The sequence below is a fragment of the Sarcophilus harrisii genome, chromosome 2, assembly GCF_902635505.1.
Source record: "Sarcophilus harrisii chromosome 2, mSarHar1.11, whole genome shotgun sequence".
Classification (NCBI taxonomy): domain Eukaryota; kingdom Metazoa; phylum Chordata; class Mammalia; order Dasyuromorphia; family Dasyuridae; genus Sarcophilus; species Sarcophilus harrisii.
The window spans coordinates 342,714,863-343,673,096 of NC_045427.1; the positions used below are offsets into that span (position 1 = coordinate 342,714,863).

A 958,234-nucleotide genomic window follows, 5' to 3' on the forward strand; every position below is an offset into this window, starting at 1 on the left:
TATAATTCTTAGGGTCATCAAAAATTCAATTATGGTTTCTCACTATTTTTGCTACGGCAAGACAGTAAATTCAAACATTTTAGGAAGAATTTTTAATGAGAAGAGTTGGGACCAAGAGGACATTCTAATTAACATTTAATCATCAGAAAATTCAGCTAGCCTGAACACTAATCCCTATGCCTTCTGATTAATTAGGGTTTTTACTATTTTTGTTTTAATAGCTATCTAAACCAAACTTAAACTGTGGGTTGCAACCCCATATGTGAGAGTCACAAAAAATTGGACAACAATAAAGTAAATATTCCACCAAGATTTAATTCTTTATGTAAAAACAAACAAGTATATCCATCTCATTAGTATGCAGATTTGTTTTTTTAAAAAATAAATGGTAAAATTCCATGAATACCAAAAATTGTTTTAAAATAAATTTCTTTATGTTTAAAAAAAAAAGAATTTAGATGCTACACTACTTGGTGCATACATGTTTAATATTGATATTGCTTCATTATCTATGCTACCTGTTAGCAAGGTATAGTGCCCTTCCTCATCTCTTTTAATTAGATCAATTTTTGCTTTTGCTTGATCTGAGATCAGGATGGCTACCCTTGCTTTTTTGACTTCCTCTGAAGCATAGTAGATTCTGCTCCAACCTTTTACCTTTATCTGTATGTATCTCCCTGCTTCAGGTGTGTTTCCTGTAAACAACATATTATAGGATTCTGGCTTTTCATCCATTCTGCTAACCGCTTCCTCTTTATGGGGGAGTTTACCTCAATTCACATTTATGGTTAAAATTACCAATTCTGTATTACTTGCCATCTTGTTAACCCCTTCTTATGTTTTTCTCTTTTCCTTCCCCCTTATCCCCCTCCCCAGTATTAAACTTATGAGCACCACTTGCTTCTCACATCCCTCCCTTTTTAATATCCCTCCCCTTAGAGTTCCTCCCCCTATCTTACCCCTTTTCCTCACAATTTCTGTATTCCCTTCCATTTAGCTTATCTTTCCCTTTTCACTTTTCCCCTCCCACTTCTCAATGAGATGGGAGAAGTTTCACCATAAATCTAATATGTCTAAAATTTGTCTCTTTACGCCAATTCTGATGGCAGTAAGATACACACTATCTTCGTCCCCTTCCGTTCTTTCTCTCAGATATGATAGGTTTCCTTTGCCTCTTTGTGAGATGTAGTACTCCCACTTTACCCTTTCCCAGGTACAATTTCCTTTCCACTTCTAGTTTCTAGAACAAGGTATACATGTATTCTTTATACATCTTTATAGCAGAAATATAGTTCCCAAGATTTCTTTTTATCTTTTTAGGTTTCTCTTGAGTTCTATATTTGTAGATCAAATTTTTGGTTTAGTTCCATTTTTTTTCATCAAAAATAGATGAAATTCATTTATTTCCTTGAATGTTCATCTTCTTCCCTGGAAAAAGATGCTCATTTTGGCTGGATAGGTTATTTTTGGCTGAATACCAAGTTCCTTAGCTTTTCAGAATATCATATTCCTGGCCCTTTGATCCTTTAATGTGGACGATGCTAGATCTTGGGTCATCCTTATTGTGGCTCCTTTATATTTGAATTGATTTTTTTCTAGAAGCTTGAAGTACTTTTTCCTTCGTCTGATAGTTCTGGAATTTGGCCACTATATTTCTTGGTGTTTTGACTTTAGGATCCCTTTCAGTAGGTGATCAATTAATTCTTTCAATTTCTATTTTACCCTCTGTTTCTATGACTTCTGGGCAGTTCTCTTTGATAATTTCCTGGAAAATAGTGTCCAGGCTCTTTTTTTCATCATAGTTTTCAGGGAGTTCAATAATTCTCAGATTGTCCTAGATCTATTTTCCAGGTCTGTTATTTTCCCAAGACGGTATTTGATGTTTTTTTTTCCATTGTTTCATTTTTTTATTTTGCTTGACTGATTCTTGGTGTCTCCTCAAGTCATTCAATTCCATTTGTTCCATTCTGATTTTCAATAAAGTATTTTATTCATTCACTTTTTTATATCTTTTTCTAATTGTCCAATTGCATTTTTAAGTGAATTGTTTTGTTCTATGGAATTTTTTTTTCCATTTTGCCAATTTTATTTTTTAGAGAACTATTCTTTTTTCAATTCACTAATTCTGTTTTTCAAGGATTTGATTTCTTTATCTTTAAATGAGCGAGATGACTTATACAGACTCTCTTGCCAAGCTTTCCTTTCCTTTTCCCATTTTTCTTCTAGCTCTCTTGTGAGAGCCTTTTTAATTTCTTCTATGAGAGTCTTGTGCATTGAGGACCAAATGATAGCCCCCTTTGGGCACTCATATGGAGACATTCTGTTTTTAGTCTCCTCAGGGTTTAAAGTCTGCTCTCTATCCATCTAGAAGCTATCATTAGTTACAGTGAGCTTTAATTTTTTGCTTATTTTGTTAAAGAACAGTCAAAGAAAACAAACTAGCAAGCAAAACAAATAGTCTGCTTTTTTTTTTTTTTGGAGGGGGGGTACTGGATGGTATTACTGAGCTTCCTCTACAGACTGCAGGGGCAGCAGTGAGGCATTAGTAGGACAGCAATGGCTGCCCTGGGTCTGTGTTCTAAGATTCTGAGAGCATGCTGAGACACTGTATGGCCAGTCCTGAGAGACCCTAGCTTTTCTGGGTAATAATCTTCACCCCCTGTGTTTTTAGCTTCTCTGCTGGCAAAGTAGCCAACACTGTGTTAAAGCTCTCTCCACAGAAATGGCTGAGATCACACCCCACCCTCCTCTGGTCTGTTTATCTGTGAGCTGCCTGCCTTACTCTGTCTGCTGTTCTGCTGCTGCCTGCCTTCAGTTTGTGCCCAATCTATCCATCCCCATCCATGAGCAAAAACAAACCTTTCTGGCAAATTTTGAGGATATCTTCTCTTGGTAATTATTTGTTCTAATTCCGAGCACTAAGTACTAAGCACTAATTCCGAAGCTTGTCATGAAATAGATTATTCTGAGAGAAAAACTCGGAGCTTAAGTAGATGTGTGTGTCCTCTCCACCATCCTGGCTGGAAGTCCCATGCATATATCTTATAAATTAAAAGCTATATAATAATAGAAAAAAGAAAATTAATGAATTGGATGAATGATCTTAAGATATAAGTTTAAATCCTGCCTTTGACAATTTATATAAATCTTTCCCAAGTCACTTTACCTCTCTCAAACTTGAAATAAGATAGTTGGACTAGAATATGTTCTCTGAATTCTCTTCTGTCCTCTGAACTGTGATACTATGGACAGTGGAAGTTGAAAAAATTACTTTGAAAGACATGAATCTGCTCCATTGGAGAGCAGTGAAACGACATGGACAGGACTTTGTTAGGGAACAGGGCTTGTTGGACTCTCAGTAAGTCTGGAAAATGGTGATAACTGGAAGAAATTGCCAGAACTTAAAAGGTTTGCTAGGATAATGGTTTATTTATTCTCATTTGCTCTATAGCAGCAAAATGCAGGACTAGCAATAACATTTTTCTTTTAGTCACCACACCTAGCCACCTGCTTCAGACACATGATCCTGTAGTATGAAACCTTATACTTCCCATTTCTCTGTTTTCTCTTCTCTAAAAATGAGTTAATTGAGCAGTAAGGGACCTGAGCCAGCCTAGCCTGCTGCTCCAACTCAATTAGTCCTGATAAGGAGCATAAAGTTAGTGAACTCAATGGTTCAGCCATTAGGCCTGTCAAGGATAGCAGGCCAGGCTCTGTATCAGTTCTTGGGATGAATCAATCCTTGCAATGGAACTGCATTTATCACCACAGTTTTGGGAATTCAGGTTCTAATAACTACTATTTGAAGGAGTCAGGTTTTTTTTTAATCAGAGAGAGACTTGGGGGGAAGCTAAAATTTCCTTGGAAAAGAGGTAGAATGTGTATGTGCACCAGAGATAACACGTCCCTCTAGGGAATAAGCAGAGGCTGAAGATGGAGATTGAATATGTGTCCCTCTGCTGTAGCTCTGAAAAAGCAATTGAAATTTCAATTGGTTTCAGGTATTTCAAAACTCCATTTTGATCATTGTTTGCGGTCAGATAACAGGGGGATTTTTCAATTTGGGCCTGGTATTTTTTTCTTTTTTATTTTCCAAGCAGGAAAATGGAGCTGGGACCCTAGGAAACCATTCCAAGGATTAAGAAAAAAACCTGAAGTCACCTTTCAAAAGGTATTCAGGCCTGGTGTTCTTAATTCCAGTGGGCATCAGACTTTTATGGATTCTCTATTTCTTAGCAGATCTTAAAAGTTCTAGGGTTGCATTAAACCAGGGTTTTTAATTTTTTTTAACAGGCACATTGGTAATTTAATGAAGTTGATGGACTCCTCAGAATAAAATGTATTTTTCTAAAGTCAATTTTAGTAAGGAGTTAGTGAAAAATAAGGAAGTACTTTTTCCCCCTTGGATATGAGTTCAGGATGCCCCTGAAGTCTATCCAGAGATAGACCTAGTCTGCAAATACCACTTAAAGATCTTCTGGACTAAAGTCTTCCCCTGTTCATTCTACATTCTTTTATGCTAAAATCCTGGTTAGTCCTAATATCTATTCCTAAGATTTCTCTTCCTTCCTTCCTTTGAGGATTCAGGGAGGAGGTAAGAACTACTGGTTCCTGAACTTTCTTCCCTTCTTGGGACTTTACCGACTATGAGGGAAGGGAGAATTTGAAAAGGCTTCTTACTTTTGGAAATCAGACCACTTAGAATTGGTGTGAATGAGCTCATGGTGAAAAGATAAGGCTCTGTCACTGAAGCACCAGCCCAAGGAATTGTGATTTGGCCATACTTTGAAAGACTGAGGTCTCTGCCTCTCTTTCATAGGATTACAGATTTGGAGTATGAAGAAACTTTAGAAGCTACCTAGTTTAGTTCCGGCCAAGATGGTGGAGAGGAGGCACATATCTACGTAAGCTCCGCATTTTCTCTCAGAATACATTTCATGACAAGCCTCTGAATTAATGCTTGACTGAAAAAAAACCCACAAATAATTACCAAGAGAAGACATCCTTGAAATTCGCCAGGAAAGGTCTGTTTTTGCTCGAGGGCAGGGACAGTTTTAGATCTGGGGCAGGCTGAGAGCAGGGAGCAGCAGCAAGAACTCAGCAGGCAGCTCACAATGAGCAGACTGAAGGGGAGTGGGATGTGATCTCAGCTGTCTCTGTGGGGAGAGCTTTACTACACTATTGGATACTTTGTTCTGGCAACAAGCCAGTAGACAAGCAGAGAAGCTAAAAACACAGGGGGTGAAGAATACAACCCTGAACAGCTAGGTAGGGTCTCTCAGGACCTGGCTACCCCCCACAGTGTCTCAGCACGCTGTCAGAGTCTCAGAGAAATAATTGATAGCTTTAGCAAAGTTGCAGGATACAAAATAAATCCACATAAATCCTCAGCATCTTTATACATCACCAACAAAATTCAACAACAAGAGATACAAAGAGAAATTCCATTCAAAATAACTGTCGATAGCATAAAATATTTGGTAATCTATCTACCAAAAGAAGTCAGGAATTATATGAGCAAAATTACAAAACCTTTCCACACAAATAAAGTCAGATTTAAATAACTGGAAAAATATGAAGTGCTCTTGGATAGGTCGAGCAAATATAATATAGATGACAATATTCCCTAACCTAATCTATTTATTTTGTGCTATACCAATCAGACTCCCAAGAAAATATTTCAATGATCTAGAAAAAATAACAACAAAATTCATATGGAACAACAAAAATTTGAGAATCTCAGGGGAATTAATGAAAAAAAAAATCAAATGAAGATGGTCTAGCTGTACCTGATCTAAAACTATATTATAAAGCAGCAGTCACCAAAACCATTTGATATTGGCTAAGAAATTGATTAGTTGATCAGTGGAACAGGTTAGGTTCACAAGATAAAAATAGTCAACTATAGCAATCTAGTGTTCGAAAAACCCAAAGAGCCTAACTTTTGGGATCAGAATTCATTATTTGACAAAAACTGCTGGAAAAACTGGAAATTAGTAAGACAAAAATTAGGCATGGACCCACACTTAACACCATATACCAAGATAAGATCAAAATGGGTCCATGATTTAAGCATAAATAATGAGATTATAAATAAATTAGAGGAACATAGCATAGTTTACCTCTCAGACTTGTGGAGGAGGAAAAAATTTGTGACCAAAGAAGAACTAGAGATCATTATTGATCACAAAAGAGAACATTTTGATTATATCAAATTAAAAAGCTTTATACAAACAAAACTAATGCAAACAAGATTAGAAGGAAGCAACAAACTGAAAAAATATTTTCACAGTTAAAGGTTCTGATAAAGGCCTCATTTCCAAAATACATAGAAAATTGCTCTAATTTATAAGTAAACCTTTCTCAATTGATAAATTAAAGGGATATGAACAGACAATTTTCAGATGAGATGAAACTATTTCTACTCACATGAAAAATTTCCAAAATCACTATTGATCAGAGAAATCAAATTAAGACAACTCAGATAACTAAACCTTAATAATGACAGGAAAAATAATGATGAATGTTGGAGGGACATGGGAAAACTGGGACATTGATGCATTGTTGGTGGGTTGTAATGAATCAACCATTCTGGGAACAATCTGGAATTAAGCCCCAAAAGTTATCAAACTTGCATACCCTTTGATCCAGATTGCTACTATGGCTTATACCCCAAAGAGATACTAAAGGGAAAGGGTTGTATGTACCAAAATATTTGTGGTAGCCCCTGTTTATAATTAAAACTGGAAAAAGAATGGATCCCATCAATTGGAGAATGGTTGGGTAAATTGTGGCATATGAATGTTATGGAATATTATTGTTCTATAAGAAATGACCAGCAGGATGAATATAGATAGGCTGGGAGAGACTTACATGAACTGATGCTAAGTGAAATGAGCAGAACCAGGAGATCATCATATCAACAACGATACTGTATGAGGATATATTCTGATGGAAGTGAATTTCTTTGATAAAGTGAAGATCTAACTCAGTTTCAATTGATCAGTGATGACAGAAGCAGCTACACCCAAAGAAAGAACACTGGGAAATGAATGTAAACTGTTTGCATTTTTGTTTTTCTTCCAGGGTTATTTTTATCTTCTGAATCCAATTCTTCCTGTTCAACAAGAGAAATGTTCGGTTCTGCACACATATATTGTATCTAAGATATACTGTGACATATTTAACATATATAGGACTGCTTGCCATCTGGGGGAGGGCATGGAGGGAGGGAGGGGAAAAGTCGGAACAGAAGTGAGTGCAAGGATAATGTTGTAAAAATTTACCCAGGCATGGGTTCTGTCAATAAAAAGTTATAATTACAAAAAACAAAAAACAGAAAAAAGAAGCTACCTAGTTTAATCCTTGTGATAAATCACAGCAAATCAGGAAACTGAGCCTGAAAATTTGAAGTGACTTGAACCAGTGTTGTGACTGATTATACCTACCCTTGACTTTCTAAATTTGAGAGGAGGTAATAAAAGGAGAAGTGGACATGATGGTGAAAGAAGACAGGTCCTAGAAGAGCAGCTCCATTGTGATACGAGTGTTGTGGCTTGGGGCTAGGTGGAGGAAGCTAATATATGGCATGAACCTGATAGAAAAGGCTTCCTTCAAAAGTCTCATATCATTCTGAACTTTAACCTTTCTGACTGAAACTATTCTATTGAGCATTAACAGTGATCTCTTAATTGCCAAATCCTGTGATTCTCAATCCTCATTCTATTTTTCTTTGTGGCCCTTGACATTGTTGATCTCTTTCTTGATACTTTTTTCTCTCTATTTTTTTTAGGATTCTACTCTCTCCTGATTCTCTTCTACCCTATTTCACTTCTCTTTCTCTCTTTTGTATAACCTCCTTCAGATTCTGCTCTCTAACCACAAGTACCCCTCAGAGTTCTATCCTGGACTCTCTTCTCTTCTCCCTCTGCCCTACTTCACTTGGTCAACACATGGATTTCATTACTAATGGTGATGTGTTCCCAAATCTCCCTATCCTGCCACAATCTTTCTGCCGACCTCCAATTACAAATCTCCAGCTGCCTTTCAGTCAACTCAAAATGGATGTCCAGGAGACATCTTAAATTCAACATGTTCAAAATGAAACTCATCCTCTTCCCCACCCTCCATCCCCCTTTCCCCTACCTACTTTATTATTGTTGGGAGCAAATATCTTCCTTCTCTAGTTATTTTGCAATCCTCACTATCTCTCACTCCTTTATATTCAAGCTGTTGCCAAAAGCTATTGATTTCACCATTGCAACATCTCTCCAAAATCCCCTCTTCAATGGAGACATTGCTGCTACTTCAGTGCAGGCCATCATCCCCTCATCTATAGATTATTGTAATACCCTACTGTTGAGTCTATAATAACTGCTTCAAATTTCTTCTCATTCCAGTTACTCCTTTATTCAGCTATTGTGATTATCCTAATAAGAACATCTGATCATAATCATTCTGCAACTAATAAACTGAAATGAGTTCCTTTTGCTTCTAGGACCTAATATAAAATATTCTGTTAGTAAATCAAAGCCCTTTATGATGTAGCCTCCTCCAACTTCCCCAATCTTCTTTCACATTATTCCCTGATGTATATTTTTTGATCCAATAACAGTGACTTTCTAATTGTTCTACAAACAAAGACACTTCAACTATTGTATGTGGACATTCTCTCTGGCTGTCCTCCATGCCTGGAATGCTCTCCACTTTGTTTCTCTCCTTGATCTATTTTCCAGGTCCGTTGTTTTTTCAAGTAAATATTTGACATTTTTTTCCAATCTTTCATTTTTTTGGTTTTGCTTGACTGATTCTTCCTATCTCAATGAGTCAGTCATTTCTATTTGTTCTGTTCTGATTTTCAGCGTGTTATTTTCTTCATTAGCTTTTTTTACTTCTTTTTGTATATGTCCGATTGAGTTTTTAAATGAGTCATTTTGCTCTATGGAATTTTTTTCCATTTCACTAATTTTTTTTTAGTGAGTTATTTTCTTTCTCCAATTCACAAATTCTGTTTCCCTGCACTTCTTGGGAGTTTTTTACCTTTTCCAGTTCACATTTCAGGGAGTTGTTTTCTTTTTCCACTTTGTCAAATTTTTCTTTTAGTGAGTTATATGTCTTTTCTGTACTCTCTTGCATAGCTTCTCTTTCCTTTCCCCATTTTTCTTCTAGTTCTCTTTTAAGGTTTTTAATAGTCTCTTCTAGGAGAGCCTTTTGTATTGGGGACCAACAATTGTCTGGAGACTGTCTGCTATTAGTCTCTTCAGGGTTGAAAAGCTGTTCTCTTTCTGAGTAGAAACTATCAATTGTCCTTTTGATTTTCTTACTCATTTTGTTAAAGCCTGTAGGATCTGCCTTCAGGGCCAGGAGGTTACCAGCTTCCTCTGCAGAGCAGTGAGAGGTGTATGGATGGGTAGCTGTCCTGCTAGCCGGCTGCAAAAAGCAGCGAGGTACTGGAGTGCTCTGGGAAAGAGTTCCCCACCTGGAAGTAACTCAGGCCTGCAGGGCAGAGCTGGGAAAGTGCCCTGCAAAGAACCCCTGCTGTGTGAGATAATGACTGCCCTGGGGCTAGATGCTGAGCAGTGAGAGTTTCACTATCCCAAGCCAAATCCCGCCCTGGGGCTGTGGGTTTTAGCAGTTGAGCAGTGAATGGATTTTCAGGGACCAGGAAGTGTCTCTGCTCAGGGAAGCACAGTCCTGTTGGGGAAGTTCTATTGCCCCAGGCCGAGCCCCCCACTGTGCTGATTAGAGGCTGCCCAGGCTGTGCCCCCCTGCCGTGTGGGTTTGTAACTGCCCCTGCAAAAGCCCCAAACTGCAGGATGTAGCTGCAGGGCTGTGTTTCAGTCTCCTGAGTCACTTCCGGGTTTGAGTAGCTACAGCCAGTGTTAGGTTCTGGCGTTTTTTAGAGTACCCTCTGTTCCAGGCTTTAATTTCTCTGCCAGTTTACTGCTTTGTAATCAAGGCAGAGCAGTTAGCCTATAGCAGAGTCGTTTCTGAAACTTCTCTAGCCACAGAGATCACCCCCGCCCCTGGTCTGCTCAGGACACTAGCCTCTCCCTGCCTGTGCTGGTCTGTTTCTGGCCCCTCAGGACAAACCTTTCCTGGCAATCTTCCAGATTGACTTCAGCAGGGAAGTTGTATGCTTCTGATCTTCATGAATTTAAGCAGTGAAGAGCTATTTCTGAGGCTGGATAAAATAGTTGGTTATGAGGGGAATGAGAGGAGCTTAGAAAGTCGTGTGTGCCTTCTCCGCCATCTTGGCTCCCTGTAGACTATTTTGATGTGAAAATTAAAATCTATCTAGAGGACAGAAGAGTTTATGTTTCCTAGAAATTTAGACTCATTTTTTATTTTATCTACTTCTTTCCTTTTTCTTTTTTCTTTTTTTTTTTATTTAATAGCCTTTTATTTACAGGATATATACATGGGTAACTTTACAGCATTAACAATTGCCAAACCTCTTGTTCCAATTTTTCACCTCTTACCCCCCACCTCCCTAGATGGCAGGATGACCAGTAGATGTAAATATATTAAAATATAACTAGATACACAATAAGTATACATGACCAAAACATTATTTTGCTGTACAAAAAGAATCAGGCTCTGAATTATTGTACAATTAGCTTGTGAAGGAAATCAAAAATGCAGGTGTGCATAAATATAGGGATTGGGAATTTAATGTAATGGTTTTTAGTCATCTCTCAGAGTTCTTTTTCTGGGCATAGCTAGTTTAGTTCATTACTGCTCCATTAGAAATGATTTGGTTGATCTCGTTGCTGAGGATGGCCTGATCCATCAGAACTGGTCATCATCTAGTATTGTTGTTGAAGTATATAATGATCTCCTGGTCCTGCTCATTTCACTCAGCATCAGTTCGTGTAAGTCTCTCCAGGCCTTTCTGAAATCATCCTGTTGGTCATTTCTTACAGAACAGTAATATTCCATAATTTTCATATACCACAATTTATTCAGCCATTCTCCAACTGATGGACATCCATTCAGTTTCCAGTTTCTAGCCACTACAAAAAGGGCCGCCACAAACATTCGTGCACATACAGGTTCCTTTCCCTTCTTTATAATCTCTTTGGGATATAATCCCAGTAGTAACACTGCTGGATCAAAGGGTATGCACAGTTTGATAACTTTTGAGCATAGTTCCAAACTACTCTCAGAATGGTTGGATTCGTTCAAACTCCACCAACAATGCATCAATGTCCCAGTTTTCCCGCATCCTCAACAATCATCATTATTTTTCCTGTCATCTTAGCCAATCTGACAGGTGTGTAGTGTATCTTAGAGTTGTCTTAATTTGCATTTCTCTGATTAATAATGACTTGGAGCATCTTTTCATATGACTAGAAATAGTTTCAATTTCTTCATCTGAGAATTGTCTGTTCATATCCTTTGACCATTTTCAATTGGAGAATGGCTTGATTTTTATAAATTAGAGTTAATTCTCTATATATTTTGGAAATGAGGCCTTTATCAGAACCTTTGACTGTAAAATATTTTCCAGTTTATTGCTTCCTTCTAATCTTGTCTGCATTAGTTTTGTTTGTACAAAAACTTTTCAGTTTGGTATAATCGAAATTTTCTATTTTGTGATCAGTAATGATCTCTAGTTCTGCTTTGGTCATAAAGACCTTCCCCTTCCACAGGTCTGAGAGGTAAACTATCCTATGTTCCTCTAATTTATTAATAATTTCATGCTTTATGCCTAGGTCATGAACCCATTTTGACCTTATCTTGGTGTACGGCGTTAAGTATGGATCAATGCCTAGTTTCTGCCATATTAGTTTCCAATTTTCCCAGCAATTTTTATCAAACAGTAAGTTCTTATCCCAAAAGCTGGGAACTTTGGGTTTGTCAAAGACTAGGTTGCAATATTTGTTGACTGTTTTATCCCTTGAACCTAATCTATTCCACTGATCAACTAATCTATTCCTTAGCCAATACCAAATAGTTTTGGTAACTGCTGCTCTATAATATAATTTTAGATCTGGTACAGCTACTTTCCTTTTTCTTTGTCCTGATGGGATAGAATTCAAGAATGACTTTTGCACTGTGGAAGAAACAGTTAATATCCAGTGTAATTGGACAGTGTAATAATGTATACCTCAATTATGTGTTGTCTCTTATATCCTTACATTATAAGGCTAATGAGAGCAGGGATTTTAAACTTTGTCTTCTCCAGAAGTAGAAATAAGAATTTCACAAAGTTGGTACTTAATAAACATTTGTTATTGATATTCAAGTACTAGCAGGTAATGTGAAAACCAAACTGACAGTCACATAAGACATGACATGACATGACAGTAAGAATGTTTGACGAATTATAATACTGCTATGATTGCAACAAAAATGGAAGCATTGCAAAGAACACTGGACTTGTAACCAGAATACCTAGGTTTAAGCGCTAGTTCCTTGGACCAAAAGGTCACTTCAGTCTCATGGGTTTCAATTTCCTCATTCATAAAATGGGTACTTTTATTTCATGTCTTTAACGGCTGTTATGAGGATCAGTGAGATAATGTATGTAGAGTGCTATATTTATAAGGTCAATCCTAATAATTAATGACTTTTATTAGCATCCCATTCAGATAAAGCTTTTAGACCCAACACATTCCAGTGAAGATAAGGTCTTTAAATTCTAGAATCAGAGTTAGTTAAGTTGACCCAGAATCCAAAGCCAGGCCAGAGCTGAGTGGAGAATCTGGCTGCTTTGGAAGTTGAAGACAGAGCCCATACTAGATAGAGATGTTTCCTGAGAAATGGAATTAAGCCTAATAATTTTCAATGGAAGGTACTGCTAAATGGGGAGGCAATTTTACATAATTGGAACACTTGCAGGTAATTATAGTTTCTGTGTGGCTGGCCTTCCCAGCACATACAATTCTAGGAAGAAAAGACATGTTTGTAATATTAGGGTCTTGGGTCCCCATAGTGGGAGGAGTCTGACTGGGCAGGTCTCTTTCCTGACCCTATTGGAATGCCTTCTTCTATTCTGTCCAATGATACTGACACTAAAATCTCCACTTAAATTCATTGGCGATCCATGAGGATGGAGATTTTCTACCATTAGTGCTATGCTAAAATACTGGGGGGGGGGGGGGGGAGATGGTGAGACAGAGAATAAACAGTCCTCCAGTACAATGCTGCATTCAGTTCAAAGTATTTGAACAAGAGACAGCAAATCATCATCGACATATGGATCATTGGGATCCAGCTGAATAAAAATGTAGGAATCAAGAGAAATAATTTTCAGAAATTTGGAATGAGACATATACAGACCCAGCAAAAAACCCCAAAGAGTTTGGAAGGGAAGTAAAGTGGATTACAATTTTAACAGATTCACTAAAGTAGATTTGAGTGGGTAATCTAGTCTCTCTAGGTCTGTTTTTCTTTAATTAAAATGGATATCAGTGGAACATATTCAAAGAGATTTGAGTGGAAATCCCTTATTTTCAGACTGACTGTATCTGAAATGTGTTAAGGCATATATATCATTTGAGGCTTCCTATGCTGTCAAGTGATCTAATATGGAGGGGCCAGATTTAGCGGTGTGAACCAAGGAGAAGTGAGTTTAGAAGACTTGGGCTCAAGTCTTGGTTAGGCTACTTAGTAGCATTGATCAGTTTACCTCTCCGTTTCCTTATTGGTCAAATGATATCCATTACAGAACTTAATTTCTGTGAGTCTGGGTTCTAATATGTGGTGTTCTCTTCTTTTATATAATATAATGGTTCTCTCTGTGAGCAGGTTTCTTGGGGAGGTTTTCTGGAGGCGGCCTTAGTTTCGTTTCAGAGTCATAATCACTCCAAATATAGCTAGATGATAAAATCCAAACGTTTATTTCTCCAAGAGCTCTTGCAGTTTTGTCCTTTGCTTCTGCCTCTGCTTTCTTCAGCCTCCAGCCAGCACAAAGGTGGAAGATGGAATGAATCTGACTCTGTCTGCCTCTGAGAGTGGGCTTGTGGGCTTCCTCCCAGAATGCTCTTTGGCCCTAAGAGCTTCTTGCTTATATGAGCATTCTAAAGGTGTGAACACAAGCATTGTTTCTATCAATTCCACTTGGTACCTTGTTTCAAGTTCTGGCCCATAACATCTCCTTATAAGATCAGATCAATCATACTGAACCATGCTAAATTAGATAATTATTGTCTCTATCAATTCTAATGACTTAACAGCTTGTAAGGATTCTAATACTAATGTTAGTTCTGTCCTTTACTAGCTATGGAACTTTACCTTTTTGAACTCTAGTTTTCCCATCTCTTAAATGGGAATAATAATACTTTATGTACCTCACAGGAATTGTTATGAGAATCAAATCATATGATATATGTAAAGTATAATGTAAACCTAATAGTTTTATGAGACTACACACACACACACACACACACGCAGAATTGTGTTCATATCTTTTATTGACCACTTGCCCTGATTATAGAAATTTGCCATAAGACAAAAAAGCAGGGATGTGAAGACCGTGTATTTTTAAAATCAGCAGGAGTCTGGAGTTCAGGTTAGGGGAAAATCGTCAGTCTTTATTCTCAGTGAAGAAGGATTGGAGGTGGAAGAGAATCGGCGATAGCAATGTGTGCAGCTGAGTCAAGAAGCTAGCTAGACCCGCAGCCACACGATCAGCAGCCAGGAGAATGGAACCCAGGCCCAATCTCTCCCAGCTTCTCTTCCTGTTCCTCTCTCTGCCTCCACCCACCAAAATCGTCATTTCCTGTACAACACATCAGGACTTGCACAGAGAGTGGGCAGGGACCATTCTTTATCCAATCATGTATATTAATAGAGTATAGTCCAATTACTATTTAGCCTCATGTACTTGGGACCTCAGTGCATCAACTCAAACCTCAGCCCATTACATCTCCCGCTTTCTTTTATTTTAGAACACAGGTGGTCATGACTCCTCAGGGAGGTCAGAGCCCCCAAGGGGAGGTGATCACAGCCTCCCTAACTTCTCAGGGAAGGAGGTGAAGGCCTGATCACAGCCTCCCTGACTTCTCAGGAAGGGAGATGAAAAGCACCAAAGGGAAGTGGGGGTTGCTAGCGGGTTTCTGAACTGAAGGGTCTTATTATGCACAAACCCATCAGCATGGGAGGTATTACACAAGCACATAGCAATAACGCATAGGCTATTAGGGATGACTCTCCCCACAGTCAGTGCAGGCTCGATGTGGTGTAACAAACATGAATTGTACACGCAAGTAGCAGAATAGCACACAATATAAATCAACATGGTGTTGGAAAAGATTACCAGAAGTCCTAGAAGGAGGGTATGTAAACAACAGTCACACATACACCTTCTTCAGCAGCCAAGAGACAGTCCAAAACCAATCTATTGTCCATTGTTTCACATGTCAGGGAATCCAATGATCCCCCTGAGTTTTTGAAGTCCTGCAAAAGTCTTTTTATCTGTTAGAGAATCCAATGATTCCAGCAGATTTTGAAGTCCTGTAACAGTCTTATCATTTCTCAGAGAATCCAATGATTCCTGAGAGTTTTCAAGTCGTATGTCTCAGAGAATCCAATGATTACTGAGAATTTTCAAGTCCTATGTCTCAGAGAATCCAATGATTCCTGAGGATTTAAGTCCTATGTCTCAAAGAATCCAATGATTCCTGAGGGTTTTCAAGTCCTATGTCTCAGAGAATCCAACGATTCCTGAGAGTTTGAGTCCTATGTCTCAGAGAATCCAATGATTCCTGAGGGTTTTCAAGTCCGACAATCTTTGATGTCCATGAGTCAAACGCCATAACTGCCACGCTCTTTCAATGGTGAGCACAATCAGCAACAGAACCACCCGATATTTTTTGGGTCTTCTCCTTTGTTTCAAGGGTCTGCTCCGTCTCTCTGTGATGGACAAGGCGAATATAGCTCGTTGGCACCCATCTGATTCCTTCTCCTCCTGTAGAGATACAAGCAAATACTCTTCCCCAAGCAGTTAACCTATCTGGTCCTTTCCATTCACCACTTTCTGGATCTCTCCACATCACCTGGCGATTATCTAAAGATAGTGGAGCTGCTCGCACTGGACATTGACCTTCCGGTGGGTTATAAAACCTGTCTGCTGGAGCCAGTGCATCTTTGTCAAAAATCAAGAAGTTAATAGTATAAAGAGCTAGATTTACTAATGCAGACAAGATTAGAAGGGAAGCAATAAACTGGGAAAATATTTTTACAGTCAAAGGTTCTGATAAAGGCCTCATTTCCAAAATATATAGAGAATTAACTCTAATTTATAAAAAATCAAGCCATTCTCCAATTGAAAATGGTCAAAGGATATGAACAGACAATTTTCAGATGAAGAAATTGAAACAATTTCTAGTCATATGAAAAGATGCTCCAAGTCATTATTAATCAGAGAAATGGAAATTAAGACAACTCTAAGATCACTACCACACCTGTCAGATTGGTTAAGATGACAGGAAAAATAATGATGATTGTTGGAGGGGATGTGGGAAAACTGGGACATTGATGCATTGTTGGTGGAGTTGTGAACGAATCCAACCATTTTGGAGTAGTTTGGAACTATGCTCAAAAGTTATCAAACTGTGCATACCCTTTGATCCAGCAGTGTTACTACTGGGATTATATCCCAAAGAGATTATAAAGAAGGGAAAGGGACCTGTATGTGCACGAATGTTTGTGGCAGCCTTTTGTAGTGGCTAAAACTGAAACTGAGTGGATGTCCATCAGTTGGAGAATGGCTGAATAAATTGTGGTATATGAAATTATGGAATATTACTGTTCTGTAAGAAATGACCAACAGGATGATTTCAGAAAGGCCTGGAGAGACTTACAGAACTGATGCTGAGTGAAATGAGCAGGACCAGGAGATCATTATATACTTCAACAACAATACTATATGATGACCAGTTCTGATGGACCAGGCCATCCTCAGCAACGAGATCAACCAAATCATTTCTAATGGACAGTAATGAACTGAACCAGCTATGCCCAGAAAAAGAACCTGAGAGATGACTAAAAACCATTACATTGAATTCAATCCCTATATTTATGCACACCTGCATTTTGATTTCCTTCACAAGCTTAATTGTACAATATTTCAGAATCTGATTCTTTTGTACAGCAAAATAACTTTTGGTCATGTATACTTATTGTGTATCTAATTTATATTTTAATATATTTAACATCTACTGGTCATCCTGCCATCTAGGGGAGGGGGTGGGGGGGGTAAGAGGTGAAAAATTGGAACAAGAGGTTTGGCAATTGTTAATGCTGTAAAGTTACCCATGCATATATCCTGTAAATAAAAGGCTATTAAATTTAAAAAAAAAAAAAAAAAAAAAAAAAAAAGAGCTAGATTTAGAAGTTCTCTAGGGTTACCTGTGGCTCCCCCTTTCTTTTGTTTTTAGAGGAGCGTCTTAATATCTCTGTTTCTCCTCTCCACTATTGCCTGTCGCCATTTGCCTCGTCCCGCAAGGCAGAGTGTGTGGACCCTGGAAGAAAAGAGATAAGGGCAAGAGAGAGGGGACATGCAAAATGGAGACAAGAGAAATCCATCTGATCAAGCCTCATTTTAATGGGTGCAATAGTACAGATATATATAACAGTAGAAAAGAAGGCAGGGTTGTTCAAACACAGTACAGGGTGGGGGTCCTAGACAAAGGGTTGGTATCCCGCCCAAGGATGAGCTGCTCAGATGTTTCTGGTGGCAGGAAGCTCTATGATGTGATTAGGGGATGCCTAGATATCTGCCTATTCAAAGTTAGGATGTGATTAGGAGATTCCTATTCAGGAAGTCTTTGGTATGATGTGATTAGGAGATTCAACCTATTCAAGGTTGGCCTTATGTGGCTGTAGATTAGTGCTGGCTCCCCACAGGTCCCCCTTTTTTCATTTATATTAAAAGAATCAAAATGTAGAATTTTTCATTTCTCAACCTGTGCCTGGCTTAGGTTGTTCCTATGGGGAAAAGCCTTACCCGTCATAGGAAGGATGTACAGAAATATCTCTTCCTGGCTTAGGTCGGCTAGTCCTTGAGGAATCTTACCTGTCATTGGCTAACCAGGTCTCGATGTTTGTCAAAAATTTCTATTGCTCATATGAGCATCAAGGGGGTCATCACCAGTCTCAAGGCAGTGATAGTGTACATGAATGGGTTTGGCCAGCGCACTATCTACTTGGGATTTTACAAAGGAAGTGATTTTCCGGAAGGCCCAGGGTACAAAAGACAAAAGTAAAAGAAGGCCAATTAAAGACCGAATATAAGGGAGAATCCCATGTAGCCCACTCCAAAGAGAGTTATCCAACAGTTCTTTGTGCCACTTAATCAAATCATCCTGGAGTCTCCTAATGTTGTCCCCAACAATACCGATTTGTTTACATAGAAGCAACAGCATTCTTGGAGGGCTAAACCTCCTTGTTCTGCAGTGAGAAGATCCAAACCACAACTATTTTATAATACTATTTCTGCCAGGGCAATTTTAACAAAATAAGGGATTTTAAAGCTAAAGCATCCAAATTGAATCTGAACTAGTGAGACAGGGGGTGGGGCAGAAGTGCCTAAGGCAAAGTGAATAGGGGTTCCCATTATTTCAGGTATTTTGAAAAAGTCTACCAGTTTTCCAAATATTCTATCCCTTCCTCCCTTTTTTTTTTTTTTCCTCACGGAAAGGAATTATCAAATGACTATTCCCCATATAAATCCCAAGAGTGAATTAAAATCCCTATACATAACAGACTAGTACAGTGGCATTTCTTAAAATCCCTCAAACATAACAGCAATAATTACACAGTTTTAACAAATCCCATCCCAAATCTTAAACACAGAGTGATAGATGATCCAGGCAAGGTTCAATAGTCAGTCATCAAACATTCCCAAAGTCCCTCATATCAGTCCAAAGTACAGTAGATGCAGGGTCCAGTCCATGGTCTCATTTTAAAAACTACTGCTTCAGGCTGTGAAGTGATAGGAGGCTCTCATTCCATGCAGACTGGGTGTGCCATGCTGACTATCAAAGCTGATCAAGATTCCAAAAGCAAGCCAATATCTGTAATTTGATCAGTCTCAGATAGAAAGACTCAGTTCACAAGACTGCTGCAAAATATGAGGAGGCCAAAATAAATCGTTTCCTATGTGAAGACGTGAGTTTGCTTTACAGGCCAGGCAAACGGCTGCTGTCTTATAGACCCCTGTTAATTGTCCTCTCATTATGTAGAAACCTTAAAGAAATAAAACACAAATATCCAGTAACAGAGAGATGACCAGGCTAAATACTTAGTTGCCCAAGCGTTTAGGATACAATGATTACATATAACCAGACTGAAAATAGCAAGGTATGACATAATGGAATTATATTAACAATTCTATTGATCATTGCTCTGATCATAGAGATCAGTTACAGGAGGAAAAAGTATAACATAACATAAGCAGTTAAAACTCAACCTTTAGCACATACAGGATAAAATAGTCTTAACCCAGTTTTATTCCAATCAATTGTCCCAGTAACTGTCAGAGGGTGGAGCTTTAAAACTCCCAAATACCATTAATTAATTATAAGTCCGAGAAATTTTACTTCCAATAACAAATTTCATTAATCAAATTTCTGATAAATCTTAAAAGACTTATCATAACCTTATAGTAATAACAGGAAGAAATTTTGTCTAAGTTCACAACTTAAAACAATTATCATATCTAGGTAGATGTTACATAAGTGAACGTTATACATACAAGTTATTTTGCTTTTCAAATGCCCAATACATAGAATATCCCAAATTGCCTATTGTCCATAACAGAAACATTTTCAGAGGCCCTGTAAATAACCTCAGGATGACCCAATACATTCAATTTAAACTTATACAGAATACCCAATTCCATTATAAGAATTCAAGAAGTTTCTTAAAAATAGTAATTAACTTTCAGAAATATTCTTACCAAAGAATGGATCACATTTATGACCATATTCCTCAACCAAGAAAACTTATGTATCAAGAAACAAATATTCAATCAAGTAACCTAAAAGTAAGCATGTTCCTTTAAATCACAGTTTGCTGCACTGTGGGGAGAAAGGAGAGGAGGACTCCCTTCCCCCATTCCTGTCCCCTAGGAAAAAACTTCTCAGGTTCTCCGCTCAGTGTCCTACATAGGGATCCTTTTCAAGATTTAGCCCATCAGTTTTATTTACTTTCTTCCCAAATCTACCCATTTCCAGTTTTCTCTTTCTCCCTAGCTATATACCTGAACACTCAGATGCTCCTTTGGCCCGGGCTCTGTTTCAAAGGGAAAAAAACTTTCCTGTCTTTTTAAAATATCTAAATTCCATTTACTTACAAAATTAGTACATTAGGTTGAAAGTTTTAAAATCACAAGCAGATTTTCAAATAACCAATTCCCAAATTCCTTAATCATTGTTCTTAAAAACTTAAAGCTTTTACATCAGCAAACAGACTAGGGGCTGTTTCCAAGACCTCCACCCTGGGGGAGAAGTTTGTTTCACCTTGAATTCCCTTTTTCCTTTCCAGATTCCAAAGAGTCTTCTATGAACTTCCAAGCCCATTTTGTGCTTTTCTCTGCCTTCAGAGAAGGCCTAGATATTCCATTTAAACTTCTTTTCTTTAAATGTTAGCACACTGCTCTTCTAGATTTTTTTTTAACTTTCCAAACTTTCAAATCCCCCTTTTTTAAATTTTTTTTTTTTTTTTTAAATTTCTTCCCTTCTCTCCCTTTTTCTCACAGGCTGCTGCTGAGAGAGAGAGAGAGAGAGAGAGAGAGAGAGAGAGAGATTTTTCAAACTTCTTGATATTTTCTAAGCCTCCAACACAGAGGCTGAATTCTTATCTTTTACAAACTTGCTAACTTTTGACACAGACACACATGGAGCTCCATTTTACTAAGCACAGTTGCAACGGTGTACTTAAAAATTTTTCAACCAACAAAACAGACAGACAAATCACAAAGAACATAGAACACACAGTTACAACATTAAACATATAACACATACCCAAAGGACATTTTCCAGCGTCCCAGAAAATAACCGTTTCAGAACTTTACCCAGAACAGAACCAGAATAACCAGAACCAGAACCAGATGGGTACGCCAAAAGGCACTCAGACAGACTTACTTCAAGTCAGCGGAGCTAAAGGCTTTCACTTGGGGAAGCTGAAGAAAAGCCATTGAAGCTTTGGGAGGAGGGTCATACAGAATCCTTTTCATTGTTTTGGGAGCCTAATTTGAGCCTAGAATTGGTGTGCTTAAGGGCACCTTTTAAGAAAGAGGCATTGTCCTGAATTACTTTGTTAACATAAAAATCATTAAAGCAATCTCCAACTCTCACCTTTTCTCAATGATTCCTTCCTGCGGGAACCATGGGCAGATGTCTTCTAAAAAGTTAAAATTCATTTTTTCTTAACCTTTACTCTACGCGTCCTTAATACATCTTTGAAATCCTCAATAAATCTATCATATACACTAATTTCTTCTCTCTCTTGATATCAAAACCTCTTACCACACCCTGGTCTCTGTTCCTTGGGGCAGGTGGACCCGTGGCGACCTTATTCTCTAAATTCTCCAAATTCTCCGGGACTGCGCAATCTTCTTGTTGAGAGGTTCAATCTAGCAATGGCTACTCCTTTCTCCAAAATCTTCCGGGCCCCACCTATGGGCGCCAAATGTGAAGACCGTGTATTTTTAAAATCAGCAGGAGTCCGGAGTTCAGGTTAGGGGAAAATCGTCAGTCTTTATTCTCAGTGAAGAAGGATCGGAGGTAGAAGAGAATCGGCGATAGCAATGTGTGCAGCTGAGTCAAGAAGCTAGCTAGACCCGCAGCCACACGACCAGCAGCCAGGAGAATGGAACCCAGGCCCAATCTTTCCCAGCTTCTCTTCCTGTTCCTCTCTCTGCCTCCACCCACCAAAATCGTCATTTTCTGTACAACACATCAGGACTTGCACAGAGAGTGGGCAGGGACCATTCTTTATCCAATCATGTATATTAATAGAGTATAGTCCAATTATTATTTAGCCTCATGTACTTGGGACCTCAGTGCATCAACTCAAACCTCAGCCCATTACACAGGGCTGATTATATTTTGATTATAATCAAAAGCTGGTACTTCGAGACTCAACCTGAGAGCACATACATGACAGGATAAAACATCCTTAACTCAGTTTGTCTTTAGGTAATTGTATACAATAAAAATTCCACTTTATAGCCAGGCTCATCAGATAGGTTCTTATTCAAAAGAACACCAGACTCAGAAAACTGAATCTGAAAGATCCACCTTAAGCAGAGGTCAAGATTGTCCTCCCAACTCTTGTCCAGATACTAACCTCCATCTGTAACAATTCAGGATAACATTCCTCTGAGTAGCTTGTGGCATATTCTTTTCAGATAGTGGATTATTGACTTGATGATTCATCAAACAACCATACCCGAATTCAAAACTCCAAATAATACAATAAGCTATAGTCCCAAGATATTGTATCTTAAATAGCTCAAAGCTTCAAGTGAATTTAGCTCTCAATGATCACATAGCCTAAATAAGTATTGACTATAACTTTACATGGATAACAGTAAGATTCATTCTAGAAAGTTCACAGCTTATCTTCATATCTAAGTAGATGGGTTTTTAAATCAACATTATTCAAATAATTTTCCTTTAAGATGCTCAATAACCAATTTATATCAAAACATATTCAGGTTCAAAGGGACAAAGACATAAACCACTGTTCTCAGAATCTCTCTAAATAGTGGGAAAACTTTTTCCCACTTTAAAACAACTCAATATAACCAATTAAAACTCACATAGAATATGATGTCCTAATTTCACATTAAAGAACCCTATCAAAATTAACATTAATAATTTCTTCATCCTGAAAAATGTTAATTTAACTTTGTTCAATCAAGGAGTCATAAACTTTTTGGGAAATATAAATAACAGGCATAACACCAATATTATTAAAATTCTTCTAAGCACAGTTAATCTCTTCTTCCACCAAAACATTCCTAATTTTCCCAGTGAAAGTCAAATTTAGAGTTTGTAAATTATCCTTAAGAGTCCATTCTTGAGTTTCCTCCTTTAACTGTGGTGTTCTCAGCCTCCATATTGCAGTCTCAGTCATCTGTAATGTCTGGTAAGGTCCTTCCCATTCTGCTTCTTCCAGGATATAGTAAGCACCCAATTTCCACCAAGGAGGACCAACTCAGGTCCTCCTGACTTCAGGGTTGGTGGTCTATCTGCTTACCACCTAGCTGCCCCAAATTAGACCTATTTAAAAAATACAATAGACTAATTCAAGTTAGCTGATAAAGCAACAGGACAAACTGCAAACTCCAAATGTGTTGTCTGGGCCAGCAATCCTTGCATCCTAAAGACTAAAAGGGATGAGGACATTGCCAGTATATAATTCCTTAAAAACTTATCTTTTGTTTCACAAGATGATCTTTGGTTTCTTTTATTTGGGATCAGAAAAAGAATCTCATATAGGAAAAGTCTCAGATCACTTTTGGGGACAGTTCTAATTCATTAACAAAGCAATATACAAACATTTGGTCAAAGGCAATTTGGTCTGTAACATCAATTTAATAATGTTTTTTAAGAATATGATTCTTTCTTTCCACTTTCCCTGATGAGAACGGATGACCAGGTGTATGGAATTGCCACTCAATTTTCAATCTTTTATAAAGCTGCTAGTACAGGGGTCCTCAAACTACGGCCTGCAGGCCAGATGCGGCAGCTGAGGACAATTATCCCCCTCACCCAGGGTTATGAAGTTTCTTTATTTAAAGGCCCACAAAACAAAGTTTTTATTTTTTACTATAGTCCAGCCCTCCAACAGTCTGAGGGACAGTGAACTGGTCCCCTATTTAAAAAGTCTGAGGACCCCTGCTTAGAAGTAAAGTATGTTCCATGAGCAGAATCATTGGTTTCTACCCATACATATAGGTACAATTTGCTCCAATGTTATTGCACTAACCCATTTTAAGGCAACTTAAAGAGCTCAGGAGAAAGCTTCCACCCATTCTATGAAATGGTCCACTATAATTAGTAAATACCTTAGTTTTCCCACTGGTGTCATTTCTAACATGAATTTTAGCCAGGCTCCCTCCCTCTGGAGGGACGCTTTCTCAATAGCTTCTTATTTATCTTTAGACATATTACACCCCTTTCAGATGCAATGTTTTGTAATTACATATATACCTACATACCAAATTTTCTTGTTTTTTTTTCTTTGTTAATGGAAGAAAGCAAGACAAATCTTAAGATTCAGAATATAGGTAACAGCTAATTAACTTTGGGCCACATTTCACAAAATTTATACCACATATCCAGCAGGGCTAACAAAATGTTAAAGCAAAGTCATATAAATTTTTTTTTTAACTTAAAATCAAATCAAATACAGATTTAAACTTCTAGTAGCAATACTTCAATATTAATGCACATATTTCTAAAATCTTATACCATAATAAGCAAGTTCACAATTTTAGCACACATTAGTTAATAGTAATTATCTTATACAATTTCAGAATCAGAATTCCAATTTAAACATAAACAGCCCCAAAATTAAGATGTAAGGAAAGAAATTTTATTCTTCATCTACAGTGGAGAGGAACATGGAAGAAGGGCTTTAAGAAACTGTTAGACTTTTAGGGGAAGAGGGTTGGAGAAATTTGGACCCCTTTGTCTGGCTGCAGGTCTGTGGCTCAGTGACTAGCTCACCTTCCATGCCAAAAATGTCAAGGGGGCTATGTTGAAGATGTTGGGGCACCAGTGCAAACCCCAGAAAAATCCAGGTTAGCATAGAATACCAGCCTAGCCAGGACAAATTCCACAAGCCTCTCCAAGGGAAAGATGCTTCAAAAATCCCAAAGAGGGCTTTCCCCCCCTTTAATCATGAGGCAATTGGGGTTAAGTGCCTTGCCCAGGGCCATACAACTACAAAGTGTCAAGTTTCAAAGGTCAAATTTGAACTCAGGTCCTCCTGACTTCAGGGTTGGTGCTCTATCTGCCTACCACCTAGCTGCCCCAAATTAGACCTATTTAAAAAATACAATAGACTAATAAAAGTTAGCTGATAGAGCAACAGGACAATTTAATGATTAGTCTCAAAAATCCCAGAATCTGCTAAAATGTTTTAGTAGTTCTATAGTATTAACTATTTCTGGCTATGGATGGAGCCAAGATGGAGGAGAGTACTACATTCTATGACCTTCTCTGATGTTCTCTCAAATCAACAGCAGATCAAGCCTCTAAACTGGTTTTGGAATCAAAGAACCCACCAATATTTGAAGTATAATGCATTTTCAGAAGAAAATACCTTAAAAGAACTTCAGAACAGGTCTGTTGCAAATGGGCAAGAGGTCAGTCTGCTGAGCCCAGACCATATCACAGAGAAACCCGGACAAGGAGCTTGGGTGGGGGTGGGGGGGGGTCACAGCATTTGTAGCTTCCACACATCTGGGAATCTTCTGTGAGCCTCTTAAACTACTCTGTCCTGGTTGCAAGTAGGTGATTTGGCAGATTTGCTACAAAAGACAAATTGTAAACCCCTGAGCCCAGGAAGAATGCTGGACCTAGCCCATTACCCAGCATAGAACTCAATCAGCAGAACTGCCCCAGGGCAAATTAAAACAGCTACCACTCCTTTGCATTGAGCAGATCTCAAGCCTTAAAAATTGATTAAAAACAAAAACAAAAATCTCTCACCATAGACAGCTTTTTGGAGAGAGAGAAGAACAGAGCTCTAATCCTGAGGTTCCTAAAGGCAAAGCAACTCCAAATGGGAAGCCACAAAGGGAGAAATGAGCTGGTTCCCATTTCACAAGGCTTTCTTGAAAGATTTCATAAAGGATCTTAAAAGAGTAATTCTCTTTTAGAGAATTACTAGAATTAAAGAAAAGAAAAATGGGGAAAGGAAATGAGATTGTTGCAAGAAGGAATAGAAAAAGCATATCTTCAAAATAGATATGAAAAAGATACTAATTCGCTGAAAAACAAAATTAGTGAAATGAAAAAAAATGCAGTAAACAAAACCATTTCTGCAGACCTAAATTGGCCAGTTCTAGGTCCACAAAAATATGTCAAAGTTTTTTTGGGGGGGTTGGGATGGGGTAGGTATGACAGTTAAAAACTTTCTCTATCTCAGAACTAGTCCTTCCTTATGAACAAAACAAGACTTAAATCCCAAGTCATCAGGTCTTTTCCTTTGTAATCTGCCTGAATGAAATACAGAAGACAAAACAGGCTCCCACATACATACATACTGCTTTTCTAAATCAATCAAGCTGCCATTCTCAGCTCCTCCTTGAAGTACAGGTGAGGAGGGAAGTCCTGAGGTCGAAGCCTTAGAAGCTTGCCAGCGGGGTATAGAAGGCTCCTTTGAATTTACACCAAGCCCTCAGGGTATCAACAATTCCTCCAAGCCTAAATTTCTCCTGCTAAACAAAACAACAGTATTTAATCCCTACAAATTTTAGCACTTCATCCCAATTTTTCCTAAAGCCATATCTTCCTAAAACACTAAATAGGTTTTTAGAGCCAGCTACCTTTCCCCAATGTTCCTAGTTAGTATATTATTCTTTTTGATGGAGGACTCACTCCATTTCACCAAAGGAAAATGAGAGAACCCTTATGAACTCTGTTTAGAGTTTCCCAATACCAAAGGGAAATGGGAGCCCAGAAACAAAGAATGTCAGTCAATAACACATTCTTTGCTGTATTTGGTACTTAAATGCTAATAAAAAAAAAAAAGGTGGTGATGGTGGGAAACAGGAGGGAAATGTATGTTTATCTAAGACAATGGAACACTTGCAGCTTTTAGTTAGAACTCAACTTGCTATTGCAAAGTGTCAAGTAACAATTAGAGTATAGGTCGAGGCTACATTCATCTTATTATTCTTCAAGTTCAATTCATTCAAAATCAAACTCTAAAGTTATTCACTCATGGTTCCTGACATATATAAAACCTTTGAGGGTTGCAAAGCAAATTGATGTCACTTAATTTTCACAGGCACAGAGAAGAAAACAGATTTCCTCTGGTTACACAGTTTATAAGAGTTGGAGATCTCTTCTGATGTCAAGTTCATTGATCTTACCCCATTGTTTCAGGATTAGTAAATAAATACCAGGCTAAAACTCAGAACTTCTGATATAAAAAGAAGGTTCTTTCCATATACAGATATTTTTACAATGTAGGGCCACACAGTGAATCTAGTAGCACCTCTATCAGAATCCATGTCTTTAGATTTAAAGCTCAGGATTGCTCTTTCAGACATTCTTTTGACCTCATCCACCTCTTTGTTTCTTCCTTCCATCTTCAACCCTACTTTTTAGGTGGTTATGAAAGGAGGCAGTCTGGGGAAAGAATTCACTTGTCTAGATTAGTCAGCAATTTGGGTGTAGTTCTATGAAGCAGTTCTCTTAGATGGGGAGCATTTGATGAAATACCTAGAGTTAAGTGTAGAGGGCTATTAATCTCAATTATACCTGATTACAAAGCGATTGCTTCTGGTTTCTAGTTTGTCTATTAAAACATAGCCTATTCCTCAGACAGACTTAGTGGCAGGTCTATACACTGGCTTGATGATATGATTCTGATGATATGATTTTCTTTGTGAAACTAGGAGCTTTTCCAATATAACAAAGAGAGAAGGGGGCAGTCAGATTCACAAGATTGGAAACTCTACTAGTATAGTAGTAAACTTGAGGGCAGAGGACCTTGACTCTTCAGATGTAGGAGTTGAATAAATGTTTGGTGAATTGAAGATAACAGGAATCTAAAGAGGCTGGTGTCTCAGGAAAACCAGGCACTAAGTGGGGAGGACAGGGAGGGAAAACAGAAAATACTAATTACTCCAAATGTCTGATTTGCCAACCACTAAAAAATAACAGTAAATCACATAGCATCCCTTTTGTTACTTGCAAATGAGAACATGCTAGGAGGGAATTTGGTGCTGAGTTTTGCCGTCAGGTCCCAAACTATAGCCAACAGAAATAGCAACATTTGGATCTCTGCCAGAGGGTCCTCGCAGGATTCCAAGACAATGAGGGACTTTAACAGAACTGCATGTAGTAGCTCTAAAATGTGTTTTGTGGGCCTTACAGATCTTAGTTAAACAGAGACCCCTAGGATTCCTATTTTTTATGAAAATCACTTCTAAGTCTTCCCTGTATTGAATGGAACAACTTAATTATCTTATGGCTATAGCTTATACAGGGCCAGTAATTTAAAAAAAATAATAGCAGTTCACATTTTTACTATGCTTTGAGGCTTACAAAGAGTATTCCTCATAATGGTCTGAGTTCTGAGTTTTAGCCTGGTATTTATTTACTAATCCTGAAACAATGGGGTAAGATCAATGAACTTGACATCAGAAGAGATCTCCAACTCTTATAAACTGTGTAACCAGAGGAAATCTGTTTTCTTCCCTGTGCCTGTGAAAATTAAATGACATCAATTTGCTTTGCAACCCTCAAAGGTTTTATATATGTCAGGAACCATGAGTGAATAACTTTAGAGTTTGATTTTGAATATAAAGCAAACTTTATATTAATTTAACGGAAGAAGAAACTAAAGCTCTGAGAAGTGACATTGTTGAGGTGTAGATCAAATGTCTAGATTTGGGGTACCTAAATGAAATTAGGGTTTAGTTAAGGTCTAGTGGAAGGTTTGGGGTACAGAGAGTCAAACAGAGTTCCCCTGCAACCCCCTTGGATTCGGCGCAAGGATACGGTGGTATATGACGTCTAGTAGCGGTGCAGAATTCCCAGTAAAAGCATTTATTGGCCCGGAGAGCTAGATTGATAAAAGAGGTTTATTACTGAGTTTAGAAGTAGGAGATAGGTGAAGGTAGAGATAAGGAGGGCACTGGACAGAGGGTCCAGTGGACAGAGGGTCCTCACATGGCTGCCATGTTTGGAATCTCTGCAAAGAGGGGTTCCCAGTGTGGCCCTTTTAAGTTGGAGACTTAGCTCGAGGGGCTTTGGGGTGTAGCCCCAAAGTTGGCTCAGATCCAGGTGGGGCTGGGACAGGTCTTCTATTGGAATTCAAAGGGACCAGGATTTGTGAGTCAAAGGGTAATTTACATTAACTAGGGAGGTTGGGAATCAAAGATTGGAATCTTTCCCACATCAACATGACTGGCTTCAAATCACAAAGTTTATTAAGTATCATAGCTGTAGTGTTACTACTGGGCTTATATCCCACAAAGATCTTAAAGAAGGGAAAGGGATCCATATGTGCAAAAATAATTGTGGCAGCCCTTTTTATAATGGCTAGAAACTGGAAATTGAATGGATGTCCATCAATTGGAGAATGGCTGAATAAATTGTGGTATATGAATGTTATGGAATATTATTGTTCTGTAAGAAATGACCAGCAAGATGATTTCAGAAAAGCCTGGAGAGACTTACATGAACTGATGCTAAGTGAAATGAGCAGAACCAGATCATTATACACTTCACAAACAATACTATATGATATCAGTTCTGATGGATGTGGCTCTCTTCAAAAATGAGATGAACCAAATCAATTCCAATTGTTCAGTAATAAAGAGAATCGGCTACACCCAGCGAAAGAACTATGGGAAATGAGTGTGGAACACAACATAGCATTTCCACTCCTATTATTGTCCACTTGCATTTTTGTTTTCCTTCTCAAGTTATTTTTACCTTACTTCTAAATCTGATTTTTCTTGTGCAGCAAGATAACTGTATAAATATGTATACATATATTGTATTTAAAATATACTTTAACATATTTATCATATATTGGTCTACCTGCCATTTAGGGGAGAGGGTGGGGGAAAGGAGGGGAAAGGTTGGAACAAAAGGTTTTACAAGGGTCAATGCTGAAAAATTACCCATGTGTATGTCTTGTAAATAAAAAGCTAAAATAATTTTTAAAAAGTAAAATGGCTGTAATTCAAAATCAGTTTTTAAACCCTATTTTGTCTCTAAAAGAAGTGTATGCATATTATTGTGGAGGAAATAATTACTGCATTCTGCATTTTAGACACAAGTTTGGCAGAAACAATTTTATTTAATTTAACTTTAATCTAATATTCATGAATTCTAGCTTGGAGAAAGATATATCCAAATTGGCACACTATCCATTCCCCCAGGAAGGTTTTAGGTAACATTTATAAGACTTGTGAACAAGGAAAAGATGTGTTGAGACACAGTTTGAGGTTAACATTACAAAATAATTGATTAATAATCCCATTCCCTCCTATACAATTCTCCTCATTCTTAAAGTAAATGAAGGGATGTCACTTTAATCAATAGTAATATCTTTTCTCCATGGAGAAAAAAATCAGTCATGGCACCAATTACTCTGATATAAACAAGGAAATGGTCATTTTTTTGTTTAAAATTTTAAAAATTGGTTACAACACTTAATCCATTTCCCTAAGGAAAGGTTTTGATAGGGTTCTTGGTCCTTGATATCTGATCCTTTGTCCTTGGTAGATCATAAGAAGAGGCATTAACAAGAGAGGGCCTGAAATATGAAAACCCAAGCTACTCCTTAAGGCGAGCAAGGAGGAGCATTGACTGGATTATCTCATCTTTAAGTGGGCCTTTTTTGCAGTAGCTCTTGTTAAATTCCTTGCATGCGTTGCTTTGATAAAAATTACCAGGACCCCACAGTTATTGTATTTAATCAGAAGGCCAAGTTATGATATTAACCCCTGAGGTTATTTCTTCCTATAAAAAAATCTTTGCTTCTCTGCTAACTCCTTTTTTGGTTAGCCTGCTTACAATGTTGTCACAATGAGGCTAACTTCTTTTGGGACAACTTGGCCCACCATGACTGACACAACCTCTCCCACCCCCAACTCCTTTTAGGAACTAGCCCACTTATTGTCACAATAGTTAGTCCATTAGGAATTTAGCCTGCCTTAATCATACTTTCCCTCTTCTTATTGCATCTTTCTCCTTGTTAATGTCTAGTTTCTCTAGGCAACTTAGCCCAAGTCTTTCCCTTGTTAATCACTAAACTCTCTTTTGGAACTTAGCCCTTTTTGCCTCTCAATTTGGAGAAGGTCTAAGTCAATAAATTCCTTTGAGATACTTTGTGATGCCAGTCTGAAATCCCAACATACCCATACTCTGCAACATTTGGTAGTCTATACAGGGAGAGTCCTGAAAATCTAATATATTTTGGGACCTCAACACTTCTGTACTCTCTCATTTCAATATTTTTTATGTCCTCTACATATTAATTCACTCTGTCACTTTTCCCTTGAATTTGGAAAAGACTTTACAGGAAAATAAATATGCTTTCTTGTCACACTACATAAGTTTAGGGTGAAAGTGGAGGTGAGTTTAGTGACCAAAAAGCAATGAATTTAGCATCAAAAGTCCTTGGTCCAGCCTTGTTTCTATCACTTCTAGTTGTGTAAACCTAACGAAAACATTTGAAGTCTCTGAAATTCAGTTTCTTTATAAATAGAGACAATAACATGGGAACCATGTTTAGGAAGAGGAGGCTCCCTAATTCCAGGCCCACAACATCTGCAACCAGAGCCTGATGAAGCTGGTCACTCCTGAGGACAATGAGCTGGTTGAGCCAAGGCTTTGAGCCTTGGCCTTCCAAGAGAGCCATCCAGAGACCAACTCAAACTCGCTGCTCAAGTAGGAGGTAATAGTAGTAGTAGTAGGTCCTCTCCAGGATCTGAGCAGGGAGGGGTACTGATGGTACATATGCTGTCCTCTACTCTAGCTAGGCATGCCCTCTAGTCAAATAGGAAATCTATTCAAGGACAGAGAAAGTATCACTTGCCCCTCCTGCCCACCTCTCCATCCCATATGCAGGAGGGGCCAGTCCTGGGTGCTACTTTTTGGTCCTTCCCCCCTAGACTACAGCAGAGCAACAGTAGGCTTGACCCTTTCACATTCCCTATGGAGCAACCCTGAAAGTTGCCTTGAGATGTGCTTCTTTGCCTTAGAAGTAACTCCCCACCTATAATCAGCATTTTTTAAAACAAGTTAAGCCCCTTTCATTTGAATTGACAGCAGAACTTAATTGTTCTCTCCCCTAGCCCAGATCTCTTGACATGTAGATATCTATACACATATGTGTGTGTGTGTATGCTTAATCTTAATTATAACATATTCTTAATTATAATAATATATTATCTTATATTTTATCTTAATCTAGTCTTCACTTAGCCACCTAGCTACCCAGCCACCCCACCCTGTAATTACTGAGTATTTTGTATATATTTACATATATACATGTCATTTTCCTGATATAATGTAAGTCATTTGAAGAACAGAAACTATAGTGGTGTCTTGGTAATCATTATTAATTAGTTCCAGAAGGTGTGATGAGTGCCAAAAATGAGTACTGAACAAATTTTTCCGACAAGAGTATATATCTCCAATCTCAGCCTAACCATCCCTCCTCACCCAATGTGCCCCAAAAGAACAAACAGGCTTCTAACTGTGGAGAAACAAGCCAGTCCAACCCAGTCCAGCTGGATTCCTCCCTTCTTGACCCAATTCATTTTCTGAGAGGAACCATGACTTTTATACTATCCCCTCATCATATGCTGTCCAAGCTTCCTGGAGGAGGGGGTGGAACTAGATGTAGAAGTGAGGGTCCTGTGCCCTTGACTGCTCAGGGCAATCACCAAGGCTAACACCAAGGCTCAGGGCTATCAGGAGGCTTTGGTTCTCAGCCACTGCTGCCTCTTATGCTGTTCCTGCTTCTGCTGCTACTCCTGCTGAGCACACTAGCTCTGTGCCCCTACCATTATTACTGTTTTGGGAGCCGGGTGCTGCAGCCTTGTTTTCTTTTAAGAAGTGCTCCAGACCTGCCTGCCAACTTGCACGATCTCAGCATCGTGAACGCCAGTCTGATAGTTCTGTGCTGAATCTGTTACCTTCATTGCAAAGGAGCTGCCCAAGTCTGAGGGCAATAGCACCAGTGTTGATGAGGGTCAGTAGACATGAAGAGATTTCAACTCTTCTATGTCTTCCCAATTCTGTTTGATCTTTATCTATAATCCTTCTAGAAAACTGCATCATTACTTGGATTATTTCAACTGTTGGAACAATAATCACAAGCTAATTTTTATACAGTACTATCTTTGAACAACCATGTGAGGTAGAAAAATAATTCCTATACATGTACAAATGCTTGTCAGTTACTGGCAAAGTAGTGTTCTTATTTCAGGTTCTGTGCTTTTTTTGTCTTCGTTACATGGTTTCTCCAAAATCCAAACCAAAAATCATTGTTTTTGGATATCATATCATATAATAATAAACATAATAAACCCTTATCTTATCTTTGTAATCCAATGTCAGGGTTCCTTATCCAGCATGATACAACTAACTTTGTCAATTAACATAGTGGGGAATATAAAAAAATATTCTGGTAAATGCACTTACTAATAAATATGATAAACAGAAGCAATTTTGTAAGCAGTATGCTACAAGAATGTAAACAAGAAATAATGTAAATTATTTTGGATTCAGAAGGGATTTAAGGTACTTTTGGTATGCCAGGGCCCTCCAGATTACTATTAATTTTCAGTGTGCTGAGAAGCAGGAAAAGGAAGCTTTTCTTATAGAAGGCCAGACAAATCAACATTTAAGATAATTATTTTCAATTATATAACATTTCACCAGAAAGGCAGACATCTTAATTACGAATACTCCATTTTAAGCAAACTCATTTTGTGAAATAATCTTCTCTTGATAATGATCATCTGCATGATTGATAAGAATTCATCATATCTAGGCTGACTCAGACCCATCATGGTGTTTTCCAGTCATCCTCCTGGCCCATTGGTGAGGGTTTTCTGTCATTTCCTTTTCTACTTCTAGCTCTAGGAACACTAGTCAAATTAATACTACCATTCCCAAAAAGGAAACTTTAGTCAATTGCCCTCTGACTCAACTTACCTTTTGATTGGGGGATGTCCTGTAACTTCTCCAGTCAAATGCCTTTCTCTGATTATTACTTCCTGAGATTTGTTGCTATTACCTATTATAATATATTTTTCTTCAAATGTAATAAACATTTTGCTCTTTATATTTCTGTCTCCAGAACTTATCAAACTCCCTGGACATAGAAAGGGTTCATTCATTCACTCAATCACTAATTTACAATAGTAGCAATTTATAGCTGTTTTAGGATTTTCAACAGCAATTGGAAAATACCTCCCACATTGAGCACTTCAAGTTTTTTACAAGATTAATTCCTTCCAAGAATTCTATGAACTAGGCCATTAAAATATTATTGTTCCCATTTTATAGAAGAAAAACTTAGACTTGGAAAGGAAAAGTGACTTCTAAATCAATTCAACAAACATTCATTAAGTATCTTCTGTGTATGTGCAAAGGACTGGGGATGTAAGAACAAAAAAAAATTCTATATATTAAACAGTGTTCTATTGGGGGGTAGGGTAGAGAAATAGAATATCTCAATATATAAGCTCTAACAACTGAGAAATCTTGAAACTTATTCATGACTGTACAACAGATATTTATTAATCACCTATTGTGTGCAGAATGTTGTATTGAAGGAAGGTAAATGCGTTTCTAGTTGAATAGGGGGATGAAATATAAATTTATAGATATTTGTAATAGGCAATATTACATACACTAAGTATTAGAAAGTTGCAAAACAAGATACTAGATGAAATCTAGGGAAGGAGTCATTATCAGGAAAAGCAATTAGGGAGAGAAGGTTTCTTCGAATAAATGGCATTTGAGTTGGATTTATAAAGTCAAGAAAGAACTCAAAACAGGAAGGAAAGGAAAGGTCATTCTAGCCATAGTGAACAATGTGAGTAAATGCATAGAGGTGGAAGAGTATAGAGTGTGGTTTGGAGGCTATACTAATATAACTGAAAAGTAAGATTGGAACCACATTGTGAGGGGTCAAGCATAATAGTCTGAATTTTTCTCATCAGACCAATGTGGTGATTTCTGAGCATAAGAGCAATATGCCCATTTCAAGGAAAGAAACAATACCTTGATCATATGAAATATACTCAGAGTAGATGAAATGTAATTGCAGCTGGAAGGCACCAGATGTTGGGGTAACTACATAAAGACTCTCAAGGATAATATTACAATAACTAATATAAGGCATTGGGTGACTATTGGTATCATAGAAAGAATTTTTACTGTTCAGTCATTCAATTGTATCCAGCTCTTCTGTCCTCTACTATCTCTAAAAGTCTGTTCAAGTTCATCTTTGTTTCCATAGCATTATATTCATCTTATCCTTTGCTGTACACTTTTTCTTTTGTTGTCAGTCTTTTCCAGTGAGTCTTATCTTTTTATTATGTAGTATTTAGGTTTCAGCTTTAATATTTGACCTTCCACTGAAGAGCTTTAAATAATTTCTTTAATTTGACTTTACCTCCTTACTGTCCAAGTGTCTAAGTGACTCTCAAAAGTCTTTTCCAACTTAACAATTTAAAAGCATTAATTTTGAGGTGTTCAGCTTTCCTTATAGTCCAGCTCTCAAAGCCATGCTTTTCTACTGGAAAAAACACAGCTTTGACTCTATAGTCCCTTGTCAGCAAGGTGATATTTCTGCTTGTTAGTATGCTGTCCAGATTTGCCATAACTTTCCTTCCAAGGAGCAAATGTCTTTTAATTTCATGGATACACTGCCTGCAGTGACCTTTAAGACAAAGAATATGAAATCTGACTCTGCTTCCATTTCTTTTCCTTCATTTGCCAGGAAGTAATGGGAACAGTTGGCAAGATCTTAGATTTTTTGATGTTAAGCTTTGTAATTCTTCTTTTTCTGACATCAGAGTGGTATCATATCCTTATGTGAGATTGTTGATATTTCTCCTGACAACCTTAATTGAAGATTTTGATCTATCTAGCCTAGCACTTCACATGATATACTCAGCATATAAGTTAAATTAATAAGGTAACAATATACAGTTTGTCATATTCCCTTCTGAATAAGAAATGCCTTCTTATTAGTAAGTTCATTTCAAATCATATCAAGAAGGTGACTCTCCATGAGAACTTAGCTTTTCCTTAACCCTATGAGACCTGGAATATGCCACATATGTTTAGCTTCACCTCTTTGTCTTCCTTAGGGAAGATTTGGGCTCAGAACTCAGGAGTGTGTGAGAACTGAATAAACTGCAAGCCAAAACACTTAGTTGAATGCTTAACTAACATTTCAATAGAGAAAAGGAAGGAAATGAATGGTAGAGAGGCTGGGCTTTGTTAACTGCGCATAGGAAGGTGTGTCTGCAGTTAAATAATAAAGAGAAGGCAATAATCAACCAAGAGTTACTGAGAGTACTGAGGATTTTTCACAGAGGGAAGTTACTGATTTACTTAGCAGGTTTTCTCAGAGAAGAGGGGAACCAGCTATCTCATGGCTAGTTAGATTAAGCGATAGAGGAGCTGGTGGAGTCTGGCTAGATCCTGAGGATTGTTTAAAATTCATCAATTTAACTTCAAACCCTTTTTGTACAACAAGCCATTAGAGATCATAGTCAAATTAGGCTTAATTAGAATTGAAGTAATACCAATCTTTTAGAACTAGTTGCTCTGGGTTTGAGAAATCAGTATCCCGACTCCTCCATGTGGCCTAATAGTTCTCATCCAGTAATAGCCTTACATAGAGCTCCTATGGTAAAATCAGCTCCTCCTGCCTACAAACAGTTAATCTTAACTCTCCTAGTGGTAAGCTGCAGGAGAATCTCTGGGACAAGTGATAGATAAGTTATCTCAAATGGGAGATCTGGGAGAATTTAAAGATGTAGGTGAATATGCTCCCAGAGAATGGAATAAACTAAAGACTGGGTTTAATCCTAATGATAGAATGTCTAGAAAGGAAATGTTTTCTGCTCTTTTAAAGGCGGGGGTAAAAAGGGAAGAGATAGATGGGATTACTACCTCTGATATGTATCTGTTACATAAAAAGAAGGTGGAGAATAAAGGACAAATATCTGCTTTGAATATAACTCCCACTGCACCACCCACCTCCCTTTATCCTTCTCTAGATCATCTAAAAGGGGAATAGGATAAAGGTCAAGCCTTATGTGTCCATGCCTTACATACTGATCATAGACCCCATGTGCCTTTAGTAATATTTTGGAAAAATGGATCTACTACTAAAACCCATGCTTTGGTGGACATGGGGGCGGAGGCCACATTGATTTATGGGAATCCTACTAAATTTAGAAATGGAATTCCAATAACTATTTTGGGGCTGAGTGGACATGAAGTTAGGACTAGACAAGTGTCTTTGAATATGAAGATAGGAACATTTCCTAAAAAGGAGTACAAGGTAGTAATTGTACCCATTCCTGAGTATATAATAGGAATTGATATATTAAAAGGGATGACCTTACATTTACCTGATGGACAATATCAGTTTGCTATAAGGACTTTGCAAATAGCTGTAGTGGTTGGAAAATTATTAATGCCTCCACTCTCTGTTCCTGTTCCCTCAAGAATTTTTAGTCAAAAGCAATATAGGATACCAGGAGGGACAGAAGAAATTACTCAAACTATAAAAGAATATGTGCAGGCTGGAGTGGTAATTCATTCCTACAAGTACTGCCTGGAATAATCCAGTTTGGCCTGTAAGAAAGTCTGATGGATCCTGGAGGATGACAGTAGATTATAGACAATTAAATAAAGTCACCCCTCCCTTATATGCAGCTGTCCCAGATACGATTACTCTAATAGAAGCCCTGCAGTCATATCCTGGTTCTTGGTATGCAGTAATAGACTTAGCTAATGCATTTTTTACTATTCCTATAGAACCTAAGCAGTGGGACCAATTTGCATTTACCTGGCAGGGCAGGCAATATACCTTTACTAGACTTCCCCAAGGTTATTTACATAGTCCCACTATTTGTCATCGGATAGTGGCTGAACACTTAGATGAACTTAACTGGTCTGATGTGAAATTAACCCATTATATTGATGATATTATGATACAAGCCACTACTGCTCAGAGTGCTGAACAATGACTGGCACAGCTTATAGAACATATGAAAGGGAAAGGATGGGAAATTAATCCTGATAAAATACAAGGACCTGCCCAGAGTGTAAAGTTTTTAGGGATAATTTGGAATAAAGGCCACAGGGAAATATTACCAAAGGCCAGGCAGAAAATATTGGACTTTTCTCCTCCTCGGGATAAGAAAGAAGCACAAAAATTTATAGGCTTATTTGGATTTTGGAGGAATCATATTCCCCATTTAGGCCAGGTCTTGCAACCTTTGTATAAGGTTACCAGAAAGAAATACGAATTTGAGTGGGGAGATAAGGAGATACAAGCCTTTGAGGAAGCTAAAGCTGCTATCCAGACTGCCTTAGATTTATGGCCTGTAAAGGAGGGGCCTGTAGAATTACAAGTATCTGTTTTAAATGGATATGCAGACTGGAGTTTGTGGCAAAAGCAGCAGGGGAAGAGTGTTCCCCTAGGGTTTTGGTCCCGAAAATTGCCCCCTGCAGGACAAAATTATACTCCTTTTGAACAACAATTATTAGCAGCATATTGGGCATTGGTGGAAACTGAGCACTTAACTTTAAATCATGAAGTAATTTTAAGGCCAGCTATACCCATAATGAGCTGGATTTTGGGGACACCTGCTTCCCACAAAATTGGACATGCTCAAGAATCTTCTATAATTAAATGGAAGTGGTATTTACAAAATAGAGTAAAAACTGGGAGGCAGGGAGTGTCTGCTCTGCATGAGAAGATTGTAGAACTTCCAAACCAGCAGGAATGTGTGGAAACACCCAGAATATATGAGCAGTCCCCAGTGTCTTGGAATCAAGGTTATGATTCCCTAACCAGAGAGCAAAAAGACCATGCCTGGTTTACTGACGGTTCAGCCAAGTACATAGGCTCCAAAAGATATTGGAAAGCAATAGCATATAATCTAGTAAAAAAATACTGTTCTGGAGGCTACAGGAGAAGGCCAAAGCAGCCAGTGGGCTGAACTAATGGCTGCTTATCAAGCAATACAGACTGAAAAAGGAAATCAGTGTCATTTGTTTACTGACTCATGGGCAGTGGCCAACAGACTAGTGGTCTGGATGCCTATGTGGAGGGATCATGACTGGAAGATAAGAGATAAGGAGGTCTGGGGCAGGAAATTGTGGTTACAAATATGGGATTGGTGTCAGAATACTAATGTGTCTGTGTTTCATGTAGATGCTCATGTAAAGACGGATTCCGTGGAACGTGAGTATAACGCACGAGCAGATGAACTATCCAAAATACAAGGAAAGGCACTGCAAGTGATTCCTACTAAGGATGATGACCTAATGTTAGGAAAATGGATCCACACTGCTGCAGGACATCTTGGTGCACTTGCTTCTTACAGGTGGGCATTAGATAGGGGAATCAATATTCCTCTTGACTTATTTAAACAAATATCTCAAGAGTGTTCCCAGTGTCAGCTCTTTAGTCGGCGCCCTTTACCCAGGAGGGTGACTGGGGAACTGGCTCGGGGTACACTACCTGCTCAAATCTGACAAATTGATTATATAGGCCCATTGCCCATGAATCAAGGGTGCCAATATGCCTGTACTTGTGTGGATACCTACTCTGGGATACTTATTGCTTGTCCATATAAGAAAGCTACACAAAAGAAAACTTGTAAAACTTTAGACATTGTTTCATTATATTATGGCACCCCCATGCAAATCCAGAGTGATAATGGCACTCATTTTAAAGGAAAAGAAATTGAACTATATTGTAATTATAATAATATTGAATGGATTTATCATATTCCTTATTATCCTCAAGCAGCAGGACTTATAGAAAGAATGAATGGATTATTGAAGGAAAAATTAAAGAAATTAAGTGATAATAATGATTTGAGAAAATGGAAAGAAAATTTATTTGAAGCTCTAAAACAACTGAATAATAGACCTCTAGCTGATGGAGAAGGTACTCCTCTCTCAAGGATGATGACTCCTAATTTACAAATAAGAAAGGTATCATCTCTTCCCACTATTCAATGGTGGACTCTAAATAAGAATGCTAGGCAACCTTGGCGAGCTTCATTAGGATCAGCAGGATATGATTTATATGTAATTCATGATGTGAATATTTCTCCTCAAGGCCAACAATTATGTCATACTGGTATTGGTATTAAATTACCCCCTGGATATTATGGACAATTATTTTCTAGATCTAGCCTAGCTTTAAAGCATCAAGTTCATGTTTTAGGTGGTGTTATTGATAATGATTACAGGGGAGAAATTAAAGTATGTTTACATAATTTGCATATCAGTGAAACTTACTCTTGTAAGGCAGGAGAAAGAATATGTCAATTAGTAATATTGCCTTATTTGAAAGGTCAATGGACTCAAATAAATCAATCCCCTGATGTTACAGACAGAGGAGAGCAAGGATTTGGCAGTTCCAATGACATTTATTGGATCCCTGAAAAAATAATACCAGGAACTAAAGTATGGGTGAAAAAATACCCAACTGATAAACCTAGACAAGCTGCTATTGTTGTTTATCCAGGAGATGACAAATGGTATCATGTTCCATTAACCCAGATGTTCCTTCAAAATTAAGTGTTTCTTAGTGATATCCTGTTGTTACTCCGTGGGACGAACCTGGACTTCAGGATCCTCCATTCATGAAGTGTTATCCACGGATGGCGCAGCCTATGGGGAACTCACCATTTGGTTAACCAATGCCACCACGCCAAGAGAACAGAAAACTTCTCAAGGATTGTACTACTGTCCCGCTAACCAGCGTTGTCCTTATATGACCTGGAACTATAGCAGTGATATGTCTGTATGGACTGCACCTGTGCCTGTTCTTCGTGTATTGAAGTTGAAAGACTCTTACACTAATATAACCGTGATCCCATACATTAATGTTACTCTAAAGTGTGGGATAAAGCCCATTAATTACTCTACTCCTTCTACCTATAGAGAAGCTCAAGATTCTGTATTAGAAAGTAATAATTGGACTGAAGTCATTACACTATAATGTTACTTTTCCTCCCTTGTCCTTATGTAACCGAAGGAAAAGAGCTTGGTATGATACCTTACTTGGTGGGGCAGGAACTGGTTTGGGTATAGTTAATTCCATAGATCTTGAGACCCTGACTAGCAGACTGCGCAGTGCTGGACAGGATGTATCTCAAGCCTTAACTGTTAATGCACAATGGCTACCCACAACGATCCTACCACACCAAAATACTTTAAATTAACCAAGGCCAATTTCTACATGTATTCGATGATAGTACTATAGCCCATTTACACTTTGATAACAATGTTACTAAATTATTCAGGTGGACTAAATGTTGTCTCCAAAATATGTATACCTTGATCCAAAAGGAGAATGCTCAACGTCTCCTACAAGAAGGAGACACACATATATGGGATCGAATATTCCCTCAACATGCTGACATGTGGAGAAAGGCTAAACTTGAAAATGCACAGTACACCCCTCATTGGTGCACGGGAACCATTGTATATTACCAAGTATATGTTTGGACTGTTATGTGTCAGTTTCATGTTATTCCTTTTGTACTACACGGATATTTTGTACTGCCTCACATACAAAGTAATTATATAGATCATAACAATGTAACTCACACCTTAGCTGACTGTGTACTAACTTATAAGGGTAGAATATGTGGGATGATGACCCGGCAGATGGAGCCCTGCCTTCTGCCACATTCTTCTAATCTTTGCGATCTAACTCTATATCCTTTAAATAACTTTTCTATGCTATATGAAGTTTCTGCCCAACACCTATGTGTTGTGTCTAATAATGATGCTGATCTAGCCTCTATTTCTCAGATTCCTCCCTATTTTGGCTGTTTAACTAATGTTTCCTTCTTACACTGGCAGGGTGATGGTTTCTATTTTTCCCCTGACATTGATGTGACACTGGCAGCGTGATGATTTCTATTTTTCCCCTGACATTGATGTAACAGAGAATTTGAATTGGGTACCCAAATTGTTGCCTGTTCCCCATACCTCTTTGTCTTTACAACCTTTAATTAATATTTTGAATCAATCTCATGTCCTGAAAAAACTACTACAGTCTAATCAGCGTGCCTTGAATGAACATCGAATTCAGACTCATATAGTGGCAGGACAGTTACTTGAGGCCTCACATTTAGTTACTTCTGATACTAATCATCATTGGTATGATTTTTTATTTAAATCTAAAAGTGCTACCTCATATTTTAATAGTTTAGCTATTCCAATATTGTTATTATTTATATTTCTATTATTGTTATGCTTATGTAACTGTTATATATATTCTAAAATGAAAAGTATCTATTCTAATTTCACCCCCTTAGTCACGTCCTCTTATGCTTCTCATGAACTTAAGTTCATTAGTAAGTTCATTTCAAATCATTTCAAGAACGTGACTCTCCATGAGAACTTAGCCTTTCCTTAACCCTATGAGACCGGGAATATGCCACATGTGTTTAGCTTCACCTCTACAATCCCAGGAACTAGCCACTCTTGGGACACAATAGGTGTCTGGGAGGGTTGGCCCCCTCCTTGACATCTACATTTATCAAGTCATATCTTGGAAGCCCATCTGGCATTTCCCTCTCCTATACTTGCATTTCAATAGATAAGCGGGTTAGCCCTTTTTCCTATATAATCAGTCTGTGTTTATTCCTCATTTGGGCTTCACCCACGGGGAGACATCCGCATGGGACTAACACTTTTCCTGACTGAGCTGCAACGGGGCCCCCAGCTGTGCTCCAAGATAGGTGATGTATACTATCTCTCTCTCTCTCCTATCTTAGTCATAGTTTTCCTTATTCTTTGTCTTTTATGTATTATTTGCTGTATTGGTTGTTATTGTAGGCAATCTATTCTGTGTATTATGTAATTAAACTTTATGTCCATTTTAATTGAGTTATAATTTTATTTTCATTTTAATTGAGGTAAAAAAGGTTATTCAAAGGAGCGTTCTGAACCGATTCTTAAATTGACAGAACACCTTCAAATAGTAAACCATTCAATAGTTCCATGTTTAGTTCTAACTGTTGCTTCTTAGCCCTCTTACAGGTTCCTTGGGAGATAAGTAAAATGATATGATATTCCTATTTCTTTGAGGACTCACTACATTTTGTTGTGATCTACACAAAGGCTTTAGGATAGGCAATGAAGCAGAAGTAGATGTTTTTCTGAAACTCTCTTGCTTTTTCCATAATCTAGTGAATGTTAGCAATTTGGCCTCTACTTCCTCTGCCTTTTCAAAAACCAGCTTACTGTTCTGGTATCCTTGGTTCACATATTATTGAAGTCTAGCTTATAAAATCTTAAGCATAACCTTGTGGTTGTGTGACATGAATACAACTGTTTAGCAATTTAAACTTTCCTTGATGTTGTCATTCTTTAGGATTGGAATGTAAACTGATCTTTTCCAATCTAGTGATTGCTGTTGTGTTTTCAAAATTAACTGACATATCAAGTGCAGCACTTTAAAAGCACCATCTTTCAGAGATTTAAATAGCTTAGCTAAATTTCTATTTTCTCCATTAGCCATATTGTTATCAATGATTCCTAAGGACTACTTTATTCTCCAGGATTCTAGTGTGAATTCATCAAGAATTCATCATTTTAATGTCTTCTGCTTCTGTTAAATTCCTGCTATTTTTGTCTTTTATCATATCCATTTCAATATAAAATGTTCCCTTGATAGCTCTAATTTTATTGGCAAGATCATGTCTTTCCCATTCTATTGTTTTCTCCTATTTCTTTGCATTGCTCATTTAAGGAAAGATTTTTATCTTTCCTTGCTATTTTCTGGAAAACTACAGGTATTTGGATAATTCTTTACCTTTTCTTCTTTACTCAGTTATTTGTAAAGCCTCATCTAATAGCCATTTTGCTTTCTTGCTCTTCTTTTTCTTTGGAAGATTTTTTATTGCTGCCTCCTGTGCAATCCTGAAAATTCCTGTCCATAGTTCTTCAGGCACTCTACCAGATTGAATCCCTTAAATTTATTTATCATCTTCACTTCACATTTTTAAGGGATGTTATTTAGGTCATACCTAAATGATTTGATAGTTTTTCCTACTTTATTCAATTTAAGTCTGAAGTTTTCGATAAGAAGTTCATTATCTCACCCACAATCAGCTCCGGATTTTGTTTTAACTGATTCTGGGGAGCTTTCTCTACCTTTGGGAGCAAAATATATAATCAATCTATTTCTGTCTTTACCACCTGGTAATGTCCATGTGTAGAGTCACTTTTTGGGTTGTTGAGAAAGAGTGTTTATTATGACTCGGGAGCTATTTTGCAAAACTCTATTTTTCCTTGCCCTGCTTCAGTTCATACTTCAAGGTCAAATTTGTCCGTTATTCCCATTATTTTTTGATTTCCTACTTTAGCATTCCAATTCCTTCTGATAAATGTGATATTTGTGTGTGTGTGTGTGTGTGTGTGTGTGTGTGTGTGTTTGTTTGCATGTGTTACTTTTAAAAGATGCTAAAAGATCTTAATAGAACTGATCAACTTTGGTGTCTTTGGCAACAGAGGTTGGAGCAGAAATGACTATGATGTTGAATGGTTTGCTTTGGATTTGAACAGTTGGGTCATTTTTTGGGATTATACCTCAATACTTTTCTTACCTTTTTATTGACTATGAAGGTTACTCTATTTTTTCTAAAAATTCTCACAAACAGTAGCATATGTAGCTATCATCTGAATTAAATTCACTTATGACCATCCATTTAAGTTCACTGACACCCAAGATGTTGATTTTTAATCTTTCCATCTACTGGAAAAAAAAAACATCCAGTTCACATTGATTCACAAATCTTATATTCCAGGTTCCTATGAAATCTTTAGAGCAACACATTTTCCTCTTACCACTGGAACTCATTCACTGCTGAGTTTTTTTGGAGCCCAGTTTTTATTTTTATTTTTTGGGGCACTGTAGCCCAGCCATTTAATTAATGACAATTAATACTGAATTACTTGAGTGAGATATCTGTTTGTGATATCTTGTTGAAAGTTGAATATTCTATCAAGAGCTCAGAAAGATAGGGCTGAGATTATGAATGTAGCAATAAGAAAGGGTGTAGTGAACTACAGTGAGCAAAAGAGAAAACTTATGGAGAAAAAAAAGGAGAATGTTAAATATTAGTTGGAACTGGAATCCAGGACTTCTGATTTCAAGCCCAGTGCTATATAGTAGAATTGTCATTTTACTTGAAATTAGGAGACATTGATTCCAGTCCTGGATTGGGTAAATCTCAGATGATTATAAATTACAGATTATAAGAGTCTAAGCTAAATTTGTATTTCTTCTGGCAAAGGAAAAAAAGACTGTGGATTCTCCACCCATAAAATGAGGCATATGGTGACTATGATCCCTTTTAACTCTGTCTTTCTTAGATTTTATTATTCTATCTGCTTCTGTCACACTCTTTTATGGCAGATGCTCAGTAAATACCAGCTGATTCAATGATTGGTTGACCTGTTTTCTCTGGCTCCTGGTATCATGTTCAATATCAGTTTTTCTGACCAACTTCCCAAGGTTTTGCCTCTCAAGAAATTTAAATTCTTCAAGAAACATACTGCAACTTTTGTACATCACAAGACCCTCCTCACATGAAGGTCTAGTATAACAAGAAAGGCCGGGACAAATGCTGGGATCATATGCTAATCACTGATGTATTCTATAGAACAACATTAGTTTCAAAAGGAATTGGAACATGGGGCTATGATATTTAAGTGATTTTTGCTTGGTCATTCCTTTCTAGTAGGATATAAGCCCCTTGAGGGCAGGGACCTTTGGCTTTTATTTGGCTTTCATCTCTACATTCCCAACACCCATGATTGTATACTAAATTTGGTAGGCCTTAACATGATTTTTAATTAGAATTGGGAACCAGGGGCTATGGGTTATAGCCCCAGAATCATATGCTATTAGAGCTAAAGGGATCCTAGAAGTCATCTAATCCAACTTTATAGATGAGGAAATAATTTCTTGCTCTCTGTTAACAAAAGGAAAAGTCTAGATATGAAAATTATATGTGATTTTATTTTACTAAATGGGGTTGAAAATGAAGTAATAAATATGAGGATTGTATTTTAAACAAATGGTATGGTGGAAAATGGATCCGGGTCCAAGAAAGAAGATTAGGGGTCAATTGCCTGATCTGCCCCTTATTTCCTGTGGGACTGTAAGCAAATCACTTTTTGGGCCTTAGTTTTCTCCACTGTAAGATGAGCGAAGTAGATCATGTGAATTCCAAGTCCTCTCCCAGTTCTCAATGAAAGACACTGTAAAATGAGGGCCTAAAGAGAGAAAATGACTAGGTTAAGGTCATACAGCTAGAGCAGATACTTGTAAGTAAAGAGCTAGTAAATAGCAAAACTCAGATGGGAATTCAGGTGTGTCTGATTCCAAATCTAGTGTTCTTTGCCTTACATTACACTTCCAACTTGAGATTCAACAACAATTTTGGAATATAGATACTATAATTATCCCCATTTTACAGTTGAAATAAACCAAGGCATGTAGAAGTTTAATGACTTTTCTAATAAGTGTCTGATGGTGTTTTTGAACTCAAATCTTCTTGACTCAAAGCCCAGGACTCTGTAGATTACATTACTAGGTGTGACCTTAAGTCCATGCTTAGAAAGGACTCTTATAGTCACATTAATGCTGATGCTCCTTCACCTGACTTCATTTGGTTGGCTTGTTACATTGGTAATCTAAATAAGTGGGGATAATTGTGACTCTTAATTATCATGAGATCATTACATACCCAACAACTGCAGCTGGCTTAAGCTGTATTTTTCATTAAAGCAAAGCTTTTTAAGAGCTTGTTAAAAAAAAAAAAAAAAACCTACAAATAATCACTTAATTAGAAAGCAAATAAGAGCAAATTATGATCATGTTTGCAGAAACATGATGCTTGCTTGGATTTAGTGCATTATTAACTTAAAAGTCAAAACATCTCAGGATTGAAAATATCTCAAAGATCACCTAGTCCAAAGCATGCCCAGAGCTAAAACTAGATCTTTGTCACCCAGAGTAAAAACAGTCAAGTAGTGATGGGCATGGCAGGAGTCAGTATGGCCTTCAACTCAACATGTCTTAGGAAAAGAATTCCACAGTATTGGGATCTTTGGGCTGGTGCTTACACTATATTGTGATGCAGAACCATGAAAAAGGCAGTTGTCTTGGGGATACCAGTGTCTTAGTACAAAGCTAAGGTGATATGTTAATTACTACATTTCCACTCTTGATTGATAAGAGATCCCCTCTTATAGCATCTCTGATGAATGATCATTTTGCCTTCTACTTGATGTGGAAAACGTTTTTTCCTTATATTATGCCATGTTTGCCTCTTTTGCTCCCTGCTACCAATTCTGCCCTCTGGTACAGAGGATGGCAGAACAAAATTTAGTCCCTGTTTTGTGTGACAATCCTCCAAATACTTGAATACAAGCTACCTCCTCAATTTCCATGGCCCTGATTGGCACCAGTTAATGGAGGACAACTAGCCTTAACCTCTTCCTTTGTGGGTCAAGAGAATATTCTCTTTCAAGCTTCCAGGAGCCCTGAGGCTGGAATTGTGAGAACCAGAGTAGCAGATGCTTTCTCTTTTTTCTCCCACCTCACCTGAATCCTGGAGGAAGAATAACTGACACCTGAGGGCCTTTGAAAATAAGTTTAAGAAGGGGTTGGTACTAAAAGCAAAACCATAGAGAAATGCATGCAAGATTCCCCATTATGCTTCAGAAGATGCTTTTGATCAATTTGAGTGTGAGTGGGAAACATATAGTGGAAAGAACACTGGACTAGATGTTCCAGTTTTGAACTCAAATCTTCTTGACTCAAATCAATGCTTTATTGCTGTTTTGGTCATCAATTAGCTGTGTGATGTGAACTAAGGTATGCCAATTTTCTGGACTTCATTTCTCTTTTCTATAAAATGAAGGGGTTGGACTATAGATGGCCTCTGAATTTCCTTTAAGCTCTCAATCTAAATTCCTATAACTCTACAATTAAATAATATTTCAGGTTTATTATGGTCCTTGGTTTGTAAGTCCTAAATCTCAGTTGAATAATAAACTTCTTTTTCATTAAAAAGACATACTATTGATTTTTTTCACTTTACCACAGTTTTTATTTTTCCATTAATAATTATTCTTCATAATTCTTCATGTCCCCTTCCACAAAGTTTTGAGGTCTAGAGGACTAATTTGGTCTATTTCCTTGAGCTTATGCAACTTGGATATAGGAGGCTTTGAGACTCTCAGACAATTCTTCCAATATATTGCTTCCTCTGTTATTCCCAAGCTATCACTATTTCAACTTCTCCCAAATATGCCTGTGTCTCACCCATCTTGAAAAAACCTTCATTTGATCCTGCCATACCTCTTAACTACCATTCTACATTTTTTCTGCTCTAGCTTCAGATCATTCATATTCTTTCCATAATCACCACAGATTCTTGAAACTTTGCTCCTTTACCCATCTTTTGATGTTTTTTTTATTAACTTTTTTTTTTTTTTTTTTTTTTTTTACGAATTTAAGAAGCAAAACCAAGAATATTCAAAGTATTTGTTAAGTTTTGGAATAGGATTCTGTGCTATCCTAAATGTATAAGGAGCAGAAAAGGTATAGTTAAAAACTGAAGAAAAAAAATCCCCTTCATCCTTAAAGAGAATATTAAATATTCAAGAATGTCCTAGGGATGTAAATACAAACATAAAACAGTCCTTGTCCTTGATGAACTCAGATGGGAATTCAGGTCTGTCTGATTCCAAATCTAGTATTCTTTGCCTTACTCCACTAGAATACATCTTCACAGGTAAGTCAATGTGAATAAACATGTTTATATATAAGAAATCTATGGTGATGAGAGGTAGATCAAACTTCCCCCATTGGTTGTCCCTGCTCTTAATTTATCAGCTGAGAATCTTGCCTCATATATTGTAGAAAAAATGGAGGCAATTCTTTATGAGATTATTCTTCTGTCCTCTTTTCCATTTCTTAGCACTTGGATCTTCGGCCTCCAGTTTTTCCCTCACTTCTGTCTCATATGATGAAATAGCCTTATTTCTTATCAAGACTAACCCTTGTACTGTTTAAATATTCTTGTTACATCCTCTCTCCTCCAATATGTTGCTCCCTTTGTTATTCCCATGCTGTCACTTCTGCAATCAATCTAAAACATGCCTCTCATCCGTCTTGGAGGAAAAAAAAAAACTTTCATTTGATCCTTCCATGCCTGTTTACCTTCCTACATCTCTTTTGCCCTTTGTAGCTAAACAAAGACCATTGAAAAGACCATTTATTTTCTCCTCTCTTGCTTTAAATTTTTTTTTATATTTTCTATTTTCTATCATCTTTTCATGTAGGAATATAAACAATTAAATCTTATGTTTTCTCCCGCATGATCTCTTAAATCCCTTATAATTTCTCTTTCCTTTTTATTTTTGCATGCTTCTTTTGAGTTTTGTATTTGAAAGCCAAGTTTTCTATTCTATGCTTAACTTTCCTCTATTTCATTGAATTTCTATTTTCCCTTCTGATAGATTATACTCAGTTTTTCTTGGTAGGTCATTCTTGGTTTTGTCCTTTATCCTTGGAATATTCTAAGCCCTCTGATCTTTTAATAGAGAAGCTGATAAATTTTGTGTTATCTTGACTGTGATTCCAAAACTGAATTCAGTTTTTCTCTATTCTCATTCTTTTTGATCTTTCTATAGTCTTTGACACTTTTAACCATTCTCTTATCTTTTCTGTAGATTTTTGGGAAATCAGTCTTTCCTAGTTTTCTTCCTACCCATCTGACCCCTCTTTCTTTGTCTCCTTTGTTGAACTGTCTTATAGATTCCGTACTCTAACTATAGATGTCCCTTATATTCTTTATTGGCCCTCTTTCCTCTCTATACTACCCCATTAGGTGATCTCATCAGCTTTAATGGATTTAATTAATATATCTAACTAGCTAATAATAATTAACATCTCATTCTCAAATCTTCCTATCCTGTCTGAAACTCTCTGCTGATCACTGATCTCAAATCTCCAACTACTTTTAAGAAATCAAACTGGATGTCCATTAGACATTTTAAACTCATGTCCAAAACAGATGTCCTTATTTTTTCTCTCCCTGTCTTCTTTATTCCTGTAGATTAGCAAGACCATCTTTCCAGTCCCTCAGATTTGCAACCTAGAAGTCATCCTGGACTTTTTCACTCTCTTTCAGTCCTTCATATTTAAATTGTTGCCAATTATTGGCAAACTATTAATTTCATCTCTGCAACATTTCTTGAATGTTCCCACTTCTCTCTTCTGCTACTGCCACTAAAATACTAAGAAGGGAGTTCACAAAGAATAATTAGAAGTTATGCATTTGTGGGGTGTGGTGGTGTTAATCATGGAAAACATCCTAGAAGAAGTCAGGATAATTGAAATTCACACAGAGTTCATAAAACTAGTGTTTGTCAACAGTTTCTATCCTTGTAGAACTCTTGGACACTTGCTTCAATTACCCATTTGACTCTTTCTTCTGATACCAAGTAAATCTAGAGGAAAGTAAACTAAAAAATAAGTATAAAACAAATATTTGTTAAATAATTGTCACATGTAGGGTTTCTATACCATATGTAGTTTATTTAGAAGTTTCTTGCTTTCAAGGAACTTGTAATTCACTAGGGAAATGAGGCATGGTTGCAAATAACAATGCTAAGCAGAATGCAGTGTGACATGTGGGAAGGCCTTTGTAGTGGGAGATTCTTTTTTAATTGGGAGCTTGGTCTTCATGGTCTCTAAAAAATACTTGTAGCTCTAAGATTGTCTTAAGTGACAAATAAGAGGTTCAAAGTACCATGAATGTTTAGAAGGATCACAGATCACTTCTGGTTGATTAGATCAAGAAAAAGGTTTCCTGGAGGAGACATTTGAGCTATCTCTGAAGGGAAGAAATTAACAAAGTCCTAGGTTGGAAAGCTTAGAAGGTTGTTTGGAGGAACAGTGAATAGTTTAACCTAGCTGAAGTGTAGTGTTCATGTACAATATCAAAGGAAAGTCAGGCTGTAGATATAGACTGAGGTCACATTTTGGAGGGTCTTGAATTCTATACTAAAACTTTTGAATTTTTCTAAAGCTCAAAATGGGGGCAATTGAGGATTTTGATCAAACCTATGCCTTAAAAATTACTTTGACCATGGTATATAAGATGAATTAAAGAAGAATGCTTAGGATGCTATTTTAAGTCCCTAGTACAGTTTTCACATATATTAAGTAATTGCTGTCTATTTGTTGAATTGAATAATATAGGTCATAATAATAATAATTTATATTATGCCTTAAAATTTGTAAGTTACAAATATAGCAAATGGAAGTTCTGAATTATATCTGATGGCTCTGGGAAATGGAAAGGTAGATCAGATGGGAGAAAAATTGTGGATTCCAATTGATTATATGTTGGAAGAAGAATGATTTTGAGTCAAAGATGACTCAATATTTTATATCTGAATACCTGAAAGGATGTTGGTATGATCAACAGAATTTAGAAGGCAGGAAGATGTCCACTGAAAGGAAATGTTGGCATTCTGTATGTCATATTCTCTATAAGGGTAACTGATATTCAGAAGACTTGAGTTTGAATACCACTTATGCTACTTACTACCTGTATAAACTTGAGAAAGTAATTTAACTTCTTTTCCCCTCAACTTTATCATCTGTAAGTTTAGATGCTTGGACCAGATGACCTCTGAGGTCATTTCCATATTAGGTCAATCCGTGGGCCAAAGCAAAAAAACCCTTCCTTAGGAAAAACAGTAATGTACCAAAAAATGAATGTAAGTCAGAGACCAGACTATCACAAATTAGAATTTCTACAGAATGTCCAGCAGGAAGCTGAGAGCCAGAGTTCAGATTCTAAGTTTAAAAAAAAGATCTTGCTAAAGATTAGGAGACATGCTACCAGACACATCCCTAAAAAACTATTGGCTAATGAGGTCTGTTCTCTAAATCTTTACTTCTTTATGCCTGAGAACTAAATACTTGCCCAATTCCTGAAGACGTGGCAACATTGTTGTTATTTGTCCTTAATTCTTGAAGAAGACCATGACATCAGGGAAGTGATGCCATGACATGCAAGTAAATTGCATTTAAGTGATGGAAGGCTGTGCAAGGAAACTGCTTCACTTTCCCTTTCAAAGCCATCTGGGTCCAGTAGCTCAGGACAACTGCAAATGGTCTTGGAGCAATGGGAGACCTAGGTTTCAATCAAACTGAGGCGGCACCCATTCAGGAATGAAGGCTAGGTAGCAAATAAGTGAAAAAAAATCTTCTCTTTTATCTAGTCCAAAAATTCTAAATAATTATGACTCAGTGGATAAGCAGTGGGCCTTGGGTCATGAAAACCTGATTTCAAATCCAACTTCAGCCATTTATTAGGTGTATGACCCTGAACAAGTATGTCAGCATAGCCACTGGTTAGCATAGTGTGATACCATTTACCTTCCATCATTCATTCATTTATTCATTGATTGAACAAGTTTTTATTAAGTGTAAGAAAGATCTGGGTTCAAGTCTTTGTGCCTTATTGGTTGTGTGTACTTGACCAGGCCACTAAAATTCTCTATTCTTTGCGTTGTCTCTCTAACACTATAAATTTCAGGGCAGGTTCTGATTTGCATTTGTTGAATAAGTCTTTTCACGGGGAATTCTCTGCATCGGTGAAACAGATCTGATCTAAAAATCAATATGCAAGGAACAGCGATTGTGGTAGACTTTGGGGCTACTGAGACAGACAAAATAAAACAACCCCCGCATTTAAGGAGTTTACATTCATCTTCATCCCCAAGCAGATGTTCTTTATAATTAGAAAATAGCTTGCTAGGTTTATAAATCCATGTCAGCCCTGGTGAGTGAAACCTGGAACATTTAATTCTGTTCTATAAAGTTAAGTATCAGTAAATAACAATGTCTGGTACAGTTTTTTAATTTTCTAACAATCCATGTCAGAAGTGCCTTTAATGAGCACCTTTAGTCTAGGTAATAAATGTCAGTCCTAGTCTGCTAGCCATGGATGAACGTAATTATTGTGAGTAATGCAGGAAAGCCAACATTTCTGCAGAAGATATGAAATCATGTGAAAAGAAAAGTGGGAAGCTAAGAGATCTCCAGAAGAGTGCCAATTCTGACTCAATCACAAATCCTTAATCCAGAAACAGGAGTCTGATCAAATTATGAAACACTCCTTGAGTCAGACTATTTCTTTCCATTTTTTTTTTCTTGAGACAATAGGGTTAAGTGACTTGCCCAGGGTCACATAGCCAGGAAGTGTTAAGTATCTGAGGTCAGATTTGAACTCAGGTTCTCCTGACTTCAGGACTGATGCTCCTAGCTGCTCCTCCCTTCCATTTTCTTGTATGGCATTGGCAGGCCTAGCCTGGTCCTAGCTATGCTCAAAATGACCCCACCCACTGCAATAATTTTTGGGTCTTCTAGGGACTTGACCGAAGTAAGGTTTGGCTGTTGCTTCTGCTCTGTTGATAACTCTTTGCATAGATCTGTATCCAGTTAGTTCTGTCCCTTGCTGTGAACCTAAGGCTCCAAACAGATGTTAATCAGGCTGGTAAGTAGGTCTTCCTTTTTGTTTTCTAGATGCTGCTCTATTTTTTTTTTCCTTGTTGTGGCTCAAGAGTGAGTTTCCTGGTCTTTGGTACTTTGAGGCCTACTGTTGGCCAGGCCCTGAAGTGCTCTGAGTGAGGCTGCCTAGGAGTTGTTCTGGCCTGTCTCTGCTGTAACTTGAAGAGAGCTGCTTGAACATTGCCTGGATCCTGAAGAAATTCTTTCTCTTTGTATTAGCTACTGATTTGACCTTGACTTCTTTTCTGGGTTATGTGAAACTTTTGAAATTTGTCTGACTCAGACATCCTGCAGGATTCAGGCAGTCTTTTTGTGTAGTTTTGGACAGGATGGGGAAACTTGTAGCTGTTTTTCATTATTATTATTCCTTCTGATATATTTTTGAGTTTTATTGGGGTTTTTATGGGAGATCTAGAAATCTCTAGATTCTAGCTTATTATTATCTTTACAAAATTTCCTTACTCACTTCTTATCCCTTTGAGTATCTGGTTTCTTACCTCATCATTCAACAGAAATGTCTCCCTCCAAAGTTACTAATGAGCTCTCAGTTGTAGTATCTTATAGCCTTTATCAGTCTTTATTCTTCTCAGTCTATTATATATGCCACAGCTGACAAGCTTCTCCTCTTGGGTACCTGTAGAGGGCTGAAACTATGCACTGAGGTTGGAACTGCCTAGCACTTGAGGCTAACTTCTGATTGGACAATACTCTATGCTTGGAAAATGGTCCTTTCCACTGTCTATACTGGCTCAATGATTGGTGTATAGAGGATTGTAGGAGGAACTAGGCGGTGGAGTAAAGCTAGCCAGAGACACACTCTTGGTGGTAGACTAGGAGAAAGTGATTGTGGAGATTCTGCTTCCATCCTGTTCTATCCTGAGTCTAAGACTAAGAATAAACACGGACTTTTGCTTATCCTGACTCCAGCTGATTCTGGGGTGTCCTGGGTGCTAGTGTGATCGTTACAGGTACCCTTTCCAGAGTTTTTATAAGCCTGCTTTGTTGTGTTTCCCTTTCTATCTAACTGATCACTTCCTCTCAGTCTCCTTAGATATTTATCCCTATGGTATAGGTATACCACAAATTTCTGTCCTAGTCTTTTCATTTTTTGTCTTGGTTACCTCATGTTTTTATTGCTTTAATCATTATCTTTATACACATGACTATATATCATACAGATCTATATATCCACTTTTCTAAGAGTTTGTGCTGCATCATGAGTTAGTTGTTTACTGAATATTTCAAATGGATATCCTGAGAATATCTTAAATACTATATGTATAATATGGGACTCATTTTCTTCTTCTTATCCAAAACCTATCCCTCCACCAAAGTTCCCTCTTTGTCTTGAAGGCAACACCATTATTCCAGTCTCCCAAATTTGTAACCTCAATATTATCCTTCATACCCATTCGACTTTACCCTAAATAGCCAGTCCATGGCCAATTTTTCTGTTTCTGCATCTAAAAGTATCTCTTGCATCCAACATCCAACTCAGTTGCATCCAACTCAGTTTCTCTACTCCCTGCTACCACCTTATTCAGGGATTCATTACTCTTTCCTAGCTCTATTCTATTAAATTGGCATTCTAATTGATCTTCCTGCCTCAAAATTCTACCCATTTCAGTCTATTCTTCACACAACTGCTAAAATAATTTGTCTTCAGCAGAAATCTGACTATATTCAAAAACCTAAAATGCTTCCTTGCTGATTGTAGGATAAATGCCTTTGTTTGCATTTAAACCTCATCCCAACTGTCTCTTAAGCTCTCTCCAACTTTGCCTTACTTTGCCCTCCTTGTATGCTCCGAAAAATTAGATTTTTATTTACTTTTCATATAAAAATATCTCTTTCTCCATGTCTTTGAAATGGCTATCTTACATACTGGGAATTTGCTCCCTTTTTACCTAGAGGAAAATCACAGAATCTTATAGTTCTTTAAAGACAAAGCTTAAGCATCACATCTACATAATGGTAGCTTGCTAGATTTCATGAATTGTTAATTGTTCTCAATACCTGAGAACTTTGCATTTTTTAATAAAAAATATTCTTGGAGATACTATATGTATAAGATATATATAACATATAAGATATATATAACATATAACTATGTTCTCTTATGCAATAGACTATAAACTCCTCAAGAGTAGGGACTCTCTATTTTTGTCTTTCTTTTTAATTTTGAAAGCTTTTTATTTTCAAAATATGTACATGGATAATTTTCCAACATTGACCCTTGCATAGTATTGTGTTTCAGATTTTACCCTCCTTTCCCCCTCCCTCTCTCATAGATGGCAAGCAATTCAATATATGTTATATACATGTTAAGGTATATGTTAATTCCAATATGTTTGAACATATTTATACAATTTTCTTGCTGCACAAGAAAAATCAGACCAAAAAAGAAAGAAAATGAGTAAGAAAACAAAGTGCAAGTGAATAACAACAAAAAGAGTGAAAATGTTATGTTGTGATCCACATTAAGTTCCCATAGTCCTTTCTCTGGGTGTAGATGTCTCTTCATCATGAGATCATTGGAACTGGCATCAATCATCTCATTGTTGGAAAGAGTCATTCATCAGAATTGACCATCTTATAATATTGATGTTGCCAAGTACAATGATCTCCTGGTTCTGCTCATTTCATTTAGCATCAGTTGATGTAAGTCTCTCCAGGCCTCTCTAAAATTGTCTTCCTGATCATTTCTTATAGAACCATAATATTCCATAACATTCATACACCATAATTTATACAGCCATTCTCCAAGTGATGGACATCCACTCAGTTTTCAGTTTCTTGCCACTACAAAAAGGGCTGCCACAAGCATTTATTTATTATTGCCTCCAACATTTGTCATTATCTTTTCCTGTCAATTTGCCCAATCTGAAAGGTGTGTAGTGGTATCTCAGAGTTGTTTTAATTTGTATTTTTCTGATCAATAGTGATTTAGAGCACCTTTTCATATGAAAAGAAATGGTTTTAATTTATTCATCTGAAAGTTGTCTGTTCATCTCCTTTAGCCATTTATCAATTGGAGAATGACTTGAATTCTTATAAATTTGGGTCAATTCTCCATATATTTTAGAAATGAGGCATTTATCAGAACCCTGAAATGTAAAAATGTTTTCCCAGTTTATTGCTTCCCTTTTTATCTTGTCTGCATTAATTTTGTTTGTACAAATTTTTTTTTAACTTAATATAATCAAAATTATCTGTTTGGTGTTCAATTATGAGTTCTAGTTCTTCTTTGGACACAAATTCCTTCCTTTTCCACAGATCTATCTCTCGCTCTCTTTTTGAATAATAACTTTTCATTTTCAAACTATATGCAAAGATAGTCTTCAACATCTATCCTTGTAAAACCGTATGTCCCAAATTTTTCTCCTTTCCTTCTTCCCACTCCCTCCCCTAGACAGCAAGTAATTCAATATATGTTAAACATGTGCAATTCTTCTACACATATTTCCACAATTATCCTGCACAAGAAAATTCAGATTAAAAAAGGAAAAAAAAAAGAGAAAGAAAACAAAATTCAAGCAAACAACAATAAAGAAGGTGAAAATACTATATTATGATCTATACTCAGTCCCCACAGTCCTCTCTCTGAGTGCAAATGGCTCTTTCTAACACAAGACCATTGGAATTGGCCTGAATCACCTTGCTGTTGAACAGAGTCATGTTTATCAGAATTGACCATCATCTTCTTGTTGCTGTGTACAATGTTCTCCTGGTTCTTCTCACATCACTAACCATCAGTTCATGTAAGTCTCTCCAGGCCTCTCTGAAATCATCCTGTTGATTGTTTCTTATAGAATAAAGTTAACATTTAGAATTCAATATTGAATAGTAATGTTGATAGTGGACAACCTTGTTTCACCTCCTATTTTATTGGGAATGCTTCTAGTTTATTTCCATTACTTATGATGTTTGTTGATGATTTTAGATAGATGCTACTGATCATTTTAGGAAAAACTCCATTTATTCCCTAATATTTTTAATTCAAATTTTGTCAAATGCTTTTTCTGCTTCTATTGAGATAATCATATGATTTCTGTAACTTTGTGTCATAAAAATTTGGTAGAGCTCCTTTTTTTTCCCCCAAATAGTTTGAGAATTAATTATTGTTTAAATGTTTGGTTGAATTCACTTGTAAATCCATCGGGCCCTGGAAAATTTTCCTTAGAGAGTTGATTAATAGCTTGTTTAATTAATTAAATTTAAATTAAATTAAATTAATTAAATCTATATTTTTAAAAGTATTCATCTATTTCACTTAGATTATCAGATTTATTGACATATAGTTAAATGAAATAGCCCCTAATTATTGCTGTATTATTGCTATAATTATCTCTTCATTGGTGGACATTTCATCCTTTTCATTTTTGATACTACCAATTTGATTTTCTTCTTTCCTTTTTCTAATCAAATTAATTAAAGATTTATCTATTTTGTTTTTTTTTTCATGAAACGAATTCTTAGTTTTGTTCATTTGTTCAATAGTTTTATTACTTTCAGTGTTATTGATCTCACCTTTTATTTTCAGAATTTCAAATTTGGTATTTAATTGGGGGTTTTAACTTGTTCTTTTTCTATTTTTTTCAGTTGCATTGCCAATTCATTGATCTTGTCTTTCTCTATTTTATTGAAGTAAGCATCTAGAAATATAAAATTTCCCTCAAGCATTGCTTTGGCTGCATCCCATAAATTTTGGTATGTTTTCTTATTATTGTCATTCTCTTGGATAAAATTATCGATTGTTTCTATGACCTGTTGGTTCACCCATTTATTCTTTATGATTAGATTATTTAGTTTCCAATTGATTTTGATCTATTTTTCCTTGGTCCTTTATTACATGTATTTTTTTTATTGTATTATGATCTGAAAAGATGCCTTTATTATTTCTGCTTTTCTGCATTTGATTTTGAAAATTTTAATACCCTAATTTTTGTTCCATGTATTGCCTGATGAACAGGGAGGCCTCTCCACCCTGAGCTTCCCTGCACTATGCCTGCATTGGCTTATATTCCTCCCTGATGGACTGAGAACAAAAAGATCTGTCTATTCTCCACCGTCTTGGCTCTGGTTCCCTCTCTCTCTCTCTCTCCATGTGTCTCTCTCTCTCTCTCTTTTTTTTTTTTGTGTTTTCATCTCCAGTGCCTATCACAATGCCTAGTTTTTAATGCATGCTTGTTGATTGATACTTAAGTTTCACAGTTTAGAACTATAAAGGATTCCGAAGTCCTTTTCCCTAACTGAGACTTAAAGAGGTTAACTAGTGTGTACAATGTCACAAAAATCATTAGTAATGGAGCTGGGATTTGAACACTTTGAGGGACCTGTCTTCTGGCCTATATGTGGGTTGGGGAGAGTAAATATAGAATCTCACTTGCATTTTGCTTTGTGCATCTGTTCTAGAGCATAGATAAGAGAGATAGTGACTTGCCTAAGCTCAGATATGCAGAAGTAAGGTGAGAATATTGTTCTTCTCATTTGAATACAGCACTTCTAAATGTACCACATAGCCTCTTCAATCAAGTTTTTTTTTTTTTTTTTTTTTTTTTTAACTTAGCCTCTGTTTCTGGAGCAAATTAACTTTTTAAAATTCTAAGCAATTTTTAAAATATGTTGATTATTTCTTCATACATTTTCTCCTTCCCCTCTCCCAACTGTCCTAATAAAAGGAGATTCTAGATGTTATGGTCTCTGTATTGGATAGCATTTCTTAAGAGTTTCCCAACTCAGTTCTTGACTTTGAAATTACACTTGCTTGCAATGCTTGTTGTCTTTCTGGTTACTGTGTCCTAATGCTATCCTTTGCCATGAATGTTTATTTTTGTGGCTTTCTTTCCCAAGGTCAATTGACACCTCAAATTAGGGCCAATGCTTTCTTTTAGACAAATCAAAATTTGTGATACTAAGGCCAACTGATTTCAGTACCACTTGATGAATTTGTCTTTTTTGTAAAAGCTTTTAATTCTCCCCAAACCTGGAACATCCTGTGATAATTACATTCATTTCTTTGTACATCTGTCAACATAGGTTCCTTAGCCTTACCCAATTTGAATCGTGTTGAGGGCAGGGGAAGAGTAGAAAGTAGATACCTGAGCTCAAGGCTAGAAAGTTAGAGAAGGTCCCTTGGAAGATATAAAGGAGTATCACTTCATATATTGTTTTATATTCTTAAAAACCTGGGTGTATGCCAAATTTTTATAAATTAGTTTTATTTTGAGGACTTTGCAATATATGTGTTTGGAAAGAAAAGAATCCTTTTGAAAAAAACGATTCCAAGACAACTTTTTACCTTTCTCCATTCTGATGAAAGTGCCCAGTTCTCCAGTGATTAGTCCCATGCATCTTTTTAGTTTTTGATCAGAGCAGCTTTTGTGCAGATCTTAGTGCAAGTTTGGATTACAGGGAACTTCTAGTATAGAGCACAATGCAACAGTTGTGGCTATGTCCATGGGTTCAGAGCCAATCAATTTTCCATCTTTGCTCCTCAGAAGTCCTGCTGTTTTCTCTGTAGGTCTCTTGGCCTTCCCCTTGCTGAATGACTGTTTCTGGACTAGATGCTTTGCCATTAAGCAATACCCAGAGTTTGTTCTTGTAACAAAGCAAGCTAAATTTTTTGTCTCTGACATCTATTTTCTTGCTCTGCCCTACTCTTTTCCCTTTCATTTTCCCTTTCCCCCATGCTATTGAGATTATTAGACTCCATTTAGTGCTTATTAGCATAGAACCAATGTTATAATTAAGAGGTAGGAAGCAAAGAAAGAAAAACATAAAAGAGGAGGTGGTGCTACTGAATTAACTTTTTACAGGCTCTAGAGAATATAATTTAGGGGAATTTTCTTACTATTGTCAAGGGCAATACACTTCTCCAAGTCATTCAACCTTATAATCACGGTTTATTCACATTTTCATTCAGGCCTTATACCTAATCCATTGATAAATCTTGTGATTTCTTCCTTCACAAAATTTCTCTTGTACATCTCCTTCTTACTTACACAGCTGCCACTCTTGAGGCAAAGCCTCAGATCTTTGTATTAATCTTCTACTTGGTTGGTCTTATTGCCTCAAGTCTCCTCCTACTCTAATTCACCCACTCTGCTGCCAAAGGGGATTGCTCCTGCTTCCCTCCAGGATTACAAATAAGGCCCTCTGACATTTAAAGCAAATTTAACAAATTGTTTATACTTATACTTTCCAAGTCTTCTCACATTTTACTTCACTCCATGTATTCTACAGTCCCGTTACGGTGCTCTGCTTGTTCAAATCTCATAATGGAAAGAACACCATATTTGGATGCCAAACACCAAGGCTCAAATTGTGTCTCTGTCACTTACAAATTGAACAACTTTGAGCAGCTTACTTATATTCTGTGAATCTTTTTCTTTGTATGTAAAAGCTAGCTATACTTGTTGATCTAAATAATGATTTCCAGTGATGTGTAGCTTGGATGTCACATTTTGAGACTTTCTTTAATCTGATATTTTTTCATAGGTAACAACACAGTATGATAGAAACCCAAGACTTGGATACTATCTAGGTATGTTACCTTTGTTAAGTATTTTTACCACAGTAAGCCTCAGTTTCCTCATCTGTAAAATAAATATAACATTTCTACTACCTAGAGAATTATTCTTTTTACTACTACTATAAAATTTCAATAGCAGGCTTTCAGAGATTCTTTTCTTTTGCTTAAAACTGCTGTCTTTTATTGCTTGAAAGGAGTCAAGAAAGCTCAACATGGTACAAATGAATCTTGATAAAAGAAATTAGTTTTCACATTTAAGCAACAAACATTTATTAGTCACCTAATATGTGCCAGGCACCATGCTAAATTCTGAGAGTACAAGTGTTTGTGAGATGGGTTGAAACTCTGGAGATGTTTAGCTTGAATAAAAGAAACCTGAATGGGGGTAGGAGAAATAATTACTTTCTTTAAATATATGAAGGGCTGTCATATAGAAGAATTATTAGACATATTTTGTCTGGTGCTAGAGGGAAGAATGAGAATCAATGATCAGAAGTTAAAGAGAGGCAAACTTCCTAAAAATTAAAAGCTAAAAAATTAAAACTACTCCAATGAATAATTTTTGATGATGTGGAAGAGTATTGTGGTAAATTAATATAGATAACTACTAATATATCTTTTTAGTTCTTAGATTCTATGATTTTGTGTTCCAGGGAGGTCCATGAAAATCGCAAAAAAAAAATCAAGGAATCAAGCTCTATTACACACAGATTGGAGGTCTTTGGATAAGATGTGTTTTGTGGTGGTGGTGGTGGTGTATAATTCTGGCTTCTAAGAGAGTATGGCCTAAGGTGAGAGGATTGTCTCCATTGTCACTGGCTTCATCAGTGTCTATAGATTAAATGATAAATGTCAAGTTGTAGGATGTAGCTTGCCCTAGTCAGCTTTTACATTCCATCCTAAAAATCTTCTTATCATTTATCTTGCCACCATACATGTCTTTCCCATTCTAGTTGTGGAACCCTTATTAAATAAATTCTGTCATTTTTTTTCTATGGGAAAGGGCATGTCAGTCAATTCCTTGTTGGGAAAACCAAATAATTGCCATTCTTATAACTTTTTATATCAAAATACCTCTTCAGGGTCACCACTCTCCACCATATATGTGTGTATGTATATAGACACAGACACACTTTTATATGTGTATAGTATATGTGTATATATACATACATGCATGTATAAGTGTGTATGTATATATGTGGGTATATGGTGTATATATATACATATAACTATGGATATATATGGTTATACATATAAATACGGGTATACATATATGTATGCACACACATATATTGTCTTCCATTATTAGAATGTAAGATCCTTGAGGACAGGCATTATCTCTTTTGCATTCTTACCTTCAAGATTTAGCCTCAGGTCTTGGTGCATAGTATACATTTAATGATGTTATTCATTCATTCACTCATTCATTTTATTTACTAATCTTTAAATGTTATACAAGAAAAATTACCCAAGTTCCAGAGAAATATAAGTTTTCCTTTGTCAGTTGTTAAAATGACTTGATTTTTTTTTTTTCCTGAACAAAGCCTCATCCATAGCAACCCAAACAAGGTGATGATTCTTAGTTACTGTGGTAATGAAAGGGCCAGTGTCTTGCTATGTGAGAAACTGCAGAGAATGATTATTGAAAATTCAGAGAGCGTGTCTTGCTCAGGAGGCCATCTGGGAGTTCTGGGAGCCCGATGTTGATGATCTGATATAGCCAAGATAATGACAAGGAGAAGTTTTTTATTTACTATGTAGGGGAAACAAAAAGCAGAGGCACTACAGAGCAAGTGACCTTTTGCAGTAAGCAGAGAAGTGCCAATATTGAAACACAATTATCTCAAGTGCCCATGGGTACTAGCTTCCTGTTGATAACATGTGGTGCTAATTACTTGGAAAAATTCAGGGCAGATGTTTCTGACTGGAATTAATTTGTATGCAGAAGAGATGAATCTAGCCTCAGGAACCAAGTGAAAAGGAATAGAATCAAGGAAGATAACCCAAAAAAAGACACATCACTTAAATAGGGAAATGTTGGGTATTTTCTTTTCTTTTTCTGTATTGTTCCCATGAAGATTATAGAACAGTTTCCATGCCTCATTTGTTCATGAGTCACAAATCCACAAATCCCTCCCCCCCCCCATAACCTTTTCAGTGAAATGGGATTTTGATTGGCTCACCAGTACACTTTGCTTTCTGTTTATAACTTCCTGTTACTGCAGGGAAGAAGTAGGGATGCTGGTTAATCAAAATCCTCTGCACTCCAAAGGTCTGAGTGCTATTGCCTATTCAATGCATTTTCTCAGAATGAATGTCATTAACATTGTATATCTCTAACATTTCTTACTGTAACAACAAAATTAGCAACAATCAGACAGAAAATAACATTGATGCAATAGATCCTCAATTGTAATTATTTTAATTCAAACCAGTAATGGCATCAGGTTCGACAGCCATTATGTTCTCCTTCTTTCTTCTTTGGGATCAATTTAATTTGAGAGATGTGCCTGTGTGGGAGGTGGCTCTTAATTAGAAATTCTCCTTTAGTCTGTATAACCTGACCAATATTGGCATTCGTTATGAGCCAACAGGAAATGATGGGGCATGCAGATTCAGAGGGGCTAGGCTGTGTGGAGGGGTTGGCAAATCAGTTTTCTGCCTGGAAGTTGCTGAATGGATTCAGGGTACAATCCCAGATAACGATTCCTTGCAGTCCCTATAGGAACAATCTTTACTTCAGGTACCACGGCCTGTTTAAATGAACCTTCTTATGTCATTTTCAGATTTACCTGAGGTCTTAAGTTTTGAAAAATCTAGCCAATGGGTCTCTTTTTTCAGGTGTTGGCTTTGTCTTTATACTCACAACTTCCTAGTATAGTCCTTTATATCAGCAGTTGTTTAATAAACATTTGTTGAATGAAGGAATGAATGGATACTCCCAAAACTTTCTCTGTGTGTATGTATGTCTAAAAGGGTTTTTCCCCCTTTCTTGCTAAACCTGTCTTAATAGCAGTTCCTGAGATAGTGATGATATTTTTTTCTTGGCTATTTAGATGAATAAGTGGTTTTATCCACATGGCTCCTCCCTCCAAAGGTACAAATAACTCATTTAGGATGATTTTGTCCATGTGTTTCAACAATCCTTCTTACAAGATCTTTGGTTTCCCATTACCTAGTACAATGCCTGGTAATACATAACTTCTTCCATGGAGGTTTTACTCTAGTTATTTGAGTATATTTAAGGACTCTGTACAATTCTTGTATATTGGTTATTTCACTCTTACAACATCTCTTCCTTTCCTAGTTAGTCCTGCCCTTAATGAAAGCCATATGTACAAGTATACTTGTACTTCCACTAGACCAGTGGTTCTCAAACTTTTGTTTTCAGTATCTTTATCCTATTAAAAATTATTGAGGATCTCTCCAAAGCATTTTTGTTTATCTGGGTTATATTTATAGACATTTACCACATTGGAAATAAAAACTATTTTTGAATTTGTAGACCCTTCTAAAAGGGTTTCAGAGATTCCCAGGATTCTATAGACCATACTTTAAGAACCACTGCACTAGACCAAGATTCCTCCATTCAGCTTAACTACATTTTTCCTGATCACATAGATTTTTCGACTTTGTGCCTTCTCAAGCCTTAACTTTCTCATACCCTATTATTTGAAATAGGTCTTGAATGGAATTTAGAAATATATTCCTCTCACTACAGAGATAGAAATTGAGGCCCAAAGTAGACATGTGAAATCATTTGCTTCAGGTCACTAACCTGGTAGAACTGGGGATCCAATCCATGATTTCTGACTTCAAATCCAGGTTTTTATTCCTTGCTGTTTCTATAGAAGTGATCTCTTGAAGGGACTCTAAAAGGGATATCACAGAAGGATTAGACCAGATAGACTGCTGAAAACAATAGACCTCTTTATTTGTTGTGCTGTGGGAAAACTATGGGGAGACACCCAAGTTTGGGAGAACACAGGAAAGACAAAAAAGTGGAAGCTCAAATATCTTAAAACAGGGTAACAGCACGAATCTCTATCACACACACAACTAAGGAGGCAATGGGTACCTGCAAAATAAAGAGAAGTACTCAACCCTTAACCTGGGTAGCAGTTGGCACCTTGCTGCATAATATGCAACAAGAAGTTTTGGTTTGATGGAAGAACAAATATTTGACTTTTGGCAAATTCTTTCCCCTCCCTGTGCCTTAGTGTCCTTATTTATAAAATGAGGGGGTGGATTAGATGACCCCTTAGATCTTTTCTGGCTCTAGATCCATGATTATATTGCACAAGCTTTTTTTTCGCACCAACTTCTCTCTTACCACTCTTAGAATTGTTCTTTTAAGGTAAAATGGTTTTCTCGTAGGTCTTTTCTCACTCAACATGTTAAAGAAATTCAAAGAATTGGTCTTTTATAGAGAATGTGTATGATTTCCCCACCTCACTCCTTACACTCTTAGGAACTCATGATTGCTTTCCTACTTCTAAAACACAAAGAGATGATAGCCAGCATGGTTCAGTGGCACATGGGAGTTTCTAGTGTGGAAGATTCCAGAGAAGGGAGGAAGTACCAGGCAAGAAAAGAGAGCTTAGTTCAAAGAGAGCCTGTCAGTAACACATCAGGCTCCTTATGGTTTTTCTCCATTATAACAAATATAATTTCTAATGTGACTTCATGTAGTTGCCTCTATACTGTTTGGCTATTTTTGAATTAGAAAGCAGTTTTTTCTCGCCTGTTTGATAGCAATTCCCAATCTCACTTTCAAATGCAACATTGATCCCACAGCAAATATCTGTGACTCAGCAATGGGTTGCTCAAGAAGAAAAAAAAAAAGAATTACTTAAAATTTTTGGAACTCCTTAATCCATAAGCTCATATAAATATTGTTTTGGACTGAGAATTTTCTGTACTTTGGCTTCATTTCTCCCTCTGATTGGTAGTTAATCCCTTTTGATGTTAGGTACTGTAACTCTAAAAAAATTCAGCCTTTTGAAATTCTTTTTTTGGGTGTTAAACTAGCTAGGAAGGATTGGCTTCCTTGGTACATTAAAAAAAAACCCTTTATGTTAAGCCTGGTTAATTTGCATAAAGTATTTCCTTCACAACATATTCTCTATTACTTTTGAAACACAAATTATCTTTGCTACCATACTGAGATTTGAATTGGCACACAGGCTATTAGGGTCTTTGATTCCAGAGATGAACAAGTCTCAAGTTAAAGCTCACAGAAATAAATTGGAATCTTACCTTGAGAAGGCCCCTCTGGTGATTTGAGCTAATCTGGAGCAAAGAAAAAAAGTAAAAATATGGGATTTGGAAGCTGAGAGTGCCGAGAGGAATTAGGAGCCTGAATAGAGAAACAAAGATGACAGAAAACTGTGTTTAGCCCTTAGAATCTAGATTGTGGCATTGTACTTGGGAGAAGGAGGGAAAGAAGAGAGCAGAAAAAAGTTTGAGGTAAAATCTATCCTATACATTCTCATCAAATCAGGCTTTCAAAATCATAGTTTTCATTCTGTCATGTAGAAGGCTGGAACTCTGGAGAAGTATACTTGAAGCAAAGACACAGCAGGGTGTTAACTCAGTATATTTGATTAGATGATGGTTTTCTAGTTCACATATACTTAGCACTTAGTATGGTGGTGTAATGGTTCTCTAGTTCACACATACCATGCTGTAATGATGTAATCATACTGAGGCATTTAAGGGCTGAGAAGACTGGAAATGAGACATTCCATCTCTGACCATCCTCCTGGTGGCTCTCCTGCCTACTTTACTTCTCTACTAAGACCAAGACTGGTCCCGAGATCCTCCAGAGGGCTAGCCTGGACATTACACCATCAGAAATATTCTATGAATTTTTCACTATCCTGGGATCAAGTCCAAGCTTTTTAGCTCTTGGAAAATAATGGTGAAGCCCTTAAAGCCAGGCTATAATTTGGAAATCATCCTGTAGCTCATAGGAGTCATTGAAAATTTTTGAGCAAGGGGCAAAGGAAATACATGATTACTGTTTTGACTTTAGCTCCAAAGATGACTCTTCTATCCTCAGAGTTTATGGAATCACAGAATTTCAGTCAGAAAATGCCTTAGATAGAGGACTCTCTCTAGTCCAATCTGACTTGAACTTGGACAAGAATTCTCTATAATATTCCTGATGCACAATAAGACAAACTGCTTGAAGCTCTCCAATGAGAGCAAATTTACCACCTCTTGAGGTTGACTAGTCTACTTTTGGATAACCCTAATCATTATGAACCTATTCCTCATATTAAATCTAAACTTCTATCTTCTTACCCTATAGGGTCAAATAGAATCATAGCTGCCATTTAAGATAGTGTTTTATACTGGCTCAATACTGAAACAGTATCTTCATTTTTGTCTCATATAAACACTGTGTGGTAGATTTTTGGTGTTTTTGCTGAATCTGTGAGTTCAGGTGGGGAGCTCCTAGTGAGGAAACTCCCTGCAACCATGCAGATTGTAAACTTCACTGTAACCTAGAGTCAGAATTCCACATGGTACTGTGAGGTTAAGTGATCTATCTATCGATCTATCTATAGACAAACACATATATGTATGTACATATATGTACACATGTGTATACATGTCTATATATACACATATATATGTTCTACACAGCCATATCTACTCACATACTTATTCACATATAACCACACATATATTATTATTATTATTTCTCCATTATATAAAGAAACTTAGGCCCAGAAAGATAGAATTGTCACATAACTCATAAGGACAAGATTTGAACTTAAATTATCTAGTACTCAACACTATATTACACTCCTTTTCTGGGATGATATTTATACAATATACTTCCTCTTGCTCATGACAACCTTCACATACTTGAAGGTAGAGATCATGTCTCTATTAGATAAATATCCTTAGTTTCTTTCACCAAAATTTATATATAATTGTCTTCAACTCCTCACTATCCTGTCTTCTGGATATTCTTCAATTTATCAATGTCTTTTTGTAATGGTAGTACTGAAAACTGAACATAAGAGACCAGTGGCAGTATTGGGATCTAGAGTACAATAGGATTATCTCATGCTCTGGACAGTATGTCTCTTTTAGGTAGTTTAACACTAATTTAGCTATTTTTACTTAGATTGTGCAATGGGCTTTGGATAGAACAACAGCACAGGAAATTTTTTTTACATTTATTTATATCCTTATTCGTGGAGAAACTTCCTATACTAAAAGATAACCCAGAGAAGGACAGATGATTGCATTGTATCATATTTATTCACATTATTTATTCCCATTCACATATTCACATATTGTGTCTCTACTTTCCATTTTCCTTAGGAATCTGATTAAATATAACCCCAGCACCTCTCTGTAGTTTTCCCCCTGTGACTGCCTTCTTGAGACAGTTCTCACATAATTTTAATGGCCACCCAGCCAGGATTAGTTTTTTAGGTGGAGAATGGAAGAAGTGAGGAAAAGCAGTAAGAGATATTGAAAAGATTAAGTTGAAGAGCTCTGGAGAAGGAAAGAGAAAAGTAAAAGTTTTGATCATATGGTGTTATCATACTCCATCAGGGAATTCCTTTTCCTGATTTGATTTGTGAATATTTAGGTTTTCTCTTTTCTTTCCATTATGATATTGCTATTGAATTTTGCCTTCCCCCTTCCAGAAAGACTTGAGCTGATGGTATAACACAATTTCTGAGACTGTAAGTGATTAAGCTATTTTCTTATATATTAATCATTCATCCAGCATTTATTAAGCACTAAATGTCAGTCACTGTTCAAGATATTAGAGATACAAAGTTAAAAATAAACAAACAATGATTCTTCTCCAGGAGTGTACAAGTTAAGAGGGTGAGACAATAGACATCAATAAACTCTGTGTTGCAATCACATCAACCTCATTTTATTTTATTATTATTATTTTTTTTTATGGACAGAATCCATGCCTGGGTATTTTTTTTTTTTTTAAACTTATCCCTTCACTCCCTTTCTGATTTTCCCTCCACCCTCCCCTCTCCCTAGATGGCAACATCCTATATATGTTAAAATTGTCCTAGTATATCCTAGATACAATGTATGTGGCAGATCCAAACAGTTTTCTTTTGCACAGGGGGTTGGATTCAGAAGGTAAAGTAAAGGAAGAAAAACAAAATGCAAACGTTTACATTCATTTCCCAGTGTTTTTTTCCTTTAGGTATACTGCTTCTGTCCATCATTGATCAATTGAAACTGAATTAGGTCTCTTTTCAAGAAATCCCTTTCTAAATTACATCTTCATGTATCTTGTTGAAATATATAATGATTCTTAGTTCTCTCATTTCACTTAGCATCAGTTCATGTAATTTTCTCAAGGTTCTCTGTATTCATCTTGCTGGTCATTTCTTACAGAACAAAATATTCCACAACATTCATATACCACAATTTCCCAACCATTCTCAATTGATGGGCATCCACTCAGTTTCACTTCTAGCCACTACAAATGGGCCCACAAATATTTTGGCACATACAGGTCCCTTTCCCTTCTTTAGTATCTCCTTGGGGTATAAGCCCAGTAGAAACATTCGGGTCAAAAGGGTATGCCGTTTGATAACTTTTTGGGCATAATTCCAGATTGCTCTACCAGAATGGTTGGATTTTCACAGCTCCACCAACAAATATCAGTGTGTTTTCCCACATCCCTCAACACTCATCATTATTTTTTCCTGTCATCTTACCAATCAACGGTGTGTATATCTAGAGTTGTCTTAATTTGCATTTCTCTGAATAATAATGATTTGGCCTCTTTCATATGGTGGTAATGATTTTAATTTCATCATCTGAAAATTGTCTTTCAATCCTTTGACCATTTATCAATTGGAGAATGGCTTGGTTTCTTATAGAGTCAGCTCTCTAATTATTTTGGAAATAAATTTATCAGAACCTTTAACTGTGAAGATGTTTTTCCCAGTTTGTTGCTTCCTTCTAATCTTGTTTACATTAGTTTTGTTTTGCGAAACTTTTTTAATTTGATGTAATCAAAATTTTCTCTTTTTGATGAATAATGGTCTCTAGTTCATCTTTGTCCAAAATTTCTTCCTCTTCCACAAGTCTGAGAAAAACTATCCTATTTCCTCAATTTTTTATAATTCGTTCTTTACGTCTAAATCTGGACCCATTTGATCTTATCTTGGATCGTTGTTAAATTGGGTCCATGCCAAATTTTCTATCCTTCCAGTTATCCCGAGTTTTGTCAAATAATGAATTCTTATCCCAAATGGGGATCTTTGGGTTTGTCAAAACTAAATTGCTATGTTATTTCTGTCTTGAACCTCCTGTTCCACTGATCAACTAATCTATTTCTTAGATACCAAATGGTTTTGGTGACTGCTGCTTTATAATATGTTTTAGGTGGTACATAGGCCACCTTCATTTGATTTTTTTCATTAATTCTTTGAGATTCTTGACCTTTTATTATTCCATATGAATTTTTTTTTATTTTTCTAGATCTTAAAATTTTTTCTTGGAATCTGATTGGTATGCACTAAATAAATAGATTATTTAGGAGTATTTCATCTTTATTATATTCGCTCGACCTCTCCAGGAGCACTTGATATTTTCAATTGTTTAAGTCGCTTTATTTGTGTGGAAAGTTTTTTGTAATTTAGCTCATATAATTCCTACTTTCCTTTGGTAATGTTAAATATTTTATTGTTACGTTATTCTAATGGAATTTCTCTTTGTATCTCTTGCTGTTGGTTTTGTTGGTGATGTATAAAAATGCTGAGGATTTTGGGGTTTTTTTAACCTGCAACTTTGCAAAAGTTATGGTTATTTCTAATAATTTTGTAGAATCTCTAGGGTTCTCTAAGTATACCATCCTATCATCTGCAAGGGGTGATGTTTGGTTTCCTCACTGCCTATTCTGATTCCTTTAATCTCTTTCTCGACTCTTATTGCCGAGGCTAGTTTTCTGATACAATATTGAATGTAATGGTGACGTGGGATTTTCCTCCAGATCTTACTGGAAAGATTCCAGTTTTCCCATTGCATTGATGTTACTGATGGTTTTTAAATTATCTCACTTTTTTAGAAAAGTCCATTTTATTCCTATCTCTCAAGTGTTTTTTAGGAATGGATGTTGGATTTTATCAAATGCTTTTCTGCATCTATTGAGATGATCATATGGTTTTGTTGTTTGCTTATTGATTAGTCAATTTGCTAATCTTTCCTAATATTAACCAGCCCTGCATTCCTGGTTAAATCCTACTTGATCATATGATTATCCTGTGGATGATTTTCTGTAATCTTTTTGCTAATATTTTATTTAAGATTTTAGCATCGATGTTCATTAGAGGATTGGTCTATAATTTTCTTTTTTGTTTTCAGCCTACCTGGTTTAGGTGTCAATTAATTCTGTGTCTAAAAGGGTTTGGTGGACTCCCGTCTATTTTTCAAATAATTTATATAGCATTGGGTTAATTGTTCTTTTGTTTGGTAGAATTCACATGAAAATCCCAAATTAGTTTGTAGGGGTTTTTCTTGGGGATTGTTAATAAACATTCTATTTCTTTTCTAAGCTGGGACTTTTGGATTTTACTTCTTCCCTCTGCTAATCTGGGCAGGCTATATTTTTTGAAGTATTCTTATTTCATTTAAGTTGTCAATTTTTGCCATAAAGTTGGGAAAAAGTAATTCCCTAATTATTCTCTACTTTCCTCTTCATTAGTGGCGAGGTCTCCTTTTCATTTTAAGATAAAATTTGATTTTCCTCTTTCCTTTTTTAAATCAGTTTACTAAGGGTTTTCTATTTTGTTGGTTTTCTGAACCAACTCTTGTTTATTAATTAATTCAATAGTTTTTTTTACTTTCAATTTTTTGATCTCCCTTTTATTTTTAGAATTTCAAGTTAGTGTTTGACTGGGGTTTTTAATTTGTTCCTTTTCTAGCATTTTTGTTTAAGCCCAATTCGTTGACCTTCTCTTTCTCTGCTTTATGCAAGTAAGCCTCTAGATATTAAATTTCCCCTTATTACCCCTTTGGCTGCATCCACACATTTGATATGATGTCTCATTTTGTCATTTTCTTGGGTGAAGTTATTAATTATTTTTTGTTTCTTTTCCCCAAATCATTCTTTGTATGGATTATTTAGTTTCAATTATTTTTGGTCTACTTTCCCTGGCTTTTTGTTTTAATTTTTATTGCATCGTGGTCTGAAAAGAATGCATTCACTATTTCTTTACTGCATTTAGTTTGAGGGTTTTATGTTCTAATTATGGTCTGTTTTGTATAGGTTCCATGAACTGCTGAAAAAAGTGTACTCCTTTCTGTCTCCATTTCGTTTTCTCCAGGGGTCTATCATATCTAACTTTTCTAGTATTCTATTTACCTCTTTGACTTCTTTTTATTTTTTTGTGATTTGATTTATCTAATTCAGGGTTCAAAATTGGTCTCCCTTATAGATTTGCTATCTTTTCTTTTACTCTTTTTCTCTTTAAAATTTAGATGCTACACCATTGGTCCATATTTTTAATATTGATATTCTTCATTATTTATGCCCCGAAGATATGTGCCCTTCCTTATCTCTTTTAATTAGATCAATTTTTGTTTTTTGTATCTGAAATCAAGATGGCTACCCTGCTTTTTGACTTTCCTGAAGCATGTAGATTTTTGCTCCATCCTTTTACCTTTATTCTGTGTATCTCCCTGCTTCAGGTGTGTTTTCCTTAAGCAACTATTGTAGGATTCTGGCTTTTAATCCATTCTCTAACCTTCCTCTTTGGAGGGGTTTCCCTTCACATTTATGGTTAAAATCCAATTCTTATTACTTGCCATCTTGTTCCCCTATTTTGCTTTTCCCCTTCTTTCCCCCTTCCCCCCTTTATAAAACTTGGGCATCCTTGCTTCTCCGCCCTCCTTTTATATTCCTCCCACCTTAGGTTCCTCCCCCTATCTTACTCCTTTCCCTCTCAGTTTCTGTATTCCCTTCTGTTGCTTATTCCTTCCCTTTTCCTTTTCCTTCTCCTTTTCAATGAGATGGAGGATTTCACCATATATTGAATATTTAACATTTTTCTCTTAAAGTCAATTCTTTGGCGTAAAATCCCTATATTCATCCCCTCCATTCTTTCTCACAGATTAATGGTTCCTTTCCTCTTTGTGAGATATAGTACCCCACTTTACCCTTTTTCTGATGCAATGTCCTTTCCCCTCTGATTTCTAGAACAAGGTATACATGTATTTTTTTATACATTTTACGCATAAATAATTTCCCAAGATTTCTTTTTACCTTTTTAGGTTTTTCTTGGTTCTATATTTGCAGATCAAACTTCTTTTAAGTTCTGGTTTTCACCATAAATAGGTGAAATTCACTTATTTCATTGAATAAATCCTTCCCTGGAAAAGATGCTCCTTCTGGCTGGTAAGTTATTTTGGTTTGCATACCAGGTTCCTTAGCCTTTGAATATCATATTCAGGCCCTTCGTCTTTTAATTGGATGCTGCTAGATTTTGGGTGATCCTTTTGGCTCCTCTATTTTGAATTGGGGGCTTTCTAGCCCTTGGGTATTTTCCTTTGTTTGGGATTCTGGCATTTGGCCACTATATTTCTTGGTGTTTGATTTTGGATCCCTTTCATGGGTGATCGGTGATCCTTTCAATTCTATTTTGCCCTCTTTTCTATGACCGGGCAGTTCTCTTTGATAATTTCCTGGAGGATGATTTCAGAAAGGCCTGGAGGACTTACAAACTGATGCTGGTGAAATGGCAGGACCAGGAGATCTTTATACTTCAACAACAATACTATTGATGACTAGTTCTGATGGACCAGGCCATCCCTCGGGCAAGGATCAACCAAATCATTTCTAATGGGATAATGAATGAACCAGCTATCCCAGAAAAGAACTCTGGAAGATGACTAAAACCATTACATTAATTCCCAATCCCTATTTTATACACCTTATTTTGATTTCTTACAAACTAATTATACAATATTTCAGAGTCTGATTCTTTTTGTACAGCAAAATAATGGTTTGTCATTATACTTATTTTATCTAATTTCTATTTTAAATATTTAACATCTACTGGTCACCTGCCATCTAGGGGAGGGGGGGGGGGGTAAGAAGGTAAAATTGGAACAAGAGGTTTGAATTTTAATGCTGTAAAGTTACCCATCATATATCCTGTAAATAAAAAGGCTATTGAATTAAAAAAAGAAAAAAAAAAGATAATTTCCTGGAAAAATGTCCAGGCTTTTTCATCATATTTTCTGGGAGTCAATGATTCTCCAATTGTCTCCTAGACCTGTTTTCCAGGTCTTTTTTTTCCCAGAATATTTCCATTTTCCCCATTTTTTGGTTTTTTTGGTCTTTTGACTGTTCTTCTTGTCTCCTCAGTCATTCAATTCCATTTGTTCTTTTTATTTTCATGATGTTTTCTTCCCCTTTTTATATCTTTTTCTAATTGTACAATTTGTTCTATGGAATGTTTTCCATTTTGCCCATTTTATTCTTTAGTAGGCTATTTTTGTTTCCCGTTCACTAATCCTATTTTCAAAGGTTTTATTTCTTTATCCATTTTGTCTTTAAGTGGTGGGATGCTTTTCAGACTCTCTTCCAACCTCCCCTCTCCTTTTCCCATTTTCTTGTAGCTCTCTTGTGGAGCCTTTTTAATTTCTTCTATGGATTCATCTGTTGAGGAACAGATGATCTCCTTGGGGATTCACCTGAAGATAATCTGTTTTAGTCTCCTCAGGGTTTAAGTCTTTCTCTGTCTGTATAAAAGCTGTCAATCAAAGTCCTTTTTTAACTTTTGCTCATTTTGTCAGAGAAAAGATTAGGGACCAAAACAAAGGAAAAAAAAAAAAAAACCACAAATGGAATCTGCTTTTTTGGGGGAGGGGCTGGGTGGTGTTACCGAGCTTCCTCTACGGACTTCGGGGGCAGCAGCGAGGCACTAGCAGGACTGTGCTGGCCTGCGCTCTGAGACTCTGAGAGCATGCTGAGACGCTGTGGGGGAGGGGTGGCCGGTCTCAAGGAACTCCAGCTGTTTGGGGTTGTATTCTTCACCCCCAGTGTTTTTAGCTTCTCTGCTGGGCTACTGACTTGCTGCCAGAGCAAAGTATCCAATCCTGCAGTGAAGCTCTCCCAGCAGAGACGGCTGAGATCACACCCCAACCCCCTCTGGTCTGCCTGGCTGTGAGCTGCCTGCCGAACTCCTGCTGCGGCTGCCCTCAGCCTGTGCCCAATCTAAAACCGTCCCGCCCTCGAGCAAAAACAGACCTTTGCTGGCGAATATCAAGGATGTCTTCTCTTGGTAACTGTTTGTGGGTTTTTTTTCAGTCAGGCATTAATTCAGAGGCTTGTAATGAGATGGATTCTGAGAGAAAATGCGGAGCTTACACAGCTGTGTGCCTCCTCGCCGCCATCTTGGCCGGAAGTCCACAACAACCTCATTTTAAACTAAAATCTTAACTAGGTGAGAATTTGTCTTAATTAATCAACCAAAAAACCCCTTACATTAGGTTTAAAAATCTTTGATAAAGTGATTGAGTAAAATAAGAGATCTGTTCTAACTGCTTGCAATTTCTTATGTCCTTGGAATCCTGAAATGGGAAATTTTTCCAGAAGTTGGATCATGTACTTTTCCAGCATGCCACTGGGGAAAAATCACCTGGGAGTGGTGGTATGTAGAAGAAGAAACTACCCAACTTTCAGAGGAGGACCTTCCAGCTTCACAATATCTGAAGGATGTTGTACTTCCTATCTCATTGGTGATCTAAATGACTTCCCTAGAATTAACAAGTAGTACTGATAGTCAGAAACTATGGCTCTACAAAAAGTCCAGCAAAAACATTATATCATGCTTATAGGAAACTTCTTGAGTATATTGCAGAGGAGAGAAAAGAACTTCCAACAATCAGGAGCTGTGAAGGAACCCTTTAACACATTTTTTGCTTACTGAACCCCTTACTCATCTTTGTGAAACCCATTTCCCCTGGATTCTGTATGTACTTTTGTGTCACCTTTGGAAGGCTGTTTGTTTTTGGGAAAGATGTTTTATGTACAACTTCAGGAAATACTCCTTTCTAAGAACTTTTTAAATGATTCTCACCTAATAATAATGAGTGAAAGCCTAGCAGCAAGGGATTAAGTCAACTACATTAGGGAATCATTTTTGATCCTTTAGGAGTACCCTTAGAATTCTGAAAGGCAAATGTGGTCTAATTCTGAGGATCTGCCTCACAATAAATGGGAATTAGGATAAGGATCCTCAAGGATTTATGTAGGGCTCTGTATATAAAATAGATACAGATTAGTTATGAAATAGACACCAGCAGGGGCAAGAATTGATTAAGAGAGATTTCATGCTGAACTTGTATTGAGCTTTGTAGGAAATAAGGGATTCTAAGATGTAGAAGTAAGTGAGGATATTCTAGGCATATGAGAATGGAGAAGGGTGTATGCTCATTACACACTGTGCCCATTACTGCCTTACGTTATCATAATTTTCCTAATTAAATTGTTCCATTGTACTAACACATTTCTTATGTCTAGATTTGAAAGCAAAAAAAAAAAATAGCAGATGGAGGCTGAGTCAAAAGTTAACTGGAAGTTGGGATAGAAGGAAGGCAGAACTTTAAAAACTATAGTTTTTTTATTATTATAGGTTTTTATTGACAAACCATATGCATGGGTAATTTTTCAACATTGACCCTTGCAAAAACTTCTGTTCCAACTTTTCCCCTTCTTCCTCCCACCCCCTCCCCTAGGTGGCAGACAGTCCTATATATGTTAAAGATGATAAAATATATAAAAACTATAGTTTTTTTAAGATGCTATCATATAACTGAACCAGCTATGCCCAGAGAAAGAACTCTGGGAGATGACTAAAAACCATTACATTGAATTCCCATTCCCTATATTTATGCCCACCTGCATTTTTTATTTCCTTCACAAGCTAATTGTACAATATTTCAGAGTCTGATTCTTTTTGTACAGCAAAATAACGTTTTGGTCATGTATACTTATTGTGTATCTAAGTTATATTTTAATGTACTTTACATCTACTGGTCATCCTGCCATCTGGGGGAGGGGGTGGGGGATAAGAGGTGAAAAATTGGAACAAGAGGTTTGGCAATTGTTAATGCTGTAAAGTTACCCATGCATATATCCTGTAAATAAAAGGCTATTAAATAAAAAAAAAAAGATGCTATCATATAGCCATTCTGTCTTTTCTCCCTTTCTTCTCTTCCCTCCCTCCCTCCATCTTTCATTCGTTCCTTCCTTCCCTCCCTCTGTTCTTCCTTTCTTCCCTCTTTCCTTCCTTTATTCCTTTGTTCCTTCCTTCTTCTCTTTCCTTCTCTCCTTCAGTTCTCCCTCCCTTCCCCATTTACTCAGTATCTATTGTAGGGAAAAATCTGTGCCCAGTGCCTTGGTAATTATGAATAAGGTCAATAAATAAGAGGGAGAAAGATTATCGGTTGTCTCTGGGTCTATTTTCTTCATCTGTAAAATGAAGGTATTAAATTATCTTCAGATGGCTTTCTAGCTCATATGATCAAATGGTCCCTGTCCTCAAGGAGCTTAACAGTTTCTTAGATGAACAAGACAAAGACATATATGACTTTAATAAAGCTAGAATATAATATAAGCCATGAAAATACAAATCAAATGTTATGACAATAGAGGAGAGGGAGAGATTCTATATTTTGTGATTTCTTTATTTCAGAGAGATTTAAACCTTGGACTAAGGTTTAAAAAATTACTGGTAAATTGCAAGGACAGCAATAAGGGGCAGATAGTGTTTAGAGTGAGATAGGATGGGAGGAGATGTCTTAAGGAAAGTTATGGAGGGACAGAAATCAAAAAAAGAGAAAGAGATAATTTACTCAATACCATCCCAATTGAAATCTTAGTAAGTTAGAAAAATAATGGCAAAGTTCATTTGGAAGAACAAATGGTGAGGAACTTCAAAGAAACCAAATGGGAAAAGATACAAAGGAAATAGATTCAGCAGTATCAGATCTTAAAGTATATTATAAGGTGAGAGCATGTTGAAATATAAAATGATCATTTTGATTATTTTTAACCAAAATTCTCTTGCAAAAATAAAATCTATGTAGCCAAGAATTAAAGGAATGCAGAAAATTGGGAAAATATTTCTATTGACAATCTCTTAGATAGGATGTAATTGGGTTGTAATAGTTCTGTGATGTAGGAAAAGCTGGTTGATTTAGAAAAACATGCAAAGACTTGGACTTATGAAGGAAGATGTCATCCACCTTCAGAGAAATTGATGACAAATGAAAATAAGCATAGTGCAGTCTTAAACACACACATACACACATTATAGATATCTATCTATATCTATTTATGTATATATATATATATATGTGTATATATTTCTGCATTTAATTGTAACCTTCTTTAGGGTTAGAGGAGAGGGGAAGGGGAAAAAAGTGAACAGTGCACAGCAGAGAACAAAAGAAAACCTACAAGGAAGCAAAAAATAAATAAATTGGGCACCTTTGAAAATATTACATAGTATTTATTATATGTTTCCTTGAAATGGAAATTTATTGTTTTATATCAAATCATTTCTTATGTTCTGCTTTGTACATGGCAATGTTTTTCTTTCCTTATTTTATATATGTTTAAAATACATTTTCAAAATTACAAAAAGGGAATTTTTATTAGGTTGGAATATGACTGACCATAGGAAGTTCCATATAGACACTGTTTATTTTATTACTTTAAGTCCTGGAAATTAATATTAGATGGAATGTATGGTTATGCTGAAGTAAAAGGTATGATATGCATATGTGAATGCGGGTATATTTAAAGCTGGGCAAGTTGAAATCTGTGCATCCTAAAACAGACAAACATGAAACTCATGAATACTAAATTCTCTTTGGTTATCTGGCAGAAAACAGACATCCATACTCTCTGGAAAGAAATAAAAGTCACCATCTTTATCTATTCTATAACAAGTTATTTAGCATTATTACAAGAACAAAAATATTTTTGGCTCTTTCTTTTCTCTATGATGTTTGAAGCCAGATTCCTTGTAGTAATGTGATACCAAAAATAATCCAAGTTTCACACTGAGAAAATAAAAACTGAAATTCCTTGGGTTCTGTGTTTCTCATGGAACCTGAAATTGATTTTATGCTGAATGCTGAAAGTTAAAAGAAGGGAATTATGTGTACTCCATTCATTCAACAGCACTTATTATGTTTGCACTATGTGCAAGGTTGGTCCTTGTTGGTCCAACAAAAATTGAAACAAAATGGTATCTACCCTCACAGAGTTTGCATTTTTTTAAGGCAAATTTTGTTTTTGAGAACAGAGTGTGATGCCATGGAAAGAGTGCTGAACTGGGAGTTCATTTAAAACCCCTTCATTCAATGGAAGGTGCCCAGGCCAACTGTGTCTTATTCCTCTCTAAATTGAACTTAGGACTCCTTCTATTTAGTCCTGGGCCCAATTACCTCTCTTTCTTTCACTGTTTTGTTCCCCATTCCTTTGAAAAGTTTCCCTGTTTTTATTATTTCCCTCTTAGAGAAAATAAGTTCCTTGAGGATAGAGATTACTTTTCTTTCTTTCTGTATTTGTAGTACCAGTTAGTGCATGCATAGTAAGCACTTAATAGATGCTTGTTGACTGAGTCCCAAGAACTAGATTCAAATCCTGATTCTTTTATTTACAATCTGTGTCACTTAATTACTCTGGTCCCCAATTTGCCTATCTATATAACAAAAGCTTTAAACTAGATGACGTATAAGGTCCTTTTTATAAGGATATTGTTGATCTTCTGACTCCTCAGTCCTAAGGAGGCTTGGCTGTCAGATCAAGTTGGGGACAATGAAAAGAATTCTTATTGTGAGGTCAGAGACCCTGGGTTGAGATCCCAGTTCTGAAGATTATTACCTCTGTGACCTTGGACAGCTCACTTAATTTATCTATTTCTTCATCTGTAAAAAGAGAGAATTGGACTAGATGTCTTCTGAATCCTCTCTAGTTGAGATTTGTGATCCTGCAATATGTGATGCCTTAGTGGCAGGGAGAAAGAAATAGAACCACTGATCTAAAGCGTTCATACTGCATTTAATATCAGGAATATTAATTTTCAGGTTTTCATGTAAATGCAATGATTGTCTTGTTCTTGGAAGAATTGAATAGGGGCAGACAAATCTTTAGAGCCTCAATACAATGGAATTTCATTCATTGGAGATTTTTAGGTTGAGGAAGAAATTTCTCCCTCTTCAGAATTGGTGCAAGATTCTCTCTCTCTCTCTCTTTCTCTCTCTCTCTCTCTCTCTCTCTCTCTCTCTCTATATATATATATATATATATATATATATATTTATATATTCTTTTCCATATAATCACAACTTGCCTTGGGTTAGTAACTCTTCTTCCTCCTGTTATTTCATGTGCACATATTGTTTATCCATCTAAATTATTTCCATTTTTGATTAATTTTTATTATTGTAATATACTGTTTCAATAATTAGCTCATTGTAGCATAGATGCAATAAAATAAACCTTAAGGTATATATATATATATATATATATATATATATATATATATAGAGAGAGAGAGAGAGAGAGAGAGAGAATATCGTGCACCAATTCTGAAGAGGGAGAAATTTCTTCTTCAACCTAAAAATCTCCAATGAATGAAATTCCATTGTATTGAGGCTCTAAAGATTTGTCTGCCCATATTCAATTCTTCCAAGAACAAGACAATCATTGCATTTACATGAAAACCTGAAAATTAACTTCTCTGATTACCAGCTCACATTTATATCAACTTTTTCAGACGTAGAGGGCAATTTACTCATAGCACTCCTGGTATTATCTGCTTTTTATGGGAGAGGAAAATGAGATATTAAATAATTTGACCATTGTCTTTTGTCTATCTGAACCTAAGTGTTTGATCCAAAATCCTGTATATATATTTTTTTAATAGCCTTTTATTTACAGGATATATACATGGGTAACTTTACAGCATTAACAATTGCCAAACCTCTTGTTCCAATTTTTCACCTCTTACCCCCCCCCCACCCCCTCCCCTAAATGGCAGGATGACCAGTAGATGTTAAATATATTAAAATATAACTTAGATATACAATAAGTATACATGACCAAAACATTATTTTGCTGTACAAAAAGAATCAGACTCTGAATTATTGTACAATTAGCTTGTGAAGGAAATCAAAAATGCAGGTGTGCATAAATATAGGGATTGGGAATTCAATGTAATGGTTTTTAGTCATCTCCCAGAGTTCTTTTTCTGGGTATAGCTAGTTCAGTTCATTACTGCTCCATTAGAAATGATTTGGTTGATCTCGTTGCTGAGGATGGCCTGATCCATCAGAACTGGTCATCATCTAGTATTGTTGTTGAAGTATATAATGATCTCCTGGTCCTGCTCATTTCACTCAGCATCAGTTCGTGTAAGTCTCTCCAGGCCTTTCTGAAATCATCCTGTTGGTCATTTCTTACAGAACAGTAATATTCCATAATTTTCATATACCACAATTTATTCAGCCATTCTCCAACTGATGGACATCCATTCAGTTTCCAGTTTCTAGCCACTACAAAAAGGGCTGCCACAAACATTCGTGCACATACAGGTCCCTTTCCCTTCTTTATAATCTCTTTGGGATATAATCCCAGTAGTAACACTGCTGGATCAAAGGGTATGCACAGTTTGATAACTTTTTGAGCATAGTTCCAAACTACTCTCCAAAATGGTTGGATTCGTTCACAACTCCACCAACAATGCATCAATGTCCCAGTTTTCCCACATCCCCTCCAACAATCATCATTATTTTTCCTGTCATCTTAGCCAATCTGACAGGTGTGTAGTGGTATCTTAGAGTTGTCTTAATTTGCATTTCTCTGATTAATAATGACTTGGAGCATCTTTTCATATGACTAGAAATAGTTTCAATTTCTTCATCTGAGAATTGTCTGTTCATATCCTTTGACCATTTTCAATTGGAGAATGGCTTGATTTTTATAAAATTAGAGTTAATTCTCTATATATTTTGGAAATGAGGCCTTTATCAGAACCTTTGACTGTAAAAATATTTTCCCAGTTTATTGCTTCCCTTCTAATCTTGTCTGCATTAGTTTTGTTTGTACAAAACTTTTCAGTTTGGTATAATCGAAATTTTCTATTTTGTGATCAGTAATGATCTCTAGTTCTGCTTTGGTCATAAAGACCTTCCCTTCCACAGGTCTGAGAGGTAAACTATCCTATGTTCCTCTAATTTATTAATAATTTCATTCTTTATGCCTAGGTCATGAACCCATTTTGACCTTATCTTGGTGTACGCGTTAAGTATGGATCAATGCCTAGTTTCTGCCATATTAGTTTCCAATTTTCCCAGCAATTTTTATCAAACAGTAAGTTCTTATCCCAAAAGCTGGGATCTATGGGTTTGTCAAAGACTAGGTTGCTATATTTGTTGACTGTTTTATCCCTTGAACCCAATCTATTCCACTGATCAACTAATCTATTCCTTAGCCAATACCAAATAGTTTTGGTAACTGTTGCTCTATAATATAATTTTAGATCTGGTACAGCTAAGCCACCATCATTTGTTTTTTTTCATTAATTCCTTGAAATTCTTGACCTTTTGTTTTCCATATGAACTTTGTTGTTATTTTTTCTAGGTCATTAAAATAGTTTTCTGGGAGTCTGATTGGTATAGCGCTAAATAAATAGATTAGTTTAGGTAATATTGTCATCTTTATTATATTTGCTCGCCCTATCCAAGAGCATTTAATATTTTTCCAATTGGTTAGATCAGACTTAATTTGTGTGAAAAGTGGTCTGTAATTTTGCTCATAAAGTTTCTGATTTTCCTTTGGCAGATAGATTCCTAAATATTTTATATTATCAGTAGTTACTTTAAATGGAATTTCTCTTTGTAACTCTGACTGTTGGATTTTGTTAGTGATATATAAGAATGCTGATGACTTATGTGGGTTTATTTTATAACCAGAACTTTGCTAAAGTTGTGGATTATTTCTAATAACTTTTAGCAGAATCTCTGGGATTCTCTAAGTATACCATCATGTCATCGGCAAAGAGTGATAATTTGGCTTCCTCATTGCCTATTCTTATTCCTTTAATCTCTTTCTCAGCTCTTATTGCTATAGCTAGCGTTTCTAATACAATATTAAATAGTAACGGTGATAGTGGGCAACCTTGTTTCACTCCAGATCTTATTGGGAATGGTTGCAGTTTGTCTCCATTACATATGATGCTTACTGATGGTTTTAAATAGATGCTGCTGATTATTTTAAGGAAAAGTCCATTTATTCCTATACTCTCAAGTGTTTTTAATAGGAATGGATGTTGGATTTTATCAAATGCTTTTTCCGCATCTATTGAGATGATCATATGGTTTTTGTTAATTTGGTTATTAACATGGCCAATTATATTGATAGTTTTCCTAATATTGAACCAGCCCTGCATTCCTGGTATAAATCCTACTTGATCATAGTGTATTATCTTGGAGATGATTTTCTGTAGTCTTTTGCTAATATCTTATTTAAGATTTTAGCATCAATATTCATTAGGGAGATTGGTCTATAATTTTCTTTCTCTGTTTTCAGCCTACCTGGTTTAGGTATCAGTACCATGTCTGTGTCATAGAAGGAATTTGGTAGGACTCCTTCATTCCCTATTTTATCAAATAATTTATATAGCATTGGGGCCAATTGTTCTTTAAATGTTTGGTAAAATTCACATTAAATCCATCTGGTCCTGGGGATTTTTCTTAGGGAGTTGTTTAATTGCCTGTTCTATTTCTTTTTCTGAAATGGGACTATTCAAACAATTTACTTCTTCCTCTATTAGTCTGGGGAAGTCTGTATTTTTGAAGTAGTCATCCATTTCACTTAGGTTATCAAATTTATTGGCATAAAGTTGAGCAAAATAACTCCTTATTATTTCTCTAATTTCCTCTTCATTGGTGGAAAGTTCTCCCTTTTCATTTTTAAGACTACTAATTTCATTTTCCTCCTCCTTTTTCTAATCAGATTTACCAAAGGCTTATCTATTTTATTGGCTTTTTCATAGAACCAACTCTTAGTTTTATTAATTAGTTCAATAGTTTTTTTACTTTCAATATTTTTAATTTCTCCTTTTAATTTTAGAATTTCCAATTTAGTATTTGATTGGGGTTTTAATTTGGTCTTTTTAGTTTTTTAGTTGCAAGCCCAATTCATTAATCTTTTCTTTCTCTGTTTTATTCAAGTAAGCCTCTAAGGATATAAAATTCCCTCTTATTACCCTTTGGCTGCATCCCACAAATTTTGGTATGATGTCTCATCATTGTCATTATCTTGAGTGAAATTATTAATTGTATCTATAATTTGCTGCTTCACCCAATCATTTTTAAGATGAGATTGTTTAGTTTCAAATTACTTTTTGGTCTATTTCCCCTAACTTTTTGTTGAATGTAGTTTTTATTGCATCATGATCTGAAAAGAAAGCATTTACTATTTCTGCTTTCTTGCATTTAATTTGAGCTCTTTATGTCCTAATATATGGTCAATTTTTGAATAGGTTCCATGAACTGCTGAGAAGAAAGTATATTCCTTCTATCTCCATTCAATTTTCTCCAAAGATCCAACATACCTAATTTTTCTAATATTCTATTTACTTCTTTAATTTCTTTCTTATTTGTTTTGTGGTTTGATTTGTCTAATTCTGAGAGTGCAAGGTTGAGATCTCCTACTATTACAGTTTTGTTGTCTATTTCTTCTTGCAACTCTCTTAACTTCTCCTTTAGGAAGTTGAGTGCCATACCACTTGGTGCATATATGTTTAATATTGATATTGCTTCGTTGTTTATGCTACCCTTTAGCAGGATGTAGTTACCTTCCTTATCTCTTTTAATTAGATCAATTTTACTTTTGCTTGATCTGAGATAGGATGGCTACCCTCTTTTGACTTCACCTGAAGCATAATAGATTTTGCTCCAGCCTTTTACTTTTACTCTATATGTATCCCCTGCTTTAAATGTGTTTCTTGTAAACAACATATTGTAGGGTTCTGACTTTGATCCAGTCTGCTATCTGCCTCCTCTTTATGGGGAGTTCATCCCATTTACATTTACGTTAGAATTACTAAATCTGTATTTCCTGCCATCCTAATAACCCCAGATTGTGCTTTACTTATTTTTGCCTCCCCAACCCTCTTTCCCCTTTTAAACTTATGTACCCCTCTTGTATCACGATACTTATCCTCTTTATAATCCCTCCCCCCCCTTTGAGTCTTTCCCCTTCCTTCCCTTATTGCTCTTTTCTTTTCCCTTTTCCTCTCCCCCGTTTTTAATGAGGCGAGAGAGAATTTTCTCTAAAACAAATGTCAATTATTTTTCTTTGAGCCAACTCTGATGAGAGTAAGATTCACACAATGTTCCTCCCCCTCTCTAAATTCCCTCAGATATGATAAGTTTCCTTAGCCTCTTTGTGGGATGTGGTTTCCCTCTTTTTATCCCTCCTTCCCACCTTGTTCTGCCATCATCCCTTTTCCATATCTACTTCCCTTTTTTATGTTATATCAGTACAATCAAATTATACATGTATTCTTTTTGTATATCCACAACAGAAATACAATTCTCAAGAGTTATTTTACCTTTTCTGCATCTCTTGAGTTCTATTCTTGGAGATCAAATTTTTTGTTTAGTTCTGGTTTTTTCTTCAGAAACAAATGGAATTCATTTGTTTCATTAAATGTCCATCTTCTTCCCTGGAAGAAAATGCTCAGCTTAGCTGGGTAGTTTATTCTTGGCTGCATCTCAAGTTCTTGTGCCTTTCGGAATATCATATTCCAGGCCCTTCTTTCCTTTAATGTAGAGGCAGCCAGATCTTGGAGTGATCCTTATTGTGGCACCTCGTATTTAAATGGTTTTGGCTGCTTGTAAAATTTTTTCCTTAATCTTATAGTTCTGAAATTTTGCCACAATATTCCTGGGGGTTTTATTTTAGGGTTTCTTTCAGAAGGTGTTCGATGAATTCTTTCAATGCCTATTTTACCTTCTGATTCTATTACATCTGGGCAGTTCTCTTTGATGATTTCTTGTAAAATAGTATCTAGGCTCTTTTTTCTTCATTAGTTTTCAGAAAGTCCAATAATCCTCAGATTATCTCTCCTAGATCTATTTTCCAAGTCTGTCGTTTTGCAAGTAGAAAATTCGTGGTTTTTCAGTTTGTCATTTTTGTTTTGCTTGACTGATTCTTGCTGTCTCAATGAATCATTAGTTTCAATTTGTTCAGTTCTAATTTTTAAAGAATTATTTTCTTCAATAGCTTTTTACTTCTTTCTGTATATGTCAATTGAGTTTTTGAATGTATTATTTTGGTCTGTGGAATGTTTTTCCATTTCACTAATTTTTTTTTAGTGAATTATTTTCTTTTTCCAATTCACAGATCCTACTTTCTTGCGTGTTCTTTGTCTTTTCCCATTCACGGATCCTACTTTCTTGCGAGTTCTTTGTCTTTTCAATTCCACAAATCCTACTTTCTAGTGAATTCTTTATTTTTCAATTCACAATTCTTACTTTCCTGAGATTTTTTATTTTTCCAATTCACCAATTTTGTTTCCTGCACTTCCTGGGAATTTTTAACTTTTCAATTCGTATTTCAGGAAGTTGTTGCTCTCTTGTAAGGCTTCTCTTTCCTTTCCCCATTTATCTTCTAACTCTCTTTTGAGACTTTTAATGGTCTCTTCTATGAGAGCATTATGTAAAGGAGGACAGTCTGATGCATTTTTGCTGTTTGAGGTCTCTTCAGGTTTGCTGACCTGCTCTTTTTCTGCATAGAAGCTGTCGATTGTTCTTTTCATCTTTTTATTCATGTTTTAAAGCCTTTAGGGTAGGTCTCCTAGGCAAGGGGGTTACCAGCTTCCTCTGCAGAGCAGGGAAAGATGTAAACCGATTTCCGGCTCAGAGGTATGGGAGTGCTCTGGGTGAGAGTTTTCCCTTCCCCCAACAGGAAGTGGATTCAGCACTGGCCGAGCTATCAAACTGCTTAGTAGGGCTGAGTGGATTATCGATTGCCCTTGGCTAGAGACTAAGTGGTGAAAGTGTCACCGCCCCAGGCCGGAGCCTCTTGTGGGACTGTGAGTATTAGCAGCTGACCGCAGAATGCAGACAGCCACAAACTCTGCCCAGCGTCTCTGCCTGATGCAAATCGGCCCTGCAAAAGCTCTATGGCCCCAAGCCGAGCTCCCCACTGCGCAGATTGGAGGCTAACCCGGGCTGCGTCCTCCTGCTGTGCAGGATCACAACTGCCCCAAGGAAAAGCCCATACTGCGGGTTGGGGCTGGGCGCTTGTGCTGAGATCTGTGCCTTCACCCTCGGTTTGAGACTCTCCTCGGAACCTAATTTCTCTCCCAGTCTGCGCCGATCTCCACCCTGGTCCCGGAACCAACCTTTTTTGGCGAGACTGCAGATTTTCTTCGGCCGGTGAGTTGTTCTACTTCTTATCTTTACGAATTGTAGCAGTCAAGACTATTTTTGAGGCTCGATATAATATTGATAAAGAGGGTAAGAGAAGAGCTTAGAAAGTCGCGTGTGTCTTCTCCGCCATCTTGGCTCCGCCCCCCCAAAATCCTGTATATTTTAAGATAATTTAATAAATATTTATATTTAAAATTTTCTTTTTAATTTATGGACTAAAACAATTATTTTTATAATATAGTATATGAAAGATAATTGCAAATGAAGTTGCATATCTTTTATGAACAATTTCTCTTAAATATGTAATAAAATATCATGTAAATTTTTTCTATTTTTTCTTTCCTCTTTGCCTCTCTGTTCTACACACATACACACACACACACACACACGTAAAATTATTCTATACACACTTCTATTTGTCAGTTCTTTTTCTAGATGCAGATAGCATCTTTCTTCATAAGCCCTTTATAGTTAATTTGGGTATTTATAAAAGTCAAAATGTCTTATTCATGCAGTATCATTCTTAAAATAATATTGTTGTTGCTGTATACATTGTACTTTGATTCTCAAGTATTTACTATATGAGAAACACTGTTATGGATTCTAGGGCCACAAAAATGACAAAAAACCCCAGAGAATTTAAAATCTTATAATATACAACACCATCTATACTCCAATATTTCAGGACTGTAGTAGTACAGAACCATCTTAGATGAATCTGAGCCTCACCATAATTATATAAATTAAAACTAAACTGTTTGCTAGAGGGAGTTAGGTTAGCTGAGAGATTACATAGTGCTATGGGTGTTACCACTCTAAGAATGGAAAGAAAAGGCAATGAATTTGGTCTAGGAAACTCAGGTGGATGAACCTCCAAAGTAATGTTCTGAAAAGAATTTAACAGTCTCATCAGGGACCATCCCCAATTCATGGGTAATCTGACTACTAAGCCAAATTTGGCTTCAGAGGAGTTTAGGTAAGTAAGTAGGTAGGTAAGTGGGACTGAGTTGGTTTCTTTTATATCCATACTTAGCTACCTTGCCAGCATGGATTACTTCTGAATTTTGCATCTTTTCTTCATTTAAGATTGACATAAGCAAAAAACAAACAAACATTTATCACTGCTGAGTACTAGATGTTGTGCTAAGCACAATACACATACTAAAAAGAAAAAGTTTGTTCTAGTTCTCAGAGTTCACAGTTTATTAAGAAGACAATAAGCAAATACACATACATACATACAAACAAGTTATAGACAGGATAAATAGGAAAAAATTAGAAGAGAGAAGTATAATGTGTGAGCTAGCTCCCTGGAGGTCCTCAGGATCAATCAGAGTCAGGATAAATCAAAGTTCTTGGTCTTTAGGGGGAGAAGTAAAGGAGGCAGGCAAGGTGCCACGCATCTTGCCAAAGATGTATCCTGGATTCTGGAGTCTGGAATCTCCAGCCTCTCTCCTCCTCATTCTGCTGCCAAGTGACCCTGCTATTTCTCCCTCACCCCTCCACCCTGCCCTCCAATCTTTGCTTGCAATTATCTCTCTACCAAACATTCAGCAAGCACCAATGGTGAGGAGAGCCATCACATCACCATCTAATCTGAACATATGTATTGATATATGTTCAGATATACCTCACATTGAATAGGTAATTAGACTTAAGTGTTCTGCTGTCTGATTCAAGCATACCTTTTCGGAGTTTCAGCCCTCTGCAGAGAAGATACTACAATTAAGAAGGGTTGGGAAAGGCTTCCTTTAAAAGATGGGATATTAGTTGGAATTTGAAGGAAGTCAAGGAAATAGATATGGAGAGGAAGATCATTTTAGGAATGGGGAGTAGCCAGAGAAAATGTCAGGAGTCAAGAGATGGAATATCTTTTTTTATAAAATAGTCAAGAGAACAGTGTCAGGGGAGTATATGACAAGGAGTAAAGTGTAAGAAGACGATAAAGATAGAGCAAGGGTCTAGTAATTTAGGACTTTGAATGCCAGAGATTTTGTATTTGATTCTGGAGGCAAAAGGGAGCCACTGGCATTTGTTAAGTATTTGTGTGGTGTAGGGAGGACAGGCAGTTGAATGATACGATCATACCTTCCCTTTAGGAAAATCACTTTGGTGAATGAATGAAGAATGGATTGGAGTGAGGAGAAATGAGGCAGACAAACCCATCAGTAGGCTATAATAGTGATCCAGGTGTGTGGTGATAAGGGTCTGCACTAGGTGATGACAGCATCAGAAGAGAGAAGGAAAAACTTTTAAACTATGTCTAATCAAAGGTAGAATACATTTCTTATTTTTTTTTTAGACAGGAAAATAATTTTATTTTATTTTATTTTTTTATTATAGCTTTTTATTTACAAATATATGAATAGCTAATTTTTCAGCATTGACAATTGCAAATCCTTTTATTCCAACTTTTTCCCTTCTTCCCCCCACCCCTTCCCCCAGATGGCAGATTGACCAATACATGTTAAGCATGTTAAAGTATAAGTTAAATAAAATATATGTATACATGTTCAAACAGTTATTTTGCTGTACAAAAGAATTGGACTTTGAAATAGTGTCCGATTAGCCTGTGAAGGAAATCAAAAGAGCAGGCAGACAAAAATAGAGGGAATTCTATGTAGTGGTTCATAGTCATCTCCCAGAGTTCTTTTGCTGGGTGTAGCTGGTTCAGTTCATTACTGCTCTTTTGGAACTGATTTGGTTCATCTCATTATTGAAGAGGGCCATGTCCATCAGAATTGAGCATCATATAGTATTGTTGTTGAAGTATATAATGATCTCCTTGTCCTGCTCATTTCACTCAGCATCAGTTCATGTAAGTCTCTCTAGGCCTTTCTGAAATCATCCTGCTGGTCATTTCTTACAGAACAATAATATTCCATAATATTTATATACCACAATTTATTCAGCCATTCTCCAGTTGATGGGCATCCACTCAGTTTCCAGTTTCTGGACATGCCATGAACGAGGTATGCCACGAACATTCTTGCTTGTACAGGTCCCTTTCCCTTTTTTAATATCTCTTTGTAAGCCCAATAGTAACACTGCTGGGTCAAAGAGTATGTGCAGTTTGATAGCTTTTTGAGCATAATTCCAAATTGCTCTCCAGAATGGCTGGATGTATAGAATGCACTTCTTTATAAAGTTCCCCTAGTAGTAAAGTTCCCCTCACTAAAGGTCTCCAAATAAAGGGTGGATGGCTACTTGTGGAGAAAGTTGTAGAGGAGATTGTTGGACAGGTTCAGATTGAACTAAACAGTTTTTGAAATACATTTCACCTCTTATAACCAATGATTCAAGAAATTTACTACTAAAATAAATGAGAAGTAGCCTGCAGGAAAGCTATGTGTTCTGGGCTGAGACTCAGGAGGCCTAGATTCTAGAGTGCACTCTATGATGTCCTGATTGTGGGCCTTTAAATTGGGCCTCAATGTTCCCATCTATAAAATGAGAGGGTTTTACTAAATAATCTCCAGGACTCCTTGAAACTGTGACAATTTTATTGTATATAATAGAAAACTTGCAGCATATGACTTCAAGAAATGATGATTTTCCTCTAAAATAATTGATTTTTAAATTCAGATGTTCACATGTTGTATTTTTTGAAGTGAAATATATGTCTAATAGTTGTTTTCTTAACTAATAATTCTTTTTTAAATTTAATATTATTTCCCCCAATTACATGTAAAGACAATTGCCAATATTACTTTCTGAAAGATTATGAGTTCCAAATTTTTCTTCCTCTCCTTTCCCCAAGACTGCATGCAATCTGATATAGGTGTAGCCATGCCAAAAATATTTCTACATTAGTTATGTTGAAAAAGAAGAAACAGAAAAAAAAACATGGAAGACACAGAAAAAATGAAAATATTCTGCATGCAGACTTCATCTTTCTTTCTATGGATGTGGATAGCATTTTCCATCTTGACTCTTTTATTTTCTTTTGGATCATCATATTGCTAAAAAGAGTTGTCAATATTAGTTGATCATCATCCCAGCATACAATGATCTCCCAGTTCTTTTCACTTCACTTTCCATTAATTTGTGTAAGTATTTCCAGGTATTTCTGAAATCAGCCACTCATCATTTCTTGTAGCATTGTAATATTCCATCACAATCATATACTACATCAATTCAGGGATGGGCACCTAAACAATTTCCAGTTCTTTGCCATCACAAAAAGAGATGCTATAAATATTTTTGTACATGTAGATCCTTTTTCCTTTTATATGATTTCTTTGTGATACAGATCTTGTAGTGGTATTACTGCATCAAAAGGTATGTATAGTTTGGTTGTCCTTTGGGTATAGTTTCAAATTATTCTCCAGAATGGTTGGATTAGTTGACAAATCTACTAATAATGCATATGTTTTCTTTCCATGTCTTCTTCAACATTTATAATTTTACTTTTCTCTCATATTAGCCAATCTGATATAAATTAAGAATAGTCAGGGTACTGCAGTATCATGCAAAAGAGTTTTGAAAAAAAAACTCAACTCAAAAAGAATTTGGAATCTAAGTTCTGACACCAGCTGTGCTATTCACTACTTATATGACCTTAGAAAAATTACTTAGCTTCTCTGGATCTCAGTTTCCCCATTTACAAAATAAGGTGTTATATTACTTTTGTTCATTTATCATTTTTGAAGAAGCCCAAAGACTTCACAGAGTTATGTCTTGATTTATGCATGAATTGAATTTAAGTAAGACAAAGTTGTACAAAGTTGTCAGTCTTACTCTTTCAGAGCCATGGAAGTCCAGTGACAAGGCAAAAATCAGAATAACTAAGTGATGGCCTGAAATGCAGTGGATGACCTTGGTGTCTTTTATGTCTGACCAAACTATAAGTGCTCTATAGGACTTGCCTCATCTATTTCATGCCAGTTAAAACAAATTGTTCTCGTCCATCAATTCTTAGGAGAAGTCTTCATATTCTTGGAGTAGACATCCTCCTAACACTAACATTAATCTTGTGTATGTGAACACTGCTTACCTTACTTTTAGGTATATTACATTAATGAGGCAGGATAAAATCTCCTCTTTTATTTATATTTTCTTAGAGTAATACTCAGGTATTGAGTATTAAATCTTGTGTACTTTCTATTTTAAAGGGCAGTGTTCTCCTGAACCAGAGTAATCTTGATTTTCAATGTAAGTTTGCCATAAAGAAGATCCCTTACTAATTTAATCCAGTATAATATTGCTCAGCTCACTACTTCCATGTTAGAGATTTTTTATTTCTTTGTCCAATGTGGTTGAAGATCTTTTTATAATGCTGACTCACTCATGAAGTGGGCAACTTGAATAGACAGGGAGACTCCAAAGCAAAGAATCATTGCATAACATTCTGGCAGTAACTTGTTCGTAGGCTGGCAGTATGATGTTTGACTAAGAACTAAAAGCTCCTTCAGAGGACATTTACTCTAATTGGCTTATTTTATAGATTTTTAAAAAACAGAGAAATCAAATGGCTTGTCCATGTTCATTCAGAAATAAAATTTGTTCTTTGTTCCCTGAATGCAGCACCAATGTTTTTTCTTACTATTCCACACAGGAGGAATTACTGGCTCCAGTGTGTAAGCCCTTCACTAAAGTTCTTAGCATTTTTGTGCTTTTTTCATTACCTGTCTAGTCTCAGTTTATAAAATGGAAATGATGTTTTCACTTCTAACCTTACCAGACAATTGTGATGATCAGATGAGTTAATGTATGTAAAATACTTTCAAACCACAATGCACTATCTAAATTATTACTATTGTTGTTGTTATTATTATTATTATTATTATTATTACTGTTTCCAGAGGAAACTCAGTGAAAAATGTCTGATGAGAGATGAGATGTCTCAGATGAGAGAACACTCTGTGGTAGATTCCTCCAGAGATTGTTTTCCATCACAGCTTTCCCATTATCCTGTTGGTCCTGGCTTTACAGTGCCATCTAATGAGAAGCATCAAGCCTGTCATTATCTTCCAAAGCCCACAAAAGAGAAAATGTAAAGACCATGTTTATGAAATTGTAATGCAGTAGCTTGAACACTAACCTGAGTTTCCTGAGATCTGGCTCTGATTTCTGAATTGTCTGTATCATTTCAAAATTGAATCCTGCTGTCTGAGGAACTGCCAATATTTACCAAACTTTGGTGTTTTTCTTTACATAATTCAGTTTAGGCTTCCTCCTCTGTTCTCCTTCTAAGAGTTGGGGGTGACTAGATTACACAATGCTTACTGAAGTTCCAGGCTTTTGAGAGAAATAGGGGTACTTAATCTTTTTCTTCTTTTTGGCAGAAAGGTTGATTTAAAAATTACCAGTAGCAAATGGAGATGATAACTCCTAATGATTTTAAAAACAGAATCCTCAGGATGCATATAATTTGTGTATAGGCAGTTGTCTCCCCCATTGTATTGTGAGTTACTTCAGAGCAGGGAATGTTCTTCACCTTTCTTTGTGTATCTAGTGGTTAGCACAGTGCTTGGTACATAGTAAATGCTTAATAAATGCTAATTGACTTGTATAATTCAATCAAATGGTCTCAAACTCAAATTGTGTTTATATCTATACATTAGTTAATGAATATATTTACATTTTCTATTAACAAGCATTTATTTTTACTTCTATTAAAACTATAAGAATAAGACTTCTTAGAAATATGTAAGTCAATCAAAACAATTTTCCAGTTGGCTTCATCTGAGATTGGAAAATGTAGGTCTTTTTCTACATCTTGAGTCCATCTCCTCTCATTTTAGATCTCTAATCTGTCAAATCTTTGGCCTCTTTCTCTCTTAATTTTTCTTCACCATTAAAAACACCTTATTAAATAGGACTGGAACAAACACTGGGTTTGATGTGGTTGAGGTCACTGAATGATGTGGTTTGTAGGTTTAGGCACCAAATGATTTGATTTAGAAGAACACCAAATGTTAGAGTTTAGTCATGTGAAGAATTCATAATGGTCATTCTCTTTTGGAAAAGAGGTAACAAACAAAATAAAGAGATACAATAAACACCAAGAGTGGTGAAATAGAGTTGGGAAAGCACATAACAAGGAAATAATTAATAATAATTAATGATGGAATGATGGAAAAGAAAAAGAAAAAGTCCAGTGGCAAGGCAAAAATCAGAATAACTAAGTGATGGCCTGAAATGCAGTGGATGACCTTGGTGTCTTTTATGTCTGACCAAACTATAAGTGCTCTATAGGACTTGCCTCATCTATTTCATGCCAGTTAGAACAAATTGTTCTCGTCCATCAATTCTTGGGAGAAGTCTTCACATTCTTGGAGTAGACATCCTCCTAAAACTAACATTAATCTTGTGTATGTGAACACTGCTTACCTTATTTTTAGGTATATTACATTAATGAGGCAGGATAAAATCTCCTCTTTTATTTATATTTTCTTAGAATAATACCCAGGGTTTCCTTTAACTAAAATCTTGTGTACTTTCTATTTTAAAGGGCAGTGTTCTCCTGAAGTGGGAATTAGCCAGGAAAAAGGAGACACCCCATGAGTTTGGGCATACTATTAGCTGGCAGGCTAAATCCTAAAAGGGATTTAATACCCTAAAAAGAGTTAGTTACAAAGAGGAGAAAGACACTACAATGTGTGGTGGGGTGAGAGGAGAGACGCATGAAGCATGGTGGGGGGATGTGAAGAGAGACACCATCTGGCATGGTAGAGAGGTGAGAGAAAAGACACCATGAGGCAGGGTGTCATGGTGGACTAACCCAAAGGGGTTCAGCAAAGATGGCATGGGCCATAAGCAGATTTATAGGGTAATATAACCTCAGGGACATAACTGGGATTTAAGACAGGACATAGTAAAGTGGGGTCACCAATGAAGGTGGAGGAGGGGAGGAAATCCTATAGAGGGTGGGATTTCCAGGCTAAATCAATTCCTGTCAGTGCCCTGCCTCAGGGAGAAATTCCATCAATATTTCATTCTTTCTCCCTTAATTACACCCAGGATCTCATCAGGCTCAGAGTCAAAAGCCTGGAGTGTGATCACCAAGTCTCACACTTATTATTTGTGTTAAGAACAGATTTTTTAAAAAATATTTTATGGTCACAAGATTAGAAGGGAAGCAATAAACTGGGAAAACATTTTTACAGTCAAAGGTTCTTATAAAGGCCTCATTTCCAAAATATATAGAGAATTGACTCTAATTTATAAGAAATCAAGCCATTCTCCAATTGATAAATGGTCAAAGGATATGAACAGACAATTCTCAGACAAAGAAATTGAAACTATTTCTAGCCATATGAAAAGATGCTCCAAGTCATTATTAATCAGAGAAATGCAAATTAAGACAACTCTGAGATACCACTACATATCTGTCAGATTGGCTAGAATGACAGGGAAACATAATGCAGAATGTTGGAGGGATGTGGGAAAACTGGGACACTGATACATTGTTGGTGGAATTGTGAATGCATCCAACCATTTTGGAGAACAATTTGGAACTATGCTCAAAAAGTTATCAAACTGTGCATACCTTTTGATCCAGCAGTGTTACTAGTGGGCTTATATCCCAAAGAGATCTTAAAGAAGGGAAATATGCAAAAATGTTTTTGGCAGCCCTTTTTGTAGTGGCTAGAAACTGGAAATTGAATGGATGCTCATCAATTGGAAAATGGCTGAATAAGTTGTGATATATGAATGTTATGGAATATTATTGTTCTGTAAGAAATGACCAGCAAGATGATTTCAGAAAGGCCTGAAGAGACTTATATGAATTAATGCTGAGTGAAATGAGCAGAACCAGGAGATCATTATACACATCAACAACAACACTATATGATGATCAATTCTGATGGATGTGACTCTCTTCAACAATGAGATGAACCATTTGTTCAATAATGAAGAGAACCAGCTACACGCAGTGAAAGAACTATGGGAAATGAGTGTGAACCACAACATAGCATTTCCATTCCTTCTGTTTTTGTCCACTTGCATTTTTGATTTCCTTCTAAGATTATTTTTACCTTATTTCTAAGTCCGATTTTTCTTGTGCAGCAAAATAACTGTATGGATGGATGTATATACATATATAGTGTTTAACATATACTTTAACATATTTAACATGTATTATTCTACCTGCCATATAGAGGAGAGGGTGGGGGGCAAAGAGGAGAAAAGTTGGAACAGAAGGTTTTGCAAGAATCAATGCTGAAAATTACCCATGTATATATCTTGTACATAAAAAGCTATAATAAAAAATAAAAAAAAATATTTTATGGTCACTTTAATGTTTTTAAAATTCAAGATTGTATTTTTCAATACCTATTGCATATTTATTACAGGTGGATTATCCTTATCATGTTTTAGTTTTGACATAAGCACTCTCTTTTTAAAATTTTTATTTTATTTCATTAAAGTTTTTTATTTACAAAAACATATGCATGGGTAATTTTTCAACATTGACCCTTATAAAGCCTTCTGTTCCAAATTATCTCCTCCTCCTCCCCACCCCCTTCAGATGGCAGGCAGTCCAACACATGTTAAATACCTTACATTTTATGTTAAATATAATATATGTATACATATTTATACATTTATCTTGCTGCACAAGAAAAATCTGATCAAGAAGGAAAAAAAAAACTGAGAAAGAAAACAAAATGCAAGCAAACAACCACAGAAAGAGTGATAATGCTATGTTGTGGTTCACACAGTTCTCACAGCTCTCTGTAGTAGTGTAGATTGTTGACTGTAAGGTGTAGATGGCTCTCTTCATCAATGAACAATTGAAACTGCTTTGAAGCATCTCATTGTTGAAGAGAGCCACGTCCATCAGAATTGATCATCATATAGTCTTGTTGTTGCCATGTATAATGATCTCCTGATTCTGCTCACTAAGTTTATGTAAGTCTCTCCAGGCCTCTCTGAAATCATCCTGCTGTCATTTCTTACAGAATAGTAATATTCCATAACATTTATATACCATAATTTATTCAGCCATTCTCCAACTGATGGCGTTTGGATGGAAACTCCATTCAGTTTCCAGTTTCTAGTCACTACAAAAAAGGCTACCACAAACCTTTTTGCATATATGGACCCCTTTCCCTCCTTTAAGATATCTTTGGGATATAATCCCAGTGGAAACACTGTTGGATCAAAGGATATGCGTAGTTTGATAACTTTTTGAGCATAGAGGAACAGATCTTTATATTTGTAATGAAAATGATCTGTAAAATATAAATTGCCAGATAAATATGAGCCATCATAATACGGGGGCAGCTAGATGGGAGCACCAGCTTAGAGTCAGAAAGACTCATATTTATAAATTCAAATCTGGTCTCAGACACTTAATACTTGTGAGAGCCTTGGCAAGTCCCTTAGCTCTGTTTACCTTAGTTTCCTGATCTACAAAATGAGCTAGAGCACAGGACAAAATGGGCAATGACTATAGTAATCTAGTGTTTGACAAACCCAAAGATCCCAGCTTTTGAGATGATAAGAACTCACTATTTGACAAAAACTCCTGAGAAAATCTGAAATTAGTATGGCAGAAACTAGGCACTGACCCATATCTAACACCTTATATCAAGATAAGGTCAAAATGGGTTCATGATTTAAACATAAAAGAGTGATACTATAAGCAAATTAGAACAAGGCATAATTTACCTCTCAGATTTGTGAAAAAGGAAGAAATTTGTGGCCAAAGAAGAAAAAAAAGTACATTATTGAATGCAAAATGGATAATTTTGATTATATTAAGTTAAAATATTTTTGTATAAACAAAACTAATTCAGACAAGATTAGAAGGGAAGCAATTACACTGGGAAAATTTTTACATCTAAGAGTTCTGATAAAGGCCTCATTTCTAAAATATAGAGGTAATTGCCTCAAATTTATGAGAATTCAAGCCATTCTCCAATTGATAAATGGTCAAAGGATATGAATAGACAATTTTCAGTTGAAGAAATTAAAACTATTTCTAGTCATAAGAAAAGATACTCTAAATCACTACTAATCAGAGAAATGTAAATAAAGACAACTCTAAGGTACACCTCTCAGATTGGCTGAGATGACAGGGAGAGGTAATGATGAATGTTGGAGGGGATGTGGAAAAACTGGGATACTAATACATTGCTGGTGAAGTTGAGAACTACCATTCTGAAGAGCAACTTGGAGCTATACCCAAAGGGTATACAAACTGTGCATATTCTTTGGTCCAGCAATGTTTCTACTAGGGGCTTGTATCTTAAAGAGATCATAAAGGAAGGAAAAGGATCCCATGTGCAAAAATGTGGCAGCCATTTTGTAGTGGCAAGAAACTGGAAAATGAGTGGATGCCCATCAATTGGAGAATGACTGAATAAATTATGCTATATGAATTGTAATGTTCTTCTCTAAAATATATTGTTCTCTGGGAGCAGGTTTCTTGAGGGGGCTTCTGGGAGCAGCCTTTGTTTCAGGTCAGTGTAATCACCCTGAATGCAGCCAGGAGTTAAAGTCCAAATCCTTTATTGTCTCTTTCCAAGTCTTGTTTCCTTTCCTGTGGCCCTGTTAGCTTTCTGGAGACCTATCTCTCTCCTTGGTTCTGAGAGGCCTGCCTTTTCTGGCTTCTGAATCTCCTCGACTGAATCCTGGCTGAGGTACCAAGAGCTTTTAGTGGGCTTCTGTGTCTGGCCCTGAGAGTTTCTTGCTTATATGCTGTACACTGAGTACACACCAATCATTATATCACTAGGAAGCCATTATTTGTTGTAAGGATCAAATCAATACTAAATTAGATTTAACCATTGTCTCCTCAATTCCACTTAGTATCTTGTTTCAAGTTCTGGCCCATAACATCTCCTTGTAGGATCAGATCAATCATACTGAACCATGCTAAATTAAATAACTATAGTCTCTATCAATTCCACTGACTTAGTGCTTTGTAAGCATCCTAACAATGAATGTTATAGAATATTATAGTTCCATAAGAAATGATTAGGAGGATGATTTCAGAGAGGCCTGGTGATCATTATATACAGCAACAGAAAATTATATGATGATCAATTCTGATAGACATAGCATTCGTCAACACTGAGATGAGTCACACCCGTTCCAATGATCTTGTGATGAAGAAAGCCATCTGCCTACAGAGAAGGGGCAATGGGAACTGAATATGGACCACAACATAGCATTTTCACTCTTTTTGTTGTTTGATTGTGTTTTGTTTTCTTTCTCAATTTTTCTTGTTTGATATGATTTTTCTTATGCAGCATGATATTTGTGGATGTATGTATATAAGAATTGTACATATACTGGATCACTTGCCATCTAAGAGATGGGATGAAGGAGAAGGGAGGGGAAAATTAGAACACAAGGTTTTGTAAGGGTGAATGTTGAAAATTATCCATATATGTATTTTGAAAAATAAAATAAGGAAAAAAATATAAAATGAGCTAGAGAAGGAAATGCCAAACTGTTCCAGTTATTGAAAATAAAATCCCAAATAGGTCCCAACTCAAATGATCAGGCAATCAACAATATCAATCTGAACAGAGTCAGGGGCTCGATAGTATAACATAAAGAGCATTGAACTTATAATCAGAAGTCTTGGCTTCAAATCCAGATTGCCATTTACTACTTGTATAGTTGGACAAATCATTTGATCTCTTTCTGCCATATTTCTCTTATATGTAGCAATGAGGAGCTGGACTGATTTATTTCTAAGGTCCCTTCATGTTGAAAACCCTAGGATTCTATGCATTTCTCTGATCAGTAGTGATGTAGAGTATCTTTTCCTATGACTAGAAATGGTTTTAATTTCTTCAACTGAAAATTGTCTATTCATATCCTTTGACTATTTATCAAATGGAGAATGGCTTTGAATTCTTATAAATTTGAGTCAATTACCTCCATATTTTAGAAATGAGGCCTTTATCAGAACTCTTAGATGTAAAAATTTTTCCTGTTTATTGCTTCCCTTCTAATCTTGTCTTAATTAGTTTTGTTTATACAAAAACATTTTAACAATATAGTCAAAATTATCCATTTTGCATTATTATGTACTCTGTTTCTTCTTTGGCCACAAAAGACTTTGAAATCCTTACCCTGGTTCATCCAGATTTTATGGTTGTATTCAGCCCTTTTCATATAGAAGGAGAGGGGCTCTATTAAAGACCAATTTTTTTTTGCCATAAAGTCCTTTTTTTCATGTCACCCAAGTCTGTGTAGCTGCTGCTAAAGCTGTTGCCAGGGCACTCTAATTCTACTCTGTGAAGTATTGTGCCTCTCAGAGGAGACCCAAAAGAGATACAGACACTGAGTGTGTGAGGTCATTCCCTAATGCTATGTCAGCCTATTACACATTGTCTTCCTCCCTGTATAACCTGTGCATGTGAATCCTAGTACTCTTATCGGGATAATCATCTCAGTGGCCTTCATATAGGATGTTGAACCTATTTTGTTTTGTTTTTGAGCAATATTGGAGTACAAGATTTATATTCATATACCAAACAAAGATTAAACACATTGAAATCTTCATTTGTGTTATTTAATCTTGGGATATTAACTTCCATCTATGATGTGTCGTCCCCCCTGAGAAAAGAGAGATAGAAGGAAATGTTTTACAGCATAAAATTTGTGTTTGATCATCCATGCTTCATTAAATTGCAACAGAACCCATCATTTATTCTTCTAATGGGGACTTCAACCTCAAACTCAGAATGATACTATTCTTTCTTCCAGCTCTCTACTGAGAAATTCAAACCTTATGGGAGATGGGCCAAGTTGCTGGCCCTTATTTACCGACCTCAGCATCCAAAGACAGCGGATTTCCTGGTGCGTAGCTTATTTCCAGCATCAGAAGCAGCACATTCTTCCTTGGAAACTGTTGTCTAGAATGATATATATCTATACGTTTGTGACTGCCAAGTTCCTTTAGGTCATTCCTTTAGGGATTTTGGATCTTTTGGGAGAACCAAATTGTTTTTTGTTGGAAGTTTCTAAAATAACTGATAGAATGTAGGTTCTTTGAGGGTATGGACTATTTTGTTTTTGTCTTTGTATTTCCCCAGTGCCTTGCACATAGTGGGGGATTAGTATCTGTTTGCTGAATGAATGAATAAATAAATGAATAAGTTCCTGAAAGACAGGAATAATTAAATTTTTTCCATCCCCAAAGACTAGCATAATACTGAATGATAGCTACTTTCCTTTTAAATTTCTTTTTTAATTTTTCTACTATTTCTCATGAATGCTAGTAAGCCTAGTTTAGCAGACAGAGCATATTCAGAGGACCTATTCTCTTGGGTCCTCTTTTGTACAACAAGAGGGTTGGACTACATGATCTCAGAAATCCCTGCTAGTTCTGGTTCTATGATTTTACAACTTGGCATATGGCTAGTTATTCTGCATAAAGTGTTTTATGTATGGCATATAATTTGGTTCTCACAATTGTGTGAGGTAGGGAAAACAACTAATTATATCTATTTTATCAGTGGTGAAACTGAGGCTTAGAGAGAGTAAAAGTGATTGGATTAAGGTCATGCAACCATGACAGAGTCAAGACTTAAACTCCAAATTCCATTGCTCCTTTTACTTACCATACCCTCTTGGAAGGAACCCTAGAGACCATCTAGTTAAGCTGTTTTTAGCCTGAAGTCCACTGACCTTGGTCTATGGAAATATTATAGGAAGTCTCTGATTTAGTTTGTTAAAATATATATTTTGACAACTATTTCAATGTAATTGGCTACCTTTGTAATCCTAGGTATTTAAAAATATGCATAAAATTTTCTTTGCATTTATTTTATGCATTCTAAAAGAAGGCTTCACCTGATTGCCTAAGTGGTCCATGACACAAAAAAAGATGAAAAATGTATAGTTTAAGTGGATGGAAGGAAACAAGGCTAAGGTAGGGAAATGCTCAGGGTCCCATAGCAAGTTATGGCACTAACAAAACCACAATCTTATTTTTCTGGCTTCCACTGTGGGACTTTTTCTACTAATCCCTCATCTTAAATTTTTTCTCCTCCCTACTTTTGGTGGGAACAGCCCAAATCAAGTACTTCTATCATTTCTCATGATAGATAATTAATAGGGAATAATAGGGAACAGAGAAGCAGAGACCAGGAAATACTTTTGCATACTGAAGTTTTTTTTTGTGTGTGTGTGCCTGTGTGTGTGAGTGTGTGTGTGTGTGTGAGTGTGTTTTGATAGTGTTCACTATAAGGAGATGATGTTACAATATCTAAAAGCAAGAGTACCTAATAAGATCCTCTTTGCTCATTAAGACCCCTCAACCAGCCTAGGACTGTCCCCAAAGGAGATATGTATGTCCCTTGGTTGGCATTTGGATTTAGAATTCTCCTCACTCCCCTCTCCTTCCCTCTTCCCTTCCCCCCCCCCGACCTCCCCCCCCCCCCCCCCCCCCCCCCCCCCCCCCCCCGCCCCGTTAGTGCTTGGAGATTGCATGAGGAAATTTGTATGCTGTTCTTCTACCAGTGAATTTATAGTTGTTCTTACTGCCCTTTCCCCCTCTTGGTAACTCTCTGCCTGGTTCAGAAGGACATATTTTTCTTTTAATGTAGCTGTGGTCTATTGCTTTTCCCTGAAGAATTGCTAGATGAGGCACTGTTTAATCTCAGGGAGTCTCTGTCACTTTCTGTCTTTTCCCATCATCTCCTCTCCTTTCTCTCTCTGTCTCTCTCTCTGTCTCTCTCTCTTTCTTTCTCTCTGTCTCTCTCTCTGTCTCTCCCTCTCTCTCTCTCTGTCTCTCCCTCTCTCTCTCTCTCTCTCTCTCTCTCTTCCAATCTCCACAAACTCTGCCCTTTTCAGACAGTGTCTTGACAGGAGCTACTGTGTCTATGTAGAATTATAAATATCCATCTGTTTTCTTTCTCATTTATATACAAATATTAAAGGGCATTTAAGATGCCTAATGATAAAAAGAAGAGAATACAGTAAGGGAATTTCCTTCATTATTCTCTTTATTGTGTGTGTGTGTGTGTGTGATCCATTAACACAATGAAATTATGGGAAGGAAAAAAATAACCTGGAGCTAATAGACTTGCAGTCTCTTTATAATTGCCTTAACTAGACTTTCTCCAAATTACATAGGCAAACTGTGCCCCAAACAGTATTGTAAAGGAGAGAACATTATATAGAAAGTAATGGAACTTAAACATATTTCAGTAGTCCTGCAACCTCAGGGAAGAAATTCACTCCATTAGGGCAGATGTCTTTACATCCTGGGAGACTCTTGAATACAATTTTTTCATGCATTTTCCACAAAGTATCTCTCTATCTATCTGGAGATCTTTCTTTTATTTTTAACATTAGGTTAGCACTTGAATTTTAATTTCTTTCTTTCTTTTGCTGGTGATGAGATTCAATTCCCCTTGATTCCCGGGTAGGGAACCAAAAATGATGAGGTTTGGCACAGGGCAGAGAACTGTGGGAACCCCTGGTCAGCACAGGTCCTTTATTAATGAATTTATAAACCTGAAAAGTTAGACTGGCAAAAGAAGTTTATTGGCACTAGGAAGTCAGCTTTTGCAGGCTGACTTCCTTAGTGGGAAGGTCTCAACAGAGAAATAAAGGTCTAATACAGAAATCCTAACAGAGAGGCAAAGAGGGGTATAGTCCAGTTAGGGAAATGTGTGAGAGAGGCAAAGAGAGGTTAACACTGAAAAGAGAATGTCTTTTTTAGTGGGCAGAAAGTCCCTCCCAGGCAGCTATGCCGAGAAAGATCCCTTGGCCTGGCATGGTTCCTGCTTTGGCCTCTCTGCAAGGAATTGAGCCCAGTTGCCTCTTTTTAATAATTGAAAGTTTGTATCCAACAGTCAGAGTTACAAAGAGAAATTCCATTTAAAGTAACTACTGATAATATAAAATATTTAGGAATCTATCTGCCAAGGGAAATTCAGAAACTTTATGAGCAAAATTACAGACCACTTTTCACACAAATTAAGTCTGATCTAACCAATTGGAAAAATATTAAATGCTCTTGGATAGGGCGAGCAAATATAATAAAGATGACAATATTACCTAAACTAATCTATTTATTTAGCGCTATACCAATCAGACTCCCAAAAACTATTTTAATGACCTAGAAAAATAACAACAAAGTTCATATGGAAAAACAAAAGGTCAAGAATTTCAAGGAATTAATGAAAAAAATCAAATGATGGTGGCTTAGCTGTACCAGATCTAAAATTATATTATAGAGCAGCAGTTACCAAAACTATTTGGTATTGGCTAAGGAATAGATTAGTTGATCAGTGGAATAGATTAGGTTCAAGGGATAAAACAGTCAACAAATATAGCAACCTAGTCTTTGACAAACCCAAAGATCCCAAGCTTTTGGGATAAGAACTTACTGTCTGATAAAAATTGCTGGAAAATTGGAAACTAATATGGCAGAAACTAGGCATTGATCCATACTTAACGCCGTACACCAAGATATAAGGTCAAAATGGGTTCATGACCTAGGCATAAAGAATGAAATTATTAATAAATTAGAGGAACATAGGATAGTTTACCTCTCAGACCTGTGGAAGGAAGGTCTTTATGACCAAAAGCAGAACTAGAGATCATTACTGATCACAAAATAGAAAATTTCGATTATACCAAACTGAAAAGTTTTTGTACAAACAAAACTAAGGCAGACAAGATTAGAAGGGAAGCAATAAACTGGGAAAATATTTTTACAGTCAAAGGTTCTGATAAAGGCCTCATTTCCAAAATATATAGAGAATTAACTCTAATTTATAAAAATCAAGCCATTCTCCAATTGAAAAATGGTCAAAGGATATGAACAGACAATTCTCAGATGAAGAAATTGAAACTATTTCTAGTCATATGAAAAAGATGCTCCAAGTCATTATTAATCAGAGAAATGCAAATTAAGACAACTCTAAGATACCACTACACACCTGTCAGATTGGCTAAGATGACAGGAAAAATAATGATGATTGTTGGAGGGGATGTGGGAAAACTGGGACATTGATTCATTGTTGGTGGAGTTGTGAACGAATCCAACCATTTTGGAGAGTAGTTTGGATCTATGCTCAAAAAGTTATCAAACTGTGCATACCCTTTGATCCAGCAGTGTTACTACTGGGATTATATCCCAAAGAGATTATAAAGAAGGAAAGGGACCTGTATGTGCACGAATGTTTGTGGCAGCCCTTTTGTAGTGGCTAGAAACTGGAAACTGAATGGATGTCCATCAGTTGGAGAATGGCTGAATAAATTGTGGTTTATGAAAATTATGGAATATTACTGTTCTGTAAGAAATGACCAACAGGATGATTTCAGAAAGGCCTGGAGAGACTTACACGAACTGATGCTGAGTGAAATGAGCAGGACCAGGAGATCATTATATACTTCAACAACAATACTAGATGATGACCAGTTCTGATGGATCAGGCCATCCTCAGCAACGAGATCAACCAAATCATTTCTAATGGAGCAGTAATGAACTGAACTAGCTATACCCAGAAAAAGAACTCTGGGAGATGACTAAAAACCATTACATTGAATTCCCAATCCCTATAGTTATGCACACCTGCATTTTTGATTCCTTCACCAACTAAATTGTACAATAATTCAGAGTCTGATTCTTTTTGTACAGCAAAATAATGTTTTGGTCATGTATACCTATTGTGTATCTAAGTTATATTTTAATATATTTTAACATCTACTGGTCATCCTGACATTTAGGGGAGGGGGGGGGTAAGAGGTGAAAAATTGGAACAAGAGGTTTGGCAATTGTTAATGCTGTAAAGTTACCTATGTATATATCCTGTAAATAAAAGGCTATTAAATAAAAAAAAAAAATAATTGAAAGTTTGTTTAGAGGCTGGGGAGCAGTTTGAATTGAAATCAGACAGAGATCTTTGCTAATTGAATGAGTAGGCCTAGACTAATCTTCAACTCAATCGAGGGCATAATCAGTAGCAAGTGTTATCAATGGGGGTGTGTTGGTCTAACAGAATCAAAGTACTTATCTTGATTCTGGCAGATCTTTTGCAAAGAGAAGGGTTCAAGGAAAGTCTTATGGAGTTTCTACCTCATGCCCTGCCCTGCCAAGATTCAGAGAGAGAAAGAGAGAGAGAGAGAGAGAGAGAGAGAGAGAGAGAGAGAGAGAGAGAGAGTGAGTGTGAGTATATGTGTTTTGGGGCTCCTTTCATCACTGGGACCAGCCCAAATGTTTGATTCTCTTTTAAAAACCATTTACGTCATTTTCCAAAGATTCTCCCAACTTCATCTCTAAAAAGAACACTACTATGTAACAAAAAGAATATAGTTAAGCAAATAAGCTCAAATGCATGACTTTGATTACCTCATTCTATACTTAGAATTTCCCACCTCTCTGGCAGAAAGCAGGAGGTATACTTCCATTAATTCTCTGAAATCATGATTAGTCATTGCATTGATCAGACTCCCTAAAGTCTTTCAGGGTTGTTTTTCTTTACATTATTCCTGTCTTCTTACTGTTTGACAAAAATTGCTGGGAAACTTAGAAACTAATATGGCAGAAACTAGGCATTGATCCATACTTAACACCATACACTAAGATTCCGTACACCAAGATAAGGTCAAAATGGGTTCATGACCTAGGCATAAAGAATGAAATTATTAATAAATTAGAGGAACACAGAATAGTTTACCTCTCAGACCTGTGGAAGGGGAAGGAATTTATGACCAAAGCAGAACTAGAAATCATAACTGATCACAAAATAGAAAATTTCGACTATACCAAACTGAAAAGTTTTTGTACAAATAAAACTAATGCAGACAAGATTAGAAGGGAAGCAATAAACTGGGAAAATATTTTTACAGTCAAAGGTTCTGATAAAGGCCTCATTTCCAAAATATATAGAGAATTAACTCTAATTTATAAAAAATCAAGCCCATTCTCCAATTGAAAAATGGTCAAAGGATATGAACAGACAATTCTCAGATGAAGAAATTGAAACTATTTCTAGTCATATGAAAAGATGCTCCAAGTCATTATTAAAAAGAGAAATGCAAATTAAGACAACTCTAAAATACCACTTACACACCTGTCAGATTGGCTAAGATGACAGGAAAAAATAATGATGATTGTTGGAGAGGATGTGGGAAAACTGGGACATTGATGCATTGTTGGTGGAGTTGTGAACGAATCCAACCATTCTGGAGAGTAGTTTGGAAACTATGCTCAAAAAGTTATCAAACTGTGCATACCCTTTGATCCAGCAGTGTTACTACTGGGCTTATATCCCAAAGAGATACTAAAGAAGGGAAAGGGACCTGTATGTGTATGAATGTTTGTGGCAGCCCTCTTTGTAGTGGCTAGAAACTGGAAATTGAGTGGATGCCCATCAGTTGGAGAATGGCTGAATAAATTGTGGTATATGAATATTATGGAATATTATTGTTCTGTAAGAAATGACCAACAGGATGATTTCAGAAAGGCCTGGAGAGACTTACAAGAACTGATGCTGAATGAAATGAGCAGGATCAGGAGATCATTATATACTTCAACAACAATACTATATGACGACCAGTTCTGATGGACCTGGCCATCCTCAGCAATGAGATCAACCAAATCATTTCCAATGGAGCAGTAATGAACTGAACCAGCTACACCCAGAGAAAGAACTCTGGGTGATGACTAAAAACCATTACATTGAATTCCCAATTCCTATATTTATGCCCACCTGCATTTTTTATTTCCTTCACAAGCTAATTGTATAATATTTCAGAATCTGATTCTTTTTGTACAGCAAAATAACAGTTTGGTCATGTATACTTATTGTGTATCTAATTTATATTTTAATACATTTAACATCTACTGGTCATCCTGCCATCTGGGGGAGGGGGTAGGGGGGTAAGAGGTGAAAAATTGGAACAAGAGGTTTGGCAATTGTTAATGCTGTAAAGTTACCCATACATATAACCTGTAAATAAAAGGCTATTAAATAAAAAAAACAAAACACATTATTCCTCTTTTCCTTCTCATACTTTGTGATTTCTTTCACTTAGGCCATCCTAACATGCTGTAGCCTACTTGTACCCACCATGAAACACATACACATACACACACACACACACACACACACATATATATAGATAGATATAGATATAGATATATTTCTACACAATTAAAGAGGTCCTCAAATTGTTTAAATAGGGGGCCAGTTCACTGTCCCTCAGACTGTTGGAGTGCCAGACTATAGTAGAAACAAAAACTTTGTTTTATGGGCCTTTAAATAAAGAAACTTCATAGCCCTGGGTGAGGGGGATAATTGTCCTCAGCTGCCGCATCTGGCCCACAGTCGTAGTTTGAGGACCCCTGAACAGATAGCAACATAAGTGATGTATGAATTGTATTTTTCTTCCCCAGACCTTGCATCAAATCATCAAATCTTTTCAGGATTCTTTGATTTTCAGATTGGCTCTAGGTGTTATCTTTCTTTCTCATTGGGATCATGGCCAGTTTTCAAATTAAAGATATTTCTCTTGCTGATCCAGGGCACCAAATTCTAGAAACTTCTAAGGCTTGCATTCTCAATTATTCTCCCTAACCTAGAGTTCTCTATACACTGGCTGAAAATAAGTTCAAGATTCATGAAAAATGGGTCAGGTCAGTGGTACCTATACTTCTGAGGCATAAATTTTACCAGTTTTCACCATGTCTTTCTTTTTAAATCTGTTCTTCCATATCCCCTCCAACATTCCGCATTATCTTTCCCTGTCATTCTAGCCAATCTGACAGGTGTGTAGTGGTATCTCAGAGTTGTCTTAATTTGCATTTCTCTGATTAATAATGACTTGGAGCATCTTTTCATATGGCTAGAAACAGTTTTCAATTTCTTCATCTGAGAATTGTCTGTTCATAACCTTTGACCATTTATCGATTGGAGAATGGCTTGATTTCTTATACAGTTAATTCTCTATATATTTTGGAAAGGATGCCTTTATCAGACCTGTGACTGTAAAAATGTTTTCCCAGTTTATTGCTTTCCTTCTAATCTTATCTGCATTAGTTTTGTTAGTACAAAACCTTTTCAAATTGGTATAATCAAAATTTTCTATTTTGTGATCAATAATGACATCTTCTTTGGTAATAAATTTATTCCTCTTCCACAGGTCTGAGAGGTAAACTATCCTATATTTCTCTAATTTGTTTATAATCTCATTCTTTATGCCTCAGTCATGAACCCATTTTGACTTTATCTTGGTATACCGTGTTGAGTGTGGGTCAATGCCTAGTTTCTGCCATACTAATTTCCAATTTTCCCAGCAATTTTTGTCACACAGTGAGTTTTTATCCCAAAAGCTGGAGTATTTGGGTTTGTCAAACACTAGATTATTAAAGTTATTGACTGTTTTGTCCTTTGAACCTAACCTATTCCACTGATCAACTAGTTTATTTCTTAGCCAAAACCAAATGTCTTTGATAACTGCTGCTCTATAATATAATTTTAGATCTAGTACAGCTAGGCCACCTTCATTTGATTTTTTTCCCCATTAATTCCCTTGAAATTCTTCACCTTTTGTTTTTCCATATGAACTTTGTTATTTTTTCTAGGTCATTAGAATAGTTTTTTGGGAGTCTGATTAGTATAGCATTAAATAAATAGATAAGTTTAGGTAGTATTGTCATCTTTATTATATTTGCTCGCCCTATTCAAAAGCATTTAATATTTTTCCAATTGGTTAGATCCCACTTAATTTGTGTGTTTTGTAGTTTTGCTCATATAGTTTCTGATTTTCCCTTGGCAGATAGATTCCTAAATATTTTATGCCATCAGTAGTTACTTAAATGGAATTTCTCTTAATAACTCTGACTGTTGGATTTTGTTAGTGATATATAAGAATGCTGATACCTATATGGATTTATTTTGTATCTGCAACTTTGCTAAAGGTGTGGATTATTTCTAATAGCTTTTTAATAGAATCTCTGGGGTTCTCTAAGTATATCATCATATGATCAGCAAAGAATGATAATTTAGTTTCCTCATTACCTACTCTAATTCTTTTAATCTCTTTCTCAACTCTTATTGCCAAAGCTAGCATTTCTAATACAATATTGAATAGTAATGGTGATAGTGGGCAACTTTGTTCCACTGCTGATCTTACTGGGAATAGTTGCAGTTTATCCCCATTACATATGATGCTTACTGATGGTTTAAATAGATGCTACTGATTATTTTAAGAAAAAGTCCATTTTTCCTATCTTCAAGTGTTTTTAATAGGAATGGATGTTGGATTTTATCAAATGCTTTTTCATCTTTGAGATGATCATATGGTTTTTTAATTTGGTTAATATGGTCAATTATATGTTTTTCTAATTAACCAGCCCCTGCATTCCTGGTATAAATACTATTTGATCATGGTGTATTATCCTGGGGATGATTTTCTGAGTCTTTGTGCATATCTTATTTGATTTTAGCATCAATATTCATTAGGGAGATTGGTCTATAATTTTCTTTCTCTGTTTTCAACCTACCTGGTGTAGGTATCCTACCATTCTGTGTCATAAAAGTTTGGTAGGACTCCTTCATTCCCTATTTTTTTTCAAATGTTTATATAGTTGGGGTAATTTTCTTTAAATGTTTGGTAGGAATTCCCATATAAATTCATCCTCGTCCTGGGGGTTTTTCTTGGGGTTGATTAAATTGCCTTTTTCTTTTTTTCTGAAATGGGATATTTAACAATTTTTCTTCATCCTCTGTTAATCTGGGCAGCCTATATTTTTGGAGGTAGGCATCCATTTCACTTAGGTTATCAAATTTATTGGCATAAAGTTGGGCAAAGTAACTCCTTATTATTGCTCTAATTCCTGTTCATTGGTGGAAAATTTTCCCTTTTCATTTTTAAGACTTAACAATTTGATTTTCCTCTTTCCTTTTTCTAATCAGATTTACCAAAGGTTTATCTATTTTATTGATGTTTTATAAAACCAACTCTTAGTTTTTTACTAATTCAATAGTTTTTTTTTACTTTCAATATTATTAATTTCTTCTTTTAATTTTAGAATTTCAAATTAGTATTTGTTGGGGTTTTAATTTGGTCTTTTCTAGCTTTTTAAAGTTAAGCTCAATTCACTATCTTCTCTTTCTTATTTTATTCAATAAGCCTCTAAAGATATAAAATTTCCTTTTTAACTTTGGTTTGCATCCCAAAATTTTTTAGATTCTCATTTTGTCATTTTCTTCAGTGAAATTTTTGTCTATAATTTGCTATTTCACCCAATCATTCTTTAAGATGAGATTATTTAGTTTCCAATTACTTTTTGGTCTATTTACCCCTACCTTTTTGTTGAATGTTATTTTTATTGCATCATGATCAAGAAAGCATTTACTATTTCTGCCTTCTTACATTTAATTTTGAGGTCTTTATGTCCTAATACATGGTCAATTTTTGTATGGGTTCCATGAACTGCTGAGAAGAAAGTATACTCCTTTCTGTCACCATTCAGTTTTCTCCAAAGATCTATAATATCTAATTTTTCTAATATTCTATTTACCTCTAATTTCTTTCTTTTTTGTTTTGTGATTTGATTTATCTAATTCTGAGAGTGCAAGGTTGAGATCTCCCACTATTATAGTTTTGCTGTCTATTTCTTCTTGCAACTCTCTTAACTTCTCCTTTAGGAAGTTTGATGGCATACGACTTAGTGCATATATGTTTAGTATTGATATTGCTTCATTGTGTATGCTACTCTTTAGCAAGCCATAGTTTCCTTCCTTATCTCTTTTAATTAGATCAATTTTTGCTTTTGTTTGATCTGAGACAAGGATGGCTGCCCCTGCATTTTTGACTTCACCTGAAGCAAAACAGATTCTGCTTCAGCCTTTTACCTTTACTCTGTATGTATCTCCCTGCTTTAAATGTGTTTCCTGTAAACAACATATTATAGGGTTCTGACTTTTGATCCAGTCTGGTATCTGCCTCTGCTTTATGGGAGAGTTCATCCCATTCACATTTATGGTTAAAATTACTAATTCTGTATTTCCTGCCATCATATTATTCCCAGATGATGCTTTTCTTTTTCTTGTCCTCCCCTTACCCCTTTTCCTAGTATTAACTTATGGGCCACACCACATCACACAGCTCTCCCTCTTTAGGATCTCTCCCCCTCCCTTTGAATCTCTTCCCTTTTCTTGTACCCTTTCCTTATTACTCTTTTCCTTTTCCCTTTTCCTCTCTCCCTTTTTAATGAGGTTAGAGAAGATTCTCTGTAAAACAAATATGTCAATTATTTTCTCTTTGAGCTAACTATGATGAGAGTAAGATTCATACAATATTCCACCCCCTGTCTAAGTTCCCACAGATATGATAGGCTTCCTTTGCCTCTTTGTGGCATATAGTTTCCCTCTTTTTGTCTCCCCCTTTCCCTTTTTCTGACACTATCCACTTTCCATTTCTACTTCCCCCTTTTTTAATGTTTTATCAGTAAAATCAGATTATACATGTGGTCTTTATGTATATCCACAACAGAAATACAGTTCTCAAGAGTACCTTTTATCTTTTTCTGCTTTTCTTGAGTCCTATGGTTGGATATCAATTTTTTTTTTTTTTAGATTTGTTTTTTTTTTTCCTTAGAAACAAATGGAATTCATCTGTTTCCTTGAATGTCCATCTACTTCCATGGAAGAAAATGCTCAGCTTAGCTGGGTAGTTTATTCTTGGCTGCATTCCAAATTCTTTTGCCTTTCGGAATATCAGATTCCAGGCCCTTCGATCCTTTAATGTCAAGGCAGCCAGATCTTGAGTAATCCTTATAGTGGCACCTTGGTATTTGAATTGTTTTTTCCTGGCTACTTCTAATATTTTTTCCTTAGTCTGATAGTTCTGAAATTTGGCTACAATATTCCTTGGAGTTTTTCTTTTAGGATCTTTTTCAGCAGATGTTCAATGAATTCTTTGAATGTCTATTTTACCTTCTGATTCTATTACATATGGGAAGTTCTCTTTGATGATTTCCTGTAAAATAGTACCTAGGCTCTTTTTTTTCATCATAATTTTCGGGAAGTCTAATAATCCTCAAATTATCTCTCCTAGATCTATTTTCCAGGTCTGTTGTTTTTCCAAGTAGATATTTAACATTTTTCCTATTTTTTTTTTTTAGTTTTGCTTGACTGATTCTTGATGTCTCAATGAATCATTCATTTCTATTTGTTCAGTTCTGATTTTTAATGAGTTATTTTCTTTATTAGCTTTTGTTACTTCTTTTTGTCTATATCCAATTGAGTTTTTAAATGAGTTGTTTTGCTCTATGGAATTTTTTTTCCATTTCACTAATTTTTTTTAGTGAGTTATTTTCTTTTTCCACTTCACAAATCCTACTTTCCTGGAATTTCTTCACTTTTTCCAATTCACAAATTCTGTTTCCCTCCACTTCCTGGGAAATCTTTATCTTTTCCAATTCACATTTCAGGAAGTTGTTACTCTCTTGCATAGCTTCTCTTTCTTTTCACCATTTTTCTTCTAGCTCTCTCTCTCTCTCTCTTTTAAATAATTATAACTTTTTATTGGCAGAACCCATGCCTGCTAATTTTTTACAACATTATCCCTTGCACTTACTTCTGTTCCAACTTTTCCCCTCCCTTCCTCCACCTCCTCCCCCAGATGGCAAGCAGTCCTATACATGTTAAATATGTCACAGTATATCCTAGATGCAATATATGTGGGCAGAACCAAACAGTTCTCTTGTTGCACAGGAAGAATTGGATTCAGAAGGTAAAAATAACCTGGGAAGAAAAACAAAAATGCAGACAGTTTACACTCATTTCCCAGTGTTTTTTCTTTGGGAGTAGCTACTTCTGTCCATCACTGATCAATTGAAACTGAGTTACATCTTCTCTTTGCTGAAGAAATCCACTTCCATCAGAATATATCCTCATACAGTATTGTTGTTAAAATTTATATTGATTTCCTGGTTTTGCTCATTTCACTTAGCATCACTCTATGTAAGTCTCTCCAAGCCTCTCTGTATTCATCCTCTACTTCTCTTTTAAGATTGTTAATATACTCTTTTAGGAGAGCGTTATGTGAATGGGGCTATGTAACATTCCCCTTTGAGGTATTGTCTGGACACTGTTTGCTATTAGTCTCCTCAGGATTGAAAACCTACTCTCTTTCTGTATAGAAGCTATCGATTGCCCTTTTTATATTTTTACTCATTTTTAAAGCCTGTAGAGTCTGCCTTCAGGGAAAGGAGGTTAGCAGCTTCTTCTGCAAAACAGGGATAAGTGTATGTACAGTAGCTGTCCTACAAACAGGCGGCAAAGAGCAGCAAGGTACGGGAGTGCTCTGGAAAAAAGTTCCCCCTCCAAAGTGATTCAGAGCTGGTTAGCACGGGCTGAACTGTGGAAGTGCCTAATGAAGAACCCCGCTGTGGGGATTAGCAACTGCCCTGGGGCTAGAGATGAGCAGAGAAAGTGTCACTATCCCAAGCCAAAGCCCACCCTGGGGGCTGTGGATATTAGCAGCTGACTAGCAAATAGTCCCACATAGAATGGAAGTGTCTCTGCCCAGGGAAGCACTGTCATGCTGTGGAAGTTCTATTGCCCTAGGCTGAGCCCCCCACTGTGCAGATTAGAGGCTGCCCCAGCCTGTGCTGCAGAATGCAGCTGCACAGCTGTGCTGTGGTCTGTGCTGAGTCACTCCTGGTTTTGGGTGGGTATAGTCAGATCTTGTTAGATTCTGGAGTTTTTTAGAGTACCTTATACCTTTGGCTTTAATTTCTCTCCTGATCTGCTGTTTTGCAAGCAGAGCAGAGCAATCAACCTATAGCAGAGTTGTCCCTGTAGATTTTCTAACCACAGAGGCCACTCCTACTGGGTCTGCTTAATATGCTAGCCTCTAGATCTATCCTTGCCTTGGCTGATCTTTTCCCGCCCCTCAGGACAAACCTTTTCTGACAAACTTCCAGATTATCTTCGGCTGGTGAGTTGTTGTCCTTCTAATCTTGGTGAATTTTACCAGTCAAGTACTATTTTTGATGTTGAATTTAATCATTGGTCGTGAGGGTATGAGAGGAGCTTAGAAAGTCATGTAGGCTTTCTCTGCCATCTTGGCTCCACCTCCCTTGAGACCAGATTTAATGGAGATTTACCAGTTCTGTAAAGTTGTCTTAATAAAATGGAGAGGCTTCAAGAATGAGCTCATCAGCCCAGTCAAGTGCAGACAGACTCACCCCTCCTAGGGTTGATCCATTAGTAATGAAAAATTTTTGGCCTTGGGAAATCATGAAGTTCATTTCCTAAATTGACAAAACTCTACAACCAGAAATTAGAATTTTACTTCAAGAATCATAGATGGGTAAAACCATTATTTTGGTTTCTCTGGTGGAATTGTTGGTTTTGGCATGGCAGGGGCAGGAAGTATTTATTAGCTTTTTCTTAATGGTGGGCAATTACTTCTCATTGTTATTGGAGATTTCCTCTTCTGTCTATTTCAGATCTCTCCCCTGTCCAACACTCTCACTGGTAGTTGTTCCACCATTGTTTCCTGGTGAAGTTCAAACAGGACTTGGATCACATGATGAATCTGATTTGAGGGAAATTTTACTTTTCTTTGTCTCCTGGCATTCTAATTAGGAAGCCAGCATGCAGCCAAGAATATATGTTTTTAGCTGAATCTCTGTTGGTTTACTAATGTTCAATTTTGCCAAGAATACAGTTCTAATGTATTTTGTTTAATATATTTAAATCCAAATTGCTTTCCCTGTTCTCTACCTTAAGTTCATGTAATGTAAAAATATGAAAAAAAAAAAAAAGATTGTGGGAAATGTATAAATTAGCATAGACTTTCTTGTGAGGGGAGGGGAAAATATTTTTTGACACATATAACACACATATACTTTTAGAAGATGTGTGGGTGTGTATGATTCACTATTTTAAACAAAAATACTATCTAGAAAAGAATTGTGGAATTCCCTGCCTGTGGAAACAAAGTTAATCCTATAGTTTTAGGAGTACAAAGACAGAGGATTAATGCTATAATATTGAAAATTGATCATAAATTGAGAACTAGAAAGTATCTTAGAGTCCATTTAGTTCAAATGCTTCACTTCAGAATTTAAAAAAAATACTTCACTTTTTTAAGTGACTGGCATATAGGTTACACAGTAAGTGGTAGAATCAGTAGTAAAACCTAGGTTCTCTGCCATTAAAAACATTGCTCATATCAACACATCATGATGTTCCTCATGACAGTAACAAAATTAGAATCATTAAACACCAGAGCCTAACCTGGAAGGAATCTTATCATCCACTTGCTTAACCCCTTTCCTTTAAATTTAAGAAAACAAATTCCAGAAAAAATGACTTGTCCAATGTCATACAGGTCACATGTACTACCACTTATGATGCAGATCTGAATCTAGGTTCTTAGTGCCCTTTTGACTCACTGTACCATGCTGCTCCTACCAACACCTTAGTTAGGTGATTAATCTAGGCATGGAGGTGATGGTTTTTGAGACTGACTTTAATGGAGATTTACCAATCCTGCAAAATTATCTTAACAAAATGGAGAGGATTCAAGAATGAGCTCATCAGCCCAGTCAAGTGTAGACATACTCACCCCTCCTAGAGTTGATCCATTAGTGATGAAAAATTTTTAGCCTTGGGAAATCATGAAGTTCATTTCCTAAAATGTGAAAGAGAACTCACACTGATGAAATCCCAGATCTTTAGATGTGTTAATATGTCATGACAGCAACAACAAAACATAATACTTTACAAACATTTTCCTTGTGATGACTTGGAAAGGGATTATTCCTAATTTACGGATAAAGCAATTGTGATTCAGAAGAGCTAAATGATTTTCCTAAAGTTGGTCTGGACCTGGAACCCAGATCCTCTGATTCCAGGATTAGGAAAAATTTTATTCCATCATATTCTTAGAGACTAAGAATTTCAGAGGAAACTTCTCTGAAGGGAGAGAGCAAAGGTCTGAATTCAAATCTGAGGACAGAGGGCTTTACTCTATAGGAGGAAAAAGGGAAAAGGGAAGCACTTTTCATGGGTTTCTAGTACCCCAGAAGAGCTCTTGTGTTTGGAGTTTCTCTTCATTCTTTTGTCCAACCCTAAATGTAAAGGGCTGAAACTATGAAAAGGTGCACTTGAATCAGAGAACCAAGCACTTAAGGCTAATTTCCTATTTGATATAAGACAATGACTCTATTAACATATGCTTGGAAAAATGGCTCTTCTCACTCTTTGCTACTGGCTCAATGTTTGGGGTTAAGATAATTGTAGACAAGGATAAGAGGGTGGGGGGATAAGAGGGGACACAGGCCAGAGATTCACTTGGGATCAGGACAAGGAGGAGAAAGGTGGAGATTCTAGACTCTAGAATCCAGAAGAGATCTTTGGCAAAATTCCTAGAAGTCTGCCTGCTTCTCCCCCTAAAGACCAAGGACTTTTACTTATCCTGACTCTGGTTGATCCTGCGGCTTCCAGGGAGCTATCCTGGACTTACATTTGGCATCCAATGTGGACTAAGGACCCTAATTTCACTGAAGAAGTCCTAGGGACCAGAAAATAGGGTGAGTATTTTAATAGACAAACAGGAAACTTACTTTGTTAAGAGCTAAACTAGTAACTCTCATTTTCTAACTGAAATGGAGCAGATATTAGGAAAAGATTCTCCTGCATCCCCAACCCCACCCAGAGGGAGATCTACAGGAAGCATACTTAGACTAATTAAGAGGCAAGGTTTGATTGATTGTTTGATTGCAGATTGATGGACTCATGGATAGATTAGAATGCACATCCTGGTGGTTCTTCAAGGAAGAAGAAATAGAGGCAGATAATTGGAAACTAGTAGGAGATCAACTATGTGACTATTCCAATGATAAAGGTTCTGATTTAATTTCTAAGGAAATATTCTATATGTACAACATAATACAATTGGCCTTAAAGAATCCTGCAACTTCTAGAAAAAAAGAAAAGTTTTAAGAACAGCCAGATGAGGAAGTGGGAGGAGAAAGAGGAAGAGAAAGGAGATATTAATGGAAATATTGCCAGAGGGCATGAGGACTTAAATGAACTTGAAGGGCATGGTGATTCTCACTCTCACTGCCCAGCTTCAACTCTGCCTTCACCCCAGCAGGCTGTTGATCCTTCCCCATAAACTCCACCTTCCTGGGTGGAGGGAGAGTGGGAAGGGCAGTGATATTACCAGCAATTCCCCCGCCCCCAAAAAATTACCCTCTTCCATGACCCTGTTACAAAAGGCACTACTTAAAGCCAAAGAACAAAGGCAGAATACAGCTGATATCCTGTGACTGAACATTTGAATCTTCAGGTCAAAAAAATAGAAGATACACTCCTTTTGATATAGAAATCATCAAACACCTGAAAAAGGCTTGCATTCTTTATGGGGTGACATCATCTTATGTTAAGATGTTATTACAGAATTTGGATTATGAAATTTTAACCCCTAGTGACTGCAAATCTATAGTAAGGACATGCTTAGAACCTGGACAAATCTTGTTGTGGCTCTCTGAATATAGTGAACACTGTAGGACACAAGCCCAACGAAATAGGCAAACTGGCATTAATACTCCAATCACCTTATGCAGACACTTCAGCACAGATTAATTACCTCATAGCAGCATGTGAACAAATTGCTGCTGCTGCTATCAAAGCATGGGGTTTTATCCCAGGTAAACAGGACAAAGTAGAGGCCTTCACGAAAATAGCACAAGGGTCAAATGAATCCTTTGCTGATTTTGTGGGATGTCTGCAGACAGCTGTCATATGAACTACAGAAATTATGCAACAGAAATTATAATAAGACAACTTGCTAAAGAAAATTCTAATGAGGTTTGTAGAAGAATTATACTAGGACTACACAAGGATGTTCCTTTAGAGGAGATCATAAGACGTTGTGCCACAATGGGCACAAATATCTTTTATACCAAGGCTATGATGCAAACTTCCCAAGACTTCCCAAGATCTGAACATGGGAAGACAGGGTCCTTTTTGGTAAGGGACTTCCAGAGAGATTCATCAGTGCTTTCAATGTGGTAAAATAGGGCATTTGAAAGGTCGATGTTGGCATAGAGACAGACTGAGAAAACAGGGTGGGAGAACAAGACCCAAAACCCCATGTCCGAAATGCAACAAAGGCTTTGAGGGGCCCAGCCTTAGGTCCCAAAACAAAAAATACTTGGAGCAGCCAATGCTACACTCAGAGAGCATTTAAAAGTTCAGTACTCAGACATTACCAGTTAGCCAAGGAGCAATCTGATGGGAGAAAGCAAATACACAATCAATCAGCCAGGAAGCAACTTGATGTGAGAAAGGGATTACAATTACTGAGATACCCCCTGGAGAGGTGAAATCTGTTCCTCTCCAGCCTATGGATCCCTTGCCTCCAGGCACATTAGGCTTGACCATTTCACCTCCTGAGAGAAGTTAAACAAAACATTGTTCATCCATACACTGATGTGGGAAACTGGGGAATGTGTAGATAATAATAACTAACACAGGTAAACAATGTGTGACTTATCAACCAGGAGAAGTAGTAGCATCAGGTTTACTGATACAAAATTCAAGGACATGCTCCTTTTAAATATTTAGGATGTGAAGTATACCCTAAGGTGCTTACAGTACAAAAACTTTTCTTAAGAACAGAGAAGCTAAATACCTTTAATGACTTTCAGAAGTTGATAGGAGATATCCAATGGATGTATCCCATGTTAGGCTTGACTACCTATCAATTGCAACCATTATACGACATTTTAAGGGGAGACAGTGCTTTAAACTCACCATGCCAGCTTACAAAAGAAGCTCAAGAGGCTTTGAGAGAAGTTGAACTGGCTTTACTCAATGTGGTTGAAAGAGTCACTCAAAAATCCTTGCAAATATAAGTTTTTGCTGCAAAAAAGAGGCACTCACAGGAGTTCTTCATCAAGGAGACAGTGTGATAGAGTGGGTGAACCTCCCAGAAGAACCAGACCTTATTCCTTACCCAGTGCTTGTGGCTGAATTTTATTAAAGGCCATTAAGTGAGCAGTACAATTATCTGGAATAAGACCTGACGAAATATACAACTTTTATACTAGTACACAAATTAATGTATTCTGTGAAACCATCCCAGAGTGGCAAATTTTGTTGGCCACTGCCCAAATAAAATTTGTAGCTTCCAATATATCTCAGCTCTTTAAGGAACTTCAAGAGCAAGTGAGAAAGCATCCAGGTAAGATTTATATCTTGCATGTCCACTCTCATAGTAGATATCCATGTCCAATTTTTGATGGTAATTCAAAGGCAGATAGCCGTCTAACCATGTTGGCCAATACTTTTTTATTTCAAGAAGCCCAAGAATCTCATTCTAAATATCATCAGACTGCTCCAGCTTTACATTTACAATTTGGGATAACAAAATAGGAAGCTAGGAGCATAGTAAAAGCCTATACATCTTGCCTTCCTTTTCACACTCTTACACTCTCTCGAAGGAAGAACCCTCATGGTTTGAGATTCAATGAAATTTGGCAAATGGATATGACCTATTATAAATGTTTTGATCATCTGTCTTTTATCCATGTTGTAGTAGACATCTTTTCAGGATTCACTTTTGCTGCTGGTATTGCAAAAGTGAAAGGGTCACTGAATTCCTTATACAAGCATTTGCAATTATGGGTGTGCCACAAGCAATAAAAACAGATAATGAACCTGCATATACTTCTAAACATTTTACACACTTTTGTGCACAGTATTTTACACACCACTGGCATACCCTTTAATCCTAAAGGATAGGCAGTAGTAGAGAGGAGAAACAAAGACATCAAGACACTCCTTCAAAAACAAAAGAAAGGGGGAGCCACAGGTAACTCTGGAGAACTTCTAAGTTTAGCTCTTTATACAATTAATTTCTTGATTTTTGATAAAGATGCAACTGCTTCTAGCAGACAGGCTTTATAACCCACTGGAAGGGCAGTGTCCAGTACAAGCAGCTCTACTATGTTTAGATAATTGCCAGGTGATGTGGAGAGATCCAGAACGTGGTCAATGGAAAGCACCAGATAGTTTAATTGCTTAGTGGAGAGGGTTTGCTTGTATCTTTACAGGTGGAAAAGGAATCAGATGGGTGCCAACGTACAGTATTTGTCTTGTACATCAGAGAGAGACAAAGCAAACCCCTTGAAATGAAGGAGAAGACCCAAGAAACATTGTGTGGTTCCATCGCTGACTGTGCCCACCACTGAAAGAGCGTGGCAGTTATGGCAACTGACTCATGGACATCAAAAATTGCAGGCCTTGAAAATCCTCAGGAATCATTGGAATCCCTGAGATATGATAAGATTGTTGTAGGATTTGAGAACCTTCAGGAATCATTGGATTCTCTGAGACATGATAAGACTGTTGCAAGACTTCAAAATCTGCAGGAATCATTGGATTCCCTAACACACAAAAAGACTCTTGAAAGACTTCAAAAACTTGCAGGGATCATTGGATTTCCTGACACATGAAGTAATGGACAATAGATTGGTTTTGGACTATCTCTTGGTTGTTGAAGGAGGCAACTGTGTGATTGTTACTTACATACCTTCCTTCTAGGACTTGTGAAAATCTTTTACAACACCATGTTGATTCATATTGTTTGTTATACCACTACTTGCATGTACAATTCATGTTTGTTACACCACATTGAGCCTGCACCGGCTGTGGGGAGAGTACACATATCTCTGGCTTGACTCCCCACATCCCTTTGGTGTTTTTCATCTCTCTTCCTGAGATGTCAGGGAGGAGTGTGATCACCTCCTTTTTGGTATTTTAACCTCCTTTCCTAAGAAGTCAGGGAGGGCATGATCACCTTTGTGGGGTTTTCACCTCCCTGAGAAGTCAGGGATGGCGTGACCACCGTGTGTTCTAAAACAAAAGAAAGCAGGAGATGTAAAGAGCTGAAATTATGAAAAGGTGCGCTGGAATCAGATAACCAAGCACTTAAGGCTAATTACCTATTCTACAATGACTTTATTAGCATATGTTTGGGAAAATGGCCCTTCTCACTGTTTGGTGTTGGTTCAATGTTTGGGATTAAGATAATGGTAGGCAAGGATTAGAGGGTGGGGTGACAGAGGCCAGAGACTCGATGGTGAGGAAGAGAAGGTGGAGATTCTGGACTCCAGAATTGAGAAGAGATCTTTGGCAAAACTCTTGGCAGTTTGCCTGCTTCTTTAAGTTCTCCCCCTAAAGACCAATGACTTTTATTTATCCTGACTGCCTGATCCTGGACATTACAACTAAACTCACAGGTTCTTGTCTCAACATTTCAAGGATTTATATAATTATGCTTCCCATCCTCTTTCTCCTCATATTATTATGTAGCCAAGACAATGAAAGTAAATTTTCCAGGTTTTATTTTCTCCTGATAAATATCAGCATAAGTAATATATATGCATAATCTTTCTCTTCTCTCTTTCTTTGTCTGTCTCTCTGTCTCTTTCTCTCTATTTTCCTCTCTCTCTCTCTCTCTCTCTCACACACACACACACACATTAAAAAGGTCTTAGAAGTCATAGAATCCAACCCTTCATTTTACAGAAGGGGAAATTGAGACCCAGAGAAGAGAAATATTGGACTCAAGATCATACAACTAGTACGTGGAAGACCTGTGACTGTATCCAAGTATTCCATAAGTCCAAAGCCAGTGATTTTTCTAGAGCATTGATTAGTGACACTAGTTTACCCTAAACTACGCCATCCGTAAACCCATGGCCATGCAATTTTTCTCAGGCCTACACAGTCTGAACATTTTGCAGTGGACCTTGACAGAAAGGCAGTTTCGTCATACCACAGGTTAATTTGATTCAGTTCAATTCAACAGGCATTTATGAAGCACTTCCTGTGCACCAGGCACAGTCTTGGGTGTCAGACAGACACAATGACAAAAACTGCCTTAAAAGAGTTGATGTTTTGGCAGGGAACTAGACCATATATGGGCATGTAAGTGATTTCAGATGTGTGAGACAATAGCTATTAGATGAAATAAGTTGGTCTTCTTATAGGTGGTGGCATTTGAAATGAGCCTGTTGAAAACCATGAGTAACATGCATATATCTGTAATGTTCTCTCTAAAATATAATGTTCCTGTTGAAGTTTTCTTGGAGTGTCTGGGAGCAGCCTTCGTTTCTGTTCAGTAATCACCAACCAAGTAGCCCAGAGATTAAAGTCCAAATCCTTTTTAGTCTCCTTCAAAGTCTTGTCTCCTTCACTTGGGGTTTTGCTAGTTTTTCTGGAGGCCTTCTGGATCTTGGTTTCAGTGGAGAAACGAAGGAGGAGAGCCTGCCACCACTTCTCTGTCTTCTCTAGTTCTGATTCTGGCTGAGTTTGTGCAAGCTTATATGCTCTCTTTTCATAGGTGTGAATCTTATGGAACTATATTAACTACTAAGTACATGTACTGAATTAGAAGTGTTAAGCACCATGCTAAATAACCATTGTCTCTATCAATTCCACTGACTTAGCACCTTGTAAGAATCCTTGTTTCAAATTCAGACTTCTAGCCTGTAACACATATCTGCTAAAGTTTGTTTATGTGTGAAAAACACATTCACCACCACTCCAACTAACTATTCTAATTTGCCCATTACCTAGTCTTTTTGATAAATTTATAATACATAAACTTGGAGGTAGAGCAGGGAAAAATTGATTTGGATTTAAATACTTTAACTAAAGGTAATGAGAAGGGAAAGCATTCCAAACGTGGGGAACAGGTTGCGCCAAAATGCCATTTTGGGAGATGGCCTGCCATAGTACTTGGAGTTAGAAAGACCTTAGAAAAGCTTTTAGCACAGCCTTCTCATTGTACATGTGAGAAAAGAGCTCCAAAGCTGTTTGCTATCCCCACCCTCAACCTCCACACTCTGAATGAATGTTTTTTTGTCCACATCATCCTGCTCATATGTTCCAGTTAATTCACAATTAATTTTGGGAGAACTCTATCACATATGTGAAACTAAGACGAAGTACAGTCATATATTCTTGGTTTAGACAGGATTTTAAGTTATGTTAACCTTTTTTAGCTGCTACTTCAAGAATAACACAATTTACTGCATCATTTCTAAGCATGAAATAAAAACATCTATATGCAAATTTTAAAAACAAGGTTATACAATGTAGTCCTGGTATAGACACCTGCCCTTCAGCACCTTAGCCTCTTTGAATGTCTTGTCCAGAGAGCAGAAAGAAAGGACTATGCTAAACAGAGAAAACATGTATTTCAATTAAATTTTTAATGACAATTGCATACATTTAAAATTGTTGTTGGCTTTACATATAATAATAATTAGCTATGTACAGTGAAAGGTTTAGACTAAGTGAAAGATTAAATTAATGTTAGTGTATTTCTGGTGAACAAACTTGTAATTTAGAATGAACAAATGGAGATTTAACTACCATTTGGGTGTATAAGGATAAAGTCAGAAGAGTCAGAAGTATAAACCAGGAGGGAAATAAATGATGGTTAGCTTAGAAGGTAGAGAGATGATCTAGGAAGAAAAGGACCCAGGATTTAAGGGAAATTCCAAGGTAAAAAGGCAGCTGAGTTATAGTACCAAAGTTCACAGATTCAGAAGCAGAATCAGAAGGGAAATGAAGCATGGTTATCCTGGATCTGTCCCTAAAATGTAAGCCCTGCAAGGATATAACCAATGGGAAAAAGGAACCAATGGAGGGATATTTGAGGGTGATAAAGCCCTAAACTCTGAGTCATGGAATAAGTCTCTGAAAAATTAAGATTATGAGTCACCAAAAGGTCAATGAAAATATATACATGTTGGGTACATATGGACTATAATGCTTTACTAGCAAGAAATGCACAAGAGAAGTAGCAAAAAGACAATTCATTAGAGAAATGTACTACCAGAAAGAGAGTAGGTTGGTCATAAAGTCAGACAGAAGGTGAACCAATGACTAGCTCCTGTGCTTTTTTGGTGTCCCTAAAATTTCATAGAATAGGCTAGGGAAATTAAGTTACTTACGGCACAGTTCAAAACTTTTGTTTAAAGAGGGAGTGGGGGGGGCGGAGCCAAGATGGCGGAGAAGACACACGCTACTTTCTAAGCTCTTCTCTTACCCTCTTTATCAATATTATATCGAGCCCTCAAAATAGTCTTGATGCCAATTGTAAAGATAAGAAGTAGAACAACCAATGCTGAAGAAAAATCTGCAGTCCTCGCCAAAAAGGTTGGTTCCTGGGGGGAGATCGGCACAGACTGGGAGAGAAATTAGGTTCCAAGGAGAGTCTCAAACCGAGGGTGAAGGCACAGATCTCAGCACAAGCGCCCAGCCCCAACCCGCAGTACGGGCTTTTCCTTGGGGCACAGCAGGAGGACGAGCCGGGTTAGCCTCCAATCCGCGCAGGGAGTCGGCTTAGCCAAGAGCTTTTGGGCAGGGCCGATTTGCATCAGGCAGAGATGCTGGGCAGAGTTTGTGGCGGTCTTCATTCCGCGGTCAGCCGCTAATACTCACAGTCCCACAAGAGGCCCGCCTGGGCGGTGACACTTTCACCACTTAGTCTCTAGCAAGGGCAATCGATAATCCACTCAGCCCTACTAAGCAGTTTGATAGCTCTGCCAGTGCTGAATCCACTCCTGGTTGGGAAGGAAAATCCCTCACCCAGAGCACCCATACCTCGGAGTCGGAAATCGGTTTACATCTTTCCCTGCTCCGAGAGGAAGCTGGTAACCCCTTGCCTAGAGACCCACCCTAAAGGCTTTAAAACATGAATAAAAAGATGAAAAGAAAATCGACAGCTTTGCAGAAAAGAGCAGGTCAGCAAACCTGAAGAGACCCTCAAACAGCAAAATGCATCAGACTGTCCTCCTTACATAATGCTTCTAAGAAGAGACCATTAAAAGTCCCAAAAGAGAGTTAGAAGACAAATGGGGAAAAGGAAAAGAGAAGCCTTACAAGAGAGCAACAACTTCCTGAAATACAATTGAAAAATAAAGAATTCACTACAAAGTAGGATTTGTGAATTGGAAAAGACAAAGAACTCGCAAGAAAGTAGGATCCGTGAATTGGAAAAGACAAAAAACACGCAAGAAAGTAAGATCTGTGAATTGGAAAAGACAAAGAACACGCAAGAAAGTAGGATCCGTGAATTGGAAAAGACAAAGAACACGCAAGAAAGTAGGATCTGTGAATTGGAAAAAGAAAATAATTCCCTAAAAAAAATTAGTGAAATGGAAAAATTCCACAGACCAAAACAATAATCTAAAAACTCAATTGGACATATACAGAAAGAAGTAAAAAAAGCCATTGAAGAAAATAATCTTTAAAATTAGAACTGAACAAATTGAAACTAATGATTCATTGAGACAGCAAGAATCAGTCAAGCAAAAAGAAAAAAATGACAAACTGGAAAACCAGAATTATCTACTTGCAAAACGACAGACTTGGAAAATAGATCTAGGAGAGATAATCTGAGGATTATTGGACCTTGAAAACTATGATGAAAAAAGAGCCTAGATACTATTTTACAAGAAATCATCAAAGAGAACTCCCAGATGTAATAGAATAGAAGGTAAAATAGGTATTGAAAGAATTCATCGAACACCTTCTGAAAGAAACCCAAAATAAAACCCAAGGAAATTGTGGCAAAATTTCAGAACTATAAGATTAAGGAAAAATTTTACAAGCAGCCAAAAAAACATTTAAATACCTGAGGTGCCAAATAAGGATCACCCAAGATCTGGCTTGCCCCTACATTAAAGGAAAGAACCTGGAATTGATATTCCGAAAGGCACAAGAACTTTGAGATGCAGCCAAGAATAAACTACCCAGCTAAGTTGGAGCATTTTCTTCCAGGGAAGAAGATAAATTTAATGAAACAAATGAATTCCATTTGTTTCGAAGAAAACCAGAACTAAGCAAAAAATTTGATCTCCAAGAATAGAACTCAAGAGATGCAGAAAAGGTAAAATAACTCTTGAGAATTGTATTTTGTTGTGGATATACAAAAGAATACATGATAATTTGATTGTACTGATATAACATAAAAAGGAAGTAGATATGGAAAAGGGATGATGGCAGAATAAGGTGAAGGAGGGATAAAAAGAGGGAAACCACATCCCACAAAGAGGGCTAAGGAAACTTATCTATCTGAGGGAATTTAGAGAGGGAGGAACATTGTAACTTACTCATCAGAGTTGGCTCAAAGAAAAATAATTGACATTTTTTTTAGAGAAAATTTCTCCTCGCCTCATTAAAAACAGGGAGAGGAAAAGGAAAAGAAAAAATAATAAGGGAAGGAAGGGGAAAGACCAAAGGGGAGGAGGGAGGGATTAAAAGAGGATAAGATCGTGACAAGAGGGGTAGATAAGTTAAAAGGGGGAAAGAGGGTTGGGGGAGGAAAGAATAAGTAAAGCACAATCTGGGGTTATTAGGATGGCAGGAAATACAGAATTAGTAATTCTAACCGTAAATGTAAATGGGATGAACTCCCCCCATAAAGAGGAGGCAGATAGCAGACTGGATCAAAAGTCAGAACCCTACAATATGTTGTTTACAAGAAACACATTTAAAGCAGGGGGATACATATAGAGTAAAGGTAAAAGGCTGGAGCAAAATCTATTATGCTTCAGGTGAAGCCAAGGAAGTAGCATCCTTATTCCAGATCAAGCAAAAGTAAAAATTGATCTAATTAAAAGAGATAAGGAAGGAAACATCCTGCCAAAGGAGCATAAACAACGAAGCAATATCAATATTAAACATATATGCACCAAGTGGTATGGCACTCAACTTCCTAAAGGAAAGTAAGAGAGTGCAAGAAGAAATAGACAACAAAACTGTAATAGTAGGAGATCCTCAACCTTGCACCTCAGAATTAGACAAACCAAACCACAAAACAAATAAGAAAGAAATTAAAGAAGTAAATAGAATATTAGAAAATTAGGTATGTTGGATCTTGGAGAAAATTGAATGGAGATAGAAAGGAATATACTTTCTTCTAGCAGTTCATGGAACCTATTCAAAATTGACCTATATTAGGACATAAAGACCTCAAATTAAATGCAAGAAAGCAGAAATAGTAAATGCTTTCTTTCAGATCATGATGCAATAAAAACTATATTCAACAAAAAGTTAGGGGAAATAGACCAAAAAGTAATTGAAACTAAAAATCCATCTTAAAATGATTGGGTGAAGTAGCAAATTATAGATAAATTATAATTTCACTCAAGATAATGAAATGATGAGACATCATACCAAAATTTGTGGGATGCAGCCAAAGGGTAATAAGAGGGAATTTTATATCCTTAGAGGCTTTGAATAAAACAGAGAAAGAAAAGATTAATGAATTTTATAACAAAAAAAACTAAAAAGACCAAATTAAAACCCCAATCAAATACTAAATTGAAATTTAAAATTAAAAGGAGAAATTAAAAATATTGAAAGTAAAAAACTATTGAACTAATTAATAAACTAAGAGTTGGTTCTATGAAAAGCCAATAAAATAGATAAGCCTTTGGTAAATCTGATTAGAAAAGGAGGGAGGAAATGAAATTAGTAGTCTTAAAATGAAAAGGGAGAACTTTCCACCAATGAAGAGGAAATTAGAAAATAATAAGGAGTTATTTTCCAACTTTATGCCAATAAATTTGATAACCTAATGAAATGGATGATACCTCCAATAATATAGACTTCCAGACTAAAGAGGAGGAAGTAAATTTTTGAATAGTCCCATTTCAGAAAAAGAAATAGAACAGCAATTAAACAACCCCTAAGAAAAATCCCAGGACCAGATGGATTTACATGTGAATTTTACCAAACATTTAAAGAACAATTGGACCCAATGCTATATAAATTATTTGATAAAATAGGGAATGAAGGAGTCCTACCAAATTCCTTCTATGACACAGACATGGTACTGATACCTAAACCAGGTAGGCTGGAAAACAGAGAAAGAAAATTAAGACCAATCTCCCTAATGAATTATTGATCAAAAATCTTAAATAAGATATTAGCAAAAAGACTACAGAAAATCATCTCCAAGATAATAACATGATCACAGGATTTATACCAGGAATGCAGGGTGTCTAATATTAGGAAAACTATCAATATAATTGGCCAGTAATTAACCAAATTAACAAAAACCATATGATCATCTCAATAGATGCAGAAAAGCATTTGATAAAATCCAACATCCATTCCTATTAAAAACACTTGAGAGTATAGGAATAAATGGACTTTTTTCCTTAAAATAATCAGCAGCATCTATTTAAACCAGCAGTAAGCATCATATGTAATGGAGACAAACTGCAAACCATTCCTAATAAGATCTGAGGAAAAAGGTTGCCACTATCACCTTATATTTAATATTGATTAGAAATGCTAGCTATAGCAAAAAGAGCTGAGAAAGAGATTAAAGGAATAAGAATAGGCAATGAGGAAGCCAAATTATCACCTTTGCCGATGACATGATGGTATACTTAGAGAACCCCAGAGATTTGTAAAAAGTTATTAGAAATAATCCACAACTTTAGCAAAGTTTGGTTATAAAATAAACCTATAAGTCATCAGCATTCTTTAATATCACTAACAAAATCCAACAGTCAAGTTACAAAGAGAAATTCATTTAAAGTAACTACTGATAATATAAAATATTTAGGAATCCATCTGCCAAGGGAAAATCAGAAACTTGATGAGACAATTACAGACCACTTTTCACACAAATTAAGTCTGATCTAACCAATTGAAAAATATTAAATGCTCTTGGATAGGAAAAATAATAAAGATGACAATATTACCTAAACTAATCTATTTATTTAGCGCTATACCAATTTGGACTTAAAAACTATTTTAATGACCTAGAAAAATAACAACAAAGTTCATATGGAAAAACAAAAAGGTCAAGAATTTCAAGGGAATTAATGAAAAATCAAAATGATGGTGGCTTAGCTGTTCCAGATCTAAAATTATATTATAGAGCAGCAGTTACCAAAACTATTTGGTATTGGCTAAGGAATAGATTAGTTGATCAGTGGAATAGATTGGGTCTGGGATAAAATAGTCAACAAATATAGCAATCTAGTCTTTGAAAACCCAAAGATCCCAGCTTTTGGAATAAGAACTTACTGTTTGATAAAATTGCTGGGAAAATTGAAACTAATATGGCAGAAACTAGGTATTGATCCATACTTAACGCCAGACACCAAGATAAAGGTCAAAATGGGTTCATGACCAGGCATAAAGAATGAAATTATTAATAAATTAGAGGAACAAGGATAGTTTACCCTCTCAGACCTGTGGAAGGGGAAGGTCTTTATGACTAAAGCAGAACTAGAGATCATTACTGATCACAAAATAGAAAAATTTTGATTATACCAAACTGAATAGTTTTTGTACAAAACAAAACTAATGCAGACAAGATTAGAAGGAAGAAAAACTGGGAAAATATTTTACAGTCAAAGGTTCTGATAAAGGCCTATTTCCAAAATATATAGAGAATTAACTCTAATTTATAAAAATCAAGCCATTCTCCAATTGAAAATGGTCAAAGGATATGAACAGACAATTCTGGGATGAAGAAATTGAAACTATTTCTAGTCATGAAAAGATGCTCCAAGTCATTATTAATCAGAGAAAATGCAAATTAAGACAACTCTAAGATACCACTACACACCCTGTCAGATTGGCTAAGACAAGGAAAAAATAATGATGATTGTTGAGGGGATGTGGGAAAACTGGGACATTGATTCATTGTTGGTGGAGTTGTGAACAATCCAACCATTTTGGAGAGAGTTTGAACTATGCTCAAAAAGTTATCAAACTGTGATACCCTTTGATCCAGAGTGTTACTACTGGGATTATATCCCAAAGAGATTATAAAGAAGGGAAAGGGACCTGTATGTGCAATAAGTTGTGGCAGCCCTTTTGTAGTGGTTAGAAACTGAAACTGAATGGATGTCCATAGTTGGAGAATGGCTGAATAAATTGTGGTATATGAAAATTATGGAATATTCCTGTTCTGTAAGAAATGACCAACAGGATGATTTTAGAAAGGCCTGGAGAGACTTACAGAACTGATGCTGAGGAAATGAGCAGGACCAGGAGATCATTATATACTTCAACAAAATACTAGATGATGACCAGTTCTGATGGATCAGACATCCTCAGCAATGAGATCAACCAAATCATTTCTAATGGAGCGGTAATGAACTGAACTAGCTATACCCAGAAAAAAGAACCTGGGAGATGACTAAAACCATTACATTGAATTCTAATCCCTATATTTATGCACACCTGATTTTTGATTTCTTCCAAGCTTAATTGTACAATAATTCAGAGTCTGATTCTTTTGTACAGCAAAATAATGTTTTGTCATGTATACTTATTGTGTATCTAAGTTATATTTTAATATATTTAACATCTACTGGTCATCCTGCCATTTAGGGAGGTGGAGGGGTAAGAGGTGAAAAAATTGAACAAGAGGTTTGGCAATTGTTAATGCTGTAAAGTTACCCATGTATATATCCTGTAAATAAAAGGCTATTAAATAAAAAAAATAAAAAAAAAATGAAGAGGGAGTCAATAATTTAATCCAAGTCTGCCTTCTTTTGTACTTCATTGGACTTCATTAAACTCCTGCAGTAGATACTGTTCCTTCTTCCTGCCCCAATCCTTTGTCTCTGACTTTTCTGTTTCATTTTATAGGTAGTCTTTCTCTATTAGATAGTAAGCTTCTTTTCTTAAAATTTAATTTTTATTTATTAATATTTTCCCCCAGTTAGATTTAAAGCATTTTTAAAAATTTGCTTTTGAGATTTTTGACTTCTAGGTTCTCTCTTTTATTCCCACCCACAATTAAAAAATGACATGTGAAGTTAAAAATACAAATCTTCCACCCTAAAGAAAATAAAAATTCTCAAGGAAAATTAAGTTAAAAATAAAGAGAGGGATAGAGAGAAAAATAGAGAATGCTTTGATCTGTATTCAGGACATTAAACTTCTTGAGGACAGGACCCCTGAATTTTATTTCTACCTCTAGTGCTTAGTCTGACACATAGCAGGCACTAAATAAATGTTTATTGACTGATGATTACACATAAAAATAATGGTCTCAGATTCAAACCAGAGATCTCTAACTTTAAATAGTGTCCTTTCTATTGTTTATTCTACTGAACTGTCTCTCAGAACTAAAGAAAGAGATTACAGACACCAGATGGAGCATTTATGGGAAAATACGAACAAGTGTCACTCAAATGAGAGGCCATGAATAAATGGGATTTTATGTCATTTGAGGGAGTATTTATACTCCTCTCATAATTTCTATTTTAAGGAAAGAGTCCAGGCCAACCATGTGTTCATTACTCTAAGGACTCTACTCCTGATTATCTAAATAATCTCTATCATTCCCCTGAATGGGCACTCTGTACACTTCCCTCCCTTTTCTTTTGACTCACTTTTATTCCATTTCCCCTCTTTAGAATGTAAGGTTCTTGAGATCAGAGATATTAAAAGATGTCTATCATATTAAAAATCATAATTTATACTAATATTTTTGAAACCATTATTTACTAGCATTATTTTAGGAAATTCTTAAAGTTCTAAGGCTTCAGGTTACTAAGCAAAATGACTGGACTATGCAAATCATGAAGGCTGTTCAGAAAAGGTGATATTGTCATTTTCACAAAAGTAATCCAAGTAAATAACTTGGTGGTATTTGAACTAGTTTGGGTACAGTCTTCCATGTTTCTGCCCTTCCCACTCAACATGGTAACCACGGAGGGAATGTTACACATCTCACTCCAAGGAATACTACCAAACCAGTGATGCATTATATGCTAGCATTTAACTGACTGACAGCCTCCGTTCCTAAAATTAATTCCCTCTCCTCTGGAGTTAAGCTTGCTAATGAGGCCTCTCACAAAAAAAATGAGGTCTTTACATAGAGAATGGTCTAATTAAATAAGAATAAAGGCATAAAATTTCTAGGATTAAATGAGATACATTTATTCCAAGCATGAGGTTGAATCTTTAATAATTTGAAATATAACAGTTTTTTTTCCTCCTAGGATAAAGAGAATATATTGCTCTTTCCTGTATTTTCATCCCATTTCCCTCCTTATCTTTATTTATGATGGTGAAAGAGAAGACAAATGTTTTTTTAGTTCTGTTTTCTTCTCTGAAACCTGGTCCAGGGGACTGAGAGGTTTATGCCACCCAGGGAATGAAGAGAGAATAAACTTCCCTTTTACCTCACTCCATAAGCATTATCCTATTCAAATTAATACTCTATCTGGATGGAGGCCAACTTGTTTTGCCTTCACTTTACCTTGGGGTCTACAGGGCAAGAGTTTGTGACCATTTATGAACAGTCAGAGACTCCTTGGGCTATATAGCTGATTGTCCAAGATGATGGCTAATATATCTTTCAAAAGTCTGTTCACCTCACTTTTTTGCCTGAATTAAATTGAATGTGCCAAGAGAAGATGGTGTAATAATAGATAGCTTTATTGCATTGATTCCATGAGAAACGAGCCCTTTTGAGAAACTGTAACATGCAAGTTACCCCAAATTTTGAAGACATGATATTTTAAAAGTTAAAAAAGGTTTACCATCACATATGGGGACAAATATATTATCTCTAAAGATTTATTTTTCTCTTGGAGCGGAGCCAAGATGGCGGAGAAGGCACACACGACTTTCTAAGCTCCTCTCATTCCCCTCATAACCAACTATTATCCAGCTTCAGAAATAGCTCTTCACTGCTTAAATTCATGAAGATCAGAAGCATACAACTTACCTGCTGAAGTCAATCTGGAAGATCGCCAGGAAAGGTTTGTCCTGAGGGGTCAGAAACAGACCAGCACAGGCAGGGAGAGGCTAGCGTCCTGAGCAGACCAGGGGCGGGGGTGATCTCTGTGGCTAGAGAAGTTATAGAGACCACTCTGCTATAGGCTAACTGCTCTGCCTTGATTACAAAGCAGTAAAGTGGCAGAGAAATTAAAGCCTGGAACAGAGGGTACTCTAAAAAAACACCAGAACCTAACACTGGCTGTAACTACTCAAACCCGGAAGTGACTCAGGAGACTGAAACACAGCCCTGCAGCCACATCCTGCAGTTGGGCTTTTGCGGGGCAGTTACAAACCTACACAGCAGGGAGGCTCAGCCTGGGCAGCCTCTAATCAGCACAGTGGGGGGCTCGGCCTGGGGCAATAGAACTTCCCCAACAGGACTGTGCTTCCCTGAGCAGAGACACTTCCTGGTCCCTGAAAATCCATTCACTGCTCAACTGCTAAGACCCACAGCCCCAGGGCGGGTTTTGGCTTGGGCTAGTGAAACTCTCACTGCTCAGCGTCTAGCCCCAGAGCAGTCATTATCTCACACAGTAGGGGTTCTTTGCAGGGCACTTTCCCAGCTCTGCCCTGCAGGCCTGAGTTACTTCCAGGAGGGGAACTCTTTCCCAGAGCACTCCAGTACCTCACTGCTTTTTGCAGCGGGCTAGCAGGACAGCTACCCATCCATACACCTTTCACTGCTCTACAGAGGAAGTTGGAATTCCCTGAAGGGATTACAGGTTTTAACCAAAATGAGAAAAATCAAAAGGACAAATTGATAGTTTTACCAGAAAGAGAAAAAGCCAAACCCCAAGAGACAATAAGAAGTCTCCAACAATTGTTTCCCCAATACAAAAGGCCTCTCCAGAAGAGACTATTAAAAACCTTAAAAGAGAAACTAGAAGAAAATGGGAAAGGAAAGAAAGCTATGCAAGAGAGTACAGAAAAGAATAGAACTAATAAAAGAAAAATTTGGACAAAGTGGAAAAGAAAACAACTCCTGAAAGAACTGAAAAGGTAAAACTCCAAGAAGTGAGGGAAACAGAATTTGTGAATTGGAAAGAAAAATTACTAAAAAAAATTGTAAATGGAAAAAATTCCATAGAGCAAAATGACGACTTAAAAAAAAACTAATATATATACAAAAAGAAGTAAAAAGCTAATGAAGAAAAATAAAACGTTAAAAATCAGAACAGAACAAATAGAAATGACTGACCTTAAACAGGAAGAATAACAATCAAAACCCAAAAATGAAAGATTGGAAAAAATGTCAAATATTTATTTGAAAAACAACGGACCTGGAAAATAGACAAGGAGAAAAACCTAAGGATAATGGATACCTAAAAAATATGATGAAAAAAGAGGGCCTAGGATACTTTTTACAGGAAATTATTAAAGAGAACTGCCCAGAAGTAATAGAACCGGAAGGTAAAAAGGACGTGGAAAGAATCCAAACTTAACACCTTCTGAAAAGACCCTAAAATAAAGACTTGAGGAATATTTGGCCAAATTCAGAATTTTAGATTAAAGAAAAAATTTCCCATCCAAAAAAACAGTTCAAATACCAAGGTGCCACAATAAGGGTCACAAAGATCTGGCTGGCCAATTATTAAAGGATCGGGGCCTGGAATTTGATATTCTAAAAAAGAACCTTGAATGAATAAGAATTCCACCAGCTAAGCTGGAGCATTTTTTTCCATGGAAGAAGATGGAACCTTAATGAAAGGAGCAATTCCATCTGTTTTTAAAGAAAAACCAGACTTAAAAAAAATTTGGATTCCAAATAACAGGACTCAAGACAAGAAAAACTAAAAAGGAACTCTTTGAGAACTGTATTTCTGTTGTGGATATATAAAAATCAAATGTATAATTTGGATTTTACTGATATAGCAAAAAGGGAAGTGAAATGGGGGATAGTGTCAGAAAAGGGAAAGGGGAGATAAAAAGGGAAACCTTAAAGGCCAATAAAAGGCAAAGGAAACCACCATATCTGAGGGAACTTAGAGAGGGGAGGAACATTGTGCGAATCTTATCCATCAGAGTTGGTCAAAAAGGAAATTAATTGAACATTTGGTTTGAAAGAACTTTCTCTCACCCAATTAAAAGGGGGAGAGGAAAAGTGAAAAGGAAAAGGAGTAATAAGGGAAGGGTACAAGAAAGGGGAAGGGATTCAAAGGGAAGAGGGAGGGATACTAAAGAGGGACAACTAGGTGACACAAGTGGGACCAATAAGTTTAATACTAAGGAAGTGGGGAAGGAGGGCAAGAAAAAGAAAAGCATATTCTGGGGATATTAGGATGGCAGGAAATACAGAATTAGTAATCTTAACCGTAAATGTGAATAGGATGAACCCCCCATAAAGAGGGAAGATAGCAGACTGGATCAAAAGTCGGAACCCCAACAATTGTTGTTTAAAGAAAACATTTAAAACAGGGAATCTACAGAGTAAAGGTAAAAAGGCAGAGAATCCATTATTCTTTAGGGTGAAGCCAAAAAAGGGGTAGCTTATCCTTATCTCAGATCAATAAAAGCTAAACTTGATCTAATTAAAAGAGATAAGGAAGGAAACTATATCTTGGGTTAAAAGGAATTAGGACAATGAAGCAATATCAGTATTAAAACATATATGCACCAATGATATAAGCATCTTTACTTCCTAAAGGAGAAGTTAAGAGAGTTATGAGAAGAAATAGACAAAGAAAACTATAATAAAGGGAGACCTCAATCTTGCACCCCGATTTAGATAAACCAAATCACAAAACAAAAAGAAAAAGAAATTAAAGATAAATAGAATATTAGAAAGACTAGGTATGATAGACCCTGGAGAAAACTGAATGGTGATAGAAAGGAGTATACTTTTCTTCTCAGCAGCTCATAGAACCTACACAAAATTGACTTATATATTAGGGACATAAAGATTTAAAATTAATGGGAAGGCAGAAATTAGTAAATGCTTTTTTCAGATCACAATGCAATAAAAACTACATTCAACAAAAAGTTAGGTGTAAAAAATCCAAAAATTAATTGGAAAAAATAACTTATCTTAAAGAATGATTTGGGGAAACAGCAAATTATAGACACAATTAATTAACCACTCAAGATAATGACAAACGGTGAGACATCATACCAAAATTTGGGATGCAGCCAAAGGGTAATAAGGGGAAACTTTATTCCTTAGAGGCTTACTTGAAAAAAATAGAGAAAGAGAAGGTCAATGAATTGGGCTTGCAACTTGCCAAAAAAGACCAAATTAAAAATCCCCAATCAATTACTAAACTTGAAATTTAAAATTAAAAGGAGAAATTAATTAATATTGAAACTAAAAAAACTATTGCTAATAAATAACTAAGAGTTTTTTATGAAACCAATAAAATTGATAAACCTTGATAAATCTGATTAGAAAAAGGAGGAGGAAAATGAAATTAGAAGTCTTAAAAAAAAAGGGAGAACTTTCCACCAATGAAGAGGAAATTAGAGAAATAATAAGGAGTTATTTTCCTAACCTTATGCCAATAAATTTGATAACCTAATGAAATGGATGACTACCCAAAAATACAGATTCCCAGACCAAAGAGGAGGAACCAAATTGTTTGAATAGTCCCATTTCAGAAAAAATAGAAACAGGCAATTAAAACAACTCCCTAAGAAAAAACCCCAGGACCAGATGGATTTCCATGTGAATTTCACCAAACATTTAAAAAAAATTATCCCCAATGCTATATAAAGTTATTTGATAAAATAGGGAATGAAGGAGTCCTACCAAATTCCTTTCATGACACAAATGGTAATTGATACCTAAACTAGAATAGGGTTGAAAACAGAGAAAGAAAACTATAGACCAATCTCCCTAATGAATATTGATTAAAATCTTAAATAAAATTAGCAAAAAGATTAAGAAAAATTATGCCCAGTATAATTCACCATGATCAATAGGATTTATACCAGGAATGGGTATTGGTTCAATATTAGGAAAACTATCAGCATAATTGGACCATATTAATAACCAAACCAAAAACCATTGATCATCCTGATGCAGAAAGCAATTTGATGAAAAGCTTTCCATTAAAAACACTTGAGGTATAGGAATAAATGGACTTTTCCCAAAATAATCAGTAGCATCTATTTAAACCAAGTAAGATCATTGTAATGGGACAAACCCACCATTCCCAATAAAAGGTGAAACAAGGTCCTACCACATTTAAGGTTACTATTTAATATTGAAATTAGAAATGCTAACCATGGCAAAAGAGTTGAGAAAGATATTAAAGGAATAAGAAATAGGCAAATGAAGAAAACCAAATTATTTTTTTGGTTGGATGATATGATGGTATATTTAAAGAGGTTTTCAAAAGTTATTAGAAATAATCCAAATTTTAGAAAGTTGGGTTATTAAAATTAAACCCACATAAATCAAAGTATTCTTTATATACCTAACAAAACCAACAGTCAGAGTTACAAAGAGAAATCCCATTTAAAGTCACTAATTGATAGTATAAAATATTTGAATCTGTCTAAGGGAAAATCAGAAACTATAAGAAAAACTACAAAACAAACAAATTAAGGGATCTAACCTTGAAAAAATATTAAATGCTTTTTGAATAGGGGATAAAATAAAGATGATAATATTACCTAAACTAATCTTATTTATTTAGCCCATACCAATCAGACTTCCCAAAAACTATTTTGATGACCTAGAAAAAAAATAAAAAGTTATATGGAAAACAAAAGACAAGAATTACAAGGGAATTAATGAAAAAAAAAAAAATCAAAGGAAGTTGGCCTAGCTGTACCAGATCTAAAAATTATATTATAAGGGAGCACTTAAAATATCTGGATTGGCTAAGAAATAACCAGTTGATCAATGGAATAGGTTAAGTTAAAATGACAAAATAGCCAAAATTTCATTATCTAGGTTTGACAAACCCAAAGACCCTGTTTTTGGGATAAGAATGCCTTTATTTGACAAAATTGCTAAAAATTGGAAATTATTATGGGGAAATGGAAATTGACCCACACTTAATACCGCAACCTGGGTTCATGGATCTAGGCATAAAGAATGAGATCAAATAAAATGGAAGAGCATAAGATAGTTTACCTTCAGACCTTGGAAGAGGGAAGGAATTTAAGACCAAAGAAGAATTAAGATCACATTGATTACAAAATTTAAAAATTTTGATTATATCAAATTGAAAAGTTTTTGTACAAACAAACTAAAGGAGGCAAGATTAAAGGGAAAAATAAAAAGGAAAATATTTAAACAAAGGTTCTTGATAAAGGACTCATTTCCAAAATATAGAGAATTGACTTAATTTATAAGAAATCAAGCCGTTTCCTCCAATTGATAAAAGGTCGGGATAAGGAAAAGACAATTTTCAGATGATGAAATTAAAACTATTACTACCTATAAGGAAAGAGGTTCCAAATCAATTGATCAGAAAAAAATTAAGAAACTTAGATACCACTTACACCTGTAAGATTGGCCAGAATGACAGGGAAAGATATGCAGAATTTTGAGGGGATGGGAAAAAGGGACACTGATACATTGTTGGTGGAATTTGGAGCAATTTAACTATGCCCAAAAGTTATCAAACTGTTCATACCCTTTATCCCAGTCTTCAATGGGTTTACCCAAAAGAGATACTAAAAAGGGAAAGGGAACCTGTATGTGCCAAAAGTTTGTAGCAGCCCTGTTTGTAGTGGCCAAATTGAAAATGAATGGATCCCCATCCATTGAGAAGGGTTGAGTAAATTTGGTAATCAAAGGAATATTATTGTTTGGTAAGAAATGACCAGAGGAATAAAAGAGGATTGGGAGACCTAATGAACTGATGCTGGCGAATGAGAGAACAAGGATACCTTAAAACCCAACAACAACAAGAGGAAGGATTCTGATGGAAGTGGATTTCTTCAACAAAGACAAGATCTAACTTAGTTTCAATTGATCAAGGATGGACAGAAGCAGCTACACCCAAAGAAAGAACACTAGGAAATGAATGTAAACTGTTTGCATTTTTGTTCTTCTTCCCAGGTTATTTATACCTTCTAAATCCAATTCTCCCTGAGCAACAAGAAAACTGTTCGGTTCTACACACATATATTGTATCCAAGATCTACTGTAATCTATGTTAAATCTATCTGTAATCTAAATCTGTAATCTATGTTAAATATAACATGTATAGGACTGCTTGCCATTTTGGGGAGAGGGTGGAGGGAGGGAGGGGAAAAATTGGAACAGAAGTGAGTGCAAGGGATAATGTTGTAAAAAATTACCCTGGCATGGGTTCTGTCAATAAAAAGTTATTTAAACAAAAAGAAGTATTACATCTTACATTATAGGTGAAAGGAATAACAACTCTTAATGGAAATGGGCATATTATTAAAAATTTATTTAAGATAACATATTGGAAGAAAAATAAAATGTTTATTAAATACTGCTATGTGCCAGGCATTGTGATAAATTCTGAGGATATAAATATAAACAATCAAGGATCTTATATTCTAATTGAGATATAGAACAAATAAAGGGTAACTAGAAAGTGTAGAGATGGCACAAGAGTGGCACAGAGACCTGGTTCCTTTGAAGTTGATGTAGGGTCACCTATTAAAGCCTAGCATCTAAGGAAGTGAAATTCAAGATTCTAGTGCATAGTGAATGGGGATGATGCATAGTTTTGCTTTATTGTATCTTGATTTCTCATGAAGTCATTAACTTCCATTTGGTTAATTCTATTTTTTAAGGAATTATTTTTCTCAGTGAACTTTTGTACTTTCTTTTCCAATTGGACAGTTTGGCTTTTTAAGGCATTTCTCTCATTAGTCTTTTATATTTCTTTTTGCATCACGCTCACTTTTTTCCTAATTTTTCCTCCATATCTCTAACTTGATTTTCAAAAAAAATTTGAAGCTCTTCCATGGTCTAAGCCCAATTCTTATTGTTCTTGGAGGTTTTAGATGTAGGATCTTGGACTTTGTTATCATCTTCTGAATGTGTGTTTTGATCTGCCTTGTCAGCATAATAACTTTTAATGACTAGAAACTTTTTACTGTTTTCTGCTCATTTTCCTAGTCTATTACTCAGTTTTTAACTCTTTGTTAAAGTAGGACTCTGTTTTCAAGGTGGAGGATGTACTATCTTCAAGGGTTTTGTACAACTATTTTCATAGATCCTTCTAGGAATCTGACCTCAAACCCCCTTTTCTGTCCTAGAGCTGTTCCCAGCCCTACTGTTGCTGTAAGAGCTAGTGTGCTAAAGTAATAGAATTCTGCTTTTCTGATGACAGGCCGTTGGATTTGGGGCCGGAGCTGCATTGGCATAGCCTGTGCTGAGACTGCATCTCAGACTTCTACCATGTTGCCACAGACCCTTTCAGCTGACATTTTGAGTCCCCCCTGGTGTCCTTAGGCTGAGAGGTCCAAAAGCCTCCAACAATCCTGCTGATTTAGAGGTGTTACCTCTCTTACATTGAAGGTCAGGCCAGGGCTGGGGCTATGTTGTCACAGCCTGCACTGGGATTACATACTAGACTTTTCTGCTGACTTTCCAAGTGTTCTTTGGTGTCTCTGGACTAAGAGGTCTAGAAGCCACCAGGGCAGATTCAGAGGTCTGAACTGGGTCTAGTCAGAGTTTGGATCTGGTGCTGGGGCTGAGGCTGTGATGGTGTAGCCTGCACAAGGACTGCATGCTGGACACAGACCTTTTCTGCTGAGCTTCTATGTTTCCTTTGGCTGGAAAAATGTTCTACAGCCTTTTTTGGGTGTTCTGATGCTCTAAAATTTGTTTAGAGCCATCATTTAAAGGAATTTGGAGCAGTTTGGGGGAGAGGTTGGGAGAGTTCCTGTCTTTACTCTGCTGTGGTTGACTCCACCCTGGGAATGTTGCATAGTTAATTGATAAAGAAAACATATCCAGGCTACATAAATGTTTTTCCAGTGTTAAATAATAGAATAAGTAACTGGAGGCAGCTTCATGTATTGAAAAGAGTCCTGAACTTAGACTCATAGATCATCATTTTATAGGGCCCAGAGAAGTTATACAATTAGTGACTGAGGTAGCATTTGAAATTAGGTCTTCCTGAATTGAGGTTCAGAGCTTATGTACAACATCAGTGGTATATAACTAAAATAGAAATGAATCCCTGCAGCCTCACAGTGACTTAGAAAACAACAAACTAACATTGTCTATGTTGTATTATATTTTTATTCTGTTAAATATTTCCTCATTACATTTCAATCAGTTTCAGACTGAACTTGGGAATTTTGAATGCCTGTATTTGTAGTCTGTGGACCTTTAATTTGACTGTCTTTAGTATGCCATGTTGCTGCTTATCACTTAGCATGAAGAAGACCTAGCTCTGGGCAAGTACTTTCTTCTGATATAATATTAGGAATTTGACCAGATTCCCAGGTCCTTTCTAGCTATGGATTTTCTGTTTTAGATGTCCTAGAAAATGCTTCATTGATACCCCAGAAAACATTTACATATTATCTCAGCAACCTATTGATTAGTATGAACTAGAAACTGAGATTTTAAATTCTGGTCCTGGCTTGTTACTAAGAGGTGTAATCAATCATGAGGTGAGTCTTTTCTAAGACTCAGTTTCTTTATCTATAAAAAGAGTTTAGATGGTGATTTCTCAAGATCTTTCTTGTTCTATGATTTTGGAGAGCTTAAGATTAGGCACCAAGAAGCTCAGGTTCTTGTTCTGGTTGTGCTAGTCCTTATTCTACTATGGTGGGCAATTCACTTTATTTCTATGAGTCTGACTCACTTCCTTGTTCTGTAAAATGATGGTATTCACTCATTAATTGGATCAGGGACATTTGAGTTAAAAGGGCACTAAAGACGTTGCCATCCAACCTTCTAGGGCCATAGATGAAAAGGGACAGTCTTAAAAAGTAAGAGACAAATGTTCAAGGGCATAGAGAAATCAATTGTTACGATGGAGATTTGAACCATGTTCTAAGTTCTAGTTCTAAGGCTTGTACTCTTGCAAAAATGTGTTTTGTGATAGTGTGTGTGTGTGTGTGTGTGTGTGTGTGTGTGTTTAAATGACTGAACATCACGAAAAGGCAGGAAGGTAGTACTGTATTCCCTAGACAGTGGACCAAACACATTGCTTTAATTTGCTAAACAATGCTATAAAGGGTCACAGCACACTGTGGGGAGGTCAAATTTTGTAATTAAGGATATGTAGATTTGACAACTTTTAGCAATACCAAGAAGTGGCTAGTCTCACATATGTAAACAGATTTAATCTTGTCCTATCTTAGAAAAAGGTAACGCTGTGTGGAACAGAGATACATTTGCTACAATTAGCAGTCTGAAAGTTTGAAGAAATCATGAAGGAGGTATGGTGTAGTGGAAAGAGCACTAAGTTCAAGAGAACTATTCCACATTTGACTTTTGGGCTTTAGTTCTAATAATTCCATATAGATTGATAAAAGGAAGCCTATTGCAGCTGTCTTTTAAGAGTTCATAACATATTAGCTCTTTGATCTCAGAAGCTAGATGATTGAGGCAGGAGACTCAAGAATGTGAAAAGAGCTCCAGTTTATTATGCCATACAGCCTTGTTGATACACATTTTTATAAGTGTGATCAGCATATGAACCTAGGCAATCCCCAATCACTATTGTGGGCTTTGCATATGCATGGTATCTGCCAATGGGAAGAGAGCCGATTCAGCAATTTAGCAACTTACTCAAAAACAAGAGGCCCTGTCAAGGCATCCTTGCTTATGAGCAACTAGTTGTGACCCTCATTCACCCATTCCCATGATCACAAATCATTGCTTCTTGCTCAACCAGAGCGTTTTTGCAACATGGCAGAAAAGTTGAAGTGGCCTCATTACTTCCTCTTAGCAGAGTGCCACAACTCAGCAATTCCCCCTTTTATCTTTTAGATAAAAAATCCTTTCTTGAGCTTAAAGGATGGTGGAGTAAGATCTATAAAAGCATCTTAATTTTACAGGGCAACAACAAAGCAATAACAACATAACACACAGGGCAATTCATGATTCTAATTTTAACCACCATGAAAGAGGTATTATCAAACCAATGTTTAATTTTTTTCAGAAGTTTTATCTGTCACATTGTAATTGAGCCTGGAATTTCAATAACTCTACTTCTCCCATAACCTTTTTTAAATTTTTTTATTATAGCTTTTTATTTACAAGATATATGCATGGGGAATTTTCAGCATTGACAATTGAAAAACATTTTGTTCCAACTTTTCCCCTCCTTCCCCCTACCCTTTCCTCCCAACTCTTCCCCCTGATGGCAGGTTGACCAATACATGTTAAATATATTAAAGTATAAGTTAAATGCAATATATGTATACATGTCCATACAGTTATTTTGCTGTACAAAAAGAATTGGACTTTGAAATATTGTACAATTAGCCTGTGAAGGAAATCAAAAATGCAGGTGGACAAAAATAGAGGGATTGGGAATTCTATATAGTAGTTCATAGTCATCTTCCAGAGTTCTTTCACTGGGTATAGCTAGTTCAATTCATTACTGCTCTATTGGAGCTGACTTGGTTCATTTCATTGTTGAAGAGAACCACGTCCATCAGAATTGATCATCATATAGTATTGTTGTTGAAGTATATAATGATCTTCTGGTCCTGCTCATTTCACTCAGCATCAGTTCATGTAAGTCTCTCCAGGCCTTTCTGAAATCATCCTGTTGGTCATTTCTTACAGAACAATAGTATTCCAAAATATTCATATAGCACAATTTATTCAGCCATTCCCCAACTGATGGGAATCCACTCAGTTTCCAGTTTCTGGCCACTACAAAGAGGCTGCCACAAACATTCTTACACTTACAGGTCCTTTTCCCTTCTTTAAAATAATTTTTGGGATATAAGCCCAGTAGTAACACTGCTGGATCAAAGGGTATGCACAGTTTGATAACTTTTTGAGCATAGTTCCAAATCATTCTCCAGAATGGCTGGATATATTCACAGTTCCACCAACAATGTATCAGTGACCACATTCCCCTCCAACATTCCACATAATCTGATAGATGTGTAGTGGTATCTCAGACTTGTCTTAATCTGCTCCTATTTTCAATGATACTTATCTTTTTTCTAATGGGATTAAGGTCTGTTTCTCACTTTTGCCAAAAAACATTGATACATGAGCTCTACACAAATACAATCTGATTTTCAATTTCAATATACAATTCCAACAAGTAACATTGTAAAAATCTAATGTTTCTTTGATAACAGTTACAGTCTCCCCACATAAATGCATATTTCCCTCCCAGACAGGCTTTAGTATAAAACTGGTATCCAATTCTTGCGGTATTTTCCAAAAAACCAGGGTCCAAGATATTTTTCCGTGTGCCAAACTTCCGGCCCAATTCTTGAGTGACAAAAAATATATCCATGGAGGTTTATACCTCCATGTGTTGCTATGACAGGGTGTCCCCTGCATGCCTAGCATGTGTCATATGATACCCTACCCATCATGAGACAATCCTAGGCCATGCTAGGTCCAGCCACCTTTTGGCCTCTGTTGCCAGTCCTAATTGTTGTGTAACACAAATCCATAGCATCTTGCTAGTGATCTTGGGGGCATGTCTTCTCCTTCTGTTGGACTGTCAGGTTCTTCACCTGCTGGCAACTGGGTCTTACCTTTAACAGTCTTCAGTGTACATCTTGACATGCTAGTGTGTTCAACAAAGGGAGTTACAAGCCAGGAGAGATGAGATTTGTAGGTGCTTTATTAATATGTGTTCAAGTAAGAGATCACATCTTTCCTCCTCTTCCTCTCTGTCTGTTCCCCTCCTTTTATCCCACATCCACCAAGATGTTGCAAAAGCTTGCGCCAACAATCTGAGGTAAGCAAGATGAAACTTGCATAGCCTACAGAGGAAATTCCGGGGCTCTTGCCTGGGAAGAGAGCTGCTTATTGAAACAACTGACACATGGAATACAAGAAACCTTATCCCTGAGGCCATGTCAGCAGTCTCATAGTATTTGTTCCTTGTGACCCTCAGTTTGCTCCAAGTCTCATATCCTTCTAGGGGAACTGCACAATCAGCCCCTAACAGAACAGTCAAATCTTCTTCCTTCCTTTCCTTTTCTGCTCTGTGGACAACTTTGAGATGTCTGGTGGGAATGCACTGCTGAAGGTTTTCTCTTGTGGAGATATAAACATATCCTGGCCCCCACATTAGAACCCTATAGGGTCCCTCCCATTCTTGAGAACCCTTTTACATTACCATGATCTCATTCTTTGGGGACTTCTTAATGAAGATGGAATATTATTTTTGAGTTATTCACTGTCGGTTGTTCACCAGAGAGTATTTCATAGCTGGACTTAAATCATTTGAATCAAATTTTAAATAATTTATTGTGTATACTGCTTTATCTATTCTGAAGGTTTTCTGGAGGCAGCCTTAGTTTCAGTTACAATCAATAATTACTCCAAAATACAGCCAGCTGGTAAAAATGCAAACATTTATTTCTCCTTCCAAAATAGCCCGGTTAGTTGAGGCCTAACTCTCTGCTTGGTTCCAAGAGGCCTTGCAGCTTTGTCCTTGGTTTCTGCCTCCAGCCAGAACCAAGTTGGAAGATGCAATGAATCTCTTGCATTGAAGATAGGGCTTGTGGGTTCCAAGAGCTCTCTCCGACTCCAAGTAAAACTCTCTCGAGCTCCCAAGAAAAACTCTTTTAAGTAACTCCTCAAGTAACTAACCCAAGTAACTAAATCCAAGCTCCAAGAGCTTCCTGTTATATATGATCTCCCAAAGGTTAACTCCGCCTTCTGGAGAGAGAGGGATTTTGGGTTATCTCCCAGAGTTCTCTCTGGCCCTAAGGGAGGTGTGAATTCGGTTATCTCATTCTAAACCCTGAATTCTCCCAAACCTGTGAACTCCATTGAGTACTTAGATACTTATGAGCTCTCTAAAGGTGTGAACACAAGCATTGTTTCTATCAGTTCCACTTAGTACCATGTTTCAAGTTCTGGCCCAAAACATCTCTTTCTAAGATCAAATCAACTCCAATGGCTTAACAGTTTGTAAAGATTCCAACATCTCCTCTTTTCTTTTGAATTAGAACATAGGCGATCATAACCTCCTTGCCTTCTTAAGGAGGTGAGAACTCCAAAAAGGTGACCTGACATCTCAGAAAGGGAGATGAAAATACCAAAGGAAATAAAAAATCAAATCAGATTAGGGAGTTTCTAAAGGGGCTCACTTGAAACAAGGTGTACATAAATCCATCAATATGGGAGGCATTACACATAGTTATTTAAGCACATAGCAAGATAACGCAGGCTAGTAGTAATTGTAACAAACCACATGAATTAACATGAGAATTTACACATTTACACATTGTCCATTAGTTCATGTGCCAGGAATCCAATGATTCCTGTAAGCTTTGAGGTAAACAATTTTTCATAACATGAATCAACATACAACATTATACATGTCCATAAGTTCTAAAAATAGTCCCAAAGAAATCCATTGTTCAATGATTCATGAAGATTTTAAAGTTCTTTTAACAATGTCATTGTCCGCCATGATCTTAAATCTTCTCCTTTGTTTAGAGGTTTTTCTCTTTTTCTGTTTGTCTCTGATGGACAAGGCAAATACGGCTCGTTGGCATCCATCTGATTCCTTCTCCTCCTGTAGCAAACCCTTTTCCCCAAGCAGTTAACCTATCTGGTCCCTTCCATTCACCACTTTCTGGATCTCTCCACATCACTTGGAGATTATCTAGAGATAGAGCTGCTCGCACTGGACACTGCTCTTCTGGTGGGTTATAAAATCTGTCTGCTGGAGCCAGTGCATCTTTATTAAAAATTAAAAAATTAATGGTATAGAGAACTAAATTTTTTAGTTCTCTAGGGTTACCCGTGGCTCCCCCTTTCTTTTGTTTTTGGAGGAGTGTCTTAATGTCTCTGTTTCTTCTTTCCACAATTGCTTGACCTTGAGGATTGAAGGGTATGCCCGTGGTGTGTAAAATCTTATACTGTGCACAAAAGTGTTCAAAATGTTTGGAGGTATATGAGGGTCCATTATCTGTTTTTATTTCTTGTGGCACATCCATAATTGCGAATGCTTGTATGAGGAATTCAGTGACCCCTCGGGCAGTCTCTTTTGCTGCTGGTATTCCATAAGTGAATCCTGAAAAGGTGTCTACCACAATGTGGATAAAAGACAGACGACCAAAAGATTTATAATGGGTCACATCCATTTGCCAGATTTCAATGGGTCTCAAACCACGATGATTCTTCCCTGGAGGGAGCATAGGAGGGTGGAAAGGAAGGCAAGCTGTACAGCTTTTTACTATGCTCCTAGCTTCCTCTTTTGTTATCCCAAATTGTAAACATAAAGCTCAAGCAGCCTGATGGTATTTAGAATGGGATTCCTGGGCCTCCTGAAACAAAGGAGTACTAGCTAACATAGTTAAAAGGCTATCTGTCTTTGTATATCCATAGAAAATAGGACCTGGAAGTCCACTATGTGAGTGAACATGCAAGATATAAATCTTGCTTGGATGCTTTCTCACTTGCTCTTGAAGTTCCTTGAAGAGCTGATATATATTAAAAGCTGCAAATTTTATTTGAGCTGTGGCAATTCTTTGTACCACACCTACTGAATAGGCTGAATCAGATATTATATTTATATCACCTGGGTAATAAGTGAGAGCTAACATGATTGCATATAATTCGTTCTGCTGGGTGGACTGAAAAGGAGTTCTGACTACTCTTTTTATTGTTAAATCATAAGAGTATACAGCACAAATATTTTGTTTAGATGCGTCTGTAAAGATGGTGGGTCCTTTAAGAGGAACCTTAGAAACCTTCTCCTCAAAAATCCATTGCCAATTATGTAATAGTCTGGTCATCTTTAATGGAGACCCATGTGCAAAATTTGGAGCTGTGGCCAATAAAATTTGCCACTCTGGGATGGTCTCGCAGCATACATTAATTTGTGTGTTAGTAGAAAAGGTATATATCCTATCAGGTCTTGTCCCAGATAATTGTATTGCTCTCTTAATGGCCTTTAATAAAATTCTAGCCACAAGCACTGGGTAAGGAGTAAGGCTTTGTTCTGCTTGTGCCGGGATCAACAGCACTCTATCACACTGTCTCCTTGATGAAGGACTCTGTGGGTGCCTCTTTCATAGCAAAAACTTATATTTCCAAGGGTTTTTGAGTGACTCCTTCAACCACATTGGATAAAGCCAGTTCAACTTCTCTCAAAGCCTCTCGAGCTTCTTTTGTAAGCTGGCGTGGTGAATTTAAAGCAGTGTCTCCCCTTAAAATGTCATATAGGGGTTGCAATTGATTGGTAGCTAAGCCTAGCACTGGATGCATCCATTGGATATCTCCTATTAATTTTTGGAAATCATTCAAAGTATTTAACTTCTCTGTTCTTAATGACAGTTTTTGTACTGTAAGTGCCTTAGGATATATTTCATATTCTAAATATTGAAAAGGGTATGCCTTTGAATTTTTTCCATACCAGTATGAAGTTTGTCGTTTCTTAGAGTTTCTATGGTCTTTTGTAGACATGCTTCTAACATTTGTTCTTCAGGTGCACACCCCAAAATATCATCCATATAATGCAACAATATTACCTTTGGAAATGCTTTTCTCACTGGAGTAAGAGCAGCAGCAACATACATTTGGCTCAAAGTAGGGCTATTTTTTATTCCCTGTGGCAAAACTGTCCATTCATATCTTTTATAAGGCTCAGCTAAATTAATACTGGGCACTGAAAAGGCAAATCTTTTCATATCCTCCTTATCTAGAGGGATAGAATAGAAACAATCCTTGATGTCTATAACCCAAAGAGGCCATTCTCTAGGCAACTGAGTAGGAGATGGAAGTCCAGGCTGAAAAGTTCCCATAGTTTCCATCTGTTCATTTACCTTTCTTAAATCCATTAACATCCTCCATTTTCCAGATTTCTTTTTTATAATAAATACTGGAGAATTCCAAGGACTTAGAGAAGGCTGTAGATGTTCTTGGTCAAGTTGCTCTTGCACTCTATCTACTAAGGCCTGAATTTTATCTCTTGTTAAGGGTCTACCCACACTGGTCTATCAGTTTTCCACTGAATAGGAACAGGTGAGAGTGTTGGCAGGCCTTCAGAAAGCAGCCCTGCCTAAAAAGCCGCAGTACTTAATTGCAATCCTATCTGCTGTAAAATGTCTCTTCTCCACAGATTGATGGGAATTTTTTCAACCACAAAAGGAGTAAAAACTCCTGTTTCATTTTAAAATGTCCATCTCATAGGGGCAGCACTAACTTCTGCTGCTGTTGATCCTCCTATACCAGACATGTAGGTGTCTGCCTTAATCTTTGGCCAGTGACTGGTCCAGCTGGCACCTCTAATGACAGTATGATCTGCACCCGTGTCTACCAATCCTTTTAATGATATTCCATTCACATAAATAGTGAGCATAGGTCGGTCATCTGTCACAGCTGCAGTCCAAAATATTCCTGGACTCTGCTGCTTGAAGTCAGAATCTGGGCAACTATCATCAGATTGTCTATTAGGGGTATGTAGTAGTAAGCCTGATGCTACTACTTCCCCTGATTGATAAATCACAGGTTGTCTACCTGTGTTAGTGACTGGAATATTAGCTATAGATTCCCCAGTCTCCCGCATCAATGTCTGGATGGCCACTGTTTTGTAAGCACTCTCTGGAGGTGAAATGGTCAAGCCTATTGTGCCTGGAGGCAAGGGATCCATAGGCTGGACAGGAGCAGATTTCACTTCTCCAGGGGATATCTCAGTAGTCTCTACTGCATACAACTCTGTTTTTCCTAATTGCAATCCCCTTTTCCTCTCCGATTGCCCTTTGGCTGATTGGTTGTGTAATCTCCTTCTTCTATCCCATTGCCTTTTAGCTAATTGATCATATCTTACTATTGAATTTCTAAAGACTTTCTGGGTGTAACCTCCACTGCCATCTTGCCCCACCTGGGGCCCTAATTGATACTTAGGAGCTGGGCCTTGACTTTCACTTCTCTGAGTCAATTTACATTCAGAGGCCCAGTGAAAGCCTTGATTGCATTTTGGACATGGAGTTTTGGGTTTTCTCTCACCCTGTCTTCTCATTCTATCTCCATATCTACAATGAGCTCTCAAATGTCCAACTTTTCCACACTGAAAACATTGATGAATTTCTATAGAAGTCCCTTGCCAAGAGAGACCCTGTCTTTCCATGTTCATCATAGTTTGGGTAAAATAAGCATTTGTGCCCACTGTGGCACAGTGTCTTATAATCTCCTTTAAAGGAGCATCTTTGTCTAGTCTCCATATAATTCTTTTGCAAATCTCATTGGCATTTTCCTTAGCCAGATGTCTCGTCATTATTTCTGTAGCAGCATTATCTCCAATGGTTCTGATTACAGCTGTTTGCAAACGACCCACAAAATCTGCAAAAGGTTCATTGGGACCTTGCTCTATTTTTGTGAAAGCTTCCCCTCGATTTTTTTTACAGCCTTAGAAATTTGCTCATACACTGTTATGGGATAATAAATCTGTTCTGAATTCTCTGCATTCTTACCTTCACCAGCTAGTTAGTCAAAAGTGATTTGTCCAATAGTTCCTGTTTGCCTATTGCGTTGGGCTTGAATCCTACATAATTCATGAAACTTCGAAAGCCACAACAAATTTTGTCCCGGTTCTAAGCATGTTCTCGCTGCGAATTTCCAATCAATCGGGGTTAAGATTTCATAAGACAAATTATCTAGCAACATCTTCATATAAGATGATGTAGCCCCATAAAGAGTGCAACCCTTTTTCAAATCTTTAATTTTTTCCAAATTAAAAGGAGTGTATCGTCTCTCTTTTTTACCTGAAGGGTCAAGCTTTTCAATCACAGGATATGCATGTATAAAATCAAATATATCTTCTCCTTTATTTTTTGCTTTAATTAATGCTTCTTCTAATCTTGTCATATTCTGCTTCACAGGAGAAACTGATTGTGTTTCTGCCTCTCTCTCTTCTTCCTGAGATGAGGAATGATCTAATTTATCCTGCTGTGAAGTATCACACTCAGAATTGTACTTAACTCCATTCTTATCTGAATTTTCCTGCTTATCACCTAGTTTAGTTGGCACTTTCTTCTTTTTCATTTTAACACTTAAATAACTTCTTATAGCCAGTTGTATTATATTATATGTATCAAATATGTTTTAAGAAATTGAGTTAGGGCCATTTTTATTACAGAATTGACAAAGATCCTCTCCTACTAAGTTCCATTCATCCAGATCCAATTCTTTCTCCAGAGAGAAACAAGGATATATGTTCTTAACAGTTTGTAAAAGTTCAGTGATCTGTTCTATAATTATAATCAAACCTTTGCTTTCCATAACTTTAACAATCCTCTCTAAACATTTTCCTTGTACAGAAACAGAAGGCTGTTTTCTAAACATCTGTCCCATCTTAGCTGAAATTCTACTTTAAATCTTTTAATAAAATTTCTTTGTTATACTCACTCTAATTTCTGGGTTGAGGAGACTTTTCCACTCGATCAGGGTCACAGGCTTTTCCACTTAAATCAGAATCAGAGGCTTTTCTACTGAAATCAGGATCGGAGCTTTCCCACTGAAATCACTAAAGGGCCTGTCAGCCCCACATTCAGGGCGCCAAAATGTGAAGGTTTTCTGTAGGCAGCCTTAGTTTCAGTTGCAATCAATAATTACTCCAAAATTCAGCCAGCTGGTAAAAATGCAAACGTTTATTTCTCCTTCCAAAATACCTGGTTAGTGGAGGCCTAACTCTCTGCTTGGTCCAAGAGGTCTTGCAGCTTTGTCCTTGGCTTCTGCCTCTGCTTTCTTCAACCTCCAGTCAGCACCAAGTTGGAAGATCCAATGAATCTCTTGCATTGAAGATAGGGCTTGTGGGTTCCAAGAGCTCTCTCTGACTCCAAGTAAAACTCTCTCGAGCTCCCAAGAAAAACTCTTTTAAGTAACTCCTCAAGTAACTAAATCCAAGCTCTAAGAGCTTCCTGTTATATATGATCTCCCAAGGGTTAACTCTGCCTTCTGAAGAGAGAGGGATTCTGGGTTATCTCCCAGAGTGCTCTCTGGCCCTAAGGGAGGTGTGAATTCGGTTATTTCATTCTAAACCCTGAATTTTCCCAAACCTGTGAACTCCATTGAGTACTTAGATACTTTTGAGCTCTCTAAAGGTGTGAACACAAGCATTGTTTCTATCAGTTCCACTTAATACCTTGTTGCAAGTTCTGGCCCAAAATATCTCTTTCTAAGATCAAATCAACTCCAATGACTTAAGAGTTTGTAAATATTCCAACAATCTATATCTTTCTGAGTGGCTCTACCTCCATCTCCCTGTTTTTGTTTTTTGATAAATCTCTTGAGGGTCTGGTTAGTCCTTTCTATAGTGGTCTGTCCTGTAGGGTTGTAAGGAATCCCCAAAATATGATGCATAGAGAATTCCTGTAAGAACAGTTTTAATATTTTTGAGGTATATTTAATAGTTTTTATCAGTTTTAATGGTGTATGGGATACCCATAGAGGCAAAACAATGAAATAGGTGATTTATTCCATGTGAAGCAGCTTCCCCTCTTTGAGAGGATGCAGATACAAAGCCTGAATAAGTTTCATCTGTAACATGAATGCATGTTTTTCTCCATATGTGTAACATCTATTTGCCATATATCATTTGGCTTATCACCTCTGGGGTTAGTCCACAGCCCTATATATTTTTGAGAATATGATACACAAGTTACACTTTTTTTTATTATGCCTGCTGCTTCATGCCAGGTCACCCCCATAAATCTCAGAAGAGATCTTGCAGACAGATGCAAATGTTCATGAGTTTTAATTGCTTGTTCTAGAGGGCAGAGAAGAATACATTGTATAAGCAGCCCATCCACTATTTTATTCTCTTCAAATCTATGTCCTAGCCCATCCTTTGGAGAATGGATGTGCATTATATAAAAAGGGTGGAGTCTCATTAAAATCACTTCTTATACCTCCTGAAACAATGAGAAGATAGGTCCTGTTTGAGCCTTTATATGTGCTGACTCTATTCTTTGGATCACTCCAACTGCATATTGACTATCTGAAATATTGTTGGATTGGTCTATTTTCAATGCTTGTATTATGGCATACAACTTATTTTGCTGTGTTGAGGTGTAAGGTGTAGTAAATACATTAGAGATGCCCAATTTTGGGGTATATGGATGCTTTATTTTGCTTGGTGGCATCAGTGAGCACATTAGGGCGTTTAAGTGGATGTATTTTTGTTTTTATGGGAAATATCCATTGCCACTGTTCATTGGATGGCAACTGGGTCAGGATTTTTCCTGCTCTTACTTCTCCTAATCCTAACAAAATGGTCCAGATTTCCTGAGTAGCTATTAAACAATATAACCTATCCCTGTCTATGTTAATCCATTTCTTTTTCTCCTGTTAATTTAATAATTCTGTGCAATGCTTTCCTTCCTATTTCAGCTGTCATGTCTAAGTATGGTTCTAGTGACATTTTTGTCTTTGAGATATATAACCATTCATAAATGTCATTATTTTGGTGAATAACTCCTATGGGTTGTATAGGAGCTAAAATAAAAGAGCCATGTAACCTTTTTTGTGGAAGTACTCTCTGAGTGCTTGCTTTTGCTGTTATTTGTATTATCTGCTTTATGCTGTGAAGGGCTTCAGAACTCCATATCCTGTTAGAATCTAACCAAAGATTGCCTTCTAGCATTTCATACAAAGGAAACATCAGAGCATTGGGTATACAAGCTTAGAGCCTAAGCCACTGAATGTCCCCAATCAATTTTTGGACCTGATTGGACCCAATCAATGATTGGACCTGTGTGTACCTGATCAGTTCAGAATTCAGGTGGTTTTTGATATATACCCTCAGGCTGAACAGTGAAACCCAAATAACTAAAAGGGGGTGTCTTTGAATTTTTTCTGATAATATTATCAAACCTAAGTGTTTTAATTCTCTATCATTTGTAACATTTTCTCCAAATTCTCAGGCTGTAAATGACCAGCCAAAATATCATCCATGTAATGGAGGATAACTGCATCAGAGTAATATTTCCTTATCTTGCTCGTTGCTTTATTAACATACCATTAGCATTTCAGGGGCCACTGCCCCACCCATACTGGTGTGTTGATAGTCCAAGTCATTTTTGGAGCAGTGGAAGCTGCAGCAGCAATGACCCCTCCTAAAAATCTGTGGTGATTTTCATCCCCAATTGATATAATATATCCCTATCCCATAAGTTAATATGTAAGCCATTTATTATTAAAGAAAAAATGGGTCAAGATGGCGGAGAGGAGGCACACAGCTGTGTAAGCTCCACATTCTTTCTCAGAATTCATTTTATGACAAGCCTCTGAATTAATGCTTGACTGAAAAAACCCCCACAAATAATTACCAAGAGAAGACATTCTTGAAATTTGCCAGGAAAGGTCTGTTTTTGCTTGAGGGCGGGGACGGTTTTAGATTGGGCACAGGCTGAGAGCAGGCAGCGGCAGCAAGAGCACAGGAGGCAGCTCACAGCCAAGCAGACCGGAGAGGGGTGGGATGTGATCTCAGCTATCTCTGTGAGGTAAGCTTTGCTACAGGATTGGATACTTTGTCTGGGGAACTAATCAGTAGCCCAGCAGAGAAGCTAAAAACACTGGGGTTAAAGAATACAACCCTAAGCAGCTGGAATCTTTTGGGACCTGGCCACCCTTCCCCCACAGTGTCTCAGCACCCTCTCAGAGTCTCAGAGTGCAGGTGCAGCACAGCCATTGCTGTCCGGCTAGTGCCTCGCTGCTGCCGCCCACAGTCTGTAGAGGAAGCTCGGTAACACCATCCAGCCCCTTCCCCCCAAAAAGCAGATTCCATTTGTTTTTGTTTTTTTCTTTTTTTCTTTGCTAGTTTGTCTCTGATTTTCCTCTGACAAAATGAGGAAAAAATTGAAAAGGTCTTTAACCATTGACAGTTTCTATATGGATAGAGAGTAGACTATAAACCCTGAGGAGACTAAAAACACACTGTCTCCAGCTGAATCCCCAAAGGAGGAGATCATCTGTTCCTCAGCACAGATGACTCTCATAGAAGAAATTAAAAAGGCTCTCACAAGAGAGCTAGAAGAAAAATGGGAAAAGAGAGGGAAGTTTGGCAAGAGAGACTGGAGAAGTCATCCCACTCATTTAAAGATAGAGTGGATAAAGAAATCAAATCATTGAAAAATAGAATTAGTGAACTGGAAACAGAAAACAGCTCTCTCTAAAAAATAAAATTGGCGAAATGGAAAAAAATTCCATAGAACAAAACAACTCAATTGGACAATTAGAAAAAGACATTTAAAAAGTGAGTGAAGAAAATACTTCATTGAAAATGAGAATCGAACAAATGGAATTGAATGACTTGAGGAGATAACAAGAATCAGTCAAGCAAAACCAAAAAAAATCAAACAATGGAAAAATGTGAAATACCTTCTTGGGAAAACAACAGACCTGGAAAATAGATCTAGGAGAGACAATCTGAGAATTATTGGACTCCCAGAAAAATGTGATGAAAAAAGGGCCTATTTTCCAGGAAATTATCAAAGAGAACTGCCCAGAAGTCATAGAAACAGAGGGTAAAATAGACATTGAAAGAATTCATTGATCACCTACTGAAAGGGATCCTAACATCAAAACACCAAGAAATATAGTGGCCAAATGCCAGAACCCTCAGACAAAGGAAAAAAATACTGCAAGCAGGTAGAAACCAAATTCAAATGTAGAGGAGCCACAATAAGGGTTACCCAGGATCTAGCAGCATCCACATTAAAATATCGAAGGCCCTGGAATATGATATTCTGAAAAGCTAAGGAACTCAGTATGCAAACAAAAATAACTTACCCAGCCAGAATGAGCATCTTTTTCCAGGGAAGAAGATGGTAATTCAATGAAATAAGCGAATTTCACCTGTTTTTCATGAAAAAACCAGAACTTAACAAAACGTTTGATCTACAAATATAGAACTCAAAAGAAACATAAAAAGGTAAAAAGAAATCTTGGGAACTATATTTCTGCTATAAAAATGTATAAAGAATACATGTATACCTTGTTCTAGAAACTAGAGGTGGAAAGGGCATTGTACCAGAAAAAGGGTAAAGTGGGGAGTACTACATCTCACAAAGAGGCAAAGGAAACCTATTATATCTGAAAGAAAGAATGGAGGGGGATGAGGATAGTTGGTATCTTACTGCCATCAGAATCGGCTTTAAGAGAAAAATTTTAGACATTCAATTTATGGTGAAACTTCTCCCACCTCATTGAAAAGTGAGAAGGGAAAAGTGAAAAAGGAAGAAATAAACTAAGTGAAAGGGAATATGGAAACTGTGAGGGAAAGGAGTAAGATAGGAGGAGGAACTCTAAGGTGGGGAGGAAGGATACTAAAAAGGGAGGGCTGTGAGAGGAAAGTGGTGCTCACAAGTTTAATACTGGGAAGGGGGGGGAAGGGGGAAAGAAGGGAGAAAAGTATAAACAGGGGTTAACAAGTTGGCAAGTAATACAGAATTGGTAATTTTAACCATAAATGTGAACGGGGTAAACTCCCCCATAAAGAGGAAGCGGTTAGCAGAATGGATTAAAAGCCAGAATCCTAAAATATGTTGTTTACAGGAAACACACCTGAAACAGGGAGATACATGCAGAGTAAAAGTAAAAGGTTGGAGCAGAATCTACTATGCTTCAGGTGTAGTCAAAAAAGTAGGGGTAGCCATTCTGATCTCAGATCAAGCAAAAGCAAAAATTGCTCTAATTTCAAGAGATAAGGAGGGTAGCATAGATAATGAAGCAATATCAATATTAAACATATATGCACCAAGTGGTGTAGCATCTAAATTCTTAAAAGAGAAATTAAGAGAGCTGCAAGAAGAAATAGACAGCAAAACTACAATAGTGGGAGATCTCAACCTTGAACTCTCAGAATTAGATAAATCAAATCACAAAATAAATAAGAAAGAAGTCGAAGAGTAGAATACTAGAAAAGTTAGCTATGGAGACAGAAAGAAGTACACTTTCAGTTCATGGAACCTATACAAAAATTCACCATATATTAGGACAAAAAACTTCAAACTCAAATGCAGTAAGACAGAAATAGTAAATGCATCCTTTTCAGACCACGATGCAATGAAAATTACATTCAACAAAACGCCAGGGGAAAGTAGACCAAAAAATATACTAAGAATGATTGGGTGAAACAGCAAATAATAGACATAATTAATAACCTCACCCAAGAAAAGACAATAATGAGACATTATACCAAAATGTGTGGGATGCAGCCCAAGAGGTAATAAGGGGAAATTTTATATCTATAGAGGCCTACTTGCATAAAATAGAGAAAGAGAAGGTCAATGGATTGGGCTTGCAACTAAAAGTGCTAGAAAAGGAACAAATTAAAACCCCCCAGTCAAACACTAAACTTGAAATTCTAAAAATAAAAGGAGAGATCAATAAAATTGAAAGTAAAAAAACTATTGAATTAATTAATAAAATTAAGAGTTGGTTTTATGAAAAAACCAACAAAATAGACAGAACCTTAGTAAATCTGATTAAAAAAAGGAAAGAGGAAAATCAAATTGTTAGTCTTAAAAATGAAAAGGGAGAAGAGGAAATTAGAGCAATAATTAGGAATTACTTTGCCCCACTTTATGGCAATAAATTCGACAACTTAAATAAAATTGAAGAATACCTTCAAAAATATAGCTTGCCCAGATTAACAGAGGAAGAAGTAAATATCCTAAATAGTCCCATCTTAGAAAAAGAAATAGAACAAGCTATTAACCAAATCCCTTAGAAAAAATCCCCAGGACCAGATGGATTTACATGTCAATTATTTTTTTTTTGTCTTTTATTTTATTTTTTTAAAATTTATTTATTTTTATTTAATAGTCTTTTATTTACAGGTTATATGCATGGATAACTTTACAGCGTTAACAATTGCCAAACCTCGTGTTCCAATTTTTCACCTCTTACCCCCCACCCCCTCCCCTAGATGGCAGGATGACCAGTAGATTACATGTCAATTCTACGAAACATTCAAAGAACAATTAAGTCTAATGCTATATAAACTATTTGAAAAAATAAGGATTGAAGGAGTCCTACCAAACTCCTTTTATGACACAGACATGGTACTGATACCTAAACCAGGTAGGCTGAAAACAGAGAAAGAAAATTATAGACCAATCTCCCTAATGAATATTGATGCTAAAATCTTAAATATAAAATATTAGCACAAAGACTACAGAAAATCATCCAAGGATAATACACTATGACCAAGTAGGATTTATACCAGTAAAGCAGGGCTGGTTCAATATTAGGAAAACTATTAGCATAATCGACGATATCAACAACCAAACTAACAAAAACTATATGATCATCTCAATAGATGCAGAAAAAGCATTTGATAATATCCAACAACCATTTCTAATAAAAACACCTGAGAGTATAGGAATAAAGGGACTTTTCCTTAAAATAATCAGCGGCATCTATTTAAAACCATCAATAAGCATCATATGTAATGGGGATAAAATGCAACCATTCCCAATAAGATCAGGAGTGAAACAAGGTTGCCCACTATCACCGTTACTATTTAATATTGTATTAGAAATGCTAGCTTTGGCAATAAGAGCTGAGAAAGAGATTAAAGGAAAAAGAATAGGCAATGAGGAAACCAAATTGTCACTCTTGCTAATGATATGATGGTATACTTAGAGAACCCCAGAGATTCTACTAAAAAGCTATTAGAAATAATTCATAACTTTAGCAAAGTTGCAGGATACAAAATAAATCCCCATAAATCCTCAGCTTTTTTATACATCACCAACAAAATCCAACAGCAAGAGATACAAAGAGAAATTCCATTCAAAATAATTGTCAACAGAATAAAATTTTTGGGAATCTATCTACCAAAGGAAAGTCAGGAACTATATGAGCAAAATTACAAAAATAACAAAAATCAGACTTAAATAATAGGAAAAATATTAAGGATATTGGATAGGCCGAGCGAATATAATAAAGATGACAATACTCCCTAAACTAATCTATTTATTTAGTGCTATACCAATCAGACTTCCAAGAAAATATTTTAATGATCTAGAAAAAATAACAACAAAAATCATATGGAATAATAAAAGGTTGAGAATCTCAAGGAAATTAATGAAAAAAAAATTAAATGAAGGTGGCCTAGCTGTACCTGATCTAAAACTATATTATAAAGCAGCAGTCACCAAAACCATTTGGTATTGGCTAAGAAATAGATTAGTTGATCAATGGAATAGGTTAGGTTCACAAGACGGAATAGTCAACTATAGCAATCTAATGTTTGACAAACCCAAAGATCCTAACTTTTGGGATAAGAATTCATTATTTGACAAAAACTGCTGGGATAACTGGAAATTCATATGGCAGAAATTAGGCATGTACCCCACTTAACACCATATACCAAGATAAGATCAAAATGGGTCCATGATTTAGGCATAAAGAATGAGATTATAAATAAATTAGAGGAACATAGGCTAGTTTATCTCTGAGACTTGTGGAGGAGGAAGACATTTGTGACCAAAGATGAACTAGAGACCATTATTGATCACAAAATAGAAAATTTTGATTACATCAAAGTAAAAAGCCTTTGTACAAACAAAACTAATGCAAACAAGATTAGAAGGGAAGTAACAAAATGTGAAAACATCTTCACAAATAAAGGCCTCATTTCCAAAATATATAGAGAATTGACTCTAATTTATAAGAAATCAAGCCATTCTTCAATTGACAAATGGTCAAAGGATATGAACAGACAATTTTCAGATGATGAAATAAAAACTATTTCCACTCATTTGAAAGAATGTTCCAAATCACTATTGATCAGAGAAATGCAAATCAAGACAACTCTGAGATACCACTACACACTTGTCAGATTGGCTAAGATGACAGGAAAAAAATGATGAATGTTGGAGGGGATGCAGGAAAACTGGGACACTGATGCATTGTTGGTGGAGTTGTGAAGGAATCCAACCATTCTGGAGAGCAATCTGGAATTATGCCCCCAAAGTTATCAAACTGTGCATACCCTTTTATCCAGCAGTGCTACTACTGGGCTTATACCTCGAAGAGATACTAAAGAACAGAAAGGACCTGTATGTGCCAAAATGCTTGTGGCAGCCCTGTTTGTAGTGGCCAGAAACTGGAAAATGAATGGATGCCCATCAATTGGAGAATGGTTGGGTAAACTGTGGTATATGAATGCCATGGAATATTATTGTTCTGTAAGAAATGAACAACAGGATGAATACAGAGAGGCTTGGAGAGACTTACATGAACTGATGCTAAGTGAAATGAGCAGAACCAGGAGATCATTATATACTTCAACAACAATTCTGTATGAAGTTGTATTCTGATGGAAGTGGATTTCTTTGACAAAGAGACCTAACTCAGTTTCAATTGATCAATGATGGACAGAAGCAGCTACACTCAAAGAAACAACACTGGGAAATGAATGTAAACTGTTTGCATTTTTGTTTTTCTTCCTGTGTTATTTCTACCTTCTGAATCCAATTCTCCCTGTGTAATAAGAAAACTGTTCGGTTCTGCACACATATATTGTATCTAGGATATACTGCGACATATTTAACATATATAAAACTGCTTGCCATCTAGGGGAGGGGGTCGAGGGAGAGAGGGGAAAAATCAGAATAGAAGTGAGTGTAAGGGATAATGATTTAAAAAATTACCCTGACATGGGTTCTATCAATAAAAATTTATTATAATTAAAAAAATAAGAATAGAAAAAAATGGTTCCTCTCTTTCTATCTTTTGCCAGTTTAATGGTTCATCAGACATTAAAGCCTCCTTACTGCCCCTACCCCTGCCACTCTATTATTAGCTGAAGTCATAGGCCACCAAATGGCCCACTGTAATATTCTCTGGTCGGTTTTCTGGTGATCTTTGGGAGTCTTGGGAGCAACCTTTGTTTCAGTTCAGTAATCACCACGATTTCAGTCAGGTGTTTAAGTCTAAATCCTTTATTATCTCTTTGCCTGGGGCTGGGCATCTTTCTTCGAGGCCTTCCGGAGTCTTGGTTTCAGTGGAGAAAATGCAGGAGGCACAGGCCAGCCATGGTGCTGATGATGATGGAATGGATCGCTCTGCCTCTTGTCCTCTGTCTTTTTTGGCCTCTCCACCTGGCTGAGTTTTTCCAAGCTTATATGCTCTCTTATCATATTTGTGAATCTTGTAGAACTATATTAATTACTAAGTACATGTACTGAACTACTATTAAGCACCATGCTAAACAACCCTTGTCTTTATCAATTCCACTGAATTAGCACCCTGTAAGAATCCTTATTTCAAGTTCAGAGTTCTGACCCATAACAGACCCCTGAGAAGCAACAACCACATTCCTGTCAGCTCCATGTGTATTAATCCTTCAAACTGTTGTTTATTCAAAGTAAGGGTCAGTATTGGCAGAGTGAGTGTTATAGCCTTTGTAAAATATGTTTGTATAACATATTATTTTTATAACAGCCACTGAATTTAGATCCATCTGTAGGACTAATTCACAATTATTATCTTCTGTTTTAACTGTAAGTTGAGATATGTTTCAATATTGTCAGTGTTGATCATAGTTATAGACATAGGCACTTCCTCATATATGACTGGGATAGCTAATGAATACCAGGATAGTATAGGATTTATAACAAGGATTTTTAATTGTTTTCCTCTTTGATGCTGTTAAATGCTTCACAAACAACATGAGGGGGTAGGTGGTAATAATCATTGCTCCTGAGTTTTATTACTGTGAATGTCCTTTGGCATCTAAAGCTGCAAACTTGTTCCTCTATTCCTGATTTATATCGGTCCTTACTTGAGCCTATTATTCCCCAGGTTAATTTTGGGGCCCCCTGGAAGCCTCTGATCGCATTTCCCTGATTCTTGCATTTTGAAGCCCAATGTCCCATTGTTTTGCATTTTGGGCATGGTGTATTAGGTTGACCCCCATTACCTTCTTTCTTTCTTTTGGGAATGACAGTCTTTCTTAAAGTGTACTGGTTTACCACAAGTATAACAATTCCCTTTTGACCCTTTCTTAGTAGCAATCACATATTCTGACATCAAGTCAACTTGATGTACTTGTGAACCTACCTGTCATACCTCTGAATCATTTCTTCTATGGTACAATCTATTCTCAGTCCAATCATTGCTCTGCAACAGTCTGCATTACAATTCTTCCAGAAAAAAGCCTTTAAGATCCTATCTACACAGTCTACATTTCCCATGGCCTTAGCTATAGCATCCTGTAATCGAGCAACAAAATCAGTAAAGGGCTCCCGAATTTTTTGTCTTATTTGGGTAAAGTTTTCCTTTTCACCCTTTTCTACAGGAATCCTACTCCATTCTGTTCTGGCACATTGGGATATTTGCAGATATGTCTCTTCAGTAAAATGAATTTGATCTCCCGTGTCTGCATGAGCCTGAGTGCTGCTAAGTTGTTCAAAATATAACTTCATACTTGCTTCTGCAGAAACCTGAGTGGCAGTCAACTGAGTCTGTTCTAAAAATTCTTTCATTCAGAACACTGCCTGGTCTGGAGTCAACACTGTCCCTGTGAGTACTTTCCAATCATTGGGACACAAAATTGCCTGTGACATTATTTCAAGTTGTAACATAACAAAAGATGCTATGAGCCCATATTTATGAACTGAGTCCGTGATCTGGGGTAGAACTTTAAAGGGAAGTGGTTCATGTCTGTGTCTTCTCTGTTCTGGGTTAAAAGGGTCATCCTCCTGTATAACAAGATACAATTCTTCCCACCCCTCCATGTCTTTTCCTTGATCTCTAGCCAGCTGCTAAACTTTTTGAAGTGAAGATAAAGAATATAACTGATTACATTTGCTTTTTGTCCACTAAATGTCATTGTAGTCTTTGTTTTACATTTCTGATCCTGCTTTTCTTCAGTTCTTATTTTTTACATTAGGAGAACCTTTGAAAGGCTGTAGGTCTGGATACACACAAAAATAAGGCGGGACTGAAGGTGCAGGTAGTGGGGAGGTCATTCAAAATCATCTTTCTCAGGGTCAGGAGAGGGACATCTACTGCTAAGAGATGGGCCTCTCTGTGCTCTAATTGTAAATTCCTGACCTTCTTTTCTGGTTCTGATTTCAGACTTTGCTTAATGATTTATATTGTAAAATGTCTTTTTTTGTATTTCTCCTGAGCATTGCTTATCATAAGTGGTGACTTATGATAAACAATCCATCTATCACAATTATAACAGCCTTCCTTAGGTAACCATGGAGAAACTTTGTAAGCATTGTCCAGGAATTTCCTAATGTCTCCTAATTGAACTGTGCATTCCTGCTCTTTTATACATTTATATATAGTCCTGACATGTACTTCCCTGGCTGAAGGGAGTAGGGTGCCTATTTTTTGTCCCATTAGATTACTTAACTATCTCCACCACACTCTGCCTGGTCCGGAAATGGCGGGTTCTCCCTCTAGAGTCCCTGTAAAGATTGTCTTGACTACATAACAGTGCTTCCAGGTTCCTGTCCCTGTTCCCCAGTGCCAGTCATTGTAGCCTAAGAGCTCATAGCATAAAGCCCTTTGATCTCAGAGGCAAGATGAATGAGGTGGTAGACTCACAGAGTCTGAAAAGAGCTCCAGCTTATTATGCCATATAGCTTTGTTGATACAAATTTTTGCAAGTGTGATCAGTGCATGAACAGTAGGAATCCCCAATCACCATTCAGAGAAGCAGCTAGTGGGCTTTGCATATGCATGGTATCTGCCAATGGGAGGAGAGTCAATCCAGCAATTTAGCAACTCACTCACAGGCAAGAGGCCTTGTCAAGGAATCCCTGCTCATGAGCACTAGCTGTGACCCTTGGAAACCTGTTCCCATGATCACAAATCATTGCTCCTTGCTCAATAAGGGCCTTTTTGCAACGTGGAAGAAAACTTACTGTGCATCAAAGGTCAAGGTGGCCTCGGTACTCCCTCTCAGCAGGGTCCCATAACTCAGCAGAAGCCAACTCATGATTGGATTATTGTCATAAGCTTTACTGAAGAATACACAGAGATAGAAAGAATTTAGCAACTATAGATGGGACAGCTAGATATCTTAGTGGATAGAATACTGGATCTGGAGTCAGGAAGACTTGAGTTCAAAGACCTGAGGTCACACTAGTTGTGTAACCCTAGGCAAGTCACTTAATCACTGTTTGTCTTAATCTACTGGAAAAGAAAATGGCAACCCACTCCAATATAAAATTGGAATAAGAAAATCCCATGGACAGTATGGTTCATGAAGTAATAAAAAATTGGACATGATTGAACAGCAAAAATGAGATGGCTTTAATTGGTTATAATTGTTTTGAATGATCTCTGTGCACTTAGTTTCAAATCATTGGAATGTGATGTATGGCTCTGAAATTTTCTTCCTATGAATTAGAATTTCTATTAGAATCAAGGTATCTGCTTCCTTGTGAGGTTTATGATTTATAAGGAGGATGGGTGGAAGCAACTTCAGTTTTGCTTAGTCCAGGTGGTATTCAAAAGTCATTCTTCATTACAAGGTCATGGGTATATTTCATCAATGGTAGGGTGATGTGTAGGATGAGAGAAGCTATGTATCTTCCAGCTTGGATATGCTTCCAAAACACTCTGCTATATGGCTTTTAACAAATTAATTTATTTTAGTTTATCCATCTGTATAAAGAGAAGATTGGATTAAATGATCTCTTAGGATCTTCCAGATCTGACAGTCTGTGTTTTATTAAAAATAAAGTTACAGATAAATTGAATATTTGCAAGATATTATACATAGTTCTTTGGTGATAAATTAGAGACATGGTTAAATGAATAGATATTAAAAGTAAAATTACAAAAATGGTTACAATAAGGAATAGATCAGTTTCAAAAGCAGAAATAAAGCAAGTCATTAATTAATAGTCCCTCCCATAAACCATTTAAGTTAAATGAGTTAATGGATAATATTTTTTTCAGTTTACAACACATTATTATACAGATTATTTCTAAATATGGAAGTAGATAACATGATATCCAATTTGTTTTATCAAACAAATAGTCTGGATTTTAAAATCAATCTCAGTAATTAATATAGATGTAAAAAATTTAGTAAAATATTAGCCAAGAGGAAAGAGGAATATACCAAATAAATTTTACTTATCAGAACCAAGTAGAATTTAATTCCAAGATTCAATGATGATTCAATTTCACTTTCCCCTTACTCATTTCCCTTATGAAAAGATGCATAAATCACTCTGCTCATACAACTTCTATGTCTGTTTATTATATAATTGGTGCAAAATTCATACTATGCATGAGTGTTAAGACCCTCCACAACTTACTCTACCTTGCTTTTCCAGACTACTTCAGCCATGAACTCTATGTGCCCCAAATCTCTTTAACACTATTTATTTGCCTGTTGAATTCCTACCCATCTCTTACCAAGCACTACAATTGTCTCTATATCTCTGAGATCATTTCTAACTTTTCAAAGATTAATGATATTTTCCCCTGAGACTCACATTGCACTTTTGCCTGAAAAATTTTTGTGTGACCTGAGGTATATAGACATATAAAATAAGTATGTAAATCAAACATTTACAGATAGTAAATCATAAAAAAATTTATTTCAAAATAATTATTTAGCATACATATGATTTTACCACTTATTAAAAATGAAAGCAAATTTGAATTCTAATGGGATGGATGTGCTTATTTATTTTTACATAAAGAATTAAGATCTTGGAAGAATAGTTATACCTTTTACTGTTGCCAAGTTTTTCATGACATTCAGTTATATAACACTATATGGGATCATGACCTACAGTTTAAGCAGTTTTGCTTTAAAGAAAAGCTATACTACTACCTTGGAGTGTCATATACTAACACTCCTAGATTTCACTAAAACAATCTAGAGAAGTTTAGAAGTCTACAAAATGTAGATGGGCCCTTTAAATTAAGAGGAAATGTTTGATACAAGGGTTATCATATGATCTTAGAGCTCAAATGAACTATAGAAAATTTCCAGTCTAACTTTTTTTTTTCATAAATGAGGAATTCAATGTCCAGAAAAGGGAAGGAATTTGTTTAAGGTTATAAAGAACAAGAATAAAAATCTCCTTTTGTTTAGTCCAGCATTCTTTCCATTGCTCCATGTAGTTTAAGAAAGGACAAATGAACATAGGATTTGGACCTGGAAGGGACTTCAAAGATCATAAAATGCAATTTTCTAATTTTTCAGAAGAGGAAACTGAAAATCAAATAAGTGAACTTCACTTGGTCAAAGTCATACTGGTAGCAAGTAGCAGAGGCAAGATTTGAATCCATGCACTCTAAAGCCTACTCCCAGTTTGTGCCACTTGCCAAGTCTCTGATCTAGACTAGGAACTACAAGTCTTATGTTCTTTCTGACTCTTTATTGTTCTGGAGGATCTTAGTGAGGAAATACTTTTACTTTGGCAGACTAAAGTTTGTAGATTACTTCTCTCTCTCTCTCTCTCTCTCTCTCTCTCTCTCTCTCTCTCTCTCTTTCTCTCTCTCTCTCTCCCTCCCTCCCTCCCTTCATACACACACACACATACACATATAACACATAATATCAAGGGGATAGGGTGGTATAAATATTAAGTTCTCTCTTTGTTAGATACTAAAATTGAGACTCAGAATGGGTTAAATTGACTTGTTCATTAGAACAAAGTAAATGAGTAACAAGTCTCTTGACTCTAGGTCCAGGTACTCTTTTTACATTTATATGTATTCTCTTTCTTTATAGGCATAAAACACAATTGAAGCATAAACTTAAATTTGGTTTAGTTCAGCAGGGTCAAAGTTTTTTCTTCTTTTAAAAGAAAACGTTTGCATTTCTCTCAGTTTCTTTTCTCCCCTCCTGTTATCCTTCCCTGCCATCCTTCTTTTTCCTTCACTCCCCCTCTTCCTCCTCTTTCCCTTCCCCTCCTCCCCTTTTCTTTCCCTCCCTCTTTTCCTACCTCCCCCTTCCCTTCCTCTCCCCCTGCACTTTCTCTTTCTCCACCACCTTCTCCTCCTCCTTCTTGTTGTTGTTCCATGGGGGATGGTTAAAGACACCTTCACACAGGGACTTAAAATCAACACCAGATAAGACAAAGGCTCCTCTTTCCTCCAAGAACACTGGTAATCAAAATTATATGAAAAAAAATTAATCTTTTCCTATACTTTAACCATTAAAAAGTAAAGTCCCCTCTAAATAATTCCATTTCTCACTTAACCAAACTCTTTCTGAGAAGGAGCTATCCAAACAATCCTGGAAAACAAAGTTATCAAAGGCTATAAGGCTATATAGACTGGTGAGAAATACAGAGCTTTCCCCCTTCTCTTTTGTGCACTGGTTCCTGCTGTCATCACAGAGGCAAGCATATCCAGAGGATTTTTGCCAAGCTTTGCTTGACTATATAGTTTCAGGGGAGTGAAGAGTAGAAAGCAACTCATAGTGGGATAAAGCTTTCATCCTCTGTCTTCTAGTGTGGCCATTTTTTTTTACTTCTGGGATAATCAGGTAGGTAAATGGTCCTGGGATTGGAGAGAATCCCCATTCTATTTGCAGTTTTTCAAGGACAAACCACATGCTGTCTCCTGGTTTTCTTGTTTGCTTCCAACATCTGTACTATCTCCTGCATCTCAGGTCTCTCTCTCTCAAAGCAGTGTGTCTTTTATATATGACCCAGCCTCAGACAATAGAATGACCTAAAGCAACTATGTTTAGATCTAATACCCAGAGGCTATGTCAAACCTGCAGTCCTTTTTTTGTTTCTATTACTTAAGACAACCTTGAATTTGAAAGGGGAAAAACTAAAGTTGCTTCTGCTAAAGGTCATATGAATATTGTGACATAATAGTTATCCTTATTCTTTTCATTTCTCTGAGTGCAACCACAAAAGTGTCCTTTTTGAAAATTAATATCACCCCAATCAATACCCCACAAAGGCCTCTGGTCTTTGTGAATCTGGGAGAAGGAGAGGGACAAGTCTAGTCTTTTGAATAGCCACAGGAAATGCAGGGTGATGAAGTAAACCTAGCTATTTTATACATACATACATACATATGGGTGTATATTTATAAGGAATATATAAATATATATGTAATACATATACATATATAGTAATCAACATTTTTATATTTTACCATTTGCCTTCTCTTCTCTGGGGTTGGTATTTAGATTTGTTCAAATAATAGCTTGCTGATGTGGGTACTTCCTTCAGTGATGTATATTGCAACCTATTCACAATTTTTGCCAATGTGTGACTTTTGTCCATATTCTCCTATAGATTTGCTACAAGGGACTCATTCAATAGTTCTTTTGGAGGGCTTTATGCTTTCTTTTGACATCAAAAGGATATCAGTGAAGCACATTCATCAATTTATTTATTCACCTTCCAATAATTTCTTTCTCTCATATCATAACTATTCTGTTTTTGTTTATATGTCTTTGGTGACATGCTTGATTCCAACTTCCTCATAATTTGTTATTTGTATGACTTTGTGGTCCTCAAATCCATCATATGCTTTTCATTGTTTTGAAGGGAGACTAATTTCAGTATTGGTGGTTAGAGAACTGGCCTTCTAGTCAGTGAAGATCTGAGTTCAGATCTGGCTTCTGATATATACCTTGTCACCTTGGGTAAATTATTTTACCTCTCAACTAGCTATGAATATGAGTTATGGAGAAGACAAAGTTCTGAATTGATAGAGGAAGTTCCTCACCAAGGGCTCCTTTTACCAATGGAACCAAAAGTCTAGTTCCCTAAATTTTATATGTGTGTATGCATGTATATATATATATACACATATGTATATATATATACATATGTGTATATATATGACTCTTAGTGATTGAAGAATGTCTACTCTTCAAACTATATAATATGTAGTTAAAGAGACTATATATACATATGTGTGTATATATATATATATATATATACATATACATATATATATGTATGAATGAGTCAGAAACTCAGTAAATTGCCTATCCAACTGCATATCATAATTTGAATGATGAATATTTTTCATCCACTTAGTTTTTACTTATTAGTTACCTCAAACTATTTTGAGTGACTGTAGATCTCACCCAGAAGGCTGTGCTCTATTTTAGGTTCAAAGCAAGTAGGATGATATTCTCAAAAAGAATTAATTTGCTAAAATAACTGTATGGATATGTATACATATATTGTATTTAACATATTTTAATATATTTAACATGTATTGGCCTACCTGCTATCTGGGGGAAGGGGTGGGGGGAAGAAGGGGAAAAGTTGGAACAGAAGGTTTTGCAAGGTCAATGGTGAAAAATTACCCATGCATATATCTTGTAAATAAAAAGCTATAATAAAAAAAATAAAAGAAAAAAGAATTCATTTGCTAGTATGAACCATTTTTGTCCTAATTTTTCCTCTATTTCTATTTCTATCAGCAAACCAGACTCACCATATAAAAATATTCTCATATAAAAAAATTCATGCTGCTTTGAAAGAGAGGTAGCAGAGATACAGGAAATAGTGGAGATGTTGGAAATCTAGCCACTTGATTTCAAGGAAGACTATAAAAAAGTACTAGTTTATTTTTTTCCAGGACCACTCAATTGAGAGCTAAATACTAGGTTTCCTTCTCATCTCTGCCTTTCTTGTTGCATGACCTCCAGAAAATAACTGAATTTCTCTGTGTTTTCTCTCAAACTAAAATGGAGATCATAATAACTACTGAGGGATCATGTTTATAGGGATTCATTAAATTGGAAAATAAAATACATAGGGCTTTTTGAAAATAGGAACTATGTTGAAATAAGGAATTATTTGAGTTTTGTAGTGACCAAAAAAATTCAGAAATACATCCTTAAGGCACACTAATGATTTTAGCTCATATGTGTTTCATATAAGCTTATAAACCTGGCATCATCCTTTCTCTTCCTCCTTTCTTTCTCTTCATCTGACCCCAGCTAACGACTGGTTTGATGACATGTATGGCTTAATGACATCTACCTTCCTATCTCCTTATCCTGAGAGGCAGGGTCTGGAGAAGGACAGAAACAGAGTTGGGGGCTAGGGAGAGAGGAGGAGAGCACAGTAGCTTGGGTCTGATCCTTGGACAATTGCAGCAAGAGATACCCATCTTATTTCAGAAACTCCAGAATCCACCTTCTACAGTAAAATTTGTAGAAAGAAATATCCTGTTTTTTAGGTTGTAACCTAGTCTATAAAGGGGAACTTGGAAAAAGGGTAAGTGGACTGCCACTGAAACTGGGGATAAACATTAGCCACCCAAGGAATACAATGATAAGAAGGAATTAGCTAAGAGAGGTTAGACAGTAAAACAAGTAAGGCTGTCAGCATTCAATATGCAAATGTATGAGATATAACCTATATAGGATAAATCAGTCTATATAATATCACCTATATAGGATAACTATAACCTATTATTTCCTGTCCATTTTGTGCAATTCTTGTCTATGCTGCTTCGTAAATTCACTAGTGAGACTCCACTGTGCTGGAGACCTTTCTTCCTTTCTCTGGCTATCGGGAGTATACCAGAAGGTGAATGAAGAGCTATATAATATTTTTTTCTTTATTCCTCTGCATCATTGTTTGGGTATGAGCTTATTTAATAAAACAGGGGCTAGGAATAGATGATCAAATAGGATAAATGTTTCACAAAGCATAAAATATGATTTAAATGGTAGTGGTTGTGCTACTGCTGCTGGTAGTGGGTCTTAAGATTGGGTTGAAGTCTCACATTTGACACACATTGGCAGTGAGAGCTAGAATAATTCATTTACTCTTTAGTGTTCTAGGTGACTCTCTAAGGCTGTAAATTACAGAGAAGATACAGGTGCAGTCCCTAGCCTTATTATTCCTTCAATTTTTCTTCTTGTTTTTAAATTCTTACATAGGTTGGGAGTCACTGTTATTCCTAAAAAAGAAAAATAAGTAGAGGATTAGATTCTCTTCCTAATTCTAAGCTTCTTCTATCTTTTCTTCCTGTCCACTTTCCCTGTCCCTTATCCCAAATTCCATTTCATGTTCCTAGAAAATCATGGTCCCTAGGCTTGAGAACAGAAATCTCACAGACTTCTCATTTGCCACAAGAAAACCTCAGAGTATGATTTTGGCTCAACTTGGCAGATAAAGAACCCCTAGCCAGGCCATTAATTTGATATGTGAACCTGAGTAAACAATCTTCCACATTGTCTCCACCATTAGAATGTGAGATTCTTGAAGGCAGAGATTGTTTTTGCCTTTCTCTAACCCTGTTCTTACTTCAGTGACTGGAAAATACTTAATAAATACTTATTGATTCATTGTAACATGATAGGGTTTGGGCTTGTCAGTCTCTAAGAATTTTTTAGGCTCTGATATTTAGGATTCTGTGATGAACTCCTACAGAATTATACCTAAAGGTATGAATCTTCCCCCTGACCCACATGTGCATTTGTGCACATTTCATTTGTACAGAATATGAGCAAAGCTCATGGGAACAATTAAAATATATATATATATATATATATATATATATATATATATATATATATATTCAAGGGACGTGGTATCCTGATGTAGGGCTTGGTATTATGAGCAGGTTCCAACAGCTGGGTATAAGCTCAACTCCAGAATGGAACTGCAGAAATTCCTTTTATAGGAAAATATAGCCAACTCTAAAAATTTCCTTTGGGTATTATGCAAAGCCATCATTTCATTTTTGCCTGGCATTATATGAGCTCTATGGTGCTCTTCTCCCAGATTCTGCTCAAGGAAAGTAGTCCATTTTATCTAAGAAAAACATAATTAGGAAGGAGAATTTACCCCCCCTCTCATCAACATTTGCCACTCCATTTATACATACATATCCATATATTTGCATATATATGTAGATATATGATGTGTATGTGCATGTGTTAATGGTAAGGATATATCAGCTATGTATATGTATTATTATGAAATTATATCAGATGTAAAATATATAACATATATGTAATGAAATTATAGCTAGATATTTACATACATACAAATATATGCACATATGTGTGCATACATACATATACACACCTATACATTCATATGTGTGTATATGCATGTGCATTTTGAATAATCCTTTCAATTGACCCCACATGAGAAGATGCTTCACTTACTCTAGATAGGTATACCATAAGCACAGCTTTACCAAAAGAGTACTTAGTCTCTAGTTTCCAACACAGGAACATCAAGTCTTAAATCATTGAACCAGTCATTTCCCAAGTCTCAATATTCTTCTTTAAAAATGAAGAGTTAGTATAGGAATATATAGACTTTTCCTTAAAATAGTCAGTAGCATCTATTTAAAACCATCAGCAAGCATCATATATAATGGGAATAAATTAGAACCATTCCCAAAAAGATCAGGGGTGAAACAAGCTTGCCTACTATCACCACTGCTATTCAATATTGTATTAGAAATGCTACCCTTAGCAATAAGAGACGAAAAAGAGATTAAAGTAATTAGAGTAGGTAATGAGGAAACCAAATTATCATTCTTCAATACTTCCTAAATTAATCTATTTATTTAGTGCTATACCAATAAAACTCTCAAGAAACTATTTTACTGACCTAGAAAAAATAACAACAAAGTCCATTTGGAAGAACAAAAGAATTAATGAAGAGAAAAGCAAATAAAAGTGGCCTAGCTGTGCCAGATCTAAAACTGTATTAGAAAGCCCTGGTCATCAAAACTATTTGGTATTGGCTAAGAAATAGAGAAGTTGATAAGTGGAATAGGTTAGGTTCACAGAACAAAATAGCTAATGACTATAACAATCTAGTATTCAAGAAACCCAAAGACCCCACCTTTTGGGATAAGAATTCACTATTTGACAAAAACTGCTGGGAAAATTGGAAACTAGCATAACAGAAAGTAGGCATAGACCCAGACCTAATATCATAATACTAAGATAACATCAAAATGGGTTCATGATCTAGATATAAAGAATGATACTATAAATAAATTAGAAGAACATAGGATAGTTTACCTCTCAGACCTGCGGAGGAGGAAGGCATTTGTGACCAAAGAAGAACTAGATATCATTATTGATCATAAAATAGATAATTTTGACTATATTAAGTTAAAAGGTTTTTGTACAAACAAAACTAATGCAGACAAGATTAGCAGGGAAGCAAGAAACTGGAAAAACATTTTTTACATCCAAAGGATCTGATAAAGGCCTTGTTTCTAAAATATATAGAAAATTGACTCAAATTTATAATAGCTCAAGCCATTCTCCAATTGATATATGCCTTGACATCTGGTTTACTATATAAAGGAAGAGGACTCACACTCCCTGAAGAACCAACAGCAGTCTTCTGATGTTATAACCCATGTAATAGGCATTATATATCACTCTCAATGAATGAAACCTTCTTTTTTCTATTGCTTTCCAAAATGATCCATCAATGTCAGAAGACTGAGCTTGTTACAGACTCATACTAGGAAGCTGAGCTGCTCTTCAATTTTTGTTGTTATTATTTCAAGGCATCCTCCCCCATCATTCCAATATCCCTTTGCTACCCCAATAAAGGTCTGGACAACTGATATCTAGAGGAATATCAACCTAACAAAGTTCTTTCCAAAGTTACCCTCCACCAAAAATGTAGTCACTTTATGTCTCCTGGCCCACTACTGCCACCAGCACCAAGGGCCCTGGGTGTGAGACAATTGTATCTGTGCAGAATAATCCACAACAAACCCACAATTCTGCACAATACCCCAACCACGCTATCCCCAATAAACACACCTCTTCAGATCAATTTATTCATCTTATCCTATATCTCTCTATTCTCCCCGTCCCACCCAAAAGGAGACATCCTTTCATTCCCCAGTATCCCTGGCTAGAGTATGACACTCACATCGTGGAATTTGTTCCAATACTTGTCCCTGTCGTACTGGGAGACAGTGCTCAGCCATTTGTCACTGTCCAAGAAATTGCCATTGTTGTGGCCGGTGAGCACCTCCGCGTGCTGGCTGTCCACTTGTAGGAAACACCAAGCGAGGATCACCGTGATGCCAGACCTTTTCAAATGGGGGATACAGCTAGTAGGGCCTCTAACCAATGGCAGTAAAGAAAAAAAGAGCCCACCAAACCTTTCAGGGTAATCTGAAGCCCTAAAGAGAGGTGTTACCTGTATAATCCTGGAGAAAAGAGCCGAAGACTACACATTTCTATGTAAATGTGACTTTTGCAAATGGCCAGTACAAAATCTAACCCAACCCCTCTTTTATATTTCTACACTAAAAGGTTATATTTGCAAATAAATAGCACTTTTATTTCTGAGAGATCCTTTCTCAGACAAGTAAATTGGATTCATTTTCTACAGTTTCTCCCTCACCATCCATGGAGGTCATATGGAGGCAACTAGAAACAAACTCACACTAGAAAGTGTGAATGCCCTCTGGTCCTAGATCTTCATTTTCTTTTCTTTTCTTTTTTAATTAAAGCTTTTATTAATAAAGAATATGCATGGGTAATCTTTCCAACATTGACCCTTGCATAACCTTTTGTTGAAAATTTTCTCCTCCTTACCCTATCTTCTCCCCTAGCTGGCAGGTAATACAATACATGTTAAATATGTTTAAATATATGTTAGATCCAATATATGCATATATATGTATATATATTTATACAGTTATCTTGTTGCACAAAAAAAAAATTAGATCAAGAAGGAAACAAACAGACAATTTTCAGATGAAGAAATTGAAACTATTTGTAGCCACATGAAAAGGTGCTCCAAATCACTATTTATCAGAAAAGTGAAAACTAGAAACTGAGTGGATGGCCATCAATTGGAGAATGGCTGAATAAATTATGGTATATGAATGCTGTGGATTACTAATGTTCTGTAAGAAACGACCAGCAGGATGATTTCAGAGAAGCTTAGAGAAACTTACATGAAGTGATGCAAAGTGAAATGAGCAGAACCAGGAGATCATGATACATGGCAATAAGAAGACTATATGACGATTAGTTCTGATGGATATGGCTCTCTTCAACAATGAGATGATTCAAACCAGTTCCACTCATGCAGTGATGAAGGGAGCCAACTACACCCAGAGAGAGAACCATAGGAACAGAGTGTAGGACACAATTTGACACTGATTAGCTTTTACACAGGGATATTTTCTTCAAAGATTTAGGAAGAGCAAATGTACAAGCATTTATTCTGACATCTTGGGGCATAATCTCTCCTTTTCTATTTAGATCTGAAAGCTGGAAGATTAGACTCATAATTTAGCTCAGATCCTACATAGCAATAAGTCCACCAAGTTCATAACCAAAATCAAAATCATTGCTGGATAAACATCCAGCTATTGCTAGGGTGATGTTCTGAAGGTCATTTTGAAATATGACTTTATTTCTTGGAGCCTATGGTTGCAACACTAGATTTGGAGTCTACCTTCTAGATTTTTAAGGCTTGTTCTCTTGTGGTTGAAGTGTTTTGTGATCCCAAGGCCAAAAAATGAAAAAAAAAAAAAAGCCAGGAATAGTCCATTTTTAGGGAGCTATACAAGAATTTTAAGAGTTTTCCCCTTATAACAGTTTCTTACAGGATACCACGAACTTTCCAAAATGGCAATATATGAGAGACTGTGGAAAATGACCCAGGTCTTTATGAAGATACCTATAATTCTGTGTACACAGCCAATGGAAGGAAAAGCTCTTCACAACCATGTGCTTAGATTATTGATAAAATATCCACACATGCTCCACAGCCTTTTCAAAGTATGTCCCTTAGTTATTATCACCATTCTCCCAGAAACAACTACAGAAACAGCTTCCTAGTGTCCTCTAAATCAGATACTCTAAGTTTATTAATACAATAATAGCTCACTTATATACTGTTTTATTTTACACCCATCATCTCAATCCCTTGGGAAAGCAAATATAAGGTAGGTGGTATAAATTTTCTTACTCTCATTTTCCAGGTCAAGCATCTGAAACATTGAAATGTAGACAGGTCAAATGTCCCTTGATTAAGAAATACAATTCAGTCTGGAACACAGATTTTCTACTCACAGATCAAGTGATAAAATTCCGGTTACCTAGTACAAGCATCTGCAGAACAAGACCGATTAGAATGTCTTGGCGGTGAGAAATCCATTTTTCCTGGCCCTAAAGACATTACCTAGTCAGGTAGAAGTGTGTGTCAATGGACAATGTGTGTGAATATATGGGTCACTACGTTATTGTGATCATTTGAGTGAGTGTACCGTACCTCTACCCTATTTTTCTTGTGTGTTTTCCTCTCCTCTCCTTCCTACCTTCCAACAACACTCGTTTTTCCTCTTAACACTGTTTGTCTCTTGAGCCCCCCAGATCTAAGCGGCCCATCTGAGCATGTGCAGGGCCACTTCTCCATTCCCTTTGCAGGCTGGGAGACTTCAGGAGACTGTAGTCGTTGTGGCGCTGAAGGCGCTGAATCTGAGCCCTTGAGCTGGAGAGAGGAGTTAGGGGGAACCGGGAGCAGGGAGCCAGGACCAAAAGGATTGTTCGGAAGCGCGTCCACCAGGGGGCATTAGAAGTCGCTTCTAGTTCCTGCAATCCTAAGGAGACTGATACTAGACCCTGGCTGGCCTCACAAAGCAGAGGGAGGGAGTGCAGTGAACAGGCGCGGAAGGAAAGAGCGGGGGAACCAGCTACAGAACGAGATCGCAAACACAAGCGCCAGAGCCAGAACCGGACCTGGGACTGGAACCGTAGCTGCTGAAGCCATAATCTTTGGAGCAGTTGCAGCCAAGAAGCAGGGAGTCCAGCCCCACTACGGACTGGCCCCCAAGGTATGTGCCCTTAGTTCTTGCACCTTAGCTTCGCTCCCTGGAGAGACCAGATAACTCAATTTGGCTTACCTGGTTTCTTTCTGAGCCCCTCAGTTTCCTCCTGGCCGAGGATAGGTAAGGTGGAGGGGAGCTTTCTGGGAAAGAGGCAGGTTGTAATACTAGGCAAACATCACCTGGGGCGGATGGAGAAAGCTGCTGTAAGGAGGCTCTACCTTTCTAGCCGCGCTTCAGCTGCTAAGTATAGGAGCATCTAGAAGCGCAGCGGCTGTGACAGGCACCCCCCTCCAACCCCCAGCTAAACTCCAGTATACTCTGCAGTCCAGTCTGACTGCTACCTTACGGTAGACTGTTTCCCCAATCTGCACTTCTACATAACCTCTCTTCCAATACAGAAGCCTAGGTCGTCTGTGATGGGACATCCCCAAACAGGCAAACAGGCAGATTACTGAAAACAAGGTCTGTATCCGTTGATAAAGCACTTGCCCCCTCCCCCACACTTCACATTTGATAAATTGTCAGGCATGCGGATCTTGTTCCCCATCTCACCCCAAGGCACCCTGATCTGTCCTGCAACCCCCTTTGCTCTGCAGATGTCTGGCATCACGGTGATCCTCGCTTGGTGTTTCCTACAAGTGGACAGCCAGCACGCGGAGGTGCTCACCGGCCACAACAATGGCAATTTCTTGGACAGTGACAAATGGCTGAGCACTGTCTCCCAGTACGACAGGGACAAGTATTGGAACAAATTCCACGATGTGAGTGTCATACTCTAGCCAGGGATACTGGGGAATGAAAGGATGTCTCCTTTTGGGTGGGACGGGGAGAATAGAGAGATATAGGATAAGATGAATAAATTGATCTGAAGAGGTGTGTTTATTGGGGATAGCGTGGTTGGGGTATTGTGCAGAATTGTGGGTTTGTTGTGGATTATTCTGCACAGATACAATTGTCTCACACCCAGGGCCCTTGGTGCTGGTGGCAGTAGTGGGCCAGGAGACATAAAGTGACTACATTTTTGGTGGAGGGTAACTTTGGAAAGAACTTTGTTAGGTTGATATTCCTCTAGATATCAGTTGTCCAGACCTTTATTGGGGTAGCAAAGGGATATTGGAATGATGGGGGAGGATGCCTTGAAATAATAACAACAAAAATTGAAGAGCAGCTCAGCTTCCTAGTATGAGTCTGTAACAAGCTCAGTCTTCTGACATTGATGGATCATTTTGGAAAGCAATAGAAAAAAGAAGGTTTCATTCATTGAGAGTGATATATAATGCCTATTACATGGGTTATAACATCAGAAGACTGCTGTTGGTTCTTCAGGGAGTGTGAGTCCTCTTCCTTTATATAGTAAACCAGATGTCAAGGCATATTCAGGGGAGACCCATTCCCATGGAGACTGGAAACAGAATCTGTCACTAGGATGTCAAGAGCTTCCATGCTCCTATAGCAAGAACTGCAGCAGTTCATATGAAGCAGCAGTTCATAGCTTTGATTTTACTGAAAAAGGCCAAAAGAGAGGGTGACAGGGTCACCTCAAAGTCAGGACCCCATTATTCTCATGCATGAAAAAGTACTTGGGTAGGATGACTTGTAATTAAAACAAAGGAGGATACATTAAGTTGGTGATCCCTATGATATGAAAAGAAATGAACAAAGATAATATTTGCATATTGGGATGTAAGAAATTTACTTAGTCTTCCGTGAGAAGGACAGATTGTTAGAACTGTGATGACTGCTCACCCATCAATCTGTCTTAAGAATGTGGAAAGAACTCTGTCCAACCAGCTTCTCATTGATTCTGAGATCTTTATGCAATTTATTCTTTTTGGTGATTGTCTTTTTGGTTAGGTTGTAATTACCGAATCCTTCCTAAGTGGGAAGAACATATTCCTGATATTGTTAACATTATGTTGTGGAATGGGTAGGTGATAGTGGGGAATATTTTATTGCTTAATATTAGGGCCTGACAAACTTAAGAGACATTGAATTGACTTCGTAATTCAAGTTATTGGGAATTCTTAAAAAGGTTCCCTTGCCTTAGTAATATCAGACTTCTCTCTGTATGAGACATATAGAGATACACATATCTCACATCTTCCACATGACCAGATTTTGGGGAGACAGAGAAGGGGAAGGAGAGGGAGAGAAAGAGGGGAAGAGAAAGAGAGTGAGAGAGAAAGAGAGAGAGACAGAGAGACAGAGACAGAGACAGAGAGTGGGGAAGGAGGAAAGGAGGGGAATGGGGGAAGGAAGAGGGAGAGAGAAGGGAATAAAGGAGAGTGGGAGAGAAGAAAGAAAGAAGTGTTTTTAACTCAATTGTCACCTTCAAACCAAAGGGCATCCCTCATGGCATCCTAAAGCCAGTTTAATACCCTAAGTTTTCCAAATTCCTTTTTCCATTTTTTGGCTTGAGTATTTGGTACCAGTCAGACCCAATTCAAATCTTATTCTTCAATGTCTTTTTTCAGAGGATCTTTGGCTAAAACTATTCAATGTGTTTAGTGATCATAAACTGCCACATTTTAATGAGGAACTTTCATCTGTTTCAACATAGATGAGATTTTCATGGAATAAAATTTCTCAAGAGGAATGATAGACCCAATTATGTGTGAGTTGCACTTCAAGTGTTAATCCTAGTGGGTCATTCCTTTTTCTGTCGCAGAAAATATAAAATCATAGCTCACAAAACTGTAAAAGAACTTAGAAGTCATATAGTACAGGCACTCATTTTTAAAGAGAACACTAAGGGACAGAAAAGGTAAATGATTTTTCCAAGGTCAAGTAAAGTAGCACAGTTGGGATTCAAAATCAGGTTGGCCTTTGGATTAGTAGTTTGGGTGAGCATCCTAAATCTGCCTTTGAGTGGGTAGACATTTCATTAAGATCTAAATTGCTCATTTTGTATTTATTTACTGAAATGAAGTTAAGGGGGAACTTATAAAAGACGGTTGGTTTATTGAAGATCAAAAAAAAGGAAGGAAGGATAAATAGCCAAAGGTTTAGGGAAATTTTTAAAAAAGAAAACCTTTTCAAAACATTCTTAATTGCAGGTTGGTATAGCAGAAAAAGGACTGAGTTTCAAACCAGAAAACGTAGGCCTGATTTCTAGTTCTTTGATTTTCTAGTTGTGAAACCTTGGATACTTAACTTTATCTTGTTAAACTTCAGTTTCCGTATCTGTCAGAAGAGGATAATATTTTTTTCATTACCTACCTCACAGAGTGTCAATTTTTGAGTGCCATCTCAATATAAACTACCATGAGTACATAGTAAATAGATAACTGTGATCTTGTAAGAGTCTTCAGTTCTTCTAATATGTGAGTTCTGGACTTTGGGGTTGTTTAACCATCCCTGTAATTTGGTCTTGGTAAAAATGTTCCTAGTGCCAAATTTGGCCTGAAAAACTTCTTTATTTTGTGTTTAGCTTTGCTGATTTAACTTTGTTTTCTCCTAATCCCCAGATCATTTCTTAGGAATGAAGACAGTGGATTTTTGTGTTATTTTCAGATTTCCATCCTTAAATAGTCAAGAAATTTAAAGTTGAGGCATACTATGTTCTAGTATTCTTTTTTTTTTTTTAAAGAATAGTTCCTTCCCCAGGAAGGAACTTTGAGAATTAAGGTGATTTCTGAAAGTACTGAAATTGAGAGCCATATACTAGGCTAAATACAAGGCCTGCTGTAGTCCAAGGAATTTAGATTGAAATATAAATGGGAAATATGCAGCAAAATAAATAAAAATACAATAAAACATAGGCAAAATTGCACTTTAAAACTGTCAATATGCTGCCTTTAGGGACCTGTATGTGCCTGCTTTTATTTAAGTTTGACATCACTAGTCTATTTTTTTTTAATTAAAGAGCAGTGCTTCATAAATGCTTTGAATAGATTTTTTTTCAAAACAGGAATAAAACCCAAGCCTTTAAACTATTCTAAAGTTTTTTTAAAGTCTGAACTCCAAGAAAAATGTTTAGGAATAATAAAAATAATGATGATGATAGCTAACACTTATATAGGGTCTAAAGTTAGGTGGAAGAGTGGATAGAGTGCTGAGCCTGGGGTTAGGAAGATACCTCTTCTTAAGTTCAAATATGAACTTAAAGACTAGCCATGTGACCCTGGGCAAATCATTTAACCTTGTTTGCCTCAATTTCCTCATCTATAAATTGAGCTTAAGAAGGAAAAGTCAAGCCATTTCAGTATCTTTGCCAAGAAAACTCCAAATGGGGTTATGGAAAATTAGACCCAAGTGAAAAAATAGCTGACCATTGAAAACACTTACATAGCCCATATTATGTGTTAGGCACAGTGCTAAAGATGCTTTACAATTATTATCTCCTTTGATCCTTCTAACAAGCATGGGAGGGAGGTGCTATTATTATCCGCATTTTACAATTGAGGAAAGTGAGGTAAATTAAGATGAAGTAACTTGCCTAAATTCACATAGCTAGTCAGGGTCTGAGGCCCAATTGAACTCTGGATTTCTTGATTCCAGACTAAACTCTCTATATACTGTGAGATTATAATATAATTATAATATAATACAATAATAATAATCATGCTTTGCATTTTTGCATTTGAAGGCTACTACTAACTTTCTTAGCCATTTTTTTTGTTTTGTCATATTGATTGTTAAGCATCTATAAGAAGAATAGTGAGTAGAGACATAGAAGGATTGTAGGTTATAAATTTATGAATTATAAATCAGATCTGGGTCTGAGTACTAATTCTACCACTTTCTAGCTAATCATTTGTGGACAATTCACTTAGTATTTCTGAATCTTAGTGTCCTTATCTCTAAAATGGGGTTAGTCCTTCTTAGAGTACTTTCCTTACAGTATTGAATCAAAGAAAGTGCTTTATAAACCTTTAAGTTACTGGTCCTTACAGCCCAGGTATCTTCTAATCTTATAAAAGTTGTATAAATTAGTGGACTTTCCCCCCATTCAGGTATACTAGACATGGTGCAATGTACATGGGTATATTATGAATATGTGTAACATGGAACTTGTGATTTTTCTAAATAAGGCAAAAATAGTGGCTACTATAAAATTCTATATAAGTCAATTGAATCAAAATTTATTAAATACCTTCTACGTAGTGGTTATATGATAGAAACACAAAGAAAAAATTGAAAACAGTCTTGTCTTCGTGGAGATGATGGTCCGTGTAACATTTATATAAATATGAACCATTATATGTGAGGACTATGTAGGATACAGAAAGTCTAAGACATGTCCCCTAGTCTTTATATTTTATAGTCTAGTTGACAGATATATGAAATAGATGTAACTGCTACCAAGCATGATTAATCATATCAGACGTTTGGAACAGACAATTAATGTAACAGAAATAACTAGAGCTAATCTTTTTGGCTTCACAAAAAAACTGAAATAATATGATTGACATTAAGTCTACATTGGAGATAGATCCAGAGCTTCATACTAGATACCAATACACATAAGCATTATTTGTTTGGTTAAAGGAAATCTGGTTCTTACAACTCACATGTCATCTAATCAAGCAAGAATTGTGTAAATCAGTGGGCTTTTTTCCTACTCAGGAAATTGCCAGATAGGGTGCAAGAGTATAATATAAATATGTGTAACATGGTATTTTTGTCTTCTACAGAGAAAGCAAAAGGAGTTGCTACTAAATGTTAGATGACCTCCTTTGATGGAACTTTTTGTCTTAGGATGAACTCTCATTGTAATATTTACTTCATTCTGAGTGGCCTTAGAATTGTGGGATGAAGAAAGTAGGATATCTTGAGTTGGGAATGACTTGTCCAACACCAGGATATATCATAAGTAGGACAGACAGAATTTGAATACAGATTATGTAAATCCAAATCCAGAAATCTTTCCACTATATCTCAAAGAAGGGCATTTAGAGAGGCCAAAAGAATTCCTTTGCCATCAGTCTAAACAAAACCTAAGGAAAGAAGGGACAGCTATGTGGCATAGTAAACAGAGTTCCAGGACTGAGACTAGAAAGACTCATCTTCTTGGGTTCAACTCTGGCCTCAGATACTTACTATCCTGGGTAAGTCACTTAATCCTGTTTGTCTCAGTTTCCTCACCTGTAAAATGAGATCAAGAAAAAATGGCAAGCTAATTTAGTATCTTTTCCCACAAGGATAGAGTCATAAAGTGTCAGACACCACTTAAAACAACCAAAAAATAATAATGAAGGCAACATGTGAGAGGAAAAATGACCTATTTCGTTTTGAATTATCCATACTCTTGCTTCTGTCCAGATAATCAAAAGTTGTCTGATTGCTAAATTAATCCTTTATTTATTTATTTATTTATTGTGAAACTGGAAATCTTTTCACAGGTTCCTCTGGGCTTCAGCTTCGATTTGAATCTGGAAGCAGCTTTTTGGAATTCTTGCTGTGGGAGTGATAGATCAAGGTTCATCTTCCCTCCATTATAAACTGGTTTTATGAAAATCTTCCTTTTGATTAGACCAGATATGAATGGCATGTTCCTTCTTTTGCATACATTCAAAAGGCCTGACATTTCACTCCACATAATTACCTTTAAAGGCTCAAAGTTAGAAGCATGGGATTTGCTTATGAGTGATCTACATTTGTAATTTTAATGAGACCATTATGAAGTGGCTGGGATTCATTTCTCATCCCACAGGTTGTGCAGGATTTGTCCATCTCAGCAATAGTCAATCTGGAGATGCTGCGAGGAGTCTAAATTTCTCATTTGATCTCAGTATCTCAGCTGTAATGTGTTTCAAGGACAAATGTGGCTTATTGATAAAAAAGAGGTTCCACTGAGGCAGTGACAAGGGACTTGGTAGAATTTAGCAGATCAATCATTAATCTGTAACTGCTTAAATTTAGCTTGTAATCTAGAGTAGCAGAAAATCATTTTGAATAAACAGGTGTAAGGCAACTTAAATGAATTTTGTGATCTTAACTCTCCTTAATGAACCCCCTATCTTCAATCCTCTTCACTAGATGGCCATTGATAGAAACAATTATTTCAACAAAACTGTTATTTAAGCTCATAGAGGTGACATGTCCTAAAGCTATTCTTATATTAAATATGCTCTTATCCTTTTTAGCTTATCCTTGAAAGAATAAAACTATGTTTCTGCAGAGAAGGTATGTTGGTGGTGCTCAGCTCTCAAATTTGTAGCCAAATCATATACTGAAGGAATTCTAGAGCAGTAAAATCCTTTAAGGGGACAATGTATTGCTGTGGAAAGAGTGCTGGATTGGAAGTCAGAAAACCTGAGTTCAAATCCTACCTCTGTGTAGCTTTGGGCAAAATGCTTAAATTTCTGGCTCTCCTCTTGTAAAATGAGGAGACTGGGCTAGATAACTTATAAGGTCTTTCCTAGTTGTGAATCCTGCAATTCTGTGAAAGACATGGTTCTCTGTGAGCTCATTTCTATCTTAGAGGTTTGGGCTAGAGAAATACATTGAGAAATCTTGTAATTCTTTTGAAAAGGACTTAGTTAATAATAGTAATAATGAGTGGCCATCTCTATAATGCTTTATCATTTACAAGGCTCTTTCTGGCCTCAGATCTAATAAGACCTGTGGAAACATATGCCCAAAATACTATCAAACTGTGCATGCCCTTTGATCCAGTAGTATTACTACTGAGTTTATATCCTAAAGAGATAATAAAAGAGGAAAAAGCACCCATATGTGCAAAAATGTTTTAACAGCTCTTTTTGTAGTGGCAAGGAACTGGAAATTGAGTGGATGCCCAAGAGTTGGGGAATGGCTGAATAAGTTATAGTATGTGAATGTAATGAAATATTGTTATTCTATAAGAAATGATGAACAGGCTGATTTCAGAAAAGGCCTTATGTGAACTGATGTTCAGTGAAATTAACAGAACCAAGAGAATATATAATTGTATATAATAACAATAAGATTATGTGATGATCAACAGAAGAACTGGGCTCTTCTCTACATATGGTGATTCAATGCAATATTAATAGACTTAGGATAGAAAATGCCATCTGCATTTAAAGAAAGAACTATGGAGACTGAATATGGATGAGAACATTAGTATTTTCACCTTTTTTGTTTGTTTTTTCTTTCTCATAGTTTTTGTTTCCCTTTTGCTCTGATTTTTCTTGCACAACATGATAAATATGAAAATGTGTTTCAAAGATTGCACATATTTAACATACATCAGATTGCTTGCTTTCTTGGAGATGTGAGAGGTAAGGGAGAAAAAGAGAAAAATTTGGAATGCAAAGCTTTATAAAAACAAATGTTGAAAACTAAAATAAAAGAAGAACAAGAACTAGAAAAATCTCCCAGATCATTTCATTTTACAGTAGAGGAAACTGAGGCATAGGGGGATTTAAGTGACTTGCCCAAAGTTGCACAAAAAATATGTTTTCAGAGGTGGTCTTTAAGTCAGGATCCTCTGCTAAAAAGGTTCCCTTCCATAATGTGATGAGGACAGGCTATTTCTGTTGTCAGAACAAATTCCTAAGATCATGGATTTAGATCTTTAAGGGATCTCAGAGTCTGTTGAATCCCCTCATTTTATAGATGAGGAAACTGAGGCACAGGACAGTTAAGCACACACACACACACACACACACACACACACACACACTTGCAGCCAGTATTAGAAGTTGAATTTGAATCTACATCTTTCTGATTCTAGTGGCCTATACACTAGACCAATGGAATTAAGCTTAAATAAAAATAATAATACATATATAAGAATCCCTGTGGGGTACATTTATGGATTAAATTTTAAAATATATATTACCTATGTTTTGTTATATTTTAATTTATTTTGTTAAATATTTCCCAAATTACAATTTAACATGGTTCAGGTCACACTGGGGAGTTTTGTGGACTACATATGGCTCATGAGCTATGTCTGACACCTGTATGCTGGACCACAATGCCTCTTAAAATTCTTTTGACTTTTGTCAAGGGTCATGAGGTAGTTAGAAGGCTGAAGTAATAATATGGGCAAAAATTGATCTATGTTTGGTATGCATTTGACAAATATTTTCTCTGTATTGAGCAGAGAAACTTCATAGTCTCTCTCTCTTTTATTTTAGCTTTATATTTACAAGTTATACACGTGGGTAATTTTACAGCATTGACAATTGCCAAACCTTTTGTTCCAATTTTTCCCCTCCTTCCTCCACCCCCTCCCCCAGATGGCAGGTTGACCAATACATGTTAAATATGTTAAAGTATAAATTAAATACAAAATACAAAAGTATACATGTACAAACAGTTATTTTGCTGTACAAAAAGAATCAGACTCTGAAATAGTGTAAAATTAGCCTGTGAAGGAAATAGAAAATGCAGGCAGACAAAATTATAGGGATTGGGAATTCTATGTAATGTTTCTTAGTCATTTTCCAGAGTACTTTCACTGGGTGTAGCTGGCTCAATTCATTGCTGCTCCATTGGAACTGATTTAGTTAATTTCGTTTCTGAAGATGGCCAGGTCCATCAGAATTGATCATCATAAAGTATTGTTGTTGAAGTATATAATCATAGCCTAGTCCTGCTCATTTCACTCAGCATCAGTTTACATAAGTCTCCCCAGGACTTTCTGAAATCATCCTGCTGGCCATTTCTTACAGAACAATAATATTCCAAAATATTCATATAGCACAATTTATTCAGCCATTCTCCAATTGATGAGCGTCCACTCAGTTTCCAGTTTCTGGCCACTACAAAGAGGGCTGCCACAAACATTCTTGCACATACAGGAACCTTTACCTTCTTTGAAATCTCTTTGGGATATAAGCCCAGTAGTAACACTGCTGGATCAAAGGTTTGCACAGTTTGATAACTTTTTGAGCATAGTTCCAAATTGCTCTCCAGAATGGCTGGATGTATTCACAATTCCACCAATAATGTATCAGTGTCCCTGTTTTCTTACATCCCCTCCAACATTCCACATTATCTTTCCCTATCATTCTAGCCAATCTGACAGATGTGTAGTGGTATCTCAGAGTTGTCTTAATTTGCATTTCTCTGAATAATAATGACTTGGAGCATCTTTTCATATGGCTAGAAATAGTTTCAATTTCTTCATCTGAGAATTGTCTGTTCATATCCTTTGACCATTTATCAATTGGAGAATGGCTTGATTTCTTATAAATTAGAGTCAATTCTCTATATATTTTGGAAATGAGGCCTTTATCAGAAGCCTTGACTGTAAAAATGTTTTCCCAATTTATTGCTTCCCTTCTAATCTTGTCTGCATTAGTTTTGTTTGTACAAAAACTTTTCAATTTGATATATCAAAATTTTCTATTTTGTGATCAGTAATGATCTCTAGTTCTTTGGTCATAAATTCCTTCCCTTTTCACAGGTCTGAGAGATAAGGTATCCTGTGTTTCTCTAATTTATTTATAATCTCATTCTTTATGTTTAGGTCATGAACCCATTTTGACCTTATCTTGGTGTATGGTGTTAAGTGTGGATCAATGCCTAGTTTCTGCCATAATAGTTTCCAATTTTCCCAGCAATTTTTGTCAAACAGTAAGTTCTTATCCCAAAAGCTGGGGTCTCTGGATTTGTCAAACACTAGATTGCTATAGTTATTGGTTGTTTTGTCCTTTGAACCTAATCTGATCAACTAATCTATTCCTTAGCCAATACCAAATGGTTTTGGTGACTGCTGCTCTAAAATATAATTTTAGATCTGGTACAGCTAAGCCACCTTAATTTGATTTTTTTTTCATTAATTCCCTTGAAATTTCTTGACCTTTTGTTTTTCCACATGAACTTTGTTGTTATTTTTTCTAAGTCATTAAAATGGTTTTTTGGGAGTCTGATTGGTATCGCGCTAAACAAATAGATTAGTTTACTTAGTATTGTCATCTTTATTATATTTTCTCACTCTATCCAAGAGCATTTAATATTCTTCCAATTGGTTAGATAAGACTTAATTTGTGTGAAAAGTGTTTTGTAGTTTTGCTGATAAAGTTTCTGATTTTCCCTTGGCAGATAGATTCCTAATTATTTTATACTATCAGTAGTTACTTTAAATAGAATTTCTCTTTGTAACTATGACAGTTGGATTTTGTTAGTGATATATAAGAATGCTGATGATTTATGTAGGTTCATTTTGTATCCTGCAATTTTGCTATAGGTGTGGATTATTTCTAATAATTTTTTTTAGTAGAATCTCTGGGGTTCTCTAAGTATACGATCATATCATCAGCAAAGAGTGATAATTTGGTTTTGGCATTGCCTACTCTAATTCTTTTAATCTCTTTCTCAACTCTTATTGCCAAAGCTAGCATTTCCAATACAATATTGAATAGTAATGGTGATAGTGGGCAACCTTGTTTCACTCCTGATCTTATTGAGAATGGTTGCAGTTTTTCCCCATTACATATGATGCTTACTGATGATGCTGATAGATGCTGCTGATTATTTTATGGAAAAGTCCATTTATTCCTATATTCTCAAGTGTTTTTAATAGGAATGGATATAGGATTTTATCAAATGCTTTTTTCTGCATCTATTGAGAAGATGATATAGTTTTTGTTAATTTGGTTTTTGATATGGTTGATTATGCTAATAGTTTTCCTAATATTGAATCAGCCCTGCATTCCTGGTATAAATCCTACTTGATCATGGTATATTATCCTGGGGATGATTCTCTGTAGTCTTTTTGCTAATATCTTATTTAAGATTTTAGCATCAGTATTCATTACGGCGATGGGTGTATAATTTTCTTTCTCTGTTTTCAACCTACCTGGTTTAGGTATCAGTACCATGACTGTGTCATAAAAGGAATTTGGTGGGACTCCTTCATTCCCTATTTTATCAAATAATTTATATAGCATTGGGTCCAATTGTTCTTTAAATGTTTGGTAGAATTCACATGTAAATCCATCTGGTCCTGGGGATTTTTTCTTAGGAAGTTGATTAATAGCTTGTTCTATTTCTTTTTTCTGAAATGGGTCTATTAAAGCAATTTACTTCCTCCTCTGTTAATCTGGGAAGCCATATTTTTGGAAGTAGTCATCCATTTCACTTAGGTTATCAAATTTATTGGCATAAAGTTGGACAAAGTAACTCATTATTTCTCTAATTTCCTCTTCATTGGCATAAAGTTCTCCCTTTTCATTTTTAAGACTACTAATTTGATTTTCTTCCCTCGTTTTTCCAATCAGATTTACCAAAGGCTTATCTATTTTATTGATTTTTTCATAGAACCAACTATTAGTTTTATTTATTAGTTCAATATTTTTTTACTTTCAATATTATTAATTTTCCCTTTTAATTTTAGTATTTGATTGGGGGTTTTTAATTTGGTCTTTTTTCTACCTTTTTTTAGTTGCAAGCCCAATTCATTGATCTTCTCTTTCTCTATTTTATTCAAGGAAGCCTCTAAGGATATAAAATCTCCTCTTAGTACCACTTTGGCTGCATCCTACAAATTTTGGTATAATGTCTCATCGTTGTCATTATCTTGAGTGAAATTATTAATTGTATTTATAATTTGCTGTTTCACCCAATCATTCTTTAAGATGAGATTGTTTAGTTTCCAATTACTTTTTGGTCTATTAACCCCTAACTTTTTGTTGAATTATTGCATCGTAGTCTGAAAAGAAAGCATTTACTATTTCTGCCTTCTTGCATTTAATTTTGAGGTCTTTATGTCCTAATATATGGTCAGTTTTTGAATAGGTTCCATGAACTGCTGAGAAGAAAGTATATTCCTTTCTGTCTCCAATCAGTTTTCTTCAAAGATCTATCATACCTAATTTTTCTAATATTATATTTACATCTTTAATTTCTTTCTTATTTGTTTTGTGTTTTGATTTGTCTAATTCTGAGAGTGCAAGGTTGAGATCTGTCAGTATTACTGTTTTGCTGTCTATTTTTTCTTGCAACTCTCTTAACTTTTCCTTTAGGAAGTTAGATGCTATACAACTTGGTGCATATATGTTTAATATTGCTATTGCTTCATTGTCTGTCCTACTCTTTAGCAAGATGTAGATGTAGTTTCCTTCCTTATCTCTTTTAGCTAGATCAATTTTTGCTCTTGCTTGATCTGAGATTAGGATGTCTACCCTTGCTTTTTAGACTTCACCTGAAGCATAATAGATTCTACTCCAGCCTTTTACCTTTTCTGCATATGTATCTCTCTGATTTAAATGTGTTTCCTGTAAACAACATATTGTAGGGTTCTGACTTTTGATCCAGTCTGCTATCCACCTCTGCTTAATGGGAGAGTCCATTCCATTCATGTTTATGGTTAAAATTACCAATTCTGTATTTCCTGCCATTTTATCATCCCCAGATTATGCTTTTCTTTTTCTTGCCCCCTCCCCCCAACCCTCTTTCCCAATTTTAAACTTATGTGCCCTACTTGTATCACACCGCTCACCCTTTTTAGGATCCCTCCCTCCCCCCTTTGAATCTCTTTCCCTTTCTTGTACCCTTTCCTTATTACTCTTTTCCTTTTCTCTTTTCCTCTTCCTGTTTTTAATGAGTGAGAGAAGATTTTTTGTAAAACAAGTATGTCAGTTATTTTCTCCTTGAGCCAACTGTGATGAGAGTAAGATTTACACAATGTTCCTCCCCCTCTCTAAATTCCCTCAGATATGATAGGTTTCCTTTGCTTTTTTGTGGGATGTAGTTTCCCTCTTTTTATCCCCCTTTGCCCTTTTTCTGACACTATTCCCTTTCCATTTCTACTTCCCTTTTTATGTTATATCAGTAAAATCAAATTATACATGTAATCTTTTTTATATCCACAACAGAAATACAGTTCTCAAGAGTTCCTTTTGCCTTTTTTCTGCTTCTCTTGAGTCCTATGGTTAGTCATCAAATTTTTTGTTTAGTTCTGGTTTTTTCCTTAGAAACAAGTGGAATTTATCTGTTTCTTTAAATGTCCATCTTGTTCCCTGGAAGAAAATGCTCAACTTGGCTGGGTAGTTTATTCTTGGCTACATTCCAAGTTCTTTTGCCTTTCAGAATATCAGATTCCAGGTCCTTCGATATTTTAATGTGGTGGCAACCAGAGCTCGGGTGATCCTTATTGTGGCACCTTGGTATTTGAATTGTTTTTTCTGTCTGCTTGTAATATTTTTTCGTTAATCTGGTAGTTCTGAAATTTGGCCACAATATTCCTTGGAGTTTTTATTTTAGGGTCTTTTTCAGAAGGTATTTGATGAATTCTTTCAATGACTATTTTACCTTCTGATTCTGTTACATCTGGACAGTTTCCTATAAAATAAAAAGTACCTAGGCTCTCTTGTTCATCACAATTTTCAGAAAGTCTAATAATCCTCAGATTATCTCTCTTAGATCTATTTTCCAGATCTATTGTTTTTCCAAGTAGGTATTTGATACTTTTCTCTCAATTTTTCACCTTTTTGGTCTTGCTTGACTGATTCTTGATGTCTCAATGAATCATTCATTTCTATTTGTTCACTTCTGATTTTTAATGTGCTATTTTCTTCATTAGCTTTTTCTTACTTCTTTTTGTATATAGCCAATTGAGTTTTTAAATGAGTTGTTTTGCTTTATGGAATTCTTTCCATTTCACTAATTTTTTTAGTGAATTATTTTCTTTTTCCAATTCAAATCCTACTTTCTTGCGAATTCTTTATCTTTTCCAATTCACAAATCCTACTTTCCTGGGATTTTTTTTTACCTTTTCCAATTCCCAAATTCTGTTTCCCTGCACTTCCTGGGAATTTTTTACCTTTTCCAATTCATATTTCAGGAAGTTGTTACTTTCTTGCCTAGCTTCTCTTTCCTTTCCCCATTTTCCTTCTATCTCTCTTTTGAGACTTTTAATGGTCTCTTCTAGGAGAGTGTTATGTGAAGGGGGCCAAGTAACATTTCCCCTTTGGGGTATTGTCTGGAGACTGTTTGCTATTAGTCTCCTCAGGGTTGCAAACTTGCTCTTTTTCTGTATAGAAACTATTGATTGTCCTTTTGGTTTTTCAACTCATTTTTTAAAGCCTTTAGGTTCTGCTTTCAGGGCAAGGAGTTTACCAGCTTCCTCTGCAAAGCAGGGAAATGTATAAACAGGCTACAAAGAGCAGAGAGATATGGGAGAGCTCTGGGAAAAAGTTTCCTCCCCCCACCCGGAAGTGATTCAGCATCGGCTGAGCTATGGAAGTGCCCAGTGGAGAACCCTGCTGTGTGCCTTAGCGACTGCCCTAAGGCTAGAGACTAAGCAGTGAAAGTGTCACAACCCCAGGCCAAAGCCCACCATGGGGCTGTAGATATTAGCAGTTGACCAGCAAATAGCACTGCACACACTGCAACTGTCTCTGCCCTGGAAGCAAGTTGTGCTGGGGAAGTTCTATTGCCCAAGGCCAAGCCCCCACTGTACAAATTAGAGGCTGCCCTGGGCTGTGCCCTCCTGCCGTGCAGGGTTGTAATTGCCCCACAGAAAAGCCCTATAGTGCAAGTTGGGGCTGCACAGTAGTGCTGTGATCTGTGCTGAGTCACTTCCGGTTTTGGATGGGTATAGCCATATCCTGTAAGGTTATGGTTTTTTAGAGTGACTTTGATTTCTCTGCTGATCTACTGTTTTGCAAGCAGGGTAGAGCAATCAGTCTATGCCAATATCATCTCTGTAATTTTTCTAACCACAGAGATTTACTCCCACCCAGTCTGCACAGTATGCTAGCCTCTAATTCTCTATCCCTGCCTGCACTGGTCTGTTCCCACCCCTCAGGACAAACCTTTTCTGATGAAATTCCAGATTATCTTCGACTGATAAGTTGTTGTACTTCTAATCTTTGTGGGTTTTACCACTTAAGCGCTATTTTTGAAGCTGAAGTTAATAATTGGTCGTGAGGCTATGAGAGCTTAGAAAGTTGTGTGTGCCTTCTCCACCATCTTGGCCCCACCCCAGGAAAAATGTTTTTAAAAATTTTTAGTGCATCATTTTGCTTCTGTAGTTTACAAAGTACCAATTAGAACTTCAGACTTAATTAAATCATAATATTATTTCCTGCTCTAAAAGTTGCATAAGGTCATAGCATAGGTAAAAGTGATTGGAGCTTATCAAATGAAAAAAAAAGAAAACACCTTCACTATTTTGAGTTTGGTTATTATATCTTCACTGGCCCTTAAACTGAAGATACAATACTATTATTCTAGTGCTGTTGTCCATTATTGAAAGTTGTTTTTATCAACATTATCTCTAAAATTTAGGCCTCCAGATCCCTTAGCTGAAATGATTGTCTAAGATAAAAATGAAATTTTTTGGCTTTATTTATCTGAACAGGCTCCCTTATATAGACCTAGCCAAATTCATATAGGGCTGAAATGTTTAAATTATGATATGGAGAGCAGTTGTTAGATAAATTAACTCAGAGATTAGAGGTAGTTATAAACATCTCTGTACAGTGTTGCTTTACCCTAGGAGATTTGTCTTTGAGGCTCTTGTCCTCATTAAAATATTGAATGCCAACGGATGATAGAGACAGTGGGCTGATTTTAAGCTCGGTCCAGGGCAGTCACATAGGTTCATATAATTTCAGAGTGGAAAGGGTCCTTAGAGATCATTTAGTTCCATTTCCTCATCTTGCAACTGACAATACTAAAGAAAAGGAAGTTGACTTGTTTAGCGTCTCACAAGTAGTGTATAGCAATACTGGAAATTGATTTAGAGCTACAAGAGATCATTCAACCCCCTCATTTTACAGAGGAGGAAATTGGAGCCTGAAGGTATGTGACTTGTCCACACTAGTTGGAGAGAGAGAATTTAACACTGTCTCATAATCCCAAATCCTAATGCTTTGCCACTATAATGTACTACTTCTTTTAGAGAGCACTATGGAGCCTTTAGGACTGAGTAGGAGAGGTTATATAGTCCATGATTGTAGGGCAACAGTTCATTTTGGACACTGAATTTTTATAGATACTGAAATGGGCACATGAGACATGACTCTTTTAGGTGATTTACTATATACCTTTTAATGTCCCACTTTTTCATGTGGCTAATGTGGAAATAGAAGAGGAAAATATAGAGCTCTGCTACTCTCACTGTATTCAAGAATAAAATCCAATCAGAATTATAAAGGATAGCATGAAGGGACTAAACTGGCTTTGCTATTTATCATATTAGAAACCATGGTGGGTTTGGGAATAAAGATAGGTGCATAAACCATGATTATGGTTTGTTTTTCAACTCCTGCAAAATAAAATTAAACTGAGTAATTGTTTGCATATTAAACCACATGACTCGGGTCTATCGTTGCACTGTGAATATTTAAACCAATAATAAAGCCTTTTAAGCCCATGTTCCATTCAGTCTCATTTTATGTCTAAATATGAGACAGAACAGAATGTAAAGTTTACTTGGAAAAGAGTATCTTTCTGAAAGATTATTATGGATTTGGATTGTCCTGTGTTTTGGGATCACATTTCTTGGCCAGGCTGGTTACTGAGAGAAAGTGAAATCTTCAGGCCAGAGCCAATGAAATGTAGGAGTGGACAAGGAAAATATCAGGGTTTTCAGCATCTCAGCAGAATTTTTTTCTGATTTGATATGTTTGCTTTAAAACATTGTGCTTTAACAATTAAGCTGTTGGATACATTGTAATTGACCTCTGGTTAACCTATTGAGTCATTGCCTACTTAAGTGAACTATCTCCAGGGGATGGACAAATAGTCAGCATATATAGGGATACAAAAACCAAATGAAATGGTTCCAACTCTGAAGGATTTGTAAGATCTATTCCAGTTCTAAGGCCATGAATCTATGAATAACATTTATATTTTATTTTATTTTATTTTTTATTTAATAGCCTTTTATTTACAGGTTATATGTATGGGTAATTTTACAGCATTAACAATTGCCAAACTTCTTGTTCCAATTTTTCACCTCTTACCCCCCACCCCCTCCCCCAGATGGCAGGATGACCAGTAGATGTTAAATATATTAAAATATAAATTAGATACACAATAAGTATATGTGACCAAACTGTTATTTTGCTGTACAAAAAGAATCAGACTCTGAAATATTGTACAATTAGCTTGTGAAGGAAATCAAAAATGCAGGTGGGCAAAAATATAGGGATTGGGAATTCAATGTAATGGTTTTTAGTCATCTTCCAGAGTTCTTTCTCTGGGCGTAGCTGGTTCAGTTCATTACTGCTCCATTGGAAATGATTTGGTTCTTCTCATTGCTGAGGATGGCCAGGGCCATCAGAACTGGTCATCATATAGTATTGTTGTTGAAGTATATAATGATCTCCTGGTCCTGCTCGTTTCACTCAGCATCAGAATAACATTTATATTTTGAGCAACACTTTGAAAATGTTGATTTAAAAAAAAAGCCCTGGCAAATGTATTTAGGTTAGCTAGAAAGCTTTCAGCCCTTGAACAAATCATCTTCAATGTAACAAAAAGTCTGCAGAAAGCCAAGAATCAGTTTATGCCCATAAGAAATGATCAATATAGAATTCAATCTAGATAAAAGGTTGTGCATTGTTACTAATGTCAGCCCAAGAAATGAATTTGGGGAGGATGAATTTTATATTAAAAGTCTTTGCTTTGCTTACGATGTTTGGCAGTCTTGATAATGGCAGCTTCTCAGTATAGAAAAGGTTTTCTACCCTCAGTGTAATTATAGGAGAATGAAATAACAGTATACTTAGCATGCTGTTGGGTTTTTTTCCTTGTTGTTAATTTAATGTTTGTGAAATGCATGCATGGAATTTATATTAGTGACTCTGATTTCTCCTTACAAAAATGCTTATGTAAATACATTACAAAATAAAAGTTGAACTGTTTATTATTGGGCCCATCTGCATATTTTCTCATATTATAAGTTAAATTTTGACCACACCTGCAAAGTCAACAAAATGCAAATATTACCTTTTCCTAATGTAACATTCAGGGGTGTTATGCTCAAACACTTGTCTTTTTTTTCCTTCTCCATTGAAGTCTTTTGCTGGCAATACTTCTCTTCCAGTTGATGCTTATGAACAAGTTTTTTGGTTTTTTTTAATGATGACTTTCTCCATTGAGAAATTGTTTTATTCAGCTGAAGACAATAGGTAATCACAGTATACAAGCATATGTATTTTGCTGTGCTCATCAATTAAGTAATTGACACAGCACTTGGAGGGAGAGTGTCAAAGCCAGGATCTAGAAAGAATTCAATAGGCCAAAATGATAAGCCACATTTTAAGAATAAACTTTGTTGAGGAAATCTAAAATTCTTTAATTGGATTAAAAAATAACTTTACAACTACACAATAGGGGAGTTGGTGCTAAATGTTTTGACTTCGGAAAATATCTTGGTATTTTAGTGAATTGAAAACTCAATTTGTTTCAACAGTGGCACATGGCAATCAAAGTAGCAAATGCTATCCTATTCTGTATTAAGACAAGCATCATATCCAGCATGAGAGAGGGCCTCTGGAATTCTACCTTAGTCAAATCACATTTGGAGTTCACTATATTTGGGAAAAGAAATATAGTTTGATTTCAGAAGAGGACAATGAAGGTGGTGAAAGAACTGAAGACTGTCATACGAAGATGAATGGAGGGAATTGGGGATGTATATCCTGGAGGAGAGAAAACTAAGATGGGTACATGACAGCTATTTTCAAGTGTCTGGAGATCTGTTGTTTGGAAGAGGCATTAGATTTGTTTTGCTTGGTCCAAAGTGGTAGAACTTGCAACAATGAATGGAAGTTAATGATTGGCAGATTTGGTTTTACTTTAGGGAACCACTTGCAAAGTCTTGTTGATTCTACTTCCCCAATAATTCTTGTATCTATGCCCTTGTTGCCATGCACATGGCCTCCCAATCAGGCCTTCATCATCTTTTATCTAGGGTACTGCAGTAACTTTCTTATTGGTTCCCCTTCATCTCTTTCTTCTCTAAGTCATCTTCCATGCAATTGCTGAATTGTTATTCCTGAAGCACAGATCTGTATTTGGCTCATAAATATATTCATCTTCTCATAGACAGCAGATGGATTCAAGGAGAATGAGACAGACATTTTTGGACATGGACAATATGGGATTTGATTTGCTTGACCATATACATTTGTTAAGAGAATTTTTATTTTTCTCTGTTTCTTTTAAATTGGGAATGGGTAGGGAGGAAGGAAAATGCTTGTTAATCAAAACACAAAAGTTAAATAAAAAAGCATCCATTGGCTTTCTATTGCTTCTTGAATACAAGCTTTTCTGTTTGATGTTGGAAGTGCCTCATTTTCTGGTTTTTATTTACCATCCTGGACTTAGTACTAATTATTCGCTTTCACATACTTTTAAATGGCAGCCAAATTAACCTCCCTACTATTCTTCATACATGCCACTCCATCTATGCCTCTGTTTCTGCAGACCTGTAATCTATTCCTCTAATCCTTCTTCATCTCTTCTTATAGTTTCTGTCATTTTACAAAGTTAAATTTAACTGCATTCCCCTATATTATGCCTTCCTGGTATCTTCTCCTGGTATTCTCCATTCTCCAATTTCTTTTGTTTACATTTGTGCACACAGTGCATGTGTTCTTTTCTTCAGCAAACTGGCAGATCCTTCAGGGCAGGGATTATTTTATTTTTCTCTTTGTATCCTGAGACCACTGCAAAATGCCTAAAATTAGTTAGTGTTTAGTCAGCTCTTATTGATTAAAGAAAAAATTCATGAAAGTTAGAGCCTTCCAAAAAGCAGTACACTGTTCTACTTTAGCAATCTTCCAAGAGAGCTTGGATAACCACTTGTAAACAATATTGTAAAGAAGGTTATGGATCAGATATAGGTTGTATAAAATGGCCTCTAAGGTCCCTTCCAGCTTTTACATTCTGATTTGAGTTGACAATAGCATGGGCAAGAACAACAGATCCTTAGTCTTGGAATCAGATAATTTGGGTTCAAATGTAGACATTTTCACTTACTATGTGATTTTGGACTAATAATTTAAACTTCAGGAGCCTTAGTTTATTTATCTGTAAAACAGATAATAATACATGCAATGGATCATGAGGATTGCATGCTCTGAAACTGAAAGTATTACACAACTATAAACTGTTACTGTTGTTAGAATTCACTAAAAGTTTACTTGGGGAAGACAAACTTTGGAATAAAGGCTAGGTATACAGGACTTAAACCCAGAAGAAACTTAGAGGTCATCTAATCCAAGCTTATCATTTTATAAATGAGGAAAGTAAGACTCAGAGAAACTAAGTGACTTCAGTTCATTTCAGTTGAATTTAGCAAGGATTTGTTTTTTCTTCTTTCATTTTTTCAATCACATGTACATTTTTTTAAACATTCATTTTAAAAACTTTAAATTCAAAATATTCATCCTCTCTTCTTTCACTTGTGAAAACAAGCTTTTTATAAAAATTATATTTGTACAGTCATATAAAACATATTTTCATATTAATCATATTGTAAAAGAAAACAAAGATATAAAAACCAAGAAAAATAAAGAAAATAAAAAATATATACTCTGATCTACATTCAGATATCAATAGTTCTTTCATTGGAGATGGATGCCATTTTTTTTCATTGTAAGTCTTTCAGAATTGACTATATCACAAAAAAATGCACAAAAAATACTTATAATACCTCTTTTTGAGGTGGAAAAGTTGAAAAATTGAGGAAATGTTCATCAATTAGAGAATGGCTACACAATGCAATTGTATTGCTGAATTAAAGAATTTGCATGGTTTTATGGTCCTGTGGGCTTAGTTTTAGACGGCTTTCTATTAGATCATTTCATAATTCCAACAACAGATTTTGTGTCCAAATTTTTCCATAACCAATATTTGTCATTTCCTTTTCTATTATGTTATTCTATTTTGATAGGTAAGAGGTGGCACATTCACAAACATTTATTAAGTGATTATATATACCATTAGGTGCTGAGGATATAGATGAAACAGTACAGTCTCTGCTTTCAAAGAATTCAAGTTCATTAGTTTCTTGCTCAGAAATATACAAATTGTTCTGGGCTTATCCATTGATTCAGACTTGAGATTAGAATGAAATGAAACACTCATAGGTTTCATCATATTTAATGAAAAGAGGCCAGTAAATAATTATACATTCAGTATATATACTAAATGTATGTATATATACAATATATATGTATAATTCAGTATGAATTATATATTCATACATGAAGTAAATAATTATACAGAAAGTATAGTATATAAAGATTCAATATTATCTGAGATAGAGAAAGAGCTTTTTGCCCCATATTTGCCAAAATTGGAGCACTTACTTGATTTGCATGTCATCAGGGAATGTGTCAAGCATGAACATTCCCAACTATTTCTTTATTTAACTTTTATTCCTTAGGTGACTGGGACACTATAACAAGAACTCAAGACAATTATCTGAACCAAATAAATGTTGAGCATATTTTCAATGCTTTTTAGAAAAAATCTAAAGCAAAATAACCTAGTAGGTGTGCTACAGAGTTTCTACTTTTATTTCTATAGAGTCCAATCATATAGTAGTATATATTTGCTTTTACTGAATAGGTTAAATAACAGAGCTGTGATTTGACAGAGGTCTTCTGACTTCAAATCCTATCTTTCAATGACAATTTCTATCCTTCTCCCTTTTCTCCTAATCTCAACATTTGAATCTCCTGTTGGAGAAACTATAGGATGAATCCTTGGTTAGGAATAAATTTGAATAGGAAAGGGAAAAGGATGGAAGGAAAATGAATTTGTTAAATGCTTAATATGCACCAAATACTATGTTGAGTATTGTGGATACAAACACAAAATCAAAACTAGTGCCTGCCCTTAAGATTCTTACTCTGAAAAGGGAGGAAACAACACATAGTGGAGTGGTGGCCAGGGAGGATCACTTTATTTAAGGCCATAGTGGAATAGAATAGTATAAGCCATTCAGGAGCAATGGTAGAGTTGATTTAATCATAGTTAAAGCACTAGAGGGTATTCTTACCTTTTTTATTATTGGTGATGGTGGGTTTTTTTTTCTTTCTCTTGTTTGTCTTTTTTTTTTGCCTTGTGACCCGATTTTTCCTGTGCAGCATGACAAATAGGAACATATATTTAGAAGAATTGCATGAATTTAACCTATATCATATTGCTTGCTCTCTAGGGGAGGGGATAAGGGGAGGACAAAGAGAAAAATTTGGAAAACAAGATTTTGTTTGTAAAAGCAAATGCTGAAAACTATCTTTCATGCTCTCTTCCCCTTCCACTTTTTTTGACTTTTCCCCAACCTCTCCTAAATTTGGATTCTCCATTGAAAAGGAACAAAAGAGCCAACTAAATAGGAAATGTTAGCATATTCCTTTTTCTCTTTTAAAAATTCAGTTTTAAAAATATTATCCATTGTTTCTACTCCTTTTCCTCCATTAAAAAGAAACAAAATTTTAAACAAATTTTTGAATTGCCCACTTTCCCAAAATGCGTATCTTATCCTGTATCCTGAGATCAATTGCCTCTTGGTCAGGCATCATTAAAGCCATCTTTTGTCCTCTGGAATCTTGGCCTTCCTCCACTTTTTTTTTTGATGCCCAAGATCCTAATTTCCAGGTTATAGTGATCTTTCCTACCTCAGTTACCTTAGGGCTTTCTCTGGACCTCTCATTTTCATGAGTCTTACTCCACATTGTGCTATAGTTATTCATCCCTGTGCCTTCTCCATCATTAGAAGAAGCACATTAGGGGAAATATCTGCTTCCCCTAAATTTCACAGGCTTTCATATTGTAAACAGCTTACTAAATATCTTTCAAATGGAAGAATGTAGAAATGATCTAGTCTGTAGAATATGGACTAGCTCCCTGGAGGGCCTCAGGGTCAGCCAGAGTCAGGATAAATTAAAGTCCTTGGTCTTTAGGGGGAGAAGTGAAGAAGGCATGCAAATTGCCATGAGGCTTGCAAAAGATATACCCTGGATTCTGGAGTGTAGAGTCACCAACCTTTCTCCTCCTCTTTTCCTGCCCAGAAGTGACTCTAGCCTTTCCCCCTCCACCCTCTAATCCTTGCCTATGATTATCTTAACACCAAACTTTTAGCAAGCACCAACAGTGAAAAGAGCCATTTATCCAAATATATGCTAATAGAGTTACTATCTCACATTGAATAGTTAATTAGCCTTATGTACTTGGTTGTCTGATTCAAGCATACCTTTTTGGAGTTTTAGCCCTCTACAGTAGTCTAATTCCCCTCTTAAATTGTTCAAGAAACTGAGGCACAGGGAGATAAGGGGACTTTTTACAGTCCATAGCTACTGCATGGCTGAGCTAGGATCTAAACCTGAAATCTCTTACTTCTAATCTAGTGTTCTTTTTCACTATACTATTCTATACTATACTTATCATTTGTTATTAGATCTCAGGAGGTTATAATGGAAGAGACCAAAATAAGGTTTTTGATTTATTGGTAGATTTCATTTATTGTTTCTTTTTACCTCATTAGCACTGGTAAGTGATAGTTGGCTGCATTTTGTCATTTCTAAGTTATGCTGAAACTGTCTTAAATATAGCTTTGCCTGTTATAAAATCTTATTAAAGCTCAGAGACAGTGGAAGAACAAAGAGGCAGACCCACAAACAAACATGTGACTTATGATATAAGCTTTCTGGATGAATCCATTATTTCTAATGCTTTAGAATGTTGCTTATTCTCTTTCCCACCCCACCTCCTTGTCTTTATCTCTATTGTTATGGAAGTTATATTACCAACAATGACAATATATCAAGAAGATGTTCTCTGGGGGGAAAAAACCCTGCTTCATTAATGAAGACATTTTTGCAATTTTTCCTTTAAAATGCACATTAAACACACTTCCCATTGATTTTTCTCTTTGGTGTAAACATTGAAGTGCTGTTGATTATATTTCTTGCCTTTTGAAAGGAAATTCCTGCTCCAGGAGCACTTCCCTTTAGAATTTGAATGTTTGTAACAACCTCCTACTCAGCCTTTCTTACTCTAAGTCTTTGTAACTTTGTTGTGTGCTTTCTAGAGTCCTCAGATTGGGGTACCAAAATATACTATGCTTTCTAGAGCCTCTGTGCTGAGGTGCCAAAATATATCATCCAGCCTAGCTCTCTGGAGGATCTCGGGACCAGCCTGAGTCCTTGGGCTTGTGGAGGAGTGATGAAGCAGGAGACCTATAAGGATAGTCAAAGATGAGGTCCATTTATTTCAAGTCCTCTCAGTCCCTAAATACCTTAGTATGATTACATCACTACAGCACACTGAGCATGTGCCAATTATAGAGCCATTGCATCACCACATCACCACAGCACACTGCATAAGTGTTAACTATAAGCATCCTGCTATTGGTATGTAAATGTATCTTCACAGTAAGTATCCCTTGCTTCAAGTAGAGCACAGGTGGTTGTGTCCTTCTTGGCTTCTCAGGAAGGATGAAATGCACCAAAGGGAGAAGGGGAGCCAAACCAGACATTATCAGCAGGTTCCCTCTGGGCTGAAGAGTCTTATATCTTACCCAGAGTTCCCCTACTTTCTGCGGTCCTCTACATCAATCTATCCTCTTTTATTTCCAATTAATTATTCTAAGTTCGGATCATGTTACTTCCCTTCTCTAAAATCTTTAGTGGTTCCTCATTGACTATATGGGAGAATAAAAAAATTCTTAGTCTATTCTGTCCCCCAAACTTTAATTCTGTTTCTGTGCTTTTTCTTTTCTTTCCTGAAAATAGCTTCTCAATTGTTTTTTTTTTTTTTTTTTATTTAATAGCCTTTTATTTACAGGATTTATACATGGGTAACTTTACAGCATTAACAATTGCCAAACCTCTTGTTCCAATTTTTCACCTCTTAACCCCCCCCACCCCCTCCCCTAGATGGCAGGATGACCAGTAGATGTTAAATATATTAAAATATAAATTAGATACACAATAAGTATACATGACCAAAACGTTATTTTGCTGTACAAAAAGAATCAGACTCTGAAATATTGTACAATTAGCTTGTGAAGGAAATCAAAAATGCAGGTGTGCATAAATATAGGGATTGGGAATTCAATGTAATGGTTTTTAGTCATCTCCCAGAGTTCTTTTTCTGGGCATAGCTAGTTCAGTTCATTACTGCTCCATTAGAAATGATTTGGTTGATCTCGTTGCTGAGGATGGCCTGATCCATCAGAACTGGTCATCATCTAGTATTGTTGTTGAAGTATATAATGATCTCCTGGTCCTGCTCATTTCACTCAGCATCAGTTCGTGTAAGTCTCTCCAGGCCTTTCTGAAATCATCCTGTTGGTCATTTCTTACAGAACAGTAATATTCCATAATTTTCATATACCACAATTTATTCAGCCATTCTCCAACTGATGGACATCCATTCAGTTTCCAGTTTCTAGCCACTACAAAAAGGGCTGCCACAAACATTCGTGCACATACAGGTCCCTTTCCCTTCTTTATAATCTCTTTGGGATATAATCCCAGTAGTAACACTGCTGGATCAAAGGGTATGCACAGTTTGATAACTTTTTGAGCATAGTTCCAAACTACTCTCCAAAATGGTTGGATTCGTTCACAACTCCACCAACAATGCATCAATGTCCCAGTTTTCCCGCATCCCCTCCAACAATCATCATTATTTTTTCCTGTCATCTTAGCCAATCTGACAGGTGTGTAGTGGTATCTTAGAGTTGTCTTAATTTGCATTTCTCTGATTAATAATGACTTGGAGCATCTTTTCATATGACTAGAAATAGTTTCAATTTCTTCATCTGAGAATTGTCTGTTCATATCCTTTGACCATTTTTCAATTGGAGAATGGCTTGATTTTTTATAAATTAGAGTTAATTCTCTATATATTTTGGAAATGAGGCCTTTATCAGAACCTTTGACTGTAAAAATATTTTCCCAGTTTATTGCTTCCCTTCTAATCTTGTCTGCATTAGTTTTGTTTGTACAAAAACTTTTCAGTTTGGTATAATCGAAATTTTCTATTTTGTGATCAGTAATGATCTCTAGTTCTGCTTTGGTCATAAAGACCTTCCCCTTCCACAGGTCTGAGAGGTAAACTATCCTATGTTCCTCTAATTTATTAATAATTTCATTCTTTATGCCTAGGTCATGAACCCATTTTGACCTTATCTTGGTGTACGGCGTTAAGTATGGATCAATGCCTAGTTTCTGCCATATTAGTTTCCAATTTTCCCAGCAATTTTTATCAAACAGTAAGTTCTTATCCCAAAAGCTGGGATCTTTGGGTTTGTCAAAGACTAGGTTGCTATATTTGTTGACTGTTTTATCCCTTGAACCTAATCTATTCCACTGATCAACTAATCTATTCCTTAGCCAATACCAAATAGTTTTGGTAACTGCTGCTCTATAATATAATTTTAGATCTGGTACAGCTAAGCCACCATCATTTGATTTTTTTTTCATTAATTCCCTTGAAATTCTTGACCTTTTGTTTTTCCATATGAACTTTGTTGTTATTTTTTCTAGGTCATTAAAATAGTTTTTTGGGAGTCTGATTGGTATAGCGCTAAATAAATAGATTAGTTTAGGTAATATTGTCATCTTTATTATATTTGCTCGCCCTATCCAAGAGCATTTAATATTTTTCCAATTGGTTAGATCAGACTTAATTTGTGTGAAAAGTGGTCTGTAATTTTGCTCATAAAGTTTCTGATTTTCCCTTGGCAGATAGATTCCTAAATATTTTATATTATCAGTAGTTACTTTAAATGGAATTTCTCTTTGTAACTCTGACTGTTGGATTTTGTTAGTGATATATAAGAATGCTGATGACTTATGTGGGTTTATTTTATAACCAGCAACTTTGCTAAAGTTGTGGATTATTTCTAATAACTTTTTAGCAGAATCTCTGGGGTTCTCTAAGTATACCATCATGTCATCGGCAAAGAGTGATAATTTGGCTTCCTCATTGCCTATTCTTATTCCTTTAATCTCTTTCTCAGCTCTTATTGCTATAGCTAGTGTTTCTAATACAATATTAAATAGTAGCGGTGATAGTGGGCAACCTTGTTTCACTCCAGATCTTATTGGGAATGGTTGCAGTTTGTCTCCAGAGCAGGGAAAGATTTAAACCGATTTCCGGCTCCGAGGTATGGGGGAGCTCTGAGTGAGAGTTTTCCCTTCCCCCAACAGGAAGTGGATTCAGCACTGGCCGAGCTATCAAACGGCTTAGTAGAGCTGAGTGGGTTAGCGATTGCCCTCAGCTAGAGACTAAGGGGTGAAAGTGTCACTGCCCCAGGCCGGAGCCTCTTGTGGGACTGTGAGTATTAGCAGCTGACTGCAGACCGCAGACCGCCCCCAACTCTGCCTCAGTGTCTCTGCCCAATGCAAATCGGCCCTGGAAAAGCTCTATGGCCCCAAGCCCAGCTCCCCACTGCGCAGATTGGAGGCTAACCCGGGCTGGGTCCTCCTGCTGTGCAGGATCACAACTGCCCCAAGGAGAAGCCCTGTACTGCGGGTTGGGGCTGCGCGCTTGTGCTGAGATCTGTGCCTTCACCCTCGGTTTGAGACTCTCCTCGGAACCTAATTTCTCTCCCAGTCTGCGCCGATCTCCCCCCTGGCCCCGGAACCAACCTTTTTTGCGAGACTGCAGATTTTCTTAGGCTGGTGAGTTGTTCTACTTCTTATCTTTACGAATTGTAGCAGTCAAGACTATTTTTGAGGCTGGATATAATATTGATAAAGAGGGTAAGAGAAGAGCTTAGAAAGTCGCGTGTGTCTTCTCCACCATCTTGGTTCCGCCCCCCCTTCTCAATTGTTTGTTTTGAGTTCTTTTCATTCTCCAAGTTGCAGATTCTACCCTATATTCTGTGTGAAAATGTTTCCCTCAAAGATCCTCTAATTTCTTGTTTTACTTGATATCTTGTACCACTCATTCAATTCAATTCAATTCAGAAGTCAAAAAACATATATGTCACTATGCCAGAATTCTGGGAGATTCCGAGACAAAAACAACATCTAACCTAGGTCTCAAGATTGGAATCTGTTGATATATCATATCATATATCATATGCCTATGTCATAGGCACAGATAAGCAGATACATGATGATTTGAAGAGAAAAAGAGAGGGGAAATCAAGGAAGACTTTGTGTAGGAAGTGGATGGAGTTTGAGTTGAGAACTAAAGGAAAGTAAAGGATAAAAGATAAGGTTTAGATTTGTGATTTCATTACTATAAGGAAATCCTGGATGAAGAATCTCCCTCTCTACTAAGCATAGCACCTTCTCTTCAATTAAAGTGTTTTTTAGAGCTCTGAAAAGTTAAGCAGATTGTGGTAGAAATTGAATCCAGGTTTTCCTAGTATTGAAACTGGTTCTCTATTATGCCATGTTATAAAGGTGAATACTTAAAATAGGGGTAGATAATATCCATGATCTGTATTAGCTCTAGACACTATGAGTTTATGAATATAATTCGATAACACTACAACTTCTTCAGCTTTTGCATTTCTGTTCTCTCACTGACTCTATATTCCAAGGTGACTTGCTCTACTAAGAGTTCTCTAACTCTACCATTTTCTACTTGGAGTACTGGGAAATAAAATGGCTAAGCTCTAGTCAAGTTGTGGAGAAACTTTACTTGTTCCTTTCCACCCACTGTCTTATATTTCAATTACTTCTTCATCTTCATATTTAACTATAACCTCCTGAGGAAAGAGCAGTGACTTGTAGAAAGCAGGAGGCTTTTCAGTTCTGATAGTGTTCAAATAAAAATGATGATTGCTAGAAAAGAGAACTTATTCAGATGGTAGGCTCATTGAAAGAATGTAGAATGCACCAATGATTTTTATCAATCTGGTTAAAATAGTCATTATATATAGTTAAAGAGGTAAAGGAAAAAAGAGATAATTCCATATAAGAATGATCATCCTTTCTCTTTTTCACCTTCCATTTTGAATTAATTTTTATCCTTTTGTACTGAATTAAGGGGATTTTTGTAAAGAAATTATACTCATTGAAGAGAGTGAGACAGAAAAAAAGTGCTCCTGAGAATCACATCCTTTTCATGATTGAAAAGGGAATTGGATACTATCAGTTAGTCAATTCATGAAAAACTAGAATCATAGAATATTAGATCTGAAAAGGACATTAGAGACAATTAGAGATAATGTTTTCCTTTAACAGACACATTGAGAAATTGAGATTCAGAGAGGAATATGTTCCATATTGAGTCAACACAGGATCAGAACCAGAATTTAAAACTGACTTCTTGTCTAGTGCTCCTGTTATTGCAGGACTGTGATGACCACGTATTTTAAAATCAGCTGGAGTCAGGAATTCAGGTTAAGGGAAAATCTTCAATCTTTATTCTCAGTAGACGTGAAGGGGGATCAGAGGTGAAGGGGGGTTCACGATTGCAATGTGTGCAGCTGAGTCAAGAAGCCAGCCAGAACAGAAGCCAGCCAGACCAGAAGCCAGCCAGACTTCTCTCCCTGCCTCTCTTCCTGCCCCTCTGCCTCCACCCACCAAAATCGTCATTTCCTATACAACACAGCAGGACTTGCATAAAGAGTGGGCAGGGGCCATTCTTTCTCCAAGCATATATATTAATAGAGTATGGTCTAGTATTTAGCCTCACGTGCTTGGGACCTCAGTGCATCAACTCGAGCTTCAGCCCATTACGCAGGACAATGACAATCAGAAGAAGCAAGTGATAAGTGGAATACTGATTGCTTGAATAAGTTATCCCAGGATCCAGTGGTGGTAATTTTTGCTGTTCAGTCATTTCAGTTGAGTTTGGCTCTTTGTGATCCTATTTGGCATTTTCCCGGCAAAGATAATGGAGTAATTTGCCCTTCTCAAAGTTATTTTACAGAAGAGGAACTGAGGCAAACAGAGTTAAGTGACTTGCCCAGGTTCACACATATAGTTAGTGTCTGAGGCCACATTTGAACTCAAGAAGATGGGTGGTGGTAGTAATGGTGGTAAAAAGCACCAAAATTCTCAGAAAACCAGTCAGCTGATTGAGTTTTCATTCATGGTTGCAAAGAATCAGAGGCACCAAAGTCAGGTTCTCTTGGCTACCTAGGAATAGGTTTGTAGAATGCTTAGTCCCTACTCTGGGCAGCAATCTCTTGACCTCTGTCTATTTAGTTGTATTAAGGGTGTCTTACTACTTTTTACAAATCTATATCTGGATACCACTTCCAGCCAAGAGGTGAGGAGGCACACAGCTGTGTAAGTTCCGCATTTTCTCTAAGAATCCATCTCATTACAAGCCTCTGAATTAATGCCTCACTGAAAAAAAAACCCACAAATAGTTACCAAGAGAAGACATCCGTGAGATTCGCCAGGAAAGGTCTGTTTTTGCTCAAGGGCGGGGACAGTTTTAGATTGGGCACAGGCTGAGGGCAGGCAGCAGCAGCAAGAGCTCGGCAGGCAGCTCACAGCCGAGCAGACCAGAGGGGGTTGGGGTGTGATCTCAGCCATCTCTGTGGGGAGAGCTTTGCTACAGGATTGGATACTTTGCCCTGGCAGCAAGTCAATAGCCCAGAAGAGAAGCTAAAAACACCAGGGGTGAAGAATTCAACCCCAAACAGCTTTGGGATCTGGCCACCCCTCCCCCACAGTGACTCAGCACACTCTCAGAGTCTCGGAGCGCAGGCACAGCACAGTCCTGCTAGTGCCTCGCTGCTGCCCCTGCAGTCTGTAGAGGAAGCTCGGTAACACCACCCAGCCCCTCCTCCCCAAAAAAGCAGATTCCATTTGGGGTTTTTTCCTTTTTTTTTTTCTTTGCTAGTTTGTCTCTGATTCTTCTCTGACAAAATGAGCAAAAAATTGGAAAGGACCTTAACCACTGACAGTTTCTATATGGATAGAGAGCAGACTCTAAACCCTGAGGAGACTAAAAATAGATTATCTCCAGGTGAATCCCCACAGGAGGAGATCATCTGTTCCTCAGCACAGATGAATCTCATAGAAGAAATTAAAAAGGCTCTCACAAGAGAGCTAGAAGAAAAATGGGAAAAGGAGAGGGAGGCTTGGCAAGAGAGTCTGGAGAAGTCATTCCACTCATTTAGACAGAGTGGATAAAGAAATCAAATCCTTGAAAAATAGGATTAGTGAACTGGAAACAGAAAATAGTTCTCTAAATAATAAAATTGGCGAAATGGAAAAACATTCTATAGAACAAATTGGACAATTAGAAAAAGATATAAAAAAGTGAGTGAAGAAAACACTTCATTGAAAATCAGAATAGAACAAATGGAATTGAATGACTTGAGGAGACAATAAGAATCAGTCAAGCAAAACCAAAAAAATCAAACAATGGAAAAAAATGTGAAATACCTTCTTGGGAAAACAACAGACCTGGAAGATAGGTCTAGGAGAGACAATCTGAGAATTATTGGACTCCCAGAAAAATGTGATGAAAAAAGAGCTGGACACTATTTTCCGGAAATTATCAAAGAGAACTGCCTAGAAGTCATAGAAACAAAGGGTAAAACAGACATTGAAAGAATTCATTGATCACCCACTGAAAGGGATCCTAAAATCAAAACACCAAGAAATATAGTGGCCAAATGCCAGAACCCTCAGACGAAGGAAAAAATACTGCAAGCAGGTAGAAAACCCAATTTAAATGTAGAGGAGCCACAATAAGGATTACCCAATATCTAGCAGTATCCACATTAAAAGATCAAAGGCCCTGGAATATGATATTCTTAAAGGCTAAGGAACTTGGTATGCAACCAAAAATAACTTACCCAGCCAGAATGAGCATCTTTTTCCAGGGAAGAAGATGGTCATTCAATGAAATAAGCGAATTTCACCTATTTTTGATGAAAAAACCAGAACTTAACAGAACGTTTGATCTACAAATAGAGAACTCAAGAAAAACCTAAAAATGTAAAAAGAAATCTTGGGAACTCTATTTCTGCTATAAAGATGTATAAAAAATACACATATACATTGTTCTAGAAATTAGAGATGGAAAGGACATTGTATCAGAGAAAGGATAAAGTGGGGGTACTATATCTCACAAAGAGGCAAAGGAAGCCTATTATATCTGAGAGAAAGAATGAAGGAGGATGAATATAGTGGGTATTTTACTGCCATAAGAATTGACTTTAAGAGAAAAAAATTTATTTTATTTTATTTTTTTTAATTTAATAGCCTTTTACTTACAGGATATATGCATGGGTAACTTTACAGCATTAACAATTGCCAAACCTCTTGTTCCAATTTTTCACCTCTTACCCCCCCACTCCCTCCCCTACATGGCAGGATGACCAGTAGATGTTAAATATATTAAAATATAAATTAGATACACAATAAGTATACATGACCAAAACGTTATTTTGCTGTACAAAAAGAATCAGACTCTGAAATATTGTACAATTAGCTTGTGAAGGAAATAAAAAATGCAGGTGTGCATAAATATAGGGATTGCGAATTCAATGTAATGGTTTTTAGTCATCTCCCAGAGTTCTGTTTCTGGGCATAGCTGGTTCAGTTCATTACTGCTCCATTGGAAATGATTTAGTTGATCTCGTTGCTGAGGATGGCCTGGTCAATCAGAACTGGTCATCATATATTATTGTTGTTGAAGTATATATAATGATCTCCTGGTCCTGCTCATTTCACTCAGCATCAGTTCGTGTAAGTCTCTCCAGGCCTTTCTGAAATTATCCTGTTGGTCATTTCTTACAGAACAGTAATATTCCATAATCTTCATATACCATGACATCCATTCAGTTTCCAGTTTTTAGCCACTACAAAAAGGGCTGCCACAAACATTGGTGCACATGCAGGTCCCTTTCCCTTCTTTATAATCTCTTTGGGATATAATCCCAGTAGTAACACTGCTGGATCAAAGGGTATGCACAGTTTGATAACTTTTTGAGCATAGTTCCAAACTACTCTCCAAAATGGTTGGATTCGTTCACAACTCCACCAACAATGCATCAATGTCCCAGTTTTCCCGCATCCCCTCCAACAATCATCATTATTTTTTCCTGTCATCTTAGCCAATCTGACAGGTGTGTAGTGGTATCTTAGAGTTGTTTTAATTTGCATTTCTCTGATTAATAATGACTAGGAGCATCTTTTCATATGACTAGAAATAGTTTCAATTTCTTCATCTGAGAATTGTCTGTTCATATCCTTTGACCATTTTTCAATTGGAGAATGGCTTGATTTTTTATAAATTAGAGTTAATTCTCTATATATTTTGGAAATGAGGCCTTTATCAGAACCTTTGACTGTAAAAATATTTTCCCAGTTTATTGCTTCCCTTCTAATCTTGTCTGCATTAGTTTTGTTTGTACAAAAACTTTTCAGTTTGGTATAATCGAAATTTTCTATTTTGTGATCAGTAATGATCTCTAGTTCTGCTTTGGTCATAAAGACCTTCCCCTTCCACAGGTCTGAGAGGTAAACTATCCTATGTTCCTCTAATTTATTAATAATTTCATTCTTTATGCCTAGGTCATGAACCCATTTTGACCTTATCTTGGTGTACGGCGTTAAGTATGGATCAATGCCTAGTTTCTGCCATATTAGTTTCCAATTTTCCCAGCAATTTTTATCAAACAGTAAGTTCTTATCCCAAAAGCTGGGATCTTTGGGTTTGTCAAAGACTAGGTTGCTATATTTGTTGACTGTTTTATCCCTTGAACCTAATCTATTCCACTGATCAACTAATCTATTCCTTAGCCAATACCAAATAGTTTTGGTAACTGCTGCTCTATAATATAATTTTAGATCTGGTACAGCTAAGCCACCATCATTTGATTTTTTTTTCATTAATTCCCTTGAAATTCTTGACCTTTTGTTTTTCCATATGAACTTTGTTGTTATTTTTTCTAGGTCATTAAAATAGTTTTTTGGGAGTCTGATTGGTATAGCGCTAAATAAATAGATTAGTTTAGGTAATATTGTCATCTTTATTATATTTGCTCGCCCTATCCAAGAGCATTTAATATTTTTCCAATTGGTTAGATCAGACTTAATTTGTGTGAAAAGTGGTCTGTAATTTTGCTCATAAAGTTTCTGATTTTCCCTTGGCAGATAGATTCCTAAATATTTTATATTATCAGTAGTTACTTTAAATGGAATTTCTCTTTGTAACTCTGACTGTTGGATTTTGTTAGTGATATATAAGAATGCTGATGACTTATGTGGGTTTATTTTATAACCAGCAACTTTGCTAAAGTTGTGGATTATTTCTAATAACTTTTTAGCAGAATCTCTGGGGTTCTCTAAGTATACCATCATGTCATCGGCAAAGAGTGATAATTTTGTTTCCTCATTGCCTATTCTTATTCCTTTAATCTCTTTCTCAGCTCTTATTGCTAAAGCTAGCGTTTCTAATATAATATTAAATAGTACCGATGATAGTGGGCAACCTTGTTTCACTCCAGATCTTATTGGGAGTGGTGCAGTTTGTCTCCATTACATATGATGCTTACTGATGGTTTCAAATAGATGCTGCTGATTATTTTAAGGAAAAGTCTATTTATTCCTATACTCTCAAGTGTTTTTAATAGGAATGGATGTTGGATTTTATCAAATGCTTTTTCTGCATCTATTGAGATGATCATATGGTTTTTGTTAATTTGGTTATTAACATGGCCAATTATATTGATAGTTTTCCTAATATTGAACCAGCCCTGCATTCCTGGTATAAATCCTACTTGATCATAGTGTATTATCTTGGAGATGATTTTCTGTAGTCTTTTTGCTAATATCTTATTTAAGATTTTAGCATCAATATTCATTAGGGAGATTGGTCTATAATTTTCTTTCTCTGTTTTCAGCCTACCTGGTTTAGGTATCAGTACCATGTCTGTGTCATAGAAGGAATTTGGTAGGACTCCTTCATTCCCTATTTTATCAAATAATTTATATAGCATTGGGGCCAATTGTTCTTTAAATGTTTGGTAAAATTCACATGTAAATCCATCTGGTCCTGGGGATTTTTTCTTAGGGAGTTGTTTAATTGCCTGTTCTATTTCTTTTTCTGAAATGGGACTATTCAAGCAATTTACTTCCTCCTCTGTTAGTCTGGGAAGTCTATATTTTTGGAGGTAGTCATCCATTTCACTTAGGTTATCAAATTTATTGGCATAAAGTTGAGCAAAATAACTCCTTATTATTTCTCTAATTTCCTCTTCATTGGTGGAAAGTTCTCCCTTTTCATTTTTAAGACTACTAATTTCATTTTCCTCTCTCCTTTTTCTAATCAGATTTACCAAAGGTTTATCTATTTTATTGGCTTTTTCGTAGAACCAACTCTTGGTTTTATTAATTAGTTCAATAGTTTTTTTACTTTCAATATTTTTAATTTCTCCTTTAAGAGAAAAAATTTTAGATATATTCAATGTATGGTGAGACTTCTCTCATGTCATTGAAAAGTGAGAAGGGAAAAGTGAAAAGTGAAGGAATAAGCTAAGTAGAAGGGAATACGGAAACTGTGAGGGAAAGGAGCAAGATAGGGGGAGGAACTCTAAGGTGGGGAGAAGGGGTAAAAAGGGAGGGCTGTGAGAAGCAAGTGGTGCTCACAAGTTTAATACTGGGAAGGGGGGTAAGGGGGAAAGAAGGGAGAAAAGCATAAATAGGGGTTAACAAGATGGCAAGTAATACAGAATTGTTAATTTTAACCATAAATGTGAACGGGGTAAACTCCCCCATAAAGAGGAAGCGGTTAGCAGAATGGATTAAAAGCCAGAATCCTACAATATGTTGTTTACAGGAAACACACCTGAAGCAGGGAGATGCATGCATAATAAAAGTAAAAGGATGGAGCAAAATCTACTATGCTTCAGGTGAAGTCAAAAAAGCAGGGGTAGCCTTCCTGATCTCAGATCAAGCAAAAACAAGAATTGATCTAATTAAAAGAGATAAGGAAGGGCACTATATCTTGCTAAAGGGTAGCATAGATAATGAAGCAATATCAATATTAAACATATATGCACCAAGTGGTGTAGCATCTAAATTAATAAAAGAGAAATTAAGAGAGCTGCAAGAAGATATAGATAGCAAAACGATAATAGTGGGAGATCTCAACCATGCACTCTTAAAATTAGATAAATCAAAGTATAAAATAAATAAGAAAGAAGTCAAAGTGGTAAATAGAATACTAGAAAAGTTAGATATGATAGACATCTGGAGAAAACAAAATGGAGACAGAAAGGAGTACACTTTCTTTACAGCAGTTAATGGAACCTATACAAAAATAGACCATATATTAGGACATGAAAACCTCAAACTCAAATGCAGTAAGGCAGAAATAGTAAATGCATCCTTTTCAGACCACGATGCAATAAAAATTACACTCAACAAAAAGCCATGGGAAAGTAGACCAAAAAATAATTGGAAACTAAATAATCTCATACTAAAGAATGATTGGGTGAAACAGCAAATCATAGACATAATTAATAACTTCACCCAAGAAAATGACAATAATGACACATCATACCAAAATGTGTGGGATGCAGCCAAATCAGTAATAAGGGGAAATTTCATATCTCTAGAGGCCTACTTGCATAAAATAAAGAAAGAGAAGGTCAACGAATTGGGCTTGCAACTAAAAATGCTAGAAAAGGAACAAATTATAAAACCCCCAGTCAAACACTAAACTTGAAATTCTAAAAATAAAAGGAGAGATGAATAAAATTGAAAGTAAAAAAATTATTGTATTAATTAATAAAACTAAGAGTTGGTTATATGAAAAAAACAATAAAATAGACAAACCCTTAGTAAATCTGATTAAAAAAAGGAATGAGGAAAATCAAATGGGTAGTCTTAAAAATGAAAAGGGAGAACTCACCACTAATGAAGAGGAAATTAGAGTAATAATTAGGAATTCTTTTGCCCAACTTTATGGCAATAAATTCGACAACTTAAATGAAATGGAAAATACCTTCAAAAATATAGCTTGCCCAGTTTAACAGAGGAAGAAGTAAATATCCTAAACAGTCCCATTTTAGAAAAAGAAATAGAACAAGCTATTAACCAACTCCCTAAGAAAAAATCCCCACGACCAGATGGATTTACATGTGAATTCTACCAAACATTTAAAGAACAATTAACTCCAATGCTATATAAACTATTTGGAAAAATAGGGATTGAAGGAGTCCTACCAAACTCCTTTTACGACACAGACATGGTACTGGTACCTAAACCAGGTAAGCTGAAAACAGAGAAAGAAAATTATAGAGCAATCTCTCTAATGAATGTCGATGATCAAATCTAAAATAAAATATTAGCAAAAAGAGTACAGAAAATCATTCCCAGGATAATACACTATGTCCAAGTAGGATTTATACCAGGAATGCAGGGCTGGTTCAATATTAGGAAAACTATTGCATAATTGACTATATCAATAACCAAACTAACAAAAACCATATGATCATCTCAATAGATGCAGAAAAAGCATTTGATAAAATCCAACATCCATTCCTAATAAAAACACTTGAGAGTATAGGAATAAATGGACTTTTTCTTAAAATAGTCAGGAGCATATATTTAAAACCATCAGTAAGCATCATATGCAATGGGGAAAAACTGGAACCTTTCCTAGTAAGATCTGGAGTGAAGCAAGGTTGCCCACTGTCACCATTATGATTCAGTATTGTATTAGACACACTAGCCTCGGCATAAGAGTCGAGAAGAAGATTAAAGGAATCAGAATAGGCAGTGAGGAAAGAAAACTATCACTCTTTGCAGATGATATGATGGTATACTTAGAGAACCCCAGAGATTCTACTAAAAAGCTATTAGAAATAATCCATAACTTTAGCAAAGTTGCAGGTTATAAAATAAATACCCATAAATCCTCAGCATTTTTATATATCACCAACAAAATCCAACAGCAAGAGATACAAAGAGAAATTCCATTCAGAATAACTGTCGACAGCATAAAATATTTGGGAATCTATCTACCAAAGGAAAGTCAGCAATTATATGAACAAAATTACAAAAGAACTTTACACACAAATAAAGTCAGACTTCAGGAATTGAAAAAATATTAAGTGCTCCTGGATAGGTCGAGCGAATATAATAAAGATGACAATACTCCCTAAACTAATCTATTTATTTAGTGCTATACCAATCAGACTTCCAAGAAACTATTTTATTGATCTAGAAAAAATAACAACAAAATTCATATGGAATAATAAATGGTCAAGAATCTCAAAAAATTAATGAAAAAAAAATCAAATGAAGGTGGCCTAGCTGTACCTGATCTAACACTATATTATAAAGTAGCAGTCACCAAAACCATTTGGTATTGGCTAAGAAATAGATTAGTTGATCAGTGGAACAGGTTAGGTTCACAAGACAGAATAGTCAATTAAAGCAATCTAGTGTTTGACAAACCCAAAGATCCTACCTTTTGGGATAAGAATTCATTATTTGACAAAAACTGGTGGGATAACTGGAAATTAGTATGGCAGAAATTAGACATGGACCCACACTTAACACGGTATACCAAGATAAGATCAAAATGGGTCCATGATTTAGACATAAAGAACGAGATTATAAACAAATTGGAGGAACATAGGAACCATTATTTATCACAAAATAGAAAATTTTGATTACATCAAATTAAAAAGCTTCTGTACAAACAAAACGAATGTAAACAAGATTAGAAGGGAAGCAACAAACTGGGAAAACATCTTCACAGTTAAAGGTTCTGATAAAGGCCTCATTTCCAAAATATATAGAGAATTAACTCTAATTTATAAGAAACCAAGCCATTCTCCAATTGATAAATGGTCAAAGGACATGAACAGACAATTTTCAGATGATGAAATTGAAATTATTACCACTCATATGAGTGTTCCAAATCATTATTAATCAGAGAAATGCAAATTAAAACAACTCTGAGATACCACTACACACCTGTCAGATTGGATAAGATGATAGGAAAAAATAAGGATGATATTTGGAGTGGATGCGGGAAAACAGGGACATTGTTGGTGCAATTGTGAATGAATCCAACCTTTCTGGAGAGCAATCTGGAATTATGCCCCCAAAGTTATCAAACTGTGCATACCCTTTGATCCAGCAGTGTTTTTACTGGGCTTATACCCCAAGGAGATACTAAAGAAGGGAAAGGGAGCAGTATGTGCCAAAATGTTTGTGGCAGCCCTGTTTGTAGTGGCTAGAAGCTGGAAACTGAGTGGATGCCCATCAATTGGAGAATGGTTGGGTAAATTGTGGTATATGAATGTTATGGAATATTATTGTTCTGTAAGAAACGACCAGCAGGATGAATACAGAGAGACTTGGAGAGACTTACATGAACTGATGCTAAGTGAAATGAATAGAACCAAGAGATCATTATATACGTCAACAACGATACTGTATGAAGATGTAATCTGATGGAAGTGGATTTCTTTGACAAAGAAACCTAATTCAGTTTCAATTGATCAATGATGGACAGAAGCAGCTACACCCAAAGAAAAAACACTGGGAAATGAATGTAAACTGTTTGCATTTTTGTTTTTCTTCCCGGGTTATTTCTACCTTCTGAATCCAATTCTCCCTGTGCAACAAGAAAACTGTTTGGATCTACACACATACATTGTTTCTAGGATATACTAGGACATATTCAACATATATAGGACTGTTTGCCATCTAGGGGAGGGGGTGAAGGGTGGGAGGGAAAAATCGGAACAGAAGTGAGTGCAAGGGATAATGTAAAAAAAACTACCCTGGCATAGATTCTGTCATTAAAAAGTTACTATAATAAAAAAAAATCTATATCTGCATATCCAAATTTATTTAAAGGATAAACTTAAAGCTTCTATTGATTTACAAAGGTATGGATCAAAGAATCAAAATTCAATGCATTAAAAAAATCTTATTGATATCTTTTGCTTTCATATCTTAATCATTTCTAGATATATGTCTTGCCTCACTTCATCATGGGATCCTCCACTTTATCATATAAAAACAAATGAAATAAAACAACACCATGTATTTAATGTATGTTTCATGGTCTATGACCTGGGATCAAGACTAATCATTATAGTTGTTCAGACTTTATCTTCATTTTATTGTTCTTATCATTATTGCCTACATTGTATATATATACATTTTCTTCTGGTCCTGTTTATCGCATACCACATATATCTATATAAATCATCCCATGATTCTTTGAATTTTTCATATTTTCATATATGAAGTATATAGAAGTATATTTCATATACTTCATGTTGCTTTGGAAAACAATTGATTTACTTGCCAAGTTTTCTATAATAGATTTCCATCATATATATTTTAAGACTGTACTTGGATTTAAGGAAGTGGGTAAACTTGATAATTTGCTACATTCAGTTTTCGTGGGAACCCTGATCACCTTGAACTCTCATATTACAGCAAATAACTGGTGTGCAGAAAAATATAAATTAAGACATTTCCTGAATGTAAAATATTAGGAATCCTTATGGTGTGACAAGTGTTGCTGTCTGTGCTCAATATTTTTCCATCCTTTTGTCATTAGACTCATAAACCATTTTCTAATTGTTTCTAATGGTGTCCTCTAGCAGAATGCTGTTGGTAATAGTTTTCTTTGTGTAAATTAATTATTGAAGGAATCAATTCTTTTATGTTTTTTTTTTAATTGTATTATTGTTGCTCTAGCCCAACCTCCAAGTTCTATTTCTACTCTGTTTGTGTTCAGTAATTGTGAACCACAAGCCAGATTTATTGTGTCTCAGGAGTAATTTCCTTTCTCAGTTTCAACCTCTTGTTGAATGTGGAAATTTATTTCTGCAGACAGTAGCAGGCTAGGGCCCAGGGCAAGTAGTTTTTTGGTTATGGTCTAGATTTCATGTCCATTTGATTTCTTTGTAGTCTCAACTTTGAAAGTACAGCCAATATTGCTTCCTACACCTATTTCCACCTTGGCATTTCTAAGAAAATCTGTCCAAGCCAAGCAGTGTGGTGTTCTTCTCATGTTCAAGTCCTTCTAGAACAGACTTTATCTGTATTCATCTCCTAGATGTCAATGCATTCAGCCCTCATTTTCTCATTGTTCAGAACCATTCATGTCTGTTTTCACTTTGATCTTTCTCTACAAAATTCATAAGGTCCTCTGCAGGTAGCTGCTTATGCACAGGCTTCTACCCAGAACTAGCAGCATGTAACTCCATCAGTACCAGAGGGAAGCTCTGTTTTACTCAGTCTTTTTCTCATCAGAAAAGTCACTCACAAATTTTGCTTACCTTTGCCTTGATTGGAAAGGTAAGCTGGGAGGAGACTAGTTAGCCATTGGCAGGAAATTAACTTGTCCTATACAATAAAATTATATTATCTATTGGAAACAAAGGTCAAAGTGTCTGCTTCTGAGTAGGCTAAAGTTGATGATGTAGATTAGGAATAAATTTAATCTGAAAAGGCCAATTTATCTTTCAGAAAAATGGTGGGTTTTATATCATCACCATGGAAAATATCTAGAACATAAATGAGAAGACTTTTAAAGTTTTACAATTAGTGTAAGGAAGAATAAATTGAATTTCCAGGTTCAATCTCAGTTGAATATTCATATTCATTTCATTCATTTAGCATTCATTTAGAATTCATAGTGATTTTACATATATTTATTTATTAAGCATCTTCTCAGACCCATAGCATACATAGTGAATAGAATGCTGGACTTTCTTCAGGAAGATCTGCATTTAAATTTCACTTCAGCATTTACCAGCTATAAGATCAAGTACAAAACTCTTAACCTCTGAGCTTCTGGCAGTTTGGTAATTCTAGGTCTGTATTGGTGAAGAAAGTTCATACAGAAAGCATAGATTCTTGGAGAATTGACCTATTAGCAAGATTGTATGGAGTGTTAGGGTTTTGAAGATTAAAAATAACATGGTTTCTTCCCTCAAGAAACCTATACTCTACACACGTGTATACATTATACAACAGATGAGTGTGATATAAGCTATCATTAAGAAAGGGCCAAAAAAGTGGGCCAAAATGCACAAGAAATTTGAGAAGAGATTTGTCCATTTTAGCTAGAGGATTAGGCCAGGCATTTTTGAAGAGGGATACCTAGATTGGTCCTCAAAGAAAAAGAATCTCAGTGTGTGGAGATGAGTAGGAGTGCATAGTTATGGGAAAGATTTCAGTGAAGAAATGAAAAAGGGTAGCATAAGATTAAGAAAAAACTAATATTCAGCCTTAGGGTGAAGCAATACTTTATTGTAGGCTTTGGAGGCTTGTTATGAAACTTTCATCAGAGATTCATCACAAGACCACTGGATTTCTTTGTCTTTTTCTTGATGTTAACTAAATTTGGCTTGGAAAGCCAAGACAGAATACCCTGAGTCTAGCGGCTTACTTAAACCATTGAAAGGGTGGTGAGAATGTCATCTTCCCTTTGGAAAAAAGCCATTTTATATTCCTGGTTATAGACTCATTAGAGAGATAATTGGAGGTGGGTTGAAGGAACTATTTCCAGTAGAAATTTGGCATAAAAGGCATGAATTAAACCCACATATTTATTAAGCAACTGCCACATGCCAGGTAAATAGCTAGGCACTGGGGTTACAAATACAAAAAGATACTGTCAAGATACCTGCATTTACTCGGACATAAATATATAATGAAATAAGTAAATAAAGGATAATTAGAGGAGGGAGAGAATACTAACAACCAGGAGGAAGAGAAGAGTTCAAATATGAAGTAGCAACAGAACTGAACTTTTAAGGAAATAAAGAATTCTAAGAGTAAAAACAAGAATGATATGCATCCCAGACATGAGGGTACCTCATGCAAAAGCACAGAAGTGAAAAATGAAGCATGAAATGTAAGGAAAAGCAAGTTGCCAGTTTGGCCAAAATGTTAATGAGAAATGTCTAAGAAAGAAGACTGGTGGCATATTATAAAGGGCTTTAAATGACAGATTGATTCTTTTGCAATATCAAGTACAGGAAGTGAGAGCCTTTTGTCAAAGGTCATTGCCTGTTCTTGCTTAGAAAATATTTCCCTTATATTCCTTCTCTGTAGAAATCACACATCTTGTATACTCTTTTATATTTGAATAGGAACTTTGCTCTTCAGAAATTCAGTCTATGTTTGGAAAGGTTTTTTGTGTTTGAATTAGGTAGCATGGCCTTTGGTATGCACTGTCTTATGAAAGCATGTACATTTTAGTTACAGTTTAGTTGTAGTCCCTTATTCCCTAATAGAGTTTCTGTGTGACCTTGGCAGTCACTTCATCTCTGTTGGCCTCAGTTTCCTATATGTCACCTCTGAAGAATGATCTCTTTCTTTGCCATTTAAATGTGAGAGTATTCATAAAAGATTTCTGAACTCTTTGAAAGAAAGATGCTTTCTATAACCAAAGCTACAGCAAAATCATCATCAAAGACGTGCAAGGTACATTATCTCTGTTTTAAATTAAGTCTTCAAAAAGGTGTTAAACTTATATAAGCATTGTTATATCTATGGTCTTTAGCACAATTAATACAGATTTGAACAATAGGAGGGCTCATCTGAAAAAAAATGCAATCTTTGAAATGACAGAGAACCAATTTATTTGCTAAATTAAATTTGGAAAAGAGACGTTCATTCCTACATCCTCTTTTCCCTGGAAAGAATAAAATCCCTTAAGAATTCACTATTTGACAAAAGCTTCAGGGAAAATTGGAAACTAGTATGGCAAAAATTAGGCATTGACCCACACTTAACACTGTACACCAAGACAAGGTCAAAATGGGTTCATAATCTAGACATAAAGAATGAGATTTTAAATAAATTAGAAGAACATAGGATACTTTGCCTCTTAGACCTGTGGAGAAGGAAGGAATTTATGACCAAAGAAGAACTAGAGATCATTACTGATCACAAAATAGAAAATTTTGATTATATCAAGTTAAAAAGTTTTTGTACAAACAAAATTATTGCAGACAAGATTAGAAGGGAAGCAATAAACTGAGAAAACATTTTTACAGTCAAAGGTTCTGATAAAGGCCTCATTTTCAAAATATATAGAGAATTGACTCAAATTTATAAAACATCAACCATTCTCCAATTGATAAATGGTCAAAGGATATGAACAGACAATTTTTGAATTGAACAAATCGAAATTATTTCTAGTCCTATGAAAATAAGACTCCAAATCATTACTGGTCAGAAAAATGAAAATTAAGACAACTCTGAGATACCACACTACACACTCTTCAGATAGGCTAAGATTGACAGGAAAAGATAATGATGATTGTTGGAGGGGATGTGGGAAAACTGGGACATTGATTCATTGTTGGTGGAGTTGTGAGAGTTGTGACCAGATCCAACTATTCTGGAAAGCAATTTGGAACTACTCTCAAAAAGTTATCAAACAGTACATATCCTTTGACTCAGCAATGTTGCTACTGGGCTTATATCCCAAAGGGATCTCAAAGAAAGGAAAGGGCAAAAATTTTGCACATGTTCAAAAATGTTTGTAGCAACTCTTTTTGTAGTGGCTAGAAACTGGAAACTGATTAGATGCCCATCAATTGGAGAATGGCTGAACAAATTATGATACATGAATGTTATGAAATATTATTGTTCTGTAAGAAATGACCAGCAGAATGATTTCAGAGAGGCCTGGAGAGATCTACATGAACTGATGTTAAATGACATGAGCAGAACCAGGAAATCATTATACACTTCAACAACAACAATATATGCTGATCAATTCTGATGGATGTGGCTCTCTTCAACAATGAGATAATTCAAACCAATTCCAACTGTTCAGTAATGAAGAGAATAAGCTATATCCAGAGAGAGAACTATGGTAAATGAGTGTGGCCCATAACATAGCATTTCCACTTTTTCTGTTGTAGTTTGCTTCATTTTTGTTTTCCCTCTCAGGGTGTTTTTTTTTTTTTTTTAACTTTCTAGATCCGATTTTTCTTGTGCAGCAAGATAACTGTATAAATATGTGGTATTTAACATATACTTTAGTATAATTAACATGTATTGTTAATAAACAATATAAATATTAATAAACGTAATAAATAGCATAAATAACACGGACAATCTATCATCTAGGGCAAGGGGTGGGAGGAAAGAGGGGAAAAGTTGGAACAGAAGGTTTTGCAAGAGTCAGTGTTGAAAAATTACCCATGCATATGTTTTATAAATAAAGAGCTATAAAAAAATAAAATTTCTTAGGAAGATGAACGATAAGCTTATATATCCTAGTGTATATATTTAGCAAGATTCATGTATCTACATGAGGATTTTTCAAAAACCAAAACAGAAAAAAGGGAAAGATATGCTTTGGCAATATTCCTAGCCTGGTATTATATATAGAGTGTAAAACTTGACTCTAACATAATGATGTCATTTTGGTGCTCTTAAAAGACAGTACTCAACCAATCAACTAATTAATTGATGTAATTTTATTTGTGAATAATTGCTAAAGCAATTCCCTTGTTTTTTGCCAAAAGCAAAATTTGAATAGGATATAAACAAACAACAAACATATTTTTAATTGTGTAAACCTTTTAAAAAATTTTAAATGTCATTTAGAAAGGAAATTATGATTCTGGCAAATTTCTAACATTGTTATCGTTGTTGTTATGTACTGCTCAATAGAAATGATCTTGAAAGTGTTTATTGTGGTGTCAATTCTCCTACATCTTCATTCCTTTCAGAAGTCTAATATTTATGTATATATGTATGGTATGTATTAAGTATGGCAAGTATTAAGTATTTTCCTATTTTTATAGTCTTGGACAAGTCACTTACCTATATTCTTGGTCTCAGTGTCTTTATTTGTAAAATGAAGAAGTTAAACTAAATGATCTGTATAAGGTTATTTTCAGCTTTAGATTCTATGAGATTTGCATTATAAGGTTGGTGGAAATTTATGAACATAGGCTGTTTTGCTCCTGTGGTCTAGTAGTGGCAAAAATCACCACATTAAATCATTTCCAATGCGATTTTTATAAAAAAAAATCTAAACAGCCTCTCCTACCCCTAGAGTCCTCCAGGGAACTCTCCTATTGTCTGCTAGTGGTAAAGAATGAAATTGAAATTGATTTTCTTGGAATCAAACTGGATATTTATCAGAATTTATAATGTTACAGCTGACCCTTTCCTTTCTTTTTTAAAACTTTTTTTATTATAATAACTTTATTGACAGGACCCATACCAGGGTAATTTTTTACAACATTATCCATTGCACTCACTTCTGTTCTGATTTTTCCCCTCTCTCCCTCCACCCCATCCCCTAGATGGCAAGCAGTCCTATATATGTTAAATATGTCGCAGTATATCCTAGATACAATATATGTGTGCAGAACTGAACAGTTCTCTTGTTACACAGGGAGAATTGGATTCAGAAGGTAGAAATAACCCAAGAAGAAAAACAAAAATGCAAACAATTTACATTCATTTCGAAGTGTTCTTACTTTGGGTGTAGCTGCTTCTGTCCATCATTGATCAACTGAAACTGAATTAGGTCTCTTTGTCAAAGAAATCCACTTCCATCAGAATACATCTTCTTACAGTATGGTTGTTGAAGTATATAATGATCTCCTGGTTCTGCTCATTTCACTTAGAATCAGTTCATGTAAGTCTCTCCAAGTCTCTCTGTATTCATCCTGCTGGTCATTTCTTAGAGAAAAATAACATTTCATAACATTCATATACCACAATTTACCCAACCATTCTCCAATTGATGGGCATCCATACATTTTCCAGTTTCTAGCCACTACAAACAGGGCTACCACAAACATTTTGGCACATACTGGTCCCTTTCCCTTCTTTAGTATGTCTTTGGGGTATAAGCCTAGTAGTAGCATTGCTGGATCAAAGGGTATGCACAGTTTGATAACTTTTTGGGCATAATTCCAGATTGCTCTCCAGAATGGCTGGATTAGTTCACCAACAATGCATCAGTGTCCCAGTTTTCCCACATTCCCTCCAACATTCGTCATTATTTTTTTCTGTCATTTTAGCCAATCTGACAGGTGTGTAGTGGTATCTCAGAGTTGTCTTAATTTGCATTTCTCTGATCAATAGTGATTTGGAACACTCTTTCATATGCGTGATAATAGTTTCAATTTCTTCACCTGAAAAGTGTCTGTTCATATCCTTTGACCATTTATCAATTGGAGAATGGCTTGATTTCTTATAAATTAGAGTCAATTCTCTATATATTTTGGAAATGAGGCCTTTATCAGAACCTTTAACTGTGAAGAAGTTTGTTGCTTCCCTTTTAATCTTGTTTGCATTAGTTTTGTTTGTACAAAGGCTTTTTAATATGATGTAATCAAAATTTTTCTATTTTGTGATCAATAATGGTCTCTAATCCATCTTTGGTCATAAATTTCTTCCTCCTCCACAAGTCTGAGAGATAAGCTATCCTATGCTCCTCTAATTTATTTATAATCTCGTTCTTTATGCTTAAATCATGGACCCATTTTGATCTTAACTTGGTATACTGTGTTAAGTGTGGGTCCATGCCTAATTTCTGCCATGCTAATTTCCAGTTATCCCAGCAGTTTTTGTCAAATAATGAATTCTTATCCCAAAAGTTAGGATTTTGGGGTTTGTCAAATACTACATTGCTATAGTTGACTATTCTGTCTTGTGAACCTAACCTATTCCAGTGATCAACTAATCAATTTCTTAGCCAATACCAAATGGTTTTGGTGACTGTTGCTTTATAATATAGTTTTAGATCAGGTATAGCTAGGCCACCTTCATTTGATTTTTTTTTCATTAATTCCCTTGATATTCTCGACCTTTTATTATTCCATATTAACTTTGTTGTTATTTTTTCTAGATCATTAAAATATTTTCTTGGAAGTCTGATTGGTATTAGCACTATATAAATAGATTACTTTAGGGAGTATTGTCATCTTTATTATATTCGCTTGGCCTATCCAAGAGCACTTCATATTTTTCCAGTTATTTAAGTCTGACTTTATTTATGTGGAAAGTGTTTTGTAATTTTGCTCATATAATTTCTGACTTTCCTTTGGCAGATAGATTCCCAAATATTTTATGCTGTTGACGGTTATTTTGAATGGAATTTCTCCTTGTATCTCTTGCTGTTGGATTTTATTGCTGATGCATAAAAAAGCTGAGGATTTATGGGGATTTATTTTGTATCCTGCAACTTTGCTAAAGTTATGAATTATTTCTAATAGCTATTTAATAGAATCTCTGGGGTTCTCTAAGTATACCATCATATCATCTGCAAAGAGTGATAGTTTGGTTTCCTCATTGCCTACTCTAATTCCTTTAATCTCTTTCTCTACTCTTATTACTGAGGCTATTGTTTGTAATACAATATTGAATAATAATGGTGATAATGGGCAACCTTGCTTCACTCCAGATTTTACTGGGAAAGGTTGCAGTTTTTCCCCATTGCATATGATGCTTATTGACTGTTTTAAATATGTGCTCCTGACTATTTTAAGGAAAAGTCCATTTATTCCTATACTCTCAGGTGTTTTTATTAGAAATGGTTGTTGGATTTTATCAAATGCTTTTTCTTCATCTATTGAGATGATCATATGGTTTTTGATAGTTCAGTTATTGATATAGTCGAATATGCTAATAGTTTTCCTAATATTGAACCAGCCCTGCATTCCTGGTATAAATCCTACTTGGTCACAGTGTATTATCCTGGGGATGATTTTCTGCAATCTTTTTGCTAATATTTTATTTTAGATTTTAGCATCAATATTCATTAGGGAGATTGGTCTATAATTTTCTTTCTCTGTTTTCAGCCTACCTGTTTAGGTATCAGTACCATGTCTGTGTCCTAAAAGGAGTTTGGTAGGACTCCTTCAATCCTTATTTTTTCACATAGTTTATATAACATTGGACTTAATTGTTCTTTAAATGTTTGATAGAATTGACATGTAAATCCATCTGGTCCTGGGGATTTTTTCTTAGGGAGTTGATTAATAGCTTGTTCTATTTCTTTTTCTAAGATGGGACTGTTTAGGATATTTACTTCTTCCTCTGTTAATCTGGGCATGCTATATTTTTGAAGGTATTCTTCCATTTCATTTAAGTTGTCAAATTTATTGGGATAAAGTTGGGCAAAGTAACTCCTAATTATTGCTCTAATTTTCTCTTCATTAGTGGCGAGTTCTCCCTTTTCATTTTTAAGACTAACAATTTGATTTTCCTCTTTCCTTTTTAAATCAGATTTACTAAGGCTTTGTCTATTTTGTTGGTTTTTTCATAGAACCAACTCTTAGTTTTATTAATTAATTCAATAGTTTTTTTTTACTTTCCATTTTATTGATCTCTCCTTTTATTTTTAGAATTTCAAGCTTAGTGTTTGACTGGGGGTTTTTAATTTGTTCCTTTTCTAGCATTTTTAGTTGTAAGCCCAATTTGTTGACCTTCTCTTTCTCTGCTTTATGCAAGTAAGCCTCTAGAGATATTAAATTTCCCCTTATTACCACTTTGGCTGCATCCCACACATTTTGATATGATGTCTCATTGTCGTTTCCTTGAGTGAAGTTATTAATTATGTGTATGATTTGCTGTTTCACCCAATCATTCTTTAGTATGAGATAATTTAGTTTCTGATTATTGTTTGGTCTGCTTTCCCCTGCCTTTTTGTTGAATATAATTTTCATTGCATCGTGGTCTGAAAAGGATGCATTTACTATTTCTACCTTACTGCATTTGAGTTTGAGGTTTTTATGTCCTAATATTTGGTCAATTTTTGAATAGGTTGCATGAACTGCTGAGAAGAAAAGTGTACTCCTTTCTGTCTCCATTTTGTTTTCTCCAGAGGTCTATCATATCTAACTTTTCTAGCATTTTATTTACCTCTTTGGCTTCTTTCTTATTTATTTTGTGGTTTGATTTATCTAATTCTGAATGTACAAGGTTGAGATCTCCCACTATTATAGTTTTGCTGTCTATTTCTTCTTGCAGCTCTCTTAATTTCTCTTTTAAGAATTTCGATGCTACACCACTTGGTGCATATATGTTTAATATTGATATTGCTTCATTATCTATGCTACACTTTAGCAAGATATAGTGCCCTTCCTTATCTCTTTTAATTAGATCAATTTTTACTTTTGCTTGCTCTGAGATCGGGATTCACCTGAAGCATAGTAGATTCTGCTCCAACCTTTTTTTTTTACCTTTACTCTGCATGTATCTCCCTACTTCAGGTGTGTTTCCTGTAAACAACATATTGTAAGATTCTGGCTTTTCATCCATTCTGCTAACTGCTTCCTCTTTATGAGGGAGTTTACTCCATTCACATTTATGGTTAACATTGCCATCTTGCTAACCCCTATTTATGCTTTTCTCCCTTTTTTCCCCTTAACCCCCCTCCGCAGTATTAAACTTGTGGGCACCACTTGCTTCTCACAGCCCTCCCTTTTTAGTATCCCCCCTCCTGCCTTAGAGTTCCTCCCCCTATCTTACTCCTTTCCATCACAGTTTCCATATTCCCTTCTGCTTAGCTTATTCCTTCCCTTTTCACTTTTCCCTTCTCACTTTTCAATGAGGTAGGAGAAGTTTCACCATACATTGAATATGTCTAAAATTTTTCCCTTAAAGCCAATTCTGATGGCAGTAAGATACCCACTATATTCATTCCCCTACATTCTTTCTCTTAGATATAATAGGTTTCCTTTGCCTCTTGGTGAAATGTAGTACCCCCACTTTACCTTTTTTCTGGTACAATGTCCTTTCCACCTCTAGTTTATAGATCAAGGTGTACATCTATTCTTTATACATCTTTATAGCAGAAATATAGTTCCCAAGATTTCTTTTTACCTTTTCAGGTTTCTATTGAGTTCTATATTCAGGTTCTATTGAGTTCTATGTTCAAAAAGTTTGAGATCAAACTTTTTGTTAAGTTGTTTTTTTCATCCAAAAGAGGTGAATTTTGCTTATTTCATTGAATGTCCATCTTCTTCCCTGCAAAAAGATGCTCATTCTGGCTGGGTAAGATATTTTTGGTTGCATACTGAGTTCCTTAGCCTTTTGGAATATCATATTCCAGGCTCTTTGATCTTTTAATATGGTTGCTGCTAGATCCTGGGTAACCCTTATTGTGGCTCCTCTATATTTGAATTGGGTTTTTCTAACCACTTGCAGTATTTTTTCCTTTGTCTGAAGGTTCTGGCATTTGGCCACTATATTTCTTGGTGTTTTGATTTTAGGATCCCTTTCAGTTAGTGATCGATGATTCTTTCAATGTCTATTTTACCCTCTGTTTCTATGACTTCTGGGCAGTTCTCTTTTATAATTTCCTGGAAAATAGTTTACAAGCCCTTTTTTCATCACATTTTTCTGGGAGTCCAATAATTCTCAGATTGTCTCTCCTATATCTATTTTCCAGGTCTATTGTTTTCCCAAGAAGGTATTGCAGATTTCTTTCCATTGTTTGATTTTTTTGGGTTTTGCTTGACTGATTCTTGTTGTCTCCTCAAGTCATTCAATTCCATTTGTTCAATTCTGATTTTCAATGAAGTATTTTCTCCACTCACTTTTTAAATATCTTTTTCTAATTGTCCAATTGAGTTGTTTTGTTTTTTGGAATTTTTTTCCATTTTGCCAATTTTATTTTTTAGAGAGCTATTTTTGTTTCCAGTTCACTAATCCTATTTTTCAAGGATTTGATTTCTTTATCCACTCTGTCTTTAAATGAGTGGGATGACTTCTTCAGACTCTCTTGCCAAGCCTCCCTCTCCTTTTCCCATTTTTCTTCTAGCTCTCTTGTGAGAGCCTTTTAAAATTTCTTCTATGAGATTCATCTTGCTGAGGAACAGATGATCTCCTCCTTTGGGGATTCACCTGGAGACAGTCTGTTTTTAGTCTCCTCAGGGTTTAGAGTCTACTCTCTATCCATATAGAAACTGTCAGTGGTTAAGGTCCTTTTCAATTTTTTGCTCATTTTGTCAGAGAAGAATCAAAGACAAAGTAGCAAAGAAAAAAAAAACCCAAATGGAATCTCCTTTTTTGAGGAAAGGGGCTGGGTGGTGTTACTGAGCTTTCTCTACTGACTGCGGGGGTAGCAGCGAGGCATTAGTAGGACAGCGATGGCTGTGCTGCGCCTGAGCTCTGAGACTCTGAGAGTGTGCTGAGACACCATGAGGGAGGGGTGGCCAGGTCCCGAGAGACTCCAGCTGTTTGGAGTTTTATTTTTCTCACCTGGTGTTTTTAGCTTCTCTGTTGGGCTATGGACTTGCTGCCAGTCCTGTAGCAAAGCTCTCCTTGCAGAGACAGCTGAGATCACCCCCCACCCCCCTCAGGTCTGTTTGTCTGTAAGCTGCCTGCTGGGCTCTCACTGTCACTGCCTACCCTTAGCCTGTGCCCGATCTAAAACTGTCCCCATCCTTGAGCAAAAACAGACCTTTCCTGAAGAATTTCAAGGGTATCTTCTCTTGGTAACTATTTGTGTGGTTTTTTTTTTTCAGTCAAGCATTAATTCAGAGGCTTGTCATGAAATGAATTCTGAGAGAAAATTCAGAGCTTACACAGCTGTCTGCCTCCTCTCCGCCATCTTGGCCGGAAGTCCCGACCCTTTTCTTTCTTTCAACAGATTAGTAATCTTTCTGTTGTACTTTGTATTTATATATACTTTAGCTGTATGCTATGGCCTTACCCAAAAGACTAACTTTATACTGAAAATTCAGATTGTATTGTGAATAAAATTCTAGATTTGAAATTAGGACAAGCTAGGATTAAATCCCTCCTCAGTGCTCTGTGACTATAGGTAATCTTTAAGTTCTCTGAACCTTCATTTTCTCATTTGAAAAATAGGGATATTATTTCTCATGTTGTGAGGCTCAAATGAAAAAAGTATTTACATACACATACACATATACATGTTATTTTGAATGTTTAAATCTCTGTATGAATATCAGTTAATATTAATTTCTAATTTAATTTTCAATATTCACTTTTATAATATTTTAATAATTTGTATTTTTGAGAAGAACCAAGTCCATACAAGTTTACATTCCACAAAATTGTTGTTACTGCATACAATGTTCTCCTGGTTCTGCTTGCATCACTTAGCATCATTTCATGTAAATCTTTCCATGAAGTTTTTTCAGGGTTTTCTTTTTTGAAATTCACCTGCACATCATTTCTTATACAACTATAGTATTTCATTTTATTCATATACCACATTTTCCCTAGTCATTTCCAATTGATGGACATCCCCTCATTTTCTAGTTCTTTGTCATGAAAAAAAGAGCTGCTCTAAACATTTTTGTACATGTGGGTCCTTTCCTCTTTTTATTATCTCTTTGGGATATAGACCTAGGAATAGTATTTTTGGATCAAAGTGTCTGCATAGTTTTGTAACCCTGTGGGTATAGTTCCAAATTGCCTTTCAGAATGGTTGGATGAGTTCACAACTCCACCAACAATGCATTGGTGTTTCAATTTTCTCACGTCATCTCCAACATTTATTATTTTCCTTTTCTGTTATATTAGCTAATATGACAGATGTGAGGTGGCATCTCAGAGTTGTAGTTCTCTAATCAATAATGATTTAGATAACTTTTTCACATGACTATAGATAACTTTAATTTCTTCATCTAAAAACTGTCTATTTATATCTTTTGGCCATTTATCAGTTGGGAAAGTTCCAGACCAGAAAGTAAATTTGCACTAGAACATCTATCAGCAATTGAAATCGAATAAGTACCAATCCAATGTGAGTTTATCTTTGCTGCCTTTTCAGGTTCTTGTCTTGGCTTCTAGTAGACTCTCTTGACTTTTGTTTTCCTTGTCTTCCTGCTGCCCCACCAACCAGTCTTGAAAAATATCCTTCAGTTTTTGCTCTTGTTGAATTCTCATACTATAGTATGAGTGTTTGTTGTTTATGACATTTATTATAAAACTTTTGAAGGCAGATTAGGGAGGCGTGACAGCTACATTATCTTCTGGTACTCAGAGTAGGACCAAAGTACCAGAGATGAAGGTACTTTGTTCAGTCTCCATTAATATCCAGGTTTGATGTTCTTGACCATATTACCAGCACAAATTGAACATACTGGTTTATGCTTTTGTTCTATATGTTTCTAATTATTAGTCCTTTTTGGATGACCCCTCCATGTACATCCTCATCTGATATTTGAATCATTGTAAAAAATGGAGCTTTGACTTTCCCCTCTCTAGACTCCCTTCTACCTCTAAATTTTGTAAGAAATAGCAGTGATAAAAGCTGTTTTAGTTTTAACATCTCAGGGATGGCTGGTCTGAACTGTTCACTGTACTGATTCAGTTGAAAAGGAATTGAGTAATTCTGTACTCTACAATAAATAGAGTCCCTACTAAAGAATGAATTGAAACTTTTTGCCCTGTAAAGTTAGGCACATGGATTCCCTTTGCTGGTCAAAAATATTGACTTCAGAGTTAGGGATATTGTGCAATTCATTTAAGAATCTACAAATAAAAATAGATAGTAATGTAGGAAGTAGTACATCATTAAAATGGCAGTGTTTAGTCTGGTGAATGAAGTGGAAGCAACAATCGTGTGATACAGACGATAGTTGAGGTTTGGTTGTAGATGCTGAACTAAGATAAGAGAAAATCCTTTCTGAGGTACTCTGGAAAAGAAGCATCAGCTGCAATCAGCAATTGTATTGTTTTCTGATATTAAACAATATCTCTTTATCTCCTTGCAATAGGTTTTCTTTGTGTTTTGTATCATAGCCAAGGAATCATTTGTTGTAGTAAGTTTATCATCCTATAAACGTATTGAATCCAGTGTATTGCTTAGTCCTTGAAGCATTGTCATTTTGGAGGGTGGGTAAGCTTAAAGCAGTGTCTCTCAAGCTAGTACACTAATGGTCACAGTTCTCTATTGTGACATTAAAAATGTACAGGTGTATAACACTATTCACATTTATTTTAAGTTTTTTTTCCTTTTCTTTTAAGTCATTTTTCTTTGGTTTCTTTGGCTAGAAATTGTTAAGTATCTGAGGCTGGATTTGCACTTGGGTCCTATTTATTTCAGGACCAATGCTCTATCCTCTGTGTCACCTGACTGTCCCACAGTATTCACATTTGAACATTCTTTAATGGCAATATATTTTATACAGTTTATCAACAAATAGAATTAAATTGTTTATCTTTTTATTACAGAAGTAAGTCACTTTAAGAAAGAAGCATATTTAAGAATAGATATTACATGGCATATAGGTAACATGAAATATATTAATGAAAATAATGAGAATGATTGAAATTTTCTCAATCATGTGGAGCTAAAACCTTATTTTCCATACCTATGTGGAGTATAGCCAGAACCAATTCATTTCTTTGCTTTGCTTTTACTATTGTCAACTAATGAACAAACTCGTCATTGTTCATTAAAGTCTATAGTAGAAAAAGGCAACTAACATTTTCTTTTTTTTTTTCATTGGAGAGCGAGGTAATATATCTTTTCCATTTATTTCAGAGTCTTTGTCATATTCATCTGATGAAGTATTGCTAGTAATCCTAAATCTGAAGGTAATTCTATAATTTTTTCTTCTTCAACTATGTATGAGGTGCTACTCCAAATTATTCATAATTAAATTAATAATCCACAGCTTTCCTGAATACAAGTCTTTCATAGTTGCCATCAAAGATTTAAGAAATGCTTCTTGGTATTCATGACTAATGCTTGTGATGCCTCACATAAAAATGAAAATTTGAGAATATGGAACATGAAAATAATATTTTCTCATCATTCTTTTTTCTGCCCTCCACTATACTTTGACTTTTTTTCTTTTTTTTTTTTTTTATTTAATAGCCTTTTATTTACAGGATATATACATGGGTAACTTTACAGCATTAACAACTGCCAAACCTCTTGTTCCAATTTTTCACCTCTTACCCCCCCCACCCCCTCCCCTAAATGGCAGGATGACCAGTAGATGTTAAATATATTAAAATATAACTTAGATACACAATAAGTATACATGACCAAAACATTATTTTGCTGTACAAAAAGAATCAGACTCTGAATTATTGTACAATTAGCTTGTGAAGGAAATCAAAGATGAAGGTGTGCATAAATATGGGAGTTAGATTCAATGTAATGGTTTTAGTCATCTCCCAGAGTTCTTTTTCTGGGTATAGCTAGTTCAGTTCATTACTGCTCCATTAGAAATGATTTGGTTGATCTCGTTGCTGAGGATGGCCTGATCCATCAGAACTAGGTCATCATCTAGTATTATTGTTGAAGTATATATTCCTGGTCCTGCTCATTTCACTCAGATCAGTTCCTATAAGTCTCTAGGCCTTTCAAATCATCCTGTTGGTCATTTCTTACAGAACAGTAATATTCCATAATTTTCATATACACAATTTATTCAGCCATTCTCAACTGATGGACATCCATTCAGTTTCAGTTTCTAGCCACTACAAAAGGGCACTACAAACATTCGTGCACATACAGGTCCCTTTCCTTCTTTATAATCTCTTGGGATATAATCCAGTAGTTACACTGCTGGATCAAAGGTATGCACAGTTTGATAACTTTTGAGCATAGTTCAGCTACTCTCAGATGATTGGATTCGTTCACAACTCCAAACAATGAATCAATGTCCCAGTTTTCCCCATCCCCTCAACAATCAGTCATTTATTTTTTCCTGTCATCTTAGCCAATCTGACGGTGTGTAAGTCAGTATCTGGTTGTCTTAATTTGCATTTCTCTGATTAATAATGACTTGGAGCATCTTTTCATATGACTAGAAATAGTTTCAATTTCTTCATCTGAGATTGTCTGTTCATATCCTGACCATTTTCAATTAGAGAATGGCTTGATTTTTTATAAATTAGGTTAATTCTCTATATTTTGAAATGAGGCCTTTATCAGACCTTTGACTGTGAAAATATTTTCCCAGTTTATTTGCTTCCTTCTATCTTGTCTGCATTAGTTTTGTTTGTACAAAACTTTTCAGTTTAGTATAATCAGGAATTTTCTATTTTGTGATCAGTAATGATCTCTAGTTCTCTTTGATTAAAACCTTCCCTTCACAGGTCTGAGGAGGTAAACTATCTATGTTCTGTAATTTATTAATAATTTCATTCTTTATACCTAGTTCATGAACCCATTTTGACCTTATCTTGGTGTACAGCGTTAGTATGGATCAATGCCTAGTTTCTCCATATTGTTTCCAATTTTCCAGCAATTTTATCAAACAGTAAGTTGTTATCCAAAAGCTGGGATCTTTGGGTTTCAATAGACTAAGGTTGCTATATTTGTTGACTGTTTTATCCTGAACCTAATCTATTCCACTGATCAACTAATCTATTCCTTATAATACTAAATAGTTTTGGTAACTGCTGCTCTATAATATAGTTTTAGATCTGGTACAGCTAAGCCACCATCATTTGATTTTTTATTAGATTCCTTGGAATTCTTGACCTTTTGTTTTCCATATGAACTTTGATTTGTTATTTTTTCTAGGTCATTAAAATAGTTTTTGGAGTCTGATTGGTATAGCGCTAAATAAATAGATTAGTTTAGGTAATATTGTCATCTTTATTATATTTGCTCGCCCTATCCAAAGAGCATTTAATATTTTCAATTGGTTAGATCAGACTTAATTTGTGTGAAAAGTGGTCTGTAATTGTGCTCATAAAGTTTCTGATTTCCCTTAGCAGATAGATTCCTAAATATTTTATATTATCGTAGTTACTTTAAATGGAATTTCTCTTTTGTAACTCTGACTGTTGGATTTTATTGGATATATAAGAATGCTGATGACTTATGTGGGTTTATTTTATAACCACAACTTTGCTAAAGTTGTGGATTATTTCTAATAACTTTTGTTAGCAATCTCTGGGGTTCTCTAAGTATACCATCATGTCATCGGCAAGAGTGATAATTAGTTCCTCATTGCCTATTCTTATTCCTTTAATCTCTCAGCTCTTATTGGTATAGCTAGCGTTTCTAATTAAATATTAAATAGTAACGGTGATGATGGCAGCCTTGTTTCACTCAGATCTTATTAGGAATGTTGGTTTGTCTCATTACATATGATGCTTACTGATGGTTTTAAATAGATGCTGTATTTTAAGGAAAGTCCATTTTTCTATACTCTCAAGTGTTTTTAATAGGAATGGATGTTGGATTTTATCAAATGCTTTTCTGCATCTATTGAGATGATCATATGGTTTGTTAATTTGCATAACATGGCCATTATTGATAGTTTTCTAATATTGAAGCAGCCCTGCATTCTGGTATAATCCTACTTGATCATGGTGCATTATCTTGGGATGATTTTCTGTAGTCTTTTGCTAATATCTTATTTAAGTTTTAGCATCAATATTCATAGGGAGATTGGTCTATAGTTTTCTTTCTCTGTTTTCAGCCTACCTGGTTTAGGTATCAGTACCATGTCTGCATGTCATAGAAGGAATTTGGTGGACTCCTTCATTCCCTATTTTATCAAATAATTTATATAGCATTAGGGCCAATTGTTCTTTAAATGTTTGGTAAAATTCACATGTAAATCCATCTGGTCCTGGGATTTTTTCTTAGGGAGTTGTTTAATTGCCTGTTCTATTTCTTTTCTGAAATGGGACTATTCAAACAATTACTTCTTCCTCAGTTAGTCTGGGAAGTCTGTATTTTTGGGTAGTCATCCATTTCACTTAGGTTATCAATTTATTGGCATAAATTTGGCAAAATAATATTATTTCTCTAATTTCCTATTCATTGGTGGAAAGTTCTCCTTTTCATTTTTTAAGACTACTAATTTGCATTTTTCCTCCCTCCTTTTTCTAATCAGGATTTCCCAAAAGCATCTATTTTATTGGCTTTTCCATAGACCAACTCTTAGTTTTATTAATTAGTTCAATAGTTTTTTACTTTCAATATTTTAATTTCTCCTTTTAATTTAGATTTCCAATTTAGTGTTTGATTGGGGTTTTTAATTTGGTCTTTTTAGTTTTTTAGTTAATTCATTAATCTTTTCTTTCTCTGTTTTATTTAAGTAAGCCTCTAATGATATAAAATTCCCTCTTATTACCGCTTTGGCTGCATCCACAAATTTTGGTATAATGTCTCATCATTGTCATTATCTTGGTGAAATTATTAATTGTATCTATAATTGCTGCTTCTACCCTAATCATTCTTTAAGATGAGATTGTTTAGTTTCAATTACTTTTGGTCTATTTCCCCTAACTTTTTGTTGAATGTAGTTTTATTGCATCATGATCTGAAAAGAAAGCATTTACTATTTCGCTTTCTTGCATTTAATTTTGAGGTCTTTATGTCCTAGTATATGTCAATTTTGAATAGGTTCCATGAACTGCTGAGAAGAAAGTATATTCCCTTCTATCTCCATTCAATTTTCTCCAAGATCCAACATACCTAATTTTCTTATATTCTATTTACTTCTTTAATTTCTTTCTTATTTGTTTGTGGTTTGATTTGTCTAATTCTGAGAGTGCAAGGTTGAGATCTCCTACTATTACAGTTTTGTTGTCTATTTCTTCTTGCAACTCTTACTCTCCTTTGGAAGTTGGAGTGCCATACCACTTGGTGCATATATGTTTAATATTGATATTGCTTCGTTGTTTATAGCTACCCTTTAGCAGGATGTATTACCTTCTATCTCTTTTAATTAGATCAATTTTACTTTAAGCTTGATCTGAGATAAGGATGCTACCCTGCTTTTGCTCACCTGAGCATAATAGATTTGCTCCAGCCTTTTCTTTACTGTAAATGCATCCCCTGCTTTAAATGTGTTTCTTGTAAACAACATATTGTAGGGTTCTGACTTTTGATCAGTCTGCTATCTGCCTCCTCTTTGTAGGAGTTCATCCATTACATTTACGGTTAGAATTACTAAATCATATTTCCTGCCATCCTAATAACCCCAGATTGTGCTTTACTTATTCTTGCCTCCCCAACCCTCTTTCCCCTTTTAAACTTATGTACCCCTCTTGTATCACGATGCTTATCCTCTTTATAATCCTCCCCTCCACTCCCCTTGAGTCTTCCCCTTCCTTCCCTTATTACTCTTTTCTTTCCCTTTTCCTCTCCCCGTTTTAATGAGGCGAGGAGAATTTTCTCTAAAACAAATGTCAATTATTTTTCTTTGAGCCACTCTGATGAGAGTAAGATTCACAATGTTCCTCCCCTCTCTAAATTCCCTCAGATATGATAAGTTTCCTTAGCCTCTTTGTGGGATGTGGTTTCCCTCTTTTATCCCTCCTTCCCACCTTATTCTGCCATCATCCCTTTTCCATATCCTACTTCCTTTTTATGTATATCAGTACAATCAAATTATGCATGTATTCTTTTTGTATATACACAGCGAAATACAATTCTCAAGAGTTATTTTTACCTTTTCTGCATCTCTTGAGTTCTATTCTTGGAATCAAATTTTTGTTTAGTTCTGGTTTTTCTTCAGAAACAAATGGAATTCATTTGTTTCATTAAATATCATCTTCTTCCTGGAAGAAAATGCTCCAGCTTAGCTGGGTAGTTTATTCTTGGCTGCATCTCAAGTTCTTGTGCCTTTCAGATATCATATTCAGGCCCTTCTTTCCTTTAATGTAGAGGCAGCCAGATCTTGGGTGATCTTATTGTGGCACCTCGGTATTTAAATGGTTTTTGGCTGCTTGTAAATTTTTCCTTAATCTGATAGTTCTGAAATTTTGCCACAATATTCCTTGGGGTTTTATTTTAGGGTTTCTTTCAGAAGGTGTTCGATAGATTCTTTCAATGCCTATTTTACCTTCTATTCTATTACATCTGGGCAGTTCTCTTTGATGATTTCTTGTAAAGATAGTATCTAGGCTCTTTTTCATCTTAATTTTGGAAAGTCAATAATCCTCAGATTATCTCTCCTAGATCTATTTTCCAAGTCTTCATTTGCAAGTAGATAATTCGTGTTTTTCAGTTTGTCATTTTTTGTTTTGCTGACTGATTCTTGCTGTCTCAATGAATCATTAGTTTCAATTTGTTCAGTTCTAATTTTTAAAATTATTTTCTTCAATAGCTTTTTTACTTCTTTCTGTATATGTCCAATTGAGTTTTGATGTATTGTTTTTGGTCTGTAGATTTTTTCCATTTCACTAATTTTTTAGTGAATTATTTTCTTTCAATTCACAGATCCTACTTTCTTGCGAGTTCTTTATTTTTCCAATTCACAATTTTGTTTCCTGCACTTCCTGAGGAATTTTTAACTTTTTCAATTCGTATTTCAGGAAGTTGTTGTTCTTGTAAAGGCTTCTCTTTCCTTTCCCCATTTATCTTCTAACTCTCTTTTGGACTTTTAATGGTCTCTTCTATGAGCATTATGTAAGGAGGACAGTCTGATGCATTTTGCTGTTTGATGTCTCTTCAGGTTTGCTGACCTGCTGTTTTTCTGCATAGAAGCTGTAGATTGTTCTTTTCATCTTTTTATTCATGTTTTAAAGCCTTTAGGGTAGGTCTCCTAGGCAAGGGGTGGTTACCAGCTTCCTCTGCAGAATAGGGAGAGATGTAAACAGATTTCCGCCTCCGAGGTATGGGAGTGCTCTGTGTGAGGAGTTTCCCTTCCCCAACAGGAGGTGGATTCAGCACTAGCAAGCTATCAAACTGCTTAGTAGGGCTGAGTGGATTATCGTTGCCCTTGGCTGAGACTAAGTGGTGAAAGTGTCGCCCTTGGCCAGGAGCCTCTTGAGGACTGTGAGTGTTAGCAGCTGACTGAGACGCCTACAAACTCTGCCCAGTGTCTCTGCCTGATGCAAATCGTCCCTGGAAAAGCTCTATGGCCCCAAGCCGAGCTCCCCACTGTGCAGATTGGAGGCTAACCCGGGCTGGGTCCTCCTGCTGTGCAGGATCACAACTGCCCCAGGGAAAAGCCCTGTACTGCGGGTTGGGGCTGTGCGCTTGTGCTGAGATCTGTGCCTTCACCCTCGGTTTGAGACTCTCCTCAGAACCTAATTTCTCTCCCTGTCTGCCGATTCCCCCTTTGGAACCAACCTTTTTTGGCGAGACTGAAGATTTTCTTCGGCTGGTGAGTTGTTCTACTTCTTATCTTTACGAATTGTAGCAGTCAAGACTATTTTTGAGGCTCAATATAATATTGATAAAGAGGGTAAGAGAAGAGCTTAGAAAGTCGCGTGTGTCTTCTCCGCCATCTTGGCTCCGCCTCCGGCTTTTTTTCTTAAGAACATCAATTTTGGTTCACAAACTACAGGCAGTTATAATATTTTAGAGATTTTAATAGGGTCTGAAACTGTGGGAAACTATCAATCTGGCTCTAACTCCAATTTTATAGATGAAGATCCTGAGACCTAGAAGAGGAAATACCTTACCCAAAGATGTAAATATTTCATAGCAAAGACTAACTACAAATCCAGGTGATTGGTTTCTAAATTTGATGCTTTTTAAAATTCTACCATGATGGACTTTAAAATAATCTCAATAAATAATTGAACTAAGAAACATTATTTTGCTATAAAATATTTACCCAAAATTGATATTAAATTTAAAATATTTTATTTTTATGTTGAAATACTTTTTCAATTAATTTTGAAAACTTTTTACTTTCCAATGAATGAATTAATAAATGTTCATGCCTGCATTTCTTCACTTAGAATAGTAAGCATTTAAGAATTCAGGCTTAATAAGATGCATAAATTCTAATGATTGCTTAAGAAAATAATTTAAGTGCAAAGACTTTTTTGCCACTCATATTCTCTGGACAAGTAAAAGCGTGTAAATGTCATTAAATCTGTGGTACCTCTTTAATTTTTCTCATAAATCAGAGTATTGTTTTGTGAACAAACAGGATAAATGACACCCTGGGATTTGTGTGGATGCTGTGATCTCTCCTAGGAATTGAGGGGATGGGGGAAGCATAACTATTCAGACTGTTACCTTGTTTATCAAATTTGCAGATTTAAGAAGTAAAATTGTTTAATAATAAAGATTATAGAAACTGTATTACAAAGTAATCATCAAAACAATTTGAACTAGCTATGAAATAGAGTGGTAGATGTGTGGAAATGATTATGTATATAACACACAATACTAAATGACCATAGTAATCTAGTAATTAATAAACCCCCAAATCCAAGCTTTGGAGGCAAGAATTCACTAATTAACAAATACTATTGGGAAAATTGGAAAGCAGTTTGGAAAAAGCTAGGTATAGACTAATATTTCATACCATATACCATAATAAGGTCAAAATGAGTGAGTATATGATATAAAGGGTGACATAAGCAAATTAGGGCAATATGAAATATTTTGCTTGTCAGATCTACAGATAAAGGAAAAATATGGCAAAAGAAAATGTAGAGCATTATAGGAAATAAAATGAATACTTTTGATTTTATTAAGTTAAAAAGCATTTGCACAAACCAAAACAATAAAGCTAAAATTAGAAGGAAAGCAGAAAGTTGGGGAAAAGTTTTTCAAAGTAAGTTTCTCTGATCAAAGCCTTATTTCTCAAATATATAAAGAACTGAGTCAATATATAAGACTATGATTCACCTTCAATTGAGAGGTCAATTGATATGAACAGGAAGTTGTCAGAAGATGAAATAAAAGCTATCTAAAATCATAAAATTATTAATTTATTAAAGCTTTTTACTTACAAACCATATGCATGGATAATTTTTCATCACTGACCTTTCAAAGCCTTCTGTTCCAAATTATTCCCTTCTTCCCCCCCCACATGGCAGTTAGTCCAATACATGTTATATATGTTGAAATACATGTTAAATCCAATATATGTCTACATATTATACAGTTATCTTGCTGCACAAGAAAAATCAGATCAAGAAGGAAGAAAAAGAAAAACTGAGAAAGAAAACAAAATGCAAGTAAATAACAACAGAGAGAGTGAGAATGATATGTTGTGTTCCATACTCAGCTCCCATGGTCCTCTCTCTGGGTGTAGATGGCTCTCTTCATCACTGAACAAGTGGAACTGCTTTGAATCATCTCATTGTTGAAGAGAGCCATGTTCATCAGAATTGATCATCATATAGTCTTGTTGTTGCCGTGTATAATGATCTCCTGGTTCTCTTCATTTCACTTAGCATTACTTCATGTAGGCCTCTCCAAACCTCTCTGAAATTGTCCTGCTGGTCATTTTTTTTCTTTCTTTTTTTATTGAAGCTTTTTTTTTTTTACAAAGCATATGCATGGGATTTTTCTAACACTGACCTATGCATAACCTTTTGTTGCAAATTTTCCCTTCCTTCCCTCTCCCTGTCCCCTAGCTGGCAAGTAGTCCAATACATGTTAAATATATTGAAATACATGTTAGCTCCAATATATGTATACATAGTTATACAATTATCTTGTTGTGCAAGAAAAATCAGATCAAGAAGAAAGAAAAAGAAAAACAAAAAGGAAACACAATGCAAGCAAATAACAACAGAGAGTGAGAATGCTATATTGTGTTCCACACTCTGTTCCCACAGTTCTCTCTCTGGGTGTAGATGGCTCTCTTTGTCACTACATAAGTGGAACTGGTCTGAATCATCTTAATATTGAAGAGAGCTACTTCCATCAGAATTTATCATTATATAGTCTTGTTGTTGCCATGTATAATGATCTCCTGGTTCTGCTCATTTCACTTATCATCAGTTCATGTAGGTCTCTCAAGCCTCTCTAAAATCATCCTGCTGGTCATTTTTTGCAGAACAATAATATTCCATAACATTCATATACCACAATTTACCCAACCATTCTCCAATTGATGGGCATCCACTCAGTTTCCAGTTTCTTGCCACTGCAAAAAGGGCGGCCACAAACATTTTTGCACACATGGGTGCCTTGCCTTCCTTTAAGACCTCTTTGGGATATAATCCCAGTAGAAATACTGCTGGATTAAAGGCTATGCACAGTTTGATAACTTTTTGATCATAGTTCTAAATTGTTACCCAGAATGGTTGGATCTGTTCACAGTTCCACCAACAATGTTCAGGGTCTCAATTTTCCCACATCCCCTTCAAAGTTCATTATTGTCTATTTCTGTCATCTCAGCCAATCTGAGAGCTGTAAATCACTCTTGCTTGTGATTTATGATTATGTTTATGAAGCATTTTTCCTTTCTTTGACCCTACACTGCTTTTGATAGGAATTCGGAAAAAAAATTTATCTATATAGGTGAGTGTGTATACACACTTTATATAATATTCTACATAGTATAATGTGACATGATATAATATATATATAATAGTGGCTGAATTCCATAATTATTCTCTAGCTAGACAAAAATTAACACTAATTTCTAATGGGATAAAGACACAAATTTCTTTTTGGTTATCATGTTAAAGAGAAACTAATTGTTACATATAAGGAATATGTAATTAAAATTATTTTAATTTTATATTAAGATAGAAATATAAGTTGGGAAGGGAAATCTTAGTAATCAGTTGTGCCACCTGTGACTCAAAAGTTGCACTGATTGTTAGGCAGTCATGTACTTTAGGATTTTCATAGGAAATAAATACCCCCATCTTGATTACCATAGAAGTAAGTCTTCCAATGAGTTTTTACAATTAGCAGTAGTCATCTAATTAAAAATCATTAGTTTTGCAATAATTATCTTATCATATTTTTCTTAAGCTAAGATTAAAATCAGTCTTTATTATTTACAAAAACTAAATCAGGAGCTGTGAAATGAAAATTTATGCAAAGCAAATGGACAATCCATATGGGTGATGCATTGAACTGGTGACTTTGGACCAAATCCAAACTCACCATTTGAGCAGTCACTCCTTTTTTTCCCCTGAATCTCACTTTCTTTATCTGTAAACAGAGAGGATTAGACTATAGATCCCTTTGTAGTTCTTTTATATTTAAAAGAATCTACCATCAAGGTTTGTTGCCTGTAGATAAACAAAACATGGGATTGGTAGTCCTAGGTTTAAAGCTAGAGGACTTGGTTTTTAATATGCCACCTATCTGACCTGGAGCAAATCATTTTACCTCTTGAAATTTCAGTTTAGGATTTAGAATATTTCTTGGAGGGTCATCCAATTCATCTTCCTTTTTTTTTTAACCTTCTCCTTTACCTTAGATACTTCCCCCTCACCATTTGCCTTTTACAGTTTTCTGATGTAATTATCATTATTTGTATTCTAGATTTAAGTGTCAGTTATTGATATATCTGTGTATAAGAGAACAAATGTGGTACTATAGCACTCCCAACAGCTAGCATGGTGTTCCATACACAGTAGATGCTTAATAAATAATTAGTAGGAAAAATGAGAATAAAAGAGAATAAAAAGGATGAATAATTTTTATCACATAAACATTCTCATTAAAGAGTATCTGGCCATGTGATAGTACCAAGTATGTGATTCTAAAGTTGTAGACTAGGATCATAGGGTCCTAAAATTAGAAGAAATTTTCAGAGATCACCTAGTCCAGTCCTTTCTTTTTTCGATGAAGAAACTGAGGCTAAAGAAGTTAATTAAGATTAGAGTCAAGATTCAAACTCAGATCCTCCCCTTTAGAACTCTTTGATGCATAAGGAACCTAGTTGGGATAAGATCCTGTGGATCTAAAAAATCCCTCCAACCACAATAATGAAAAATACTACCCCAGACCAAACCATCTGTTTGCTCCCTTTCCCTCAGCCTTTGTGTGTGTGTGTGTGTGTGTGTGTGTGTGTGTGTGTGTGTGTCCTGCCTTGGAATGTAGGTTCTGGGTGGGAAATGATGTGTAGGTGGGTAAAGTTGCAAAGAGAAACAAAGAAGTAATGACATCTTTCCTGCTGTACACTTTCAGTTGCTGACTCAGTAAAAGTTAGAACCCAAGTAAAGTTACTTTAGGCAATTATACAGGTGTCCTGAAGAGAGGCAAGATTGTTTTTTTTTTCCCCTAAAAGAGAAGAGATTGACATTGTACTGCCAAGGGCACATCAGATGAGAATGATCACAACATTTATAAGGTTGATGAAATGCAGCTTGTTTATGCAAATTATCTGTTAAAGTGGTTGATCAACAAAATGAAATGATTTGTAGTAGAGAAAATTGAACACTGAAATCTGAAATGCAATATAGAATTAATTCTAAGTTAATGATTCAGATATTTTAAAAAATGTCTTTAAAATGTAAGAGTTTAAATTTGTTTTAAAAAGGAATTCAAGAGAGACTATTATTAGAGAGATGATAAAATATTTTTGCTTAATTTCACCATATTTATCTATAGATGTGTATTTTAAGTCCAAACAACAAAGGGATCTAGTAGCATTAGCCTCTGTCCAAAGTGTTTGTTGTATGTTTTATTTAGTCTTGTTTCAGATATGTTCTTGTCCTGAAACAAGAGGATGAACTGAAGGAATGTTGCCACAATTCTTTAAATTGAAAGCCAGGATAATTTAATAGAACTGGCTATCTAACAGTCACTCTGAAAACTGTGAGCACAGAATCACTGAAGCTTAGAATTAGAAAGGACATCTAAACCAATTCTATATATGAACAGAAATCATCTTAATAAATTGCAATATAACTTGTTCAGTCTTTGCTAGTAGACTATTAGTGAGACAGAGTTCACTATATATCCTCCAATGCAATCTGATCCATTTTTGGACATTCCTTTGTGTTAGGTAACAAAACAAAACAAAACTTAACTGAAATATGCTTATTTCAACTTCTACTATTCTTCCTATTTGGCTCTTTGGGACCAAGCAAAACAAGTATAGACCTTCATCCATCTGACAGTCCTTTAATAAATGAAAACAATAGGCTCTTGTTAGACCTGCAATTCCTTCAAGTGATACTTATCTGATGTGATATTTAGTCCTCACACCATCATTTTCCTATTTCCTGTGGATACCCTTCCATTTATCTCTATGCTTTTCCTAATAGTGATGCTCAGAGTTGAGCAGATTTCTCTAGATTCATTCTGACCATGGCAGAGTACAACAGGAATACTCCTTCCATTTTTTGAGGGTTCCATATCTTCCTTGTAGACCCCAAGATCACAGTAATTAAATGACTTAGTGATAGTTATAGGGTAGTTGTAAAGCTGCAGTTAGGATTCTGCTATCTAAGTCAAGTATTCTCTTTATAATGTCATGCTGCCACAAAAAGGACTTGACTGGTGGGCACATCAAGCCATCTATATTGTCTTTGGATATGAAAGGCAGATAGGTAGTGTGGTGGAGAGAATGATGGACCTGAAGACAGGAAGATCTGCCTTGAAATTTGACCTCAGACACCTAAGAGCTGTGGGATCATTGAATCTTTTGCTACAGTTTTCTCATCTGTAAAATGAAGATAGTAATAGGAATTATTTCCTAGAATTGTGAAGCTAAAAGCAGACAATATCTGTAAAGTTCTTTGCAAACCTATGAATGCTAACATTATTACTACTATTAGTAGTAATAGTATTTTCTTTTGCTACTCTCTGATCACTTTGTAATTGATAAAATATCCAGGTTACTGGATATATTTGGATAAAGAAAAAAAATTACTAATAGGCATCAGGAGAAAAATTTGAGATCTATTTTTAGAATCTTTTTTTGAAATTAGTTCTTGAATGGGTAACTGTATCTAGTGGGATGAGCTTGAGTCTTTTGCTTATAGAACTCATAATCCTCCTTGACTTTTCTCTTCTTTGTCACAATTTAGTTCTATTTTCTCCTTCTGTCTCTCCTAGTTTCATAATCCTGGCTTATTTCTTAATGTATCAACTCCTTGCTCTCTGATGCTAAACCTGCAGAAATCTCTCTTGGTTCTGAACTAGCTTCTTTTATCAGGGTGTCCTTTATGTAGTGAATCATGGAGGAATCAAAGAGAGAACATTCTTCCAAGCTTGAAAGAAGGTTCCATGGAATATTCCTGCAGCTGGTCCATGAGATTTTGCAGTTTCTGTATTTTTCCAATCCAGCTATTATTCACAGAGATAAATGAGATATTATTCTGAGATTGTAGAGATCAGCTGTATCATGGGATCAGGTTTAATTGCAAGAAGGATGCTGTTAACAAATGAATACAAGAAACATCCAAAAAACCCCAGAATCTTGAGCAACTGGAGAGATGAAACAGCAATTTCTTGAATTACGTGAGCATCTATTTCTAATAAGTGCCCAAATTATTTTTTCATGCTATATTAAAATCCAAAAGAATTCTGGGGATAAAGATGTGTTTGCATAGCTTTGATTTAGCATCAGACATAGGATGACTGGAAGAGACTATCATGTCATCTAGTTGAAGATTCTCATTTTCCAGAGGAAGAAACTAAAATTCAGAGGGATTAACTGACTTCATCAAATTTGTAGTGAGATAGTGAACAACATAGAGTAGTAGGACTAGCATTGTAGATTGAGCCAGGAGATAGATCTGGGGTTGAATCTTGCATCTGACACTTCCCCTTATGAATTGGATGATGTTAATGAAACATTTTTCACATAAACCTGGGACTTATTCTCACACAAATACCAATAGTGTCTGTGGAAAATGTGGGCACACACATAGAAGATAGGAAACTTATGAAATCTTTAAATTTTTTTCAATAGCATTTTATTCTCCAAATATATGTAAAGGTAGTTTTCAAGATTCATTTTTGCAAAACTTTGTGTTCCAAATTTTCGTCTTTTCACCTTACTTCCTTCTTCCCCCTCAGCAAGTAATCTGATATAGGTTAAATATGTGCAATTCTAACTTATGAAGTCTTGACAATATACACACTTCTTAAGGCAGAACCCCAATTTTTTCTCTCTTCTTAAGTATCCTTATGCTGCTACTCTTACTGTGGGCTTCCTACACTATTATGCCTCTCTGCAACTAAACTTATGTTTGTAGGTAGACTCAAGCTCTTCTTTCTAATGGGTTCAGAATTTCCTACTTGGCAAATTATTGTGCTATTATCTCTTGATTTTTAATAATAGCTTTTTATTATTCCAAATACATGCAAAACTTTTACTTTTGCAAAAACTTATGTCCCAATTTTTCTCCTTTCCTTTTCCTCTTTTCTAGACAGCAAGCAATCCAATATAGGTTAAATATATGCAATTCTTCTAAATATATTTCCATATTTGTCATGCTTCACTAAAAAAAAATCAGCTCAAAAAAGAAAAAAATACAAATAAGAATAAAAAACAAGCAAACAAACAAACAACAACAACAAAGATGAAAATATTATGCTTTGATGCACTCCATAGGTCTCTCTCTGGATGTGAATGACTTTCTATCATAAGTCTATTTTAATTGCTTTGAATCAACTCATTATTGAAAAGAGTCAAAGCCATCACAGTTGATCATCACATAATCTTGTTGCTATGTACATTGTTGTCTTGGTTCTACTTCATTTAATATTAGTTTTTTAGGCTTTTCTGAAATCAGTTTGATCATTTTTTCTTACAGAAAAATAATATTCCATTATATTCATGTAACATAAGTCATTCAGCCATTTCCAGCTAATGGGTATCCATTCAATTTCTAGTTCCTTGCCACTACAAAAGGACTTGTATTACATCACTGTTGATGGGGTGAAGGAGGGGGAGAAGAGACCTCCTCCCATCTTATCTTGGAAGACACAAAAGGGGAAGAGTGATTCTTTTCAAGAGCTCTTCTTTATAACTTACTTTTTTCTCAACTTCCAGTTATGAAAGATTCTTCAGAATATTCTCTTGTTTTTGAAAGTCAACAGGAGCATGGCTAATCTAGAGCCCAAAGCCTCCATTAAGCAGATTAAGAAATTTCTTGCTTCCTAAAGAAGTAAAGAAAATTTTAAAAAAAAGTTTGTTTTCCACTTTCTTTGTGCTAACAATGTCTGAAAATGGCATACTATCATGTGATGGAAATGGTTCACTTCAAAATCTTAAAGGAACAAAGACCATATATGTTATTGTCTATGTCATCTTCATCATATACCCTGTAATTTCATCAAGGAGGTTAAAGAGACTCAACTGATCAAAGGTCCCCTGATCAAACTACACTTCCTATACTTGCTGTAGGTTTTCAAGAGAAAAGTATTTCATAAATTTTAAAATGCCTCAAACTTATGAGCTAATATTCTTTTGTTTGTAAGTTTTTAAAAAATATTTTAAACTTAAGTGTAAAACAAGTAAAGAAACAAAAAGCATTGCCATGTACATTAGCAAAACACGAGAGAATTTAATATAAAACAATACTTTTCTATTTCAAGAAAAACCTATATAATAAAAGTGTCATATAGCATTTTCAAAGCTGCCCAGCTTTCCTTTTAGGTTTTCTTTTGTTCTCTGTTGAACACTTTTTACTTTATTTTTTCCCCTTCCTTTTCCCCTCCCCCCAAAAAGAAAGCTAAAATTGTCTGTCTATCTGTCCATCCATCTATCTCTATGTACATATATACACATACACATAAATATTTATAAATATACACATCTACACTTATACACATATATCTGAGTTTACTGTGCTTATTTCCACTTATATGCTTTTCTGAAGGTAGATAGAATCTTCCTTTATAAGTCTAAATCTTTTATAATTCTAAGTTTTTATAAGTCAATCAGTTCAATCATTCCCTACACCATAGCAATATTTCCACCCAATCACATTTTCTGTATTCCTTCTATTTTTGGTTACATAAGTTTTATTTACATAAAAAATTTTAATTTAACTAATTGAAATTATTCATTTTACACTTCAACAAAATTCTCATCCTATAATAGGTCTTAAAGTCTTATAATAAGTCTTATTTTAGAATAAAATCCAATAATGCCAAAATCTACTTCCTTTATATCTTTTTTCTTCTGGTTTCTTTGAAGTTCTTGACCTTTTGTTCTTCCAATGAACTTTTAATTTTTTTAATTCAGTGAGTTAATTTTTCAGTAATTTGCATATTATCATGTTATATATCATATAAAGAGATTGGTTAGATAAATTATCATTTTTTAAATTATATTGGTTTTACCTACCCATAAACAATAAATGTTACTTCAGTTCTTTAGATCTGCTGTTATTTGCATATTAAAAGTGTTTTTTGATTATCTTCATATAATTCCTGTGTCTGTTTTGGCATGTATATGCTCAGGTATTTTATTCTATATAGTAATTTTAAATGATATTAAATAATATTGAATGATGTTGGCACATAGTTTCCCTATTTTTCTCTTTTGATTAAATCTATTTTAGCTTTACTTTTGAGATTGTGATTACTAAACTGATTTTTACATAATAAATTCTACTCCTGCCCTTTATTTTATCTTTGTGTGTATTTCTCATTTTTATAATATTTCCTCATAATTGAATTGAATTGAATAATAATTCAATATATTGTTGAATTAAAAATTTTAATCTACACAAATTTTCATTTTATGAGTAGATTCATCCCTTTTACATTTGAAGCTATAATTATTTATTGTATATTTTTCTTCTTCCTATTATATTCTTCATTATCCTGCTTATTATTTATTCTATCCCTTCTCATAACTCTGTTTATCTTCTACCCATTATCTTGCTCTTCTATTCTTTAACCTACTCACCCCTCCAGGAGTCTTTCCCTTATCCTCTCCTTTTCATTATCTCTTTGTTATCTTATTTTTTTTTTCTGAATTTAGAAGACTTTTATCCCCTTCTTTGTATATATCTTGTTCCTCTTTAACCCATTCCTTATAAGAGTAAGGTACACATTTTCTCTCCTTTAACTTCTTCTGTATCAATTTTTCTTTATATTCCTTATTTGAATGAGATAATTGTTCCTTTTTATTTCTTCCTACAGTTTCATTTTTGGGGACCACTCCATCATACTCAGTTTTCTTTCTTTCAAACTATTAAAAAATGATGACAGTCATAAAAATATTGACAAATTTTCACATATAAAAAGTTAAAAATTTGATCTTATTGAATTTCTTATTATTGGCCTTTAATGTTTACCTCATATTTCTTCTGGATGTAATATGTTGAATTTTCCTTTAAGTTCTGCTGTTTTTATCACAAAAAAGCTGAAAGTTTTTCAGTTTGTTAAATGCTCATTATTTTCCATTCAGGATTATACTTAACTTTGCTGGATAAATTATTATTGGTTGTCTTTTTTTAACTTTATGGAATATAATATTCCAAGACCTGTGAATCTTTAATGTAGTAGTTGCTAGATTTTGTGCAATCCTTATTTAAATTTTTTTCCCTTAGTGCTCTCAGTATTTTTTTCCTTAATCTGGGAGCTTTGAAACTTGGGTATGATATTCTAATGTTTTCCTCCTAGAATCTAGGAAAAACTATTTGTAAGAATCACAGTATCTTACAATATTACTTTGATGAATGAATACAGAAAATGAAAATTCTTCTGCAAGATGAAGAATTCATTCCTAAATTGGCAACTGTTGGCAAAATCAGATTTGCTTAAAGTGGAGCAAAATTTGTGGTGGAATATTTCCAGATATAAAGAAGGATCCAAGGAAGGAGAAATGAGTGTAACATGCTGGGAAGGACAGCAATGAAAATTAGAAAGGGTAATAGAGTTGGGACCATAGGATCCAAGTTTTGTACTCATTTTCCACAATGCCTGTGTGATTGTGGCCAAGTCTTTTAATATCCCTAGATCTCAATTGCCTTATTTGTAAAATGAGAAGATGGCTATAAACGACCTCGGAGATCCTTTTTATTTCTTGATAGATGAGAACCCATGACTATTATCTAAGGCTATTTCCACCAGTGTTAAGAACAGTGATGGACAACTGACAAAAGTGTTGTATTATATATCTTTGCAAAAAATAAAAGAACAATGCTACTGAAGGCATGTAAAGATAAGCACTTATTTCTGAGAATCAAGAGAATTTAATACTTTCATTCAATATTTACTTAATTTACTCTCATTATATTAAGAACCCATCATCTAACACAGTGCCTGGAACATAAAAGGTGCTTGATAAGTGTTTATTGATGGGGCACCTAAGTGGGGTAAGGAGGACCTGAGTTCAATTTCAATTTTGAGACATTTTATTAGCTGTGTGACCCTGGGCAAGTCACATAACACTACCTCAAAAAAGTGCTTATTGTTTGGCCTAAATAAGCCTATTTCCTGGTATGAATTGGGCCATTCAGGGTTCTCAGGGTTCCTCTCTCAGGAGGGCTTCATGAAGAACTTAGAGTCCTAACACATTTCCAAATTGTCCAGTCTTAATGCAGCCTTCTCAACGATGTTGATAATACTGTTGGATCATTCAATAGACACCCTTAATCTTTTTTTTTCTTATCCCTATTTTATATGTTAGCATGGGAAGTGTTGGCAATGGAGTCAAGAAGACATGAGTTCAAATCCTGCTTCTGATCTTCATAGTTATAGGACCATGGACTTAACTTTAACTATTTAACTTCCTTAACCAATTTGAGCATTGTAAAATGGGGATAATGATACCTTATGCACCTAATTCAGAGCTGTGGCTATTGTAGTTATTATTATTTATTTATTAGTATAATTTATTCATTATCAATCAATTAAGAATTGATCAATTAGTAATTATTTAATTGAACTTTGTATTGAAGGCAGCACTTTGCTAATCTTGAAATACTATAGAAATGAAAGGCATAACCATTCTTGTTACTTCCTCCTATAACCTTGATAAATGCTCTTTTACTTATTCTTGAAGAGTTTTGGGCCAGATTGATGAGTCAGTCATTAGAGGACTCATTGTCTGATTGGGGAAGATCCTTTATTCCTAGTTTCTAGTGAATTCTGAGGGCATTTTCACAATCTAGTCAATGCTGCTCAGAGAGCTGGGATGACAGGACAAGTGCGTCATTTAAAGTCAGAAGGAAATACACTCTCTATTAGGGTTTGTCTCTATAAGCATTATTTTAAATGAAGCATATTTCTCTTCCTGTGTATAGTAAATTCCATCAGGAAATTTTTTTTGTTAAAAGTCTCTTAAGAGAAAGAAAGATATAACAATAGAATAAGCCATTGTGATCCCAGTCTTCTTTACCTTCTACATGTATAGGTATTCTTACTCTATAGTGAGAATTTAGGTATAAAATGACTACTCAAGTCCTTCAGGAAGATCCCAGTATAGTATCATAGATTGTGAAAACTGAAAGGGACTTAGAGGGCCTTTAGTTCAAGCAAATTGAGCCTCTAATTAGTGGGATTGCTCAAGATTATACAATCTAAAAGTAAGGTAGTCAGGATTTGAGCTCAGGCCTCCTGACTTCCAATTCAGAATGCTTTCTGCTAGGTTATCTTAGACTAATGTCAAGATAAGTTTGTGAAAAACAAGAATTGAAACAAAAAATCTTTTTCTATTATGTGAGCAAGGATTAAACTTTTAAACATAAGCTCCCTTCTTCATTTGTGTGATATCAACTTCTTTGTCTCAGCCTCCCAGTTTTCTTAAACATGGCAGACTTGAGAGGCATTGCAGTAAAATAGGAAACATGCTGATCTTGGAGCTGGAAAACTTGACTTTTCCTTCTGTCTCTGTTCCTTTCTCTCTGAGATGCAGGGAAAATCACTTCATCCCTCTGAGTCTCAGTTTGATAATCTGTAAAATAAGGAAATTGAATAAATAAATAATAATAATTTTAATAGCCACAGCTGTGAATTAGGTGCAAAAGGTATCATTATCCCCATTTTACAATGCTCAAATAGGTTAAGGATGGTCTTGAGGATATTTCCAGGTCCCAAATATGTGCTCCAGTGATGGTTATATAAACATATGACCCAAAAGAAGTAATTATTCCATCATCCCAAAGGAGCTAGAACTTCTCTTCCCTAGAGTCTCTGAGACCAAGATTATACAACAATTTCTCCAGTAGTGAAGACTGAACTTCCTTAATTCCTTCAATTCCTTTCTGCATCAAAGGGAATCATTTAGTCATTATCTATGGCTTTTAAAAATGTTTGTTCACCAAAAGGTCAAGAATTTCAAGGGAATTAATGAAAAAAAAGAAAATAAAGGTGGCCTTGCTGTATCAGACCTAAAACTATATTATAAAGCAGCTGTCATCAAAACAAACTGGTATTGACTAAAAAATAGTAAGTCAGTAGAATAGGTTAGATTCACAACAGTCAATGACTATGGAAATTTAGTGTTGACTAAACCCAAAGACCCCAGTTTTGAGATAAGAACTCATTATTTGACAAAAATTGCTGGAATATTGGAAATTAGTATGGCAGAAACTACACATTGACCAATACCTAATATCCTATACCAAAATAAGGTCAAAATGGGTTCATGGTTTAGACATAAAGAATTATATAATAATCAAATTAGGACAAAGGATAGTCTATCTCTCAAATCTGTGGAGAAGAAAGGAATTTGTGGCCAAAGAAGAACTAGAATACATTATGGAATGCAAAATTGATTTTGATTATATTAAATTAAAAAAAGTTTTTGTACAAACAAAACCAATGCAGATAAGATTAAAAGGGAGGTAGTAAACTGGGAAAAAAATTATATCTAAGGATTCTGATAAAGGCCTCATTTTTAAAATATGTAGAGAATTGACTTAAGTTTATAAGAATACTGTAGTGCTCTTTTCTAAAATATAATCATTCTCTAGGAGCAAGTTTCTTGGGGAGGTTCTGTAGGCAGCCTTAGTTTCAGTTCAAATCAATAATCACCTCAAATGCAGCCAGCTGTTAAAAGTTCAAATCCTTTATTGTATCTTCCAAAACAGCCTGGTTAGCTTTCTTAGAGGCCTCTCTGCTTGGTTCCAAGAGCTCTTGCAGCTTGTCCTTTGCCTCTGCCAGATTCAGCCTCCAGCTCTCTCTGAATCTTGGTTCTACCTGACTGCAGTCTCTAGCTTCTCAATCTCCTCAACTGACTCCTTCACTGACTCCTTGCTGAGAGTCCAAGAGCTTCTTTATATATGATCTCTTAAAGGTGTGAACCCAAAAGTTGATTCCTCCTCTGAGAATGGGATTGTGGGAGGTGTAACTTGTGAATCTCCTGGACTTGTGAACTCTAATGTGTGAGCTAATTTGTCAATTCTCAAAGGTGTAAACTCCAAAGGTGTGAACCAATTACATAAGCATTGTTTCTATCAATTCTAGTGAGTTAACACTTTGTAAGGATTCTAACAGAATACAAACCATTTTCCAATTGATAAATGGTCAAAGGATATGAATAAATAATTATTCAGTATTATAATGATATATATAATATAATCATCATAAATAAATAATTAGAGGAAGGAATTAAAACCATTTCCAGACATATGAAAAAATTCTCTAAATCACTATTGATCAGAGAAATGCAATTTAAGACAACTCTTAGGTACCACTACACACCTTTCAGATTGGTTGAGATGACAGGAAAAGAAAAGAATGTTGGAGGGGATGTGGGAAAACTGGGACACTAATATATTGTTGGTGGAGTTGTAAACTGATTCAACTATTCTGGGAACAATATAGAATTATGCATGTCCTTTGATTTAGCAATATCTTCATTGAGCCTTTATTCCAAAGAGATCATAAAAAAGGAAAAGGATCCACATGAGCAAAAATACTTTTAGCAGGCCTTTTTGTAGTGGCAAGGATTTGGAAACTGAATGGATGCCCCTTAGTTGGAAAATGGCTTGAATAAGTTGTGGTATATGAATATTATGAAATATTATTGTTCTATAAGAAATAATCAGCAGGATGATTTCAGAGAGGTCTGGAGAGACTTACATGAACTTATGCTAAATAAAGTGAGTAGAACCAGGAGAACATCGTACATAACAAGAAGAGTATGTGATGATTAATTCTTCTGGATGTGGCTCTTTTCAACAATGAGGTGATTCAAGCCAGTTCCAATGGTCTTGTGATAGAGAGAGCCATCTGCACTCAGAGAGAAGACTGTGGGGACTGAGGATCACAACATAATATTTTCACTCTTTTTTTGGTGTTTGCTTGAGTTTTGTTTTCTTTCTCATTTTTTTTCATTTTTGATTTGATTTTTCATGTATAGCATGATAATTGTGAAAATATGTATAGAAAAATTGCACATGTTTAACAGATATTGGATTACTTGCTCTCTAGGGGAGGGCATGGGAGTAAAGGAGGGAGAAAAAAATTTGAACACAAGGGATTCACAAGGGTGAATGTTAAAAACTATGCATATATTTTGAAAATAAAAAGCTTCAAGGAAAAGGGGAATATAAATGTTTGGTAGATATTTTCTAATAAAATAAAATGTTTGTTCATGTGTTGAATAGATATAAGATGAACTTTTAAAAATACATGAGAAGCAAAGCCCTTTTATGAAACCAATATGAGTAGGTGAATCAACTCATCTAAGTGTTAGTACTTTGGAGAATTGTGTTTTCATTTGTGACTTTCACAGAATTTCTGTGATTTTTTCCTGATACTTCCTTTCAGTGTGCAGCTCCTCCACAACTTACTGACAACTGACATCTTGTCGTTGCAATGTCATTGCTGAAAAATTCTTTAAGTGGACAAATCAATGAAGAAACGTTACTTAGTTAGGTGGGGCTTACTGTTAGCACTTATGTTGAGCTGGTATAGTCTTCAAGGACTTCACTCAACTATAAGACATCATTAGAGAAGAGTTCACAAATGTTGAGAGGAAAAAATAGCTGTCCCATAAATAATACATTTAACATTCAGATATGATGCACTTAATTTTCTTTTGTGGATAGCCCAGGCAAATATTGATTTCTTTGTGTTGAGATAAACTGAAAATTGCTCTCTGTCAAGACAAGTTCTTACAAAGTTGAATAACAATGGAGGGAACTGATGCTTAAAGGAAGAGTGGCAACAATCTATACATTCTCTGCAAGGATTGTTGCTGCTTTTATTGGCTTTTGTAAGGGAGAATCTGACTTAAAGAGGAAGGTAAAGATCTGACAAATAGCCAGCCTTTCAGGGGTGTGTCAAAAAACGGCAACTGGTGAGTCTGAAATCATAGCATCAGACTCTTAGAGTTGGAAATGACCTCAGGGGCAATCTGATCCTTAACATACTTGTACAAAAGATCTCCAGTATAATATATTGTTGATAATTGATTGTTTAGCTTCTGCTTAAAGACTCTCAATGAAGAGATGAATGCCACATTGTATACAGATCAGGTTTAATTGAAAGGTAAGAGGTAGGGACTGAATATTAAAGAGAGTCTATAGAAGGTACCATAAAATTAGCAGCTGTATCTACTCTAGAATTATGATGGTATGGTATATTGAACAGTATTTGAAGTGATATTTATGGCAATAACTTGCTGTTCCCTATTCTTTTCTCCCTTGTTGGCTCTTCCTCCCCTTTTATTGTCCTATCCTATCACTGCCTTTATTTTTCCTCTTCTCTCCTAAGGGTCTGCCACTGGTATCATACCCATTCCTGTGAGAAGAGATTTTTGAGATGTATACAATTGACACCCAGTAATTCCATCCAGTAATTCTAGTCATCTTTAAGCAATGAATGATAAGATGTCTGACAGATTGAACCTGCTGAAGAAAGATAGAATTTTGCTAAGGAAAAAGATTTAATACATATTTGGGGGGAACTTTCTAGCACAGAACAAATATGCTCATACATCAAAAGTTATATGAATTAAGTACAATTTTAAAACATGATCCAAAAGATCAAAGATTTCTAAGCATTCCTACAAATTGGATAGAATTAGATTATCTCTCTGATCCCAATTGATTTTACTTTTAACATGAAACCATATCTTCTAAGACTAAACCAAACAAAGAAAAAAATAAGAAAAGTATGCTGCTGCTTGTTCTTCCACCCACCAGGAACCCTGTTCAAATAGAAATATGTTTCCTTAATACAGTCATGACTGTTGTTGACCCTTTTTTCTCAGAACTATTGTACCTTCAAGACCTGAACTGGGGAGTGTTGTGGCATGTCACCCTTCAAAAAGAAAAGAGTATCATAATTATTAGCTGACACAGATAGTTGCATAAAATAAGCAGGCTTGGAATTGCACCCAGTGGGACTAAAGAAGTAACTGATTTCCAACCTAGATTTTTCATATGCCACCATTATTAGGTAGGTACTTCTATAACTAGAAAAATTTAATTTATAATTCCTTAGCCTCAAGAATTGCTATTAAAAACTTATTAGTTACCTGCAAATTTTTATTTTATGCAAATAAGCAATGTAAATTATCAGTGAAAGGTAGGAAGCAGATGAAGGGGGTGAGACAGAGATGGGATAAATTAATAAAATGTGAAAAGAAGGTATAAAATAGGATTGGGAAGTAAAGAAAAATCAGGAAAAAATTGAGAGGAGGGTTTATCTATGGTACAATTTAAAATTATTGTGTTTGGCATCAAGAAGATCTGAGTTCAAATCCTGGCTTTGCTACTTATTACTGATCTTTAAACAAATATATATATATCCTCTGGGAATTCAGATTCTTTACCTGTAAAAAGGAGTTGAATTAGTTGATATTCTCTAATCTATGACCTGTTAATTGGGAGAGAAAGACATTTTCTCTCCTGAATCAGGTAGAGTGTTTATAGTCTGTTAGTAGAGCAGGTAGGTGGCACAGTGGATGGAGTATCACTCCTGAAGTCAGGAGAATCTGAGTTTAAATGCAGTCTCAGACACTTAACATTTCCCAGTTGTGTGCCTCTGGGCAAGTCACTTAACCCCAATTGCCTCAGCCCCAATAATAATAATAATAATTGTAATATTCTTCTCTAAAATATAATATTCTGTGGGAGCAGGTTCCTTGGGGGGCTTCTGGGAGCAGCCTTCATTTCAGAGTCAGTAATCTGAATGCAGCCAGGAGTTAAAAATCCAAATCCTTTATTGTCTCCTTCAAAGCCTTATCTCCTTCACTTGGGACTGGACTAGTTTTTCTTAGAGGCCTTCTGTAGTCTTGTTCTGAGAGCTTAAGCTGCCTCTTCTAGCTTGTGAATCTCCCAGACTGAATCTTGGCTGAGGCTCTGAGAGCTTCTAGTGAGCTTGTCCTTTCTGGCCCTGGCAGCAAATCCTCATATGTTCCACACTGAGTATACACCAATCATTATATTACTAGGAAACCATTGTTTATTGTAGGATTAAGTCAATGCTAAACTAGATTTAACCACTGTCTCCTCAATTCCACTTACTTAGCGTCTTGTAAGAATCCTAACATCTCCCACTTTCTTTTGTTTTTAGATCATAGGTGGTCTTGACTTCCCTGACTTCTCAAGGAGGTGAGAGCCCCCAAAAAGAAGGTGATCACGCCTTCCGTGACTGCTCAAAAAAAATGTGAAAACAACATAAAAAGGAGGTGATCACACCCTCCCTGACATCTCAGGAAGGGAGATGAAAACAGCAAAGGAAATGGGAAATCAAGTCAGATTAATAGGTTTCTGAAGGGGCTCACTCTTTTTTTTTTATTTAATAGCCTTTTATTTACAGGTTATACGCATGGGTAACTTTACAGCATTAACGATTGCCAAACCTCTTGTTCCAATTTTTCACCTCTTACCCCCCCCACCTCCCCCAGATGGCAGGATGACCAATAGATGTTAAATATATTAAAATATAAATTAGATACACAATAAGTATACATGACAAAACTGTTATTTTTCTGTACAAAAAGAATCAGACTCTGAAATATTGTACAATTAGCTTGTGAAGGAAATCAAAAATGTAGGTGGGCATAAATATAGGGATTGGGAATTCAAGTCATCACCCAGAGTTCTTTCTCTGGGCATAGCTGGTTCAGTTCATTACTGCTCCATTGGAAATTGTTTAGTTGATCTCGTTGCTGATGATGGCCAGGTTCATCAGAACTGGTCATCATATAGTATTGTTGTTGAAGTATATAATGATCTCCTGGTCCTGCTCATTTCACTCAGCATCAGTTTATTTTAGTCTCTCCAGGCCTTTCTGAAATTGTCCTGTTGGTCATTTCTTATAGAACAATAATATTCCATAATATTCATATGCCACAATTTATTCAGCCATTCTCCAACTGATGGGCATCCATTCAGTTTCCAATTTCTAGCCACTACAAAAAGGGCTGCCACAAACATTCGTGCACATACAGGTCCCTTTCCCTTCTTTATAATCTCTTTGGGATATAAGCCCAGTAGTAACACTGCTGGATCAAAGGGTATGCACAGTTTGATAACTTTTTGAGCATAGTTCCAAACTACTCTCCAGAATGGTTGGATTCGTTCACAACTCCACCAACAATGCATCAATGTCCCAGTTTTCCCGCATCCTCCAACAATCATCATTATTTTTTCCTGTCATCTTAGCCAATCTGACAGGTGTGTAGTAGTATCTTAGAGTTGTCTTAATTTGCATTTCTCTGATTAATAATGACTTGGAATTTCATATGACTAGAAATAGTTTCAATTTCTTCATCTGAGAATTGTCTTGTTCATATCCTTTGACCATTTTTCAATTGGAGAATGGCTTGATTTTTTATAAATTAGAGTTAATTCTCTATATATTTTGGAAATGAGGCCTTTATCAGAACCTTTGACTGTAAAAATATTTTCCCAGTTTATTGCTTCTCTTCTAATCTTGTCTGCATTAGTTTTGTTTGTACAAAAACTTTTCAGTTTGGTATAATCGAAATTTTCTATTTTGTGATCAGTAATGATCTATAGTTCTTCTTTGGTCATAAAGTCTGAAGGGGCTCACTCTTAAAACAGATACACATAAATCCATCAATATGGGAGATATTAAACATAATTACATAAATTACATAAGCACATAGTAATATAGCACAAGTTACTAGTGATGTAACAAATAACTTGATCAAAATGAAGATTTTTACATGTCCTTAAGTCCTAGAAATAGTCCAAAAGGAATCTATTGTCCATTAGTTCATGTGCCAGTAATCCAATAATTTCTGCAAGTTTTGAAGTCCTACAATAGTCTCATCAACAATTTTTCATCTCAAGAAATCCAATGATTCCTGCTGGTGTTCAAGTCCTGCAACAGTCTCATCTAGTGTTGGGGAATCCAATGATTCCTGCAGATTTTGTTCTTAGGTCTCCTCCTTTGTTTCCAGATTTTTCTCTTTTTCTGTCTGTCTGTGATGGACAAGGCGAATATGGCTCGTTGGCAACCATCTGATTCCTTCTCCATCTGTAGAAATACAAGCAATCCCTCTTCCCCAAGCAGTTAACCTATCTGGTCCCTTCCATTCACCACTTTCTGGATCTCTCCACATCACCTGGAGATTATCTAAAGGTAGTGGAGCTGCTCACACTGGATACTGCCCTTCTGGTGGGTTATAAAACCTGTCTGCTGGAGCCAGTGCATCTTTACCAAAAACTAAAAAATTAATGGTATAGAGACTAAATTTAGAAGTTCTCTAAGGTTACCCATGGCTTCCCTTTTCTTTTGTTCTTGGAGAAGTGTCTTAATTTCTCTGTTTCTTCTCTCTACTATTATCTGACCTTGAAGATTAAAAGGTATGCCAGTGGTGTGTAGAATCTTATACTGTGCACAAAAGTGTGCAAAATGTTTAGAAGTATATGCAGGTCCATTATCTGATTTTATTGCTTGTGGCACACCCATAATTGCAAAAGCTGATATAAATAATTCAGTGACCACTCGGGCTGTCTCTTTTACTACTGGCATTGTAAAAGTGAATCCTGAAAAGGTATCTACCACAACATGGATAAAAGACAGACGACCAAAAAATTTATAATGGGTCACACATCCATTTGGCAGGTTTCATTGGGTCTCAAATCACAAGGGTTCTTCCCTGGAGGCAGTGTAGGAGCATAGGAAGGAAGGCAAACTGTACAGCTTTTTAATATACTCCTAGCTTCCTCTTTTGTTATCCCAATTTGTAAACGTAAAGCTTGAGCAACTTGATGATATTTAGAATGAGATTCTTGGGCTTCCTGAAATAAAGGAGTACTGGCTAACATAGTTAAAAGGTTTTCTGCCTTTGAATTTCCATCAAAAATAGGACCTGGAAGTCCACTATGTGAGTGGACATGCAAGATATAAATCTTACTGGATGCTTTCTCACTTGTTCTTGAAGTTCCTTAAAGAGCTGATATATATTAGAAGCTACAAATTTTATTTGGGCTTGGCAATTCTTTGTACCATGCCTACTGAATAGTTGAGTGCCAAAATGTAATATTCTTCTCTAAAATGTCATATTCTCTGGGAACAGGTTTCTTGGAGTTTTTTAGAAACAGCCTTAGTTTCAGTTCAGTAATCACAAATGCAGCCAGGGATTAAAGTCCAAATCCTTTATTGTCTCCTTCAAAGTCTTATCTCCTTTACTTGGGGCTAGGCTAGTTTTCTGGAGGCCTTCCGGATCTTGGTTTCAGTGTTCTCCACAGGACAGCCTGCCACCACTTCTCTGTCTTCCTTAGTTCTGCCTGACTGCCTTTTCTGGCTTCTGAATCTCCTCAACTGAATCCTGGCTTCTGAATCTCCCCAAATGCCTTCTCTGGCTTCTGAATCTCCTGAACTGAATCTTGATTTCTGAATCTCCCAGACTTCCAAAGGTTTGTGTTTGAGCCTCCAGCCACAACAAAGGTGGAAGATGGAATAAATTTGTCTCAGCCTCTGAGAGCTTCTAGTGTGCTTGTGTGTCTGGCCCTGAGAGGTTCTTGCTTATATGCTGTACACTGAGTACACACCAATCATTATATCACTAGGAAACCATTATTTGTTGTAGGAATAAATCAATGCTAAACTAGAGTTAACCACTGTCTCCTCAATTCCACTTAGTACCTTGTTTCAAGTTCTGGCCCATAACATCATCCTACATGAATGAAACTTCATGGATTAGATGTGTATCTTAGAGGTTCTTTTAATTGTTATCACCATGGATTTATTCTGTGTTCTAGTCTGGAGCCTATTAATATATTTGTCCAGTATATCCTCTGGGAAAGAGATTAAAAAGTCCCCTCTTATTCATGAAAGGATTTGTATATGAACATTTTGATATACAATATGGTTTAAAGGGGGTAGTGACAATGGTGACTCTGAGTAACTCAATATGATTGCTATTTTATCTAGTTCCTTTGCTCTACTATGGCCTATAATCCTTTAGCTACAGGATGATCCTCTGTTGTTGTTGTTCCTTTTCTGAAAGGATTTTTGCTAAGCATCAGGAAATATATTTTTGCTTAGCAACAGGAAATGTTTTGTTGAAGAACCTGAGGAATCTAGTGTATGAATGTTCAAACTCCCTATAGGTTATCCTCGAGGCAACCCCAAAGCCTGTATTGCTCAGGAAATTGCTCTTCTGTCTAAAAGACTAGATTTTGGGATTATATGGGTTTTTTTGTTGTTTTTCAGTTCTTTCAGCCATGTAACCATATTTAGAATTTTCTTGGCAAAAGTATTAGTCTGCCATTTCCTCTTCCAGATGAATAGCTGAGATCAACAGGATTAAGTGACTTGCCTAGGACAACCCAGCTAGCAAGTGTCTGAAGTCAGCTTTGAACTCAGGAAGATGAGTCTTCTTAATTTCAGGCCTGGTACTCTATTCATTGTGCTCCTTATGTGGCTTAGGCAATTCAAAATATCTCCATTTCCATCAACGAATTTGAAGGTCATAAGCATTCCTAGTGAACATTCATTTTTTGAGGTTGAACAGACACACACACACACACACACACATCAGTTTTTGCCATTTGCTTCTGCTGCATATTGCCATTGGCTGCTCTTGATGAGAGAGAAAGGGAGATATACTTCCCCTCCTCAATGCATATTGAAAAAAGCAAAGAAGAATATCTGAGGATCAAGAGAATCTCCAAGTTAGTCTCATAGTTAACTTTATGATCATGAAGGGAGAGGTAGGTATTGTGAAAAGCTTTTATTCTTCCCAATTTTCAGTTGTCAGACAGGTTGGAAGCAGGTCCAATTACTGAGAACCAATCTGAAGAATTTTCTGTATCTTTGCAACAAGGGGCCAGAGCAAATGTCCATCTCCATTGGAAATGCCCTTTGGTTCATTATTTATAATGCCATCAAGTTGACTGGGGGAAATCATCAAATTAATCAGTGACCTCTCTGATTAAGTCACTTTAAAATAGTTTGGCTTTTAAGGCTCTGGCAGCAGAACATTATGTAGCAGGTTTTATGAAGTTGGAGAGGCTTTAAGTGCATTTGCAATAATATAATGTGTATTTCAAATAATAATATATTGTGTATATTGCCTAGTTAAATATGAAAAAATGTGCCACAAGAGAATTGGATACCAGGGAATTATTATTTTTTGGATGCAGTAATTCATGGAACTATTTATTATGGTAAGAGGAGAAGGTTCAATCTTTATGATAGAGAATATATTCATATCATTGAAGTCTCAGGTTCTTTGAGGCATTGAAAGAGAGAAAGAGTCTCAAATTTAACTTGCAGAAAGCCTCTTATGTAATTTAGAGAAATTTGTAATTTTATTGATAGAATCTGGGCATGATATAGGAATAAAAGTAATTTTTACTATGAAAGACAAAAGCTCAATTTCTAAAATTCTCAGTTCCTGCTCACTCCAACCCCAATCACATTTGAGGGAAAATGTTAATTATTTCTTCCCTATTTGGAGGTCATCAAGATATGCTTTTTTTATGAATATAGTATTTTATTTAAGAAAATAAACTTTGCATTTTTGCATTGTAAAGTGTCTTTGATTCTGATTACTTTTGTCTCCCAAACTGAAATTGTTGTTGTTGTTGTTGTTTTTTTTATAGTAACTTTTTATTGACAGAATCCATGCCTGGGTAATTTGTTTTTTACAACATTATCCCTTGCACTCACTTCTGTTCCGATTTTTCCCCCACCCTCCACCCTCCCTAGATGGCAAGCATCCCTATATATATTGAATATGTCCTAGTATATCCTAGATACAATGTATGTGCAGATCCAAACAGTTTTCTTGTTGCACAGGAGAATTGGATTCAGAAGATAGAAAGTAACCGGGAAGAAAAACAAAATGCAAACAGTTTACATTCATTTCCCAGTGTTTTTTCCTTTAGGTGTAGCTTCTTCGTCACATCACTGATCAATTGAAACTGAATTAGGTCTCTTTGTCAAAGAAATCCGCTTCCATCAAATTACATCTTCATACAGTATCGTTGTTGACGTATATAATGATCTCTTGGTTCTGCTCATTTCACTTAGCATCAGTTCATGTAATTCTCTCCAAGATTCTCTGTATTCATCTTTTTATTTATTTATTTATTTTTATTTAATAGCCTTTTATTTACAGGATATATACATGGGTAACTTTACAGCATTAACAACTGCCAAACCTCTTGTTCCAATTTTTCAACTCTTATCCCCCCCCACCCCCTCCCCTAGATGGCAGGATGACCAGTAGATGTTAAATATATTAAAATATAAATTAGATACACAATAAATATACCTGACCAAAACGTTATTTTGCTGTACAAAAAGAATCAGACTCTGAAAATATTGTACAATTAGCTTGTGAAGGAAATCAAAAATGCAGGTGTGCATAAATATAGGGACTGGAATTCAATGTAATGGTTTTAGTCATCTCCCAGAGTTCTTTTTCTGGCATAGCTAGTTCAGTTCATTACTGCTCCATTAGAAATGATTTGGTTGATCTCGTTGCTGAGGATGGCCTGATCCATCAGAACTGGTCATCATATAGTATTGTTGTTGAAGTATATAATGATCTCCTGGTCCTGCTCATTTCACTCAGCATCAGTTCATGTAAGTTCTCAGGCCTTTCTGAAATTATCCTGTTGGTCATTTCTTACAGAACAGTAATATTCCATAATTTTCATATACCAATTTATTCAACCATTCTCCAACTGAGTGGACATCCATTCAGTTTCAGGTTTACCACTACAAAGGGCTGCCACAAACATTCGTGCACATACAGGTCCCTTTCCCTTCTTTATAATCTCTTTGGGATATAATCCCAGTAGTAACACTGCTAGATCAAAGGGTATGCACAGCTTGATAACTTTTGAGCATAGTTCAAACTACTCTCAAAATGGTTGAATTCGTTCACAACTCCACCAACAATGCATCAATGTCCCAGTTTTCCGCATCCCCTCAACAATCATCATTATTTTTTCCTGTCATCTTAGCCAATCTGACAGGTGTGTAGTGGTATCTTAGAGTTGTCTTATTTGCATTTCTCTAATTAATAATGACTTGGAGCATCTTTTCATATGACTAGAAATAGTTTCAATTTCTTCATCTGAGAATTTCTATTCATATCTTTTGACCATTTTCAATTGGAGAATGGCTTGATTTTTATAAATTAGAGTTAATTCTCTATATATTTTGGAAATGAGGCCTTTATAAGAACCTTTGACTGTAAAATATTTTCCCAGTTTATTACTTCCCTTCTAATCTTGTCTGCATTAGTTTTGTTTGTACAAAAACTTTTCAGTTTGGTATAATCGAAATTTTCTATTTTGTGATCAGTAATGATCTCTAGTTCTGCTTTGGTCATAAAGACCTTCCCCTTCCACAGGTCTGAGAGGTAAACTATCCTATGTTCCTGTAATTTATTAATAATTTCATTCTTTATGCCTAGGTCATGAACCCATTTTGACCTTATCTTGGTATCGCGTTAAGTATGGATCAATGCCTAGTTTCTGCCATATTAGTTTCCAATTTTCCCAGCAATTTTTATCAAACAGTAAGTTGTTATCCAAAAAGCTGGGATCTTTGGGTTTGTCAAAGACTAGGTTGCTATATTTGTTGACTGTTTTATCCCTTGAACCTAATCTATTCCACTGATCAACTAATCTATTCCTTAGCCAATACCAAATAGTTTTGGTAACTGATGCTCTATAATATAATTTTAGATCTGGTACAGCTAAGCCACCATCATTTGATTTTTTTTTCATTAATTCCCTTGAAATTCTTGACCTTTTATTTTTCCATATGAACTTTGTTTTTATTTTTCTAGGTCATTAAAATAGTTTTTAGAGTCTGATTGGTATAGCGCTAAATAAACAGATTAGTTTAGGTAATATTGTCATCTTTATTATATTTGCTCGCCCTATCCAAGAGCATTTAATATTTTTCCAATTGGTTAGATCAGACTTAATTTGTCTCTGTATTCATCTTGATGGTCATTTCTTTTTTTTTTTTTAATTTAATAGCCTTTTATTTACAGGATATATACATGGGTAACTTTACAGCATTAACAATTGCCAAACCTCTTGTTCCAATTTTTCACCTCTTACCTCCCCCCACCCCCTCCCCTAGATGGCAGGATGACCTTGATGGTCATTTCTTACAGAACAAAAATATTCCATAACATTCATATACCATAATTTACCCAACCATTCTCCAATTGATGGGCAGCCACTCAGTTTCCAGCTTCTAGCCACTACAAACAGGGCTGCCACAAACATTTAACTTTATACAGGTCCCTTTCCTTCTTTAGTATCTCCTTGGGGTATAAGCCCAGTAGAAACACTTAGGTCAAAGGGTATACACCGTTTGATAACTTTTTAGGCATAATTCCATATTGCTCTCCAGAATGGTTGGATTCGTTCACAGCTCCACCAACAATGTATCAGTGTCCCAGTTTTTCCATCCCCTCCAACACTCATCATTATTTTTACTGTCATCTTAGCCAATCTGACAGGTGTGTAGTGTATCTCAAGGTTGTCTTAATTTGCATTTCTCTGATTAATAATGATTTGGAACACTTTCATAATGGTAATGATTTTAATTTCATCATCTGAATATTGTCTGTTCATATCCTTTGACCATTTATCAATTGGAGAATGGCTTGGTTTCTTATAAATTAGAGTCAGCTCTCTATATATTTTGGAAATGAGGCCTTTATCAGAACCTTTAACTGTGAAGATGTTTTCCCAGTTTGTTGTTTCCCTTCTAATCTTGTTTACAATAGTTTTGATTGTACAGAAGCTTTTTAATTTGATGTAATCAAAATTTTCTATTTGTGATCAATAATGGTCTCTAGTTCGTCTTTAGTCACAAATTTCTTCCTCTTCCACAAGTCTGAGAGATAAACTATCCTATGTTCCTCCAATTTCTTTATAATCTCGTTCTTTATGTCTAAATCACGGACCCATTTTGATCTTATCTTGGTATACCGTGTTAAGTGTGGGTCCATGCCTAATTTCTGCCATACTAATTTCCAATTATCCCAGCAGTTTTTGTCAAATAATGAATTCTTATCCCAAAAGTAAGGATCTTTGGGTTTGTCAAACACTAAATTGCTATAGTTGGCTATTCTGTCTTGTGAACCTAACCTGTTCCACTGATCAACTAATGTATTTCTTAGCCAATACCAAATGGTTTTGGTGACTGCTGCTTTATAATATAGTTTTAGGTCAGGTACATCTAAGCCACCTTCATTTGATTTTTTTTTCATTAATTCTTTTGAGATTCTTGACCTTTTATTATTCCATATGAATTTTGTTGTTATTTTTTCTAGATCGTTAAATTATTTTCTTGGAAGTCTGATTGGTATAGCACTAAATAAATAGGTTAGTTTAGAGAGTATTGTCATCTTTATTATATTTGCTCGACCTATTCAGGAGCACTTGATATTTTTCCAATTGTTTAAGTCTGACTTTATTTGTGTGGAGAGATTTTTGTAATTTAGCTCATATAATTCCTGACTTGCCTTTGGTAGATAGATTCCCAAATATTTTATGTTGTCGACAGTTATTCTGAATGGAATTTCTCTTTGTATCTCTTGCTGTTGGATTTTGTTGGTGATGTATAAAATGTTGAGGATTTATAGGGATTTATTTTATAACCTGCAACTTTGCTAAAGTTATGGATTATTTCTAATAGCTTTTTTGTAGAATCTCTGGGGTTCTCTAAGTATACCATCATATCATCTGCAAAGAGTGATAGTTTTCTTTCCTCACTGCCTATTCTGATTCCTTTAATCTTCTTCTCGACTCTTATGCCGAGGCTAGTGTTTCTAATACAATATTGAATAGTAATGGTGACAGTGGGCAACCTTGCTTCCTCAGTTTTACTGGGAAAGGTTCAGTTTTCCCCATTGCATATGATGCTTACTGATGGTTTTAAATATATGCTCCTGACTATTTTAAGAAAAAGTCCATTTATTCCTATACTCTCAAGTGTTTTATTAGGAATGGATGTTGGATTTTATCAAATACTTTTCTGCATCTATTGTGATGATCATATGGTTTTGTTAGTTTGGTTATTGTATAGTCAATTATGCTAATAGTTTTCTAATATTGAACCAACTGCATTCCTGGTATAAATCCTACTTGATCATAGTGTATTATCCTGTGGATGATTTTCTGTAATCTTTTTGCTAATATTTTATTTAAGATTTTAGCATCGATGTTCATTAGAGATTGGTCTATAATTTTCTTTCACTGTTTTCAGCCTACCTGGTTTAGGTATCAGTTACCATGTCTGTGTTGTAAAAGGGTTTGATAGGACTCCTTCAGTCCCTATTTTTCAAATAGTTTATATAGCATTAGGGTTAATTGTTCTTTAAATATTTAGTGAATTCACAATGAAATCCATCTGGTCTAGGGATTTTTCTTAGGAGTTGGTTAATAAGCTTGTTCTATTTCTTTTCTATGATGGGACTATTTTAGGATATTACTTCTTCCTCTGTTAATCTGGGCAAAGGTATATTTTTGAGGTATTCTTCCATTTTCATTTAAGTTATCAAATTTATTGCCATAAAGTTGACAAAGTAATTCTAATTATTGCTCTAATTTCCTCTTCATTAGTGGCGAGTTCTCCTTTTCATTTTAAGACTAACAATTTGATTTTCCTCTTTCCTTTTTAAATCAGATTTACCAAGGCTTTGTCTATTTTGTTGGTTTTCATAGAACCAACTCTTAGTTTATTAATTAATTCAATAGTTTTTACTTTCAATTTTATTGATCTCTCCTTTATTTTAAATTTCAAGTTTAGTGTTTGACTGGGGTTTTAATTTGTTCCTTTTCTAGCATTTTAGTTGTAAGCCCAATTCATTGACCTTCTCTTTCTCTGCTTTATGCAAGTAAGCATCTAGAATATGAAATTTCCCCTTATTACCCTTTGGCTGCATCCACACATTTTGATATGATGTCTCATTATTGTCATTTTCTTAGGTGAGTTATTAATTATATCTATGATTTGCTGTTTCACCCAATCATTCTTTAGTATAGATTATATAGTTTCAATTATTTTTTGGTCTACTTTCCCTGGCTTTTTGTTGAGTGTAATTTTTATTGCATCGTGGTCTGAAAAGGATGCATTCACTATTTCTGCATTACGCATTTGAGTTTAGGGTTTTATGTCTAATATATGGTCTATTTTTGTATAGGTTCCATGAACTGCTGAAAAGAAAGTGTACTCCTTTCTGTCTCCATTTTGTTTTCTCCAGAGGTCTATCATAAATAACTTTTCTAGTATTCTATTTACCTCTTTGACTTCTTTCTTATTTATTTTGTGATTTGATTTATCTAATTCTGAGACTGCAAGGTTGAGATCTCCAACTATTATAGTTTTGCTATCTATTTCTTCTTGCAGCTCTCTTAATTTCTCTTTTAAGAATTTAGATGATGACCTAGAAAAAATAACAACAAAGTTCATATGGAAAAACAAAAGGTCAAGAATTTCAAGGGAATTAATGAAAAAAAATCAAATGATGGTGGCTTAGCTGTACCAGATCTAAAATTATATTATAGAGCAGCAGTTACCAAAACTATTTGGTATTGGCTAAGGAATAGATTAGTTGATCAGTGGAATAGATTAAGTTCAAGGGATAAAACAGTCAACAAATATAGCACCTAGTCTTTGACAAACCCAAAGATCAGCTTTTGGATAACAACTTACTGTTTGATAAAATTGCTGGAAAATTGAAACTAATATGGCAGAAACTAGGCATTGATCCATATAACGCCGTACACAAGATAAGGTCAAAATGGGTTCATGACCTAGGCATAAAGATGAATTATTAATAAATTACAGGAACATAGGATGGTTTACCTCTCAGACCTGTGGAAGGGAAGGTCTTTATGATAAAAGCAGAACTAGAGATCATTACTGATCACAAAATGAAAATTTCGATTATACAAACTGAAAGTTTTTGTACAAATAAAACTAATGCAGACAAGATTAGAAGGGAAACAATAAACTGGGAAAATATTTTTACAGTCAAAGGTTCTGATAAAGGCCTCATTTCCAAAATATATAGAGAATTAACTTTAATTTATAAAAAATCAAGCCATTCTCCAATTGAAAAATGGTCAAAAGATATGAACAGACAATTCTCAGATGAAGAAATTGAAACTATTTCTAGTCATATGAAAAGATGCTCCAAGTCATTATTAATCAGAGAAATGCAAATTAAGACAACTCTAAGATACCACTACACACCTGTCAGATTGGCTAAGATGACAGGAAAAAATAATGATGATTGTTGGAGGGGATGCGGGAAAACTGGGACAATAATGCATTGTTGCTGGAGTTGTGAACGAATCCAACCATTTTGGAGAGTAGTTTGGAACTATGCTCAAAAAGTTATCAAACTGTGCATACCCTTTGATCCAGCAGTGTTACTACTGGGATTATATCCCAAAGAGATTATAAAGAAGGGAAAGGGACCTGTATGTGCACGAATGTTTGTGGCAGCCCTTTTTGTAGTGGCTAAAACCTGGAAACTGAATGGATGTCCATCAGTTGGAGAATGGTTGAATAAATTGTGGTATATAAAAATTATGGAATATTACTGTTTTGTAAGAAATGACCAACAGGATAATTTCAGAAGGCCTGGAGAGACTTACATGAACTGATGCTGAGTGAAATGAGCAGGACCAGGAGATCATTATATACTTCAACAACAATACTAGATGATGACCAGTTCTGATGGATCAGGCCATCCTCAGCAACGAGATCAACCAAATCATTTCTAATGGAGCAGTAATGAACTGAAATAGCTTTGCCCAGAAAAAGAACTCTGAGATGACTAAAACCATTACATTGAATTCCCAATCCCTATATTTATTCACACCTGCATTTTGATTTCCTTCACAAGCTAATTGTACAATATTTCAGAGTCTGATTCTTTTTCTACAGCAAAATAACGTTTTGGTCAGGTATACTTATTGTGTATCTAATTTATATTTTAATATATTTAACATTTACTGGTCATCCTGCCATCTAGGGGAGGGGGTGGGGGGATAAGAGGTGAAAAATTGGAACAAGAGGTTTGGCAGTTGTTAATGCTGTAAAGTTACCCATGTATATATCCTGTAAATAAAAGGCTATTAAATAAAAAAAAAAAAGAATTTAGATGCTACACCACTTGGTGCATATATGTTTAATATTGATATTGCTTCATTATTTATGCTACCCTTTAGCAAGATATAGTGCCCTTCCTTATCTCTTTTAATTAGATCAATTTTTGTTTTTGCGTTATCTGAGATCAGGAAGGCTACCCCTGCTTTTTTGACTTCACCTGAAGCATAGTAGATTTTGCTCCATCCTTTTACCTTTATTCTGCATGTATCTCCCTGCTTCGGTGTGTTTCCTGTAAGCAACATATTGTAGGATTCTGGCTTTTAATCCATTCTGCTAATTGCTTCCTCTTTATGGGGGAGTTTACCCCGTTCATATTTATGGTTAAAATTACCAATCCTGTATTACTTGCCATCTTGTTAACCCCTATTTATGCTTTTCTCCCTTCTTTCCCCCTTACCCTCCTTCCCAGTATTAAACTTGTGAGCACCATGTGCTTCTCACAGCCCTCCCTTTTTGGTATCCCTCCTCCCCACCTTAGAGTTCCTCCCCCTATTTTCCCTCTCAGTTTCTGTATTCCCTTCTGCTTAGCTTATTCCTTCCCTTTTCACTTTTCCCCTCTCACTTTTCAATGAGATGGGAGAAGTTTCATCATATATTGAATATGTCTAACATTTTTTCTCTTAAAGTCAATTGTTATGGCAGTAAAATACCCACTATATTCATCCCCCTCCATTCTTTCTCACAGATATAATAGGTTTCCTTTGCCTCTTTGTGAGATATAGTACCCCCACTTTACCTTTTTTCTGATACAATGTCCTTTCCACCTCTGATTTCTAGAACAAGGTATACATGTATTTTTTATACATCTTTACAGGATACATATAGTTCCCAAGATTTCTTTTTACCTTTTTAGGTTTTTCTTGAGTTCTATATTTTCAGATCAAACTTCTTGTTAAGTTCTGTTTTTTTCACCAAAAATAGGTGAAATTCACTTATTTCGTTGAATGACCATCTTCTTCCCTGGAAAAAGATGCTCATTCTGGCTGGGTAAGTTATTTTTGGTTGCATACCGAGTTCCTTACCCTTTCGGAATATCATATTCCAGGCCCTTTGATCTTTTAATATGGATGCTGCTAGATCTTGGGTGATCCTTATTGTGGCTCCTCTATATTTGAATTGGGTTTTTCTAGCGGCTTGGAGTATTTTTTCCTTTGTTTGAGGGTTCTGGCATTTGGCCACTATATTTCTTGGTGCTTTGATTTTAGGATCCCTTTCAGTGGGTGATCGGTGAATCCTTTCAATGTCTATTTTACCCTCTGTTTCTATGACTTCTGGGTAGTTCTCTTTGATAATTTCCTGGAAAATAGTATCCAGGCTCTTTTTTTCATTGTATTTTTCTGGGAGTCCAATGATTCTCAGATTGTCCCTCCTAGACCTGATTTCCAGGTCTGTTGTTTTCCCCAGAAGGTATTTCACATTTTCTCCATTGTTTGGTTTTTTTGGTCTTGCTTGACTGATTCTTCTTGTCTCCTTGAGTCATTCAATTCCATTTGTTCTATTCTTATTTTCAGTGAAGTGTTTTCTTCACTCACTTTTTTATATCTTTTTCTAATTGTCCAATTTGTTCTATGGAATGTTTTTCCATTTCGCCCATTTTATTCTTTAGTGAGCTATTTTCTGTTTCCAGTTCACTAATCCTATTTTTCAAGGATTTTATTTCTTTATCCATTCTGTCTTTAAGTGAGTGGGATGACTTCTCCAGACTCTCTTGCCAAGCCTCCCTCTCCTTTTCCCAATTTTCTTGTAGCTCTCTTGTGAGAGCCTTTTTATTTTCTTCTATGAGATTCATCTGTGCTGAGTAACAGATGATTTCCTCCTGTGGGGATTCACCTGAAGATAATCTGTTTTTAGTCTCCTCAGGGTTTAGAGTCTGTTCTCTGTCTATATAAAAGCTGTCAATCGTTAAAGTCCTTTTTAACTTTTTGCTCATTTTGTCAGAGAAAAATCAGAGACAAACTAGCAAAGAAAAAAAAGGAAAAAAAAACCACAAATGGAATCTACTTTTTTGGGGGGGAGGGCCTGGGTGGCGTTACCGAGCTTCCTCTACAGACTGCAGGGGCAGCAGCGAGGCACTAGCAGGACTGTGCTGCGCCTGTGCTCTGAGACTCTGAGAGCCTGCTGAGACGCTGTGGGGGAGGGGTGGCTGGTCTCAAGGAACTCCAGCTGTTTGGGGTTGTATTCTTCATCCCCGGTGTTTTTAGCTTCTCTGCTGGGCTACTGACTTGCTGCCAGGGCAAAGTTTCCAATCCTGTAGTGAAGCTCTCCCAGCAGAGACGGCTGAGATCTCACCCCAACCCCCTCTGGTCTGCTCGGCTGTGAGCTGCCTGCCAAGCTCCTGCTGCTGCTGCCCTCAGCCTGTGCCTGATCTAAAACCGTCCCCCCCTCGAGCAAAAACAGACCTTTGCTGGCGAATCTCAAGGATGTCTTCTCTTGGTAACTGGGTTTTTTTCAGTCAGGCATTAATTCAGAGGCTTGTAATGAGATGGATTCTGAGAGAAAACGCAGAGCTTACACAGCTGTGTGCCTCCTTGCCGCCATCTTGGCCGGAAGTCTCAAGATATGCTTTTAAAAACCATGTAGGGAGCAGTAGATTTGTTCTTACAGTCATCCAGTTGTGGTGGATCTATTTAATTAGATTGCAGGATAGCATCTGTAGCCCCAGTAAATGTAATAATAAAGCTTCATGATTTCTTGTGTGTTATAAATGTCACTAAAGTCTGTGACAGATCATTTCTTTGATAATTGGAATTTCTATCAATTGTTTCTTCACTTATAGCCATTAGAACTTTCAAATAATTTCCTATAATTGGACTCAATTGAATTATGTGTTTCTGTGTGTGATAGTCTCCTTGTTATTATACTTCTTTATTTTGCATTTTTTTATTTGCTTTCATTATGTTTCCTATGAATGGAACTCCAGAATTACAAGGGAAGCGGAGAAAAGAAGAAATAGATATTGCATCTTCTTGAAAAGAGGGGGAATATATCATAAACTTTAATTATGATACTGTTGTTGTGGATCATGGTTTCCATCCATGTTATATTAACTGGATTTTAACAGTGAAAGATGATGTTTCCCTCACTGTATTTATTACATACAGAACTTGCCTGCAGAATAACTGAACCTGTGAAAGAAGATTGCTTTATTCACTTTAATAAACATTTTGAGCACTTACTTTAGGCAGAACCCTAGATGCTGAGAAAGATGATAAAATAAATGAAAAAAAATAAGGAGATAAATAAGACATGATTTTTGCTCTCACTAGTCTTCACTTCTGGTAGGAGAGTATATCACATATGCAGATAATTATAATATAAAAATCAAATATGCTAAGAACTTAGTGTTATGGGAGGTTCAAAGAAGGTTTATTTCTTTTGGGGCAGATTTGGGAAAGCTTTAAGGAGGAAGTATCATGATCTGAGTTTTGAAGAATAGGTAGGAATCCAAGCAGGAGAAGAAAAGGTTCTCTAAAGTTCACAGGTAAATTCCTTGGGGACTCAGTATCACATATCTGTTTCTAGGCCTTAGAATCCTCTGTTTCCTCTGTCCTTCCGTTTTTCCACACCTCTTTATCTCAATGACTTTCCCTTTAATTTTCACATATTTTACAATGATGGGGATGAAAATTTTATGTTCATTACGATATTGTTGTTTTGTTTTGTTCATTATCTCATATTACCACCTTCTTGGAGACTCCAAAGTCAATACCTCAAAGTGCAAACAGTAAAACAGGCCCATGGAAAAATTCCAAAGGTAGGTGGAGCCTTAACAGAGGCATGAATCAGTGAAAGGTTTTCTAAATTTTTTTACATTTCAATCCAAATAATCTTTTTGGAAGTGAACAGGGTAAAGGCAATGGAAGGATGGAATCTTGGCACTGTAGCTGATCTGACCTGATGCAATGCATTCCTTTTGTTTTTAAAAAGGATAAATTCTGCTGATATGTTTTGTTTCTATGCCACCTGAATTTCTCAACTTGGTCCTTAAATCCTCAAAAAATTATCAAAAAAAATCTGCTCAGCAATTAATTAATGCATCAATTACATCTAATAGTATATGTAATTAACCTGAAGTCTTCAGATAGCCTGACAGATTTGGAGTCAGAAAGAGCTGAGTTCAAACATTGCATTTAATACTTACTGGTCATTTGATCTTAGGCACATCACTTGTTTACTGAGCTTTGATTTTCTTATTCAAAGATCAGGGCTAGCATTAGGTGTTGGCTAATCATGGACAAGTTGGTCTGCTAACTTTTTTATATGACCCCATATTTTTACATTTTTAAACCATTCTTAACTTTCTAGCTATGTAAAGGCAGAGGAAGTGACACAACCAAATCAACAAAGGTAGTAAATGGCAACGTTTGAACCCAGATGTAGAATCACTTAGAAACACTTTTCTTTGCCATCTCATTTGCTATCCTTTGCTGTAGGAAGATATTCCCAATATTGTATTGGAGAAAGGAACCTGCTTATGGTTCTGGGCCTGACCTCAATGAACCTTATCAGAGTAGCAAGAGAGATTGTTCAGGTTGCACCTGAGCATCGTGTTGCTGTTCCTGATAGAGTATCTGCTCCCAAGTATACTGGTTTCTGGTGCCTTCAGTATGTGCACAATGAATTTAGATTAAGATTTAATTCCCAAGAAATAAAACTCTGGTAGAAATCAATTAAGTAGTGCTGTCATTTTCTCTGGGTTGTTCATCTGCAGCTCTGATGTATTTGGCAGAATAGTGGATGTGTCTCAATGTTATAATACCCTCAGTAGTTACTATTTACCATCTAAACCTATCTATTGAGCTCTATGCATGAATAATAAATACAATGGAAAGTACAGTGTACAGTGACTTAGAAACACAGTTTCTGGTCCCTTTGAACTGTCTAGGTGTGCATCCTAAACATTTATATGTCCTGAGATGAATTTAAGAAAGAAAAGAAACCGTGGAAAGAATCTGACAAGATGACATTGTGTATGGACAAAGAGCCCCACTTCTCTTCATATGATTTAATTCAGCAGTCATTTACGGAGTATTCACCACATGTTGAACTTTATGGTGTGATAAGTGTTAGAATCTAAAGAAGAGACAGATGTGTGGTAGGAAGAATCTTATTTTCTGTCATAGGACAGATCCTCAAAATCCTTGCTATGCCCCTTGTTATTTGTGTGACCTTAGTCAAGTCACTCTTTCTATAGTTCAGCTTTTTGTCTATAAAATGAAGAAAGTGCAATAGATGAATTTTAAGGTTCCTTTCAGATCAAGCCTATGATACTATTATATTGCTAGGATTTGCTAGCTTACTACTTATGTCTATTAATTCAGAACAAGTCAATCAAATTTTATGAGCCTCATTTTTCATATTTGCAAAATGGGATAATAGCTATATATTGTTATTAATAGCATTATTATTCAAATGATAATATATGTAAAACACTTTGCAAACTTAAATAACTGTGTAAATGATAATAATTATCATTATCATTGTTACATATATTTTGAAAAAGTCAATTAACCTTTTGTGCTTCATTTTCTTCATCTGGAAATGTAGAGATTTAATGAGATGTGTAAAGAACTTTTCAATCCTTTAAGTTATTTATTTCCTCTCTTGGTGGTAGTGGTAGTGGTGTTGGGCTAGGGCCTTTGAAGGGGAGGAAGAATAAACTTTCATATTCATATAGTAGTATAGAAAACTCTGGTAAAGCATATTCTTCTACCAATACAACTTAAAGAGATTTTCCTGGATACCAAGAAGGTAATTGACTAGTCCTGGGTCACAAAGATAGTATATGTTTGAGGCAGGATTTGGATATGTTTTCATAACTTTAAGACTATTTCATAGGATTAGAGGAGGGATGCTCTGTAGTCTAGCATAGAAGATAATAATCCTAACAAAAGGAAAAAAACGTTAATTGCATAATATTGCATGAGATTGGATCTGGAGTATAGAACAATCTAGAGAAAGCCAGAGATATCTTGGAAATATACCTGGTGGCTTTTTTCACTTGTTCTCTCCCCATTTTGGGGGACTTATGTTCATAAGTATTTGAGATGCTCTTCTGGGAACTTCAAGCTTTCCCTGGAGGTGCATCCTCAGAGCTACACAGAATGCTCCTGGTTGGGTTGTGGTGTGGTTATATACCATAATAATACTAGTTATTTAGATTTCCTTGTACACAAAGGGAAGGCATGGTTTCTAATACATTTCCTAAGGTTCCTAGCATTTATTGGTATTGTGTCCAGTGCTTTCAAGAACCCTTCTACAATGATTCTTAGATTTCTTTCTTAGATTATGATTGAAGATTCAGAACCTGTTGTTTACTCATAGATGCAGCTGTAGTATAGTGGAAAGGACATTGGATTCAAAATAGAAGACCTGGATTCAAATCCCAGTTCTCCATTTTACTATATGTATAGCCTTAGGCAAATTTCTTTAATCTCTCTTTTCCTGAGCATTAATGGGCCTAATAACATATTGTGTGAAGAAAAGTTGTTGTGATCCCAAGCATAAAGCCCTCTGAACATGTGCATTTTTATGACTTCATTCATTCACTCAACATTTATTAAGCATCTACTAAATGCTCAGCACATTAAGACAGATTCTAGTTCTGGGGTAGAGGAAAAGGCATGTACCCATGTAAATGTGAAACAAAAAAGGGTGAGTAGTGCAAAAGAGAGGTACAGGTGAAGTATATGAAAAATATGAGGAGAGACAAATTACTTTTATTTGTAAGTATAGGTGGTATGGGAAAGGCTTCATTCATTCATTCAGTCATTTAATAAGCCAATAAGTCACTAAAACAATCTATTATTTAGTATGTGCCTGTCACTATGCTAGGCAATAGGGATACAAAGTTGTATAAGTTGTATTTGCCTCAGTCTCTTTAACTGTAAAGTGGAGCATACCAACAGCACCTACCACAAAGAGTTGTGAGGATCAAATGAGATAACCTTTGTAAAACACTTAGTAAGCTTCCTGGCACATAATACTACAGTACTATAGAAATGGTTATTTTACCTGTCTACTTTATTTAGAAAATAAATACAAAATAATTTTTATGGGGTAAATTCTAGCACCTGGGAAGAATCAGGAAAGGCTTGGCATTCAAAGTGAGCTTGGATAAATAAGGGATTCTAAGAATCAAAAATGAGGAAGAAATGCATCCTTGGTCTGTGGATAGTCAGCAAACAGGAATAGGAAAGGAGATTGATTAGTATCAGGAACTAGTGAAAAAGTCATTATGATTGGACTTGTTAGAATTTACAAAAGGTGAAGAATAAATAACAAGGTTGGGAAGATATGTTTGTGTAATATTCTCTCTAAAATGTAATGTTCTCTGTTGAGGTTTTCTTGGGGTCTCTGGGAGCAGCCTTTGGTTCAGTTCAGTAATCCCCACATGTGCAGCCAGGGGTTATAGTCCAAATCCTTTATTATCTCCTTCAAAGTTTTGTCTCTTTCACTTGGGGCTCAGCTAGTTTTTCTGGAGGCCTATCACTCTCCTTGGTTCTGAGAGCTTGAGTTCCCATCTGCCTTCTCTGGCTTCTGAATCTGTCTGACTCCAAAAATTTGTACTTCAGCCTACAGCCATCACAAAGGTGGACAATGGAATGAATCTATCTCAGCCTCCGAGATGTTCTAGTGTGCTTGTCTTTTTTTGGCCTTGAGAGCTTCTCCCTTATATGCTCCACACTGAGTATACACCAATCATTATATCACTAGGAAGCCATTATTTGTTGTAGAATTAAATCAATGCTAAACTCGATTTAACCATTGTCTCCTCAATTCCACTTTGTACCTTGTTTCAAGTTCTGGCCCATAACATCTCCTTGTAGGATTAAATCAATCATACTGAACCATGCTAAATTAGATAACTATTGTCTCTATCAATTCCACTGACTTAGTACCTTGTAAGAATCTTTTGTTTCAAGTTCAAAGTTCTGGCCCATAACATCTCCCACTTTCTTTTGTTTTTAAAACATAGATGATCATGAACTCCTTGATTTCTCAAGGAGGTGAGAACCCCCCAAAAGGAGATGGTCCTGCCTTCCTTGATTGCTCAAAAAAGGGGTGAAAACAACATAAAAGGAGGTGATCACGCCCTCCCTGAATCTCAGGAAGGGAGATGAAAACACCAAAGGAAATGAGAAATTGAATTAGATTAGTGGGTTTCTGAAGTGTCTCATTCTTAAAACAGGTATACAGAAATCCATCAATACGGGAAGTATTACACATAATTATATAAATTACATAAGCACATAATAGCACAGGCTAGTAGTGATGTAACAAATAACATGAATCAATATGTCCATAAATCCTAGAAGTTTGAATCAAGTTATAAAGAATTTTAAATGTTCAACTGAAAAGTTTATTGTTGATCCTAGAGGCAATAGAGAAATAGTGTAGTTTTAATGTCTAGTACAATGATAATGATCAGTTTTAGCAAAATCATTTGGGCAATGTGTAGAGATATGATTAGAAAGGAGATAAATTTGATCTTTTGTATTTTATCACCAAGATACATTTTCACTGAGTAAACCCAATTTTAAAGACTTTGCTTTTGTTATAACTGTTTTCAAGTGTAATTATATAAAACAATAAATTGGATAATTGACTTAAAAAAAGAAATGATCTAGAAGACAGGTTTGAGGCACTGAGACCAACTAGGATATTAGATGATAAAGATTTAAACCTTTCTGATGGCTGCATGAGGAAAGTCTTGAAGAATGTAGTGAAGGTAGAAATGATAAGATTTGGTAATGAATTAGACTCATGAGGGAAGGGGAATGGAAGAGTTGTGATTTTTTGGATAGGCAGCAATATGAGAATGGAACCCTGAGGAGAGGTCTGGCCTCCAGTTATAGTTTTTGGAGTCATCTGCATCTTGATTCTTCCCCACTTACTAGTATCTACCCCACAAATTTTTTTTGTATTTATTTTGTAATAAAGTAGAATCTGATACAGGAGCACCCTACTATCAAGGTCTGGACTGAGACAACTTGAATTCCAAACCTGATTCTGCCAATATCTGTATAACTTTGGCTCAATTATTCAACATCTCAATCTTTTCACTTGTGAAATGAGGGGATTAAACTAGATAGTCTCTCCTGACTCCTGACTCAAATATTTTATTTGAAATCTCTGCTTCTGGGAATGAGCTCATCCAGAAGTGACAGAGCAGAGATAAACAATACAATACAGACCTGTGAGTTAATTCCATAGTATGAGCCATTTTTATCTCAGAATAAGCAAAAGCAAAAATTGATCTAATTAAAAGAGATAAGGAAGGAAGCTATGTCTTGCTAAAGGGTAGCATACACAATGAAGCAATATCAATACTAAACATGCATGCACCAAGTTGTATAGCATCTAACTTCCTAAAGGAGAAGTTAAGAGAGTTGCAAGAAGAAATAGACAGCAAAACTATAATAGTGGGAGATCTCAACCTTGCACTCTCAGAATTAGATAAATCAGACCAAAAAATAAATAAGAAAGAAGTTAAAGAGGTAAATAGAATATTAGAAAAGTTAGATATGATAGATCTTTGGAGAAAACTGAATGGAGACAGAAAGAAGTACACTTTCTTCTCAGCAGTTCAAGGAACCTATACAAAAATTGACCATATATTAGGATGTAAAGACCTCAAAATTAAATGCTGAAAGGCAGAAATAGTAAATGCATTCTTTTCAGATCATGATGCAATAAAAACTACATTCAACAAAAAGCTGGTAGTAAATAGACCAAAAAGAAATTGGAAACTAAATAACCTCCTCCTAAAGAATGAATGGGTGAAACAGTAAATCATAGACATAATTAATAATTTCACCCAAGAGAATGACAACAATGAGACAACATACCAAAATTTGTGGAATATAGCCAAAGTGGTACTAAGGGGAAATTTTATATTTCTAGAGGCTTACTTGAATAAAATAGAGAAAGAGAAGATCAATGAATTGGGCTTGCAACTTAAAAAGCTAAAAAAAAAAGAGCAAATTAAAACTGCCCAATAAAATACTAAACTTGAAATTCTGAAATTAAAAGGAGAAATTGATAAGATTGAAAGTAAAAAGAATTATTGAATTAATAAATAAAGCTAATATGGAATATTATTGTTCTGTAAGAAATGACCAACAGAAAGAATACAGAGAGGCTTGGAGAGAGAGATATATCCCAAATATATATTTATATCCCAAAGAGATCTTAAAGAAGGGAAAAGGACCTGTATTTGCAAAAATATTTGTGGCAGCCCTTTTTTTAGTGGCCAGAAAGTGGAAATTGAATGGATGCCCATCTATTGGAGAATGGCTGAATAAATTCTGGTATATGAATGGTATGAAATATTATTGTTCTGTAAGAAATGACCAGCAGGAGGTTTTCAGAAAGGCCTAGAGAGACTTACATAAACTGATGCTGAGTGAAATGAGCAGGACCAGGAGATCATTATATATTTCAACAACAATATTATATGATGATCAACTCTGATAGACGTGGCTGTCTTCAACAATGAGATGAACCAAGTCAGTTCCATTTGTTCAATAATGAATAGAATCAGCTGCACCCAGCAAAAGAACTCTGGGAAATGAGTGTGAATCGCTACATAACATTTCCAATCCCTCTATTTTTGTCTGCCTGCATTTTTATTTCCTTCAGAGGTTAAGTGTACATTATTTGAAATAATTTTCAAAGTCCAATTCTTCTTGTGCAGCAAAATAACCATATGGATATGTGTACATAAATTGTATTTAACATATACTTTAACATGTATTGGTCTACCTGGTATCTGGGGCAGGAAGTGGGGGGAAGGAGGGGAAAAACTGGAACAATAGGTATTGAATTGTCAATGCTGAAAAATTACCCATGCATATATCCTGTAAATTAAAAGCTATAATTATTAAGAAAAAAATAGGGAATGAAGGACTCCTATCAAATTCCTTTTATGACACAGACATGGTACTGATACCTAAACCAAGTAGGATGAAAACAGAGAAAGAAAATTATAGATCAATCTCCCTAATGAACATTGATGTAAAAATCTTAAGTAAAATATTAACAAAAAAATTACAGAAAATCATCCCAGGAAAATACATCATGACCAAGTAGGATTTATACCAGGAATGCAGGGCTGGTTCAACATTAGGAAAATTGTTAGCATAATTGACTATATCAATAACCAAATTAACAAAAATCATATGATCATCTTAATAAATGCAGAAAAAGCATTTGATAAAATCCAACATTCATTCCTATTAAAAACACTTGAGAGTGTAGGAATAAATGGATTTTTCCTTAAAATAATCAGTAGCATTTATTTAATATAATTAGCATCATGTGTAATGGGGATAAATTGGAACCATTCCCAATAAGATCAGAAGTGAAACAAGGTTGCCCACTATCACCCTTACTATTCAATATTGTATTAGAAATGCTAGTTTCAGCAATAAGATTTCAGAAAGAGATTAAAGGAATTAGTGTAGGTAATGAGGAAACCAAATTATCACTCTTTATAGATGATATGATGATATACTTAGAGAATTCCAAAGATTCTACTAAAAAGCTATTAGATATAATCCACACTTTTAGTAAAGTTGCAGGATACAAAATAAACCCACATAAATCATCAGCATTCTTATATATCACTAACAAAATGTAACAGAGTTACAAAGAGAAATTCCATTTAAAGTAATTGTCAATACATATATAATATTTGGGAATCTATCTGCCAAGGGAAAGTCAGGAACTATATGAGCAAAACTACAAAACACTTCCCAAATAAATAAAGTCAGATCTAACTAATTGGAAAAATATTAAGTGCTCTTGGATAGGTCAAGCAAATATAATGAAGATGACAACGCTCCCTAAACTAATCTATTTATTTAGTGCTCTACCAATCAGACTCCCGAAAACTATTTTAATGACCTAGAAAAAATAACAATTCATCTGGAAGAACAAAAGGTAAAGATTTTCAAGGGAACTAATGAAAAAGAAAATCAAAGAAGGTGGCCTAGCTGTAGCAGATCAAAAAGTATACTATAAAGCAGCCCTTACCAATACCATTTGATATTGGCTAAGAAATAGACTAGTTGATCAGTGGAATAGGTTACGTTCAAATAGTCAATAACTTTAATAATCAAATGTTTGTAAAACCCAAAGATCCCAGCTTTTGAGATAAGAATTGGAAATTAGTATGGCAGAAACTAGACACTGACCCACACTTAACACCGTATATCAAGATAAAGTCAAAATAGGTTTGTGATCTAGGTATAAAGAATGAGATTGTACATAAATTAGAAGAACATAGGATAGTTTACCTCTCAGACCTGTGGAAGAGTAAGTAATTTGTCACCAAAGAAGAACTAGAGATCATTATTGATCACAAAATAGAAAATTTTGATATATCAAATTGAAAAGCTTTTGTACAAACAAAACTAATGCAGACAAGATTAGAAGGGAAACAATAAACTGGGAAAATATTTTTTGCAGTCAAAGGTTCTGATAAAGGCCTCATTTCCAAAATATACAAAGAACTGATTCTAATTTATAAGAAATCATGCCATCCTCTAATTGATAAACGGTCAAAGGATATGAACAGACAATTTTCAGATGAAGAAATTGAAACTGTTTCTAGCCATATGAAAAGATGCTTCAAGTCATTATTAATCAGAGAAATGTAAATTAAGACAACTTTGAGATACCATTACACACCTGTCAGATTGGCTAGGATGACAGAAAAAGATAATGCGGAATGTTGGAGGGAATGTGGGAAAACTGGGACCCTGATACATTGTTGTTGAAATTATAAATACATCCAGCCATTTTGGAGAGCAATTTGGAACTATGTTCAAAAAGTTATCAAACTGTGCATACCCTTTGATCCAGCAGTGTTACTACTGGGCTTATATCCCAAAGAGATTTTAAAGAGAAAGAGACCTATATGTGCAAGAATGTTTGTGGCAGTCCTTTTTGTAGTGGCCAGAAACTAGAAACTAAGTGGATGCTTATCAATTGGAAGGTGGCTGAATAAATTGTGGCATATGAATGTTATGGAATATTATTGTTCTCTAAGAAATGACCAGCTGAATGATTTCAGAAAGGCCTAGAGAGACTTACATGAACTGATGCTGAATGAAATGAGCAAGACCAGGAAATCATTATATACTTCAACAACAATACAATATGATGATCAATTCTGATGGACGTGGCTCTCCTCAACAGTGAGATGAATCAATTCAGTTCCATTTGTTCAATAATGAATAGAAGTGGTTATGCAAAGTGAAAGAACTCTGGAAAATGAGTGTAAACCACTACATAGCATTTCTAATCCCTCTGGTTTTGTCCACTTGTATTTTTTATTTCCTTCAGAGGTTAAGTACACATTATTTCAAAGTTCAATTCTTTTTGTGCAGCAAAATAACTATGTATATGTGTATGTAAATATATATAGCATTTAACATATCTTTTAATATATTTAACATTTAATTGTCTACCTGCCATTTGAGGAAGGGGGTGAGGGGAAGGAGGGGAAAAGTTGGAACAGAAAGTTTTGCAAAGGACAATGCTGAAAAATTACCCATCCATATATCTTTTAAACAAAAAGCTATAATAAAAACAACAAAAATAAAAACAGAATCATTGTTACTCAATCCACAGAAATAGAAAGGAAACCAACATTTTAAAATAAAAACTAAAAATAATATTGCAAAAAAAAATAGTACCACATATCTAACATGTGAACATGTGAAACATAACTTTCATTCTTAAAAAATCTACAAAGTAAAAAAACAAGAGTATAAAGCACAACCATGCCAAGGTTCTTCTGGAAGGATTAAAGAAAGTGTGAGGGAGAGTGAAGCAAGGTAGAGGTAGAGTGTGGTAGAATAGAAAGAGCAGTGGTTTTTAGAGCTGGGAGGACTGGATTAAAATCCTATCCTTGAAAATTCTGCTTGTAAGATTTGTAACTCAGTTTCTCTAAGGTCTCTTTTTTTTCTCAAGTGAGAGGGGTGGATTAGATGTCTTTTGAGGTTCCTTCTAATTCTAGATAACTAATCTTTTTGTTAGAGGGTTCCCCATTATCCATGATGACCCTAGCAGAGAAACTACCTATTGATTAGGGTTTTTAATCTGGGATGCTGGCATGCTGGGGGTGAGGTGGTGAATGGCCCTATATTAGTGGCTTCCATGCCCTAGATCTTCTCTTGGGGCACTCTTTTCTTCACAATCCCAATGGAGTCATGGGTTGGACTCAGGAGAATATTAGGACTCCTATTAGAACTCAATCTATGCCTAATGCGACACTGCAGTCCATTCTATTATCTTCTCCTTTTCATTAAGTTTAGCCCAAGTACAAAAAATTCCTAGTTATGATAGTCCTTAGCTTTATTCATTATGTGTAACTAGTTTTTTTTTTTGGTTATTGAATGAAAAACTCTTTCTTCTTGGGCTCTAGATACCTCCCTGTTGGGTCTTCATCCCAAAATTTCCACAACAATGTGGCACTAGATTATTATTTTTTTTAGAATAAATCAGAAGAATATTTATTTTAAAACATTGCTTTGATATACATATAATTTTACCATTTATTGAAGATGAAAGCACAAATTTACCATTTATTGAAGATTAAAGAAGATGAAACTAATGAGATCTATGTACTTGTTTAGTTTTACATAAAGAATTAAATCTTAGTGGAATATGTGATACCTTTTTCTGTTACCAACTTTTTCTCAACATCCACATAGTGTCCTGACCCACAGTTTAAGGAGCTTTGACCTAGAGGGGGTGATAAACTGTTGCTCTGTAGCTTCACTCAGATCCTTTGTGTTTATTCCTTAGGCAAAAACTTCTTTGCTTGGTCACTCCTCTCCATTCCTTTAGATGCCTTGCTCTCACCCATTTCATATGTTCTTCTCATTCTACCATTACTTTCTTTGTTCCCTGAAAACTGGTTCTGTTGTAAATAAGTTATACTTCATAGACCTATGCTCTTTCCCTGAAAAAATTTATATATTTTATGTTTGTCTATGTATAAATTATTTACCTCCAGTAGAATGTTAACAAACTACTTGAGTAAAGAAGCAACTTCATTTTTGTCAGTATCCCCAGGGCCTAGCACCTAATAGTCACTTAATAAAATGTTAATTGAATTGAATAAAATTTTTCACATCAACACATATAAAACATTTAAAATTGTTGTGGCACTAGATTATGGAAAAAGCCCTGGTAGATCTGGATTCTCATTGTGACATCTTGATTCATCGTTTTTGTGTGACTTTGACAAGTCACCTTACTTCTCTTGACCTTATTCTCCCCATCTACTTAGTGAGGTATTATGCTGGATAGTGTCTAGAGCCTATGTTGAGATCCTGTGGTTAAGTCTAAATAGCATGTCTAAGGCTGCTCCTTCCATTCTTTTACATGTTGTGACAAATGAACAGTCTTCTGGGTTTGCTTTCACTAATTCGCTTGAATAAACCATACAATTTGTGTTCAGAGTGGGAAAGAACATAAAAATCTAGTCTCCTCCCCTGCTTGGGTAGTGTTTATAATTTTTTACAGCTGTCAAGTAAATATGGACCACTCAACCCTGAACTCAGGGGTTGTCTTAACACTTATTTCTGGATAGTCTTGGATTGTCCATTATAATTAAAAAATTATTCAGCAGGTGAAGTGAAATTTGTTTACAATAATAGAAAGAATGAGAGAAATTTTTTTTCAGGAAGCTTTGAAGAAAATATCACAAAACAAGCCCTTTCTCTGCTTCTACTCAGCTCAAAAACAAGGCTGCATGTAATATATAGAATGGCATCTACTGCCAAGATAACTTACCTTGTTATCCATTTCAAACAACTGGTTCTCCAAACACTTGATAAGTTCTTAAAATTAATAATTACCAGGAAATGAGTCCAGTGATGCTTTTAAAAATGCTTTGAAATGTTAGCCTAAACAGTGGTGGTATTTGGCAATAAGGGGGAATAGATCAATTGGAAGATGTATGATAATAAAACCTGAGTGCACCTTGATTAGGTGCCTATGAAAACACAACATCAGGAGCATGGTAATGAAGCAATAAAACATGGGGATGTTTGGGAAGGTAATAAGGGTGGTGGTGAGATGAAGCTAAATCTCTGGAATGAGAGTGAACAATAGATGCCTGTGCCTATCAATGGGTAGATTGGGGATGACATAAAGGGGACATAAAACTGTTTGGAGAAGCTTTTAAGGACATGCACCACAGCTGAGGGGAAATATTCCATATTAAGCCATCCCTGTATTCAGTCATATTAAGTGGGAGTGTATCCTATATGGGAGGCAACCTTCTACAGTGAAAAGAGCATTGTCTTAGGAGGCTCGAGTTAAAAACCTGTCTTTTATACTTATCTCTGTGACTTTGAGCTAGACATGTCTCTCTGACTCTACCATTTTTCAGTTGATAAATGGTCAAAGGATATGGACAATTTTCAGATGAAGAAATTAAAACCATTTTTAGTCATATGAAAAATGCTCCAAATCACTATTGATCAAAAGAAATATAAATTAAGACAACTCTGAAGTACCATTGCATACCTCTCAGATTGGCTAAGATGACAGGAATGATAATGATGGATGTTGGAGGGGATGTAGGAAAACTGGGACACTAATACATTGTTGGTAAAGTAGTGAACTGATCCAACCATCTAAAGAACAATTTGGAACTATGCCCAAAGGACTATCAAACTGTACATACCCTTTGATCTAGCAGTTTCTCTACTGGGCCTGTATCCCAAAGAGATCATAAAAAGGGAAAAAGACTAGATGTGCAAAAATATTTGTAGCAGCCATCTTTGTAGTGGCAAAGAATTGTAAACTGAATGGATATCCATCAGTTGAAGAATGATTGAATAAGTTATGGTCTATGAAAATTATTGTTCTAGAAGAAATGATCAGCAGGATGATTTCAGACAGGTCTGGAGAGACTTACACGAACTGATGCCAAGTAAAATGAGCAGAAGCAGGAGAAGATTGTACACAGTAACAGCAAGATTATACAATGACCGGGGGGCGGAGCCAAGATGGCAGAGAAGGCACACGCGACTTTCTAAGCTCTTTTCTTACCCTCTTTATCAATATTATATCGAGCCTCAAAAATAGTCTTGACTGCTACAATTCGTAAAGATAAGAAGTATAACAACTCATCAGGCGAATAAAATCTTCAGTCTCACCAAAAAAGGTTGGTTCCGGGGCTAGGGGGGAGATCAGCCTAGACTGGGAGAGAAATTAGGTTCCAAGGAGAGCCTCAAACCAAAAGTGAAAGCACAGATCTAACAAACTCACAGCCCCAAACCCGCAAAGGGCTTTTCCTTGGGCAGTTGGGGAACCTGCAAGGCAGGGAGGCCCAGTTAACCTCTAATCTGCGCAGGGGGGCTTGGGGCCATTTCACAGGGCCGATTTACAATTGGGCAGAGACATTGGAGCAGAGACTGCCGGGAAACGAGAATTTGGGTTTACATCAGGGTTGCCACCCACAGCCCCAAAGAGGCCGGCGGGAGTGATACTTTCACCCCAGTCTCTAGCCTAGGGAAATCGCAACCCCACAGCCCAACTGGGCACTTCCCATATCGGATGCTGAACCACCACGTTGGGGAAGGGAAAACTCTCACCAGAGCACTCCCTACCTCGGAGCCAAAAATTGGTTTGCATCTCTCCTGTTCTGAGAGGGAAGCGGTAACCCCTTCCTAGGGAGGCAACCCCTAAACTTTAAACATGAATAAAAAAGAGAAAAAGAACGATCACACTTCTAAAGGGAAAAAAACAGGTCACAAACCTGAAGACACAAAAACAGGAAACATTAGAGACTGTCCCTTTTGTCCCATAGAAAAACCATTAAAAGTCTAAAAAGAAGTTAGAAGATAAATGGGGAAAGGAAAGAGAAGCTCAAAGAAGCGACAACTTCCAAATAAGAATTGGAAAATAAAAAATCTCAGGAAAGTAAGAATTTGAATTGGAAAAAAAAAATTATAGAAAAAGTTTGTGGTTGGAAAACAAAGAACTCACAAGAAAGTAATTTGGGAATTGGAAAAGACAGAGAACTCCCAAGAAAGTAGAATCGGAATTGAAAAGAAAATAATTCATAAAAAAATTAGTGAAATGGAAAAATTCCACAGACCAAAAACAATACATTTAAAACTTTGGACATAACAGAAAGAAGTAAAAAGCTAATGAAGAAAATAATTTTTAAAAATTATAACTGAACAAATAGAAAACTAGTGATTCATTGAGACAAAGAATCAGTCAAGCAAAACAAAAATGACAAATAACAAAACCATGAATTATCTATTTGCAAAATGAAGACTTAGAAATACATCTAGGAGAGATAATCTAGGATTATTGGACTTTCCGAAAACTATGATGAAAAAAAAGCCTGATAATTTTTTACAAGAAATACAAAGAGAACTGCCCAGATTTAAAAGAATCAGAAGGTAAAATAGGCATTGAAAGAATTCATCGAACACCTTTGAAAGAAACCCTAAAATAAAAAACCCCGGAACAGGGGCCAAATTTCAGAACATCAGATTAAGGGAAAAAATTTTACAAGCAGCCAAAAAAAAAAAAAATTTAAATACGAGGTCCCAAAAGGATCCCCAAGATCTAGCTCCTCCAATTAAAGGAAAGGCCTGGAAGCTATATCAAAGGCAAAAGAACTTGGGAAACCAAGAATAAACTACCCAGCTTTTACATTTTCCCAGGAAGAAGATGGATATTTAATGAAAAAATGAATTCCATTTGTTTCTAAGGAAAAAACCAAACTAAACAAAAATTTGATCTCCAAACAAGAACCCAAGAGATAGAAAAGGTAAAAAGAACCTTGAGATTTTTTTTGGGGATATAAAAAAGAATAACATGAAATTTGATTTTACTGATATAACATAAAAAAGGGAAGTAGATAGGAAAAGGGAGATGGCAGAATAAGGGGGAAGGGGGATAAAAGAGGGAAACCACATCCCACGAAGAGACAAAGGAAATTTATCATATCTGAGGGAATTTAGAGGGGGAGGAACATTGTGTGAACTTACCATCAGAGTTTCCAAAGAAAAATAATTGACATTTGTTTTAGAGAAAATTTCTCTTCCCCCATTAAAAAGGGGGAGGAAAAGGGAAAAAGAAAAGATAATAGGGAAGGAAAGGGAAAAAGATTAAAGGGGGGAGGAGGATTCAAAGAGGGTGACGGGATACAAGGGGGTACATAAGTTCAAAAGGGGAAAAAGATTGGGGGAGGAAGAAAAGAAAGCATAATTTTATTAGGATGGCAGGAAAAAGATTTAGTAATTTAACCAAATGGAATGGATGAACTCCCCATAAAGAGGGGAGGCAGATAAGACTGATAAAGTCAGAACCCTACAATATGTTGTTTAAAGAAAACATTTAAAGCAGGGAGATACATATAGAGTAAAGGTGGTGGAGCAAAATCTATTATGCTTCAGGTGATGTCAAAATAGGTAATCCTTATCTCAGATCAAAAGCAAAATTGATCTAATTAAAAGAGATAGAAGGAAACTACATCCTGCAAAGGGTAATAAAAGCGGCAATATCAATATTTAATATGCACCGGGTATGGATCCAACTTCCAAAGGAGAAGTTAAGAGAGTTGAAGAAAAATGACAAAAAAATTGGGGATTCAACCTTGCATTGATTTAGACAAACAAACCACAAAACAAATAAGAAAGAAATTAAAGAAGAAATAGAATATTAGAAAAATTAGGTATGTTAGATCTTTTGGAGAAAATTAGGAGATAGAAAAAGGAAATACATTCTTTCCCAGCATTTTGGAACCTATCTAATTTACCAATATTAGGACATAAAGACCTCAAAATTAAATGCAAGAAAGCAGAAATAGTAAATGCCTTCTTTTCAGATCATGATGCAATAAAAACTACATCCCTAATGAATATTGATGCTAAAATCTTAAATAAGATATTAGTAAAAAGACTACAGAAAATCATCTCCAGGATAATACACTATGATCAAGTAGGATTTATACCAGGAATGCAGGGCTGGTTTAGTATTAGGAAAGCTATCAATATAATTGGCCATGTTAATAGCCAAATTAGCAAAAACCATATGGTCATCTCAATAGATGCAGAAAATTTGAAAAACCAACATCCATTCCCTATTAAAAAACACTTGAGAGATGGAATAAATGGATTTTTCCTTAAAATAATCAGCAGCATCTATTTAAAACCAGCAGTAAGCATCATATGTAATGGAGACAAACTGCAACCATTCCCAATAAGATCTGGAGTGAAACAAGGTTGCCCACTATCACCATAGTGATAAAGTCGAGAATCTCAAGGGAATTAATGGAAAAAAAGTCAAATGAATTGCCTAGCTGTACCTGATCTAAAACTACATTATAAAGCAGCAGTCATCAAAACTATTTGGTATTGGCTAGATTAGTTGATTAGTGGAATAGGTCAAGTTCATAAGACAAAATAGTCAACTATAGCAATATAGTGTTTGAGAAACCCAAAGATCCTAACTTTTGGAATAGGAATTCATTATTTAAGGAACTGTGGAAAATGAAATTAGTATGGCAGAAATTAGGAGGACCCACACTTAAACCAAATACTAAGATAAGATCAAAATTTCCTATTTGGATAAAAAATGGATTATAAATAAATTAGAAAGTATGTTTTTCTTTCAGCCCTGTGGATAAGGGAAAAGGGACCAAAGATGAACTAGAGACCATTATTGATCAAAAATAGAAAATTTTGATTATATCAAATTAAAAAGCCTTTTATACAAACAAAACTAAGCAAACAAGATTAGAAGGAAGCAAAAAACGGAAAAATATTTTCGTTAAAGGTTCTAAAAAGGCCTCATTTCAAAAATAATAGAGAATTGACTTAATGTATAAGAAATCGTCCTTTCCAATTGATAAATGGTCAAAGGATATGAACAGACAATTTTCAGATGATGAAATTGAAACTATTTCCACTCATATGAAAGTGTTTCAAATCACTGTATATCAGAGAAATGCAAAGTAAGACAACTCTGAGGTACACACACCTGTAAGATTGGCTAAGATGACAGGAAAAAATAATGAATTTTGGAGGGGATGCGGGAAAACTGGGACATTGATGCATTGTTGGTGGAGTTGTCAACAAATCCAACCATTCTGGAGCGCAATCTGGAATTATTCCCAAAAAGTTATCACACTGTGCATACCCTTTGATCCAGCAGTGCTATTACTGGGCTTATACTCCACAGAAATACTAAAGAAGGGAAAGGGACTTGTATGTGCCAAAATGTTTGTGGCAGCCCTGTTTGTAGTGGCTAGAAAGTGGAAACTGAATGGATGCCCATCAATTGCAGAATGGTTGGGTAAATTATGGTATATGAATGTTATGGAATATTATTGTTCTGTAAGAAATGACCAGGAGGATGAATATAGAGAGGCTTGGAGAGACTTACATGAACTGACACTAAGTGAACTAGGAGATCATTATATACTTCAACAATGATAATGTATGAGAATGTATTCTGATGGAAGTGGAATTCTTTGACAAAGAGAAGATCTAAATCAGTTTCAAGTGATGAATGATGGACAGAAGCACCTACACCCAAAGAAAGAATTCTGGAAATGAATGTAAACTGTTTGCATTTTTGTTTTTCTTCCCGGGTTATTTATACCTTCTAAGTTGAATTCTCCCTGAGCAACAAGAGAACTGTTCAGTTCTGCATACATATGTTGTGTCTAGGATATTACTGCGACATATTTAACATGTGCAGCACTGCTTGTGATCTGGGGGAGGGGGTAGAGGGAGGGAGGGGAAAAGTTGGAACAGAAGTTCTTATCCCAACAGTTAGGATCTTTGGGTTTATCAAACACTATATTGCTGTAGTTGACTGTTCTGTCTTATGAACCTAACCTGTTCCACTGATCAGCTAGTCTATTTCGTAGCCAACACCAAATGGTTTTGGTGACTGCTGCTTTATAATATAGTTTTAGATCAGGTACAGCTAGATCACCTTCTTTTGATTTTTTTTTTCATTAATTCCCTTGAGATTCTCGACCTTTTATTATTCCATATGAATTTTGTTGTTATTTTTTCTAGATCATTAAAATATTTTCTTGGAAGTCTGATTGGTATAGCACTAAATAAATAGATTACTTTAGGGAGTATTGTCATCTTTATTATATTCGCTCGGCCTATCCAAGAGCACTTCATATTTTTCCAATTATTCAAGTCTGACTTTATTTGTGTGGAAAGTTTTTTGTAATTTTGCTCATATAATTCCTAACTTTCCTTTGGTAGATAGATTCCCAAATATTTTATGCTGTCAACAGTTATTTTGAATGGAATTTCTCTTTGTATCTCTTGCTGTTGGATTTTGTTGGTGATGTATAAAAATGCTGAGCATTTATGGGAATTTATTTTATACCCTGCAACTTTGCTAAAGTTTAAAATTATTTCTCATAGCTTTTTAGTAGAATCTCTGGGATTATCTAAGTATACCATCATATCTTCTGCAAAGAGTGATAGTTTGATTTTCTCATTGCCTACTTTAATTCCTTCAATCTCTTTCTCCACTCTTATCGCTGAGGCTAGTGTTTCTAATACAATATTGAATAATAATGGTGACAGTGGGCAACCTTGCTTCACTCCAGATCTTACTGGGAAAGATTCCAGTATTTCCCCATTGCATATGATGCTTACTGACGGTTTTAAATATATGCTCCTGACTATTTTAAGAAAAAGTCCATTTATTCCTATACTCTCAAGTGTTTTTATTAGGAATGGATGTTGGATTTTATCAAATGCTTTTTCTGCATCTATTGAGATGATCATATGGTTTTTATTAGTGTGGTTATTGATATAGTCAATTATGCTAATAGTTTTCCTAATATTGAACCAGCCCTGCATTCCTGGTATAAATCCTACTTGGTCATAGTATATTATCCTGGGGATGATTTTCTGTAATCTTTTTGATAATATTTTATTTAAGATTTTAGCATCAATATTCATTAGGGAGATTGGTCTATAATTTTCTTTCTCTGTTTTCAACCTACCTGGTTTAGGTATCAGTACCATGTCTGGGTCGTAAAAGGAGTTTGGTAGGACTCCTTCAATCCCTATTTTTTCAAATAGTTTATATAGCATTGGACTTAATTGTTCTTTAAATGTTTGGTAGAATTCACATGTAAATCCATCTGGTCGTGGGGAGTTTTTCTTAGGGAGTTGGTTAATAACTTGTTCTATTTCTTTTTCTAAGATGGGGCTATTTAGGATATTTACTTCTTCCTCTGTTAATCTGGGCTATATTTTTAAAGGTATTCTTCATTTCATTTGTTGTTGAATTTATTGCCATAAATTAAAGTAATTCCCTAATAATTGCTCTAATTTCCTCTTATTAGTGGCGATTCTCCTTTTTCATTTTTGACTAACCATTTGATTTTTCCTCTTTTCCTTTTTTTAAACGATTTGTCTATTTTTGGTTTTTTCATAGAACCAACTCTTAGTTTTATTAATTAATTTTAAAGTTTTTTATTTCAGTTTTATTGATCTCTCCTTTTATTTTTAAATTTCAAGTTTTGTTTTACTGGGGTTTTTAAGTTCCTTTTCTAAATTTTTTAGTTGCAAGCCTAATTTGTTGACCTTTCTTTCTTATTTTATGCAAAGGCCTCAGAAATATGAAATTTTCCCCATTCTGCTTTGGCTGCATCCCACATTTTCGTATGGATGTCCTTATTGTTGCTTTGGGTGAAGTTATTAATTATTTATGATTTGCTTTTTCACCCAATTTTTTTTATAGAGATAAATAGCCAATTATTTTTTGTTCTACTTTCACCTGGCTTTTTGTTGAATGTATTTTTTATTGCTTTGTGGTCTGAAAAGGATGCATTTACTATTTCTGTCTTACCTCATTTGAGTTTGAGGCTTTTATTTCCTAATATATTGTGTATTTTTAATAGGTTCCATGAACTGCTGAAAAGAAAGTGTACTCCTTTTCTTATCCATTTTTCTGAGATTATCATATCAACTTTTCTGTATTTATTTATCTCTTTGACTTCTTTCCTATTTATTTTGTGGTTTGATTTATCTAATTTGAAGTGGTTGAGATCTCCCACATTATAGTTTTCTGTCTATTTCTTCTTGCAGTTTCTTTAATTTTTTAAATTTAGATGTCCCACTTGGTGTATATATTTAATATTGATAATGCTTCATTATCTATGCTACCCTTTAGCAAGATATAGTGTCCTTCCTTATCTCTTTTAATTAGATCAATTTTTGTTTTTGCTTGATCTGAGATCAGGATGGCTACCCCTGCTTTTTTGACTTCACCTAAAGTATAGTAGATTCTGCTCCAACCTTTTACTTTTACTCTGCATGTATCTTCAGGTGTGTTTCCTGTAAACAACATATTGTAGGATTCTGGCTTTTAATCCATTCTGCTAACTGCTTCCTCTTTATGGGGGAGTTTACCCCGTTCACATTTATGGTTAAAATACCAACTGTATTATTTTGCGTCTTGTTAACCCCTGTTTATGCTTTTCTCCCTTTCCCCTTCCCCTTCCGTATTAAACTTATGAGACCACTTGCTTCTCACAGCCCTCCTTTTTGTATCCTTCCCCACCGGAGCTCCCTCCCCTAACACTCCCTTTCCCTCACAGTTTCTTATTCTTCTGCTTAGCTTTTCCTTCCTTTCCCTTTTTCCTTTCACTTTCAATGAGGTGGGGGAAGTTTCCCCTAAATTGAATATGTCTAATATTTTTTAAACCAATTTGATGGCAGAAGATCCCCTATATTCTCCCCCATTCTTTCTCTCAGATATAATAGGTTTCTTTTGCCTCTTTGTGAGATGTAGTACCCCCACTTTACCCTTTTTCTGGTACAATGGCCTTTCCACCTCTAGTTTCTAGAACAAGATATACATGTATTCTTTATACATCTTTACAGCTGAAATATAGTTCCCAAGATTCCTTTTTATCTTTTTAGGTTTCTCTTGAGTTCTATATTTGTAGATCGAACTTTTTGTTAAGTTCTGTTTTTTTCATCAAAAATAGGTGAAATTTGCTTATTTCGTTGAATGACTATCTTCTTCCCTGGAAAAAGATGCTCATTCTGGCTGGGTAAGTTATTTTTGATTGCATACTGAGTTCCTTAGCCTTCTGGAATAACATATTCCAAGCTCTTTGATCTTTTAATGTGGATGCTGCAAGATCCTGGTTGATCCTTATTGTGGCTCCTCTATATTTGAACTGGGTTTTTCTAGCCACTTAGAGTATTTTTTCTTTCGTTTGAGGGTTCTGGCATTTGGCCAGTATATTTCTTGGCATTTTGATTTTAGGATCCCTTTCAGTAGGTGATTGATGAATTCTTTCAATGTCTATTTTACCCTCTGTTTCTATGACTTCTGGGCCATTCTCTTTGATAATTTCCTGGAAAATAATGTCCAGGCTCTTTTTTTCATCATATTTTTCTGGGATTCCAATAAGTCTCAGATTGTCTCTCCTAGACCTATTTTCCAGGTCTGATGTTTTCCCAAGAAGGTATTTCATATTTTTCTCTATTATTTGATTTTTTTTTGGTTTTGCTTGACTGATTCTTGTTGTCTCCTTGAGTCATTCAATTCCATTTGTTCTATTCTGATTTTCAATGAAGTGTTTTCTTCACTTACTTTTTTTATATATTTTTGTAATTGTCCAATTTTGTTGTTTTGTTTTATGGAATTTTTTTCCATTTCACCAATTTTATTTTTTAGAGAGCTATTTTCTGTTTCCAGTTCACTAATCCTATTTTTCAAGGATTTGATTTTTTATCCATTCTGTCTTTAAGTGAGTGGGATAACTTCTCCAGACTCTCTTGCCAAGCCTCCCTCTCCTTTTCCCATTTTCCTTGTAGCTCTCCTGTGAGAGCCTTTTTAATTTCTTCTATGAAATTCATCTGTGCTGAAGAACGGATGATCTCCTCCTGTGTGGATTCATCTGGAGACAGTCTGTTTTTAGTCTCCTCAGGGTGTAGAGTCTGCTCTCTGTCCATATAAAAGTTGTCAGTCATTAAGGTCCTTTTCAATTTTTTTACTTATTTTGTCAGAGAAGAATCAGAGACAAACTAGCAAAGAAAAAGAGAAAAAAAAAACAAAACAAATGGAATCTGCTTTTTGGGGGGGAGGGGCTGGGTGGTGTTACCGAGCTTCCTCTACAGACTGGGGGGGCAGCAGTGAGGCACTAGCAGGACTGTGCTGTGCCTGTGCTCTGAGACTCTGAGAGTGTGCTGAGATGCTGTGGGGAAGTAGTGGCCAGGTCCCGAGAAACTCCAGCTGTTTGGGGTTGTATTCTTCAACCCCGGTGTTTTTAGCTTCTCTGCTGGGCTATGGACTTGCTGCCAGGGCAAAGTAACCAATCCTATAGCAAAGCTCCCCCCACAGAGATGGCTGAAATAACACCCCACCACCCTCTGGTCTGCTCAGTTGTGAGCTGCCTGCCGAGTTCCCCCTGATGCTGCCTGCCCTCAGCCTGTGCCCGATCTAAAACCGTCCCCGCCCTCGAGCCAAAATAGACCTTTCCTGTCGAATCTCAAGGATGCGTTCTCTTGGTAACTATTTGTGGGTTTTTTTTTTTTTAGTCAAGTATTAATTCAGAGGCTTGTAATGAGATGGTTTCTGAGAGAAAAAGCAGAGATTACACAGCTGTGTGCCTCCTCACTGACATCTTGTCGTAAGTCACATAACCTTTGATTTAACAGTATTACTACTGGGCTTATAAAGAGATCTTAAATAAGGCAAAGGGACTTGTATGTGCAAAATTGTTTGTGGCAGCCCTTTTTGTAGTGGCTAGCACCTGTTAATTGAATGGATGCCCATCAGCTGGAGAATAGCTGAATAAGTTGTGATATATGGACATTGTGGCATATTATTGTTTTGGAACAAATCACCAACAGGATTATTTCAGAAAGGCCTGGAGACACTTACATGAACTGATACTTACATGAGCTGAGGGAAATGAGCAGAACCAGGTCATCATTATATCCTTCAACAACAATACTATATGATGATCACTTATGATAGATATGGCCCTCTTCAACAATGAGATGAACCAAATCAGTTCCATTTGTTCAATAATGAATAGAGCCAGGTATACCCAGCGAAAGAACTCTGGGAAATGAGTGTGAACCACTACATAGCATTTGCAATTCCTCAGTTTTTGTCAGCTTGCATTTTTGTTTTACTTCTCAGGTTAATTTTACATTATTTCAAAGTCTGATTCTTGTTGTGCTGCAAAATAACTGTATAGATATGTATACATATATTGTATTTAACATAGACTTTAATATATTTTACATGTATTGGTCTACCTGCCATTTGGGGGGTGAGGGAAGGAGGGAAAAATTAGAACAGAAGATTTTGCAAGGGTCAATGCTGAAAAATTACCCATGAATATATCTTGTAAATAAAAAGCTATAATAAAAAAGGACAATCAGAGCAAAAAAGAAAAAATAAACATAAGAAAGAAAAAAAAATAAACAAGAACATAGTGAAAATAGTGTGTTTCAATCTGCATTCAGACTCCATATTCTCTGGATGTGAGGAGCATTTTCCCAAAGAAGTTTTCAAATTGTCTTGGATCATTGTATTGCTGAGAAGAACTTATCGTTGTACAATTTGCTGTTAATGTGCAAAGTGTTACTGGTTCTGCTCACTTCATGACAATATTGTTTTTAGAAGCATATAGTTAAACTAGTTTCTTACTCTTGCTCAAGGACTGTTTATCAGCTTGTGGATTAGTTGGACCTTTACTTTTGGGAAAGGCAGCATAATATTCTTGGTTTCCAATCCTACTTTGCATTTCATTTAAGATCAAAAGGTCATAGTTTCCCCTTCTGTAAAATGTGGACGTTGGATTTGAACACCTTTAAAGTCCATTGTAGCTAGAGATCTATAATGACATGATTTTGCAACTGCTATTGCAGTCAAAAGAAGTTACAAATTGTAGAGAATATTTAAATAGAGCCTTCCAATCGTAATTAGGAATTTATTAGGAAGGAATTGGACAGAGAAATTAATGTCCCTGTATTAGGAATGAATCACTCAGGTAACAAGATACTGATTGCAAAATGAAGCCTTGGCAAAAGGGCAACCTACAGAAATTTCCAGTTTTATTTGGGAGAGTTTAAAGCATTGATAAAAAAGCTAATTAAAGTCTAAGCTATCACTACATATTTAGTGTTTATTCATTTATCACATTTATCAAGTACTTGTTGTATGCAAGGATTCAGGTAAGTAAAAAGAGAAATAAGATGAAAGAATACCATAACCATTTTAAAGCATGTGCTATATGCCAAAAAGTAACCTGGTACAGTGCATAGTGGTGCTAGGTGGCACAGTGGCTAGAGTGATGGGCTTGAAATTAGAAAGACTCCTGAGTTCAAATTCAGCTTTAGACACTAACTAGCACTGTGACCCTGGGCAAGTCACTCTCTACTTCAGTTTCCTTTCCTGTAAAATGAATTAGAAGAGAAAATGACAAACCATACGAGTATCTTTTCCAAGAAAGACCTAAATGGGATCACAGAATCAGACACAATTGACTCAAAAAATTAAGAAGACCCAAGTCTAAGTTTTATGACTGACAAATATTGATCATGTGATCATGGGTATTTAAATTTCTCATTGTCCCCAAACAGCTGAAATAATTAATTACAGATCTGTATCGGTAGATTAAGTCCATCATTTAGGAATAAATTAAATAATTGAGCCAGGGGAAAAAAAAGAATAAAAAAAGATTGTAGGAATACAAAGTGATAATTAAAAGAGTTCCTGTCCTCAAGGAGTTTACATTCCATTAGGGAGAATGAACATTTACATAAAAAATATAGTAAAGTTAACATCTACTTGGAGAATAGTTTGAAAGTATCAAATGGCAATTTGGGAGGTGGCTCTTAAATAGAACTTTGATGGAAACTTAGGATTCTGTAACACAGAAGGTGAAGTAGAGTTAAGAAATCTCTTTATGAAAAGGAGATAAAGGAAAACATAAAAGTTGGCTCGAAGCTTAACATAAGATCATGACAATTGGTCTCTTTAGTTCCTGGCAAATAAGAGTATTCGATTTTATAAGCATTGCCTCAAAAATCACTGTTGGGTATGACTATAGCCATCAGATTAAAACACACTTGCTCTTTGGAAGGAAAGCTATAGCAAATCTGGATGGCATTTTAAAAAGCAGAGACATCACCTTGCCAATAAAGGTCTATATAGTCTAAGGTGTTGTTTTTCCAGCAGTAATATATAGCTGTGAAATTTGGACCGTAAGGAAACTTTGGCACCAAAGAATGGATAATTTAGAATTGTGGTACTAGAGAAGACTTGTTGAACAGCAATGAGATCAAATCAGGCAATACTTAAATTAGTTCAGACTACTCATTGGATAGACAAATACTGAAGCTGAATCTGATTGGGCCACATAATGAGAAGACAGGCCTCATTGCAAAAAATTCCTGATATTGAGAAAGATTGAAGGCAGAAGGGAAAGTGAATGGGAGAGGATGATATGGGTAATATCATGGGTAATATCATGAAAGCAATTAACATGAACTTGGACATATCAGGAGATTGATGTAAATTGTCTCCCCTTTAATCTTTGGGGGGCCCCTGATGCAAACTGTGTCCCCTTTGGGGGGGGAAGGATGCTCCTGACTGTCAAACACTCCTGGCCTCTAGGAGGGCCATACCTTTCCCAGACAACTTCCAAGGTAAGTAATCTCATTCATTTTGAATTGAATTGAATTGAATTGAATTGAATTGAATTGAAAATCAGTCTCTCAGATTCATCCAGAGATTGGCACCTATCTCAGGCCAAAGATCAAAGAAGCCTAGACCTCAGAAGGCCACATAAAAGACTACTATGAACTCTGAAGCTTTGCTTAATGCCCTTCTGGACTTAGTCCAATGATGAAGATATTTTTTTTCTCAGTGTAAAACCAAATTTGCTAAATTCCTAATCAGGAGTTTGCCCACTAAGTAGGCTGTCTTCTCAGCATACTGTTTTCTTAGCATAAATAAACCCATTCATTGCCACAAACCTTGTACCTTTATTTATTGGGGTTTGTGAATTCTTTTGCAAAACCTACCACTGACCAAAGGGGATCCCATTGCCTTTGGGGGATCTCTTACACTCAATTCTCGCACCTCAACGAGATCATGAAGATTTAGACATTGCTGAATGAACGAATAACAGGGATTCTATGAACTGGATGTAAAGAATTCTAAACCTAGGGCATAACTTGTGTGCAAATTCACTAAAATGCTATGTCATGCAGAAAGAACATCAAGCATGCTAGTTTGTCTGGAATATAAAGGACTTAAACAAGATGCTTTACCTCCTGACTAAGGGCATTTTCACTAGCTGTCAGGGATTCTCTGAATTCTTATCTCCATCTTCTGCTCTTCCTATGGATTTTCAAATCCCAGCCAAAATTTTATCTTCTACATGAGTTTTCCCAATCCTCCTTTAATATATACATATATATATTTAGACATAAATATATCTATATGTATTTGATTATGAGTATATAAATACATAATATAAAAATGTAATATAAGTATATGTATATACACATACATGTAATATACATTACATATATGTAAACATATGTAATATAACACACATATATACATTAAATATATATATATCTTGTTGTACATAGTTCTTTGCATACTCTTTTCCCCATTAAACTTTGAACTCCTTTAGAAAAAAAACATTTTTTGCTTTTTGCTTAGCACATAATAGGTGCTTAATAAATGCTTGTTAACTGACTGAATGACAAATAAATTTATTATAATTGGAGGCAGAGTAGAAGAATTGATCATAACTCCAAAGTTTTGTATTAGGGTAACTAGAAACATGGGTATGACTTTGATAGAAATAGAGAAGTTAGGAAGAAATTGATAACAGTCATACATCTATTATGCATGGCAGCGTATGTTTACTACTATGTACTAAATTTGAAATCAGGATACCTGGAAGTAAACCTATGCTTTGAGTCCCAACTGACTACCCTTGTCACATAGAGGCAGGCACTGTGATTACAGTTATAAGGTCACTAGAGTAAATTAATAGCCTCTATCTCTACATCTGGAAAGTCCATTCTGTTTCAGTTATAACAAATAGTACAGGGTCATTCAAAACTCATGTAAATCCAATATGAAAAAAGAGTATTAATAATGCAAATGTAAAATTATCTCTACTCTTCATAATCAATATATATATATATATGTATATGTATATATATATATATATATATATATATATTAAAATGACAGAATTGGACTACATGATTTTGAAGGAATCTTCTTCAATTCAACATATTTAAATACATATTATGGACAAGGTATTGAATTGGACAATGGGAATAAAATTCATAAATTTAGAGCTAAAAAAGAACACTAGTATTTAGATTAGTCATAAATAACCCCATAAGGGGTTAGTCCATCCCTTTCATTTTGTTCATGAGAATCTAAGGGCAAAAGAGGTGAAGATTCTTGCCCAAGGCCACACCAGTGGTGAAATGAAGATTCAAATCCTATTTCTTCAACTCAGATCCACTCCTTTTCCTTCCTCAAATTATCTTACAGTTTACTATATATATATATATATATATATGTATATATATACATATATATGTATATATATACATATATATATATATATATATATAGTAAACTGTAAGATAATTTGAGGAAGGAAAAGGAGTGGATCTGAGTTGAAGAAATAGGATTTGAATCTTCATTTCACCACTGGTGTGGCCTTGGGCAAGAATCTTCACCTCTTTTGCCCTTAGATTCTCATGAACAAAATGAAAGGGATGGACTAACCCCTTATGGGGTTATTTATGACTAATCTAAATACTAGTGTTCTTTTTTAGCTCTAAATTTATGAGCCTAAAAATCTATGAATTGTTGTTGTTTGCCCTTTGTTGTCAAAGACTATCATGACATCAGAGAAGTGATGTCATGACATGCAAGTGAAGTAAATTTGAATGAGGGAGGACTATACAAGGCCAACTGCCTCACTTTCCCCCAATTGTGGGGAAATATTGGAGAAGCTTTAATGAAGATGGTACTGAGCTAAATCTTGGAAAAAGATGAATGGCATTGGGGAGGGAGACACAGCTATTGGTGAGCTTGACCAGAACATGAGTGCTGAAAATGGAGTGATATAAGGAATAAGGTTGACAAGATAGCTTGGAGCCAGATTGCAGAAATCATGACTTCAGGAATTTACATTTTATCCTAAGTGCAAAAAAGAGACAATAGAGATTTTCTAGTAAGAGAGTACTATGGTTAGACATGTGCGTTTTAAAGATTATTTTGGCAACTGTAGAAGGGAAAGATTAGAAGATAAGTAACAAATTAAAAGACTATATATATATATATATATATTCCAGGTAAGGGATGATAACTAGTGTGTTGGCCATTTTTCTGACCTGGAGATAAGGAACTGGGTGCTAGAGATTTGGAAGTGGAATAGTTAGGACTTGACAGGGAGGGATGTGGGAAAGGGAAGAGTAAAGGAATATGATGAATAAGATTATGAAATCTTGGTAACTGGGGAACTGACAGTTTTAGAGAGAAAAAGGATGAGTTCTGTTATGAATTTGTTGAGTTTGAGGCACTGTTAGGATGTCCAGTTAGAGCTATCTAATAGGCAGTTGGAGATTAAGGAGGGGAAGCTTTTAAAATTTTTTAGGGGAGAGGTGGATTGAGAGAGGATCAACCTTATGACTTTGTTGATATAGAGAATTATTTGAGAAAAGTTCTATTTACAAAAAGTTCCATTCCACAGGTTTGCAGTTGAAAGGAAGTGACTTACCTAAAATCACAATGTGAGACAGGATTTGCACTCCGGTCTTATCCATTCCAAGGCAGGAAGCAAAAGTAGTGATTTGGAAGCATTTACATTTATTTTTTCTTTGTATCTATAGAGCTAGCTGCTACCTGCATTTATATTCCTGAGCAGAGATTCTAAATAGAAAGCAAAATGGATGAGAGTGCTCTGACTGGCAGTATTGATTGTAGCCTGTTTTAATCAATGTAACTGAGCCTGCTGGGCAGGGTGGCCCAGACTTGTCCCTTCACTGACAAGTTGTCACTATAGGAGGCATACACAAGTCCTTAGCAGCAACACTGAAAGATAGCATTAGAGAGGGAACCTCAGGGTTTCCTTCAGAATTGTAATTCTGAGGTGTCTGGCTTCTTGATAACAACATAAAGCCAGATTCCAGGGCTTTTGTGCCAAACAGCATCCAACCCTATGGAAGCTCTGACTATGGTTGTCCAAAAGGGCAGATGATTCAGAGAGGCCCCAGAGGGTTAGCTATAAGTAAGAGGAAGATTGATGTTTATGGTGATACAAGAAACACAAACATTTCTGTGTAATTTCCTCCATGTCTGTGTGCTTGGGAGTTAATTTTGGAATAGGATGAGATTTTTGGTGGGACTAGTTTGGATGGCCCTGGGAATCGTTGTATCTGAGGAAAGGTTAAATGATTTTCTTATGTTCACCTAAGTTGTATGTGACAGGGAAAATATAATATGGTTGTCTCTGGCCCAGCTCTCCCAGGTCTGGGCCTCTTGCATTCCCAATGTCCCTCTGCACTTTTATACATCTTGAGGAAATTAGAGAATCTTTTTTTTTTTATTTGCCATGGGTTTGAGCCCCTACTTGCTGTGCTTCCTATTTTTAAGAGGGACTAGCATCCTAGCTCCATTTAACCACATAACACTGTATAACTTTTTTTTAAATGTAGGAATATTTACTTCAAAGATATACTCTGAACAAAAATACAGACATTTTCCTCAACACCCTAGGGGCATAATTATTCCTATACCAATTCTGTCTCTGACAGGAAGGAAAATTAGGCTCATAGCTTAGCTCTGTTCCCACATAGTTCCTATCCAAATTCCTGCCAAGTTCCTATGTACAGCCAGCCATACTACAGCCATAACTTTTATTAGGCTAGAGTTCTGGCGCTTGGTTCCCCAGGCATTGCTGTGCGCTGGCTATAATGCCATTGAACTTTTGTATTTTTGTATTTGTATTTGTATTCCCGGCTATAAAAAAGGGCAAATGAAGATACCAAAGACCTAGGCCTGTTTCTCAGGGTAACAGGGCCTCAGAGGGGAAAGAAAAAAACATTCTAAAGTCTTTAAGGTTATCACTGTGGGTGAAGGAGTCACCTCTGCTCTCAAATGAAATATAGAAAACCCTGGTTGGTGTTGGCTTAGCCCCTTTCCAAGACTTATGACACTTGCAGGGCTTGGCTAATTGGAAAAAGCTCCCTCCATGCAACAAAGGTCAATGAAGACTGTCCATGAATATTCCTTTTCTCCATTCTCCTGGAAACAGTTTTCTGGAGTCTTTCCTTTCACATGGATGGTGTCATTGAGGAGTTTGGGCATGTGCTAGACCCTCATTATATAGAGGTTCAAGTTAAGGTCATAAGGCTCCAAAGGTAGTGTTCTTCCAACTGTGTTGTACTGTTTTTCAAGAATTCTGGATTATAACATGTGCAAACATGTATACATCAGCCCTTTTTGTAGTGATAAAGAACTAGAAATTGAGTGGATGCCCATCAGTGAGGGAATGCCTGAGTAAGTTATAGTATATGAATGTTATGGAATATTATTGTTCTGTAAGAAATAATCATGAGGATTTCATAGAGGCCTGGAGAGATTTACATCAATTGATACTAAGTGAATGAGCAGAACCAGGAGATACACGGCAACAACAAGACTATATGATGATCAATTCTGATGGATGTGACTCTCTTCAACAATGAAATGATTTAAACCAATTCCAATCAGAGAGCCACAAAGAGAAGGCCATAGGAGCTAAGTGTGGATCACAATATAGCATTCTTACTCTTTCTGTTGTTGTTTGATTGCATTTTGTTTTCTTTCCCATTTTTTTTCTTCTTGATCTGATTTTTCTTGTGCAGCAAGATAACTATACAAATATGTATATATTGGATTTAACATATATTTTAACATATTTAACATGTATTGGACTACCTGCCATCTAGGGAAGGAGGTGGGGAGAAGGAAGGGATAATCTTGAACAGAAGGCTTTGCAAGGGTCATTGTTGAAAAATTATCCACACATATATTTTGTAAATAAAAGCTTTAATTAAAAAAAGAATTTTAGGTCATCACATGTACAAGCATGTATGCACCAGCCCTTTTTGTAGTGATAAAGATAAAATGATAAAAAGTGAGAAGATATCCATCAATGGGGGAATTCCTGAATAAGTTATGGTACATGAATGTTATGGAATATCACCAGGATGATTTCAGAGAGGCCTGGAGAGACTTATATGAACTGAACCAAGAGAACATTTTACATAGTGGTAACAAGATTATCTGATCATCAGTTCTGATGGACTTGGCTCTTTTCAACAATGAGGTGATTCAGGCTCAAATAGACTGTGATACAGAGAACCATCTGCATCCAGAGAGAGGGCTATGGGAAATGAATGTGGATCACAACATAGTATTTTCATTATATCCAAAGCATAAGCATCTAATACATTAAGAGGAAGAACAATAGACATTCTAGTTCATCTGTTGCAGTTCCTCTTACCTTCTGTAAAATGATAGACTATATGATCTCCGAGATTTCACCTTGCCTTAACATTCTATATTTATATGATTTTGTATGCTCCTTACCTCCTCCCTTGATAGACACTTGAATTTCAGATTTTGTGGAATATCCTGTGCTCGATATTTCTTTTCCTTTGGATATCTTGGTGTTTTGTGAAGCTGACTGCTGTGTTTCCTCATAAACATTTAAAGGCCAGGGATATGACATTTTATTCCTTCTGTACAATTCTTTGGCAAGAGAGTTGGGGTATCTGGGCTGTCTGCCAATAGCTCCACTTTCTACTGATGGTGTTCCTGTAGAGTTAGGGAACAGCACCCCATCCTATTTAGCTACTAACAGTAAGATTAATTTTTACAAAAGAATATTTACTTCAAAAGATAGGCTAACAAATATACAAACATTTCACAATATATGAGTTGTATCATTTCCTTTTTTCCATCTCCCAATATCAGTTTATTCTTTGGTAGGGGAAAGGGATTGAGTTCTTAGTGTAGCTTCTTTCCTGTAGAGCACAGTCCCTGTTGAAAATACAAAACCCATCTTGGGCTGGAGTCCCAGCTACTCTGGCTTCTAGATTGGACTAATAATGATGATTCTCATAATGATAACATAAAAGACCATTTTTTATTTCTATTACTAATCAATGGGAAAATTTCCTCTCCTCTGTAGTGATTAAAAATTTATAATCATTTAATTTCATGGCATCAACTTTTGAAAAAATTAAATTTTTATTGATGCTTTTTATATTACAATCACTTCAAGATGTGCTCTACTTGTACATATACATATCTATTCAGTAAGATTTTTCTTGTACAGAGGAAAACATTTAAGCAAACAACAAAGACACATATAGTAACATTGATAACCTTGTCTATTCATTGTCTTCCACTAAGGAATGATCAGATGTACATTTCCTCATTTCTTTTTTCAAGCTCAGATTGATCCCTTTACTTAAATATTATTCAACTTTATTTCAGAGTTCTTTTCATTTACATTACTGTAGTCTTTGTGTATATTGTTCTCCTGGTTCTGCCTATTTTATTTTCTATAATTTCATTTCAGTTCATTTAAGTCTTCCAACATTTCTCTAAATTTCTTATTTCTGACAAAATCAGCCTATCAGTATAGGCAATGAATGCAATCATTCATATGCAACAGTTTGTTCAACCATTTCCTGATGGGCACATACTTTTCTTAGCTGTGTTATAACACCAACTTTTTGAAAGAGTTACTTATGAAACCTAACATGAATAAATTCAACTTATTTGAAAGTTTGTCCCAGTGGTTATACAGAAAGTAATACAAATTCTCATCAATGTGTTTTTCTTTATGAAGAAGAGACATGACAGATATTGGATGTTTTCTGTTATTCATAGTGAATGATTTTGTGAAGTTGTATTAAAAGAGATATCAAAGAATGAATCATTTTAAAAATTACATATGAAAGGAAACACTTTCATCAAACTCTTCAGCTGCCCAGTCAGTCAATCCATTTAAGGACAAACTATGTTGAGCTTTGTGCAAAACATAGTGGGAATACAAAGAAAGTGAAAACAATTCTTGTGTATAAGAAATTTTCATTCTGATTAGACATCTCAGTAACTGAATATATATAAGATCTATGCAGAGTAGATAAAAGATCATCTCAAAAGGGAAAAGTAGCATCTTAGGGAAAGGCCTTTTTATAGAAGGTGGGCTTTGAGCTAAATCTTGTGGAATCCAGAGAAATTAAGAGGCAGAGGTAATTAAGAAGCATATTCTAATCATAATGGAAAGCTAGTTCAAATGCCTGGAGCTAGATTTGGGAAGGACTAGTGAGGTAAATATACTGTTACTATACTGGTATATAAAGATATTCTTATAGATGCAATTTTTCTTTAAATTTCACCAAAGATTTTGACAAAGTTCCCATGCAATTGTCACGGACGAGACATAAAGAAATATGTTAAATGACAACAATGTTATATAGGTTCAAAATTGGTTTTAGTGACTGGATTAAAAAAATATAATTTTTGGTGGTTTGATATCAACTTGGGAGGAAATCTCTAATCCCCAGGGGTTTTTGTTGTTTAATAGTTGATGACTATAAATAAAGACAAAAATATGTGTTTTAAATGTGTTGATGACAGGAAACTGAAAAGGGATAGTAAACACATTAGATGACAAATTCAGACCCTAAAATATTTTGATAGACTAGAGCATTGGACAAAAGATTTTGGGACTTTAATGGATGAAAAGGGCCATAAATCAATAATATGATATGGCAAAAAGATAAAGAAATTCTTCTGTAATCTTAAAGTACACCAAGAGAGGCATGGTATCCAGGTGATAATGTTGCTGTATTCTCTCCTGGTCAGATCACATCTAGAGTATAGAGCTCAACTCTAGAAATGACATTTTACTTTGAAAAGCTGCAGAATGTCCAGAGCAAAATAATAAGAATGGTGAAGATTGTATGGATTTATTGAAGGAACAAGGGACTTAGAAAGAAAATAAGAATTGTTCTGAGTACCGAAACTCTGTCATGTTGAAGAGAGATTTGACTTCTCTGTCTGGTTCCTCAGGGCTGAAATAAGAGCAGTCCCCATCTGGAATGGAAAGAGAAGTTCTGAGATTGCCTCCTAGTTCTGTCATTTCCTACTTTGAGCAAGTCATATAATCTTGTAGACAAACTAAGATTTTCTTTGAAAAAAAAAACATCCTAATAATTAAACCTTTTCAAAAATGAAATGGGAGAATGGAAAAATGCACCACTGGAAGGCACTGAGCAAAAGCTAAATGGCTACTTAATGGATTCATTATGGAGGGGATTGTAGGTGGCCCCTAAGTTCTCTTTCAGCTCTTTGATTCAGTGAATAGGAAGAGCCATATGTGAAATAAGCAGAGCATTGATGATTTGTGTACTTATGACAGACTTGAAGATACAGAGAAATTTAGAAATGGGAGGGACTAGTGAGACCATTTAGTCATTTTTACAGAGGTGATACATGCCTTGGAATAAATGATAATTCCAATCCTGCAATATATTTAATGTATCCTTGACCAAATATTCTTTCTTTCCTTGGGAGATTATTGCCGTCTAGTTCAAAAAGTCACTGAATTCCTACTTTGTGTAGGGGCTGAATTTTAGGGACTAGGTATACAGAGAGATATAACCTTATGAAATTTATATTTTAGTGAACAACAATATAAGGCAAAATGTTCTAAGTGACAAATGAATGTTAGAAGATGTTTCCCACTCCTATTTTGCTTCCAGAATGTATCTATTCTTGATCCACTCTATTATATAATTATTTAGTTAAAAGCGGCAACATGCTTCTCCTAATGTACTTTAAAATATTAGAAGCATTTTCTTTCTTTTTTGTGGAATTTTCCACTAAAATGCCCAAATCTTTTTTTCTTCCACATATGCTATCTAACTATGCCTTGTAATTATTATTTATTTAAAGTTATTCTTATTAGATTTACTGTATCCAAAGCCTGGTGCTAAGAGAAAGAAAGTTTAGATAAAATATGAGGTCTACCTTCATGGAGTTTATAATAAGTATAAATATATGGTCATGCATAGATAATATTGCACACAATAGCTCATGATAAAGGAATCAATGAGATTCAAAACAAATTCCATTTGAGGGTAAAATATGTAATTCTTAGAAGGATCAGGAATGGTTTCTGGTGGAGGTGACATTTGAGGTAGGTTTTTAAACAGTAGATAGAAATTCAGTAAGTGTAGGGAGTAGTGTCAACAAAGGCACAGAAGTTGAAAAGAGCAGGGAGTATTAGGCAAAAAGAAAAGCATCTTCTTATTGCATATTTGGAGATCCATGTAGTTTGGCTTTGACAAATGGCTAAACAGAAGAGATTGGCTTCGAAAGGAAGTGTGGAATATAGACTGTTGAAATTGATTTCTACTGAAGCCAAGTTGTTGCCAATTTTTGCTTTCTTTCAGGGAGCAATCAGTCTATCAGTGAAAGACTTCATTTTGTTGAAACTGAGTCAGGGGACATTGAATGAAACCCATGGAAACTTCTGTGAGAGCTATCTGTATTTCTGTAAGGACAAACTAGACTATGTGGTTAAGGTGACTAGTTTGTACTGGATCTTATGTAGAGCAGACAATTGGTGAATATTTGTAGTTTCTATAGGACCATTGGTATGTAATATGATTTAGTGGGTGTTAGAGACTCAAAAAATATATATGTATGTAATTTTTGTCTTTTGTCAATGGATTTTTTCATGTATACAGACTATCTCAATTCCTAATGCTAAAATTGTTCCACAAAATCTCAGAATTTTGTAGCTAGAAAGGATCTTGGAGTTCCTTTTACCTTATTATATTTTAAAATATATTTATATTTTATAACATATAATATTATATAGTATAATATAGTATATTATAACTATTATATATTTATATTTATATTTTATGTATGCTATATTTTATATAGCATGAGACAGGCTCAGAGAGTTTGAGACAAGATTTTTGCTTCTCTTCAAAAATGTATACCAAATATATGACATGTACATCTATAATAAGTCATATTAATATAGTCCATCAAGGTTGACAACTACTTTGACTTAATTACCTTGACTTAACTATCCTGCAAAATAGATCTGTTGTTGTTCAGTCACTTTTTCAGTTACGTCTGGCTCTTTGTGACCCAATTGGGGTCTTATTAGCAAATATGCTGGAATGGTTTTGTCATTTTCTTCTCCAGCTTATTTTACAGATGAGGAAATTAAGGCAAGCAGGTTTAAGCAACTTTCCCAGGGTCACATAGCAAGTGTATGAGGCCAGATTTGAATTCGGGAAGATGAGTTTTCCTGACTTTGCTGCTCCATCTAGCTGACTGTAGATGTGCATTTTCTTCATTTTCTCGCTGAAGAAATAGATTCAAGACAAGCCTAGTCATTTCCTCAAAGATATACATAGATACACACACATATGTATGTATATATATATATTTTTTTTTCCTCCAAGATAAAGGCTAGGGATCAAATGCTCCTTCACTTGTTTCCTTTTCCCTGGAGTCTCACTGTATCATTTTTAAAAACAAATAAGCAACATAGCAAGCAAAGTAGAATTTATGGGCTGTCTACACACAGTGTACTTTGAAGAGCATGATTCTTGTAAATGTCACAATATGATTCCTGAGTCATCCTCAGGAAGGATGAAACAAATAAGAAACAAACAAACAAACAAAGACATTACATTCCAAAGCATGTATTGGATGATAACAGATAGATAAAGAAGGTCAGACCTCAGCTTTTCCAATTCAGATAACATCATAGTCAAGTTGTAACACATAAGTTGCTAATAAGTGACTGATCACAGGAAGAAAACAGGAAAGCATTTGCTAATTTGGTGTCCCTCATACTTGAATTTAATTTCAATTTAATTCAATTTAGCAATAGTGTATTTTAGCATAATGTATATGCATACATTATGTGCCAGATATTGTACTATGCTCTGGATATAAGACAAAAATGAAATATCTCACAATCTAAAGGCATATAGATCATTCAAAGCATGTATACAATTCAAATTAAATTTACAAAAGATGTTCTTATGAAGCCCTTGTACAGTAATGTATAACTTTAATTATCAATTCCTATCCTTCATCTCTGCTCTGGGTCTTCTTGATACTAAATATATTGTAGGAATAGACATTATGGTCTGGGCATTGCAAAGTGTCAGTGTCTCCATAACTGCTTCTCTGACTCAACTCATAAAAAGTTTTGGAGGAGATACAGAGTTTAGACAAAACATGGATTTTCCTCCAGGGGAACTGCCCATCTAGTAGTAATGAAACACACTAGGATATGTGAGAAGAATATTAGATCTGGACTTAGAGAAACTAAGTTTGAATCTCAACTCTTGTTTTTTATTCCCAGAATGTTATAGCTTCTTTGAGTTTCAGTTTCCTTATCTATCAAGTGAATAGGTTGGGTCAGCTCTAATATTCAGAAAATATTTTTTAAGTTCCATTTTATGCAGAAAATTGTGCTAGATACCAAGAGATACAATTGAAAAAAGCCATCTTGCCTTTATGAAACTAGCAGTCTAGTAGGGTAGATCACATGTAAACAGACACTCATAATCTATAATACAATACGGTAAACACAATAGAGAGGCTCAATTGAGGTGCTTTGTGAAGTCTGGAGTATGTAAGGTCATTCATTACCTATGTGGAAGGTGGGGGAAGACTGACTAGGTGATGATTGAGGCACCTCATCTTTAAGGTCAGGAAGACCAGCAAGGTAAGGAAGAATGAAGACATATCACTTATAAAGAACAATATGAATTAGGGCATCAAGAAGGCCTTTATTCTGGGGACGTAATTGAGGGGGGGAGCATTAAGTGCATGACAGAGGGTAATATTAAATAAGAGGAGAAAGTTAAAATAGTAGAGGGCCTTGGATATCCAGAAGGAGAGTTTTAATCTGATTTTGTGATCAATACTGTGATTCTGAATGGTTGCTTAAGTTACTTTTGATTCTCCAGTTCTGAAATTAGATGTTTCTCTTTTGACTAATCACACTCATTAAAAACAACATATAGATCAAATTCAATTACAATCAGCAACAAGAAATCTATCTTATCTTCTTTTTAAACAAAGATTTGGTATAGGTTAAAATCTGAGAAAAAGTTCAAAAAACAGTTGGATAAGTAAGTGAAGGATGAATGTTATAGCTAATTTAATGAATATTGGAGATACAGGTATATGAATATTCTGGAACTTGAGATCTTCTAATTAAAATGGCAGCTTGAAAAGTCACACAGGAACCCAACTCTCCCACTTCTTTCTCATAAATAACATAGAAAGAACAAATTCAGCAATGACCAAGAAATCCAGAGAGAAACATAAGAAAGTTCTTTCATCCAGCATATGTCTCCACAAAAACATAGGCAGAAGATGAGAATATTATAAAAGGATCCCACTAAAAAGAGACTGCTTTGATATAGTATGCAGAAAGGAAATACTATAAAAGGGTCCCACTAAACATAAACTGCTTTAATGGGAGATGCAGAAATGAAAGACTGTGATGACAGGGGCGGTACACATGTCAAACCATAATAACGTAGGTGTCCTAAGGTGAGCTCAGGGAGGACAGAAACCTCCCGTGGAGCAGAAGGGCAAAAGCTCGCTTGATCTTGATTTTCAGTATGAATACAGACCGTGAAAGCGGGGCCTCACGATCCTTCTGACCTTTGGGGTTTTAAGCAGGAGATGTCAGAAAAGTTACCCCAGGGATAATGGCTTGTGGCAGCCAAGTGTTCATAGCGACGTCGCTTTTTGATCCTTCGATGTCGGCTCTTCCTATCATTGTGAAGCAGAATTCACCAAGCGTTGGATTGTTCACCCACTAATAGGGAACGTGAGCTGGGTTTAGACCGTCGTGAGACAGGTTAGTTTTACCCTACTGATGATGGGTTGTCGCCATAGTAATCCTGCTCAGTACGAGAGGAACCGCAGGTTCAGACATTTGGTGTATGTGCTTGGCTGAGGAGCCAATGGGGCGAAGCTACCATCTGTGGGATTATGACTGAACGCCTCTAAGTCAGAGGCCACCATGATGCTGGTCAACTCTTCTCTGTGGCTGAGTTTGTCTCCATTTTATATACTCTATTACAAATAAGTCAATTCATCATACTGATTATAAGCCAATCATTACATCACTAGGGAACTGTTATTTGTTGTAGGATTAAATCAATCATACTGAACTAGAGAATCACCATGTTAAGCTAGCTAACCCTTGTCTTATCAATTCCACTGAGTTAACACCTTGTTGTAAGAATCCTTGACTCAAGTATATTTCTCCAGAGTTCTGGCCCATTACAAAATACAAAAGATCATATGAACAACTTCAGGGAGAACAAAAACTACCTTTATTAAAAAAGTTTTAAGATAGAGAGTTTGACAATATCTCTGGGAGAGTTGTACTTGACATTTCTCTTTAAGGAAGTTCAATGAATTATATTAATCTGTTCATCTTAACTTTTGTAGCACCATCTTGAATATAGTCATTAGACTCTTTCTTTGCATTTTTCAGATCATTTGTTGAGTCTCCTATCAAACTTTTGAGCCCTCTCTTCTTGTTCTTTCATCTTTGCTTGAAAAGTTTTCAAGGGTGTAACTCTGGCTTAATTTATGGCAATGGCCATACCAGTTTTATAACATTATTGTCTATTGATTCCATTCTTCTAGTCAGTTTTTTTTCATCATCTTGTCCATGTGACATTTCCTATCAATTTGTCTTTTTTCCATTTTTACAGATAATGGATTTTTTCAAGATGTCACAAAATCTATTGTAGATGAAGAACCTAAAAATCAGATAGATTGATCTCTTGGTCACATGATCTATATCACATGACCACATGGTCCACAATTGGTGCAGGCAAGATTTGAACTAGACTTCTGACTTAATGGAAAAGACAACTCCTACCTAAATAAATTCTATTTTATTTGATCAGGAATGGGACAGTGAAGATTTTTGGCACAGTTATTAATCAAAGCTGGTATTAGGAAGATTACTTTATCAGGAGAGTAGAATTTGAAGGCTGGATCAGAAAAGGGAAAAGTCAGAGGAAGATGGACCTACTGTGAAGCTATTACACCAGTCCCAGGAATTAATTCAACACAATTATACCTTTATTCTAATTATCTATTTCACAATAAAAAGTGTTACTTGCTAGAGTGATTCTGGATGATAGTTTGAATGTCTTTAGACAAACTTGTTTTCTTATTCCTGTAAATGCTTTCAGATCTTCACTCTGCTGAGAGTTGAGCTGAAGTACTTGAGTTTATTTGTCCATCATTGACAGTTGGTCAGCATTTGATAGTGGTAGGAGAGATGACAAGTCCCTTTTCCACAATGGTGGAATAATGTCATATATAAAAGAGAATAAAGAAAGAAAATCAAGGGCCTAAATAGATTACTAACCCCAGGTCCCATAGATAATAGAAAAATTAGGACACAAACTTAGTGTACTTGGCATTGAATTTTCCCTCACTTTACTGTGCTGTTCCTGCAGAATATGTTACTAATTTCTTGGTTTCTGTTCTTATGAAATATCACATTTATTATATAAAAGTCCATTTGGAGTTAACAGTTATAAAGGAGTAAGCCATCTGCATAGAGAGGAGGGAAAGTGAAAGAAGAAAAAGGAAAGGAAGGAAAAAAATTATATAGTGTACCAGGCACTTTGCTAAGCACTTTTACAAATATTATCTTATTTGTTCCTCACAATAACTCTGGGAGATAGGTGCTATTATTATACCCATTTTATAGTTGAGGAAACTGAGGCAAACATAGATTACATCTGTAATCACCAGATCAGTGTGAAAATGGGCTTTGGTATAAGTAGGACATCAATTTATAGCTGGAATTTTAGATTTGGCTGGCCTCATAGGTGAGCTCTGAAACAAAGCCCCTGATAGAATGTAGGGAGGGAGATAAGGAATAAAGATGGGAAGGGAGGCACAGTTATCATTAAAATGAGTTTTCTTTGGAGATTTCAACTCTGTATGACCTTTCTGATTTAATATTAGCCATGGCATGAGAAGCTGCAGAAGAGCAATACCAGTTAGTATTATGGATTTACTTGTGAAATATGATATAGGAGATTTGGCTTTAAATTTAAGCATTCATATTGATAGATTATATGTTTTATCAATAATCTCTGCTTAGAGCCATCATAAAATTTTAGTTCTTGAAATAGTCAGCATATCCAGTAGAATTATCTATCTTCTGCCTTTTTATTTATTTATTTTTAATAATTATAACTTTTTATTGGTAGAACCCATGCGTGGGTAATTTTTTTACAACATTATCCCTTGCACTCAATTCTGTTCCGATTTTTCCCCTCCCTCCCTCCAACCCCTCCCCCAAATGGCAAGCAATTCTATACATGTTAAATATGTCACAGTATATCCTAGATACAATATATGTGTGTAGAACCGAACAATTCTCTTGTTGCACAGGAAGAATTGGATTCAGAAGGTAAAAATAACCCGGGAAGAAAAACAAAAATGCAAACAGTTTACATTCATTTCCCAGTGTTCTTTCTTTGGGTCTAGCTGTTTCTGTCCATCATTGATTAATTGAAACTGAGTTAGATCTTCTCTTTGTTAAAGATATCCATTTCCATCAGAATATATCCTCATACAGAATCATTGTTGAAGTATACAATGATCTCCTGGTTCTGCTCATTTTACTTAGCATCAGTTCATTTAAGTCTCTCCAAGCCTCTCTGTATTCATCCTGCTGGTCATTTCTTACAGAACAATAATATTCCATAACATTCATATGCCACAATTTACCCAGCCATTCTCCAATTGATGGGCATCCATTCATTTTCCAATTTCTAGCCACTACATACAGGGCTGCCACAAACATTTTGGCACATATACGTCCCTTTCTCTTCTTTAGTATCTCTTTGGGGTATAAGCCCAGTAGTAACACTGTTGGATCAAAGGGTATGCACAGTTTGATAACTTTTTGCTGCCTTTCTTTTTTATTTACTAAGTCAAATGCAAAAATCAGGTTATCCTTTTTAGTTCAGGTAAGAGACATGGCTAGATAGCATATACCTGTGGTAAATAGATGCTAAATAAATTAATGTTGAAGGCAAAACATACTGCCAACCTGAGGAACACTGCCTTTTTTACATCCAGACACTGTATTGGAGTAATGAAGAACTGAGTTCAAATCTTTAGACACTTGCAAGTCACTTCATCTCCCAAAGCATCTCAATTTCTTCATTTATAAAATCCTTCCAAGATTTCTCTCTCTCTCTTTATCTCTCTCTGTCTCTGTCTCTCCCTGTCTGTCTCTTTCTGTGTCTCTCTCTGTCTTGCTGTATATGTGTATATATATATATATATATACACATACATATTTTCTATATACATGCATATGTATATGTGCATGGCATGTAAACATATACAACATCTATCTATGTGTATACATACACCTACATGTATATGTATATATGTTGTATTATGTAGCCGATTATAGATGGGATCATATATATTTGTCTATATATATGATTCTGTGAAGTGATGTTTTATTTAAAATGCTTTGTATACCTTTAAGGACCATATGAACATCAGCTTCCACCATCATCATTATTCAGATAGCTCTGTACTAACTTTTTTAAAAATAGCCATTACATAAGATCTTTACTTCACTTCTGACTATATATTGTATAAACCAGAATGCGTTTTCAAAGGACTAAGGAAAGCATAGAAAGGATCCCATGTCCCAAGGAACTTGGTCCAAAAGGTATTTCTCTCTTAAGTGAAATTATAAATATGCAAAAAAGAAACAATACCAATGAGGAAAAAAGAGGGAGAGTCTTATCTAAAGGGATTGATGTGTATTACAGGGAATTCATTTTAAGAAATGTCCAAGAAGTAGAAGCAAAGCCGAGCAATAAAGACATACTACAAAAGAGTAACACAGATATAAGAATATTGCCGACCACACTAAAAGTCAGAGTAAATTGAGGCTGAAGATGAACACAAAAGACAAAAAAAAGAAGTCATTTTTGTTTTTGGCTATTTGGGAGAGAAAAGGAGGACCAAAGAAATACTGGGACTGTTGGTAGATATGATTATAATATTGTTTGAGAGAGAAAAAGCAAAACAGCTTAATTCTGATTTTACTTGTTTTCTCTGACAAAGAGAATGTTTTTGAGTGGATGCAAAAGATGGAGCAAAAATGGCTAAAAGGTAATGGAAACCCAAGATAAGTAAGGATATAGGGGCAGCTAGGTGGTACAATGGATAGATCACTGGCCCTGGAGTCAGAAGGATAGGAATTCAAATATGACCTCAGATACTTATCAGCTATGTGATCCTGACCACTTAACTCTGATAGCCTCTTTCTTCTTTCACTAACCTCCCCATGAAAGAAAAAAGATAAGGATATAATAGAGCATCTAGTTTTCCTCCATGAGTACAGTCCCTTGAACTGATGCCAATTTGTTGGAAATACTCTACTGGATATCAGAAAAATGTCTGTTTTAGCTTGTGTTGACATTTTTAAATTACTTGGATGAAGGAATGAATTGTATGCTCATTAAATTATAAGATAACATGGAGCTAGAGGGAATACTTAACATATAGAATGACAAGATTAGGGACCACAAAATTTTTTATATTCTGGAATAATTGATTGAATTAATACATTAGAGTATAAGCTCTTTGAAGACAGTGATTTTTCTCTTTTTTTTTCTTAAGCAAAAGTTAGCACAATTCTTTATATATAGTGATTATTAAATACATGTTTATTGATTGATTTATCTAATGGAACAACAAGATAAATATAAAAGTGTTTTCCTAAGAATAAAAAACTTTACTTATACAAGATGAGTAAGGCTTAACTAGATAACACTTCATGCCAAAAATTTGAGATTTTGGTGGATTTCAGACTTAAGATGAAGTGTTATACTGCACTTCCCAAAATGCAAATAGTATTCTGGACTGCATTGAGACAAGCCCAATGTCCACAGCAGTCACAGCATGCACACATGCATCTGGAATTCAGTATTCCTCATTTTAGGAAGGGCATTGACAAAACAGTATTCCTATGAGAGGGCAACTAGGAGGGTTAAGAGGCTGGAGCTGAAACAAATGAGTATGATTTAAAGGAATCTGGAATGATCATCCTGGTACAGAGAAGATTTAGGAGGGTGATATTGTAACTGTGTCTAAAATTTTAAAGGGCTGTAATTTAGAAGAGAGATTAATTTTGTTCTGTTTGGCTTTACAGGCAGAATGGGGACTAATACGTAGGTGAAAGTGTTAGGGAGGTAGTTTACAACTTTATGTAAGGAAAGAGTACTTGACAATAAGAGCTGTCCAAAAATGAAGTAGGTTTCCTTAGAAAGTAGTGAACTCTTCCCAGCAGAGACTGAATGGATGAACATTAGTTGAGTAGATTACACTGCAAAAAAATGTCCTTGCTCAAGCTATCATATCACTAAATATGACTTCTAAGGCTCCTCTCTACTATGTGAAAACTACAGGAATTTGAGAGCAAGTGCCTTTTCATACATGAAAAATTTAACCTGACATTTCTCTGCTCATGTGATATGCTATCAGATGATTTCAAATATGGCTTATTGAAGTTATACTAAATAAGTATTGGAGGATTTGTGTTTACTAGCTCATTCTCAGAATTGTATAGATAGTCTCATTAAAAGTGAACCTCAACAATAAATTTTTAATTAAAAATTATTGGGGTGCTTGAAAGTTCTTCAGGGTACTGTAAATTGTTCTTTGGAATATTTTGGGAAATCTAGTTTTGAGTCTGTGAGGCAGCTCTTCAAAGAGAAAAGTGGAATAATTTAAATCCCTGTGAGCTGGAAGGTCAGCTAGAGCAATCCCCTCCATTTTATAAACAAGGTGCTATTTCTTATATAACTCTTTTCTTGATCTTCTCAGTTGTTAGTTTTCTTCCAAAATCATTTTGTATAGCTTTTTTATTTACTTTTCTAGTCTACCAGACGTCAGTTCTTTCATAAAATTCCTTTATATATTCTTCTCCATATACATGTTACATATTTCTCCCTCTGTTCTTCCCACCTCGTAGAATGCAAGTTCCTTGGGGCTAAGTATTTTTTATTTTGGGGGTTTTGTAGTCCCTCCATTTGCCTTGTATGCAAGGTTGCATATATTTGTTGAATTGAGTTGGAGAAAATGATGCCTAAAATGATTTGTTCAAGGTCATTTGATAGTAAATGGCAAAGCTGGAGCTAAAATGCAATTCCTCAGTCTCTTTACAGGGTCTCTGTCCACTGCACCACATTGCTTCAGAGTAGAAAGTTTTTCTTTTTAAAGCCAACATTGCTGGTAAGAGAGTGGTTAAAACCTGTTAACATTAATGACAGGGAAATAATGAGGTATCTTTGTCAGCATTCCATTGAATTTGTTTAAAAGACCTCATCTTAAGGTCAGAGCTATTGCTCCAGTCTGTCTTCAACTGTTGATTTTCATTATGAAGGTTATCTTTCAAATCATAAGAGCTCGACTTGTATTGTCCATTTTTGAAAGAAAGCTCTGAGGTAAAGCAAAAGGTAGAGAAAATAAGAGCCATTAAGATAACTTCACACATGAATGGGATTCAAAATTATCTTTCTTTCTTTGCACTAGTATAAATACAGAAAATAAAAGAAACTGATTTTTCCTAACCAGTTTCTGTCTTGTAGTGAGTTAATATAAGTCTTATAAACTCTCAGTTTGATGTTTACAACTGCTTTGCCTCTAAATAACTCAAAAATGATGCAGTTTCTTTTTGGCAACATGGCTAGGGGAATCCTGTTCATATGCTAGAAAAGTGAAAGCTTTAAAAAAATCTCTTACTCTATTGATCTCTGCAGAAAAGAGAATTCCTATTTTCACATGGTTTATCATTGTTGGACATCTATATTGTTTTAAGGCAAGTGTACCTTACAAGATTCATGTCCTCTCGTGAAGCTCTGGATTCTCATATAATTCATGGCAGGCAACAAAGCACATGCAACTGAAGTGGGTGGGAGGAAGAATACATCACTGGTGATAAAATAAAGCTTCTCTCAGTCTCTGATTCTACTAGCTTTAGAAGTGATGTTTATATACCTATCCATTTTTCCTCTCATTGTTTGGTGGAAAATTCATATATAAAAAATAATAATAGTAACAAATAACTGATGATGTAATAAATAATGATGCCATTAGGTTTTCAATGTACCTAACAAACATTATTTCACTTGAACCTCATAAGACATCTATGAAGTTAGTGAGTGCTATTATTATACCCATTTTTCAGAGGAGGAAAATGATTGTGAAAGAGATTAAGCCAATTAATACAAATACTAATTTTCTGAGAAAGGATTCGAAATTAGTTACTCATATTTGTTCAGCATTTTGTCCATTGCATCCTCACAAAAAATGCAATTCTCTGAATGAGTTAATGTTTTTATTTCAGTCTTTAATTGCATTTTAATAGGTTTTTTTAAAAAAAATAATAGAAACAGTATAAGTTTGTCCTTCAATTACAGATCTAAACAAAACTGCCTTGTGGCCAGATTAGTTACTATTTTCTTTCAGGACACTGGCCTCACAAATTTTAGGGGGCCATTTTTTTCCACCAAATGCAGTTGTTTGAGATACTTCACTATGGAAATACCTCTTGTTCCAGGTTGACCAATTGAGATTTTATTTTTGGCTGGCCAAATAAGGTTTTCTCAGGCTTGTCTAGAAATAATCATGTGCTTTTCTTTCTGTTCTTTCTGAATCCTGGATTTATCAGACAAACCAGATTGACCTTTAAAGAATCAATATGCCAGATTTGAGACTTAGGCACTAAACAAGATTGGAATCCAAAGACCTAGTTGTGGCCTCAATAAGGATGAGTGGATGTGCTGGCCTTATGCTGCTGAATGAGCCAGGTAGATATGACTTCTGACCTTTCGTTGTTTTATAGCTTATAATGGTTAATACTGTGACTGTAGCACCGCCAAGGCTCTCTGTACATTCTCTCAACCTGTCTTCTCCAGTCCTGTTGGAGTAATGAAACATACTTTGATCCTCCATTTTTCCCTTTCAAAGGGCTTTGGTGGTTTCCTTTTATCTATAAGATAAAATCCAAAATCTTTGAAGATCCTCTACATTCTGACCTTAACTTTTCACATGATATCTCTCTGTAGATGCTGTTTTTTCCTAATAAAAAATAAACTCCTTTATGTTAGGTATTTTTTCTTTGTATTCTCAGTATCTAATATGATACTAACTTGATACATGATAGGTGTTTAATAAATATTTGTTCAATTCAATTGATAATAACTGAATTGAATGACCTGAATTTGAATCCAGACTTTTTTCTTATTCTCACACATCATATTTGATCTCCAGGAAAAACTGTTGTATTGGCTCTCATTCATGATTAAAATGCATTCAGTCCTCATCTTTACCTTACAAAATCCCTCCAAGGTGAAGCCCAAGCACTACCTTCTACAGAAAATCTTTCCTATTTCCCTGAACTAGTAATGCTGTTCCCCTCAAACTACTTTGTTATTCTATTCATATTTAATATTTTTATCCTTATATATGTTCTTAATGTCCCTTACTAGAATACAAGGTCTTTGCATGTAAAGATTGCTTCATTTATTGAATTTGTTTCCCTACAATCTAGCACAGTGCCTGCCACACTGTGGTAAATAGTACTTGATAAACATTTGGTAAGTTGGAAAATGTGCCAGTTTCATGATGAAGGATGAAGTATTCAATATGACTGGCTTTTGACCCAATCTATCTGAGTATAAGCCTCCAGCAATTCCTTGACCTTCAAATCTACTTGTCTATAATGTAAATGTTTCATTTTTGTTTCTCTATGTATTACCTCAGTATTTATTATTAACCAGCTGACTATCCATATTCTAATGTTTGCAAAAATTGTAACTGCAAGCTTTATGCCTGGGACAAACTTCCCAAAATTTACTCCAGGAAATCAGCACAAAAATGTCCTCAAATAAACTCTAAGATAAATTCAGTCAAGGGGAATGGATTTAGAGATTCTAGAGTATCATGTATGGATAAGGATATCAGGAAACAGCAAGACCATACCTTTGGGAGAAGAGAGAATATCAAAGAACAGCTTACCTGAAGTATAATGTACATGCCAATTTAGGAGTTTTAACTAATTCTTTTTTAAAAATGGTATTTATTTATTTATTATAGCTTTTTAATTACAAGATATATGTATGCATAGGTAATTTTTCACCATTGACAGTTGCAAATCCTTTTGTTCCAACTTTTTCCCTCCTTCCCCCCACCCCTTCCCCAGATGGCAGGTTGACCAATACATGTAAAATATGTTAAAGTATAAGTTAAATACAGTATATGTATACATGTCCAAACAGTTATTTTGCTGTATAAAAAGAGTCGGACTTTGAAATAGTGTATAATTAGCCTGTGAAGGAAATCAAAAATGCAGGCGGATAAAAATAGAGGGCTCATACTCATCTCCCAGAGTTCTTTCCCTGGGTGTAGCTGGTTCAGTTCATTATTGCTCTATTGGAACTGATTTGGTTCATCTCATTGTTGAAGAGGGCCACATCCATCGGATTTGATCATCATTTAGTATTGTTGTTGCTGTGTATAATGATCTTCTGGTCCTGCTCATTTCACTCAGCATCAGTTTGTGTAAGTCTCTCCAGGCCTTTCTGAAATCATCCTGCTAGTCATTTCTTACAGAACAATAGTATTCCATAATATTCATATACCACAATTTATTCAGTCACTCTCCAATTGATGGGCATCCACTCAGTTTCTTTCTTACAGAACAATAATATTCCATAACATTCATATACCACAATTTATTCAGTCACTCTCCAATTGATGGGCATCCACTCAGTTTCCAGTTTCTGGCCACTACAAAGAGGGCTGCCACAAACATTCGTGCACATACAGGTCTCTTTCCCTTCTTTATGATGTCTTTGGGATATAAGCCCAGTAGTAACACTGCTGGATCAAAGAGTACGCACAGTTTGATAACTTTTTCAGCATATTAACTAATTCTTAATAAATAAATCCTAGATTCATTTTTTTTCATACTAACGGAGGACATTAAAGTCTTATCAGTGCCCTATAAATTTTAATATCCTGGAATAATCACTGATCATTATAACCTGCTTTCCCTGACTACAGTTGCTATAAATCATTATGGATTCTCAAAGAGTGGTCCAAATGTTATAGTGGTGTAGACAACAGGTTTGGAAGAAATGATTTTTGGTTGACATAGTAAAGATAGCATGAAATTATTGACATGTAAGGTCCTCACAACTCTGTGTCTATAATTCTATTGTTCAGAATAATCATTAGACTTTGAAGGATGGGTATGATTTTAATGGAAAAAGAGGAACTTGGAGACTCTATGTATAGGAAACAGTACGAGCAAAGAAAAAAAAAGACTGAAATGCAATGGAATGAAAGGCAAGTATTTCGTGTTTTGGAACAATGAACATGGTATTTTTTTTTAAAGAACAGTGAATTCCCATAGAAAAGTAGACAAAAGTAAAACTTAGAATTAGAACAGACTTTATGGATGATATATTTTAGTTTTATCATTTTGAGGTTGAAAAAAGTTGAAATACTTTCTAGTGAAATGAGAATGGACATAATTAATTAACATGGCAAAGTAGTAATGGAGACCTTGCCACACTCTTACGCAATAAACTTCAATAGCTTGCTATTGCCCCAAGAATCAAATATAAGCTTTTGTTTAGTATTTTGAAAACTTGTTCCAACCTGTTTTCCTAGGTTCATTGCACATTATTCCTTCTTTTCTTCTGTTTTATTCTCACACATCATATTTGGTCTCACACAACTTTATAAAAAATATATTTTATAAATAACTTTATAAAAAATCAAGCCATTCTCCAATTGATAAATGGTCAAAGGATATGAACAGACAATTCTCAGATGAAGAAATTGAAACTATTTCTAGCCATATGAAAAGATGCTCCAAATCATTATTAATCAGGAAATCCAAATTAAGACAACTCTGAGATACCACTACACACCTGTCAGACTGGCTAGAATGACAGGGGAAAATAATGTGGAATGTTGGAGGGGATGTGGGAGAACAGGGACACTGATACATTGTTGGTGGAATTGTGAATACATCCAGCCATTCTGGAGAACAATTTGGAACTATGCTCAAACTGTGCATACCCTTTGATCCAGCAGTGTTACTACTGGGCTTATATCCCAAAGACATCATAAAGAAGGGAAAGAGACCTGTATGTGCACGAATGTTTGTGGCAGCCCTCTTTGTAGTGGCCAGAAACTAGAAACTGAGTGGATGCCCATCAATTGGAGAGTGACTGAATAAATTGTGGTATATGAATATTATGGAATACTATTGTTCTGTAAGAAATGACTAGCAGGATGATTTCAGAAAGGCCTGGAGAGACTTACACAAACTGATGCTGAGTGAAATGAGCAGGACCAGAAGATCATTATACACAGCAACAACAATACTAAATGATGATCAAATCCGATGGATGTGGCCCTCTTCAACAATGAGATGAACCAAATCAGTTCCAATAGAGCAATAATGAACTGAACCAGCTACACCCAGGGAAAGAACTCTGGGAGATGAGTATGAGCCCTCTATTTTTATCCGCCTGCATTTTTGATTTCCTTCACAGGCTAATTATACACTATTTCAAAGTCCGACTCTTTTTATACAACAAAATAACTGTTTGGACATGTATACATATACTGTATTTAACTTATACTTTAACATATTTTACATGTATTGGTCAACCTGCCATCTGGGGAAGGGGTGGGGGGAAGGAGGGAAAAAGTTGGAACAAAAGGATTTGCAACTGTCAATGGTGAAAAATTACCTATGCATACATATATCTTGTAATTAAAAAGCTATAATAAATAAATAAATACCATTTTTAAAAAAGAATTAGTTAAAACTCCTAAATTGGCATGTACATTATACTTCAGGTAAGCTGTTCTTTGATATTCTCTCTTCTCCCAAAGGTATGGTCTTGCTGTTTCCTGATATCCTTATCCATAAATGATACTCTAGAATCTCTAAATCCATTCCCCTTGACTGAATTTATCTTAGAGTTTATTTGAGGACATTTTTGTGCTGATTTCCTGGAGTAAATTTTGGGAAGTTTGTCCCAGGCATAAAGCTTGCAGTTACAATTTTTGCAAACATTAGAATATGGATAGTCAGCTGGTTAATAATAAATACTGAGGTAATACATAGAGAAACAAAAATGAAACATTTACATTATAGACAAGTAGATTTGAAGGTCAGGGAATTGCTGGAGGCTTATACTCAGATAGATTGGGTCAAAAGCCAGTCATATTGAATACTTCATCCTTCATCATGAAACTGGCACATTTTCCAACTTAACAAATATTTATCAAGTACTATTTACCACAGTGTGGCAGGCACTGTGCTAGATTGTAGGGAAACAAATTCAATAAATGAAGCAATCTTTACATGCAAAGACCTTGTATTCTAGTAAGGGACATTAAGAACATATATAAGGATAAAAATATTAAATATGAATAGAATAACAAAGTAGTTTGAGGGGAACAGCATTACTAGTTCAGGGAAACAGGAAAGATTTTCTGTAGAAGGTAGTGCTTGGGCTTCACCTTGGAGGGATTTTGTAAGGTAAAGATGAGGGCTGAATGCACTTTAATCATGAATGAGAGCCAATACAACAGTTTTTCCTGGAGATCAAATATGATGTGTGAGAATAAGAAAAAAGAAGAGTGATGGATCAAAGTACATGAAAGAAGAAATAACATGCAATGAGCCTGGAAAAACAGGTTGGAGCAAGTTTCCAAATACTAAACTGAAGTTTAGATTTGATTTTTAAGGCAATAGCAAGCTATTGAAGTTTATTACATAAGAGTATGACTAAGTCTCCATTACTACTTTGTTATGTTAATTAATTAGTTAGGTTCATTCTCATTTGACCAGGGAGAATGACAAGACCTAGAAAGGGGAAGAAGTACTCCTATATCCTAAGGAGACAATACTGTAGTTTTAGTTCATAACTAATGTTTTCCAACCTTTTAAAGTGACACAGCCTGTCTAGCTGTGCTCCTTTACATACTTGACAATCCATCCAAATTAAGGTTTCAAATGTTGCTCTGTGGTCAGCCATCTCCAAGCTTGCAATAGACTTTCCTTACCTATCATCCCTTGTTGTTTCTGTTGTTCATCTTCCATTTTCAAAGATGACCAATAACATCACGAGGGTGATTTCTTGACTTGCAAGTAAATTGGATTTAAGTGAGACAGAGATGCACAAAGTCATCAGTCTCATTCTTTCCTCCTGAGTCATCTTGAATCCAATGCCAAGATCTAGGCCAGGTTGGCTAAAGATGGCCCCAGATACAGTGGGAGACCTTGATATTTTTAAAGTAAGATCTTTCCCAGATCTGTTTCTTTAAGGCAATACCCATTCAATAATCAAAGGATAGATAAGAACTAAGGCAAAAGATAATTTAGTGTACCATCACAAAAGAATCAGTCCAGTAGGGGAAGACCCTTGGAGTTTTTTTTTTTTTTTTTACCAGAACAGAAGTGATTGCTATTTACATTAACTCTGAGCCACCAAAACCCAAACACTGAGCAAGGTAGGCTTGGACTGGACCTATTATTGACCAATCAATAAGAGCAAGAGTGATTTGAATTTAAAGGCATAGTCAAATAGTTTCATTTGAATCCCAAGAAGCCTTAAAAAAGCCTGTTTTTTAAAGAGATATATTACATTCTTATAAATTTGATACGGTTCTTAATATATTTTAGAAATGAGATCTTTATCAGAAATACTAGCTGTAAAAATTTGTCCCCAGCTCTTTTTTTTTTTTTAAAGAAGCATCCTTTCTAATTTTGATTGTGTTGGTTTTCTTTGTGCAAAAACTTTTTAATTTAACGCAATCACAATTGTCCATTATGCATTTCATAATGTTCTCTTGTTCTTCTTTGGCCATGAATTCCTTCTTTCTTTAAAGATCTAATAGATAAACTATCCCTTGTTTTCTTAATTTGCTTATAATTCCATATCTTACATCTAAATCATATACCCATTTTGACCTTATTTGGTATGGAGTGTGAGATTTAAATTTCTGATGTATTACTTTTCACTTTTTCCAGAAATTTTTGTAGAATAGTAAGTTTTTATACCAGAAGCTAGATGGATTATTGGCATTTATCAAATACCAAAATACTATAGACATTAATTATTGTGTCATGTGTATTTAACCCATTCTACTGATCCACTTACTTTATTTCTTAGCCAGTATCATATGTTTTGATGAATTCTGTTTTATAGTAGAGTTTTAGGTCTGATACTGCTAGGCTATCATCCTTTGTAATTTTTTTTTCATGAATTCCTTCGATGTTTTTGCCTTCTTGTTCTTCCAGATAAATTTTGTTATTTATATCGTTGGTATAGCATTGAACAAGCAGACCAACTAATGTAGAATTGTCATTTTTTATTATATTAGTTTGGCCTACTTAATATTTGACACTTAATAGTCTTCCAATTGTTTAGATATAACTTTATTTGCGTGAACAGTGTATTGTAATTGGCTTTGTCTTGATAGGTAGACTTCCAATTATTTTATGTTACCTACAGTTATTTTAAATGGAATTTTTCTTTCTATCTCTTTCTGCTGGACTTTGTCAATATTATATAGAAATGATGATGATTTGTGTGGGTTTATTTTATGGGCTGCAACTTTGCTAAAGCTATTAATTGTTTCTAGGTTTTTGGATGATTCTTTAGGATTCTCTAAGTAGCATTTGCAAAGAGTGATAATTTTGTTTCCTCATTAGCTATTCTAATTCTTTTAATCTCTTTTCCTAATTCTATTCTAATTCTTTTAATTTATTTTTCTTTTCTTATTGCTAAAGCCAACTAGTAAAATATTGAAAAAATAGTGGTGATAATAGGCATCCTTGTTTTACCCCTAATCTTGTTGGGAATGCTTATAACTTCTCCTCATTACAAATAATGCTTGCTGATGGTTTTAGACAGATGCTGCTTATCATTTTAAGAAAAACTCCATTTATTTACATGCCCTCTTGTGTTTTTAATAGGTAGGAGTGCTGTATTTTCTCAAAAGCTTTTTCTGTATCCATCGACATTATTATTTGGTTTATATTAATTTTGTTATTGATATGGTCAATTATGTCAATAGCTTCCATTATATTGAACTATTCCTGCATTCCTGATATAAATCACACTTGGTCACAGTATATTATCCTGCTGGTAAGTTGTACTCTCTTCACTAATATTTTATTTAATTTTTTGCATCAATGTTTATTAGGGAGATTGGTATATAATTTTCTTTCTCTGTTTTGGCTCTTCCTGATGCAGATATCAGTACTATATTTGTGTGAAATAGAAGGAATTTTTCAGAACCCCTTCTGTAAGTATTTTTCTAAAGAGTTTGCATGGTATTGGAATTAACTTTTCTTTAAATGTTTCATAGAATTAACCTGTAAATCCATCTGCCTTAGAGATTTTTTCCCAAGAAAGTTTATTCATTGTTCAACTCTTTTTCTAAAATGGAACTATTTAAATAATTTGTTTCCTCTTCCGTCAATCTAGGAATTTTTTATTTTTGTAAATATCCAAACATTGCACTTAAATTATCAGATTTGTTGGCATATAGTTGGGCATAATAGCTCCTAAGTAATGCTTTAACTTCTTCATTGGTAGGAAGTTTATACTTTTAAATTTTGATACTGGAAATTTGTTTTTTTCTTTCCTTCTTCTAATCAAATTAACTAAAGGTTTAAATTTTTTTTTTCATAAAAACAACTCTTAGTTTTGTTGATTGGTTCAATAGTTTTAATTTTATTAACTGTCCTTTGATTTTCAGAATTTCTAATTTGGTATTTAATTGAGGATTTTTAATTTAGTCTTTTTCTAGCTTTTTGTATGCCCAATTCATTGAACTTTCCTTTCTCTATTATATTCATTTAACTATTTAGAGATATGAAATTTCCCCTGACAACTGGTTTACCTGCATCCTATGGGCTTTGGTATGTTGTCTCATTATTGCTATTCCCTTTGATAAAATTTTTGATTCTATGATTTGTTGTTTGATCCATTCATTCTTTATAGTTAGACTATTTAATTTCCAATAGGTCTTTAGTCTATCTTTCCCTGGCCCTTTATTGAATGTAATTTTTACTGCATCATGATTTGAGAAGGAAACATTAATTATTTCCAACTTTCTGCATTTGATTGTGAGGTTTTTATGCCCTAATATATGGACACTTTTTGTGTGGCTTCCATGTACTGCTGAGAAAAAAATATATATTTCTTTCTATCCAAATTCAATTTTCTCCAGAGGCCTATTATATCTAAGTTTTTCTAAAATCCTATTAAACTCCCTAGGTTCTTATTTTGTGGTTAGATTTATCTAATTCTGAGAAGGGTAAAAGTCCTCTACTAGTGTAGTTTTAATGTCTATTTCTTCCTGTAACTAGTTTAACTTCTCTAAGAATGTGAATGCATATATGTTTAGTACTGATACAACTTCATTGTCTATGGTTCCCTTTAATAGGATAGTTTCCTTCCTTATCTTTTTAAATTAGATCTATTTTTACTTTTGCTTTATCTGACATTAGAATTTCTACCCCTTCAGCTGAAAGATAATAAATTCTGCTCCAGCCTTTTAGATTATTTTGTATGTATCTCTCTATTCCAAATGAGTTTCTTATAAACAACATATTGTAGGAGTCTGGTTTTTAATGCTTCTGTTTTGTGGGAGAGTTCATTCCATTCACATCTACAGTAATGATTACCAGCTGTGTATTTCTTTACATCCTATTTTCTTTTTTTTTGCATCCCATTTTCTTCCCTATATGTACTTTTGCTCTCCCTTCCTTAGTTCCTAAAGGTTTAAATTTTTTTTCATAAAAACAACTCTTAGTTTTGTTGATTGGTTCAATAGTTTTAATTTTATTAACTGTCCTTTGATTTTCAGAATTTCTAATTTGGTATTTAATTGAGGATTTTTAATTTAGTCTTTTTCTAGCTTTTTGTATGCCCAATTCATTGAACTTTCCTTTCTCTATTATATTCATTTAACTATTTAGAGATATGAAATTTCCCCTGACAACTGGTTTAGCTGCATCCGGCTTTGGTATGTTGTCTCATTATTGCTATTCCCTTTGATAAAATTTTTGATTTTATGATTTGTTGTTCCTTCTATTAGTTTTTTTCTGTTCCTTCCTTAGTTTTTTTCCCCACCCCACCCTCAACCTCCCCTCTCTCTATTACCCCCTTCTCTATTCCTAGTGTTTCCATTCTCTTTCTAACCAGCCCCGCCCTTTTTTTCTCTTTCTCCTTCTTATAGGATAAGATAAATTTCTATATTAAAGTGTATGAATATGCTGTTCCCTCTTTAAGACAAAACTGATGAGATAAAGCTTTAGAAAATGTTCATCCCCCCTCCCTTCTTTCCCTTTATTGAAGTAGGTCATATGTGCCTCTTCATGTGATTTTTTAAAATCCCCCCTTTCCTCTTCTACTAGTACAAATTGTTTTCCACCCCTTAATGTCTTTTCCTTTGATATCATAACATCAGAGTCAATTCATACCCACACTCTCCATTCATGTATATTCCCTCCAACTGTCCTTATAACATACAGTTCTCAAGAATCTATGGATGTATCATTTCCCCAGCTAGGGAGATAAACAATTTAACTTTAAATAATGCTATTTTCCCCCATTTATCTTCCATTGCTTCTCTTGAGTTTGAAGACCAAGTTTTCTGTTTAGTTCTGGTTTTTTTTTTTTTCAACCATATCTGACTTTTGATGATCCCAATTGGAATTTACTTGGCAAAGATCGTAGAGTGCTTTACCATTTTCTTCTCCAGCTCATTTTACAGATGAGGAAATTAAAGCAAAAAGGATTATTTAAATTGCCTAGGATCACATAATTAGAAGGTGTCTAAAGCCACACTTGAACTCAGGAAGATGAGTTTTCCTATCTCCAGACCTAGAACTCTTATCCATTGCACCATTTAACTGCCTCATGCCTTGAGACCAGATGACAAAAATTACTATACTTTCGTCTGAGTTTATTTTGGAGTCTAAATGCAATAGAATGATAAAAACTGCCAGTCACAGTCTTTGGAATCCATTTTCTTTTTCAACTTCTATTAACTGGTATAGACAGAAGCAATTTACAAGGAGTATGAAGGTCCCAAATAAAGGAGTTGGACTGAATAATTTGAAAAGTTCTGTTCTAACTCCATCATTCAATCATATTATAAGTTCCAACTTTAAAAGCTCCTGTTTTCATTCTTCTTTTACTCATCCTGAGCGATACATTTTTTTTTTCCATTTGAGAAGCAACTACTTATAGAAAAGCATAGAGAACCATTACTTGTATAACAATTCCATTAATTCAGTCTTTCAAGAGGCCATTTGGTGTATATTAGTCAGACCTGGCCCTTCAGAGCTGTCAGTCCCTTACTTTTAATGAGCAATAAAAGTGTTTGAAAAATGTTTTAATGAGAGGAAAAGGATAATAAAACAAATGGTTTTTAAAAAATACATCTTTTATCTCCAAAATGTGAAATAGTGCCTTTCAAATTGCAAAGCATCTATGTGGTAAGATATAATAATCTGAGTGTGCTATATACAAAGCCAGAAAAACTGAATTTAAATCCTAATTCTGCCATTTAGTACCTGTGTTACATTAGAGAAGTCACCTAATCTCTCTAGAACTCCATGTCTTTACTACAAAATGAAGAAATGATACTAAATCACTTTGAAGGTCTTTTCCATCTTTACATTTTTAAGACGATGTTTCAGATTTTCTCCCAAGTGTGCTTTCTTTCAATTAAAGATGAAATGGGTTTTTGTGGGCCATGCCAATACTTTTTTAAAAAAAATTATTATAGCTTTTTATTTACAAAACATATGCATGAGTAATCTTTCAATGGTGAAATTGAATGTTGAAATTCAACAAATTTCAAATTGCAAAACCTTCTGTTCCACATTTTCCCCTTCACACCCTCCCCTAGCTGGCAGGTAGTTTAATATACTTCTGGGTCAAAGCATATCAATAATTTGATAACATTTTGAGCATAATTCCAAATTGCTCTCCAAAATGTTTGGATCCATTCATGTTCCCCCAACAATGTATCAGTGTCCCAATTTTGCCACATCCCCTCCAACATTAGTTATCTTTTCCTGTCATCTTAGCCAATCGGAGAGGTGTGTAGTGGTATCTTAGAGTTGTTTTAATTTGCATTTCTCTGATCAATAGTCATTTGGAGCACTTTTTCATATGACTAGAAATAGTTCCAATTTCGTCATCTGACAATTGTCAGACCATTTATCAAATGGAGAATGGCTTGATTTCTTATAAATGTGAATCAATTCTCTATATATTTTAGAAATGAGGCCTTAATCAGAACCTTTGACTGTAAAAATATTTTTGCAGTTTATTGCTTCCCTTCTAATCTTGTCTGCATTAGTTTTGTTTGTACAAAAACTTTTTAGCTTCATATAATCAAAATTGCCTATTTTGTAATCAATAATGATCTTTAGTTGTTATTTGGTCACAAATTCCTTCCTCCTCCACAGGTCTGAGAGGTAAGCTATCCTATGTTCTTCTAATTTATTTATAATCTCATTCTTTTTTTATTTTTGCATATTTTAACAATAACCATTTATTAATTTAGGACAAATAGATATTGATTCTAGGAAAAATGTTGTGTAGCACTCAGGGTTCCCTGGGCATATTTTATTTTGTACCCAGCTCTTGTCTAGGTGTCTTCAGTTCCTTTGCCAGCATCAAACTAAGAAGCCATGGCATATAGAACAAGTTTGTCACATTCACAGAATCCAAAGTAAATGTATACCAAAATTCATAGTCAAGAAAACTTTTTCTTCCAAGTCCTACATTCCTCGAGCATCTAATGTCATGAACTTGGCCTTAGCACTACTTTGGGTTTGAAGTTTCTTTTTTAAAATTATTATTATATAGCTTTTAATTTACAAGATTTACATGGGTAATTTTTCAGCATTGATAGTTGCAAAACCTTTTGTCCCAACTTTCTCCCTCCTTCCCCCCACCCCCTCCCTCAGATGGCAAGTTGACCAATACATGTTAAATGTGTTAAAATATAAGTCAAATACAATATATGTAAAGATGTCCATACAATTATTTTGCTGTACAAAAAGAATTGGATTTTGAAATAGTGTAGTATCACTGTTTTTAATGTGTTTCTTGTAAACAACATATTGTAGGATTTTGGCTTTCTAAACTTATTTGCTATATACTTCCACTTTATGGGAGAGTTCACCCAATTCACATTTATGGTGAGAACTACTAATTCTGTATTTCCTGCCATTTTATTATCCCCAGATTATACTTTTCTCTTTCCTTTTCCCCTTTCCCTCCTCCCCAGTATTAACTTATGAACACACTTGCCTCAAGCAGTGCTCCCCCTTTAGAGTCCCTCCCTTTTCCTTATGCATTTCCCTTCTTATTTCTGTTTTCCCTTCTATTTGGCCTACCCTTTTTCTTTTTCCCTTTCTTCTCCCACTTTTTAATGAGGTGAGAGAAGTTTCTCTGTAAACCATATATGTCTAATATTTTCTTTTTGAGCCAAATCTGACAAAAGTATGATTCATACAATGTTCATTCCCCTGCCTTCTTTCCCTCAAATATTCAAAACCTCAAAACCTGTTGGTTTCCTTTGCCTCTTCATGAGATGCAATTTTTCTCATTTTACCTCCATTTCCCCCCTTTTCTGGTACAAGTACCTTTCTACCTCTAATTCCCTTTTTATATTACAATAGTCAAATCAAATTATACATGAACTCTTTATGTATGTCCATAACAGAAATACAGTTCTCAAGGGTTCTTTTTGCTTTTTTCTGCTTTTCTTGAATCCTGTAGTTGGAGGTCAAATTTTTTGTTTAGCTCTGGTTTTTTTCATTAGAAACAAATGGAATTCACCTGTTTCATTGAATGCCCATCTTCTTCCCTAGAAGAAAATGCTCAGTTTAGAGTCATAGTGTATTCTAAGCTGCACTCCAAGTTCCTTTGCCTTTTGGAATATCAGATTCCAGGCCCTTCAGTGCTTTAAAGTGGAAGCTGCTCGATCCTGAATGATTCTAATTGTGGTTCCTCGGTGTTTGAATTATTTTCTTGCTTCTTGTAATGTTTTTCCTTGGTCTGATAGTTCTGAAATTTAGCCATGATATGGAGTTTTAATTTTGGGGTCTCTTTCAGTAAGTGTTTGGTGAATTATTTCAATGGCTATTTTACCTTCTGATTCTATGATATCAGGACAGTTCTCTTTGATGATTTCCTGAAAAATAGTGTCTAAGCTCTTTTTTCATCATGGTATTCAGGGAGTTCAATAATCCTTAGATTATTGAATCTAATCTCTTGGATCTATTTTCCAGGTCAGTTGTTTTCCCAAGTAGGTATTTTATATTTTCTTCTGTTTTTTCATTCTTCTTTTTTGGTTTTGCTTGACTGATTCTTGATGTCTCATTGAGTTATTCATTTCAGTTTGTTCAGTTATGATTTTTAGTGAATTATTTTCTTCATTTACTTTTTTAACTTCTTTTTGTACTTGTCCAATTGAGTTTTTAAATGAGTTGTTTTGTTCTATGGAACTTTTTTTTCCATTTCACAAATTCTGTTTTTCAATGAGTTGTTTTCTTTTTCCCTTTTGCAAAATCTATCTTTTAATGAATTATATACATTTTCCAAACACTCTTGGAAAGTTTTCTTTTTTCCGCATTTTTCTTCTAGCTTTCTTTTAAGATCCTTTTTAATTTCTTCTAGGAGAGTCTTGTGTGGGACCCAATTTATATCAGCTTTGCGGCTTCATCTGTAGACAATCTGCTTTTAGTCTCAGGGTTTGAAATCTGTTCTCCCCTTTCACTATAAAAACTATCTATGGTCAGAGTTCTCTGCCTTTTCACTCATTTAAAAAAAGTTGGGATCTACTTTTAGGGTAAGGGAAGTTTTCCAAGCTTCCTCTACATGTGTCAGCAGCTGTGCTGAGTTTGTGCTCAATCATCCCCAGTAATTGGTGGGCATGTCCAGGTCCTGTGAGATTCTTGTGATTTGGGGTTAACTATTTTACCTTTTGTGTTTGTGTTGCATATTTTATGTTTTCTGCTGATCTACTGGCTTGCAACAGGGCAGAGTAACCAACATTGTTGTAGAATCCTTCCCCTATATTCCATGCTACGTGGAGTCTGCACTGCCTTGTGGAGTTTGAACCCGGATTCTGTGCTGTCTGTGCCAGTGTCTGTACTCAGCCTGTTTGTGCCTGGCCACCTCCCTCTGTGCCCAAACAAAACAGACCATTTCTGACAGTCTTCAAAATTATCTTCTAGTGGTAATTTGTTGCACTCCCAATATTCATGGATTCTACCAGTCCAAAACTAATTCAGAGCCTGAATTTGGTAATTAGTTGAGGGTTATGGAAAAAGATCAGAAAGAAGCATGTGTCCTCTTTGCCATCTTGACTCTGCCCCAGCCCATGCCAGTAGACTGCAAACCCAGTTATGTCTTATCAAGCTAAAAAGGGACTGAATGGAGTCTTATTGATATTAGCAAATGTGGAGAGAATGCTGGCTTTGGAATTAAGAAGACTTGAGTTGTATGACCCTAGATAAACATTACCTTCACTCTGCTTCATCTACAAAATTAGGGGGTAGAATTTGATGGTCTCTGAATGAATTCCTTTCACCTTTTAAGCTATGAACATTTGACTATACATATTGTTTAATGACCAATCTAAATTTAGAGAAGTTTAGCACTATTGCATCTATAGCATAATGAAATGTTGGACCACAGCAATCAAAGAACATTTAGAGTTATAGAGGATCTGATTTCTTAATCAATAGAGGTCCTTGAAGCATTGTATTATGGTTTTACCATGAGTCAATAAAACTTCAATTCTCTGCATAAATTACAATTTTGCAGAAGTCACCCTATCTAATTACTTATCAAATAGTATAATAACTTTATCATTTATGCCTTGAAAGTTTGCCTAAGTGCACCAAAAGGTGCACTTTTAAAAGGCACTTGTGCTGGCTATCTGCTAAACTTGAGATACAGGGATGGAAAAGTTAATGTTGTTGGTAACTTACTTCTGTTCTTTGCTTATGGATTTCTACCCCATATGGCTTGTCCTGATGAGCTGCTTTTAATGTTAGATTGGGTTTTGAGGATATTCAGGGGGATGTTCATCTACAGCTCAGCAACTTTATTAATGAATAAAGTTTAAATTACTACAGTTGGCCAACTAATCAGTCCACATTACTTGAGCACCAATTGTGTAAAAATCTGGTACAGGCTGCTGCAGGGGATGTATAAAAAATATGAGGCAGCCTCCCAGTGAGTTTTCCGCCTAGATACTGCAAGACAAGCTGTTGATTGTTAAAAATTGTAGCATTGTCAGATATGATGCCTTTACTTTCCCCAGATAATTTACTTATAAGGGGAAATAAAAAGAAATTGTAGCAAGTGTTCATCTTATCTTTGGTTGGAGATTGTATTACTTTGCCCCTTAGTTTGATAGTAGAGGTGATTTTTTTTTTTTGCATTCCTGCAATTCTTTTCCATTTCAGACCCATTTGGTTCCAAAACACTAACTCCTTTATTTTTCCTCTGAAATTCAGTTGAATGAAAAACCTGAGTTCTCTTGACTCTTTTCAATATGCAAGCAGTATCAATGCCCCAGGGGGCCATTTCCAAGGGAAGGCAAAGCAGAGAGACCTTAATGTTAATCATAGGGTGGCCTTGTCCCTGTGTTAGACTAGAGGAATTAAATTTATCATTCTAGAGAATAGAAGCACTCTTTAATACTTATATATTATTTAAATATGCCTTTTTCCCCTTCTTCTCAGGCTGTAGCCAGTGAACAATTCAAATAAGATGGGTTTATGGATGACTACAGAAGCTATCTTTATTCGCACCCAGTATACATCCATCAGCCTCTCTCTGTGTAGTTGCAGTAGGGAAGAGCTAATCAGAATCACCCCAGTGGAATGTTGTGATAGGAAAAGGGAGGGATAGATTACATATTTATGTAGTCTTTGAAAATGCAGTGGGACAGGGAGCTTGCTTGTAACTGATGCAGTTACATTAAATGACTATTAACTGTTTCTATGTGTGAATGCTATGAGTGTATATGTAATTGTATGTGTAAAGAGGGGAGGAATAGCTGGAAAAATGAATGAGGCTCTTCAATAAATTAAATGTATTACCCTCCTTCCTCCTCCTCTTCCCATGTCCTTGTTTGATAGTAAAAAAAAGTCAAGCAAATTCTGCATAATTTGCAGAAATAAAATGTTTGCCAAGAGCAGAGTAATTAAATTGCCTAGGGGGAAATGGAGGTTGTGCAGAATCTTGGAGCCAAGTTTTCCACTTGAGTAAAATGATGGAAATTGTGTCCGTTGTAATTTTGTTTCATTTGTAAATTATAGTTGGTAAATTAATTTTTGTTATTTTCCTTTCCCCCTACTCACCGTTTTGGACATCATAAATACATCATTCTTTAAAATGGTGAAGTGACCTATGTTGTGATACTGATTCTGTGAGCTCTGAAAGAAGAGACAAGGCTCTTCAGGGCTGCCATATTTCTGAGTCCACTCAAAATTTTCTTGAACTTGCTATCTTTCTAGTGAACATTTCTTAGACTTTTTGAAAAGAATCCTTTCTGTTGGTGTTCTTTTTCCAAAACACAGCCAGGTGATAAAAGAGTTCAGATCTTTTATTGTGTCCTTCAAGATAGCCTGGTTAGCCCAGAGGCTTATCTCTCTGCTTGGTTCTAAGAACTCCGCCCAAATGTCTCCAAATCCAAAGGTTTGTCCTTCCGACTCCAGTCAGCACCAAGGTAGAAAATACAATGAATCTCTCTTGCCTCAAAGATAGGGCTTGTAGGCTTTCTTGCAGAGTGCTCCTTTCCAAATCCTGGGAATGTTACCAAGTAACTCTTTCGAGTGCTGAATACAAATAGCTTTATAAATGAAGAGAAAAATACTACAGTAGAGTTGAGTTTAAAACAAAATGGTTAAACTTCTAAAGAAAGGCAGAAGGCCTTGGCCATCAAGGAAGGTCAGACCAAGAAGGTAAACAAGATTAAAGGTCAATTAATTCTTATTTCAAATCAGGGTTTTCCAATTCACTGGAAACAATGAGGTTAGTAAAGTGGTAAAGCCTGTGAACTGCTTACTGTCATGTTGGCAGCAGTGTGTTTGTCCACTGATAAATCAGGGGATTTATGGATTTAATTTTCTGTTATTGTTTGCTCTCTCCTTGTTAAGGGAAAGATCAATTCTCTGAAAGCCTCCACAGCTGTGAATCATCACATCTGGAGGAGTTGCAAGGCAACCTTTGCTGACACAAGTGTTGTGGTCTGGGAATGAGATAAATTGGAGGCAGAGGGAACAGGAGAGGAGTCAGATAATGCAACCACCTCTCAGTGGGGAGATCAGAGAACAGCAACTGTCTCTCAGTCTCCTTGTATCATCCTCTCACACAAGGAGATCCATTCTGCAGGTCTGGGTTGGATCTTCAGCAACCGCTGTCAGGTAGTTCCTATATGCCAACACCTCCTGATCAGTGGGTATGAATTTAAAGTTAGAAGGCAGATCAACAAGTAGTAAAACAGTCATTTTATTCTCTACCATTGACTAAGTACTATATGAAATTAGAAAATTTAGAAAAATCTCATTAAAATGACCAAATTCATTTTATTGTTGAGATTTGTTTGTAACTAAAGATGAACCAAGCAAGTATTTTCTGCTGGCTTTGAAAAGGAAGACTCTGAATCTGGCCTTTGTTTGCTTTGGAAGATCATGTATGATTTACCAGCTTAGAACCATTGCTTTTCCACAGCTGGGGGATGCCCCAGTAGTAGCAGAGTACTCTGAGAAGGAAGAGTTACCGACCTCAAGATGCTGAAAATGACAAAACAATACTAGTATAGTGTTGATAATAATTGGGTAGATAGATTAAGCCAGGACGTCAGTCACTGAGACACAGGTTCAAAGTAGAGGACTGACATCATGATGCAATGAAAACTACATTCAACATAAAGTTAGGGGGAAATAGACCAAAAAGTAATTGGAAACTAAACAATCTCATCTTAAAGAATGATTGGGGAAGAAAATTATAGATACAATTAATAATTTATAAGATAATGACAATGATGAGACATCATACCAAAATTTGTGGGATGCAGCTAAAGGGTAATAAGAGGGAATTTTATATCCTTAGAGGCTTACTTGAATAAAACAGAGAAAGAAAAAGATTAATGAATTGGGTTGCAAACTAAAAAAACTAAAAAGACCAAATTAAAACCCCTAATCAAATACTAAATTGAAATTTAAAATTAAAAGGAGAAATTAAAATATTGAAAGTAAAAAACTATTGAACTAATTAATAAAACTAAGAGGGTTTTCATGAAAAGCCAATAAAATAGATGTTTGGTAAATCTGATTAGAAAAGGAGAGAGGAAATAAATTATAGTCTTAAAAATGAAAAGGGAGAACTTTCCACCAATGAAGAGGAAATTAGAGAAATAATAAGATATTTGCTCAACTTTATGCCAATAAATTTGATAACCAAGGAAATGGATGACTACCCCAAAAATATAGACTTCAGATAAAGAGGAGGAAAAATTTTGAATAGTCCCATTTCAAAAAGAAATAGAACAGGCAATTAAACCCCTGAAAAAACCCAGGACCAGATGGATTTAAGGAATTTTACCAAACATTTAAAGAACAATTGGCCCAATGTATATAAATTATTTGATAAAAATAGGGAAATAAAGTCCTACCAAATTCCCTTCTATGACAAATGGATTGATACCAAACCAGGGCTGAAAAAGAAAAAAAATTTAACCAATCTCCCAGAATATTATGCCAAAATTTCAATGAGATATTAAAAAAAGACCAAGAAAATCATCTCCAACATAATAATATGATCAAGTAGGATTTATACCAGGAATGCATGGTTAATATTAGGAAAAACTACAATATAATTCCATGTTAATAACAAATTAAAAAAACCATATGATCATCTCAATAAGAAAAAGAATTTGATAAAATCCAAATCCATTCCTATTAAAAAAACACTTGAGAGTATAGGAAAAATGGACCTTCCCAAAAAATCAAGCATCTATTTAAAAACCATCAGGCACATATGTAATAAAAACTGAACCATTCCCAAAAATCTGAGGAAAAAGGTGCCCATATCACCGTTATATTTAATTTTGTATTAGAAAGAAGCTATAGAATAAGAGGAGAAAGAATTAAAGGAATAAGAATAGGAATGAGGAAACCAAATTATCACTCTTTGCCGATGACATGATGGTAACTTAGAGAACCCGGGAGATTCTGCCAAAAATTAGAAATAATCCACAACTTTAGCAAAGTTGTGGTTATAAAAAACCCACATAAGTCATCAGCATTCTTATATATCACTAAAAAAAAATCCAACAGTCAGAGTTCAAAGAGAAATTCCATTTAAAGTAATATGATAATATAAAATATTTAGAATCATCTGCGGAAAAATAGAAACTTTAGAGCAAAATTACAGACCACTTTTCACACAAATTAAGTCGATCTAACAATTAAAATATTAAATGCCTTGGATAGGGCGAGAAAATAAAAAGATGACAATATTACCTAAACTAATCTATTTATTTAAAGGGCTATACCAATCAGACTCCCAAAACTATTTTAATGACCAGAAAAAAAAAAAAGTTTATATGGAAAACAAAATCAAGAATTTCAAGGAAAATGAAAAAAAAATCAAATGATGGTGGCTTGCTGTACCAGATCTAAAATTATATTATAGGAAAGGAAAGAAAACATTTTGGTATCGGCAAGGAAAGATTAGTTGATCAGTGGAAAGATTAGGGTTCAAGGGAAAAACATCAAAAATATAAACCTATCTTTGACAAAACCCAAAGAACCCAGCTTTTGGGATAAGAACTTACTGTTTGATAAAAATTTGGGGAAAATTGGAAACTAAATAAGAAACTAGGCATTGATCCATACAACGCTGTACAAAGATAAGGTCAAAATGGGTTCATGAGCTGGCATAAAGAATGAAAATTAATAAAAATTAGAGGAACACAGGATAGTTTATTCAGACCTGTGGAAGGGGGGGCCCTAAATATTTATAAAAATAGAAAATTTGATTACAAATAAAATTTTTTAAAACAAAAATAGAAAGATAAAGGGCAATAAATTAAAAATTTTAAGCAAAGGTTCTGATAAAGGCCTCATTTCCAAAATATATAGAAATTAACTCTAATTTATAAAAATCGCCATTCTAATTGAAAATGGTCAAAGGATATGAACAGACAATTTCAGATGAAGAAATTGAAACTATTTCAGTCATAGAAAGATGCTCCAAGTCATTATTAATCAAGAAATGCAAATTAAGACAACTCTAAGATACCACACACACCTGTCAGATTTTAAGATGAAGGAAAAATAATGAGATTGTTGGAGGGGATGGAAAACTGGGACATTGATGCATTGTTGGTGGAGTTGTGAACGAATCCAACCATTTTGGAGAGTAGTTTGGAACTATTCTCAAAAAGTTATCAAACTCTGCATACCCTTTGATCCAGTAGTGTTACTACTGGGATTATATCCCAAAGAGATTATAAAGAAGGGAAAGGGATCTGTATGTGCACGAATGTTTGTGGCAGCCCTCTTGTAGTGCTAAAAACTGAAACTGAATGGATGTCCATCAGTTGGAGAATGGCTGAATAAATTGTGGTATATGAATATTATGGAATATTACTGTTCTGTAAGAAATGACCAACAGGATGATTTCAGAAAGGCCTGAGAGACTTACAGAACTGATGCTGAGGAAATGAGCAGGACCAGGAGATCATTATATACTTCAACAACAATACTATATGATGACCAGTTCTGATGGACCAGGCCATCCTCAGCAACGAGATCAACCAAATCATTTCCAATGGAGCAGTGATGAACTGAACTAGCTATGCCCAGAAAAAGAACTCTGGGAGATGACTAAAAACCATTACATTGAATTCCCAATCCCTATATTTATGCACACCTGCATTTTTGATTTCCTTCACAAGCTAATTGTACAATATTTCAGAGTCTGATTCTTTTTGTACAGCAAAATAACGTTTTGGTCATGTATACTTATTGTGTATCTAAGTTATATTTTAATATATTTAACATATACTGGTCAAAATAAAAAACAAAGTAGAGGACTGGGTCTCATTAGTCATGGAAAGATCTAGAATAAGATTGAGGCAGATTTGTTGAGCATTCTAAGAAGTTGGAGCTTAAAGAATGTGGAACATTAAGTTAAGGTGATCATGATACCTTCTTTAAGAGATTCAGGAGAAGATTAGGGGATCTCCCACTTAAATATGACATTATGGACCTAGTTTCCCTGACACCTTAGATAATGACATGCGGTTTACTTCTCTCTTGGGCCATTTACTTGAGTCTTTGCTTTTTTTCTCCCATCTGTAAATTGAGTAGAGTAAGGTGAGGATGGAAGGGTATTAGATGAGATGTTCTTTAAGGTCCATTTTACTTCTAAATCATATGATTCCCCCCATCTTGGCCCTTGTTAATGGCTTCTAAAATGAATTGTTTTACTTCCAGGAATAACAAGTCACATTTATATAATTGTTTTAAAGTTAGTAGAAGTATGGTTACCTTGACATATCTTTGTTTTTCAAAGTAGAACACAGGTCCACTTCTTTTAGATTAAATGACTCTCACCTTCTGTTATGGGCCAGAACTCTGAACTTGAAACAAAGGATTCGTACAAGGTAGTAAGTCAGTGGAATTGATAAGAGATAATAGTTATCTAATTTAGCATGGTTCAGTATGATTGATTTAATCCTACAAGGAGATATTATGGGCCAGAACTTGGAACAAAGTACTAAATGGAATTGAAGAGACAATGGTTAAATCTAGTTTAGCATTGATTTAATCCCACAACAAATGATGGTTTCCTAATGATACAATATTTGGTGTATACTCAATGTGGAGCATATAAGCTAGACGCCTCAGCCAGAGAAATTGAGACAAGCAGACAGAAGGCTGGAGCACAAGCCCTTGGACTCAGACTAATTCATTCCATCTCACACCACTTTGGTAGCAGGCTTTCCTTCTTCACTTCCCCACTGAAACCAAGACTCAGAAAGGCCACCAGAAAACTAGCTGAGCCCCAAGTGAAGGAGCTAGGACTTTGAAAGAGATAATAAAAGATTTGGACTTCAACACCTGCTGCTCTTGTGGTGATTACTGAACTGAAATGAAGGCTGTTCCCAGAGACCCTGAGAAAACCTCAACAGAGAACATTACATTTTAGAGACAACATTATATTCTTCCTTTCCCCCAGAATTTTCTATAAGTACATTCTAGTAACCGATATACCTTGCCACTTTGGAGAGAGTTCCTCTTTCAAAACAGGTGAATTTTGAGATGGATATATCTTTCTTTTTATTTATTTATTTATTTTTAATAGCTTTTTATTTACAAGTTATATGCATGGGTAATTTTACAGCATTGACAATTGCCAAACCTTTTGTTCCAATTTTTCCCCTCCTTCCCCCCTAGATGGCAGGATGACCAATACATGTTAAATATGTTAAAGTATAAATTAAATACAAAATAAGTATAAATGTCCAAACCATTATTTTGCTGTACAAAAAGAATTGGACTCGGAAATAGTGTACAATTAGCCTGTGAAGGAAATCAAAAATGCAGGAGGGCAAAAATATAGGGATTGGGAATTCTATGTAATGGTTCTTAGTCATCTCCAGAGTTCTTTCACTGGGTGTAGCTGGTTCATCTCATTACTGCTCCATTGGAACTGATTTGGTTCATCTCATTGACGAAGATGGGTAGTATTGTTGTTGGTCCTGCTCATTTCACTCAGCATTAGTTCATGTAAGTCTGTCCAGTCCTGTCTGAAATCATCCTGTTGGTCATTTCTTATTGAACAATAATATTCCATAATATTCATATACCACAATTTATTCAACCATTCTCCAATTGATGGGCATCTACTCCGTTTCCAATTTCTGGCCACTACAAAGAGGGCTTGCACATACAGGTCCCTTTTCCTTGTTTAAGATCTCTTTGGGATATAAGCCCAGTAGTAACACTGCTGGGTCAAAGGGTATGCACAGTTTGATAACTTTTTGAGCATAGTTACAAATGGCTCTCCAGAATGGATGTATTCACAATCCTACCAACAATGTATTAGTGTCCCTGTTTTCCCACATCCCTTCCAACATTCCACATTATCTTTCCCTGTCATTCTAGCCAGTCTGACATGTATGTAGTGGTATCTCAGAGCTGTCTTAATTTGCATTTCTCTGATTAATAATGACTTGGAGCATCTTTTCATATGGCTAGAAATAATTTCAATTTCTTCGTCTGAGACTTGTCAGTTCATAGATGGATATACATTTCAGGACAGAAGTTACATGGTGTCACACATCCAGAGTGGATGTGGGTTTTTGGATTTCAAGACCAAGATTATCTATATCTTACCACACAAAAGAGATCCTGATATATAATAATAGTGTTTTAAAATTTGTAAAGTTATATATATATGTGTGTATATATATTTATGCATATATATAAATGTACACACATATTTACACCTATGTATATGAATACATATATAAAATGACATATGTATGTATATATGTTCATATAACATACATATGTATATGTATACAATACACAGATTTGATTCTCGCAAAACCCCACAAGATAGGTATTTTTATTATTCCCAATGTATGTATAATAAAAACTGAGGTATAGAGAAGTTGTCAATTTGACAGGCATATTTTAAGTGACTACAACATGTCAGACACTCTGCCAAGAAGTATACAAAAGAAGAGGAACAAAAAAAACTAGTCCCTACTCTTAAGGAATTTATATTCTAATAAATGAGACATGTTAACAACTATATACAAAAAGATATGTAAAGGATAATTGGATGTAATCTTAAAGAGAAAGTGGCAAAGCATTAAGGAGTACTGAGAAAAGTTTCCTTTAGAAAGTACGATTTTAGCTGACACTTAAAGTAAGCAAAAGAAGCCAAGAGGAAAGGATGTGGAAAGGTGAAAATGCCAGTGCTGTTGGATGGTAGAGTATGGCATAAGAAGATTGAAAGAGCAGGAAAGGAATAGAGACTTTGGGGGGAGGGGGTGTCATTGCCAGACCTGTACTTTTAGAAAGACCATTTTTTTTAGCTGAATGATGGATCGACTGGGATAGGGAGAAACGTGAGGCAGGAAAGTCAACCAGTGGGTCATTGTAATAATTAAAATATAAAATTATGAGTATCTGTACTAAATGAGATCAAATGAGATACTATTTATGAGTGTTTATTACAATATAGCACATAGTGCTATTTAAATGTTCCTTCCCCACTCTTCTTTCCTTTCCTTATACCAATGTGGAGAGAGTGACAGAAGTGAGAAAAGTTATATAATAAAGATATAATAAAGGTAGAAACAACATGGGTGACTCATTGGATATGTAATGTGAAATAGTGAAATATTGAGGATGACACCTAGATTGTGAAACGGCATGACTAAGAGTATGGTGATGTTCCTGATAGTAATATAGAAGTTCAGAAGGGAGAGTTTGAGGAAAGGAGGAAGATAATGAATTCAGTTTTGAACATGTTAAATTTAAGATATCTACAAGAGATCCTCAATTAATCACTCAATAAACATTTATTAAATACCTTCTAGGCATTTTGCTAATTTCTGTGGATTCAAAAAGAGACAAAAGATAGTTCCTGCCCTCAAGGAGCTTACAGTCTAATCAGGGAGGCACCATGCAAACGTGTGTGTGTGTGTGTGTGTGTGTGTGTAGCAACCTATATAAGGGATAAATAGTAGATAATTAATAGAAGGGAGGCCCTAATTGTCCAATAGGCAATTGAAGATGTGAAACTGAAGGCATAAGAGAGTTTAGGTAAATAGATCTGAGATTCATCTGCAATAAAAATAATGATTGAATCTCATGAGAGTTGAAAAAAAGTGGAATTGTATAGAAGAAGAAGAAATCTGGGCTTTTAAAGACACCCATAGTTATTTATCATAACCTGGACGAGTAGGAGGAGAACCAGGAAAGAGCCATGTCACCAAAAACTTTGAGAGAGTATCGAAGAGAAGGAGGTAATTGCTATGACTAAAAGCTATAGGGGTCAAGAAGAATGAGGAGTGAAAAAAGATCATTACATTTAGCAATTAAGGAATCTGTGCTAACTTTGGATAGAGATCAGAAGCCAGTTAGCAGAGAATAAAACAGAAAAGAGAAGAAAGAAAGTTGAGACATCAATTGTAGATGGTCTTCTCAAAGAGTTTAGTCATGAAAGGAAGAAGCTCTGATATTCGTGATTCCAAATTTATTCTATGCTATCCTATATTACATTGCCTCTCTGCTTCCAAATAATTATCTAGTCAACTAACTCCAAATAAAAAGAAAAGAATATTTCCCTGCATCAGTTTTCTGCTTTTAATTCTCATCAGTTGCTTCCCTTTCCCTAAGGATATAATTAGTGAAGTTCAGCAAAAAATGTAAGGTCTCACTTGGGATTAGATGTGCAGAGAATGTTAAATTCATGTAGAGATCTTTCCTACATTTCAAAGAGATCCTTTCTCAGGAACCAAATATCTTGAAGTTGGGTATCTTTTGTTCTACTTTAAACTGCATTATGTCAGTCAGGCAAGTGGGCATGTCAACTTCTATTTTTTTTTTTTTTTTTTTTTTTTTGCTGAGGCAATTGGGGTTAAATGACTTGTTGCATAGCTAGGGGTCACAAAGCTAGAAAGTGTTAAGTGCTTGAAGTCAGATTTGAACTCAGGTTTTAGTAACTTAAAAGCTGTTTCTCAGAATTTATTTTTTTCTTTAGACAGGTACATGTGGGTTCAGGCTAACATTTTAGCCTTAATTTTCAAATTAAGACTCAGAGGCCAAGGGGTTTACTTAAAAAAACTACAACCAAAATGAATTGTATTTTAAAGAAATAATCAGGAATCAAATGAAACTAGTTGAAAAAGAGGATGAGGAATATAGAGTTTAAAAAAATGAATGCTGATTTCTATTTGACATTAAACTCAGAATTTCTCCAGAAAGATCACTCTTTACACCTCTAGACTTGATTTATCTAGAAGGTAGCATTGTTAATTTTTAATTGTTAATTAATAATGACAATTGTTAGTGAATATTTGTTGTATTAGCTATTGTGCATGCTTCCCCATTCTAATGCATTGGGGATGGTATGATGGCAATTCAATTGTTTCATATTTTTTATGATTGCCTGTAGAATTGCATAGAAATATATAGCTTGTCAAGACTGAGCCTTGAGTTTAAAGGATTCATTTGTGTGGTGGAGTTGCCTTTTGGAGAACCAATTGTACTCAGGCTGAATAGTGAGTGGGTCATTCTCCCTCTTGCTCTCAATTTTTATAGAAATTGGTTCTGTTTGGATTATAATGGCCATGACATTTGAATCCTTAATAGAACTGTCAATATTAGTCATCTATGAATCTCAAACTCCTAATTACTAAAATAGAGATACTGATATTTGTGTCAACTTTCATAGACTTGTTTAAGGATAGTCCATTAGACTGTGAGTAACTTGAGGACAGGAACCATGAAGTTTTGTTGTATGTACTTTTGTATGTATTTAACAAATGCCTCAGAGATAGTGAGGGCTTAATTACTGATGAACTGCATTTTAAATATTTATAGCAGTATAGAAATGTTAACCTGCATTATCATCTTTTTTTGGTGCAGGATAGTATCTTCTTGTACTCACCCTTATCTTTAGTCAGAGGACCACTCTATAGATATGTCATAATGAATCAAGAGCTTGAAGGACCTCAGAGGCTCTCTAGATTTAGCAGTTAGCAGATGAGGGAACTGAAATCTAAGGAGGTTAAGATATTTATCTAAGGTTGTAGGTAATAAATGTAAGAAAATAAATGAAGAGAATTTAAACTTAAATCCCTGCACCTCAGAGACAATGTTCCTATCATTTAAATTTGAAAAATTTTTTACAATTTAGGGATTTGTTATTTGCCTTCTGATTATTTTCTTGCTGCACCCACCTTAAGCATTAACAACTTTTGACCTGGTTATTTTCCACAGCACCTTTTGAATGCTCAGCTGTGTCTAAGGCCTCTGGGAATGGATTATCTATTGGATTAAGCCAACAGTCTAGAGATGTGACTGCAATGGTAGAATAAAAATGGGCTATTGGGAGAGTTTAAAGAACAGTAGTTGCAGAGAGTATTTTGCAGCTGCTTCTTGTCAGTGTCTTTCTAGGGAAGTAATAGAAACTTTTAGGGTTATTTGAGGGAAAACGTCCCAGGGTCTGAGATGAGATGACCAATTTGCTGTAGCTTTCACTTGCCAGGGAATTCCTAACAACTCACTTCTTCTTTGATCCATGGAGATTGTAGTGGATTTATATCTTCATTTCCCCCCAGACAAGTAGGATGTTAGGGTATTGGAAGTCTCTTTGTCTTCATTTTTTTTAACAAAGAAGTTTTTACTATTCACATATTTCCCAACAAAACCCTCAAATACCATTCCTCCCCGTAACAGTTTTAGAAACTTGTTCTTTGGTAAACTTTTCAGAATAGACAATTGAGGCCATTTGAACATGAATGTCTCTCAATTTCTGTTCAGCACCCTCAGAACATCCAAGGAAATCTTGAATATACTTCAGGAAGACTAACCTCAGGCTTAAAATCTTTGTGACATTTGGTTGTTTTCCCTTTTTTTCTTTTTCATTATGAATTTCTGGAAAGAAGACAGCATTAGGGGATTTAAGCATTATTGGAAATGAATTATGTTGGAGAGGATGTATGGAGAGTTAGGCAGGAGAATTGAATGCTAGTCTTGCCTTTCGTCTCAAACAGTTATGTGACTTTGGGCAATCCAACAATTATATAACTACTGTGTGTGAATGACACTATATTGATTGCTAGGAATGTATAAAAGAGAATAAGATAATGTCCCTACTCTTAGTGTGTCCTTTTCCTTTTTGGGCCTTACTTCCTCCATTTATAAAAGAGTAAATGATCTCTAAAGTTCCTTTAACTCTAATATTCCAGGATTTCAAAATTGGGGGGTAGGGGAGTTGTCCTTGAGACAATCTCCTAATAAACAAGATCCATAGCATTGAACACTGCATTGAATACTTGCAAGTCTAGTAAAGGGACTGAAGCTGGACAAGAGGGAATGGAGAAAGCATCTAGATTAAATGAATTTTAGGTTAAATTAAAGTGTATTCATACCTTCAAGAATATCTTATTCAAAGAACTGACACCCTTGAATATTTGTCTTCAATATTGTCAGTCATAAGGTGAGGGACATATTCTTGAGAATCCTAGTTTCATTTTATTCTTAAGGGATTGATGATAATTTGTTTCTAGAGGCATGAAGATGGTTGAAACAGGCATTAGCAAGTGCTTATAGCTTGGTCAAACATAGAAGAAACCAATGTCTTGGGCCTTGCAATGTCCTGGCCAGTCATCTTGATTTTTTTCTTGCCATTGGACTTCAATGACTTAGGAAGAAAAAGTGAGGTTGAAAATTTTTATGCATTATGCCTAACTTAAATCCAAGTCATTTGATGTCATTGATCCTCTTAGAAAATAAAGAATAAACAACAACTGTCATCTAGGGATTTCCTTCTATTAATTTCAGTACTTGCTTCCTGGTTCCTCAGCCTCCTCAAATCTCTTGTGTTCAGTATACCTTTGGGACATTGGATAATTACTGTAAACCTCTCTGTTGATTTTGCCTTAGAAATTTTCTTAGATTTCTAAATCTCTGTTTAGTTCTTATTTCCTCTCTCTCTTTTCTCTTCATATCTTGAAAAGTTATCAGCTTCTTATTTTCTCCTCTTGCTCTTCTCCTCTTTTCAAATCCTGAATATTTCTCCGAAGCTTACTTTTTGTGGTGAGGCCTGATGAGATAGGCTGGACAATTTTATAAGATCCTAAATTGAGAGCCAGAAGTGATTTTAAATAATCTAGATCAATGAAATCTTTTTATAGAGGGAAAAAACTTAGACCCAGTCATGGGAAGCAAGTGGGCCAGAGTCACATGACTATTGAGGGGCAGATGCAGGGTTCAAATATAGGTCTATGCATTACAAATTTACACATGGGAGGAAAATCCTTCCAAAATAGCACAAAATGAAAACTTTATTCTTCTCTGGCTGGAAGTATATTATCCTTTGTCACTATTTCTATTATAGCTTTACTATATTCTATTTATACTATATTTATCTGCGTATATCATAATTACTGAAATTCTTAGTTGTATTTATACATTTATTAAGCATGCATTTAATACTATGCCTATTATGTACCAGGCACTATCAGATGATGTGGTTCAATCTGAGCCACTCTAATTATATTCTCAATGTATATTAATCTGTCATTAGCTGGTAATCTGTCCTAGTAAGAGCAAGTGCCACATCTGTATTCATCCATTCTTCTATTCATTTGTCATGACTAAAAAAGGACTTTGACCTTTTATAAGTATATATAAGACAGCTTATATACTTTGGGGGGGGGCTGGGAAACACAATGAACATAGATAAGTACGTAATATATAGTTAATATTTGAATGAATGAAAATCTAGATGATGCTCTCTTGTATTTATGTCTTATATACCCATTTGAAACTGAGAGTGTCCATGGAAGCACAAAAAACATTGTTAGAGCTCACTATGCTATTATAATAATAAGTAATCATTTTTAATGTCCAAGAATAAAAAAAAAACATTTTCCCCTTACTCATCATTCTTAAAAAGGATATTTATTTTCTGAGAAAAAATATATCCCCAAATGGCTCTATAAGGAATTGCAACTATTATTATGGTTTTTCTTTCTTCTATTACAGTGAAGAAGATTTATGTTATTAGGTACATTTAGCTAAAAAAGATTTAAGAACAATTTTCTCTGGTGAAGAAAAGAGACAGTATTGTTAATAAATAGGAGAGGACTGTATTACTTTAGTTGGTTGGTATTCATAATCGGTTTACATTTTTCCAGGTTCCATCATTCAGAAATAATTGTTACATCGAAGAGAAATGAAGGGACCAGAAGGAGGAAACATAATGACCAAAATCAAATTTGCATTTAATTTTAGTTAAATTGGGCTCGTTTATGTATGTCTACATTTAAGAGCTTCACATGAGCATTTAAGAACTTCACAATAATTACCCCCCTCACCACCAACCTTTCCCCCCTCATACAATTATGCTGGATTTGTGTTGGAATCTTTACAAAGTGTTAAGTCATTAGAGTTGATAGAGACAATAATAATCTAATTTAGCATGGTTCAATATGATTTATTTGATCTTAGAAGGAGATATTTTGGGCCAGAACTTGAAACAAACTTGAAACAGGTGGGCCAGTACTTAGTACAACTGATGGAAACAATGCTTGTGTGAACACAAGGTGTGAACACCTTTAGAGAGCTCATAAGTATCTAAGTACTCAATGGAGTTCACATGTTTGGGAGATTTCAGGGCTTAGTATGGCTTATTATGAGATATCCAAATTCACACCTCCCTTAGGGCCAGAGAGCACTCTGGGACATAACCCAGAATCCTTCTCTCTCCAGAAGGAGGAATTAACCTTTGGGAGATCATATATATATACAGGAAGCTCTTAGAGCTTGAGAGAGAGTTTTCTTGGGAACATTGACTGGAGTCAAAAGGACAAACCTTTGGATTTGGAGACATTCAGAGGGAGCTCTTGGAACCAAGCAGTGAGATAGGCCTCTGAGCTAACTGGACTATATTGAAGGACACAATAAAAGATCTGAATTCTTTTATCACCTGGCTGTGTTTTGGAAAAAGAACACCACATTTTGGCGCCCAAGGAGGGACTGACAAGCCCTTCAGTGGATTTCAGTGGAAAAGCTCCGATCCTGATTTCGGTGGAAAAGCCTCTGATCCTGATTTAAATGGAAAAGCCTGTGACCCTGATCGAGTGGAAAAGTCTCCTCAACCCAGAAATTAGAGTGAGTACAACAAAGAAATTTTGTTAAAAGAGTTAAAGTAGAATTTCAGCTAAGATGGGACAGATGTTTAGAAAACAGCCTTCTGTTTCTGTACAAGGAAAATGTTTAGAGAGCATTGTCCAAGTTATGGAAAGCCAAGGTTTGATTATAATTATGGAGCAGATCACTGAACTTTTACAAACTGTGAAGAACATATGTCCTTGTTTCTCTCTGGAGAAAGAATTGGATCTAGATGAATAGAACTTAGTAGGAGAGGATCTTTGTCAATTCTGTAATAAAAATGGCCCTAACTCAATTTCCAAAGACATATTTAATACATATAATTTAATACAACTGGCTATGAGAAGTTATTTAAGTGTTAAAATGAAAAAGAAGAAAGTGCCAACTAAACTAGGTGATAAGCAGGAAAATTCAGATAAGAATGGAGTTAAATACAATTCTGAGTGTGATACTTCACAGCGGGAGGAACTAGATCATTCCTCATCTCATGACCCTCCCCTCTCATGGGTGGAGGAAGAAGAGGAAGAGAGAGAGGCAGAAACACAGTCAGCTTCTCCTGTGAAGCAGAATATGACAAGATTAGAAGAAGCATTAATTAAAGCAAAAAATAAAGGAGAAGATATATCTGATTTTATATATGCATATCCTGTGACTGAAAAGCTTGACCCTTCAGGTCAAAAAGAGAGACAATACACTCCTTTTAATTTGGAAAAAATTAAAGATTTGAAAAAAGGTTGCACTCTTTATGGGGCTACATCATCTTATGTGAAGATGTTGCTAGATAATTTGTCTTATGAAATCTTAACCCAGAATGATTGGAAATCCATAGCGAAAGCATGCTTAGAACTGGGACAAAATTTGTTGTGGCTTTCGGAGTTTCATGAATTATGTAGGACTCAAGCCCAATGAAATAGGCAAACAGGAGCTATTGGGCAAATCACTTTTGACCAATTAGCTGGTGAAGGTCAGGATGCAGAGAATTCAGACCAGATTTTTTATCCCATAACAGTATATGAGCAAATTTCTAAGGCTGCAATAAAAGCTTGGAATTCTCTCCCTGGCAAAAAGATGGAAGTAAAGTTTACACAAAAATAGAGAAAGGTCCTAATGAACCTTTTGCAGATTTTGTGGGACTTTTACAAACAGCTGTGATCAGAACCATTGGAGATAATGCTGCTACAGAAATAATGAGGAGACATCTGGCTAAGGAAAATGCCAATGAGATTTGCAAAAGAATTATATGGGGACTAGACAAAGATGATCCTTTAGAGGAGATCATAAGACGCTGTGCCACAGTGGGCACAAATGCTTATTATACCCAAACTATGATGAACATGGAAAGACAGGGTCCCTCTTGGCAAGGGACTTCTAGAGAAATTCGTCGATGTTTTCAGTGTGGAAAAGTTGGACATTTGAGAGCTCATTGTAGATATGGAGAAAGAATGAGAAGACAGGGTGAGAGAAAACCCAAAACTCCATGTCCAAAATGCAATCAAGGTTTTCACTGGGCCTCTGAATGTAGATTGACCCAGAGAAGTGAAAGGCAAGGCCTAGCTCCTAAGTATCAATCAAAGGACAGGTGGGGCATGATAGCAGCTGAGGTTACACCCAGAGAGTCTTTAGAAATTCAGGACTCTGATGTCATCAACCAACAGAAAAGCAATCAGGATTACAGTTGGGGAGAATATAGATTTTTCAACCCAACAGGGCAGAGTCCATCAGAAAGAAACAGAAAAAGAGAAAAACCTCTAAACAAAAGAGAAGATTTAAGAAACATTTGACACTGAAGGAGCATGACTGACAATGAGACTGTTAAAATAACTTTAAAATCTTCAGGAATCATTGGATTTCTAACACAAGAAGAGATTGTTTCAAGTTCTTCAAAACAAAGGAGAAGATTCAAGAAACATCTGATACTGAAAGAGCATGGCTGATAATGAGACTGTTAAAATAACTTTAAAATCCTCATGAATCATTGGGCAATGGGTTCCTTTTGAACTATTTCTAGGACTTATGGACATGTGTAAATTCTTCATGTTGATTCATGTTATTTGTTAATTAATACTAGCCTGTGTTATATTGCTATGTGCGTATGTAATTATGTGTAATGCCTCCGATATTGATGGATTTATGTACACCTTGTTTCATACTTGTTTCAAGTGAGCCCCTTGAGAAACCCGCTAATGTGATTTGATATTCTATTTCCTTTGGTATTTTTATCTCCCTTCCTGAGATGTCAGGAAAGGCGTGATCACCTTTTTGGAGTTCTCACCTCCTTAAGAAGTCAAGGAGGTTATGATCACCTATGTTCTAAATCAAAAGAAAAGGGGAGGTGTTGGAATCTTTACAAAGTGTTAAGCCATTAGAGTTGATAGAGACAATAATAATCTAATTTAGCATGGTTCAATATGATTGATTTGATCTTAGAAGGAGATATTTTGGGCCAGAACTTGAAACAAACTTGAAACAGGTGGGCCAGTACTTAGTACAACTGATGGAAACAATGCTTGTGTTCACACCTTTTAGAGGGCTCATATGTATCTAAGTACTCAATGGAGTTCACACTTTTGGGAGATTTCAGGGCTTAGTATGGCTTAGTATGAGATATCCGAATTCACACCTCCCTTAGGGCCAGAGAGCACTCTGGGAGATAATCCAGAATCCCTCTCTCTTCAGAAGGAGGAGTTAACCTTTTGGGGATCATATATATACAGGAAGCTCTTAGAGCTTGAGAGAGTTTTCTTGGGAACATTGACTGGAGTCAGAAGGACAAACCTTTAGATTTGGAGACATTCAGAGGGAGCTCTTGGAACCAAGGGGAGAGATAGGCCTCTGAGCTAACCGGGCTATATTGAAGGACACAATAAAAGATCTGAACTCTTTTATCACCTGGCTGTGTTTTGGAAAAAGAACACCACAGATTTGTGCTTTTGCATCTCAGGAAAAAGCCGTTGAGACTTTGATTTAAAGATACAAAAATTGCAAATTGGCAACTTGGTGTTTGTGTAAAATGTAATTTGGCACGTCTTCAAATTGAACCCACTCTACTCATCTTCTTAACATACATTAATCAGAATAGTAAAATATCTTATCTTTCAAGCCTTCAAGATGTCTTTTAAAAGGAAGTACCCCTCCTACATTCTTCTCTTCCTTCTCTCCTTCCTTCCTTCCTTCCTTCCTTCCTTCCTTCCTTCCTTCCTTCCTTTCTATTGTGTGTGGATCATTTAGGACTGAAGAGGGAAAATGATGGACTTCATAGTTGTGACAGTGATGTTGAAATAAGAATAGAAGTTTTCCATTGCTTTCAGTATTCTAGTTAAACCTCATAATCAGGGTTTCTATATAATCATCTCTCTTCTTTTGTCCTTATCTTTAAGTCTGAGTGCCCCCTCCAACTTGTCAGGTTCTTCACCTGCTGGCAACTGGGTCTTACCTCTAATGGTCTTCAGTGCTCATCTTGACATGCTAGCGTGTTCAACAAAGGGAGTCACAAGCCAGGAGAGATGAGATTTGTAGGTGCTTTATTAATGCATGTTCAAGTAAGAGATTACAATTTTTCTCCTCTTCTTCTCTGTCTGTCCCCTTCTCCTTCCTTTTATCCCACATCAATCAAGAAGTTGCAAAAGCCTATGCCAACAATCTGAGGTAAGCAAGATGAAACTTGTGTAGCCCACAGAGGAAGTTCCAGAGTTCTTGCCTGGGAACAGAGCCACTTATCAGAATAACTGAAGCATGGGACACGAGGAACCCTATCTCTGAGACCAGTTCAGTCTTGTAGTGTTTGTTCCTTGTAACCCTCAGTTTGCTCCGGATCTCATGTCCTTCCAGGGGAACTGCACAATCAGCCCCTAAACACCGCTGAAGTGGAGTGTCTGGTTATATTAATACTTGCCATTGGTCTTTCCTAAAACCTGAAGTATGTTTAGGAGAAGGTTCAAGTAATAGGAGATGGTTGAATGTAAGTAGCCTCTGTAGGAAGCATATATATATATATATATATATATATATATATTTGCATTTTTGCCACCTTCAATGAGCTATGAAGCTACTCTGTGTTAGCTACCTATTTCTACGAATGAGAGTAGTTGTGTAGATTTAGATAGGAGATTTCTGAAACAGATATGGAGTATAGTTATAGGCTGTAAATTTTTTTTTCTTTTTTTTAATATAACTTTTTATTGACAGAATCCATGCCTGGGTAATTTTTCACAATATTATCCCTTGCACTCACTTCTGTTCTGATTTTTCCCCTCCCTCCCTCTATCCCCTCCCCCAGATGGCAAGCAGTCCTATACATGTTAAATATGTCACAGCATATCCTAGATACAATATATGTGTGCAGAACTGAACAGTTCTCTTGTTGCACTGGAAGAATTGGATTCAGGAGGTAAAAATAACCCAGGAAGAAAAACAAAAATGCAAACAGTTTACATTCATTTCCCAGTATTCTTTTGTTGGATGTAGCTGCTTTTGTACATTATTGATCAATTGAAACTGAATTAGGTCTCTTTGTCAAAGAAATCACTTCCATCAGAATACATCCTCATACAGTATCGTTGTTGAAGTATATAATGATCTGGTTCTGCTCATTTCACTTAGCATCAGTTCATGTAAGTCTCTCCAAGCCTCTCTGTATTCATCCTGCTGGTCATTTTTTATAGAACAATAATATTCCAAAACATTCATATGTTGGTGTTTTTCCTGGTTCCAAGAGATCTTGTAGTTTTGTCCTTGGCTCTGCCTCTGCTTTCTTCAGTCTCCAGTCAGCTCCGACTCGTGGCTTCTCAATCTCCAGTCTGTGCTTATCACCTAGTTTAGTTAGCACTTTCTTCTTTTTCATTTTAACACTTAAAAAGCTTCTTATAGCCAGTTGTATTAAATTATATGTATTAAATATGTCTTTAGAAATTGAGTTAGGGCCATTTTTATTACAGAATTGACAAAGATCCTCTCCTACTAAGTTCCATTCATCCAGATCCAAATCTTTCTCCAGAGAGAAACAAGGACATATGTTCTTAACAGTTTGTAAAAGTTCAGTGATCTGCTCCATATTTATAATCCAACCTTGGCTTTCCATAACTTTAACAATGCTCTCTAAACATTTTCCTTGAACAGAAACAGAAGGCTGTTTTCTAAAGATCTGTCCCATCTTAGCTGAAATTCTACTTTAATTCTTTTAACAAAATTTCTTTGTTGTACTCACTCTAATTTCTGGCTTGAAGAGGCTTTTCCACTTGATCAGGATCACAGGCTTTTCCATTTAAATCAGGATCAGAGGCTTTTCTACTGAAATCAGGATCAGAGGCTTTTCTACTGAAATCAGGATCGGAGCTTTTCCACTAAAATCAGCTGAGGGTCCTGTCTGCCCCACGTTGGGTGCCAAAATGTTGGTGTTTTTCCTGGTAACTCTATTCTCAAACTTTCAATGGGTAAGAAGCCCGGCTAGCTGAGTCGGTAGAGCATGAGACTCTTAATCTCAGGTTCGTGGGTTTGAGCCCCACGTTGGGCGCCAAAATGTTGAGGTTTTCTTGGGGGCCAGCCTTAGTCTTAGTTGAAATAAATAATTACTTCGAAATCGCAGCCATCTGGTAAAAATTGCAAACGTTTATTTCTCCTTACAATCCCGGTTAGTTGATGCCCATCTCACTGCCTGGCTCCAAGAGATCTTGTAGCTTTGTCCTTGGCCTCTGCCTCTGCTTTCTTCAGCCTCCAGCTCAACTTCAACTCGTGGCTTCTCAATCTCCAGTCTGTGGCGAGTAGTCTTTTCTTCCAGAGTGTTCTTTCTCAGAGCCCTGTTGATGTTCCAGAGAAATTCTTCCTAGCTCCAAGAGCTTCCTTCATTTCTGTGATCTCCCAAAGGTTAACTCCGCCTTCTGGAGGGAGAGGGATTCTGGGTGCTCTCTGATCCTAAGGAAGGTGTGAATTCAGCTCTCATACTAGTCCTGAACTCTTGTGTGAACTCCATTGAGTACTTAGATACTTGAGCTCTCTAAAGGTGTGAACACAAGCGTTGTTCAATCAGTTCCACCTAATACCTTGTTTCAAGTTCTGGCCCAAAATCAGATCAAATCAACTCTAATGTCTTCACATTTTGTAAAGAAATGTCTTAACACTTTGTAAAAGATTCCAACATTCATATACCACAATTTACCCAGCCATTCTCCAATTGATGGGCATCCATTCATTTTCCAGTTTCTAGCCACTACAAACAGGGCTGCCACAAACATTTTGGCAACTCATTGCTAAAAAGAGCCAAATCCATCACAGGTGTTCATCACATAATCTTGTTGTTGGTCTCTACAATGTTCTCTTGGTTCTACTACCTTTTGCTTAGCATCAATTCATGTAACTCTTTCCTTGTTTTTTCTGAAATCGGCCTTTTTATCATTAGAAGTTACATTTTAGAGAGAAAACTCAGTTCTCAGCAAAGCATATGAAAACAAATTGTGAACTGGAGGAGGAAGCAAGTAGTTTAATGGCACTTTTGAAATGGGAAGATGATATCAAGAGGATAAAGGACTTGGCTTCTTAATATAGAGTAGATCAAGCTTTTTCTACTTTTCCTGAACAATTATGTTTAGAAAACTTGTCTCTACAAGTTTATTATTATTACAGGCATTCAAGCTTGGGATATTGGTACCAGTTCTATATGGAAAGGGTAATAAGATTTGCTTATTACCTGGACATCTAGCCAGTTGCTGAATATGCTTTTCTATGAACACCATACTTAGCTAAGCTGTTGGATTTTATAAACCCAAAATTCAGCCATTCACTTTTTTACCAGTTGGTTATTGCAGGCTTAATCAAATGGAAAACCCTGAGCCTCAGGGGCTACCTCAAAAAAAGACACTTTGTATTAAATCTCTCTGTGTGTCTCTCTGTCTTTGTCTTTCTGTTTCTCTGTCTCTGTGTGTCTCTGTATCTCTCTTTCTCTCTCCCTCTCTCTGCTATATGACAGCATAATTGATTAGGGGAGGCACTGGAGATAACAAAAATCTTGTCAGAATAGATCTATCTATTAATACATAGTAGGAACTTTTCAGAAACTTTCAAATTTTTCAGAAGAGTATGATAGAAAAAGATATACTTTTGGGTACATAATAGTACATAATATAGGACTTCAGTTTTTACACTCCTAATTGTAAGGATTATCTTGATATACATCTCAATAAAGCTTTTTGTAAAATTCTGACATGGGAAATCAACTAGAAAATGTTTTAGGTTAACTTTGAGTTAACGTATGAGACAAATGTTATAATTACCCATGTAATTCTGCTCCTCATGTGGTTAGTATATCTCAAGGGTAAATTAAATGGGGGAACATTGTTGCAGATGCCTTGTTAAATGGAGCTCCCGTCACCACCTACTTGGTAAATGCACGATTGATGTTTTGAGTTTTGAACATGATTGCTGCAAAAGCTTTTGTTTGTTTCTAGCCAAGACTAGTGCCTGGTTGATAGCAGCTTCCTTCTTCTTTCCAAGGTTTCATCCTTTATTTAGATAGTTTATGCCAAAAACAATTAAACAAGTGATCATATCTACTGACATGGAAACTGGGTAATTACAAGGACTCATCAGTGTTTTTATTCTATACAAACATTTCTAGTCATACCTCTGTTTCTCAGAATACTAGAATCTCTTGGTCAGCCGAGACTTTGGTGCCCATTTAGGTCAACCCATATTTGAACAATAATTCCTTCTACAACTTAATTTAACAAGTGGTATTATAGTCTTTCCTAGAAAACCTTCAGAAAGGAGGAAAATAGTACCTCCCAAAACAGGTCACTCTATTTTTAAACATCTTTAATTGTTTATTTGATTTATATTATATATATGTGCTTATATATGTATATATACATATATATTTATGAACATTTGATTTACATAATATTGATTGGTATTGGGCTTAGGATGCTAGGAAGACACCTTTCAACAAAACTAGCTTAGGGTTCATTCATAAGCAGGATTCACTAACAGGACTGAAGGGAGAGAGGGAATAAGGTTCTTTTCTTTTTTTTTTAAAGCTTTTTATTTTCAAAACATATACATGGATTATTTTTCAACGCTGACCCCTGCAAAACCTTGTGTTCCAAATTTTCCTCTCCTTCCCCTCACCCCTTCCCCTAGTTGGCAAGTAATCCAATATACATAAAATGTGTTAAAATATATGTTAAATCCAATATATGTATACATATTTATACAATTATCTTAATTCACAAGAAAAATCAGATCAAAAAGGGAAAAAATGAAAAAAAATAAAATGCAAGCCAACAACAACAAAAAGAGTGAAAATTCTATGTTATAATATACCCTCAGTTCCCACAGTTCTCCCTCTGGCTATAGATGGCTCCACTCTTCATTGGAGAAATTGGAACTAAACTGAATCATCTCATTGTTGAAAAGAGCCACGTCCATCCAGAATTGATCATCATATAATCTTGCTGTTGCCATGTACAATGATCTCCTGGTTCTCCTGCTCATTTCTTTTTATTATTATTATTATTATAACTTTTTATTGACAGAACCCACGCCAGGATAATTTTTTACAACATTATTCTTGCACTCACTTCTGTTCTGATTTTTCCCCTCTCTCCCTCCACCCCCTCCCCTAGATGGCAAGCAGTCCTATATATGCTGAATATGTCACAGTATATCCTAGATACAAGATATGTGTGCAGAACCAAACAGTTCTCTTGTGGCACAGGGAGAATTGGATTCAGAAGGTAAAAATAACACGGGAAGAAAAACAAAAATGTAAACAGATTACATTCATTTCCCACTGTTCTTTCTTTGGGTGTAGCTGCTTCTGTCCATCACTGATCAAATGAAATTGAATTAGGTTTCTTTGTCAAAGAAATCCACTTCCATTAGAATACATCTTCATACAGTATTGTTGTTGAAGTATATAATGATCTCCTGGTTCTGCTCATTTCACTTAGCATCAGTTCATGTAAGTCTTTCCAAGCCTCTCTGTATTCATCCTGTTGGTCATTTCTTACAGAACAATAATATTCCATAACATTCATATGCCACAATTTACTCAACCATTCTCCAATTGAAGATCATTTTCCAGTTTCTAGCCACTACAAACAGGGCTGCCACAAACATTTTGGCACATACAGGTCCCTTTCCCTTCTTTAGTATCTCCTTGGGGTATAAGCCCAGTAGTAGAACTGCTGAGTCAAAGGGTATGCACAGTTTGATAACTTTTTGGGCATAATTCCAGATTGCTCTCCAGAATGGTTGGATTCATTCACAACTCCACCAACAAGCATCAGTGTCCCAGTTTTCCCGCATCCCCTCCAACATTCGTCATTATTTTTTCGTATCATCTTAGCCAATCTGGCAGGTGTGTAGTAGTATCTCAGAGTTGTCTTAATTTGCATTTCTCTTATTAATAGTGATATGGAACACTCTTTCATATGAATGGTAATAGTTTCAATTTCATCATCTGAAAATTGTCTGTTCATATCCTTTGACCATTTATCAATTGGAGAATGGCTTGGTTTCTTATAAATTAGAGTCAATTCTCTATATATTTAGGAAATGAGGCCTTTATCAGAACCTTTAACTGTGAAGATGTTTTCCCAGTTTTTTGCTTCCCTTCATCTTGTTTGCATTAGTTTTGTTTGTACAAAAACTTTTTAATTTGATGTAATCAAAATTTTCTATTTTGTGATCAATAATGGTCTCTAATTCATCTTTAGTCACAAATTTCTTCCTCCTCCACAGATCTGAGAGATAAACTATCCTATGTTCCTCTAATTTATTTATATCTCATTCTTTATGCCTAAACCATGGACCCATTTTTATCTTATCTTGGGGTATATGGTGTTAAGTGTGGGTCCATGCCTAATTTCTGCCATACTAGTTTCCAGTTATCCTAGCAGTTTTTGTCAAATAATGAATTCTTATCCCAAAAGTTAGGATCTTTGGGTTTGTCAAACACTAGATTGCTATAGTTGACTATTCTGTCTTGTGAACCTAACCTGTTCCACTGATCAACTAATTTATTAATGGTTTTGGTGACTGCTGCTTTATAATATAGTTTTAGATAAGGTACAGCTAGGCCACCTTCATTTGATATTTTTTTCATTAATTCCCTTGAGATTCTCATCCTTTTATTCTTCCATATGAATTTTGTTGTTATTTTTTCTAGATCATTAAAATATTTTCTTGGAAGTCTGATTGGTATAGCACTAAATAAATAGATTATTTTAGGGAGTATTGTCATCTTTATTATATTCGCTTGGCCTATCCAAGAGCACTTCATATTTTTCTAATTATTTAAGTCTGACTTTATTTGTGTGGAAAGTTTTTTGTAATTTTGCTCATATAATTCCTCACTTTCCTTTGGTAGATAGATTCCCAAATATTTTATGCTGTCAACAGTTATTTTGAATGGAATTTCTCTTTGTATTTCTTGCTGTTAGATTTTGTTGGTGATGTATAAAAATGCTGAGGATTTATGGGGATTTATTTTATACCCTGCAACTTTGCTAAAGTTATGAATTATTTCTAATAGCTTGTTAGTAGAATCTTTGGGGTTCTCTTAGTATACCATCATATCATCTGCAAAGAGTGATAGTTTGATTTCCTCATTGCCTACTCTAATTCCTTTAATCTCTTTCTCAACTCTTATTGCCGAGGCTAGTGTTTCTAATACAGTATTGAATAATAATGGTGATAGTGGGCAACCTTGCTTCACTCCAGATCTTACTGGGAAAGGTTCCAGTTTTTCCCCATTGCATATGATGCTTACTGACGGTTTTAAATATATGCTCCTGATTTTTAAGAAAAAGTCCATTTATTCCTATACTCTCAAGTGTTTTTATTAGGAATGGATGTTGGATTTATCAAATGCTTTTTCTGCATCTATTGAGATGATCATATGGTTTTTGTTAATTTGCTTATTGATATAGTCAATTATGCTAATAGTTTTCCTAATATTGAACCAGACCTGCATTCCTGGTAGAAATCCTACTTGTCATAGTCTCCTGCTCATTTCAATTAGCATCAGTTCATATAAGTCTTTTCATCCTCTCTGAAATCATCCTGCTGATCGTTTCTTTCTAGAATACTGATTTTCCATAACATTCATATACCATAACGTATTCAGTCATTCTCCAATTGAGGGCCCTCCACTCAGTTTCAAGTTTCTTGCCACCACAAAAAGAGGTCCCACAAGCACCATATGCTTTTGCTTATGTGGGTCCCTTCTTCTTAATTTTTTTTTTGCTACCCCTAACATATTGGATCTTTGGGAGAAGTCATTTGAAATACTTCAATATATATTGAAATACTTCAATACTTCATATGTAATGGGGATAACTGGAACCATTCCCAATAAGATCAGGAGTGAAACAAGGTTTCACTATCCCACTACCATCATTATTATTCAATATTGTATTAGAAACGCTGGCTTCGGCAATAACAGTTGAGAAAGAGATTAAAGGAATTAGAGTAGGTAATGAGGAAACTAAATTATCACTCTTTGCAAATGATATGATAGTATACTTAGAAAACCCCAGAGATTCTACTAAAAAGCTTTTAGAAATAATGCACAACTTTAGCAAAGTTGCAGGATGCACAATAAATCCATATAAATCCTCAGCATTTTTATACCTCACCAACAAAATCTAACAGGAAGAGATACAAAGAGAAATCCCATTCAAAATAACTGTCTACAGCATAAAATATTTGGGACTCTATCTACCAAAGGAAAGTCAGAAATTATGTGAGCAAAATTGCAAAATACTTTTCCCACAAATAAAGTCAGATTTAAATAATTGCAAAAATATTAAGTTCTCTTTGATAAGCCAAGTGAATATAATAAAGATGACAATACTATCTAGACTGATCTATTTATTTAATACTGTATCAATCAAACTCCCAAGAAACTATTTTAATGACCTAGAAAAAATAACAAAAAAATTCATATGGAAGAACAAAAGGTCAAGACTTTCAAGGGAACTAATGGGAAAAAAAATCAAATGAAGGTGTTCTGGTTGTACCAGATCTAAAACTTTATTATAAAGTAGTGGTCACCAAAACCATTTGGTATTGAATAGATCAGCTGATCACTGGCACAGGTTAGGTTCACAGGACAAAATAGTCTATAACTATAACAATCTAGTGTTTGACAAACCCAAAGATCTAAACTGTTTGGGATAAGAATTCACTATTTGATAAAAACTGCTGGGAAACCTGGAAATTAGTGTGGCAGAAACTAGGCATGGACCCCACTCAACACCGTACACCAAGATAAGATCAAAATTGGTCCATGATTTAGGCTTAAAGAACGAGATTATAAATAAATTAGAGGAACATAAAATAGTTTATCTCTCAGACTTGTGGAGGAGGAAGAAATTTGTGACCAAAGATGAATTAGAGCTCATTATTGATCACAAAAAAAATTTTGATTATATCAAATTAAAAAAAAGCCTTTGTACAAACACAACTAATGCAAACAACATTAGAAGAGAAGCAATAAACTGGGAAAACATTTTTATAGATAAAGGTTTTGATAAAGGCCTCATTTCCAAAATATATAGAGAACTGACTTTAATTTATAAGAAATCAAGCCATTTTCCAATTGATAAATGGTCAAAGGATATAAACAGACAATTTTCAGATGATGAAATTGAAACTATTTCCACTTATATGAAAGGGTGTTCCAAATCAGTATTGATCAGAGAAATGCAAAATAAGACAACTCTGAGATACCACTACACATCTGTCAGATTGGCTAAGATGACAGGAAAAAATAATGATGAATGTTGGAGGGTATGAAGCAAAATTGGGACACTTGATGCATTGTTGGTGGAGTTGTGAATGGATCCAACCATTCTGGAGAACAATTTGGAATTATTCCTAAAAAGTTATCAAACTGTGCATACCCTTTGATCCAGCAGTGTGACTACTGGGCTTATATCCCAAGGAGATACTAAAGAAGGGAAAGGAACCTGTATGTGTCAAAATGTTTGTGGCAGCCCTTTTTGTAGTGGCTAGAAACTGGAAAATGAATGGATATCCATCAATTGGAGAATGGCTGGGTAAATTGTGGTATATGAATGTTGTGGAATATTATTGTTCTGTAAGAAAATGAACAGCAGGAAGAATACAGAAAGGCTTTGAGAGTCTTACATGAACTGATGCTAAGTGAAATGAGCAGAACCAGGAGAACATTATACACTTCAACAACAATAGTGTATGAGGACATATTCTGATGGAAGTGGCCATCTTCAACAAAGAGAAGATCTAATTCAATTCCAATTGATCAATGATGGACAGAATCACCAACACCCAAAGAAGGAACACAGGGAAATTAATGTCGACTACTTGCATATTTGTTTTTCTTCTCAGTTTATTTTTACCTTCTGAATCCAATTCTTCTCATGCAAAAAGAGAACTGTATAGTTCTGCATACATATATTATATGTAGGATATACTATAACATATTTAACACGTATAAGCCTGCCTGCCATCTAGGGGAGGAGGTGGAAGGGGGGAAGGGAAAAGTTGGAACAGAAGTGTGTGCAAGGGATAATGTAAAAAATTACCCATGCATAAGTTCTGTCAATAAAAAGTTATATTTTAAAAAAATTAAGAGTTTTTTTCTTATAATCATAGATTTAGTGAGTGTCTAAAGCTGAGATGAATCTGAAACCAGAAGTCTTTCTATTTTAATCTGTACCTTTTTTTTTTGACTGAACAATTTTGTCAATGGGGAGTAGCAAAAGTCAGGGCAGTTGTGGGAGAATCCCTGAGAAATACCGAGACTAAGATACTGTAGTCATTTTCCCTTTACAAATATGTAGTTTCAAAATGAATTGTGAATACAATTCCAGGTTCCCAATTCCTAGTGAGGAATGTAAACTGTGAAATATGTGGATCTCCAGATGTAGAGATGAACCAGAAAAATGCAGTATAAGAAAAAGAAGAAGAGGAGACGAAGAAGGAAAAGAGGAGGAAGAAAAGGAGGAAAAGAAAGAGAAAGAGGAGGAAAAGATAGAGGAATAAGAGGAGGAAGACAAGAAAAAGTGGTAAACTTAAAAATTGCCTCTCAAGCATAGATGTATGATAGAGGATATCCAGAAATCCAGAAAGGTGTCTCTTCTCTTAGGCCAGCTTCTGTGCCAATACTGTATTGGTACCCTCTGTCTTCAACAACCTCCAAGTCTAAGACAAAGCCACAAAAGAAGCTGGAGAATAGCAGTCCTCCATCATATTGGTAGCTTGCTACTTCAGTGGAGAATTAATTCCTTACAGGACTCTGATTAGGGAAAGTAGGGTCACTCTGCATCAATTGAGAGAGCTCCTGACCAATAAAGGAAACTATAAATACTACTTCAAGAAAGTTAGTCATGAATTAGACTATGGACTAGTATTTAAGGAAGTTCTAGAAGATGATACTGTCCCACCCACTTTTAAAGAGACAATCCCCTGGAAAAGTGGAGAAAGTTGATTAATGCTCTATTCTCCTCAGCTCCATTTCTTCCAGGTTGGGCACCACTGCCAAGAAATTAAAAAAAAACAGTAGTGCCAGGATTGGTAACATTCTGTTCTCTGATTTCTCTCTATATCCCAAAGAACATCATACATGTTCCATGTATGCAATATATGTGTATATATATATATATATATATATATATATATATGGATTATAGCTTATAGCCTCCTATGGACCCTCCCTAGTCAGCATTATCCACAAAGGATTGATAATTGCACTTTGAGAATCTGCCTACATGCAAAATAATCTATGTAATATAGTATACAGTTGTGCTAAAAAGAATATGGCCTTATTTAAGGAAACCTCATATTTTTTGATATGGTAAAATAAAGGAAGGTATTTTCAGTGTCAAAACAAAAGGAGTTAATGGAGTTAATATTGACAGATTTATTAAAGAGGATGACACTAATAAATACTGCAGGAGTGTATTTTCCCCAGTAATATCATCCCTAGTATTCTGAAAGAGTGAGTTATAGCTATGTGAACAATCCCTAACCTGCCATTATAAGTACAGGATGGGTAAGCAAGATTTTTTTGAGAAAAAGAAAAGAGGTGTTGGATCCATTCCAGGCCTAGATTACAGCACTGGTGCTGATTTTTATCAGCATATTTCATTCAGAATCATTTCTGATTCTGTCTTTTCTGAACCTATGAATTCATCTGTATAGGGAATTACTCCAGAAGAAAACTCCTTCAACCAATTCAGATTGGCAAGTGTTTTCCTACTTAGTTTGTGAACATTGCTTAGAACGTGGAGAGATTAAAACACTTGCCCAAATTCACACAATGTCTTTCAGAAATGGTACTTGAATCTGGGACTTTCTGGAATGCTGTTTTTCTAATAGTATTATTTATATTTATAGCTTAGTTCTCTGTGTATCTTGGTGATGCTGTTATCCTTCAGCTTCTCCTATTTGCCCTTCATCTGTTAGATAATATTAACTCACACCAAAGGTGGAATGGCTTCATATTCTCATAAGACTCTAGTCTGGAGCTAAGAGGGACTTCAGGGATTATCTGGTTGAATTTAATTTATATGTATGAGAAAACTGAAGCTCAGAGGCTCAAAGGGCAAGCTCAAAACTGTACACATAATAAATGACAAGAGCTGGGATTCGAACTCAAAGTCTGAATCCAAGGTATCACTTTTTCATCATATCGCTACCCACTATTATAGTTGTACACTCTTTTATAAACCTGTACTTTTTTTCTAAAGAAGCTAGACTATGCAGTATCTAAAATGTATTTATAATTTAGCCTGGCAGAACAAACTTCTGAAACTTCTTTTCTTTCCATGGTCCAGTGGAAAGGCACTAGATTTGGAATTAAAGGAACAAAATTTGAATCTCAATTCTGTCTTCTCATCTCTGAACTTCAGTTTTTTTCACCTTTACAAATGAATGGGTAGCACTAGATTTGGATTTCTTAAACTTTTTCTACTTATGACCCCTTTGAACCCAAGAAATTTTTATATGATCCCAGGTAAAATACATATACAAATCAAAAATGTACTTATAATAAGTCATAAAGAAATTCATTTTGAAATAATTCTTTGGCATACATATAATTTTACCATATATTAAGGATAAAAGCAAATTTCCATGCAAATGAGATAGATGTGCTTGTTTATTTTTACATAAGGAATTAGATCATGGTAGACTCTTTGTTATTTTTTACTGTTGCCAAATTTTGGGACTTCCATATTCAGTTATGTGATCCCATATAGGGTTGCTACCCACATTTTAAAAAAACTTTTCACTAGGTAACCACTGGGGCCTCTCTTTGTTCTGGACCTATAATTCTATAATATCCTTTTGGCTATTTCTCTGTGAAAATTTTTTCTTATCATCCACAGTTCTAGGCATTGTTAAAAGCTTTTAAGTTATCTTCTACAATATTGATTTCCTCATCATTAAGTATCTCGGAGAACAGGAAATTGTTAGATATAGAATATAACTGCTTCTTACACAGTTTTATTAGATCTTGAAATTTTAGAAGCAAAAAATATCAAAGAAAAATCAATATATTGCATTGTGCTGTTCTTTGTTCCTTATAGCAAGTATAGGCTCTCCAGCCTTTGAGAAAATTGCTTCTGGTTTATTTATACTGCTTTCAGACATGTTTGATTTATTATTTGGCATAGTTAGAATTTGGCATAGGGATTGTAGGGCTAGAAGAGACTGGCAGTTATTAATACTCCTGTTATTTCCCAAATAATAAATGAAAAAATGTGTAAAAATAATAGTGTATGTCATTCCAGCCTGCCCTGTGATACCCAATAAAAAATAAATATCATCATTATTATATACATCACACCATGTAAATGATCTCTTCTGATAATTTTACCCTGAGGCTATTTTTAAAGGAATTGAACCACGAGCTATAATTCTTTATTCCTCCCTCCATCTGACTAAGAATAAAATCCTTCAAAAACTAAGAACAAAATGTCATCATTCATTAGTCTCATGACATTAATAGCATCTAGCAGTAGTCCTGGTGTATAGAGCAGGGCATAAAAATTACACAGTCCTTTTCCTCAAGGAGTTTAATTTCCAAAGATAAAAGAAGGAAAGAAATGCCAGAGGACACAATATATAAGGAATTGTTAAAAAGCCAAGTCAAAGCTTATTTGGGATTAATCCTCTGGAAAATAGAAGTGTTTAAAAAAAAAGAGCAAGGAAGATAAACAGCAGCTGATTGGAGCCTTCTCTTCCCATAACAAAATGAGGGTGTTTGTGGAGAACTGCAAGCTCATTTGTAAGTGGAATTGAAAGTTATTAGGGATCATTCTAGCCTTCACTTCACAATAGATCAGATTGATTTCCTTATGAAAAGAAGGAATGGATATTGATGGGATCATATCTGCACTGCTACTCCATCAGAAGCAATTAGATTTTAACTTATATTATTGATATTATTTCTAAAGAGTGATTAAAATAACTACTAGGGAATACTTGAATGCTGAAGGGAGGAATAAATTGAGGTATGTCATGCAGATTAAGGTTTGGAAATGTGAGAAACACAGAATCTTACAGCCAAAATTTACCTTAGAACTAGTTAATCATTGTGGGATTTGGGGTAAGCTACTAAAGTTCTGTAAAATTAGGAGACTAGAAAACTTGATCTCTTAGAGGTGCTCTCTTCTAATTCTAAATGTTATGAATCTATTATCAACTTCATAATACAGAAGAATAAATGGAATTTAGGAACGAGGAAGAGACTTGCTCAGTATGAAATAACTTTTTAGTAGCAGAGCTGGAACTAAAATCAACTTCTCTTGCCAGTGCAGTCTCAGATCTGATAGAAGTGATGATGTAGGTAATTAAGAAATATTTAATGCTACTGCCATGTGGCTTGAACATAATAGGAATTTTACAATATTATAATATAATATGATTTTAATAAACTACTGATGTGGCTTGTCCTTGACTTTCCTTATCCAAATTAACTTTAAAATTAAATAATTCATTCAACAAATTTTTATCACTCACCTACTATGTGAGGTCAGTATAATGAGCACTAGAAGAGACAGTAGTTAGATAACCCATAGTCCTTGATCTCATGGAATTTATATTTTAGTGGAGGCTCACAAAAGCTAGAAAATGATAACATTTAGAAATATCTGACAAGTATCTTAAAAATTCATAACAAAGTACTCAGTGAGATGTCAGTGAAAAGGAGGGATCAGAGAAAGTTTCATGGAGATTAATTCACTTATACTAGACTTTATAGGATGGGTACAGGAATGGAAGAAAGAAACATTCTCCTCATTGGGGGGATTTTGTGGGCAGAGACTCTTGGGGAACTTGGTAGATACAGTCTTAGACTTGGAGTCAGGAAGAATTGCCTTGCTGTTGACCTTAAACATGTTATAGATCTGTTCCTCACCTGAATATAGGAAATCATAATAATAATAAATATAGTGCCACCATTCAAGGTTTTGAGTAAAGATTATTCTAAGCACTTTACAAACTTTAAAGTACTATACAAATGTTATATGTTCTTATTACAGGAATCCTGATAGAAAGTCTCCTGCTACTTAGTCCAATCCCATCAACCTCTCTAGAGGAAATGTTTGAGTGGACATTAAGTTTCATTACTTAGAGTACATACCAATGATAGAAAACCATCACTACAAACTTACATGAAAATTTTAACCACATGGCTAATGCTGATCCTTTACCTACAAAGCCTCTTCTCTACCAAAGAGTATCTGGGAAAGATGCCAATAAAGGCTGCTACCTTTATTATGTTTCTCAAGCTGCCAGTGGGATTTTTGCCATTTTCTTTTTCTTGCCCCAAAATGGAATCAACTGCTTTGGGAGATAATGGTGGTTCCTCCTTCCTTTCTAGAAATTTTCCATGAAAAGACTAGAGAATCACTTGACAGAGAAGTTGTAAAAGGAATTATTGTTCAGATTCAGATTGGACTCAATGGCCAATGTGGTACATTCTAGCTCAGACTGCTTCTCTACCCATAAATACTGTGATCAATCATACATTTAGAGTCAGATACATAAAGAACATTGAGTCTAATCCCATTATTTTACAAATGTGGAAACTAAGGTCCAAGAAGGTGAGGGGGATTTTCCCCAAGGTTACAGAATTATCTGTGGCAGGATTCCAACCTAGATTGGACCTCACTGGCAATAAACACACCCTCTCTGACACTTTATAGTTTATAAAACTTTTAAAGTATTTTTGTCTTAGTTGATCCTTACAACTCTATAAAGTAGGTAATGAGATATTTTCTCCTTTGTATAAGTAATAAAATTGAGTCTCAAAGAGATAGAGTTGACTCAGGGCACAGAGGTTGCAGAGCCATTATTAGACTCGAAGTCTGCAATCTCTGAATTTGGGCTCTATACATGAAAGAATGTGACTTCTTAGGAAGTGACAAAGGACAATGTAAAGAACTTGGAGTGAGAAGACCTGGTTTCAAATCCCAGATCAAATCCCTGGGTTTAAATTCACTTATTACTTTTGTGATCTCAGGCAACTTAATTATCCTTTTTCTTTCTCCTTAGTTTCCTATCTGTAAAATGAAGAGGGAGTAGATTAAATGATCACTAAGGTTCCTTATAGATTTAAGTTTGTGACCCTAGATCCAGAAATGGCCAATTTTTTATTTATTTGTACTTTTATTTCATTGAAATTATGTGTCTATTGAATAGAATTGAATATATTTATGTAGGGCAACCATTGTGCAAGTTTTCACTCTGAGCAATGCCCTTCCCTAAGCTCCAAAGAGAAAATAAAATGAATAAATTTCTTTATACATGGAACTTATAGATAGCGGGAATAAAACATGTCTACAGATAGCCATAGCGGAACATGGTTAAGGGCAAAACAGGCATTTGATCAAAATCCTAAGAGAGGCCCAAATATCAAGAGATGAACTTACTGAGTACCACTCTTAGACTATAAACTGAAGGCTTAGACTAGCTACTTGGAAAAAGATGACAAGATATCCGTGGTTTGTGATGATTGGTCATGTGACTCAGTTCAGCATCTACTAGTGCTCCTGGGACTATTCATTTAATCAATCACTACACATTTATTAATCACTAAACATTATTAATCATTAAACATTTATTCTATATGACTGGCATTCTTCTAAGCACTTGAAGTACAAAGAGAGGCAAAATACAGTTCCTGTTCTTAAAAGCTTACAATCTAATGGGAACAAGAGTTAAATGTGAATTGCATTTTCAGCAACCTTCTTAACTTATTACCATAAACATATTGTATGTTTCTATTATTGTGAATCAGCTCATGATGTTTCTTTCTCTCTCTCTCCTCCTATCTCTGACATCCCAATCCCAGTTCATGTTCTTCTTCCTTTATGAAAACTTTTTGAACTAACCTCTCCTTTGAAGGTTTCTGGTTCTTGCTGTTGCAATCAAGTAGTCTATTACTCAATTTTATTTTATTTTTTACATTCTTCCCTATTTGGCCCATATAAATAAGTTTTGGCAAAACTAGCTTTGAGATCTCTTTGAGATCCCTATGACTTGTGCATGTCACTGCTTCCTCTCCTTATGTGACATTCACACACTTCCTTTTACAGAGCCTTCTATCTGGATACTTCTTTGCTTGTGATATGGTAAGCTCCTTAGTAATCAATGTGTAGTACCTCCCTGCTTATGACATCAGAGGTAGGAAATAAGTTAAGACATACTTAAGTATGTCTCCTTTAAAGTAGACTTTCCTTCCTCCCTATATTTCTTTCCCAAATCTGTTTTTAATACTTTGGATTTGACTACTCTGTCTAATCTGGATTCACCCTTTTCCCCCATTCCCATTACGTTGTTACTATGGTAACATGGTAACATGTCATCCCTTTCCTCCCATGGTCCTCTGCTCCCTTTGGTGAGTTTGTCCTGGAATCTCCATTTTGAGGAAGGACCTAACCATTCACTCTTTTCCTGGTTCTACTTCTGACTCCTTGGACTTCATTTCTATGCCTCTACTGGGTCCCTTCCCTCCCATTTTCTGAGTTTCAGCCCCATTTTATATATTGTCTGAATTAGAATAAATGTTCTTTAGAATAAAATTAGAATAAATAATTAGAATAAAAATAAATCTTTCTTGTTTCTATTTATATTTCCAATGCTTAGCATAGTACCTGCTAATAAATGCTTGTTCACTTATTGCATATACAACACTTGGTCTTCCCCTTTGCCTCCTCTTCCTTGACTCCCAAGCATGAGTTGTTGTGAAGTATGATGATCAAGGATTTCCCTTCCACTGAACTAGAAGAAGCAGTGACAACCTGGGATAATCTAGCTGTACCCAATTCAAAGAGTGACCTTTTGAAGGACCTTCGACATACACAGAGGAGGATATATGTCATATATTGTCATATATTCATATATTCCCTCCTGAGGCTATGGAGACATTATCATGGCCAAGTAAATTTGTCTTTGCTTTTTTGCTCCTAGAACAATGTTTGTCATGTTGTCATGTAACTCAACAATCAGAGGTTGATTGAAAAAAAAAAAGTTCAAATATATATGTGACCATTTTGTTAAATACCTCGAGACTGTATAGCAGGGAATGTCAATCAATAAGCATCATTAATTAGTTAAACACCAGAGTGCCATAACTCCCCATGGGTATCCTTTAAAATTAACCTCACGAACATGAGAATTAAACACTTCAATTTCTACAACAACCCTATTGCCTGTGTCCTTTGGTCCATTGTGGTGCTAGAGAAGCAGATCCCTTTTTTATCATTTCATTTAAGCATGAGATGAAGACACACATGATTTTCATAGCACTCATAGGAGTGCCTACAAGTGTAGATTTTCACAATATATTTATGTTTTTATGAGATGAGTTCATTATGTATTGTAGGCATGAAAATACATTCCCTTAGAACAGAGCTAACAAACTTTAAATTCAGCCAGTATATAAACAACTAATTTTATCCTTTAAAGCAGATGCTTTTAGCTTTAAAATATCTTTGGGTTAAATCCTAGCAATTTTAGTAAGTGATCACTAAAGCTGTCAGAAAGAATTGGATCAACTGAGGGATCTTAATGTGCTTAAGTGCTTAAGTGAAATTAAATAAAAAAGTGCTTTAAGCAGGTTTAATGGGACTTTAGTTTGACATGAGACATGACATGAGACAGAACTTGAAAATGCAACAAAATCCCCAAAGCCCCCAAAACTGTAGAAATAGATTACCATCCAAGATAAATTTCAATATCATATACCCTGGTTAGACTACATCTAGAGTATTGTGGTCAGTTTAGAAAGACTATTTTTAATAAGTATAAATAAAAGACATTCAGAGGAGAGTGATCTGAATGGTGAAGGTACCCAAATTCATGCTGTATGATAATTAATTGAAGAAATTAAGAAAGGTCTTTCACATTATTGGACCTTCTTACCTTTTTTTAAGTTTATAAGTTGCAGCTTTGTTTATATTCTACATTCCAGCTGAACAGGACTCTTGCCTTCCTTCCATTTGTCCCAGATTTTCCACCTTTGAAGAGGCCTAGGATATTTTCCTTAGCTAGGCTAAGCCTTCAGTTTATTGTCTAAGTGGTGCTTAGTAAATTCAGCTCTTGATATTTGGGTCTCTCCTGGGAATTCCACTGAATTTCTCCTTGTTGAAGGAGACACTGGCCACTTTTCAGGAGTTATTGTAGGAAGAGATGCATGTTTTGAGTGGGGGAGAGGTTTAACTAGATGACCTCTGGAGACTTTTGCAACTACAAGAAGCTATGATTCTATGAAAAGCATAGGATTGAAGGATGTAACTGTAAGGGGTTGATTAATTGTGGGAGAAGGAAAAAATATATAATATTTGCTGCCTAGCTTTTATTTTTCAATGAGTAAATGAAATGCAATAAAGATTTAAGTGTTTACTCAATTCATTGTCTTGCAAAGATATTGAAAGATGAATTGGTTGATCAATTAATTAGTTAATCAATTAACAACCATATAAGTACCTACTTTGTGCCAGGCACTGTGCTGTGTATTGAAGTTGCAAAGATGAAAGTCAATGAGTTCCTGACTTCAAGAAGACAAGTACACAAATTGATGTATATAATACATAACATGAATTAAATAAAAGATAGTCTTTCAGGAGAAATCATAAACAGCTGAGGGAATCAGAAAAGCCTCATGAAGTAAATAGCATTTGAATGAACTTTGAAAGAAGTGGGAGTAAGATGGGAGAATATATTAAGTTTAGAGTCCAGACTAGTGCACAGATAAAATTGAAGAACAGTTAGGACAGATAGCTATATCACAGAGTAGAAGTGAGTATAAGAAAGTAAGTGGGAAATAAAAGAAAGAACCCAAATGTGAGCAAGTGACAAAGAAAGGATTTTTTTGAGTAGAAGGTGACCTAGTCAAATCTACATTTAAAGAAAATCAGTTTGTAAATTGTGTGGAAGAGGTGAAGATTCTTTTCTCTAAGAATCTAGCAAGGACAAAAGGGAATATGAGGTTGGATTAGGCAACAGAAAAAAAAAGTCTCATGTATATATAATTATTATATTCTATTCAAAATATCATTAGTTCAAGTTCGTGACTTTATTTTGATATTTGCTTCATCTTATATTTGCATTACTCAGTTTGTTATTCAGATAAAATTAACAATAATAAAAATAAATAACTCCTGAGCTCCTTTTCCTGATTTTTTAATGAACTGATTTCCTCCTATTTTGGTCAGTTAGGCCAGTTTTCTCTCTGTTTACAAACACCACACTTATTCCCAATTATATTTACTATTTTTTGGTATGCTCTTCCTTTCCAAAATGGTCCCAAAATACTTATCCAGTTCAATACAATTCAGTTTAACTGAAGTAAATATGAAAGCACCTAATAGGAGTTGGGGCTAGGTACCTATGGGATGGAAAACAGGTAGAAGATTTTGTCTTTCTCCTTGTGAAGGTAGCATTTTTGCCATTTAATTGTTCTCACAGCTCCTTGAGAGCCCCTGAGAGCAATATGTTATCTCTCAACAGCATTTTCTACAGTATCTAATCCTTCATAATCAAATTTAAATGAAATATATGCTAACCTCCCTATGTACCATGATCTTGTATATTTTTGAGGGGTGGGAGAGGCACTGCAGTAGATAAAAAGATGAATATGATACATTCCTGTCCTCATCAAGGTTGCAGTTATTTTTTTTATTTCATAGCTTTTTATTTACAAATTATATGTATGGGTAAATTTACAACATTGACAATTGCCAAACCTTTTGTTCTAATTTTTCCCCTCCTTCCCCCACCCCCTCCCCTAGATGGCAGGATGACCAGTAGATGTTAAATATATTACAGTATAAATTAGATACACAATAAATATACATGACCAAACTGTTATTTTGCTATACAAAAAGAATCGAACTCTGAAATATTGTACAATTAGCCTGTGAAGGAAATCCAAAATGAAGGCAGGCAAAGATATAAGGATTGGAAATTCAATGTAATGTTCTTAGTCATCTCCCAGAGTTCTTTCACTAGGCATAGCTGGTTCAGTTCATTACTGCTCAATTGGAACTGATTTGGTTCTTCTCATTACGAAGATGGCCAGGTCCATCAGAATTGATCATTGTATAGTATCGTTGTTGAAGTATATAATGATCCCCTGGCCCTGCTCGTTTCACTCAGCATCAGTTCATGTAAGTCTCAATAGGGCTTTCTGAAATCATTCTGTTGATCATTTCTTAGACAACAATAATATTCCATAATATTCATATACACAATTTATTCAGCCATTCTCCAATTGATGGGCATCTATTCAGTTTCCAGTTTCTGGCCACTACAAAGAGGGCTGCCACAAACATTCGTGCACATACAGATCCCTTTCCCGTCTTTATGATCTCTTTGGGATATAAGCCCAGTAATAAGACTGCTGGATCAAAGGGTATGCACAGTTTGATAACTTTTTGGGCATAGTTCCAAATTGCCCTGCAGAATGGTTGGATGTATTCACAATTCCACCAACAATGTATTAGTGTCCTTGTTTTCTCACCCCTCCAACATCCTGCATTATCTTTCCCTGTCATTCTAGCCAGTCTGACAAGTATAGTAGTATCTCAGAGTTGTCTTAATTTGCATTTCTCTGATCAATAGTTATTTGGAACATTTTCATATGAGTGGAAATAGTTTCAATTTCATCATCTGAAAATTGTCTGTTCATATCCATTGACCATTTATCAATTGGAGAATGGCTTGATTTCTTATAAATTTGAGTCAATTCTCTATATATTTTGGAAATGAGGTCTTTATCAGAACCTTTGACTGTAAAAATATTTTCCCAGTTTATTGCTTCCCTTCTAATCTTGTCTGCATTAGTTTTGTTTGTACAAAAATTTTCAGTTTGATATAATCAAAATTTTCTGTTTTGTCATCAGTACTGATCTCTAGTTCTTCTTTGGTCATAAATTCCTTCCTCTTCCACAGGTCTGAGAAGTAAACTATCCTGTGTTCCTCTAATTTATTTATAATCTCATTCTTTATGCCTAGATCATGAACCCATTTTGATCTTATCTTGGTGTGCGGTGTTAAGTGTGGGTCGATGCCTAGTTTCTGCCATACTAGTTTCCCATTTTCCCAGCAATTTTTATCAAACAGTAAGTTCTTATCACAAAAGCTGGGGTCTCTGGGTTTGTCAAACACGAGATTGCTATAGTTATTGACTGTTTTGTCCTTTGAACCCAACCTATTACAGTGATCAACTAATCTATTCCTTAGCCAATACCAAATGGTTTTGGTAACTGCTGCTCTGTAATATAATTTTAGATCTGGTACAGCTAAACCACCTTCATTTGATTTTTTTTTTCATTAATTCCCTTGAAATTCTTGACCTTTTTTTTCCATATGAATTTTGTTGTTATTTTTTCTAAGTCATTAAAATAGTTTTTTGGGAGTCTGATTGGTATAGCACTAAACAAATAGATTAGTTCAGGTAGTATTGTCATCTTTATTATATTTGCTCACCCTATCCAGGAGCATTTAATATTTTTCCAATTGTTTAGATCAGACTTAATTTGTGTGGAAAGTGTTTTGTAGTTTTGCTCATAAAGTTTCTGATTTTCCCTTAGCAGATAGATTCCTAAGTATTCTATACTATCAGTAGTTACTTTAAATGGAATTTCTCTTTGTAACTCTGACTGTTGGATTTTGTGAGTGATATATAAGAATGCTGATGATTTATGTGGGTTTATTTTGTATCCTTCAACTTTGCTAAAGTTGTGGATTATTTCTAATAACTTTTTAGTAGAATCTCTGGGGCTCTCTAAGTATACCATCATGTCATCGGCAAAGAGTGATAATTTGGCTTCCTCATTGCCAACTCAAATTCCTTTAATCTCTTTCTCAACTCTTATTGCCAAAGCTAGCATTTCTAATACAATATTGAATAGTAACAGTGATAGTGGGCAACCTTGTTTCACTTCTAATCTTATTGGGAATGGTTGCAGTTTTTCCCCTTTACATATGGTGCTTACTGATGGTTTGAAATAGATGCTGCTAATTATTTTAAGGAAAAGTCCATTTATTCCTATACTCTCAAGTATTTTTTAATAGGAATGGATGTTAGATATTATCAAGTGCTTCTTCTGCATCTATTGAGATGATTATATGGTTTTTGTTAATTTGGTTATTAGTATGGCCAATTATACTGATAGTTTTCCTAATATTGAACCAGCCCTGCATTCCTGCAATCCTACTTAATCATGGTGTATTATACTGGGGATGATTTTCTGTAGTCTTTTTGCTAATATCTTATTTAAGATTTTAGTATCAATATTCATTAGCGAGATTGGTCTATAATTTTCTTTCTCTATTTTCAACCTACCTGGTTTAGGTATCAGTACCATGTCTGTGTCATAAAAGGAATTTGGTAGGACTCCTTTATTCCCTATTTTATCAAATAATTTATATAGCATTGGGGCTAATTGTTCTTTAAATGTTTGGTAGAATTGACATGTAAATCCATCTGGTTCTGGGGATTTTTTCTTAGGGAGTTGATTAATAGCTTGTTCTATTTCTTTTCTGAAATGGGACTATTCAACCAATTTACTTCCTCCTCTGTTAATCTGGGAAGCCTATATTTTTGGAGGTAGTCATCCATTTCACTTAGGTTATCAAATTTATTGGCATAAATTTGGGCAAAGTAACTCCTTATTATTTCTCTAATTTCCTCTTCATTGGTGGAAAGTTCTCCCTTTTCATTTTTAAGACTAACCATTTGATTTTCCTCCTCTTTCCTTTTTTTAATCAGATTTACTAAGGATTTGTATATTTTGTTGATTTTTTCATATAACCAACTCTTAGTTTTATTAATTAATTTGATAGTTTTTTTTACTTTCAATTTTATTGATCTTTCCTTTTATTTTTTGAATTTCAAGTTTAGTGTTTGACTGGGGGGTTTTAATTTGGTCTTTTTCTATCTTTTTTAATTGCAAGCCCAATTCATTGATCTTCTCTTTCTCTATTTTATTCAAGTAAGCCTCTACGGATATAAAATTTCCCCTTATTACCACTTTGTTTGCATCCCACAAATTTTGGTATGATGTCTCATTGTTGTCATTATCTTGAGTGAAATTATTAATTGTATCTATGATTTGCTGTTTCACCCAATTATTCTTTAAGATGAGATTATTTAGTTTCCAATTATTTTTTGGTCTATTTACCCCTAACTTTTTGTTGAATGTAGTTTTTTTATTGCATTGTAGTCTAAAAAGAAAGCATTTACTATTTCTGCCTTCTTGCATTTCAGTTTGAGGTCTTTATGTCCTAATATGTAGTCAATTTTTGAATAGGTTCCATGGACTGCTAAGAAGAAAGTATATTCCTTTCTGTCTCCATTCAGTTTTCTCCAAAGATCTATCATAAATTTTTCTATTATTATATTTACTTCTTTAATTTCTTTCTTATTTGTTTTGTGGTTTGATTTGTATAATTCTGAGAGTGCAAAGTTGAGATCTCCCAGTATTACAGTTTTGCTGTCTATTTCTTCTTGCAACTCGCTTAACTTCTCCTTTAGGAAATTAGATGCTATACCACTTGGTGCATATATGTTTAGTATTGCTATTGCTTCTTTTTCTATGCTACCCTTTAGCAAGATATTCCTTCCTTATCTCTTTTGATTAGATCAATTTTTGCATTTGCTTGATCTGAGATAAGGTTGGCTACCCCTGCTTTTTTTACTTCACCTGAAGCATATGTATCTCCCTGCTTTAAATGTGTTTCCTGTAAGCAACATATTGTAGGGTTCTGACTTTTGATCTAATTTTCTATCCACCTCCACTTTATGGGAGAGTTCATCCCATTCACATTTATGGTTAAAATGATTAATTCTTTATTTCCTGCCATTTTGTTATCCCCACATTATGTTTTTCTTTTACTTGCCCCCCCAACCCTCTTTCCCAATTTTAAACTTATGCGCCCCACTTGTATCATGCCACTGATCCTCTTTAGGATCCCTCCCTCCCCCACTTTGAATCTCTTCCCCTTTCTTGTACCCTTCCCTTATTACTCTTTTTCTGTTCCCTTTTCCTCTCCCCCTTTTTAATGAGGCGAGAGAGGATTTTCTGTAAAACAAGTATGTAATTTATTTTCTCTTTGAGCCAACTTTGATGAGAGTAAGATTCACACAATGTTCCTCCCCCTCTCTGAGTTCCCTCAGATATGATAGGTTTCCTTTGCCTCTTCGTGGGATGTAGTTTCCCTCTTTTTATTCCCCCTTTCTCCCTCTTCTGACATTATCCCTTTTCTGTTTCTACTTCCCTTCTTTATGTTATATCAGTAAAATCAAATTATACATGTAGTCTTTTTGTATATCCACAACAGAAATACAATTCTCAAGAGTTCCTTTTACTTTTTCTGCATCTCTTGAGTCCTATGGTTGGAGATCAAATTTTTTGTTTAATTCTGGTTTTTCCTTAGAAACAAATAGAATTCATCTGTTTCATTAAATGTCCATCTTCTTCCCTGAAAGAAAATGCTCAGTTTATCTAGGTAGTTTATTCTTGGCTGCATTCCAAGTTCTTTTGCCTTTCAGAATATCAGATTCCAGGCCCTTTGATCCTTTAGTGTGGAGGCAGCCAGATCTTGGGTGATCCTTATTGTGGCACCTCGGTATTTAAATTGTTTTTTTTTCTGACTGCTTGAAAAATTTTTTCCTTAATCTGATAGTTCTGAAATTTGGCCACAATATTCCTTGGGGTTTTTATTTTAGGGTCTTTTTCAGAAGGTGTTTGATGAATTCTTTCAATGCCTATTTTACCTTCTGATTCTATTACCTCTGGACAGTTCTCTTTGATGATTTCTTTTAAAATAGTATCTAGGCTCTTTTTTTCATCATAGTTTTTGGAAAGTCCAATAATCAGATTATCTCTCCTAGATCTATTTTCCAGATCTGTAGTTTTTCCAACGAGATATTTCATGTTTTTTTCCAACTTATCATTTTTTTGGTTTTGCTTGACTGATTCTTGCTGTCTCAATGAATCATTGAGAACTGTTTGTTCAGTTCTGATTTTTAATGAATTATTTTCTTCATTAACTTTTTTACTTCTTTTTGTATATGTCCAATTGAGTTTTTAAATGAATTGTTTTGCTCTATGGAATTTTTTCCATTCCACTATTTTTTTTTTAGTGAATTATTTTTTTTCCAATTTACAGATCCTACTTTTTTGCACATTCTTTGTCTTTTCCAATCCACAAATCTTACTTTCTTGTTCACAAATTTTACTTTCCAAAGATTTTTTTTTACCTTTTCCAATTCTTATTTCCAAGGGTCTCTTTCCTTTCCCCATTTTTCTAACTCTCTTTTGAGACTTTTAATGGTCTCTTCTATGAGAGTGTTATGTAAAAGGGGACCGATGCCATTCCCCTTTGGGGTATTATCTGGTGACTATTTGCTATTATCTCATTGGGGTTGCAGACCTGCTCTTTTTCTGTATAGAAGTTATAGATTGTCCTTTTCATTTTTTTATTCATTTTTTAAAGCCTTTAGGGTATGCCTTCAGGGCAAGGGGGTTACCAGCTTCCTCTGCAGAGCAGGGAGAGATGTAAACTGGCTTCCAGAGTGTTCTGAGGGAAAGTTTCCCCCTCTCCCAACCGGAGGTGATTTAGCACCAGTGATTTAGCCCAGTGGAGAATCCCTGTGTTGTTTAGCGATTACACTAAGGCTAGAAACAAAGTGGTGAAAGTATCACTGCTGGAGGGGAAGTCTCTCGCTGGGAGTCTCTGTCCAGAAACAAAATACCCTGTGAAAGTTCTATTGACCCAAGCTGAGCCTCCCACTGTGCAGATTTGAGGCTGCCCTGGGCTGAGCCCTCCTGCCGTGCAGGTTTACAACTGCCCCAAGGAAAAGCCTGGTACTGGGGGTTGGGGATGTGAGCTTGTGCTGTGATCTGTGCTCTCACTTCTGGTTTGGAGTTTCACTCAGAGCCTCTAGTTCTCCCCTGTCTGCATTGATCTTTTCCCAAGCCCCTCTGAACCAACCTTTTCTGGCGAGATTTCAGATAATCTTCAGCTGGTGAGTTGTTGTACTGTTAATCTTTATGAATTGTAGCAGTCAAACTCTATTATTGAGGCTAGATGTAATATTGATAGTGAGGGTAAAAGAGGAGCTTAGAAAATTGCATGTGCCTTCTCCTCCATCGTGTCTCCGCCCAAGGTTGCAGTTTAGAAAGTGATGTAAAGTAAAGGTGCATACAACTTGATTGCAAGGATTAATGTCAAAGTTCTGCAAGGGACATATGTGGTATATTTAGAGAAACGATCTCTATTGCTTCCCCCTGGAAAAAGTAGGGGAATGCTATATGGAAATAGTGACATTTGTGTATACATATATATATATATATATATATATATATATATATATATATATATATATTTGTGTTTATATCTGGGAGGAATTTTTAAAATTGATTTTAAAAAAATACTTGTTTATATCTGTACCTATATATATTTAACTGCTCTCATTTATAATAAAATATAATGCACACATACCAATCACACACTTCTTGGTAACAGAAAGAGATGGTTAAGCAAAATGAATTGATATGTTAACCATGGCTGACTATATGTGTATTCCACATCCATTATTTCCAGAGAAAATATGAAAATATGTTTTCAGTCCAATCAAAATTAGTTGTTACATTAATCTGAATACTGGGAATGGTTTTTAGACTGATACATGTCTTGATTCTTGGTGTCACAATGCTGTCCTATACACAGTGGCTCAAATCTTAACTTTATCTTTGCACTGGGCAAGAGGATAACTGATATAATTTTATCTTAATCATATAAAGGTAGCAATCTAAAAAGAAAAAATAGAAGCTATGATCTTAATTACCTCATTATTGCACATTTAAAATTTTGATGAAATTTTGGAAAATGTTCTCATTTTTTTATATTGTTTGATGTCCTTCTTTTATTTTTTCCATTTATAATGCTTTCCTATTCAGGAAGTTGAGGTAGGTTCCTGACTTTTAAATTGTACTTAGATGTAGCAGTAAAATATTTGCCAGATAAAATGTAAATTTTATTCTACACCCTAACCCTCTGTAGTAAATATTTGTTTTAGCTCATTGAGCCAAAACTGCACACATTTGTTTTGCATGGGTCTATCCAGGGGATGCAATTTATCAAATGCATAGAAACAGTCCATTTACTGGTTTATGTTTTCTCATTAGTTATAGTACAAGTATGATTATCAGTTATTATCTGAGTTTTACGGGTAGATTATTTATTGAAAGAGAATGGACATTGAACATGAACATTGTAATTTTCTAAATCATTTTGTCTATAGCCTCTAGGATTTTAAACTAAATGTCAGTCTCATGTATCAAAGAATCTATTTTGTTTTTAGCATGTAGATATCTGTATGCTTACATGTATTATAGACTCATGTATATATGTGTATGTGTAGATATACATCCAAATGAAATAAGATGATTATCTTTAGATATAAACCTAAAATCATAAAATGTTGGAATTTGAAAGAATCTTAGTGATCTCACCCCCTGAAATGAAGGAGGAAAATACGAGGCTAAGAGAATTTAAGTGACTTGTTTGAGGCCATATATAACTAGGAAGTAAAGAATTAACATTTTAGCTGATTTTTTTTAAAATTCTAGAATCAACATTATATCATCTTGTCATATATACCTAGATAATTTTATTTGTGGACACCTGTACATTTAAATAACACATGCATGTATAAATTCATTGGTATTTATCTCTAGTTATACATAAATTCTCTATATATGTGCATGTGTATATTTTATATATATATTACATTTAAAAATTAAATTGAATTCATATATACAAATACAACAGACAATGTAGATAATAGATATAGAGTCCTGCACTTGAAGTTAGAAAGATTTGAGGTTAAACTCTTACATGGACATATTTTGGCTTTGTGATTGGCTTTCCCATACTGAAAAACTCTTCAAGATTGTAAAATGTAGAGTACAGTTTTCCATTGAGAGGTTATTTCTTAATCAGAATTTCTCCCTACCCATTAAACCACAGATCTTGTTTAAACATATACATGCCCTCATTCACCTTTCCATCTCTGATATACACACACATGTTTATGCATACATATGAATAGGTACTAGTAATAGATATGGGAAGTTAAACTACTTAAAAAATAGAAGTCATAAATTGAAATGTATGTTTCATAAATATGAAAGAGACAGAATGATATAGCTGAAAGGTGGAATTAGAGTCAGAAGATCTGAGTTCAAGTCACTTTCAAAGAAACGATTTAGTTTAATTTGTATCTAAACAAGAATCCATTTTAAAATTATGAATACTCAATAAATATCTTTGCTTGAAGATTGCCAATGAACAGGAACCTGAATCTCCAAAGACATTCTATTCCACCTTGAAATAGTTTCGATTATTAGGATGATTTTTCTTTATTCAGGCATAAATGTGTTTCTTTATAACTTTTACCCATTGATTCTAGTGCTGTTCTTTGGGCCAAGAATAATAATTCTGTGTCTTTTTCCTGAAGAAAGATCTTCAAATACTTAAAAACAGCAATCATGTCTCTGAAGAGTACTCTTTAGGTTAACCATTCCCATTTTTTTTCAATTATCCCAATGATACTGAAACTCTGAAAACTACTACCTTATCTAATCATCATTGCTAGCTATCATCTTATATTTCTTCTGCCAATCATGATTAAATTTCATGAGAAAATGGTCTTTCCTCAATGCCTCAACTTTCTTTTCTCTCACTTCTAAACCAGAGATGTCAAACTCAAAAAGAAATGGGGAACACTAGATGTCCCATAGGCATCTCAAACTCAGTAAGTCTAAAACAGAGCTCAATAATTCAATAAACTCTCTACTTTCCAACTTTTCTAATAGTGTTCAGGGTCCCATCATCTTCCCAGTTACCCAGGATATCAATCTCTACTTTAGTTTACTCAGCTGTAAAATAGGGGTAATAATAGCATCTACCTTCCAGAGTTTTTGTGGGGATCAAATAAAATAATATTTGTAAAGTGCTTAGTTGTAGTTCCTGGCCCATTGCAAGTGCTTAATAAATGCTTTTTTCCTTCCCTTCCCCATCATAGCTGAGATGCTGCAAATTTCTTAGTCTTACTTAATGATTAGTCCCCCACTTAAAGAAAGGCAGACATGTTCAAGCGTAGGTATACTAACATTGAAGTCTCAACCTGTCTGTCATTTATTAACTCTATGACCCCTTTAATCCTAGTTTCCTCATCTTTAAAATTAAAAGAGATGATGATGATGATGATGATAATGATAGAAGCTTATAATTCATAAGCATAATTTAATTTGCCCTCACAGCAACTATTTGATATAGAGAGGTACTATTATTATCTCCATTTTACAGGTGAGAAAACTGAGGTTCATATTAAATCATTTGTCAGAAGTCAAAGAATCTGAGGCAGTATTTGAACCTAAATCTTTCTTACCCTAAACCCAGCATTCTAGTCACTATGCTAAATTATCAATCAATTGTTCCACTCTCTCTAAAAGTCTCTTTCAGCATCACCAGTCTATAACTTTTAGTTCAGAGCTCAATACTTTATTATTCTTAGTTTATAACTGTGACATTGAATATGAAATTAAGCAGGAGGAAATAGTGAATTGTGGATATCATGGCTGTGCTCTCCAGAGGACCAAGTAGGTGTGTCAATTTAGTCAAGACAAGGATTGAAGAAATATTTCTAAGTGGGTTCCCAACTAAGTGTGGTTAGAGGAGAACCCAGGAAGGTGGTAATGGGATTCGTGCAGACTAATGATTTAAAGAAACCATAAGAATTGTACCATTGTAGAGAAGTAACTAGGAATTCTTGAGCCTAGAAATAACACTGCTTAGTGTTAATAGTGTGATTAGTGTTAATCTTCAAATTAAAATTTAAAAGACCAAATCAATTAACAGGAATTGGTGGAGGAAGATCTCCAATCTCTACACATTAGCCTTGGCAGAGCGAACATTCCATCTGTGAAGTGAGCATGCAGCTGCCATGAGTCTAAGTCTGCTATTGGAGAAGCTGATATTTTGGGGGGAAAAAACAGAATGGATCAGAGCTGGAGAGAAATTTGTCTGGGTCATGATTCCTTGGCAGTAGGAAACTTTCTCTTGTAGACTTCAAATACTTTTTTAAAAATGCCATGCAGAAAAGGGATACAATTTAATTTTATTTGATTTATTTTATTTGAGGATAGAACTAAAAAACATCTGAAGTAGCTTTTCAGAGGGAGATTTTGCCTTTATTCATTGAGAAGCTTCCTAACAATTAGAGATGTGCAATAATGGTATTGGTGTCCTCTAACGGTGCTGGATCCTGTACCTCAGTGGAAGTTTTTCTGAAAAGGCTAGATGGCCAAGATGAAGAAATCCCCAAAATGGTAAATAGAAGGGAATTAAATAGGTTAACTGCCTGGGAGAGAAGATTTGCTTGTGTTCCTACAGATAGAGAAGGAAACAAATGGGTGGCAACGAGATCTGGAGAGAGACAGAAAAGGAGAAAAACCTTAAAACAAAGGAGAAGTTTTAAGAAACATCTGACACTGAAAGAGCATGGCTGACAATTAGACTGTTAAAGAACTTTAAAAGCTTCAGGAATCATTGGATTCCCTAACACAAGATGAGACTGTTTAAAGGACTTGAAAACCAGCAGGAATCATTGCATTGTTTGAGATGAACAATTGTTGATGAGACTATTGCAGTACTTCAAAGCTTGCAGGAATTATTGGATTCTTGGCACATGAACTAATGGACAATAGATTCCTTTTGGATTATTTCTAGGACATAAGGACATGTATAAATTCTCATGTTGATTCATGTTATTTGGTACATCATTACTAGCCTGTGTTATATTGCTATGTGCTTATGTAATTTATGTAATTATGTGTAATACCTCCCATATGGATGGATTTATGTATACCTGTTTCAAGTGAGCCCCTTTAGAAACCCGCTAATCTGATTTGCTTTCCCATTTCCTTTGGTGGTTTCATCTCCTTTCCTGAGATGTCAGGGAAAGTGTAACTACCTTCTTTTTATGGTGTTTTCACTTCTTTTTTGAGAAGCGTTGTAGGGGTGATTCCTAGTCAAGCATGGGTTGGACTAGATGGCCTCTGAAGTGCTTTTAAATTCTGAGAAGCGATGCTTCTGTTCTTTTGATTCTGTTTTTCCCCTTCAGTCCTTCTTCTCCTAACTGGTCTACCAACATATTCTTTGAATGTACTAGGAGATGTCCAGAAGTTTTTTTTTAATTCCAGAGAATTTCCAGAGCATATATAGTGCCTCATTTAATAAATTACATGCCTTTCTTTAATGAAAAAAATCGCATTGTAAATTAATCTGTCCTAGAGTTTTTTTGAGCAGCATCTGACTTTATATGAAATAAGCCTTTCAAATAGTTAAGAATTTGCCAATGGGAATTTGCAGATTAGGCTTCCAAATTCATGTTTCAGATATTAGGGCTAGGGAATAGCTCAGAGGGCTTTTATACCTTTTTAGCTATCTGCACTACTTATTCCTAGCCATGTTAAGTAAGATTAGTATTTATTTTCTAGACTGAGATACCAAGAGCAATTTGTACCATCTTGGGCAATCTTCAGATGAAACTTCAGGGTTCAGACAGCTTAGCTAAAATATGTATGAGTGAGAAATTATTTGTTCTGTTTGAGCTAAACTTCTTTAATTTGATAGCATCTGATATTTAAAAGTATGTTATAAATTGCATCATAATATTCATAACTTGGAACAAAGTAGTTAGATTTTAAAAGTATTTTTCATTTTGTTCTCCTTCTCCTCCTTTTGTTTGCTCCAAAGCTATCTGAAGCTGAAGCAGTCTTGGCAAAGTCTTGGCAAAAATTTGAGTAGAACTGCTATCATTTTGGGGATTGTAGGCAGGAGGAGAAGTTACATTTTTCACTCAATCAGGAGTAGTTAAAATGTTGACATTTATGTAATGTACACTTTAAGGTTTACAAAATGTTTTATCTACATAATTTCCTTAGCATTTATGATCTTTTCAATTTGAAGGGACATAGTTATCTAAACTAGGAAGAAATGTCTAAGAATGATTTCAAATTATGCAAATTGAAAAATCTCACCATAAAATTCAGGTAGACTATAAGACAACTACAACTTTTTTTTTTAGAGTGTATCCTTGAGAATACTGATCTTAAACTTTATGAGCAAAATTACAGACCACTTTTCACACAAATTAAGTCTGATCTAACCAATTGGAAAAATATTAAATGCTCTTGGATAAGGCGAGCAAATATAATAAAGATGACAATATTACCTAAACTAATCTATTTATTAGCTATACCAATCAGACTCCCAAAAAACTATTTTAATGACCTTAGAAAAATAAAACAAAGTTCATATGGAAAACAAAAGGTCAAGAATTTCAAGGAATTAATGAAAAAATCAAATGATGGTGGCTTAGCTGTACCAGATCTAAAATTATATTATAGAGCAGCAGTTACCAAAACTATTTGGTATTGGCTAAGGAATAGATTAGTTGATCAGTGGAATAGATTAGGTTCAAGGGATAAAACAGTCAACAAATATAGCAACCTAGTCTTGAAAACCCAAAGATCCCAGCTTTTGGGATAGAACTTACTGTTTGATAAAAATTGCTGGGAAAATTGGAAACTAATATGGCAGAAACTAGGCATTGATCCATACTTAATGCCGACACCAAGATAAGGTCAAAATGGGTTCATGACCTAGGCATAAAGAATGAAACATTAATAAATTAGAGAACATAGGATAGTTTACCTCTCAGACCTTGGAAGGGAAGGTCTTTATGACCAAAGCAGAACTAGAGATCATTACTGATCACAAAATAGAAAATTTCGATTATACCAAACTGAAAAGTTTTTGTACAAACAAAACTAATGCAGACAAGATTAGAAGGGAAGCAATTAACTGGGAAAATATTTTTACAGTCAAAGGTTCTGATAAAAGCCTCATTTCCAAAATATATAGAGAATTAACTCTAATTTATAAAAAATCAAGCCATTCTCCAATTGAAAAATGGTCAAAGGATATGAACAGACAATTCCTCAGAAGAAGAAATTGAAACCATTTCTAGTCATATGAAAATGTCCAAGTCATTATTAATAAGAAATGCAAATTAAGACAACCTAAGATACCACCACACACCTGTCAGATTGCAAGATGACAGGGAAAAATATGATGATTGTTGGAGGGATGGGAAAACTGGGACATTGATGCATTGTTGGTGGAGTTGTGAACGGGTCCAACCATTTTGGAGAGAGTTTGGAACTATGCTCAAAAAGTTATCAAACTGTGCATACCCTTTGATCCAGCAGTGTTACTACTGGATTATATCCAAAGAGATTATAAAGAAGGGAAAGGGACCTGTATGTGCACGAATGTTTGTGGCAGCCCTTTTTGTAGTGGTAGAAACTGGAAACTGAATGGATGTCCACAGTTGGAGAATGGCTGAATAAATTGTGGTATATGAAAATTATGGAATATTACTGTTCTGTAAGAAATGACCAACAGGATGATTTCAGAAAGGCCTGGAGAGACTTACAGAACTGATGCTGAGTGAAATGAGCAGGACCAGGAGATCATTATATACTTCAACAAAATACTAGATGATGACCAGTTCTGATGGATCAGGCCATCCTCAGCAACAAGATCAACCAAATCATTTCTAATGGAGCAGTAATGAACTGAACTAGCTATACCCAGAAAAGAACCTGGGAGATGACTAAAACCATTAATTGAATTCTAATCCCTATATTTATGCACACCTGCATTTTTGATTTCCTTCACAAGCTAATTGTACAAAATTCAGAGTCTGACTTTTTGTACAGCAAAATAATGTTTTGGTCATGTATACTTATTGTGTATCTAAGTTATATTTTAATATATTTAACATCTACGGTCATCCTGCCATTTAGGGAGGGGTGGGGGGTAAGAGGTGAAAAATTGGAACAAGAGGTTTGGCAATTGTTAATGCTGTAAAGTTACCCATGTATATATCCTGTAAATAAAAGGCTATTAAATTAAAAAAAAAAAAAGAGAATACTGATCTTAATAACATCTTAAAGAAGGGAATTGAAAGCATTTAGTCAAAGTGGTGTCCACTAATCTATGGATGATATTTCTGCTTCTGCTAAAGGTGAGAATTCAGAGAAACAAATAATAGGTAAATGAGTAGCACAGAAGATTATTTTTTTGTGCTAAAATTAGCTTTTGAATTTAGAGGAAAATTGAAGTCATGTCTCCCATCCAGGAATTCATCAGCTTAGACTTGTAACTGAGTGTCCAGTCATCAGTTAAGGAGAAAATAGATCTCAAACTAGAGTTAAAGTAGGTAACAGAATAGGATACAACATGCAAAGGAGACAAAAAAGGGTGCACTGTAATGAATTATTTAGAAATGCATATTTAAAAATGTATTGATACTTTTCTTTTCATGTCACCTTTATTTCCTAACATAACCCCTTTTCTTCTTTCCCAAAGAATAATTTCCTTAAAAAAAAAAAAAAAGAACAAAATTGAGGGGAGGGGAGAAACAATTCATTAAAACAAACCAATACATAAATCAAAGCCAGCTTTATATATAGTGTTCCACATCCATAGTCTTCCACTTTTGCAAAGAAAAATGTATTTATTTTTAACAGGAAAAAACCCACAATTTTTCATGGTAGAAGGGATTTATTTGTTAATGAATCAAATCATTCATATTACAAGAGCATTCTAAATCTAAATGATGATTAAGGACAAGGACCAGGGAACTACAGGAACATAATTATAAAATACTTTTCATGCAACTAAATTTTATTTATTTATTTATAAACAATAATAAAATAATTTATTCAGATGTAAATAAGAGGGAAAATATTGCTTGTTCATTGGTTGACAGAGCTAGTATAGTAAAAATGACAATTCTACCTAAACTAATCGCAATTAAATTCTCCCCAAAATTATTTTATTGAAAATAAATAGAATAGAAAAAATGATAAAATTCATTTGAAAAAAACAAAAAGGTCAAGGATAACAAAGGAATTAATAATACACAATAGTAAATGATTTAAGCTTTGGGAGTAAGAATACACTATTTGGTAAAAAAAAAAATGGAAAAAGTGGATAGCATTTTGGTTGAAATTAGGCATAGAATGATATCTTACATTGTATACCAGTATAAGGTCAAAATGGGATACATGAACTGGAAATAAAAGGAGATATCCAAAAAAAATTCAAATTAAAAAACACTAGAAGAACATGGAACTTATTAGCTACCAGACTTATGGATAGAAGAAGAATTTATAAACAAGAAATAAGTAACATTGTGACATGTAGAATGAATAATTTTTATTACATTAAATTAAAAAAGGTTTTATACAAATAAAATAGATGTAGCCAACAATAAAAGGAAAGCAAAAAGTTTAGAAAAAATTGCAGAAAGTTTCTTGAGAAAAGGTCTTATATGTCAAATTTAAAAGGAGAACTCTGTGAAATTTATAAGGACATTATATGTCATTCCCTATGTATTACATATATTCCCTATATATTATATGTAAGTCAATATATAAGTATTTTATATGTCATTCCTTAACAAATAAATGAACAGACAGTTTTTTTGGGGGATAAAGAAACCAAATCTATATATAGCCATATAAAAATTGTCTAACTCATTATTGATTGGAAAAGTGCAAACTAAAACAATTTTGAGATATCATTTCATTCCATAAGTAGATTTGCTGAAAATGTTAGAACGAAAAAAATGACATGTTGGCGAGGATGTGGAAAAATTGGGATATTAATACACTGTTGGTTGGAAATGTGAACTGATCATTTTGGAGAGTGATCTGGAATTGTAACCAAAGGGGTATAAAACTGTGTACATCCTTTGACCCAGAAATACCACTATTTAGTCTGTTTCCCAGAGTGATCCAGAAAAAAGAAAAGAATCTCTACATTTTAAAATATTTATGGCAGTTCTCTTTCTAGTGTCAAAAAACTGGAAATTGAAAGGATGCACATCAATTGGGAATGGGCGAACAAATTGTGGTATATGATTTTGATGTAATAGTACTATGCCCATGAGAAATGATAAATTGGTTGATATTAGAAAGATGATCTAAGAGTTGAATAAACTAATGAAGAGTGAAATGAGCAGAACCAAGAGAATTTTGTATAGAATAACAGAAATAGGGTTTTAAAATAATTAAAAATCAAGTTATTCTACATATTAGAAATACTTAAATCAAATATGAGGGATTTACTAAGAACGGTACTAGTCACTGCCAGAGAAAAAACTGATAAGTAGAAAGAACATAGTATGGTTTTAAATATATTTATAGAGTAGTGTCAACTCTTGGTTTAGTGTCGAACAGGGAGAAAAAGAGAGAAAGCTTGAAAATTTGAAACTTAAAATGTATCAAAATCAATTAATTTAATTTAATATTTAAAAGGCAAGAGGTATAACAACAAAATTCATATGGAAGAACAAAAGGTCAAGAATCTCAAGGGAATTAATGAAAAAAAATCAAATAAAGGTGCCTTAGCTGTACCTGATCTAAAACTATATTATAAAGCAGCTGTCACCAAAATCATTTGGTATTGGCTAAGAAATAGATTAGTTGATCAGTGGAATAGGTTAGGTTCACAAGACAAAATAATCAATAACTATAGCAATCTAGTGTTTGACAAACCCAAAGATTCCAACTTTGGGGATAGAATTCATTATTTGAGAAAAACTGTTGGGAAAACAGGAAATTAGTATGGCGGAAATTAATAATGGACCCACACTTAACACTGTACACCAAGATAACATCAAAATGGGTCCATGATTTAGGCATGAAGAACGATATTATAAATAAATTAGAGGAATATAGGATAGTTTATCTCTCGGACTTGTGAAGGAGGGAGGAATTTGTGACCAAAGATGAACTAGAGATCATTATTGATCGCAAAATAGAAAATTTTGATTATATCAAATTAAAAAGCCTTTGTACAAACAAAACTAATGCAAACAAGATTAGAAGGGAAGCAACAAATTGGGAAAACATTTTCACAGTCAAATGTTCTGATAAAGGCCTCATTTCCAAAATATATAGAGAATTGACTCTAATTTATAAGAAATCAAGCCATTCTCCAATTGATAAATGGTCAAAGGAAATGAACAGACAATTTTCAGATGATGAAATTGAAACTATTTCCACTCATATGAAAGAGTATTCCAAATTACTATTGATCAGAGAAATGCAAATTAAGACAACTCTGAGGAATCACTACACACACAGATTGGCTAAGATGACAAGAAAAATGGAGGGGATGTGGGAAAACTGGGACACTGATGCATTGTTGGTTTAATTCCAACCATTCTGGAGAGCAATTTGGAATCATGCCTAAAAAGTTATCGAACTGTGTATATCCTTTGATCCAGCAGTGCAACTACTGGACTTATATCCCAAAGTGGCTATCTTCACCAGTGAGGGGATCCAATTCAGTTACACTTGATCAGTGATGAACAGAACCAGCTACACCCAGTAAAAGAAGACAGGGAAATGAGTGTGGACCACAACAGAGAATTTATACTGTTTCTGTTGTTGTTTGCTTGCATTTTTGTTTTTCTTCCCAGCTTATTTTTACCTTTGTAAATCCATTTTTTTTCTTGTTCAAGAAGAGAACTATATAAATATGTACATATATATTATGTTTAAGATATACTTTAACATTTTTAAGATGTTTGAGACTGCCTGCCATCTAGGGGAAGAACTGGAGGGAAGGAAGGGAAAAGGTGGATCAGAAGTATTTGTAAGGGTCAATGTTGAAAAATTACTTATGCATATGTTCTGTCAATAAAAAGGTATAATTAAAAAAACACTTGACAGGAGAAAAGTAGTTGTTTATTTTGATTGTCCGTAATTTTATCATCTACAATAAAGCTCAAAAGAATCCTCCTTTACCCTGTAATGAATAATTTTCTTGATATTTTTATATAACTTGTTATTGACAGAACCTATGCTGGGTAATTTTTTAAAACATTATCCCTTGTACTCACTTCTGTTCTGACTTTTCCCCTCGCTGTCTCTACCCCCTCCCCAAGATGTCAAACAGTCCTATACATGTTAAATATGTCACAGTATATCCTAGATACAAATATATATGTGCAGAACTGAACAGTTCTCTTGCTGTACAGGAAGAATTGGATTCAGAAGGTAAAAATAACCCGGGAAGAAAAAAAAATGCAAACAGTTTACATTCATTTCCCAGTGTTCTTTCTTTGGGTGTAGCTGCTTCTATCCAGTATTTATCAATTGAAACTGAGTTCAATCTTCTCTTTGTTGAAGAAATCCATTTCTATCAGAATACATCCTCATACAGTACGGTTGTTGAAGTGTATAATGATCTCTTGGTTCTGCTCATTTCACTTAGTATCAGTTCATGTAAGTCTCCCCAAGCCTCTCTATATTCATCCTGCTGGTCATTATTTACAGAATAATAATATTCCATAATACTCATATACTATGGTATATGAGATTTACTCAGCCATTCTCCAATTGATGGGCATCAAATTTTCAGTTATTAGACAATATGAAAAAGGCTGCCACAAACATATTTGCACAGACAAGTCCCTTTCCCTTCTTTACTATCTCTTTAGGATACTAGTAATAACACTTTGGGATCAAAGGGTATGCACAGTTTGATAACTTTTTGAGTATAGTTCCAAATTGTTCTCTAGATGGTTGGATTCATTCACAACTCCACCAATAATGCATCAATGTCCCAGTTTTCCCACATCCCCTCCAACATTCAGCTTTATTTTTTCCTGTCATCTTAGCCAATCTGATAGGTGTATAGTGGTATTTTAGAGTTGTCTTAATTTGCATTTCTCTAATCAATAATGGTGTGGAACACCTTTTCATATGAGTAGAAATAGTTTCAATTTCATCATTTGAAAGTTGTCAGTTCATATCTTCTGACCATTTATCAATTGGAGAATGGCTTGTTTTCTTATAAATTAGAGTCAATTCTTTATATATTTTGGAAATGAGATCTTCATTAGAATCTTTGACTGTAAAACTGTTTTCCCAGTTATTGTTTCCCTTCTAATCTTGTTTGAATTAGTTTTGTTTGTACAAAACTTTTAACTGGTTATCAAAATTTTCTATTTTGTGATCAATTATGATCTCTTGTAATGACTGCGCTAGCACCCAGGATACCCCAGAATCAGCCATAGTCAAGATAAGCAAAAGTTCATCTTTATTCTTGATCTTTAGGGGTAGAAGTGAAGGGGATGGAAGAGAATCTCTCCAAGCTCCTTCTCCCTTGTCAACCACTGAGAATGTGTCCCTGGCTAGCTTTACTCCACCGCCTAGTCCCTCCTACAATCCTCTATATACCAATCATTGAGCCAGTACGGATAGTGGGAAGGACAATTTTCCAACCCTATGCCCATAGAGTATTGTCCAATCAGTAGTTAGCCTCAAGCGCTCAGCAGTCCTGACCTCAATGCATCCCAATAGTTTTAGCCCTCTATATCTCCTGCTTTCTTTTGTTTTAGAACAAAGGTGGTCACGCCATCCCTGCCTTGTCAGGATGGTGAGAGCCACCAAAAGGAGGTGATCACGCCCTCCTTGACTTCTCAGGAAAAGAGGTGAAAACACCAAAAAGGAGGTGATCATGCCCCCTCTGACTTCTCAGGAAGGGAAGGGAAAGCACTAAAAAGGAGAAGGTCACACCCTCCCTGACATCTCAGGAAGGGAGATGAAAAGGACCAAAGCGAAGTGGGGATTGCTAGCGGGTTTCTGGGCTGAAGGCTCTTATTAGAAACAGGTATGGACAAACCCATCAGCATGGGAGGTATTACATGAGCACATAGCAATAATGCAGAGGCTTATTAGTGGTGACTCTCCCCATAGTCAGTACAGGCTCAATGTGGTGCAACAGACATGAATTGTATATGCAAATAGTGATATAACAAACAATATAAATCAATATGGTATTATAAGAGATTTCCAGAAGTCCTAGAAGGAGGGTATGTAAACAACAGTCACACATACGCCTTCTTCAGCAGCCAAAAAATAGTCCAAAACAATCTATTGTCCATTGCTTCATGTGTCAGGGAATCCAATGATCCCCTCAAGTTTTTGAAGTCCTGCAACAGTCTTTTATGTGTTAGGGAATCCAATGCTCCCAGCAGATTTTGAAGTCCTACAACAGTCTTATCATTTCTCAGAAAGTCCAATGATTCCTGAGAGTTTTCAAGTCCTACAACAGTCTTATCATATCTCAGAGAATCCAATGATTCCTGAGGGTTTTGAAGTCCTACAATAATCTTATTATGTCTCAAAGAATCCAATGATTCCTGAGGGTTCTGAAGTCCTACAACAATCTTATGCCTCAGAGAATCCAATCATTCTTGAGGGTTTTGAAGTCTAACAATTTTTGATGTACATGAGTCAAACACCATAACTGCCATACTCTTTCAGTGGTGGGCACAGTCAGCAATGGAACCATCCAATGTTTCTTGGGTCTTCTTTGTTTCAAGGGTCTGCTACATCTCTCTGCGATGGACAAGGTGAATATGGTTTGTTGGCACCCATCTGATTCCTTCTCCACCTGTGGAAATACAAGCAGTTAACCTCTCTTCCATTCACTATTTTCTGGGTCTCTCCACATCACCTGGAAATTATCTAAAGATAGTGGAGCTGCCTGCCCTGGACACTGCCCTTCCAGTTGGGTTATAAAACCTGCCTGCCAGAGCCAGTGCATCTTTGTCAAAAATCAAGAAATTTTTAATAGTATAAGGAGCTGGATTTAGAAGTTCTCTAGGATTACCTGTGGCTCCCTCTTTCTTTTGTTTTTGGAGGAGTGTCTTAATGTCTCTGTTTCTCCTCTCTATTATTGCCTGTCCTTGAGGATTAAAGGGCATGCCAGTGGTGTGTAAAATCTTATACTATGCACAAAAGTGTGCAAAATGTTTAGAAGTATATGCAGGTCCATTGTCTGTTTTTATAGCTTGTGTGACACCCATAATTGCAAATGCTCGTATAAGGAATTCAGTGACCACTTGGGCTGTCTCTTTTGCTGCTGGTAATGCAAAAGTGAATCCTGAAAAAGTGTCTATCACAACATTAATAAAAGACAGGTGACCAAAAGATTTATAATGGGTCACATCCATTTGCCAAATTTCATTGGGTCTCAAACCATGAGGGTTTTTCCCTGGAGGCAGTGTGGGAGCATGGAAAGGAAGGCAAACTGTATAGGTTTTTACTATGCTCCTTACTTTCTGTCTTGTTATTCTAAATTGCAAACGTAAAGCTCGAGCAGCCTGATGATATTTAAAATGAGATACTTGGGCTTCTTGAAATAAAGGAGTATTGGCCAGCATAGTTAGAAGGCTATCTGCTTTTGAATTACCATCAAAAATTGGACCTGGAAGTCCACTATGAGAGTGGACATGCAAAATATAGATCTTACCTGGATGCTTTCTCACTTGCTCTTGAAGTTCCTTGAAGAGCTGATATATATTAGAGGCTGCAAATTTTAATTGGGCTATGGCAATTCTTTGTACCACACCTACTGAATAGGCCGAATTAGACATTATATTTATATCTCCTGGATAATAAATAAGAGCTAGAATGATTGCATACAATTCATTCTGCTGAGTGGACTGAAAAGGAATTTTGACTTCTCATAGTTAAGTCACGAGAGTATACAGCACAAATATTATGTTTGGATGTGTCTGTAAAGATAGTTGGTCCTTTAAGAGGAATTTTAGAAACCTTCTCTTCAAGAATCCATCGCCAATTATGTAATAGTCTGGTTATCTTTAATGGAGACCCATGTGCAAAATTTGGAGCCATGGCCAATATAATTTGCCACTCTGGGATGGTTTCACAGCATACATTAATTTGTGCATTAGTATAAAAAGTGTATATCTTGTCAGGTCTTATCCCAGATAATTGTACTGCTCACTCAATGGCCTTTAATAAAATTTTAGCCACAAGCCTTGGATAAGGAGTAAGGCTTTGTTCTGGTTATGCTGGAAGGTACAACCACTCTATCACACTGTCTCCTTGATGAAGGACTGCTGTGGGTGTCTCTTGTGTAGCAAAAACTGATATTTCCAAGGGTTTTTGAGTGACCCTTTCAACCACATTGGATAAAGGCAGTTCAATTTCTCTCAAAGCCTCTTGAGCTTCTTTTGTAAGCTTTCTTTTGTGAGTTTAAAGCACTGTCTCTCCTTAAAATGTCATATAGGTGTAGTCAAGCCTAACACTGGATACATCCATAGAATATCTCCTATCAATTTCTGAAAGTTATTTCAGATGTTTAGCTTCTCTGTTCTTAAGGAAATTTTTTGTACTGTGAGCACCTTAGGATATACTTCATATTCTAAATATTGAAAAGGAGCATGTCTTTTAATTTTTTCTGGAATTATGTATAATTTGTAGTATCTTAGTGTTTCCATGGCCTTTTGTAGACATGCTTCTAACATTTGTTCCTCAGGTGCACATCCTAATATAGCATCCATGTAATGTAATAACATTACTTTTGGAAATGCTTTTCTTACTGGAGTAAGAGCAGCAGCAACATACATTTGACACATAGTAGGGCTGTTTTTCATTCCCTGTGGCAAATCTGTCCATTTATATCTTTTATAAGGCTCAGCTAAGTTAACACTGGGCACTGAAAAGGCAAATCTTATCATATCCTCCTTAAATAGAGGGATAGAATAGAAACAATCCTTGATGTCTATAACCCAAAGAGGTCATTCTCTAGGCAACTGAGTAGGAGATGTTGGGGAATTCCAAGGACTTAGAGAAGGTTGTAAGGGTCCTTGGTCAAGTTGCTCCTGTACTATATCTAACAAGGCCTGAATTTTATTGCTTCCTAAGGGCCACTGCTCTATCCACACTGGGGCATCAGTTTTCCATTGGATAGGAACAGGTGAAAGTGTTGGCAGGCCTTCAACAGCAGCTCTACCTAAGAAACCGAGGTACTCATGTTTAGTCCTAATTGTTGTAAAATGTCTCTTCCCCACAGATTGATGGGAATTTTTTCAACTATAAAAGGAGTAAAAACTCCTGTTTCACCTTCAAATATCCATCTCAAAGGGATAGCACTAATTTCAGCTGCTATTGATCCCCCTACGCCAGACATGTAGGTGTCTGCCTTAATCTTTGGCCAGTGACTGGGCCAGTTGGCACCTCTAATGACTGTACGATCTGCACCAGTGTCTACCAATCCTTCTAATGGTATGACATTTATATAGATAGTGAGCATAAGTCAGTCATCTGCCACAGCTGCTGTCCAGTATATTCCTGGATTTTTTTGCTTGGAGTTAGAATCTGGGCAACTGTCACCAGATTGCTTATGAGGAGTCTGTATCAGCTGTATGCGGATTTATTCTGATGGAAGTGGATTTCTTTGACAAAGAGAAGATCTAACTCAGTTTCAATTGATCAAGGATGGCAGCTACACCCAACGAAAGAACACTAGGAAATGAATGTAAACTGCTTGCATTTTTGATTTTCTTCCCGGGTTATTTATACCTTCTGAATCCAATTCTCCCTGAGCAACAAGAGAACTGTTCGGTTCTGCACACATATATTGTATCTAAGATATACTGTAACCTATTTAACATGTATAGGACTGCTTGCCATCTGGGGGATGGGGTAGAGGGAGGGAGGGGAAAAATCAGAACAGAAGTGAGTGCAAGGGATAATATTGTAAAAAATTACCTTGGCATGAGTTCTTCAATAAAAAGTTATTAAAAATAAATAAATAAATTGATTTTTTAAAAAAGGAGTCTGTATCAGCAAACCTGATGCTACTACTTCTCCTGAGTGATGTCACACATTGTCTACCTGTATTAGTGACTGGGATATTATCTACACATTCTCCAGTTTCCCACAAACTGGGAATCAGTGTATGGATGCACACTGTTTTGTAAGTGCTTTCAGGCGGTGAAATGGTCAAGCCTACTGTGCCTGGAGGCAAGGCGTCCATAGGCTGGAGAGAAACAGATTTCACCTCTCCAGGGGGTATTTCAGTTGTCCCAGCTGCATACAACTCTATTCTCCTCAATTGTAATCCGTTTCTCCCATCAAGTTGCTTTCTGGCTGGTTGATTGTGTAATCCCCTTCTCCCACCATATGGCTTCCTGGCTGATTGGTCATGTCTGGATACTGGACTTCTAGGCACTCTCTGGGTACACCTTGGCTGCCATCATGCCCCAAGTGTTTTTTGTCTTGGGCCCTGGGGCTGGGCCCCTCATCCTGTTTCCCTGAATCAGTCTACATTCTGAGGCCCAAAGGAAGTCTCTGTTGCATTTTGGACGTGGAGTTTTGGGTCTTGTTTTCCCATCCTGTTTTCTCACTCTGTCTCTATGCCAACATTGAGCTTTCAGATGCCCTACTTTACCACATTGAAAGCATTGACGAGTCTCTCTGGAAGTCCCTTGCCAAAAGGGACCCAGTCTCCCCATGTTTGGATTTTGGGAAGTCTGCATCCTAGGCTGGTTATAAAAGGCATTTGTGTCCACTGTGGCACAGCATCTTATGATCTCCTCTAAAGGAGCATCCTTGTGCAGTCCTAGTATAATTCTTCTACAAACCTCATTAGCATTTTCTTTAGCAAGTTGCATTATCATAATGTCTGTTATTGCATTTTCACCATTAGAACATACGATAACTGTCTGCAATGTCCCACAAAATCAGCAAAGGGTTCATTTGGCCCTTGTGTCATTTTTGTGAAGGCTTCACCCTTGTTGTTCTTATTGGGAAGCTAAGTCCATGCTTTGAGCAATTTGAGCAGCCCATGCTGCTAAGGGATAATTAATCTGTACTGAAATTTCTGCATAAGAACCTACACCTGTTAGTTGGTCACAGGTGATTGGAGGATTAAGTCCACTATGACTATTTTGTTGGGCTTGTATCCTACAGAGCTCACTATATTCAGAGAGCCACAACAAGTTTAGTCCAGATTCTAAGCATGTCCTTGCTATATATTTCCAGTCCCTAGGGGTTAAAACTTCATAAGTCAAACTCTGTAATAACATCTTAACATAAGCTGATGTAGCCCCATAAAGGGTGCAAGCCTTTTTCAGGTCTTTGAGGATTTCTATATCAAATGGAGCATATCTTCTACTTTCTTGACCTGAAGAGTCAAACTCTTGAATCACTGGATACATTTCCATTTGCAAATCACTTAAATTCTGGCCTTCTTCCCTGGCTTTAACTACTGCCTTTTGCAATCTAGTCATAGGAGGGGGTGATTTTTTGGGGGAAGGTGCTGGTGGTGTCATAGCCTTTCCTACTACTTGTTCGCCTTCCATCCGGGAAGGTGAAGTTGATGGGGGCATGTCAAGAACCAGTTCCGGTGTAGGCAGGATTGAAGCTGCTCTGTGTGAGCCAGAATCACCATGCCCTTCACCACACCCTTCACTTTCACTTAACTCCTCATGCCCTCTGGTGATATCGCTGTTAATCTCTCCTTTGTCCTCCTCATTTTTCTCACATGTCCTCATCTGGCCATGTTTAGAATTTTCCTTTTTTCTGTGACTAGCAGGATTTTTTAAGACCAATTGTATTATGTTTTTTTTTTTTTTTTTTTTTTTTTTGGTGTGTGTGTGTGTGTGTGTGTGTGTGTGTGTGTGTGTGTGTGTGTGTGTGTGTGTGTGTGTGTGTGTGTGTGTATATATATAGTGTTTCTTTAGTAAGTAACTCAGAACTATTGTCATTATAATATTCGCAGAGTTAATCTCCTACAAGTTTCCAGTTATCTAGGCTTATCTCTTTTTCCTCAATCCATCAATCCCTATCTCTTTATCAGTCTGAGTATAATTCTTGTAGATATCCTTTGGGGTGGGATTGGGGTTGTGATTGGGGCTGGGGCTGGGGTTCGGGCTAGATCTTTTCCCAATATCTGCCCCATTGTAGCTAGAAAAGGTTACTATTTTAGCCCTTAACAAAGTTAAGTTCCCTGTTTGTCTATTAAAATACTCTATTTCCTGGTTACCAGAGACTACTTCAGTGAAGTTAGGATCCTCGGTTCCCACGCATGGGTGCCAAATGTAATGACCATGCTAGCACCCAGGACACCCCTAGTCAGGATAAGCAAAGGTCCGTCTTTATTCTTGGTCTTTAGGTGAAGGGGATGGAAGAGAATCTCTGCAAGCTACTTCTCCCTTGTCAACCACTGAGAGTGTGTCCCTGGCTAGCTCTACTCCACCCCCTAGTCCCTCCTACAATCCTCTATATACAATCATTGAGCCAGTACAGAGAGTGGGAAGGACAATTTTCCAAGCATATGCCCATAGAGTATTGTCCAATCAGTAGTTAGCCTCATGGGCTCAGCAGTCCTGACCTCAGTGCATCCCAATAGTTTCAGCCCTCTACAATCTCTAATTCCTCTTTGATCACAAATTCCTTCCTCCTTCACAAGTCTGAGAAGTAAACTATCCTATGTTTTTCTAATTTATTTATAATCTTATTCTTTCTGCCTAAATCATGAACCCATTTTGACCTTTTCTTGGTATATGGTGTTAACTGTGGGTCCATGCCTAGTTTCTACTATCCTAATTTCTAATTTTCCCAGAAGATTTTGTCAAATACTGAATTCTTATCCCAAAAGTTGGGGTTTTTGTGTTTGTCCAACACTAAATTGCTATAGATATTGACTATTTTGATCTGTGAACCTAACCTATTCCACTGATCAACTCTTAGCCTATCTCTTAGCCAATACCAAATGGTTTTGGTGACCATTGCTTTATGATATAGTTTTAGGTCTGGTACAGTTAGGCCTCCTTCATTTGATTTTTTTTTTCATTAGGTCCCTTGAAATTCTTGATTTTTTTATCTTCCAGATGAATTTTGTTGTTATTATTTTAGGTCATTAAAATAGTTTTTTTGGGAATCTGATTGGTATAGCACTAAATAAATAGATTAGTTTAGGTAGTATTATCATCTTTATATTCACTCAACCTCTCCAAGAGTAATTAATATTTTCCCAATTGAATACATCTGCCTTTATTTGTGTGAAGAGTGTTTTGTAGTTTTGCTCATATAGTTCCTGACTTTTCCTTGGCAGATAGATTCCCAAATATTTTATACAATCAACAGTTATTTTAAATGGAATTTGTCTTTGTATCTCTTGCTGTTGGATTTTGTTAGTGATATATAAGAATGCTGATGATTTATGTGGATTTATTTTCTATCCTGCAACTTTGCTAAGGTTGTGGATTATTTCTGATAGCTTTTTAATAGAATCTCTGGGGTTCTCTTAGTATTCCATCATATCATCTTCAAAGAATGATAATTTAGTTTTCTCATTACTCTAATTCCTTTAATCTCTTTCTCAACTCTTATTGCTGAAGCTAGCATTTCTAATAAAATATTGAATAGTAACAGTGATAGTGGGCAACTCCTGATCTTATTGGGAATGGTTCCAACTTATCCCCATTACATATGATGTTACTGATGGTTTTAAATAGATGCTACTGATTATTTTAAGGAAAAGTCCATTTATTGTTGTACTCTCAAATGTTGTTTTTTCTCTTTTTCCATCCCTTTTTATTTATTTATTTATTTATTTATTTTTATTTTTATTTAATAGCCTTTTATTTACAGGTTATATGCATGGGTAACGTTACAGCATGAACAACTGTCAAACCTCTTGTTCCAATTTTTCCCCTCTTAGCCCCCACCCCCTCCCCCAGATGGCAGGATAACCAGTAGATGTTAAATATATTAAAATATAAATTAGATACACAATAAGTATACATGACCAAACCGTTATTTTGCTGTACAAAAAGAATCAGACTCTGAAATATTGTACAATTAGCTTGTGAAGGAAATCAAAAATGCAGGTGGGCATAAATATAGGGATTGGGAATTCAATGTAATGGTTTTTAGTCATCTTCCAGAGTTCTTTCTCTGGGCATAGCTGGTTCAGTTCATTACTGCTCCATTGGAAATGATTTGGTTGATCTCATTGCTGAGGATGGCCAGGTCCATCAGAACTGGTCATCATATAGTATTGTTGTTGAAGTATATAATGATCTCCTGGTCCTGCTCATTTCACTCAGCATCAGTTCGTGTAAGTCTCTCCAGGCCTTTCTGAAATCATCCTGTTGGTCATTTCTTACAGAACAATAATATTCCATAATATTCATATACCACAATTTATTCAGCCATTCTCCAACTGATGGGCATCCACTCAGTTTCCAGTTTCTAGCCACTACAAAGAGGGCTGCCACAAACATTCGTGCACATACAGGTCCCTTTCCCTTCTTTATAATCTCTTTGGGATATAATCCCAGTAGTAACACTGTTGGATCAAAGGGTATGCACAGTTTCTCAAATGTTTTTAATAAAAATGAATGTTGGATTTTGTCAAATGCTTTTTCTGCATCTGTTGAAATGATCATATGGTTTTTGTTAATTTGGCTATTGATATAGTAATCTTTTTGATAATATTTTAAGATTTTAGCATCAATATTCATTAGGGAGATTGGCCTATAATTTTCTTTCTCTGTTTTCAACCTACCTGATTTAGATATCAGTACCATGTCTGTGTCATTAAAGGAATTTGGCAGGACTCCTTCATTCCCTACTTTTTCAAATAGTTTATAAAACATTGGAGTTAATTGTTCTTTAAATGTTTGGTAGAATTCACATGTAAATCCATCTGGTCCTGGGGATTTTTTCTTAGGGAGTTGATTAATAGGTTGTTCTATTTCTTTTTCTAAAATGGGACTATTTAGGCAATTTATTTCCTCCTCTGTTAATCTGAGCAGCCTATATTTTTGAACATAGTCATCCATTTCACTTTGGTTATCAAATTTATTGGCATAAAGTTTGGCAAATAACTCCTAATTATTGCTTTAATTTCTTCTTCATTAGTGAAGACTTCTTCCATTTTGTTTTTAAGACTAGCAATTTACTTTTCCTGTGTTCTTTTGCTAATCAAATTTACCAAAGGTTTATCTATTTTGTTGTTTTTTTATAAAACCAACTCTTAGTATTATTTATTAATTCAATAGTTTTTTTTACTTTAAATTTTTTAATTTCTCCTTTTAATTTTAGAATTTCAAGTTTAGTATTTGATTATATGTTTTTAATTTGCTCTTTTTCTAGCTTTTTAAGTTGCCCAATTCATTCAGCTTTTCTTTATTTTATTCAAGTAAGCCTTAGAGATATAAAATTTATCCTTATTACTGTTTTGGTTGAATCCCACACATTTTGGTATAATGTCTCATTCCCTTTGGTGAAATTATTAATGATGTATATGATTTGCTCTTTCACCCATTCATTCTTTAGAATGAGATTGATTAATTTCCAATTACTTTTTGGTCTATTTTCCCCTGGATTTATGTTGAATGTAATTTCTATTGTATTGTGATCTTAAGAGGCCGCATTTACTATTTCTGTCTTTTTGCATTTGAATTTGAGGTCTTTATGTCCTAAAATATGGTCAGTTTTTGAATAAGTTCCATGATGTGCCAAAAAGAAAGTGTACTCCTTTCTTTTTCCATTCAGTTTTTTCCATAGATCTATCCTACCTAAATGTTCTAATATTCTATTTACCTCTTTATCTTCTTTCTTATTTGTGTTGTGGTTTGATTTATTTAATTCTGAGAGTGCAAGGTTGAGATCTCCCACTATTATAGTTTTGCTGCCTATTTCTTCTTGCAGCTCTCTTAACTTCTCCTTTAGGAATTTAGATGCTATACCATTTGGTGCATATATGTTTATTATTGATATTGCTTCATTGTCTATGCTACCCTTTAGCAAGATATAGTGCCCTTCCTTATCTTTTATAATTAGATACATTTTTATAATTTTTTTGAACTTCACCTGAAGCTAATAGATTGTACCAACCTGCTTTAAATGTGTTTTCTGTAAATAGCATATTGTAGGATTCTGGCTTTTGATCCAGTTTGCTATCTGTCTTCACTTTATGAGAGAGTTCATCCCATTCACATTTATGGTTAAAACTACTAACTTTGTATTTCCTGCCATTTTATTATCCCCAAATTATACTTTTATTTTTCCCCCAACCCTCTCCCCAGTATTAAACTTATGAGCACCACTTGCCTAACACAGCTCTCCTTCTTTAGAATCCCTTCAACTCCCTTTGAGTCCTTCCCTCTTTCTAATGCCTTTCCTTTATTTCTGTATTTCCTTCTATTCAGCCTACTCTTTTCCTCTTCCCCTTTCCTCTCCCACTTTTTAATGAGGTGAGAGAAGTTTCTCTTTAAACCAATATGTCTAATATTTTCTCTTTGAGCCATATCTGATGAGAATAAGATTCACACAATGTTCCTCCTCCTCCCTTAATTCCATCAGATATGATAGGTTTCCTTGTCTTTTCCTGAGATGTAATTTCCCTCTTTTTAACTCCATTTTTCCCTTTTTCTGATGCAATCCCCTTCCATTTTTAATTCCTTTTTTTATATTACAACAATAAAATCTAATTATACATGTGCTATTTCTGTATGTCCATCACAGAAATACAGTTCTCAAGGGTTCTTTTTAATCTTTTTATGGTTCTCTGGAGTCCTATATTTGGAGGTCAAATTTTTTGTTTAGCTCTGATTTTTTCATTAAGAATAAATGTAATTCACCTGTTTCATTAAATGTCCATCTTTGTCCCTGGAAGAAAATGCTCAGTTTAGCTGGGTAGTTTTTCTTGGCTGCATTCCAATTTCTTTTGCCTTTCAGAATATCAGATTCCAGGTCCTTCAACCCTTTAATGTGGAAACAGTTAGATCTTGAGTGATTCTTATTGTGGCTCCTCGTTATTTGAATTGTTTTTTTCTTTTTTTTTCTAGCTACTTGTAATATTTATTTCCTTAGTCTGATAGTTCTGAAATTTAGCCACAATATTCCTTGGAGTTTTTATTTTGGGGTCTCTTTCAGAAGGTGTTCAATGAATTCTTTCAATGCCTATTTTACCTTCTGATTCTATTACATTTGAGTAGTTCTCTTTGATGATTTCCTGAAAAATAGTGTTTAGGCTCTTTTTTTCATCATGGTTTTCAGGGAGCCCAGTAACCTTAGATTATTTCTCCTAGTTCTATTTTCCAAGTCTGTTGTTTTTCCAAATAGATATTTAATTTTTTCTCTATTTTTTTGAGTTTTTTGGTTTTGCTTGACTGATTCTTGATGTCTCAATGAATCATTTATTTCTATTTGTGCAGTTCTAATTTTTAATTAATTATTTTCTTCATTTATTTTTTTTACTTCTTTTTTATATGTCCAATTGAGTTTTTAAATGAGTTGTTTTGCTCTATGGATTTTTTTTCATTTTATGATTTTTTAAGGAGTTATTTTCTTTTTCCAATTCACAGATCCTACTTTCCTAGGAGTTGTTTATTTTTTCCAATTCACAAATTCTGTTTCCCTTAGCATTCTTTATCTTTTCCATTTCACAATTCAGGGAGTTGTTTTCTTTTTCAATTTTTTCTTCCAATAAATTGTATGCCTTTTCCATACTCTCTTGCAGAGTTTCTCGTTCCTTTCCTATTTTTTCTTCTAGCTCTCTTTTAAGATCATTTTTAATTTCTTCAAGGAGAGCATTGTGTGGTGGGGACCAAGTTATATCTTTCTTTAGGGTTTTGTCTGGAATCTGCTATTATTCTTCTCAGGATTGGAAATCTATTCTCTTTCAGTACAGCAGCTATCTATAATTAGAGCTCACTTTGCTTTTATACTCATTAAAAAAAAAAAACCCTTGGGGTCTGCCTTTAGGGCAAGGAGGTTCCCAGCTTCCTCTACAGAACAGGGACAGATTGACAGTGCTGTCCTGCAAACAAGCTGTGAAGAACTGCTGCACTGGATGAGTGGCAGTGCTGCGATCATGCTGAGTCACTCCCGGTGCTGGGTGGGTTTGGCCATATTCTGTGAAACTCTGGCGCTTTGGGGTACACTCTGCCTTTTGCATTTGCATAACTTCTCTGCTGATTCACTTTTTTGCAACCAAAGCAGAGCAGCCAATCTGTGGTAGAGTCTTCCCTGCAAACATGGGACTGCACTTTGCCCCTGATTTGCTCAGCATGTGCTAGCCTCTGTGTTCTGCCTCCCTGCCTGCACTGGGCCTCCTCCTGCCCAATCAAGACAGACCTTTTCTGGTGATCTTCAAGATCATCTTCTGCTGGTAATATGTTGTACTCCCAATATTCATGTATTCTACCAGTCAAACACTATTTCAGAGGTTGGATTTTGTATTCAGTAGTGAGGGTAGAAGGGGAGCTCAGAATGAAGCTTGTGTCCTCTCTGCCATCTTGACTCCGCCCTCCTCCACCACCACCACCCCCATTGAATTTTTGAATGAATTGTTTTGTTAGATGGATTTTTTTCCATTTTGTTTTTTAGGGAGCTTATTTTCTTTTTCTAATTCACTAATTCTGTTTTCTGGAAGTTGATTTTTTAATCCCTCTTGCAAAGTTTCCCTTTCCTTTCCCCATTTTTCTTCTAGCTCTTTTTTAAAGAGCCTTTTTAATTTCTTCTATGAGAGCCTTGTGTGAATGGGGACCAGATTATATCACCATTTGGAGTTTCATTTGGAGACAATCTGCTTTTAATCTTCTCAGGATTTGAAGTCTGCTCTCTTTCAGTATAGAAGCTATCTATAGTTAGAGCTTGCTTTGCCTTTTTACTCATTTTTGGAAAAAAAAATGCAGTCTGCTTTTCTGACAGTGTGGTGTTACCAAGTTTCCTCTACAGACAACAGGAAGTAACAGTGAAGCAGTAGTGGGACGGCAATGACTGTGCTGGGATCAGCATCTGCACTGAGATTAGCATCTTTGTTGTGGTCAGCATTTGCTCTGTAATCAGCAGTTGCATGCTGAGATAATGCTGAGTTCCTCCTGGTGCTGGGTGGGTGTGGTCAGGTCCAGAAAAACACTACCATTTTGGCATTATAGTCTTTACCCCCTATGTTTATAGCTTCTCTGCTAATCTACTGGCTTGCTGCCAAAGCAGAGCAGCAGACACTCTGGTAAAGTTCTACCCGCAGATTTTCTGCTGGCTGAGACTGCACTCCACCCCTCTCCAGTCTTCTCAATGTGAGCTGTTTTCTGTGCTCTTACTGTCTACTTGCCTGAATCTGTCCCTGGCCTAAACATCCCTGCCCATGAGCAAAAATAGAGCTTTTCTGGTGAATTTCGAGATTATCTTATGTTGGTAATGTGTTATACTCCCAATATTCATGGGTTTTGACATTCAAGCACTAATTCCAAGGCTGTTTCATAAAAAGTAGTCTGAGGTTACAATCAGACTCCCAAAAAACTATTTTAATGATCTAGAAAAAATAACAACAAAGTTCATATGGAAAAACAAAAGGTCAAGAATTTCAAGGGAATTAATGAAAAAAAAATCAAATGATGGTGGCTTAGCTGTACCAGATCTAAAATTATATTACAGAGCAGCAGTTACCAAAACTATTTGGTATTGGCTAAGGAATAGAATAGTTGATCAGTGGAATAGATTAGGTTCAAGGGATAAAACAGTCAACAAATATAGCAACCTAGTCTTTGACAAACCCAAAGATCCCAGCTTTTGGGATAAGACCTTACTGTTTGATAAAAATTTCTGGGAAAATTGGAAACTAATATGGCAGAAACTAGGCATTGATCCATACTTAACGCCGTACACCAAGATAAGGTCAAAATGGGTTCATGACCTAGGCATAAAGAATGAAATTATTAATAAATTAGAGGAACATAGGATAGTTTACCTCTCAGACCTGTGGAAGGGGAAGGTCTTTATGACCAAAGCAGAACTAGAGATCATTACTGATCACAAAATAGAAAATTTCGATTATACCAAACTGAAAAGTTTTTGTACAAACAAAACTAATGCAGACAAGATTAGAAGGGAAGCAATAAACTGGGAAAATATTTTTACAGTCAAAGGTTCTGATAAAGGCCTCATTTCCAAAATATATAGAGAATTAACTCTAATTTATAAAAAATCAAGCCATTCTCCAATTGAAAAATGGTCAAAGGATATGAACAGACAATTCTCAGATGAAGAAATTGAAACTATTTCTAGTCATATGAAAAGATGCTCCAAGTCATTATTAATCAGAGAAATGCAAATTAAGACAACTCTAAGATACCACTACACACCTGTCAGATTGGCTAAGATGACAGGAAAAAATAATGATGATTGTTGGAGGGGATGCGGGAAAACTGGGACATTGATGCATTGTTGGTGGAGTTGTGAACGAATCCAACCATTTTGGAGAGTAGTTTGGAACTATGCTCAAAAAGTTATCAAACTGTGCATACCCTTTGATCCAGCAGTGTTACTACTGGGATTATATCCCAAAGAGATTATAAAGAAGGGAAAGGGACCTGTATGTGCACGAATGTTTGTGGCAGCCCTTTTTGTAGTGGCTAGAAACTGGAAACTGAATGGATGTCCATCAGTTGGAGAATGGCTGAATAAATTGTGGTATATGAATATTATGGAATATTACTGTTCTGTAAGAAATGACCAACAGGATGATTTCAGAAAGGCCTGGAGAGACTTACACGAACTGATGCTGAGTGAAATGAGCAGGACTAGGAGATCATTATATACTTCAACAACAATACTATATGATGACCAGTTCTGATGGATCAGGCCATCCTCAGCAACGAGATCAACCAAATCATTTCTAATGGAGTAGTAATGAACTGAACTAGCTATGTCCAGAAAAAGAACTCTGGGAGATGACTAAAAACCATTACATTGAATTCCCAATCCCTATATTTATGCACACCTGCATTTTTGATTTCCTTCACAAGCTAATTGTACAATATTTCAGAGTCTGATTCTTTTTGTACAGCAAAATAACGTTTTGGTCAGGTATACTTATTGTGTATCTAATTTATATTTTAATATATTTAACATCTACTGGTCATCCTGCCATCTAGGGGAGGGGGGGGGTAAGAGGTGAAAAATTGGAACAAGAGGTTTGGCAATTGTTAATGCTGTAAAAATGCATGTAAATGCATGTATATATCCTGTAAATAAAAGGCTATAAAATAAAATAAAATAAAATAAAAAAATAAAAAAAAATGAATACAAAAAAAAAGTAGTCTGAGGTTAAAGGAGAGTTTAGATATATGTGTGTGTCCTCTCCACCATCTTGGCTCTGCACATTTTCCTGTCAAGTTTGATCAAACAAACTACTATATATATATTTTTTATTTAATAGCGTTTTATTTACAGGTTATATGTGGGTAACTTTACAGCATTGACAATTGCCAAACCTCTCTTTCCTTCCCCTCCCCTCCACCCCCCCCATTTTGGGATGAATAATTTAAATTGTTAAATATAAATTAGTTCAAAAATATACATGACCAAACCATTATTTTAAAAAATCAATCTAAATATTTACCAATTTAAAAAAAATCCCAAAAATAACGAAAAGACATGGGGATTGGGAATTCTCTTAAAAGGCATTTCAATTCTCTCACTATGTGGGTTAATTACTCTCCATTAAAAAATGTTGATCTCATTCGGGTGGCCAATCCATCGGGTGGTTGTCTATAATTTTGTTTTAAAATTGATTCTTGTGCTTGTTTCCTCGGCTCTTCCCGAGCCTTTCTGAAAATCATCTTGTGTCACTTACAACAATAATATTCCAAATATTCATATTCCTTTTTCCCATTCTCAATTGATGGGCATCCACTCATTTCCGTTTCCCCTGCAAGGGCTGCCCCTTCGTGCTGGGTCCCCCTTCTTTTATTCTTTGGATTATGCCCGAGTAACCCTTTTCAAGGGATACGTTCAATCCGGGCATGTTAAATTTCTCCAAACGGTTGGAATTTGCTCACGGTTCCCCCGGCAGTATTTCCTCTTTTCCCACTCCCTTTCCATTTGCAATTTTCCTGTCATTCTGGCCATCGGGGGTAAAGGTTCTCGGGGTTTTTTGCATTTCTCTGATTTTGACGGGAAATTTTCTTTAAAAAACTTCACTAAATTTTCTGTTCTATCCTTTGACCAATCAAGGGAGTTTTATTTTTAAATTAAGTCAATTCTATGTATGAAAAGGGCCTTTATCAAACCTTTTCTTAAAATTTTCCCGGTTTTCTTCCCTTCTAATTTGTCTGCTTGGTTTTGTTTTAAAAACCGTTTTCATAGTCGAGGAATTTTCTTTTTTTTAATATTCTAGTTTCTTTGTTCATAAATTCCCTTTTCACGGTCTGAAAACAAACTTTCCTGTGTTTCTTTTTTTAATTCATTCTTTATGCTGAAAATTTTGACTTTATCTTGGTGTGTTTAGGGTAATGGATCATCGTTTCTGCCATAATTTTCCAATTTTTTCCCCACAATTTAGGCATAATTCCTTAAATGCGGGGTCTTTGTTTTCCAACTTTTCTGTTTTGTTGTTTTTTGGCCTTAACCTTTCCGTCCTTAATTCCTTGGCCTCCAAATCGATTTGCCCATAAATAATGTTGTCTGGACCACTTTCATTGTTTTTTTTCATCAATTCCTTGAAAATTTCTTGACTTTTTTTCCATATAGTTATTTTTTTGGTCATTAAAATGTTTTAGGAGGAATTTAAAACTAAATAAAAATTGGTTTGGGTTTTTATCTTTTTTTTTGCTCCTTCCAAGGCATTTTATTTTTCAATTGGTTAGATCAGACTTAATTTGTGTGAAAAATGGTCTGTAATTTTGCTCATAAAATTTCTGATTTTCCTTTGGCAGATAGATTCCTAAATATTTTATACTATCAGTAGTTACTTTAAATGGAATTTCTCTTTGTAACTCTGACTGTTGGATTTGTTAGTGATATATAAGAATGCTGATGACTTACATGGGTTTATTTTATAACCAGCAACTTTGCTAAAGTTGTGGATTATTTCTAATAACTTTTTAGTAGAATCTCTGGGGTTCTCTAATTATACCATCATATCATGCTACTCTTTAGCAAGATGTGGTTTCCTTCCTTATCTCTTTTAATTAGATCAATTTTTGCTTTTGCTTGATCTGAGATAAGGATGGCTACCCCTGGTTTTTTTTTTTTTACTTTACCTGAAGCATAATAGATTTTGCTCCAGCCTTTTACCTTTATTCTGTATGTATCTCCCTGCTTTAAATGTGTTTCTTGTAAACAACATATTGTAAGGTTCTGACTTTTGATCCAGTCTGCTATCTGCCTCCTCTTTATGGGAGAGTTCATCCCATTCACATTTACAGTTAGAATTACTAATTCTGTATTTCCTGCCATCCTAACATCCCCAGATTATGCTTTACTTTTTCTTGCCCCCCCCAACCCTCTTTCCCCTTTTTAAACTTATGTACCCCACTTGTATCACAACACTCACCCTCTTTAGAATCCCTTCCTCCCCCCCTTTGAATCTTTTCCATTTTCTTCCCTTATTACTCTTTTTTTCCCTTTTTCCTCTCTCCCTTTTTTAATGAGGCGAGAGAGAATTTTCTCTAAAACAAATATGGGAATCATTTTCTCTTTGAGCCAACTGTGATGAGAGTAAGATTCACACAATTGTCCTCCCCCTCTCTAAATTCCCTCACATATGGTGTTTCCTTTACCTCTTCGTGGGATGTGGTTTCCCTCTTTTTATCCCCCCTTCCCACCTTTTCTGCCATCATCCCTTTTCCATATCTACTTCCCTTTTTTATGTTATATCAGTAAAATCAAATTATACATGTAGTCTTTTTGTATATCCATAACAGAAATATAATTCTCAAGAGTTCTTTTCACCTTTTCTGCATTTCTTGAGTCCTGTGGTTGGAGATCAAATTTTTTGTTTAGTTCTGATTTTTTCCTTAGAAACAAATGGAATTCATTTGTTTCATTAAATGTCCATGTTATTCCCTGGAAGAAAATGCTCAGCTTAGCTGGTTAGTTTATTCTTGGCTGCATTCCAAGTTCTTTTGCCTTTTTGAATATCAGATTTCAGGCCCTTCAATCCTTTAATGTGGAAGCAGCCAGATCTTAGGTGATCCTTATTGTGGCACTCAGTATTTAAATTGTTTTTTTTTTTCTGACTGCTTGTTATATTTTTTCTTTAGTCTGATAGTTCTGAAATTTGGCCACAATATTCCTTGTGGTTTTTATTTTAGGGTCTTTTTCAGAAGGTGTTTGATGAATTCTTTCAATGCCTATTTTACCTTCTGATTCTATTATATCTGGGCAGTTCTCTTGGATGATTTCTTGTAAAATAGTATCTAGGCTCTTTTTTCATCATAATTTTCGGAAAGTCCATTAATCCTCAGATTATCTCTCCTAGATCTATTTTCCAAGTCTGTCGTTTTTGCAAGTAGATAATTCATGGTTTTTTCCATTTTGTCATTTTTTTTGGTTTTGCTTGACTCATTCTTGCTGTCTCAATATATCATTAGTTTCTATTTGTTCAGTTCTGATTTTTAATGATATATTTTGAATTTTACACAACTAGAACTTTCTAAATCCAAAAGTGGAAGGGGGCCAGAGGAATGAGGGATATTTTCAATAGACATTTTTTGTGTAGTCTACTCACAATTACACATAAATGGGATAGAGAAAAGAAAATACAAAGAAATCTTCACACATTTCATTTCCTAGCATGATGGCTCAAAGATAGTGATTCTTATCTCCTTAAACATATTTTTCATTGATGCCCTTATGCTCAAAAATCATTCTGTAAGCATATGTGCAAGGCTTAATGCAAAAAGTCAGTGGAATCAGCCCCTGTTTTCTTGGAAATTGCCTGTGAAGATAAGATAGCACTGATCTGGATAAAATGATGGTGACGTTCATTCATAATATATAGATATGTCCTTGTCTATCCATGATACACTTTTGAATGCTTTAATGCAATCAAATTGTTGTAATGCGATCAGGGCAAAACCCTGAACTTATCATGTCACTTGAAGGGTTTTTCAATGGAATACATTTTTTCCTCAGGGATACATGGAATACTTGTCACTAAAATGCTGTTTTTAACATGGGAATCTCTTTTGTGCCCTGATATCTATATTACAATGAAGCTACCTGTCAATCTTGCAGTGTAGCAATGTACTTTGCAATGTAGCAGAAAAAAATAAAGGGGAACATCAACATCAATTATTAGATCTAGAAAGTACCTAAGAAATCATCTAATCCATTCTTCTTATTTTGCAAATTAAAGCTCTGAAAACAGTGTCATAAATAAATTGTTGTATGAGGAGATATAGATGATAGTTTGAAATAAATGGGTGCATTGATGCAAATTAATAGAAGAAAGAATGAAGTATCATTTTTGACAACTTACTAAATGTCTATTGCATATATCGTAGCTATCAAAAATATCTGAAAAAGACCCTAATGTGCATCTGGCTGGGCATGCTTAAGAGGAGAAATAACAAATACACCTAAAATAGCATAGATAGAATATATATCCATGATGCATCTTCACTTAGAAAACTTCATTCACTCTTTTTCATTTGCTTTAAAAGTAGGTATTGTCAAAGAGAAAACTATAGAGAATGGAAATAGATGAAAGATAGATTGGGGGAATCATATGAAAGGAAGTATTCTAGTGGGATGTTAGTAAATAATTAACAACCAGATCTGGGATGAGAGAGGATAGAGTGAAGATGTTTGAAATATTTTAAAATTTGTCCTAAATTACTAACACTTTCATCTAGCAGTTTCTTGACTCTAGACAATCAACAAAACAATAAATCAAGTCATAATTTTTAGCATTTGCCAATTTCCTAGGTAAATTGGAAATTTTACACATCGTTTTTGTGATCCTGTATGAACAGGATTCAGAACATCTCAACCTGTATCTACAAAGTAATGGATTCTTTTTTTTGTTTGTATATTCAATCATTTTAGACTCTTTGAGGCTCCATTTGAAGTTTCCTTGGTAAAGATACAGGTGTGGTTTGTCATTTCCTTATCCAGCTCATTTAATAGATGAGGAAACTGACATCAACAAAGTTAAATGATTTGCCCAAGTTCACAGAGCTAGTGTCTGAGACTACATTTGAATTCTGGAGGATGATGACTTCAGGTCCAGTACTCTATCCTCTGCTCTACCTCACTGCCCAATGGATTCCTTAGTCAATTATAATTAAAAGGCCTATTCAGTATGGTGCTCTGTGGTATACATTTAAGCAGTGACTGATTATATCTGTGGTCACAAATGATATTTTCATAATTACATTATTTTAAGTCATGTAAATCCCTGGTAACCAGGGTAGTTATACATGAAGTCAAATGCCCCAGCATAAAAAAAAAATGATATTCAAAGTACCAATGGCTCAATCATGAGAGTGGTGATGCAATACTTAATAATTATTCTTATATACTTAATTAATTAAGTATTAAGATTTAATACTTAATTATTCATTTATGGAAAATATTTTTCCTCTTCCTCATAAGTTTTTCTTGGACACCTTTTAGTGACACAGTAATAACCATAGGTTTTCCAAGATTATTTCAGTGGACTACAGACTTTGGTGGATTTGTATGTGATGAATTCACGTATTTGGGATCTGGATGGATCAGTCTAGCTAAGTTTCAAGAGGCTCATAAGAGAAGGATCAGTCATTAATTAATTAATTTATTTGTTTATTCACTCATCTCATTTTGCCACAGCAATTCATAATCTGGGTAAATGGAGGGATGAACTTTATAGATTTGTGAAGTATGTCCTTCTTGCAGACAAATTGATTCATACCTTTGTCTTTAGTATCTCCATGATAGTTGAACAAATTACTTCATTTTTTAAAAGTTTGGAAAATAAACTTTTGTAAAATAATCATTTTTCATTGTGCCAAAATCCATTTTGAAGGAGAATGTCTAAATTTATAATTTTATATTTGTTTGGGAGATGTGGGGTGAAATTATGCTTTAAGGCAATTATATTGGAAGCCTTTGTAAATCTTGTATTTGTTTCTATTTTTCTCCTTTATAGGATGATTATTTCAGGAACTGGAATACAAACAAACCCTTTGACCAAGGTAAGGGTGACAATTGTACATACTGAAATTGCTACTATTTAATGTGTATGGGCTAATATTATATTACTTTAGTCTGGCCTTAAAAATGTCTTTTATATTGACCCCACAAAGGGAGTATGACAGAAAACTTTTTTACTAATTAGTTTATTTGATATTTATATAATAATTGTCTTATTTACAAATTCAGTTTAAAATAGTTTAAATATTTTCCCAATTTAAAAATAAGGCAATTCTTAGATTATTTGTAGTTTGGGTGGTGGGATTTGATTTTCAGCTCTCTCAGGTATAAAATCCTCAACTTTACAGATACAACTTTTTTTCTTTCTAGTAGACTATAAATTGCTTGATGACAGAGACTGTGTCATTTTACATCTTCATATATTATACCTTTGCATTATGAGGAATTAATAAATGTACACTGGATTACATTATATTAAGAAAAGGAGTAAGTAGATATATTCCTATGTTCCTTTCAATTTTTTTGGTTCTACTAGCTTAGGAAATTGAAGCATCTACCCTCTCAGAGAAAAGGGATCCATTAGCGTAGCTGCTCTTAGTAGTCATAGCTATTACAGAAAATAGACTAAATATGGATCTGTAGATCTTAATACAAACAATATGCTGCTTCTTTTGAAGAAGTTTAAAATACATATCAATATAACAAAGCTCCATGGCTACTGGGTAGAAGTTTTAATTTATAGTATCATATCTAACTATTTTGTATATATATTCTCTTAAGACTTATGTTCATACTAATAAATATATTTGCTACCTCCATCATTTCAATCTAAGCTCTTGAAGAGAAGAATTACTTCATTCTTTGTATCCCCAGTGCCTAGCGGAGTGCCTGGCATATAGTGGGTACTTCATAAAGCCTTGCTGATTGGTTGATTAATTATGAATTTAGTACTAGAGAACCATCAAGAACAAATCCCTAATTTTTCAGGCAAGGAAACTGAGGCAAAGGAAGTATTTTATATTATTTGAACAATGTCACATAGTTCTATGATTTGAGAATTTAATGTAAATATGATATTCATGTAGATATACAAAGGTTAATGAAAAATATTGACATGTACCAAAGTGGAGCACATATAGCTCTTTTTCTAATCTCTGTACTCTTTTGTCTGACCATTACAAGTTGTCCCTTGCCTTTGTTTTTCTTATAAAGAAAACTGGCATTCTAAATTTGGTGTATCCATAAAATAATACCAATAGTTTTTGTTTATTATTATTTATTTTTTATTATTTATTATTATTTATTAAATTATTTTATTATTTATTATTTATTAAATGCATTATATTTATTGAATTATTTAATTTATTGTGTATTCTGTCTATGTATTAATTTATTAAATTTCACCATATATTAGGTTAAAAAGAAAGAAAAAAAGAAAATAATTAAATAGAGCAGATTATTCTGTCACTTCCTCAATGAATGGAAGATGAGAAATAACTTTCTGCTTTCTCTTGCTTCACTTAGGCTCAGTGACTTTGTGAATTTCATAGCAAAATATCTTTGGATGCTTCCTTGAGTTTTCTCATGATAGGACAAGAAGAGAAAATAGTTGTATAATGATGTGATTGCTCCACAATATAGGCATACTTATATGTGAATATTTCTCCTAATCATTAATTTTCCTTCTAACTATTTATGTTTGTGTTTTCTCCTGATTTCCTATAAATCTAGGTTCCAGTCTTCCCCTTTTTTTCTTTATCTTTCCTGTTTATACACGTATATTAACTTTTTAAGTATGTTTCTTTATGAATCATGTTGAGAGAGAAAAATCATAATAAAAGAGAAAAAACCTCTAGAGAGAAAAAAACAGAAAAGAGAAGTGAAGATCACATGTGCTGATTTACATTCAGTCTCCATAGTTCTTTTTCTGGTTGCAGATGGCATTTTTAATGCAAAATTTATTGGGATTCCATGGAACACTGAGAAGATCCAACTCTTTCATAATTGATCATCGCACAGTCTTGCTATTACTGTGTACAATGTTTATTACCATCAACATCAATTCATATAAATCTTTCCAGGCCTTTCTAAAATAAGCTTATCATCATTTTTTAAAGAATAATAATATTCCATTATCTTCATATACCACAACTTATTCAACCATTCCCCAATTGATGGGCATCTACTTATTTTCAAGTTCTTTGCTACCACAAAAAGAGTTGCTACAAACACTTTGGACATGTGGGTCCTGTTCCTTCCTTTCTGATTTCCTTAGAATACAGACTTAGGATACAGAAATGGCATTTCTGTACCAAAGGGTATGCACAGTTTTATATCCCAGTTCCAACCTACTTTTTTTAAAAAAAAACATTTCACCACAATTACATGCAAATTTTTTTTAACATTTCCTTTTTTAAATTTTTTTGACATTTCACACTTTTTTTTATTCTTAGAAGTTATAATTCTTTTTTTAATAATTATAATTTTTTATTGACAGAACCCATGCCTAGGTAATTTTTTTTACAACATTAGTGCTTGCACTCACTTCTATTCTGACTTTTCCCCTCCCTTCTTTCACTCCCTCCCCTAGATAGCAGACAGTCCTATACATGTTAAATATGTCACAGTATGTCCTAGATACAATATATGTGTGCAGAACTGAACAATTCTCTTGTTGCACAGGAAGAGTTGAATTCAGAAGATAAAAACAACCTGGGAAGAAAAACAAAAATACAAACAGTTTAAATTCACTTCCCAGTGTTCTTTCTTTGGGTGCAGCTGCTTCTGTCCAGCATTGATCAATTGAAACTGAGTTAGATCTTCTCTTTGTCGAAGATATCCACTTCCATCAGAACACAGCCTCATAAAGTATTGTTGCTGAAGTATATAATGATCTGTGTTCTGCTCATTTCACTAGCATCAGTTCATGTAAGTCTCTCCAAGCCTTTCTTTATTCATCCTGCTGGTCATTTCTTACAGAACAATAATATTCCATAATATTCATATATCATCACAGTTTACCCACCATTCACCAAATGATGGGCATCCACTCAGTATCCAGTTTCTGGCCACTATAAACAAGGCTCCCACAAACATTTTGGCACATACAGGTCCCTTTCCCTTCGTTAGTATCTCTTTAGGATGTAATTCCAGTAGAAACACTGCTGGAGCAAAAGAAATGCACAGTTTGATAACTTTTTAGGCATAGATCCATATTGCTCTCCAGAATGGTTGGATTCGTTCACAACTCCACCAACAATGCATCAGTATCCCAGTTTTCCCACATCCCCTCCAACATTCATCATTAGTTTTTCTTGTCATCTTAGCCAATCTGACAGGTGTGTACTGGTATCTCAGAGTTGTCTTAATTTGCATTTCTCTTATCAATAGTGATTTGGACCACTCTTTCATATAAGTGAAAATAGTTTCAATTTCATCATCTGAAAATTGTCTGTTCATAGCCTTTGACAGTTATCAATTGGAGAATGGCTTGATTTCTTATAAATTAGGGTAAATTCTCTATATATTTTAGAAATGAGGTCTTTATCAGAACCTTTTACTGTGAAAAAGTTTTCACAGTTTGTTGTTTTGCTTCTAATCTTGTTTGCATTAGTTTTGTTTGTGCAAAGGCTTTTAATTTGATATAATAAAAATGTTCTATTTTGTGATCAATAATGATCTCTAGTTCATCTTTGGTTACAAATTTCTTCCTCCTCCACAAGTCTGAGAGATAAACTATCCTATGTTTCTCTAATTTATTTAAAATCTCGTTCTTTATGCCTAAATCATGGACCTATTTTGATCTTATCTTGGTATACGGTGTAAGTGTAGGTCCATGCCTAATTTCTGCCATACTAATTTCCAGGGAGGGGGTGGAGGGAGGGAGGGGAAAAATCTGAACAGTAGTGAGTGCAAGGGATAATATTGTAAAAAAATTACCCTGGAATGGGTTCTGTCAATAAAAAGTTATCATTATTAAAAAAAAGACTAAAAAACAAAAAGAATTTGGAATCCTTGAAAGCTAAGACTGCCTTTCTTTTCTATCACATTGTTAGCATAGTGTTTTTTTTTAAAGTACAAACTTATTAAATGCTTTCTCATTCATTCATGCACTAGGGTACAGAGAAATTATGAGTAGATATTTTAAGGTAAAAATAGTAAACACATTTTTCTTTCCCATTTTACCTTTTAGTGTGATTTTTCTTGCACAACATGACAAATATGGAAATATATTTAAAGAACTGCACGTATTTAGCCTATATCAGATTGCTTACTATCTTAGAGAGGGAGAGGAGATAAGGTAGGGAGGGAGAAAAATGTGGACCACAAAGTCTTATAAAATGAACATGGAAAACTATTTTTACATGAGTTTGGGAAAATAAAATACTATTGAAAATTTAAAATTCAAAAAAGAAAAAAATCTAGGAAACATACTTTACAGACCATAATGCATTGAAAATAGTATTGATTATAAAGAACTACAGAACAATACAATAATAAATATAAATTCAGAAATTTTAAATAAAATTATGAAGGAAAGAATATAGCAATTTATCCTTCTACGTATAAAACTTTCACTGTGATCAAGTTTAATTCATACCAATGATAAAATTAAGTAACAATTAATACAATTAAGTATATTTAAAACAAAAGCATTCAAACCCATACACTCCTCTTAGTAAATCTAAAAAAGGCTTTGAAAAATTAAAACACTAATTTATGCTAAAAAAATAAAACAACTACAAGGCATATGCAGAAAAGGATATTTTTAACCTGATTAAAATAGCTATAACCAAAAGCTTACATTAGAAACAATGAAAAAACACGAAGATTTCCCAGTAAATTTGAGAATAATATGAAAATACTTCCTTTCAATTAATTTGGGCTACTTGCATTTTTTTGTTTCTTCCCAGGTTATTTTTACATTCAGAATCCAATTTTTATTGTGCAGCAAGAGAACTGTACAAATCTGCACACATATATTATGTGTAAGATATATTTTAACATGTTTAACATGTAAAAAAAGAGGAAAAAAAGAAAGCATTCAACTTAATGTTGTTGCATAGGCCTTTCAATCTCAACATACCCACGATATCATAATAAGTATCCATTATAATAACAAGCTCATTACTCAGCCCTTAAGAAAAAAAAAAAGAAAATACTTCCTTTCTTCAATGTTATTTGACACTGCTCTAGGACATTTGTTATTAATATTATTTTATTTTATTTTTTTATCTCTTCTTTCCCCAACTCCTCCCCTAGATGGCAAGTAATCCAACATAGGTTAAACATATATAAACTTTAAAAATAGACAAGTACAACAATGGCAAAACCTAGGAAAGGAATACTTAGTTGCCTAGTATTCTATAAATTTGAAAATAAAATTACCTAGGAAAGGATGTGTTAGCAAGAATTATCTGGCAGAAATTAAATTTAGAATAGTAATTTTATATAACATGCCACCATAAACTCAAAATTGATACAATTTGAATGTTAAACACCATGATATAAAAGAAATTAGAAGAGAACCAGAAAATGCAACTTTCCCAGCTATAGTCAGGGCCTGAATTCTTTTTTTTTTTAATAGCCTTTTATTTACAGGTTATATGTATAGGTAACTTTACAGCATTGACGTTTTCCAAACCTCTTGTTCCAATTTTTCCCCTTCTTCCCCCCACCCCCTCTCCCAGATGGCAGGATGACCAGTAGATATTAAATATATTAAAATATAAATTAGATAAACAATAAGTATACATGACCAAACCGTTATTTTGCTGTCGGACTCTGAAAAATATTTCAATTAGCCTGTGAAGGAAATAAAAAATGCAGGTGGGCAAAAATATAGGGATTGGGAATTCAATGTAATGGTTTTTAGTCATCTCCCAGAATTCTTTTGCTGGGTGTAGTTGGTTCAGTTCATTACTGCTCCATTGGAAATGATTTGGTTGATCTCATTGCTGAGAATGGCCAGGTCCATCAGAATTGGTCATCATATAGTATTGTTGTTGAAGTATATAATGATCTCTTGGCCCTGCTCGTTTCACTCAGCATCAGTTCGTATAAGTCTCTCCAGGCCTTTCTGAAATCATCCTGTTGGTCATTTCTTACCGAACAATAATATTCCATAATATTCATATACCACAATTTATTCAGCCATTCTCCAATTGATGGGCATCCACTCAGTTTCCAGTTTCTGGCTACTATAAAGAGGGCTGCAGGGCCTGAATTTTTAACAAAATAAGAGATAGAAGCAATTATAAAAAATAAAATAAATAAATTCTTTTACATATAACAGAAAAGTTTTTGTGAGAAAAAAAAATTAATGTGGCTAGGGTAATAAAGGAATGATTGACTGGGATAAAGTTTTTGTATTATATATCTCTTAATAAGAATTTTATATTCATGATATATAACTAACAGAAATATATTAGACTAAAAGCAATTCCCTGAGGGATAAGTGGATACTCTACATAAATGGACATTTCTCAAAAGAAGTTCACCAATGGTCTATCGAATGAATTGTCAATTAGCATGAGCATTCTAGAAGACAATTTAAATTTATGCAATTAAAGTGACTAAAATATTCATAACCTTTAACCAAGCTACTACTTCTAGATATGTAGGCTAGATATGAGGCCAAAAACAAAAAGAAAAATTCTTTATGTAATAAAATCTTTATGGCAATATTTTTTACAGTAGCAAAGAAGTAAAAATGTTTTTTTTAAGATGCCCATTGATTGGGAATATAGGGATTAAAAAAAAGATGGTACATAAATATAATAGAATATTACCAAGTGGTAAGAAATGGTGATTTTGATGAACAAAAATGTTATATATTCTGTAGAGGTGAGGAAAATAGCCTGAACCTGCAATGTTTGCTGGTATTTGGAGTCACATCTCCTGAGCCAAGGAAACCATGTAATTTGGGAATAGGAGTTACAAAATAAGATGCAAGATAAAATGAGGAATTAACATGCACAAAGGAGAGAGGGCACCAAAACTGAATTCCTCCTAGCAACCAGATCACTGAAGAGACAGAGTCCTCAGAGGAAGAGAATGGGGCTGGAAGTAATGGTCCCTGAATGTACAGCCAGATGTGTACTTCCTTTTTCTTATTGTTGAATCATATTTAAGTTGTGTCTGACTCTTTGGGATCCCTTTTGGGACTTTCTTAGCAAAGATATTAAAGTGGTTTGCCATTTCCTTCGTTAACCCCTTTTATAATTAAGAAACCGAGACAAAATAGGGTTAAGAGATTTGTACATGGCTAGATGTCTGAGTTCAGATGTTTTTTCTTTGTTATTATACCTTTTTATTTACAAAACATATGCATGGGTAATTTTTTCAACATTGACCCTTGTAAACCTTCTGTTCCAAATTTTCCTCTCCTTCCCCCCACCCCTTCCCCTAGATGGCAGGTAGTCCAATACATGTTAAATTATGTATTAAATCCAATATATGAATACATATTTATAAAGTTATCTTGCTGCACAAGAAAAATTGGATCTAGAAAGAAAAAATAAACCTGAGAAGGAAAAAAATGCAAGCAACCAATAACAGAAAGAGTGAAAATGTTGCGCTGTCATCCACACTCAGTTCCCATAGTTCTCTCTCTGGGTTTAGATGGCTCTCTCCAATCCTGGACAATTGGAACTGGTTTGAAGAGAGCCATGACCATCTGAATTGATCATTGTATAGTCTTGTTGTATATAAGCCATCTGATGGGAGAAAGGGATTACAGTTGGGGAGAATAGAGTTGTATGCAGCTGGGACAACTGAGATTTCTCGCTGGAGAAGTGAAATCTGTTCCTCTCCAGCCTATGGATCCCTTGCCTCTAGGCACAGTAGGCTTGACCATTTCACCTCCTGAGAGTATGTACAAAACACTGTTCATTCATACACTGATGTGGGAAACTGGGGAATGTGTAGATAATATCCCAGTCACTAATACAGGTAGACAATGTGTGACATCACCCAGGAGAAGTAGTAGTATCAGGTTTAACTGATTCAGACTCCTAATAAGCAATCTGGTGATAGTCACCCAGATTCTGACTCCAGGCAACAAAATCCAAGAATATATTGGACAGCAGCTGTGACAGCTGACTGACCTATGCTCACTATTTATGTGAATAGCATACAGTTAGAAGGATTGGTAGACACTGGCGCAGATCATACAGTCATTAGAGTTGCCAACTGGCCCAGTCACTGGCCAAAGATTAATTAACTTGGGGAATATTGTCAAGGTACCAACTGAGTTGGTACATAGAGATATTTGATAGTGACTTGCTATAATTTAAATAGTTTATGTACCTTTTCTCTTAGGTTTTTTTCAAGTAATAGATACTCCTGGTTCAGGAAATGGAGTTATATATACTTTATTATATAACAGTGATCCAATAATTGACATTATCCAAAATGATAAGAAATTGTGAACCACCTTATCTCAGAATCTTTCTCTTTTTACATTGGCACATTTAATAGCTCAAATATTGTCTTTCCAGCTTTGCAGTAATAATAATGATAGCTAACACATATATAAAGCACTTTATTCTATAATTTGATTCTCACAACAACCTATGAGATGGGTACTAAAATAACCTCCCTTTTTAGATTTTTATAGATTTTGTGATTCATTATTTGTCATATAGTTATTAAATGTCATGGGCAGAATTTGAATTCACATCTTCTTGACTTCAGTTTCAAGACTGTATCCACCATACCATGCCTCCTCTTGCCTCCTACTGTAAGATATAGTCAATTGTCTCTGGTCCCTACCCTCATTGATAAAATTGTATTGACATATAATGAGTTGTGAGCTCTTGTCCACTTTGCTCAGCTTTGTTTCTGTAACTGAACTTGACTTCTTTATTTATTTTCTTGTTTATTGCCCTTTGTTCTGAGCACTCATATACAAGATGTCCTAAAAGTCTTGGTGTAGTTTTATGCTACTAAATTTAATAAAGCTTAATACTATTCTAATATTTTAAAGACACTACTTATACATATGGGGTCATAAGTTTATTACTGACTGTTTTCTTGGTTATTGCTCCTGTGAATCATTGGTCTTCTCCAGTAATAATGTTTTTCTGTTTGTTTCTCTCAGTGGTATATGATATTCAGCAGATTTTTGGGCATTGCGATGTCAATGTGAGCTGATGGGTTTGTGCATACTTGTTTCTAATAAGACTCCTCAGCCCAGAAACACACTAGCAATCCCCACTTCCCTTTGGTGCTTTTCATCTTCCTTCTTGAGATGTCAGGGAGGGTGTGATTACCTCCTTTGGGGGGTTCTCACCTCTCTGAGAAATCAGGTGGCATGACCACCTGTATTCTAAAACAAAAGAAAGCAGTAGATGTAGAGGGCTGAAACTCTTTAGTCACTGCACTGAGGTTGGTTCAAGCACTTGAGGCTAACTACCAATTGGGCATATCCTTGGAAAATGGGGAAAATGGCCCTTCCCACTATCCTGTGCTGGCTCGATGATTGGTGTATACAGAGGATTGTAGGAGGGACTAAGGAGTAGAGTAAGATTAGCCAGAGTCACTTTGGCAGTAAACAAGGAAGATGTCACAGAGATTCTGCTTCCATTCCCTTCCCTTCTTATCCCTAAAGACTAAGAATAAAGACTAAGGACTTTTGCTTATCCTGACTCCAGCTGATTCTAAGGTATCCAGGGTGCTAACGTGGTCATCACAATAGCTGGCTGCCAGCAATTTCAGTTCTTGTTTAAAGTTATTGATTGAGCTTTTGGGCAATAAGACTGCATAAAGTAAGCAGTCTTTATCTATATATTTTTTTATCTATATTTATCCCAATATAATTGTCTACACAGCAGTTAGGGGAAAAAATGACTGGCCTCAGAATTGTCTTTAAGTAGCTACAACTTTACATTTTTATTCAAGATTTTTTAACTCTGAATTCTACAGGAATATTTAGATAATGTATATTCTTTGTGATTGTAACAAAATTCGTGTCAAATCAGAAATTTATTTGGGTTTGAAGGGATTTAACTCAGCTGAGAAATTTTCTTTGCAAAGTGTGCCCTACAGAGTTTTAGGTAACTAACTAGACCCTGTGTGAACAAATTGCAGATTATCCTCCTCATTGCACAAAAAAATGAGGAATTCTGAGGCTCTTGTAGAAAAATAATTTACTGGGAATCATTTCTAGCACTGGGTACACTAAGTGACCATTGAAAGTTTTTCAATGGCTAGAGCTACTCCCCATAAAGAATAATCATACAGGATGAACCTTGATATCTGTTCCTTCTGTAAAATGATTTGGCATGTATTTTGTATAATCTCCTTCCTTCCTCTCCTTCCCCTCCTGTCTTATATCCGTTCCTTCCTTCCTCCAAGTCCCATTAATTACTGAAACTTTTCAGAAGCTTATACTATTCTCTAACAGGGAGTATACAGGGAAGTATAAGAAAAAGTGAGATGCCCATTTGCATTGTATCCTTATATGGTCCTATTATTTCATTGTATCCTTATATGGTCCTATTATTTCAGGGCATTCCTTTTATTGTTCTCTGTCACAGCTCAGATGTGTTGGATTATTTTTTTTTCCGGTCAGAGACATGTTCAAATCCTCCTATGTTTCCTTGGAGTTGTTTGACAGTTATGGGTATCCATGAAATACTTAGACTCTCCATTCCTTTTCTAATCATGGTTTCTGTATGATTTTTTTATCATTTCTTGGTTTGGACACAAATCATAATCAATAATATAATGCTGACCAATTTTTACCTTTGATGACTTTTTAAATTAACAGTTGCATGGCCTATTATTTTCATTCTTCAGAGGTCTTTGTATTCCATAAGTCATTTTCTTCAGATTTATTAAATATTTATATACTTGTATTTGTGTCAGTATGTGAGTACATCAACATATGTACATATAACTAATTTCCCCATTAGAATTTTTTTTTTTTGCTGAGGCCCAGGTTCACACAGCTAGGAAGTGTTAAGAATATGAGGCCAGATTTGAACTCAGGTCCTCCTGACTTCAGGGCTGGTACTCTAACCACTATGCAACGTAGCTGCCCCCTATTAGAATTTAAGCTTCTTGTGAATGAAAATTCTTTCATTCATTATATTTACATTCTTCATATTGCTTATATTCTTTTTTTTTTAAAGAAATGTCCAATAAATGTTTATTGAGTTGAATACTTATATGTGAAATTAGAAAAATGGTGGCATCTCATTCAATGGATATGACAGCATTGGTGGCACTTAACATGGTCTGGCACAAAACAAAGCAAAAACTCTGTGTGGTCAACCTGGTAATGAGCTGCTCTGAGTTTTTCTATGCTAATCTTTAGAATATATGTATGTATTATGTATGTATGTGTATATATGTAATTTATCACTTTGCATATTTTTGTACTTTATTTTTGAATTTTATCATCATTGGATACATTCTTGAATCATTAAGATTTGTCATAGCTAGTAGTCTGTTGGTAGAGCCTTCTAAAACAAAGAGTCATCTTATTTGTCTTTAAAAGAATGTTTTCTTTTTTGGGACTTCTGGCCAAGATGGTGGAGAGGAGGCACACATCTGTGTAAGCTCTGCTTTTTCCCTCAGAATTCATTTCATGACAAGCCTCTGAATTAATGCTTGACTGAAAAAAAACCCACAAATAATTACCAAGAGAAGACATCCTTGAAATTCACCAGGAAAGGTCTGTTTTTGCTTCAGGGCAGGGACGATTTTAGATCAGGTGCAGGCTGAGGGCAGGCAGCAGCAGCGAGAACACAGCAGGCAGCTCACAATGAGAAGACCCGAGGGGAGTGCGGTGTGATCTCATACTTAGAGCAACAAGCCAGTAGATAAGCAGAGAAGCTAAAAACATAAGAGGTGAAGACTATACCCCCAAAAGCTAGGGTCTCTCGGGACCTGGTCATCTCCCTTCCTCCCCCCAGTGTTTCAGCATGCTCTCAGAGTCTCAAAGTGCAGGCACAGCACAGCCATTACTGTCCTGATAGTGCCTCACTGCTGCCCTCTTCCCACAGTCTGTAGAGGAAGCTCGGTAACACCACACAGCCCCCGCCCCCCCCCAAAAAAAAAAAAAACTAAGTTTTTTTTTTGTTTGTTTTTTGCTAGTTTGTCTTTTTTTATTCTTCCCTGACAAAATGAGCAAAAAATTTAAACGGACCTTAACCATTGATAGCTTCTATACAGACAGAGAGCAGACTTTAAACCCTGAGGAGACTAAAAACAGACTGTCTCCAGCTGAATCCCCAAAGGAGGATATTATTTGTTCCTCAGCACAGATGAATCTCATAAAAGAAATTAAAAAGGCTCTCACAAGAGAGCTAAAAGGAAAATGGAAAAAGGAAAGGGAGGCTTGGCAAGAGAGCTTGGAGAAGTCATCCCACTCATTTAAAGACAGAGTGGATAAAGAAATTAAATCCTTGAAAAATAGAAATGGTGAACTGAAAAAAGAAAATAGCTCTCTAAAAAATAAAATTGGCAAAATGGAAAAAATTCCATAGAACAAAACAACACATTTAAAAATGCAATTGGACAATTAGAAAAAGATATAAAAAAGTTAGTGAAGAAAATACTTAATTGAAAATCAGAATCAAACAAATGGAATTGAATGACTCAAGGAGACACCAAGAATCAGTCAAGCAAAACCAAAAAAAAAAAATGAAACAATGGAAAAAATGTCAAATGCCTTCTTGGGAAAAGAACAGACCTGGAAAATAGATCTAGGAGAGACAATCTGAGAATAATTGGAATCCCTGAAAAAATGATGAAAAAAGGAGCCTGGACACTATTTTCCAGGAAATTATCAAAGAGAACTGCCCAGAAGTCATAGAAACAGAGGATAAAATAGACATTGAAAGAATTTATCAATCACCCACTGAAAGGGATCCTAAAATCAAAACACCAAGAAATATAGTGGCCAAATGCAAGAACTATCAGACAAAGGAAAAAATGGTGCAAGTGGTTAGGAAAAAATGATTTCAAATATAGAGGAGCAACAATAAGGATTACCCAGGATGTAGCAGCAGCCACATTAAAGGATCAAAGGACCTGGAATATGATATTCTGAAAGGCTAAGGACCTTGGTATGCAACTACAAATAACTTATCCAGCAAAAATGAGCAACTTTTTCCAGGGAAGAAGATGGACATTCAACAAAATAAGTGAATTTCACCTTTTTTGATAAAAAAAAACAGAACTTAACAAAAAGTTTGATCTACAAATATAGAACTCAAGAGAAACCTAAAAAGGTAAAAATAAATCTTGGGAACTATATTTCTGCTATAAAGATATATAAATAATAATGTATATCTTATTCTAGAAAATAGAAGTAGAAAGGAAATTGTACCAGAAAAGGGGTAAAGTGGGGGTACTACATCTCATGAAGAGGCAAAGAAAACCTATTGTATCTGAGAGAAAGAATGGAGGGAGGAATATAGTGTATATCTTATTGCCATCAGAATTGGCTTAAAGAGAAAACTTTTAGACATATTTGATTTATGGTGAAACTTCTCCCACTTCTTTGAAAGTGGGAAGGGAAAAGTGAAAAGGGAAGGAATAAGCTAAGTGTAAGGGAATACAGAAATTGTGAAGAAAAGGAGAATGATAGGGAAGGAACTCTAAAGTTGGGGGAGGGATAATAAAAAGGGAAGACTGTGAGAAGCAAGTGGTGCTCACAAGTTTAATGCTGGGGAGGGGGAAGGGGGAAGAAAGGGAGAAAAGCATAAACAGGGGTTAACAAGATGGCAAGTAATACAGAATTAGTGATTTTAACCATAAATGTGAATAGGGTAAACTCCCCCATGAAGAGGAAGTGGTTAGCAGAATGGATTAAAAGCCCAGAATCCTACAATATGTTGTTTACAAGAAACACACCTGAAGAAGAGAGATACATACAGAGTAAAGGTAAAAGGTTGGAGCAGAATCTACTATGTTTCAGGTGAAGTCAAAAAAGCAGGGGTAGCCATCCTGATCTCAGATCAAGCAAAAGCAAAAATTGATCTAATTAAAAGAGATAAGGAAGGGCACTATATCTTGCTAAAGGGTTGTATAGATAATGAAGCAATATAAATGTTAAACATATATGCACCAAGTGGTGTAGCATCTAAATTCTTAAAAGAGAAATTAAAAGAGCTGCAAAAAGAAATAGACAGCAAAACTATAATAGTGGGAGATCTCAACCTTGCACTTTCAGAATTAGATAAATCAAACCACAAAATAAATAAGAAAGAAGTCAAAGAGGTAAATAGAATACTAGTATTGTAGCTCTCTGGATATGATGATATCTCTCTGGAGAAAACTAAATGGAGACAGAAAGGATTACACTTTCTTCTTAGCAGTTCATGGAACATATACAAAAATTGACAATATATTAGGACATAAAAACCTCAAACTCAAATGCAGTAAGGCATAAATAGTACATGCATCCTTTTCAGACCATGATGCAATGAAAATTACGTTCAATTAAAAGCCAGAGGAAAATAGACCAAAAAATAATTGAAAACTAAATAATCTCATACTAAAGAATGATTGGGTGAAAAAGCAAATCATAGACATAATTAATAACTTCACCCAAGAAAATGACAATAATGAGACATCAAATGTGTGGGATGTAGCCAAAGCGGTAATAAGGGGAGATTTCATATCTCTAAAGGCCTACTGGCATAAAATAGAGAAAGAGAAGGTCAATGAATTGGGCTTGTAACTAAAAATGCTAGAAAAGGAACAAATTAACCCCCCCCAGTCAAACAGTAAACTTGAAATTCTAAAAATTAAGGGAGATATCAATAAAATTGAAAGTAAAAAAAAATTATTGAATTAATTAAAAAACTAAGAGTGGGTTCTATGAAAAAACCAGAAAAGAGGAAAATCAAATTGTTAGTCTTACCTCACCACAAATGAAGCAGAAATTAGAGTAATAATCAGGAGCTACTTTGCCCAACTTTATGCCAATCAATTCGACAACTTAAATGAAATGGAAAAATACCTCCTTCAAAAATATAGCTTGTCCAGATTAACAGAGGAAGAAGTAAATAGACTAAACAGTCCCATTTTTAAAAAAGAAATAGCACAAATTATTACCAACTCCCTGAGAAAGAATCCCAAGGATTTTTTGGATTTACATGTGAATTCTACCAAACATTTAAAGAAAAATTAACTCCAATGCTATATAAACTATTTGAAGAAATAGAGATTGAAGGAGTCCTACCAAATTCCTTTTATGATACAGACATGGTACTGATACCTAAACCAGGCAGGTTGAAAACAGAAAAAGAAAATTAGAGACCAATCTCCCTAAAGAGTATCAATGCTAAAATCTTAAATGAAATATTAGCAAAAAGATTACAGAAAATCATCCTCAGGATAATACACTATGACCAAGTAGGATTTATACCAGGAATGCAGGGCTGGTTCAATATTAGGAAAACTATTAGCATAATTGACTATATCAATAACCAAATTAACAAAAAACCATATGATTATCTCAATAGATGCAGAAAAAGCATTTGATAAAATCCAACATCCATTTGTAAGAAAAGCATTTGAGAGGATAGGAATAAATGGACTTTTCCTTAAAATAGTCAGCAGTATATATTTAAAACTGTCAGTAAGCCATCATGTGCAATGGGGAAAAACTGGAACCTTTTCCAGTAAGATCAGGAGTGAAACAAGGTTGCCCACTATCACCATTATTATTCAATATTGTATTAGAAACACTAGTCTTGGCAAAAGAGTCGAGAAAGAGATTAAAGGAATTAGAGTAGGTAAAGAGGAAACTAAACTATCACTCTTTGTAGATGATATGATGGTATACTTAGAGAACCTCAGAGTTCTACTAAAAACCTATTAGAAATAATTCATAACTTTAGCAAATTGCAGGATACAAAATAAATCCACATAAATCCTCAGCATTTTTATACATCACTAACAAAATCCAACAGCAAGAGATACAAAGAGAAATTCCATTCAAAATAACTGTTGACAACATAAAATATTTGGGAATCTATCTACCAAAGCAAAGTCAGGAACTATATGAGCAAAATTACAAAAAAACTTTCCACACAAATAAAGTGAGATTTAAATAATTGGAAAAATATTAAGTGCTCTTGGATAGGCCGAGCAAATATAAAAAAAGACAGTATTCCCTAAACTAATCTATTTATTTAGTGCTATATCAATCAGACTCCCAAGAAAATATTTTAATGATCTAGAAAAAATAACAACAAAATTCATATGGAAGAACAAAAGGTCGAGAATCTCAAGGGAATTAATGGGGAAAAAAAATCAAATGAAGGTGGCCCAGCTGTACCTGATCTAAAACTATACTATAAAGCAGCAGTCATTAAAACCATTTGGTATTGGCTAAGAAATAGGTTAGCTGATCAGTGGAATAGGTTGGGTTCATAAGACAAAATAGTCAATTATAGTAATCTAGTGTTTGACAAACACAAAATCGTAACTTTTAGTATAAGAATTGATTATTTGACAAAAACTGTTGGGAAAAGTAGAAATTAGTATGGCAGAAATTAGGCATGAACTCACACTTAACACCGTATACTTATCTTGATAAGATCAAAATGGGTCCATGATTTAGGCATAAAGAACGATATTATAAATAAATTTGAGAAACATAGGATAGTTTATCTCTCAGAGTTGTGGAGGAGGAAGAAATTTGTAACCAAAGATGAACTAGAGATCATTATTGATCACAAAATAGAAAATGTTGATTATATCAAATTAAAAAGCCTTTATACAAACAAAACTAATACAAACACAATTAGAAGGGAAGCACCAAACTGGGAAAACATTTTCACAGTTAAAGGTTCTGACAAAGGCCTCATTTCCAAAATATATAAAGAATTGACTCTAATTTATAAGAAAACAAGCCATTCTCCAATTGGTAATGGTCAAAGGCTATGAACAGACAATTTTCAGATGAAGAAATTGAAACTATTTCCACTCATATAGACTTAACAAAATGGAAAAAGAAAACAACTCTCCGAAAAACAGAGTTTGTGAAATGGAAAAAAAAATTAAAAAAAAACTTATTTAAAAATTCAATTGGACAAATACAAAAAGAAGCAAAAAAAGTAAATGAAGAAAATAATTGACTAAAAATCAGAACTGAACAAATGGAAATGAATGACTTAATGAGACATAAAGAATCAGTCAAATAAAACCAAAAAAATGAAAAAAATAGAAGAAAATATACAATTCGTACTTGGGAAAACAACTGACCTGGAAAATATAAGTATGAGAGGCAATCTAAGGATTATTGGATTTCCTGAAAACCATGATTAAAAAACAGAGCCTAAGACATTATTTTTCAGGAAATCATCAACGTGAACTCTTCTGATATCATAGAATCAGATGGTAAAATAGCCATTGAAAGGATTCACCAAACACTTCCTGAAAGAGATTTCAAAATTAAAACTCCAAGGAATATTGTGGCTAAATTTCAGAACTATCAGAACAAGGAAAAACAGTATAAGAAGCAAGAAAAAAATAATTCAAATACTAAGGATCACTCAGGATCTAGTGGCTTCCACCTTAAAGCACTGAAGGGCCTGGAATCTGGTATTCTGAAAGGCAAAGGAATTTGTAATGCAGCCTAGAATAAACTACGATTCTAAACTGAGCATTTTCTTCCAGGGAAGAAAGATGGGCATTCAATGAAACAGGTGAAGTCTATTTGTTTCAGATGAAAATACCAGAGCTAAACAAAAAAATTGGGCTCAAAATATCAGAGTCAAGAGAAGCATAAAAAGGGAAAAAGAACTCTTAACAACTGTATTTCTATTATGGCTATATTCTCTATTATAGATTTGCTGTTTATTTCTTCTTGCAGCTCTCTTAATTTCTCTTTTTTTTAAGAATTTAAATGCTACACCACTTGGTGCACATATGTTTAATATTGATATTGCTTCATTATCTATGCTACCCTTTAGTAGATATAGTACCCTTCCTTATCTCTTTTAATTAGATTAATTTTTGGTTTTGCTTGATCTGAGATCAGAATGGCTACCCATGCTTTTTTTACTTCACCCAAAGCATAGTAGATTCTGCTCCAACCTTTTACCTTTATTCTGCATATTGCCCTGCTTCAGGTGGGGATTCTGGCATTTATTCCAGTCTGCTAATCACTTCCTCTTTATGGGGGAGCTTACCCCATTCACATTTATGGTTAAAATGGCTAATTCTGTATTTCCTATCATCTTGTTAACCCCAGCTTATGCTTTTCTCCTTTCCTTTCTCCTTACCTGCCTCCCCAGTATTAAACTTGTGAGCACCACTTGCTACTCACAGCCCTCCCTTTTTAGTATCCCTCCCTCCACCTTAGATTTCCTCCCCCATCTTACCCCTTTTCCTCACAATTTTTGTATTCCCTTCCACTTAGCTTACTCCTTCCCTTTTTACTTTTCTGCTCCTACTTTTCAATGAGGTGGAAGAAGTTTCACCATAAATCAAATATGTATAATATTTTTCTCTTTAATCCAATTCTGAGGAGAGTAAGATACACACTATGTTCATCCCCCTCCATTCTTTCTCTTAGATATAATAGATTTTCTCAGATATAGGTTTCCTTTGCCTCTTCATGAGATGAAGTACCCCCACTTTACCCTTTTTCTGGTACAATTTCCTTTCTACCTCTAGTTTCTAGAACAAGGTATACATGTGTTCTTTATATATCTTTATAGTAGAAATATAGTTGCCAAGATTTCTTTTTACCTTTTTAGGTTTCTCTTGAGTTCTATATTTGGAGGTCAAACTTTTTGTTTAGTTCCTCTTTTTTCATCAGAAATAGATGAAATTCACTTATTTCGTTGAATGTCTATCTTCTTCCCTGGAAAAAAAAATGCTCTTTGGCTGCGTACCAAGTTTCTTAGCCTTTTGGAATATCATATTCCAGGCCCTTTGACCTTTAATGTGAACACTGCTAGATCTTGAGTAATCCTTAATGTGGTTTCTGTATATTTGAATTGAATTGATTTTTTTTGTAGCAGCTTGCAATATGTTTTACTTCATCTGATGGTTCTGGAATTTTGCCAGTATATTTCTTGGAGTTTTGATTTTAGGGTCCCTTTCAGTGGGTGATCAATGAATTCTTTAAATTTCTATTTTACCCTCTGTTTCTATAACTTCTGGGCAGTTCTCTTTGATAATTTCCTGGAAAAATAGTGTCCAAGGTCTTTTTTTCATCATATTTTTCAGGGATTCCAATAATTCTCAGATTGTCTATCCTAGATCTATTTTCCAGGTCTGTTGTTTTCCCAAGAAAGTATTTGACATTTTTTCCCCATTGTTTTATTTGTTTGACTGATTCTTGGTGTCTCCTCAAGCCATTCAATTCCATTTATTAAATTCTGATTTTCAATGATGTATTTTCTTCACTCACTTTTTTATATCTTTTTCTTATTGTCCAATTGAGTTTTTAAGTGAATTGTTTTGTTCCATGGAATTTTTTTCCATTTCACCAATTTTATTTTTTAGAGAGGTATTTTCTTTTTCCCATTCACTAATTCTGTTTTTCAAGGATTGGATTTATTTATCCACTCTATCTTTAAATGAGTGGGATAACTTATCCAGACTCTCTTGCCAAGTTTCCCTTTCCTTTTCCCATTTTTCTTCTAGCTCTCTTGTGAGAGCCTTTTTAATTTCTTCTATGAGAGTCTTATGTATTGAGAACCAGATCATATCCCCTTTTGGGGATTCATCTGGAGGCAGTCTGTTTTTAGTCTCAGAGTTTAAAGTCTGCTCTCTATCCATATCGAAGCTATCAATAGTTAGAGTCCATTTTAATCTTTTTCCCATTTTGTCAAAGAAGAATCAAAGAAAACAAACTAGCAAAAAAAACAAATGCAGTCTCCTTTTTTTGTGGTGGGGGAGGGGAGAGGAGCAGTTGGATGGTATTCCCAAGCTTCCTGTACAGACTGCAGGAGCAGCAGTGAGGCACTAGCAGGACAGCATTGGTTGTGTTGTGTCTTCACTCTGAGACTTTGAGACTCTGAGAGCATGGTGAGACACTCCAGGTGGGTGTGGCCAGGTCCCAAGAGACCCTAGCTTTTCAGGATTATAGTCTTTACTTCCTGTGTTTATAGCTACTCTGCTGACCTACTGTCTTGCTGCCAGGGCAAAGTATCCACCCTGTGGTAATGAGTTCCCCACAGAAATGGCTGATATCACACCCCACCCCTTCAGTCAGCTCTGTACTATCACTGCTGTGCTGCTGCTGCCTGCCTTCAGTCTGTGCCCTATCTAACCATCCCCATCCGTGAGCAAAAAATAGACCTTTTCTGGCAAATTTCAAGGATAACTTCTGTTGGTAATTATTTGTGGTTTTATTTTCAGTCAAGCACTAATTCTGAGGTTTTGTCATGAAATAAATTCTGAGAACAAAGACAGAGATTAAGTAGATGTGTGTGTCCTCTCTGCCATTTTGGCTAGAAGTCATAATCAAACTCTTTAAAATTTTTTAAAAATTTTTTATCATAATTTTTTATTGACAGAACATATGCCTGAATAATTTTTTACATTATCCCTTGCATCACTTCTGTTCCTACTTTTCCCTTCCCTCTCTCCACCCCCTCCCCTAGATGGCAAGAAGTCTTATATATGTTAAATATGTTATAGTATAAACTAGATACAATATATGTGTGAAGAACCGAACAGTTCTCTTGTTGCACAGGAAAAATTGGATTCAGAAGGTAAAAATAACCTGGGAAGAAAAACAAAAATGCAAACAGTTTACACTCATTTCTCAGTGTTCCTTCTCTGGGTGTAGCTGCTTCTGTGCATCATTGATCAATTGGAACTTAATTAGATCTTTTTGTCAAAAATATCCATTTCCATCAGAATACATCCTCATACAGTATTATTATTGAAGTGCAATAGTGATCTCCTGGTTCTGCTCATTTCACTCAGCATCAGTTCATGTAAGTCTCTCCAAGCCTCTCTGTATTCATCCTGCTGGTCATTTCTTACAAAACAATAATATTCCATAACATTCATATATCACAGTTTGCTCAACCATTCTCCAATTGATGGGCATTCATTCATTTTCCAATTTCTATCCACTACAAAAAGGGCTGCCACAAACATTTTGGTACATGGAGGTCCTTTTCCCTTTTTTAGTATATCTTTGGGGTATAAGTACTGCCGGATCAAAAGGTCTGCACAGTTTGATAACTTTTGGGGCATAATTCCAGATAATCAAAGTCTTTTAAAGAAGTAGTATGCCACACATTATTCTGCCAGTATGATGATTAATCATCTAGTATACATTTTCCTTTCCAAAGCAGGGAGGAAGGAAAGAGGATACAGTATCTTTCAGGATGCTGCCATTAATGATAATGATAAAGCAAATGATAAAGCATTTGCCATGTATGAAAAATTGAGTGATGCAATAATCAGTTATAGTTCTTTTTAAGATATAAATTGCCAAGCTGATAAAACGTACTGTTCTGACTTTGAATGACAGATTTTACAGACTCATTATGATGTATTTATAGAACAGGCACGATTAATTATTCATAAGTTTTGTAGGCCTTTTTTTTTTTTTTGAGAAGGTTGAGGTTGAGAGGGGAAGAGGGATGAAAAGAACAAAAAGTGAAGCAACACAATACAAAATTGTGAATATATGCTCCTGACTATTTTAAGGAAAAGTCCATTTATTCCTATCCTCTCAAGTGTTTTTATTACGAATGGATGTTGGATTTTCACATGTAAACCCATCTAGTCTTGGGGATTTTTTCTTAGAGAGCTGATTAATTGTGAAGACCGTGTATTTTTAAATCAGCAGGAGTCAGGAATTCAGGTTAGGGGAAAATCGTCAGTCTTTATTCTCAGTGAAGAAGGATCAGAGGTGGAAGATAATTGGCGATAGCAATGTGTGCAGCTGAGTCAAGAAGCTAGCAAGATCAGCAGCCACATGACCAGCAGCTAGGAGAATGGAACCAAGGTCAATCTCTCCCAGCTTCCCTTCCTGTCTCTCTGTCTCCACCCACCAAAATCGTAATTTCCTATACAACACATCAGAACTTGCACAGAGAGTGGGCAGGGACCATTCTTTATCCAATCATGTATATTAATAGAGTATAGTCCAATTACTATTTAGCCTCATGTACTTGGGACCTCAGTGCATCAACTCAAACCTCAGCCCATTACAATTAATAGCCTGTTTTAGTTCTTTTTCTAAAATGAAACTATTTGAGCAATTTACTTCTTCCTTTGTTAATCTGGGAAGTCTATATTTTTGATAGTATTCATCCATTTCACTTAGGTTATCAAATTTATTGGCATTAAGTTGGGCAATGTAACTCCTAATTATTGCTCTAATTTCCTCTTCATTAATGAAAAGTTCTTCCTCATTTTTAAAACTAAAAATTTAATTTTCCTCTTTGTTTTTTTAAATCAAATTTACTAAAGGTTTATCTGTTTTGTTGGTTTTTTCATAAAACTAACTCAGTTTTATTTATTAATTCAATAGTTTTTTTATTTTCAATTTTATTAATCTCTCCTTTTATTTTTAGAATTTCAAGTTTGGTATTTGATTGGAGCTTTTTAATTTGCTCTTTTTCTTACTTCTTTAGTTGCAAGTCCAATTCATTGATTTTCTCTTTTTCTATTTTATGCAAATAAGTCTCTAGAGACATAAAATTTCCCCTTAGTAGTGTTTTAGCTGCGTTCCACATATTTTGGTATGTTATTATTATCATTCTCTTGGATGAGCTTATTAATTGTGTCTATGATTTGCTGTTTCACCCATTCATTCTTTAGGATGAGATTATTTAGTTTCTTATTACTTTTGGTCTATTTTCCCCTGGCTTTTTTTGAATGTAATTTTTATTGCATCATGATCAGAAAAAATGTATTTACTATTTTTGCCTTTCTGCAAAAAAAAAATATACATTTTTTTTAATCTGGCTCAAAGAGAAAAATCAGAACAAAAGCAAAAAAACATGATAGAAGAAAAAAGTAACTAGAAAAAATTGTTGACTGCATTTCTATAGCCTGTGCTAAATCTTGTGCTATCGCATGTGTTTTACATTCAATTTCTATAGATCATTTTCTGGATTTCGATGACATTTTCTATCCAAAGTTTATTGGAGTTACCTTGGATCATTGAACCACTGAGAAGAATTAAGTCTTTCATAATTGATCTCAAATTCTTCTGGTTACTGTGAAATAGTTCTACTTGTTTTCCTCTGCATTAGTTTATGCAAATCTTTCCAAATCTTTCTAGAATCAGCTTTTTCATTTTTTATAGAACAATAATATTCCATTACCTTTGCATACCATAACTTATTCAGCCATTCCCCAATTGATTGGCATGTACTCATTTCCCAATTCCTTGCTACCAGAAAAAGAGGTACTACAAATATGGTCTTTTCCCCTCCTTCATGATTTCCTTAGGATATAAATCCAGTTATGGCATTGCTGGATCAAAGTTATGACCACAGTTTGATAGGCCTTTGGGTATAGTTCCATAGTTTCAGTAGAGTTGTCATTTTTATTGTTAGCGCAGCCTACCCATGAACAATTGATATTTTTCCATTTGTTTAGATCTCATTTTATTTGTATGAGAAGTGTTTTTATAACTGTGTTCAGATAGTTCCTGTGTTTGTCTTGGCAGGTAGACTACCAAATATTTTATTTTGTCTATATCAATTTTAAATAGAATTTCTCTTTCTTCACGATGGGTCTTATAAGTAATATGTAGAAATACTGATGATTTGTATGAGTTTATTTTATATCCTGCCACTTTGCTGTTAGTTGTTTCCGATAGGTTTTTGGATAATTTCTTAGGATTCTTTAAGTATATCATTATATTGTCTGCAAAGAGTGATAGTTTTATCTCCTCATTGCCTATTCTAGATCCTTTAATTTCTTTTCCTTTTCTTATTACCAAAGCCAACATTTCTGGTACAATGTTGAATAATAGTGGTGATAATGGGCATCCTTGTTTTACCCTGATCTTAATGGGAATGTGGTCAATTTCTTTCCATTAAAATTAAAGCTTGCTGTTGGTTTTAGATAAATAGTGTTTATCGTTTTAAGGAAAACTCCCTTTATTCTTATGCTCTCTAATATTTTTAATAGGAATGGATGCTGTATTTTGTTAAAAGTTTTTCTGTATCTGTTGAGATTATCATTTGATTTCTGTTGGTTTTGTAATTTATATGGTTGATTATGGCAGTTCTGCATTCCTTGTAAATCTCCTACTTGACCATTGTATATTATCCTGATGATAAGTTTCTGTAATCTCTTTGCTAATATTTTTAAAATTTTTGCATCAATATTTATTGGGAAGATTTGCCTATAATTTTCTTTCTCTGTTTTGGCTCTTTCTAGTTTAGGTATCATTACCAGATTTGTGTCATAGAAGGGATTTCGTAGGAGTTCTTCTTTAACTATTTTCCCTAAGGGCTTATATAGTATTGAAATTAATTATTCTTTAATTTGGTAGGATTCACCTGTTAATCCATCTGGCCTTGGAGTTTTTTTCTTAGGTAGTTCATTGATGGGACTATTTAATTAATTCATTTCCTTTTCTGTTAATTTAGGCAAATTATATTTTTGTAAATATTCAGCCATTTCAGTTAGATTGTCAGATTTGCTGTCATATAGTTGAGCAAAATAGCTCCTAATTATTGCTTTAATTTTCTTGTCCTTGGTGGTGAGTTCACCCTTTTCATTTTTGATACTATAATTTGTTTTTTTCTTTCCTTCCTTTAATTAATTAAGGTTTATCTATTTTTATTTATTATTATTATTTAGAATTAGATTATTTATATTCCAATTGGTTTTTAGTCCATATTTCCTTGGCCCTTTATTGAATATAATTTTTGTTGCATTATGGTCTAAAAAGGAAGCATTTATTATTTGTGCCTTTCTGCATTTGATTGTGAGGTTTTTATGCCCTAGTACATGATCAATTTTTGTGTAGGTGCCATGTACTACTGATAAAAAGGTGTGTCTCTAGTCAATTTTCTCCAGAAGTCTATCATATCTAAGTTTTCTAGGATTCTAGAGGGGAAGGTTGAGATCCCCCACTAATATAGTTTTGCTGTCTATTTTTTCCTTTAAGTGGCTTAATATCTTCTCTAGAAATTTGAATACTCTACTACTTGGTGCATATGCATTTAGTGTCATTACTACTTCATTTTTTATGATAGTCTTTAATAAGATGTACTTTCTTTCCTTACCTCTTTTAATTAGATCTATTTTTACTTTTGCTGTATCTGAGATCAGAATTGCTACTCCTCCTTTTTTTTGCCTCAGTTGAAGCATAATAAATTCTGCTCCAGCTTTTTACTGTGGGTGTTTTTTCTTCTTTAAAATAATAATAAGATGGTTCTCTCTAGGAGAAGGTTTCTCGGGGAGGTTTTCGGGAGGCAGCCTTAGTTTCAGTTACAAGTAAATAATTACTCCAAAATTGCATCCAGCTGATAAAAGTTCAGATCTCTTATTGTGTCCTTCAATATAGCCCAGTTAGCTCAGAGGCCTATCTCTCTGCTTGGTTCTAAGAGCTCTTGCAGCTTTGTCCTTGGCTTCTACCTCTGCTTTCTTCAGCCTCCAGCCAGCACCAAGGTGGAAGGTGCAATGAATCTCTTGCCTCGGAGAGAGACTTGTGGGCTTCCTCCCAGAGTTCTCCTCTTTGACCCCAGTCAATGTTCCAGAGAAATTTCTTCTAAGCTCTAAGAGCTTTCTCCATATATATGATCTCCCAAAGGTTAACTCCTCCTTCTGGAGGCAGGGCTTAAGGGAGGGATAAATTCTGATATCTCATACTAAACCGTGTGAACTCCAATGAGTACTTAAATATTTCTTACTCCTATGAGCTCTCTAAAGGTGTGAACACAAGCATTATTGTCTATCATTATTAGCAACCCATCACCCTGCAAGGATTTGCTCTAAGATGTGAACCAACAAGCACTGTATCAATTCTATTGAGACAACACCAGGACCAAGGGTGACATCACCCTTGAGTTTTCACCTTGTTTCAAGTTGAGTTGACACTAGGATTCCAACATTTTACCTTTACTATATATAAATGGATGGATACATATATAGCTATTTATCTATTTCAAATGTGTTTCTTGTAAACACCATATTATAGGATTCTGTTTTATAATCCTTTCTGCTATTCACTTCTGCTTTATGTGAGAATTCATCCCATTTACATTCACAGTTATGATTACCAGCTCTGTATTTCCCTCCGTCTTATTTTCCCCTTGTATATACCTTTGTTCTCTGTTTCCATCCTGTCTCTCCTTAGTAGTGTTTTGTTTTTAACCCACCCTACCCATTACCTGCCCTATCTTCTAAAGTCTTACCTCTTTTCCCTAGTGTTTCTGCCCTCTTTTTATTTAGCCCCTCCCTTTTATTTCCTCTTTCTCCTCCTATTTCCTTATAGGATAAGATAATTCAACTCAGGTGAATGGTTAAGTTTTTTTTTTTCCTTTTTGAGCCAAAACTGATGAGATCAAGCTTCAGATAATCCGTTTCCTTCACTTCTTTCCCTTGATTGTAACAGGTCTTTTGTGCTTCCTCATGTGATTTCCCATTTTACTTCCCCTTTCCTCTTCTCCAATTTTAGTCCTTTTTCTGCCCCTTAATATATTTTTCTTTGATATCATCACATCAAAGTCCATTTACAAGCATACCTTCTATCCATGTGATGCCCCCTCTAACTGTCCTAATAATAGATATAGTTCTCAAGAATTACAGACATCATTTTCCCATCTAGGGAAGTAAACCATTTAAACTTTAAATAAAATATATATTTCCCCCTGTTTATCTTTGTACGCTTCTCTTGAGATCTTTTTTTGAAGATCAAATTTTCTATATAGTTCTGGTTTGCAATAAAAATGATTGAGCATCTCTTACTTCATTGAAGATCCATCGCCTCCCCTGAAAAATAATGCTGTCTTGCTGGGTAGCTAATTCTTGGTTGTATTCTTCTGGAATATGGTATTCCAGGCCCTCTGATCCTTTATTGTAGGAGCTTCCACATTCTGGATTGTCCTTACTATGCTCCTTAATATTTGAATTGCTTTTATCTGGCAGCTTGCAATATTTTTTCCTTGAGATTATAGTTCTGTAGTTTTGCAACAGTGTTCCTTGAGCTTTTCCTTGTGGAATCTCTTTTCAAAGGTGATCTATATATTCTTTAAGTGACTATTTCCCTCTTTTTCTAGAATACCAGGATAATGTTCCTTGATGATCCCTTGAAGAATGCTATTCAGCCTCTTTTCTTGGTCATGGCTTTCAGGTAGACCAATAATTTTTAAATTGTTCTCTCCTAGATCTGTTTTCCAAGTTGACTGTTTTTCCAATGTCTTTTTTCCATTTTTCTTTATTGTTAGTTTGTTTGATTTATTCTTAATGTCTCATGGTTTTCCATTTCTTTTGCCATTTGATTAATTCTACATTTTAAGATGTTTTCTTTAGTGGATTTTTTTTTTGTATTTGGCCTATTTTGTTAGAATTACCTTCCTCCTTTAAGCTGTTGACTCTCTCTTACATACTTCTCACTTCTTTTCTTATTTTTTCTTTTACCTCTCTTACTTGTCTTTTAATGTCTCTTATAAGCACTTCTAAGTAGTCTCTTTGGGTCTGAAACCAATTCATATCTCTTTGAGATTTTCTCTGTTGGACATTTTGTCCTTGTTTGAGTTGGTGTTTTGGTGTTCCTTGTCACCATACTAACTTTCTATGATCAAGGTTCTTTTCTGTTTCTTAATCATTTTCTTTCCTGTTTTTTGGTTGTTTTTTTTTTTTTTTTACTTTTGTGGTGGAGCTCTGCTCCTGGGGTAAAGGGGGCACTCTCCCAAGCTTTCTGTGCAGCTCTGAGCATTGACTTTGAGTGCAGAAGCCTTTTGTGTTTGGTGTTTTGTTCACAGGAGGGGGCAGTTTGTTTACTTTTTTCAGAAAATGTCCTGATTTTCTAGAATTTGCCTTCTGAACTGGCACTCAGTGTTGCCCCCTGGAGTACTCTGCTACTGAACCAGGACTAAGGGTCTCAGTTGCTGATCTGCTATGTTTAAAATCCTCTCACTGGTTTTCCCAGACTCCATCTGAAATGAGTTTTCACTGCAGTGAGACTGACCTTTCTTAAAGTCCTTCCAATCTATCTTGAGCTGGAGAGTGGTTCCATTTTGTCAGAAAGGCTTGATGTCATATGGTGTTTGGGGGAAACTGGTAAAGCTCAACAATTTCGAGGGTTTACTCTGCCATCTTGGCTCTACTGCCCAAGAAATTCTTTTAAAAAGAAAAAGAAAAATAAGAGGAAGAGAAAAAATTCAGCAAAACCAAAAAGTGCATCAAAAAAATCTGATATTATCTAAACATTCCACAGTCATTGCAGACAGTGGGCCCTTAATAATTATCAGTTGACTAAATTACTAAAACAGAATCTTAACATCTGCTCTGGCACCTCATGCATACTCCTTTTCCTTATCCTCACTTCAGAGAACATATGCACCAATTAAAATATGTAGAATTACAAAGGAAATCAATTAAAATAGTTACTAATATATTTTTTAAAATTAAGTTCATGAAGGAAAGGGACCCACATGTGCAAAAATGTTTGTGGCAGTCCTTTTTATGTGGCAAGAAACTGGAAACTGAGTGGATGCCCATCAGTTGGAGAATAGCTGAATAAGTTATGGTATATGAATGTTATGGAATATTATTGTTCTATAAGAAATGATCAGGAAAATGATTTTAGAGATGCCTGGAGAGACTTACATGAACTGATGATAAGTGAAATGAGTAGAACCAGAAGATCATTGTACGTAGCAGCTTCAATATTATATGATGATCAGTTCTGATGAACATGATTCTTTAAAACAATGAGATGATTGATGCCAGTTCCAATGATCTTGTACTGAAGAGAGTTATCTGCACTCAGAGAGAGGATGGTGGGAGCTGAATGTGAATCACAACATAACATTCTCACTCTTTTTGTTGTTGTTTGCTTGCATTTTGTTTTCTCACTCATTTACTTTCTTTTTTAATCTGATTTTTCTAGTGCAGTAAGAGAATTGTATAAATATTTTACATATATTTTATTCAACATATATTTAAACATGTTTAACATATAATGGATTGCCTGCTATCTAGAGGAAGGGGTGGGAAGAAGGAGGAAAACATCTGAAACACAAGGCTATGCAAGGGTCAATGTTGCCAAATTATCCATGCATATGTTTAGAAAATAAAAAGCTTTACAAAAAAATTTAAGTTCATGAATCCCTGACCTTAACCAAAACTCCCTTCTTTGGTCACAAATCTTAGATCCTTCTATTAGAATATATGTTACTTAAGAGCACAGATTCTCTTCATGTTTATTTCTGTATCTCTGTGTCCCTGTGTTTGTTTATCTGTCTCTTTCTTAGAGTCATTGTCTCTTTCTGTCTTTCTCTCTCTCAGTCTTTCTATTTGTTTCTTTTCCCTTACACAGTGACTGCTATATAGGAAGGTCTTACTAAATGTTGGTGAATCTATTTTATTGGTTTTGGCTTGATGGTATGCCATATACAGGCTGTTCACAGAGGTTAGCATTCCATCTCTCATGTCATATTTGCCAAGTGTTCCATTCAAACTCCTTAATTCATAATCTTTATGTCCTCAGAACTGACAGCAGAATTGCTGTGACTGTCAATGACAATTGCTTAAAAACCAATTTTTAAAATTGAGTTGTATTTTATTTTTCCAGATACATGCAAAGGTAATTTTCACCACTCATTTCTGGAAGATTTTATAATCCCATTTTCTTCTTCCTCCTTTTCTCATCTCCCCTCTCCCCAAGACAGCAAGCAATCCAACAAAAGTTATGCCCATATAATCATTTTATTTTTTTTATTTTATTTTTTATTTATTTATTTATTTATTTTTTAATAGCCTTTTATTTACAGGATATATGAATGGGTAACTTTACAACATTAACAATTGCCAAACCTCTTCTTCCAATTTTTCACCTCTTACCCCCCCCACCCCCTCCCCTAGATGGCAGGATGACCAGTAGATGTTAAATATATTAAAATATAAATTAGATACACAATAAGTATACATGACCAAAACGTTATTTTGTTGTACAAAAAGAATCAGATTCTGAAATATTGTACAATTAGCTTGTGAAGGAAATCAAAAATGCAGGTGTGCATAAATATAGGGATTGGGAATTCAATGTAATGGTTTTTAGTCATCTACCAGAGTTCTTTTTCCGGGCATAGCTGGTTCAGTTCATTACTGCACCTTTGGAAATGATTCGGTTGATTTCGTTGCTGAGGATGGCCTGGTCCATCAGAACTGGTCATCATATAGTATTGTTGTTGAAGTATATAATGATCTCCTGGTCCTGCTCATTTCACTCAGCATCAGTTCGTGTAAGTCTCTCCAGGCCTTTCTGAAATCATCCTGTTGGTCATTTCTTACAGAACAGTAATATTCCATAATTTTCATATACCACAATTTATTCAGCCATTCTCCAACTGATGGACATCCATTCAGTTTCCAGTTTCTAGCCACTACAAAAAGGGCTGCCACAAACATTCGTGCACATACAGGTCCCTTTCCCTTCTTTATAATCTCTTTGGGATATAATCCCAGTAGTAACACTGCTGGATCAAAGGGTATGCACAGTTTGATAACTTTTTGAGCATAGTTCCAAACTACTCTCCAAAATGGTTGGATTCGTTCACAACTCCACCAACAATGCATCAATGTCCCAGTTTTCCCGCATCCCCTCCAACAATCATCATTATTTTTTCCTGTCATCTTAGCCAATCTGACAGGTGTGTAGTGGTATCTTAGAGTTGTCTTAATTTGCATTTCTCTGATTAATAATGACTTGGAGCATCTTTTCATATGACTAGAAATAGTTTCAATTTCTTCATCTGAGAATTGTCTGTTCATATCCTTTGACCATTTTTCAATTGGAGAATGGCTTGATTTTTTATAAATTAGAGTTAATTCTCTATATATTTTGGAAATGAGGCCTTTATCAGAACCTTTGACTGTAAAAATATTTTCCCAGTTTATTGCTTCCCTTCTAATCTTGTCTGCATTAGTTTTGTTTGTACAAAAACTTTTCAGTTTGGTATAATCGAAATTTTCTATTTTGTGATCAGTAATGATCTCTAGTTCTGCTTTGGTCATAAAGACCTTCCCCTTCCACAGGTCTGAGAGGTAAACTATCCTATGTTCCTCTAATTTATTAATAATTTCATTCTTTATGCCTAGGTCATGAACCCATTTTGACCTTATCTTGGTGTACGGCGTTAAGTATGGATCAATGCCTAGTTTCTGCCATATTAGTTTCCAATTTTCCCAGCAATTTTTATCAAACAGTAAGTTCTTATCCCAAAAGCTGGGATCTTTGGGTTTGTCAAAGACTAGGTTGCTATATTTGTTGACTGTTTTATCCCTTGAACCTAATCTATTCCACTGATCAACTAATCTATTCCTTAGCCAATACCAAATAGTTTTGGTAACTGCTGCTCTATAATATAATTTTAGATCTGGTACAGCTAAGCCACCATCATTTGATTTTTTTTTCATTAATTCCCTTGAAATTCTTGACCTTTTGTTTTTCCATATGAACTTTGTTGTTATTTTTTCTAGGTCATTAAAATAGTTTTTTGGGAGTCTGATTGGTATAGCGCTAAATAAATAGATTAGTTTAGGTAATATTGTCATCTTTATTATATTTGCTCGCCCTATCCAAGAGCATTTAATATTTTTCCAATTGGTTAGATCAGACTTAATTTGTGTGAAAAGTGGTCTGTAATTTTGCTCATAAAGTTTCTGATTTTCCCTTGGCAGATAGATTCCTAAATATTTTATATTATCAGTAGTTACTTTAAATGGAATTTCTCTTTGTAACTCTGACTGTTGGATTTTGTTAGTGATATATAAGAATGCTGATGACTTATGTGGGTTTATTTTATAACCAGCAACTTTGCTAAAGTTGTGGATTATTTCTAATAACTTTTTAGCAGAATCTCTGGGGTTCTCTAAGTATACCATCATGTCATCGGCAAAGAGTGATAATTTGGCTTCCTCATTGCCTATTCTTATTCCTTTAATCTCTTTCTCAGCTCTTATTGCTATAGCTAGCGTTTCTAATACAATATTAAATAGTAACGGTGATAGTGGGCAACCTTGTTTCACTCCAGATCTTATTGGGAATGGTTGCAGTTTGTCTCCATTACATATGATGCTTACTGATGGTTTTAAATAGATGCTGCTGATTATTTTAAGGAAAAGTCCATTTATTCCTATACTCTCAAGTGTTTTTAATAGGAATGGATGTTGGATTTTATCAAATGCTTTTTCTGCATCTATTGAGATGATCATATGGTTTTTGTTAATTTGGTTATTAACATGGCCAATTATATTGATAGTTTTCCTAATATTGAACCAGCCCTGCATTCCTGGTATAAATCCTACTTGATCATAGTGTATTATCTTGGAGATGATTTTCTGTAGTCTTTTTGCTAATATCTTATTTAAGATTTTAGCATCAATATTCATTAGGGAGATTGGTCTATAATTTTCTTTCTCTGTTTTCAGCCTACCTGGTTTAGGTATCAGTACCATGTCTGTGTCATAGAAGGAATTTGGTAGGACTCCTTCATTCCCTATTTTATCAAATAATTTATATAGCATTGGGGCCAATTGTTCTTTAAATGTTTGGTAAAATTCACATGTAAATCCATCTGGTCCTGGGGATTTTTTCTTAGGGAGTTGTTTAATTGCCTGTTCTATTTCTTTTTCTGAAATGGGACTATTCAAGCAATTTACTTCCTCCTCTGTTAGTCTGGGAAGTCTATATTTTTGGAGGTAGTCATCCATTTCACTTAGGTTATCAAATTTATTGGCATAAAGTTGAGCAAAATAACTCCTTATTATTTCTCTAATTTCCTCTTCATTGGTGGAAAGTTCTCCCTTTTCATTTTTAAGACTACTAATTTCATTTTCCTCCCTCCTTTTTCTAATCAGATTTACCAAAGGCTTATCTATTTTATTGGCTTTTTCATAGAACCAACTCTTAGTTTTATTAATTAGTTCAATAGTTTTTTTACTTTCAATATTTTTAATTTCTCCTTTTAATTTTAGAATTTCCAATTTAGTATTTGATTGGGGGTTTTTAATTTGGTCTTTTTTTAGTTTTTTTAGTTGCAAGCCCAATTCATTAATCTTTTCTTTCTCTGTTTTATTCAAGTAAGCCTCTAAGGATATAAAATTCCCTCTTATTACCGCTTTGGCTGCATCCCACAAATTTTGGTATGATGTCTCATCATTGTCATTATCTTGAGTGAAATTATTAATTGTATCTATAATTTGCTGCTTCACCCAATCATTCTTTAAGATGAGATTGTTTAGTTTCCAATTACTTTTTGGTCTATTTCCCCCTAACTTTTTGTTGAATGTAGTTTTTATTGCATCATGATCTGAAAAGAAAGCATTTACTATTTCTGCTTTCTTGCATTTAATTTTGAGGTCTTTATGTCCTAATATATGGTCAATTTTTGAATAGGTTCCATGAACTGCTGAGAAGAAAGTATATTCCCTTCTATCTCCATTCAATTTTCTCCAAAGATCCAACATACCTAATTTTTCTAATATTCTATTTACTTCTTTAATTTCTTTCTTATTTGTTTTGTGGTTTGATTTGTCTAATTCTGAGAGTGCAAGGTTGAGATCTCCTACTATTACAGTTTTGTTGTCTATTTCTTCTTGCAACTCTCTTAACTTCTCCTTTAGGAAGTTGAGTGCCATACCACTTGGTGCATATATGTTTAATATTGATATTGCTTCGTTGTTTATGCTACCCTTTAGCAGGATGTAGTTTCCTTCCTTATCTCTTTTAATTAGATCAATTTTTACTTTTGCTTGATCTGAGATAAGGATGGCTACCCCTGCTTTTTTGACTTCACCTGAAGCATAATAGATTTTGCTCCAGCCTTTTACCTTTACTCTATATGTATCCCCCTGCTTTAAATGTGTTTCTTGTAAACAACATATTGTAGGGTTCTGACTTTTGATCCAGTCTGCTATCTGCCTCCTCTTTATGGGGGAGTTCATCCCATTCACATTTACGGTTAGAATTACTAAATCTGTATTTCCTGCCATCCTAATAACCCCAGATTGTGCTTTACTTATTCTTGCCTCCCCCAACCCTCTTTCCCCCTTTTAAACTTATGTACCCCTCTTGTATCACGATACTTATCCTCTTTATAATCCCTCCCTCCCCCCCTTTGAGTCTTTCCCCCTTCCTTCCCTTATTACTCTTTTTCTTTTCCCTTTTCCTCTCCCCCGTTTTTAATGAGGCGAGAGAGAATTTTCTCTAAAACAAATGTCAATTATTTTTTCTTTGAGCCAACTCTGATGAGAGTAAGATTCACACAATGTTCCTCCCCCTCTCTAAATTCCCTCAGATATGATAAGTTTCCTTTGCCTCTTCGTGGGATGTGGTTTCCCTCTTTTTATCCCTCCTTCCCACCTCATTCTGCCTTCTTCCCTTTTACATATCTACTTCCCTTTTTTATGTTATATCAGTACAATCAAATTATACATGTATTCTTTTTGTATATCCACAACAGAAATACAATTCTCAAGAGTTATTTTTACCTTTTCTGCATCTCTTGAGTTCTATGCTTGGAGATCAAATTTTTTGTTTAGTTCTGGTTTTTTCTTCAGAAACAAATGGAATTCATTTGTTTCATTAAATGTCCATCTTCTTCCCTGGAAGAAAATGCTCAGCTTAGCTGGGTAGTTTATTCTTGGCTGCATCCCAAGTTCTTGTGCCTTTTGGAATATCATATTCCAGGCCCTTCTTCCCTTTAATGTAGAGGCAGCCAGATCTTGGGTGATCCTTACTGTGGCACCTCGGTATTTAAATGGTTTTTTTTTGGCTGCTTGTAAAATTTTTTCCTTAATCTGATAGTTCTGAAATTTTGCCACAATATTCCTTGGGGTTTTTATTTTAGGGTTTCTTTCAGAAGGTGTTCGATGAATTCTTTCAATGCCTATTTTACCTTCTGATTCTATTACATCTGGGCAGTTCTCTTTGATGATTTCTTGTAAAATAGTATCTAGGCTCTTTTTTTCATCATAGTTTTCGGAAAGTCCAATAATCCTCAGATTATCTCTCCTAGATCTATTTTCCACGTCTGTCGTTTTTGCAAGTAGATAATTTGTGGTTTTTTCCAGTTTGTCATTTTTTTGTTTTTGCTTGACTGATTCTTGCTGTCTCAATGAATCATTAGTTTCTATTTGTTCAGTTCTAATTTTTAAAGAATTATTTTCTTCATTAGCTTTTTTTACTTCTTTCTGTATATGTCCAATTGAGTTTTTGAATGTATTGTTTTGGTCTGTGGAATTTTTTTCCATTTCACTAATTTTTTTTTTTAGTGAATTATTTTCTTTTTCCAATTCACAGATCCTACTTTCTTGCGTGTTCTTTGTCTTTTCCAATTCACGGATCCTACTTTCTTGCGAGTTCTTTGTCTTTTCCAATTCACAAATCCTACTTTCTAGTGAATTCTTTATTTTTTCCAATTCACAATTCTTACTTTCCTGAGATTTTTTTATTTTTTCCAATTCACCAATTTTGTTTCCCTGCACTTCCTGGGAATTTTTTAACTTTTCCAATTCGTATTTCAGGAAGTTGTTGCTCTCTTGTAAGGCTTCTCTTTCCTTTCCCCATTTATCTTCTAACTCTCTTTTGAGACTTTTAATGGTCTCTTCTATGAGAGCATTATGTAAAGGAGGACAGTCTGATGCATTTTTGCTGTTTGAGGTCTCTTCAGGTTTGCTGACCTGCTCTTTTTCTGCATAGAAGCTGTCGATCGTTCTTTTCATCTTTTTATTCATGTTTTAAAGCCTTTAGGGTGTGTCTCCTAGGCAAGGGGGTTACCAGCTTCCTCTATAGAGCAGGAAGAGATGTAAACCGATTTCCGGCTCCGAGGTATGGGAGTGCTCTGAGTGAGAGTCTTCCCTTCCCCCAACAGGAAGTGGATTCAGCACTGGCCCAGCTATTGAAGTGCACAGTTGGGCTGTGTGGGTTAGCGATTGCCCTCGGCTAGAGACTAAGGGGTGAAAGTGTCACTGCCCCAGGCTGGAGCCTCTTGTGGGACTGTGAGTATTAGCAGCTGACCACAGACCGCAGACCACTGCAAACTCTGCCCAGTGTCTCTGCTTGATGCAAATCGGCCCTGGAAATGCTCTATGGCCCCAAGCCGAGCTCCCCACTGCGCAGATTGGAGGCTATCCCGGGCTGCATCCTCCTGCCGTGCAGGATCACAACTGCCCCAAGGAAAAGCCCTGTACTGCGGGTTGGGGCTTGGAGCTTGTGCTTTTCTATGCTTTCACTTTCGGTTTCAGGCTCTCCTTGGAACCTAAGTTCTCTCCCCATCTGCGCTGATCTCCCCCCTGGCCCTGGAACCAATCTTTTTTTGGCGAGACTGCAGATTTTCTTTGGCCGGTGAGTTGTTCTACTTATCTTTACGAATTGTAGCAGTCAAGACTATTTTTGAGGCTCGATATAATATTGATAATGAGGGTAAGAGAAGAGCTTAGAAAGTCGTGTGTGCCTTCTCCACCATCTTGGCTCCGCCCCCCATATAATCATTTTAAACATATTTCCATATTAATTATTTTGTGAAAGAAAAATCAGAACCAAAGGAAAAAAAACCATGAGAAAGAAAAAGCTAAGAAAAACAGTGAAAATAGTATATTTCAACATGCATTCAGTCTCCATAGTTCTCTGTCTGGATGTAGATGGCATTTTCCATCACAAGTCTAATGAAAATATCTTGGTTCACTGTGTTACTGAGAAGAACTAAGTCTATCATACTTGATAATTACATAATCTTGCTGTTAAGGTGTACCATATTCTCCTGGTTCTGCCCACTGCACTGAGCCTTAGTTCATATAAGTCTTTCCAGGATTTTCTGAAATCAACTTGCTCGTCATTACTTATAGAACAATATTTCATTACATTCATATACCATAACTTATTCAGCAATTCCTCAATTGATAGGTATCCACTCATCTTCCAATTCCTTGCCACTACACAAAGAATGAATACAAACCTTTTGCACAAGTGGGTCCTTTCCCCCCCTTTATGATCTCTTTGGGATATAGGCCCAGTAATGACACTGCTGAATCAAAAAATATTCACAGTTTTATAGACCTTTGGGCACAGTTACAAATTGATCCCCAGAATGGTCTGATCATTTTACAACTTCACCAACAATATGTTCTTGTTCCAATTTCTCCACATCTTCATATATACATATATATATATATATATATATATATATATATATATATATATATATATATAATTTTTCCCCTGTCATCTTAGCTAATCTGAAAGGTGTGAGGTAGTAACTCAGATTTGTTTTAATTTTCATTTCTTTAACCAATTAGTGATTTAGAGGACTTTTATATGACTAGAGATGACTTTAATTTCTTTATTTGAAAATTATCTGTTCACATCCCTTAACCATCTAACAATTAATAAATGACTTAAATTATCTAAAATTTATCAGTTATCTATATGTTATAGAAATGAGGCCTTTACTGATTATAAAAAATGTTTTCCAGTTTTGTGCTTCCCTTCTAATCTTAGCTGCAATTGGTTTTGTTTTTGATAAAACTTTTTAGTTTAGTGTAATAAAAATTATCTATTTTGCATTTCATAATGTTTTCTAGTTCTTCTTTAGCCATAAATTTCTCCCTTATCTACAGAGCTGACATATAGATTATCCTTTGCTCTTCTTATTTTCTTATAGTATCATCCTTTAAATTCTAAATCACGAACCCATTTCAGCCTTATTTTGAAATAGGGTGTGAAATGTTGACCTGTGCCTGATTTCTGTCATAATATTTTTCAGTTTCCCCAGAAATTTGTGCCAGATAGCGAGTTCTTATCACAGAAACTAGAGTCTTTGTGCTTATTAACCAGTAGATTACTATAGTCATTGATTAATATTTCTTACATATCTAATCTATTCTATCAACCCATCACTATGTGTCTTAGCCAGTACCAAATGGTTTTGATGACTACTATTATTTTATAATATGCCTCTTTACATTTCCCCCCATTAATTCCCTTGATGGTATTGACCTTTTGTTCTTCCAGATGAATTTTGTTATTTTTTTCTAGCTCTATAAAATATTTTTTGGCAGTTGATTGGTGATACTGAATAAGTAGATTAATTTAGGTAGACTTGTCAGTTTTATTATATTAACTCAGCCTGCCCATAAACAATTTATATTATTGTTTAATGTAAAGGGCTGAAACTCTGAGTTAATGCACTGGGGTCAGACAACCGAGCACTTAAGGCTAATTATCTATTGAACAATACTCTATTAGTATATGCTTGGAAAATGGCCCTTCCCACTATTTTGTGCTGGTTCGATCTTTTGGTGTATACAGAGAATTGTGGGAAAGATTAAGGGATGGAGTAAGACAAGCCAAAGTCATTTTGGCGGTAGACAAGGAGAAGGAAGGTTGTGAAGATCCTTTGTCCATTCCTTTCACTTCTACCCCTAAAGACCAAGAATGAACACCAAGGACTTTTGCTTATCCTAACTCCCGCTGATTCTAAGGTATCCAGGGTTCTAACTCAGTCTTCACAGTTTAGATTTCACTTTATTAGTGGGAAAAAGATTTAGTAATTGTGTTAATAAAGTTCCTGGGTTTGTCTTGGCAGGTAGACTTCCAAATATTTTATATCATCTTTGGTTATTCTAAATGGGATTTCTCTTTCTATTTCTTGCTGCTGAACTTTGTTGATACCATAAAAATGTTGATTATTTATGCGAGTTTATCTAATGTCATACAACTTTGGCAAAGTTATTAGTTGTTTTAAGTAGATTTTTAGTTGATTCTCTAAGTATACCATCATATCATCTGCAAAGAATTATGGTTTAGGTTTGTTTTAAGGACATTATCTTCTTCAATTCCTTTAATTCCTTTTTCTTCTCTTATTTCTAAAGTTAACATTTCTAGTATAATTTTGAATGATAGTAGTGATAATGGACATCCTTATTTCACCCTGATTTTATTGGCAATGCTTCTATTTTCTCCCCATTACATACAATGCTTGCTGATAATTTTAGATGCTGCTTATTATTTTAATGAAAATTCTATTTATTCCTGTGCTCTCCAGTAGTTTTTGAAACTGGGAATGGGTCGTGTATTTTATTAAATGCTTTTTCTTGCATCTCTTGAGATAATTATGTGATTTAAATGTCATTGTTTTTTAAAAGAGAGTCAAAGGACCTTAAGATGATCTGTCAGGATGCAGGTACCATGTTAATGAATAAATAAAGCATTATTGTAGCTAACTTTTATGTAATACTTTAAAATTCATATAATATTTTGCACACATCATCTCATTTGATCCTCATAAATACCATAGAAGTTAGATCCTATCATAATCACCATTTAACGGATAAGAAAATTGATTTTTAAGAAAGGTTTGTGAAAGACAGAATTCAAACACTAATCTCATTCCAAATTCTTCTAACTATCCAATTGGACCTTGTATTCAGAAACCACAGATTTTAAGCCTCATCTCTGCCTTTGATAAATCCTTTCTTCTCCCTGGTCCTTAGTTTTGTCCTCTGGAAAATAACAGGTTTGAACTAGATATTTTAGTTTTGAATCTCTGTGCTCTGTGGTCCTTTCCAGACTGAACAATTATCTGATTTTGAAGTTGTTTTAAAATTCTAGGCACATCACTGTTTCATAGTACTCAATATAATTCAATGTCCTTTAAATCAATGTAATTAATTTATTATAACTGAGATAGTTAAACTCCAAAACCATTGTCTCAGATCCAAGTAAGTTTCATGTATAGAACTTGAATTTATACTATAAATCAAAAAGTTGTGATAGAAGTAAAAATTTTTATTGGTGAACTTGATAAAATGCTTAAAACTCATTTAAGCAGTGCCATGTGTTAAATTCCTAAAGATTAGGGAGACAAAATGATTTTCTCATTTAACTAAATTATGCATCATGCTTGAAATAAATATGGTGATACCATGCTAAGACAAATGGGTAAATGCCAGTAATGAAAAAAAAATCGTGAATTGAAAAGTAGTAATTAGAAACTGCTTTTTTCAAAAGAACTTCCCTGGTAGGCATAGGGTACAGAACAGAAAATTAGACAAATAGCTTTGAAATTCATTCCAAATTCTAAATTCACTTGTGTTTTATAGCCATAGCTTTAGTTCTACAAACTTAATTTCTGGAAATGTTCTCTCTAGGGTGACTATATCCCATATAAGCACAGGCAATAAAAGTACCAGAATGTGTATCGCAAGAACTTGCTTATTCTATGATGAACCTGAGCTACCATTATGTAGGGGACTGAAACTAGAAATGACTAAAACTAGAGAAAGATTGATTTTTTTCCTAAGTTTTCAGTAACAGTAACTAGAATGAAAACTAGGTCAGGGACTGTCACATAGTTATTTGCTTAGCTAAAGTAATCATTAAACTAAATGAAGTTTCATCAAGCATAAAATGATGGGGGGAAATAAACTCATCTTTTCTTAGAATAATTCCAGTCTTGGATGGGATAGTTGACTTTCAACCTCCTGCAACAAGCAATCAACATTCAATTAGTCAAGAGCTTTGATTAGTTGATTAGAGAAGCATCCTAGAATTGAATATGTATGAAATCCACAAAGTATCATATTCAGATCAGCCCAGCTTTCTTAGAAGTGACTTGTCCAGTGAGCTTAAAAGACTTACAATGAATATGTATGTTAGTAATTATTTATAGAATTGTCTCCTAATTCTATTCACAACATTTACAAAGGTATTATTGTTTCCTGTCACCTGACTCAGCATTTAAGAAACTAATGCATCTTACTGTTCTTTTGATTTTTTCAAAAATCTAAGATCCTTAAGTGGAGAGGAAATTGTAACCTATAGCCATCTGCCATAGGAATGAAGGAAATGACTGTGTACCTTATGGCTCCTTTGGGCTTTTATGCCTATTATATACACAATTAAATTGGTTGCATGCATATCATATACTTATGCATAAAATCTATGAATCCTAAAGGATCTGAGATTGGCGGTGGTTTTATTACTTCTTGGTCTCTACCAACCAGAAATAACAATTTATCAGTGAAATAATACATAAATCCTTGTTGTTTGTTCTTCATTCTTGAAGAGAATCTCTACAACAGGAAGACAAAGCTATGACAGTGAACTGGATTTAAGTGAAGGTGTGCTGTACAAAGTCACCAGTCTCATTTTCTTCTTCAGAGTCATCTGAGTCCAATGGCAAGTTATATATTAGGACAACTGGAGATGGTGCTGCCTGCAGTGAAAACCCATAAATTCTAAAGAGAAGCCTGAGATAGAGTGGTTAAATGACTTGTGTCTGGTTAAATAGCTAAAAAGGGAAGAGAAAAAAAAAAACAGATCAATAACATCATTATCACTATCATCATCACTAGAATAACAAAGTAACTCATGATAAGCAAAACACTGCCTACTTTGGAGTCTCATTAAAATCCTGTTACACAGGAAGTACAGGCAATATTCCCATTTTACACATAAGAAAATTCATACTTTAAGAAATTAAGTGACTTGCCGTGTTTAAACAGAGGCAGAATATAAACCCCAAGACTCCTGACTCCAAGTCTAGCTTTTTTTAATGTCTTGCACTATATAAATGTATAATATATATATATGTGCATATGTGTGTGAACAGATAAACACACACACCAATGAAATTGAACACCTATATAGCTTGAATATCAATTTTATAGGAAGTAGGCTCATCACAAGATATGTTTTGATTTGTCATTTAATTAAAAAAAAACAACAAAAAAAGTATAACCTGTTTTCTTTAGATAAATACATATAGTGTGGTTTCAGGGGTAAAGGTATTTTAGCCAAGATCTACTCTCCCACCAAATTAGTTTCCTGCCTCGTTTCTTTTTTGTATGGCAGAGTGGCTTTTGTATGGCATGAATTTGGGTTCAAATCTTGATTCTGGCACTTACTATATGACCATGGAGAGGTCACTTAATCTCAAAAATCTTCAATTTCTTGATTGCTAAAATAATGACCTCTCCACCAGATCTGTGTTTTCTAAATTAATAACACATTCTAGGTCTTTTTATGCATCAGAAACAAACTACAGTAACAACTTGAAATTGATTTCAGGAGCATTTTAATATTCGCCCTGTTACCATACAGAATCTTATTAGCAAAGTCCTAGAGATTCCATGTTGGGACCTAATCTGTGTTCTGGTGCCAATTCTAATTTTAATATTTTAAATTACCTCTTGACAATATTTCATTTGAATTACTGAAGGAAAGGTATATCTTTCCCCAGAATATGAGAGAAAGAAGAAATCATGTATAATAACTTGATGACTCATTTGAAAGTAAGATTATTATTAGTATAGTGATGGTCACATGGTAGATACTTAATAAACCCATGTTGGTTGACTGATTGATAGAGTGAATCTTAAATCCTCTCCTCTATGTGGCACAATTGCAAACATAATCAATCATCTCTCTTTTATAAATTGAGCCAAATATAGGAACTGAACTAATAACTAAAGGACAGATTCTCGAACAACATTGTCAAATTTCTGTCTGAAAGACTAGTGGGCATACAATGATGGAAGCACGTAAAAAATGTGAGGAAATGCCTATTACCAATTCAGTGTATTCTGCAATTTATAATCTTAGTAAGTTGTCTGGGGCACTGAAGGTGAAATAATCCCTTAATACTCATGCCAGATCATAAAAGAAGGAAAAGAACCCACATGTGCAAAAATGTTTATAACAGCCTTTGTTATAGTGGCGAGGAACTGGAAATTAAGTAGATGCCTATCAATTGGGGAATGGCCACATAAGTAGAAAAGATGGACAGCTTTGAATATAATGTATAGTATTTATTATGTAGGCTTTTTTTGAAATGCAGATTTATTTTTCTTATAATCTTAATCCTTTCTAATGTTCTGCTTTTCACATGGCAATATTTTTTTCTTTTTTTCAATTTTGTATTTGGTTCATATCAATTTTAAAAAAGAACAAAAAAGTCAGATTGACAAGAAGAGAGGTATTCAGAAATCCTTTTCCTCAGGTCACTAATTAATTTGTTGTACACTCTCTTTGACCTGTCTTTGCCTTTATTAGTTCTCAGTTATCTGTTGACTATGTATGTGATCAGGAAAGCAGAACTGAAGAGAAAAACAAATTGTACCGAATAAATATGTTTTATGGAGTAGTAGAAAGGTATTTGAACACTATAAAATCTGTTAAACTCTTTTCAGCTTAACCCCATGGCATTCTCAAGGTCCCTTAGGATTCCATATTTATCTTTCTCAAAGTCCCAAAAATTAACCTTCAGCAAAGGCAGTTCAGTCTGAATGGCTTAAAGTTTAAAAATTATTACTGGACAGGAATTGTGTTAATGTCTTCAAAGAAAAAAGAAAAGAGAGATCCAAGCTTCTCCTTCCTGAGATGATATGGTATTTATGTGTATAACTGGAGGAATGCTCTAGCTGGTAGCTGTTATCTGAACAGAGGCAATTGAATACTATATCTGAAAGTTTTGGCAAGCAAGAAACACACATTCTCCAGAGGGCTTGAGTATACTTACTCAGTAACTTGAGCACTTCTAAAATAGAGTCTGGAGAAATCGTTGTTCCTGAGTTGGATTTTGATATATTTATTGAGAGAAGAGGAAAAGTTTAACATTGTTTTTCTTAGAATGTGTCTTTTCCAAAAATATTTACTGCAAAAAATCTTTTCAGATGAACAAGCCTGTCAGGGCCACTATAACCTATTTGGGAATTGTATTATCTCGAACCACTTAGTATGTAAGAAGAATGGTTATTTTGGCCTTATTCCAATTTCACATACTCTATGGTTCAGACAAATAATTCTATTTGTTCTTTCCAAAATACATCCCATCCCACATCTATTCTTTTTTCTAAGATTGAAATTCTTTCCTTCCTCTTATTTATTCCTATGATTTTTTCCCTATCTCCTTTTTTCTTTTCCTTCTTATCTTTGCATATGTCATTTCTTCCATAAAAGCTTTCCTGATTTCTCAACTGCAAAATTTTTTCACTTGCTCTAAACTTATTGAAATCAAATGAGATAGTATTTGTAAAGTGTTTATTAGCATGGTACCTAAACATAATAGACATTCACTAAATGCTTGTATCATTTTTTCCCCTTAAAATTAGCTTTATAACAAAGTAGAATAGTCTGGGGTACCAACACAAAAGCTCAATTATCATTTGTTGAATATCTTATATAGGCAATTCTTGTTTGGATTAACACTGAGTTAGATTAACACTGAGATTCCTTCTAATTCTGAAATTCTATGATTCTCTTGTTTTTAAAATATTTTCCTGATATCTTTTCTCCAAACCTTTCAACAGACCATTCTCCATACCTATGAGCTCCCATTATAGTATAAGGTCCTTGCAGTCAAGGACTTTTTTTCCTTATATACCTTATATACCATAGTGCCATGTAATGAAAGAATTTTTAGCTCAACTTTGTTATTGCTATTTGCTTAAGTCCAATGGTCTTGTGATGGAGAGACAGCTGAACCCAGAGAACGAACCGTAGTGACGTCCGAGTGTGGATTGTAACATAGTATTTTCACTTTTGTTTGTTGTTGTTCTTTTTTGCTTGCATTTTGTTTTCTTTCTAATTTTTTTCCTTTTTGATCTGATTTGTCTTGTGCAGCATGATAATTATTGAAATATGTATAGAAGAATTGTACATGCATAGCATATTTTGTATTACTTGCTGTCTAGGGGAGGGATGGAGGATGGGAAGCAGAAAAAAATACGGTTTTGCAAGGGTGAATGTTGAAAACTATGCTTATGTTTTGAAAATAAAAAGCTTTATAAAAAAAAGAAAATAAAATTCTATTAACTCCCACACACACACAAAGGAGTAGTCTATGTAGCTATAATGAATCTGCAAAATCAAGCTGAAGCATCAATGATAGCTCCTGTTAACTGGTTAGCTCCATATCTGTCTCTATGTAAATGACCAAGGATAATGCTGTTATTTACCAGCCATTTTCTTATTGTACCTGATACAGATCTTTCCCCTTGCCGTCTTTTTTTCCCTTTGTTCTGTAAATCATCATCTTATTTACTATTCATTTAGTATGAGTATACTGCCCATGTAAGTCCACTAGTATACAAAAGATAAAATTTACTTACAGAGATTTCTGGACAGGAAAATTCAGATCTTTATTGTCTGCTTGTCCATTTCTTACTTCTGAATAATCTTTTAGGTATAAACTGTTGGACTCAACCTACTAGTTGCTCTGATTGTTCTGATGAAGAGAGCTTATCAAAACTGTGATTCAGACTAAAAAAAAAAAAGCAAGAAATATTAGAAAGCAAAGGCTAGACTAAGGAACTTTGATGTCTTAATTGAAGGGCCTCCTCTCCTCTTTTATTCCAAGTAACTACTCTGGCTAGTACTAGGATTCATCTGATTGTTTGTCTTTTGTAATTTCTGTAATGTCTTGGCTATTCTCCTTGTCAAAATTTCTGGGTAATCCTGGTCTGAGAGAGTTGGACTAGATACCCTTTCTGATCCCTTATGCTTGAAATATCTAAACTTACAGTTTTGTTTTTTCCAGTGTTATTTGAATTATTTGCAGATTCTTTTCTCAAAGCCTCTCACAAAAAGACCATTTGCAATTTATTTGGCCAGGATGATTTTTATTATTCTAGAATGTTAGAGCTGAAAGGGACCTTGGTCATTCCCTAGTGCAGCTCATACTTTTAAATGAGGAAATCAAAGCCCAGTCAGGAAAAACTTCTTGTCCAAGGATAGAAGGTCAGTTTGGTAGAAAACCATGACTAGAATATAAGTTTCTTGACTCCTATTCTGGTGCCCTTTCCAATCTGGCCTATTGTTTTGTGTTTATTTTGTGATTGCTTACCCAAGAGCTTTGAGGTTGAACACATTTCTTCTTTCTCATGTTGTACACATTTAATGCAAACTAAAGTTATGACCTGACCTTAAAAGCTATTCCTGACATTTGTAGATAGCATTAGGATAAAGACAATTCCAAGCATTCCTGATGGGAATTTACAAAGGATGTAGCCTGCAAATCATTTAATTTGGATTGCACCTCCTTTCCACAAAAAGGATTTTAAAAAGCAGCTGAATCTTGGTTTGTTGGTTGTAAGAGTAGAGTGGTGATTGCCTCCCCATCAGCTTGGCCTTCCTGGGAACCAATCTGTTCTAGTCATCCAAGGACTAGTCCTTTTTCTCAGCCTCTGCTATAATCCCCCTCAGCTACAGTAAGATTTGAAGGCTGGTTTGCTGTGGCCAGATGATACTCCTGGGGAGGATTTTAGGAAAAGATTAGTTCCTTAAGCTGGCCAAATAGCAAATATCTTAAGAGACACATTTCCCAACTCTGCAGCTAGAGTTGTTCCACAATGCTGAACTTGGAGTAAAAGTAATGGCAGAACTGGGTCTCAAATCAAATAGGGCACCTTCTGTTTTATTAATTTTTTTTCTAAAATTCATGACAAGAAAATGATAACTCAGCAAATTTAGTGATTTAAAAAAATATTTGTTTGGCTCCCTCTTCCGCTCTTCCCTCCCCCCTTACTTCAGCACCTTAATCTGATCCTGATAAATTGGATAGTACCTATATTAAGGGAGAAGTCTCAGGAGCTGTGTGAGGAATCTGTCATCAGAATTTAATTCAATCTAAAATATCTTCTGGGCACAATGCATTGACATTGAAGAAGTTAATAGGTACATCTTAGGAAAAAAATTGTTCCAATGATGGATTACACTTTCTTCTTCTCCTGCATTATTTTCATTCATTTATTGATTTCTTGGGTTAAAAGAGAGAGCACTTTGAACTTTGCAGTGAATAAATTTGTCTGCCTTACCAAGAAAGTAATTTTTACATCATTAGCACAGAGAAAAAAATAAAAGGAATTTTGCACAAGTGCCATCTTAGTGCAGTTTCAATTACAAGCAGTTTTCTGGTTTTAGATTCTGTTCCTTACCTTTTTAACTCAGTTTTGAATTGAAGGTTTGGCTCTAAAGGGCCTTTCTCAAAACACAGAAGGAATTGACTGGAAATTTTCTATTAGCAAGTATATATTAATATTTTACTATGTTTTGAGCACTCTGATAGGATCTCAGGAGACAAAAAGAAAATAAATTTGTTGCTATCCTCAGGGAGCTTATATTCAGGGGTGAAATGAACCATAGGTACAAAGCTAAGTCAATATATAATTAGTAATATAGTATAATAAATAATACCAATTATATGCAAAGAAATCTGGAGGCTGCATGGTAATGGTTGATAGAATGCTGGCCTCAGAGTCAGGAAGGCCTGGGGCTAAGGGTCCAAACCATAAAACCTTTCACTGCCCTAAGCAACTCTCAAAGATCATGTGAAGGAATTTTAGAAACCAGCAGATCCATTTCCCTCATTTTACAGTTGAAATATGAAAGTTAGTTTACCAAGAGGGGAATTACTCCAGCCACGGCCAGTGTTGCAGAATAGTTATTGGTCTGCATTTATAGAGGGAGTTTCATTGCTTAGTGGTTTCTACATCAATAAAATCACAAATCAGAGGCCAAAAAATAGAATCAATAGGGAGTAATTTCTGGAAGTTATCACTAACAACTAGCGTATGAGAAAATCAGAAAAGAACTACTTATAAGAAGTTGCCTCTGAACTCTCAACCTTGGAGGAAACATGAGCCTTGGGACTTTCAAGATTTTTTTTTAGATTTATTGGTAAGGCAACTCTGATATTTTTGTTGTCATTTAGGCATTCCAGTCATGTCCAACTCTTTATGATCTATTTGAGAGTTTTGCTGGCAAAGATACTGGAGTTGTTGCCATTTCCTTCTCCAACTCATTTTATAGATGAGGAAAATGAGGCAAATAGGTTTTTAGTGTCACGAAGTTAGTATCTGAGACTGATAAGGGTCTAGGGGTAGAGAACTGATGTAAGAATCCCCTCTGGTCAACACAGGTCCCATGTGAAATAATTCACAAATCTAAAATCTGAATGTAGCAAGAAAAGGGATTTTTGTCTGCACTAAGAAGCCAGCTTTGTTAGGAAGACAGACTCCTCAGTGGCAAGAAGTCCTGTTAGGGAAACAAAGGTTATCACTGACAAGAGGATATCTACACAGAGGGGAAGACTCCTGGTAATAGCTGTGCCAAGAGAAGAGGTCCCTTGGCAAAGTACTAAGTACAACTGATGGAAACAATGCTTGTGATGCTCATAAGTATCTAAGAACTCAATGGAGTTCACATGTTTGGGAGATTTCAGAGAGCATGCTGGGAGATATCCCACAATCCCACTCTCAGAAATGTAGCATAAATACAGTTCCAGTGAGCGACACAAGAGAGTTCTGGGAAACTTCGACTGGGATTGGAGACAGAGCACTCTGGGAGATACAGAAGCCTACTCTCCTCAGTTGGAGATTGAGAAGCCATGAGTCGGAGCTGGCTGGAGGCTGAAGAAAGCGGAGGCAGAAGCCAAGGACAAAGCTGCAAGAGCTCAGGCAGAGAGATAGGCCTCAACTAACCGGGCTAATTTGTAAGGAGAAATAAACGTTTGCATTTTTACCAGCTGGCTGCGATTTTGGAGTAATTATTTATTTCAACTGATACTAAGGCTGCCTCCGGAAAACCCCAACAGTTTCCAGTAAAAACAACAACAGGATTTTCTTTGGAATTTAAAGGAAGTATGAAGATCAACAGCCAGAGTGGAGGAAGAAGCGTTTGCCAGACATTGAGGAAGGACATAGAGAAAAAAATACTTGGAACCAAAATAAATAGTGGGCCAGTTTAACTCAAATATAAAGTGAGAAAAAGGTGTAATATAAACATAATAGGAGCTTACTAGATATTTAATTGGATGAAATTTGCTATGATGTTATAATAAAACACGTTCATAGTGTTATCTAGTTTACACTGTGTATAGTTAACAATTACCTTGTGAGGTAGTAATATATTATGTAGACATGAAAGGAATCTTTTAAATCATCTGGTCCAAAGACTTTTACAGATGAGGAAATTCAGGGTTAGAATGTCAATTGACAACATAAGCAAAACAGATTCTATTTATATGTCATGAGATCTAATCTGGTAATTTTTTCTTTATATCACAAGTATGTCTAACATTTGCAGCTGAATTCTATTCCTTACTGGAAAGAATATTTCTTTTGCTCTCTTTGATCAGTGGAGACCAGTGACTGCAAAACACTCAGAAATTGAAAACAAAATAGTCAAAAGGTTGGGAGAAACATTCGAGCTAGGCAAATATGCTTTCAAGATTTTAATCAGGATCATATAATTAAGAATTGGAAAAGATATTAGAGACCATGCAACTCAACCCATTCCTTTCCTAAAACTTCTACCCCATTTTATAAATGAAAAAACTGGGGTATAGAGAAATTAAATCACTTTTTTTTTATTTAATAGCCTTTTATTTACAGGTTATATGCATGGATAACTTTACAGCGTTAACAATTGCCAAACCTCTTGTTCCAATTTTTCACCTCTTACTCCCCACCCCCTCCCCTAGATGGCAGGATGACCAGTAGATGTTAAATACATTAAAATATAAATTAGATACATAATAAGTATACATGACCAAAACATTATTTTGCTGTATAAAAAGAATCAGACTCTGAAATATTGTACAATTAGCTTGTGAAGGAAATCAAAAATGCAGGTGGGCATAAATATAGGGATTGGGAATTCAATGTAATGGTTTTTAGTTATCTCCCAAAGTTCTTTCTCTGGGCATAGTTGGTTCAGTTCATTACTGCTCCATTGGAAATGATTTGGTTGATCTCCTTGTTGAGGATGGCCAGGTCCATCAGAACTGGTCATCATATAGTATTGTTGTTGAAGTATATAATGATCTCCTGGTCCTGCTCATTAAATCATTTTCAAAGTTCACACAAATCTTCTAATTTGATTTTACATAATAAAAAGTGTCAAGGGTTTACAACTTCTAAATTACCCCTTCTAAGTCGTTTACTATCTAGAGACAATAGCAGACCCCAGTCATCATTCAAGAAACAAGGTAGGTTACAGAATTATAAAATATTAGAAAGGAACCTTATAGACCATCTGTTTCATTACCATAGCCTAGATTTATATATTAGGGTTTTCTCATTAACAAATCATTTCTACATCATATTCCTCTTTGCTTCCACTCACATAACTAGAATTTCTGAAGTCAGCTCACCTGAAGGTTATTCACATTCCAAAACTGTTAGAATGTTAGTGTTAATTCAATGGAATTGATACAATACTTATTGGTTCACACCTTAGAGGGAATCCTTACAAAGTGATAAGTCAGTTACCTAATTTAGCATGGTATTTAGCAAATACTCTAACTCATTAAAGTATTTAAGTACTCATTGGAGTTCATAAGTATGGGAGATTCACAAAGTTAAGTTTATAACTTTGTGAATTCACACCTCCCTTAATCCCTCCCTCAGAGGAGGAGTCAACCTTTGGGAGATCATATATAAAGAAGCTCTTAGCTTCAGGTTAGGCAGTTTGGAACACTGCCAAGAGTTGGAGAGCAGAGAGCACTCTGGGAGATTGAGAGCCAGAAGCCCTTTCTCGGAGGCAAGACAGATTCATTCCAACTTTCACCTTGGTGCTAGCTGGAGACATTCGGAGTTGACTAGAGGCAAAAGACTAGCCACGAGAGCTCTGGGAACCAAGGAAAGCTGAGGCCTCTAAGAAAGCTACTCGGACCCAAGGAAGGAGAAAATAAATGTTTGAACTTTTATCACCTGACTGCGTTTGGAGTGAAGTGTAACTGAAACTAAGGATGCCTTCCAGAACACCTCCCCGAGAAACCTGCTCCCAGAGAGATCCATTATATTTTAAAGAAGAGAACACCACACAAAACCAGTAGCAAACTCGGGCTAGGAGGAGCATTAAAACAAATAACCTTTTATTCTGGACAGAAATGAATAGTGAAACAAAAGAAAACAACTGCAACTTACATTCTTTTTATTCTCTTTCCCTTCAGAATTATAGGGATCTTGAACCCTTTCACAGACAAATACCTACTTCCAGATAAGCAAGTTGGGAAATCCATTGAAGATAGCTTCCACATCTGAGTGCCTCTGCAAAACCAGCATTCCTCCTTTCTCTCTTTGTTCTGTGGAGGTTTATAAACATTTCAGGACCCTTGACTTTTTTTGGCAGTCAATATTGCCTTTCTCTTACACTTTCTTCATATTTTCTTTCTTCCCAAGAATATCTCCGCCCATTGAATGATGGAGGAATTTTAGGCACATTTCCATTGATAAGGGAGTCTTAGTTTTCCTGTACTGAAGACTTATACTCTGGATTTAGGCATCCTGAAAAATGTAATCCATTTTGGGTCATATCTGTCAACCACATTTCTAGGGATATAGAAATTGAGCCTGAAAAAAGAGGAAAAAATTGCCCAGCATCAGAAGATTATTCATTTAATAAGTGATTAAACCTAGGTTTATGGTTTCTTGTTGCAGAGAGTTTTCTACCATAGAGATTGCCTTCTTGAGTACTTGCTATTTAATCTCATTTTTTTTTTTGCAATTATGAAACCTTACTGTTCTAACCATGTCCTTAAATTAGACTTTATCATAAAACTTGAAACATCAAATTTGACTCTTTTCTCTTGTACCTTCTATCCTTTTCCTCTATTCTTCCTCTTTCAATGATGTCTTTTCTCCTACTCTACCTGCTGTCTCATTCAATCAATAGAGGCATTTTGGGGACTTCCCTTCCTTGTATCACTGATTTGGGTAGCATATTATATATATAAAAAAATTAAATATAGCACTTTAGCATTTTAGCAGTAAGTTTTAAGTCTCATGTTTTAAAAGACCTCCTTCCTACTTTCCTATTCCATTTCAAATGTCTTTTTGAGCTCCATTGCCCAAGGGAGACTGTGCTGCAGCCAGGGTTTTTTTTTTTTTTTTTTTTTTAAACATGATAGAGCCTCTGATCTCTTCCCATATTGAATACACCTTTGAAGAAGCCTTTGATGTTTTGGAGCTTGTCCTGGGTAGGCCTTTGCTACTGGGTGCCAGTCTTGCTCACTTTCTGAAGCTACCCCCAAGTGTAGAGGGTTGAAACTCTTGAGTCATTGCACTGAGGTTGGTTCAAGCACTTAGGGCTGATTACCAATTGGACAATACTCTATGGGCATGTGCTTGGGGAATGGCCCTTCCTACTATCCTCTGCTGGCTAGATGATTGGTGTATACAGAGGATTGTAGGAGGGACTAGGTGGAATAAGACTAGCCAAAGTCACTTTGGTGGTAGACAAGGAAGAAGGAGGTCGCTGAGATTCTGCTTCCATCTTGTTCACTTTTACCCCTAAAGACCAAGAATAAAGACTAAGGACTTTTACTTATCCTGACTCTGGCTGACTCTAATGTATCCAGGGTGCCAACACAGTCATCACACACAAGTATAAATATTATTTAATTTAAATATACCAAATATATACTTATGTATATATACACATGATATATATATATATATATATGTATATATGTACATATATAAAATACATATGTGTGTGTATGTATTGTATGTGGGTGTATAGTAAGTTTTCTTTCTGTTTTTTATTATAGCTTTTTATAGACAAAACATATGCATGGGTAGTTTTTAAAAATTATTATATAGCTTTTTATTTACAAGATATATGCATGGGTAATTTTTCAACATTGACAATTGCAAAACCTTTTGTTCCAATGTTTCCCCTCCTTCCTCCATCCCCTCCCCCAGATGGCAGGTTGATCAATACATGATAAATATGTTAAAGTATCTGTTAAATACAATATATGTATATATGTCCATACAGTTATTTTGCTGTACAAAAAGACTCGGACTTTGAAATAGTGTACAATTAACCTGTGAAGGAAATTAAAAATGCAGATGGACAAAAATAGAGGCATTGGGTATAGTGGTTCATGCTCATTTCCCAGAGTTCTCTTGCTGGGTGTAGCTGCTTCAATTCATTACTCTCTATTGGAACTGATTTGGTTCATCACATTGTTGAAGAGGGCCACGTCCATCAAAATTGATCATCAAATAGTATTGTTGTTGAAGTATATAATGATCTCCTGGTGCATGGGTACTTTGTCAACATTGACCCTTATAAAACCTTCTGTTCCAATTTTTCTCCTCCTGCCCCCCATCCCTTCCCTAGATGGCATGTAGTCCAATACTTGTTAAATATGTTCAAGTATATGTTAAATACAATATATGTATACATACTTATGTAGTTATCTTGCTGCTCAAGAAAGATTGGATCTAAAAAGAAGATTAAAAAAAAAACCTGAGAAGGAAAACAAAAATGAAAGCAAACAATAAAACAAAGAGTGGAAATGCTATGTTATGGTCGACACTCATTTCCCATAGTTCTCTCTCTGGGTATAGGTGATTCTCTTCATTACTGAACAATTAGAACTGGTATGGATCATCTCATTGTTGATCTCTGTTGAAAATAGCCACATTCATCAGAATTGATCATCATATAGGTATTTTTGTTGAAGTGTATAATGATCTCCTGGTTCTGCTCATTTCACTTAGCATCAGTTAATGTAATTCTCTCCATACCTCTATGAAATCATCCTCCTAGTTATTTCTAACAGAACAAAAATATTTCATAACATTCATATACCAAAATTTGTTCAACCATTCTCCAATTGATGGGCATCCATTCAATTTCCAGTTCCTAGCCACTCCAAAAAGGCCTGCCACAAACATTTTTGCACATACACGTCTCTTTCCCTTCTTTAAAATCTCTGGGATATAAGCCCAGTAGTAACACTGCTGGATCAAAAGGTATGCACAATTTGATAACTTTTTGGGCATAGTTCAAAATTGCTCTCCAGAATATTCCACCAACAATGTTTCAGTTTCCCAGTTTTCCCACATCTTCCAACATTCTTCATTATCTTTTCCTATCATCTTAGCCAATCTGAGAGGTTTGTAGTGTTATCTCAAAGTTGTCTTAATTTGCATTTCTCTGATCAATAGATTTGGTGCACCTTTTCATATGAGTAGAAATAGTTTCAATTTCGTCATCTGAATTGTCTGTCCTTGTCCTTTGACCATTTAAGCAATTGGAGAATGGCTTGTTTTCTTATAAATTTGAGTTAATTATATATTTTGGAAATGAGGCCTTTATCAGAACCTTTGACTGTAAAAATATTCCCCAGGTTATTGTTTCTCTTCTAATCTTGTCTGCATTAGTTTTGTTTGTATAAAGGCTTTTTAACTCGATATAATCAAAATTCTCTAATTTGTGATCAACAATGATCTCTAGTTCTTCTTTGGTCACAAATTCCTTCCGTCTCCATAGGTCTGAGAGATAAACTATCCTATGTTCTTCTAATTTATTTATAATTTCATTCTTTATGTCTAGATCATGAACCCATTTTGACCATACCTTGATGTACAGTGTAAAATGTGGGTCAATGCCTAGTTTATGCCATCCTAGTTATCTATTTTCCCAGCAGTTTTTGTCAAAGAATGAATTCTTATTCCAAAAGTTGGGGCCTTTGGATTTATCAAACACTAGATTGCTATAGTTATTGATTATTTTGTCCTGTGAATCTAAACTATTCCATTGGTTAGTCTATTCTTAGCCAAGACCAAATGGTTTGGGGGACTGCTGCGTTATAATATACTTTTAGATCTGGTACAGCTAGAACACCTTCATTTTTTTTTTCATTAGTTCCTGAAAATTCTTGACCTTTTGTTCTTCCAGGTGAATTTTGTTGTTATTTTTTCTAGGTCAGTAAAATAGTTTCTTGGGAATTTGATTTTATAGCACTAAATAATAGATTAGTTTAGGTAGTATTATTATCTTTATTATATTCTCTTGACCTATCCACCAGTACTTGGAATTTTTTGAATTGTTTAGATCTGACTTTGTGTGGAAAGTGTTTTGTAGTTTTGCTTATATAGTTCCTGACTTTACCTGGGCAGATAGATTCCCAAATATTTTATATTATCAACAATTATCTTAAGTAGAATTTCTCTTTGTATCTCTTGGTGTTGGATATTGTTAGTTATGTATAAGAATGCTGATGATTGGGCGGAGCCAAGATGGCGGAGAAGACACACGCGATTTTCTAAGCTCTTCTCTTACCCTCTTTATCAATATTATATCGAGCCTCAAAAATAGTCTTGACTGCTACAATTCGTAAAGATAAGAAGTAGAACAACTCACTGGCCAAAGAAAATCTGCAGTCTCGCCAAAAAAGGTTGGTTCCGGGGCCAGGGGGGAGATCGGCGCAGACGGGGAGAGAAAATAGGTTCCGAGGAGAGTCTCAAACCGAGGGTGAAGGCACATATCTCAGCACAAGCGCGCAGCCCCAACCCGCCGTACGGGGCTATTCCTTGGGGCAGTTGTGATCCGGCACGGCAGGAGGACGCAGCCCGGGTTAGCCTCCAATCAACGCAGTGGGGAGCTCGGCTTGGGGCCAAAGAGCTTTTCCAGGGCCGATTTGCATTGGGCAGAGACACTGGGGCAGAGTTCTGGGCGGTCTGCGGTCTGCGGTCTGCAGTCTGCGGTCTGCGGTCTGCGGTCAGCTGCTAATACTCACAGTCCCACAAGAGGCTCCGGCCTGGGGCAGTGACACTTTCACCCCTTAGTCTCTAGCCAAGGGCAATCGCTAACCCACTCAGCCCTACTAAGCAGTTTGATAGCTCGGCCAATGCTGAATCCACTTCCTGTTGGGGGAAGGGAAAACTCTCACTCAGAACACTCCCAAACCTCAGAGGCGGAAATCGGTTTACATCTCTCCCTGCTCTGCAGAGGAAGCTGGTAACCCCCTTGCCTAGGAGACCTACCCTAAAGGCTTTAAAACATGAATAAAAAGATGAAAAGAACGATCGACAGCTTCTATGCAGAAAAAGAGCAGGTCACAAACCTGAGAGACCTCAAACAGCAAAATGCATCAGACTGTCCTCCTTTACAGGATGCTTCATAGAAGAGACCATTAAAAGTCTCAAAAGAGAGTTAGAAGATAAATGGGGAAAGGAAAGAGAAGCCTTACAAGAAGCAACAACTTCCTGAAATACAAATTGAAAAGTTAAAAATTCCTCAGGAAGTGCAGGAAACAAATTGGTGAATTGGAAAAAATAAAAAATCTCAGGAAAGCAAGAATTGTGAATTGGAAAAATAAAGAATTCTACTAGAAAGTAGGATTTGTGAATTGAAAAGACAAAGAACTCTAAGAAAGTAGGATCCGTGAATTGAAAAGACTAAAGAACATGCAAGAAAGTAGGATCTGTAATTGAAAAAAAAATAATCCACTAAAAAAAAAATTAGTGAAATGGAAAAAATTCACAGACCAAAACAATACATTCAAAACCAATTGGACATATCAGAAAGAAGTAAAAAAGCTAATGAAGAAAATAATTCTTTAAAAATTAGAACTGAACAAATTGAAACTAATGATGCATTGAGACAGCAAGAATCAGTCAAGCAAAACAAAAAATGACAAACTGGAAAAACCACGAATTATCTACTTGCAAAACGACAGACTTGGAAAATAGATCTAGGAGAGATAATCTGAGGATTATTGGACTTTCTGAAAACTATGATGAAAAAAGACCTAGATACTATTTACAAGAAATCATCAAAGAGAACTGCCCAGATGTAATAGAATCAGAATGTAAAATAGGCATTGAAAGAATTCATCGAACACCTTCTGAAAGAAACCCTAAGATAAAAACCCCAGGGAATATTGTGGCAAAATTTCAAAACTATCAGATTAAGGAAAAAATTTTACAAGCAGCCAAAAAAAAAACCATTTAAATACCGAGGTGCCACAGTAAGGATCACCCAAGATCTGGCTGCCTCTACATTAAAGGAAAGAAGGGCCTGGAATATGATATTCCGAAAGGCACAAGAACTTGAGATGCAGCCAAGAATAAACTACCCAGCTAAGCTGAGCATTTTCTTCCAGGGAAGAAGATGGATATTTAATGAAACAAATGAATTCCATTTGTTTCTGAAGAAAAAACCAGAACTAAACAAAAAATTTGATCTCCAAGCATAGAACTCAAGAAATGCAGAAAAGGTAAAAATAACTCTTGAGAATTGTATTTCTGTTGTGGATATACAAAAAGAATACATGTATAATTTGATTGTACTGATATAACATAAAAAAGGGAAGTATATATGGAAAAGGGATGATGGCAGAATAAGGTGGAAGGAGGGATAAAAAGAGGAAACCACATCCCACAAAGAGGCTAAGTAAACTTATCATATCTGAGGGAATTTAGAGAGGGGAGAACATTGTGTGAATCTTACCTCATCAGAGTTGAGCTCAAAGAAAAAATAATTGACATTTGTTTTAGAGAAAATTCTCTCTCGCCTCATTAAAAACGGGGAGAGGAGAAGGGAAAAAAAAGAGTAATAAGGGAAGGAAGGGGAAAGAATCAAAGGGGAGGAGGGATTATAAAGAGGATAAGCATTGAGATACAAGAGAGGGTACATAAGTTTAAAAGGTGGAAAGAGGGTTGGGGAGGCAAGAATAAGTAAAGCACAATCTGGGGTTATTAGGATGAGGAAATACAGATTTAGTAATTCTAACCGTAAATGTGAATGGATAACTCCCCTATAAGAGGAGGCAGATAGCAGACTGGATCAAAAGTCAGAGCCCTACAATATGTTGTTTACAGAAACACATTTAAAGCAGGGGATACATATAGAGTAAATGTAAAAGGCTGAGCAAAATCTATTATGCTTCAGGTGAAGTCAAAAAAGAGGTAGCCATCCTTATCTCAGATCAAGCAAAAGTAAAAATTGATCTAATTAAAAGAGATAAGGAAGGAAACTACATCCTGCTAAAGGGTAGCATAAACAACGAAGCAATATCAATATTAAACATATATGCACCATGTGGTATGGCACTCAACTACCTAAAGGAGAAGTTAAGAGAGTTGCAAGAAGAAATAGACAACAAAACTGTAATAGTAGGAGATCTCAACCTTGCACTCTCAGAATTAGACAAATCAAACCACAAAACAAATAAGAAAGAAATTAAAGAAGTAAATAGAATATTAGAAAAATTAGGTATGTTGGATCTTTGGAGAAAATTGAATGGAGATAGAAGGGAATATACTTTCTTTTCAGCAGTTCATGGAACCTATTCAAAAATTGACTATATTAGGACATAAAGACCTCAAAATTAAATGCAAGAAAGCAGAAATAGTAAATACTTTCTTTTCAGATCATGATGCAATAAAAATTACATTCAACATAAAGTTAGGGGGAAATAGACCAAAAAGTAATTGGAAACTAAACAATCTCATCTTAAAGAATGATTGGGTGAAGCAGCAAATTATAGATACAATTAATAATTTCAATCAAGATAATGACAATGAAGAGATATCATACCAAAATTTGTGGGATGCAGCCAAAGCGGTAATAAGAGGGAATTTTATATCCTTAGAGGCTTACTTGAATAAAACAGAGAAAGAAAAGATTAATGAATTGGGCTTGCAACTAAAAAAACTAAAAAAAGACCAAATTAAAAACCCCCAATCAAATACTAAATTGGAAATTCTAAAATTAAAAGGAGAAATTAAAACTATTGAAAGTGAAAAAACTATTGAACTAATTAATAAAACTAAGAGTTGGTTCTATGAAAAAGCCAATAAAATAGATAAGCCTTTGGTAAATCTGATTAGAAAAAGAAGGGAGGAAAATGAAATTAGTAGTCTTAAAAATGAAAAGGGAGAACTTTCCACCAATGAAGAGGAAATTAGAGAAATAATAAGGAGTTATTTTGCTCAACTTTATGCCAATAAATTTGATAATCTAAGTGAAATGGATGACTACCTCCAAAAATACAGACTTCCCAGACTAACAGAGGAGGAAGTAAATTGCTTGAATAGTCCCATTTCAGAAAAAGAAATAGAACAGGCAATTAAACAACTCCCTAAGAAAATCCCCAGGACCAGATGGATTTACATCTGAATTTTACCAAACATTTAAAGAACAATTGGCCCCAATGCTATATAAATTATTTGATAAAATAGGGAATGAAGGAGTCCTACCAAATTTCTTCTATGACACAGACATGGTATTGATACCTAAACCAGGTAGGCTGAAAACAGAGAAAGAAAATTATAGACCAATCTCCCTAATGAATATTGTTGCTAAAATCTTCAATAAGATATTAGCAAAAAGACTACAGAAAATCATCTCCAAGATAATACACTATGATCAAGTAGGATTTATACCAGGAATGCAGGGCTGGTTCAATATTAGGAAAACTATCAATATAATTGCCATGTTAATAACAAATTAACAAAAACCATATGATCATCTCAATAGATGCAGAAAAAGCATTTGATAAAATCCAACATCCATTCCTATTAAAAACACTTGAGAGTATAGGAATAAATGGACTTTTCCTTAAAATAATCAGCAGCATCTATTTAAAACCATCAGTAAGCATCATATGTAATGGAGACAAACTGCAACCATTCCCAATAAGATCTGGAGTGAAACAAGGTTGCCCACTATCACCATTACTATTTTATATTGTATTGGAAAGGCTAGCTATAGCAATAAGAGCTGAGAAAGTGATTAAAGGAATAAGAATAGGCAATGAGGAAGCCAAATTATCACTCTTTGCCGATGACATGATGGTATACTTAGAGAACCCCAGAGATTCTGCTAAAAAGTTATTAGAAATAATCCACAACTTTAGCAAAGTTGTGGTTATAAAATAAACCCACATAAGTCATCAGCATTCTTATATATCACTAACAAAATCCAACAGTCAGAGTTACAAAGAAATTCATTTAAAGTAACTACTGATAATATAAAATATTTAGGAATCTATCTGCCAAGGAAAATCAGAAACTTTATGAGCAAAATTACAGACCACTTTTCACATCAAATTAAGTCTGATCTAACCAATTGGAAAAATATTAAATGCTCTTGGATAGGGTGAGCAAATATAATAAAGATGACAATACTACCTAAACTAATCTATTTATTTAGCGCTATACCAATCAGATTCCCAAAAAACTATTTTAATGACCTAGAAAAAATAACAACAAAGTTCATATGGAAAAACAAAAGGTCAAGAATTTCAAGGGAATTAATGAAAAAAAATCAAATGATGGTGGCTTAGCTGTACCAGATCTAAAATTATATTATAGAGCAGCAGTTACCAAAACTATTTGGTATTGGCTAAGGAATAGATTAGTTGATCAGTGGAATAGATTAGGTTCAAGGGATAAAACAGTCAGCAAATCTAGCAACCTAGTCTTTGACAAACCCAAAGATCCCAGCTTTTGGGATAAGAACTTACTGTTTGATAAAATTGCTGGAAAATTGGAAACTAATATGGCAGAAACTAGGCATTGATCCATACTTAACGCGCATCACCAAGATAAGGTCAAAATGGGTTCATGACCTAAGCATAAAGAATGAAATTATTAAAAATTAGAGGAACATAGGATAGTTTACCTCTCAGACCTGTGGAAGGGGAAGGTCTTTATGACCAAAGCAGAACTAGAGATCATTACTGATCACAAAATAGAAAATTTCGATTATACTAAACTGAAAGTTTTGTACAAACAAAACTAATGCAGACAAGATTAGAAGGGAAGCAATAAACTGGGAAAAATATTTTTACAGTCAAAGGTTCTGATAAAGGCCTCTATTTCCAAAATATATAGAGAATTAACTCTAATTTATAAAAAATCAAGCCATTCTCCAATTGAAAAATGGTCAAAGGATATGAACAGACAATTCTCAGATGAAGAAATTGAAACTATTTCTAGTCATATGAAAAGATGCTCCAAGTCATTATTAATCAGAGAAATGCAAATTAAGACAACTCTAAGATACACTACACACCTGTCAGATTGGCTAAGATGACAGGAAAAATAATGATGATTGTTGAGGGGATGCGGGAAAATCTGGGACATTGATGCATTGTTGGCTGGAGTTGTGAACGAATCCAACCATTTTGAGAGTAGTTTGAACTATGCTCAAAAAGTTATCAAGCTGTGCATACTCTCTGATCCAGTCAGTGTTACTACTGGGATTATATCCCAAAGAGATTATAAAGAAGGGAAAGGAGACCTGTATGTGCACGAATGTTTGTGTAGCCTTTTGTAGTGGCTAAAAACTGGAAACTGAAATGGATGTCCATCATTTGAGAATGGTTGAATAAATTTGGTATATGAAAATTATGGAATATTACTGTTCTGTAAGAAATGACCAACAGGATAATTTCAGAAAGGCCTGGAGAGACTTACATGAACTGATGCTGAGTGAAATGAGCAGGACCAGGAGATATTATATCTTCACAATATATACTATATGATGACCAGTTCTGATGGACCTGGCCATCCTCAGCAACGAGATCAACCAAATCATTTCTAATGGAGCAGTAATGAACTGAACTAGCTATGCCCAGAAAAAGAACTCTGGGAGATGACTAAAAACCATTACATTGAATTCCCAATCCCTATATTTATGCACACCTGCATTTTTGATTTCCTTCACAAGCTAATTGTACAATATTTCAGAGTCTGATTCTTTTTGTACAGCAAAATAACGTTTTGGTCAGGTATACTTATTGTGTATCTAATTTATATTTTAATATATTTAACATCTACTGGTCATCCTGCCATCTAGGGGAGGGGGTGTCGGGGGGTAAGCGGTGAAAAATTGGAACAAGGGTTTTGGCAGTTGTTAATGCTGTAAAGTTACCCATGTATATATCCTGTAAATAAAAGGCTATTAAATAAAAAAAAAAAAAAGGAAAAAAAAAAAAGAATGCTGATGATTTATGTGGATTTGTTTTGTATCCTGCAACTTTGCTAAAGGTGTGGATTATTTCTAATAGTTTTTTAGTAGATTCTCTGGGGTTCTCCAAGTATACACTATATCATTTGCAAAGAATGATAATTTGGTTTTGTCACTATCTACTCTAATTTCTTTAATGTCTTTTTCATTTTTTATTGTCAAAGTTAGCATTTCTAATACAATATTGAATAGCAATGGTGATAGTGAGCATCCTTGCTTCACTCCATTTCTTACTGGGAATGGTTCCAGTTTATTCCCATTACATATGATGCTTAATGATGGTTTTAAATAGACGCTACTGACTATTTTAAGGAAATTCCATTTATTCCTATACTCTCTAGTATTTTTAATAGGAATGAGTATTGGACTTTATTAAATACTTTTTCTCCATCTATGGACATGATCATATGGTTTTTGTTAATTTGGTTATTGATACAGTCATTTATGCTAATAGTTTTCCTAATTTTGAGTCAGCCCTGCATTCCAGATATAAATTCTATTTGGTCATGATGTATTATCCTGGGGATGATTTTCTCTTAATACTTTATTTAAGGTTTTTGCATCAATATTATTAGGGAGATTGGTCTATAATTTCCTTTTTCTGTTTTCATCCTACCCGGTTTAGGTATCAGTACTATGTGTCATAAAAGGAATTTCGTAGGACTCCTTCAATCCCTATTTTTTCAAATAGTTTATATAGCATTGGAGTTAAAAGTTCTTTAAATGTTTTGTAGATTTCATATTTAAATCTGTGTGGTCCTAGGAATTTTTTCTTAGGGAGTTAATTAATAGTTTGTTCTATTTATTTTGCTAAAACGGGATTGTTTAAGCAATTTACAACTTCCTCTGTTAATCTGGGCAGCCTATATTTTTGAAAGTATTCATCCATTTCACTTAGGTTATCAAATTTATTGGCATAACGTTGGGCAAAGTAATTCGTAATTATTGCTCTAATTTCTTCTTCATTAGTGGAAAGTTCTCCCTTTTCATTTTTAAGACTAACAATTTGTTTTTCCTCTTTCATTTTTCTAACCAAATGTTTGAAACTTTTATCTATTTTTTTTGTTTTTTCATAAAACCAATTCTTAGTTTAATTTATTAGTTCAATAGTTTTATTTTTTTCAATTTTATTAATCTCTTCTTTTATTTTAGAATTTCAAGTTTTTATTTTTATTTTGCTCTTTTTATTTGCTCTTTTTCTAGTTTTTTTAGATACAAGCTTAGTTCATGGATCTTCTCTTTCTTTATTTTATGCAAGTAAACCTCTAGAGACATAAAATTTCCCCTTATTAGCGCTTTGGTTGCATCCCACAAATTTTGGTATGTTGTCCCATTATTGTCATTCTTTTGGGTGAAATTATTAATTGTGTCTATGATTTGCTGTTACACCCATTCATTCTTTAAAATGAGATTATTTCGTTTCCAAATACTTTTTTATCTCTTTTCCCCTGGCTTTTATTGAATGTAGTTTTTATTGCATCATCCTCTGAAAAAGATGCAATTATTATTTCTGCCTTTCTGCATATGAATTATATCCTAATATATGGTTAGTTTTTGTATAGATTCCATGAACTACTGAGAAGAAAATGTACTCCTTTCTGTCTTCTGTTTTCTCCAAAGATATATCATAACTAACTTTTTTAGTGTTTTAGTTACCTCTTTAACTTCTTTCTTACTTATTTTGTAGTTTGATTCATCTATTTCTGAGAGTGCAAGGTTGAAAACTCCTACTATTATAGTTTTGCTGTCTATTTCTTCTTGCAGCTCTCTTAATTTCTCTTTTAAGAATTTAGATGCTACACCACTTGGTGCATACATGTTTAATATTGATATTGCTTCATTATCTGTGCTACCCTTTAGCAAGACATAATTTCCTTCCTTATCTCTTTTATTTTGCTTTTCCTTGATCTGAGATCAGAATGGCTACCCCTGCTATTTTTACTTCACCTGAAGCATAGTAGATTCTACTCTGCCTTTTACCTTTACTCTGTAGGTATCATCTGTACACAACATATTGTAGGATTCTGGCTTTTAAAATCCAGTGTTCAATCTGCCTCCGCTTTATAGGAGAGTTCACCCCATTCACATTTACAGTTAAAACTACTAATTCTGTATTTTCTGCCATCTTATTGCCCCAGAGTATGCTTGTCTGTTTCCTTTCCCCTTACCTTCTTCCCAAGTATTAAACTTATGGGTACCACTTGCTTCATGCAGCTCTCCCTCTTTAGGATCCCTCTCTCCCCCTGTGTGTCCCTCCCCTTTTCTTAAACCTTTCCTTTACTATTCCTATATTTCCTTCTATTTAGCTTACTCCTTCCCTTTTTGTTTTTCCTCTCCCACTTTTCAATGAGGTGGAAGAAGTTTCTCTGTAAACTAAATATGTCTAATATTTTCTCTTGTAGCCAAATCTGATGAAAGATTCATACAATGTTCATCTCCTTCCCTTCTTTCCCTCAGAGATTATAGGTTTCCTTTGCCTCTTCATGAAATGTAGGTTCCCTCATTGTACCTTCACTTTTCTATTTTTCTGGTATAATCTCCTTTCCAACTCTAGTTCCTTTTTTTTTCTTTTGTTGTTGTTGTTGTTATAACAGTAAAATCAAATTATACTTATACTCTTTATGTATACCTATAACAGAAACACAGTTCTCAGGAGTTCTTTTTACCTTTTTATGCTGCTCTTGAGTCCTATATTTGAAGGGCAAATTTTTTTTATTTAGCTCTGGTTTTTTCAGCACAAATAAATTGAATTCACCTGTTTCATTGAATACCCATCCTCTTCCCTGGAAGAAAATGTTCTGTGTAGCTGAGTAGTTTATTCTTGTTTTCATTCCCAGTTTCTTTGCTTTGAAGTTCGGCCGGCTTATGTTGATCGATAACTTTGTATCCTATATTGTTTTTTTTTTCCTGGTCTTATTTCCTTGTTGAGATAGTTCAGATTCAGACCAATGAATCCTTTTAATTGTCTACTTTCGAGTTCTGTAGATCTTCAATGGTTATTCCTTATTTTATGACTCTCGGTATTTGAATTGCTTTTGATGATTTCTTCAAATAGGTCTACTTGTATTTTTAATCACTTGAGTTGAGGTGTCAAAATCTTAGATATCATATCCTTGAGTTTTCAGTCTTGGGTTCTTTCAGGAGTTGATATTACTTTACCATGTTTTTCACCTTTTGATTTTATGACTGATTCTTGGAGTCAGTTCATTTATTTTGATCTGATTTCTTAATAATTATTTTCTTGCATTACTTTTTTTAGATCATGAGGATTTTCAGGGTTGTCAAGTTAAATCCTTACATTGAGTCTACAAATATTATCAGGTGTGTATGTTTCAAGTAGAAGGTTTAACTTTTACAATTTTCGTGGCGAGCCTTTTGGTCATATGCTATACATGATTCTTAGAATTCTCCTGAAGAGGATTTATTTGCATTTTTCAGTATGGGCTTTTTAATGAATGATTGTTCTTCAGTTTGAGCTTGTTTAAGATGATTGAATAAGATTTTAATTGAATAGGGATTGGATTTTAGCTAGAATCTGACAGAGCCCACTAGATAAAGGAAGTGTTGATCTGTTCATTAGGGAAGTCCTTCAGGTGAGACAAGAGTTGAAGGAGAATTTCCTTCAAAGTTTCAGTGGCTTTAGGGTCCTCTTGCATACATGCTAAGCATGCACTTCTAGAATTCATTGGAAAAGAAAGTGATTCTTTAGATTTGCTCTTTTATAATAGGAGCTTTTGCTATAAGCTGGGTTTCAGTTTGAGCTGAATTTGAAGAGAATTGAATAAATTTCTTTAATTGAATAGGGATGGATTTTTTTTTAGCTCAGGACTGAACCAACCCCACCTAGATAACAGGAAGCTGTTGATCTTGTTTCTTTTAGGGAAGGGTCCTTCACTGAGACAGAGTTGAAGGAGATTTTCCCCTTCAAGGAGTTTTTTGAGTTTTAGGGTCCCTTCTTCATTCCCCCCTCAAGCAGTCACCTCTAAATTCATTTGGGATAAAAGGGTCCAAGATCTCTTCTTCAGTAACTGCTTTGAGCTGGCAAGGGTTGTAGAGATTTGGGGGATTCAAGCCAAGAGGTGAGGCATGAGGTATGAGGTCTGAAAACGGCACCAGGGCAGCCAAGGGCTGTTTGTCCCAGTCAATCATCCTGTGTTCTCCAGGCTGCAGGCAGTTGAAAATCCGAAGTTTGAAGCCTAAAGAAAACAGATCTCGGGAGCCAAGATGGCGGAGAAGGCACCCACCACTTTCTAAGCTCCTCTCATTCCCCTCATAACCAACTATTAAATTCAGCCTCAAAAATAGCCCTTCACTGCTTAAATTCATGAAGATTAGAAGCACTACAACTTACCAGCTAAAGATAATCTGGAAGATCGCCAGGAAAGGTTTGTCCTGATTGGCCAGGAACAGACTAGCGCAGGCAGCCAGAGACTAGCGTCCTGAACAGACTAGGGGTGGGGGTGATCTCTGTGGCTAGAGAAATTATAGAGACGACTCTGCTATAGGCTAACTGCTCTGCCTTGATTACAAAGCAGTAAACTGACAGAGAAATTGAAGCCTAAAACAGAGCGTACTCTAAAAAACGCCAGAACCTAACAAGATCTGGCTGTAACCATCCAAACCCGGAAGTGACTCAGGCAGACTGTAACACAGCCCTGCAGTCACTTCCTGCAGTTTGGGGCTTTTGGGGGGAGAAGTTACAAATCTGCACGGCAGGGGGGCACAGCCCAGGGCAACCTCTAATCTGCACAGTGGGGGACTTGGCCTGGGGCAATAGAACTTCCCCTGCTGACTGTTCTTCCTGGCTCAGAGACATTTCTGGTCCCTGCAGAGCCATTCACTGCTCAGCTGCTAATACCCACAGCCCCAGAGTGGGCTTTGGCTTAGGGTAGTGAAATTCTCACTGCTCAGCGTCTAGCCTCAGGGCAGTCGTTATCCCACACAGCAGGGGTTCTTTGCAGGGCACTTTCCCAGCTCTGCCCTGCAGGCCTGAGTTACTTCCAGGTGGGGAAATCTTTCCCAGAGCACTCCAGTATTTTGCTGCTTTTTGTAGCCAGCTGGCAGGACAGCTACCTGTCCATACACCTATTACTGCTCTGCAGAGGAAGCTGGTAACCTCCTGGCCCTGAAGGCAGACCCTAAAGGCTTTAACAAAATGAGTATAAAATCAAAAGGATGATTGATAGTTTCTACTCAGAAAGAGAGCAGCTTCTCGAACCTGAAGAGATTAATGGTGACAGTTTCCAGACAATTGTTGATCCCTAATTCAGAAAGCTCTCCTAGAAGAGACTATTAAAAACCTTAAAAGGGAACTAGAAGAAAAATGGGGAAAGGAAAGAGAAGCTATGCAAGAGAGCAACAACTTCCTGAAATGTGAATTGCAAAAGGTAAAAAACTCCCAAGCAGGGCAGGGAAACAGAATTTATGAATTGGAAAAGGTTAAGAATTCCCAAGAAAGAGGATTTGTGAACTGGAAAAAGAAAATAACTCACTAAAAAAAAATTAGTGAAATGGAAAAAAATTCCATAGAGCAAAACAAGTCATTTAAAAACTCAATTGAACATGTATACAAAAAGAAGTAAAATAAGCTAATAAAGAAAATAACTCACTAAAAATCAGGACTGAACAAATAGAAATGACTGATTCATTGAGCCATCAAGAATCAGTCAAGCAAAACCAAAGAAATGAAAGATGGAAAAAAATATCAGATATTTACTTGGAAAAACAACAAATCTGGACAATAGATCTAAGAGAGATAACCTGAGGATCATTGGACTACACAACAACTATGATGAAAAAAGGAGCCTAGATACTATTTTACAGGAAATTATCAAAGAGAACTGCCCAGAAGTAATAGAACCTAAAGGTAAAATAGGCATTGCAAGAATTCATCGAACATCTTCTAAAAAAGACCCTAAAATAAAGACTCTGAGGAATATTGTGGCCAAATTTCAGAATTTTCAGACTAAAGAAAAAATATTACAAGCAACCAGGAAGAGGTGCCACAATAAGGGTCAATTTTGATTATATCAAATTGAAAAGTTTTTGTACATGTACCAGATCTAAAATTATATTATAGAGCAGCAGTTACCAAAACTATTTGGTACTGGCTAAGGAATAGATTAGTTGATCAGTGGAATAGATTAGGTTCAAGGGATAAAACAGTCAACAAATATAGCAACTTAGTCTTTGACAAACCCAAAGATCCCAGCTTTTGGGATAAGAACTTACTGTTTGATAAAAATTGCTGGGAAAATTGGAAATTAATATGGCAGAAACTAGGCATTGATCCATACTTAACGCCATACACCAAGATAAGGTCAAAATAGGTTCATGACCTAGGCATAAAGAATGAAATTATTAATAAATTAGAGGAACATAGGATAGTTTACCTCTCAGACCTGTGGAAGGGGAAGGTCTTTATGACCAAAGCAGAACTAGAGATCATTACTGATCACAAAATAGAAAATTTCGATTATACCAAACTGAAAAGTTTTTGTACAAACAAAACTAATGCAGACAAGATTAGAAGGGAAGCAATAAACTGGGAAAATATTTGTACAGTCAAAGGTTCTGATAAAGGCCTCATTTCCAAAATATATAGAGAATTAACTCTAATTTATAAAAAATCAAGCCATTCTCCAATTGAAAAATGGTCAAAGGATATGAATAGACAATTCTCAGATGAAGAAATTGAAACTATTTCTAGTCATATGAAAAGATGCTCCAAGTCATTATTAATCAGAGAAATGCAAATTAAGACAACTCTAAGATACACTACACACCTGTCAGATTGGCTAAGATGACAGGAAAAATAATGATGATTGTTGAGGGGATGCGGAAAACTGGGACATTGATGCATTGTTGGTGGAGTTGTGAACGAATCCAACCATTTTGAGAGTAGTTTGAACTATGCTCAAAAAGTTATCAAACTGTGCATACCCTTTGATCCAGCAGTGTTACTACTGGGATTATATCCCAAAGAGATTATAAAGAAGGGAAAGGGACCTGTATGTGCACGAATGTTTGTGGCAGCCCTTTTTGTAGTGGCTAGAAACTGAAACTGAATGGATGTCCATCAGTTGGAGAATGGTTGAATAAATTGTGGTATATGAAAATTATGGAATATTACTGTTCTGTAAGAAATGACCAACAGGATAATTTCAGAAAGGCCTGGAGAGACTTACATGAACTGATGCTGAGTGAAATGAGCAGGACCAGGAGATCATTATATACTTCAACAACAATACTATATGATGACCAGTTCTGATGGACCAGGCCATCCTCAGCAACGAGATCAACCAAATCATTTCCAATGGAGCAATAATGAACTGAACCAGCTATACCCAGAAAAAGAACTCTGGGAGATGACTAAAAACCATTACATTGAATTCCCAATCCCTATATTTATGCACACCTGCATTTTTTATATTCTTCACAAGCTAATTGTACAATATTTCAGAGTCCGATTCTTTTTGTACAGCAAAATAACGTTTTGGTCATGTATACTTATTGTGTATCTAATTTATATTTTAATATATTTAACATCTACTGGTCATCCTGCCATCTAGGGGAGGGGGTGGCGGGGTAAGAGGTGAAAAATTGGAACAAGAGGTTTGGCAATTGTTAATGCTGTAAAGTTACCCATGCATATATCCTGTAAATAAAAGGCTATTTAAAAAAAAAAAAAAAAAGAAAGAAAAGTTTTTGTACAAACAAAACTAATGCAGACAAGATTAGAAGGGAAACAATAAACTGGGAAAACATTTTTACAGTCAAAGATTCTAATAAAGGCCTCATTTCCAAAATATATAGAGAATTGACTCTGATTTATAAGAAATTAAGCCATTCTCCAATTGATAAATGGTCAAAGGATATGAACAGACAATTCTCAGATAGAGAAATTGAAACTATTTCTAGCCATATGAAAATACACTTCAAATCATTATTAATCAGAGAAATGCAAATTAAGACAACTCTGAGATACCCACTACACACCTGTCAGATTGGTTAGAATGACAGGGAAAAATAATGCGGAATGTTGGAAGTGATGTGGGAAAACAGGGACACTGATACATTGTTGGTGGAACTGTGAATACATCCAGCCATTCTGGAGAGCAATTTGGAACTGTGCTCAAAAAGTTATCAAACTGTGATCCCTTTGATCCAGCAGTGTTTCTACTGGGCTTATACAGATACTAAAGAAGGGAAAGGGACCTGTATGTGCCAAAATGTTTGTGGCAGCCCTGTTCGTAGTGGCTAGAAGCTGGAAAATGAATGGATGCCCATCAATTGGAGAATGGTTGAGTAAATTGTGGTATAGCAATGTTATGGAATATTATTGTTCTGTAAGAAATGACCAGCAGGATGAATACAGAGAGGCTTGGAGAGACTTACATGAACTGATGCTAATTGAAATGAACAGAACTAGGAGATTATTATATACCTCAACAACAATACTGTATGAGGATGTATTCTGATGGAAGTGGATTTCTTCGACAAAGAGATCTAACTTAGTTTCAATTGATCAAGGATGGACAGAAGCAGCTACACCCAAAGAAAGAACATGTAATGTATGAAATGAATGTAAACTGCTTGCATTTTTGTCTTTCTTCCCAGGTTATTTTTACCTTCTGTATCCAATTCTTCCTGTGCAACAAGTGAACTGTTCAGTTCGGCACACATAAGGGAGGGAGGGGAGAAGTCGGAACAAAAGTGAGTGCAAGGGATAATGTTGTATATTAAAAAAAAAAAAAAGAAAAAAAGAAAAAAAAAAGTACCCAGGCATGGGCTCTGTCAATAAAAAGTTATGAGAAAAAAAATTAAAAAAAAAAAAAAAGAAAACAGATCTCAGGCGCAGATTAAAACTAGGTTGTCATCCAGGGTTGAGATGGTGATTTTTGGGAATGGGCCCTTTTGCAGGAAATGCATCAGGTCCTGTCTGTGGGCTGCCCTTAAGTATGCTGATGGCCCATTTAACAATACAGAATACCAAAGAAAAGTAGAAGAGAAAATGCTAGGAGCAAAATAGTCTTTGTCTATAGTAAAAGTGTTAATTAGCCTAAAGTTTAGCCCTTTCATTCCAATTTCCAGGAGAATTTCTCCTGGGGTGGGGGTTGGGTATCAGGGATTAAGGATGTGATGGACTCAGACAATCAGGCCAAGTAGGAAGTCTTGATATCTATTTGGTTTCCAATAAGCCATTGATGTCCATTGACTTTTTTGTGGGGGAAAAAAAAAAAAAAAAAAAAAGCTCTGAATCCCTGGGGTTAATTTAGGGCCTCTTCAGTTAAGAGGGCCTATTCAACTAAAAACAGTCACTGATCTTTTTTGTGAGGCAGGCTCTAGGGGAATGGGCATGTCCCTGCATGTCAGGGCTACAGATCAAGATAAGGATGCTGTTTAAGCTTTTCTAAATCTCTTAACTGTGCTTTAAGAAAAAATTCCTTTTTCAGATTTGAGAAGAGACAGTTGGCTCCTCAATCTCACCATAAAATCACCAAGATGGCTTAGGCAAAGATCCTGAGCCTCCCCGCTGCTATCCTCATTCTTTATAGGAGAGGGGGAGAAAGAGACCAGAGAGCCAGAGTGAGAGCAAAGTAGCAATCCTACCCAGCTTATGGGCCTTGAGGTGTTCAGGCTGTCCTGGTGAAGCAAGGCTAAGGGGCACTAGGCCAAAGCCCAAATTCCTCCCATAGAGCAGGATGCCGGGGGAGGGCAATTTGACCCCTGTGGTGTTCGCTGTCATTGATCGAAAGGCAGTTCCTCCAGCACTCCTCCTGTTGGAACTCAGACAGACTGGGGTCTCCTTAGATAGTTTCCTTGACACCTTGAACACAAACCTCTGGGATTCCAGGGTTAAATCTGGGAAGGATTTGCATTAAAAAGGCACCTCTGTTCTGAGTGTCTTGCCCAAGAGGCAGAAGTTGCCCTGAGGAGAAGAAAAGAGCTGGGAGTCTCAGGTTTTAGTTCAGGTGAGAGAGAGATAGAGAGACAGAGACAGAGACAGAGACAGAGTTAAAAAACAAACAAACAAAAAAAAAAAACCAATAGCTGTTTGTAACAGCAGAGTGGGAGAAACATTGAGGGCTCAAAATTGGCTCCTCCAATTTTGGCCTTAGTATTTTGGCCTTGGTCGCTGAAAAAGGTGTGTGTGGGGGGGGAGCCCTCAAGTTTATCCTTAGTCTGGGCGAGGTTTTGGTTTTGAAAGAGACACTTTTACTGGGAGTGTCTTGGCCAGCTGCTTCTGCCTGAGGGCAGATCAGTCCCAGGATGTGAAAGAAAAAAGAAGGCACTTTAAGATGCACTGAGATGTTGGTGGATGGAGGGAGATTGGGTCCCTTTCAGCTAATCTAATCAGTCTTTAAATTTTCAAGTTTTGAAGTTTTGAGGTTTTTTTCAAGCCAAAAGTCTCTGCTTTTAAGAGGCAGCCTAAAGGTGAGCCTTTAGGGATAGAGAAGAAACAGACCCCAAGTCCCAAACTTTCCCAATTCTATAGCTTTCCATTCTCTTATTGGCATCCCTAAGAAAAAGATATGAAAAAAACTTTAATTTTTGTCAATTCTCAGGAGTTTTGTGCTATGAGCAAAAACTCTGCTGGACTTTGGTGCTCTGGACAACTTGGCCATTCCCTAGGGACCCGAGCTGTCCCCTCACTATAGAAAGGGTGGGATGATGAGCTCACCTGAAAAAACCTTGTAAACAGTCACCCAATTGGGACTAGAAAGACTGAAGTCCTTGATTTCTAGAGGGGGAAAAAAGTACCTTATCCTTCTCTAGAAAAAGAGAGCAACAAAATGCTCCCTGAGCAAGGAAGAATTTGTCAGAGACTAGCTATAGAATAGAAAAGTCTAGACAGAGAGAGAGAGAGAGAGAGAGACCACAGGAATACCCACAAAGGAATTCTGCAAGCTAGAGAAAAGGCAACAAGAAAGGCTTTTTTTATCTTGTCCAGATTTTGGGGGTTCTGCTCAGTCGCCAAATGATGTCTAGTTTTGGGGGTTCCTGGTTAGGGAACCAAATTATGAGGTCTAGATTTAGGGAACCAAAATGAGATTAGGGTTTCTGATGGTCAGGGAGTTAAATAATAAGGTTTAGTGGCTGGTTTGGGGTTCAGGGAACCAAGTGGAGAAGTTTGGCTCCCCTGCACCTTCTTGGGATTCGGTGCAAGGGTAGGTTGTTTTGGGGAACCCCCTTTTGTTGGTGCAGAGATTCTCTGTAATGGAACCTAGATAAAAGAGATTTATTATAGAGAGTGGGAAATAAAGTTAGAAATCCTGACAGAGAGGCATAAAGTATCCTTAGGGAAATAGGTGAGGATAAAGAGAGGGTAGCACTAGAAAAGAATATTATTCCAATGGGCAGAGGCCTCTTTGGCATAGCATGCATAGCATGGCATGTTTAGAACCTTTGCCCATTTATTTTTTTAAAAATTTCTTTTGGTATTTATCCAAGTGAGTTTTTAAATAGGTTCTTTTGTTCTATGGAATTTTTTTTTTCATTTCACCAATTTTTTAAGGAATTATTTTCTTTTTCCAATTCACAAATTCTGTTTTCCTGGTATTTACCTTTCCCAATTGACAAATTTTGTTTTTCAGCGAGCTGTGTTTTTTTTTTTTTTTTCCATTCTTGCAAGGTTTTCCTTTCCTCTCCCCATTTTTCTTCTAGCTCTTTTTTTATATCCTTTTAAATTTCTTTTATGAGAGCCTTGTGTGGTGGGGACCAGGTCAACCACCTTTGGGGGTTCATTTGGAGACAATTTGCTTTTAGTCTCCTCATTAAATATAGTCTCTTTCACTATAGAAGCTATCTATAGTTAGAGCCTATTTTGCCTTTTTTACTCATTTAAAAAAACTGCTGGGGTCTGCTTTTGGGGCAATGAGGGCTTTCTAAGCTTCCTTAACAGACTATAAGAAGTGGCTGTGAAGAGCCAGTGGAAGGACAGCAGCTTCATTGGGATCAGAGGCTGTGCTGGGATCAGTGGTTGGGTTTGGATTGCACTGAGTCACTCCCGGTGGTGCATGGATGTGACCAGGTCTCACCAGGCTTTGGGACTTTGGGACTCTGGGGCTTTGGGGTACATTCTTTACCCTCTGTGTTTACGTTGGAAGTTTTATCATTTCTCTGTTTATCTACTGGTTTGTAACCAAAGAAGAGTAGCCAGCACTGTGGTAGAGTCCTCCCCACAGATTTGCACATCCTCTGTTCTCTGCCTATCTGCTTGCCTGTGACTGCACCTGGCCTGGCCTCCTCCTATGCTCATGTGGGATCAAAACATACCTTTTCTGGCCATCCTCAAGATTATCTTTTTTTGGTAATATGTTGTACTCCCAATATTCATGGGTTCTGATAGTCCAGCACTAATTCAGAGGCTGAATTTTATAAATAGTTTGAGGGTAGTAGGGAGCTCAGAAAGAAGCATGTATCCTCTCCACCATCTTGACCAATAAGTTTTCAACAGGAAGAATTCCTACACAGTGTAATCAATTTTCAGATATTCAGTGTTTAGCAATATGTTTTGTGTCTTAGTCAGATCCTTTGTTTTTCACAAACCTCAAGATGTTAGAGCCAGAAAGAACTTAAAGAAATGATCTATTCTAAGTCCCCTTCCTTCTTTACCCTCTGTCATCCACCTGCCTTTTTGGTGATGATGTAGTGAAAAACTGGAAGTTTAAATGTTATTAAGGTGGTCTGAATTTAATTCCATATTGAGATCAATTAAAAATGGTTTAAGTTAGAGTGAAGAAGATGGTTTCTGAAGTAAAATAAGGATGGTAGTTATCTTTAAGTATTTAAGAGGTTGTCATTTGGAAGACTGTCTATAGAAAGCTGTGAATAAAAGCTGAAAAAAGACAGATTTTTGTCTGGATGAAAGGAAACACTTCCTAATAATTAAATCTGGCTAGAAGCAGAATGAGTAGTATCAAAATAAATGTTAAATCAGTCAGTCAGTTAACTAGCATCATTAATATATTATGTTCTGGAGAATAGAAAAAGGGGGGAAACAAAGTACCTTGCTGGGATGTAGTAGAAGCATTCCTGTCCAAATATGCATTGGACTAAGTGAATTCTGATCTCTTTCAACTATTAGATTTTGTTTCTATGAAATCAGTTTATTACTATTTGTGAATAACTGTTAATCACAAATTTGTCAGGAAAAGCTGGTAAAACTTATTGAATTATAATACCTTACATTGACATAATGTTTTCATATCTTTCCTTCTTGTACTGGATGATGTTAGAATTTTTGTTTAATGGGAAGGACACTGAACTGGAGATTAGGTGTCAGGAAATCTATGTGTGGATAGAAGTTAGAGGAAACTATCTTAAACAAATGGGGAGTAGACTATTGAGGACTTCAAGTAGCAAGCTAAAGAGTTTAAACTATATCTCTTATATAATGGAAAACCATAGGAGTTTTGGCATTTAGAAAGTCTTTCAATTTAGAGGAGGAAAAAATCTTAGAGGCCACCGAGTATGGTCCAACTCTCTCATTTCTTTTCTAAACCCTACAATGACCTTTTCCAAGGTCACAGGGTTTCCAAGTTTGGGGTAAAATTTGAACCCAGCTCTTCCTGACTGTAAGCCAGTTTCCTGTCAAATACAATATGCCACTTCTTCTTTTAGAAAACAAGGATAGTTTTGGTAAAATACTTGCAGGCCCCACAAATCTCTCTACCTTTTAAGAGAACATAATAATAAGAAAAATTGTATGAGGGTAATACATATATGTCTCAAGATTTATTTTTGGCTTCAATGATTACAAGTCACTAAAGTATTTTTTTCTTTTCTCTGTGGCAAGTATAAACACTTTATTAACATAATCATTTTTTTTAATCACAATGGCCTTCCATTTTCATCTTGCACTCATCTGCAGTCTGTGAGAAGCATAATTTTGGGTTATCATCTCCTCCATTGGTAACTTTAGATTTACATTTAGGTTATGAATTTGTGTGATCATTTTTAATTATATGTTAATATTTTTATTATGAATTTTATCTCATTAAATAGTGAGATAAAATATTTTTCTTTAATAATGCAATTAGACAATTATTATGCTTTTTAAAAGTCATTAGGGGGGGTCTAAAAGATTGTTGTGCCTTTTTTTCACATATAACTTTTCCAGTTTTACTCTGCCAGAATCCACATTCTCAATGAGATGGGGAAGAGATCTCAAATTTTTAAAATATGTTAGTCAAAACATCACCAATATTTGTTGCTGCTTTTAAGATAATAGCAAGATTCCAGAAAGTGATAAAGGAAACTGAAAAAATAAGCCTTGGTGACTCCTATTTTATGTAATAGAAATGTATTCCTCTTCCATATGATTAAGGATCAGGATTTTTGTAAATCTGAACAGCATATAATACATTATCAAGAACTTAACTCTCATGTTTTTCTTTTGTAGAGAATTATAAGGCAAGGTCATTTGGTCGGGATGATGTTGTCTGAGATTAGTTGTGAAGGATGATCATAGAAAAAGAAAAAAAAAGACATGAGAGAAAATTCAACAAAGACTGATTACAGCCAAAAGATCTTTTCATAACATGGGGATGAGCATAAATCTGGTATAAACCATGTCTGTAGGTTGTTGATAGGATATCACTTCCATGGTTGTTTTTGAATTTTGATGAAGCTGTTCATTTTTTCAAAATGATATCTCATCATTGCCAAGAGTGTTAGTCTGTGCTTATACACAGAGTGAAACCAAACCAACACTTGATTTTCCATAATAACAGAAAGGAACATTAATTTAGTGACTTCAAATGGTAGACAAACCAATAAAAAAGCTTTTTATTGAGTGTTTATTATGTGTTCCTCCTGTACCAAATGAATAGAAAGAAAAGAATAGAATAAAGAGATAGATGAGACAGTCCCTTTATCAAGAATCTTACAATTTAGTAAGACTAGGCATGCCATAAGATAGAGATTGTTCTTATCATTCAATTACCTTTTTAGTTGTGTTTGATGCTTCATGACCTCATTTGGGGTTTTCTTGGTAAAAATACTGAAGTGGTTTGACATTTCCTTCTCTAGCTCATTTTGCAAATGAGGAAACAAGGTGAACAGACTTAAATGACTTGTCCAGGATCACACAGCTACTAAGTGTCTGAAACTAGATTTGAATTCAAGAAGAGAAATGTTCCTGACTCCAGGCACTCTATCAGTGTACCACCCAGCTACTATAATACAAGGAAGTAAATGATAATTTCCAAATGAGAAAGTTGACATTTTAGAATTGCTTTGGCTAGAAACCCTGAGGGTCTTCCCCTCCCAAATTTAATTATTTATTCATTTAGCTTTTATTTTTGGACTAGGTGAAAGAGGAGATTCTTTGCTTAAATAGTACCTATTTGTAATCACTGAATGACTGTGGCCTCCATTAAACTGAGACCTGTTGAAGACCTGAGCTTAAAAAAGCCAGGTCTTCCATTTCATCCAGGATTATCTCCAGTCATCCTGATCTATATCTGGCAGCTACACCAAGATGGCTCTGGAGGGGAAAGTGAGGCAGGTGACCTTGCCCAGCCTTCCCTCCCTTAAATCCATTTCACTTGCATGTCATGGAATTACCTCCCTGATATCATGGTCCTCTTCCATAACAAAGAACAACAAGCAGCAACAAACCTCAATGACTATAATTTGGCTGTGAAGCACAAAGCAAGATTTCTTTTTTCTGGAGATAATGGTCTGTAGACTTACTTTCCTAATTAGGTTTACTTTGGTTAATATTAAATTGAATTTTAGTTATATACCAACTCTCTATGGAAGATTTATCTTGAAATTCTTCTTAGTGTTGAAAAAAGCTAAGATTTATATGTATTATAGATAAAATACAAAGTCAATAAACTGCATAACATAATCTCTCCTAAATTCCTTAATTTTGTATTCCTTCCCCCTTGCCATCCTTTAATTTCTTCCTCTTTTACGTCTCTATTTCTTCTTCCTTTTCTTTTCAGTATTTATGAATGCACATATATATGTATATATATACATATATACACATAATATGATGTGCATGAATATAATGTAACATATATAATAACATACTTTCATACAAGAGCTATAAATGAAGTATAAAACATAAGGAAGTTGCTGCATATGGAAGATTCTCTTTGAAGAGGAAAAGAAACTAGTTTCATTAGATACTGGAATACTTTGTCTTCTAGACTTTGCAGTGTTTATGATGAAGATAAGCTAAAAGACCCCAGTGACAATAATTGAAGCTTATACATTCCCACATTTGTCATAGAGGGTGAGGGGGTAGAAAAATTCTATGAAGAACTTGGAAGAGACAAGATTCTCTAACCTAAGTCAATCTGTACATTGAAAATTAATTATTGCAATGTGAAAGGTAAAATAAAGGAAGATGCCTAAAAATTTTGAGAAAATATGATTTGGAATTAATAAATGAAAGTAAAAACTTGTTTACAAATAACAGACTGTATTATTAAAAAAAAATACTTCAGGTAATAATTGGGAGCCACTGGACAATGTGATCATTGAAAAACATTGCCAAAAATGAGCAAACACATTTACTCTTTTTATTTTAAAACACTTTTTTTTATTAATAGCTTTTTATTTACAAGTTATATGCATTTTTACATCATTGACCACATTTACTATCTAAACACAAAATTAATTACTGGATATTGACCTGGAAGTTCTTTTTTCTGAATAAGTTATATTTAGGCGGTTTGTTTAGTTATTTTTATGAGTTAAAATAAGCATTAAAACAAAACCAATTAGAAGAGAGGATAAAGATAAAAAAACACTGAGAGTAAATGCTATAGTTTCAATCTCATCTATTTAAATTGTTATGTACTCTTAACAGTATATGGATAAAGAAAATACATTGACTGTGATTAATACCATAAAGAGAATACCAAAACAGCCTAGAAACCATTTCAATCAGCAAAAATTGAAATCCATTTCAAGTTGATAGAGCCAAGAGAACTTTGACTTGAAATATAAACTCATTTATAGCATGTTATGGATGAAAATGGTAGAATACTTTGAGCTTATTATTCACAAAATTGAAAAATAATGGAGGCTAAATGCAAGCAACAATATTTTTAGAGGAAACTGGAAGAAGAATGCATTAAATTTGGATAAAAGAGATTTAAGCTACATATGAGAAAATATTTTCTAGATTTATAACTATCTAAAAATAGACTAGATAGCTTTGGATGTGAGTGGGTTCCCCTTCACTGATATTTCCTAGATTGCTAAGGTCTTTCTTGATCCTGTTTCTGGCAACTATCATGTTAGCTATCTTTCCTAACTTAATGTCACCTGCAAATTTGATAAGCATGACATTTATGCTTTATCAAATAATAAATGGATGAGGCAACTAGATCATACAGTGGAGAGAATGTTATATCTGGAGTCAGAAAGACCTGAATTCAAATATAGCTTCAGGTACTTACTAATAGTGTGACACTGGACAAATCACTTAACCTGTATCTATCTCAGTTTTCTTATCTGTAAAATGGTGATAATAATATTTACCTCCTATGATCATTTTAAGGATGAAATGAAATATTTGTAAAGTTCTTTGAAAAACTTAAAGCCCTGTATACTTATATTGTATTTAATTAATACTTCAACATATTTAACATGTATTGGTAAACCTGCTATCTTGGGGAGGGGAAAAATTGGAACAAAAGGTTTGGCAATTGTCAATGCTGTAAAATTACCCATGCATATAACTTGTAAATAAAAAAATATAATTAAAAAAAAAGAAAAACTTAAAACCCTATATAAATGTTAGCTATTAATTGAAAAAGAAAAAAATACAGGACCAAGCATAGAAACCTATAGGTGTCTCTTCTAAAAGATATTTTTTTCCAATAGACATTAAACCATTAATTTTAGGCTGCTGGCAAAACAGTTTTATGAGAATGTGACTGCTGCATATGCTTCAGCTTCATGGGGCCATAGGTGAAAACTGAGTAAGAGCTGGACACCAAAGATGGATGAGCAGCCCTCTAAAAAGGCTTGTCAATCCCTTTTCCAAATACCCCATATTGAGGGTATTGAGGTCTCAAATCTGGTGGTGAGTTAAGAGTATTTCTACCCTAACTATGTGAAGACTTCCTCAGGTGGAATGTATAGATAAGAATTATTTGTTCTAACAGGTAGGTAAGCTACTGACCCCACACTACAGAATGCTTAGAGCTTGGTCAGACATCAAAGGTGCTCCTCTGAATTTCAGGCCATTGACAGTAATCTTGCTTTTTATTTTGCCATTATATTCTAATGACGCTAGAAGAGAGAGTGGGGCTGACAACTTTGTGCAAATCTGCGTCATTTAAATCCAATTCATAATTAAGTCATCATGCTGTGATGTCATTGATCCTCTTGAAAAAATGAAGGATGAGTAACAATAATAAACCATTGATTAACATTCTTTGCATTTCAACAAGTTTCAAATATACTTAATTGTAATATTGCTTCTTTACATCTCATCAACAAAAATAATATCAATTTTTTTGCTATAATTTATGTAAACTGTATTTTCAGCATCTCTCCAATCATCTAATAGTTTATTTTATCAAAAAAGGAAATGAGAAAGTACTCTATTTCTGATGAAGTTATGATGGCTCATTGTGATTCCAATTTTCTTTTTTTTTTTTAGATGATAACTAACCTTACCTATAATTAGGATGTTTCAGACTTTTGGCAAGATTTGAGGTAAAACTAACTGATTTATTGTTGGCAGACTATGCTCTTTTCCATTTTTGAAAAATTAGGACAATTACCTCTCTTTAGTTCTTTTGAAAAAACATCTTCTATTGCCCAAGATATGGCAAAGATCAGTAATAGTAGTTTACTAATCTTAATAAAATATTGCAAATTCTTTTTTTATGTCTTGTTTGCCAAATAGCAAATATAGTTTCTGTTTTGGTTCTAGAATCATTAATCTATATAATATGTCTGCATACTAACTAAAAAATTACATCGAGGTGTTGGTTTCCTTTTTTCAAGAGAGTTTCAACAATGAGAAATGTCATGCTATTGTCTTTGGAACATTTTCTCATGTCCAAACCATTATTTTGCTGTACAAAAAGAATTGGACTCTGAAATAATGTACAACTAACCTGTGAAGAAAATAAAAAATGCAGGCAGGGAAAAATATAGGGATTGGGAATTCAATGTAATGGTTCTTAGTCATCTCCCAGAGTTCTTCCAATGGGTGTATCTGGTTCAGTTCCTTACTGCTCCATTGGAACTTATTTGGTTCATCTCATTGCTGAGGATGGCCAGGTCCATCAGAATTGATCATCATATAGTATTGTTGTTGAAGTATATAATGATCTCCTGGCCCTGCTCATTTCACTCAGCATCAGTTCGTGTAAATCTCTCCAGGTCTTTCTGAATTCATCCTGTTGGTCATTTCTGACTGAACAATAATATTCCTATATGAAAGAATTTAGTATTTTTTCAGTGATTCTCCAATTGATGGGCAGCTACTCAGTTTCCAGTTTCTGGCCACTACAAAGAGGGCTGCCACAAACATTCTTGCACATATAGGTCCCTTTCCCTTCTTTAAGATTTCTTTGGGATATAAGTCCAGTAGTAACACTGATGGATCAAAGGGCATGCACAGTTTGATAACTTTTTGAGCATAATTCCAAATTGCTCTCCAGAATGGTTGGATGTATTCACAATTCCACCAACAATGTATTGATGTCCCTGTTTTCCCACATCCCCTCCAACATTCCACATTATCTTTCCCTGTCATTCTAGCCAATCTGACAGGTGTGTAATGGTCTCTCGGAGTTGTCTTAATTTGCATTTCTCTGATTAATAATGATTTGGAGCATTTTTTCACATGGCTACAAATGGTTTCAATTTTTCCGTCTGAGAATTGTCTATTCATGTCCTTTGACTACTTATCAATTGGAGAATGGCTTGATTTCTTATAAATTAGAGGCAATTCTCTATATGTTTTGGCAATGAGGCCTTTATCAAAACTTTTGACTGTAAAAATGTTTTCCCAGTTTATTGCTTCACTTTTAATCTTGTCAGCATTAATTTTGTTTCTACAAAAACTTTTTAATTTGATATATTCAAAATTTTCTGTTTTGTGATCAGTAATGATCTCTAGTTATTCTTTCGTCATAAATTCCTTCCTCTTCCACAAGTCTGAGAGGTAAACAATTCTGTGTTCTTCTAATTTATTTATAATCTCATTCTTTATGCCTAGGTCATGAACCCATTTTGACCTTATCTTGGTGTACAGTGTTAAGTGTGGGTCGATGCCTAGTTTCTGTCATATTAGTTTCCAATTTTCCCAGCAATTTTTGTCAAACAGGGAGTTCTTATCCCAAAAGCTGGGGTCTTTGGGTTTGTCAAACACTAGATTATTAAAATTATTGACTGTTCTGTCCTTTGAACCTAACCTGTTCCACTGATAAACTAATCTATTTCTTGGCCAATACCAAATGATATTGGTAATTGCTGCTTAATAATATAATTTTAGATCTGGTACAGCTAGGCCACCTTCACTTGATTTTTTTTTTTCATTAATTCCCTTGAAATTCTTGACCTTTTGTTTTTCCATATGAACTACGTTGTTATTTTTTCTAGGTCATTAAAAACGTTTTTTGGGAGTCTGATTGGTATGGCGGTAAACAAATAGATTAGTTTAGGTAGTATTGCCATCTTTATTATATTTGCTCACCCTATTCAGGAGCATTTAATATTTTTCCAACTGTTTAGATCAGACTTAATTTGTGTGGAAAGTGTTTGTAGTTTTGCTCATAAAGTTTCTGATTTTCCCTTGGCAGATAGATTCCTAAGTATTTTATACTATCAGTAGTTACTTTAAATGGAATTTCTCTTTGTAACTCTGACTGTTGGAATTTGTTAGTAATATATAAGAATGCTAATGACTTGTGTGGGTTTATTTTGTAGCCTGTAACTTTGCTAAAGTTGTGGATTATTTCTAATAATTTTTTACTAGAATCTCTGGGGTTCTCTAAGTATACCATCATATCATCAGCAAAGAGTGATAATTTGGTTTCCTCATTGCCTATTCTTATTCCTTTAATCTCTTTCTCAGCTCTTATTATCAAAGCTAGGATTTCTAATACAATATTGAATAGTTAATGATGATTGTGGGCAACCTTGTTTCACTCCTGATCTTATTGGGAATGGTTGCTGTTTGTCCCTATTACATATGATGCTTACTGATGGTTTTAAATAGCTGCTACTGATTATTTTAAGGAAAAGTCCATTTATTCCTATATTCTCAAGTGTTTTTACTAGGAATTGGGATTTTATCAAATGCTTTTTCTACATCTATTGAAATGATCATATGATTTTTGTTAATTTGGGTATTAATATGGCCAATTATACTGATAGTTTTCCTAATATTGAACCAGCCCTGCATTCCTGCAATCCTACTTGATCATGGTTTATTATCCTGAGGATGATTTTCTGTAGTCTTTTTGCTAATATCTTACTTAATAATTTAGAATTAATATTCATTAGGGAGATTCGTCTATAATTTTCTTTCTTTGTTTTCAACTTACCTGGTTTAAGTATCAGTACCATATCTATGTCATAAAAGGAATTTGGTAGGGCTCCTTCATTCCCTATTTTATCAAATAGTTTATATAGCATTGGGACTAATTGTTCTTTAAATGTTTGGTAGAATTCACATTTAAATCCATCTGGTCCTGGGGATTTTTTTAAGGGAGTTGATTAATAGCTTGCTCTATTTCTTTTTCTGAAATGGGACTTTTTAGGATACTTACTTCCTCCTCTGTTAATCTGGGAAGTCTATATTTTTAGAGATAGTCATTCATTTCACTTAGGTTATCAAATTTATTGACATAAAGTTGGGTAAAGTAACTCCTTATTATTGTTCTGATTTCCTCTTCATCAGTGGAAAGTTCTCCCTTTTCATTTTTAAGACTACTAATTGGATTTTCCTCTCGCCTTTTTCTAATCAGATTTACCAAAGGTTTATCTATTTTATTGGTTTTTTTCATAAAACCAACTCAGTTTTATTTATTAGTTTAATAGTTTTTTTTACTTTCAATATTATTAATTTCTCCTTTTAATTTTAGAATTTCAAATTTAGTATTTGTTTGGGGCTTTTTAATTTGGTCTTTTCCTAGCTTTTTTAGTTGCAAGCCCAATTCATTAATTTCTCTTTCTCTATTTTATTCAGGTAAATGTTTAAGGATATAAAATTTCCTCTTATTACCGTTTTGGCTGCATCCCACAAATTTTGGTATGATACCTCATTGTTGTCATTATCTTGAGTGAAATTATTAATTGTATCTATAATTTGTTGTTTCATCCAATCATTCTTTAAGATGAGATTATTTAGTTTCCAATTACTTTTTGCTCTATATACCCCAAACTTTTTGTTGAATGTAGTTTTTATTGCATTGTGATCTGAAAAGAAAACATTTACTATTTCTGCCTTCCTGCATTTAATTTTGAAGTCTTTGTGTCCTAAGATAAGGTCAATTTTTGTATAGGTTCCATGAACTGTTGAGAAGAAAGTATACTCTTTTCTGTCACCATTCGGTTTTCCCCAGAGATCTATCATACCTAATTTTTCTAATATTCTATTTACTTCTTTAATTTCTTTCTTATTTTGTGATTTGATTTGTCTAATTCTGAGCGTGCAAAGTTGAGATCTCCCACTATTATAGTTTTGCTGTCTATTTCTTCTTGTAACTCTCTTAACTTCTCCTTTAGGAAGTTAGATGCTATACTACTTGGTGAATATATGTTTAGTACTGATACTGCTTCATTGTCTATGCTACCCTTTAGCAAGATATAGTTTCCTTCCTTATCTCTTTTAATTAGATCAATTTTTGCTTTTGCTTGATCTGAGGTAAGGATGGCTACCCCTGCTTTTTTTTATTTCACTTGAAGCATAATAGATACCATCCTTTTCCCTTTACTTTGTATGTATCTCCCTGCTTTAAATGTGTTTCCTGTAAACAATATATTGTAGGGTTCTGACTTCTGTTCCAGTCTGCTATCTGCCTGTGATTTATGGGAGAGTTCATCCCATTCACATTTAAAATGACTAATTCTGTATTTCCTGCCATCTTGTTATCCCTCGATTATGCTTTTCTTTTACTTGTCCCCCCAACCCTCTTTCCCAGTTTTCTCTTTCCCAGTTTTAAATGTATGTGCCCCACTTGTATCACGCCGCTCACCCTCTTTAGGATTCCTCCCTCCCCACTTTGAATTTCTTTTCCTTTCTTGTACCCTTCCCTTATTACTCTTTTCCTTTTCCCTTTTCCTCTCCCCCTTTTTAATGAGGTGAGAGAAGATTTTTTGTAAAACAAGTATGTCAATTATTTTCTCTTTGAGCCAACTCTGATGAGAGTAAGATTCATACAATGTTCCTCCCCCACTCTAAATTTCCTCAGATATGACAAGTTTCCTTTGCCTCTTCGTGGGACATTGTTTCCCTCTTTTTAACCCCTTCTTTCCCCCTTTTCTGACATTATCCCTTTTCCATTTCTACTTCCCTTTTTTATGTTATATCAGTAAAATCAAATTATACATGTAGCCTTTTTGTATATCCACAACAGACATACAATTCTCAAGAATTCCTTTTACCTTTTTCTGCTTCTCTTGAGTCCTATGGTTGGAGATCAAATTTTTTGTGTTTAGTTCTGGTGTTTTCCTTAGAAACAAATGGAATTCATCTGTTTCATTAAATGTCCATCTTCTTCCATGAAAGAAAATGGCCAGCTTAGCTGGGTAGTTTATTCTTGTCTGCATTACAAGTTCTTTTGCCTTTCAGAATATCAGATTCCAGGCCCTTTGATCCTTTAATGTGGAGGCAGCCAGGTCTTGGAGGAATCCTAATTGTGGCACCTTGTTATTTGAATTGTTTTTTTCTGGCTGCCTTAGTTAATATTTTTTCCTTAATCTGATAGTTCTGAAATTTGGCCACAATATTCCTTGGATTTTTTCTTTTAGGGACTTTTCCAGAAGGTGTTCGATGAATTCTTTCAATGCCTTTTTTACCTTCTGATTCTATTACCTCTGGACAGTTTTCTTTGATGATTTCCTGTAAAATAGTATCTAGGCTCTTTTTTTATCATAATTTTTGGAAAGTCCAATAATCCTCAGATTATCTCTCCTAGATCTATTTTCCAGGTCTGTCATCTTTCCAAGTAGATATTTCATGGTGTTTTCCAATTTATCATTTTTTTGGTTTTGCTTCACTGATTCTTGGTGTCTCAATGAATCATTAGTTTCTATTTGTTCAGTTCTGATTTTTCATGAATCATTTTCTTCATTAGCTTTTTTTTTGTACTTCTCTTTGTATATGTACAATTGAGTTTTTAAATGAGTTGTTTTGTTCTATGGAATTTTTTTCCATTTCACTAATTTTTTTTAATGAATTATTTTCTTTTTCCAATTCACAAATCCTACTTTTTTGTGAATTCTTTGTCTTTTCCAATTCACAAATCCTATTTTCTAGTGAATTCTTTATCTTTTCCAATTCACAAATTTTACTTTCCTGAGATTTTTTTACTTTTTCCAATTCACAAATTCTGTTTCCCTGTACTTCCTGGGAATTTTTTACCTTTTCCAATTTAGCTTGTAAAGCTTCTCTTTCCTTTCTCCATTTTTCTTTTAGCTCTCTTTTGAGATTTTTACTGGTCTCTTCTAGGAGAGCATTATTTAAAGGGGGACAGGTAATATTTCCCTTTAGGGTATTGTCTCCTTGGGGTTGCAAACCTACTCTTTTTCTGTATAGAAACTATCGATCGTCCTTTTGATTTTTTAATTCATTTTTAAAAGCCTTTAGGGTCTGCCTTCAGGGCAAGGGGGTTAGCAACTTCCTCTGCAAAGCAGGGAAAGATGTAAACAGGCTTTAGCCAGTAATATATGGGAGTGCTGTAGGCAAAAGTTCCCTCTTCTGCAACTGGAAAAAAGAAAAGCTAAACATGTTATATAGAGAAATATATAATATATAATAGTGGGCAAACACTTTCTAGAGCTAAATAACTTTAAACAAAAGATCATTAGTTAGGAATGTCAATAGAAAATTTTAAAAAGTTAATAGTAATGAATTAGTAGTGGATACTAATACAAATACAAATACAAAAAACATACATATATACATATATATATATATATGTATATAAAAGAATAGGATATATATGCTAGGTATTACATATATTTTATTGTATACATTATATATATATATACATATATATATATGTGTATATATATATATATATATATACACACACACATACACACACACACACACACACACATATTTTTTCAACTTTGTGTGGCATCTTTCCAAAAACTGAATATATATTAAGCCTAAAAAATCATAAGCAAACGAAGAAAAGTAAAAATATGAAATGCATCCTTTTCTTGCTACAATAATAATATAATAATAATAAAAATTACATTCAATCTGAGGCCATTGAAGGAAGGACTAAAAATTTACCAGAGATTGAAATACTTAATTTCCAGAAATTATTGGATTAAAGACAAACTAAATATTAGATATTTTTATTCAAGATTGTGACCACAATAAGTCACTCCCAGTTGGAGAAATCCAGCCAAAGCATTCATTTGGGGAAAATTTTTATCTATAAAAATTTTATCAACAAAGAGAAAGGACAAACCAATGAACTGAATAAATAATTTTAAAAACCCTAGAAAAATTAACCTATTTTAAAAAGGCACAAAATAGAAATCCTAAAAATCAAGATAGTATAAAACCCAAAGTTAAAAAAATGAATTAATGAATAAAAGGAAATTTTTTTGGGTGGAAAATAGATAAATCATTTTCTAATTTGATTTTAAAAGAAGAAATAGAAAAACTAGAATGCAGTTATGAAGAAGAATACCCAACTAAAACAGGAGGGATAAAGTTATTATTAGGAAATACTTGCCCAATTACATGTTGATGAAGCTAACAACTTTAAATGGAATGGATTAATTTGTATAAAGTATACAATGCCTAGATAAACAGAATAAGAAATAGAGAAATCTTACAACACAATATCAGACTAAGAAATTGAATACATCATAAATGAACTTTCAGAGGAAACAACAAACCCAGGAACAGATGGATTTACAAATGTATTAACACATTCAAAGAAAACATAATTAAAACATTAAACAAACTTTCAACACAAATAGGAAAGATTTTGATATTGCTTTGATCTCTAAACCAGATAGAATCAAAACAAACAACAAAAAAAAACTCCTTAAACAATATCCCTAATGTAAAAATGTTAAATGAAACATTAGCAAAGATTCAATAATAAGCTATCATAAAGATTATGTACTATGACCAATTTGAATGTATATCAGGAATGCAGTTGATTCAATATTAGAAAAAACATAAATCTTCTAATTGACTATATTAATAATTAATAATAAAAATGTCTTAAAGAAAAATACTTTTAAAGTAAGAAAGAAGGTAATATGGAACCTCAAATATAGTAGAAAGCAATATTCATCAACACCGTTTGGTACTTTGATGAAGAAATAGAGAGGTTAATCAGTGGAACGCATTAGGGATGCAGTGCACAGAAGCAAATTAATATATGGTCTAGTGTTCTAGTCTAAGATCCAGAGATCTTAACTGGGTTAAAAAATTATGATTCAACAAAAACTGTTGGGAAAACTGGAAAATAGTCTTGTGTCTAATTTTTATGTCTTTAGACCAATATCTCCCACCATATGCTAAGATAAATGACTTACAAATAAAAGGAGAAATCATAAACAAAATAGAGGAACTAGGAAAAACAATTGCTTTTCTTATCTATGGAGAGGAATAGAAACCATAGTCAATGTATAGAGAAGATTATAGAAGATAAAATTAACATTTTTGATCACATATAATTAACAAGCTCTTACATAAAACCTATGTAGCATAAATTAAAAGGAGAGGAGACAACTGGGAAAAGAAATTTAAAATTTCTCAGAAAAAGGTCCTCTTTCATATGTGTGCTTATAAAGAGAGCTTAATTCAATTTAGGATATTATGCCCTGAATTGCTATGTCCTGAATAAAATTATTATGGCCACCCCCTTCCTTGCCATTAGGACTGGGAGAATTGAGTCAGGAAAATCCTTGGCAAACCATTGAGTCCTTTATCTCAATACTTGCTAGGATAATTCCCCTTCTGTTTGAGTATTGCCCTTTGCCTCACTGTCTCCTGTCCTCGACCTTCTTATCTTGACCCTTATTTTGTCAGGATTAAGGTATGATCCTTTCTGGAATTATGACTTGTCTACTTATCTAGTGTTCTCACCTCCCCTTATCTGCCTTGGTTTCTCCTCTAAGATAATATACTTAGGTTATGTATTCTGTTCGCAAATTCTGTATTAAAACTCTACAAAAGGTCCTTGCCTCAGTTCCTCAGGGCTGAATGTTTTTTGGAGATGAGTTCCATCTGGCTGGCTGTCTAGTCCAAAAAATTCTCCACATTAAAACATTATAAACCAATCTCTGTCTTACCTCAGTTTCTCTGGCATTACAAAGAGAATAAAAACTATTTTCCCCAATTAACATATTATTAAAGAAAATTAATAGGCTGTTTTCAGGGAGGAAATCCAAGATATCAATGGTCATATATATGTATATATAATATATATACCTATTGATATAATAATCTAAGTTATTTACAATTAGAGATATGCAAATAAAGCAATTAAATTTATAGTGCACACTCATGAAATTGGCAGAGTTGACAAAAAATTCAAAAGTTGGAGGGGCTATGATTTCATAGGTCTATAGTTTCATTATTGATGAAGCTGTGAATTGGATCATTCATTCTGAAAAACAATTAGGATTCAACAGGTCTATGGTTTCATTATTGATGAAGCTGTGAATTGGATCATTCATTCTGAAAAACAATTAGGAACCAGGCCTCCAAAGTGACTAAACTATGTATACTTTTTGACATACTGATAATGCTACCAAATCTACATCTCAAAGAAATCAAGGAAAGAGAATAAGAAGGTATATATACAACCAAATCTAGAGCACCTCTTTGCATGGTGGCAAGGAATAGAAACTTAGAGGATTTCTGTCAATTTGGTAATGATTGAACAAGTTATAGTAAATTAATATAATGAAATATTATTGTGGTATAAGAAATGATGAAAGAGATGTTTCAGGAAAACCTGGGGTGACTTGTATGAAATAACCAAAACCAAGAGAACAATTAAAATATTAACAATATTATATATAAAAAGAAAAACAACTTTAAAAGACCTAGCAACTCTGATCAGTGCCCAACTATGATTTCAGAGGATTCATATTGAAATATGCTGCTTTGATGTCTATCAAAGAAGTGATGGATTCAGGATACAACAACAATTGTTTTGTACATGGTCAGCATAGGAATTTGTTTTGCTTGGTTATATGTATTTATTAGTGACATTACTATTTATTTTTACAAAGGCAGGTGGTCAGGAAGGAAAGTTTATTTTTAACTGAAAAAGATAAAATTTAATTTTAAAAAGTTGAAGTTGCCCATTTATTGCTCCCAGCATGTGGTATATAATAAATTTAGCATCTCTTTTCTGTATGTCACTATGATTCATCAAGAAAATTTTCAATTCAGACTGTCTAAAATAGTACTATTTAAGATATTGACTTTTTTTTCTTTTAGAGGCACAGACAAAGGACTTCACAAATTCTTTCCCATCTAGCAAATTATCAGCTAGTGTATATTATTTCTTAACTGAGGCTCTGATTACTACTGATGCTATTGTAGAATTAGGATTATTGTTTCCACAAATAGCCTCAGGCAGGGATAACAAGCACCCTGTCTTCTCTGAACTATTTGTCTGGGAGGCAGAAATCAAGTCCTGGGCAGAATCATCAAGTGACCTTTCCATCATTTTCAATCCTAGTCAGAATAAAGCATTACCAGGTGTCATTTATATAACCTAAGAGATGTGGAAAAATTGGAGAGGGTTCAAAGGATAGTAGCAGAGAGAACTGCAGAGCTAAAAAATAGGACATAGGAAGAAAATAATTAGGATTTTTTTTTTTTTTTGCTTCATGAAAAGAAGCCTGAGGGAAGAGCTGGTAATCAGTTTGAAGCAAATGAAAACCAATTATACAGACTTTTGACCAGATTTACTCTCCCAGAGAAAGAGAGGGTAATAGTCTGAAACAGTAGTATGAAGAGTTGGAATTAAAACTTGGATCTCTGAATACTGGGATGGGCTATTTGAAAATATAGAACATTCTTATTTGTGGGTCTCTTAATTGCCAAATTCATTGGCCTCTTCTTAATATTCAACCTTCCACCTAATGTAATAAGGAGTTCTGGGAAGACTAGACTTTGGCAAAACAACGTTACAGGTAGCTGTTTATTTAACTGGAGCAATATTTAATTAGTGATTAGTTGAATGATATTGATGGAGTTTTACAACTTTTTGAGAGGGATTATATTTGGATGAGATATTATCCTTCAGATAAGAAACTGAGTCTCAAAGAGTTAAAATGACTTGTTCATTGTAACTTGTAGGTGTTTAAAATATAATTCAAACCCAAATCTTCCCTCTGTAGTGCAGTGCAAAGTCTATTTCCTAGGGCACACAGTCTCTCTGACATGGGCAGTATTCCTATATAGTTCTTCTGATTCTTAGTAAGGAGCAATTTTGTGAAGCCCACAGCATGACAAACCTGCCGCAGATTATGTTTCATTGCATTACCTCTGTGAGCCCAATACCATCTTCATGTTTCAATAGATCCTTGAAATATTCAACTTTGCACATTTTTCCACCTTGCTTACTAGGCTGTAGGCTTTTTGAGGTATATTTTGTACCTTTTTATGTCACCCCTAATGACTTATAAGTGTTTAATGAAGTGGTGACATGAAATTTTAGAGCTGAATAGGACCATAAAATTACAGGATCATATAGGAATTGGAGCTCATCTTGTTTAAAGATGAGGAAATGAAGGCTCCAGATTTGTGACCTAACCAACAAGGTCTCATAGTATCAGAGACAGAATTAAAATTCAGGATTTCTTTCACTCTAAAGTAAGCTGGAATCTATCTAGTAAAATCCCCCTTAGTTTCTAGATGTTTGTTCAATTATTTGTTATGGGATGCAAAATTGGGATTGAGAGCAGTTTGGCAGATACTTAAACTGTACTACTATAAAAATAAAGGTTTCACCGTCAAATAATTTACAATGTTCAAACTTTGTCTTGAGTTAATATTAATTAAATTTTGATACCTAATACTAGAGAGGTTGGTTCTGATGGAAAGATAAAACATAATTAACAACATTTAATCAGTTCCTTTATTAAAATATACATATATATATATATGTCTATATATAATATTGTTGAATCAAGAGCTAGCATTCCTAAACAAGAGAGGTGAACATCTCAAGAAATGGATTTCATAAATGAAAGCAAAGATTGCTAGTGCAACATAGTGTGCTTTACCTATCATTTCCTACAGTATCCAGTAATAGAAAGAAATCCAACATTTCTCATATGCTTTATCCTTATTGTCATGCTTTCATTAAGTTAGCAAGATGACTGACATAAAATGAACCTAAATTTGTATACTGAGGAATTTTCTTTACCACTCTGGCCAACATTTTCTAATGAAAGAACTTTCTCCTGTCCCCTCCCTATGATTTTATAAAAAGCTCCAAACTGAGAATATTTTTTTTAAGTTTTGAAGAGAAAATGACAACAATAACAATTTATGCATCTCTACAACCCTATGGTTTTCAAAATATTTTCCTTGCAAGAATTCTGTGAGATTATATGAATGCTATTATAGGTTCAGAGAGGTTATACAATTTACCTGTGGTTACATAGCTAGTATTTTCAGGAGTCAGAATTTGAACTCATATTTCTCAACCTATAGACTGAAAAACCTATAGATTTAATAGATTAAACTGTGCTAAAGTCATAATTTTTTAAATGAAATAATCATCACATCTTGAATTAAATTGTTATTTTGCAAAGATAAAATCTAGAGGTAATATTACACTCTATTGCTGGATCAGTTGATTGGCCCATAACAGGTAAAGTGTTAGTGATCATTTTATATGGGATATGTTCTCAGTGACAGGTGTTGCAAAATCCTTAATTATGGTTTAAGTTACAATTGCCTTTTAATAGAATACATTTAGGTAACATGTTTACCAGCAGGGAATTAGGTTCTCTCATTGCCCTCTCATGTGAACTGCAATTGGAAATTTAGCCAGAACATCCTTTTTCTATTTAAGAGCAACATTTACTGGCTTAAGAAAACAACTATTAACCTTCCTCCCATGTCCCCAGCCTCCCCACCCCACAGCTGCTATCTGAACATGTGAAACAGTTGCTTCATTTGAGGTGTGACTGATGGTCAAGATCATAGCATTTTAGAATTGGAAGGAGTCTTTGAAAGATCTCTGTATATTTCACAGAAGAGAAAACAAGGGTCCACGTTTAGGAAATAACTTCCAGAAAGTTATAACAGTAACAAATCACAAAGCTAGGATCAGAGTTATAGCAGGTGTTTTTATGCCTGGATTGTATTAATTCAGATCAGAATTAAGGGGAGAGGGGATAATGCTGATGGCAGTCTTGGTGCCATGTGTAATCTGATATGTATAACTGGAATGGGAGAAGTAGGAGCCTGAAAGTTTGACCAGCACTGTCTGGGACAAAGGGAGATGATAGACCTGAGGAGAGAGCAAACACAATAATGGGACTTTAAGTGTATCAACCAAAGAACTGGTGGAAAACTAAGATGCAGGAATGGTGGTCATTACAAGAAGGAAGAATACACCTCCATGAGTCACCACATTGTGATAAAGTATAGGTTCTCTCGTGCTAAGTTATAACTCTAGTCAGGTATCCTAACTCCATATCTATTACTCTTTTCAGTACAGTGTGGTACATCTTCATGGCTAGTTGTTGAAGTCTTTTTTCTGCCTGGAGCAACATCTGTCAACTCCCATTGCTACAGATAACAAGATGACAGAGATGAGGTGGTGTCTGGAAAAATGCTCTCCACATTGGAATCTATTAAGCTGGGTCTAAGACTGTTCTATATGAAACATATAGGATGAGCATTGAAACCAATAATTTGGATTTCGTGTTCATTAGAGTAAAGCTTTTAGAAATCAGAATTTTGGAGTAGGAAATGGTCTCAGAAGATGTCTACTCCAATTCATGCCAGAACAGAAGCCTCCTTTATGTTTGTATTCAGCAGGTAGCTACCCAATGTTTCCTTAAAGACCTTTAATGAGTAAGAATCTGTTGGCTTCTAAGACAACTTATTCCATTTTTGGATGGCTATGATTATTAAAATTTTTTTTCCCTTTCCATGAAACTGAAATATGCCTTTTTGCCATTTTCCTTCTTTGGTCTTTTTTATACTCTCTGGTGCCAAGGAGAACAAATTTTTAAACCCTTTTCCATAAGACAGTCCTTCAAATTCTTAAAGACAGCTATTATGTCTCCCTTATATTCAGTCCTTCAATTACTTTTTAACATAACATAAACTTTGAGGCTTTACCAAATCTTGTGTGCCCTCTGAACATTATTCAGTTTATGTCTGTCCTTCCTAAAATGTGACAGCCATTATCAAATACAAAACTCCAAATGTGTTCTGGCCAGGAGAGCATGTACAGCATGATTGTTGCTTTTCGAAGTGAGGAAAGTATCCTTCTTTTTAAGGCAGCCTGAGATCTTTCTTGACTGCCATATCATTCTGTTGACTCATCAATCTTGTGGTCTACTAAAACTGAAAAACCTTTTTTGGATATACTACTATGTTGGCATATCTTCTCCATCTCGTACTTTTAAAGTTGATTTTTAAAATCCAACTGTAAGACTATATTGATGCTAATTAAATTCCGTTGTAATAGATTCAACCAAATGTTTTAGCTTGTCAAGCTTATTTTTTCAAACCTACATCATATATTGAATTCCTTATCCTTTTTAGCTTTGTGTCATCTACAAATTTATGCCTTTTTCCAACTCATTGATTTAAAAAAAAACTCAAGAGTTCAGCTAGATGACTAAGTGTATACAGCAGCAGCCCTGAAGTCAAAAGGACCTGAGTTCAAACCTGGCCTCAGACACTTAACACTTAGTAGCTATGTGATCCTGGGCAAGTCACTTAACTCCAATTGCCTTAGCAAAAAGAGGAAAAAATGTATAGAAAATTGCAACAATAAAACATTAAACAGCAAAGAGAAAAAGACATATCTCTGAGATACTTTCCTAGAGAACCCTCTAAATTATCACTGAACCATGAATATAGTGATTCATTCTTTAAAAAATATTACAACAAAGTCTAGCAAGATGGGATAGAAAAAATTCCATTTAAAATACTGGAATTATGTAAAATATTTGGGAATCTATGCACCAAGACAAAGCTAGGCACTTCACAAAAATAAAGACAAATCTAAATAACTGAGAAATAATAATTGCTCTTGTGCAGGCCAAAGCAATATAATCAATATGACAATTTTACCAAAATTAACTTACTTTTTCTGTGCCATGACAAACTACCAAAAATTATAGAGTTAAAAAAAGAACAAAATTCATCTGAAAGAATAAAAGCTCAAAATTATCAAGGGAAACCCTGAAAAAAATGTAAGAGAGGCAGCCTAGAAGTATGAGTACCACTATCAAACTATATTGTGAATATTATGAAAATTATCTGGTACTAAGAAATATAATGCCAGATAGATTAGCTACACAATTTTGTTGTTTGTTCATTTCAATCATGTCTGACTCTTCATGACCCCATCTGGGGTTTTCTGGGCAAAGAAACTAAATGGTTTGTCATTTCCTTCTCTAACTCGTTTTATAAATGAGAAAACTGAGGGAGACAAGATTAAGTGACTTGCTTAGAGTCACATAGTTAGCAAGTGTCTGAAGGCAATATTGATTTCAAGAAGATGAGTCTATCCACTGTGCCACCTCACTGGCATAGTAATAGATAGTAATAAAGGACTACAGTACTTTAAGAACTATAGAGATCTAAGCTTTGAAAACAAGAATTCACTATTTGACAAAAAATTCTAGAAAACTGGAAAGTAGTTTGGCAAAAATAAATGTAGACCAACGTCTCATACTATATACACCAAGATAAGATCAAAATAAGCACATGATTTAGGCATAAAGTGTGATATCACAAATAAATTAGGAGAACATGGAAAATTTTGGCTGTTAGATCTGTGGATAAAAGAAGGGAAGTTTTTATGACCAAACAAGAGGTAAAGAGGATCATGGGAAACATAATGAATAATTTTGATTACATTAAATTAAAATATTTTTTACACAAGCAAAACCAATGAAGCCAAGATCAGAAGGAAAGAAGAAAATTAGTGGAAATTTTTACAGCAAATTTCTCTGATAAAGACCTAATTTCTCTAATATATAGAGAACTGGATCAAATTTATAAAAATATGAGTCATTCTGTAATTGGTAAATGCTCAAAGTGTATGAATAGGCAGTTTTCAGAAGAAATAAAAGCTGTTTATAGTCCATATGAAAAAAAAATGTTCTAAATCATTATTGATTTTTTTGTTCAGTCATTGTATTGTGTCTGACTTTTTTGACTCCATGAACCATACAGCACATCAGGCTCTTTTAACTACCACTGTTTTCAAAGTCTGTTCAAGTTCACGCTCATTGTTTCCATGATACTTTCTATTAATCTCATATTCTGTAGTTTCCTTTTCCTTTTGTTTGCAATCTTTCCTAAAATCAGGACTTTTCCAATTAGTTCTACCTTCTCATTTTATGACCAAAATGTTTAGACTTCAGCTATACTATTTCACCTGCCAGTGAACAACCTAAATTAATTTCCTTAAGTAATGGCTAATTTGACCTTCTTGCTGTCTCTTTTCTTTTCTCTAGGACTACAATTCAAAAACCTTGAAAGAAAGTTCAGTTTTTATTATAGTGCGACTCTTACAGCCATACATTGTTACTGAAAAAAAAAAACCAAAACATTTCATTGGTGAGGTGATGTCTGCTTTTTCATATATTGTCCAGATTGGAAAAATTAAAATTAAAACCATTCTGAGGCACCTTCTCACACCTATCAGATTGGCTAATAAGACAGAAAAGGAAAATGATCAATATTGGAGAGGATGTGGAAAAGTTGAGACATTTGTACACTGTTGGTAGAGTTATGGACTAGTGCTGGAGAACACTTTGGAACTGTGCCCAAAGGGGTATAAAACTACAATACCTTTTGATCTAGCAATACCACTACTTGGTTAGTACCCTGGTAAGATTAAAAAAAACCCAACAAAATGAGCCTATCTGTAAAAAATATTTATAGCATGACTTTTTGTTGTTGCAAAGAATTATAAAGTGAGGGAATGCCCACCAGGTGTGCAATGGCTGAACAAGTTATGGTATATAGTTATTATAGAATACTATTGTGTGTGATGACTGCGTATTTTAAAATCAGCCAGAGTCAGGAATTCAGGTTAAGGGAAAATTTTCAATCTTTATTCTTTTTGAGGTGAAGGGGGATTAGTAATGTGAGCAGATTCAAGAAGACGCCAGCCAGCAGTCTATTTTTGCTTCTCTCTTTGCCCCTCTGCCTCCATCCACCAATCATCATTTCCTATACAACACATCAGGACTTACACAAAGAGTGGGCGGGGCCATTCTTTCTCCAAGCATATATATTAATAGAGTATGGTCCAATGACTATTTAGCCTCACGTTCTTGGGACCTCAATGCATCAACTCAAGCTTCAGGCCATTACAATTGTGCTATAAGAAATGACAAGCAGAATGGTTTCATAAAAACCTGGGAAGACTTCTGTGAACCGATGCAAAGTAAAATAAGTAGAACCAGGAGAACATAGTAACAATAATAGCAATATTTCAAGATAAACAATTGTAAAGGACTTAGTTATTCTGATTAAGACAATGATTGAAGACAATTTCAAAGGACTTGTTATAAAAAATGCTATCACCTCCAGACACAAAATGGATGTGAAAGAAGATTAAAGCATATATTTTTACTTTTTTTTGCTTTTCTTTTTAACATGACCAATACAGAAATGTAGTTTGCAGGATTTCATATGCATAACTGATAACATATTTCTTGCCTTTTCACTAGAGGTAAGTGTAGCAAGAGAGAGAAAGAATTCCAGACTCAAAAAAAAAAAAAAAAAAAAAAGAATGTTAAAACAATTTTTAAAAAAAATTTATTTAAAATATCACTGATTAAGATCCATGTCACTTTGTGTCTGTGTCAATTTCTCTGTCGATCTATATAATAGAGACAATAATAGCATCTATTTCAAAGGATTGTTGTGAGAATCAAATGAGATAATAAATGTCAAGCATTTTTCAGGCCTTAAACATGGTACTACTTACCTCTATGGATTTTTGTGAGCTACTTGGTAAGTGTGCTACTAAATGAAATTTCAGGTACTATGTACAAATGTACATTATTTTTTTAGGACCACTAAACATAGGGGCAATTTTTCACTTTTACTAATTACTAGTTTACATTTACTCTATTATTTCTTCCCATGCATTCATACATAGAATGACAACTAGAAGAGACCCCCCAAGGCCATCTAATCCAAAACTCTCATTTTACAGATGAAAAAACCGAGTCCCAGAGAAATAAATCAATTTCTTCACAGTTACAAGTACTAATTGCCCAAGCTGAGTTTTTAACTTTGAGTCTTTGATTTCAAATCTCATTTGACTTAAGAATAGACTAAGTATAGATGCATGTGCATTTGTATTTGGGACTCATTCAAAAGGAAAAGACTAAATCCTTCCACGGATTAATTCTATGAGGGGAAGTAACTTAGTTCAAATAATCATGTAGAAAGATAGCTTATTTTGAATGCTGTCAGTCCCATTAACAAAGTATGATCTAGAGGTAAAAATTGATGGGGTAGTAAGCAATATTTCCTGCCCTTTTTTTCTAGGAAATGCAAAATGATGTAACCTCCTTGTTTATCAAACTTTAATTCAACAAGAACATTTACCTTTTGAACAAGATACTCCCTGTACTAGCATGTCTTTTATGTATATGTGAAACATAATAGTGTGAAATATGTGGTCTGGCAATGACTTAAATTTTCTCTCAAGATACTTGGCTAACAAAGAAATCCAATTTATATTAATGAAGAAAGTTGTTCTTTTTCTCTCAGATCTGATTGAGGAACACTGATGTATTACATGAACTATAGCAAGGCATTATAGGAGTGTAGGGTATGGAAAAAATAGACGGGACTAAATCAAGTCCATGTAGACAGCCATATGGGAATTATGACTGTAGTGTATAGCTCCAGGCACTGGAAAAAGGAGGAAATAAAACATCACTTTGTAAATAGAACCTATAATAAAAGGAGATATGATTCATATGCAAACACATAGAGCACACAGTAAGTTAGTGTTACTGACTATCTTAATTCAGGGAGTTCAAAATTCTGGATTTTTACTTAAAATGAAGGACAGTTATCTAGGAATCACACACACACACATATTCTCTCTGTCTGTCTCTCTCTCTCTCTCTCTATATATATATATCATCTTTACGTTTGTAATAGAGGCCATGTGCCAAACAATGCTCTCCTTTGTCAAAAGCAAAAACAAAAAACAAAAAACAAAAAATTCTGAGAAATTTGTGGTTCATTTAAAAAACTATTGAGCATGAAATTGATACTGTTTCAATTACATAAGAAATGCATCCTCTCATTGGGCTGGGAAGGAACAATGAAAGATTTTTGCTGAGATTTAGTCAGTCTATTGAGTTTTACCTCCTTTCTTTTTATTCCCATTCCCCTTTAAGCTTTAAAAAAGCTTAGGAATTCATTTCCAACTCTGTGTTTCTAAAAGTGAGAATTCATCTTATTGTTTTTGCCTCCTTCTTGACTTTGCTGCCCTTACTGTGAAAGAAATATAGATTCTATATATAGGATTGTATCAAGGTAAAAGGAAATATCCTCTGGAAGAATGATGGGAGCTAGTGTTGAAGAAGTAATCAGAAAAGGAGAGAAAAATTAAAGGAGGAGGAAATGAGCTTGACTGGAAAGTAGAGGACAGACAGGACAACTATAAGATTCAATAAATGAAAAATAATATCCTAGGCTGTTTTACAGCTTTGTCTGCAGAAGAAGAAAAAAAGGAATAGCATAAGACAAAAGGAGGGAAAAAAGGAAGGAGAGGCATTAGTAGAGTGGAAAGAACCTGAAATGCTGCTTAATTTTTATGAGAAAGGACTTACTAAATCAGACTAGCCACCATCTAGACCTCATATTGTATTTTGGAGACCAGTAAAAAACCAGAACACCAGTGAAAGTTGTTACCAAACCATTTTTCCATTTTGGTGGGAAGTATTTTTCTGTAAATATAATACCTCAGAGAGGATTTTCTCCCTACATATTATTTTACTTCTAGATACTTGTTTAATTTTAAACAATGAAAAGAGAAAATTTTACTTGTCTTGGTTTGTGTGTGTGTGTGTGTGTGTGTGTGATATGAAATTACTCTCTTCCTTGCCCTCAGAGTACTTCTTTTATGAAAGGCCTCAGAATTGGTGCTTGATTGTCAAAACCCATGAATATTGGTAGTACAACACATTACCAACAGAAGATATTCTCGAAATTCATCAGAAAAGATCTGTTTTTGCTCCCAAGATGGAACCATTAGGCCAGGCGCAATGTCAGGAAAGTTGGAAATGAAAACATGGAAGGCAACTCACACTGAGCAGACTGGAGGGGGGGCAGGGTGTGGTCTCAGCCAGTGCAAAATTTGCAGAGAAAACTTTACCACAGTGGGAGCTACCTTGCTCTGGAAGCAAGCCAGTAGATTAACAGATTACATTGGCAATTACATTGGAGCTGTGTTGCACTGGACACTGCCCTGTTGGGTTAAAAGGCCTGTATTCTCCCCAACTGTAATCTCTTTCTGCCATGTAATTACTTTTAGGCTGATTGATTGATCACATCAGAGTCCTGACCCGACTCTGGGTGTAACCTCAGCTGCTCTCATGCCCCACCTGTCTTTTGATTGATACCTTGGATCTGTGCTCTGCCTCTCATTTCCCTGTTCTATCTCCATATTTGCACTGGGCTCTGAGATGTCCAATCTTTCCACACTGAAAACATCGACGATTTTATCTAGAAGTCCCTTGCCAAGAGGGACCCCATCTTCCCATGTTCATCATAGTCTGAGTATAATAAGCATTTGTGCCCACTGTGGCACAACATCTTATGATCTCCTCTAAAGGAGCATCTTTGTCTCGTCCCCATATAATTCTTTTGCAAACCTCATTGGCATTTTCCTTAGCCAGATGTCTGGTCATTATTTCTGTGGCTTCAGTATCTTCAATGGTTCTTGTTACAGCTATTTGCAAATATCCCACAAAATCTGCAAAAGTTCATTGGGACCTTGCTCTATTTTTGTGAAGGCTTCCTCTCGATCTTTTTGTCCTGGGAGGGATCCCCAAGCTTTTATTGCAGCCTTAGAAATTTGTTCATACACTGTTATGGGATAATAAATCTGTTCTGAATTCTCTCCATACTGACCTTCACTAGCTAGTTGGTCAAAAGTTATTTGTACATTAGCTCCTGTTTGCCTATTGTGTTGGGCTTGAATCCTACATAATTCACGATACTCCAAAAGCCACAAACAAATTTTGTCCCGGTTCTAATTATATCCTTGCTATGGATTTCCAATCATTCTGGGTTAAGGTTTCATAAGAGAAATTATCTAGCAACATCTTCACATAATATGATGTAGCCCCATAAAGAGTGCAACCCTTTTTCAAATCTTTAATTTTTTCCAAATTAAAAGGAGTGTATTTTCTCTCTTTTTGATCTGAAGAGTCAAGCTTTTCAATCAAAGGATATGCATTTATAAAATCAGATATATCTTCTCCTTCATTTTTTGCCTTAATTAATGCCTCTTCTAATCTTGTCATATTCTGCTTCACAGGAGATGATTGTGTTTCTGCCTCTCCCACTCCTTCTTCTTCCTCCACCCATGAAGGGTTAATTGAGGGGGGAGTGTCATAAGATGATGAATGATCTAATTTCTCCTGCTGTGAATATGATTCTTTATCCTTTTCACCTACTTTAGTTGGCACTTCCCCCTCCTGCTCTTTCTTCTTTTTCCTCATTCTAACACATACATAATTTCTTATAGCCAGTTGTATTAAATTGTATGTATAAAGTATATTTTTGGAAATTGAATTTGGATGAAAATTGTAGTATTCACCTAGTTGCTCTCCTACTAATTTCCACTCATTTGGATCCAATTCTTTTTCCATAGAGAACCAAGGAGATGTGTACTGTACAGTTTTTAAAAGATCAACGATATGCTCCCAGATTATAATTAAACCTGGATTTTTTTTATAAGTCTAGCAATTGTCTCTAAACATTTTCCTTGAATGCTCTCTAAACATTTTCCTTGAACAGAAACAGAAGGTTATTTTCTAAACATCTGTCCTATCTTAGCTGAAATTCTACTTTAACTCCTTTAACAAAATTTCATTGTTGTACTCACCCTAATTTCTGGGTTGAGGAGATTTTTCCACTGGATCAGGATCAGAGGCTTTTCCACTGAGATCAGGATCGGAGGCTTTTCCACTGGAATCAGGATATTGTAAATGCGCGCTTCTTGCTTATATGCTGTACACTGAGTACACAACAATAATTATATCACTTATATCATTATTTATTGTAGGATTAAATCAGTTCTAACTAGATTGAAACATTGACACAATTTTTGAGGAAATTGTCAAACAGAACTACCCAGATGTTATAGAAACAGGGTAAAATAGACATTGAAAGAATTCATCAATCACCTACTGAAAGAGATCCCAAAATCAAAACTCCAAGAAATATTGAGGCTAAATTCCAGAACTATCCGAACAAGGAAAAAATACTACAAGCAACTAACACTACAAAACAATTCAAATACAGAGCAGCCACAATAAGGATTACTCAGGATCTAGCAGTATCCACATTAAAGAATCAAAAGGCCTGGAATCTGATATTCTGAAAGGCTAAGGAACTTGGATATGCAGGCAAGAATAACTTACTGAGCCAAAATGAGCATTTTTTTCCAGGGAAGAAGATAGACATTCAATGAAATAGGTGAATTTTATCTATTTCTGACAAAAAAAGGAACTAAACAAAAAGTTTGACCTGCAAATATAGGACTCAAGAGGAACATAAAAAGATAAATAGAAATCTTGGGAACTATATTTCTATTATGAATATACATAAATAATTTGGTTTTACTGTTATAATATAAAAAAGGATCTAGAGGTGGAAAGGAAATAATATCAGAAAAAAGGGAAAAGTGGTGGTACTACATCTCATGAAGAGACAAAGGAAACCTATGATATCTGAGGGAAAATAGGGAGGGGGATGAACATAGTGTGTGTCTTACACTCATCAAAATTGGCTTAAAGAGAAACAATATTAGACATATTCAATTTACAGAGAAACTTCTCCCACATCATTGAAAAATGGGAGGGGAAAAATGAAAAGGGAAGTAAGCTAAACAGAAGGGAACACAGAAATTGTAAGGAAAAGGTTTAAGAAAAAGGGAGGGAATCTAAAGTGGGGGGGAACGATCCTAAAGAGGGAGGGCTGTATGAGGCAAGTGGTACTCACAAGTTTAATACTGTGGAGGAGGTAAGAGATAAAGAAAAGAGAAAAGCAAAATCTGGGCTTAACAAGATGGCAGGAAATACAAAATTAGTAATTATAATGATAAATGTGAATGGGGTAAACTCCCCCATAAAGTGGAGGCAGATAGCAGAGTGGATTGAAAGTCAGAATCCTACAGTATATTGTTTACAGGAAACATATTTGGAGGAGGATACATACAAAGTAAAGGTAAAAGGCTGGATCGGAATCTACTATGCTTCAGGTGAAGTCAAAAAAGCAGGGGTGGCCATCCTGATCTCAGATCAAGCAAAAGCAAAAATTGATCTAATTAAAAGAGATAAGGAAGGAAACTATACCTTGCTGCAGGGTAACATAGATAATGAAGCACTATCAATATTAAACACCAACACATCGTTGTGTAGCATCTAAATTTATGCTTCCAGTTTATCAACATTACATATGATGCTTACTGATGGTTTTAAATAGATGCTACTGATTATTTTAAGGAAAAGTTCATTTATTCCTGTGCTCTCTATTGTTTTTAATAGGAATGGATGTTGTTTTTATCAACTGTTTCTTCTGCATCTATTGAGATGATCATGTTTTTTTGTTAAATTGGTTATGGATATGGTCAATTATGTTAATAGTTTTCCTAATATTGAACCAGCTCTGCATTCCTGGTATAAATCCTACTTCGTCATAGTGTATTTTCCTGTGGATGATTTTCTGTAACCTTTTTGCTAATATTTTATTTAAAATTTTTGCATGAATGTTTATTAGGGAGATTGGCGTATAATTTTCTTTCTCTGTTTTCATTCTACCTGGTTTAGATATAAGTACCATGTGTGAGTCATAAAAGGAATTTGGTAGGATTCCTTCAATCCCTAATTTTTCAAATAGTTTATATTGTATTGGAGTTAATTGTTCTTTAAATGTTTGGGACACTTCACATGCAAATCCATCTGATCCTAGGGATTTTTTCTTAAGCAGTTGATTAATAGTTTGTTCTATTTCTTTTTCTAAAATGGTACTATTTAACCAATTTACTTCTTCCTCTGTTAATCTGGGCAACCTATATTCATCCATTTCATTTAAGTTATCGAGTTTATTGGCATAAAGTTGGGTAAAGTAACTCCTAATTATTGCTCTAATTTCCTCTTCATTAGTGGAAAGTTCTCCCTTTTTATTTTTGACTAACAATTTGTTTTTTCTCTTTCCTTTTTCTCATCAAATTTACCAAGGATTTATCTATTTTTTAGTTTTTTCATAGATCCAACTCTTAGTATTATTTATTAATTCAATATTTATTTTACTTTCATTTTATTAATCTCTTCTTTTATTTTTATAATTTCAAGTTTAGTGTTTGATTGGGGGTTTTTAATTTGCTCCTTTTCTAGCCTTTTTAGTTCCAAGGCTAATTCATTGATTTTCTCTTTCTCTATTTTATACAAGTGGGCCTCTAGAGATATAAAATTTCCCAGTTTTACTGCTTTGGCTGTATCCCACACATTTTGGTATGTCACCTCATTATTATCATTCTGTTGAGTAAAATTATTAATTGTGTCTTTTATTTGATGTCTCACCCAATCATACTTTAGGATGAGATTATTTAGTTTCCAATTTCTTTTTGGTCTATTTTCCCCCTAGTTTTTTATTGAATGTAATTTTTATTGCATTATGATTTGAAAAGGATGCAGTTACTCTTTCAGGCTTTTTGCATTTGAATTTGAGATCTTTATGTCCTAATATGTGATCAGTTTTTGTATAGGTTCCATGAACTTCTAAGAAGAAATTGTACTCCTGTCTATATTTAATTTTCTCCAAAGTTCTATTATACCTAACTTTTCTAGCATTCTATTTACCTCTTTAAAGTCTTTCTTATTTTTTTTTTTGTTGTTTGATTTACCTAGTTCTGAGAGTGCAAGGTTGAGATCTCCCACTATTATAATTTTGCTGTCTATTTCTTCTTGCAGCTCTCTTAACTTCTCCTTTAGGAATTTAGATGTTATACCACTTGGTGCATATATGGTTAGCATTGATATTGCTTCATTATCTATGCTACCCTTTAGCATCTCTTTTAATTAGATCAGTTTTTGCTTTTGCTTGATCTGAGATCAGGATGGCTACCCCTGCTTTTTTTTTTTTTTTTTTTTTTTTTTTTTTTTTTTTTTTTTTTTTTTTTTTTTTTTTTTTTTTACTTCATCTGAAGCATAGTAGATTCTGCTCCAGTGTTTTACTTGTATATTGTATGTATCTCTCTGCTTCAAGTGTGTTTCCTATAAATAACATATTGTAAGATTCAAGCTTTTAATCCAGTCTGCTATCCATTATGCTTTATGGAGGGGTTTACACTATTAACATTTATGGTTAAAATTACTAATTCTGTATTTCCCGCCATCTTATTAACCCCAGATTATGTTTTTCTCTTTTCTTTCCCCCTTACCCCTCTCCATAGTATTAAACTTGTGAGCACCACTTGCCTCATGCAGTCCTCCTTCTTTAGCATCCCTCCCCTTTAGAATTCCTCCCCTTTTCTTAAACTTTACACTTACAATTTTTGTATTCCCTTCTATTTAGCCTACTCCTTCCCTTTTCTCTTTTCCTCTCCCACTTTTCAATAAGGTGGGAGAAGTTTCTCTGTAAACCAAATATGTCTAATATTTTCTCTTTTAGCCAGTTCTGATGAGAGTAAAATTCACACTATATTTATCCCCCTCCCTTCTTTACCTCAGATATAATAGGTTTAAATCCCTTGGCTCTTTGTGATATGTAGTATCTCCACTTTTCCCTTTTTCTGATATAATTTCCTTCCTACCTTTAGATCCTTTTTTAATATAATATCAGTAAAACCAAATTATACATGTACTGTTTATATATCCTCATAACAGAAATACAGTTCTCAAGAGTTCATTTTACCTTTTTATGCTTCTCTTGAGTTTTATATTTGGAGGTCAAACTTTTTGTTTAGCTCTGTTTTTTTTTTCATCAGAAATAAATGGAATTCACCTATTTCATTGAATGTCCAACTTCTTTCCTGGAGAACAATGCTGAGCTTGGGTGGGTAAGTTATTCTTGGCTGTATACCAAGTTCCTTTGCCTTTTGGAATATCAGATTCTAGGCTCTTCGTCATTTGTTTTGGACACTGCTAGATCCTGAGTCATCCTTATTGTGGCTCCTCTGTATTTGAATTGCTTTTTTTTCCTGGTTGTTTGTAGTTTTTTTTCCCCTTGGTCTGATAGTTCTGGAATTTAGCCACAATATTTCTTGGAATTTTGATTTTGGGATCTCTTTTAGTAGGTGATCAATTAGTTTTTTCAATGTCTATTTAGGCTCTTTGATTTCCTGAAAAATAGTGTCCAGGCTCTTTTTTTTATTATGATTTTCAGGGAGTCCAATAATCCTTAGATTATCTCTCCTAGAACTATTTTCCAGGTCTGTTGTTTTCCCAAGTAGGTATTTAACATTTTTTTCCTATTTTTTTAATTTTATGGTTTTGCTTGACTGATTATCGGTGTCTCCTCAAGTCATTCATTTCTATTTGTTCAATTCTGGTTTTTAATGAATTATTTTCTTCATTTACTTTTTTATTTTCTTCTTGTAATTGTCCAATTGACTTTTTAAATGAATTGTTTTGTTCTATGGAATTTTTTTTTCCAATTTGCAAATTTTATTTTTTAAGGAGTTATTTTCTTTTTCTCATTCACTAATTCTGATTTTCAGGGAGTTGATTTTCTTCCCACTCTGTCTTTTAATGAGTTGCATGTCTTATCCAGACCCTCTTGCAAAGCTTTCCTTTCCTTTCCCCATTTTCTTCTAGCTCTCTTTTAAGAGCCTTTATAATTTCTTCTATGAGAGCTTTATGTTGTGGAAATCAGATCATATGTACCTTTGGGTTTTCATCTAGAGACAAACTGTTTTAGTCTCCTTTGGGTTTGAAATCTGCTTTTGGTGTAGAAGCTATCTATAGTTAGAGCCTGTTTTGCCTTTTTATTCATTTTAACAAACAAACAAAAAAGCTGCAATCTACTTTGGGGTCAATTTGAGGTTACCAAGTTTCCTCAACAGAAAACAGGAAGTAGCAGTGAAGCAGCAGTGGGACAGCAATGGCTGTATTGACATCAGCCTGTGTACTGGAATTAGCATCTGTACTTGCTGAGATCATGCTGAGTCCCTCCCAATGCTGGGATTGTGTGGTCAGGTCCCAAGAGACTAGTGTTTGGGGGTTATAATGTTTACCCTTTGTGTTTATTTATTCCCTGCTGATCTACTGCCTAGCTGCCAGGGCAGAGTAGCCAACATTGTGCTAAAATTCTCCTCCAAAGATTTTCAGCAGGTGATGACCACATCCCGCATCCCTGCAGTCTGCTGAGTGTGAGCTATTTTCCGTGCTCTCACTGCCTATCTGCCTGAATTTGTTCTTGGCCTAGCCCCGTTCCTTCCCTATGAGTAAGCAAAAGCAGACATTTTCTGGTAAATTTTGAGATTAATTTCTATTGGTAATGTACTCCCAATATTTGTGGGTTTAGACAGTCAAGCACTAATTCCAAGGCTGAATTTTTTAAAAAGTAGTTTAAGGGTAAAAGAAAGCTCAAAAAGATGCTTGTGTCCTCTCCACCATCTTGGCTCCACCACCTAGTGATTAATTTTCAATGTGCTACTGGGAATGTCACCTTTTCTACCCTCTCACCTCCAGCCTCAGTTTCACTGTTGGTAAATGAAGGAGTAGACTGGATGATCTCTAAGCTCACTTTCTGATATATTATGGTTCTATGATGATGACTATATAGAACAGGGGTTGGGATTTCTTTAGAAAGTGGATATATTAGTGATAACCCTGAATTGGCTGAAGAGCTCTGAGCTGAGTACAAGCCTCCCTGCCAGCCTGGCAATTAGGCTGAGAGCATTACCAGGGAAATTCCATCTGTTTGCTCAATATCAAGTGAACACATATGACTACTGCCCATAGGGATATAAATCTCCTCCACTCTCAGCATACAGTTCATAGCATGTAACCATTCACTAGAAACATAGCTTTATTATATTCCCTCATACCTTCAGATTCATAAAATGGATAAGTCAGTATAACATTGTACGGAATTAGAATGAGCTTGGTATAAATAATAAGAACTTGTTTCTTTCCCCTCTGTTTCTGCTCTTCCATCATAGCTTGCCCATGAATGTTAGAATTCTGTATTCACATCATTCTCAAGAAGGACTTGAAATTTAAGGAAATTGCTTTGCTTCTTTGGGAATCTGTATTGTGTATGAGTATGAGTGAATGCTTATCTGTGTGAATATATGTTTATGTGCATTGTGTTTGCATGTGCATCCATGTACATGCATGTGTGCTATATATTAATTTTAAAATGCGCTAATTTAATTTAAAATATTAGTAGTTCAGTTCTGCTTAATATTCAAACGTGATTTGCCCCAGACTTTGTTCCTGTGGCACTTAGGTTGGTCTTTAAGGTTAGGCACACATTCAGAAATTATAAGGAAGTCTGTATGGTGACCTAGAAAGACCTCTAACTGGGAATCAGATGAAAATTGCCATCATGGTTCTGATATTAACTGGTTGGATGACTTTGAGCCTTCTCTTTCTGGGTCTCACTTTCTTCATTTGTGAATTAAGAGGTTTTATAACAATGATCTCTAAGGGCCTGTACAAATGATTTTTATGCTTCAATGAATTATCAATAAAAAGGAAAACTGAGGGGCCATTGGTGCATTCCTCTGATTTTGATCAAGGTTCCATTGAAACCATTCCTTTCCTTTTCTAGGAACCAGTAAGTTCCCTTTGTAATCATCCTCACTAAAATTGTCCTCAATTAATAATATTATGTCAGCGTCTTGTCTTGAGCTTTGTTTTAAAAGAATATGTATATACAATCTCTGTTTTGGCCTCTTAGTTGTAAACATCCTTTCCCTTTCTTTTATGTTGCTTCATTCATCCATTCTAATTCAAATTCATAATTTAAATATATTTTATAATTAAATTAGTAAATGCATAGTAAAATATGCATTACTCATATATAACATAAGCATATAATTCTTCTCAATCCTAGGTTTATTTCTCCAAAATCAGACCCTGTTTTTGGTTGGAGTCCTGGGAGATCTTTAGTCCCTCAGACAAACCATAGGAATAGGAGCTGACACCCAAATTCAGCATATAACTAAAACTTTTGTCTTATGAAACAAAAATGGGATTCAGGTAACTTACAACAGGGTTAGAGAGTGGAAACTGTGCTGATATTTATGAACAGACACACAGGATCTTCTGATGATTATTTCATGGTCTAGGAAGCCTGAATTTAGGATCATACTCAGACCCCTGAATCTCTTTCAATTGTGTCACTGCTCAGATGTCCCAGAATCTAACACATGTTGATCCCAACTGTCTTTATATCTCTTCAGGTTTTTGTCTTTCACCTTCAGATTACTTAATCATGGACATGCTCCATTCATCACAGTTACCAAGCAATTCTATCATTTATGTCCAGTTCCAAGCTGAGTCAATATCATCAATTTTTTCTCCTTTATTAGTCACATTTCCTCTGTTGAGATATAAGAGAGATAATCCATTCCACTTTGAGAAAGAGCTTTTAGTAAGGTTTTCTTTACATGAAACTTTACATTTGCTTTGTTACAATTCATTGCTCCTTGTTTTCTGGATGAAAGAAGTTCAAGTGGACAGACATTGTTGTATTAGAACCTTAAGAATCTTTATTTGAAATGGGTCAATCCTGACTGTTTATTACCATAGAAATATGTGGCATAATAATATAAAACCTACTAGAAGCTTCAAGGTAGGCAAGGAGGCAGCAGATTTATTTATTCATGAAAATAAGATTTTTTTTTTCGGTGTGGGCTTTTTTTCTTACTGTACCTCTAAAAGCTTAGCTTTGTTTTCCTATTCCCCATTCTTTTTCTGTCTTTCCCCCTTTATTCCTCCCTCTGAACTCCCAAATGAGCAGAGCTTTGGAGTGAAGAATGAATTGGTGAAACACTTTGCCACTGTGCCAAATTCTACTGAGAGTGATACAAAAGACGTTTCCTTACTAATTTCTACAGGAACTGTACCTGGGAACCTGGAGGCCACTGAGTACTTGGACAGTATTGATTGATGATGGCAGGTTTTCTCTTTGTCCAGGATGCTACTGGCAGAATATGAGAAGAAAATAGAAGTTAGTGGCATTCTCAGTATGGCAGGAGCTGATAAATGAAATACAAAGTATGAAATACTGAAAATTAATGAAAGATACAACTATATGGAATTTAGCCACAAGTGGGGTTATCTCCAGCACCCAGCATTTCTTCCTCTCATCCCCCTTCTCTGTGCCAGACCAATTTCACAGCTTATTGTTAAAGGACTTCTCTCCAAATGCTCCCTTCATTATTCAGATTTCTTATCATTTTTTTCTTGGAAAATAGTGCAGCTCAGCTCTTGACAATATAGTTAATCAGGATGGCCTTCTGCAGTATTCCTACGAGCAGAAAAAAAAGTTGCTGGAAGCACTGAATTGAAATGAAAATAGATTTGTTTTCCTATACTTCTCATTTCTTTACAAACCCTGATGTCACTTTTTTTCTTTTCCCCAAACAAAATGAGCTAAGGTAATTAAATAAATGCTGACAGTTTGATTTGTTACTGTTTTGTTGTACTGCGAAGTTCATTTACTCAAAATAATTCCCATGCATGTTTGAAGTATCCAGGCTTTGGTAATTAATTTTTTAGCTGCCTTTATTTCTCTATGCATATCTCTTAATAATTATGTGCAGAGAGAGTTAATATCTGAGAAGCTGGTTGTTTAAGGTGTTGATATTATTTTTTTGGAAATTCTTTCAAGAAATTGGGGATGGACAAATTAGAATACTTGAACAAGAAAAGCTTATGTTGATAGGAACATAGATTCAGAGTTGCAAGAGACTTCAAAGGTCATCCACTCCTAACCTCCTTGAGAAAAGTGAGACCCAAAAAATAAACCCATGGCTTGTGCTTTACTCATGGTCATACAGATAATAAGTGACAGGATGAATATTCAAACTCAGGTACTATGACTCCTATTTCAGAGCACCATAGTGCTCCTATTTTCTTTGCTTCTATTCCATGAATTAGGAGTATTGAGGCAAGATTGATGCCAAAGTTCTCATGATCGGTCTAATTAGTTGAAACAAGTATTTTTGGTTTTGCTAAGTCTTGCCTTTTAAGTCACATTAAGTGAGAACTGGAAAGGAAGACAGAGGCCCCAGTTACCCAAGTCTTTATTAAGCTCTGTCCTAGAAAAATTTTCAATGCCTATAATAATATGACCTAATTTAGAACAAAAATCCTGGAAGCAAGATACCCAATTGAATTTTCAGTGTTTTTCCTATTGCAATCATGACCGTGCACATTACAAAGATACTATTTGTGCCACCATTTCACCAACTCTAATCCTTTTTCCCCCAATGGTCTCTTAAGAATGGATATGAATGGGTACAAACTTCCATTGATAAACATAGGGCTTCTCTGGACCTATGTGAATATTTAGCTAATGCTAGTGTGTATGGCCAGGTGTGCTACAAGTAGCAGTCAAGAACTTGTCAATTTTCAGAAAGCCTAGAAGCTCCTAAGTGTTACAGCTTAAGGAAATGTAATGTAAAACAGAGTATCAGAAGGATAATTCACTCAATTAATAACTATTAATTGACTGTGACTGTGCCAGGAACTGTGTTGGATGCTAGAAATATAATCCCTACTCACAAAGGGAGAAAAACTATAGGATGATAGCTTGAAAGGATAATAAGGTCTAGTTATGAATTTTTTTGTATGGAGTAGACTTGAGCATATTTGAAGGCAGTGGGAAACAATAATTAAGAGGGAGAGATTGAAGAAGGTGTGATATGTGTGTGTTTGTGTGTGTGTGTGTGTTTGTGTGTGTGTGTATGAAAGAGAAAGAAACATAGAAGCAGAGAGAGAGTGACAGAAACAGAGATAGATAGAGAGAGAGACAGAAAAACGTTGGAGAGACAAAGAGAGAAGGGAGAGACAGAGAGGGAGAAGAAAGGGAAAGAGAGAGAGAAGGAAGGAAGGAAAGAGAGAGAGAGAGGTGAGGAAGAGGTGACTGAGGATACAATCTGCTAAATAATATAGGTGGGGTTAGGAATAAAATACACATGTAGAAGAATTGGCCTTGGCAAGAAGGGGAACTTCTTTCTAAGTGAGGAAAAGAAGGACAGAGTGGAGATATTGTCAAGGAGTTTTGAGATGAAGATAATAGTAGAATAGGAAGCTCTTTCACTCTCTCTGTTCTCCCCTCTCTGTTGAAATAAAAGACAAAATTCTTCTTTGGGAGAGATGGGGAAGGAGGCTTCAATAAGTAAGAAAAGGTTTGGAATACCATTTATGAAGAGTAAGTTAAGGAATTCAATGAGAAGAATAAAAGGATGGCCTTAATGCAGTAAAGGTTCAACAGAGTTTGGATAACATAACTTGCGAATGTATGCAGTTAGCAGTTATTAGATTTATTTCAAATTTATTCAACAGCTTCTGAGTAGGAGAGAAAGAGGCATAAGCGGGAAATAATCTAGGTTTTGGTGAGAGAAGATCAGCCCATCAGACAAAGGATTCAAAGAAAAGAGGATAGTATAGAATTAAAATGGCAAACTACTAGGTTGATGTTAGAGAGGGAACAGAGTGAAGTCAGAGCAAGGGTAATAGCCTGATAAAGTACAGAAAGTTTCTGGGAATGGAGGGAACTGGTAAAGAAAGGGGAAAGGCAGAAAAACAGGAGCTTATGGTCAGAGAACTGTCAGATTTTTCTAATTAGGGGAATAGATGCTTATGGGTAATGTGAGGAGTAATGGTGATGATACAATATATAAATGAGAAAGAATGAAGGAGTAGGTCGTGGAAGTTAAGGAAGTTGAGGAAATGGGAGTTTAAGGAATTTGAAGAAGCATTAAATTAGTAATAAAATCCCTTAAATGTTATCATTGAAGAAGGTATACTAGGGGCCTTAGAAAGAGAATGACTTAAAGATGATGGGATATTACAAATGCCATAATTTTGATTGGAAGGAATTCTATAATTGTGTTGCCTTTAAAAGCAACACGATTACTAATAAGAGACCAACTGTTCCTCTTAGACCCAATGTGATGGGTAACATGAAAAAGTACAGAAAATTATGGGTAGTGAGGCAGTCTGGAACTTGAACCATCTCAGGTTTTCCATCTCCTATTATTGGAAATCTAGAAGTTCATTTAGTCTTCAGAGCTACCTGCTAGGGAACCTTTAAAAACATAATGTATTTATAGGACAGTAACCAGTGTTCAAATTAATTCCTTTCCTTATCACATCTCAATAAGGCAAACAAGAACAAGCATATTTGAGCCCATGTAAGTTTTCTTATTTTCTTTCTCAATGTCAACAAATACATATTATACTGTTACTTAATCTGGGACAGTATGGCTTTCTTTCAAATACTATATTTTTTCTGATAAAAAAATCTATTTTGATATCCTTGTAGCATGAAGAATCAATCCTAATTCTTCTGTTCATTTTGCCTGGCTTATTAGATGTTTTTTACTTTTTTTGCTATCAACTTGCCTGCTCTGGAGGATGAGATAAGACAGTTACTATTGGTGCTTCATTTTTTTGTATCCAATAAACAATCATTCAACTCAGCAAACTTTATTTCAGACTTATTCTGAGCTCAAAAATAACCACTACTCTTCTCAGTGATGAATCTCAAGAATCAGAAATGCCCATACTTTGGAATCATTCTTTTTTCAAACTGGTCTTTGAAGACAACTTAGTATTTGTTGAATCTTTTAAAATGACTTTAGAAGCAAAATGAATTTTCTAATTCTACATGTATATAATTATAAATTTCTTCGAGATTTCTAGTCTCTGTTACTCCAAGCTTATGTGTGGTACTTAATCTCTGGAACCTATAGATATGGAAAATCCATTTTTCTGTACAATTCCTATAACCCCTAACAAGTGCTGCTTTATTCAGTAACTATGGGTATGGATCAACAAAGCTTAGTCCTCTAAACTTTTGATTAATTGCTTCTTAAGTGATAGTAGTGGTTTATTGAAGTAAGAAATATGACAGCTGGGGTGAGAATGGGAGGGGAAGTAGTTGTAGTATCAATGATAACTTGTAATTGTTCATTTGAATGGAATACTACTATGGTATAAGAAATTAATATTAGCTTAATGGTCTTAGAAAAACATGGAAAAACTTGCATTAAATAATGAAGAGTAAAATGATCACAACCAAGAGAACACTGTATACATTAATCACAATATTATTTTAAGAATGACTTTAAGGGGGCAGTTAGGTGGTGCAGTAGATAGAGCACCAGTCCTGAAGTCAGTAGAATCTGACTTTAAATCTGGTCTCAGATACTTAACACTTCCTAGCTGTGTGACCCTGGGTTAGCCCCAGTTGCCTCCGAAAAAAGAAAAAAAAAGAAAAGAATGACATTAAGGAAATGTTATTTTTACTATTATAAATATACAACTTATCTATAAGAGGCATATGAAGAAAGAGTATTTGCCAGAGAAAAAGTTGTTAATAGAAGTATGGTATAGAATATGTTCTTATACATTATGTATATGTATATATGCATATCTATTTGTGTCTAATGCTGACTATCCCTAGAATGGGGATGATTAAAGGAAGAATAAAAGGGAAAAAAATGTATGTAACATTGTTGTATATTTAAAAGAAATTGTAAGTTACACATGGTAGATTTGCAGTTTCATATGCAATTATCTTTTTATTGTACTATATTATGGAAATACTTGTTTTATTCCATAAATTAAAAGTAATATAAAATTTTAAAACCCATTATGTCTTGATGTTTGTAAATTTTGCCTTTGTAATGAAACTCTGGCCCCTTTACAATGCTCCTCCAATGATGTCTTTCCATATGGAGAACCTGAGAAGGCTAATTTTGGGGAAATCATGATACTGAGAAAGTGAAGTGCCTGTGAGAAGCTGGGGCATGCATGGATGTTTTATAACTGATTATCCTCAGATGACCACAAGTAAAGAAAAGGCTCTTTGGTTGTAGAAGCATTTGAAAAGGATAATATCTTCAATTCTGGCCTCTTTTGCTCCATTTTCTTTTGACTCACAGGTGAGAAACCATGTAAACCTTAAGAACTTCAAAAGGTCAGGAGAGCAAGCCATAAGAAAAAAAAAAGCTTAAATCAAAGTTTTGATTTTGAAGTGATCTGCAGAATGCTTGCCCACCAACAGACAATCAGGCATGAACTTATTGGGCCATTCCCATATAGGAGCTGAACTAAGTTCCTAACCTAATTCATCAAAGACCAAAATACTGAAAAGATAGTGAAAGACGATAGTGGTGGTCGTAAGATGTTCTTACATTGGTTTTTGCTTTGAAGTGAATATCTCCTTCCATAAACTGATGCTAAGTGGTTAAGTAGAGTTATTGTACTAGTCACAATCTTTTAATCATGTAAGGAATAGAGTCACTGGAGTTTCAAATCACAGCAGTTGAGAAAAAGGAGACTCCCCCAAACCTTTATATACCTTCGAACTCTGAAAGGAAGATGAATCTAGATTGAGTGAGCCAGAGTGCACTCATTCACTTGATTTTGGAAAAGTACATGAGAAAGCAGATTGGAAAAAAAAATCCGAGTTGGCAAGGCTATGAGTCCCATGATTAACAATTTAAAATGCCAGCTTGTACTTAGAGGACCCTTAATAATCTCATGTAGTTTTTATTCACTATTCATTTTCATAAATCTGAATTAGACCCACAAAGGACTAAGTAGCTTAAGGAAAAGCTCGGCTTTCAGAAAACTAGAATGGTCAAGAGGAAAACAATTCTTATTTGGTACCTGCTTACTGGTACCAGAGATTCTTGCCCAGACAAAAACGAAATGGAATCTCAGCTTGAATAGACCTTAGAGGATAGCCCTGGTTTTAAAGTATGAATCCATTTGGATTGGGAAAGCCTTCTGGAGATCCATATTTGTCTTGCTGACTTGAGGAAGGAACACAACAATCCTGGCAGCAGTAGAAGCCTATACGGTCCCTGTAGTGAAGCCTTTAAATTTTCAAAGGCAGATCTCTGCCAGAAAAGATGCACTTTTGGGGGGCTTTTAGACCTCAGAGGATGATGTGAAAATTCTCAGGTTGCATCAATTCTCCTATTTGCAGCAAATGTTACTTCAAAAGGTGTTAGGTCACTAAGGGTTTCTTTCAGGGAAAGGAATGAGTTCAACTGATCCCCTTAGACCAAAGATCCTCCTGAAGAAATGCACCTTAGTTTATGTTTATAACTGCTGCATGTATAAAAGCTTCATGAGAAATTTAGGGTCACCATCTAAAGGCAATGGTTTTTAGATTCTAGCATCTCAGGAGTGAAACCCCCTCAGATGCTCTTAAAATACTGGAAGGATATTTTTGAGTGATATAAACAGGGAGAGAAAGGAACCTGTGCTATTTCTTAAAAGCAGCTTAATTCTTGAGTGTGTTCAGGATATTGATTTATTCAAGCAATTTACTTCCTCCTCTGTTAGTTTGGGAAGTCTATATTTTTGGAGGTAGTCATCCATTTCACTTAGGTTATCAAATTTATTGGCATAAAGTTGAGCAAAATAACTCCTTATTATTTCTCTAATTTCCTCTTCATTGGTGGAAAGTTCTCCCTTTTCATTTTTAAGACTACTAATTTCATTTTCCTCTCCCCTTTTCTAATCAGATTTCCAAGGCATCTATTTTATTGGCTTTTCATAGAACCAATCTTAGTTTTATTAATTAGCTCAATAGTATTTTTACTTAATATTTTTAATTTCTCCTTTTAATTTTAGAATTTCCAATTTAGTATTTGATTGGGGGTTTTTAATTTGGTCTTTTTTTAGTTTTTTTAGTTGCAAAACAATTCATTAATCTTTTCTTTCTCTGTTTTATTCAAGTAAGCCTCTAAGGATATAAAATTCCCTCTTATTACCCTTTGGCTGCATCCCAAAATTTAGGTATGATGTCCATCTTGTCATTATCTTGGGTGAAAATTAATTGTATCTATAATTTCTTTCTTCCCCAATCATTCTTTAAGATAAGTTGTTTGTTTAATTACTTTTTTGGTCTATTTCCCCTAACTTTATTTGAATTATTTTTTTTCATCTGATCGAAAAAAGCATTTACTATTTCTCTTTCTTGCATTTAATTTAAAGGTCTTTCTAATATTGGTCAATCTTTGAATAGGTTCCATGAACTGCTGAGAAAAAGTATATTCCTTTCTATCTCCATTCAATTTTCTCAAAGATCAACATACCTAATTTTTCTAATATTCTATTTACTTCTTTAATTTCTTTCTTTTTGTTTTGTGGTTTGATTTGTCTAATTCTGAGAGTGCAAGGTTAGATCTCCTACTATTACAGTTTTTGTCTATTTCTTCTTGCAACTCTTAACTTCTCTTTGGGAAGTTGGTCCTCCACTTGGTGCATATTTTTAATATTGATATTGCTTCTTGTTTATCCCCTTTTGGGATTGTTTCCTTCCTTATCTCTTTTAATTAGATCAATTTTACTTTTCTTGATCTGAGATAAGGATGGCTACCCTCTTTTGACTTCCCTAAGCATAATAGATTTTCTCCACCTTTTACCTTTACTCTATATGTATCTCCCTGCTTTAAATGTGTTTCTTTAAACAACATATTGTAGGGTTCTGACTTTTGATCCAGTCTGCTTCTGCCTCCTCTTTTAGGGGTTCATCCCATTCACATTTACGGTTAAATTACTAAATCTGTTTTCCTGTCCTAATAACCCAGATTGTGCACTTATTCCCTCCCCCAACCCTCTTTCCCCCTTTTAAACATGTACCCCTCTTGTTCCCACGATGCTTACCCTCTTTATAATCCCTCCCTCCCCCCCTTTGAGTCTTTCCCCCTTCCTTCCCTTATTACTCTTTTCTTTTCCTTTCCTCTCCCCGTTTTTTAATGAGGCAAAAATTTTTCTCTAAAACAAATGTCAATTATTTTTTCTTTGAGCCAACTCTGATGAGAATAAATTCACACAATGTTCCTCCCCTCTCTAAATTCCTCAGATATGATAAATTTCCTTTGCCTCTTTGTGGGATGGGTTTCCCTCTTTTTATCCCTCCTTCCCACCTTATTCTGCCTTTCCCTTTTCCATATCTACTTCCCTTTTTTTTTTATATCAGTCTCTTAACATGTATTCTTTTTTTTATCCACAACGAAATACAATTCTCAAAGTTCTTTTTACCTTTTCCATCTCTTGAGTTCTTAGGAGAATCAATTTTTTGTTTCTTCTGTTTTTCTTCAGAAACAAATGGAATTCATTTTTTCATTAAATGTCCATCTTCTTCCCTGGAAGAAAATTCAACTTAGCTGGGTAGTTTATTCTTGGCTGCATCCCAAGTTCTTGGCCTTTCGGAATATCAGCTTCCAGGCCCTTCTTTCCTTTAATGTAGAGGCAGCCAGATCTTGGGTGATCCTTTTTACCTCGTATTTAAATGGTTTTTCTTTTCGCTTGTAAAATTTTTCCTTAATCGTAGTTCTGAAATTTTACAATATTCCTTGGGGTTTTATTTTGGGTTTCTTTCAGGTGTTCGATGAATTCTTTCAATTCCTATTTTACCTTTGATTCTATTACATCTGGGCAGTTCTCTTTGATGATTTCTTGTAAAATAGTATCTATCTTTTTCATCAAGTTTTCTAAAGTCCAATAATCCTCAGATTATCTCTCCAGTCATTTTCAGTCTTCGTTTTGAAGTGATAATTCATGTTTTTCAGTTTGTCATTTTTGTTTTTTTGTGATTCTTGCCCTCAATGAATCATTGTTTCTATTTTTCAGTTCTAATTTTTAAAATTATTTTCTTCATTAGTTTTTACTTCTTTCTGTTTTGTCAATTGATTTTTTAAATGTATTTTTGGTCTGTGGAATTTTTCCATTTCACTAATTTTTTTAGTAATTTTTTCTTTTTCAATTCACAGATCCTACTTTTTGAGGTTCTTTGTCTTTTCCAATTCCCAAAATCCTACTTTCTAGTGAATTCTTTATTTTCCAATTCACAATTCACTTTCCTAGATTTTTTTTTTCCAATTCCCAATTTTGTTTCCTGCACTTCCTGGGAATTTTTCTTTTCAATTCGTATTTCGGAATTTTTTGCTCTCTTTGGGCTTTCTTTCCTTTCCCCATTTATCTTCTTTCTTTTGAGACTTTTTAATGGTTCTTCTTGGGAGCATCCGAAAGGAGGACGTCTGATGCATTTTGCTGGGGGTCTCTTAAGGTTTGTGACCTGCTCTTTTTTTCAAAACTGTAGATTTTCTTTTCATCTTTTTATTCATGTTTTTAAAGCCTTTGGGGTTTGTCTCCCTAGGCAAGGGGTTCCAGCTTCCTCTGCAGAGCTGGGAGAGATGAAACCGATTTCTGCCTCCGAGGTATGGGAGTGCTCTGGTGGAGTCTTCCCTTCCCCAACAGGAAGTGGATTCAGCAGGCGAGCTATGGAGGGTGCCTATTGGGTTTGGGTTAGCTGCCCTCGGCTAGAGATAAGGGGAAGTGTCACTGCCCCAGGCCGGCCTCTTTGGGACTTGAATTTGGCAGCTGACAGCAGAGCGCCCCCGCAAACTCCCCATGTCTCTGCCTGATGCAAATCGGCCCCTGGAAATGCTCTATGGCCCAACCGAGGCTCCCCACTGCGCAGATTGGAGGTGGGGGCTGAGTCCTCCTCGTGATCCAAACCCCAAGGAAAAGCCCCTTTGCTGGTTGGGGCTGCTTTGGCGAGATCCTTTCACTTTCGGTTTGAGGCCTCCTCAGAACCTAATTTCTCTCCCAGTCTCGCTGATTCCCCCTGCCCCGGAAAACCTTTTTTTAGGAGCTGCAGATTTCTTGGCCGGTGGTTGTTCTACTTCTTATCTTTACAATTGTAGCAGTCAAGACTATTTTTGAGGCTCATTAATATTGATAGGGGTAAAGGAAAGCAGAAAGTTGTGTGTGTCTTCTCCGCCATCTTGGCTCCGCCCCCCGCATTTGGGGATTGTTAAATAAATTTTTTGATATCAGAAACTTCTCAGCTCATTCTCTGTGTCAAAGTAGCAATAGGTTTAGATCTACAAACCTTTACTTTCCATCTCTGCACTTGACTACTACTCTAATCCAGATACTGTATTACAGCAATAGCCTCTTAATTAGTCTCTGCCTCCAGTATTTCCCCTCTATATATATCTTTTCTTTATGTCACTGCCAATTTGTCATTCCTTTTGTTCCTCCCTTTATTGTGTTATTTTTTTCTGGTTATATATGTATATTAACTTTTTTCTCCTTCTTTACTTTTTCTTTTTCTGAGGCAATTGGGGTTAAGTGACTTGCCAAGACTCACAGCTACAAAGTATTAATTGTATGATATCGGATTAGAACTCAGGTTCTCTTGACTTCAGGGCCAGTGCTGTATCCACTGTGCCATCTAGCTGTCCCATGTTATATTAACTTGTTAAATATATATTACTTTTATGAATCTTGTTGAAAGATAAAAAATCAATACAAAAGGGAAAAAAAAAACTGTGGGAGGGGAAAAAAAAAACAAAAAAGAATCGAACATAGCATGTGTTGATTTACGTTCAATCTTTATAGTTCTCTTTCTTGATGCAGATGATATTTTCTAATCAAAATTTACTGGGATTGCCTTGGATCACTGAAGCACTGAGAAGAACCAAGTCTTTCATAGTTGATCATCACATAATCTTGTTACTGTGTATAACATATTCCCAGTTTTGCTTTTTTCACTCAGCATCAGCTTCCAGTCTTTTCTAACAATCAGATTGTTCATCATTTTTTCTAGAACAATAATATACCATTACCTTCATATAACACAACTTATTCAGACATTCCGAGATTGATAGATATCAACTTGTCATTCCTAATGTACAGATAGGACCATATCATTTCCCTGCTCTATAAACACCATCAGCTTTCTACTTTCTCTAGTACCAAATACTAAATGCTCTATTTGATATTTAAAGCTCTTTACAACCTGACTTCAATACACCTTTTTAGTAACGCCCTCCTCCTTCTTATTTTCTACTATCTAGGCAAATTGACCTTCTTGCTCTTCTTCTTTCCACTCCATTTCCTATATATCTGCATCTTCATATAGTTTGATCCCATGCCTAGATTATATTTCCTCCTTACCTCTATCTTCCACATCTTCCCCCTTCTCTACCCCACCCCACCGTACCCACTGCAATCTCTATAATCCAATAACTGTTCTCTTTGATATTCCTAGAAAAAAATATTTCAGTTGTCATCTTCATGAATTTTCACTGGTTGTTTGCCTGCCCTGAAATCTCCTTCTTAAATCTGCTTCCTTCCTTTTTTTGGCCTCTTTCAAATTTCAGTTAAAATTTCACTTTCTACCACAAGCCTTTCCTTATCCCACTTGAAGTCTTCTTTTTGAGGTTATCTTCCATCTATTCAATGTGGACCTCGTTTGTATATAACTGTTTTCATGATGTCTCCTTAATTTTATTGTGAGTTCTTATGAGATTAGTGACTATTTTTTTCTTTTTCTTTGTATTCCTAGTGATTACTTCAGTGCTTGGCACAGAGAAGATTCTCAATGCTTCTTGACTAATTGTCTTTGACCTATTTTTCCTTCTCCATACTTTACATTTAAGTATATCTCTTTATGTAGTTTATTGCTTATTAGATTGTAGACTCTATAAGGGTAGGGATTTTGTATTATCTAAACTTTAGGTCTTAGTGAAATAGTCACTTAAGAAATGGTTGCTGAATTGAATGGGGGAGACAGTCTAAATCAGGAAAATCAGGCCAAATGGGGATCGAAAAAAAACTCCTTTATTAGATTTTAATGCTTTAGTAGATTCACTTAAACTAAGTGAATTTAAGCTTTAAGGAACCTTGCATCAAATTCTTACCTCCATCAGAGACATACTGTATAAATTTGAGCAGTTATATCTTGCCCTTTCCCCATCTGTAAAATCAGGTATTTGGATTATATTTATTATGCCCTTTGGAATTCTGACATATAATTCTACGTAACAAAAACTATGTTTCTATAGGAATGAAGCTTTTAAAAATTAGAGCAAATTTCATTTATTTATTTTTAATAGCCTTTTATTTACAGGTTATATGTATGGGTGACTTTACAGCATTGATATTTGCCAAACCTCTTGTTCCAATTTTCCCCCTCCTTCACCCCACCCCCTCCCCAGATGGCAGGATGACCAATAGATGTTAAATATATTAAAATATAAATTAGATACACAATAAGTATACATGACCAAACCATTATTTTGCTGTACAAAAAGAATCGGACTCTGAAATACTGTACAATTAGCCTATGAAGGAAATCAAAAATGCAGGTGGGCAAAAATATAGGGATTGGGAATTCAATGTAATAGTCATCTCCCAGAGTTCTTTCGCTGGGCATAGCTGGTTCAGTTCATTACTGCTCCATTGGAACTGATTTGGTTCATCTCATTGCTGAGGATGGTCAGGTCCATCAGAATTGGTCATCATATACTATTGTTGTTGAAGTATATAATGATCTCCTGACCCTGCTTGTTTCACTCAGCATCAGTTCGTGTAAGTCTCTCCAGGCCTTTCTGAAATCATCCTGTTGATCATTTCTTACCGAACAATAATATTCCATAATATTCATATACCACAATTTATTCAGCCATTCTCCAATTGATGGGCAGCTACTCAGTTTCCAGTTTCTGGCCACTACAAAGAGGGCTGCCACAAACATTCATGCACATACAGGTCCCTTTTCCTTCTTTATGATCTCTTTGGGATATAAGCCCAGTAGTAACACTGCTGGATCAAAGGGCATGTACAGTTTGATAACTTTTTGAGCATAGTTCCAAATTTCTCTCCAGAATGGTTGGATCTATTCACAATTCCACCAACAATGTATTAGTGTTCCTGTTTTCCTACATCCCCTCCAACATTCTGCATTATCTTTCTCTGTCATTCTAGCCAGTCTGACAGGTATGTAGTTGTATCTCAGAGTTGTCTTAATTTGTATTTCTCTGATTAATAATGACTTGGAGCATCTTTTCATATGGCTAGAAATAGTTTCAATTTCTTCATCTGAGAATTGTCTGTTCATATCCTTTGACCAGCAAATTTTATTTTTAAAGTGGAACATCTCCAAGGTTATAGGAAGAAAAAGGTAAGTTCTGACCCTTTGAATGACAGATTTCAAAGATTTTATTTAAAAATTAACTTCTAAGATGAAGTTCAAAATTCCTACAGCATAAAGGAGTCCCCTTTTTGATTTTAATATAAAAATTCTGTGATATATATATATATATATATATATATATATACATATAATTCTCTGTGGTTTTAGTTTTCATTCTAATACCCACTGCTCTATAAAAACATCTCTAAAACATGGCTGGTTTTATTTACCACCAGTAGATCCTATAGTTTATTTGTGCAGAAATAAAAATTCAATTTCCCTTAAGATCCTAACACTGTTTTCATTTTCTCTCCAACAGCTCTAGACCCATCCAAAGATCCTTGCTTGAATATGAAGTGCAGTCCATATAAAGTGTGTGTAACTCATGACTACCGGGCAGCTGTGTGTGTGAGCCGTAAGCAGCTGATGCAAAGGTAAGAAGGCCTGACTTGGATGACAAGACTTTGTAAATAGATATTTTATTGTCCTCGCAGATTCAACACCCACCTTAGGGAAAAAAAAGGCTTTTGAGAATTTTGACCTGCTAATTTTTGTTACTTGGCATAACTTTGGTTGTATGTATTATATTGTGGAAGAAAATTAGGAATAATGATCCAAGCTGAAATTCACACAATGCTTTATAATTATAACCCTAGCTATGTGATCTTGAACAGGTCACTTGAGCTTTTCTGTTCCACAATTTCCTCATTTATAAAACTATATTATTATAAAACTATCGAATTTGATCTCTAAATCATTTCTTTGATATATATTATCATGGTTTTTCTATAAACCCTTCAAAGAGGTTCCATTCAACAGATTGGAAGCCTTCTGCTATGTGTTTTATTATTTCTGAGATCCCGCAATGTGTGTTAAACACATTCTCATTTGAATCTGACTTAGTAATGATTATTCTGTTCCCTTATTTTTGAATTTTCCACTGCTTCTCTTATTTGCTATCATTATCATGACCTAGAAATAACTAGAAATAAATCTTAAAAGATTATCAGAACTGGAAGGAATTTAAAAATCTTTTAGTCTGACATTTTTCAAATAAGGAAACTGAGAATCTTAGCCACTTAAAAAGTGGCTCAATGACAAATCATTAGGGACATAACTTGAATTGGAGTCACTCAGTCAGTCAAGGTCACCTCACTCCCATTTCAGTAGGAGTTTCACTATATGATGCTTCTTATGGTTGTCTTTTTGGCCTATGCTCAAAGTTAAAGTTTCGACAGAGGTGGGGGGAGAAGGCATGGTACAATAGAAAGGCTGTTAAGCCTTGTTGATATTGGAGTCACAGTACCTGAGGTCTCTTTGACATTGCCTAATAGAAGTCATTTAGTTTCCTAATCTATAAAATGAAGGGTTTGAATTAGGTAATCACTAAGTTCCCTTTTATAACTGTGATTCCATGTCAGACTCCTAAAAACCTGATCAGTTCAAGTCCTTTGCCTCTACCCAGTCCTCATCCACCAACATTCCTTACCATCAACCTCTAAGAGTTCTTCAGTTTTATTTAGAGATGCTTCCACTGATGTGGTTAGTCACATGCAGTGATTCCTCCTATATCAAGTCCCAGAGTAGCAGTTGTGGCTTCCTATGGTATATTCTATAATTGCAGCTTACTCTCATTGACTGTATAAGACATTCTGTTTTAAAATGTTTCTCAGAAACAGCCTCCATTTTCTGGTTTCTGTTGGCTGAGGATATACTACTCATCATTGCTATTGCTACTCAGACATCTTCAGGAATACTGTCTCAGTCTCTATGACAGCAGAAGTTAAAAACTTTGATCAATTCTCCTGATTCACATCCTCTCTCCTCTCTTTCTATTATATCAGGTGCTCAAATGAAGCATTTTTTCTGCGATAGTTCAAGTCATAAGCCAAGCACATTCTTTTGTCAAAAACTGTCTTGATGACATTCACAACACGTCCTTAGAAATGTACAGATATCTTTCACATTCTAGGCAAAATGACTGCTCACTTTCTACTTCTAGATAGGTGATTATCTAAAGGAAAGTTAGGGAAAGGAGAGAAAAAGTAAGGAGATGGTGACACTCAGAGTCAGACTTTGAAGGACTGTTTTAAAACAGAGCTGAGTTGTGAAGAAAAGCATCAAGCAGTCACCATCAAACATACTAGTCAGAAAATGGGAAATCAGCTCTTTAAAGGTCTCAATGTGACAATCATTTATTCCAAGTACTATGCTATACCCTGAAGATACAAAGACAAAAACAAAGCAACCCCTACTTTGTGTTTTGTTTAGATAAATGATGCATAAACCAGTAAATAAATAGAAAAAATAGATAAAATGAACATAAAATAATTTTGGGGGAAAATGAGAACACTAATGACTGTAGGAATCAAGAAAAGACTTGTATAAGAGGTGTTACTTGAGTAGAGTCCAGAATGAAGCTAGATATTATATGAGCCACAGGTAAGTAGGGAGAATATTTCAGGCATGGAAAATATGATAAAATATCATGTGAAGTGAATAGGTCAATTTGCTTGGGATAAAGAGTATCATGGAAAAATGTAAAATGACCTAAAATGATAAGATGGAACTAGCCTTAAATATTGGACAGAGAAGTTTGTATTTTCTCCTAGGGTAACTAGGAAGACAATGAGGTTTCTTGAGCAAGAAAGAGCATAATGAGACCTGTACTTTAGGAATATTAATTTGTATTGTAGAGTATTGTGATATGGGAGCCACCTACCAGTGGCTGCTGGAGGTCTAACTCAGACATGTAGAGTGGATCTCTTTATGTGAAAGGATGATGATGATACAAGGATACTGAGAGACAGTTGCATTCTCTGACTTCTCTCCTCTTCCCTCTTGCCTCCAATTTATTTCATTCCCAATTCACAAGGAATGTCTGCGAAAGGCTGCGTTGCAACTCCTTCAAGTGTTATGATTCACAGCTTTGGAGGGTCTCAGAGAATTGACCTGCCCCTTCACTTAGGCATGGTTCTTAACAATAGAGGAAAGAGATTTGAAGCAAGGAGACAATTTAGGAGACATTAGGTGATAGATAAATAGATAGAAAGATATATAGAGAGAAACATATATGTCTAAGATATATCTATGATATAGTAATGGAGATCTGAATGAAGGTGATGCTTGAATGAGTAGAAAGACAGGTAGATGGGAGGAATATTGTTTAGGTAGAAGTGATAAGACTGGGCAACTTATTGGCTTTATGGAGTAAACTCTTTATAAAGAGTTGAAAATGATCAAGGTTGTGAACCTGGATGACTGGAAAACTATGATCCTTAGGTATCCTTAATATAACTAGGGAAGTAAGAAGAGGTAGGAGTTTCAGGAAAAAAGATTTTAGACATGTTGATTTTAATATGCCTTTTGTATATACATATACATATACATGTCTAGCTGGCAGTTTGATATGAAAAAACTATATTTCAGGACTAGATATATAAATCAGGACATCATTTTCATAGAGGTAAGTGCTTGAAAATATTGACAATGATACATATTCACCAACAGTAAACCAATCTTTTAATGTGAAAGTTATAGTAATCTTGTAGCAATTCAGGAAATACAAGGAAGATAAAATAGCTTCCTGGGAGAAAGAAGCATGTAGGGTACTGCCTTGCTGCTGGTGGTCTACTCTCAGGATATAGTATGAGCCCTGTGATTCAGGTTGTGTTACCAGTAAGATAAAAGGAAATAAAATTATGGCATCATGGGAAGAACTTTATTAGTTACCCTTGCCACAATGATCAACTAGCTTGACACTTTTATCTGTGAAGGCAGAAAGGTATGGAGTAGGATATTGTTGTGTTGAGTTACCAAGATGAGTAATAAACTTCTATCTTTCTAGTATATTCTTTTTACTTCTGTTTTATTACACTCAACAAGCAGTTATTAAGGATGTATTGAGTTTTAAGTCTTATGCTGTATATAAGGAGAAAAAAAAGATTCATCTTCCAGAATTCTTTTTGGCAAGTTGATAAGAAACTGATTAGAGACAATAATATTATAAAACAGAATGTAATAAGTTTCAGAAGAGGTAGGAGGAAGGGAACAAAAGCTTCGCTGTTCTGGGATGGAAAGAATGAATGAAGTGAAAGTGTGGGGAAAGATTCTACATGGAGGGAGTGATAAGAACAAAAGTATAGAAGTTAGCACAAGGGTTCTTTAGGTGATAATATACAGTATAGTGTGTTTTAGCTAGAGGACACATGAAAAGGAATAATCATTTGTATCATCATCATTTTTATCTTTTCTTCTTTATCTTGTTCTCATTCTTCTCCTCCTTCTCCTCCTCCTCCTTCTTTTCCTCCTCCTTCTTCTCTTCTTCTTCTTCTTCTTCTTCTTCTTCTTCTTCTTCTTCTTCTTCTTCTTCTTCCCCTTTGTCTCCTTCTCCTTCTTCCTCTTCTCCTCCTCCTCCTTCTTCTTCCCCTTCTTCTTCTTCTCTTCTTACTCCTTTTCCAACATCACCAACACCACTATCATCACCATCATCATTGCTAGAAGACTCTGAAACTGAAAGGTGAAATGTCTTACTCAGAGAGTCACACAGATATAAAGTACCTGCACCTTTCTTACTTCAAGTTGGAGGGGATGTAGGAAAACTGGATTTCTAATACATTGTTGCTGGAGTTTTGAACTGATCCACCCATTCTGGAGAGCAATTTGGAACTATGCCCTAAAGGGCTATAAAACTGTGCATGTCCTTTGATTCAGCAATACTACTGCTAGGCCTAGATCCCAAATATATTTTTAAAAAAGGGAAAAGAACTATTTGTACAAAAAACATTTATAATAGCTCTTAATTTTGGTGGTTAAGAATTGGAAGTCAAATGTATGCCCATCAATTCAGGAATGACTAAATAAGTTATGATATATAATTATAATGAAATATTATTGTGCTAGAAGAAATGAGAAGTAGTCCCCAATTGATAAATGGTCAAATGATATGAATAGATAAATTTCAGATGAGGAAATTAAAACCATCTATAGTTATATGAAAAAAAGCTCTAATTCACTATTGATTAGAGACATGCAAATTAAAACAACTCTGACATACCACCTCACACCTCTCAGATTGGCTAAGATGACAGAAAAAGATAATATATGTTGAAGGCAAGGTGGGAAAATTGGGACACTAATGCATTGTTAGTGGAGTTGTGAAATGATTCAACCATTCTCGAGAGCAATTTGGAACTATGTCCAAAGGGCTATAAAACTGTGCATACCCTTTTGCCCATCAGTACCATTACTGGCTTTGTATCCCCAAGGAAATCATAAAGGAGGGGAAAGGACTCACAAATGCAAAAATTTTTGTAGCAGCTCTTTTGTGATAGCAAAGAATTAGAAAATAAGTAGATGGAAAATGGTTGAACAAGTTGCAGTATATGAAGATAATGGAATATTATTGTTCTATTAAAAATGATGAACAAGCTAATTTTAGAAATGCCTGGAATAATTTACATGAACTGATGGTGAGTAAAACAAGCAGAACTAGAAATATTGTATACAATAACAGCAAGACTGTGTGATGATCAAGAATTAAAGACTTGGTTCTTCTAAGTGGCTCAGTGATACAAAACAATTCTAATAGATTTTGAACAGAAAATGCCATATGTATCCAGAAAAAAAAAAAAAAAAAACTAAGGAGACTAAATGTAAATTAACACATCCTATGTTCATATCTTTTTTTTTCTGTTTTTTAGTTTTCTGTTTCCCAGTGGTTTTCCCCTGTTGCTCTGATTTTTCTCTCCCAACATGATTAAGAAAGTAATATATATTAAAAAAGAAATGAGAAATAGTATGATTTCAGAAAAAATTTAGAAAGAGTTACATGAACTGATGCAAAATGAACAGAACCAGAATAACATCGTACAGAGGAACAATAATATTGTTTGATGAAGAACTGTGACTGACTTAGCAAATATTCAAGTCAATTCCATATTATCTGTCTCCAGAGAAATAACTGATATTAATTTAATGCAGAAAAAGACACACTATTTTCACTTTCTTTTATTCATTTTTTGTTCATCTTCTTGTACAAAATGACTAATAAGGAAATATTTTACATTATAGCATAATTACCTATATCTGATTGCTTATCAACCCAGAGACAAGGTAAAGAGAGAGAGAGAAAGAGAGAGAGAGAGATAAAATTTGGAACTCAAAACTTTTAAGTAAAAAAGTTTTAAAAAGAAAAAAAAATAGAAATGAGATATGAAGTCTTGTATAATCTTGTATAATAACATCAATTAACAATTACACAGATTTAATGTTTAAAAACTATTTCATATCACATCTTTTTTGATCGTCACAACAACCTTGTTTTTCCTATCCAAATTTTATAAAGGGGGAAATAGGAAAAATGTGAGACAAGGAAGTGATTTTTTTGTGAGCTATTTCTAGGGACAAAAAAAGTTAATCACCAAATATTTGCTACTAGTGGGTAAATTGCTTAACTTCAGTAGGTCTCATTTTCCTCATCTACCAAAAAAGAAGATTGAATTAGGTAGTCTCTGAAGTTCCTTCCAATTATACATCTTTGATTCTATAATTTAATTCGTTGTTACCTTCTTTGACCTTTATACTGGTCCTGTGAACTCACAGATATTATTACATGAATTTTCCAGATGATTGGAGAAGGTAGATAATTTGGCCATGTTCACATAGGTGGTAATTGCCAGAGGCAAAATTCAAACTCAGTTGTTTTCAGTAATCTTTCTTTCAAATCACAGTACCTCTTCAAGTGGGCTCTAAGAACTCTTAACTCTACAAAACACTGCGCAGCACTATCCTGCTCCCCTCTGCCTCAGTATCTCCATCCACAAATTGGGTTGGAAGGGGTTGGATTAAGTGATTTCTAAGTACTAAGTCTTTATTCCTCTAAGGACTAAGTATTAAGTCTTTAGTCCTCTCTTTCTGACTATCTGAATAGCAACTAATTTCTCTGTGCCAGTACAGAATTCAGATCTAGTTCAGGCTTTCAATGCAGAAGACAAATCTGAGAGTTTTCTTTTATGTGAACCTGAAAAAAAATCAGAGTGTTTGAAATCAGAGGGAAGCACATCATAGAATATGTCTCAAATACCAAACCCTCAAAGGAAATTGGAAAGAATCAGGATTGTTTTCATCTTGGTTTTGTTACAACAAAGTAATGCTTTCTATTCCTGGGTCACTGAACCAGTATCTTGTGTGTATAATATAATGTATAAATGTGTGTATCTATAGTAATATGTCTATCAGTTATCCATATATGCCTACTAAATACATAATGCATACATGTATCTACACATTTATACATGTGTGTTTTGAACATGCATGCCCATATCTCTTCACATTCCATAATATGCATTTGTATCTCCACATGTGTTATATGTATAGTAACCCACCCATGGGCACAAGTGTTCTTATACATCATGAATATGAATGTAGCATGTTATGCTTATAGTATGTGTATATGGATTAGGCTTAGAAGTTTCATTATTATAAGGAATTCGCAGTGAGCAAATTCTCTATTAATATATATCAGCACCTTTTTTTGCAACTCAACGTCTTAGAGAATTGCCTAGGACCTTAATAATTTAAATGATTTGTTCATAGTCCTACAGCCAGTATGTAGTTTGCAATAGGCAGAAGTTAAAACCTGATTTTCCTATCTATTTTCTATGCCATCTGACTCTCAATATATACACACAAATATTTATATATACAGCATTTGTGATTGATATGTATACATGAATACTACATATGTATGTTATATTGCACACATGAATCTATATATGATAACATGTATATTACCTCCCTTTAGGCATATATATATACATATATATTAAGATATGTATAAAGTACATCTTTTACATTAAAATCTCTTTTACATGAAGCCTTTCCTTATTTCTACCTAGCTGCTAATCCTTTTTTCCTTTAATTTCCTTTTTTATATTTTTTATCTATTTTGTCTATACTTTATGTGTATTTTATGCTGAGGCAGGACTATTTGATTTTGGTTTTATCTCTCTAGTGTCCTGCACAGATTAGGGATTTAAAAATCCTTCTTGATAGATACCTGCTATATGTGTATTTACATTTGTATAGCATTATCTCTCTCTCTCTCTCTCTCTCTCTCTCTCTCTCTCTATATATATATATATATATATATATATACACACACACATATCATATGTTCACATATATCCATTCAGAATAATTCTGTATTGTTATCTATATTGTGAAATTTTGCCAATTCACGGTCTATATTCATATATTAGCTGATAATGCCTCACATTTATGGAACCAAGGTCCTCTCCAAAATAATGACTTTTATAATACTATAAGTATTAGGTCTGGATAACTGGAATCATGTATAAGAGTTGGTTAGTGCTTTTGTTGAACCAAGCTAATGAGACAGAGAAAACTGGTTTTATGTTACTAGTAAAAACTATTTAAAGCCTAAGTGTAATGGGCTGAAGTTTGAGCTGATGCACTGAGGTCCCAAGTACATGAGGCTAGATAGTAATTGGGCTATACTCTATTAATATACATGATTGGATAAAGAATGGTCCCTGCCCACTCTCCATGCAAGTCCTGATGTGTTGTATAGGAAATGACGATTTTGGTGGGTGGAGGCAGAGAGAGAGACAGGAAGAGAAATTGGGGGAGATTGGGCTGGGTTCGAGACTCTGAGCTGCTGGTTGTGGGCCTGGTCGAGCAGCTTCTTGACTCAGCTGCACAAATTGCTATCGCCGATTCTCTTCCACCTGATCCTTCTTCACTGAGAATAAAGACTGATAATTTTCCCCAACCTGAATTCCTGTCTCGTGCTGATCTTAAAATACAGACTTACATTTGGCGCCCAACAGTGGGAACAAGGACTGAAGAAGTTCCGGTGACCAGGAACTTGGTGAGTATTTTAATAGACAAATAAGGAACTTATTTTCTTAAAACAAACAAGTAACCCTTTTTTTTTTTTTAAAATGGACAAATGCGGCAAAGACTCTATCCCGCCCCCAACCCCACCCAAGAGTGGGCAAGAAAGCATGAAAGCTGACAGAAATAATGGGTTATTATAACTTGGGAACAGATAGCGAGATTTGTGGATATATTAAACTGCATTCCCTTGATTGTAGAGGAGGAGCAGATTCCAAATAATGGTCCGGGTTGACAAGAGATGTCCAAATTTGAGAATATGGTCCTCATTCAATTTCCATGGAGGATTTTATTTTAAATGTATTTGTTAGATAAGAACCCTTTGGAAAGAAAACCCATGGTTCTTCCACCCTCCTCAAATTAGCCATGATATTAAGGAGGAAGAAATGAAGAGATTAATGACCATATCCCCAGGGCATGGAGACTTATGAGCAAGGGTGTGGTGACCTTCCCCTCAGGAGGGGGCTTCACCCCACCCCAGGAGCAAGGATTGACTCTCCTTCCACAACCCACCTCCGGGATGGAGGGAGGAGGGACAGTGGGGGGCAGGACAGGACCAATCTTATAGGCTTCAAGAGGGCTTAATGAAGGCCAAAGAAAAAGGGTGGGAATCCGGGAGTTCAGCCACTTATGTTTCCTGTAATTTCCCAGTCTAATGCCCAGGTCAAAAAGTCGAAGATAGCCCCTTTAACTTAGAAATCATTTCTTAAAAAGGCCTGCATAATTATGGGGCTACATCAGCTTATGTTAAGATGCTGATACAGAATTTGGCTTTCCAAGTCTTGACTCCTGATGACTGGAAATCATAGCAAGGGTATGCCTAGAACCTGGACAAAATTAATGTGGCCTTGAATATAGTGAGTTGAGGATACAAGCCCAACAAAATAGTAAATTGTTCATGCTTGATCACCATGACCTACTACAAGGTATAGGTCCAATGCAAGTCCAAAGGTTAATTATTCAGGTAGCATAAGAGCAAATTGTTTAATGCTATCAAAGGTCCGATTCCCAATAAAATGATAAAGGTGAGGCCTTTTCAAAAATAATGCAAGGGCCAGATGAGCCCTTTTGACTTTTAATTTGCAGCTGCATCACAAGAACTAATGGGGGAAAATCCCAACAGATGTTTTAATAAGGCAATTGCAAGGAAAAGCAATGAGGTGCAAAGGATTACTAACTGTAAGGATGTCCTTTAGAGGAGTTCATAAGAGCGGCCACAGTGGGCACAAATGCCTTTATAGCCCGACATGATGCAGACTTCCCGACCCAACATGGTAGACAGGGTCCTTCCAAGGGACTTCAGAGAGAAGTCAATGCTTTCAGTGTGGTAAAGTAGGGCATCTGAAAGCTCAATGTTGGATAGAGGCAGAATGAGAAAACAGGTGGGGAGAACAAGACCCAATCCATGTCCGCAACAGAGGTTCCATTCCCTCAGAATGTAGACAGGTTCAGGGAAGGGATGAGGGCCCAGCCCCAGGGCCCCAGGCAAAAAAACACTTGGGGATGGCAGCCAACGGTGCACCCAGAGAGTGCCTAGACGGCTAGACCCAATAACCAATCAGCCAGGAAATTGATGGCAGAAAGGATTACACAATCAATCAGCCAGAAGCAACCTGATGGAAGAAAGGTTACAATTAGGAGAATAGAGTTGTATGCAGCTGAGACAACTGAGATACCCCCTGGAGGAGAGGAAATCTGTTCCTCTCCAGCCTATGGATCCCTTGCCTCCAGGCACAGTAAGGCTTACCATTTTACCTCCTGAGAGTACGCAAAGCAGTGTCCATCCACATACTGATGTGGGAAACTGGGGAATGTTAGATAATATCCCAGTCACCAATACAGGCAGACAATGTGTGACTTATCACCCAGGAGAAATAGAAGCATCAGGTTTACTCATACAGGGCCCTATTAGGAACCTTGTGGTTGGTCCCCCAGATTCTGATTCCAGATCACAAAATCCAGCAATTTACTGGACAGCAGCTATGACAACTGACTGACCTATGCTCACAATCTATATAAATGGCCTTCCATTGGAAGGATTGGTAGACACTGGTGCAGATCGGAGGTCATTGATGTGCCACTGGCCCAGTCACTGGCCAAAGATGAAAGCAGACACCTACATGTCTGGTGTAGGAGGATCAATAGCAGCTGAAGTTAGTGCTGCCCCTATGAGATGGACTTTTGAAGGCAAAACAGGAGTTTTTACTCCTTTTATAGTTGAAAAAATCCCCATCAATCTGTGGGGAAGAGACGTTTTACAGCAATTAGGGTTAAAAATGAGTACCTAGGTTTTTTAAGCAGGGCTGCTGTTGAAGGTCTGCCAACACTTTCACCTGTTCCTATCCAATGGAAAACTGATACACCAGTGTGGATAGAGCAGTGGCCCTTAAGTAAAGATAAAATTCAGGCCTTATTAGATATAGTACAGGAACAGCTTGACCAAGGACACTTAAAACCTTCTCTAAGTCCTTGGAATTCCCCAGTGTTTGTTGTGAAAAAGAAATCTGAAAATGGAGGATGTTAACGGATTTAAGAAAAGTGAATGAACAGATGGAAACTATGGAACTCTTCAGCCTGGACTTCCATCTCCTACTCAGTTGCCTAGAGAATGGCCTCTTTGGGTCATAAGATATTAAGGTTGTTTCTATTCTATCCCTCTGGATAAGGAGGATAGAAAAGATTTGCCTTTTCAGTGCCCAGCGTTAACTTAGCTGAGCCTTATAAAAGATATGAATGGACAGTTTTGCACAGGAATGAAAAACAGCCCTACTATGTGTCAAATGTATGTTGCTGCTGCTCTTGCTCCAGTAAGAAAAGCATTCCCCAAAAGTTATGCTATTACATTACATGGATGACATTTTGGGATGTACCTGAGGAACAAATGTTAGAGGCATGTCTACAAAAAGACCATAGAACACTAAGGAATTACAAATTATACATAGCACCAGAAAAAATTCAAAAGACATGCTCCTTTTCAATATTTAGGATATGAAGTATACCCTAAGGTGCTTACAGTTCAAAACTCTCTAAGAACAGAAAAGCTAAACACATTGAATGATTTTCAGAAATTATAGGAGATATCCAATGGATGCAACCAGTGTTAGGTTTGACTACCTATCAGTTACAACCGTTATATGACATTTTAAGGGAGACAGTGCTTAAATTCACCACGCCAGCTTACAAAAAGAAGCTCAAGAGGCTTTGAGAGAAGTTGAACTGGTTTATCCAATGTGGTTGAAAGAGTCACTCAAAACCCTTGGAGATATCGTTTTCCACAAGAGGCACCACAGCAGTCCTTCATCAAGGACACAGTGTGACGAGTGGGTGAACCTCCCGCACAACCAGATCAAAGCCTACCCCTACCCAGTGCTTGTGGCTAGAATTTTATTAAAGGCCACTAAACAGGCAGTACAATTATCTGGGACAAGACCTGATAAGATATACACTTTATACCATTACACAAATTAATGTGTGTTGTGAGACCATCCCAAGTGGCAAATTTTTATTAGCCATGGCTCCAAATTTTTACATGGGTCTCCATTAAAGATAACTAGACTATTCCATAATTGGCGATGGACTCTTGAAGAAAAGTTTCTAACGTTCCTCTTCAAGGACCAACAATCTTCACGGATGCATCCAAACATAATATTTGTGCTGTGTACTCTCATGATCTAACTATAAAGAGTACTCAGAACTCCTTTTCAGTCCACTCAGCAGAATGAATTTGCCATCATTCTAGCTCTTACTAATTATCCAGGAGACATAAATATAATATCTGATTCGGCCTATTCAGTAGGTGTGGTACAAAAATTGCCACAGCCCAAATAAATTTGCAGCCTCTAATATATATCAGCTCTTAAGAAACTTCAAGAGCAAGTGAGAAAAGCATCCAGGTAAGATCTATATATTACATGTCCATTCTCATAGTGGACTTCCAGGTCCCATATTTGATGGCAATTCAAAAGGCAGATAGCCTTCTAACTATTTGGTCAATACCCCTTTTGTTCCAAGAAGCTCAGGCATCTCATTCTAAATATCATCAGGCTGCTGGAGCTTTACGTTTACAATTTGGAATAACAAAAGAGGAAGCTAGCAGCATAGTAAAAGCCCGTACAGCTTCATTCCTTTCCACACTCCTGCATTCCCTCCAGGGAAGAACCCTCATGGTTTGAGACCCAATAAATCTGGCAAATGGATGTGACCCTTATAAATCTTTTGGTTGTCTGTCTTTGATCCATGTTTGGTAGACACCTTTTCAGGATTCACTTTTGCAATGCCAGCAGCAAAAGACAAAGTGGTCACTGAATTCTCATACAAGCATTTGCCATTATGGTTCACAAGCAATAAAACAGACAATGGTCCTGCTTATACTTCGAAACATTTTGCACACTTTTGTGCACAGTATAAGATTTACACACCAGGGCATACCTTTTAATCCTCAAGGACAGGCAATAGTGGAGAGGAGAAACAGAGATATTAAGACACTACTCCAAAACAAAGAAAGGGGGAGCCACAGGTAACCCTAGAGAGAACTTCTAAATCTAGCTCTTTATACTATTAACTTCTTGATTTTGACAAAGATGCACTGGCTCGGCTGACAGGTTTTATAACCCACGGAAGGTCAGTGTCCATCAAGCAGCTCCACTATCTTTAGATAATCGTGGGTGATGTGGAGACCAGAAAGTGGTGAATGGAAAGGACCAGATAGGCTAACTGCTTTGGGGAGAGGGTTTGCTTGTATCTCTACAGGTGGAGAAGGAATCAGATGGGTGCCAATGAGCCATATTTGCCTTGTCCATCGCAGAGAGACAGAGCAGACCTTTGAAACAAAGGATAAGACCCAAGAAATATTGGGTGGTTCTGTTGCTGATTGTGCCCACCATTGAAAGAGCGTGGCAGTTATGGCATTTGACGCATGGACATCAAATATTGTTGGACTTCAAAACCCTCAGGAATCATTGGATTCTCTGAGCCATAGGACGAAAACCCTCAGGAATCTTGGATTCTCTGAGACAGTATGAAAACTCTCAGGAATCATTGGATTCTCTAGAAATGATAAGACTGTTACAAACTTCAAAATCTTGGGGATCATTGGATTTCCTAACAATAAAAAGATTTTCAGGACTTCAAAACTCAGGGGATCATTGATTCTGACATTGAAACAATGGAAATAGATTGGTTTTGGACTATCTTTGCGTTGGAAGGTGTTGTGATGTTGTTTAATACCCTCCTTCTAGGACCGGTGATCTTTTTCCAACCATATTGTTTATATTGTTTTGCTATTCGCTACTTGCGTGTATAATTCATGTTTGTTACACCACATCGAGCCTGCACTGACTGAGGGAGGGTCATCCCAATAGCCTTCTGCGTTATTGTGTTGTTGTATACCTCCCATGCTGATGGGTTTGTGCTATAAGTCCTTCAGCCCAGAAACCCCGCTAAACCCATTTCCTTTGGTGTTTTCTTCTTCGGATGTCAGGTGGGCGTGATCATCTCCTTTTGTGTTTCACCTCCTTCCTGAGAAGTTAGGGGAGGCTGTGATCACCTCCCTTGGGGTCTGACCTCCTGAGGAGTCAGGGATGGCATGACCAACTGTTTTCTAAAATAAAAGAAGCGGGAGATGTAATGGGCTGGAGGTTTGAGCTGATGCACTGGGTCCAAGTACATGAGGCTAGAGGTAATTGGGCTTACTCTATTAATATACATGATTGGATAAGAATGGTCCTGCCCCTGTGCAAGTCTGATGTGTTGTATAGAAATGAGATTTGGTGGGTGGAGGCAGGAGAGACAGGAAGAAAAGCTGGGAGATTGGGGTGGTTGAGACTCGAGTTGCTGGTTGTGTGGCTGTGGTCGGCTAGTTTTACTCAGCTGACAATTGCACACGATTCTCTTCCACCTGATCCTTCTTCACTGAGATTAAAGACTGACGATTTTCTAATGAATTCTGGGCTATTTAAAATACACATTTACCTAAGAAGGAATTTGAGAGACCTATTACAATCCCATTCCTACACATTGCCAGTTAAAGGCACCTTTGACTGTACCCAATCTCTTGTCAGTTTAACCTCCAAAATATCCTTCACATTTGTCTAGTTCTTGATACACCTATAACCAGTGAGCTAGCTTACGTCTTTATTGTCTTTCACCTGGTCTTTTTTAGTAGCCTCCTATTTGTTTTTCTTGCTTCCAGTTTCTCCACTATACAGCTGTCAGAGACAATTGGCAGAATTGTGATGACAAAGACTTAAGTAGGGTCCCTGTGCTCAAAGGATATCACAGTAGAAAAGTGTTACAGAAATAACTGACTTTGAAAATGGGCATGTATGGGCTTTTCTACAGTCACAAAACAAGATCAGTTTACTTGCCATAATTTTAATCCAGATAGTTATGCAATGTTTCTATTTATTCACAGCAAATCCAGTGCTGTATGCACCATCATTCAAACATCAACATCATTTTTCTTCTATTTAAGGAAGTTAGGGGAAAATGGATATATCAAAGCAAAACTCTCTTATTACTGGGAAAACCACTCAAATATCTATCTCTTATGGGACATAGAATTTAGAGCTGTAAAGTATGTTAGAGATTATTTAGCCTAACTCTCATTTTACAGATAAGCAAAGTATAGGGTTTTCCACATGGTAACTTTTCAGATTATTGAAGCTAGAAATCATATACCCACCAAGTTTTCTCTTCTCCGTGTTATGGATCTTTATAGCTTTTAAATAAGTCATTGTGTTGAAACCTCTCATTGTCCTGGCCACATTCTGGCTTATCACTGTTTTTCCTAAATTGATCTGGAAACCACAATTATTCAATTAACCATAACAATCTTATTAAATTTGCCTCATTGCTCTGAATACTTTGCTTCTTATTAAAGCCTAACACTCCTCACCTGCTCTCAGCCCCACAATCAGAAAACACACACACACACACACCTCATTTCGTATCGTTAGAGAAGCAATATGGTTATAGTCAACAGAAGATTGACTGGAATCAGAAAACCATGAATTCAAGTTTTCTTTCTGTCATAGAGTTAATTTTCTCTTCCACTCATATAACTTTCTCACTGGTCCAGGCACTTATCTCTCACATATACTGATGTAATAATTTCCTAAATTTACTTTCTGGTTTCTTCCTCTCTTAATTCTTCAATCTATGTTTCTCACAGTTTCCAAAATAAATATCTTAAGTTCCAGGACTGGTCTTGTCTTTCATCAGCTTGAAAACTTTCAGTGGAAACCTTTGCCTTCAGGATAAAATAAAATTCTCGTTTTTAAGCTTTGTATAATGTCTCTAATTTTTCTTTTTTCTTTCTTTGTTATTTATTTATTGCTGGCTTTTATCTACTACATTACAGCTAAACTAGGCTACTGGCAATTTCCTGAGCTCTACATGTCATATCCCTTTTCTAGTGAGTTGTAGAAGTCATCCTTTATGCATAGAATGGGCTCATCTTTACTTCAGAAAATCCTTCACTTTTTTCAAGAATTGATATAAGTGCCACTTCCTCTTGGAGGCCCTCCTTAAATCCAAAAACTGTTTGTGTTTTCTTTCTCCTCAAATTCTTTTTTTACTTTTCTTTATATATGTTGTGTCATTCAAATACAATATAAGCTCTTTGAGGGCAAGTCCTATTTTATTTTTTTATATTTTTATCACCTAGCACAGTATCTTACACTTAGACGATAACTTAACATTTACTGAATCAAAGACAGAGAAAAACTACTTCTATTTAGTATGGAATCATTGAATGTAAGAAATTTAAGGGCTCTTAGAGGTCTTTACTCAAAACTATCATTTAGAAATGGAGATGTAGATCCATGAAGGGAAAAGTATTAGCTAAAAACACATAGCTATTTATTATACTCTGCTGAATTCAGCATAGAGATAAAAAGTTATTCACAATGAAGAGTCTTCAATTATTTCTTGACTTTCTTGTGGCCCTGGGAGTAAGCAGGATCAAGATCAGACATGAAAAAACAAGTCATTTAACTTAATATTATAAAAACATTTAAAATACAAAATTAATTGTACCAGCAAAAGTATTCAAGAACATTCATCAGCTATTATTTCTTGCCCTCTGTTTTGTCCCCTTCAGATCCCTGCCAAAGCAGAAAGGGATCTGTGAGCCTATACCTGCAATGTGCATATAAGACATTTTGTAGGAGAACATCTCCAGAAGGCCATGCAGTACTTGTCAATCTTGTCTTTTCCTTGAACAGACTGATCTTGAAGCAGTGTCAGAATATTTTGATGTTTGAAACATTCTCCAGAAGATCAGGGTCTGTGATCTTCTCTATATTTATAGATACATCTGGAAACTTTATCACTGTTGTGGTTTATACTCAGGATTGGTCAAAGAGCATTAATGGAAGATTGGATCTGTAACATATAGTCAACTTGACTAAAGCATTGGCTTCATTAGAAAATTAGAATAATGAAGTGGATGACTCCTGTACCATTTTCAAGAGTTTTTTTTTTCCTCTCTAAAATCCCAAGAAGTTCAAAGGTATATAAGAGGTAAAATACCTGGGTTCTAAATTTATTCCTATTATAACCTGTGAGAGATGCAGGTTCTATATAGAGAACCTCAGGTTCCTCATTTTAAAAAATGAATAGGATACAACAGAAGTCCTTTAAGTCTTCCAGATCTAAATATATGATTCTATGATCCTTTCATAAGTGATGAAACATAGAGATGTTAAGATTTACTGACATAGCTAATAATATTCTAGAACTGATACTCACACTCAAATCTTTTGGAAAGAGCTGGATTTGAAGTCAGTCAGTTATACCTACATTCAAATCTTGTCTCAGATATTTAATGGGGCCCTTGTCAAGTCACTGTACCTCAGTTGGACTTGATGATTCCAGGGTCTCTTCCAAATCTAGTTTTAGATACTATAATCCTGTTAGTCCAGCTGTGCTTTCTTGAGTAGGTGATTTCATATTTTCATATGACTTTAATGATATTTATATGATTTTCTGAATCAGCCTGTACCTACTGAAGATCATTATGCTTTGCCTAAAAGTTAAGAGGGAAGCTAAGGAAAGGCACATTTGTCTATAATGAAGACAGATGTTTACAGAGCCATGCAGACTTTATTAAAGCCGAATTTCAAATGTCCCCATTCTCTTCTTAGATATCATTAAGCGTAGCAGCCAGTGAGGACAGGATGGCAAAGACTATTGTTATTAGCATCTGGGCATTTTATGAAATTAAATAATGAAACTTTGTCATTTAATAAAACGTTTAAAGTTTATTAGATAGTGGAAAGTGAGGATGCTAGGACTTACTATCAGTAGATAATGAAATGTGAGTTCTTGATGTGATCTCAGAATAACAGGAAAAATTACTGAATTTGTTAATCATTCTCTGAACAGAAGAATCATTTTAGCTATCTGACTTCATTAGTCAGAATAAGGTAAACTGCAACTTTTCAGGATGATGATGAAGTCCCTTTCATGACAATGACCAATATATCTTTGTTTTTATTTTATCTAAACTTGAACAGCTAAAATATTTTTAGAACATAAGAGTTCAGATTCCATGTCTTGAAGTTTATTACCTACATTGCTTTGAGCAATTCACTTAATTTTTCTGAGCCACAGCTGTTTGATCTGTACACTAAAGAGGTCAGATTAGATGGTTTCTGAAGTCCTTTCAAGCACTTGATGTATGATCCTATGATTTGTAAATCATAGGATTAGATGGTCCCTCAGGTTTTTCTTAAAGCCTGAAAACCAAGATACTATAATCCTAAAACTTATCTTGCATTAGTACACTCAAGTAGGTGTTTGAGCCTAAAGACATTATTATGTTTTGACTATGAATGAATAAATAAGTCTTTCTTTTCAAACAAAAGGATACAAATTTTAATCCTGTTCATAACATTATCTTTGTGTGAAATGAGGTTTTCTATTACAGATATTATAAAGATAAAAGATTAGTGGTTGAAAAAAATAGTATCACTATTGTCAACAACCAGGTCCAAACTTATACCTAGCATAATAATACCCTATATAACGTAGGTACTGATTAAATTGCTGATTATCAATAGTAAAGACAATTACTATTGAGGCATTATAAAACTGAGGACTAAAGTGAGTATGGTATAGGAATTTTTTCTTTTTTCACACAATCTCTTCTTTAGTTTTTGTTTTTTAGTTTGTACCTAAGATTTCATCAGTGAGGAAATTCCCTCTATAAATGTAGATAGTATATATTCTGCAACTAAAAGCTTACCTAGAGTGTTGAGAGATTAAATGATTTACCTACAATCACTCAGCTAGCATTTGTTAGTAGCTGAACTTGAACCTATATTGTCTTGCTTTAGAGGACGATTCTCTAAATGTTCCGTTATGCCGTCTTTACAAAGTGTATGATCAGATTTCATTTGCAATCTATTACTTTCTACAGCTTTAACTTCATAGTTTCCAGTCTTTCTTCTCCCCCTTTAATAAGCCTTCAATTTCCTGCTATTGCTTTACCAAAACACTTTAAGAATCCAAACTACAGATTTTTAATTTAGTTATTTTATATCAGATTAATTCAACCAGTGACCATGAATGGCATTATTTATAGCCAGGAGCACAAAAGTATAGTCCAGTTTAGTTACTGAATATATGAATAAAGAGGACCAGGAAATGATCTCAGAATGATTTATGTCACTAATATGCAACTATCTTTAGAAGTTTCTATTTTAAATAGAATGTTCTGAAGCTAATGATTCTCCTTCAATGTTTCACACAGGAAGGGTAAAGAGCAGAACATGAAGAAGAGAGCAGTAAGTTGAGTGAAAAGTTAATTAACATTTGGAACTTGGTTAATTTCTATTGCTTTCACTTGAATGATATTTTTCATGGACACAAATCAAATTTCAACACTTTATAATAAAGTATCCTCTTTCTCTATTGCTGTCCTTAAAATTTCATAACTTTCCAAGTGTTTCTTTCTTTTTCTTTTTCTTTCTTCATATTTTTAAAATAAATCCAACCTTTGGTTTGTGTCACTCACCTGTTATGATGATTGGGTAATCATCTCTGAGTTTTTGGGCAAGAGACTTCACCTTGGTTTTTGTCTCTGCAAATTAAGGGGATTTGATTTGATTACCTAGGTTTATAATCCCTGTTCTGAGATGGGAAGATGTCAGAACCTAGAGGAACTCAGTTCCCCTACAAATACTTCAATGATGATATGAAAATGTACTAGTGATAACAATGATAAAGAGAAACATTTGGAACCTTCTTGGTATAAATCAAAAACTGCACAAAATATATTCCCAGTACCATGCAGAGACTCTAAGCATAGACAGACCAGACTGGGTGGAAGATAAAGCACACTTACACACACACACACACACACACACACACACCCTAAACCATAGATTGCTTTTGTCCCTTACTAAGGAAAATACTATGCTTCACTTTGTTTTGTACCCCATAGAGGGGCATTTTATAATAGTCAATACTAAATAAGGGTTTATAGACTAACTGAATGCATAATCAAGATCTCAGAGAATATTTTAGCTGCCAAATGTTTTCATGGGTTTCAGTACTTTTTCCTTGCATATTATGAAGAATGCTGTTTGTCATTTGTTTATCAAATCTAGCCACAACTCTGTATGAGAAGCATTTAGTCAGTAGTTTGGCTTACCTAGGAGAAATATTGATGCACAGTGGATAGAGGCCTAGATCTAGAATTAGGATATACATTAACTGTGTGACTATGGGCAGGTAACAGCCACTTTATGACTCATGTAGTTCTCTTAAAAACTTAAAGCTATGCAAGAGGTTTGGCAATTGTCAATGCTGTAAAATTACCCATACATATAACCTGTAAATAAAAGGCTATTAAATAAAAAAAGAAAAAGAAAAAGAAGTGTGTATTTATACATTTATATCTAAATGCAAAGTATTTTGATAGGGAAAATCTCTAGCAATGGGAGAGGATTACATGAAGTAAATCTTGAAGGAAACTAGGTATTCCAAGAGTAAAGAGGAAGAGAATTCTAGTGAAAGGGGTAAGCATAAGCTAACATATACAGTAAATTATGAAGAATAATATGGTGTTCCACAGTGCCATACAAAAAAATAATTTTTATCCTGAAGGCAAAAGGAAGTCACATGAAGTTCATGAAGTGAAATAATCAGATATGTATTTTAGTAATATTTATTTGACTGGTCTGTGGAAGATATGTTATAGAGAGAAGAGACCCTTATCAGGAAGACCAAGCAGGAAAATACTCTACGGTAAAGGACTTAAGGACTAAATAGTTCAGAATTGTTTGTAGCTTACTTTAAGAGTTTAGGAAGACATAGGGATATGACACATAAATGTCATGCTTCATTTAACTATCCTGAACTTCTCTACCCGTTATTGAAGCATCCCTCCATGTGAGGGAGGAACACTACATATGGAAGAACATTGGACTTTGACTCAGAAAAGTATAGGTGTGACTTTGTACAAATTGTTTTCCTTTCTGAATGCCATTTTTCATGTATAAAACAAATATAATAAATCTCTGCTTACCTAAATGTTTTTATAGGACTCAATGACAATTTCAGTATATGTTTTTATTTTATTTTTGGAAGCAATCAGGATTAAATAACTTTTCAGAGTCAACACAGGTAATAGTATCTGAGTCCAAATTTAAACTCAAGTCCTCATGACTCCAGGAACAGTGCTCAACCCACTGTGCCACCTGTTCCTCAATGTACATATTTAAGTGAATAAAAAAATTAACTTTATGCCTCAGGCTGAATCAAAAGAGAAGGAGCTGGTGGGAATTAGAATCCTGAGCATTCCTCTGTCTAGAATCCTAATATCTCAAATCTGGAAGCAACCTTAGAGAATCATATAGTCAAATCTATATTTCATGAAGTATCCCCTCTGTAATACATGAGTGATGGAAAAAGGAAAGGAAATTTACTTAGTTATTTTATTTTATTTTATATTTGTTTTTTTATAGCTTTTTATTTACAAGTTATATGCATGGGTAATTTTACAGCATTGACAATTGCCAAATCTTTTGTTCCAATTTTTCCCCTCCTTCCCCCCATTCCCCTCCTCCAGATGACAGGTTAACCAATACATGTTAGATATATTAAAGTATAAATTAAATATAAGTATACATGTCCAAACAGTTATACAGTTATACAGAATCAGACTTTGAAATAGTGTACTATTAGCCTGTGAAGGAAATCAAAAATGCAGGCAGACAAAAATATAGGGATTGGGAATTCTATGTAATGATTCATAGTCATCTCCTAGAGTTCTTTTGTTGGGTGTAGCTGGTTCAGTTCATTACTGCTCTATTGGAACTGATTTGGTTCATCTCATTGCTGGAGATGGCCATATCCATCAGAACTGATCATCACATAGTATTGTTGTTGAAGTATATAATGATCTCCTGGTCCTGCTCGTTTCACTCAGCATCTGTTCATGTAAGTCTCTCCAGGCTTTTCTAAAATCATCCTGCTAATCATTTCTTACCGAACAATAATATTCCATAATATTCATATACCACAATTTATTCAACCATTTTCCAATTGATGGGCATCCACTCAGTTTCCAGTTTCTGGCCACTACAAAGAGGGCTGCCACAAACATTCTTGCACATATACAGGTTCCTTTCCCTTCTTTAAGATTTCTTTGGGATATAAGCCCAGTAGAAATACTGCTGGATCAAAGGATATGCACAGTTTGATAACTTTTTGAGCATAGTTCAAATTGCTCTCCAGAATGGCTGGATATATTCACAATTCCACCAACAATGTTTTATTGTATACTTGAAAAGAATAGCAAGTTGTTCATAAAAGATTTGCAATTTCACTGCAATTATTTTTTTGATACTGTGTTATGAAATGCTTGTTTTGTTCCATAAATTATAGAAAAATCATATTATGAAGTCAAAGATCATTTGGGAAAAAATCAAAAGGCATTTATTTCCCAAACTCATTCTACTAAAATGAGGAAGAAATGGACTTACCCAAGACCATTTATTATTTTCCTAAGAGAATATAGTGATCTTAAGTGGTTTGTTATTTCTTAGGCAGTTTTGTATGTTCCTTCCCCAGGACACAGCTTATCCTACTCCATTATAGTTCAGGGTTTAGGGGGGAAAAAAGCTTCCCTGAAAGCACAACTGATGTTAGGATCAGCTAAAGGGTAAGTAGAAGAATAGTTGATATCTGATCAGTGAAAGTAAAGAGAAATAAAAAAAGACTAAGGTGAGTGGCAAAGACATGGAACCTGCTTTCCTGAAAAGGACTTCTCCCAGGCATGGCCTAGATCATCCCTCAAATTATGTAATGTCCTGAAGATGAGTTGATATTCCAATACTTTTAATTCATTTTCAAAAGGCATTCTTTCTATCTACCTATACACTAATCTACAGAATGTTGTACACAATAAAATAGCTTTTGCCATTCATAACCCTCTTGCCAGTGTTTTTACATCTTATCCCTATCCACCAAAGTTGTTCATGATCTAGTGACTTCTGCTCTCAGGAATCTCTGATGTCATTTTCAACATACTGTAATTGTCCTAAAGATGATTAAAAATCCAAAATTTTTTATTCAGTTTCAAAATATATGCTAAATATAGCTTGATTGTAATTGCTTACTTACTTAAATTGCTTAAATGTTGTCTTCTCTATTAGATAGTGAACTTCTTGAGAACAGGAATTATTTTTTGTCTTTCTTTGTATTTCCAGAACTTAGCATAGTACCTGGTACGTAATAGGCATTTAATAAATGTTCATTGGTTGACTGACTAGAGATCTATGTTGACTGGGTCTCCATGAATTTCATAAAAAGAAGATGAAAAGAACGAGAAAACAAGAGCAATTTGTACCAAACTTTACATGTATTATCTCATATGATCATCTCCATAACTCTATGACTTAGATTAATCTTAATTCTTTATTCTTGGAATTCTTTGCTTACCCCCAAAATGGCCTCAATCAACAGCAACAACACAGTGACAGCAGCAGTAATTTCTGGAGATCTCAGGCCACAAATATTAAACATGTCAGACAATTGCTCAGCAGGAGATTCTAGAACTCCATTTGCTGATATTGAGTACAGAATTCTATTGCATATCTGGGTTGCAATTGGGGATGTCAGTTCCAAATTGTGGAGGAGCATTAGCATATCAAAGTTTGTGTGAGACCCTTGATTATAGTTACAGGGCAGAAAATAGTGTTTGTGATCATTCACATATCAGAGCTCAAGCCAGGAAAACATTAACTACACCTCTCCTTAAATTAAACCACCTTGGAAAAATTGAAAATTTATAAATTTATAAATTCATTTTTGGGCAGATAGAAGAAATACACATAGGCAGAGAAAATGGGTATGTATTGAATATGATGGAGTGATAACTAAAAAAGATACATAAATATAAAAATTTTATAAAACTAGCGATGGGAGCAACATCAAGAAAAAGCCTGATGCATCCGCTCCATCCTGAAGCAGAGTTTTTTAAACACAAAATTTGACGTCAAGAAATAAGCTAGGAAAATGAGCAAACAACAATAACAAAAAACAATCTAATGGTAGAAAGTTATAGGAAAAATAGAAACAAACTCAGAAGTCAAAACTACTGTATCTAAAGTCTCAAAGTAAAATGTTAATTCTTCTTAGGACCAAAAATATTTCTTGGAAGAGGTCTGAAATGATTTTAACAGTCAAATAAGAGAGGTAAAGGAACAACTGGGAAAAGAAATGATTGAAAGTAATGCAATAAAATTATGAAAAAAGTCAAAATTTTAGTAAAAGAGGAACAAAAAATGCTAAAAAATATATATCTTAAAAAATAGAATAGGCCAAATGATAAAAGAGGAACAAAAATCTTCTGAAGAGAAGAATGCCCTAAAAAAGCAGAATTGGCCAAATGGAAAAAAGGAGGCAAAAAATTCTCTATTGAAAACAATTTCGTAAAAATTAAAATTAGATAAGATGAAAGCAATGAATCCATGAGATATCAAGAAACAATAAAGAAACAAAATCCAAAGAAAGAAAAAAATAGAAGGAAATGTGAAATATTTAACTGGAAAAACAACTGGACTTAAAAAAAATAGATTTAGAAGAAATAATTTAAGAATTATTGGACTAATTGAAAGTCATAATTTAAAAAACATGGGGGAGGGGACTGAACAACATATTTCAAGAAATTATCAAAGAAAACTGCCCTGATCTTCTAGGACTAGAGAAATTGAAAGAATTCATTGGTGACCTTTTTTTTTTTAATTTAATAGCCTTTTATTTACAGGTTATATGCATGGGTAACTTTACAGCATTAACAATTGCCAAACCTCTTGCTCCAATTTTTCACCTCTTACTCCCCATCCCCTCCCCCAGATGGCAGGATGAGCAGTAGCTGTTAAATATACTAAAATATAAATTAGATACACAATAAGTATACATGACCAAACCGTTATTTTGCTGTACAAAAAGAATCAGACTCTGAAATATTGTACAATTAGCTTGTGAAGGAAATCAAAAATGCAGGTGGGCATAAATATAGGGATTGGGAGTTCAATGTAATGGTTTTTAGTCATCTCCCAGAGTTCTTTCTCTGGGCGTAGCTGGTTCGGTTCATTACTGCTCCATTGGAAATGATTTGGTTGATCTCCTTGCTGAGGATGGCCAGGTCCATCAGAACTGGTCATCATATAGTATTGTTGTTGAAGTATATAATGAACTCCTGGTCCTGCTCATTTCACTCAGCATCAGTTCATGTAAGTCTCTCCAGGCCTTGCTGAAATCATCCTGTTGGTTATTTCTTACAGAACAATAATATTCCATAATATTCATATACCACAATTTATTCAGCCATTCTCCAACCGATGGGCATCCATTCAGTTTCCAGTTTCTAGCCACTACAAAGAGGGCTGCCACAAACATTCATGCACATACAGGTCCCTTTCCCTTCTTTATGATCTCCTTGGGATATAAGCCCAGTAGTAACACTGCTGGATCAAAGGGTATGCACAGTTTGATAACTTTTTGAGCATAATTCCAAACTACTCTCCAGAATGGAGAGTAACTCCTAGAATGTTTCTCATTTGGGGGGCAGGTAGAAGAAATACACATAAGCATAGAAAATGGAAGTGTAGTAAATATGATGGAGTGCCCTATATTTATGCCCACCTGCATTTTTGATTTCCTTCACAAGCTAATTGTACAATATTTCAGAGTCTGATTCTTTTTGTACAGCAAAATAACGTTTTGGTCATGTATACTTATTGTGTATCTAATTTATATTTTAATGTACTTAACATCTACTGGTCATCCTGCCATCTGGGGGAGGGGGTAGGGGGTAAGAGGTGAAAAATTGGAACAAGAGGTTTGGCAATTGTTAATGCTGTAAAGTTACCCATGCATATATCTTGTAAATAAAAGGCTATTAAATAAAAAAAATAAATATGATGGAGTGATATCTAAAAAAATAAAATTTTCTCCACTAGTAGAAGGGACAAAGGAGAGGCTGAATGAAGTAAATTATTTCACATAAAAGAGCTTTTACTTGGAGGGGAGGGGAGATAATGAAAGTGGTGGGGGAAACCTTGAGCCTTAATCTAAACATCAGAATTACACACACACTTAGTTGAGTATGGAAATATATCTTACCCTAAAGGAAAGTACTTAAGAGAAAAGGAATGGGAGTTGACAGAGAAGGACATAGGTGTAAACAAATTCTAGCCATAACACAAAGAACTGCCAAAAACATTTTTACATATGCAGGGCCCTTTTCCTTCTTTAATATTTCTTTGTGATATAAGCCCAGTAGTAACACTGCTGGATCAAAGAATATGCAATTTGCTAGTTTTTAAAGTACAGTACCAAATTGCTCTCCAGAATGCTTGGATCCGTTCACAACTCCATCAACAATGCATCAATGTTCCAGTTTTCCCACATCCCCTCCAACATTCAGCATTATCTTTTCCTGCCATCTTAGCCAATCTGACAGTTGTATAGTGGTATCTCAGAGTTGTCTTAATTTGCATTTCTCTGATCGATAATGATTTGGAACACCTTTTCATATGAGTAGAAATAGTTTCAATTTCATCATTTCAAAATGGTCTGTTACTTTCCTTTGACCATTTATCAATTGGAGAATGGCTTGATTTCTTATAAATTAGAGTCAGTTCTCTATATATTTTGGAAATAAGATTTTTATCAGAACCTTTAGCTGTAAAAATGTGTTCCCAGTTTATTGAATTCCTTCTAATATTGTCTACATTAGTTCTGTTTGTAAAAAAGGCTTTTAACTTGATATAAACAAAATTTTCTATTTTGTGATCAATAATGATCTCCAGTTCTTCTTTGGTCACAAATTCCTTCCTCCTCCACAAGTTTGAGAAGTAAACTATCCTATGTTCCTCTAATTTATTTATAATCTCATTCTTTATGCCTAAATCATGGACCCCTTTTGATTTTTATCTTGGTGTACAGTATTGAGTGTGGGTCTATGACTAATTTCTGCCATACTAATTTCCAGTTTTTCTTGCAGTTTTTGTCAAATAATGAATTCTTATCCCAAGATTTGGGATCTTTGGGTTTGTCAAACACTAGAGTGCTATAGTTATTGGTTATTTTGTCTTGTGAACCTAACCTACTTCACTGAACAACTAATCTATTTCTTAGACAATACCAAATGGTTTTGGTGACTGCTACTTTATAATATAGTTTTAGATCTGGTACAGCTAGTCCACCTTCATTTGATTTTTTTTTATTAGTTACCTTGAAAGTCTTGACCTTTTGTTCTTCCAGATGAATTTTGTTGCTATTTTTTCTAGGTCACTAAATAGTTTTTTGGGAGTCTGAGTGGTATACCACTAAATAAATAGATTAGTTTAGGTAGTATTGTCATCTTTATTATATTTGCTCAACCTATCCAAGAGCACTTCATATTTTTCCAGTTGTTTAGATCTGACTATATTTGTGTGGAAAGTGTTTTGTAATTTTGCTCCTATAGTTCCTGGCTTTCCCTTGACTGATAGACTCCCAAATATTTTATATAATTGGCAGTTACTTTAAATGGAATTTCTCTTTGTAACTCTGTTGGATTTTGTTAGTTATATATAAGAATGTTGATGACTTATGTGGGTTTATTTTATATGCTACAACTTTGCTAAAGGTGTGGATTATTTCTAATAGCTTTTTAGTATAATCTCTGCAGTTCTCTAAGTACACCATCATATCATCTGCAAAGAGTGATAATTTGGTTTCCTCATTACCTAGTCTAATTCCTTTAATCTCTTTCTCAATTCTTATTGCTGAAGGCAGCATTTCTAATAAAATATTGAATACTAATGGTGGTAGTGGGCAACCTTGTTTCACTCCTGATTTTATTTGAAATAGTTTGTTTATCCCTGTTACATATAATGCTTATTGATGGTTTTAAATAGATGCTACTGATCTTTTTAAGGAAAAGTCCATTTATTCCTATACTCTCTAGTGTTTTTAATAGGAATGGGTGTTGGACTTTATTAAATACTTTTTCTCCATCTATGCAGATGATCATATGGTTTTTGTTAATTTGGTTATTGATATAGTCAATTATGCTAATAGTTTTCTTAATATTAAACCAGCCCAGCATTCCTGGTATAAATCCTACTTGGTCATAGTGTATTATCTTGGGGATGATTTTCTGTAATCTTTTTGCTAATATTTTATTTAATATTTTAGCATCAATATTCATTAGGGAGATTGGTCTATAATTTTCTTTCTCTGTTTTCATCCTATCTGGGTTAGGTAACAGTATCATGTTTTTGTCATAAAAAGAATTTGGTAGGACTCCTTCAATCCCTATTTGTTCAAATAGTTTATATAGCATGGGAGTTAATTGTTTTTTAAATGTTTGGTAGAATTCACATGTGAATCCATCTGGTCCTGGGGATTTTTTCTTAGCTAGCTAATTAATAGCTTGTTCTATTTCTTTTTATAAAATGGGACTATTTAACCAATTCACTTCTTCTTCTGCTAATCTGGGCAACCTAAATTTTTGAAGGTATTTATCCATTTCATTTAAGTCATCAAATTTATTGGCAGAAAGTTGGGCAAAGTAACTTCTAATTAATGCTCTAATTTCCTCCTAATTAGTGGCAAATTCTCCCTTTTCATTTTTAAGACTTAAAATTTTATTTTCCTCTTTCCTTTTTCTAATAAAGTTTACCAAGGATTATCTATTTTGTTGGTTTTTTCATAGAACCAAGTCTTTTTTTATTTATTAATTCAGTAGTATTTTTACTTTCAATTTTATTAATCTCTCCTTTTATTTTTAGAATTTTGAGTTTAGTATTTGATTGGGGGTTTTTAATTTACTCTTTTTCTAGCTTTTTTTAGTTACAAGCCAAATTCACTGATTTTCTCTTTCTTTATTTTATGGAACCCTCTAGAGATATAAAATTTCCCCTTATTACCGCTTTGGCTACATCCCACATATATTGGTATGTCATCTCATGATTGTCATTCTCTTGGGTGAAATTATTGAATGTGCCTATGATTTGCTGTTTCACACAATCATTCTTTAGGATAAGATTACTTAGTTTCCAATTACTTTTTGGTCTATTTTCTCTGGCTTTTTATTGAATGAAATTTTTATTGCATTGTGATCTGAAAAGGATGCATTTAGTATTTCTGCCTTTCTGCATTTGAATTTGGGGTCTTTATTCCTAATATATGGTCAATTTTTGTATAGGTTCATGAACTGCTGAGAAGAAAGTGTCCTCCTCTCTGTCTCCATTTAGTTTTCTCCAAAGATCTATCATATCTAACTTTTCTACTATTCTATTTACCTCTTTGAATTCTTTTTATTTATTTTATGGTTTGATTTATCTAATTCCTAGAGTGCAAGGTTGAGTTCTCTCAACATTACAGTTTTGCTATCTATTTCTTCTTGTAGCTCTCTTAACTTCTCCTTTAGGAATTTATGTGCAGTACCACTTGGAGCATATATATGTTTATTATTGATACTGCTTCATTGCTACCTTTTAGCAAGATATAGTTTCCTCCCTTATCTCTATTAGATTAATTTTTGCTTTTGTTTGACCTAAGATAAAGACGGCTATTCTTGCTTTTTTTTTTACTTCCCCTGAAACATAATAGGTTCTGCTCCAGCCTTTTACCTTTACTCTCTATGTATCACCCTGCTTTAAATTTGTTTTCTGTAAACAACATATTGTAGGATTCTGGCTTTTAATACAATCTGCTATCCATTTCTGCTTTATGGGGGAGGTTACCCCATTCACAGTTATGGTTAAAATTACTAATTCTGTATTTTCTGCCATCTTGTTAACCCCAGAATACACTTTCTCTTTCCTTTTGCACTTATCCCCCTTCCCAGTATTAAATTTATGACCACCAGTTGCCTCAATTAACCTTCCCTCTTTAGGATCCCTCCCCCTTGGAGTCCCTCCCCTTTTCTTAAACCTTTCCTTTACAATTTCTGTATTCCCTTCTATTTAGCCTACTCCTTTCCTTTTCACTTTTTCCCTCCCACTCTTCAATGACGTGGGAGAAGTGTCTCTGTAAACCAAATATGTCTAATATTTTCTGTTTTAGCCATTTCTGATGAGAGTAAGATTCACACTATGTTTATCCCCCTCCCTTCTTTCCCTCAGATATAATAGGTTTCCTTTTTCCTCTTTGTGAGATATAGTAACTCCACTTTTCCCTTTTTCTAGTATAATTTCCTTTCCACCTCTAGATCCTTTTTTATATTATAATAGTAAAACCAAATTATATATATACTGTTTATGTATTCTCATAAAAGAAATACAGTTCTCAACAGTTTTTTTTTTATCTTTTTATGCTTCTCTTGAATCCTATATTTGGAGATCAAACTTTTTGTTTAGCTCTGGTTTTTTCATCAGAAATAAGTGGAATTCATCTCTTTCATTGAATGTTCATATTTTTCCCCAGAGGAAAATGCTTAGTTTGGCTGTTTAAGTTATTCTTGGCTGCATACCAAGTTCCTTAGCCTTCCAAAATATCTGATTCCAGGCCCTTTGATCCCTTAATGTGGATGCTGCTAGATCCTGAGTAATCCTTATTGTGGCTCCTCTATATTTGAAATTTTTTTCTAGCTGCTTGTAGTATTTTTCCTTGGTCTGATCGCTCTGGAATTTAGCCACAATATTTCCTGGAGTTTTGATTTTGGGACCTCTTTCAGTAGGTGATCAATGAATTCTTTTCATGTCTATTTTATCCTCTGTTTCTATAACATCTTTGATGATTTCCTGACAAATAGTGTCTAGGCTCTTTTTTTCATCATGATTTTCAGGGAGTCCAATAATCTTTAAATTATATCTCCTAGATCTATTTTCCAGGTCTGTTGTTTTCCCAAGTAAGTATTTAACATTTTTTTCCTATTTTTTTCATTTTATTGGTTTTGCTTCACTGATTCTTGGTGTCTCCTTGAGTCATTCATTTCCATTTGTTCAATTCTGATTTTTAATGAATTATTTTCTTCATTTACTTTTTAATTTCTTTTTGTAATTGTCCAATTGAGTTTTTACATGAATTGTTTTGTTTCTATGGAATTTTTTTTTCCATTTCACCAATTTTATTTCTTAAGGAGTTATTTTCTTTTTCTAATTCACTAATTCTGTTTTTCAGGGAGTTAATTTCTTTTTCCATTCTATCTTTTAATGAGTTATATGTCTTATCCAGACCCTCTGTGCACAGCTTCCCTTTCCTTTCCCCATTTTTCTTCTAGGTCTCTTCTAAGGGCCTTTTAAATTTCTTCTATGCGAGCCTTATGTGGTGGGGAACAGATCATATCTACCTTTGGATTTAGAGACAAACTATTTTTAGTCTCCTCAAGGTTTGAAATCTGCTCTCTTTCAGTATTGAAACTATCTATAGTTAGAACATGATTTGCCTTTTTACTCCTTTTAACAAAAAAAAAAAAAAAAGAAAAGTTTCAGTCTGCTTTTTGGGACAATATGGGAGTTACTGAGCTTCCTCAACAGACAACAGGAAGTAGCAGTGAAGCAGCAGCTGGGAGACACAGCAGTTGGATAGCAATGGCTGCACTGGGATCAGTGTATGTGCTGGGATTTCGAGCTGAGATCGTGCTGAGTCCCTAACAGTGCTGGATGGATGTGGTCAGGCCCCCAGATACTCTAGCATTTTGAGATTATAGTCTTTACCCTTGGTGTTTATAGCTTTTTTGCTGGTCTACTGCTTGTTCTACAAAGCCTATTTGGAAGTCCAATTTCCCTTAATAAACTTTTTCATCTCTCTGGTCCAAGATGGCTGCTTCATGTTCTAAACTCATGGTATAGTGAAATGACAAATGGACTGGGATTTGGGACCCACTATTCTAATCCTGACTCTGTCACTAAGACATTATATGATTTTGACCAAATCATCTAAACTTTCTATGTCTCCATTTTCCTAGCATGAAGAGTTGGCTAGCATATGTTAGCTTATGACTAATATTCTGTGATCTACAGTATTAACCGTTTTACAACATTTAGTCTATTGTCATTCTTTTCACTGTTTCTTTTGCATAGTCTTTTTTCTAATAAGCTTTGAATTGCTAGTTTGTTGTTATATATGTCGAGAAGAAATAGACATGACTAAAACAATTTGGAGTTTTCTTGGCAAAGATAATAGACTGGTTTGCTATTTTCTTCTCTAGCTCATTTGACAGATGAGGAAATTGATACAGACAGGATTAAGTGACTTGCCCAGGATCACACAACTAGTAAGAGTCTAAGCCAGATTTGAACCCATGAATATCAGTCTTGCTAACTCCAGGCCTGCTACTCTATTCACTGTACCACTTAGCTGGCCCAAATTACTAATGAATTTATGGAATTAATAATTGTGATAAGGAACTGGGACTACCAGTGAGTCCCTCAGGTTTAAGTGGGAATAGACATGTCCAGTTCTTTGGATGGCAAAAAAGTAGAGAATAATGATTCAATTATACTTTAATAAGGCAAAATACAGAGTCAAATGGTGCATGGATACAGAGTCTGATAGTATAAAGGTAGGAGGTAGTAGTACAGAAAGGCAGGCAGTATGAAAAAGATATTGGAAAGGGGAGAGGCACAGAGAGTCCCTTAAATAATCATAGATTGGAATTGGGAGCACTGGGGTAGCATCGACTTATAGGAGATAGAGAAATTATTGAGGGTTAGATCTAGGAGTTTAAGGGTCTCATTTCCATAAGGTGTTGGTGAGGGCCAGACTTATTATTCTCTATTTTATCTTAGAGTTCATTGACATATCCACATCAAAGTTATCAGAACCTGGTATTCCGTGAGTCTTACTGAGGATGTCTGGAATTTGGCAATCCTATCTGACTTTCTCTGATTTAGTACATAGTCTTAGAATGTGATATTCAGTTAAATTATAAGGCTGTTTTCAAGAAACCATTATGTTCTCTTAATCTGTAGGAATATTTATAAGTGTCTTCTAGGTTCTCCATTGCAATCTTATTTCCAGCTATTGTAACTTTGCACTAGATATTTATTATATTTATTTACATTATTTACTTTATTGGCTGCTTGTAAACTTATTATATTAACTAAAAGGTTTGGCAGTGAATAGGGGGACCCAAACAAGATACAAACATCTCTAATACAGGGGAGATATATTATATGAAATCTTCCACATGGCATTCAAAGCCCTTCATATCTTAGCCCCTTCCTGCCTCTTCAGTTTTCTTATAGCTTTCTTATTATCTTGTATTTTAAGACCTATTTTACTAAGACTAATTTACTTGCTGCTCCTTGAAAATGATGCTTTTTCTCTTACCTGAACATTTCCCATGTTGTCCTAGATGACTAGACTCTTCTCCCTTCTCATTTCTGCCTCCTGGACTCCCTAGTTTTGTTCAAGTCTCAGCTAAAGTGTTACTATCTCCAAGAAGTCTTTCCCAGAGGTCACTAATCTTAGTGCTTTTTTCTCTCAAATTATACCCTCCCCCCATTTATCATATACATATATATGTATGTATGTATTTATAGTTTGCGTATTATTGCTTTCCCCATTAGAATGTGAGCTACTTGAGAGTAGGGACCATTTTTGCCTTTCTTTCTATTTCCAGAGCATAGTCCAGTGCCTGGCATATAGTAGGTGATTAATAAATGGCAACTGACTGTGACAGAAGAGCATAAGCTTTGGTAAGGCATATAAAACCAGAGAGACATTAAGTATGGACCTGGTGATAGACTGTATGTTATGTCTGTCGCCCATACAGTTATTCAATCAATAAAAATTTATTAAATGCTAGGCACTGTGTTAAGGGTCTATTAAAGAAAGACAAAACCCATCCCTTAACTTCTGGGAACTCACACTTCTAATAAGAGAGACAACATACAAATATATATACATATGTGTGACTTTGTGAGTATACCCCCCCACACACACACACAAATATATATATATATATATATATATATATATATATATGCAGGATAAAAAGAAAATAATTAACAGAGGGATGGCATTACAATTATAAGGGATAAAGAAAAGCTTCCTCTAGAAGGTAGAATTTTAATTGGAACTTGGAGGAAGGCAGGAAAGAAAGGAGTCATGTGAGGAAGGAAAATATTCCAGACATGGAGAACAGTTGGAAAAAAATGCTAGAGCCAAAAAATGGAGAGTTTTGATTGGGAAAAAGGAAGGAAGTCAGTGTCACTGAGAGGAATAGAAGTTGGAGAAAGGAAGTAGAAAGGATAGGATTGGAGAGGTAAAGCCTAGGGTATAAAGAGCCTCAAATGCCAGAGGACTTTTTATTAGATTTTGGAGGTGATAGAGAGCTATTGGAGTTTGTTAAGTTGTTTGTGTGAGTGGGATATAAGCAGACCTGTTATTTAGGAAAATGACTAGTAGCTGAATGGAAGATGGACTTGAGTGAGATGAGATGTTGGGACAGGTGGATCCGTTGGCAAACTTTTACAAGAGTTTAGGAATGAAGAAATGAGGACCTGCACCAGGGTGGTGGCAGCATCAGAGATACAAAAAAGTCATATTCAAGGGATGGTGGAATTTCCAAATTGTTAGACCTTGACAATGGATAGAAAAAGTGAGAAAAAATGAATTAAGAATACATCTAGGTATATTCTGATGGAAATGGATTTCTTCAACAAAGAGAAGATCTAACTCAGTTTCAATTGATCAATGATGGACAGAAGCAGCTACACCCAAAGAAAGAACACTGGGAAATCAATGTAAACTGTTTGCATTTTTGTTTTTCTTCCCGAGTTATTTCTACCTTCTGAATCCAATTCTCCCTGTGCAACAAGAGAACTCTTCAGTTCTGCACACATATATTGTATCTAGGATATACTGTGACCTATTTAACATGTATAGGATTGCTTGCCATTTGGGGGAGGGGGTGGAGGGAGAGGGGAAAAATCGGAAGAGAAATGAATGCAAGGGATGATATTGTAAAAAAAAAATTACCCTGGCATGGGTTCTGTCAACAAAAAGTTATTAATAAAAAAAAAAGAATACATCTAGGTTTTGAACTTGGAGGACTTGGAGGACAGTGATGTCCTGGATAGTAAAGAAAATTTTAGAAGGGGGGAGTGTTTGAGGAGAAAAATAATAAGTTCAGTTTTGGGCATTTTGAATTTCATGTGCCTATTGAATGGGAATGCCTGGCCCATTCAAGATAATTCATAGGCAATTAGAAATATGAGCTGAGATCTGCAAAGTGATCAGAACTGGATAAGAAGATTTAATTGTCACCAGCATAGGGATGTAATTAAATCCATGAGAACCAATGAGATCTCCAAAAGAAGTAGTATAGAACAAAACTTCTTTTCCTATAGGGGGTCATGTAATTAAATGAGGATGTTGTGAAATTATGATTTATTATCAGCAAATGTTTGATTTGCATACCTATTTTACACACCTATATACATGGGATCATGTAAAAATTTCTTGGGTGAAAAGAAGTTATGTGTGGAAAAAGTTTAAGAAGCCCTGGTATAGAGGGAGAAGAGAAGAAGGCTCAGGATAGAGATTTGTGACATACCCACAAGGTAATTGTCACATAAATTGTGACGTAAAGTTTCTCTTATGAGAGACTGAGAAGGAACAATTTCATGGACAGAGGGAAAAGAAGGAGAAAATATTATTCCAAAACTCTAGATAGAAGATAATGACAGAGGGAAGGGGATGATCTACAGCTGTAGAGAGGCCAAGAAGGATGAAGACTGAGGAAAAAAACAAACAAATACTAATTTTAGATTTTTGTGGGACTTATGGTATTAGAATGAGGAAGGAATCCTCTGAAGCCCTTCCAAATTACCCTCCAAAAACCATCCCAGAATTGATCTAAGAACAAGTAAATAGCTTACAAGCACTTTGGGAAAGGACCATCCCACTGGGATGGTAGGGGAATAAAGTTCAAGAGCAGCAGCAGCAACAGCCTGCATCCAAGTCTGGGATCCAAGTCTGGGGCAATCCTACAGTAAGACTCTGCCTTTCTGTAAACCAGCAGGTACCTAAGCAAATGAGCAGTCAGTGCAGTATATCAAGGCTCCAACCTGTGACCCCACCCCCACCTTCGAGCAGGCCAGCAAAAAGAAGCCTTTTCCATAATAGCTCAACAGCAGGACCCCACTCCTGCATCAGCCTGAATATCTTGCACCAGGGCTGCCATCAGAAGACTGTTACCATAGCAACTCAGTATCTAAACCCCACACCTAGACAAGGCCAACAGAAAGGGCTTATCCCCACCTTCCCTCATCCCTAAGTATAAGCCAGATGGGAAGCCTACTCCCTAAAGAAAATGAGCAGTTAAGTCCTAAAGCCCAGTGAAAGCCAGCAATAAGACCAGAGGTCTAGCACCTAAAGCATAGGGCAGTACAAAACCAGGGCACAATTTTTACATTAAAAAACAAAACAAAACAAAACAAAAAACCCATCAAGTCACACACACACACACACACACACACAAATATCAAGTCACACACAAAAAAGTTGAAAAATGAACAAAAATAAATAAATAAAAAGCTTAATTATAGAAAGTTACTATGATGATAGAAAGGATCAAGGCATATTTAGAAGACAATACTATCAAAATGGCTTCATGTGAAGCCTCAAAGAAAAATGTAATTTTGTCTCAGGCCCAAAAAAGAATTCCTAAAAGACCTTAAAAAGGATTTTAAAATTAAATTTAAAAAGTAAAAGAAAAATTAGAAATGAGAGTAATGAAAAAGAATTATTTAAAAAGAGTCAATAGAAAGGGAAAAGATATACAAAAATTTACTGAGGAAATTAACACCCTAAAAAATAAAATTGGGTGGAGCCAAGATGGCGGAGAAGGCACACGCGACTTTCTAAGCTCTTCTCTTACCCTCTCTATCAATATGATATTGAGCCTCAAAAATAGTCTTGACTACTACAATTCATAAAGATCAGAAGTACAACAACTCACCAGCCGAAGAAAATCTGCAGTCCCGCCAAAAAAGGTTGGTTCCGGAGCCAGGGGGGAGATCAGCTCAGACTGGGAGAGAAATTAGGTTCCAAGGAGAGTCTCAAACCGAAAGTGAGAGCACAGATCTCAGCAAAAGCTCGCAGCCCCAACCCGCAGTACGGGGCTTTTCCGTGGGGCAGTTGTGGTCCTGCATGGCAGGAGGACACGGCCCGGGTTAGCCTCCAATCTGCGCAGTGGGGGGCTCAGCTTGGGGCCATAGAGCTTTCACAGGGTTGATTTGTCGGGCAGAGACTCTGGGGCAGAGTTCGGTAGAATCGGTGGTCTGCGGTCTGCAGTCAGCTGCTATGATTCACAGTCCCACAAGAGGCTCCAGCCTGGGGCAGTGACACTTTCACCCCTTAGTCTCTAGCCTACAGCAATCGCTAACCCACACAGCCCAACTGGGCACTTCTATAGCTCGGCCAGTGCTGAATCCATGTCCTGTTGGGGGAAGGGAAAGCTCTCACTCAGAGCACTCCCAAACCTCGGAGTTGGAAATCAGTTTACATCTCTCCCTGCGCTGCAGAGGAAGCTGGTAACCCCTTGTTAGAGACATACCCCAAGGAAAAAACATGAATAAAAAATAAAAAAGATGAAAAAGAACGATCGACAGCTTCTATGCAGAAAAAAGACAGGCAAAGCAAACCTGAAGAGACCCAAACAGCAAAAATACAAAGATTGTCCTCCTTACATGATGCTCTAGAAGAGACCATTAAAAGTCTCAAAAAGGGGAATATAAATGGGGAAAGGAAAGAGAAGCCTTTAAGAGAGCAACAACTTCCTGAAATATGAATTGAAAAGTTAAAAAATTCCCAGGAAGTGCAGGGAACAAAATTGGGAATTGGAAAAAATAAAAAAAAATTTTGGGGAAAGTAAGAATTGTGAATTGAAAAAAAAGAATTACTAGAATGTAGGATTTGTAATTAGAAAAAGACAAAGAACCGCAAGAAAGTAGGATTTGGGAATTGAAAAGACAAAGAAACCAAGAAAGTAGGATTGAATTGGAAAGAAAATCATTTATAAAAAAAATTACTGAAATGGAAAAAAAATTCCACAGACCAAAACAATACATTTAAAAAACTCAATTGGACATATACAGAAAGAAGTAAAAAAAGCTAATGAAGAAAATAAATCTTTAAAAATTAGAAATGAACAAATAGAAACTAATGATTCATTGAGACAGCAAGAATCACATTGTTGGTGGAGTTGTGAATGAATCCAACCATTTTGGAGAGTAGTTTGGAACTATGCTCAAAAAGTTATCAAACTGTGCATACCCTTTGATCCAGCAGTGTTACTACTGGGATTATATCCCAAAGAGATTATAAAGAAGGGAAAGGGACCTGTATGTGAGAATGTTTGTGGAGCCCTTTGTAGTGGCTAGAAACTGAAACTGAATGGATGTCCATAGTTGAGAATGGCGAATAAATTGTTATATGAAAATTATGGAATATTACTGTTCTGTAAGAAATGACCAAAGGATGATTTCAGAAAGGCCTGAGAGACTTCATAACGATGCTATGAAATGAAGGACCAGGAATCATTATATACTCAAAAAATACAGATGATGACCAGTCCTGATGGATCAGGCCATCCTCAGCAACGAGATCAACCAAACTTTCTAATGGAGCAGTAATGAACTGAACTAGCTATACCCAGAAAAGAACTCTGGGAGATGACTAAAACCATTAATTGAATTAGTCCCTTATTTATGCACACCCGATCTTTGATTTCCTTCAAGTAATTGTACAATAATTCAGAGTCTGATTCTTTTTGTACAGCAAAATAATGTTTTGGCATGTATACTTATTGTTATCTGTTATATTTTAATATATTTAAATTACGGTCATCCGCCATCTGGGGAGGGGGGGGGGGTAAGAGGTGAAAATTGGAACAAGAGGTTTGGAATTGTTAATGCTGTAAAGTTACCCATGTATATATCCTGTAAATTAAAGGCTATTAAATTAAAAAAAAAAAAGAGACAGCAAGAATCAAGCAAAACCAAAAAAATGACAAACTGGAAAAAACCATGAATTATCTACTTGCAAAAAAACGACAGACTTGGAAAATAGATCAGGAGATAATCTGAGGATTATTGGACTTCCGAAAAACTATGATGAAAAAAGAGCCTAGATACTATTTTTCAAAAAAATCATCAAAGAGAACTGCCCAGATATATTAGAATCAGAAGGTAAAAAGGCATTGAAAGAACATCGAACACCTTCTGAAAGAAACCCAAAATAAAAACCCCAAGGAATAGGGCCACATTTCAGAACTATCAGATTAAGGAAAAATTTTACAAGCAGGCAAAAAAAATTTAAATACGAGGTGCCAATAGATCACCCAAGAACTGGCTGCCTAATTAAAGGAACAAAGGGCCTGGAAGCTGATATTCCGAAAGGCACAAGAACTTGGGATGCAGCAAGAATAAACACCGGTTGAGCATTTTCTTCCAAGGAAGAAGATGGAATTTAAGAAACAAATGAATTCCATTTGTTTTTGACTAAAAAACCAGAACTAAACAAAAATTTGATTCTCCAAACATGGAACTCAAGAGATGCAGAAAAGGTAAAAAACTCTTGAGAATTGTATTTGTTGTGGATATACAAAAGAATACATGTATAATTTGATTGTACTGAATAACAAAAAAAGGGAAGTAGATGGAAAAGGGATAATGGCAGAATAAGGTGGGAAGGAGGGATAAAAAGAGGGAAACCACATCCCACAAAGAGGAAAGGAAACATCATATCTGAGGGAATTTAGAGGGGGAGGAACAAGTGAATCTTACCTCATCAGAGTTGGCTAAAAAAAAAAAACATTTGTTTTAGAGAAAATTCTCTTGCCCATTAAAACGGGGGGAGGAAAAGGGAAAAGAAAAGAGTAATAAGGGAAGGAAGGGGAAAAGACTAAAAGGGGGAGGGATTATAAAGAGGGTAAGATTGGATACAAGAGGGGTAATGTTTAAAAAAGGGGAAAAGAGGGGGGGAAAGAATAAGTAAAGCAAATCTGGGGTTTTAGGATGAGGCATTTGGAAGGTAACAAAAAGCCCTAATTAATGCCCTTTTACTTTCCCCTTAGCATTCTTGTTGTTAGGTTCCCTAGCATTAGACCATAAAAACCTCACAATCTAATGCAGAAAAGCCAAAACAGTAAACACATCCTTTTCAGATCAGAATGGAATAGAAATTACATTCAATCATGGACAATGGAAAGAGAAATTAAAAATTAAATAATCCTAAAAAATTTGGGTCAAAGAACAAATCATAGAAATAGTCAATAATTTCATTAAAGAAAATGACACTGATGAAAGAACATATCCAAATTTATGGGATATAGTCAAAGCAGTATTTAGGGGGAAATTTATATTTTTAATTGCTTACATCAATAAAATAGAGGAAAATCAGATCAATGAATTGGAAATGCAAATTAAAAACAACTAGAAATGAACAAATGTAAAATTCCTAATTAAATATCAATTGGAAATCTTGAAAAAAAGAATTAATCTTATTGAAAGTTAAAAAAAATTGAATAAAACCAGAAGAGGATTTTGTGAAAAAATTAATAAAATAAACCATTGATTAATTTGATTTTTAAAAATGAAACAAGAAAACTAAATTATTGGTATTAAAAATGAAAGGTGCAAATTCACCACCAATGAAAAGGAAATTTAGACAATTGTTAGGAACTATTTTGCCTAATTATATAAAATTTGACAATTTCACATGAAATAGATGAATGTCTACAAGAAATATAAATTATCCAGATTAACAAAAGAAGTAAAATACTTAACCCAATCTTTGAAAAAGAAATCGAACAATCCATGAAAAAAAAAAAGAATCATGAGAGAAGGGGGTTCAGGCCTGAGCCTTAGCTGACTCTTATATTTAGTGCTGCCTGAATGGAGATCTAGCAAAGGAGACTGAAGGAGTTGTGAAACTAGTAGAGAGAGAAATAGGAGAGAGCAAATTCAAGAAAATTTAGAAAGAAGAGAATATGATGGAAAAGAGGGTGATTGTGTCAAAGGCTGCAAAGAGATCAAGAATCAGAGGACTGAAAAAAAGTCATTGACTTTGACAATTAAGAAATAATTTTATTATTGGAGAGAACAACTTCAATTGAATAGTCATCTCAGAAACCAGATTGTAGAGAGTCAGAGAATAAAATGAAAGGAAAGAAGGTTGCTAGGTGGTACAAGAGATAGTGTACTTAGCCTGAGGTCAAGAAGATGCATCTTTCTGAGTTCTAATCTGACCTCTTTACTAATTATGTGACTTTGGGTGAGTCAATTAACTCCCCACTTACCTTAGATTCCTTATTTGTTAAATGAGCTGGAGAAGGAAATGGCAAACCATTCCAGTATATCTGCCAAGTAAACTCCAAACTGAATAATCACAACAAAAAAGAGGAAAAGGATAAAGGTTATAATTGTAGGTGGTCCAAATTTCTCAAAAAGAAGGGAGGAGACATAAAATGGATACTATATTATGAATTTTTGCTATGAACAATTTGTTTTTTTAAGTGTATTTTAAATTCAACATGATAGTAGCCAATTTGCCCTGATTGTATTTCCCCCTTCTGAATTTCCTTCTGTTTGTTCTCTTCTATGTATAATTAATAATGATAATAATAATAACAATAATGTGTCATTACACTCTTTTTCTACCCTTGCTTCTTTTGCCCCCTTTCTATTAATAACCACTAAATCCATCACCTCCCTCCCCCACCTAAGTTCCCATTCTGAAGCTTAACCTTGAAACCTCCCTAAGCTTCATTATTTCCTCCTCTATAAAATGAGTGGACTGAGCTGGATGAATTTTTAGTTCTTTTTTACTTTTCTAAAAGTTTCTAAAATCATATAATTACCCCCTTATAAAAATCTATATGCATAATATATTATACTCTATATAATATATATAATATACTAAACATACACATACATACACACATACACAATAAAATCAAGACAGTGGCTATTTCTGAAAATGTCTCTTTTATTCTGTTCTTGGGTATTCTTTTTATTACTCCTGTGACTTTGGACAAATGCCTAACCTCTCTATTCCTTTTTCCTCCTCTGTAAAAATGAGGGTTGAACTTAATGATATCTAAAAGACCTCTCATAATTTATGACTTATTTCTCTGGGTTTACAATCTGTCTGACATCCAGATGATAGAAGGTCCATTTATCCAATAACAGAAGAGTATCCAGTAGGAGACTGATTTGACTTCTGTGATACCCTTAATGCTTCCAGTGACTAATGGCATTTATAACCACTGAACTTTGAGCTGCAAAAGTCATGCTGCAAAGTGATGGGTCACTGGGGAAGACTCTAAAAACCAATACAACTATGCAATCTCTTTAGCAAAAGCTAGTTTTATGTCTTTTTCTGTTTCTTTTGTCCAATTTACGAACACATTCTTTATTCATGCAGCATACATATGCTAAGCATTATAAGGTAAAATACCACAGGTAAAATAATTCTGTTTCTAAGGTGTTAAGATATGAGAAAAAAATTATCATGCCCTAAGTGCCCTGTTTCCTTATCTTTATCTGTTGACAACCTTCTTTTCTTCTAAGTCTCAAGTGCCATTTCCTCCTTGAAGCCTTTTTTGATCCTCTCCTTTCCAGTTTTTCCTAGAACATTTAATCCAAATCTCTCTTTTACCCTCATAATTTTCAAATTTATACTATGTTGTCATGAGATAATAGTTTTTAATAGAGGCTGAATCTATTAATAAAAGGAACTCTGACTCTGCACCAAAAGACCTGGAGAGAGAACTGACAGGGCTTTTTACAATTTTGGTGTGTCTTATTTTTAATTGGGCTGGCATTATACATCATTTGGACTTTCCCTGCCAAAGGCAAGCCAATTCTGATTGATGGACATTTTACTGAGGAGGGGAGTAAAGGGTTAACAACTCCATCCCCCACAAAACCCTGAGATATGTGTGTATGTGTGTATGTTACACACACATATATACATACACATATTATTCATACACCCATTCACACACACACCCATACACACACCCACACACATTATATATATATAAAATATGTAATAGTATATATAGGCTCTAGGGGAAAGCAAGCTCATGTTTAGAGTATGTGTGATAAAAGTATGACTCAAGTCCTATGAGTCCTTTTGCTAAAAGTCCTTTATGCCTTATCTGAGGGATATAAACTACCTTCTTGGTAGTTTCCTCAACTTGTAGATTCCTTAACCTGCTTTTCTCCAGAATGTATAGTTTGTCAGAAGCTTTTCTTGTAGATACTACCATTAACTACTACTCTTCTAGGGACAGTGTGAGAAGTTCATGAGAAATCCAAAATCATATGCTTTTCAAAGTTCATTGCATCCTCAGGGAGGAGGGAGACAAATATTCCAGAGTGATGACCTCTCAAAGGCTTGGTTAGATTGTTCTTTCTCTCTCTTAGTCTGTCTTACCTTTCAAGTTATAGATTCTGATCTGGCTTGTTTTATGTAAATCCCAGAGAGCATGACTGAGTCTCCTCAGCTTGTACCAACATATTTCTTATATACCAATACTTCATTTCAGCAGCGGTTTTTACTCTTTAAAAATCAATTTAGGATACTTTCTCTCCTTTCAAATTTAATGACTTTGACTGATTGATTCAACAAAAGTATTGTCATTTGAGCAAGGTTCTCACTTTAAGTAAGGAGGGGTGATTGATAGATTCAATCTCCACTTTACCCAATTTAACAACAATTCAACAAACATTTTTTGGGACAGTATTTAAGTCCCGGTCAGGAACATAGAACTAAGATAAATAAGCCACAGACCCAACTTTTGAGGAGCTAGCTATGTAATATGCATGTGGGTCTCTTTCTCTTGTGTGTGTGTATGTGTCTATGTGTGCACGCACGCTCGTGCACATGCACATGCACACATATGTGTCAGGAATGAGGAGACAAAATTCTCTGAGAAATGTAATGAAGGAGAAATAGATTTCACTTTGTAGAGAGCTAGGAGGCAGTCGGGAATGGCTTCATGGAGAAGGGTACATGGTATGGCCTTGAAGAAACATTGATTTTAACAGGTAACATTGGACTAGGGGAGTTCAAACTAGGGATGGAGGATAATATGATAATTAGAGAAAAGATAGCAATCATTATGGCTTAAACATAGGACACCAGAAGGCAGTTTCTTTGATCTGTATAAAACACAAGAAAGGCAATAATAGTGTGTTTGTGGCAGAGGCCATTTCATTTTGCTTTTGTATTGTCAACTCTCCTTGCCATGATTGGCATATATAGTAGGTAGTTAACAAATGCTTGTTGATTGTGTGATTGAAAAATCTGAAACAGAATTTGAATAGAAGTCTCTCCTAATTATCCCATCATTAGAAGGTTGTAGATTTAGAGCTGGAAGGAATTAGAAGCCATTGTATTTAATCCCTTCATTTAATTAAATGAGAGTTAGTTAAATGAACTAAATTTTAGAGAGAGTTTAAGTAATGTATCCAAGACCTATAAGTAACAAATGGCAGTCAAGATTGGAAGCCAAATAAGTTTTCTCCAAAGCTAGTGCTTTTCTATTCTGCTCTGTTGCTTCCCTCAGTCCTTTCCTATGCCCCACACTGCCTCCAAGCCATTTGTTCCAAGTCACATAATGAGCTTATATTTTGGTTCAGGTTTTTTTTTTTCCCCCAACCCAGAGAAAGTTGCTTTCACACTTCCTTGGCTTGTGTTTAAACGTTTTTGGATAGCTGTCTAATAGAGCATCATTACATAATGTTAACTCTTCCCAGGTGAGGTTATCTGTCCTTTTTGGAGATCTTTAATTAACAAACTTTGGGAATTTCCATTAAGAATTTTTGTCGTAACAAGCTTACTAGGGATAGGCCCAGGAGAGTATATGCCATGCTCCTGGAATGTCTAACTGCTTTTGCTGACTCATTATAAATGTCAGACAATCTGGTATGAGAATGATAAATGTGTTGTGTTCCACCTAAAGAATCGTGCTCACTGAGATTAATTCTATAGTGGCAGTCTTTTCATCCATTAAATAGAATCCCATTGGCCACAGTCAGTTTGTCTGTACTCTTGAAAACAGCATGCATGAGCAAAAATGGCTTTAATGAAAGCCTAGAGGACCCTAAAATCTATGCAATAAGAGATAATGCAAATAGTAATTCATTAAACAAACAGAGGGAAAGAGAAGAGACAGCTGCCTCAGGCCTCCCCCAGGGAGGTTGCAGTCATACAACTTTCCTATCAAGCCAATGAGATGTCTAGGCACCATATCTAAGCTTTGTCATCCAGATTAAGCTAGATAGGTTAACTGTTTTATGGAGGACTCTGAAAATGAGGACTATACCCCCAGTAAAGCTCTTCATTTTCAGGAACTTGAGAATAACTTTACTCATATCCCTTATTCTTAGTCCCCATTTGCAATATGAAAAAGTTGAAGCCAATAATCTTTAAGAATGCATCCAACTCTTTCTGTGAGTTTTCCTCAAGGATTATAAACAAATACACTAAGGAGATACAAAAATTAAACTAAAAGGGAAAAGCCTCTGCCCACATGGAATTTAAAGAAGATCTCACATAACTCTTTTAACAGGGGCCACATCCCCTGTTAATGCAGTGCTTCTGTCTTCAGTTTCACTTAGCTAATATCAAGCCAGGCAAATGTGGAAACAAACCCTTTTGAGCTTATTTAGCTTACTTGCTCATAACAGTAACTCATAGTGATAAAAAAAAATTTAGGATTTACAAAGCATTGTACTTATGTTAAAAAAGAAAGAAAGAAAGAAAGAAATCCTGAAAGGGAGGTAATACTAAAAATATAGCCCCCATTTAATATATGAGGAAATTGAAGGCCATGCTGAGTCAGTCCTGGAAAGGTTTCAGGGTCTGCCCTTTTCACAATTTCCAATTCTCCCTTTGAAGACATTATCTGGTAGTAGGTCAGGGCTAGACAGACAGATCTGAGAGTTACTTGTATAGAGATAATTGAATCCAAGGGATAATTTCATCCAAGATGAAATTACTAGGTCCAATAATATAGGAGAAGAGAAATAAGTCCACATCAGACTTTCAGAGAGCCCTCAAAATTAGTAGAAACAACTTGGATGAAGATTTAGGAAGACAGTAAGGGCTGACAGACAAATAAGAAAAGACCAAGGTGAGTGTAGAATCAGGAAAATGTAGAGTGAAGAATGTGATTAATTGTGTCAAAAGCTGCAAAGAGATGAAGAGTGATGAGGATTAGGGAAAAAACATTAGATCTGGTAATTAAGAGATCATTAGTAACTTTGGAGAAAGCAGTTTAAATTGACTGATGAGGTCAGAAGCCAACTGAAAAGAGTTAAAAAGAGAACTAGAGAATAGGAAGTGAAGGAACAAATCATAGATCATCTTCTAAAGGAGTTTAGCTTCAAAAGACAGGAGAGATAAAGAATGGTAGTTAGTAGGGACAAAGAGATCAAATAAGGTTTTTGAGGTTGAGGAAAATACATTTATATTTATAGGTAAGGAGGAAGTCAATAGTAGATAAGGAGATGGTATATAAATAAAACAGTATGAATGATAATAAGGGCAATTTACTAGAAAAGGTGAGCTGGAATGAGATCACTTGTGCATACAGGGGAGACGTTGTCTTGATAAGGAGAAGGGGTACTCTTCATGTAAAGAATGAAAGAGGAGATAGTTGGTGAAAACATTTGAATGATGTGAGATGAGAAAGAGTAAAGAGAAGGTGGATATAGCAGACTGGTCTATGTATTTTTCAGTGAAATATGAGGAAAGGCAAAACTGAGAGTTTATAGTAGAGGGAGCTGTGGAAGGTTTGAAAGGGGGAAAAAATGTTTTTTGGAAAGATGGGCAAAGGCAAGATGTCAGAGGGAAGCCAGGAAGTTGCCTGAGCTCTTTCCACATTCCCTTAGAAATAATGTTAAATAGGGGCGGAGCCAAGATGGCGGAGAAGACACATGCGAATTTCTAAGCTCTTCTCTTACCCGCTTTATCAATATTATATCGAGCCTCAAAAATAGTCTTGACTGCTACAATTCGTAAAGATAAGAAGTAGAACAACTCACCAGCCGAAGAAAATCTGCAGTCTTGCCAAAAAAAGGTTGGCTCCGGGGCCAGGGGGGAGATCAGCTCAGACTGGGAGAGAAATTAGGTTCCGAGGAGAGCCTCAAACCAAAAGTGAAAGCACAGATCTCAGCACAAGCACACAGCCCCAACCCACAGTACAGGGCTTTTCCTTGGGGCATCTGTGATCCTGCACTGCAGGGGGACCCAGCCCGGGTTAGCCTCCAATCTGCACAGTGGGGAGCTCGGCTTGGGGCCAAAAGCTTTTCCAGGGCATATTTGCATCAGGCAGAGACGCTGGGCAGAGTTTGCACGGTCTGCCGTCTGTGGTCAGCTGCTAATACTCACAGTCCCACAAGAGGCTCCAGCCTGGGGCAGTGACACTTTCACCCCTTAGTCTCTAGCCTAGGGCAATCGCTAACCCACACAGCCCAACTGGGCACTTCCATAGCTCGGCCAGTGCTGAATCCACTTCCTGTTGGGGGAAGGGAAAACTCTCACTCAGAGCACTCCCATACCTCGGAGCCGGAAATCGGTTTACATCTCTCCCTGTTCTGCAGAGGAAGCTGGTAACCCCCTTGCCTAGGAGACATACCCTAAAGGCTTTAAAACATGAATAAAAAGATGAAAAGAACGATCAACAGCTTCTATGCAGAAAAAGAGCAGGTCAGCAAACCTGAAGAGACCTCAAACAGCAAAAATGCATCAGACTGTCCTCCTTTACATGATGCTCTCATAGAAGAGACCATTAAAAGTCTCAAAAGAGAGTTAGAAGATAAATGGGGAAAGGAAAGAGAAGCCTTACAAGAGAGCAACAACTTCCTGAAATATGAATTGGAAAAGTTAAAAAATTCCCAGGAAGTGCAGGGAAACAAAATTGGTGAATTGGAAAAATTAAAAAATCTCAGGAAAGTAAGAATTGTGAATTGGAAAAAATAAAGAATTCACTAGAAAGTAGGATTTGTGAATTGGAAAAGACAAAGAACTCGCAAGAAAGTAGGATCTGTGAATTGGAAAAGACAAAGAACACGCAAGAAAGTAGGATCTGTGAATTGGAAAAAGAAAATAATTCACTAAAAAAAAAAATTAGTGAAATGGAAAAAAATTCCACAGACCAAAACAATACATTTAAAAACTCAATTGGACATATACAGAAAGAAGTAAAAAAAGCTAATGAAGAAAATAATTCTTTAAAAATTAGAACTGAACAAATAGAAACTAATGATTCATTGAGACAGCAAGAATCAGTCAAGCAAAAAAAAAAAATGACAAACTGGAAAAAACCATGAATTATCTACTTGCAAAAACGACAGACTTGGAAAATAGATCTAGGAGAGATAATCTGAGGATTATTGGACTTTCCGAAAACTATGATGAAAAAAAGAGCCTAGATACTATTTTACAAGAAATCATCAAAGAGAACTGCCCAGATGTAATAGAATCAGAAGGTAAAATAGGCATTGAAAGAATTCATCGAACACCTTCTGAAAGAAACCCTAAAATAAAACCCCAAGGAATATTGTGGCCAAATTTCAGAACTATCAGATTAAGGAAAAAATTTTACAAGCAGCCAAAAAAAAAAAAAAACATTTAAATACCGAGGTGCCACAATAAGGATCACCCAAGATCTGGCTGCCTCTACATTAAAGGAAAGAAGGGCCTGGAATATGATATTCCGAAAGGCACAAGAACTTGGGATGCAGCCAAGAATAAACTACCCAGCTAAGCTGAGCATTTTCTTCCAGGGAAGAAGATGGACATTTAATGAAACAAATGAATTCCATTTGTTTCTGAAGAAAAAACCAGAACTAAACAAAAAATTTGATCTCCAACCATAGAACTCAAGAGATGCAGAAAAGGTAAAAATAACTCTTGAGAATTGTATTTCTGTTGTGGATATACAAAAAGAATACATGTATAATTTGATTGTACTGATATAACATAAAAAAGGGAAGTAGATATGGAAAAGGGATGATGGCAGAATAAGGTGGGAAGGAGGGATAAAAAGAGGGAAACCACATCCCACAAAGAGGCAAAGGAAACTTATCATATCTGAGGGAATTTAGAGAGGGGGAGGAACATTGTGTGAATCTTACTCTCATCAGAGTTGGCTCAAAGAAAAAATAATTGACATTTGTTTTAGAGAAAATTCTCTCTCGCCTCATTAAAAACGGGGGAGAGGAAAAGGGAAAAGAAAAAGAGTAATAAGGGAAGGAAGGGGAAAAGACTCAAAGGGGGGGAGGGAGGGATTATAAAGAGGATAAGTATCGTGATACAAGAGGGGTACATAAGTTTAAAAGGGGGAAAGAGGGTTGGGGGAGGCAAGAATAAGTAAAGCACAATCTGGGGTTATTAGGATGGCAGGAAATACAGATTTAGTAATTCTAACCGTAAATGTGAATGGGATGAACTCCCCCATAAAGAGGAGGCAGATAGCAGACTGGATCAAAAGTCAGAACCCTACAATATGTTGTTTACAAGAAACACATTTAAAGCAGGGGGATACATATAGAGTAAAGGTAAAAGGCTGGAGCAAAATCTATTATGCTTCAGGTGAAGTCAAAAAAGCAGGGGTAGCCATCCTTATCTCAGATCAAGCAAAAGTAAAAATTGATCTAATTAAAAGAGATAAGGAAGGAAACTACATCCTGCTAAAGGGTAGCATAAACAACGAAGCAATATCAATATTAAACATATATGCACCAAGTGATATGGCATCCAACTTCCTAAAGGAGAAGTTAAGAGAGTTGCAAGAAGAAATAGACAACAAAACTGTAATAGTAGGAGATCTCAACCTTGCACTCTCAGAATTAGACAAATCAAACCACAAAACAAATAAGAAAGAAATTAAAGAAGTAAATAGAATATTAGAAAAATTAGGTATGTTGGATCTTTGGAGAAAATTGAATGGAGATAGAAAGGAATATACTTTCTTCTCAGCAGTTCATGGAACCTATTCAAAAATTGACCATATATTAGGACATAAAGACCTCAAAATTAAATGCAAGAAAGCAGAAATAGTAAATGCTTTCTTTTCAGATCATGATGCAATAAAAACTATATTCTACAAAAAATTAGGGGGAAATAGACCAAAAAGTAATTGGAAACTAAACAATCTCATCTTAAAGAATGATTGGGTGAAGCAGCAAATTATAGATACAATTAATAATTTCACTCAAGATAATGACAATGATGAGACATCATACCTAAATTTGTGGGATGCAGCCAAAGCGGTAATAAGAGGGAATTTTATATCCTTAGGGGCTTACTTGAATAAAATAGAGAAAGAAAAGATTAATAAATTGGGCTTGCAACTAAAAAAAACTAAAAAAAGACCAAATTAAAAACCCCCAATCAAATACTAAATTGGAAATTCTAAAATTAAAAGGAGAAATTAAAAATATTGAAAGTAAAAAAAAAACTATTGAACTAATTAATAAAACTAAGAGTTGGTTCTATGAAAAAGCCAATAAAATAGATAAGCCTTTGGTAAATCTGATTAGAAAAAAGGAGGGAGGAAAATGAAATTAGTAGTCTTAAAAATGAAAAGGGAGAACTTTCCACCAATGAAGAGGAAATTAGAGAAATAATAAGGAGTTATTTTGCTCAACTTTATGCCAATAAATTTGATAACCTAAGTGAAATGGATGACTACCTCCAATAATATAGACTTCCCAGACTAACAGAGGAGGAAGTAAATTGCTTGAATAGTCCCATTTCAGAAAAAGAAATAGAACAGGCAATTAAACAACTCCCTAAGAAAAAATCCCAGGACTAGATGGATTTACATGTGAATTTTACCAAACATTTAAAGAACAATTGGCCCCAATGCTATATAAATTATTTGATAAAATAGGGAATGAAGGAGTCCTATCAAATTCCTTCTATGACACAGATATGGTACTGATACCTAAACCTGGTAGGCTGAAAACAGAGAAAGAAAACTATAGACCAATCTCCCTAATGAATATTGATGCTAAAATCTTCAATAAGATATTAGCAAAAAGACTACAGAAAATCATCTCCAAGATAATACACTATGATCAAGTAGGATTTATACCAGGAATGCAGGGCTGGTTCAATATCAGGAAAACTATCAATATAATTGGCCATGTTAATAATCAAATTAACAAAAACCACATGATCATCTCAATAGATGCAGAAAAAGCATTTGATAAAATCCAACATCCATTCCTATTAAAAACACTTGAGAGTATAGGAATAAATGGACTTTTCCTTAAAATAATCAGCAGCATCTATTTAAAATCATTAGTAAGCATCATATGTAATGGAGACAAACTGCAACCATTCCCAATAAGATCTGGAGTGAAACAAGGTTTCCCACTATCACCGTTACTATTTAATATTGTATTAGAAATGCTAGATATAGCAATAAGAGCTGAGAAAGAGATTAAAGGAATAAGAATAGGCAATGAGGAAACCAAATTATCACTCTTTGCCGATGACATGATGGTATACTTAGAGAACCCCAGAGATTCTGCTCAAAAGTTATTAGAAATAATCCACAACTTTAGCAAAGTTGCTGGTTATAAAATAAACCCACATAAGTCATCAGCATTCTTATATATCACTAGCAAAATCCAACAGTCAGAGTTACAAAGAGAAATTCCATTTAAAGTAAGTACTGATAATATAAAATATTTAGGAATCTATCTGCCAAGGGAAAATCAAAAACTTTATGAGCAAAATTACAGACCACTTTTCACACAAATTAAGTCTGCTCTAACCAATTGGAAAAATATTAAATGCTCTTGGATAGGGCGAGGAAATATAATAAAGATGACAATATTACCTAAACTAATCTATTTATTTAGCGCTATACCAATCAGAGTCCCAAAAAACTATTTTAATGACCTAGAAAAAATAACAACAAAGTTTATATGGAAAAACCAAAGGTCAAGAATTTCAAGGGAATTAATGAAAAAAAAATCACATGAAGGTGGCTTAGCTGTACCAGATCTAAAATTATATTATAGAGCAGCAGTTACCAAAAGTATTTGGTATTGGTAAGGAATAGATTAGTTGATCAGTGGAATAGATTAGGTTCAAGGGATAAAACAGTCAACAAATATAGCAACCTAGTCTTTGACAAACCCAAAGATCCCAGCTTTTGGGATAAGAACTTACTGTTTGATAAAAATTGCTGGGAAAATTGGAAACTAATATGGCAGAAACTAGGCATTGATCCATACTTAACGCTGTACACCAAGATAAGGTCAAAATGGGTTCATGACCTAGGCATAAAGAATGAAATTATTAATAAATTAGAGGAACACAGGATAGTTTAGCTCTCAGACCTGTGAAGGAGAAGGTGTTTATGACCAAAGCAGAACTAGAGATCATTACTGATCACAAAATAGAAAATTTCGATTATACCAAACTGAAAACTTTTTGTACAAACAAAACTAATGCAGACAAGATTAGAAGGGAAGCAATAAACTGGGAAAATATTTTTAGTCAAAGGTTCTGATAAAGGCCTCACTTCCAAAATATATAGAGAATTAACTCTAATTTATAAAAAATCAAGCCATTCTCCAATTGAAAAATGGTCAAAGGATATGAACAGATGAAGAAATTGAAACTATTTCTAGTCATATGAAAAGATGCTCCAAGTCATTATTAATCAGAGAAATGCAAATTAAGACAACTCTAAGATACCACTACACACGTGTCAGATTGGCTAAGATGACAGCAAAAAATAATGATGATTGTTGGAGGGGATGCGGGAAAACTGGGACATTGATTTATTGTTGGTGGAGTTGTGAACGAATCCAACTATTCTGGAGAGTAGTTTGGAACTATGCTCAAAAAGTTATCAAACTGTTCATACCCTTTGATCCAGCAGTGTTACTACTGGGATTATATCCCAAAGAGATTATAAAGAAGGGAAAGGGACCTGTATGTGCACGAATGTTTGTGGCAGCCCTTTTTGTAGTGGCTAAAAACTGGAAACTGAATGGATGTCCATCAGTTGGAGAATGGCTGAATAAATTGTGGTATATGAATATTATGGAATATTATTGTTCTGTAAGAAATGACCAACAGGATGATTTCAGAAAGGCCTGGAGAGACTTACACGAACTGATGCTGAGTGAAATGAGCAGGACCAGGAGATCATTATATACTTCAACAACAATACTATATGATGACCAGTTCTGATGGACCTGGCCATCCTCAGCAACGAGATCAACCAAATCATTTCTAATGGAGCAGTAATGAACTGAACTAGCTATGCCCAGAAAAAGAACTCTGGGAGATGACTAAAAACCATTACATTGAATTCCCAATCCCTATATTTATGCACACCTGCATTTTTGATTTCCTTCACAAGCTAATTGTACAATATTTCAGAGTCTGATTCTTTTTGTACAGCAAAATAACGTTTTGGTCATGTATACTTATTGTGTATCTAAGTTATATTTTAATATATTTAACATCTACTGGTCATCCTGCCATCTAGGGGGGGGTGGGGGGGTAAGAGGTGAAAAATTGGAACAAGAGGTTTGGCAATTTTTAATGCTGTGAAGTTACCCATGCATATATCCTGTAAATAAAAGGCTATTAAATAAAAAAAAAAAGAAATCATGTTAAATAAATCCTCTAAATGAATTCTGGAGTGACAGAAGCCATCAAAGATAGAGTGACACAATTTTTCAGCTTAATATAACTTAAAAAGGTCTGTCTCATGTAAAAGAGGAACCTACAGCAGTGCATCCAGTGACCAACCAAGTCAGTGGGAGGCTCTTAATCATAGCACAGGTTGTCAACCAAAGACCCTAAGTCTTAAATCATTAGAACAGTGGCACAGCAAGCTAGCTGTGAGACCTCTACCTCCAACACAAAAAACAAATTGTGAGCCCCAGACTCCCAGCTTAACAGGAGTAATTGGGACAGCCTATGCTAGGGCAGGGGTAAGCCACAAGCACCTGAAGCCCTGGCATGGGCCAGGCCCCAAGTGCTCAATATAAGAAGCTTAACACATTGCCCCCCATAGCCCAGGAGCAGAGTGCAACTTCAAGTCATGAAATAGACTTAAAAATGAGTAAGAAACACAAAAGAGCTCTATCCATAGAAAACTATTATGGCAATAAGGAAGATTAGAATACAAACTCAGAAGAGGACAACTCTGTCAAAATACCTACATGTGGAGCCTCAAAGGGGAATATAAATTGGTTTTTAAAAAATCTCTTGGAAGAGTTTGAAAAAGATTTTAAAAACTAAGTAAGAGGGGTAGAAAAAAATTGGGAAGAGAAATGTAAGTTATATAAGAAGCACAAAAAATTGACTGAAGAAAATGACTCCTTAAAAAATAGAATTGACCAAATTGGAGAAAAGTCTACTGAAGAAATCAACTCCTTTAAAAGTGGAATAGACCAAATGAAAAAGGAGATACAAAAGTTAATTGAAGAAAACCACACATTAAGAACTAGGTAAATGGAAGCTAAGATGGAAGATGGAAGATGTTTCTTTAAGACATCAAGAATCATTCAAATGAATTAAAAAGTGAAAAAAATAGAAGAAAATGTAAAATATTTCATTGGGAAAACAATCAACTTGGAAAACAGATCTGAGAGACATAATTTAAGAATTATTGGACTTAGCTGAAAGCTACTATCAAAAAAAGAGCCTGGATAGCATCTTCCCAGAAATCATCAAGAAAATTTGTTTTGATATCCTAGAACAAGAGGGTAAAATAGTCATTGAAAGAATTCACTGATCTCCTTAAAGACATCCAAAATAAAAACTACAAGTAACATTATAGCCAAATTCTAGAATTATCAGGTCAAAGAGAAAATACTGAAAGCAGTCAGAAAGAAAGAGTTAAGATATCAAGGAGCCACAATCAGGATTGCACAGGATTTAGTAGTTTCAACTCTAAAGATATGGAAGGATTGCAATATGATATTCCAGAAAGCAAAGGACCTTAGACTACAAATAAGAATCAACTATCCAGCATAGTTGAGTATAAACTTTCAGGACAAAAGAAAGACATTCAATGCCTGATTGCAAAGACCAGAGCTGAATAGAAAATTTGATCTTTAAATACAAGACTCAAGAGATACATAAAAGGTAAACATAAAAGGAAAAACAAAATAAAGCTGAATCTTTATTAGGGAAATTGGAAAGAGAAAGTGTGGATATTAAGATGACTTTGATGTGATGATATAAAAAAGGAGTGAAAAAAAGATTGTTCAGGGAGAAGAGGAAATAGGGAGACAGTATAGTGTAAATTGCATCATATGAGGAGGTACAAAAGATATATTACAGTAGAGATAAAGAAGGAAAAGACTGAGAAGCTTTTGAAATGTACTCTTACCCAATTTGGTTCAAAGAAGGAATATTGTATACTTACCAAATAGAATGAAGGAAAATACAAAATAATCATAAATGGGAATGTGAATGGGATGAACTTTCACATAATATAGTATTTCGAGTCTGATAGCAGAGTGGATTACAAATCATCATCCTTTAATAAGTTGTTTATAAGAAACACATTTGAAGCAGAGAAATACCCACAGTGTAAAGGTAAAAGGCTAGATTAGAATCTATGATGCTTCACCTGAAGTAAAAACAAACAAACAAACAAAAAAACAAAAAACAAAAAAAAACCCAGGGGTATCAATTCTGATCTCAGACAAAGCAAAAGCAAAAATATACCTACTTAAAATATATAAGGAAGGAAACTATATTTTGCTTAAAGGTACCATAGACAATGAAGTAATATAATATATATGTGATACCACAGAATGCAATAGACAGCAAAACCATACTAGTGGGATATCTCAACCTCTCTCTCTTAGAACTAGATAAAACATAAAACATAAACATAAAACATAAACATAAAACAAGCAACAAAAAGTTGAGGGTGAAATGAATCTCAGAAAACTTAGATATGATAGACCTCTGGAGAAAATTGAATAATGATAGAAAGAAATATATCTTTTTCTCAGAGGTGTATGGTATCCGCACAAAAATTGACCATGAATTAAGGCATAAAACACTCACAATCAATTGGAGAAAGGCAGAAATATTACATACATTCTTTCCAGTTCATGATGCAATAAAAATTACATGTAAATAAAGGGCCATGAAAAAAAACAACTAAAAATTGGAAGTGCAAACTAGATAATTCTAAAGAATGAGTGGAAAAAACAACAAATCAAAGAAATAATCAATGATTACATTTTTATTATAGCTTTGTATTTACAAGATATATGCATGGAAATTTTTCAGCATTGACAATTGCAAACCTTTTGTTCCGATTTTTCCCCTCTTTCCCTCCACCCCCTCCCTCAGATGGCAGGTAGACCAATGCATGTCAAATATGTGAAAGTATTTGATTTTCTCTTCATTGGTGGAAAGTTCTCCCTTTTCATTTTTAAGACTAAAAATTTGATTTTCCTCTATCCTTTCCCTAATCAGATTTACCAAAGACTTATCTATTTTATTGTTTTTTTCATAAAATCAACTCTTAGTTTTATTTATTAATTCAATAGTTTTTTTTTTACTTTCAATATTATTAATTTCTCCTTTTAATTTTAGAATTTCAAGTTTAGTATTTGATTGGGGGGTTTTATTTGGTCTTTTTCTAGCTTTTTAAGTAGCAAGCCCAACTCATTGATCCTCTCTTGGTCTATTTTATTCAAGTTAGCCTCTAAAGATATAAAATTTTCCCTTGTTCCCACTTTGGCTGCATCCCACATATTTTGGTATATTGTCTCATTGTTGTCATTCTCTTGGGTGAAATTATTGTGTCTATGATTTACTGTTTCACCCAATCATTCTTTTTTTTTTTTTAAATTTAATAGCCTTTTATTTACAGGATATATACATGGGTAACTTTACAGGATTAACAATTGCCAAACCTCTTGTTTATGTATTATCTTGGAGATGATTTTCTGTAGTCTTTTTGCTAATATCTTATTGAAGATTTTAGCATCAATATTCATTAGGGAGATTGGTCTATAATTTTCTTTCTCTGTTTTCAGCCTACCTGGTTTAGGTATCAGTACCATGTCTGTGTCATAGAAGGAATTTGGTAGGACTCCTTCATTCCCTATTTTATCAAATAATTTATATAGCATTGGGGCCAATTGTTCTTTAAATGTTTGGTAAAATTCACATGTAAATCCATCTGGTCCTGGGGATTTTTTCTTAGGGAGTTGTTTAATTGCCTGTTCTATTTCTTTTTCTGAAATGGGACTATTCAAGCAATTTACTTCCTCCTCTGTTAGTCTGGGAAATCTGTATTTTTGGAGGTAGTCATCCATTTCACTTAGGTTATCAAATTTATTGGCATAAAGTTGATCAAAATAACTCCTTATTATTTCTCTAATTTCCTCTTCATTGGTGGAAAGTTCTCCCTTTTCAGTTTTAAGACTGCTAATTTCATTTTCCTCCCTCCTTTTTCTAATCAGATTTACCAAAGGCTTATCTATTTTATTGGCTTTTTCATAGAACCAACTCTTAGTTTTATTAATTAGTTCAATAGTTTTTTTACTTTCAATATTTTAATTTCTCCTTTTAATTTTAGAATTTCAAATTTAGTATTTGATTGGGGGTTTTTAATTTGGTCTTTTTTTAGTTTTTTTAGTTGCAAGCCCAATTCATTAATCTTTTCTTTGTTTTATTCAAGTAAGCCTCTAAGGATATTCCCTCTTATTACCGCTTTGGCTGCATCCCACAAATTTTGGTATGACATCTCATCATTGTCATTATCTTGAGTGAAATTATTAATTGTATCTATAATTTGCTTTTCACCCAATCATTCTTTAAGATGAGATTGTTTAGTTTCCAATTACTTTTTGGTGTATTTCCCCCTAACTTTTTGTTGAATGTAGTTTTTATTGCATCGTGATCTGAAAAGAAAGCATTTACTATTTCTGCTTTCTTGCATTTAATTTTGAAGTCTTTATGTCCTAATATATGGTCAATTTTTGAATAGGTTCCATGAACTGCTGAGAAGAAAGTATATTCCTTTCTATCTCCATTCAATTTTCTCCAAAGATCTAACATACCTAATTTTTCTAATATTCTATTTACTTCTTTAATTTCTTTCTTATTTGTTTTGTGTTTTGATTTGTCTAATTCTGAGAATGTAAGGTTGAGATCTCCCACTATTAATTACAGTTTTGTTGCCTATTTCTTCTTGCAACTCTCTTAACTTCTCCTTTAGGAAGTTGGATGCCATACCACTTGGTGCATATATGTTTAATATTGATATTGCTTCGTTGTTTATGCTACCTTTTAGCAGAATGTAGTTTCCTGGCTCACAGTCATTCTTAAAAAGCAATAATGATTGTTGTTACTTTATACAATGCTCGCTTATTTTGTCCAACAGGTATAGATAGTTTAATAATTCAGGACATATTTCCAGATTGCTTTCCAAAATGGTTTTATCATTTTATATTTCCATAAACAATGAATTAGTGCCCAAATTTTCCACATCCTCTTCAGTATTTGTCACTTTCCCCTGATATCATTTTAGCTAATCTGATCCAGGACTGAAGGGTTCTTCTTGATCTCTAATCAAAAGAGGGCTGCTCTATTAATATGTAGAAAGTTGTTTCTTTGGTCCAATAAGTATTCTTCTTTAGAACCCACTTTCTTGGCTTTAGATAATGGTGGGAAGGTGTAGTGCAATGTTCTTTTCTCCTTTCAAGAAAGGTAGTAGGTAGTTAGGTGCCATTTGATAATTTATGATATTACCAAGGATGATTGAATAGGCAAGTTCATTGCAATTCAATAGACATTTATTTAAAATATCTGTATGTTCAGAAGCCTATTTCAGGTGCTAGAAAGTGTCAATGTAAAAGAATATTAAGGTCAAGATATTTTTTCAAAAGTTCTATTGGGAATTCATTGTTCCATAATCTTCACATATTGAAGCAGATATCTCTCCTGTAGAATCATTTCTTGTGAAGGCTCTTTTTGTGGGAGTTAGGATTGGCCTAGTAATATTTTTCTTTTGAGGTGAATTCACTCTCAATGCTACACATGAAAATGTAGTTTGTTGGGAGAGTGGCTGCCTGATAAAAATGAAATGGTGCCTTTGACCACAGGATTATATTGGCTTGTGATACTGTGATGGGGTTTCTTCTGTGGACACAGGTCATCCTAATAGCACTGTACATCACTATGACACAGGTTAGAATTGGAGAAAACTTGAGCTGAAATGAAAGAATAGAACTTTGATTATTTGAACAGTTGAAAGTGGCATTACTTCAGAATCTTTATTGCCTGGCAAATTGCAAGCTGGAATGAAATTGTTTTAAAAATGTATATATGGAACATTTTTTGTTCTTTATACAAAAAAACTTTTCTACAGCTGTGATAGTCATTTAGCTGCATTTAGGAATGCATTTCTATCTACACCACTTTGAGACAGGCTTTGTTCTCAACCTAGAGGACACAGCCTAGCAAGGTCAGAGAAAGAGAATTGCTTATTGGTTTCCTCCACTTCAGAAGTAGAACATTTACCTAATATGTATCTTTGTGTGACATGGTGGAAGGAAGGCTAGATTTGAAATTATAAGACCTGGGTTTGAATCCTAACTTTTCAATTTTCTAGGTTACCATGGGCAAATCAAACAATCTTTCAGACCCTTGACTTCTGAATCTGTAAAAGGAGTGGTTTGTATGAAATAGTTTCTTAGGTCCCACAGATTTAGAGCTGGAAAATATCTCAAAGGTCACTCAATTTCACCCCCTCATTAATCCTATGATTCCCTCAACCCTAGCTTGAGGATATGGTGGTTTAATGGGAGCATCACTGTACTGAGTTTGAATCCTGTCCTGATAATTACTATCTGTGTAATCCTGTAATCTAAAGGTTGGTTTCCTCACCTAGAAAATGGAGATAATACCACCTGTTTTAGAGAGTTATTATGAGGATCAAATAGAAAATGTTTTGAAAATCTTAATTGTATCTATACATGACAGATGCTATTTGTCTTTCTTCCTTCCTCCCCTCCTTCCAGAATGCATACTTTTTGTAAAAGGATTTTTTTTTTACTTTATTTGTATTCCTAGAACCTTGTACAGTGATAGACATACAGGAAGTTCTTAATGAATTTTTTTTTGATTGATGATGATGCTTGCAAAAAAATAAAAGGATGTCCCATTGTCTTGGTGAAGCTTGGTGAAGAACCAATGGGTTTTTGAGTTAATTTTTTTCTGGATCATTAACATTTGCAATGTCTAGCATTTCTTCTTTCCCTGTGAGATGGTGGAAATGTACCTAGAAGCCATTTCTGAGACTGCAAAGAGAGGTCAAATGATCCCCCCCCATTCATGACTCTTGATCCATTGATTTTTTGGTTCTTAGAAAGTCACTTTCAAACTTCTAACTAAAACTGTGCATAATCCATATTTGCTCTACCTTAGTTTCTCAGGATGGCAGGAAGAGTAATTTAGGGGGATAGGGGCTTGCTTGATTAAAAACAGAAAGCTCGTGGGTTTTATTATAATAAGTGTCTTCCCTTCCCACAATTCCATCAGAGAAAAAATTCTCAACCATTTGGTGTTTTGGCTAACTTTTTTTTTCTTTTTTGTGTGTGTGTCTCTGTTTCATAATCTCAGACAAAAGAAGGGGAATGTGGCCCACAAACACTGGACTGGAGCTTCAAATGTAGTTAAGTGCAAACCTTGCACTGCTGCAGCTCACACTGGCCTTGTCTGTGGCTCCGATGGCCACACCTACACCTCTAAGGTAAATGCTCTTTGTTCTCTAAAGCTTTTTTTCATTATCACTGTTATTATAAGTAAACATCTAAAATATTTCATGGCATCTGGACTGAATCAAAAGTTCCATTTCACATATCATTTTGTCAATAAACACATTATGTACATAGATACAAATATATACATACGCCACCTTTATCATACTTGAATTTTATGTGTCTGTGCAACAGATAAACAAATGTAGATAACCCTGCACAGAATAGTCAGATAGGCCAAATGAAATTATTATGTCACATAGGCCAAAGCATGGGTGCCTTGGAGTGGAAGGGGACAAAGGAAGAATAACATATTTCAATGTAACAGATCAGAAAGATTCACCATGGTTCATTCATGGTTCATGAATGGATGTGAGCAATTTTTTTAAAGCCATGAACACTTCAGAACTGTTTACATAATGGAAAAGAGGAAGTTTAATATCTATGGATCAGCATTGCCAGCCTGTGTTGCTGGTCTGTTGAAAATGAGCCTAAGATGCTGCTATCATTTATAAGACCGCACTTTTGGTTTTAAAGAAAAAAACTAAAGACAGATTTGTCAAGAATGGGATGGGACAGTAGGATCCATAGATATCTCTACAGGCCCTTGAAATCCCTCTTTTTTTCTTTGCCAGAAAATTAGTGATGACAAATGAGAGTCAAAGTATGGTAGTGCAACAAGTTGGAGAAGTATGGATATTGAGGAATAGAGACTTGGGTCTAGGAAAGGGATCACAGAAGAAACTATTGGTTGTTCTGTTCATCACATATTTAAGTGTTTTTCCTTGTAGTAATGGAGGATTAAATGGGAGTTGAAGAAGTATTACAATATTGCATTATGAGAGACAAACAAAAGACATCAATTTTAAATGTGTGTGTGTAGGTATAGATAGATAGCCATATATATTGACTATACTGTGTGCAGAGTCTCACATAGGCATGATATGAACTGTACCAGAAAAAGCAGACAAGGACCCTTGTGTTTTGGATGAGATATCCTAGAATGTGGGTCTGTAATATAATTTGCTATAATAAAAACAACTCACATTTCTGGAACATTCTAAGATTTTCAAAGCACTTCCTCTACAATAAGATTTTAAAAAACATAGTATAAAAATGTACTATTACTCAATTAATAGTCTGAAGTTAAGGAACTTAGCCAGGCACATAGCTAATGAATGCAAGATTCAATATTATAACCCAGGCCTTTTCAGCCTAAGTTGAGCTTAAGTATGCTGCCTCTCAAAGTAATAAGCAATAAAATAATAAAGGTACTCACATCAAGGAGAGAGTCCTGGTGGTGAGATGACCTTTGCACCATTCTAAAAACTCTTAGCATTTAATTGCCATTAAGCTTCTCTAGGTTTCTTTGGACAAGTGCATTACTGTTGCATATCTTGTTTCTCCTAGGCCCTTCATTTTTTAAATTTTTATTTATTTTTTTAATTATTTATTTTTAATACACATTGCTTTATGAATCATCTTGAGAGAGAAAAATCATAGCAAAATGGAAAAGCCAAGGGAGATATTAAAAAAATAGATAAAAGAATGAACATAGCATGTGTTGATTTGCATTCAGTCCTCTTAGTTCTTTTTCTAGATGCAGATGGCATTTTCTATCCAAAGTTTATTAAAATTGCTTTGGATCACTTCACCACTGATTTCATAGTTGATCATCGCACATTCTTGATGCTATTTCTGATTCTGCTTGTTTCATTCAGCATCAATTTGGGTAAATATTAACAGGCCTTTCAGCTTGTTTATCAATTTTTATAGAGCAATAATATTCTATTACCTTCATATGAAGGTAATATACAACAACTTGTTCAGTCATTCCTCAACTGATGGGCATTTGCTCATTTTCTAATTCTTTGTTACCACAAAAAAGAGCTGCTACAAACATTTTTTGCACATGTGGGTTCTTGTCCCTACTTTGTGATTTCCTTGGGATACAGATCCAGTGATGGCACTGATTGAAGGGTAGGCACAGTTTTATAGCCCTTTGGGCAAATTTAAAAATTGCTTTCCAGAATGGTTATATCATTCCACAATTCCACCAGCAATTCAATAGTGTCCCAGTTTTCTCACATCCCCTCTAACATTTATGATGATACATTTTTTCCTGTCATCATAGTCAATCTGAAAGGTATGAGGTAGTAGCTCAGAGCTGTTTTAATTTGCATTTCTCTAATCAACAGTGATTTAGAACATTTTTTCATATAACTATAAATGGCTTTAATTTTGTCAACTGAAAATTGTTCATATCCTTTGACCATTTATCAATTAAGAAATGACTTGTATTCTTACAAATTTGACACAGTTTTTTATATATTTTAGAAATGAAGCCTTTATCAGAAATATTGGCTGTAAAGTTTCTTCTCAGCTTTGTTCTTTCCTTTTAATCTTGTTTCTGTTGGTTTTGTTTGTGTAAAACCTTTTTAATTTAATATGATCATAGTTGTCCATTTTGCCTTTCACAATGCTCTTCAGTTCTTCTTTGATCATAAATTCTTCCATTCTCCAAAGATCTGATAGGTAAATTATCCCTTGTTTTCCTTTATGCCCTTTATGCCCCAAATCATGTACCCAGGGTGACTTTATTTTGGTATGAGGTTTGAGATGTAGATCTATTCCCAGTCACTTCCTTTGCAATGTTCCAAGTAACATTTCAGAAGTTAAGGAAATACTTCTAGTCTATAATCTCCCTACCCACTGGTTAGCCATTATAGGCCTTTAGAGAGCCCTTACTGCCAGCTTACCCTGAAAATGGTAATATAATTCTGTGGCTGCATCCTCTTATTATTGACTTCATGTTGCATAGATTATATGTTTTCTGTTCCCTTTAGTTATCATTTTGCTACTCTTGATGTTCACATATATCTGACAAAAGAGAAATTCCATAAAATAGAGGGATGTGACTTGACCTTAGGTTTTTATTCAGTATATTTATACTTCTAGGACTCAATTGAGCAAGCAAAAAGATGGTTCCTCTCTCTCGGCAGAGTCAATAGCCCATATCTCCAAGATCACAGAATCATTATGTGGTAATCATATGGTATGATTTCATCTGGCTAATACAATAATTACTGCTCATCAGACAAAATTATGTGAAAGAAGAAAATTTCATTGTCTGGAGCCCAGCTAGCTTTCTTGTGGCCTTCAGATGGGTCTTGGTCTCAGTGGAGAAATGCAGGAGGCCAGCCATCATGGTGGTGTGAGATGGAGTGAATAAATCTAAGTCCTTCTGAGTCTGTACAAGTCTCTCCCAAAGTGCAGGAAGGAGAAGAACCATCAGGAGCTTGATTAAAGATGGAATGACTCTGGCTGCATTTGTCCCAGCTTATATGCTTTATTTTAATTATGTAATCATAGGTATGAATCTTGTAGAACTTTAGTATTAAGTATATGTACTGAACTAGAGAACTATTAATCACCAAGCTGAACTAGATAACCATTGTTTTATCAATTCCACTGAGTTAGCACCTTTTAAGAATCCTTGTTTCAAGTACAAGAGTTCTGGCCCATAACATCCCCTGCTTTTCTTTTTTTTTTTTTTTTTGCTTGTTTTAGAACATAGGTAGTCATGCCCTCCCTGTCTTCTCAGAGAGGTGAGAACCCCAAAAAGGAAGTGATTACACCCTTCCTGACTTCTCAGAAAAGGGGGTGAAAACACTAAAAAAGAAAGAGATTACACCCTCCCTGATGTGTCAGGAGGGGAGAATTGAAAACACCAAAGGAAATGGGAAATCAAACCAGATAATCAGGTTTTTGAAGGATCTCACTTGAAACAGGTATACATAAATCCATCAACATGGGAGGTATAGCAATATAACACAACATGAATCAACATGAGGAATTATATATGTCCATAAATCCTAGAAATAGTCCAAATGAACCTATTGTCCATTACTTCATGTGTCAGGAAATCCAATAATTCCTAAATGTTTCAGGGAATCCAGTTATTCCTGCAGATTTTGAAGGCCTGTATCAGTCTTATCATCAGAGGGAATCCAATGATTCCTGCTGGTTCTGAAGTTCTGCAACAGTCTCATTATCAGCCATGCTCTTTCAGTGTCAGATGTGTCTTAAGTCTCCTTGTTTTGAGGTTTTTTTCTCTTTTTTTGTCTCTCTCCAATGGACAAGGCAAATATGGGTCATTGGCACCCATCTGATTCCTTCTCCATCTGTAGAAATACAAGCAAACCCTTTACCCCAAGCAGTTGACTTATCTAATCTTTTCCATTCACTACTTTCTGGATCTTTCCTCATCACCTGGCAATTATCTTGGAGCTGCTTGCATGGGACACTGCCCTTCTATTGGGTTAAAAAGCCTGTATTCTCCCCAATTGTAATCCCTTTCTCCTATCTGAGTGCTTTTTGGCTGATAGATCATGTAATCCCTTTCTGCCTTCTGCTTACTTCTCTGCTGTTGGATCATATCAGGATCCTGAACTTCTAAAGACTCTCTGGGTATAAACTCAGCTGCCATTATGCCCTACCTATTTTTTGTTTAAGGTCTTGGAGTTGGGCCCCGATTCTCATTTCCCTGGGCAGTCTACATTCTGAGGCCCAGTGGAAGCCCTTGTTGCATTTTGAACATAGGATTTTGGGTCTTATTCTCCCATCCTATTTTCATACTCTATTTCTATGCCAAAATTGAGCTTTCAAGTGCGCTGCTTTACCATATTGAAAGCATCGACGAGTCTCTCTGGAAGTCCATTGCCAAGAGGAAACCTGTCTTCCCATGTTCTGCATCATAGCCTGGGTATAAAAGGCATATGTGCCCACTGTGGCACAGCATCTTTTGATCTCCTCTAAAGGACCATCCTTGTGTAGTCCTAAGAATTATTCTTCTACAAATGTCATTAGTATTTTCTTTAGCAAATTGTTTGATCATTATTGCTGTTGCAGCATTTTCACCAATAGTTCTTGTGACCAATGTCTGCAGACATCCCATGAAATCAGCAAAGGGTTCATTTGGACCTTGTTCTATTTTTGTGAAGGCTTCTCCTCTATTTTTTTCCTGGGAGGGAGTCCCATGCTTTGATAGTAGCACCAGCAATTTGCTCATATGCTATCATATGCTAATCTGTACTGAAGTGTCTGCACAATGACCTTTACCTGCTAGTTGGTCAAAAATGATTTGTATATTAACTCCAGTTTGCCTATTTTGTTGGGCTTGTATTCTACAGAGTTCACTCTACTCAGAAAGCCACAGCATGTTTTGTCCAGGTTCTAAACATAACCTTGCTATAGATTTCCAATCACTAGGGGTTAAAATTTCATAAGCCAAATTCTCTAATACCATCTTAACATAAGATGATGTAGCCCTATAAAGAGTGCAACTCTTATTCAAATCTTTGATTTTTTTCCAGATCGAAAGGAGTGTATCTTCTCTTTTGTTGACATGAAGAGTCAAATTCTTCAATAACAGGGTATGCTTCTATTAAATCAGATATATCATGTCCTTCTTTTTTTGCTTTAATTAGTGTCTTTTGTAAACTTGTTGTAGGCTGCTTCATAGGTGGTGCTGATTGTGTCACTGCCCCTCCCCCTCCTCCTTCTCCCTCCACCTATGAAGGGTTAATTAAAGGGGGAGTCAGGGGATGGAGAATGTCCTAATAGCTCCTGCTGTGAAGCACCACACTCCTTAATTTCATCAGAATTGTACTTAATTCCTTTCTTGTCTAATTTTTTATCTTTTCCCCCTAGTTTGTCAGTATCTTCCCCCTCCTGCACTTTCTTCTTTTTCCTTATTCTATAACGAATATAATGTACTAAAGCCATTTGTATTAAGTTATATGTATAGAATGTTTTTTTAGGAATGGAATCAGGACCATTATCATTGTAATATTCACTTACTTGCTCTCCTACTAATTTCCACTCATCTGGATCTAATGAACCAAAGAGATGTGTACTATACCATTTCTAAAAGTCTAATGATCTGTTCCCAAGTTACAAATAAATCTTGATTTTTTTTTATCAGTCTAACCATGCTTTCTACACATTTTCCTTGAGGTGGAAAAGGCTCCTTTCTAAACATTTGTCCCATTTCAACTGAAATACTTGTTTAGCCCTTAATAAAGTTTCCTTCTTGTCTATTTTTGTACTCACCCTAATTTCTGGTTCATGGAGACATTTCCACTGAACTCAGAATCGGAGACTTTTCTACTGAAATCAAGATTGGAGGCTTTTCCATTGAACTCAAGATCGTGTCAGTCTGAATTGTTAATCTACATTCCAACACCAAATTGTAACATTCTTGTTGGTTTTCTGGAGGTCTCTGGAGCAGCCTTTCTTTCAGTTGAGTAATCACCACAAAGTCCAAATCCTTTATTTTTTCCTTCACAGTCTAGTTTCCTTGCCCGGGGCCCAGCTAGCTTTCTTGCAGCCTTCAGATGAACCTTGGTCTCAGTGGAGAAATTTAAGAGGCCAGCTACTACAGTGGTTTGAGATGGAGTGAATCTGTCTCTAAGTCTCCCAGAGTCTGTACCAGTCTCTCCCAAGGTGTAGGAAGGAGGAGAGCCATCAGGAGCCTGATCAAAGATAAAATGTCTCTGGCTGAGTTTGTCCCAGCTTTCTATTTTAATTACATCATCATAGGTGTGGATCTTGTGGAAGTCTACTGGCACATAACAGGCACTAAGACTTTCTCCCTCAATTTTTTATAGTTTTCTCTGGACAAGTGGTGTGGAGTGCATGCTTTCTTCAAGGCAATGCACCAGAGTCCAGTAAAACTATTTAGTAGCTTTCTTTTTGAAAAAAGTAAAAAAGAGAGAGAGAGAGAGAAAGAGAGAGAGAGAGAGAGAGAGAGAGAGAGAGAGAGACAGAGATAAGTGCTTAGTCATCTCTCTCTCTCTCTCTCTTTTTTTTTTTTTGGATTGAATATTTTCCTTTCTTGGCCTACAGGAAAACTATTTTGGCTCTCTATGTCCATTATAAATTGTCTATGGAATCTAGTTTAGCTAGATATATGTATTTTTTTTGAGAAAAGTTTGGAACTTTCTCAAAATGGGCTTATATAAGGACTCTGTTATGGTGATAATGAAGAAAATGCTGAATTTGGAATGAAATCTGCTTTGGAATCCTAGACTCACCAACTGTAATCTTTTAGGACTCATTTCCTCAATGTGGTCATAATTTCCTAATCTATAAAATGAAAATGTTAGATGAGATTACCTTTGAATTATTCTTCAGTTTTCTATGATTTTAAGATTATTTTATGATTCTTTCCTTAAAAGTGTTATTCCTGAAAGAGATTTCATCTGTCTCTTTTATTAAGTCTTCCTTAGTAAGGCTCTACCCATTCCTGGTAAACTCTAGAATCAAATTTAAACTCTTCTATTTGACATTTGAGAATCTTTCAAAACTTGCATCAGTCTATGGTTCCAAGCTTATTTCATATTATTCCCTTGCTCACAGTTATATGCTTATATAGTTAATATAGTTTATATTGTTAATCAGATTGGTCTTCAAATTTAAGACAAGGGGTATGGGCTGGATAATATCTAAGGATATTATCCTTATTGTGACTCCAAAACTATAATCCTTCAAAGACAAGCTTCTGCATGGGGAATCTAAACCTTTTTCTTGCTTCCTGAGGATCAGGGTTCTCTATTTCTACAACTCTCCAAAGGGAGAAAAAAACACAGCTGATTTCAGGTGCTTCAGTCTCCTTATCCTCCTGGCCCAAGTAAGGGCAACTTCTTTTCTCTAGTCTTTTTTATTCCTTCTCTTGAGCAGACCAGATGTTCTGAAAATCATTTGTCTTTTCTGGACTAGTAGGAAGGGGTTTTATATAAGCTGGAAATTCAACATCTACTTTGTCTTCTGGCATAAATTCATCTGCTGATAATTGAAACCAAGGGGGTGGAGCCAAGATGGTGAAGAGGACACACTCTTCATTCTGAGCTCTCCTGCTACCCTCACATTAATTATGAAATTCAGCCTCTAAAATAGTGCTTGACTGGTAGAATCCATGAATATTGGGAGTGCAGCAAATTACCAGCAGAAGATAATTTCAAAGATCACCAGAAAAGGTCTGTTTTGATAGGGCATGAGCATGGGAGGAGAATAGGTACAGGCAGGGAGACTAGTTCATGGAGCAGACTGGAAGCAGGGGGGGTGGGCTCCCCAAGGCAGAGAATCTATGAAGAGTTCTCTACCACAGTGTTGGCTACTCTATCCTGGTTGCAAGCCAGTAGATCAGCAGAGAATTTATAAAACATCCGACAGAAACACAAAAGATAAAGAGTGTAACCCAAAGTTCAGGAGTCTCATGGGACCTGGCCACACCCACCCAGCACTGGGAGTGACTCAGCATGATCCCAGCACAGCCGCTGTCACTTCCTGGTCTGTAGAGGAAGCTTGGAACCTCCTTGCTCTAAAAGCAAATCCCAACTTAAAAAAATAGTAAAAAGGCAAAGTGAGCTTCTATTGTGAAAGAGAACAGATTTCAAACCCTGAGGAGACTAAAAGAAGATTGTCTCCAGACAAAGCCCCAAAGGGTGATATAACCTGGTCCCCACCACACAAGACTCTCCTAGAAGAAATTAAAAAGAATCTTAAAAGAGCTAGAAAAAAAAATAAGGTAAGGAAAGAGTTTGGAAAAGCATATAACTCATTAAGAGAAAGATGTGGCAAAGTGGAAAAAGAATAAAACTTCCTGAAATGAGAAATGGAAAAGGTAAAGAACTCGCAGGAAAACAGAATTTGTGAATTGGAAAAAGAGAATGACTGCTTAAAAAAATTGTGAAATGAAAAAAAAATTCCATAAAACAATATATATTTAAAGACTCGAGTGGACAAATACTAAAAAAAAAAAGTAAAAAAGTAAATGAAGAAAAAATTTCATTAAAAATCAGAACTAAACAAATGGAAATGAATGAATCAATGAACCAAAACAAAAGAATGAAAAAATAAAAAAAAAAGTTAAATACCTACCTGGGAAAACAACAAACCTGGAAAATAGATCTAGGAGAGATAATCTAAGGATAACTGGACTCCCTGAAAATCATGATGAAAAAAAGAATTTAGACACTATTTTTCAGGAAATCATCAAAGAGAACTGCCTAGATGTCATAGAATCAGAAGGAAAATTGCCATTGAAAGAATTCATCAAACACCTCCTGAAAGAGACCCCAAAATTAAAATTCCAAGGAATATGGTGGTTAAATTTCAGAACTATTGGGCCAAGGATAATATATTACAAGCAGCCAGAAAAAAACAATTCGAATACCAAAGAACCACAATAAGGATTACTCAGGATCTAGCAGCTTTCACATTAAAGAATTGAAGGGCCTGGAATCTGAGATTCTGAAAGGCATATTGGGGAACTTGGAATGTAGCCAAGAAAAAGCTACCTGGCTAAATTGAGCATTATCTTCCAGGGAAGAAGATGGGCATTCAATGAAACAGGTGAATTCCATTGATTTCTGATAAAAAAACCAGAGGTATGCAAAAATTTGACCTCAAAATATAAGACTCAAGAGAAGCATAAAAAAGGTAAAAAGAACTCTTGGCAACTGTATTTCTGTTTGGGCATATATAGAGAGTGCATGTATAATTTGGTTTTACTATTAAAATATAAAAAAGGATTAGAGGCAGAAAGGGGATTGTACCAGAAAAAGGGAAAAGTAGAGGTAAAATGAAGGAAATTACATCTCATGTAGAGGCAAAGAAAAGCTACTGTATTTGAGGAAAAGAAGGGAGTGGGATGAACATTGTGTGAATCTTGCTCTCATCACATTTGGCTCACAGAGAAAATATTAGACATGTTTGGTTTACATAAAAACTCTCACACTTCATTAAAAATTGGGAGGGAAAAGCGAAAAGGGAAGGGGTAGGCTAAATAGTAGAGAATATTAGAGAAATAAAAGGGGAAAGGTGTAAGAAAGGGGGAGGGCTGCTTGAGGCAAGTGGTGCCCCTAAGTTAAATACTGGGGAGGGGGGTAAGGGAGAAAGGAAAGAGAAAAGTATAATGTGGAAATAATAGCATGGTAGGAAATACAGAATTAGTAGTTTTAACCATAAATGTGCATGGGGTGAACTCTCCCATAAAGCTGAAAGGGATAGCAGACTGGATTAAAATAATCCTACAATAGACTATTTACAGGAAACACATTTAAAGCAGGGTGATAAATACAGAGTAAAGGTAAAAGGTTGGAGCAGAATTTATTATGCTTCCAAGTAAAGTAAAAAAAAAAAAAAAAAAAAAAAACAGAGGTAGCCATCCTTAGATCAAACAAAAGCAAAAATTGATCTAATTAAAAGAGATAAGGAAGGAAACTATATCTTGCTAAAGGGTAGCATAACATTGAAGCATTATCAATTTGAAACATATATGCATCTAAATTCCTAAAGGAGAAGTTAAGAGAGCTGCTAGAAGAAAAAGACAGCAAAACTATAATAGTGGGAGATCATAACCTTGGCCTCTCAGAATTAGATAAATCAAACCACAAAATAAATAAGAAAGAAGTTAAAGAGGTAAATAGCATACTAAAAAAGTTAGATATGATAGATCTTTGGAGAAAACTGAATGGAAACAGAAAGGACTACACCTTTTTCTTGGCAGTTCATGGAATCTATACAAAAATTGACCATATATTAGGACATAAAGACCTCAAAACCAAATGCAAAAAGGCAAAAATAGTAAATTCATTCTTTTCAGATCACATTGCAATAAAAATTACATTCAATAAAAAGCCAGGGGAAAATAGACCAAAAAGGAATTGGAAACTAATCTCATCCTAAAGAAGGAATGAATACATATTAATTAGACACAATTAGTAATTTCATCCAAGAAAATGACAATAATGAGACAACATACCAAAATTTCTGGAATGAAGCCAAAGAGGGTAATAAGGGGATTTTGTTTTTATCTCTAGAGGCTTATTTGCATAAAATAGAGAAAGAGAAGATCAATGAATTCAGATTGCAACTAATATACTAGAAAAAGAGCAAATTAAAAAAAACAATTAATACTAAACTTGAAATTCTAAAAATAAAAAGAGAGATTAATAAAATTGAAATGAAAAAAAACTGTTGAATTAATAAATAAAACTAAGAGTTGGTTCTACAAAAAAAAAAAAAAAAAGACAACAAAATAGATATAATCCCTTGTTAAATTTGATTAGAAAAAGGACCGAGGAAAATGAAATTGTTAGCCTTAAAAATGAAAACAAAGAACTTTCCACTAATGAAGAGTAAATTAGAGCAATAATTAGGAGTTACTTTGTCCAACTTTATGCCAAGAAATTCAATAACCTAAATGAAGTGGATGAATACCTACAAAAATATTGATAGCCCAGATTAACAGAGGAGGAAATAAATCGCTTAAGTAGTTCCATTTAAGAAAAAAAAAAAAAAAAGAAGAAGAAGAAGTTATTAAACAACTCCCTAAGAAAAAAATCCCCAGGACCAGATGAATTTACATCTGAATTCTACCAAACATTTAAAGAACAATTAACTCCAATACTATATAAATTATTTTTAAAAATAGGGAAGGAAGGGGCCCTACCAAACGCCTTCTATGACACAGACATACTTAAACCAGCTAGGATGAAAACAGAGAAAGAAAATTATAGATCAATCTCCCTAATAAATATTGATGCAAAAATCTTAAATAAAATCTTAACAAAAAGATTACAGAAAATCATCCCCTGGGTAATACACCATGATCAAGTAGGATTTATACTAGAAATGCAGGGCTAGTTCAGTAATAGGAAATCTATTAGGCATTATTGACTATATTAATAACCAAATTAACAAAAACAAAATGATCATCTCAATAGATGCAGAAAAAGTATTTGATAAAATCCAAAACCCATTCCTATTAAAAAACACTTGCGAGCATAGGAATAAATAGAATTTTCCTTAAAATAGTCAGTAGCATCTATTTAAAACCATCAGCAAGCATCATATGCAATGTGGATAAACTAGAACCATTTCCAAAAAGATTAGGAGTGAAACTATGACTATTACTATTCAATATTTTTTTAGAAATGCTAGCTTTGGCAAAGAGATGAAAAAGAGATTAAAGGAATTAGAGTAGAGGAAACCAGATTATCACTCTTTGCAGATGATATGATGGTATGCTTAGAAAACCCCAGAGAATGAACTAAAAAGCTATTACAAATAATCCACAATTTTAGCAAAGTTGCAGAATACAAAATATCCACATAAATCATCAGCATTTTTATACATCACTAACAAAATCCAACAGCAAGAGATATAAAGAGAAATTCAATTTAAAATAACTTCCAATAGTATAAAATATTTGGGAATCTATCTTCCAAGGGAAAGTCAGGACCTATATGAACAAAACTGACTTTCCACACAAATAAAGTCAGATCTAAACAATTGGAAAAACATTAAGTACTCTTGGATAGATCAAGCGTATATAATAAAGATGACAATGCTACCTAATCTATTTATGTACTGCTCCCAAGAAGCTCCCAAGCTCCCAAGAAACTATCTTACTGACCTAGAAAAAATAACAACAAAATTCATCTGGAAGAACAAAAGGTTAAGAATTTCAAGGGAACTAATTTTTTTCATTAAATGAAGGTGGCCTAACTAGATCAAAAACTATATTATAAAGCAGTGGTCATCAAAACTATTTGGTACTGGCTAAGAAATAGACTATATAGGTTAGGTTCAGAGGACAAAATAGTAAACAACTATAGCAATCTAGTGTTTGACAAATCCAAAGACCCCAGCTTTGGGGATAAAAATTCACTGTTTGACAAAAACTGCTGGGAAAATTAGAAACTAGTATGGCAGAAACTAGGCACACTTAACACCATATACCAAGATAAGGTCAAAATGGGTTCATGATCTGGACATCAAGAATGATATTATAAATAATTTAGAACATAGGGTAGTTTACCTCTTAGACCTGTGGAGGAAGAAGGAATCTATGACTAATGAAGAACTAGAGATCATTATTGATCACAAAATAGACAATTTTGATTATATTAAGGTAAAAAGGTTTTATACAAACAAAACTAATTGCAGAAAAGATTATAAGGGAATCAATAAAGTGGGAAAACATTTTCACAGCTAAAGGTTCTGATAAAAAACACATTTTCAAAATATATAGGAAACTGACTCAAATGTATAAGAAATCAAGCCATTCTCCAATCGATAAATGGTCAAAAGATATGAACAGACAATTTTCAGATGAAGAAAGTGAAACTATTTCTAGTTACATGAAAAGATGCTCCAAATAATTATTGATCAGAGAAGAATAAAAGCAACTCTGAGATATCATTACACACCTGTCAGATTGGCTAGGATGACAGGAAAATAAAATGATGAATGTTGAGGAGACATTGACTCATTGTTGGTGGAATTGTGAATGAATTCAAACATTCTGGAGAGCAATTTGGAACTATGCTCAAAAAGTTATCAAACTGTGCATACCCTTTGATCCAGTAGTGTTACTACTGGACTTATATGCCAAAGAGATCTTAAAGGAGGGAAAAGGACCCATATGTGCAAAATATTTGTGGCAGCTCTTTTTATATATAGTGGCAAGAAACTGTAAGCTGAGTGAATGCCTGTCAGTTGGAGAATGGTTGAATAAGTTATGATATATGAATGTTATGGAATATTATTGTTCTATATCAAATGATCACTAGGAAGATTTCAGAGAGGCCTGGAGAGACTTACATGAACTGATGCTGTGAAATAAACAGAATGAGAAATTTGTTATAAATGGCAACAACAAGATTATAAGATGATCAACTCTGATGGATGTGTCTCTCTTCAACAATGAGATGATTCAAACCAGTTCCAATTGTTCAGTAAAGAAGAGAATCAGCTATACCCAGCGAAAGAACACTGGGGAATGAGTGTGGACCACAACATAGCATTTCCAATCTTTCTGTTATTGTTTACTTGCATTTTTGTTTTCCTTCTCAGGTTTTTTCTTTCTAGATTCAATTTTTCTTGTGCAGCAAGATAACTCTATAAATATGTATACATTATAAAAATGTATATATTGTATTTAACATATACTTTAACATATTTCACATGTATTGCACTACCTTCCATCTAGGTGAGAGGCGGGGAGAAGGAGTGGAAAAGTTGACACAGAAGGTTTTGCAAGGGTTAATGTTGAAAAATTACCTATGCATGTTTTATAAATAAGAAGTTATAACAATAAAGTTAAAAAAATTAACAATTAAAAAGTGTTCATTGGAAACCAAAAAGGCAAGAACACAGATGCATTTACATGCCACCCCTATCCCCAACATTTAACTCTTCAATAGCTGTTGAGCAATTAATAAATAGTTCATTTACTAGTAAATTATAATTAGTATAGACTCAGAAAAGAGATTGTTAAACACTACCATTGAGAAGAAAGCATCTGTAATATCTCTTAATATGTGCATATGTATATGCATGAGGAGAGCTGGGCCTGCAGCATAGGCTTTATTTTGGCTTTTTTGTCATTATAGATTACATTCCTTCAAAGGCCACCTTAATAATTTAAATGATTGCTTCCAAATAAAGGTCATGTTTTAATGCCTCAGTAAATAAAATCTTTATCAGCAGTAATTTCCCAGAACCAGGGTCCTAACAGAATTTAAGGCTAGAAAAGACCATCTAGTCCAAAGCTTTTATTTTATGGATGAATAAACAAGGTGCAGTGAAATAAATAACTTGTTCACATTCAAAATTCAATAAATCAAATCTACCAAGTAAATATTAAGCACCTGATATATGCTAAACTATGAGGAGGCAAGAATAGAAAAAGGAAACACTGTCTCCCTTCAAAGTGCTTACATTCTGTTGGAGGAGAGGTATAACTGCACCTAAATAAGTAAATGAAAATAATTACAAAGCAATGCAATTGTGATTTCAAAAGAAACAATTCATTAACAACTGGGTTATCAAGCAAATCTTAGAATGTGGTATCCAAAATTTCCTTGAAAGGAAACTCGGCAGCAAAGCTCATCCTCAGGAGACATATTCTATAGCTAGTATTTTTGCTAACATACTATGTAATCTTTCCTCTCTGAAATTCAGCTATCTTTGTAGAGTACCTTCTTGGCCCTTCACCATCATGGTCCACTCTTACTTGAGAGGCCAATTGTTTATGATCCAGCCACCAGAGCAGAAGTACCTGGCTCCAAATTGCTTCCTCCTCACGTTTCCCATATGTGGAGTAATCCAAGTAAATTGACTGCACCTATCCTGAGCTACTCTATGTGTGCAGTCATTACAGGAACCAGGAAAGGATATACCCCCCAATCAACTGATGCTTAATTCATGGACAAATTCTCCTCCTCTCCTTCCCGTTACCAGTACAATTTAAAGTCCTTTTTTTGCTGAGGGAAAAATAGGATCATCTCACCCTTAAGTGGGCTTTTTATTCGTAAGTTGGATCTTTTGTTCAAGTGGATTTTTGATTACACTTCTCAACCAAGAGTTTCTAGTGAGCTTGTCTTTTTAAATGCTCCTTTAGAGGTATGAACTCAAAGGTTGACTCCTCCTCCAAGAGTGGGATTGTGGGAGCTGTGACTTGTGAATCTCCTCCACTGAGCTTGTGAATCTCCTCTAGTAGGCTCCTCCTCTTATATGTTCTCTTAAAGGTGTGAAGTCTAATGTGTGAACTCTCTTAAAGGTGTGAACTAATTACATAAGCATTATCTCTATCAATTTCCAGTAATTAACACCTTGTTTCAAGTTCTGGCCCATAACAACTCTGTATCTCTGACCAATGTCTACACAACTGAGTACTAATTTTTTTTTTAAACTTGACTTCTGATGTACTCGCTGGGCCAGGTGGATGGATAAGCACCTTCCTTGCTGCTACCTCTAGGCTATCCTTTTGTCACCATCAGTCAATCACCTCTCTTCTGTTTCTTTTTTTTTCATACACACACACACACACACAATTATTTTGCTTCACAAGAAAAATCAGATCAAAAAGGGGGGAAAATGAAAAAGAAAATGTAAGCAAACAACAGCAAAACAAGTGAAAATGTTTTGTTGTGATCCACACTGAGTTCTCACAGTCCTCTCTTTGGATTTAGATGGCTCTCTTCATTACAAGATCATTAGAACTGTCCTGAATCATCTCACTGTTGAACAAAGCCATGTCCATCAGAACTGATCATCATATAATCTTATTGTTGCCATGTACAATGATCTCCTGGTTCTGCTCATTTCACTTACCATCAGTTCATGTAAGTCTCTCCAGGCCTCTCTGAAATCTTCTTGGTGATCATTTCTTATAGAACAATAGCATTCATATATCATAACTTATTCAACCATTCTCCAACTGATGGGCATCCAACTCAGCTTCCAGTTTCTTGCCACTATAAAAAGGGCTGCCACAAACATTTTGCACATGTTGATCCCTTTCCCTCCTCTAAGATCTCTTCAGCATATAAGCCCAGTAGAAACACTGTTAAATTAAAGGTGCACATTTTTATAATCCTTTGGGCAAAAAATGTGCCCTCCAACTTGCTCTCCAAAATGGTTGGATCAGTTCACAATTCCACCAACAATGTATCAGTGCTCCAGTTTTCCCACATTCCCTCCCACATTCGTCATTACTTTTCCTGTCATATTAGCCAATCTGACAGGTGTGTAGTACTATCTCAGATTGTCTTAATTTACATTTCTCTGATTAATAGTGATTTAGAGCACCTTTTCATGTAACTAGAAATATTTTCAATTTCTTCATCTGAAAATTGTTCATATCCTTTGATCATTTCTCAATTGGAGAATGGCTTGAATTCTTTTAAAGTTGAGTCAGTTCTCTATATATGTTAGAAATGGGGTCTTTATCAGAACTTTGAATATAAAAATGTTTTCCCCAATTTATTGCTTCTCTTCTAATCTTGTCTCCATTAGTTTTGTTTGTACAAAAATTTTTTAACAGCATAATCAAATTATCTATTTTGTGTTCAATAATGAACTCTAGTTCTTCTTTGATCATACATTCCTTCCTTCTCCGCAGATCTAACACTATCCTTTGTTCTTTTAATTTGCTTATATCGCTCTTTATGTCTAAATCATGAACCATTTCAACTTTATTTTGGTATTCGGTGTTAGGTGTGGGTCAATGACTAGTTTCTGCCATACTGCTCTTTCTTGTTTCAATGTATCCATCTGTATATACTCCAGGCACATTCCTCACTGCTACTTCTAGACTATCTCTATGTCACCATTAATCAATCACCTCTTCTCCTTCCTATTTCAATGCACCCATCTGTATTCTCCAGGCCACACACTGATACAGTCATTTATATCTCCAGAAAAGTTTTTATCTACATGGGCCACTGGAAAGAGGACTGGATTTGGGGCCAGAAGCCCCAAATGTATAATAATAGCTCTAGACCTCAAATATCTAGTTTACAATGGAAAGCTATAATTTCAAACCCTATGCTCCTCAAGAAGATAGAAAAATTAATGAGTGATCACCCACACTTAACCATCTTTCTACTTTCATAAATGTGGGAATTCAGTGAACTGAAGACTTGAATTACTTTTATGTTTATATATATATATATATATATATATCTTATACATAGACTACCTGTATCTTTGTTTTTTGGTCCAAGTTGCTTGCTATTTACTATCTTATGATTTTGAACAAGTTAATTAGCCTCTCTGGGCCTCAGTTTCTTCAAATGTAAATTGAGGAAGCTAGAGTAAGCAATTTTTTTCTCTCCTATTTACTTATTGGCATTAATTGTTTAAAATTATAAGTTCCAAATTCTTTCCTTTCCTCCAGTCCATTTCCCATCCCTCGAAAAGGCAAGCAATATGATATCTAATATACATATGAAATCACATTAAACATGTTTTCCATATTGACCATGTTACCACAAAAAGGCAAGATAAATTAAAAGTGAAAAAAATACTTCAGTCTGCATTCAGGATTCATCACTTCTCTTCTCTGAAGATGGATAATATTTTTTATCATAAGTTTTTTGGATTCATCTTGGATCATGGAAGTGTTTCAGAGTTAATCAACCTAAACCACATACAAATTATAAGATTTCTTTCAGCTAGAAATTTATGACTTATGTCCCACTTCTCACAGAATCCTAACATGATACTCTAGGACAATCAGAGCAATGCTTAAATCTGAATGTGGAGGAAAGAGAAGAAGGGATCTAACTGCAGTGCTTAATTCTACTTAAAGTCAGAGTTGCAGTTTTGCTGTAATAGAAAGGGCCACAGGCATGATCACATTCTATGTCCTCATCTAGAAGAGCAGGAAACAGGTCCAAGGAAGGAATGTGATATGTGTTGTCACATATGTAGTTGATGCCACAGGAGCAGATCCTAGATCTTTTGACATGGATCCATTTCAGTGTTCCTTCTCCTGCTCTCTCACATCATTACCTGATTAACAAATATTTTTATAGACAAAGGTTGAAACAAAATGGGTTTGGAGTTAACATTGAGTTTGCAAGAATATTTAATTAGTTAATTTTTGCCATTTCTGAGTGATCTGATTTCTCAAGGTTTAATCTACATTTTATTTTTATCTACATTTATTATTTGGTTATAGATCTTTCTTTCTTCCTTCTTTCCTTCCTTCCTTCCTTTCCTTCTCTTTCTTTTCCTTCTCTTACTTTGTTTCTCACGATTTCTTCTTCTTTCTTCTTCTTCCTCCTCCTCCTCCCATTCCTCCTCCTTCTTCTCCTCCCCTTCTTCCTTCCCCTCCTCTTCCACTTCCTCTTCCTCCTCCTTTCTCTCCTCCTTCTCTTCCTCCCTCTTCTCCTCTTCCTTTCTTCCCCCTCCTCCTCCCTCTCCTCCTCTTTCCCCTTCTCCTTCTTCTTCCCCTTCTCCTCCCCCTTCTTCTCCTTCCCCCTTTTCCTCCTCCTCTTCTCCTTTTCCTCCTCCCCCTCCTCCTCCCCTTTCTCCTTCTCCTCCTCTTCTTCTTTTCCTCCTTCTCTTCCTCCTCCTCTTCCTCTTCTCTTCTTCTTCCTCTTCCTCCCTTCATACTGCATAAGAAAAATCAGATCAAAAGTAAAAAAAAAGAGAGAAAGAACGGAAAAAAAGCAAGCAAACAATAACAAAAAAGGTGAAAATATTATGTAGTAATTCACATTCAGTTTCCACAGTCCTCTCTCTGGATCCAGATGATTCTCTCCATCACAAATCTGGCCTGAATCACCTCACTTTGAAAAGAGCCACATTTGTCAGAATGGATTAATGTGTAATCTTGTTATTGCTATGTATCATTTTCTCTTGGTTCTACTCACTTCATTTAGCATCAATTTATGTAGGCATCATGTTCATTCTGAACAATCATTGCCCTTTTTTCAAAGAGTAGGTTCCCCAGGGAACTTCCTATTATTGGTATGACTTTGAAAAAATGTGGAGAATTAGTCATAGTATTTTGGGCTTCCAACAAGCAGATTTACTAAGAGACAGTTCATAGTAAAGGATAAGTGAAGCTGACATTTCTGGTTTTTTTCAGAAAAATTGAAATTTTCCTATGAAGCAAAAGTTTTTAACATATTTTTGTGGTGGGCAGATACTCTATGAAAATAGGATAGACACCTGCTCACAAAGCCTGGGAACCCAGAATCATTAGTTATTACAAGGAAGAGAAGAGATATACAATTGCTATCATATCTGGATGTAATGGCACCATTAATCCTTCAGAAGAAAATGTGGGAGGTGGGAATTGATGCTGAAATGTGAAGATCATTTGGTTTTAATCCTTAGGAGAAGCATACTTTGGTTCTCATTATTATTGTTAATGAGATAAGCAGTGTTGCATAATGGCTATAGAACTGACTTCAGAACCAGAAAGAACTAGATGAAAGCCTTATCTCTCACACTTAGTGACTGTGCAACCCCAAGAAAGCCAGGATCTTAATCTATCAGTCAGTGCCTCAGGAAAATTTCTAAGACATAGAGAATTCAGTTACAGGTCTTGGAAGAGAGAATTTCCTTCCTAAGCATTCCCTTATATTAAATAAATCATAAATCTATCTGCTCTAACACCAGCCCATAGTAAATTTTGCCTTTTGTAATTTCCTGAATCATTGACAACTAATTCCTTAAATTATTAATTATAAAATCTCTGAAGTTATATGCCAAGCCATGGAGTTATTTTACTATTCGTTAATATAGAAAGTATGATTAAGACATAACTTTGAAATAACACATTTTATCTAGTTATTATGCAGGGATTAAATGAACAAAGCCCTGGACTTCAAAGTCATGGGTCAAGGGAACTGGATTCAAATCCCATTCCTGACACTTATCTGTGAATAAACATAAGTAGTTAATGAAAATTATTTAGATTCAATTTTTCTTATATAAAGGGACTGCATTATCTCATAGGGTTATTTTTGAACTGTGATTTATCCATGTATAAAGCTCCTCATGAAGATCTTTCTCTTTCTGTTAGATCTACAGAGCTGTCTGGCACAGGGAGGTTTCACAGTCAAGAATTGTCAAAGGGAGGGGATCAAACTTAGATCTTTTTGACCCTAAGATCTGCTTTCAATTAACTATGCCTATAGAGCAAATGAGCTAAATGTATATAAAACATTTTGCAAACATGTGAAATCCATTTAAATATTAGGTAAGGATAACTGATGGTTTAAATTTATTTGGGACAATAAGCTTTCTAGAGCATTTTCCTCAAATCAGTCTTGTGTGGTAAGAAAAGTTTCATTTTCACCAAGTATGAAGAGGTTGAATAAGTAGTCCAGAACAAGTATTGAAATTGAGATTTGAACTCAAGTTCTCTGACTGCAACCCAGTCAGTGCTTTTTACACTTCATCAAACTGTCTTTCCTAAGAAAATATGGTATTGCAACATTTTCAGGTATATGCTCAGCTACTTCCTAAGACTCCCTGAAGGAAGGAACTATGTCTGCTTTGTTAGATACCTTTGTCATCTACTTAGACCTGAAGTAGAAACTTTGCATTAATTAATGCAAGGGAAGTTCTATGTCCTTACAAGCTATCATGGCCATGACATTAAAATACTTCTTAGAGACTAAGAAAAGAAAACTAACCCTTTCCTGAGACTGTTCACTATCAGAAGAACGGGTAACAGCTTTTATTATTACTCAGACTGTTCTTTTGAGGGGAAAAAATCAAGAAATAAGCAAGTTGTCCTAACCCTGGCAAGCACAGTGCCCAGAGTGGGTGGATGGACTTTATGGGTAAGGGAAGGGAAAGCATCTGGCTGCTTTGTCAAAAATGTTGTAAGAAGACCCTATTCATTTTCATCCATCCATCAGCAGGCACTTGTTAGATGAAAAAAAAAATTGTCTATCCATAGGTGCATATATATTGTTCATGTTTTCCAATTATATTAGTACATTTTTAGTTCATACTTCTCCATTACTTTTAATTAGTTTGAAATGACATTAATTTATTTAAATGGAACCCAACTTAATAAGAGAATTATTTTCCAAGACCCAGTATTCACATTGAGAAAAATGAAGATCTGAACAAGGATGAAAAATAATTTCTTTCCAAAGTAGATGCTCCTTAGAAAGTATTAGTGGTATAGTTGTGAGCATATCTGCCTTCCAAAGTAGATGTACCAGACAATCCCCTGGGTTAAAAATAACCTCCTCATCACCCAGCCCCTTTATGTCCCTACTTGAAAGAAGGACCTTGTTCTCCAGTGTCCAGCCTGGACATATATCCTCTTCACAAAAGTTCCAGCCAAGAGTGAGATGCCTGGAGGCAACACAAGTGTACTTGTGCCTGTTGGATACACTACATATTCAGAATACTGCCCAAAAGACAAACTTGACCAGAAACTCTTGAGGTTGTCAGTTACCTTTGTGTAGGTTGGTTAAGTAATGGAAACTTTGTAAAGGTGAGGATCAGGGTGCTGATACTTATAAATCAGGGTATCCATTACTCTGGGCAAGTGCTTGAAGTCAAATTTGTTTAAGTTAAATGCAAAAATAAATGAGACTATGTGAACAATTCAAAATTTTCATGGGTCTTTACTAGGAATCATAAGATTGCAAAGTATTAAGTGTATAGAGATTTAAGATATCATCTAGCTAGCCATGTCCCTTTATTTTATAAGTAAAGAAACTGAGACTCAGCAAGAAATTTGTCCAAGGCCACACAAGTTATAAATAACTGAGGCATGATTTTGGTTTTCTTATCCATAGCTGAAAATTTTCCCAATCAGCACAATTATTATAATTTGAACATTGCTTCTGGCTGACCTCATCACACAAGTTGTTTTCTTTTTTTTTCTTTTAATGAGAATATTGTTGCTATAAAAAATCCTTATTTGTATGCACCTTAAGGCTGCATTAGAGAAGAGTCATTGTTTTGTTGCTGTTAGAAATAGGAGTAGTGGGGCAGAGCCAAGATGACTGAGAAGACACACAAGTCATTCTAAGCTCCCTTTGTACCCTCATTACTAATTACCAAATTCAGCCTCAGAAATAGTGCTTGACTGGTAAAATCAACGAATATTGGGAATACAACAAATTATCAAACTAAAATAATCTGGAAGATTGCCAGAAAAGGTTTGTCCTGATCAGTGAGAGGAGGCCAGTTCAGGCAGGGAGGCAGAACGCAGAGGCTATCACAATGAGTGGACAAGGGTGGGGGTAGTCTGCAGGTGGGTGGAGATTTTGCAGGGAGGTCTCTTACAGAGGTTGGCTGCTCTGCTTTGGTTGCAAAGCTGTAGATCAGCAGAAAAGTTACAAAAGTTACAAAACAAAAAGTTACAAAAAGCAGAAAATAAACAGGGTCTTCTTACAACATTTTTGACAAAGCAGCCAGATGCTTTCCCTTCCCTTACCCATAAAGTCTATCCACCCACTCTGGGCACTGTGCTTGCCAGGGTTAGGACAACTTCTTGATTTTTTCCCCTCAAAAGAACAGTCTGAGTAATAATAAACGCTGTTACCTGTTACAAAAGTTACAGCAGAAAAGCCAAAGGTAAGAGTATACTCCAAAAAATGCCAGAATCTAACAGAATCTGGCTACACCCACCAAGCACTAGAAGTGACTTAGCACAGACCACAGCATAGTTGTGCAGCCACATTCTCCGTGCAGCCACAAATCCGCATGGCAGGGGAGCTCTACATGGGACAATAGAATTTCTGCAGCGTGGCTGTACTTCCCAGAGCAGAAACACTTCCAATGTGGAGCACTTCCAGGGCACTTCCACAGTTCTGCCACTCTTAGCAGTCCATTTGCAGGACAGCTACTGTCCATATATCTATCCCTTCTCTGCAAAGGAAGCTGGTAACCTCTTTGCCTTGAAGTCAGAGCCTAAGGGCTTTTTAAAAAATGAGTAAAAAAGTCATGCATACACTAACCATTGATAGCTTCTATACAGAAAGAGAGCAGGTTTTCAACCCCAAGGAGACTAATAGCAGACAGTCTCCAGACAAAACCCCAAAGGGGGATGTAACTGATCCCCATCATACCAGGCTCTCCTAGAAGAAATTATAAAAGATTTTAAAAGAGAGCTAGAAGAAAAATGGGGAAAGGAAAGAGAACCTCTGCAAGGAAGTACAAAAAGGCATAAAATGCACTTACAGAAAAAAAAAATTGATAAAGTGGAAAAAGAAAACAACTTCCTGAAATGTGATTTGGAAAAGGTAAAGAACATCCAGTGAAACAGAATTTGTGAACTGGAAAAAAATAACAAAAAACTCCCAGGAAGGTAGGATTTGGAAATTGGAAAAAGAAAATAACTCATTAAAAAAAATAGTGAAATAGAAAAAAATCCCATAGAAAAAACAACTCATTGAAAAATTCAATTGGACATATACAAAAAGAAGTAAAAAAAAAAAAAAACTAATGAAGAAAATAACTGATTAGAAGTAAGAACTGAACAAACAGAAATGAATGGTTAGTTGAGACATCAAGAATCAATCAAGCAAAAGCAAATATATATAATGATATATATATATAATGTTAAATATCTACTTGGAAAAACAACAGACCTGGAAAATAGATCTAGGGGAGATTATCTGAGGATTACTGGACTTCCTGAAAATTATGATGGAAAAAAGAGCCTAAACGCTATTTTACAGGAAATCATCAAAGAGAACTGCCCAGATGTAATAGAATCAGAAGGTAAAACAGGCGTTGAAAGAATTCATCAAACACCTTCTGAAAGAGACCCTAAAATAAAAACTCCAAGGAATATTGTGGCTAAATTTCAGATTTATCAGACTAAGGAAAAAATATTACAAGCAGCCAGAAAAAAAAATAATTCAAATATGGAGGAGTTACAAGAAGGATCACTCAGGGTCTAGCTGCTTCCACATTAAAAGATCAAAGGGTCTGTAATCTGATGTTCCAAAAGGCAAAAGAACTTGGAATGCAGCAAAGAATAAACTACCCCTCTAAGCTGAGCATTTTCTTCCAGGGAAGAAAATGAACTTTTAATGAAACAGATGAGTTCCATTTGTTTCTAATTAAAAAAAAAACAGAAATAAAAAAAAAATTGACCTACAATTATAGGACTGAAGGGAAGTAGAAAAAGGTAAAAAGAACTCTGGAGAACTGTATTTCTGTTATGGACATAGATGAAGAGTGCATGTATAATTTGATTTTACTGATATAATATAGAAAAGGGAAGTAGAAAGGGAAAGGGAATAGTATCAGAAAAAGGGAAATGGGGAGATAAAAAGAGAGAAACTACATCCCATGAAGAGGCAAAGGAAACCTATCATATCTGAGAGAATTTAGGGAGGGGGAGTAACATTGTGTGAATTTTTACTCTCATCAGATTTGGCTCAAAAAGAAAATAATTGACATATTTGGCTTACAGAGAAACTAACCTCACCTCATTAAAAAGTGGGAGAGGAAAAGGAGGGAAAAAAAGAGTAATAAGGGAAGGGTACAAGAAAGGGAAAGGATTCAAAGGGAATGGAAGGGATTCTAAAGAGGGAGAGCTGCATGAGGCAAGTGGTGTCTATAAGTTTAATACTGGAGAAGGGGGGAAGGGGAGGGCAAGAAAAAGAAAAGCATAATCTGGGGATAATACGATGGCAGAAAATACAGAATTAGTCATTTTAACCGTAAATGTGAATGGGATGAACTCTGCATAAAGTGGAGGTAGATAGCAGACTGGCTCAAAAGCCAGAACCCTAAAATATGTTGTTTATAGGAAACACATTTAAAGCAGGGAGATACATACAGAGTAAAGGTAAAAGGCTGGAGCAGAATCTATTATGCTTCAAGTGAAGTCAAAAAAGGAAGGGTAGCTATCCTTATGTCAGACCAAGCAAAAGTAGAAACTGATCTAATTAAAAGAAATAGGATTTGAAAAAGAGTTGCATTCTTTATGGAACTACATCATGTTGTGTTAATATGTTACTAGATAATTTGTCTTATGAAATCTTAACCCTGAGTGATTGGAAATCCATAACAAGGACATGTTTAGAACCTGGACAAAACTTATGGCTTTCAGGCCACAAGCCTGATTCAAGCCCAATGAAATAGGCAAACTGGAGTTAATGTACAAATAGCTTTTGACCAACTAGCTGGTAAAGCTCAGTATGGAGAGAATTCAGAACAGATTTATTATGCCATAACAGTGTATGAGCAAATTTCTAAAACTGAAATAAAAGCTTGGGGTTCCCTCCCAGGACAAAAAGATTGAGGGGAAGCCTTCACAAAAATAGAGCAAGTTCCCAATGAACCTTTTGCTGATTTTGTGGGACTTTTGCAAACAGCAGTAATAAGAACCATTGGAGAAAATGTAGCTACAGAAATAATGACCAGACACATGGCTAAGGAAAATGCCAATGAGGTTTGCAAAAGAATTATATGGGGATTAGACAAAGATGCTCCTTTAGAGGAGATCACAAGGCACTGTGCCACAGTGAATACAAATGCTTATTATACCCAAGCTATGATGAACATGGGAAGACAGGGTCCTTCTTGGCAAGGGACTTCTAGAGAAAATCGTCAGTTTTCAATGTGGAAAAGTTGGACATCTGAGAGCCCACTGAAGATATGGAGATAGAGTGAGAAGAAAGGGTGAGAGAATAAAACCCAAAACCCCATGTCCAAAATGCAACCAAGGCTTTCACTGGATCTCTGAATGTAGATTGACTCAGGGAAATGAGAGGAGGGGCCCAGCTTCAGGGCCCCAGATGGGGCAAGATGGCAGCCGAGGTTACACCCAGAGAGTCTTTAGAAATTCAATATTATGACATAATCAATCAGTTAAAAGGCAATCAGATGGAAAAAAGAGATTACACAATCAATCAGTCAAAAGGCAATCAAAGGAGAAAAAGGGATTGAAATTAGGAAAAATAGAGTTGCATGCAGTAGAGACTACTAAAATAGCCCCTGGAGAGGTGAAATCTGTTCCTGTCCAGCCTATGGATCCCTTGCCTCCAGGCACAGTAGGCTTGACCATTTCACCTCTTGAGAGTGCTTATAAAACCGTGCTCATCCATACACTGATGTGAGAAACTGGAGAATTGTAGCCAGTATCCCAGTCACTAACACAGGTAGACAATGTGTGATTTATCACTCAGGAGAACTAGTAGCATCAGGCTTACTGTTACATACCCCTAATAGACAATCTGATGATCGTTGCTCAGATTCTGACTTCAAGCAGCAGAGTCCAGGAATATTTTAGACTGCAGCTGTGACAACTGACAAACCTATGCTCACTATTTATGTGAATGGCATACCGTTAGAGGGATTGGTAGACACGGTGCATATCATACAGTCATTAGAGGTGCCAGCTGGCCCAGGCACTGGCCAAAGATTAAGGCAGACACCTACATATCTGAGGTAGGAGGATCAATAGCAGCAGCAGTTAGTGCTGCCCCTATGAGATGGACATTTGAAAATGAAACCTGAATTTTTAGTCCTTTTGTGGTTGAAAAAATCCCCATCAATCTGTGGGGAAGAGAAATTTTATAGCAGATAGGATTACAATTAAGTACTTAGGCTTTTTAGGCAGGACTGCTGTTGAAGGCCTGACAGCACTCTCTCACCTGTTCCTATTCAGTGGAAAATGATACACCAGTGTGGGTAGAACAATGGCGCTTAACAAGCGATAAAATTCAGGCCTTAGTAGATATAGTGCAAGAGCAACTTGACCAAGGACACTTACAATCTTCTCTAAGTCCTTGGAATTCCCAAGTATTTGTTATAAAAGAGAAATCTGGGAAATGGAGGATGTTGACTGATTTAAGAAAGGTAAATGAACAGATGGAAACTATGGGAACTCTTCAGCCTGGACTTCCATCCCCTACTCAGTTGCCTAGAGAATGGCCTCTTTGGGTTATAGACATTAAGGATTGTTTCTATTTTATCTCTCTAGATAAGGAGGTTATGAAAAGATTTGACTTTTTAGTGCCCAGCATTAATTTAGCTAATTAATTAGTTGCCACAGGGAATGAAAAATAGCCCTACTATGTGCCAAATGTATGTTGCTGCTGCTCTTACTTCAGTAAGAAAATCATTTCCAAAAGTAATATTGTTACATTATATGGTTGATACTTTGGGGTGTGCACCTGAAGGTGTGCACAAATGTTAGAAGCATGTCTACAAAAGACTATAGAAATATTAAGAAACTACAAACTTCATATAACTACAGAAAAAATTCAAAGGCATGCTCCTTTTCAATATTAGGATATAAAGTATATCCTAAGGCACTTACAGTACAAAAACTTTCTTTAAGAACAGAGAAGTTAAACACCTTAAATGATTTCTAAAAATTAATAGGAGATATTCAATGGATGCATCCAGTGTTAGGCTTAACTACCAATCAATTGCAACCTCTATATGACATTTTAAGGGGAGACACTGCTTTAAATTCTCCATGCCAGTTTACAAAAGAAGTGCAAGGGCCTTTGAGAGAAGTTGAACTGGCTTTATCCAATGTGGTTGAAAGAGTAACTCAAAAACCCTTAGAAATAACAGTTTTTGCTACAAGAGGCACCCACAGCAGTCCTTCATCAAGGAGACAGTGTGATAGAGTGGGTGAACCTCCCAGCACAACCAGAACAAAGCCTTACTCCTTATCCACTGCTTGTGGCTAGAATTTTATTAACCACCATTAAGCGAGCAGTACAATTATCTGGGATAAGATCTGACAAAATATACACATTTTATACTAACACACAAATTAATGTATGCTTCAAAACCATCCCCGAGTGGCAAATTTTATTGGCCACGGCTGCAAAATGGATGGGTCTCCCCATCCATGGGTGGGTCTCCATTAAAGATAACCTGGCTATTACATAGTTGGCAATGGATTTTTGAGGAAAAGGTTTCTAAGATTCGTCTTAAAGGACCAACTATCTTTAAAGACACATCCAAACAAAATATTTGTGCTGTATACTCTCATGATTTAACCATAAAGAGACTAGTCAGAACTCCTTTTCAGTCCGCTCAGCAAAATGAATTATATGCAATCATGCTAGCTCTCACTTATTACCTAGGAGATTAATTAATAATATCTGATTCAGCCTATTCAGTAGGTGTGGTACCAAAAATTGCCACAGGCCAAATAAAATTTGCAGCTTTTCTAATTATACATCAGCTCTCTTAGGAACTTCAAGAGGAAGTGAGAAAGCATCCATGTAAGATTTATATCTTGCATGTCCACTCACATAGTGGACTTCTAGGTTCTATTTTTGATGGCAATTCAAAGGCAGATAGTCTTTTAACTATGTTAGCCAGTACTCCTTTATTTCAGGAAGCCCAGGAATCTCATTGTAAATACCATCAGGCTGCTTGAGCTTTATGTTTACAATTTGGGTTAACAAAAGAGGAAGCCAGGAGCATAGTAAAAGCCTGTACAGCTTGCCTTCCTTTCCACACTCCTATGCTCCCTCCAGGAAAGAACCCCCATGAAAGAACCCAGTGAAATCTGGGATGTGACCCATTATAAGTCTTTGGGTCGTCTGTCTTTTATCCATGTTGTGGTAGACACCTTTTCAGGATTCACTTTTGCAATAGCAGAAGCAAAAGAGACAGCCCAAGTGGTCACTGAATTCCTTATCCAAGAATTTGCAAGTATAGGTGTGCCACAAGAAATAAAAACAGATAATGGACCTGCGTGTACTTCTAAACATTTTGAACACTTTTGTGTGTTTTACACACCACTGTTATTCCCTTTAATCCTCAAGGTCAGGCAATCATAGAGAGAAGAAACAGACATTAAGACGCTCCTCCAAAAACAAAAGAAAGGGGGAGCCATGGATAACTTATAAATTTAGTTCTCTCTACCATTAATTTTTAAATTTTTGATAAAAATGCACTTGCTCCGGCAGATGGGTTTTATAACCCGCCAGAAGGGCAGTGTCCAGTGAGAGCAGCTCCACTATCTTTAGATAATCGCCAGGTGATGTGGAGAGATCCAGAAAGTGGTGAATAGAAGGGACCAGATAGGTTAACTGTTTGAGGGAGAGGGTTTGCTTGTATTTCTACAGATGGAGAACGAATCAGATGGGTGCCAACGAGCCGTATTCGCCTTGTCCATCAGAGAGAGACAAAAAGAGAGAAAAAAACCTCAAAACAAAGGAGAAGATCTAAGAGCAAAATCTGCAGGAATCATTGGATTCCCTAACACAAGATGAGACTGTTGGAGTACTTGAAAATTAGCAGGAATCACTGGATTATTGAGATGAAAAATTGTCGATAAAGACTGATTGCAGGACTTGAAAACCAGTAGGAATCATTGGATTCCTTGAGATGAAAAATTGTTGGTGAGATTATTGTAGTACTTCAAAACTTGCAGGAATTATTGGATTCCTGGCACATGGACTAATGGATAATAGATTTCTTTTGGACTATTTCTAGGATTTATGGACATGTATAAATTCTTCATGTTGATTCATGTTATTTGTTTCATCACTACTAGCCTGTGTTATATTGCTATGTGCTTATGTAATTATGTGTAATACTTCCCATATTGATAGATTTATGTATACCTGTTTCAAGTGAGCCCCTTCAGAAACATGCTAATATTATTTGATTTCTTATTTCCTTTGGTGTTTTCCTCTCCCTTCTTGAGAAGTCAGGGAAGGTGTGGCCACCTTCTTTTTATGGTGTTTTCACTTTTTTTTTGAGCAGTCAGGGAAGGCATGATCACCTTCTTTTCTGGGTTTCTCACCTCCTTGAGAAGTCAGGGACGTCATGACCACCTATGTTCTAAATCAAAAGAAAGCGGGACATGTTAGAATCCTTACAAAGTGTTAACTCAATAGAATTGATAGAAACAATACTTATGTTTATACCTTTGAGACACATTAGCTCACACATTAGTTCACAACTTTGGGAGATTTCAGGATTCAGTATGAGATTCACAAGTTTACACCTCCCAATAATCCCACTCTCTCAAAGTAGGAGAAGTCAATCTTTGGGTTCACACCTTTAAGAGATCATATATAAGAAGTTCTCAGTCTCAGTGAGGTGTCAGTTGGAGATATTGAGAGCCAGGAGGTCAGTGGAGGAGTCAGTTGAGGAGACTTCAGGAGATTCACAAGCAGAGTCAGTTGAAAAGATTGAAAGCAACAAGTGAGAAGTCAGTTGAGGAGATTGAGAAGCTAGAGAATGTAGTTGGGCAGAACTGGGGATTCGGAAGAGGAGAGGCTGAAGCTGGCAGAAGCAGAGACAAAGGGCTAGCAACAAGAGCTCTCAGAACCAAAGAAAGCTAACTGGGCTATTTTGGAAGAGACAATAAAGGAATGTACTTTAATCCCTGGCTGCATTTGAGATGATTATTACTTTGAACTAAAACTTAGGCTGCCTCCAGAAGCCCCCCAAGAAACCTGCTCCCAGAGTACCATTATATTTTAGAGAAAAGAAAAGAACACTACACATATGTAAATAAAAAAGCATGTTAAATATTAAAAAAAAATTCATCACCTTCTTTGAAAGATGATGATGAGTCTTATTGGTACTTATTTCTTATTTGTAAGCCTGGGTCCTTTGCCTTCCAGAATATGATATTTTATGCCCTTTGATACTTTATTGTAGAAGCTGCCTCTCTGTTGTGCCTTGATATTTGAATTGTTTTTGTCTGACTTCTTGCAATATTTTCACCTTGAGATTGTGGTTCTCAAGTTTTGCAACAATGTTCCTCGGGGTTTTCCTTGTGGGATCGCTGTCCAGAGATCCTGTTCAGAAGTTTGGTTTTATTTGATTTTCCAGAGAAACTGGGAGAGCTCAAGCAGCTTCCTGGCTTTATTTTGCCATCTTGGCCTTGACAGTTTATTCTTTTTGGTATTCTTTCATCCTTTGGCATCTTTTACACTGATTCTTCCCCCCCCCCCAATTTGATCAACAAACATTTTAAAGCACTTACTCTGTATTATGTAAAATATGGAAGTTCTTTTTTAAAAAAGGCAAATAAAAGTTCCTACATTCATTGAGCATACATTCTAATATAAAGAGACAATATGTAAATAAGTGTGTATATACAAGGTTTACAGATGGAGAATAATCTGAAAGATGATATTATTATTTGAGAATACTAGAAAAGTCCTCATGCAGAAGATGAACTTTTAATTTAGTCTTAAGCCAGAGAACCTAAAAGGAAGAGGTAGAAGAGGGAAAGCATTCTAAATGTTTCAACATTTAGAAATGTTAGATATGAAAATGATAAAGTATTGTGATTTATTGCAGCTTCATAGAGTGCTGTCTGACTGGTATTGCTCAGTATTCTTCTCTTGTTCCTCTTATTATTAAGTCTAAGTATCCCCTAAAATTACTTCTTTTAACCTTTTCTAATTCTGGTTATTTTATTATTAAGTAGTTTCATACTCTTTTATGGCACCAAATGCCATCTCCATACATATGACTCAAAAATCTAAATCTTCACCGCTCACATATATCCACCAATCTTTAAAACATTGCCATTAGATGTTCTAACAATAACTCCTTAAACTTGTCTCTTTTTCTTTCTCTAATTACATTTCACAAAGCTACAAGGAATGTATGGATCTGATTGTGTTACATTCTGATTCAAACACATTCCATGACTCCTTTTTGCCTGCCTTTAGAATGAGATGCAAATTTCTTGGCTTAGCTTTCAAGAACTATACAATGTGTCTTGAATTTACCTTTCTAGGCTTTTTTAATGGCATTTTACTTCATGTAATCAACACTCAAGCATTTATCTGTTCTTAAAGATGTTGTCTTCTCCTCTTTTGCCATTGTTCACGCCAAGAAGAGATTCTTGCCCACATTTCTCTCTTTTGAAGTATTTCTTTAAAAGGCCTCTTTCATTAAATATCCCTTGGTTAATTTGTCTTTTTTTTTTTTAGTTAGAAATAATATTGTTTCCTTGTTTCTCTTATGACATCCTCTGATCTTTTCTATTGTTTCATTCATTTCCTCACCTCATAATTTAGACATAGAGATTTTAGAGAACACCTAGTCTAATCTCCTAATTTTGCAGATGGAGATTCTAGGTTAAAGAATTCACATAGAGAGTGAATGTTTTCTAACTTGTATTATATCCATTTATTCATTCATTTAAAAAATATTAACCAAGGGAGACCAGTCAAGATGGCAGAGTAGGAGGAAGGAGCTGTAGCCCAGCTTCCTTGAAAGCTATACTAAGAAAGTTGCAGATGAGTGCTAAAGTGATGATCAGTAATCTAAGGAGAAAAGTACGAGTCATATTTCTAACATAAAGTGAAAATTCTAACCATAGGTAAGTGATTAAGAAAGTAACTATGAATAGTGATGACTGGGATCTCAGAGCCTTTTCCCTGGAATAGAAGGTGGGTATTTTATTATCTCCCATAATCAGAGCCTGTAAGTAGAAGCATATAAAGGTAGAGGAGAGTAGAGAGGAGTTAGAAATATTTGAATCTCACTTTTATCTGAACTTGATGAAGGAGGGTGGAACACATTTCCATCAGTACACACATACACACAGAGTTAGGAAAGAAAGGAATAGATGAAAGGTTATATGGAAGAGGAAGAATGGCAGATTTAGAGATGAATGAATTACAAAATTTTATAATGGTATTCTTGGAGAACCCTAGAAAATCAGCTAAAAATTATTTGAAATAATGTGAACAAAATTGTCAGCTATAAAATAAAGCCTAATACATCAGCAGCATTTCTGCATATTGCCAATAAAACTAAGCAGGAAAAGATAAAATGAGAAATTCCATTTACTTTAACCACAAAATATATAGTCAGAAATCTACTTATGAAGACATACACAGTAACTACATGAATATAATTATGAAATACTGTTTACAGAAATAAAACAGATCTAAATAAAAATTATTTAAAATTATTCAATTTGGAAGCCTATCAAACTACTAAAGGATTATTTCACAGAATTAGAGCTAACAATGAAGTTCATTTAAAAAAAAAATCAAGACTATCCAGGGTAATAACAAAAATTAAAAAGTGAGAAGGAAGGGTTGCATAGCCACACCAGACCTCAAATTGTACTACAAATCAGTAATCACTAAAACAGTTTGGTGCTGGTTAAAAATAGATCAATGAAATAAATTATGTGAATAACAAATGTAAAGCTCATAAACTTAGTTGCTAGTGTCCAACAAACCTAAGACTACAACCACTGGAGTTAAAATTCATTTTTTATCCAAAAGTTTTGGAAAAACTAGCAGCAGCTTGACAGAAATTAGCTTTAAAATGATATTTTTATGATATTCCAAGATAAGATCCAAATGGACACATTTCTAGACATAAATGATGACATCATAGCAAGTTACAAGAAAAAGAAAGACATAACCTTTTGGATCCATGGACTAGAAACTGTACCATTTCAACCCAAATAAATACCCATAGGAAAGCATATGGTAAAAGAAAAATGGTAGAAAATCTTCCTTCCAAACTATCTGCTGAGTAATTGCCCTATGATATTCTTAAGCATTTTCAAAGGGTTGGGGCATTTTTCTGAAGAGCAGAAAAGAGAATACAAAATGGCATTGGCGAAAGTATATAAGCCATAATGCTTTATATTTTCCTGGATCTAGAGATGGTTTTGATTTGGAATTCTTTTTCCCTTGGGCTATTTGATTATTCCAAATTTTGAAGCTCTTTATTTTCTCAAAGCCAACAGATGTTGAACTAGGACCAATATGATTAATCTCATGCAAGATACATGAAAGTGAAAATAAGTCCCAACCTTTGAGGTTATGTTTCTCCTTGCCAGTATTAATATTTTTATTTGTGTTCTCAAGCCTCCTCTTTCCAGTCTCTTCTTGTAAATTACTCCTTCAATAATCCCTTCTCTCTCCCTATTTTTCAACTTCTCATTATGCACTATCTTCTTCCATGGAACTGCAAATCTATTTATATCACCCTATTATTAAAACCAAAAGAAAACAAAAACAAAAACTATTTTCTCTTGACCATGCTGTCTTCTTAAACTTTTATCTTTTCACAACCAAATTCCCAGAAGTCAAAATATTCTTCCACTTTTTCACTTATATTTTATCCCCTTCTAATTTACTTCCATTCCAATTGATTGAACTGCTCTCTGTAAGGATCTATTTCTTACCAAATGAAGTATTTTTTTTTCAGTGTTCATCTTTTTTGATGTCTGCTGTGTTTGAGATTGACCATTCTCATATTTTCTAGATAATGTCCCTTCATTTAAAGTGGGATGTGATTCAGGTTATCAGCAATGCTTAGAGATGTACTCAGAATAACCACAACATCCCCTCAGGGTTCATTTTCTTGTTAACTTTCTTTATTTAAGATGGTCATTTAAGTATATGTTGGAATATAATCAGAAATGACTAAAAAATAAAATAAAACTTTCCTTTTCTCTTTAATTTACTCAAGCTTTTATTTTTCTTGTATGGACTAGATTCTTCCCCAGAATTCAAAAGACAAGATTAATTGATTAATTTATAATGGCCACGTAATTTATTGTATTGGCTGTGTTTGGACTGTATCCAAATCAAAATAGATATTTAAGACAATACATAAGGATATGCCATAATGCAACTGCGTGAGTTGATTTTTCTCAATCCCTACTGTTAGAAAGATAACAGAAACAGAAGTGGTCAGGCAGGAAACAGAAGTGGGAATTTCCTCAGCTCAATTTCCTGTGAAACTGGGAGGCAAAAAAAAAAAAAGATACAAACTAGAATTTGTTAGATTTCATCAACCACACACTTGCTGGTCCTGCCTAATTTATTTGTTATAGCTTATTCCTGCACACATCCTCTCTGGCTTGCCTCTCATTCCTTTTCCCAGTCTTTATACATCTTCAGCAAAAATGTCAATTTATTTGCTTTACAATCCCCTTCTTGAGTCATGAATGATCTTGTGGATCCATATCCTTTTTGAGGTATTCAACAAAATCTTAGAAATGAAATGTCCACATTTTCTTCTTTTGCAGCCTTGTGACCCCCAAAACCCCCATGAAAAGTTTTCCCTTAGAGTTTTTTGTTGGGTGGAGCCAAGATGGCGGAGAAGACACACGCAACTTTCTAAGCTCTTCTCTTACCCTCTTTATCAATATTATATCGAGCCTCAAAAATAGTCTTGACTGCCACAATTCGTAAAGATAAGAAGTAGAACAACTCACCGGCTGAAGAAAATCTGCAGTCTCGCCAAAAAAGGTTGGTTCCGGGGCCAGGGGGGGGATCAGCGCAGACCGGGAGAGAAATTAGGTTCCCAGGAGAGTCTTAAACCGAAAGTGAAAGCACAGATCTCAGCACAAGCGAGCAGCCCCAACCCGCAGTACGGGGCTTTTCCTTGGGGCAGTTGTGATCCTGCAAAGCAGGAGGACACAGCCCGGGTTAGCCTCCAATCTGCGCAGGGGGGGGGCTGGGGGCCATAACTTTTCCGGGGCCGATTTTGCATTGGGCAGAGACACTGGGGCAGAGTTCGGCGGCGGGTCTGCGCCTGTGGTCAGCTCTAATACTCACAGTCCCAAAAGGCTCCGGCCTGGGGCGTACATTTCACCCCTTAGTCTCTAGCCAAGGACCACTAACCCACTCAGCCCTCAAGCAGTTTGATAGCTCAGCCAGTGCTGAATCCACTTCCTGTTGGGGAAGGGAAAACCTCACCAGAGCACTTAAACCTCAGAGCCGGAAATCGGTTTACATCTCCCCTCTCTATAGAGGAAGTGGTAACCCCTTGCCCTGGGACCACCCTAAAACTTTAAAAACATGAATAAAAAAGATGAAAAACGATCGAATTCATGCAGAAAAAGAGCAGGTCACAAACCTGAAGAGACCTCAAACAGCAAAATGCATCAGACTGTCCTCCTTTACATGTCTCTAAGAAGAGACCATTAAAAGTCTCAAAGAGAGTTAGAAGATAAATGGGGAAAGGAAAGAGAAGCCACAAAGACAACAACTTCCTAAATACGAATTGAAAAGTTAAAAATTCCCAAAGTAGGGAAACAAAATTGGTAATTGGAAAAAATAAAAAATTGGAAAGTAAAAGGTTGGAAAAAATAAAGAATTACTAGAAAGAGGCTCTGGGAATTGGAAAAAGAAAAATAATTCACTAAAAAAAAAAAAAAATTAGTGAAATGGAAAAAAATTCCAAGACCAAAACAATACATTTAAAAACTCAATTGGACATACAGAAAGAAGTAAAAAAAGCTAATAAGAAAAATAATTTTTAAAAAAATTAGAACTGAACAAATAGAAAAAATTCATTGAACAGCAAGAATCAGTCAAACAAAACCAAAAAATTACAAACGGAAAAAACCAGAATTATCTACTTGCAAAACGACAGACTTGAAAATAGATCTAGGAGATAATCTGAGGATTATTACTTTCTGAAAACTTGATGAAAAAAAAGAGCCTAGATACTATTTTACAAGAAATCATCAAAAGAACTGCCCAGATGTAATAGAATCAGAAGGTAAAATAGGCATTGAAAAATTCATCGAACACCTTCGAAAGAAACCCTAAAATAAAACCCCAAGGAATATTGGGAAAATTTCAGAACTATCAGATTAAGGAAAAAATTTACAAGCTGCCAAAAAAAAAACCATTTAAATACAGGTTAAAAGGATCACCCAAGACTTGCCTCTACATTAAAGGAAAGAAGGGCCTGGAAAGTATTCAAAGGACAAGAACTTGGGATCAGCCAAAATAAACCACCCACTGTGGCATTTTCTTCCAGGAAGAAGATGGAATTTAATGAAACAAATTTCCATTTGTTTCGAAGAAAAAACCAGAACTAAACAAAAATTGGATCTCCAACCATAGAACTCAAGAGATGCAGATAAGGTAAAAAACCTTGAGAATTGTATTTTTTTGTGGATATACAAAAGAATACATATATAATTTATTGTACTGATATAACATAAAAAAAGGGAAGTAGATAGGAAAGGATGATGGCAGAATAAGGGGGAAGGAGAGATAAAAAGAGGGAAAACCACATCCCACAAAGAGGCAAAGGAAACTCATCTATCTGAGGGAATTTAAGAGGGGGGAGGAACATTGTTGAATCTTACTCCATAGAGTTGGCTCAAAGAAAAAAAATTACATTTGTTTTAGAGAAAATTTTCTCTCCCTCATTAAAAAAGGGGAGAGGAAAAGGGAAAAAGAAAAAAGAATAAGGGAAGGAAGGGAAAAGACTCAAAGGGAGGAGGGAGGGATTATAAAGAGGGTAACATCGTGACAAGAGGGACATAAGTTTAAAAAGGGGAAAAGAGGGTTGGGGGAGGCAAGAATAAGAAAGCACAATTGGGGTTATTAGGATGGCAGGAAATACAGATTTAGTAATTTAACCGTAAATGTGAATGGGATGAATTCCCAAAAGAGGGAGGCAGATAGCAGATATAAAGTCAGAACCCCCAATATTTTTTTAAAAAAACACATTTGCAGGGGAGATACATATAGAGTAAAGGTAAAAGGCTGGAGCAAAATCTATTATTCAGGTGAAGTCAAAAAGAGGGGGTAGCCATCCCATCCAGATCAAGCAAAAGAAAAAATTGATCAATTAAAAAAGGAAAAAGGAAACACATCCGCAAAGGGTACATAAACAACGAAGCAATATCAATATTAAACATATATGCATCAATTAAGGCATCCAACCCTAAAGGAGAATTAAGAATTCAAGAAAAATAGACAACAAAACTGTAATAAGGGAGATCCAACCTTGCACCTCAAATTAGACAAAAAAACAAAACAAATAAGAAAGAAATTAAAAAGTAAATAGAATATTAGAAAAATTAGGTATTTGGATCTTTGGAGAAAATTGAATGGAGATAAAAGGAATATACTTTCTTCTCACAGTTCATGGAACCTATTCAAAATTGACCATATTAGGACATAAAGACCTCAAAATTAAATGCAAGAAAGCAGAAATAGTAAATGCTTTCTTTTCAGATCATTTCAATAAAAACCACATTCAACAAAATATTAGGGAAATAGACCAAAAAAGTAATTGAAACTAAACAATCTCATCTTAAAGAATGATTGGGTGAACAGCAAATTATAGATAAAATTAATAATTTCATAAATAATGACAATGATGAGACGTCATACCCAAAATTTTGTGGATGAGCCAAAGTGGTAATAAGGGGAATTTTATATCCTTAGACACTTAATAAAACAGAGAAAGAAAAGATTAAAGAATTGGGCTTGCAACTAAAAAAACTAAAAAAAGACCAAATTAAAAACCCCCAATCAAATACTAAATTGGAAATTCTAAAATTAAAAGGGGAAATAGAGTTTTTTGTTGAAGTTCAGTCATTGTAATAATATTCAACTGTTTGTGATGTCCATTTGGGGTTTTTTTGATAAAGTTAATGGATGGTTTGTCATTTCTCCAACTCATTTTATAGACAAGGAACTGAGGAAAACAGGTTTTTGTTTTGTTTTGTTTTGTTTTTTTCTCAGGGTCACACAGCAAGTAAGTATCTAAGGCCATATTTAAATTCATTAAGATTTCTGATTTTAGACTTGGTATTTTAGTATCTGTGCCTAGCAGCCCTGCACTCCTTCAAAGCCACAAGAAATTTAAAAAGTACAAACTTAAAATGAGCTACAATCTAGCTCATCAAATTTTCATGTCTATTGTCTCTCACTTAGGATCATAGATCAGACACTAGAGGCAACCTTAGAGGCTCATATCCCTGGCTCTAGCTCTCTCAAAACCCGTTTAGGTGACTAAAAGATCCAATGCTATTGGAAACATTTTTTTCTCCTTACATTTCCCCTTCAAATATCTTCCCTTTTTAAAACAGTCCATTTGGGCTGCTTTTTGCTTACTTGGCCTGGGTGAGGTTGAGTCTCCCAACTCTGTTCCTTCTGGTGAGATGGAGGATCACCAGGCTTTTCCATATGTTCTTCCCCGCCTAAAACCTTCCTGGCTTTATCACCTGCCTTTTGTATAGTTATTGCAGATGCCTGACACTATTATCTGCCACTGTTATTCTTAGGTTCCTGGGCCTTGCCAAATGCTCCTCCACTGTATTCTTAAGACTCCTTGACTTATACAACCAGCAGTCTTTTTCTCTATGTGTTATCTCTTCTAATTAGAGTATGAGCTCTTTGACTTGTCTTTTTCTATTTGTATTCCTAGCACCTAGCACCATGTTTGTAAGCACTTAGTGTGAGAAATGAATATTTATATTTTATATTTAATAATAATTTTATTAGTTTTTCCCTTTTCCACTTTCTCATCCAGAAACCTCTTAAAGATCTAAGACCAAGATCTAATCAGACAATTAAAGAAATTCTAAATATGGGCGAATGAGTGTATCCCCCTCATTTTGTTCGCTCAAACAGGCCTTGGGAAAGGTTGATTCTCCCTATACAGGTGATATAAAAATTGATGTCTCTTTAAGTCACTTCATGTTAAGAATACTTCCTTTTTGAAGGGCATATAAACTGTAACTCCATCCTTATTAGGGATCTTTAGATAATCAAATGACCATCGCTTTATTAATAAAATACTAGTCTTATTAATAAAATAGTTAAATGACCAAGGAAATATGTCTCTTGAACTTTTTAATTGTCACATAGTAAATGCTTTTTTATTCTTCCTTTCTTGGTTTAACTTAAGTTCTTCCTTTACAATAGTGAATATGTCTGGTGACTAGCAGTGACACCCTTCTTAAAAACATCTCCTTCTCTGTGGTTGAGAAAGCTATCGTTTTCCCTTTGCAAGCTTTTTTTTTTTTTAATGTTCTTCATAAACAAGTTTCATATACTTGAAACAAGGTGTTAACTCAGTGGAACTGATGAGATGATTGCTCTCTAGTTCACATATATACTTATGCATGGTGATGTAATGGTTCTCTAATTCACACATATTCAGTATACTGTAATGATGTAATTGTAATAGGATATTTAAACTGGGGACCAGTGGGAGACTGGCTGAGACTGTAAGACTGTAAGACATTCAGCAGAATGAAAGTGGGGTCAGATTGACACTGGGTCAGACTATGACAGACACAGACTGTGTAAAAGACAATAAAGACTTTGGACTCTATTCTTGTCCATTTTCCTGGTGTCTATCCTGCTGAGACCAAGGCCCTTCCAGACGACATCCAGGAAGCTGGCCCAAACATTACAATAATTTAACCCTCCCAACCCCTACATAAACAGATGGATATTAAGGGCTGAGAGGACAGAATGTATATAATACATTTGCTAGGGGAATTCTGTATAAGCTATTACATTGCAAATGTGTTTACTCTGAGATGTGCTTACTTTGTTTAGATCAGATCACATCAAGAACATTGTGTTCAATTTTGTATAGCCCATTTTAGAAAGATTATCAATAACATAGAGAACAGAGATTGGTGAAAGGCCTCATGTCCTAGAAATCTTTAGCTTGGAAAAGAGAAAGCGGTAACTTTCTTCATGTGTTTGAAAGACTATCAAATAAAAGAGAGATTAGACTCAATATTCTTGGAATATTGAGAAACAGAACTAAAAGCAATAACTGACACTAAAGATTGAAAATAGGACTGGAGTGCTTTGCCATTTTCTTCTCCAGCTCACTTTACAGATGAACAAATGAGGCTAATGGGTTAAGTGACTTTTCTAAGATCACACAGTTAGTAAGTATCTGAGGCCAGATTTGAACACAGAAGATGTCTCCCTGATTCCAAGCCTGGTGCTTTATCAACTGTGCCATATAGCTTCCCTATGTTTTTGTTTTGTTTGTTTGCTTTCCCAATTAGATTATAAGAACCTTGAGGATAGGGATTGTTTCATTTTTTATCTCTTTGTATAGTTATCCCATAGCCCAATGCTTTACGTATACACATGGAGTGCTGAGCCTAGAAAACCACATGTAGTAGTTCAGCCCTGACATGTTGGGATGACTTCTGCTACATTTACACATTATAGTTGCTTAATGAATGCTTGTTGTTTGTTCATTGATACACTGGGCCCTATCCAATATCCCCGCTCAGAGAGGATTCCTTTGAATGAAAAAATGAGTAAGAACTTGGATGAAGCTAGGAGAAAATCATTCTTCAAAGGAGACTTTGTACTCAGGGTTCTTAGGCCCGAGTGTTAGAGAAATGCCAATTTATGTATATATCCAAAAGAGTTAGAGGTTTCCCTTGAGTTCTGAAGATTCTGTGCTTTAGAACAGGCTTGGCTTCGATTCTTTGTAGTATCTCCTTTGCCACACCTCCATTCCACGTGTGTGTGTGTGTGTGTGTATGTGTGTGTGTGTGTGTGTGTGTGTGTGTGTGTGTGTGTGGTGTATTTCTCTAATTCCAAATATCAAGCATGACTTTTCTTTTTCTATTTGCTTTGTCATCCCTTTTTATTTTTCCAAAAGACAAATGGTTTTCAAGATGAGATGTATTCCAGTTCCACCTTCCATCAAAAGACTTTTCTTTCTTTTTTTAAACCTCCAACCTGCATACTTTTTTGGAAATAGAAGTTTACAATCAAATTGCTGACAGAACCTTTAGGTCTGGTCTACATCTAATAGAAGTAAATAAATATTACTTTGTTGGAGGGGTGAAAGAATTCCAGTGGATTCTAATTATCTGCTGAGGCAGATATGGAAGGAGAAGGGGAGAAAATACTTATCTGAAGAAGTCATTGTTAGAAACAAAACATAAAGGAAAAAAAAAAAGCACCATGTCCCATAATTTTGCTGAATTTCAGATGTTGTCCTGAGCAGGTTGTGAGAGATAATATAGAAAAATGATGAGCCTTTGTTATTTATTCCAGAACTTTCTAGGAAGTGCATTGTGAGGGATCCAGAGATGTTTCATAATAAATCACATGCCTAAAGATATCTTTGTGAGAATTAGAGCAAAACCACTAGAAAAGAAATATGATCCATGGACAATTAATCTGCTTTTTTCCAGATTCCAGCTTTTACCTTTAGACAATATTCTTTTTGGTTTTCATTTAAATGTGATTTGTTTCATTCATTCTCTTACCTCAACTGAAATTGTTGTATAGTTCCATAGAGTTACATATCTCTCTATATTCACTATTAGGGTTTTCTTATTCAGATCCCTTCTCTTAATTTAACTTTGGTTTTATGTATCTTCTTAAGATCTTCTTAGGACCATAGAATTAGAGTTGGAAGGAATTTTAGTTGTTCTAAGTCACATCTAACTCAAGTCATTCTGATGTAAAGGCTAATACTTGTAAAGGAAGAAGACATATAAATACCTTTGACATTTGACAATAATACAACAAGAAAACTTGTATTGATTCAATTGGCGGCAGCTCCCCTGCCCCTTCCCATTTAGCTAGGTTATGCTGCTCACCTTCAGGATTATGTTAAGCCAGAGGAGTAGCCCAAATCTTTGAGTTAAGTTTTTATGTATAGCTGGCCAGGAAGTTATTTCATTGCTTTCAGCTTTAGAATACTACACAAAATCTTAAGTATGATTGCATTGCCTTTTAAGGCTTAACCTGTAAGGAAGATATCTAGAGAAGTTAAGGGATTTATCCAACCATCAGGCTGGTAGGAAGCTGTAAGAGACAAGATAAAGCCAACTGGGATTCAAATGAAAGGACTTGATTTGACCTTAAACCCAACTCACTCTGGCTCTTACTGATTGACTAATATATCCCAGTCTTTACTCCATCCCTTTATTTGATTTTTGATGGCTCAGAGTGAATGTAATTAGCAATTGTTTTTGTTTTGGCCAGAAACCTGAGTGTCTTCCCCTCCCACATTGATTTTTTTTATAGTAAGTAAAAGAATTATTTGTCTCATTTCTTATCTAGTCTTAATTACTGAATGGGCATTGCCTCAGACAAACTGAGATCTGTTAAAGACCTTAGCATCCAGGACCATCTCCAATTGTTTTGATCTATATCTTTCCATTTCCATCAGATGGCTCAGGAGAGAAAGTGAGGCTGATGACTTTGTACAGATCTGCTTTACTGAAATCCAATTCGCTTGCAAGCCAAGACATCATCTTTCTGATGTCATTGATCCTTTTTCTAGAAGGAAGGACAAACAACTCAGGACCTAAAAATTTCCAGAGCAAAGCAAAATAAATTTGTTGTTATTGTTAATTGTTTAAAGATTTTTGAGTGCTTCATTTTGTCCCAATGTTGAACCAAAATAATATTATATAATTTACAATATATTTATGTATTACATCATATATCTCCCTTATTTCCTTAAAGGCAAAGGTTGTTTTATTTATCTTCACATTTCCCTAAACACAATATTTTGCACATTTCATGACTTTTCCATATTTTTTTGAATGATTGAATCCGTAAATTCTTTTTTCTTTTTTTTTTTTTTTTTTGCTGAGGTAATTGGGGTTAAGTGACTTCTTCAGGGTTGCCCAGCTAAGAAGTGTTAAGTGTCTGAGGCCAGATTTGAACTCAGGTCCTCCTGACTTCAGGACTGGCGCACAATAAAAATGATAAAGGTGAGGCCTTCACAAAAATAATGCAAGGGCCAGATGAGCCCTTTGCTGACTTTGTGGGACGTTTGCAGACTGCTATCACAAGAACTAATGGGGAAAATCCAACAACAGATGTTTTAATAAGGCAACTTGCTAAGGAAAATGCTAATGAGGTGTGCAGAAGGATTATACTAGGACTGCCCAAGGATGCTCCTTTAGAGGAGTTCATAAGACGCTGTGCCACAGTGGGCACAAATGCCTTTTATAGCCAGACTATGATGCAGACTTCCCAAGATCCCAACATGGGTAGACAGGGTCCCTTCCAGCAAGGGACTTCTAGAGAGAAACGGCAATGCTTTCAGTGTGGTAAAGTAGGGCATCTGAAAGCTCAATGTTGGTATAGAGGCAGAGTGAGAAAGCAGGGTGGGAGAACAAGACCCAGTATCCCATGTCCAAAATGCAACAGAGGCTTCCATTGGGCCTCAGAATGTAGACAGGTTCAGGGAAACGGGATGAGGGGCCCAGCCCCAGGGCCCCAGGCAAAAAACACTTGGGGCATGATGGCAGCCAATGGTGCACCCAGAGAGTGCCTAGACGGCCAATACCCCAATATGACCAATCAGCCAGGAAGCCATATGATGGCAGAAAGGGATTACACAATCAATCAGCCAGGAAGCAACCTGATGGAAGAAAGGGATTACAATTAGGGAGAATAGAGTTGTATGCAGCTGAGACAACTGAGATACCCCCTGGAGAGGTGAAATCTGTTCCTCTCCAGCCTATGGATCCCTTGCCTCCAGGCACAGTAGGCTTGACCATTTTACCTCCTGAGAGTACGTACAAAACAGTGTCCATCCACATACTGATGTGGGAAACTGGGGAATGTGTAGATAATATCCCAGTCACCAATACAGGCAGACAATGTGTGACTTATCACCCAGGAGAAATAGTAGCATCAGGTTTACTCATACAGAATCCTAATAAGCAGCCTGGTGGTAGTCACCCAGATTCTGATTCCAGATCACAAAATCCAGCAGTTTACTGGACAGCAGCTGTAACAACTGACAGACCTATGCTCACAATATATATAAATGGCCTTCCATTGGAAGGATTGGTAGACACTGGTGCAGATCGGACGGTCATTAGAGGTGCCAGCTGGCCCAGTCACTGGCCAAAGATTAAAGCAGACACCTACATGTCTGGTGTAGGAGGATCAATAGCAGCTGAAGTTAGTGCTGCCCCTATGAGATGGACTTTTGAAGGCAAAACAGGAGTTTTCACTCCTTTTATAGTTGAAAAAATCCCCATCAATCTGTGGGGAAGAGACGTTTTACAGCAATTAGGATTAAAAATGAGTACTTCGGTTTTTTAAGCAGGGCTGCTGTTGAAGGCCTGCCAACACTTTCACCTGTTCCTATCCAATGGAAAACTGATACACCAGTGTGGATAGAGCAGTGGCCCTTAAGTAAAGATAAAATTCAGGCCTTATTAGATATAGTACAGGAACAGCTTGACCAAGGACACTTAAAACCTTCTCTAAGTCCTTGGAATTCCCCAGTGTTTGTTGTGAAAAAGAAATCTGGAAAATGGAGGATGTTAACGGATTTAAGAAAAGTGAATGAACAGATGGAAACTATGGGAACTCTTCAGCCTGGACTTCCTAGTTGTCCCCTTAAACTCTTTAGTAATTGGAGCCAGCTTGACCTCTACTTTAGCTTATCCAAGAGAGCCTCTGGCTTGTGTCCTACAGACAATTTAATGTAATGGAAAGAGCATCTAAGAGTCAGGAGACTGGTGTTTTAGTTCTGTTTCTCCCCCTAACCTGCTCTGTGAAAATAAACTTCCCTCTCTGATTCTGCTTCTTTGTCTATAAAATTATGGTTTGGGGTTAACTTCCAAGGTCCTTTCTAGTTCCAACATTTTGTTTCCTATGATTTTATAATTGTCTTTTGGAGTTTATCATCATCAGTATCTAAAAAAAAAAAACTAGTTCAAGGTTTTATTCTGGGTAGTTTTATCTATCTTTTATCACAGATTTCTCCTTTCATGCTTGTTGATACCTAAAATTCCATAAGTAATAAAAGAAGTTTTCATTTCACAATAAAGTTTATATTTTTATTTCAATAGATCTCTGGTCTTATTGGTATGGATACTCCTTCTAATAGGATATGCCAAATCCATCTATACCCTTTCATCTTGTCCCTGGCCTTCTGTAAATCTTCCACAGAGAGTCACCCTGATATATTGGAAATCTTTCTCTAGATCTCTTCATATCACATGGGTACCAATGAATCAAATAGGCTGTCAATATTTTACCCTTTGCTTTCTTTACAAGACCAGTTCCTCTTTTTTCCAGTAATATATCTCTTTGATACTATTGTTTTCATGGTTTCTTCTCTGCAATTCTTCATTTATAATGTATTATAGCCTGCTTGTGCTCACCATGTCCTGTTAGTAATTTGTCACTTTAATTCTCAGGAAACTATGCTAGACAATAACATATCTGGAAAAATATTGATATTAAATTGATGGACTTTTTTTACATGAAGAAGCTTGGGGTCATTAAAAGAACTGTGCCAAATCACCCCTTTCTCCTTTGCTAATTTAATTCTGCAGTTGGTTCACTTTCCATTTGTATTCTATTCTCTGTGCAAGACATTGATGGATTAGCTGAATGACCTATCCCTACCCTTGCATATCATAGACTGAAGAATAAGAATTCTTCATTCATTTAGTGAGATTGAACTATTTTGAGTGATTTTGGATCTTATCTTAATGGCTCTTTAGTGTTTTAAGATTTTGTTCAAACAGTATAATATCCACAAATTGGAGCTTCTAAAGAAGATCCCTCCTTTTGTATTCTTTGTTGGAGTTTCTGCACTACTTTGGCAAATTCCTCTGCTGAGCAATTAAAGCTATAAGCTTTACAATGGAAATGTTTTTTTGAGGGTACACATTGACCTAGAAATTCATTGATTCTACACTGTAATTAGTCAATCAACTATAAACAACTGATCTCAGATCTCTTTTCATTTGAATAAGGTAGTAGTCATCCTTTTTTTTATCATATAGCTTTTAATTTACAAGATATCTGCATGGGTAATTTTTCATCATTGACAGTTGCAAAACCTTTTGTTCCAACTTTTCCCCTCCTTTCCCCCACCCCTCAGATGGCAGGTTGACCAATACATGATAAATATGTTAACGTATAAGTCAAATACAATATATGTATACATGTCCATACAGTTATTTTGCTATACAAAAAGAAATGGACTTTGAAATAGTGTACTATTAAGCTGTGAAGGAAATCAAAAATTCAGGTGGACAAAAATAAAGGGATTGGGAATTCTATGTAGTGGTTCATAGTCATCTCCCAGAGTTCTTTTGCTGGGGGAAGCTGGTTCAATTCATTACTGCTGTATTGCATCAGATTTAGTTCATCTCATTGTTGAAGTGAGTTGGATCTTAAGTACCATTCCAATAAGTTTAAAGAGTGTGGTGCTTTTCACTTTCACAGCTCAGTTAAACCCTAACAGGAGCCCTTAAAGCATTGACCATCTCCTAACCCTTCTCCCCTCAATTTCTTGCATGTCAATGTGGACTTCCAGGTCCTATTTTTTAATGGAAATTCAAAGGCAGATCACCTTGTAACCATGTTAGCCAATACTTCTTTATTTCAGGCAACCAAAGAATCTCATTCTAAATATCATCAGGCTGCTCAAGCTTTATGTTTGCAATTTGGGATAACAAAAGAGGAAGCTAGGAGCATAGTAAAAGGCTGTACAGCTTGCCTTCCTTTCCATGCTCTTATGCTCCTTCCAGGGGAAAAACCCTCATGGTTTGAGACCCAATAAAATTTGGCAAATGGATGTGACCCATTATTAATCTTTTGGATATCTTTCATCCATGTTTTATTGGACACTTTTTCAGAATTTACTTTTGCCATACCAGCAGCAAAAGAGATAGCCCAAGTAGTCACTGAATTCTTATACAAGCTTTTGGAGTCATGGGTGTGCCACAAGCAATAAAAACAAATAATGGACCTGCATATACTTCTAAACATTTTGCACACTTTTGTGCACAATATCAGACTTTACACACCACTGGCATACCTTTTAATCCTCAAGGATAGGCAATAGTAAAGAGGAGAAACAGACATCAAGACACTTCTCCAAAAACAAAAGAAAAGGGGAATCACAGTTAACCCTAGAGAACTTTTAAATGTAGCTCTTTACACTATCAATTTTTTTGACTTTTGATAAAGATGCATTGGCTCCAGTAGACAGGTTTTACAACCCACTGGAAGGGCAGTGTCAAGTGCTAAGAGCTCCACTATCGTTAGATAATCACCAGGTGATGTGGAGAGCTAGAGAAAGTGGTGAATGGAAGGGGCCAGATAGGTTAACTGCTTGGGAGAGAGGGTTTGCTTGTATCTCTGCAGATGGAGAAGGAGTCAGATGGTGCCAATGAGCCTTGTCTATCAGAGAGAGATGGAGAAGGCCCATGAAATGAAGAAGACCCAAGAAACATCAGATGGTTTCATCACTGACTGTGCCCACCACTGAAAGAGCATAGCAATTTTGGCAATTGCCTCATGAACTTAAATATTTTGTTAATGAGACTGATACAGCACTTCAAAACCCACAGGAATCATTGTTTGCCTGAGACATGATAAGACTGTTGCAGGATTTGAAAACCCTCAGGAATCATTGGATTCCCTGACACTATTCCCTGACATTCCCTGAGACTATTGCAGAACTTCAAAACTTGCAGGAATAATTGGATTCCTTGACATTTAAAGTAATGGATAATAGATTGGGTTTGGACTATCTCTTGGCTGCTTAAGGAGGTATTTGTGTGTGATTGTTATTTATATGCCCTCCTTCTAGGACTTATGTTATATCATTACTTGCCTGTGTAATTCCTGTCATGCTGATTCATACTGTTTGTTACATTACTACTTCTAGTAATGGCTCTACTACTCCCCAGCCTAATACACCACGACCAAGTAGGATTTATTCCAGGAATGCAGTGCTGGTTTAATCTTAAGAAAACTATAAGCATAATTGACTATATCAATAACCAAATTAAAAAAAACTATATGAGTTATATGACTATGTGCTTGTGTAATACATCCCATGCTGATGGATTTATGTATACCTGTTTCACTTTCAGCTCAGAGGAAAACCACTAACAATATCTGGTATGAATCCCCATTTCCCTTTGGTATTTTCATCTCCCTTCCTGAGAAATCAGGGAGGACATGATCACCTCTGTTCTGGTGTTTTTCAGCTCCCTTCCTTAGAATCCGGGAGGGTGTGATCACCTCCTTTTTGGTGTCTTCACCCCCTTCCTGAGAAGTCAGGGAGCGCATGACCACCTGGGTTCTAAAACAAAAGAAAGTGCAGAAAGGGAGAGGGCCAAAACTCTGAAAAGATATACTTAAGATTCAGTATGATTGATGAGATAACAATCCTCTAACTAATGATGCAATAACTCTAGTTAAGTACATATACTTAATGTGCAGTGGTGATATAATGCTGCTACAGTTAGCACTTGTGTAGTAATGGCTATAGTTGTGCATTCTCAGTGTGGTTGTGCATGCTCAGTGTGATGTAGTGATGTAATTGTACGGGAGTATTTAAAAAAAGTCTCAGACAAGAAAATTATCTTTCAGCCACAACCACAAGAGAAGATGCTAGATTCCAGACTCCATCTTTGATTAACCAACACATGGCAGCTCTCCTGCCTCCTTCATTCCTCCACTAAGACCAAGGAGTCAGGCTAATCCCAGGATCTTCCAGAGAGCTAGTATGGAAATTACATAAAAATACAAAAAGACGTAGAAAAAGTAAATGAACATAATTCACTAAAGTTCAGAATTGAACAAATGGAAATGAATGACTCAATGACAAAACAAGAATCAGTCAAGCAAAACCAAAAAAATGAAAAAATAGAAAAAATGTAAAATACCTAATTGGAAAAATAACTGACTTGGAAAATAGAGCTAGGAGAAACAATCTAAAGATTATTGAACTCCTTGAAATACATGATGGAAAAAAAGAGGCTAGATACTATCTTTGAGGAAATCATCAAAGAGAACTGCCCAGATATAGAATCAGAAGCTTCCACTTTAAAGGACTAAAGGGCCCGGAATCTAATATTCTGAAAGGTGAAGGAACTTCAAATGTACCTAAGAATAAATTACCCTGCTAAATCTTTCAGGGAAGAAAATGGACATTCAATGACACTTGTGAATTCCATTTATTTTTGATGAAAAGACCAGAGCTAAACAAAAAATTTGACCTCCAAATATAGAGAAGCATAAAAAGGTGAAAAGAAAAAAAACAAAACAAAACAACTCTTGAGCACAGTATTTCTGTTATGAGTATATATTGAGGGTACATGTATAATCTGATTTTACTCTTATAATATAAAAAAGAAATTAGAAATGGAAGGGGATTCTAACGGAAAAAAGGTGAAAGTAGTGGTAAAAGGAGGGAAGTTACATCTCACAAGGAGGCAAAGAAAACATTATAATTGAGGGGGAAAAGGGAATGTGATAAATATTGTGTGAATCTTACTCATCAGATTTGGCCCAAAGGAAGAATATTAGATATATTTAGTTTCATCAAGAAACATTTCTCATCTTATAGAAAAGTGGGAGGGGAAAGGGGACAATGGAAAGGGGTGGGCTAAATAGAAGGGAGAAGAGAAATAGTAGGGGAAAGGTATAAGAAAGAGGGAGAGTCTCTAAAGGGAGAATACTGCTTGAGACAAGTAGTGCTCACAAGTAAAATACTGGGGACGAGGCAAAGGGGAAAAGGAAAGAGAAAAGTATAATTTTGGATTAATAAGATGGTAGGAAATACAGAATTAGCAGTTTTAAATGTAAATGTGAATGAGGTAAACTCTCCCATAGTTTTATTTTTAAGCAGATAGCAGACTGGATTAAAACCCAGAATCCTACAATATGTTGTTTATAAAAAACACATTTAAAGTAGAGTAATACATACAGAGTAAAGGTAAAAAGCTGGAGCAGAATCTATTATAGTCAGATGAAGTTAAAAAAAAAAAAAAAAGCAGGGGGTAGCCATCCTGATCTCAGATCTAGCAAAAGCAAAAATTTATCTAATTAAAAGAGATAAGGAAGGAAACTATATCTTACTAAAGGGTACCATAGATAATGAAGCAATATAAATATAAACCATATATGCACCAAATGATGTAGCATCTAAATTCCTAAAGGAAAAGTAAAGAGAATTGTAAGAAGAAATAGACAGCAAAACTATAATAGTGGGGGATATCAATCTTGCTCTCTCAGAACTAGATAAATCAAACAAAAAAATACATAAGAAAGAAGTTAAAGATGTAAACAGAATACTAGAAGAACTAGATATGATAGATATTTAGAGAAAATTGAATAGAGACAGAAAGTAGTACACTTTCTTCTCAGCAGTTCATGGAACTTATTAAAATTAACCATATCTTAGGACATAAAGAACTCAAAATCAAATGCAAAAAGGCAGAAATAGTAAATGCATTTTTTTTTCAGATCATGATTACATTCAATAAAAGGCCAGGGGAAAATAGAGCAAAAAGAAATTGGAAACTAAGTAATCTCATACTAAAGAATGAATGGGTGAAATAAGAAATAATAGACACAATCAATAATTCCATCCAAGAGAATGATGAGACAACATGCCAAAATTTGTGATATGCAGCCAAAGCAGTAATAACAAGAAATTTTATTATCTCTTGATGCTTACTTGCATAAAATAGAGAAAGAGAAGATCAATAAATTGGGCTTGCAACTAAAAAAGCTAGAAAAATAACAAATTAACCCTCCCAACAAGTACCAAACTTGAAATTCTAAAAATAAAAGGAGATATTAATAAAATTGGAACTAAAAATACTATTGAATTAATAAATAAAATTATGAGTTGTTTTTATGCAAGAACCCAACAAAATAGATAAACCTTTAGTTAATTTGATTAGAAAAAGGAAAGAGGAAAGTCAAATTGTTAGTCTCAACAATGAAAGGGAGAGCTATCCACAGATGAAGAGAAAACTAGAGTAATTATCAGGAGTTACTTTGCCCAACTTTATGCCAATAAATTTTACATTCTAAGTGAAATGGAAGAATACCTACAAAAATATAGGTTGCCCAGATTAACAGAAGAAGAAGTAAATTACTTAAATAGTCCCATTATAGAAACAGAAATAAAAAAAATGCTATTAATCATGTGAATTCTACCAAACATTCAAAAAACAATTAACTCCAATACTGTGTAAACTATTGAAAAAATAGGGAATGAAGGACTCCTGCCAAATTCCTTTTATGACACAGACATGGTACTGATATCTAAACCAGGTAGGTTGAAAGCAGAAATAAAATTATAGACCAATCTCCCTAATGAATATTGAAGAAAAAATCTTAAATAAAATATTAGCAAAAAGATTACACATAATGATCCCCAACCTAATACACCACGACCCAGTAGGATTTATTCCAGGAATGCAGTGCTGGTTTAATCTTAGGAAAACTATAAGCATAATTGACTATATCAATAACCAAATTAACAAAAATTATATGATCATCTCAATAAATGCAGAAAAAGCATTTGGTAAAATGCAACATCCATTACTATTAAAAACACTTGAGTATAGGAATAAATGAACTTTTCCTTAGCATAGTCAGTAGCATCTATTGAAAACCATCAGCAAGCATCATATGTAATAGGGATAAACTGGAAGCATTCCCAATAAGATCAGGGGTGAAACAAGGTGAAACACTATCACTGGTGCTATTCAATACTGTATTAGAAATGCTAGTCTTGGCAATAAGAGAAGAAAAAGAGATTAAAGGAATTAGAGTAGGTAATGAGGAAACCAAATTATTACTCTTTGCAGATGATATGATTGTATACTTAGCAAATTTGCAAGAAATAAAATAAATGCACATTAATCATCGGCATTGTTATACATCACTAACAATATCCAACAGCAAGAGATAAAAAGAGAAATCCCATTTAAAATAACTGTTGATAACACAAAATATTTGGGAATCTATCTGCCAAAGGAAAGTTAGGAATTATATAAGCAAAACTACAAAACACTTTCTACATAAACAAAATCAGATCTAAGCAATTGGGAAAATATCAAGTACTCATGGATAAGTCAAGAGAATAATAAAGATGACAATACTACTGAAACTAATCTATTTATTTAGTGTTATGCCAATCATCCCCCAAAAAAGTATTTTACTGGCCTAGAAAAAATAACAAAATTCATCTGGAAGAACAAAAAATCAAGAATTTTAAAAGAATTAATGAAGAGAAAAGCAAATGAGGGTGGCCTGGCTGTACTAGATCTAAAACTATATTATAAAGCAGTGGTCATCAAAATTATTTGGTACTGGCTAAGAAATAGAGAAATTGATCAACGGAATACGTTAGGTTCACAGAACAAAATAGCTAATCGCTATAACAATCTGATATTTGACAAACTCAAAGGCCCCAGATTTGGGGATAAGAATTCACTATTTGACAAAAACTGCTGGGTAAATTGGAAACTAGTATGGCAGAGAGTAGGCATAGACTGACACCTAACACCATATACCAAAATATTTCTTAAAAAATACATGATCTAGACATAAAGAATCATATTATAAACAAATTAGAACAACATAGGACAACTTACCTCTCAGATTTGGGGGGAGGAAGGAATTTGTGACCAAAGAAGAACTAGAGATCATTATTGATCATAAAATAGATAATTTTGATTATATTAAGTTAAAAAGATTTTGTTCAAACAAAACTAATGCAGACAAGATTAGAAGGGAAGCAATAAACTGGGAAAATATTTTTACATCCAAAGGATCTGATAAAGGTCTCAGTTCTAAAATATATAGAGAATTGACTCAAATTTATAATAGTTCAAGCCATTCTCCAATTGATAAGTGGTCAAAGTATATGCAGACAATTTTTAGATGAAAAAATAAAAACTATTTGTAGCCACATGAAAAGGTGCTCCTAATCACTATTGATCAGAGTAATTAAAATTAAGACAATTCTGAGATACCACTACATACCTGTCAGATTGGCTAAGGTAACAGGAAAAGATAATGACGAATGTTGGAGGGGATGTGGGAAAACTGGGACACTGACACATTAGTGGTGGAACTGCGAATGTATCCAACCATTTGGAGAGCAGTTTGGAAGTATACTCAAAAAGTTATCAAACTGTAGGTACCCTTTTATCCAGCAGTGTTTCTACTGAGATTATATCCCAAAGAGGTATTTAAGGAGGGAAAGGGACCTATATGTGCAAAAATGTTTATGGCAGCCCTCTTTGGAGTGGCAAGATACTGGAAACTGAGTGGAGGCTCATCAATTGGAGAATGGCTGAATAAATTATGATATATGAATTCTATGGAATACTATTATTCTGTAAGAAATCACTAGCAGGATGATTTCAGAGAGGCTTGGAGAGACCTACATGAACTGATGCTAAGTGAAATGATCAGAACCAGGACAATAAAAGACTATACAATGATCAATTCTGATGGATATGCCTCTCTTCAACATTGAGATGATTCAAACCAGTTCCACTTGTGCAGTGAAGAAGAGAGCCATCTCTACCCAGAGAGCAACAGAGTGTGGAACACAACATAGCATTCTCACTCTCTCTGTTATTATTTGCTTGCATTTTGTTTTCTTCCTCAGAATTTTTCTTTTTCTTCCTCCTAGATCTTATTTTTCTTGTGCAAGAAGAGAAATGAATAAATATGTATACATATATTGCATCTAACATGTATTTCATAATATTTAACATATATTGGATTACCTGCCAGCTAGTGGAGGGAGTGGGGAGAAGGAGTGGAAAATTTGGAACAAAATGTTATGCAAGGGTCAAAGTTGGGAAAACATTTTTTTTAATTTTTATTTTTATTTATTTTTCTTTTTTTAAAAATTATAATAACTTTTTATTGACAGAACCTATGCCAGCGTAATTTTTTACAACATTATCCCTTGCACTCACTTCTGTTCCGATTTTTCCCATCTCTCCCTCCACCCCCTCCCCTAGATGGCAAACAGTCCTATATATGTTAAATATGTCACAGTATATCCCAGATACAATATATGTGTGTAGAACCGAACAGTTCTCTTGTTGCACAGGGAGAATTGGATTCAGAAGGTAGAAATAACCCAGGAAGAAAAACAAAAATGCAAGCAGTTTACATTCATTTCCCAGTGTTCTTTCTTTGGGTGTAGCTGCTTCTGTCCATCCTTGATCAATTGAAACTGAGTTAGATCTTCTCTTTGTTGAAGATATCCACTTCCATCAAAATACATCTTCATTCAATATCATTGTTGAAGTATATAGTGATCTCCTGGTTCTGCTCATTTCACTTAGCATCAATTCATGTAATTCTCTCCAAGCCTCTCTGTATTCATCCTGCTGGTCATTTCTTACAGAACAATAATATTCCATAACAAAGTTGGAAAAATTACCCATGCATTTGCTTTGTAAATAAAAAGCTTTAATAAAAAACAAAAACTAAAAAATAAATAAATACTTTACTAAAAAAAAAAAAAGAAATAAATAAAAATACAATACAGCATAGATGATGCGAATTTGTGGTTTTCTAAGTCAATATGTAACCACAGGAATTCTTGTCTATTTGAATTTGACTGCACTGGCCTAGAATCCTGACAACTAAGTGTCTTTTTCAGAGTCACATAGTCAGAGTTCATGTTAAACCAGATAATCTCAATGACAAGGCTAGTTCTCTATCCATGCTGCCACTGCTAGTAATGAAATAGGATATATTTCATTTTTCAGTCATACCTGACTCTTTGTGACCCCATTTGCAGTTTTCTTGACAATTGTACTACAGTAACATTGAAGAAACTGAGCATCAGAAAGGTTAATAATTTCCCATACTGAAATAATGAATGTCAAGAATCAACATTTGAACTCAGATCATCTTGAGAACAGGTCTTTTTTTGAAACCATGTTACTTTCCATTTATCTTTTATGAACTGGACCTTTTCATTGTTATTCTCCTTTATGTACTATACCTGGGAGATAATGTGGAATATTTGGTTCCAAATTCAGGGAAACGAGTTCAATTCTAGGAGTCTAAACCACTCCTTGAACTTATAGGCAATTGCACAGAAGGTACCAATTATATTGGCCAAGGGAGTTTCCTCACCAGATCCTTCATAATTTCATTGAAACCAGTCCTTATTTCCATCTTATGCCTATTATTCTTTGTATCTGGTTTTGTGGGTATTAAGTGGGCAAGGGAGTGTTTAAGGGAGAAATATTTTCTGGAGATTATTTTGATTGCTGTGTAGAGTAAGGGGGGAAGGGGGAATTTTTTTTCCTGACATGATCTATTTGGATATTTTTAACATCATTCATGGACCATATAAAATTTTCAATTTATAGAACTCAGTGTAGTCACCTTAGCAAATGATTTCCCAAGTCTTATATGGCCCGCAGGCTGGATGTTCTCTACCTCTCTTGTAGAGAATGAAATGGAAGAGGGAGTTGAAAGAAACAGAATAATAAGACCTAGGATACTGTTGCATAAGAAATACCTGAAGTCTGAATAAAATAGAGGCCTCATAAACAAAGATAAGGGAATGAAATAAATATTGTGCATTCTGAATTAGAAAATTCATGACTTCAAGACATATTCTGCCTCACTTCTTAGTTAAGAAAGTATAAAGAGAAAATGTCCTAGGACAGAGAGCCTTGGGGGATATCCATCTAAAGACTGGGAAATGGGGACTCTGTTCCAGTAGGAATGAACCATCAGATAGATAGAACCATCAGATAGAAGAAAATCACAAGAGAGAAAAGTAGCATAAGTATGATTGGAGGAAAAACTATTGGATGAGAGTAACTGACACCCAATTGTTAATAACTATTGATTGAGACAGTGAACCCAAGAAGCATGGATTCTTTCTGTAGCACATTTAATTGTGTATGTGAAAATAGAGGTGGATGATGCTGGGTTCAGATTTGATGAGGTATCAGTTATGATAGAATAAAAGTGCAGATGATACTATAATAGTTGTACTTGTTAGTTACAGTGTCAAAACCAATGGGGGATAAAAAAAGAAAAAAAAAAAAGTAAGGTCAGAGTAGAAGAGATCAGTTCAGGAACAGACAATATTAAAGGAATTAGATGAAATTCATGAGGGCAAATAATAAATCTAAAAAAAAAGAGTATAGAGTAAAAAATGGCAGGAAAAGAAATGATGGTCATTGAGAGAAGTTTCACATTTCAGGGTAATGGAGATAAGTACTGTTATGAGTGATGATGTAAGTCAAAGAAATTGGGGAGGTTTAATGAAATGAGATGATAAAGTATTCTAGAGGATATGTCAGGCAAAGATAAGGATGAAGAAGATTTTAAGATAGGCATTAAACTCCTTGAGAAAGGAGAAAGCATTTATTAAGTGCTTATTATGTGCCAGAAATTGTGTTATGTGCTTTCCCAAATGTTATATAATTTTATCTTAAAAAGAAAAACCTATAAGTGAATTGCTGCTATTATTTTCATTTTATGTTAAGGAAACTGAAGCAGAAGTGAAATAATTTGCCCAACATCACATTACTGACTTTAAAGTTAGATTTGAATTCAGGTCTTCCTGACTTAAGGCTCAGCACTCTATCCACTATGCCACCTAGTTGCCTCCAAAGTGGGAGAATATGTAGAAATTTGTTTGCTTAACCATGAATATAATGTTAAAACTTTTTTCCCCTTTTCAGTAGGGAAGAGAGGTGGAAAATAAAGTGACTTTTTGCTAATTGAAAAAAATTTCAGAATAGTTGTTAGCAACAACCATTTTTATACAATTTATATGATAAATACAATCTAGTTTGATGTCTTTATTAAAGTAAGTCAATTATATCTCAAAGCATTTTAAAATTTACTGATACCTTTTATTGTTGCATCATATCTGTAAGCTCAAGAATCTTCCCTTACCAATTGAGTTGTCTCTTGTAGTAAGTAAAAAAATGTTTAAAAAAACGTTCAGCAAAAATCAAAATGTTAACCATATCTCTATCGACAGTATATTTTACTATATCAACCATATAAAAAAAAATTTGGTGGGTAAAATAATTGGGATTAAGTGACTTGCCCAGGGTCACACAGCTAGGAAAGTTAAGAATCCTAGGTCAAATTTGAACTCAGGTCTTACTTCAAGCCAGTGTTCTCTCCACTGCATCATCTAGCTGTCCCCATATTAAATGACAATATGCAATATTCAACATTCAAAATCCAGCATCTCTGTAGTGAAGAAGAAGGTATACCTCCTTCTGGGGCCAAGCTTGTCTATTACTTCATTTCTATTTCTATTTCTATAGGAAATTATATTTGGAAATTATAATAATATATATAATATATAGGAATATAATATATATATATATTTATATTTATATATATTTATATTTATATATATATTATATATATTATATATTATTATATATATTATATTATATATATTATATTATATTTTATATATTATATATATATATATTATATATATTATATATATATTATATATATATATATTTCCTATATATTTCCTATATATATATATTCCTATATATATATATCCTATATATTCCTATATTTCCTATATATTCCTATATATTCTATTTCTATAGGAAATTTTTGGAATCTTTCTTTCCTGGTGACATTTTTTTAAAAAGCAATTACTGAAAATGCTTCTATGTTGAAGTAATGTAACTTCATTTCTTGCCAGATATATTTTTTTTCATTAATTTATATTTTCCTCCTCATTTAATGTGCATTTGAGAGTAGTTTATGTAGGTAGCTATTCTCCCAATATTCTAAAGGCTTCGGTAACTTTTCTTTCTGCAGTGCAAGCTGGAATTCCATTCCTGTTCCTCTGGAAAAGGCTTCACCACCCTGTGTGAGGGACCCTGCCCTTGTCTTCCAGAGCCAGAACAACCCAAGCACAAGACAGAGAAGAACAGTGAGTTTGGATCCTGGGAAGGTATTTCTTATGGAGAGATAGATATGGGAGGTCCAGGAGCATGTCAGTTTTGGTCTTCTCCACAGACAAGCAGGGGTTTAAAATTCAGATTATAGCTATCTTGGAAGGCAGGCTTTTGGGCTAAGAGTTCCATATCATCTTCAGGTACTTTTCTATACAAGTAGAATCATATAGTTTGGCCAATTATGAATGTGTTTTGCTTGACATTTTAGCACTAAGCTGAAGGATGAGAATGAAATAAGCCCTTCACAAGAGAATGGACATCAAGGAAGGTCTTTGTGATGTGAAAGTAATATTATCCTCCTGGAGTGGGGTTTCCAACCTTTCTTTCTAACAGAAACTTCTAGCATTAGCTTTAATTTCATGAGCCTGGGGCTTTTTAAAGATTACTTTGTAATTTAAAGTTTCAATATATGTATATCTTTGACAAATTTTATTGTCTACAATTGTATCTTTTTCATCTTTGTGTCCACAGCCTACTAAACACGTGTTTAATTTATGAAAGTAAAATGGAATTATATTGAATGGAATCAAATTGTGGATTTTGTGAACATTTGTGGTTAGATGAACTTGGCTTTAGAATTCTATTTCAGCTGTATTTTTTATCTGTTGTTCTGCCATCCCTCACCAATTTAAAATCCTATCTTTCTTCCATTTTGAGTCAAAAAGTGGAAAGAATACTAGCTGTGGATTCAGAGGACTTGGGGATTAAAATCCTATTTCTGGCAGATGCCTATATAACCTTGGACAAGTAATTGTACCTCCATTATCATCCTCATCCTCATCATCCTTATTTTAGTAATAGCTAACATTTATGTAATATTTCCTGTTCTAGGTACTGTTCTAAACACTTTGTAATTATTATCTCATTTTATCCTCACAAGAACCCTGAAAGGTTGGTGCTATTGTTATCTTCATTTTACAGATAATGAAACTGAATTTTCTCATCTCTAAAATTAGGGGATAGAATTAAATGGTCTTATAGGTCCCTCCCATTTCTAAATTTATTGTTCTATAAAGTTTCTTTGTCCTTGACTCAGTCAGCGATATTTCTGGCCCATATCTCTCTCTGAAGCCTATTTAAATTTGGCTTCTCTTGGTCTTTGCTATTGTCTTTTTGAGAAAATTTATCTAATTCCATTCAAATTTAGACTAGAACAAGAGAATGGAAGGTGAACTTAGTCAGAGCTAGAGTTGAGTCCTTTAAAATCTCAGGATCACTATTTCAACCTTCCCATATCTGGAGTAGTTGAGTAGACACTTAATCTTTTATTCTTTTTCTCAGTCACTGGCATTTCCAGATTTTCTGGCAATATTTCATCAAGATTGTTCCTGACTAGACTTCCATTCCCAAGGGATAAACAAAGAAAAAAGGATAAGAATAACTCTCGGAGTTAACTTCATTATTTTCCCTTCATGTTGAATTTTCTAAGGAAAAAAAAAATGCAGACTGGGTAAGAGCCAGTCTCTACATCATTGTTGGATTAATAGGGAGAGAATGGGACCCTTCTTGATTTAACAAGTAGATTGGAGCTGACAAGTCAAAAGACCAAAAGGTCTGACAAAAATAAACAATGTGCTGCTAGCTTTCCCTAGGAAAATATCCTCCCAGGGAAACAATTCTATCTCTTCATTTCAGTTCTTTAGAAGAGCAGAAAATAGTAAGGTATTTTCAAATTAAGGGCTGGACTCTGGTACACAAATCATGTTGACAGATGATTGTTGAATTCCATTACTTACTAAAAGTTATATGTGTGAAATACATTCAGACACAAACATGGAAAGAAGCAAAAGTCTTTTGCTCTCAGTAATTTCTCAATAGGGGAGAAAAACCCATGGACATGTTTCAAAGGCTACTAGTAAAATGTAAATCCAGCTTTGGAGCCAGGACATAAACTTGTTCTTTAATGTCTCTTGTATAACTGGATAAAGGCTAGGCACTCTGCAAACACAACTTAAAAGCAGTTTCAATTAATCTTTCCCCACCCTTTCAGTCACATTCACATACTATTCAGCGATAAATTATGGTCAGAATTAAAAATGTAAAGGAACATTAATTCCCCAGCCTTGTTATTCTAAATGTCATGATCTTTTTTAAAAAATAAAGAAGTGCCTGATAATAGAATTGGCAAGTACATCAAATTAAAAAATCTTTATGCCAAGGTCCTATGCTGGGAGCTATGAGTTGATTGTAACACATGACCTACAGCATTTCCATTCATTTTATGAATTGTGGCTTTGGAATTTAGTCTACCTTTTTGGAAAGCAAATTGGTTTAGTGACATTAATGTTTTAGTAAATGGTAGAGTGGGAGGTGTTCTGCCTTCTAAATCAGAAGAAGTGGATTTGCATCCTATATCTGCTAGCTTTATCTTTGTTAATTCTCTTCCTTGTACCTCAGATTCTTCATCTGTAAAATATGGGAATTGATATGAATGACTTAATTCTTCTCAGCAATATAGTGATCCAAGACAATTCCAAAGGACTCCTAATAAAAAATGGTGTACACATCCAGAGAAGGAACTGATGGAGTCTGAATACAAATAAAAGCCTAGTATTTTCACTTTAATTTTTCCCCCTTTTGGTCCGTTTCTTCTTCTTTTTTTTTTTTTTTTTGTTTCTTCTTTCATAACAGGAAATATGTTTTACATAGTTGCTCATTTATAACCTTTATAAAATTGCTTGCCATTTTAGGAAGAAGAGGGAAAAAATGGAGGGGGAAATTTGGAACTCAAAATTTTAAAAAAGTTAAAAATTATCTTTACATATAATTGTAAAAAAAGTAAAATACAATTTTAAAAATATGGGAATTGAATCAAATGATCTCTAAGATCCTTTCAGGCTCTAAATCTTTTTATCCTTTTGTAACACATCTGACAAATAGAGCTCCTTGACTCTATTCTTGTGATAGGCTGAGGAAAATCTTGATGATGTCTTTAAGAGTAGAAAATATGCTCTACTTTATGCCACTTCCAAGTGAAATCTTGCGTATATCTGAATTTAGCTCATTTCTAGCCCATTCCTAGGAATATTCTCCCTCTTCTCCTATTTTGCAAGCATTAGAGAATGAAAGTATAATGGGATCATAGAACCTCCTTCTAAACATTTGAACAAAAAGAGAACATGCTTTGCCAGAAATTGAGAAGGGCTCACATTAAAGACTATTCAGAGGGTAATAGCATTTCTTTATTCCCCTTTTATGAGTGTCAGCCTTCTTTCCTGTGGAAGGAAAACCAAAACATCCAAGGGAAATCCTAGTAGTTGAGTTGGAGTTCTTATTGAAGATGGTAACATCTATGCATCTCTACTCCCCTATTTTATCTGAAGAATTCTGATCACTTGCTAATTCTGGTATCAGAACATCTTGTCTGTAATGCATCTCTCAGCTTCCAGTTTCACAGATCCATTGTCAAATTTTGGCGGTTTCCATTCTCTTGACTCATCTTAGAAAAATGTGTTACAAGGAAAACAACTATGTATTCAGAATCAGAAGTGCTATATTCAAATCCTGACTGTCATATACTACTTATTATGTAACCAAAGGGGAGTCACATAATCACTTTAGGCCTCATTTTTTTCATCTGTTAAAGGGAGAGTTCAGACCAACTTCCTGTCCAGCTCCAAAACTACAATCCTAATTTGCTATGATCCTTGCCGTTGGGCTAGCCAGTAACCCACTTTGATTCTTAAGGTGATTTCATGCACTTAATCACTACTATGACTCCATGTAAATATTATATTTAGGTCTGAAGTTTCTCCTTTCAAAATATTCATCTCATGGCTTTTTTATGTACATATGCCCTCAGATTCTCTTTGGTTTACTATGGCCCAAACCATTTTCAGAACTGTTCACACTGTCTTTGTGTATTTACTGCAGTCTGATGATTATAAAACTTGTTAGATGTGAAAGGCAAAGTAGGGAAAGAGAAGCATTCAGTTCAGTTACTGCCTTGGGAATTGTGGAATGGGGAGCCTTAAATTAATTTGCTTAAGTGTTTAAAGATAGCTGGATTCAAGAGAATACATCCTTTCCCCCCTTTTCCCCCAGGACCAAGTTGTATTTTTTTCCAGTTCTTGGAGAATCCAAACCTTGGTGATAATGCATCCTTAATGGGGCTTTTCCAAAGCAAGCATTAGTGCTTTGGTTTCTTTCTTTCTCTTCCCTTTTCAAAGCTCATTTAGCTTTCTGAAGTTTATCAAAACATAAGCAATAGCTCATTGTTCAAAACAGTATTAGTGATAGCCACTAATTTCCAATTTATTTCTTCAGGAGATAAAGGTTCATTTGTAATCTGCACTGAAATTTACTGTTCTTCCATCACTCTGTTATCTAATGCAAGAGAGGCTAGAACAATAAAAAAAATTTTTGAAATTACAATCAAGATGAAACAAATGGCTGTTGATTTTCAAAGCTACTTGCTTAAATTCTAAGAGACCATGTGGCAGAGAAGGGCTCTTTAGTGTGTGTGTGTATGTGTGTGAGTATGTGTATTCATGGTATAGACAGTTCCAGCTCTGTTTCCAACATTGAGGTAGGAGAAAGTGAAGGAGGGAAAGAAGGCAAATGATTCTCTAATGTTTTTAAATGCACTGCCCCTCCTATTTCTCATGAATACCTTCTCTTCCCTCTGTTGTAGTCATGTGTTTTTGCAAAAAAAACATGAGATTTGTGTCTAGAACCTAGATCCAAATCCCATCACCCTGGGCAATTCATTTATCAACAACAAGCACTTATTGAGCACCTACCATTGTAGGTAGGTACTGTGTTAAATGTTGGACAAACAAATATAAAACTGAAACAATTCCCTGCCTTCAAGAAACTTATGATATATTGGGAGATAGGACATGTTTACTGATGAGCAAAAAATAGTAGTTATACAAAATAGATATGCCATGGTTTGGGGGGGTGCAGGAGAGGGACCTTATAACTAACAAGCAAGAGATCAGGATAAGCCTCTCATAGGAGGTGGCATCTGATCTGAAATGTGGGGTACCACATTTATGTGGTACCTTTTTGCCAATACTTTGCCAAGCACTTTTTCCCAGTATTACCTCATTTGATCCTCAAAACAACCATGGGAGTAAGACACTATTCCTCTATTTTATATTTTTGGAAATTGAGGAAATACAAAATAGTGACTTGCTAGAATTGTTTAACTGCTAAGTGTCTGAAAGAAGTTCTGAACTCAAGTCTTTCCCAGTAGACAGGGCTCTATATATTGCACCATCTACTAGCTGCCTCTGATAAGGTGAGGAAGAAGAGCATTCAGAGTAATAGCCTATATAGATAGACAAGTAAATTCCTCTCAGGGCTTTGGTTTCCTTATCAGTAAAGAGAGGTCATTGGAATAGATTACTTCTAAGGTACCTTTGGATTCAATCTATTCACCTTGTCCTCTAGACCTTCCTACTGTTTGTTTCACATCCTTCTCTCCAAAGCAGAAATGGCAACTAGTTGAGGCTACCATGTCACTTCTGCATGATGGAGAGGGAAGAGAACAGTTTTGTTCATCACTCCAGGAAAGAGATAATAGAGACAGATGAGTTCCTGAAATGAGAATCTAAAATGGTGATGAGCAATTGACAGAGTGAGCATGGATGCCAAATGTGGACAAGCTAAAAAGAAGAGGCTCCTTTAGTCTAGGAAAGGAAATATAAAATATGATTGAAATCTACAAAATCTTAAGACAGTGGGTAGGATGAACATATGGTTGTTTTTCTAATCCCAGCATCCCAGGACTGCCTTTCCCCTCCTTTTGAAGCTTGAGAGAGGTCATTTTTAGATAAATGATAGGACATCCTATTTTACACAGCAGGGGAGGGAGAAATTTAAGAAACTCAATGCACAGGCTGAAAACAGAAATAGCTTTAAAAAGCTTTTGAATAAATTCTTGGCCGACAGATCCAGAATGCCTTTGGAAAAGGCATTTATGGTGTTTGAAGGACATGATTACAGTTTTCTGCATTGACATCTAGAATATCAGCCAAATCTTATTATACCCAACTCCTATTAGATCCAGGGCTATACTGGCTGGATAGTTAATTTGGAAGGTCATTTCTTATGTTCCTTCTTCTCTTACCTCTATTTGTAACTATATGAAGTCCAGGGACCCAATCTCTGTAGTCATTATAGGCCAATATCAAGTTTTCAGAGCCATAATTTCTTAACTTTAGGAAATTAGAGGCAAAATGGGCTCATGTCCCCTGAAAATACTGAGTATGTTCATAATATAACCCCCTACCTCATCAAGTCAAGGCCTATTCTGGTGATCCAAAGATTGGGAACTTTGAACATGTTTATTATGAGGTAATTAGGTGGCATAGTGGACAGAAAGCTAGACATGGATCAGGAAGCCCTGTGTTTGAATCCTATCTCAGGCACGGACTAGCAGAATGAGCTTGGACAAATCATCTCATAGCTTCAATTTTCTCATTTGTAAAAGAAAGATAAATTACAGCTTTGCATCACAGACTTGTAAGGATCAAATCAGATAAAATATGTAAAGTGCTTTACAAAGTCTAAAATGTTACATGTATTTGTATGTATGCGTGTAGGTGTGCTTATATACAGGCTATTCTAAGGCTAATTTATACACATTATATACATTCATATCTATATAGAATAGACAAAGTATTAATACAGATCTGAGACATGCAAACTAAAAACTACACCAAGACTTTTGAGATAGGCTTTTACATGCAAATTTTCTAGAAGGGGCTGAATTTAAAAAAGTAACTTGGAAAAAAACTAAAAGCCATCTTATTACCCACTCAGCTCTCAGGGTACTCCTCAGTAGCCCTAGCAGCAATATAACCAAACACTACTAATATTCCTCCCAAATAGATCAAAAATACAATTCACCCCAAAAATGTGCTATTTAAACTCACAACAATTGCACAACCCAAACCCCCCACTAACCACAAGACTTAAACCCCCATATATAGGAGAAGACTTAAAAGCAAAAGCAACAAACCCAAAAATTAATAACAAAGACAACATAAAAACAAGCATAATTTCCATATTAGCTTTAGTATGGACTCTAACCATAGCCTATGGCATGAAAAATCATTGTTGTAATTCAACTACAAAAACTAATGACCAATCTACGTAAAACCCATCCCCTTTTAAAAATTATTAACCACTCATTCATCGACCTCCCTGCACCATCTAACATCTCTGCCTGATGAAATTTTGGGTCTCTGTTAGGAGCATGCCTAATTATCCAAATCCTCACAGGCCTTTTCCTAGCAATACACTATACTTCAGACACCCTCACTGCTTTCTTCTCCATAGCCCACATCTGCCGTGATGTTAACCATGACTGACTTCTCCATAACCTTCACGCTAACAGGGCTTCAATATTTTTCATATGCCTCTTTCTACATATAGGTCAAGGAATCTACTACGGATCCTACCTTTACAAAGAAACAGGAAACATCTGCGTAATCCTACTTCTCACTGTCATAGCAACAGCATTTGTAGGATACGTACTTCCCTGAGGTCAGATATTATTCTGAGGTGCCACCGTAATTACCAACTTAGTATCCTCTGTCCCCTACATCAGCACCACCTTAGCAGAGTGAATCTGAGAGAGGCTTTGCAGTAGACAAAGCAACCCTCACCTGGTTCTTTGCCTTCCACTTCATCCTACCCTTCATCATCACAGCACTACCCGTTGTTCACCTACTGTTCCTCCATGAGACAGGCTCTAACAACCCCCCAGGAGTCAACCCAGACTCAGACAAAATGCTCTTTCACCCCCACTATACCATCAAGGATGCTTTAGGCCTAATACTACTATTCCTCATACTCCTCCTTCTAGCCCTATTCTCACCAGACTTACTTGGAGACCCAGACAACTTCTCACCAGCAAACCCACTAAACACACCCCCTCATATCAAACCAGAGTGATACTTCCTATTTGCAATCGCAATCCTACGCTGTATCCCCAACAAACTAGGCGGAGTCCTCACTTTACTAGCATCTATCCTAAACCTCACACAATATGTATGTCTTTATGTATACATATATTTGTGTGTTTATGTGTGTATGTTTAGTTTTCAGTCTTTTAAAAAGAAAACTACTCCAATTTAATAATAATAACTATCATTTATATAACACTTTAATATTTCATGTAAGTGACTTGTTTAGGGTCGTGCAACTACTGTGTCAGAATGTAATACTGGAGGAACTGAGCAAGACAGGGGTTAATAGTTTATTAAATGGAGAGATACTGGGGCCAAATGTATCTTGGTCCCAGGGCTGGAGGAGACTGTCATCGCTAGGAACCCAACACTAAGTATCAGAGAGCAAGCTTTTATATAGGATAACAAGAACAATGACATAATGGGGGAGGTACCTGGATGGGGATAACCTAAATGGGAGGCACCTCGGATGACACAATGGAGGGAAGTACTGGAGAGGTTACTGATATTCTAATGATGTCTAAAATGGATAGACCTTTATCCTGTCAAACATTTAAGAAGGAATGACTATATCCTAAAGATATAAAACCTTTATCTCATCAACCATTTAAGAAGGAATGATTATAGTCTGGGGTTTGGGGGCAGAGAAACTGAGATAGACCTTTATCTCATCAAACATTAAGAGGGAAAGGTTATAACCTGAGGCAGAGTAACTAAATAGGACAATTAAGGAAACTAGCTCAGGACATCAAAGGGGAACTGTGGCACAACAAGAACTCTTATCTCTAGCTTATGAGTAAGGCTGTGGATGGTATAGTGATCCAAGGTTGAGACTTGGAGGAGCAAGATTAGAGATAAAAATAAGGAGCAAAGGATTCCAGAGAAAAGAAGAAGGTAAAGTTGAACTGATTCATCAAGTGGTCATGAATGAAAAAAGGAGGATCAATGTCTTCTGGAAGTTGGAAAAATCATGAAACAATACTGACTGTCCACTGCATATTTGCATCACTTACCTTAATTGGGTCTTTCACTATGGCAAGGCAATACATTTACATTTCTTAACTAACTCACTATGCTACTTGCCACATCACTTCTTCTAAACCTTTCATCTCTTCTCCATTCCATAGTTCCCCCCCTCTTCATCTCTCACCTGAGAATTTTGACTCATATTTCACTGAAAATATCGAGATCCTTTCTTGAGAATTCCCCTTTTCCCCTCCTCTTTATTACATATTATCCCACTATGTCCTATGAAGATTCAGTCCTTTTTCATGCAAAGATGAACCCTGTTAGACAAGCACAAGTAATCCTATTCCATTTAATCTTCTCTAACAAATTACCTTTTATTACTTCCACCCATTCATTTATTTTCAACCTCTCCTTGACTACTGGCTACTTCCCTACAGCCTACAAACATGCCCATATCTCCTCCACCCTCAAAAAATCTCCACTTGATTCATCCATTCCCACTATCATGCCATATCTTTTTTTCCCTTTGAAACTTGTTGTTTGGTTAGTTGTTATCCTTTATTCTTGAAGAGGACCATCATGACATCACTCTCTTGGGGTCAAGGTAGAATGTGTTTGACTGTGGCTAATCAGACCAACATGACTTCAGGTTGGGCACAGTTTATCCATATGAACATTTGGGGGGAGATGTTTAAGCATTTTTTTTTGAAGCTAAACTCCTTGAGAAAGCTGTCTATAATCAATGCTTCCACTTCTTTTCCTCTCTTTTCCCCCTTAACTTTCCACAATCTGACATCCAATATTATTGCTCTGAAATTGTTTGTTAAAATTGTCAGTGATTTCTTAATTGCCAAATCTAATAGCCTTTTTTTTTCGACCTGGTTTCTTCTTGACTTCTCTGCAGCCTTTGATGACATTGTTCATTCTCTTCTCCTAAATGCTCTCCATGTAATTATTCTTTTTTTATTTTCTTCCTATATGTCTGTTTCATACTTTCTCAATCTCCTTTGCTGGATCTCCCCAAACTATCCCCAAATCTCTGGGGAAAGGTCTGCAGCCTTCTCCATTGATATAGATAATATCAATTAAGCTTTCTTCTCCTCAGCCTTCTTACTATTTAATTTAAATTCCATGTCAGTTCCTTAGAATCAGAGACTGGGGTTTTTTTGCCTTTCTTTGTATTCCTAGTGTTTAATAAATGCTAATTAACTGGCTGGTTGATTAGAGAGGCCCAAGTCAGCTCTTATTACCCTCCTACCCTTTGTCTAGTTTCTTCATGATTTCAAAGTTAGACTTCACATTGAATATTTTCATTTCTCCCTCTCCCCTTTTCAACTCCCTTTTCTGTGACTTCTATTAGACTATCAGTTCATTGAAGACAGAGAATGGCTTTTTTTTTTTGCTTGCATTTCTATTCTTCCAGTTCTAATTGCTTTATAGATATTTTTGTTCTTTTTTCTTTTCTTTTTTTTTTTTTTTTGAGAGGCAATTGAAGTTCTGTGTCAACTTGAATAAGTCACTTTACCCCCATTGCCTCACAAAAAAAAAGAAAGAAAAAGGAAAAAATGGCAATGGAGGTAAAGTGATTTGCCTAGGATCATATAGCTAGGAAGTGTTAAGTATCTGAGCTGGGATATAAATTTAATCCTCCTAACTCCAGAGCCAGTGCTCTATCCACTGCACCTTCTACCTGTACCTTCCTTCCTTCTTCATAAGAAAATTGTAAAGTCCTGGGGAAAAGAATATTCCATTCAATTCTAATCTTTCTTCAGCCTTTGAAGGGAACATGAAGATCATTTCCAGCAAAAGGATATGAATCTTGGTATAATGGATATATAGTCTCATTCTAGTAGGTTGATGGTATGTGATACCAGAATTGTGAATGAAAGGAAGTTGGGCTGAATGTTGAGGGCTGATGTGCTGGTTTGCTGCCTGTCAGTCTGCCCAAGAAAACTGCAGTGATGATTCCAAACCTGTGATATTACACTCAAGGTATGCCTATCATCAAGGCTTTCTAAGAACAACTTGAAACTTTAATCTTCACCTGTACTTTGAATATTTCCCCCTGATGTGTCAACAGAGTTTAACTTCCCCTTTCTGATGAGACTCTTGAGCCAAATTCACTAACTACTCTATTGCTCACATGTCCATAGGCCATAATCCCAGTGAAAGAACTGTCAAAGAGAGAGACATCTTACTGTCACTAGAGACTGGTTTTCAAGGCTAGAAAGCTGCTTTGCTCACTGCTTGGTTCTTTGCCCACTAGTAGACTGCCACCAAATGAAATCTGATGCCTTTGTTATATTCTGGTTTACTGAAGTAGAGTCAACAGAGATCGAATAAAATGCTTTCCCAATATATTTTTCCTGTTTAAAAAATAATGTAATTATCTTCATTAAAATATCTAAGTATAAACATTAAGTAGTATTTTCATCCTAAATTGTATTACTATTGACTTGGGCCTGTTGAGTTCACTATTTTTTTAAAAAAAAGCTTTTTAAAAAAGGAAGTCCGTCCCCCCTCCCCCCAATTTAGGCAATTCTATGCTTATTATACACAATTTATTATATTATTAGTATATACAATTATTATATACAAATAATGGGTTCAGAGAGGTGCCTTGGGACACTTTAAGGTGAAGGTGATCACTCAGTATCATACAGCCCGCAGTTGTAAGATATAGAATTTGAAACAAGGCTTCTTGAGTCTGAAATTAAGATACCTCACAGGAAAAATACAGTATTCAATTATACAGTGTTTTCTAATAAAGTCTTCCTCTGATGGCTCATCTTTCCATGGAGACAACCCTGGGGGTTTAGATGCTTATATTATAAAAGATAGTTTGGTTTATGCTAGAATTCTCAAACAAATTGTTCTGGGCTATACCATAATACTCCACAAGCTATCAGAACCAGATTAAGATATAATTGGCAAACATTAACAAAGTAAATAAACATACAATAAAACATAGATAACATTACATTTTAAAAAGTAAGTCAATATATGACCTGATTTGTACCTATCGTAGTAGCTTCTGTTTCTACTTGAGTTTGACAGTACTGATAGAGTAGATAGAAATGAAATCTTGAAACCAACAAGATATAACTCCTTAGACATACACTGACTGCATGACCCTGGGCAAGTCACTTAACTTTTAATTGCTAAGTAACTCTTAAGTAAGACTTTAAGTCACAAAGAAGGTAGAAAAGTTTCTTCATCTAAGAATTCCCTATAATGGTGAATCACAGGTCTAATCACCATCTCTTTTCATATTACTCTTAACCCCCCCCCCCGCCCCCCCAGCCACAAATTCTGGAAACATGAACAACAAAAACTTTGCCATTCATCCTGGATGGGTTGTGTTAATCTACCCCTTAACAATCTAACTTACTATATCCCAGTAACTTTGGAGATCAAACAGCCCCTCTTTGATTCCATTATAAAGTAAGTTTGATGAGGTTTGGCTCCCCTGCAACCTCTTGGGATTCGGTGCAAGGGTAGGGAGTTTTGGGAACTCCCTTCTGGCAGTGCCAGAGGTTCTCTTTAAAAGAATTTACAGACCCGAAAACCTAGATTGATAAAAGGGTTTATTATGGGGATTGGAAGAAAGGTTAGAAATCCTGACAGAGAGGTATAAAGTCTGGTTAGGGAAGAGGTGAGGGTAAAAAGAGGATGCCACTGGAAAGAGTATTCCAGTGGACAAAGGCCCTTGACATGCCAAGCATGGAGCTTGGCATGTTTGGAATCTCTGCAGAGAGGGTTTTAGTTTGGCTCTTATTACAAGAAGAGAGATTTAGCTGAAGGGAACCCTGGAGGTGGAGTCCCAAGTTGGCACCTCACTGGTTTTCAGCCTGAGTTAGAATTTGAATTGAATTCAATGAGTTTCAGGACTGAGCCGACCCCACAGATAACAAGAGTGAAAAGGTTTATCCCTCAGGGCAGAGTCCCTCACTGAGGCAGAGTTGAAGGAGGTTTTCTCCTTCAAGGATTTTCAGAGTTTTAGGGTCCCCTTTCTAGTTCTTTGAGGGTACAAACTAATTTTTTTATATTTGGATTTCCAGGGCTTAGCATAATGCCTATTATGATATTTTTTATTATCATTCAGCCAATCATTCAATCATATCTGTAGCATTCACCATTATTAACAAATAGAAAATTTAAAATAGCATTCTTACTTTATAGTGTTAACCTTTGCCAAAAACTCCATAAACTTTCTCCAGAACTAAATGGAACTAATTCATCTTGAATATTCCTTGTATTCAGATGTCTTTAAGGATGACATTCAGCTTATTCTTTGGAGGGAAATATTTATTGATGACTTTTTTTTTACAATTTTTTTTTTTATTTATCAGTGGCCTTCCCACCCAATCCCACTCCAAATAGAATCCTCATTTATGAGCCCTGTGTGCCTTGTCAACCTCTCTTAACAGAATTAAGCAAAAGAAATAAAAATATCTGTCATGTCCAATTTTATCAATAAGTGTTTGTTTTATTAGTCAGTATCTGATAGCCTCATCTTACCTGGGTACAAAGATTCCAAGCCTCAAGTTTTTTTCTTTTTTTTTTTTTTTAGAGCCTTAGCATGATATTATCATAAGAAGGCTTCATGAAGGAAAGTGGTCCTTCTTCAAGGTATCTGCAGAATGGAGGCTTGCAAAAGTACATGCTCGACTCTTTGCAGGCTATAATAATTCCACGGATCTTAGAATTTAAAGTTAAAAGGGACCTTGGGCAATACGTAATAAACTCCCTGTATTTTTTTTTTTAAGATAAAAGGGAATCCTAGCATGGTAAAGCCTGATGTCCACCGGTGGTTAGAGGAAATGCAGAGGAAAGAATGATGTTTGGAGCCCAAGTGAAGTCAAGTGGATAAGCATTTAGTAAGCACTTACTATATGCTGAGCACCATGCTAAATGCTAAGCATACAAATACAGACAAAGCAAAAAATTAATCCTGTACAATAAAACAAATAAAGAGAAATGAAAAATAAGAGGACAGTTACCTGGTTTGTGATCTTGCACAAGCCATTTAATTGTGTTTGCCTCCATTTTCTCATGCGTAAAATAAGCAAGAGAAGGAAATGACAAACCACTCCACTCCAGTATCTTTGCAAAAACAAAACAAAACAAAACCCAACTGGGGTCATGCAGAGTCAGAGATAATTGAAAGACTGAATAACAATGATAAAAATAGCCAAATGGATAGAGCACTGAGTCTTGAGTCAGGAAGACCTTATTTAAAATCAAGCCTCAAATTTTATACTAGATGCGTGATTTGCACAAGTCATTTAATTTCTGCCTTAATCCATTGAAGAAAGAAATGGCAAGTCATTCCACTATCTTTGCCAAATAATGCCATGGACAATATTGGTATGCTATATTCTACAGAGTCATAAAGTGTTGTACATAACCAAATGACTGGGCAATGTGCCTGGGCACTGTGCTTTATAATTACTATCTTATTTGGTCCTCACAACAATCTTGTGAGATAAGTCCTATTATAATCTTCACATAAGAAAATTAAAACAAGTAGTGGTTAAATAACTTTTTCAGGGTCACATAGCAAGTATGTGATTCTGTATTTCAACCTAGGTCTTAATCACATTGCAATTCTTTTCTTTTCTTTTCTTTTCTTCCTTCCTTCCTTCCTTCCTTTCTTTCTTTCTTTTTCTTTCTTTCTTTCTTTCTTTCTTTCTTTCTTTCTTTCTTTCTTTCTTTCTTTCTTTCTTTCTTTCTTTTTCTTTTGTCTCTTTCTTTCTTAAATTAGTCAATAAACATTTATTATATACCAGGTATTGTGCTAAATATTGGGAATAGGCGAAAGACAAACCCTGACATCATGAAGTACATAATCCAATGGGAAGTATGTAAAATTATAGATAGGATAAATGGGAAATAGTCAACAGAGAGAAGGAACTAGAAGTGAGAGATACTAAAAACAGCTTTCTGTGTAATATGGGAATTTAGTTCACAGCTGAAGGAAACCAGAGGCCTGGATGAGGAACGAGAGCATTCTAGGCTGTGACTGCCAGTGAAAATGCCCAGAGTTATAAGATGGAATGGTCTAGGTCAAAGAATAATAGTAAAGAGCCAAGCAGGGTATGAAATGTATGAGGTGACTGGAAAGGTGAGAGGTGGGAAAAGTCATGAAGGACTTTTATTTTTTTAATAATTATAACTTTTTATTGACAGAACCATGCCAGGGTAATTTTTTATAGCATTATCCCTTGCATTCACTTCTGTTCCGACTTTTCCCCTCCCTCCCTCCACCCCCTCCCCCAAATGGTAAGCAGTCCTATACATGTTAAATATGTCACAGCATATCCTAGATACAATATATGTGTGCAGAACTGAACAGTTCTCTTGTTGCACAGGAAGAATTGGATTCAGAAGGTAAAGATAACCCAGGAAGAAAAACAAAAATGCAAACAGTTTACTTTCATTTCGCAATGTTCTTTCTTTGGGTGTAGCTACTTCTGTCCATCATTGATCAATTGAAACTGAGTTAGATCTTTTCTTTGTCAAAAAAATCCACTTCCATCAAAATACATCCTCATACAGTATCGTTGTTGAAGTATATAATGATCTCTTGGTTCTGCTCATTTCACTTAGCATCAGTTCATGTAAGTCTCTCCAAGCCTCTCTGTATTCATCCTGCTGATCATTTCCTACTGATCATTTCTTACAGAACAATAATATTCCATAACATTCATATACCACAATTTATCCAACCATTCTCCAATTGATGGGCATCCATTCATTTTCCAGTTAGTCATGAAGGACTTTGAATAGGGAAAAGTCAAAGATGACTGATAGGACCAAAGTAGAAATAAAATATAACAAAATTTAAAAGACATGATAAGGTATATTTCCTTATCCACTAAATTAAACTATTTTATTGATCTTAGTTAAAAAGAACTTTCTCTAAATGATTGTTTTAATCCTTTTGTCTTAAAAACTAAAGAACTTCTTTAGTACTTGTAAAAAGTATTTGGTTACCTGGTCTTTCCTGCCTTGTTATGTGAAATGTTTTCTCATTTTGATAATATATCCTGCCAGTTAGATTCCAAATATTCCACCCTTTTCTCTCTTGAATGATTCTTCCTTTCCCTGCACCCAATCTCTTTTATGAAAGATTTCGCTTAATTGCCACAGAATGCTGTTAATTGGCCGTCTTTTAAGTGGACATGAAAAATTATAAAAATCAAATCTGTCCCTCCATGAGAAGCTGCAGCTGCTATGAGCCAATGCCATCTCCTTAATAGTCTAAAATATTTTTTCTATTCGGTTTGATCACTTAAGTTATTAGACTTCTAGGTGACAGATCCAGCTGGAGAATCAGATTCTCCCTGAGCTCTCATGGGACTCAGGCTGAAAAAAGTCCCCAACAGATCATAAATTTAGAAAATATAAATCTCAGAGGGCAGTGAGTCCAAATCTCTCATTTACAGATGAGGAATTTAAGATCAAAGGAGCTAAGTGATTTCTCCAGAGTCATGTTAAGTCAAAGCTAGCTGAGCCAGGATTTGCAATCAGATCTTTAAAACATCCCTGCATTGTGGATGAGGGATAGCTGGGGACATTACAGGGAAAAGTTCTGAAGTCAGGAGGAATATCTTTTATGGTTGTGAGAGGGAGGAAAGATAACTATCTCATGTCTGGTCTTGTTAAGTTAATGAAAGATTCAGAATATGATTTCCAACAGGCAGTTGAGAGTTTCAAGTATGCATTTTGGAATAGACATTATGAGTAGATATAGACATATGAGAGACATATATAATAACATGGTCATTGAAGCTATAGCAGTGACTAAAATTGACAAGGGGGAGAGAGCACAGAGAAGGCAGCCACATACAGAACCTTTGGGAACACTTTTATTAAGTGATTAGAAAGAAGATGGAAAATTGACATGGAAATAAAGAAGTTTAGAGACATATATTAGAGAAGTAGGAAGAAGAGATGGAAATGACCAGAAACAAGGAAGGTAAGAAATCATGAATATAGAGTCTGATAGAATTATAACTAGGAATTGTTTCCCCTGGAAGAAAATCAATCGAACAGGGAAGGTAATGGGGAGGAGGTAATCATGGCACTGGGGAATAATAATCCAATTATGGGTTGGAGAAAGGAGAGTTAATCCTTATGAGTGTCTAGCTCATGGTAGTGAACCATGGGGATTTTTGTGCTTAAGAGGAGAATATTAAAGTAATTTGAAACTGCTGGGGGATAGAAATCTTGTGGGAGAAGCATACTTCCTTTCCCAAAGTTGTCATCTTAAGAGTATTTATCCAACATTAGCTATGCTTTTGCTGACTGTTGAAGTTACTCTTTCCTAAATCCTCCTCCATCAAATTTATCTGTTTGTCAGCAATATTACACTTCTACTAGTCTGATTATTTTGTAATCTTTGGCTCCTTTCTCTCCCTTAACCCACATATCCTTTGCCCGATCTCACCATTTCTACCTACACAACATCTTTCATTTCTGACCTATTTTCTCAGCCTTTGTTAGTTCACACCTTAATCAATTCTTGCTTGACCTATTACAATGCTTTTTTTTTTTTTTACTTCCCTGCTTCAGATCTATTCTCCATTTTAATCTTCCACACAACTTCCAATATTATTTTTCTTAAGTAGAAATCTAACTCTAGTGATATTTTCTTGCTCCTGAGATAAAATATAATAACTCTTCTCTTTGCCTTTTAAAACTGTCAGATAAATGCACTCAAAATGCCAACTATAGGGAGGATAGTAATGGATTACTGCCTTACCTATATTTTTTGTCTGGGTACACTGACCTTCTTGCTGTTCCTCATTGGCCATCCATCACCTGGAATGCACTTCATCCTCACCTTCATGTCACAGAGATGTTAAATTCTTTCAAGATGCAGATCAAGCAGGATACAAAGTCTTTGATATAATACCTTTCTCTATCTCTCTAAATGCTCTCCTTTTTGAACAGTCTTACATTTAACTTAGATTTATATTGAAACCATGTATTTATTGTCCAAATATTTTTATACATACTTATATATGGACACTCCTTAAATACAGCATAAACTGGGACTTTTGTCTTTTTCTCTTTTGGGCTAAGCACAATTTCTGGAACATAGTAAATGCTTAGTAAATATTTGATGTTTAGTTGATTGATGGATTCATAGTAACATCAGTCTCCCAAGTACTTTTCCCTGAAAATAGAAAGAAGAATGAAATATATCCATCTTTCAAATCTTTTATACCCCTTCTGGTAGGGAGGGGGGGGGGGAAGCATAGATGTAAGAATTGTACAGCGTTAATTATTAAATTAACTCATAGTAATAATGCATAACTGATCTAGTCACAGCAAAAATTTTGTTCCACCAATTTTTAAAAATGTCATTCTACTAAAGGATTTAAATGTGAGGAAAAATAAAAGGATAGCATGTACATGATAGCTTCTTCTTTCTTCTATAGGAGTCAAAGTATTTAATTTTGCTCCTTTAATTTAGAGAAGTATATATCCTTACAGGCTGGAAATTTCTGACATTATTTTAATTATAAGAAAATTTCCTTGTGGGAAGAAAATAAGATCTTGTGCGATTTGACCCATCATAAGTTAAGCAACCATAAACATCCACTTGCAATAGATCAACTTATAAATATTTCTATGAACCCAGATCCCAGTGTTTAACAATAAACAAGAGGAGAAGGACAGACAGACAGACAGACATAGAGAAACATAGAGACAGAAAGACAGATAGACAGACAGAGGGAGAGTCAGAAAGAGAAACACAGAAAGACAGAGAGACAGAGAAAGAGAGACACAGAGAGACAGAGAAACCCATTTTTGCCTAACTAATTTTCCTAATTTGCAGTTTTACATTCCCCATTGGTTCTAGCCACAATAAAGAAATGATTCCATTTATAGTTGGCAAGAACAGCAGATTCTGAGCCTACCTTGATTGGTTCCCCAAACTGTTTTTCTATTCTGACACACTATCGAAGTGCTCTGTGACACCATTTCAATTTCCTGTTATCATTAAAATATGCAAATATCGTGACTGGTATGTATCCATCTATGAGTTTTGTTCAAATATTTGTCTCCTCGACATCCCCCATTCTCTGCCATAACTGGGCTTTTGGAATCTAAAACAAAAGAAAAATCTATGGCACAAGACTATGCCTTCTAGAATTGTCAGTTCATTTTTTAAGGAAAAGGAAAGGAGAGGTAGCAAAAGGGGGTTCTCTTGGCAAGAGTATATAGAAGGTGGGGTGCAGCTATAGAACAATTGATATAGTCAACATTCCTTTTCTAACTTTTAAGGTTGAGGTGACAGTGAGCACCTACTATAGATAAAGGTGGATTTGAGGAAGGAGAATGTGGGGAAGGCAGAAAGAATAGAGAATAGAAAGAGATGAGAGACAGGCAGGAACCAGAGAGGGAGACAAATACCTAGATTTTGTTGTCATCTATATAAATGTGATAGCTCAAATTTGCAAAGGAATCTGTTTACAAGGGAAAGAGCAGAGGGTAACTGAGCTGAAATGAAGACTCAGGACTAGCAGATGGGATGATAAAAGCTGGAAAACTTCAATTGCATCCTCATAACATAGAGTAAGATTTTTCTTCATCCCTGGGAATATCATCCTGTGAAATTTACACAGAATCTGAGAGCTGGTTTATACCTCAGGAGCCATCTGATCTGGCTTGTGCTCAAGAAATAGTCATCTGGCCTTCATTTGAAGTCCTCCCCCAAGGGGAAACCCACTAATTCCAAATTTAATTTTTGGATAATTCAGTTTATTTTATTTTATTTATTTATTTATTTTATTTAATAGCCTTTTATTTACAGGTTATATGCATGGGTAACTTTACAGTATTAACAATTGCCAAACCTCTTGTTCCAATTTTTCACCTCTTACCCCCCACCCCCTCCCCCAGATGACAGGATGACCAGTAGATGTTAAATATATTAAAATATAAATTAGATACACAATAAGTATACATGACCAAACTGTTATTTTGCTGTACAAAAAGAATCAGACTCTGAAATATTGTACAATTAGCTTGTGAAGGAAATAAAAAATGCAGATGGGCATAAATATAGGGATTGGGAATTCAATGTAATGGTTTTTAGTCATCACCCAGAGTTCTTTCTCTGGGCATAGCTGGTTCAGTTCATTACTGCTGCATTGGAAATGATTTGGTTGATCTCATTGCTGAGGATGGCCAGGTCCATCAGAACTGGTCATCATATAGTACTGTTGTTGAAGTATATAATGATCTCCTGGTCCTGCTCATTTCACTCAGCATCAGTTCGTGTAAGTCTCTCCAGGCCTTTCTGAAATCATCCTGTTGGTCATTTCTTACAGAACAGTAATATTCCATAATTTTCATATACCACTTTATTCAGCCATTCTCCAACTGATGGGCATCCATTCAGTTTCCAGTTTCTAGCCACTACAAAAAGGGCTGCCACAAACATTCGTGCACATACAGGTCCCTTTCCCTTCTTTATAATCGATAGTTCAGTTTATTAGGAAATTCTCCTTACATCATGCTGAAGCTTCCATACATTTTTCCTAGTTCTGATCTCTGGAGTTAAGCAAGAAAAAAAAATTTAAATCTCTATTCCCTATGACAACCTTCTTTTCTGTAACTGCCCTTAATACACTTGAAAAAGTTCTCTTCTATGTCTTCAACTCTAGTCTAAAGCTTCTCACTGCCTTTGAATCATGAAATGACATATTTCCTAGTAATTTCACTGTTCTACTAAGTTTTTTATGGACTTTCTTTGCCTTTTCTAAATGAGGTGTTTAGGGCAGAACATAGTACTCTGGAAGTATCCAGCTCGGGTTATGGTATAATGGAACTTTGATGACCCTTGCTTTGTACACTATGTCCTTATTAATGTAGCCCAGGAACTTTGGCTCCTGTGGAACAATCCTGCTTCATATGGCTTGCAAACATGCATACCTTCCTTTTTTGAAATTTAGAGTGTTATTTCTTTTCTACTCTTGCAGAACTTCTCTTTCCCAAGACCTCTCAGAAAGCACTGATAGCAGCTCAGCTATTTTTTCTGCCCATCCTCCCCCAAACCTAGCCCCAGTATTCTAGCATGTCATTCATTCTAACCTTATGATATGAACTTGTTGGGGGTATCTAAATGCTTCCTGATCAACCTCTACTTATAGTAGCTTTCTATTTCTTGATGATAATTCTTGTCCACCCCCCCAAAAAAAGCACTAAAGTTCTTATTGATTGATTGTGAAGAAAGGAAAAGGAAAAACAAAAGCTAACTACAATAAAGTAGTCCTGCCTTCTTATTGCTGCCCATTATTACCATTCTATCATGTTTTTACAGGGTTACTAGTCTTTTCTTTGATTCTACTCTTATCCTTAATTTAGCTTAAAAAATCCAACTATAAATTATTATTTATTATTTATCATTAAGTATTTGTCATAGGGCTCAGATTCTATTTTTAATTTTAGTACCCCTTACACTACTGACCTTGCAGTCACCTTGACTGTCACACATACAACATATTCAGTCAGTTGTCAAATCATGCCACTTCTACATCTGCAACGTCTCTTGCATCTGTCCCCTTCTCTATATAAACCCAACCACTCCTTCAGTTCAGATCCTCATCTCTCTTGCCTAGATTGCTGCAACAGTCTCCTTATTAATCAACCTGGCTCAAGTTTTTGACCACTACAATCTGTCATCTATATTTCTATCCAGAAATCTGGATTTCTATCCAGATCTATATATCTAACCAGAAAAAAGTTAAGATTTTCTTAAGTGCAAATCTGACCATGTCAGCAAACTCAAGCGGCTTCCTTTTGCTTTTAAGATAAAATGCAAACTTCTCTAAGTTGTTACCCTCTAGCTAAAATACTTGTCTGAATTTTTCTCATACAATATTACTGTTTCTTTGCCTTCACAGGATTCTTCATGATGTAGCCAAAATGGGCATGGTTGGAAGGATCTATACCTATGACTGAGGAGACTGACTAGTGGTCACTTGAGCTTAGAAGTTCTGAGTTGCAATAAAAGGCCAAACCCAATTTAATTTCTGCACTAAATCCAGCCCAATTGGTGAGCTCTTGGAAGTGGAAGGCCCAGAGAGAAGAGAGGAAAAAAGTGGAGGGTACAGGAAACTTCATCAGAGAAGATATAGTTAAGGCATAATATTCTATAAGAAGTTTTTCCTGATGCTCATTCCACCATAACTACTTTGTATTTATTATTATTGCATATAGTCAATTCTTGTCATTCATGGTAGCTATGTTTTATCTAGTAGCTGAAAACACTGGATTAGTGAATATTGAATCATTGCGCCTAGGAGAGATGCAGGTTAGGTTTCTGTGACACTCCTTGTCACAGCATTTACTTAATCACTTTTTGGAATAGCATCCCCTACAGATTAGCAAATTTCCTGTTTTTCTTTTTTTTCTGGATGCTTTATCATTGTTTCATTAACTTTGAACTCAGCCAACAGGATTATAATTTATGCTTGAATGAAACTTTGCTAACACATGTATCTTCTCCATTAAGTTATATCACAGCCTTCTTGTGCTTAGAAACACTAGACAACACTTCAACACTGTTCTTGAGGGTGGGGGCATTTTGAACAGTAAAATAACCTACAAAACAACAAAAGCGTGGCACTATGTGAACCTTGAAAAAATAGTTAATTACTATCATACCTATGACTGAGAAGGCTGACTCTAAGAATATTTATCATGGAGTTAGAAATAAATTTTAGAAAGAATTCACAAATATGGAATCCATGAACAATTAGAATTGACTTTTTGTGTATACACATATATATGTGCATGTGTGTGCATGTATCTATATGTGCAGATATGTATATATACATTTATATATTTATTGTTTCTCAATTTTAATGTAAATGTTTTATGAGCATGGATTATTCCATTCTTTGTCTTAGGATTCCAAGTATTTAGCACTGGACCTGATATCATCATAGGCAAGTAAAAGCTTGTTTGACTGATTCTTTGTGAAGGTTTTCTAGAGGCAGCCTTAGTTTCAGTTACAATCAATAATTACTCCAAAATGCAGCCAGCTGGTAAAAATGCAAACGTTTATTTCTCCTTCCAAAATAGCCCGGTTAATTGAGGCCTAACTCTCTGCTTGGCTTCAAGAGATCTTGCAGCTTTGTCCTTGGCTTCTGCCTCTGCTTTCTTCAGCCTCCAGCCAGCACCAAGGTAGAAGATGCAATGAATCTCTTGCCTCAAAGATAGGGCTTGTGGGTTCCAAGAGCTCTCTCCGACTCCAAGTAAAACTCTCTCAAGCTCCCAGAGTTTCTAGTAACTCCTCAAGTAACTAACTCAAGTAAGTCCCCAAGCTCCAAGAGCTCCCTCTATATATGTGATCTCCCAAAGGTTAACTCCGCCTTCTGGAGGGAGAGGGATTCTGGGTTATCTCCCAGAGTGCAAAAACCTAACCCTGAGCTCTCCCAAACATGTGAACTCCATTGAGTACTTAGATACTTATGAGTTCTCTAAAGGTATGAACACAAGCATTGTTTCTATCAGTTTCACTTAGTACCTTGTTTCAAGTTCTGGCCCATAACATCTCCTTGTAAGATCAAATCAATCACACCGAACCATGCCAAACCAGATAACTATTGTCTCTATCAACTCCAATGTCTTAACACTTTGTAAAGATTCCAACAATTCTTTTTTATTATTATTATTATTATTATAGTAACTTTTTATTGACAGAACCCATGCCAGGGTAATTTTTTGTATAACATTATCCCTTACACTCACTTCTATTCCGATTTTTCCCTCCCACCCTCCATTCCCTCCCCTAGATGGCAAGCAGTCCTATAAATGTTGAATATGTTGTAGTATATCCTAGATACAATGTATGTGTGCAGATCCAAACAGTTTTCTTGTTGCACGGGGAAAATTGGATTCAGAAAGTAAAAATAACCTGGGAAGAAAAACAAAAATGCAAACAGTTTACATTCATTTCCCAGTGCTTTTTTTTTTCTTTGGGTGTGCTGCTTCTGTCCATCATTGATCAATTGAACCTGAATTAGGTCTCTTTGTTAAAGAAATCCACTTCCATAAGATTACATCTTCATACAGTATCGTTGTTGACGTATATAATGATCTCTTGGTTCTGCTCATTTCACTTAGCATCAGTTCATGTAGTTCTCTTCAAGCCTCTCTGTATTCATCCTGCAGGTCATTTCTTACAGAACAATAATATTCCATAACATTCATATACCACAATTTACCCAACCATTCTCCAATTGATGGGCATCCATTCATTTTCCAGTTTCTAGCCACTACAAAGAGGGCTGCCACAAACATTTTGGCACATGCAGGTCCCTTTCCCTTCTTTAGTATCTCCTTGGGGTATAAGCCCAATAGAAATACTGCTGGATCAAAGGGTATACACAGTTTGATAACTTTTTGGGCATAATTCCAGATTGCTCTCCAGAATGGTTGGATTTGTTCACAACTCCACCAACAATGTATCAGTGTCCCAGTTTTCCCACATCCCCTCCAACAATCATCATTATTTTTCCTGTCATCTTAGCCAATCTGACAGGTGTGTAGTGGTATCTCAGAGTTGTCTTAATTTGCATTTCTCTGATCAATAATGATTTGGAACACTCTTTCATATGAGTGGTAATAATTTCAATTTCATCATCTGAAAATTGTCTGTTCATATCCTTTGACCATTTGTCATTTGGAGAATGGCTTGGTTTCTTATAAATTAGAGACAGTTCTCTATATATTTTGGAAATGAGGCCTTTATCAGAACCTTTAACTGTGAAGATGTTTTTCCAGTTTGTTGCTTCCCTTCTAATCTTGTTTGCATTAGTTTTGTTTGTACAGAAGCTTTTTAATTTGATGTAATCAAAATTTTCTATTTTGTGATCAATAATAGTCTCTAGTTCATCTTTAGTCACAAATTTCTTCCTCTTCCACAAATCTGAGAGATAAACTATCCTATGTTCCTCCAATTTATTTATAATCTCGTTCTTTATGTCTAAATCATGGACCCATTTTGATCTTATCTTGGTATACAGTGTTAAGTGTGGGTCCATGCCTAATTTCTGCCATACTAATTTCCAGTTATCCCAGCAGTTTTTGTCAAATAATTAATTCTTATTCCAAAAGTTAGGATCTTTGGGTTCAACAATTCTTTTTTAAATAAAGCATTTTATTTTTCCAATTACATGTAAAAACAAGTTTTAACATTGATTTATAAAATTTTTGAGTTCCAAATTTTCCCTCTTCCTCCTTCACCTCCCCTCCCCAAACAATTTGATATATTTTATACATGTGCAATCATGGTAGTTACATTGTGAATGAAACAGACCAGAATTTTAAAAAAACAAAGTGAAAAAAATATGCATCAATCTGCATTCAGAATCCATCGGTTTTTTTCCTCTGTGTGAATAACATTTTTATTATGATAATTTGGAATTGTTTTAGATAATTTTATTGAGCAGAATAGCTGTCATTAATAGTTTGTTATCATACAGTGTTGCTGTTATTGTGTACAATATTCTCTTGATTCTGATCATTTCACTTTGCAATATTGTTCATGTAAGTATTTTCAGGTTTTTCTGAAATCTGTGGGTTTATCTTTTTTTTTTTTTTTTTTTTTTTTTTTTTTTTTTACAGCACAATAGTATTCCATTACATTTGTAAGCCACTTTTTCCAGCCACTCTCCAACTTATTTATATTTTATTTATATAGATATAGATAAATAACCAGGGTTGTGCTGGCAAAAAAAAAAAAAAAAGCAAGGTATGCTTTTAAGTTTAATCTGAACCATTAACTTTTTCTCCATTCTTTAAAAAAAAAAATTCTACACAACCAACAAAACAATAAATTAAGCTTTGACTTGTAGCATTTACTGGCCCTCAAGATAATTCACAAACTGAAAATTTAACAAGCTGCTTGAGAGCCAGCCTGATCTGGCTCCAGCACAATACTTGATAATACTAACACCAATAGGGAGATGGGGTCATATGAACAAGTCTTTGAATTTGATATTAACACAGTGGGAAATTAATGCCAATTTTTGAGAAGGGTAATGTTGAATGGAAACCAGAATATCAAAAAAATCAGGCTGGTTTTTACTTTTAGGAAAGAGCGCATTAAAGAGAACTTTTGGACTCCTGAAACCAGTTCTTAGGCCACTTATTCCAGGTAGAACTCTGATCAAGTCAAAAGTGAAAGAGAGAAATGGAACAAAAAGGAAGTAAGGCTAAGTAACTGATAATGGGAGAGGATGAAGGAAGAGTAACATTACTCCTTAAGAATCAGTTAATCAAGCTAAAATGACAGAAAAAGAAAATGATAAATATTGGAGGTTCCTCAGTTAGTGGGAAAATTGATTCATTAAGATACGGTTAGTAGAGTTGTGAACTTATCCAACCATTCAAGAGAACAATTTGAAATTATGCCAAAAGAGCAATCAAACTGGGTATACCCATTTGCATTCAGAAAAAAAGTCTTATCAGGACTCACAGCATAGTGTTTTCATCTTTTTTATTGTTTGTTCTTAGCTTGCTTTTTTTCCTCATTTTTCCCCTTTTGATCTGCTTTTTCTTGTGCAGCATGATAAATATGGAAATAAATATGGAAAAGAATTAGACCTGTTTAAACTATATTGGATTACTTACTGTCTAGGGAAGGGAGGAGATATGAAAGGAGGGAGAAAAATGTAGAACATAAGGTTTTGAAAGGGTGAATGTTGAAAATTATCAGTGCATGTATTTTTTTTTTTCCTGAAGCAATTGGGGTTGTGACTTGCCCAGGGTCATGCATCTAGGAAATGTTAAGTGTCTGAGGCCAGATTTAAACTCAGGTCCTCCTGACTTCAGGGCTGGTGCTCTATCCATTGCACCATCTAGCTGCCCCCTAGATCTGTATTCTTAAGAAATTTTAGAAACATGAAGGGGAAGGTCCTTGTTGCAAAAAATATTGATAGCAGCACTTTTGTGGTCAAAAGAATTAGAAACTGAGAAGATGTTCATGAACTGGGAAATTTCATGGATTGTTTTATCAAGCAGAATAGCTGTCATTTCTATTTGAGACATTTTCTTCTGAAAATTTGTTATATGGTTACAGATATATGGTTTTAAAATAGGTATTCAAATAAAATATTTACTAGTAATAAATCATAATTTCACACCCCCACATTCAGTTATGAGGTCATAAACCACAGTTTAAGAACCTGGAGTTTAGAGTTTGATGGGACCTTCGAGATCTTCTGGCCTTTTGCACTTATTTTATGTGAGGAAGCTGGAAGTCTAGAGATGTTCATTTCCACAGCAAAATTGTAAAGTGTCTTATGTGTGCAGCATTGCAGAAGTGCTCTCTAAGGAACTCTCAAAGATGCAGAAAAGGTGCTGACCTGTATTAATTGAGAGAGTTTTCTCCTGTGGGTATGTGTCCTATCCCACAGAAGTCATGGGTTCAACTTCTGTCCTTATCCCTTATTATTTGATATAATTGTGTTTAGAAAGGCAAAAATGAAATAGTTCTTGGTGCTCAAGGATTTTGGTACCGGAAAGAAACAACTCAAATAGAGAAAGAAGTGAGTAATAAGTTTATACAAAATAAGTATAAAATAATTAAAATTTTAAAATTGATATCGGAATCACCAAAATGAGGGCATCAAAATATCTCCTAGAATGTAGCACCTGAGCTGATCTTTTAAACAACTATAATATTCAATAATATTTCATTTTAAAATTTATAAATTTAAATTTAATTATTTTTTCCAAGTACATGTAAAGATAGTTTTCAACATTCATTTTTGTAAGACTTTGTGTTTTAAAATTTTCTTTCTCCTTTCCTTACCTCCCCTCTCCCTCAAGACCGCAAAGAATCTGATAAATGTTAAACATGTACAATCCTTTTAAGCATATTTCCATATTTATCATGTTGTGCAAAAAAAAGAGACAAAAAAGGAAAAAAGAATATGAGAAAGAAAAAGCAAGCAAACAAAAAAGTGAATACATTCAAACTCCAAAATTCTTTCTCTGGATGTTATTGGCATTTCCGATCCCAAGTCAAATGGAATTGCCTTGAAAACAGCATTGTTGAGAAGAGCCAAGTCCATCGCAGTTGATCATCATAATCTTGTTGTTACTGTATACAATTTTTTCCTAGTTCTGCTGATTAGTTTAAAGGGAACTTATAATTCTAAATGGGAGAGGTAAGGAAAAAGCTTTTGGGTATGAGGAACAATCTGTATAAACCTGCAGTTGGGGGTGAATGGGCAGATGATGCTGTTAGTGTAGAATATCCTGGATAGCCAGCAGGTCAATTTGACTAAAACTCTAGTTCTAGTACAGAATATTACATAATTAATATGGAAAGCCAGAGCCAGATAATGAAGGGCTTTCATGCTTTAAAAAATGCTTTTATATCCTGGAGTCAATTAGGTGCCATATTTTGAGCAGGTGAATTCATTTAAGAATTCGAGTTTTTCAACTATGTGAAAGATGGAGTAAAAAGAGATAGTATGGAAAAAGATTTGAAGGTAGGCCAATTAGGAAGCTTTTATGGTCAAGGTCAAGATGATGAGGGCTGAAATGAAATGAAATCATATAACTAGATTATATGATTCACTAAAAAGTCAAACAGGTGGTGGAATTGTGAATACATCCAGCCATTCTGTAGAGTGATTTGGAACTATGATCAAAAAGTTATTAGACTGTGCATACCCTTTGATCCAGCTTTACTGCTTTGATCCAGATTATTACTGGGTTTATATCCCAAAGAGATCTTAAAGAGGGGAAAGTGACCTGTATGTACAAGAATGTTTGTGGCAGCTCTCGTTGTAGTGGCCATAAACTGGAAACTCAATAGATGCCCATCAATTGGAGAATGGCTGAATAAATTGTGGTATATGAATGTTATGGAATATTATTGTTTGGTAAGAAATGCCAAACAGGATGATTTCAGAAAGGCCCGGAGAGACTTACACGAACTGATGCTGAGTGAAACAAGCAGGTCCAGGAGATCCTTATATACTTCAACAACAATACTATATGATGATCAATTCTGATGGACCTGGCTATCTTCAGCAATGAGATGAACCAAATCAGTTCCAATGGAGCAGTAATGAACTAAACCAGCTACACCCAGCGAAAGAACTCTGGGAAATTAGTATGAACCACTTCATAGAATTCCCAATCCCTCTATATTTGTCTGCCTGCATTTCTTATTTCCTTCACAGGTTAATTGTACACTATTTCAAAGTCCGATTCTTTTTGTACAGCAAAATAACTGTATGGACATGTATACATATATTGTATTTAACCTATACTTCAAGATATTTAACAAGTATTGGTCAATCTGCCACCTGGGGGAGGGGATGGGAGAAGCAGGAGAAAAATTGAAACTAAAGGTTTTGCAATTGTCAATGCTGAAAAATCACCCATGCATATATCTCGTAAATAAAAAGCAAAAAAAAAAAAGTCAAACAGGAAATAAGTAGCATTGATTTTTGGATTAAGGTAGCTATAGGAGGCCCCTGTTAAAATGCATGTATGTCACTTTTGAAAGATGACCTGTTAGCACTAGAGCTGTTTTTTGAATTTTAAGATTAATTGATTGTCACCTATCAGACTCAAGGTGCTTAAAGGATGTGACTTAATGTAAGTTAGTTTTGAAAAAAATATAGGGTGAGACTAAGGAAAAATGTCATAAAAGTTTCAAAAGTCTAGCTTGGCCCAGCTGAGTTCTGTATTTGATATCAAAAGACAAAGTTTTAAATGCCAACTATATTACTTATCCTGTTTGATTTAGAGCAAGTCCTCTCTGGATTTGTGGCTTTATCTCTATCCCGAAGGAAATGGACCAAATGATCTCTAAGTTTCCTTCCCATTCTTGGTTTTATTTCTCTTTTTTCATTTTTGTCTAAGGTGAAGACAAGAATACACAGATATTAGTGAAATAACCATTTAGCCCTTGCGTCTACTCTTTTGAAAATGATGTTCCTATATCATAGTAAATACTATGCTGAAGGAGTGTAATCATTTCCCATGTCAATTTTTTTTAACTTAAAAAAGCAACCAAGTTTGGAGATACCAGGCAGAATCTTCCCACATAAATTGTATCTGAAAAGAATGCCTTTTTTCTGTCCTTTGAATTAATTGAATTAGTAACAATCAGTTCTTTTCCTCCTGTGTTTCATCTTTTACTGTGATGGGTCTAAAAAGCTGCATATAGGTGACAGGCAGCTGACTTTCTTGTTAACTAAGGAATGATACTGAATGTTCCATCCCTTCTTTCTCCCTGTCAGCTGGCAAGAAGAATACAAATGGAATAGTCATTGTACAAACAACTGTAGAAATGATAGAGATGTTTCTGTCAAAGCTAGAGGATGGAGCAGAAAGCTCTGCATTCACAGACCCATAGAATTTAGGTATAAAAGAGACGTTAGTAGGTAACTAATTTAGTCTATTTCACAGGTGAGGAAACAGAAATGATTTACAAGTTGTCTTTCATGCCCCAAATACTTTCACTTTCTTCTTCCTCCCTTCCTAAGCTCAAGTACTACCTCAGGGTCACATGGGGCCTTTTCTAATCTATCTAGTTGCTAGTGCCTTCCCACCAAGTGTGGTGGGTTAGGGTTCACTCTCACTCCCAGTTAACTTAGATATATATTTTATATGCTAAGATTGTCTACTCTTATCTAATGAAGTAGATTCTGTTTCATTTGCATCCCCAGCACCTATGACATTGCCTTGCCTTTGGTAAGTGCTTTATTGTTGCCCATTATCACAGAGACAGTAGATAACAAAGCTGAGGGCCAAATCTATCTCTTTTTGACTTAAAAGCTAATGTGTTTGCTGTCAAAAGCTTGAATTTCACAAATTTTTTTCCCATGGTCAATATTATGTCAAGGTGGCCTAAATCCTCCAATATTCCACAAAAAATTTTCTCTGTTGAGAATTAGTAAAATAGACTCCATCTAAGTTTTTATTGAAGATTCTGCTAAATCAGAAACATATACTAATCTGAAAGATATATTTTGTTTGACCCATTATTTCTCTATGCAGACTCAAATGTTACTTAGCCTATTGACCTACTGATCCCTCCATACTTGTCTCCAATTTTTTTTTTTTTAGGTTCCAAGATCTTACACATTTACTTGTTATCTACAGTGATAAGTGGCCCTAGTCAAAAGGATTTATTGCTTTTTACTCACAGGGACTGATTTCCTTCCTTGGGAACCTAACCCTAAAGAGTAGAATCAGACTTCAATTCTGCTCTGCAATTTTTTCTTTTTGGTTTCCTCCCAAAAGTAAGACTCCTAGTTATTGAACATTTGTGGACATGTTGCTTTCACCTAAGACATTTAATGTCAAAAGCTGCAGATATTGCAGCATTTAGTCATGTCTCTAGATCCTTTAGGGTTTGAGATTATCTTATTAAGGTGAATCACCTCCCTCTGAGCATACAATATGGATTTAGGAGCCCGATCAATCTCAGTTTCATAGAGTCAGAAACATTCATCTCAGGATTGCTGATTGCTGATCATAGATTTGTGTTCTAGGAAGTGACATAGCAGCCAGACACTCAGACTCATAGAGACAAATGAATCTTGATATTCATAGTCATGAAACTGAATTATAATTACCATTGAGGAAGGAGGGTGAGAAAGAAATTCTCTGTCTACCTTGCTAGAAATCTAAAGGGTAGAGTTCTAGGGGGTGGAGCCAAGATGGTGGAGTAAAGTCAAGAAGCTGTTAGAGCTCTCCATTTTCCATAGAAAAACCACATGAAACCAAGCCTATGAACAGAATTGATGGAATAAAACCACTTCAGTCAAGATAGACTGAAAAAAACTTCAAGAAAGATCAGTTTCATTGGAGTAAAAAAGGTGTTCAGCCTAGGTCAGATAGACTCTAGGAAAGCTGGTGAGAGGATCTTAATCACAACAAATCAGCAACTAAGACTCTTAATCCTGGATCAGTAAAGGAGCAAATCAGTGGAGCAGCTTCCAGTCTCATTTCAGAAGGCAAACTCTGGGAAACCAGGATGTTTTCTAACAGAGCAGGCAAAATTATTACACAAGGGGCCACAGACTCAAATCCAAGACTTAGAACTGCACAGGGAACTTGAGACAGTGCCTCCTTTATGCCAGAAGTGGAACTCGGCTAGAAAAGGCATAAAAGAAGAAATAAAAAAAAAAGAGAGAAGAAAAGAAAATGAGCAAGAAACAGAAAAGAACTTGGACCATAGAGAGCTATCATGATGACAGGACAGACCAAAACACAAACTCAGAGAAGGGCAGAATGTCCACAGAAGAAATCTCAAAGAGTGAGTGGGTTTCAAGCCCAAAGAGCTTTCATGGAAATGCTCATAAAAGACTTCAAAAGGCAAATCAAGGAGGTAGAAGAAAAAATGAGAAAAGAAATGAAAGGTATTCATAAGAGACTTAACAGTTTGGAAAAGGAAGGAAAAAATTGTTTGAAGAAAACAACTATTTAAACAGTAGAATAAACCAAATGGAAAAAAAGATACAAAATATAACTGAAGAAAAGCACATATTTAAAACTAGATTATCATATGGTTGTTGTTAATTTGGTTATTGATATAGTCAATTATGCAAATAGTTTTCCTAATATTGAACCAGCCCTCCATTCCTGGTATAAATCCTACTTGATGGTGGCATATTATCATAGGGATGATTTTCTGTAGTCTTTTTGCTAATATCTTATTTAAGATTTTAGCATCAATATTCATTAGGGAGATTGGTCTATAATTTTCTTTCTCTGTTTTCAACCTTCCTGGTTTAGGTATCAGTACTATGTCTGTGTCATAAAACGAATTTGGTAGGATTCCTTCAATCCCTATTTTTTCAAATAGTTCATATAGCATTGGAATTAATTGTTCTTTAAATGTTAGGCAGAATTCACATGTTAAGCCATCTGGTCCTCTTGCTCTATTTCTTTTTCTAAGATGGGACTCTTTAACCAATTTACTTCTTCCTCTGTTAATCTGGACAAGCTATATTTTTGAAGGTATTCTTCCATTTCATTTAAGTTATCAAATTTTTTGGCATAAAGTTGGGCAAAGTAACTTCTAATTATTGCTCTAATTTCTTCATTAGTGGCAAGTTCTCCCTTTTCATTTTTAAGACTAACAATTTGATTTTTCTCTTTCCTTTTTTTAATCAGATTTACTAAGAGTTTATCTATTTTGTTGGTTTTTTCATAGAACCAACGCTTAGTTTTGTTAATTAATTGAATAGGTTTTTTACTTTCAATTTTATTAATCTCTCCTTTTATTTTAAGAATTTCAAGTTTAGTGTATGACTGGGGGTTTATAATTTGTTGCTTTTCTAGCATTTTTAGTTGCAAGCCCAATTCATTAACCTCTTTATATTTTATGCAAGTAGCCTTCTAGAGATATAAAATTTCCCCTTATTATCACTTTGGCTGCATCCCACACATTTTGGTATGACATCTCTTTATTGTCATTTTCTTGGATCAAGTTATTAATTATGTCTATGATTTGCTGTTTCACCCAATCATTCTTTAGTATGAGATTATTTAGTTTCCAATTATTTTTTGCTCTATTTTCCCCTGGCTTTTTATTGAATGTAATTTCATTGCATCATGGTCTGAAAAGGATGCATTTACTATTTGTGCCTTACTGCATTTGATTTTGAGGTTTTAAGTCCTAATAAGTCAATTTTTGTATGAGTTCCATGAACTGCTGAGAAGAAAGTGTACTCCTCTCTGTCTCCATTTACTTTTCTCCAAAGATCTATGATATCTAACTTTTTTACTATTCTATTTACCTCTTTGAATTCTTTCTAATTGATTTTGTGGTTTGATTTATCTAATTCTGAGAATGCAAGGTTGAGATCTTCCACTATTATAGTTGTGCTGTCTATTTCTTCTTGCAGCACTCAATTTCTCTTTAAGAACTTCAATGCTACAGCATGTGGTGCATATATGTGTAGTGGTGATATGGCTTCAATATCTATGCTACCCTTTAGCAAGATATAGTGTCCTTCCTTATCTCTTTTAATTAGATCAATTTTTGCTTTTGCTTGATTTGAGATCACAGCCCTGCTTTTTTGACTTCACCTGAAGCATAGTAGGTTCTGCTCCAACCTTTTACCTTTACTCTGTATGTATAACCCTGCTTCAGGTGTGTTTCCTCTAAACAACATATTATAGGATGCTAGCTTTTAATCCATTCTGCTAACTACTTCCTCTTTTTTTTAGTATCCCTGCCCATACCTTAGAGTTCCTCCCCTTTTCTTACCCTTTTTCCTCACAATTTCTGTATTCCCTTCAGCTTAGCTTACTTCTTCCCTTTCAGTTTTCCCCTCCCACTTTCAATGAGGTGGAAGAAGTTTCACCATAAGTCAAATATGTCTAATATTTTTCTCTTTAAGCCCGTTTTGTTGAGAGTAAGATTTTGTTGAGAGTAAGATATACACTGTGTTCATCCCCCTCCATTCTTTCTCTCACATATAATAGGTTTCCTTTGACTCTTCATGAGTTGTAGTATCCCCACTTTACCCTTTTTCTGGTACAAATTCCTTTCCACGTTTAATTTCTAGAACAAATTATACATGTGTTCTTTATGTATCTTTTTGACAGAAATATAGTTCCCAAGATTTCTTTTTACCTTTTCAGGTTTCTCTTGAGTCCTTTATTTGGAGATCAAACTTTTTGTTTAGTTCCGGATTTTTCATCAGAAATAGATGAAATTCACTTATTTCATTGATATCCATCTTCTTCCCTGGGAAAAAAATGCTCATTTTGGCTAGGTAAGTTATTTTTGGCTGCATTCCAAGTTTCTTAGCTTTTTGGAATATCAGATTCCAGGCCCTTCGGTCCTTTAATGTGGATGCTGCTAGATTCTAGGTATTCCTTATTGTGGCTCCTCTATATTTGAATTTTTTCTAGCAGCTCGTAATATTTTTTCCTTCATCTGATAGTTCTGGAATTTAGCCACTATATTTCTTGGAGTTTTGATTTTAGGGTCCCTTTCAAAAGGTGATCGATGAATTCTTTCAATGTCTATTTTACCCTCTGTTTCTATAACTTCTGGGAAGTTATCTTTGATTTCCTGGAAAACAGTGTCCAGACTCTTTTTTTTTCATCATATTTCTCAGGAAGTCCAATAATTCTCAGATTGTCTCTCCTAGATCTATTTTCCAGGTCTGTTATTTTCCTAAGCAAGTATTTGACATTTTTTTCCATTGTTTCCTTTTTTTTTTTTTTTTTTGCTTGACTGATTCTTGGTGTTGCATTGAGTCAAATCAATTCCATTTGTTCAATTCTGATTTTCAATTATTTATTTTCTTCACTCACGTTTTAAATATCTTTTTCTAATTGTCCAATTGAGTTTTTAAGTGAGTTGTTTTGTTCTATGGAATTTTTTTCCATTTCACCAATTTTATTTTTTAAAGAGCTATTTTCTTTTTCCAATTCACTAATTCTGTTTTTCAAGGATTTGATTTCTTTGTACACTCTATCTTTAAAGGAGTGGGATGACATATCCAGATTCTCTTCCCAAGTTTCCTTTTGCTTTTACCATTTTTCTTCTAGCTCTCTTGTGAGAGCCTTTTTAATTTCTTTTATGAGATTCTTGTGTGTTGAAGACCAGATCATATCCCCTTTTGGGATTCATCTGGAGACAGTCTGTGTTTTTAGTCTCCTCAGGGTTTAAGGTCTGCTCTCTATCCATATAGAAGCTATCAATAGTTTAATTTTTTGATCATTTTGTCAAAGAAGAATCAAAGAAAACAAATTAGCAAAAAAAATGCATTTTGCTTTTTTTTTTTTTTTTGAGAGGATGGCTGGATGGTACTACTGAGCTTCCTCTACAGACTGCAGGGGGCAGCAGTGAGGCACTAGCAGGACAGCAATGACTGCGCTTGTCTGCCCTCTGAGAATCTAGGAACATGCTGAGACACTCCGGTTGGGTGTGGCCTGGTAACCTTTTCAGGGTTATAATCTTTACTTCCTGTGTTTATAGCTCCTCTGCTGATCTACCAACTTATTGCCAGGGCAAATTATCCACACTGTTCTAAAGATCTTCCCGCAATTGTGAATACATCCAACCATTCTGGAGAGTAATTTGGAACTATGCTGAAAAAGTTATCAAACTGTGTATACCCTTTGATCTAGCAGTGTTACTACTGAGCTTATGTGTCTTAAAAAAGAGAAAGGGACCTATATATGCAAGAATGTTTGTGGCAGCCCTCTTTGTAGTGGCCAGAAACTGGAAACTGAATAGATGCCCATCAATTGGAGAATGGCTGAATAAATTGTGGTATATGAATATTATGGAATATTATTGTTCAGTAAGAAATTACCAACAGGATGATTTCAGAAAGGCCTGGAGAGACTTACATGAACTGATGCTGAGTGAAACGAGCAGGGCCAGGAGATCCTTATATACTTCAACAATACTATATGATGATCAATTCTGATGGATCTGGCCATCTTCAGCAATGAGATGAACCAAATCAGTTCCCATGGAGCAGTAATGAACTGAACCAGCTACACACAGCGAAAGAACTCTGGGAGATGACTATGAACCATTACATTGAATTCCCAAACACTATAGAATATGAAATTATTGTGTATATGATTTGCTGTTTCACCCATTTATTCTTTAGGATGAGATTATTTAGTTTCCAATTACTTTTTGATCTATTTTCCCTAGCTTTTCATTATTGAATGTAATTTTCATTGCATTGTGATTTGAAAAGTATGCATTTATTATTTCTGCCTTTTTGCATTTGATTTTGAGGTCTTTATGTCCTAATATATGGTCAGTTTTAGTATAGGTTTCATAAACTGCTGAAAAGAAAGTATGCTCCTTTTTGACTTCATTCAGTTTTCTCCAAAGATCTATCATACCTAACTTTTCTACTGTTCTATTTTTTTCTTTAATTTCTTTCTTATTTATTTTGTTATTTGATTTATTTACTTCTGAGAGTGCAAAGTTGAGATTTCTCACTGTTATAGATTTGCTGTCTATTTCTTCTTGCAGTTCTTTTCCCTTCTCCTTTAGCAATTTAGATACTATTCCACTTGGTGTGTATATGTTTAGTATTGATATTGCTTCATTATCTATGCTACCCTTTAACAAGATATAGTTTCCTTCCTTATCTCTAATTAGATCAATTTTTGCTTTTGCTTGATCTGAGATCAGGATGGCTACTCCCGCTTTTTTTTACTTCACCTGAAGCATAACAGATTATGCTTCAGCCTTTTACCTTTAGTCTTTATGCATCACTCTGCTTTAAATGTGTTTCTTATAAACAACATACTGTAGGATTCTGGCTTTTAATCCAGTCTGCTATCTGCTTCCACTTTATGGGAGAGTTCACCTCATTCACATTTACGATTAAAACTATTAATTCTGCATTTTCTGTCATCTTATTATTCCCTGTTTATACTTTTCTTTCCTTTCCCCCTCACATCCCTTTGAGTTCATCTCCCTTCCTAACATCTTTCCCCTGCTACTTCTATAGTCCCTTCTAATTAGCCTACCCCTTCCCTTTTTGCTTTTCCTCTCTCACTTTTCAATGAGGTGAGAGAAGTTTTTCTGTAAACTAAATATGTCTAATATTTTCTCTCTGAGCCAAATTAGATAAGAGTGAGATTCACACAATGTTCTTCCCACTCCCTTCTATACAATAGGTTTCCTTTGCCTCTTCATGAGGTATAATTTCCCTCTTTTTACCTCTACTTTTCCCTTTCTCTAGTACAACTCCCTTCCCACCTCTAATTCTTTTTTTTAATATTATAACAATCAAATGAAATTATATGTACATTCTCTTTGTATGCCCATAACAGAAATACAGTTCTCAAGATTTTTTTTTAACCTTTTTATGCTTCTCTTGAGTCTATTTGGAGGTCTAATTTTTTGTTTAGCTCTGGTTGTTTCATCAGAAATCAATGGAATTCACCTGTTTCATTGTAAGCCCATTTTCTTCCCTGGAAGAAAATGGTCAGTGTAGCTTGGTTGTTTATTCTTGCATGCATTCCAAGTTCATTTGCCTTTCAGAATATCAGATTCCAGTCCCTTCAATGCTTTAAGGTGGAAGCTGCTAGATCCTGAGTGATCCTTATTGTGGCTCCTGGGTATTTGAATTTTTTTCTGGCTGCTTTTAATAATTTTTCCTAGTTCTGATAGTTCTGAAATTTAGAAACAATATTCCTTGGAGTTTTAATTTGGGGTCTCTTTCAGTAGGTGTTTGATGAATTCTTTCAATGGCTATTTTCCCTTATGTGATATTGGGACACTCTCTTTGGGGCACATTTCTAGTCTCCTGTTTTCATCATGATTTTTAGGGAGTCCAATAATCCTTAGATTATCTCTCCTAGATCTATTTTCCAGGTCTGTTGTTTTTCTAAACAAGTGTTTAACATTTTTATTTTTTTTCTTTTTTTTTTTTTTTTTGGTTTTGCTTGACTGATTCTTGCTGTCTCATTGAGATATTCATTTCCATTTGTTCAGTTCTGATGAGCTGTAAACACAGGAGGTAAAGATTATAACCCTGAAAAGGTTACCTGGCCACACCCAACCGGGGTGTCTCAGCATGCTCCTAGAGTCTCAGAGGGCAGACAAGCGCAGCCATTGCTGTCCTGCTAGTGCCTCACTGATGCCTCCCCCCCCCCCCCCCCGCAGTCTGTAGAGGAAACTCAGTAGTACCATCCAGCCACCCACTCAAAAAAAAAAAAAAAAAAGCAGGATGCATTTATTTTGCTACTTTGTTTTCTTTGATTCTTCTTTGCAAAATGATCAAAAAATTAAACTATTGATAGCTTCTATATGGATAGAGAGCAGACCTTAAACCCTGAGGAGACAAAAAACACAGACTGTCTCCAGATGAATCCCAAAAGGGGATATGATCTGGTCCTCAACACACAAGAATCTCATAGAAGAAATTAAAAAGGCTCTCACAAGAGAGCTAGAAGAAAAATGGGAAAAGCAAAGGAAACTTGGGAAAAGAATCTGGATATGTCATCCCACTCATTTAAAGATAGAGTGTACAAAGAAATCAAATCCTTGAAAAACAGAATTAGTGAATTGGAAAAAGAAAATAGCTCTTTAAAAAATAAAATTGGTGAAATGGAAAAAATTCCATAGAAGAAAATAACTCACTTAAAAACTCAATTGGACAATTAGAAAATGATATTTAAAACGTGAGTGAAGAAAATAAATCATTGAAAATCAGAATTGAACAAATGGAATTGATTGACTCAATGCAACACCAAGAATCAGTCAAGAGAAAAAAAAAAGAAACAATGGAAAAAATGTCAAATACTTGCTTACTTTCCTAAGTCAATAACAGACCTGGAAAATAGATCTAGGAGAGACAATCTGAGAATTATTGGACTTCCTGAAAAATATGATGAAAAAAAGAGCCTGGAAACTATTTTCCAGGAAATTATCAAAGATAACTGCCCAGAAGTTATAGAAACAGAGGGTAAAATAGACATTGAAAGAATTCATCAATCACATTAATTGTTAGTCTTAAAAATGAAAAATGAGAATTTTCTACTAAAGATCAGGTAATTAGAGCAATAATTAAAAGTTACTTTGCCCAACTTTATGTCAATAAATTTGACAATGTAAGTGAAATGGATAGGTCAAGAGAATATAATACTACCTAAACTAATCTATTGATTTATTGCTATAAAAATCTAACTCCCAAGAAACTATTTTTCTGACCTAGAAAAAAATGACAAAATTCATCTGCAAAAAGAAAAGGTCAAGAATTTCAAGGGAACTAATGAAAAAATAATCAAATGAAGGAGGCCTAGCTGTCCCAGAGCTAAAACTAAAAACTAAAGCAGAGATCATCAAAACCATTTGGCACTTGGTAAGAAATACACTAGTTGATCATTGATATAGGTTAGATTCAGAGGACAAAATAGTGACGACTTATAGCAATCTGTTGTTTGACAAACCCAGAGATCCCAGCTTTTGGGATAAGAATTCACCACTTGACAAAAATTGCTGGGAATATTGGAAACTTAGCATGGCAGAAACTAGGTATTGATCCACACTTAACATCGTATACCAAGATAATGTGAAAATGGGTTCATATCTAGGAATAAAGAATGAGATAATAAATAAATTTGAAGAACATAGGATAGTTTACCTCTCAGACCTGTGGAAGAGGAAGGAATTTGTGACCAAAGAAGAACTAGAGATCATTATTGATCACAAAATAGAAAATTTCGATTACATTAAGTTAAAATGATTTTGTACAAACAAAATTAATGAATACAAGATTAGAAGGGAGGCAGTAAAATGTGAAAACATTTTACATTCAAAGGTTCTGATAAAGGCCTCATTTTTAAAATATATAGAGAATTGACCCAAATTTTAGAAATCAAGCCATTCTCCAATTGATAAAAGGTCAAAATTATCTGTTTACAGACAATTTTCAGATGAAGAAATTGAAACTATTTCTAGTCATATGAAAAGGTTATTGATCAGAAAAATACAAATTAAGAGAACTCTGACATACTACTACACACCTGTGAGGTTGGCTTGTATGACAGGAAAAGACAATGTTGTATGTTGGAAGGGATATGGGAAAACTGGGACATTAATACATTGTTGGTGGAATTGCGAACAGATCCAACCATTCTGTAAAGCAATTTGGAACCATGCTCAAAAAGTTATCAAACTGTGCATACTCTTTGATCAAGTTGTATTACTACTGGGCTTATATCCCAAAGAGATCTAAAAGAAGGGGAAGTGTCCCACATGTGCAAAAATGTTTGTGGCAGCTCTTTTTGTAGTGGTTAAAAACTGGAAATTGAATGAATGTCCATCAATGGGAGAATGACTGAATAAATTGTGGCATATGAATGTTATGGAATATTCTTGTTCTGTAAGAAATGACCAGCAGAATGATTTCAGAGAGCCCTGGAGAGACTTACATTAATTGGTGCTAAGTGAAGTAAGCAGAACCAGGAGATCATTATACACAGCAACAACAAGATTACATTATGATCAACTCTGGTGGATGTAGTTTTCTTCAACAATGAGAGGATTCAAACCAGTTCTAACTTTCAGTAAAGAAGAGAATCAGCTACACCCAGAGAGAGATCTATGGGAAATGCATGTGTACAATAACATAGCATTTCCACTCTTTCTGTTACTGTTTGCTTGCATTTTATTTTCCTTTTTAGATTTTTTTCTTTCTTTTCTAGATCTTTTTTTGTGTGTGTGCACCAAGATAACTGTATAAATATGTCTATGTGTATTGGATTTAACATATATTTTAACATATTTAACATGTACGGCAGTACCTGCTACCTAGGGGAAGGAGTGGGAGGAAGGAGTGGAAATGTTGGAACAAAAAGTTTTGCAAGGGTCAATGTTGAAAAATTACCCATGCATATGTTTTGAAAATAAAAAGTTATAATAAAAAGAAAAGAAATGGGAAAAAGAAAAGAAAAGCCTGGAAAGATTGAAATGAACTGATGCTGACCAAAGTGAACAGAATCAAGAGAACATTATATAAAGTAATAACAAAATTATGTAATAGACTTGTGTGATGGACTTATCTCTTTTAAACAATTAGGTAATTTAAGGCATTTCCAATACACTTGAGATAGAAATAGTATCAGTATCCAGAGAGAGAACTACGAAAACAATGTGAATCAAACCATAGTATTTTTATCTTTTGTTGTGGTTGCTGTGATTTGTGCTTTTTTCTCTTTCTCATGTTTTTCCTTTTTTGATCTAATTTTTCTTGCATAGCATGATAAATATGAATTGGAAGAATTGCCCATGTTTTACCTATATCAGATTGGTTGTTGTCTTATAAAGGGGAAAAGGAGAGGGAGATAGAGAAATTTGGAACACCTTTTCAAAGTGAATATTGAAAACTATTTTACCAAACATTTGAATTAACAGAAACCTACTTTCTGAGTAGATCTTGGTTGGGGACTGGGGGCAATTTGATCTGATTATCAAACCAAGATCTTTTTCAAGAGTCTGGAATTTCCTGAAGAAGCAGCATTCCCCAAAAGATCAATGGATTGCTTTTGACCAAGATTTCCAATTTAATAATGATGTTTAACTTGTGTGGGGAGATATGTTCTCTCTCAGACTCTATGGACTTTGGGAGGCCAGGAACCAAAGAGAATACAGTTTCACACTCCCATTTCCCCCCTCTCAAGCAAATACCCCTAAATTCACTTGGGATAAAGGGCAAAGGTCTCAAACTTTTGTACATGTGTTCCCTTTAAGCCACTTCTATAGGGAATTCCAGATTCTTAAAAAGATCTTGCTTCTGTTCACTCATTTGTTTGCAGAATATCCAAAGCAAGACTATGCCTTGTCCCTGACCATTGTGAAGACATCCTCTTCTCAATGAAAACCTTTTCTTATTTCTCTGCCACTGAAGAAGTCAGTCTCTAGCAAAGCTGACCTCTGCAGTGCCAATAAAAGTGCCTTTTTGCCATTAATATTTTAGTTTCGTGAATTCTTTCATGAATGACCTTTTATATTGATGAAAAAGGGGATTCCCTCAATTCTCTGACTGCCACTAGGACTCCATCATTATGAATTTCAATGTTTCAAAGCCCAATAATTTTTCATTTTCAGAAAAACCCATTTTATTAGAATTAGTAACACCAAGTCTGCACTGGAAGGAGAAAAAAAATCCCTTTTTTTTTCTTCAGTGCTTTGAAGTGTGAAGTTTACATAATATGCTAAATGCTTCAAATTTAAATATTCATAAGCCAGTTATCACTACATCACCATCTACAGCTTAAAGTGTGAGGCTGCTTCTTAAAGGAAATGAAACATAATTCTCTATGTAAGCAGCATTTCATGGCCTACAAATAAGTTGAAGATGCAAACATTTTTAATATTGACTGGCAACTGTGTGCAGGGTTAAAAGAGCCAAGACTGGGAATGAAGCCTGTGAAGGGAGCCTGACATTTCTCAGAATCACAGCATGAAAGAAATCTTGTGAAAGAGACTCTTATCAAATTCAGGCTGCTGCCTAGTACAGTATGTCTTTATCATAGCATAAGCAGGGTCCAAATCAGCATGGGGCCACACACCAACATCCCTATAGACTGATTTCTTCCAATTTCCTCCTCATCTAAATCATAGCTCTTTATTGCTTTCCTCAATTTGGAAGGGTGATAAAGCCCTCCTTCCCCTTGTAGCTTTTCCAGTTTCCTAGACTTTGCATCTTCTAATGTTCTACAAAATGGTTTTCTTGTAAAGACTGTTCTCTTGCTATTTTCTCCAACCTGACTGTCCTTTCTTTCACAAAGAAGCAGAAGCTGAAGTGACACCCTGTTTGCTCCCCATTAACCTTTTCAGACATTTCTTCTCTTGCCAGCTTCACTCAGAAAATACCTTTTCTCTTTTAAAATTCACACTATTCTGTATTTACATCCTTGCTGACTTCATCCATAGAGAAAATAATCCATTCTCGTTTAGTGTCTTGCTTTAAAAGTCTTTTTTTTGCCCCAAACCTTTCTATCTCCAAATACTTTGACCTTCCACTTTCTTAGCGTTCTCAATTCCTACCACATCTTTCTTCAATCTTTCTCAACCACTGACAGCAATAGTAATTTCTTCTGGGCACAAGAGGGAATCCTGTCCCAGGTGTCAGCATTCCTTTTAATGGGCAGTATGTTAATTAACCATGAAAAAAATTTTTTTTTAATTCTTTTGCACTGGGAATAGTAGTGTCTAGTAATTTAATCTGTGATCTTGATTTTCTATTGTGTTTTTTAAACAAAAAAAATTGATATTTTTAGTTTCATATTAAATGTTTTTTTATTTTTTTGAGATGGTGGTGGTAAAATAGATAGAATTCTGGGCCTGGAGTTGTCAAGAAGTCCTGAATTCAAATCCAGCTTCAGATACTTAACTGCATGACTTTGGGTAAGATATATAACCTGTTTGTCTCAGTTTCCTCAATTGTAAAGGGGATAAATAGCATCTATTTTAAGAAATTGTAAATTCCCACTTAGTGCTCATCACTGAAATACAAACACAAAAGCTAACTGTCAATTTGATATCCATGGATATTTCTTAGTTTGATGTGGGAAAATATGTCTGTAATCCCAGCCACCGGTGAAACTAAAACTGTTAGATATTGGGAGTTGTGTGTGGAAGTGGTTTCTGCCAATCTGTCATCAATATGTTGAGTTCCAGAAAGCAAAGGACCACCAGATTCCCAAAGGAAGAAGTGGCTCAAGTAAGAAAGAGGAGATGGAAGTCCCCTTGCTAATATTCATGAAATTAGGTCCATGATTAGTCTCTGAATTTCTAACCTGAAGAGATAAGTAAACTCAATTTTTTAAAATAGATATCTTTATAGTAGAAATAATTTAGAATCATAAAGTTAGAATATGTTACTGTTAGTAGGGATCTTTAAAATCATATATAGTCCATACCCTTTATTTGTTAAATGGGAAAACTGAGACTAACTTGCTCAGATTGATATTTATTCATTTCCTCTTCTGCCAAAGCTTGATGCTTTTTAAGGGAAATATATATAACAACTTCTAGGTCTTGGTATTTTGATATTTTATAAGAACAATTTTTGTGCTTAGTTCAAAGAAATTTGCCGTCTAATTTATTCATCAATAAAAATTTTCTGACCTATTTATGGAAGCATATTATTTTATATTCTACTATGTCAAGGTGTGTTATTAGTGTTGTAGAATAATGCATTAATCAAAGATCTGATAAGTACAATAAAACTGTAAAAGCATTTGATACAGAACACCATAAACTGTATACTATTTGAGCCCATAAAAACTCTTCCTAAAATTTCAAACTATGGAAACATATGGGTTTACAGAAATAAAACTTTTTCAACTGAAATGCTTGTCTTGTCCTATAATAGGTTACTACTACATTGAAGAAGTATGTAGATTTTACACATATACACATGTATATATGTATACATTATACATACATGTGTATATATACATATACCTGTATGTGTATGTGTGTAGAGGAGTAGATAAATAGAATAAGTTTTTATTTCAAAATTTCAAATTCTCAAATCATTGTTCAGCCATGTCAAGTCTTTTCCAAGATAGTATGCTAAAAGATAAGGGAAAGAAAAAGTAACTAATCTCTTTTCATGCTCTCTGTGTAGAGGGGAAGCATATTTAGAAATGAATGTATTATCAAATAAAAGTCTTTAATAAAATTGAAAACAACAGATAATAAAAATAAATAAACAAATACATTAAAAAATCAGAATCTTCCTAAGTTTTCTATAATCAAACTATATTTGGAGTACTATGTTTAGCTATTTAAATGCTTTGGTAGTGGAGAGTAAACATTTAGAAAATATTTAGATGAAGAGGATTATCAGGATTTGGGGAATAGGAGGGAAGACTGGAAACTAGAGTACATGGATCATTTGAAGAATTTATGGATGTTTATCTTGAAGGGGGAAAAAATGTGCCTGGGGTAGAGTATGAGGACAAAACGTGATACTTTAAATATCCAAAGACTTATATAAAATAAAGATTTAAAACATATTGTATCATTCAATAGGGTAACAGTAGGACCACTGGATAGAAGTTATAGGGAAGCAGATTTTGACCCACATTAAGGAGGAAATTTCAAGCAACTAAAATAGATTTATTTCCTTTGTTCAATTTTATTTTTATTTATAACATTTCTCCTTGTCTCCTGAAAGTAAAAATATTTGACAGTGATTTTAAACTATAATCTTATTTGATAGAAAGAAAAATAAACTTGACTTTAATAATGCTCTATAAATCACAATTAAATAGGACAATCAGATTATTAACAACATGTAGAATAAAGGAAAGGCTAATAGGACCCTCTGTAATACCAGAATTGGAATCAGGATGGATCTAAGATTAAATCCCCCATTTAATAATTTGTAGCTATAAATCCAGAGTCATCATAAAACCTCTCCCAGCCTTAGCTTCCTCATCTGCGAAATGAAAATAGTTCATAGAGTTGCTCTGAACAAGTTGAAAGAGATCTTAGTAGCCATCTAGTCCAACTAATATGGTCAAAAAAAATTTCCCTGATGATATAGTCAACACGTTATCACCTTGCTTTTTCTTATTAGTCTCTAGTGATGAGAAATTGCAGTATACTGAAGCCTAGTCATACTGGCTCAAAGGAGCCAATCTCATAATTTTCAGTGTGAGTATTTATGTAAAGTACAGGCTAGCTCCTTGGGAGTCAGCCAATTCCTTGGTCTTTAGGGGGAGAAGTGAAGGAGGCAGGCAAGCAGAATCCTGGATCCTGGAGTCCAGAGTCACTAACCTCTCCTCATCCTGCCACCAAGTGCCTCTGGCATCTCCTTCCCACCTCCCCCACCCTCTAATCCTTGCCTACAATTATCTTAACACCAAACATTGAGCAAGCACTAATGGTGAGAAGAGCCATTATGCAAATATTTGCTAATAGAGTCATTATCTCACATTGAATAGATAATTAGCCTTAAGTGCTCTCTTGTCTGATTCAAGCATACTTTTTTGGAGTTTCAGCCCTCTACATCTCCCACTTTCTTTTGTTTTAGAATACTGGTGGTCACACTCTCCCTGACTTCTCAGGAAAGGAGGTAAAAACACCAAAAAAGGAGGTAATCACGCCCCTCCACCCCTGACTACTCAAAAAGGGAGGTGAAAGCACTAAAAAGGAGATGATCATGTCCTCCCTGACTTCTCAGGAATGGAGATGAAAAACACCAAAGGGAAGTGGGGAGTCAAGCCAGATATTGTTAGTGGATATCTAGGCTGAAGGGTCTTACTAGAAATAGTTATACACAAACCCATCAGCATGGGAAGTATTGCACAAGCACATAGCAATAAAGCACAAGATAGCAGTGATGAATCTCCCTACAGCCAGTGCAGGCCTAATGTGGTGTAACAAACATGAATTGTACATGCAAGTAGTGGTATAACAAAGAATATAAATCAACATGGTATTGTAAAAGATTTCCAGAAGTCCTAGAAGGAGGGCATATAAACAACAATCACACATATGCCTCCTTCAGCAACCAAGAGATAGTCCAAAACCAATCTATTGTACATGACTTCATATGTCAGGGAAAACCTACAATTTTTGGAAGTCCTGCAATAGTCTTTTCATGTGTTAGGGAATCCAATAATTCCTACAGATTTTGAAGTCTTGCAACAGTCTTATCATGTCTCAGGGAATCCAATGATTCCTGTGGGTTTTCAGGTCCTGCATCAGTCTCATTAACAATTTTTGATGTCCATGAGTCATTTGCCATAATTGCCATGCTCTTTCAGTGATAGGGACAATCAGCAATGGAACCACCTGATGTTTCTTGGGTCTTCTCCTTCGTTTCAAGGGTCTGCTCCATCTCTTTCCGATGGGCAAGGTGAATAGAGCTCATTTCTTTTCCATCTGTAGAGATACAAGCAAACCCTCTCCCCAAAGCAGTGAACTTTGGTCCCTTCCATTCAACACTTTCTGAATCTCTCCACATCACCTGACGATTATCTAAAAATAGTGGAGCTGCTCGCACTGAACACTGCCCTTTTGGTGGGTTATAAAACCTGTCTGCTGGAGCCAGTGCATCTTTATCAAAAATTTAAAAATTTAATGGTATACTGCATTTTTGATTTCCTTCACAAGCTAATTGTACAATATTTCAGAGTCTGATTCTTTTTGTACAGCAAAATAACGGTTTGGTCATGTATACTTATTGTGTATCTAATTTATATTTTAGTATATTTAACATCTACTGGTCATTCTGCCATCTGGGGGAGGATGTGGGGGGTAAGAGGTGAAAAATTGGAACAAGAGGTTTGGCAATTGTTAATGCTGTAAAGTTACCCATGCATACAACCTGTAAATAAAAGGCTATTAAATAAAAAAAAAAGAAAAAAAAAAGAAAATACAATTAGATATATTGAGAACTACAAAAAAAATTAATGGTATAGAGAACTAAATTTAGAAGTTCTCTAAGGTTACCCATGACTCCCCCTTTCTTTCGTTTTTGGGGGAATTTCTTAATGTCTCTGTTTCTTCTCTCTACTATTGTCTGACCTTCAGGATTTTAAAACGTATGCCAGTGGTGTGTAAAATCTGATACTGTGCACAAACATGTGCAAAATGTTTAGAAGTATATGCAGGTCCTCAAAAGCTTGTATAAGGAATTCATCGACTTCTGGACTGTCTTTTTTGCTTCTGGTATGGCAAAAGTAAATTCTAAAAAGGTGTCCAATAAAATGAATGAAAGATAGATATCCAAAAGATTTATAAGGGTCACATCCATTTGCCAAATTTTATTGGGTCTCAAACCATGAGGGTTTTTCCCTGGAGGGAGCATAAGAACATGGAAAGGAAGACAAACTACAGCCTTTTACTATGCTCCTAGCTTCCTCTTTTGTTATCCCAAATTGCAAACATAAAGCTTGAGCAGCCTGATGATATTTAGAATGAGACTCTTGGGCTGTCTGAAATAAAGGAGTATTGGCTAACATGGTTAGAAAGCTACCTGCCTTTGAATTCCCATAAAAAAATAGGACCTAGAATTCCACTAGGACTTAGAGAAGGTTGTAAGTGTCCTTGGTCAAGTTGCTCCTGTACTATATCTAATAAGGCCTGAATTTTATCACTAGCTAAGGGCTATTGTTCTATCTATATGTTTTCCAATGAATACCAACAGGTGAGAGTGTTGGCAACCCTGCCTAAAAAACCAAAGTACTCATTTGTAATCCTAACTGTCTCTTCCCCACAGATTGATGTGAATTTTTTTTTCAAGTATAAAAGGAGTAAAAGCTCCTGTTTCACTTTCAAATATCCATCTTAAAGGGATAGATACTAACTTCAGCTGCTATTGATCCTCCTATGCCAGACATACAGATGTCTGCCTTAATTTTTGGACAGTGACTGGGCCAGTTGGCATCTCTACTGACTGTATGATCTGTACCGGTGTCTACTAATCCTTCTAATGGTATGCCATTTATATAGACAGGGAGCATAAATCAGTCAGCTGTAACTGCTGCAGTCTAGAATATTCCTGGATTCTGTTGCTTGGAGACAGAATCTGGGCAACCCTCACCAGATTGTTTATTAGGAGTCTGTATCAGTAAACCTGATGCTACTACTTCTCCTGATTGTGCACGGTTGAGATCTTCCACTATTATACTTTTGCTGACTATTTCTTCTTGTTGCTCTCTTAATTTCTCTTTTAAAAAAGATGCTACACTACTTGGTATATACATGTGTGGTAGTGATATTGCTTCATTATCTATGCTATCCTTTAGCAAGATATAGTGCCCTTCCTTATGTCTTTTAATTAGATCAATTTTTGCTTTTGCTTGATCTGAGATTACATGGCTACCCTTGTTATTTTTACTTCACCTGAAGCATAATAGATCCTGCTCCAATTTTTTACCTTTACTCTGTATGTATCGCCCTGCTTCAAGTATGTTTCCTGTAAGCAACATATTGTAGGATTCTACTTTTTAATCCAGTCTGCTAACCATTTCCTCTTTATGGGGAAGTTTACCCCGTTCACATTTATGGTTAAAATGACCAATTCTGTATTACTTGCCATCTTGTTAACCCCTGCTTATGCTTTTCTCCTTTCTTTCCCCCTTACCCACCTCCCTAGTATTAAACTTGTGAGCACCATTAGCTTCTCACAGCCCTCTCTTTTTAGTATCCCTCACCTCACCTTAGAGTTCCTCCCTCTTTCTTACCCCTTTTCCTCACAATTTCTGTATTCCCTTCCACTTAGCTTACTTTTTCCCTTTTCACTATTCCCCTCCCACTTTTCAAGGAGGTGGGAGAAATTTCACATAAATTGAATATGTCTAATATTTTTCTCTTAAAGCCAATTCTGATGAGAGTAGTATGCACACTATATTTATCCCCCTTCCTTTCTTTCTCTCAGATATAATAGGTTTCCTTTGTCCCTTTGTGAGATGTGATACTTAACCCTTTTTCTGGTACAATTTCCTTTCCACCTCTAGTTTCTAGAACAATGTATACTTGTGTTCTTTATATATATATTTTTTAGCAGAAATATAGTTCCAAGATTTATTTTTACCTTGTTACATTTCTCTCGAGTACTATACTTGGAGATCAAACGTTTTGTTTAATTCTGGTTTTTCATCAGAAATAGATGAAATTCACTTATTTCGTTGAATGTCCATCTTCTTCCCCGGGGCGGGGGGGGGGGGGGGCGATCCTCATTTTGGCTGGGTAAGTTATTTTTGGCTGCATATCAAGTTCCTTAGCCTTTCGGAATATCAGATTCCAGGCCCTTCGATCCTTTAATGTGGATGCTGCCAGATCTTGAGTTATCCTTATTGTGGCTCATCTATATTTGAATTTATTTTTTCTAGCAGTTTGTAGTATTTTTTCCCTTTGCCTGATAGTTCTGGAATTTAGCCACTATATTTCTTGGAGTTTTGATTTTAGGGATCCTTTCAGTAGGTGATTGATGAATTCTTTCAATGTCTATTTTACCCTGTTTCTATAACTTCTGGGCAGTTATCTTTGATAATTTCCTGGAAAATAGTGTCCAGGCTCTTTCTTTAAATCATATTTTTCAGGAAGTCCAATAATTCTTAGATTATCTCTTCTAGGTCTATTTTCTAGGTCTGTTGTTTTCTCAAGAAAACATTTGACATTTTTTCCATTGTCTTATTTTTTTTTTTTTTGGTTTGCTTAACTGATTCTTGGAATCTCCTTGAACCATTCAATTCCACTTGTTCAATTCTGATTTTTAATGAATTATTTTCATCACTCACATTTTAAATATCTTTTTCTAATTGTCCAATTGAGTTTTTAAGTGAGTTGTTTTGTTCTATGGAATTTTTTTTCTATTTTACCAATTTTATTTTTAGAGAGCTATTTTGTTTTTCCAGTTCATTAATTCTGTTTTTCAAGGATTTGATTTCTTTGTCCACTCTATCTTTAAATGAGTGGGATGACTTATCCAGACTCTCTTCCTAAGTTTCCCCCCTTTTTTTAATAGCCTTTTATTTAAAGGTTATATGCATGTTTAACTTTACAGCACTAACAATTGCCAAACCTCTTGTTGGAGTTTTTCCCAGTCTATGTTAAATATATTAAAATATAAATTAGATACACAATAAGTATACATGACCAAACTGTTATTTTGCTGTACAAAAAGAATCAGACTTCGAAGTATTGTACAATTAGCTTGTGAAGGAAATCAAAAATACAGGTGGGCATAAATATAGGGATTGGGAATTCAATGTAATGGTTTTTAGTCATCACCCAGAGTTCTTTCTCTGGGCGTAGCTGGTTCAGTTCATTACTGCTGCATTGGAAATGATTTGATTGATCTCATTGCTGAGGATGGCCAGGTCCATCAGAACTGGTCATCATATAGTATTGTTGTTGAAGTATATAATGATCTCCTGGTCCTGCTCATTTCACTCAGCATCAGTTCGTGTAAGTCTCTCCAGGCCTTTCTGAAATCATCCTGTTGGTCATTTCTTACAGAACAATAATATTCCATAATATTCATGTACCACAATTTATTCAGCCATTCTCCAACTGATGGGAATCCACTCAGTTTCCAGTTTCTAGCCACTACAAACAGGGCTGCCACAAACATTTGTGCACATACAGGTCCCTTTCCCTTCTTTATAATCTCTTTGGGATATAAGCCCAGTATTAACACTGCTGGATCAAAGGGTATGCAGAGTTTGATACTAAGTTTCCCTTTCTGTTGGAATCTTTACAAAGTGTTAAGACATTGGAGTTGATAGAGACAATAGTTATCTGGTTTGGCATGATTCAGTGTGATTGATTTGATCTTTGAAAGAGATATTTTGGGCCAGAACTTGAAACAAGGTACTAAGTGGAACTGATAGAAACAATGCTTGTATTCACACCTTTAGAGAGCTCATAAGTATCTAAGTACTCAATGGACTTCACACATTTGGGAGAGTCAGGGTTTAGAATGAGATAACCGAATTCACACCTCCCTTAGGGCCAGAGAGCACTCTGGGAGATAACCCAGAATCCCTCTCCCTACAGAAGGCGGAGTTAACCTTTGGGGGATCACATATATAGAGGGAGCTCTTGGAGCTTGGGGACTTACTTGAATTAGTTACTTGAGGAGTTACTAGAAACTCTGGGAGCTTGAGAGACTTTTACTTGGAGTCAGAGAGAGCTCTTGGAACCCACAAGGCCTATCTTCGAGGCAAGAGATTCATTGCATCTTCCAACTTGGTGCTGGCTGGAGGCTGAAGAAAGCAGAGGCAGAAGCCAAGGACAAAGCTGCAAGATCTCTTGAAGCCAAGCAGAGAGTTAGGCCTCAACTAACCGGGCTATTTTGGAACGAGAAATAAACGTTTGCATTTTTATCAGCTGGCTGCCATTTTGGAGTAATCATTTATTTCAACTGAGACTAAGGCTGCCTCCAGAAAACCACCACACCTTTCCTTTTCCCATTTTTCTTCTAGCTCTCTTGTGAGAGCCTTTTTATTTTCTTATATGAGAGTCTTTTGTATTGAAGACTAGATCATATTCCCTTTTGGGGATTCATCTGGAGACTGTTTTCAGTCTCCTCAGAGTTTAAAGTCTGCTCTCTATCAGTATAGAAGCTATCAATAGTTACAGTCTGTTTTAATTTTTTGTTCATTTTGTCAAAGAAGAATCAAAGAAAAGAAACTAACAAAAAAATGCAGCCTGCTTTTTTGGGGGCGTGGTGGGGAGGCTGGATGGTATTACCCCTGCTTCCTCTACAGACTACAAGGTGAAGCAGTGAGGCACTAGCAGGACAGCAAAGCCTGTGTGGTGTCTGTGCTCTGAGATTTTGAGAGTGTGCTGAGACACTCCAGGTGGGTGTTGCCAGGTCCTGAGAGACCATAGTTTTTGGGGTTATGGTCTTTACCCCCTGTGTTTACAGCTTTTCTGATGTTCCACTGGCTTGTTGCCAAGGCAAAGTTCTTTTGGCAAAAATGGCTGAGATCATACCCCGTCCCCTTTAGTCTGAGCAGTGTGAGCTGCCTGCTGTACTCTCACTGCCTACCCTCAGTCTGTGCCCAATTTGACCATCCCCGCCCTGAGCAAAAACAGATCTTTTCTGGAGAATTTTGAGGATATCATCTGTTGGCAATTATTTGTGTGGGGGAGGGAGGTTTAGTGAAACTTTAATTCCAAGACCTTGTCATAAAATAAATTCTGAGAGCAAAGATGGAGTTTAAGTAGATGTGTGTGTCCTCTCCACCATCTTGGCCAGATATCCAGTTGTCTGCTCTTAGAAAAGTCATTTATCCTCTGTTTGCCTCAGTTCCCTCATCTGAAAAAAAAATACTATTTTATTATCATTGTCATCATTATTTTTTGACAAGGCAATTAGAGTTTAAGTGACTTGGCCAGGATCACACAGCTAATAAGTTAAACTTCTGAAACCATACTTGAACTCAGATCCTCCTAATTCTAGGACTAGTGCCCTATCCACTGGACCACCTAGCTGCCCCAATCATCATTATTATTAACAAACTGAAATCCAATATATCTTCTCTGCAAATGAGTTGAAAAAAATTTTAATTTATTTTGTGTTAGTAATAGTTACAACAGTACTATTAGCACTCATTATTTAAAAAGAAAAAAAAAAAACAATACTCAGAAAATAAAGAAATATGTTTGGAAAATTTCCCCTTTGTATCTTCTGTGTGATATTTGATGGATGATCAAGTATAGTATCTTTAAATTTTAGAATCCTTTGAACTTCAATATAGGTCTGAACAAGTAGTTTAGTACCTACTGTTTATAATCCTAAACTGGACAGTGAAGGGAAATAAAGTTTTAGAAGCTTAAGAAAGAATCCCAGGATTTTAGTAATACAACTTTTCTTTCCAATCCTGGCATCACCTTTATAGCAACCTGATAAGGAATCATCTACTATTTTCTGAACATATATAGTGACAAGCATGTCTTTTTTGAAAAGTTGTAACTTGGGTGGAGTCTTGCTCTAGGAAGATTTTGTTTTTCTTATCCACAGTGCAATGGCCATGTCTGCTCATGATTCTGAGTATTTAGCTCTTTAATGTTGATGGTAGATGCTGCTCAATCGAAAGCAAAAAGGTTTTGACCAGTGATATACTGATAAATGTTTAAAAGTCAGTTCTGGAAGTTCACAGCACACATTTTAAAGTTTGATTTGCATTATTATTTTCTCTATCACTTTCTTAAATCTAAAAAGCAAAAAAATAATAAACTTAACCCTTATTTATAACATTTAAAATTTACTGGATGCAAATGCTCACAATGAAAATATAACCATTTGCTCTAAAACTGGCTCTAGCCAACCCCTGCTGCAACCCTCTTTCTTTTAGGTGACAATTATATGAAGGAATAATTGTCATTTTGTACTGAATGTGTTTTATTCCATTGATACCAGAGTTTCCTTCTTGGAAGATAAAAAAGGCTACCATGCCCTCACAATGTGTTTAGGAGCATGGTGACAGAAAGGGAGATAATTCACTGGGCCTGTGTTAGTGTCACTACCTTAACACTACTATCTTTCCTTTTCCTGAAAAAACTGATTGATTTGAGGACTTAATGACTTCTTTTGACCCTAGAATGTTTTTTGTGACTTACACAAAAGCATTGCTAATTCCACCTGATCTTGGACAGAGGAAAAAAATATTTCTATATTATCAAAGGAGTCTGATTGTTGAGTCGGCAAGTAGGAAGGGTATCCCCAAAAGCCAGTAGACAAATTAATAGGTTAGAGAGCTTAAGATAACTATTTATTCTCTCTCTAGAAGGTTATTCTCCTTCAAGGGGAAATCCCTTCCTATAATGAAATCACAAATTACAACTCTTTCTATGTATCTGGTCTTAGTTTTCCTGAGGATTTTTATTCTGAGCCCCTAATTTCTGTTTTAAAAGGTACCTGACTTTACCTTTATAGAAATGTGTTCATTGCAAACACTTAGGGTACATTGATCCAAAAGTGCCCTGATTAAATAATTATTCACAACAGCAATTAACAAGATTGACATTAGATTGGTTGTAAAGAGCCAAACTGAGTTTCCATGTAAATGAGAAATTATGGACAATTCCCAACTAGAATTGAACTCTGTGCTCTTCCTGGCTCTCAGTACATCTGGGTCTAGCTCTTTAATTACATTCCCAACCACTGATGTTGAAACTAGATTTTGATTGTCTTAATTTGTTTCTTTCACACCTTTACACTAAATATAAGAGAAGCACACTGGTCTTTTTGGTGGGGAGATGAAAGGAGTTGAGGGAAGTTTGACAAATTATATGTCTGTACTTTTTTTTTGTTGTTGTTCTTTTGTTCTTTAGCTGAAAGACTGTATACACTCCATAGGGTGTAAGAATAATTGCTTCCCTCATAAAGATTCACAGCTGTCCTAAAATACTTCTGTGGCATTTTCAAACATTCCTATTTCCTTTTCATTTCATTATCATTTTCAAACATTCCTATTCATTTCATTTTCAAACATTCAAACATTCCTATTTCCTTGTCATTTTCAAATATTCCTATTAGTCAGACTTTCCACACTTGACATACCTTGTCTTTGCTTAGTTTTCTTTTGTAAAGATTGCTCAAACAGAACCATTTTTGAGGTGTTAATGCTTCAGATTATTTTTTCTTTAGGGACAAAAATCTTTTGGGGCTTCTCCTTTGTATCTTTTATAGCCGCTCTTGGTATGTTAATAATTCTGAATTTTCTTTGCTTTTCTCTTCCTCTTCTCTTATCCCTTACACACCCCTCCCTCAAAAAAAAAAAAAAAGTTGCTACACCCCACAGTTAACTGAAGGCTCTTTTCAAGACAATTGCCTAGATTGGCTTAAAATGATAAAATGAGGTGTAGTGGAAGGAGTGTTGGGAATGCAAAGATATGGTCAGAGATCTTACAGATCTCTATCCTCTTTATCTTCCTTCTTTGGAATCTTTGATTACTCTGAAATTGCTCTGCTCCACTGTAAAAGTCTGAAAAATTAGAGAGAAACAGGAATGATGAGGAAGAGGTCACCAAGGATAACCAGAATCCAATTACTAAAACAGTTCCTTTGGCAGAGCTAGAAGGAAGTTAGAAAAGTTACTTGATGCTCTGAAGAGCCAATCCTTGGTAGAGTGGAGAGGCAGAGGCAACCTAATAACCCAGAGATGCTTCTTACTAGACTGGAATCTCAATTAGTTTGTGAAAGTCTGCAGAGGGGACTGGATTTTCTTCTTTTATTGTGATTGTTACATTTTTGTATCTATCTACTTTGAAAATGCCTTATAGTATATCAGCAAGAGACGTGACTTCCTGTCTTATTTGACTATGTGTCCTATTTACATCCTGTAGCATAGCTTAAATAATATCCCTGGCAGAGTTAGATACAAAGATAATGAGACAGTACTAGATTGTTCTCCCTTGGATAGCCATTGTCCACTGGGGACAATGTTTCTTTCATTTGCAGTAGCGCATTGAATTTCCATCAGTTTTTCCAATCCAGCAGGAACAAATTCCATGGGACATTATCAAATTATCTCAGATACTTATTGCTCCAACTCCTTATTTTCTAGAGGTGAGAGGAAAGAGAAGCAAAAACTGCCTTTTTTACATTTTGAGATGATTTGATCTGAAAGTATATAAAGCCCCTGTATCTACAAATGTGATACTTTTACTGGGAGTGCAACAAAGAAGTACAATACTGTCCTGTATATAGTCTCAGATGGAAACTCATCATACAGATGCAGAAAGATAATGAAAGTTATTCTAAAAAGTTATTCTAAAAATCTGACTTTTTCTCATTTCATCTATCTTGTTTGCTGAAGGGTCAGGAAAAAGAAGTATTAACATGACCATCCCTGACTTTTTTGTCAAGTCCTACCACCAACCATTGTTAGCAATTACACAGAAAAATGTGTCCTGAACATGTAAAGGTCATGTATTCCAATTTTTAATCTAAATCTCTCTCTTTTCTCACAGTGTTCCTTAAATTTGTATTAAGATTCTCATTTCCATTTGTTGAAAATTTCTCCAACACAGTAGAACCACCTCAAAATTTTCCTCAATTAAACTTCCCTTGGTATTATACTTTTACTTCATTTCCTCCCAGCCAGAAGTGATGATCCCCTTCACAATATTGCCAAAAGACTTTTTCTTTATCTTTCTACAATAGTTTTCTATTTTATAAATCATCTATTTGTGACCATTTCTTTAAATAAATGCTCATCATTTTATTGTTTAGAGTTTTGTAGAGCAAATGTTTAATAAAAGTTTATTGGAATGAATTAATAAAGGAATGAATTGTTGATAAGCCTAGAGCTAGTCTCTCAGTATAACATTTGAATAATCAGGCAGCTTCCAAGTGGCTAAAAGAGATTAAGGATAACATAATATATCCTATGTAATAAAAACAAAACAGCTAAGGGAAATTCAACTGAATCTAACGATATATATAATATTTTAGAACTGTAGCCCCTCCTTTCTCACCAAAAAGAGAAAAGTACATTTTCTCATTTGTTTTCTGAGCATAAAATTACAATTACATCTGGATTCAACTTTGTTTTAGTCTTTACTTATATTTTTGTAGTCATGGTATATATATATATATATATATATATATATATATATATATATATATATTTACTTAATTCTATGTGAGTTTATGCAATTTTTTTTCTTGTTTCAAATCATTGTATTTGTCATTTCTTAAAATGGTGTACTTTATCTTCAAATCCTATTAGGCATTTCCCATTCAAGGGTATGTGCTTTGTTTCAGATTCTACTTCCTCCAAAGTGACAATATTACCACTTTGTTACATTTAAGGCTTTTCTTTCTGGCTTGTGACCATCATGGCTAGTGTACTGAGTTAAGAGTGATGATCAATTTAATAATTTTTCTAGAATAATTTCCAATTGTTTTCCACTCTGCTTAAACCTGCTCATACTACTAGTAATAGTGTATGCCCATTTCTGAAAAACCTCTGATATTTACTATTGCTTTTTGTCATCTTTGCGAATTTTCCAGTTATGAGGTGAGAGCTTTGAGATGTTTTAATATGCATTGCTCTTTTTGAACAGTTTTTAATAGTTTGAATTTTTTTGAAAACTGTTAATATGTTTTATGAATTATTTCTTGGAAAATGATTCTTATTCTAATATATTTGTGTTCATTATCTATATACCATTTGATAATGTGCTTTTACTAGAGATATTTCATACTACAATTATTTCCTAATGATTTACCTTTTTGTCCTATTTACATTTTTTGCTTGTGCAAAAGTTTGGTAATTTTATGTATTTGCAACTGACTATTTTCTATTATGATTACTCATTTATTTTTTCATTGAAAAAGCACTTTTTAAGCAATTATTGTCTGTCCAACACTATTTTAGGAAATAAGTACCTACCTGCACATAGAGAGATTTTACTATATAAGTGAGTGGAGAAAGTATACATTTAAGTGAATAAAAGATATTTAAAAGGTAAATTACAAAGTAATATCCAATGGGAGAGCATTAAATTCACTTTTTCCTAGAGATAACAGAAGTCACTGAAGGTTTTTGATCTGGAAAGTGACAGTAACACACTCTGTGTTTTAGGAATATCTACTTGGTAATTGTGTAGAGAGTTGAAGTTAATGAATATTTGAACTGGAGAGGTTGATATATAAATGAAGGGAAATATACATGAGATATTATGTTGGAAGAATTAGATATACTTGTGTGGAGACAGGAGGAGGTGAGTACTAAAAGAGTTGTGGTACCCTTAGTGAAATTCAAATGGGTGAATGAGGGCAATATTTGAGAGCAAAAGGTAATTTCTGCAAAAGATAATAAAATCTTAGTTTGAGATAATTATGGGACTTCCAATTGGTGATGTAGTAGTCTAGGAAAGAGATTAGATACATGTAGATAAATATAAACATAGACTTGCAACTTATACAGAGTCAGACTGAGATGGTATCATATTGAGATAATTGAATCCATGAGAACTCATGAAATTGCAGAGTTAGAATAGAAGAGGGCTCAAAACAGAGCATGAGAGAACATGGTCACACACACACACACACACACACACACACACACACACTGGGATATAGATGATATTCCACCAAAGAAGATTAAGGTAATGCCAGACAGGAAATCTATTATAAATCAGGTTATGAAAACCTAAAGAGCAGAGAGTATTGAAGAGAGGTGATTCCTCAAAATATATTTAAATAAGGGCTTTTAAAATCTGTTAATTGGCTAGCATTGACAGGGAGGATCAACAAACTCAGGACAACAGTATCAAAACACCCATGACTAAACTCCAAAAGAAAATGGAGGTAGATTGATGTAAATTATTTCACATGAAGAGGAACAAAAGATCTATTACAATGGTGGAGAAGATGGAATTTGGGCCAATAGGCATTGATAGAAACACTCTTTATCAGTATTGTCTAAAAGAGGGAATAATATACACAATCAGATGAGTATAGAAATTTATGGGACCTCACAGGGAAGTAGGCAGGGAAGAGAATTAAGTAAAAAAGAATGGATACCGACAAAAGGGAGGCCAGATTAGAAAGGTAGTAGACAGAAACAGAAGACTAGTAAAGAGGGAATGGGTGAGAGAGAGAACAAACAGGAGGAAAAATAGGATAGAGAGAAATATACCAAAATCATAACTGTGGATGTGAATGGAATGAACTCTCCCATAAAATGGAAGTGGATAGCAGAGTGATTCAAAAACCAAAATTCTACAATATGTTGCATCAATTTGCATTTAGACTCTGAATGTGAACAGCAGAAAATGAAGTAAAGTAAAATTATATATATATATATATATATATATATATATATATATATGCCTAATTAAAGAGAAGGAAACAGCAGCTTGTTAAAACGTACCATAGATAATGCAGCAATATCAGTATGTATGCACCAAGTGGTTATAATATCCAAATTTTTATAAGGAGAAGTTAAGTGAATTACAGGCATTATGAAATGTAATATGGATAATTTTGATTACATTGAAATATAAAGTTTTTGCATCAAAAATGCCAATGCAACCAAGATTAGAAGGAAAGCAGAAGGCTGGGAAACAATCTTGACAGCAATTATTTCTGATAAAGTCCTCATTTCTAAAATATATGGAGAACTGAGTCAAATTTATAATAATACAATCTATTCTCAGCTGACAAATGGTCAAAAATATGAACTGACAGTTTCCAGATTAATTAAAGCTCTCTATTTGCATATGAAGAAATGCTCTATATCAGTTTTGATTAGAGAAATGCAAATTAAAAAAATTCTAAAGTACTCCTTCATCCCTATCAGATTGGCTAATCTGATAATTAAAAAATAAAGGAAAATGATAAATGTTGGAGAGGATGTAATAAAATCAGGACACTTTTGATGGAGTTGTGAATTGATCCAGCCATTGTGGAGTGCCATTTGGAGATATTCCCAAAAGGCAATCAAACTGTAGCCTTTGAATCAGCAATACCATTAGTAAGTCTGTACTCCAAGGAGATTATAAAAAGGGGGAGAGGAACTTACATGTATAAAAATATTTATAGCAGCCCTTTTTGTGGTGGCAAAATATTGCAAGTTGTGGGGATGCCCATCAATTGGGGATTGACTGAACAAAGTGTGGCATATGAATGTAATGGAAAATTTTTGTGCCATAAGAAATGATAAAATGGAAAGATTTTAAAAAAACACAGAAAGATTTGTATGAACTAATGCAAAGTGAAATGAGCAGAACCAGGAAAATATTATACACAGTATCAGCAACATTGTGTGATTATCAACTATGAATGATTTCATTCTTCTTAGCACCACAATGATGCAAGACAAGTACCAAGAACTCCTGTAAGAATATACTATCCATATCTGTTATTGTTTGCTTGCATTTTGTTTCTTTTTTCTCCGTTTTTCTTTATCTTCCTTCTTGATCTGATTTTTCTTGCACAACCAGATGGCTGCGTGAAAATGTATATACATATGAATCTGGCATGTATTTCAGCATATTTGGCATGTATTGAACTGCCTACCAGATGGGGGAGGGAATTGAGGGGGGAGAAGGGGAAAATTTGTGGCAGAAGGTTTTGCAGGGGTCAATGTTGGAAAAAATTACCCATGCATATGTTTTGTGAATAAAAAGCTTTAATAATTTTTTAAAAATGTTAATTAATTAGTATGTGCCATACAATGTTTTAGATTCTCAGAATATAAATGCAAAAGTAAAACAATCCCTAAAGGAGCTTGGGGAGCAATAAAATATGAGTTTACATATTAGAGTTCAGCTATAGGATAGATAGAAAAGGATAATGTTCTTTAAAGTCCATTAGAAAAATTTATAACAGTGCTCAAGGGTCTACAAAATATGTAGTAAATTGTCAGAACAGCTGACAATGGTGGTTCTTATTTCAGAATTCTCCAATCAGTATACTTAAAAAAAATCATGATGCGTTTTTTCAAATTGTAAGATATAATCTGCTATATTTTCCTTTGAAATATATTGTTGTAGCAGAACTCATCTTTTTAAAAAAATCAGTTTAAAAATAGGCTGGAAAAATGAGCAAATAATAACACAAAAAAGAACTTGCCCATAAAAATTATGTCAGGGAAAAGTAATATACAGCCTCAGAAGACAACACTATAAAAATAGTTAATGCAAAGTAAAATGCTAGTTGGCTAAAAAGCCCCAAAAGAATTCCTGGAAGAACTTAAGAAAGAAATAAGTGGTAGAGGAAAAATGAGGCTGATGCAAGAAAAATATGAGACAGTTTGGTTTTTAAAAAGACAAAGTTTTTGAAGAAAAACTTCAAAAAACAATTTTTTTTTTCTATTGGTGAGTCACAAAAATTCACTGAATAAAAAAAGAACTCCTTAAAAAGCAGAATTGACCAAATAGATGTACAAAAATTTACTGAAGAAAATAACTCCTTAATAATTAGAATTGGGCAAGTAAAACCATGAGGAAACAACAAAACAATGGAGAAATTATCTCACTGAGAGGTCAACAAAGAAGAGGTTTTATAGTAGAGGGAAAATATGGGAGAGATAGTGGAGAGCAACATTTGAACCTCATTCTCACGGGAATTGGTTTAAAAAGGGAAGACAGACTTATTCAGATATAGAAATCCATCTCACACAACAGAGAAGAGAGAAAAAGGATGAGAGAAAATGAGGTTGGTGATTAAAAGCAGTGGAGATGGGATAAAAAAGGAGAAAAAGAAACAAAAGAAAATAGATGAAAGGTGGATGCAGAGTTAATAATCATACCTGTAAGTCTGAATGGATAAACTCACCTGTAAAACAGAAGTAGATAGCACAATAGATTAGAAGTCAAAATCCAACAATATTTTGTTTGTTAAGAGACACATTTGAACAGAAAGATACAAATATAGAGATAAAATAAGGGACTAGAGCAGAATCTATTATGCTTCTGCTAAAGAAAAGCTAGCATAGCAGTCATAATCTCAGAGAAAGCAAAAATAGACTTATTTGAAAGAGATAATCTGTTGAGGCAATTGGGGTTAAGTGACTTGCCCAGGATCACACAGCTAGAAAGTGTTAAGTGTCTGAGACCAAATTTGAACTCAGGTCCTCCTGACTTCAGGGATAGTGCTCTTCCACTACATCACCTAGCTGCCCCAGTAACTACATTTTGATGTACATTTGTGAAACTTCATTTTTGTTTACCATAAATAATGAAAATCAACAATTTTATAGCATTTTCCTCTGGTAAGATCTTAGATTTCAAATATATAGGTCAAATATATGTATGTATTTATAATTTATGAAATTTATAAAAAACAAGGGTCATTACTCAATAAATAATCAAGGGATGTGGCAATTTTCAGAAGAAATTAAAGCTATGTATAGTCATATGAAAAATGCTCTAACTCACTATTGATTAGAAAATGACAAATTAAAATAACTGTGATATACCAGTTCAATCATACTAATCAGAAATGACAACTGCTAGAGAAGATGTTGAAAATAGGTACACTAATGAACTGTTGGTAAAATTGTGAACTAATCTTTCTGAGAACAGTTAATGAACTATGTCTAATGAGCTCATAAAACTGTACATACTCTTTGATCTAACAATAACACCATTATCCTAAAGAGATCAAAAAAAGGAAAAGAAGCTATATGTAAAAAATATTTATAGCAACTCTTTTTTTGTGTACAAACTTCAGTGTTATTATAGGTTCAATTCTAGATTACCACAATAAAGCAAATATTACAATAAAGCAAGTCATATGAATTTTTGGATTTCCCAGTTCATATATAAAAATTACTTTTACATAATATTGTAATCTATTAAATGTGTAATAGTATTGTTTAAAAATACTCCAATGTACATACCTTAGTTAAAATATTTTATTGCTAAAAAAAAAAACTGACAACTCTGATATGAACCTTCAGCAAGTCATAATTATTTTCCTAGTAGAAGATCTTGCCTTAATGTTCATAGCTTCTATTTGAGGTGGCTGAGACAATTTTTTTTTCTTTTACTGAGGCAATTGGGATTAAGTAACTTGCCCAGAGTCACATGTAGCTAGGATGTATTAAGTATCTGAGGTCAGATTTGAACTCAGGTCCTCCTCACTTCAGGGCCAGCACTTTATCCACTGAACCATCTAGCAGCTGCTGACAATGTCTTAAAATAAATCAACAATGAAGTTTGCTGCATTGACTGAATCTTCTTGTCAATTGAATACTTAAAGGACATTATAGGGTTATTAATTGGCTTGATTTCAGTATTGTTGTGCCTCAAGGAAAAGGGATGCTCAAGGAGAAGAATGAAGACAGCTTAAGTCTGGTCAGTGGAGCAGTCAAATATACAAAGCATTTATCAATTAAATTCACAATTCATGATGTGAATTGCAGTAGTAACCTCAGAGATCCCCAATCACACATTACCATAACAGGTATAATAAAAATGAAAAGTTTGAAATATTGTTAAAATTACCAAAATGTGACACAGAGACATGCTATTGGGAAAATGGGTTTTTAGACTTCCTTAATGCAGGGTTTCTCCAAACCTTCAATTTGTTAAAAAAAAAAAAAGTAATATCTGCAAAGTATATTAAAATGAAGTATGTCTGTATATATGCAAAAATTTTATAGCAGCTATTTTCTAAGTGACAAAGAATTGAAAATTAAGGGAATACTCAGCCATTGGGGAATAGCTTAAAAAGTTATGCTGTATAATTGTGATTGAATATTATTGTGTTTTAACAACTGAGAGCCAAATGGCTTCAGAAAATTTTGGAAAAATCTGCAAAAGTGATAGAAAATGAAGTGAGCAGAAAAAGGACATAATTGTACACAGCAAAGCAATATCGGAATGATGATCAATTGTAAAAGATTTAGCTATTCTGATCAATACAATGATCAAAGATAATTCAGGAGGATTCATGATGAAATTTGCTATCTACTTCAAAAAGAGAAAATTGATGAATTCTGAATGCAAATTAAAGTAAAATTTTCTCATTTTCTTCACTTGTCTATTTTGGCAATATGGCTAATATGGAAATACATGATTTCATGTTATAATAGATATCATATAGTTTGCTTGATAGTTGTGGAATAAGTGAGAGAATTTTGAATCAAAACTTTTGATTCTTTAAACAATAAATTGGGAAGGGGGTATATGTTGTGGTATAGAGCATAAGAGGGAAGCAACATGGTGAAGAGGATGGAAAGACCTGAGAATCAAGAAGGCCTTTTTTTTTTTTTTTTTTTTTTTTTTTTTTTTTTTTTCCCTTTACCATCTACTGGCAGTGTTTCTGACTATAGACAAGACACTTAACTTCTTAGTTCCTGGGTAACTTTCTAAGAATATTTGTTGTAAGGTAGTTGTCAATGTACTTTGGTGATTAAGCAGCATGGGATTTCAATCCGGTGTTTCCAACACCAGTGAATTTATACTGCAGATCTCTTCCCCTTATACTGTTGTATAAGAAGCTAGTCTAAATTATTTTTTGCCACTAATTTCTCCCTTCCTCCTTGACCCTCACCCTAAGTCACTTTTGTTGAATTAGGAATTCTTTTCCAAGTAATTTATGTTCTTGGTTAGCAAATACAGGGGTACTCTGATTGTTATTGGTTCTTTCTTTTATAGTCTGTACCACTGATTTTCTATTTCTACCTTTAATTAGTAACTAACCAATGGTTTTTGAAAATTGCTGTTTTAAATAAGATTATAGGATTTTCAACTATGATATACTTAGCTTGTCTCAGCAATACATTTATCCAAGACAATTTCAACAGACTTGGGATGATAAATGACAAGATTTATATGATGAGAGAGAACCATAGAGACTGAATATGGATTGAAGCGTTGTATTTTCACCATTTTGGAAGATTTGCTTGTTTTTCTTTTTTATGTTTTTTTCCTCTTTGATCTGATTTTTCTTCCATAACATGCCAACTATGGAAATATGTTTATAAGGATTGTACCTTTATCATGTTGCTAGCTGTCTTGGAAAGTGGGGAGGAAAGAGAGAAAGAAAAAAATTGGAGTTCAAAATCTTACAGAAATGAATGTGGAGAACTATCTTTACATTTATTTGGAAAAATAAAAAGAAGATTGCTGTTTTTATAATATATATTATTTTCAGTTCTGGAAGTTCTTTATTCTTTCTTTTAAAAAATCCTTTGAGAATGTAGAGCTCTTGTTCTTCCAAGTGAATTTTGTTATTTTGTCTGAATATTTAAATAATCCCTTGTAATAAATATCACATGTGAACTTATAAATTAATTTATGTCACATTGTCATTTTATGAGCAATGAATATCACTAACATTACTTGTTTTCTTTTATTCCAGGAAGAGTTTTTTATCATTATCTCAATATAATATTTGGTTATATCTTTGTAGGTTGATTTACATTTATATTATGTTTTTTGTAGTTATTTTGAATACAATTTCTCTTCCTATAAGTTTCTTCTAGTTTTGTTACTGCAATATAGAAATACTGATTACCTTTAAGGATTTATTTTGCATCTTGCTAAGCTTCACTAAGTTACTAATCATCTTGATGAATTTCTTCATTGATACTCTGGGTTTTTCTAAGTAAGCCATCACTGTCTTGAAAATATGGATAATTTTATCTCCCTTTTGCTGATCATACCTTTAATTTCTTTGTCTTGTCTTATTGATATTGTTAGCATTTTTAGAACAATGTTAAATAATAGAAAGGGAAACATTTAGTTTAGAATTCTGATTAGATACCTATCAAAGTTTGGGAAGTTATTTGGTATAGAATAAATAATATGCTGGAAATGTCTTCAAGTTCTGTCAAATAGAGTTGAGTTCACAAAGAACGGGAAAATGAAATGCCATATTAGAAGGGAGCTTCTAAAACATGTCTTATGGCAATTTCTACATTCCTACTTATCTGTCAGCTTTAGTTTCCCTTTCTATAAGATCAGGAAGTTGGACTAGATCAGGGATTGTTGAAGGATGAAAAGAGCTACTCTATGTCTCAACTTTTAAAAGATATTTTGATAACTATATTCAATAGTGTTGGTTTCTTTTGTAATCATTATATTTTATTTTTTGTATTTAATATCATTATTCTGAATTCTTCACCAGAGTATTAAAGAGACCTGTGACTCAAGATTAGAAACTCCTTGACTAAATTATTTTAAATTTTGTTATTATGTGAAATAATGCCTTTATGATATCTTTAATAACTATTGGGAGTTCAGAGATTAGAATTTAGAAATTAGTAAGTAATAGGATCTAAAGTCAAATTCTGACATTAAGCATGAGACATTAGAGTACTGTTTTTCTCATGTTTGAAATAGGTGAAATCTCTAAACTGCCTAGGCATTATCATTGACCTACTGCTATGCCTTGTAGACCCTCAAGGCTTTACCTTCTACTGCACCATTGTACTCTTGAGGATCACCAAGTTTAAACATCCATCATGTAGCTAAAAGTTTCCATATGTATCTTTTGTTTTTAGAATATGAGAGCAGCTTTTAGCACAGTGTTTAGTAAATAGCAAGCACTTAATAAATGTTTTCTCCCATTCATTAATAGTAATTATCCTCTCCTTTCCCTTTCTTTCCCCCAATATGACATGGAAATATTATTAAGTATTTTGGGGAATGAATGATATAGAGAGAGACACAGTGACAGGGACAGAGAGAGACAGAGATAGAATGAAATACAACATGGCCTAATGGTTAGAAACCTAGATTTGAAATTATGAAGTCCTGTATTGAAGTTTGTAACGTTCTCTGATTTGGTTTTCTTGAGATCTCTGGAAGCAGCCTTCATTTCAGTTCAGTAATCACCAACAGCCAGGTGTTAAAGTCCAACTCCTTTATTATCTCTTTCAAAGCCTTGTCTCCTTTCTTGGGGCCCAGTAAGCTTTCTTATAGTCCAAATTCTTTATTATGTCCTTCCTGGGGCTGGGCAGCTTTCTGCAGAGCCTTTCAGACTGGCCTTGGTCTCAGTGGAGAAATACAAGAGGAGAGCTGCCACCAGGATGGTGTGAGATGAGTCGAAGGACTTGTGCTCCAACCTCTGGGCTTCTCTCCGCTTGTCTTCTCTGGCTCTGTCTCCGAATCCCTGAGGGCTTACTGAGTCCCCACTTATATGCTCTACATTGAGTATAAACCAATCATTATATCACTAGGAAACCATTATTTGCTGTAAGATTAAATCAGTCATACTGAACCATGCTAAACTAGATAACCATTGTCTCCTCAGTTTTGCTTAGTACCTTGTTTTAAGTTGTGGCCCATAACATCTTTTGTTTTAGAACATAGGTGGTCATGACCTCCTTGACTTCTCAAGGAGGTAAGAACCCAAAAAAGTAGGTGATTATGCCTTTCCTGACTCCTCATAAAAGGGATGAAAACACCTTAAAAGGAGGTGATCATACTCTCCCTGATGTCTCAGGAAGGGAGATGAAAACACCAAAGGAAATGGGAAATCAAATCAGATTAGCAGGTTTGTGAAGGGTCTCACTTTGAAACAGGTATACATAAATCCGTCAACATAGGAGGTATTACACATAATTACATAAATTACATAAGCACATAATAACACAGGCTAGTAGTGATGTAACAAATAACATGAATCAACATGAAGAATTATACATGTCCATAAGTCCTAGAAATAGTCCAAAAGGAATCTATTGTCCATTACTTCATGTTTGTAGGGAATCAATGATTCCTGCAAGTTTTGAAGTCCTGCAATAGTCTCATCATGTATCAGGGAATCCAATGATTCTTGCAGATTTTGAAGTTCTGCAACAGTCTTATCAACAATTTTTTATCTCGGGACATCCAATGATTACTGCGGGTTTTGAAGTTCTATAACAGTCTCATTATCAGCCATGCTCTTTCAGTGTCAGATGACACTGATCTTCTTAGATCTTCTCCTTTGTTTTGAGATTTTGAGGTTTTTCTCTTTTTCTGTTTCTCTCCAGATGCTCATTTGGCACCCATCTGATTCCTTCTTATGCTGTTTAAGCAAACCCTTTCTCCCAAGCAGTTAGCCTATCTAGTCCCTTCTATTTACCATTTCTAGATTTCTCCACATTACCTGGCAATTACATTGGAGCTGCTTTCACTGAACATTGCCCTTGTATTGGGTTAAAAAGCCTGTAGTCTCTCCAATTCAAATACTTTCTCCCATCTGATTGCTTTTCTGATGATTGATCATGTAATCCCTTTCTTTCATCTGATTGCTTCTTTGCCGGTTGATCATAGCAGAGTCCTGACCTTCTAAAGATTCTCGGTGCAAACTCCACTGCCATCATGCCTCACCTGTTTTTTATTTACGGGTTTGGAGCTGTGTCCCTGCCTCTCATTTCCCTGGGTCAATTTTGGACATAAGAGTCCATTAACATGTAAATTCCTAGCATCTGTTTTGGAACCTCAATTCCCCTCCCCCCAAATTATACTTTCAAGTCACACAAAACAGTACTAATGCAGAGAGAGAGAGAGAGAGAGAGAGAGAGAGAGAGAGAGAGAGAGAAAGAATTTACTGAAAGATAAATAGAATTTACTGAAAGTAGAACTACAAGTTCAGTTGTTCAGCTGGGTCTGTCTCTTCATGACCCCATTTGGAGTTTTCTTGGTAGGAGTACTTAGCCATTTTCTTCTCAAGATCATTTTATAGATGAAAAATTGAGGCAAACTGGGTTAAGTGACTTGTCCAGGATCAAACAATTAGTATCAGAAGACACATTTGAACTCCTGAATTCAGGCTCAGCACTCCATGCACTATGGTGCCACCTAATAGCCCTAAGAAGAAAATAGCATAAACAAATTATCTGAGTCCCTAAAGTCCAGTTTGTCTTTGATGTTCTTGTGTCTTCAAGGAGAGAGGGATCTATACAGCTTGATCACTTTCTAATTAGCCTTTCCAACTCCCCAAATCAAGAAGAAAAGGATACCTCCATTACTCATGAGAGATGGCAAAGCACTCTTGGGGATAATGCTAAGCTGCCCAGAATGCTGTGTTCATATATATACTGTACATGCATAGTCATACATGCAGACATTCATAGTCATAGGAACTTTGGTTGCTTAAACTGAACCAGGAGTATTTTGCTTATTAACCCCACAACCATTCCATCAGCCTCCAGTCATTTTGCCTTTCTATCACTTCTGCAAATATAATGCATCAGCAGTCGAGTGGTTCAGCTGATGCTATAGTAAATACTTCCTTGTCCATAAACTTCTCTAGAAGGAAATGAATCCCAGGATAAAACTCTTATCTTCATTACTACTTCTTTTCCTTTCCATCACCATCTGAATTTCTTCTTTCTCTCCATCTGTGGCTGTTGTGTTTTTTAAACTTTCTTTGATTCTGGTTTGTCTCATGTTGTCCTAAGTGATGACATCATCTCCTGAAACTTATCATTTCTGCTTTGGGAACCAGCAGCACTTCTTATATATAAAATAGAGGAACATGGATGAGATAATCTCTCAACTTCTTGCTTCAAATACTTTAAATTCAAATTCTTGTTCTTTGGAGCAAGACATAGTCACACACATGAATTAAAGCATTTAAGTTTAACTTAAAGAGAGCATTTCTATAATGCCACCTATTAAATGGCCTACTCAATTAATGAATCTTGGTTTAAAGTAGACGTCTTATGAATGGTATACACTGTCTTCAGCTGTGTATTTTAAATGTTGCACAAATTTTCTAAAGTTTTCACCTTGGCACTTATAATAATTATCTCTCTTTCCTGTCTTGTTGAAGGGTTTCATTACAACCAGCATCAAATGTTTGCTGTGCATATTTCTTGCCACTAGATGCGATTTTGTGACTGATAATATGGGATTTATTTTCTCAGATGGCTTCTAAAACCTATCTTTAAGACTTCTTAAGTAGTAATGGAGACGCAGCCTGAAGTCACTTTTGGCAAAAATCCAGGAGATGAAGCCAGATGATCATAATCAATCACTAGAATGGAAAAGACCCCTAAGTACTAAGTAGTTCTGGGTACAAACTGCCTTTTCTTATGCCTTTTACTCTTTTCCCCTGGGGAATTAAAGAAATTTTACAATCTTATGGCTTTCCAATTTGATTTTTCCTTCTGTGTATTCTATATTCTAGACAAACTGAACTACTTCAAATTTGCCAAATGTTTACTGGAAATTCCTGACTTTACACCTTTCCTCTTTTTCCTTACTAGGATGTCTTTTTTTCTAACTTTTCACTTGTTGAGTGCCTACCTATTCTTTAAAGTCCAAATCAAATATTCATTATACACTTCAACAACAATACTATATGAGGATCAGTTCTGATGGAAGTGGCTATCTTTGGCAATAAGAGGATCCAATTTAGTTCTAATTTATCAGTGAAGAACAGAAACAGCTACACTCAGGGAAAGAATACTGGGAAATGAGTGTGGACTGCTTACATTTTTGTTTTTCTTCCCAGGTTATTTTTACCTTTCTAAATTCGATTTTCTTGTGCAACAAAAGAACTGTATAAATATGTACACACATATTGTATACCAATTCCACAGTAAACAGTTGCAAAGATTCCATTTGCTTGTCTGCTTTTCCCCTGTCACAGATAGAACAGCTGAGTGGAAACAGCACTCCTTAAGGTTTCTCTCATGTTGTAAATGGCACTAAAGGGCAAATCAGTTGTCTTCAAATAAATATCGCCTTTTCTCCAGACAGTCAAGAACTAGCAAGCCTTCTTATTAACTGACTGTCACTGCTGATTTCTTGGCACACCTCCATCAGCATTAGCTTATTTTCAGAAACTCCACTCAAGCTCTTCTTAATATCTCATCAGAGCAATCTGGTACTTAGTGACATCATTATGCATAGAAATGATAAATGACTCCATGGGAAATGATGAGATCACAAAATACAAAGAAAAGAGAGACTAGGAGGGAACTATGGAAGAGTCCTATAGTTATCAGACATTGATAAGGTCTAGATTTAGGGAACCAATATGAGATTAGGGTTTCTGGTGGTCAGGGAGTTAAATGATAAGGACTAATGGCAGGTTCGGGGTTCAGGGAACCAAATGGAGAGGTTTGGCTCCCCTGTACCCCCTTGGGATTCGGTGCAAGGGTAGGGAGTTTGAGGGACTCCATCCTGGCCACATAGAGATTGTCTGTACAGGAATTTACAGACCTGAAAATCTAGATTGATAAAAGAGATTTATTATAGGAATTTGAAAGTAAGAATAGAAATCCTGACAGGTATGAAATCTGGTTAGGGAAATAGAGAGGATAGCACTGGAAAAAAATGGACAGAGGCTTCTTGGCATACCAAGAATGGCATAGCTGGCATGTTTGGAACTTCTTCAAAGAGAGGATTTTAATTTGTCTCTTTTATACTGTCTTAGTGGGGGCTGGGACAGCCCAAGTTAGCTAAGAATTGGGGGCTGTTCTCCATGGGGCTAAGTACAGCTTGAGTTGAATTGAAGATCTACATTTGAATAGGGTTGGAATTCTTTAGCTCAAGACTCAAATAGCCCTACTTAGGTAAACCACTTTATCTGATTCCCTGAAGCAGTCTTTCACTGAGGCAGAGTTGAAGACTTTTCTCCTTCAAGAATTTTTAGAGTTTCAGGGTCCCCTCTTCAACATGACCTGGATGAAGATTCAAAAGAGAGAGACAGAAAGACAGACACTAAGGAATGATCAGATAGGAAGGCATAAATCTGTGGTGTTCTCTTCTTTAAAATATAATGGTTCTCTCTGGGAGCAGGTTTCTTGGGGGAAGTTTTCTGGAGACAGCCTTGGTTTCAGTTAAAAGTAATAATCACCTCAAATACAGTCAGCTGATAAAATCCAAATGTTTATTTCTTATCTCTTTCCAAGTCTTTCTCTTTCCTTGGGCCTGGTTAGCTTTCTTAGAGGCCTCTCTCCTTCCTTGGTTCCAAGAGCTCTTGCCGCTAATCTTTTCCCTCTGCCAGCTTCAGCTTCTCTTCTTCCAAATGTCTCCAGCCAGCATCAAGGTGAAAGTTGGAATGAATCTGAATGCACCTCTGAGAGTGGGCTTGTGGGTTTCCTCCCAGAGTGCCCCTGGGTCTGTCCCAGAGTGCCCTTTGGCCCTGAGAGCTTCTTTCTTATATGAGCTCTCTAAAGGTGTGAACACAAGCATCGTTTCTATCAATTCCACTTAGTACCTTGTTTCAAGTTCTGGCCCATAACATCTCCTTTTAAGATCAGATCAATCATACTGAACCATGCTAAATTAGATAATTATTGTCTCTATCAATTCTAATGACTTAACAGCTTGTAAGGATTCTAACATAAAACCAGGATAAAATAGTATGCTTGTAATGTTCTGGTTAGCTTTCTGAAGGTCTTGGGACCAGTCTTGGTCTCAGCAAAATAATAACCACTATAAAGTCCAAAATCTTTATCTCCTTCACCTGGGGCTGGGCTAGCTTTCTGGAAGTCCTCCTGAATGGGTCTTGTTTTTAATGTAGGAGGCAGGAGAGCCACCAGAGACTGGTCAAAAATGGAATCTCTCTCATCTCAGTGAAGAAGTGAATAGACAGGACATCCACCATCATGGTCTTTATCTTCCAGTCTGACTTCCTCACAGATCTCTTAGCTCTTATATACTCTATTATAAATACATCATCACAGGTGTCAATCTTGTAGCATAGGTGTCAACTCATAGAACTATACTAACTACTAAGTACATGTAAACTAGGGAATCATTATATTAATTCCACTTAACACCTTATTGCAAGATTAAATCAATGGTTCTGAACTAGAGAACTATTAATCACCATGCTAAACTAGATAACCATTCCTCTAGATAATCAATTCCTCTTTGTTAACACCTTGTTTCAAGTATATTTCTTCAGAGTTCTGCCCTTTACATGTGCTGAAAACCCAGAGAGAAGAAAATATCGAGGAAGAAAAAGTGATTGACTATAGAAAAGGCTGGAGAAAAGACTCAGGATGAAATTGGAAATGAAATCAGACTAGGCAATTTCATGGGTAACTGGGGAAATCAGTCTTAGCCGAATAATGAGGTCAGAAGCCACACTTCAAAGAGTTAAGAAGTAGTAAGAAAAATGGAATTGAGGTATAGATTGTAAGTGACTTTCTCAAGGAGTCTGGCCATAAAACTGAGACATATAAGAAAATAGTTAAGATTGAAAATTTGAAGTGATCTTTTGGTTTTTGAGAATGGATATTTTGGTAGGAAAGACTGAAGCAGCTAATAGTCAGAAAAAAAGATTGGAAACTAATAAAAGAATTAGGATTAGAAGAGGATATTGTTGGAGAAGATACAATAGCAAGGGAGCAAAAGTGCTTGCTGAGGGTTTTGCCTTAGAAAAAAGAAAGTTTCTGTAGGGATTGCTAATTTTAATTATGTAGATGCAAAAATCCATGCATTCTTTCACAAATGCAAAGTGACTGGAGAAGTGAAGAATTAGGAAACATCTCTTTAAGAAGTGACTATTAAGGTGAGGCTTAAAGGTATCTAAGGATTAAAAAAAACAGATGAAACAATAGAAAATTCCAGTAGTACAGATAGTATCTCATTGGAGAGTCCCACATAGGTGGAGTGCTGAATGATTCCCTTGTTTTCCCCTAATTTCCAGAGACCATTATCCTTTATTTATATGGTTATACTGATTTATCATCAAAATATGTGTGGATTTTTGCCATTAAGAATATAGCTTATCATGATTAAACTATTAATAGTTATAATTCTAGTCCCATACCATTTCTCTGAGGAAAGCAGAATGGCCAGTCTGTAGCCCCAGTCTTCTTGTTTCCTTTATTGGCTGAAATAAAAGTCTGCATTGGAGAAGGGTAAGAGGAAAGGGTTCTAGAGATATCTATTCTTATCTTCCTTTTGAGCCACATCTAGACAAATCCATGTGGACACACATAATATACTTAGGCAAAACCAAACAACACTCCACCCTACATTGATACAGAAAAAAAAGTAATAGAGAACATCAGCAACTATTGACTTATATGCCAACTCTCCTATTTATAAATTTTATTAGAGTCAATGATATATGAATCTTGTGTGTCTTGGTGCTGGAGGAATAAATAAATAATATTCAACAATGGATCACATCTTTATCATCTCATAATCAACAGCTTTCAGGAAATTAAAGAGTTCTGAAAAGGTCCATCTTTTTAATTTTACAGGCATTAAGACATGCTTCTTCAGAACTGAAGATGTGTTCACCCAGTGGACAATGAATAAGCAGAATGTGGGTATAAGCAGGTTGCAAGACATATGTTATAGTGAAGAACTATGAAGAATAAGAGTGAAAATGTCATTAGGAAATTGTATGACAGAAAGAAGATGAGCTGGTCATATGTCATTGAGAAAGGACCAAGGTCTTCCACTGGCATCTACTTGATAATGTAAAATGAGGAAAATCTCTAGCACATTGGGTAGACTTCTAGTGTTGAACTTTTGGGAGAACATTGATAAGAACTGCATAGGCAGACATGGAAGGTAATTCACAAACTGATGAAATTAGTCAACAGTAGGTCAAGGGGAATTTGTTAAGTGCCTACTACATGCTGGAGCACAGAATCATCCCAGCATATTAGTATTTATGTACAAAGCACTGGTGCTGATAACTGGGGATATAAATAGAAAAGCAAATTAAACCCTGATTTTAATAATCTCACATTCTTATTTGGGAGACAATAAATATAGGATATTTCAGGTAAGGCCAACAGTCCTTTGAGTGTATGAAGTAATATATCTCCTTTTGTGTCATTTACATTGAGAAAGCAATACCTGCTTCTGATGTTGAACTATTTGATGATCCTAAGCACTTGATTGGTGAAAAGTTTCTTTTCCCAACCTTCAATAACCTGGGCTGCTGAGGAGGCAGGCATAGTTACCAACTAAGTTCTCTCAAGGATGATTGCAGATGATATCTGAACATAGGGCTGGTTGCCAGGATCATTGGATAATTGCTGATATTATGGGAACTCATGAGTTTACCTAATGGGTATAGTAGTGGAGTATAATCAGTGGTTAGTGGTGGTGGAGATGGAGAGATATTTTCATAGAGACTGATCTCAATATAATCATCCAGTAGTTGTTCATTTAAACCAAAAATCTTTAATTTTGAGTAGTGACCTCATATAGAGTTACACAACTGAATGTGGGGGAGGAACACAAAATTGACATCAGTAAAGGATATTAAATGTTCATCAAAAATGTAATTATGTAAAAACAAACAGGCATATTCATCTCATCAGTATACAAATTTGTCATTTAATGTCATTTCTAAATAGTAAAATTATATATACATATATGTACATATAGTTATATATCTATATATGCCAAAGAATTGCTTTAAAATAAATTTGCTTATGATGTGTTATGTATAAAGGTTTGATTTGTATATCTATTTTAATTACTTTTATATTAGGGTCATGTAAAAATTTTTTCAGGCAAAAAGTTGTTGTAAATGAAAAAAGTTTTAAGAAACTCTGCTCTGAGCCAGAAAACTATACCACAGTGAAACTGTGGACTGGGTTTGAGCCAATTTTTTCATTCTCAGAACTGCCTTAAAATCGTGATCAAAACCACTAAACTCCTGCTTTATATAATAAATAACTGGATTTTAATAAATAATAGTAAATTATAAATTGTAAATAAAGAATGGTAAATAAATCTACTTATCAATAAGATTAAAGAAAGATTGATCTTTGGGTAAAACAAAGAACAAAGAAGAATCACCAAGAAACATGAGGATCTAAAACTATGGATATATATAGATATAGATATAGAACTATAGATTTAAGAGAAGCTTAAATTATCAGGAAAATCTAAAGTAAGAATTGCCTGACATACTAATTAAATGTCTTGCCTCCTGCAGGTGAATCAGAGTCTTTTGTGGGATGGAATAGAAGTGTTCAGTTGCATAACTGGTGAGAGAGAAAGTGAGTTAGAAATATAGCCTTTACCAAATATATGGGTGAGCAGTGAAGAGATTTTTATTGAGGGTCTCTTAGCAAGAGTAAAAAGGATATGAGAGAACGAAAGTCAACATATATTTGTTAAGCTTAACAAGTGTTAAGTACTACCTAGCAGACAGTATACTAAGTTCTTATAATCCAAGAAAGGGGGGAAATTATATTCAAACAGAGGCAACTACAACAGAGGTAGAATGCACAACAAGGGGAACTACAACCAGAACTTCAGAGGCCGAGGAACCAATCGTGGCTACAAAAATCAATCTCAGGGCTACAACCAGTGGCAGCAGGGTCAATTCTGGGGTCAGAAGCCATGGAGTCAGCATTATCACCAAGGATATTATTGAATACCCAAATAAAAACGAACTGCTACATATTTCTCCAAAATCTTCACAAGAAGTCGACTGTTTTCTTTAGTAGGCTAACTTTTTAAACAATCCACAAGAGAAAGTGCCTGCGGGTTCCTTTTTTTAGAAGCTTTGTGGGTTGATTTTTTTCTTTTCTTTTTTGTATATTTTTAATTGCAGTTTTAAAGTGAGTCGTTAAGAGAACCTCAACATTGTGCACGATAAGAGAATGTGTCAATATTTCAGGGTTCTACATTTTATCTGTAAAATGTGACTTTTTTTTTTTACCACAACAAAAGTAAAATGTTGCTTTGTACCTGGTGTCTTTTATTAAGATTTACTCCCCCCATTTCTCACCAAGAATAACAGTTGGGAGTCATATGTCACAATACAATAGAAATGTTAGCAACCAGATTCAGGTAAGGGCTTTAGTGGTCCTCATGAATTTCATGACTTTGTACTGCTCACATTCTTGCCTAAGAAGGATTTGAGCTTAGTCTTGAAGGAAGTCAAAGAAATGAAGAAGCAAAAGTGAGGAGGGAAACATACCATGGGAAATAGCATATTCAGTAGACAGAGATGAAATAGTGTATTTTAGAAAAGCCTAGCAGGCTAGTGTTGTTGTACATGAAGGAAATGAAAATATTAGAAGACTGGAAGGTAGGAAAGAGGAAGTGATGAAGACTTTTCTTTTAAATACTGGAGGCAATGTGGAGCCAAATGAAGTTAATTGAATTTTTGTGTACTCACAAAAACCTTTTTTTTTTTTTTTTAACCTTTTAGAAAAATTACTTTGGCAACTGAGTGGAAGACAGATTGGAGCATGAAAAAAACTTTTCAGGGAGTCAGGGAGATCATTTAGGAAGCTACTGTGATAGGTAAGAGGAGAAGTGAAGAAGATCTTAAAAAGGGTCTTGATGGTATCAGTAGAAACGATGCAAGCTTCAATGGGAAGGAATTGGGATAGGGAGACTAAAAAGATGGTGTATCAGTTTAAATTCCACCTTCAACAGGGGGTCTTTCCTAATTTTCTTAGCTGCTAATAAACTCCCTTCTAAGTTTATCTACCATATACTCTATAAGTGAATATATATATAAACACATATACATTTATGTGTGTACATGCATACATACATATACATACACACATGTGTATGTATATACACATGTATGCACTCACAAATGTACAGTTTGCCACATACTCTACATATATATATATATATATATATATATATATATATAATCACATACACACGTGTGTGTGTAGATGTAGATAGTTTATGTATTTAATGTACCTGTTGTCTTCTTCACTAGAATGCAAGCCTCTTGAAGGCAGGCACTATTTTTGTTTTTCTTTTTGTCCACATGACTTATCACAATACCTGGCACCTAGTAAGAACTTAATAACTGCTTGTTGACTGACCAAAAAGAAGGGATGCTGTTGAAGAGCACTGGGGAGGGGCAACGGAGTGTCTCTCATAGGAGACCTTGTGTCATGTTTAGTCTAGAGGGAGTTGACATAAAGGGAGATGATCTTCTCTGAGAAAGGTTCATGCATTATTTCACGGACTTCCCCTCCAAGCAGAGGAATGCCTCAGTTCCTAGGAAAATTAGCACATAGAATGGTAGAGAAGACATGGAGCCAGAGATGAAATGGCAATAGCATAGATGTGAGATACAAAAAGTAGTTCAGATAGGGAATTTCAAAAATTTTATCCCCATAAGAAATACAAGGATTATAAAGAAGGAATGAGCAAATGATGAATCAGAAAATAAAATTCAGTTATACTGGAGGCAAAGCTAATCACAAGAACAAAGGGCTTATTTAAAGGATAAGTGAAACAAACAAAATTAAAGAAATCAGTAGAAAAAGGAATGTCATGGAAAGAAGAAAATGAAGTTTTTTTTTCATTTTTTTTTAAATTCTCAAGTGTAAAGAGTGCTTAGTTGCTGTTACCAGTTCTAAGAAACTTATACACTACCTATATTGATAAAGAAGTTCTTGACACCACCTGGGTTCAACAAACTCCTTTAAGATTCTAAATTACAAAATCAGTGATTTGCAATAACTTATAAATTTGTAGCATGTGTACAAAGTGTGTAGCCACTTCCCTCTATCTTTGTTCTAATATAAGTGCTCCTCAGTTTCCTCAACTAAACATGGATTTTCTTCACTTGATGTTTCATGTTAAGTATCTACAAGTACAAATTTTTGTGCATTTGTGAGAGAATGTGACCCAGATTTCTCTGTGAATTGTGATGTACTGATTATTCCCATATTTTCTTACCATTGAGTACATATTAAAATTATTCTTGGTTTTGTCATATCATTACGGAGGAAGGGAAGGGAACCAAGGAATTATAATGCCCTTTAGCCTCAGTTATTATTTTATTGTCAAACAACACTTCTAAATTCTTTGTCCTGTCCGTTTGTGTCTATCCTCACATTTTCATGGAAAAATAAAAAAAACTTTTTTTTTTTCACAAATGAACTTTATCCAGTTTATCATACATGAAAATTTTTTGCACCTTTTATCAAACTGTTCATAAACAAAAAGCCAACATTTTACATCCTAAATAAATTCATATAATTCTTTTTCTTTATCTAACAACTCATTTTCTGTCCTAAAACTTTATTTTGTGCCTTTTCAGTAACCACACTATTCAAGGATTAAAGTGACAGTATTTTATAAATTTATCATGTTTGACTTGCATTTCCCCTATGTGTATCTCCTTTAAAAGCCTACAATAATTAATCATGTTTTATTTCTTTTTAAAATCTCTATCCATGATCTGGTTGGCCCTAAAAAAAAAGCCCTCACATTGTAGTTTAGAAGTACTGACTATATAAAAACAATAAAGCTTAGCATCACTGAGATTTCCAGAAAGCTAATTAAGTAAAAGTCAGCCATATTCTAGCAGCTTCTCTGCAGCTGGCTCTGTTTATGCATTGTGATCACAAATGTCTTTTTCTTCTCAGAGAAAGAGAAGGGGAGTAGGGGTGGATGATACATATTTAAGCATTTATTAGCCTACATTGTGTGAGGTACTGTGCTAAGCTTATTTGATCTTCATAACCACCTTGAAAAGTAGGTAATATTTATTACTCCCTTTTTTACTATTAAGGAAACTGAGGCAGACTGAGATTAAATTACTTGACCAGGATTACATATCTACTAGAAACTGGATTTGAATCCAGGTCTTCCGATTCCAGGGGTTTAATGAACTCTTCATCTAAAATTAACTTCCTAAAGCTTAAGAGGAGGGGGGCACATGGCTTGTAGGGATAATTTTTCCCTAGACTAAAAATGAGCTAATTTTTATAACAGTGTTGCACTATGATTTTATCATCTATCATCTCCAATTACATAACTACCACCCTAGTTCATTCAGTGCCTTATCTCATTTACCATAGACTATTATAATATTCCCCATCCCCTCAATTAGTCTACCTTTGTTAAGTCTCTCCCCATGATAATGCATTTACACAGAGCTGCTTAAAATAATTTCCCATAACACAGATCTGATTATTCCTGTATTTGATAAATGATAATGTTAGAAACAAAATTCTGAATCCCCAATAGGTGCAGTAAATGAACAATCTCAGGATGAGTGAAGCATTTAAAACTTTTAATACATTCCTGCAGAAACAGGTGTGAAAACTCCATATGAGTACACACAGATATAGAAGGGAAAACAAGTTTTTATATTCTATGATTAATCCTACTCTTCCCTTCAGAGTTCTGATTGGCCCAAACTCTTTTGGTTTATAGGCTTCCTCATCCACCCTTTATGTATTGCTCCTAGATATGTTCCCCCTTCCTGGGCATACATCCTATGTTCAAAGATAGCAACTTAATCTCATCCTTGGGGTGTGTTGGTTAATAAATATAGTCAGCTTTCAGGCTGGGCTTCTTTATCAAGAACTCTATGGATCAGCTAGTTTCTTGGCTTACAAAATGATTGGTTGAAGACATTTTAACAAGATGTTTCTCTCTTCCTTCTTCTTCTTCTTTTTTTTTTATTTAATAGCCTTTTATTTATAGGCTATATGTATGGGTAACTTTACAGCATTGACAATTGCCAAACCTCTTGTTCCAGTTTTTCCCCTCTTACTCCCCACCCCCTCCCCCAGATGGCGGGATGACCAGTAGATGTTAAATATATTAAAATATAAATTAGATACACAATAAGTATATATGACCAAACTGTTATTTTGCTGTACAAAAAGAATCAGACTCTGAATTATTGTACAATTAGCTTGTTAAGGAAATCAAAAATGTAGGTGGGCAAAAATATAGGGATTGGGAATTCAATGTAATGGTTTTTAGTCATCTCCCAGAGTTCTTTCACTGTGCATAGCTGGTTCAGTTCATTACTGCTCCATTGGAAATGATTTGGTTGTTCTCATTGCTGAGGATAGCCAGGTCCATCAGAACTGGTCATCATATAGTATTGTTGTTGAAGTATATAATGATCTCTTGGCTCTGCTTGTTTCACTCAGCATCAGTTCGTATAAGTCTCTCCAGGCCTTTCTGAAATCATCCTGTTGGTCATTTCTTACAGAACAAAAATATTCCATAATATTCATATACCACAATTTATTCAGCCATTCTCCAACTGATAAGCATCCACTCAGTTTCCAGTTTTTAGCCACTACAAAGAGGGCTGCCACAAACATTCATACACATACAGATCCCTTTCCCTTCTTTAAGATCTCTTTGGGATATAATCCCAGTAGTAACACTGCTGGATCAAAGGGTGTGCACAGTTTGATAACTTTTTGAGCATAGTTCCAAATTGCTCTCCAGAATGGTTGGATGTATTCACAGTTCCACCAACAATGTATTAGTGTCCCTGTTTTCCTACATCCCTTCCAACATTCTGCATTATCTTTCCCTGTCATTCTAGCCAATCTGACAGTTGTGTAGTGGTATCTCAGAGTTATCTTAATTTGCATTTCTCTGATTAATAATGACTTGGAGCATCTTTTCATATGGTTAGAAATAGTTTCAATTTCTTCATCTTGAGAATTGTCTGTTCATATCCTTTGACCATTTATCAATTGGAGAATGGCTTGATTTTTTATAAATTAAAGTCAATTCTCTATATATGTTGGAAATGAGGCCTTTATCAGAACCTTTGACTGTAAAAATATTTTCCCAGTTTATTGCTTCCCTTCTAATCTTGTCTGCATTAGTTTTGTTTGTACCTTCTTCTTCTTAGCAATGTTTGTGGAAACCTTACTATCAACATTTCTTACAGTTACACTTATCTCTAGGATCAAATAAAATCCTCTATTTAGTATTTAGGACAACTAAGTGATGTGATGGATAAAATGCCAGACTGGGAATCAGGAAGTCCTGAGTTCAAATCCAGTCTCAAATTCGAAGTCCACTTAGCTGTGTGACCTTGGCAAGTCACTTAACCTTGTTTGCCTTACTTTTCTCATCTGCAAAATGAGTTAGAGAAGGAAATGACAACTCACTCCAATATCTTTACCAAGAAAATCCCAAATGGAGTCATGAAGAGTCAGACTTGACTGAAAATGGGATATGCTACAGATCTGATTTATCTTTCTAAACTTATTGTACATTATTACTCTTCATACATTCTTCTCCCTCTTTTTTTCTTACCTTTTTCCCCTAAGGCACTTAGGGTCAAGTGACTTGCCTCAGATTACACAGGTAAGAAGTGTTAAGTGTCTCAGACTGCATTTGAACTCAGATCCTTGCAACTCCAGGGCTGGTATACTATCCAGTGTGCCATCTAGCTGTCCCTACCCACTCTCTAATCCAGCAAAACTGGTCTTGTTATATTTCACATATACATCATTTGTATCTCCTATGTTCTTGCTTTTGCACAGACTGTTGATACCTCATATCTGAAATGTGCATTCCCCTCAGCTCTGAGCTTCTTAGCACACTTAATTTTTATAAAACATAGCTTGAGGGCTATATCCTATAATATCTGAAGCCTTGTCTTATTGTTTTGTTATTCCCTTTCTCCTCAAAATTGTCCCATATTAATTTGAATGAATTATCCTTTTTTGATATTAATAATGTTGTTATGCTTTTCCTTTATGAATCTTCCTTTCTTCTTCTTCTTCTTCTTCTTCTTCTTCTTCTTCTTCTTCTTCTTCTTCTTCTTCTTCTTCTTCTTCTTCTTCTTCTTCTTCTTCTTCTTCTTTTTAATTAATTGACTTGCTCAGGGTCACACAGCTAGAAAGTATTGTATCTGAGACCAGATTTGAACTCATCTTCCTGACTTCAGGGCTGGTGCTCTATCCACTGCCCCATCTAGCTGCCCCAGGTGTGAATATTCTTAACAATAAAACCATTGGAAGGGGCCAGGGTACATGACTATCCCTTAGCAGCATCCATGGGCTGGATCCATGTGCCCAGAAATTGAGGAATTAAGGACCCTGCCTTGATTACCTCATTACATTTTATCAAAAGAATTTATTTTTATCTCACAGAGCTTCCCCCTTAATCTTGATTGACTTCATTGATTCCTTCCTCATAACAAAGAAAAAAAAGTTCAACAAAAACTAATGACTTAGGGATTGTATTTGAGAGTATACTTTGTTCTTAGTTCCCTACCTCTGTGGTGACAAGAAGGAAGCATGCTTTCTTTCATTATTTTGTCCTTCAGACAAAATTAATAGTAGTTAATCAGAATTCAATTTACTTTTTGGTGTTGTTTTTAATTTACATCATTAAAGTCATTCTGTATATTGCATTTCCTGATTCTATATATTGACTCTGTATCATGTCACATATAGCTCCCCATGTTTCTCGAAATTCCTCATGGTTATTGCTTTCAATAGTGCAGCTAGATTTTGTATCTGGTTGTATCTGCTGCTTAGAAGTCATCTAATCTAACTTCATTTGAAAGATGAGGAAAGTGAAATACAGAAATTTTAAGGGATTTGTCTAAAGTCACACATGTGGAAACTTTCTGGTTTTGATCTTTTGTGGGGATATTTCCAGTACTGAGTATCTGGATCAAAGAATATGAACATTGAAACTATTTCTAGTCATATGAAAAGATGCTCCAAGTCATTATTAATCAGAGAAATGCAAATTAAGACAACTCTAAGATACCACTACACACCTGTCAGATTGGCTAAGATGACAGGAAAAAAATAATGATGATTGTTGGAGGGGATGCGGGAAAACTGGGACATTGATGCATTGTTGGTGGAGTTGTGAACGAATCCAACCATTCTGGAGAGTAGTTTGGAACTATGCTCAAAAAGTTATCAAACTGTGCATACCCTTTGATCCAGCAGTGTTACTACTGGGATTATATCCCAAAGAGATTATAAAGAAGGGAAAGGGACTTGTATGTGCACGAATGTTTGTGGCAGCCCTTTTTGTAGTAGTGGCTAGAAACTGGAAACTGAATGGATGTCCATCAGTTGGAGAATGGCTGAATAAATTGTGGTATATGAATATTATGGAATATTACTGTTCTGTAAGAAATGACCAACAGGATGATTTCAGAAAGGCCTGGAGAGACTTACACGAACTGATGCTTGAGTGAAATGAGCAGGACCAGGAGATCATTATATACTTCAACAACAATACTATATGATGACCAGTTCTGATGGACCAGGCCATCCTCAGCAACGAGATCAACCAAATCATTTCTAATGGAGCAGTAATGAACTGAACCAGCTACGCCCAGAGAAAGAACTCTGGGAGATGACTAAAAACCATTACATTGAATTCCCAATCCCTATATTTATGCCCACCTGCATTTTTGATTTCTTTCACAAGCTAATTGTACAATATTTCAGAGTCTGATTCTTTTTGTACAGCAAAATAATGGTTTGGTCATGTATACTTATTGTGTATCTAATTTATATTTTAATGTACTTAACATCTACTGGTCATCCTGCCATCTGGGGGAGGGGGTGGGAGGTAAGGGGTGAAAAATTGGAACAAGAGGTTTGGCAATTGTTAATGATGTAAAGTTACCCATGTATATAACCTGTAAATAAAAGGCTATTAAATAAAAAAAAAAAAAAGAATATGAACAGTTTAATAACTCAACCTTTGAATTTTTCTCTAGGTTGCACGGACAAAGAATTGAGGAATCTTGCTTCCCGGCTAAAAGATTGGTTTGGAACGCTTCATGAAGATGCAAATCATGTCATCAAGCCCACTAGTTCAGACCCAGCACAAAGCAGTAAGACTATGTTGTTATTGTTTGATTAAGCAGGAATATGTGAGATAGGACCAGACCTTAATTACAATTGTAATACTTATTCCCCATGTCACAGGAATAGTATGAAATAAAATGTAAAATAATAAAAAATAGTATAAAATATAAAAAGGCTTAGTAAAAGGAACTTTCCTTAGAGTCTTTGAGTCTCAAAGAATTTCCTGTTAAATTGAAATAGTACTCTGACTAGGTTGGTTCTTTAAAGCATTATTGGTTCAGCTCTCAATAAAGTGGTACTTTAAACCATAATTATTTCACATCTTATCTGGATTTTCTTTGAGACAGATAGTAGAGGTAAAATGTTGTGTCCTGCTTTCTAGAGTCCCCATGCTGGGGTGGTTAAAGCATAAGGTTTTAGTGGAGGAGCCATGAGGCTAGACTCCCAAGCATGGTTGAAATATGGAGTCTGTTTAATCCAAGTTCTTTGACCCTAAACAACACTGGGCATGTGTTAAGTATATACTGCCCATAGGTCCACATAAACAACTTTCTATTGAATGTAGATTGCCACCTGATATCTCTCTTTGTCACCTGATATCACTCTGCTTCAATTACAAGCAGGTTGTCACTGCTTCCTGACTTCTCAGCAAAGCTGAGGGGCCTTAGGGGAGATGGGGAGCTGAACCAGACATTGTTGGCAGGTTCCCTCTGGGCTGAAGGGTGAGGTATAAGATCTTTCAGCCCAGAGGGAACCTGCCAACAATGTCACCAAAGACATGTTTTACCAACTTAAAATCATCAAGGGCTAGCTTTTCTCAATGTCCTGGGCTGTGGGATTTGGCAAGGTCTAATCTAACAACTTGACCTATACAATACCATATCTTAGATTGAAAGAGGAGACAAGTTATTTCAGTGCCAGGCATGAAGTAGACAAGAGAGGCTTTGTTCACCCACAATGGGTTTATCCAACCTAAAATGAGATTGGGGAGGGTGGAATCAAACATTAGAAAAAAAAGAAAGATTGACAGCCTGATGACTGTTCATTCCCAATGGCTAAGGTGAAATTTTGCAGATATTAAAAAATAGCTTACATTCACATAGCGCTTTAAAATACAAATATCATACATATTTTTTCATTTGATTTTTTTCTTTCTTTTTTGTTACATATAAATTCTGAATTATCTCCCTTCCTACTCCACAATAGAAAAGGCCATCATTTAATTCAGATTTATAAAGATGTGTAAAACTATATTTAGCATTTCTTTTTCTGGAAGTGGATAGCATTTTCCTTTACAAGATCTTTGTAGCTGATATGTGTATTTATGGTACTTGAAATAACTTGATATTTGTTTGTTCATAATTATTCTTTGAACGACATACTTTGAACAACATTGTATACAATGTTCTCTTGATTCTGCTCACTTCATTTTTTATTACTTCATACAAGTCTTTCCATGTTTTCCTGAAATCATTTACCTCCTGATTTGATCCTTTTAACCACCTTAGTAAGGTAATTACCCTGAGGTCATACAACTGATAAATGTCTGAGATAGGATTCAATTTCAAATCTGTATGATTCCAATAATCATTCATCTATATTATTGAGTTACATCAGATAATGCAGAATTCTTAGTGGCATTGTGAAAAAAGTGTGCCAAAGATAAGGATAAGTGCAGCATAAAATAACTTTTCAGAATTATCTCATGTTATTCCCATCCACACACTCTGCTATATATATGAACTGGGCTATTCTTTGTCCACAAAATTGACCTTTCTCTATTTCTTTAAATTTTTCCTTCCATTTTTGCCTGATGAATTGCTGTGTTTTCTATAAGGAATAAGTCAAATGCTACCTCTTTCATGGAGCCTATTCTTAATCCTCTTACTTTGGTAATGACCTTCCTCCTTAGCCATTACTTCTTTTAATGTACTTAAGGTGTAATATTATGGGGCTTTGTGCATTCTAATTTTCTATGTGGTTATGTTCTTTTTCTAATAGACTTTAAAGCTTCCATGAAAGCAAGGTTATTTTCTTACTAAACACTGTATCTACCCCAATATCTCTTACAATGCTCTATACACTGAGGGTGATTGATAAATGGATAGATGAATCATGTTAGAGATGAATGTCAAACACTTTAGTGCACTTAAGTGCACTAACCTCCAGAGGGAACCTGCAACAAATTCATGAAAATATTCTGACTGTCAGTATCAGAGTTTCATAGCTGAAAGTGCCCATAGTCCTCAATGCCCATTTACTCTAAGTCATACCTGAAAAAAGTTCCTGCAGTAAATCCAGTAAATGGTCATTCTATCCAGACTTTGTTTTGTTTTGACCATCTCTAGTGAGGGGAAATCCTCTACTTCTACATCTTCTACCTCTCTCTCTCTCTCTCTCTCTCTCTCTCTCTCTCTCTCTCTCTCTTTCTCTCTCTCTCTCTCAATAGCTCAAGTTCTTACAATATTTTTCTATCACAAAATCTAAATTTGCCTCATTGCTTACTAGGGTTTTAGAGATATACTCTCACAGTCAGGCTGATAACTTTAGACTTTCAAAATGGAAATTATGGGTGATATGGCATCAACAAACCCATTATTAATCAAATTAAGGAGAGAATAGATACAGATTTAGCAGAAGGTATACAACTCAACTTTTTGAAAAATGAGAATTTTTAAAAAATGTATGTATATGGCATGGGATTTATTCTTTCACAGTATTTCAGTTTAGGGTAACAAGAATTTTTAGAATGCCTGTTTTGCAAGTTATCATCAGTATCACTTTTGAATTTGAGGTCTTTATGTACTAATATATGGTCAATTTTTATATAGCTTCCATGAACTGCTGAGAAGAAAGTGTACTCGTTTCTGTTTCCATTCCAAAGATCTATCATACCTAACTTTTCTAGTGTTTTATTTACCTCTTTAACATCTTTCTTATTTAGTTTGTGGTTTGATTTATCTAGTTCTGAGAGTGCAAAGTTGAGATCTCCCACTATTATAATTTTGCTGTCTATTTCTTTTTTGCAGCTCTCAACTTTTCCTTTAGGAATATAGATGCTATACCATTGGTGCATATATGTTTAGTATTGATGTTGCTTCATTATCTATGCTATCCTTTAGCAAGATATAGTTTCCTTCCTTCTCTCTTTTAATTAGATCAATTTTTGCTTTTGCTTGATCTGAGATCAGGATGGCTATCCCTGCTTTTCTGGCTTCAGCTGAAGCATAGTAGATTCTGCTCCAGCCTTTTACCTTTATTCTGTATATATTCTTGTATATATACAGTGTGTTTCCTGTAAACAACGTATTGTAGGATTCTGGCTTTTAATTGTTTGCTATCCTCCTCAGCTTTATGGAGGAGTTTACCCCATTCACATTTATGGTTAAAACTACTAATTCTTTATTTCCTGCCATATTATTATCCCCAAATTATGCTTTTCTCTTTCCTTTCCCCCTTACCCCACTCCCTAGTATTAGACTTATGAGCACCACTTGCCTCATGCAGCCCTCCCTCTTTAGAATCCCTCCCTCCCCTTTTCTTAAAACCTTTTCCTTACTATTTCTGTATTCCCTTCTAATTTCCCCTCCCACTTTTCCATGAGGTGGGAGAAGGTTCTGTGTAAACCAAATATATCTAATATTTTCTCTTTGAGCCAAATCTGGTGAGAATTACGATTCACACTCTGTTCATCCCCCTCTCTTCATTCTCTCAAGTATAATAGGTTTCCTTTGTCTCTTTGTGAGATGTAGTTTCCCTCTTTTTACTTTCCCCTTTCCCTTTTTCTGGTACAATTTCCTTTCCACTTCTAGTTCCTTTTTTATAACAGTAAAACCAAATTATACATGCACTCTTTATGTATATCCATAACAGAAATAAGGTTCTCAAGAGTTCTTTTTACCTTTTTATGCTTCTTTTGAGTCCTATATTTGGAGTTCAAACTTTTTGTTTAGCTCTGGTTTTTTCATCACAAATAAATGGAATTCACCCATTTCATTGACTGTCCATATTCTTCTCTGGAAAAAAATTGCTCATTTTGGCTGGGTAAGTTATTCTTGGCTGCATACCACATTCTTTGCCTTTCAGAATATCAGATTCCAGGCCCTTCAGTCCTTTAATGTGGATGCTGCTAGATCCTAAGTGATCCTTATGGTGGCTCCTCGGTATTTGAATTGTTTTTTTTTTTTTTTTCTGGTTGCTTGTAGTATTTTTTCCTTGGTCTGATAGTTCTGTAATTTAGCCACAATATTACTTGGAGTTTTGATTTTGGGATCTCTTTCATTAGGAGAGCGATGAATTCTTTCAATGTCTATTTTGCCTTCTGTTTCTATAACATCTGGGCAGTTCTCTGTGATGACTTCCTGAAAAATAGTGTCTATGATCTTTTTTTAATCATGATTTTCAGGGAGTCAAATAGTCCTTAGATTATCTCTCCTAGATCTATTTTCCAGGTCTGTTGTTTCCCCAAGTAGGTATTTAATTTTTTTTTCCTATTTTTTCTTTTTTTTTTTTTGGTTTTGCTTGACTGATTCTTGGTATTTTTCTCGAGTCATTCATTTCCATTTGTTCAAGCTGATTTTTAATGAATTATTTTCTTCACTTACTGTTTTTATTTTTATTTTTTTGTATTTGTCCAAATGAGTTTTTAAATAAGTTATTTTGCATTATGGAATTTTTTTCCATTTCACAAATTTTTTAAAAATATATTTTTTTAATTCACAAATTCTGTTTTCCTTGGAATTGTTTACCTTTTCCAATTCACAAATTATGTTTTCCTGGGAGTTGTTTATCTTTTCCAATTTGCAAATTCTGTTTTTCAGGGAGCTGATTTCTTTATCCACTCTATCTTTTAATGACTTATCCTGACCCTCTTGCAAAACTTTCTTTTCCTTTCCCCATTTTTCTTATAGCTCTCTTTTAAGATCCTTTTAAATTTTTTTTCTTGTGTGATGGGGAACCTTTGGATCTAAAGACAAACTGTTTTAGCCTCCTCAGGGTTTGAAGTCTGCTCTCTTTCTGTATCAAAGCTATCAATAGAGCACACTTTGCCTTTTTGCTCTTTTTGAAAAACAAAAACCAAAACCTATGGTCTGCTTATCAGAAGCAGTGAGGTATTTCCAAGCTGCCTCTACAGATAATAGGAAGTGGCAGTGAAGGGACAATGGGATAGCACTCAATGGCTGTGCTGGGACCTGAAAACAGGTCATGAAATCAGCAACACTGGAAAGGCAGCTACTAGGGCTTTGCTGGAACCAACAACTGCTGCTGCTTGGGATCACACTGAGTCATTGTGGATGTTGGGTGGGTATGGCCAAGTCCTGAGAGATTGTTTTGGGGTTATAGTCTTTACCTCCTGTGTTTATAGGTTCTTTGCTTAGATGCTGGCTTGCTGCCAGGGCAAAGTAGCTCACTCTGTTGTAAAGTTCTCCCCATATATTTTCCTTCAGCAAAGACCACCCTCCCCCCACCTCCTCTGGTCTGCTCAGCTGTGAGCTGTTTCCTGAGCTCTCATTGTCTGCCTGAGGTCTGTACCTGGCCTACTTCCATTCTGTCCCTGCCTGTGAGCAAAACAGATATTTTCTGGTGAATTTTGAGAATAACTTCTGTTGGTAATGTGTTGTACTCCCAATATTGGTGAGTTTTGATAGTCAAGCACCATTTCCAAGGCTAAATATCATTAAAATAGATTGAGGGAAAAGGAAAGTTTAGTAAGATGCATGTGTCCTCTCTGCTATCTTGGTTCCTCCCCTACCATCAGCATCCTTTAAAAAAAATAGCCCTCATTTCAATTGACAAGCATTCATGAAATTCTATGTGATACTAAACATTATACAGAAAAAAGACAAAATCATATTTCTTTTGCATAAAGTACTTTTGATAATTCCTCATATTAATGGAGATCTTTATTTTGCCATTTAACATTTCAGTCAGACATAAGTGAAATGATTTAACAAGAGGGACAGGTGACACAAAAGATTGCACCATGAGCTCGGAATCAGGAAGACTCATCTTCATGAATTCAAATCTGGCCTCGACACTTACTAGCTATATGATCCTGGACAAGTCATTTAACACTGTTTACCTAAGTTTACTCATTTGTAAAATGAATTAGAAAAGAAAATGGCAAACCACTCCAGTATTTTTACCGAGGAAGCCCTAAAATGAAGTCACAGAGTCAGATAAGACCAAGATAATTCAATAACAGTATGTTTGAGAGAACTGCCTGAGCTTTGAGAGGTTATATCAGGGTCACACAATCTATATGTGTGACTGTTGTCTATTCTTTATTTACGTTGCCATGACTAGGGTAAGGAAAAGAAGAAACCTCATCTCTTGAATAATTGGGAAAAGATCCATAGAAAACCATCAGACAACAGATCATAAAAATTATTAAATGTTAATTATATGTTAGTTGCTGGGGTTACAAAGACTTTTAAAATTAAAATAGTTCCCAAACACAAAGGATACCATAATATGCAATCATTAGCTAAACCAAAAGATATAAAGAACCAAAATGTACTAACCACACAGTAGAGGGACATGGGACAGACAGACAGATATTGCCACTAACCAAGTTCTGGGTTCCAAACTCAAATATATTTGTCTTGGATTATTCTTTACACCCTAAAGCCATGATTTAAGAGTGAATCAAAATGTTATATTCCTGAGAGACAGAGACAGAGACAGAGACAGAGAGAGAAAGAGAGAGATAAATAGAGAGAGTTTGCCCATCAAAAACTAGACATCAAAAATGTTTGTCCAGTACATCTATAGGTAGATGAAAGGAGCAGCTGTTCTCAAAAGAGTTATTTCACAGTCATCCCTCAGGATTTATTGCCAATTAATTCTTTTTCCATCTGAAGGGAACTTCTGCTAGGGCAGCCACCCCCTATGGCCTTTTTGAACTGCCTTTCAACAAAGGTCAAATTGATCTGTTAAGCTAAGCTAGCTATTTCTTTTAGTCCCAAACCACAAAAACATCTTTTCTTTAGGCAACTTTGGAAGATTGAAGGCTTGCTCCATTATTGAGAATCAAATTGATTCCCTGAAAGAGGAATTTTAAATATTTCTGTTGTACTATAACATCCAATTATATTATTATACATGTTAATATCCTGAGACAATTAATATGAAAGGAGAAAAAAGAAGTGACTTTCTTAAGTTAGCCTTTAAATACTTTAGAAAGAAGTTTTAGTTGAAGACTTAGGAGTTCTCAGAAGGAATTTTGCTTTTTTCTTTACTCCCTGAAAGTCAGCTGAAAGAGGATATGGCAGCCACTGCTACTGTTACTGCAAAAAGCCTTTTGACAGTAGAATTCCTTGATTTCTTTGCTCTCCATTCCATGCTTTGCCAGTCTAACCCTGCTTTGGGTAGATGTCCATCTGTTCCCTCAAATACTGGATCAACATTTCCTAGGAATTTTAATATACATGGGAATGTCATTGTTTATCTGTTAAATCATTATCTTAGTGAAATATAAGCTCTTCAAAAGAACTTATTATATTTTTGTCTTTGTACCTCTAGTGACTTAAACATAGTAAATAATAAATGTTTGTGGAATTGAATACTTGTCCAATCTGATTTCTAAGCCAATAGTCCATTTGAAGTCTCAAATTAGAAGGAGGTACAAGACAAAGACTCATTGGCAGCACCAAATGTTACACTACAAACACATTGTAATCCCCAAGTAAAATAGTAATCAATGGATTAATGAGCATTTATTTTTAAAACATATGTTTATTATTTTTCTTCATATATCAGCCCTCGCTTTTTAGAAAAAATATTTTTAAAAGGAAAAGAGAAATAAAACTCAGTAAAAGCAGTTAATACAAATTTAAGAAAAATATGACATGCAAAATGTGTGCTCTCCTGGGTACTCCACCATTGCAAATAAGTGAGGAAAGTTGTTTTCTCATATCCCTTTGGCAGTCATGCTTTTAATAATAATTATTAACAATCTGATAAGTGGCTCTCCAGATCATTAAAAGAGAATCCAATATTTTTCAAAATAACCCATTCTACTTTGAGATACCTCTATTGCTAAAGAAAATCTCTCTGATACCAGTCCTAATTAAGTCTCTTTCCCACTTATCTTCACTGTTTATAATACTATCTTCTATCTCCAAAAAGAGAAAGTCTAATCCCTCTACCAAATGACAATCCTTTAAATACGTGGACAGTTACATATCTCATCTTCTCTTTTCCAGATATTAATAATTTCCAATTATTTTTCTTAAACTATGGCATGCAGAATTTAACACAATAATCCAGAAGTCCACTGACCCTTCCAGAGTATAATTGTGCCAACACTTCTTTATTTTGAGGAGTTCTGCCTCTTAGTATAGCCTAAAGTTTCCTTATCCTTTTAGACTTACACAGGTGACTCATATTGAACTTATTGTCTACTAACACCGGCCCCCTCCCCAGATCTTTTTTTTTTTTTAAGACAAACTGCTAGGTATATCTCTCTCTGAACAATTTTTAAAATTCATGTCAGACTAAATTTTCCTAACTCAATTTCATTTTAGTAGATTCATATCAAAGTTCTAGCCTAGATCTTTTTTTTGGAGCTAGAATTTGTCATGTAATGTGTTAACCTCATATGTAAATATAATAAGCATACCATTAGACAAATTATTGATAAAAATATTAAATAGTGCAGAATGAAGCACAGGTCCTTAGCATACTCCATTAGAGGATTCTTATCAAGTTAACATTGAGACCATCAACAATTACTTTTTGACTCTGGTCACTCAACCATTTCTTAAAACCCCTAATTGTAATAATCAAGTGCATTACCTTCTATAGATTTCAGTTTGGTCAGTAAAACTATCACAAAATGAATTAGTTTAGTCTTTTTTAAATTTTTGTATCGCTTTTTATTTACAAGTTATATGCATGGATAATTTTACAGCATTTAAATTGCCAAACCTTTTGTTCCAATTTTTCCTCTTCCTCCCCCTACCACCTCCCCTAGATGGCAGGGTGACCAATACATGTTAAATATGTTAAAGTATAAATTAAATACAAAATAAGTATATATGTCCAAACAGTTATTTTGCTGTACAAAAAGAATCGAACTCCTAAATAGTGTACAATTAGCCTGTGAAAGAAATAAAAAATGCAGGTGGACAAAAATTGGGAATTCTATGTAATGATTCTTAGTCATCTCCCAGAGTTCTTTCACTGGGTGTAGCTGGTTCGATTCATTACTTCTCCATTAGAACTGATTTGGTTCATCTCATTGCTGAAGATGGCCAGGTCCATCAGAATTGATCATCATACAGTATTGTTGTTGAAGTGTATAATGATCTCCTGGTCCTGCTCATTTCACTCAGCATCAGTTCATGTAAGTCTCCCCAGGCATTTCTGAAATCATCCTGTTGGTCATTTCTTACTGAACAATAATATTCCATAATATTCATATACCACAATTTATTCAGCCATTCTCCAATTGATGGGCTTTGTGTTTGTACCTCTAGTGACTTAAACATAGTAAACAATAAATATTTGTGGAAATGAATACTTGTTGGGTACTCAGTTTCCAGTTTCTGGTCACTACAAAGAGGGCTGTCACAAACATTCTTGCACATACAGGTCCATTTCCCTTCTTTAAGATCTGTTTGGGATATAAGCCCAGTAGTAACACTGCTGGATCAAAGGGTATTCACAGTTTGATAGCTTTTTGTGCATAGTTCCAAATTGCTCTCCAGAATGGCTGGATGTATTCACAATTCCACCAGCAATGTAACAATGTCTCTGTTTTCCCATATTCCCTCCAACATTCTGCATTATCTTTCCCTATCATTTTAGCCAATCCGACAGGTGTGTAGTGGTACCTCAGAGTTGTCTTAACTTGCATTTTTCTGATTAATAATGACTCGGAGCGTCTTTTCATATGAAATAGTTTCAATTTCATCATCTGAGAATTGTCTGTTCATATCCTTTGACCATTTATCAATTTGAGAATGGCTTGATTTCCTATAAATTAGTCAATTCTCTATATATTTTGGAAATGAGGCCTTTATCAGAACCTTTGACCGTAAAAATGTTTTCGCAGTTTATTGCTTCTCTTCTGATTGTGTCTGCATTAGTTTTGTTTATACAGAAACTTTTTAATTTGATATAAACAAAATTTTCTATTTTGTGATCAATAATGATCTCTACTTGTTTGGTCATAAATTCCTTCTTCTTCCACAGGTCTGAGAGGTAAATTTTCCTGTGTTCCTCTAATTTAGGGATTTTTTTGGAATTAAAATGTAATTTTTTTAATCTTTCCCAGATTTTTTTTCTTTTTAAATAGCCTTTATTTCAGGTTATTACTGGGCTTTCCATTAAGAAATTGAAATTTGGTTAATTTTCATTCTTAAACCCCTTCCCTAGAACGGTGACCATTAGATTGTTTTAAGTAAATATAAATTGATCCCTAATTATGCCCATTTTCCTTAAAAAATCAATTCTGAAAAGTCTTAGGCCTTTTGAAAAATTAAATCCGGTTGGTCATTTTTGAGAACAAGTAATTTTTAGTTCATTCCCACTTTTTTCAACCATTCCAATTATTACATCCATTAGTTTATTTTTACCATTCGGGGGTGGCCACCAAACTTGGTGACATAAGGTTTTTTTTTTATAATTCTTTGGAGTATTTAATCCCAATTAGTAAACTCTGGTTTCAAAAGGGTATTTTGCAGTTTTATAATTTTAATAGTTTTCCAAACCACTCTCCAAAATGGTTGGACCATTCCATTCCATTTTTCCGTTTTTCCATTACGGGTTGCCCCCCTTATTTCCTCCGGTTTTTCCCTTTTTATTTCTTTGGGTTTCCCATTTCCTTTGGTTCAAATTTTCCATTTGTTTTTTCATGGTTCCAAATTCTTGGTTTTTGGAAATCCACCCTTTATCAAGCCCTTTTATTAAAATATTTTATTTTTTTTCCTTCAATCTTGCCTCAATTTGTTTTGGTTTGTCAAAATTTTTCAAGGTTTGGGAATTTTAATCGAAATTTTCAATTTTTGTGTCAGAATTGTCTTTATTCCTTTGCCTTTTTCAATTAAAGAATTTTCCAAGGTTGAAGAGGAAAATATTTCCTATTTGTTTCTAATTTTTTTTTTCATTTTTGGCTACCTTTATGGTTCCATGAAACCCTTTTTTAACCTTTTATCTTGGTGTCGGCGTTAATATGGATCAATGCCGTTTCTGCCATATTAGTTTCCAATTTTCCCAGCAATTTTATCAAACGAAGGTTCTTATCCCAAAGCTGGGATCTTTGGGTTTGTCAAAACTAGGTTGCTATTTTGTTGACTGTTTTATCCCTTAACCCAATCTATTCCATGATCAACTAATCTATTCCTTAAATACCAAATAGTTTTGGTAACTGCTGCTCTATAATATAATTTTAAGATCTGGTACAGCTAAGCCACCATCATTTCATTTTTTTTCATTAATTTTGAAATTCTTGACCTTTTGTTTTTCCATATGAACTTTGTTGTTATTTTTCTAGGTCATTAAAATAGGTTTTTGGGAATCTGATTGGGTATAGCGCTAAATAAATAAATTGGTTTTTTTTTCATCCTTTATTATATTTGCTTGCCCTATCCAAGAAAATTTAATATTTTTCCAATTGGTTAGATCAGACTTAATTTGTGTGAAAAGTGGTCTGTAATTTTCTCCTTAAAAGTTTCTGATTTTCCCTTGGCAGATAGATTCCTAAATATTTTATATTATCAGTAGTTACTTTAAATGGAATTTCTCTTTTGTAACTCTGACTGTTGGTTTTTAAGTGATATATAAGAATGCTGATGACTTATGTGGGTTTATTTATAACCCCTTTGTAAAGGGTTGGGTTATTTCTAATAACTTTTTGCAGAATCTTGGGGTTCTCTAGAGTATACCATCATGTCTTGGCAAGGGTAAATTTGGCATCCTTATTGCCTATTCTTATTCCTTTAACTCTTTCCAGCTCTTATTGTATAGCTGGCCTAATACAATATTAAATAGTAACGGTGATATTGGGCAACCTTGTTTCCTCAGATCTTATTGGGAATGGTTGCAGTTTGTCTCCAACATTAATGCTTACTGATGGTTTTAAATAGATGCTGCTGATTATTTTAAGGAAAAAGTCCATTTATTCCTATACTCTCAAAGTGTTTTTAATAGGAATGGATGTTGGTTTTATCAAATGCTTTTCTGCATCTATTGAGAATGATCATATGGTTTTTGTTAATTTGGTTATTAACATGGCCAATTATTTGATAATTTTCCTAATATTGAACCAACCCTGCATTCTGGTATAAATCCTACTTGATCATATGTATTATCTTGGAGATGATTTTCTGTAGTCTTTTGCTAATATCTTATTTAAAGATTTTTAGCACCAATATTCATTAGGCAGATTGGTCTTAAACCTTTCCGTTTTCAACCTACCTGGTTTTAGGTATCAGTACCATGTCTGTGTCCATAGAAGGAATTTGGTAGGACTCCTTCATTCCCTATTTTATCAAATAATTTTATAAAATTTTGGGCCAAACAAATGTTTGGTAAAAATTCACATTAAATCCATCTGGTCCTGGGGATTTTTTTCTTAGGGAATTGTTTAATTCCTTTTCTTTTTTTTCTGAAATGGGACTATTCCAAGCAATTTACTTCCTCCTCTTTAGTCTGGGAAGTCTGGATTTTTGGAGGTAGTCATCCATTTCTTGGTTTATCAAATTTATTGGATAAAGTTGGGCAAAATAACTCCTTAATTATTTCTCTAATTTCTTCTTCATTGGTGTAAAGTTCTCCTTTTCCATTTTAACACTACTAATTTTTTTCCTCCCTCCTTTTTCTAATCAGATTTACCAAAAGGCTTATCTATTTTATTGGCTTTTTCATAGAACCAATCCAGTTTTTTAATTAGTTCAATAGTTTTTTACTTTCAATTTTTTAATTTCTCCTTTTAATTTTAAATTTCCAATTTTAGTATTTGATTGGGGTTTTTTTAATTTGGTCTTTTTGGTTTTTTAGTTGCAAGCCCAATTCATTAATCTTTTCGTTCTCTGTTTTATTCAAGTAAGCCTCCAAGGATATAAAATTCCCTCTTATTACCCTTTGTGCATCCCACAAATTTTGGTATGATGTCTCATCATTGTCATTATCAGGTGAAATTATTAATTTATCTATAATTTGCTGCTTCCCCAATCATTCTTTAAGGAGGTTGTTTAGTTTCCAATTACTTTTGGTCTATTTCCCCCTAACTTTTTGTTGGAATGTAGTTTTATTGCATCATGATCTGAAAAAAGTATTTACTATTTCTGCTTTCTTGCATTTAATTTGGGTCTTTATGTCCTAAATATGGTCAATTTTGAATGGGTTCCATTAACTTGCTGGAAAAGTATATTCCCCTTCTCCATTTCAAATTTTTTAAAAGGTCCAACATCCCTAATTTTTTCAATATTTTTTCCTTCTTTTTTCTTTTTCTTTGTTTTTGGTTTTGATTTGTCCTAATTCTGAGGTGCAAGGTTTGAGATCTCCTACTATTACAGTTTTGTTTTTTTCATTTTTCCTTTAGGAAGTTGGGCGCCATCCATTGGTGTATATGTTTAATACTGATTTAGCCGTTGTTTTTGCCACCCTTTAACGGGATTGGGTTTCCTTCCTTATCTCTTTTAATTTAAGATCAAATTTTCTTTTGCTTGGATCGAGATAAGGATGGCTACCCTCTTTTTTTGACTTCACCTGAAGCATAATTAGATTTTGCTCCAGCCTTTTACCTTTCCTATATTTTCCCCTGCTTTAAATGTGTTTCTTGTAAAACAACATATTGGAGTTCGACTTTTCCAGTCGTTCCCTCCTCTTTTATGGGAGTTCATCCCATTACATTTCGGTTAAATTACTAAATCTGTTTTCCTGCCATCCCTTAACCCCAGATTTTGCTTTACTTATTCTTGCCTCCCCAACCTCTTTCCCCTTTTAAACCTTTGCCCTTTTAAATAAGTACTTATCCTCTTTATAATCCCTCCCTCCCCAGAGTTTTCCCTTTTTTTTATTTATCTTTTTCTTTTCCCTTTTTTCCCCATTTTTAATGGGCAGAGGAATTTTCTCTAAAACAAATGTTTATTTTTTCTTTTGAGGCCAACCTGGGAGTAAGGTTCCCAAGTTTCCTCCCCTTTCTCAAGATTGGTGTTTTTGGCCTCTTTTGGGGATGGGCCTCACCCTCCTTCCCATTTTCTGTCATCCCTTTTCCATATTCTTTCCTAATTTAGTTATAATTATTCTTTTGGTGGTAGAACTCATTTTTTTCTTGGTGTAAGGTATTAAGGGGGTAAATGCCTAGTTTCTGCCATACTAATTTTTCCAATTTTTCAAGCAATTTACATCAAAATGGTAGTTCAACCAAAGGGCTTTTTCCCCGATTTCGGGTTTGCCCCAACCTTTTCCTGCGCTGGCCCAAATGGTTTTTCCCAAAATTTTAGCTTGAGCCAACCTTCATTTGATTTTTTTTTTCATTAATTCCCTTGAAATTCTTGACCTTTTGTTTTTCCATATGAACTTTGTTGTTATTTTTTCTAGGTCATTAAAATAGTTTTTTGGGAGTCTGATTGGTATAGCACTAAACAAATAGATTAGTTTAGTTAATATGGTCATACTGATTATATTTGCTCACCCTATCTAAGAGCATTTAATATTTTTCCAATTGGTTAGATCAGAGAGATCCAATTTGTGTGGAAAGTGTTTTGTAGTTTTGCTCATAGTTTCTGATTTTCCCTTGGCAGATAGATTCCTAAGTATTTTTTACTATCATTAGCAACTTTAAATGGAATTTCTCTTTGTAACTCTTGACTGTTGGATTTTGTTAGTGATACATAAGAATGCTGACGACTTATGTGGGTTTATTTTGTATCCTGCAACTTTGCTAAAGTTGTGGATTATTTCTAACAACTTTTTAGTAAAATCTCTGGAGTTCTCTAATTTACCATCATATCATCAGCAAAGAGTGATAATTTGGCTTCCTCATTGTCTACTCTACTTCTTTTAAATCTCCTTCTCAACTCTTATTGCCAAAACTAGCAAAACAATATTGTTAATTCAATAGTTTTTCTTTCACTTTCAATATTATTAATTTCTCCTTTTAATTTTAGAATTTCAAATTTAGTATTTGATTGAGGGGTTTTTATTTGGTCTTTTTCTAGTTTTTTAGTTGCAAGCCCAATTCATTGATCTTCTCTTTCTCTATTTTATTCAAGTAAACTTCTAAGGATATAAAATTTCCTCTTATTACCGCTTTGGCTGCATCCCACAAATTTTGGTATGATGTTTCATCATTGTCATTATCTTAAGTGAAATTATTAATTGTGTCTATAATTTGCTGTTTCACCCAATCATTCTTTAAGATGAGATTATTTAGTTTCCAATTACTTTTTGGTCTATTTACCCCTAACTTTTTGTTGAATGTAGTTTTTATTGCATCGTAATCTGAAAAGAAAGCATTTACTATTTCTGCCTTCCTATATTTAATTTTGAGGTTTTATGTCCTAATATATGGTCAATTTTTGTATAGGTTCCATGAACTGCTGAGAAGAAAATATATTCCTTTCTGTCTCCATTCAGTTTTCTCCAAAGATCTATCATACCTAATTTTTCTAATATTCTATTTACCTCTTTAATTTCTTTTCTTCTTTGTTTTGTGGTTTGAGTTATCTAATTCTGAAAGTGCAAAAAAAAAAATAATTCTGAAAGTGTGAGGTTGCAATCTCCCACTATTACAGTTCTGCTGTCTATTTCTTGTTGCAACTCTCTTAACTTCTTTAGGAAGTTAGATACTATACCACTTGGTGCATATATGTTTAGTACTGATATTACTTCATTGTCTATGCTACCTTTTAGCAAGATAGTTTCCTTCCTTATCTCTTTTAATTAGATCAATTTTTGCTTTTGCTTAATCTGAGATAAGGATGGCTACCCCTGCTTTTCTGACTTCATCTGAATCATAAGAGATTCTGCTCCAGCCTTTTACCTTTACTTTGTATGTATCTCCCTGCTTTATATGTTTCCTGCAAACTTTGCTAAATTGTAGAGTTCTGGCTTTTGATCCAGTCTGCTTTCTGCTTCTGCTTAATGGGAGAGTTCATCTCATTCACATTTATGGTTAAAATGACTAATTCTGTATTACCTGCCATCTTATTATCCCCAGATTATGCTTTTCTTTTTCTTGCCCTCCCAGCCCATTCCCAGTTTTAAATTTATGGGCCCCACTTATATCACACTGCTCACCCTTTTTAGGATCCCTACCTCCCCACTTTGAATCTCTTCCCATTTCTTGTGCCCTTCCCTTATTACTCATTTCCTTTTCCCTTTTCCTCTCCCCCTTTTTAATGAAGTGAGAGAAGATTCTCTGTAAATCAAATATGTCAATTATTTTCTCTTTGAGCCAACTCTAATGAGAGTAAGATTTACACAATGTTTGTCCCCCTCTCTAAATCCTTCAGATATAACAGGTTTCCTTTGCCTCTTCATGGGATGTAGTTTCCCTCTTTTTATCCACCCTTTTGCCCTTTTCTGACACTATCCCTTTTGCATTTCTATTCCCTTTTTTATGTTTTATCATTAAAATCAAATACATGTAGTCTTTTTGTATATCCACAACAGAAATACAGTTCTGAAGAGTTCTTTTTACCTTTTTCTTCTTCTCTTGAGTTCTATGGTTGGAGATCAAATTTTTTGTTTAGTTCTGGTTTTTTCCTTAGAAACAAATGGAATTCATCTGTTTCATTAAATGTCCATCTTCTTCTCTGGAAGAAAATTTTCAGTTTGGCTGGGTAGTTTATTCTTGGCTGCATTCCAAATTCTTTTGCCTTTTGGAATATCAGATTCCAGGCCCTTCGATTCTTTAATGTGGAGGCAGCCAGATCTTGGTTGATCCTTATTGTGGCACCTCAGTATTTGAATTGTTTTTTTTTCCTGTCTGCTTGTAATATTTTTTTCCTTAATCTGATAGTTCTGAAATTTGGCCACAAAATTCCTAGGAGTTTTTATTTTAGGGTCTTTTTCAGAAGGTGTTCAATGAATTCTTTCAATGTTTATTTTACCTTCTGATCCTATTACATCTGGACAGTTATCTTTGATGATTTCCTGTAAAATAATATGTAAGCTCTTTTTTTCATCATAATTTTTGGAAAGTCCAACAATCCTCAGATTATCTCTCCTAGATCTATTTTCCCAGTCTGCTGTTTTCCAAGTAGATATCTGATGCTTTTCTAATTTTTCATTTTTTTATTTTGCTTGACTGATTCTTGATGTCTCAATGAATCATTCATTTCTAATTTGTTCAGTTCTGATTTTTAGTGTTATTTTCTTCATTAGCTTTTTTTACTTCTTTTTGTATATGTCCAATTGAGTTTTTAAATGAGTTGTTTTGCTGTATAGAATATTTTTTCCATTTCACTAATTGTATTTTTAGTGAGCTATTTTCTTTTCCAATCCACAAATCCTACTTTCTTGGGAATTCTTTAACTTTTCCAATTCACAAATCCTACTAGCTGTGATTTATCTGGAGCAGATGGATTGAATTCATCAAGTGGTCTGATAAATCATCTCTTAGTATCTTGTAAGTTGTCTTGGTTTGCAGTGCCTGTCCTTTTTGGAATTTTTGTTTGATTCTAGTACAATTTATTCTCTTTTTTGGGAGGAAAAAAGGAAGATAAGAATTAAATATTTCTTTCTATACTCTGTAATCATTTTCTATCATCCCATCTTCCATCAGGAATGGTCCTTTCCCTCCTCTTATTTTTTTTCCCCACAAAATATCTAGGAAAACAAATCAACCATTTTGTATCAGGTTCTGTCACCCATAGCCACTTGTTCTGAGTTTTCATACTAAATATTTTTATAGCTGAGCTATGCTCTTATTCTCTGTTATTTATAATTATATTATGCAATATTATGCAATTATAATTATATTATGCTTTGTTCCATGTTATGTTTTTAACGTTTAAAAATCTAGACTGCATGTTTGATTTTCTGTGCATCCAAGTCATTTTCTTCTAATAATTCACATTTTCAATTTCATTGAAATGGTTTTTCTTTGATTTTTCAGTGAATCATTTTTGAGGTTTCCAAAATCTAGAATACTGTCAGATTATGCTTTGCTTTCCTTTCCCCCATCCCAAATTCTAGAAGGAAGTACTCATTTCTCCACAGGGTTCCCATCATTTCTACCAGAACAAGTAGTTCTTCTTTATTAGAGGGAATCAGAGCCAGTATTGAATTTTCCTTTCTTGAATTTTCCATTGTGAACTGATCTGAGCATTCTGGACAGCAATCTGAAACTTTGCCCAAAAGACTATAAAACTGTGCAGTACTACTTCCAGCAATACTACTAATAGGTATATATCCCAAAGAGATTATTAAAAAGAGGAAAAGACAAAATGTTTATAGCAACTCTTTTTTGTGGTGACAAAGAATTGGAAATCGAGGGGATGGCCATCAATTGGTGAATGATGAACAAATTCTGGCACATAAGTGTAATGGAATATTATTATACTTTGAGAAATGATGAGCAGGAAAAACCTAGAAATGCTTACTTACAATTATGCTGAGTGAAGTGAGCAGAACTAGGAGAACATTGTACACTGTAACAGCAATATTGTGTGATGATCAACTGAGCTCTACTCAGCAATACATTGATCCAAGATAATCCCAAAAGACTAATGATGAAAAACACTATTCACATTCAAAGCAAGAACCATGAAGTATAAATACAGATTGAAATATATTTTCACTCTTGTTTGTCTTTTCCTTATTCTTGGTTTTTGCTTTTTGTTCTGATTCATCTTTCACAATATGACTAATGCAAAAATATATTTAATATTATTGTACATGTGGAACCTATATTAGGTTGCTTGTTGTCTTGGGGAAAGAGAAAAGAAGGGCAGAGGGAGAAAAATAATTTGGAACAAAAAATCTTACAGTAAATAAACACTGAAAACTATCTTAACATATAATTGGAAAAATACTATTATATGGAAAAGACAAGAACAAAAACAAATGAGTAAAAAGTAAAGAAGGAAGACTAAGTTGCCAGAAACTGTATTAAGGGTAGAAACAAACTTAACTCTGATATAGTTGAGATCATTTCTAACCTCTCCTAAGTTGAACAATTGTATTATCTTTTTAAAGACATTGCATTATTTTCTTTTCTATTAAAGAATTAAAGAAATTCAATCTTTGAGGAGGGTAGTCAAGAAATAATTCAATAATTGGAGCAGTTGCAATGTTTTTGTGATAATTATATATATATTATAATTATATATAAATATAATGAAAATAATAAAATAATTATTTTAATCCCAAGCTGTATCTTTACATCTTTAATCTTTCCAGATTCCTATAAATGTTACTTCAAATTGTCATGGAGAAGAATAGTTTTGAGGTTATGAGTGTTAATTTTTTTTGGCTATCTCTTTTAATTAGAAATATTTGAATAACAGATTAATGTTAAATTAAATAAAATTGTTTCTGGAAATTTTGTTCTTAATTGGGAAATGTTCTACGAAGTAAATAAAATATAATGTTAATTTGTAGTTTTCTAAGGCAATATGCAGCTCAGAGAGATCCATTTGTATTGGAGCTTGACAATAGTGGTCTACATTATAATACTAAGGTACAATGGAGTCTTAAAAATCAGGAAGCTTTAAATACTATCTCTGACACTTGTTAGTTATGTGACAACATACAGGCATTCCACTTCACTTTTCTGAGCCTCAAGCAACTTTCTAAGACTGTTATAGGTGGTTTGTTATCTATCCCTGGAGACTGGAAGAAAGTCTCTCACTAATGAAAGCTTTAATTAATCACCAGTCCTTGGCACTTAGTTTATACAAGGGATCAAAATGTTGTGGGCTGATTTTGTTTGTTTGGTTGGTTCGGGTTTTTGAGACCTTGTCTCACTATCTCACCTAGATCAGAACTGCCCAGAACAAAAGTGCAGAATTCTTGCAGACCTGATCATAGTACGGATTGATTGGCATGGAAACTTTAACCTCTTCTATTTTCCCATCATAAATTAGGAACATCAATTCCTGCAGTAGTCTGTTGGCCCTCTTGCCAGATTCTTTGTTTTACCTTAAAAATCTTAACCTCGAGGGTTGCATCAGCCTTCTCAGTATGTTTTATGCCTTCATTTCTACCACGGTAGAAATGCCCAAACGCTGGTTTAAGAATATTTTGCTTTAAGTTGCAGATGGATAAAAGATAGTTTTATGTGATTTGATTTGGTTCTTATATAAGAAATTAAGGAGATGACTGAAAGAAAATCAATTCCTTTTCTAGGGCTTAGTTTCCCACTTTGTAAAATGAATGAATTGGATTTTTAGACCAATAATGTCTTTTCCAGCTCTAACATTCCATATTATTTAAAATTTATTAGGGAAGCTCATTATTAGTGGGGATTGTCCTTTTGTAGAATAAACTTTTGCAAACTCTTTTAATTTTATTTACTTTTAATTTCATTCCCAACTATTATAATTTATCTCTTGTGTAAAATCAGGATTTTTCATTCATGATACTTCCACATTGTCCCATGCTTTTCTAGGTATATTTCTTCCCCAGGTGAGTTTGAGATCAATATTTCCTGCAGCTATGTAGTTAGCCAAATAGTCAAACTTCCCATTGGTAAGCGCATTCTCACTTCAAAATATTGAAGCATGAGGAATTCTCATTCCATCATAAAACTGTTTTTAATGACCCTTAACAGATGCAGTTGTACTCCCCTACAGAACTGGTGTCCCACTTTAAGCAAACTCAATTTATGAATATCTAGATTTTATACAAGAGATCAATCATGATGACAGTAGGAAGCAGCTTCCTTTTAGAAAGGCATTTGCTATGAAATTCTCACAGTGGGCCTGCCTGGTGCATCTGAAATGTTTTAACTTATAAAAGTTTGACTTATAGCTAATGCATAAATTATGATAGACTTAGAATGTCTAGCTATAAAGAACCCTAGATATCATTCTTACATTTAAAAGCTAAACAATAAAATTTTGTCCTAAAGAGGCTGAGACTGCTCAGGGTTACACAGAGAGTAGTATAGTAGAGAGAATTTCTCAGAATTTTCAAACAAATAATTTTTCCACTATACCTCACTTATTTTAAAATAAAAAAATAAAGTTGAATATAAGCTCATTGAGGGTGATGATCATTTGTTTTCTCTTCATATTGTCAGCACTTAAAACCTTGAATTTACTAAATTGAAAGTATTGAAGGATTCATTTGCAGCAGTATAAGGGAAACTGACTCCAGACATGACCTCAAAATATTATCTATGTTTGTCCTGGAGGACCTTACATGAAGCAGTTTCACTAAGTGATCTCTGAAATACCTTCTAGCTCCAGCTATATAATCCTATGACCTTGTGCCCAAGGAGGAATGACCAGATCACCTGGTTATCTAATTATAAGTAGGTACTTTGTGGCAAGACAGTAGGAAAAGAGGAGAAAAATGAGTGTGGAAGTAGGGAAGAGAAGTAATCAGCATTATAAGTCTTTATAGACACTTGAATTCTAGGCAAATGGAGTTTGTGAGTTCAGGAAACTGCAGATATTTTCCAGGCCCAGAATTTTTTCTCTCTTCTCCTAGGGTTTGACACCAGCATTCTGCCCATCTGCAAGGACTCCCTGGGCTGGATGTTCAACAAACTGGACATGAACTATGATCTCTTGCTTGACCATTCAGAGATCAATGCCATTTATCTTGACAAGTATGAACCATGCATCAAACCCCTCTTCAACTCTTGTGACTCCTTTAAAGATGGGAAACTCTCAAATAATGAATGGTGCTATTGCTTTCAGAAACCAGGAGGTAAGAAATGGGTCAGAGTCCAGACAATTAGACTAATGACTAATTTAATCACATAGGTCAAACACTGCTGAGGGTGGGATTGGAAGAAAAATAAATCTTAATATATCTCAGACAAGAAACTAGAGGACAGTGTGATATTAAGTAGAAATATAGAACTTATTCCTTCCTCCTAGAATGTGCAAGATGTTGATTTCCAAATTCATTTCTATTTTAGGGTTAGCATATTGAAGGAAAACAAACAAGCTTGTAATTATAAAGCAACTATATCAGTCTCTGATCTGTTTCTAAATAGCTGTGTGACTTAGGACAAGTCATTCAAGCTCTGAGCCTCTATTTGCTCATCTGTAAAGAGGATAGCAATCACTTTTATACTCAAAATACAGCATTATTATTACAGTAAATAACATGAGATGCCAAGGTTCTTTGAAAATATTATATAAATTAAAATATTATTGTCTTCCCATTTGGATATAAGGACATATGACTAATCCAAAAACAGGTGTGAATTTGTGAAACTTAAAAACTGAAAGATTTCAGTAGGTAATAAGGAAACCAAATTATCATTCTTTGCAGATGATTTGATGGTATACTTAGAGAATTCCAGAGAATCTACTAAAAATTATTAGAAATAATCCACAACTTTAGCAAAGTTGCAAGATACAAAATAAATCCACGTGAATCATCAGCATTTTTATATATCACTAAAAAATCCAATAGCAAGTGATACAAAGAGAAATTCCATTTTAGATAACTGTTGATAGGATAAAATATTTGGGAATCTATCTGCCAAGGAAAAGTCAGAAATTATATGAGCAAAAGTACAAAACACTTTCCCCACAAATGAAGTCAGGTCTAATCAGTTGGAAAAATATCAAGTGATCATGGATAGTCCAAGGTAATATATAAAAATGAAAATACTATCTAGACTAATCTATTTATTTAGTGCTATACCAATCAAACTCCCAAGAAACTATTTTACTGACTTAGAAAAAATAACAACAAAATTCATCTAGAAGAACAAAAGGTCAAGACTTTCAAGGGAACTAATGAAAAAAAATCAAATGAAGGTGGCCTAGCTGTACCAGATCTAAAACTATATTATAAAGCAGCAGTCACCAAAATCATTTGGTATTGGCTAAGAAATAGACTAGTTGATCAGTGGAATAGGTTAGGTTCACAGGACAAAATAATGAATAACTATACCAATCTAATGTGTGACAAACCCAAAGACCCCAGGCTTTGGCATAAGAATTCACTGTTTGAGGAAAACTGCTGGGAAAATTGGAAACTAGCATGGCAAAAACTAAGCATTCACACACACTTAATATGGTACATCAAGATAAGGTCAAAATGGGTTCATGATCTAGGCATAAAGAATGAGATTGTAAATAAATTAGAAGACCATAGGACAGTTTATCTTTCAGACCTGTGGAGGAAGAAGGAATTTATGAACAAAGAAGAACTAGTAATCATTACTGATCACAAAATAGAAAATTTTGATTATATCAAATTGAAAAGTTTTTGTACAAGCAAAACTAATGCAGACAAGATTAGAAGGGAAGCAATAAACTGGGCAAACATTTTTACAGTGAAAGATTTTGATAAAGGCCTCATTTCCAAAATATATAGAGATTTGACTCAAATTTATAAGAAATCAAGACATTCTCCAATTGATAAATGGTCAAAGGATATGAACAGACAATTTACAGATGAAGAAAAGGTGCTCCAAATCATTATTGATCAGAGAAATGCAAATTAAGACAACTATGAGATACCAGTATACAGCTGTCAGATTGGCTAAGATGATAGGAAAAGGTAATTGCAAAATGTTGGAGGGTATGTGGGGAAACTGGGACACTGATACATTGTTGGTAGAATTGTGAATGGATATGAACATTCTGGAGAGCAATTTGGAACTATGCTCAAAAAGTTATCAAATTGTGCATATCCTTTTTTTTTATTTTTATTATATATATATATATATATATATATATATATATATATATATACACACACACACATGGGTAATTCAGTATTCACTCTTCCAAACCATGGTGTTCTAAATTTTTCCTCCCTTTCCCTCACCCCATTTCTTAGATGGCAAATAATCCAATATATGTTAAACATGTGCAATTATATTTCTACAAATATGCTGCACAAGAAAAATCAGATCAAAAATTGAGAAAGAAAACAAAATGCAAGCAAACAACAAAAATAGTGAAAATACTATGTTGTGGTCCACATTCAGTTCCCACAAATTGGGTCCTCTCGCTGGGTGCAGATGGTTTTCTTCATCATAAGACCATTGGAACTGGTCTGAATTATCTCATTGTTGAAAAGAGCCATGTCCATCAGAATTAATCATCATATAATCTTGCTGTTGCCATGTATAATGATCTCCTGGTTCTACTCATATCACTTAATGCTAAGTTCATTTAAGTCTCTCTAGGCCTCTCTGAAATCATTCTGCTGATCATATATTATGGAACAGTAATATTCCATAGCATTCATATACCATAACTTATTCAGCCATTCTCCAACTGATGGGTAACCACTTAGTTTCCAGTTTCTTGTCACTACAAAAAGGGCTGCCACAAAACATTTTTGCACATGTGGGTCCCTTTCCCTCCTTTAATATCTCTTTGGGATACAACCCCATTAGAAACACTGCTGGGTCAGAGGGTATATACAGTTTTTTTTTTTTTATTTTGAAAAAAATTTCTTTACATTATCCCTTGCACTCACTTCTGTTCTGACTTTTCCCTTCCCTCCCTCCACTCCCTCCCCCAGATGGCAAGCAGTCTTATACATGTTAAATATGTCACAGTATATCCTAGATACAATATATATATATGTGTGCAGAACCGAACAGTTCTCTTATTTGTGCATACCCTTTGATCCAGCAGTGTTACTGCTGGGCTTATATCCCAAAAAGATCTTAAAGAGGGGAAAGGGAACTGTGTGTGTAAAAAATGTTTGTGGCAGCCCTTTTTATAGTGACTAGAAACTGGAAATTGAATGGATGCCAATCAATTGGAGAATGGCTGAATAAATTATGATATATGAATGTTATGGAATATTATTTTTCTGTAAGAAATTATTTCAGAGAGGTCTGGAGAGATTTACATGAACTGATGCTAAGCAAAATGAGCAGAACCAGGAGATCATTATACACTTCAACAACACTATATGATGATTAATTATAATAAACGTGGCTTTCTTAAACAATGAGATGATTCACACGTTTCAATTGTTCAGTAATGAAGAAAATCAGCTATACCCAGAGAGAGAATTATGGGAAATGAGTGTAGCATTTCTATTCTTTCTATCATTCTTTGATTGAATTTTTGTTTCCTTCTCAGATTTTTTTTATCTTCTTTCTAGATCCAGTCTTTCTTGAGCAGCAAGATACCTGTATAAATATGTATACATATATTGTATTTAACATATACGTTAACATATTTAACATGTGGGGAGAAGGTGGAAGAAAGGTAGGGAAAAGTTGGAACAGAAGATTTTGCAAGGGTCAGTGTTGAAAAACTACCTTATGCATATGTTTTGTAAATTAAAATTAATTAAATAAATAAATGAACTGAGAGGTTTTATCTGTTTCACTCCCGACTTCATCTCCATGGGCAAGTAGAAAAAGGTAAGCTTACAAAATCTCTGAGCTTATTTAAAGTATTATAGATTTCATAGGGAAGCAAAAATCTATCATCATACAATTATAGTTTTCATGTAGGTAAATAAGGCTAGAAGATGAGAGATAAAAGTCTAGGACATTGATTGGTCCTGAGATGTGAGCGTTACTTCTTTTTTTTCATGTCAAAAAATGTGTGTGTCTCCTGTAATTTATCAAATGTCCCCAACCAAGAAATAGAAAAAGTCATGAAAGAAATGCTGCAGGAATAAACAAAAATTAGATTGCATAAGTGCTTCGGGATTTTCAGGAAAAAAAAAATCAATCTAATTTTAAGGGATTCAAAAGTTTGTTTAGAAACGCAGATCAATTCAGCCATTGTAGGTGATATGTAGTGAATGTATTTTATGTATTTATATACTTCAACCACCTCCATTGTAATTTGAAGCTTTCAGTCCTTTCCCTTCAATAGGTCAGAGACATGAGGGTGAATCCAATGTCTAGGTAAATGATTCATTGAAGAATCTATCAAAAGAAGGAGACATTTTGGCTTTCTACTGTAATGATGTCTAATTTCTTATTTTAAAACTAGAAGGCCATGAGGATTGAATGAGTTTGTTGGATAATTTTATTGAGAACACACTTTCTGCCATGAGACATAGTAAAAAGGTAGCAGAAAAAAGGATTCGTTGTTCTGTTATTAAACTGATCTACTATTTGGATTAACTTTTTTCAGCTAATTTATCCCTGATCCTTTCTCTTGTTGATAGAAACCTTAGGAGGTTATATACTTTCTGATGATAAGCAATTAGCTAAAAAATTAGACCGTGGACATTTTTGGAGATAATGGTTTATAGAAAAAAAAAGTCTCATTGCCCAAGTAGCTCTCAAATACTATTTTTAAATATATTATGCTAGGATTTTTAAAGGAACAATAGTAATGGCTCAAATTTGTCTCACTGTTTAGAACTAGCATATGAAGTAATTCAATTCCAGGTGTACTTTTGGCTATATTTCATGTCAAAAGTGAAGCCAGTCATTAGAGAGTATATCACACACCATCTGGAAACTAACTTATAAATTATATTTTAGGTCTCCCTTGCCAGAATGAAATGAACAGAATTCAGAAGCTAAGTAAGGGGGAAAGCCTGTTGGGTGAGTACAATTTCTTGCCATTTATGGACAAGTAATTAAAGCAGCTGTGAAGGTTATAACGTCATTCATGATGATGGCTATTTAATTAGGGGCCAGCCTTTCATGATGTAAATAGTATGTTTTTTTTATTTAATAGCCTTTTAGTTACAGTTTATATGTATGGGTAACTTTACAGCATTAACAATTGCCAAACCTCTTGTTCCAATTTTTCACCTCTTACCCCACACCCCCTCCCTCAGATGGCAGGATGACCAGTAGATGTTAAATATATTAAAATATAAATTAGATACACAATAAGTATACATGACTAAACCGTTATTTTGCTGTACAAAAAGAATCAGACTCTAAAATATTGTACAATTAGCTTGTGAAGGAAATAAAAAATGCAGGTGGGCATAAATATAGGGGTTGGGAATTCAATGTAATGGTTTTTAGTCATCACCCAGAGTTCTTTCTCTGGGCGTAGCTGGTTCAGTTCATTACTGCTCCATTGGAAATGATTTGGTTGATCTCATTGCTGAGGATGCCAGATCCATCAGAACTGGTCATCATATGGTATTGTTGTTGAAGTATATAATGATCTCCTGGTCCTGCTCATTTCACTCAGCATTAGTTCGTGTAAGTCTCTCCAGGCCTTTCTGAAATTATCCTGTTGGTCAGGAAATAGTATGTTTTGAGGTAGACAGATCCCTTTCTCATATCCCAAGATGTAGACCTATGAATAATGGTATCTGATTGAAAACCAGGACCATTCCTCAATATTAACAGAGGGAGTCAGTACATTTTGGAAGAGTTAGATGGAGCATCAGGAGAACCAGATTCTATCTAGTTTGAAATATCACTTCTCTGATATTGAAATTATCAATTGAAATATCAACTGAGCATGTGACTTTGTATTATTATCTTTCCCTCTCTGGATCTATTCCTTTATAAATTTCTATATATTCTGTAATAAGGAATTGTTTGTTCATCATTTATTCACCAAATATTTATTAAGTGCCTATATACTCTATGCCAGAGGTCCTCAAATTATGACCCACGGGCCAGATGTGGTAGCTGAGGACACTTATCCCCCTTACCCAGGGCTATGAAGTTTCTTTATTTAAAGGCCCACAAAACAAAGTTTTTGTTTTTACTATAGTCTGTCCCTCCAACAGTCTGAGGGACAGTGAACTGGTCCCATATTTTAAAAGTTTGAGGACCCCTGCTTGAATCTATGCAATGCAGTGAAGGCAGGAAAAAGGAAGAAAGAAAAATAGGAAGGAAACAAGGAAGCACTTATTAAGGATCAAGTACTACATTAAAGGATCAAGTGGACATTAAAAATATCTCATTTAATCTTTACAACAACCCTGGAAAGTAAATATTATTATCCTCATCTTATGATTGCAGAAACTGAGAGAGATATTAAGTGACATGCTCAGTCACATCACTAATAAGTATCTGAGGCTAAATTTGAACTCAGGTCTTTTTAATTCCACACCCAGTATTGTGCTATGGAGCACATATTGTAGTATAGAGAGATATGATATATCCTTATATAACTGTATTGCAAAGGACCTGGATTCAAATTCTACTATTGATGCTCTGTGTGATCTTGAACAAATCAATTAACTTCTGTGGTCCTCAGTTTCTTCATTTGTAAAATGGTGTGTGGGTGTGGGGGGATGTTAGGCTACATTACCCCCAAAAACGTACATAAAGAAGAAAGGTACATTTTTTGAGACATAGTAGAGGCAACTGGTTAATGGTGAATATAGCAAGGGACTTGGGGCAAAAAAGACAGTTCAAATAGACCTGTTTATTACATATTTGTATATTGAACAAATGTATCATGCATTGTATGATCCTGGGCAAGTCAACCTGTCTGCTCTGTGTTTTGGATTATCCTTACAATGGGGATAATAATACCTGTAGTTTTTGCCACCGCATACTGTGAGGCAAAAACGAGCAATGTATGTAAAGTGCTTTGTGTGATATCAGTTATTATATGAGACTGAAAAGCTACTTTTCAAGAAGAGATGAAGGAAGGTTCCTTAAAGGAGGAAATATTTCAGTAGATTTTTTGCCAAAAGTACAGAATTTCCAAAGGCAGGAATTAGGACAGGAATGCCAGGGAGTTTTGTTGTCAGGGGATATACCTGTTGTAATTTGAAAAATCAATTTCAGACATCCTTTTCTTGATTCCTCACCTCCAGTGGCACTTCCTGCTTTCATCTCCAAGAATGACTGGAAGGAAAGGATAAAGAAAATTGTTCTGTGTCCTTCTTTTACGCCCTCCCCTCATATGAAAGTGAATAGAAAAGGCTATTGTATCTTGTCTCCACCTTAGACAGCTCTCTGTAGCTGTCTCTCCCCAAGGGAATATTTGTAGATAATAGAAAACAGTGGAAGCTGTCATGTGATCTTTAGCCATTTAGACATGATGCACTTCTCTTGCCTCCCTCTGAATGTCAGGGCAGGAGAAAAACCCAAACCAATGAAGCTCAACCTTGCTTCTGACAAACGTGCTATTTTGTAGCTGCAGTAAAGATAACAAATGCTAAACTCTGTCAAGGCCTTTCCATCAAATTTTCTGGAGTCCTAGTTTCTCCAGCAGACATATTAAGTGGTCAGCTTGGAACTAAAGAAGCAGAAAGATCTGGTAAACTTTCTTAAGATGCCTGAATCAATGGGGGAGTTGGGCTAGATGAACTCCATTGTCCCTTTTAGTTCTCATATATATAAGTGTGAGAATAAGGATTACCCTACAGCATTGGCAAACCAATTGAGATGAGAAGTCATGATTGCAAGGTTGACTTTGTCCAGTCACATATGAGCTGGAACAGAAGAGGCATCTGGAAGAGGCAATCCAGGGGTTTGACTGGGTATTAATAAAAGGAGCAAAAATTCAGGAATAGAAGATGGGATAAAGATGAATTCGTTAAGATTGAAAAGGGAAGAAAGTGAAGGCAGAATAGTAGCAAGAGTCCAGGAGAGTACTGAGGGGTATGGAAGCTCCTGTCAATGTCAGTAGACTTAAATGTAGAAAAGCATGGGAGGAGATGAAATTATAGGTAGTTATGTTTGGATAGAGGAATCACTGAGTTCTTGAACAGGGATGAGGCCAAGGTGTTTTGGGGAATAACCACAAGTATGTTGAAATGCCCTAACATAAAGACTGTGGTCAAAGTAGATAGGAAGATAGGAAGAAACAGATGTTGGACTTGAAATAACAATAAATATGCTTTGGGAGCTGGTGCCATAAGGATCTAGAAAGTCTGATCTATATGGATGAAATGGTCATAAAAGGAAGAAAGACAGCTGATTCATAGTCAAGAGGGAAAATATGAACACAAGCAAGAAAAATATCCTTTCCTGGTCTTGGACTAGTTTATTAAAAGGGAAACATAGGATTGGAAGGGACTGTAGAGACTATCAGGCCTAACCCCAAAATATTACAGATGTGAGAAATGAGGCACAGAGGTTCTTATTTGTCCAGGAATTAAAACATGTCTCCCTGACTCAAAACTCATTTTTCTTTCCAAGAGGGTACAACCAGCATTGTGATAGAGGGATCATGTTCTACATTGTTGAAGAATTAAAACTATGGGTCCTTGAATTTTGACATATTTATCAAACTCTGATTTCTTGAGTCTAAGAACTGTCTCTACTGAACTATAACTATATAACTATAATTCATAACTTACAGTCTTAGGAAGCTACTTGAAACTCAGAGAATTTAATTGACTTGCCCATAATCATATAGTCAAAAATAACAGAGGTATGTTTTGAATCCAAGACTTCCTAACAGTTAGGTATGTAACAATGATTTTTGGAATATAATAATATTAAGAATCTGTGGGGGAGCAGGTAGATGGCACAGCAGATAGAGCACCAGCTCCAGAATGAAGAGAACCTGAGTTCAAATCCAGCCTCAGACACTTAATACTTAGTGACCCTGAGCAAGTCACTTGATTCTATTTGTCTACATAAAACAAAATTTAAAAAAGAATCAGTGGATCCATGACTTCTGATTTTAATCTTTTTTTGGACTTTGTCACCTGAAAAAAATTGGTATAGATCACAGATCATTTGTTCATCCTTTATTTTTCAAGAGAGCCAATGATATTAGGAAGATGATGTCTTCACATGGAAGGGAATTATATTTAAATGAGACAGAGGTGAAAAATTCATCAGCCTCATTTTGTCCTCCAGAGTCATCAGAGTTTAGTGGCAAGATATAGGTCAATATGACTGGCAATAGCTCTGGATGCAGTGAAACACCTTGCCTTGTTGAAATTAAAATTAAAGTCTTTTTCAGTTTGTCTGCCCCTTAAAAGCTAAGTAAAGCAAAGGATGGTTTAGTTTACCTTTGCAAGTCTTTCCAAGGCTCTCTATAATTCATCCTTCTGGTCATTTATTACAGAACAATAACATTCCATAACATTCATATACCACAATTTACCCAACTATTCTTCAATTGATGGTATCCATTCAATTTCCAGTTTCTAGCCACTACAAAAAGGGCTACCACAAACATTTTGGCACATATAGGTTCCTTTCCCTTTTTTAGTATCTCTTTAGGATATAAGCACAATGGTAACACTGCTGGATCAAAGGACATGCCCAGTTTGATAACTTTTTGAACATAGTTCCAAATTGCTCTCTAGAATGTTTGTATCCATTGACAATTCCACCAACAATGTATCAGTGTCTTAGTTTTCCCGTATCCTCTCCAATATTCATCATTATCTTTTCCTGTCATCTTAGCCAAACAGACAGGTGTGTAGTGGTATCTCAGAGTTGTCTTAATTTGCATGTCTCTGTTCAATAGTGGTTTGGAATACCCTTTCATATGAGTAGAAATGTTTTCATTTTTATCATCTGAAAATTATCTGTTCATATCCTTTTACCATTTATCAATTGGAGAATGGCTCGATTTCTTATAAATTAGAGTCATTTCTCTATATATTTTGAAAATGAGGCCTTTATCAGAACCATTAACTGTAAAAAATGTTTTCCCAGTTCATTTCTTCCCTTCTAATTTTGTTTGCATTAGTTTTGTTTATACAGAGGCTTTTTAATTTGATAAAAATTTTCTATTTTGTGATCAATAATGATCTCTAATTCTTCTTTGGTCACAAATTCCTTCCTCCTCCACAAGTCTGAGAAGTAAACCATCCTATGTTCCTCTAATTTATTTATAATCTCATTCTTTATGCCTAAATCATGGACCCATTATGATCTTATCTTGGTGTACAGTGTTAAGTTTGCTTCAATGCCTAGTTTCTGCCACACTAATTTCCAGTTTCCCCAGCAGTTTTTATAAAATAGTGCGTTCTTATACCCAAAGTTGGAATCTTTGGGTTTCTCAAACAGTAGATTGCTATAATTATTAACTATTTTGTACTGTGAATGTAACCTATTCCACTGATCAACTAATCTATTTCTTAGCCAATACCAAATGGTTTTGGTGACTGCTGCTTTATAATATAGCGTTAGATCAGGTACAGCTAAGCCACCTTCATTTGATTTTTTTTTTATTAATTCCCTTGAAATTCTTGACCTTTTGTTGTTCCATATGAATTTTGTTGTTATTTTTCTAGGTCATTAAAATAGTTTCTTGGGAGTCTTGGTATAGCATTAAATAAATAGATTAGTCTAGGTAGTATTGTCAGCTTTATTATATTCTCTCAGCCTATCCAAGAGCACTTAATATTTTTCCAGTTGGTTAGATATGACTTTATTTGTGTGGAAAGTGTTTTGTAATTTTGCTCATTTAATTCCTACTTTCCTTTGATAGATAGATTCCCAAATATTTCCAATTTTATTGATCTCTCCTTTTATTTTTAGAATTTCAAGTTTAGTATTTGACTGGGGGTTTTTAATTTGTTCCTTTTCTAGCATTTTTAATTATAAGCCCAATTCGTTGACCTTCTCTTTCTCTATTTTATGCAAGTAGGCCTCTAGAAATATGAAATTTCCCCTTATTACCGCTTTGGCTGCATCCCACACATTTTGGTATGATGTCTCATTATTGTAGTTATCTTGGGTGAAGTTATTAATTATGTCTATGATTTGCTGTTTCACCCAATTATTCTTTAGTATGAGATTATTTAGTTTCCAATTATTTTTTGGTCTACTTTCCCCTGGCTTTTTGTTGAGTGTAATTTTTATTGCATTGTTGTCTGAAAAAGATGCACTTACTATTTCTGCCTTACTGCACTTGAGTTTGAGGTTTTTATGTCCTAATATATGGTCTAATTATGTATAAGTTCCATGAACTGCTGAAAAGAAAGTATACTCCTTTATGTCTCCATTTCGTTCTCTCCAGAGATCTATCATATCTAACTTTTCTAGTATTCTATTTGTATTCTAGTATTCTATTCTAGTATTTACCTCTTTGACTTCTTTCTTATTTATTTTGTGGTTTGATTTATCTAATTCTGAGAGTGCAAGGTTGAGATCTCTCACTATTATAGTTTTGCTGTCTATTTCTTCTTGCAGCTCTCTTAATTTCTCTTTCAAGAATTTAGATGCTGCACCGCTTGGTGCATGTTTAATATTGATAATGCTTCATTATCTATGCTACCCTTTATCAAGATATAGTGCCCTTCCTTATGTCTTTTAATTAGATCAATTTTTGTTCTTGCTTGATCTGAGATCAGGATGGCTACCCCTGCTTTTTTGACTTCACCTGAAGCATAGTAGATTTTGCTCCAACCTTTTACCTTTACTCTGCATGTATCTCCCTGCTTCAGGTGTGTTTCCTGTAAACAACATCAACATATTGTAGGATTCTGGCTTTTCATCCATTCTGCTAACTGCTTCCTCTTTATGGGGGAGCTCTCCTTTTTTAGGATCCCACCCTCAACCTAAGATTTCCTCTCCCTTTCTTACCCCTTTTCCTCACAATTTCTGTATTCCCTTATGCTTAGTTTACTCCTTCCCTTTTCACTTTTCCCCTCCTACTTTCAAAGAGAAGTTTCTCTGTAAATCAAATAGTCTAATATTTTTTCTCTTTAAACCAAATCTGATGAGAGTATGATACACACTATATTCATCCCCTCCATTCTTTCTCTCAGATATAATAGGTTTCTTTTGCCTCTGTGAGATCTAGTACCCCGACTTAACGCTTTTTCTGGTACAATTTTCTTTCCACCTCTAGTTTCTAGAAAAATTATACATGTGTTCTTTATGTATCTTTATAACAGGACTATAGTTCCCAAGATTTCTTTTTATCTTTTTATGTTTCAAGTCCTATAAATATAGGAGATCAAACTTTTTATTTAGTTCCAGTTTTTTTTATCAGAAATAGATGAAATTAAAGTATTTCATTGAATGTCCCTTTTCTTCCCTCAAAAAAAATGCTCATTTTTGCTGGGTAAATTTTTCTTGCCTGCATATCAAGTTCCTTAGCATTTTGAATATCAAATTCCAAGCCCTTCAATCCTATAATCTGGATGTTGCTAGATCCTGAGTGATCCTTATTGTGGCTCTTTTATATTTGAATTGTTTTTTTCTATCAGATTGTAGTATTTTTATCTTGGTCTGATAGTTCTGGAATTTAGCCACAATATTTGTTGGAGTTTTGGTTTTGGGTTTCTTTTCAGTAGGTGATTGATGAATTCGTTCAATGTCTACTTTACCCTCTATTTCTATAACATATGGGCAGTCCTCTTTGGTAATTTTCTGGAAAATAGTGTCCAGGCTCTTTTTTTCATCATATTTTTTAGGAAGTCCAATAATTCTCAGATTATATCTCCTAGATCTATTTTCCAGGTCTGTTGTTTTCCCAAGAAGGTATTTGACATTTTTTCCTATTGTTTCATTGTTTTGCTTTTGCTTGACTGATTCTTGGTGTCTCTATTACTCCAAGAGTAATTCAATTCCATTTGTTCAATTCTGATTTTTTATGAATTATTTTCTTCACTCACTTTTTTATATCTTTTTCTAATTGTGCGATTGAGTTTTTAAGTGAGTTGTTTTGTTCTATGCAATTTTTTTCCATTTCACCAATTTTATTTTTTAGAGAACTATTTTCTTTTTCCAGTTCACTAATACCATTTTCCTTGGAATTGTTTACCTTTTCCAATTCACTAATTCTGTTTTTCAAGGATTCGATTTCTTTATCCACTCTCTCTTTAAATGAGTTATCCAGAACCTCTTGCCAAGCTTCCTTTTCCTTTTTCCATTTTTCTTCTAGCTCTCTTGTAAGAGCCTCTTTAATTTCTTCTATGAGAATCTTGTGTGTTGAGAACCAGATTACATCCTCTTTGGGAATTTATCAGGCGAAAGTTGGTTTTCAGTCTTGTCAGGGTTTAAAGTCTGCTCTTTATCCATATAGAAGCTCTCTATTGTTAGAGCTCACTACAATTTTTTGCTCATTTTGCTCATTTCATTTTGCTCATTGTCAAAGAAGAATCAAAGAAAACTAACAAAAAAAGCAAATGCAGTCTGCTTTTTTTTTTTTGGGGGGGGGGAGCTGGATGGTATTACCAAGTTTCCTCTACAGACTGCAGGGGGCAGTAGTGAGGAACTTGCAGGACAGCAATGGCTGTGCAGCGTCTGCCCTCTGAGACTCTGAGAGCATGCTAAGTCATTCCAGGTGGTTGTAGCCAGATCCCGAGAGACTCTAGCTTTTTGGGGTTTTAATTTTTATCCCCTGTGTTTATAGCTTCTCTGCTGATCTACTAGCTTGCTGCCAGGGCAAAGAAGTCACACTGTAGTAAAGTTCTCCCCCCAGAAACAGCTACCATCACACCCCAACTCCCTCAGTTTTGCTCAGTGTGAGCTGCCTGCCATGCTCTCCCTGTCTGCCTGCAGTCTGCGCCTGATCTAACCATCTCCACCCCCGAGCAAAAACCGACCTTTTCTGGAGAATTGCCAAGTACATGGCTACTGGTATGCAAAAATCATATCCTAAACACACTTTTAGTGTCAGTATAACATCACATCTTCTTTCTCTCTAACCAATATCAGCTGAGGGAAGGTTTGATGTGCTTTGCACCAGCAGAGGTTGATATCTCAGGTCTAGGTTCCCATTTCACTAATAGTCTATGGTCCTGCAAGAGGAACTTTCTTGGGAGTCTTCTTAGTAGTGATAGTGATTTGTGGATAGATGAAAAGGAGATCGTTATAAGTGAGAGTTGCTACCATTAAAAAAGGTACAGAGCCCCATTTTATAGGAAATATATGACCTCAAATATAGAAAAAAGTCCGAAGTTTCAATAAAAGCTTCAAAGGGATCCTGGTAGAAAAAGCCTCCAAGATCATCCCATCCAATTCCTCTATGAAATTTATCAGTTGTGTGATTTTTCTGAAGCTGTCTCTTCTTTGATAAAAGAGCAATAAGACTATTTCTACTTCCTTTTTCTTAGCATTATTATGGGGAAAGTACTTTGTAACCTTATTATAATAAATGAATTAATTTGTTCATACATTTACACATAGGAAGATATATTTCCCAGGGAATGGGTAATAATTTGCCCAAGGACATGTAGCTAGGTAATGGTAGAACAAAGATAACTGATTTATTCATTTCAATATTTCAGGGAGATCTAAATTGTGGTATGGGCACTTTTTCTGGTAAGAAAAATCTTAGCTCTTCTGTAATGTAGAAGATGCTATGACCAAACAGTTCATCATACTGCACTTAGCTAGACTGGACCTCAGATGACAACAAATAAGCAACATTTATATAAATCTTTACAATTTGCAAAGCATCTTTATTTCATTTAATAATTACAATTATTGGAAAATGAATGGATGCCCATCAATTGGAGAATGGTTGGTCAAACTGTGATATATGAATGTTATTAAATATTATTGTTCTGTAAGAAATGACCAGCAGGAGTGAAATGAGTAGGGCCAGAAGATCATTATATACTTCTACAACAATACTATAAGATGACCAATTCTGATGGACCTGGCCATCCTCAGCAATGAGATCAACCAAATCAGTTCCAATGGAGCTGAACTGAACCAGCTACTCCCAGTGAAAGAACTCTGAGAGGTGACTAAAAACCATTACATTGAATTCCCAAACCCTATGTTTTTGCCCACCTGCATTTTTGATTTCCTTCACAGGCTAATTGTACAATATTTCAGAGTGATTCTTTTTGTACAGCAAAATAACGGTTTGGTCATGTATACTTATTGTGTATCTAATTTATATTTTAATATATTTAACATCTACTGGTCATCCTGCCATCTGGGGGATGGGGTGGGGGGAAGGAGAGGAAAAATTAGAACAAGAGGTTTGGCAACTGTCAATGCTATAAAGTTACCCATACATATAATCTGTAAATAAAAGGCTATTAAAATTAAAAAAAAAAAAAGAAATGACCAGCAAGATGAATACAGAGAGCCTTGAAGACTTACATGAACTGATGCTGAGTGAAATGAGCAGAACCAGGAGATCATTATATACTTCAACAACAATACTGTATGACCATGTATCCTGATGAAAGTGGATATCTTAGACAAAGAGAAGATCCAATTCAGTTCTAATTGATCAATGATGGACAGATCAGTTAAACCCAGAGAAGAAACACTGGGAAATGAGTGTGAACTGTTTGCATTTTTGTTTTTCTTCCCATGTTATTTTTAACTTCTGAATCAAATTCTTCTTGGGCAAAAAAGAGAGCTGTATGGTTCTGCACACATATATTGTATCTTGGATATACTATAACATATTTAACATGTATATAAGACTGCCCTGCCATGTGGGGGAAGGGGTGGAGGGAGTGAAGGGAAAAGTTGGAACAAAAGTGAGTGCAATGGATAATGTTGTAAAATATTATCCATGTATATGTTCTGTCTATACAAAGTTTTACAAAAAAAAAGAAAAAGAAAGAATTACAATTATTAAAAAATAATAAAGAAATAAAAAAAAGAGTTACAACTATCAAGGATGGATGATCATCTGTGAATGATTTTGCTATTCTCAGCAATATAGAGATCCACAATTACTCTGAAAGATTATGATGAAAAATGCTGTCCATACCCAGAGAAAGATCTGATTGTATCTGAATATAGACTGAAGCATATTTTTAAAACCTATTTAGGGGAGATTTGTTTTCATGCACAACATGAGTTTTATAGAAATGCTCTGTACAATATCACATGTGTCTTCTTAAGTAGGGGTAGTAAGGAAGGGAGAAAATCTGGAATTCAAAGTTTTTTAAAAATGTAAAAATTGTTTTACATTTATCTGGAGAAAACAAAAATATTTAATATTTAAATATTTTAAAGGAATTAGAATTATCCTATGAAGTAGTTTCTGTAGGTATCACCATTTTCATTTTTCAAATTAGTAAACAAGTTTGAAGAGGTTAAGTGAATATGCCCAGTCACATAGCTAGTAGATTATGTATAGGTTTTGAACCCAGATCTTCATGACTTCAAGACAGTGTTCTTTCTACTCTGCCACACAGCAAGAGATCTGATTTGGGACCTATATTTAAAGCCTTTCTAATTTAGTAGGACCTCACTTAGTACTCCTGAGGAGGCATCAAAATGAGAAGATAAAAGATAATAGAAGCATCAATTTTGGGTAAGAAGAGCCTTTAAAGATACAATTCCCTCATTTTAGAGATGAGAAGCAGAGAGGTTCACTGACTTGCCCAGTGCCAGACAGATAATAAGCATCTGAGATGAGAATCAACCCCAAATCTTCCTGATGCTATCTGCAGTCACTTTATATGTATGTCAATATAGATACACAAATAAAGTGCTTCCCAAAAGTAATACTTCAGTTTTTTAGTAGCTTAAAACTGTACAATGAGTTTTAGAGAGCATATACATAGGTACATATAAAGAACACACACATACATATATATATATGCATTTTTCATAGAAAAAATATTTTCTTATATCTAAATACTTCTGAAGCATATTTCTACCTCATTAATTAATATTTATCACTTGCCTTATTAGATGCATAACTTTTGATTATGATATGACATTATTATTCACCAACCAGTGAATCATATTCCTGACTTTTCTTAAGGATGCTCTTCACCTGATTTGAAAGATCTTATAACATTCTCCCTATCTAAAACTAGAACATGTTGAAATGTTACAGCTGGCAAAAAAGAATTCTATTTATTTGCTTACAAATTATTTTTCCCAGGGGAAAAACTCTTGATGTAATAGCCATGTATTCAGGGGGCATTCAGAGCAAATATATATTATGATTTCTCCCTACTTAGAAAAAAAAGTGTTAGTTTTATCGTATTGTAGATTCAGCACAGCACCTAGATTATTACCATCCTGGAGAATTAAGACAAATATATATTTCCCTGTCTACTGATAAGTTTTTCATGGGGTGATTTGATAGGTAGTTCAGTTTTCCTTCTATTTCTTGAACCTGAATCTTAATGCTATTCTACCATCAATTTACTAATTGACTATGCACATATGCATATATGTATATATACATGCACATAGATAACATCTGACTATATAGTTATAAAGCCACCTGAGCTTCAGTTTCTAGATGATTGCCAAATTCCACTTATTACATCTTATGAAGTCAAAAATTCTATGATTTCCCTCCATATCTAAAAATAATGGCTTGGACTCATAAAGCATCCCATTTTTTTTTAATCCTGGAGGATCATTGCATAGTTTCTTTTGGTTTGATGCCAGTGTGGGATCTGAAAATTCTTTGATAAAACTGAGATTTTGTTTCCCATAGGGACATTCATTCCCCGCTGCAATGATGAAGGATACTATAAAGCTACCCAGTGTCATGAGAGCACTGGACAATGTTGGTGTGTGGATAAATATGGGAATGAACTGGTTGGCTCTAGGAAGCAAGGAGCAGTGAACTGTGGTAAGTAAAGGAATTAAACCCCACACTCCACTCTCTGTACATTAACCAGATATAATTTGAGGATAATTCAGATATACTACTACTTGCAGTCTGTCAATAGCTAATAGCTATAGAGTACTACATTATACATTTTAGAGAAAGATATTTGGGAAGATTTAGAGGATTTAGAAAATAGATAATGTCCAAATGGAGAAAAGATACGTTCTTGTTGAATTTAGCAAAGAAGTAAAAATCAGCACACTTTTAGTAAGTGCCTACTCTCAAGGAGCATCCATTATAAATGGCATAATAGAGAATAATTGGCAATGGCTAGTTAATGATAGTGGATACTATATTACCATGCAGATGGGGAAATGTAACAGTGTAACAACTTTTAAATGAGTTTTTATACTGCTGATTCTTAAAAGATCAAGCATCTAATTATTTTGTTTCATACCCCTAAAATGCTATGGATGGGGGGAAAACAACTATGTAATTTCTTTAGAATTTGTAGAATAGTCTAATGGAAAGCATGCTGAATCTGGAGTCAGGAGACATAGGTTCAAAATCTATCTGTGCTATTTAACTGGGTAACCTTGGACAGGCCATTTAACTTTCTGGCTTCAGTTTTCTCATCTTTGAAAGGAGGGAGTTTGTCCCTAAGCTGAAGCTTAGAGAGAGTATAAGGTACAAAGATCTAGATCTTTGCTCCTTTGATATTTGCTCCTATGATCCCTCAGGCTGATCATTCAAGGAGGAAAGGGGATGCTAGTATTTTTCTATTATTTACTATCTTAAGACACATATTGAGCCATCAGACAAGAGGGAAGCAGGGTTAAGGCAGTGCTCACCAGTGGCACAGGGTATGGCAGGAGAGGTACCTTTAATCTTTTTGTGTCTGTTTACTTCACTTAAAAAAAATTGCAGAAGAGCAAGAAAATTCAGGAGATTTTGGCAGTGGGGATGCTGTGGTCCTGTTGGATGATCTGGAAGAAGAACATGTAGAGACACGAAAGGACAAAGATGGGAAACTGAAAATTCATGTAGGGGAAACGAATGAAGATGATGAAGATGAAGATGATGACAAGGAGGATGAGGTTGGCTATATATGGTAGTCCCCTCAGGGCAAAGGACATGTGTTTTGCACAATATCACAAGTCCATTGCATCTCAACAATTGTATCTAAAACCATTAGGCTCAAAATATTTCCTCTCTACTGTTCTGTTCTCTACTTTGTGTATAATTTGGAAGACAGCTTTTCTTCTTTTCTAAGTGCTCCAATTTTTAGAATGGCTATTTTGGGGATGTGATTCTTTTTTTCTTTAGACAAGGGCCCAACTGGCTTCTCTTAAATAAAGTCTCATGCTTTTGGCTTTCTTTCTTCCCTTCAGGAGGACTTCTCTCAACAATTATGTTGAGAAAATTAATGAAATAACAATTATATGAAATTCTGACTGGGGAAGAAGCCAGGTCTGCTGCTGGGTAGAAGAATGAACCCTCTTTTGCTTGTCTGCACTAGTAGTTCATTATAGCACTTTTTAAAAAAGACCTGCTTGCCATGCTGGTTGTTTTTCCTTGTGGACTAAAGATGATATGGGGGATAATGAAATGCCTCATTGATATCTCCCCTGTTGTTTCCACTTCCCCCTAAAAGAAAAAACCCTTGATATTTGTTATCATAAATTGATTCTCCTTTGCATAGCTGCTTCTGGCTTTCTAAAAACAATAGCCTTAATTTTGCCAAGAGCCCCTTTGTGGAGCCATTCTTTTTGCTATAGAATGATTGCCAGAGGCCTGTATCTCTATATATTTATGTGTGTGCGTGTCTGTACACACACACACACACACACACACACACACACATACACACTCATATCCCAATACAAGAAGAGATAGTTGTTTAGAATCATTGCAAAATACACTTGAGAAATAATTAAGATGAAGCCTGTCCAGACAATTGCTATTTCCAGAAGGAAAAATCTGAAATCTGCGTAGAAACTGTTTTTGCATTAATAGTTGGCACTTGCAACCTTCAGGCTGACGCAGTTTCCTCTGTAAGGCACCAGTAGTACTTTTGAAATTCTCTTTGATTTTAATAAGCCCAGACTGCCTAAACAACTTCGGCAGAAGCCATGAAATTTTCACTCTACTTGGTGTCCTAAAGCTGTCACTTTCATATTATCTCACAGACTTCCTTAGGCAACTGTCTTGTTTACTGACTCTCCTTTTTTTTTAATTCCTCCTTGAGGGTTTTCCTAAAGTATTTCTAATGCTCTTAAAAAGATACAGTATCACAATATTTCATTAAGAGAAGGAGATTGAAAATTTTGAGTTCAGTTTTACATTTGACCTGTTCCTCCAATAAAAGCCAGAACAAGTTCTACAAACAGCTTCACATGCTTTTACCAGTGAACACTTATGAACCAAAGATATAACTAAGTTCAGTCTTCTAAGGACTTTTGCTCTAATTGGACTCAGAATAGGGCCGAAGTTATCATACTCAGTATCCTCTAGAGTGGCTCCAATTTTTTATATATAAGAGTCATGAGTGGTACATACAGCTACGTCTGATATGCACTGAAAATCTGTCATTGACTGGTCTCCAGACCCTGTGGGAAAGAAACCAGGGTTTCAGGGTTTGAAAAAGAGGGAATTCTACCCATTTTGAGCCATCTGTTATCCATATATATTTCTGTATGAACTTACCATCTAATTTGAAAATTGATATTGGAGCCCACTAGTCCTGAGCTGATGCTGAATATTTTTGCCTTTAGTGCATTTGATGAGGAAGTAAAATTCTTAGGAGTGGAAAGCTCTAAAAAATATCCTGGCTCCTATATTACAAATATGCAACCCACAAAAGGATTTTCCAAAAAGTTTCTTACCACACTGATGTTTATTAAAAAAAAAGAAATATACTTTTCTCAGTGTCTCAATTTTTGCTTCCTGCCTCCAGTAATGTGATTCATCTTTGCTTGCTTATCCTCAGAGGGATCTGCTCTCCATAGGACTGATAATTTTCATGTTTTGTCAAAGAAAACCAAAGAATAGTGAATCAAATGAAAATCTTCATGACATCTTAAAAAAACTGGGATTTTAATTAAGGAGTAAAAAGATTGATTTGAAGAATTGAATTTTAATCCTTTATTTTTCTTTCTTAGGGACAAATAACTAGAAGTCTCTACTACATTACTTTCTCCATCCCAAGAATTTTAATGACATTTTTAAGCCTCCACAAGTGGGCAGAAGTATCACATGCTTATTGCAAAACCTGCATATCCTCATTTCACTCAGTCCTTAGAATTGTTCTCCCCCTGCCTCTTGCAAGAGGGTTGGTTAAAGAGATTTCAAAACCTTTTAAGTAAGGTTTTCTTTCCACCACTGAAGACTTTCTTTCAATACAACTTTAGCCAATTTCATGGCCATCCTTTTCTTCAACTGAAAGTGCTTACTATATTTTCATCAATTCAACACCTTTCTTTATAGGAAAACTAATTGACAAATGAAGTCAGTATATATCTTTGGTGGTTTGTCTGCCTCTTCATTTATGGCTTAAGCTAAACCATTGCATACAATCAGCTTGGTCAAAAATTCAGTCAGCCCACTAGTTTACTTGTCACTATGATACAATTGGCTAATTCTTTTTTCCACTGACTGGAATGATTTTTTTTTAGTTAAAAAGATCATTTTGGCTTCACATAAATACAACCTGAACCTGGTTGTTTCCTTTGCCCATGCCTACTGGCTGGACTAACACCATAACAACAAACATTATCTCTTACTGATTGTTAACATAATTGATTCAGCTATACTGATCATTTGAAAACCAAGAATAAAGATGACATACATTTGCTCTTTTGGATAGAATAAATGTTATTGTGTCACAAATTGTAAGAACAAGAAACTTCTATTAGGAAGTCACAACCAAGCAGTCTTCTAACATGCATTATTTCTGTTTCAAGTGGATTTTATTTGACCAAGTCTTTGAACTCAGAGTTTGGAAACAACTGCATAATTGCAATTAATTTACTGAAACTGTTAATTTAATGAAAATATATCTCTTAAAAATTAAAAATGCATGAAAAAACCTCCAACAAGGCTGTAAGAGAAAATCATTGTTAATAACTCCAACTATCTCTGAAAATGCACCAGATGACTCAGGATTGGCACATTGATTTTGCTGAGAGAAATTTTTAGGAGTGTAGTGAACTACTGATTTTAATTTACCTAATTATCTTATGACAAGTATCAAATTAAGATGACACTCAGAGCTCCTTACCATTAAATTAATGATGGATAAAAGAGCACTGTGAAAAATTTGTAGCAAGGTAATAATGATGCTCAATTTTTAGAGTTGTTCTAGGAAGATATTTTGACTCATTAGAATCTAAAATGTAAAACTATTCCTGTGATTAGAGGAAAGCTCAGTAACACATCTTCTCTTCTTCAACTTTGCCAGGGCAATGTCAGATTTCTGAAAAAAAATTAATCACTTTCCTTGAAAATTGTAATTTTTTATAAGCCTCAATTCTTCTCAGTATCTTCTATCATCGAGACTTTTAGAGTTATACCACCATGATTAGGTTCATTTGAAAAATTCCAAGTAGCCAGTGATTATATATATGATCCATAGCTCCATTTTTCTACTAGAACCAGTGTCCATGTTGCATTCTAAATGTGGCTATTTAGAAAGTCTTTGTGAGCTGCGAGGAGGTCTTAAATATTTAATTTTTTTTTCACTTACAACTCAAATCTAAAGTTTCCATTTGGGAAAAATAGTAGGTATGTCTCTTGTCTCTCTAAAACTGGCTTAAATTTCTGACTTGGAAATATTTTAATATTGTTTTTGGAGTTTTATAGCAATTCCTCTTTTCTACTCCTAACATACTTTGTCTCCCCAATTCTCCTCTCTGTGACAATATGAAATTGACAGCCATCTCTCACCACAGTCACCAAATTTGTCCATTACCCTTAAGTCTTTCCCATATATAATCCATGTTTATTTAATGCATCAACTGCACTGTACAATAACGTCTAAGAGACCTTTCTTTCTATAGTGGGTGGTTTTGATCTTTTTATATTTTTTTCTCAGTGCTGTTTACATTTGTTCCTGTTAAATGTGTAGTGTTAAAATAAGAATCTCACCCAAATATTGAGTGTGTCAGTTGGCTGTTCCTACTGTAGATGCACTATAGATGACCATAGTAAAGTAGATTAGCATAGTGAATTCTAAATGTTTTTCCATACAGATTTACCTTGAATGTGAACACTTGGCTAACCTCTTTGGTTAATTGTAAATGCTTAATTGTAATCCTGAATAGTTGCATTTCTGTCTATCTCAATAAATTTTAATTTCTCTGACACATCTCACTGTGTGTCTTTTGTTTAATTAGAGATAAATTAACTTAATTCTAGACAGTTGAAGAGTGGGTATACAAAGATGTCACTTGCTAATAAGGAAAAGGAACAGTCACACCATTTATCAAACACTGGAATATATAGTATGACTTCTGTGATTCAGATAAGAACTTTTTTTTTTTTTCATATGCCTCTTTGATAGCATTTTGACTTATGGCCTAAATTATTTCCTCAGACAGCAGTTTCCTTCTAAGATTAAACCTAGAGACCACTTGCTTTTGTATCAGTTATGAACCGATTTTTTAAAATGACACAGAAGATGTTAGCAAAAAAGCATAGCAACCAATTGTTGACTTTCTGATGAGGAAAACCTCATAGGACTTCCAATTGAAGGACTTAGATAATCCAAAGTCCTTTCAGTTGTGTTAAAATTCACCTTCTTCCTTCCCTTTAACTTGATAAGTACATCCATAAAGCATTTCACAGTTTAAACTTATTACTCTTCATCACATGATTATGATCTAAAAATACAGGAGGGATCCTATCTCTTTCAACTTGAACCTTTAGTCTAGTTCAAGCATGCCAGTGATAGTTTTCCAGAAAGCTTACCTCCTTCAGTTCATGTGGGTATTGAGGTGATGTGGTAAGCTAAAGAAAGCTTTTGTACTTTAAGATTTGCTTCCATTGTTTGATTCAAAGGAGAATGAGAATTTATACACATATACATGTGTATATTGTGTATCTGTTTATATATAATACATATATTTGTCAAATATATGTATTATATACATTAAATACATATATATTATATAATTACTTTATACATATAGGAGGGAGAGGGTCAGAGAGAGATAGAGACACATATAGAGAGTCAGATAAAGTCGAAGAGACAGAGGTTGGGGAGAAACGAAGAAGGAGAGAGCATGAGAGGGGAAAAGAAAGAAAGAGAAAGAGAGGGAGAGAGAGAGTACTGTGGAGTAAAACAGCAACAAATTGTAAAACTAAGGTAAAATGAGAACTGTAGTCCCTAGTCTTGAAGGTCAGTAGTGTGAAAATGTTTTTTCTTACTCAAAAAGCTTATTCTTTGAGGTCTGGTTTCTCTGCTAGTGTCAGACTATGGGGGAAAAGACATCATAGTTAAGAGATAAGAGAAATCCAATTCTATTTTATTAAGAGGCTATTAAGCCTCACTCTGTTGGAGGCTGGAGAGAACGAAGACAATATAATGAAGCACAAGACAAGATCCCAGCTTTAAGGAAAGTTGCAGTCTGGAAAGGAAAATCAGGCATATAAAAAGATACAGTAGAACTTTAAAATATTCAAGGTAGGATTTTTAAGTGACTTATATTGACATTTGATAACTTTTAGTCATCTTTTCAACAAAACTAAACTCTTTAAGGAAAATATCTAGTCGAATATATTTCTTTTCTTTTCTACAATACCCAGTATTGTGCTAAACAGATAAGGATATCATGATATAATGGTATGATAACATAATTGTAAGAGTATGGAACTAAAGATCTAGATATCTGGATTCTAGCTCTTGTTCTGTTATTAACCAGCAGGGTAACAATGGGCAAATTCTTTTTTGAAGCCTGTTTTCTCCTCTTATAAAATAATGATGTTGGAATACATGATCCCTAATATTGGGATGGAGTTGTATTAAACCCCTCTTACCGAATTTGATTAAAGTTTTAATTCACTTCTTGCAAGAAGTGCCAACATACTATCTGAGCAGTTCAAAATAAAGTGGCTATTTGTTGAAGGTTGAAGTGCTACCTATGTAGCATTAAGATGGAAGGAGACTTCCCCCTTCCTGTTGGTTTTTAAATTCATTGAATGAACTGGAAAGGAAGAAGCTATTGACCAATGGTCAGCGAAGCTGTCTGCTTCCTGTGACTCCCGGACTCAGCACTAGGGTTCTACCTTTCTGTCCTATAGTCCTCTGAGAGCTTGACTAAGACATAGGGTCTCACACTCTCTATCCCATAGTCTTTTTGAGAAATACTCCTTTATTTCATTCATAAAATTCTTTAAAACCTTGACGTTCTAGGCTTTTTAAAACCCTAGATGCTTAGGGTCTTAAAAAAATAAATGCTTAATAAAAATTCAAGTGTGCTTGTGATCATTAGGGAAATAATAAGAATTAGACCTTTTCTCTTTCCCTCCCTCCAGTTTCCACATAAATTATGTTTTTATGAAATATTGGCATTTGGAGTTTTTGCAGATGCTCAAAAAATTAGTTACTATTCACTTTTTTAACTACTAGGCAAACCAAAGTGACCATGTGGATTATTATAGGACTTCTGCTCACACTCCCTATTAATTAGAGAAATGTTCCTTGTGGAAACCATTCCAAATTTTTATCCCAATAATTAGCAATTGTTAATTCAAAGATTTCTCCCTTTGTTTTTCCTCTGTCCCATTATTTTACAATTCATGTCCAATAATAACAAAATCTGTTTCAAAGTAAATTTCATTTTATGATCACCAAGATATATGAATATATTTCTTTAGCAAATACTTGATTTTTGAATGCATATTTCTTTGCACAATTATGAATCTAAATTTGGAGCTGCAAGGAACCTTAAAAATTATCTCACTTGGGGCAGCTAGATGGTGCAGTGGATAGAGCACCAGCCCTGAAGTCAGGAGAACCTGAGTTAAAATCTGGTCTCATATACTTCCTAGCTATGTGACCCTGGGCAAGTCACTTAACCCCAATTGTCTCAGCAAAAAAAAAAAAAAAAAAATTCTCACAGCTTCTCTTGTGAATTAAAAAGTTAAACTTAAGATGAAAAGTGAGCTAGTTACAATTATACAGACCCAGTTAACTCTATAAAGGCATGTCTCCTAACACTCTATAAACTCCAATTTCTACATTTTAGTAGAAAAGTTGAAAAGAGACAATAGAGAAGCCCTATAACTAATTTTTATTATAGCTTTTTATTTGCAAAACATATGCATGAGTAATTTTTCAACACTGAAAACTTGTTGCAAATTTTCCCCTCCTTCGCCCTACCCCTTCCTTAGATGGCAGGTAGTCCAATACATGTTAAATATATTACAATATGTGTTAAATCACATATTTATATATATATATATATGTATATGTATACATACATATACATATATATATATATAAATATATATATATATAAACTCATATAAATATATATATATATAAATATACATACATATAACTATACATATATATATATATATATGTATACATACATATATATATATATATATATATGTATAGTTATCTTGATGCGCAAGAAAAATCAGATCAAGAAGGGGAAAAAAAACTGAGGAAAAATGGAAGCAAACAACAGAAAGAGTGAAAATGCTATGTTTTAGTCCACACTTAGTTCACAGTCTTCTCTCTGGGTGTAGATCTGTTCATCACTGAACAAGTGGAACTAGTTTGAATCATTTCATTATTGAAGAGAGTCACGTGCATCAGAATTAATCATTGTATAGTGTTGTTTCTGTGTACAACGATCTCCTGATTCTGCTCACTTCACTTGGCAGTTCATGGAAGTCTCTCACGGCCTCTCTAAAATCATCATGTTGGTCTTTTCTTACAGAACAATAATATTCTATAACATTCATATACCAAAATTTATTCAGCCATTCTCCAATTTATGGGCACCCATTGAGTTTCCAGTTTCTTGTAATTACAAAAAAGGCTTGCCACAAACATTTTTGCATATACAGGTCCCTTTCTGTCCTTTAAGATCTCTGTGGTATATAAGCCCAGTAGAAACACTGCTGAGTCAAAGGGTATGCACAGTTTGATAACTTTTTGAGCATAGTTCCAAATCACTCTCCAGAATGGTTGGATCCATTCACAATTCCACCAACAATGTATCAATATCCCAGTTTTCTCACATCCCCTCCAACACTTGTCATTATCTTTTCCTGTCATCTTAGCCAATCTGAGAGGTGAGTAGTGGCATCTCAGAGTTGTCTTAATTTGCATTTTTCTGATCAATAGTGATTTAGAACATCTTTTCATGTGACTAGAAATAGTTTCAATTTCTTCATCTGAAACTTATCTGTACATATCCTTTGACCATTTATCAACAGGAAAATGGCTTGATTTCTTAAAAATTTGAGTCAATTCTCTATATATTTTATTATTAGAACCTCTGAATGTAAAAATGTTTTCCTAGTCTTATTGTTTCCATTCTAATCTTGTCCACATTAGTTTTGTTTGTACAAAAACTTTTTAACTTATTATAATCAAAATTATCTATTTTGTGATCAAAAATGATTTTTTATCATGAATTCCTTCCTCCTCCATAGGTATGAGAGATTAACTATCCTATATTTTTCTAATTTGTTATGTCTAGATCATGAACCCATTTTGACCTTATCTTGGTGTATGGTGTTAAGTGTGGGTCCATGCCTAGTTTCTGCCATACTAGTTTCCAATTTTCACAGCAGATTTTGTCAAATAGAGAATTCTTATCTCAAAAGCTGGAGTCTTTGGGTTTATCAAACATTATATTGCTATAGTCATTCCTTATTTTGTCCTGTGAACCTAACCTATTCCACTGATCAACTAAACTATTTCTTAGCCAATATAAAATGGTTTTGGTGACTGCTGCTTTATAATATAGTTTTAGATCTGGTACAGCTAGGCCACCTTCATTTGATTTTTTTTTCATTAGTTCCCTTGAAAGTCTTGACCTTTTTTCTTCCAGATGAATTTTGTTATTTTTTTCTAAGTCAGTAAAATAGTTTCTTGGGAGTTTGATTGGTATAGCATTAAATAAATAGATTAGTACTGTCATTTTTATATATTAGCTTGGCCTACCCATGAACACGATATTTTCCCAACTGATTAGACCTGACTTTATTTGTGGGAAAAGTGTTTTGTAGTTTTGCTCACATAGTTCCTGACTTTTCCTTAGCAGATAAATTCTCAAATATTTTATTCTATCATTATTTTAAAGGAATTTCTCTTTGTATCTCTTACTGTTGGATTTTATTAGTGATGTATAAAAATGCTGATGATTTATGTGGATTTATTTTGTATCCTGAAACTGATAATGTTGTGGATTATTTCTAATAATTTTTTTGTAGATTCTCTCTTTCCCCATAACATATGATGCTTACTGATGGTTTTACGTACATGCTACTGATTATTTTAAGGAACAGTCCATTTATTCCTATACTCTCTAATGTTTTTAATAGGAATGGGTATTGCATTTTATCAAATGATTTTATCAAATCAGATTCCAGGCCCTTTGATCCTTTAAGGTGGATGCTGCTAGGTCCTGAGTAATCCTTATTGTGGCTCCTTGATATTTGAAATTTTTTCCTGGCCACTTACATTTTTTCCATTGTTCAAAAGTTCTGAAAGTTAGCCACAATATTCCTTGGACTTTTTTGGGTGTCTTTTAGGAGGTGTTTGGTGAATTCTTTCAGTGGCTATTTTACCTTTTGTTTCTATGACATCATGGCAGTTTTCTTTGATGATCCCCTGAATCTAGGCTTTTTTTTCATCATAGTTTTTAGGAAGTCCAATAATCCTTAGATTATCTCTTCTAGATCTATTTTCCAGGTCAGTTGTTTTCCCCAGTAGGTATTGTACATTTTTTCTATTTTTTCTTTATGTTTTAGTTTTACCCAACTAGATTAAAATAGAATTGGGACATATTTGACAGTAAAATAGAGTTAATATTAATATGTAGTTTTCTAGATCATTATGTACCTACAGGAATTTAGAGGATATTGTTTTATGGGACCTTGATATATACCATAAAATGCCATGGGAATTCCAAGAAAGGTGAGATCAGAGGACTTGAAGAGGTGGGGTTTTATGCCTAATTGAAATGACATTTTATACATTGTTCTCAGAAGTCAGGAAAAAGGCCACCTTCCCTAGAGCTAAGGGTCTCTGTTATGAAGAAATAGGAAGAAGATTGGAGGGAAATGGAAAGAACATCTCTGTTATGGCAGAACTCTGAATGAAACAAGGATTCTCACAAGATGTTAAGTCAGTGGAATTGATGAGACAATGGTTATCTAGTTTAGCATGGTGCTTAATAGTTTTCTAAGTTCAGTATGATTGATTTAATCTTACAACAAATAATGGTTTCCTAGTAATATAATGATCGGCTTATACTCAGTGTAGAGCATATAAATTGAGACGAACTCAGCCAAAGGAGGCAGAGACAGATTCATTCCATCGTCCACCTTTGTAGTGATTGGAGACTGAAGCAAAAGCCCTCAGATTCAGAGCCAGAGAAGACAAAGGACTGGAGGTGGGAGCACAAGCTCTTGGAGCCAAGGAGAGAGATTCACTCCATCTTCGGTCAGACTCCTGGTGACTCTCCTGGGGGACTGAGAGACAGATTCATAAGATTCGTTCACTTCATCTCACACTACGGTGGCAGCTAGCCTATTCTCCTGCACTTCCCCCACTGGCAACCAAGGCTGGCTGGGCCCCAGGCAAAGAAACTAAATTATGAAGGAGATAATAAAGAATTTGGACCTCCAAAAAAACAAAACAAACACTCATCTCTACACTGTCCTAAGGATTTTGTGCAGTGATTTTTCTGTTTGAAACATTTTTCTTCCATTCTTTGGTAGGTATGTTTTTCATCCACATTTTGTCTGAACTTTCTTGGACTTGGACCTTGATGTGGAGATCTATCTCCCTTTGATCTAGCTAAGTCCTCAGGATCACAGGGGAAAGTAAAGCCTAGTAGTTTCAGATCCTTACTGGATCCCAAATAGTGATTCAGTGATAGTTCTGTCTTCAAGCTTTTAAAGAGGGAAACATAACAGTAGTTACCATTTATTTTATTTACTTCTATCACATTTACATTTATTTGTTTACTTTAAATTTTACAAACTGGCATACATACATGAAATAATTTGACTCTCACAACAAACCAATGAGGAAGGTATCATAGGTATTTTTATTCCTGTTTTACATTTAATGGAACTGAGGGTCAGAGAACTCATGAAAATCACTTAAATTGACCGCCTCAGGGACTTACCATTCATGAATCTGTAGTGGAATTTTAATTTAGGCTTTCTTGATGACTAGTGTGACATCCAATCCTCTCTCCCTTGCTGCCTCTGAATCTAGGTGGCTTGATAGGGTAACATTTGACACAAACTTTGTAATTCTATTTAAATCGAGTCAATTCCATTTTATACAAAATGTATCTATAAGATACATAAAATGATTATGCTAGAAATAGATTAGGCTGTTTATTATATTAATAATATATACACAATCTCAGAAATTTTTCTCTAGAGTCTGGTTTTCGTATAAATCAACACAATTTAAAGCGCTATAAAAATATTTTATGACGCTTAGGCTGCAATCTTCTTATTTCTTATGTGAGACCATTGGAAATGTGGTTTATGCTGTCATTCTTTCCTGGCACTTAAATATATTTCACAAAATAGTTGACGCTTTCAGAATTCATCACTGACTAAAGTGTTTGGGGTTTTGTTTTGGAAATTTTTTTGTAGGATTGTGGGGAAGGTGAATAGGAATACTTCAAACACAGATGGGGATAGAAGCATATTGTCCCTTTGCAAGACATTCATGGAGTTTTTATTGTAATAGCTTTTTATTGACAAAACATATGCATGGGTAATTTTTCCAACATTGACCCTTGCTTTTGCAATTGTCCCAATTGCTTTTGTCCCAATTTTTCTCCTCCTTCCCTTCACTCCCTCCTCTAGATGGCAGGTAGTCCCATACATATTAAATATGTTAAAGTATATGTTTAAATACAATATATGTATACACATTTATACAGGTATCTTGTGCTCAAGAAACATTGAATCTAGAAAGAAGAAAAAACAATCTGAGAAGGAAAACAAATATTCAATCAAACAATCACAGAAAGAATAGAAATGCTATGTTGTGGTCCACACTCATTTCCCATAGCTCTCTCTCTGGGTGTAGCTGATTCTCTTCATTACTGAACAATGGAAACTGGTTTGAATCATCATTGTTGAAGAAAGCCATTCTAATAAGAATTAATCATCATAGAGTATTGTTGTTGAAGTGTATCTGCTCATTTCACTCAGCATCAGTTCATGTAGGTCTCTCCAGGCCTTTCTGAAATCATCCTTCGGGTCATTTCTTACAGAACAATAACATTCATATACCACAACTTATTTAGGCATTCTCCAATTGATGGGCATCCATTCAATTTCCAGTTTCTAACCACTACAAAGAGGAACATTTTTACACATACAAATCCCTTTTCCTTCTTTAATATCTCTTTGGGATATAAGCCCAATATTAACACTGCTGGATCAAAGGATATGTACAGTTTGATAACTTTTTGAGCTTAGTTTCAAATTGCTCTCCAGAATGGTTCAATGCATTCACAATTCCACCAAGAATGTATCAGTGTCCCAGTTTTCCCACATCCTCTCCAACATTCTGCATTATCTTTTCCTGTCATCCTAGTCAATTTGAAAGGTGTGTAGTGGTATCTTAGAGTTGTTTTAATTTGCATTTCTCTGATTAATAATGATTTGTCGCATCTTTTCATATAGCTAGAAAGTTTCCCATTTTTTCATCTGAAAATTGTCCATTCATATCCTTTGACTATTTATCAATTGGAGAAAGGCTTGACTGACTTATAAAGTCTTTTCACTTTCCAAAGAATTTCCCAGCAGGGTTCTTTTAAATTGATTTCCTTCACCAGGCACATTCAAAATAGATCTCTGGAGATACTACTTAGATATGCAAATAATTTCCAAGGGACATAATAGTGTAAAGTGAGGTGGATGTATAATGGGCTTTTCCCTCATGATTATCATTATTATATTCAGTGCTTAATTGTGTGTAAGCAGTTTTCCTATCTTTTGAGTATCCTATAGCTAATAGATGAATTCTATGGGACTATAGCTAGTTAGAAACATGGAACGTTCTGTGGTAAGAGTAATCTCTTTTTTTTTCCAGATGGAGATGGAGCAGCAAACCCAGGCTCTAAGGGCTCAGGGGTCCAGTGGGTGTATTATGTTAAGTCACAGCAGGTCTGAAAGAATGGAGAGCAGTTATCCCAAGTCAGAGAACCACCAACCATTGATGAAGTCCAGTTAGGAATGTGTCAGACTACGTAATTCTAATTATTTTTGTTATCTATTTCTCCACTAAACATTTACTTTGGTATTCTGGAACTATTTAGCTTCAGGCTGAATGAGTGTCCCACTAGCTAATGGGAGGAATGTTGCTGTCCACCTCCCATGAGAAATGATGAAGTCTGAATAAAAATTGAAGGGAAGTTTTCTCTATTTCTTTCTTTTTTCTCCTTTCTTTCTTTCTTTCTTTCTTTCTTTCTTTCTTTCTTTCTTTCTTTCCTTTGGTGATGTGGCTAATATGGAATTATTTTGTATGAATTTATTTGTTTAATTGACATTGTTTTGCTTTCCTTCTCAGTGGATGAGGGAGGGATGGAAGGGAGGAGAAGAATTTGAAACAATATTAAAAGAAAAGAATGTCAAGCACAAATAATGTTTTTTTAAGAAATAAGTTCCAAATAGGTAGTTATTTAAAAGTGTAATGCCCTGCCAATTTTTTTAACTGCTTTGTTATGTAACAGTTCATCTGATCTTATTACCTTACCTCTGCCACACACACATTCATTTTCCTGAAGAGGAAAAGAATTCTCATTGGTTAAGTACCTTGCCCAGGAAAACTTAAATAATATATATATTACTTATGTATACTTATATAATTATAGCTAAACAGGGCTTCAATGAAAATTTAGTATTTATGCACTATTATTATTTATTATATTACATGGCCTCACTCCAACTCCTGCTCGAACGCTTTCAATGGCTGAGATCTTACTACTTTATAACACATCTTATTATTGCATAGCTCTGATTTATTAAAACTTATTATTTACAAAGCACATGCATGGGTAATTTTTCCAAAATTGACCCTGGAATAACCTTTTGTTCCATATTTTCCCTTCTTTCCCCCCCTCCCCTCCCAGCTGGCAGGTATTCCAACACATGTTAAATATGTTTAAATACATGTTAGATCTGATATATGTATACATATTTATACAGTTACCTTGTTGCACAAGAAAAATCAGATCAAGAAGTAAGAAAGAAAAAGTGAGAAAGAAAACAAAATGCAAGCAAATAACAAGAGAAAATGAGAATGCCATGTTGTGTTCCATACTCTGTTCCCATGGTTTTCTCTCTGGGTGTAGATGGCTCTCTTCATCATTGAACAAGTGGAACTGGTTTGAATCATCTCAATGTTCAATGTCTGTCAGAATAGGTAATCTTGTTGCCATGTATAATGATCTCCTGGTTCTGCTTGTTTCACTTAGCATCAGTTCACATAGGTCTCTCCAAGCCTCTCTGAAATCATCCTACTGGTCATTTCTTACAGAACAATAGTATTCCATAGAATTCATATGCTATAATTTATTCAACCATTCTCCAATTGATGGACATCCACTCAGTTTCCAACTTTTTGCCACTACAAAGGACTGCCACAAACATTTTTTAGATGTGGGTCCCTTTCCCTCCTTTAGGATCTCTTTGGGATATAATGCCAGTAGAAATACTGCTGGATCAAAGGGTATGCACAGTTTAATAACTTTTTGAGTATAGTTCCAAATTGCTCTCCAGAATGATTGCATCCATTCACAGTGGTACCAACAATATATCAGTGTCCCAGTTTTCATACATTCCCTTCAACATTTGTCATTATCTTTTCCTGTCATCTTAGCCAGTCTGACAGGTGTGTCACTACACATACCACTGTATTTCAGAGTTGTCTTAATTTGCATTTCTCTGATCAATAGTGATTTGGAGCACTTTTTCATATGACTAGAAATAGTTTCAATTTCTTTAACTAAAATTGTTCATATCCATTGACCATTTATTAATTGGAGAATGGCTTAAACAATTATAAATTTGTCATTTCTCTATATATTTATCAGATCCTTTGGATGTAAAAATGTTTCCCTAGTAACTAGTATGGCAGAAGCTAGGCATTGACCCATGCCTAACACAGTATAGCAAAATAAGGTCAAAATGGGCTCATGATCTAGGCATAAAGAATAAGATCATAAATAAATTAGAAGAACATAGGATAGTTTATCTCTTGGACCTGTGAAGGAGGAAAGGATTTGTGACCAAAGAACTAGAGATCATTATTGATCACTAAATAGAAAATTTCAATTACAATAAGTTAAAAAGTTTTTGTACAAATGAAACTAATGCAGACAAAATTAGAAGGGAATCAATAAAATGGGAACACATTTTTACATTCAAAGGTTCTGATAAAGGCATCTTTTCCAAAATACATACAGAATTAACTCAAATTTATAAGAAATCAAGGCATTCTGCAATTGCTAAATGGTCAAAGGATATGAAGAGAAAATTTTCAGATAAAAAATTGAAACTATTTTTAATTATATGAAAATCCAAATCACTATTGATCAGAGAAATGCAAATTAAGACAACTCTAAGATACCAGTACAGACCTCTCTGATTAGCTAGATGACTGAAAAGAATGAATTTAGTTGGAGGGGATGCGGGAAAACTGGGACACTGATGCATTGTTGGTAGAATTGTGAATGGGATATGAACATTCTGGAGAGCAATCTGGAATTATGTCCAAAACGTTAACAAACTGTGCATACCCTTTGATCCAGCAGTGCTACTACTGGGCTTATACCCCAAAGAGATAGTAAAGAAGGGAAAAGGACCTGTATATGCCAAAATGTTTGTGGCAGCCCTTTTTGGAGTGACTAGAAACTGGAAAATGAATGGATGCCCATCAATTGGAGAATGGTTGGGTAAATTGTGGTATATGAATGTTATGGAATATTACTGTTCTGTAAGAAATGACCAGCAGGATGAATACAAAGAGGCTTGGCGAGACTTACATGAACTGATGCTAAGTGAAATAAGCAGAACCAGGAGATCCTCATATACTTCAACAACGATACTATATGAAGATATATTCTGACAGAAGTGGATTTCTTTGACAAAGAGATCTAACTCAGTTTCAATTGATCAATGATGGACAGAAGCAGCTACACCCAAAGAAAGAACACTGGGAAATGAATGTAACCTGTTTGCATTTTTGTTTTTCTTCCCACGTTATTTTTACCTTCTGAATCCAATTCTTCCTGTGCAACAAGCAAACTGTTTGGTTCTGCACACATATATTGTATCTAGGATATACATATTTGTATACACATGTTGATACACATATTTGATTAGCTAAGATGACTGGAAAAAATAATGATAAATGTTGGATCAGATGTGGGTGTAAAGATCAAAGGAGAAGGAAGTAAACATAGACTTTGAAGACCTGAGATCCCTGGAAGTAGGTCAGCTGTGAACTAGTATGGACCACCTTGTGGGCAGGTACTCTGGTCACATTGAGATCCATTTTCGTTAAGGGAGGCATCTCCTTCTCTGATTGGCTGTGCATTTGACCTGATAGACGCTATTTAAGCTCTAAGAAGGAGGAAGTTGCTATCTCTTTAACCTGGTGTTCACCTGGGAGTTGACAGGCGGTCAGGGATAGGATGTGAACAAGCAAGTAAAAGACTTTGAGCTAGCACATGGCTGTTCTTGAGCATGCTACCGGTATTTAAACCACAGTTTATATGAAACAGTGGCCAGATATCTCTGAAGAGCTCAGAAGGAGATAAGCTTGATAAAATTAGCTTATACATTGCAAAAGAGAGTGACCAGAGATTTCTCTGAGGGTTTGGGAATTAGGAGAGACTGGCAATGTAATTGCAGAGTAGTACAAGGGTTTTCGCAAATGAAGTGAATGCCCAGAGTCAAACATTTACATGTGGGAAAACTGGAACACATATATTGTTGGTAGAATTGTGAACCAATTCGGAAAAATATTAAATGCTCTTGGATAGGGCGAGCAAATATAATAAAGATGACAATACTACCTAAACTAATCTATTTATTTAGCGCTATACCAATCAGACTCCCAAAAAACTATTTTAATTGACCTAGAAAAAATAACAACAAAGTTCATATGGAAAAACAAAAGGTCAAGAATTTCAAGGGAATTAATGAAAAAAAAAATCAAATGATGGTGGCTTAGCTGTACCAGATCTAAAATTATATTATAGAGCAGCAGTTACCAAAACTATTTGGTAGTGGCTAAGGAATAGATTAGTTGATCAGTGGAATAGATTGGGTTCTAGGGATAAAACAGTCAACAAATATAGCAACCTAGTCTTTGACAAACCCAAAGATCCCAGCTTTTGGGATAAGAACTTACTGTTTGATAAAAATTGCTGGGAAAATTGGAAACTAATATGGCAGAAACTAGGCATTGATCCATACTTAACGCCGTACACCAAGATAAGGTCAAAATGGGTTCATGACCTAGGCATAAAGAATGAAATTATTAATAAATTAGAGGAACATAGGATAGTTTACCTCTCAGACCTGTGGAAGGGGAAGGTCTTTATGACCAAAGCAGAACTAGAGATCATTACTGATCACAAAATAGAAAATTTCGATTATACCAAACTGAAAAGTTTTTGTACAAACAAAACTAATGCAGACAAGATTAGAAGGGAAGCAATAAACTGGGAAAATATTTTTACAGTCAAAGGTTCTGATAAAGGCCTCATTTCCAAAATATATAGAGAATTAACTCTAATTTATAAAAAATCAAGCCATTCTCCAATTGAAAAATGGTCAAAGGATATGAACAGACAATTCTCAGATGAAGAAATTGAAACTATTTCTAGTCATATGAAAAGATGCTCCAAGTCATTATTAATCAGAGAAATGCAAATTAAGACAACTCTAAGATACCACTACACACCTGTCAGATTGGCTAAGATGACAGGAAAAAATAATGATGATTGTTGGAGGGGATGTGGGAAAACTGGGACATTGATGCATTGTTGGTGGAGTTGTGAACGAATCCAACCATTTTGGAGAGTAGTTTGGAACTATGCTCAAAAAGTTATCAAACTGTGCATACCCTTTGATCCAGCAGTGTTACTACTGGGATTATATCCCAAAGAGATTATAAAGAAGGGAAAGGGACCTGTATGTGCACGAATGTTTGTGGCAGCCCTTTTTGTAGTGGCTAGAAACTGGAAACTGAATGGATGTCCATCAGTTGGAGAATGGCTGAATAAATTGTGGTATATGAAAATTATGGAATATTACTGTTCTGTAAGAAATGACCAACAGGATGATTTCAGAAAGGCCTGGAGAGACTTACACGAACTGATGCTGAGTGAAATGAGCAGGACCAGGAGATCATTATATACTTCAACAACAATACTATATGATGACCAGTTCTGATGGACCTGGCCATCCTCAGCAACGAGATCAACCAAATCATTTCTAATGGAGCAGTAATGAACTGAACTAGCTATACCCAGAAAAAGAACTCTGGGAGATGACTAAAAACCATTACATTGAATTCCCAATCCCTATATTTATGCACACCTGCATTTTTGATTTCCTTCACAAGCTAATTGTACAATATTTCAGAGTCTGATTCTTTTTGTACAGCAAAATAACGTTTTGGTCATGTATACTTATTGTGTATCTAATTTATATTTTAATATATTTAACATCTACTGGTCATCCTGCCATTTAGGGGAGGGGGTGGGGGGGTAAGAGGTGAAAAATTGGAACAAGAGGTTTGGCAATTGTTAATGCTGTAAAGTTACCCATGTATATATCCTGTAAATAAAAGGCTATTAAATTAAAAAAATAAAATAAAATAAAATAAAATAAAATAAAATAAAAAAAAAATAATTGTGAACCAATTCGACCATTCTGGAGAGCAATTTGGAACTATGCTCAAAAAGTTATCAAACTGTGCATACCCTTTGACCCAGTAGTATTCTTTGCATTCCAAAGAGATCTTAGAAGAGGGAAAGGGACTCACAAGTGCAAAAATGTTTGTGGCAGCCCACAAACCCGCAGTGGCAAGAAACTGGAAACTGAGTAAATTCCCATCAAGTGGACAATGGCTGAATAAATTGTGGTATATGAATGTTATGGAATATTATTGTTCTGTAAGAAATGACCAAAAATCAACCTGTAGCTGGGGCAAAGGGTGAAAAAGGTGGAACAAAAGGATTTGCAGCTCTCAATGCTGAAAAATTACCTATGCATATATCTCATAAATAAAAAGCTATAATAATAAAAAAACAAAAAAAAAAAGACTTTCCAATAAAAAAATTGACCAAAAAGATAATTTCAGAGTGAAATGAATAGAACCAGGAGATAATTATACACATCAACAAAAAGACTATACAATGATCAATTCTGATGTACATGGTTCTCTTCAACAATGAGTTGATTCAAACCAGTTCTAATTGTCTAGTAATGAAGAGCACCATCTACACCCAGAAAAAGAACTCTGGGAACTGAGTGTGGACCACAACATAGCATTTTCACACTTTCTGTTATTGTTTGCTTGCGTTTGTTTTCCTTCTTAGTTTTTTTTTCTGATCCGATTTTTCTTGTGCAGCAAGATAACTATAACTATGTACACATATATTGAATTTAACATATTTAACAGGTTTGAACTACCTAACATCTAGGGGAGGTGGTGGGGGAAGGAAGGGAAAATTTGAAATAGAAGGTTTTGCTTGGGTTAGTGTTTAAAAATTACCCAAGCATATGTTTTGTAAATAAAAAGATATAATAAGTCAGTTTTGTAATATAAAGATAATTTTAAGTATTTGATGTGTGGGTTTGCATATAATTCAGGATACACCCTGATAAGGATAAATGATAAGAAAACTAGAGTTAAGACTTGAGAAATTCAAAATTTCTATTTCCTAATTTCTAAGACAAAAATTGTTGGATCAGATAATTTCTAGTTAAAAGTTTTATGTTGAATAAAGTTAGAATTCAACCACTCCAGTACTCTGGGACCTCTCTACCCTCTAAACTTCTTGTAGCACTTGTTATCTAAAATATTCACTGGAGCTCAGCACATGGCTGTTTTTTTTATGTGACTAGGTCTAATCTTCCCTATTATAGTATAAGTTCCATAAAACATGTGCAGAATCTTAAATTTCTTGGAATCTCCACTGCATAAATATAAATATACAGTAGGCACTGAATAGATATTTGTTTGATGTTATTCATTGTTACCTTAGATTTTTTTTTTCACTGTTAAGATGGAAAAAAAATGCATTGAGTCAAAAACTTTAGAGGATGGTTCTCAGAGTACTGAATATATCTCTGGTGTAGAATTTTCAAGAGAATAGAAAATGTCTTACAGCAGATATTTTGAGAGGAAGTACTTATAATAATGAATTTTCTCAGTCAGCAAGCATACATTCCCACTGTGCTGAGAATACAAATGCAAAATATTCCCTTTGAGAGCTTGTATTCTTCAGAGACAGCACTGATGCTGGAATCAGAAAGACTGGAGTTTTAATCTGACTTCTGACATCTATAAGCTGTGTGATACCAGATAAGTTATTTAGCCTCTATTTCTGTTAGTTTCCTCATTAGTAAAATGAAGATAATGGCACCTGTCTTCCAGAAATATTGTGAGGATCAAAAAAGATATTTCCCTGATTATGTTTATTTAGCATTTCCCCCCAATTTTATTAAAAACTAATTTTAGCATTCATTAAAATAAAAAGATTTTTTTATCCTTCCATTCTTCCTGTACTTAACCCCTTCATTAAGGAATTAAGCAGTTTCATCTAGTTTATTATACATATTCAGTCATGCAAAACATATATCCGTATCAGTCATGATGTGAAAGAAATCAGACTCAAAAATCCAAGAAAAATAAAGTTTAATTTTAATTTTTTAAAATTATTATAGCTTTTAATTTGCAAGATATATCCATGGGTAATTTTTCAGCATGGACAATTGCAAAACCTTTTATTCCAATTTTTTCCCTCCCTCCAACCCACTCCCCCAGATGGCAGGTTGACCAATACATGCTAAAGTATATCATAAATATAATATATGTATACATGTCCATATATTTATTTTGCTGTACAAAGAGAACCAGACTTTGAAATACTATGAAATTAACCTGAGAAGGAAATCAAAAATGCAGATGGACAAAAATAGAGGGATTAGGAATTCTATATAGTGGTTCATACTCATTTCCCAGAGTTCTTTGGCTGGGTGTAGCTGGTTCAACTCATTAGTGCTCTATTGGACTGATTTGGTCCATCTCATTGTTGAAGAGAGCCAAATCCATCAGAATTGATCACCATATACTATTGTTGTTGAAGTATATAATGATCTCTTGGTGCTGCTCTTTTCACTCAGCATCAGTTCATGTAAGTCAGTCCAGGACTTTATGAAATTATCCTGCTGGTCATTTCCTGAAGAACAATAATATTCCATAATATTCATATACCACTCTCCATTCTCCAATTGATGGGTATCCACTAAGTTTTCAGTTTCTGGCCACTATGCACAGTTTGATAACTTTTTGAGCATAGTTCCAAATCGCTCTCCATAATGGCTGGATGGATTCACAATTCCACCAATAATGTATCAGTGTCCCAGTTTTCCCACATCCCCTCCAACATTTTCATTATCTTTCCTAGTCATTCCAGCCAATCTGACAGGTGTGTAGTGGTATCTCAGAGTTATCTTAATTTGCATTCCTCTGATTAATAATGACTTAGAGCATGTTTTCATATGGCTAGAAATAGTTTCAATTTTTTCATCTGAGAATTGTCTGTTCATATCATTTGACCATTTATCAAGTGAAGAATGGCTTGATTTCTTATAAATCAGAGTCAGTTCTCTTTATAAAAATACCTGATTTTACTGGGAATGGTTCCAGTTTATCCCCATTACATATGATGCTTACTGATAGTTTTAAATAGATGCTATTGACATTTTAAGGAGAAGTCCATTTATTCCTATACTCTCAAGTGTTTTAATAGGAATGGATGCTGGATTTTATCAAATGCTTTTTCTCCATCTATTGACATGATCATATGGTTTTTGCTTATTTATTGATATAGTCAATTATACTAATAGTTATCCTAATATTGAACCAGCCCTGCATTCATGATATAATTCTTACTAGAGTTCTTCTTTGGGCCTAAATTCCTTCCTCTTTCACATGTCTGACAGGTAAACTATCTTATATTCTTCTAATTTATTATCTCATTCTTGATTACTAGGTCATGAACTCATTTTCACCTTATTTTGGTGTAAGGTGTTAAGTATGGGTTAATGTCTAGTTTCTGCCATACTAATTTCCAATTTTCCCAGCAATTTTCGTGAAAAAGTGAGTTCTTATCCCAAAAGTTGGGGTTTTTGGGTTTGTCAAACACTAGATTATTAAAGTTATTGACTATTTTGTCCTTTGAACCTAACTGCTACTTTATAATAAAATTTTAGATCTGGTACAGGTGGACCACCTTTATTTGATTTTTTTTTTTTAGTTTCCTTGAAATTCTTGACCTTTTGTTTTTCCATATGAACTTTGTTGTTATTTTTCTAGGTCATTAAAATAGTTTTTTTGGGAATCTGATTGTAATAGTTTAAATAAATAGATTAGTTTAGGTAGTATTGTCATCTTTATTATATTTGCTCACCCTATCTAAGAACATTTAATATTTTTTCCAATTGGTTAGAGCAGACTTTGGTTGGAAAGTGTTTTGTAGTTTTGCTCATATAGTTCCTGATTTTTTTGGCACATAGCTTCCCAAATATTTTATACTATCAGCAGTTACTTTAAATGGAATTTCTCTTTGTAACTCTGTTTTAGCTTTTGTTAATGATATATAAGACTGCTGATAACTTATGTGAGTTTATTTTGTATCCTGAACTTTGCTAAACATGTAGACTATTTCTAATAACTTTTTAGTAGAATCTCTGGAGTTTTCTAAGTATACCATCATATCATCAGCAAAGAGTGATAATTTGGTTTCCTCATTGCCTACTCTAATTCCTTTAATCTTTCTCAGCTCTTATTGCCAAAGCTAGCATTTCTAATACAATGTTGAATAGTAATTGTTTCACTCCTGATCTTACTGGGAATGGGTGCAATTTGTCCCCATTGCATATGATGCTTACTGATGGTTTTAAAGAGATGCTACTGATTATTGAAAGGAAAAGTCCATTTATTCCTATACTCTCAAGTGTTTTTTAATAGGAATGGATGTTGGATTTTATCAAATGCTTTTTCTGCATCTATTGACATGATCATATGGTTTTTGTTAATTTGGATATGAATATGGTCAATTATGCTAATAGTTTTCCTAATATTGAACCAGCTCTGCATTCCTGGTATAATTCTTACTTGATCATGGTGTATTCCCCTGGGGATAATTTTCTGTAGTTTTTTTGCTAATATCTTATTTAAGATTTTGCATCAATATAAATTAGGGAAATTGTTCTATAATTTTCTTTCTCTGTTTTCAACTTACCTGGTTTAGATATCAGTACCATGTCTGTGTCATAAAAGGAATTTGGTAGGACTCCTTCATTCCCTGTTTTTTAAAATAACTTTTTATTGACAGAACCCATGCCAAGGTAATTTTTTACACTATCCCTTGCACACACTTCTGTTCTGATTTTCCCCTCACACCCTCCACCCTCTCCCCTGGATGGCAAGCAGTCTTATACATGTTAAATAGGTTACAGTATATCCTAGATACAATATGTGTGTGCAGAACCAAACAGTTCTCTTGTTGCACAGGGAGAATTGGATTCAGAAGGTATAAATAACCTGGAAAGAAAAACAAAAATGCAAACAGTTTACATTCATTTACCAGTGTTCTTTCTTTGGGTGTAGCTGCTTCTGTTCATCCTTGATCAATTGAGACTGAGTTAGACCTTTTCTTTGTCAAAGAAATCCACTTCCATCAGAATACATCCTCATACAGTATCATTGTTGACGTGTTTAATGATCTCCTGGTTGTGCTCATTTAACTCAGTATCAGTTCATGTAAGTCTCTCCAAGCCTCTCTCTATTCATCTGCTGGTCATTTCTTACAGAACAATAATATTCCATAACATTCATATACCACAATTTACCCAACCATTCTCCAATTGATGGGCATCCATACATTTTCCAGTTTCTAGCCACTACAAACAGGGCTGCCACAAACATTTTGGCACATACATATCCCTTTCCTTTCTTTAGTATCTCTTTGGGGTAGTAGCACTGCTGGATCAAAGGGTATAAAGAGTTTGATAACTTTTTGGACATAATTCCAGATTGTTCTCCAGAATGGTTGGATTCATTCACAACTCCACCAACAATGCATCAGTGTCCCAGTTTTCCTGCATCCCCTCCAACATTCATCATTATTTTTTCCTGTCATCTTAGCCAATCTGACAGGTGTGTAGTGGTATCTCAGAGCTGTCTTAATTTGCATTTCTCTGATCAATAGTGATTTGGAACACTCTTCCATATGAGTGGACATAGTTTCAATTTCATCATCTGAAAATTGTTCATATCCTTTGACCATTTATGAATTGGCGAATGGATTCATTTTGTATAAATTAGAGTCAATTCTCTATATATTATGGAAATGAAGCCTTTATCAGAACCTTTAACTGTGAAGATGTTTTCCCAGTTTGTTGCTTCCCTTCTAATCTTGTTTGCATTAGTTTTGTTTGTACAAAGGCTTTTTAACTTGATATAATCAAAATTTTCTATTTTGTGATCAATAATGGTCTCTAGTTCATGACTGGTCACAAGTTTCTTCCTCCTCCCATTCCCTATTTTTTCAAATACTTTATATAGCATTGGGGCTAATTGTTCTTTAAATGTTTGGTAGAATTCACATGTAAATCCCTCTAGTCCTGGGAATTTTTTTAGGAAGTTGATTAATAGCTTGTTCTATTTATTTTTCTGAAATGGGATTATTTAAGCAATTTGCCTCCTCCTCTGTTATCCTGGAAGCCTATACTTTTGGAGATAGCCATCCACTTCATTTAGGTCATCAAATTTATTGGCATAAAGTTGGGCAAAATAACTCATTATTTCTCTAATTTCTCCCTTTTTCTTTTTAAGACTAACATTTTGACTTTCTTCTTTCCTTTTTCTAATCAGATTTTCCAAAAGTTTATCTATTTTATTGATAAAATAAAGCCAACTCTTAGGGGGCAGAGAAGGCACATGCGACTTTGTAAGCTCTCTCATACTCTCATGACCAATTATTAAATTCAGTCTGAAAAATAGCACTTGACTGGTAAAACCCACAAAGGTTAGAAATACAACTCAACAGCTGTTCTATACAGAAAGAGAGCGGGTTTGCAATGCTAAGGAGACTAATAGCAAACAGTCTCCAGATAATGCCCCAAAGGGGAATGTTACCTAGCCCCCTTTACATAATGCTCTCCTAGAAGAGACAATTAAAAGTCTCAAAAGAAAGCTAGAAGAAAAATGGGGAAAGGAAAGAGAAGCTATGCAATAAAGTAACAACTTCCTGAAATATGATTTGGAAAAGGTAAAAAATTCCCAGGAAGTGCAAGGAAACAGAATTTGTGAATGGGAAAAGGTAAAAAAAAATCCAGAAAAGTAGGATTTGTGAATTGGAAAAGGCAAAGAACTCAATGGAAAGTAGGACTTATGAATTGTAAAAAGAGAAAATAACTCAATAAAAAAATTAGCAAATGGGAAAAAATTCCATAGAGCAAAACAACTCTTTTAAAAACTCAATTGGACATATACAAAAAAGAAGTTTAAAAAAAGCTAACGAAGAAAATAACGCATTAAAAATCAGAACTGAACAACTTAGAAATGAATGACTCATTGAAACATCAAATATGAGCCAATTAAAATCAAAAAATGAAAAATTAGAAAGAAGCAACAAATATCTAGTTGGAAAATGCAACAGACCTGGAAATTAAATCTCGGAGAGATAATCTGAGGATTATTGGACTTTCTGAAAATAATGTGACAAAAAGAGCCTAGATACTATTTTACAGGAAATCATCAAAGAGTACTGTCCAGATGTAATAGAATCAGAAGGTAAAATAGACATTAAAAGAATTCATCAAACATCTTCCGAAAAGGAGTCTAAAAAAAAACTCCAAGCAATATTGTAGACAAATTTTAGAACTATCAGATTAAGGAAAAATTATTACAAGCAATCAGAAAAAAAGCAATTCAAATACCGAGGTGCCACAATAAGGATCACCCAAGATCTGGTTGCCTTCACATTAAAGGATCCAAGGCCCTGGAATCTGATATTCCAAAAGGTAAAAGAACTTGGAATGCAGCCAAGAATAAACTACCCAGCCAAGATGAGCAATTTTCTTCTAGGGAAGAAGATAGAAATTTAATGAAACAGATGAATTCCATTTGTTTCTAAGGAAAAACCAGAACAAAACAAAAAATTTGGTCTCCAACCATAGGACTCAAGAGAAACAGAAAAAGGTAAAAGGAACTCTTGAGAACTGTATTTCTGTTGTGGATATACAACAAAACTACATGTATAATTTGATTTAAATGATATGACTAAAAAAGGGATGTTGAAATGGAAAGGGGATAGGGTCAGAAAAGGGGGGATAAAATAGGGAAATTACATGCCCTGAAGAAGGAAAGAAAACCTATCATATCTGAGGGAAGTTAGAGAGGGAAGGAACATTGTTTGAATCTTATTCTCATCAGAGTTGGCTCAAAGAGAAAATAATTGACATATTTGTTTTACAGAGAATCTTCTCTCACCTCATTAAAAAGAGGAAAAGGAAAAGGCAAAAGGAAAAGAGTAATAAAGGAAGGGCAGAAAACAAACTCTTATATTTATTTGTTAATTCAATAGTTTTTTTTTTACTTTTGATAGTATTAATTTCTCCTTTTAATTTTAGAATTTTCCCAGCCAGAATGAGCATTTTTTTCTAGGGAAGAAAATGGTGATTCAACGAAATAAGTGAATTTCACCTATTTTTGATGAAAAAACCAGAAGTTAACAAGAAGTTTGATCTACAAATATAGAACTCAAGAAAACCTAAAAAGGTAAAAAGAAATCTTGGGAACGATATTTCTGCTGTAAAAAATGTATAAATAATACACGTATACTTTGTTCTAGAAATTAGAGGTGGAAAGGTCATTGTACCAGAAAAAAGGTAAAATGGGGGTACTACATCTCACGAAGAGGCAAAGGAATCCCATTATATCTGAGAGAAAGAATGGAGGGGGATGAATATAGTGGGTATTTTACTGCCATCAGAACTGACTTTAAGAGAAATAATTTTAGACATTTTCAATTTATGGTGAAACTTCTCCCATCTCATTGAAAAGTGAGAAGGGAAAAGTGAAAAGGGAAGGAATAAGCTAAGCAGAAAGGAATACGGAAACTGTGAGGGAAAGGAGTAAGATAGGGGGAGGAACTCTAAGGTGGGGAGGAGGAATACGAAAAAGGGAGGGGTGTGAGAAGCAAGTGGTGTTCACAAAATTAATACTGGGAAGGGGGGATAAGGGGAAAAGAAGGGCAAAAAGCATAAATAAGGGTTAACAAGATGGCAAGTAATACAGAATTGGTCATTTTAACCATAAATGTGAGCAGGGTAAACTCCCTCATAAAGAGGAAGCGGTTAGCAGAATGGATTAAAAGCCAGAATACTACAATATGTTGTTTACAGGAAACACACCTGAAGCAGGGAGATACATGCAGAGTAAAGGTAAAAGGTTGGAGCAAAATCTACTCTGCTTCAGGTGAAGTCAAACAAAAGCAGGGGTAGCCATCCTGATCTCAGATCAAGCAAAAACAAAAATTGATCCAATTAAAAGAGATAAGGAAGGGCACTATATCTTGCTAAAGGGTAGCATAGATAATAAAGCAATGTCAATATTAAACATATATGCACCAAGTGGTGTGGCATCTAAATTCTTACAAGAGAAATTAAGAGAGCTGCAAGAAGAAATAGACAGCAAAACTATAATAGTGGGAGATCTCAACCTTGCACTCTCAGAATTAGATAAATCAAACCACAAAATAAATAAGAAGTCAAAGAGGTAAATAGAATACTAGAAAAGTTAGATATGATAGATCTCTGGAGAAAACGAAATGGAGACATAAAGGAGTATACTTTCTTTTCAGCAGTTCATGGAACTTATACAAAAATAGACCATATATTAGGACATAAAAACCTCAAACTCAAGTGCAGTAAGGCAGAAATAGTAAATGCATCCTTTTCAGACAACAATGCAATAAAAATTACACTCAACAAAAAGCCAGGGGAAAGTAGACCAAAAAATAATTGGAAACTAAATAATCTCATACTAAAGAATGATTGGGTGAAACAGCAAATCATAGACATAATTAATAACTTCACCCAAGATAACTACAATAATGCAACATCATATCAAAATGTGTGGGATCCAGCCAAAGCGGTAATAAGGGAAATTTCATATCTCTAGAGGCCTACTTGCATAAAATAGAGAAAGACCTCGTTGAAAGAGGTCAACGAATTGGGCTTGTAATTAAAAATGCTAGAAAAGGAACAAATTAAAAACCCCCAGTCAAACACTAAACTTGAAATTCTAAAAGTAAAAGGAGAGATCAATAAAATTGAAAGTAAAACAACTATTGCATTAATTAATAAAACTAAGAGTTGGTTCTATGAAAAAACCAACAAAATAGACAAATCCTTAGTAAGTCTGATTTAAAAAAGGAAAGAGGAAAATCATATTGTTAGTCTTAAAAATTAAAAGGGAGAACTCACTACTAATGAAGAGGAAATTAGAGCAATAATTAGGAATTACTTTGCCCAACTTTATAGAAATAAATTTGGCAACTTAAATGAAATGGAAGAATACCTTCAAAAATATAGCTTTCCCAGATTAACAGGGGAAGAAGTAAATATCCTAAATAGTCCCATCTTAGAAAAAGAAATAGAACAAGCTATTAACCAACTTCCTAAGAAAAAATCCCCAGGACCAGATGAATTTATATGTGAATTGTACCAACCATTTAAAGAACAATTAACTCCAATGCTATATAAACTATTTGAAAAAATAGGGATTGAAGGAGTCCTACCAAACTCCTTTTATGACACAGATATGGTACTGATACCTAAACCAGGTAGGCTGAAAACAGAGAAAGAAAATTATAGACCAATCTTGCTAATGAATATCGATGATAAAATCTTAAATAAAATATTAGCAAAAAGATTACAGAAAATCATCCCCAGGATAATACACTATGACCACCTAGGATTTATACCAGGAATGCAGGGCTGGTTCAATATTAGGAAAACTATTAGCATAATTGACCATATCAATAACCAAACTAACACAAAACATATGATCATCTCAATTGATGCAGAAAAAGCATTTGATAAAATCCAACATCCATTCCTAATAAAAACAAGAGCATAGGAATAAATGGACTTTTTCTTAAAATTGTCATGAGCATATATTTAAAACCATCAGTAAGCATCATATGCAATGAGGAAAAACTGGAACCTTTCCCAGTAAGGTCTGGAGTGAAGCAAGGTTGCCTGCTATCACCATTATTATTCAATATTGTATTAGAAACACTAGCCTTGGCAATAAGAGTCGAGAAAAGATTAAAGGAATCAGAATAGGCAATGAGGAAACCAAACTATCTCTCTTTGCAGATGATATGATGGTATACTAAGAGAACCCCAGAGATTCTACTAAAAAGCTATTAGAAATAATTTATAACTTTAGTAAAGTTGCAGGTTATAAAATAAATCCCCATAAATCCTCAGCATTTTTACACATCACCAACAAAATCCGACAGCAAGAGATACAAAGAGAAATTCAATTCAAAATAACTGTCGACAGCATAAAATATTTGGGAATCTATCTACCAAAGGAAAGGCAGGACTTATATGAGCAAAATTACAAAAAAACTTTCTACACAAATAAAGTCAGACTTAAATAATTGGAAAATTATTAAGTGCTCTTGGATAGGCCAAGCAAATATAATAAATATGACAATACTCCCTAAACTAACCTATTTATTTAGTGCTATACCAATCAGACTTCCAAGAAAATATTTTAATGATCTAGAAAAAATAACAACAAAATTCATATGGAAGAATAAAAGGTCGAGAATCTCAAGGAAATTAATGAAAAAAAAAATCAAATGAAGGTGGCCTAGCTGTATCTGATCTAAAACTATATTATAAAGCAGCAGTCACCAAAACCATTTGGTATTGGCTAAGAAATAGATTAGTTGATCAGTGGAACAGATTAGGTTCTGTGAAGATCGTGTATTTTTAAATCAGCAGGAGTCAGGAATTCAGGTTAGGGGAAAATCGTCAGTCTTTATTCTCAGTGAAGAAGGATCGGAGGTGGAAGAGAATCGGCGACAGCAATGTGTGTGCAGCTGAGTCAAGAAGCTAGCTCGACCAGCAGCCACACAACCAGCAGCTCGGAGTCTCGAACCCAGGCCCAATCTCTCCCAGCTTTTCTTCCTGTCTCTCTCTCTGCCTCCACCCACCAATATCGTCATTTCCTATACAACACATCAGGACTTGCACGGAGAGTGGGCAGGGACCATTCTTTATCCAATCATGTATATTAATAGAGTATAGCCCAATTACTATTTAGCCTCACGGACTTGGGACCTCAGTGCATCAACTCAAACCTCAGCCCATTACAAGGTTCACAAGACAGAATAGTCAGTTATAGCAATCTAGTGTTTGACAAACCCAAAGATCCTAACTTTTGGGATAAGAAATCATTATTTGACAAAAACTGCTGGAATAACTGGAAATTAGTATGGCAGAAATTAGCCTTGGACCCACATTTAACACTGTATACCAAGATAAGATCAAAATGGGTCCATGATTTAGACATAAAGAACGAAATCATAAATAAATTGGAGGAACATAAGATAGTTTATCTCTCAGACTTGTGGAGGAGGAAGAAATTTGTGGCCAAAGATGAACTAGAGACCATTATTAATGACAAAATAGAAAATTTTGATTACATCAAATTAAAAAGCTTCTGTGCAAACAAAACTAATGCAAACAAGATTAGAAGGGAAGCAACAAACTGGGAAAACATCTTCACAGTTAAAGGTTCTGATAAAGGCCTCATTTCCAAAATATATAGAGAACTGACTCTAATTTATAAGAAACCAAGCCATTCTCCAATTGACAAATGGTCAGAGACTATGAACAGACAATTTTCAGATGATGAAATTGAAACTATTACCACTCATATGAAAGTGTTTCAAATCACTATTAATCAGAGAAATGCAAATTAAGACAACTCTGAGATACCACTACACACCACCACACACCTGGTTTTTTCCTTAGAAACAAATGGAATCATCTGTTTCCTTAAATGTCCATCTTCTTCTTTGAAAGAAAATGCTCAGTTTAGCAGGGTTAGTTTATTCTTGGCTGCATTCCAAGTTCTTTTACCTTTCAGAATATTAGATTCCAGGCCCTTCGATGCTTTAATGTGAAGGCAACCAGATCTTGGGTAATCTTTATTGTGGCACCTCGCTATTTGAATTGTTTTTCTTTTTCTGGCTGCTTGTAATATTTTTTCCTTAGTCTAATAGTTCTGAAATTTGGCCACAATATTCCTTGAGTTTTTATTTAGGTTCTTTTTCAGAAAGTGTTTGATGAAATTCTTTTAATGCCTATTTTACCATCTGATTCTATTACTTCTGGGCAGTTCTCATCGATGATTTCCTGTAAAATAGTATCTAGGCTCTTTTTTTCATCATAATTTTTGGGAAGTCCAATAATCCTCAGATTTTCTCTCCTAGATCTATTTTCCAAGTCTGTTGTTTTTCCAAGTAGATATTTAATGTTTTCATTGTTTTGGTTTTGCTTGACTGATTCTTGATGTCTCAATTAATCATCCATTTCTATTTCTTCACTTCTAATTTTTAATGAGTTATTTTCTGTATTAGCTTTTTTTACTTCTTTTTTGTATATGTCCAATTGAGTTTTTAAATGTTGTTTTCTTCTATGGAATTTTTTTCCATTTCACTATTTTTTTTATTCAAGTTATTTTCTTTTTACAATTTACAAATGCTACTTTCCATGGAGTTCTTTATCTTTTCCAATTCACAAATTGTTTCCCTGGGAGTTTTTACCTTTTTTAACTCATCTTTCAGAAATTGTTTTCTTTTTCTACTTCATCATATTTTTCTTTAAGTGAATTTTAAGCCTTTTCTGTACTCTCTTGCATAGCTTCTCTTTCCCTTCCCCATTTTTCTTCTAGCTCTCTTTTAAGATTTTTTTATTGCTTTCTTCTATAAGAGCCTTGTGTGATGGGGACCAGGCACATCTGCCATTGGGTTTTTGTCCGAAGATTGTCTTCTATTAGTCTCCTTGGGATTGAAAACCTGCTCTCTTTTTATATAGAAGTTATTGGTAGTCCTTTTGGCTTTTTTACTCATTTTTTAAAAACCCTTATGGTCTGCCTTTAGGGCATGGAGTTTACCAGTATCCTCTGTACAGTAGGGATAGATATATGGACAGTAGCTATCCTGTAAATGGGCTGTAAAGAGTGGCCAAGCTATGAAAATGCTCTGGGAAAAGTTCTGCACTGGAAGTTCCTCAGGCCTGGATAGCATGGCTGAGCTACAAAAAGTGCCTGTGAAGAATCCTGCTGTGTGCATTAGCAACTGCCCTGGGGCTAGAGGCTGAGCAGCAAAAGTGTCACTATCCAAGGCAGAAGCCTAGTGTGGATATTAGCAGTTTCCCTGTGAATAGTCCCTCATGGCACTAGAAGTGTCTCTGCCCTGGGGAGCACAGTAGCTCTGCAGAAGTTCTATTTCCCCAGGCCAAGTACCCTCACTGTGCTGATTAGAAGCTGCCCTGGGCTGCACCCCTCTGCTGTGCAGATTTGTGACTGCCCTGGGAGGAATTCCCGTACTGCAGAATGTGGCTGCACAACTGTGCTGTGGTCTGTGCTCAGTTACTAACTTCTGGTTTTGGGTGGATATAGCCATATTGCGTTAGGTTCCTGCATTTTTGGAGTACCCTCTACATTTGGCGTTAATTCTCTGCTGGTCTACTGCTTTGCAACCAAAGCAGAAGCGCTGTGGTAGAATCCTCCCTGTAAATTTTCCAGCCAGGGAGACCAACTCCCCACCCGGGTCTGCTCCATATGCTAGCCTCTCCTATCTCCCTGCTTGCACTGGTCTGCTCCCTCCACTCAGGCCAAACCTTTTCTGATCTTAATAAGTTATTGTACTTCCAATCTTCATGAATTTTCCCAGTCAAGTGCTATTTTTGAGATTGAATTTAGTCATTGGTAGTGAGGGTATAAGAAGAACTTAAAATGTCAAGTGTGCCTTCTTCTCCATCTTGGCTCTGCCCCTGCAAAAAATAAAATGAATGAGTAAGAAAGGGATACACAGGGAAAAGGAGGAAAGAAGAGGGAGATTTTCTTCAGTGAGATTTCTATCTCTTTTTACATTTGATTAATTCTACTTTTAAAAGTGTTTTCTTCAGTTGATTTTTTAAAATTTGGCTAGTTGTGTTTTTGACTCTCTCCTGCATAATTCTTATTTCTTTTCTCATTTTTTCTTCTACCTCTCTTATTTGCCTTTTAAAGTCTTATATGAGCACTTCCAGGGAGCTTTTTTGGGCTTGAGACCAATTCATATCACTCTTTGAGATTTCCTCTGTGGATATTTGGCCCTTGTCTTAGTTGATGTTTTGATTTTACTTGTCATAGAAGATTTCTATGGTCAAAGTTATTTTCTTTTTCTTGCTCATTTTCTTTCTTTTTCTTTTGGTATTTCCTTTTTTTTTTTTTTTACTTTTATCATAGAACACTACTCCTGGGGTGTTGGGGATACTATCCCTAGCATCCTGTGCAGTTATGAGCCTTGGCTTTGAGTACAAGGCCCCCTTGTGTTTGCAGGCAGTACCTTTGCCTGCTCTTTCCAGGAAACAGCCTTGTTTTCCAGATTTTGCCTTGTGAACTGGAATTGGAGGCTGCCCTTCTGGTCTGCTCCTCTATTGAGCCAGGACCGAGGGTCTCAGTTGCTGATCTGCTGTGATTAAGAACCTCTCAATAACTTTCCCAGACTCCATCTGTGTTGGAATACATGGGAGAACTGTTGGAATACATGGAAGCTACGTGACAGTGGCTGCTGAGATCTAACCCAGAATGAATCTCCTCTTGTGAAAGGATGACACAAGGAGACTGAGAGGCAGTTGCTGTTCTCTGTCGTCTGTGACTGAGAGGGTGTTGTGTTGTCTGACCTCTGCCTCCAATTTATCTCATTCCTAGTCTGCAACATCTGTGTCAGCAAAGGCTGCCATGCACCTCCTTCAGATACTATGATCCACAGCTGTGGAGGCTCTTGGAGAATTGACTTGTCCCTTAACACATCTGAGCTGGGCTAAACACCCTTTTCACTCCAGTGAGACTGAAATTTCTTGAAGTTTTTCCAATCTATCTTGAACTGGAGACTCGTTTCATTCCATTGAGCTCTGTTTAGAGGCTTGATTTCATGTGGTTTTTGAGGAAAACTGGGAAAACTCAAGAAGCTTCCTGACTTCACTCTGCCATATTTGTTCCAGCTCAGCAAGTCCAAATTGTGCTGTTTTTGACAAGCCTAAGAATACTATAGATCTGGGGCAGCTAGGTGGTCTGTAGATTGACCACCAGCCCTGAAGTCAGGAAGAACTGAGTTCAAATTTGGCCTCAGGCACTTAACACTTCCTAGTTGTATGGCCCAGGGCAACTCTCTTAATCCTATTTGCCTCAACAACAACAACAAAATAATACTATAGATCTTTTTCAACTAGAATCATTCAAAAATATTACTATGTTAGTTATTCTTGAAGGGAAAAATTATGTGGAAGATGCCATAATAATTGAACTGTAAGAATTTTTCATTATTGTATATTTCACATAGCCAACTGTCTATGTAGGAACTATAGGTATTTATTATCTGTTTTCAAGATGAGGAAAATGAAGCTCTAAGATATTAAAAGTTATTTGTCTGTGAACACAAAAGTAAATGTTGAAGAACTGTTTGAACCCAGGTCATTCCTTTTCCCAAAGGAAATTGGACCATATCAACATTGTCTATCATGCAATTTGTTAAGCAGCCTATTAACTTAGTTCTTTAGTACTTGTATCTTGCAGTTTATATAGAATGAGATCTGGTCCCTGAATTGAATAAAAAGGAATGGAGGGAATGCTAACACTGAGGATCATGTGGGATTTATGGAAGAATATTAACAAGAATATCAGAGGTTTTCATTCTACTGTTATCCTCACAATGTCAGGAGAATAAAAGGTCTCTAAGAATATTGTTGACCATCCTTAGGAAAATTTAAGGAATAAAAAATAGCAGCCTTCATATAGTAGGTTTGTCTTTACAATATTGTTCATATATAAATTATTCTTCTTGTGAAGAGTATTTTTCAATTAAATTATTATTTACTTTGTATCACTTCACTATTTCTTAGAACACAAAAAATGATCCATCACATTGGTAATGCTACAATTTCTTCAGCCAGGCACCAATATATAGATTCTCTCTTAGTTTTCAGTGTTTTACTACCATAAAAGTACTGGCTATAAATTATTTTGTATATATGAGTTCTTTTGTTTTCTTTGATCTGTTTAGGCTATGGACCTAGTATCAGTATGACTGGGCCAAAGGGAATGACTTTGGGGGAATAGTTCCAAATTGCTTTACAGAATGGCTGGACTAATTCAGATTTCAACCAAGAGTAAATTAATACATTTGTTTTTCTACAACACTTCCACTGTCATTTATTTTTTTTTATCTTGGGAAGTAGGATGGTGTATCAACTGAAAAGGAACCCGAGAAGACCTGAGTTCAAGAAATACTTCTCATGGATACTTGATATGGGATCCTGGGCAAATCACTTACCCTTTGAGGGAAGTTATTTCTCCTCTCTAGATATCCATTTTCTGATTTTCAAAACAAGGAGGCCAGAATAGATGTTCTATAAGGTCTCTTCTAGTTTTAATTCCTTTGATCTTACTTCTGACTGATAAGACTAACATCATTAAAACTACAAAAAAATGTTCATTGTTCTTATAAATTTGATTCCTGGGGTTCAGGGACAGGATGATCTAGCCACACCTATCTAAAGCAGAGTTACTTTCCCTAAGATGAACATATCATCTAGTTCAATTCAAACTAATGGTGAAAGAAATAGTTTTCCCTCCCTTATTTTAGTTTCTTGTGAACAAATTAAAAATACAATCTGAAACTGAGAGATTTCAGGAGGGTCAGGATAATTTAGCAAAAAGATTAAGAAGAGAACCAGCACTTTAATTCTCAAAGCAATGCTGTTAGAGATTTGAGGAAAATGAAGTGAAATACCTGTGAGACTGTCTTCACCATGGCTAGGAATTTTAGAGTAAGCTTAGAAAAGGGAAATGTGAACCTAGGATTTCAGTGGTATAGAGAAGTGTCTTGAAATAAAGCTCTAGGAAACTCTCTAAGACTGTCACTAGAAAGGTGCCTAACTGCATATTCTTGTACACACATAATCCCTACCCAATAGTTGGATTCATAGTGGGTTTAAATTATGTGTTCAGCTTTTTAGAAACTAATTTTTTGTAAAACAATGTTTGTAAAAGGATGTGTTTGAAGTGGCACAGCTGGGATGGATCAGATGTTATACATCAATTCAGTTCTATTACTTTCAGGGATATGATGATTAAATAAAAGGGAGAAAGAGAAGCCTGGGGAGGGACCATCTATTTCTCAATCTGCTTTCCTCTGTGTCAGACCTAAGATCCTGCAGGTTCCCACATGTCTAAATTCTGATGTTACTAACTTTACATCTCTCATGACAAATTATGGACACTACATGTATTATTTGACAGATGAGACTGTAGCCACCCTAGGACAATTGCCATCTATCCCATTGTGACCACCTACAACTTTACTGGCTTTGAACAGAAACTTATTATTCCAAAAGAATTTTGACCAACAAATTGGTTTCTACAGAGCTGAGTGGAAGTGACTCAGCATGGAACACAGAACAGCTGTGCAGCTGCATTCTGCAGCAGGAAATTTTGCCCAGGGCAGTCATACTTCTGTACATGAGGAGGGCTCTGCATGGAGAAGCCACAATTTTGCACGGTGTGGGGTGGGTGGACGAATGGGGGGCCTTTGACTGAGGCAATAGAACTTTTGCAATGTGGCCGTGCTTCCCAGGGCAGAGACACTTTCACTGTGGGGCTCTTCCCACAGCACTTCCACAGCTTGGCTGCTCTTTGCAGCCATTTGAAGGACAGCTACTGTCCGTCTATTTATCCCTGTTCTGTAGAGGAAGCTGGTAATCAATCTCCTTACCCTGAAAGTAGATCCTAAGGGCTTTTTAAAAATGAGTAAAAAAAAAAACCCATTGATAGCCTCTATACAGAAAGAGAGAAAGGTTTTCAAACATGAGCAGACTAATAGCAGACACTCTCCAGAGAAAACCCCAAAAGGAGATGTAACCTAGTCCCCTTCACACAAGGCTCTTCTAAAAGAAATAAAAGCTCTTAAAAGAGAGCTAGAAGAAACATGGGGAAAGGAAAGAGACTCTGCAGGAAAGAATGGAAAAAGCATATAACTCACTAAAAGAAAAATTTGATGAAAGTGGAAAAAAAACCAAATTCCTGAAATGTGAATTGGAAAAGGTAAAGAATTCCCACAGATACAGAAATGTGAATTGGAAAAGACAAAGAACTCCTGGGAAAGTAGGATTTGTGAATTGGGAAAAGAAAATAACTCAGTAAAAAAAAGTGAAATGGAAAAAATTTCCATAGGGCAAAACAATCATTTAAAAACTCAATTGGACATATACAGAAAGAAGTAAAAAAAAAAGCTAATGAAGAAATTAACTCATTAAAAATCAGAACTGAACAAATAGAAATGAATGATTTGTTGAGACATCAAGAATCAGCAAACAAAACCAAAAAAAATTAAAATTAGGAAAAATGTTAAAAATCTACTTGGAAAAATAACAGACCTAGAAAATAGATCTAGGAGAGACAATTGTTGGACTTCCTGAAAATTATGCTGGAAAAAAGAGCCTAGATAATATTTTTCAGGAAATCATCAAAGAGAACTGCCCAGATGTTATAGAAACAGAAGATAAAATAAGTATTGAAAGAGTTCATTGAACACCTTTGTGGCTAAATTTCAGAACTATAAGACAAAGGAAAAAATATCACAAGCAGCCAGGAAAAAAAATTCAAATACCAAGGAGGCACAATAAGGATCACTCAGGATCTAGCTGCTTCCACATTAAAGGATAAAAGGGCCTGGAATCTTATATTCGAATGACAAAATAACTTGGAATTCAGCCAAGAATAAACTACTCAACTAAGCTGAGCATTTTCTACCAGGGAAGAAGATGGACATTCAGTGAAACAGGTGAATTCCATTTGTTTCTAATGAAAAAAACCTGAGCTAAACAAAAAATTAGACCTCAAAAAATTTTGACTTGAGAAGCAGAAAAAAAGTATTTTTTTTTACCTTAGAGTGCATGTATAATTTGATTTTACTGATATATAAAAAGAGAAATAGAAATGGAAAGGGGATTGTATCAGAAAAGGATAAAAAGAACGAAATTACATCCCATGAAGAGGCAAAGGAAATCTATCATATCTGAGGGAATTTAGAGAGAGGGGAACATTGGTTTTTTTTTAATAGCCTTTTATTTTCAGGTTATATGCATGGGTACCTTTATAGCATTAACAATTGCCAAACCTCTTGTTCCAATTTTTCACCTCTTACCCCCCCCACCCCCTTCCCCAGATGGCAGGGGAGTTAAATATATTTATTTAGTTAACCAGTAGATGTTAAATACATTAAAATATAAATTAGATACACAATAAGTATACATGACCAAACCCTTATTTTGCTGTACAAAAAGAATCAGACTCTGAAATATTGTACAATTAGCTTGTGAAGGAAATCAAAAATGCATGTGGGCATAAATATAGGGATTGGGAATTCAATGTAATGGTTTTTAGTCATCACCCAGAGTTCTTTCTCTGGGCGTAGCTGGTTCAGTGAGAGGGGAACATTGTGTAAATCTTATTCTCATCAGCATTGGCTCAAAGAGAAAATAATTGACATGTTTGATTTACGGAGAAACTTCACTCACTTCATTAAAAAGTGGGAGAAAAAAAGGGAAAAGGAAAAGAGCAATAAGGGAAAGGAACAAGAAAGGGGAAGGGATTCAAAGGGGGTGGGAGGGACTTTGAAGAGGGAGAGCTGCATGAGGTAAATCGTGCCCATAAGTTTAATACTGGGGGGTAAGGGGTGGGGGGGAAGTAAAAGAAAAACATAATGTGGGGATAAGATGGCAGGAAATACAGAATTAGTCATTTTAACCATAAATGTGAATGGGATGAACTCTCCCATAAAGCGGAGGCTGATAGCAGACTGGATCAAAAGTCAGAACCCTACAATATGTTGTTTACAGGAAACACATTAAAAGCAGGGAGATACATACAGAGTAAATTTACTTTTACTAGTATTTTTTTACTAGTTTTTACAGTCTTTTACTAGACTGGAGCAGAATATATTATGCCTCTGGTGAAGTCAAAAAAGCAGGGGTAGCCATCCTTATCTTAGATGAAGCAAAAGCAAAAATTGACCAAATTAAAAGAGATGAGGAAGAAAACTATATCTTGCTAAAGGGTAGCATAGACAATGAAGCAATATCAATATTAAACATATATGCACCAAGTTGTATAGAATCTAACTTCCTAAAGGAGAAGTTAAAAGAGTTGCAAGAAGAAATAGACAGCAAAATTGTAATAGTGGGAGATCTCAATCTTGCACTCTCAGAATTAAATAAATCAAACCACAAAACAAATAAAAAAGAAATTAAAGAAGTAAATAGAATATTAGAAAAATTAGGTATGATAGATCTTTGGAGAAAACTGAATGGAGACAGAAAGGAATATACTTTCTTCTCAGCAGTTCATGGAACCTATACAAAAATTGACCATATATTAGGACATGAAGACCTCAAAATTAAATGCAGGAAGGCAGTAAGAGTAAATGCTTTCTTTTCAGATCACAATGCAATAAAAAATACATTCAACAAAAAGTTAGGAGTAAATAGACCACAAAATAATTGGAAAGTAAATAATCTCATTTTAAAGAATGATTGGGTGAAACAACAAATTATAGACACAATTCATGATTTCACTCAAGATAATGACAATGATGAGACATCATACCAAAATTTGTGGGATGCAGCCAAAGTGGTAATAAGGGGAAATGTTATATCCTTAGAGATTTACTTGAATAAAATAAGGAGAAAATCAATGAATTGGGCTTGCAACTTTTAAGTTGCTTTTTAAAGCTAGAAAAAGACCAAATTAAAAACCCTCAATCAAATACTAAATTTGAAATTCTAAGAAATTAATAATATTGACATTTAAAAAACTATTGAACTAATAAATAAAACTGAGTTGGTTTTATGAAAAAAACAATAAAATAGATAAGCCTTTGGTAAATCTATTAGAAAAAGTAGGGAGGAAAATCAAATTGTTAGTCTTAAAAATGAAAAGGGAGAACTTTCCACCAATGAAGAGGAAATTAGAGAAATAATGAGTTACTTTGCCCAACTTTATGCCAAAAAATTTGAAGTGAAATGGATGACTATCTCCAAAAATATAGGCTTCACAGATTAACAGAGGAGGAAGTAAATTGCTTGAATAGTTCCATTTCAGAAAAAGAAATAGAGCAAGCTATTAATCAACTCCCTAAAGAAAAAAAATCCCCAGCACCAGATGGATTTACATGTGAATTCTACCAAACATTTAAAGACCAATTAGCCCCAATGCTATATAAACTATTTGAAAAAAATAGGGAATGAAGGAGTCCTTCCAAATTCCTTTTATAACACAGACATGGTACTGATACCTAAACCAGGTAGATTGAAAACAGAGAAAGAAAATTATAGACCAATCTCCCTAATGAATATTGATGCTAAAATCTTACATAAGATATTAGCAGAAAGACTACAGAAAATCATCCCCAGGATAATACACCATGATTAAGTAGGATTTATACCAGGAATGCAGGGCTGGTTCAATATTAGGAAAATAATCAGTATAATTGGCCATATTAATAACCAAATTAACAAAAACCATATGATCATCTCAATAGATGCAGAAAAAGCATTTGATAAAATCCAACATCCATTCCTATTAAAAAACACTTGAGAGTATAGGAATAAATAGACTTTTCCTTAATATAAATAAAACCACCAGTAAGCATCATATGTAATGGGGACAAACTTCAACCATTCCCAATAAGATCAGGAGTGAAACAAGGATGCCCACTATCACCATTAGTATTCAATATAGTATTAGAAATGCTAGCTGTGGCAATAAGAGTTGAGAAAGAGATTGAAGGAATGAAAGTAAAGAGGAAACCAAATTATCACTCTTTGTCGATGATATGATGATATATTTAGAGAACCCCAAAGATTCTACTAAAAAGTTAATAGAAATAATCTTTAATCTAATAATTTTAGCAATGTTGCAGGATACAAAATCAATCCACATAAGTAATCAGCATTCTTATAAATCACTAATTAAATCCAACAGTTAGAGTTACAAAGAGAAATTCCATTTAAAGTAACTACCGATAGTATAAAATACTTAGGAATCTATCTGCAAAGAGAAAATCAGAAATTTTATGAGCAAAACTACAAAATATTTTCCACACAAATAAAGTCAGATCCAAAGAATTGGAAAAATATTAACTGCTCTTGGATAGGGTGACAATACTACTTAAACTAATCTATTTATTTAGTGCTATCCCAGACTCCCAAAAAAACTATTTTAATGACCTAGAAAAAAATAACAACAAAGTTCATATGGAAAAACAAAAGGTCAAACATTTCAGGGGAATTAATGAAAAAAAAATCAAAAGAAGGTGGACTAGCTGTACCAAATCTAAAATTATATTATAAAGCAACAATTACCAAAACCATTTGGTATTGACTAAGAAATAAGATTAGTTGATCAGTGGAATAGGTTAGGTTCAAAAAACAGAACAGTCAATAACTTTAATACTCTAGTGTTTGACAAACCCAAAGACCCCAACTTTTGGGATAAGAACTCAATGTTTGACAAAAATTGCTAGGAAAATTGGAAACTAGTATGGCAGAAACTAGGCATTGACTGACACTTAGCACCATACACCAAGTTAAGGTCACATACAGGTCCCTTTCCCTTCTTTAAGATCTCTTTAAGATATAAGCCCAGTAGTAATACTGCTGGATCAAAGGGTATGTACAGTTTGATAACTTTTTGAGCATAGTTCCAAATTGCTCTCCAGAATGGTTGGATTCATTCCAAATTCCATAAACAATGTATCAGTATCCCAGTTTTCCCACATCCCCTCCAATATTCAGCATTATCTTTTCCTATCATCCTAGCCAGTCTTCAATAACAACTTTAAAATTTATGTCAAGTCAAATTCTGGAGCAGCAAACCTAACAAAAGGTCAAGGTGAGACATTTTTCTAACCCAAAAGAACTTAAGAAGTCAGGAGATATTTTTAACACTGGGCCATAAGGTAGGTCTTGAAGTGTTGTAGTAATAACTCTAGCTATGGGTCTTAGAGACCATGAAAGCAGCAATTTTGGGAGGTCTCAAGACAGAGAGAGTAAAAGGATTCAGGTAAGTGGTCAGTAAGAGTATATGGGACCCTTCCCTATACTGGATGTAAGGAAGGAATTTATTTGGCAACTTCTTTGCCAGTACCCATTTCCAGTTCTCAGTTTGGGGAAGAGAGAACTTTTGATTAGCTATCAGTACTAGCAGTGTCACTCATTATGGATCAGGGCGAGGATGAGAACATAGACAAGGAGAATAGGGACCAAACCTCTCTACAAATCATACTACTTTAAAAGTACTAAAAACTTTCAATTCTCCAGTTAGCTTTGAAAGCAAAAGTGTAAAAACTCACTTACACAGTTTGGAAATATAGACCAACATAGTTAATAGTAATTTTTTAAACCTCTCCCGGGAATTTTTTTGGACTTTGTGTCCAATTTGTTTTTTGTTGTTGTTTTGTTTTGTTTTCTTATTAGGCTTTGATTCTAGTGATTTCCCTGTGATGATTGTTTTTTTATGATTAGGTTCATTTTTGTTTTTGTTGGTTTATTTCCCCAGCTTATTTTTGATTTTGTACTTTATATTAAAGTTGGACTCTGCTCATCTGGGCTTGGGTAGCCATTGTTCTAAGTGTCAGGGTTTTTCATGATGCTCATTTTCTGAACTAGTTTTGGGGTCTTCAAGGTTTTGGTGCTTCCAGGGATATCTTTTGTTCTGTGCCCTGGTCTTATCTTAGGAAAGGTATTTTCTCCTCTCTAACCACCTAAAAAAGTGACAGAGCTCTCTGTGTCTTAGATCTGAGACCAGGGATCCTGCTCCCATTTAACTGACTACAAATGTGCTTCTTTGCCCTGCAACTGCAACCGAGAAATACATATGGGCAACAGAGCTTAACTGTATCCCCTGTTAGAAAAGAGTTTGTTATAATCTTTCTGACCCTCTGGACTATGATGTCTCAAAGGTGCTGCTGCTGACACAGCTCCTTCTGAGGCCCACTGCTCATACTGCTGCCATGTGCACTCTGGGTTGATAGTCATCCCAGTGTCAAAGATCTTTCTTTCCAGGTTCCAAAGCTTGTCTTAGACTGGAAAAATGTCTTCCTCTAACCTTTGTTGTCTCTGTTGCTCCAAAATTTGACTTGAGGCATTATTTTAAATTTTAAATAATAAAATTTAAATTTTAAATGTTGGGAAAATTCAGCGGCATCTTTGCCTGAACTCCTCTATCTTGGCTGGATCCCTACCTACAGGTTTATTTCATAATCATTGTATTTGATGCCTGTGGCTTCACCAGGCTATTGGACAAGTAGTAATTATAGAATCCAAGAAATATTGGATTATAAAATAAAAACCACCTGATGCGACATCAGTGAATGAAAGAGATTTCCCTTAGTAAACAATTATTTTTTAAACTCAAAGAATTCTACGACCTGTCTACAAACAATAACAACAGAAAGAAGACTTTATTGACCTGGGACTTATCAGAGGAAGGACATTTAGGTTGTCTCATAAGTTGTCTTGAGTCTTTGCTCCTGGATGGATAGGGATAATGCTGACTTTATTTTTGTGAAGGTTTACTTCTAATTTAACTTGACTCAGCCAAAATTTATCAAGTATTAACTTTTCCTTAAGGGAAGAGGCAGCATGACTTTATGATAGCAATAATCCACCTTTATAGTGTTTAAAACTTTATGAAGTATTTTACTCATCTTATATTATTTGAATCTCACAACAAACCAATCTTTTACAGGTATTGCTAATCTCCTTTTACAGGTAAGGAATCAAACTCATAATAAGATATAATAACTTACTTATTTTCAAACAATTAATGCAAGCCTAAAATGGGATTTAAATCCAAGTGTCTTTGGCTCTGAATGAGACCCTCTGTCTTCTATAATGTAATGTCTTGGAATAAGGAAGACCTAAATTCAAGTCACATCTCTGATATATAGAGCAAAAGAAGGTTGTAGATAAAGTAATGTAGGAGAATCATGTGCTTTTTCCTGAACTTGTGGCTTCAGACACAGGGTCATAGTTCTTCATCGGTTAACAAAAACAGGCTAAAGAAATACATTACATAACTGGGTTAGAAATGGTTGAAATATTGTCAAAATTGGCTTTGACTCTTTTAAAGAGCAGGAACTTTGGAGAAATATACTTAAGGCTCAGTATGATTGATTTAATCCTACAACAAGCTATTAACTCAGTGTAATTGATAAGACAATGGTTATCTAGTTTAGCATATAAGTTCTCTAATCCAGTATGATTGATTTAATTTTACAACAAATAATGGTTCCTTAGGGATATAATGATTGGTTTATATTCAGTATGCTGTAATGATGTAATTGTAATAGATTATATAAACTGGACACAAACTCATCCACAGAGGAAAGCCAACAGGTGGCTCTCCTGCTTCCTGCATCTTCTATACTAAAACCAAGACCCATTCCAGAGGGCCTCCAGAAAGCTAGCTGAGCCCTAGGTGAAGGAGATAGACTGGGAAGGAGATAATAAAGACTTTGAACTTTATCCCTGACTATTCTCATGGTGATTATTCTGCTGAAATGAAGGCTGGTCCCAAGACCTCCAGAAAACTAATCAGAACATTACGGACTCTTATTGTCTTATCTAGTTATGACTTAAACATTTCCCACCTAGATTGTTTTATTTGGTTGAACTCACTGTTGATTCTAGTTGATTTGTCTTCCATAGCTAGGCACCTCAAAAATAATTTTCCCTGCCAAAAATCAAGAAGAGGATGGAAGCTACTGCTTTACAGTAGCTCTTGTCAATTTTTATCGTGAATTTTGCATCAGCTCAGTGGATTTCATAGCTGCAAAGGGCCATGAGATCATCTGGACCAATCCCTTCATGAGTTTGAGTTTTCTTGGTTTCAAGCAAATCAGTTAGTCAACAAGCATTTATTAAGTGCTAGATATTGTGAAAAGTGCAAAGACAGTCAAAAAGTACTCCTTTATCCTCTAGGAGTCTATTGAGGGAGATAGCATGCAGATAATTATGTACAAACAAATTGTATACAGGATAAACTGGAGATAATCTTGAAGCACAGGCTTTAAGATTGCCTTTTCTGGCATCCAACATTTTCTCATTCTTGTCTACTGACTGAATCCCTACTGCTCAAGTTTCCTTAATCCTCAAAATCCTGCCCTGTGTTCTGTTTATCTTCACCCTTTTCTCTCTTTCTAACTTCCCTATTACTGTTGAGAAACAACCATCCTCCTAGTCACTCGGCCTGCAAACCTAGCTTTTTACCTCAACTTATTTCTCCCGCTGACCTAACCATATCCAATCTGTTGCCAAGTCTTATCCATGATACCGCCTCAAGGACTTCCAGCCAAGATGGCGGCGAGGAGTCACACAGCTGTGTAAGCTCCGCATTTTCTCTCAGAATCCATCTCATTACAAGCCTCTAAATTAATGCCTGACTGAAAAAAAACCCCACAATCAGTTACCAAGAGAACACATCCTTGAGATTCACCAGGAAAGGTCTGTTTTTGCTCGAGGGCGAGATGGTTTTAGATCGGGCACAGACTGAGGGCAAGCAGCGGCAGCAAGAGCTTGGCAGGCAGCTCACAGCCAGGCAGACCAGAGGGGGTTGGGGTGTGATCTCAGCCGTCTCTGCAGGGAGAGCTTCACTACAGTATTGGATACTTTGCCCTGGCAGCAAGTCAGTAGCCCAGCAGAGAAGCTAAAAACACCTGGGGTGAAGAATACATCCCCAAATAGCTGGAGTTCCTTGAGACCAGCCACCCCTCCCCCACAGTGTCTCAGCACACTCTCAGAGTCTCAGAGCGCAGGCACAGCACAGTCCTGCTAGTGCCTCGCTGCTGCCCCCTCAGTCTGTAGAGGAAGCTCGGTAAAGCCACCCAGCCCCTCCCCCAAAAAAGCAGACTCCATTTGGGGATATTTTCCTTTTTTTTCTTTGCTAGTTTGTCTCTGATTCTTCTCTGACAAAATAAGCAAAAAGTTAAAAAGGACTTTAATGATTGACAGCTTTTATACAGACAGAGAACAGACTCTAAACCCTGAGGAGACTAAAAACAGATTATCTTCAGGTGAATCCCCACAGGAGGAGATCATCTGTTCCCCAGTACAGATGAATCTCATAGAAGAAACTAAAAAGGCTCTCAAAAGAGAGCTAGAAGTAAAATGGGAAAAGGAGAGGAAGGCTTGGCAAGAGAGTCTGGAGAAGTCATCACACTCACTTGAAGACAGAATGGATAAAGAAATAAAATCCTTGAAAAATAGGATTAATGAACTGGAAACAGAAAATAGCTCTCTAAAGAATAAAATTGGTGAAATGGAAAAACATTCCATAGAACAAATTGGACAATTAGAAAAAGATATAAAAAAAGTGAGTGAAGAAAACACTTCATTGAAAATAAGAATAGAACAAATGGAATTGAATGACTCGAGGAGATGAGAAGAATCAGTCAAGCAAGACCAAAAAAACCAAACAATGGAGAAAAATGTGAAATACCTTCTGGGGAAAACAAGAGACCTGGAAAACAGGTCTAGGAGAGACAATCTGAGAATCATTGGACTCCCAGAAAAATAAGATGAAAAAAGGAGCCTAGACACTATTTTCCAGGAAATTATCAAAGAGAACTGCCCAGAAGTCATAGAAACAGAGGGTAAAATAGACATTGAAAGGATTCATCGATCACCCACTGAAAGGGATCCTAAAATCAAAACACCAAGAAATATAGTGGCCAAATGCCAGAACCCTCAAACAAAGGAAAAAATACTTCAAGCGGCTAGAAAAACCCAATTCAAACATAAAAGAGCCACAGTAAGGATCACCCAAGATCTAGCAGCATCCACATTAAAAGATCGAAGGGCCTGGAATATGATATTCCGAAAGGCTAAGGAACTCGGTATGCAACCAAAAATCACTTACCCAGCCAGAAGGAGCATCTTTTTCCAGGGAAGAAGATGGTCATTCAACGAAATAAGTGAATTTCACCTATTTTTGGTGAAAAAACCAGAACTTAACAAGAAGTTTGATCTGCAAATATAGAACTCAAGAAAAACCTAAAAAGGTAAAAAGAAATCTTGGGAACTATATTTCTGCTGTAAAGATGAATAAAAAATGCATGTATACCTTGTTCTAGAAATTACAGGTGGAAAGGACATTGTATCAGAAAAAGGGTAAAGTGGGGGTACTATATCTCACAAAGAGGTAAAGGAAACCTATTATATCTGAGAGAAAGAATGGAGGGAGATGAATATAGTGGGTATTTTATTGCCATAAGAATTGACTTTAAGAGAAAAAATTTTAGACATATTCAATATATGGTGAAATTTCTCCCATCTCATTGAAAAGTGAGAAGGGAAAAGTGAAAAGGGAAGGAATAAGCTAAGCAGAAGGGAATACAGAAACTGTGAGGAAAGGAATAAGATAGGGGAGGAACTCTAAGGTGGGGAGAAGGGGTAAAAAGGGAGGGCTGTGAGAAGCAAGTGGTGCTCACAAGTTTAATACTGGGAAAGGGGTAAGGGAGAAAGAAGGGAGAAAAGCATAAATAGGGGTTAACAAGATGGCAAGTAATACAGAATTGGTAATTTAAACCATAAATGTGAATGGGGTAAACTCCCCCATAAAGAGGAAGCGATCAGCAGAATGGATTAAAAGCCAGAATCCTACAATATGTTGTTTACAGGAAACACACCTGAAGCAGGGAGATACATGCAGAATAAAGGTAAAAGGATGGAGCAAAATCTACTATGCTTCAGGTGAAGTCAAAAAAGCAGGGGTAGCCATCCTGATCTCAGATCAAGCAAAAATTGATCTAATTATAAGAGATAAGGAAGGGCACTATATCTTGCTAAAAGGTAGCATAAATAATGAAGGAATATCAATATTAAACACATATGCACCAAGTGGTGTAGCATCTAAATTCTTAAAAGAGAAATTAAGAGAGCTGCAAGAAGAAATAGATAGCAAAACTATAATAGTGGGAGATCTCAACCTTGCACTCTCAGAATTAGATAAATCAAATCACAAAAAAATAAGAAAAAAGTCAAAGAGGTAAATAGAATACTAGAAAAGGTAGATATGATAGATCTCTGGAGAAAACGAAATGGAGACAGACAGTAGTACACTTTCTTTTCAGCATTTCATGGAACCTATACAAAAACAGACCATATATTAGGACATAAAAACCTCAAACTCAAATGCAGTAAGGCAGAAATAGTGAATGCATCCTTTTCAGACCACGATGCAATAAAAATTACACTCAACAAAAAGCCAGGGCAAAGTAGACCAAAAAATAATTGGAAACTAAATAATCTCATACTAAATGATTGGGTGAAACAGCAAATCATAGACATAATTAATAACTTCACCCAAGAAAATGACAATAATGAGACATCATATCAAAATGTGTGGGATGCAGCCAAAGCGGTAATAAGGGGAAATTTCATATCTCTAGAGGCTTACTTGCATAAAGTAGAGAAAGAGAAGGTCAATGAATTGGGCTTGCAACTAAAAATGCTAGAAAAGGAACAAATTAAAAACCCCCAGTCAAACACTAAACTTGAAATTCTAAAAATAAAAGGAGAGATCAATAAAATTGAAAGTAAAAAAACTATTGAATTAATTAATAAAACTAAGAGTTGGTTCTATGAAAAAACCAACAAAATAGACAAACCCTTAGTAAATCTGATTAAAAAAAGGAAAGAGGAAAATCAAATTGTTAGTCTTAAAAATGAAAAGGGAGAACTCTCCACTAATGAAGAGGAAATTAGAGCAATAATTAGGAATTACTTTGCCCAACTTTATGCCAATAAATTCGACAACTTAAATGAAATGGAAGAATACCTTCAAAAATATAGCTTGCCCAGATTAACAGAGGAAGAAGTAAATATCCTAAACAGTCCCATCTTAGAAAAAGAAATAGAACAAGCTATTAACCAACTCCCTAAGAAAAAATCCCCAGGACCAGATGGATTTACATGTGAATTCTACCAAACATTTAAAGAACAATTAACCCCAATGCTATATAAACTATTTGAAAAAATAGGGAATGAAGGAGTCCTACCAAATTCCTTTTATGACACAGACATGGTACTGATACCTAAACCAGGTAGGCTGAAAACAGAGAAAGAAAATTATAGACCAATCTCTCTAATGAATATCGATGCTAAAATCTTAAATAAAATATTAGCATGATACCGCCTCAAAATCTCTTAAATATATATCCTTCTTTTTAAAAAAACAACATTACCCTGGATCAGGCAATCATTATACTTGGACTATTGCAATAGTCTGTTAGTTAGTCTCCCTGTCTCAAGTCTCTTCCTACTCCATCCTTCCTCCAATATATCCTGCTATTCATCTGGTACCAGTTGTTCTTGGAGGGTCAGCTGGCTGGGTCACTCACAGTGAATTCTTTCTTTGCAGCACTCAACAAGAAGATAAGAGAACACTTCAGAGCAAAACAACAAAAAATTGGCCAAAAGATGAAACAGTTGGCAGAACTCTTCTGGAAGGGCGCCAACTTGAGACCAAGTTCTGTGTTCGCCATTCAAGCTAATGAGCTTGTCTGCATCATCTCCTGACCTCAGAAAGAAGCATTTCTTTGTCCCTTTCCTAAGTAGAAATATCCTGTGCTTCTTTGAATTTCTATGTAAATAGTAATATATATATATATATATATATATATATATATATATATATATGTGTTGTCCTTTGCATGAGAAGATACAGTTGCCTGTAGTCACAGTAAATTATTTCTTTTATATGGAACAATTCATACTTTGGACTTTATTCTTTTTAAATAGCTTTTTATTTACAAGTTATATGCATAGGTAATTTTATAGCATTAACAATTGTCAAACCTTTTGTTCCAATTTTTCCTCTCCTTCCCCCCACCCCCTCCCCTAGATGGCAGGATGACCAGTAGATGTTAAATATATTAAAGTATAAATTAAATACCAAATAAGTATACATGACCAAACCATTATTTTGCTGTACAAAAAATAATCAGACTCTGAAATACTGTACAATTAACCTGTGAAGGAAATCCAAGATGCCGGCAGGCAAAAATATAGGGTTTGGGAATTCAGTGTAATGGTTCTTAGTCATCTCCCAGAGTTCTTTCACTGGTGTAGCTGGTTCAATTCATCTCATCGCTGAAGATGACCAGGTCCATCAGAATTGATCATCATATAGTATTGTTGTTGAAGTATATAATGATTTCCTGGCTCTGCTCGTTTCACTCAGCATCAGTTCATGTAAGTAAGAACAGTTTTTTTTTAAAGGCAGGTCAGAAGGCAGAACTAGACCACATTTCTAGTTAAAAAGAAGAAAAAAAAACAATCTAGGGGCTTTAGGGAATTACCAGCCCTTTGACATGGGAGCCAAAAAGCTAACACTTTCTTAGGCTACATTCAAAGAAGCACAAATCTGAAATATTTTGTCTCATATATATATATATATATATATATATATATATATATATATGTATGTATATTGATTAATTGATTTTGGTACATGCCATTAGTTTTGATTGTTGTACAAGACAGTTATCTTGATTATGCTTCCCCATGGAAGACTAGGCCCAGATTTAAGAATCAGCTTTATGTCATCATAGGATCAGAGGTCATCTATTCCAAAATGAGCCTGACCAAGATCATTCCTCTAGGAATGAAGAAATTGGTAGTTTATCAAAGCTACTGAAATTAACAAGGACTTGATTCTTTTAATGTTCTAGGGTAACTCTAGTTTCTTCTCCATTGCTATATTGATTGTGACTCAACTTTAAAGCTTTAAATTGCTTTTACATCTCCAGCCTCCTTTTAAAAGTATTGTCTATCAATGAAAGCTAGTTAGAAGCTAGTATATTAGTTGTTCTTTAATAATGAGAAAAAATGCTTTTGTAAAATGAAGTCTAGACAGAACTTTTTGTTACACCAAAGAACTCTAAGTAAAGAAGTTGTCATTAACTAGAAAATGGCTGAAAAAATTATGGCACATGAATGTAAAAGATATACTCCACAGTACAGAATTATAAAAAGGATTAAGAGAAATCTAGGAAGATATATAAACTGTAGGTTTTCCTCTGGGCTTGTGGGAACTCCTGGACTGAATCCTGACTGGTAAATCTCCCGAAGTGAATCCTGACTTCTGAATCTCTCAGAGTGCTCTCAGACATGAATCTCCTGGACACCTCTCTGACTTGTGAATCGCCTGGACTCCTCTCTGACATTTGAATCTTGTAGAACTCCAATGAATACTAAATATATTAGGGAGCTAGAGAACTATTAAGTACCATGCTAAATTAGGTAACTGACAGCACCTTGTAAGAATTCTAACAATCTTCTATCAGATCTTGTAGAGAAAACTCTAGACCCTTAGCCTAAAAGCTCTAAGAATATTAGGAACGATGGTAGGGATTTTGCAGTCAACATCTAGAGGAGCAACTATTGTGAATCCTAGGCAATACATCAACACCAAAAAACCCCTGAAAGGCAGGATGATCCAAAATCTCTAGGAAAAGCAACAGATCTTAGTTGCTATCCTCACAGTCCAGGAAAGCAATCTTTCTGAAGATGAAACCTCAGATGCTGCAGGTCCCATTTCTAGAGCAACTACATCTAATGACAACCCAGAGAAGCTGGTTCTGACTCCAAAATCCTTTGCACCGACAAATGATTCATTTCAGAAACTGATATGATTTTATAAATGTAAACAGCATTCAAAACAAAACATTATCATCTACTTTGCTATAAGACCCTAAGCATCATTGGGTCTATTCATCTGACATGCAGGTAACACTTTATAGTTTATGTGAATTCTTTTAGAGAAGAAGATATTTTGTTTTTTCTATTTGTATCTTTAGAGTTTAACACAGTAAGTTTAGGGTAACAAATGTGACCACTTCTGTCAACATTAACTCCAAAAAAAGAGAACTGTCTAGGAAATCATGAATATCATATAAAGTTTGTGTAGTATATAAAATGTATGCAACCCAGTCCAGGAGCTTCCACAAGTCCAGAGAAAACCTACAAGCCCCTTCTCTTGGACGCAGAGTAAGATTTATTCCAACTTCTACCTGTGTGCTGGCTGGAGGCTTTGGAATTGGAGGGACAAGAGACTGAAACTGGCAGAGGCAAAAGACTAGGGCAAGAGCTCTTGGAACTAAGGGGAGAGATAGGCCTCTAAGAAAGCTTACTGGGATATTTTAGAAGAGACAATAAAGGACTGGACTTTAACTCCTGGTTGCATTTGGGGTTGCATCCTGGTTTGCATTTTATTGAACTGAAACTAAGGCAGCCTCTAGAAGCCCTCCAAGAAATCTGCTCCCAGAGAACATTATAATTTAAAGAGAACATTACAGAAAATGGTACATGAAATTGTTTGACCTGCCCAACATATGACAATTTCTATTTCCCCCTCAGGATAGCTTGTATAGGCTAAGCTAATGTGTTAGTGTGTTTGCCTGGAAGTATTAAAAGTTATGAGGATTGTGGACATATTCTTTTTTTAATAGCCTTTTATTTACAGGTTACATGGATGGGTAACTTTACAGCATTAACAATTGCCAAACCTATTGTTCCAATTTTTCACCTCTTAACCCCCACCCCCTCCCCCAGATGGCAGGATGACCAATAGATGTTAAATATATTAAAATATAAATTAGATACACAATAAGTATACATGACCAAATCTATTTTGCTGTACAAAAAGAATCAGACTCTGAAATATTGTACAATTAGCTTGTGAAGGAAATCAAAAATGCAGGTGGGCATAAATATAGGGATTGGGAATTCAATGTAATGGTTTTTAGTCATCACCCAGAGTTCTTTCTCTGGGCGTAGCTGGTTCAGTTCATTATTGCTCCATTGGAAATGATTTGGTTGATCTCATTGCTGAGGAAGGCCGTCCATCAGAACTGGTCATCATATAGTATTGTTGTTGAAGTATATAATGATCTCCTGGTCCTGCTGATTTCACTCAGCATCAGTTTGTGTAAGTCTCTCCAGGCCTTTCTGAAATCATCCTGTTGGTCATTTCTTACAGAACAATAATATTCCATAATATTCATATACCACAATTTATTCAGCCATTCTCCAACTGATGGGCATCCATTCAGTTTCCAGTTTCTAGCCACTACAAAAAGGGCTGCCACAAACATTCATGCACATACAGGTCCCTTTCCCTTCTTTATGATCTCTTTGGGATATAAGCCCAGTAGTAACACTGCTGGATCAAAGGGTATGCACAGTTTGATAACTTTTTGAGCCTAGTTCCAAACTACTCTCCAAAATGGTTGGATTCGTTCACAACTCCACCAACAATGCATCAATGGTGGACATATTCACTATCAAAATTATCACCCTTGCTGATGACTTCAAGAGCTGAATTGGTTGCAGGATTAGTGATCTGTGATATAATCCTGCTTCTAGATTACTTGCTTATTGATGTTGTTGGTTGAAGGAATTACATTTTTTCTCTCCATGAGTGGAGCAACAAGGATGGAGTTAGAGCCAATGATAATAGTTTCAAGATCTAGCATGCCCTAGTGGGATTAAATTTATTCTATTTTGCTCCAGAAGGCACAAATGAAATGGAAAGGAAATATAGTTGTCTAAAAATAGAGCTGGGTATCTCATGAAGTGATGAAATTCCTAGAAATATTTAAATGGACACTGAGTGTTGTAGAGGTTATCAGGTCAGAAGTTGAACTTGATGAATTCCTAGGTTCATCCAGATTCTATCTTATATTTTGACATTAATAAGATAGAATTTTCTGATAATGATGGTGTTCATTGGGACATGGAATGATTGGGAATGGAATAAATATCTAAAGGTAATTGAATGTAAGAGGAAAAAATCAGCAATTTTGGGCACTGATATCCCTGAGTATCTAAGTTTTTGTTGTTATCCAGGCACTTTTCAGTTATATCTGATCTTTCTTGTTCACATTTTGTGTTTTCTTGACAAAGATAATGGGATGGCTTGCTATTTCCTTCTCCAGCTCATTTTAATATAAGGAAACTGAGGCAAACAGAACTAAGGGTTTTACCCAGGATTGTAATATCCGGGCTAGCTTTCTAGAGGATCTCTGGATGGTCTTGGTCTTTAGATGGAGAAGTTATGGAGGCAGGAGAGCCACCACGAGGCTGGTCAAAGATGGAGTCTGGAGTCTAGAATCTGGAATCTAGATCCTGAAGTCTTCTCTGTGCTGAAGAGACTTCAGTTCCCAGTCCTCTCAGCCCTTAAATACTTTAGTACGATTACATCACTACAGCAATTATGTGCCAATTGTAGAAACACTACATCACCATATCATACTAAGTATATGCCAACTAGAGTGATTATATCATTATATTACATTAAGAGAACCATTATCCCCTCAATCACACTGAGTAGGTGCTTAACTATAAGCACCCTGCTGTCCTTGATTTAAGTACACCTTTCCAGAGTTGCGGCCCTCTACATTTCCCACTTTCTTTTGTTTCAGAACACAGGTGGTAATGCCCATCCTGACTTCTCAGGAAGGGAGGTGAAAACACCAAAATAAGGTGACCATGCCATCCCTGACTTCTCAGAAAGGGAGGTGAGAAGACCAAAGGAAAATGAGGAGTCAAACCAGATATTGTTAGTAAGTTTCCTCTGCGCTGAAGGGTCTTACTTGAAACAGGTATACATAAAACATCAGCATGAGAAATATTACACAAGGACATAATAACACAGGCTGGTACTGACATAACAAACAACATGAATCAACATAAGGAATTATACATGGCTATAATGAAGGAATCCAATGATTTCTGCAAGTTTTGAAGTCCTGCAGAAGTCTCATCATGTGTCAGGGAATCCAATGATTCCCGCAGATTTTGAAGTCCTGCAGCAACAGTCTCATTAAAATTTTTTGATGCTCATGAGTCAATTGCTATAAACATTGGGTTAACAGCCATGCTTTTTCAGTGGCACTTGTAGTCAGAGATGGAACCATCTGATGTTTCTTGGGTCTTCTTCCTTATTTCAAGAGTCTTTTCTGTCTCTCTTCAATGAACAAGGTGAATGTGGTTTGTTGGCACCCATCTGATTCCTTTTTCATCTGTAAAGATAAAAACAAACCCTCTTCCTCAAGCAGTTAACCTATCTGGCCCCTTCCTTTCACCACTTTCTGGATCTCTCCACATCACTTGGCAATTATATAAAGATAGTGGAGCTGATTGCACTAGACACTGCCCTTCTGGTGGGTTATAAAAGCTGGCTGACGGAGTCAGAGAATTTTTTCAAAATCAAAAATTAATAGTGTAAAGAGCTAAATTTAAAATTTCTCTACGGTTATCGATGGCTCCCCCTTTCTTTTGTTTTTGGAAGAGTGTCTTTGATGTCTCTGTTTCTTCTCCCTACTATTGTCTGTCCTTGAGGAATAAAAGATATGCTAATGGTGTGTAAAATCTGATACTGTGCACAAAAGTATGCAAAATGTTTAGAAGTATATGCAGGTCCATTGTCTGTTTTTTATGGCTTGTGGCATACCCATAATTGCAAATGCTTGTATAAAGAATTCAGTGACCACTCAGGCTGTCTCTTTTGCTGCTGGTTTTGCAAAAGTAAATTCTGAAAAGGTGTCTGCTACAACATGGATGAAAAACAGAAGACCAAAAGATTTATAATAGGTAACATCCATTTGCCAAATTTCACTGGGTTTCAAACCATAAGGGTTTTTCCCTGGAGGGAGCATAGGAAAATGGAAAAGAAGGCAAACTGTACAGGCTTTTACTATGCTCCTAGCTTCCTCTTTTGTCATCCCAAATTGCAAACATAAAGCTTGAGCAGCCTGATGATATTTAGAATGAGACTCTTGGGCTATCTGAAATAAAGGAATATTGGCTAACATGGTTAGAAAGCTACCTGCCTTTGAATTCCCATAAAAAATAGGACCTAGAAGTCCACTATGAGAGTGGACATGCAAGAAATAAATCTTACCTGGATGCTTTCTCACTTGCTTTTGAAGTTCCTTAAGGAACTGATATATATTAGAAATTAAAAATTTTATTTGAGCTGTGGCAATCCTTTGTACCACACCTACTGAATAGGCTGAATCCAGATATTACATTTACTTCTCCTGCATAATAAGTAAGAGCTAGCATGATTGCACACAATTCATTCTGCTCAGTGGTCTGAAAAGTTCTGACTACTCTCTTTATACTTAAGCCAAGAGAATTTACAGCACAAATGTTATGTTTGAATACATCTGTAAAGATGAAAGAGGAACCTTAGAAAACTTTTTTTCAAAAATCCATTGCCAATGATGTAATAGCCAGGTTATCTTTAATGGAGACCCATGTGTAATATTCATAGCTATGGCCAATAAAATTTGCCACTTTGGGATGGTTTCACAGCCTACATTAAATTGTGCAGTCATATAAAAGGTGTATATCTTGTCAGGACTTATCTGAGAAGATAATTGTATTACTTGCTTAATAGCCTTTAATAAAATTCTAGCCACAAGCACTGGTGAGCAGTAAGGCTTTGTTCCATTTGTGCTGAGTTTACTCACTCTATCACACTGTGTTATTGATGAAAGTATAAAGGATGCCTCTTTTGTAGCAAATATTGGTACTTCCAAGGGTTTTTGAGTAACTCTTTCAACCACAGTGGATCAACCCAGTTAGTTCATCTTCTCTCAAAGCCTCTTGAGCTCTTTTTGTAGGTTGGCGTGATGAGGTTAAAGCATTGTCTCCCCTTAAAATGTCATATAAGGGTTGTAAATGATAGCTAGGTAAGCCTAACACTGGATACATCCATTAGATATCTCCTGTCAATTTCTTAAAGTCATTTAAGGTGTTCGACTTCTCTGTTCTTAAAAAAAAGCTTTTGTATTCTAAGCAGCTTAGGATATACTTCATATCCTAAATATTGAAAAGGACCACGTGCCTTTGATTTTTTTCTGGAGCTATATGCAATTTGTAGTTCACTAGCATTTCTATGGTTTTTTTGTAGACATGCTTCTAACATTTGTTCCTCAAGTGCACATCCCAATATATCATCCATGTAATGTAATAGCATTACTTTTGCAAATGTTTTTCTTACTGGAATAGGAGCAGCAGCAACACACATTTGACACATAGCTGGGTTGTTTTTTCATTCCCTGTGGCAAAACTGTCCATTCAAATCTTTTATAAGCTCAGCTAAACTAATGCTGGGTACTTAAAAGGCATCCTCCTTATCAAGAGGGATAGAAGAGAAACAAAGAGGCCATTCTGTAGGCAATTGAATAGGAGATTGAAGACCATGCTGAAGAGTTCCCATAGTATCTATCTGTTCATTTACTTTTCTTGTATCAGTTGACATCCTCCATTTTCCAGATTTCTTTGTTACAACAAATACAGGGGAATTCCAAGGACTTAGAGAAGGATGTAAGTGTCCTTGGTCAAGGTGCTCCTTTACTATATCTAATGAGGCCTAAATTTTATCACTAGCTAAGGGCCACTGTCTTATCCACACTGGTACGTCCATTTTCCATTGAATAGAAATAGGTGAGAGTGTTGGCAGCAGCTCTATCTAAAAAACTGAAGTAGTCATTTGTAATCATTTGTAATCTTAACTGTTGTAAAATGTCTCTACCCCATAGATTGATGGGAATTTTTCAACTACAAAAGGAGGAAAAAGTCCTCTTTCATCTTCAAATGCTCATCTCAAAGGGGTAGCACTAACTTCAGCTGCTATTGATCCTCCTACTCCAGACATATGGGTGTCTGCCATAATCTGTGGACAATGACTCGGTCAATTGGCACCTCTAATGACTGTATGATTCACACCCTTTTCTACCAACCCTTTTTTAAAAAAAATTTCAAGTACCAGTACCAATCAGCCAGGAAGCCATATGATGGGAGAAAGGGATTACACAATCAACCAGCCAGAAAGCAACCTGATGGGAGAAAGGGATTACAATTGGGGAGAATAGCGTTGTATGCAGCTGGGACAACTGAAATACCCCCTGGAGAGGTGAAATCTGTTCCTCTCCAGCCTTTGGATCCCTTGCCTCCAGGCACAGTAGGCTTGACCATTTCATCTCCTGAGAGCACTTACAAAACAGTGTGCATCCATACACTGATTCCCAGTTTGTGGGAAACTGGAGAATGTGTAGATAATATCCCAGTCACTAATACAGGTAGACAATGTGTGACATCACCCAGGAGAAGTAGTAGCATCAGGTTTACTGATATAGACTCCTAATAAGCAAGCTGGTGATAGTCGCCCACCAGACTCCCAAAAAACAGAATCCAGGAATATTCTGGACAGCAGCTGTGACAACTGACTGATCTATACTCACTATGTATATAAATGGCATACCATTAGAAGGCTTGGTAGACACTGGTAGTAGAGATGCCAACTGGCCCAGTCACTGGCCAAAGATTAAGGCAGATACCTATATGTCTGGCGTAGGAAGATCAGTAGCAGTTGAAGTTAGTGCTACCCCTTTGAGATAGACTTTTGAAGGTGAAAAGGAGTTTTTTACTCCTTTTATGGTTGAAAAAATCCCCATCAATCTGTGGGGAAGAGACATTTTACAATTATGATAACAAATGAGTACCTCAGATTTTTAGTCAGGGTTGCTTTTGAAGGCCTGTCAACACTTTCACCTGTACCTATCCAATGGAAAACTGATACACCCGTGTGGATAGAACAGTGGTCCTTGGGTAGCAATAAAACTCAGACCTTATTAGTAAAGGAGCAACTTCACCAAGGACACTTACAACCTTCTCTACGTCCTTGGAATTCCCCAGTATTTGTTGTAAAAAAGAAATCTGGAAAATGAAGGATGTTGACTGATTTAACAAAGGTAAATGAGCATATGAAAAATATGGGAACTCTTCAGTCTATAACCTTTGGCTTTATATACATTAAGGATTTCTTTCTATTCTATCCCTCTAGATAAGGAGGATATAAAAAGATTCGCCTTTTCAGTGCCCAGTGTTAACTTAGCTGAGCCTTATAAAAGATATGAATGGACAGTTTTGCCACAGGGAATGAAAAACAGCCCTACTATGTGTCAAATGTATGCTATTGCTGCTCTTACTCCAGTAAGAAAAGCATTTCCAAAAGTTATGTTATTACATTACATGGATGATATATTGAGATGTGCACCTGAGGAAAAAAATGTTAGACACATGTCTACAAAAAAAACAAAACAAAACACAGAAACACTAAGAAATTACCAATTGCACAGAATTCCAGAAAAAATTCAAAGACATACTCCTTTTCAATATTTAGGATATGAAATATATCCTAAGATGCTCACAGTACAAAAACTTTCCTTAAGAACAGAGAAACTAAACACCTTAAATGACTTTTAGAAATTGATAGGAGATATCCAATGGATGTGTTCAGTGTTAGGCTTGACTACGTATCAATTACAACTATTATATGACAATTTAAAGGGAGATAGTACTTTAAACTCACCATGCCAGCTTACAAAAGTAGCTCGAGAGGCTTTGAGAGAAGTTGAACTGGCTTTATACAATGTGGTTGAAAGAATCACTCAAAAACCCTTGAAAATATTGGGTTTTGCTACACAAGAGACACCCATAGCAGTCCTTCATCAAGGATACAGTGTGATAGAGTGAGTGAACCTCCCAGCACAACCAAAACAAAGCCTTACTCCTTACCCAGTGTTTGTGGCTAGAATTTTATTAAAGGCCATTAAGTGAGCAGTACCTGGGATAAGACCTGACATGATATACACCTTGTATACCAATGCACAAATTAATATATGCTGTCAAACCATCCTAGAGTGGCAATTTTTATTAGCCATGGCTCCAAATTTTACACACGGGTCTCTATTAAAGATAACCAGACTATTACATAATTGGCGATGGATTCTAAAAGTTTCTAAAGTTCCTCTTAAAGGACCAACTATCTTTACAGATGCATCCAAACATAATATTTGCACTGTATACTCTCAAGACTTAACCTTAGAGTAGTCAGACCTCATTTTCAGTCCACTCAGCAGAATGAATTGTATGCAATCATTCTAGCTCTTACTTATTATCCAGGAGATATAATATCTGATTCGGCCTGTTCAGTAGGTGTAGTACAAAGAATTGCCAAGCCCAAATAAAATCTGTAGCCTCTAATATATATCATCTCTTTAAGAAACTTCAAGAGCAAGGGAGAAAGCATCCAGGTAAGATTTATTTCTTGCATGTCCACTCTCATAGTGGACTTCCAGGTCCTATTTGTGATGGTAATTCAAAGGCAGATAGCCTTCTATGTTGGCCAATACTACTTTATTTCAAGAAGCCCAGAAATCTCATTCTAAATATCATCAGGCTGCTCAAGCTTTTTGTTTACAATTTGGAATAACAAGAGAGGAAGCTAGGAGCACAGTAAAAGCCTCTACAACTTGCCTTCCTTTCCATGCTCTTACACTGTCACTAGGGAAAAACCCTCGTTGTATGAGACCCAATGAAATTTGGCAAATGGATGTGACCCATTATAAATCTTTTGGTCTCCTGTCTTCTATCCATGTTGTGGTAGACACCTTTTCAGGATTCACTTTTGCAATACCAGCAGCAAAAGAGACAGCCCACGTGGTCACTGAATTCCTTATACAAGCATTTGCAATTATGGGTATGCTACAAGCCATAAAAACAGACAATGGACCTGCGTATACTTCTAAACATTTTGTACACTTTTGTGCACAGTATAAAATTTTACACCCCACTGGCATACCCTTTAATTCTTAAGGAAAGGCAATAGTAGAGAAGAGAAACAGACATTAAGACGTTCCTCCAAAAACAAAAGAATGGGGAAGCCACAGGTAACCCTAGAGAACTTCTAAATCTAGCTATTTATACCATTAATTTCTTGATTTTTGACAAAGATGCACTGGCTCTGGCAGACAGGTTTTATGACCCACCAGAAGGGCAGTGTCCAGTGCGAGCAGCTCCACTATCTTTAGATAATCACCAGGTGATATGGAGAGACCCAGAAAGTGGTGAATGGAAGGGACCAGATAGGTTAACTGCTTGGGGGAGAGTGATTAATTATATCTCCACAGATGGAGAAGGAATCAGATGGGTGCCAACGAGCCGTATTCACCTTGTTCATTGTAGATAGATGGAGAAGACCCAAGAAACATCAGGTGGTTCCATTGCTGACTGTGCACTGAATGAGCATGGCAGTTATGGTCTTTGACTCATGGACATCAAAAATTGTTAGACTTAAAACCCTCAGGAATCATTGGATTCTCTGAGACATGATAAGATTGTTGTAGGACTTCAAAACCCTCAGGATTCATAGGATTCTCTGAGACATGATAAGACTTTTGCAGGACTTGAAAATCTGCTGGAATCATTGGATTCCCTAACACATAAAAAGACTGTTGCAGGACTTCAAAAACTTGTGGGGATCATTGGATTCCCTGACATGTGAAGCCATGAACAATAGATTGGTTTTGGACTATTTCTTGGCTGCTGAAGAAGCGTATGTGTGATTGTTGTTTACATACCCTCCTAGGACTTGTGAAAATCTCTTATAATACCATATTGATTTATATTATTTGCTATATCACTACTTGCATGTACAATTCATGTTTGTTACACCACATTGAGCCTGCACTGGTTGTGGGGAGAGTCATCACTAATATATAGCTTGTGCGTTATTGCTATGTGCTTCTGTAATACCTTTCATGCTGATGGGTTTGTGCATATCTGTTTCTAATAAGACCCTTCAGCCCAGAAACCTGCTAGCAATCCCCACTTCCCTTTGGTGCTTTTCATCTCCCTGAGATGTCAGGGAGGGTGTGATCATCTCCTTTTTAGTGCTTTCACTTCCCTTCCTGAGAAGTCAGGGGGAGGGGGGGAGTGATCACCTCCTTTTGGGTGTTTTCACCTCCTTTCCTGAGAAGTCAGGTAGGGCGTGATCACCTCCTTTTGGATGCTCTTGCCTCGCTAAGAAGTCAGGGACGGCGTGACCACCTGTGTTCTAAAACAAAAGAAAGTGAGAGATGTAGAGGACTGAAATTCTTGAGTCGTTGCACTGAGATTGGTTCAAGCACTTAGGGCTAATTATTGATTGGACAATACTCTATGGGCATATGCTTGGAAAATGGTCCTTCCCACTATCCTGTGCTGGCTCAATGATTGGTATATACAGAGGATTGTAGGAGGGACTAGGGGGTGGAGTAAGACGAGCCGGGGTCACTTTAGCAATAGACGAGGAAGAAGATGATTGTGGAGATTCTGCTTCCATCCTGTTCACTTCTATTCCTAAAGACCAAGAATAAAGACTAAGGACTTTTGCTTATCCTGACTCTGGCTGATTCTGGGATGTCCTGGGTGCTAGCACGGTCATCACAGGTTCTAAAAAAAGATATTGCATCTTCTGCTTTTTTTTGAATTTTCACTATTTGTCCTCCATACCTGGAATTCTGTCCTTTCTTTTCTCTGCCTCCTGGCTCCCTTGGTTTTTTTTTACATTTTCATCTAACATCCTCTTTTTTGGAAAGTGGCTTTCCAAGACCTCCTTAATCTTAATGTCCTACCTCTGAGATCGTCTCCAATTTATCTTGTACATATCTTGTCTACACATTGTATATCATTTGTCCCATCATACTATGAGCCCCTTGAGATTGAGGACTATTTTGTGCCTTTTGTTTTTATATGCCCATCATTTAGCACAGTCTGACCTATAGGAGGTGCTTAATAAATACTTGTTGACTTGCTTTTCTCTAGAAATATGACCATCATTCTAATTCATCTTCTCATCACAATTCACCTGGGTTATTCCTTCTTCTTCTTCTTCTTCTTCTTCTTCTTCTTCTTCTTCTTCTTCTTCTTCTTCTTCTTCTTCTTCTTCTTCTTTTCTTCTTTCTTCTTCTAATTTCACTGAAGAATAATAGATTCTGCTCCTGCCCCTAACTTTTACTCTGTATGTGTCTCTCTGCTTCAACTGAGTTTTTCGTAAACAACATATTGTAAGTCTGTTTTTTAATCTATTCTGCTATGCACTTCAGTTTTATGAGTGAGTTCATCCCATTCAATGCACAGTTATAATTACTGTGTATTTCCCTCCATCCTATTTTTCATCCTGTTTGTTCTTCTCTCTCTCTTTTCATCCTTTTCCTCTTTTCTAGTGTTTTGCTTCTGACTACTGCCTCCCCCAATCTGCCCTACTTTGTTTTAACCACCCCAAACTTCTTTCTTAACCCCCTTCCCTGAGATTTCCTTATAGGATGTAAGGAATCCTAGTGAGTTTCGGCCATGTCTTTTTTACTTTTAACTTTTTGCTGAGAACATAGGAATATGTTTGCAGTCATCTAATGGAATGTCAGGAAGCAGAGGAAGGGAAGCCATTCTCTCTTGTTTTGATTAATAAGTATTGATTAACAAGTTTCCTTTGTTTGCTGACCTGTGTTTACCTTGGAAACCTAACCAGTAACTTGAGTAAATGCAGTCATCCAAAAGGAATGAACAAATGTTCTCCTAGGTGGGTCCCTTGAGATAGATCACCCTGTACTTGGAAGTCTACTTTATGTTGAGTCGTGTATCAAATGAGAATACTTAGTGTAGCACCTTCTTTGTTTTCAGTCTATAAAAACCCTTTAATGGAAAGAGACTTGGAAAATCTAACCCAGGAAGAACTATACACTTTGGTATCGTTTCCCACTCCAAGACTCTGAATGGTTGTGACTACGGATTCTCTCAGTAGAAATTCAGAAGTTGGTGTATCCTTGGAGGGTTGATGATATATTTTGTATGTTTTTTTGTTACATTGTTACTGTTATGGTGCTATTATGGTTATTAATTGGGCATTATCTTTGTGCTGTCAGTTTATTTTTCCTTTAGTCTTGTTTCAATCAAGGTCCTGAGCAATAATAAATGTGTACCCGCTCACTTTTAAGTCTGTGCCTGTTGACTGCAAATTCTGAACTTAGATTTACCTTATAAAGAATAAGATGGCTTTCTACGTCCAATGGATTGTGAATATTATTCATTCTTTGAGCCAATCTAAGTGATAAGGTTCAAGCAATGCCCGATCGACCCCCTCTCATCTTTTACTCCATTGTAATAGGTCTTTCTCACCTCTTCATGTGAGATAATTTTCACCAATTTACTTCTGTCACTTTTCTTCTGCTTCCAGTGTTATTATTTTTCTCAACCTCTTTTATAATTTTATACCATCCTATCAAAGCTAAATCATTATGCATCATCTCTCTCTATGTATACTTCTAACTACACTAATAGTGATACAGTTCTTGATGCATTTTCCCTTGCAGGGATCTAATAGTTGAATCCTTTATGCTTTCTCTTTCCTTTTTACCTTTGTAGGTTTGTCTTGAGTCTTGTATCTCAAGATAATTTTTTGGTTTAGTTTTGTTTTTGGTTTGACTCAGGTCTCTTCATCAAGAAACCTTGAAAATCCTCTATTTCAGTGAATAATCCTTTCCCCTCTGAAAGATTATGATTAATTTCAATAGGTAAGTGATTCTTGGTTGTAGTCCTAGATCCTTTACTTCCAGAATATCATATCACATAATCCTCTGATTCTTTAATGTAGAATTTTATATTTACTCCTTGACTTGAGAGTTCTGAAATTTGGCCATAATGTTTCTGATAGTTTACATTTTGGGATCTTTTTAAGGAGATGATTTGTTTTCATTATCTTTCATTACCTATTTAAATTCCACTTCTAGGATATCAGAAAAGTTTTCTTTGATAATTTGTTAAGGAATGATGTTTAGGTCTTTTTTCTTTTATCAAAGCTTTCAGGTAATCCAATAAGCTTTATATTATCTCGCTAGGATCTATTTTCCAGATCAATTGTTTTTCTAATGAGATGTTTTACATTTTCTTCTGTTTTCATTCTTTTGATTGATTCTTGTTCCCATTTTACTTTTAACTTTTTTACTTTTAACCTTTTTTTAGCTTTACTTTTAACTATTTTTTTACTTTTTTACTTTTAACTATTTTACTTTTAACATTTTTAACACTAGTTCTTTTACAAAATCTTGAATTCCAAATTTTCTCCCTTCCCCCATTTCCCTCTACCCCCTTCCTAAGCTATGTAGCTATGGAGGGCTTGAAACTGGCCTTGGTTAAAGCTTTGTGCTAGGGCTCATTTCCTGAGTAATTGCTGTTGGCTTGTGGGACTCTGCCTGTTTTGGACAGATCTTTCCTGCTAATTTTTAAATTGTCTGGGGCTGGAAAATTATATTCCCCTGTCTTCTTAAGGTTCTGCCTTTGTAGAACTTATTTTGAGGTGTTTTATAATTGTTGAAGGTGAATTTGGGAGAAATCAAGTGATTTCTTTACTCCACCATCTTCAGTCCTAATTTATGTATGTTGTCCAAAGCTGTGATATCATTGTTTTAGAGTAGTGATAATCTCTAAGGCTTTTTGGTTATACACCCTTATCAGCAGAATATTTTTAAAATGCATCCCCAAATATATATGATCATTATATACATGTACATTAATTACTATGTAGAGGATATGTTATAAAACATACAGAGAATAAAAACCAAAATGCATTATTTAAAATAATTTTAAAAATATTTATTAATAGTACAAAATACTTTTTTGTTCAGGCCTTATGAGGTTTGTATTACTGCAATTGCTATTGCGTTTAGGATCTGAGGCCAGGCTAGTAAATCATACTTTGCAAGGGGATAGAGTATTCCTGGCCTGGGCAAAGAGCAAGTGAACTTTGAAGGAAAGAAAGAGAATAAGCATTTATAGTGCCTGCTATGTGCAAAACACATAAATATCTTATTGTAGTCTCATAACCATCAGAGATACGTGTTATTATCATCCATTTTTTATAATTGAGGTGGAGGCATACACATCAGGAAAGTGTCTGGAGCTGAATTTAAACTTGGGTCTTCTTAACTCCAATCCCAGGATTATACCCATTGAATTACTGGGGACTATCTTCCTGCCTCCCTGCCTTCCTGGAGACTAGTTTGGAACTGATTAGATAGTGGACTAAGACCTGGATGGGAGAGAAGAGATATGCACACACATATGCTGTTCTCCTTCCTGCTAATATTTTCTTCAAATACCCCAATGGATCATCTTATTCAACTCCAGTATGTATGCATCACTCTTTGTAGAATATTATTATAGAGAACTCCAAATGAGGTTGCCTTTATTCAAATCAGAAATTTTTCTGCTTATTTTAGAGCATTGCTTAAAGTATTGAGGGATTCAGCAATTGTCCTAGAGTCACAAAGCTAGATGTGTCAGATGCTACACTTGAACCCAGTTCTTCCTGGCTTTCATTCTGCCTCTCTTCATTATACTCATTTTGAATATTCTACGAATTTTTAAATCACTATTATTTCCCAAGACATCTTCCCTACCAATAAGCTCCTTGGTTATAAAAAAAAAGTATCATTAATTAGATCAAATTGACACTTTGGCAATATCTAACTGTATGCTTCCTTCTAAGTCTATAATCTGCCATAAGTAATCTCAGGAGAGGTTTAGAATGAGCAGAATTGGTGGGGAGTAGGAATATTTAAGGATTCCTTTTAACTCTAATCTAGGGAGTATGATAGGGAAAAACCCTTGGATTCAATTTCTGCTTCTAAAGTTTACTACCTTTATGATCTTGGGTGTCACAGATCACTGAAGCTCTCTGGGCCTCTTTTGTGTTTGTGGTTTTTGTGATTTTGTGTTTATGGTTTTTGAGGATCCTTTCAGTTATAGGATACCTAGATCTAGACTACCTGTCATGGAAGTTTTTTAGACTGGATTCCATGAAGTCTTAGTTATATTTGAAGGAAAATAATTTTTATTATTTTATAATAATAGTTATAATAATAACTTAAGGAAGATTAGAAAGAGGCTTCAGTTTTCTTAGGGTACAGAAAGGGTTTTTATAGTTTTTTTTAAATAGCTTTATAGATTTTTTAGAGTACACAGTTGATGGTAAAATGAAAATAGGGAAAATGATTGATAACTTTGTTAACTTTGCAGTCTTAAGAATTGCTATAGATCAGGGTTTTTCTATTGGAAAGTGCTTTCTCTGAGGTTAATGTGTTTGGGCAGAAAATTTCTAAAATAGTAGTGGCCTCCTTCTAGATAGAATCAATGAGGCTCATCTAGTTGCCAATTAGAAGTGGAATAAAATATAGCCAAAGGATATCTATTTACACATACCTAAATATCCATTTCCACAATTTCAGAGATTTCTCTTCTAGGGAGTAGATGTTCTCCTTTAAGATCACAGTACATTGTTTAATTCCCTTTCTCCATAAATCTTCAACTAAAAGAGAGGGAGGGTACATTTCATCATTAGTTCTCTGAAGGCAAGATTAGTCAAATTGTCCTAAATCCTGACAATTTATATTTTCATTGAACATTGATTTAACATCTACATTGGTCACCAAAGATAATTAAGACACAGTCCTTTGCACATATGGTATATTGTGCTGTAGAGGTAGTTCCTTGAGAGTATGTTTAATGTAGATTTTATTCAAAACTGATTATATCTGATCTTTAATACTTTAATAGAAATTTACTACTTTACTATGTGAAAGGAAGTAATGATTCACAGGATTTTTTCTCACTATTTTTCACAGAGTTGTGCATCAATATCCCTGTTTTCTGGCTGTTTTAGAGTCTGAACAATAGAAAGTCAGTAGTTAGAATGAAAGTTATACTCCCTTCAACATATTATCTTATATCTTTTCTGAACATTGCTTTAAATACATCTTCTAAAATAGGATTGTGATGAGTGTAAAATGTGCTTACTACCTGACCTTCCTACAGAACCACTCTCTCTACCTGGTCATAGATTCTGAAGCTGAGCTAACAGTGTCCTCTTCTGATCTTTCTGTAAGTTACATATAAACCTTCCCCTCCCCCTTTCTAAATATAGAACATGATTTTCTGCAGGCAAAAACAAAAAACAAAAGAAATTTGTAGTCCTGGATTTTTTGAGCTAGTTGTTGCATAGAAGTTAGGAGATGGGAAGGAAAAGCAGGGGGCTGTTTTTCCACAAATTGAATGAAGCTGACAATCAAACCTTTTTTGAATGGATGGAGAAGCTGAGTTGGAGAGCTTATAAAGTGGAATGATTTTTATTGACTGATTTTAAATAAGGAACTACTGAAGCATCTTTTCCTTTCCCTGCAGCTGCCCTTGGGGAGAGGCCTGGTAAGAGGCTCTTTAAAAATGTAGTCTTGTCTAACCAAATAATGAAATTAGCATACAGAGGTTCCAGGGGAGCACATAGCAATAACCCACAGACTATTTATCCCCACAGTCACTGAAGACTCGATGTGGTGTAACAAACATGAATTGTACATGCAAGTAGTGATATAACAAACCATATAAATCAACATGGTGTTGTAAAAGATTTCCAGAAGTCCTAGAAGGACGGCATGCAAACAACAGTCACACATACACCTTCTTCAGCAGCCAAGAGATAGTCCAAAACCAATCTATTGTTTATTGCTTCATGTATCAGGGAATCCAATGATCCCCACAAGTTTTTGAAGTCCTGCAACAGTCATCATTTCTCAGAAAATCCAATGATTCCTGAGGGTTTTCAAGTTCTACAACAGTCTGATGTCTTAGAGAATCCAATGATTCCTGAGGGTTTTCAAGTCCTACAACAATCTTATCATGTCTCAGAGAATCCAATAATTTCTGAGGGTTTTGAAGTCCAACAATTTTTGATGTCTATGATTCAAACGCCATAACTGCCATGCTCCTTCAGAGGTGGGCACAGTCAACAATGGAACCACCTGATGTTTCTCAGGCTTTAGCTTCGTTTCAAGGGTCTGCTCCATCTCTCTCCAATGGACAAGGCAAATACAGCCATATTTACACTGGCACCCATCTGATTCCTTTTTCACCTTTAGAGATACAAGCAAAAACTCTTTTCCAAGCAGTTAACCTATCTGGTCCCTTCCATTAACCACTTTCTGAGTCTCTCCACATCACTTGGTAATTATCTAAAGTTAGTGGAGCTGCTTGCATTGCCCTTCTGGTGTGTTATAAAACCTGTCTGCCGGAGCCAGTGCATCTTTATCAAAAATCAAGACGTTAATAGTATAAAAAGGGCTAGATTTAGAAGTTTTCTAGGGTTACCCTTTCTTTAGTTTTTGGAGGATCATCTTAAGGTTTGTTTCTCCTCTCTACTATTGCCTGTCCTTGAGGCTTAAAAGGCATGCCAGTGGTGTGTAAAATCTTATACAATGTACAAAAGTGTGCAAAATGTTTATAAGTATATGCAGGTCCATTATCTGTTTTTATTGCTTGTGGCATACCCATAATTGCAAATGCTTGTATGAGTAATTCAGTGACCACTCGGGCTGTCTCTTTTGCTGCTGGTTTTTCAAAAGTGAATCCTGAAAAGGTGTCTACCACAACATGGATAAAAGATAGGTGACCAAAAGATTTATAATGGGTCACATCCATTTGCTAGATTTCATTGGGTCTCAAACAACGAGGGTTCTTCCCTGGAGGCAGTACAGGAACGTGGAAAGGAAGGCAAGTTGTAGAGGCTTTTACTATGCTCCTAGCTTCCTCTCTTATTATTCCAAATTGTAATGTAAAGCTCGAGCAGCCTGATGATATTTAGAATGAGATTTCTGGGCTTCTTGAAATAAAGCAGTATTGGCCAACATAGTTAGAAGGCTATCTGCCTTTGAATTACCATCAAAAATAAGACCTAGAAGTCTACTATGAGAGTGGACATGTAAGATATAAATCTTACCTGGATGCTTTCTCACTTGCTCTTGAAGTTCCATAAGAGCTGATATATATATATATATATATATATATATATATATATATATATATGTATATGTATTAGAGGCTGCAAATTTTATTTGGGCTGTGCTAATTCTTTGTACCACACCTACTGAATAGGCTGAATCAGATATTATATTTATATCTCCTAGATAATAAGTAAGAGCTAGAATGATTGCATGCCATTCATTCTGCTGAATTGGATTGAAAAGGAGTTCTGATTACTTTCTTTATAGTTAAGTGACAAGAGTTTACAGCACAAATATTATGTTTGGATGTATCTGAAAAGATAGTCCTTAAGAGGAACCTTAGATACCTTTTCTTCAAGAATCCATTGCCAATTGTGTAATACTTGGATTATCTTTAATGGAGACGCATGTATAAAATTTGGAGCTGTGGCCAATAAAATTTGCCACTCTGAGATGGTTTCACAGCATACATTAATTTCTGCGCTGGTTTAAAAGGTGTATATCTTGTCAAGTCTTATCCTAGATAATTATACTACTCGCTTAATGACTTTTAATAAAATTCTAGCCCCAAGCACTGGTTAAGGCTTTGTTCTGGTTATGTTGGGAGGTTCACCCACTCTACCATGCTGTCTCCTTGATGAAGGACTGCTGTAGGTGCCTCTTTTGTAGAAATAACTGATATTTCCAAGGGTTTTTGAGTGATTCTTTCAAGCACATTTCTTTCAACAACCAGTTCAACTTCTCTCTAAACCTCTTGAGCTTCTTTTGTAAGCTGGTGTGGTAAGTTTAAAGCATTGCCTCCCCTTAAAATGTCTTATAATAGTTGCAATTGATAAGTAGTCAAGCCTAACATTGGACACATCCACTGGATAACTCCTATCAATTTCTGAAAGTCATTTAAGGTGTTTAACTTCTCTGTTCTTAATGAAAGTTTTTGTACTGTAAGTACCTTAAGATATTCTTTATATCCTAAATATTGAAAAGGAGCATGTCTGTGAATTTTTTCTGGAGCTATGTGCAATTTGTAGTTCCTTAGTGTTTCTATGGTCTTTTGTAGACAAGCTTCCAACATTTGTATCTCAGGTATACATACCAATATATATTTCATCCCTGTAATTTAATAACATTACTTTTGTAATTTCTTACCAGAGTAAGAGCAGCAGCAATATACATTTGACAATAGTCGGGTTATTTTTCATTCCCTATGGCAAAACTGTCCATTCATATATTTTATAAGGCTCAGCTAAGTTAACTCTGGACATTGAAAAGGCAAATCTTTCCATATTCTGCTTATCTAGAGGAATAGAATAAAAACAATCCTGATTTCCAGCCAAGATGGTGGAGAGGACACACACACATCTACTTAAACTCCGTCTTTGCTTTCTGAATTTTTTTCATGACAAGGCCTCACAATTAGTGCTTTATTTTGGGCTAGAACTTGAAACAAGGTGCTAAGTCACTGGAATTGATAAAGACAATGCTTATATACTTAGTTCACACTTTTAAGAGAGTTCACACATTAAAGTTCACAACTTTAAGAGATCATAGAACTCCCACGAGCCAACTAAAGACTTTGGGAGATTCACAAGTTGGAAACCCACAAGCCCATTCTCTGGGAGGCACACTCAATTCATTCCAACTTCCACCTTTGCGCTGGCTGGAGGCTTTGGATTCGGAGGAAGCTAGAGGCTGAAACTGGAAGAGACAAAAGACTAGCAGCAAGAGATCTCCGAACCAAGGAGATAGGCCTCTAAGAAAGCTAACCAGAATATTTTGAAGGAAACATTAAAGGATCCGAACTTTTAGTTCCTGGCTGCATTTGAGGTATTATTACTCTGATCTGAAATTATGGCTGCTCTCAGAGAACAATATATTTTAGAAAAGAGAACATTACAGTGCTTAACTAAAAAAACCCACAAATAATCACCAACAGAAGATATCTTCAAAATTCGCCAGAAAAGATATGCTTTTGCTCGTGGGCAGGGATGGTCAGATTGGGCAAAGACTGCCCTCAGGCAGGCAGTGAGAGTATAACAGGCAGCAAAAACACTGTGCAGACTGGAGAGGGGTGGGGAATGATCTCAGCCATTTCTGCGGAAAAACTTTACCACAGAGTGGCTGCTTTGCCTTGGCAAAAAGCCACTAGACCAGCAGAGAAGCTGTAAACACAGGGGATAAAGACTATAACCCTGAAAAGCCAGGGTCTCTCAGGACCTGGCCAAACCTACCCAGAGTGTCTCAGCATGCTCTCAGGATCTCAGAGGGCAGATGCAGTGCAATCATTGCTGTCCTGCTAGTGCCTCACTGCTGCCCCCTGAAGTCTGTAGAGGAAACTTGGTAATACCATCCAGCCCCCCCTCCCCCCCCCCCGCCAAAAAAAAAAAAGCAGACTGCATTTTTTTTTTGTTAATTTTCTTTGATTCTTCTTTGACAAAATGAGCAAAAAATTAAAACAGACTCTTAACTATTGATGGCTTCTATACTTATAGAGAGCAGATTTTAAACCCTGAGGAGACTAAAAACAGTGTCTCCAGATGAATCGCCAAAGGGGGAATATCATATGGTCCTCAACACACAAGACACTCATAGTAGAAATAAAAAGACTCTCACAAGATAGCTAGAAGAAAAATGGGGGAAAAAAAGGGAAGCTTGGCAAGAGAGTCTGGATAAGTCATCCCACTCATTTAAAGAGAGAATGGGCAAAGAAAACATATCCTTGCAAAACAGAATTGGTGAATTGGAAAAAGAAAATAGCTCTCTAAAAAATAAAATTGGCAAAGTGGGAAAAAATCTATAGAACAAAACAACTCACTTAAAAACTCAATTGGACAATTAGAAAAAGATATTAAAAAAGTGAGTGAAGAAAATACTTCATTAAAAATCAGAATTGAACAAATGGAATTGAATGACTTGAGGAGAAACTAAGAATCAGTCAAGTAAAACCAAAAAATGAAACAATGGTTTTTCCATTTTTTTAAATGCCAAATACCTTCTTGGGAAAACAACAGACCTGGAAAATAGACCTAGGAGAGATAATTTGAGAATTATTGGATTTCTCAAAAAATATGATGAAAAAAGAGCCTGGACATTATTTTCCAGGAAATTATCAAAGAGAACTGCCCAGATGTTATATAAACAGACATTTGTAATATTCTCTTCAGGAGACTTTTCCACTGAAATCAGGATTGTCTTTGGGCGCCAAAATGTAATATTCTCTTCTCTAAAGTATAATGTTCTCTGGGAGCAGGTTTCTTGGTGGGCTTCTGGAGGCAGCCTTGTTTCAGTTTAGAATAATAATCACCTCAAATACAGCCAGCTGTTAAAATCCAGATCCTTTATTTTCTCCTTCAAAACATCCTGATTAATTTTCTTAGAGGCCTATCTCTCTCCTTGGTCCTGAGAGCTCTTGCTGCTAGTCCTTTTTCTCTTCCATCTTCAGCCTCTAGCTCTCTCTGAATCTAAAGCCTCCAGCCAGCATAATAAAGGTGGAAAATGGAATGAATCTGACTCCTCCTCCGAGAGTGGGATTGTGGGGTTCTGACTTGTGAAGCTCCCCAAGTCTTTAGTGGGCTTGTCCTTTATAGTGGGCTCCTCCTTATATGCTCTCTTAAAGGTGTGAATTATAATGAGTGCACTCTCTTAAAGGTGTGAACTTTAAAGCTGTGAACTAAGTACATAAGCATTGTCTCTATCAATTCCAGTAACTTAGCACCTTGTTTCAAGTTCTGGCCCATAACAAACGTTGAAAGAATTCATCAATCACCTACTGAAAGGAACCCTAAAATCAAAACTCCAGGAAATATAGTGGCTAAATTGCAGAACTATCAGACAAAGGAAAAACTACTACAAGCTGCTAGAAAAAATCAATTCAAATATAGAGGAGACACAATAAGGATAAGTCAGGATCTAGCAGCATCCACATTAAAGGATCAAAGGTCCTGGAATCTGATATTCTGAAAGGCTAAGGAACTTGGCATGCAATCAAAAATAATTTACCCAGCCAAAATGAGCATCTTTTTTCCAGGAAAGAAGATAGACATTCAACAAAATAAGTGAATTTCATCTATTCCTGATGAAAAAATCGGAAATAAACAAAAAGTTTGATCTCCAAATATAGGACTTGAGAGAAACCTAAAAAAGGTAAAAATAAATCTTGGGAACTATATTTCTGCTATAAAGATATATAAAGAACACATGTATATTTTGTACTAGAAACAAGAGGTTCTAGAAAGGGAATTGTACCAGCAAAAGGGTAAAATGGGGGTACTACATTTCACAAAGAGGCAAAGGAAATCTATTATATCTGAAAGGAGGGGGGTGAACATAGTGTGTATCCTACTTCACCAGAATTGGCTTGAAGAGAAAAATGTTAGACATATTCGATTTATCATGAAACTTCTCCCACCTCATTGAAAAGTGGGAGGGGAAAAGTGAAAAGGGAAAGTGTAAGCTAAATGGAAGGAAATACAGAAATTGTGAGGAAAAAGTGTAAGAAAAGGGGAGGAACTCTAAGGTGGAGGGAGAGATACTAAAAAGGGAGGATTGTGAAAAGCAAGTGGTGCTTATAAGTTTAATGCTAGGGAGGGCGGTAAGGAGGAAGGAAAGAAGAAAAGCATAAGCAATGGTTAACAAGATGGCAAGTAATATAGAATTGGTAATTTTAACCATAAATGTGAAGGGGGGAAATTCCCCCATAAAGAGAAAGAGGTTAGCTGACTGGATTAAAAGCCAGAATCCTACAATATGTTGTTTTTAGGAAACACACTTGAAGGAGGGCGATACATACAGAGTAAAGGTAAAAGGTTGGAGCAGAAACTACTATGCTTCAAGCGAAGTAAAAAAAGCAGGGGTAGCCATCTTGATCTCAGATCAAGCAAAAGCAAAATTTAATCTAATTAAAAGAGATAAGGGCATTATATCTGCCTAAAGGGCAGCATAGATAATGAAGCAATATCTGTATTAAACATATATGCACCATATAGTGTAGCATCTAACTTCTTAAAAGAGAAATTAAGAGAGCTGCAAGAAGAAATAGACAGCAAAACTATAAGAGGGAGAGCTCAACCTTGCACTCTCAGAATTAGATAAATCAAACCACAAAATAAATAAGAAAGAGATCAAAGAGGCAAATAGATTACTAGAAAAGTTAGATATGATAGATCTTTGAAGAAAACTAAATGGAGACAAAAAGGAGTATACTTTCTTTTCAGCAGTTCATGGAACCTATACAAAAATTGACCATATATTAGGACATAAAAACCTCAAATTAAATGCAGTAAGCCAGAAATAGTAAATGCATCCTTTTCAGACCATGATGCAATAAGAATTACATTCAATAAAAAGTCAGGGGAAAATAGACCAAAAACAATTAGAAACCAAATAATCTCATACTAAAGAATGATTGGGTGAAACAGCAAATCATAGACATAATTAAAAACTTCACCCAAGAAAATGACAATAATGAGATGTCATATCAAAATGTGTGGGATGCAGCCAAAGCTACAGTAATAAGGGAAATTTTTATATCTCTAGAGGCTTACTTGCATAAAATAGAGAAAGAGAAGGTTACAATCAATTGGGCTTGCAACTAAAAATTCCAGAAAAAGAACAAATTAAAACCCCCCAGTCAAACACTCAACTTGAAATTCTAAAAATAAAAGGTGAGATTAATAAAATTGAAAGTAAAAAGGTATTGAATTAATTAATATAACTAAGTGTTGATTCTATGAAAAAAGCAACAAAATAGATAAACCCTTAAGAAATCTGATTTAAAAAAGGAAAGAGGAAAATCAAATTGTTAGTTTTAAAAATGAAAAGGAAGAACTCACCACCAATGGAGAGGAAATTAGAGCAATAATTAGGACTTGCTTTTCCCAGCTTTATGCCAATAAATTCAATAACTTAACAGAAATGGAAGAATACCTTCAAAAATATAGCTTGCCCAGTTAAAAGAGGAAGAAGTAAATAGGTTAAACAGTCCCATCTTAGAAAAAGAAATAGAACAAGCTATTAACTCCCTAAGAAAAAATCCCCAGGACCAGTAGAATTTACATGTAAATTCTACCAAACATTTAAAGACCAATTAGCCCCAATGCTATGTAAACAACTTAAAAATTTGGGATTGAAGGAGTCTTACCAAATTCCTTTTATGACACAGGCATGGTACTGATACCTAAAGCAGATAGGTTGAAAACAGAAAGAAAATTATGGACCAATCTCTCTAATGAATATTGATGCTAAAATCGTAAATAAAATATTAGCAAAAAGATTACAGAAAATAATCCCCAAGATAATACACTATGACCAAGTAGGATTTATACCAGGAATGGTTCAATATTAGGAAAACTATTAGCATAATTGAATATATCAATAACCCAATTTAACAAAAACCATATGATCATCCCAATAGATGCAGAAAAAGCATTTGATAAAATCCAACATCCATTCCTATTCAAAACACTTGAGAGTATAGGAATAGATGGACTTATCCTCACAATAGTCAGGAGCATATATTTAAAACTGTCAGTAAGCATCATATGTAATGGGAATAAACTGGAATCTTTCCAAATAAGATCAGGAGTGAAACAAGGTTGCCCACTATCACCATTATTATTCAATATTGTATTAGAAATGCTACTTTGGCATTGAGTTGAGAAAGAAATTAAAGGAATTCGAGTACTTAATGAGGAAATCAAATTATCATTCTTTGCAGATGATATGATGGTATACCTAGAGAACCCCAGAGATTCTACTAAAAAGCAATTAGAAATACTCCCCAATTTAGCAAAGTTGAAGGATACAAAATAAATCCACATAAATCCTCAGCATTTTTATACATCAACAACAAAATCCAACAGCAAGAGCTATGAAGAGAAATTCCATTCAAAATAACCATCGATAGCATAAAATATTTAGGAATCTATATCCCAGAAGAAAATCAGGAATTCAAAATTACAAAACATAAATAAAATCAGATTTAAATAATTGAAAAAAAATATTAACTGCTCTTGGACAGGCCAAGCGAATATAATAAAGATGACAATATTCCCTAAACTAATCTATTGATTTAGTGCTATATCAATCAGATTCCCAAGAAACTATTTTAATGACCTAGAAAAAATAACAACTTAATTCAGATGAATGAACAAAAGGTCGAGAATTTCAAGGGAATTAATGAAAAAAAAATCAAATGAAGTTGGCATAGCTGTACCTGCTCTAAAACTATATTATAAAGCAGCAGTTCCAAAATCATTTGGTATTGGCTAAGAAATAGATTAGTGGATCAGTAGAAATTTAGTCATAGCCCCACATTTGAAACCATACACCAAGATAAGATCAAAATGGGTCCATGATTTAGGCATAAAGAACAAGATTAAAAATAAATTAGAAGAACATAAGATAGTTTACTTCTCAGCCTTGTGGAGTAGGAAGGAATTTGTGACCGCAGAAGAACTAGAGATTATTATTGATCACAAAATAGAAAATTTTGATTTTATCAAATTAAAAAGTCTTTGTACAAACAAAACAAATGCAAACAAAATTAGCAGGGAGAAGTAACAAACTGGGAAAACATTTTTACAGTTAAAGGTTCTGATAAAGGCCTCATTTCTAAAATATATAGAGAATTGACTCTAATTTCTAAGAAATCAAGCCCTTCTTCTATTGATAAATGGTCAAAAGACGTGAACAGAACATTTTCAGATGGTGAAATTGAAACTATTTCCACTCATATGAAAGTGTTTCAAATCAATATTGATCAGAAAAATGCAAATTAAGACTACTCTGAGATACCACTTGCACACCTGTATGTGCCAAAATATTTGTAGCATCCCTGGTTGTAGTGGCCAGAAACTGGAAAATGATTGGATGCCCATCAATTGGAGAATGGTTGAATAAATTGTGGCATATGAATGTTATGGAATATTATTGTTCTGTAAGAAATGACCAACAGGATGAATACAGAGAGGCTTGGAAAGACAACATGAACTGATGCTAAGTGAAATGAGCAGAATCAGGAGATCATTATATACTTCAACAACCATATTGTATGAGGATGTATTCTGATGGAAGTGGATTTCTTCGACAAAGAGATCTAATTCAGTTCTAATTCATCAGTGATGGACAGAATCAGCTACACCCAGAAAAGGAACATTGGGATGGTGAATGTGAACTGAGGTATAAGCCCAGTAGTAGCACTGTTGGATCAAAGGGTATAGGGCAGTTATTTCTAAGCTCTCTTGCAGGTATAAAAATTTATGACTTGATAAAATTTTGCCAATTCATGGTATAATCTTCAAATAGCTACTGAGGAACTGGGACACTAGAGGGCAGTGAGACCACATGTATTTTTTGATTTTAAAAACATTCAAGTTGGTTGATTTATTGGAACTATAACCATGGTTCTTTTCTCTCACAAAAAAGTTCTAAATAGAGTTGTACTCTCTGTATTATTTTAACAATCTCCCTGTTATAATTCCTTTCAACTTTCCTATTATCTTCCCAAAGAGACCCTATTGGCCAAAATATACTGAATTTGGAGTAGCAGGTTGTGCGCTGAAACTCTTGACTTTCTTTGGACTCTTTTCTTTTCTTTGGACCTCAGTTTTTCTATCTGTAAAATGAGATCATTGGAATTATCTCCAAGTTTTCTTTTATTTCTAAGTCCTAAAATAGATATCAACTATTAATTTTAAAATTGAAGTAAGAAAAAATTAACTTTAGTTTTGTAACATGACATATATTTTTTTAAATTGGAAAATGTGCTAGTGAAAAACCTAGAATTCAAACTTGCTTCTTCAGTATGTAACATCCCCAAAGACTTTTGATTTGAATTTATTTCAATTTAATTCAATGCAGGAAGTACTTATCAATTGCTTACTATATATCTAGATTTTCAAAAGCAAAAAGCAAACCAGTGTCAGTTGACAAATAATTTATAATATATTAATAAAATACAACAAAGAAAAAGACAATAGAATATAAAATAATAGCAGAGTAATTTTGAGAGGATCAACATATGTTTTCTGTACAGGAGTTAATATATCAGCTGAACCTTGATGGAACCACTAGGCATACTGTTAGGTGAAAATGATGAGGAAATGCATTACAAATATGATGAAATCCTATCTTGATTCAGATTTAAAATAGTCTAAATAGATCAGAGATAAGTACTTATGCCTATATTACTCCATTAAGCTAACATTATTAATCCACTACTAACTGTTCTTTGGGTTTGGTTGCTCATCTTGAATGGACAATGGGAAAAAGCCCCCACTGAGAGAGCACATTTTTATTTCTTTGCCTTCCTCCTCTTTCCAACCTGCCCTGCCTTAGAACCCACCTAGGACTAGCAGAGGAAAAATCTGTCACCATTGGGTACCATACTTTCCATTCCTTCCTTTCTCATTGTTTTCCTTGACCCTAGAACTGTCCTATAATCTATAGAAATGCCCAGGAAGCAGGATGAGAATGAAGATCATTTTTCTTTGCTTTGCCTTCTAATATGCTTCAGGTCTCATCATCTGTCCTGCCTCCATGTTTTCCTTGTATTGTCAGATTAGCTACTTAAATAACCTAAAAACCTATAGGCCTTGTCATCTGCCCGACTGTGGTACATTTAGGACTTTTCACCTGAAATTGTAAAAGTATGATCTCCTCCCAAATTGAATGTAAGCTACTTGAGAATAGAAACTTCTCTAACTTTTCCTATTAATATCCCCAGCATTAACAAAGCAGTTGTCAATAGTAAACAATAAATGCTCATTTATTCATTGATTCCTCTAGAACTATTATTGCCTAATCTAAACCTCTCTACCAAGTCCATAATGACAAAATTTTCTTTAAATAGTTTTCATTTGCATATCACTTCAAAGCTTGTAAAGTGTTTTACAAATATTACTATCTCATTTGATCCTCACAATAATCCTGGGAGGTAGGAGTTATTATTAAGTTCATCTGACAGATAAAGATACTGAGGCAAATAGAGGTTTTGTCCAGCCTCACACAGTGTCTAACTCAGAATTTAAACTTAGGTCTTCTTGACTTCATGCCCAATGTTCTGTCTACTGTGCCAATTAACTAGGATTTTGCCATGAATCAATGCTAAACAAAAATATTTCTTACATTTTTATTTACTTTTGGATAAGAAATACTCTATTATAAAATTTTTATTGATATTTTTAGTTTTTATATTACCTTCTTTCTGAATATCTCTCTTTGTCATCTACCTTTTATTAAAAAAGAAAGAAAGAAAGAAAGAAAGAAAGAAAGAAAGAAAGAAAGAAAGAAAGAAAGAAAGAAAGAAAGAAAACATCTAAAATAGTTTAGTCCAAATTTGTCAAGTGGGGATTTGAGGGGATAGCTCATTCTGATGAAGGGAAGCGAGGGTGTGTGTTCAAAGGAGAACAAAAGGAAGCTGAGCCTCAGCCCTGCTCAAGACTGGGCTCAAAATCCTGTTTGCCTTTGGAGCCTCCTTGGCTGCCCCAATTTCTGCCAAATTTTATGGTCTCAAATTTCTTTTTGGTTTGGGGAAATAGAAGCACAGAAAAGAGAAACAGCTTGTTGTACAGATCAAAGTCAGTATTCAAACCCAAGCCTTCGTTCTCCAAACTTGGTGCTCCTACTACAAATTGGTGAATTCCTTTTCCTTTCATAGGACACAGTTCTTTGTGTGCATGATATTTCTATTTGAATCTGAGTCTCAATTTCCTCTTGTAAAATCAGTAATTTATCTTGATGAATGGATAGCCAGGCATAGTAACACAGGTATTCAAAAGCTGTGCTAACAGGTTATTGTGGGAAATTGGGCAGGCACTGTGTTTCTTGTTCAACAATTCAATTTAATCTAGCTAGTAGTAAATACATACTTACTGTGTATGTAAGTACATGCATGTAAATACATACATATATACTGTAAGTCTGTGCTAATCTATACTAATATATAAGTCTGTGCTAATCTATACTAATATATAAGTCTGTGCTAATATATACTGTGCTAATCTTTGGAAGAATAGAAAATTAAAAATAATAATAATGAAATGATCCTTGATCTCAAAGAATTTACACTTTTTTGAGAGGAAACAAAGGATTCACATGAAAGTAAATTCTGAATAAATACAAAGTAATTCATACAACTATACTGCCCTTTGGGCAGATGAATTTTCTTCCCCCGAGGAATGGGAGGGATAATGAGACCTTACATATTATCAGTATCTCTCTAATTAGACCCAAAGCAGATCCATGAGCTCCAAAATCTCCCTTTAAGAAGTAGGCTCAACCATCTTCTTCCCATTTTTCACCAGCTGCAAGGTTTTTGGACTTCCATTGCATGCCCCTTTCTTGGTACCTTACCTCTCTCACCCAGTTTCCATCATTATATTGTAGGTCCTTTCAGGGAAGGTTCTGTTTATTTTTTTTTTACTTGTATTTATATAAATAGAATTAGCACAATGTTTAGCATGCTTCATAAATGTTTATTGATGGTTTGACTAAATGACTAAATGGAATACCTAGAGTTACCTGCTGACATCAAAGAAATCCAACCTGTATTCATTCTTAACTTCCCTATTTAGATATTAACATATTCAGAGATGTCTCTGATCTCAATTTATTAAACTGGCATATTTGTAAAAGATTATTACTCCCAATATACTTCAATATAAACTACACAGTTCCAAATTCAACTTCAACTCTCCCTCCCATCTCTTCTTCCCTTCCTTCCCCCCTTTCCCACTCAGAATTAGTCAACAGAGTTCTGGAAAGAATTGGCTGTTCATTGTATGGTACTCAATTTTACTTCATTTTTTCAGAACTGGACCGAACACCAATATCAAGACCCAGAGTGGTGATGAGGCAGGCAAGGCACACAGAGTCTCAATATTCTTGGCCCACTAGATAAGGTTATATACTATCAACAAGTCTTTTAGTCATACCACTGAAGATGTCTTTTCTCTCAGCCTTGGTTTACTCAACTATAAATATGGATAATAATAAAATTTTCTTCACAAGGTAGTAGTAAGAATCAAATGAAATGTCTATCAACTTGTAAGTCTTAATATACTATATAAATGTGGGTTATAATTATTATTATCATTACTATTATTGCTACTACTATATTAAAATGTTAAGTTAAACTAAAGAAATCATTCCCCACTCCTGGTTCTATTTATTTTGATGAGACAGAGAAATGGATGAATTCTAAACATCAGTGAATAATGATAGATGATATTTTCAACAACAATAAAATTACTATTATATGCTAGATTGATTTTGAACTGTTTGGTTAAAAAAGAACTAAAATGGGTACTAATAAAAAGACATATGTCAGCTGGACAAAATGACTTAAACAATCAGTACTTAAAAACCTGGATTCAAAAGCATAGGGTCAGTCTGACCTTAACTAGAAAAAGAGAACTGATCACTGAGAGGAGATGGAAATCAATATGCATTTATTTCCTTTTATTAGTGCCTTTTTGTCCTTAGTATCCTGGCAACCCAAATAATGCTGCTGAGACCAGACCAAGGTGTTCTGTGTGTACTGTTGGAAGCTGAGGACAAAGAGTTCTTGTTCTAGCTGCAGAATGGCTGAAGGAGCTGCTGCTACTACTCTTTCTCATTCTCTTCCTTCTCCTCTTCCTCTCACTATTTCTTATTGACTTCTTACCTCCCTGTCTCTCATTAGTGTGTCATGTTTCTAGGGAACAAAGTAACTAGCCGCTGAGAGTCTCTGGGTGATGAACAGGAAATATGACTTTCAGATTCTGGAAAATGTTGACCCCTATAATCTAAAAGCAATGGGAGAATGGGATCTTTTTACTGTTTTTTTTTTTTTTGGGGGGTATTGAACCCTTTATCTCTCTGGACATATTCCTTCACCAGTGTTCACTGCTGACCATTTTATTTCTAGATTAAACTTTCTATCCAACAAAGACATGAATGTTTATTTTAAGCAAAAGACCAATTAATTTAATGTAATGAGTTTTCTATTTCCACAGATACATGATGTTTTTTCCATGAGTGGTAGAAGGGGGGACAGATAGAAAAGTAGACTAGGAATTTATTTTTTTTCCTTTTTTCTTTTCCAATAGTATTTTATTTTTACAAATACATGTAAAGATAGTTTTAATTATTATTTTTATAATATTCCAAATTTTTCTCCCTCCCTTTCTTAGCCCCCCTTCCCAAGACAGCAGCAATCTGATATAGGTTGAATATATATTTAATTATTTTAAACATTTTTCCATATTTGTCATGTTGCATAAGAAAACCAGATAAAAATGTAAAAAAAATCACGAGAAAGAAAAAAAAAGCAAACAAATAATAACCAAAAGGGGGAAATACCATGCTTCTATACTCATTCATTCAATCTCCATAGTGCTTTCTCTGGATGGAGATGGCATTTTTCATCCTATAGACTTAAGATTTGTTCTAGTACCTATAGTAAGGCACCTCATAGACATACATAAGACACATGCTATATGTATTATGAAGACATGATGTTTCATGAAAAGAACACTAGATTTGCAGTTTAAAAAAAAAACTCTCATCTGGAGGAAGTCATGTCCTCTCTCTATAAAATGAGGATGTGGTGAGGTGGGGTAGACTACAGGGACTTTTAGGTCCCCTTTCAAATCTAGATATGATTATATAACACAGGGATAGAAATTCAGCCTTATTTCCAGGAATACGAGGGTTAAAGTACTGCCTTCAACACATAAGGAATATATAGCTTCAGGAAAGTTACTTAACCTCTTAGTATGTACCCTAGGCAACTCTCTAGGCTTTTAAGTATGAGAAAATTCTAATTTACATTAGAAAAGTGAGTTTTCTGATTTGTGAATTTCTTTGTGGTAATTTTGGTTGTTTCCAAGCTTTTTTCCCCCCTGAAAGCAATTAAGATTAAATGACTTGCCTAGGATCACACAGTTAGCAAGGGCTAAGTGTCTGAGGTCATATTTGAACTCAGGTCCTCCTGAGTCCTGTGCTCTATCTACTGCATTATCTAGCTACCCCTCCAAGCTCTTTAAGAGAAAACTTTTTCACAATATAACAGTTAAAACTGATTAAATTTTGTTCTTTAAGAGAGGGATTGCATTTAGAATTTAGGAGTTGATAGTGTTCAAGCAAAAACTAGATGATCTCTTATCTGGTTATTAAAGAGTTATATGTTGGATGACAAGAGTTCTACTATCTCTTCCAGCTCTAAAAATTAATGTTTCTACATTTCTATATGGTTTGCAGTTTCTTTCTATGTTTTCTGGATATTTTTACTTGAAGCTGTATCTCCTCTTATAACTGCTTTAGCGCGAATTTATCTGATTTACTAAGTATTTTAAAAGAATTAGGTTTATTGCTTTATTAGTATAATTCCTGTTAATATACATTAAAGTAAAGTTTTCAAGTAGCTATACATATTATCATAAGTAGTGAAAATGATATTTCTTTAATAAAATATGTTAATAGTAATTAACATATTTTTCTTGGTAATTTATTCCAAAGAATTAAAAGTAGAACACATAAGTAGGTTAAGTATTGAATTTGTAAAAAAAAAAAAAAAAGTTTCTATAATTAATTTTTAAAAAATTGCTTTGTCAGTAGAATAAAAATAAACCAGAATAACCCCTTCTGAAATTATTAATAATTTTGAAGGCAAGCCTTATTCTATTTTATATATCTCATATCACTTAATAAATATGCTTGTAGATATGTTCAGTCAGTCAATAAGCATTGATTAAATGGATGTTATAGATCAGGCATTGTACCTTAGTACAATGCTAGGAATAGAAATACAAAAAGGTTTAAAAATCTCTTTGAAGGCAGGAATTATTGTTTCCTTTTTTTGTACCCACAGTGTTTTGCACATTTCCTAGCACACTTCACTGCTTTATTATGTTTGACTCTTCATGACTCCATGTAACAGCAAAATGCTGATAGTTTCCATGGTATTTTCTTTACTGGGAGGCTGGAATGCTTTGCCATTTCCTTTTCCAGTGCGTAAAGATTAAGTCACACAGTTAGTAAATGTCTGAGACTTTGAGTTGAACTCACTTCTTCTTGATCCCCCCAGTTCTAACCATCGAGTTACCTATCTGCCTCCTTGGCACATAGTAGGCACTTAGTAAACATTGATTGATTGATGTGTTAATTACAATTTAATGGAAAAATATAATCCACAAAAGGAAACTGAAAAATTGGGGCAGGGGCTAGGGAGGTTTATGTGTGTGTGTGTGTGTGTATTTGTGCATATAGATGGATAAGGTGGAAGGTGAGAGGAGGATGATGAAGACGATGAAAGAAGTCCAAAGAAGTGCAGCCAGGTGAGAAATGAAGTGGGATAGCTGAGTAACTAAATCAGAAAATTAAGGTAAAATACACTTTGTCCAGTAGATTGTGTGTAATGTCTCTGGGTAGCCATTAGATGGAGTTAATGGACCAGAATATAAAATATGGCTTGCTATTAGTTGAAGAAGGTGTATGTGTGACTGTTGTTTACATACCCTCCTTCTAGGACCATATTGATTTATATTGTTTGTTACACCACTACTTGCATGTACAATTCATGTTTGTTTCACCACATTGAGCCTGCACTAGTTGTTGGGAGAATCATCACTAAATGCCTGTGTGTTTATTGCCATGTGCTTGTGTAATACCTCCCATGCTGATGAGTTTGTGCGTACCTGTAGAAACAGGTAATAAGACCTTTCAGCCCAGAAACCCGCTAGCAATCCCTACTTCCCTTTGGTGCTTTTCATCTCCCTGAGATGTCTGGGAGGGTGTGATCATCTTCTTTTTAGTGCTTTCACTTCCCTTTCTGAGAAGTCGGGGGGGGGTGATCACCTCCTTTTAGGTGTTTTCATCTCCTTTCCTGAGAAGTCAGAGAGGGTGTGATCACCTCCTTTTGGTTGCTCTCACCATCCTGAGAAGTCAGGGATGGCATGACCACCTATGTTCTAAAAGAAAAGAAAGCGGGAAATATAGAGGGCTGAAACTCCTGAGTCATTGCACTGAGGTCAGTTCAAGCACTTAGGGCTAATTACTGATTGGACAATACTCTATGGACATATGCTTTGAAAATGGTCCTTCCCACTATCCTGTGCTGGCTCAATGATTGGTATATACAGAGGATTTTAGGAGGGACTAAGGGGTGGAGTAAGAAGAGTCAGGGCACTTTATTGGTAGATGAGGGAGAAGGTAGATGAGGGAGATTCTGCCTCCATCCTGTTCAATTCTGTGTCTAAAGACCGAGAATAAAAACTAAGGGCTTTTACTCATCCTGACTCTGGCTGATTCTGGGGTGTCCTGGGTGCTAGCGTGGTGGTCACAATTAGTGAAGGGCAGAAAACCTAAGCATGATTCAGACCTTAACTTGTGATAACCTAAGAAAGAAAGAGGCAATGGGAGAATCACAGGAAAGAGGACAAGTAAGGACGATGAGATACTGATGATGGCAAAATCTAGCCTAACCACACATTTCCTCAAAAAAGGGAAAGGATGGCTTAGGGCAAAGATAACTATTTTTTGAATTTTTATTTTTTTCTAAGGGAGGTGTGAATTCTAATATCTCATACTAAGCCTGAAATCTCCCAAATGTGTGAACTCTATTGAGTACTTAGATACTTATGAGCTCTCTAAAGGTGTGAACACAAGCATCATTTCTATCAGTTGTACTTAGTACCTTGTTTCAAGTTCTGCCCCAAAATATCTCTTTCTAAGATCAAATCAATCATATTGAACCATGCCAAATTAGATAATTGTTGTCTCTATCAACTCCAATGTCTTAACACTTTGTAAAGATTCCAACAACAGAGAAACTTCTCTTACCTTATAGGGAAGTGGGAGAAGAAAGGGAAAGGAAAGGTGGGACTAATAGAAAGGAAAACAGAAGTAGTAGGGGAAAGTGTAAGAAAGGGAGAGGGTCTAAAAGGAAGAGGTTATCTGAGGGAGGTGGTAATCAGAAGCAAAATACTAGGGAGGAGAGAAGGGGAAAAAGAAAGAAAAAAGCATAACTTGGGGTAAATTAGATAGCAGGAAATACAGAATTAGTCACTTTAACTATGAATGTAAATGGTCTGAAGTATCCCATAAAACTAAAGCTGAAAGCAGCCTGGATTAAAAGCCAGAATCCCATATGTTGTTTACAAGAAACATATTTAAAGCAGAATGATACATACGGAGTAAAGGTAAAAGGCTGGAGTGGAATCTATTATGATTCAGGTGAAGTCAAAAAAAAAAAAAGTAAAAAAGTAAAAAAAAAAAAAAAATTCTCACCTCAGATCAAGCAAAAGCAAAAATTGATCTAATTAAAAGAGATAAGGAAGGAAACTGTATCTTGTTAGAAAAAAATAACAAAATTCATGTGAAAGAATAAAAGGTCAAGAATTGCAAGAGAATTAAAGAAAAAAAATATGTCAGTGTTAAGTGACCAAGCTGCCATACCTAAAACTATATTATAAAGCAGCAGTCAACAAAACCATTTGGTATTGGCTAAGAAATAGAGTACTCAATCAGTGGAATAGGTTATGTTCACAGGACAAAATAGTCAACAACTATAAAAATCCAGTGTTTGACAAACTCAAAGACACCAGTTTTGGGGATAAGAACTCTCTATTTGACAGAAACTGCTGGGAAAATTGGAAACTAGTATGGTAGAGACTAGACATCGGCCACACCAAACACCATTTACCAAGATAAGATCGAAATGGATTCATGATTTAGACATAAAGAGTGGTATTATAAGCAAATTAGAAGAACATAGTATAGTTTGCTTGTCAGATCTCTGGAGAAAGAAGGAATTTGTTAGCAAAGAACTGGAAATCATTATTGAACACCAAATAGATAATTATGATTATATTAAATTAAAAAGGTTTTGTACAATAAAACTAATACAGACAGGATCAGAAGGGAAACAATAAATTGTGAGAGCATTCTTACATTTAAGGGTTCTGATGAAGGCCTCATTTCTAAAATATATAGAGAATTGACTCAAATTTATAAGAATTCAAGTCATTCTCCAATTGATAAATGGTCAAAGTATGTGAACAGAATTTTTCAATGGTGAAATTAAAACTATTTCTAATAATATATAAAAGTGCTCTAAATCACTATTACTCAGAGAAATGCAAATTAAGACAACTCTGAAATACCACTACACACATCTCATATTGGCTATGATGGCAGGAAATAGTAATGACGCATGTTGGAGGGGATGTGGGAAAACTGGGACACTAATACATTGTTGGTAGAATTGTGAATGGATCCAGCCACACTGAAAAGCAATTTGCAATTATGCTGAAAAAGTTATCAAACTGGGCATTCCTTTTGATTCAGCTGTGTACTGAATTCTACTCAGCTTATATCCCAGAGAGATCTTAAAGGAGGAAAAGGGATCCATCTACATGTGCAAAAATGTTTGTGGGAGCCCTTTTTATAGGCAAGAAACTGGAAACTGAAGGGCTGAAAAAGTTAGGGTATATAAATCTTATGGCATATTATTATTCTATAAGAAATAATCAGCAGGATGATTTTAGAGAGGTCTGGGGAGATTTAGATGGACTGATGCTAATTGAAATGAGCAGAATCAGGTGATCATTGTACAAGTAATAAGATTATACGATGATCAATTCTGATGGATGTGGCTCTTTCCAACAATGAGGTGATTCAGATCAGTTCCAATAATCTTATGATGAAGAGAGTTACTACACTCAGAGCAAGGACTACAGAAACTGAGTATGGACCACAACATAGGATCTTCACTCTTTCTCTTGTTTGTTTGCATTGTTTTCTTTTTCAGTTTTTTTTTCCTTCTTGACCTGATGTTTCTTGTGCAGCAAGATAATTATTACTATGTATAAATATATTGGATTTAACATATTTTAATATATTTAACATCTATTGGATTATCTTCCATTTTGGGGAGGGGATGGGGGAAAGAAGGGAAATTTTGGAACAGAAGGTTTTGCAAGGGTCTATATTGAAAAATTACCTAAACATATGTTTTGTAAATAAAAAGCTTAAATAAGAAAAAAATTAAAAACAGCAAAAAAAAAAAAAACCTAAAAAATTCCATGTGGAGAATGCTTTTTAGCTATGGAAGCTTTGACTCCTATGAAGATTTCCCCTTGCCTTTAATAAAGTTTTTTATTTTTCATTTTTAAAATTTTTTGGTTAGTTCCAACCAGTTTTTCCTAGATTCCTTAACTTTTAAGTCTAAGTGAAATTTTATTTCATCTCCCTAGTACTAGGTAAAGACCACTCCACTTCCTCCCCCAAGTAAACACTCTTCTTGTCAAAAGAGAAACAAACTGGCTTTTAGAAGGTGTGCCTTGGAAATTCAATCCCTATTTCATTTTCTAATCATCAAGAGTATTTTTTTACTCTTTGTTTTCTCATCTATATAATGGGCTCCAGAAAGAAGTAGCAAACCACTCCAGTATCTTTGTCAAGAAAGTTCCAAATGAGATCACAAATAATCACACGTGCCTGAATAACAATAACAAAGAGAGTCACTCTTGGTATTTTCGAATGTTAAGCACTAAGGACAGAGTCTTAAATATAGTAACCTTTTAATTTTGTTTGTTGAATAGAAAGCTTTACCAACCTTTTAAATTAGGTGCATGCCATAGATTGTATAAAATACATTAAATGATTTCATATTATTTTAAAATTTTTTATCTGGTAATTTTTTTCTTTCCAGTATAATATAAGCTCCTTGAGGACAGAGAATGTTTCATTTCTCTCTTTGTATGTCCAGCTTCTAGCATAATGACTCACTAGTGAGAGGTACTAAAAATAAATATATGTAGTGTGGTGTTTTTTCTTCTTTAAAATATTAATAAAATGGTTCTCTCTGAGATTATATCTCCCAAACGTGTGAACTCCAATGAGTACTTAAATACTTCTTGCTTATAAGAGCTCTCTAAAGGTATGAACACAAGCATTATTGTCTATCAGTATTAGCAACTTATCACCTTGTAAGGATTTGCTCTAACGTGTGAACCAATAAGCATTGTATCAATTCCATTGTTAACACCAGGATTCTGACATCTCCCTTGAGTTTTCATCTTGTTTTAAGTTGCATTGACACTAGGATTCCAACAATGTAGAATTGAATAAAGATGTAAACTTAATTTGCTCTTTTATTCTTATCTTCAAGAAACAGAAAAAAGAATATCCACATAATTTTTCCATGAAAACTATACTAAAAAAGAATCCTAACAGAGACAAGGAAGACAAACCCTATGAACTTAAGAAAATTAGAGTATTACTTACTCTCAAACATACGCAAAGTAACAAAAGAACAGCACTATGTTGAGGGTGTCTTAGATTCTATTTCAAACTTATACTTCTATTCATTTATTTCTAAAGAGAAAAATCAATTGCATGCTGGAAATAAGATAAGGATGAAAAAAACTATTGGAAATTAGTGTAATTCTTACTTCTGCCAATCCCATATACTATTATTTTGAGTTCAGAGTTGGAAGTAGGAAAAATTAAGAACTTGGTTTGGTTTGTGTTTTTTTTTTCTTTTTTTTAAAGCAGTATGTAATTATATCTGTAAGGGAACTTCCAGTGTGGATATTCTTTCCACCAATGGGAGAGCAATTGCCCCTCTGTAATTCAAGATATTGTCATAGGAGCATAGATTTAGAACAAAAAGGAGTTGAGACCATTTATGATGCAGCTGAGGAAACTGAAGCACAGGGAATTGCACAAGTCACATGGAGCAAAAGGTATACCTGAGATTTGATTTGAGGACCAAATTTGATTCCAAATTCAACATTTTTTCCATGATGTCTTTCAGTTTGTTTATTCAGCTAATGTGTATCATAAGCACGACTTGAATGAAATCAAATCTTGAACTCTAAGGTCAGTCCTGTGTCCTCTATATAATATCATCTTTCCTTTTGACATATTTTGAACTTAAGAATTCAAATGATCTCTCCATTTGGAGAGCTGTTCTTACAGAGCATAATCTTGATGGTTTTTGCATAGTGACTAAACTTTGTGCTTTTACTCAAACATGTCAAATGCCCTAGAGATATTGGTGCTAAAAGTAACTCATAATAGATTTATTGCCTATGGAAATACCCGCTACTGAGACTACATTTTACACTTTAAAGGGGACTCCAAACCCATTTTGAAAGCGTCTAAGTGTTAGGAGCATCACCCATAGTGGCAACTTTAGACAGTATTAAAGATTATCAGACTAGCTTGAAGTGAAGTTCTAAAAGCTTCTAATTCATGGGGGAACATTTACATTGGGCAAAGCAAATATTTATTTTCTTTACAGAGTGCCAGAGCATTCTGACACTTCATACTTTTTCTCAGAGGCCACAGTCCTAAAATATCTGCAGTCTTGCTGCTGTTCTCTCTTTCTGTTGGTCCTCTCTTGCTTATACCTTCCTCATTCTTTTTGTTTTGTGTATCCTATTGCCTCTTATTGCCTCCACTGAGGTGTCCTCTCAATAGTCATTAATTTTGGTCTGTATATAGGTCCTGAGCAGAGTGAAGACTGTACTTAAGAACCCTTTCCTCCGGCTTCTAGCTTCTTTAAATGTCTTAATAGTAGCTAACTCCTTTGTATCTTTTTGAAAGGCTTTTTTTTTACTGAAACCATCTGCTCTCATCCAAGAAAACTAATGTTGCTAAATTCACTACCAAGAAAGAGTTGGAAATAGAAAAGGAGATAACTCTTCTCATAATCCCTTTGGCTATTCTGTAAATCTGTATGCTTCCTTTATGCTATTCACATAACTGAAATTAATTTATGACAATAAAGATAAGTGTCATTTAATTTAGATAAGACCTTAAAGATCAACGAAGTACAGTTGAAAAGGACCTTAGAGACAGTCTGCTTCAACTTTCTTCTTAAATAATGTGGAAACTGAGACCCAGAGAGATTAAGAAAGTTACAAATATTTTCAACCTCATTGGACATTACTACTCTTCTTCCTAAATTCTTACCTCCAGTTTTGTGAGATTCCAAATCCCTTTTTTCTATTCACTGTGATACAATGCTTTCCATATTTCATAATACATTCATTATCAGACTATAAATCCTGGCATGTGAGCTAGGCACATTCAAAGCCTTGTCTTATCATTAAGAATAGACACTAGTATTTATAAACCTTCTGGGATTTCCAAATGATTAGACTCTATCCCTTAGAGCATAAATCCAAAATAAATTTCTTAGATTGTAAAAATAACCAATGTTTTTCTATTTGTATAACTAGGTGCTTCATTAGAGCTAAATAAAAGCTTAAAGAAGTTCTTGTGTTAATATTTTTTACAACAAAAAGAAGTTTTGAACTCTATTCTTAACATTAATTTAGCTTAATTCCAGACTCATAGAATTATAGGGTAAGTCTCCAGCTGTGTATTACTTCCAGTATGAGGAGTGAACTTAGAGCTGGAGGAATATGTGATAACAACTGGCTTTGCCAGTTGTCCTCTCTTGCTTATACGTTCCTCATTCTTTTTGTTTTGTGTATCCTATTGCCTCTTATTGCCTCCACTGAGCTGTCCTCTCAATAGTCATTAATTTTGGTCTGTATATAGGTCCTGAGCAGATACATGGGAAGGTTTGCTGATTAGAAAGTTAGAAGTACTAACTTCACATCTTAACTGTCACTTTCTGTGTAATCTTGGACAAGTTAAGACTTTTTTAAGCCTCAGTTTCCTCATATTTAAAATGAAGGAGTTTGAATATATGATACTAAACACTAAAATGTTATATAATACTAGTATTAAACTGAAGAAATGTCAGAACCATATAGTATCTTTAGCTAGGCCTTGAATGAAGTCCAAAAACTTAGATAAGTGAAGAGAAAAAGGAAGGGAATTTAGAAGAAATATTAGGAAAATTTGAAATGGCTTAGTAAGTGGCCTGGGGTAACACACACTCTCCTGAATTTAATGTACAGTCATATATATATATATATATATATGTTTTGGTTTATAATTTATCCTCCTCAAGGAATCAAGAGATGAATTCAAACCCTTTCTCCCATACTAAGTAACCATCTAATCATGTATCAAGGGACTTTGTCTTCTTCACTGACAAGATGGAGGAGGAAGTTACTATTGCTATCCTGTCCCTTAATGAGACTCAAATAACTCATATTGTGGTGCCTAGCACAATGCCTGGCTTATAGTGGGAACTTAAATGTTTACGATTGATTCACATAACCACACAAATCATGAGTTTCTAGTGTGTGGGAGTCAGGGTGAACTGGGAAGAAGGACTTTAAAGTGTCCTCTTCTTTCCTGATATACGTGTTGCACATAAATGAGCAGGCTAAAGAATTTTAGGGTTTCATGGTTTCCAGTTTGGTTATTGAAGGTTTAAATATCATTAACTGAATGGATCAATACTGTGATTATATTTTATACTTTTAAGGTGCTTTAATGCTCACAGAGAGCACTTTCATAGAATAAGCCTTTAAAACAGTTCATATATTATTATGTCCATTTTACAAAGGAGGAAATGAAGTTCAGAGACATTAAGTGGCTTATCTAGGATGACACAATATCAGCACTGAGATTCAATTTGGGTCTTTTGGTGATAAAATTTGGTGTCCTTTCCATTACATTGTCTGAGGAATCAGGAAACTGTTGGAAGAATCTATAGGAAAACATCAGACACTAACTTAGAAGGATAGTTATCCCTTCCATAATCAAGATTTTACCCATTGAGGTTTTGCTATAATGTGGGTTAGCATAAAAAGTGTAGTAGGAATTTTTTCAAAGCTTATGGAAGTCACAAATGACTTGTGAAGGCAGATAACACACAGCCTATGACCAAAAAGTTTTTTTTAAACCTTATTTATTTATTTTCCTCAGTTACATTTAAAGTAATGTTTTACATTTTTAAAATTTTTGAGCTTCAGATTTTCTCCTTCATCACCACTTCCAGCCCCCATTAAGATATCATATATGAAGTTATTCAAAATATTTCCATAAAAATTATGTTGTAAAAGAAAACAGATATTTCAGCCTAATAAAATAGCCTCAAAAATAAAGTTGAAAGAGAGAGAATGAGAGACAGAGAGAGAGACAGAGACAGAGACAGAGACAGAGAGAGGGAAGGAGGGAGAGGGAAAAGTAAAAGGAGGGAACAAAAGGGAGTGAAATGGAGGGAAAAAGAGAGAGAGTTTGATCCAATCTGTATTCAGACACAATCAGTTCTTCTCTGGGTATGGATAGGATTTTTCATCATAAATCCTTCAGAGTAGGATCATTGTATAGAGCAGTAAAGTCATTTGCTTCTGATCATCCCAGAACATCACTATTATTTTGTACGCAGTACATTTCACTTTACTTGAGTTTATGGAGGACTTTCCAGTTTTTTTTTCTGCTCATCACTGTCCATAGAGCAAAAATATTCCAAGACAATAATGCACCATTATTTATTCAGCCTTTTCCCAATTGATGGGCATCCCCTCAGTTTCCAATTCTTTGCCCTGAAAAGAGCCGCTACAATTTTTTTTTGGTACACACACACACACACATATATATATATATATATAACCAAATACTTAATTCAACTTTTATAATAAGGTATTGTAAACACCTCTTAAAAGAAAAAGAAAAAAAAATCAGACTTCTTTTCTGGTATGGAGGAATAACCAAAAAATTTCATGTAGAGGCCTCTGTATCTTTGATCCTGACAACATGTAAAGGATAATTACAATATCATTTGGAACCCAAGACCTGAAAAACTAATACTAGCCTGAAAAGTACCTGCTTTCTAAGGATTTCAGGTACTTTCTCAGTGCAGTAATGTAAAGGGCTGAAAACTCTGAACAGATGCACTTTGACAACCAAGCACTTAAGGACAATTACTTATTGGACAATACTATATCAGCATATGCTTGGAAATGCCCGCCCCACTATTCTGTGCTGGCTCAATCTGTTGGTGTATACAGAGAATTGTAGAAGGGATTAGAGGGTAGGGAAAGACAAGTGAGAGTGACTTTTGGGCAGGAGATGAAGAAGAGGGTCCTGGAGATTTGTGTCCATTCCACTCACTTTGACAAATGATAAAGACCAAGGATTTTTGCTTATCCTGACTCTGGCTGATTCTAAAGTATCCAGGGTGCTAATTTGGTCTTCACACAGTATGATCTGACCTGAATTGGTCTTTTGTTGATGTGGTCTTTGTTGATCTATAGCCATGAATGCCTTTTGAAATGAACACTTTAGATAGATGGTCTGTGGAAAGCAGACTAGAATTTGAATGGGCAGGGAGGTGAGATTCAGTCCTGAGTTCACTGTTGTGATCACTTTTACAGAGTTAGATAGGGTACCGCATTAGACACCAATCTAATTCTGACTGCAGGACTGAGTCCAAAGAGAGAAAGTTGCGACAAGATAAGAAGGAAGATAGGTAATACTATGGATGGCACTTAGAAGAATATTCAGAGATTCATCAAAACACATTGTAAGAGAACTGCAACCTGGTTCAGCTATTTACCCCTTACTCACTATCAAACTACATGAAAGTATGAGAAATCTTATTATGCTTTCCAAACTTTTTATATAGACTCCATTAATTTTCTTTGATAATAACAATTCTTAGCACAGAATGCAGGAACTGGCAGAAAATTTAGGATCATTTACAAATAAATTATTGTTACAATATTACTATTATTATATACAATGTTTTTTTTAATTTTATTCACTTCATTCTTTATTCATATCTTCCCAGGTCTTTCTGAAACTATCCTGTTTATAACATAATAGTATTCCATCACAATCATAAACTGTAACTTGTTCAGCTATTCCCCAACTGATGATCACTCCAAAAAGTACTTTTTCCATCATTTATTTGAAGAAGCTTCATTATCAAAGAGACTACTATTAAAAAAGAGATTAGAGAAAGTCATCACCTAAGGTATGTATTAATACCCTGACCAAGTAGGAGTTGTACCAGGAAGGCAGAACCAGTTCAATATTAGGAAAGCTGTTAGCATAATTGACTCTATCAATAACTAAACTAACAAAAAACATATGATTATCTCAATAAAAGCAGAAAACCCATTTGATAAAATCCAACATCCATTCCTATTAAAAACAATAGAGAATGTAGGAAAAAAAAATGGACCTTTCCTTAAAATAGTCAGTAGCATTTACTTAAAACAAACAGCAAACATTATATGTAATGGGGATAAACTAGAGCCATTCCCAATAAAATCAAGGATGAAACAAGGTAGCCGACTATTAACAATGCTATTCAATATTGTATTAGAAATGCAAGCTTTGGCAAGAAGAGAAGAAAAAGAGATTAAAGGAATTAGAATAGGCAATGAGAAAACCAAATTGTCAATGTTCAAGATGATATGATGGAATTCTTTTAAAATTCATTTTATTATAGCTTTTTATTGATAAGATATCATATTCATGGGTAATTTTCCAACACTGACCCTTGCAAAAACTTCTATTCCAACTTTTCCCCTCCTTCTCTCCACCCCCTACGCTAGATGACAGGTAGTCCCATATATGTTAAATATGTTAAAGTATATGGTAAATACAATATATGTATACATATTTATACAGTTATCTTTCTGCACAAGAAAAATCAGATTTAGAAAGAAGATAAAATAACCTGACTGAAAAAATATGCAAGCAAACAAGAACAAAAAGAGGGGAAATGCTATGTTGTGGTCCACACTCATTTTCCATTGTTCTTTAGCTGGATGTAGCTGGTTTTATATACATAGTTTTATATATAATATGCATATTATATATATATATAGTTTTATATATAATAATTATATAACTTATATATAATTATATATATATAATAGTATCAGTTCATGTAAGTCATGTAAGTTCATGTAAGTAATAAAATTAATAGTTTTCCAATTATTTAAGTCTGACTTCATTTGTGTGGAAAGTTTTTTGTAATTTTGCTCATATAATTCCTGACTTTCCTTTGGTAGATAGATTTCCAAATATTTTATGCTGTCAACAGTTATTTTGAATGGAATTTCTCTTTGTATCTCTTGCTATTGGATTTTGTTGGTGATGTATAAAAAGGCTGAGGATTTATGGGGATTTATTTTATATCCTGCAACTTTGCTAAAGTTATGAATTATTTCTAATAGCTTTTTAGTAGGCTCTCTGGTGTTCTCTAAGTATGCCATCATATCATCTGCAAACAGTGATAATTTGGTTTCCTCATTACCTACTCTAATTCCTTTGATCTCTTTCTCGACTCTTATTGCTGGGGCTAGTGTTTCTAATACAATATTGAATAATAATGGTGATAGTGGGCAACCTTGCTTCACTCCAGATCTTACTAGGAAAGGTTCCAGTTTTTTCCCATTGCATATGATGCTCACTGATGGTTTTAAATAGATGCTCCTGACTATTTTAAGAAAAAGTCCATTTATTCCTATACTCTCAAGTGTTTTTATTAGGAATGGATGTTGGATTTTATTAAATGCTTTTTCTGCATCTATGGAGATGATCATATGGTTTTTGGTAGTTGGAATTGACATAGTCGATTATGCTAATAGTTTTCCTAATATTGAACCAGCCCTGCATTCCTGGTATAAACTCTACTTGGTCATAGTGTATTATCCTGGGGATGATTTTCTGTAATCTTTTTGCTAATATTTTATTTTAGATTTTAGCATCAATATTCATTAGGGAGATTGGTCTATAATTTTCTTTCTCTGTTTTCAGCCTACCTAGTTTAGGTATCAACACCATGTCTGTGTCATAAAAGGAGTTTGGTAGGACTCCTTCAATCCCTATTTTTTCAAATAGTTTATATAGCATTGGAGTTAATTGTTCTTTAAATGTTTGGTAGAATTCACATGTAAATCCATCTGGTCCTGGGGATGTTATCTTAGGGAGTTGGTTAATAGCTTGTTTCTTTTTCTAAGATGGGATTGTTTAGGATATTTACTTCTTCCTCTGTTAATCTGGGCAAGCTATATTTTTGAAGGTATTCTTCCATTTCATTTAAGTTGTCAAATTTATTGGCATAAAGTTGGGCAAAGTAATTCCTAATTATTGCTCTAATTTCCTCTTCATTAGTGGCGAGTTCTCCCTTTTCATTTTTAAGACTAACAATTTGATTTTCCTCTTTCCTTTTTTTAATCAGATTTACTAAGGGTTTGTCTATTTTGTTGGTTTTTTCATAGAACCAACTCTTAGTTTTATTAATTAATTCAATAGTTTTTTTTACTTTCAATTTTATTGATCTCTCCTTTTATTTTTAGAATTTCAAGTTTAGTGTTTGACTGGGGGTTTTTAATTTGTTCCTTTTCTAGCATTTTTAGTTGCAAGCCCAATTCATTGACCTTCTCTTTCTCTATTTTATGCAAGTAGGCCTCTAGAGATATGAAATTTCCCCTTATTACCGCTTTGGCTGCATCCCACACATTTTGGTATGATGTCTCATTATTGTCGTTTTCTTGGGTGAAGTTATTAATTATGTCTATGATTTGCTGTTTCACCCAATCATTCTTTAGTATGAGATTATTTAGTTTCCAATTATTTTTTGGTCTACTTTCCCCTGGCTTTTTGTTGAATGTAATTTTTATTGCATCGTGGTCTGAAAAGGATGCATTTACTATTTCTGCCTTACTGCATTTGAGTTTGAGGTTTTTATGTCCTAATATATGGTCTATTTTTGTATAGGTTCCATGAACTGCTGAAAAGAAAGTGTACTCCTTTCTGTCTCCATTTCGTTTTCTCCAGAGATCTATCATATCTAACTTTTCTAGTATTCTATTTACCTCTTTGACTTCTTTCTTATTTATTTTGTGGTTTGATTTATCTAATTCTGAGAGTGCAAGGTTGAGATCTCCCACTATTATAGTTTTGCTGTCTATTTCTTCTTGCAGCTCTCTTAATTTCTCTTTTAAGAATTTAGATGCTACACCACTTGGTGCATATATGTTTAATATTGATATTGTTTCATTATCTATGCTACCCTTTAGCAAGATATAGTGCCCTTCCTTATCTCTTTTAATTAGATCAATTTTTGTTTTTGCTTGATCTGAGATCAGGATGGCTACCCCTGCTTTTTTGACTTCACCTGAAGCATAGTAGATTTTGCTCCAACCTTTTACCTTTATTCTGCATGTATTCTGCTTCAGGTATGTTTCCTGTAAACAACATATTGTAGGATTCTGGCTTTTAATCCATTCTGCTAACCACTTCCTCTTTATGGGGGAGTTTACCCCATTCACATTTATGGTTGAAATTACTAATTCTGTATTACTTGCCATCTTGTTAACCCCTGGTTATGTTTTTTTTCCTTCTTTTCCACTTACACCCTTCCTGGTATTAAACTTGTGAGCACCAAGGCTCTCTTGCCAAGCCTCCCTCTCCTTTTCCCATTTTTCTTCTAGCTCTCTTGTGAGAACCTTTTTAATTTCTTCTATGAGATTCATCTGTGCTGAGGATCAGATGATCTCCTCTTTTGGGGATTCACCTGGAGCCAGTCTGTTTTTAGTCTCCTCAGGGTTTAGAGTCTGCTCTCCATCCATATAGAAGCTGAGAATAGTTAAGGTCCTTTTTAGTTTTTTGCTCATTTTGTCAGAGAAGAATCAGAGACAAACTAGCAAAGAAAAAAAGAAAAAAACCCCAAATGGAATCTACTTTATTGGGGGGAGGGGTGGGTGGTGTTACCGAGCTTCCTCTACAGACTGCGGGGGCAGCAGCGAAGCACTAGCAGGACTGTGGTGTGCCTGCACTCTGAGACTCTATGAGCATGCTGAGACGCTGTGGGGGAGGGGTGGCCAGGTCCCTAGAGACTCCAGCTGTTTGGGGTTGTCCCAACAAAACATCCCGTGTGTTTTTAACTTCTCTGCTGGGGTACTGACTTGCTGCCAGGGCACAGTATCCAATCCTGTAGCAAAGCTCTCCCCACAGAGACGGCTGAGATCACACCCCACCCCCCTCTGGTCTGCTCGCCTGTGAGCTGCCTGCAATGTTCTCGCTGCCGCTACTTGCCCTCAGCCTGTGCCGATTTAAAACTGTCCCTGCCCTCAAGCCAAAACAGATCTTTCCTAGTGAATTTCAAGGATGTGTTCTCTTGGTAACTATTTGTGAGGTTTTTTTTAGTCAAGCATTAATTCAGAGAATTGTCATGAAATGGATTCTGAGAGAAAACGTGGAACTTACAGAGCTGTGTGCCTCCTCTCTACCATCTTGGCTGGAAGTCCGATCCCAAGAAATTTTAATTTAAAAAATACTGATGATAAAAGTAAAAACAAAAATTATACTCCCTCAGTTCTGTACTTTTGGATTTCCCCCTTTTTAGCTTTCATCATATGACCCCCCCCAAAAAAAGCAGCCAGATTTTTATCCCCTTTAAAATCTCTACTGTTTTTTTTTTCACCTACTTTCTTTCCCATTACACATGATGTTAAACTGAAGCCTTTCTTCATGCAATCTTTGTCTAATTTTTTTTGTTTCATTAACGTCTGGGAAAAGAAAATTGCTTCTCTTCCATCCTCCAACTATCCACATATTTTTGTTTTTACCTTGCAATTTTTAAAATAAAATTTCATTTTCTCCAGGTACATGTAAAAAAATTTTTAACATTCATTTAAAATATTTAGGTTCAAATTTATTTCTCTCCCTCACTCACCTCAGCACTCCCTGAGATAGTAAGCAATTTGATATAGAAAATACATGTTTAATCATGCAAAACATATTCCTATATTATTTATATTATAAAAGAAGACACATATCAAAATCATTTGATACTGGCTAAAAAAGAAAATAATCAATCATTGGAATAGGTTAGGTTGACAGAACAAAATAGTCAATAACTATAATAATGTAGTGTTTCACAAATCCATAGACCCTAGTTTTTAGCATTAAAAACTCACTATTTGATAAAAACTACTGGGAAAATTGTAAATTAGTATGGCAGAAACTAGGCATTGACCCACAACTAACACTGTACACTAAGATAAGGTTGAAATGGGTTCCTGATTTAAACATAAAGAGTGATATTATAAGCAAATTAGAACAAAGGGTAGTTTATCTCTCAGATCTGTGGAGAAGGAAGGAATCCATAGCCAAAAAAGAACTAGAGATTATTAGTGATCACAAAATAGATAATTTTGATTATATTAACTTAAAAAATTGTACAAACAAAACTAATGCAGACAAGATTGGAAGAGGATCAATAAATTAGAAAAAAATACATTCAAGGATTTTGATAAAGGTCTCATTTCTAAAATATATAGAGAACTGACACAAGTTTATAAGAATTCAAGCTGGTGGAGCCAAGATGGCGGAGAAGGCACATGTGACTCTCTAAGCTCCTCTCTTACCCTCACTATCAATATTATATTCAGCCTCAAAAATAGCGCTTGGCTGCTACAACTCATAAAGATTAGAAGTACAACTAGGAAGCCAAAGATAATCTGGAATTTTGCCAGATAATGTTGTCCTCAGGCCAGGAAGAAGATCCTCACAGGCAGGGAGAAAATTAGAGGTAGACCTAGTGAAACTCCAAATTGGAAGTGAGAGCACAGATCACAGCACAAGCTCATAGCCGCAGCCACAACCATAGTACAGGGATTTTCCTTGAGGCAGTTGCAAATCTGCAGGACAGGGGGGCACAGCCGAGGGCAGGCTCTAATCTGCACAGTGTGGGGCTCAGCTTGGGGCAATAGAGCTTTCACAGGGCGATTTGCTTCTAGGCAGAGACTTCTGGCAGAAACTTCCGGTCTAAGTGGGCTATTTGCTGGTCAGCTGCTAATAACCACAGCCCCACAAGGGGCTCTGGCCTGGGGCAGTGACACTTTCACCACTTAGTCTCTAGCCTTAGAGCAGTTGATAAACCACACAGCTCCACTGGGCACTTCTGTAGCTTGCCCATGCTAAATCACCTCCAGTTGGGGGAAGGGGAAGCTTTCACTCAAAGTACTCCCATACCTCGGAGATGAAAGCCGGTTTACATCTCTCCCTGCTCTTCAGAGGAAGCTGGTAACCCCCTTGCCATGGAGGCATACCATAAAGGCTTTAAAAAATGAATAAAAAAATTAAAAGGACAATTGATAGTTTCTATACAGAAAAAGAACAGGTCTGCAACCCTGACGAGACTAATAGCAAAGAGTCACCAGACAGTACCCCAAAGGGGAATGTTACCTGTCCTCTTTTACATAATGCTCTCATAGAAGAGATCATTAAAAGTCTCAAAAGAGAATTAGAAGAAAAATGGGGAAAGGAAAGAGAAGCTTTGAAATATGAATTGGAAAAGGTAAAAAAAACTCCCAGAATGTGCAGGGAAACAAAATTTGTGAATTGGAAAAAATAAAAAAACTTTGGAAAGTAAGATTTGTAAATTGGAAAAGACAAAGAACTCGCAAAAAAGTAGGATCTGTGAATTGGAAAAAGAAAATAATTCACTAAAAAAAATAGTGAAATGGAAAAAAATTCCATAGAGCAAAACAATTCATTTAAAAACTCAATTGGACATATACAGAAAGAAGTAAAAAAAGCTAATGAAGAAAATAATTCACTAAAACTCAGAACTGAACAAATAGAAACTAATGATTCATTGAGACAGCAAGAATCAGTCAAGCAAAACCAAAAAAAATGATCAATTGGAAAAAACTATGAAATTTCTACTTGGAAAAATGACAGACCTGGAAAATAGATCTAGAAGTGATAATCTGAGAATTATTGGACTTTCCGAAAATTATGATGAAAAAAAGAGCCTAGATACTATTTTACAAGAAATCATCAAAGAGAACTGTCCAGAGGTGATAGAATCAGAAGGTAAAATAGGCATTGAAAGAATTCATCGAATGCCTTCTGAAAAAGACCCCAAAATAAAAATTCCAAGGAATATTGTGGCCAAATTTCAGAACTATTAGATTAAGGAAAAAATTTTACAAGTAGCCAGAAAAAAATAATTTAAATACCAAGGTGCCACAATAAGGATCACCCAAGATCTGGCTGCCTCCACATTAAAGGATCAAAGTGCCTGGAATCTGATATTCCAAAAGGCAAAAGAACTTGGAATGCAGCCAAGAATAACTACCCAGCTAAGCTGAGCATTTTCTTCCAGAGAAGAAGATGGACATTTAATGAAACAGAGGAATTCCATTTGTTTCTAAGGAAAAAACCAGAACTAAACAAAAAATTTGATCTCCAACCATAGGACTCAAGAGATGCAGAAAAGGGAAAAGGAACTCTTGAGAATTGTATTTCTGTTGTGGAATTACAAAAAGACTACATGTATAATTTGATTTTACTGATATAACCTAAAAAAAGGGAAGTAGAAATGGAAAAGGGATAATGTCAGAAAAGGGGGAAAGGAGGGATAAAAAGAGGGAAACTACATCCCACAAAGAGGCAAAGGAAACTTATCATATCTGAGGGAACTCAGAGAGAGGGAGGAACACTGTGTGAATCTTACTCTCATCAGAGCTGGCTCAAAGAGAAAATAATTGACACACTTGTTTTACAGAAAATCCTCTCACCTCATTAAAAAGGAGGAGAGGAAAAGGGAAAAGAAAAAGAGTAATAAGAGAAGGGTATAAGAAAGGGGAAGAGATTCAAAGGGGGGGTGGGAGGCAGAGATCCTAAAGAGTGTGAGCAGCGTGATACAAGTGGGATGCATAACTGGGAAAGAAGGTTGGGAGGTCAAATAAAAGAAAAACATAATATGGGGATAACAAGATGACAGGAAATACAGAATTAGTCATTTTAACCATAAATGTGAATGGGATGAACTCTCCCATAAAGCGGAGGCAGATAGCAGACTGGATCAAAAGTCAGAACCCTACAATATGTTGTTTACAGGAAACACATTTAAAGCAGGGAGATACATACAAAGTAAAGATAAAAGGCTGGAGTAGAATCTATTATGCTTCAAGTGAAGTAAAAAAAGTATGGGTAGCCATCCTTATCTCAGATCAAGCAAATGCAAAAATTGATCTAATCAAAAGAGATAAGGAAGGAAACTATATCTTACTAAAGGGTAGTATAAGAATTCAAGCCATTCTCACATTGATAAATGGTCAAAGGATATGAACAGACAATTTTCAGAGGAAGAAATTGAAACCATTTCTAGTTATATAAAAAGTGCTCTAAATTACTATTGATCAGAGAAATGCAAATTAAGACAACTCTGAGATATCACTACATACCTCTCAGCTTGGCTAAGATAACAGGAAAAGATAATGATGAATGATAGAGGAGATATCGAAAACTGGAACAATAATATATTGTTACTGGAGTTGAGAACTGATTGAACCATTCTGGAAAGCAATTTGGAACTATGCCCAAGAGCTATCAAACAGTGCATACTCTTTGATCCAGCAGTGTATTGGGCTTGTGTACCAGAGATCATAAAGGAGGGAAAGGGACTTGAGTCTAAAAATGTTTGTGACAGCCCTTTTTGTAGTGACAAGAATCTAGAAATTGAGTGGATGCCCATTAATTAGAGAATGGCTGGATAAGTTATGTATATGAATGTTATGAAATTGTATTGTTCTATAAGAATGATCATCAAGATGATTTCAGAGAGGCCTGGAGAGACTTAAATGAACTGATGTCAAGTGAAATGAGCATAACCAGGAATTCTTTATACATGGCTGTAATATTCTCTCTAAAATGTAATGGTCTCTGTTAAGGTTTCCTTGGGTCTCTCTGAGCAACCTTCATTTCAGTTCAGTAATCACCACAAGTACAGCCATGGGTTAAAATCCAAATCCTTTATTATCTCTTTCAAAGTCCTATCTCCTTCACTTGGGGCTTGGCTAGTTTTCTTAGAGGCCTATCTCTCTCCTTGGTTCCAAGAGATTGATCTCCTGCCTCCTTCTATGCCCTCTGAATCTCTCCGAATCCAGAGGTTTGTGCTTCAGTCTGCAGTCCCCACAAAGGTGGACGATGGAATGAATCTATCTCAGCCTCTGAGAGCTTCTAGTGCTCTTGTCCTTTCTGGCCCTGAAAGCTTCTTGCTTATATGCTATATACTTAATACAAACCAATCATTATATCACTAGGAAACCATTATTTGTTGTAGGATTAAATCAATGCTAAACTAGATTTAACCATTGTCTCCTCAATTCCACTTAGTACCTTGTTTCAAGTTCTGACCCATAACATCTTCTTGTAGGATTAAATCAATCACAATAAATTAGGTAACTTGTCTCTATCAATTCCACTGACTTAATACCTTGTATGAATCCTTTGTTTCAGGTTCAGAATTCTGGCCTATAACACATGGCAACAACAAGATTATACACATTAATTCTGATGGATGTGGCTTTTTTCAACCATGAGATGATTCAGGCCAGTTCCAATGGTCTTGTGATGAAAAGAAAGCCACCTGCAACCAGAGAGAAGACTGTGGGAATTGCACGCTTTTTGTTGTTGTTTGCTTGTATTTTGTTTTCTTTCTCATTTTTTTCCTTCTAGATCTGATTTTTCTTGTGCAACATGACATTTGTAGAAATAAGTATAGAAAAATTACATCTGTTTAACATACATTGGATTACTCGCCATTTGAGGAAAGGGGTGAAGGAAAGGGAGGGAAAAATTTGGAATGCAAGATTTTGCAAGGGTGAATGTTGAAAATGACTGAAAATTATCTATACATATGTTTTGAAACTAAAAAGCTTTAATAAATTTAAAATTTGTCCTTCCAAATAAATTTAAGCTTATTTTTCTAGCTCTATAAAATATGGTTGGTGTAGTTTGATTAGTATGGCACTGTACAAATAAATTAATTTAGGTAGAAGTGTCATCTTTATTTTATCCATTTCCAGCTGTCTAGATCTGATTTTATTTTTGTGAAAATGTTTTGTAATTTTGCAATTGCATTTATATAGTGACTAGGTTTGTCATTGGAAGAAGATTCCCAAGTACTTTATATAGTCTACAATTATTTTAAACAGAATTTCTCTTTCTGTCTCTTGCTGCTGTACTTTTTTTTGGTAACATATAGAAATGCTGATGGTTTATTTGGATTTATTTTATATTATGCAACTTTGCTAATGTTGTTAATGATTTCAAATAAGTTTTAGTTGATTCACTAGGATTTTCTAAGTATACCATCAAATCATTTGCAAAGAGTGATAGTTTAGTTTCCTCATTGTCAATTTAATTCCATCAATTTTTTTTCTTTTATTGTTATAGTTAATGTTTCCAGAATACTATTGAATAACAGTAATTATAATGTGCACATCTGACTTTATTGGGAAAAGTTTTAGCTTACATTATCTGCATTATAGATAATGTTTACTAATGGTTGTAGATAGATATTATTTATCATTTTAAGGAATGCTCCATTTATTCCTATTCCTTCAAGTGTTTTTAAAACAAATGTGTTTTTGTCAAAACATTTTTTTTTGCATCAGTTGAGATAATCATAAAATTTCTGTTGGTTTTGTTTGTTATTTATATCAATACTGTTGACAACTTTTCTAAAATTAAACCAATCCTGCATTCCTGGTATAAATTTCATCTGGTCATAGTATATAATGCTGTTATAATAATTTCCTTGTTAGTGTTTTATTTTTTTTAATTGCATCTATATACTCCATGGAAAGTGGACTATAGTTTTCTTTCTCTGTTTAGGCTCTTCCTGGTTTAGATAACAGTACTATCTTTTTATCATAAAAGGAATTTGGTAGGACTCCTTCTTTGCCTATTTTCTCAAATAATTTTTATAGTGTTAGAATTAATTATTCATTAAGTATTTGATAAAATTCAATTGTGAATGCATCTGACCTTGAGGATTTTTTCTTATGGAATTTACTGATGGCATGGTTAATTTCTTTTTTTCTAAAATTAAATTATTTTACTTTTCAATTCTCCTTTTAATCTGGAAAATGTCTCTTTTATGAGTGTGTGTGTGTGTGTGTGTGTGTGTGTGTGTGTGTACAGATAATTTGTTCTTTTCCCGGTTTTTTTTAGGTGCATACTCAATTTATTGTTGAATTGTTCTTTTTAGGTTTTATTGACATGTTTAAAAATACAAATTTGGAGAGCTGGAACCAAGATGGTAAAGAGGACACACGTTTCATTCTGAGCTCTCCTATTACCCTCACACTAATTACTAAATTCATCCTATGAATTAATGCTGGACTAGGAGAATCCATGAATTATTGGGAGAGCAGCAAATTATCAGCAGAAGATAATCACAAATATCACCAGAAAAAGTCTGCTTTGGTAAGGCATGGATGGTGGCCAGGTGCAGGCAGGCAGACAAAGCACAGAGCCCTGCGCATGATGTGCAGATTTAGGGCCAGGGTGTGGTGTCTGTGGGCTGGGTGCAGACTCCATGCTGTGGAGAATCCATAAGGAGGAATCTACACCAGTGCTGGCTTCTCTGCCCTGGTAGCAAGCCAGGAGATTAGTAGAGAAGCTATAAAACATCCAACACAAACACAAAATGTAAATAGTGAACTCAAAATGCCAGAATCTCATGTGACCTGGCCAAGCTCACCCAGCACTGGGAATGAGTCAGCATGGACTCAGCACAGCTGCTGCCACTCCACTGCCACTTTCCTGGTGCCTGTGGAGGAAGATTAGAAAACCTTCCTTGCCCTAAAAACAGATCCCAACTTTAAAAAAAAAAAAAAGAGTAAAAAGGCAAAGTAAACTCTAACTATAGATAGCTTCTATGGTGAAAGAGAAGAACAGATTACAAACCCTGAGGAGACTAAAAGCAGATTGTCTCCAGATGAAGCCCCAATGGGTGATATAACCTGGCCCCACCACACAAGACTCTCCTAAAAGAAATTAAAAAGGATCTTGACTTCCAGGGATGGAGCCAAAAAGGTAGAAATGACATATGTTTCTCTCTGATCTTCTCTACAACCCTCACACTAATTACAATATCCAGCCTCTGAATTAGCTCTAGACTGGCAGAAACCACAAATATTGGGAGTGCAACAAATTGTCAGCAGAAGACAATTTCAAAGATCGCCAGAAAAGGTTTATTTCAATTGGAAATGGGAGGAAGGCAACCAACTCAGTACAAACACCAGAGAAGACATTTCAGAGTCCCAGGGCAGTGTAATCTTTGGGTGGCAGTGCAGACTCCACATGGCAGAGAATCTACAGGAAGGAATCTACAGGAATCTATAGTAGTGTTCTCCACTCTGCCTTGGTTGCAAGCCAGTAGATCAGCAGAGAAGTTATAAAACATCCAAAAAAATCACAAAAGATGAATAGTGAACCCCAAAATGCCAGAATCTTATGGGACCTAGCCACACCCACCCAGCAACGGGAGTGAATCAGCACTACCCTAATGCAGCTTTTGCCACTTAGAAAACCTCCCCTCCACAAGAGGCAGACCTTAACTTTAAAAAAAAAAATGAGTAAAAAAATTAAAGAAACCTGTGACAATGGTCAACTTTTATGGTGAAAGACAAGAACAGATTTCAAACTCTGAGGAGACTAAAAACAGATTGTTTCCAGATGAAGCCCCAAAAGGCAAAATAACCTGTTCCCCTTTACACAACGCTCTTTTAGAAGAAATTTAAAAAGATTTAACTGGAAGAAAAATACAGAAAGGAAATGAAAAATTTGCAACAAGGTTTGGAAAAGGCAACACGGAAACTATCTGAAAAAAATTCACGACAAAATAGACTTAGTGAAATAGAAAAATCATATAACTCATTAAAGAAAGATTTGATAAAAGGGAAAAAGAAAGGAACTCCCAGAAAAACAGAATTTGTGAAATAGAAAAAGAAAATAATTCCTTAAAAAACATAATAATGAAAAAAATCCATAGAACAAAACAATTCATTTAAAAATTCAATTGGACAAATACAAAAAGAAGTAAAAAAAAGTAAATTAAAGACAATAATTCAGAAAAAACAAATGTAAATTAATCACTCAATGAGATAAGAATCAGTCAAGCAAAACCCAATAATTGAAAAAAAATAGAAAAATATAAAATACCTGATGGGGAAAACAACTGACCTGGAAAATAGATCTAGGAGAGAAAATCTAAGGATTATTGGACTCCCTGAAATACATGATGAAAGAAAAGAGCCAAGATGTTATCTTTCAGGAAATCATCAAAGGGAACTGCCCAGATATCATAGAAACAAAAGGTAAAATGACCATTAAAAGAATTAACTGAATGCCTCCTGAAGGAGAACCCAAAATTAAAATTCAAAAGGAATATTGTAGCTAAATTTGAGAATTATCAGACTAAGGAAAAATATTACAAGGAGCCAGAAAGAAACAACTCGAATACTCAGGAGCCATAATAAAGATTACTCAGGACCTAGCAGCTTTCATTTTAAAGGATCAAAGAGCCTGGAATCTAATATTCCAAAAAGCAAAGGATCTTGGAATGAAACCATATAAATTACCCTGCTAAATTGAGCATTTTCTTTCAGGGAAGAAGATGGACATTAAGTTCAAATTTTTCAATTTTCAATTTTAAATTCAAAGTGGTGAATTCCATTTATTATAGATGAAAAGACCACAACTAAACAAAAAAATTGATTTCCAAATATAAAATTCAAGAGAAGCATAAAAAAGTAAAAAGGAAAAAAACCTCTTGATTACTGTATTTCTGTCATGGGTATACATTGAGAGTACATATATGATCTGATTTTACTGTTATAATATATAAAAGAAACTAATGATAGAAAGGAGATTGAAACACAAAAAAGGGGGAGAGTGCAGGTAAAATGAGGGAAGTTACATCTCAAGAAGAGGCAAAGGAAACATATTATAATTGAGGGAAAGAAGGGGGAGTGACGAATATTGTGGGAATCTTACTCTTGTCAGATTTGACCCAAACAAAAAATATTAGATATATTTGGATCCATTGAGAAACATCTCTCATCTTATAGAAAAGTGGGAGGGGAAAGGGGGAAAGGGAAGAAGTAGGTTAAGTAGAAGGGAAAAGAGAAATAGTGGGGGAAAGGTATAAGAAAAAGGGAGGGGCCTCTAAAGGGGGAAGAGTGCTTGAGGCAAGTAAGGCTCATAAATAAAATAGTGGGGAGGAGGGAAAGGGGAAAAGGAAAAAGAAAAGTATAATTTGGGGTTAATAAGAGGGCAGGAAATAAAGAATTAGTAGTTTAATGTGTAAATGTAAAGGGTGAACTCTCTCATAAAATATAAGTGGATAACAGACTGAATTAAAAGCCAGAATCCTACAATATGTTGTTTACAAGAAACACATTTAAAGCAAAGTAAAGGTAAAAGGCTGGAGCAGAATCTATTATGCTTCAGGTGAAGTACAAAAAGCAGGGGTAGTATCCTCATCTCAGATCAAAAAAAACAAAAATTGATCTAATTAAAAGAGATAATGAAGGAAACTATATTTTGCTAAAGGGTACCATAGATAATAAAGCAATATCAATATTTTTTTTATTTTTTTATTTAATAGCCTTTTATTTACAGGTTATTATTAAATTCGGTTTAAAAAATTTGGGCAGGAGACCAGTAGATGTTAAATAATTAAAATATAAATTGATACACAGGAAGTATAAGACCAAAACATTTTTTGCTGTAAAAAGAATCAATCTGAAATATTGTAAATTAGTGAAGGAAATCAAAATGCAGGTGGGCATAAATATAGGGACTGGGAATTCAATGTAATGGTTTTAGTCCCCCCAGAGTTCTTTTCGGGCATAGCTGGTTCAGTTCATTACTGTTCCATTGGAAATGATTTGGTTGATCTTGTTGCTGAGGATGGCCAGGTCCATCAGAACTGGTCATCATATAGTATTGTTGTTGAAGTATATAATGATCTCCTGGTCCTAGTCATTTCACTCAGCATCAGTTCGTTAAGTCTTCCCAGGCCTTCTGAAATCATCCTGTTGGTCACTTACAGAACAGTAATATTTTTTTCATAACCCAAAATTTATTCAGCCATTCCCAACTGATGGACATCCATTCAGTTTCCAGTTTCTAAACACAAAAGGGCTGCCAAACATTCGGACATGGCCCTTTCCTTCTTTATAACTTTTGGGATATAAGCCCATATAAATGTTGGATCAAAGGGTATACGTTTGATAACTTTTATATAATTCCAAACTACTTCCAAAATGGTTGGATTGTTCAACTCCACCCAATCATCAATGTCCCGTTTTCCCATCCCCAAAATCATTTTATTTTTCCTGTCATCTTGAATCTGACAGGGTGTATTATCTGGTTGTCTTAATTTGCATTTCTGATTAAAATGACTTGGAGCATCTTTTCATAGACTAGAAATAGTTTTAATTTCTTCATCTGAGTTGTCTTTCAATCCTTTGACCATTTTTCAATTGGAGAAGCGATTTTTATAAATTAAGTTAATTCTCTTATATTTTGGAAATGAGGCCTTTATCAGAACCTTTGACTTAAAAATATTTTCCCAGTTTATTGCTTCCTTCTAATCTTGTCTGATTATTTTTGTTTGTACAAAACTTTTCGTTTGGTATAATCAAATTTTCTATTTTGGATCAGTAAGATCTCAAGTTCTTCTTTGGTCATAAAAGTCCTTCCCTTCCAAAGGTCTGAGATAAACTATCCTGTGTTCCTTAATTTATTAATAATTTATTCTTTTGCCTAGGTCATGAACCCATTTTGTTATCTTGGTGTATGATGTTAAGTGGATCAATCCTAGTTTCCATATTATTTCCAATTTTCCAAATTTTATCAAAAGTGTTCTTATCCCAAAAGCTGGGGGACTTGGGTTTGTCAAAGATTAGGTTGCTTTATTTGTTGACTATTTTATCCCTTGAACCTAATCTATTCCACTGATCAACTAATCTATTCCTTAAATAAAATGGTTTTGGTAATTGCTGTTATAAAATAATTTTAGATCTGGTACAGCTTTTTTTTCATTTGATTTTCTTTTCATTAATTCCTTGAAATTTTGACCTTTGTTTTTCCATATGAATTTTTTGTTATTTTTCTAGGTCATTAAAATAGTTTTTTGGGATCTGATTTTGGCCTAAATAAATAGATTAGTTTAGGTAATATTGTCATCTTTATTATATTTGCTCGCCCTATTCAAGAGCATTTAATATTTTTCCAATTGATTACATCAGACTTAATTTGTGTGAAAAGTGGTCTGTAATTTTGCTCAAAGTTTCTGATTTTCCCTTGGCAAATAGATTCCTAAATATTTTATATTATCAGTAGTTACTTTAAATGGAATTTCTTTGTAACCTGATGTTGAATTTTTGTTTGGATATATAAAAAATCTGATTATTTTGGGTTTATTTTATAACCAAACTTTCAAATTTGGATTATTTCTTTTTTTAGAATTCTGGGGTTCTAAATATACCATCATGTCGTGGAAAAGGATAATTTGTTTCCTAACAATATCAATATTAAAAATATAACTGTTAAACAAATTGTGAAGGAGGGTTAAGAATTGTAAAAAGAAATAGACAGTAAAACTATAATAGTGGGAGATCTGAATTTTGCATTCTCAGAATTAGATAAATCAAACTACAAAATAAATAAATAAAATACATAATAAATGGTTAAATAAATAAATGAAACAAACAAATGAAATAGAATAAATAAATAATAAATAAAATAAAATAAGAAGTTAGAGGTTAAAAAAAAAGTATGATAACCCTTTGGAGAAAATTGAATGGAGACAGAAAAGATTACATCTCGGCAGCTCATGGAACCTATTCAAAAATTAACCATATAATATATGGTCATAACATAATATATGGACATAACAACCTCAAAATCAAATGCAAAAATGCAGAAATAGCTAATTGCATTTTTTTTCAGATCACAATGCAATAAAAATTATATTCAATAAAAAGCCACAGGAAAATAGACCAAAAAGAAATTGGAAAATAAATAATCACACCCTAAAGAATTAATGGGTGAAACAGCAAATCATAGACACAATCAGTAATTTCAGAGAATGACAATAATGAGACAACATACTAAAATTTTTGGGATTCAGACAAAGCAATAATAAGGGGAAATGTTATATCTCTAGATGCCCACTTGCATAAAATAGAGAAAGAAAAGATAAATGAATTGTGCTTGTAACTAAAAAGCTAGAAAAAGAGCAAATTTAAAATGCCCAATCCAATATCAAACTTGAATTCCTAAAAATAAAAAGAGAGATTAATCAAATTCAAAATAAAAACACTATTGAATTAATAAATAAAACTAAGATTTGGTTTTATGAAAAAACCAACAAAGTAGATAAACCTTTAGTTAATTTGATTAGAAAAAGGAAAATCAAATTGTCAGTCTTAAAAATGAAAAGAAAGAACTTTCCACTAATGAAGAGGAAATTAGAGCAATAAGTAGAAATTACTTTGCCCAATTTTATGCCAACAAATTTCATAACATTAGTGAAATGGAGGTTAACCTACAAAAATATAGATTGTCCAGATTAACAGAGGAGGAAGTAAATTGCTTAAATAGTCCTATTTCAGAAAAAGAAATAGAACAAGCTATTAATCAACTCTCTAAGAAAAAATCCCCAGGACCAGATGGATTCACATGTGACTTCTTCCAAACATTTAAAGAACAATTAACTCCAATACTATATAAAGTACTTGAAAAAATAGGGAATGAAGGACTCTTAACAAATTCCTTTTTTAAGACACAGACATGGTACTTATACCTAAACCAGGTAGGACAAAAACAGAGAAAGCAAATTATAGACCAATCTCCCCAATGAATATTAATGCAAAAATATTAAATAAAATATTAGCAAAATGATTACAGAAAATCATCCCCAGGATAAATCCTATTTATACCAGGATTTATACCAGGAATGCAGGGCTGTTTCAATATTAGGAAAACTATCAGCATAATTGGCCATATCAATCCCAATAGATGCAGAAAAAGCATTTGATAAAGTCCAACACCCATTCCTATTAAAAATACTACAGTATAGGAATAAATGGACTTTTCTTTAAAATAGTCAGCATCTTTTAAAAACCATCAGCAAGCATCATTTGTAATGGGCATATATTAGAACAATTCCCAATAAGATCAGGGGTGAAACAAGGTTGCTCACTATCACCATTGCTATTCATTATTGTATTAGAAATGCTGGCGTTGGCAATAAGGGATGACAAAGAGATTAAAGAAATTAGAATAGGTAATGAGGAAACAAATTATCATTCTTTGCAGATAATATAATGGTATAGCTAGAGAATCCTAGGGAATCAACTAAAAATCTATTAGAAATAATCGACAACTTTAGCAAAGTTGGAAGATACAAATAAATCCACATAAATCATCAGCATTTTTTTATATCACTAACAAAATCCAACAGAAAGAGATACAAAGAGAAATTCCATTGAAAATAGCTGTCAATAGTAAACAATATTTATTTGGGAATCTATCTGCCAACAAAAAGTCAGGAACTATATCAGCAAAACTATAAAACCCTTGCCACATATAGTCAGATCTAAGCAACTGGAAAAATATCAAGTGCTCTTGGATGGGTCAAGTGAATGTAATAAAAATGATAATATACTCTAAAGCATTCTATTTATTTTGTGCTTAACTCCCAAGAAACTATTTTATTGTCCTAGAAAAATTAACAACAAAAATAATGAGAGGAACAAAAGGTCAAGAATTTCAAGGAAACTAATTTAAAAAAAAAATCAAATGAAGGTGGCCTAGCTGTACCAGATTTAAAACTATTATAAAGTAGCAGTCCCCCAAACCATTTGGTATGGGCTAAGAAATAGACTAGTTGATCAATGGAATAGATTAGGTTCATAGGACAAAAAAGTTAATAACTAAAGCAATATAGTGTTTACCCAAAGATCTCAGCTTTTGCAAGAAGAATTCACTATTTGACAAAAACTGCTGGGAAAGTTGGAAACTAGTGTGGCAGAAACTAGCCATTGACCCACACTTAACACTGTATACCAAGTTGAGGTCCAAATGGGTTCATGGTCTAGACATAAAGAATGATATTATAAATTAGAAGAACATACCTCTCAGACCTGTAGAGAAGGAAGAAATTTGTGACCAAAGAACTAGAGATCATTACTTATCACAAAACAGATAATTTTGATTATATTAAGTTAAAAGGTGTTGGAATCCTAGTGTCAACTCAATTTGAAACAAGGTGAAAACTCAAGGGTGATGTCAGAATCCTGTTGTTAACTCAATAGAATTGATACAGTGCTTATTGGTTCACACCTTAGAGCGAATCCTTACAAGGTGATAAGTTGCTAATACTGATGGAAACAATGCTTGTGTTCATACCTTTAGAGAGCTCATAAGTATCTAAGTACTCAATGGAGTTCACATGTTTGGGAGAGTTCAGGGTTTAGAAAGAAACATTGAATTCACACCTCCCTTAGGGCCAGAGAGCACTCAGGGAGATAACCCAGAATCCCTCTCCCTCCAGAAGGCAGAGTTAACCTTTGGGAGATCACATATATACAGGGAGCTCTTGGAGCTTGGAGTTAGTTACTTGAGAGAGGTTTCTTGGGAGAGTTTTTCCTGGGAGCTCAAGAGAGTTTTACTTGCAGTCGGCGAGAGCTCTGGGAACCCCCAAGCCCTATCTTCGAGGCAAGAGAGATTCATTGTATCTTCTATCTTGGTGCTGGCTGGAGGCTGAAGAAGGCAGAGGCAGAAGCCAAGGACAAAGATGCAAGAGCTCAAGCAGAGAGATAGGTCTCTGGGCTAACCGGACTATATTGAAGGACACAATAAAAGATCTAAACTTTTATCACCTGGCTGTGTTTTGGGAAAAGAAACACCCAGCAAAAAGGTTTTTGTACAAACAAAACTAATGCAGACAAGATTAGAAGGGAAGCAATAAACTGGGAAAACATTTTTACATTCAAAGGTTCTGATAAAGGCCTCATTTCCAAAATATATAGAGAATTGACTCAACTTTATAAGAAATCAAGCCATTCTCCAATTGATAAATAGTCAAAAGATATGAACAGACAATTTTCAGATGATGTAATTGAAACTATTTGTAGACACATAAAAAGGTGCTCCATGTCACTATTGATCAGAGAAATGCAAATTAAAACTGAGATACCACTGCATACCTGTCAGATTGGCTAAGATGGCAGGAAAATATAATGAATGACAAATGTTGGAGGGGATGTGAGAAAACTGGGATACTAATATATTGGTGGAACTGTGAGCAGATCCAACCATTCTGGAGAGCAATCTAGAATTATGCCCCAAAAGTTATCAAACCATGCATACCCTTTGATCCAGCAGTGTTACTACTGGGCTTATATCCCAAAAAGATCTTAAAGAAACCGAAAGGGACCCACTTGTGCAAAAATTTGTGGCAGCCCTTTTTGTAGTGCCTAGAAACTGGAAACTGAATGGATGCCCATCAATTGGAGAATAGCCATATAATAAATAATAAATTGTGGTATATGAATGTTATGGAATATTATTGTTCTGTAAGAAATAACCACCAGAATGATTTCAGAGAGGCTTGAAGAGACATGAATTGATGCTGAGTGAAATGAATAGACTCAGGAAATCCTTCTACATGACAACAAGATGATACGATGATCAACTCTGATGGATGTGGTTCTCTTCAACAATGAGATGATAAAAACCAATTCCAATTGTTCAGTAATGAAGAGAATCAGCTACACCCAGAGAGAGCACTATGGGAAATGAGTGTGGACCACAATGTAGCATTTCCATTGTTTCTGTTATTGTTTGCTTACATTTTTTCCCTCAGGTTTTTTTTTTCTTTCTTTCTAGATCCAATTTTTCTTTTGCATCAAGGTAACTGTATAAATATGTATAAATATATTGGAGTTAACATTTATTTTAACATATTTAACATGTATTGGAGTACCTGTCAGCTATGGGAAGGGATGGGGAAAGAAAGGGAAAAGTTGAGACAGAAGGTTTTGCAAGGGTAAATGTTGAAAAATTACCCATGCATATGTTTTGTAAATAAAAAACTATTATACAAAAGGAAAAAAATATAGAATTGAGCAAATGGAAGCTAATAACTTTATGAGAAATCTAGATACAATAAATCAAAACCAAAATAATGAAAAACAAAATAGAAAGAAATGTGAACTATCTCATTAGAAAAACAACTGACCTTGAAAATAGATCCAGGAGAAGTAACTTAAAAATTATTGGTTTACCTGAAAGTAACAACCAAAAAAAGAGCCTGGATGTCATCTTTCAAGAAATTTCAAGAAATACCAGTGAGGTATTTTACATTTTTTCCTTTTTTTCTTTTCTTTTTTTCTTTTGTTTCATTCATTCTTGATATCTCATAAGTCATTAGCTTCTACTTGCCCAATTCTAATTGTTTTAGGAATTTTTTCTTCATTTAGCTTTTATACCTCCTTTTTAATGTAGTCAGTTTTAATGTAGTCAGTTATTTTAAGGAATTACTATCTTTGGTGAATTTTTGTTCCTCTTTTTCCATTTTATGCTTTTTTTTTTTTTTTAACCAAGCTGTTGACTATTTTTTTCATGACTCTCTTGCATAACTCTTATTTTTCCCCAACTTTGTTCCACTTTTTAATTTGATTTTTAAAAGCTTTTTGAGTTCTTCTGGGAGAATTTTTTTGGGGAGATCTGAAACCAATTCATATTTATTTTTGAGAATTAATCTGGGCGGAGCCAAGATGGCGGAGAAGGCACACGTGACTTTCTAAGCTCTTCTCTTACCCTCTTTATCAATATTATATCGAGCCTCAAAAAATAGTCCGTGCTACAATTCCAAAAAAGATAAGAAGTATAACAACTCACCAGCTGGAAGAAAATCATTCTCTTAAAAGGTTGCTTCCAGGAAGCTAGGGAGATCAGCGGAGCTGGGAGAAATTAAGGTTCAAGGAGGCCTCAAACCAAAAGTAAAGCACAGATCTCAGCACAAGCTCACAGCCCAACCCACAATTCAGGGCTTTTTCTTAGGTGGTGCGAACTTGCACAGCAGGAAGGCCGGCCAAGGTTTCCATTAATTGCACAGTGGGGGTCAGCTTGGGGCCATAGAGGCTTTCAAGGCCTTTGTTGGGCAGAGAAATTAGGGCCGAAGAAGGGTTGGGGCAAGAGACTGCTGGGCAAATTCCTTAAGAATCCCAGTGGTTTGCAGTCAACTGCCTTAACCCACAACCCCACAAGAGGCTCTGGCCTGGGGATGACCTTTTCACCCTTGTCTCTAGCCTGGGGCAATTGTTAACCCACAAGCCCAACCCGGGCACTTCCAGAAGCGGCCCAGTCTGAATCTACCTTCTGTTGGGGGAAGGGAAAACTCTCCTCAAGGCACTCCCCATACCTCGGGCCGAAACTGGTTTACATCTCTCCCTGCTCTACAGAGGGCTGGTAACCCCCCTTGCCCTAGGAGGCCAACCCTAAAGGGCTTTAAAAATGAATAAAAAGGAAAGAAAAGAAGTCGACACTTCTATGCAGAAAAGGCAGGTCAGCAAACCTGAAGGGCAGCAAAACAGCAAACATCCCAAGACTGTCCTCTTTTACATGATGCTCTCATAGAAGAGAGACCATTAAAAAGTCTCAAAGGGGATTAGAAGATAAATGGGAAAAGAAAGAGAAAGCCCACAAGAGGTAACTTCCCGTAAATTGGAAAAAATAAAAAAAATCTCAGGAAAGTAAATTGTGAATTGGAAAAAAAAAATTCCCATAGAAAAGTAAAGTTTGTTAATTGGAAAAAGCAAAAGAAACTCCAAAAAGAAAGGATTTGTTTGGAAAAAACAAAAAAAAACTCAAAAAAGAGGAATCTGTGGTAAAAAAAAAAATTCACTAAAAAAAATTAGTGAAATGGAAAAAAATTCCACAAACCAAAAACAAAAACATTTAAAACTCAATTGAAACATTAAAAAAAGTAAAAAAACCCTAATGAAAAAAAAAATTCTTTAAAATTAGAAACAAACAAAAAAACAAAATTCATTGAGACAGCAAAAATCAATCCAAGCAAAAAACAAAAAAGAACAAACTGGAAAAACCAAAAATTATCTACCAAAAAAACAAACCAAAAAAAATCCAAGGAAAATAATCCCAAGGAAATTAAACTTTCCAAAACTTATATAAAAAAAAAACCCCTAAAAATTTACAAAAAAATCCAAAAATTGCCCAAATTAATAGAAATCAAAATAAAAAAAACAGAAAAATTTCAAACACCCATAAAAAAACCTAAATAAACCCCAAAAATTGGCCCTTTCCACACTATCAAATTAAAAAAAATTTAACAAACAGCCAAAAAAAAAAAAAAAAAAAATCCACCCAAAAACCACCCTTAAACGGCCCAAAAAAAGGCACCCCAATATTCCAAAAAAAACCAAGAAACCAACCAAAAAAACTACCCCACTAAACATTTTTCTTCCAAAGAAATGGAAACATTTAAAAAAGAAAACCCTTTTTTCTAAGGAAAAAAACCAAAACAAACAAAAACCCACTCCCAACCACCAAAATCAAAAATAAAAAATAACTCTTGAAAAATTGTTTTCTTTATTGTAAATACCAAAAAAAAAAAAATTGACCAAATAACCTAAAAAAAGGAAAATATGGAAAAATAATGGCCAGAAAAAATGGAAAGGAAAAAAAAACCATCCCCAAAAAGGCAAAAACATCATATCTAAAATTTAAACAAGGGAAAAACATTTGAAAATTTACCTCATAAATTGGCTCAAAAAAAAAAGCCCATTTTTTAAAAAATTCTCTTTCCCCTCCTTAAAAGGGAAAAAAGGGAATAAGGAAAAAAAAATAATAAAAAAAGGGAAAAATTAAAAAAATTCTAAAAAAAGCTAATACCAAAATTAAAAAAAAAATTTAAAAGAAAAAAAAACATAATTTGGGTTAAAATGGCAAAAAATTTATAATTCCCTAAACCAAAAAAAAACTCCCCATAAAAGAAACAAATGAAATAAAAATAAACCCCACCAATATTTTTTTACAAAAACACATTTAAAGCAAAACCATAAAAAATGAACAAACCAAAATCACATTTCAGGTAAATCAAAAAACACCACCACCTTTCTCAAATCAACCAAACAAAATTATCCTTTAGAAAAAAAAAAACATCCCAAAAATGCCTCAAAAGGTGAAAAACCAAATGCCCAGGCAACCTTCCCAAAGGAGGTTAAGAATTTGCAAAAAAACCAAACAAACCCCTGAAAAGAGGAAATCTCAAACCCCAACTCTCAAGTTAAAAATCCAAAACCAAAAACAAAAAAAAATTAAAAAAGAAAAGAAAATTGAAAAATTGGGAATGAAATCTTTGGAAAAAAAAATAAAAAAAAAACATTTCTTCTCAACTTCATGGAAACCCCTATTCAAAAAAGTAACCATTTAGGCCAAAAAACCTAAAATTCAAGAAAGCCAAAATTAGGAAACTTTCTTTTTTCAAAGGCAAAAAACACATTTGGTTGGGAAAATAACCAAAAAATTGGGCAAACAACTCATTTTAAAGGAAATTTGGGCTTTGCCTTAAAACCCCAAGATTTGCCAAAAACCAAACGCACCAAAAATCACCCAAACCGGAAAAAATACATTAAAATCCCTTGAAAAAAAACCAAAAGAAAAACAGGTTAAATTAAACACAAAAAAAAAAAAACCAAAATTAAAAAACCCCAATCAAAACTAAAAAACCCTAAATTAAAAGAAAAAAAAAGGAAAAAAAAAAACTATTAAAAATTAAAAACTAAAAGTTGGTTCTTAAAAAAAGCCAAAAATAAACCTTTTGGGAAATCTAAAAAAGGGAAAAAATTAATGGAGTCCAAAAGAAAAAACTTTCCACCAAGAAAAATTAAAAAAAAAATTCACAACCCCATACCAAAAGGTAACCCCATGAAAAAGACACTCCAAAAAAAAACCCCCAAACTAACAGGAGGAAGTAAATTTGAAAAATCCCATTTGAAAAAAAAAAAAAACAAAAACCAACTCCCTAAAAAAAAAACCCAAAAGGAACATGCCCAAACCCCAAAAAAAACAAGGCCCCCAAGCCTAATCCCAAAGAAAAAAGGAAAAATCTACCAAATTCCACCAACACAACATTAGCCCAAAATCCCCTAAACCCAAGTTTAAAACAGAAAAAAAAAAAGCCAAAAGTTCCCTAAAATGAATAATTAGCCAAAAACCCAAAAAAAAAAACAAAAAATCCTCTCAAGGAATAAACACCAAGTCAAGACATTTACCACCAAAAATAACGGCAAATTAGGAAAAAACATCAAATAAGGCCCGAATAGCCTTGCCAATGACCACCAATCGATGGCCAAAAAAAACAACTCAACTCCCTTTAAAACCAAGGTAAAAAAAACTTTTCCTTAAAATTAACCATTTAAACCCTATTAACCACAAAAAAGACAACCGCCCCAAAAATAAACCGGGTAAAAACAAAAGGTTCCCCACCAATCCACCGTTACCCCCCCAAACAAACCCCGGCCCAAAAGAGCCGAGGGAAGAAAAGTTAAAGGAATAAGAATAGGCAACGAAACCAAATTTCCTCTTTGCCGACGACATGATGGTATCTTAGAGAACCCCAGAGTTTACTAAAAAGTTAAAAATAATCCAAAACTTTAAAGAAATCAACATTCTTATATTCACTAACAAAATCCAACAGTCAAGTTACAAAAGAAATTCCATTTAAAGTAACTACTGATAATATAAAATTTTGAATCTATCTGTCAAGGGAAAATCAAAACTTTATGAGCAAATTTACAGACCCTTTTCCAACAAATTAAATTAATCCTTAATTGGGGAAAAATATTAAATCTCTTGGATAGGGGAGCAAAATTGGGAAAGAATGACAAATTACCTAAACTAATCTATTTATTTAGTGCTATACTACTCAAGACTCCCAAAAAAGTATTTTAATGACCTAGAAAAAATAACAACAAAATTCTTTGGAAAAACAAAAGGCAAAATTTCAAAGGAATTAAAAAAAAAAATCAAATAAGGTGGCTTGGCTGTACCAGATCTAAAACTATATTATAAGAGCAGTTACCCAAAACCCAAATTTGGTATTGGCTAAAGGAATAGATTGGTTGATCAGTGGAATAAGGTTAGGTTCAAGGGATAAAACGGTCAACAAATATAGCAACCCTGTCTTTGACAAATCCAAAGTCCCAGCTTTGGGGTAAGAACTTCTGTTTGATAAAAATTCTTGGGGAAAATTGGGAAAACTAAATATGGCGAAACTAGGCATTGATCCACACTTAACACCGTACACCAAGATAAAAGGTCAAAAATGGGTTTCATGACCTAGGCATAAAAGATTAAATTATTAATAAATTAGAGGGAACACAGGATGGTTTACCTCTCAAGATCTATGGAAGGGAAGGACTTTTATGACCAAAAAAAGAACTAGAATTTACAATCACAAAATAGAAAATTTCGATTATACCTAACTGAAAAGTTTTTGTACAAATAAATCTAATGCAAGACAAGATTAGAGGAAGCAAAAACTGGGAAAATATTTTTGTCCAAACGTTCTGATAAAGGCCTCTTTTCAAAATATATAGAAAATTAACTCTAATTTATAAAAATCAAGCCATTCTCCAATTGAAAATGGTCAAGGATATAACAGACAGTTCTCAGATGAAGAAATTGAAACTATTTCTAGTCATATGAAAAAGATGCTTAAATCATTATTAATCAAAAATGCAAATTAAGACAACTCTAAGAATCCACTTTACATACCTGTCAGGTTGGCCAAAGATGACAGGAAAAAAATAATGATTGTTGGAGGGGATGGGGAAAACTGGGACTTGATGCATTGTTGGTGAAGTTTGAACAAATCCAACCTTTGGAAATGGTTTGGAACTATGTGCAAAAAAGTTTATCAAACTGTGCATACCCTTTGATCCAGCAGTGCTACTGGAAGCATATCCCAAAAGTTTATAAAGAAGGAAAGGAACCTGTATGTGCATTATTTTTGTGGCAGCCCTTGTTGTAGTGGCTAGAAACTGGAAACTGAATGGTTATCAGTTTGGAGAATGGCTGAATAAATTTGGTATATAGATATTATGGAATATTATTGTTCTGTAAGTAATAACAGGATGATTTCAGAAAAGGCCTGGAGGGAAACCGGAACGATGCTTTCTGAAATGGCAGGAACCATTTATATTACTTCAATAACAATACTGTATGGCCAATTAATTCGGAAAAATTTGGATTTCCTTCAAACTTTTTTAATACAGAAGCTGAACCCTTTTACAGCAAAAAAATTTAGTATAAAATATTACTTAATTAATCCCTAATTTATAAATTTTTGTTTTTAAAACAATTTACTATTTCATCCTGATTCTTTTGGGGAAATGGGGGGTAAGGTAAAAAATTGGAACAAAATTTTAAAATTTTTAAATCTTAAAGGTTTACCCATTGGGGATATAATGAAAAATTAAAAGGGTTTAATTTTAAAAATAAAAAATAAATTAATTAATTTTTTTAAAAAGAGAATTAATCTGTAGATGTTTTGAAAATGTTTTGAGTTTGTGCTTTTTTCTTCCCTGTCACTACAGTAACTAGCTTTGTATGATCAGAACTTTTTTGTTTTATTTTGTTTTGTTTTCCTTATTTTTCAAAGGCATCATGACATTTGAAGTTGTTATGCTCCTGGGGTATAGGGAACCTTGTCCAAGTTCCTGTAATATGAGTGAAGAGTAGAGGAAGGCAGAGCACCAGCTATTGGTTTGTTGCATCAGAGTTAAAGGGCTCCCAACTGGTCTTCTATGCCATTGGCCTTCTAATGTGTGGACGTATATAAAGTTCTGATATCTGCTCGACCTAAGGGGCTCCTGATGGCTTGCCAGACATGACCTATGCTGAACTTGTCCCTTTTTACCCAAGTGGGACAAACTTTTCTTATAATCATTCTTCGTTATCTTGGGCTAAAAAATTGTTTCTTCCCATCCTTTTGTGAAGTCTATTACTCCAAAATTTCTTTTGAGGTGTGATTAATATTGTTTTGAGGGGAAATAGGGAGAGTTAAGTTAACTTCCTACCTTTTCTCTGTCATCTTTGCTACTTTTTAAACCACTTTAGCCAATAGTCTCTTCCACAAAGAACCCTTGATAAAGAGGAGATAAAATTGAAATTCACTTCAGAGTTGATAAATTTCTATCTTAACTATTAGATTAGGGAGAAAATGAAAATTAGTGGCATTAGCAAATAAATGTCAACAAGTATTAGTTAAGCACCACTGTCAGGTATTGTTCTAAGCACATCAAAGAGTTTTGAGATAATCATGCTTTCCATGACACTCTGTCCTATTACTCTTGTCAGGACACAGAAATGTTTTTTTTTCCTACTCAAATTATGTTTCTGGATTTCAGCAAGTATTTTATTTGTCTATTTGTTTTTCTTGAATGCACAAAACATTGTTTATTACAGTTATCTACGTATGGGCCCCATCTCCCTACTAGATCATGAGTTCCTACAAGACAGAGTCCATGACTTAGCTTAACATAATATATCTTGAAGACTTGACTGTAGAATTTTGCAAACAGTAAGCATTTCATGTGTCCTTTGTTTAATTAAATTGAAAACCAAGTGTTTGAAATTAAGTATACATATTTAGAAGCACAATGTTTACATTATTTTGAATATTTCTAGAGGTCCTCTGCTAAAATCCTTTTCCAGTGCCTCCTCAGGGAATAGTGATGCTTCTGAGTTTTTAAAAGGAATGTCAAGTTTCCCATAGGCCTTAGGAGGTTATTCATTTTAAGCTGGAAAGAACACAGGGAATAGTCTCAGGAATAGCAGATGTTTCTTATATCTCCACCAGCCAGCTAAATGTATCACTAAAGCTTACTTTTGGAAAGCTGATAATAACATAATCTCACTGTTGTGTTCTGGGTTCTCTTTTTTCTTCTTTACACACAGTAGATAACATCATTAGTTTCTATGAGTTCAATCATAGTCTTTACAAAGATAATTCTGAGATGAATCTATTAATCTATATCTTTTCTCTTTAGCTCCACTCCTATATCACTAAGCTGCCAAGTCTGCTATCAATGGTACAACTATATGGGCTCTCATATTCCCAACCTCAAAATTATCTTGAATTCTTCCCTTTCCCTCACTTCATGCATCTAAGTAATCTCCAAATTTTGACATTTCTACTTCCATGATATTTCTTGAGTCCATCTTTTTTCTCATTATTCATATAGATACTCATACTCTCATTGCTACTATTATAATAGTCTCCCAATTGTCCTCCTGTTTCAAATCTCTCACAACTCTAATCCACCCTCATACAGCTGCCAAAGCAGTTTTCCTTAAGTACAGGTTTTATCACATCATTCTTATATTTAATAAATTTCAGAATGCCCCAGTTCCTTCTTAGCCTTTTTTTAGTTTCTTTGACTCCTTTGTCACTCTAGTGAAATCTATGGACTTTTTAATCACAATAATATTTTTGTTGTTATTGTTCTCTATCTGAATCTTTGTGACCCTATTTGGGGTTTTGTTGACAAAGAGTGTTTGCTGTTTTCTTCTCCAACTCATTTTACATCTAAGGAACGTAAGAAATCGGGTTAAATGACTTGCCCATTGTAACACAGTTAGTTTCTGAGAAACTATTTGACCATATTTGAGATTCATATTTGGACTCAGGAAGATGATTCTTCCTGACTTCAGATTCAGTACTCTATCCATTGTGTTACCTAGTTGTCCAACATAATGTTTTTAAATACATACAATACAATGCATAAGATTAAAATAAGTTATATTGAAATATAATTATTTAACATTTATTTTTTAAAATTCAGGTACAATCCAAGATGGTTGAAAGAGTAACTCAAAAACCCTTGGAAATATCAGTTTTTGCTAAAAAAGAGGAACCCACAGCAGTTCTTCATCAAGGAGACAGTGTGATAGAGTGGGTGAACCAATCAGAACAAAACCTTACTCCTTACCCACTGCTTGTGGCTAGAATTTTATTAAAGGCTATTAAGCAAGTAGTACAATTATCTGGGATAAAACCTGACAAAATATACACATTTTATAACCAATGCACAAATTAATATATGCTGCAAGACCATCTCAGAGTGGCAAATTTTATTGGCCATGACTCCAAATTTTGCACGTGGGTCTCCATTAAAGATACCAGACTATTACATAATTGGCAATGGATTTTTGAAGAAAAGGTTTTCTAAGGTTCCTCTTAAAGGACCAACTATCTTTACAGATGCATCCAAACAAAATATTTGTGCTATATACTCTCATGATTTAACCATAGAGTAGTTAGAACTCCTTTTCAGTTCACTCAACAGAACGAATTATATGAAATCATGCTAGCTTTCACTTATTACCCAGGACACATAAATATAATATCTGATTCAGCCTATTCAGTAGGTGTGGTACAAAGAATTGCCACAGCCCAAATAAAATTTGCAGCTTCTAATATATATCAGCTCTTTAAGGAACTTCAAGAGCAAGTGAGAAAGCATCCAGGTAAGATTTATATCTTGCCTGTCCACATTTAGTGGACTTCCAGGTCCTATTTTTGATGGAAATTCAAAGGCAGATAGCCTTTTAACCATGTTAGCCAGTACTCCTTTGTTTCAGGAAGTCCAGGAAGCCCATTCTAAATATCATCAGGTTGCTTGAGCTTTGCATTTACAATTTGGGATAACAAAAGAGAAAGCTAGGAGCATAGTAAAAAGCCTGTACAATTTGCCTTCCTTTACATGCTCTTATGCTCCTTCCAAGGGAAAAACCCTCGTGGTTTGAGACCCAGTGAAATCTGGCAAATGGATGTGACACATTATAAATCTTTTGGTCGTCTGTCTTTTATCCATGTTGTGGTAGATACCTTTTCAGGATTCACTTTTGCAATATCAGCAGTAAAAGAGACAGCCCGAGTGGTCACTGAATTCCTCATCCAAGCATTCGCAATTAATGGGTGTGCCACAAAAAATAAAAACAGATAATGGACCTGCATATACTTCTAGACATTTTGAACACTTTTGGGCACAGTGTAGATTTTACACACCACTGGCATACCCTTTAATCCTCAAGGTCAAGCAATTATAGAGAGAAGAAACAGAGACATTAAAACACTCCTCCAAAAACAAAAGAAAGGGGGAGCCACAGGTAACCCTAGAGAACTTCTAAATTTAGTTCTCTGAACCATTAATTTTTAAATTTTTGACAAAGATGCACTGGCTCTGGCAGATAGATTTTATAACCCACCAGAAGAGCAGTGTCAAGTGCGAGCAGCTCCACTATCTTTAGATAATTGCCAGGTGATGTGGAGAGATCCAGAAAGTGGTGAATGGAAGGGACCAGATAGGCTAACAGCTTGGGGAAGAGGGTTTGCTTGTATTTCTAAAATGGAGAAGGTATCAGATGGGTGCCAGCGAGCATATTCGCCTTGTCCATCAGAGAGAAACAGAAAAAAGAGAAAAACCTCAAAACAAAGGAGGAGATTTAAGAAACATCTGACACCGAAAGAGCATGGCTGACAATGAGACTGTTAAAAGAACTTTTAAAATCTTCAGGAATCATTGGATTCCCTAACACAAGATGAGAATGTTTCAGTTCTTGAAAAGCTTCAGGAATCATTGGATTCCCTAACACAAGATGAGACTGTTTCAGCAGGAATCATTGGATTACTTGAGATGAAAAATTGTTGATGAGACTACTGCAGAATTTCAGAGCTTACAGGAATTATTGGATTCCTGGCACATGAACTAATGGACAATGGATTCCTTTTGGCCTATTTATAGGACTTATGGGCATGTCTAAATTCTCATATTGATTCATGTTATTTGTTACATTACTACTAGCCTGTGTTATATTGCTATGTGATCTATGTAATTATGTGTAATACCTCCCATATTGATGAATTTATGTATACCTGTTTCAGGTAAGCCCCTTTAGAAACGTACTAATCTGATTTGATTTCCTATTTCCTTTGGTATTTTCATCTCCCTTCCTGAGATGTCAGGGAGGGTGTGACCACTTTCTTTTTATGGTGTTTTCACTTCTTTTTTAAGCAGTCAGAGAAAGCGTGATCACCTTTTTGGGATTATCACCTCCTTGAGAAGTCAGGGAGGTCATGACCACCTTATGTTCTAAAACAAAAGAAAGCGGGAGATGTTAGAATCCTTACAAGCTGTTAAGTCATTAGAATTGATAAAGACAATAATTATCTAATTGAGCATGGTTCAGTATGATTGATCTGATCTTACAAGGAGATATTATGGGCCAGAATTTGAAACAAGGTACTAAGTAGAACTGATAGAAACAATGCTTGTGTTCACACCTTTAGAGAGCACATATAAGTAAGAAGCTCCCAGGACCAAAGGGCCCTCTGGGACAGACAAACTCTGGGACAGACACAGAGCACTCTGGGAGATTAAGAGCCATAAGCCCTCTCTTGGAAGCAAGACAGATTCATTCCAACTTTCACCTTGGTGCTGGCTGGAGATATTTGGAAGAAGAGAAGCTGAAACTGGCAGAGCACTCTGGGAGGAAGCCCACAAGCCCACTCTCAGAAGTGGAGTCAGATTCATTCCATCTTCCATCTTTGTGCTGGCTGAAGACTGAAGAAAGCAAAGGCAGAAGCAAAGGACAAAGCTCCAAAAGCTTTTAGAACCAAGGAGAGAAAGAGACCCCTAAGAAAGCTAACTGGTCTTGGAAAGAGATAAGAAATAAATGTTTGGATTTTGTCAGCTGGCTGTATTTGAGGTGATTATTACGTTGAACCGAAAACCTCCCCAAGAAATCTGCTCTCAGAGAGAATCATATATTATAAAAAAGAAGAGAACACCACAGACCACAGATTAAGAATCACTATTCTAAAATTCTTTTTATATACGTGTGTGTGTGTGGGTGGGTGTGTGTATACCTATATATTCAGGATAATTTTATAAATCCATTCACAGATTTCAAACTTCCCTTCCAAGATCATTATGCAAGCTGTGATCTGAAAAAAGTGAACTCATCATTTGTTGCTTATAGAATTCAATCTCCCATCTCTGTGCTTTTGCTTCATCTTTAAGTCATTTAACTCTGTTTGCCTCAGTTCTTCATCTGTAAACATTAGTTGAAGGAAATGGGAAACTAATCCTGTATCTTTCCTATGAAAACCCCAAATAAGGTCCCAAAAAGTCAGACATGAATGAAATGTCTAAAATGATCTCCTTTCTTGTCTTGATCTCAAGGTATCCTTTAATCCCTTTAATACTCAGATCTTGAGAGAAAAATAGTTTTTTAATTTGTTTTTTTTTTGTATTCCTGTGCAAAAATGACACAAAGTAGGAGCTTGATAAATGCTTGCTAATTTTTGGCCATAGAAATGCATGATCACTTAAGAAGATAAACAGAAATTTGAAAATATCCAGAAATTTGAAAAAATCCAAAATGCTGGCAGGCAAAAATATAGGGATTGGGAATTCAATGTAATGGTTTTTAGTCATCTCCCAGAGTTCTTTCTCTGGGCGTAGCTGGTTCAGTTCATTACTGCTCCACTGGAAATTATTTGGTTGATCTCGTTGTCAAGTTACATATAGTAAGGGGATTGAACAAGTGGTCAGAAAGAGATTACAGGATCAATTTATGAAATCTTCTTAAAGTAAGAAAAACTGGTCATTCAAGAGATATCAAGAAATATTTTGGAAGACATGTTTTCATAAATGTTTGACTTGATGTTATGTTACAAGTATTCATTTCTTTTTTATTAATAACTTTTCATTGACAGAACCCATGCCAGGGTAATTTTTTACAACATTATCCCTTGCACTTACTTCTGTTCCGATTTTCCCCTCCTTCCCTCCACCCCCTCCCCCAGATGGCAAAGCAATCCTATACATGTTAAGTAGGTTACAGTATATCCTAGATACAATATATGTGTGCAGATTTACATCTTCCTTCCCCGATAATCGGGGAAGCCTATATTTTTGGAGGTAGTCATCCATTTCACTTAGGGTATCAAATTTATTGGCATAAAGTTGGGCAAAGTAACCCCTTATTATTTCTTTAATTTCCTCTTCATTGCAGGAAAGTTCTCCTTTTTCATTTTTAAGACTACTAACTTGATTTTCCTCTCTCCTTTTTCTAATAAGATTTAACAAAGGTTTATCAATTTTATTGGTTTTTTCATAAAATGAACTCTTAGTTTTATTTATTAGTTCAATAGTTTTTTTTTACTTTCAATATTGTTAATTTCTCCTTTTAATTTTAGAATTTCAAATTTAGTAATTGATTGGGGGTTTTTAATTTGGTCTTTTTCTAGTTTTTTAAGTTGCAAGCCCAATTCATTGACCTTCTCTTTCTCTATTTTGTTCAAGAAAGCCTCTAAGGATATAAAATTTCCCCTTATTACCGCTTTGGCTGCATCCCACAAATTTTGGTATGATGTCTCACCGTTGTCATTATCTTGAGTGAAATTATTAATTGTTTTTATAATTTGTTGTTTCACCCAATCATTCTTTAAGATGAGATTATTTAGTTTCCAATTACTTTTTGGTCTATTTATTCCTAACTTGTTGTTGAATGTAGTTTTTATTGCACCTTGATCTAAAAAGAAAGCATTTACTATTTCTGCCTTCCTGCATTTAATTTTGAGGTCTTTATGTCCTAATATATGGTCAATTTTTGTGTAGGTTCCATGAACTGCTGAGAAGAAAGTACACTGTCACCATTCAGTTTTCTCCAGAGATCTATCATACCTAATTTTTCTAATATTCTATTTACCTCTTTAATTTCTTTCTTATTTGTTTTGTGATTTGATTTATCTAAATCTGAGAGTGCAAGATTGAGATCTCCCACTATTATAGTTTTGCTGTCTATTTCTTCTCACAACTCTCTTAACTTCTCCTTTAGGAAGTTAGATGCTATACCACTTGGTGCATATATGTTTAATACTGATATTGCTTCATTGTCTATAGTACCTTTTAGCAAGATATAGTTTCTTTCCTTATCTCTTTTAATTAGATCAATTTTTGCTTTTACTTGATCTGAGATAAGGATGGCTACCCCTGCTTTTTTTATTTCACCTGAAGCATAATAGATTCTGCTCCAGCCTTTTACCTTTACTCTGTATGTGTCTCCCTGTTTTAAATGTGTTTGCTGTAAACAACATATTGTAGGGTTCTGACTTTTGATCCAGTCTGCTATCCGCCTCCTCTTTATGAGAGAGTTCATCCCATTCACATTTACAGTTAAAATGACTAATTCTGTATTTCCTGCCATCCTAATATCCCCAGATTATGCTTTTCTTTTTCTTGCCCTCCTTCCCCCCTTCCCTAGTATTAAACTTATTGGTCCCAGTTGCGTCACCCAGCTCTCCCTCCATAGCAAGAACATGCTTAGAAACGGGACAAAATATGTTGTGGCTTTCAGAGTTTCATGAATTATGTAGGATTCAAGCCCAACGCAATAGGCAAACAGGAGCTATTGGACAAATCACTTTTGACCAACTAGCTGGTGAAGGTCAGTATGCAGAGAATTCAGAACAGATTTATTATCACATAACAGTGTATGAGCGGATTTCTAAGGCTGCAATAAAAGCTTGGTGTTCCCTCCTGGGACAAAAAGATTAAGGGGAAGCTTTCACAAAAATAGAGCAAGGTCCCAATGAACCTTTTGCAGATTTTGTGGGACGTTTGCAGACAGCTGTGATCAGAACCATTGGAGATAATGCTGCTACAGAAATAATGATGAGACATCTGGCTAAGGAAAATGCCAATGAGATTTGCAAAAGAATTATATGGGGACTAGACAAAGATGCTCCTTTAGAGGAGATCATAAGACGCTGTGCCACAGTGGGCACAAATGCTTATTATACCCAAACTATGATGAACATGTCCCTCTTGGCAAGGGACTTCTAGAGAAATTCGTCGATGTTTTCAGTGTGGAAAAGTTGGACATTTGAGGGCCCAATGCAGATATGGAGATAGAATGAGAAGAGAGGGTGAGAGAATAAAACCCAAAACCCCATGCCCAAAATGTAACCGAGGCTTTCACTGGGCCTCTGAATGTAGATTGACTAAGAGAAATGAGAGATGAGGCCCAGCTTCAGGGCCCAGCTCCTAAGTATCAATCAAAGGACAGGTGGGGCATGATGGCAGCTGAGTTTACACCCAGAGAGTCTTTAGAAATTCATTAATGTCTGATGTCATTAATCAATAGAAAAGCAATCAGGATTATAGTTGGAGAGAATACAGATTTTTCAACCCAACAGGGCAGTGTAAAGTGCAAACAGCTCCAATGTAATTGCCAGATGATGAGAAGAAATCCCAAAAGTGGTAAATAGAAGGGAATTAGATAGGTTAACTGCCTGGGAGAGAGGGTTTGCTTGTATTTCTACAGATGGAGAAGGAATCAGATGGGAGCCAATGAGCCGTATTTGCCTTGTCCTTCAGAGAGAAACAGAAAAAAAGAAAAACCTCAAAACAAAGGAGAAGATTTAAGAAACATCCGACACTGAAAGAGCATGGCTGACAATGAGACTGTTAAAAGGACTTTAAAACCTTCAGCTTTCAGTTCTTGAAAACCATCAGGAATCACTGGATTTCTTGAGATGAAAAATTGTTGATGAGACTATTGCAGTACTTCAAAGCTTGCAGGAATTATTGGATTCCTGGCACATGAATTAATGGACAATGGATTCCTTTTGGACTATTTCTAGGACTTATGGACATGTATAAATTCTCATGTTGATTCATGTTATTTGTATATCAGTACTAGCCTGTGTTATATTGCTATGTGCTTATGTATTTTATGTAATTATGTGTAATATCTCCCATACTGATGGATTTATGTATACGTGTTTCAAATTAGCCCCTTCAGAAACCCACTAATCTGATTTGATTTTCCATTTCCTTTGGTGTTTTCATCTCCGTTCCTGAGATGTCAGGGAGGATGTGACCACCTTCTTTTTATGGTGTTTTCACTTCTTTTTTGAGAAGTCAGGGCAGGCGTGATCACCTTCTTTTTTAGGGTTCTCACCTCCTTGAGAAGTCAGGGAGGTCATGACCACCTATGTTCTAAATCAAAAGAAAGTGGAAGATGTTATGAGCCAGAACTTGAAACAAGGTGATAACTCAAGGGAGATGTTAGAATCCTAGTGTTAACTCAATGCTTATTGGTTCACACATTAGAGCAAATCCTTACAAAGTGATGTCAGTTGCCTAATTTAGCATGGTACTTAGCAAATTCTCTAACTCACTGATGTATTTAAGTACTCATTGGAGTTCACAAGTATGGGAAATTCACAAAGTTAACTTTGTAACTTTGTGAATTCACACCTCCCTTAATCCCTCCCTCAGAAAAGGAGTCAACCTTTGGGAGCTCATATATAAAGAAGCTCTTAGAACTTCAGGTTAATTAGTTCAGTTGAAAAGATTGAGAGGGTTCCCAATAAGATCAGGAGTGAAACAAGGTTGCCCAATATCACTGTTACTATTTAATATTGTATTAGAAATGCTAGCTTTGGCAATAAGAGCTGAGAAAGAGATTAAAGGAATAAAAATAGGCAATGAGGAAACCAAATTATCACTCTTTGCTGATGATATGATGGTATACTTAGAGAACCCCAGAGATTCTACTAAAAAGTTAGTAGAAATAATCCACAACTTTAGCAAAGTTGCTGGTTATAAAATAAACCCAAATAAGTCATCAGCATTCTTATATAACACTAACAAAATCCAACAGTCAGAGTTACAAAGAGAAATTCCATTTAAAGTAACTACTAATAGTATAAAATATTTAGGAATCTATTTGCCAAGGGAAAATCAGAAACATTATGAGCAAAACTACAAAACACTTTCCACACAAATTAAATTTGATCTAACCAGCTGGAAAAATATTAAATGCTCTTGGATTGGGCGAGCAAATATAATAAAGATGACAATACTACCTAAACTCATCTACTTATTTAGCGCTATACCAATCAGACTTCCCAAAAACTATTTTGATGACCTAGAAAAAATAACAACAAAGTTCACATGGAAAAACAAAAGGTCAAGAATGTCAAGGGGATTAATGAAAAAAAAAATCAAATGAAGGTGGCCTAGCTATACCAGATTTAAAATTATATTATAAAGCAGCGGTTACTAAAACCATCTGGTATTGGCTAAGAAAAAGATTAGTTAATCAATGGAATAGGTTAGGTTCAAAGGACAAAACAGCCAATAACTTTAATTATTTAGTGTTTGACAAACCCAAAGACCCCAGTTTTGGGGATAAGAATGCATTATTTCACAAAAATTGCTGGGAAAATTGGAAATTAGTATGGCAGAAACTAGGCATTGACCCACGCTTAACACCGTATAACAAGATAAGGTCAAAATGGGTTAACGATCTAGGCATAAAGAATGAGATTATCAATAAATTGGAAGAGCATAGGATAGTTTACCTCTCAGACCTGTGGAAGAAGGAATTTATGACCAAAGAAGAACTAGAGATCACTATTGACTACAACATAGAAAATTTTGATTATATCAAATTGAAAAGGTTTTGTACAAACAAAACTAGTGCAGGCAAGATTAGAAGGGAAACAATAAACAGGGAAAACATTTTTACAGTCAAAGGTTTTGATAAAGACTTCATTTCCAAAATATATAGAGAATTGACTCTAATTTATAAGAAATCAAGCCATTCTCCACTTGATAAATGGTCAAAGGATATGAACAGAAAACTTTCAGGTGATAAAATTGAAATTATTATCACTCATATGAAAGAGTGTTCCAAATCATTATTGATCAGAGAAATGTAAATTAAGACAACTCTGAGAAACCACTACACACCTGTCAGATTGGCTAGAATGACAGGGAAAGATAACATGGAATGTTGGAGGGGATGTGGGAAAACAGGGACACTGACACATTGTTGGTGGAATTGTGAACACATCCAGCCATTCTGGAGAGCAATTTGGAATTATGCTCAAAAAGTTATCAAACTGTGCATACCCTTTGAACCAGCAGTGTTACTACTGGGCTTATATCCCAAATAGATCCCAAAGAAGGGAAAGGGATCTGTATGTGTACAAATGTTTGTGGCAGTCCTCTTTGTAGTGGCCAGAAACTGGAAACTGAGTAGATGCCCATCAACTGGAGAATGGCTGAATAAATTGTGGTATATGAATATTATGGAATATTATTGTTCGGTAAGAAATGACCAACAGGATGATTTCAGAAAGGCCTGGAGAGACTTACAGGAACTGATGCTGAGTGAAACGAGCAGGGCCAGGAGATCATTATATACTTCAACAACAATACTATATGATGACCAATTCTGATGAACCTGGCCATCCTCAGCAATGAGATGAACCAAACCAGTTCCAATGGAGCAATAATCAACTGAACCAACTATGCCCAACAAAAGAATTCTGGGAGATGACTAAGAACCATTACATTGAATTCCCAATCCCTATATTTTTGCCTGCCAGCATTTTGGATTTCCTTCACAGGTTAATTGTACAATATTTCAAAGTCCAATTCTTTTTGTACAGCAAAATATTGGTTTGGTCATGTATATTTATTGTGTATCTAATTTATACTTTAATATATTTAACATCTACTGGTCATCCTGCCATCTAGGTGAGGGGTTAGGGGGAAGGAGGGGAAAAATTGGAACAAAAGGTTTGGCAATTGTCAATGCTGTAAAATTACCCATACATATAACTTGTAAATAAAAGGCTATTAAAAAAAAGAAAAACAGAATTTGTGAAACGGAAAAAGAAAACAAATACTTGAAAAACAGAATTTGTGAAATGGAAAAAAACTATATAACAAAAGAAGCTATTTAAAAATTCAATTGGCCAAATATAAAAAGAGCTAAAATAAAGGTAAACAAAGAAAATAATTAACTAAAAATTAGAAATAAAAAATGGAAATGAATAAGTTAATGAGACATCAAGAATTGATCCAACAAAATGAAAAAAGAAAAAGAAAAAATAGAAGAAAATGTAAAATACCTCATTGGAGAAACAATTGACCTGGAAAGTAGATACAGGAAAGACAATCTAAGAATAATTGGACTTCTTGAAAACCATGATGAAAAAAAGAGCCTAGATATTCTCTCTTAGGAAATCATCAATGAAAACTTCCCTGATGTCTTAGAATCAGAAGGTAAAATAGCCATTGAAAGAATTCATTGATCACCTCCTGAAAGAGACAAATAATGAACACTCCACGGAACATCATAACAAAATTTCAGAATTATCAGAGCAAGGAAAAAATATTGCAAGCAATCACAAAGAAACAATTCAAATATTGAGGAGCCACAATCAAGATTACCAAGGACATAGCAGCTTCCACCTTAAAGAATCGAAGGGCCTGGAATCTGATATTCTGAAAGGCAAAGAACTTGGATCGCAGCCAAGAATAAACTATCCAGCTAAATTGAGTATTATATTTCAAGAAAGAAGATGGACATTTAATGATACAGGTAAATTTCATTTATATCTGATGAAAAGACCAAAATTGAACAAAAATTTTATCTTCCAAATACAGAACTGAAGAGAAGCATAAAAAGGCAAAAAATAAAGAACTTTTTATAACTATATCTCTGTTATGGATATATAGAGAGAGTGATTTGATTTTACTCTGATAATATAAGAAAGAAACTAGAGATTGGAAGAGAATTACATTGGAAAAAGAGGGAAATAAAGGTAAAATGAGGAAAATTACAACTCATAAAGAGGCAAAGAAGACTTATTTTAATTGAAGGAAAGAAAGGACGGGGATGAACATTGTCTGAATCTTACCCTCATTATATCTGGCTCAAAAAGAAAATATTAGACATATTTGAATTCACAGGAAAACTTGTCTCACCTGTAGGGAAGTGAGAGGGAAAAGGAGAAGGAAAGAAGATGCTAATAGAAGGGAAAACAGAAGTAGTAGGGGAAAAGTATAAGAAAGGTAGAGGGATTGTAAAGAAGCAGGGCTGTTTGAGGTAGGTGGTGGTGAAAAGTAAAATACTGGGAAGAAGGGAAAGGGGGAAAGGAAAGAGAAAAGCATAATTTGGGGTAAAAAAGCACAATTTGGGGGAAATACAACTTTAGTCATTTTAACTATGAATGTGAAAGGGATAAAATCTCTCATAAAACAGAACTAGATAGCAGACTAGATTAAAATCCAGAATCCTACAATATGTTGTTTATACAAAACACATTTAAAGCAGAGTGATGCATTTAGAGTAATGGTAAGAGATTGGAGTAAATCTATTATGCTTCAGTTGAAATTTTAAAAAAGCAGGGGTGGCAATCCTGATTTCAGAACAAACAAAAGCAAAGATGGATCTAATGAAAAGGGATAAGGAAGAAAACAAGATATAGTTAATAGATAATGAAGTAATAACAATATTAAACATATATGCACCAAGTGGTATAGCATCCAAATTTCTAGAGAAGTTAAGAGAGATGCAAGAAGAAATAGACAGCCTATACTAATGGGGAATCTCAACCTTGCTCTCTCAGAACAAGATAAATCAAACCATAAAATGAATAAGAAAGAAGTTAAGAAGGTAAATAGAATTTTTGAAAAGTTAGGTATGAAACATCTTTGGAGAAAGTTGAATGGAGACAAGAAGGAATTAACTTTTTTTTCAATGGTTCATGGAACATATACAAAAATTGACCATATGTTAAGACATAAAAGTCTCAAAATCAAAGGCAAAAAGGCAGAAATAGTAAATGCATTTTTCTTCAGATCATGATGCAATAAAAATTATATTCAATAAAAGGCCAAGGGAAAATAGAACAAAAATTAATTGGAAAATAAATATCTAATCCTAAAGAATGAATGGGTGAAGCAACAAATCATAGACACAATCAATAATTTCATTCAAGAGAATGACAATAATGAGGTAACATACCAAAATTTGTGGTATGCAGCCAAAATGGTTATTAGGGAAATTTTATATCTTTAGATGCTTATTTTCATAAAATCAATAAAGAGTTCAATGAATTTGTCTTGCAACTAAAAAAGCTAGAAAAAATAACAAATTAGAAATCCTCAATTAAATACCAATTTTGAAATTCTGAAAATAAAAGGGAAGATGAATAAAATTGAAAGTAAAAAACATGTTGAATTAATAAATAATAATTATTAATTAAACGAACTGTTAGTTTTATGAAAATAGCAACAAAATAGATAAACCTTTAGTTAATTTGATAAGAAAAAGAAAAGAAGAAAATCAAATTGTTAGTCTCAAAAATGAAAAGGAAGAACTTTCCATGAATGACAAGGAAATTAAAGATCTTATATGTTAATCTTTCTAATAAGCTTAGGTTGTTTTGCAATGGAATTCTGAAAGTCTGGCAATTTGTTGAATATTCATTTTTTCATTCAGGAATAGGCTGCCTCTGGCCTCATATCCTTCAGTTCTCCCCTCTGGTCTGGAACCCATAACCAAGAACTCCAACCTCCTGTAAGTGCCAGGCCATTAGCATCTCTTTTCTACTTCTTCTGAACTCACCAGACATATGCAGGTTCTTTTTTGCCCAGGCCTGTATCTCTGCAGCACAAGTAAACCTGGTGTTCCTTTTCAGCAGAGGTTCCTTTAGTTTTCTCTGTCTCATATGACAAATTCCTCATATTGTCTGGGAAGTATAAGTTTCTGTGGCTTGTGCCAAAGGTTAACTCCCAATCCATCCAGCCCCAGAAACTGCAGTTTGCCATTTCAGAAGGAACTATCCTGGAGGTCTATTCATTTCACTTTCTGTCAGTTTATACAAATTTTTGCACATTTCCTGAAATTTGCCTTTTCATCATTTCTTATTGCACAATAGTATTCTATTATATTCATATGCCACAGCTTGTTAATCCATTCTTCAAGTGATTGGCTTCCCCCTAAATTCCAATTCTTTGACATAATGAACAGGACTGCTATAAATGAAGTAGGAATGCAACTAACAAATTTGAAAAAAAACCTAAAAATACCCAAGTGAACTCCACATTGAAAATGAAAATGAAATGTGATATTAATGATACTGAAGGAAAAACTAAACAACTGTTGAACTAATAAATAAAACAAGGAGCTGGTTTTATAAAAAAAAAAATTAAGAAAGATGAGTCATTGGTTAATTTGACTTACAAAAAAGGAAGGGAAAAACCCAAACATCCACTATTAAAAATGAAAAGGGTATGATCACCATCAATGGAGAAGAAATTAAAGCAATCATCAAGAAATGTTTTGCCCAATTATATATCAATAAATCTGACAATATGAAATAAATTAAAGAATATTTACAAAAAAATCAATTGTCTAAATTAACAGATAAGGAAATAAAATGCCTAATTAATCCCTTCTTAGAAAAAAGAAATTGAATAAGCCATTAACAAACTTTCTAGGAAAAATTCCCAGGACCAGATAGGATCCTAAGTGAATTATACCAACATTTAAAGAACAATTAATTCCAATACTACATAAAGTATTCAGAAAATAGATGAAGGAAAAGCCCTACCAAATATGATGCTGATAAATATACCTGGATACATAATTTAGGTAAACGATGATATCATAAACAAATTAAAGGAGCATGGAAAATTTTACCTATAAGATCTGTAACTATGGAAAGAATTTCTGACCACATAAGAAATAAAGGGTGTTATGGAATGTTAAATGAATAATTGTGATTGCATTAAATTAAAGTATTTTGCATAAACAAAATCAATGCAGCCAATATTAGAAAACAAGCAGAAAACTGAGTATGGGGTAGAGAGGGAAATTACAGTCAATTTATGTGATAGTAACTTTGTTTCTCAAATGTGTAGAAAACAGAATCAAATTTCTAAGAATATGAATGATTCTTCAATTGATAAATGGTCAAAGGATATCATGTGAAGGATATTAAAACTATAGTCATATGAAAATTATATTTTATTGTTGATTTTGGCTATTTGTTACAAAAATACAAATTAAAACAATTCTAAACCACCACCTCATATCTCTCAGATTGACTAATGACAGAAAAGGAAAATGACAAATGTTGGAGTGGATATGGAAAAAATAAGATATCAATCCCCTGTTATTGGAGTTGTGAACAGATATAGCCATTCTGTAACACAATTTGGAACTCTGCCCAAGGACAAGATGAAATTGTGCATACACATTGACTCAGTAATACCACTACTAGGTGTATATCCCAAAAGATCAAAGAAAACAGAAAAGGACTTATAAAATATATAAATCATCTCTTTTTTAGTGTCAAAGAATTGGAAATTGAAAGAATGTCCATCAATTAGGGAATAGTTGAAAAAGCTATGGTATATGAGTGTGACAGAATACTTTTGTGCTTTAAGAAATGATGAGTAGTATACCTTCAGAAAAATCTGAGAAGACTTATGTGAACTGATGGAGAGTGAAGTGAGCAGAACCAGGGAAACCATTTACACAATTACAGCAGTATTGTTCAATAATCAAGAGTGAATGATTGTTCTCAAAAATTCAATTCTGAAAAGCTTGTCATGAAAAATTCTATCCATCTACAGGGAAAGAACTGATGGACCCAGAATGAAGATGAAAAAAAATTTAACTTTTAAAAAATTTTTCCTTGGGTTTTTTGGTCTGTGTTTTCTTTTGCAACATGGCTAATATGAAAATATGTTTGACATGACTTCATATATATACAATCTATTTCAAATTGCTTTCCTTCTCAGGAAATTGGGGCAAGAATGAGAGAGAAAATTTAGAATTCATTTTTTTAATATTAAAATTTTGCCACACGTAATTGAGAAATATTTAGTGAAATATAAAAAGTATATTGTAAAGGGGGAAACTCTCATTGAGTAAAAGAAAAATCTGCCATGTTATAAAATTGTGAATTTGACCTAGATAGCCTCTAAAATCTCTTCCAGTTATAAATTTTGAATAATGTAACTGATTATTTCATTTTAATACAATCTAATAAAGATGAGGGTTTTTTTTAATTTCCAACATATTAATTTTTAATATATCATTTCCCAGTTTCTCCTTACAATGATAATTTATTCCTCTTTTTTCTTGACTTCAGTCACTTCAATATCAATACTGTTTTCTTTCTCAGTCTGCAATTACAGCTACTCATATAGTAGATGTTAGAAAATCTACCCTAATAGGTCATTGTAAGACAATATGTTATGTTGTATATAGATTGGACTTAAAGTCAGGTAACTGGAGGCTGATATACCCTATGTGACCATAAACAAATGACTTAATTTTTCAGTGTCCCTAGTCAGTTTTCTAACACTATATGTTACATATTGATTAGGTGGCAATCTGCACCACTGGGTAGAATTTCAACACCAGAATTTATCTATACTAATAAAATGACAAGTTATAAGCAAAAACAACAATCATAGGATGGAATGTTTAAATGAGATTAAATGGTAGTTATTTTTATGATTATCTTGAGATCCAACATTTCGAGTTATTCCAGAATAGGACTGAGAAAAGAAAAATATATACCATTGGGTCTAGATTGCCAAAATCACTTCTTTAGTAGAAGGTCTATAGTCAAGTAGCAGTTAAAAAAAAAGACTTCTTTCAAATTGAAATTGGTTAAGTGTAGTTGATTCTAGAAATTTAGACTTTGATTTTCTATACAGAAGAACTTATTTACAAGAATCTCTCATATATAGAGTGAGTAAAGTATGTTTTGCTTACTTTTGCTTCTATCCAGGAAAAAGAACAAGATCTGGCTAGTAAATCAAACAAGTGATTTCAGTGCACTACTAAAATGATAAATCTGATGACAAAAGCAAAATAAAAAAAATATAAGCAGCATCAATGCTTTCTAAAACTGAAGGAATAACTTTCTTGCCTAAGCTGGAACATCTCATGATGATAATGTAGATGATTGTGGTGTTCTCTTCTTTTTTATAATATATGATGGTTCTCTCTGAGAACAGATTTCTTGGGGAGGTTTCTGGAGGCAGCCTTAGTTTCATTTCAAAGTAATAATCACTTCAAATACAGCCAGCTGATAAAATCCAAACATTTATTTTCTCCTTCCAAGTCTTGTCTCTTTCCTTGGGTCCAGTTAGCTTTCCCAACTCCTGGAAATCTTCAAACTGACTAACTTGGTGGTGGTTTTCTTTAAAATGTGGTGTTCTTTTTCCAAAACAGAGCCAGGTGATAAAAGTTCAGATCTTTTATTGTGTCCTTCAATATAGCCTGGTTAGCTCAGAGGCCTATCTCTCTGCTTGGTTTCAAGAGCTCCCTCCGAATGTCTCCAAATCCAAAGGTTGGTCCTTCAGACTCCAGCCAGCACCAAGATGCAAAGAATCTCTCTTGCCTCAAGAGAGGGCTTGTAGGCTTCCTTCCAGAGTGCTCCTCTCCGACCCCTGGGAATGTTCCCAAGTAACTCTTCCCAGCTCTAAGAGCTTCCTGTATATATATATATATATGATCTCCCAAAGGTTAACTCCTCCTTCTGGAGAGAGAGGGATTCTGGGTTATCTCCCAGAGTGACCTCTGGCCCTAAGAACTTCAAGGGAGGTGTGAATTCGGATATCTCATACTAAGCCCTGAAATCTCCCAAACATGTGAACTCCATTGAGTACTTAGATACTTATGAGCTCTCTAAAGGTGTGAACACAAGCATCATTTCTATCAGTTGTACTTAGTACCTTGTTTCAAGTTCTGGCCCAAAATATCTCCTTCTAAGATCAAATCAATCATATTGAACCATGCCAAATTAGATAATTATTGTCTCTATCAACTCTAATGGCTTAACAATTTGTAAAGATTCCAACACTGACTGACTGAAGCTCTAAGAGCTTCTTATATATGATTTCTTAAAGGTGTGAACACAAAGGTTGACTCCTTCCCTGAGAGAGTGTAATTGTGGGTTTCTGACTTGTGAATCTCCAGAACTTGTGAACTCCAATGTGTGAGCTAATGTGTGAACTCTCAAAGGTGTGAGCTCTAATGTGTGAACTCTTAAAGGTGCAAACCCCAGCACACAAGCATTGTTTCCATCATGCTTTGATATGATGGATAACTCCATTGAGTTATCACCTTGTTTCAAGTTCTGGCTCATAACAGATGATGAAAGAAAATGTATTAAAGAACTTTTTGTCAGACATTGACACTGGATATGAGTTTACAAGTGAGACAATCCTTGACCTCAAAGAATTTATTTACTAATAAGGAAAGACAAAGCATATAAATATGAACACAGCAGGGTATTTTTCCTATGGGGTTCACAAGGAGAGTGTTGTATGCAAAGGTAAATGAATTGCACTTTTTAGAAACAATGGTAATATTAATTTGATTAAGAGGGATCACGTGGAATGGGGATGGCAAAGTTTCCAAGGAGGATGCCTGAAAAGGCAGATGGTGTATTTTGTGGCCAGCCAACATAATAAGTTTAGTGTTTTTGCACTCACTCACTCATTCAGGAATCAGCACAGCTCAGCCCTAGCACAGGGTCCCAAAGCTGAGTAGAGTAAATCCCAAAGGAGAAAAAACATTATTTCTCAAAGTCCAGTTGAGAGGATTCTGTTTAAGCAGGAAAAAAGGGATATTATCACTGAAAATGGGGAAATATTTTATGTAAATAAGTGAATGTATAAAGATCTAAGAATCTGTGGAAAAATTATTCACAACAACACTAAGAGGAAGTCCAACTATTATCCTTATTTTACAAATTAGGAAACTGAGTCCTAGAGAAATTAAGTAATCAAAGCCAATTTAAACTTTAAATTCAGATGTATAGATTACTAATTCACTGCACTTTCAACAAATTTATTTCTATTACTTCACAGTATATCAGTCAAAAAGGTAAATCCTGAAGGATTTTTCAAATTTTTGATAGAGTGAGAGTGGAGAGAGAATGAAATCATTTGAATTTTAGTGGTACATTTGATAACTTCATCTATTTAACGTTGGTCTGGGATTTTTAATAAAAATTACACATTGCATGTACTGGAAATGTTGAAATTTACACATATGTATATACATACAGAGAGAGGGAGGCAGAGGGAGAGGTGGAGACAGAGAACTCACTTTATCTTTCTCCATAATATTTTGTTTGGTGATGTCATCAAGTCCAAAGGATTCAGCTATTATTTCTTTGAAGATAATTCTCAGATTTATTTTTCCAACACTTGACCCTTATTCCCTCCCTCACCATGTACTCTGCCATTCACTGACAATGGCCTGCTGGTAATTCCTTTCATTTGCTACTCCATATGCTGACTAAATACATTTTTACTGATTGTTCCCCATGCCTGGAACTCTCTCCTTTTTCATTTTCACTTTCTTGGATCCCTTGGAAGTCTCATAAAAAATTCTATCTTCCACGGACCCACACTTAACACCAAGTTACCATATATAAGAAAAGATCAAAATGGGTCAATGATTTAGGCATATAGAACGAGATTATAAATAAATTAGAGGAACATAGGATAGTTTACCTTTCAGACTTGTGGAAGAGGAAGGAATTTGTGTCCAAAGATGAACTAGAGATCATTATTGATCACAAAATAGAAAATTTTGATTATATCAAATTAAAAAGCCTTTGTACAAACAAAACAAATGCAAACAAAATTAGAAGGGAAGCAACAAACTGGGAAAACATTTTTTACAGTTAAAGGTTCTGATAAAGGCCTCATTTCCAAAATATATAGAGAATTGACTCTAATTTATAAGAAATCAATTTATAAGAAATTTATAAGAAATCTAATTTATAAGAAATCAAGCCATTCTCCAATGTCACAGACATGAACAGAATTTTCAGATGATGAAATTGAAAATATTTCCACTCATATGAAAGAGTGTTCCAAATCACTATTGATCAGAGAAATGCAAATTAAGAGAACTCTGACACACCTGTCAGATTGGCTAAGATGACAGGAAAAAATAATGATGAATGTTGGAGGGGATGTGGGAAAACTGGGACATTGATGCATTATTGATGGAGTTGTGAATGAATCCAACCATTCTGGAGAACAATCTGCAATTATGCCCAAAAAGTTATTAAACTGTGCATACCCTTTGTTCCAGCAGTGTCACTACTGGGCTTATATCCCAAAGAGATACTAAAGAAGGGAAAGGGACCTATATGTGCCAAAATGTTTGTAGCAGCCCTTTTTGTAGTGGCTGGAAACTGGAAAATGAATGGATGCCTAAAAATTGGAGAATGGTTGGGTAAATTGTAGTATATGAATGTTATGGAATATTATTGTTCTGTAAGAAATGACCAGCAGGATGAATACAGAGAGGCTTTGAGAGACTTACATGAACTGATGCTAAGTGAAATGAGCAGAACCAGGAGATCATTATATACCTCAACAATGATACTGTATGAGGATGTATACCGATGGAAGTGGATTTCTTCGATAAAGAGAAGATCTAATTCAGTTCCAATTGATCAATGATGGACAGAAGCAGCTACACCCAGAGAAGGAACACTGGGAAATGAGTGTAAACCGTTTGCATTTTTGTTTTTCTTCCCAGGTTATTTTTACCTTCTGAATCCAATTCTTCCTGTGCAACAAGAGAACTGTTCAGTTCTGCACACATAGATTGTATCTAGGATATACTATAACATATTTAACAAGTAGAAGACTGCTTGCCATCTAGGGGAAGGGTTGGAGGGAGAAAAGGGAAAAGTCGGAACAGAAGTGAATGCAAGCAATAATGTTGTAAAAAATTGCCCAGGCATATGTTCTGTCAATAAAAAGTTATAATAAAAAAATTCTATCCTCCACTTTCCCATCTCTAACTTCAAATTGGATATCTCAAACCCAATGTCTCATAAAACAATTTAAACTCAACATCCAAAATCCATAATTTTTTTTATCACTGTCAAAAGTATCACCATTCTCTTAGTCACTCAGGCTCACAACTCACATGTCATTCCCAGCTCTAAGTTATTTAGAGTTCACTTTCTCTAAGTACTCATATCCAATCAATTCCAGAGCCCTCTCATTTCTACCTTTGTAACACTATTTATATATTCTTACTTTTCTCATGTGACATTGACACTATTATAATGTAGTTCTTCATCACCTCATTCATAGACTGTTGCAATAGTCTGCAGGTTGCTTCCCTGCCTCATCTCTCCCCATTCCAGGGCATCTTCTATTTAGTAATCATATTAATTTTTTCTTAGAGCCCTGACCATATCCACCCTCTTCCTTTTTAATAAATTCCAATGGCTTCCTGTTGTGTCCAGAATCAAATATTAAATTCTTTTAAACTCCTTTATAAACTGGCTCATTCCTATTTCCATAGTATTACATCTTACTCCTTTCTTTACTATATACTTTGTCATTCACTGACACCAACCAGCTTGTAATTCCTTGCACTTGATGCTCCCTATCCTTACTACAGGCATTTTTGCTGATTGTTCCCCACATGAATAAACTCTCTTCTCATTTTCATTTTCCTGGATCCCTTGAAGTCTCACCAAAAATCCTACCTGCTTCAAGTTTTTTTTCCTAGTTATCCTTAATAAGTTTTATCCAGTCCTTCTTCCCTTTAAGACTATCTTTTATTTACTTTGTATGTTTCTTCTTTGTACATAGTTGCTTGCATATTGTCTATCCCATTGTATTGTTCCTTGAGAGCAGGAACAGGCCCACAGTATCTGGCTCATAGTGGGTGATTAATTAAAGCAGGCTGAATCAAATGTGGAAGAAATTTGTGTGGCTTCCTATTTCATACTCTGCTGTATAGGTGATTATTATATTAATTCATAGTTTCTTCAAAGCTCTATAAATCACACTATTCTGGTTATATACTCTGAATCTAGAAAGGATTATAGCCATTATGAAACTTGTTTGTTTAAAAATGGCCCCATGTAGAAAAAAAAATTTTTCTTGGAGAAACTTGGTTTCACTTCTTACTATTCAGTACAGAGTAACTAACATGCAACACTGGAAAGCCTTGGTGTATGCTGAAAAGAATTATGTGTGGGGGAGGTGGGTGTGGGTGTGGGTGTGTGAGTGTTGTCATTTTCTCACAGTGAGGCTTTCTTCACTGGAAAACTATGCTGCCTTTTTTTGAAACTTCAGAGAAATATCTAGCTATATATTAACTAGCCAGTGAGATCAATGATGGCTAGCATCTCACATAAAACCCAAAAGTCAATATGCAAGATACTTCTTGGTCATGTTCTTTCATCAGAGAGTACATGTACATACACAGATGCTGTCTTGAAGATGTGCCAATTATTCATTGGTGAATAAATTTCAAATAATAAATAATAACTCAATTTATTTTCATAGAATCCCAGTGAGTTGCTTCAAAAACAAAAACACCATCATAACCACTTGCCACCACCACAAAATAAATAAATAAATAAATCCCAACAGTAGGAACACAGTTTATCTCCTGTTTCTTTTGCTAGAAACTGATAAATATTCTTTTCTGCCTTACATAACTGTGAGTTTGGGGGAGGGGGTTCCTGTGGAGGTTACCGTGGTAGGAGAGTCACTCCTTTTCAAAGCAGCCGACTGTGGAGAAGATAAACAACCTATCACCACACCACATGCAAGTCTCACTTTGTCATGTTTCTTGGGAAATTTTCCCTAGATTAGGAAAAAAATAAAAAAGAAAAAGAAGATCACAACCTGGGTCTGTCTCACAAGGAGGAAACATTACATTACCAGGACAAAGGAGAGCAGGTCTTTACAGCCTCAACTGGAGCTTTCTAATCTGCTGTGAAACCCTAATTCAGAACTACGGACAGCGGCATTTCAATGGTTACCACCCATGGGAGGAAGCCTGATTCCTTCTGCTTAGACCTGGGTTCCAGCAACCTAGAGAAGAAACTATATATACGGAATCCGTGAGCATCAGTGTAAGATTTGGTGATTCTGTTTAATTTATATTGCGGGGGTGGGGGGGCGGGAGGAAGGGAGAGGAGAGGAGATCGTTGATTTATTTATTTAAATTGAGGGACTGAAGTTAAGGTTTTTAAGATGTAAATCAGATAACAAAAATCCTTCTTGAAATAGGATTATTAGTTTGGAGAGAATACCTTAAAAAAAAAACCACTACATATTAAAACTGCTTAAGTTTACTAAGTCATATAAGGATACACAAATCGTGAAATCCCTGTGTCTCGCTACATTTGCATGGTTATATACCTATGAAAGTGCATTTATGTTTCATCTTTCTATCATCTCATTTGAGGGTCTTTTTTTTTTAAAGTAAGAATAAAAAGTAAAGAGTGGCAGATATAAAAAACTACAAAGAATGACTACAGGTACAAGAAAGAAAAGGACAAGCTTTCCCTTCGTTTTGAAATGGTCTGCTCAAATGACACTATTAATAAGTGAGGGGAGAGCCTTGTTTTGGGGCTTGCTCGGAAGTTTAAGTGTGAAATTTTCCTGTTAAGGTTTGGAATTTTCAAGTAGAGTTTTCTGAATTAGATACAACCCGAATACCATTAGCAATTACTGTATATTTAGCATGCTTAAACAGTTTGGGGGGGAGGGGGAGATTTAAGAGAAACTAAAAGATTTGAGATAATCTGAATGCCTCAGGCTCTGAACGCCACCTGCTGGAGGTGGTTTATTTTTTTTTCCCCTTCAGAACAGTGGACTAGGCTGGTTGGGCTGAGCTGAGCATACTAATCAGATTTATGAATGAATATCTGTTAAAAAACAGAAACGTTCATAACAGCATTCAAATTTCTTCCGTGGTGGCTTTTTTTTTTTACAATGACATTGTTTTGGTTATTTAGCAATATACCATCATTTCTATATCCTCATTATGTTTCCAAAATCACAATTACTTTAGAAACCTCTTCTCCTTTTTCAACTTTTACCCCTGTATTACCAAAGCTCCAAGAAAAATTTATAGGCAAGAAATATGTACAGTCTCAAGTAGGAGAATTGCAATATCCATATTGTATCTTAATTTAGGGGTGTCTAATGGGGTGATATTCTACACAGGTAAATATCACAGTTTTCTTTTTTTCAGTATTGTTTCCTGTGTAGGCAGCCATTTCTCCATTCCTGGTAATAGAAACCTTTTACTTTTAACTTTATTCTGGAATAGTGTTCAGTTAAAGCCACAATGGTTTTGAAAACTTACAAAGGGATTTGAATGTTAAAAATGAGCCCTTGAAATAAAGTGGTGATTCTTCCAGCTTTGGTGGTTAATCAGGAATAGTCACAGTAAGACACAGTTTCACTACTAGTATTCCAGATTCATGCCAATGCATTTGATGGAGCAAGAAAATCAGATATGAATTTTGCAGAACAGTCTCACATTTGTCCCACCAGTAATGCACATTATAGGTGAATAAGCACTGAGAAAGAATCCTTGTAAGGAAGAAAATATCCTCTTTAAAATATTCACTTCTCTGGAGGAAAAATATGACTGATAGGATCATGCAATAGCATTCAGCAACACTATAAACTCTAGATCAATGTAAGATAGTAGAGGGAAAAGTGACCTATTGCAACAGAATTGGGCAATACTAATAGCATTACATAAAACCCACTGAGTGAATTATATTGTGAAATTTCCTTAATCACATAAAAAGTAATCCTAAATAATTATTGCCTTGTTATTGAAAAGTTTGTCTCCTGTAAGGAGCAATATGTTTGGATGTTTATGCAATAGTATAAAAGGCATAGTCAATAATTTCATGCAAAAATCATGCATATCATTAAAATGTAATGCCATAAAACTAGAAAACTTGCATGAATATGACTGACAGTTATATTCATTGAAATGAGCCACGTCTATCGTAACAAAATTAAGTTTGAATAAATTCCTTCTTGGATATGTTATTTGACTCTGAAGTTGAATTAACTCCCTATAGCCATTAACCCTAGTAAAATAGGCTAGTAATTTCTACAAGTTGTTCTTGAGATTCAGAAGTATTAATATACTACCCAGGAGAGAGCCATTCTATGTTGCGTCTGATTAGATAAGAAAATATGGTAGTATAAGCAAATGGTAATAATGAAGAAATAATAATGCAGTTCATTGCATTTTATAATCTGGATAGAGCAAGACATTGAACTTCACTCATTTAATGTTCTTTAATGTCTTCATCTTGAAAAAAATTAAATATAGACAAATAATTATAAGTCAAGAAAAAGTTATTTGAGATTGGGAATGAAAAGAAACATTTTAAGTACTACCTTTCTGTTGGCTATTATATTAAAGTGGTTAAAAACATTATCTAATTTGCGAAAAATAGATGAATATATAATTCTAGATTATAACATGGAATGATCTACACACAAAATACCTGCATGAGTTTTAGAGTTTTCAAAGTCTCTTTGAAATGCACTATCTCTTTTAAGAAAAACAGTGTAGAATTCATTGTCCCGATTTTGCACAAATTAGGAAACAGAGGCTCAGAGAAATAAAATTATTTGCTCTCACAGAGAGTTCTAAGATTTGATTTAGAATTTCAGACAAAAGAATTTTACTTTATTATTTCTGTCTTTGTAAGTGATTTAAATACCTCTCTAGAAAGTATTCTGTGATTGTTTTGTGAGCAGTTAGTTTTAAGATACAGAATTCGCTTTTCATGGATCACTGAAGTCTGACCCCCATTCAAACTGCATGATGCATCTGTGAAGGCGGTGAGATAAAAATAGCAACTGAAGGATCAAGAGGGAAGCTTAATAATCAGTTTTTCTCTAAACATACAGTTTTGCATCTCCTATAACATTTCTTTTCAATGACATGAAATGTCAATGTATGCATTTCTCGATGATGAAAAAGCATACTCTTTTAATAAAGATGTTTGATGATCACTCATTATCTCAATAACATATGCAAACAAAATCATTTAAATTCAAAGTACCTTTTCAAGAAAAATATTAAAATAGGTGCAATCAAAGGCCAATTACATTTTTAAGAGAAACCATTTTGCCTTCTGATCTCCCCAATTAGATTTGAAGCAGAGATCATACAATCCAAGCAATCCATCAGATACACCAGGAGCATATAAAGAAGGTGCTGAGATGCTCTGTACCTAATAACTTTTGTTTTCCTGATGCAACATAAGTTTCAGATTATTTCTAGTCTACAGGCTATCTATGTCTGATAGAAATAAGTTGCCAACTACTTAAAACCAAAAAATGATTTCAATATAAATAACTTTGATTTTACAACACTCACAAATGTTTATTCCACTTCCATGTTCATGAATATCAAAATTCCTTCATCTGATCATTATTTTCATTCTATATCAATGCCTTATAACCACCTCTTAATCTTCATCATGACCTCCATTCACTTCACTTAGTAATTCTCTCCTAGTTCCATTACACCATGCTCTTTTCTCTATTCCCTATTATGGTTGTAATAAACTTTATCCTCTATTTTAGAATCCCTTCCCTTATGGTTAGTCAAAACCCAATCCTGTGTTTCTCTCAGGATGATGTTATTGAATAGAAATGTGATTATGTCAATGACAAATTTGTTTTCTAATTTCAGTTGGGATCTCATCACAGCAAGATAATCTTTTAGTCAATCTTAAGTGATTTCCTAACTCTATCTGCAGAAATAATTCCATACTTTATCATTTCTCAAATAATTCATCACCTTCTTACCTAAGAACCTCAACTCATATTTCACAGGAAAAAATATGGAATGAACTCGCCTCATCTCAATTCATCCAGATCTCCCGTATACTTTATATTTTCTTTTATTCATATACATATATATCCCTCTCCTTTCCCAGCTGGTCACAAGCACAACCAATTTTCTCATATGCCCTCCCACCCCATCCCCCTAAAAAAACTCCATCTTCCATTTCATTGACCTTTCATTAGGTTACCACATGCCTTAAACACTCTCCCTCATCATCTATTCCTCTTAGTTTCCCTGACTTCTTTCAAGACTTGCCCTCTACCTGATAATACCTTTTCCTATGAGATTGCTTTCTATAAATTCTTAATATATCCTTTTGTTACTATTGTTCAAATAGTTTCAGTCATGTCTGACTTTTATAACCCCATGTTGGGGTTTTTCTTGGCAAAGATATTGAAGTGGTCTATCATTTCCTTCCCCAACTTAGTTTTATAGATGAAGAACTGAGTCAAACAAGGTTAAATGATTTGCCTAGGGTCATACAAATAGTATCTAAAGTTGGATTTGAACTCAATATTCCTGATTCCGGGTGCAGTGCTCTATCCAGAGTATCACCCAACTGCTTCTAAAGTATCCTTTATTTACCTGTTGTCTGCCATTTAAATGTGAAATCCTTCAATATGAGAACTGTTTTTGCCTTTTCTTTTGTTTGTTTTGGTATGCTCACCATTTAGTATAGTGCTCAATCCTTTTCACTACAGCCACTCTGGGGAAAAAAAGTGTATACAGTTCAGATTTCAGAAACTGGTGTTTATTTTCCAACCTTTTTTCACTCAGGGTGCTATTTGGGTGCGATACTTCTTAAGTTCTCCCACAAGAGCTGTTTGTCTTTCAGGTTTGCTGGATTTTGTATCGTCTATAAGTGTGCACATGTTCTATATGCTGATGATGAGAGGAATTGACTTTACAAAAAAATTTGTACATTTTTTAGTGTTTAGATTGCAAGTGGAATCCCCACCTACCATGATAATCAAACTAGCATTGAATAAGCAGAAAATTTTTAGGATTTTCTGTCCCTTACCTCACACTTGAAGGTGAACTGTGTGATCTCTAAAAGGCCACTCAGAGAACTAGTACCACACCATTCATATATGGAACCATGGGTCACAGTAAATGGAGACGTTTTGAATGACATGGATAAGTTCATTTACCTTAGCAGTATACTTTCCAGGGCTGTCCACATTGATAATGAGGTTGACATACACACTGCCAAAGCTAATTCAGTATTTGCTCTGAAGGAAAGTGTGGGAAAGGAGAAGTATTAGACTGACTGAAGATCTACAGAGCCATTGTGCTGACCTCTTTGTTGTATGCCTATGAAGCCTGAACAGTATACCAGCAGCATGTCAGGAAACTGAATTGCTTCCATTTGAATTGTCTCAGGCAGATTCTAGAGATCACCTGGAATGATAAAATATCAGGCATTTAAGTATGTTCTTGAACTAAACTACTAATCATTAAGATTCTGTTGCATTTGCTGCTTTTGGGGGGCTTTTTTGAATTATTCAATTATATACTTGCCAAAAAGACTATTTTAGGGAGAACTCACACAGGGCAAGTGCTCACAAGGTGGTCAGAAAAAGATATGAGGACATCCTCAAGGTCTCGCTGGATAACTTTAGAATTGATTGTACTGGCGCAGGACTACCCAGCATGGCCTACCCTCATCAGAGAAGGTGATATGATCTTTTAGGAAAGCAGGATTGAAGTAGCTCAGAAGAAATGAAAGATAAGCCAAGTTAGAGAATCTAACCCAAATGTCCAAATTTGTATCTGACTTGTGGCAAAATATTCTGAGCTCATATTGGTCTGATCAGCCATAGTCAGTCCCACTAACTTGACTTTAATATAGTGATGTCATTTTATTCCTCTTCAAGAACAAAGGACAGCAACCAATCAATGGTGCTCAATATATTGTAAGTATCTAACAATTCGCAGACTGAGTGACTGAGACTGAACAATACAAGTCCTTGTTGTCTACCCTGCATCTATCTCCTTAGAACACCCCACTCTAACATCTAAAGAAGCCTAAGGATCCTTAGTTCTTATCTTCTATCACATTGCCAAAACTTGATTTCCAAGTTTTCCATCTGTCTTATCATTGAACGTTTTAATATGTTTTATATATTTATGCTTTCTCTTTTCTACATTGTCTCTTTCAATTAGAGTATGAATTTAAGAATGTTTCTTTTTTTACATTTTTATCCCTATCACTCAGCAGATATTTCATGCATAGTTAACAAAAAAAATTTCTTTTGTTTGTTTGGCAGAGGGTGATTTCTAGATCTTCTGAAAACGGGGCATTCGCCGGATAACTGCTCAACTTAGTAATATATCCATCTATTTTCAATTTGGAAAAGCTTAGAATAACCCATGTCAATACACTTTTCTTTTGTTCCACTGTCCTGTATCAGAGGGTTTTTTTTCTTTCAAAAATTTAAGCACCTAGAACTAGGTACAAGACACTGTACTGTGCCCTAAAGATATAAAAACAAATTGAAAACCAGTTACTGCTTTCAAGGAGCTTACAAACTATTAAGATGATGCAATATTTACTATGACAAGTTAGTACAAGATAATTTGAGGGAGGAGAGAGAATGCATTAGTAACTAAAGAGACCAGAAAAAGTTTTCTATAGAAGGTAGCACCTGAGTAGAGAAGTAAAGAAACAGTTAATAGTATCAACTTTCTGGATCTGTTAAAGAGGATAAAAATTGAGAAAATAAGCATGTCAGATGAAGCATTTAAGAAATTGTTGGCTCTTTGTAAGATTTCCCCATTAGACTGGAAGCTCCTCAAGGACAAGGCTATTTTTTTTTCTCTTTTTGTATCACTAGTGTCTGGAACCTTGTAGATATTTAATAAATGTTTTGTGAATAAATGAACAAATTCTGAAGCTATGGCTTGTGTTCAGTACCACATTTATCAGATAAATGATGCTTTTGAAGGAATATGTGCTAATAAAGAACCGGTTTTTTTGGGCTTCACATTAGGGAGATATAATTCCTACTTGTCTCCATAATGTAATAGGTATTTGTTACTTTCTTCTCAAAGAATTTCACAACTCCTCATTTTACTTCTTATATCTTCCTTTTGATCTTTCCAAATTAAAAAATACTGAGCAGTAAAAGAGTTTTTTCCTCCCAAAGTAGAGTGACTTAATCAGAATCATAATCAGAAGAGGAAACGCTGACCTTGAATCTTCTACAACAATTAAATTTATATTTTAAAGCTGATAAAGTATTCCTTACAATGACCATGAAAGATAAATAATCCAATATAATGATTTCTATTTTAGATAATGAAATTAAACTCAAAAAGGCAACATGGCACAGTAGAAGAAAATGAGAAACTTGGGATGATTAACTTAGAGGAATGGTACCTATATTTGAATACTATTCCTCCCCCTCAATCCCTATGTGATTCAGGGCAAGTCACTTAACCTTTCTGAGCCTCAGTTTCTTGGTCTTTAAAATGATGAGGTTGGAGCAAATAACTCTAAGTTCCCTATAACTTGTCCAGAATAAAGCTGAGAATAAGGGATTGAGGCTTTTCTCTCCTACCTCTAAGATCTGATAGGAGATTTCCAGAGGAAAGAAGAATATAAAATAATGTTATGTACCTAATATGGAACATCTTTATTTTACCTCGGGAAAGGATATGACCTTAGAATCATTTCTTACTGAGGAAAATGTTGAATTCCCCTCCCCTTTTTCTCTTATCTGAATGAATGAGTCAACAGAGAGGTTATCTTGTGTGTGTGTATTTATATATAGGCTAACTTTTTTATACATGAGTTCCAAAACACATGAATGGAATTCATAGAATTAAGTGGAATACTAAGAAAGAACAAGAGAGAACAGAGACTTAGATATAAGATTTTGCAACTTGTATCCTTGCTTGCAGAAGTCAAAATTAAATTATGAGTCAAAAGTAAAGATTAATTAAAATATAGAAAATCAAAAACAACATAGTTCTAATTGCTACAGGGTGGGGACGTGGCAGGTGGGATGAAGAATAGCATGCTAGATGTTTTCAATGATCCTTTTTTTCTATTGGGTTCATGAGGTTGAAATAAAAAAATCCAAATGCATTTTATACTTGCAAACACATTTTACATTATTGGTTATTCAAATTTTTAAAAGTTCATTTAATCAAACAGTTTGATGTAGCAGTCAAGAAAGAGAAAGACAATTGTTTTAGGATCATGGAGGAGTACAGTATGGCTATACTCTGTTGAGGTTAAGATGTGTCCAGAGTATTGTGTTGAAATCTAAATATTATATGTTGAAGGACATTGATAACCTGGAGGGTGTCATGAAAAAGTGTCCATGATTACAAAGAGATTTTTATTTAATGCCATGATGATGATTGGAAGAATTATGAGTTGAAGAAACAGAATTTATATGGAAGAAAATAATTATGACAAATAAAATATTAGGAGGATTGTAATATAGAAGAAGAATTGTCCTTGTTGTGTTTGATATCAGAAGGAGGAACTGGCAGAATTTACAAAGAGACAAATAGGCTCAAAGTAAGGAAAACCTTCTTGATAATTAGAACTGAAGAAATGCTACCATCTTGCCCCACCTGGGGCCCTGAAGCTGGGCCTCATCTCTCATTTCCCTGAGTCAATCTACATTCAGAGGCCCAGTGAAAGCCTCAGTTACATTTTGGACATGGGGTTTTGGGTTTTCTCCAGAGAGAAACAAGGACGTATGTTCTTTATATTTATTTAGTCCTTTTTTTAGTTTCAGTTTTTGTCATAGATTTAAAGATATTTAAGGAGTTATTTTGGGTTCTTTCTTTTATATATGTTCTATGCTAATGCCTTGTAGACTTTATTTCCTAGTCTTTTTCTTTTCTATTGAACTTTACTGACAGAAATATCAATTCCTGCAGGAAATAGAAAGAATAGAAGCATATTCTCTTACTTCCCAGTCTATTACTATTTCTATGTCATTCCCATGACAATTTTCCCTTCATTTGCCATGAAACCCTTTCTCTCAGTCCCAGCCTTCCCTGACTTCTGAGCTTTTCTCAGGATCCCTGATTTTCCCCTTTCTTGAAGCAGAATATTTTCATGGAGGCACAGAATGTTCTCAGAGGTCTATCTAAGCACCAAAATCGTGCAGATTGTACCCAGATTACAATTTCTCATTATAAAATACCCTTCCTCCTTCCACAAGAGCATTCTTCAAAGGGTTTCCCCTTTCATTACAGAAATAGATTGTCAATTTATTTTTCTTATTTCAATTCTCCCCTTTTCCACTTCATCTTTTCTCTCATAGACCTTCTTCTTCCTAAAATATTGTTGGTTTTTTTATTGTTAATTTTTGACTTATATTAGGGTACATCAAATAATCTCCATTTATCTTTTTTCCTCCCCACCTCCTCTTCTGTTCTGTTGTACAGTTTCACAAGTAAACATTCATCTGTAAATAGATTAATGTAAGTTTTAATCCATGGTGTTTCAGACTTAATGACCCTTCTATTTTTCCAAATTTCATTGCAATTTCCTTGTGTATTTTTCTTTTTTTTAAATCTTCAATAGTATTTTCTTTTCCAAATATATATAAGTATAGTTTTCAACATTTTTGTAAGACTTTGTGTTACAAATTTTTCTTCCTTCCTCCTTTATCTCCCCTTTCCCTAAGCAAGTAATCTGATATAGGTTACATATTTAACCTTTCCCCCTGGCCTCCTTAAGGGATCTAGGAAATTAAGTTTTAGATCATAAAAAGTAGTATCTAACTGGAATTCAAATACAGCATGAAGTTGTTGCTCCATTTACAGACAATAAATGTTTTAGAAATATTTTCAACTCTTCAGAAAAAGAGATATTTAATATAAATATGGGAATGTGCTTTGGAGAACATATATAACACACATTTTGGGGGGAGGTGGGTGGAGAGAAACAGCTATATTCTTTTGAGAACTCAGCTATTCAGCAAAGAAAATGAGGAAGAAGAAAAATATGTAAGGGCTATTTTTATATATATATTCATTCTGTCCCAGCTCTGAATGATATTCTCAAGCAAACCTAAATTTGAGGGGTTATGAAAGGGATAATGGGAAAATTTGCCCAAGGAGAAAGTCTATCACATCACTTACACATAGAATAGAAAACAATTCAGTATGTCTCCCATAATGAAATATATGATTCAACCTAGTTATGAACTACAAGAAGTCAATGATACCTTAAAACTTTTTTTTTACTTGCAATCATTTTTTAAAAGTAATTATTACTTTTTATTGACAGAACCCATTCCTGGGTAATATTTTACAACATTATCCCTTGCACTCACTTCTGTTCCTACTTTTCCCCTCCTTCCCTCCACCACCTCCCCAAGATGGCAAGCAGTCCTATACATGTTAAATATGTCACAGTATATGCTAGATACAATTTATGTGTGCAGAACCGAACAGTTCTCTTGTTGCACAGGAAAAACTGGATTCAGAAGGTAAAAATAACCTGGGAAGAAAAACAAAAATGAAACACTTTACATTCATTTCTCAGTGTTCTTTCTTTGGGTGTAGCTGTTTCTGTCCATCATTGATCAACTGAAACTGAGTTAGATCTTCTCTTTGTCGAAAAAAATCCACTTCCATCAGAATATATCCTCATACAGTATCGTTATTAAAGTATATAATGATCTCCTGGTCCTGCTCATTTCACTCACCATCAGTTCATGTAAGTCTCTCCCAGCCTCTCTGTATTTATCCTGCTGGTCATTTGGAACAGAAAAATAATATTCCATAATATTCATATATCACAATTTACCCAACCATTCTCCACTTGATGGGCATCCATTCATTTTCCAGTTTCTAGGCACTACAAACAGAGCTGCCACAAACATTTTGGCACATAAAGGTCCCTTTCCCTTCTTTAGTATCTCTTAGGGATATAAGCCCAGTAGTAGAGCATTGCTGGATCAAAAGGTATGCACAGTTTGATAACTTTTGGGGCATAATTGCGGATTACTCTCCATAATGGTTGGATTCATTTACAACTCCACCAACAAAGCATCAGTGAACTAGTTTTCCCACATCCCCTCCAACACTTATCATTATTTTTTCCCATCATCTTAGCCATTCTGATAGGTATGTAGTGGTATCTCAGAGTGATCTTAATTTGCATTTCTCTGATCAATAGTGATTTGGAACACTCTTACACATGAGGGGAAATATTTTCAATTTCATCATCTGAAAATTGATTGTTCATATCCTTTGACCATTTATCAATTGGAGAATGGCTTGATTTCTTATAGAGTCCATTCTCTATATATTTTGGAAATGAGGCCTTTATCAAAACCTTTAACTGTGAAAATGTTTTCCTGTGGTGTTCTTTTTCCAAAACACAACCAGGTGAAGATCTGATAAAAGTTCAGATCTTTTATTGTATCTTTCAATATAGCCCGGTTAGCTCAGGCCTATCTCTCTGCTTGGTTCCAAGAGATCTTGCAGCTTTGTCCTTGGCTTCTGCCTCTGCTTTCTTCAACCTCCAGCCAGCACCAAGTTGGAAGATGCAATGAATCTCTTTTACTTCGAAGATAGGGCTTGTGGGCTCCCTCCCAGAGTGCTCCTTTCTGACCCCAGTCAATGTTCCCAAGAAAAACTCTCTCAAGCTCTATAAAAGCTTCCTGTATATATATGATCTCCCAAAGGTTAACTCCTCCTTCTGGAGAGAGAGGGATTCTGGATTATCTCCCAGAGTATTCTCTGGCCCTAAGGAAGGTGTGAATTTGGATATCACATACTAAGCCATACTAAGCCCTGAAATCTCCCAAACGTGTGAACTCCATTGAGTACTTAGATACTTATGAGTTCTCTAAAGGTGTGAACACAAGCATCGTTTCTATCAATTGTACTTAGTACCTTGTTTCAAGTTCTGGCCCAAAATATCTCTTTCTAAGATCAAATCAATCATATTGAACCATGCCAAATTAGATAATTATTTTCTCTATCAACTCTAATGGCTTAAATTTATTGACAGAACCAATGCCTGGGTAATATTTTACAACATTATCCCTTGCACTCACTTCTGTTCCTACTTTTCCCCTCCCTCCCTCCACTACCTCCCCAAGATGGCAAGCAGTCCTATACATGTTAAATATGTCACAGTATAGGCTAGATACAATATATGTGTGCAGAACCGAACAGTTCTCTTGTTGCATAGGAAGAATTTTGTAAATATTCCAACATTTTCCCAGTTTGTTGCTTCCCTTCTAATCTTATTTGCATTAGTTTTGTTTGTACAAATGCTTTTTGATTTGATATAATCAAAATTTTCTATTTTGTGATCAATAATGATCTCTAGTTCATGTTTGGACATAAATTCCTTCCTCCTCCACAAGGTAAACTATCCTATGATAGGTAAACTATCTCCTGTCCTGAGAGGTAAACTATCCTATGTTCCTCTAATTTATTTATAATCTCGTTCTTTATGCCTAAAGCATGGACCCATTTTGATTTTATCTTGGTGTATGGTGTTAAGTGTGGGTCCATGCCTAATTTCTGCCATACTAATTTCCAGTTTTCCCAGCAGTTTTGTCAAATAATGAATTCTTACTCCAAAAGTTGGGATCTTTGTGTTTGTCAAACACTAGATTGCTGTAGTTATTGAATATTTTGTCTTGTGAACCTAACCTATTCCACTAATCAACTAATCTATTTTTTAGCCAATACCAAATGGTTCTGGTGACTCCTGTTTTATAATATAGTTTTAGATCAGGTACAGCAAGGCCACCTTAATTTTATTTTTTTTCATTAATTTCTTTGAGATACTCAAATTTTTGTTCTTCCATATGAATTATTTTTTCTAGATCATTAAAATATTTTCTTGGAAGTCTGATTGGTATAGCACTAAATAAATAGCTTAGTTTAGGGAGTATTGTCATCTTTATTATATTCACTCAGCCTATCCAAGAGCATTTAATATTTTTCCAATTATTTACATCTGACTTTATTTGTGTGGAAAGCATTTTGTAATTTTCCTCATATAATTCCTGACTTTCCTTTGGTATAGATTCCCAAATATTTTATGCTATCGATGGTTATTTTGAATGGAATTTCTCTTTGTATCTCTTGCTGTTGGATTTTGTTGGTGATATATAAAAATGCTGAGGATTTATGTAGATTTATTTTGTATCCTGCAACTTTGCTAAAGTTGTGAATTATTTCTAATAGTTTTTTAGTAGACTCTCTGGGGTTCTCTAAGCATACCATCATATCATCAGCAAAGAGTCATAATTTGGTTTCCTCATTACCTACTCTAAATCCTTTAATCTCTTTCTCAACTCTTATTGCCAAAGCTAGCATTTCTAATACAATATTGAATAGTAATGGTGATAGTGGGCAACCTTGTTCCGATCCTGATCTTATGGGGAATGGTTCCAGTTTATCCCATTACATATGATGCTTACTGATGGTTTTAAATAGAAACTACTGATTATTTTAAGGAAAAGTCCATTTATTCCTATGCTCTCAAGTGTTTTTAATAGGAATGGATGTTGGATTTTATCAAATGCTTTTTCTGCATCTATTGAGATGATCATATGGTTTTTGTTAATTTGGATATTAAAATGGTCAATTATGCCAATAGTTTTCCTAATCTTGAACCAGCCCTGCATTCTTGGTATAAATCCTACTTAGTCATGGTGTATTATCCTGGGGATGATTTTCTGTAGTCTTTTTGCTAATATCTTATTTAAGATTTTAGCACCAATATTCATTAGGGAGATTGGTCTATAATTTTCTTTCTCTGTTTTCAGCCTACCTGGTTTAGGTATCAGTACCATGTCTGTGTCATTAAAGGAATTTGGTAGGACTCCTTCATTCCCTATTTTTTCAAATACATTATATAACATTGGGGCTAATTGGGGCCTCTCAATTGGTAGAATTGACATGTAAATCCATCTTGTCCTGGGGATTTTTTCTTAGGGAGTTGATTAATAGCTTGTTCTATTTCTTTTTCTAAAATGGGACTGTTTAGTCTATTTCCTTTTTCCTCTGTTAATCTGGGCAAGCTATATTTTTGAAGGTATTCTTCCATTTCATTTAAGTTATTGAATTTATTAGCATAAAGTTGAGCAAAGTAACTCCTAATGATTGCTCTAATTTCCTCTTCATTAGTGGCGAGTTCTCCCTTTTCATTTTTAAGACTAATAATTTGATTTTCCTCTTTCACTTTTTAAAATCAGATTTATTAAGGGTTTGTCTATTTTGTTGTTTTTTTCACAGAACCAACTCTTAGTTTTATTAATGAATTCAATACTTTTTTACTTTCAATTTTATTGATCTCTCCTTTTATTTTTAGAATTTCAAGTTTAGTGTTGGACTGGGTTTTTTTTTTGTAATTTATAATTTTTTATTGACAGAACCCATGCCAGGGTAAGTTTTTTACAACATTATCCCTTGCACTCACTTCTGTTCCAATTTTTCCCCTCTCTCCCTTCATCCCCTCCCCTAGATGGTAGCAGTCCTATATATGTTGAATATGTTGCAGTACACGAATGTTTGTGGCAGCCCTCTTTGTAGTGGCTAGAAACTGGAAACTGAGTGGATTCCCATCAGTTGGAGAATGGCTGAATAAATTATGGTATATGAATGTTATGGAATATTATTGTTCTGTAAGAAATGACCAACAGGATGATTTCAGAAAGGCCTGGAGAGACTTACACGAACTGCTGCTGAGTGAAATGAGCAGGACCAGGAGATCATTATATACTTCAACAACAATATTATATGATGACCAGTTCTGATGGACCTGGCCATCCTCAGCAACGAGATCAACCAAATCATTTCTAATGGAGCAGTAATGAACTGAACTAGCTATACCCAGAAAAAGAACTCTGGGAGATGACTAAAAACCATTACATTGAATTCCCAATCCCTATATTTATGCACACCTGCATTTTTGATTTCCTTCACAAGCTAATTGTACAATATTTCAGAGTCTGATTCTTTTTGTACAGCAAAATAACGTTTTGGTCATGTATACTTATTGTGTATCTAATTTATATTTTAATATATTTAACATCTACTGGTCTTCCTGCCATCTGGGGGAGGGGGTGGGGGGATAAGAGGTGAAAAATTGGAACAAGAGGTTTGGCAATTGTTAATGCTGTGAAGTTACCCATACATATAACCTGTAAATAAAAGGCTATTAAATTTAAAAAAAAGAATATGATGCAGTATATCCTAGATACAATATATGTGTGTAAAACCAAACACAAGGAGAATTGGATTCAGAAGGTAAAAATAACCTGGGAAGAAAAACAAAAATGCGAACAGTTTAAATTCATTTCCCAGTGTTCTTTCTTTGGGTATAGCTGCTTCTGTCCATCATTGATCAATTGAAACTGAATTAGGTCTCTTTGTCAAAGAAATCCACTTTCATCAGAATACACCTTCATACAGTATCATTGTTGAAGTATATAATGATCTCCTGGTTCTGCTCATTTCACTCAGCATCAGTTCATGTAAGTCTCTCCCGGCCTCTCTGTATTCATCCTGCTGGTCATTTCTTACAGAACAATAATATTCCATAACATTCATATACCACAATTTGTCCAACCATTCTCCAATTGATGGCCATCCATTCATTTTCCAGTTTCTAGCCACTACAAACAGAGCTGCCACAAACATTTTGGCGCATACAGGTCCCTTTCCCTTCTTTAGTATCTCCTTGTGGTATAAGCCCAGTAGTAGCACAGCTGGGTCAAAGGGTATGTGCAGTTTGATAAGTTTTTTGGCATAATTCCAGATTGCTCTCCAGAATGGATGGATTCATTCACAACTCCACCAACAATGCATCAATGTCCCAGTTTTTCCACATCCCCTCCAACATTCCATGTTATCTTTCCCTGTCATTCTAGCCAATCTGACAGGTGTATAGTGGTATCTCAGAGTTGTCTTAATTTGCATTTCTCTGATCAATAGTGATTGGGAACACTTTAATATGAGTGGTAATAGTTTCAATTTCATCATCTGAAAATTGTTCATATCCTTTGACCATTTATCAATTGGAGAATGGCTTGGTTTCTTATAAATTAGAGTCAATTCTCTATATATTTTAGAAATGAGGACTTTATCAGAACCTTTAACTGTGAAGATGTTTTCCCAGTTTGTTGTTTCCCTTCTAATTTTGTTTGCATTAGTTTTGTTTGTACAAAAGCTTTTTAATTTGATGTAATCAAAATTTTCTATTTTGTGATCAATAATGGTCTCTAGTTCATCTTTGGTCACAAATTTCTTCCTCCTCCACAGGTCTGAGAGATAAACTATCCTATGTTCCTCTAACTTATTTATAATCTTGTTCTTTATGCCTAAATCATGGACCCATGTTGATCTTATCTTGGTATACGGTGTTAAGTGTGGGTTAAGTTGGATTTTGTTGGTGATGTATAAAAACGCTGAGGATTTAAGAGGATTTATTTTATATCCTGCAACTTTGCTAAAGTTATGAATTATTTCTAGTAGCTTTTTAGTAGAATCTCTGAGGTTATCTAAGTATATCATCATATCATTTGCAAAGAGTAATAGTTTGGTTTCCTCATTGCCTACTCTAATTCCTTTAATCTCTTTCTTGACTCTTATTGCCGAGGCTAGTGTTTCTAATACAATATTGAATAATAATAGTGATAGTGGGCAACCTTGCTTCACTCCTGATCATACTGGGAAAGGTTCCAGTTTTTCCCCATTGCATATGATGCTCACTGATGGTTTTAAATATATGCTCCTGAGTATTTTAAGAAAAAGTCCATTTATTCCTATACTCACAAGTGTTTTTATTAAGAATGGATGTTGGATTTTATCAAATGCTTTTTCTGAATCTATTGAGATGATCATATGGTTTTTTGTTAGTTTGGTTATTGATATAGTCAATTATGCTAATAGTTTTCCTAATATTGAACCATCCCTGCATTCCTGGTATAAATCCTACTCCATCACAGTGTATTATCCTGGGCGTGATTTTCTGTAATCTTTTTGCAAATATTTCATTTAAGATTTTAGCATCAATATTCATTAGGGAGATTGGTCTATAATTTTCTTTCTCTGTTTTCAGCCTGCCTTGTTTAGGTATCATTACCATGTCTATGTCATAAAAGGAGTTTGGTAGGACTCCTTCAATTCCTATTTTTTCAAATAGTTTATGTAGCATTGGAGTTAATTGTTCTTTAAATGTTTTATAGAATTCACATGTAAATCCATCTGGTCCTGGGGATTTTTTCTTGGGGAGTTGGTTAATAGCTTGTTCCATTTATTTTTCTAAGATGGGAGTGTTTAGGATATTTACTTCTTCCTCTGTTAATCTGGGCAAGCTATATTTTTGAAGGTATTCTTCCATTTCATTTAAGTTGTCAAATTTATTGGCATAAAGTTGGGCAAAATAACTCCATAATTTCCTCTTCGTTAGTGGTGAGTTCTCCCTTTTCAGTTTTAAGACTAAAAATTTGATTTTCCTCTTTCCTTTTTTAAATCAGATTTACTAAGGGTTTGTCTATTTTGTTGCTTTTTTCATAGAACCAACTCTTAGTTTTATTAATTAATTCAATAGTTTTTTTTTTAATTTCAGTTTTATTAATCTCACCTTTTATTTTTAGAATTTCAAGTTTAGTGTTTGACTCGGGGTTTTTAATGTGTTCCTCTTCTAGCATTTTTAGTTGCAAACCCAATTCATTGACCTTCTCTTTCTCTATTTTATGCAAGTAGGCCTCTAGAGATATGAAATTTCCCCTTATAACCACTTTGGCTGCATCCCACACATTTTGGTATGACATCTCATTATTGTCATTTTTCTTGGTTGAAGTTATTAATTATGTCTATGATTTGCTGTTTCACCCAATCATTCTTTAATATGATATTATAGAGTTTCCAATTTTTTTTGGTCTATTGTCCCCTGGCTTTTTATTGAATGTAATTTTCATTGCATTATGGTCTGAAAAGGATGCATTTACTATTTCTGTCTTACTGCATTTGAGTTTGAGGGTTTTACGTCGTAATATATGGTCAGGTTTTTTATAGATTCCATGAAAAGTGTACTCCTTTCTGCCTCCATTCAGTTTTTTCCAAAGATCTATCATATCTAAATTTTCTAGTAATCTATTTACCTCTTTGACTTCTTTCTTATTTATTTTGTGCTTTGATTTATCTAATTCTGAGAGTGCAAGTTCAGATCTCCCACTATTATCGTTTTGCTGTCTATTTCTTCTTGCAGCTCTCTTAATTTCTTTTTTAAGAATTTAGATGCTACACCACTTGGTGCATATATTTTTAATATTGATATTGCTTCATTATCTCTACTACCCTTTAACAAGATATAGTGCCCTTCCTTATCACTTTTAATTAGATCAATTTTTGCTTTTGCTTGATCTAAGATCAGGATGGCTACCCCTGCTTTTTTGACTTCACCTGAAGCATAGTAGATTCTGCTCCAACCTTTTACCTTTACTCTGTATGTATCTCCCTGCTTCAGTTGTGTTTCCTGTAAACAACATATTGTAGGATTCTGGCTTTTAATCCAGTCTGCTAACCACTTCCTCTTTATGGGGAGTTTACTCTATTCACATTTATGGTTAAAATTATCAATTCTGTATTACTTGCCATCTGGTTAACCCCTGTTTATGCTTTTCTCCCTTCCCTCCCTTACTCTCCTCCCCAGTATTAAACTTGTGAGCACCACTTGCTTCTCACAGACCTCCCTTTTTATTATCCCTCTCCCCACCTTAGAGTTCCTCCCCCTATCTTACTCCTTTTCCTCACAATCTCTGTATTCCCTTCCGCTTAGCTTACTCCTTCCCTTTTCACTTTTCCCCTCCCACTTTTCAATGAGGTGGGAGAAATTTCACTATAAATTGAATATGTTTAATTTTTTTTCCCTTTAAGCCAACTCTGATGGCAGTAAGATACACACTATATTCATCCCCCTTCATTCTGTCTCTTAGGTATAATAGGTTTCCTTTGCCTCTTCATGAGATATAGTACCTCCACTTTACCCTTTTCATGGTACAATTTCCTTTCCACCTCTAGTTTCTAGAACAAGGTATAAATGTGTTCTTTATATATCTTTATAACAGAAATATAGTTCCCAAGATTTCTTTTTGCCTTTTTAGGTTTCTCTTGAGTTCTATATTTGTAGATCAAACTTTTTGTAAAGTTCTGGTTTTTCATCAAAAATAGGTGAAATTCACTTATTTCATTGAATGTCTATCTTCTTCCTTAAAAAGATGCTCATTTTGGCTGGGTAAGTTATTTTTGGTTGCATACCGAGTTCCTTAGCTTTTCAGAATATCATATTGCAGGCTCTTCGATCCTTTAATGTGTACACTGCTAGATCTTGAGTAATCCTTATTGTGGCTTCTCTATATTTGAATTGATTTTTTCTAGCAGCTTGCAGTATCTTTTCATCTGATAGTTCTGGACTTTGGCCACTATATTTCTTGGTGTTTTGATTTTAGGGTCCCTTTCAGCAGGTGATCAATGAATTCTTTCAATTTCTATTTTACCCTCTGTTTCTATAATTTCTGGGTTCTCTTTGATAATTTCCTGGAAAATAATGTCCAGCCTCTTTTTTTCATCATATTTTTCAGGGAGTCCAATAATTCTCAGATTGTCTCTCCTGTATCTATTTTCCAGGTCTGTTGTTTTCCCAGGAACATATTTGACATTTTTTTCCATTCTTTCATTTTTTTGGTTTTGCTTAACTGATTCTTGGTGTCTCCTCGAGTCATTCAATTCCATTTGTTCGATTCTGATTTTCAATGAAATATTTTCTTTACTTACTTTTTTTACATCTTTTTCTACTTGTCCAATTGAGTTTTAAAGTGAGTTGTTTTGTTCTATGGATTTTTTTTTCCATTTCACTGATTTTATTTTTTAGAGAGCTATTTTCTTTTTCCATTTCACTAATTCTGTTTTTCAAGGATTTGATTTCTTTATCCATTCTATCTTTAAATGAGTGGGATGACTTATCCAGACTCTCTTGCCAAGCTTCTCTTTCTTTTTCCCATTTTTCTTCTAGTTCTCTTGTGAAAGCCTTTTTAATTTCTTCTATGAGAGTTTTTTGTGTTGAGGACCAGATCATATCCTCCTTTGGGGATTCATCTGGATACAGTCTGTTTTTAGTCTCCTCAGGGTTTAAAGTTTGCTCTCTATCCATATAGAAGTTAATGGTTAAGGTCCGTTTAAATTTTTTGCTCATTTTGACAGAGGGCAATCAAAGAAGACAAACTAGTAAAACAAACAAACAAACAAAAAACAAACAAATGGAATCTGCTTTTTTTTTTTTTTTTTGAGCTGGATGGTGTTACTGAACTTCCTCTACGAGAGTGCGTGGGGCAGCAGCAAGGCACTAGCAGGACAGCAATGGTTGCACTGTTTCTGTGCTCTGAAATTCTAAGAGTGCCCTGAGACACTCTGGGGGCCAGGCCATGAGAGATGCTAGCTTTTCAGGGTTATAGTCTTCACCCCCTATGTTTTTAGCTTTTCT

At 35.2% G+C, this 958,234-nt stretch overlaps 1 protein-coding gene across 2 annotated transcripts; it reads left to right on the forward strand.

Annotated features, from left to right (window-relative positions):
• The first annotated feature begins 177,789 nt into the window (after positions 1-177,789).
• Positions 177,790-794,119, forward strand: SPOCK1 (SPARC (osteonectin), cwcv and kazal like domains proteoglycan 1). Of its 2 annotated transcripts, XM_031953010.1 has the most exons (12): positions 177,790-178,174; positions 178,765-178,929; positions 420,765-420,810; positions 544,838-544,952; positions 605,563-605,692; positions 664,355-664,469; positions 749,234-749,350; positions 770,940-771,161; positions 774,805-774,810; positions 775,894-775,956; positions 788,642-788,779; positions 789,686-794,119. In XM_031953010.1, the coding sequence occupies exons 2-12, from the start codon at positions 178,765-178,767 to the stop codon at positions 789,871-789,873; spliced, it is 1,305 nt and encodes a 434-aa protein (XP_031808870.1). In that variant the 5' UTR covers positions 177,790-178,174; the 3' UTR covers positions 789,874-794,119. The 2 variants fall into 2 exon arrangements, with proteins under 2 accessions (XP_031808870.1, XP_031808871.1); XM_031953011.1 differs by lacking the exon at positions 774,805-774,810.
• Positions 794,120-958,234: the final 164,115 nt, after the last annotated feature.

Bases quoted from the DNA above. Each gene is read 5' to 3' on its own strand.
- SPOCK1 (XM_031953010.1), top strand. From the start codon at position 178,765: ATGTCTGGCATCACGGTGATCCTCGCTTGGTGTTTCCTACAAGTGGAC. The intron at 178,930-420,764 runs GTGAGTGTCATA...TCTCCTTTATAG, and splicing joins ATTGGAACAAATTCCACGAT to GATGATTATTTCAGGAACTG. The intron at 788,780-789,685 runs GTAAGTAAAGGA...AAAAAATTGCAG, and splicing joins GCAAGGAGCAGTGAACTGTG to AAGAGCAAGAAAATTCAGGA.